At 42.6% G+C, this 1,153,433-nt stretch overlaps 2 protein-coding genes, 2 non-coding genes and 1 pseudogene across 4 annotated transcripts; 1 reads left to right on the top strand and 4 right to left on the bottom strand.

Moving 5' to 3' along the window:
- Positions 1–99,846: 99,846 nt before the first annotated feature.
- On the bottom strand, positions 99,847–142,098 carry LOC126413757 (microsomal glutathione S-transferase 1-like). Its single transcript, XM_050083291.1, has 3 exons — positions 141,909–142,098; positions 114,301–114,380; positions 99,847–100,719 (listed from the first exon to the last, which is right to left on the bottom strand). Exons 1-3 carry the CDS (start codon positions 142,068–142,070, stop codon positions 100,476–100,478), a joined length of 486 nt encoding a protein of 161 aa, XP_049939248.1. The 5' UTR covers positions 142,071–142,098; the 3' UTR covers positions 99,847–100,475.
- A 138,333-nt stretch (positions 142,099–280,431) lies between these two features.
- Positions 280,432–1,086,176, bottom strand: LOC126455064 (lutropin-choriogonadotropic hormone receptor-like). Its single transcript, XM_050091146.1, has 16 exons — positions 1,085,941–1,086,176; positions 975,925–975,999; positions 844,601–844,675; positions 755,982–756,059; positions 659,526–659,600; positions 627,499–627,564; positions 603,763–603,831; positions 580,749–580,823; positions 544,704–544,821; positions 498,305–498,388; positions 492,328–492,800; positions 469,432–469,724; positions 407,876–408,104; positions 365,319–365,708; positions 281,279–281,373; positions 280,432–280,439 (listed from the first exon to the last, which is right to left on the bottom strand). Exons 1-16 carry the CDS (start codon positions 1,086,174–1,086,176, stop codon positions 280,432–280,434), a joined length of 2,439 nt encoding a protein of 812 aa, XP_049947103.1.
- LOC126426926 (5S ribosomal RNA) lies at positions 308,214–308,331 on the top strand (annotated as a pseudogene).
- On the bottom strand, positions 964,400–964,473 carry Trnat-ugu (transfer RNA threonine (anticodon UGU)). The gene has a single exon. It is a non-coding gene; the product is annotated as a tRNA-Thr (tRNA).
- On the bottom strand, positions 966,265–966,338 carry Trnat-ugu (transfer RNA threonine (anticodon UGU)). The gene has a single exon. It is a non-coding gene; the product is annotated as a tRNA-Thr (tRNA).
- Positions 1,086,177–1,153,433: the final 67,257 nt, after the last annotated feature.

Here is a 1,153,433-nt window from a genome sequence, read left to right as displayed (position 1 = left end):
CCAAACTGGTCAACAGACAGTAAGTTGTATTTATTTAAATAATTCATTAGCCTATCTTTCATAATAGTTTCTAATATTTTTGCAAAGCATGATAGTAGAGAAATTGGCCTATAATTTTCAATTTTTCATGCATCACCTTTTTTGATGAGAGGTAGTAATTTCGCATATTTTAAATAGTCTAGCCCTGCTTGAAAGATTGATTTATAATATCAACTAAAGGTGGAAGTAGGCTCTTGATACAGTCCTTAATTATAAAGATGGTGACTCCATCCAGACATGAACTAGTTGCTTCAATAAATGTAAAATTAGTTCATATCAGCGCTCACTCCGCTGTAGAGTGAAAATTTCATTCTAGAAACAACCCCCAGGCTGTGGCTGAGCCATGTCTCCGCAATATCCTTTCTTTCAGGAGTGCTAGTTCTGCAAGGTTCGCAGGAGAGCGTCTGTAAAGTTTGGAAGGTAGGAGACGAGGTACTGGCGGAATTAAAGCTGTGAGGACGGGGTGTGAGTCGTGCTTGGGTAGCTCAGTCAGTAGAGTACTTGCCTGCGAAAGGCAAAGGTCCCGAGTTCGAGTCTCGGTCCAGCACACAGTTTTAATCTGCCAGGACGTTTCAATGTCATGAAATTTTTGAATTTTTCATTTGCATCTACCTCTGAGTATACTGAGTCCCATGTTTGTCCTGCTATCTGTTTGGAAAACTCATGTCTATTTTGTTTACAAAAAAAAAAAATTGTCTGTAAATATGCATTTTCTTTGTTTCTTCTGTAGCCACTAAAATTACTGTGTTGAAACTGTCTGATCCACACCTTTCTTGCAGTGCTCATTTATGAACCAATGCCCCTAACATATGATTCTTAAATCTTTCCTGAAACAGTGGAAACTGTAACCATGTTGCCTTTTGGTGCCTTGATATGAGTGCAGATTACAGGGTGGCATTGCGATGAATTATTCATGTATGTCATCTTGCAGGCTGCAACTAGTTGCACTATGTGTGTGTGAGCGTGAATCTATGTCTCCTGAAAATCCAGCATGTTAGCTGTGGGTGGAGATGAATTTGACGTTTGTGATGGCCACTAGTGCCATTGAGTTGTGTTCTGATGTGTTTAGGTGGTTGCAGGGTGCAACACTTTCTTGAGTCTTGCCACCAAATCTTTTACAACACCAGCACCAGTTACTACTATTAAACTGTTCTTGTCATCCTGTTCTTGAAGAAAAGATCTGGTACACCACTTATGATGTAGTCTGACATCTGTTTGTTGCATTTCTTTAAGTGCCACTATTTGGGCACTCAGTTCTTTCATGCTGGCTGCCAGCTGATTAGTTGTTGTCATGTCTGCGCTGGAGGCAATGCGTGGTCCAGGGCCACTGGGCATCCCTGCCCTAGCAAATGCAGTCCGGGGCTATCTGCCATGTTGTCATTTGCCTCCACACTGAAATCATTATATTGCTTCCTGTTTGCTATGTCTTCTGCTTTATGTGCCAGAACACTGAAAGGCATATCTGTGTTAGCTGCTAAAATGGTCCAAATGTTAGATGGGAATCATTCGAGCCACAAAATGTGATTGGAATTTTCCAACAACAAATCTGCCCCTGCCAGCAGCTTATGTTCCTTCAGTAACTGGTTAGGAGACTTGTCTTCTAATTGTTTGTTCCTGAGTAATCTCTGGAGCCAGATCTCTGGCATCAGTGAGAAATTTTGGATGAGACAGTCCAATGTAACACTGAGTTTGTACCACTTTTTCCACTTGAAATATCTGTGTTTCATGTAAGTGGGCTGCAACACAATGAAATTACTCCACATTATTCCACATGTTCCACACTCAATGAAAATGCTGTCTGCTTACATGAACCATAATTCTGGTCTTGTCATTGTAGCAATTTCAAGTGACTGAGAGTCCTACCTTATCTGGGTGCTGGAAGCTGTCAGAAGTGCTGATCGGTTTATGAACTTGTTTCAGTGTGCCATAAGATTTGCATGCCCCACTGTGTTTCATATTGCTTGACTTACTTGCTGGTTTTGAGGTAAGCCATTGTTGTAGCACTAATACTCTTGTGTTCACTTCACAGGGTCACCACTGTAGAATTTTTAGCTTGTAAGTTAAGTAGGCACCTGCTCTAACAGAATCAACACTGTCTTGAATAACACACATTTATTTCACAATAATTTAACATCTACAAAAGCATGTCACAATAGAGAAGCACATGACAAGCAGAAAGAACAAAAGGAAATAATCTCAAAGATATCACAAATTAATTATGTTTCATTTCCCATGACTAATAGGTCAATCACTGACGTCACATTTGGATGTATTAGCATCATAATTAGGACTTTTAGTGTACTCAATAGTTACTATAATTGATCTTTCAAATATTCATAATCTTCAATGGGGGTTGTGTCATTAAAATTGTGTACTCTGTTCAAAGTGCATATAATATTACCTGTTGCCCTCTCCCATACTTTTTACAGGTATTGTAACTGATGCTACCAGCATTTTCTGTGTCAAATATCATGAGATGATTGCAGTTGTTTGGGTGGGCAGAAGTAGTAGGTAGTATGTAGTTTGATAAACAACAGACAGTGGCAGTTTGATTGATGTTTGGTTTGGTTTGTGGGGTGCTGAACTGCGCAGTCGTCAACACCCATACAAAGTCCCAATCTTTACACAGTCCAACTTAGCCAATTTCATGAATGATGATGAAATGATGAGGACAACATAAACACTCAGTCACCAGGCAGAGAAAATCCCCAACCCGGCTGGGGATGGAACCTATGAACCTGTGATCCAGAGGCAGCAATGCTAGCCACTAGACCACAAGTTGCAGATAAAAGTGTCAGCAGCAGTCATAAACAATCTGCAGGTGTAGTGTAAGATCTGACAGTCTGAGCAGCTACAATAACAGAACAGAGTATAATAATGGAATCAACCAGTTCTCCCTGGCTCAATAATGAAAGCAACCTGCACTGTCCTCCAGCATTAGCAATGGTTTCAGCTATTAGGCTGATTCTGAACAGTGGGCATAGGAGTCTCATTAATCCCTCTCTTGCTTGTTGCAGTAGAGCTGGAAAGATTTCATCGGGGCCTGGGCACTTGAATGCTGGAAATATTCCCAACACCCTCAGCATTTTTTTTTTTTTAATTAACACAGTTTATGAAAGATTTCCAGTTCTCCCTTTGGTTACATATAAACCAGTATCTCCCAGAGACTGAATCTTGGTGTATGTTATGTGCTAGAGTGCAGTGAGTCTTGAGGAACACATCAGCATGTCATGCGCTGTTCTTGCATATCCACTATCCTTAGAGTGCCCCATGGATTAGTTGCTATTCTTCTGAGGGTTTTATGAAGACTGGCCCTAGTAGTTGTATCTTCCATCTCCTCACATAATACCTTCCAGGGTGATAGTTTCACCTGAGCAATAGCAAGGTTGTACTTGGCAAGGACTTTCCAATAATTTGTCCATTTTCCTTTTCTTCTTGCAAACTTGAACAGTCATCTTACCTGCTTCCTTTGCAATTCCAGACTATTGTTCCACCATAATACATTCCAGTTTGTGCTCCTCTTAGTGGCCAGTTTCCTAATTAAGAAAGTAAAGCAGTCATAAACCCGGAGATTGTTTTGAACACCACGGTGCTTTATTAGGCATCTTAGGCATTGTCCAGGTGAAGGTGGCATGCCATTGTCTTGCTCCGAGCTTTGATCTGAGTTACCTGACTTAAAGAGCCAGCAATTGGAGAACCTACAGTTTAATGTGGGTTCTGAACCAAGGTGCAACTAGGCCCATTTTGCTTCAACAAACATTGACAGAGGTGAAAGAAGTGATAAGTGACAGATAAAAATCATATAATGAATGAAGGATTCATTCTGAGACGTTTGGGACTGATTTTTCTAATTATGAGGTCATAATGGCAGACATTCACTTCATCTGCCACTTCCTTAAGATTTACTGGATTTCTTATCAAAGTTCTGACTTCAGGTAAGCCTGAGTTTACAGTAGGTCTTTCCTTTATGAGTCTCAGTTTTGCTAGGATTCCTGTATGCCATAGTCTATTTAATTCTGATTTCAACTCCAAACTTAATATAATTGTGGTCAGATAAGGATGGCTACATCATCACATGGCATAACTGCCCATTAAGATGGACCCAAAAAATGTCAGTTACTTCTTCCTTCATATTTCTGAAGGCTGATTTCGTATCCCTAGTCAGCTTCTCTGAACTGCTCTCAAATGGATCTTCAGGTAAATACTTACACTGAGGTGACAAATGGGATATCTACTAATATCATGTTGGACCTTCTTTTGCCCTCTGTAGTGCGGCAACTTGACATGGCATGAAATCAACAAATTACTGGAAGTCCCATGCAGAAATATTGAGCCATGCTGCCTCTATAGCTGTCCATAATAGCAAAGGTGTTGCTAGTGCAGGATTTTGTGCATGAACTGACCTTTGATTGTGTCCCTTTAGTATTTGGTAGGATTCATGTTGGGCAATCTTGGTGGCCAAGTCATTTTCTCAAATTGTGGATTCTTCAAATAAGTCATGAACAGTTGTGGACTGGTGACATAGCACATTGTTATCCATAAAAATTCCATCGTTGATTTGGAAAATGAAGTCCATGAATGCCTGCAAGTGGTCACCAAGTGAACAAACATATCCATTGTCAATCAATGATTGGTTCTGTTGGACCAGAGGAGCCAGTTCATTCCATGTAAGCACAACCCACACCATAATGGAGCATAGTCCCCCATTCGGATCTCCGGGTGGGGACTACTCAAGAGGACGTTATTAGGAAAAAGAAAACTGGCGTTCTACGGATCGGAGCGTGGAATGTCAGATCCCTTAAGCGGGCAGGTAGATTAGAAAATTTAAAAAGGGAAATGGATAGGTTAAAGTTAGATATAGTGGGAATTAGTGAAGTTCGGTGGCAGGAGGAACAAGACTTTTGGTCAGATGAGTACAGGGTTATAAACACAAAATCAAATAGGGGTAATGCAGGAGTAGGTTTAATAATGAATAAAAAAATAGGAGTGCGGGTAAGCTACTACAAACAGCATAGTGAAGACATTATTGTGGCCAAGATAGACACGAAGCCCACGCCTACTACAGTAGTACAAGTTTATATGCCAACTAGCTCTGCAGATGACGAAGAAATTGAAGAAATGTATGATGAGATAAAAGAAATTATTCAGGTAGTGAAGGGAGACAAAAATTTGATAGTCATGGGTGACTGGAATTCGAGAGTAGGAAAAGGGAGAGAAGGAAACATAGTAGGTGAATATGGATTGGGGCTAAGAAATGAAAGAGGAAGCTGCCTGGTAGAGTTTTGCACAGAGCATAACTTAATCATAGCTAACACTTGGTTCAAGAATCATGAAAGGTTGTATACATGGAAGAATCCTGGAGATACTAGAAGGTATCAGATAGATTATATAATGGTAAGACAGAGATTTAGGAACCAGGTTTTAAATTGTAAGACATTTTCAGGGGCATATGTGGACTCTGACCACAATCTATTGGTTATGAACTGTAGATTAAAACTGAAGAAACTGCAAAAACGTGGGAATGTAAGGAGATAGGACCTGGATAAACTGAAAGAACCAGAGGTTGTACAGAGTTTCAGGGAGAGCATAAGGGAACAATTGACAGGAATGGGGGAAAGAAGTATAGTAGAAGAAGAATGGGTAGCTCTGAGGGATGTAGTAGTGAAGGCAGCAGAGGATCAAGTAGGTAAAAAGACGAGGGCTAGTAGAAACCCTTGGGTAACAGAAGAGATACTGAATTTAATTGATGAAAGGAGAAAATACAAAAATGCAGTAAGTGAAGCAGGCAAAAAGGAATACAAACGTCTCAAAAATGAGATCGACAGGAAGTGCAAAATGGCTAAGCAAGGATGGCTCGAGGACAAATGTAAGGATGTAGAAGCTTATCTCACTAGGGGTAAGATAGATACCGCCTACAGGAAAATTAAAGAGACCTTTGGAGAAAAGAGAACCACTTGTATGAATATCAAGAGCTCAGATGGAAATCTAGTTCTAAGCAAAGAAGGGAAAGCAGAAAGGTGGAAGGAGTATATAGAGGGTCTATACAAGGGCGATGTACTTGAGGACAATATTATGGAAATGGAAGAGGATGTAGATGAAGATGAAATGGGAGATACGATACTGCGTGAAGAGTTTGACAGAGCACTGAAAGACCTGAGTCGAAACAAGGCCCCGGGAGTAGACAACATTGTGGTGTCACCGCCAGACACCACACTAGCTAGGTGGTAGCTTTTAAATCAGCCGCGGTCCGCTAGTATACGACGGACCCGCGTGTCGCCACTGTCAGTAATTGCAGACCGAGCGCCACCACACGGCAGGTCTAGAGACACGTCCGGCACTCGCCCCAGTTGTACAGCCGACGTTGCTAGGAAAGGCTCACTGAGAATTACGCTCTCATTTGTCGAGACGATAGTTAGCATAGCCTTCAGCTAAGTCAATTGCTATGACCTAGCAAGGCGCCATTTATCCTTTGCTATATATCTAATGAAGCATGTACAGTAACAAGACCAATGTTCACCAATTGTGGATTAAAGTTAAGTGTTCAGCAGCTACGTACTTTTCTTAATAGCATTCATTACGTATCCTGTTACAGACCTCACGCCAGCCTGCGTGAGTTAAACGCGTGCCTTTCGGTTACCCGTCACTGTGGATTGGCTGTCTTGCCAGTCCACAACATTTTTGGCGATGACGATTTAACGGTCGTATTGCTCTAATTTACTTGTCATGGCTTCGCCACAATCTCCAGATGTACTGTCCGAATTTTATCGCTTGCAGAATCAGCTGACGCAGGCGTTATTGGATGCCCTTGGACAGCTCGTCCAGGGTCAACGTGCAATGCAAAACATCTACATCTACATTTATACTCCGCAAGCCACCCAACGGTGTGTGGCGGAGGGCACTTTACGTGCCACTGTCATTACCTCCCTTTCCTGTTCCAGTCGCGTATGGTTCGCGGGAAGAACGACTGTCTGAAAGCCTCCGTGCGCGCTCTAATCTCTCTAATTTTACATTCGTGATCTCCTCGGGAGGTAAAAGTAGAGGGAAGCAATATATTCGATACCTCATCCAGAAACGCACCGTCTCGAAACCTGGTGAGCAATCTACACCACGATGCAGAGCGCCTCTCTTGCAGAGTCTGCCACTTGAGTTTATTAAACATCTCCGTAACGCTATCACGGTTACCAAATAACCCTGTGACGAAACGCGCCGCTCTTCTTTGGATCTTCTCTATCTCCTCCGTCAAACCGATCTGGTACGGATCCCACACTGATGAGCAATACTCAAGTATAGGTCGAACGAGTGTTTTGTAAGCCACCTCCTTTGTTGATGGACTACGTTTTCTAAGCACTCTCCCAATGAATCTCAACCTGGTACCCGCCTCACCAACAATTAATTTTATATGATCATTCCACTTCAAATCGTTCCGCACGCATACTCCCAGATATTTTACAGCAGTAACTGCTACCAGTGTTTGTTCCGCTATCATATAATCATACAATAAAGGATCCTTCTTTCTATGTATTCGTAATACATTACATTTGTCTATGTTAAGGGACAGTTGCCACTCCCTGCACCAAGTGCCTATCCGCTGCAGATCTTCCTGCATTTCGCTACAATTTTCTAATGCTGCAACTTCTCTGTATACTACAGCATCATCCGCGAAAAGCCGCATGAAACTTCCGACACTATCTACTAGGTCATTTATATATATTGTGAAAAGCAATGTTCCCATAACACTCCCCTGTGGCACGCCAGAGGTTACTTTAACGTCTGTAGACGTCTCTCCATTGATAACAACATGCTGTGTTCTGTTTGCAAAAAACTCTTCAATCCAGTCACACAGCTGGTCTGATATTCCGTAGGCTCTTACTTTGTTTATCAGGCGCCAGTGCGGAACTGTATCGAACGCCTTCCGGAAGTCAAGAAAAATAGCATCTACCTGGGAGCCTGTATCTAATATTTTCTGGGTCTCATAAACAAATAAAGCGAGTTGGGTCTCACACGATCGCTGTTTCCGGAATCCATGTTGATTCCTACATAGTAGATTCTGGGTTTCCAAAAACGACAAGATACTCGAGCAAAAAACATGTTCTAATATTCTACAACAGATCGACGTCAGAGATATAGGTCTATAGTTTTGCACATCTGCTCGACAACCTTTCTTGAAGACTGGGACTACCTGTGCTCTTTTCCAATCATTTGGAACCCTCCGTTCCTCTAGAGACTTGCGGTACACGGCTGTTAGAAGGGGGGCAAGTTCTATCGCGTACTCTGTGTAGAATCGAATTGGTATCCCGTCAGGTCCAGTGGACTTTCCTCTATTGAGTGATTCCAGTTGCTTTTCTATTCCTTGGACACTTATTTCGATGTCAGCCATTTTTTCGTTTGTGCGAGGATTTAGAGAAGGAACTGCAGTGCGGTCTTCCTCTGTGAAACAGCTTTGGAAAAAGGTGTTTAGTATTTCAGCTTTATGCGTGTCATCCTCTGTTTCAATGCCATCATCATCCCGGAGTGTCTGGATATGCTGTTTCGAGCCACTTACTGATTTAACGTAAGACCAGAACTTCCTAGGATTTTCTGTGAAGTCGGTACATAGAATTTTACTTTCGAATTCACTGAACGCTTCACGCATAGCCCTCCTTACGCTAACTTTGACATCGTTTAGCTTCTGTTTGTCTGAGAGGTTTTGGCTGCGTTTAAACTTGGAGTGAAGCTCTCTTTGCTTTCTCAGTAGTTTCCTAACTTTGTTGTTGTACCATGGTGGGTTTTTCCCGTCCCTCACAGTTTTACTCGGCACGTACCTGTCTAAAACGCATTTTACGATTGCCTTGAACTTTTTCCATAAACACTCAACATTGTCAGCGTCGCACAGAAATTTTCGTTTTGATCTGTTAGGTAGTCTGAAATCTGCCTTCTATTACTCTTGCTAAACAGATAAACCTTCCTCCCTTTTTTTATATTCCTATTAACTTCCATATTCAGGGATGCTGCAACGGCCTTATGATCACTGATTCCCTGTTCTGCACTTAAAGAGTCGAAAAGTTCGGGTCTGTTTGTTATCAGTAGGTCCAAGATGTTATCTCCACGAGTCGGTTCTCTGTTTAATTGCTCGAGGTAATTTTCGGATAGTGAACTCAGCATAATGTCACTCGATGCTCTGTCCCTACCATCCGTCCTAAACATCTGAGTGTCCCAGTCTATATCTGGTAAATTGAAATCTCCACCTAAGACTATGACATGCTGAGAAAATTTATGTGAAATGTATTCCAAATTTTCTCTCAGTTGTTCTGCCACTAATGCTGCTGAGTCGGGAGGTCGGTAAAAGGAGCCAATTATTAACCTAGCTCAGTTGTTGAGTGTAACCTCCACCCATAATAATTCACAGGAACTTTCCACTTCTACTTCACTACAGGATAAACTACTACTAACAGTGACGAACACTCCACCACCGGTGCATGCAATCTATCCTTTCTATACACAGTCTGTACCTTTGTAAAAATTTCGGCAGAATTTATCTCTGGCTTAAGCCAGCTTTCTGTACCTATAACGATTTCAGCCTTGGTGCTTTCTATCAGCGCTTGAAGTTCTGGTACTTTACCAACGCAGCTTCGACAGTTGACAATTACATTACCGATTGCTGCTTGGTCCCCGCATGTCCTGACTTTGCCCTGCACCCGTTGAGGCTGTTGCCCTTTGTGTACTTGCCCAAGGCCATTTAACCTAAAAAACCACCCAGCCCACGCCACACAACCCCTGCTACCCGTGTAGCCACTTGTTGGGTGTAGTGGACTCCTGACCTATCCAGCGGAACCCGAAACCCCACCACCCTATGGCGCAAGTCGAGGAATCTGCAGCCCACACGGTCGCAGAACCGTCTCAGCCTCTGATTCAGACCCTCCACTCGGCTCTGTACCAAAGGTCCGCAGTCAGTCCTGTCGACGATGCTGCAGATGGTGAGCTCTGCTTTCATCCCGCTAACGAGACTGGCAGTCTTCACCAAATCAGATAGCCGCCGGAAGCCAGAGAGGATTTCCTCTGATCCATAGCAACACACATCATTGGTGCCGACATGAGCGACCACCTGCAGGGGGGTGCACCCTGTACCCTTCATGGCATCCGGAAGGACCCTTTCCACATCTGGAATGACTCCCCCGGTATGCACACGGAGTGCACATTGGTTTTCTTCCCCTTTCTTGCTGCCATTTCCCTAAGGGGCCCCATTACGCGCCTGACGTTGGAGCTCCCAACTACCAGTAAGCCCACCCTCTGCGACCACCCGGATCTTGCAGACTGAGGGGCAACCTCTGGAACAGGACAAGCAGCCATGTCAGGCCGAAGATCAGTATCAGCCTGAGACAGAGCCTGAAACCGGTTCGTCAGACAAACTGGAGAGGCCTTCCGTTCAGCCCTCCGGAATGTCTTTCGCCCCCTGCCACACCTTGAGACGACCTCCCACTCTACCACAGGTGAGGGATGAGCCTCAATGCGGGCAGTATCCTGGGCAACCACAGTTGTAGTCCAATCGGTGGATGCATGGGACGAGCTGGCCGTCCCCGACAAATCCCCATCCAGACCCCCACAGTGATTCCCATTGGCAACAGCCTCAAGCTGTGTGACCGAAGCCAACACTGCCTGAAGCTGGGAGCGAAGGGATGCCAATTCAGCCTGCATCCGAGCACAGCAGTTGCAGTCCCTATCCATGCTAAAAACTGTTTTGCAAAGAACGTCTGAACTAATCTACAGAGGGCGCAAACAAATAGACAAAATTTAAACGGTTATTAAAATACAAGATTGCCTAGTAAATGCAGTAATGCTGCTACTTGCGCACTGCTGACACTGCTCGGTGGCAGAAGGAGACTACGCGATTTTACACTATTCAGGTACTAAAACGCGATGCTACAACTCTCAAATACTATAATACGCCCGAAATTTATGAATTAAACAATGCAAGTACCAAAAACACGCAAAGAAATTAAGAATTAAACTATGTAACAAATGAGTGAGCTAGGAGTATATGACTTGCTGCTGCAGCTGCTTATCCAACGGCGGCAGGGAGCACACTGACTGTGACCAACCGACACTGGCCGTTCAAAACAAAAACAGAAGACAAACGACTACGCGAATTTACACTATTCAGGTACTAAAACGCGATGCTACAACTCTCAAATACTATAATACGCCCGAAATTTATGAATTAAACAATGCAAGTACCAAAAACACGCAAAGAAATTAAGAATTAAACTATGTAACAAATGAGTGAGCTAGGAGTATACGACTTGCTGCTGCAGCTGCTTATCCAACGGCGGCAGCCGCCGCTTCACCACTACCGCAGCCGCAACACGCTGTTGCACACCCGTTTCGTCATTTTGATGCGGCAATGGAAAGCTGGACGGAGTGGTCACGCCAATTTGGATTCCATCTCGCCGCCTACAGAATTCAAGGTAACGAGCGGCAGCCGTTTTTATTGTCCTGTGTAGGTGTGTCCACCTACCGTGTGATAGTGAAATTGTTTCCCCGACGCGACATAGCAACTCTGTCCTACGACGAAATTTTGTTTGCTTTAGATGCCTATTTCAAAGAATCAGTCAATGTAGTTGCAAAACGGTATACGTTCTTTCATACAAAACGTACGGCCGGTCAAACTAATCGAGAGTGGGTTGCAACTTTGCAAGGCCTTACAAGGGATTGTGCTTTTGAGTGTGAATGTGGACTCCCTTATTCAGATACTATGGTACGTGATGCAATTGCACAGAACGTTTCTGATGTTCGTATACGGGAGCAAATTTTGAAACTAGTCAATCCCTCCCTTCAACAAGTGATAGACATATTGGATAGGCAAGACACACTTGACTTTGCTCAGGAATCATTTGAAACTTCGCCAGCTGTGTGACACATTAACCGGCCCGCCGAACGAGCTGCATGGAACTGTAAACAGCCCTCGCGCACATCCGCGCAGCCACGTGTCCCGCGCCAGCATGCAAATGCAGTACTAAAGTCATGCCCGCGGTGTGCTACTAGACATTCGCGTGAGAATTGCCCGTCACGCCAAGCTATTTGCTTTTTCTGTAATAAAAAAGGACATGTTCAAAGTGTTTGCCAGAAAAAGCTCAGAACGGACACAAAAACCATTCCAGGCCCTTTACTTCGCGCCGGAATCGAACCAAGAATACTCGGGCTTGTGAACCTTCGCCCATGGAAATTCATGTAGTTAATTCCACTCCGCCCAGTACCGCTCCTAACAGTGACTGTGTTCGTCCCACAAAAAGTGTGCGTCGACATCGACGGAAATCACGTCAAGTCGCACGTGATTCTGTACCAGTGTCTGTTCACGTTGCACAAAACAGTCGCTCTTGTCGTCGGCAGGACAATAAACTTCTTGTAGATTTGGACATTAATGGCAATGTGATCCCATTCCAGCTCGATACCGGAGCTGCAGTTTCATTGATCAATAAAGACACGTACACACAACTGGGCACACCTCCGTTGCGTGCCGCAAATGTTAAGCTCAGTAGTTGTTCAGGACAGCTTATCACTGTGTTAGGACAGTGCAGCCTTCTTGCAACGTACAAGGGACAAACAAAACTTATGTCATTTTACATCCTTCGTTCTTCTTCTGCAGTAAACTTGTTTGGTTTAGATTTATTTCAGTTGTTTAACTTGTCTATAGTAAATCAGGTCCTCTCAGTGAACCAGACTATGCCTTCAGCCAGTGTTTCTCGTCTATGTGAAGAATTTGCAGACATTTTTGCACCGGGCCTTGGTTGCGGTACGAACTATAAAGCACATTTGGAACTGAAAGTAAACGTGCAACCAAAATTTTTCAGAGCGCGCAATGTTCCCCATGCATTGCGTGATGAGGTCGCATGAACATTACACGATTTGGAACCGCAAGGTGTAATTGAACGTGTGCAAGCTTCTCTCTGGGCATCACCCTTAGTAATTTTGCCAAAACCTTCCGGAAAATTGAGACTTTGTGTGGACTTCAAGGCAACAGTGAATCCACAACTAGTGATTGCCACTTTTCCTTTACCCCGCCCGGAAGATCTTTTTGACAAACTGTGCCCGGGTATATATTTTTCTAAGTTGGACCTAGCAGATGCGTACTTGCAAATAACGGTGGACGAAGACTCTCAGCGCGTTTCGGTGGTTAACACGCATCTTGGTTTGTATCGATTCAAAAGACTGCCAGTCGGGTGTGCCTCCGCCCCTGCATTGTTCCAGCAATATTTACAAACTGTTTGTGCGTCGGTCCCTACTGCAGCAAACTATCTGGACGATATTGTGATCCCCGGAAAGACAGAAGAAGAACATTTAGCCAATCTCCAAACATTATTTCAGGTCTTGCGACAAAATGGTCTTCGCTTGCGGAAGGACAAATGTGTGTTTTTTGCTCGTGACTAACCATATTTGGAACATGTAATCAATGCCCAAGGCATACATCCGAGTCCAGAGCACTTCCGTGCCAAACAAGACTTGCCTTCGCCGCAGAATTTTAAGCAGTTACAGAGTGTGCTGGGAAAAATTAACTATTATCATAACCATATCCCCCATGCCTCTTCCATTTCAGCTCCGCTTTATCGCTTACGCCATAAAGGTGGTCCGTTCATCTGGTCGACGGAATGCGAACGCACCTTTCGCCGGTTGAAATTGGCGTTGCTTTCTAATACTTGCCTTACGCCTTTTGATCCCCAGAAACCCCTTTTGTTGATGGTAGATGCATCGCATTTCGGGATCGGTGCTGTGCTTGCGCACAAAGTTGGTTCACACGATCGTCCTATTGCCTTTGCGTCCAAATTGCTCTCGTCAGCGCAAAGAAATTACTCACAGATAGAGAAAGAAGCTTTGGCGCTCATATTTGGTGTTACTAAGTTTCATGATTTCTTGTATGGTCGTCACTTTACCATCATCACAGACCACAAACCTTTGACATCGCTTTTTCATCTGAACAAGCCTGTACCTCCACGTACAGCGCAGAAATTCATTCGCTGGTCTATTTTCCTCTCGCAGTACCGCTACGATATCTTGTATCGGTCCACTGCTAAGCACGGAAACGCCGATGCGTTGTCCCGTTTGCCTGTTGCTGAGGATAGAGTATTCGATTCCTCAGAACTTGCTTGCATGTTCATTGATGCAGAAATCGATGACGTGGTCGAATCGTTTCCGGTTGATTTTCGTCGTGTAGCTACAGCCACAGCTGCTGACCCTGTCCTTGCTACAGTTTTGCGTTTAGTTGCTACGCAATGGCCTTTGTCAAAGTCACGGATCGAGGATCCGTTGGTTCGCCGATTTTTTGCTCACAAGGAGAGACTTTTTGTTCGACGTGGTGTTTTGTTGTTGCATTCTGATAATGATCAGTCCAGGGTCGTGGTCCTACGTTCGTTACAGTCCTCTGTCTTATGGCTTCTCCACCAAGGACATTGGGGTATAGTGCGAACGAAACAACTTGCTCGTCTGCACTGTACTTGGTTCGGCATCGATGCTGCAATTACGAATATGTGCTCTTCTTGCATGGTGTGTGCCGACCAACAATCCGCACCACCGCGGAAATTCTTTGCATGGCCGAAAGCCACTTCCCCTTGGCAACGCTTACACATCGATTTTGCTGGCCCCTTCTGGAATGCTCGATGGTTGGTTGTGGTCGATTCATTCAGTAATTTTCCCTTTGTTGTCCGGATGTCTTCCCCGACGTCATCTGCCACCATCCAAGCGTTATCTGCTATCTTCTGCATAGAAGGTCTTCCAGAGACTATTGTTTCCGGCAATGGCCCACAATTCATGTCCGCAGAATTTGTCATTCTGCAAGGCCAATGGTTTTCAACATCTGACATCCACGCCGTTTTCGCCTCAGTCAAACGGTGCTGCTGAACGAATGGTCCGGACTTTCAAGTCCCAGATGTTGAAGTTGAAAAAGTCGCATTCTCGGGAGGATGCGTTATTGCTCTTTTTGTCTTCGTATCGCTCTCAGCTCTGAGATGGTCGCTCGCCGGCTGAGTTGCTCCATGGTCGTCCTCATCGAACCTAGATGTCTTTGCTGCATCCGCCGCATCAGGTTCCTGTGCAGCGGCAGACAACTGCCTTTGCTCCAGGCGACGTTGTATACTACCGCAACTATCAAGGTTCACGGCGTTGGCTCGCAGGGCGCATTCTTCGCTGCCTCGGCCGCGCTATGTATCTGGTTTTGGGGGCCTCTGGTGAGGTGCGTCGGCATCTCAATCAGCTGCGCCTCTGTCATCGCACGGGATATGCCGCTCCCCGTCTGCTTTCAGCGATGGGGCCATCTGGTCAGCGCCCGGGGAACCCATCTACTGGCTCGCCTCATACCTAGGTGTTACCGACGCTGCCTTCCATTTTGCTACATGGCGACGCGCCGCCGCCTGTTCTCCCACCGGCGCCGCCCGCAGTGGATGCTTCGCTGCAGCCGCCAAGCACCTCCCTGGGTCACGCGCCGCCGATCGCTTCCCGTGACCAGCTGTCCTCCGACATGGAACTCTTGCCCGCTCCGGACCAGTTGTCGTCTTCGCCTGTCGGGTGCTCCGACTCGATGGAGGTCGACCCATCAGCCCCTCCTGTCTCTCTCCGGGTGCATACACCGCATGTTGGCGTGCACCCTGGACTAGGTTTTCAGGTGTTTCCTAGCTCCCCTCAGACCGAATGGCCGGGTGCGGGTGGCACAGCCTCGCCTGTTGTTAGGCTCCCCACCTCGTCACATATGTCAACATGCGGTCCTCCCTATGGTGGGCGGTAGCCTTATAACACAACCGTTCGCCGATTTGCGTGGGAGGAAAGTGGTGTCACCGCCAGATACCACACTTGCTAGGTGGTAGCTTTTAAATCGGCCGCGGTCCGCTAGTATACGACGGACCCGCGTGTCGCCACTGTCAGTAATTGCAGACCGAGCGCCACCACACGGCAGGTCTAGAGAGACGTCCTGGCACTCGCCCCAGTTGTACAGCCGACGTTGCTAGGAAAGGTTCACTGAGAATTACGCTCTCATTTGCTGAGGCGATAGTTAGCATATCCTTCAGCTAAGTCAATTGCTACGACCTAGCAAGGCGCCATTTATCCTTTGCTATGAATCTAATGAAGCATGTACAGTATCAAGACCAATGTTCACCAATTGTGGATTAAAGTTAAGTATTCCAGCAGCTACATACTTTTCTTTACAGCATTCATTACGTATCCTGTTTCAGACCTCACGCCAGCCTGCGTGAGTTAAACACGTGCCTTTCGGTTACCCGTCACTGTGGATTGGCTGTCTTGCCAGTCCACAACAAACATTCCATTAGAACTACTGATGGCCTTGGGAGTGCCAGTCCTGACAAAAGTCTACCGTCTGGTGAGCAAGATGTATGAGACAGGCGAAATACCCTCAGACTTCAAGAAGAATATAATTCCAATCCCAAAGAAAGCAGGTGTTGACAGATGTGAAAATTACCGAACTATCAGTTTAATAAGTCACAGCTGCAAAATACTAATGCGAATTCTTTACAGATGAATGGAAAAACTGGTAGAAGCCGACCTCGGGGAAGATCAGTTTGGATTCCGTAGAAATGTTGGAACATGTGAGGCAATACTGACCTCACGACTTATTTTAGAAGAAAGATTAAGGAAAGGCAAACCTACGTTTCTAGCATTTATAGACTTAGAGAAAGCTGTTGACAATGTTGACTGGAGTATTCTCTTTCAAATTCTAAAGGTGGCAGGGGTAAAATACAGGGAGCAAAAGGCAATTTACAATTTGTACAGAAAGCAGATGGCAGTTATAAGAGTCGAGGGGCATGAAAGGGAAGCAGTGGTTGGGAAGGGAGTGAGACAGGGTTGTAGCCTCTCCCCGATGTTATTCCATCTATATATTGAGCAAGCAGTAAAGGAAACAAAAGAAAAGTTCGGAGTAGGTATTAAAATCCATGGAGAAGAAATAAAAATTTTGAGGTTCACCGATGACATTGTAATTCTATCAGAGACAGCAAAGGACTTGGAAGAGCAGTTGAACGGAATGGACAGAGTCTTGAAAGGAGGATATATGATGAACATCAACAAAAGCAAAACGAGGATAATGGAATGTAGTTGAATTAAGTCGGGTGATGCTGAGGGAATTAGTTTAGGAAATGAGGCACTTGAAGTAGTAAAGGAGTTTTGCTATTTGCGGAGCAAAATAACTGATGATGGTCGAAGTAGAGAAGATATAAAATGTAGACTGGCAATGGCAAGGAAAACGTTTCTGAAGAAGAGAAATTTGTTAACACTGAGTTTAGATTAAGGTGTCAGGAAGTCGTTTCTGAAAGTATTTGTATGGAGTGTAACCATGTATGGAAGTGAAACATGGACAATAAATAGTTTGGACAAGAAGAGAATAGAAGCTTTCGAAATGTGGAGCTACAGAAGAATGCTGAAGATTAGATGGGTAGATCACATAACTGATGATGAAGTATTGAATAGAATTGGGGAGAAGAGGAGTATGTGGCACAACTTGACAAAAAGGAGGGACCGGTTTGTAGGACATGTTCTGAGGCATCAAGGGATCACAAATTTAGCATTGGAGGGCAGCGTGGAGGGTAAAAATCGTAGAGGGAGACCAAAAGATGAATACACTAAGCAGATTCAGAAGGATGTGGGTTGCAGTAAGTACTGGGAGATGAAGAAGCTTGCACAGGATAGGGTAGCATGGAGAGCTGCATCAAACCAGTCTCAGGACTGAAGACCACAACAACAACACAGATCATAAGTTGGCTACAGAATTATGACCATATCTTGAGCATGTATAATACCCTTATTGGTTGAGAGCAGCCAATCAGAAACAGTATGATGTTTGTGACGCCTTTTGTGGGGGAAATAACAAACCTTATAAGGAACAAACATTCGTGGCGCCTCTATGGAATAAGTATGAACTTGAATAAGTTGTTGCAGCTGCAGCGCTGCTGCCGAAGAGAGAGGCAACTTACAAAAACAAATGATTTACGATTTCCGTTCAGCGCAGCATTTTGGAATAGACTTAGAGAGATCCTCATCTGATCTTATGGACTAATTATATACTCTAAGTCTAGGTTAGACTGGAATGCAACAGTTTGGTTGTGAGTTGGCGAAGCCAATGAATGTGATAGCAAAAAATGTGTCTGTGGTGACAGACTGGTCTATAGCTTAGTTTGTATACATGAGGTTGGAAGGTGTAATTTCAGCTGTCAGATGTGAAATAATAATTACGCCATTTGAAATGTAGTTGAAGTGCTTGTTCTTAAATACTTAATTTTGTACGGAATCTGACAAGTCTAGGCCTGTATCACAACGCAAAATTTTCTTTCTCCCCTGAATGGGAACTGAGATATCAGATACAGCGCTGACATTTTTCATTACATATGTATCATGGTATATTGGACTTTTATTCCTTTCGTTTTGTAATTTCAGTCTGTAAAAGTACTCTGTCTCTTCCAATGGTGTATTATGGATGTACAATGTACTCTTTATAAGTTTGTGATTAGTTGGAGTTATCACTACACATCTGAACTTTGCTTTTTCTTGTGTGACGTCAGCTGCATTGTCTCTGGCTTTTTTCGAGAAGTGAGTAATCTGGCACCTATTCAAATGCCGTTAGCTTTGAACATCTAATGACATCTGAACATCACGTTGTGTCTGATACGGAAAATGTAAATATCAGTGGTTATAAATTAGCTGCACAGATGAGTAGAGAGAATAAGGTGGGAGGAGGAGTTGCCATATATATAAAAACTTATCTCTGTGTAGAAAGCTTCGATACCAAAAAGTTTTGTCTAGAGCAACACATAGAAGCATGTGCCTGTCAACTTAAACACTTAAACTGAAGGAGGGCTCTTTTATAATTGTAACAGTATATAGGTCCCCTTCAGGAAACTTTTATTTATTCTGGGAAAACTTGGATGCTTTGTTGTGCTATCTGTCAGATAGGGGAAGGCAAATTATTATTTGTGGGGACTTCAATGTTGATTCACTGAAAGAGTGTAATAGGAAGAATGACCTGAAAGTCTTGCTCGGTTCTTTCAATTTGACATCTGTCATTAATTTTCCTACTCGGGTAGTAAAGGACAGCAGCACATTGATAGATAACACTTTTATAGACCAAGATAGGTTTAAAAACATAAATTCTTGTCCTGTTGAGAATGGGCTTTCTGATCATGATGCTCAGCTAGTTACAGTGTATGACATAGCTCCATTCATGAATTCAAAACTACCCTCCAAAGTTGTGCATTCAATTAATGACTCAACAATTAGAAATTTCAGATAAAATCTTCAGCAGTTAGACTGGGATGAGGTGTACAAGGAACCCAATGCTAATTTAAAATATAATTTATTTCATGATACACTTGTAAGAGAATTTGAAAACTGTTTCCCCAAGAAAGTAGTTAAATCTAATTATAAGAAACCATTCAAAAAACCTTGGCTTACTAAAGGAATAAAAAATCTTGTAACCACAAAAGGGAACTGTATCTAACAACAAGAAAAGTAATGACCCAGAAACAGCCAAATATTATAAAAACTACTGTGCTACATTAAGAAAGGTTATTAAAAAGTCCAGAAGCATGTGCATCATATCTGAGATTAATACCTTTTGATAACAAAATCAAAACAATTTGGAATATTATTACAAGGGAGACAGGGCAACCGAGAGTATAGGATGACGGCATCACCATGAAAGCGAATAGAAACTTGACAAACAACAAGCCGGGAGTTGAAAACATTTTGAATAATCATTTTTTAAATGTTGTAGAGAAAATAGGATCTAAATGTTCATTAGAAGAAGCAAGGTAATTAATGGAAGAGGCCTTACCCACACCATTTGATACAATTGAAATTCCACCCACCTCTCCTTCTGAAATTAGGAATATAATAAACTCTCTTAAGAATAAAAGCTCACATGGAATTGATGGCATTTCCAGCAGGATAATAAAAGCTTGTTCCCAAGAAATAAGTGGGATTCTTAGCCACACATGTAATAGCTCTCTGAAGCAGGGTATTTTCCCAGATAGACTGAAGTATGCCGTTGTTAAACCACTGCATGAAGGGGATACGTCTGATGTCAACAAGTACCGCCCAATCTCTCTTCTGACTGCCTTATCCAAAATTCTTGAAAAAGTAATGTATTGTAGAGTAGCTTCACACCTTTGTAAAAGTAAAATTTTAACAAAATGTCAGTTTGGTTTCCAGAAGGGTTTTTCAACAGAAAATATACCTTCACTATTGAAATATTAAATGCTCTGAGTAACCAGAAGTCACCCATTGGGATTTTTTGTGATCTATCAAAAGTAATTGATTGTGTAAATCATGGAATACTTCTAGATAAGCTCAAGTACTGTGGTATGAATGGGACAGTGCTCAAATTGTTTAAATCATACCTAACTGGAAGAGTGCAGAAAGTTGAAATAAACAGTTCACATAATGTGCAAAAAACTGGTGATTTCTCAAACTGGGGAACAATCAAGAATGGGGTGCCGCAAGGTTCGGTCTTGGGTCCTCTGCTGTTCTTAATATATATTAATGACTTGCCATTCTATATTCACGAAGATGCAAAGCTGGTACTTTTTGCCGATGATACAAGTACAGCTATCACACCCAACAGACAAGAATTAACTGGTGAAATTGTAAATGATGTTTTTCAGAAAATCTTTAAATAGTTCTCTGCAAATGGGCTCTCATTAAACTTTGACAAAACACAGTATATACAGTTCCACACAGTAAATGGAATGACACCATTAATAAATATAGACTTTGATCAAAAATTGGTAGCTAAGGTAGAATATTCAAAATTTCTAGGTGTATGCATTGATGAGGGGTTGAACTGGAAAAAACACACTGAGGGTCTGCTGAAAAGTTTGAGTTCAGCTACTTATGCTATTAGGGTCATTGCAAATTTTGGTGATATACATCTGAGTAAATTAGCTTACCACGCCTATTTTCATCTCTGCATTCGTATGGCATCATATTCTGGGGTAACTCATCATCGAGTAAAAGAGTGTTCATTGCACAAAAGCGTGTAATCAGAATAATTGCTGAAGCTCATCCAAGATCATCCTGCAGACACTTATATAAAGAGCTAGAGATCTTCACTGTAGCCTTACAATATATATATTCACTTATGAAATTGGTTATTAACAATCTGAACGAATTCAAAAGTAATAGCAGTGTACATGGCTACAACACTAGGGGAAAGGATGATCTTCACTACTCAAGGTTAAATCTAACTTTGGCTCAGAAGGGGGTAAATTATGCTGCCACAAAAGTCTTTCGTCACTTACCTAATAGCATCGAAAGTCTGACAGATAGCCATATAACATTTAAAAGGAAATTAAAAGAATTTCTTAATGGCAACTCCTTCTACTCATTAGATGAATTTTTGGATATAGTAAGTGGGTAATTTTCCAACCCCTCACTCCAAAAAAAAAAAATTGAATGTCATGTAATATTTTGTGTGATGTAATATCTTGTATAGACACCTTTTACTAACCTGACACGTTCCACATTATTACGAAGTGTCGTATTCATGATCTATGGGACAAGTACTAATCTAATCTACAGTATGCAGCTTCAGAAAAGTCAGCTAGTGTCGATCAGGAATTTCTCTTCAGTCTCAAAGACGATAAACAAATTGTGGATAGGGGTAGGGCCTATGGGAAGTGGACTCATTGCAAAACGGAGAAACTGTGGGGTGTGCCCGTCAGCAATGTTTCGGAGCACACTGTCCAAATGCCATTGCTGGACATGGGGACAACATTGCATGACCCCTACGTGTTCCTGTGTTGACCCAACGACATCATGAGTTATGATTGTAGCGTGCACAGAATCGCTGAATTTTCACTGTGTATCAATAGAAACGTGACGCCTGTCGAATGAATCGCAATTCTTATTATACCATGTCGTGGTTGGGTCCTTACATGCCGCATTGCAAGTGACTAGCTGCACGAAACGTGAACTGCGCCACAGATGTAAGAGGGCGAGAGCAAAATTTTGCTGAGGGGTACATTTGTTGGGTTTCCATGGGATCTATGGTAATAATCGAATTGCATCATGACAGTAGTGAACTACGTGGACATTATTGCGGATCACCTGCATCGCTTCATGCTTGAAGTCTCGCCCTACGACGATATCTTCCAACAGGGTAATTGTCCATGTTGTAAGGTCAGAATCGTGCTACAGTGGTTTGAGGAGCATTATAGTGAACTTACATTGATATCTTGGCCAGCAAATGTGCTTGATCTCTTCCCATTGGAACACATATTGGCGCCAGCCGTTTGCCCATAAACCACCATTCCGTAATTTGTGAGAATTTCTTGATCTATGCATAGACATCTGGTGCAACATACTTTTAGAGTCCTATCAAAGACCTCTGGAATCCATACCAAGCAGAATCTCTGTTTTACTGTATCTGAAAAGAGGATCTGTTAAACAGGTAGTCATAATGTTCAGGCTCATAGATGTACTTCATGAGTTGTGCACCTCTTGTTTACGATGGCAAATCGTAAATGATTGCATTTGCGGCCGTACCGATAATGAAATATATAAATAAGTATTTATCAGTCTATAATTTGTTCCATATATAAAAAAAAACTCTCTCGCCAATTTTTCACTTCCATTTGTGTCACAGGTGTATCTTCTAATAGCAGGTATCGCTTTTTTTCTATTGCATTTTATTTGCTCCAGCATATGTTTTCCCCGAAAATTATGTGTGATTTATCGTGGGTTTCTTGGATCCTCTGTATTTATACAAGCTGAAAGTATCATACTGTGAAATTATCCCTTGTAATTCATTGGTTTCCCTGATTCTATCACTATTGCTTCGTTTAAATATGCCACAACGCGGAAATTGCAGAGAGTATCAATTTCACTTAGCAGAATACCCATGCCCCCCCTTCGCCATTTTTACTTTTGCAAATATAGATTTGTGCTTTTGCAATTATGTGCTACCTGCCAACCATCTCATTATATCTAAAAAAAAAAAAAATATTTCAGTACATTATTTTCTCCGTTCATTCTAATTGACGGCAGATTGATTTCCAAAATTAGTCACGAGAAATAAGGCGGCTCTTATGCCGTGCTTCACTGTCTCTCGACAGTTATAGCTTAATGTTAGTTTCTTCCGAGTACCATTTCGATTTCAACATTATTCCTCGTACCGATTTTCCCCTCACTTCCACTGCTGCCGTAAGTATGTTCTTTGCAGGTACCCGACTTATTGAATAATGGCACTTCTCACAGCTTCTTTCTTTCATGATAAACGCAATAGTCTGGTGCCAATGTGAGAAGACGATTCATAATATATAAGGTGAGTCGCGGAATTTGAATTGAACGTTTTTTTTATACCTTTTTTGTTTTCCCCCTGCATGTGACGTTATTATGACGATACAGGAACCAAACATTCTCATTGGTTGAACGATTTTTTTGTTTCGGGGCTACTTGTCGTTGCCAGTATTCGCTCAGTATTTTAAAACACTTTTCGTTGTAAATTAATAACAGTGCAAGACAAATGGAGAAATGTTGTTTTACGCTATAAAAAGCTTTTCTGGTTATTTATATATAAAAGTAACTTTTGCTTATTCTTGCATCAACTGTTTAGCTCATTTCACATTCATGCAGAGGTAACCATTCGTTCGTTGCATTTGCACATTAATTTAATTTGACAGTTAAGCACTGATCATGGAATCCTTTTCGTATCTGTATCAATAGCAGTATATTCTGATAGCAAAGTTACTAAATCAACAACTGCAATGCCGTTTCATCCAAAACTTTTATTAAGAAATCCCGCGGATCTTTCCCGCGAATAAACAGAATTACTCAAAAACAAAGCCTATGACTCGCAACTGGGGAAGACCTAGAACGACGAGGACACCTGCAAAGGACGAGGCAATTCTTCGTGCAGTTGACGATAATCCTAATGTCAGCGTCAGAGAAGTTGCTGCTGTTCAAGATAACGTTGATTCATAGAATCAACGTAATGTTTACAACTTATATCATACATCCTGGCACGTTCTTCAAACCATTTGCGTGGCGTGGCTGCGCGCGACCGATTGTTACACAACCCCGACGACGACTCGACTGCCCAGTTAATCTTCATTGCCAACCTTTCAGCGTTTTTGGATCGCATAATTGGATTTTGAGGATATTGTTCTTTATTTGTCCGTGGATCATTTCTTACAACTACATTGAACACGTCATGTTTTCATAAAGCTTATATATACACAGAGATAATGTAATGATACATAGGCTGTTACAAAAAGGTACGACCAAACTTTCAGGAAGCATTCCTCACACACAAATAAAGAAAATATGTTATGTGGACATTTGTCCGGAAACGCTTAATTTCCATGTCAGAGCTCATTTTAGTTTCGTCAGTATGTACTGTACTTCTTCGATTCACCGCCAGTTGGCCCAATTGAAGGAAGGTAATGTTGACTTCGGTGCTTGTGCTGACATGCGACTCATTGCTCTACAGTACTAGCATCAAGCACATCAGTACGTAGCATCAACAGGTTAGTATTCATCACGAACGTGGTTTTGCAGTCAGTGCAATGTTTACAAATGCGGAGTTGGCAGATGCCCATTTGATGATGGATTAGCACGGGGCAATAGCCGTGGCGCGGTACGTTTGTATCGAGACAGATTTCCCGAACGAAGGTGTCCCGACAGGAAAACGTTCTAAGCAATTGATCGGCGTCTTAGGGAGCACGGAACATTCTAGCCTATGACTCGCAACTGGGGAAGACCTAGAACGACGAGGACACCTGCAAAGGACGAGGCAATTCTTCGTGCAGTTGACGATAATCCTAATGTCAGCGTCAGAGAAGTTGCTGCTGTTCAAGATAACGTTGACCACGTCACTGTATGGAGAGTGCTATGGGAGAACCAGTTGTTTCCGTACCATGTACAGCGTCAGCAGCCACTATCAGCAGCTGATTCACCTCTACATCTACATCTACATCCATACTCCGCAAGCCACCTGACGGTGTGTGTCGGAGGGTACCTTGAGTACTTCTATCGGTTCTCCCTTCTATTCCAGTCTCATATTGTTCGTGGAAAGAAGGATTGTCGGTATGCCTCTGTGTGGGCTCTAATCTCTCTGATTTTATCCTCAAGGTCTCTTCGCGAGATATACGTAGGAGGGAGCAATATACTGCTTGACTCCTCGGTGAAGGTATGTTCTCGAAACTTCAACAAAAGCCTGTACCGAGCTACTGAGCGTCTCTCCTGCAGAGTCTTCCACTGGAGTTTATCAATCAACTCCGTAATGCTTTCACGATTATTAAATGATCCTGTAACGAAGCGCGCTGCTCTCGGTTGGATCTTCTCTATCTCTTCTATCAACCCTATCTGGTACGGATCCCACACTTCTGAGCAGTATTCAAGCAGCGGGCGAACAAGCGTACTGTAACCTACTTCCTTTGTTTTCGGATTGCATTTCCTTAGGATTCTTCCAATGAATCTCAGTCTGGCATCTGCTTTACCGACGATCAACTTTATATGATCATTCCATTTTAAATCACTCCTAATGCGTACTCCCAGATAATTTATGGCATTAACTGCTTCCAGTTGCTGACCTGCTATATTGTAGCTAAATGATAAGGGATCTTGCTTTCCATGTATTCACAGCACATTACACTTGTCTACATTGAGATTCAATTGCCACTCCCTGCACCATGCGTCAATTCGCTGCAGATCCTCCTGCATTTCAGTAAAATTTTCCATTGTTACAACCTCTCGATATACCACAGCATAATCCGCAAAGAGCCTCAGTGAACTTCCGATATCATCCACCAGGTCATTTATGTATGTTGTGAATAGCAACGGTCCTGTGACACTCTCGTGCGGCACACCTGAAATCACTCTTACTTCGGAGGACTGAGCCTGCTTTAACCGTGACCTTCACCCAAATGATTTCACATTTCGGATCTCTGGTAGTTTCCTTAGATACTATTGCACTTTTTATCACTATAAACATGCCTCCCCCTTCACTGTCCAGCCTGCCTCTGCAGTATACATTCCAATCTGAGTTTAGGATTTCATTACTGTTTACGTCTGGTTTCAGCTAACTTTCTGTCCCTAGTACTATGTGGGCATTGTGACCGTTTATTAATGAGAGCAGTTCTGGGACCTTTCTATAGATGCTCCTGCAGTTTACTATTAGCACATTAATATTGTTATTCCCTGTTGCATTTTGCCTACTCCTACCTTGCCGTGTCTCAGGAGGCGTCTTGTCGGGCCTAGGGAGGGAATTCTCTAACCTAAAAAACCCACATGTGCCCTTCACACTTACTCCGCTACCCTTGTAGCCGCTTCCTGCGTGTAGTGCACGCCTGACCTATTTCGGGGGACCCTATATTTTTCCACCCGATAGCGGAGGTCGAGAAATTTGCACCCCAGATCTCTGCAGAATCGTCTCTTCCTCTGGTTTAAGCCTTCCACTCGGCTCCAAACCAGAGGACCGCGATCGGTTCGGGGACTGATACTACAAGTAGTTTGCTCAGATTCCACCCCGCAAACAAGGCTTTCCACCTTCACCATCTCCGCCAACCACCTGTACGAACTGAGGATGACCTCTGAACCCAGACGGCAGGAGTCATTGGTGCCAACATGAGCAAAAATTTGCAGTCAGGTGCACCCAGTACTCTCTATCGCCGCCGGCAGGGCCTCCACCACATCACGGATGAGACCCACCAGCAAGCAGACAGAGTGAACACTGACCTTCTTCCCCCGACCTTTCCGCTATTTCCCTAAGGGGCTCCATCACCCGCCTAACGTTGGAGCTCACAATAACTAATAAACCCCTCCCCCATGTACCTGCTCGGACCTTGCTGAAGGAGCGACCACATGTCCACTCACAGGCAGAATGGGTGACGCCACACGGCCAGCCTCCACATTGACCCTTTCCCTCGTGCGCCGCGAACGCCGCTGGACCCGCCATTCCCATTGGGGAGAGGGTGTCCCAACCCCGTCCGGTACCCGCGAAGATGTCTCGACAGCAGGGACAGTGGGTGAAGCATGTAACACCTGGGGTGTACCATGCAACGTACCAGACTCCCCACTGCCATTACACTCCGAGACAGCAGCCTCCACGGGTACACTTCTGCGAATGGTTCATCCAACAATGTGTCAATCCTCATTTCAGTGCAAATGTTCCCTTTACGGATTAGGCTTCATTCCAACGTGATCAAATTGTAAATTTTCACAATCAACATGTGTGGGCTGATGAGAATCCGCACGCAATTGTGCAATCACGTCATCAACACAGATTTTGTGTGAACGTTTGGGCAGGCATTGTTGGTGATGTCTTGATTGGGCCCCACGTTCTTCCACATACGCTCAATGGAGCACGTTATCATGATTTCATACGGGATACTCTACCTGTGCTGCTAGAACATGTGCCTTTACAAGTACGACACATGTGGTTCATGCACGCTGGAGCTGCAGCACATTTCAGTCGAAGTGTTCGTATGCTTCTCAACAACAGATTCGGTGACCGATGGATTGGTAGAGGCAGACCAAGTCCATGGCCTCCATGCTCTCCTGACCTCAACCCTCTTGACTTTCATTTATGGGGGCATTTGAAAGCTCTTGTCTACGCTGCCCCGGTACCAAATGTAGTGACTCTTCGTGCTCGTATTGTGGACGGCTGTGATACAATACGCCATTCTCCAGGGCTGCATCAGCGCATCAGGGATTCCATGTGATGAAGGGTGGATGCATGTATCCTCGCTAATGGAGGACATTTTGAACATTTCCTGTAACAAAGTGTTTGAAGTCACACTGGTACGTTCTGTTGCTGTGTGTTTCCATTCCATGATTAATGTGATTTGAAGAGAAGTAATAAAATGAGCTCTAACATGGAAAGTAAGCGTTTCCGGACACATGTCCACATAACATATTTTCTTTCTTTGTGTGTGAGGAATGTTTCCTGAAAGTTTGGCCGTACCTTTTTGTAACTCCCTGTATATCAGTTAATATATGGTTGCATTTCTAATCTGACTGTTACAAATATCTGCTAGTTACAAAAAGATTATATACATATATAATAGAATTTCACAAAAAATATCATTAAAAGTACATTATAAAAGGCACTGATGACAATATAGTTCATTTTTCTGTAATCTCTTGATCTTCACTCAGAACTGCCAAGAAAAAGAGAGAAAAAGTAAAGAACTGCAGCATCGGCTTTCTGGCACGAAATGTTATTTTGTACGCCGTACATATCGGAAATGATTCTGTGCACGGCAATGTATGATGACTCACTATTTCATTTTTTTATTTCAAGGTGTTCTTTACACTGTAAGGGCAAGTATTGATTAGATGTGTGTTTAATTTTCTTTTAAAAAGATATGTACTTTTTATCATCTTGATTTTGCTGCGGTAAACTGTTGTACAGTATGCACTAGCATTTACGAGTTCTTTGTCTGTTAATTTAAGCCTACTTCCATGTATATGATAGTAATTTTTCCTTCTTGTATTATGTTCATGGTGCTGCTGAGCAATCATACTATTGAAACTTCCTGGCAGATTAAAGCTGTGTGCCGGACCGAGGCTCGATCTCGGGACCTTTGCTTTTTGCGGGCAAGTGCTCTACCAACTGAGCTACCCAAGCACGACTCACGTCCCGTCCTCACAGCTTTACTTCTGCCAGTACCTCGCCTCCTACCTTCCAAACTTTACAGAAGCTCTCCTACGAACCTTGCACAACTAGCACTCCTGAAAGAAAGGATATTGCGGAGACTTGAATTAGTTGCTTCAATAAATGTAAAATTAGAGAAAATGCTACATATCTCCCTGAATTTTCTGTTTGTGTTGACGATTTCTCTGTTTACACATGAAGCTTCTATCATTTCATCCCTGAGTGCTGATTATATATACATCACAATGTGTAAGTTTTCCTGAAGATTCTCTTAGAACCCAATTTGCATTTATCTTTCGTTCTTATATACGTCGTTTCCTTCCCTGGTAATAACACATTTGGAACCTTTTGGTACTGTTGGACAGTTTATTAGCACTTCATGTAGAGGTGTGTCAGGATGGGTGAAACCAGTTACTTTTAGTTTGATTTGTATAGTGTCCATAATATCTGCCAAGCCTCTTCCGTGGCTAGTTGAAAATACGTAAACATCACCTTACTTATTTGTCTCACTTGGCGAAAGATTTCACGAATGTTTAATATTTTCTTGCGTCTTTGAGGTACTTCTTGAAGACGTCAAATCATTTTTCTTTTTCTTCACTTTTATCTAGCGGCTCATATTTGTTCGTCGTTTTCAGTTCGAAACGTTTGTCGTTTTGTTTTGCAGGCCAGCTATTTTTAGGCCTAAAAATGGCTTATTTTCAACTTCTTGTTCCTGTTTAAGTTCATTTATCACTGTTTCCAGATTAGTTATGTATTGTTTTGCACACAATGAGTCCTTTTATAATGTAGAATCTACGTTTTCTTCATGCAAAGTACCCTGTTCTCATAAATACGTCATTCGCAAATGGAAGTCAATTACACCACAGGCACAGTTTGTGTTTGATTCGTCGAAACTTGAGATGCACTTCGAATGAATCCAGTTTTGGCTCACTGAACATGGTCTAATTCCATCGAAGTTATCGTACATTTCGTTAAGGGAAAGTACATATCTATGATCTGCCATATAAAATCTGTCTTTGGGCGTCTGTCTTGGACTTTTTGCTACAGGCGGTCTATATAATGGCTTCCAGGGGTTACAAAAAGTTCATTTTCAGTTTTTCGCGCAATTATTGACCGAATTTAAAAATTTAACATGCTGTCATAATCTACTCATTAAGAGCAAGTTTAACACGATAACTATTACAATTAGAAACATGAAGCTGATGCCGCTTTGTTCATCCTTTACTCGAAAGTGATAACACTTCACATATAATTTCAAATGTTTATCAAAATTTTTCTCACTGACAGCCCCCAAAAAATGATGGAAGGAAATAAGTTTATCACTTACTACATTTTCACTATTCATGTGATCAAATTTCAGCATCTGCCTTGATGTTTTAATGTTTTGCGTCTTTACTGCTAATGCTATTCACGACATATTTTATAGATAGTATCTGCATATATCACTGAATGCACCTGCAAAGTTATATCGCTGTACAGCACTTAGTTGAGGGAGGTATTAGATTAGATTAGATTCAGTTTTCGTTCCATAGACCCAAAAATGAGATGATTATAGTGAGTGTGGAACAAGCCAGAAAGTATAACAAAAAAACATAAAACATGTGAATATAATACTCACTACCTTGATAATGTGTTAGGAGATTGTCAAAATAGGTGAATACGTTATAGTAAACTGGACCTGCTAATATTTACAGAATTAATACTCTGTCAGAATGAAACATAGTTATGCACATTTGATAAATTTATTATAATAAAATACTTAATCTTGACTGTTTTAACCAACTGCTGTCATAACTGAAATCTAACAGACATTTTTTACTTAAGCTGGTCTAACAGTCCTGTTAACATATTCATCTACAGAGCAGAAGTATTTCAAACTGTGTTGAAACTGTGCTTTATCTGATACCAAGTTTTTTATGGTTGCTGTCAATTTAATGAAAATATGTGCTCCTGAGTATTGGATCCCTTTTTGAACCAATGTAAATGATTTTGGGTCTTTATGTAGACTGTTCTTATTCCTGGTATTGATACTATGTATTGAGCTGTTGGTTGGAAACAGAGATATATTACTTGCAACAAATTTCATTAAGGAATAAATATACTGAGAAGCAGTGGTTAGAATACAAAGTTCCTTGAATAGTTTTCTAGATGATGTTCTTTAATTTACACTGCAAATGAGTTTTATTATAACTCTTGTATGCTAAAGAATTTTGCTCGGTTCAACGAGTTACCCCAGGATACCATCCCATATGACATAATAGAGTGAAAGTATGCAAGTTTTTTTGCATTTATATCCCCTCCATCTCACATCATTCTCACTGCAAATACAGACTTGTTTAGGCGCTTCAGCAGTTCTGTTATATGCCCTTCCCAACTGAATTTATTATCGAGCTGTAATACCAGAAATTTACCACTGTCAACCTTTTTGATATGCATGTCTTCATATGTTATGCGCATGCTGAAAGGAAATTGATGTGTCGACAGAAGTGCCGACACAGTGTGATTTGAGGGGACCGCAATGCACGCTATAAACACACGAAGGATGGCGTGAGGTCTGAAACAGGATACGTAATGAATGCTATAAAGAAAAGTACGTAGCTTTTGGAATACTTAACTTTAATCCATCCTTGTTGTATACATCGTTCTTGATGAGACATGCTTTATACGATAAGTATCAATTGCTATGTAAGGCTAATGGCGCCTTGCTAGGTCGTAGCCATGGACTTAGCTGAAGGCTATTCTAACTATCTGCTCGGCAAAGGAGCGAGGCTTCGACAGTGTAGTCGCTAGCAAAGTCGTCCGTACAACTGGGGCGAGTGCTAGTACGTCTCTCTAGACCTGCCGTGTGGTGGCGCTCGGTCTGCTATCACTGAAAGTCGCGACACGCGGGTCCGACATGTACTAATGGACCGCGGCCGATTTAAAACTACCACCTAACAAGTGTGGTGTCTGGTGGTGACACCACAGAAATCTCTTACAGGTTCTGAACTGCATATAGCGAGTCTTTTCAAAGTTTAATGACAGGGAATTAGCTTTAAACCATTTATGAATGTCAGTGATTAGCAGTCATTTCTAAATCTGTACTTGACTTGCTACTGATTGCAATGTTTGTATCATCTACAAATAAAACAAACTTAGCATCTGGTAATGTAACAGAAGAGAGGTCATTAATGTACACAAGAAAAAGCAATGGATCCAAGATGGAACATTGAGGAACATCGCGTGTAATTAACTCCCAATCACATGAAGACTGACTGCTTACTGCACAGGTATCTTGCTACAACATCGTTTGTTTCCTATCAGTTAGATAAGACTCAAACCATTTCGCAGCACTGCCAGTGACACCATAATATTCTGATTTACTTAAGAGGATACTGTGATTCACACAGTCAAAGGCTTTTGACTCGTCACAGAAAATGCCAGTAACATGTAATTTGTTATCTAATGAATTAAGTACATTCTCACTGTATGTGTAAATAGCTTTCTCTATATCAGAACCCTTAAGAAACCCAAACTGTGACTTGGACAATATAGTATTTGCTGTTAGATGCTTAAGCAGATGATTGAACACAGTCTTTTCAAATATTTTTGAAAAAGCTGGCAAAAGTGAAATTGGTTGATAGTTTGATGGGAACTCTTTATCCCTGTCTTGTAAAGAGGCTTAACTTCAGCATATTTTCTGGAAATGTTCCACTTATAAGAGATTCTTCAATAAAATTCTTCAGGGTATCAGACCGCATCGTCATAATTTTAAATTGCGCCAACGTTTCGGCCAGCGTTGCAGCCAGCCTTAGTTAACGTAAGGCCCTGATGAAGGCTGGCTGCAACGCTGGCCGAAACGTTGGCGCAATTTAAAATTATGACGATGCGGTCTGATACCCTGAAGAATTTTATTGAAGAAGACAACGGCCGCGGAAGCCTACGCTTACTTATAAGAGATTGATTACACAAATGACTTGAGGCAGAACTCGTCTCACATGACCACTCTTTGATTAACTTTGTTGATATATTATCATAACTTCTAGAATACTTAATTTTAAGGATCTGATGATGGAGGTTACTGCTTTACGAAATATAAGTGTCATTTCCCTTTTACTGAACCTGATAACCCCAAGCTGTCAGTAACGGAAACAAAGTATTTGTTTAACAGGTTTGCAACATCATATGCACTTGTTACCAATGTCTCATTTATTTTTATCCGTTTCTCTTCCTTTTTGGCTCCACCTGTCTCTGACTTCACTATATCCCATACAGTTTTTATTTTGGTGCCTGATGTAAATATCTTTTTCTCATAATAAAGCTGCTTAGATTTTTGGATTACTTGCCTCAATAGTTTGCAGTCTTTTTGTAATGCATTATAATGCTAACATCAGAGATGTTCCTAGATAGTATATGAATCTCCTTTTAGACCCACATAATATCTTTATTCCTTGTGTAATCCATAGTATTTTTAGATTTCTGCTTGATTAGAATTACCTTTAGGGGAGAAAATTTTCAAAACAGGAAGTAACTTTATTAATGAATGCTTTGTACAGGGTGCGTCAGAACTGACTAAGCAGTTTCTATCGATTACCACTGGGGCTGTTGTGGGGGTAGGCAGTTGCACGTGGTCTGCCTTTGTTTAGTCGTTGACCCCATTTCAGTAACCAACATGGTCTGGACCAGTGCACATCGTGGTTTTGCCGTTCGCGCTTATTATGAAAACAGCAGATCTGTGATCGCTACACAACGAGTTTTTCGGTGACAGTTCAACATTCCATGCAACAATCCCGTTCCTGATGCAAACACATTTCAGTTCTGGGTTCGGCAGTTGGAGGAAACTGGTAGCACACTAAGAATAGATACACATGGCCGACACAGATCCATCAGAACGCCAGAAAATGTGCAGCAGTTCAACAATCGCCTCAAAGTTCTGCTCGACGACATGCTGTTGCATTGTGGATTTCAGACAGAAGTTTGAGAATGATTCTGCTGTGCGATTTGAAGCTCCATCCTTGCTCGAGAATTACGCCCAGCACACTACGTCAACTGTCAAAATCTGTGTGAGCAAATGCTTGCTCAGATCCCTCTGAATACAGCTTCCTTCAGTAGTGACGAGGCACATTTTCATCTTAGTGGGTTCGTGAATAAGCAAAACTTTCACTACTGGGTGATCGGTTTCGGTTATATTTATATAACCATCTTCAGACCCTTTGATTCCTTGGAGGATGGTAAGTGGAGCTCTCCTCAGCTGCTACGAAGTCAACTGAGGAAAGGTAAGGAGCTGAGGATAGCTCCGCCTACCATCCTCCAAGGAAGCCATGGGTCTGAAGATGGTTATATAAATATAACCGAAACCGGTCACCTATGTTATTGAGACGTAAGTGTTGTGATCAAGACTGAGCTTTAGTGAAAATATAATAATCTATTGATCACTGTATTCCAAAAAGGTTTACCAAAATTATTTCGCTACTGGGCTGAAAATAAACCCCGAATTATTCATGAAAGACCGTAACATTCTCCTAAAGTGAAAGTGTGGTGTGCTATATCACGATTTGTCGTGGTAGACCCTTAGTTTTTTGAGGAGGAAGGAGTGACTGTGACAGTGAATTCCACACGTTATGTTTCAATGTTGCAAAATTGTCTGCAACACAGAATGGATGAGATCGTTGAAGAACATGGACTGAGGGACTTGTGGTTCCAACAGGATGGAGCTACTGCACACACAGCTCGAATTTCACTTGATGTTTTGAGAGAAATGTTTCCGGGACGCCTAGTCTCTTTGAGGGGTGATGTCAGGTAGCCTGTACAGTCACCAGAATTCAGCATTTGTGACTACTTTCCTTGGGGATATCTGAAGGAAAAGGTTTTCAAAAGCCGCCATCACACCCTACCAGAGTTAAAAGAACGCATTATTGATGAAGTGAATGCCACACCCCGCGATATGTGTGCAAGAGCTGCTCGAAACTTTAGGAATCGTCTACAACAATGTATTGATGCTAACAGCCGCCGTCTTGAGGAGATTATTTTCAAAACTAAATGAATGTAAATGGTATATTGTACTAATTTAGAAAATAAAAAAAAATTCTCTACATATCTAAATTTACTTTTTATTGCTCCTTAAAACTGCTTAGTCAGTTGTGCCGCACCTTGTAAGAAGTAATAGATACATCTAACCAGTTCTTGTCTTTGAGCAATCTCCTAAACTTCTCAGCTTTTGACTGATTTATTACCCTCCTGTACTCAGATTTAATAGATTTTTTTATCCTTGCACATTTCAGTATTTGACACAAGATGCTGCATATAATGATTGGATAGCCCATTTACTATTGGTTTTGTGATAAGACTTAGATCTGCCTGCAAGGATATTATCAATAGCAATCTCAGAGCATTCAGGAATTAAACTGAACGACAGTGTTATTGATTGCAATAATTGTTCAGTGACAGAGCTTTTCAATAAACCCACATTAAAATCACCAGCAAGCACTATTTCTTTGTTTTTTACTGTTAGATAGGACAACAGAGCTTCCAGATTTTTTATGAAAAGGTTAAAGTTTCCTGAAGTTACTCTAAAGAACTTATTATATAAGCTTTTAAGTGCTACTCTGAGTGCAGCAATATTCTTGAAATCAAAGCAGTTCCTGACGAATGTGACAACTCCTCCTTTCTCCATATTTTCTCTATGGAAGTAAGGAGCTAACTAGTACCCTGGAACATTTAACATATCTATATCAGAGGCAGATTGTATCAGAGGCAACTTGTTTGCTAAACTCTAGTTCTTCTACACAAATAAGCAACTCGTTAAGCTTACCCCTTAGTCTTTGGATATTCTGTTGCAACAAGGATAACTGATTTTGTGCACTGGCTGAATTACAATGAGGCAAATTTTTCTGTCAATATTTGAATACCTCCAGTTTCAATCATAGGTTGTCTGTTTGAATTGTGTACATTAAAATTTGCTTTCTTGCTGCCTGTTTTATCAATGTTTCTCTGAATACCTTTTGTTTTGCTCTCCCTACCCTAAAAAACTGCTGTTTTATCATTGTAACCACTGGTGCTTTACCATTTGCAATAGTGCCCCCCGTTAAGTGATTTACTATTAGACGTAGTATAGTAGAGTCGCATCTACTGACAGAGTCAACAGGAACCACACCAATATGAGACTCCATGCCTGATCCAAGAAGCTGTTCCATCTCTAAATTAACTCTCCTAACAGAAGAGTTAAATGAGACTGGTCATGGTGCCTCAGGACAGGTACAAACAGATACTATCCCAACACCAGTTGTCTCATTGCTAAAGCTATCTTTACCATGTCACCATCAGTTGAATAATTAGGATCCCTGTCTATGCTGTTGTCCCCCCCCCCCCTTCCACAATTACCGTGGTGTCTTTTTGAAGTCTTTGCAAAGTGAAGCTGACCCAGACTTGCACAAGTTTTTAAAAAAAACTTGTGACCCAGTAACCAGACCCTAGTTCATCCTGCCACAGCTGGCCAACACCTCTATCACATGAACTAGTTAACAACAAAACTTTCTTCTTCTTCACAACTTTTTCTGACTTTTTACTTCTCAAACAATTTTTGAAAGTTTGTTGTGTCCTTTCTGCTCTTACATCTACCTGTGGCTCATCAGTTTCCAACTGTGGCAACAGATCAGTCCTGTTTTCCACACTGACAACAACACTGTCTGAGAAAGTCCTATTCCTATTTTTTCTACAACTTCTTGTGACTTCCCACCTCTCTTTTCTCTTCTCCACCCTTAACGTTTCCAGATCTTGTTTTGCCTTATCTAATTCAGCCTGAAGGGCAGCAGTCTTCTCCTCCTGTTCTACTATTTTCCTATTTCTACAGCAAATCCTACACAACCAATTCCTACACCGCTACAGTCACGAACATGGAAGAAACTACATCAACCGTCATACCACACCCCAGAACTAACAATCGTACGGCAAGTCATACACTTGTCACTAATGGCAACATTTTTTATCATTAGTCTAAATTAAACAAGACGAATTTCCTAGACTACTCAACTAACATTCAAAACTTCCAGAGATATGAAATGATTAAATGTGTATTGTTTATGTAATGAAACAAAAGTAAACAAAGAACTGAGCCTACATTGTATGAACGCTTTACTTATTTCCGAACTTTTCACCTTTTTTTTACTTACTAGAGAATAAACGTACAACACAAGCTATACTTTACTGAAATAATCACGTAACTTACAGTGTACGATAACGTAAACAAAACATAGTCCAAAATTCGTACATATGAAATGTTTCCTTTTTTCGAAAAACACGCAAATTCAAGTAAATACGATACCTTAAACTGATAGCACGCAAAGGTATTAATTTACATACTTATGATGTAATGTTGCGTAGATTAATTGTTGTTACTCAACTAAACACTTGATGAGGGTTCTGAATGCGTGTTAGACACTTAGACGTGCACGTGTTTAAAACTACCTTCTGCTTACATTGGTGTGCAGTAAAACTTGAACATCAGGCGTTTTAAGTTATCACTTCTTTACTATTTACGCCATTCGCAACACATTTTACATATAGTATCTACATATATTACAGAATGCACTTGCTACATAATGTCATTGCACAGTAAATAGTTCAGGAGATATGACTCCAGAAATCATGAGATGTGTCAAAAAGAGACTTCTGCTTAAAATGGAGCGCAAATTACCTATCCTATAATCTTCATAATAAAAGCATTTAGAGACTTCTAACAAACTTAAAGTGTAGTTTTAATCATTTTCTAAACTTTTTCTCACTTGTTTGGCTATCGTCAAGAATAATGGAATTACAGCGCTATTATGATTGTTGCAGTGCATTAGTGTGTTCGATTATTTCACTTGTAACTTCTCTACGTTTTAATGCTATTGATTTTTAGTTTCTAGTAGGGTACAATTTATAAAAATTAAATATGGTTCATAAATTATACAAAAAATTACTTAGTTATTTGCTTAACTTGGAAGAAGAATTGGAAATGGCGTGTATCGTCATCATAATCATCGTCGTCATCCTCCTCCTTTGGAGGGACAGAAACAGAAGAACTGGAAGGGGATGGCTGCGAATACAACTGCATTTTCTTCATGCTTTTGAGCATATTTTCTGTTGGTTTTTTTTTTCAGCTGCTCGCACACACTGGCTGGCAAGCAAACGTCCATTCCCGGTGCAAGTAACAAGCCTATTCCTATTTTTTTTTAACTTTTAGAAGATTCATCTTACTAAAAACTCTTCTACAGTCAGCATTTGAATGTGGAAGGGATAAACATGAGAGTGTAAACTCTGGTTTGGCTTGGAATTCTCTCTCGCCAAATAAAGCTTTTATGTTGAGTGTGTTCCTACAACATACATCCACTTCTGAGTGTTTCTTAATATCTTCGTCTATTTTTACGATACGAAGCTTCTCCAGTCACCATCGATTTGTTGCAGATGCTTATTATGATCTCGGCAATTTTGACTTAAGAGGTATAAGAGAGAGACATTTTTCTCTTTCTTTGAAAGAGCCCTTTTAGGCGTCAAAACTGCAAGCAACGGAAATAAATCATTATCAAAGTTATATCTCTTTTTCTGTTTAGAACGTCTGTCTGCACCAAGTCCCTACATTTGCGGTAAAAGTCTTTCATGGCATCCCGTTCACTATATATTTTTGGTTTCTGAATTGTCTTCAGAACTTCAACTCGTAAGTACATTTGGTTCTCAGGAAAAAACTTTGGCCTGTTGTTGGGGTCAAAGTTAATCAGTTTATTGGTTACAACATACTGCCAGGCCATGTAGAAAAGCACTATTTCCTTGAACTCTTCTACCATCTTTTCATGTAAATCAGTAAAATCAGCTTTACCACTCTGGAAATATTTAAATCTGTGAATTTCGGTAAAATATAGGCCAAAAATAAATAAAATTATTTTAAAAACTTGTCATTCAAGGATCAATTAATTTATTCTGCTACTCTCCACTTACACGAACCGTATGTATTCCTGAGTTGACCCTACGACAACGTCAGTTATGATTGCAGTGGGCACAGCATCACTGAATTTTCACCATGTGTCGACAGAAAAATGTCACCTATTGAATGAATCGCATTACTTGTTACACATGGTTGATGGCTCGATCCTTACACGCCATCATCCAGACGAATGACTGCACAAACATGTTTCGCGTCACAAATGCAGGCCGTTAAGGGCAAAATTATGCTGTGGGGTACATTTGTTGGGCTTTCATGGGATCTGTGGTGGTAATCGAAGTGCATCATGACGGCAGCGAACTACGTGAACATTATTACGAACCACCTGCATCACTTCACCCTTCAAGTTTCATCCTATGGCGATGACATCGACCAACAGGATAACTGTTCATGTTGCAACGTCAGAATTGTGCTACAGCGGTCTGAAGGGCATTCTAATGAACTCACAGTAATGTCTTGGCCAACAGATGTGCCTGATCTGTACCCACTGGAACACATACTGGGCGCCAACTGTGTGGCCATAAACCACCATCCTGTAAGTTGCGGGAATTTCTTGACATCTGGTCCTACACGCTGCTAGAATCCTGTGAAGGACTCCTAGAGTCTATTCCAAGCAGAATCTCTCTTGTACTGTGTTTGAAAAAAAAAAAGGGGAAACCTTGATGTTAAACAGGTAGTCATAATGTTTTGGCTCATGGCTTTTTGGGTATTGATATGACTTGAGCAATTTTCCTGTCTTTAGGTATGGATCTTTCTGTGAGCGAGTGGTTGTATATAATTTCTAAATATGGAGCTATTTTATCAGCATACTCTGAGAGGAACCTGACTGGTATACAATCTGCACCGGAGGCCTTGCCTTTATTGAGTGTTTTAAGCTGCTTTGTTACATCGAGGATATCTGCTTCTATGTTTCTCATCTTGGCAGTTGTTCTTGATTGGAATTCAGGAATATTTACTTCGTCTTCTTTGGTGAAGGCGTTTCGGAAAAACGTGTTTAATAACTCTGCTTTAGTGGCACTGACATCAGTGACTTCACCGTTGTCATCGCGCAGTGAAGGTATTGATTGCGTCTTGCAACTGGTGTGCTTTATGTATGACTTTTGGGTTTTCTGCCAGATTTTGAGACAGAATTTCGTTGTGGAAATTATTAAAAGCATCTCACATTGAAGTACTCGTCATATTTCGAACTTATGTAAAACTTTGCCAGTCTTGGGGATTTTGCGTTCTTTTAAATTTGGCATGCTTTTTTCGTAGCTTCTGCAACAACGATCTGACCAGTTTTGTGTACCATAGGGGATAAGTACCGTTACTTATTAACTTATTTGGTATATATCTCTCAGTTGCTGTCGATACTATCTCTTTGAAAACATTCCATAACTTTTCTTCACTTACTTGATCAGATCGGAAGGAGTGAAGACTATCTCTTAAAAAGGCGTTAAGAGCATTTTTATCAGCTTTTTAAAGTAGATATACTTTGCGTTTCTTTTTGATGGGTGACGGTATTACGGTATTCAGCCTAGCAGCAACTGCCTTGTGGTCGTTAATCCCTGTATTCGTCACAATACTCACTATTTATCCAGGATTACTTGTTGCTAAAAGGTCAACCATTTACGCTTAGAGTGGGCTCAAGAACTAATTGTTCAAAATAATTTTCTGAGAAAGCGTTCAGTACAATTTCGGATGACTTTTTATGCCTGCCGCCGGATTTAAATGTATAATTTTTCCACGCATATCGAGGGTAGATTGAAGTCACCACCGACTATAATTGTAAGAGCGGGGTACTTGTTTGAAATGAGACTCAAGTTTTCTTTGAACTGTTCAGCAACTATATCTTCTGAGTCGGGGGGTCGGTAAAATGATTGAATTAATAGTTTAGTCCGATTGTCAGGTATAACCCCTACCCATACTATTTCACACAAACTATCTACTTCAATTTCGCTACAAGGCAAACTACCTCTGACAGCAATAAATACTTCACCACCAACTATATTTAATCTATCCTTTCTGAACATTGTTAGATCGTTTGAAAAAGTTTCGGCTGAACTTACTTCCGCCTTTAGCCAGCTCTCTGTACCTAGAACTATTTGAGCTTCAGTGCTTTCTATTACGGCTTGGAGCTCTGGTTTTTCCCAACACAGCTACGACAATTTACAACTACAATACCAATCGTTTCTACAACAGCCTACACGGTCACAGAACAGCCTGAGCCTCTGATTCAGACCCTCCACTCGCCTTTGCACCAAAGGACCACAGTCGGTTCTATCGACGATGATGCAGATGGTGAGCTCCGCCTTAATCTCGGAAGCAAGACTAGCAGTCTTTACCGTTTCCGCTAGCTGCCCGAAACCAGAAAGAATGTGCTCTGATCCAAAGCAACACGCGTCAGTGGTACCGACATGAGCCACCACCTGCAGTTGGCTGCACCCTGTACGCTTCATTACGTTGGGTATAGAAGAATTTATACATGTGACGAGTGCGTTGTGATCTCAAAGACCTAATTTTATATTTTGTGCCGCAAAGACACTATTTTCCGTGTTTGTGAAGATTTACCTAATGGGAAGATGAAAACACTGTTACTTTACTGGGGTTCATAAAGAATGGTTTCATGTGAAAGTTGTTTAGGTCACTCAGAAGCTGTCTCTTTTCTTCACTTTCAATCAACATGTTGATGTTAAACTTCCACATAAATATAATTTCACTTCATTATTATATAAAATGATTAATGCTGCCTCCAGATTAAAAAAAAATATATTTTATCACCCATTGGTGATCACATAAATGTGAAGGTTGTAAATTCAACTAAATACTTAGGAATTACAAGATATCGTCTTGTGAGGATCAGAGGAACGTAACTCCATTCTAGCAACTTTACAGGACGTTAAAAGAAAAACGATATTTTAAGAAGTATATTTCGTTTTTCAGTGACTAATACAAACTTTATTGAAAAATTTCTACACTACACATAAATACACTTAAAAATCTGTCAGATGATAATATAGTTATAAAAATGGTTCTTACTGGACTACCACTATTAATTTTCAATATGGTGCTAAGGAGATACGTATTTATGATCCTAAGTCAATAAATCTAAATAGAGGTTTTACACTTTGGAGATACGCATTTGGTTTGCCAAAATAGAACTTACAAAGGTAATTTACTCATTAAAAACAGACAGGGTACAGTAAAAGTAAAAACATATGAGCGGAATTTCTACCTACATCACCAATGAATGTTCACTTTCCAGCTAACTTCATCACAACTGTTGCCACCACAGTATGAATCTCCAGCTATTTCTTCTTGAAGACTCTTGTAAAATGCGTAGTACTGTTCCCTGATAATGCCACTGCGGCATAGATCCAGAAGGTCCTTTACCTTCTCTTCCTGAAATTTCAGTGCTCCATGGTATTTCGGTTGCAACTGGAAGATTGTATAGGAATTTCGGGTTTTTATGGAAACTGGCAAACTTCTGAATTGTTGATTATGGAAATGCTTGAAAAAGATGTGATTAACAGCACTTTTGCGATGTTGACGTTGCGTCACTTTAAGCTATTGTACTTGATTTCCTTCACTGTCAATTTTAGTATTTTTAAACTTTTCCTTCTGCATAGCACCAAAATCCAAAAAGTCCTTCTGGTCCATTTCAATGACTTCATACAGTCTTTGTTTTGTAGCAGTTTGAACAACAGTAGACCACCCCGAAGGGTAATAAATATTAACTTTTTTGCAGCCCTCTCTATACGGGCATGGACTGAATCACATTCCATTAAAGAGTGGCCAGGCTCAAAGAAGCACTGCTGTATCACCAGGATGTTCAATGTTTGGACAGCATGAAGGAACATGGTACTCATGTTGACATTTCGGTTCTGTCCGCCACAAGTGTCGGAGAACAAAACAACTGGACGGCCATCTGCAATCTTCTGGAATTCTTGAAATACACATGATGCTACTTCATATGAGCCGTGTTTAGCCACACCTTCATGCCACATGTAATTTCTAGCTTTAGCTGCTATGTGCGGACAGTATCTCACAGCTTCTAGGTTAGACTCCAGTAAATGACATTCTCCTGCTTTGGCCCACCCCTTCAATTCATTTTTTAGTATCCTAGCAGCCTCCTTTCTCTTTAGGTGTTCTGAGTGCTGGTCTTTCTCTGCCTCTTGATTTTCTTCAGAGAGATTTTGAAAGCGATAGCAGTGGTCACATACATCTTTTCTTGGTACATGAAAGCCTAAGTTAAACTCTGTATTGAATATTTCTCTGTAAAGCCAATATTTTTCAGCAGTAACCTGTTCCTCTTCGCAACGTTTCTTATATAGTTCGTGCATTATTTGTACACTCCTGGAAATGGAAAAAAGAACACATTGACAACGGTGTGTCAGACCCACCATACTTGCTCCGGACACTGCGAGAGGGCTGTACAAGCAATGATCACACGCACGGCACAGCGGACACACCAGGAACCGCGGTGTTGGCCGTCGAATGGCGCTAGCTGCGCAGCATTTGTGCACCGCCGCCGTCAGTGTCAGCCAGTTTGCCGTGGCATACGGAGCTCCATCACAATCTTTAACACTGGTAGCATGCCACGACAGCGTGGACGTGAACCGTATGTGCAGTTGACGGACTTTGAGCGAGGGCGTATAGTGGGCATGCGGGAGGCCGGGTGGACGTACCGCCGAATTGCTCAACACGTGGGGCGTGAGGTCTCCACAGTACATCGATGTTGTCGCCAGTGGTCGGCGGAAGGTGCACGTGCCCGTCGACCTGGGACCGGACCGCAGCGACGCACGGATGCACGCCAAGACCGTAGGATCCTACGCAGTGCCGTAGGGGACCGCACCGCCACTTCCCAGCAAATTAGGGACACTGTTGCTCCTGGGGTATCGGCGAGGACCATTCGCAACCGTCTCCATGAAGCTGGGCTATGGTCCCGCACACCGTTAGGCCGTCTTCCGCTCAGAGCCCAACATCGTGCAGCCCGCCTCCAGTGGTGTCGCGACAGGCGTGAATGGAGGGACGAATGGAGACGTGTCGTCTTCAGCGATGAGAGTCGCTTCTGCCTTGGTGCCAATGATGGTCGTATGCGTGTTTGGCGCCGTGCAGGTGAGCGCCACAATCAGGACTGCATACGACCGAGGCACACAGGGCCAACACCCGGCATCATGGTGTGGGGAGCGATCTCCTACACTGGCCGTACACCACTGGTGATCGTCGAGGGGACACTGAATAGTGCACGGTACATCCAAACCGTCATCGAACCAATCGTTCTACCATTTCTAGACCGGCAAGGCAACTTGCTGTTCCAACAGGACAATGCACGTCCGCATGTATCCCGTGCCACCCAACGTGCTCTAGAAGGTGTAAGTCAACTACCCTGGCCAGCAAGATCTCCGGATCTGTCCCCGATTGAGCATGTTTGGGACTGGATGAAGCGTCGTCTCACGCGGTCTGCACGTCCAGCACGAACGCTGGTCCAACTGAGGCGCCAGGTGGAAATGGCATGGCAAGCCGTTCCACAGGACTACATCCAGCATCTCTACGATGGTCTCCATGGGAGAATAGCAGCCTGCATTGCTGCGAAAGGTGGATATACACTGTACTAGTGCCGACATTGTGCATGCTCTGTTGCCTGTGTCTATGTGCCTGTGGTTCTGTCAGTGTGATCATGTGATGTATCTGACCCCAGGAATGTGTCAATAAAGTTTCCCCTTCCTGGGACAATGAATTCACGGTGTTCTTATTTCAATTTCCAGGAGTGTATATTCAAACCTCCTGGTAAGAACTGTCGCACAGTGCTCTGTCGGCAGTAATGCGATGGAATGGTAGGAAATGATTTTATATGGTTCCTTATTTTCTCCCTTGCCTCGTTGGATCTCCTCATACCTGGACGATGATGACCCCTCTTGTCAGCAGACTGAATCATGTTGCTGCTGTCCCTTTTCTTCTGTATATATCGCACAAATGTTTCTGATATTTTAAAAATGCTAAGGAAAAACCCTAGACACACTTGAACTTCACTACCATTTTTTGGGAGAACGTACTTCTTTGTGACAAATAAGTGGAGCTAAATACTGTCGCTGCTTTTCTAAATCTTTCAACATCCAGAATCCTTGGGACATCTGTCTCCCTTCAGTCTCGCTGATGTTCTCGCTACACTTTCTCGGGCATTTGGAACAATCCTTGTACTTAAATGTTCTGGCTGGTACTTCTTTATTGTTGTTGTGGTCTTCAGTCCTGAGACTGGTTTGATGCAGCTCTCCATGCTACTCTATCCTGTGCAAGCTTCTTCATCTCCCAGTACCTACTGCAACCTACATCCTTCTGAATCTGCTTAGTGTATTCATCTCTTGGTCTCCCTCTACGATTTTTACCCTCCACGGTGCCCTCCAATACTAAATTTGTGATCCCTTGATGCCTCAAAACATGTCCTATCAACCGATCCCTTCTTCAAGTCAAGTTGTGCCACAAACTTCTCTTCTCCCCAATCCTATTCAATACCTCCTCATTATTCAATACCTCCTCCTTCTTTATTAGCAGTTGATTTGTACGTCTTTCCTGACTGCCCATTCATTTTTCTTGTGTTTTTTTTCCACTTGTCAGTGTTCTTACTTCTTTTTCTCGTTTTATTTTCCTTACCAACTTCATTTCCTCTGTCAGATTGCCCATGTTCTTGGTCATTAGACTCAACTGTCACTGGATTAACTTCTTCCTGTTGCATGTTCATTCACATCACAAAACCTTTGCCCACACAAATTCAAGAATCAGGACTGAATTGCTGATTTGTCGGTGAACGTAGATATCCGTATTGTATCTCCTTTGTGACATTGTCTGGAAATGAGAAAATTATATTACTGACGTTAGTGCCTTATCTAACATAATATACCACATTAATCAACTATGAATCTTACAGTCCCATTGTATTTTAAAAATTATGACATACGATAATTACGAAAAAATGTACCACTTCACCCAAAGACAATAAATGTGGCCCTAGCTCTATTGAAATGCACATGAGTTATTATTTTAGTAACATCGCAGTTAGGAGAAGAAATAAATCAGAAAGTAATTAAGGACCACTAAGAAAATGCATCGTCGTCGGCGACTGATATTCGTATCCGAGTTTTCATTTCCCTCCTGAGATTTCCTTTGTCATGGTTCAGGCGTGGAAGTGTCATTGATGGCTTAGCAATCCAATCCTAGCGTGGAACAGGCGGCCACAGACATTACAGCTGATGGAAGGTGGAGGACGTGGCTGAGCCTGGAGGAGTTTACGTCTCCCGCGTTTGTCATAGAGATGGGCAAAACTGTTCTTTTCAGAGATCAGATCAGAACTGTTCACTCCCTGAAATGAACTAGCTCTTTTTCATGACTCACCACTCATTCACAATAGAAAATAAATGGAAGGCACATTGTCCTTTAAACTTGGTTTATTCCAGTACTATACCTGTATTTTGATCTTATTTGATCCTATTTTGCAGTAACACAGATAATGAGTAAGAATTTTGTATTGTTTATTGAAATTTCCACAATATGACAAAGTTTTTGATTATTGATTTATTTTGCACTATCGTGGTTTTTTGGGTGATCGGAAAATGTTGTAACTTGAGATTTACATTAACAATATATTTGGCTATAATGTATTAAAATTTCATTAACCTCGTAGAAATACATCGCAAGCCATATATTTTTAAAGTGAACGTTTCCTTCCGAAAACGCCTAAAATCGCAAAATCCGTACCAGAATAAGAAAAAAAATATATAAATTCGACTGTAAGACTAAAGTGCTGCATATAGCCTTACGCAGAATAAAACAAGGAAAATATTGGTGCATCATATTTTGCGATACGTTTATCGGTTCGCTCGTAATTAAAGCGTAAATTCGAGTGTCCATAATAAAAATCCTATAGTAAGAGGAGTCGTCAGGAACCTAATCTGATCAGATTAAAAAAATAAAAATAAAATAAAAACAAATGATATATACATAACATAATAATGTAATATACATAGCGGTATTACTACGAAGAACAATATCCAGCAGAGACGAACTCCGATGCAGAGGCGCTGAGTCAAGCAGGTCGAGCCCTGAACTGTATTACTGCGTGAGCTAAGACCGCAGAGATCAGAGTGAACCTGAGTCGCTTTGCTCAACGCTCTGGCTAGAGTCGAGAACGGTGAGATGAGCGTTGAGCGGGCGAGTTCTGTGGGTGGGGGGAGCGGTGAAAGGGCGAGTTCCGAGGGTGGGGGGAGCGGTGAACGGCCACCAGTCACCCGCTCCGAGACAAAATCGTCCATTCTCTTGCGAGCAGGTTGTTGCAAGTAGTTCTTATGTTCTCCGCTAGGAGGCTCTCTGTCCTGTTGCTCGCATCAACTGCCCAGAGGGCAGGATGTGCGACTGAAACGATCGCCGACGGAGTGCGATGCTAAGTTAAGCTGCGCCAGACACTGCACTCGGCAGAGGAAGCACAGAGACGGCACGGCATATGTGAAACACAAAATCCAATGGTGCACTGCACAATGCAGGCAGCCAAGGTAAAAGCAGGGCAGAGGCCGGCGCTGGCTGTGTTGTGTGGCGTGCAGTGTGCTCTGAGCAGCAGAGGCCTCGCTGATATGCTCTGACTCTCTCTCTCTCTCTCTCTCTGCTGTGGGAAATGTTTGGAGCTACCGTTCTTTTTTTCTGAATCACTGATTGTTCACTCCTTTGAAAGATTCAACTCTACGAATCAGTTCAGGAGCGGATCCCCCATCTCTAGTTTGTCATTCTCCATTCTTCGACGTTCCAGTTCAAAGTTTTGAAGAGCATTTGAGGTAACTGAGCGCCAGAGACTTCGATCTCCTGCTATTGTGGACCAGTTACTTGGATCGATGTTCAAGTTTTTCAGATTTTTCTTGTACTGATCCTTATAACGTTTGAGAGGGGCACCTCGTGGCCTTTTACCTGTGATCACTTCACTGTACAGCATTTGGCGTGGAAGTCTGTCATTTTTCATCCGCTGGATATGTCCGACCCATCTGAGTTGATGCCCAATGATAAGAGCCTCCATGCTATACATTTTTGCTTTCTCAAGAACAGCCGTGTTGGATATGAAGTCATCCCATTTCAGGTTCATGATATATCTTAGCTTCTGTTGGTTGAAGCGTTCTAGTTTCTTCAGATCACAGCAATATAACGTCCAGGTTTCGCAACGATATAGCAGGGTGGAAATGACTACAGCTTTGTACACCATCAGTTTGGTGTACAGGGTTAGGTCTTTATTCAGGAAGACACGCTTTGTAAGACGTCCAAATGATACATGGGCAGCACGTAATCTATTCTCCACATCTTTTCCAGATGTGCAGTTAGATGGCAGTATACTTCCTAGGTAAAGGAAATGGTCCACTTGTTCCAAGGGTGTATCATAAATGGATATGCTGAAATCAGGAACGGAGGAGCCAGGAGTTGACTGCGCCATCATCTTTGTCTTTGGAATATTGATGGAGAGACCAAATCGTTCATACGCCCTGCTGAAGGAATCAACTGACAGCTGCAACTCTGCAGGTGAATGAGCTGGAGAAGCATTGTCATCAGTGTACTGCTGCTCTGTCACACGAGTGGTACTAGTGAACCTTTTTGAATGGAGTCTGGACTGGTTGAATAATCCTCCATCGAACCTGTACTATTCCTGCATTGTTTACGGACGTATCGTAAAGCATAGCTGCCAGATACAATGCAAATAATGTTGGTGCCAGAACGCATCCTTGTTTAAGCCCACTTGTCATTGGGAATTCACCAGTTGTTTCAATCCGGTAGAGGACCTGTCCAGTCATATCATCGTGGAGAGCTTCAATCAAGTCAACAAAATGTTCAGGGCAGCCGAAGCGTTTTAAGACCATCCACATGGCTTCTCTGGGAACTGTATCAAAGGCCTTTTCTAGACCGTAGAAAACAAGTAGTAAAGGCTTTTGCTGTTCTCTGCACTTCTCCTGTAGTTGTCGTGCACAGAAAATCATGTCAATTGTCCCTCTTGAAGGCCGAAACCCGCATTGAGACTCAGGTAGTATAGTCTCTGAAAGTGTCTGGAGGCGATTTAAAAGGATTCTTGCAAAAATTTTGTCAGTGACAGAGAGTAGAGATATTCCCCGGTAGTTACCACAGACGCTTCTGTCGCCCTTCTAGAAGATGGTGACAATTGTGGAGTTCTTCAAGTCAGCTGATACCTTGCGGGTTTCCCACATTAATAGAATGAGTGAGAAGAGTCTAGTTTTTAGAGACAAGCCGCCACCCTCAATAATCTCCATTGGGATGCTGTCAGGTCCAGGAGCCTTCCCAGGTTTCACACTCTTGAGTGCCTTGCAAAAGAGAATGCATACACACAGCCATATTCAAACGGTAGTATATGTATTTTGTTTATCAAATAATTCGTGACTAAGAAATTAGTATTTGAAATGTTAAGCAAGACCCACGGATTATCATTTTGCTTACCGAGGCTTTCTGAAGATAGTTGCAGTTTCTGTTGAACTGCAGCTTTCCTTTTCGTTGGCCTCGGAGATGGTGATGGTGATGATGATGATGAAGAACCCACGCTGTTTTCGGGTATGTAATCATCTGATGAATCCGAACCAAGCACTTTGAAATCATTGCAATCTTCTTCAATTAACTCTTGCAGTCGTTTCACTCCGCAAGAGTTTTGTATTGCAGACAAGGTTTCACCATTCTTTTCTTCTGTTTCTGTAATTTCTACAATACGGTATACAAACAATGAATGGGAATCAAGTCAATCAATCTAACGATCTGTATCTCCGTGGATGATTATCTCACAGATAAAATTAATAATAATTCATCTTACCTTCATCGGATATAGAATTACTTTCACTGCGGTAGTTTTGCATCACTAGCTCAACCATTCTCCTTCCTCGTGAAGTCACTTTTTATCTAACAGAGAGCGCACACTAACAACAACTTCTTCACAGTGAATACCACACGAAACGTAACAAAATTTGACGTGACGATGACAGCACCGTGATTGCGTTGACAATGCTTACAAAGGGCACTCATTGTTTAGCGTTTCTCCGCTTATTGATTCTTGCAAGGGAAATACAATGGCTTGAAACCTCGTACGTAAAGTGTTTCGAGAAATGATGAACAGACGAATGATTCAGCATGAGGCGTGATGCTAAGTTTCTACTTGGCGTCGCAAGCTTCGTTATTATCTGCTAGACAACATACAATACTCTTTCAGCACACAGGAAAACAGTGCACAAATGCAGCAAAATTGTATTATTCAAAACAAGCAGATAATGGTATCTGCTGAAAAAACAACGTATTTCCAAATTTACTTCATGAAGTAAGCAGTCAGAAGAACGTAAGTGCCCATACAATTTGCTGATCCGGAAATAGAGATGCACTGACTCGAGACAGAAGAACGTAAGAGCCAATACGTATATCTGTCTCTAAATTAAGGTCACAACTTGGAGATACGCAGCAGCTTTTTCTCTCAACGAGAAGAGATAGAGATACGCCGTTTTGACACAACAAGGACCTGATTACCGTGAGGACATATGTTAAAAAAAAACGAAAATCGGATTTTTGGAGATACGTTCCTCTGACTCTCATACGACGACATGTTCACAATCTTGAAGCCAACTTAACGATCAGTACATACCTCAATAACTATTTAATCATGTAAACACCATACGTTTGACTCAAGAAAACGTTGAATTTGGCTCCTCCTTAAGAAGCGTTGTGCTTCTATAACTGCTGTTGTTGTGTCCATTATAATTATCCGGGCTGTTATGCCGTGGTCGGTTGATGAATTCTGTGTCGATTCCCAACGTTTCGTCTCCGACTGCGGGAGACTTCTTCAAGGGGGTCCGTAGCTCAATGGAAGGTCCAACACACCCACTGGCTCGCTACTGACTGCCGCTAAATTCCGTGTCCGCGCGCTCCCACGCCGCGGCGTGACGTCACGCGTTTTGAAAACGTCAGTGCAATTGGCCGCTGTCCGTCGCCGTCGATCGCCGTTGCCATCACCCAGTAGTGGACGGGTGGTACACATCTTCTTTGACACCGGCATCCATATACCGTTTAATTTCACACCCTCCTCCTTTCGGTTGAAATTATCTTCGATTGCCTCCCTGTAGAGCCTTTCGTAATATCCGCTTGTGGCCGCTAGTACTTGCGTCTCCTCGAAACGAATATTGTGGTTCCCTGGCTGGAAAGCATGCTCCGCAACAGCTGATCGTTCCGTTTCTCCTCTTCTACAATTTCCCTTATGCTCTTCCAAACGTTTAGAAACAGTTCTTTTAGTGGTACCCGCATAAACATCACCACAGCTGCATGGGATCCTATACACTCCAGCTTTTTCCAGTGGTTTGCGAGCATCCTTGTCAGGCTTAAGGTATTCCTGTATCTTCCTGGTGGGTTTGGAAATTACGGTAATATTCTGCTTCGTCAAGATCCTCCCTATTCTTTCCGTTACATTTTTAACAGACAGCAGGAAAACCTTAAATTTTGCAGTATGATTTCTGCGGGGCTGCCTCAACGCATGTTTTACTTCGGCGGACGAATGTCCGTTCTTCATTAGTGCATTGTGGAGATGTTCCATCTCAGCGTCGAGCAACTCAGGTTCACAAATATTTCTAGCTCTGTTCGCCAACGTCTTGATAACACCCCGCTTCTGTTGTGCGTGGTGGTTCGAATACCGGTGCAAATAACGGTCAATGTGCGTGGGTTTGCGTTATCCTGAGTGGCCCAAACTATCATTTTCGTTTCTAAAAACAAGCACATCGAGGAAATGTAACTTGCCGTCTACCTCCTCCTCCATTGTAAACTGAATTCTCGAGTTTATACTGTTCAGATGCTCGTGGAACCGGCTTAGTTCCTCCCTACCATGTCTCCACAGCACAAACGTGTCATCCAGGTATCGGAACCATACATTTGGTTTTTTGCTGGCAGTACCTAAGGCCTGTTCTTCGAATTTCTCCTTAAAGAAGTTTGCAATTACGGGACTTAGGGGGCTTCCCATAGCCACGCCATCCGTTTTCTCATAAAACTGTTCATTCCACTTGAAGTACGTGGCCGTCAAACAACACTTAAACAGTTCTGAAATATCGGCAGGCTGTTGTTGGTGCTGATGCAGATATGATTTTTTTTTTTTTTGATAGTACCTGTCTTTGTTTCTTTTACTGAAACTGCTGATGTTGGATCTGCTGTTTTTGCTGTTGTTTGTTTTGTTGCTGTTACTGGCGACAATTCTACTATTTGTATTGAATTTTCTGGTGCTGATGATGTTGGTCTCGTCATTGTTACTGCGTCTGTTGTTGTTTTTAATGGTGATTGTGGTGCTGCTGCTACTATTTCACTTGTATCAGCCGTTATTGGTATCTGTGATGTTACTGGTACCGCAGATACTTGCTTGTGCCTCTTGATTTCTTCCAATAATTTCTGTGTCACAATTTGCTTCCCTAGCCATTCAAGTGCAGTCCATGTGAAGTGTGAAATCTCCGCCCAACGCTATTAATGTCAACAACACAGACATTTTTGAATTGTTTGCATATACTCGAAAAACGCTCCCTCCTTGTTTACACAGGACCAATGCGGCAAATCGTAGCGACGTGGAATTTTCACGAAGAGAACGTTTGTGTGCGACAAATGAGCCAGGTTCTTCTCTAACTCAGTGCAAATTGTGGATGTTTCATTCTTGTATACATCATTTGTGCCGCCAAACATGGCCACAAAATCGTTCGAAGACAACTTATTAATTTCTTCAGTGTGGACGTTCTTGATTATCTCAGAGAGCGATGCCCCAGGCTTGACAAAACTAATGGTTTTCACAACTGATTCTTCATTAGCTCATGAGACGATTCCGCGTCCGTGGCTATCAGCTAGAATGTGAAACTTTCCTCTGCGATTATTAATTTTTTGCTATAGCATGAGCGTATTTCGACGTGGTTTGCGAGAGTTCTGGAGAACAGCAACAGCTGAATCGCATATCTGTTAACTTTCAAAAACATTTTCTGAAGCAATTTCATCACTTATTTCGTTTAGAACTTCGTATCTGCTTTTTAGTGGAACAGGTGTGATTTGTTCGTCAATGCAGTTATCACATGTCCATTTTGTTATTGTGTTTTCGTCTGTTTTCAGCGACAGATTGACTTTGCTACAACGAAAATGGAACTTAGTTCCGCCTACACTGCATATGTCGCCATTTCTGCTTATTATCCGGTACTTTTTGCACACGCTGTAACATGAATTTTTCGTACTACAAGTTCTAGTACTTAGGAGCATTTTACTGTGTGATTCGTATGCTATTTTCGTGTTCTGCTGTGTGAATTTGTTACATTCGTTTTTTAAAACCCGTACCCCTTCTAGTAATACTGCAATAATTTTGCTTGTACAACAGACCTCCTCGTTTAGTTTTTGATCAAGATCATCCCTGCTACTTTTTTGCAGAACCATACTTTACGTTTCAGATCTGCATTAACACATTTATAATGATATATAGTTTTACATTTCGTGCACATTATACCTTTAACAACATGTCTCTTGCACTAACACTGCGTGCCTAATAATATTTCACTCAATTCTTCGTAGGACGATGTAGACGTTCTACAAGTTCAATTGTCATCACGTCTTCTTACTTATTCTTTGCTTCGTTCTGTTACTTTTTTTGTTAATGTAGCACGGCAAGCACACATTATAGCAATATATATCAATTACATTACAAGTTGAACACTTTTCATCATTCTTTTCACACATACTATTTGCATTGTACAAAATGTGCACGAAGGCACTCGTTTCTGATTGGTGGGATCCATCATAGCCTGTAAGCTTACAGTTCTAATCCTCCCTATCCAGCTTCTGCCATGTGACAATCACATTACCACCAATTTTTGGATCACTTTATTAAATAATTAATTTTTGGAAAACCCAATAATAGCAAATTAATCCCTTCTTTATGAAACTGAACTACTGGATTATTTTCTCATTTTCCCAATACTGTAAACTGATGTATTGCAAATCACATATTTCCCCATTTTATATGACTGACTTATGTTACTGATTCATTTTCCTATGCCATCATATACTTAATTACTTACAACTCTAGATATTCATACATCACTTACCCAACACGCACATTCCTTTATTCTCTCAAGCAATAAGGTACATAAATGCAACTGGTGGTATTTTACATAAAACATAATTCTAATTATAATAAAAATAATACAAAAAATTAAGTGTTTTACGTAAAACTTTTTCTTTGTTGCTGAAAAGCTACGTATATCGTCAAATCTCTACAGATAGTTGGCTGATTTTTTCATATCTATAAATGTATGAGAAATATTAAGCTGAAACGTACACTGCTGTTAGTTATTGACGTATGAAAATATTTATAAAGTTTTGTTCCATATTGTACATTTCAAATGTCACATTTAATTTTACAATAGCATATGTAGTAGGAACACGCCTCGGCCAGAGTTGCAGACTACTACCAACGTGAATGAACATCTGCACACACCGTTGGGTGGCTTGCGGAGTATAAACGTAGATGTAGATGTAGATGGAGCAGCTGCGACTTACCACTTGGATGAAGCTAACTTCTGACTGGTTCTGTGTGACCAATTTCATCAAATGCTGTTGTTAGGTCTAAGAATAACCTTGATAATTTTGTGTGTTTGCATTTAAAATGTGTTTGTTTTGGGAAAATAATACATCTAGTACTGTAGGAATAAGCTTATTAGGTTTAAATTAGCTACTGAGCACTATGGCCTGAAGCCCTGTCGACATCCAAAAATACTATTATTTTTGTTGAAGAATGTAGTCAGTTGTGGCTGGAAAACTTTTTCAGTAAGTTTTGTTATCTGTGTATTTAGATGAAGAACATGAGTAAACCTAGAACTCACCCTTGTAGGACCTCAAATGCTACATTCTCCCATTCTGAGATTGGTTTCATTCCTGTACCATGGCGCAGTCGGGCGTGGTCAGCACTTGGATGAGTGACCATCCAGGCTGCCATGCGCTGTTGCCATTTTTCGCGGTGCACTCAGCCTCGTGATGCCAATTGAAGAGCTACTAGACCAAATAGTAGCGGCTTCGGTCAAGAATACCAACGTACCGACCGGGAGAGCAGTGTGCTGACCCCACGCCCCTGCTATCCGCATCCTCCACTGAGGATGACACGGTGGTTGGATGGTCCTGAAGACAGAGTGCTTTTGTGTTCTGTACCATGGTCTGTCAGTATGACACTCTGCTTTTTGTTATGTTTCATATTTAAGTCTACCAAAATATGTGCTGAATGATTGACTGATTACTACATTACTAACATAGCTTAAAGGTAATCCTGTCAAGTTAACAAAAGATTTCAGTTACTAGAAACACCAATATATTCAGCAGAATTATTAGATTTTAGTGACCTGATGAATTTTGTAATCTGTGTAGGGATTGTATTCTTTTAGATTATTGTCTACTGGTTGCGCAAGCAATGTCTCCCAAGGTAAATCCATTTTATCTATATTTAATTGTTTATTAGTAAGTGCAATGTTTGTTATCACTGTGTGGAGTAGTCACTGAATCTGATAGTAGTGATATCATTGTTCCATAATTTTTGCCATCATTAATTATGATTCTCATTCACTTTGCTAGTTTTGTTTACTTCTTATTTAGTAAGGTTCTAAATGTTTTTGAAGTACATCAATTTTGTTGTTATGTTCTGCTTGTTTAATAACAGACTAAGGGATTTTATAATGCTGGTGGTAACTGAGTCTCAACTTGTGAGTGCAGCTTGCGCTCTTAATTGGGCAGAGCTCTGTCTGTCTAGAGCAAGGTATCTTTATCCCAGGAGTTATCTGTCTCTTGTCCCTGCTTTTATTTAATTTTAAATATGTTTGTTTTAAGGGATAATAAGATTCATAGTGCTGAAGGAATATGTTTAAGAAAGAGTTAAATTTACCATCAACACTGTGTACTTCATAAGACTATTGCCAGTATTCTTCCCGTACTTTTTGTATTAGTATGTGAGTCATTGTTTATGATCCTGTGATAAAATACTGTTCATCTATGTTGTGAACTTAACTGGTCTCCATGTTTTTATTATTAATATTTGACCATCATGGTCAGATAAACCAGGGGCTATTGAATTTACATCTAAATCACTGAAGGTAGTTGGGTCTAAAAACAAACACTCAGTGGCTGTTGCATAAAGTTCTTCAATTCTTGTTGGAACTTTACGGAAGGAAATAATCCAAAGCTGGACAGTAACAACTCTAGTCATCCTCAATCAGTACTGTCTGATACAAGGTTAATGTAAAATTCTCCATAAACAGTGATACTCCTGTTAAGTTTGCACAACCTTATTCAAACTGTCTCTAGTTCTTTACGAAGCTTAAGATATTTCTGTTGGTTCTTAAATAATGCCAATAGTTTGTTTTTCTTGATCCTGATTGATTGGTGGGTCACAGTATCCAAAGGGTTGTTCAGTACAGTATGCTGATAGTGACACTACACTCAGATCACTGAAGATAAGCAATGCTGGGCATGGCCAATACTTGGATGGGTGACCACCCGGATAGGTCACACACTGTTGGCAATTTCCCCTTTGCCTTTCTGGTGAAGGGAGGAGGATGGTGGCATAAAGTTCCTGATCATCAGACTTTGTGCCAATGTCTTGGATTAAATTTGAAATCTCTCATGGAGTGAAGGCATGTAACACTTGATTGTGATCTGTCCATTAGATGGGGACTTTGAACTCAGTGGTCCCTTGGTACTATTCAAGAGTAGCAGGCTATGTGCCAGAAGCAGGTTTCACTCTCTCCCTTCTCTCATCATCCTACCCATCACAGTGAACCACCTGTATCACAGGAAGAACCTTTCTGATTAGACAACTGAACCTTCCACTAGGCTTCTCCTAACCATTCACACCACAAAACTTTGCTTTTTGCCCTATACTGCAAGTCATTTGTGTTTATTATGGATTTATTATATTTTCACATCTTTTGACAGTGCCCATCTCAGCTACAGATAGACTTATCTGATGATGATCACTTAGATCAAATCCAGTTGTGAAGGGAAAGAAAGGTTACAATCAAAGATTGTTTTAAATTTTTAAATTCAACACAATATTCATTTACCTGAAGGCTAGCCCCCCCCCCCCCCCCTCCATTCCTCATAAACCTAGGATTCTGCAATAGCAAGAGGAGTGGGGGTAGGGGGGATGGGGTGGGGTGGGAGGTGGGCACAAATGCCTCAATGATTCACTTAGCAAAAACATAAATCAGAGTGGTTTATGTGGGGAGGCCAGGGTTCCTGAAGAGGGGCAGTCTTTTCAGAGAATGCAATGGCAACAATCTGGATCACTGGGTGACCTTACCTTGAAACATTGGCCCACATTGCTTTGATGTTAGCATTGTGGACAGCAAAAAGAAACCCAAGGGGAGAGTTCGGGTTGGTTACACCAAACAACACCCATTTAGCAGTAGTTCATTTATTCACCTAAACACATGCAAGGCTCACAAAGAACTGAACATGGCAGGACAGCCCAAAGACAATGCTTAGCTTAGTTCAAAGATGGATGTATATTGATTCGATGTTGGTGTCGATTTCATCGGTGCCACATAGACCCCCCCCCTCCCCCCCCCCCCCCCCCCCCCCGCAGTATGGAGGGAATACTCTTGAGAGGCCGGGGGGGGGGGGACTATGTGACTATGGCGTTGACAGGAGTCGTCCGCGGGAGCCGGACCACGGTCAGCTCAACAGTGTCATCGCGGAGCTGTGTGGGTAGATGTTGTGAAGGAAGGTTCGGCCACTGAACCTGGAAGTCGTTGAAGCGAGCCGGGCGTCGTACTGGGCGTGCTGGTCGTGCAGCGACAGGTAGGCCGGCGATGATGATGTCTCCAGTGGGCATGGTGAACACCCGAAGCATGTCCAGGTTGATGTCGGGTGGGAGGGAAACACATTTCACCAGGTGGCAGGGAATGGCGGAGGTTGTGTCATGAGCACTGGATGAAGAGAAACACACGACGAACAGTGTATAATCGCGCAGTATTATTGAGATGTCATGGATTATGTCCGGGGGGACAGGCACAACACCTCGAGCGAAGGCACATTCAAGATGGGGGGGCCATGAGAAACCTCAACAGGGCAAGGCAGGCGATAGTGGAGAGGTCGAAGGGGCCGGCGAAGGGTCCGGCGGTGAGGGCATGATCGTAGGTAAGCTGGACGTGGGGAGCATTTGGTCACCCGACGGAGTGCGTGAGACCGGAGTAGAGGGCAAGGTCGGAGGAGAGCTCGACGATTGGAGCTGGAAGTCACTCGATCGAGTGTGTAAGTCCGGGGTGGAGGGAGTGGTTGGAGCGTTGTGAGCCACAACAGTGAGTGACGTGGTCGTGGCCTGAAGGGGGGTAGAAGAAGGCTCGACATGAGCACGCTTAAGTCTGTTGAGAGAGACTGTAACAGCTGAATCTTTCATCTGGATGTCATTGGTGTTGGCTGAGCGCCGGAGAATTCGGTACGGGCCGGTATATGGAGGTTGGAGGGGAGCACGGACAGTGTCATCTCGGAGCATGACGTACTCGCAATTGTCCAGAGATTTCGGGACGTGAACCTTAGGGCGGGAATGGCTGGCGGGTAGAGAGATATGGAGGTTGATGAAGTGGCATCTGATGCGGGCCACGAAGGAAGGCAAGTCAGACTGAGGGAGAGAAGTGGAAGGGCTCACAAGTTTGCCAGGGAGAACAACGTTCTGGCCATATACGAACTCGGCTATTGTGCCTTTGAGGTCTTCCTTATAGATCGCACGAATGCCGAGTAGCACAAGGGGAAGGAGCCTCTGTCCATAGAGAGTCGTGGCATCGAAGAGCCGCCTTGAAAGTGCAGTGCCAGTGCTCGACTAGCCTGTTACTTTTCGGGTGATATGGTGTGGTATGGGTGCGCCGGATGCCGCAAATGTTACAAATCTTGTTGAACAGGGCTGACTGAAATTGTCTGCCCTGTTGTGTGATGATAGCTGGACATCCGAAACGCGATACCCATGACTCGACGAAAGCTCGAGCAACAGTTTCTGCCGTAATATTGGGGAGGGGGACAGTCTCGACCCAGTGAGTTGTTCGGTCGATAGACGAGAGAACATAACGAAAATCGTTATAGGGGGAGAGAGGGCAAACAATGTCAATATGAATATGCTGGAAACGCCCAGGAGGGATCGAAAAGGAGCCGAGGGAGGGTGAAGTGTGTTTGTGTACTTTGCAGCGTTGGCATGTGACGCAGGAGCATGCCCATTGCAGGCAGTCCTTGTTGACATTTCTCCACACAAAGCGCTCCGTTATGAGGCGGGCGGACACACGAACACCAGGGTGGCCTAATTATGCAATGCGTTGAAGACAGCTCGACGGAGCGTGGTTGGGGTGAGAGGGCGTAACGTGCCCGTACTGTCCTCACACCAGATCTCATCAGAAATGCCAGGGAAGGTGGTGCAGACGAAGTGTAGTGAAGAGGTAGAGTCTGAAATCAGGTTTTGTGTTTCCTCGTTGGCGAGTTGGAGGTTAGGCAGTTCAGAGAGGTCTAACAGCAAATGGACGTCGTCGATTAGTGAAAGGAAATCAGCAACTATATTGTCAGCAATCTTTATGTGTCTGACATCGGTGGTGAACTGAGATATGAAGTCCATGTATCTGAAGCGGCGAGGAGGCGGGTCAGCTGGCGGGTTTGTAATGGCCACAGCCAGGGGTTTGTGGTCCGTTAAAACATAGAAAGGGCGTCCCTCGACAGTCTTAAAATGCTTGATCGCTTCGTAGACCGCGAGCAACTCCCTGTCAAACGCGGAATATTTCCGTTGTGCATTGGTGAGCTTGGGCAAGGAGAACTGCACAGGCGGAAGTTTGGCCGTCGATTGTCTGGCTAAGGACAGCACCGGTGGCAATATCGTTCACGTCTGTGGTGATGAAAAGCTGTGCATTGGGATGAGGATGCACGATGGTGAAGGCCTCAGCAAGAAGATTTTTGAGGGCAGTGAAAGAGTCAGTCATAGCAGGGGTTCTTGGAACGGGCCGAGATCCAGAAGTGTTGGCACCTGCCAAGGCGTCCGTCAGTGGAGCCTGAATCTCCACAGCCTGAGGTAGATGTCGGCGATAATAATTAACCATCCCCATAAAGCGCCGGAGCTCTTTGAATGACGAAGGTCTGAGTAGGTTTAGTATTGAAACTTCTTGGCAGATTAAAGCTGTGTGCCGGACCGAGATTAGAACTCAGGACCTTTGCCTTTCGTGGGCAAGGTAGGAGACGAGATACTGGCAGAAGTAAAGCTGTGAGGACAGGGCGTGAGTCGTGCTTGGGTAGTTCAGTTGGTAGAGCACTTGCCCGCAAAAGGCGAAGGTCCCGAGTTCGAGTCTCGGTCCGGTACACAGTTTTAATCTGCCATGAAGTTTCATATAAGCGCTGCATAGTGAAAATCTCATTCAGGTTTAGTATTGTTTGTTCTCTCTCAGGGAGTGGTGAAATGCCATCAGCAGAGACCCGAAAACCAAGAAAAGTGACAGCGGGTTGATGTAGCTGCAATTTGTCCTGATTGGTCTCGATGCCTGCTGCCATGAGAGTGTTCATAGCAGTCTGCGCATGTCGAATGTTGTCCTCGACGGAGGAGCTGAACACAAGAATGTAGTCAAGATATGCAAAGCAGAATTTTAGGTTGAATAGCATTTTGTTGATGAAGCGTTGCCAGGTCTGGGTTGCGTTTTTTAGACCAAGGGGCATGAATCGAAACTGAAATAACCCAATCGGGGTGGTGACTGCTGTCTTCTCGATGTCTTCAGGTGCCATGGGGATCTGGTGGTAGGCCCATTTGCAATCAATGACAGAGAACGTGGCCGCACCTGCGAGGAAACTGGTAAAGTCGGCAATGTTGGGTATGGGGTAGGTGTCCATAATTGTTCGTGCGTTTAGTCGACGGTAGTCTCCGTACATGCGCCAGGACCCGTCTTTCTTGCGTGTCATATGTATGGGCGTAGAGCAGCTATTGGCAGAGGATTCAATGACACCGGAGCTTAGTAGCTCATAAACCTGATTTTTAAGGTCGGAGAGGTGCTCGGGACAAATTCGACGTGGTTTACTGGAGATCGGGAGACCTGGCGTGAGGCGAAGCTTGTGAACCGTGCCGTTGGTGATGACGGAAATGTTGCTGGTGGCACGGGAGTTGATTTTTTTACAATGTGTGGTGGGCGGGGCAGGCGAGGCGTGGTCGTGGTGTTCGGAACCACTCGGCAGATCCGACAGGAGCCGAGGCGGCAAAGTGTCCCAAGAGTCAACGTGACAAGATGGCCGCCGGCCCGAAGCAGTGGCACCGTGGTCGGGTGAGCTCGGTAGAGCTCGTGAGCCGTTAGTGAGTCCATTGTCCCAGGGTGCGGCCTGTGGCAGCATGGTTGTGGGTGAAACACTTGATGCGAGTGCACTGTTTGTGTTGTCAGTGGCGCTTGCACGGCGGCGCGCAGGAGCCAAAGTTGCATAGTTTGAGGTGCTGTCTGCGAGGGGCGGGGTAGGAGTCGTCAGTTCGGGAACATATGACGCTCGTCGCACATGCGCACTTGTGTCCGGCCGAGTGTCGAATGCTGCCGTAATAGGAGGGTGTGGCCCTGCGGAACTGTCAGTACATGTTATGGCAGTCTTGATAGCACAGTTGCGAGGGGTAGCGAGAGATAAACAAAACAGAGGCTCGATTGCTGGGACTGCAAGCAGATTTGGCGCACTTACTGACCTTGCTTTGTCCTTGCTGTAGTGTCTGTAATTCCTTTGCTGCATCGGAGAGCTGGAGCTGTGTTTCGTGGAGCTGGAGGGAGAGCTCGAAGTTTTCCTTGCGCAGGCGAGCAACGTGTTCAAGCTCAACAAGGCACTTGCACTTTGTTTCTTGTAACGTTGTCGACAGAGACAAGCATGTACGGATGAGATGAGCCCGGACCGATGTGTCACGGGGGGGGGGTTGCTCGACGGAGCACAGGGGAAGTGAGTCTTGGACGGATAATGAAACACGGTGTTTTGCACTAGGTCCGGTGAAAGTTTGTGGAGTCGCAAGAAGTCAATGCCTAGCATAGGTTCATCAATTTCCCACACTAAAAAAGTCCACTCGAGTTTGCAGTTTGTGGAGAGTGAGATGACGTGGGAAGTTGAACACGAGCATTGTAGTTTAGTTGAATTCACAGCTTGCAGTGAAGTATGATGAGGGTGCATGTTCGATGATGCTAAGGACATAGGCAGCAGCGAAATATCAGCGCCTGTGTCCACTAGGAAAAGGTATCCCAACGAAATGTCTTTAATGTAAAGTTGTCCGCAATTATCCGGTCGTTCCTGGACAGAATGGAGCCCTGGGGGGTGCCTGTCATGTTGTGCGCAGGAGTCAGCACCAGGACCCTGCGATTGGTGTTTGGGAAGTAGCAGGGTGGTCTGCAGTTCCGTGCTGCCTCACCAAACCGTGTGTGGAAGTAACAGTACAGGGAGTGCGGTTGCATTTCCTGCGGAATGTTCGTTGCCAGTGGTGATGGCCGAGGTTCAGTGGCCACAGCTGCCTCGGTTGCAGGAGGGGCCGTGACTGTGGGTGGGGCCGGTGACGTCAGTTGCTTGTTTACTGCTTCCCGGAGCAAGCGGAATGGTCGGCACAGTGCATCCCCAGCCGCGTCCGGCAGCAGGACGATGAGCCTGAACCTGAGACTTGTCAGGTAGGCAGTGGCTGGTGAAATAGAGCCGTGATGCATCGTGTAGCTTGTCAGCAATTGTCATTCTTTGCTCGACAGGTTCGGGAGACTTCTGAGCCAGAGCAGAGCGGATGTGAGGAGATAGTTTGTCTAACCAGATGGCGAGGAGAGCTGTGTCAGAGAGTAGATCAGCGCTGACCAGGGCATGTAGCCATCTCCAGAGCTGGGAAGGTTTGTCATTGCCTAGTTGCTCGACATGGAGCACTTGCCGTATTGCTGCCTCAGTTGAGCGTGCAAGCCGACATAGAACTCTCTTTCTGGCTAGAGTGTACCAGGTAGATGAGTCCGGGGTGTCGACCAGGTCAGCAGTCAAGTCCTCCTGGTCGTGCAGGTGGGTGATGAGACACAGAAATCTGGTTGACTCGTCGAGTTTGTTATGGTCGAACACTTCGTTCACAATTTTGAACCAGGTTGTAGCTCTGTCGGGATTAAACGGCAGCAGCGTCAGTAAGTGTTGTAGAATGTTCGGAAGAACAGGCTGAGTTGAGTTCGTTGGGGCGCCACTTGAATCGAGCTGTTGTTGCTGTAGTATTCCAGGTGTGTGTGCCTCCAGGGGATGTGGCAACGATGGCTGTTCGGGTGGCAGTGTGAACGTGACACACTGTGGTTGAGCGCGATCCATCGCGACGCGGGTGAGACACCATAATGTGTCGATTGCGGTTGCGGAAGCTCAACACGTTGCGGGTGTGTTCGGATTGATGCGTCGTGGAAGACCGACACGGATGAGACACTGAGATGTGCCAAGAATGGTAGCAGAAGCTCGACTGGAGCTGGTGCGGGGGCGACAGGTGAGAAAAAAATGTTTGAGAATGCGTGTTAGTCCACTCAATGTATGATCAGAGCCGGGGACACTTGTGTAGCAGGGAGGCTGCAGAGGTGCGGGCTGTCCAGAAGAACAGTGTGGGAAATGATGTCGAACGTGGGGTGGAATGTGTGAATGTTCACTATTCATAGTCACTCCACTCAAAACGGTGTGCGGATAAGGTGAACATCATGGCACAAAACACTGAGGCATAGCAGTGGGACGGAGGTGGAGGTCAGGCACAGATAACAAGTTATTGTTCCTGTTGCAGGCTGAGGTATCGAAGTAGGAAGGCATGTGCTGATGCTGAACCAAGGCAGGCGTGGGCGTGGTCGGATGCTGAGGAGGTTGACCTGTGAACAAAGCAGTTCCTGCCATGTAGCAGGTATCTGCATGGTACTGCACGGATTTCGGCATGGCAAACCATTGTCCTGGCAGTAGAAGATTGTCCGATGAAACATTTGCAGAAATCGACATTGGTCCCACACTGCACGGAGATCCGTAAGAGATATCTGCACAGTCGATGAGGGAGGGCACATGTGGTGGGAACAAAGGCGTTTGTAGCCAGAGTCATGCGCACTCCTAACCTCCCTTATTGTTGCAGGCTCGAAAACGTCCGGTGGAATCATCGAGTGAGAGGCATCGTGTTGCAGTCTTGGTGGGAGTACATCGCCTGCAACACGATGTGTGTCGATCACAAAATCCGGCGTTAGGCGCTGGGCCAAAGTCATTGTTTGAATGCTGTGTCGATATAATACATGCAAAAATAACCGACGCGGAGGTCGTGGACACAGTAAAATGGCAAAAACGGAACACCCATTTAGCTGTAGTTCATTTATTTACCTAAACACATGCAAGGCTCACAAAGAACTGACTATGGCGGATCAGCCCAAAGACAACGCTTAGCTTAGTTCAAAGATGGATGCATATTGATGTTGGTGTTGATTTCATCAGCACCACAAACCCTTTTTTGTGACAAAAATGTTTCAGGTGCTCTGTTTCCATTAGGGATCTATAAAGGTTTTGGTGTCAATGATGTTCATAGACAATGTTGAAACTGCTGTGTGATGAATATTGTTTTTGAGATGGCCCTAGAAATGCTGTCTGTTTCTGTTAATGTACAAATGGCATCTGTGTGCTAATGATTATCTACCATCCTCAAAACAAGCAAGTGTTTCACAAATAATGGCTGCAGCTTCTACCAAATGTGCAAACACCTCTGAGTGTCAATAAGTGTCTTATATACCAAAATTTCATTTCTCTCCACAAAAAGAAATGTATAGGAGAGACGAAGGTTTCCAATAGATTGTATAACAGTAAGACAGAAGTTTTAAGCTGAAAAACATTTCCAAGAATAGATATGGAATCTGATCATAATTTATCGGTTATGAGCTGTAGATTAAACTGAAGAAACAGTAGAAAGGTGGGAAATTAAAGAGATGGGATTTGGATAAATTGAAAGAACCTGTGGGTTTGAGTGTTTTAAAAAGAGCGTTAGGCAACAATAGACTGCAACAGCAGAAAGGAACGTAACACAAGACAAATGGCTGACTTTGAGAAATTTCTTATACAGCTTGAGAGATATTAAATTTAATTTACAAAATGACAAGTTTTTAAAATTCAGCAAGAGAAACATCGAAAGGGATACAGACTTGTTAAAAATGAAAAATTGCAAAATAATACAGCAGGAATGGCTAGAGGCAAAGCTATAGAAGTATGTATGATTGTATGACTACAGACACCATCTATGGCAATATTAGAGAGACCTTTGGAGGAAAGACAATCAGCTGTATGGATACTTAGAGATGAGCTGGCAAACCTGTATTAAACAAACAAGGGAAAGCTGAAAAGTGGAAGGAATATATGGAAGCGAAATCGAGACAATATTATAGAAAGGGAAGAGGAAATAGATGAGGAGATGGGAGATGTGATAATGTGAGAAAAATTCGACACAGCATTGAAAACCCTAAGTCAAAGTAAGGCACATGGAACAGATACAATTCACTCAGAATTGAGATTCTTGGGAGAACCAGCCATGAAAAAACTAATCTATATGATACAGTATGCTGGGTATATCAGACATGTGTAATACCCTCAGAAATTCCAGAAAAGTATTACTGTATAATCCCAACTCCTGAAAGGCAGATGCTGGTGTATGTGAATTTTACTGAACAATCAGTTGACTGAGTCATGGCTGCAAAGTACTAACACAAATTATCTACAGACTGGAAAGATTGGCAGACATTGACGTCAGGGAAGATCAGTTAGCATTCTGAAGAATTGTAAGAATATGCAAGGCAGTGCTTATCCTATAACTTATCTTCAATAATAGGTTAATGAAAGACAAACCTGGATTTATACCATTGGCAGACATAGAGGAAGCTTTTGACAGTGTTGATTGGAATACAGCTCCTGAATTTCTGTAGGTAGTTTAGTCATGCTAGAAGTACAGGGAGCAAGTGGTTACCTACAATCAGACTGCAGTAATATGAGTTGAAAAACATGAAATGTAACCAGTTGTTGAGAAGGAAACAGGACAGGGGCAGAGCCTATCCCCAATGTTATTCAGTCTGTTACTGGGGCCGGCCGAAGTGGCCGTGCGGTTAAAGGCACTGCAGTCTGGAACCGCAAGACCGCTACGGTCGCAGGTTCGAATCCTGCCTCAGGCATGGATGTTTGTGATGTCCTTAGGTTAGTTAGGTTTAACTAGTTCTAAGTTCTAGAGGACTAATGACCTCAGCAGTTGAGTCCCATAGTGCTCAGAGCCCTTTGAACCATTTCTGTTACTGGGCAAGTTGTAAAGGACCCTAGAGAAATTTAGAAAGAGAAATGAAGTTCTAGGCAAAGAAATAAAAACTTAAGTGTTTGCTATCAGAGGCAGCAAAGGACTTGGATAAGAGTTGAATGGAATGGATAGTGTCTTGGAACAAGGTTGTAAGATGAAAATCAATAAGAGTAAAACAAGGGTAATGCAGTACAGTCAAATTAATTCAGGTGATGTGGATAGATTTAGATTAGCAAATGAGACACAAAAAGCAGCAGATGAATTTACTATTTGAGAAGCAAAATAACTGATGATGGCCAAAGTAGTGATGATATAAAAAACCAGACTGGCAAGAGCAAGATAATGTTTTTTTTCTGAAAAAGAGAGATGTAGTAACATTTCATGTAAATTTGAGTGTCAGGAAGTCTGTTTTGGAAGTTTTTGTGTAGACTGTAGCTATGTGGGGAAGTGAAATGTGAAAGATAAACTGTAATAAGAGAATAGGAAATTTTGAAATTTGTTGCTGGAGAAGAATGCTGATGATTAGTTGAGCAGATCAGGTAACTAACAAAGAATTTCATGTCCAGCATATGGACTATCTTGATGCAGGTTTCACAGCTGTAGTAGTGGTTTTGAATAAAATGCCAGCACAATTGCACTTTTCTTTTTATTTTAAAAGCCACAAATGGTTTCAGCTACCAAGGCTGTTATCCAGTGGTATCTACATAGTATCAAACAACAAAATACAACAGCATTATTCAAATAGAGAAGATGCAGCAACAGGCATCACCAACAACAAGTGTAATTCTTAAGTATTGCTGAACAACACAGTGAAACACTTCATAAAAGCAACAAATGAAGAAATAATGTAAATCAAACTACAGTACTGGCCATTAAAATTGCTACACCATGAAGACGACGTGCTACAGACGCGAAATTTAACCGACAGGAAGAAGATGCTGTGATATGCCAATGATTAGCTTTTCAGAGCATTCACACAAGGTTGGCACCGGTGGCGACACCTACAATGTGCTGACATGAGGAAAGTTTCCAACCGATATCTCATACACAAACAGCAGTTGACCGGCGTTGCCTGGTGAAACGTTATTGTGATGCCTCGTGTAAGGAGGAGATATGCGTACCATCACGTTTCTGACTTTCATAAAGGTCGGATTGTGGCGTATCACGACTGCGGTTTATCGTATCGCGACATTACTGCTAAAGTTGGTCGAGATCCAATGACTGTTAGCAGAATATAGAATTGGTGGGTTCAGTAGGGTAATACGGAACGCCGTGCTGGATCCCAACGGCCTTGTATCACTAGCAGTCAAGATGACAGGCATCTTATCCGCATGGCTGCAACCTATCTTGCAGCCACGTCTCGATCACTGAGTCAACATATGGGGACGTTTGCAAGACAACAACCATCTGCACAAACAGTTCGATGACATATGCAGCAGCATGGACTATCAGCTTGGAGACCATGGCTGCGGTTACCCTTGATGCTGCATCACAGAGAGGAGCGCCTGCGATGGTGTACTCAATGACGAAATTGGGTGCATGAATGGCAAAAAGTCATTTTTTTGGATGAATCCAGGTTCTGTTTACAGCATCATGGTGGTCGCATCTGTGTTTGGTGACATCGTGGTGAACACACATTGGAAGCATGCATTCATCATTGCCATATTGGTGTATCAGGCGGCGTGATGGTATGGGGTGCCATTGGTTACACATCTCGGTCACCTCTTGTTCACATTGAAGGCACTTTGAACAGTGGATGTTACATTTCAGATGTGTTACGACCCGTGTCTCTACCCTTCATTCGATCCCTGCAAAACTCTACATTTCAGCAGGATAATGCACAACCACATGTGCTGGTCCTGTACAGGCCTTTCTGGATACAGAAAATGTTCGACTGCTGCCCTGGCCAGCACATTCACCAGATCTCTCACCAACTGAAAACGTCTGGTCAATGGTGGCCGAGCAACTGGCTCGTCACAATACGCGAGTCATTACTCTTGATGAACTGTGGTATCATGTTGCATGGGCAGTTGTACCTGTACACGCCATCCAAGCTCTGTTTGACTCAATGCCCAGGTGTATCAAGGCCGTTATTACGGCCAGAGGTGGTTGTTCTGGGTACTGATTTCTCAGGATCTATGCACCCAAATTGCGTGAAAATGTCAGTTCCAATACAATATATTTGTCCAATGAATACCCGTTTATCATCTGCATTTCTTCTTGGTGTAGCAATTTTAATGGCCAGTAGTGTAGTTTACTATTAATATCGATATATGTTAGGTAAACTAAATAATTTCGAAAAGCAACTTGTCAACAGACATCATATAAACATCATAATAACATAAACATTGTATGAAGTCATTTATAGTTGGAAAACTGAGACAGTATGTCACATGAACTTACATGACAACAATATAAACTCCTGGATGAAGCAATATGTAAAATAAGGGAAAGGAAAGCACTCACTTACAGTATATTGATGTATGGAGCACAGAAGCACATAACAGAAAACAACATTTACGCTAGCTTTTGAACACTAGCTCTTTTTCTAGCGAAAGTTCACACATTCACACACACAACCACACAGACATGCAAACACACACTTTCATTGTTATGGAAAGGCCGATTACGTATACTTGATTGCTGAAAACAGCTGCCTGAGCTGATGGTAGTGCGGACGGTGTAGTAAATGACTCAAGGAGGGGGTAGCAGGAGAAATGCAGGTCTTTGGAAAGATGACCCCATGGCTGCACAAGAAGATGAAAAGAGGCAGAGGATAGAGAAAAATGAAATGTAGGAAGAGGGCGAGTGGGGGAGTGGGAAGGGAGAGGGAAAAAAGAGAGAAAATACAAAGAAGAAGAAAGGATTGGAGGGAGATGGGGGAGGGGATGAAAAGGGATGGAAGGAGGGGAGAATAGAGAGAGAGAGAGAGAGAGAGAGAGAGAGAGAAAGAGAGAGAGAGAGGGGAGGGGGGGGGGGGGGAGATATATGCTGGAGAGAAAATTCCTATCTGTGTAATTTAGAGAAATTTGTGCTGGAAGGGAGTATCCAAATGGTTTACGTTGTGAAACAGCTGTTGAACTTAATTGTGGTGTAGTGTGCAGTATGTTCAGCAACTGAAAGGTCAAGCTTTTACTTTGCCAAAGTTTGACAGTGTCCCTTTGTGCGAACAGACAATTGTAGTATGCTATACGGTAACTGCAGTGTAGCTGATACATAACATGGCTGCTTTCATGCATGGCCCTGCCTTCTATTGGGTAGGAAATGCCTGCAACTGGACTGCAGTAGGAGGTGGTGCATAGATGTATGTTGCAGGTCTTGCATCTGGACCAACCACAAGGGAATGACCCATGGGTTCAGGGTTGGGAGTATAATTGGAATAGGAATGGACAAGAATATTCTGCAGGCTGGATGGGCAACAGTACACTAGTTTGGAAAAAGTAATTAGGCTCTTGGGTATGGTTTTCCACATCTCAGGGCATAACGAGTGATAGCCAAAGCTCTGGTTGAGGATGTGGATGAGCTTTTCAAGGCTAGGATGATACTCAATGATCAGAAGAGTGCTGGTCAGTGGTTGGTTAATGGTTTCACTGGCGTCAGAGGAACAGATCCCTCAGGAGAGTTGTTTATGGATGAGATTGTCTGTGAGTAAAAACTCAACAGCTCCTGCTGTCCACTGTAGATGCAGCATCTGCAGATGGCGAGGCTGTAAGGAAGAGAGTTTTTGACATGGAGTAGGTGCCAGCTGTCAAAGAGGAGGTACTATTGGTGGTTGGTGCACTTGATATGGACAAACATATTTACGGAGCTATCTGAGAGGTGGTGATTAACATCTAGGAAATTGCCTCCATGAGTTAGTTAGGACCAGGTGAAGTGGATTTGGGAATAGGTGTTGAGATTATGGAGGAAAGAGAAAAGGTTGTCCTTGCCAAGAGTCCAGATCATGAAAATGTCATCAGTGAACCTGAACCAGACAAGAGGTCTTAAGTGTTGACTGGATAGGAAGGATTCCTCCAGATGGCCCATAAATAATTTGGCATGTGATGGTGCCATGAGATTATCCATGACAATATCAAAGATTTGTTTGTAAATTTGGCTTTCTGTAGTGGAATAATTGTGGGTCAGGATGTTGTTGTTTAGGTGGACTAGGAAAGAGGTGGTGGGCATGGCATCAGGAGGACATTGGGAAAGGTAGTGTTCCACAGCCACATGGTTATAGGCATGGATGACATTAGTGTATGAGGTTGCCACATCCACAGTGACCAACAAGGGGTCTGATGGTAATGGGACAGGAACCGCAGAGGGGCAGTGAAGGAAGCGAGCAGTGGTTTGAATGTAGGATGGGAGGTTACGGACAATGGTGTCAGTCAACAAAGGCAGAAGTTGTGATGCCATTACGTCCAATTGTGAGTAACATTGGAGCAGCCACCTACGACCTAGCAAAATTCTTGGCATCTTTGCTCAAACCAATGATAGGCAAGTGTGCACATCACATAAAGAATTCTGGTGATTTTATCAATCGACTTCAGTCACTACAACTGCAAAGTAGTGATTTATTGGTCAGTTTTGATGTGGTTTCACTGTTCACAAAGGTGCCTCTGGTGGACTCACTACACCTCATTGGCAATATGTTTGGTGCAGACATTACAGCGTTGTTTGAGCACACTCTCTCCTCTACATATTTATATTTATTAACGAATTTTACGAACAATCTGATGGTGTCGCCATGGGGAGTCCTTTGTCTCCCCTGGTGGCCAATTTTTTTATGGAGGATTTTGAGGAGAGAGCACTCGACTCTGCCACTTTTAAACTGACAGTATTTTGGTGGTACGTTGACGACACTTTTATAGTGTGGCCTCATGGTCTGGTCTCCAAGAATTTTTACGTCACATGAACTCCATACATGAAAACATAAAGTTTACCATGGAGACAGAGAGAGATGGTTGTCTGCCATTTTTAGATGTCTTAGTGCGACGGAAGAGTGACGGCACGCTTGGTCACTCGGTGTACAGAAAGCCCACTCATACAGACCTGTATCTACAAGCTACTAGTTGCCACCATCCAGCACAAACAATGGGCATTCTCAAAACCTTGGTCCACTGTGCCCATACTATCTCTGACACCGACAGTCTTCAAGCGGAACTGGAACACCCGCAAAAAGTATTTTTGAAGAATGGCTTTTCACCTAGGCAAGTGAACAGAGTGATGAAGACCTACAAACAACGGAACAAGGAAGCGGAAGAGGCCTTCAGGTCGACTGTTTATCTACCATTTATTGGGAATATTTCTTCACAGATAGGCAGAATATTGAGAAAGTATCAAGTGAGAGTCATCTTTCGCCCTCCTTCCAAAATTTCATCACTGGTGGGATCCGTTAAAGACGACCTGGGCCTGCATAAACCAGGTGTTTACAAAATTCCGTGTGAATGCGGCAAATCATATATAGGGCAAACAACACGAACTGTGCAGGAATGCATTGTGGAACACTAACGGCATACTCGCCTTCTCCAACCCACCAAGTCCGCAATCGCCGAACATTGTATTTCCACAGACCATTCCATGAATTACAACAACACAAAAATTTTGACCCATACATCAAACTTTTGTAGCTCGATTATCAATGAATCTGTGGAAATAAGATTGTCTGACAACAAGACTCTCATCAATTGAGATAGCGGTTATCAGCTGAACTCTGCTTGGAATCCTGTTATAGAGAAACTTTGTAGTCGACGTAGTTATCTGCATAAAGATAGAAATCGACCTGACACCGATACGCCAGGCTTTCACAGTGGAGGGTGCGAGGCGCAGCGCACGGAGCCGATATGAACGTGCACGCTGAGCAGTGCATGCGCAATGTCACCTCAGAAGGCTTTAAATAGCGGAGCTCAGCGCGTACTCGCCAGTACTACTACAGTGGCATTCACCTGAAGATGGCCAGAAGACTCTGCACCAAAATATCATGGCAGGAAGTTACTGTTATCTGGCAGTTCTCCCGTGTTTTTATGGAACAAGTGGAAGTATTGTAACCAGCCACAATGAGGCGACCTATAGGGAGGCCTGTAGGGTTGGATTTGTGGAGTTTGGGGGATAGGTAAAAGGTAAGAGTACAGGGGAGGGTGGTTGTGATGTAAGAAGGGAGATAGAGCTTGGTGTCAGGTTTTGGGATGGACCTAAGGCCTTGAGGAGGTGCTTGAGGTCATGTTGGACTTCTGGGCATGGAATCATCACTGCAAAGTTTGTATGCAGAGGTGTCAGGAAGTTGCAGAGACCCTCAACAACATAGTAACTAAGATTGATGATCATTGTGGTTGAGCCTTTGTCTGGAAGAAGGATGATGAGGTCTGGACTGTTTTTCAGTATACGAGTAGCAGGAACGGAAGGTGAGGCCAAGTTAGAAGTGAGAAATTCCTGAAAGATTACTAGGGGTGATCAGGTGGAAGGGGAGGAGGATCACAGTTGGACAGAAGGTTCTATATGGGGTTTTGATTGGCTGTTGTCAGTGGGATGTGTGCAGAAGAAATGTTTCCACTGCAGAGAATGAGTAAAGGAAAGGAGGTTCTTTACCACTCCATCTTGAGTGAAGTTAGGTTTGAGCTAAAGGTGAGGCCTTTAGAAAGCACTGAGACTTCTGAATAGGTCAGAGGTTTGACAAAAAGTTGGAAAGAGTATCCTCAGATGGGTGTTCAGGAGTAGTGTGTTTCGTGGAGGTTGGAGAAAGTTTTTGGGGAAGTGGAAGGCAAAGCAAGTCAGCAAGGCATGGTGGGGAGCTATGAGGGATTGAGAGGGCAGTTGGGGAGGGGGTTGATTTAGGGGAGGGACCAAATAGTGAGATCATAAATCACATCAGATTAGGGAAGGATGGGGTGGGAAGTCAGCTGTGCCCTTTCAAAGGAACCATCCCAGCATTTGCCCAAAGTGATTTAGGGAAATCATGGAAAACCAAAATCAGGGTGGCCTGACATGAGTTTGAACTGTCATCCTGTCGAATGCCAGTCCAGTGTGCTAATCACTGCACCATCTGACTTGGAGGTCAATGGGGGGGATGTTGGTTGGGTTAGAATAGTAGATTTTTTCTTGGCTATAGATAGCCCCATGTTGGCATAGGACAGGAGTTGCTGAGACAGTTCCTCAGATGTTTCCAGGAATGCTGTTCCAGCTGTTAATTGGCAAGCGTATCTATAGAAGTGATGGCATTTAAGAAGTTGGGGGTCACAGAGTAAAAGGATTTTGCAAAAGAAGTAGAGGCAGTCAGGTATGGTTTGAGCTTGGAGTCTGTGATTATGAAGGACCAGAATGGTGAGGGTGAGTGACTGATGATGTTGGATAAGGTAAAATGTTATTGTGCTAGGATGGGTGACAGCTTGAGAAGCCAACGTTAATGATAAGCCTATTAGGTGGGATACCATGTACCAGACAGGATTTTAGAAAGAGGGTATGTGATTGGAGTTTTGAAAGGCAAAAGAGAGTTATCAGAATTTGTGAAGGTAGAATGAGCAGGGAATCATGGCTGACTGTTTGGGGGACAAAGGGAGTGACTGGATATTTGTTAAGAAAGGTCAAAATAACAAAGTGAAAACTTGTGACGGTCATAGTGTTCTAACATACAGACAGCTATGTAGGAAGTTCAGGGAACATTTTAAAGAAGCAGGAAGCAGTGGACACACACTCTTAAATAAATACATTTGACTGCAAATTGATACACATGACAATAAGAAATATGTGCAATCATAAATAAACATGCAGTGATATAATCAGATCATAGTGACTGGCCAATAGTCAAATTGGGCAGCATGAATCAGTAGAGGAGAATATGTTAAAAACTACACTGGAATCAAATGTTTGAAAGGAGGTTGTCACTGCAAGAGCAGAAGAGCAGGGATTTTCAGCACAGCACTATGTAGTGAGGTGGGCCCTTACAACAATGGGCACTCAAATTGTGCAACAGAGGGTGACTGGTGTGAGTCTTCAAGGCAGGTACAATAGAGGATAAGGAAGTATACAAATATTAAGGAATAAGGAATGGACAGAAAATTGTACATAAATAAAAGCAGGCAATAACAAAGGGATAAGAGTATGGGAAGAAAGAGAGCTGAATCAACAATGATAACAGTACCATAATGGAAATTCCTGGATGGAGCAGTACATAAAATAAGTGAAAGGCAATTGCTCACCTATAGTGAATCAGTGCACAGAGCACAGAACCATGTAACAGAAAACAACATTCACAATAGCATACTAACACTAGCTCTTTTTCAGCAAAATGCACACAATCTCATGCCTTGCCAGTAACCTAACTGCCATCTACCAACCCTCCTCATAACTTGCCTCTTGCCCAGTAAAATGCGACCTCCTGGCGCATCTCAGCAGTCATTCTGTGTTCTTTCAGGATGCCCGACATGTAGTTTTATGTGAGATATGTCAGTTTCATAGTCTGTAAATTTCTTCATACAGTATTTATATTGTGGTGTTTTTATGATATTTGTTGACAAATTGCTTTTCAGTGCTATTCAGTTTACCTAACATATATCTGTTCTAATATTGGTAGTAGCTAAATTCACACTACATCACTTTTTAATTTGTTGCTTTGTTGAAGTGCATGGATGGGTTGTTTTGCAACATTTATGTATTACAGTTGTTGCTGATGATGCCTATTACTACAGTCTTCTCCATTTGAGTAATTCTGTTGTACTTTGTTATTTGATACTATGTAGAGACTACTCAATAATGTCCTCTTGGGCTGAAACCAGTTGAAGGAGATATCAAGGTGGTAAGGTAATGACCATGGTTCTCTCTCCTAACCATCAATACTTTTATTACACGAGAAACGTACAGATCGAAGACTAGGCGGGAACTGAGGTCCCAGAAGTATACAAAACAAAGATCAACTCGAAGACATAATACACATATGATGTTCTGGCCTATCGATCCATGGATCGACGCCACATAGCCCCCCCCCCCCCCCCCACCCTCCCCTGCAGTATGGAGTACATACCCGAAGGTGGGGGAGGGGTTGGCAACAGTTTAAGTGGGTTACAGTGAGTTCCTCCACGTCTAACGGCACGGGTCGTGTGGGAGGAGAGTGTGGAGCAAATCCTGGAATGCTGATGCTGAAGTCTTGAAGTAACGTCGGCAGTCATAATCGTTGGCCGGTGCGGGAGTGCTGGTGTGGGAGGGTGTCATCGGCAGGGAACCTAATGATCACCTTTCCACTTGGCCTAATGTAAGCACGTAGGTTGCCACATGTAGCACTTCGAGAAATTTTGAAACGGTTCACTACACGTTGTGACACACCACCTAACGAGTCACACGAATCGTCACACGTAAGCAGCACTAATGCGGTATCACCACTAACAACGACAGATAAACCACTAATGTCATTAGGGTGAACGTGGGTAGAGAGCTCGTAAGCGGCACCTGCTAATGGAGAGGTATGCTGAGCCAGGGGTTGGGGAAACGGTAGCATGGTGAGGGCGGTGTGTTGCGAGTAGAGGGGTGAGTGTCAGACAATGAAGTCTGAGTGGGCGTGGCAGGAACCTGTGGGCTGCACCAGTTAGAAGAATGACGCAGTGTGCTGTCGCACGAAGATGGAACTGTTATATTAGAGCCCTGGGAGCTGGGGCCTCTGCTATGGGAGCCGGGAGGTGGAAAACCCCGGAATGAGTGTGGGCTCGTTGACGGGGCCGGTGTAGGCATGAGTTACTCGAATCATGAGCAGAGGAAGAAGGCCAAGGGTGGCCAGAGAGCATGGTCTCTTCAACGGTGGGTGAGGTAGGGGAAAACTCGACGTGAGCAGGTTTAACCCTGTTGAGGGTGACAGTAGTTACTGAGCCCTTAATTACGATGTCCATTGTGTTACTGGTTTGTTTGAGAACTCTGTACAGACCAGTGTCGTCATAAAGGAACACAAATTCGCAAGTGTCAAGCGCCTTGGGAAGATATGTGTGCAGCGGAGTGTGGCTGGAAGGGGCGGGGGTTGAAGCTTGTTACAGTGTAACCTCACCGGTTCTACCAAGGACGGCAGTTCGGACGGTTTGGCGACTGGCGTAGGAGCAACAAGTTCGCCTGGCAGTGTAAGGGACTGGCCGTAGACGAACTCGGCCACTGAGCCTTTAAGGTCTTCCTTGAAAGTGGTCCACAAACTGAGTAAGACGAATGGCAGGGCTTCCGTCCAAAGCAGGCCATGGCAACGTAGGGCCGTCTTAAGCATCCTATGCCAACGTTCCACAAGGCCATTGCTTTGGGTGTGGTATGCTGTTGAATGAATTTTCTTGATGCCGCACTGCCTATCCCCCCCCCATAGTTCAGAAAACATGGCAGACTCAAATTGATGGCCTTGGTCAGTCGTCAAATAAACAGGGCAGCCAAAGCGTGAAATTGAAGTGTCTATGAAGGATTGTGCCACTGATTCGGATGTAATATTGGGTAGCGGGGCAGCTTCCACCCAACGAGAGGTTCTGTCTATAATAGATAGCACGTATCTGTAACCCTCGAAGGGGGTGAGGGGGCCCACCAAGTTGATGTGAATGTGCTGGAAGCGACTGGGAGGAATGGTGAAGCTGCCTAGTGGGGGTGATGTGTGTCGCAAAACTTTATTTTGTTGGCACGGAATGCAGGCACGGGCCCAGGCTTGGCAGTCGCGAAACATATCACACCAGACGAAGCACTCTGAAATAAGTCTGGTAGAGGCTCTCACACCTGGATGAGCTAGGTTGTGTAATTTGTCGAACACTTGTCTCTGTAGAGGTTTGGGTACGAACGGACGCAGCGTACAAGTTGATTCGTCACAACAAACCTCGCCTATGACACCGGTAAAGGTGGATCGCACAGGTTTGAGTGATGAGCTGTGATTGGAAATAAGGTCCATAGTGTCCGTGTCGGCAGACTGCAGCTGAGGCAAGTTAGAGAGGTCTATCAGAGTTGTGAGAGCGCCGACACGAGACAAAAAATCTGTGACCACATCATCTGCACCCTTGATGTATCGTATGTCAGAGATAAATTGCGCTATAAAGTCCAAATGACGGAAGCGTCCAGGTGGAGGGCCAGCCGGGGGGTTCTTTTCAGCAGCAACCAAAGGTTTATGGTCGGTTAAAATGTAGAAGTCTCTACTCTCAACCTCGGCGCGAAAGTGTTTCACAGCCTCGTAAACTGCCAAGAGCTCCCTATCAAAGGCTGAGTACTTTTTTGAGCGCCGTTGAGCTTCTTAGAAAAGAACTGCAAAGGAGAGGTAGTATCTCCGACGGTTTGGCTGAGGACAGCACCTACTGCGGTATCATTGGCATCCACGGTAATAAAAAATGTAGCGTCCGGATGCGGGTGGGCAACAGTCACTGCGTTTGCTAGTAGGTGCTTCAGTTTGTCAAAAGCTTGTTCCATGGCAGGAGTCCAGGGGACCGGGCGGATACCGGTCGTATTTTTGCCAGCAAGGGCATCTGTTAGGGAGCCTGAACCTCGGCTGCGGCAGGCAAGTGCTTCCTATAATAGTTAATTGTTCCGATGAACCTGCACAGCTTCTTAAACGAGTGAGGGCGTGGCAAATCCAAAACAGGTTTGATTTTAAACTCGGGAGGAGTGAGGCCCTTAGCTGACACGATGTAGCCTAAGAATCTTACCGAAGTATGGTGCAACTGGAGCTTCTTATTATTCAGTTCAACACCAGCAGCGGTAAGAGTGTCTTTAACAATCTGAAAATGTTCTTTGTTCTTTTGCAAAGTAGGAAAGAATGTCGTCCAAGTAAACGAAACAAAAATCCAGATGAAACAACACCTTGTTTATGAATCTCTGCCAAGTTTGTGCAGCGTTGCGGAGGCCAAAGTGCATGAACCAGTACTAGAAAAGGCCGAAAGGTGTTGTAACAGCTGTCTTTTCAATATCCTCTGGAGCCATTGGAATTTGGTGATAGACCCTCCTACAGTCCACTACCGAGAAATATTTGGCGCCTGCAAGAGCATGGTTAAAATCCGCGACGTTAGGAACCGGGTACTTGTCTATGATAGTACGAGAGTTCAACTTAGTACGAGTATAGTCGCCAACCATACGCCAGGTGCCGTCGCTTTTTGTGACGGGCCGGCCGCGATGGTCTAGCGGTTCTAGGCGCGCAGTCCGGAACCGCGCGACTGCTACGGTCGCAGGTTCGAATCCTGCCTCGGGCATGGATGTGTGTGATGTCCTTAGGTTAGTTAGGTTTAAGTAGTTCTAAGTTCTAGGGGACTGATGACCACAGGTGTTAAGTCCCATAGTGCTCAGAGCCATTTGAACCATTTTTTGTGACGAAGTGGATAGGCGAGGCCCAGCATCCGGCAGATGGTTCGATTACGCCGGCTGTTAAGAGATCGTCTATTTGTTCGCGAGCCACTTTCATGAGTTCTGGCTTGAGACGGCGTGGTCGGCAAGAGATAGCCGGTCCGTCTTGCAAGCGAAGTTTGTGGGCGGTGCCGTCTGTAACCACGGAAATGCGCGACGCGGTACACGAGGCGACTGTATGTGGTATAGTGTGCGCAGCGGCTGCTAGGCTGGGTTGTTGGCATAAGTGCCAAGTGTTGGGTGGCTAGGATGACAAACAAGTGAGCTACGCGAATCAAGGTTGGTACACTGTTTATTAGTAACCGAAGGCGCCGCTGTCGAGCTTGGTGGCGGTATCGGGCGCGAATGAACAGCTGATGGTAGTAAATCAAAAACATTAACCTGCGCCTGGGAAATTAGCTGCCCAAGCGAGGAGGGGGATGAATGTGCGTCGAATTAACACAGAGCTGGCGGGAGCGCAGACACTGTACAGTTTATGTGGCACACGGTCACAAATGCACTCGGGTGCGAGAACACTGTAGTGGCAGCGACTAACCTTGTGTGTTGCCGGGGCGTCGTCTGCTGCAAGCTGCTGCCGTGCCGAAGATAACTCATTACTTAAGTCGTTGAGACGATGGCGTACCTCAAGTTGTTCCAAGCGCAGGCGTGTAGACTCGACACACTCCGGAGCCATTTATTGGTCCATGACAAGAGCTCGGAGGAGGGGTTATTACGCTTCCTAGCCAGGTGGACCTGTTTAGCAGTACTATTGACACGCGACGAAGCACACGGGATGTGCTCCTGCATAGGGTGGTAGAACACTGTATTCTTGACGAGGTCAGGCTACAGTTTGTGGTGTCTTAGAAAGTCAATGCCCAAAATGGGATTGTGTATGTCAGCCACCAGGAAGGACCACTTCAGGTTGTACTCAGGCGAGAGGGACATTGCATATGAAGTAGAACCTAAGCACGACAAACTAGATGAGTTTACAGCACATAGGTCAGTTTTGTGTAGTCGGATCTTTTTGGTAGCAAGACGAGATGGATGTAGGGAAACATCTGCGCACGTGTCGATGAGAAAGTTTGTGCCAGAGTTCAAGTCGTGGATGTAGACTCGTCCATTCAAAGCATTTGTGTTGGACACAGAATGGAGCGTGGGACGGCGCCTGTTGTTTACGTCGCAGGAGGTGGCGCCGCTGCCTATCTGCGGTTGAAGTTTTGGTAGGAGCACAGTGGTTTACAATTGTATGCTTGTTCCCCGAATTTTGCATGGAAGAAACAGTATTTATGGGTGGACGTCTGCTCCTGCGAGTGGTCAGGCCCAGAATCTTCCGTGAAGTCAGATGTGCTGTTGTTGTGCCCATGAGAAGGTGCCGGTAGTGCGGCGAGCTTGACAGACTTAGGTTTAGTGGGGCGTCCACATAGGGGCCCTGGTTGTGGTTGGAAACTGGTGTAGTTGCCTGACTGCTGGGCATGGCATTCACGTAGTAGAGCGGAGTAAGCTCATTCAGCAGCACGCAAGCATTCGCTATTTGGTCTATCTTCGTTGGCGGAGATGGCCGTTTGGACAGACAGAGGCAGCTTTTCTGTCCAAATCTCAGTGAGCATGGCATCTGGCATGTCGCATTCACCGACAAGAAGTTGAAGGCATCGCCACAGCAGGGACGGAGATCTGTCGCTGAGGCGTTCTTCATAGACGAGCTTTCGAACATTTTCTCATCTTGTCTTGGAGACACGTTCCAGTATTGCTTGTTTAGCTGTAGCGTACTTCTCGTTCAGAGGAGGTGACTTAACCTGGTCATAAATTAAGTTGACATGGTCATGGAGGTGGTTCATGAGGCATGTGAAACGGGCGTTGTCATCAAGTGCACAGACACTGAAAGTTTGCTCGACCAGGTTGAACCAGAATTATGAGTGGGCAGGTTTGAATGCCTGAAGTTTCGGTAGATTCGACGAACTGGCAGTTGAAGAATGCGGGCAGCTGCTCGCGGACGCAGGAGTAGGCAAGTCAAAGTTGACTCTGCGTTGTGAGGGCGGTAGAGAGCAAGCAGACGTGCCGGTCGTGTTCATAGCAGCTGGAGGGAAACTGAAATCTGTTAGCAGGAAGCCTGGCGTGGAGCAAAGCAGGACTGGTTGTTGCGGCAGAAGGTCAAAGTGGTCACGGCGGTTGCTCGACAGGTTATTATGCAATTGGTCCTCCACATCTGCAACGAAATTGTCCATCGTAGAGACACTGATGAGCTTGGTGGAATCTGACGTGCTCAAATTACTGCACTGATGAACACTCGGTGTAACAGGCTGGGGAATGTGATACACGTAGTGCACAACCGGCGCGGAGTGATACGCATGTGGAGCTTGCACATTCAAAAAGGCGTCCTGTTGTGGCCAATCCCACATCCGGCCATCCTGATTTAGGTTTTCGTGATTTCCCTAAATTGTTCCAGGCAAATGCCGGGATGGTTCCTCTAAAAGGGCATGGCTGACTTCCTTCCCCGTCCTTCCCTAATCCGACGAGACCGATGACCTCGCAGTTTGGTCTCTTCCCACCAACAACCCAACCCTGTTGTGGCACATTATGAAAACTATGCTCCCCACTATTTACAGAACTTGCATTAAAGTTCGATATCAGTGTGTAGAGGTTTCTTGTACTGCTGTGCAGCTAAAACTGAAGCACTTCAGGGCTAACTAATCCAGAGTCGGAGATCGCTGACATCATGTTCAAAACCATTGCACCTGTGAGGTCCCTGGGTTCTCGAGGCTATAGGACTGCGGAAATTCACGTCGGGCACCGACTACAGCTGGCATGCTTGAATTTAGTTGCTGTTGCTCGTGAAAACTGGGCAGCGGCGGCGTGTTGTAGAAGGCCATTGTGTAGCGGACAAAGGTCGACGCAGAACGCGGAAGCCGGCACGGTAGTCACTTTGTACGCAGTTCGACAGATTATTCGAACTTTGGGATCACCACTGAAGGAGATATCAAGGTGGTAAGGTAATGACCACGGTTCTCTCTTCTAATCATCAATACTTTTATTACACGAGAAACGTACAGGTCGAAGACTAGGCGGGAACTGAGGTCCTGGAAGTATACAAAACAAAGATCAACTCGAAGACATAATACACATATGATGATCTGGCCTATCGATCTGTGGATCGATGCCACACAGTCATAGTTTTTAAAATAAAAAGAAAAGTGTAACTGGTGATGGTGTTTTATTCAAAACTAATGATGATGTACTGCAACAAATTCTGTAAGGAAAAAGGTATTTATGGCAGAATGTGACTAAAATAAGTGATTATCAATATAATGGAAGGAAACATTCCACGTGGGAAAAATTATATATAAAAAACAAAGATGAGGTGACTTACCGAACAAAAGCGCTGGCAGGTCGATAGACACACAAACAAACACAAACACACACACAAAATTCAAGCTTTCGCAACAAACTGTTGCCTCATCAGGAAAGAGGGAAGGAGAGGGGAAGACGAAAGGAAGTGGGTTTTAAGGGAGAGGGTAAGGAGTCATTCCAATCCCGGGAGCGGAAAGACTTACCTTAGGGGGAAAAAAGGACAGGTATACACTCGCACACACGCACATATCCATCCACACATACAGACACAAGCAGACATATTTAAAGGTCTTTAAATATGTCTGCTTGTGTCTGTATGTGTGGATGGATATGTGCGTGTGTGCGAGTGTATACCTGTCCTTTTTTCCCCCTAAGGTAAGTCTTTCCGCTCCCGGGATTGGAATGACTCCTTACCCTCTCCCTTAAAACCCACTTCCTTTCGTCTTCCCCTCTCCTTCCCTCTTTCCTGATGAGGCAACAGTTTGTTGCGAAAGCTTGAATTTTGTGTGTGTGTTTGTGTTTGTTTGTGTGTCTATCGACCTGCCAGCGCTTTTGTTCGGTAAGTCACCTCATCTTTGTTTTTTATATATAAAATAAGTGATTGATTGATAGGACTAGGCATCAAGGAATAATCAGTTTGATAGTGGAAGTATGTGTGTGTATGCATGTGTGTCTGGGGAGGGGGGATTGTTGCGGGAGGACAAGTACAGACTTCATATAGCAGGTTCAAGTTGATGTAGATTACAGTAGTTATGCAGAGCTGAAAATGCTTTCACAGGAGTGATTATGGTGGAGATGTAGATCAAATCAATCTTTAGATAGAAGAAAACAGCAGCAACATATCTACTCCCACTTGCTTCATATTGGTTCTACTAGAGTATAAATTTAGCTTGGATCCTTCAAGATATATCTGTTGAATTTTATTGATTTCATTGTGATGTTCTGGTAAGTATCTGACATTGCAAAACTTCTTTCTATTTACTAATGAGGCTTTTAATGTTTTGATTAATGGAAGAAGATGTGTATCACACTATAATGAACTTACCTTTCCCACAGAAAGGGGTGTTATACGCAGTTATAAAACTCCTTGACAATCTACCCATGAAATAAAATGTCTGGCAGGTAGCAGAAATGTTTTAAAAGGTAGATTAAACTGCTTTCTCTTTAGCAACCCTTTCTATACCACAGAGAAATTCTTGAGTGGAGATAATTTAGTAATTAAAAAAGCTATGAAAGGCCAGCATGAAGCCATATAAATATTATTTTTCATTTAGTTTCTATGTTTGTTCTGTTGACACATTCCACATCATAATGTTAATTGTGAATTTGGTCTGTGAAACGAACAACTAAACTAACTAGCTGTCCATAGAAATGACCTAAGGAAAATGTTGGAAATAACTGGGATAAGATGAACACATTTGCTTTGATCTGGTAATTAGCTGTGCATGTAGACTTTTACCAGTTTGGTGCTTGTGCCTTTTACTGTCATACTGTTTTGATCCTGTTGGTATGTCTGTAAACTCATTGTCACAGTTTCAAAAGAACTGAAAGTATTTCTAGACTGAAGCTATAAGAGTAGTGGTCTCACCTGTAGCGTTTCACTTAATTTGTGAGGCTTGCTATAATACAGTCATCTGATATAGTCTTAACATTACTACTGCAAATTTGCAATTTTTGTAACTCATCTTGTTTTACTACCAAATCAGCTAAAAGTGTCTAAATTATTTCCTCATTTTCATTGTGATGTAGTGATATGAACACTACTCCATCTCCAGACAAGGCCAGCATCATTCTTCATGTGAGTTATAATACAGCAACAGACATAAAAATAACAGAGACATCCCACACTGCTTAATATTGCTGACAATTCTGTTGCAGTTTGCACGCTAGTTGATTTTGACAGCAGAATTTTATCTGAAATATTTGGTTCATTGTTTAATGAAAGACCATTTGTCAGATAAAATAGAATAAAATAAATTGAAAGAATAATGAAATTTACAGGTGCTGAAGAGATGGGAGGTTATTTAAAACCCTATATTAGGAAAGATGCAAATTGCAATGCCAGTTTCTTATGTACGACACCTTTCTTGTGTTTCACCTAATTCAATCTTAAGATCTCAGCTTTTGTTCCATTGATTTGTCATTTTCATGTTAATAGATAATGCACAAGACAGTCATGTGTAGGATGCATGTGAACAGAAAACTTTTGTGAATTGATGTATTCTACATCATAACTGTGTAAATAATGATATGAATTGTTCACCAAACCAGAGGAACGTGCAACAAATTGCCTGCTAAGAGCTGTAAAATAGCAATGCATATTTTAAATATTATTTTCTTGCATCATCTGGTTTTTGCTAGTAATATATGAATTTATTCTATATGTACTTCAATTTGTTCAACACTTCTACATGTTCTTAATTTTTAAATTTGCATACCTAGTCTCTACAGTAATTGCCTTTGTATGGTCAGATTTCTTGCTTAGATTCAAACTCTGTTCTTTAGTTTGTTTCATCTACAGATTTTACTCTTGTTCATTTACCTGTTTACTGTAACGAAGGATCTTTCACTATTACGCTTATCCCTTATACCAAGATATATTTTCCGATCAGTGTGTCTTCAGTGTCAACTGTTCTCTGTTAGTGTTCATACAAGTATGAACAGAATGAATGTTTTATTTGTGCCAATGACTATGGTTTAAAACTGGATATAGAACTTTCGTGTTAGGAAGAAGAAAGACAAATTTGAATTTAGGCAAGTAGTATTGGCCATTTAACTTTTATTCTTGTTTGATTACAGATCATTTTCTTAATATTAATTATACAGTACTTGTGGGAGTCTCATTCCTAGCCCCTGCTGAAATGGGAATGGAAACCATAGAACTGTCCTCACATAATTAATATTTTTCTTTCTCAAATTGTAATACATATTTCCAGACACATCAAATAATGTCACTGTTCATTTCCCACAATTATACGAAAATTAGTAATTCCAAATCTATTACATTGCTGATACCTTTACTTAACAATTTTGAGAAAGTAGTAAACTACAGGCAAAGTCTTCTGTATCTTGTAGTGTGAGTATGTGAAATTCACTCCAAAAGAAAATGTGTTTTCTTATTAGCAATTCCCAATTTGGTAATAGTAATATATTTGTTAAATCAGAATTTGAATTTCAGTAGAGTTGCTCAGCTGAGAGTGGTTCATAAACATTCACTCATCAAATTTTGGAAACGACACATTACAATAAGCACCAACTGGTATCAGTGACCTAACAAGGCCATTTGACTGTGTAAATCACAAAAAAATGTTTTGTGGAAGTATTATTTTAATTAACAAATAACTCATCTCATACTTAATGAGAAGAATGCATAAACTTGTGCTATATACATCAAATGAATGCAAGTGGCAGACATGTATTTTATTTTATTTTCTGGAACCGTCAAACGGGGTGATTTCAGACGGTTTTGCCCTTATTTTTATTGTAACTTTCGTATATATTTTTAGATTAAATTGATTGTTATGGTAGTGGTAGGGTATATGTGTAACGAATAAAATATACCAGAACCAGAAAGTGTATGTGTAGGTACATTTATCTGAGGCAGTTAAATAAAGTGTCCGAAGTCAGCCCATGGTTTGGGGTGATTTCGGACACATGTGTTTTTTTTTAAATCTCTGTCTGAAGTTACAGTATATAGAGGGCGAATTCAGACAGCTACTGCCTTTTTTTAAAAATTCTACATGCTTTTTCTATGATTTTGGTGACATTTTACACATTTTAAGGGAGCCCTTTGTTATGAATAAGTGATATGGAATGATATAATGAATTTTATATATTACACATAAGTTTTTAATTTGCAAGAATTTAAATAAACAGTCTCTTTGTTCACTTCTGCATGAGCTCATTTAATATTTTCGCTCAAGCGAATTGAAAGATCTTCTGACTGTCATTTGAGGAATAAATGCACCCATTCTTCTCCTGGCAAGATATTACTAAATTTCTTCACTTTTTGGCTAGATTTATCAAGGTAGCCTTTAACTAAATATCTAATATCCAATTTAGTGAAGGGAAATCCCCAATGTGCAGCCCTCAAGATACCTTGCTTCAACATTTCTTCTTCTTTATTTAGCACTGACTGTCCTCCCATTTTTTTTGGATGTACTTCCTGCACTTTATTTTGTAGGGTTGATTTGGGTATACCATACAAATCACATGCTTTTCTGTATGATAATTTACCACTCTGAATATCACAAACAGCTTTATCTAAAAGTTCCGGGTCATAATTACACCATACTGTAGAACCTCTCCTGCTCTTATACATTCTTGGCATTGTCTGAAATCACCCCACACAGTACATAGTTTTACAAAAACTATTGTTATTTTATAACCTTGCACGAGAAACTCGACAAACTTGTACAGAAATTGTCTCAATGCTGTTAGCTACTGAGCGTGTTGACAATTATGGTTACAATAACTTATTGCTCGGCACAACAATAGAAATTTTCCACTTTACAATGATGCATGGATTTTTAACACTGAGACTGTTCGTCAGTTATTCACCTAGGGAAACAACTGACGAAAAATAACAGTTGTGGAAAGCGATAAATGCAATTTTGCGCTTAAAATAACTGGTGCACGGATGTTAAAATAAGTAACTCTTTGTTTCTATGCAGTAGCAAAGAGCAAATAAGCCATACTGTCCGAATTCGCCCCGGTGTCCAAAATCACCCCGTTTGACGGAACTACATTATTACTGGAGTTTCAAACTTAGGTCTACTTTTTTCCTTGCACGTGAAAATGATCTTTCAAATGGACAAAATTAGTTCTTTCAATGAATGTCACAAGTGTTGTAATTAGTCAGAAGAGACACATAACAACATTTTCATGTTTTATTTTGATAACATCTTATGGAGTTATATTTTGGGGTAACTTGTCTTCAAGGAAGTAAGATTTATTTCATGAAAGCCTGCAGTAATAATAAAACACATTGCTCAGCTATAGTTTGAGGTTTGTGTGAATGCGGATATCCACAGTAATTTTTATGTTGTGGATTAAAAATTTCCGCCAATCCAGGTACCAGCAATAATAAATACTTTGTGGTTAAAACTTAAATAACAGTGTTAGTATTAATATTTTCATATATTTTCATTACAAGCAATAGGTAATAATAGCTAGTATCATTTAAGTCATATAGTATCAGGTCCAGCTTCCTTTCATTCCTCAGAAATACACATGCATCTTTTTTTTGTTGTACCAACAGAAACTTTACATCTAAGTCATTCCCGTTTCATTAATGTTAACAGAGGTCACTTAGGTAATCACCAAAAGCTGCCACAGAGCTACATGAAGTTGTTCTAGGGCATTCCATCCATTAGAATCTATTTATTTATTTATTTTGATCCAACATCAACTGATTACAAAAAAAGTTTTCTTTGTTCCAGTCTTCCGGATAAGTCAGAGCCTTACTTACTAGAGTTACATATTATTGCCTGGCAATATTATCTACACAACTTTTTCTAATTTTAATGTTACATATATGGACTATACATAAACCAATTTGCTATTGGAACACATAGATTAAGGAATTTACAGTCTGTGACACAGTATTCAGATCTGAGATTCAAATACTCGTGTTTACAGTTTGTGACACAGTCTAAGATCTGAGATTCATATATTTTTAGATAGATGGTCTTCCATCATATTAGTGTACTAAATCTAGAAACTCATCTATTGAATATATAGGATTGTTTAGGAGCCACAATTTTAATTTCTTTTTTACTTCTGTAATGGGCAATTTGGAGATATTAGGATGGAAACAATTGAGCAGTTTTATGCCTGCATAGTGAGGGCTTTTCTCATAAAGTGTTGTTATATGATAATGTTGTGGGGTACCCCTCTACCTCTGGTGTTGTGATCGTGTATTTCTTTATTAACTCTTTCGCTATGGTGAACTTCTGTAGAAGTCAGGAGTGAATGTGCTGCTCAGTCGGTGGACTGCTGCAGCAGTCGAATGCGGCCCGTGCTGCCCAGCTGGCAGCTTGCTATAGCAGTTCCGTCTCACGTCATATGTCTCTGCTTCATTACGCTCAATTTGTGTGGAAGTTTGACCTTGGCTACATCTAACAGCTTTGTTAAACATCTGTAGTTAACACCAGAGTCACTACATGGCAGTTGCATTCAGTTTCAAAGCGTTGGTTTTGCCTTTTTATTAATTTATTTAGTCCTTCAAATCCTATATGTATAGACTATACACAAGGATACTGGACATGGTTAGGTATTTACAAGATAAAATACAGTTTGTATGGTAATCCTATGGACTAGATATTGAAGTAATTTAGCAAAGATTCATAAATACAACAAACATTACAGGAAACATACAGAGTAGAATATTAATAATGCATCATTACTTTTGTTGTTTGGCTTTTATATATTCTGTCAGACTATAAAACAATGATCAATTAAATATGCCTTTACTTCAGCCTTAAGACTACAGAGTTTACCTATTGATTTAATATGTTTAGGTAGATTATTGAAAATCTTTATCCCAGTATGTAGTGTGCCGTTTTGGCACAATGATGTTCTCATCTGTTTCTTATGAAGGCCAGATTTTTGCCTTGTATTGTGTGCATGTATATCTTCATCTTTTAATAAGATATCTGGGTGTCTATCGATATATTATTTGATGAAAACTGATGTTTCGTAGATAAAAATGCAAGGAAGAGGAAGAACGGACAGTTTTTTGAATATGGGTCTGCATGATTTCATATTGTTTACCCCTTCAATAATTCTTAGTATTCTCTTTTGCACCCTGAAAAGTTTAATATTTGTTGTTGTATTGCCCCAGAAGATTATGCCATATTTAATTACAGAATACACATAGGAGTAGTATACATTTAACAGGCTGGCTTTGCTGCAACAAGTTTTTAAGATCCGTATCATGTAACAGGTTTTCCTTAGTTTTCTTTGCAAATATTCAATGTGTACCTCCCATTTTGTGTTGTTCTGGAGCCAGAGTCCCAGAAATTTAGTGCTATCAACACTTTCAAGAACTCTGTCCCTAAGTTCTATTTCTATGTTTGGGTGGTGTCTTCCTTTTACATTATAGAAGTTCAGTGCTACTGTCTTTTATTTGTTTATAATTAGCTTGTTGTAGCTGAACCACTGTTCTACACTGTTCATTGTTTGGATAGCGGAGTCTTTCAGTTTTTCTTCTGTTTTACCACTAATAAGGAGGCTTGTATCATCTGCAAATTGGAGGGTAGTTTGGCAATACTTGTTGTACATAAGATCATTGACATAGAGGAGAAACAGAATGGGTCCTAATACTTATCCTTGAGGGACCCCATATTTCACATTTTCATTTCCTGAATAGTAGTAGCTAATTTTGTTATGGTCAGTATATTGCACTTCAACCACCTGTTTGCGACCACATAGGTATGTCTTGAGCGACTCATTGTATGTACCTCTAATTCCTAATTGGTCAAGCTTCTGCAGTAGGGCATTATGGTCAATGATGTCAAAAGCTTTAGATAAATCAAGACATATGCCTGTTACAAACTCACTTGCATCCAGCTTAGTATAGATTTCATTAAGAAATTCAAATATTGCACTTTCAATTGAATAGCCTTTCCTGAAGCCATGCTGTGAAGGAGAAAAAATTTTATTTTTATTTATGAAATCAGACAATCTCTTATAAAAAACTTTTTCTAAAATTTTTGAAAATACAGGCAGCAGGGCTATTGGTCTATAATTTGAAACAAATTCTGGATTTCCTTTTTTGAACAGTGGTTTCAGTTTTGCTGTTTTTAAGCATGAAGGAAAGGTTCCTGATGCCAGTGAGCTGTTGCACAAATGTGTAAAGGGTTCTGCTAAGGCAAGACAGCATTTTTTAATAATTTGATTTGATTTGATTTTTTATTGGTCCAGTTTTATCATATAGCACAAATTGTACAATTGATATTGGACAGGTCAAAGATAAGTTACAATAATACATAGTATTAGCAATTAAAATTAGGTACCAACTACAATTAATTTTGTTACTTATTCAGAAATTCTCTGACAGAATAGAAACAGTGCTTTATTAGAAATGCCTTTAGTTTAGCTTTAAATATGGGATGAGTAGTATTTCTTATTTCCTCTGGTATCTTATTGTGTAGTATTACACCGATGTTAATTATGCTCCTCTGATAGGTGGTTGTTCTGTGATATTTTTGATGTATATTTGATTCCCTTCTGGTACTATAGTTGTGTACACTTTTGTTCTGTAGCAGTTTGCATCTGGTATTCCATCAATTCCGCATGAGTACCCTGTTTTCAAGGTGTTTATAACTGATAAAATTTCTTCAGTATTTATGGGTGAAAGGAACAAAGATGTAGACACATTTCTCACACTATTGCATGATGGAGGTGATATTTTGTTGTGTTCTTCCAGTCCACTCACCAACTGTTCACATACGTTTGCAAAATATTTGTTGAAGGTCCCTGCAATTTCTGTTGGGCAAGAAATCATTTGTCCTTCATAACGTAAGTTCATATTTTTATACTGCTTAGTTTCACTTGTTGTTTGATTTTTTATAACTTCCCATATAGCTTTAGAATTGTTTTTTGAATTTTCAATGTATTTGTCATTTGCCATTGTTTTAGCTTTCATTACAACATTTTTGAGGATCCTCTTGTAAATCTTCAGGTACAAATGAAATTCATGAGGCATGTTCTGTGTCTTTGCTATATCGTGTAATCTTCTTTTCTCTGCACAAGAGATTCTAATACCTGTTGTAATCCATTTGGTCTTTTTGAAGTTAGGTTGACATTTTTGCTTTTTTAATGGAAATGCAGCTTCAAAGTATGACATGAAGATTTCCATGAATTTTTCAAACTTTCTGTTAGTATTTTCACAAGTATACACTTCATATCAAGTTTCTTCACTTAGTCTCTGTACAAAAAGGTTTATTTGTTTGTTAGTGAATTTCCTTGCTTCTTTTACAAATTCCTCTTTCTCAGTTATTTCACTTGGTGTGTGCAAAGCAATAAACTGTGCATAGTGATCACTGAAACCAGTATTAAGATTTCCGGCACAGAACTTGTGATTTACATTTGTGTTTATTAATATCTGATCAATTGTTGAGCTAGTTGTTGGTGTAACTCTTGTAGGATAGTCTATGGTTGCTTTTATGTTATATGTTTCCAGTAGGGTCGTCAAGCTTTGCTGGTCTTTTGAGATTTCCTGAAAATCAATATTAAAATCTCCACATATGATCACTGTTTTGTTGAAGTTTTTTATAGTATTTAAAGCTGCTTCTAGTTGATGACAGAAATCATGTAAGTTCCCATCAGGGCTCCTATATACACAGATGATTATTAATTTTAATGCAGAGAGTTCAACTGCGGATACTTCAAAAACTTTCTCTTCAGCTAACAATTCAATGGGTTTTATGTTACAATAATCAATGCCACTTTTAACAAATATACATGACCCTCCATGACTGGATGTAATTCTAGAAAATGATGATGAAAGATTGAGGTCTGCAAGTTTTGTGACTGACAATGCATCTTTAGGCACCCAGTGTTCAGCTGTACACATTACAGAAGCGTTTTTTAGCTCATCAGTACATAAAATTTCAACTTCACTTAATTTGTTTAGCAATGATTGGACATTTTGATGAATCAGCATGAAATTAAAGGATTTGTTAGGCTTTGGCATATTGTTAGACTTTGGCATATTTAATTGATCACTTACCTTTACCTTGTCAATAAAAAATCATTCAGGTGTGCTGGAAGTACTGCTTTTCTTTTTCCGACTGCACCTATTCTTCTATTATCATCTGCAGCAGAATTTTCTTCTGTGTCTGGATCCCCTGGTAGTTGTTCAGCTGCTGCTCCTACTGTTGATAATGTTGCTGCTGGTGTTAAGAGCTGGGTCTGCAATTGGTAGAGCTGTTACTGCATTCATTGTTTTTGCTGTGCCTGAATATTGGAGGCACCTAGTTCCTTCTTCTGTTGTTGATGTTGGTGAGTGAGGTCTTGCTGGCGTTGTTTCCGTCGAATATTTGGGGGGCCAATCCAGGATGATTTTGCTTTTGAGTGTTTGATGCCTCTTGATGATAATTTCTTCAATTTTTCCAACGAGCAGTTTTTTTCCCCATGTTGTTAACTTGCAATCCATGTAATGTGTGGAATCTGCACCCAATATTGTCAACATTTACGAGTTCTACATTTCTCAAATGTTTGCAAAGTATTTTGAGTTGCTCTGCTCATTTCCCGCCTTGTTTCTAATCTGAAGTTAGTTCCTACTAGAAATGATATGGCAGATATGCTATATACTGTGGATGAAGCTCTTTCTCTCATACTGGGTAGTGACTTTGAAGATGAGAGGAAGTCACCGTCTGAATCTGACGATGAACATGAAACACCTATTGTAGCTGTTTCTACATCAAGTTACTCCAGATTTGGCAATACGAGTGTAAAAGCAGGACAGAGTAGCGCCGTGTGAAGCTCAAAAAATGCACCGTACAGGAGGCACGGCCGAGTGGGACTGGCACTCGTCCACAGCACATGACGCAACAATCACGGCACTGGCATGAAAGGGTTAAGTGATTTGTTACTGTTTAATGCCATAATGATGATCTTACGCACATACAGGTTATGAACAGTTAGTATTTTAAATTCTTTAAACAAATTTCTGAAGGACTTCCTGGCACATTTCATTTCCATAATTCTAAGTGCCTTCTTTTTTAGGATAAGCACACTTTTCATATTACCTTTACTGCTGGATCCATATACCTCTGTCCCATAGCTTAGAAGGGATTCAAATAGTGCAAAATATATTTGCCTCAGAATCGTAATGTTACAAAAATGTGTCAGTTTTCTTAGGGCATATATGGTAGCAGGTACCTTTTTGCAAATATAATTTACGTGATCAGACCAGTTTAATTCTGCATCAAGTGTCAGGCCAAGAAAGTTGGTCGAGTGTTCTTTTTTAATGCATTCATCGCCCATTATAATTTGGTTTTCATGAGCTTTTTGCCTCCCAAGATCAAATTCAATATAAAATGATTTATCTGTGTTTAATTTTAGTTTGTTTTCATTAAAATATTGCAGAATTCTGCCTGATGCAGTATTGAATTCCACTTTGAGCTGCGAGTAGCTTGGATTGTGGCATATTACTGTGGTATCATCTGCATATAAGATAGCTGTAGCGGGGTTTGTTATAGACTGAATATCATTAACATAAATAATAAAAAGAGGTGGTCCTAATATTGACCCCTGTGGAATACCAAAATTAATGTCATTGGTCTTTGATTTGTATGTTCCCTCTGTAGTGTTAATAGACACAAACTGCTTCCTATTTGTCAAGTAGGATCTAATCAGATTATGGGTTGTGCCTCGAATGCCATAGTTCCACAGTTTGTCCAGCAATATGGTCACATAAACACAGTCGAATGCTTTTTGTAAGTCTAGAAAGGTGCCACATACATGTTCTTTATTATCTATTGCTTGAGTGACATCTTCGATTAAGTTGGATGCTGCTATAATGGTGGATGACCCCTTGACAAAAACATACTGCCCCTTAGAAATCGCTTTTTTGCATACCAGGAAGTTCCAGATTCTTATGTACATTACTTTCTCAAAGATTTTGGATATTATTGGAAGAACAGATATGGGTTGAAAGTTTTCTACTAGATTTCTGTTTCCTTTTTTAAAAATTGGCACAATTTGAGCAATTTCCAACTCATCTGGAAATAGACCATCTTCCATATGAAAGTTGATAATTGCTGATAAAGGTGATGCAATTTTATGTATACATTTCTTAAGACAATCATATCCTGCTCCATGAGGAATCTTTAAGCTACTCACTATTTTAATTATTTCTTCTTCACTTGTTGGTGTCTAAAATTTACTTCCTGACACAGACGTTCCTCTGAATTTGTATTTATGATTTTTAAGCTGATTGTTTATGCTGGGGCAGTGGAAGCAAAGTAATTATTAAATAGATCTGCTACCTTATTCTGATCAGTTTCTATTGTGCCATATATCACCAAGTGATTTTCAGTTGTGTGCTTCCCAGATTTACCTATTTCTCTATTTACTAGTGACCATGACATTTTGGAGATATTATTTGAGTTTTGAATGACGCTATCAAAATGTTTCTGTTTTTCAGAAATAGGTAGGTCTATATAGTATTTCTGATACTTTTTGAACTCTTCTCTTAATTTTTTATTACTCATGTCATTTAACATAGCATACTCATACCATCTTAGTTTTTCTCTAGCCTCAGTGACTGAACTTTATATCCAATTTCAGGTTATGGCATGTGACTGAATTCTCTTTTTTATTAATGGGCAAGCTCAGCCGAGAATGTAGTATAGCTCATTTGAGAATTTGTCATAACTATAATGTGTCATTAGAATACTGTCCCAATCCACATTCCTTAGCATGTTATTCAAATGAGTTATATTTTGGGCTGTATTCGTCCTAATGTATCTATAGCAACTGTGTGCAGGAACCTTTTTTATGTTCACATCTAGTTCTATTGCTTGGTGGTACGACAAAGCACTTATAATAACAGAAAATGTATGATTGTATAGATGACTACCAGTGATTATGTTGTCTATTACAGATTGGCATGTTTCAGTCTCCCTGGTTGCGACATTTATCAGGTACCTTACATTATATTCAAGCAGAATATACTTTAATAGTCTAGTGTGTAACTTATGTGCGAATGCATTTATGTTGAAATATCCTATAATTACTAACTTATTCAGGTGTGATATAAAAACATTTTCTATCATGTCACAAAACTTTGTTAAGAAAACTTCGAAGTTTCCACCTGGTGGTCTATATAAACATATAACAGAAATTTCATCGTTTGGTATCTTTATACATGCTGCACATAATTCAATTGTCCCTTCTAATGTATATTTACTTACATTTATAGAATTAAAATCAAATGTGCTTTTTACACACACTGACACACCCCCACCTCTGATAAATGATCTGCAAAGCTTGTTAGCTAGTACCATGTTTAGAGGTCTAATTTGGCATCAGATAACCAGTGTTTACTAAATGCAAGCACATAAGGTACAGTGTCACTTACAAACACGTCTAATTGTTCATATTTATTGCTCAAGCCCTATACATTCTGGTGGATTATTTTAATATTGTAAATACCTTGTTGTAGATTTCTCTGCTTTTCCAACTTAAATAAGGTCATATCTCAGTTTCTCTTGTGGGCTTCCTCCTCTTTCTGGTTTCCACTAAAAATCATTTAGATGGGATGGAGGCACTGGTTTTTGTCTGCTCTCTGAAGTTTTTTTAGTTGGCAGTACTGGTTCTGCTAATATTGAAGTTGATTCTGCTGCTCTTGTGGATGGTTCTGCTGTTGCTAATGATGGTTCTGTTGCCTTTGCTGTTGATTTTCCTGTTGGTATTAGGGCTGGCTCTGCAGTTGATGGAGCTGTTACTGTATTTGTTGTGTTGCTGTAACTGTTCTTGATGTTTTTACTACTTTTGGTGGAGATACTGCTGGAGGAGTTGGTCCTGCTACCTTTGATTCTGCTGCCGCTGCTGGTACCAGAGGTGGCTCTGTTACTTCCCGTAAAGAAGACACGTTAAGTTGCAGACAGCCATGATTAAAAGACAGTTACATTAAGCTTTGGGCCTTAGGCTTATCAGTAAAAGAGAGAAACACACTATTCACATAAACATGCAAGCACACCTCATCCACACATGATCGCTAACTCCAGCATCTCAGGCTGAGATGCTGAAGTTGGCACTCATGCATGCATGATGTGTGCTTGCATGTGTATGTGAATAGTGTGTGTCTCTCTTTTACTGATGAAGGCTGTGGCTGAAAGCTTTATTTAAGTGTCTTTTAATTGTGCCTACTTGAAACTTGATGTGTCTTCTTTATGATAAGTAGCAATGTGTCTTTTCCTACATTGTTGATATTCCTACCTGAAGTTTCCATTGTTTGATTCACTTTATTCATATGGTATACAAGTGGCTCATGGAACATAAAATTAGCCAACTAAACTAAATTAAACTTCATAGCAGATAAAAGTAGACAAATATCAGACTGAATAATGTAGAAATGTTAACATCCTGCTGGATGTTTTGATGCATCCACTGTTATAGTAATGCATACTTGTGGCAAGGTCACTGGCTGGTGCCAGGGCACATCGGTAAACAACAGTAGCAGATTTAAGAACTGCCACAAACTATCTTGGTCTTGCTTGTCTCAGTTAACTGATGTGTACTGTGCGCTTTCCAACAGACTTATGATGACGTTGCGATGGTTGGCTATTTCCTGGATACTGATTTGCACTCAGTTATTCCCAGCCTTCAACATTTAGTTTTCACATGGACATGTCTATTTTCCTAATGCGGTATGGTCTCTGTTTTTCATTTGATCACTTGTGGATCTACCATGACTACACCAAAGAGAGGGCTTGTGCGTGTGTGTGTGTGTGTGTGTGTGTGTGTGTGTGTGTGTGTGTGTGTGTGTGTGTGCGTGTCTGCCCATCCAAATCTACCTAAGCACCACAAGGCCATCATAAATCAGTCCAATGGAGAGCATGTAATACACATCAGTTAGCTAAGACAAGTGTGTGCGTGCAGCCTGAGAGTGGTTCATATTAAAGTGCATGACAAAGTTTCAGTGTTTCCCAACACAAGCTTATTCAGAACTTTATTTGCAAGGAGGTATGCACCTATAACAGTCTTTGTTTTGTTTGGTACAAGCTGAATTAGGAGCTGTTATTTTCTTTGATTTATTTGTACTTAATTTGTTTCCAATAAAACCTGTTTTGTGCATGAACTAGACTTATAACAGTGGCAGTCAAAGTTGTTTGGAACTACAACACACCCCATGCCAGGATAGGACTTACCAAGGCCACTTTGCTGAATGTTACTATCAAGAGTGACAGCCATACTCATATTTTTAAGCTCTGTAAACAACAGCTCAGTCAGCAGTATGAGATCATAAAGCATGACTGCAATCATGTACAGCAATCCTAGCTATTCAGCTGTTTAATGAAGCTCGAGAGGAATGGGAAGTGTACCGAAAGCATACAGAACTTCAGTTCCAGGCGAGTGATATTTAGTACTCTGAAAGGCAACAAGATCCTTTATTATCTGCAAACCTACAGCTTTATTATACTGCAAAAATTGGTCTCTCTGTCTGAACCATTAGTGCTGGTCCCAACCATATTAACTCCTACCAGTTTGGAATGTAGGAGATAAGGTACTGGCAGAAGTAGAGCTGTATGGACAAATCATGAGTTGTGTTTGAGTAACTCAGTCGATAAAGCACTTGCCTGCAAAAAGCAAAGGTCCCCGGTTCAAGTCCTGGTCTGGCACACAGTTTTAATCTGGCAAGAAGTTTCATGGCAGTGCATACTCTGCTGCAGAATGAAAATTCATTCTGAAATCACTATTAACTCACTTATAAATGAACGTTTTGCAACAAAAATGTATATGGTGACTGCTCATTTAGAGTTCCTCCTATATTGCAAGGCAAGATCAATGGTCAGGTATCATGGATCACAGACATGCAGGGTTTGAAGAGAAAATAAAAGTTTTTGTGACACAGTGATCAAATTAGCACCAACCAGTGATGTGCATGCTCAAGTGTTAAACAGTTAGATCCTGCTCTAGCTGAAGCACTATGTGTTGCGAGGGTTTTCAAGATTTCACAAGCAGCTTGTGCTGCCTTTTCCACAGGATATCATATATCAGAGCTATCATCTTGACTGCCAAATGCTCCATGATTTAGTCTCTCTAATAGTGAAACTGCTAAAATAACTGAGCCATCGGAAGTCAAGTGTGGCCATGCAAATAAACGACATCACAGATTCCAGGCTAGTGCTATGCCGTCTCATACTCTCAGTGATGTTTTACAGTATTCCAGTTCCATTTGTTTTTGATACAGAGGCCTCAACTTCAATTATTAATCAAATCATGTATCTCCTATTGGGGTCTCCACCCTCAAATCAGTAACAGAAAAGCTGTGGACTTGTACTGATCATCAAATTAATTATGAGCAAGTAACCAGAAAACTTCCTCCCTTTGCAGTAGCAGAACTCTCAATGAAAAATATTTTTGGCCTTGATGCATGTGCAACCTTTGGGTTTCGTATCCAACAATCAATTCAGTTAATTCATAATGAGTCCCATGTGCAGAGATGGATTCTTTGTGTCTCCAGTATATTCCCTTGTTTTCTTCTGGCCTGGGAAAGGCTTCTAATTATTTCAGCCACATTACATTAAAAAATCCAGAAACACCAAAATTTTTCAAAAGCCACCTGACACTTATAGCCTTGTGGGATGATGCAAAAATAGAACTGGATCACTTAGAGGGATTGCAACTACTACTCTAGATTCCTTATAGCAGATGGGAATCAGCTTTATGCATTGTTTGCAATTCTAGTGGTGCACTGTGCATTCTGGGACTTCAGATATTAAGTAACCATTTAGTTGACTGTTGTCTCATATCCCCTTCTGCATCCTGGTGAATTACTTTCTAAACTTAGTATTTCTCTAAGATAAATCTGTCAGAACCTTATTTCCAACTTCCTTTTGATGAATCTTCTGAGGCCATTTTTTTATTATACAGCCTCTATCAATATATCAGGTTACCTGTTAAAGTGTAACATGTCAAAATGCTGTGTCTTTCAGCCTTCAATTAAGTATAGGATATACACTTAGGTGGAAGTTCCTTCACTGTCAGAGAATATGACAGTTATTTCCCATATTCCAATGCCAAAGAATGTAAAGGTTCTGCAGGTTTCTATGGGCAATAATAAGCATTATGCCCAATTTATACCCCAAACTGCAATAATTGCCCATTCGTTGGATCAACTATGGAGAAAAGAAATCTATGATCAACAAGCATTTCTGAAGCTGAAGCAATGCATCCAAGTTGATCCATTCCTAACCTTGTATGAGCCTCATTTATCATGTATGTTGGCGATGGACACTTCACTAGCATTGGGGCCTTTCTGCCAAGCAAGTACCTGAATGTTCAGAATGGTTATCATTTTACCTCTAAGATATTGACCAGTATGAGAAAATTATTCATGGATAGAGAAGGAGACACTGGCAATTATATTTAGTATCCAGAAGTTCTGCATTTTCTTGTATGGCAATGGATTTAATCTGGTCACAGATCACAAGTTGTTTTTGTTCATATTTGGCTGTAAGTGAAAGTTCTCTTAACAAACACCTCACAGGTTACAACACTGGGATTTTTTATATCAACTTTATGATACTCCATTTATTATCATACATCAGCTCAGCCCAGTGCTGCCAACATTCCCCATGGTTTCTAAAGAGGAATTTGGTAAGCAAAAGACTGTTTGTTTCTACATTGATTCACAATTGAAACAGTCACTTCCAGAGAAGTTGCAGCAGCCACACAAAAAGATCCACTCTTGACACAAGTTGGCCAGTTCATACAAACTGATTGAGCACATACTCTTCCTTTGGCAGCCTCCAGAGAATTTTGTAATATATTTTTTTCCCTTCATGACACCATGCCTTACATCTTTTCAAAGGTGTCCTCTTGTTGAATTAAGATGGATGGTGAGTGGTGATTCCAGGGGTTCTGTGCTCCTGTCTATTGCGACTAATGCATCAGTTTCACTGGAGCTTTGCAGAATGAAGAATCATGCCCGACAGTATGCGTATTTGCCACATGTAGATGAGTATAGTGTGCAAGTGACTCAAAAGTGTCAGGTATGCAGTTCCAGCAACAAGCACCAGTGCAAACCTACCAGCCATGGTCTACACCATGCAGCCATGGGACTGGATGCATTCAAATTTTGTGTGTCTTTTCTATGGGGCCATGTGTTTCATTTTGATAGGTGTTTACTCTCATCTCTTACATGTAATAAAAGTGCTACAGACCTTGATGGAAAATACCACTAAGGCACTCACAACTACTTTTTATGTTGAAGGAGCCACACAAACTCTTGTTCCAGATAATGGTCTGCATTTGACATCCTCAGGTTTTCAGCAATTTTGCACCCACACCTTCATTTTCCCCTATGTCTAATGGCATGGCAGAATGCTTCATGAGAACATTTAAGATGTACATGGAAAAAAATCTTCACATGTACTCCTACGCAGTGATCTCCTTTCTATCATCATACCAACAACACTGGTCAAAGGCCAAAGCCCAGCATCACTTTTAAATACTTAACTGGTGTCCAATAACACCCGTGCTGTTGAAGAAGTGGACTTACAACATGCACTTTTTTTATTGTCATATATAAATCAGATTTTTTTGTATAAAGTAGCATTGGAGCAGTTCCAACAGTAAATGTTATAGGAAAAAAGCCAAGTTTTATTGCACCAACAGAACTTTTTGTTAATGAACACTTGTAAGGAATTCAGCATATAAAATTAACTTGTGATAGCTGGCAGAGCCCAGTGATGCGTTTCTTGTCCATTCCACACCCACATTTATTCATATTTCATACTCTATCGAGCCATTACGGAGGAGAATGTTTACAAATATGCTATGAGTCATTTGAATACAGTAGTGAAGTGAGTCCATTGTTAAAGTCATTCCCTAACAACAAATCTTTTGGAACTTTATTGTCAACTATACTTACAAAGCTTAAATGTGTGTACAAAAGAATGAATTTATTAATGAAACTTAAAGTAGCTCAGTTTTGTAATCATTACAACTCTTAAAAATATATATTGCATTTCCAAAATATGATTCATATTTGTTTACTTATAATGTCTGTAAACAAGTAGAAAAACTGCTAAATTTACTGACAGATTGTAATAATCCAAACTACAGCAAAATAGATTCAAATGTGAAACACTAAGTAAATAAGTAAGTAAACATTGTTAATTTGGAATAATAGTACACATTTTTCATGTAACACAAAGATGCTGGAAGTATGAGCTAATGATTGTGTTTCTTTAATCAAACAATCTGTCTTAATAGAAAAACTTTAAAACCTTAAATCCCATAAAGACACAAATCGATAGTGCTCCAAAATGGCAAAGTGCTCTTGCCGGCTGTGGGACTGGATACACTGCATACACAATAGTGTGTGCAAGTCGGAAAGCAAAGTATCCACGGTACAGATTTAGTGCCAATTCTCGATCTGGATTAGTCAGTGTATACAAACCACCAATCAACATGAAAACAGGGATGTTTTCTAGGTCATTGCGATGGGCCCTGAAACAAGATGAAGATTTTATTTAAAAATACATTGAATTTCAGCCTTGAGAATTGTGGACAGAATGTATTAATACAAAATATGTGAACCCAAAATCTGATTCATTTTTCCATTCACTGTTTATCTAAAATAATCATAATATCTGCATCTCTTAGAATCTGCTTTCATTGTCATAAAATACAGTGTAAGTAACAGACAAAACTGATAAGTAAAATTTGTTCCTTGATGCTGTACATATCATTGTTTCAATATTGTATTTCTACTGAAAACGCTTCACTGCAGTCTATTATATAAGATTACTAGCAACCTGCCCTGGCTTCACATGGGTAGCACTAAGTATCTACAGCCAGACAATTTGTCTGAAGCAGTGGTAATAAATTATGTACATAAACCCTCCTTTTCTATTAGGCTGTCTGTTGGTGAAAACTGTACCCACCCCTCTACAGTAGTTCATGACATTAGCCTTCACACACAGACAGAAAAAGACACAGTGGGAGCTTTAATTTTTAGTATGTACTGATTTGTGTAAAAGATACATACAGGATGTTCAGTAGGAATGGTCAGTATTCAGGGATATGACAGGAACAATTATTCAAACAAAAATGTCTAGTAAACATGAGTGCTAAAATGAATACCTTGTGAGCTATGAGCACTTTATCTTCGATACTATAAACAAATCTCCTCTATTGCAAGCTTTTGCTATCCATATTTTGAGAAGTGGTAGTAAGAACTAAAAGAAGAAACAAAAAGCCCAGTAATTATGGATTCTAAAGGGCATATCTTAAGAGCTATGAGCACTTGTTCATCTTTGTTAGTACGAAATACACCTCTGTTACTGAACAAGTGTTCATAACTTTTAAGTTGTGCATTTTATGGGCCATGTTTATCAAACAATTCTGTCTTATTTTGGTCTACACTACCTCCTCCCTAAATATGGAAAACAAAGTGCTTGTGGTAGAAGAGATTCGTTTCACAGTACTGACGATGAAATGCTCATGGTATGGATTTTAGAGCCCATGTTTACTAGACTTTTTTTGCTTCGGATTATCATTCCTGCCATATCCCTGAATACTGACCATTCTTTTTGAGACATATATACATTCAAGTCAAGCTTCAGTGCTCTCTTGTGTTGTGACAGCTGTTTACTTTACTACTTTTCCCACCAGATACCACCTCCTATGCAGTTGACCAGCTCGAAGCTCCAATCATTGCCACGAGATGTCACTCTAAATGGCAATTAAATACAGAATGACTAACAATACATGTATTACACATCAAGCGAAACACCCAGAAGTGGAGGAGGAATCAAAATGAAACTTCACAGTTTGAGAAAGTATGTGATGTTATTTCAGTAATTATACAAAACTGAATCAAATTTATGAAGAATTTGTCAGTATGCGCCCACTTATCAGTATAATGTTGCACCCTTTCTGGTCTGGATGCATGTACTGATTCAGTTGGGAAGAATGTAATAAGGCTGCTGTTTCTCTATAGGGGCATGCTGGTGCATAACTGCTGTAACTGATCTGTTACAGCCTGGGTATTGGGGCTGGTATGAAGTTGATCTCTGTGCTGCTTCCACACATGTTCAGTTGGTGACAAATCTGGGGAATCCTGCTGGGTACAGGAGTACCTCAGCATCATGCAGGCAGCTTATACAGACACAAGCCGTGTGTGGACAAACATTATCCTGTTGAAAATAGCACCACCATATTGTCAGATGAGACGTAACATATGAGGGTGCAGGAGGTCTGTGATGTAGCGTTGTGCCACCAGTGTTCCCTCAGTCTCTACCACCTGCGACTGAAATGATACCTTATGGGTCCCCATGTCATGACACCAAGAGTAATACTGCTGTGCCTCTCAAAAACATTGGAAGAGTGGGATCCTTCCCCAGGTCACCACCATACTTGCTGACAGTGACCATCTGGGATAGTGCAGAACTGCAAATCATAATCAGTCCATGCTTCCTAGTCATGGAACTTCTTTGTGTTGTGATATTAATGGTAGTCTACACATGGAATGGCAGTTCTATTGTCTGACTGCTGTTAGCCTTGGATCAATGGTTTTCTATGGTGCAGAATGTAGTAGTGAGTTCATTACTTGTCTTCAGATGGAAAGTGCAGATGTTAAGGGTTTCTGATGTACTTGGTGTGTACTATGGTGCTCATCCCTTGTGGTGGTTCATCTCCATGTCCTTTACAGTGATCATTGAACTACAGATGCTGTTCATGCCGCTTATGGACTCTATCAGGCCTGGTAATGACACTAAACACGAACAACACTAATCCACTTTGGTGGCTGTTCTACCTGTCGCAGAAAATAGCAGCTCCAGTCATTTACCAATTCGCCATTGATGTGTACATGTATGAAGTTACATTGACATCAATCTTTTCTTTTGGGTGCTTCACTTTTTTTATCAGGCAGTGTGTATACACAAACCTTCCTTGTGACTCAGTCTAGGTATTAGTGAAAACTGAATCAAAATCCGTACAGTAGTTCCTGAGACTGTCCTTCACATGCAGACAGGTTATTTATAATACATATAGATACAAAACAAAATTAAATCATCTAACAGTAATGAAAAACTTATTACTGTAGTACAAAATTTATGAGAAAATAGTAATTAAACAAGAAGGATTGAGTGATTTATTGATTGGCTGACATGACTAATTTGCTTCTTCATTGACCCTTTTATGTGCTCATTGTAAAGAAACCTGCAGTGGCTACTTATGCTTATTAATGTGTGTTCTGTAAGAATTATTAACAGGTAAAAGCAATGTGCCGGACCTGTACTTAACCTCTTGCGAAGACTCTCCTCTGGTAGAATGTTGATTGCTAAAGACAAAAGTATGATCTTGCATAGTTTTAAGTTCTGTAAAAGATTCCAGGAAGCTCAGTACCACAAAATCTTAAGACCTGACTAAATTATTTTTGATATTAAACCTTACTTCAAACATCTTTATGCTGAATGTAAAAAAAAAAAAAAAGAAATACTCAATAAAATCCACAAACTGTGTATTAGTAGCCATTAGTAGCTAAAAGCACATTCATAGATTTCATGTGTCAGCCATATGGAGTATGTTCTGTTATTAGCAGTCAGTAGCTAACAAAGAGGTAAAAATGGCAACTTATTGCAAAAATTGTAAGTAACACTTAATTTACATTAATTTATAGTTGTGCACTATGTCAACTGTCCCCCTCAGGAGACACCACTTTAATGAAACACTGTCCTTGTAGGTGAGGGGGTTTGCGTGACCCAATGAAGTGGAGGGCTATACTGGCGGTAGTCTAACTACTGGCAGGGCCTCCCAAGCTGGAAAGGTCTCCATAGAGGATCCAGATGAAGTGTGTCTCACAACATCCCGTCTAGTGCCCTGTCCTGTCCTACCCTATTCTATCTCATCCCATCTTATACTCCCCCTTCCTTTCCTTTTCCTCTAGGTAATTGTGTGGCAGCAGGCACAGTCCCCTAATGTGGACAAAAACACATAACATAGAAACTAAAAGGAGAAGGAGAACTATGTCAACTGCAAAAATTGATGTGCTGAGGCACGCAAGCCTTCCCACCAACAGCAAGGTCCATGGTTCATGGGGGTAGGTTGTAGATATCAAAGCCTGTCATTTGCTTTGGCAACAAATGAGCCAGTGTGACTGTTCCATTTCAACATGCACTGTTACTCCAGTGTATTTTTAGAACATGATTAACTGCAGCTAGAATCCATCAATCTTGCAGTCAAACCAAGTGTTAGCTATGATTAGGTTGTGCTCTGTGCAAAATTCTACCAGGCAACTTATTGCAAAAATTGTAAGTAACACTTAATTTACATTAATTTATAGTTGTGCACTATGTCAACTGCAAGATTGATGGATTCCAGCTGCAGTTAATCATGTTCTAAAAATACACTGGAGTAACAGTGCATATTGAAATGAAACAGTCACACTGGCTCATTTGTAGCCAAAGCAAATGACAGGCTTTGATATCTACAACCTACCCCCATGAACCATGGACCTTGCCGTTGGTGGGAAGGCTTGCGTGCCTCAGCGATACAAATAGCCCTATCGTAGGTGCAACCACAATGGAGGGGTATCTGTTGAGAGGCCAGACAAACATGTCATTCCTGAAGAGGGGCAGCAGCCTTTTCAGTAGTTGCAGGGGCAACAGTCTGGATGATTGACTGATCTGGCCTTGTAACACTAACCAAAACGGCCTTGCTGTGCTGGTGCTGCGAACGGCTGAAAGCAAGGGGAAACTATGGCCATAATTTTTCCTGAGGGCATGCAGCTTTACTGTATGGTTAAATGATGATGGCTTCCTCTTGGGTAAAACATTCCGGAGGTAAAATAGTCCCCCATTCAGATCTCCGGGCGGGGACTACTCGAGAGGATGTCGTTATCAGGAGAAAGAAAACTGGCGTTCTATGGATCGGAGCGTGGAATGTCAGATCCCTTAATCAGGCAAGTAGGTTAGAAAATTTAAAAAGGGAAATGGATAGGTTAAAGTTAGATATAGTGGGAATTAGTGAAGTTCGGTGGCAGGAGGAGCAAGACTTTTGGTCAGGTGAGTACAGGGTTATAAACACAAAATCAAATAGGGGTAATGCAGGAGTAGGTTTAATAATGCAGATGACGAAGAAATTGAAGAAATGTATGATGAGATAAAAGAAATTATTCAGGTTGTGAAGGGAGACGAAAATTTAATAGTCATGGGTGACTGGAATTTGTCAGTAGGAAAAGGGAGAGAAGGAAACGTAGTAGGTGAATATGGATTGGGGGTAAGAAACGAAAGAGGAAGCCGCCTGGTAGAATTTTGCACAGAGCACAACCTAATCATAGCTAACACTTGGTTCAAGAATCATAAAAGAAGATTGTATATATGGAAGAACACTGGAGATACTGACAGGTTTCAGATATATTACATAATGGTAAGACAGAGATTTCAGAACCAGGTTTTAAATTGTAAGACATTTCCAGGGGCAGATGTGGACTCTGACCACAATCTATTGGTTATGAACTGTAGATTAAAACTGAAGAAACTGCAAAAAGGTGGGAATTTAAGGAGATGGGACCTGGATAAACTGAATAAACCAGAGGTTGTACAGAGTTTCAGGGAGAGCATAAGGGAACAATTGACAAGAATGGGGGAAAGAAATACAGTAGAAGAAGAATGGGTAGCTCTGAGGGATGAAGTGGTGAACGCAGCAGAGGATCAAGTAGGTAAAAAGACGAGGGCTAGTAGAAATCCTTGGGTAACAGAAGAAATACTGAATTTAATTGAAGAAAGGAGAAAATATAAAAATGCAGTAAATGAGGCAGGCAAAAAGGAATACAAACGCCTAAAAAATGAGATCGACAGGAAGTGCAAAATAGCTAAGCAGGGATGGCTAGAGGAAAAATGTAAGGATGTAGAGGCTTATCTCACTAGGGGTAAGATAGATACTGCCTACAGGAAAATTAAAGAGACCTTTGGAGAAAAGAGAGCCACTTATATGAATATCAAGAGCTCAGATGGAAACCCACTTCTAAGCAAAGAAGGGAAAGCAGAAAGGTAGAAGGAGTATATAGAGGGTCTATACAAGGGCGATGTTCTTGAGGACAATATTATGGAAATGGAAGAGGTTCAAAATGGTTCAAATGGCACTGAGCACTATGGGACTTAACATCTGTGGTCATCAGTCCCCTAGAACTTAGAACTACTTAAACCTAACTAACCTAAGGACATCACACACATCCATGCCCGAGGCAGGATTCGAACCTGCGACCGCAGTAGTCGCGCGGTTCCGAACTGAGTGCCTGCGCGGAAGAGGGTGTAGATGAAGATGAAATGGGAGATATGATACTGCGTGAAGAGTTTGACAGAGCACTGAAAGACCTGAGTCGCAACAAAGCTCCGGGAGTAGACAACATTCCATTAGAACTACTGACAGCCTTGGGAGAGCCAGTACTGACAAAAGTCTACCATCTGGTGAGCAAGATGTATGAGACAGGCGAAATACCCTCAGACTTCAAGAAGAATATAATAATTCCAATCCCAAAGAAAGCAGGTGTTGACAGATGTGAAAATTACTGAACTATTAGTTTAATAAGTCACGGCTGCAAAATACTAACACGAATTCTTTACAGATGAATGGAAAAACTAGTAGAAGCCGACCTCAGGGAAGATCAGTTTGGATTCCGTAGAAATGTTGGAACACGTGAGGCAATACTTACCTTACGACTTATCTTAGAAGATAGATTAAGGAAAGGCAAACCTACGTTCCTAGCATTTGTAGACTCAGAGAAAGCTTTTGACAATGTTGACTGGAATACTCTCTTTCAAATTCTGAAGGTGGCAGGGGTAAAATACAGGGAGCGAAAAGTTATTTACAATTTGCACAGAAACCAGATGGCAGTTATAAGAGTTGAGGGACATGAAAGGGAAGCAGTGGTTGGGAAGGGAGTGAGACAGTGTTGTAGCCTTTCCCCGATGTTGTTCAATCTGTATATTGAGCAAGCAGTAAAGGAAACAAAAGTAAAATTCAGAGTAGTTATTAAAATCCATGGAGAAGAAATAAAAACTTTAAGGTTCGCCGATGACTTTGTAATTCTGTCAGAGACAGCAAAGGACTTGGAGGAGCAGTTGAACGGAATGGATAGTGTCTTGAAAGGAGGATATAAGATGAACATCAACAAAAGCAAAACAAGGATAATGGAATGTAGTGGAATTAAGTCGGGTGATGCTGACGGAATTAGATTAGGAAATGAGACACTTAAAGTAGTAAAGGAGTTTTGCTACTTGGGGAGCAAAATAACTGATGATGGTCGAAGTAGAGAGGATGTAAAATGTAGACTGGCAATGGCAAGGAAAGCATTTCTGAAGAAGAGAAATTTGTTAACATCGAGTATAGGTTTAAGTGTCAGGAAGTCGTTACTGAAAGTATTTGTATGGAGTGTAGCGATGTATGGAAGTGAAATATGGACGGTAAATAGTTTAGACAAGAAGAGAATACAAGCTTTCGAAATGTGGTGCTACAGAAGAATGCTGAAGATTAGATGGGTGGATCACATAACCAATGAGGAAGTATTGAATAGGATTGGGGAGAGGAGAAGTTTGTGGCACAACTTGACTAGAAGAAGGGATCGGTTGGTATGACATGTTCTAAGGCATCAAGGGATCACCAGTTTAGTATTGGAGGGCAGCATGGAGGGTAAAAATCGTAGAGGGAGACCAAGAGATGAATACACTAAGCAGATTCAGAAGGATGTAGGTTGCAGTAGGTACTGGGAGATGAAGAAGCTTGCACAGGATAGAGTAGCATGGAGAGCTGCATCAAACCAGTCTCAGGACTGAAGACCACAACAATGATATCTACAATTACATCTACACTCTAAAAACAACTGTGAAGTGCATGACAGAGGGTAATTTCCATTGTACTGCAAAGGATTCTGGGATACTGTAAATTATCTACAATTGAAGATTGCTTACAAAATACTAATACTGTGCATATTGAAGTACTGATCATGTGTGTGCAGTCTGTGTGTGTGGGGGAGATGGGGGGGGGGACATGGGGGGGGGGGGGGGTGATCACGAGAGGCACGACATGGAAAAATAGATTGGGAGGGTTAGATAGAACGGAAGAAGAGGAGGGGGATCTCTAATGAGATGAAAGTGTGAGTGTAGATTAATCGTGTAAAGTGGGAGGCATGGGAAAAGGATGTAGCTGGGTGTGGGACAGTGGCTAGCAGGCTATGTTGTAAGAAATATTCTCATTTATGTAACTCACAATTTAGTTTGGGACCCACACCCCTCAGAAATATTCTAGGAAGAGTCACACAAGTATTTCATAAACAATATCGTTTTGGATAGCCATTTCCCATTTGTATGGATTCGAAGTACATTGGTGTTGGGAGAGAGAATCCTGATGACCAGTTTGGTGAACTGAGTGCCCAAATCTTTGCTGCTACATGGCACAGAATGCTTAACAGCAGGCTAGGGTTTTTCACATTATAGATACGTTTTGCCAATGGTAGGGCTGGAGTATTTGGTACTGGTACTGGAAGGTGTTTGTGACAACATACGCAATGGGGTCAGTTACTTTTGTAATATCTACATGCAGCTAATACAACATATGTCTCACAAAAAATGTAGCAATGGTTTTTATTTAAATATTCTGGGCTCTTGTGCCATGATGGGATGAACTTCTTGTTGTTAGTTTTGAACAAGAAATTCATCTGACCATAGCAACATAGCTTGGAATATTTTAATAAGTGTGACATTTAGAGCCATGTTTACATTTTGACAATGGTTTTTGGGAAAACCAAAAGGCTGCAGGGATGTCTTGAATTTTTATATCCAGTGAATGTTGTAAAAAATTGAAATTATTTTCAAAGATTTTAAATATTAGTTTTGTCTAGCATTTAATTGTAGCTTGTATTCTGAAACAGTTGAATAATACAAGTTATGCCAATATGAATATGGGTTTTCATGCTTATTACACCGTACCTCAGTATGTGTTACACTCTACCCCACACTGGGAAATATTGTAACAATTTACATTCATACTTAACATGCTCAGTAACTACACCAGTTTCAAAGCCTCACTCAGTCTGTGAGCTTTAAATGATTGTGAAGGGATCCTTAAAAAAATACATAAAAGAAAAATGTCTTCACAAATACATTTTTCAAAATTTAAGAAAATAACTTTTTTGTTACACAGTGCCCCATCTTCGCCTATATATCATGTTCCATAAATCGTGTCATGCAGGAGGGAATACTTGGATGTGGAATGAATCAAATTACACATTAATATGCAGAAGCAGCAACTGTAGACTACTCCCAAAATGTAAGATAACAACAAATTTTGACTAGGTATAGTATACTTATACTGATGCTTATGGGAATGACTTCTAAATTATTTTATATAGGTTTATCACATTAATAAAAAAGCAACTGCTCTGATAAAAGCTATGCTCCTCTAATGTAACCTAGTACTCAAATGCTGATTTTATCCAATAAAAACTATGCATGCCAAAGACTCATTTGGTATCTTTTGGGCAGGCAGTGAGCCCAACCTTAATGAAGAGGATCAAAACTTCATTGAAAAGGCAGGAGCTTAATTTGAGAGAGACAGACTAAAAGTAATCATAGAAAAATACATTATGTATTCCTGACTTTGTATCAGTGTGGGGGCAACCTGCAGTAGGGTGGACTCTGAAGAAGCATTCAAATGCAAGATGGCTAGTAAGGGTTGGATAAGCTGTTTCAGCAAGGCTACGTTGCCATCTTTGGATCTTGTGCTTGATGATGTAGTGTTATAATGTTATAAAACATTAAGATCCAGAGAGGCAACATAGCCTTGCCAAAAATGGTTAATTAAGCCAAATAAATGCTTTACTAGTGATCTTGGCATGTAAATGTTTCTTCAGAGCCAATAGGAAAAACAAATATTAATTATGTTAGTGAAAGAAGACATTAAGGTCATAAATAGTAATGTCCAAATTCACAACAATGATATCTGGCATAAAATGGATTTCATGTGGGTACCAGAAAATTAACATTAACAACAACAAAAAAACCTTTATGTCAAAGAAGCTGTAAGTGTTGATGAGAGCTGTTTTCCACAATTCGCTACAAAATGATCTTAAGATGTTGGCAGGAAGTACTTTTAGAAAGTGGCTTAAACAATAGTTTATACATAAAAACCCATATAACTTGGAAATAACAAATAATAATGTAAGTGCTACAATCTTCTCCTAGCAATAAATGTTGTACTTAATTACATATAAAATCAGCTGTTCATTATGGGGTGAATGACTGTCTTACTGTATGAATTAAATCATAGAAGAGTGTGAAAACCTTCTTTGTGTACACAAATAATGCTGTAAATGTTCTTTATATTTTACAGTTGTTTAAAATAACTTTACACACAGAAAATAAATTACAGCATACAAGTTCAAGCACAGCTTTAGATGACCCCTATGATCTATCTGTAGAGTGGTGAAGTCAAGATCTGTTTAATATGAATGAACACTGTAGTGCAGACTCTATAATGCGACAGATGCATGCAAGTGTAACTAACAAGAGCTTAGACAGCCCAGAGAGGAGTGGTGCTGGGGAAAAACCCACCACTCATGCAGTGCTAGCAGCGTACACCGCTGTTTTATGCTTCTGCAAGAGCAGACTGACACCTTGTCAAAGGGAACACCAATTCCTTCTGGTATTGTGAAAGCCATACCTCTTCGTGGAATACAATTAGTCTCTTCACTCATTTAGAAAAGAAAAGAACACAATCAGCAATGCACAACCCAAAGCAAGCCAAAGTACACAAATTGTTTGGTAATGGTTACCCCATGATTACTTGCTTAGGTTCCTACTGTTATAAATATGATACTTGAGATCCAACATCCAGCAGTATGTTATATTACCATATCTCAATACACCTTACACCTAAAACTGTCATGTTAAAGTGTCCTCAAAATAATAATTATTTACAACCAAAACAGAAAATGTTGGATTTCAGCTGAGAGAAGTAAAATTTTGTAAATATTGTTTGATCTCTGGTTTTCTGAATTTTCTAAAATTCTTTTGTTATGATAGTGATTAGAAGCAAGAAAAAGTGTTTTGTAGCAGTTTTCAGCAAAAGCATTTCATACCTTCTTTACCTTCTTCTTGGCATCTATTCACACCCTCAAACCTTAGAAGTTGACACTCCTGTTGGAAACAACTTGATCTTCTACAAATAAGTCAAAGTGAAACTGAAGTTTATGGACAACCATTCTGCCAACATACACACGTGTTAGTTATCATCATTATCAGGTTGCATGTTCATTTTTCCAGGTGCTGATGATGAGCCTCTTGCAACTTTTTCTATTCTTGTACAGCTCTTCTGTATGGACCCTCTCCTAGAGGAGACCACAGCATTCACAAAATTCTTATGCAAAAGCTAGAACTTTACAGAGTGAGAGGTACAGCATTCAATCTGATAAAATCCTACTTAATGAACAGATATCAAAAAGTAGAAATATGAGATTAGCAGATGAATAAATGCTACTCATATATGGGGAAGATTCTAAATGGTGTACCTGAGGGAAGTGTCCAAAGGTCACTCACCTTTCAGATGAAATCCATTTTATTTGCAGATGACACAAATAGTTCAATTAAGGGGATGCATCTAAAAACATCTACACATGGAGCTGAAAGTGTGTTTATAGACTAGATAACAGGTTTGGAAATAATAAACTGACATCAAATTAGAAAAAAAGGAAGAGATATTATGAGCTTTAAAAACAATCATTAAAAAAGTAAAGAGTTAATGCAAAAAATCGGACAACAAACTTGCGCAAGTACTTAGTGTAAACTCTTTAGGGTCTCCACCTCAATGATAAATCAACATGGACTGAATACCTCAGTAGTATAAGCAGTAAATTAAATTCAGACTGCTATGCACTATGAAAGTTAGCCAAAATTGTTAGTACTGAAGTCCTTTGCACACTTAGAATCCATAATGTCATATGGAACAGAATTATGGGGAAGGTATGAAGGAGGTACTCATCATCCAGAAAAGGCCAATATGCTTAATGACCAATGTGAAACAATGAACAAGATGCCTTCAAACATTCAAACTACTAAATATTTAAACAGTAACAGATATTTATGTATACACCAGATTTCTCCCCTAAAAGTCATAGGCATATTGTCTCTAATGTTTTGGCAGATATTTACAATTTTGTTCTTGAATTGTGTAACTGGAGGCAATCCAAACAATTACTGCTGATAAGGTTGTGACGGGATACTCAATGTAAAACAAGAGGCGTTAGTTTGTTATCCATTACAAAAAACTTATTTTTAAATCAAAATTTTACATGCCCATTTGATAGAGCTCTCCTAGATTAGTCTAGCTTGACTTTCATTCTACTGACATGTATTAACAGGAATAGTAACTCATGATGAATAAACAGGAATCCAGCTGTAACTTAGTAGTGCTGCCTGCTTGGCGGTAGTAGTCAGAATGGGTCAGGGCAGTGCTGGGCACTTTAAAAAAATTCGTTGTGTGTGTGTGTGTGTGTGTGTGTGTGTGTGTGTGTGTGTGTAATACTAGTACACTCTGAGAAGAACATTAGTAATTAGAATTAACAAAAAAACAGGAGGTTCATCTGTACGAAACAGTGAACTGTTGGATACTGAGAATAAACCAACGTGGAACAGGTCATTATGAGAAAATGTATCACATTCAACTGTCTTCAAAGCAATATTAGTCAAGTAAAGAATATTAATGCCTTTAAGCACACAGCAAGAGAAATACTGGAGAAAAGCCTGTTTTATTCTTTAAATGAATTTACTGATTGTTGCAAGGAAAAGCCAAAAGTATGACTTATGCAAAAGCAAGAAAAAAGAATTAATCATCATTCAGTCTTGATAAACAATGTATATGTATGTAAATTTAAACAAAAGGGAATTAGTCATATACTGTAAAGAAGAACTGAATATATGAAAATATCATACACCGCATGTACTATGCTGCAGTTTGTGCTATAAATGCACTAAATTGCGAATACTGCATATAATTGTCATTAAGTGATCAAAGTATCAAGATCCATTTGTAATTATGAAACATGTATCAACTGAAGTACATCAAATAAATAAACTTTCAGTGACACCCTTATTATTTTGATTCATCTTCCCCTTCAACCATTCATCATGTTAACAAGAGGTTAAAAAATTTCACACATCACAGTGACCTCATGCTGAAGTGTGTAGGTAACCATCTTGCAAATATACACATGTATTAATAATGCTTTGTTGTAATTTTGTATATCTGTATTGACAGAATTAAGAATTTTAACTTCTGGAGTTAAATAATGGTCAGCAATTTGGTTTTAGAAGTTTGAAAGTATTAAAGACAATGTTAAGAAATACCAGTTGCAGAGAAGTAGGAAGGATTTTGGAAAGAAAATTTGTCATTTTGGGTCAGAATATGGGGATAGTAAAAGTGCTGACAGAGGCTGTGGTTCAGCTGATCCAGTCTATGATTTATTGTTAATGAGAGAATAATGGATGTCACCTGGTTGTGGGAGTGGTTGGAAAGTTACATGCATGGAGGATATGCCACAGAAATTTGTTTATGGTTAGTTTTGTGTGGTACTCACAGCCTGTGAAGACAATGACCACAACTTCAGATACTGAGTTGGAGCTGATCATCATGTATATATGTGGGTGGCAAGACTTTATGAAAAAGGCATATTTATGTACAAGGAGAGTGGTCAGGAAACTGGAGGTGTTGTTGGTGTACTTAATACGTATTGAGACTGACATCACAAGATTGTCAGTTTGTTTTAACAATAGTGAGAGTGTAGAAACTGATGATAAAAATTTATCAATTTTTAAGGAACAAGTGATTTGTAATAAATTAAGAGTGGACTTTACATGTAGATCATTTTGTAAATCACTTACAGAGTGATAAAATTACAGGTTTATCATCCACTTCCTCCATTAATACATGAAACTGTCATTTCAGCCTGCTTCAAAAAATTGTTCACTTGACTGAGCATCTCAAACATATTGTACCAACACGTGAACTTCCCACAATAGGTAATAAGTTTACCTGCGAACTCTTTCCACATCTGGATCATCCTGTTTTAAGGAACCATCAAAAAACTTTGAATCTTCAGGATTTACGAACACCTGAAAAGAAAGAACTTGATTAAGAGGTTATGACTTTATTATACAGAATTACTGATGAGCAATAATAAAAATATTTTTTTCATATAAATGACAATAAACAAGTTGTATTTACAACAGCAACTTAAATATCTCAATCATAAGGAGAAGGAATAGTGATGAACAATTACTATCATTACGTTTTGTCATATAAAATAGTTTTTTAAATGCTCATGCAAGGTTAGAATGAGATTATTGATTTGTCTTATCTCACTACATTACTGTTTATGAAAGCTCAGCTTGAAATATATGTTGACTTTGTAATTAGTAGTTGACATGTTGTTACACAAATTTACACCACTGACCTTAGCCTGCAGCCATATTTCAGACATTCCTCCCACATAAGCTATCTTCATTCATTAACATCATCATGCATCCCTAAGAAAGATCATTAAGTTGGTCTGGTACTGATCATAGTTGCATATTGTTACTAATTAGCAGATGTTCTGTATAGAGCTGAAAAGCCATTTTAAAATAGGCTAACATTTCTGACTCTCATATCTAATTTTCGTCAGAGTTCATCAGGATGCCACTATGGTTCAAGAACAGTTAATGTTAGATATAAATCTGCACACATGTTGTATGCAGTGATTATGTGCTCATCCACTACTTTGGCAACACAGTTTTATTGCTTCAATTGCACATCATCAGTGCAGACTCCCAGAATAATTTGAATCTTCAAGAAAAGAGCCAAGGAATGTATTAGTAGGCAATAAACAATTTTCAAATACTACTTCCAACTCATTTCACAGAAAACAATTACGTGTTCTGAAAAATAACTTCTATATTTTATGATCACACTATTCATCATTTGTCTACATACTTAACAGATATGTGATCTAATGAATACTTGCAAGAGGAATGTACTGAATGAATGCAGGTTTTTAACTGTGATCGCTAACTCTTATAATCCCAAAAAGGATAAGTAATCTTTACAGTTTATTGATATAAATTACAGAATTGGCTCTGTGGGTAATATTTTAGCTTTTTGAAATTTATAATGGGCTATTCAGATATGTTTTGTGATGTAGGAAACTGTCAGTCTTTCTCAAATTACTTAAAGAAACAAGAACTTACTCTTGTATGGTGAGAGGTGGGAACACGTAATGCATCCTGGAACATTGTCAAACGTGACTGTTTTGGATAAGATCATTTGACACTAACTAAAAGCGAGTAACTTGTTTTGTTACATTGGCATGTCCAGGAAAGCATTGAAATCTTGTGTGGACATGACAGGTCTCAGCCATGTTAGCAATCAGCTGCATGACCCAAGACATATTTGATAGCTATGCTGATGTGCTCATGTATATAATTGGGAAAAGGAAGGAATCTCTAAATACGGATCCCTTCCTTTTAGGAAAGTGTGATAAAATACATACACACTTCTTTGAAAGTAACTGATTAATAACATCTTAGGTTGGGTTTTATAAGAGAAAACTACTTTTATGTCTCACTTTCATTCATTCATTTGTTGTTTGTCAAGTTAAGATGTGATAGAATAAAATAAGAAAATAATCCTGCTTACATTTTCCATGATTTTTCTTCCACGCTGAATTGTCAAATTGCACTTCGGGTACAAAAATGTTACTTCATCAATAGCACATTATTTGCATGGCACCGGTCTGGGTGGCCGAGTGGTTCTAGGTTGTAATGATTTATGTAGGGGTGACTAATTTTTTGTTGAGTGAGCTCACTATGTGAGAGCCTGGAACCGCGTGGCTGCTATGGTCGCAGGTTCGAATCCTGCCTCGGGCATGGATGTGTGTTATGTCCTTAGGTTGGTTAGGTTTAACTAGTTCTACGTTCTAGGGGACTGATGACCTCAGAAGTTAAGTCCCATAGTGCTCAGAGCCATTTGAGCCATTTGCATGACCTAAATCTTATGCCCAAATAGGAAACAGAAGACCATATTGACAACATTCATCAACAAACTTTAAAAATCATTAGAAGGTATTAAAAAACCTGTTATGCTCATTGATGATGCATGAAGTACTACTAAAAGACCTAATCTATACCACAACAGAACCAGTGACAAAGAGATGAACAGGGATATACTTGATTCAAAACAAACATCTAACTCTTGTAGATTAGATTAGATTAGATTAGATTAGATTAATACTAGTTCCATGGATCATGAATACGATATTTCGTAATGATGTGGAATGAGTCGAATTTTCCAATACATGACATAATTAGGTTAATTTAACAACATACTTAAGTTAATATAACAACTTTATTTTTTTTGGTTTTTTTTTGTTTTTCTTTATTTTTTTTTTTATTTATTTATTTTTTTTTCTTAATTTATATCTAAAAATTCCTCTATGGAGTAGAAGGAGTTGTCATTCAGAAATTCTTTTAATTTCTTCTTAAATACTTGTTGGTTATCTGTCAGACTTTTGATACTATTTGGTAAGTGACCAAATACTTTAGTGCCAGTATAATTCACCCCTTTCTGTGCCAAAGTTAGATTTAATCTTGAATAGTGAAGGTCGTCCTTTCTCCTAGTATTGTAGTTATGCACACTGCTATTACTTTTGAATTGGGTTTGGTTGTTAATAACAAATTTCATAAGAGAGTATATATACTGAGAAGCTACTGTGAATATCCCTAGATCCTTAAATAAATGTCTGCAGGATGATCTTGGGTGGACTCCAGCTATTATTCTGATTACACGCTTTTGTGCAATAAATACTTTATTCCTCAGTGATGAATTACCCCAAAATATGATGCCATATGAAAGCAATGAGTGAAAATAGGCGTAGTAAGCTAATTTACTAAGATGTTTATCACCAAAATTTGCAATGACCCTTATTGCATAAGTAGCTGAACTCAAACGTTTCAGCAGATCATCAATGTGTTTCTTCCAATTTAATCTCTCATCAATGGACATACCTAAAAATTTGGAATATTCTACCTTAGCTATATGCTTCTGATTAAGGTCTATATTTATTAATGGCGTCATACCACTCGCTGTACGGAACTGTATGTACTGTGTCTTATCAAAATTCAGTGAGAGTCCGTTTACAAGGAACCACTTAGTAATTTTCTGAAAGACAGTATTGACAATTTCATCAGTTAATTCTTGTTTCTCAGGTGTGATTACTATACTTGTATCATCAGCGAAGAGAACTAACTTTGCCTCTTCATGAATATAGAATGGCAAGTCATTAATATATAATAAGAACAACAAAGGACCCAAGACTGACCCTTGTGGAACCCCATTCTTGATAGTTCCCCAGTTTGAGGAATGTGCTGATCTTTGCATGTTACGAGAACTACTTATTTCAACTTTCTGCACTCTTCCAGTTAGGTACGAATTAATAGTGTAACTGTCCCACTCATGCCACAATACTTGAGCTTGTCTAGTAGAATTTCATGATTTACACAATTGTACCTATAAGAAAATTATTATGCAGTTTCAAACCAATAGAAACTATTAATATGTCTCAGAGACATATATTGTTGGTCAGTTACAACATGAAATTTGTGCTCTTGTATGGCAAGAGGTGGGAACATGTAATGCATCCAAGAACATTGTCAAACATGATAGTTTTGGTGATCCAAATGTTACAGGATAGAGAGACATAATATTGCATGGGTGTACTGACCTCCAAATCTTTGAACATGTTACACTCACCAATCAGCATTACTGTGACACTGTACTCCTTCCCCAGGTATGTCTTTTCAGGGGTACATTTGGTTTTGACTTCATTGTTATGGATGACAACCTGCAAACACGCTGAACTGTGCAGGTGGAGAAGCTTTAAGATATTCAGCAAAATGGACTGATCTGTCCATTCCCCCAACATAAATCCCATGGAGCATGTGTGGGATGCTTTGGGGAGATGTACTGCAGCACATCCATATGCACCAATGATCATCCAGTAGTTGTAAACCATGCTGGTGGAAGAATTGAATGCCCTACCACAGGAACTCCTTACCAACCTCGTGGACAGCTTGGGAGCAAGTTAAAGAGCATGCATTGCCATCGGAGGTGATCACACACACTGTGAAGAACTGTGTCTCAACTTTTGTAACATCCAGGGGACCATCATAAATCATGTTGACTTCAGTTAATTATTGTATTTGAATAAAAGTGTCATTTCTGTTCATCTCATTGCGTATTTTTTTTGTTTGCTTCTGTACTGTACTGTACTATGGCAGTTCTTTTTATGTGCAACCCAAGTTTTATTGAGCCATATTACTTGGTAGTGACACATTGTTCAAAAGTTACATTTGTCCTTAGATTTTGCTTACTAGTGTATTTGTAGTCTGTTGTAATTTAATTGTAAAAGATCGAAATTCTTGGTGGAAGGCAGTGATTATGGCAGAAGGAACTGCCTCTATAGGTCATGTCATAATAGCTGATGTGAAAAAATAAGGTGTGGTCTGGACAGTTCTTACAGTGCATATTTTACTTGACTTTCAGTTTTCTTATTATTCTCCTCATGGTTTATAGTCTCATAAAGGTTCTCATTTGAGTCGCTCTGTCATTATCTCGCTCATCCCATATGATATTTTAGATGTTTACAAGTATTTTCTAGTGGCTCAGAAATTCCTATCTTTGCAGGAAAAACATTTCAGTGGGCAAAGTGGAGACTTGCAGGCATTTATTTAGTGACCAGCTTTAATTATGCAATACGGCAGGGCAGACTGAGGAAACAAGGAGCCAAATGGGGAAGTTTAGCTTCCTGGAGCCTTTTTCTAAAGGTAAATGATGTCCTGGGAAGGATGAGGCACGTGGTCCAATGATGTTCCAGTGCCTTGATCCCAAATGAGTTTCCTCCAGGCCTGCAAAATAGTTGTCAACTCCGGCTATCAATTCTTTGTTTGAAGTGAATCTTTGTCCACCAAGAACAATTTTCAGTTTTGGGGGAAAAGGATGTCTGATGGAGCCATATCAGGTGAATGAGGCAGGCGTGCAACAATTCATACCTTCGTTCGTCTAATTTTGCTATGGTGACAGCACATGTTTGCGGGTGCACATTCTCTTGATGGAAGATGACTTTCTTCCTTGCTAAACTGGCTTTTTTTTGGGTATCTTTTGTTGTAATTTGTCCAGGAGGTTATCATAGTATTCCCAGTAATTGTTTGCCCAGTGAGGAGATAATCTACAAACAGAATCCCCATCACATCCGAGAACACTGATGCCATGACCTTTTCCACTGAAAGAATTGTCTTTGCTCTCTTTAGTGGCAAAGAATCAGCATGTTTCCACTGCTTTGACTGTTGTTTTGTCTGTGGGGTATAGTAGAGCACCCAAGTTTCATCTTAGATCACAAACCGGCACAAAAAATCTTGTTTGTTTCTCCTAAAATGAGGCAAACATTGTTCCGAGATGTCCATTCTCATGTGTTTTTGATCCAGCATCAAGAGTCGTGGCACCCATCTTGCAGATATTTTTTTCATTTCCAGTTCTTCAGTTAAAATGTGTTGTACGCTTTCAGATGATATCTGTCAAGTGTGAGCAATTTCATGCTCTTTCAATCAGCGATCCTCCATGACCATTTTGTGCACTTCTGCAATGATTCTGGAGTAGTGACAAATCTTGGCCGACCACTGTGCGAATCATCATCCAAGCTCTCCTGACCAAATTTAAATTCATTTGTCCACTTGGCAACAGCTGAATATAAAGGAGCAAAGTCCCTCAGTGTATTCTGGAAATTGGCATGAATGTCCTTTGCTTCCATACCTTTCTTTATGAAATACTTAATCACTGCTCAAATCTTGATTTTTTCCATATTTGCAAATCACTACGTGGGAACAACAAAAGAGCCACATCACTGCCACAGCTCTCTTGCAAGAGCACTGACATGACATGTGTTTACAGGCAACAGTCCAATGAATATCACGTGAACAACTCGTTGCACCAACACTGACCTCTCGTGGTGATTCCGAGAACGTTTCAAACTACCCATCATACGATTAGTAGAAAAGCCTAAGCCCCTTACAGCCTTTACCACTGATTGGTTATGAGTTAAATAGAGTCTCTTTCAAGTTATCAGTCAGAACAGCTGTACTTTCTCAGTTAATGAACCAAATATTTTCCGATATTAAATTTTCTTACATCTAAAATTGTTCAGGCAATTTAGTCATAAAAAAGTAAGACTACAGAAGAACACTTTCAGCACTTACTTAAAGTTTTTTTTCTGTTTTTGTGAACCATTTCTTACAGTTAACCCATATAAAATGAAGTTAGCATGTCTTACAATTCAGTGTTTGGAGTATGTGGTTTCACTGGATGGTATTACTATAGATCCAGAATGGGTAAAATCCATCCTGGGCTTTCTGCCTCCTATAAATAATAAATTTATAGCCCATTTTATTGGGATGGCAAACTTCTTTAGAAAGTTTATTCCTAGATTCCCCCATAAAATGACATCATTAAATGAGTTATGTAAGAAAGCCCAGAGTCTGAGTTTATCAAATCATGGAAGCCACCCTCTAGAGCTTTGAAGCACATTAAGCACTCCAGTGCTAGCTTTACCAGATTTTAACAAACAGTTCACACTGTTCTGTAAACTGATGCATCAGTGTTGTGAATAAGAGAAGTTTTACTGCAAGAAAGTGAGAAGGGGCAGTTAGAATATTGGCTTTTGGTTTTGAAGTTTGTAACATTTGAGAGAATGATAATGTCGTGGCCGATACTCTTAGTAGTGAAGCCTATACTCTCAAGGATGACATTGTATACTGTAATGCTCAAAAAGATGAAAAACCTAAAATTTTGAGCCCTCAAGAATTAGTAACATATACTTTCACCTACTTTCATGAGTCACCATCGGGGGGGGGGGGGATGTCATTAGATGTCTTTCAAACTAGAAATAGAGTAAGAGGGAATCCTTTATATGGCAAAATATGGGTGCAGATATTAAGAACTGGATTGCAGTTTGCAAATATTGTGCTGTGAGCAAACCTGCACAGAATTCAGAACTTACTGTTTAGCATGGAATACAAATCACAGTCCAACTTGGCATTTTTCACTTACTTGAAGCATTATTAGAGATCAAAGAAGTGATAAAAATAAAACCTGGACTAACGGGTTTCTTGTTTACTGACACTTATCCACACAGCTATACACTCATCAAATATTGCATCATTTTAAAAATGTATGAATAATAACAACTGATCAAACTGTGGGAGTGGTAGTTGCGGACATCACTTTGCATTAGCATTGTGTTATGTCAAATACAGTGCCTGACAAAAAACATGAATCACCTAGAAGAGATAGTCAAAAGTTGGTGTAACTTCATACATGTACACACCATCAATGAGTATTTAAATGGTTAGAGATGTGACACTTTGACAGGTAGAAAGGCTGCCAGGGTGCATTAGTGTCATTATCAGGCCTTTTAGGGCATGTAAGGAATGGAAATGGAACCAGATGTTGAGTGTTCACAGTGACGGACATTGAGATGTAGTATACTTGTGTGAAACTGTGTTGTCAGCACCTGACAGTCTGAAAGGGGCCTCATTGTGGGCTGGTTGAATCGTGTAATATCCAGATTTGTAGGGCAACTGGATATGACAATGGTCCAGTTTTGGACAACATGGGAATGTGAGGGCAGGAATAGTCACTGTAAAGGTTCCAGTTGACCACATCTGTCCACTACAACTGAGTATGATGTACTATGCACCAAGCACATAGCAACCCCTCCATATCTACACCTGCCCTCCAAAAACATGCAACATTCTGTTCATATCACACCATTGGTTGGAGACTAGTTATAGTTGGACTAAGGAGTTACAACCCCATATGTAGGATGCCTTTAACACCACAACGCAAAAGACTGCGTTTGGACATGGTGCAACATCATACAGATAAGTGGGGCCAAACTGCCCAGTCCTTGATAAATTTGGCTCAATTTTGTGATCATTGAAATAACATTGCATACCCTCCAACACACAAAGTTTCATATTGTTGGCTGCTCGCCTTCTGGGTGCTTCACTTTTCTGTCAGTCAGTGTAGTTGACAAAAATATACAATGTAGATGTTACCACATAGACATTCCGAGGAAAAACTTCTTACTTTATGTATAAAGGACATATAATTAGCAGGCAAAAATCCTCTTTCTTTTTTGGGTTTGGCCAAAGGTTTAGTCAATAATTAACGTCAAAGGCTTTTGTTTATAGGAATGATCTTCGTACATTGACTGATCAGACAGATAACTGCATGTGGATGTCCGAATAGGTAGCTAGCAGTGAAGCCTGGAAGAAGTTCTGTGTTTTTAGAATTGTAAACCTCTTTTGCTTGATTCACTATTGAAACTTTTTGCACATTTTATGAGCAATACACTTTGTTAAGATGATGCAGCTCCATGCAGTATCTGTAATCTGATAAGTACTAATTAAATAATAAATATGTTCTTCCAACTTGTTATTTGTGAGCTGTAGAGAAGTTCAGTAGCTCTGTAAATATTTATTTGTGTCAGAAATTGTGTATAAATTTTTGATTCCTTTCATCATTATCCATGTCATTTGATTTTGGCAGATATTTGTGATTTGTTTTTATAATGTGTAGATGAAGGCAGCCCAAATGAACAAGACCATAACGTATGTAATGCAATGGCTAATAAGGAATAGTTATTGTGTGAGATGTGTAATTCAATGGACCAGGTTGCACATAGTGAAATACACGATACCAGTCACTCATAACTAACATGATAGCCTTTTTATAAATTTTTCAAAGTTCAATTAAACTATTAATCATTCCAGATTAGGTTATTCAATATCATATCAATAAAACTGTAAATGTAAAAGGAACCCATGTCATTGATAGGAATACATGAATTAATTAATGGATTAATAAAAACTCAAACGTCTCTCACCAGAGTGCGTGGACAGTCCGTTAATCCAATAGTTGTACATTACAACTGACACTATCCATGCACTGATAAAATGAAATTCCCACTATCTGCTGATACAGCATCTGATGTCTCTTTGAGAGACACCTGGAATAGAGAGGCACTTTAACTCCCTACCCTTTCCAACATCACCACTTCTAAGCAACATTTAGTTTTACTGATATAATGATATTCACTATCCAAACTGGTGATACTGATCACAACTTTTCTCTGTAGGTGATGTTCGTGGGTAATCAGTAGCTAGGATGCCACTAAAGAGTTAGAACTTCAACCAGAGAAGTCCGCTTCTAATATGTAAGTTCTAGCAGACTATAGCGTTGTTACAAGTTTTAAAATGTTTATTTCGTAGCATTGTATTGGTAATGAATTCCCATTCTACTTGACAGAGCATAGGGGAACGATTGCGGGAGACCCGCACCGCTGTACTAGGCAAGGTCCTAAAGGAGGTAGTTTGCCAGCAACGTCCGTAATGGTGGTGAATGATGGTGATGAAGACGACACAACGACACCAACTCATCTCGGAGCAGGTGAAAATCACTGACCCCGCAGGGAATCGAACCCGGGACCCCAGCTGTCAAACAATGTATTGTTTGAATACATTGAATGTATATGGGAATAATTTTTTAAAAAGCAGAATTTAATATTTCGGCTTTCTGTATGGTGTCTTCTCTTTTATCTTCATATTTATTTGCGAGAGACTGGATGGAAAGGTTGAATCCGTTCGTTGAATTTACGTACGGCTAGAACTGCCTAGGATCCAGCGATTCACACTTCTCTGTCTTTAGATGTAAGTTTCTTTGAAACCTACTCGCGAAGCCGAAAAATGCATTTTATCATTTTGTGGTGTTGTTGTCCTTTATCTGGCCCCTGTTTAATGAAGAGTTTGCCTTGGGTGAAGTAAAAACATTATAAGCAACAGATAAGGACACATCACTGGCCATCAGTGTGTTGCAGGAAGGGCATACATTCCGTAACAGAGATCATAAATTCCGAAAATTGCCTAGCGTTCACTTTGCACAACTCAAGTAATGCATGCAATTGTCGAGCGAATGGGATACGATCTGTCTACAAAAATATAACAATAAGCATTTGCATACCAAAAATGAGTAGAAACGGAATAAAGAAAGAAGCTTATCTCAAAGAAGTTCACACTTAATGGACTGTAGAAATTAACCAGCCCTAGTTGTTCAGAAGTCGAGGATTTCTAGACAGCAGATCACATGTATTTCATCATCAGTACCATCAGGGTTATATATTTTAGCCGCATACACGAGTCAAAATTATTACAGTCACAATAGAATACGACACACAAACAAGACCCAAAATGTTTACGCGAAGTTCAGTCAGATGTGCGCAAGATCTTCCAGAACGAGCGGACATATGAATTTTAGTGTGTGGAGGAGTTACCAAGGCTGCTCGTAAAAGTGACGTCAGGAGCTATTACCGAGTAGGTGCCGTCAGACGGAATGTTCGCCGCTGACTTCACTGAAACTTCTCTGAAGGGGAATATCGACAATGCGATGTCCTAGCTGTAATATATTATAGATTTCTTCACAAGACAGCGTAGAGATGAAACCAGGCGTTCAGCATTTGATTTCAATGATACTTTTTGACTAGCCGCTGGCAATGTACTATACTTTATCGCGTAACTGACGCCACAAAGCCAAAGATTTTCCTGACCTTAACAGTCCTACACTGACAGCTGTTCTGGAAAATACTCAGTACAAATATTTAAACGTTATTTTCAGGAACACCATCGCAACTGACGTTTCGATGTCCTTTTCTTGTGTCTTTTTGAAGCTATATGACCGAGTTTATAAAACGCTGAAATTGTTGTAACTTCTGTAGCAGGAGACAGGCAGATGTTAATCGAAATGAACGAAGCTTTTAGTGACAGTTTTATCACTCCCACATATGTCTAAGACATTTCCGTCCTTTCTTAACCCCAACTAAAGTTGCCAATGAATTTAAAAATTAATGTTGGCAACAATGATAATGCTATATACAATTTAATTGTTGGAAGCGGTTATGGACATTTTTCTTTGTTGTTTAAAGTTTGAAGTATCAGTACTCAGTCCGTTGTTGCTGTTTACGAATGTTAAATCTGTTAGTGTGTGTGAGTGTTAAAAACAGTTTTAAATTTTCTTTGCATGATGTATTTCGGGGAAAATAGGTCTGGCATCTTCAGTTGACACTGGACACTTGTGTTGTCTTTCAGTTGTGACGATAATTTATGGACTGTGGACGAAACGATAAATGTTCTTGAAGCAGATCGAAATAGAACAATACGATCAGTTGGTATCATCCCTCCTTACGATACACTGATGAAGATTCTGATTTAGCAGGTGATAAAGTTCAAGGAAAACCATGTCATTTCCCTGCTCGTACTACACATATACTAAGGGCACCGACACCAGTTCGAGCATGTTAAGGCAAAATTTTGCACTGAGTGACAGAAGTAAACGAGAAGAAGAAATTGAGAACTCTGCAGACATTCAAACTAAACTTCCTGGTGCAAATACTGAAGAAAGTAGGAAATGCACGTCATGTCAGAATTCTGCTGTGAGTGGAGAAAGTCAAGGGCTAAAAGAGGTAGAAGCTGAGGTTTGCTCCGAAGCCCCAACCACACCAACTGCTATAAATATGGAGGGAAGGAAGATTGAGAGATTAAGTAAAAATTTTGCAGTCGGAGGTATAAGCCAAGGACAAGAAGCAGTAGAAGATATTGACGATTCTGCAGAGCCTCCAACCGTATCCAGACGCTCAAGGACCAAATCATATATAAAATCCATCATCTGAACTTGGAACCAGATGAAGAAGCCAAGCTGGAAAGTAAAAGAAGTGAGAGAGTCTTATGGTCCACCTTTGTTGGATTTTCTTTCAAATGCAATAAAATCCCAGCTGGATTCTTTTAAAAAGTTATTCTCTGAGGAATTAATAAATTTTATTGTTTCTCAAACAAATTTATATGCTGCACAGGAAGTTAATCATAATCCGAAAGTTTCTTATGATGAGTTGTGCACTGTCCTGGGAATACTGATTCTCTCAGGTTGTCATAAATTGCCAAATAAAAGAATGTGATATATACACTTAAATCCAAATATCTCTTGCACATTGAGCAGCTGTAGATGAAAAATGGATCAATAAATAAAAAATAAAAAAAGACAACACAAACGAAGATGGGTTTTGTAAATAAGGCCACTGTTTAACTTTCTCAATGATGCTTTCAAGCAAGTTCTCTCTGACAATGCAGTGTGATGAGAGTATTGAACCATAGTATGAGAGGTATGGGGCTAAACGGTTTATCAAATACAAGCCAATTAGATATGGTTTCAAGCTTTGGGTTTTGGCAAATCCTGATGGCTAAATTATACCTGCAGAACCTTATTGTAGCACACACACGAAGATACCTAAAATTGGTCTTGATCAGGGTGAGGATGTAGTGATTGTATGATTCAGCGTGGAAATATTCCAGGTGGAACAAAAATCTACTTTGACAATTTGTTTGCATCAGTTCCATTGCTGGAAAACTGTGTAGAAGAAACCTGGGTGTCACAGGGACAAAGCGAGAGAACGAAGTTGGAAAGCAACTGAATTTGCCATCGAAGAATGAGTTAGAAATACAAGAAAGAGAAAATGCGTTTCATTATCTAACGGCTAGATGACAGCAGTGAGATGGAATGACAATGCAGTGGCGATAACTGTGATAACTGTGATAATGTAGAACATTTAAGTATGGAAAGATTCAGCAGAACGGAAAGAATCGATAAAGATGCCTGATACTGTGAAACAATATAATCTGCATATGGGTGGGGTTGGTCTGAATAATCGATTCACACCTCCATAGTGGACAAAAATGAGGATTAAAAAATTGTGGTGGTCTCCGTTTGCGTGGAGTATTGACGTGTGTTGTGGACAGGAATGGTTGTTTTATCGGAGGTTGGAAAATGATGTGCCGTATTTCAGTTTCGAAGGCAAGTTTTTATTCAAATTTTGAAAACCCGTGGAACCACGAGAGCAAAACCTGGTCCATCATCACGATTTTTCCATTAGATGATATAAAGCAGGACAGAAACGATCGTCTCATCGTCAAAGGACAGCCTAAGTATCGTAGACGCCAGGTATGCAAGAATCGAACTGGGTATATATATGTGAAATGCCAGGTACCACTTCATCCATATTGCTTTTGAGGGGGTTCATAAATTTTGAAATAGCTGTAAGCTACGGTTCAGATCAGAATTTTTCTAATGATTCAAAACTGTTTCGCTGTTTAAATACCTTTTTAAAAAGTAATGTAAGAATGTATAATAAAAACAGTTAGAAAAATAAATATTGTAATAAAACCGGAAATGTGTTTCATTTGTTACCTTAACGTTCGTGACTGTATAAATGAAAATTAAACTGAAATTATGTTTTTATGTAAACCTGTTACAAAACAATAACCTACAATTGTTTTAAACAGAAAAACCGAACATAATAATTCTGGGCACTAATGGATTAAAGCTGTTTGTAGTAAGCAAGTTCTGCTGGGTGAGTTAAAATCAAATACTACAGTGAAGGACAACTGGAAAAAATAACACATTGCCTGAATTTTAATCATACCACCCTTGTTATGATTTCGCATTCTGAATATGAATGCATCCTTGGCTTGATTGAAGACGGAAGTTACAGTTGAGTTGCAATCACAACTACTCATAGTCGGTCGTAGTTGATTGGCCTCTTTCATGGAAAGGAACCGTAAATTGTACACTAATTACAAGAAAAGCAGCAATACCGATTTATTCCGATCTCATATTTGTGTGCACTATACTTAGTCTAATTTTGTGTTCCCAGTCTCCACGGGAGCGATTACGAAGTGGCTGTAGTATACTCCTAGATTCCTCGCTTGATACTGATGGTTGCGAGTTTGCAACTGGGTTTTCATAAAATAACTGACGTATATTTTCAAGCAACTGCAGTTCAGATTTTCAGCATTTCCGTGAAGCTTACCTATGGATCAAAGAAACCTGTGATCACTCATGCTGTCCTTCTCTGTATACCTTTTGTATTCCCTGTTACTCCTATTCAGTATGGATCTCACACAGTTGAGCAACAATCCAGGAAGAGTCGCACAAGTGGTTTGTCAGCAATTTTCTTTATGGAGTGACTGCCTTTTCCCATATCCTAGCAGTGAACCGAAGTCTGACATCTATTTCACCTACGACTGAGCATATGTGGTCATTTCATTTCACGTACGCACAAATTGTTACACCGAACTATTTGTGTGACGTTGTTGATTCCAATGCTGACTCATTGATATTGTGGTAATAAGACATTATGTTTTTGCGTTTTGTGAAGTGCACGAATTTACATTTGTGAACATTAGAAAGAAGGTGCCAGTCTTTGCACCAGTTTGCACTCTTACCAAGAACTGGCAGAATGTGTGTGCAGCTTTTTTCAGGCTGCCTTTCGTTATAGATAACTACATCATCAGCAAGAGTCTGGGTCGTTATATACGACATGGATAGTAAGGGTCAGAAACTCTTCCTTGGACACAATTAAAATTACTTCTACATCTGTCGATGACTTTACATCCAAGATAACTTGCTGCATTCCTGCTAAGAAATCTTCAGTCCAATCACAGATTTAACTTGTTATCCCATACGATGATACTATCATTAATAAGCATTGTTGTAGTACTAACTGAGTCAACACCGACTTTTGGTGAAACAATTTAGATGAGAGGTGTAGGGAATGATCGAATGGGCTGCACGGAGGCGAAGAATGTGACTGTGCAGACATTACGACGTTGTATTCGTGCTTGCGACTGTAAATGATCACGACCACGCCGGAGCTATCTGAACAGACGGGAAACAGTTTTCAGAGTCGCGAGATCTGCGCTGCAGATCAGTCGCAGTACGAACGCTGAAAGTATTTATAACCGCCAGGCTCAAGTTAGCGGACTGCAAGTTTGCAGAAGCGCACTCACAGGGCATACGAATTATTGGAATGTTTGCTCGCAAAGACGCTGACTATTTGCTTGTTTGTCGCGGGCTACGGTGGGAGATAAGACTGATGTGCCTATTATGTAAGTGTTTCTCGCTCTCTATTTTTGCTGTAGTTGTAGAACGTGTGCACTATGATCAAGTGGGTAATATTTAGCTCTCATCATAAAACTGAAGATAAAAGTGATCAATAGTATTGACTAATATGTTCACAGTTATTCAGCTTCGTATGTTACCGACACTACTTCTAGAGAAATTCAGATGGGGTAGTAGTGACACAGGTGAATCGAATAAGGTATGACCAACACTTCGCCAAGGGGTTTTTCTAGCATCTGAAGGCTCTTCAGTAAACAGGAGCTGTGTTGTTGTATGGTGGAGTCTTCCTCATTTACAGTTTGTGTAGATAAATTCTTCTAGTTGTCTCGTCGCATCGTGGCGCAATGAAATGCACTAACGTTTGGTCCACCAATGCAGTGGCCCTTATTAAGGTGATGCTTCCTGCTCTACTTGCCTAAACGCTGGAGTATTTTCAATCATAATGATGTCACACAGAGGAACTTTATTTATTAGGTTGGTGCATAAGTTCGTAGCGTTTTTGTTTTGCATGTTGGTATTACGGCTGCTATGGATTTGTTTATCGATTGTAATTTTTTTTATTTGTATTTCGCTGGTGCTATTTGAGTTGTCATTTCGAGGTAGTAAGTGGCAATGTGGACACTACGAAATGGAGTGCCATGTGGAGAAATCGGAACATTTCTGACGTATTCTTCTGTTTGAGTTCAAAACAGAGGTGACAGCAGCGGAGGCAGCCAGAAACATTTGCGCCATATACGGGGATAATGCCATTGGACAGAGCACGGCAAGAAAATGGTTTTAAGGAGGATCGTTTTGACATTAGTGACTCTCCACGTTTAGGAAGACCTTCGGGGTTTGAAGAAGATCGTTTAAACACATTAATCCACAGTAATTCATGTCAGTGTAGTCGAGAAATGGCAAATCTGATTATTCTACCATCGTGCGACATTTACAGCCAATGGGGAAGGTTCAACGCCGGCCGATGTGGCCGAGCGGTTCTAGGCGCTTCAGTCTGGAACTGCGCGACCGCTACGGTCGAAGGTTCGAATCCTGCCTCGGGCATGGATGTGTGTGATGTCCTTAGGTTAGTTAGGTTTAAGTAGTTCTAAGGTCTAGGGGACTGATGACCTCAGATGTTAAGTCCCATAGTGCTCAGAGCAATTTTTTTGAAGGTTCAAAAATCGGGGGTATGGGTACCGCATGCTCTAAGCCAAAATCATAAAAATCAGCGGATGACCATATGTTCATCTCTGCTTGCTAGTCATGAATTGGCCCATCTATAACACCTACCATTCCTGTCCCGTATCATTACTAGTGATTAGAAATGGTTTCTGTATGATAACATAAGGAAAAGAAAGGTGTAGTTGAATCCAAAAATAGTAACAACTCCTCGTTAAAAGACCTACGCCCATCCACAAAAGATAATGCAATGCATCTGGTGGAACAGTGACGGTATGGTGTACTATGAATTGCTTCCCTGAGGTGTAACCGCCACTTCTGACATTTATTGTCAACAATTGAGACGTCTTGCAGACGCAGTCCGAGGACGACGGCGTGAAGTGATGCTACTCTACGGTAACGTTGAAGAAGAAATCCAAAAACAACGACCAACACGCTGCGTGAAGTGATGCTGCTCCGTGAGGACGCCCGCCCGCATTCTGCACTATTCACCTGATCTTGCGCCCTCAGATTGTCACCTTTTCGGCTCTGTATCGAACAATTTTCAAGGAACTTTCCAGAAGTGCGCAACGATTTCTTCGCCTCACAAGCACGCGATTTTTACAGTCGCGGAATCCAGAAGCTACCCCAGCGTTGGCAGACTCTTGTAAATTGTGAAGGAGAGTATACAGGATTATTGATGACGGAAGTCTTTGTTACGTGTATCTGTCGTGTTTATTAAACTTCTAGTAAAACGCTTCGAACTTTTGCACCAACCTAACAGATACCAGCATTTTAATGATGAATCCACTATCCGAACCTGAAGTGAAGATGAAAACCATATAGGGAGATGGCATTTGTGTCAAGTGGCGATTTTACTTAAAGTTCATTGTAATATTTGTACTACGTTATTTGGTTTGTGATACAGTTAGTGCCACATTGGACCTAATACATTCAGTTCACATTTGCTATCTGCCAGATTGAATTAGTTATATGGGCACTTCAAACACTTCTATGGGTCTGTACCTCCTGAAGATGGAAATTACACTACTGGCCATTAAAATTGTTACACCACGAAGATGACGTGCTACAGACGCGAAATTTAACCGACAGGAAGAAGATGCTGTGATATGCAAATGATTAGCTTTTCAGAACATTCACACAAGGTTGGCGCCGGTGGCGACACCTACAACGTGCTGACATGAGGAAAGTTTCCAACCGATTTCTCATACACAAACAGCAGTTGACCAGCGTTGCCTGGTGAAACGTTGTTTTGATGCCTCATGTAAGGAGGAGAAATGCGTACCATCACGTTTCCGACTTTGATACAGGTCAGATTGCAGCCTATCGCGATTGCGGTTTATCGTATTGCGACATTGCTGCTCGCGTTGGTCGAGATCCAATGACTGTTAGCAGAATATGGAATCGGTGGGTTCAGGAGGGTAATGCGGAACGCCGTGAAGGATCCCAACGGCCTCGTATTACTAGCAGTCGAGATGACAGGCATCTAATCCGCGTGGCTGTAACGGATCGTGCAGCCACGTCTCGTTCTCTGAGTCAACATATGGGGACGTTTGTAAGACAACAACCATCTGCACAAACAGTTCGACGACATATGCAGCAGCATGGACTATCAGCTCGGAGACCGTGGCTGCGGTTACCCTTGACGATGCATCACAGACAGGAGCGCCTGCGATGGTGTACTCACGGACGAACCTGGGTGCACGAATGGCAAAACGTCATTTTTTCGGATGAAACCAGGTTCTGTTTACAGCCTCATGATGGTCGCATCCGTGTTTGGCGACATCGTGCTGAACGCACATTGGAAGCGTGTATTCGTCATCGCCATACTGGCGTATCACCCGGCGTGATGGTATGGGGTGGCATTGGTTACACGTCTCGGTCACCTCTTGTTGGCATTGACGGCACTTTGAACAGTGGACGTTACGTGTCAGATGTGTTACGACCCGTGGCTCTACCCTTCATTCGATCCGTGCGAAACCCTACATTTCAGCAGGATAATGCACGACCGCATGTGTCAGGTCCTGTACGGGCCTTTCTGGATACAGAAAATGTTCGACTGCTGCCCTGGCCAGCACATTCTTCACATCTCTCACCAATTGAAAACGTCTGGTCAATGGTGGTCTAGCAACTAGCTCGTCACAATACACCAGTCACTACTCCTGAGGAACTGTGGTATCGTGTTGAAGCTGCATGGGCAGCTGTACCTGTGCACGCCATCCAAGCTCTGTTTGACTCAATGCCCAGGCGTACCAAGGCCGTTATTACGGCCAGAGGTGGTTGTTCTACGTACTGATTTCTCAGGATGTATGCACCCAAATTGCATGAAAATGTAATCAAATGGTTCAAATGGCTCTGAGCACTATGGGACTTAGCATCTGAGTTCATCAGTCCCCTAGAACTTAGAACTACTTAAACCTAACTAACCTAAGGACATCACACACATCCATGCCCGAGGCAGGATTCGAACCTGCGACCGTAGCGGTCGCGCGGTTCCAGACTGTAGTGCCTAGAACCACTCGGCCACTCCGGCGGCAAAATGTAATCACATGTCAGTTCTAGCATAATATATTTATCCAGTGAATACCCGTTTATGATCTGCATTTCTTCTTGGTGTAGCAATTTTAATGGCCAGTAGTGTAATAGATACCACCTGTCGTACAACTTCTGTCTGATAATAGTATTTGTTTGAATCATTTTAAATTTTATAGCTCTTTAGTCATTATGTACTGTTTCAGGCAGCTGAAACGCGACGTTTAATTACATTTTTTTGTCTGGGGCATACATATACTGTGGAAAAGGATATATAAAAATACTTCAAAATACGGCGGCTTCCTATTCTGCTTGAATTACTTTTAAAGGTAATTTTAATTTCATTAGATATACTTTTGGTGTAATGGTCTGGCGAACATATCATGAAACAAGACTGCATGATACATATTTACAGAAAAAACAAAAGAAATATGCTGATGTTCTTTTCATAAATCCTAAGTAGAATGATCCTAATCGATGTGGAATAAGAAAAGCAATCTTAAACATATTTTCATTAAGAGATGGTAACAAATTCGTTCGACACTATGCAAATGTTCAGTGCATCGAGGTGCATAACCGTTATAATTCTGAGGCCGTTGTAGGCAGGTACCATCGTACAGAAAATCAGTTTATAACATTTATTTACATTGATCGCATTAACAATTATTAATAATATGTATGTCAGTCGATACTACGAACAAATTCGGCAGTGGAGTAGAAGGAGGTGGTCACCAATAAGTTCTTTAAGCCCCTCTTAAACTGAACTGTTAGTAGTTCAACATCTTATAGTTTCAACTGATTGAGAATGAGGGGCATGGTGTTACAGCACGGGGACTTAATTGAGGTCATTGTAGTGTCCTATAGGAAGTAGGATAAATTTCATTTCCAGTAGCAACTGGACTCAGTGTGTGTGTATCTACAGTGCAAGTGACTTAGCAGTGATTTTCCGAAACTGTTATAGCGTAATTGACGTTCCAGGTTCATGTAATCAGCGCGGAATGGTATGACACAGCTTAAAACAGTCTGCCAGTGATGTGCGCTGTCATGTTTAGCGTATGAGCCTGATAAGAGGGTCAGCTATCCTTTTTTACCCATGATAACATATAAGCTGTATGCTGCAGTCGAGATCTTACTTAGCATAGCTGTTGTTAAAGCAACATTCTGTGAATGAAGAAAGGCTAAACACTGGACGTGCGGCCCCAAGGTCTCTGCTGCGAAGATCCACGTCCTTCAAATTGACGGAAGACAAATTACGAAAAGAAACAGGGTAATTAAATCACATCAAATTGATAACTTTTTATTGCAACAGCTTTATAAATAGATTCATTCCTACATTTCGCACTGACGTTTATGAAACGCGCAGAGGCAATATTATTTTTGTGTGTTACCTACCGCGAGTGACCACGGATTGGATATTTATTTTCAAACACCCCACACCGCAAGTCATTTTCGTTACGTTCCAGCATTTCACTAGGAATTCTACTTCGCTCCATGCGGAACAGTGTGGATGCACTACGTGAGTACTTTCTGTTTGTGAAATAAAACAACATGTTCGTGCTGCTATGTAGTGTTACCATTCCTAGCCATGATGCAGTTTTTGAAATAGCACGGATCGTAGATATGAAAACGTACACAAATTCAGGGGATCTGCTTAACGTTCTCCACGTCGTAAAGGAACTAAGATGGCTCATATTAACAAGTTAATGCAAGAGCGGACACTATACCTCTCTGTATTATATCTCTGAGTTTTTACTGGGGATTTCTTTCCTTTTACCAGTATATGACGGTATGCTTCTGTTAATACTAGATATCTTCCTTTGTCCCAATGCGAGGTAAAGCCACACACGAGATGCTGAAGAACGATCTTTTATCGATGGGCTGACTGAATACCGAAAGTAGTAATGCACTATTTTCTGTCATTCTGACTACATGGTCTGTCTGATTCTATATTCATTAATATAGTTGCGAAGATATTAAATGATTGCCTGTCTTCTGTCTTCCTTTTCTTATGCGGTTTTATACAGAAAGATACTCTTCTCAAAAATCGCATCTGCACAGTTTGGATTTATATGAGTACTCGCGAATCCAGCAATGCTTCACAGTTGCTAAATATGTAAGGAAATCGGATGTACGTCATAACCTTCTTCTCTCCCTCTCTGTGTTCATCACCTCCATCTCCCCCCCCCTCTCTCTGCCCATCTCCTCCTCCCCCCCTCCCTGTCCATCTCCTCCTTCACCTTTCTATGCCCAATTCTTCCCCCCCCCCCCTCCCTCCCTCTGACCACGAACAGTCCTTATTGTTACTGCAAACGAAACGTTAATTGGGAGTTGAAGTCGCTTAAAATGAATTGGTAAATCAGATGGGATCAGCGGTAGACGGATATGAGAGACTGCTGGATCTGTGTCGATATTAGCTTCAATGCCAGTAATTCGCATACTTTTGATCTGTGGGCGGCCAGGACGATTCAGATTCCGTAGCAGTCTAATCATAAGTCATAAACATAGCTCTCCTGTTTTCGATTAAAACCGATTGCATTTACAATTTTTGTTCAAAATTATATACAAGGCGCAAGAATATACATGGGAGAGACAATTTGACCTGCTATCGTAGCTGAAACTGATTGCGAGGAGGGAAAAAAAAAATGAATCGCACGTGTCACAGCACAGCGTTTTCTTTCAACAGAAAACCTGTACAGTGTTGTTTAACAAACTACATAACCTATGTCCTCCAGAATATTTATTAGCCTATTGTGTAAACATGTGAAGTAAGAAGTTTTCGAGATTTTACGTTTCCGTATTATACACAGAATGATTTAGCAGCCTCTATCGACGCCGTTTTATGCAACCCGCAATGTTATATCTAGCTTTCAAAAACCACGAGCGAGATTTTCATATTTTCTAGCTCGCTACGCGAAACTATTAGTCTTACAGAAAAAAAATGAAAAGGATTTATTGTAGGAAATTGAATGTAGCTAAATTTTGTTGTAGGATACGTATTTGCTAGACGCCGCAATTTTCGAGTTATTCAAGAAAAACATACTGAAATGTAATTGCTACAAGCTACAAAGTACTATTGTATGGTACTACCGCTAAGAAAGTTGGTTGCTAAGATTTGCGCTGACTCGCCACGTCCCCGTGAGAAGTAGGAAGTTATATGCGTGTATAGTTTGGAAGAGAGTGAACGCTTCCGAGAGATTAAAACTATGCTGTACCAGCATTCGCATACAGAGATCTGCCCGTGGTGGGCAGTGCTTTTGTGATTGATCAGTACCTGCACGCTTCTGCGGTTTCATCATTCTATTTCCTTCGTATCTACATCTACTCTTAAGTTACTGTGAAGCACATGGCAGGGATTATTTCCTATGTTGCCGAATGTTAACATTTTCTCGCGTTTTATTCGCAGCTGGGGCCCGGGGAAAATGATTGCTTAGAAAAATATCTGTACGATCTGTATTGAATCTGCATTTAATCTTCACTGTCTCTGTTGAACCAATGTCTTGTGGATTGAAAAATTTTCGTTGGTCCACTCGGAAAACTCCTTGTCAGATATCAGACTCTTCGTTCGAGTGCTGAGATTTTCCGGCATGCTTGTTACAGCCAGCCGCAAGTTTAGGAAGACTCTGACCAATCATGCTGGTCTTCCTGATTCACTCTCGATTAGCTGAACCCTATTTTGATCTCACACATTTGATCATCAGGGACGTTCAAGTGCCTTGTGAGCTATCTCTGTCGTCGATATTGTTATGCTTGACGGAACTACAGTCTTCTCGTCATAACTGTGGGTTACTCTGAGAGATGGCAGATCGGAATTACAAAATATGAAACATTAATTCATATTAATAATGAATGTTAAAAGATTTACTTAACTTTATACAATAAATTGCCACAGGAATGGGTTGAATGTTTATAACTGTCTTCGAAGACATTACTTAATGCACACAATTACAAACTCTTCTCTTGAAGTACAAGTTCAACATTTACAAAAGTACAGAAAATGTGGGACTTGAGTAGCACTGGTGTCCTTACTAGATGATGCTGACTGCTTCATCGGAGGTCACGAACTGGGGGTGAACGAGTCCTAGCTCGTTTCTCTATCGACCTCCATACGATGGCACTGAGGGAGGGGGCGTCTTCAGAAGCACCTCGCACTCGTCGTTGTAGATTGCAGCTCGACATAGCTGATGTCTATGGTATCGATCCCTGCTCCCAACTTTGGTACTGCACCGTGATCTTTGGACGATACTACATGTATACTGTTTTTTCGCTAATCGCTATATTTACCTTCCACAGACATGAGTAGATTCCAGTAAAAAAACAACAAGAACATTATTCGAGTTAGCATACGGCATGATTCGCGCTTCAGCTAGGTCAAGTATGTGGCGATACCCAGTCCGTACTCACTAGTTTGTCTGTGGTATTAAGACCGGTATCGGTGCAGACAAATTTGAGCAATTCCGGTTAAACATGAGACTCAGTACTTTGGCTTGCCATCACTGTGTGAACTGGGCAGGCAGCTCATAAGAGTGTGCTCAGACCCTAAGAGACAAATCGTTTACGTTTTCTGTAGACATTGTAATGGTCATCATTCACCGCAGATTGAAATTTCGTATCCGACAGACATACAGCTTAGGTTAAGCAAATGGCTGTCTTCAGTTTACTGGAACAAAGATGAATGACTACAGTAGACTGCAGGAGCGGATCCAAGGGCGGGAGGAGGGTGCTATGGTGGGAGTCATGATCCACTCCACCCATCCCCCTTCCCCATCTCCCCAAAGAATATTTTACTAAAAGCGTTCATATTTTTAGGTGTATCAATTTCCAAGTTGTTTAGCTAATTTCTAGAAAAAAGCACGAAAACAGTTCATAAATGGCAAGGGATTCTAGAAACTTGTAAGGGATGTTTAATACAGGACGCTTTACAGGTGCTCAATTGAGGATTAGGCCATGCGCATGAGCTTGCGAACTGGCGGATTGCAGACAGAATTCGAAACAGGCTCACATTCACAGGTTGGCCACATCTGCTATCAGCAACAAACCCGACGCAGTTCTTGAGTCCATAAGTGGTACCGGAAAACCACAGGAAGTTGCGTAAGGCGAGACAGAGTGGGAGCATCTTCGAGTAAGGAAAGAATGATAGAAATGATGACTTTCCTGATTGTAGGCGGAAACGATTTACAGGTGAGGCTTTCCTGTTATTTACACGCTCGCACAGCTGTAGTCTGCAGACCTGTGTTCACAATTGTAGTGTTTAGTGAAATACTGATAATGGTGATTACATACTTCGAATTCATGTCGTGTTAAGTATTATTCTTGTAAGTTACGATAGAGTTACACACTGAGCATTATTGTAAGCAAATTATTATTATATTTAAAATATTTTATTTCTATTATTAAATCCTAGGCAGCTTTGGTACCTACGTTAAAAGTGGAAGTGAAAGCACATTATATTTCGGGGAGGGTGGGGGAGGGGGGGGGGGCGGGGGGAAGTAAGAAACTGTGATCTCCTATCCAGAACTCAACCTTGGATGCGCGAGCCTGCCAGTACATCCCTTTAAAGCCCATTTTACAAGCGAGAATTTCTGGTCAAAAACGACTTTCTGTACTCGATGTGGGTGCACTTCACCTGCGTTTGTGTAAATCAGCCTTCAACCACGTTACGAGGGGGCACTATCGTCAGTGGTCAGTTAACTGTACTTAGTTTGAGTATGCTGTACGCTGCGCATGCGCATAAATAGTGTACTGTGGTGCTGTTTACTAAAATTGGAAGCTTCTCATTGAGTTCGTACCTACTTCTTCTTTATTTCCTTTTGCCTTTTCCCGTTTCTGTACGGGGTCGGCATTGTTATAGGTCGGTTTTGGCAGTGAGACTGGTGTTTTGAAAGAGTGTATTTGAGGGGGGGACTTGGATGCGAGCCCGGTTAGCTAGTTGGATGTGGAAAACCGCCTAAAAATCGCAACCTTGCTGGCTGGCTGGTTCAGCAGTCCTCATCGTTAACCAGCGAGGTGGATTCGGGCCGGGAGCAGGGGCGTTAGCGCTCTCGGCTATCCAAGTGGGTAGATCTCTTCTATTATAGTAATGCATTTTGTGGTTTTATGACTTTTTAATCATTATTTGGTTGTTTGTTTTGTTTTCATGACGTACTGCAAAGGTTACACGATCACTTGGTATTTTTTCCACTAGCGTTTTGCCACAAGTAATATCTAAACGTAAGAAGCTATTTATGTTTTAAAATACCTGGACAAACAATACTACACTATTCATAAATATGAACGTCAATACATAACTTTTGTAATGAAATTTGTTTCATGAGTGAAGAATTTTACTCAGAAAAACGATTTTCGATGTCGATAGCTTGAGGTGTCGGGTGATATGCTGGATATAAGCTGATATCATGTAGCACCTGATGAACATAACGAGCTACATTGTCAAAATATTGTGCCTGAACGGATCTTATCTCGGGCAGTATACCAGTCTCAGGTAGCTCTGATGAAGACAACGAGTCACGTTGTGCATAACGACGCTGATTTCCACTAGAATACCCGAAGCCTCAAGATGTTAACAGAGCACTGGGAAAGCCTGGAGAATTAAATTTTTCGATGTTATTTAGCACACAGAAAGGAAAAAAGTTAGAACGTATAAAATAAAAAGCGATAATTACTGCCATCTAAATATTGTCTGATGTATTTGTAAGTATACATTTTCTCGAGGAAATAAATGTAGACTTCTGAAATGTTTGGACAACAATTTTCATATATCAGTTATCAGGTATGAGGAGCATTTACCATATGACCTTTATCAAGAGCATCCACTGTGAATTTCGTTTTGTTCATTAATAAACTCTATTATCATTGCTTCTTCTTACATTCATAACTGTATTTCGATTTTTTCGTAAAAAGGATGATCCCTCGTAACCTCACTTTCACCTTACGGCTGCCAAACTGCCCAGCAGAGAGCTCTCACAAACGCAATAATGTCAGTGACGTGTAAACGAAAACGACCTCTCGAGAAAGATGAGACTCAGTACAGGAACAATACGCCAGAGCGCTACTGTAGACTCGTCTGCTACGGGTGGTCGATTGAGACACGAAAGTCGCTCGTGTAAAAGGGACTAGACCTATGGTTCCCAACCTTTCTTAAACCATTACCCCTAAGTGCAATCATACATTAGTTAGTGCCGTCGCTCTCTCCCCCCCCCCCCCTGCCATCAGTCGCCCCCCTCCCCCCAATTATCACCATCATCAGTACCTAACTAAACTGTAGATTGAAAGACTTTCCTTGGAACATTTTATTTTTAAAATGACGAAAGATGAATGATATTTAGTTTATGTGTATGGGGGGATGGGGAGTGGGGAGGTGGGGGGTGTTAGAATCAATAACGAAGGATATCGTGGTGCATAGCAAGTGCTACCTACAACTACTTTTCAGACAAGAAAGTGAGGGTAGACACTTTTTACAAAACATACTCCCCTGGATTACTCTTTCTCCATTGCTGCACTTACTTGACCTTCACCCTGCAACCTCATTTCAAATCAACCAAGTTAAAATGTGTGCGCTATACTTACTGTTCGTAAATCAGTTGATTGCTGAACTGGCAGAAATTGGAAGACTTCAGGCTGTTAATGCTTTGTGTCTGATCGCAGCCACAAATAATAATAATAATAATAATAATAATAATAGTGTGTACAGCACTGTAGTATCCCTTATGTAGTTACTGCTGTCTCGTGGTGTCAATGAATTTATTTATCTGTTTCGAAGCGAGTGAAGAAGCAATTTCTGGACTACTGCAGGCAGTATCTACATCTTGGAGAAGGTATTTTCTTGATATATTTGGCATTTGTCACGTATCATGTTTATCACTTTTATCACAAGTGGTGTACGGGACAAAGGACAACATACGTGTGTACTGGGTGGACTGTGTGAGGAACTTGTAACCTCCACCGTATTAATGCTACTAACTGAGAAAAAGTAATTATTGATAACTTATACAGTATAATCAGTACTGGAGTCTTACAAAATTTTAGCCGGCCAGAGCGGCCGAGCGGTTCTAGGCGCTTCAGTCTGGAACCGCGCGACCGCTAAGGTCGCAGGTTCGAATCCTGCCTCGGGCATGGATGTGTGTGATGTCTTTAGGTTAGTTAGGTTTAAGTGGTTTAAGTAGTTCTAAGTTCTAGGGGACTGATGACTTCAGAAGTTAAGTCCCGTAGTGCTCAGAGCCATTTGAACCACCTTACAAAATTTTGATAATAGTGTGGTGTCACCGCCAGACACCACACTTGCTAGGTGGTAGCTTTAAATCGGCCGCGGTCCATTAGTACATGTCGGACCCGCGTGTCGCCACTGTGTGATCGCAGACCGAGCGTCACCACAAGGCAGGTCTCGAGATACGGACTAGCACTCGCCCCACTTGTACGGACGACTTTGCTAGCGACTACATGGACGAAGCATTGCTCATTAGCCGAGCCAATAGTTAGAATAGCCTTTAGCTAAGTCAATGGCTACGACCTAGCAAGGCGCCATTAGTAACTTTGCATGTATCTAAAGAGTTTCACTTGTATCGCCACAATCTCCAGATGTACCAAAAGGATGGATTAAAGTTAAGTATTCCAGAAGCTACGTACTTTTCTTTATAGCATTTATTACGTATCCTGTTTCAGACCTCACGCACCCTGCTTTAACGTAGCGCGTGCCTTTCGGCTTCCTCTCATTGTGTCTACGCTGTCTTGTCTAGACACAACAAATAGTAATGATATTTTGAAAATAATTTAGTTTCGTGACTGAAACAGAATCCAATCGTTTAGTTTCTGCCTCTCAGCGGTTAATTACCCCCTGGTTGGCAACCACCGGACCAGACAGCACTAACCTTCTTGCGGAAGCGCTGGCGCGCCGTGAGCGGCCCCAAGGCGAGCACCTTGAACCCGAGCAGCGCGCTGTAGTAGGCATAGTCCCTGAACACGGGGTTGGCCACTACCAGGGCGGTGGTGGCGGCGGCCGCGGCGCCACGCAGCTCCGACTCGAACGACATGCTGCTCGCTTCTGCGCGGCTGCAAGTGCCGGCTGCAAGCTGACGTCGGCCGTGCCTTGCGTCATCACCGCCAAGGCCACCGCGCCGGCCGCGGCCGAGCGATAATAACCTAGCTAGCTAGCGGAACTCGGCGTTCGCCGAGTGCAGCTTCTTGCCTCGTAGGTGCGCCCTCTGCGCTAAACCTGTTTTCTGCGTTGAACCCGTAGATGAGGTCAATCCCAGTCACCCAACCTTGTAGGGGGCGAGCGGAAAACTTGCGTCCTTTCCAGCACAGTGTGTCCAAAAAGTATTATGTGTATAAAGTCTGTAAGTTTTATACACAGGGTGATTCACGAAAATATGCAAATGTTTTAATATGTTCTTCTACAAGTAAAACTGAAGAAAAAAGTTCATACAAACATAGGTCCGCAAATGCTTAGTTACGTCTAATAAAAGATTTTGCCTGAAATTTAGCAACTTTGCTGATATGAAGCCACCGTAAAACTGTACGAGGTTAACGTAAAGCACGATTTCCACCTATTTTGTTATTACTGGTCCGGTTAATCTAATAAAACTTGCCCCTGACTTGTATCTGCAGTGATTTTCCAGAACAGACTGTCTTAAAGGGAACCTTTGCCATTTTATTCACGGGTATGTCAATATTGCATCTTCTGTTACCATGCCATAGGAGGGCGCGAAACAGAAGTACTCAAAAAAAAAAAAAAAAAAAAAAAAAAAAGAAGAAAGCGATCGCACTACCCTCAAAAAGGGTCATATCGCTTTCAGTGAGACTGTATCCCCACAGCGTTCGTACAGAATTGTGAAATCGTCTGGAGCGGTATCAGCAGCATCAAAGATTGACAAGAACGTCGTCCTGTAAATCACAGCACTGCGAAGTGTCACTTTCGACAGTGAAATGTGTGGGAATCAACGACTCAAGGGACGCGCTGGTTTAATAGACGTCCTTTATGTCGCCCTCTGATGTTTTTGCTGTCGTTTCTGAGCTGACGTGTGTCTGCCTCGGCCACCAATGAGAAAACAGCGTGATTTAGACTCTGGGAAGGCGCATCAAGAGAAGGAGTGAAATGTGGATAAGATGGAGCGTGACGACTTTCCCGTGGTGTGACGCATCCACCGTGGCAGTGGACAGAATTGTGGTGAAATATGGTGCTAATGTGACATCATTAACCCACCTTGCACCTCACATGCACTTTTGAGCTCTGACCTTCCTTTCGCATGTGTCAACACATCGTTGTTTGAAGCATCGCTGAGCCCATGGACGAAATCGCAGAACGCCACGCTTTTGCACTTCTACAGAGGAAATCCAAATTTCAAACTTCCTCCTTGGGCATATACGAGTTTTCGAAAAAGTGACTCTTTAAATGAGTTATGCAGTGTAGTTCAGAAAGACATTTTTGTGTGTCTGGCTAATCTTTTGTACAGTGTCATTCTTCAATGATACACACATTTATGGCACAAGGTGACGTTACAATGAGTAACATGTAAGTCATTGTTGGACTTGATACTATAATGATGCAGCATTTTGTTTTGAGTAAAATTTTATTTCTTCAATTCTCCTCGATGATATACACTACTGACCATTAAAATTGCTACACCAAGAAGAAATACAGATGATAAACGGGTATTCATTGGACAAATATATTATACTAGAACTAACATGTAATTACATTTTCACGCAATTTGGGTGCATATATCCTGATAAATCAGTACCCAGAACAACCACCTCTAATCGTAATAACGACCTTGATACGCCTGGGCATTGAGTCAAACAGAGCTTGGATGGCGTGTACAGGTACAGCTGCCCATGCAGCTTCAACACGATACCACAGTTCATCAAGAGTAGTGACTGGCGTATTGTGACGAGACGTTTTCAGTTGGTGAGAGATCTGGAGAATGTGCTGGCCAGGGCAGCAGTCGAACATTTTCTGTATCAGGCCCGTACAGGACCTGCATCATGCGGTCGTGCATTATCCTGCTGAAATGTAGGGTATCGCACGGATCGAATCAAGGGTAGAGCTAAGGGTCGTAACACATCTGAAATGTAACGTCCACTGTTCAAAGTGCCGTCAATGCGAACAAGAGGTGACCGAGATGTGTAACCAATGGCACCCCATACCATCACGTCGGGTGATACGCCAGTATGGCGATGACGAATACACGCTTCCAATGTGCGTTCACCGCGATGTCGCCAAACACGGATGCGACCATCATGATGCTGTAAACAGAACCTGGATTCATCCGAAGAAATGACGTTTTGCCATTCGTGCACCCAGGTTCGTCGTTGAGTACACCATCGCAGGCGCTCCTGTCAGTGATGCAGCGTCAAGGGTAACCGCAGCCATGGTCTCCGAGCCGATAGTCCATGCTATTGCAAACGTCGTCGAACTGTTCGTGCAGATGGTTGTTGTCTTGCATACGTCCCCACCTGTTGACTCAGGGATCGAGACGTGGCTGCGCGATCTGTTACAGCCATGTGGATAAGATGCCTGTCATCTCGACTGCTAGTGATACGAGGCCGTTGGGATCCATCACGGCGTACCGTATTACCCTCCTAAACCCACCGATTACATATTCTGCTTACCCTCCTGAACCCACCGATTCCATATTCTGCTAACAGTCATTGGATCTCAATACTAAAATTAAGTCTACAACCACAAAAAACACAAGGTCCATCGACAAGTGTAATACCAGCAACACTCTTAGCTGGTATGCGATTCTTCTTGTCTCCAGCTGTTGTGGCGAACTCGATGTTCTCGATGGTTTTATAGACTGTCTGTTTAGAACGGCGACGAATTCCCTGTAAGGCATCGTGCCGAAGTTCAAAGCAGTTGCCTGTGCAGCAGCAGCAGGGCGACTGAGCCTCTGCGCGGCTGTCGTTCGCTTATATAGTATATGCAGTAGCTTGGACTTAGAATATTTCCACAGTGCCAGCAGAAGAGTTATCCCGTACGCGTACACTGGGTTGTTCTAGAATCTAGAGTGTCCGCGACCGTGGCGCACCGCCACGATTGCGTAATCCAAGTGCGGCTGCGGGAGGTCAGCAAGGTCAAGCGATAACTCTAATAATAACGTCGCGATAAGATAAACGGCAATCGCGATAGGCTACAATACGACCTTTATAAAAGTCTGAAACGTTATAGTCCGCATTTCTCCTCCTTACACGAGGCATCAAAACAACGTTTCACCAGGCAACGCCGGTCAACTGCTGTTTGTGTATGAGAAATCGGTCGAAAACTTTCCATATTCTGCTAACTAACATTAGATCTCGACCAATGCGAGCAGCAATGTCGCGATACGATGAACCGCAATCGTGATAGGATACAATCCGACCTTTATAAAACTCTGAAGCATGATGGTACGCATTTCTCCTCCTTACATGAGGCATCACAACAACGATTCACCAGGCAACGCCGGTCAACTGCTACTTGTGTATGAGAAATCGGTCGAAAACTTTCCATATTCTGCTAACTGTCAATGGATCTTGACCAACCGAGCAACAATTACGCGATACGATAAACCTCAATTGCTATAAGCTACAGTCCAACCTTTATAAATGTCTGAAAGGTGATGGTACGCATTTCTCCTCCTTCCACGAGGCATCACACAACGTTTCACCAGGCAACGCCGGTCAACTGCTGTTTGTGTATGAGAAATCGGTCGAAACTTTCCATATTCTGCTAACACTCATTGGATCTCGACAAACACGAGCAACAATGTCACGATACGATAAACCTCAATTGCTATAGGCTACAATCCGACCTTTATACAAGTCTGAAACGTGATGGTACGCATTTCTCCTCCTTATTCGAGGCATCACAACAACGTTTCACCAGGCAACGCCGGTCAACTGCTGTTTGTGTATTAGAAATCGGTCGAAAGCTTTCCATATTCGGCTAACTCTCATTGGATCTCGACCAATGCGAGCAGCAATGTCGCGATACGATAAACCGCAATCGCGATAGCCTACAATCCGACCTTTATAAAAATCTGAAACGTGATGGTACGCATTTCTAATCCTTACATGAGGCATCACAACAACGTTTCACCAGGCAACGCCGGTCAACTGCTGTTTGTGTATGAGAAATCGGTCGAAACTTTCCATATTCTGCTAACACTCATTGGATCTCGACAAACACGAGCAACAATGTCACGATACGATAAACCTCAATTGCTATAGGCTACAATCCGACCTTTATACAAGTCTGAAACGTGATGGTACGCATTTCTCCTCCTTATTCGAGGCATCACAACAACGTTTCACCAGGCAACGACCGTCAACTGCTGTTTGTGTATGAGAAATCGGTCGAAAGCTTTCCATATTCGGCTAACTCTCATTGGATCTCGACCAATGCGAGCAGCAATGTCGCGATACGATAAACCGCAATCGCGATAGCCTACAATCCGACCTTTATAAAAATCTGAAACGTGATGGTACGCATTTCTAATCCTTACATGAGGCATCACAACAACGTTTCACCAGGCAACGCCGGTCAACTGCTGTTTGTGTATGAGAAATCGGTTGAAAACTTTCAATATTCTGCTAACAGTCATTGGATCTCAACCAACACGAGCAACAATGTCGCGATACGATAAACCGCATTCGCGATAGGCTACAATCCGACCATTATAAAAGTCTGAAAGGTGATGGTATGCATTTCTCCTCCTTACAACAACTCTTCACGTGGCAATGGTGGTCAACTGCTGTTGGTATATGAGAAATCGGTCGAAAACTTTCCATATGCTGCTAACAGTCATTGGATTTCGACCAACACGAGAAACAATGTAGCGATACGATAAATCGCAATCACGATAGGCTACAATCCGACCTTTATAAAAGCTGAAACGTGATGGTACGCATTTCTCCTCCATACACGAGGCATCACAACAACGTTTCACCAGATCAACGCCGGTCAACTGCTGTTTGTGTATGAGAAATCAGTCGAAACCTTTCCATATTCTGCTAACAGTCATTGGATCTCAACCATCGCGAGCAAAAATGTCGCGATACGACAAACCGCAATCGCGATAGGCTACAATCCGACATTTATAAAAGTCTGAATGGTGATGGTACGCATTTCTCCTCCTTACACGAGGCATAACAACAACGTTTCACCAGGCAACGCCGGTCAACTGCTGTTTTTGTATGAGAAATCGGTCGAAAACTTTCCATATTCTGCTAACAGTCATTGGATCTCGACCAATGCGAGCAGCAATGTCGCGATACGATAAACCGCAATCGCGATAGGCTGCAATCCGACCTTTATAAAACTGTGAAACGTGATGGTACGCATTTCTCCTCCTTACACGAGGCATCACAACAACGTTCCACCAGGCAACGCCGGTCAACTGCTGTTTGTGTATGAGAAATCGGTCGAAAACTCTCCATATTCTGTTAACTGTCATTAGATCTCGACCAATGCGAGCAGCAATGTCGCGATACGATAAACCGCAATAGCTATAGGCTACAATCCGAACTTTATAAAAGTCTGAAACGTGATGGTTCGCATTTCTCCTCCTTACACGAGGCATCGCAATAACGTTTCACCAGGCAACGCAGGTCAACTGCTGTTTGTGTATGAGAAATAAGTGGAAAACTTTCTATATTCTGCTAACTGTCGATGGATCTCGACCACCGCAAGCAGCAATGTCGCGATACGATAAACCGCAATCACGATAGGCTACAATCCGCCTTTATAAAAGTCTGAAACGTGATGATATGCATTTCTCCTCCTTACACAAGGCATCACAACAACGTTTCACCAGGCAACGTCGGCCAACTGCTGTTTGTGTATGAGAAATCGCTCGAAAACTTTCCATATTCTGCTAACAGTCATTGGATCTCGACCAACGCGAGCAACAATGTCGCAATACGATAAACCGAAATCGTGATAGGCTACAATCCGACCTTTACAAATGTCTGAAAGGTGATGGTACGCATTTCTCCTCCTCACACGAGGCATCACAACAACGTTTCACCAGGCAACACCAGACAACTGCTGTTTGTGTATGAGAAATCGGTCGAAAACTTTCCATATTCTGCTACCAGTCATTGAATCTTGACCAACTGAGCAACAATTTCGCGATACGATAAACCTCAATTGCGAGAAGGTACAATCCGACCTTTATAAATGTCTGAAAGCTGATGGTACACATTTCTCCTCCTTACACGAGGCATCACACAACGGTTCACGAGGCAACGCCGGTGAACTGCTGTTTCTGTATGAGTAATCGGTCGAAAACTTTCCATATTCTGCTAACAGTCATTGGATCTCGAGCAACACAAGCAACAATGTCACGATACGATAAACCTCAATCGCGATAGGCTACAATCCGACCTTTATACAAGTCTGAAACGTGATGGTACGCATTTCTCCTCCTTACTCGAGACATCAGAACAACGTTTCACCACGCAACGCCGGTGAACTGCTGTTTGTGTATGAGTAATCGGTCGAAAACTTTCCATATTCTGCTAACAGTCATTGGATCTCAACCAACGCGAGGAACTATGTCGCGATATGATAAACCGAAATAGCTATAGGCTACAATCCGACCTTTATAAAAGTCTGAAAGGTGATTGTACGCATTTCTCCTCCTTACACGCGGTATCACAGGAACGTTTCACCAGGCAACGCCGGTCAACTGCTGATTGTGTATGAGAAATCGGTCGAAAACTTCCCATATTCTGCTAAGTGTCATTGGATCTCGACCAACGCAAGCAACAATGTCGTGATACGATAAACCGAAATCGCAATAGGCTACAATCCGACCTTTATAAATGTCTGAAAGGTGATACTACGCATTTCTCCTCCTTACACGAGGCATCATAACAACGTTTCACCAGGCAACTTCGGTCAACTGCTGTTTGTATATGAGAAATAGGTCGAAAACATTCCATAATCTGCTAACAGTCATAGGATCTTGACCAACGCGAGTAACAATTTCGCGATACGATAAACCTCAATCGCGATAAGCTACAATGCGACCTCTATAAAGTCTGAAAGGTGATGGTACGCATTTCTCCTCTGTACATGATGCATCACAACAACGTATCACCAGGCAACGCCGGTCAACTGCTGTTTGTGTATGAGAAATCGGTCGAAAACTTTCCATATTATGCTAACAGTCATTGGATCTCGACCAACACGAGCAACAATGTCACGATACGATAATCCTCAATCACGATAGGCTACAATCCGACCTTTATACAAGTCTGAAACGTGATGGTACACATATCTCTTCCTTACTCGAGGCATCTCAACAACGTTACACAAGGCAACGCCGGTCAACTGCAGTTTAGTATGAGAAATCGGTCGAAAGCTTTCCATATTCAGCTAACTGTCATCGGATCTCGACCAATGCGAGCAGCAATGTCGCGATACGATAAACCGAAATCGTGATAGGCTACAATCCGACCTTAATAAATGTGTGAAAGGTGATGGTACGCATTTCTCCTCCTTACACAAGGCATCACAACATCGAATCACCAGGCAACGTCGGTCAACTGCTGTTTGTGTATGAGAAATCTGTCGAAAACTTCCCATATTCTGCTAACAGTCATTGGATCTCGACCAATGCGAGCAGCAATGTCGTGATATGATAAACCGCAATCGTGATAGGCTACAATCCGCCTTTATAAAAGTCTGAAACGTCATGGTTCGCATTTCTCCTCCTTACACGAGGCATCGCAACAACGTTTCACAGGGCAACGCCGATCTACTGCTGTTTGTGTATGAGAAATCATTGGAAAACTTTCCATATTCTGCTAACTGTCAATGGATCTCGACCACCGCAAGCAGCAATGCCGCGATACGATAAACCGCAATCGAGATAGGCTACAATCCGCCTTTATAAAAGTCTGAAACGTTATGGTATGCATTTCTCCTCCTTACACAAGGCATCACAACAACGTTTCACCAGGCAGCGTCGGTCAACTGCTGTTCGTGTACGAGAAATGGGTCTAAAACTTTCCATATTCTGTTAACTGTCATTAGATCTTGACCAATGCGAGCAGCAATGTCGCGATACGTTAAATGCAATCGTGATAGGATACAATTCGATCCTTATAAAACTCTGAAACATGATGGTACGCATTTCTCCTCCTTATACGAGGCATCACAACAAAGTTTCACCAGGCAACGCCGGTCAACTGCTGCTTGTGTATGAGGAATCGGTCGAAAACTTTCCATATTCTGCTAACAGTCATTGGATCTCGACCAACACGAGCAACACTGTCACGAGACGATAAACTTCAATCGCTATAGGCTACAATCCGACCTTTATAAATGTCTGAAAGGTGATGGTACGCATTTCTCCTCGTTAGACGAGGCATCACAACAACCTTTCACCATAGAACGTCGGTCAACTGCTGTTTGTGTATGAGATATCGGCCGAACACTTTCCATATTCTGCTAACAGTCATTGGATCTCGACCAACACGAGCAACAATGTCACGATACGATAAACCTCAATCGCTTTAGGCTACAATCCGACCTTTATAAATGTATGAAAGGTGATGGTACGCATTTCTCCTCGTTAGATGAGGCATCACAACAACGTTTCACCAGGCAACGCCGGTCAACTGCTCTTTGTGTATGAGAAGTCGGTCGAGAACTTTCCATATTCTGCTAACAGCCACTGGATCTTGACAACCGAGCAACAATTTCGCGATACTATAAACCTCAATGGCGATAAGCTACAATCCGACCTTTATAAAAGTGTGAAAGGTAATGGTACGCAATTCTCCTCCTTACACAAGGCATAGCAACAACTTTTCACGAGGCAACGCCGGTCAACTGCTGTTTCTGTATGAGTAATCGGTCGAAATCTTTCCATATTCTGCTAACAGTGATTGGATCTCGACCAACAAGAGCAAAAATATCGCGATACGATAAACCGCTATCACGATAGGCTACAATCCAACTTTTATAAAAGTCTGAAACGTAATAGTACGCATTTCTCCTCCTTACATGAGGCATCAGAACAACCTTTGACCAGGCAACGCAGGTCAACTGCTGTTTGTGTATGAGAAATCGGTCGAAAACTTTCCATATTCTGCTAACAGTCATTGGATCTCGACCAACGCGAGCAACAATGTCGCGATACGATAAACCGTGATTGCGATAAGGTACAATTCGATCTTTATAAAAGTCTGAAAGGTGATGGTACGCATTTCTCCTCCTTACTCGAGGCATAACAACAACGTTTCATCAGGCAACTCCGGTCAACTGCTGTTTATGTATGAGAAATCGTTCGAAAACTATCTATATTCTGCTAACAGTCATTGGATCACGACCAACGCGAGCAACAATGTCGCGATACGATAAACCGCAATCGCGATAGGCTACAATCCGACCTTTATAAAAGTCTGAAAGTTGATGGCACGCATTCCTCCTCCTTACACGAGGCATCACATCAACGTTTCACCAGGCAACGCCGGTCAACTGCTGTTTGTGCATGAGAAATCGGTCGAAAACTTTCCATATTCTGCTAACAGTCATTGGATCTTGACCAACCGAGCAACAATTTCCCGATACGATAAACCTCAATTGCGATAAGCTACAATCCGACCTATATAAAGGTCTGAAAGCAAATGGTACGCATTTCTCCTCCTTACACGAGGCATCACGGCAACGTTTCACCAGGCAACGCCGGTCAACTGCCGTTTGTGTATGAGAAATCGGTCGAAAACTTTCCATATTCTGTTAACAGTCATTGGATCTCAACCAACGCGAGCAACAATGTCGCGATATGATATACTGCAATCGCGATAGGCTACAATCCGACATTTATAAATGTCTGAAAGGTGATGGTACGCATTTCTCATCCTTACACAAGGCATAGCAGCAACTTTTCACGAAGCAACGCCGGTCAACTGCTGTTTGTGTATGAGTAATCGTTCAAGAACTTTCCATATTCTGCTAACAGTCATTGGATTCGACCAACACGAGCAACAATGTCGCGATACGATAAATCGCAATGACGATTGGCTACAATCCGACCTTTATAACAGTCTGAAACGTGATGGTACGCACTTCTCCTCCTTATACGAGGCATCACAACAACGTATCACCAGATAAACGCCGGTCAACTGCTGTTTGTGTATGAGAAATCGGTCGAAAACTTTCCATATTATGCTCACAGTCACTGGATCTCAACCAATGCGAGCAACAGTGTCGCGATACAATAAACCGAAATCGTGATAGGCTACATTCCGACATTTATAAATGTGTGAAAGGTGATTGTACGCATTTTTCCTCCTTACATGAGGCATCACAACAACGTTTCACCAGACAACGTCGGTCAACTGCTGTTTGTGCATGAGAAATCGGTCGAAAACTTTCCATATTTTGCTAACAGTCATTGGATCTTGACCAACGCGAGCAACAATTTTGTGATTTGATAAACCTCAATCACGATAAGCAACAATCCGACCATTATAAAAGTCTGAAATTTGAAGGTACGTATTTCTCCTCCCTACACGAGGCATCACAACAACGTTTCACCAGGCAACGTCGGTCAACTGCTGTTTGTGTATGAGAAATCGGTCGAAAACTTTCCATATTCTGCTAACAGTCATTGGATTTCAACCAACGCGAGCAACAATGTCGCGATACGATAAACCGCAATCGCAATAAGCTACAATCCGACCTTTATAAAATTCTGAAACGTGATGGTACGCATTTCTCCTCCTTAGACGAGGCATCACAACAATGTTTCACCAGGCAACGCCGGTCAACTGCTGTTTGTGTATGAGAAATGGGTTGATAACTTCCCATATTCTGCTAACAGTCAATGGATCACGACCAATGCGAGCAGCAATGTCGCGATACGATAAACCGCAATCGAGATAGGCTACAATCCGACCTTTATAAAAGTTGGAAACGTGATGGTTCGCATTTCTGCTCCTTACACCAGGCATCACAACAACGTTTCACCAGGCAACGCCGGTCAACTGCTGTTTGTGTATGAGAAATCGGTCGAAAACTTTCCATATTCTGCTAACAGTCATTGGATGTTGACCAACACGAGCAACAATGTCGCGATACGATAAACCTCGATCGCTATAGGCTACAATCCGACCTTTATAAATGTGTGAAAGGTGATTGTACACATTTTTCCTCCTTACATGAGGCATCACAACAACGTTTCACCAGACAACGTCGGTCAACTGCTGTGTGTATGAGACGGTCGAAAACTACCCATATTCTGCTAACAGTCATTGGATCTCAACCAACACGAGCAACCATGTCGCGATACGATAAAGCGCAATCACGATAGGATACAATCCGACCTTTATAAAACTCTGAAACGTGTTTTTACGCATTTCTCCTCCTTACACGAGGCATCACAACAACGTTTCACTAGGCAACGCCGGTCAACTGCTTTTTGTGTGTGAGAAATCGGTTGAAAACATTCCATAGTCTCCTAACAGTCATTGGATCTCGGCCAATGCGAGCAGCAATGTTGCAATACGATAAACCGCAGTCGCGATAGGCTGCAATCCGACTTTTATTAAACTCTGAAATGTGATGATACGAATTTCTCCCCCTTACTCGAGGCATCACAACAACGTTTCACCAGGCAACGTCGGTCAACTACTGATTGTATATGAGAAATAGGTCGAAAACTTTCCATATTTTGCTAACAGTCATAGGATCTTGACCAACGCGAGCAACAATTTCGCGATATGATAAACCTCAATCGCGATAAGCTACAATCCGACATCTATAAAAGTCTGAAAGGTGATGGTACGCATTTCTCCTCTCTACATGAGGCATTACTACAACGTTACACCAGGCAACGCCGGTCAACTGCAGCTAGTGTATGAGAAATCGGTCGAAAACATTTCATATTCTGCTAACAGTAATTGGATCTCAACCAACACGAGCGACAATGCCGCGATACGATAAACCAGAATCGCGATAGGCCACAATCCGATCATTATAACAGTCAGAAACGTGATGGTACGCATTTCTCCTCCTTACATGAGGCATCAGAACAACCTTTGACCAGGCAACGCAGGTCAACTGCTGTTTGTGTATGAGAAATCGGTCGAAAACTTTCCATATTCTGCTAACAGTCATTGGATCTCGACCAACTCGAGCAACAATGTCGCGATACGATAAACCGCGATTGCGATAAGGTACAATCCGATCTTTATAGAAGTCTGAAAGGTGATGGTACGCATTTCTCCTCCTTACTCGAGGCATAACAACAACGTTTCATCAGGCAACTCCGGTCAACTGCTATTTATGTATGAGAAATCGTTCGAAAACTATCTATATTCTGCTAACAGTCATTGGATCTGGACCAACGCGAGCAACAATGTCGCGATACGATAAACCGCAATCGAGATAGGCTACAATCCGACCTTTATAAAAGTCGGAAACGTGATGGTTCGCATTTCTGCTCCTTACACCAGGCATCACAACAACGTTTCACCAGGCAACGCCGGTCAACTGCTGTTTGTGCATGAGAAATCGGTCGAAAACTTTCCATATTCTGCTAACAGTCATTGGATCTTGACCAACCGAGCAACAATTTCCCGATACGATAAACCTCAATTGCGATAAGCTACAATCCGACCTATATAAAGGTCTGAAAGCAAATGGTACGCATTTCTCCTCCTTACACAAGGCATAGCAGCAACTTTTCACGAAGCAACGCCGGTCAACTGCTGTTTGTGTATGAGTAATCGTTCAAGAACTTTCCATATTCTGCTAACAGTCATTGGATTCGACCAACACGAGCAACAATGTCGCGATACGATAAATCGCAATGACGATTGGCTACAATCCGACCTTTATAACAGTCTGAAACGTGATGGTATGCACTTCTCCTCCTTATACGAGGCATCACAACAACGTATCACCAGATAAACGCCGGTCAACTGCTGTTTGTGTATGAGAAATCGGTCGAAAACTTTCCATATTATACTCACAGTCACTGGATCTCAACCAATGCGAGCAACAGTGTCGCGATACAATAAACCGAAATCGTGATAGGCTACATTCCGACATTTATAAATGTGTGAAAGGTGATTGTACGCATTTTTCCTCCTTACATGAGGCATCACAACAACGTTTCACCAGACAACGTCGGTCAACTGCTGTTTGTGCATGAGAAATCGGTCGAAAACTTTCCATATTTTGCTAACAGTCATTGGATCTTGACCAACGCGAGCAACAATTTTGTGATTTGATAAACCTCAATCACGATAAGCAACAATCCGACCATTATAAAAGTCTGAAATTTGAAGGTACGTATTTCTCCTCCCTACACGAGGCATCACAACAACGTTTCACCAGGCAATGTCGGTCAACTGCTGTTTGTGTATGAGAAATCGGTCGAAAACTTTCCATATTCTGCTAACAGTCATTGGATTTCAACCAACGCGAGCAACAATGTCGCGATACGATAAACCGCAATCGCAATAAGCTACAATCCGACCTTTATAAAATTCTGAAACGTGATGGTACGCATTTCTCCTCCTTAGACGAGGCATCACAACAATGTTTCACCAGGCAACGCCGGTCAACTGCTGTTTGTGTATGAGAAATGGGTTGATAACTTCCCATATTCTGCTAACAGTCAATGGATCACGACCAATGCGAGCAGCAATGTCGCGATACGATAAACCGCAATCGAGATAGGCTACAATCCGACCTTTATAAAAGTTGGAAACGTGATGGTTCGCATTTCTGCTCCTTACACCAGGCATCACAACAACGTTTCACCAGGCAACGCCGGTCAACTGCTGTTTGTGTATGAGAAATCGGTCGAAAACTTTCCATATTCTGCTAACAGTCATTGGATGTTGACCAACACGAGCAACAATGTCGCGATACGATAAACCTCGATCGCTATAGGCTACAATCCGACCTTTATAAATGTGTGAAAGGTGATTGTACACATTTTTCCTCCTTACATGAGGCATCACAACAACGTTTCACCAGACAACGTCGGTCAACTGCTGTGTGTATGAGACGGTCGAAAACTACCCATATTCTGCTAACAGTCATTGGATCTCAACCAACACGAGCAACCATGTCGCGATACGATAAAGCGCAATCACGATAGGATACAATCCGACCTTTATAAAACTCTGAAACGTGTTTTTACGCATTTCTCCTCCTTACACGAGGCATCACAACAACGTTTCACTAGGCAACGCCGGTCAACTGCTTTTTGTGTGTGAGAAATCGGTTGAAAACATTCCATAGTCTCCTAACAGTCATTGGATCTCGGCCAATGCGAGCAGCAATGTTGCAATACGATAAACCGCAGTCGCGATAGGCTGCAATCCGACTTTTATTAAACTCTGAAATGTGATGATACGAATTTCTCCCCCTTACTCGAGGCATCACAACAACGTTTCACCAGGCAACGTCGGTCAACTACTGATTGTATATGAGAAATAGGTCGAAAACTTTCCATATTTTGCTAACAGTCATAGGATCTTGACCAACGCGAGCAACAATTTCGCGATATGATAAACCTCAATCGCGATAAGCTACAATCCGACATCTATAAAAGTCTGAAAGGTGATGGTACGCATTTCTCCTCTCTACATGAGGCATTACTACAACGTTACACCAGGCAACGCCGGTCAACTGCAGCTAGTGTATGAGAAATCGGTCGAAAACATTTCATATTCTGCTAACAGTAATTGGATCTCAACCAACACGAGCGACAATGCCGCGATACGATAAACCAGAATCGCGATAGGCCACAATCCGATCATTATAACAGTCAGAAACGTGATGGTACGCATTTCTCCTCCTTACATGAGGCATCAGAACAACCTTTGACCAGGCAACGCAGGTCAACTGCTGTTTGTGTATGAGAAATCGGTCGAAAACTTTCCATATTCTGCTAACAGTCATTGGATCTCGACCAACTCGAGCAACAATGTCGCGATACGATAAACCGCGATTGCGATAAGGTACAATCCGATCTTTATAGAAGTCTGAAAGGTGATGGTACGCATTTCTCCTCCTTACTCGAGGCATAACAACAACGTTTCATCAGGCAACTCCGGTCAACTGCTATTTATGTATGAGAAATCGTTCGAAAACTATCTATATTCTGCTAACAGTCATTGGATCTGGACCAACGCGAGCAACAATGTCGCGATACGATAAACCGCAATCGAGATAGGCTACAATCCGACCTTTATAAAAGTCGGAAACGTGATGGTTCGCATTTCTGCTCCTTACACCAGGCATCACAACAACGTTTCACCAGGCAACGCCGGTCAACTGCTGTTTGTGCATGAGAAATCGGTCGAAAACTTTCCATATTCTGCTAACAGTCATTGGATCTTGACCAACCGAGCAACAATTTCCCGATACGGTAAACCTCAATTGCGATAAGCTACAATCCGACCTATATAAAGGTCTGAAAGCAAATGGTACGCATTTCTCCTCCTTACACAAGGCATAGCAGCAACTTTTCACGAAGCAACGCCGGTCAACTGCTGTTTGTGTATGAGTAATCGTTCAAGAACTTTCCATATTCTGCTAACAGTCATTGGATTCGACCAACACGAGCAACAATGTCGCGATACGATAAATCGCAATGACGATTGGCTACAATCCGACCTTTATAACAGTCTGAAACGTGATGGTATGCACTTCTCCTCCTTATACGAGGCATCACAACAACGTATCACCAGATAAACGCCGGTCAACTGCTGTTTGTGTATGAGAAATCGGTCGAAAACTTTCCATATTATACTCACAGTCACTGGATCTCAACCAATGCGAGCAACAGTGTCGCGATACAATAAACCGAAATCGTGATAGGCTACATTCCGACATTTATAAATGTGTGAAAGGTGATTGTACGCATTTTTCCTCCTTACATGAGGCATCACAACAACGTTTCACCAGACAACGTCGGTCAACTGCTGTTTGTGCATGAGAAATCGGTCGAAAACTTTCCATATTTTGCTAACAGTCATTGGATCTTGACCAACGCGAGCAACAATTTTGTGATTTGATAAACCTCAATCACGATAAGCAACAATCCGACCATTATAAAAGTCTGAAATTTGAAGGTACGTATTTCTCCTCCCTACACGAGGCATCACAACAACGTTTCACCAGGCAATGTCGGTCAACTGCTGTTTGTGTATGAGAAATCGGTCGAAAACTTTCCATATTCTGCTAACAGTCATTGGATTTCAACCAACGCGAGCAACAATGTCGCGATACGATAAACCGCAATCGCAATAAGCTACAATCCGACCTTTATAAAATTCTGAAACGTGATGGTACGCATTTCTCCTCCTTAGACGAGGCATCACAACAATGTTTCACCAGGCAACGCCGGTCAACTGCTGTTTGTGTATGAGAAATGGGTTGATAACTTCCCATATTCTGCTAACAGTCAATGGATCACGACCAATGCGAGCAGCAATGTCGCGATACGATAAACCGCAATCGAGATAGGCTACAATCCGACCTTTATAAAAGTTGGAAACGTGATGGTTCGCATTTCTGCTCCTTACACCAGGCATCACAACAACGTTTCACCAGGCAACGCCGGTCAACTGCTGTTTGTGTATGAGAAATCGGTCGAAAACTTTCCATATTCTGCTAACAGTCATTGGATGTTGACCAACACGAGCAACAATGTCGCGATACGATAAACCTCGATCGCTATAGGCTACAATCCGACCTTTATAAATGTGTGAAAGGTGATTGTACACATTTTTCCTCCTTACATGAGGCATCACAACAACGTTTCACCAGACAACGTCGGTCAACTGCTGTGTGTATGAGACGGTCGAAAACTACCCATATTCTGCTAACAGTCATTGGATCTCAACCAACACGAGCAACCATGTCGCGATACGATAAAGCGCAATCACGATAGGATACAATCCGACCTTTATAAAACTCTGAAACGTGTTTTTACGCATTTCTCCTCCTTACACGAGGCATCACAACAACGTTTCACTAGGCAACGCCGGTCAACTGCTGTTTGTGTGTGAGAAATCGGTTGAAAACATTCCATAGTCTCCTAACAGTCATTGGATCTCGGCCAATGCGAGCAGCAATGTTGCAATACGATAAACCGCAGTCGCGATAGGCTGCAATCCGACTTTTATTAAACTCTGAAATGTGATGATACGAATTTCTCCCCCTTACTCGAGGCATCACAACAACGTTTCACCAGGCAACGTCGGTCAACTACTGATTGTATATGAGAAATAGGTCGAAAACTTTCCATATTTTGCTAACAGTCATAGGATCTTGACCAACGCGAGCAACAATTACGCGATATGATAAACCTCAATCGCGATAAGCTACAATCCGACATCTATAAAAGTCTGAAAGGTGATGGTACGCATTTCTCCTCTCTACATGAGGCATTACTACAACGTTACACCAGGCAACGCCGGTCAACTGCAGCTAGTGTATGAGAAATCGGTCGAAAACATTTCATATTCTGCTAACAGTAATTGGATCTCAACCAACACGAGCGACAATGCCGCGATACGATAAACCAGAATAGCGATAGGCCACAATCCGATCATTATAACAGTCAGAAACGTGATGGTACGCATTTCTCCTCCTTACATGAGGCATCAGAACAACCTTTGACCAGGCAACGCAGGTCAACTGCTGTTTGTGTATGAGAAATCGGTCGAAAACTTTCCATATTCTGCTAACAGTCATTGGATCTCGACCAACTCGAGCAACAATGTCGCGATACGATAAACCGCGATTGCGATAAGGTACAATCCGATCTTTATAGAAGTCTGAAAGGTGATGGTACGCATTTCTCCTCCTTACTCGAGGCATAACAACAACGTTTCATCAGGCAACTCCGGTCAACTGCTATTTATGTATGAGAAATCGTTCGAAAACTATCTATATTCTGCTAACAGTCATTGGATCTCGACCAACGCGAGCAACAATGTCGCGATACGATAAACCGCAATCGCGATAGGCTACAATCCGACCTTTATAAAAGTCTGAAAGTTGATGGCACGCATTCCTCCTCCTTACACGAGGCATCACATCAACGTTTCACCAGGCAACGCCGGTCAACTGCTGTTTGTGCATGAGAAATCGGTCGAAAACTTTCCATATTCTGCTAACAGTCATTGGATCTTGACCAACCGAGCAACAATTTCCCGATACGATAAACCTCAATTGCGATAAGCTACAATCCGACCTATATAAAGGTCTGAAAGCAAATGGTACGCATTTCTCCTCCTTACACGAGGCATCACGGCAACGTTTCACCAGGCAACGCTGGTCAACTGCCGTTTGTGTATGAGAAATCGGTCGAAAACTTTCCATATTCTGTTAACAGTCATTGGATCTCAACCAACGCGAGCAACAATGTCGCGATATGATATACTGCAATCGCGATAGGCTACAATCCGACATTTATAAATGTCTGAAAGGTGATGGTACGCATTTCTCATCCTTACACAAGGCATAGCAGCAACTTTTCACGAAGCAACGCCGGTCAACTGCTGTTTGTGTATGAGTAATCGTTCAAGAACTTTCCATATTCTGCTAACAGTCATTGGATTCGACCAACACGAGCAACAATGTCGCGATACGATAAATCGCAATGACGATTGGCTACAATCCGACCTTTATAACAGTCTGAAACGTGATGGTACGCACTTCTCCTCCTTACACGAGGCATCACAACAACGTATCACCAGATAAACGCCGGTCAACTGCTGTTTGTGTATGAGAAATCGGTCGAAAACTTTCCATATTATGCTCACAGTCACTGGATCTCAACCAATGCGAGCAACAGTGTCGCGATACAATAAACCGAAATCGTGATAGGCTACATTCCGACATTTATAAATGTGTGAAAGGTGATTGTACGCATTTTTCCTCCTTACATGAGGCATCACAACAACGTTTCACCAGGCAACGCCGGTCAACTGCTGTTTGTGTATGAGAAATCGGTCGAAAACTTTCCATATTCTGCTAACAGTCATTGGATGTTGACCAACACGAGCAACAATGTCGCGATACGATAAACCTCGATCGCTATAGGCTACAATCCGACCTTTATAAATGTGTGAAAGGTGATTGTACACATTTTTCCTCCTTACATGAGGCATCACAACAACGTTTCACCAGACAACGTCGGTCAACTGCTGTGTGTATGAGACGGTCGAAAACTACCCATATTCTGCTAACAGTCATTGGATCTCAACCAACACGAGCAACCATGTCGCGATACGATAAAGCGCAATCACGATAGGATACAATCCGACCTTTATAAAACTCTGAAACGTGTTTTTACGCATTTCTCCTCCTTACACGAGGCATCACAACAACGTTTCACTAGGCAACGCCGGTCAACTGCTTTTTGTGTGTGAGAAATCGGTTGAAAACATTCCATAGTCTCCTAACAGTCATTGGATCTCGGCCAATGCGAGCAGCAATGTTGCAATACGATAAACCGCAGTCGCGATAGGCTGCAATCCGACTTTTATTAAACTCTGAAATGTGATGATACGAATTTCTCCCCCTTACTCGAGGCATCACAACAACGTTTCACCAGGCAACGTCGGTCAACTACTGATTGTATATGAGAAATAGGTCGAAAACTTTCCATATTTTGCTAACAGTCATAGGATCTTGACCAACGCGAGCAACAATTTCGCGATATGATAAACCTCAATCGCGATAAGCTACAATCCGACATCTATAAAAGTCTGAAAGGTGATGGTACGCATTTCTCCTCTCTACATGAGGCATTACTACAACGTTACACCAGGCAACGCCGGTCAACTGCAGCTAGTGTATGAGAAATCGGTCGAAAACATTTCATATTCTGCTAACAGTAATTGGATCTCAACCAACACGAGCGACAATGCCGCGATACGATAAACCAGAATCGCGATAGGCCACAATCCGATCATTATAACAGTCAGAAACGTGATGGTACGCATTTCTCCTCCTTACATGAGGCATCAGAACAACCTTTGACCAGGCAACGCAGGTCAACTGCTGTTTGTGTATGAGAAATCGGTCGAAAACTTTCCATATTCTGCTAACAGTCATTGGATCTCGACCAACTCGAGCAACAATGTCGCGATACGATAAACCGCGATTGCGATAAGGTACAATCCGATCTTTATAGAAGTCTGAAAGGTGATGGTACGCATTTCTCCTCCTTACTCGAGGCATAACAACAACGTTTCATCAGGCAACTCCGGTCAACTGCTATTTATGTATGAGAAATCGTTCGAAAACTATCTATATTCTGCTAACAGTCATTGGATCTGGACCAACGCGAGCAACAATGTCGCGATACGATAAACCGCAATCGAGATAGGCTACAATCCGACCTTTATAAAAGTCGGAAACGTGATGGTTCGCATTTCTGCTCCTTACACCAGGCATCACAACAACGTTTCACCAGGCAACGCCGGTCAACTGCTGTTTGTGCATGAGAAATCGGTCGAAAACTTTCCATATTCTGCTAACAGTCATTGGATCTTGACCAACCGAGCAACAATTTCCCGATACGGTAAACCTCAATTGCGATAAGCTACAATCCGACCTATATAAAGGTCTGAAAGCAAATGGTACGCATTTCTCCTCCTTACACAAGGCATAGCAGCAACTTTTCACGAAGCAACGCCGGTCAACTGCTGTTTGTGTATGAGTAATCGTTCAAGAACTTTCCATATTCTGCTAACAGTCATTGGATTCGACCAACACGAGCAACAATGTCGCGATACGATAAATCGCAATGACGATTGGCTACAATCCGACCTTTATAACAGTCTGAAACGTGATGGTATGCACTTCTCCTCCTTATACGAGGCATCACAACAACGTATCACCAGATAAACGCCGGTCAACTGCTGTTTGTGTATGAGAAATCGGTCGAAAACTTTCCATATTATACTCACAGTCACTGGATCTCAACCAATGCGAGCAACAGTGTCGCGATACAATAAACCGAAATCGTGATAGGCTACATTCCGACATTTATAAATGTGTGAAAGGTGATTGTACGCATTTTTCCTCCTTACATGAGGCATCACAACAACGTTTCACCAGACAACGTCGGTCAACTGCTGTTTGTGCATGAGAAATCGGTCGAAAACTTTCCATATTTTGCTAACAGTCATTGGATCTTGACCAACGCGAGCAACAATTTTGTGATTTGATAAACCTCAATCACGATAAGCAACAATCCGACCATTATAAAAGTCTGAAATTTGAAGGTACGTATTTCTCCTCCCTACACGAGGCATCACAACAACGTTTCACCAGGCAATGTCGGTCAACTGCTGTTTGTGTATGAGAAATCGGTCGAAAACTTTCCATATTCTGCTAACAGTCATTGGATTTCAACCAACGCGAGCAACAATGTCGCGATACGATAAACCGCAATCGCAATAAGCTACAATCCGACCTTTATAAAATTCTGAAACGTGATGGTACGCATTTCTCCTCCTTAGACGAGGCATCACAACAATGTTTCACCAGGCAACGCCGGTCAACTGCTGTTTGTGTATGAGAAATGGGTTGATAACTTCCCATATTCTGCTAACAGTCAATGGATCACGACCAATGCGAGCAGCAATGTCGCGATACGATAAACCGCAATCGAGATAGGCTACAATCCGACCTTTATAAAAGTTGGAAACGTGATGGTTCGCATTTCTGCTCCTTACACCAGGCATCACAACAACGTTTCACCAGGCAACGCCGGTCAACTGCTGTTTGTGTATGAGAAATCGGTCGAAAACTTTCCATATTCTGCTAACAGTCATTGGATGTTGACCAACACGAGCAACAATGTCGCGATACGATAAACCTCGATCGCTATAGGCTACAATCCGACCTTTATAAATGTGTGAAAGGTGATTGTACACATTTTTCCTCCTTACATGAGGCATCACAACAACGTTTCACCAGACAACGTCGGTCAACTGCTGTGTGTATGAGACGGTCGAAAACTACCCATATTCTGCTAACAGTCATTGGATCTCAACCAACACGAGCAACCATGTCGCGATACGATAAAGCGCAATCACGATAGGATACAATCCGACCTTTATAAAACTCTGAAACGTGTTTTTACGCATTTCTCCTCCTTACACGAGGCATCACAACAACGTTTCACTAGGCAACGCCGGTCAACTGCTGTTTGTGTGTGAGAAATCGGTTGAAAACATTCCATAGTCTCCTAACAGTCATTGGATCTCGGCCAATGCGAGCAGCAATGTTGCAATACGATAAACCGCAGTCGCGATAGGCTGCAATCCGACTTTTATTAAACTCTGAAATGTGATGATACGAATTTCTCCCCCTTACTCGAGGCATCACAACAACGTTTCACCAGGCAACGTCGGTCAACTACTGATTGTATATGAGAAATAGGTCGAAAACTTTCCATATTTTGCTAACAGTCATAGGATCTTGACCAACGCGAGCAACAATTACGCGATATGATAAACCTCAATCGCGATAAGCTACAATCCGACATCTATAAAAGTCTGAAAGGTGATGGTACGCATTTCTCCTCTCTACATGAGGCATTACTACAACGTTACACCAGGCAACGCCGGTCAACTGCAGCTAGTGTATGAGAAATCGGTCGAAAACATTTCATATTCTGCTAACAGTAATTGGATCTCAACCAACACGAGCGACAATGCCGCGATACGATAAACCAGAATAGCGATAGGCCACAATCCGATCATTATAACAGTCAGAAACGTGATGGTACGCATTTCTCCTCCTTACATGAGGCATCAGAACAACCTTTGACCAGGCAACGCAGGTCAACTGCTGTTTGTGTATGAGAAATCGGTCGAAAACTTTCCATATTCTGCTAACAGTCATTGGATCTCGACCAACTCGAGCAACAATGTCGCGATACGATAAACCGCGATTGCGATAAGGTACAATCCGATCTTTATAGAAGTCTGAAAGGTGATGGTACGCATTTCTCCTCCTTACTCGAGGCATAACAACAACGTTTCATCAGGCAACTCCGGTCAACTGCTATTTATGTATGAGAAATCGTTCGAAAACTATCTATATTCTGCTAACAGTCATTGGATCTCGACCAACGCGAGCAACAATGTCGCGATACGATAAACCGCAATCGCGATAGGCTACAATCCGACCTTTATAAAAGTCTGAAAGTTGATGGCACGCATTCCTCCTCCTTACACGAGGCATCACATCAACGTTTCACCAGGCAACGCCGGTCAACTGCTGTTTGTGCATGAGAAATCGGTCGAAAACTTTCCATATTCTGCTAACAGTCATTGGATCTTGACCAACCGAGCAACAATTTCCCGATACGATAAACCTCAATTGCGATAAGCTACAATCCGACCTATATAAAGGTCTGAAAGCAAATGGTACGCATTTCTCCTCCTTACACGAGGCATCACGGCAACGTTTCACCAGGCAACGCTGGTCAACTGCCGTTTGTGTATGAGAAATCGGTCGAAAACTTTCCATATTCTGTTAACAGTCATTGGATCTCAACCAACGCGAGCAACAATGTCGCGATATGATATACTGCAATCGCGATAGGCTACAATCCGACATTTATAAATGTCTGAAAGGTGATGGTACGCATTTCTCATCCTTACACAAGGCATAGCAGCAACTTTTCACGAAGCAACGCCGGTCAACTGCTGTTTGTGTATGAGTAATCGTTCAAGAACTTTCCATATTCTGCTAACAGTCATTGGATTCGACCAACACGAGCAACAATGTCGCGATACGATAAATCGCAATGACGATTGGCTACAATCCGACCTTTATAACAGTCTGAAACGTGATGGTACGCACTTCTCCTCCTTACACGAGGCATCACAACAACGTATCACCAGATAAACGCCGGTCAACTGCTGTTTGTGTATGAGAAATCGGTCGAAAACTTTCCATATTATGCTCACAGTCACTGGATCTCAACCAATGCGAGCAACAGTGTCGCGATACAATAAACCGAAATCGTGATAGGCTACATTCCGACATTTATAAATGTGTGAAAGGTGATTGTACGTATTTTTCCTCCTTACATGAGGCATCACAACAACGTTTCACCAGACAACGTCGGTCAACTGCTGTTTGTGCATGAGAAATCGGTCGAAAACTTTCCATATTTTGCTAACAGTCATTGGATCTTGACCAACGCGAGCAACAATTTTGTGATTTGATAAACCTCAATCGCGATAAGCAACAATCCGACCATTATAAAAGTCTGAAATTTGAAGGTACGTATTTCTCCTCCCTACACGAGGCATCACAACAACGTTTCACCAGGCAACGTCGGTCAACCGCTGTTTGTGTATGAGAAATCGGTCGAAAACTTTCCATATTCTGCTAACAGTCATTGGATTTCAACCAACGCGAGCAACAATGTCGCGATACGATAAACCGCAATCGCAATAAGCTACAATCCGACCTTTATAAAATTCTGAAACGTGATGGTACGCATTTCTCCTCCTTAGACGAGGCATCACAACAATGTTTCACCAGGCAACGCCGGTCAACTGCTGTTTGTGTATGAGAAATGGGTTGATAACTTCCCATATTCTGCTAACAGTCAATGGATCACGACCAATGCGAGCAGCAATGTCGCGATACGATAAACCGCAATCGAGATAGGCTACAATCCGACCTTTATAAAAGTTGGAAACGTGATGGTTCGCATTTCTGCTCCTTACACCAGGCATCACAACAACGTTTCACCAGGCAACGCCGGTCAACTGCTGTTTGTGTATGAGAAATCGGTCGAAAACTTTCCATATTCTGCTAACAGTCATTGGATGTTGACCAACACGAGCAACAATGTCGCGATACGATAAACCTCGATCGCTATAGGCTACAATCCGACCTTTATAAATGTGTGAAAGGTGATTGTACACATTTTTCCTCCTTACATGAGGCATCACAACAACGTTTCACCAGACAACGTCGGTCAACTGCTGTGTGTATGAGACGGTCGAAAACTACCCATATTCTGCTAACAGTCATTGGATCTCAACCAACACGAGCAACCATGTCGCGATACGATAAAGCGCAATCACGATAGGATACAATCCGACCTTTATAAAACTCTGAAACGTGTTTTTACGCATTTCTCCTCCTTACACGAGGCATCACAACAACGTTTCACTAGGCAACGCCGGTCAACTGCTGTTTGTGTGTGAGAAATCGGTTGAAAACATTCCATAGTCTCCTAACAGTCATTGGATCTCGACCAATGCGAGCAGCAATGTTGCAATACGATAAACCGCAGTCGCGATAGGCTGCAATCCGACTTTTATTAAACTCTGAAATGTGATGATACGAATTTCTCCCCCTTACTCGAGGCATCACAACAACGTTTCACCAGGCAACGTCGGTCAACTACTGATTGTATATGAGAAATAGGTCGAAAACTTTCCATATTTTGCTAACAGTCATAGGATCTTGACCAACGCGAGCAACAATTTCGCGATATGATAAACCTCAATCGCGATAAGCTACAATCCGACATCTATAAAAGTCTGAAAGGTGATGGTACGCATTTCTCCTCTCTACATGAGGCATTACTACAACGTTACACCAGGCAACGCCGGTCAACTGCAGCTAGTGTATGAGAAATCGGTCGAAAACATTTCATATTCTGCTAACAGTAATTGGATCTCAACCAACACGAGCGACAATGCCGCGATACGATAAACCAGAATCGCGATAGGCCACAATCCGATCATTATAACAGTCAGAAACGTGATGGTACGCATTTCTCCTCCTTACATGAGGCATCAGAACAACCTTTGACCAGGCAACGCAGGTCAACTGCTGTTTGTGTATGAGAAATCGGTCGAAAACTTTCCATATTCTGCTAACAGTCATTGGATCTCGACCAACTCGAGCAACAATGTCGCGATACGATAAACCGCGATTGCGATAAGGTACAATCCGATCTTTATAGAAGTCTGAAAGGTGATGGTACGCATTTCTCCTCCTTACTCGAGGCATAACAACAACGTTTCATCAGGCAACTCCGGTCAACTGCTATTTATGTATGAGAAATCGTTCGAAAACTATCTATATTCTGCTAACAGTCATTGGATCTCGACCAACGCGAGCAACAATGTCGCGATACGATAAACCGCAATCGCGATAGGCTACAATCCGACCTTTATAAAAGTCTGAAAGTTGATGGCACGCATTCCTCTTCCTTACACGAGGCATCACATCAACGTTTCACCAGGCAACGCCGGTCAACTGCTGTTTGTGCATGAGAAATCGGTCGAAAACTTTCCATATTCTGCTAACAGTCATTGGATCTTGACCAACCGAGCAACAATTTCCCGATACGATAAACCTCTATTGCGATAAGCTACAATCCGACCTATATAAAGGTATGAAAGCAAATGGTACGCATTTCTCCTCCTTACACGAGGCATCACGGCAACGTTTCACCAGGCAACGCCGGTCAACTGCCGTTTGTGTATGAGAAATCGGTCGAAAACTTTCCATATTCTGTTAACAGTCATTGGATCTCAACCAACGCGAGCAACAATGTCGCGATATGATATACTGCAATCGCGATAGGCTACAATCCGACATTTATAAATGTCTGAAAGGTGATGGTACGCATTTCTCATCCTTACACAAGGCATAGCAGCAACTTTTCACGAAGCAACGCCGGTCAACTGCTGTTTGTGTATGAGTAATCGTTCAAGAACTTTCCATATTCTGCTAACAGTCATTGGATTCGACCAACACGAGCAACAATGTCGCGATACGATAAATCGCAATGACGATTGGCTACAATCCGACCTTTATAACAGTCTGAAACGTGATGGTACGCACTTCTCCTCCTTATACGAGGCATCACAACAACGTATCACCAGATAAACGCCGGTCAACTGCTGTTTGTGAATGAGAAATCGGTCGAAAACTTTCCATATTATGCTCACAGTCACTGGATCTCAACCAATGCGAGCAACAGTGTCGCGATACAATAAACCGAAATCGTGATAGGCTACATTCCGACATTTATAAATGTGTGAAAGGTGATTGTACGCATTTTTCCTCCTTACATGAGGGATCACAACAACATTTCACCAGACAACGTCGGTCAACTGCTGTTTGTGCATGAGAAATCGGTCGAAAACTTTCCATATTTTGCTAACAGTCATTGGATCTTGACCAACGCGAGCAACAATTTTGTGATTTGATAAACCTCAATCGCGATAAGCAACAATCCGACCATTATAAAAGTCTGAAATTTGAAGGTACGTATTTCTCCTCCCTACACGCGGCATCACAACAACGTTTCACCAGGCAACGTCGGTCAACTGCTGTTTGTGTATGAGAAATCGGTCGAAAACTTTCCATATTCTGCTAACAGTCATTGGATTTCAACCAACGCGAGCAACAATGTCGCGATACGATAAACCGCAATCGCAATAAGCTACAATCCGACCTTTATAAAATTCTGAAACGTGATGTTACGCATTTCTCCTCCTTAGACGAGGCATCACAACAATGTTTCACCAGGCAACGCCGGTCAACTGCTGTTTGTGTATGAGAAATGGGTTGATAACTTCCCATATTCTGCTAACAGTCAATGGATCACGACCAATGCGAGCAGCAATGTCGCGATACGATAAACCGCAATCGAGATAGGCTACAATCCGACCTTTATAAAAGTCGGAAACGTGATGGTTCACATTTCTGCTCCTTACACCAGGCATCACAACAACGTTTCACCAGGCAACGCCGGTCAACTGCTGTTTGTGTATGAGAAATCGGTCGAAAACTTTCCATATTCTGCTAACAGTCATTGGATGTTGACCAACACGAGCAACAATGTCGCGATACGATAAACCTCGATCGCTATAGGCTACAATCCGACCTTTATAAATGTGTGAAAGGTGATTGTACACATTTTTCCTCCTTACATGAGGCATCACAACAACGTTTCACCAGACAACGTCGGTCAACTGCTGTGTGTATGAGACGGTCGAAAACTACCCATATTCTGCTAACAGTCATTGGATCTCAACCAACACGAGCAACCATGTCGCGATACGATAAAGCGCAATCACGATAGGATACAATCCGACCTTTATAAAACTCTGAAACGTGTTTTTACGCATTTCTCCTCCTTACACGAGGCATCACAACAACGTTTCACTAGGCAACGCCGGTCAACTGCTGTTTGTGTGTGAGAAATCGGTTGAAAACATTCCATAGTCTCCTAACAGTCATTGGATCTCGACCAATGCGAGCAGCAATGTTGCAATACGATAAACCGCAGTCGCGATAGGCTGCAATCCGACTTTTATTAAACTCTGAAATGTGATGATACGAATTTCTCCCCCTTACTCGAGGCATCACAACAACGTTTCACCAGGCAACGTCGGTCAACTACTGATTGTATATGAGAAATAGGTCGAAAACTTTCCATATTTTGCTAACAGTCATAGGATCTTGACCAACGCGAGCAACAATTTCGCGATATGATAAACCTCAATCGCGATAAGCTACAATCCGACATCTATAAAAGTCTGAAAGGTTATGGTACGCATTTCTCCTCTCTACATGAGGCATTACTACAACGTTACACCAGGCAACGCCGGTCAACTGCAGCTAGTGTATGAGAAATCGGTCGAAAACATTTCATATTCTGCTAACAGTAATTGGATCTCAACCAACACGAGCGACAATGCCGCGATACGATAAACCAGAATCGCGATAGGCCACAATCCGATCATTATAACAGTCAGAAACGTGATGGTACGCATTTCTCCTCCTTACACAAGGCATCACAACAACATTTCACGTGGCAATGCCGGTCATCTGCTTTTTGTGTATGAGAAATCGGTCAAAACTTCCCGTATTATGCTAACAGTCATTGGATCTCGACCAATGCGAGCAGCAATGTCGCGATACGATAAACCGCAATCGCGATAGGCTGCAATCCGACCTTTATAAAACTGTGAAACGTGATGGTACGCATTTCTCCTCCTTACACGAGGCATCACAACAAAGTTTCACCGGGCAACGCCAGTCAACTGCTGTTTGTGTATGAGAAATCGATCGAAAACTTTCCATATTCTGCTAACAGTCATTGTATCTCAACCAACGCGAGCAACAATGTCGCGATACGATTAACCGCATTCGCGATAGGCTACAATCCGAACTTTATAAAACTCTGAAACGTGATGGTACGCATTTCTACTCCTTACACGAGGCATCACAACAACGTTTCACCAGGCAACGCCCGTCAATTGCTGTTTGTGTATGAGAAATCGGTCGAAAACTTCCCATATTCTGCTAACAGTCACTGGATCTCGACCAACACGCGCAACAATGTCACGATACGATAAACCTCAATCGCAATAGGCTTCAATTCAACCTTTATACAAGTCTGAAACGTGATGGTATGCATTTCTCCTCCTTACTCGAGGCATCACAACAACGTTTCACCAGGCAACGCCCGTCAACTGCTGTTTGTGTATGAGAAATCGGTCGAAAACTTTCCATATTCTGCTAACAGTCATTGGATCTCAACCAACGCGAGCAACAATGTCGCGATACGATAAACCGCAATCGCGATAGGCTACAATCCGATCGTTATAAAAGACTGAAAGGTGATGGTACGCATTTCTCCAACTTACACAAGGCATAACAACAACTTTTCACGATTCAACGGCGGTCAACTGCTGTTTGTGTATGAGAAATCGGTCTAAAACTTTCCATATTCTGCTAACAGTCATTGGATCTCGAGCAACACGAGCAACAATGTCACGAGACGATAAACCTCAATCGCTATAGGCTACAATCCGACCTTTATAAATGTCTGAAAGACGATGGTACGCATTTCTCCTCGTTAGACGAGGCATCACAACTACGTTTCACCATAGAACGTCGGTCAACTGCTGTTTGTGTATGAGAAATCGGTCGAAAAGTTTCCATATTCGGCTAACAGTCATTGGATCTTGACCAACCGAGCAACAATTTCGCTATACTATAAACCTCAATTGCGATAAGCTACAATCCGACCTTTATAAAAGTCTGAAAGGTAATGGTACGCATTTCTCTTCCTTAAACTAGGCATCACGGCAACTTTTCACCAGGCAACGCCGGTCAACTGCCGTTTGTGTATGAGAATTCGGTCGAAAACTTTCCATATTCTGCTAACAGTCATTAGACAGCAACCAACGCGAGCAATAATGTCGCGATACGATAAACCGCCATCGCGATAGGCTACAATCCGACCTTTATAAAAGTCTGAAAGGTAATGGTACGCAATTCTCCTCCTTACACAAGGCATAGCAACAACTTTTCACGAGGCAACACCGGTCAACTGCTGTTTGTGTATGAGTAATCGGTCGAAAACTTTCCATATTGTGCTAACAATGATTGGATCTCGACCAACAAGAGCAACAATATCGCGATACGATAAACCGCTATCACGATAGGCTACAATCCAACTATTATAAAAGTCTGAAACGTGATGGTACGCATTTCTCCTCTTTACATGAGGAATCACAACAACGTTTCACCAAGCAACGCCGTTCAACTGCTTTTTGTGTATGAGAAATCCTTCGAAAACTTCCCATATTCTGCTAACAGTCATTGGATCTCAACCAACGCTAGCAACAATGTCGCGATACGTTAAACCTCAATCGCAATAGGCTACAATCCGACCTTTATAAATGTCTGAAAGGTGATTGTACGCATTTCTCCTCCTTACATGAGGCATCAGAACAACCTTTCACCAGGCAACGCAGGTCAACTGCTGTTTGTGTACGAGAAATCGGTCGAAAACTTTCCATATTCTGCTAACAGTCATTGGATCTCGACCAACGCGAGCAACAATGTCGCGATACGATAAACCGCGATTGCGATAAGGTACAATCCGATCTTTATAAAAGTCTGAAAGGTGTTGGTACGCATTTCTCCTCCTTACTCGAGGCATCACTACAACGTTTCACCAGGCAACTCCGGTCAACTGCTGTTTGTGTATGAGAAATCGTTCGAAAACTATCCATATTCTGCTAACAGTCATTGGATCTCGACCAACGCGAGCAACAATGTCGCGATACGATAAACCGCAATCGCGATAGGCTGCAATCCGACCTTTATAAAAGTCTGAAAGTTGATGGCACGCATTCCTCCTCCTTACACGAGGCATCACATCAACGTTTCACCAGGCAACGCCAGTGAACTGCTGTTTGTGTATGAGAAATCGGTCGAAAACTTTCCATATTCTGCTAAAAGTCATTGGATCTCGACCAACGCGAGCAACAATGTCGCGATACGATAAACCGAAATCGTGATAGGCTACAATCCGACCTTTATAAATGTCTGAAAGGTGATGGTACACATTTCTCCTCCTTACACGGGGTATCACAACAACGTTTCACCAGGCACCGCCGGTCAAATGCTGTTTGTGCATGAGAAATCGGTCGAAAACTTTCCACATTCTGCTAACAGTCATTGGATCTTGACCAACCGAGCAACAGTTTCCCGATACGATAAACCTCAATTATTTTAAGCTACAATTCGACCTATATAAAGGTCTGAAAGGAAATGGTACGCATTTCTCCTCCTTACACGAGGCATCACGGCAACGTTTCACCAGGCAACGCCGGTCAACTGCCGTTTGTGTATGAGAAATCGGTCGAAAACTTTCCATATTCTGTTAACAGTCATTGGATCTCAACCAACGCGAGCAACAATGTCGCGATATGATAAAGCGCAATCGCGATAGGCTACAATCCGACATTTATAAATGTCAGAAAGGTGATGGTACGCATTTCTCCTCCTTACACAAGGAATAGCAGCAACTTTTCACGAGGCAACGCCGGGTAACTGCTGTTTGTGTATGAGAAATCGCTCAAAAACTTTCCATGTTCTGCTAACAGTCATTGGATCTCGACCATCACGAGCAACAATATTGCGATACGATATACCTCAATCACTATAGGCTACAATCCGACCTTTATAAATGTGTGAAAGGTGATTGTACGCATTTTTCCTCCTTACATGAGGCATCATAACAACGTTTCACCGGGCAACGTCGGTCAACTGCTGTTTGTGTATGAGAAATCTGTCGAAAGCTTTCCATATTTTGCTAACAGTCATTGGATCTTGACCAACGAGAGCAACAATTTTGTGATATGATAAACCTCAATCGCGATAAGCAACAATCCGACCATTATAAAAGTCTGAGATTTGAAGGTACGTATTTCTCCTCCATACACGAGGCATCACAACAACGTTTCACCAGGAAACGTCGGTCAACTGCTGTTTGTGTATGAGAAATCGGTCGAAAACTTTCCATATTCTGCTAACAGTCATTGGATTTCAACCAACGCGAGCAACAATGTCGCGATACGATAAACCGCAATCGCGATAGACTACAATCCGACCTTTATAAAAGTCTGATACATGATGGTTCGCATTTCTCCTCCTTACACCAGGCATCACAACAACGTTTCACCAGGCAATGCCGGTCAACTGCTGTTTGTGTATGAGAAATCGGTCGAAAACTTTCCATATTCTGCTAACAGTCATTGGATCTTGACTAACACGGGCAACAATGTCACGATACGATAAACCTCGATCGCTATAGGCTACAATCCGACCTTTATAAATGTGTGAAAGGTGATTATACACATTTTTCCTCCTTACACAAGGCATCACAACAACGTTTAACCAGGCTACGCCGGTCAACTGCTGGTTGTGTATGAGAAATCGGTCGAAATCTTTCCATATGCTGCTAACAGTCATTGGATCTTGACCAACCGAGCAACAATTTCGCGATACGATAAACCTCAATTGCGATAAGCTACAATCCGACCTTTATAAAAGTCTGAAAGGTAATGGTACGCTTTTCTAGACCTTACACGAGGCATCACAACAACGTTTCACCAGACAACGTCGGTCAACTGCTGTTTGTATATGAGAAATCGGTCGAAACCTTTCCATATTTTGCTAACAGTTATTGGATCTTGACCAATGCGAGCAACAATTTTGCGATAAGATAAACCTCAATCGCGATAAGCTACAATCCGACCATTATAAAACTCTTAATGGTGATGGTACGGATTTCTCCTCCTTACACGAGGCATCATAACAACGTTGCACCAGGCAACGCCGGTCAACCGCTGTTTGTGTATGAGAAATCGGTTGATAACTTTCCATATTCTCCTAAAAGTCATTGGATCTCATCCAACACGAGCAACAATGTCGTGATACGATAAAGTGCAATCCCAATAGGCTATAATCCGACCTTCATAAATGTGTGAAAGGTGATTGTACGCAATTTTCCTCGTTACATGAGGCATCACAACAAAGGTTCACCAGGTAACGCCGGCCAACTGCTGTTTGTGTATGAGAAATCGGTCGAAAACTTTCCATATTCTGCTAACAGTCATTGGATCTCACCCAACACGAGCAACAATGTCGCGATACGATAAACCGCTATCACGATAGGCTACAATCCGACTTTTATAAATGTCTGAAACGTGATGGTACGGATTTCTCCTCCTTACATGAGGCATCACAACAACGTTTCACCAGGCAACGCCGGTCAACTGCTGTTTGTGTATGAGAAGTCGGTCGTAAGCTTTCCATATTCGGCTAACTGTCATTGGATCTCGACCAGTGCGAGCAGCAATGTCGCGATACGATAAGCCGCATTCACGATAGCCTACAATCCGACGTTTATAAAACTCTGGAACGTGCTGGTACGCATTACTCCTCCTTACATGAGGCATCACAACAACGTTTCACCAGGCAACGCCGGTCAACTGCTGTTTGTGTATGAGAAATCGGTCGAAAACTTCCCATATTCTGCTAACAGTCATTGGATCTCGACCAACGCGAAGAAAAATGTCGTGATAAGATATACTGCAATCGCGATAGGCTACAATCCGTCCTTTGTACATGTCTGAAAGGTGATGGTACGCATTTCTCCTCCTTACAAGAGGCATCACAACAACTTTTCACGAGGCAAAGCTGGTCAACTGCTGTTTGTGTATGAGAAATCGGTCGAAAACTTTCCATATTCTGCTAACAGTCATTGGATCTCGACCAACACGAGCAACAATGTTGCTAAACGATAAACCGCAATCACGATAGGCTACAATCCGACCTTTATAAAAGTCTGAAACGTGATGGTATGCATTTCTCCTCCTTACACAAGGCATCACAACAACGTTTCGCCAGGCAACGCCGGTCAACTGGTGTTTGTGTATGAGAAATCGGTCGAAAACTTTCCATATTCTGGTAACAGTCGATGGATCTCGACAAAGCGAGCAACAATTTCGTGGTACGATAAACCGAAATCGTGATAGGCTACAATCCGACCTTTATAAATGTCTGAAAGTTGATGGTACGCATTTCTCCTCCTTACACGAGGCATCACAACAACGTTTCACCAGGCAACGCCGGTCAACTGCTGTTTGTGTATGAAAATGGGTCGAAGACTTTCCATATTCTGCTAACAGTCATTGGATCTTGACCAATCGAGCAACAATTTCGCGATACGATAAACCTCAATTGCGATAAGCTACAATCCAACCTTTATAAAAGCCTGAAAGGTGATGGTACGCATTTCTCCTCCTTACACGATGCATCACAACAACGTTTCACCAGGCAACGCCGGTCAACTGCTGTTTGTGTATGAGAAATCGGTGGAAAACTTTCCATATTCTGCTAAAAGTCATTGGATCTCAACCAACGCTGGCAAGAATGTCGCAATACGATGAACCGCAATCGCGATAGGCTACAAGCCGACCTTTATAAAAGTCTGAAAGGTGATGGTACTCATTTCTCCTCCTTACACAAGGCATAACAACAACTTTTCACGAGGCAAAGCCGGTCACCTGCTGCTTGTGTATGAGAAATCGGTCGAAAACTTTCCATATTCTGCTAACAGTCATTGGATCTCGACCAACACAAGCAGCAATGTCGCGATACGATAAACCTCAATCGCTTTAGGCTGCAATCCGACCTTTATAAATGTGTGAAAGGTGATTGTTCGAATTTATCCTCCTTACATGAGTCATCACAACAACGTTTCACCAGACAACGTCGTTCAACTGCTGTTTCTATATGAGAAATCGGTCGAAAACTTTCCATATTTTGCTAACAGTCATTGGATCTTGACCAACACGAGCAACAATGTCGCGATACGATAAACCTCGATCGCTATAGGCTACAATCCGACCTTTATAAATGTGTGAAAGGTGATTGTACACATTTTTCCTCCTTACATGAGGCATCAAAACAACGTTTCACCAGACAACGTCGGTCAACTGTTGTGTGTATGAGAAATCGGTCGAAAACTTTCCATATGCTGCTAACAGTCATTGGATCTTGACCAACAAGAGCAACAATTTTGTGATATGATAAACCTCAATCACGATAAGTAACAATCAGACGATTATAAAAGTCTGAAAGTTGATGGTACGCATTTCTCCTCCTTACACGAGGCATCACAACAACGTTTCACCAGGCAACTACGGTCAACTGCTGTTTGTGTATGAGAAAACAGTTCAAAACTTCCCATATTCTGCTAACTGTCAATGGATCACGAGCAATGCGAGCAGCAATGTCGCGATACGATAAACCATAATCGCGACAGGCAAGAGTCCGACCTTTATAAAAATCTGAAACGTGATGGTTCGCATTTCTCCTCCTTACACAAGGCATAGCAGCAACTTTTCACGAGGCAACGCCGGTCAACTGCTGCTTGTGTATGAGTAATCGCTCGAAAACTTTCCATATTCTGATAACAGTCATTGGATCTCGACCAACACGAGCAAGAATTTCGCGATAAGACAAACCTCAATCACTATAGGCTACAATGCAATCTTTTTAAATGTGTGAAAGGTGATTGTACGCATTTTTCCTCCTTACATGAGGCATCACAACAACGTTTCACCAGGCAACGTCGTTCAACTGCTGTTTGTGTATGAGAAATCGGTGGAAAACATTCCATATTCTGCTAACAGTCATTGGATCTCAACCAACACGAGCAACAATGTCGCTTTACGATAAACCGCAATCGCGATAGGCTACAATCCGACCATTATAAAAGTCTGAAAGGTGATGGTACCCATTTCTCCTCCGTAGACAAGGCATCACAACAATTGTTCACGTGGCAATGCTGGTCAAATGCTTTTTGTGTATGAGAAATTGGTCGAAAACTTTCCATATGCTGCTAACAGTCATTGGATCTCGACCAACACGAGCAACAATGTCGCTATACGGTAAATCGCAATGACGATAGGCTACAATCCGACCTTTATGAATGTCTGAAACGTGATGGTACGCATTTCTCCTCCTTACACGAGGCATCACAACAACATATCACCAGATAAACGCCGGTCAACGGCCGCCTGTTGTGATGCCTCATACACAAACAGCAGTTGAACGACGTTGCCTGGTGAAACGTTGTTGTGATGCCTCATGTAAGGAGGAAAAATGCGTACAATCACCTTTCACACATTTAAAAAGATTGCATTGTAGCCTATAGTGATTGAGAAATCGGTCGAAAACTTTCCATATTCTGCTAACAGTCATTGGATCTCGACCAACGCGATGAACAATGTCGTGATATGATAAACCTCAATCGCGATAGGCTACAATCCGACCTTTATATAAGTCCGAAACGTGATGGTTCGCATTTCTCCTCGTTACACGAGGCATCGCAACAACGTTACACCAGGCAACGCCGGTCAACTGCTGTTTGTGTATGGGAAATCGGTCAAAAATTTTCCATATTCTGCTAACTGTCAATGGATCTCGACCACCGCAAGCAGCAATGTCGTGATAAGATATACTGCAATCGCGATAGGCTACAATCCGTCCTTTATACATGTCTGAAAGGTGAGTACCTGGCAACGCCGGTCAACTGCCGTTAGAGTATGAGAAATCGGTCGAAAACTTTCCATATTCTGCTAACAGTCATTGGATCTCAACCAACGTGAGCAACAATGTCGCGATACGATAAACCGCAATCGCGATAGGCTACAATCCGACCTAAATAAAAGTCTGTTAGGTGATGGTACGCATTTCTCCTCCTTACACAAGGCATAGCAGCAACCTTTCACGAGGAAACGCCGGTCAACTGCTGTTTGTGTATGAGAAATAGGTCGAAAACTTTCCATGTTCTGCTAACAGTCATTGGATCTCAACCAACGTGAGCAACAATGTCGCGATACGATAAACCTCAATCGCTATAGGCTACAATCCGAGCTTTATAAATGTGTGAAAGGTGATTGTACGAGTTTTTCCTCCTTACATGAGGCATCACAACAACGTTTCACCAGACAACGTCGGTCAACTTCTGTTTGTATATGAGAAATCGGTCGAAAACTTTCCATATTTTGCTAACAGTCATTGGATCTTGACCAACCGAGTAACAATTTCGTGATACGATAAACCTCAATTGCGATAAGCTACAATCCGACCCTTATAAAAGCCTGAAAGGTAATGATACGCATTTCTCCTCCTTATACGAGGCATCACAACAACGTTTCACCAGGCAACGCCGGTCAACTGCTGTTTGTGTATGAGAAATCGGTCGAAAACTTTCCATATTTTGCTAACAGTCATTGGATCTCATCCAACGCGAGCAACAATGTCGCGATAGGATACACCGCAAACGCGATAACCTACAATCCGACATTTATAAAAGTTTTAAAGGTGATGGTACGCATTTATCCTCCTTACACGATGCATCACAACAACGTTTCACCAGGCAACGTCGGTCAACTGCTGTTTGTGTATGAGAAATCGGTCGAAACTTTCCAAATCCTACTAATAGTCATTGGATCTCAACCAACGCTGGCAACAATGTCGCAATACGATAAACCGCAATCGCGATAGTCTGCAAGCCGACCTTTATAAAAGTCTGAAAGTTGATGGTACGCATTTCTCCTCCTTACACAAGGCATCACAACAACTTTTCACGATGCAAAGCCGGTCACCTGCTGTTTGTGTATGAGAAATCGGTCGAAAACTTTCCATATTCTGCTAATAGTCATTGGATCTTGACCAACCGAGTAACAATTTCGTGATACGATAAACCTCAATTGCGATAAGCTACAATCCGACCTTTATAAAAGCCTGAAAGGTAATGATACGCATTTCTCCTCCTTACACGAGGCATCACAACAACGTTTCACCAGGCATCGTCGGTCAACTGCTCTTTCTATATGAGAAATCGGTCGAAAACTTTCCATATTTTACTAACAGTCATTGGATCTTGACCAACGCGAGCAACAATTTTGCAATACAATAAACCTCAATCGCGATAAGCTACAATCCGACCATTATAAAAGTCTGAACGGTGATGGTACGCATTTCTCCTCCTTACACGTGGCATCACAACAACGTTTCACCAGGCAACGCCTGTCAACTGCTAATTGTGTATCAGAAATTGGTCGAAAACTTTCCATATTCTGCTAACAGTCATTGGAGCTGGACCAACCGAGTAACAATTTCGTGATACGATAAACCTCAATTGCGATAAGCTACAATCCGACCTTTATAAAAGTCTGAAAGGTAATGGTACGCATTCCTCCTCCTTACACGAGGCATCACAACAACGTTTCACCAGGCAACGCCGGTCAACTGCTGTTTGTGTATGAGAAATCGGTCGAAAACGTTCCATATTGTGCTAACAGTCATTGGATCTCAACCAACGCGAGCAACAATGTCGCGATACGATAAACCGCAATCGCGATAAGCTACAATCCGACCTATATAAAAGTCTGAAACGTGATGGTACGCATTTCTCCTCCTTACACAAGGCATCACAACAACTTTTCACGAGGCAAAGCTGGTCAACTGCTGTTTGTGTATGAGAAATCGGTCGAAAACTTTCCATATTCTGCTAACAGTCATTGGATCTCGACCAACACGAGCAACAATGTCGCTAAACGATAAACCGCAATCACGATAGGCTACAATCCGACTTTTATAAAAGTCTGAAAGGTGGTGGTACGCATTTCTCGTCCTTACACAAGGCATCACAACAACGTTTCACGAGGCAACGCCGGTCAACTGCTGTTTGTGTATGAGAAATTGGTCGAAAACTTTCCATATTCTGCTAACTGTCAATGGATCTCGACCACCGCAAGCAGCAATGTCGCGATACGATAAACTGCAATCCCGATAGGCTACAATCCGACCTTTATAAAAGTCTGAAACGTGATGGTATGCATTTCTCCTCCTTACACAAGGCATCGCGACAACGTTATGCCAGGCAACGCCGGTCAACTGCTGTTTGTGTATGAGAAATCGGTCGAAAACTTTCCATATTCTGGTAACAGTCATTGGATCTCGACCAAAGCGAGCAACAATTTCGCGGTACGATAAACCGAAATCGTGATAGGCTACAATCCGACCTTTATAAATGTCTGAAAGTTGATGGTACGCATTTCTCCTCCTTACACGAGGCATCACAACAACGTTACACCAGGCAACGCCGATCAACTGCTGTTTGTGTATGAGAAATGGGTCGAAGACTTTCCATATTCTGCTAACAGTCATTGGATCTTGACCAACCGAGCAACAATTTCGCGATACGATAAACCTCAATCGCGATAAGCTACAATCCGACATTTATAATAGTCTGATAGGTAATGGTACGCATTTCTCCTCCTTACACGAGGCATCACAACAATGTTTCACCAGGCAACGCCGGTCAACTGGCGTTTGTGTATGAGAAATCGGTCGAAAACTTTCTGCATTCTGCTAACAGTCTTTAGATCTCAACGAATGCGAGCAACAATGTCGCGATACGATAGACCGGAATCTCGATAGGCTACAGTCCGACCTTTATAAAAGACTGAAAGGTGATGGTACGCATTTCTCCTCCTTACACAAGGCTTAGGAGCAACTTTTCACAAGGCAACGCCGTCAACTGCTGTTTGTGTATGAGAAATCGGTATAAAGCTTTCCATATTCTGCTAACAGTCAATGGATCTCGACCAACACGAGCAACAATGTCGCGATACGATAAACCTCAATCGCTATAGGCTACAATCCGTCCTTCATAAATGTGTGAAAGGTGATTGTATGCATTTTTCCTCGTTACACGAGGCATCACAACAACGTTTCACCAGGCAACGCCGGTCAACTGCTGTTTGTGTATGAGAAATCGGTCGAAAACTTTCCATATTCTGCTAACAGTCATTTTACGTCGACCAATGCGAGCAGCAATGTAGCGATACGATAAACTGCAATCGCAATAGGCTGCAATCTGACCTTTATAAAACTCTGAAACGTGATGGTACGCATTTCTCCTCCTTGCACGAGGAATCACAACAACGTTTCACGAGGCAACGCCGGTCAACTGCTGTTTGTGTATGAGAAATCGGTCGAAAACTTCCCATATTCTGGTAACACTCATTGGATCTCAACCAACGCGAGCAACAATGTCGCGATACGATGAACCGCAATCGCGATAGTCTAAAATCCGAACTTCTAAAACTCTGAAACGTTATGGTACGCATTTCTCCTCCTTACACGAGGCATCGCAACAACGTTTCACCAGGCAACGCCTGTCAACTGCTGTTAGTGTATGAGAAATCGGTCGAAAACTTTTCATTTTCTGCTAACTGTCAATGGATCTCGATTAATGCAAGCAGAAATGTCGCGATACGATAAACTGCAATCCCGATAGGCTACAATCCGACATTTATAAAAGTCTGAAACGTGATGGTATGCATTTCTCCTCCTTACACAAGGCATCACAACAACGTTTCACCAGGCAACGTCGGTCAACTGCTGTTTGTGTAGGAGTAATCAATCGAAAACTTCCCATATTCTGCTAACAGTCATTGGATCTCAACCAACACGAGCAACAATGTCGCGTTACGATAAACTGCAATCGCGATTGACTACAATCCGACCTTTATAAAAGTCTTAAAGGTGATGGTACGCATTTCTCCTCCTTACAGGAAGCATCACAACAACGTTTCACCAGGCAACGCCGGTCAACTTCTGCTTGTGTATGAGAAATCGGTAGAAAACTTTCCATATTCTGCTAACACTCATTGGATGTCGACCAATGCGAGCAGCAATGTCGCGATACGATAAACCGCAATCGCGATAGGCTACAATCCGACCTTTATAAAATTCTGAATCGTGATGGTACGCATTTCTCCTTCTTACACGAGGCATCACAACAGTGTTTCACCAGGCAACTCCGGTCAACTGCTGTTTGTGTATGAGAAATCGGTGGAAAACTTTCCATATATTGCTAATAGTAATTGGATCTCGACCCATGCGAGCAGCAATGTCGCGATACGATAAACCGAAATCGCGATAGGCTGCAATCCGACCTTTATAAAACTCTGAAACGTGATGGTACGCATTTCTCCCCCTTACACGAGGCATCACAACAACGTTTCACCAGGCAACGCCGGTCAACTGCAGTTTGTGTATGAGAAATCTGTTGAAAAGTTTCCATATTCTGCTAATAGTCATTGGATCTCGATTAACGCGAGCAACAATGTCGCGATACGATAAACCTCAATCGCTATAGGCCATAATCCGACGTTTATAAATGTCTGAAAGGTGATGGTACGCATTTCTCCTCCTTATACGAGGCATCACACAACGTTTCACGAGGCAACGCCGGTCAACTGCTGTTTGTGTATGAGAATTCGGTTGAAAGCTTTCCATATTCTGCTAACAGTCATTGGATCTCGACCAACACGAGCAACAATGTCACGATACGATAAACCTCAATCGCGATAGGCTACAATCCGACCTTTATAAAAGTCTGAAAGGTGATGGTACGCATTTCTCCTCTTTACACGAGGCATCACGACAACGTTTCACAAGGCAACGCCGGTCAACTGCTGTTCGTGTATGAGAAATCGGTCGAAAACTTTGCATATTCTGCTAACTGTCATTGGACCATTGCGAGCAGCAATGTCGCGATACGATAAACCGCAATCGCGATAGGCTACAATCCGACCTTTATAAAACTCTGAAACGTGGTTGTAGGCATTTTTCCTCCTTACACGAGGCATCACAACAACGTTTCACCAGGCAACGCCCGTCAACTGCTGTTTTTGTATGAGAAATCGGTCGGAAACTTTTTATATTTTGCTATTAGTCATTGGATCTCGACCAACGCGAGCAACAATTTCGCCATACGATAAACGTCAATTGCGATAAGCTACAATCCGACCTTTATAAATGTCTGAAAGGTGATGGTACGCATTTCTGCTTCTTACAGAAGGGATCACAACAACGTTTCACCAGGCAACGACGGTCAACTGCTGGTTGTGTATGAGAAATCGGTCGAAAAGTTTCCATATTCTGCTAGCAGTCGTTGGATCTCGACCAACACGAGCAACAATGTCGCGATATGATAAACCGCAATCGCGGTTGGCTAAAATCCGACCTTTATAAAAGTCTGAAATGTGATGGTACGCATATCTCCTCCTTAAACGAGGAATCACAACAAAGTTTCACGAGGCAACGCCGTTCAACTGCTGTTTGTGTATGAGAAATCGGTCGAAAACTTCCCGTATTCTGCTAACAGTCAATGTATCTCGACCAATGCGAGCAACAATGTCGCGATACGATAAACCGCAATTGCGATAGGCTACAATCCGTCCTTTATAAAAGTCTGAAAGGTGATGGTACGCATTTCTCCTCCTTACATGATTCATCACAACAACGTTTCACCAGGCAACACCCGTCAACTGCTGTTTGTGTATGAGAAATCGGACGAAAACTTTCCATATTCTGCTAACAGTCATTGGATCTCGACCAACACTTGCAACAATATCGCGATACGATAAACCTCAATCGCGATAGGCTACAATCCGACCTTTATAAAAGTTTGAAACGTGATGGTACGCATTTCTCCTCCTTATACGAATCATCACAAGTACGTTTCACCAGTCAACGCCGGTCAACTGCTGTTTGTGTATGAGAAATCGGTCGAAAACTTTCCATATTTTGCTAACAGTCATTGGATCTCGACCTACGCTAGCAATAATGTCGCGAAACGATGAACCGCATTCGCGATAGGCTACAATCCGACCTTTAAAAATCTCTGAAACGTGATGGTACGCGTTTCTCCTTCTTACACGAGGCATCACAACAACGTTTCACCAGGCAACGCCGGTCAACTGCTGTTTGTGTATGAGAAATCGGTTGAAAACTTTGCATATTCTGCTAACAGTTATTGGACCTCGTCCAACGCGAGCAACAATGTCGCGATACGATAAACCTCAATCGCGATAGGCTACAATCCGACCCTTATAAAAGTCTGAAACGTGATGGTACGCATTTCTCCTCCTTACACGAGACATCACAACAACGTTTCACCAGGCAACGCCGGACAACTACTGTTTGTGTGTGATAAATCGGTTGGAAACTTTCCTCATATCAGCACGTTGTAGGTGTCGCCACCGCCGCCAGCCTTGTGTGAATGCTCTGTAAAGCTAATCATTTGCATACCACAGCATCTTCTTTCTGTCGGTTAAATTTCGCGTCTGTAGCACGTCATCTTCGTGTTGTACCAATTTTAATGGCCAGTAGTGTACGCTGCACACCGCCACATTACATGCTACAATTTTGAGTTCTCTCACAGCAGAGAGCTGCAAATAGGTAAACAGGAAGAATAAAGATGCAGAATGTTAATAGCCTTTTGCAGTTTTCAGATAAAAATTCGAAGGCATTACTTTTCAGCATGCTCCAATACATTTCTCTGGACCCCACTGATCATCCCCGAATTTGACTTCTACCGGTTTTCCATTCCTCTGTAGGTAATATGTGTCAGTATTTTGCAACTATGGCTCATTAAACGGATGATTCGGTATCCTCACACCTGTCTGCATCTGCCTTTTCAGGAACTGGGATCGTTCTTATTGAAGTCTGGGGATATTTCACATATCCCTTATTTTCTTGTTTACCTTGTGGAACAGGTTCGTCATGATATTTCTCCCATATCTCAACAATTCTGAGCGAATGTCACCTTGTTTCAAAATAGGTCTCTCAGTGTTCCGTTAAGTTTTTCTCGCAGTATCATAGCTCCTGTTTCTTCGCCTACTTCCTCTACCCGTTCCGTACTATCGTTTTGAACCTGATGATGGACACTCGACCGGGTCTGGCTTTGTAGATACAGAATTTTATCAGCAGCTCAAGGCGGTAACGCGATTTTTTCAAATTTTTCAAAACTTTTCAGGTTCGTTACCTTAATATAGGTCTTCTACGTATTCTTTCCACCTTTCAACTTTCTCTTCTTTGCACAGTACAAACTTTCCATCAGAACTGTTCATAATCGTACAGGTGCTTCTCCTTCTTCCAAAGGTCTCTTTAATTTTCCTGTAGACATCATCTCTGTTTCCCATAGTCATGTAGGCTTCTACAACTTTGCGTTTATCTCCCATCCCTTTCCTTTTTATTTTGCACTTTCTGTTATTTCTTAAACGTCTATATTCCCTTTTGCGTGCTTTGGTTGCTGTGGTTTTATATTTTGGACTTTCGTCAGTTAAATTCAGTGTATGGTGGTAATGTATAATATTCACTTAATTTCTGTCGCAGTACCAACAGAATGTAGAAGATTAATGGTAGTTATTACTCGTAACACAACTTTCAGATGTTATGTCTTGCAGCTACTGCTTCCTGTTAATTTGTACCTTGGTTGAAACCACATTCCTAAGGGTTTCGCTTTAGTGGTGAAATCTACGAAACGCTAAGTGTGACTGAAAGAATAAACTAGCAGATGTTGAAGGAAATCTAGAAATTTGTTGCTTTTTTCTGTTAATATGTAACGATTCATACAGCTAGATAATTGTCTCAGTTCATAAAGAGCAGGGGAAGGAACAGATTAAAACATTGTGGAAAGAATCTTTCCAACATACACCAGGAGTGATATAAAGAAACAACAAAACCTTAATACTGACAGTCGTTAGCACACTGGACTCGCATTCGGGAAGACAACGTTTCAAATCCGCCTGGGTATCCAGGTTTAGGTTTTGCGTGATTTCTCTAAATCACTCCTGGCAAATGGCGGGATGGTTCCTCTGAAAAGGCACGGCCAATTTCCTTCCCCATCCTTGAAAGATTCCGAGCTTCTGCCCCGTCTCCAATCACCCCAGTGTCGACGGGTCGCTAAACTCTAAACTTTGTCCCTTTTCTTCCTTCTTAATATTGACATTTGATTTCTGTCATCGCCGCATGTGCGTCCAGTGTCTTCCCCAGTGCGACGCTGCGGTAGATAGCAGCCGAGTTGTTTGTGAAGCACAGTTAGGACGTCTCTAGCGGAAGGACGAGAGCAGTAAGCGCTAGGTCGCGAAGTTGTTAGTGGTGCAGGAGGTGTTTTTCTTGCGTTCGAGAGAGCGCCTCGCAAATTAGCGAAGAAACGCTGGTTATTTTACACCTCTGGCTGACCTGTTCGTTCGTGACTAAGTAATAGTAGTCACCTTCTATCGTTGGAAAGTAGTCCCTGGGGAAGCTACATGTAAAATATAAACTTGCACAGGTGGAAATTCCCTCGTAATAAAATATTCCGGTCTACTATGCCGTTGTCGAATAAATTTCTTAGAGGAGCCTAATGTTTTGTCACCGTCTACGGAGCAGAACCTGAAAGCGTAATGAGGCTGCAGTGACCTCCCTCTCCCTCTTGAAAATATCCTAGCACATGAAGAGTTCTGAGATTACTGTCACCTCTCTCTCTTGTATACGTATAAATGGTTTTGCTTCTTTACTACAGATGCGTTATAAGGTGGCGATCAAGGCAAGTAATCTACATAGTGCTCCAAACAATTTTAACGATATCACAGTGGCACGCCTAAATCACAATCAAGTCCAAATCCGAAGGCAGGGTCGTCAATGAAGTTCAACACTTAGTAATGAAAGTACATTTATTACTGGCAGCAACATACAGCCAGGCAGAACTGTCCTGCTGGATAGAGAGCGGAGGTATTTAGACGAAAATCGAATTTTGTAGACTCCTTTTATTTATACAAACATCGAATATTCCAGAATACAAAAACGGAAGGCGTTACAAGAATCTTTCAGAAACAATAAATTTTAAATAACAGATAACTGCTGGTGGTCGGGTTTGAACCGGCGAGTCGCAGCACGACAGCCAGTCACGCTGACCACTACGCCAGGCTGCATGCTACTATTTCAGCGGCCTACTATTTCAGAAGTTATCAGTGGCTCCCACTGCAGCATCCTGGTCCTAGTTCTTGTCAATGGTCCACTGTATGCCGACGCTGGCGGATACTCGCTTTCTGGTCGTATTGTTACATCCTCTCCTCTGTGATGAGCACTGAAGGTAGCTCCAGCCGTCTAAGTTTCGATTGTCGAGTTGGCCTTCAGTTTCCTTCAACCTCCCATCGTTGATCTGCGCGTTTGGACTGTGGTAGGGCTTCATATGGAGGACATGGACGATGCCTCTGCGCTTTTGTCTTCTTGATGAAGGCTCATAATCCTCGTCTTCAAATGTGACGTCGCAAAAGCGATGAAGGATATGGTACGGCCAAAAGTAGCGCTTTAGTGACTTTTCCGATTTTCCCATTTTACGCACAGGTATAAAAATTCGTACCAAGTCTCCCGGGCTGCATCTTTCTGGCTGATGATTGTCGTTAGAACGTCCTCGGTCTATTCGTCCCTGGTCGTCCTCCACCAGGCCGAAGGAGCAAGGCAACTTGCTCCTTCGACCTGGTGATGAGGTGTTTCACATGGTCCTCATGAGTATCGTCCAGTTGAAACGGAGACCGAGGTTACATTTTCGTTTCGCCCTCACGACCGTGGAGCAGAAAGAACATCCTCTTATCCAGAAATAACGTCTGGATTTGAATTGGTCATTTGCAACTAACGGTATCATAAATAATTTGCCTCTTTTTATGTTGACTGCACGTTCTTTCATTATATAGTATTCACTCCCTTATATGGTACCTCTTTTTTCCTATGACCATAGTATGCTCTGAGATTACCTGTTTTAGTCATGAGCAGAGAGCACAGATAGAAGTTATCTTGTGGTACACTGTTACTTTTGGGACCACAGTTTTACATATTACTGTACAGATAGGATTCCCTGGTCAGTTTCTTTTTATTGTGCGATTGCACCACAATAAATGTGATAGACAGCTCTTATGGACCATTACAACTATTGTTTTTACCGTTTGGTGTTCAACAGAAAATATGAACGTTACTATGGAACAGCGTTACTAGTTATGATTGTTTTACGGTTTGCTTCAAAACAGTTTCTACTGAGGATGTGGTGCTGTTTTAGCCATTTGGTTTTGAAAAGTAAATACGTTTGTAATTATGGATCTTTTATGGCTTTCGGATTTTGATAGCAACACGAAAAGACTTAATTTCGTTTGGCTCACTATAATAACGGTTTACACAAGTTAGTTTAATAACAGGTGCTATTGTCATTACGGTGTTGCATTTTACTGATAAGTGATGCTAATGTTATACTTTCTGTTTCTAGGGGCCTGATGACGGTGGAGTGGACTACCGAAACTGGTGGCAATTTAATACAGACACACACACACCTGACGATGTTTATTCGCATATCTTCATCAGCAGATATCCCACTATCCATTTGTTGATGGAAAAAACGTGTGAAGTTTGTAGTGTCTTGTTCTGCTGTGTTGAAAGCAAATGTCATTACGGGAAGTATCGTGACCCAATCTGCCTGTTCAACATCAGCTTACATCGCGAGAATATATGACAATGTCTTATTAAAAGTTCTGTGAGATCATTCATCTCTGGATGGTAGGCAGTTATCATTGCTTCTGATACTTCGGGTTTGAGAGAATCTGAAAACCGACGTAGAATGGGTGTCATTCATCGTCGTTGTGCCTCGGTCAAGTCAGATCCTGTTGGCAGCTTGATAGCAGCTTCCTCCCCTGCGCTGTTTGTAGTGGTAATGGAGCAAGATACTTTGTCAGTGACACTAAGCTGTCCTTCCTGGACTGGTTCGGCTGTCCCTAAGCAATATCTGAAGTGGTACACGGATACTTTTATGTCCAGTTGATGAGGATTAAACTGTGTACTCATTTGAGTAATTAGATGGTATGTTGAAAACATTTTGTAAAGGATTTCGGCTTGCTAGAATTTTATTTTGTGACTGCAATTTCGGTATTAAGAGATTCCCAAGCATCTACAAAACATAATATAGCGTAATGAGAACGATTTACAGTGGGATTAACAGTAGGTGCAAACAATTTTATAGTTTTTGACATTCATATACCGTGCGTACAAGATTTCGACAGACAGGCAGAAATAAAAACGTGATATGCACAGCTACAGATCAAAGAACTACTTGTACTAGTCAGCTATTGTTGCTATCTCCACCTACACATCAAAGTCTTGTAAGTACGATATATGAACGTCAAAATCTACAAAACTGGTTGTCAATTGTTCTCATTACGTTGTATTATGTTTTGCAGATGTTTCAAAATGGCTTAATTCCGAAACAGCTGAAAGCGAGATGAAATCCTTTAAAATGTAAAGTTCTTGTTTCATTCGATATTTTTACAAACATTGAATATTCCAAAATTCTGGTATTTATACAAACATAAGACATTTCAAGAACCACCCAGAATTGATAAAGTCTAAATAACAGATTTGAACTGGTGACTCGTAGCTGTTTAGCCAATGACACTAACTGCTGTGCCACATTGCATATACGATGGTTGCCCTGAAAGTAATGCACCGCATTTTTTTTTCTCAGCCAAAAACAATGCTACGAATGCGAAACGTTACGTATGTACTACTTAAAGTCTCATGAGTAAGCGCGCCAAGTTTACGTGATTTCCGACAGACAGCGTAGCTGCAGGACAGTTTCAAAATGGCATCTGTTGGTGATGCACGTTAAAAGCTACGTGCCGTCACTGAATTTCTCACTGCAGAGAAAGAAATTGTGGGGAATATTCACAAACGCTCGTGCAAAGTCTATGGAGCATCTGCTGTCAGCAGAAGTACATTTAGTGGCTGGGCACGGAGGGTGAGGTCATCAGAAGGCAGTTAGGCGGCGTGTGTCACACCTGACATGTTGCAGCGAGCTGATGTTGTCATGTCACTTGTTTTGGGCCATTAAAAGATGCCATTCGTGGAAAACATTTTGAGGACGACGAGGAGGCAATTCACATAGTGAAGCACTGGCTCCGCCACCAGGAAAAGGATTGGTACCGACAGGGCAGACACGCCCTTGTTTAGTGCTGGAGGAAGGCCATAGAAAGGGATGGAGATTACGTGGAAAAATACAGTGTGTAGATAAAATACCATTTTTTCGTGTCTGTAATTCTCATCACGTTCATTAAAGAAGCGCTCATGAAAAAAAATGCGGTGCATTACTTTTTGGGGAACCCTCCTACCACAGCTCGTTGCAATATTTATGTAGGCAAACAGAAGAACTGTTCTCGATCTGTGCCACACAAACTGAAAAGACGTCATTTATGATGGAAATTGTTGAGGTTTGATTAACTTTAAATTAAAACGCAACCATTTATCATACAAGTAAATTGAAAAAAAGAAAACTAATCTGTATTATGAAATACTCTGGGACGTTTAAATAGCTTTAATATACATTTCTGTTATTTACTCTAAGTAACTCGCTCTAAGTGTTAGTAACTGCCCTTTCTTCTCAATAATGAAGTGGCACTCATATGTGATTATAGAATGTAAGCAGTAGCAGTATTTTACGACAGACCTGTGTCAAAGTTACTTATAGCTGTCAGTACAAAAAGAACAAAAAAGTTTTATTTTAAAGGAAAAATTAGATGTCCGGGGAAAAACTGCGTCCCTGCTATATGTAAAACAAGATACATGTTTCAACCTGTCCGTCACATAAATCATCGGTATATGCATATTCTACCGCATTTCGTGTGCATATGCGCATGAAAACATTGGCGTTTGTAAAAGTTGCAGTTTTGATTGTATGTGTTTTAAATCATTCTTTGTCTGACGTTGACGGCTTACAGTGTTTACATATCTGGATGTAAAATCGGATTTTATTTCTGTACATAAAAAGCATAGGAATGCACCCGACGGAATATTATGACTTACAGCATGTCACATCACGTACAGTGTTACTTGCAATATGAGGAACTACTGAGTCTTGATATGGCCCAGATATGGCGATCTGGGTGGGCAGCAGTAAGTGCGGCGGTTATCTTGGCTGTGGCACTTTGTCTCATCTTCAGTCCGTTGTCAGTTCGCAAACTGGCCTCGGCATCTTTAGAAGAGCTCATATCTGCCACACCGAAGGTATTAAGTCACTTGCTCATTCTGGAGGTTGTTGCTTCTGCCTCTGTTTCCGTGAGAGATGGTAAAGTGGTTAAGACACTGGACTATCATTCGGGCAGGGGGGAGAGATTCACATCCACGTATGGCCATCAATATTTGCATTCTCCGTAGTTACCCCAATTACTGAAGAAAAATGGCGGAATAGCGCCTTTTGAAAGGAAGCGGCCGATATTCATCCCTAGTCGGATCTTGTGTTCTGACTTTAATTACCTCGTCATCGACAGGGAATTTGTTTCTAATATTCGTTCCTTCTATATAATAACATCTCTCAATTATTTCGTTAGCATACAGGCAAGCACTTGCATTTGGTAATTGAGATGTAGCTAGGCAGTGTGAACTGAAGATAAGGCAGAGGCGTTATAACAAACGGATTAATTCAATTAAGAACGTAGTTTTAGTGATCAAAAAGTAAATAGGATCATTTGCAAAACTGTAAAACGCAAAGTGTTAAAATTATTAAAATTCTCCTGGGTACTAAGCCGTGGCCGGTTGGGATCTCTAGACAACACGACGTTTCGTCCGCACCTGTGGAGGAAGGATATCTTCCAGGTTCAAGGGCGTACTGGGGAGGAGAAGAGTCGTGTCTTCATTGTCGGTCTGGAGCACACGGCGGCTCACTACTGACGTTTAACTGTCTGGTTGCGTACTGCGGCGTCGAGGAGAGACGTCATGTGAATTTTGAATGCTGGCGTGGTGCGACCGTTGGCCTTTGGTGACGTCATTGTCCTTGTCCTCCCACTGAGGAAGGGTCGTGCATTTCTCCAGAACCGGAATCCAGCCCGATGCCTTCTACCCTCCGATAAAAGCCGTCGGATTCAGTGACAATCTCCATCGTCTCTCTACGCAATCTTTCGTAGTAACCGCTCGTGGTGCCTGCCGGGAATTAGGTCCTCTCAACGTTTCTTCGCTGAAAAGTGTGTTCCACTACAGCTGATTTATCTGTTTTCCCTCTCCGATGTTTGTCTTTGTGTTCCTCAACTCCTTATGTATAAAGGCACCTTTGTGGTGCCCACGTATACATCTCCGCAACAACATGGTACTCTGTACACTCCTGCTTCGTCCAGAGGTTGATAAGCATTCTTGGGTGACTTTGGATAGTCGCAAATCTACTTTGTGGGTCTATATATGACGGTAATGTTCCGTTTCTCTAAGAAGTTTCCTGTGCGGTCAGTGGAATCTCTAATAAAGGGTGACATCAGTCAGTGTCGAGCCGCCGTGTGCTCCGGACCGACATCGAAGACACGTGCCCCAGAGAAGGTGTCCACTGCAGACTGGGACGAAACGTTCGGTTATGTAACAGGTCCCAGAAGACTATGGCATAGAAGTCCGGATAAGTTTTGAAATTTGCAAAATTGTACCAGTTTGATATTCTAATCAGAATTACAAGTTGTGGCAAGATACATCAAACATCTAAAAAAGGCTGTGTAATGGGTTATTTCTAACTGAAATTCGACAGTAAGCAACAGGTCTTATTAAACGATTTGGAATAGTATTATGTTATTATTAAAAAACGCCGAGCAGGTATCCTCAGCAATTGTGTTTTAAATATATTACCTATTAGTTATAATATATTTCTATTCTTTTCAGAAAGGAAAGGCAGACGAGGGAGTCATGGGGGGTGAAAAATATGACGAAAAGAATGAACGGCGAGCTGGAGAAAAGAGCCGTCCTTATCATAACTTCTGATTCGCTAATATTACCAGACTGCATTAGGGGAGGCTTTCTCCCCCTTAATGGTCGGCCATTTATTCCCAACTCTGTGCGGACCTAAATATCAACGTTATGGCCATTCCACATTAATTTATAAGAGGCAGGGAACCTGCAGAAGAGGACGCTAGGCTGCTGAGAAAGCAGAAGCCTTACGCTGATGAGAGAAAAGCATACAAAACATCTTTATATGCTTTATTTAAGAATCTGTATGAAAAGCTTGCTTTTAGAAATAAACACTGGTAAGTAGCTGTAGCATGAATACTGGTTTTTTAAATTTGCTCGCATTAAAGCAGTTTTTGCCATAGAACTTGTGACATTTAGGGTAGACAACATGCCACATCTGTTTGCCATCTCATAGCGCTATGGAGAACGGGACTGCGACTGACCTCATAGATGAAAATGTTAGTGTCCAAGCAGTGGCATGGGTCTCAACATCACCTTTCTATATGAGCCGAATTGTCGACAGCTTCATAATACCTCAAAACTTTGACACTACTGTGGAGCCATTCTCTTTCATTACAGCCTTGTCTCTCCCCACCGCCGTCCCTCTTCCCTGCCCCCTTTCTCTCGTTGTCAGCTCTTTTCTCTCCTCCACCACCCCGCTCCTTCAAACTATGACCATTGCAAAATGGTCGATAGTTTTTAATTTCAGTGTCCACTCTGAGATAAGGAATGCCTGTCAGGCGAAATATATATAATTCTACAATTCTGCCAGTGTTAGACATGAGGGTGATGACGGCAATTTAACAGCCTGTTCTCTTAAGGAGAGGTTAACTATCTTTTGGTTCAAAAATCGATTTTTTTAATTGCATTTTTGAAGCCATAAAAGTGTTTAGAATCCACCCCAAATACGGAACGGAAATGTTTGTTATTCGCGGCCGAACAAAAAAAAAAAAAAAAAAAAAAATGCACCTACCTGAAATCGGCCTTTTCCACGCACCAGCTTTTTTCTTTCGGAGGATGAGTTATTGTACCGGTGCTTGGAAGGAAACACACAAAATTCAAATGAAAGTTTGAACGCATGTGTTTGGAAGTTAGCCCCCAAGCATTTGCATTCTGGTGCGAAGACTGTGGAGTTTGCGATTTTCCTGGCAGTGAGCAGCTTCAAGAAAGGGTATTCAGCAATTCTGAAGACCATGACAACGATGGACGTCACCCTGGGACTCTATTCGATGCAATTCGCCAAGCATTCGGACGACCACCGGATTCAAGCGGCCAAAAACCACTTGTCACCGCCCGTACTAGCGGCTCTGGAGCAGCGCAGGATGGCTCAGATTGAGCAGAACGCCCTCTGTGAGAAAGAGGAAGGACGTAAGTGCATAATATTGCATTTATATGTAGTCAAAACTTCAAACGCGTTTTTCTCGAAATGACTTTCTTTTATCGCGCGGTATGGTAACTTCAAATCTACTGTACCAATTGGCATAATTCTTTGTTTCCGACGAAGCTAACTAAATTGTCTAGGAGTTATACCACTTTTATTCCGATCCATCAACTATAAATATTTTTACTTGGTCGACGAATTCGAAAAATCGATGAAAAAAAAACCTTTTTTTAAATGGCCGCCATTTTGTTTCCTATGGTCCGAATAACCTTAAACGAGGTACAACTCCTAAAGAATGTTATATACTTCGCTAACGTCAACTCAGTTTTGATTTCAGACGAGCCGGTTGACCTGTGACATACCGCGCGTGGAGGTCTACATCGAAATTTTGTTTCGTTCCGACGGCACTTTCGCCTTTGCTCTCCGACATTCCCGGTCGAAAAAATTCCAGTTTGTAGAGGAAATATCAATTAACATTTTGACCAAATTTGACATTGATAACACATCCCGAGCAAAAAATTCTCAAAGAACTTGCTTTTTTCGGGCCAAAGATAGTAAACCTCCCCTTAAGTGGCACAGCGGACAATCGCTTTGTGTAACTGTATGGGGTGTCCCTGGATACCACAAGCAATATTGACTATTTGCGCACAATTTGATAAACACGTGGGCGCCACAGTCTGGAACCGAGCGACCGCTACGGTCGCAGGTTCGAATCCTGCCTCGGGCATGGATGTGTGTGACGTCCTTAGGTTAGTTAGGTTAAATTAGTTCTAAGTTATAGGCGACTGATGACCTCAGAAGTTGAGTCGCATAGTGCTCAGAGCCATTTTTTGATAAACACGTGGAATTTAAAGCTAAATACACTACTGGCCATTAAAATTGCTACACCACGAAGATGACGTGCTACAGACGCGAAATTTAACCGACAGGAAGAAGATGCTGTGATATGCAAATGATTAGCTTTTCAGAGCATTCACACAAGGTTGGCGCCTACAACGTGCTGACACGAGGAAAGATTCCAAACGATTTCTCATGCACAAACAGCAGTTGACCGGCGGTGCCTGGTGAAATGTTGTTGTGATGCCTCGTGTAAGGAGGAGAAATGCGTACCATCACGTTTCGGACTTTGATAAAAGTCGGATTGTAGCCTATCGCGATTGCGGTTTATTGTATCGCGACATTTCTGTTCGCGTTGGTCGAGATCCAATGACTGTTACCAGAATATGGAATCTGTGGGTTCAGAAGGGTAATACGGAACGCCGTGCTGAATCCCAACGGCCTCGTATCACTAGCAGTCGAGATGCCAGGAATCTTATCCGCATGGCTGTAACGGATCGTGCAGCCACGTCTCGATCCATGAATCACCAGATGGGGACGTTTGCAAGATAACAACCATCTGCCCGAAAAGTTCGACGACGTTTGCAGCAGCATGGGCTATCAGCTCGGAGACCATGGCTGCGGTTACCCTTGACGCTGCGTCACAGGCAGGAGAGCCTGCGATGGTGTACTCAACGACGAACCTGGGTGCACGAATGGCAAAACGTCATTTTTTCGGATGAATACCGGTTCTGTTTACAGCATCATGATGGTCGCATCCGGGTTTGGCGACATCGCGGTGAACGCGCATTGGAAGCGTGTATTCGTCATCGCCATACTGGCGTATCACCCGGCGTGATGGTATGGAGTGCCATTGGTTACAGTCTCGGTCACCTCTTGTTCGCACTGATGGCACTTTGAACAGTGGACGTTACATTTCAGATGTGTTACGACCCGCGGCTCTACCCTTCATTCGATCCCTGCGAAACCCTACATTTCAGCAAGATAATCCACGACCGCATGTTGCGGGTCCTGTACGGGCACGGGCCTTTCTAGATACAGAAAATGTTCGACTGCTGCCCTGGCCAGCACATTCTCCAGATCTCTCACCAATGGAAAACGTCTGGTCAATGGTGGCCGAGCAACTGGCTCGTCACAATACGCCAGTCACTACTCTTGAGGAACTGTGGTATCGTGATGAAGCTGCATAGGAAGCTGTACCTGTACACGCCATCCAAGCCCTGTTTGACTCAATGCCCAGGCGTATCATGGCCGTTGTTACGGCTAGAGGTGGTTATTCTGGGTACTGACTTCTCAGGATCTATGCGCCCAAATTGCGTGAAAATGTAATCACATGTCAGTTCTAGTATAATTGACCAATGAATACCCGTTTATCATCTGCATTTCTTCTTGGTGTAGCAATTTTAATGGCTAGTAGTGTACATCGTGCTTCCTTGAGGCAACTCTATATACCATATTTTAGCAGGACAATTCCGAAAAGAAAGGCGAAATCGCGCAATTGTGATATCACTCCTTCGTGGTATGGTGATACCATCAATAAACACGTACACTGCCCAGTCACATTTATGTGACCACCTGTCAAAAGCCTGAATAGCCACCTTTTGTAGCGCGGAGCACTGCGAGACGTGCAGGAAAAGAGTTCTGGAAATTACAGAGAGGGATGTGAAGACATGCCGACTGCAGCGCCGTGGCCAGCTGCGCTAGCTTTCTCGGTTTGAGGATCCTTTGCGTGAACAGCCCGATCGAGGTGGTCACACAGATTCTCGACTGGGTTTAAATCAGAGGATTTTGGTGGCTAGGGTACTATGGTAAACTTGTCCTGGTGCTCTTGGAACCACGTACGTACATTGTGAGCTGTGTGTGAGACGTTGCATCCCCCTGCTGGTAGATGACATCGCAACGATGAAAAACACACTGCATGTAATGGTGGACATGATATCCAAGGAAAGATACGTACTTGTGATGATGAACCATTGTGCTTTGCAGAATTACGAGATCTACCCAGTTAATGCTACGAAAACATTCCGCAGACCATAATGCTCCCTCCTAGTTACAGTGTTTGCGCTCGACATTTCATGCCGTGCCGTGCGGGATTAGCCGAGCGGTCTGGGGTCACTGCAGTCGTGGACTGTGCGGCTCGTCTCGGCGGAGGTTCGAGTCCTCCCTCGGGCATGGGTGGGTGTGTTTGTCCTTAGGATAATTTAGGTTAAGTAGTGTGTAAGCTTAGGGACTGCTGACCTTAGTACTTAAGTCCCATAAGATTTCACACATATTTGAACATTTTTTTCATGCCGTACACGCCAAGAGCAACTGTACGATGGAGCATAAAACGTGATTTATCTGAAAAGGCCGTCTATCACCGCTCACTGGACGTGTAGTCGCGATACTTGCCTGAAAACCAGCATCATCGCTTATGAACAGTAGTCAGCGTAGATGCACGAACCAGGTGCCAGGCGTGGAACCCCATACGCTGTAACATTCGCTGAACGGTCGTTCAGGAGACGCTGTTGGTAGGCCCTTGGTTCATCTAGGCGCTCAGTTGCTCAACGGTTGCACAACCACAGCGGCACGTCAACAGTTTACAGTCTTAGCCGTTTCGGAAATGTTTTCACCCTTGACCCGAAAGCCACTGATCATGCTCTTTTGGACGTCAGGCATACCGCTCCATTTCTACATACGATAAGCAATGTACTGTTTTCGCGTCTCCCGACACGCCTCGTATACTCTCCACTGCTAGTGCTCTTAGTGATTATTGCATGACGACGTCGAGCGTAGGTGGTGGTCATATGAATGTGACTCGCCCGCGTAGAAATAAGTAGAAGAAGTAATTACCGATAGAACATTAATAAAAAAAGTTTATAGTTTGAATATTAACTTCTTGTATGCTCCCCAACGGCTGAGAAATGGCGATAATATAATGATACTCTTCGTGTATAGGGGTAATATACCTCTATTTTTTCGGGACAGTAAGGAATGCCGTTAATAAGTTACAAACTCTCACCAGTTTGGTAATTTCAAGTAAAACGAAGCCTTTGTGTGTAAGAGCCCGTTCACGTGCAGAGGTCGGCGGTAAAAACTCACCTTAACTTGACAACCTAAGATATGACTTAAAAAAGTAAGTTATACAGTATCATGGCAGGCCAAGTAACTGTTACTGAATGCTGCACTACACTTCAAAGTTATTCACATTCATGACAATACTTTTCAACGTAGTCATCATGTCTCTGTAAACGACGGCCGTTCTGCTAATCGTTCAATTGCTGCACGGCAGAAAGCCGCTCCTCAGTCACGCAGCCATTCGAGAAGCGCTCTGTGAACGTCCTCGTCGTTGGACAGTCTCTTTCTCCCAGATGTTGTTCCAGCTTGTCAAAAAGATGATAATGACATGGTACGAGATATAAACTGTATAGCGGATTAGCATCACACGCGTCTGTACGGTCTTAGTCATATTGTTGGCACCATTTCTCTACGACTGGACGCGACATTGCATTTGCCCCATATACCGGTACGATGAATCTGTGTCTAATTTAGACGTTTTCTCACAAGAATCTGAGGGCGCCTAAACCCCTCCCCCATCCTCCGGCGGAATCTGAGTTGAAGACGCCTGCGAACGATTCTACCCCTGACCTACGCGGATGGGAGCGCGAGCCATAAATGCGTGGATTTTATTTATTTTTTCTTTTACCCAGTATGTTTTTTCTTTTTTTATATTTGGATGATGTCTGTCCCTCATAATTACGTAATAACAGTAAAAATTACAACATAAAACCAAAATAAATACACAACAACTAAGCTTTCCACATCTGTTGATTCCGGACTCTCGCTTTCCCGTGCGTCATAGGCTCAATGGCGGTGAGGGGGACACTGTGGCCAGGTCTCGGGTTTAGACCCCTGCCCACTCTGCCCCCTGAGTCCCCACCGGTCCATTCCTTATAATAACAATAATAAAATAATAAAAACAAAGGTGATGAGATGTGGTGTCGTAAAGTTCCTAATCACCAGACTTTGTACCAGTGTTCTGGTTTAAATACCAACTGTCTCCGCAGTGTCTCATGAAATGAGGGCATGTGTCACTGTCTATGGAGATCCGTCCGTCGGAAGGGTACATTAAGCTCGGTGGCCCCCTCTGCGCGCTATTCGTGAGAAATAGGCTATGTGTCGGCACAGGGTTTCATCCTCTCCTTTCTCTCATCATCATACAGCGAAACGTAACAATACACTACCATACGCTCATCCAAATATAATAAAAATGACTCTAAAATGCTTGTTGGTTATTGAAAAAATCTCGTAGGTGTTTTTGGAGGTTATTTTTATTTCCACATTCACAACATGTTTCGGGCTGACCAGTCAGTAAATAAAATTTATGATTGCAAATGTAAGTATACGCAATTACAAGATTAAGAAACGTACAAAAGTAATTAAATATCGAAGATCTCAAAACAGCCAAAAATATAAAGGTACTATATGCAGTTACATAAGTTCAAGAGGCAGTTGTAAATGCTGTACATCAAGAAGTGCGTATGGTATAACAGGTGCAACAACCTTTCGCGCGCACGGACAGGTACTAAATGTACCAGCACCAGAGCGGCAGGTAACACGATAGAGGGCACTTTGGGTTAGCACAATGTCATGTGGCGGGAACGCCAGTATCTTAAGGAAATTTAATAGAAGTTGTACATCAATGACGTCCTTTACACTCGCTTACACCCTACAAATATACATACTACACAACTATCACATATCCTCAAGTAAGGCGCTAATGCACGCGGGAGAAGAATACCCTTTCCCACACCGTGGGATTTCCCGGCCGGCCCTCAATGCCATGGGTTTACATTATTTCATTGTACATTCCTCTCTCTCTCGCTTTTTACTCAGTCACTGTACTTTATTTTTATATGCTTTTGAAAACTACATAATATCTATTTTATTCGAATCTAGCTACGACTTTCCTCTGCCTAATGTCGTAAAGCTCCCCTTCTGTCCTATAATTCTATGTGTAGCTTAAATCAGGTCGGATGTAATTCAGCTGAAAGGATGGGCTTCATTTCGCCCTACTAGTAGGACATGAAATCTGATGCTCGGTATCATGGTCATTACAGGAAGCTATCAGGTAGATTTTCATTTCTAATAGAATTTAGCGGAGTGCAGGGGAGACAATAATTTTTACTATTTTTCTGCATGAAATCCTTTCCCCGAGAATAGCGCGTACCATATATATCTCACTTGCACTTTCGGCTTAAATGTCGCCCATCGAACACCTCAGAATTACCGTAGGCACCCAACTTCTTCCTTACTCTACTTCACCGACCACTTTTGGTGGTGCGTGGCTCGCCTGGAGGGGGACTTTGCTGGTATGAACTAAATTTCTTAGGATTTAGTGTAACAATAATTAGACGCTTGATTGCAGCACATTGATGATTCAGACCTTACTGAATTCTCGAAGTCTGAGATCATGCACAGTTCCAGAAAGAATTGTTAAGAAGGAATGATTTTAGGCACGATTTAAAATTTCCTTAGCCACCTGTCGGAAATTTTATGTTATTGAGCAAACGAGAAAACGTATTTCTGACCGCGTATTGCATGACTTTCTCAGCCAGTGACAGCAATGTAAACGAACAGTGAGTCTTACGAAGAATGTGCGGAGTTCCACACTGTCTGTAACGAAAAAAGGAAACTTACAACAAGTACACAACTGGCCATTAAAACTGCTACACCAAGAAGAGATGCAGACGATAAACGGGTATTCATTGGACAAATCTATTATACTAGAACTGAGATGTGATTACATTTTCACGCAATTTGGGTGCATAGGTCCTGAGAAATTAGTACCCAGAACAACCACCTCTGGACATAATAACGGCCTTTATACGCCTGAGCATTGAGTCAAACAGGGCTTGGATGGCGTGTACAGGTACAGCTTCCCATGCAGCTTCAACACGATACCACGGTTCATCAAGAGTGGTGACTGGCGTATTGTGACGAGCCAGTTGCTCGGCCACCATTGACCAGACGTTTTCAATTGGTGAGAGATCTGGAGAATGTGCTGGCCAGGGCAGCAGTCGAACATTTTCTGTATCTAGAAAGGCCCGTACCCGTACAGGACCTGCAACATGCGGTCGTGCATTATCTTGCTGAAATGTAGGGTTTCGCAGGGATCGAATGAAGGGTAGAGCCACGGGTCGTAACACATCTGAAATGTAACGTCCACTGTTCAAAGTGCCATCAGTGCGAACAAGAGGTGACCGAGACGTGTAACCAATGGCACCCCATACCATCACGCCGCGTGATACGCAAGTATGGCGATGACGAATAAACGCTTCCAATGTGCATTCATCGCCATGTCGCCAAACCCGGATGCGACCATCATGAGGCTGTAAACAGAACCTGGATTCATCCGAAAAAATAACGTTTTGCCATTCGTGCACCCAGGTTCGTCGTTGGGTACACCATCGCAGGCGCTCCTGTCTGTGATGCAGCTCCGAGCTGATAGTCCATGCTGCTGCAAACGTCGTCGAACTGTTCGTGCAGAAGGTTGTTGTCTTGCAAACGTCCCCATCTGGTGACTCAGGGATCGAGACGTGGCTGCACGACCCGTTACAGCCATGCGGATAAGATGCCTGTCATCTCAACTGCTAGTGATACGAGACCGTTGGGATCCATTACGGCGTTCCGTATTACCCTCCTGAACCCACCGATACCATATTCTGCTAACAGTCATTGGATCTCGACCAACGCGAGCAGCAATGTCGCGATACGATAAACCGCAATTGCGATAGGCTACAATTCGACCTTTATCAAAGTTGGAAACGTGATGGTACGCATTTCTCCTCCTTACGCGAGGCATCACAACAACGTTTCACCAGCAACGTTGGTCAACTGCTGTTTGTGTATGAGAAATCGGTTGGGAACTTTCCTCCTGTCAGCACGTTGTAGGTGTCGCCACCGGCGCCAACCCTGTGTGAATGCTCTGAAAAGCTAATCATTTGCATATCAGAGCATCTTCTTCCTGACGGTTAATTTTCGCGTCTGTAGCACGTCATCTTCCTGGTGTAGCAATTTTAATGGCCAGTAGTGTAGAAGCGAAAACCAGAGGGTTATGATATGGTTTGGAGGTGGAGTCATTTCAGAAACCTATAATGAGGGAAGTAAGTTAGCATAGCAGCTAATAAATTTTGCCATTTACAAATTAACATATTTAAATTGGCAATCTCAATGAAATTTGCCGGAAGGTGAAAAATTAATTTAATGAGATTCAGTACATATTGGGCAGTCATAAAAAAATTCATGTGTGGAAAGTGTGGCAAAAAGATTAGAAGGTAGCAGTTTATTTTACTTCACTGACTAACGTTTTGTGTTACTGGGGAACCCTTGCGGTACTATAGCGCTTTTATGGGTTTGATTAATGAAACTATTTGGAATAAGTGTAGTCGTTGGGATAAGGATAGTTGTGGGAACGAGGAGAAAACGTCTTTAAAAATGAACCGAACGACGTGAAATAATTATCATGAATTTATGATACATACGTGTATATACAGTTTCATGTGTCCAAAAAATTTTGTAAAGTCGCGCAAACGTATGGTAGTGAATTAATGAATGACCAGAAGGTTACTGCACCTCTCTCAAATTTAATGGATTTACTAGAAGACTGCATGAATCTCTTTCCGAAGATGCAGGCACTTGTAGAGTGGCCTACAGTCAGTGGGGTCACTAATCGCACATATTCCAAGATGTCTGTGGATATGTCTGCTGGAATGGAACGGATTTTTTTTTCAAGTTTAGAACAGTAGTCTGTCGTAAAGTATTGCTTGACATATGTTGAAATATCTGAAGCTCCGTAACATTTAGGTGATCTCGTTGTGTTGCGAGGGAGACAATTCAAGCTCTGGGCCTCTTCAGATGTTGGGAGAGATGAGGCTGGAGTGATGCATTTGATACCCCACATGCTGTGAAAACTATTCCAACCAGTGGTAGTGGAGAGAATGAAATCGACATTGTCGAATACATATTGGCACCACGTAACAAGCTGTTCACTGTGGCAAGACAACTGGCAGCTCCAGCAGTTGTTTTCTTCATAACAACTCACTTAACAGCTGCAAATAAGTACTCATTTAATAAACTGAAAGTAACTCGTCTATATAAACACGAGCTTAGTGAAGCTGTTTTTTCTACTCACATAAGAGGACGGAACAGGAAACGATGGGGAAATGTAGTCCGTCAGTAAACTTAAAAGCGAGCAGCGCTCGTGCTAGAAGAAGTCACCTTTCCCGAAAGAACGCTACAGCTACCGTACAGGACGACTAAGTATCAATTTCCCCTCTAGCAGTGTAGCACGACGGTGTCCTGAGATTTACGTAGATTCTGTCCGTATGTGTTTCTTGCGTTAGTTTTATTGATAATAAATATTTGTATTCCATTATGGAAAATAAATTTCCCTGGGCATGTCTATGTTCTGCGTCGCCAGTGATTTGTCAGGCGGTCGTGCGGTAGCGTTCTCGCTTCCCACGCCCGGGTTCCCGGGTTCGATTCCCGGCGGGGTCAGGGATTTTCTCTGCCTCGTGATGGCTGGGTGTTGTGTGCTGTCCTTAGGTTAGTTAGGTTTAAGTAGTTCTAAGTTCTAGGGGACTGATGACCATAGATGTTAAGTCCCATAGTGCTCAGAGCCATTTGAACCATTTGTCAGGCGCGCTGCGGAGAATCGTTGTAAGCAGGTTGAGTGGGGAATCACTTGCTTGCTCTTCAGTTTGCAGACCGACAGGGTGCCAATTATACAACTATATGAAAAAAAACGTAAATTAATTACAAACTACGGCGTGCACACTCGTTATTCAACATGTAAACGTCTTTACAGATATACGGATTTAGACTATAATGTGTTCGATATGTCTGCCATCATTGGTGATGATATGGTGCAAACGAATAGCGAAATTGTGCATGTTCCGCTGAAGTGTCGGAACATCGATGCTGTCAGTGACCTCCTGAATGGCTGTTTTCAGCTCAGCAGTGGTTTTGGAGTTATTGCTGTACACCTTGTCTATAATATAGCCCCACAAAAAGCAGTCGCATGTGTTCAGGTCCGGAGAATATGGCGGCTAATCGAGGCCCACGCCAGTGGCCTCTAGGTATCCCAGAGCCAGAATGCGGCCTCCAAAGTGCTCGTCCAGTACTTGAAACACTCTTCTGCTTCGATGGGGTCGAGCTCCGTCTTGCATGGACCACATCTTGTCTAGATCAGGGTCACTTTGGATAATGGTGATAAAATCATCTTCAAAAACTTCCACGTACCGTTAGGTATTCGTGCCATCAAGGAATATCGCTCCGATTACTCTGTGACAAGGCATTACACACACTACAGCTGAGGGTGAAGAGACTTCTCAATCGCGAAATGCGGATTCTCAGTCCCTCAAATGCGCCAATTTTGCTTATTGACGAACCCATCCAAATGAAATTGGGCTTCATCGCTAAATCAACCCATAATGCGCATACTAATTCCCACCATGCTCCGTAGCCAACCTTGCAGTTTGAACGCCCTAACACAAACCGTTCAGAAATTGTGACTATTTTATTTCATATAGTTCAGTAACTGTTATTCTGCCGAAGGAAGGAAGTGCATTGTACGAGAACCGTTGTTTGGAGGGAGCTGGGATAGAATATTTTAAAATTTTTATTGAAAATTTTCGTTCCCGTGCTTTGAGTTCGGTGCTGTGGAATCCGTTCGCATCTCGTCTACGGTCTCAGCCCATGGTGCTAAGCTGTCGCCGTTCACACGGTCAAGATTTCTGATCGAGGGGCGCCTTGGTCGGACTTCGTTCTCAATCCCTGGCCAGTGCGGATGTAGGGAGGGATCAAGTGGTGAAATTGACGCTGGCAGCTAAGGGATGAGGTAGAGGCCTTTCGCTTTCTTGTTTGATGGCTTCCAATCGGTTAACAAGGTCCACTCCTGGTCTTCCATGCTATCCTCGTGACATTGGCTGTAGCGGCCACCTACCAAGCAGAGGGCTGCTTCTCCAGGTGCTCCATTTGCACCTCTTTGACATGAACAAAAGCCCTCTGGAGTCTTTACTTGATTTCTCTAGTTGTTTATAAAAACCTTACTGTTCCAGATGCTCGTGCCTTAACTCACTCCAGCTGCCATCTACAGCATGAGCAAAATCCGGCGACCTACCTCCTTCTCTCGCCCTTCTACCTTCCTCCCCCTTCCTTAATATGGCTCTATTGCACTTACACATAGTACACACATTTTATAAACGCCATTAACCCAATTCATTTGGCAATAAACGTTAATTTTGTACCATTGCACCACTATTTTTAGTAATCTGCGAATTTTCCAAAGCGGAACCTATTGATCGTAGAGAAAAAATAACAGAACATTTCTTGTAGGAAATTAAATGTAATTTCATTTAGTAGAGGGAATGATTTTCGCTAGAAGTCGCGGTATTCGAGTTATTCAAGAAAAATTTTAAAAAGTGATCTTCAAATGCCACCCTCCCTTCCCATCCAAACGCTCACCCACACCCAACTGGTCGGTATATTTCGTACATTATTCACAGCATTCCCTGCTACCACTCTTCAGAGGTTTGCACTTAATGAATTTTTTATTCTATTCGATCTTCATTGACGGGGCTATCGAGGGAATGCTGTGGAAGCCTTTGGAAGGGATTGCAGCACTACTCTCTCCTCTTCCTTGACAAAATCAGCAAAGGGCAGGGCATTTCCGATCTTGTGCGCCAGATAAAGGGAGAGGAACTTACTGGACAGTGCCGGTTTCACAAGGACAACGAAAACAAACATTACAGAGCAAAAAGTCTTGCTTATCGAAACTTTATGTAAGCGAGGAAATATTAATCTGCTGGCGTATGTAAACGTTCGTTAGCTGAATTTTTCTTCGTCCACTGCACTCTCATCCCTCTCGCCTTATAAGATGGAAGATGGATTGTTAGTGGTAACAATTAGACCTACTCTTAAGGCAAAAAGTTGTTGTTGTTGTTGTTGTTGTTGAGGTCTTCAGTCCAGAGACTGGTTTGATGCAGATCTCCATCCTACTCTATCCTGTGCAAGCTTCTTCATCTCCCAGTACCTACTGCAAGCTACATCCTTCTGAATCTGCTTAGTGTTTTCATCTCTTGGTCCCCCTCTACGATTTTTACCCTCCATGCTGCCCTCCAGTACTAAATTGGTGATCCCTTGATGCCTCAGAACACGTCCTACCTACCGATTCCTTCTTCTAGTCAAGTTGTGCCACAAATTTCTCTTCTCCCCAATTCTATTCAATACCTCGTCATTAGTTATGTGATCTACCCATCTAATCTTCAGCACTCATCTGTAGCACCACATTTCAAAAGCTTCTATTCTCTTCTTGTCTAAACTATTTATCGTCCATGTTTCACTTCCATACTTGGCTACACTCTATACAAATAGTTTCAGAAACGACTTCTTGACACTTAAATCTATACTCGATGTTAACAAATTTCTCTTCTTCAGAAACGCTTTCCTTGCCATTGCCAGTCTACATTTTATATCCTCTCTACTTCGACCATCATGAGTTATTTTGCTCCCCAAATAGCAAAACTCATTTACTACATTAATTGTTTCATTTCCTAATCTAATTCCATTAGCATCACCCGACTTAATTCGACTACATTTCATTATTCTTGTTTTGCTTTTGTTGATGTTCATCTTATATACTCCTTTCAAGACACCGTCCACTCAGTTCAACTGCTCTTCGAAGTCCTTTGCTATCTCTGACAGAATTACAATGTAATCGGCGAACCTTAAAGTTTTTATTTCTTCTCCTTGGATTTTAATACCTACTCAAAGATTAGTATATATATAAAAAGGTTACGAAATGCTAAAAATGTCTTAAGACTCATGCGTTTTATAAATGTAGATGTTGTTGAATTGCTGTGAAATTTTTAAGTGGTACAGGTTTTATATCCCGCCTGGATAGGCGATGCGTGGGTCTGCTCCTGTAAACTGCTTCTGTAATGCAGGCCGAGAGTGAAGGAAGCGAGGAGGAGTAGGAGAGGTGAAGCACTTCGGTACCGCATGTAACTTTAACACTTTTAATAGAGTCAAAAACACAAGTAAATATCAAATGCATACATAACTTTGGCCAGAATGAGCACATAGGTGTGAAGCCGTAGTCCATGTCTAATCCTGTAAAGTTAGGATGACTGTTCTGTATAATTCCTAAACTAACAAATACTCGTTGCTGTCCAAACTTGAACTGAACCTAACTAATACAAAGTCTCAATAACAAGCTAGCCCACTCGGTAGTAGAAGCGTTATTTCCAGGCCGTCTGCTCTTGATGAAATGGACCTAAATCCAGGCGGCACTCCCTGAACTCCACAGCATCGGCCAGAGGGCGCTGTGCTTGGCGTAGTTAGTCTTCTCTCGTAGTGTCAACTTACGACAGCGTGCACCTACGTTGTGGTATCGTAGCTATCGACGCAACAAAAGGGTCGATTTCTTTGATAATTTGTGATATTATATGTATACGCAAACCAAAACTAGTGCCTTTTACTGGTTTTTACCTTCGTTGGTGGTAATATTTAGGAAAGTTATTATGAATGTCAGGTAGTAGAGACGGATGAGAACCATGATTCTGTTACTCTGAGGACGAGATGTACAATAAAGGTGGGTTCAGTGAAGTAGGATAGGTGATGTGAAACGATGGTTGTTTGGTGATGTGTTGGCAGAAGAGCCAACACCGTGTTGCTAGAGGAGGCCGAAATGCACGCGTTTAATTACACGCAGACTGGCGTGCGGTCTGTAACATTACAAGGAAATGAGAACTTAGAAAAACGGACGCAGTTGCTGTAATACTTAACTTTAATCCATAATTGGTGTACATCGCTCTTGACGGTACATTAATATGCTCAATATAAACTGGTAATGGCGCCTTTCTAGGTCGTAGCAAATGACGTAGCTGAAGGCTATGCTAACTATCGTCTCGGCAAATGAGAGCGTATTTGTCAGTGAACCTTTCCTAGCAAAGTCGGCTGTACAACTGGGGCGAGTGCTAGTACGTCTCTCTAGACCTGCCGTGTGGCGGCGCTCGGTCTGCAATCACTGACAGTGGCGACACGCGGGTCCGACGTATACTAACGGACCGCGGCCGATTTAAAGGCTACCACCTAGCAAGCGTAGTGTCTGGCGGTGACACCACATTTGGGATGAGAAGTGTTAGACTGTTTAGGAAGAAAATCCAGAGCAAAATTGTAGGAAAGGGAAGAAGAATAGTGTAGAGAAAAGGAGCACTGATGTGAGTTGAAAAACGTTTATGTAAAATATGGAAGTTTGGCTGGATTTCTGTGTGTGTTTCATGGTCAGCTTGGGGAGGTGATTGAAGTTTCGTTGGGAAAAATTGAAGTGAGTGTGTAGATGCGAGACTGCGAATATATATATATATATATATATATATATATATATATATATATATATATATATATATATATATGTGTGTGTGTGTGTGTGTGTGTGTGTGTGTGTGTGTGTGTGTGTGTGTGATTGGTGTCAGTTTTGCAGAGTGCTGAAGATATGATGGTGTTCAATATAGGGAATAATGAGGAAATTTTGTAAGTTGATGCAAGTTTAGAATGGAGGAAGGTGAGGGGATGCTGAAAGTGAGGAATGGTGGTAGAACTCTGGTGGAGTGGAAATTCTTAAGACGTTTTCATTGGAGAGGACAGGTCACGTAACGTTACGTGTATCTAGGCGAGCTAATTGGCTGCCCGGTGTTGGTACGAGGTAAGATGAATTTGTTGTATGATTGAGCGCTGGGGGCTGTCCTAGGGCCGTCCAAGCACCGCGACTGATCCAGAGGCGGCGGGCACTGCTGGCGAGTCCAGGTTTGAGCACAAAGGTTGGGCCGGAAATGGGGAAAATCCCGGTGCGGAGAATTTTGGTATTTAAGAGGATGGAGGAGTGTCATACAAGTTATCTATAATAATTTACAATCAAATGTTCAAAAAATGGTTCAAATGGCTCTGAGCACTATGGGACTTAACATCTGAGGTCATCAGTCCCCTAGAACTTAGGACTACTTAAACCTAACTAACCTAAGGTCATCACACACATCCATGCCCGAGGCAGGATTCGAACCTGCGACCGTAGCGGTCGCGCGGTTCCAGACTGAAGCGCCTAGAACCGCTCGGCCACACCGGCCGGTAATCAAATGTTAATACAAATCTGAATACATCTGCGATCCCAGATAAATGAAGTGCAGCCAGTGACACACCAATATTTTCAGTATCTTTAAAACTACAGAAGTTAAAATTTCACAGCGAATAAACATTCTCACAAAGAACCTCTGACTTAACAACTTTTAAACGTTTCATACGATTTCAGCATACAGTATCTGAGATGGTAGCATATCATTATAGCTATCATATCTGAAAGCTACATATTTTTATCTATTTTCTTTCTTGATTCATCGTGTCTTTTATATCTTTTTGTTACGCAAATGTTTGTCAGAACATCATATTCTCCACATTTACACAGCAAATGAAACCAGAATTAGTACGTCATATTGTGTCACGCTTCTGTTTTTATTTATTGAACAGTTTACTATTTCCCAGTAACTTTATTTAAACGTTCATTACAAGTGCTATGAAGAAACTGTGTTAATATAACAGCGGTCAATCGCACGTGTTAGCAGACATCACAGTTGGAAAGAGAACCAAAAGACAATTCTGTCAAGAAGGCATAATTAACAGTTTAAACAATATTTAATGACAGCCTGTTGTGATTTATCGTGAGCACACTTGCGCAAGTATGCTGGCTTATTTATTTATGAACCAATTATTATTTATATTCATTGTAAATGATTTGAGAGCAGCCGGATGTTTATGACATTCCTCTATTTAAATATTGTTGTAATGTATCAGTAAGTGGTCATGTTGAGTCGAATCATGTCTGTAGAGCTTAAGAATGATGTCTTTTGCGGGGGATAGCCAAGCCGTCTAGGACGTCTTGTCACGGTCCGCGCGACTCGCCCCGTTGGAGGTTCGAGTCCTCCCGCGGGCACGGGTGTGTGTGTCGTCCTTAGCGTAAGTTAGTTTAAGTTAGATGAAGTGGTTCGTAAGCTTAGGGACCGATGACCTCAGAAGTTTGGTCCCATAAGACCTTACCACAAATTTCCAATTTCCAATGATGTACCGGGTGATCAAAAAATCAGTATAAATTTGAAAACTTAATAAACCACGGAATAATGTTGATAGAGAGGTAAAAATTGATACACATGCTTGGAATGACATGGGGCTTTATCAGAACAAAAAAAGTTCCCAGAATGTCCGACAGATAGCACCTAACTGCTACTGTGATGTGTGAGAGGTACGCCGACATGTTACAGAATCGCATCATCCCCAGCCTGGCTGATAAACACCTGCTGGAACTTACGATGTTTATGCAGGATGGCGTTCCACCCCATATTGCTAGATGCGTGAAAGATCTCTTGCGCGCGTCGTTTGGTGATGATCGTGTGCTCAGCAACCACTTTCGTCATGCTTGGCCTCCCAGGTCCCCAGACCTCAGTCCGTGCGATTATTGGCTTTGGGGTTAATTTGTAAATCATCATGTTGACTTCTGAACAATTTTGACCTGGTGAATATTTCGTGTATTAAGATTAAGAGCTGGACTCACTTTTCGCGTATCTTTAATGACTATTTAGTTAAGGGATTTTACTAGTATTCTTGTTGTTGTTGTTGTAGTTGTGGTCTTCAGTCCTGAGACTGGTTTGATGCAGCTCTCCATGCTACTCTATCCTGTGCAAACTGCTTCATCTCCCAGTACGTACTGCAGCTTACATCCTTCTGAATCTGCTTAGTGTATTCATCTCTTGGTCTGCCTCTACGATTGTTACCCTCCACGCTGCCCTCCAATACTAAACTGGTGATCCCTTGATGCCTCATAAAATTTGGAATGTTCTTAAATTAAGTTTACAGCGGTTCATAAATGTCTTTTCTGTCCGTACTTTAACTGAACATTGTAGGACTACTTCCCGTTTATTTGAGATATACTTTCTTGAATAAACATTATTCAACATAATTCTCTGTCGGCTACATCAATTACAGGTGTTAGAATAAAACTTTTGTTATTAAATTATTCATTTAACTTTCATTTTTGATATATTTTATTAACTCGCAATTCTAAGCAATGCATAGACTATTTGGCTGCAGGATCACAACTACAGGTTATTATTTGCAGTGAATTAGCTGCGGAGCATAAAAGTAGATGTGCACGGCTCAAACCTAAGACTACATCGAGGTATTCATTTAAAATAGAGCCGTGTATAGTCCAGGCACCTAAAGTACGATTAACCCCATATAAAGACACAACTGGTTTGCACATATGGGGTCCTTTTTAGAAGAGCAACTATTCAACAGTAACGGTTAGGTACCGTCGCAGTCAGATAAAGGTTTTATAGATGTAAAGGATGTTGGGGGAATGCTATCTGCTGGCCCGCATCTCGTGGTCGTGCGGTAGCGTTCTCGCTTCCCACGCCCGGGTTCCCGGGTTCGATTCCCGGCGGGGTCAGGGATTTTCTCTGCCTCGTGATGGCTGGGTGTTGTGTGCTGTCCTTAGGTTAGTTAGGTTTAAGTAGTTCTAAGTTCTAGGGGACTGATGACCGTCGCAGTTAAGTCCCATAGTGCTCAGAGCCATTTGAACCAATGCTATCTGCTTGGTCAGCTGATTAGTGGCTCAGCCGGCCGCGGTGGCTGAGCGGTTCTAGGTGTTTCAGTCCGAAACCGCGTGACTGCTACGATCGCAGGTTCGAATCCTGCCTCGGGCATGGATGTGTGTGATGTCCTTAGGTTAGTTAGGTTTAAGTAGTTCTAAGTTCAAGGGGACTGATGACCTCAAATGTTAAGTCCCATAGTGCACAGAGCCATTTAAACCATTTGATTGGTAGCTCTAACATTTTATCCTATTGTGGGCTTCTTCTTATATGCTTATTACGTGGGTTTCCCTTATTTGTTTACAATAGAGAATCAGTTTGAAGTATTCTAGTCTCTTAGGTAATTGGTTAGGACTGTTTTATACGGCGAGGTAGAAATCTTAATGGCAAAAGCTGCAGAAAGTTCGTCCTATAGTTTCTTACTGAATCTTGGAAAGATGAACTACTTGAGCCGAACATAAAGTAATCGCTGAAAATTCTGGAGGTTGGGTATATAGCGTTAGCGATGCTGTGAACTGGGAAGTAGTCTGTGTGTATTGGCAGTGTACTTGATATACAGAGTGGAGAGAGGATAAGAGCCATTGACCATACGGCAACGGATGGAGGATGCAGAGTCTATTACTGTATATAGTTATGTGCAACGAACATTTAGCATGTAGTTGCTCGTAAATGCATGGTCCCAGTATCGGAAAAAGAGATCAGAATGCTAAGCATGGTCGGTGGGATCAATGTTATATGAATTCTGAGGGAAAAAAGACTGCTGGGCTCTTTTACAGTGAAGTTCGTTGAGGTTTCTTCCTGTTCTGAAGCAAAGGCAGCTAAGTTTGAGCCGCCGAAACAACAGATCCAAGGAAAGGGCGCATCCGTTCCCTCGAACTCAGTGTACAGGTTGTCGCAAATCGTTAGGGTATTAGTTGTACTTAGGGAAGATGATCCTGATGTGCATAAACTGAGATAAGAAACCAGCGTTTGGGAACAATTATTTGTGGTTCAAATGACTCTGAGCACTGTGGGACTTAACTGCTGAGGTCATCAGTCCCATAGAACTTAGAACTACTTAAACCTAACTAACTTAAGGACATCACACACATCCATGCCCGAGACATGATTCGAACCTGCGACGGTAGCGGTCACGCAGTTCCAGACTGTAGCGCCTAGAACCGTTCGGCCACTCCGGCCGGCAACAATTATTTAGTTGTCTGTTGACATAAGTAACTTACACCTTATGATAATACGTAGCAACAAAGTGAATATGGTCAGAGACAATGCGTGTACTTCGACGGAACGTTTGCCTCACTATCTCAAATACTCCTGCTGGGAAATTAGACAGATAGGTGGGATTCTACCAAGGAGCCCTTCTTCAGTTTCAACTTGGATTTCATGTCCCAACTTCATGCAGACACCTATAAAATGATTATAAGATAGTCACGGCAAAAACTATAGTGTACTGATTTTAAAAGAATCGCAATCAACGCCAGTGCATGAAAATAAGAGTTCACAGACACGAACCCCACAAGCGCTGTTCGTTCAATCATCTATGATGATTTTATGGGAAGTAGGGTATGGGATGAGTGTGTGGGAAAGATGTGATAGTTTGATAGGTGAAATGAAAATACGAAGTGGTTGTTATGTGACGTCTCCTGGCAAGACATTTACAAAATCGTTAGAATATGTAAAAAAATAATAAAAATAAACATTTTTCTATATTATTATTTCATTACCTTATGAATGGTTGTAAATTATGTATAAAAGGAAATAACAACTTTTCATTTTTATGTTTGTGCAATATTTATGTATTTATATTTCACAAATAACGTCTGTGGTCGGCGAATGTATGTATCGAAGCAGATAATGATAGTTAGAAATAATTTCAAAGATGCATATTAAATCGCCTATCAGTAGTGGAGGTTAAAACATTACTGTCTCTGTCTTCTCGTAGCCGCTAAGGTTGTAAGAGCCTGTGACGCTCGCTTGCATGCTTAGGTAGCCTTCGTTTGTCCTTTGATCGAGGAAGACGCCATTGGAGACTGATATTTATAAAAGGTGTATACTTTCAATTTATGTTGATTTTTTGAATATAGAAATTGTTAAAATTATTACCTGTAATAATTTATTGCTAGCTTACCCAAGATTTCATTCCACATTCTTAGCCGTTTTTAGCATATTAGGAATTTTTCATGACGCAGAGCCGTGCAGCGATCGCGGGAACCGCTGCCGCGGCAAATCCAAATTAAACTGAATGAAAGAAGTTTTCCCGCAATATATTTTTCAGTTTCCTGGAGACTTTAGATGGAAATTTTGGATTTTATTATGTCATTTTCAGGTGGATATGGGCTGCTGCTATTATGTTATCAATTACGTAAATAATTAATGAGTGATAAAATTTTACTTGTGTGTGATCAAAGACTGCTGCGCAAAACCTGTTCTGCCTAATAACATAAAAATCAAATTTCATCTTTTTTAGCTTCATGCTCTCATGTTAGTCGTGGCAGTTAATAGTGTTCATACATTTAAAAATCCACTGCAGCTTTTACGTTTAGTGAACATAACATACTGCAACTTCCGTATAGGTAATAACAGTAATTTTCAGTGCACTCAAAGATGAAAGTAGCGAATGGCATTTTTTTATTCCATAATTAGTTACAGTAATGATACCATGTTCCATATCTAACAGGCCAGATCAGTGTTATATAAAAATAGCTTGCAAATTAAAGATTGTATGTGCACAGCAGGAAATCTTTCAGTGTTGTGCGTATCCCCACATAATAGGTCAAAGTGCCTGAAGTTAAAATATTTTCAACTGCAGAAACTAATAGTGAGAATCGTATTTTATCCGTCGTGCTCACAACAGTAGGCAATATAAAATTAATTAAGATATTATAAACTGAATATAAAGTAAAAAGGGTGTGCGTTGGGGATTACGCGACAGTTACTTCTGATGGAATAAGCAGAGCTCAGATATGGTTTTACTACCTGGAAACAGTAGGCGATTAACATAATCCCGGGAAAGAAAACGGACTGTTTGGAGATAGAAGCAAGGTGGGGCATGTTGACATAGGTGCATCGGTAGCCTGTGGTTCTCAAGAATATGTGTGGAACGGGAAATTAAGAATGCAGTAAAGGTGGTGTGTGAGCTTTATGCACTGCTTCGAGTGGCTAGGAGGCTAATCGGATTAGTAGAAAAATGCATAACGCTTTCTGTTGCAGAATTTGGAGGGACCGATTAATATTGGTAGATTCAGTACGGAACATTTGCATAGGTGGTTATGAGAAGGGTTATAATCTTTTTGGATGATGGTTTTGTGATTTAACTTCCATGTAGGATGAATTTTTAGCTGCATTCTGTTGTGGCTTTCTTTTGGATGGTCAGTAGATGCAGATTACATTTTAGTTTCCGATGATGATTTAGTTCTAGCGGTTGTAATGTTTTACTTGGGTGGACCGGAATAACGTCGCATAGAGGTCTCAGGACGAACATCTCTGATGTCTTTACTGTAAATATAGATTAAATTTTTTCTGGGTTGAAGAAGAGGTACCACATGTTACATCAGGATGTGAGGCCACTGAGGTGGAACTGAAGCTATCATGAAATGTATAGAGCCTGGGACGGACGATGACGAAATTGGTATCAAAAGTTCAAATGGCTCCAGGCACTATGGGACTTAACATCTGAGGTCCTCAGTCCCCTAGACTTAGAACTACCTAAACCTAACTAAGCTAAGGACATCACACACATCCATGCCCGAGGCAGGATTCGAACCTGCGACCGTACCAGCAGCGCGGTTACGGACTGAAGCGCTTAGAATCGCTCGGCCACAGCGGCCGGCGAAATTGGTATCATCGTCAGAGTGAAGTAAATATACGGAGAGGATGATTTGTGACGTGATCTATGTACAGGGAACAGTAATAAGACAGATACATGAGGCAGTCTTGAGACTGGATGGAAAACACCGGCTGTAAGTCAACAATGCGCACACATCACACAACATGAAGATGACTGAAAGTATGGAGATGCATGATTGGCTTTACAGCTTTCGGGGAGTTATCAGTTGGATGAGTTCAGATAGAAAGGAGATTTACCGACTGTGTAGTTTTAAATACATCGGGAATTAACAAAGTTGTTCGGTGTTTATATACAGTGAACGACACGCACGCGTGTGATAAATTTGAAACCTCTAGACTGAATTCCTTAAAAAGTAGTTAATACTTACCATACTGTGATACTTGCAACTCTCAACAAAAAGAAGGTTAATTAAATTTGTTTGACAGGATGTGTGAAAAATAGCGATCATTTTCATCCAGAACACAGTAAACTTACATTAGAAAGCTGAAAGCCCAATTTATCGTGGAACTGTACCAATATTGCCAACATATCGGCAGTGCAACATCGGTGAGCGAATATTCATATTTTCTCCATAAGAACGATATTTTCGCTATATTGATAAATTGTTGTCACCTCTGGTTGAGGCAGCTGAGAATAGTCTGCATGAAGTTCTACTTACAGGTGCGACTGCCTTCATACGTTGCATCACATCCAATCTTCTCGCAAATGATAATAGTTTATAAATACTGCACTAACTATAAAAATTAATTGAAAATAAACGGGAAACTAAAGAGTAACTGTATCAGGTTTCTGTTTTGGCTATGTAGTGCTGGGTACCGACAGCAGCAGGGAACGGGGCGGCGAGCTGTTTTCCAGCCGCTCTGCCTCTGATCGGCACAGACGGAGCGGAAGCCGTGCTGTCTATTTCTGCGCACAGTGGCCCCCCCCCCATCAACACCGGGAGGCCGCCCAGGGAAAACGATTTGCTGTTTGACAAGGATGACAGACGAACAAAGAGTAATGAGTTGTGATACTTCTTTTCGCTTATCATATTACAGATGGTCTAGTCGAGATTAATCTAGACGCGCCTATATGCGAGCACTTCAGATTGCAGAGCTGTCACCTTCTGAACACTACCTGATTTTGCCTCTGTATCCCTACTGTATGCTTCATGGTAACTATTCTGTTCTCTTCATATCCTGAAACACCTAGTACTCCGCCTCAAATTCCGCATTTTACTTGCCTCTTATGCCGACATCCCAGTTCTGATCAGTAAGCTTCCCAGATATCTGAAAGAGCTGTACCTTGTGCACCATCACACGTTAACATTTTAGTAAAGCCCAGTCTGATCCTCGTTTGCTGTCACGTGTGTACAATACTAAAACATTTCTACCTTTTTGCCGGCCGGAGTGGCCGAGCGGTTAAAGGCGCTACAGTCTGGAACCGCACGACCGCTACGGTCGCAGGTTCGAATCCTGCCTCGGGCATGGATGTGTGTGATGTCCTTAGGTTAGTTAGGTTTAAGTAGTTCTAAGTTCTAGGGGACTTATGACCGCAGCAGTTGAGTCCCATAGTGCTCAGAGCCATTTGAACCATTTCTACCTTTTTATTAATCCTCACATTACGATTAATATAATGGATAGTTTGAATAGGGGTCACCATCCAAACTTGTAAATCGATTGTGAAGCCTGCATCTCCTGTCAAGTTTAGCATTTTTCGAGCTTATGATCTCAATTTTATGGATTCTCCCATCAACTTTGTCTATCTGCTCTCGGACTGCAGTCTTATCACTCTAATAACCTGGTGCTCTAGTATTCCCACATACCTCACATGTTCATTGTTCCTTCTATTCCATTACCCTACATCAAATTCGCTGGATTCAGTAGCACCTTCTCCAACGGCTGCACTGCATCTAATATTGTCAGCACACGAGTCTCCTCACCGAAGAAATCCTCGGGCAGGTGTCGACTTTCTATACATTTTACTTCATGCTCAAGCAATTTTAAAAATACCGCTTATTGACAAAAACATGGTCTTTCATGTTAGTAAATAGCTTCCGTCACCATGGCCATCATACCAGTTCTCATTTGTTTCAAACTGTGTCAAATTTTACCTAAATAACTTCCATGGAATTAAAAGGTAAATCCGTTTCATATGTCACCATTGCTGATTCCGGTGCACAGCTTCAATCCTTCGCAATGATATTACAATATTTAATGTACAGATAAATGATTGATTTCCGCATAAAAACGCATCAGCTTTCAATTGCAACAATAAATCGGAACTCCCCAGGGAAGAAACACACTTCTGTTTGCTGTATCCCCATCCACTACGTTCTTCTGCTCACAGTTTTCAGTAACCACAATATCTTATTGTTAACAGATCCCTTCACGAAAATGACAAATGGCTGTTTAGATTAGTATTCTGCATCCTGTTGTTAATCATCAACACTTGCTGTGTATGACTTACATTCTGGCACCCATTCCAAGAAGCGGGGAATAAGTGGCTACGACCAGCTTTGAAAGTGTCGTGCAATTTAAAAGGGGCTCACAATCATGCTTCTATATTTACGGTGCTTTATAGCCCTCCATACAACTCGTTGTGAAATCTGGTGGAAAAAGTAGAGCTGAAGTACTCAACATTTTAAAGAGACGTCAGCAAAGCCTCCACTTACAGGCCCAAATTATAACGAAGTGGTGCGAGGAAACAGGAGAAATAGGAGTTGGTCAGCCACAGCACAGTTGTTTCCTGGAGAGAGAGAGAGAGAGAGAGAGAGAGAGAGAGAGAGAGAGAGACAGGAGAGAGGAACGTTTATCCACTGTACTGCTGCCAAAAATATTCCAACTTCCATACAGTAAAACAACAAAAAATAATAAACAAGATAGAAATCTCTAAGTTCTTAGACGTATATATTGATGAAAACTTGAACTAGGAAAAAACACATTAAAACCTTCATGTTCTGCTACTTTTGCCATTAGAATAATTTCCAGTTCTAGGGACGTAGGATCAGCAAGCTAAGATGTTTTATATATTTCCATTCGCTGAAGTCCTATGGGTTACCGCTTGGGGTAGCTCCTGACTTAGGCTAAAACTGTTAATTGTCAAAAGGAAAGTAATTAGGAGTATACACTCCTAACACATGTACGTCATATAGACATCTCTTTAAGCAACTAAAGATATTAACCACATCCCACACTGAATGTATTCACTGATGAAATTTATTGTCAACGTTCCACAGCACTTTGACAATAATAGAAATACTAGCTTTGCTCCTGCTGCTTCGCTCGCGTGGACTGCACGGTCTGCAAACACTTTTTTTGTCTTTATTTAATCGAACTTATGTGTTGCCCACAAATTGCAACATCTTTTAGAGTTTTCACACTAAGACCATAGAAGCATAGTCTTTTCCAAATGTACTTATGATCAAAAAGCGATTCTGGTAACTGAGTTCAAGGTGTCTGTTAATCATGCCTCTTGCGTTCTTCTGGACATAATTCCAGAGAAACTTTCATCCCCTAACACATATACCTTTATATCTAACCGAGAAGTGAAATAATAATTTTCATAGATTTAGCTTTAAAAATTTTAGCACAACGAAATATTTTCTTAAAAATTATCATACCCTCTTTCACCCCGTTAGGGGTTGAACTTCCAAAAACAATAAAACAAGTATTTCTTTTATTGTTAACTGAGAAACCAAATTCAAAATTTCATGGATGTAGCTTTGAAAATACGTTCATAATGAAATATTTCATAAAACATTTCATCTTCTATTTCACCCCCTTAGATGCTGAACTTCCAAAAACAGTGAAACACGTAATTTTTTATTTGCAACGGAGAAATCAAATATCAGTTTTCATAGCTGTAGCTTTAAAAGTACTTTAGTAATTCTTTAATGATGATTTATTTTCAAAAATACTTTCACCCTCTATTTCACTCCAATAGTGATTAAATTTCCAAAAATTTTTGAAACACGTATTTCTTTATTTTTAACCGAGAAACCAAATACCAATTTTCGTAGATCTAGCTTCAAAATTGCCTTGATAGAGACATATTTTCAAAAAACTTTTCATTCCTTGTTTCATCCACTTACGGGTGGAATTTCGAAAACCCCTTTTTAAACGACGTTTACAGCATAAGATCAACACCCTCGCCAAATTTCTAGTTTATATTCTTAGCAGTTTGGGCTGCGCGATGATGGTCAGCGAGTCAGTTGGGACATTGCCTTTGATGTATAGTTTCACCAGTACAATATTACAAGGAAAAATGATCTACATCTCCTTCTAGTGAATCTAGCTTTGCCTTGGAAAGTCTTAGACCACAGATACATATAGACTGTGCACGCCCCTGTCTAGTTTGTGTCAACGTTTGAAACCAACATGTGAGTCACGTGACGAAGGGCTAAGAGCCAGTTTTTGTCATTATGCTCTATGCGAAATGGAGCCGACATTTACAGTTTTTCTAGTTAACCCTTTATTTGGCACACATATAAATATTGTGAGGAAAAATTGTGAAGTTACTGAAATTAGATGTATATGGTAGTGTGAACAGTTTTACATACGCTGTTTGAAAATACAGTTTGTTACCTGTATCACTCTCCACAAAAATACCATGGTTGCTACAATAAAAATAATAAAGTGTTATTCCTGTGGCTGAACAGCTGTTTGCATTTTGCACTATTCCTTGTGAAATGCCTTAACACAATTCCATTTTGGTATAAAACATAGAAGAATTTCACATTTTCCGCATTTTACAGTCGACTATCCCAAAAGGGCAATGTATACATCTTCCCTTTTGGCCCATACTCTGGCCAGTGAACAAAACCGTCATATCGTCCATCATTCACTGGCACAGGAGCTGTTGTTTTCTTCTAATTCTGCTCTTTATATCGACCCAATACTCGAAATCAGGATTCCTATTCCCAGAAAAGATAAGTCGATTTGCAATGTCCCAGGTACGAATTCGCTAACACATTTGTATAATTACTCACCTTAAAGACTTCCTCTTTTTGTTTTCGAGCAGTTTTCGTTGCACAGTGAAATACTGCGCTATAAAATCGAAAGAAACTGCTACACCGGTAACTGGTGCTCACGAAACCTTGTACGACCTCAGTTAAAGATTCTATTCAGCAACTGTTCACTTGGGACAGTAGAATATCGCTTCATATGAGAGCTTAAATGTTGCTTGGAAGCACTATTACCCATCCAAGGACGAAACTTGAAATATGTTCCAGAAAGCATGTGCAGTTTTGATGTTGCTTGGTTAGAGCTGAGATCGAGCATTGATTTTAACAATTAAACTATTTGTTGTGTTAGTATTACACATACAGTAGTCCAGCTAGCCCAATTTCTCCGAAATTCCCAAGCTTAATGCGATGGTTACCGTTTTTACATTTGGCTGGTGAAACCGTAAGAAACAGTTTGAAACATCATATTGACAGTTTCTTTCTTTTTGCAAGCGACAGAACTACAGTTCTCTAATGAATTCCTTTTTTTTTTTGGTGCGAGTCATTTAGTTCATCGCTTCTACAGGAGTAGAAGACAAAATATCAATTTGGGAGGAAGTATTTAGTTTTTGGCGATTGTCAACAATACGTGTGAAATGTTTTATTATGCCTTTATAAGAAACGTATCTTACAGAAAGGCAAACCTATGTTTGTAGCTGGTGGTGGTGGTGGTGGTGGTTAGTGTTTAACGTCCCGTCGACAACGAGGTCATTAGAGACAGAGCGCAAGCTCGGGTTAGGGAAGGATTGGGAAGGAAATCGGCCGTGCCCTTTCAAAGGAACCATCCCGGCATTTGCCTGAAACGATTTAGGGAAATCACGGAAAACCTAAATCAGGATGGCCGGAGACGGGATTGAACGGTCGTCCTCCCGAATGCGAGTCCAGTGTGCGCCTCTAACTGGGCGGCCTTCGAGTTTTGAAGATTTGATGGGTGGATCACTTAACTAATGAGGAGGTACTGAATAGAATTGGGGAGACAAGAAATTTGTGTCAAAAATTGACCAAAAGAAACGATCGGTTGATGGGACACATTGCGAGACATCAATGGAGTATCAGTTTAATATTGGAGGGAAGTATATGGGGTAAAAATCGTAGAGAGAGAATATATTAAGCACTGCGCCACCTCGCTCGGTATATGTTTGTAGCATTTGTAGACTTAGAGCTTTCGATGATGTTGATTGGAATACTCTCTTTGAAATTCTGAAAGTAGCAGGGGTAAAATACAAGGAACGAAAGATTATTTACAGTTTGTAAAGAAATCAGATGGCAGTTATGAGAGTCGAGTGGCATGAAAGGGAAGAAGTGGTTGAGAAGGGAGTGAGACAGGGTTATAGCCTATCCCCGATGTTATTCAATCTGTACACTGAACAAGCAGTAAAGGAAACCAAAGAAAAATTAAATTTGGAGCAGGAAATAAAGTTCAAGGAGAAGAAATGAAAACTTCGGTTTTTCAAATGTTTGTGAATTCCTAAGAAACCAAACTGCTGAGGTCATCGTTCCGTAGACTTACACACTACTGAAACTAACTTACGCTAAGAACAACGAACACACCAATGCCCGAGGGAGGATTCGAGCCTCCGGTGAGAGGGGCCGCTCAATCCGTGACATGGCGCCTCTAACTGGGCGGCCTTCGAGTTTTGAAGATTTGATGGGTGGATCACTTAACTAATGAGGAGGTACTGAATAGAATTGGGGAGACAAGAAATTTGTGTCAAAAATTGACCAAAAGAAACGATCGGTTGATGGGACACATTGCGAGACATCAATGGAGTATCAGTTTAATATTGGAGGGAAGTATATGGGGTAAAAATCGTAGAGAGAGAATATATTAAGCAGATTCAGAAGTATGTAGGCTGCTGTAGTTATTTGAAGTTGAAGAGGCTCTCACAGGATAGAGTAGCATGGAGAGCTGCATCAAACCATTCGTCGGACTGAACGTCACAATAACAACAACAAAAAACCAGAAAACACCGTCTCTGATTCTTTAAAGAATCGAATTTCCATGTATCAAATAGCTTCAGACAACTAATCACTGTACGAATCAGTTAGTGTATTAAATATGTGAAAAAAATTAGAATAGCTCTGAAATTATGTTTAAATTTTGTGGAAGTATTTAAGTGCTCCCCTCCCCTCCCCCCCCCCCCCCCCCCACCACCACCCTCCACATGGACCATGGACCTTGCTGTTGGTGAGGAGGCTTGTTTCCTCAGCGATACAGACAGCGATAGGTGCAACCACAATGGAGCGGTATCTGTTGAGAGGTCAGACAGACGTGTGGTTCCTGAAAAGAGGCAGCAGTCTTTTCAGAAGCTGCAGCAGCAACAGTCTGTAACCTCCCCCTCACTTATCGACCTTAATGACAGTGAAAAAGTAAACCGCGTGTACCTAATGGAAATTTGGGAAAAGCAGTCGTCACCGAAGTTAATCTGTCGGTAAAGAGGGAGGAAAGGGTTACATCTAAATGAAAGGAAAAATGCAAATGAAATTGGTGGAAATTAATTTTGAAAAAGGGTGAAGTTAATAAGGAAAGTAAATGAGCGGTCGTTACATAAACAATTAACTGGCGTTAGTTAGATTTTTGAGATTCGGGAGTCCTATGGACAACTGCTATAATAACTGAAAAAGAAAGGTTAATGCACATATAATTAGCACTAAAAGCGTGGCAACTGAAGGTTGACACATGTTGTGTGAAAACTGAATGTTTGTCTGAAGTAATAAATTTCGCTGCACTCTGACTTAATTTAGCAAAAGAATTAATAAAACCGGACAACTGAAAGTTAATTTAGTGACTGAAATTAATAGTGAACTTTGTTTCTGAAGCACTACGAAATTAAATAAAATAAGGTTAGTCTTGGGCCACCTCAACAATCATCTCAAAAGCATCTTGAATTTACGCAATTTCGAAATAAGAGATTTAACTTTGAACTTGAATTAAATGATTTTGAGCAATTAAACAATAGTAAAATTTAGTACGTACCAGGTAAGCGAAAATATGTTAACAAACTCGCACTCTTAATTTGTACTTGTGTAATCGAAATATAGTTCCATTTGGTTATTGTAGCCAGCTGTGAATACTTTAACTGAACTTTGAAATTAAAGCAGTGAAATGGAATGATATTACTTTAATGATGGCGTTTGAATTTCAACGACACTCGGGTACATTTCTGAAAAGGAAGGGAGCCTGCTTGGTAATACAATTGGGACAATGAGCAACAAAGGTTCATGCTAAGTTGCTGTATTTTAGTGATGCAAATGGAACAGTTTCAAAATCTGAGGTCTGCCATACAGTTCTAAAACTTTACGTGGTTTTAGTCTTCCTTGTTGATTGATTGAAGGTTTGAAGTCGTCGATCGAGGAGGTGGCGGCAATTACTTATTGTCGGCCATCGCTGTTGCAGAAGCTGGATGTTGCCGCGTCTTCTTCTCGACTCGGTCACCAGGCGAAACGGGCTCTTGATGTGTGCCAGCTAATGTTTGCCGTCCGCGACAGCGTGCCAGAAACTATCATAGCAAGTCGAACGCAATTACACGCTGCCAAACGCCGAAAGCGGGCAACTCGCGGAAGGGTCACACAACACACATGCTCCACCGCCCTATTCCAGCCAGATTCCGCTCTGCCCGCGCTCCACGCGGCGTTGTTAATACTACCCAAGATCCTAAATACTTTGGTTCTCCACACGACCTATCGATGTAATCGTTCGATAGTATGATTTTCTCTAGGCAAGACCCAGCGTAAAAATACAAATAGTATTTACAAAACAAACCTATTATACATCGACATAAATGCATAAATATATATACAAATTGTAAAACAATTACAATATATAAAGACACAGAAATGCCATATCTTCAGGTAACAAAATAAGGAAAAATTTACGGTACAATAGATGGAAATAGGAGGATATGCATTTCCGGCGTTACAAGTCTGGGTGATTGACTGATGTGGCCTTGTAACATCAATCAAAACGGCGTTGCCGTGCTGGTACTTTGAACGTCTGAAAGCAAGGGGAAGCGACAGCCATAATTTTTCCTGGGGGCATGCAGCTTTACCGTATGGTTAAATGATGAGGGGATCTTCTTGGGTAAAACATTCTGGTGGTAAAATAGTTCCTCATTCAGACCTCCGGGCGGGGATTGCTCGGGAGGAAGCCGTTATCAGGAGATACAAAACTGGTGTTCTACGTATCAGAGCGTGGAATGTCGGATCCTTTAATCGGGTAGGTAGGTTAGAAAATATAAAAAGGGAAATGGTTAGGTTAAAGTTAGATATAGTGGGAATCAGTGATGTTTGGTGGCAGGAGAAATAGGACCTCTGGTCAGGTGAACACAGGGTTATAAATACAAAATAAAATAGGGGTAATGCAGGAGTAGGTTTAATAATGAATAAAAAAATAGGAACACGGATAAGTTACTATGAACAGCGTAGTGAACGCATTATTGTAGCCAAGATAGACACGAAGACCACTCTCACCACAGTAGTAAAAGTTTATATGTCAACTAGCTCTGCAGATGAGGAGGAGATTGAGGAAATGTATGATGAGATAAAAGAAATTATTCAGATAGTTAAGGTAGCCGAAAATTTAATAGTCATGGCGGATTGGAATTCGATAGTAGGAAATGGAAGAGAAGGAAAAGTAATTGGTGAATATGGACTGCAGGAAAGGAATGAAAGAGGAAGCTGCCTGGTAGAATTTTGCAAAGAGCATAATTTAATCATAGCTATCACTTGGTTTAAGAATCATGAAAGAAGGCTGTATATGTGGAAAAGACCTGGAGACACCACAAGGTTTCAGACTGATTACATAATGGTAAGACAGAGAGTTTGAAACCAGGTTTCAAACTGTAAGACATTTCCAGGGGCAGATGTGGACTCTGACCGCAATTTGTTGGTTATGAACTACAGATTATGATCCGGCATAACATCAAGTGCCTGCACATTGGTCTGGAACATAACAGCAGAGAAGGCTGTGAGACGACGTCAGCAATAGTACGCTGACTAGGACCATACCACGACAGGGGAGGCCACTATATGAAGAGAATATAAAAGCCGCTCCAAGCTAGCTGCAGCACTAGAAGATGAGCCGTGACTTGTGATATATATTAATTGCTTGCATGGGAACTGTATAGATCGAACGACATTGATTATTTGCATGTCGCCATTTGCTTGTGACAACTCATCGTAAATCCGCTAAGTTAAGGACTGCAATTCAATTTACTGTAATAAACCCCATTAATACGCTTTGCTAGAATTGTTGCCTAGCTATCTGAGAAATCAAATTCCTCCGCACCTTATATTAGATGACTGGGAAGGATCTTACATTGGCGACGAGGATAGGATTGAGTACAATGTACCTGTTGTCAAACTCGCAGAACAGATTTTGAAACAGTCCGATCCATCATTTCAGCAGGTAGTGCAAATACTAGGTCATTGCAATTTAGATGCCCCGTCGGCCGATAAATCTTAGCAGCCAGCAATTTTTCAGGTTGAGTCCCTTGTTTGCGACAGGCTCTTTCAGCGGTGGCAGCTTACACTCGCCGCACCGTCTAAACAACTTTCCACGGCATATAAGCAGCTTGCTAAATAGGTGGCTACACAGGCGAACAGTATTAAGTCTTGCCCTCGGTGTTATTCATGGCACAAGCGCGAAGACTGCCCCTCCTGACAAGAACAGTGTTACACTTGTGGCAGGAAGCGACATGTAAAATCCATATATTTGCAACAGAACAAACATAATAATTCGGCCCGCTCACAAAAATCGAGTCACAAGACCCATGTCATTAATGCTGTATGGTATATTCAAATCCTGCAACAGGCATTAACAAAAGTAGCAAGCGTGCAGTTTCTTCAGTAATACGCCAGTCCAACAAACTTTTTGTTCATTTGCTATTTTGTGGGAAACGTTTGAAATTTCATTTGGACTCGGGTGCCGCTGTCACGTTGCTAAATAGTCACACATATGAACTGTTAGGTTCCCCACGCCTGTCTAAATCTAACATGCAACTGACGGCTTATAATGGACAAGATATTCCCGCTCTCGGAGGATGTACTTTGCGTACCATGTATTGCTCGCATACGCAAACAGTGACTTTTATGGTGCTACAATCACGTAATTGTGCGTACATATTTGGTCTTGATTCATTTGATTTGTTTGGCTTTGAAATTCAGGACAATGTGTTGCCAGTGTCTGCATTCCATGCAAAAGATAGTGTAGCTAGCATGGTAAATGAATTCCTGGAACTCTTTTCTGAAGGTTTGGGCAAGGCTTACAATTTCCTTGCACATATTACTCTGAAAGACAATGCTCAGCCGAAATTTTGCCAGGTCACAATTGTTCCTATTGCATTACGGGACAAAGTCCCTGCTGAACGTAAAGAATTGCAAGGCAGCGTAGATATTGCTCACATACCAACTAGTCAATGAATAAGTCCACTGGTTTTGCCTCCCAAATCTTCAGGTCGCATTCGCCTCTGTGTTGACTTTACAGTCAACCCACATATGATTGATGCCGGCCAGTGTGGCCGAGCGGTTCCAGGCGCTTCAGTCTGGAACCGCGCGACCTCTACCTTCGCAGGTTCGAATCCTGCCTCGGGCATGGATGCCTGTGATGTCCTTACGTTAGTTAGGTTTAAGTAGTTCTAAGTTTTAGGGGACTGATAACCTCAGATGTTAAGTCCCATAGTGCTCAGAGCCATTTGAACCATTTGTGATTGATACACTCCTGGAAATGGAAAAAAGAACACATTTACACCGGTGTGTCAGACCCACCATACTTGCTCCGGACACTGCGAGAGGGCTGTACAAGCAATGATCACACGCACGGCACAGCGGACACACCAGGAACCGCGGTGTTGGCCGTCGAATGGCGCTAGCTGCGCAGCATTTGTGCACCGCCGCCGTCAGTGTCAGCCAGTTTGCCGTGGCATACGGAGCTCCATCGCAGTCTTTAACACTGGTAGCATGCCGCGACAGCGTGGACGTGAACCGTATGTGCAGTTGACGGACTTTGAGCGAGGGCGTATAGTAGGCATGCGGGAGGCCGGGTGGACGTACCGCCGAATTGCTCAACACGTGGTGCGTGAGGTCTCCACAGTACATCGATGTTGTCGCCAGTGGTAGGCGGAAAGTGCACGTGCCCGTCGACCTGGGACCGGACCGCAGCGACGCACGGATGCACGCCAAGACCGTAGGATCCTACGCAGTGCCGTAGGGGACCGCACCGCCACTTCCCAGCAAATTAGGGACACTGTTGCTCCTGGGGTATCGGCGAGGACCATTCGCAACCGTCTCCATGAAGCTGGGCTACGGTCCCGCACACCGTTAGGCCGTCTTCCGCTCACGCCCCAACATCGTGCAGCCCGCCTCCAGTGGTGTCGCGACAGGCGTGAATGGAGGGACGAATGGAGACGTGTCGTCTTCAGCGATGAGAGTCGCTTCTGCCTTGGTGCCAGTGATGGTCGTATGCGTGTTTGGCGCCGTGCAGGTCAGCACCACAATCAGGACTGCATACGACGGAGGCACACAGGGCCAACACCTGGCATCATGGTGTGGGGAGCGTTCTCCTACACTGGCCGTACACCACTGGTGATCGTCGAGGGGACACTGAATAGTGCACGGTACATCCAAACCGTCATCGAACCCATCGTTCTACCATTCCTAGACCGGCAAGGGAACTTGCTGTTCCAACAGGACAATGCACGTCCTCATGTATCCCGTGCCACCCAACGTGCTCTAGAAGGTGTAAGTCAACTACCCTGGCCAGCAAGATCTCCGGATCTGTCCCCCATTGAGCATGTTTGGGACTGGATGAAGCGTCGTCTCACGCGGTCTGCACGTCCAGCACGAACGCTGGTCCAACTGAGGCGCCAGGTGGAAATGGCATGGCAAGCCGTTCCACAGGACTACATCCAGCATCTCTACGATCGTCTCCATGGGAGAATAGCAGCCTGCATTGCTGCGAAAGGTGGATATACACTGTACTAGTGCCGACATTGTGCATGCTCTGTTGCCTGTGTCTATGTGCCTGTGGTTCTGTCAGTGTGATCATGTGATGTATCTGACCCCAGGAATGTGCCAATAAAGTTTCCCCTTCCTGGGACAATGAATTCACGGTGTTCTAATTTCAATTTCCAGGAGTGTATTTATCCATTGCCTCGTCCAAAGGATCTCATGAGAGACTAAGCGCTGGTTGCTACTTTTCAAAAATTGATTTGCGCGATTCATATCTTCAAATACCGCTCGATGAAGAATCTCAAAAAGTATGTGTAGTAAATACTCAATTGGGCTTGTTTAAATATTTGCTTTTGCCTTTTGTCAGTGCTTCCACACCCGCCATTTTCCAACTCTATTTGGAACAGCTGACAGCTCAGGTGCCACTCTGTTCAAATTATTACGACGATATTGTCGTAGCAGGTCTTACACATATTGCAAATTTGCGTGCTTTGTTTCGTGTGTTATCTGATGCAGGACTAAAGTGCAGACTGGACAAGTGTGATTTTTTTAAACCTGAGTTGCAGTATCTTGGTCATGTCTTAAGCAGTCAGGGTGTACGTCGTCTTCAGTCGTATTTTTTAGTCATATGAGATTTGCCAGTTCCTCGCAATGTCACAGAGTTGCAGTCAGTCTTGGGGAAAATGAACTATTGTAATCGCTTCATACCAAATGCTATGCAAATCGTAACTTCGCATCGCTTGCGTCGCAAGAATGTCCCCTTTTTTGGACAGATGAGTGCCAAGTAGCTTTTCAAACAGTTACAGATGCATTGCTCAGTGATCGATGTTTAGTTCACTTTGATCATGACAAACCAGTTGTATTGCGAGTTGATGCTTCGTCGTACGGAATCGTTGCAGCGCTTTCGCACAGAATTGATGATATAGACAGGCCTACTGATTCCGCATAAACAGTTTTGTCCAAAGCTCAGAGTAACTCTTCACAAATTGAGAAAGGGGCTTTGGCTATTGTGTATGGTGTCGCCAAATTCTACTTAGTAACGGTTCACAAGCCTTTACAGTCCCTGTTTCATCCGACGAAACCGGTTCCTGTAGGAACTGCCCAAAAATTGCAAAGATGGGCTTTGTCGTTGTTTCAGTACCAGTACGAGCTTGTTTATCGTCCGACAGCTCAACATGGTAATGCGGACGCACTTTCATGTCTTCCGACTGGCCCTGATACAGACTTTGACACTTGTGCTGCATCTTGCTGTCACATCGATGCTCAGGATTCTGAATTGCTTCAGTCTTTTCCGCTGAACTATAGAAAAATTGCACAGGCCACGGAAGCTGATTCAGATTTGAATATTTTACTAACATACATTCGCACATCTTGGGCACGTTCATTGCATAGCACAAAGAACTCTATAGTGCGGCGATACTCTGCACGTCGGCATAGCTTCGCTATACGGAAAGGAATGATTCTTGTTCAAAATGACAGTGGACAAAAAAAAAAAAAAAATGGTTCAAATGGCTCTGAGCACTATGGGACTTAACTTCTGAGGTCATCAGTCCCCTAGAATTTAGAACTACTTAAACCTAACTAACCTATCACACACATCCATGCCCGAGGCAGGATTCGAAGCTGCGGCCACAGCGGTCTCGCGGTTCCAGTCTGTAGCGCTGGGCCACCCCGGCCGATGACAGTGGACAACCACGTGCGACACTGGGGATTGTTGTTACGAAACAGTTAGCGCGTCGACACCGTACTTGGCAGAGTGTCGACACCCAGATAGAACAGATGACGTCACAGTGTCACGCATCTGCGGAAAATCAGTCCGCTGTGCAGCAAAATTCTCTGTTTGGCCTAAGTCGCAACGTTTGCACATAGACTTTGCAGGATATTTTTGGAACAGTGGATGGTTGATTGTGGTTGACTCTTGTATCAAGTTCCCTTTTGTTGTGCCAATGAACTCAACAATGCCACGTAGCACAGTTCAGGCGTTATCCTCTATTTTTGCCTCGAAGGTGTACCTGAAGTCATAGTATCAGGAAATGTCCCTCAGTTCACCTCAAATGAATCTGAAAACATTCTGTGAACGCAATGGCATACAGCATCTAATTAGTGCACAGTTCCATCCACAGGCCGGCCGCAGTGGCCGTGCGGTTCTAGGCGCTACAGTCTGGAACCGAGCGATCACTACAGTTGCAGGTTCGAGTCCTGCCTCGGGCATGGATGTGTGGGATGTCCTTAGGTTGGTTAGGTTTAATTAGTTCTAAGTTCTAGGCGACTGATGACCTCATAAGTTAAGTCACGCAGTGCTCAGAGCCATTTGAACCATCCATCCACAGTCAAACGGCGAAGCGGAAAGTTTTGTCAGAACCTTCAAGCAGCCGATGGCTAAACTTCGCTCCGCACACGCCAGGGATCAAGCATTGCAACTGTTTCTCGCCTCCTATCGTTCGCACCCACGAGATGGACCTTCGCCGGCGGGACTGCTTCACGGCCACAGCCTTCGGACACTGCTCCACCTGCTCCGCCCTCCCCAGCATCCGGCACCGAACGAAGGCCACAAGTATCGCTTCGCGCCGCATGGTATTGTGCTTCTCAGGGTTTTTAGCGGCAGCAGACGGTGGGCGCGAGGCGAGATCGTCCGTCGACTTGGCGCTTGCGTGTATCTCATTACAGGTCCAGACTGGATGCAGCACCAACATCAGAATCAGCTTCGCCACTGTCATGTGCACGATGATGTTTCTGTGTCTCTTCCCCCATATTCACGGATCCCGAGGAAAGTGCAGCCACACAGCCGCCAGAGGGTGTCATGACGACACCGCGGATGATCCCATGGAGACGGAGCCTTCGCCTTCTCCGCCTCCTATCGTCCTAGCGATGGAGCTGGATCCGCCCACATTGCAGTCGATGCCTTCCCCGTCTGGCTATTGGCCTCCGGAGGTGGACACGTACCCTTCTGGTCGTTTTCTGGGGGACGTTTCCGTCAGAGCGAAGGCCAGATGGCGGGGTACGACCGGAAGCTTGGCGTGCCCTGCATCCACAGCTTCCGCTCCAGCGCAGCGTCCACCCTCCGGCCTCCCCCGCCGTTGTCGCGCTCCCTTCACGACGGTGGTCCGTCGCTTTCGGAAGGAGGAATGTTGCGGAATAACATCAACCGCTGGCACGTCGGCCTGGAATGTAACAGCAGAGAAGGCTGTGAGACGACGTCAGCCAATAGTACGCTGACTAGGAACACACCACGACAGGAGCGGCCACTATACGAAGACAATATAAACGCCACTTCGAACTAGCCGCGGCACTAGAAGACGCACTAGAAGAGCCGCACTAGAAGGCGAGTCGCGACTTGTGGACAGTATATTTGCTTGCATGGAAATTGTGTAGATCGAAGGACATAGATTATTTGCGTACCGCCGTTTGCTTGTGACACCTCGTTGTAAATCCGCTAAGTTACGGATCGTTAGTTCAGTTAACTGTAATAAATTCCATTAATATGATTTGCTTGAATTGTTGTCTAGCTGTCGGAGAAAACAGCTTCCTAGGCACCCTATATTAGTCGAATGGGCAGGTTCTTACAGATTAAAACTGAAGAAAAGGCAAAAAGGCACGAGTTTAAGGAGATGGGACCTAAATAATCTGAAAGAACCAGCGGTTGCGGAGATCTTCAGAGGGAGCATTAGGGAACGATTGACGAGAACAAAAGGAAGCAATACAGTAGCAGAAGACTGGGTAGCTTGAGAGATGAAATCGTGAAGGCAGCAGAGGATCAAGTAGGTAAAAAGTCGAGGGCTACTAGAAATCCTTGGGTAATACAAGATATATTGAATTTAATAAATGAAGCTGGCGAAAGAGAATACGAACGTCTAAAAATGAGATAGACAGGAAGTGCAAAATAGCTAAACAGTGATTGGTAGAGGACAAATGTAAGGATGTAGAAGCATATATTACTAGGGGTAAGATACATGCTGCCTACAGGAAAATTAAAGAGACCTTTGGAGAAAAGAAAACCACCTGTGTGACTATCAAGACCTCAGATGGAAAATCAATACAAAGCAAAGAAGGGAAAGCAGAAAGGTGGAAGCAGTATATAGAAGGTCTATACAAGCGAGGTGTACACGAGGGCAATTATGGAAATGGAAGAGGACGTACATGAAGGTGAGAAGGGAGGTATGATAGTGCGTGAAGAATTTGACAGAGCACTGAAAGACCTACGTCGAAACAAGACCCGGAAGTAGATAACATTTCGTTAGCGCAACTGATAGCCTTGGAAGGGCCACCCATGACAAAACTCTTCCATCTGGTGAGCAAGATTTATGAGACAAGCGAAATACCCTCAGACTTCAAGAAGAACATAATAATTCCAATTCCAAAGAAAGCAAGTGCTGATCGGTGTGAAAATCATCGAACTATGAGTTTAATAAGTCACGGTCGCAAAATACTAACACGAATCCTTTACAGAAGAATGGAAAAACTGGTAGATCAGTTTGGTTTCAGGAGTAGTGTAGGGACACGCGAGGCAATACTGACCCTACGACTTCTCATAGAAATTAGGTTAAGGAAAGACAAACCTAAGTTTATAGCATTTGTAGAATTAGAGGAAGCTTTTGACACTGTTGACTGGAATACTCTCTCTCTCAAATTCAAAAGGCGGTAGGGAGCGAAATGCTTTTTACAATTTGTACGGAAACCAGATGACAGTTATAAGCGTCGAGGGGCACGAATGGGAAGCTTTGGTTGAGAAGAGAGTGACACAGGGTTGTACCTTATCCCTGATGTTATTCAATCTGTATACTCAGCAAGCACTAAAGGAAACAAAAGGAAAATTTCGGGTAGGAAGTCCAGGGAGAAGAAATAAAAACTTTCATGTTTGCCATTGACATTGTAATTCCATCACAGACAGCAAAGGACTCGGAAGAGAAGTTGAACGGAATGGATAGTGCCTTGAAAGGAGGATAAGATGACCATCGACAAAAGCAAAACGAGGATAACGGAATATATTCGAATTAGCTGATGCTGAGGGAATTAGATTAGGAAACGAGACACTTAAAGAAGTAGATGAGTTTTGCTATTTAGGAAGCAAAATAATTGATGGTCGAAGTAAGGAGGATATTAAATGTATATTGGCAAAGGCAGGAAAAACTTTCCTGGAGGAGAAAAATTTGTTAACATCGATTATAGATTTAAGTGTCAAGAAGTCCTTTCTGAAAGTATTTGTCTGAAGTGTAGCAATGTATGGAAGTGAAACGTTGACGATATACAGTTTAGACAAGAAGCTTTTGAAATGTGATGCTACAGAAGAATGCTTATGGTTAGATGGGTAGTTCACATAACTAATGGGGTACTGATTAGAATTTTGGGAGAAGAGAAATTTGTGGCACAACTTGACTAGAAGGAGGGATCGGTTGGTAGGACATGTTCTGAGGCATCAAGGGATCACCAGTTTAGCATTGGAGGGCAGCGTGGGGGTAAAAACCGTAGAGAGAGACCAAGAGATCAATACAGTTAGCAGATTCAGAAGGATGTAGATTGCAGTAGTTACTCGGAGATGAAGAGGCTTGCACAGGATTGAGTATAATGGAGAGCTGCATCATACCAGTCTTTGGATTGAAGGCCACAACAACGACACATGTAAGTTCTTTCATTATCAAACAATTTATGAGTGTAGTCTGAGCAATTGACATTTTATTTTAAATTAAAGCCAGTTTTTCACACAGCTCATTGTTTATAACGTCACATCTGGTGAACTATGTGTTGTACAATAATATAAGTATGTTTCACTGGTGTATGTGAACACTCCCTGCAAAATATGATGCAAATGGAGTCAGCAGTAAATAAGTAATAAACTGAAACGCTATGACTAATGCTTAAGTTTTACTTCACGAACAGCCAAAATATAATAAGCGATAAACGTTTTTTCGTTTTATTATTTTGTGGGAGATTTTAGGGACAACATGTTTTGAAAAGGTTCTAAAATATGAGTAAAGTTTGTAGGAATTCACTAAGTGCTCTCATTATCAAATGCTGAATGAATATAATGTGTGTAGAGTTGTAACAGCACCGTAGGCTATGATAGACTATCACAAGTAAGCGTACACTTCGGTAGTTTTGCTAGTAGCTATGGCTGGTTGGTTGGTTTGGGAGAGGTGACCAAACAGCGATGTCATTGGTCCCATAGGATCAGGGAAGGATGTCAAAGGAAATCGGCTGAGACTTTCGAAGGAACCATCCCGGCATTTGTCTGAAGCGATTTAGGGAAATCACGGAAAATCTTAATCAAGATGGCCGGTCGCGGCTTTGAACCGTCGTCCTCCCGAATGCGAGTCCATTGTGCTGACCACTGCGCCACCTCTCTTGGTAGTAGCTTTGATCAGTTGAGATCGCAACCGCATTACCTGTACGTTAGGAGCGTTGCTTACTATCGGGCGTTAGCTCATTTCGATCGTTTTGTTTACGTATGCGATTAGTGTCTTACTACGTAGACTCTGGTTTCATTCGAAAATTGTTGATTTGTAACGTGGAACAGAGGGATCTCCTAAAAAAAAAAAAAAAGTGAAAATTTATCTTATAGCGCTAGAAAACCCATTTTCTGAAAAAAATGTAAAATGTAAAAAAATGAAAACAAAAATATATCAAATATCGCTTCAATACTTGTCGAGCTTACATAAAACATATTTCTGTTATTGCTAAACAACTTTCGCACTTATCAGTAACAACATGGAACGCTTGTCTTTGATCACGATGAAGAACGTTCTACTGTGTAGAAAATAACAACAATAATTATAATTTTTTTGTGTTAGTGCACGTTAATTCTACTTGCATCAACGACAGCTTCTTTGCTTATACAAAAGCACAGAAGGTGTGTGAGCAACTAATTTTCATTACACTACTGGCCATTAAAATTCCTACACCAAGAAGAAATGCAGATGATAATCGGGTATTCATTGGACAGATATATTATACCAGAACTGACATGTGATTACATTTTCATGCAATTTGGGTGCATAGATCATGAGAAATCAGTACCCAGACCAACCACCTCTGGCCGTAATAACGGCCTTGATACGCCTCGGCATTGAGTCAAACGGAGCTTGGATGGCGCGTACAGGTACAGCTGCCCATGCAGCTTCAACACGATACCACAGTTCATCAAGAGTAGTGACTGGCGTATTGTGACGAGCCAGTTGCTCGGCCACCATTGATCAGACGTTTTCAGCTGGTGAGAGATCTGGAGAATGTGCTGGCCAGGGCAGCAGTCGAACATTTTCTGTATCCAGAAAGGCCCGTACAGGACCTGCATCATGCGGTCGTGCATTATCCTGCTGAATGTAGGGTTTAACAGGGATCGAATGAAGGGTAGAGCCACGGGTCGTAACACATCTGAAATGTAACGTCCACTGTTCAAAGTTCCGTCAATGCGAACAAGAGGTGACCGAGACGTGTAATCAATGGCACCCCATACCATCACGCCGGGTGATACGCCAGTATGGCGATCACGAGTACACGCTTCCAATGTGCGTTCACCGCGATGTCGCCAAACACGGATGTGACCATCATGATGCTGTAAAGAGAACCTGGGTTCATCCGAAAAAATGACGTTTTGCCATTCGTGCACCCAGGTTCGTCGTCGAGTACACAATCGCAGGCGCTCCTGTCTGTGATGCAGTGTCGAGGGTAACCGCAGCCATGGTCTCCGAGCTGATAGTTAATGCTATTGCAAACGTCGTCGAGCTGTTCGTGCAGATGGTTGTTGTCTTGCAAACGTCCCCATCTGTTGAATCAGGCATCGAGACGTGGCTGCACGATCCGTTACAACCATGCGGATAAGATGCCTGTCATCTCGACTGTCAGTGATACGAGGCCGTTGGGATCCAGCACGGCGTTCCGTATTACCCTTCTGAACCCACCGATTCCATATTCTGCTAACAGTCATTGGATCTCGACCAACGCGAGCAGCAATGTCGCGATACGATAAACCGCAATCGCGATAGGCTGCAATCCGACCTGTATCAAAGTCGGAAACGTGATGGTACGCATTTCTCCTCCTTACACGAAGCATCACAAAAATATTTTACCTGAAAACGCCGGTCAACTGCTGTTTGTGTATGAGAAATCAGTTGGAAACTTTCCTCATGTCAGCACGTTGTAGGCGTCGCCACCGGCGACAACCTTGTGTGAATGCTCTGAAAAGCTAATCATTTGCATATCACAGCATCTTCTTCCTGTTGATTAAATTTCGCGTCTGTAGCACGTCATCTTCGTGGTGTAGCAATTTTAATGGCTAGCAGTGTACTTATAGAATGTTGTTGTTGTTGTTGTTGTTGTGGTCTTCAGTCCTGAGACTGGTTTGATGCAGCTCTCCATGCTACTCTATCCTGTGCAAGCTTTTTCATCTCCCAGTACCTACTGAAGCCTACATCCTTCTGAATCTGCTTAGTGTATTCATCTCTTGGTCTCCCTCTACGATTTTTACCCTCCACGCTGCCCTCCAATACTAAATTGGTGAGCCCTTGTGCCACAAACTTCTCTTCTCCCCAATCCTATTCAATACTTCCTCATTAGTTATGTGATCTACCCATCTAATCTTCAGCATTCTTCTGTAGCACCACATTTCGAAAGCTTCTATTCTCTTCTTGTCCAAACTATTTATCGTCCATGTTTCACTTCTATACATGGCTACACTGCATACAAATACTTTCAGAAATGACTTCCTGACACTTAAATCAATACTGGATGTTAACAAATTTCTCTTCTTCAGAAACGCTTTCCTTGCCATTGCCAGCCTACACTTTATATCCTCTCTACTTCGACCATCATCAGTTATTTTGCTCCCCAAATAGCAAAACTCCTTTACTTCTTTAAGTGCCTCATTTCCTAATCTAATTCCCTCAACATCACCCGACTTAATTAGACTACATTCCATTATCCTTGTTTTGCTTTTGTTGATGTTCATCTTATATCCTCCTTTCAAGACACTGTCCACTCCATTCAACTGCTCTTCCAAGTCCTTATAGAATGCAATTTATATTTTGTAAGGATGTAAAATGCACAATGGACTAACACTGAATGATGGGTGGTTCTAATTATGTGCAAAAGAAAAAAAAAAAAAAGAAGTTATCGACTCCCATTTTCTCTATTACATATTCATTTGTGTTTCTTTGTCTACAAATCCTACCAATACTGCTGGTAATCCTGCCATTCACCATGTCATTTATGTACTTCACGAAAAGCACCGAACCGTCGTTTTGGTAGAGAGCAACTCTAAGTATGAGTAATTTGTGAGCCATGAGTAATGCTGCATCTAGACATAGACGTATTTTTGATTTCATACTTATCTTACTGTATTAAAGCTTTGAGATAAGATTGTATCTCGTAACTAATAAATTATGACAGCATTTTAAATTTTTAAACTCGGTAAATACTTATATGAAATACTGAAAATAAATTTTGTGTTGTCCCTGGAAGCCGTTAGACAGGCAACCTGCAACTGGTACTGCGCCCCAGATTAGCCATTTAATAATATAGGTAACATCCTGTACTATCAGTAATGTCTGGTTTTTACACAAAATAACGTTTTTATGTTATGACATTTCCTTGATGAAGCAGTCCTACAGGTACTTCAACAATATCAGAAAAGAGGCATAATATATTGGAAAGCGTGTATTATAGGGAAAACTCTTGTAGTGAGTTAGGTATAAGGCGCAATCAAAACGTTGGTGTTTGAGGGGTTTGGTGCACCCCATATGCAATGTAGTATGACTCCATGCGAGTATACGAGCATAAGCGCCAACGTGTAGGCAAGGGATTAGTGTGACGTTCGTGACTTTGCTACTTGTGTGCGGTAAAGGTGGAAAAGTGAACTATAGCGACGTTATTAAGAAATGCATTCAAACAGGAGCAACATGCTATTATTCTTTTCTTGGCAGCCGAAGGACAAACACTAGCAGATATCTCTCGAAGAGTGAAGACTGTGTACGGGGCAGCATGTCTGTCGAAAACCACCACTGTGGGATGGTGTACCAAGATCCGAGCTGGTCTCGATTCCACACAATACACCGTCCCCATATCGCAAATGTTGTAACGCAGAAATTACACCAACCGAATTGGGAGACTCTCGAGTCCTGATCTCTCCCCATGCGATTATCACACATTCGGTCCCTTAAAAAGGCCTTGAGGTTCGACGATTCCTGTAGGACGAAGACGTGCAGCAGGCAGTTACGGACTTCTTCAGGCAGCAGGACACGGTGTTCTACATGACCGGTATCTTCAACCTGGTGTGTGCGTGGGATGATTGTCTAGCGCTTGGGGCAAGTTTTCCTGGTTCGCATACCGATTTAGGACTGCAGGGCCTTCGAACGGAAGCTTTTTGTTCGCCCGTTATTCTAAGGGACCGATGATCTCACTGTTTGGTCCCCACCTCTAAACTAACCAACCAACCTTGTATTAACATTCTATCATGTTAAAAACTTCGTCTCTCATAGAGTTTTAAATCTGAGTGCCAACGTATTTTTACGGGGTGGATATCTAATGATCCTTTCACTGAATTAACGTTATTTAGAGACAAGCAAAGACTCTCAAAGAGAAGACTATTTGCATGTGCCTGGTATCGATATGACTTCTTAGTTTCAGCCTCTAAATTAACTGACTTAATCTAGAAAAATATGTTCGCATATTTTTTGTTTTTGAAACGACATTACCTCTCGGTACGACAAAACGCTACCCAAGATTTCACAATTGCAGTAAAGAAACCTTTCCTGAAATTACTGCAGTTTAGATAAACTTAAGTTGGACGGTACTAATATTCCGTAAGTAGTCTACAAATGGAATGCGCAACTAGTCACTGGCTTCGTTTCAGTATAGCGACGTCATGCACAGCTTCTAATATAATATTTGATATTATCATCTGTGATCTAAGAGGAAAGTAGTGAAACACCATGGATCTATAATATGGGGCGATGGCGCTTTACACTGCTTTGAAGCTGGCGCTGCCATGTTAGATTCTCCAATACGTTGGCCGACTACTGCTTACGATTGCTTCTGCTTCTTAATTTCTGTCATCCGCATGTGAAAGCTGCTTTAAACAGTAAATGTTATATCGCTTTCGTCAATAAAACACCGACATTTTCAGACGCATATTTGATCCAGTAACACAGCGCATATAACTTCGTTAATGTAACTTCATATTTTTTATACGTTTCGAATGCATAGAGAAGTGTGCAGTTTGACAAGACTGCTTTCGTAGTCCTTGATTTTCCTTCATATGGACTGACGAAACTGGTGTTCCATCCATGTTCTCTTCGCGAAAATGCTCAGAACGTTCAGGGTGTTTGAAAAAGAACTCTCTAGATTTAAGTATAAATTTAACGTGGAAATTAATGAAAAATTACGTCAATGAGTACATATCACGAAAGATAATTTCTTCAAGTTTTGTTTAATTGCAGTAGAGGTCAACGTGGTATCCATTTGTTGCCCTGCACACGTCGTGACGATATTCCACTTCTCGCCAGGTATTCACTAAGATTTCAGGTGTAACTGTCCCAACCGCCGCGACGATTCTTTCCCGTAAATGATTGATGTCTCTGATCTTTCCACTGTACACAACATTTGTCATGTGGCTCCAAAAGAAAAAAGTCCAGTGCGGTTAAGTCTGGACTTCGTGGAGTACACGATGTTGCTGAGTTTCTCTGCACTGTGTTGCAAGCACGCCTGGATTGAACTGAGGGGACAGAGGAAAAAAAACAACACTGGTGTCTGCCAAGGTCAAGCAGACCTGACAAGTGCAGGGGAGCCAAACTTGGAGAGTTGATGAATCAAACATCACGAACTAGAATACTTTATGTCACTTTGTACAGATTCTAGGACACATTAAAACTAGGAAGTTCTTTTTCAAACACCCTATATTTTGCCATGTTTGGTCGGTATCCAGTCTTTCATTCTCACTGCGTTTAGCCAGAGAGCTTTACGAATTGGCCTGACAGCAAATCTAAAGTCGAATGGCAGTAATAACACCACTACAGTAAACGTAATTAGCGCAAGCAAAATCATGTACACAAAAGAAATTTTTTTGAAAGATGCTGTCGCCATTTCACTGTAATAATTTTTATTTTATTGTTATAGTATCCAGATTTCGGCCTTAGGCTATTTTCAAGTACACAAACTTACGTATTTGTCAAAAGTCATGAGAGTGGTATGAAATACAAGTCTTTGTCAGAAAAGCACATCGGGTCATATAGTCTAGATCTCTCATTAGCAGAAGTGACAACATCTCTAAAACGCCTAAATAAGCTGCAGATTTTCACTACTGGGACTCTGTAGCACAGCTGTTACATGAACCTGCTGACCAATACTGATGGCCACAATGGTATGGTGCATATCTGTATGCACCACACTATTGTGGCCAAGAACAGGTAAGCATAAAATGCAACTGATTATGCTCTTCAAAAGAGCGCAAAACATGAAGAAAATTCTAATGCACAGTTTATAGCAAGATTTACAGGACGGATTTTGCTACAAAACTTCGAAAACTGATTGTTTACAAAATTGGCAACATCCACGCATTTGGACTATATGAGTAGAGATAGGTACTGCCGATTCTGGCAGGAATTCTCTGATGTCAGCATCAGTATTCCTGGAACTCGCTGATGTCAGCATCAGCGTTCCCAAATTTCTCCCTCCAATCTTGCTGCAATTTTTCTGCTACCTTGCCTCAACACCTTGCATACACCACACATATGCTGCACATGCATTGCACATATGCAACACATATGCCACACATATGCTGCATAGCTATGCCATTCCACATGCGATGTATTTGAGGCAGCCCTACTTTGCCTTTGAGGTATGTGACTGCTACCCTGAGCATGCGGCCAGTGTGCACCACTGCCTGCTAAATGACACCCTTCCGCTAAACAGTCACAGCTGCGCCTTCGATTGGATTATCATATGGAGCTGCACCACTTCACTGCATGCAGAAGCCAAGTAGAATATTTAAAACTTGAAATGACATCTTTCATTAAAATGTTTAACCACTTTACCAAACGTCAATGTTATGAACTGATGAAAGTATGCAAAAACAAAATGGCTCTGAGCACTATGGGACTCAACTGCTGAGGTCATTAGTCCCCTAGAACTTAGAACTAGTTAAACCTAACTAACCTAAGGACATCACAAACATCCATGCCCGAGGCAGGATTCGAACCTGCGACCGTAGCGGTCTTGCGGTTCCAGACTGCAGCGCCTTTAACCGCACGGCCACTTCGGCCGGCGAAAGTATGCACTCACTGTTCTTACACACAACGTAACAACGTGCACTATTGCACTGCATTAGTTCCTTATTAATTATATCGAAATCTATATATTTGTAGCTATCGATAAACTCTTCAATCAGTCATGTGACAACTCACAGACGGTAAGCATGATGAAGTGTATAAGAGCAAAACAGTCGCCATGTAAGTATTAGTGCCGATCATAATGAATAAAAATGTAGACGATAATATATAATACGCTTAACTGATAACCTTTTCTTCTTTTTTTCCTTACAGACGAGGTAGCCATTGCAGCTGCAACACCTGACATGGAAATCATATTGTATAGCTTCACCTACAGTTTAGAAAAATGTGGCATTGTACGTATCAGTGTGGGTATGAAACCGAATCATTGATTCTTCTTGGTGGTGCTATTTGAAAACACACAATTTAGTAATCACAAAGTAACGTTATCCCTGGATGAGTGGTTTTGTCTGTGTGGTGATTCAGCGCAGATTTATGCTTTGTTCCATGAAAAGGTACACGCACTCTCGGTGATACAGGGGACCTCCCGTGAACAATTAACATATTTAACCATAGAAAACTCACACATCTCCAGGAACACTCATTTGAAACTCAGAAGCTTGCCAATTATGCAATACAGCATGCTCTAGACTGATGGCTAAGGCCTACCGATTCTATGAGAAGTTTTGGTGCAACCTGTTGGAGATGATATGTAAAACTTATCAATCATCAGAAGAAACCATCGTTTAACTCTACATTTCATACTGAACATCGATACATTCATGAAGCAACTATGCCGGATATTAGTAGAGAGCTAAGTCTTACTTAAGTATTTCCAGTTACACTGTTATATGCAAGAAGTTGAAAATAAAAATGTGTAAGAGCTATAAATGTATTATTTATTTACCTGTAAAATCAACTATATGCTAATCTAAAAGAACAGACGTCACCATGATCGAGTGGATTAAACAACCTCACGATGAGGGTCTTGTAATAATCGACTGGTGTTACAACGATACTACAAACCAGGAGAAAAGAGGAATGATTCACTACTTTCTGACAATACACGTACTTTGATTATCAGATCATCAGACTGCGGAAAGACTAACATTGTTCTGTCACTGTTAACATATCCTCAGGGGATCCACGTCGAGCATGTATTTATATTTAAAAAAATGATATTTCAGCCCATATACCAGCTACAAAAGGAAATTTTGCATGGCAGTGACGGAGTAACGTACCAGACGTTTAGCAAAATCGGTGATATTCCACCACCTGGAAAAGCAAAGCCAAACGGTGTATTCATATCTAACCACGTCGTTGTGGAAACCCAGGATCCGATAAGCAAATATTTTTGTTTTGGCTGTGATATGAAAGCCGGTATCTTTTATTCGAGTCAGATATATTCCAGGCTTCCAAAGCAATTGGTAAGGGATGAAGCGCTGACATGGTCGTCTAGACGAATTTTGGAGATGTAACACGCAGAAGCATTAACAGTTTAATTCTAAGCGTCTAGTGTTTCCACTACTCACGGCGTGCTGGATTATATCACAACAGTAGAGGGTCGAGTGGTTGTACATTTTTACTTTTTATATCAAATGGTTCAAATGGCTCTGAGCACTATGGACTTAACATCTGAGGCCATCAGTACCCTAGAACTTAGAACTACTTAAACCTAACTAACCTAAGGACACCACACACATCCATGCCCGAGGCAGGACTCGAACCTGCGACCGTAGCGGTCGCGCCGTTCCAGGATGAAGCGCCTAGAACCGCTCGGCCACCCCGGCCGGCACGTTTTATATCCTCTGGAAATATGTTCTGAAATTTGTTGAGAGCATGGAAGCATGGAGAAGTCTTCCTGCAGCTGGAAAAAGTATTTTCTGATCATCTCAGGTGTTCATTCAAAGTTAATGCATATCTTTCACCATTTTGTGATCTGGTATTGGAATACTGTCCAGCAGAATGGGAGGCAATAGGAGGTAATGGTTCTGAATTAATTTATGACGGAATGCTAAGATTATTTATGACTATTTTGCATTTAGTTTACGTCGCAGGTCTTGTGACCATGTTACCACTGAAGTCAGAACATCACATCCTCGCATTTCCTAATCAAACTTCATCGATATTATCTAATTTAATTCAAGTATATTCCATTACCATTGTTTTACTTTTCTTGATGTTCATCTTATAACCTCTTCTGAAGACACACTCTAACCCATTCATCTGATTTTCCAAGAACTTTGCAGTCCCTTTTGAATTACAGTGTCATCGGAAAACTAAAAACGTTTCTTCTCTATGAACATAAATTCTCTATCCGAATTTTTTGTTGGTTTCCTTCACAGCCTGCTAAGTGTGCAGGTTAAATAACATACGTGATAGGCTACAATCATGTTTCACTCTTTTCTCAACCATTGCCTCTCTTTGATGCCTTTCGCTCTTACAGCTGCAGTTTTGTTCTGTAAATGTTGTTGCTATCCTTTGGCTCCCTGTCTTTTATTTCTGCTGTCTTTAGAATTTCAAAGAGTGTTATCCATACAACATTGTCAAAAGATTTCTCTGAATCTACAAACTCTATAAGAATAGGTTTGCCTATTTTGAGTGTATCTTATAAGTGATAGTGTCAATATTGCTTCGTGTGCTTCCACCCAACCTGATCTTTCCCAAGGTTGGCTTCTAACAACCTTTCCATTCTTCTGCGTGTAATTCATGTGAGTATTTTGCACTCAAGAGTTACCAACTCATGGCCTAGTAACATTTTCAGTTTTCAGCATCTGAATACTTTCTAACTGAAATTATTACTGTCTATTTGAAATCTGCATAGTATGTATTTCTAAAACTTTATTATGGCAGTCCAGTATTGGACCACACTGTGTGAATGTTATGTCATACGGACGGTCTTTGTGACGTATACTACAGTCAGTAGTATGAACTGTACTTGTATGGTAATAGATGACTCCAAAGGCCTAGCTACGTTGGTAACATAGGTACATCCCAATAACCGAAGTTAAGCAATCTTGGGCGCAGCTAGTATTTGGATGTGTGACCGTACGACGAAAACCAGGTGCCCTTGGTTTTAAGAATGCCCAAGTCGCCCAAGAGGCGTCCAATTGAAAGCTTTGAACCAGGACGTCGTGCCACACTACTTTTTATTCACTCATGTCATCGAGAAAAAAAGGAAAAACCGTTGGCGACCGACACGAACATTTACCGAATAACTGAGACCATACAGAAATCATGGGCGAGATGTTAAAACTGTAGGTTCCCTTTTTGTCAGCAGGAGACCCTGTTTTTTGCATCAGGAGCCTTCTGACAAATCCTCGCCATTTGCCGTTGCTGTCGCTCTGGTTCGCGGCATCTGCTCTCAATTCCCTAAAGGCGAGTCGTGTGGCTGCCTTCGCCATCACCGTCTGTGTTATAGCTTCCGCGCGGCGTGTTTGCCAAGTGCGCCCTGGGGGCCTGTAAAAAGCGTACACGGAAGCTCCGTGCCTGAGAGGAGAGGCCGGCGTTATGCCACTCTTATCGACTTTTGTTTCTCCCAGCGTCGTAACGGCTGCGACGTGCTTTCTGCCCTGGTAGTTCGGTGCCAGTGTACGCCAGTTCGTCTTTTATGTAGTGGTACGCTACTTACGACGTGTTGATAAATGCTGTGTCTATAGTTATTGTAGAGTCTGGTGTTAAATGGTTACAACTTTTACACATACAATGAAATCACAAAATAGATTAATTACGCAAAAGAACCTGCCAAACAATGAATGATGGGATTCCTAAAGCGGTATTAAAATTCAGAGTGAAAGTATATCATTGATACGATTCGCAGATGACATTGCTGTTGTCAGTGAAGATGAGGTAGAATTGCAGGACCTGTTGGACAGTGTAACGAGTACAGAACATGGAATGAGAATAAACTAAAGAATAACGAACAAATGAGTTTATGAATGAATTTAACGTCAAAACTGCGGATCGCGTAGTATGTGAAGTGAATAAACTCTGGCATTAAAATAATACATGACAGACGAATCAAGCAGGATATAAGAAGGACGCTAACATAAGCAAACAGGGCATTCTTTCATAAAAGAAGTCTATTAGTATCAAATATAGACTTTCATTTGAGGCAGAAATTTATAAAATGTACGTATGGAGAACAATACTGTATTAAGTAAGGTGTATAGGGTATCTGAAAAGGTACAGTACAAGTGCGAGAGCAGGAGAGCTTCTGTGAAGTTTGGAAGGTGGGAGACGAGGTACTGGCAGAAGTAAAGCTGTGAGTACCTGGCCTGAGTCGTGCTTGGGTAGCTCAGTTGGTAGGGCACTTGCCCGCGAAAGGCAAAGGTCCCGAGTTCGAGTCTCGGTCCGGCACACAGTTTTAATCTACCAGGAAGTTTCATATCAGCGCACACTCCGCTGTAGAGTGATAATTTCATTCTAGGTACAGTACAACTTTATTGTTTTATGGTATCCAACCTAATTAAGATACTCACACTATGTTTGGCTTATACAACACATTATCTCTTAAATTTTTGTGCCGTTCAATCAGTTTCAACATCTGCACTTTCGGTGATGTGCAGAACATCCAGACTGTATTCAAGCTCTAACCACACTCGGCATAACATATTCACATCTACTGTGGCGTTGGTAGACTCTATCCTTGACATGTCACGGTAGAAAGTAGTTCATCAGTGTACTGTCAGGCGACCTAGGAGACTAAGGAATTGGAACACCTCTGCTAATCCAGCGACCTGAGAGCGTCTGGTTTAGAACATTTCGCAGAGTCTACGCCCAATGTGGAGGTTCCCCGTCTTGATGGAAAATGACTGTGTCTTGGATGTCAGCCAGCTATGGTAACGCAAACGTCACCAGCATATCGAGGTAATTGTTAGAATCAACTTTTTTTCTGAGAAAAGAAGTGGTCCCATAATGCTGTCAACCTTCAAACAAAACTACGCTTTCGGGCTGTCACGTATCTCTTCCGCCACAGTATGCGAATTGGTTGTACCTCAGATGCAAACATTGTATTCGTTTACCTTACCATACACATAGAGTGTTTAAAATGGCACAAATGGCTCTAAGCACTATGGAACTTAACATCTGAGGTCATCAGCCTCATAGACTTAGAACAACTTAAACCTAACTACCCTAAGGACATCACACACATTCATGCCCGAGGAAGAAGCGCTGTTCCGGACTGAAGCGTCTAGAACCGCTCGGCCACAGTGGGCGGCCTGTAGAGTGATCCTTTATCAGAAAATGCTAGGTGATTTAGAAAATTTACATCCTCCTCTAAACGGTGAAGAAAGTACACAACTAATTGTATACGTTGTGGTTTGTCGTCTGGTTTCAATGCGTGTAACAGCTGTGATCGGTGGATACATCTGTAAACGTTTCCGAAGGATCTGGTGACGTTGATTCGCAGCTCCTGCGACGTCCACTGAACGGACTTCAGCGGTGAACGTCGAAAAGCCAACCACATTCGTTGTGTGTCGGCTTCGCTTATTCCAGGTCGTCCAGTATAATGCTTCGAATCAACTCTCCCTGTCTGCATAAAATTCCTGTATCATCGGCATATCGACTTTCGCGAGGGTGGGTGTTTCCTATATCATGTTTAGAAGTTCCTTTGACCCTCCGTGTCCAATTTGGTCTGAATAACCATTAACAGAAATTGCGCTTTTTCTTAAGCCGTTGTCACTACGCTTCACTCACGACAACCTGGAGCAGTCACAAATAAAACTTGCTGAGTTTTTCTGTCATATGAGCTAAACTTGGTGTGAATATCTTATCTACATTAGTTGCTATAACATATTGAAGTTGTAGCGTATCTTTTAAGACACCTCGTACTTCCAGTTCTATTATCCAGTATAAGAAAATCCTCAGGGATGTAGAACATCTCATAAAACAAGAAACATATTTATAAAGAAAAGGAGATACGCTGGTGCACCTTCCACAGATCCCAAGTGAAATGGTTCTTGTGGACGTGGAATAACAAACTTGTCATAAAGCAAGTAAAGGCACAAAACGCTGAGATACATATCATAATTCTTAGGCTGTTACAGCAACGTATCATCAAAGAGAAAATCAGTTTGCAACACTTATTTACATTGATCACGTTACTGCACTGAAAATGTACACTAGTCTAATTTTTATGTAGTACGTTAAAAATGGAAATCAGCATATGGCATCGTTGTCCGGGAGGCCTGAATTCACACTACAAATAATTTGTATTACATGTTTTTGGACTCGGAAAACTTTAGCTTGGCTCGATCAGCTACCACAAAACATGATCCCGTATGACATTATGGAACGGCAGCAAGAGAAGTATGCTAGCTTTTTTTTATACAACCTGTGTCTGACAACCTCCAAATAGAAAATAAAGATTTATTTAGGTGCCTCAGAAGTTCTGTGGTATGCTCTACCTAGTTGAACTTATTATAATCTGCAATCCCAAGGATTTAACAATGACAACCTCTCCTATTGCCTGTGGTCGCATTTTTGGCATGTTCTCGAGGAAACCTCTCATTTGCAAATAGTGTTTCTCGTTTTTTTCGAAGTTTAGATAAAAAGCTCTTGCTAGGAACCATTTATTAAAGCCCATGAAAATTTCATTAATCGATCTTTCTAAAACAATATTTGATTAGCTATTTACTGCAATATTTGCATCACCTACAAACAAAACAAACTTGGCATCTGATAATGCTACCGATAAAAGGTCAGTTATATGCACAGGTAAAAGTAAAAGGTCTAAAAAGGAAACTCTTTGGACACCACATGTAATTAGTCTCAAGACAGATGATGATTAACAGCTTAATAATTGACTCTTTCCTATTGACACAATTTGTTGTCTATCAGAGAAATACCAGTTGATCAATTTTCTTCATTTCCTATTACACTGAAATATTCTAATTTACTTATAGGATAGTGTGATTTAACCATTCAAATGCTTTTGACCAATCGCAGAATATGCCAGTAGCCTGTAATTTATTGACGAATGAACGAAATACATATTTTCTCTGAGTGTGAATAGCCCTCTCAGTATCGGAACCCTTTAGAAATCTGAACTCTCTTTGACAATATATTATTTGTAGTTAGATAGCTAAGAAACTCTACCACACACCATGAACCTAGCGTTGTTGGCATGTATTGCATGCCTCAACTTGAAGACAACCTTTAATATTTTTGTGGGATCTGAAATTTAAAAACCTCTCTCACACCGGCCTGATTTAGCTTCACTGATCAGGATAGTAAAAAACATGCGTATATTAAGGGAATTTTCATTCACAAAGCAGGCTTATCACATTCACACAGTTCAATACTTTTCTATCCTGATTAAATTGAGCTTAACTTAAATTCCATAAGGCAGTGAAGCAATTTCGAAGTCTCGGTGCGACAAAAATTGCCAGTCGATCTCCTGAAAACATTTGTAATAATTATTACAAATTACAAATATTATGATCACATGGGGAAGACTGGAGATCTGCTGGTAAGACCGTGTTAGCCCATTTATTGAAAGTAATAAACTGGATATCTTGAGCGTACAAAACGGCAGGTTCGTCCAGTGTAAATCAGACGTTCCCCACTGATCCCGTGCAACACAGCGTAGTAAGCAGACACTGTAAATGTTGTTGTTGTTGTGGTCTTCAGTCCTGAGACTGGTTTGATGCAGCTCTCCATGCTACTCTATCCTGTGCAAGCTTTTTCATCTCCCAGTACCTACTGCAACCTACATCCTTCTGAATCTGCTTAGTGTATTCATCTCTTGGTCTCCCTCTACGATTTTTGCCCTCCACGCTGCCCTCCAATACTAAATTGGTGATCCCTTGATGCCTCAGAACATGCCCTACCAACCGATCCCTTCTTCTGGTCAAGTTGTGCCACAAACTTCTCTTCTCCCCAATCCTATTCAATACTTCCTCATCAGTTATGTGATCTACCCATCTAATCTTCAGCATTCTTCTGTAGCAGCACATTTCGAAAGCTTCTATTCTCTTCTTGTCCAAACTATTTATCGTCCATGTTTCACTTCCATACATGGCAACACTCCATACGAATACTTTCAGAAATGACTTTCTGACACTTAAATCAATACTGAATGTTAACAAATTTCTCTTCTTCAGAAACGCTTTCCTTGCCATTGCCAGCCTACATTTTATATCCTCTCTACTTCGACCATCATCAGTTATTTTGCTCCCCAAATAGCAAAACTCCTTTAATAATCAGTTAAATAATACGCGAACACACTTACTTTAGTTTAGTTAATGTATTAAATTCCTTCTCATTCAGAATCTCATGAAGATGGCGACTAGCTCAACAATACATACGTATACAACTTCGTTCTTTCATGGCTAATCGGCAAGATCTGAATCCTTCTTTTCGTAAGAGAAAACATAGATAGCAGAGAAGCTATTCCATGGAGTAAATGCACGCTCCAAGGAATAATAGGGCTTGAAACTACTTTGCATTGATAATCATCGTATATTAAAGTTTAGGAATCGGTAAGATAAGAAGAGATATTTCGAGATATGTACTGAGTTATATAATTTATAAAAATTTCTGAAAATATCGCGGAGAGAACGCTGCAAGAGACATTACAAACCGTACCGTAGGCGCAACCGCAACGGAAGGGTATATGTTGCGTGGGCAGAGAAACGTATGGTTCTTGATGAGGGACAGCAGCCTTTCCAACAGTTGCAGAGGAATGATTGACTGATCTCGCCTTTTAGCATCAGACGGCGTGGCTTTGCTGTGCTGGTACTGCGTATGGCTAAAAGCAAGAGTAAACTACAGTTGTTTTTTTCCCCAAGGGCATCCAGCTATGCTGTATGGTTCAGTGGTGATGGCATCCTCTTGGGTAAAATATTCCGGAGTAAAGTAGTCCCCAGGACAAATAACAGTACTTCAGAAAAAGAGAAGCTGAAGAAAAAGATGAAAAGACCATCTTTGCAGCTTTGTTACTAGTTTTTAGTAGCAAACGACTCACCTTAGTTACCAAGGTGTTGGGTCACTTTGTAATGTTAATAAATAAATAATCTCTAGATGGAGACTATTCCGGAGTGTGTGATCATCAGGTGAAACAAAACTGGGAGTCTATGGGTTGGAGCGCGGAATATTCGAGCCATTAATCGGGCAGGTGGGTTAGAAAATTTGAAAAGGGAAATGGATAGGATGACATTAGATGTAATGGGAATTAGTGGATTTCACTGGCACGAGGATCACGACTTCTGGCCAATTAAGTACAGAGCTATAAATACAAACTCGAATAGGAATAATGTAGGAGTAGATGTAATAATGAATAAGAAAATAGTAATGTGGGTAAGCTTCTATGAACAGCATAGTGAACTCACTGTCATATCCAAGACAGATACAAAGCCAATCCTGAACACAGTTTACATGCAGATTAGGCTCACAGATTATGAAGGGATTGAAAGAATCTATGAAGAAATTAAATAAATTATTCAGAAAGTTAAGGGAGAGGAAACTTTATTTGTGGTGGGATGCTGGAATTCGATAGCAGGAAAGGAAAAAGAAGGAAAAGTAGTAGGTGAAAGTGGACTGGAAAGGGGGGGGGGGGGGGAGAATGAAACAGGGAGGGGCCTGGTAGAATTTTGTATAGAGCGTAATTTAGTCATCAATAACTTTGATTTAAGAAACATGAAACAAGGTTGTATAAGTGGAAGAAACCTCGAGACACCTGAAGGATTCAGATTGATTATATAGTGGAAAAACAGAGGTTTCGGAACCAGATCTTAAACTGTAAGACATTTACAGGGGCAGATGTGGATTCTGACCACACTCTATTGGCTATGAACTGTAGATTAAAACTGAAGAAATTGCAAAAAGGTAAGAATTTAAGAAGATAGGACATGGATGAGTTGAAAGAACCAGAGGTTGTTGAGTGTTTCAGAGAGAGCATTACGCAGCGATTGACTGAAATATGGGAAAGGTATATAGTAGAAGAGGCATGGGTAGCTTTGCGAGATGAAATAGTGGAGCCAGAAGAGGATCAAATAGGCAAAAGACAAGCCCTAGTAGAACTTAAAATCACAGGTAACATTGAATTTAATTGATGAACGGAAAAAATATAAAAATGCAGCAAATGAAGAAGGCAAAAGGGAATACAGACGCCTGAAAGATGAGATTGTCAGAAAGTGCAAAATGGCTGAGCAGGAATGACTAGAGGACAAATGTGTATACTGGCTTTTCTTTAAGCTTCATCTTAATATAAGGCCAAATATTTTTCCATCGGATTTGCATCCGGAATCATTGGAGGCGAATCCATCGTGGACACCCCGTTGTGGTGCTTCCACGCTGTACAGAGACGGCTGCGATATTTCGGATCATTATCCTCTTGAAGCACAATCTTTGCCTCGTTCGAACCAAATAGCCTCTCAACGGTCCTTAGAAGGAATTTTTGATAAATAATGTTCATTTTTTTAGCGTCTAAATTGGCTGTAAATAAGTGCAAATAGCCAAAACTGCAACCGACAAAACAAATCATGTAACTCTCACACTGTTTATCTTCACACTGTGCAAAAGTGCATTGAGTGCAGATTCGAAACCACTAGCAGAGATTTCGCTGCTGACGTTACATCTAACATTATGGCGCGCACTTTCTTGTGGAACCGACTGTATGCAGAGGGGCCATACGAGGGAAATGAAGGCAATATTATAGAAAGGGAAGAGGACGCAGATGGAGATGAGATGTAAGTTGTGATGTTGTTGTTGTTGTTGTTGTGGTCTTCAGTCCTGAGACTGGTTTGATGTAGCTCTCCATGCTACTCTATCCTGTGCAAGCTTTTTCATCTCCCAGTACCTACTGCAACCTACATCCTTCTGAATCTGCTTAGTGTATTCATCTCTTGGTCTCCCTCTACGATTTTTACCCTCCACGCTGCCCTCCAATACTAAATTGGTGATCCCTTGATGCCTCAGAACATGTCCTACCAACCGATCCCTTCTTCTGGTCAAGTTGTGCCACAAACTTCTCTTCTCCCCAATCCTATTCAATACTTCCTCATTAGTTATGTGATCTACCCATCTAATCTTCAGCATTCTTCTGTAGCACCACATTTCGAAAGCTTCTATTCTCTTCTTGTCCAAACTATTTATCGTCCATGTTTCACTTCCATACATGGCTACACTCCATACGAATACTTTCAGAAATGACTTCCTGACACTTAAATCAATACTGGATGTTAACAAATTTCTCTTCTTCAGAAACGCTTTCCTTGCCATTGCCAGCCTACATTTTATATCCTCTCTACTTCGACCATCATCAGTTATTTTGCTCCCCAAATAGCAAAACTCCTTTACTACTTTAAGTGCCTCATTTCCTAATCTAATTCCCTCAGCATCACCCGACTTAATTCGACTACATTCCATTATCCTTGTTTTGCTTTTGTTGATGTTCATCTTATATCCTCCTTTCAAGACACTGTCCATTCCATTCAACTGCTCTTCCAAGTCCTTTGCTGTCTCTGACAGAATTACAATGTCATCGGCGAACCTCAAAGTTTTTATTTCTTCTCCATGAATTTTAATGCCTACTCCGAATTTTTCTTTTGTTTCCTTTACTGCTTGCTCAATATACAGATTGAACAACATCGGGGAGAGGCTACAACCCTGTCTTACTCCCTTCCCAACCACTGCTTCCCTTTCATGTCCCTCGACTCTTATAACTGCCATCTGGTTTCTGTACAAATTGTAAATAGCCTTTCGCTCCCTGTATTTTACCCCTGCCACCTTTAGAATTTGAAAGAGAGTATTCCAGTCAACATTGTCAAAAGCTTTCTCTAAGTCTACAAATGCTAGAAACGTAGGTTTGCCTTTCCTTAATCTTTCTTCTAAGATAAGTCGTAAGGTCAGTATTGCCTCACGTGTTCCAGTGTTTCTACGGAATCCAAACTGATCTTCGCCGAGGTTGGCTTCTACTAGTTTTTCCATTCGTCTGTAAAGAATTCGTGTTAGTATTTTGCAGCTGTGACTTATTAAGCTGATAGTTCGGTAATTTTCACATCTGTCAACACCTGCTTTCTTTGGGATTGGAATTATTATATTCTTCTTGAAGTCTGAGGGTATTTCGCCTGTTTCATACATCTTGCTCACCAGATGGTAGAGTTTTGTCAGGACTGGCTCTCCCACGGCCGTCAGTAGTTCCAATGGAATATTGTCTACTCCGGGGGCCTTGTTTCGACTCAGGTCTTTCAGTGCTCTGTCAAACTCTTCACGCAGTATCATATCTCCCATTTCATCTTCATCTACATCCTCTTCCATTTCCATAATATTGTCCTCAAGTACATCGCCCTTGTATAGACCCTCTATATACTCCTTCCACCTTTCTGCTTTCCCTCCTTTGCTTAGAACTGGGTTTCCATCTGAGCTCTTGATATTCATACAAGTCGTTCTCTTATCTCCAAAGGTCTCTTTAATTTTCCTGTAGGCGGTATCTATCTTACCCCTAGTGAGACAGGCCTCTACATCCTTACATTTGTCCTCTAGCCATCCCTGCTTAGCCATTTTGCACTTCCTGTCGATCTCATTTTTGAGACGTTTGTATTCCTTTGTGCCTGTTTCACTTACTGCATTTTTATATTTTCTCCTTTCATCAATTAAATTCAATATTTCTTCTGTTACCCAAGGATTTCTACTAGCCCTCGTCTTTTTACCTACTTGATCCTCTGCTGCCTTCACTACTTCATCCCTCAAAGCTACCCATTCTTCTTCTACTGTATTTATTTCCCCCATTCCTGTCAATTGCTCCCTTATGCTCTCCCTGAATCTCTGTACAACCTCTGGTTCTTTTAGTTTATCCAGGTCCCATCTCCTTAAATTCCCACCTTTTTGCAGTGTCTTCAGTTTTAATCTACAGGTCATAACCAATAGATTGTGGTCAGAGTCCACATCTGCCCCTGGAAATGTCTTACAATTTAAAACCTGGTTCCTAAATCTCTGTCTTACCATTATATAATCTATCTGATACCTTTTAGTATCTCCAGGGTTCTTCCATGTATACAACCTTCTTTCATGATTCTTAAACCAAGTGTTAGTTATGATTATGTTGTGCTCTGTGCAAAATTCGACCAGGCGGCTTCCTCTTTCATTTCTGTCCCCCAATCCATATTCACCTACTATGTTTCCTTCTCTCCCATTTCCTACACTCGAATTCCAGTCACCCATGACCATTAAATTTTCGTCTACCTTCACAATCTGAATAATTTCTTTTATTTCATCATACATTTCTTCAATTTCTTCGTCATCTGCAGAGCTAGTTGGCATATAAACTTGTACTACTGTAGTAGGCGTGGGCTTCGTATCTATCTTGGCCACAATAATGCGTTCACTATGCTGTTTGTAGTAGCTTACCCGCATTCCTATTTTCCTATTCATTATTAAACCTACTCCTGCATTACCCCTATTTGATTTTGTGTTTATAACCCTGTAGTCACCTGACCAGAAGTCTTGTTCCTCCTGCCACCGAACTTCACTAATTCCCACTATATCTAACTTCAACCTATCCATTTCCCTTTTTAAATTTTCTAACCTACCTGCCCGATTAAGGGATCTGACATTCCACGCTCCGATCCGTAGAACGCCAGTTTCCTTTCTCCTGATAACGACATCCTCTTGAGTAGTCCCCGCCCGGAGATCCGAATGGGGGACTATTTTACCTCCGGAATATTTTACCCAAGAGGACGCCATCATCATGTAATCATACAGTAAAGCTGCATGCCCTCGGGAAAAATTACGGCTGTAGTTTCCCCTTGCTTTCAGCCGTTCGCAGTACCAGCACAGCAAGGCCGTTTTGGTTATTGTTACAAGGCCAGATCAGTCAATCATCCAGACTGTTGCCCTTGCAACTACTGAAAAGGCTGCTGCCCCTCTTCAGGAACCACACGTTTGTCTGGCCTCTCAACAAATACCCCTCCATTGTGGCTGCACCTACGGTACGGCTATCTGTATCGCTGAGGCACGCAAGCCTCCCCACCAATGGCAAGGTCCATGGTTCATGGGGGGGAAGTTGTGATATGGCAAGAAAAAACTGATAGAGCACTGAAAGACCTAAGTCGAAACAAGATCCATGGAATAGATGACATTCTGTCAGAACTGCTGACATCTTTGGGAGCGCCAGCCATGAAGGACCTAGTCACGAGGTGTGCAAGACGTATGAGACAAGCGAAATACAGCACAGACATCAAAAAGAGTATGTTAATTCTAATTTATGCAGGGGCTGATAGGTATGAATATTGCCGAACTGTCCGTTAGATAAGCCGATTTTTAGATGGTTTGGTCCTAAATGAGCTCTTCTTCCTACTAACATGAACTTTGTTTTACTTAGACCTACTTTCTTAGATTCTTCCATTAGCACAGTCCCCTTTTTCTCCAGGTCTTCCATGTTATTTCCTTTCAGCATAATATCATCCTCGAAAGCCAGGATATTTATCTTTTTTCCTATCGTGACTCCTGCAATTTCACATGTTACTCTCCTCAGGGTGCTGTTGAGGGCCAAATTGAACAGGGTCGGTGATATGATATCTCCCTGTCTCACTTCTATTTTTTACTTCAAATGCTTCTGAGAACTCCCCCTGTACTTTCACTCTACACTTTGATACCATCACACACATTTTAATTAGCTTTATCAGCTTGTAAGGTATGCCATACTCTACCATTATCCTCCCCATTTCCTCTCGTACTACGGTATCATATGCTTTGTTGAAATCTATAAACAGGCAAAAGGTATCATCGTTGTGCTCCCATTTCTTATCTATTTGTCTTGGTGTGAATATTTGTTGATTCACCTTTTCTAAACCATGCTTGTGCTTTGTCTAATATTTCCTCAGTGTTGGATTAAGCCTGTTCAGTATAATTCTTGATGTTACTTTATAGCGTGTGCATAGGAGAGATATCCCTCTGAAGTTCTGTGTCAGCATTTTGTCTCCTTTCTTGTATATGGGACATAGAGCAGCAGTTTTCCATTCCTCCGGCATTACTTCATTTCTCCATAACTCTTTTTTTTAGTTCGGCTAACTGTTTGTGTATCTTCTCTCCCACTTCTTTGATGAGCTCTGCTGATATCATGTCTATGTCAGGGGCTTTCCCCTTTTTAGTCTTTTTATTGCCTCCTTCACCTCCATCACAGTTAGTTCTTCGACTAATGGTTGTATGTTCTGATTGTTTTCTGCTTCGTTTTCATTGTTGTATGTATCTACAGGGTTGTTCAGAAGTTCTTTGAAGTATTTCCTCCAGTTCTCTAACTTACCTTCATTCGCAGTGATCAGTTGTCTACTCTTGTCCTTCATTATCACAGACTTAGTGCTGTACTCTTTTCTGTAGCTATTCATTGTCCTGTAAAACTGTTTACTATTCTTCTGGTTATAGTCATCCTCAGCCTTCTCAATCTGCTTATATATGAATGATATTTTCTCTCACCTTATACTCTTCATTTCTCTCGTGGCTTTCCTATATGTTGTTTGGTTTTCATGGTTGTTATTGTTCATCATTGCCTGACTGGCTCTCTTCCTGTCGTGTACTGCTTTTCTCAAACATGATTTGCGCTTTATATTGGTATTATTATTATTATTATCTCATAGTAGTTCATGCACTGTCTCCCTTCATAACTGTTGTCATCCTCTTCCGTTTTGTGTTGATATCTTCATCTTCTATTGTTGTCATTCTCTAATTCAGCGAATCTATTTTTAAGCTTAAACTTAAACTGTTTATCACCTCCACCTCTTTCATCCTACTCACATCTGCTCTTTGGGTCCTTTTACCGCTGTTTTTCTTACTTGGTGGTTTTGGTAATGAATGTTTCATCTTTATTAGCACAAGAGAATGGTCTGATCCTATCTCAGCCCCTCTCATTGTCCTACCAACTGTTATTGCGTTTTTATGTATTTTGTCTATCAAAACATGGTCTACGTGGTTCCTAGTTAATCCATCCAGTGAGGTCCATGTTGCTTTACGTATGTCTTTATGGGGGAATGATGTACTTGCTATTTTCATGTTTCTAGCTGTGGTAAAGTTGATAAGCCTTATACCATTATCATTTGATTCAGTGCGAAGGCTGAACATACCTATACATGTTTGCCATTGCTGTTCATGTCCTATTTTGGCATTTAAGTCTCCCAGCACAATTTTAATGTCATGCTGTGTTAATCTGGAGTACATCTGGTGTAATGTGTCATAGAATTAATCTTTCGTGTCTTCCTCCTTGTCCTCAGTTGGGGCATGGACACTTAGTAATGAGATATTTCTACATTTGTATTTGATTCTGATATAGCATACTCTTTCACTGACATTTTCTAGTATCATCACATTGCCCATTATTTTATTATGAACCACAAATCCTGACCCAAATATATGGTGATGATGCTTGTTTCTGCTGTATATGATTGTGTAGTTTTTTGCTCTGTGCATAACTTGTCTAGGCCATCTTATCTCCTGCAAGGCTGTAATATCCATCTTGTACTCTGTTATTTCTTCATCAACTATCTTTGTCTGTCCTGCAATGTACAGTGTTTTTACATTCCATGTACCTATTCATAGTCTTGTATTGATAAGCTTGGGATGTTTCCCATTACAACCATTCCAATCTGTGGCTGGGTGTGAATGTACAGGAACTCATGAGTTTTTTACAATCTTTGATGGCTAGCAAAATGATTAACCCTCCCATTTATCTGGGCTTGGGACCAGCTGGAAGGTTAGTTTTCTTCCAGGTGTGGTTGGTGAGGTACATTATTTAAACAAATATTGTCTGAAGATTTTATTATAGAATTTCAAGACAGATTAAATTGGGATGATGTATCAAGTGAACATCGATTATCAGAAGATTTTATGAGAGAATTTCAAGACACATTAAATTAGGAGGATATTTCAAGTGATCAAGTATTTTCTGAAGATTTTATAATAGAATTTAAAGATAAAGTTAATTTGGATACCATTTTAAATATCAAAATCTATCAATATCTTTCATACAGACAATAATGACATTAATGAAAGAACTGTGCAGCCTGAAGGTAGCTACTGATCTGTACATGTATTCGATCAAGATGATCAAATTGTGAAAACAAAATGCAATGATACATTTAATAAAGAACGTATTCGTACATGGTTAGTGGATCATTAATCTTGTCCAACATATAGAACTGTTATTGAAATAATATAATTAATGTGAAGTGACTGCTGTAGCAGTCTCCAAACTGCATCCTGCTGCAACTGCTGCTTATGGGCAGGGTAAGGATATTGTTCTTTGGAATCTAATTTTTATTCTAACTCAGTCTGATGAAAATTAATTATGCCATTAATCAATTCTTACTTTGTGCAATCATCCAAAATATTGAAATAATTGCGATAGGAGGCAATACATAAAGTGTTTCTCATTCTATGGTACAAGTTTGCTGAGCAGGAATTGTAACCAAGTCTTAACATATTGTAACAATTTGAATGGCAACCTCTAGTATTACTCAGTTGTTTTGTAGGCTTCTTCTTTGTGTTTTAATAACATAATAATTATATTCATAGTCTTCATCAAATAACTTTAAAACAATGAAAGCTGGTCTTAAATCTTGATTAGTTGTTTGTGGTATAACATTTCATTGATTATATTAATTCTTTGTGTTAACAATTCTATAGCTACCTTTCATCCGATTTTTGTATGCAACTATACTTAACTTTATTCAGATCTTTTGAATGATTTACTTGAATTTCGTTCCTTTATTTCCATATGATATACTGGAACTTCACATAATATTCTCCATGTTCACAAATTGAAGGCAAAACTTCACTAGTATTACATTTTTAAATAATTTAGCTTCTCCCTTTTGTGATTTAAAAACTAATTAATACAAGCCAGGTTCATTAATAAATATTGTCAGTTTTTCGTTACAAGATATACTGCCTAAAGCTGCCAGTCTTACATTTTCTAAAATTGTTTGGATATCTTCATCAACATGTTTAAAACTTTATGTGCACCTTTATATTCCAATATCTCTGTAAATCCTTAACTTTGAACTATGTCTTATTCTCTTTATTTCCTAATCTTGTATGTAAGCTTGTTGTTAAATAGATCTATGACTGACTCCATTTCACAGAAAGCCATTTTATTATAATTTTTTTATCTGTGTATGATACTCTTCAAATTGTAAGGGCACAAATTTTCAAAAGAACTCTCAGAGACACTCTCTACTTTTAATGGATTTGCTAACACAATACAGTCATATTATGATATTTTAATCGTATGTAAAGAAATATATTTACACTATTGCTGGTTGTGAGAAAAGTAGTTGTAGTGCCAGATGAAGCAGACTTAGGTCTGCAGACAGACTAAATGAGTAAAGCAATGCTATATAAATGATTTTATTGCTTAACTATTATGAGTAATGAAAATGCTCAAGTGAGTGATGCTGCATTAAATGAATCATTAATGTTATTTCACGTAACACATGGTCTTGTGATACATGGTGAGTTAAGTAAAGAGATTTCAAATTTTGTGGGGAAACCTAGATGTGGTGTAAAAGACACATTTGGTATCGCTGCATAAATGGAATAAAGATATATGAAATGGTACTACAATAGGCCAAATAAAAAATAATACAAACAGCAAAGGCAGCACTTCATTTATGGCAAAGTTACATTGATGGTAGATTTCATCATGATAGTAATAATTCTGATATTCTAATAATAAATAAAAGAAGAGTACATGGATATGAAAGTTATGGTTACCAATGTCCAAAATATCTGAATGGAAAGAGGTCATGCATTTTTGCCAATATGAATAATGATCCAGTGGAGATATGTATAGATGAAGATGAGGTGTGGTACTTTGAAACTGACAGTTACTCACCAAAAGATAAAACAAAGCTATATGAAGTTTTAATGCATGAAATTGGTCATGCATTAGGCCTAGAACATTCAGATGTTTATGGATCAATCATTTATCCAGTGTAAAACAGATCAAATTTAGAAATATCTCAAGATTATGTTGGAACTATTTAGAGTTTGTGTGGTAAAAAATATAAGTACCAATAACGCAGCCATCTATACCAAAGAGCATACCAGTTGTTACTATATGAATCAGGTGAATCATTATGTCAAGTTAAGAAGTTGACCAGTTATTAATATCAAAAACCATTTTATGTATTTTTATCAAAATTGGGTATGGATGGGTGATAAATCAGAGTTAATAACTGATTGGTTAACATTCTTACCACAAGATTTACAAAAAATAGATGGAGTGTATCAAAAACCTGGTGATGAAGTTGTGTTATTTGTTAACAACTTGATATATTGGTAAACTTACAAACATTGCAATTAATCCCTGGATATCTGAATCGACTATCTTGTACAGGATGACATCAGCATACAGAATTAAATGGCATAGTCAACACATATTCAGGTGGAACAATTTTATTCTCTAGTAATTTTTTCTATACACAACTAGATGAATGCATATGTAAATTGAGGGTGGAAGGAGGAGAAAGGAAAGGAAAGGGAAAGGATTACTGATGTCAGCTGCATTGGAACATTACATGGACTCAATGGTGACAAGTGAAAATGTGTACTAGACCAGGATTTGAACTCAGGATCTCCTTCTTAATAGGCAGGTGCATTTAATACTGCGCCATCCAGGACACAGTGTTATTGCAACTGCCTGGACTATCTCAAAAGGCCTCATGGCTGACACATCTTCCCACTGAGCGCCATCTATCCACAGTCCCTGTACATTTCCTCCATGCTCGCTACTCTGAGATTCCCTCAGGAGGTTGGATGTACTTGTGCATCTCCACTGAAGAAGGTTGACCAATTGACCATCTAGGTGATTAATTACATAAATGTGTGGCTCTTTTTCTTTCAGACATGTTCAAAAGAATAGACGACACACCGAATTGGCAGCTGTGATACTTTACATGTAAATTGAAGGTGGAGAGGGCAGTAATGAATAGAAAGGGAAGGGATTACTGATGTCAGCTGCCTCTGAACATTATGCAGAATCGGCGGCTACAAGTGAAAAGGTGTGCTGGAATGGGATTCAAGCCCGGTATCTCATGCTTACTAGGCAGATACCAAACATTCAAATAACTGATTCACTAGATCAGCAATGGAGCCACCTTCTTCAGTGCCGATGCACAAGTATGGCTGACCTGCAGGATTCTCAGACTAGCGAGAATGGAGGACAGTGACTACACCTAGGTGGTGATCAGCTATGAGGCATGCTGAGATAGTCCTTGCAGTTGCGACAGAACGGTGTCCTGAATTGCAAGAAAGTTAGTGCACCTGCCCAGTAAGCAGAGGATCCCTGGTTCGAATCTTGGTCTGGCACACATTTTCGGTCATCCCCATTGATTCTGAGTAATGTTCTGATGCACCTGACATCAGTAATCCCTTCCCTTTCCTGCTTCCCCCCTCCACCTCCAATTTACATATAATGTAAGACAGCTGCAGTTTCCATGTGGTGTCCATTTTTTTGTGCATGTCTGGAAGAATAGTGTTCACTCATTCATACAACAGGTGAATGTAATTTGAAATATAAAATATGTGAAGATATTAATAGCAAGTTTTCGGTATTTCATGCAGGAATAAATTCTGTGTTTCGCTACATTAATAGATTGTTGTATTTTTTTAAAGGAAGACACTATCTGTGAATATAATGAATTCACAATAAGGTAGTTAGACCTGGTACACATGATTTATCACAATTTGGCATGACATACAGTGAACAATCTGAATGAATTTCAGTTATAATAACTGTATTGCAGAATATATCGCAAAAAATAGAACATTTTATTACTATGTAAATTTTTTCCCATATGAATGGAGCAACCTTCAAACTGTGTCAGAAACAAGAAGTGTAAAACCTGTGAAGTGGAGAAGTCAATTCATAGTTTTACTTCACAGAAATATACAAAAGATGGTTGTAGAACCATACATAGGCAATGTAAAAATGAGTACTACAAGCAGCTGTATAATATGTAAGGCTGAAGGCTTTCATGGGCATTGTCACAAAAGTTAAAAGTGTTCTAGCAATAGTGGACACCAAAACATCCTGAAGAAGATCCCAGCAGAGGGGTCAAAACGCTGATTATTTTAGAGAAAACATGATGTGGCTAACAAACCAGAAGATTTTAACTTAAGCTGTAAAATAGTTTTTAGATAGTGTTACGAAGAACACTTAAAACGAATTCCAAGTGATGAACATTCTAAAATATTACTATCGATGATACTAATAAATAATCACAAACTAGGCACAATGGTAATACAGCAAAAAGATGTCTTAATTGTCAAGAAAGTATAAATTTAAATAGTTCTTAGAAGAATCCGGCTTTAAAGACAAACTGATGACTTAATATTAGAAATGTCATCTACAATTTATAAAAAGTAAGAAATCTGAGCTCACCCCAAAGGCTGCCCCTGCACAAACAGGTTTCGACCTGCAGCCTGCTTCAGCTGCCAGTAGTGTCCAGGATGATCCCAATTAGTTTTATTTTAATGTATTAATTTTTTGTTTTAAATGGTGACCAAATTTTTACAGTTCATGATTGCTCAACTTTGTGATTATTCTAGAAGGAATAATTTGGCTGGATTTAGTAAATTAGGAAAATCTGATTTAATTACATTTATTATTAGATGTAAGGAAAACAACTGTATAAGTCCTTCGAAATAATTACCTTATTCTAAAATCTGAGTCGATGATGAAATTTAAAAAAATATATACTGAAATACTGACAGAAATATTCCTTTTTCTACTAATGTATTTGTGGAATCAAGAAACAGAAGAGCAGTTATGAGTACCTAGTTAATAAAGCATTTTGAGACAGACCAGATACTATAAATTTCGAAAATAATATACAGTTATTTGAGACCAATTTTTTCTTGACTGCATCAAAGCCCATAACTATGAAAATAGTAAAAACTTTCTAAAAATTCATCATAGGTTGAAGTTTGATTTTATCTTATTTTGCAAGTACCAAATGCAAATTAGATCAAAGAATTATTGAATTTAGGTTTCAGACACAAAATTATACAATCATGAATCAAATAGATTTGATTAGAAAATATAAGAATGGAGAAAGAAAATTTTTATCAGATATGTCTAATTTTAAAGCATAAGGATCAGGTTGGGATTAAGCAGAATTATTGACTTGCAATTAAGAATTAATAGATATATTATGTTAAGTGGCTATTCTTTTATTGACTTTCCAGAAACAATAAAAAATAAGAAAGCTTTCATTAATGAGAAAAATAATGATAAAATCTGCTTTATTTCCTGTAAATAAAGATGCAGATACAGTTACAAGACGTAGAAATGTTGGTCCTGATATTGATCTAAAACTTGAAAAATTTGCAATTTGAGTCATGATTAATAATATTCTACAAACTGAAACTACTCCGGTTGACAAGTGTAATAAAATGGTTCACTATAAAAAACTTAAACAATATCTGTCCCTAGGGATGAAGATAATAGGAATGCATTGAGTTTTAAAATTTAAACACTCTGTTTGGTTGAAAAAAATATATTGGTTGAATACAGAAATGAGGTTGAATGTGAAGAATAATTCTGAAAAAGATTTCTACAAACTGATGAATAATTCAGTATTTGTAAAACTACAAAAAATATTAGTAACAGATTGGATGTAGTCTCAAAAGAAGATAAATGCAATAGACATGTGGTAAATCCTATCTTCAATAGTTAGTGAAAATCTCACTGCAATTCACATGAATAAAACCGAAATTACTCTTAAGTTTAATAGACCAATTTACATTGGAAACAAGAGCATATGATTTTCATTGTAATATTATGAATCCAAAATATCGATAAAATATAGATCCATGTTATATGAATTGTAATTCCTTCATATATGATATAAAAACTGAAAATTTCTATGATGACATGAAATCAATGATTGACCTCTTTGATACAAGCGATTGACCAACAGATAATATATATGGCATTTCACAAGCAAACAAGAACATTTTAGGCAAAATGAAGGATGAATGTAATGAAAAATAATGGAAGAATTTTATGGTTTGAGAGCAAACATGTATGATTATTAAGTTGGTGGTAAGGAGGAGGCAAAAATTCAAAGGAGTCAAGAAACATTTTGTTAAAAATAAAATAAGCTTAGAAATAAGCTTGTTTATCCAACAATATAGAACTGTGTATTTAATATGAAGCTTTAAACATGAAATTTATTAAACTGAGGTAAACAAGAAAACACTGAGTCCTCTAGGTAATAAAAGATGTGTTTGTAAATAAAATATATATGTTGTCATATAGACATTATTTGGCATTAACCAAATAATTATTTTACATCATTTTCCTAATCACTATATTCTTCATATTGTAAATCCCTCTCACTTGAAATGTAAATTGTTATAATTTTACTGAGATGTAATGATTTATGATAGGAGTCATTATTTCACCCTGAACCCAGTTATTGTATGGAGATCTTTGTTGAAGATTTCACTTCAGATACAAAAAGTAAAAACGATGAAGTGCTTTTATTATTATTATTATGATTCATTTAATTACTGCTTTAATTTAATTATTATTATTACTGATTTAAGGAATTAGTTCATTAGTTTTCAGTCTCACTAAGAAAAGACTTTAGGTCTTTGAAGTGAATAAATAAACAAACAGATCTCACTAGACAACATTTATGTTCAGGGGATTGTGCATGGCAGACCAAAGATCTGCTGCTGCATGTTGACTGTAAGCTGTACTCGATGTATCTGCTGGTCGTCGAACTGCGTGCTGAATCTGTAGGAATCTTAGTCTAGGTTAACTACGGGCCAATTCTCCTATCTATGGAGGCCTGTCTGTCAAAGAGGATTTGTTTAAAAATCTTTAAATTAATGACCATATAGAGTTTACAGGTTCAGGTTTCCACAGTCCAAAGAATAGTCTTGTAGGCATACCCAAATATTTGAAAATGTGAAATCATAAGATGGAGAATTACGCAATACACGCCTTGTTTATGCCGCTGATAAATTGGTTGTTTGGCTTATTATTCTGGCACAAAATCAGAAAATACCTTTCAATTAAAGATGGCGGCCTCGCGACAATGTCTTCTGTTTTAAGCCATAATACATTCGTCCATACTCATTAAGATCAGAAGCTAGACTCTCTCTTTTCACAATAGTTACATCAAACCAAAGCTTTCTTAGTTCAAGAAATAAAGAGAGCGCCAGTGATAGTGCTGCTTTCTCGCAGTCAGTTGCATGTGCGTATGCTTAGTTCAGGCACATATCTTTTACTCTCGCATGACACAAACAGCTACAATATTCAAAACCTTCTTCTTTGAAGAATAAGGAATATAATTCATAATTATCTGATATCTTTGCTGCTGTCTCTTTAACAGTATAAACCCTAACAGTTTTTTTCGTTACTGTTTTTTAAGTCCATTATTAAAAATACAATTTAATATAAAAATATTTTCAATGTGTGGCATGCCACACTTAACATAAACTTAAATTTCATCATTAAAATTTTTTTTATATAAACGGAAGCACTACTGAAGAAGCTCAATAATACAAGCAGTTCCAATTCGTTTAAGAAATTATTGAGCCACAAGTAAATGTTTTGTATTACATTACTGGCTGTGAATATATGATTACTGGATGTGGAGAAAAAGTCTGTATGGTGCTCAATTACTAGCTTAACATTATTTTGCCAGATAGATATTTTAAATTAATAACTGATTGGGATTTTCAATTTTTTGCAGATAGGAAGGTTAAATTGAGATGCAATGGGATGAAGAAATTTAAAAACAATATTAATGAATTTCATGGGCTGGAATTCATACTGTAAATTTCATAAGAATTTCAAGAAGGGAAATACGATCTGTAATTTCTAGTCTATCAAATTATCTTTTCTCAGGTGAGCTGGGTGCTATTAATTTCTTCGAAAAACCATGACAGTTGTCCCAACTGTTTTCTAAAGACAGAAAAGTATTAAAAATTATATATAAACCCTTCTCTTATAATATGGATTAGTTTCCCTTATTTTCTTAGCAAAATCTTAGGGCAACGAAAGAAAAAGTAAAATTAATAAAAACTGTAAAAAATCATGAAAATGCTCACAAATGGTAATTTCCTGGTTACTTTTATAACAGAATGTTTATGGGGATTGTGGGTAATTTTCCCCGAAAAATAGGGAAAAATCATGAAATTTCGAATGAATCCGACGCAGAAGTGCAGCAACGCGATATGGAATAGGCTCGACTAATGTCTGAGGTAGTGTTATAGGGAATTGACACTATGAATCCTGCAGAGCTATCCATAAATCCGTAAGAGTACGAGGGGGTGGAGATCTTTTCTGAAGAGCACGTTGCAAGGCATACCAGATATGCTCAACAATGCTCATGCCTGGGGATTTTAGTGGCCAGCGGTAGCGCTTAAACTCAGAGGAGTGTTCCTGGAGTCTCTCTGTAGCAATTCTGAACGTGTGGGGTGTCGCATTGTCCTGCTGGAATTGCCCAATTCCGTCGAAATGCACAATGAACATGAATGGATGCAGGTGATCAGACAGGATGCTTACGTACTTGTCACCTGTCAGAGTCGTATCTAGATGTATCAAGAGTCCCATATCGCTCCAACTGCACTCGCGCCACACCATTACAAAGCCTCCACTAGCTTGAAGCTTCCCCTACTGACATGCAAGGTCAATGGATTAATGAGGTTGTCTCCATACACATACATGTCTATCCGCTCGCTACAATTTGAGACGAGACTCGTCCGACCAGGAAACATGTTTCCAGTCATCAACAATCCAATGTCGGTGTTGACGAACCCAGGCGAGGCGTAAAGCTTTGTGTCGTGCAGTCATCAAGAGTATACGAATGGGCCTTCGGCTCCAAAAGCCCATATCGATGATGTTTCGTTGAATGGTTCGTCGCTGACATTTGTTGTTGGACCAGCATTGAAATCTGTAGCATTTTGCGGAAGAGCTGCACTTCTGTCACGTTGAACGATTCTCTTCAGTTGTCGTTGGTCCCGTTCCTGCAGGATCTTTTTCCGGTCGCAGCGATGCCGGAGATTTGAAATTTTACCGGATTCCTGATATTCACGGTACGCTCGTGAGATGGCCGTACGAGAAAGTTTCTACTTCATCACTACCTCGGACATGCTGTGTCCCATAGCTCGTGGACCGACTATAACATTACGTTCAAACTCACTTAAATCTTGATAACCTACCATTGTAGCAGCAGTAACCGATCTAACATCGCGCCAGACACTTGTCTTACAAAGGAGTTGCCGACTGCAGCGCCGTAGTTTGCTTGTCTACATACCTATGTATTGAATGGGTATGCCTACACCAGTTTCTTTGGAGCTGCGGTGTAGCTTGTCGAATTCTCTACACTTGTGAGGCTTACTTGACATTTTCTATTTAATCTTTAACCTCTGAAGCACCATGTCTTGAATAACTGGACGTAGAGATGTCGTTTGTGGTTTATTCACTGTTCGAAGGTCTAGTGGGCTGCGTCTTTGCTTTGTCGGTGGCACCAGCAGACAAGCTCATTCGGAATCCATACCTTTCCTCTCCATTTGTGCTCTAGAAAGGCATTTTGAAGTGTCTCAGGGACAGAAAAGCATACAGATATTCTTGGACTTCCCGGAATTAAGTCTGGCTGCAAGTAAAGAATAGTTTCAGAGTCTTGGAACCAATTATATTGGGGGTTTTATACAGTTTATCAGCCATATAGAACCCGCCTGTGTCGAACGGTGTGACGAAGCGAGCAGCGCCTGGTTCTCAACAAACGTCTTTGCGTAAATGTTTGCTATGTAACCTGCCCAAGTGATTTGAAACTGGTTGTCGTCGAAATAAACCAAAACCGTTCTTGGCTAAGACAGCCACTACACACATTGGCCTCTCCTCGCTCGCGTGCATATAACCGACTTTCCGTAGCTGACCGACATTTCACTGTTTTCGTTTGTCCCTAGTGTTAGTAATGTTTGTCGTGCACATTTACAATAAGTACTGCGCTTGTTTTTCTCCTCACATCATTAATCGGCGCATTCAAGCAAATTTCTGCTCTTTCATGCACTCGAGGTGTGACGGGCTTTCGGCTCTTAGCTGTTCTTTTCAGAGGCCCTGGCTACTTTGGCATTTTTCTTTTCCACAGATTTAGTACCGTGTCTTTGGGAATTAGTTTTACACTCATGTATTTAGCCTGAGTTGCTTTTCGGTTATTTTCTTCTAGGCCTCTTTTATTTCTGTAATTTTTTCTTTTAAAATTTCATTGGTTTGTACAAGGGACTCGCCTTCTGGACGATGTCGATTCAAATCCCTGCCTGACCATCCAGATTTAGGTTTTCTGTGATTTCCCTAAGTCGCTCCAGGCCAATGAGAGGATGGTTCCTTTGACAAGAGCAGATCCGATTTCGTTGCCATCCTTTCCTACTCCGAGCTAGTGCTCCTCTCTATTGACCTCGGGGCCGACGGAACGTTAAACTCTAATCGTCCATCCTCCTGTTAAAATTAGTATTGTCCTCCTCTCCACTTTGACCAATCAGCAGGCTTCACCAAAATGCTGTCGCACCTGGGAGTTCTATAGTCACCACAACAAAGATTGACCTCTTTTTCCTCACACTGCAATCCTTTCTCTACGACATAAAATTCAGAAAAATCGTCGTTACCTCCGGAATATAACATGACCGTTACAAACTATCGAATGTTACATACATTTTCTGGAACATTTGTATGAAAAACTAGATGAGAGTCGACCTGAACTGCTAAAGAAAAGAATCATACATCATCAGGTAAATGCACTTGGCCGCTTGGGTGTTTTGGCAATTGGATTTAAAGAACGATTTGTTGGAATGACAACCCTGAGCCGTGCGCCAACTCCTATTGATACTTGGTGAGAGCAGTCAAAGGCGGTGTTGCTGCACCATGATTCCATGGTCTCCGCCGCGGCCAGATGAAGCTCACCAAGAGGAAAAGTGACGAGGGGCGGGGAGAGAGAGAGAGAGAGAGAGAGGGGGGGGGAGGAGTCTTGCTTTGCACAATACGTAAGCTCCCTACAACTCTCCAAACCGATAATAATCACCGACTCGTGAAGTGTACTAAAATCTGTTAGCTACCGGAACTGGAACAACTTGTAAATATACCACGGTGTAGTAGATAACTACTAGGAAGAAAAAAAGACTGCTCACATTATCGAAATGGTTTGGATGAAATCACATTCTAGCATTGAGTATAATGACAAAGCAGACGGACAAGCTTGAGATACGATTAGCAGTGGACGATCTATTAACATCAAACTCCCGTTGACACACCACCTTTTGGAAATCCAAGACAAGCTACTCTTTCGTGAGAGGAGGAGTGGACTGATAGTCATAAAATAAGGAGCAACAGCTACGCAGGTATACAGCCAAACCGCAAACATTTAAGAAAAATAATATCATCTACTGTGCGGATGCCTTTCAATCATTGGTCCTTTTCCGCTCACTTACATCGGTTTAGAATATTGGGGATACCTTACTGTCTATGTGATGACGTTACAATTTGTGATGTCAGTCACATTCTATTTCGGTACAAGTGTTATGAGACCGGCAGAGGCACTTTGTACAGGGGCTCCCCACACTCGGTCACTGGCAATCACTGTGTACTATTCCCATTCCTGGAGATACGTCCAGGAGTACCTATGCTGCCGCAGTCAAGTTTTAGCTCAAGCAGATACAAACAGATAAAAGTAATGAAGACTGTGACTTTACTACAGGAACAGATTTACTGGTTTACGTGCAAACAAGTGTTTTACTGTACCATAATTGAATACGTGTTTTCATTATATTCTGAAATCCTATACATGAATATCTGCTTTAACACAGTGTGTCTGATGAAGGTTACATAGACCAGTTTTGATTTGTACCGTCCCTATTTCTGTTGAACACTGTTTTAAGTCTGATTTTGGTTAGTTAGCAGAAGTCTATTAACGTAAAGTATCAGGCAGCTAGGCATTGGTCTTAAATAAACTGATGGTATTTATGCCTTGGGATTATTAAATACAGTGAACTGCCAAGCACAACTTGACTACTGATTATGCTTATCACGCATTTCATGTTTTAATGTCTACTGAGTGATTATATTTCCTATACATTCAAGTGTATGATGTGTGTGTAACTTTCCTTTCTGTATGTCATAGTAAAGTGGCCCACTGGTGATAGTGCTGTTCCTAACTTGTGAGACACACTCACCACCTGTCCCAAGCCGAGCTTATTTGGTGTGCTGATTGGTTTCCCTGCTAGAGTGGAGCTGATAATTATTTGTTATTGCTTTTGGAGTTTGTCTCTCTATCAGTCTTGTTAGTAACCAATTATTTAAAGGTGTGACTGAAGTGGGTTACTTTATTCTTTTAATTGATTTTAAAACAGCCTTGATTTTAAAACTGCCTTGATAACTGGAATTTCTTAATTCAGGTTGTAAACTTAATGGACAATATCTCCAAAATAAATTTTTCTTTGATTTCAATTGACGGTTGGTACCGAGTGTTTCATTTAAATTCTACTAAATTAACTGGAGTATGTCTTTAAATCCCTCATGAACCACTGAACCTCCTAACATTTCTCCGTTTATTTTCCTACATCTTTTCACGTTTTTCCAACATATTATCCTAGAAATTCAATTCTCGATGTCCATTATATAAAATGAGATTATCTTTGTCTGAATGGAACATGTCTCAACAGATGTGTAATCACGTCAGTAACAATAGGCATCACACAATTCAGGCATGGAATCTACTTACCAAAATGCTTTCGATAAAGTATATTGACCAAAACGAGGGCTGTATCGAAGAATAAGTGCATTTTGACCTGTGAACCATCTTTGAAGTGTTCGACAGAGAAGATTTGTCCCTCCCACAGCCAGCACTATTTGAAATTATTTTGAGTAGGAAATAAATCTTAATTGTTCTAAAGTTTGTGTCTTGCTGTAAACCTAAAAAAAAGAGTATGTAGTTTATAGAGGGTGTACCATTGTTGGAGAAAGTTTCAAGTCCTCAAAAGCTGCTTAGGAATTACCATATGTAAATAAATATATACAGAAAATTATCTGGGTTACATCAATGAAATGATATGCAGAGATTTAGTCCTTGTATTCTCAAGTGTCAGAAAACTTACACGTTTCATGGTTTTGACATGGAACTCATGTGTACAAGTTTGGCCTATAAGATTTTATTGGTGATTTTGTATACAAATTATTCTACACATACGTTACAATATTCTATTCGGAAGTACATTCGAGAAATACAGGTCCACTTAAATCAAAAGTGATTCAGCTGTTTAACTTACCACTACATTGCAGGTACTGTTGAATACTTCTTATTTTGACCTTTGTCATGTAAAGAAAACAGTGTCTTGATGGGCGAAGGTCAATTTAAGTTTAAAAACTAGTCATGACACATTCTGTCCCAGAAGCCCTTAATATTATTCGCCACAGACTTCGTATATTACTAACATTCTTTGTCTACTTTAGGTCTACTTAACGGCACACTTAAATGTATTTGTACGCTAAGCTAAGCTTAAAAACTTGCCCATTTAAAGTAGTGAGACACATACAAAAATAAATAGGGAATGTATTGGGTTCGGATGATACAATTACAGTTCAGAAAAATGAAGCTCCAGACATAAAACACTCACATGTTCCCTCTCAGGGAAAATAGCAGCTGTCCATAGTTGTCCATGTTGCTGCATAACTATGTACAGTCCACACAGGTAACTAATATTTTTTATGGCACGTGACATCTTATTTTTAAAAGCGGCGTTTAGTTGATTTCGATCATTTAATATCCAATGGTAGTGGCTCTCTCACAGATTAAGATGAGATTTCTTTTAATTTTTGTCTTTTTTTTCTTTGTAAATGAAGTCATTCATCCAAGACCTGCTTTCTATTATAACTATTTTTTCTAAAGTTTTTTTCCAGTATTTTGTCTCCACGTTTTCGTAATCTGTTAGCTTTTAACAAGTCACAAGGGACAGTTCAAAGTTAAGGGCAAAGTACATAGAAAAACTGTCTAGAAATACTGCCTGATTCACACATGAGTGGCAGTATGAACTCGTCAGTTGGCAAAATAGACAGTCATAAGTTTTTTTTGCCTGATATCATAACACAATCTTTTAGTACGAGAGATGTAACAATAAATGCCTTCCGCTGTGAAATTCGATTAACAGTTAAATTTATAATACCAAGAGGAAACAAACCTGTTGAAATTCACTGTCCCTTGTGCGGAACATACAGCCTTATGGCAAAGAGAGAACTGAGACAATAGTGTTGTGAGGTACGGGAAGAACATCCAGATTTTCACTGCAAGGAGAGATATGGTGGACCTTGGCTCACGATCTCCTTGATCGTGTGACTGCTAAAGTTAGAGAATTTGCAGAGGTTTCTAGGCAACGCTGTAGGGAGTTATGTTTGAAATTTTAAGTTGATATGTCATGTGTGTACCTGGTTGTATGCACAACAGAAACCATCATAAAAAATTCGTATGAGAGGTTTTTCATTTTGCACCTCGCACTGGTGCCTTCTAATCTCTAAACGTAATTGGCTTCCCTCTACACCTTCTGATGAAAGTGAGAAATTGAAAATGTCGGTTAAACTGGCTAAAATCAAAGGTGGAGGAATTTTACACAGAATTTTGTAAGACACTAATTTTAGAAAACCTGAATTGTTTAATCAACATGATGATTAGGTAGAAAAATAAATATGTATATTTCTGAAACTGTACATAAATTAATCATTTTGTCAACTGACTATATTTAATTGCAGTTTGACCATTAATTTTAAACTGTGCCTCGTAAGAGACAGCATACTTATTTGTCTCTGGTATTGAAAACGAGTTTTGTGTTAAGAATGATGTTATGTTTCAGCGGATGTAATAAGTATGTTTCAAAAACATAATAGTTAATATATATTAATGTGTAATTGATCATTGAAAAGTATTATAATCTTGTGCAGTCTGCATCAAAATTTGATAACAGAAAACCCCCACAGATGAAGAAATCATGGACAGTAATGTAATGAAGGCATTGTGATATTACATATATTTTATTGGGGAATTAAGTTGTACAGGATGCCCCAGAAATGTTGAGACAAACTTTGAGGGGTTGTAGAGTGTGTCTTGTGGAACAAATCGAGGGCAGGAACCTGTGTCCAGAAACGCCATCCAACGATGCTATAGAGCGTCAATATTATATAAGCCAGCGCCTGTCACTAGTCCACCCCTTCAGCAGCAAACATGACTTGGTACCCTGACGGAGTGTAGGTGGAAAGTCTCGCTATGTTATTTGCTATCTGGTGATCTCGACTGGTTGCCACGATCGCCAGTAGAGAAAATGGTGCTAGTTGCTGTGTAGCCAGGCCTTGTACTCTATGAATGCGATGCTCTGTTGCCTTGGTGGATGACGGTTTTGACGTGACCGTCTGCAGTTTATTTTTCTCCTGTAGTCCTCTAAAATCTCCACTGTTTTTAGGTATACAGGAAAAAAATAACTGCAGATGGAAACCGGTGTCTGAAACCTTCATCCACCAAGGCAACAGAGTATTGCTTTCATAAAAGACAGATCTGTTCATGCAGCAGCTAGCTCCATCTTCTCCACTGGCGATCACAGCAATCAGCTGTGATCACTGTATAACAAACAACGCTGGAAGACGTTCCACATACGATCCATACGATCCGTCTCCATACAAAGTCACGTTTGCTGCTGAAGGGGTAGCCTAGTGGCAGGCACCAGCGTCTGCAACTTCGATGCTCTGTAGCGTCGTTGGTTGACATTTCCGGACAGAGGCTGTTGTCCTCAATTTGGTACTCAAGACACTCTCTACAACCACTCGAAGTTTGTCGCAACATTTCTGGGACACCCCACATGTTAAAATAAAAAAAATATCCTGCTGCCTGATTTTTGTGAGTCCCCAAGACGAGGGCGAGGCGGAAATTAATTAACATAGTTCCCTTTGTACAATAGTAAGTTTGTTACAAGTTAATTTTAGGGCAACTCCGCTCAAACTGTAATTATCGATGGTCACACAGATGACGGTGATCATCACAGAAGCTCCTTGGCTTGAAGAAGGACGCCAGAAGCGCAGGGAGACATTTTTGAGAGGCAGTTGGCGATTAGGACCGGCCAGGTCATAGCACTCTAACAGACCTAGAGAGTTCACTCAGAAGTTGCCGGTAAGGTAGAAAGAGTTTTTTGTGGGAACGGTAGTCTAGAATATAGTGCTTACCTCGACAGTCTGTTGTTTTCTGGCTGGGACCGAGTTTTTAAACAGACCCATGCAGGGTCACTCGGGCTTACTTTTGCCGGTGACCTGGAGCGGGCAAGACGTAGCGTCCGGGTCTGTCAGCCGTCGGCACAACGAGGCATGATTCTACGGCCAACAGGTTAGGTAATGCACCATCATGTCCTACTGTAGCTCCTTACCGCTAGCAATTCTCTCTCTCCTGCTCTTTTCAACCTTATACAGGCTTCATTGATTACATTTTTCTAACTCTTATTTTATCTGGCGCTTGATCACGCGTGAACTTGTTATTAACCACTGGTGCACTCTTTCCTCCCGATCTGAGCGCTTACAATTTCTTTATTACTGCTTTGTAAATCTTGAATGCAGAATACATTGTAATTGACGTGTGGAATTTGCGCTATTCCCTTTGTTATTATTGCGGTACTGCCCTTTCTGTTTACCTATATCACGATAGTTAGTTTCGATTAATCAGTCTCCAATGTGACCGCTTGATTAACACCTGGAAATAGCATCGAGTCGGATGCTTCCAAGGGCACACGGTATGGGATTAACTTCATCGGGCACCATTTGTTAGTGGAAGCGATGGACAGGCGATGGGGGGACGAAAATGAAATTTTTCGTCACAACAATGACACGTTTTTCGCTGTAACTGAGAAGCAGATCTACATTAGATTAATACAGGGTGACACATGGAAGATTTCCAACTGCGGAGTTTTGAGAGCTCGGTGGTGGGCGAAGATCGTGGTGGGGGTAGATATTCTCCACACAAGACACCATTTCAGTCATAATGGAGCAGAGAAACATCGTTTGTTCGTCCATGACAGTTTCGTTAGAAGAGATTGTTGCAGCTACGTAGCGTATGTTTCGTGTACAGTTCGATATCAGTCGATACAGAGTTGTTGTGAGTCGTAATACGACCCTCAGATGGGTGGAACATTTCAAATCAACTGTGAACGTAATGGATAAGAAGCATACAGGGCCGAGACACAGCGTAACCACACCATAAAATGTTGCAAGGTTAAGGGAATCAATAATCTAGGACAATCAGCTAGATATCGTGCTAGTGAGCTAGCAGTCGATCAGGAATCAGTTACGCGAATTTTGCTTTCATTGAATTTCTATCCGTACAAACTTCTTATTGTGCAGCAACTGAAACCAACTGATTTTGCTGTTTGTAGAGACTTTTCTTGCAGAATGCAAGTAATTTTGAGTGATATTGTGATTTTTTTGATGAGCGATGAAGCTAATTTTCATGTAAACGGGACCATCAGTAAACAAAACCTGCGTTACTGGACTGCTGAGCGTGCACACCTAATTCACCAGCGTTCTTTACCCTCTTAAAAAGTCACAATCTGCTGCACTCTTGGCTCTTTCGGCATTACTGCATCGTATTTTTTCGAAGAAAATGGGGCCATAGTCGCTGTTAATTCGCCTCGATACATTCACATGATTGAAACTTTCTTGAAACCAGAATTGAGGAGGGGAAGAACCCTCTAAAAGATGTTTGGTTCCAGCAGGATGGCGCCACACCATACAACGCGAACGCTTTAATGACAGTTCTTCGGCACATGTTTCCTGGATACATTATCTCACGTTTTAGCAACGTTCCTTGGCCTTCCATATCTGTTGGCTTATCAGAGTGTGACTTTTTTGCGTGCAGTACATGAAGAACCGTATCTATAACCACAAACCCCGAAATTGGGACCAGTTGAAGAACGCAGTTATTCAAGAAAAGGCTGCCATCTCTGCAGAGACATTGGTCCATGTGACGGAGGATTTGGAGAAGAGATTTCAATCACGCATTCGAAATGATGGACATCACCTCGACGATATTATTTTTCACAAATATGGCTTGTCTACATTAATTGTCAATAATGCGCTTGGATATAATGCCAGTAAACTTACATTAATTTTAAAATTGACCGAGTATTCTTTTTTTAAAAACTTGTCATCTCCCGTGTGTCATCAAGTACTTGGGATCCAAAGGAGTCTTCATTGGTGCTACAAGCAGGGACAAAAAACACAGTTCATACACAAAAACACATGTAACTCGTCAGAAATGCGGTTAGTTATGTAATGGAAGTAGTCAAGGAATCCTGGTACTTTGGAAGTAAAATAAAGCGTGATAGACAGTGCAAGAAGAATACAAAAAGCAGAGAAAAAGAAGGCTATTGTTATCAAAAATAGGCAACAATCTGAGGAAGAAATTTCAGAGAATAATTGTGTGGTAGAGAATCATGGACTGTTGGGAAACCGGAACAGAAGAAAATCGAAGCATTTGAGATGTGGCATCCCAGAATGACGGTGAAAACTGAAAGGAGTGTCAAGAGACCATGACGTCTTCTGCAGAATCGGCAAGAAAAGAAATGTGTTGAAAACACTGACTGGAAGAAAGAACGAAGTGACAAGATACGTGTGCAGATATCAGAGAAATATTTCTGTGGCTCTAGTGGGAGCTGTAGAGCGCAAAAACTATAAGGGAACAAAGAGGTTAGAATATGTCCAACAAATGATCGAGGAGGTAGGGCGTAAGTACTCCTCAGAGGTGAAGAGTTTCGCGGGAGCTGTAGTCGTGGTGGGTCGCATCAAACCAGAAAGAAGATTGCTGAAAAAAAAAAAAAAAAGACTCAGACGACTAGAGATGTGAGAATAAGAGAGAGGTAGGCACGTTGCGAGAGGGGTAGTTAAAGTGTAAATGATCTTCAAAGCTCGGTATGGGAAACCAGAAATAATTTTCAGTTTGGATTTTTGGTAAGCAGTACAACAGTGCTTGTGACTTACAAGAATGCTAGACAATTCTTTGAAATGAACCATGCCTACGGTTCTCACTTCTCAAAATTCACTATTCAGCCGTAAAGACCCATTACATGTGTCTTACGTACAATGAGAGTGCTGTTACTTATGATAAAAACTGATGTAAGTATTTCAATAATATTTTTATAAGAAGCCTCTTAGTCACGGAAAGGTGCAGGTAGTAGGACTGCAGCATTAAATTCGTCCTCATAAAGAGGTCATAGTTCCAATTACGTGAAAGGTTGGAAAGTTTTCTTTGAACTAACGAGTTGGGAAAAAATACTTGCAGTTAATGTTTGCTTGGTACAAGAACAACTGGTAAAGAAATGGACAAATGTTGCATCAGTTATGTTTAGAAACTGCTATAGGGTAACGCTGATTTGATGACAGTTACGGACAAGAGTGAAATCTTTTCGCAAACACGGAGCTTGATCACCTTTCTACTCCTGAACAACTGAAAACTATGTGTACATTCTACTTAGCAGTTAATGACCTAGTTAGCCGAACGCAGCCATTTCTCCTTCTTTAAAATAAAATTAAGAGCAACAAAAATAATAATAACTGAACTGAAAAGGTAAACAGAGTGTAATAATATAACTTTTTGTTGATGAATAATGTCTCATACACTCCGGCGTTTGGAAGCAATAGTGAACTAATTGAGATTTGTAACAGAGTGAATTTCAAAAGTAGAAACGACCTACAACATTCTAAAATTTTTTGAATGATTTCAAACAGAGTAATAGTTGAGCTTATCTTTTAAACAGTGTGAGAAAACGTAATGGTTATGCCATTGTCGGAATGGAAGCAACACGGTGACAGTGGAATCAACGGAGGTTGAAATGTTTATGTCTCGCTTTTTAATAATATTCTAAAGCCAAGATGGCAAAAATATTTCTTTATTCAAAACAACCGGTTTCGACAGAGTCTGCTGTCATCTTCGGGCCTTAAAACTCATTTTGTCACGAAACGTGTTGATTTTAAGTTGGACCTCACGCCATATTGTCATGTGGATAAGAAACAGCACATTGTAAAAGGTTTGTCATAACAAAATATTTAAAAACAATGTTCTTAATGTCTTTAAATATTTTAGTTATGACAAACCTTTTATAACGTGCTGTTTTTTATCCACGTGACAACTTGGCCTGAGGTCTAACTTAAAATGAACACATTTCATAACAAATAGATGTGTGAAGACCTGAAGATGAAACCAAAGTCTATCGAAACCGGTTGTTTTAAATAAAAAAATATTCATGCGGTCTTGGCTTTAGAATGTTTTTAGCAAGTAATACAGATCTCTCCTTCTGTCTCTCAAAAATGAGAAAATCCTGTTTCGCTTGTATGCCTTCTGGACTCGAAACGAATATTATCACTATATGATAGTGAAACTTAGGCGAATAGTGTGAATGTCATAACAAACTGAAAGACAGTGTTATTAAGGAAGGTACAGTGTCACACGAGTACTGCTTAGGGCCCTAAGAATATATTTTTCAGAAGCTCTAATGAAAATGTATCGTGGTACTCCTTACTAATGATATAGCCACCACATAATCCAAGTAAGAATATTTCTTTTGGCACATTACATTACACATCAGCCGCTGTTACTTTTGGTTCACTTCTGCTTTCGAATTCATTCTGAAGACATAAATTATCAGCAATGATTTTTCGTAATGATTTGGAAGCACACCTGGAATGTTTTTCCTGCATAGGATAGCTGCAGAACTGAAAGCACGGTTTTCGTCAAATTTTACCGCAAAACTACGCGCGCAGAGACAATAACTGGGAGAAGAAGCTGCGTACAAACGCATCGGATCTATCTAGTCCATTTATCCCAGCGTGTGTCCTAGAAAAGGACTCTCGTTTGGCGATGTGACACAAACCGAAGCAAAGACATACAAAGACATACAAAGACACACAACTATTCAGCGAAATTGTCACGATTCGTAAGCGTGGCGTTTGAATATGGAACACGAGAACGCCAGTGTCAGTCCGGTCTGGCGTGAGGAACGCGAGCGAAGCCGCAGCAACAGGGACGCCCGTCAGACGGCCGTGACCTTGAAGCTGCCGGTAAAGGTGGCGCCGGCGGCGCCTGTGGCGGGGGCGGCGCTGCCGTGGCGGCGGGGGGCGGCGACGACGTAGCAGACGGCCCTGTCGCGGCTGCCCAGGACGCTGGCGACGACGGCAGCGCCGGGGACGACGGAGGCGGCGGGGGCGGCGGCGGGCGCCGGGGGCGGCGGTCAGACGTAGGCTGCGGCGGTGGCGGGAGCCGAGGATGTGCCGCTCGACGTGGCCTGCGTCACCGTCGTCTCGGCGCCGCGCGGCAGCAGCGGCACTGGGTTCGAGTTGTTGGACGTCGGCACCGAGTAGCCCATCTTGTACTTCTGCGCCATCCGAGTGCACAGTCCGTACCTGCAATAGCCGATTTTTTTTTTGGTACTCTTTCCCTTCGGGAGGCCTTACACTGCTGGCCATTATAGCTCCAATACCAGGAATGATAGAGGATAACCAAGTATCATTTATTATAAGCATACAGCAGAATAGCAAGCATTGGCTGGTGGTGGTCATGTACTAACAAGCTACAGCACACTGTAAATATCGCACTAAAATTATGCCATTTGTCTTCGAATGCGAGCTGGAAGTAAATTGGAACGATCACGTACATAATATTTCGGGGAAACAAAATCAAAGGCTGCGATTTCCTGGCAGAACAATTAGAGAAAGCAACAGGTCTACTAAAAAGGCTGCATACACTACGCTTGTCCGCCCTCTTCTGGAGTACTGCTGTGTGGTATGCATCTGCATCAGATATTATTTACGTAGGACATCGAGAAACTTCATAGAAGGGCAGCTCGTTTTTTGATTTCATCCATACTGTATGTGAGATCGTGGTTGTGAATTTTAATGTTATAAAATATATCGGCTCAACCACTTGTTTATAGTGTAAAACACTAAGATTGACGCTTTTCGGAAGTCAAGCTTCCATCATCAGGATGATAAAAAGTAAAAGAACCTGTTAAAACTCACTAAAATGGAACATACACCAGGCACAATAAAATTGATAGTAAAATTAAAACATCGTGGCTACTTCCCTTGTTGCAGCCGTGTCTTCCAAGGTGCATCTCCAAATAGTCGTCAAAATATAAAAAACTCTAAAATGGTTTTGTTTTTTATATTTTGACGACTATGTGGAGATGAACCTTGTAAGACACGGCTGCAACAAGGGAAGTAGCCGCGATTTTAATTTTATTATGAATTTTATCGTGCCTGGTGTATGTTGCATTTTAGCGAGTTTTAACAGGTTCTTTTACTTTTTATCATTCTGATGATGGAAGCTAGACTGCCGAAACGAGTCAATCTTAGTGTTTTACACTATAAACAAGTGGTTGAGCCGATATATTTTATAACATTGCAGCTCGTTTTGTATTAACGTGAAATAGGGGAGAGAGAGTGTCACTGACATGATATTATAATTGCTGTGGCAGTCATTAAAATAAAGGCGATTTTCGTCTTGAGAGGATGTTGTCATGAAATTTCAATCACCAGCTTCGTCCTCAGGGTGGGAAAATATTTTGTTGGGCCCCATCTCCATAGGGAGGAATGGTCGTCATAAATGTAATAAGTGAAATCAGAGCTCGCACGGAAAAAATCAAATGTTCGTTTTTGCCATGCGCTGTTCGAGAGTGGAACGGTAGAGAAATAGCTTACAGGTGGCTCGATGAACCCTCTGCTATGCACTTAGTTGTGAAGTCCAGAGTAATCAGGTAGATATAGATGTAGACGTTTAAAATTACGCCATTTCTTTTCGAATGTGAGTCGGAAAACGCACAAAAATTGCACCATCTCTCTTCGAATGCCTGATAACTAAGAGTAAAACGGACGAAAATATGTTTTGTAGCGCTCTCTCCGCGATAACTAGCAACAAGTGTCGAGTGCTGAAATGACGGTCAACCTTCTACGATCAACTCAGAGGAAGGACACAGCTCTCTGTTTCCGACTGAGCGTGGTCCGATGTGACGTCATCCTCCTCAGCACTGAGGGTGCTACGCTGCACACGGCATCAAGGCAGTATTTTTCTTTGAAGTGTGTGTAAAGCATTGTGCAACTAATATGGCGAAATCTATAGATGATCTTCTCCAGCAAAACTTTGGAGCAGAACGTGAGAGTTTCAAGTTGCTGGAATATTTCACCTGAGTAGACCGTCGGAAAAGGTAAAAAGTTCTCTAAATATTTGTGAGTAGAGTATGAGGGATTTTTCAGCAGCATTTGACAAGTAGGTACTGTGGTGTAGTCGTCAAGTGCGTGAACTAGCAGGTCTTCGGCTCGGGTTCGAATCCTGCTACTGTCACCAATTTTTTCATTTTATTTTATTCTTCGTAATGTTAAGCTGTTAATTTCAGTATCTGAATACATTTAAACGGTTGAGTTTATACACTGCCGAAAAAATCAGTCCATCTGGAAAGACGACGTCGATTTTGACCAGTCACAGCATATGCCACCTGGGGGATAGTAGATGTACTGATAATAGTTTCAACGTCGCCCGCCGACAGATAGCGTAGTGGCATAGATAGATACCAGAGCGCCATCTGTGTCTACCCTTTATTTAGGAATGCTCACAACCAGAAGTCTCAGTGTGGTACGAACGTGCGAAGCAAATAGGTAACCATGCCATGGAGATACGCTTCTTACAGTCAACTGAGCCATTTTGATAGGGGTCAAATTGTTGCCTTCCGAGAAGCGGGATGGTCCTTTCGGAGAATCGTCACAAAAGTTGGACACGCTGCGTCAGTCGTGCAACGATGCTGTCATCAGTGCCCACGTGAACATTCTCACATTCGGAGACAAGGTTCTGGACATGCAAACCAGCGCAGACGCCCGCCAGGGTCTTCGTATTGTAAGCGCAGTAATGATAGATCTTGTAGCTACTACAGCAGAGATAAGAGGGCTTATGGGCCGAGACGTGTAAACGCGGAATTGTTGCGAACCAGTTGTTAGGACTGGGACTACGTGGTGCACACCTCTAGCCCTTTTTACACTCACGCAATATCATCAACGTGAACGGATCAACTGGTGCCGTCAGAGGATCACTTGGTAAATGGAATGGCGCTGTGATCTTCAGCGATGAAATTACATTCTGCCTGCATGCAAGTGATGGTCGTCTGCGCATACGACGTATACCTGGTCAGGCTCTCTCGTAGAGTGCATTCGTCCAAGACACAGGCAAGCTTGGCATAACGTATCGAAGGACAGTATTCGCTATCAGTACGGTCGACTCGATGCCAGAGTCAGCGCGTGCATTGTCGCCCGTGGAGGCTACGCCACGTACTAATTGGGGTGTTGAGGCATATGTTGATATCTGATACTTCAGAAGCGTTTGTGCTATTGATCTGTAAATGTTATCATTTCATGTACTCCATATGCACTTTTGCAACGACCTCTAAAAGAGTGTACTAATTTTTTTGTCGGCAATGTATGTTTGAAATTAATATATTGAATTTAGTTACAATTATCACCCTTGTAAATCGTAAGGCTATAGGTGGTGGTAAAAAGGGCGAGTATACGGAGCAATTTAGTAGGAAAGTATACGAAAAGAGTTGGATCTGCGGACGTGATGTTCACATTGCACTGTATTGCTTTTCGTGTTTGTTGTTCGGAAACTGTGATGCGTGGGATACAGAGGGAGTGAAAGATCTAGGACACAATATAATAACAATAATAATAATAATAATAAAACGTAGCGGAAATAATAAACATGTTATCAGTATACTTGATGTACAGCATTAGGTACAGTTACGAGGGTCACTCCAAAAGAAATTCACACTATTTTTTTTTTAAATCCATCTTTTATTCTACATGTTTGAAACTTTTACAGTGTGTAGATACATCCTTTAGGAACAATATTTTCATTTCACCACATAATTTCCATCCCTCTCAACTGCCTTACGCCATTTTGGAACCAGCGCCTGTATACCCTAACGGTAAAATTCTGGACCAACCTGTTGGAGCCACTGTTTGGCAGCGTGCACAAGGGAGTCATCATCTTCAAACCTTGTTCCACGAAGAGAGTCTTTCAGTTTCCCAAAGAGATGATAGTCACATGGAGCCAGGTCAGGACTGTAAGGCGGGTGTTTCAATGTTGTCCATCCTAGTTTTGTGATCTCTTCCATGGTTTTTTGACTGACATGTGGCCGTGCATTGTCGTGCAACAGCAGAACATCCTGCTTTTGTCGATGTGGTCGAACACGACTCAGTCGAGCTTGAAGTTTCTTCAGTGTTGTCACTTATGCATCAGAATTTATGGTGGTTCCACTTGGCATGATGTCGACAAGCAAGAGTCCTTCGGAATAGAAAAACACTGTAGCCATAAATTTTCCAGCAGAAGGTGTGGTTTTGAATTTTTTTTCTTGGGTGAATTTGCATGATGCCACTCCATTGATTGCCTTTTCGTGTCTGGTGAAAAATGATGGAGCTATGTTTCATCACCTGTCACAATTCTTCCAAGAAATTCATCTCCACCATTCTAGTACTGTTCCAAAAGTTCGCTGCATTCCGTTTTTCTTGTTTCTTTGTGAGCCACTGTCAACATTCTGGGAACCCACCTGGCGCAAACCTTTTTTTAACGCCAACACTTTCAGTATTCTGCAAACACTTCCTTCCCCTATCCCAACGTAGCGTGACAATTCGTTCAGTGTGATCCGTCTGTCAGCAGTCACCAATTCGTTAACTCTCTGCACATTGTCTGGAGTATGCGCAGGGCCTGCCGCTACGAGGACAATCCTCAATATTGCCGTACCCGCTTTCATCACGTAACCTGCTTGCCCACCGACTAACTGTACTGCACTCGACAGCAGAATCTCCATACACCTTTTTCAACCTCTTGTGGATGTTTCTCACTCTCTCGTTTTCACAGTACAGGAATTCTAGGACAGCACGTTGTTTCTGACGAACGTCAAGTGTAGCAGCCATCTTGAAGACATGCTGTGATGGCGCCACTCACGGGAACAGGTTGAACTAAGTTTGAAAACAAGCGCGAAGGATGTATCTACACACTGTAAAACTTTCACACATGCAGAATGAAAACTGTATTTTTACAAAAATAGTGTGCATTTCCTTTGGAGTGACCCACGTAATATAGCAACAATATTAAGTTACGCCTATCATGGAGACATTGAAACACAGTCTGCTTATTTTCGTAATATTGTAGCATACTGGCAAAATTTTGAACTGAGGTTGGATGGCAGATATGGACATGTAATTCCATGCTGCTTCTATTCTGTGCAAGAGTTCATGAAACTTAGTGGCTGCCTAATGGTACGTGCCGTTCTCTCGGTAACCGATTCTCAGAACTTTTCAGTGAGTGAGAGATCAGCAGAATGTGCTGTGTCGAAGTAGGACAGGTAAGACGCAGTCTTGCATTATCTTGTTGAAAAATAGACACCAGCCTTGACCTGCCAGAAATGTAACCCCTGATGTGTGAATTACTGGTTATGCGTTCTAGAGTTGATCCTATCGTGTACCCTGTGCTACCTCATACGCTACTGGCTGGTGGCAATGACGAATGCAGTATCGCAACTTTCCATCTCCTCGGCGCCTCCACACACGGGTGCATCTATCACGATGCTGTACACAGAACCCTGACTCATCTGAAAAGACAGGGTGCTGTCGCTCCAGTATCCACTGCTGTCACTGGGCACACTTCTGTCGACACTTCTCTCGCTGCGACAACAATGGCCACTGAACTTACAGAGCGTGGTGCTCCAGACGTTGTATGTGCGGATCCTTGTCTTGCTGCAAGCTATCCCATTTCCTGGTTCAAGGTAAGTGACAAGGCTGTACGATCCTGTACGGCTAGGAGAACAATATATCCGTCCTCTCGGGCGCTAGTCGCGTGGCGCCTTTGAGAATCCTGCAGTGTGACGAGTTCGGTCCTGCTGAACTCATCGATTCCGTATTCGCAAGACAGTCGTGGGATTCCGACCAGTGTGAGCAGCGATATTTCGAAACGACAACGACTGTCTCGATAGACCACGATCCTACAGCTGTCCAGCTCCACATGTGCTGGAAGCTGTTTCTCTTTGTTACGAAAGGCATAACACGGTCTTCTGATAATCAGTCAACATTCAGATGCGATTTCTGAAAGAGAAATCCACTACTTACCCTCTCTTTATACAGAGAATGTAAATTGCATTACTACTGTCTACGTTGTGGAGGTAAAAAAAAGTGAAGTTCCACGTCCTGGCTCTAACCAGGACAGTCGGGCCTCACCGACCGTCATGTCATCCTCTGCCAATGGCGTCATTGGATAAAGTATGGAGGGGGATGTTGTCAGAATATCGATCTTCAGCTTGAACTTGGAACCACTGCTGCTCGGTCAAGTGCCTCTCCAATTGAGCTCGCGAGGCTGAGTGTACCCCCTCCCAATCCTCCAATTACGGAAAAATCTCTGGCAGTACTGGGAAACGAAGCGGGCTCTACCGCATGACAGTCAACCGCGATGACCTCTCAGCTACGAAGGCGGGCATCTACATTGTGCTTTACATTTACAAACTTGAAGTACACTTCATAGCAACTCTGCATTTGTTGCCTGCTGCCTTCAAAAAGTTGGAGTTTTTGTGTCCAGAAGAGTATTGTTGGTTGACGACACTATTCGCCATCAGTCACTGCTAACATTCAAAACTGTTCTATATTCAAAGCATGTGTTTGGAGTGATAAAGTCAAATGAAAGTTGTAAGAAAGAGATAGCCTGACTGAGACTTACAAGGGGAGGCCGCCAATTGTGAAATTCAGATTCGATTCATACTGCGCATAATAAAAGCTCATGGCCAGAGGTGTAATGTGGCAAAGCACCAAGATGCACTTCTCAGCCGTTGTCGAGAAAATCAACAGTTAAAAGAAACCCTTGCGGTGAAATACTATCTACGATTGATAATTTCCTACAGCGTCGTGGCGCAGAGGTAAGCGCTTGGGTTCGTAATCCGAAGGTCGCCGGATCGAATCCCGCACCATGCAACTTTTTTTCATTAGTTTTTTGTAATTCAAATATATATATATATATAAGCTATTAATGAATTGCTTATGCATGTTGGAGAAGGCGGATCGCTCTCCAATTGTACCGCCTCCATTTTTCCGTTTGTTTAACAGGGTGTACCAAAACTCTCAGGTTCGCACTGATTTTCAACGATGTTATAAGTTGCGCTAGGGACCGCATCTACCTTCTTTCGAAGTTAGCGTGCAACGACGCTGTTATGCGGAGGCTCGTTTCGGCCCATTCAACATCTGTCCATCAAGTGTAACGAGCGAGTAACGGAGTTTATATTTCATACCTGCCACAGCAAATTTGTGTTCGTGGGGTCTCTATTCTAATTCGAACGTTTTACTTACGCTATTCGTATTCGATTCGGAATATCGTTTCTACGTCTTCCGTTAACTATACGTGGTAAACATTATGAAGACAATTAATAACATTTGTGAAATACAACTTTATTTGCGGAAAACATAATTATGTTCGAAGTCGCCAGTTTTTCCACGACAAACGACTTTCAACTACTTATATATATATATATATATATATATATATATATATATATATAAGTAGTGTGTGTAAGTGTAAGTAGTGTATAAGTGTGTGTGTGTGTGTGTGTGTGTGTATATACACATTTGAATTACAATAAACAAATACTAAAAAAAAAGGTTGCATGGCGCGAGATTCGATCCGGCGACCTTCGGATTACATACCCGAGCACTTACCGCTGCGCCACGACGCTGTAGAAGACTATTAATCGTAGAGAGTATTTCACCGCAACGGTATCTTTTAACTCGGTTTTCTCGACAACGGCTGAGAAGTGCATCTTGGTGCTTTGCCACATTACACCTCTGGCCATGAGCTTTTATTATGCGCAGTATGAATCGAATCTGAATTTCACAATTGGCGGCCTCCCCTTGTTAGTAGAAGAATCTTAAGAAAAGATATGTCACCCAAGATCGAAGCGTACAAAAACCATCATTCGATAAACTGTTGAATATTGCTCGTCCGTCTGGGACATTACACTGAAGCGCCAAAGAAACGGGTATACGCATCCGTATTCAAATACAGAGATATGTAAAAAGGCAGAATGCGGCGCTGCGGTCGGCTACGCCTATATAAGACAAGTGTCTGGCGCAACGTTTAGAGAAGTTAATGCTGCTACAATGGCAGGCTATCAAGATTTAAGTAAGTTTGAACGTGGTTTCATAGACGGCGCACGAGCGATGGGACACAGCATCTCGGAGGTAGCGTTGAAGTGGAGATTTTCCCTCACGACCATTTCACGAGTGTACCATGAGTATCAGGAATCCGGTAAAAATCATATCTCCGACATCGCTGAAGCCGAAAAAAGTTCAGGCAAGAATGGGACGAACGACGACTGAAGATGATCGTTAAACGCGGCAGAAGTGCAACCCTTCCGCAAATTGCTGCAAATTTCAATGCTGGGTCATCAACAAGTGACAGCGTGCGAACCATTCAACGAAACATCATCTATTTGGGCTTTCTGAGTCGAAGGCCCACTCTTGTACCAGTTATGACTGTGCGAAACAAAGCTTTACGCCTCGCCTGGGCCCGTCAACGCCTACATTGGATTGTTGATGACTGGAAACATGATGCCTGGCCAGACGAGTCTCGTTTCAAATTGTATTGAGCGGATGGACGTGTACCGGTACGGAGACAACCTCATGAATCCATGGACCCTTTATGTCATCAGGGGACTGTTAAAGCTGGTGGAGGCTCTGTAATGGTGTGGGGTGTGTGCAGTTGGAGTGATATGAGACCCTTCATACGTCTAGATACGACTCTGACAGGTGACAAGTACATAAGCATCACCTGCTTCCATTCATGTCCATTGTGCATTCTGAAGGACTTGGACAATTCCAGCAGGACAATGACACACCCCACGCGTCCAGATTTGGTACAGAGAGACTCCAGGAACACTCTTCCGAGTTTAAACATTTCCGCTGGTCACCAAACCCCCTAGACATGAACATTATTGAGTATATCTGTGATGCCTTGCAACGTGCTGCTCAGAAGAGATCTCCATCACCTCGTACTCTTACCTGCAAGATTCAGGGTGTCAGTTCCGTCCAGCACTACTTCAGAGATTAGTCGAGTCCATGGCACGTCGTGTGCCTCACTTCCGCGTGCTCGCGGGGGCTCTACACGATATTAGGCAGGTCAATCAGTTTTTTTGGTTCTTCAATGCAGATTGGGTTAATATAGATACCTACCGTAAAAAGCACGGTGAGTTTCGTCACGGGTTCATTTGACAAGAATGGGAGCGACTCGAAGATTTACATACAAGACCAATGGAAGTCGCTATCAGATAGTTGTTGGGCATAAAGCATCGTTCCAAGAACAGTCAGCCACCCCCCCCCCCCCCCTCAAATCTTGCAAAATGGCCACGACCGTAAAATCAAACAAATTAGAGCTCATACCAAGCTAACAAACAGTTAGCGAATAGTGTACCAAACAGACGAAATGTTAGTGGTACTAGTAGTACCCTCTTCCACATGCAATAATATACAGGGTCGCTATAATTAAACTTTCTGTCACTGAGGGCCTCCCATGAAAAGCGTGTAATAGTAGGATAATGAAATTTTGTGGAATCCTTTTTAAGGAAACGCGGAAGATAATTACGAATAAGTCATTGACATAAACACATTTTAATTTCCCCGTGAGAGGGTAACATTTTTTAATTGCTTATCATGTTGGTTCCAGGTTACAAACGTTGCCGAATGTTACGACCATCAGCATCCACGACAGCCCGGAACCGCACTAGAGAATCTGAGGCGTCTCCCAGGAGCTATTCCGAAATCGCCAGTTAATTCGAACTTTCGAATCATGTTCTTCAACCCCTGTGCGGAAAGAGGACCTCTCCGTATTCCTTTAATGCGTCGATACTGGCGAAGAGAAGCTGTACAGTTGCTATTGTTTTGATAACACAACTTTACGAGTTAATATCTGTTCACCTTGACCAGACCCATGCTGACTGTCTGCAACGGTAATGCACGCCGATTCTTGTGTTTCAATCCTACGTCTCCGTACCATTACCAGCGCCTAAGGGTGAGCCATAACACTACTATCAGTGCAAATGCTGCAGCGCACAGTCTGAACATCACTCTTATAAAGTTGGGTATCCGTATGGTAAATGGTTTTCCGTCTACACTGGTTCAAGTAGCGAAAGTTTAATTATAACCACCCTGCAAATTGAAGATCAAAATACAGAACATCTCTGACTACCACTGAAGGTGTAGCGTACTGGAAACCCTGAACAACCTATGAGTTTTATTTCTTTGCTACTCTAAAACTGTAAACATTAATAATAAAATACGTAAGTCAATTATAATGTAAAAACACATCGTAGTGTAATTGCTGAATTATTCTTGTTGCCGGCCGTGGTGGCCAAGCGGTTAAAGGCGCTACAGTCTGGAACCGCGCGGTCGCTACGGTCGCAGGTTCGAATCCTGCCTCGGGCATGGATATGTGTGATGTCCTTAGGTTAGTTAGGTTTAAGCAGTTCTAAGTTTTAGGGGACTGATGACCTTAGAAGTTAAGTCCCATAGTGCTCAGAGCCATTTGAACCATTATTCTTGTTAGTTATTTACATTATTCAATGTTCAGCTATTTTCATTCCTATTTGTTATCTCCTGTTACCGTTTTGAATCATGGAACTATTTAAAAACCCAAGACAAGCATGAAAAATCAGAAACAGTGCCCTCAGTGGAAAACTGTGAAGTGAACTCATACGTAAATCGTTCATCTCGGGTCAAACGTTACGGTAGAAATAATAGTTACACCATGCAATCTGCATTATTTTGTGATCTGTACTCTATTAAGAGAGTGAGGCATCTGTACGCTATGTGATCAAAAGTATCCTGACACCTGGCTGAAAATGAATTACAAGTTCGTGGCGCCCTCCATCGGTAATGCTGGAATTCAATACGGTGTTGGGCCCCCTTAGCTTATATGACAGCTTCCACTCTCGCAGGCGTACGTTCAGTCAGGCGCTGGAAGGTTTCTTGGGAAATGGCAGCCAATGCTTCACGGAGTGCTGCGCTAAGGAAAGGTATCGATGTCGGTCGGTGAGGCCCGGGACGAAGTCGGCGTTCCAAAACATGCCAATGGTGTTCTATATGATTCAGGTCAGGACTCTGTGCAGGCCAGTCCATTACAGGGATGTTATCGTCGTGTAACCACTTCGCCACAGGCCGTGCATTATGAACAGATGCTCGATCGTGTTGAAAGATGCAACTGCCACCTCGAATTGCTGTTCAACAGTGGGAAGCAAGGAGGTGCTTAAAACATCAATGTAGGCCTATGCTGTGATAGTGCCACGCTAAACAACAAGAGGTGCAAGGCCCCTCCTTGAAAAACACCACACCATAACACCACCGCCTTCGAATTTTACTGTTGGCACTACACACGCTGTCGGATGACGTTCACCGGGCATTCGCTATACCCATACCTTGCCATCGGATCGCCACATTCTGTACCATGATTCGTCACTCCACACAACGTTTCTCCACTGTTCAATCGTCCAATGTTTATGCTCCTTACACCAAGCGAGGCGTCATTTGGCATTTACCGACACGACGTGGGGTTTTGAGCAGCCGCTCGACGATGAAATCCAAGTTTTCTCCTCTCTAACCTAACTGTCATAGTACTTGCAGTGGATCCTGATGCACCTTGGAATTCCTGTGTGATGGTCTGGATAGATGTCTGTCTATTACACATTACGACCCTCTTCAACTGTCGGCGGTCTCTGTCAGTCAACAAACGAGGTCGGCCAGTACGCTTCTGTGCTGTACATGTCCTTTCACGTTTCCACTTGACCATCACATCGGAATACAGTGGATCTAAGGATGTTTAGGAGAGTGGAAATCTCGCGCACAGACGTATGACACAAGTGACACCCAAGCACCTGAGCACGTTCGAAGTCCGCGAGTTCCGCGGAGCGCTCCATTCTGCTCTCTCACGATGTCTGATGACTACTGAGGTCGCTGATACGTAATACCTGGCAGTAGGTTGCAGCAAAATGCACTTAATATGAAAAAACGTATGTTTTTGGGGATGTCCGGATTCTTTTGATCACATAGTGCATGGGCATATACACTATGTGATCGAAAGTATCCGGACACCCCATGTAATGCGCAATTTCCCACCAGATGTCACGAGAGGCAGAACCGTCAGTATATTGTATTGTTAGTAGAGAAGCAATTACAACAGAATGAGTCGGCCAGGAGAGTTGAGTGACGTCGAACGTGAACTAGTCATTAGACGTCATTTGAGTAACAAATCCACCAGGGGCATGTCGGACTGTCTAGAGCTGTTCAGGTCGACTGCTGGTGGTTTAATTGTGTTGTGGGATCGCGAAGAAACGACTACAGGTAAAGCAAGACGAGTCAGACCTCACGTACTGGCATAACCGGACCGCGAGCATTGCGGAGAGTGGTTGCAAACAACCGCATGAAATCAGAGGAAGGATCACTCGTGAGGTGTACAGTGCTGTCAGCAACCCAGGTAGAACACTGGCTATGCATTGTTGTTGTTGTTGTGGTCTTCAGTCTTGAGACTGGTTTGATGCAGCTTTCCATGCTAGTCTATCCTGTGCAAGCTTTTTCATCTCCCAGTACCTACTGCAACCTACATCCTTCTGAATCTGCTTTGTGTATTCATCTCTTGGTCTCCCTCTACGATTTTTACCCTCCACTCCGCCCTCCAATACTAAATTGGTGATCCCTTGATGCCTCAGAACATGTCCTACCAACCGATCCCTTCTTCTGGTCAAGTTGTGCCACAAACTTCTCTTCTCCCCAATCCTATTCAATACTTCCTCATCAGTTATGCGATCTACCCATCTAATCTTCAGCATTCTTCTGTAGCACCACATTTCGAAAGCTTCTATTCTCTTCTTGTCCAAACTATTTATCGTCCATGTTTCATTTTCATACATGGCTACACTCCATACGAATACTTTCAGAAATGACTTCCTGACACTTAAATCAATACTGGATGTTAACAAATTTCTCTTCTTCAGAAACGCTTTCCTTGCCATTGCCAGCCTACATTTTATATCCTCTCTACTTCGACCATCATCAGTTATTTTGCTCCACAAATAGCAAAACTCCTTTACTATTTTAAATGCCTCATTTCCCAATCTAATTCCCTCAACATCACCCGACTTAATTAGACTACATTCCATTATCCTTGTTTTGCTTTTGTTGATGTTCATCTTATATCCTCCTTTCAAGACACTGTCCATTCCATTCAACTGCTCTTCCAAGTCCTTTGCTGTCTCTGCCAGAATTACAATGTCATCGGCGAACCTCACAGTTTTTATTTCTTCTCCATGAATTTTAATACCTACTCCGAATTTTTCTTTTGTTTCCTTTACTGCTTGCTCAATATACAGATTGAACAACATCGGGGAGAGGCTACAACCCTGTCTTACTCCCTTCCCAACCACTGCTTCCCTTTCATGTCCCTCGACTCTTATAACTGCCATCTGGTTTCTGTACAAATTGTAAATAGCCTTTCGCTCCCTGTATTTTACCCCTGCCACCTTTAGAATTTGAAAGAGAGTATTTCAGTCAACATTGTCAAAAGCTTTCTCTAAGTCTACAAATGCTAGAAACGTAGGTTTGCCTTTCCTTAATCTTTCTTCTAAGATAAGTCGTAAGGTCAGTATAGCCTCACGTGTTCCAGTGTTTCTACGGAATCCAAACTGATCTTCCCCGAGGTTGGCTTCTACTAGTTTTTCCATTCGTCTGTAAAGAATTCGTGTTAGTATTTTGCAGCTGGGACTTATTAAACTGATAGTTCGGTAATTTTCACATCTGTCAACACCTGCTTTCTTTGGGATTGGAATTATTATATTCCTCTTGAAGTCTGAGGGTATTTCGCCTGTTTCATACATCTTGCTCACCAGATGGTAGAGTTTTGTCAGGACTGGCTCTCCCAAGGCCGTCAGTAGTTCCAATGGAATGTTGTCTACTCCGGGGGCCTTGTTTCGACTCAGGTCTTTCAGTGCTCTGTCAAACTCTTCACGCAGTATCTTATATCCCATTTCATCTTCATCTACATCCTCTTCCATTTCCATAATACTGTCCTCAAGAACATCGCCCCTGTATAGATCCTCTATATACTCCTTCCACCTTTCTGCTTTCCCTTCTTTGCTTAGAACTGGGTTTCCATCTGAACTCTTGATTTTCATACAAGTCGTTTTCTTATCTCCAAAGGTCTCTTTAATTTTCCTGTAGGCAGTATCTATCTTACCCCTAGTGAGATAGGCCTCCACATGCTTACATTTGTCCTCTAGCCATCCCTTCTTAGCCATTTTGCACTTCCTGTCGATCTCATTTTTGAGACGTTTGTATTCCTTTTTGCCTGCTTCGTTTACTGCGTTTTTGTATTTTCTCCTTTCATCAATTAAATTCAATATTTCTCCTGTTACCCAAAGATTTCTACTAGCCCTCATCTCTTTACCTACTTGATCCTCTGCTGCCTTCACTACTTCGTCCCTCAAAGCTACCCATTCTTCTTCTACTGTATTTCTTTCCCCCACTCCTGTCAATTGTTCCCTTATGCTCTCCCTGAAACTCTGTACAACCTCTGGTTCTTTCAGTTTATCCAGGTCCCATCTCCTTAAATTCCCACCTCTTTGCAGTTTCTTCAGTTTTAATCTACAGGTCATAACCAATAGATTGTGGTCAGAGTCCACATCTGCCCCTGGAAATGTCTTACAATTTAAAACCTGGTTCCTAAATCTCTGTCTTACCATTATAGAATCTATCTGATACCTTTTAGTATCTCCAGGGTTCTTCCATGTATACAACCTTCTTTCATGATTCTTAAACCAAGTGTTAGTTATGATTATGTTGTGGTCTGTGCAAAATTCTACCAGGCGGCTTCCTCTTTCATTTCTTAGCTCCAATCCATATTCACCTACTACACTCCTGGAAATGGAAAAAAGAACACATTGACACCGGTGTGTCAGACCCACCATACTTGCTCCGGACACTGCGAGAGGGCTGTACAAGCAATGATCACACGCACGGCACAGCGGACACACCAGGAACCGCGGTGTTGGCCGTCGAATGGCGCTAGCTGCGCAGCATTTGTGCACCGCCGCCGTCAGTGTCAGCCAGTTTGCCGTGGCATACGGAGCTCCATCGCAGTCTTTAACACTGGTAGCATGCCGTGACAGCGTGGACGTGAACCGTATGTGCAGTTGACGGACTTTGAGCGAGGGCATATAGTGGGCATGCGGGAGGCCGGGTGGACGTACCGCCGAATTGCTCAACACGTGGGGCGTGAGGTCTCCACAGTACATCGATGTTGTCGCCAGTGGTCGGCGGAAGGTGCACGTGCCCGTCGACCTGGGACCGGACCGCAGCGACGCACGGATGCACGCCAAGACCGTAGGATCCTACGCAGTGCCGTAGGGGACCGCACCGCCACTTCCCAGCAAATTAGGGACACTGTTGCTCCTGGGGTATCGGCGAGGACCATTCGCAACCGTCTCCATGAAGCTGGGCTACGGTCCCGCACACCGTTAGGCCGTCTTCCGCTCACGCCCCAACATCTTGCAGCCCACCTCCAGTGGTGTCGCGACAGGCGTGAATGGAGGGACGAATGGAGACGTGTCGTCTTCAGCGATGAGAGTCGCTTCTGCCTTGGTGCCAATGATGGTCGTATGCGTGTTTGGCGCGGTGCAGGTGAGCGCCACAATCAGGACTGCATACGACCGAGGCACACAGGGCCAACACCCGGCATCATGGTGTGGGGAGCGATCTCCTACACTGGCCGTACACCACTGGTGATCGTCGAGGGGACACTGAATAGTGCACGGTACATCCAAACCGTCATCGAACCCATCGTTCTACCATTCCTAGACCGGCAAGGGAACTTTCTGTTCCAACAGGACAATGCACGTCCGCATGTATCCCGTGCCACCCAACGTGCTCTAGAAGGTGTAAGTCAACTACCCTGGCCAGCAAGATCTCCGGATCTGTCCCCCATTGAGCATGTTTGGGACTGGATGAAGCGTCGTCTCACGCGGTCTGCACGTCCAGCACGAACGCTGGTCCAACTGAGGCGCCAGGTGGAAATGGCATGGTAAGCCGTTCCACAGGACTACATCCAGCATCTCTACGATCGTCTCCATGGGAGAATAGCAGCCTGCATTGCTGCGAAAGGTGGATATACACTGTACTAGTGCCGACATTGTGCATGCTCTGTTGCCTGTGTCTATGTGCCTGTGGTTCTGTCAGTGTGATCATGTGATGTATCTGACCCCAGGAATGTGTCAATAAAGTTTCACCTTCCTGGGACAATGAATTCACGGTGTTCTTATTTCAATTTCCAGGAGTGTATGTTTCCTTCTCTCCCTTTTCCTACTCTCGAATTCCAGTCACCCATGACTATTAAATTTTCGTCTCCCTTCACTATCTGAATAATTTCTTTTATTTCATCATACATTTCTTCAATTTCTTCGTCATCTGCAGAGCTAGTAGGCATACAGCCTTGTATTACTGTCGTAGGCGTGGGCTTCGTGTCTATCTTGGCCACAACAATGCGTTCACTGTGCTGTTTGTAGTAGCTTACCCGCATTCCTATTGCTTTATTCATTATTAAACCTACTCCTGCATTACCCCTATTTGCTTTTGTGTTTATAACCCTGTAGGCTATACATAGGGAGTTGAAAGGGGTGAGGTGCAATGATCGAGCGGCCCCTCACAAGCCACGCATTTGTGAAGTTAAAACTAAGGCGACGCTTTAGGTGGTGCAACGAGTGAAGTCATTGGACACTGGATGGCTGGAAACGACTGATTTGGAGTGACGAATCACTGCATACTCCATGGCAATCCGACGGAAGGAGTTCGGTTTGGCTAATGTCTGGAGAGCGTTACCTGTCTTCATATATAGTGCCAACAGTGAAGGACGAAGGAGGTGGTGGTACCTTTGGATGTATTCCACAAAGAAACAATACAGAAAGGTTTAAAATACGTAAACAGGTGAAATGTCGCTCTTTAGTAGCTGACTTGATGATGTCTAGTTAATGTACAATTTCCACCTTTGCGAGTAAATAAAATGAGTCTTATTAGTCTTAATTACACGCTTCGCTTCTTTTAGTTTTGAAGGATTCTCAGCGGGTTGCGGTACATATATTGTTTCTTACCATATGTGCATACTAGAGGAACGATAAAATTATTTTAAACATGTCTCTACATTGTAACGTTTCAACGTTAGTCTCCTACTGTCAGGCTGAAAAAGACTGTTTGCCAAACTAAAGATTTTAACGCTTTTTGGTTCCACGTATCGTTCTGTGTCACCGTCTATTCACACCTGTGCCCTGCTGGAAGTGTGTTTATTCATCCTGTTACTGACATTTGCGTGCACAGTTTACAATACCCACTTGATATTTTCACTTTTTGAGAGGTATGTTTACTGTGTGAGTTTGCTGAGTACAAAAGGGGTGGCCTTGAAACTCTTACCATTGTCGGTCGCAACTTAGGGAACTCATTCGAAGAAAGCCACATTCTTTAGAGACCAATAACGAACTCCTTGTCCAGGCCGTCAAGGCCCAAGGGATGCCTACCTGCCATCGCGTCATCCTCGGCCTTGCAGCCATGGACGCGGTATGGAGAGGCATGTTGTCAGCACATCGCTCTCCTGGTCGTTTTGCGGACTTTCCAAACTGTGGAGCCGCTCCTACTCGGTCAAGTTGTTCCTCAGTTGATATTACGAGGCTAAGTGAACCCTTGTACCAGTCCTCCCACCGAGGAAAAATCCTTGGCAGTATCAGGAATCGCACCCTACAAGATCCGGACAATCAAAGAGCCAAATCTCAACAAGACTCAGGTGTGCGCATTTCACTTGAAGAATAGAGAAGCTCTGCGGGAACTGGACGTTACATGGCAAGGCAAACGACTGGAGCATTGTTCAACACCAGCATATCTGGGTGTTACCCTTGACAGAACTCTGTCTTTCAAGAAACATTGCCATAACACCAGGCTGAAAGTTAGTTCACGGAATAACATCTTGAGGAAGTTCACATCCACTGTCTGGGCAGCAAGTCCTAATGTCCCGAGAATTTCGGCTCTTGCTTCTTGTGTGTCCGCTGCAGAGTATGCTTCACCTGTGTGGAGTGCATCCACTCACACCAAGCAGGTTGATATTGCAATCAATGAGACCGTCGGGATGTATGAAGCCAACTCCAGTCGATAAAATCTACCCGATTGTTGGAATAGCTCCCCCCACTATTAGAAGGGCTGTTGCCAAATATGATATTTGTTTACAAATATGACAGTGTACATGTGATGTATTACGACAGCGAATGGAACCTATGACCACTGGAGAGTGTGTCACAAGCTCCTCCAAAAAATCGTAACACAGCACACACACATATGTCATATCCACCCGATGATGAACGTTTAGACCTTTGAAACGCGTCGTGGAAATAAATAAAACGGTGACTGGTAACAGTAAAATTGTTGTGTCATTTAATAAATAACGCTCGGTTGTGCAGAGATTAATTGAAGGACCGTATAGTTCTTTAAATAGCAGTGCAGTACTATTAAATAACTTAGATGATTTAGCATACGCTTCTATGTAACATGTAATCGTGATATGAAAGTGTTGAGACTATACCAGTCAAGCTAAATATATGTAAGAAACAAAAGAACGTAGGAGCAAAAGTTCATAGCAGATGCTGACAATACTCTGAAAGACATAATTGTATTTACACAATGTACTAGCATAGGGAAATATTAGTTAATCGAGTGAAGTACCATAAAAATATACGTGTGGACCTCGGGCTACAAAATTATTTAGTTTCGCTGTTGCTGATGGCTTTTTGTTTTCTTGTTACATGAACACTGATATCTTCTAAGGTGTTGTGCTGTGTGACTGCCTGTGTGGTTGGAAATGAAGAACACACTTCATATGCTACAGTTACAATGTAGATAGTTTTACTGTTCCCAGATGACCGGAATCAACAGTCTTATGCTGTCATCAATTGATCCTATGAAATTCGTTATAAAATTGCGGTCTTACATTACATAAAGTCAAAGCATAAAAGGTACTCCACACAGGTACATACATATCTTGATAAACATCCAGTTGATAGAATGCACACAGTCGATAAAATCCTCTTACTGTCCATGGATATTGGCGGCAAACATGATTCTCCCGGCCTGCCACACAACACTAAGTTGCTGCCAGTCTCCAAAAAGATAATATGATGGCGGCAGAAGACTGTTGAAACCGGTCATCTTGGAACAACAAAAGTGTCTACACTGCAATTGGGACTTACGAAGTGTGCTCTTCATTGCCCCTGATAACTCCCACTGTCACTAGTTCTCCATTTATTTTTAGCAAAGATGTTCAACGGAGCTATCTTACTTAAGTCTTTGCACGTATTATACAGTCACGTCATTACCGCCGGTGGAAGTATCATAGTATAATCATCTGTGATGGTACCTTATAGGCTATTGTCTTTGCTAGTTTCATGTATTTATTTTTCTGCATGCTTTTCGTCACTTTGGTATTGATCACCACGATAATGTGTTGCTATTATAAGTGCTGCACTTCAGTATTGATTGTGAACCTTCACTATGATAACTTTGATGCTGTATGAGACCATAAGGAAGATGAAATATACAGGGTGGTCCATTGATTGTGACCGGGCCAAATATCCCACGAAATAAGCGTCAAACTAAAAAACTACAAAGAACGAAACTTGTCTAGCTTGAAGGGGGAAACCAGATGGCGCAATGGTTGGCCCGCTAGATGGCGCTGCCACGGGTCAAACTGATATCAACTGCGTTTTTTTTTTTTAAATAGGAGGCCCCATTTTTATTACACATTTGAATGTTTCAGTTGGGCCACTTTTTTCGCTTTGTGATAGATGGCGCTGTAATAGTCACAAACATATGGCTCACAATTTTAGACGAACAGTTGGTAACAGGTAGGTTTTTTAAATTAAAATACAGAACGTAGGTACGTATGAACATTTTATTTCGGCTGTTCCAATGTGATACATGTACCTTTGTGAACATATCATTTCTGAGAACGCATGCTGTTACAGCGTGATTACCTGTAAATACCGCATTAATGCAACAAATGCTCAAAATGATGTCCGTCAACTTCAATGCATTTGGCAATATGTGTAACGACATTCCTCTCAACAGCGAGTAGTTCGCCTACCGTAATGTTCGCAGATGCATTGACGATTCGCTGACGCATGATGTCAGGCGTTGTCGGTGGATCACGATAGCAAATATCCTTGAACTTCCCCCCAGAAAGAAATCCGGGGACGTCAGATCCGGTGAACGTGCGGGGCATGGTATGGTACTTCGACGACCAATCCACCTGTCATGAAATATGCTATTCAATACGGCTCCAACCGCACGCGAGCTATGTGCCGGACATCCGTCATGTTGGAAGTACATCGCCATTCTGTGATGCAGTGAAACATCTTGTAGTAACATCGGTAGAACATTACGTAGGAAATCAGCATACATTGTACCATTTAGACTACCATCGATAAAATGGGGGCCAATTATCCTTCCTCCCATAATACCGCAGCATGCATTAACCCGCCAAGGTCGCTGATGTTCCACTTGTCGCAGCCATCGTGGATTTTCCGTTGCCCAATAGTGCATACTATGCCGGTTTATGTTACCGCTGTTGGTGAATGACGTTTCGTCGATAAATAGAACGCGTGCAAAAAATCTGTCATCGTCCCGTAATTTCTCTTGTGCCCAGAATTGTACACGACGTTCAAAGTCGTCGCCATGCAATTCCTGGTGCATGGAAATATGGTACAGGTGCAATCGATGTTGATGTAGCATTCTCAACACCGACGTTTTTGAGATTGCCGATTCTCGTGCAACTTGTCTGCTACTGGTGCTAATCCGCCGCGGCAGCAGCTAAAACACCTACTTGGGCATCATCATTTGTTGCAGGTCGTGGTTGATGTTTGACATGTGGCTGACCACTTCCAGTTTCCTTAAATAACGTAACTATCCGGCGAACGGTCCTGACACTTGGATGATGTCATCCAGGATACCGAGCAGCATACATAGCACACGCCAGTTGGGCATTTTGATCACAATAGCCACACATCAACAGGATATCGAACTTTTCCGCAATTGGCAAACGATCCATTTTAACACGGGTAATGTATCACGAAGCAAATACCGTCCGCACTGGCGGAATGTTACGTGATACCACGTACTTACGCGTTTGTGACTATTACAGCGCCATCTATTACAAAGCGAAAAAAGTGATCCAACTAAAACATTCATATTTCTTTACGTACTACACGAATATGTAATAAAAATGATGATTCCTATTTTTGAAAAAACGCAGTTGATATCCGTTTGACCCGCGGCAGCGCCATCTAGCGGGCCAACCATAGCGCCATCTGGTTTCCCCCTTCAAGCTAGACGAGTTTCGTTCTTTGTAGCTTTTTCGTTTGACGCTTATTTCGTGAGATATTTTGCCCGGTCACTATCAGTGGATCACCCTGTATAATTTCTTAGACTTCCCGGCGATTCGCTGCCATCACGTAGAATCGAGTATACTGCCAGTGGTCTGCATCTTCCCAATACGACGTTGCGGCGTCTTCATCAGGTGTTTCCTGAGACTGCCAGGCCAGTCGATTTCAGGGATGTTATTGTCCCAAGCCGTTACCTACGGATGCTGCTTTACGAGAGAGTGCGTTGTCAATCTGATACAGTCATTATCTGTGAACTTGTGTTCTGCACTGCGCAGTAAAACAGTGCTGTAAAATGTGTTCATATCCGTCTGCATTTAGCATCTTCTTAAGCGCAACAAGGGAACCACAGCCCAACCACGAAAAATAGCCCCACACTGTACCAACACGTCCTCTGTACTTCAGTGTGGGCGCTACACGTGGTAGCAGTTAATGTTCTCGAGTTATTCGCCACACCCAAACCCTTCCATCGGCTTGCTACAGGGTACAGCGTGATTCATCACTACATTTCACTTGTTTACGATCATCCAGGATCCAGTTGCGTCGCACTTTGCACCACCTCAAGCGTCGCTTAGCACTGGTTACAGAAATGTGTGGTTTATGAGGAACCATTTCACGCCATTCCTTTTAACTCCCTATGTAGAATCATTGTGTTAGCTGGACTGCTGACAGAACATTGGAACTCAAGAGTGATTCCTTTCACTGATTTCATATGAATTTGTACGACCACTCTCCGCAATGTTCGAGGTTCCTATCCGTCAGTACATGAAGACTGTCGGGCCTTGGTTCAGCTGTGGTTGTTCCCTCGCGTTTCCACTTCATAATCGCATCACCAACAGTCGATTTGGGCAGCTTAAAGACTGGCTGTTACTTAGATGACATCCAGTGACTAGGTCAATTTCGAAATCACTGATCCATTCTGATCGATCCACTCTGCTGTTACACCTTCTCTACCGCCATCACAATTCTTCCCACTTCTTTTATACTGACGTCTCGTGGTATCTAGCACTCAATTCCGCATTACGTACACTACTGGCCGTTAAAATTGCTACACCACGAAGTTGGCGTGCTACAGACGCGAAATTTAACCGACAGGAAGAAGATGCTGTGATATGCAAATGATCAGCTTTTCAGAGCATTCACACAAGGTTGGCGCCGTTGGCGACACCTACAACGTGCTGACATGGGGAAAGTTTAAAACCGATTTCTCATACACAAACAGCAGTTGACCGGCGTTGCCTGGTGAAACGTTGTTGTGATGCCTCGTGTAAGGAGGAGAAATGCCTACCATCACGCTCCCGACTCTGATAAAGGTCGGATTGTAGCCTTTTGCGATTACGGTTTATCGTATCGCGACATTGCTGCTCGCGTTGGTCGAGATCCAATGACTGTTAGCAGAATATGGAATCGGTGGCTTCAGGAAGGTAACACGGATCGCCGTGCTGGATCCCAACGGCCTCGTATCACTAACAGTCGAGATGACAGGCATCTTATCCGCATGGCTGCAACGGATCGTGCAGCCACGTCTCGATCCCTGAGTCTACAGATGAGGACGTTTGCAAGACAACAACCATGTGCACGAACAGTTAGACGACGTTCGCAGCAGCATGGACTATCAGCTCGGAGACCGTCGCTGCCGTTACCCTTGACGCTGCATCACAGACAGGAGCGCCTTCGATGGTGTACTCAATGACGAACCTTGGTGCACGAATGGCAAAACGTCATTTTTTCGGTTGAATGCAGGTTCTATTTACAGCATCATGATGGTCGCATCCGTGTTTGGCGACATCGCGCGTATTTGTCATGGCCATACTGGCGTATCACACGGCGTGATGGCATGGGGTGTCATTGGTTACACGTCTCGGTCACCTCTTGTTCGCATTGAACAGTGGACGTTACATTTCAGATGTGTTACGACCCGTGGCTCTACCCTTGATTCGATCCCTGCGAAACCCTACATTTCAGCAGCATAATGCACGACCGCATGTTGCAGGTCCTGTACGGGCCTTCCTGGATATAGAAAATGTTCGACTGCTGCCCTGGCCAGCACATTCTCCAGATCTCTCACCAACTGAAAACGTCTGGTCAATGGTGGCCGAGCAACTATCTCGTCACAATACGGCAGTCACTACTCTTGATGAAATGTGGTGTCGTGTTGAAATTGCATGGGCAGCTGTACCTGTACACGCCATCCAAGCTCCGTTTGAGTTAATGCCCAGACGTATCAAGGCCGTTATTACGGCCAGAGGTGGTTGTTCTGGGTACTTATTTCTCAGGATCTATGCACCCAAATTGCGTGAAAATGTAATCACATGTCAGTTCTAGTATAACATATTTGTCCAATGAATACCCGTTTATCTTCTGCATTTCTTCTTGGTGTAGCAATTTTAATGGCCAGTAGTATAGTTGCGTCCAGATAGTTCTGATGAGGCAGCTTAAGTAAATGTCTGGAATTCAGTTTGACTCATAGTAAAAATCAATAGTTGGAGTAGATTTTTGCAGTAGTAAGCAAGAGAATGAAGAAACGTTCAGTTATATCTCCGTTCCTTTTTAGAGTTATGAGGGACAGAACTCCCTAGAAAACTGTAGGGAGTTGCCGCTAAACGCCACCGAAGTTAATAGACAAGTCAATCACTCGTGCGTCTGCTGGCGCCCATCGTGCCTATAGCCTGCCTGCCTGCCAGTGGAGAGCAGCAGGAGGATCACTGCGGGGAACTTGGCCGCTATCGACAGGCGTCCAGACGTCCGCGGCAGGCGGGCTGGAAACTGGCTGTCAGCGCTAACGCCCGGCCAGGCCAAGACGTCTCATATCTGCGGCGAGCGCATCACCGCCGCCTCTCCGCACGAGGACGCCCATCATTCTCAAAAGCTGCGCTGCATCCACCAATCCCGTCTTCCCTTCGTACAACTCTTGCATCAAACGAGGGGCTTTTCAATAAGCAATTCAACACATTTATTTCTGAAAGCAAGTTGGTTTTATTCAGGATTACAATACGCTATACTATTCTCCACTCTTTTGGCTACAGAACCCTGTTTCCCAACATAATCTCTGTTCAATGCGACGGGCTTACGTCACCTTACTGGGAGGACCTGTATGCCCGCACGGTACTACTCTACAGATCGATGCCGGAGCCAACAAAAATGTCTGGTTGTGCGGCGAGAAATGCATGTGATCCGCAGATAACCTCGAGTGAGAGTGTCCGCACGATCCAACACTGCAGGAGTCACAGCTGAGTACGGCTGACCTGCATGCAGGAAATCCGACAGGTTTGCGCGGCCTCGTTGCGATGATGACAGACGCCTCGCCCCACGACTCACCGAGCTTTTGTTCACTGCCAGGTCTCCGCAAACATTCTGCAAGCGTCTGTGAATATCTGGGAAGCTCTGGTTTTCCGCCAGAAGAAACTCAGTGACAGTTCTCTGTTTGAATCTGCGTTACAGACGCCAGTTTGAAGCATACTTATAGCGCCGCCACCTATTGGAACTTCATGAAACAGTAGGAGCTGAAGAGGGTATATTGAACGAAGTCCCACTAAAAATTCCACAATTTTTCAACCAAAATTGGCCGAGAAGAAAAATGTGTTGCATTAGTTACTGAACGCCCCTCGTAAATGTACGAGGGCTATTCGGAAAATAAGATCCGATCTGTCGCGAAATGGAAACCACAGTGAACACCAAAAATGTTTTATTTGCAACGTTTTGTAACACCTTCCAGCTACTTCTCTACATAGTCGCTTATCCGACTAAGACATTTGTCGCAGCGTTGCACCAACTTTCCAATACCCTGGCAACAGAGGGCATGCTTTCTACCACTTCTCTACGCTGGTCTGCAGTTCATTGTCTGTGCCAAAATGTTGTCTTTATAGTCAGAGGTTCATGTCAGCAGAGATGATCACCAGATGGAGACAAATCCGAGCTGTAGGGCACGTAATCAAACACTTCCCCCCGCAAACACTGCAGGATCGTCCTCAGTGCCCTGCAGTGTGCGACTGAGAATTGTCATGGAAAAGGAAATGCAGGACAGGCAAGTTATGTGAGATTGACGAAATCAGGCGAGACCTCACAGCGGGCACCCATACTTGGCGGGAGACAGTTTTGTTCTAGACATCTTTACGTGCACCCTGTGTGATCACAACTGAAAAAGCGACGTGATGGCGACTGACGGGCGTACTGGAGACATTGTCCAACATATCCGTGCAAAGCTTCCACGGATTTTCCATTCCGCGACCTATCCGACCTTATTTTCCGAATAGCTCTCGTAATAACATCCGAGTATGGACAGCTGCTTCAAGGCTGAAGGTATACCGCGAAACGTGAACCTGAAATCATTGAAAATTTATTGACAGAGAAATATTGTTTTCTAAACGCAGTCTAGTCACATCATTATGAGCACCTTTTGCATTTGACATTGTCGACGCTTTGTCTACGCTGTAACATGACGAAGTGGCTTGAGCACTTCTCCATATAGGGGAATGCAATTTCAACCATGGTTGCCTTATGCATCGAGAGGATCTTTCTTAGCGGTGATTGTAGTGCACAGATGACCGTCCGAAGGGCTTTAACTGGCTATTAAGTACTATTGTTACTACTTTATTAAGCACTGACAGCTAATTTTGATCGCTTGCTCAGTCTCAAGTGTTCGATGGATGTGAATATATCATCCTCATCAGTAGCGCCCAACAGAAACCAAACGTCCACCATGTACATGGGAATAGCAGTGCTTAGTAACTTAAGGAAACTTTGTGTTCTGCCTTACGGCAGGTCTTATAATGGGGGAAGGCTCGTCCACCGCATGTGTGTCTAGGGAAGTGATTCCAGTGGTGGTTTCCCGTTGTCTTCCACTGGCGTTGATGAAATGATAATGAGGGCAACACAACAGCCATTCCCTGAGCGGAGAAAATCTCCGATCCAGCCGGGAATCGAAGCGAGGCCCCTTGGCGTTACAGACTTCCGCGCTGACCACTCAGTTATCGGGGCGGACAGAGCTTAGTAAAACACTCATTTAAAATAACCTGGTGGAAACGATGTTTTTTTTGAAACTTCCTGGCAGATTAAAACTGTGTGCCCGACCGAGACTCGAACTCGGGACCTTTGCCTTTCGCGGGCAAGTGCTCTACCATCTGAGCTACCGAAGCACGACTCACGCGTGAGTCGTGCTTCGGTAGCTCAGATGGTAGAGCACTTGCCCGCGAAAGGCAAAGGTCCCGAGTTCGAGTCTCGGTCGGGCACACGGTTTTAATCTGCCAGGAAGTTTCATATCAGCGCACACTCCGCTGCAGAGTGAAATTCTCATTCTGGATGTTTTTTTTTTTTTTTAATTTCTCGAAGCTGTGATACTCAACCAGAAGTAGTCAATAGCATCAAACCGTCTACCGAGTGAACATTAGTCCATTTCATCAGACGATGAGGCGAATCCACTACCTCATTTAGGATCACGTATTACATACCACATCCCATTTGAATATTGAAAATTAAAGCGTTTTCAGGACGGTTGTCCCATTCAAATTTTTCGAATCACTGAAATTAATTCTTGTTTTGTTTTAAGGCTTTTTCTGTTCGTAGATTCAAATTTAGCTCTATTTTTAGGGATTATATCATTGAATTTAACTTTTATCTACTTGACGGTGAATGTGCATAGGAAGCCGAGTGAGATAGTTGTTTGAGAGGCTGATTTTGTGTTAAAAATTTTGTATTTAAAAAGACTCTTATAAAAAAAGTGGCAACGGCCTTGCCGCAGTGGATACACCGGTTCCCGTCAGATCACCGAAGTTAAGCGCTGTCGGGCGTGGCCGGCACTTGGATGGGTGACCATCCGGGCCACCATGTGCTACTGCCACTTTTTGGGGTGCACTCAGCCTCGTGATGCCAACTGAGTAGGTACTCGACCGAATAGTAGCGGCTCCTGTCAAAGAATACCATCATAACGACCGGAAGTGCGGGGTGCTGAACACACGCCCCTCCTATCAGCATCCTCAGCTGAGGATGACATGGCGGTCGGATGGTACCGATGGGCCACTTGTGGCCTGAAGACGGAGTGCTCTTTGTAAAAAAAAAGTGACGAGGCACTTCGAAGGAATTATCCGAATGGGACGGAACTCGGTAGATGCAATGTAGAATATTGTCGACGTACCGCTGTGCTGTAAGCCTGCTGCAGATGACAACCAAAGGAGTCCTGTTAGGAAATAAAACGGTACCTCAGACCCTCACTCCCAGTTATCGGGCCGTATGGTGGGCGACAGCCAGGCTGGTACTCTACCGCTTTCCGGGGCTTGTCCAGACACGTCTTCCGCGTCGCATCTCATTGACCGGAGTAGAATTGTCTTCAACCGATAACCAGGGATGATCCTCTGGGCTGCCATTTAATTTCATAGCAAGATCCATTTGCTTGTCATCTGTGAATGTCTTACAGCGAAGCTGTACGCCGACGATATTTTACGCCCCGTTTCGTTGCCCTTTATAGCAAGCTATCATGGGCTTTCATTTCAGCAAGATAACGCCCGCCCGCACACGACGAGAGTTTCCACCTCTAGTCTTCGCGCTTGCCAAAACCTACCTTGCTCAACAAAGTCGCCGGATTTCTCTCCAATTGAGAACGTTTGGAGCATTGTGGGCAGGACTCTCCAACCAGCTCGGTATATTGACGAGCTAACGCGCCAATTGGACAGAATTGGGCACGGTGTCTCTCAGGAGGACATCCAATAACTCTGTCAATCAATGCCAACCGAATAAATGCTTGCATAAGGGACAGATGGGGACCAACAAGTTATTGAATTGCTCAATCTATGAAGCTGTTTCTCCTGAATAAATCATCCAATTTTTCTGAGATTGTAATCATTTGTTTATCTGATCATGTAAATCACATCTATCGATTTCCGTCGTATTCGAATAATGCCTTCGTGGTGCGTCGTTTGTCATGTCTTAGAGTGTACATTAACTTCAGTCATCTGAAAACATATTGTAGCTACACTACGTCCCATATAAAACCGGTACACCTCAGATAACGGTTAACCATGTCTTGTCAAACTGCCCGTGAAGTGTCAATACTCTCCCGTTGTCTGCGTTTTATTGGACAGTTGAGTGCATTTATGTGTTCGTTTGTCAGTTGTTCTGAGAAGCTCATGTTGTTGAGTTGCTACGGAAATGGGGCAGTTTGCATTACAACAGCGAATTGGTACTGTGGAGTCCTACATAAAGACAGGCTCCATCATGATATGTAAAGAAATGTTTCAATCGCAGTGTCGTGGTGGGAAACTCCCCACTACCAGCAGTACACAAGATCTTTACAAGAAACAGAGGCTTGTAGGACACGTTCAGTATGTGCAGATGAATAGGCCATCGACAGTGAGGACCACTGAAACTACAGACATAATTCGCATGGACATTATGAGAAGTTCCCGCAAGTCCGTAGGCAGGTTATCGCAGCAGGCTGGTGTATCTAGTACATTGTGCCATTGCGTATTACAACATACGAAGTTAAAAGCCTGTCGTGTGAGTGTGGAGTAAGTGTTGAAATTTGAGGTCAACAAAAACGAGTTTGTTATTGTGACTGACTGTTAACATCCATTGTTAACGGTTACTTGGACCCCTCGCCTTACTTCATGTCACATGTGGCCTGATTTCATTTGTGAGATTATGTTAACTCCCACGATTGCAGATACTGGTCGCAGGACAACCCACATATTCCGCACGAATTACCTCTCCACTCAGAGAAGATAGGTGTTTCGTGTGCATTGTCCAGCATGCGTACTATTGGCCCCATACTTTTCAATAACATCTTAAACGGTTCCAGATATCTAGAGGTCTTTGACTCTTTCTATGCACAATTAACAGATGCAGAGAAGCTGTATGCAGTATCCCAACAAATTGGAGGAACCGCTCACACATCCAACCAAAGTATGGCCCACATCACCAACTTGTTCCCTGAAGACAGACTTGTCAGTAGAGACCTCTGGCTCCCGAGGTCCTCAGACTTAACATCGTGCCATTTTTATTTATAGGGCACACTGAAAAGCTGATATAAAAAGACGTAAATGTCGTGTGAGTAGGGCCTCCCGTCGGGTAGACCGTTCGCCGGGAGCAAGTCTTTCGATTTGACGCCACTTCGGCGATTTGCGCATCGATGGGGGATAAAATGATGATGATTAGGACAACACAACACACACTTCCTGAGCGGAGAAAATCTCCAACCCAGCCGGGAATCGAACCGGGGCCCTTGGGATTGACATTCTGTCGCGCTGACTACTCACCTACCGTGGACGGATACTGAAAAAGCTGATAATCATCGCACATTAGACGATCTTAAACGGAACATTAGTTGAGAAATTAACAACATCGCATATGCAGAATTACAACGTGTTGCTGGTAACGTAATCGCAAGAAGTCAGCGACGCCCGGGTGCCCATAGCCACTACTTCCAGCGTATGTATTAAACAAGTAACTACATGTTTTTTAACGTTATTCTTTTTTAGTTAGTTCATTGTTATTGGAATCGCGGGCGTGAGAGCGTACCGGTTTTTATGTGGGACACACTTTATGTGTAAATTTCAATTTAGTTCACGTCTATGGTCACAAATTCTTTTGTCATCAGACTTCCAGTTTCGGTCTATAGTGACCACCTTCAGATCTAAAGAAGCCGGTAGTCTGATGACAACAAATTTGTGACCATAGACGTGAACTAAAGGAAATTTATTCTGTATTCGGGTCACTGTTCAGTTCGCGACCTTGTCGCATCTTGTGACCCTTTACGTGTACTGAAACCGCATAGATTGGTCCCAGAAAGAAATAATGATGATCAGTCATCACTTAAATGGCATCCTTAGACGCTGGTATGCCTCATTTTTTTTCGGTGAGAGAAGTAAGGGACCTGGTGCATTCAAGTCACTTGTTGTGTAAAAGTCGTGTGGCATTAATGGCTGGGATTTCATGCGGGCTGGGGTGAGCCACCTATCGGAGAGAGTTTTCCTGCTCCACATATTTTAACCCATTTCCTTGCAGGCATGTGAGAGGTTTCCGTCCGTGTATTTGTGCGCTGTACGCGAGTGTAATGGGGGAGTATGCGGGGTAGCACACGTTTGTGCTACGTGGTGGTGGTGGTGTGATGATGATGATGATGATGAGAGAATGGAGACTGTGAAACCCGATGATGGTACACAGCCTAGTCCTGTCCTAGTGCAGGAAGGGGACAGGTAAACTTAACGTCCCGATCTGAAGGACCGATCATCATCAACTGTGTCACAAGCCCTCTTGAGGCACTGTGGAGAGATCTGGAGTTTCATCCAGGACACTGGCGTAAAGGCTGGTGATCAGGAGCTTTACGCCGCCACCTGTCCTCTCCCTGCCGGCAAATACTGCCACTGACAATTTCATCCCCCAGAGGGATTCGAACAGGCTTATCTCCGTGCCAAGCGCCACTGCACGGGCGTGCTTCTAAAGATCTCGGATTTCGTTCGTGTCATTGAAAACAATCAATGCAGGACTGCGAAAGGAGGTCATTCGCTGCTCTTTAAACAATATTTAGGAAAAGAGAATTTTCTGAGCCGTTCGCCTGTGGCTATCATTATAATGTGTTGTCACATGACAAGTGGCATAATTCTGAATAATACGAGTAATTATGACAACAGTAGAACATAGCGTCACTGACGTGAGAGGTGATCATCGTCTATGAAGACCACAGACCACTGCCGGAAAATGTGAAACGAACAATGAAGTTACTGGGTAAGTAGACGATTTTGAGAACGATAGTTCCGCAAACGCTTCTGAGTTTAGTACAACAATCCAATGAATCCACCTTCGTGGCTGTTTGTATGACATACTTAATTACTAAGGTGAGATCTCTCTTAATTCCCCGGTATAGTGTGCCCAGACGAATATGATAAGTCAGCGCTGGAGCCTTGTTAGGAAGGTTCCTCCTTCACGTACAATGGTGGCATGTGGTAGCTCTGTGATCAAGGTCTGTAACCCACTACCTGTCCACTTCTTGCCGACCAAATACTGGTGATAGAAATTTAGATAAAAATACTGGAAAACGGAACATTACGCAAAACAGTTGGAAGAACAAAATTTCGGAGGAGCTGTATTATGGCTTAGAAAATAACAGTGAATTATTCTCGGACATCACCAAAATGAGAAACACTATCGATTTGGCCTTTCTGAGAAAGTGCAGTCATATCTGTCGTGTTTTGGGACTGGTGCGCCTCAGCAGTACAATGCACGACCCGATGTTACTAGAAACTTAGAAACGGACGACGGCGGTTAAAAATTCATGCTTTTCTGGCTCTATTGAACTCACGCAAGCACTTGGATGGTTTTATTATTCGCCATCAACTTTCCACCAACTGGGGTATGCATTGTAGGCAATACGACCCCAGACATAATTAAATATGTTCTCTTCTGACTTAGTCTTTTCCAGCCCATGTAAGTGCTGTCGTTACTGCTCAGTATTCTGGATGCTAGCTGGCGATCATAATGAAGTGACTCGACTGTGTATGTCATGCAACGCTGCTAAGGCTGCCTAAAGCCCTTGAATGAGTTCTTTGGTTTCCAGACCTGTGTTTTTGTGTCAAGGACGGGTCTTGGCGGGGGCGCTTAGAGGCCTCGCTCTCGGCGTGCAGGGGCTCGTTCCTGCAACATAAGCAACCAAAAACAGGCTTGCCAGATTCTCTTCAAGGCGCTGCCACACTGTTGGACGTGGAAACTGGGACGCCCTCTACCAGAAGAAGGAACGAAACAGCATCGGAATACAATCGGGACGGCATCGTATCCTTCTCGAGATTCCTTTCACTTGTACCTATACTCGCTTCGTTGTGCATTTAACTCGAGTAGTCTGCAGCTCGTGGTCGTACGGTAGCGTTCTCGCTTCCTGCGCCCGGGTTCCCGGGTTCGATTCCCGGCGGGGTCAGGGATTTTCTCTGCCTCGTGATGACTGGGTGTTGTGTGATGTCCTTAGGTTAGTTAGGTTTAAGTAGTTCTAAGTTCTAGGGGACTGATGACCATAGATGTTAAGTCCCATAGTGCTCAGAGCCATTTGAACCATTTAACTCGAGCAGAAATTTGTAGCATTTTAATTTGATTTAAAACTGTAGAATAAGTTGGTGAAGCCACGTCGCTGATTAGGCAGTTTTTAGTTGATAAGACGCGATAATGTGTACTGTATAACCGCTGAAAATTAGCGAGTAGTAACATTTTATGCACAAAAAATGGCTTCCTCTCATGTTAAATCAGTGTCCGGAGGTAAAATAGTCCCCCATTCGGATCTCCGGGGGGGGGGGGGACAACTTGAAAGGAGGCAAAAAATCAAAACGAGAATTGGTACCTGGAATGTCAGAACTCTGCTACAAGCAGGAAAACTAGAAAACCTTAAAAGAGAGATGGAAAAGAATCATATGGACCTCGTAGGAGTTGCTGAAGTAAGATGGAATGGACATGGAGAGTTGCAGTCAGATGAATATGTATTCTACTACTCAGGAGGAGAAGTAAAAGGAATTAATGGAGTAGGAATGATTATGACAAAGGAATTGGCTAAATGTGTGGAATATGTAGAGTATGCAAATGACCGGGTTATTGGTGTAAGGCTGAAAGGAGCACAAAAAGATTTACTGATTGTCCAGGTGTATATGCCAACTTCAGAACATGATGACCAAATTGTAGAGGAAACGTACAATGTAATAGAGAGAATAATGGACGAAAATAAAAAATGCTGCAAAATAGTAATGGGAGACTGGAACGCCATTGTGGGAGAAGGGAAAGAGGGAAACATAGTAGGCAGTCATGGTCTTGGAAAGAGAAATGACAGAGGTGAATGGTTAATTGACTTCTGCAGGAAAAGGCAGCTGATAGTGGCAAACACATGGTTCAAGAACCATAAGAGGAGGCTCTACACTTGGAAATCACCAGGGGATAAATATAGAAACCAAATCGATTTTATACTGGTAGAAGAAAGATACAGGAATGGAATCAAGAAGGTGCACACATTACCAGGTGCAGATATTAATAGTGACCACAACTTACTTATGGCAGAAATAGAAATAAGAATGAAGAAACTGAAAAAGGCGACAATGGTGAAGAAATGGGATCTAGAGAAGATAAGGTCCAACAAAGAACAAATTACAGAAATGCTGTCTCGGGACTTTCTAAACACATTACGAGACAAAGAAGCACCTGATAATGCCAACGAGTACTGGAATATGCTGAAAGAAGGAATCATTAAAGCAGGACAGCAAAATATAGGATATGTAAAAGGGAAAAGGTCAAAAAAACCATGGGTCACACAAGAAATGATTTCCAAGATGGAGGAGAGAAGAAAATTGAAAAACAAGAACACTGAAGATGCAAGAAAGATATACCGAAGGTTAAATAACGAACTGCGAAGAGAAACAGAGCAGGCTAGGAAAAAATGGCTAAAAGAGGAATGTGATGAAATTGAAGAACTGGACAGGAAAGGAAGATACGACTTACTATACAACAGAGTAAAGACTATGACATGGGAACAAAACAGAGCAGGAAGTGCTACTATGGAAATTTTGAGTAAAGACGAAGAGGTAGTGTATAAAGATCGTGACGATGTCCTCCAGAGATGGGAAGAATATATAAAAGAGCTATATGACACAAATAGCAAACCAGAAACTCTGGAACTTGAATAACACAACAGTGTAAGTGATGAAGAGAAAGGACCGACCATCATAATGGAAGAAGTAAAGTCTGCTATTGCTGCAATGAAAAATGGCAAAGCAGTAGGTACAGATACAATACCGGGAGAAATACTAAAATGCTTGAACCACAATGGAATAAGAGAAATATTGAGGTTATGTAATAAAATATATGACAGTGGTGAATGGCCTGAGGACTTTTTGACAACAGTAATGATTCCATTGCCGAAAAAACAAGGAACCAAGAAATGCAGCGAGCACAGGACAATCAGCCTCATTTCACATGCAGCCAAAGTGATGTTAAGAATAATTAATAAAAGACTTGAAAAAGTAATAGAGGAGAATCTCGGCGAGGAGCAGTTTGGCTTTAGACGGAATACGGGCACCAGAGATGCAATAGGGCTCCTACGAATCTTAGGAGAAAGGTTTATTGAAAAAGGAAGAGACCTATATATGTGCTTCATCGATTTAGAAAAGGCATTTGACAATGTGGTTTGGGACAAGCTGGCGACTATTATGAGGGAAAAGAGAGTGGACTGGAAAACCAGAAGACTTATAAACTCATTGTACCTTAATCAAAAAGTTTCAGTTAAAGTGAGAGGAGAAAGTACAAACTGGATCAGACTAGGGAAAGGAGTAAGACAAGGATGCTGTTTATCACCTACTCTTTTCAACCTGTACTTGGAAAATATGATTGACCAATGCTCATTAGATGACAAAGGAGTAGAAATTGGAGGAAGAAGAGTAAGGTGCTTGAGATTTGCTGATGACATGGTCCTTCTAGCCACAGGGGAAAAAGAATTACAGGATTTGGTGGACACCATTGCAACTAACGGAAAAAAATATGGAATGAAAATTAACACAAATAAAACAAAAGTATTGGCAATAGGAGGAAATAAGGAACTAAAAATTGTGCTGAATGGAGAAAAACTAGAACAGGTGCAAAATTTTAAGTATCTTGGAAGCAGGATAGACACCGACTGGAAGTGCACCACAGAAATTAAAACAAGGATAGCAATGGCAAAAGAGGCGTTTTATAAGAAAAGGAGAATCTTCTGCAGCGGTATGGACAGAGAACAGAGACTCATAAAATGTCTTGTATGGAGTGTTCTTCTATATGGCGCTGAAACATGGACTATGAGGAAAAAAGACAGAGAAAGGCTGGAGGCTTTTGAGATCTGGACATGGCGGAAGATGGAAGGAATAAGTTGGATGGACAGAGTAAAAAATGAAGAGGTACTGAGAAGAGTGGGAGAGAAAAGGCAGTTACTAGATGTAATAAAGAGAAGAAAAAGAAATTGGATTGGGCATATATTAAGAAAAAATGACGGACTGATAAAAACAGTTTTAGAAGGTTATGTAGAAGGGAAAAGGAAGCGAGGAAGGAAGAGATTCCAGATACTGGATGACATGATGGAAGGTACAACATACAGCAGCCTTAAGAAGGAAGCAATGGATCGCAGAAAATGGAGAGGCAAAGGACCTGCTAATATAGCAGATAACTGATGATGATGAACATGCGAAGTTTGTGGAGTATGAATTGTTGCGTAGTACGCAGAAAACATTACAGATTAACAAACGAGGTTCTTATAATTGCTGACGTAGTAATCTAGTTCGTGCAATTAAAGTAAAGAAGAACAAATGTATTATTAGTGCGTTAATCTATTCGAATGCTGCATTAAAAATATCCTTAGGCAGTGGAACAGAAGGGCACCAGTGTGACAACTGACACTGCTAAATTTTAAGTGAATCTCTGGAGGAGAAAAGGAATGAAAGAAGAACTGAACTCGACTTGAGGACGATAAACACAGCCAACTCATTCATGTGGACAAAGATGGCCTAGCTACTCGGTCGTGACCTTGCTGGAGGAACTCTCACATACTTGCCTGAGCTTATTTTAGGAAACAACCGAAAAAGTAACCTAGAATACGTAGGTTGTTGTTTGAAATATAATTCTCCTGAATGCGCGTTCAGTGTCTTCAACTAATCACCGCTTCACTAGGTGATTTGAAGGGTATCAGAACGTGTATGTGACTCTTGCATGAGTTTTCCAAACATCTTTGCAGTTAACTAGCGTGTGGTTCAAAATTAGCGTTATTATTTCACGACACCTGATATAGACAGGAGTAGAACAGATGAATAGATACCTGGATCCATCAATTCCCAGTCGAACATGGGTCATCAACCGAACTGTATTGTTGGTTATATGTGTTTTCGTATGTCATTTCACAACTACCAGATTACAAATCTCCTATAATTAATCCGTGGTCAGCATCTTCTGGTTTTAAATGAGCCAATCAACAGTGTGTTTCACTTCAAAATGTCAAGATGGGAATTTGATCACCACCTCTTCCGAGTGTTTCTGAGTTTGCAATTACTACATTCCGCCACGATATTCTTAGTAACCTAGTCCATCATCTATTTAAAAAAATTCTTATACACTTTTTTGTTATTTTTCACAATTCACGCCCATAGGTGAATATAAATTTAACTTTGTTAGAACAACGCAAAATTTATGGTGCATTCACAGAAGAATCAACAGACGGCTTGAAATTACTCGGAAATAATGACTTCTTTTGTGAGCATGTCTGTGCGTTGCAGCCATGAATATACAAAGCACTTGTTGCCACAACGCTCAGATAGTAAGTTTGTCTTGGCGATAGACGTAACAGCGATACTGAAACTTATTTACAGGCAAAATCTGCTGTCGTTAACTATAAGTGACAACCCTCGTTGACTGCTGATGACGGAATAAATCGGTTGTAGTGCGATATCGACGCGTGTAGGGAGTATTTCCAACGGAAAATGGATACAACGCGTTATTCGAATAATTATGATCTTAGAAGAGCACTTGATGGGTCAGAGTGTTACCACGGTTGAGAGTGTCCTTCGACTAGCGAAACGAGTTGAGCTCATGTTTGAAGAAAGCCGCTATTGCCAGAGATACGCACTTTGTACATCTCAAAAGATATGGAACAACCAGAAAATACTGACTACCTCTGGACAGATCCACTAGTCCTGCACAAACTGAGTCAGCCATTCTACTGATTGAGTTACCTAAGTTTCGCACAGGACAATTTCTCAGCAACCTCACTCCGTCGAATTGTTTTCTGACTCTCTCGTTACGAATTTCATAGGTATATCATGATTGCTACCAGTGGCCATGGGTCGAGATGACAGCACAAGATGAATTCCAGTTCGGTGCAATCAATGACTCTGGACACCATCGAGAGGAATACAGAGGCTACCACGATCCAAAAATTACTAAAACCTCCTAGTTGCTGTGAGCGTGGAATTATGATGTTTATGGTGGGGCAAAGAACGTAAGGAAACTACTGCGCCTCTTTACGGAAGAGTAAATAAGAGGAGGAGATGCAAACCATACAGGCTCTCCCAGGAGAAATAGTCAGTTCACCTTCTCTACTCTGAAACAAAATTCTTCTACTGAACAAGTGTTCATAGCTCTTAAGGTATGCATTTTAGAGCCCGTCTTTAGTGGTCTTTTTTTTTTTTGCTTTGGCTATAGTATCTCCTGCCGAAATATGGAGAGCAAAGAGCTCGTAGTAGAAGAGATTTGTTTTACTGTATCGAAGATGAAGTAGTGCTCCTAGCTCTTAGGTATGCATTTTAGAGCCCATGTTTACTTAAATTTTTCGCTTGGAATGAACGTACCTGTATGTCCGTAAATATTGAAGATTCATTCTGGGACACCCTGTATGTAATCGCAATTTTTACTACCGTTTTTACTGGCATGTAGCAATGGCACTTATATAGTCTTCACACGTTTCTTCACCGACTGTAGTGTCTGTTTTTGCTGATTTGTAACCTTTGTAACACATCCTCCTTTCTACTTACTGAATGTTTATTACAGTTCTTCCGTTAGACATTGCGACACTGAAGAGAGGGCGTTTGTATCAGCACGAACATGCAGCTGATTAACCTGACCGCATCTGACGATGATGCAAGTCTTATCAGTGATTAAAAAAAATCGCTACTCACAGTATGAACTTTAGTACCTGGTTCGTCTCAGCAGTTTCTGTGTGCCTTAGTGTAGAGTCTTTCACTGTTACTGCAGTTCAATGTTCTTCGCGAAATAGCCATTGCGTTAAAGATTGTTTTTATACAGGTTGCAACCGTCTCTAAGCATCGAGTTTGATTAATTTAGTGTTCCACATCCACACACTTAATTAAATTAAAATCTGGCACTTTATTGAGTTCCAGTCAATGGTGTATTCTACGTATTTAATTTTGCACAAAATTATGATGTAATAACTGTGCATAAATTACCGAACACAATACTTGCGACAACTTACCTCAACGATTGCACAACGAATACTCTTGTCCTGTCCGCTAGAACATGCTGTATAGCAAGATAAGCGGCTTCAATCGAAATATTAAAAGTGCAACCGATAATAGTTGCATGTCAGAACTAATCTTTGACACGAACTGCATCGTACTGGCTCCACGGAGGAAACCCCATTTCCCAATTTCCGCGTAACACATCCAGCGTATCGTTGATAACTCATCTACAATGCCTCATGTGGTACGTAGGCTTCACCTCACCAGAAATTATTTTTTTTTTAGCGGAAAACCAGAGATGTTGCTTTGGTAGCAAAGAGTACTATTCGAACTTTGAGTGAGGGAATAGATATCGATATCCTCTCGCTCTCCTTGTGTGAGAACTCCTGCCCTTGTTTTGTCATCGGTCATATGACAGATTTGACACTGCCCTCTTTAGCTTCCTCCCTTGTTACAACCTCTTTATCTAGGAGCAGCACTTACACTCAACGTCCTCGATTATTTGCTGGATATATTCCAATCTGCGTGTTATCCTACAGTCTTTCCTCTCGCTGTGTCCCCTAGCATCGTGGAGGTTATTCCCTGCTATTTTAAGGCATATCCTGTCACCCAGTCTATTACTGTAGTTACTGCTTTCCTCATACCCCTTTCTCATCGACTCTGCTGAGGACCTATTCATTTATCGGTCCATTTAATCTTAATCGTTCTTCCACAAATCCACATCCTCCTGCCATGTCATGCAATAATGTTGACATATTATCTAGATATTAACGGTAGCTTTTGATGTCCCAGCAGACAAATAAACGAAAACTTTAATAAAACATAAGGCCGATCCGATTGTCAAATAGTATACTAAAATGATCATTCAGTATAAAGTTTTGTCTCTTGACATAACGTAAATTTTGGGTACGATTTGCTTGTATACAATTTTGTAAGTAAGAAATTACTAGCCCTTTCAGGGATCTGTTTTCGTATACAAAAGAACTGTTATGTTTTTAACATTAAGGGGGACGGAAAACATGCAATCGCCAGTCATACCCAGCATGTACCGAATGTGAACAACCTTAGTTAGTGGAAAAGTTTCGGCGAGAGAAATAATTTTATGTAAACTTAATTGTTAAAACTTGTGGATCCGCTGCAGCCATTAGTACACCAGTAACCTATTTTTGCGAACAGATGAAACGTGGAAATTAGATTGGCTGACGTCGAATCAACAATTTAATGTCAATGATCATCCGTGTAACGCCATTCTTGTAGAATATGTACATGAAAACGTCAGACATTACTGCTGTACTCTGCTACAGAGATGGCACTTCTGCACAGTATCATCCATTGTCTACTCAGATAAAACGAACTCTTATCTTCTCATAATATGTGGCGGCCTGTCAGGTGAAAAATTATAATCTTGAAAAGTGACACCAGTAACAGATCGAAAAATGAGTGGAAATTTCTGTGCTGATATATTTTTCTGCTATCTCCGTGTATTCGAAACACATGGACAGTGTTTGACAGCTGTAAATTGCAACGCGTTAAGCTTTAAAGCCGCACTTCTGATGATCCGAACTCAGTGCAGGTTGTTACGCGTCCATATATTATGGCAAGCTTTGAGAAGTTGCGATCCATTCTAAGAAAGTTCTGTGAAACTGTAGGTGATAATATAGCAATGAGATAAACTGGCTTATCTACAAAGAATCTACTTAATGCATGTGAAATGATAATTGATCGTTGAACACAGGCGATCTGACGATTGTATCTGCATTCTGTTTGCAGCTATTACGCATGAAATGTGTAATAGGACAACATAGAATGATAGGTGGTACAATGGATGACAATGAATGAAAGGTTCAGGAAAAGTGTGAAAGAAAACGTTCAAAAAAGTATGAAGCCCACATGCCAGAAAAAAATATTACGAAATTGCATAGAACATTTCGGCATGTTTAACGTCCCCAGGTGGTGGCTGTATTATTTTCGGAAACGATGGGAAATTCACGGACTTCTAGTACGTTGTTGGCGTATAATCTGATAAATATCATCATGAATCATTACAATATTTCTTTATGTCAATTGTAAATATCAACTTATCTTCGAACTTCATAAGTAAGAGTGATTTCAGGTGTGCCGCAGGGGAGTGTCATAGGACCGTTGCTATTCACAATATACATAAATGACCTTGTGGATGACATCGGAAGTTCACTGACGCTTTTTGCAGATGATGCTGTGGTGTATCGAGAGGTTGTAACAATGGAAAATTGTACTGAAAAGCAGGAGGATCAGCAGCGAATTGACGCATGGTGCAGGGAATGGCAATTGAACCTCAATGTAGACAAGTGTAATGTGCTGCGAATACACAGAAAGATAGATCCTTTATCATTTAGCTACAAAATAGCAGGTCAGCAACTGGAAGCAGTTAATACCATAAATTATCTGGGAGTACGCATTAGGAGTGATTTAAAATGGAATGATCATATAATGTTGATCGTCGGTAAAGCAGATGCCAGACTGAGATTCATTGGAAGAATCCTAAGGAAATGCAATCCTAAAACAAAGGAAGTAGGTTACAGTACGCTTGTTCGCCCACTGCTTGAATACTGCTCAGCAGTGTGGGATCCGTACCAGATAGGGCTGATAGAAGATATAGAGAAGATCCAACGGAGATCAGCGCGCTTCGTTACAGGATCATTTAGTAATCGCGAAAGCGTTACGGAGATGATAGATAAACTCCAGTGGAAGACTCTGCAGGAGAGACGCTCAGTAGCTCGGTACGGGCTTTTGTCAAAGTTTCGAGAACATACCTTCACCGAAGAGTCAAGCAGTATATTGCTCCCTCGTACGTATATCTCGCGAAGAGACCATGAGGATAAAATCAGAGAGATTAGAGCCCACACAGAGGCATACCGACAATCCTTCTTTCCACGAACAATACGAGACTGGAATAGAAGGGAGAACCGATAGAGGTATTCAAGGTACCCTCCGCCACACACCGTCAGGTGGCTTGCGGAGTATGGATGTAGATGTAGATGTAGATGTACTGACGTCGAAGATGGAAGCCCATCAGTTTATAATCGTAATACATCATTACCGCTACCTCCTCGAATTAAATCTGTTGAAAGCAGTATTCAGAATCTGAAAGAGGCAACGAAACAGACATTTTAAATTGCGATGACTAGTGGCAAACATGTCTCATATAAAAATAGACAGGTGCGAGTAGGACTAGCGCTCTGAGGGTCCTACAAACTTGTGTATGTAGATAATAACAGTAATTTAGTGTGGCCCAACGGCATGATGCAAGTCTTTCTTTTGGAGACCACTTAACGCCTTGCTTATCCCTAACCTACCATAGTGATACAACTGCGGAAAGGGGGACCTACTGTTTAACGTGCAATCCGCACCGCGTATTGTTTCTGCCGACTCCTCACATCGTCGAAAGGTGAACATTAAGTCACACTGAGGTGACAACGTCATGGAATAGCGGTATGCCCATACACAGGTGGTGGCAGTATCGCGTACACAGGGTACAAAAAGAACGGTGCATTTGCGGAGCTGCCATTTGTACGTAGGTAACTCAAGTGCAAAGGTTTCCGACGTGATTTTGACCGCACGACGGTATTTTACAGACTTTGAAGACTGTCAGGCATTACCTCTCACCACGGATAACACAGTGGCTGACGGCCCTCACTTAACGACCGTTCAAAAATGGTTCAAAAATGGTTCAAATGGCTCTGAGCACTATGGGACTTAACTGCTGAGGTCATCAGTCCCCTAGAACTTAGAACTACTTAAACTAACCTAAGGACATCACACACATCCAAGCCCGAGGCAGGATTCGAACCTGCGACCGTAGCGGTCGCGCGTAACGACGGAAAGCAGCGGCGTTGGCATAGAGTTGTCAGTGCTAACAGCAAGTAACACTGCGTGAAATAACCGCAGAAGTCAGTGTGGGACGTACGACAAACGTGTCCGTTAGGACAGTGCAGCGAAATTTGGCGTTAATGGGCTGTGGCAGCAGACGACCGACGCGAGTGCCCTTGCTAACAGAACGACATCGCCTGCAGCGCCTCTCCTGGGCTCGTGACCATGTCAGTTGGACCCTAGAGGACAGGAAAACCATGGCATAATCTGATGAGTCCCAATTTAAGCTGGTAACGACTGATGGTAGGGTGAGGGTGTGGCGCAGACCCCAAGAAGCCATGGGCTCAAGTTATCAACAAGGCCCTGTGCAAGCTGCTGGTGGTTCAATAATAGTATTAAGAGGTATCCAGTGACTTTTGTAGAATGATGACTGAGAAATAACTGGTCCGGCAGAGATTCAATACGCGACACTGTTTCCAGGCACGCACTTTACCGCTACACCACCGCTACACCAGCACAGAAATTTCCACTCATTTTTCGATCTGTTACTGGTGTCACTTTTCAAGATTATAATTTTTCACCTGACAGACCGCCACATATTATTTACAGGCTCATTTATAGATTTTGATGAATGAGTTTGCTAGTATCAAAACATGGACATATGTGGCCGTGTATTTTGATTTCGTTGACTTAGAAGCTTCAATTATTTACACCGACAACGGACCGTAGACAATACTTGACATAACTTTCATCTTGATGTCTATAACCTTTTCTGAGGGAAAGGGGTTTTCCCTTTTAGTGATTGAGGTACGGAATCCTAAAAACAGTGCAGACCAGTGAAACTCTTCACTGCTGCAGATTATTACAAGTAAATTTAAGATGATTTTTCATCCATACTATAAAACTCAATATAAACACAGCAACAAACATCCTACCCATAGCTAATCCTATACAAATTACATGAAAATAATTGAGCGCTAGTTAGAACCAGAGAAGATCGAGTTTTATGCAGCTTAAATACGTGATGTAGTTAAGGTTTTCGAGGGACATATATAAGCTGTTATCCTTATTTTGTTCGAATCTTGGCGTGGTATGTGGAATGTTACGTTTTTATCACAAGTATTTGTTGTGGTACCATGAGTAGTAATACAATTCATGAGTTGCTGGTTAAATGTTTTCTTAGTAAGATTAATACTATGTATAGCTTTTATCGGCTTTCGAATGGACGGACGTTTGTGGGTGTAGTAGTTTCCACGTCCAGCAGAATATTATTTGAAAAATCAGATCGAATGGCTGTTCGCGTAGTAAAAATATTTTTAAAAAAATTAAATTTTTGGATTTAAATTGATTACACATTTCACTTGAGACGTTTGATAATTAGAATATTGAATAACTTGATTAAACAATTTGTAAACATTTAGACAGAGTAAAGTACACATTTGAAAGTGATTAAACCACAAAAGTTTAGTTTCAGTGGTTCCTTCTATCAAAGCAAAAAAGAGAATAAACAAACATATATGAGCAAATAACATTCTTTTCAGCAGTAAACACTGTTACATGAAAAATTAGGCGTTCACCTGTACGATTTTTGGTATACCATGGTCGTAATTCTATAGCTGTGAGGTATGAAGATTGCTATGTGCACTTTAAAACGTGATTGTTTCGGTAAATACATGAGTAGAAATGAAAATTGTTACTCCAAATCCCATTGATTTTAACTTAGTTTTTATTTTTACTTGCAGTAAAATTCAAAGAAAAGTAAAATTAAAATTAATGCGATGATGATACGCACAAAACATCTTGCTCACAATCGTCAATGAAACATTCAGCAGCTTCCGTTTGTTGATGGTGTTGAGACGGCAAGCAGCCACAAATTTAAGTTACTTTATTCAAAAGATACCATTACCGGTTTCGAAACATTACAATTCATCGTCAGACGGCTTTCATGCTTTCATTAGAACATGTGGCGCGGTTTTTATTGATCAGTTGTCCTAAAAAATAATAATACATAATTATAAGCACTCCACTCCGATGGTTGCGTTACAGATTTGCACTGGGATGTGACTTACGTGAAATGTCGATCATAGTTTTCGTCCAACAAATGATGTTCGTAGTTTTCACCACATTCTTATCATGGCACACATAAATTTGTATCATTGAGCAGTTTAGATTTGTCACAGAATACATTTCCACCACATTCTTATCGTTGCATACATAAATTTGTATCACTGAGTATATTAGAAGAAATAGAAATACACACACACAAAAACAGCACCCCAGACTATATCCTTAATGAACAAACTGAGTTAGCTAACACCCCTTTCCTGAAAAATTTCCAACAATTATTTTCCACCCTCCAAAGCAAATAATACTCCTACACTTGTCTGCAGATCAAGTAGGAAATTTATAAGTTACTACAATCTTCATGATGCTAAATGTAAATAAATAATGTACTGTCTTATTCATATATATATATTAAAAAAATCCTTGACATGGAATATCTTTACAGGGTAACAGTATTCGCTCTAAAAATCACAAAATCAATGTCTCTCTGTAATAGTGAAAAATGCGTTTTAGTTGCGTAAGTAAATATACGGTTCTTTTCCAGACATGGGACATCTTTATAATGTTACGATATATCATAGCATCTTTGGCACTCATGTACATGTAAACACTTTGTATCAATCAAAACATGTGATGCATGTTGGAAATGAAATTACAATGAAATGAACACCCTGAGCTGGTTACAGGCGTTGACATATGTCAACGGGGACAGATGAAAATGTGTGCTCCGACCGGGACTCAAACCCGGGATCTCCTGCTTACATGGCAGACGCTCTATCCAACTGAGCCCTGAGGACACAGAGAATAGCGCGACTGCAGGGATTTATCTCTGGCACGCCTCCCGCGAAACCCACATTCTCAACGTATTGTCCCGCACTACATTCGTAGTGCCCCCGCCCATTATACTCATTACTCGCGGCGCGTTGCCGATTCCCGTAAGAGTTCGGGCACTGTTTGTGCATTCGCACAGAAGAAGAAGAAGGTCAAGTGGCCGGTGAGCCTTAACTATATATATATACAGGATGTTACAAAAAGGTACGGCCAAACTTTCAGGAAACATTCCTCGAAACACAAATAAAGAAAAGATGTTATGTGGACATGTGTCCGGAAACGCGTAATTTCCATGTTAGAGCTCATTTTAGTTTCGTCGTCCACCTACGCTCAATGGAGCACGTTATCATGATTTCATACGGGATACTCTACCTGTGCTGCTAGAACATGTGCCTTTACAAGTATAACACAACATGTGGTTCATGCACGATGGAGCTCCTGTACATTTCAGTCGAAGTGTTCGTACGCTTCTCAACAACAGATTCGGTGACCGATGGGTTGGTAGAGGCGGACCAATTCCATGGCCTCCACGCTCTCCTGACCTCAACCCTCTTGACTTTCATTTATGGGGGCATTTGAAAGCTCTTGTCTACGCAACCCCGGTACCAAATGTAGAGACTCTTCGTGCTCGTATTGTGGACGGCTGTGATACAATACGCCATTCTCCAGAGCTGCATCAGCGCATCAGGGATTCCATGCGACGGAGGGTGGATGCATGTATCCTCGCTAACGGAGGACATTTTGAACATTTCCTGTAACAAAGTGTTTTAAGTCACGCTGGTACGTTCTGTTGCTGTGTGTTTCCGTTCCATGATTAATGTGATTTGAAGAGAAGTAATAAAATGAGCTCTAACATGGAAAGTAAGCGTTTGAGGACACATGTCCACATAACATATTTTCTTTCTCTGCGTGTGAGGAATGTTTCCTGAAAGTTTGGCCATACCTTTTTGTAACACCCTGTATACTAAGATGGTATCTGTTCTTTCGGACATGTCCTAAAGAACAGATACCATCGGTGATCATGAAGCTCGTTAAAATGAAATTACAATGAAATGAACACCCTGAGCTGCTTACAGGCGTTCACATGCGTCAACGGGGACAGATGGATAGAGCGTCTGCCATGTAAGCAGGAGACCCCGGTTCGAGTCCCGGTCGGGACACACATTTTCATCTGTCCCCGTTGACATATGTCAAGGCCTGTAAGCAGCTCAGGGTGTTCATTTTATTGTAATTTCATTTTAACGAGCTGCATGGTCACTGACATGTCCGAAAGAACAGATACCATCTTAGTATATACATGTTGGAAATGTATTCTGTGACAAATCTAAAGTGCTCAATGATACAAATTTGTGTGTGCAACGATAAGAATGTGGTGGAAATATATTCTGTGACAAATCTAAAGTGCTCAATGATTCAAATTTATGTGTGCAACGATAAGAATGTGGTGAAAACTACGAAAATCTGTGTTGGAGGAAAACTATAAAAACAAATACTCCAGACCAACATTCCACGTAAGTCACATCCCAGTGCAAATCTGTAACGCAGCCATCTGAGTGGCGTTCTTATAATTATATGTTATTTATATTTTAGGACAATTAATCAATAAAAAAAACGCACCACATGTTATAATGAAAACATGAAAGCCGTCTGACGATGAACTGTAATGATTCGAAACCGGTAATGGTACCTTTTGAATAAAGGAACTTAAAATAAATTTGTGGCTGGTTCCTGTCTCAACACCATCAACATATGCTTCAAATAACAGCCACGGTCTCCAACAATGTCGTCATATGACAAAATTTCAGTTTCCGTTTGCACAGCCTTTTTCTCGGCGAGAAATTTTCATGTCAAATTGGGAACAGATCTTCCACTTAGCAAGATGTTTGTGGATGATAAAGTTAACACAGTTGTTGCTGACCCTCAATACTTCTGCAATATATAGAGATAGCTGCCAATTTCGTCCAACTATCTGCCAGTGAAGTATGCCAATGTTTATTTAATGACCAACACGATCGTTTCCATCACCAACAGCTTTCTGTCTGTCCTGAAGGCACGTTGTTTGGCTGATGCATATTTTCGCCTACATGCGTCTCCATCGCCGATTCTCGTGACTTTCGGCGAAAAGTGAAGTAATTGTACAACAGAGTTATTACGTCGACTGTCCGCGTTAGACAAATGCACTGGTGTGCAAATCTTAAGGACGAAAGTAACTTTCGCATGATCTGTCAGTCCCAAGTAACAAATCTCTATGAAACGCGGACCATACAAAGAAAAACCTGCTGCAGTATAGTACAGAAAACAACTGAAACAAGTACTCAATGAGACGAAAAAATGACACTTTTATGCAAGGGCAATAATTACACCGTAGTCGCCACGATTTATGATGGAGACCTGGACATTACAGAAGGCGGCATGTAGTTCTCAATAGCGTGTGTGATCACCAAAGTGAGTAATGCAGGCTCGGCAACGTGCTCCCACACTGGCCACGAGGTTGATACCACGGAGACTGACAGCTGCTGGTTGTCACTGGTGCATGTGGACACATCCCACACGTGCTCGATGGGATTTAAGTAGTGCAAACGAGCAGGCCAGTCCATTCGCTGATTACCCTCTAATTCCAATAGCTCTACCACCTGCCCTGCTGGATGCAGTCGCGTTTTTCGAACATAAAAATGAATTCTCGATCGAAAGCACACTTCAAAAGAAACGCATGGGGAAGAGTACAGTATCCCAATAAAGTTGACTGGTGAGTGAACAGTTTTCAAAGATTTGGTGGTAAGTAAGCCCATGCAACACACCATAACATCTGGACCACCAAAACGATCTGGATGCATTGTGTGTTCCAACTTCTCGTTATGCGACAGTACGTCCCGAATCACTACTCAGACTGAAACTGTACTCATCGGAGAAGATCTCGCTGGTGCCATCTCGGATGTGCGGGTATCAACCGAACACGACGTACTCGTCGTCGGGCAAAGAGACCACCTCCATGGAGTCGCCATGCCACTGTGGAGAGTAAGATTGCATGCTTTGAAGTCCTGTTTAATGTGGCTGCAGTTCCACCTGCTGTTTGACATGGCCCCTTCTTGCCTGTTGCTCGGTGTAGCGTTCATCCTGCTACTGTAGTTGGTCGTGGTCGACAACCTCCTCTCCTTCGTGCACCAGAGCCTGTCGTTCGGAATGCTCTCCAGGCAGGCGAAACAATGCTGTGAGGAATATCAAACTTGTAAGCTATACTCGTCACACTTCGTCCTTCTTCCAGGTTTCCAACGATTCTCCCCACGTGAAGTCATCTATATGTTGTCTTCGGGCTATACTGTATTGAAAACATCACCACGACAGTCGGTCTAAGGCGCTGCAGTCATGGACTGTGAGGCTGGTCCCGGCGGAGGTTCGAGTCCTCCCTCGGGCATGGGTGTGTGTGTTTGTTCTTGGGATAATTTAGGTTAAGTAGTGTGTAAGCTTAGGGACTGATGAGCTTAGCAATTAAGGCCCACATGATTTCACACACATTTGAACATTTTGAACCACCGCAGTGCATCGCTACTGCTCGCTGATTGACACACACTCTCTTTTCCCGTTCCTCCAACTGCCTCGTGTTGCGTGGCCAGGAGCGCTCGGCGCAATTGTCATCCTGGTCTCAGGCCATGTTCACCACTGGGAGACCTCTGGCAACAGACTACCGCACCTCCATTCATTTCAAACGATTAGTTATAGTGTTATATTACTTTATTTACTCATCCTTAAGTATTACAGAGCACTGTATACTTAGGGCTAGTGTATATGGCGCCCCTTGGTGTTTGTCATCAAGAATCCCTATACACATGCGAACGATTTTAAGACTTGTTGCCTTTTTTGTATATACTTTTAGATGCATCTTCTAATGTTACGTTTAGTTCAAATGGTTCAAATGGCTCTAAGCAGTAAAAGACTTAACATTTGAGGTCATCTGTCCCCTAGACTTAGAACTACTTAAACCTAACTAACCCAAGACATCACACACATCCATGCCGAGGCAGGATTCGAACCTGCCACCGCAGCAGCAGCGCGGTTTCGGGCTGAACCACCTAGAACCGCTCGGCCACAGCGGCCGGCTTACGTTTAGTATTTTACGACACCATATCTACGTGTACCTACAGTTTCCACTTTTCCCACAAATGTTACACGGTTTCATCGAGTAACAACATCGTCTTATAAGCTGTGAAAACCTGAAAAATATCTATAAAAAGGAGATATGTGCTAGTAAACTGATATGATGTGTTACTAACTGTTATGACAACAGTGACCGTAATAATGTCCATCTGTAACCGATTCAACAACAATTTCTGTCGTCACATAAACTGTTAGACTTTTTATGTAATGTTGTGGGTGCAGTGCGAATTTAGTAACGTAGAAATTCACAAGGAGTACACGGGATAAAACGATGTATTTGCGAAACATTTAGACCCATCACTACATAGCTATGGATAGTAAGTAAATACAGGGTGGCAAATTAAAACTGAACAGAAATATATTCTACTTGACACTGCCAGTTACTATGGAACGACCGACGACTGCTACGGAACAGTTGACCAATGACAATAAAAGGAAATGGAGAGGGTGGGACATGGCAATTTCAACGAAGCCTGCGCAAGAACGCTCTGTATGCATTCGACAGTTCATACAGAACTGGGGATGACGAAGGTTGTGGTGGAACCGATTAGTGTGACATTCCGTGTGGTAGGGCAACACGTCTGCAAGACATCATTTAAGTACTTGCGATCGTGGACGAGCAGTTGGACGGGTCGAAGCCGGTAAAAGTGTAATTACTGTGGCCACAGTAATGGTGCGTGCAAAAGTTTCACTTCGCGAGTAAAAAAGACTGCTGAAGTTGGAAAATGCTATACGAAAGGATGCCGGCGGACGTAGACGGAAGACCACACCTTAAGAGGATCGATACGTAGCCCTGGTGGGGAAAAGAAGCAGACGTCTCACTACGAGGCAAATCTACACCTACATCTATATAGATACATAGATACTCCCTAAGCCACCGTAAGGTGCGTGACGATACATAGATACTCCGTAAGCTACCGTAAGGTGTGTGGCGGAGGGTACCCTCTACTACTACTAGTCATTTCCTTTCCTGTTCCACTCACAAATAGAGCCAGGGTAAAACAACTGTCTACATCCCTCCGCATGAGCCCTAATTTCTCGTAGCTTATCGTGGTCCTTACTCGCATTGTGTATTGGCGGCAGTGGAATCATTCGGTACTCAGCTTCAAATGCCGGTTCTCTAAATTTCCTCAATAGTGTTTCTCGAAAAGAACTTCGCCTTCCTCCAGAGATTCCCATTTCAGTTCCCGAAGCATCTCCGTAACACGCACGTGTTGTTCGAAACTAGAAGTAACAAATCTACACTATGTGATCAAAAGTGTCCGGACACCTGGCTGAAAATGACTTACAAGGTCGTGGCGCCCTCCATCGGTAATGCTGGAATTCAGTATGGTGTTGCTTCCCCCCCCCCCCCCCCTCCCCCCCCCCCGCAGGCCTTGATGACAGCTTCCACTCTCGCAGGAATACGTTCAGTCAGGTGCTGGAAGGTTTCGTAGGGAATGGCAGCCCATTCTTCAAGGAGTTCTGCACTGAGGAGAGGTATCGATGTCGGTCAGTGAGACTTGGCACGAAGTCGGCGTTCCAAAACATCCCAAAGGTGTTCTGTACGATTCACGGCAGGACTCTGCGCAGGGCAGTCCATTGCAGGGAGGTTATTGTCGGGTAACCACTCCGCCTCAGGCCGTGCCTTATGAACACGTGCTCGATCGTGTTGAAAGATGCAATCGTCATCCCCGAATTGCTCTTCAACAGTTGGAAGCAAGAAGGTGCTTAAAACATCAATGTAGGCCTGTGCTGTGATAGTGCCACGCAAAACAACAAGGGGTGCAATCCTCCTCAATGAAAAAGAACAACACCACCGCCTCTTACTGTTGGCACTACACACGCTGTCAGATGACGTTCGCCGGGCATTCGCCATACCCATAGTCCGCCCCTGTAGCTGAGTGGTCAGCGTGACAGACTGTCAATCCTAAGGGCTCGGGTTCGATTCCCGGCTGGGTCGGAGATTTTCTCCGCTCAGGGACTGGGTCTTGTCCTAATCATCATCATTTCATCCCCATCGACGCGCAGGTCGCCGAAGTGGCGTCAAATCGAAAGACCTGCACCAGGCGAACGGTCTACCCGACGGGAGGCCCTAGCCACACGACATTTCCATTTTGCCGTACCCTGCCATCGGATCGCCACACTGTGTACCGTGATTCGTTACTCCACACAACGTTTTTACACTGGTCAATCGTAGAATGATTACGCTCCTTACACCAAGCGAGGCGTCCTTGAGTTCGACGGAGCACCCCATTCTGCTCTCTCACGATGTCTAATTACTACTGAGGTCGCTGATATGGAGTACCTGGCAGTAGGTGGCAGCACACCCGCTTGATGTATGCCATATCAACAGCCACTCGACCACGAAATCCAGGTTTTCTCACTTCGACTAACTGTCATAATACTTGCGGTGGATCCTGATGCAGTTTGGAATTCTTGTGTGATGGTCTGGATAGATGCCTGCCTATTATACAATAAGACTCTCTTCAACTGTCGGCGGTCTCTGTCAGTCAACAGACGAGGTCGACCTGTTTGCTTTTGTGCAGTAGGTGTCCCTTCACGTTTCCACTTCACTATCACACCAGAAACAGTGCATCTAGGGATGTTTAGCAGTGTGGAAATTTCGCATACAGAGGTGTGACACAAGTGACACCCAATCACCTGACCACATTCGAAGTCCTTGAGTTCGGCGTAGCGACCCATTCTGCTCTCTCACTATGTCTAAAGACTACCGAGGTCGCTGATATGAAGTACCTGGCAGTAGGTGGCAGCACAATGCACCTAACGTGGAAAACGTATCTTTTGGGGGTGTCCAGATACTTTTGATCATATAGTGTAGCAACAAGCTTCTGAACTGTTCCTCTGTCCTCCTTCAATCGTAACTGGTACGGATCCCAAGACCTCGGGCAGTATTCAAGAACAGGTTGCACCAACGTCCTGTATGCGGTCTCCTTTATACATGAACCTTCCTTAAATTCTCCTAAAAAACCGAAGTCGAGCCATTCGCCTTCCCTACCACAGGCCTCATATGCTCATTCCATTTCGAATTGCTTTGCAACGTTACACCCAGATATTTAAACGACGTGACTGTGTCAAGCTGGACACTGCTAATGCTGCATCCGAACGTTACAGGATTGTTTTTCTTTCTCACCCGCATTAACTTACATTTTCCAACATTTAGAGTTAAGTGCAATCATCAGCCCAACTAGAAATTTTGTCTAACTTATCTTGTATGTTTCTACAGTCACTCAACTTGGAAACCTTACCGTCCATCACAGTATCATCAGCAAACAATTGAAGGTTGCTGCCCACCCTATCCGCCGAATCATTTATGTATATAGAGAATAATAGCGGTCCTATCACACTTTCCTTGGACACTCCCGACGATACTCTTGTCTCTGATGAGCATTCGCTGTCGAGGACAACATACTCGGTTCTTTTACTTAAGAAGTCTCTGAGCCACTCACATATCTGTGAACTTGTTCCATATGCTCGTACCTGCAATGGGGCACCGTGTGATATGCTTTCCGGAAATTTAGACATATGGAATCTGACTGTTGCCCTTCATCCTGAGTTTCGCACGAGCGATGCTTTCTGAAACCATGCTTATTCGTGGACATAAGCTTCTGTCTCAAGAAAATTTATTATATTCAATCTAAGAATATGTTCAAAGTTTCTGCAGCAAACCGAAGTTAGTGGTTTGTAATTCTGCGGGTAAATTCTTTTACCGGTCTTATATACAGGAGTCACCTGCACTTTTTTCCAGTCGCTTGGGACTTTTTGCTGGGAGAGAGATTCGCGATAAATGTACACTAGGTAAGTTGCCAATGCTGTAGAGTACTCTTTGTAAAACCGAACTGGGGTTCCATCTGGAACAGGTGACTTATTGGCTTTCAGATCTCAAAAATGGTTCAAATGGCTCTAAGCACTATGGGACTTAACATCTGAGGTCATCAGTCCCCTAGACTTAGAACTACTTAAACCTAATTAACCTAAGGACTTCACACACATCAATGCCCGAGGCAGGATTCGAACCTGCGACCGTAACAGCAGAGTGGTTCCGGACTGAAGCGCCTAGAACCGCTCGGCCACAACGGCCGGCTTTCAAATGTTCCAGTTGTTTCTCTACGCCAGGGATGCTTATTAATATGTCCTCCATACGGGAGTCGGTCTGATGGTCACATGACGGTATGTTTGTACGGTTGTGACCTCTTTCTTGAACGCGAACATGGGAATGAAGGGTAGTCTCTGACCCGCTTAGCGATTTTATATAAGACCAGAATTTTCTCAGGTGCTCTGCCAGATCTTTTGCTAAGGTATGATGGTGATATGCTTCGCGCATAGATTTTCACACACGCACGAACCCTGCTAACTTTTCCTGTAATCATTTGATCGTCCTCTTCTGAACTGCGAGTGTAACAGCGTCTGCTTCCTCGGCATTTTCCAAATTTTGCTATTACACCATGGCGGGTGTTTCCCATCCTTTATCCACTTACCCGGCACATAACTGTCCAGGCCACGATCTACAACCTGCTTGAACTTTGCCCGTAATCCCTCCACGTCCATCTTACTCGAACGTGTGACGTCCATTCACTTTCTGAGATACTAAGAAGTGCTTATCTGCTCTGTCTAGCAGAAACACTCCCCTAGCCTTCTTGACTGATTTATTAATTCCCAGAACCATAGTTGCTATAATGTATCATGATCGGTAATATCTGTTTCTGTACTGACGTTGTCGATAAGATCCGGCCTATTTGTAGCCATAAAGTCTAAGATATTTGCACTGTGTGTGGGCTGCCGAGCGAGATGCTCAAGACAGTTCGCAGAAAACCTGTTCAAAAGTATTTCGCACGAATGTCCGTCTGTACCCCCCGCAATGGATCCATAGACATCGTAGTCTATACTATTCCTTAAGTCGCCTCCAACTAGTGTTGCATAATCCGGGTGTTTACGCGCTATGACCGTAGACTTTCGATGCAGACCTTGCAACCGCTGTAAGTATACATGTCTTTCCTAGAACCATTTCGCAGCGACTAAAACAAGCTGGTTTGTATACTCAGAAGTCTGTTAAATAAATCCCACTTCAACTACGGCTTCATCGGGAAAGAGTTTGTTTGTGTGGGGAGCGTGTTGATTGGGATCAACGACAGTGGTTCAGAGTGATGTTCTCTAACGAATCCCTTTTCACCGTGGCGACTGATTCTGCCCACCAGTGGAGAGAGGGGGAGGAACACGTTGCACATCACAGAATGTTCATGACCGTTATCAGTATAGTCTAGACGATATGGTGTAAGCAGTCAATTTGTAGAATGGCCAAACACCACTGCATACCTTTGCGCGACGTACCGTTACAAGCACAGCGGTATTGAGGCATATTATTCTGCATCTCGCCCGTCTGATTTAGAGGCGCAGGGAGGTTCCGATTTTCTTTCTACGGACGAAAACGCCTGACCACACAGGACAACTGAGGTCTCGGACGCACCTGAAGCCACTGAACGCATGGAATGGCCGGCGCACTCCCCGAACCTAAACCCTAATGAGTGTGCCAGGATGCTCGTGGCAGACGTGTTACTTAAAGAATACCCCCTCCTCGAATCGTGCTAGAAAGGACTCTTAACAGTTTGGTAGCCAACACGAATAACGCGTGCAAAATTGCATTAGTGTCCGGGGAGGGCATATTCCTCACTGAGAGTCCGATATCGACCTTCATGTTGGAGGCCTGACCTGTGTCAAACATGAACCCTATTTATGTCTTACCATGCTTTCCCACGTCGTGAAATCTGTACAGTTTTTCGTTATTTTTGTCCAATAATATCTCTATTTCTTAGCAATTTCAAGCAGTGTATTTCACGCACCTTAAGGTAGGCAACATAGCTTACACCCCATGTAGTCAGAGCAGATGATGTAAGCTGGGTTGCCTATCTTAAGGTGGGTGAAATATTTTCCGCGCTAGTTTTATTTTACCCGTCCTATAAGTACTGTGAGATTTGCAGGAAATAATATTTCCTTAAAGAAAGCGTATGCTTACTGTCAAAGTGCGACAGTTTTGTTATAAACTGCAATGTCTAAAAGAACACTGCCATGTATTAATAAATGTAGAGTCTTTTCTTGTAATTCGTGTCCTTTAACGAGATCGGATGTCATGTAGGCAAAATTGTTTGCTCCTGTATCTTGAACTGTACATCAAATAACCACAATTGGTATAATCTATATTGCTCATGGCTGGATTACTGGTTTCGTGTTAGGTATACAGAAATTAACATAAAAACTGTTGGTTACCACTGTAATGGTTGTAGGCTACTTTTCTCGAGCACATCTCGTTTGTTGTAGCATATGTCGTAGACTTCAGGTTTTCAGTGTTGAGGAAAGTGTCCAAAACCCGGAACATCTCTCTCTCTCTCTCTCTCTGTCTCTCTCTCTCTCTCTCTCTCTCCCGCCCCTGTAATGATGGACGGATTCCTTAGTTCTCTCGCACTAACCACGTGAAAATAGCAGAACAGGCTTCCGTTATTCTGCAAAGGTGTGCACTAGTCGATCGCTTCACTTTTTACTTACCATTTCGCCATTACATGTTTTGAGAAGGGAAAAATGTTTTACATTGTATTGCATTTTTCTCCTCGATATTGGCAAATAAGCATTTCAACAAATATGTGTTCTCGAACAGTAAGGTTTAAGGTTAATGTTTATGACGATACGATTTCATTTAGATGTTTGGTTAAAAACTTATTCGGTTAACGAAATGTGGGCCGTGATTGCATAAACTGAGATCCTTTCAGTTGTTTAAACCGGGCCCCTTACTGTTTCACGTATAAAGTCTGCCGGTGTTAGTACAGGCTCTTAATCTCTTGAAGCTTCGAAGATAATAACAGGGAAGGTGGAGTCCTTTTAAAATGACTAAGACTATTGATGCAGTTCAGAAAAAAGGATGGGTTGGAAGAAGGCCAATGCTCCAAAAACAACACTTAATCAGATTGTCCAACATGAAGTATGGTGCACCAGATTAAGCGACAGAATCAAAATAGGCAGACCTACAATTATAGGTAAAGACCTCGAAGAATATCTGGTTTTGTATTGTCTTGCTATGAAAGCTTCCTTCTTTGGGCTCAATCGTAATGACTTGTCAAAAATGGCCGTATAATTGGCAGAAAAAAAAACATTGAACACCTTTTCAAAGACGAAATTGCTGGTGGAAAATGAGTAAGTCTTTTTCTTAAACGTCACAAAATCAAATTGTCATAAAGAAAGCCTATAGGAACATCGGGTAGCAGGGCTCTTGGGTTCGGCAAAGGAACTACTTTGAAACAAGATTATGTTTTCTCTTTTTTAAAACCTTTTCCAATTTTGTTTAGTGCTATTTTGCTTATTTCTAGAAGGGATCCGAATTTGGTAACTATTTTTCAAACTCGCTAATTGTGGGGTTTTTGAAAGTAAATTTTTCATGATAACTTTGAATGATATTTTCTAAGAGTAAATTATATATGTTGTATAATACTATAAAGTAAATATTGCCGCATTTTAAAACATAATTTCCTACTATTCTCTATTCTTTAAAAATAAAAAAACAAAATCAAGTACCAGTTTGGGAATTTCCTCTAATAGCAATGCCATATACAACATACACTTCTTATGAACTATTAACGAAAGTACCGCGAATAGTTAGGATGTAATTTGCAACTCAAGAGTCGCCAAGTGAAAGCTCTCTTACAGAGGCGGCTATCGCCTGCAATCGCTGGTGGCGGCTACGTGCGGATCACGGCTGCCGTACCAGCAGCAATATGATAGGGCGCGGCGAGCTGCAATATTCCCCACCTGAGTAGTCTGCCACTTGCATCCGCCGGACAATCACATTCCACAAGCGCCACATCGATTGATCCTGGAGAGAGAGAGAGTGACAGAGAGAGAGAGAGAGAGAGAGAGAGAGAGAGAGAGAGAGAGAGAGAGAGAGCGAGAGAGCGAGAGAGGGAGAGAGAGACAGAGAGACTTTACTGTGCCACCAAACACGGCTCTGGTATTGAAGTTGCGGCTCACCGACTATCGCTAATGTCGCCTAACCGACACTCGGGTTTAATGTTTCCGCTACGTGCAGTATCGCTAAACTTTTTCTCGCATTGATACGGGACGTCATTATAGCTGAAAAAAAAGACTAGTGGATAATACGGTAATGGACAGATGAAGACGTGCTTTTCCGACATCTGATATGATATTCTTCACTTTCAGGGATTAGGTGTGAGCCTGATCCGCCTTATTGGGTCAGCCATATTCATGCCGTCTCCCCTAGGGTCTTCCGAGACTTTTTTTCCATGTGGTATGTATTTCATGACATGTACTGGTAAACGCTTCTCTGACGTTCTGTAGCCCTCAAATATTAGACGTATTTAATTACCAACTTATTTGAGTACCTAAAGCGCATCCGTAATTCTCAGTGCTGCGCGGGATTAGCAGAGCGGTCTAGGGCGCTGCAGTCATGGACTGTGCGGCTGGTCCTGGAGGTTCGAGTCTTCCCTCGGGCATGGGTGTGTGTGATCGTCCTTAGGATAATTTAGGTTAAGCAGTGTGTAAGCTTAGGGACTGATGACCTTAGCAGTTAAGTCCCATAATATGTCACACACACATTTCTCGGTCGTTTGGCAAGTGTCAAGTCTCACTGCCACAGCCACAGAGAAAAACAAAAACTGCCAATAGTTTTATAAAATTTAATTTTAGTTTGTTTCCTCTCATTAATTTTGAAAATTCTATCTGCAGTGCCACTCAGGTATTAATTTACATTTTTGTATCTACATCTTTTTATGTACTTCTTGATCTTCTAGATTTTAAAGATAGTTGAATATTTTCACTTGCATTATCTTGTAAAAAATAAAAATATTGTAAATGTTCGACTCCTCTAAATGTATTATTTGTGTCTTATCTGTAGAGAAGTTCATATTATGTTCTTGGTACAGAAAACTCTGTTTGTAGGTAGCAATTTTCAGTCGATCTTCATCTACATATATCATTAATTGCTCACTAAAGAGACAGCATATTTCTTTGTGTTTAACATGATCCTTTATCTCCAAATGAAAAAATCGCAATGTATACTCAACTAGTAACAGTGAACTACAAATAAAAAATAAGATCGATAAATAAATTCATAGCAACCGGAATACTAACATGCAAAACAAAAAAGCTACGAATTTCTTCACCAGTCTAATGGTACAGTATTGGAAGGCACAATTTTATCGAGTAATTCTACAAACGAGAATTGTGTTAGTAGCCCACTGTGATTCACATGTAGTTGACTGGGCTCTAGAACACTGTAGAGTTTAGTTTCCTCCTCGTAGCACTAGCGTTGTGTGAATGGTTGGCTGCTTAATGCCATACATGTTTTTGATTCGTGTAGGGTTGCTTTGCACCAGATTTGGCTTACACTAGCGACCGAGTTGGTATGTAGCCACATGTGAAGGTTCCTCAATGAACCGCTTGCGTCAATTGCTGCGCCCTCAAGTGTGTAAGTTACTGCTTTCTTGGCCCGTCCACGATTGCAAGGCGTCCCTCACACGCTGCTTACACAGATGGTTGGACTTTGTTGTACAGTCGTTCAGTTTTCAATCCGCGAGTGTCTACCAGCACAGTGGACAGCGGCCGTCATCAGTTTCTGATTCCAGTTTTATTACAGAGCGGTGAATTTCAGTTTTCCTGACCACGCTACAGCCGCAATTTCGCTGCGACAGGAACTGGAATTGTACTGCGGAAATGGAACTTCGTGTCTGAATTGTGCTGAAAATAAAGTATATATTTTATATGGCGTGTTAAAAACACATTATTTCGCGATTTGATGTATCACTGAATCTGAAAAAAAGTGCCGCTGTTGGTAAGATGGAATTCAGAGTAGAAATCATACAACCGCTTTTGTTAAATAACCGATTTGCGACATTAGGTTGGGCAGAGGAGGAATAATATAAACTGAAACGGGATGGGTGGTTAAATTTCGTATCTGTGACATTTAAAAAAATAAATTGCGTGTTATTTTTCTTATTGTTTCTGAGAAAGAACTGTACATGAGATTGATTCTGTCAATAAAACTTTCCACTACCCTACGCTGGGATGGAGGAATTTTATTTATCTTTCTTTCTGCAACGAAGTGAACAATTCGTAGCAACGTTATGAGTGAAATGCAGTACGTACGTGAGAGTTCTCCAGCTCTGCTGTTGACGGATTTGTATGATTGTACGATTATACTGTTTCACCAGTCTAGCGTTTTTGTACTTACGACTTTCTTTTCTGACTTGCGAGTTGTATGGTCAGAGGAGCTATTACTTCCATGTGTTAAATGTGCCAAATATAAAAAAAATAGGAAGAGAGTGAGGGACAGGATTTTTCTTTTGCTTGAGACATTCGGAACTTGTGGAAAGGCGTTTTCTGGAAGACATAGGACCAAAGGGACTGAGAATAACGGATGCACTTTAGGTACTCAAATAACTTTGTACTTAAATACGTCTAATATTTGAGGGCTACTAGGAAAGTAAGCCCCCCCCCCCCCCCAATGAACCATAGACCTTGCCGTTGGTGGGGAGGTTTGCGTGCCTCAGCGACACAGATAGCCGTACCGTAGGTGCAACCACAACGGAGGGGTATCTGTTGAGAGGCCAGACAAACGTATTGTTCCTGAAGAGGGGCAGCAGCCTTTTCAGTAGTTGCAGGGGCAACAGTCTGGATGATTGACTGATCTGGCCTTGTAACACTAACCAAAACGGCCTTGCTGTGCTGGTACTGCGAACGGCTGAAAGCAAGGGGAAACTACGGTCGTAATTTTTTCCCGAGGGCATGCAGCTTTACTGTATGGATAAATGATGATGGTGTCCTCTTGGGTACAATATTCCGGAGGTAAAATAGTCCCCCATTCGGATCTCCGGGCGGGGACTACTCAGGAGGACGTCGTTAGGAGGAGAAAGAAAACTGGCGTTCTACCGATCGGAGCGTGGAATGTCAGATCCCTTAATCGGGTAGGTAGGTTAGAAAATTTAAAAAGGGAAATGGATAGGTTAAAGTTGGATATAGTGGGAATTAGTGAAGTTCAGTGGCAGGAGGAACAAGACTTTTGGTCAGGTGAATACAGGGTTATAAATACAAAATCAAATAGGGGTAATGCAGGAGTAGGTTTAATAATGAATAAAGCAATAGGAATGCGGGTAAGCTACTACAAACAGCACAGTGAACGCATTGTTGTGGCCAAGATAGACACGAAGCCCACGCCTACGACAGTAGTACAAGTCTATATGCCTACTAGCTCTGCAGATGACGAAGAAATTGAAGAAATGTATGACGACATAAAAGAAATTATTCAGATAGTGAAGGGAGATGAAAATTTAATAGTCACGGGTGACTGGAATTCGACAGTAGGAAAAGGAAGAGAAGGAAACGTAGTAGGTGAATATGGATTGGGGCTAAGAAATGAAAGAGGAAGCCGCCTGATAGAATTTTGCACAGAGCACAACTTAATCATAGCTAACACTTGGTTCAAGAATCATGAAAGAAGGTTGTATACATGGAAGAACCCTGTAGATACTAAAAGGTATCAGATAGATTATATAATGGTAAGACAGAGATTTAGGAACCAGGTTTTAAATTGTAAGACATTTCCATGCGCAGATGTGGACTCTGACCACAATCTATTGGTTATGAACTGCAGATTAAAACTGAAGAAACTGCAAAAAGGTGGGAATTTAAGGAGATGGGACCTGGATAAACTGAAGGAACCAGAGGTTGTACAGAGTTTCAGGGAGAGCAAAAGGGAACAATTGACAGGAATGGGGGACAGAAATACAGTAGAAGAAGAATGGGTAGCCTTGAGGAATAAAACAGTGAAGGCAGCAGAGATCAAGTAGGTAAAAAGACGAGGGCTAGTAGAAATCCTTGGGTGACAGAAGAAATATTGTTATTTAATTGACGAAAGGAGAAAATATAAAAATGCAGTAAATGAAGCAGGCAAAAAGGAATACAAACGTCTCAAAAATGAGATCGACATGAAGTGCAAAATGACTAAACAGGCATGGCTAGAGGACAAATGTAACGATGTAGAGGCTTTTCTCACGAGGGGTAAGACAGATACTGCCTACAGGAAAATTAAAGAGACCTTTGGAGAAAGGAGAACCACTTGTATGAATATCAAGAGCTCAGATGGAAACCCAGTTCTAAGCAATGAAGGGAAAGCAGAAAGGTGGAAGGAGTATATAGAGGGTCTATACAATGGCGATGTACTTGAGGGCAATGTTATAGAAAAGGAAGAGGATGTAGATGAAGATGAAATGGGAGATATCATACTGCGTGAAGAGTTTGATAGAGCACTGAAAGACGTAAGTCGAAACAAGGCCCCGGGAGTAGACAACATTCCATTAGAACTAATGACAGCCTTAGGAGAGCCAGTCCTGACAAAACTCTACCATCTGGTGAGCAAGATGTATGAGACAGGCGATATACCCTCTGACTTCAAGAAGAATATAATAATTCCAATTCCAAAGAAAGCAGGCGTTGACAGATGTGAAAATTACCGAACTATCAGTGTAATAAGTCACGGCTGCAAAATACTAACGCGAATTCTTTACAGACGAATGGAAAATCTGGTAGAAGCCGACCTCGGGGAGGATCAGTTTGGATTCCGTAGAAATGTGGGAACACGTGAGGCAATACTGATCCTACGACTTATTTTAGAAGCTAGATTAAGAAAAGGCAAACCTACGTTTCTAGCATTTGTAGACTTGGAGAAAGCTTTTGACAATGTTGGCTCGAATGCTCTCTTTCAAATTCTGAAGGTGGCAGGTGTAAAATACAGGGAGCGAAAGGCTATTTACAATTTGTACAGAAACCAGATGGCAGTTATAAGAGTCGAGGGACATGAAAGGGAAGCAGTGGTTGGGAAGGGAGTGAGACAGGGTTGTAGCCTCTCCCCGATGTTGTTCAATCTGTGTATTGAGCAAGCAGTAAAGGAAACAAAAGAAAAATTAGGAGTAGGTATTAAAATCCATGGAGAAGAAATAAAAACTTTGAGGTTCGCCGATGACATTGTAATTCTGTCAGAGACAGCAAAGGGCTCTGAAGAGCAGTTGAACGGAATGGACAGTGTCTTGAAACGAGGATATAAGATGAACATCAACAAAAGCAAAACGAGGATCATGGAATGTAGTCAAATTAAGTCGGGTGATGCTGAGGGAATTAGATTTGGAAATGAGACACTTAAAGTAGTAAAGGAGTTTTGCTATTTGGGGAGCAAAATAACTGATGATGGTCGAAGTAGAGAGGATATAAAATGTAGACTGGCAATGGCAAGGAAAGCGTTTCTGAAGAAGAGACATTTGTTAACATCAAGTATAGATTTAAGTGTCAGGAAGTCGTTTCTCAAAGTATTTGTATGGAGTGTAGCCATGTACGGAAGTGAAACATGGACGATAAATAGTTTGGACAAGAAGAGAATAGAAGCTTTCGAAATGTGGTGCTACAGAAGCTTGCTGAAGATTAGATGAATAGATCACATAACTAATGAGGAGGTATTGAATAGAATTGGGGAGGAGTTTGTGGCACAACTTGACTAGAAGAAGGGATCGGTTGGTAGGACATGTTTTGAGGCATCAAGGGAGGGCAGAGTGGAGGGTAAAAATCGTAGAGGGAGACCAAGAGATGAATACACTAAGCAGATTCAGAAGGATGTAGGTTGCAGTACGTACTGGGAGATGTAGAAGCTTGCACAGGGTAGAGTAGCATGGAGAGCTGCATCAAACCAGTCTCAGGACTGAAGACCACAACAACAACAGGAAAGTAAAATCCGATCAGTCACGAAAAGGAAACCCAGTGGCGACGCATCCATTAACGCCATTAACGCTCTAAGTGTGAACCTAGCCAAAAAATTCCAAAACATTTCGTCCAAGCTGAATTTAATCCGATCTGGTCACGTACCCTAGTAAATGTTTTCAAATATTTTACGTTTGAACTCCGTATATGCACCCGCCAGTAAAATGCATCACTCCTCTACCTTTGTAACCAACAGCAGCTCGCAATTCCGTGCTTCTTACGAGCACGCGCAGTAAGTCCGTTTCTTTCAGGTGGCGGACTGGGGTTTCTATAGAGTGGATACTGTTTTTAAAAGCTGGCATTTGATTTGTTTCTATTGCTCCCAGCAGGCGGATACACGCCTAAGTGGAATGACAATCATTCAGCAGTTCCCTAACAAACAGCACTTTTCGCATCGTCTAGCACGCTAGCAGCAAGCCGAGCAGAATGAGAAACCATTAACTCTTAATTTAAATGTTTACTTAAAATAAAAAGAACAAGAAGACATTTGTAATTCATATAAGATAAATGTGAATGCATCTTGGGTATTGTTACAAGATGACAGGAAATAGCCTATATATTTTCGTTCTTCTTCAGATTAAAATTTAATAACATTACTTATTTCAAACGTTGGTGGTCCCGTAGCGTGTATGTAGGTTTTCACATCAACAATATTACCCTGCTTACGGTTAAACCTGGAAAATGAATTTTATAGTTAAAATTTGGTATGTAGTGGCAGTGATTAACTGATTAGTGGCTCAAAATGGTTCAAATGGCTCTGAGCACTATGGGACTTAACTTCTGAGGTCATCAGTCCCCTAGAACTTAGAACTACTTAAGCTTAGCGGTCGCGCGGTTCCAGACTGCAGCGCCGAGAACCGCTCGGCCACTCCGGCCGGCAACTGTTTAGTGAACTATGTTTCGGTGTGCCCTGTCACGTGTGAGGTGTCATCGTCAGTCTGTCTTGTCATTGTGTTGTCAAGAGGAAAACTGTTAGTTGTCTAATATTGAAATCATTATCTTGTAATGCATGGTATTGCTGACTACTTTAGTCTGCCATGGACGCGTTTATTTTATCACAAGTTCACTGAAGTTTTTAATAGAAAACCCTGCATTCTCCTATCTTCTTTCTTAGGAAAGAAAGCCGACGCCAATTTTATGGAAAATTTGCAAGCCGTTTCCAAACACAATGGTACAATTCAGAACCGCGGTTAAGTGACAACGTTACAAGGAACAAACTTCGTTGTTATTACTGTGTACTATTCGGGTAATGACTGTTTTGAATGGTATAAGTGGGGAGTAGGCGAACAGAGTCTTCACAATTTCCTTTTGAAAGCTGGAAAGCATGATTACTGCATTTCACATACCACAGCAGCTGTTAAATACAATCGTCTACGTACAATAAGAATTGACCATGCTGTTTCAGAAGCAACACGCCTGGAGGCTCTGAAACATAACTAGAAGGTTGATCGAAACAGAAATATTATGAAGGGACTTATTTCGACTACCTGCTTTTTAGCACGTCAAGAGTCTGCTTTTTGAGGTTATGACGAATCTGAGGTGTCAGTAAATAAAGAAAATTATTTAGAACATTTGGATTTCTTGGCAGAAGTAGAATCATACATGGAAGATCATTTACAATCCAATGGAATATTTAAAGGCATTTCTTCTGTCACACATAATGAATTAATAGCTTATATTACGGGTATTATTAAAGAACTAATTTCAAGTAAAATTAAAAATACTCCTTTTGTACCAGTACTATCCGACGAAACAACTGATGTCTCAATTTTTCGTTTTGCAAATAACGAATCGGGAGAAATGCCAGAGAGATTAGTAGGGTTTTATGACGTACGGTATCCAAAGACCGGAGTGAACAAGGTATAGCCACGGTTTTGTTGCAAGTGCTAAGGAGTTGGAATATTGACAAAGATTCGTATCGCAAATTTACGACGGCTGCAGTGCTATAACAGGGAAAAATGTGGTGTCCATTCTATTGTAAAACAAGCGTATCCTCATGCTCTCTGTAGCCACTGCTACGCACGTCAGTTGGATCTGGTCCTCCTCTATGCTTGTAAAAAAAATTCGCAAGTCAAAATTTTTGTGGCAAATCTATCAGCATTTCACGTATTTTTTAGATGTTCCAGTTAAAGAAGTGAACTTCTGAGGGAATGGGGTTTTAAACTACCAAGTCCTCGTGAAACAAGGCGGAATTTTCATTCATGGGCTGTACAAAACTTTATTCTTCACTACACAAATCTGAGAGCAACATTTAATGACATGATAAACAATGAAGGGCAGGATGATTATTCTTTACATGAAGCAACTGGGCTAAATAGTATGCTGAACAATCAAACTTTTCTTTTTCTACTGCAGCTCTACGATTCGATTTTCCAGCATGCAAGTATCTTGTTTGATACCTTGCAAAATAAAACTGTGGGCATAAGACGTTGTAAGATCGAAGCTGAAAACTGCATTAAGGCTGTTGAAAGATTAACATGAGAGGAAATTATTCTGATATGCATAGTGCAAGCTAAGAGTCTTTCAAATTCAGCAGGAGTATCTGAAATTAAAGTTAACGAACCTGAAGCAAGTATTTAGAAATTGAGAAGGCTAGAATTTGAAATAATTGATGCAGTAGTAGTAAATATGGAAACTAGATTCCAGGCTTTCGTGAAACAGACTTTACAGAACTTGCAAATGAGAAAAATTTCACAGGTTATAGTAGGGAAAACGATTTCCCGATACGTGAAGTTGAAAAACTGCATAAAAATTTCCTTTCTTTGACAGCGAAAAACTGAAAGTAGAACTTACGTTTGTTTACAGTAGTGAGGATAAACGTCTATAGCCTTAGGACCTCCTTTAATCCATTATAAACAATGGATTAAAAAACGTGTTCTCTGAATGAATGAAATTACTGTAGTTAGTTCTTGCAATTCCAGCAACCACCGCGGTTGTGAAAGAAGACTGAGTGCATTAAGACGAGTTAAAACCTACCTTCGCAACATAATGACAAATGACAGACTGTCAAACTTGGCGAGTTTAGCTATAGAGAAGGGAACTAACCGCAGGAGTTCATATCTCGTGATATCAATGTTTACGCCCAGAAAAAGGACAGCAGTATAGAACCAATTTATAAAAAGATATAACAGTGAGTTACTATGCGTTATATTTTTTGTTAATGTATGGCTGTTTAATATTTTATGCATTTATTTATTACAATTTCTGTACTAGTTCAATCCTAATAGAAATATGTAATTAAGTTACTTTTGCTGTGTTTCTATTTTACAAGTTTTCGTTTTAAGATTTTTTTATTTTTTCGAAAGTCGTAATTCTCAGCCTTCCCTACAAAAAATTCCAGGCTTCGCCTCAATGAAAATTCGATGAAGATTTGCAAAGATGTGTTGGGCAGGGTCTCTAGTATGCCCAGCGATAGCATCACATCACTTTTTCTATTCTGAGCGCACAGTGATCACGCAAAGATGCCTAGAAAATAGTCTCTCCCGCCAAGTGTGAGTGCCTTTGAGAGAGTTTCCCTGATGTCATGCAGCCCACACAACGTAACTGTCATGCATTTCCTTCTTCATGACAATTCTCGGCATCACAGTGCAGAGGCGATGAGGACACTCCTGCAGCGTTTTCGATGGGAAATGTTCGAACACCCACTACATCTCGGACTTGACTTCCTCTGATGTTCATCTCTGCTAATATTATGACAACATTTCGACACAGATAATCAACCGCAGACCACAGTAGAGAAGTGACGGATGCCGCAGGTATGACGAAGGTATTGGAACGTTGGTACAACGCTGCGACAAATGTTTCAGTCAGAGCGGCGACTATGTAGAGCAGTAAAACATTTTTTATTTTCACTGTGGTTTCCATTCCTTGACCGATCTGACCTTACTTTCCGAATAGCCCTCATACATGAAAGAGGAGTATGAACAAGAAACAAAAGAATCTGGAGGTAGCATTGTGATCTGGAAAGAAGTTATTACTGATGTAATTGATGCCAAGCATATTTATTGGAATTCCCTATGTACCAAGATTTTATGGACACATGCTGTAGTTTTTTGTCATTATGGCGTGGTACAATACTCTGAAAACGTTTATGTCAACTGGCCGCAATTAAAACTCCTGACAGTTTGAAACTGGCCTCTTTGTAAGCCTCTCTTTGGCCGGCTGGTCGGATCGCGCAGTATCCAGACTTGTGAAACATTCGGATGTGACAGTGGTCCGATGTTGGGCTGCATGGGAACATGACGGCAGGCATACTCATCGTCAAGATTCCAGTCGACAACACCTGACTGCCACAAGGAAGGACCGGTGTACTGTGCACCAAGCACATCGTAACCTTCTTCTGCACCTGCCATTCGAGAACAAGTAATGGACTCCCTACAATATTCTGTGTCATCCCGCACCACTGCGGAGAATAGCAGCAGTCGGACTGATGATTAACGTTCCATGCATGGCTGTCGTCAACACCACAACAAAAACGCTGCGTTTGGGGTTATACCGTGTCCGGGAAGCACAGATCACTGATGAATGGCGTCAAAATGTGTTCAGCGATGAAGTAAACTTCTGCACTACCCCAGCTGACCATCGTCGGTGAGTATGGAGACGATCTGGGCGGAAGTCCCATTATTCCAATGTTATGGAGAGACATAGCGGTCACGATGAGGGGAGCCATCGGATATGACTTCAGGTCACAGCTGGTAGTGACTGATCGAACTCTAACGATATAACGGGACGTCACGGACAACCTGCTTCCTTGTGTGCGAGAGTATCGTGGTGCCACCTTTCAACAAGACAATGTTCGTACACACAGGGCACGTGTCTCTCTGAAATGTTGAGTTACTTCCATATCCAGCAAGATTTTCATATCTGTCTCCAATTGGTTATGTGTGGAATCAGTTCGTATGTCAGCAAGGCCTACGTCCCAGTGGCGGTATCGAAGATATCAAGGCCCAGTTGGAACAGTTGTGGTTACAGCTTGCCTCAGGAGAGGATACAACGGTATTGTAACAACCTACGCAGCCGAGTCAGTGCATGCATCCAGCCCAGAGTGAGTGCACCATCATACTTGCCAGTTCTTTGTAAATCTGGCTCAACTTTTTAAATCTCTGAAATAATAACACACAGCTATTCTACCTTTTGGGTTTCACTTCGTTTCCTGTCCCTTTCTGGGTGCTCCACTTTTTTTTTTGTCATGCAGTGTATGTCATCCTAGGGCGCGTCCGTCAGCTAGCGCTGGTGGCTATCGTAGAAGATAGCGCTGTTTTCCCTGTTTCCAGAGATGGCTGTTACTTACCCTACTGAAGACAATGGGATAATTTTGCCTTAATGTAACTGAAAGAATGGTCGTCTGAGGCGACCTGGTTGGTTTCAAAGGCGAGCAGTTTCCACTGTATATATAATGTTTGCTAATGCTCTTTCTGAAACACACTACTGAAAGTGGCGGCAGAAGAAGGAATAATCCGAATGTGACGGAAATCGATAGATGTGATGATGTATATGTACAGATAAACAATGATGATATACATACCACGCCCTCAGGAGGGCACTGCGTCTACCCCTCGGATTCCCTACTGATGATCTGCACGCCGCAGCTGAAATCCCACTCCTAAAAGAGCGTTTCCAAGATCTGGCAAGGGCCTTCTATGAAGGCTCTTCCAGGTCAGGAAACGTCCTCGTCCACGCCCTGAGTCGGTATGACACGTCCCGTGACAAGCACAAACGCCCAATGACGATCTTCGACGACTAAGTTGGAGAGAAAATCCCTATATCCAATTGCTGATCCTCCTCCCTCCCCCATAATATCAATCATCTCGCCAACGCCAGGCAAGTACCAGACACACGCAGAACAATCATCACATCACGCAGACACCCAAAAATCACAGAAATAAACACACAAACACAAGTAAAAAGTGGAGTAAAAGCCGCAAGGCTACAAACTCCCACACACACTTCCCCAAAGAGGGGAAAGTATTAGATGAGATTGAGAGAGTGAGATGATATACATATAAACAAATGATGATTAGAATTTCAGAAAAATTGGATGATTTATTCAAAAGAGTGAGCTTCACAAGCTGAACAACTCAGTAACGCGTTGGTCCACTTCTGGCCCTTATGCTTGCAATTATTCGGCTTGGCATTTATTGACAGAGCTGTTGAATGTCCTCCTGAGGGATATCGTTGCCAAATTATGTCCAATTGGAGCGTTAGATTGTGAAAATCACGAGCTGGTTGGAGGGCGCTACCCATACTGCTACAAAGTTCTCAATTGGAGAGAGGTCCGGCTACGATGCTGGCCAAGTTAGGGTTGGCAACCACGAAGGTTTCGTATGGTAAACTCTCGGCGTGTGAGAACGGGCATTATCTTGCTGAAATGTAAGCCCAGGATGGTTTGACACGGACGGCAACAAAATGGGTCTAAAGTATTGTAGACGCAGCGCTGTGCGGCAACGAAACCGAGAATGACAGCCAACGGGATCTTGCTATGAAAAGAAATGGCATCCTCGACCATATGGCGGGCGACAGTCATACTGGTATCCCACCGCTGTCTCGGGCGTCTCCAGACAAGTTTTCGCTGATCTTCGGAGCTCAGTTTGGTGTGGGCTGAGATTCCAGGCCGACTGTGACTGACACCACTGCAAGTGGGTTTGTTGGCGTATAGAGGTCAATGGTGGTAGACGCAAGGGGCACTGTGAGTTCAGTCCAGTGAGCCAATTATTTATGGTCCTTGTTGTCAATGAAGCACTAGATCCACGTCGAATCGATGACAATGGCGAATCCGAGTCTCTGAGTGCCTCTATGACGATTGCTCGGTCCTCTCGTTCTGTCGTCTCTCTGCGTCGACCGCTTCCTTCTTGACACTGTGTTCACCCCTGGATCACCCATTCCTGCCAACATCGTCGAATAGTGGCATCGCTCCAATTCAAATGTTGGGCGATTCGCCGATTACTCAAACCGGCTGCTTTGAGCCCAACCACACGTCCTTTCTCAAATGCTGGCATCTGCGTATATTGTTCACGCACCTGTCTGCACCGCATAGCTACTGTCCGTCTGGGTACAGGGAATGAAATTCGCAAAGGCTTTATCCCCTGTTTACTAACCTTGCCAACTGCAAAGTGTAAACTGCGCTGCAGCGTCAAACATTCATCCATGGGCTGCCAGAGATTACACACTTGCATTTTCCAACGATATTATACCGATATCAATTTGCTACTAGTGTGCATAACTTCTTTGTCTTGCTTCGCTTTTTTATGACTGATAACAGGAAATGGTCTACCGAAATGCCTAAGTCTTCTCTGGAGGCTGACTGACCGAGCGGCCTGCATGTTAAAATAATTTCGTTTAGCCGTCTGGAGCTAATGCAAGGATAGTCGGCCGACAGTCCTCGAGTGGTGGAGAAGGCAAATTTTGAATCTCCTGGGCCATAGGCCATAGTTCTTATGCGCTGTGTATTTCGGAAGTCGGTAGTTAAAGATGGATAAAGTTATTCTGTCTGTGTGGAAAGTATGGAAAATGTTGTAAGGAGTGTGTCAGAACTCTCAATCACATAAAACAATATATCCAACTTAACGCTATTCTTTGCATTGTGTAAGCACTCAGATATCGATAGTAACAATCTGAGGGCGAAATATGGGAGCGCGATTCTAAGCATTGTTGTGGGACGAGATCTGTCTGCGAGGGTGGAAGAGTAAGTAGTGTTGTTCGAGAACTCGGAGACAAGACGTGTCATGCTGCCCTCACTTCGGTGACGGAAGATCTTACCACACTCAAGGCCTGATTTCATTTATATAGCCAGGAGAGATTTAGACGGCTTAACTGCGCTTGAAGATGGAATTCAAGGTCAAATCCGCAAGCATAGCGCAAAAGCATTTGCAGTGTTAGGATCGTGATTATTAGTCCGAGTTTGTAATAATCCCATGTTTTGCTTGTCAGTAAAAGAAGCCTCCTTATCCTCCAAATAATAATAATTATTCTCCACATCTAAATAGCATGCTGTGGTTACAAAATGTTAATGTTACTTTGAAATTGAAATAATTTGTTAATCTGGCACTCAAAACATTATTGACACATATGTTACCTGTTATTGTCATTATTAATACTTTTCATAATGATTCTGAAGTTTTAAATAGACTTAATTAATGAAATCCCTTCTCAGACGTTATTTAGTAGTTAACAGGACCCAAACAAACTCCTTTTTATTAAATTCATTCTTGGTAACAATAAACTTTAGCCGCTGCTTCTGTATAATGCTGCGCATTGCTGTAAACCACATGGAAAAAGGCAGTTATCTAAAGAGGTGAGTGTAAAACTTACGGCCAAAACACAGACACTGACACACCACAAATGTCATGTACTCTAGGCCAATAAATTCCATTGCCCAAGTCAAACTCTGTATCACTTGCAAATTCTTGTTCAAAAACACAGTTAGATAGCTTATCCAAATGTTAGTTTTAAGTTCTTCATGTAACGATCTGATGAGGGCTTTAATGACAGTGAAACTGACACTCATACAACACTCACACAGTGTTATGCAGGTTAGATTCCGTTTACTGATAGCTCAGGTTGCTTATCGAGTCCAGTTTCACAAACGAACATAGGTAACATTGGCTGTAGCTACGTTACATATTAGTTGCAAATACTTTACAATGTTCGGAAGTGCGTTTCCGTCAGCTAGCTTGGGAACTGAGACACCTGCGTTTTCAAGGTAGTTTTCCGCCTCGGTAGCTAAGTGATCAGTGTGGCGGATTGCTAACTGAAGGGACTCGGGTTCGATTCCCGCCCGGCTTCGAAGTTTTCTCCACTCCGGGGCTTGGGGTTGTGTTGTCCTCACGCTCGTATAGTCATCATTGACATTCCTCTGTTGATACTGCAGTATGGGAATGTCACGAACGCCAGTAAATGTAAAAAATGGCTATTGTTGTTTTGTGAGCGTGTATGGATTGTGTAGGGTGAGGTCGCCTGGTAATGTGTGGAGCAACTTTAGTGGACGAAGCAGACTTGTCGAGGGTTATTATAATGTAATAAATTGCTATTTGCCAGTGGAAATTTGGGGTGTGGAGTTCTTGTGTGTGTCCTTCTCCTTTTTAACTTTAGATTGTTATTCTGTGTTGATTTCAGACGAGATGCCAGAAACTTGTGGGAAACGTGAAGCGGCTGTTTGCTGGGGTCGTTTGCCAATTCCGTGGTCCGATATAAGAAGTAGCGGGCTTGGTTAGGTGTATACAACAGCAGACTGTTTTAACTATGAGTCGCTGGTCAAAGGCTGGCCGCACTTAATTAAAATGACGGGTATTGTAGTCTGGCAGAGCAGTAATTCAAGTCCGCCAACAAACGACAAGAAGGAACGTTTCACTGTCGTCAATGAAAGTTGTAGATTACCATTTTGTCTCTATTTTTATACCTGCTACCTTCACGATTTCAAGGAGTGTATTCTAGACAATCATGTCAAGGACTTGAAGAGAGGATGTGTCGCTGTTGTGGTCTTCAGTCTAGACTTGATTGATGCATCTCTTCACGCTACACTATCCTGTGCAGGCCTCTTCATCTCCGAATAACAACTGCAACCTACATCTTTCTGAACGTGCTGAGTGTATTTAAATTCTTGTCTCCCTCAACAATTTTTACCTTCCATATTTCTCTCCTGTACCAAATTGGTGATCCCTTGATGCCTCAGAATGTGTCCTGTCGTCTGATCCCTTCTTTTACTCAAGTTATGCCACAAATTTCTTTTCTCCCTAATTCTGGTCATACCTTCTCATTGGTTACATAATCTTCTTAGGCATTCTTCTGTAGCATCACAGTTCAAAAGCTTCTATTATTTTCTTGTATGAACTGTTTATTGTCCACGTTTCATTTCCCTGCAAGGCTACGCTCCAGACAAAACTTTGAGAAAAGACTTCCTAACACTCAAAATTATATTACATGTTAGCAAATTTCTCTTCTTCAGGAACTCTTTTCGTGCCATTGCCAGTCTACCTTTCAAATCCTCTCTACTTCGACCTTCATCAGTTAATTTACTGACCAATTTTTAGTGTCGCAGTTCCTAATCAAATTCCCTCTGCATGACCTGATTTAATTCGACTGTAAGAGGTAGTCAAATGAAAACCGAACATCCGCCACAACGGGACCATATGATGGTTCCATTCAAAAGTAATCGCCACATGCGTTAAGTCATTTATCCCACTGGGTGAAGAGACGATAACTTTCTGGTTCGCAGTACGCGGTTGGCTGCTGAAGGTTGCACAACCACACCCACTCTTCCACTTCCTAGTGTGACTGAGGCCGACATCCATGCCTGTCTTTTTTGGGGTCGCCAAAGATGTGAACATTACACGATGAAAGATACGGACTGTACGGAGGATGCCGCAGTGTTTCCCAAACAAATCGCTGAAGCGTATTCTTCGTCCGATTGACAGTGTGGGGGCGGTCGTTTGAGCGCAACAGAATATTCCGTACTACAACATTCCTGGATGTTTTGACTTTATGGCGCGTCGCAGTTTCTGGAAAATGTCTTCGTAGCGCTGCACGTTGATTGTAGTTCCACGCTCGAGGAACTCGAGAGCAGAGGGTCCCTGCAGTTGAAGAAGGAGGTCATCATTACCTTACTGGAGCTTGTGCGCAAAGCTTAGGATTTCTTTGTCGGGGTGATGTGGGATTTTACCACTGTAGGCCTTGTCGTTTGCCCTCGGGCTGTGGGAATGCTGTCGGACGGAATCATTCTGTTGCGCGATAACGATCGTCCCCACACTGTGAGTCGGAAGAAGGCTACGCTTCAATGATTTGGTTGGAAAACACTGCGCAACATCCTCCGTACAGCCCGAATCTTTCACCCTGTTATTTCCATAACTTTGACGACTTGAAGAAAGACATGCATGGACGTCGGTTTTTGAGTCGGTCGAGGAAGTGCAAGAGCGGATGGGTTGCGGATCCGTCAGAGGCCGACCGCGTTCTGCGAAACAGGAACTGATCATCTTGTCTCAAGTCTTAAAGCGTGTGGCGATTACTTTTAAATGGAACCATTCCATGGTCCCGTTGTGCCGGATGTTCGGTTTTCATTTGACTGGCCTCCATACACTCCATTACCCTTGTTTTGGTGTTGTCAATTTTCATCTTATATCTAAGGCAAACCTACGTTTCTAGCATTTGTAGACTTATAGAAAGCTTTTGACATTGTTGACTGGAATACTCTCTTTCAAATTATGAAGTCGGTAGGGGTAAAATACAGGGAGCGAAAGGCTATTTACAATTTGTACAGAAACCAGATGGCAGTTATAAGAATCGAGGGGCATGGAAGGGAAGCAGTGGTTGGGAAGAGAGTGAGACAGGATTGTAGCCTATCCCCGATGTTATTCACCCTGTATATTGAGCAAGCAGTAAAGGAAACAAAAGAAAAATTTGGAGTAGGAATTAAAATCCATGGAGAAGAAATAAAACCTTTGAGGTTCGCCGATGACATTGTAATTCTATCAGAGGCAGCAAAGGACCTGGAAGAGCAGTTGACCGGAATGAACAGTGACTTGAAAGGAGCATATAAGATGAACATCAACAAAAGCAAAACGAGAATAATGCAATATAGTCGAATTAAGTCGGGTGATGCTGAAGGAATTAGATTAGGAAATGAGACACTTAAAGTAGTAGATGAGTTTTGCTATTTGGGGATCAAAATAACTGATGATGGTTGAAGTAGAGAGGAAATAAAATGTAGACTGGCAATGGCAGGGACAGCGTTTCTGAAGAAGAGAAATTTGTTAACATAGAGTATAGATTTAAGTGTCAGGAAGTCGTTACTGAAAGTATTTGCATGGAGTGTGGCCGTGTATGGAAGTGAAACGTGGACGATAAATAGTTTGGACAAGAAGTATGTTGCCCCTGACGCTTTCGAAATTTCAAAGAGTGTATTCCAGTCGTCATTGTAAAAAGCTTTCTCCAAATCTATAGAAGTTATAAAGTAGGTTTGCCTTTCCTTAACCTCTCTTCTAAGACAAATCGCAGGATCAGTATTGTCTCGAGTGTTCCTGCATTTCTCCAGAATCCAAACTGGTCTTCCCCGAGGTCGGCTTCTAACAGTTTTCCTATTCTTGTGCAAATAATTTTTGTTGGTATTTAGCAAACATGGCTTCTTGAACTAATTGTTCGACCTAACAGCAACTGATTTCTTTGGAAATAGAATTATTACATTCTTCTTGAAGTTTGAGGGTATTTCGCCTGGCCCATATATCTGCTCACGTGGTGGAATATTTTTGTCATGACAGACAATCCTTATGGAAGAACATCAGTTGCGGATGTTCTTCCAACAGGATTATTTGTAGTAAAATGCCGCGCAGGGCAATTGGAACATATTACCAATTTCTCAATTTACGCTACAGACTCTGTCTGACATCAGCCGATATTAATTTTAATAAAATGTGTCTAGCATATAACGTGATCCCCAATTTTATCAGAAGACTGTTCAATAGAATTACTGCTAGCTCACCATGTACATTCAGCAGCTCATGAAAACTGCTATGATTGAAGAAATTAGAGGTTTATATTTTAAAAAAAGATGTCTTAAATAAGAAAGCCTAATTAACGCTTATTAAATTATCTAAGGACCTGACCCATTTTATTTTTGACGACACGTATGCGCATATTATGTATCTTAATGATTGTCTGAAGGATAATATTACTATAGCGCATAATAGTAATGTGCCTTCATGCGTGCCCTCACTAAATAAAAATATTACCTTCTTTCATGATGTAGAATGCGTCTCAGGTAGCATGTAAGCCTCGATTAGTTGTCGACTGTTGGTTAGCAGGATTTAAATTGATCCCACTTTCAATCTGTCCTTTTAGTGCTATTGTTGCTAGCTATTAATTGGCATATTACTTTCTGACAGTATAGACTGTAAGGTTTCGCTACTTTCCCTGTTGATCAGTAACGAGAGCTTGTAAATATGTGTGGCACATGTGAATATTTTTTTACCTAATGACTGTGGCGCGTTGTTCCACGTTGCCACTTATATATCCCTACTAAATTTAAAACTTGTTTGCCACTTATGTAAAAGAAAAGTTTCATTGTGCCTTACGGTTTATATAATAATCTTATATCGCAGCTTCTACTCAGTTTTACCACAATGCTGTACCGACCTGTTCAATACGCTCCTTTACTACGCATAATGCACCTTTAACTTATTTCGTGTATTTTTATGTATTTTTTTGTTTTTTCTTCATTTTAAATGTAAACCACTAATTAAAATTGTGAAAGGCCGGGCTAGTGGCACCACGTTCTTTTCTCCGTCAATAGATGGCAGCACTTTTGCACTCTGGTTTACCAATTTGCTTCCTCCTTCGCATCCGCTACTCCCTGTTCTGCGCTCGTAGGTAGCACACCGCGCCTCGTACACGTCCACCGCGGCGCTCGGGGGCTACAGCACAGTGTAAGTGTCCTGGTATTATTTGTATATTTCCCTACCCAGGCGCCGGCCGCGGTGACCGAGCGGTTCTAGGCACTGCAGTCCGGAATCGCGCTGCTGCTACGGTCGCAGGTTCGAGCCCTGCCTCGGGCATGGATGTGTGTGATGTCCTTAGGTTAGTTAGGTTTAAGTAGTTCTAAGTCTAGGGAACTGATGACCTCAGATGTAGTAGTTTTGTTATGGCTGGCTCTCCCAAGGATATCAGTAATTCTGAGGGAAAATGTCAAAAAGAGGATATCGCAGGAAAACGGTTTGGACAGCCAAGAGCTGTCAGTCATTCCAGAATAGTTCAGTCGCACTCGTAACGAAGCAGTATAGTTGCCATCACTATATTAGACGTCTGAATGGCACACTTCCCAACCGCTTATGCCGTATTCCGCTCCGCCGCCAGCCCTGCTGTGTTGCGACGTAGCCGGCCGATGTGGCCGAACGGTTCTAGGCGCTTCAGTCTGGAAACACGCGACCGCTACGGTCGCACGTTCGAATCCTACCTCGGGCATGGATGTGTGTGATGTCCTTAGGTTAGTTAGGTTTAAATAATTCGAAGTTCTAGGGGACTGATGACCTCAGATGTTAATTCCCATAGTGCTCAGAGTCATTTGAACCATTTTGTTGCGACTTAAGGTACCGACTGAACGGTCAGTCGTCACATCCGCTACTTCCGTGTTTCACGAACTTGTTCTGTTTTTTAGACAGTTACGAGTGATACGGAAGAGCAACGTCCTGTTGGTAGTACGGTTGCAAATTCACGTCTTGTTGCTGTCTGCCGGCACCTAGTGGAATTGCTCAACGAAATAAACATGCAAATCTAATACCCAAAAGTTTTCAACAAACTTGCTCATGATGAAGCTAGACGGAACGTTGCCAAAGGGTAAAAGCTAACGGCAGAAGCATGTGGAGTCTCTGAAGAAACAGTGTAATGTTTTATCGTTATCGTAACTTTTTCAGAAGCTGTGAGTGCTTTCTTCGGTTCTCCACGAAATGGTATAAATGGCAGAGCAGATTCACTCAAATGGACGATTTTAATGAAGAAGTGGTCTGAAGGACTGTGTCAGAATACTACATTACAGCATTCTCTCTGCAAGTAAAGTCATTGACTAACTACAGTACAAAGATCAGTATTTGGACTCGGAAACGTCTGTTATTTGTTTTATAAAAGACAATGCTTTTAAGTTAGGAAATTTAACGATGGCCATATGGAAGAAGCGATATTGGCTCACAGAGAGCTACATTTTCGTGGACTGTGCATTTATAGCATACGGAGGACAATAGATCTGTTTCCAGAATGGGTTTTCACTCTGCAGCGGAGTGTGCGCTGATATGAAACTTCAGGTTTGGAAGGCAGGAGACGAGGGACTGGCAGAAATAAAGCTGTGAGGACGGGGCGTGAGTCGTGCTTGGGTAGCTCAGATGGTAGAGCACTTGCCCGCGAAAGGCAAATATGGCGAGTTCGAGTCTCGGTCCGGCACACAGTTTTAATCTGCCAGGAAGTTTAATAGATCTGTTACTTATCTGGATGGAACTTGGATTTTGCAAAACTTGACCAACAAACACGCACTGTGTTCCAGTTACATTAGGACTGCTTGGATGAAATTCCAAACTGCAATGTTATCGTGGTGTATTCCGCCGTTATGACCCTTGTAATTTCAAAAACAATCGTCAAAGCGCTAGCATCGCCGCAGCAGGTGTCCTGGCCGCAAATGTAACAGTACGTGTCTGACCCTCTCGGAAATTGGAAGTGAAAGAAGCGAGGCAACATTTAATTTGTTGAGTCCTTCTTCGTTTGTGGGCGACAATTTGTTTAATTCTAACTTCATTACCGAGGGGCACTTTCTTGGTCGCTCCTTCACGAGAACGGCCCCACAAAGCGAAGATCGTGTACGAGGTTTTGGCCAACAAACGAATCCCAGCACTGGATCACCGGCCGTAGTCGTCGGCCGCGGCCAAATACGGCTTCTCGTTGTTTCCCAAATTGAAGCTATGAATGAAAGGAGACGCTATTAAAGGCATCCAGGAAAATTTTACTGCAGTACTAAATGCGATTCCAAACAAGGACTACAGTGATAGTTTGAAAACGCTTTTAAAATGATTTCAGTTGCGTGTTAATTCAGGGGGAGACTATTTTGAATCAGTACTGTGATTTGTGTGTATAATCCATGACTTATTTTTCATATCCATAGTGTTAACGGAACTGGGACACACTTTGTACTTTTGGCGCGAGTACAAGGTAAGTGGTAACCTGAAAGCACGTACAGATACATCTTTATTTTGGGTAACGGGTGCAGTGATGGAGACTCTGTAACAGATGCAAATATAATCTCTTCGATAGTTAGGAAATATTGTCGGTTCTACTAAGGCGAGCCATCGGAACGAGACTCCTGACGGCGGTATGCAAGTTTTCAGGCACTGTAGCGCACGGAGTCTCTCGTAAATAAGTCGCATTCATAAGTGACACGATACATAAGTGACGTCTCAGATGTTACCACAATTAATGTTGTAGATTTCTTAACATCTTTTTGGCTGAACGTTTCTAAGAGGTCAAACGGAACGCAGATTCATCAGCGGTAATATTTTTTGTTACACAGGCAAAGCAATTTCACATCTCTTACTGTATTTTATTTTTTATCTAGGAGTAGTTTTATGTTTACACGACAAAATACACCGATAATCCAAAACATTATGACCACCTGTTTAGCCGGCCAGTGTGGCCGAGTGGTTCAAGGCGCTTCAGTCCGGAACCACGCTACTGCTACGGTCGCAGGTTCGAATCCTGCCTCGGGCAGGTGTGTGTGTGTGTGTGTGTGTGTGTGTGTGTGTGTGTGTGTGTGTGTGTGTGTGTGTGTGTGTGTGATGTCTTTAGGTTAGTTAGGTTCTAAGTCTAGGGGACTGAAGACCTCAGATGATAAGTCCCATAGTGCTTAGAGTCCCATAGTGCTTAGAGCCATTTGAACCATTTTGAACCACATGTTTAATAGTGTATTGCTCTACTTTTCAAAAACAGTACAACAGTGATTATGCTTGGCATGGATTCTACAAGATCTTGACAGGATTCCAGAAGTATGTGGTACCAGATGTCTACACACAGGTCAAGCAATTCCCGCAAATTACGGGACGGTGGCTTGCGGGCACACAGCTCGCGCCCGATATGTGTTCTTATGGATACAGATCAGACACATTTGTTGGCCAAGAGATTAATGCGTGTTCACTATAGTACCCCTCAAACCACTGTAGCACGATTCTGACCTGGCAACACGGACAGTTATCCTGATGGAAGGTGTCATCACCGTTGGGGGGAGACTTCAAATATGAAGCGATGCAAGTGGTCCGCAATAATGTTCACATAGTTCACTGCTGTCGTGATACCGTCGACTGCCAACACAGATCCCATGAAAACCCAACTCAGTGTATCATACAGCGTAATTCTGCCTTCACCGGCCTGCATCTGTTGCACGGCGCATGTTTCCTGCAGCCATTCGCTTGGATGACGGCGTGTAAGGACCCAGCCATCGACCAGATGTTACAAGAAATGCAGTTCATTGGGCACGTGACACGTTTCTAGTGACTGACGGTGAAAACTCAGTGATGCTATGCCCATTGCAGTCATGACTGACGATGTGCCTAGGTCAACAAAGGAACACGTAGGTGTCGTGTGATATGGATCTTCATGTTCAACAACGGTGTGTTCCGAAACACTTGTGACCTGCCACAGATCGCTGCATATCCTGGATTACACAGTGGGGGATCCTCCGACCTCTACGTTTTATGATGAGACGTGTTCGTCCAAAACCATACAGCCTAATCGTTATTTCACCACCCTACAACCACTTCCCATAGGTGCTCACGACAGCAGTATGCCAACAGGATAGAAGCTTCGCCATTTAAAGTATTCTCGTTTCCAGCCAGAGTGCCGCAACAATATGTCCTTTGTCAAAACCGCTTATATCAGAGGATTTTCCCATTTGCGGCCCATATCTTCGCTGTGACTGCCCATTCGTCTCTCTTCCCCTTACATTCTTTCCTTACTACATCACGTGCCCGCAACACCAACAGGATACATTCAACTTCGTGGTGGGTAGTGGTTATAATGTTTTGGCTCATGAAAGTATTTATCACATGCATCTATAAACTTCGAGAATATCCACACGTTTTGTCATTCCAAGTATGTTACTGTTTCAGCCTTTTGTACAGGTTGAAGAAAAAAAAATTTTTTTTCTTAAATTTTTTTATGGAGTTAGCTTTTTATTGTTTTCGTAACGACTGGCAAGGATTTTCTCTTGGAAAACACTCCATCATATCACAGACTAGAATCAGATGGGTGATTTTATTCGGTATTTTTGCTTACATTTGAAATTATCGCTAGCTGGCAATGTTCTGAGTAGCAGAGATGACCTCTCCCCGCCTACTCTGATGACTATTTGCAGTTCCTGTGGTATTAACACTTTGCTGACTGGCGACATCGCACTGGTGTCGTGCGCGAAATAACGGTCAACGGCCGGCGACACCACAGTGGTGTCGTGTGAATAGTACCGCTGAGTGGCTGGCGACACCTGAGTGGTGTCGTGAGCATAGCATCGCGCAGTGACCGGTGACAGCACATTAGTATCTTTCTCATTCTGTTGGTGTTTTGTTTAGGTAACAATAAGTTACACACGTCAACAAGTTTTTTGTTTTTATAAGTACTTGTGCACTTTCATCATGGCAGACGAAAGAGAGGATATGATTATTTATGATGAATGCTCGGACGTCTTGTCTGACGTTCCGGACAACTTGGCCGATTGGGAAGAAGACATTGGATAAAAAGAAATGAAAGTGAAGCAGAATCGTCGGAAGGGAGTGAAATACGTCCAAGAAGAATTCGGCGAACGCTACGGTTGCCATCTGATTCGGATCAATCAGACGAAGAAGACAGACTATGATTTACTGAGGACCAATAATAAATTTGAAGCATCTCCGGGTCCACACATATTTCCAAAAGATACACAGAGCGTCGTGGATAACGTAGAATTATATGTTGGGAACGATCTATTTGCATATATTAGCAACGAAACCAACAAGTATCACAATCAAAATTGCAATAGAAGGAAACTGGATAAAAACGCCAAATTTGTCCACGTTACGGGATCCGAACTTAGAAAATGGTTTGGGCTTGCTATCCCTACGAGAATTGTAAAAAAAGCAAGGCTCGATGATTACTGCTCAATGCATCCGTTGATAGACACATCGATATTTCGCAAAACTATGTCCCGCAACCGATTCAGACAAATATTGTAATTTTTACATTTCTCCGACAACAACAATATACCGGATAATGCCGACGGGCTTTTTAAAGTTCAATTCGTAATTGATTATTTTTCCAAAAAGTTTAAAGAAACATTTAATCTAAGTCGAAACGTCTCAACTGATGAAGGAATGATACCGTGGCGTGGACAGTTAAATTTTGAAGTTTACAATCCGTCGAAAATTACCAAATATGGCATAGTCATTCGGATGCCGTGTGGTTCGAGTACGGGATACATTTCCTCATTCAAGATATATTCCGGCACTGGACAACCTTTAGCAAAAACAATGATGGAACTATTGACACCTTCTTACGGAATGTGGCATCACCTCTTCATGGATAATTATTAGTGCAGAACTTGCAGAGAAGTTACTTGAAAAGAAAATTCGAGTTTGTGGAACGATACGGCAAAATAGAGAATTTCCGGAAAGATTAAGGCGCGCAAAAGTCAATGTGTTTGAAGCTTGTCATCAACGGAAAGGTGACAAGCGGCCGGCGACAAGCCAAGTAATCCGAATAAGCGTTGCCGGCACCAAGAAAATAAATTTGCACGAGACGTGCGGACGGCAAAGTGTTAAGAAGAACGGTGTAATGTTCCTTTGTACATGCATGCATGTGCGTTGGAACGGGCACTGCGGTGACTACAGCCTTTTTGAAATAAATGAAATACATTCGCAGTTGCGAATACGAGCAACCATCAGCTGTATAAGGAAATGAAGTCAATGAAAATTTGTGCCAGATGGGGAACGAACCCGGAATTGGCGCTTTACGCTAGAGGTCGCTTTAACCGCTTTGGCTATCCGTGCAGGACTCACAGCCAGATCCAAACTACCAGGTGGAGTCGTTCCTGCGTCACAGGCGGGAAATCCGTATTCACGTCATTTTCCGGAACAAATTTTCCCTGTCATTCTTTTATACAGCTGGCTGTTCGCATTCGCAACTACGAATACATTTCATATAATTTTGTGACGAGTACTATAGTTAAATATCCCGTAGGATGGTACACTACTGGACATTAAAATTGCTACACCACGAAAATGGCGTGCTACAGATGTGAAATTTAACCGACAGGAAGAGGATGCTGTGATATGCAAATCATTAGCTTTTCAGAGCATTCACACAAGGTTGGCGCCGGTGGGGACACCTACAACGTGCTGACATGAGGAAAGTTTCCAATCGATTTCTCATACACAAACAGCAGTTGACCGGCGTTGCCTGGTGAAACGTTGTTGTGATGCCTCGTGTAAGGAGGAGAAATTCGTAACATCACGTTTCCGACTTTGATAAAGGTCGGATTGTAGCCTATCGCGATTGCGTTTTCTCGTATCGCGAGACTGCTGCTCGCGTTGGTCGAGATCCAATGACTGTTAGCAGAATATGGAATCGGTGGGTTCAAGAGGGTAATACGGAACGCCGTGCTGGATCCCAACGGCCTCGTATCACTAGCAGTCGAAACGACAGGCATCTTATCCGCATGGCTGTAATGGATCGTACAGCCACGTCTCCATCCCTGAGTCAACAGATCGGGACGTTTGCAAGACAACAACCATCTGCACGAACAGTTCGACGACATTAGCAGCAGCACGGACTATCAGCTCGGAGATCATGGCTGCGGCTACCCTTGATGCTGCATCACAGACAGGAGCGCCTGGGATGGTGTACTCAACGACGAACCTGGGTGCAAGAATGGCAAATCATCATTTTTTCGGATGAATCCAGGTTGTGTTTACAGCATCACGATGGTCGCATCCGTGTTTGGCGACATCGTGCTGAACGCACATTGGAAGCGTGTATTCGTCATCGCCATACTGGCATATCACCCAGCGTGATGGTATGGGGTGCCATTGGTTACACGTCTGGGTCACCTCTTGTTCGCATTGACGGCACTTTGAACAGTGGACATTACATTTCAGATGTGTTACGACCGGTGGCCCTACCCTTCATTCGATCCCTGCGAAACCCTACATTTCAGCAGGATAATGCACGACTGCATGTTGCAGGTCCTGTACGGGCCTTTCTGGATACAGAAAATGTTCGACTGCTGCCAGCACATTCTACAGATCTCTCACCAATTGAAAACGTCTGGTCAATGTTGGCCGAGCAACTAGCTCGTCACAATACGCCAGTCAGTACTCTTGGTGAACTGTGGTATCGTGTTGAAGCTGCATGGGCAGCTGTACCTGTACACGCCATCCAAGCTCTGTTTGACTCAATGCCCAGGCGTATCAAGGCCATTATTACAGCCAGTGGTGGTTGTTCTGGGTACTAATTTCTCGTGATCTGTGCACCTAAATAGCGTGATAATGTAATCACATGTCAGTTGTAGTATAATATATCTGTCCAATGAATGCATGTTTATCATCTGCATATCTTCTCGGTGTAGCAATTTTAATGGCCAGTAGAGTAAAAGTATATTTCCTGGTGTAATGGATGGTGCACGAACGGAAGCGCAGCCACGTACCTGGCGAGCAGTATGACGAGGTCCCGGCGGTACTGCGCCGTGAGGATGGCGTACAGGTAGGGGTTGGCGCACGAGTTGAGCGGGTAGAAGAAGACGAGCAGGATCTTGGAGCGCGTCACGTCGATGAGCGGGTAGCCGGCGACGGCGGTGAGGCCGAAGAAGGCGATGGGCGCCCAGCAGGCGAAGTCGGTGAAGACGAGCAGCGCCATCTTGTTGGCGACGGTGAGCTCGCCGGAGCGCGGTGCGGCGTGGCGCGTATCGCGGCCCAGCGAGGCGTAGATCTGCGCGTAGCAAACGGCCACCATCAGGAAGGCCAGCCCGTTGCCCGCCAGCAGCACCACCAGGTACGCCACGTCGCCCGCGCGCCGCGCCTCCATCGGCAGGCAGATGCTGCGGGCACACGCCATCTCCATAATCTAACACGTACGACACAGTCTGTAACGCCGGAAATGCATATCCTCCTATTTCCATCTATTGTACTGCAAATTTTTTTCCTTATTTTGTTACCTGAAGATATAATATTTCTGTGTCTTTGTATATTGTAATGGTTTTGCTATTTGTATATATATGCATTTATGTCGATGTATAATTGGTTTGTTTTGTGAATATTATTTGTATTTATACGCTGGGTCTGGCCTAGGGAAAACTATACTATCGAACGAATACATCGATAGGTCGTGTGGAGAACGAAAGTGTTTAGGATCTTTGGTAGTGTTGACTGCCGCGTGCAGCGCGGGCTGAGCAGAGGGAGTCTGGCTGGAGTAGTGCAGTGGAGCAGGTGTGTTGTGTGACGCTCCCGCGAGTTGCCGCGCGTTCGGGGTTGGGCAGCATGTAATTGCTCTCGACTGGCTCTAATAGTTTCTAGCACGGTGTCGCGGACGGGAAGCATTAGCTGGCACACATCAAGAGCCCGTTTCGCCTGGTGACCGTGTCGAGAAGAAGGCGCGCCAGCATCCAGCTTCTGCAACAGCGACGGCCGACAATGAGTGACTGTCGCCACCTCCTCGATCGACGACTTCAAACCTTCATTCAACCAACAAGGAAGACTAAAAGCACGTAAAATTTTAGAACTGTATGGCAGACCTCAGCTTTTCAAACTTTTAAAATTGTTGCATCACAAAATTACAGCAACTTAGCATGAACCTTTGTTGCTCATTGTCCCAATTGCATTGCCAAGCAGGGTCTTTTCCTTTTCCGAAATGAGCCCGAGTGTCGTTGAGATTCAAACGCCAGCATCATTCGATTTCACTGCTTTAATTTCAAAGTTCAGTTAAGGTATTCATAGCTGGCTACAATATTTAGATTGCACAAGCACAAATTAAGAGTGCGAGTTTTGTTACCGTATTTTAGTTACCTGTGACTGCAGCTCAGCTTGGTACGTACTAAATTTTACTATTGTTAATTGTTCAGAATCATTTAATTCAAGTTCAAAGTTAAATCTCTTATTTCTAAATTGCGTAGATTCAAGTAGCTTTTGAAATGATTGTTGAGGTAGTCCAAGACTAACCGTATTTTACTGAATTTCGATGTGCTTCAGAAAACAAGCTCACTATTAACTTCAGTCACTAAATTAACTTTCGATTTTCCGGTTTTATTAATTCTTTTGCTAAATTAAGTCAGAGTGTAGCGAAATTTATTACTTCTGACGAACCTTCAGTTTTCACACTACACGTGTCAACCTTCAGTTGCCACGCTTCTAGTGCTAATTATATGTGTAATAACCTTTCTTTTTTCAGTTACTATAGTAATTGTCCTTAGGACTGGCAACCGTAATTTCCCCCAAATCTCAAATATCTAATTACCACTAGTTAATTGTTGACGTAACGGCCGCACATTTACTTTCTTTATTAACTTTACCCCTTTTCAAAATTAATTTCCACCAGTTTCATTTGCATTTTTCCTTTCATTTAGATGTAACCCTTTCCTCCCTCTTTACCGACAGATCAACTTCGGTGACGATTGCTTTTCCCAAATTTCCATTAGGTACACGTGGTTTAATTTTTCACTGTCATTAAGGTCGATAAGTGAGTGGGAGGTTACACGTGGCGACCTGGTGACAGGTCAATCTTCAGATTTGAGGTTGTTCTGGACACGAATTTTGTATGTTGCAAATGTCGTAACAAAGTATTGGTTACGAACAGGTAGTTACGTCAGCGAGATTAAGTAGTGGGAGGAATCCTAATTAGATTTGAGATTTGGCATTTATATTGAAAATTATTAAAATGAGTGAAGGCAACAATTACCAAAATTTGGTAGACTTGGATACGGAACAGTGGGAAACGCGCACCGCGGTACCCATTGTTCAGGGGCAGGCGGCTAGCATGAAAGACGGGACTGCCCAAAACGCAACAAAGAGCAGAAATGGAATTCCAAACTTTAGAGAATGTATCGGAATCGGAAGAGAAAATCAAATCTGAACCCCTTGATGACGAATACGGGGGGACAATTAAAAAGGAAGCCGCTACGGAAGTAAAACCGGTAGTTTCCGGGAATTTAACTGATTTATTGAATGTTTTGATTAATGAAATCAAGAGTCAATCGGCAGAAATTAAAGCTCAGGCTGCCAAGCAAGAAGCTCAGGCTGAAAAAATTGAACGGAAGCTAGATAATCAGAACAAAGCTATTAATGTTGTTAACAACAATGTTGGAGTTGTTAACACAAAAGTTGATAAAATGAATGAAAATATTGTTGTAATTAATACCGAAATCGGTAATATTAAACAGGAAATGGAAAGCGTTCAGGCGGAAATTGCGAGCATAAATACTCGTTTTAATTGCGAAATTAGCAGAATCGAGAAAAGTGTAGGAGAAGCAGTTGCTCCGATCATCGAGAATAAGGTGACGGAACAACTTCAATTAGTGAAAAAAGAGGATCAAAAGAAGGTGGAAACTTTAAAGGCTTTAGTATCCGAAGTAGATACCAAAGTGACGAAGCAGGCTAATACCATGCGAAGAGAAAAAAAGGGAAGTAGAAACGCTTGCGACAACCACTTGCCAAGTAATTACGAGAGTTTCGGAATTAGAAAAGAAACTTGACGAAAAACAGAGCTATGTGCCAATCTGTGCACATAGTTCGGAATTGTTGACGAAAGAGGAACGGTTCGACCCCTTGAAAAAAGGCGGTATACACCCGACGGATTTCATTAAAAATTGTGAAAGAGTTTTACCCAGATCATGGACTAATGAGAGATAAAGTAATGCGGTTATTGATGTGTTGGCTGGTGATGCCAAGCGTTGGGGCTTAAACCTCAACATTACGAACCTGACTTTTGACGAGTTTAAAAATTTGTTTCTGGCTGAATACTGGTCAGAGCAAAAACAACAAAGTGTCTGGGGCGAATTTGTCGTATCGAGGCCTTTCGATGCGAATTCGCGCGGCTCGATGAAGGAGTTTTGTGAGGGCTGGACCCGCAAGTTGGAATATTTGCGTGATCGCCGCACGGAATCCGAAATAGTCTGGGAACTCTAGAGGAAGCTTCCAGATGATACAAAACGATACGTAGGAAGCAAATGCAAGACAATCAACGATTTCCTGGAAAGAGTTGAGGATGAGGACAATTGGCACAATAATCGCGACAGTGGTAGAGGCCGTGGTAACAACAACGGGTACCACAACAACGATAACCATGGGAATAATGCATACCGCAACCATGGCAGCAATAACAATAATGGTTCGGACCGTAATAACAATCGGTACAATGCAAATAATAACAGGAATGACGGAAACCAGTATCATACTAACGTGATACGGGCTTCACAGAATAGTAATAACGCCAGAGGGTGTGACCAGCCGCCTCAGCAGTATCCGGGGAGCGTATCTGCCGGGACGAGACAGGGAAACCATTAGCCGCGCCGGTGAGGGGCCGACCGGGCGTGGTGAAATTTTGGCGGCCCAATAACAGGAGAAAACCCAGGTGTCGTCGTTGTGAAAATTCCGTGTGGAATAATCAACGGCGGGAGAGTGTGCCAGTGTTAGGAGAAAGGAGTGCGTCCACGAGTAGTAGATCAGCTGTAGACACGGCAGTAGAAAATACATTGTCAGTGAGAACAATTTAAGTAGTGTTCCGGAAATCGATTATAAAATGGCAGCTGTAACACCCACAGCGGAACTGGAGATTGAGTTTAAGAATGATTCGCAATTGTTGAGAGAAGATCAGATGTCGGATAACACGTCCGTCATCGAGCGAGGGGATGCAGAGAGGGATGAGGTCTGGTTAAGGCAGTTCGGTCGCTTATACGACGAACTGAGAGATTATAGGGGCCTGTACGGGAGAAGTGTTTATGGGGAGCGCGGGCAGGATTTGCCGCGTCTCGTCCCGCAGGAAAATAATATTTGTGAAGTGATAGAAAGTTCTGGCCCTAACCGGCAGACTTTACTAGAAATAGTTGATGTTAAAGGGGAGCACGAGCAAGATTCGTCGTGTTTCGTCCCGCAGGAGTTGGATGTTGAAGTAGTAACGGAAAGTTCTGGGCCTAACCGGCAGACTTTACCGAAAGTTATAGTGGTAGAAGTAGCCGACCCATCCGACGCAAACCTCCAGTTTCAACATTGCGAGAGTATTAAGGAGAAAGATTGCGAAAATTTTAGTGATAGCCGGACACGATTGGTAGAAAAGCACATAGATTACAGCGTGTATGAGGTTAGAGCTGACGTTATACGGTCGGACGGTAGCAGTGTGGGTTGCGCAGATCCAGAGGAAGTAATTGCAGATACTACTGGGCACATTCCTCCAGGTAGATTGGCAGATGAGATCAATCTGACGAAAGAGGAATCAACGAAGGTGACAATTAATGAATTGATAGCAAAGCAACACTCACTAGTTGACGAGTTACAGGAAAAGGTTTCGGTATTGGAGACTAAGCCTCAGGACAAACGTGTTGAAATTAAGACTGTATGTGAACAGAGGCTGAAAAATCCGCCAGATAAGCCAGATTTAGAATCAAAGCCGGATGGTTTTTTCCGGAATGACCTGGATATAGATGAGGATTTATTGTGGGAAAATAAAGAAACAGTCGAGGATAAGTGTAGACAGATAGTAGTGTCTGTTCATATACACGACCTACAACTAAACAGTGATTGACACCAGTGCAGAACTGAGTGCTGTATCTGGGAAAATATTTGAGTTACTGAAAGACAGACCTGGTATCGTAGTTATGCCAGTAACAGGAGTGAAAATTATCGGTGCTACTGGGAAGCCAGTAAACCGGTCACAAAACAGATTTTTGTGAACTTCGAGATATGTGGGGCACGATTTGAACAAGAGTTTGTCGTCGTGCCAGACTTAACTACGGAACTAATTATCGGGTTGGATTGGCTATTAAAGTACCCTGCAGTGATTAATTGCGAAAGCAAAACTTTGACATGTACGCCACAAGATAAAGCAATAGTAGTTAGTTTTGACGAGGCAGGAGACGGTGTGCATAAGCAATACCAGCCTATACACATTGTTAACTGGCCGGATGATGTAGGAATGAATTTGAACTGCCGTATCGTGAGGAATCTCGGCATTGACAAAAGTGTAGAAAGTGAATTGGAAGAGATAATCAAAGTCCCTCCACGGATTGACATTAGTATTGGTGTGAAAAAAGATCGTTTGCGAGAAGTAATGAAGCTAAAAGCCGATGCTCGCATACGTCGTCATGACGCTAAAGCGCGTTTTGCTAAGTTTGCAATCGGAGACTTAGTACTTGTAAAAGCTCATGAGAAATCGAGCGAGATAGACAATGAAATCTCTAAATTTAAGTTTGTTTATAATGGACCATATAAAGTCATTGGTATACCTCATACAAATGCTTATTGCTTAGAGTATCCAAGCTCTGGAAAACTATTAGGTAACGGAATATTGTAGACTTGAAATTGTACCAACCTAGGATCGATTAATACCACAGAAAGGGTAATTTGTACAGTATGTAAATATAGAGTGTAAGATTTAAGGTTTGCTAGATTGCCATGCTTTTGCCTGACCAAGAGGACATTAAAGAAGTTGTAATTAATAAGTAATTAATTTTAACTAAATGATTTAAGAGGAATTGATTATAAATCTACTGAAAAACCCAAGCTGCTAGTTTAAGTTTTCAGCTGAGTCACAGTAGATTAAGGAATGGAAATATGATTTTGTAACAAGCTGTAAGATTTCATGAATATGTGTTTTACTAGTCATTGCCGATGTACTTAGACGATGTTTTAAGTTTCAGGCTTGTACATGTGTGATGATGGACAGTGTTGAGTTATCCACTGTGATAGTGTTAATGGACTCCTTGAGATTACTCGGGAGTGAGTTTTTCCGAAAGAATTCAGTGAAAAGGACGTTCTGAAAATGCCGTTACACAGGCGAGTGAGATCAAGCGTGCCGCACAGGCGGGCGCAACAATACTGGCGAGGCGGAGCCGCTGTCGGCTCATGTGCCGCTGTCGGCATTCTTTGCACTTGCGAGTACGGAAGGCGGAATTGTTTTTCTTCCCGGACAGCTGAAAGAATTCTGCTGTCAATATTTATGGTTTTTTCGATCTGCTGAATATTATTTTCTTGTATAGCGTTAATTGGACTCTCATGACGAGAATATTAATTATGAAAAGGTTACATAAAAATGTGTATAATATGTAATTAATAATTAATTTGCGTATTTTGATCTACCTGTTTTTATGACCATGTACTCTGATTAATTTTGTAAATAGTATTCCATTTCTTGATAGTGTTACGAATTTTGACGATTTTGGAATAGCTAAACCATTTTCTATGTTTTCTATGAATTTTAATATGTTGTCAACCTGTTTTATTTTGTGCAAGATGACAGAGTGGAATAAGATTAGGTGTGTCTCCACTCAATTATTATGGTCTAAAAATTGATTTATGCTTAATTAGACGAATACTAAATTTTGTTGATGTTCTGAAAACATGCATTTCCGCTGTTTCTTTTTTGGGACATTTTCTGAGTCTGTTTAGGTTACACGAACATCCTCACCCTCAAACAATGTGGGGCACGTGTAACGCCGGAAATGCATATCCTCCTATTTCCATCTATTGACTGCAAATTTTTTTCCTTATTTTGTTACCTGAAGATATAACATTTCTGTGTCTTTGTATATTGTAATGGTTTTGCTATTTGTATATATATGCATTTATGTCGATGTATAATTGGTTTGTTTTGTGAATATTATTTGTATTTATACGCTGGGTCTGGCCTAGGGAAAACTATACTATCGAACGAATACATCGATAGGTCGTGTGGAGAACGAAAGTGTTTAGGATCTTTGGTAGTGTTAACTCTGCCGCGTACAGCGCGGGGTGAGCAGAGGGAGTCTGGCTGGAGTAGTGCAGTGGAGCAGGTGTGTTGTGTGACGCTCCCGCGAGTTGCCGCGCGTTCAGGGTTGGGCAGCATGTAATTGCTCTCGACTGGCTCTAATAGTTTCTAGCACGGTGTCGCGGACGGGAAGCATTAGCTGGCACACATCAAGAGCCCGTTTCGCCTGGTGACCGTGTCGAGAAGAAGGCGCGCCAGCATCCAGCTTCTGCAACAGCGACGGCCGACAATGAGTGACTGTCGCCACCTCCTCGATCGATGACTTCAAACCTTCATTCAACCAACAAGGAAGACTAAAAGCACGTAAAGTTTTAGAACTGTATGGCAGACATCAGCTTTTCAAACTTTTAAAATTGTTGCATCACAAAATTACAGCAACTTAACATGAACCTTTGTTGCTCATTGTCCCAATTGCATTGCCAAGCAGGGTCCTTTCCTTTTCCGAAATGAGCCCGAGTGTCGTTGAAATTCAAACGCCAGCATCATTCGATTTCACTGCTTTAATTTCAAAGTTCAGTTAAGGTATTCATAGCTGGCTACAATATTTAGATTGCACAAGCACAAATTAAGAGTGCGAGTTTTGTTACCGTATTTTAGTTACCTGTGACTGCAGCTCAGCTTGGTACGTACTAAATTTTACTATTGTTAATTGTTCAGAATCATTTAATTCAAGTTCAAAGTTAAATCTCTTATTTCTAAATTGCGTAGATTCAAGTAGCTTTTGAAATGATTGTTGAGGTAGTCCAAGACTAACCGTATTTTACTGAATTTCGATGTGCTTCAGAAAACAAGCTCACTATTAACTTCAGTCACTAAATTAACTTTCGATTTTCCGGTTTTATTAATTCTTTTGCTAAATTAAGTCAGAGTGTAGCGAAATTTATTACTTCTGACGAACTTTCAGTTTTCACACTACACGTGTCAACTTTCAGTTGCCACGCTTCTAGTGCTAATTATATGTGTTATAATCTATCTTTTTTCAGTTACTATAGTAATTGTCCTTAGGACTGGCAACCGGATTTTTCCCCCAAATCTCAAATATCTTATTACCGCTAGTTAATTGTTGACGTAACGGCCGCACATTTACTTTCTTTATTAACTTTACCCCTTTTCAAAATTAATTTCCACCAGTTTCATTTGCATTTTTCCTTTCATTTAGATGTAACCCTTTCCTCCCTCTTTACCGACAGATCAACTTCGGTGACGATTGCTTTTCCCAAATTTCCATTAGGTACACGTGGTTTAATTTTTCACTGTCATTAAGGTCGATAAGTGAGGGGGAGGTTACAAGTCTGACATAACGGTCACCACACTCCGTCTCGTTTTTGCTACGCACAGCGATAGCAACGCCGCGAGCGGCCAGGAAGCAACACTTCTGAATACGACATCAGACAAATGCGAATGCTAACGTTTATATTGAAATTTTAGAATAAGGAATGTGTGTGTGTAGTCCTATAAGAATCGACAACAAGTAAAAAAGTCACAACATTTGCTATTAACTGAACAATCACTGTTTTTTGCCTTGTTTCACAAATTTTATTATTAATGTTACTGCACGACCTAGGTTAGGGTTATAAGCAAATTTTCAAGTATATTACTGATTATCAGAGATGGCAATGCACAGATAAACATGATGATAAGTCAAAGATAGTCGTCTCAACTTCTTAATGTATCGACTCATGGCTTAATGTAAAATTACTTCAGTGACTATTTTAACAATTACATGTGGAATTACACGGTTCTACATCTACATCTACATACATACTCCTCAATCCACGATACGGTGCGTGGTGGAGTGTACTTCGTACCACAACTAGCATCTTCTCTCCCTGTTACACTCCCAAACAGAACGAGGGAAAAATGTCTGCCTATATGCCTCTGTACGAGCCCTAATCTCTCTTATCATATCTTTGTGGTCTTTCCACGAAATATAAGTTGGCGGCAGTAAAATTGTACTGCAATCAGCCTCAAATGCTGGTTCTTTAAATTTTCTTAGTAGAGATTTACGAAAAGAACCCCTCCTTTCCTCCAGAGACTCCCACCCGAGTTCCTGAAGCATTTCCATGACACTCGCGTGATGATCAAACCTACCAGTAACAAATCTAGCAGCCCGCCTCTGAATTGCTTCTGTGTCCTCCCTCAATCCGACCTGATAGGGATCCCAAACGCTCGAGCAGTACTCCAGAATAGGTAGTATCGGTCTCCTTTACAGATAAACCACATCTTCCCAAAATTCTACCAATGAACCGAAGACGACTATCCCCACAACTGCCATTACATGCTTATCCCACTTCATATCGCTGTGCAATGTTACGCCTAAATATTTAATCGACGTGACTGTGTCAAGCGCTACACTACTAATGGAGTATTCAAACATTACGGGATTCTTTTTCCTGTTCATTTGCATTAATTTACATTTATCTATATTTAGAGTTAGCTGTCATTTTTTATACCAATCACAAATCCTGTCCAAGTCGTCTTGTATCCTCCTACAGTCATTCAACGACGATACCTTCCCGTACACCACAGCATCATCAGCAAACAGCCGCACATTGCTATCCACCCTGTCCAAAAGATCATTTATGTAGATAGAAAACAACAGCGGACCTACCACACTTCCCTGGGGCACTCCAGATGATACCCACATCTTCGATGAACACTCACCATCGAGGACAACGTACTGGGTTCTATTACTTAACAAGTCTTCGAGCCACTCACATATTTGGGAACCAATCCCATATGCTCGTACCTTAGTTAGGAGTCTGCAGTGGGGCACCGAGTCAAACGCTTTCCGGAAGTCAAGGAATATGGCATCCGTCCGATACCCTTCATCCATGGTTCGCAAGATATCATGTGAAAAAAGGGCGAGTTGCGTTTCGCAGGAGCGATGCTTTCTAACGCCGTGCTGATGCATGGACAGCAACTTCTCTGTCTCAGGGAAATTCATTATATTCGAAATGAGAATATGTTCTAGAATCCTGCAATTACATTAAGAGGTCGGGACTAAAGTTATGCATCAGCCAAGAACTTTTTATCTACTGATGGACTGAGGCCCAAAGTTTTACTTCTATCCTGGAGATGTGATATCATCTAAATGAGGTGAATAACTGAATCGGGTTTGCTCGTTTAATAATAGATGTGGAGACGTACACATCTGTCTTTTAATTTCTAAAATTTATTATTGGTTGACTTTAGGCCTTTTCCTCTGTGATTAAGACTTGTACGTCTGTTTGTTATTCTTTAGTTTCCTATGAATCCTGGGATGTACGAAACGGTTTATTTACGATTCTCTCGTAACAGACAGATATTTACTGAATTATGTCGTTTTCCCTTAATAAAAGAATTGCTAGTTCAATAAACACCTAAAGACCTGAGCTTTTATAGAAAGACGATATGTACTCACCCAACAGCGCAGAGTTTTGTTCGCTACGCTTTGAGCCAAATCAGTGAATGTGCACCGTAAGAAAGATGCATGGAATGTAATACCTACTTTATTTAATGCACTAAATAAGCCACCACATCTCTAACTTAAGGGTAAACTACACAGACGCGATAATAAATCGCCAGAAGTAATCCAACTGTTTCCCAACACAGACGAAACCAATCCCACAGTTGTTGATAAATCTGAGCCACAAATGGCAAGAATCTTCAGCAAAATCGCTTTTGAAGCAAAATTAATCATAATTACAAAAATATTCGTGTATTAAAAAGTCGACTGAAGTATGGGAATGGGCGTATCATGAGACTCCATAAAAAATTTTAATTGTCAAGGAAAGTATCTCTCTACCAACAATGGACAACAATAAAAATATATGCTTCTCATGCCTGAAATATGTGTTTATATTTTCGTGATTTCAGCGGAGTAACCTGCAAATATACACGTATTCTAAAGTATTTCTTTATTAATAAGTGCCGGCCGGTATGGCCGAGCGGTTCTAGGCGCTTTAGTCTGGAACCGCGCGACCGCTACGGCCTCAGGTTCGAATCCTGCCTCGGGCATGGATGTGTGCGATGTCCTTAGGTTAGTTAGGGTTAAGTAGTTCGAAGTTCTAGGGGACTGATGATGACCTCAGATGTTAAGTCCCATGTTGCTCAGAGTCATTTGAACCATTTTTTTGTTAATAAGTTGTAGCTTATGTCATTGAATCAGGGTGATTCTGGTGTCACGATAATTCAGGTGTCTTGGCAATTTACTAACGCATGGAACGCAAATATATAACAACTATTTCGTTAATTAAGTAGAAAATCATTAAAAACAAACATTATCCTTACAACACTTGTGAGTGTCTGCTTTCTCACTGATTGGAGCGCTTGTGTCTTTCAAAACTGTGGTAGATAATAAACCACACAGTACTCCATTAGTAAAGATGGAATGTGCTGCCTACAGGCTATGTCGCTTGCTAAAGGAGAAATGAAGTGCTTGAGGATGGTAAAGAAGTAGGAGGAAAAGGCAGGGTTGTTCTTAAGGAAACTGATTCTCTTCAGTTATTTTATGGGAGACCAACTAGGAAAAATACAAAGAATTTACAGGCGGTGTGGTAAGATGGGTGGGCAATTTATTTTCACAAACTATCCACTAGCCAAAGACCAAAGCGTACTCTGTGAGGAAAAGACGATTGGTGTATGCACAACTCAAGAAATGAAACATATTCACACAAGCACTCACTTCCAGAACCTATTGTGAATGCACTAACGGCCACATTTGGGTTCCTCGCAAACCCTAGTTTACTGAGGCAGTGTCTTATTGGGAAAACACAGAATGCAAATAAAAGCCTAACTAATATAATTTGGATGAGATACATTCCGTGAATTTAATATACTAAAAATTGCGCAGTGTCTATTATGCAGTTTTATATTTCATTGAGGGAAAACCGGTATAACTGAAATGTGGAAGAGAGTTGGTGTAAGTAAGTCAGGGCCCGGCACGGCGTGCCAAACCGTTCATGTGCCAAATACGTGGGCAGCATTCGGGCCGAGGCTCGGCCTGTCATTAGATTTGCTCCGTCCTTCCCACGACATTTTATTTAGTGCTGTGGTGTGCATGTTTTCGCTCTGTACAACTCCCATCACTTCGGCAGAATCACGGTGTCAGCACCGTTTACTCTCAGCTATTTGTTTGTGTTGTGAAGGACGTTCGACCATCCACTGGCTGTTTGCACAAATAGAGGCACAAGTCACAAGTCTTCAAAACTGAGTGGGAATGACAGGATGGAGATATGACAGTTCTCAATATGTATCATGCATTCACAAAATAGATGGGTACTGCAAATTTCATATTATGAATCGACAGTACTGTACCATACACAGTTGACAGTGAAATAGCAAAAAATTACAATGATCGACAGATGGGTTTGATTGTTCTGTACACCAAGAAGCATTTTGTGCTAGTTTTTCAGGTATTGAGCACATTAAGAAACTGATGGTACGAATAGCAAAATTTCTGAAGTCGCACTCATTATTCCACTATCAGCTGCAACAGTTTTAGATGAAACTGAACCAATAGCATGGAGAATTTATAAATTATTGCAAAGTACGTTGGTTACGCCAAGGGACGTTCCTGGAACGATTTTTCGATTTGAATCCCTCTATTGTTGAATTTATGACGGAAAAAGGAGTTGGTGAAAGAAAATTAGAATATCTGATATGGATAGCAGATTTAGCATTTTAAGTGGACTTCACTGCACACTGCCCACAGTAAGACACTGCAAGATGAGAAACAAATTATTTCTGATTTGAGGGGGATGCATTTGCAAGAGGGGCAAATTCTAACAAACACAGTCCAATGTCACAAATTTCCATTAAAAATGTTTTGACTAGAACAATGTCGCTCAAATCTCCTTTTAACCACATGTAAGGTAACAGATTCTTCTGAAGAAGGCGCCCCTAGTTGGCATTGAAAACTAGTTAAAGAATTTTAAATTCTATTTGCAACCGGCTGGCTGGAAATTTGTGATATTGTAATTAATTACGGTTGCTGATCACAGCCATGTTCAAAACATTAAACACAGTCCATTTCTCTACGCTCACCGCCGTTAAAGAAATCGTATCGTTTCAAGAATTCATTGTGGCCTTGAAAGACGTGAAAGGATAGTTTTGTAAAAATTTTGAGGGCACTGCCAATCTTACATCTTTTTTTGAGCGTATTTAAGGCCTCGTGCGGTTTCAGTTGAAAGCGCCCATGTGTATGCGTAGATGTAACTGATTAATCTGCAGTTTAATTCCCATTTTAAAGACAAATCCTTTTATATTAAAACTGTTCAGGTAGTGTCCATGGTTTTCGTCAGACAGAGTTTTCACATTCCCATAACAAGGTTGCGTGAGTGCTACAATATATGTTTGAAATACCTTTCTTTCATTAGAAAACTAAATAAGTCACGATTAAGTGAGAACCCAAGTTCAAAAATGGCCTACAAATTGAATTAAGTCTTCAGCCTGCCAAAAAATGAATAAGACCGAAAATTTGTTTTGTTTGTGATCTATACTGCTGAGAAATGTGAAATATAAAACGAAGTGTGTACAGTGCGACTTCATTGCCATTTAGATTCCCTCTCCTCTCGCCAGGACACCGTGACATGTTGGTGGGGGAAATATGCAGCCAAGCCAAACACAATAACAATTAAATGAATTACAAAATTAATATTTGTGACACAATACGAATCTTAGGTCTTTCAAAATGTTATATACAGCTTTGTTGTTTGCACATACATTTAAGATCTCTACCTTACTAACTGTGGGTGTAACGATTTTTTAAAGAAAAATTTGCTTTTTAGTTAGCATCCCCCCTTACGTCATATGCATTATAGATTAATGTTTCTTTTTAATTGTTTTTCCACTTAATTTACGAAATTCCGCCCGGGGGAATGAAAACTGTTTCCCCCATGTCCGCAATGACCGAACGCTGCTAAACTGATAATGCCGTATTTCAGTTCCAGTGCGGTACATTACCAAATTTCCCACTTTATTTGAGCTTATTTCCAGTAACGAACAATGATTTTCGAGAGATGAAGAATATTGGGAGTAAATCGTAACATATCAGTTACATACGCTTTTTTAATTATTCTCTAAAATATGGGCTTAAAATTGTAATAAAAAGATAGTGAACCTTAAACTGTTGGCGAAAAAAAACAACTAATAACTACGAGTGTATGTCTGGCGTAATAAGGAGAACACGTAAAGGTTAAACAAGGGAAAGGGCACGGCTGAAATTTTTATTAAGACGTGGCAGTTCCCGCTTTATTATATGGGGCAGTAAGTTGGACTCTGAGAAATGAAGATTTACAGGAGCTAGAAGAATTAGAAATGAAATTTCTAGGATCTCTGAAAGGCTACACCAAGAAAGACTAACTGAGAAATAAAGTACTAACGGAATAATGCAGTCAATTAGGGGAAAAGCCATCCAATACAAAGAAAAATGAAGAGAATGTGTATTTCGTAGGTCACCAAAAATACTTCCTAAATTAGCATGGGGACAAGAGGAGTGTGACAAGGTCGAGGATGAGACGGTGAGGCCGGAACAAGCGATAACAGTAAGCCTTACCCTACAACAGAAGAAGAAGAAGAGGAAGAAAAATTGAATTTTGCCAAGTAGTAGGAAACTGTCGACAAGAAGGGAAAGTTCCCGTCACTAATCGTTTTGAAACAATCTGTTGGATATATACAGCAAAGAATGTTCGAACCGCCACGCAGCATCGAGTTTCCGGGGACTGTAGTACCTGGGAAACTAGTGTGGACTGCGATGGAGGAAGGAACAGTCGCCCTGTCACAAGAGGCGCCACACAACACACCTGTGGATGTTTCTAAACGAGGCAGTCCTTGTATTGCAACCATCCTGGCCTGGACAGGTTATGGTTGTCCTAGGCTAGGGTGACTGATTGACTGTTATTCAAGACGTTAGGAAAGTTAGTTTTACTAGGCACAATGCCTGGATTGCTATTGGAAGAAGTCAAAAGTCACAGTACATCCTGTTATGTCAAAAACTCAGCAGGATTGGGGAAACTTGAATCTTCCAGTAAGGTATGGGTGAGGTGGTCTATTTTTTACGGTATGTACCAAACATGGGCGCCTTGTGGAAATAGGCCATCTTGAATCTGAGTGTCGGCCGCTGTGGCAGAGCGGTTCTAGAGTCCGGAACCGCTCTGCTGCTACGGTCGCAGGTTCGAATCCCGCCTCGGGCATGGATGTATGTGATGTCCTTAGCCGACCGGAGTGGCCGAGTGGTTCTAGGCGCTACAGTCGGGAACCTCGCGACCGCTACGGTCGCACATTCGAATACTGCCTCGGGCGTGGATATGTGTGATGTCCTTAGGTTAGTTAGGTTTAAGTAGTTCTAAGTCTAGGGGACTGATGACCTCAGAAGTTAAGTCCCATAGTGCTTAGAGCCATTTGAACCATTTTGAATCCAAGTCAATTATTGAAATGGAAAGGGCGTCGTGTGATCCTTCAAATAACATCAGCATTTTCTGACAAGTTAATTTCTGTAAAGAGATTCGAAGTAGCAGCCATGGTTCAAAAGCTACAACAGTTTTTTTGTTTTAGGTAATTCAAGATAGCTTTGGCCGAGGAGGAGAGAACTGAGGTCATTTTCATATCTGGAGAACGGACTTTCCCTGTCATAGATTATAATAACCGGCAAACAGAGAGAGCTACAATTTCACACAATTCTAGCAGGTTCTTAATTTCCAAATTTCAAGAAATTGGGACTGTGGTCGTCCAAAAAGTGTTACTGACGAGACAATATCAACAACGGTTTTGGCGTCCTTCGTGAAGAGCTCACACCGCAGCACACGACGTTTGTCAGCAGAATGTGAAATCATCGATCGTACGAAACCTTCATGTTTATCAGTGGAAACCATTCAAGATTCAGCTACTCCAGCACCTAACAGAGGACGACCCAGAAAGATGTACGCAGTTTTGCACGTAGGCCCAAGAGCAAATTCAAAAAGACCCCGCTTTTGCAAAAGGTACCTTGTTCAGTGATGAAGTCAACCGTCACAATTACAGATACTGGAGTGACCAGAATCTAAACTGGATGGAAACTTCCAATGTAGATGGTGACATAAAAGTTATGGTGTGGGGTGGAATATGGGGTACCCATTTTCATTGGACAGAACCTAAATGCTCAACGTCACCTGCAAATGTTTCAAGAAGTAGTGGTTTCCTTAGTTCTGAATGAAGATGGCAGCTTTCTTTCCCTCTTACTGTGAACAGGATGGTGCTTCAGCACACTACGGTTGTTCATCAGTGGGTAGATGGCCATTTTCTTGGTCACTGTATTGGCCCACATGGTTGTGTGGAATGCCTACCCTGATCACCTGATCTCACATCATCTGACTTATCTGTCGGGCCATTTAAAGCAACTCATAATTGCAGAGAATATAAGAAACACACCATTTCGAGCAACGCACTAAAGAAAGGTTGCCAGCATTTCCGAGAGTCCAGCCTGTAATTCCAAAGAAAATGTGTTGTAACTCTTGGACAATAACTGCCACTTCGAATCAGTTTACAGGAATGAACTTGTCAGAAAATGCTGATGTTATTTAATACATCACTCCGACCCACTTCACATTTAACAAACAATGACTTCGATTCAAGATGGCCGGTTTCAAGATGGCGCTCGTATTCGTTATATACCGTAAAAGATAGACCATCTCACCCGGACGTTACAGGAATATTCATGTTTGCACATTCCTGCAGTGTTTTTGACATAACAGGTTGTAATGCGACATTTGACACACCGTGTGTCATGTTTTTAACTCAGTGATCAATGCTCTATTTCACATAGAGATTTAACACGGAAGTGTGCCCATTTATTTTGACTACTTTTCGTAGTTTGCAATTCTTAAATCGTTCTACGAAGCCATGACAATCATTTACTCGCAGGAGTTGCCACTCGTATTTTTGATTCAGTTGTTTAGCTGGCGGTGCCGGATGGGCGGAATATTATTATTGCAATAAGATGCTAATTTAGAGCCCAGTTCTGATTTCTCGCTGGTAAAAGCAAATTTCCCAGATGATTTTTAATTAGGCCCCTTATGCAGTGATTGACCCGCGTCACGTTGTAAGAAATAACGTTTTTATAATTTTGTGACAAGTAGTTGAATACAACGGTTTTAAACCGCAAATGATTGACAGAATGTATCAGACAAATCAAAGAAAAGAAGAGCGAGAACTGATACAGATATTATCCTGGCTGAAGAAGGTGAAGTAGTGAGTAAAACCAAGTATATGTGAGTATCGTATATTGGTAAAAATCCCAGATAAAATCGCACCGATTCTTTAAAAGAAAAACTTGGTCAGGTGCGACTAAGACTCGAGCTCTGAGGGTCCCTTACAAACTCTGTTATGATATATAGCCGCTTAATCCATCCCGGGAACCGAGAATCTCGACGATTTTTGCCCGTTGTAGTTTTAATTCTAAGTCTGAAGTCACATACGAAATATTGGATTTGCATATAAATAACTTGAAATTAAATAAATATTCCTACGGATGGACCATTAACACGCTCTAACACACATTATTAAATACAAAAAAATCTAATAAACGTATATCAAAGGAATAGAAACAAAAGTAGGCCAGTAGCATAATGTCTCTGTGCTTTTTAAAACACAGTAAATATTTGACCAATTTCTTCATGAATAGTACATGTCGGATATAAACAAAGACATAGATGAATAAATATATTTATAAGCTTGCTGCTACTGTGTTTTCGTGTAACTGTGGAGTACTTACGGCCTGACGCGATCAATAGTAATCGGCCAATTTGACCTCCAATAACTCATGTACTATTCAAGTTACATACCTGTAATTCAAACAAATTTTGGTTTACACTAATAGCTTTCTAAAGACACGTCGATCAACACATTCGGATTAACCGTTTAGATTTTGGAATTTCGTTGCTGGGTGTTACTTGTATAATTTACAGTCAGATACTAAGCTTTAAACTAATAAATATATTGAAAATCTGATTACACCATCAGAATCGTCACGCAAATAATGGTAACGTACATGTTTCTTTTTAAGGTATCATGATTCCTCTGGCTATTACTAATTTATACATGAACTGTAAAATATCTGCCATTATAGTTTCACAAAGTCCGCCATCTTTGGCACTCCCGGCATACAAATCTCCTTCATCGACACAGAGATCATTCCTCGACACAACGTCAACATGGGATTCCCAGCCACGCAGTCGGTCTGGACCATGCGTTGGGGCTACCCCTCTTACTCCGTCTAATGTTCGACACCACGCGGTTGCTGACGAGCCCCGGCTTGCCGAGCGGCCCGTGTGGTCACGCGAACTCCGAACTTAGAATGGCTTCACGCGCCACAACTCGCCCATTATCTCACAGCAGCCATCCAAGTGCTATCCCAGCCCAACAGCGCTTAACTTCAGTGATCTGACGGGAACCGGTGTTACCACTGTGGCAAGGCCGTTGGCACAGTCGGTGTTCTAGTACTCGATAATTCGAACTGTTTCGTCAATCATTCAGGTAGCTGCTTCATCATCTAGCTCTTTGCAACTCTTATTTGTTCTCACAACAGTGAATACGAGGAATTTACCACAGTAAATAAATTAGTCACAAAAAGTACGTCAAAGAAGTAGAAGTATTTGAGTTTTGTGAAAAAGGCAAATGGGGAGAGACAGAAGGAGTGTTATGAAAACTTTCGCGATTCCATCATCCACACTGTCGATAAACTTGAAGCAGAAAGATAAAATTATTGAGACCGGATTATGTGGAGGGAGGAAGAGGATCCAGCAAGGTGAATTCTCGCGTCTAGAAGCGGTTTTGTCGATGTGGAGGACGAAACATATTTATCAGTGGTTATAAGCTTAAAGTAAAGACTCAGCCTTTTGGTGTTTGGGAACTGAAAATTTCGCCGCTAGTAAGTAGTGGCTCAGTAACTTTAAAATACATGAATTCATTTATAGGATGATTTGTGGAGAAAATGCGAGCACTGATGAAACGGTTGGTTTGGCATAGAAAAATGAATGAAACTGGAGTCTTCTCATACATTCTCGCAAATATATACATGCCTTTCGTTGGGAAATGTTAAACCGAATAAAAAACAATCAAGTAAATTAAAATCAAATTTCTTTTGAGTTCTAGTTGTTATTTTAGGATTCCCTTTTGGAACATTATTGAAACTATACTAATTTTTTTAAATTCATACTTTTATGTTGACTTTTTTTCTGATTCCAACTTGTTTGGTCAACCTTTTGTTAGAAATCGAACTCACTCAAAATCTTTGTTAGGTCCGTAAACTATGGAGAGTCGACTGTATATGAATAACTGTGAGCTCTTTGGTCGCAAGCTGTTTCAGAAGATGGTGCTGATCGCTCTACCTGTGTACCGACGGCAGGTGGCCCGGTTTTCGCTTTGTAGCGCGCCGCGCAGCCTGGGGCAGTGTTCCGGAATTCAGCGTTCAGCACTCCGTTGTCCAAACGGCCGTGGGGCAGCCGCGCCTATATCCGTAGGCCACCCGGCCAGCATGATGTCCAACGCTTTCGGAGCACTTTTCCTTCGCCACGCTAGAAAACAACGCGCTGGCGACACTTCGGCAAACTTTCTAGAATTATGTTATTCGTGATAGGTACTGAACCCTGCAACTTATAAAAAGTCGCGGGAAAGTATCGATGCAAATTCATCTGAAATCGCCTACATTTCCACAGAACCTGGCTGCTGTAATAAATATGTAGAACAAAAGCCAAACAACAAACGTATTTCAGTCCTTCTGATTTATTTTTCTTAAGCTACCAGAAAGTTGTCTAACCGTTGGGGTACTCATTTCAGAATAATATTCACGGAATCCAGATTTATTTGATGGCTCCTGTCGTACTGCAGAAAGCATTGTGGTAGACTACATATGTTCACAGTGTCCATACGATCTTAAAGAAAAATGAGTAAGAACTGATTGAAATACCGCTGCTGTTTGGCTTTTATTCTACATACTGTTTGACTGGCCGCTGTCCCGAGTCCATGATGAATGCAAGAAGATTGCTGTAATAAGAGCCGTAGGGCGTGAAAGAGAAACAGTGGCGGAGAAACGAGTGACATAAGGCTGTAGCCCTGACGTTTCTCAATCTGTACGTTGAGGAAGTAATAAAAATCAAGGAGAAATTAAGAAAGGGCATTAAAGTTTAAGTAGATGAAAAAAAAGCTTTTTGTTTCCCCAATGACTTCGCAACTACACTCCTGGAAAAGGAAAAAAGAACACATTGACACCGGTGTGTCAGACCCACCATACTTGCTCAGGACACTGCGAGAGGGCTGTACAAGCAATGATCACACGCACGGCACAGCGGACACACCAGGAACCGCGGTGTTGGCCGTCGAATGGCGCTAGCTGCGCAGCATTTGTGCACCGCCGCCGTCAGTGTCAGCCAGTTTGCCGTGGCATACGGAGCTCCATCGCAGTCTTTAACACTGGTAGCATGCCGCGACAGCGTGGACGTGAACCGTATGTGGAGTTGACGGACTTTGAGCGAGGGCGTATAGTGGGCATGCGGGAGGCCGGGTGGACGTACCGCCGAATTGCTCAACACGTGGGGCGTGAGGTCTCCACAGTACATCGATGTTGTCGCCAGTGGTCGGCGGAAGGTGCACGTGCCCGTCGACCTGGGACCGGACCGCAGCGACGCACGGATGCACGCCAAGACCGTAGGATCCTACGCAGTGCCGTAGGGGACCGCACCGCCACTTCCCAGCAAATTAGGGACACTGTTGCTCCTGGGGTATCGGCGAGGACCATTCGCAACCGTCTCCATGAAGCTGGGCTACGGTCCCGCACACCGTTAGGCCGTCTTCCGCTCACGCCCCAACATAGTGCAGCCCGCCTCCAGTGGTGTCGCGACAGGCGTGAATGGAGGGACGAATGGAGACGTGTCGTCTTCAGCGATGAGAGTCGCTTCTGCCTTGGTGCCAATGATGGTCGTATGCGTGTTTGGCGCCGTGCAGGTGAGCGCCACAATCAGGACTGCATACGACCGAGGCACACAGGGCCAACACCCGGCATCATGGTGTGGGGAGCGATCTCCTACACTGGCCGTACACCACTGGTGATCGTCGAGGGGACACTGAATAGTGCACGGTACATCCAAACCGTCATCGAACCCATCGTTCTACCATTCCTAGACCGGCAAGGGAACTTGCTGTTCCAACAGGACAATGCACGTCCGCATGTATCCCGTGCCACCCAACGTGCTCTAGAAGGTTTAAGTCAACTACCCTGGCCAGCAAGATCTCCGGATCTGTCCCCCATTGAGCATGTTTGGGACTGGATGAAGCGTCGTCTCACGCGGTCTGCACGTCCAGCACGAACGCTGGTCCAACTGAGGCGCCAGGTGGAAATGGCATGGCAAGCCGTTCCACAGGACTACATCCAGCATCTCTACGATCGTCTCCATGGGAGAATAGCAGCCTGCATTGCTGCGAAAGGTGGATATACACTGTACTAGTGCCGACATTGTGCATGCTCTGTTGCCTGTGTCTATGTGCCTGTGGTTCTGTCAGTGTAATCATGTGATGTATCTGACCCCAGGAATGTGTCAATAAAGTTTCCCCTTCCTGGGACAATGAATTCACGGTGTTCTTATTTCAGTTTCCAGGAGTGTATGTCAGAGGGGTCAAGGATCTTGGAACATCAGCTGAAAGGATGGAAAATAGGTTATAACATGAACACCAACAAAGGATATGGGATGTAGTCAAGTATATGAGTTTCGCTAATGGGCAGCAAAATAACTGATGTATGGCCTATGAAATATAAACTGGCTGTAACCAAAAAAGCATTTCTGAAGTAGATTTAAGTGTTAGGAAGTCCTTTCGGAAGATATTTATCTGGACCGTGGCCTTGTACGGAAGTGAAACGTACGCAATAAGCAGTTCAGACAAGAAAAGAATGGAGGCTTCTGAAATGTGCTGCGGAAGAATACTGAAGATCAGATGGGTAGGTCGAGTAACTAAAGAGGAGGCACTGAATCGAATTTTTGGGGAAAAATAAATTTGTGACACATCTTGACTAAAAGAAGGCATCAAGGTATCGTGAATTTTGTAATGAAGGGAAGCGTATGTGTACGGTGGGGGGGAGATAAGAATTCTGTGTGTACAATACAGCAGTAAGAGTGATTTTTAGTACGGAGAAAGTCTGGCAAAGTCACACTGTCACTCAGTCGTGCAAGTGAGGATTAAAATACAGTCGTGTTAGAATATAATGAAAAAATTATCATGTTTATCTTCAAAAATTTTTCTGCTGCGCATCAGTTAAACCTCCCAAAGGACAATTGTTATGTCTGCCTCTAGTTTCAGAATGAAGTGGGGCCGACACATTTGGGTCCGCAGTTCTACATTTCTTCAGACTTGTTCCCTTATGTTAGTCTCAGGACACGCGCCATTACGTATTAGAAAACCTTTATCAATAGATTAAACAGTATTTGCTTACTTTTAGGATAAGTGCTTGTTGCTTAACTTTGCAGGTGATTTCGTTTCAGCCACCCCGTGATTTCAGGATTCTATGATTTCAGAATTCCGTCGGATGCACGACAGAAACAAGGACGCCGGCGCGGATGAGAAATTGGAAAGCTGATTGTGAACGTTTTTTATTTGAGATCTGACGCCGGAAACGTTTTATAATATCGTAATTTAATATTTACGTTCTTAAAATTACTGAAGTAAATACAGAATGTAATAAGCGCGACAGCTAAAAATTATTAATTAATATCGAACTTGAGCTAAATTAAGTGCTGTGTCCGGAAAAAGAGGTCACAATGTGTTACGTGTCCCATTAAAATACACAATATTATCAATAAGTTCCGTCTGTTTTCTGGGACTGTAAAATATTCCGAACAAATATGTTTCACAGTAATTTTCTGTAATATCCGGTGTCCACTTTAAAATGCATTTCTCGTTTCCGTATAAATTAAATGTACATACTTTTGAAATTTGATAATAAGTCGATTGAAGTGGAACAGAATAAAGAGGAAATAAACCTGCAGTAGCTCAGTCGCTCTAATCATAACCGATTACTTTTAAACAATTTATGTTCTACATCTACATCTACATTTATACTCCGCAAGCCACCCAACGGTGTGTGGCGGAGGGCACTTTACGAGCCACTGTCATTACCTCACATTCCTGTTCCAGTCGTGTATGGTTCACGGGAAGAACGACTGCCGGAAAGCCTCCGTGCGCGCTCGTGTCTCTCTAATTTTACAGTCGTGATCTCCTCGGTAGGTGTAAGTAGTGGTAAGCAATATATTCGATACCTCATTCAAAAACGCACCCTCTCGAAACCTGGACAGCAAGCTACACCTAGCGTTCTTGCTTCCCACGCCCGGGTTCCCGGGTTCGATTCCCGGCGGGGTCAGGGATTTTCTCTGCCTCGTGATGGCTGGGTGTTGTGTGCTGTCCTTAGGTTAGTTAGGTTTAAGTAGTTCTAAGTTCTAGGGGACTTATGACCACAGCAGTTGAGTCCCATAGTGCTCAGAGCCATTTGAACCAAGCTACACCGCTATGCAGAGCTCCTTTCTTGTAGAGTCTGCCACTTGAGTTTGCCAAACATCTCCTTAACGCTATCACGCTTACCAAATAACCCTGTGAGGAAACGCGCCGCTCTTCTTTGGATCTTCTCTATCTCTTCTGTTACTAATACTACTAGAAATAGTAATGCCAGTGATCGTAATGCAGTTATTTAGCGAATAAGATAAACAATGTTTTTGATATTTGTATTTACTTCTTACTCTGGATCTTCACACGGCCAAATTTTAAAATTTTTCGTGGCTGTGAAAGTACGTAACGACTTTGATTACACATTCATACGTGGGAATGAGGCATGTACGTCCCTGAAAATGTCTAAAATTAATTGTCTTTCCTAAATGTCGAAATTTCGTAGTACGTAGAACGCAGTATGCTGTTCAGCAATCAAATAGTTTCTTTGGAAACGAAAATAAGTTACGTTCGAAGCAAGTAAGTGTATCACGTCCACTATCTCAGTATTTCCGGCCGGCTAACGCTCTTTGTAATGTCGCTCGTTGTTATTACTCTATCGTATTCAACTGGTCTGTCTGTTATAAGTGTGCTTCGTCTTACAATGTGCGTTATCCACGATTTTCAGGTGTGTAGGGCCCATGATGTCTGAGTTTTATTAGCATATAGCCAAAGATCTTCTTGTGGTTTGGGCTCTCTACGACTTTCCAAAATTCTTATAGCATATAAGCAAGTTGTTAGTTGATATTCACTTGTCCGTTTTCTAGTCCAGGGACGAAATACAAATTAGCTCAGCGGTCTAAGGCGCTGTAGTCATGGAATGTGCGGCTGATCCCGGCGGAGGTTCGAGTCCTCACTCGGGCATGGGTGTGAGTGTTTGTCCTTAGGATAACTTAGGTTAAGTAGTGTGTAAGCTTAGGGACTGATGACCTTAGCAGTTAAGTCCCATAAGATTTCACACACATTTGAACATTTTTTGACGAAATCGAGGCACATGTTGTATCGGCCTGTGTCTTCAGGGGTCATTGGCACCGTCTGCTTGCAGCAGGATTAAGATAACGTGTACCTCTGGCCAGGCTGCGAATGATACCACGACATAGCGAAGTATGGATAGTTTGGTGTCGTGAAAGAGTAGCCTGGAGAGTAGAATGGCACTCTGTTGTCTGCAGTTACAAAAGTAGGTTCTGTCTGTATGCGGGTGATGCACGTACACCTGTGTGGGGTACACCTGGTAAACTGCCTATTCCAGAGTGCAATCGCCCACAACACACAGATCCCAGGCTTCATGGTGAGGGGTGGGGGTGGGGTGGGGGGAGGGGGAACCATCTGTTGCAACTCGTGCTCAGATCTTGTGTACGTGCAGTGTGAAGTAACCAACAAGTGCCCACTGCACTGCGCAGCCTGTTATCCCCGTGCTACTGTCATTTCTTCGACAGGATGGTCGTTTGCTTTTCCAGCAGGGCAGTGCACATCAACATACGTCTGCCGCTACGTAACGTGCTCTTCACAGTGTACAGCAACTGCCCTGCCCAGCAAGTTTATCAGATATTTTGTCAGCTGAACATGTATGGGACTTCGCTAAGCGGGAAGTTACTCGTTCTCGAGGGCCTGCAAGAACCATTACCGAATTGCAGCAAAAATGCGTAAGATTCTTGAGACAATCTGTCACAGGACGTCATTCGACACCCTTATGATTGTCTGCATGTGAGAACACACGCCTCCTTTGCCGACAGACTGTGTATCGATGCGAATATTTGGCTCAATAATGGCTCTGAGCACTATGGGACTTAACATCTGAGGTCATCAGTCCCCTAGAACTTAGAACTACTTAAACCTAACTAACCTAAGGACATCACACACATCCATACCCGAGGCAGGATTTGAACCTGCGACCGTAGCGGTCGCTCTGTTTCAGTCTGAAGCGCCTAGAACCACTCGGCCACAAAGGTCGGCTGCGAATATTTGGGCATCTCTTACTGTACATGTGTGTTTAATTTGGTCTGAACTTTTAATCATATACTCTTATAATGATAACTACCTGTCACCTCACTTGTCAGTACAACGATCTTGTCCTTCAGGGTGCTGCATGTTTTTCCGGCAATGTAGCGGGTGATCAAAAAGTCAGTATAAATTTGAAAACTGAATAAATCACGGAATAATGTAGATTGAGAGGTACAAATTGACACATATGCTTGGAATGACATGGGGTTTTATTAGAACCAAAAAATACAAACGTTCAAAAAATGTCCGACAGATGGCGCTTCATCTGATCAGAATAGCAATAATTAGCATAACAAAGTAAGACGAAGCAAAGATGATGTTCTTTACAGGAAATGCTCAATATGTCCACCATCATTCGTCAACATTAGCTGTAGTCGAGGAATAATGTGAACAGCATTGTAAAGCATGTCCGGAGTTATGGAGAGGCATTGGCGTCGGATGTTGTCTTTCAGCATCCCTAGAGATATCGGTCGATTACGATACACTTGCGACTTCAGGTAACCCCAAAGCCAATAATGGCACGGACTGGGGTCTGGGAACCTGGGAGGCCAAGCAGGACGAAAGTGGCGGCTGAGCACACGATCATCACCAAACGACGCGCGCAAGAGATCTTTCACGCGTCTAGCAATATGGGGTGGAGCGCCATCCTGCATAAAAATCGTACGTTCCAGCAGGTGTTTATCAGCCAGGCTGCGGATGATGCGATTCTGTGACATGTCGCCGTACCTCTTACCCGTCACGGTAGAAGTATTTTTTTTGTTCTAATAAAACCCCATGTCATTCCAAGCATGTGTGTCAATTTTTACCTCTCTATCTACATTATTATGTGGTTTATTAAGTTTTCAAATTTATACTGACTTTTTGATCACCCCGTATATCGAAGCTCTGCCATCATGTGCCGTAAATAATTAACCATTATAAACAACTGCTTATCTACCTTTATAGTTCGCATGATCTTTGACAGCCGGCCGGTGTGGCCGTGCGGTTCTAGGCGCTTCAGTCTGGAACCGCGTGACTGCTACGGTCGCAGGTTCGAATCCTCCTCGGGCATGGATGTGTGTGATGTCCGTAGGTTAGTTAGGTTTAAGTAGTTCTAAGTTCTGGGGGACTGATGACCACAGGTGTTAAGTCCCATAGTGCTCAGAGCCACTTGAACCATTTTTGAATGATCTTTGATATTACGTATGATTAATAGCTGTTTGACGCCATTCAACAAAACATAAAAAACGCTGTCAACAGCTATTCATCATACATTCAGCTGTACCTTATAAGTTGATCAGCCAGAACATTATGACCACCGACCTACTGTCGATATAAACCCGTCCAGGCGATAGCAGCGTCACCTGGCAAGGAGTGATTGCTAGTCAAACACATGCACGGTGCATGCCTTATCAGTGAGCGTGCTGTCCGCCTGTAGAATGGAGAAGGCGCACGATCTGTCTGAGTTTGACCGAGCGCAGATTGTGAGGACCCGGAGGCTCGGCACGAACATTTCGGAAACTGCAAGACTTGTGGGGTGTTCAAGGAGTGCTATGGTGAGTGTCTTCAGTAAGTGGCGAAACCAAGAGGAACCACGTCCAGACGTCGTGTGATTGGGCAGCCACCCCTCGTTACAGATATCGGGCATCGTAGGATGGACAGACTGGTAAAACAGGACAGGCGGCGAACTGTGGCAGAACTAACAGCAGACTTTAAAGCTGGGCAGAGTACAAGTGTGTCTGGACACACAGTGCACCGAACACTCCTAACAGTGGGCCTTCGCAGCCGGCGACCCATGCATGTGCCAATGTTAACATTACGACATCGGCAACTACGACTGAAATGGGCACGCGACCATGGCACAGGGGCAGAGCGCTGCACGATCTGATGACTCTCGATACCCCCTTCATCATGCCGATGGGAGGGCGCGAATCCTTCGTCTTCCAGGGAGATAGCTCCTTGACACCTGTACTGCTGGATCGAGACAAGCTGACGGCAGCTCTGGGGAACATTCACGTGGGCATCCATGGGTCCAGTGGAGCTCGTGCAAGGCACCGTGACGCCCAAGGGGTATCGTGCAGTGGTTGCAGAGCACGAAAACCCGTTCATGATGATAGTGTTTCCTGACGGCAATGGAATTTTTCATCAAGATAATGCGCCTTGCCAAGAGGCCTGGAGCGTGATGGAGGGGTTCGAGGAACACAGTGGCAAGTTCCAATTAAGGTGCTGACCTCCTAACTCGCCAATTATAAACCCAACTGAACACATCTAGGATGTGATTCAACGTGGCGTCAGAGCTTATCACCCCGTCGCCCGGAAAGTTTGGGAATTAGATGACTTGCTTGTGCAGATGTCGTGCCAACACCCTCCAGGCACCTGCCAAGGCCTCACTGCTTCCAAACGACGACGTGTCGCCGCTGTTATCCGTGCCAAAGGCGGACATGCCGGATAATAGGTAGTTGGTCATAATGGTCTGACTGATCAGTGTAAACGTTTTAAAAATGATCCTGTTTACTGTGACGGTTACAAGTTTCACATACTATGCTAAATATATAGATATAACCCGTATCTGCGCAGACATAAACTCATCGAACGAAAATTTTTTCACGTCTATGGAACTAACGCTGATACTGCTTAACACTACTTGTAGCCTTGACAACAATTCGGCGACGAAGTGAGACCTCAAGTTACTTAAGGTTTACCATATCTGTCAGAAGCTAGTCACTGACAGAGCTACCAAATCGTGGGAATACTCATCGCTATATTTTTCAGACATTTGTGATTCAGTAGGCTGATTTAGTGGGCCAGTCGACGTACGACAGCGTGCTTGAGTGTGAATCTACGGCAACCCAGAAACGTACGTGTGTGTGTGTGTGTGTGTGTGTGTGTGTGTGTGTGAGGGGGGTGTGTAGCCCTGTAAACAGTTGTTCTCTTGGAACAGATGTTCTCTTGGAAGACGGGAGCGTCCATTACACACTCGTCAAGGAAGTGCAACACTGGTCACCGAAAATGTTGAAATAATCATTGTGGCTCGTCTTCACGGTAATGTGAATGAATGTGTTAAGATCAGGTACGAAAAACACACCATCACTGAACAACCTCCAACCAGAAATTAGCCGCACTGGACTGTCGGTGCACTCGAAGACTTGCATCGTTTCAAAAAATCGCAAAATCGCGTCTCGTCGGAGCACAGTACATGTCTCCAGTCAGCTTCAGCGCAGTTTTAGTGTTGTCTGGCCCATTACCACTGTTAGCAATGGCGTTTCCGAAGGTACTAGACTCCGATCGTACATTGTATGCAGTTCTTTACACAATGTTCGCTACGATACCAGGTGAAATGGACCTGTAACCATTAACAGTTCCTGGCGGGTCGAAACCTACTGTCATCGAAAAGGCGTGCCACCTGTCTATGGTTTCTGTCGGTTGGGATCTTCTTACGAGCATTGTCACATGACTATGAGTGGTACACCATTCCTCGTAGACATGTTGGACAATCTACGCTGACACGTCGCCAAGTCGGGCAAATTCATTCAAAGTGTGATCTTAGGCACATACAACCACGATAGCTACTTTCTGGCATTGTGAAACGACTTCATGTCGATCCATCTTACTGCACTGATTCCATACAAGCAATTGTTACACATATAGCACTTCACAGCTATGGCTTACGGTTCTTCAATGATGGAGGGAGGCAAAACCGCCTGGTACCAGTTCTGTATCAAAGGGTCCACTTTTACGGGGGTGATATTTTGTCGAGGGCGCTTCCAGTTACTTATAGATAATTATTCGTGACAGTGGCTTGCCGTAGTTAGCTCGTATGATTCAGCTACGCAGAACGTTAACTTATAATGTCATAATGCAGCTTCCTTGCGGCCACGTCTTCGATTTTCAAATATTTGGAACCTATTGAGCATCACTTACAAAAAATATACTGATCCAGAAACATTCTGATACGTCTCCATCGGAATCTCCAGCAGGCCTGCGCTGAAGATTCACAAACCGAGCTCGGTGATCCAAATGGTGTCAGTGATGATCGATTCAGTTAAGATCAGAGGAATCTGACGGCCAAAGAAGAATTTTTGATGATGCTCTTTCATCTGTATGTGGTGGCTACGTACAGAACTTCGCGCTCTGACGGTTCCGTATAAACTTAATTACGTATACAGACAGTTCGTCATGAATCTTGGTGACTGTCGCCTTTTTCGACACATATTGCTAAGAAATTTTTCTCGGGAATTCCAAGATTTCGAGAATGTTTTAATTGTAAGTTTGAAGTCCGATAACAAACACAAAAGACATTTTTTGTGTGATATAACTACAAATTACAAATTAATAATTTTAGGATTTTTTCCTGTACTTATACTGTGACACCGTTCTTTCTGCCACATTTCATGATTCTTGGTCGACGAGTGAGGGAATTAGCAAGAATCAAAATACGTGATGTACATGGCTCTATCTTTTGATTGCATTTATTAAGAAAGTTAACTTCTTTACACTGCGAACGGACGTTAGACCTTACTGTGTGAAATTCATTTTCGACTTGATGCCTCTACTCGTTCCTGAGAAAAAGGCGATTTAATGGACAGACGGACTGACAGAAAGACAGAGAGTCGGACAAAAGATGACAAAAGAAATGTTTTTATCGTGTGATATAATTAAAAAGTTAACACTTTTCGAATTTTTGCTTTTATTTTTACTGTGAAAGCTTCTGCATCACGTATTTCATGATGCTAGGTAAGTACCCTACAGATTTCGGTGAATGAGTTTGCGAGTACCAAAATGTGTGACACAAATGGCCGTATCTTTTGACTGCATTGACTTGTAAGCTTACATTTTTTAAGCAGCAAAGTGACCGTGGACCTCAGTATGTGGCATAAATTTCAAATTCATACGTCTACCTGTTACTGAAAAAAGGGCCTCAACAGTCGGACAGACACGCAGGCAGCCAAAAAAATGGTCTTATAACGGTTTTGTTTTTGCCTATTGAGTTATGGAACCCTAAAAAAAGGTAAAAAAGATAAAAGATCTAACTCTCCCCAGGTCACGCAGTCCTACCCCTTAGGGGTTATCTTCGAGGATTAACTCACAATCAAATGATTGTGGAGAACACATATTTAAGGGTATAAATTTCCCGTAAAAAGTGATGCTGTGCAAGATTTATTTCCCAGGGTCACAAAGGGCAGAATACCGCGAAGAATCAGTTACAACCGCACTATCTTGTATTCTTTCACCAATTACTGCAAATATTTGCTTAACTTACCCCTAAATCCATTCGCTCTAAGTAGCTGGTGCAAAGCCAGTGGCAATCCCTTTTTGTAACTTCAATGAATCTCATTCTAGACCCATGACAACACTGATGAACTGCGTATAGTCAACTACTCATGACATACGAGCTTTGGAAGTTTTACTTAGAAGTAAGCAACTCGGGAGAGTAGATCCAGTTTGAGCTCCGTGTGATGGCATACTAAGAGATGGCTCAGGGAAGTGAGTGTGGTCGCGAACTCCCAGTGCAGCAGTTTAGTCGGGATTCTGGTAGCAGCGGTGGAAACAATTTAAGGCGACGAGTACTCTGCAGTCGGCAAGGACGTCTTGGCGCTGGAGGGTGGGGCGTTGGTGAGTGGGTGGGTGCGGGAGACGAGGCCGGCAGTAGCGTGCGGGGGCACGCAGCGGGGATTACCCGGCAGGCGGCTGCTCTGACGCGTGCTGCCACCGGACGCTGCGTCCCGCTCTGCAGGAACAGCTGGGAATATTATGCCGAGTAAGAAACGCAGAAGGGTAGGCGCTAGGAACAACTCTGAAGCTGACCTCATATTACACTGTTGGTCACTTAAATTGCAAGACCATGAAGACGAAACGCGACAAACGTCAAGCTGGCATGAAATGTACTATAGGACTTACAAATGATAAGTATTAAGCGCAACAGTACAAAGCAGGTGGGAACAAGACCATCTAAAATCTGTAGGTATGGACAGATTATGAAGTGACTGCCTAATTCAGAAATAGTATTTACAATGAGGTGACAATCATGGACTACATCTTTCTATCGTATCGAACCTTTTTTTACTTGTCGTAGTGCAGCAGCTCGACGTGGCGTGGAGTTAACAGATTGTTGGAAGACGTGTGCAGAATTATTGCGCCGTGTTGCCTCTATAGCCGACCATAATTGCGGAAGTGTTTCTGGTGTAGGATTTTGTGCACGAATTGAGTTCTGGCCCCTATTTTGACTGGACCAGAGATGAAAATCATCCTATACGTCTGTCAGGGGGCCTGAAAATGGCGTAATGTAGCGCCGAAACTCGTTGCTCAAATAAGATAACATTGGAAGTTTAAACGGCTGAAATTAGTTTTGATTCATCATTTTATGTTGAACAGCCGGGGTCGCGCAACCGTCTGTCTTATGATGGAGTTACAAAGTCTTCATTATGTACCGTAAGTATTCGATGGAATTCATGTCGAGCTATCTGAAAGGTCAGAATGATCTTCAAACTAATCACGAACAATTTTGGCCCAGTAACAGGGCTCCTTGTTATCCATAAAAAGTGAAGTCCACGAACGGCTGAAAATCGTCTCCAAGTAACCGATCATAACCGTTTCCAGTCAATGATCGGTTCAGTTGGACCAGAGGACCCTGTCCATTCCATATAAGCACAGCCACCACCAACTTGCACAGTGCCTTGTTGACAACTCGAGTTCATGGCTTCGTGAGGTCTGTCTGCGCCACACTCCAACCCTACCATCAGCTGTTAGAGACCGAACTCGGGACTCATTTCACCAGGCCACGGTTTTCCAGTCGTCTAGTATCCAATCGATACGGTCACGAGCCCAGGATAGGCGCTGCAGGCGATGTCGTGCTGGTAGCAAAGGCACTCGCGTCGATCGTCTGCTGCCGTAGCCCATTAACGCCAAATTTAGCCGCACTGTCCTAACGGATACGTTCATCTTACGTCCCACATTGATTTCTATCGTTGTTTGACGTAGCATTGCTTTTCTGTTAGCAGTGACAGGTCTACGCAAACGCCGCTGTTCTCGGTCGTTAAGTGACGGTCGTCGGCCACTGCGTTGACCGTGGTGAGAGGTAATACTTGAAATTTGGTATTCTCGGCATACTCCTGACACTGCGCAAAATGCGCTATTCATTTAACTAAATAAATGTAGTAATTACTGAGTTGCCAAATTAGCCTGTTAACACTTCAATAGGTCATGTAGCTAGAAAAACAAATGATCAGGAGAACTGCAGTAGGAGTGCAAAGATTAAGACACAAATAAATACATCAACGTGCTATACAACTCTGTCTTGGCAAGGCTTTTTCAAATGGCTCTGAGCACTATGGGACTCAACTGCTGTGGTCATACGTCCCCTAGAACTTAGAACTACGTAAACCTAACTAACCTAAGGACAGCACACAACACCCAGCCATCACGAGGCAGAGAAAATCCCTGACCCCGCCGGGAATCGAACCCGGGAACCCGGGCGTGGGAAGCGAGAACGCTACCACACGACCACGAGATGCGGGCATCTTGGCAAGGCGTAGTGGGCTAGAAAAGATTAAGTGGTGCAGGGCTACCTGCACACGCCTGCTCTATCAAGCAGGCATATTCCACTCAAGCACCGTCAAAAGAAACACAAATTGTAGCCTAATTAACAGAGAAATACAGAATATAGTACAGGAATTCGGCCAGGTCTCCACTATCGACCGAACGCCGCCGTACATCAGTCAAAATTACGCCAACAAGAAAAACAAGTAATTTTTTCAATGAGATAAAGAGTCAGTGAAACTTTTAACGCTGCCAAAATCTTAATCACAGTTCCTAATACAGTTACCGAGCAGGAAGTTCGACTGCCAACCACAAACTGTGCCGAACCCCCAACACATGTAAAGAAGTAAACAAGTAACAGCCACCCGAGGCATAGCACTAAATACCAATCTAACTCGTTGGGTTGGCTAACGAACCCCTTACTAACAGCAGATAGAACAAAACATTTAAATAACATTACACCCACACGTAAGATACTAGTAACGAACGCAAAATAAAGTCCTCACTGGGAGAGAATTATTAAGATTAAGAGACCCTACCCTACCCTACAGATTAAAAAAAAAAAAGAAAAAGCCAGATTTGGTGGTATAAACTCCCCATAAGACAACAGTTGAAAATGTGCGCTCCAGTAATAGTGCATTCAGGACGAAATTGAACCCATTTAAATGAACCCATTTAATATATAATACGTCCGGCACAAATCTGCCGCCTTTAAGCACCCAACCAGGAAGTCGAGACCCAACTTGGCAAGCTGCACTCAGATGTGAGCATTAAATGAAGAACAAATTCAGTAGTTTTATAGGAGTGCACACAACGTTCCTGCGTAGAGACTGAAGTTTGATAAATAACGAAATATGTGGAATCAGACATGATTCTCGAACGACCAGAAACCTACCGACAAAAGTCACAGTACTGGTACGGGATATGGCAATTATAGCTATGGTTACTGCCGATGCTCGGCTCACTCACATCCAATAATACAAATCGGAAGCTCACCAGAGATATCCGTACAACGATCCCTGAAGGACAGCCGTCCACCGTCCGCCTGCAGGTCCGGTCGGTCGCTGAACCGGTAGGCGCCCCGAACGTCCACAGGCTTGCAGCCGGCCGCAACCGGTGTAATAATGGTTCGCAACCCAGAAACCCGCCTGAGTATTTATTTCTGGTATCGCTTCTACGCTCAGAGCCGGTGACTGTTAACTGCGTAACTTGTAGTAGCCTTCAACTGCCGGCACACTACACGCCTCTCAGGAAGACTCCAAGTCGGCCGCCTCAGCCCAACCGAATTGTTTCACCTTCCCAGTCTCACTGTCACTGCCATCGCCCCTGTGAACTCCAGTCGAACCGCGCCCTCCTAAGGCAAAAGATTTCTACTAGAGACCACGGCGCAACCTGTCGATAGATCAACGGTTTGGATTTGTTCCCTGTTGTAAACAAAATGATTTTAATACAGAATTTTACTTGCCCATTCTACCAAATTAGTCTAGTGCGATAATCGTTTTACCGTTATGTATAAACACGGCCAGTAAATCATGAGGAACAACCAGTACTCCAGCAACGGCACCACCGCCCTAGCTTGCGCTGACTGCTGCCGCAATGCACAATAGCGCTGCTCAGTTCCTGCTGGAGTACTAATTATTCTTCGTGTTTTACTGTTACCTCTCTACTGAATGGGCATGTAAAATTCAGATTTAAAAATAATTTTGTTTGAACTGGGAAACGCCCGACGCATAATGCCGACTCTGGGTGTCGTATGAAAGACTTGATGAACAGGATTTATTTGGGCTGACATAAGCTACACGTTGCAAAAATGAAATTGTAATTATCTGCCGAGAAAATGCGTCTGGCGCTTCATACTGGAAACACCCGGTGTATCTAAATGTAGGAGGGTGAGTCAAATGAAAACCTTAAATATTTTTTAAATACTATATATTGTGCAGAAGTGGTACAAGGCTGTATCACTTTTCAACATAATCTCGCCCACGCTCAATGCAACTTCTCCAGCGCTTATAAAGTGCATAAATTCCGTAAAAAAAATCATTTTGGTAGTCCGCGCAACCACTCATGCATCGCGTGACGTACCTTTTCATCAGAACGGAACGTCTTTCCTCCCATTGCGTCTTTGAGTGCTCCAAACATATGGAAACACTTGGGACAAGGTCTGAGTTGCTCGCTCGCTTCGTTTCCGATTGGCGGAAGTGAACCCAGGTTTAGTCCCCAGTAACGGTTCTTGCAAGGAAGCCATCACCTTCTCGTTCAAAGCGCCGAAGAAGCTCTTCACAAGCATCAACACGTCGTTCTCTCATTTCAGGAGTCAGCTGCAGTGGCCTCCATCTTGCAGACACTTTGTGAAACTGGAGCACATCATGCGCAATGTGGTGTGCTACCCCATGACTAATCTGTAAACATGCTGCAATGTCATTCAGTGTCACTCGGTGGTTTTCCTTCACTATGGCTTCAACTGATGCAATGTTCTGTGGTCACAACTCGTTGTGCGTGACCTGGACAGGGAGCATCTTCCACTGAAGTCACACCATTTGCGAACTTCCTACTCCATTCGTAGACTTGCTGCTGTGACAGACATGCATCACCGTACTGAACCTTCATTCGTCGATGAATTTCAATTGGTTTCACGCCTTCACTACGCAAAAACTGAATAACAGAACGCTGCTCTTCCCTGGTGCAAGTGGGGCGGCCATCTTTATCCTGATACTGAGACGGTATGTGTGCATCTGCACTATGCTGCCACCTACAGGTCATTCTACACGCTGTTTGTAGTACGCTTACCAACTTACAGGATAACGACGTGAAATTTCGATTTGTTACCGCAAATTTAAGGTTTTCATTTGACTCACCCTCGTATTTTTAGCACAAACATTCTGAAAATGTTGCAAGGAAGTTGCAGGACGGATTTTGCTGAGAAATAACATTAAGAAAACAAAAGAAAAAAAAAATTCGATACGTTGCACCGTTTCCGAATTAATTAGCTTTGAAGTTAGCCAATCAGGCAGCTGCGTGCGCAAATTCAAGCTGCCCGCCAGGTACAATTAGTGTCAGTTGTTCTCAGAACGTAGATGATAGCGCACGAGACTGCTCAGCCTGCGGCTCGGGTTCGATCTGTACTACCGCCCCGTGTCCAATTTTTGTATCGCATTCTCGTTCGGTTTTAGGAAACCAGATGAAGAACAGGTTTGGCGTCACCGTCTGTGGTAGGCATCTTGAATCTGGGGACACAATGTCCTGATTGGTTAACTTCAATGCTGATTAACTCGTAAACGGCGCAATGTGTCGAATTTTGTCGTGAACAAATTCTCAGCACAGCCTACTCTGCAACACCTTTAAAATATTATCAGACTGTTTCTGATCATCCTGCACACATGAAACATGTCTGAATATTGGATGGTCTCTACATGACTATCTTCGTCATTTTGCTTAAAATTTAGCTTGATGTGCCTACCTCTAGCACCTCAGTTCTGGGCGCAATGAAATGAAATGAAATGATCGTATGGCATTGTTGGTCGGGAGGCCCTATGCGGGGGAGTTCGGCCGCCGTATTGCAAGTCCTTTTTAGTTGGGTGCAAACTATAAAGCACATGAAGAAAGACTGAGTAGCGGAGTGTGTCTATAATGGCCACAAGGTGTATTATCTTTATTTCACTTCACATTTTACTAGCATTTTTGGTAATTATTGGAGACCCACACGCATATTCAATACATCTATGTGTAATATGTTAGTATACAGGGTGTTACAAAAAGGTACGGCCAAACTTTCAGGAAACATTCCTCACTCACAAATAAAGAAAAGATGTTATGTGGACATGTGTCCGGAAACGCTTACTTTCCATGTTAGAGCTCATTTTAGTTTCGTCAGTATGTACTGTACTTCCTTGATTCACCACCAGTTGGCCCAATTGAAGGAAGGTAATATTGACTTCGGTGCTTCTGTTGACATGCGACTCATTGCTCTACAGTACTAGCATCAAGCACATCAATACGTAGCATCAACAGGTTAGTGTTCATCACGAACGTGGTTTTGCAGTCAGTGCAATGTTTACAAATGCGAAGTTGGCAGATGCCCATTTGATGTATGGATTAGCACGGGGCAATAGCCGTGGCGCGGTACGTTTGTATCGAGACAGATTTACAGAACGAAGGTGTCCCGACAGGAAGACGTTCGAAGCAATTGATCGGCGTCTTAGGGAGCACGGAACATTCCAGCCTATGACTCGCGACTGGGGAAGACCTAGAACGACGAGGACACCTGCAATGGACGAGGCAATTCTTCGTGCAGTTGACGATAACCCTAATATCAGCGTCAGAGAAGTTGCTGCTGTACAAAGTAACGTTGACCACGTCACTGTATGGAGAGTGCTACGGGAGAAACAGTTATTTCCATACCATGTACAGCGTGTGCAGGCACTATCAGCAGCTGATTGGCCTCCACGGGAACACTTCTGCCAATGGTTCATCCAACAATGTGTCAATCCTCATTTCAGTGCAAATGTTCTATTAACGGATGAGGCTTCATTCTAACGTGATCAAATTGTAAATTTTCACAATCAACATGTGTGGGCTGACGAGAATCCGCAGGCAATTGTGCAATCACGTCATCAACACAGATTTTATGTGAACGTTTGGGCAGGCATTGTTGGTGATGTCTTGATTGGGCCCCATGTCCTTCCACCTACGGTCAATGGAGCACGTTATCATGATTTCATACGGGATACTCTACCGGTGCTGCTAGAACATGTGCCTTTACAAGTACAACACAACACGTGGTTCATGCACGATGGAGCTCCTGCACGTTTCAGTCGAAGTGTTCGTACGCTTCTCGACAACAGATTCGGTGACCGATGGATTGGTAGAGGCGGACCAATTCCATGGCCTCCACGCTCTCCTGAACTCAACCCTCTTGACTTTCTTTTATGGGGGCATTTGAAATCTCTTGTCTACGCAACCCCGGTACCAAATTTAGAGACTCTTCGTGCTCGTATTGTGGACGGCTGTGATACAATACGCCATTCTCCAGGGCTGCATCAGCGCATCAGGGATTCCATGCGACGGAGGGTGGATTCATGTATCCTCGCAAACGGAGGACATTTTGAACATTTCCTGTAACAATGTGTTTGAAGTCACGCTGGTACGTTCTGTTCTGTGTGTTTCCATCCCATGATTAATGTGATTTGAAGAGAAGTAATAAAATGAGCTCTAACATGGAAAGTAAGCGTTTCCGGACACATGTCCACATAACATATTTTCTTTTTTTGTGTGTGAGGAATGTTTCCTGAAAGTTTGGCCGTACCTTTTTGTAACACACTGTATACATCCTTTTCTCCTCTCACCGGATGAACGAAAAGCATGAATGACAGTGTACAAGATAAATTCCAGTATCTTGATTGGTGGGAGTAAAATTAGTCTGCTACTGTGGCAGAATAGCCAAGGCTATAAAGCACATAACAGGTAGCAAAGAAGTTTCTGTTCGCCTTGAACGAAGCTCTTGTATAGGCAGGCACCACGCAATAGCAATCTCTCTGATCACTTCCGGAGGAGTGAGGGTCCTGGTTCAAATGGCTCTGAGCACTATGGGACTCAACTGCTGAGGTCATTAGTCCCCTAGAACTTAGAACTAGTTAAACCTAACTAACCTAAGGACATCACAAACATCCATGCCCGAGGCAGGATTCGAACCTGCGACCGTAGCGGTCTTGCGGTTCCAGACTGCAGCGCCTTTAACCGCACGGCCACTTCGGCCGGCTGAGGGTCCTGGGTTCCAAAAGAGTTCGCTCGGCACTCTTCCGGGAGACTCGAGACTGACGGCACCGACTAAGTGCGAATGTGCCTATTCATAGTTAAATCATTATCTTAATTTTGTAGATTTCAACTCCAATCAAAATTAGGGTCTTGCTCTCATCGCTCAGTGCTCGTTGTGCGGTATACGGGATTGTTAATTTCGGAGCATTGTAACCAGTTGCACTTAGCCACGCATGCAAGCGATTGTTCTTCTCTACCTCTGTTCAGACATGTCGACTCGTGATGTATCTTCTCAGTTCAGTACGATTTAGTTCGTTGTTGATCTCACGAGTATAGTATAATTGAACAGGTTTCTGAAAATTTGCTAATTTCTATTTCAGTTCGGAATCTAGTTTCCACGTGTCTCAGCGCGTGTTAAGTATGGATCTGAGAGCCTTAAGTTCGCAGACCGTGTCTCACAGGAACGTATCCTGCCCAATTTGCTTAACTATTCTGAATTTTACCATTCACTTTACGCAGAATATTTGTTTGTGACGACCACTTGTTCGCGGATTGTGAGAATCGTTTCGTGCCGCAGTTTCTGATTTTCGGGGAAAAAATTCCAAATTAATTTCAGAATTTCTTCCATGGCGCAACTGTTAACAGTTTATTCTTATTGCCGGCCAGCGTGGCCGAGCAGTTCTAGGCGCTTCAGTCTGGAACGGCGCGACCGCTACGGTCGCAGGTTCGAATCCTGCCTCGGGCATGGATGTGTGTGACGCCCTTAGGTTAGTTAGATTTAAGTAGTTCTAAGTTCTAGGGGACTGATGACCTCAGATGTTAAGTCCCATAGTGCTCAGAGCCATTTGAACCATTTTTATTCCAATTGATGATTTCTTGTTCACTTGCTTCGTGCACTCAAGCCAAGGGAACGACCGTTTGCCAATTCGTGCATACTGGTGAAGCTTTTCTTCATTCTTACGTTTCTTCTGAATCTTATTATACGTGTATATGTGCGTTATTGTCGCCACTGAAAGATTCCGCTTAGCCTTCCGTAATTAATAATTGTTGTAAATCGCTCTGGGGTCTCCAAGATGCAGTTGTAAATGTAATTTTGTAATTCACCCAAGAATGTTATGAAGGGCAGCAACCAACACCCAATTATTAATTGTTTAGCTTTTTAGTTTGTTCAGTTGTTCTGCAATAAACGAAATATTTTTTCGAGAGCACATGCGTAAGTATTCCCTCGCAAACTTCCATTTTACGTCATACTACTGTCGGTTGTGCAAGAGATAAACATGGCCAAGTTATTTGTTTAATATTTATTCATCTATCGTAAATCTGCAGATCGGCAACTGAGTTCATTTAAACATCAAAGGCTTTACTTTCACGTATATCCATATACTGTCCTGCCACCTTCCATGTTAATAGATACCTCATTTTTATGAACATCTTCACCACGAGCACCGACCCCCAACCAGATCCTTTACGTAGAGATACCCTTCAATATGATTGGTGGAGCAAGTTACTACCTAAGTGCTGACTGACAAACGAGAGAACTGATGCACCACTGTAGTCCCTGGAGGCCAGGAGTTGGCCGCTATACACAGCGTGGACCATGGGCGAACAGTAACAGGAACATACTTCCAAAAGCCAGGTTTTTCAGCTAAATTTGTGGTGCTATGAAATGCCATGAAGGAAGGACAGAAAGATCCTAGTAAGAAGACGTAGAGTTAAAATTTCCCATGTATGACGCCTAACGATGAGTAGAACGGGAGACACAGGACATCAGGGGAAAAGAAAGGTTTGGTTACGAGAAACAGGAAAAGAAATTTGTGACTAATACTATCCATTAGGTCATTAACGTGTACCATGGGCCTATTATACTTCCATAATAATCTGCTACATACAGTCAGGAAATTTTCAGCAGAGTTGCAAAACTAATTAGATAGCCGATTCCACAGTCTACTTTACTTGGTAGCTGTCAATCTGATACTGAATTTGGTATTGGAAGATCTGTAAACAGCGATTCAATATTACCACGGGACCCGTGAGAATCTTTCGCACTTTAATAGTTTCAAAGAATGACAGTGTTTGGAATAAGTGTAGTTGGGATCAGAGTGGTTGAGTGTATGAAGAGAAAACAACTTTAAAAATGAACCGAACGATGTGAACAAATAACAAAATTCAGTTATAATAAGCATGTTACGCCACAGTAGCAAAAGGTAAATCACAATTCAAGGCGACGATGACAAATATGTTTATCGTGTCGGAAAGTGTATTCGTTTAGAAAAGTCAAATTTGTACGACGGACAGAGGTAATGGGCTATCGCAGTGTTCGCAGTTGTTACCTATGACAACGTTTTATGAAAATTATCCAGTTAATAAGTACTTTAAAAGAAATAAAAAGGTATTTGTAATAAGGTGATATGAAAAGGAAGTTTCTTATTAGTGACTGTGATTCACGAGGAACATTTCTCTGCTCCAGGACTGTGCAGAAGATTGCAATTAGCCGTTGCTCATTGATCGAGAATGAAGCTAATTCACTGACGAATTTTAAATAGAAACTGTAAGGTACTCGGCTGGGATATGGAGTTTTGTGATAACAGCTCCTCTTCAGAACCACTAGTATGATTTATTATGGCACCAATCTTTGAAGTGGCTGGGCATTATATTGGTGTCAATATTCCTTTATTTTATCTTGGGAAGGAACAGTTGAAGAGATAATACAGCTTTATGGCTTTCGTTTTGCATTATGTATTTGGCCCTCTGCTCCATTAACAAAAGTACAGGCATTAATCTGCCTGCTATAGACTGCTTTAATAAATGGGAAAATATCTGAAACTTATCGGATTATATTTTATTACAGAAGTTTTCTAAGGCCTCAAGCATTGCCCTTCTGGTAGGAAAGCACGAATTGATTATCTGATTATCTCTGAATTTATGCTTTGCTTTACACCTATTGTACTGTAGGCGCTGTTTCTTAGCAAGCTTTCTCCTGTTGTTTATATGCCAAGGGGGATCCCCTAGCGCCTTCAGCGTATTTTCCTGGAGCTCTGTCGAATGTCGTTTGACTGTGAACCACTACATGTTAATGCCTGGAAACTTCAACTGAATTAGCCACATTCAACTCAAGGTTTGCAGACTGCGAAACGTAGCCCCAGCGTCACTACAGACAGTAACTACATTGACGGTTGCTGGCAGACACCGTCAGTAAGCCGGCCGCCTGGGACCAGTATGTATTTGCACACATTTCACTGTCTGAGAGGCTGGTAAGTGAGATGTCCAAACTACTAAATCCCACAATCATTGCAGGCTGGAGCAGTGGTTATATTTTTAAGGCAAATGTCTGGATGATTCCTTTCTGAGGTACATTAGCAGGTTCCTTCCCCAACCTCCCCCAATCTTAACTCGTGCCCTGTCTAATACCTCTTCATCGACGAGACTGGCAGACGGGAGTCCCAGAATTGCATTATTTGTAGTGCTGTCCGCCTACCCCTGTGAAGAGGCGGCAGACAGAGCTCAACTCACCTGGTACTGGAGTAGTTGCTGACGCCGACCAGCGGCAGCGTGGCGACGCCGAGCGCGTACAGCCAGCCCCCGGCCATGACTTGTGCCGCGGCACGTAGCGACAACCGCTTGTTGAGGTAGATGGCGTACGTGATGGCGAACCAGCGCTCCAGCGTCACCACGGACAGCGTGTACACCGACAGCTGGCTGGCGAACACCGTCAGGAAGCCCGCCACCTGGCAGCCCGCACCTGTGTGCACACACAGTTCATTGTCTGAGAGGCTTGTTGAGGTTGACTGTGAAACATGACCTCAGTGTCACTACAGACAATGTATACATTGACAGCTAGAAAACACCGGCAGCTCACACCGGCGTGCACACATTTTACTATCTGCGAGGTTTGTTCAGATAATCTGCGAAACATTACCCCAGCGTCACTACAGACGGTATATACATTGAAATCTGGATGGCAAACACCGTCAGGAAGCCACCCAGCTGGAAGCCACGTTTCACTAACTGAGAGGCTTGTTGAGGTAGACCGTGAGCCATCATTCCAGCATCACTACAGCGTATACATTGACAGCCAGGAAGCCAGTCACCTGGGAGCCAGTACCTGTTTACGCACATTTCACTAAATGCTTATGGAGGCAGACGGTAAATGATCGCTCCACTGTCGCCTCAGACAGGATGTACTCCTGAGGCTGAATGGTGCACATTGTGAGGAAGGCTACCAACTGGCAACCTGCATCTACTGTTCACTACATCGGAGGCTTCATGGTAAAACCATATCTTGGCATGGACTTCACGAGATACTGTAAGTTTTGAGAAGCCACTGTGATCAATGACAGATCAATCCTGTCCATAATGCAAGAAGATTGATCACATCTGATATCACATCTTTAAAAGAATCACTCGATAGCATCCGATTTATGCTCTGCAGTCAGGTGACGTGGAGAGCCACAAAAGGACCTTATATCTGTAGAGCATCCATCAAACTATTTTGTTATAATTTAAGAGTGATGGAATGATAATGTAGGTACCTGATAATGTGGGTTCCTTCTGGTTGTAATATGCAGGGAGACGGACGCTCATGATTGGAATAAGGATGTGTTGTATGCTGATTAGAGACACTGGCAGATATATCAGGAGCCACGTTTCACTCTGTCAACCCCAACCCACCACATAACAGTATCTCCACCACCTGTACGAACGATTTAAGTACCTGAACAGTACTACCTGCGTCTCTCAACTTGTAGCGTGACACCTTAGCCTAGGCGACATTTTTCCGTGCTTCGATCGCCCAAGTTTATGTTTCTGCATCTTTTTGTGCCCTCTGATACGCAGTGAGCAGAGAAACATACCTATAGTAGTTGTTGTTTTACCAAATAACGAAGAGGTGGTTTTGTGTGGTGACGGTGTTCACTTGCTGTTGTTCTCATTGTTGTTATTGTTACTATCCAGCACTGAATTGGAGAGTGATTTGGAGCATTGTATAAGTCTATTAGTCTGTGGTCATCGGTGACAACAAGTATCATCAACGCTTTGCTGTTTACGGCACTCATCTCTGGCTTCACTCTCAATACATCCTTGACGTGGTGGCATGTGACATGGAGATCCACGCGTGAATCTCTTATCTGTTGAGCATCACTCAAACTGTACCAAATCAGACATGGGGTTACAACCCACTGCCTGGTCGAGATCACTCATCTTGTTCCTGCTGCAGCCTACTGACTCGCAGACGACCTGTGCTACTAGTGTTAACGTCATCTCAGTCAGCTGTTACGCCAAACTATTCCATTTTATGTGGCGACAGGATCGCTCTCCCTACAATATATCAACTGCTAACTAGGTAAATTATTCCTGAGTGTACATTAATAAAGGGCCAAAGTTGAGAACAGGAGCTTTGTAGTCACAGTTCACGCCCTGAATCATCGGTACTACAGCTTTTTCCATTCTACTTCTTCATTGTATCACATTTAACTATATTTGTGTATCCACAGTAGATATATATGATGATGTTACTCTAAGGTATGAAATGCAAAACTGCGTTGTCTAAACTTGGGATAAATTTCCAAATTCGTTTGTTAATTCGTAAAATACAAGCAGGAACATTAACAGTTGTACGATGTCGGTTTAAGGTGTCATTTTCAGAGGGTTGGCTCAGTCGGATTAAAGTTTCCGTTAGAGATCAGATTCAATACACTAAAAGATAATGCACTAGTGCCGAAGGTTTTGGTAAATCGTAGCTCATTGTGTTTCCAACCACTTTTACTTTAAATATCCCGTATGGACTCTGCAAATCTGATTAGAAACAATGTTATTAAAAACTTTACCTGACCTACTATAGGTCGCAACTTATAAGAACTTCAGGATAGGAACCCAAAATATGTATGTTCAAAAGTTTTTCTTTAAAATCTTGTTAAGCGCTTTTCAGCTTAGGAAACCGATGAAAGTTAACAGATGACTGTCACCATCAAAGAATTCAGCATGCCGATGAATAACTGTGGGAGTCATCTTACAGCTGAAACGTGCATTCTAAAAAATGCTTGCAGTAAAGTTTGTGTTTTATAGTGTAACGAAAACATGGCAGAAAAAAAGGAAACTACAAAGTAAATAAACCGAGAATGAGAGGGAGAGATTATCTGCATGCGAAGCATCCTACATTACAAGTAAAACTCTGCTGCAAAAACACTGAATTTATAAATAAGAAATTATCTACATTTATGTCCGTCCACTTACTAAGTGGTCAGCCTTCCTTCCGTGCCCAGTTTTCACAGTTTGTCTCATGCCTGCATTCATTCTGACATTGTCACTTTGTGACATCCTTACTTTTCATTCCATGTCGGATGTTTTTCTTGCGATCCAATGGTTGAAACTTTATGCATCCAGCTGTGTCCTCATTGTCTGACCTCAAGTTCAAAATATAACACTGACACCGCCTCTGCCGACTGATTACTGCAGACAATAGACGCTGTTGTGAGCACATTAGGAGCCAGCACGAGTCTGCCCCCGCGTTGGAAACCATGAAACGGTACAGTAGTTTCCGCTCTATGAGCAGCAGGTTTCGCTGCTCGCTCGCACTGGGAAATAGAAACAGAGGCGGCTCCGCAGCCAATTTTATTACACGACGCGGCCTGCCGCGGGTACAACAGAACCCATGTGGACGGGTGGAAAGAAATGTGTCAGGCTTCATAATACGTATTTATATGTGTCGGGTATTATGCATTTCTTATACGTGGATGTGAATCTGCACATGAACTTTTCTAATCTTCTTCACACCTTTCCGTAAATCGTGGCCAAATCTTTGTTGGGAAGTAGTTCTGTAGTATAGCAGTGCCAACCTTACTCCTGGCTAGGGAATCAGAGAGACAGCACAGGCAGGTAAAAGTCAAAGACTTTCCAGTGTCACAAGATTTGGGGTGGAGAGGTTGGTCACGGCCAAGTGGTTCGACCACCCCCTCCACCGGGGCCCAGGAAGACCTCCGGGTGCCCACCATATTCTAGCAGTGTTACAGAAGACGGGTAAGTGAGCAGACGTGCCCTCAGTGCGTCTGTCTCAGTGTTCACGCATGGAAGAGAGGTATTTGAATATTTGTACTAATTCTTTTTTTTTCCAGCTTGGGATTGTGTAAGGTAATGAATGTGCTCATTTACTTCCGGAAATTTGACCCCCTGTGTTAAAGTATCTGGTCCTCAGTTTGCCCGTTATCCTCCTCACATGGTGAATGCCTATGTAAAATATTGGGAGACTTTGGTTGTACACATTTGGCCAACACAATTCCGTCTTACCCGTAGATATGTGCGTGCAGATTAGTATATAATACACCCGAGCTACAAGTTGTAAAATTGTAATACCTGCAAACTGAAACAATTGCTGCTATCGCTGTAAAGTCGAGTGATAATGTTTAAAATAAATAGGTAATCAACTGTCATCAATCTTTAACATACCTTAAAAATCACAAAGAAGTCAAGTTAAAGGAATTTATTTAAAATAAAAGCTATAGAATGCAGGGACCCACACACCAGCACGTGAGCCCTCCAGCCCCTTGCCTAGTATCGTACAGAAAGGGCACGCTCTCTAGGGAGCGCTCTCACGATCCTCTCCCCAGTTATCCATTGCGCAATTTTGATTCAGGGCTTGACATCAACTTTCATCTGGCGTCGCTAGGCAAGGAGGTAAGACGGTAAACTTTCAACCAGTCAACGTTTTAACAGGAGAGTTATTAGGCAGGAGACAAATAACGAGGAAGGTCTTTAAGTTGCTCTGATAATTTGCCTCAGAAGCCTCTTTACATCAAGATAGAAGCTGCCCAACGACCATGCCACACACAGATTCGGTGGGAGATCGACACATCATGTCGACATCACACCAGCTGCCTACATTTGTACATAACACTGATTCAATCAAGCCCGTCTATTCACACAGCTGCCTGCGACTCAGAGCAGATCATCGACGTTTTACAGACCTTTTACAGACGCTCAGTTTACGTATGCAAATGTGCCCCATTGTCAGTAATTCTACACGCGTTAACCAGATATAAAACATTACAATTTCAGGGACGCAGTACATTCCTAACTGATAATCAGCACCTTCTTACATGGAATTATGCTACAGTTACTCGTATGTCAAATAATTTATTTAAAGGACGTCCCTGGAGGAATGATGAATATTGAGGGATATGACAGGAACCGTCGTTCGAAGGAAAAAAGTGTAATAAACATGGGCTCTCAGACGCGTACCTTAAGAGCTATGAGCAGTTCTTCAGTAGAAGAGATGTGTTCAGCTTAGTGAAGATGAAAAAGTTTTCATAGTTCTTAAAATATGCGCTTTAGACCTATATTTTCTGAACATTTTGTTTTGGCCCATACTACCACATCTCAAAATATGGAAAGCTATTAGCTTCCATCAGAAGAGATTTGTTTCACAGTATCGAGGATGAAGAAGCCTACGTTTACTAGACTTTATTCTTCAAATACACGTTTCTCTCGTATCCCTGAATATTGACGATTCCTCCTGGGACACCTACAGATCCGCGAAGGTCCATATATACTTACGAGCAACATTGTCGCGAGCGGTTCTTGAGCCTCTCGGGTAAATAGGTGAGCGCAGTATCCTGACTGGGCATTTTGTAAGCCACATTGCTGGCGATTGTAAGACACTTCTCAGAACGCAACAGTTCCGTCGCAGCTGGACTCGAGCGCCCTTTGAGGAAGAGGGCTGGAAAAACCAACAGTAGGTGGCTGACGCTGAGAGGCTGACGAGCCTCTTGCGAGCAACGTACACACTTGCAGCAACGTTTTCGCAAGGGTTTTTGTGAGCTGCTTAGATCTCAAGTGTATTCGCACGTTTACGCTTCATTTTGTCATCTTCTGTGGATTGTCTTTAAACTTTATACACAGATACAGATTTCAAAACAAACAAAAAACGTCAACCGCATTTATAGATCTAACAGTGGCGTATTATACAGTGTGGATGCAAGAGGGTGATACGAGTACCTATATAAACTTTTACGATTCACACCAGGTCTTAAAATGGGAAAGCATTAGTGCTATAGAAGCTTCCAAGTTCTAATGGGGGATCATATGAGCCCCTAAAGAAGCTTAATGATCACCTTCCACAAGGATCAGTGCTAGACCTTCTGTTTTCTCTGTATATAGCACTAAAGCCTAAGAAAACAAGAAGGAAATTTGGATATGCTGAAGACTGTGCTCTTGCTGCGAGTCGCAAAGATCTGGGTGTCATTGTGTCTGTCTTCACCGAAAACCCACAAATTGTTGGCAAATTTTTAATACCTGGAGGTTAGGACCAAGTATTGCCAAAACAGAAGTCGCCAGTTTTTACCCTAGTAAGAAGCTTGTTAACAGGAAATAAAGACATATCTGGAAGGCTGAGCCATAACAGAAGTTCAAGTTATCTGGGGGTCATTCCTAGCAGGACGCTCAGCTGCAAAGAGCACTCAAGTGCTGAGATCTGTTGCTAAGATGAAGACTAGAAGTAACATCTTGCAGAAATTTATGAGACACCATGGGATTCAATAGCTCCAACACCAAGAACTTCTGCTCTTGGACTGGTGTTTCCTGTGGCAGAATACTTCGCTGTGATTAGGCTTGATTCACAACTCATACACTACAGTAGTTGACATGCAGCTCAGGCTATGTGCAACATCATAGGAACAATCAGAAACATCCCAACTGTTCTCTGCCATATACCCTACCAGTCAAAAGTTTTCGATCACCTATGATAAAAACTATGTACTTTATCTCATTGTACAAACACTCTATACTAACTACAGAGACCAACGAAACAAGAAAAATATTTTCTCTCTACGTAATTAAGTACAATACGATATGCTATAGAGTCATCGAAGTATTTACGCTGTAGCCCCCGAACGGCTGCACAGATTCTTGGCAGTCTGGAAATAAGAATTTGTTATGTTTTTGCGGATGTTGCAGTCCAACATGTCTGTTACATTATTCCAAAGATTTTTAGCATTAGATGACCTCACTTTTCTGACCTCTCTGTCAAGTTTATCCCATAAGAATTCTGTGAGAGTTAAATCAGGTGAGTGATTTGGCCAAATCATATTCTCCAATTCCTCGCATTTTTCTTTTCTATTGACATACCCTCTGCTTAATTTAGATTTATGTTTGGGAACATTTTCCTGCTGCAGAACAAACCCATGCCCAATGAGTCGCAGGCCGAAGTGGCCGTGCGGTTAAAGGCGCTGCAGTCTGTAACCGCAAGACCGCTACGGTCGCAGGTTCGAATCCTGCCTCGGGCATGGATGTTTGTGATGTCCTTAGGTTAGTTAGGTTTAACTAGTTCTAAGTTCTAGGGGACTAATGACCTCAGAAGTTGAGTCCCATAGTGCTCAGAGCCATTTGAACCATTTTTGAACCCAATGAGTCTCTTGCCTGATGGAACTGCACTGTTGATATCCATCCTTCTTTAGTGTTCTATTAACTCTCACTGACTATGTCACCCGCAAGACATCACCACACCATGACAAGCCGTCCGCTATGCTTCGCCGTTTGCGTCACACACTGATTCTTCGTACATCCTCCACGACGTCGACGAACAAACATTCGACGATGGTTACCAAAACTTCACACTTTAAATACTAGAGTAACACTTTGGACCATTGCTGCGCCCTTCAGTTTTTATGTTACTGTGCCCACTGCAAACCTTTCACCTTATTTTGTTGGCGTAACAAAGGATTTCTAGCCGCTGTGTATCCCTTTAAACCCCGTTCACGAACTCGGAGTTGCATTGTTGAGAAAGAGACTCGCATACTATTTACTTCTTCCCCAATTTCAAGAGCAGTACGAGAGCTCTCACGTTTACTTTGTATAAATATGAACTGATCTTCCTTGTGTGATGTTACTCTGGGTCATCCAGATCGCGAAGCCCTTGCCTTTGCACCAGACTGCTAGAGCCGCTGCAACATATACAGCATTGTAGATTGGGCTACGCCAAATTTTGTTACTATTTTTCTATTAATTAGCTTTTACTGTCCTACTAGAATAGCGTTTCTGTTTCAGAACTGCAATTACAGCACTTTTTTTTCAATTCGAATCTCCTGCTTCCGTCCCATTAGGAAGTAATCTGATATGAACCTGATCAGATAAACAAACACACTGCTAGAGCACGCAGTGTGTTTGTAAACTAATGCGAACTGATTGCTGCACAAACAGCAGAAGAACTGAGGCTTATTCGAACGAAACCATCTTAGGTAAAGGTACGTCAGTGTTGTTGTAGATATTCACAGCGGCCCTCTGAGCGAACGACCACTTAAATACACCATACAGGTCTTAGTCTTTACAAGCTTATAAATGTTTAGTCACCAGAACGGGATGCGGTAGAATATTCAAATCAATATCCCCTTTTTAGCCACGAATCCATAATTGATCGAAAACTTTTGACCGGTATTGTAGCTCCCCTACTTTTGTGGAAAGAATCTGCTCTTAAATAGGATTTCACAAAACTAGCTGACAATCCTTATTTCCCTGTACATGTGGACATCCATACACTCAATAAATGCAGACTTCACTCCCGTCATCAGCCTCTACAAGCTGCAAAATTTTTGACGGACAGCGGAGTAATATTATCAGGTCGATGGGCAGGAACTGGCAGAACAACAGTACCCCAGAACAGCTTCAGACCCTGCACTCGTCCAGGCCAGCAGGTTTTGGAAAGCACCACAAGGTCATGTCTGTTCTCAACAGAGCAGAGTAAGGACGAGTAGTGGAAGATGCGCTGAATGAGTGTACAAGTGCGGATCAGCAATATCGTCCTGCTGTGATTATGGTGCATAACGCCAAAATGGTCAACATATCATACGTGTGTGCCCAAAACGATTATTTACTGGCGATCTGGAGGAGTTCCTGCCGACAACAAAGATAAAAATTGAATATATTCTTCAGCTGGATATGTGTCTGCGAGCTTCTGTGATTTGTTAATACTGTAAATTTAATCTATGCTACTTTATAAAGACATGTCGTTGTTTAATGTTGCTACCGAAACTTGCGGAAAGTTCCTGACCAATTTTCTTCAAATTTTTGCACGATACACTAATGAAAATTGGGACGGACGTAGGCTATACTTTTTTAAAAAATAGATGCGACATATAAATGTAAATGCAATATATAAATGCGATACGTTGTCACCAAAAAACTCTCAAACCATTTACTTCAAATTTTTATAGGAACGTGCAGTGAACATTATATAACCAATGTTGTGATGGGGAGGTGGAGGAGATGGATCAAGAGAGTGGGGTGAGGAGATGTACAGTGGGAAGGGGGGGGGGGGGGAAGATTAGGCCATAAATCTGGTTGGCATACTTATTTAGCAACTGCGAAGCATTGTCGGGTTAGCCAGTTGACGTATAATTCTATTTTCTATGTGTTAAATATGTGTATATATGTTCATAATGAAGAAAAAAATCCTGTGTGTTGTAATACTAGCCATACGCTAAATAAATAAATAAAAACAAATATAAGAATTTATCTGTTTTGCGAACTTAGTACATCTTCATCCATTGTTGTTATTGTGAGCGGCACAGCCGCTATTCATATTGGTGTTCTACAGCGGTATACAGGCTGAAAGCTCATACACAGGGAAGTAAATCAGTGACTGAGGAACCGGAGTTCCTCCTACCAGGCGACCGTGATTTGTTTCCTGCTGCCTCCCCAATTCTCTACAGGTAAATGCGTGAACAGTGCTCAAACAGCACCAAAACCAATTCCTTCCGGAGTTTCATACAGGCACGACCTCAAAGTCGACTCTTTCCTCCACCGTCTTCCATCCCAGAAATCACGTAGCAAGCCTGCGATCTCTACGAGCCACTCACTGTTTTCCAATAATCTTCGAATGAATTGCAGTCTGTAGTTTGTTTAGTTGTTTCCGATGTTATAACGGTGACTGCCTGGACTGTAACGTTATTTCCCGGAGGTACGCAACTGGCTGCCGCAGCTGAAGAGAAACCACACGAGAAGAGGACGTTCCCTGAGGCTGAGAACGATAAATAAAATGAATCCCTGCTACGACCTTCTTAGCCTTGCTGTGAGCGAAGCTGTGCGATTTGTTGCTGCACCAATGAGGACTGTCCATAGTGTCTACAAGCAAAGGCGCTCCACAGGCACCCAAGTGACACTGTGTAAGAACAGCAGCGGTAAAAATACCAACAGGCAGGGACTGGAGACGATCATCACGCCACGCCAATGTGATGCTCGGAGTGTTTCGACTATACGTGCTCTTATTTTTTTTTAAATTTCGTCCTGCAAAGTAAGAACGCTAAGGCCATGTTGGAAAAACGCTTTGAAATATGCAATTTAAACTGCACCTGAGAGAAAACCCTTGTATCAGTTTGTTTGAGAAATGGTTCTACATCTACATGGTTACTCCGCAATTCACACTTAAGTGCCTGGCAGAGGGTTCATCGCTCCGTTCGAGCCCTGATTTCTCTTATTTTATTATGATGATCAGTTCTCCCTACGTAGGTGGATGTCAACAAAATATTTTCGCATTCGGAAAAGAAAGTTGGTGATTGAAATTTCGTAAATAGATTTCGCCGCAAACAAAACCGCCATTGTTTCAGTGACTGCCACCTCAACTCGCGTATCATATCAGTGACACACTCACCCCTATTGCGCGATAACGCGAATCGAGCTGCCCTTCTTTGCACTTTTTCGATGTCCTACGTCAATCCTACCTGGTAAGGATCCCATACCGCGCAGCAATATTTCAGCAGAGGACGCACAAGTGTAATGTAGGCTGTCTCTTTAGTGGGTTTATCGCATCTTCTAAGTGTTCCGCCAACAAAGCGCAGTCTTTGTTTCGCCTTCCCCACAATATTACCTATGTGGTCTTTCCAATTTAAGTTGCTCGTAATAGTAAATCCTAGGTATTTAGTCGAATTGACAGTCCTTAGATTTGTGCAATTTATCGTATACTCAAAATCTATCGGATTTCTTTTAGTACCCATGTGGATGACCTAGCACTTTTCTTTGTTTAGTGCTAATTGCCACTTTTCGCACCACACAGAAACTCTCTCTAGATCATTTTGTATTTGGAATCGATCGCCTGATGATTTTACTAGACGGTAAATTACAGCGTCATCTGCAAACAATCTAAGGGGGCTGCTCAGATTATCACCTACATCATTTATGTAAATGAGGAACAGCAGAGGGCCTATGACACTACCATGCAGAACGCCAGACGTCACTTCTGTTCTACTCGATGATTTATCGTCTATCACTACGAACTGTGACCTCTGAGAGGAAATCACGAATCCACTCACACAACTGAGACGATACTCCATATGTAGGCAATTTGATTAATATTCGCTTGTGAAGAACAGTATCAAAAGACTTCTGGAAATCTATGAATATAGAATCGAACTGAGATCCCTTGACGACAGCACTCATTACTTCATGGGAATAAAGAGCTAGCTGCGTTGAACAAGAACGATATTTTCTGAAACCGTGTTGGTTATGTATCAATGAGTCATTTTCTTCAAGGTGATTCATAATCCAGAATGAGATTTTCACTCTGCAGCGGAGTGGGCGCTGATACGAAACTTCCTGGCAGATTAAAACTGTGTGCCGGACCGAGACTCGAACTCTGGACCTTTGCCTTTCGCGGGCAAGTGCTCTACCAACTGAGCTACCCAAGCACGACTCACGCCCCGTGCTCACAGCTTTACTTCTGCCAGTATCTCGTCTCCTACCTTCCAAACTTTATTGAAGCTCTCCTGCGAACGATGCAGACTAGCACCCCTGAAAGAAATGATATTGCGGAGACATGGCTTAGCACAGTCCGCTGCAGAGTGAATATCTCATTCTGGAAACATCTCCCAGGCTGTGGCTAAACTATATCCCCGCAATATCCTTTCTTTCAAGGGTGCTAGTTCTGCAAGGTTCGCAGGAGAGCTTCTGTTAAGTTTGGAAAGTAGGAGACAAGATACTGGCAGAAGTAAAGCTGTGAGGATGGGGCGTGAGTCGTGCTTGGGTAGCTCAGTTGGTAGAGCACTTGCCCGCGAAAGGCAAAGGTCCCGAGTTCGAGTCTCCGTCCGGCACACAGTTTTAATCTGCCAGGAAATTTCGTGATTCATAATGTTCGAGTACAGTATAAGGTCCAAAATCCTACTGCAAATTGAGGTCAGTGATATGGGTCTGTACTTCAAGTTACGGGCCACAACGAAGTATTTCGCCTCGTCAGCGAACGTAGCAAGTGTTTTCGGCAGTGTGAGCAATGGCGTCAGCCTGACAATGGACCTACAGGACGTCTGGAGGATTTGATTCAAAGAATGTATGCAGCATTCATTGCTTTATGTCCATATGTGACTGAGATAATGGTATTGGTTCTACAGAATATCTGACTGAAATCCCTATTCAAATGGTTCAAATGGCTCTAAGCACTATCGGACTTAACATCTGAGGTCATCAGTCCCCTAGACTTAGAACTAATTAAACATAACTAACGTAACCACATCACACACATCCATGCCTGAGGCATGATTCGAGCATGCGACCGTAGCAGCAGTGCGGTTCCGGACTGAAGCGCCTAGACCCGCTCGGCCTCAGCGGCCGGCGGAATCCCTATTAATTGAAATTGAGGTACAGAAAATACCCATAAAATTACGATACACTGTGCTTGTAATATCGACTCTGAGAATATAAGGGAGAAATTCTTATACAGTATCACTTTTGAAATTTTACGGCGTAGCTGTGTCGTATGCGTGCGTGCCTGCAGAGCGGAGACAGATCGCTGCTGTTGACCTACATAGGGCAGGGCTGAGGGACACGTGTGTTGTTGACACGGGGACGGGATTTCATCTGGCTCGGCCGAATTGTCTCGGGAAAGCGATACGCGACATCGCCTTATTACTGCGCGCCGGCGTGGCGGCCAGATCGCCCTCACAGACGAGCAGCGGCCAGAGCTGCCGCAGCAACACCGGGGCAGCCTCTGGCGTAACGAGGCAGCCCGAGGTGCCGCTGCGATTCCATCATTAATACCTTTTGTTTCTCTTTCCTGTGCCGAATTGAAGCGACAGGGAGGGGGGGGGGGGGCAATACATCAATTCCACTTTTCCAACTACACCGCGTGTTAACGGTAACTGTTTGCAATGTACCGGGTGGTTATAATTAAACTTTCCCTATTTAACACGTTGTAACACGGCAACCAATTGCCGTACGAATACCATACTTGGTACCTTTAATGTCAAGGACAAGGGGAAGAGAAATAATGCAGACTCAAACTAACTGAAACACTTTTAATGTGTTGCTACGGTACATCATACCATAACATACCGGTACCATTACTGCTACAAAAGGGGCTCAATGTGGTGGCCATCAGTGTTCATAAGAGTCTGAAAGCACTGGATTGCATTCTGCACAGTAGAACGAAACATGTCTTTAGGTACGCTGGCTACCTCTCATGATATGCTGCGCTTCAGATCAGCACACATGTGAATGTTTCCCTGGTAAAACCTGTCCTTCAGGTAGCCCCACAACCAGTTATCACAGGGAGTGGAATCAGGCGATAGCAGCATTTGGAAACGATCGGCCGATAGTTCACGAGTGATGTGCGTTGGGGCCCTATTTTGCATAACATGCTGGCGAAACATACCGGAGTAACGCTGGCCAATCACACTGCTCGCCTTTTTCCTTGAGCACCAACTTATTCAAAAAAGAATGGGCTAATAATGAATGTAGCCGTGAAGCCACACCATACGGTGACACTTTTACCTACAGAGGAACTTCACGCACAGTGACTGCAGGTGAAGATACCCACACTCGGTAATTCTGTGTGTTCACATCAGCTGTCAGAGAAAAATGAGCTTCGTCTGTCTACAGGATGGTCAGCACCAGCCCTCATCAACTTCAATCCTTGCGAGAAAGTGGAGAGCGAAGTCAACACGTAGTTGTGCGTCCTGTGGTGCAAGCTGCTGTACGATACGGGTCTTGTACGGATACCACTTGAGAATGGTTCGAAGCACCTTCCGTACTGTAGACCACGGGATGTTCAACTATGGTGACACAGCACGCGCACTGCCTGACGATCGAGATTTGCGCGCAGCGTTGTCTGCCATAGCAACAGCGATTTCATCAACCACATATGGTGCAACCGGTCGTCGGCCTCTTCTCGGAGCGTTACCCAGCTCTCCAGTTGATTCGAACTACTTCATCATGCTCCGCACAGCACGTGGAGAAAGAGGACCCTTCCGTAATCTGTTCAGCCGGCGATATTCTCGCAGTGCAGCTGCAGCATTACTGTTGTTTTGATAACACAGCTTCACCAGTAATGCCCCGCTCCTTTTGTCAAAGCTCATATTGACACGTCAACAAGTGCACTGCGACTGGTCAGGTGTGTGAGACTATGAATCACGACGACTGATCACGGTACCTGGTGGCCGTAGTTGGAACTGGACGGTGGCGCTGTGATGCATGGAAACCATGCGCCCTTTACTCTGGTCATTGATGCTACCAAGTTTGGTACTCATACGGTAATTAGTTACCGTGTTATAACGTGTTAAATAGGGAAAGTTGAACTATAACCACACGGTAATAAAAGGTGTACAACTTTGCTTCCACCGTTTGCCGATAGATGGTGACAACGGTAAATAGCGATCGAAAGAAACAGATCGTAGACGTCAGGCAGTTAGCTTGTTCCTCGGTCAACATAACCTCATTCAAACATTAGTCGATTTGTGCCTGCATCATAAAGTCGTTCTTGACTGAAAATGTCAGATTACGAGCCTAATTCTCGTCATTTGCGGGAGGTGTTACTGTTTTGCTTCAGTATGAAGTAAACAGCGGCTGAATCTCACCGAATGCTCTCAAATACGTATGGTAAGGACGTTACTAGAGAAAGAATGTGTCGTGAGTGGTTTCAACGCTTGAAGAACGGTGATTTTAACGTCTTAGACCGGCATAGTGGTGGAAGAGAGAATGTTTTCGAAGGTGCAGAATTGGAGACATGGCTGAGTGAAGACTCGCGTCAAACTCAAGAAGAATTGGCACGATTAGTGGGAGTGACACAGCAAGCCATTTCAAAATGTCTCAAGGCTATGGGCATGATTCAGAAAGAAGTAACTTGGGATCCTTGTGAGCTGAAACCAAGAGACGTTGAACGGCTTTGTATGTTTGTGAATAGTTGCTTCAGAGGCAAAAATGGAAGGGATTTCTGCATCGCATTGTGGCCGGGGACGAAAAATGGATTCATTACGATAACCCTAAACGCAAAAAATCGTGGATATATCCCAGCCATGCTTCCACGTCGACGGCGAAACCGAATATTCACGGCTCTAAAATCATGTTCTACATTTGGTGGGACCAGCTCGGGGTTGTGTACGATGAGGTCTTAAAACCAAAAGTGAAACAATCCCAGGTGCTCATTATATAACGAAAGTAATGCGTTTGAGCAGAGAATTAAAAGACAAACAGCCACAATACAGCGAGACACGGTAAAGTGATTTTCCAGCACGACAACGCTCGACCCCACGTTGCAAAAGAGGTCAGAACGTACTTGGAAACGTTAAAATAGGAAGTCCTACCCCACCCGCCGTATTCTCCATACATTTCTGCCTTTGACTATCACCTGTTTAGATCAGTGGCTGACCAACACTTCCGATCTCATGAAGAAGTCACTAATTGAATCGATTCGTGGATCGCTTGAAAAGATGAACAATTTTTTCGACGGGGGACTCGTACACTGCCCGAATGATGGGAGAAAGTAGTGACCAGCGATGGAAAATACTTTGAATGATATATGTGTAACCAATTTGTTTCATTAAAGCCTCAAATGTTGGGGAAAAAACGGCGGAAGTAAAGTTGTACACCTTGTATATTGGTGGAGGTGAAGACGAGGCGAACAAATTGATGCAGAACACTTGTGGTCTATCAAACAGGACAAAATCCTCAAATCAGACTACAAAAGCCATCTAACAATAAGTACCCCTCGAGTTCATTTCTTTTTCTCACTCAAATCGTCCTTCAATGTTACACAGTACAATCACATTAATATGTTCGATGTCAACGTGCAATAACAGCACTCACAGAAGGCAAACGGCAACACCAGCAGTGGAAGGTATATAAAGAATGTCGGGTGGAAGGGGGGGGGGGAGGCGGTAAACAAAGCAGTCGTTGTCATAATGAGGAAAAGGATCGATTTACATGCCGTCTAAAAAGGGCACGATCATTGAATTTAGGGCCAAGGCTGGAAGCATTTCCGAAATTGACGATTTTGTAATCTGTTCGCATGTTGCCTTGTTTAAATTATACCGTATCTAGCAAAATGGTGCACCCAAAACCGGCGCTAAGGTGACTGTGGAGCACCACAGTCCATAGATGACAGGGGTGAGCGATGACTGCGGAGTTATGTACGGGCGAATAGAAGTGAAACTGTTGACCAACTGATCTCCCAGATGAAGCAAGGGGACTACCAACAGCGGCTCCTCATGACGTTTGCCCGCAGCTCGTGGTGTTGCGGTAGCGTTGTCACTTCCCGTGCATGGGGTTCAAAAAGGGTTCAAATGGCTCTGAGCACTATGGGACTTAACTTCTAAGATCATCAGTCCCCTAGAACTTAGAACTAATTAAACCTAACTAACCTAAGGACATCACACACATCCATGCCCGAGGCAGGATTCAAACCTGCGACCGTAGCGGTCGCGCGGTTCCAGACTGGAGCGCCTAGAACCGCTCGACCACCCCGGCCGGCCCCGTGCATGGGGTCCCGGGTTCGATTCCCGGCGGCGTCAGGGATTTTTCTTGCTTCGAGATGACTGGGCGTTGTTGTGTGGTCTTCATCGTCATCATTCATCCTCATTACGTTCGGAGGAAGGCAATGGAAATCCACTTCCACTAGGACCTAGTATGGCGCTGCAGGTCTCCTGCATAGTCCCCAACGCTCCTCGGAGTACGGGACCTCATCGTCATCGTCATCAATGACGTTTCAGCGAAAGTTGATCCGTTTGGGCCTCCGCAGCAGGCGCCTGGTCGATGAACCCATGCTGAATCGTTTCAACAGCGACTAAGCCTGGGATTTGCTCTCCAGTACCTCAACTGGACGTCGAATGAGTAGCAACAGGTCGCATCTTTCAGATGAATCACGCTGTATGCTGCTTCAGACAGACGGCCGTTGACGTGTGTAGCGTGCAACAACCGTAGTAAGGGTCCAGGCAGGAGGAGGGAGAGTTATGGACTGGGGAATGACTTCATGGCGTTCTCTGGGTGGTACTGTCATTCTGGAAGACACAGTGGATGAACACAGGTATCCATCTATTTTTGGGAACCATGCCCACTCTTACACGCAATTAATTTTTCCACAGCACGGTGGCATCTACCAGCAGGACAATGCAACGTGTGATACAGCTCGCTGTGTACGTGCGTGGTTCGAAGAGCACCGCGATGACCGTACCGTACTCTCCTAACTACCAGGCTCCCCAGGTTAAAACCCAATCGACAATCTGGGGGACCACCTCGATCGGGCTGATCGCGCCATGGATTCTCATTAGAGAAACCTAGCGCACTGGCCACGGCACTGGAATCGGTATGGCTCCACATGCCTGTCGGTACCTTCCAGAACCTCACTGACTGTCTTCCTGTACGTACCGCCGGCCATTGTGGCCCAGCGGTTCTAGGCGCTTCAGTCCGGAACCGCGCTGCTGCTACGGTCGCAGGTTCGAATCCTGCATCGTGCATTGATGTGTGTGATGTCCTTAGATTAGTTAGGTTTGAGTAGTTCTAAGTTCTAGGGGACTGATGAACTCAGATGTTAAGTCCCATAGTGCTCAGAGCCATTTGAACCATTTGAGCTGCAAGAGGCGGTTATTTAGTCTTTTGACAGCCCGTGCACAAACCGACGTTTGTGTTCTGCTCTTCTTGTAGGTGTTAAATTTAGGTCGCATTGTAAACATAATTAGTTTTTACACAGAGTTTACGGAGATCATTTTTACTTTATTACCCTAATGTGGAAGCAGAATAATTCACTGGAGAAGGTGGACATGAAAAACTAGCAAAAACAAAGAGGAACTTCCTGGTCAAAACAAGTCTACTATTTTCTAGCATTACCTGTAATGTGTGGAAGAAATCTCTGTGAACTTCCTTCAGGAAAATTGTATGGAAGTGAATCATGGTCTGTAGGAAAACCGGAAAAGAAAGCAATCGAAGCGTTTGAGACATGGCTCTAGACAAGAAACTAAGATGATAAATGAACAGGTTCTCCACAGAATCAGCGTGGAAAGGAATCTGTGGAGAAGACTAGTAAGAAGAAGGTACAGGATGACAGGACACGCGTTAAGTTATCAGCGAATACCTTCAGTGGTACCAGAGGGCAATAAATTATTGTAGATCAAAAAGCAGAGTGTGGAATACATAGACCAAATGTTTGAGGCTGTATGGTGTAAGAGATTTTCTGAAATGAAGTTGGTAGAGAATAGGATATCGTGCTAGGCCGCACCAAACCAATTTGAAGACTGGTTAACCCCAAGGAAAGAAAAATGTAGATTTGTACACGTATATCATCAAGTTCAGTCTTTTCTATGTCGGACGAATTTAGTTAATTTTCTGTTTCACTCTATTCATGAGGCGTGTTCCGATGGCTCCAAATGTAGGACATTGGCTGCAAAACCAAGGGCTCAGCTTCGAGCCTTAAACTTGTCCACGTGTTGCAGTGGCTCAGTTGATCACAGCAGCATATAATTTTCCAAGAGTGACGGAAGTTCATCTCCAAATGAAATCTTTTGGATTTGTTGGTGACTTCTCTTGGCCATACATGGAAATGGAAATGAGCGTTTGGCGTCATTGGCCGGGAGGCCCCTCGCGGGGCAGGTCCGGCCGCCATATCGCAGGTCTTATTACATTCGGCGCCACATTGGGCGACCTGCACGCCGGATGGGGATGAAATGATGATGAACACAACACAACACCCAGTCCCTGAGCGGAGAAAATCTCCGACCCAGCCGGGAATCGAACCCGGGCCCAGAGGACGGCAATCCGTCACGCTGACCACTCAGCTACTGGGGCGGACTTGGCCATACATGAAATCTCTCCATTGAGAATTGGCATGAATTTCGCCCATATTGGTACAGTGAAATATCACAAAAAATTTTGAAGAATGACATCATTTTAACCAGATTGTTATTTTTAAAGAGGGCTGTAAACTATCTAGTAATGAAGAAGTAAATCGATAAACGTGGTTCCACGGTATCCCGAGACTTGATAATGTTTCCAGTATAAGGTAAGCGTGAATGAAACAATTTAGGGATGAAATATTGAGCTCATTTGGATTTGTTATTTGATTCTCTCAGCCACAGATAAAAAAATGTCATGTGACTAGGGCCTCCCGTCGTGTGGACCGTTCGCCGGGCGCAAGTGTTCCGATTTGACGCCACTTCGGCGACTTGCACGTCGATGGGGATGAAATCATGATGATGATTAGGGCAACACAACACCCAGTCCCTGAGCGGAGAACATCTCCGACCCAGACGGGAATCGAACCAGGCCCTTAGGATTCACATTCTGTCACGCTGACCACTCAGCTACGGGAACAGCCAGAGATGAAATCACTCCATTGTGAACAGACATGGATTTCAGCCATGATGGTGAATCTAATAACACTTTGGAGATCTACTAGATGGGGTGAGGAGTTTAATTTGTATGGAGATATAAAACAGTTTGCGACCGCGTAGAAAAGTCTGCCTTCTTTGGGAGCGCACATGTTATAAGAGCGTTCAGCTAACAGCGGTTGCTAACATAGAATCCGTGTTTGGTGGTATGAAAACGTAATTACGATGTAAAGCGCGATGTTGAACGGGTTACAGTGATTAACAATCTGTCAGCCTGATAAACGAAAATTGAATTTCCATTGTGAGGGCTGCTAGCACGTTCGCCGCGGCAGTGCTGACTGTCAAAACGCTACGGCTGCGGGAATGCGAATTAAAATGGTGCAATTAGTGGTAGTATACAGCACTCAGAATGAGTTAAAATGCCAGATGCCACGAATTTTTGTGTACGGGATTTATGTGCCTCATTTTTCTAAATATATTTCGGCAGTTGCGTTCTGATGCGAACTACCTGTGGCAGAGATTAGACGTTCGTCCAGACAGCATCTGCTTTTGTACTAAGGGATCGAAAATTAGGATTAAACGTCCAATAAATGATGACGTCATTAGAGACAGAACACAGGCTAGCGTTGGAGAACGATTTGGAAGAAAATCAGCCATGCCCTTTTTAATGCCATTTTGGGAAATCACAGAGAGCCTAAACTTGGATGACCGGAGGCGGTTTTGAACGAAATGAGACGACTGAGCCACTTGCTCGGCTTTACTAAAGAGTTCTCTTTCTTTTCGCTATTGTGTGTCATATGGGACTGCAGGCTTTCTCGGCGAATGTAATTTGTGAAGCCTCGGGTTATCAGCCTAGTAGCGGTGTCGGATTGTCACAACGCTCCGACAAGTTTCCTATCCTGCATCTTTAGGAGAAGTGTCGGGTTTATGTCGTAGTATGTTCTTCTATAGGCGCTGGACCGCGGACTCCTCTGCCGACGGCATAACGAGTGGGCCTCCGGAAGCGATCGCACACTGGGACACACACGGACCTCTACCTACAAGACGGTAGCGGCCACCATCCAGCGCATCGCAGGTCTATGTTCACCACCCCGGTACACGGAGCGCGAGCCATATGTATAAGGAAAGTCTTCCCCTTCAGTGCACTCCAAATTAGCCGAAAACGTTTAAAAGCAAGACGTAATCTGAAACCCAAGCACGTTTAAAAATGGTTGTGCGTTTACATGGGAGCGAAAATCGATTGTGGAAAAAGAAATCAGGTGGTTACAAGCGCACTTCCAGAGTCGATGTCGGAGTGTTTACACGACCAACCAGAAGCGGTACTGAGAAATTAATTTACGAAATGCGTGTCTGGGAGCCCCATGTAAATCGAAGCGCGAAATACTGCGGTACCACAGGCAGTGGAAGCAGAGGGTGCGATGCGCGCGCCCTCCGGCGGAGATGTCTAAGCGCATGCGGTCACGTACAACCACTTGGCTGTGACCTCTTGAAGTCTCCGGACCGTGCCATCTGATAAAGTTCAATAATTGATCAAATGGCTCTGAGCACTATGGGACTTAACATCTGACGTCATCAGTCCCCTGGACTTAGTACTACTTAAACCTAACTAACCTAAGGACATCACACACATCCATGCCCGAGGCAGGATTCGAACCTGAGACCATAGCAGCAGCGCAGTTCCGGACTGAAGCGTCTAGAACCGCTCGGTCACAACAGCCGGCCTGATAAGGTGTCTGACTATTGTTTGTTGTACGACTGTCTTTTGTTATTCATTGTGGACTGATCTTGTACAACCGAGCGAGGTGGCGCCGTGGTTAGCACACTGGACTCGCATTCGGGAGGACGACGGTTCAATCCCGCGTCCAGCCATCCTGATTTAGGTTTTCCGTGATTTCCCTGAATCGCTCCAGGTAAATGCCGGAATGGTTCCTTCGAAAGGGCACGGCCGACTTCCTTCCCTAATCCGATGAGACCGATGACCTCGCTGTTTGGTCTCACCCCCCAAACAACCCAACCAACTGATCTTGTACACTTACGATGACCTTGCTGTGACTGGGAATGACTTCAGTTCATCAGCGTAATCCCTTCCGACCACTTAGAAATGCCATTTGTTCCACTGGTCACCGCACCAGCACGTGCAAAGTGATATGGAGCTAATGCTACCCGTATTATGTAGGATAGTAAAAGTTTACCGTAAATCAGGACCGACCAGACATTCTGCACATGTGCTAAGCTGGAAAACGGAACCGTCACAGCCCATTTAGTACGTGTCTCAAAGCACAGAGGTCACCGCTTCGCTTTACTCACTAGCTAGGATACACTGTACCTAGAGCACTCTCGTGATCTTTTTCCAGTGTGCAATGCAGTCATGGGAAGTTATATTGTTATTCCTTCTCCCTATCAACAAACGTCACGGTTCTAAAAAACATAAAAAGAAATGGTGCGTAAATGTCCCGGATTGGCTTTACGATCACTTTAGCTACCTAAATTTCCTTCTTGGCAAGGGTATCAGCTATGTCTCTCAATAATTAAGGGATGATGCTTAAGGATGTAAGGGTATCTTGAACAACTGATTTAACATTAAATTTTTCATATAACAATGTTCGACTATGTAACGTGGAGCGGGATGAGGCACAGTTAGTAAATAACAATTTTAAACTAGAAAAAGAAAGAAATCCGAAACATGTTTATCATTGGTGATGAGAAACGATGAGGTCAACGTCGGGCACAAAGCACGCCACACTGACAAATGCAAGCAGTTGCGAGAATTTTCGTCACCAATACTCGATCGAAACTTTAATTTATATATTATCATCATGAAGAAAAATCTTCCACACAGATAAGTACATCTTTCACGCACCCGCCCGATTATGGACAGAACTCTCGCAGCTTTATGATGCGAGCGTGGAAATTCTTCTTGTCGAATGTTTTCGTAGAATTCTTTTGTACTTCATATTGCAAGAAACTTGTAGACCCGCCAGGGTAGCCGAGAGCGCTAACGCGCTGCTTCCTGGACTCGGGCAAGCGCGCCGGCCCCGGATCGAATCCCCCCGGCGGATTAACGATGAGAGCCGGTGTGCCGGCCAGCCTGGATGCGGTTTTCCACATCCCGCTAGGTGAATGCCGGCCTGGTCCCCACGTTCCGCCTCAGTTACACGCGTCGCAGACATTTGAAACGCGTCCGCACTATTTCACGATTTACACTCGATGCTGACAGTTGGGGTACACTGATTCCGTCCTGGGGGGTACGGGGTGGCGGGAGGAAGGCATCTGGCTATCCCCAATACTAACATTGCCAAATCCGTTGTAACCACGCCGACCCTGCGATCGCTGCGGGACTATGGCGTAAGCGAAAGAAAGAAAGAAAGAAAGAATTGCAAGCAACTTGTACTTCAGCCGTATATTGCACTGCTGGTCGATCAGTTCCATCTGTACACGATTCGGATGATCTTCGACAGATGCTGAAAACGACCGTGAGAAACAACGAATGATAGGAGACACTCTCAACATCTACAAATCGTGCTCGAGATTGTTCCTTAATTTTTTACAATTATTTACACGTATTCTTGAAATGTAGCACTTTCGTGGACCAAACCAAGGGTAGGGAAATGTCCAGTGTTTTCAGACAGAAGTTGGCTCTCCCAGAGAGCAACCTTCCTTTCAAAAGCATTTACTTTTTCCAGTGTATCAGAAATTAAATTATTTTCATCTTGCAAGCTGACGTTCAGGCTGTTCACGTGAGACGTAATGTCCGCGAGAAATGCAAGTTCTCATATCTAGCAGGGGTCCTCTAATTTCGGTTCACTCTTTCTGTACCTATGTGAGAAATGTACTACGGCCAAACGTAAATAAAAAAAATCTTTTTCAGCACTTTACCTCGACTGAGCCAGCGTACTTCGGTATAGTAAGGTGTGTCGCCGTACACTTCTCCTAATTCCTCCAAGAACTTGCAGTATGCACAACAATTTGGGTGACGTTTTCTAACGTTATTGATTTTACAAAAAGCGCCTCTCGATGTAGAATGCAGCGAATTTCACACAATGTCTCTTCAGTGGATCCTAGAATTTTGCGCATCAGTGCTATGAGACCTCTCTATGGCCTCGCATAGCCGGTGCACCATCCATGGTCACTGAGATTAACCAGTCCCAATCCATATCGACACCATCAAGCGCTTGCTCGACAGCTGGGAGTAAGTCTACACCTGTTGTAGTCCCTTTCAAAGGCAATAAGTCCAAAACGTTATCGACATCTCGTAAGTGTATCACTACCTGAGCTGTATCGGTAAGACCTGTTGTTTCATCCAACGCAACAGAGGAAGCAACAGAATCCTTAGCCTTATTTATTAACTGCCTGTGCACACTGCTCCACAACACTTATACGTCGTGTCACTGTTTGGAAAGTCTGATTTTTTGAAAAAGTTCTACAGTATCAGTGAAACAGTCTTTATAAGCCTCCCTTCGAAAACTGATTTCCCGGATCTTACTGTTCTTAACGCAGTTTTGAAAATTGCTGGTAGCGCAGGTATACTGTCATTGACATTCTGGGAAACTGAAAATAGTACGTCGTACAGTAAAATAGATACGAATGTAACACAAGAAACGTAGAGTTCAAGCGGTGTCAATTATTATTATCTACATTAAAATCTTGTTGATATGTCTAGCCCATTTTCTTAAGCACACTTAATTTGGCTTGCCGTTCTTCACTTTTGAGTACACTACACTCGTCCTTATGAAATGAGTTGTAGTGATTTTCAGTCGTGAACTTGCAATGGCTTCCTCCTATTCTGAGGCACAGTCAGCACTGTGAGTTTTCACCTAGTGCTGAAAGAAGAATTGCGGTTCCCACTCGTGTTTAAATGACTGAGAACACAGATCTCCTGTTCCTTGTTTTTTTGCAATAGCCGCCAATTCTCAGTACGTCTCACGTAAGGTTAACGTCGCCAGGTTACCGAGTAAGCAAGGGAGCGGAACCGTCGCTCCTTATTTGGTATACGTGTTTGGTCACAGATGTCGCTGTTTCGTTTTGCCTGCTGGCTGAGACGTTCGCACCTTTATCCCACCTGCGCACTTTTTCACAGTGTGCAGCATTTGGCTGGCCCTGCCGTAAAATAAGACACAATGTGAATAAATTGAGGTTACAGCAAATGCTAAATAGGACGTCGCAGTAAGACATAGTTGTTACATTCGGCAGCCTTTTGTCATGGATCCCCATCCTTTCACCAGAATGAATATGTACACAGCACAGAAGAATAAAATGTTCAGTTTTTGGAAACCCAGTCGTTTCCCGCATTACGAAGTAGAAGTCTGAAATTTGGCTCAAAGGAGCCCACAGCCTTCCTCTGTAATGGTGCGAAAGCGGAGAGGGTGTCCAACTGTGTCACGCTCTGGCTCGACCATGCTTCAAACAGCGAGGTGCTGATACATGCTAAACGAAAGGCCAGAGCTCAGAAGTTCATGTGAGCTGCAGATGTAAAGTGCGCTCACGACGTCACACTGGCATCAAATTTCACAGCAGTTCTGCCCAATGACACTATGTGCGTACCAATAACAATCTGTTTCAGCACGAATTTCAGTAATGGCTATAAGGGAAAAAACTACTTTTGAGTCAGATCCAAGCTTTAATTTGCCGTGGTGTTTGAAAAGCTTTTTTAGGCCAAATCCCATTTTTTAAATTCAATGACAGAATCTTGTTCTCTTTTAATATGCATATCAATGCAATAGCGTCTCTGTTAAAGTAGAACACTCTTCAACGGATTGCTGCACTTACATTAGCGTATTCCAGCAAACTCAGTAGCGATAGAAGCCTGATACCTTCCAAACCAGTGGTCGTCAAATTTTTTATTCGAAAACCAACAATGACATTGAAGGGCGGCATCTCTGGCCGCATGTATAACAATCTCAGTATTGATTGGTAACCCACACAAATTAGTATGTTATGTGCCCCGGTCTTAGAAGTGGACGCCATTCACAACACTTCAGGTCGACTGTTCTCTTTTTCAGACTGCTGCCACCGAACCCAAAGTTGTGACACTGTAATTGAGTGACAAAATGTTGTTGTGTTGTATGAGAAGAAGATTAATTGACTAACAATAATAACTGTGCTTATATTTAAATGCATTAAGTAATATGCGACACGACCGCAAATATTTACTGATTGTTTTTAATCTCGTTTTTCTTTTATTCATTGCATTGTATTGCAACATCCTTAATTTAATTTAAAAAGAATTCGCAATTGCGAATAAGGACTACCGTCAGCTGTAGAAAGATGAAAATTTGTGCCGGATCGGGAATCGAACCCAGATTTACCGCTTATCGCGAGCGATCGCCTTACCATTTTTTTAAAATCTCATATTGTTTAAATCTCATTTTGCGCTATATTGTTCGTTGAATTTGTTCGGGGCGGACGTCTGATGACACCCGTTCAGGTTCTTCGTTGATCCGTTCACTTAGTTATTTTACACTCCTGGAAATGGAAAAAAGAACACATTGACACCGGTGTGTCAGACCCACCATACTTGCTCCGGACACTGCGAGAGGGCTGTACAAGCAATGATCACGCGCACGGCACAGCGGACACACCAGGAACCGCGGTGTTGACCGTCGAATGGCGCTAGCTGCGCAGCATTTGTGCACCGCCGCGGTCAGTGTCAGCCAGTTTGCCGTGGCATACGGAGCTCCATGGCAGTCTTTAACACTGGTAGCATGCCGCGACAGCGTTGACGTGAACCGTATGTGCAGTTGACGGACTTTGAGCGAGGGCGTATAGTGGGCATGCGGGAGGCCGGGTGGACGTACCGCCGAATTGCTCAACACATGGGGCGTGAGGTCTCCACAGTACATCGATGTTGTCGCCAGTGGTCGGCGGAAGGTGCACGTGCCCGTCGACCTGGGACCGGACCGCAGCGACGCACGGATGCACGCCAAGACCGTAGGATCCTACGCAGTGCCGTAGGGGACTGCACCGCCACTTCCCAGCAAATTAGGGACACTGTTGCTCCTGGGGTATCGGCGAGGACCATTCGCAACCGTCTCCATGAAGCTGGGCTACGGTCCCGCACACCGTTAGGCCGTCTTCCGCTCACGCCCCAACATCGTGCAGCCCGCCTCCAGTGGTGTCGCGACAGGCGTGAATGGAGGGACGAATGGAGACGTGTCGTCTTCAGCGATGAGAGTCGCTTCTGCCTTGGTGCCAATGATGGTCGTATGCGTGTTTGGCGCCGTGCAGGTGAGCGCCACAATCAGGACTGCATACGACCGAGGCACACAGGGCCAACACCCGGCATCATGGTGTGGGGAGCGATCTCCTACACTGGCCGTACACCACTGGTGATCGTCGAGGGGACACTGAATAGTGCACGGTACATCCAAACCGTCATCGAACCCATCGTTCTACCATTCCTAGACCGGCAAGGGAACTTGCTGTTCCAACAGGACAATGCACGTCCGCATGTATCCCGTGCCACCCAACGTGCTCTAGAAGGTGTAAGTCAACTACCCTGGCCAGCAAGATCTCCGGATCTGTCCCCCATTGAGCATGTTTGGGACTGGATGAAGCGTCGTCTCACGCGGTCTGCACGTCCAGCACGAACGCTGGTCCAACTGAGGCGCCAGGTGGAAATGGCATGGCAAGCCATTCCACAGGACTACATCCAGCATCTCTACGATCGTCTCCATGGGAGAATAGCAGCCTGCATTGCTGCGAAAGGTGGATATCCACTGTACTAGTGCCGACATTGTGCATGCTCTGTTGCCTGTGTCTCTGTGCCTGTGGTTCTGTCAGTGTGATCATGTGATGTATCTGATCCCAGGAATGTGTCAATAAAGTTTCCCCTTCCTGGGACAATGAATTCACGGTGTTCTTATTTCAATTTCCAGGAGTGTATTACAGAGGTTAGCTAACACTCTGACCAAACACGCTGAGCTATCGTGCCGGCACCATTTGGCTCTCCCCGCTCGACTCACAGCCAGACCCAAACTTCCGTATGTCGTCAACCATGCGTCTACAACCTTTACTCATACATGCATTACGTATATTCTCGTACAGGTCAGACATTGTACTTGAAAGTCGTTTTCCCGGTATCGGCAGATAAATACGATATTGCAGTTCCACTGTTATTCTGAAAACGATGCAAAGTTCCTTTGGACATGGCATGCATGCATGTCCAAAGATGCAGCCATTTACACTGACAGAAATAAAATCGCAGCACCAAGAAAGAGTTCTGCGACACAAACGGAAGATGGTAAGCGTGTTTATACAACTTAAAGCTGATGTGTGTTAAAATTTTGCTTCTGTCACATAAGAGTGGCGCTAGTAGCACCACTAAGATGAAAATCAGATTTGCTTTAAGTACACGCCGTAACGGTCGTGAGCGTTAGTTACCTTTGGACGTGGTGAGTCGATGCTTGTCAAGAATGCCTTTAAGGCGACGCCATTATCAACACCTCACTGAGTTTGAACGAGGTCGTGTAACAGGGCTGCGAGAAGCTGGATGTTCCTTCTGCGATGTTGTGGGAAGACTTGGCAGGAATGTAACCACTGTACACCATTTCTGGTAGCTTTGGTCACGAGAATGTACAGTCGCAAGAAGACTGGACTCCAGAGTCAAGTGGTACTACCGATAGGGAATACTATAGTTCGGCGTATGGCTTCGGCGCTTTGTACGGCATCTGCAGCAAGATATTGAGCAACGCTTGGCACCACAATGACACAAAGAACCGGTTACTTCAAGGACAGCTCCGAGCCGGGTGCCCTGTACAGTGCATTGCACCGATCCCAAACTACCGCCTTTTGCGACTTCAATGGTGTCAAGCGAGAGCTCAGTGGAGGGCAGGTTGGAGGGATGTCGTGTTGTTTGATGAAACCTGTTTGTGCCTCGGTGGCAGATATGGTCCTGCGTTGGTTACAACGAGGTCAATTGAGGGCCCACAACCGACCCGTCTGAGTGCTAGACACACTGCACACACACCCGGAGCTATATAATCTGGTGTGCGATTTCGTGTGACACCAAGGGCACTCTCATAGTTATCCCACACGCCCTGGCTGCAAAACTGTACGTCAATCTGCTGATTCGACCTGCTACACTGTCATTCGTGAACAGTATTCCAGCGGGGGATTTATACCACCAGGATAACGCTCGCGCGCATACCACTGTTCTAACCCAATATGCTCTACGGAGTGTCGACATGTTGCATTGGTCTGCTAGATCACCGAATCTGTCTCCAGTCAAGCACATATAGCACATCACCGATAGAAGACTCCAGCGTCATCCACAAACAAAATTAACCGTCCCAGTATCGATCGACCATGTGAAACAGACATGGAACTCCAACCCACAAACTGAGCATCTGGCACCTGTACAACACAGTGCATGCACGTTTGTATGCTTGCATTCAACAGTCTGGCGTTTGCATCGGTTATTAATGTACTAGCATTTTACATTTGCAATGGCTTATCTTGCACTTACATTAGCCTGTCATCTTCCGATGTTAATCACTTAAATATGTTACCGACGCAAATGTATTCCCGAAATTCCATTGCTCTACATTAATTGTCTTTCAGTGTTTTTTTTCCGTCATTGTATATTGGGACTTACTGTTTAACGTGGATTCTGAACCACGGTGCAACTCGACATTTTTTACATCAGCAAACATTTCCAGATGTGGCAGAAGTGACAAGTGACGGATAAAAATCGTAAAACCGACCGCTTATCAAACTCGAAACCTTTGGATCTGTACTCTGGCATTTTACTACAAAGCTACTGAGCCCCATTGATCTTTTGCTAAGGACATATAAAAAAATAATTGACTGAAAGCCACCACTAGTAGTTTTCAGCGTTAGAATATATGGGTATGTTACTGGTCTGAGCCGTGTTGCGGCTCGCGTTGGTGCCGTTGCTAGGTTGGAATCGTTTAGTTGGTATAGTTATGGTTGTCATCTTCTTCAAAATGACTCTGAGCACTATGGGACTCACTTGCTGTGGTCATAAGTCCCCTAGAACTCAGAACTACTTAAACCTAACTAACCTAAGGACATCACACACATCCATGCCCGAGGCAGGATTCGAACCTGCTCCGGTAGAGGTCTCGCGGTTCCGTACCGTGCGGTTCTAGGCGCTACAGTCCGGAACCGAGAGACCGCTACGGTCGCAGGTTCGAATGCTGCCTGGGGCATGGATGTGTGTGATGTCCTTAGGTTAGTTATGTTTAAGTAGTCCTAAGTTCTAGGGGACTGATGACCTCAGATGTTGAGTCCCATAGTGCTCAGAGCCATTTTTGTAGGCGGGGTGGTGTTTTTTTTTAGTTTTTTTCCTGCTCTGGTAGTAGTGGTTCCTTTCTGCTTCCGGATGCTCTAAACACGTATTGCTGACTGCCGGTTCCGGCTTGGGTCCGTTATTCCATCGCTGCATTGGTCACCAGACATCAGGTAGATTCGGCAAATGATTATTGGTCATGCGTTTAAACTGCCACTAGTCTGAGTTATTATCTCGTGAAGTGAATAACTCTTGGCTGCCTGTCTCATCCCTTGCGAAGTTTTGAGGGACTTTTCCAGGTCGATACTTGGAGCAACATCCGTGCCCCCCCCCCCCTTTCCCCCTTGGTTTGGTCAGATTTGATGTTTTTTTTTTTAAATTAATAACTGTAATTTCAAGTCTGATGATGTTTAACTGGTTCTTAAAGGATTGCTAGTCAGGTATTCGGCCGTGAAACAGTTTTTCAATTATTCCTATTGGAGCCTTCAGCCGAGAAGTAGTTTGAATTTGTTGTCATTAAGGCCTTCAGCCTTGAGTGTTACTTGTCTTAAAATTTTAATTAGACAACTGTATTCTAGCAGTGAGAGTTTGCTGGTTGTTCTTTTAAAAATATTTTAATATCTGTAATTGCAAGTTGAAGAAGTTAACTGGTTCTTAAAAGATTGCTTTCAGGCCTTGAGCCGTGAAACAATTTTTAAATTATCACTATTGGGGCTTTCAGCCGAGAAATAGTTTTGAATTTGTTGTTATTAAGGCCTTCAGTCGTGGAACATTTCTCAATTTAGTGAAACCTTTTATTTGTCGCCCACCCCCTCCATGAACCATGAACCTTGCCGTTTTGCCGTTGGTGGGGAGGCTTGTGTGCCTCAGCGATACAGATGGCTGTACCGTAGGTGCAACCACAACGGAGGGGTATCTGTTGAGACGCCAGACAAACATGTGGTTCCTGAAGAGGGACAGCAGCCTTTTCAATAGTTGCAGGGGCAACAGTCTGGATGATTGACTGATCTGGCCTTGTAACACTAACCAAAACGGCCTTGCTGTGCTGGTATAGCGAACGGCTGAAAGTAAGGGGAAACTACAGCCGTAATTTTTCCCGAGGGCATGCAGCTTTACTGTATGGTTAAATGATGATGACGTCCTCTTGGGTAAACTATTCCGGAGGTAAAATAGTCCCCCATCCGGATCTCCGGGCGGGACTACTGAAGAGGACGTCGTTATCAGGAGAAAGAAAACTGCCATTTTACGTATCAGAGCGTGGAATGTCAGTACCCTTCATCGGGCAGGTAGGTTAGAAAATTTAAAAAGGGAAATGTATAGGTTAAAATTAGATTTAGTGGGAATTAGTGAAATTCGGTGGCAGGAGGAACAAGACTTTTGGTCAGGTTAATACAGAGTTATAAATACAAAATCAAATAGGGGTAATGCAGGAATAGGTTTAATAATGAATAAAGCAATAGGAATGCGAGTAAGCTACTACAAACAGCATAGTGAACGCATTATTGTGGCCCGGGTAGACATGAAGCCCATGCCTACTACAGTAGTACAAGTTTATATGCCAACTAGCTCTGCAGATGATGATGAAATTGATGAAATGTATGATGAGATAAAAGAAATTATTCAGGTAGTGAAGGGAGACGAAAATTTAATAGTCATGGGTGACTGGAATTCGAGAATAGGAAAAGGGAGAGAAGGAAAGACAGATGGTGAATATGGATTGGGGGTAAGAAATGAAAGAGGAAGCCGCTTGGTAGAATTTTGCACAGAGCATAACTTAATCATAGCTAACACTTGGTTCAAGAATCATAAAAGAAGGTTGTATACGTGGAAGAATCCTGGAGATACTAGAAGGTATCAGATAGATTATATAATGGTAAGACAGAGATTTAGGAACCAGGTTTTAAATTGTAAGACATTGCCAGGGGCAAACGTGGACTCTGACCACAATCTATTGGTTATGAACTGTAGATTAGAAATGAAGAAACTGCAAAACGGTGGGAATTTAAGGAGATGGGACCTGGATACACTGACTAAACCAGAGGTTGTAGAGAGCTTCAGGGAGAGCATTAGGGAACGATTGACAAGAATGAGGGAAAGAAGTACAGTAGAAGAAGAATGGGTAGCTCTGAGGGATGAAGTAGTGAAAGCAGTAGAGGATCAAGTAGGTAAAAAGACGAGGGCTAGTAGAAATCCTTGGGTAACAGAAGAAATATTGAATTTAATTGATGAAAGGAGAAAATATACAAATGCAGTAAATGAAGCAGGCAAAAAGGAATACAAACGTCTCAAAAATCAGATCGACAGGAAGTGCAAAATGACTAAGCAGGGATGGCTAGATGACAAATGTAAATATATAGAGGCTTATCTCATTAGGGGCAAGATAGATACTGCCTATAGGAAAATTAAAGAGACCTTTGGAGAAAAGAGAGCCACTTGTATGAATATCAAGAGCAAAGATCAAAACCCAGTTCTAAGCAAAGAAGGGAAAGCAAAAAGGCGGAAGGGGTATATAGAGGCTCTATACAAGGGCGATGTACTTGAGGACAATATTATGGAAATGGAAGAGGATGTAGACGAAGATGAAATGGGAGATACGATACTGCGTGAACAGTTTGGCAGAACACTGAAAGACCTGAGTCGAAACAGGGCCCCGGGAGTAGACAACATTCCATTAGAACTACTGATGGCCTTGGGAGAGCCAGTTCTGACAAAACTCTACCATCTGGTGAGCAAGATGTATGAGACAGGCGAAATTCCCTCAGACTTCAAGAAGAATATAATAATTCCAATCCCAAAGAAAGCAGGTGTTAACAAATGTGAAAATTACCGAACTATCAGTTTAATAAGTCACAGCTGCAAAATACTAACACGAATTCTATACAAAAGAATGGAAAAACTGGTAGAGGCCGCCCTCGGGGAAGATCAGTTTGGATTCCGTAGGAATGATGGAGCACGTGAGGCAATATTGACCTTACGACTTATCTTAGAAGAAAGATTAAAGAAGGGCAAATCTGCGTTTCTAGCACTTGTAGACTTAGAGAAAGCTTTTGACAATGTTGTCTGGAACACTCTCTTTCAAATTCTAAAGGTGGCAGGGGTAAAATAGAGGTATTGAAACGCTATTTTCAATTTGTACAGAAACTGGATGGCAGTTATAAGAGTCGAGAGGCACGAAACAGAAGCAGTGGTTGGGAAGGGAGTGAGACAGGTTTGTAGCCTCTCCCCAATGTTATTAAATCTGTATATTAAGCAAGCAGTTGTTGTTGTTGTTGTTGTGGTCTTCAGTCCTGAGACTGGTTTGATGCAGCTCTCCATGCTACTCTATCCTATGCAAGCTTCTTCACCTCCCAGTACCTACTGCAACCTACATCCTTCTGAATCTGCTTATTGTATTCATCTCTTGGTCTCCCTCTACGATTTTTACCCTCCACGCTGCCCTCCAATACTAAATTTGTGATCCCTTGATGTTTCAGAACATGTCCTACCAACCGATCCCTTCTTCTCGTCAAGTTGTGCCACAAACTTCTCTTCTCCCCAATCCTATTCAATACTTCCTCATTAGTTATGTGATCTACCCATCTAATCTTCAGCATTCCTCTGCCGCCAGAGATCACTTGGAAATGGAATGGCGCGCCTTGGTCTTCAGCGAGTAAAGCAGATTCTGCCTGTACGCAAGTGTTGCTCCTTTGTCTGTACGACGTAGACCCAGTGAACTCTGTCTCAGAGTGCATTCGTCCGAGACACGCTGGCCTGGGGTGGAATAAATTACAACTCTCGTTCACCTTAATGTTTCTGGGGGGACTCTAACCAGAGCTCGGCACGTGTAGAACGTTGTTAGACGCGTTCTTTTGTCGTTCTTGCAACAGGAAGGTGATGTGTTGTTCCAACAGGATAACGCTTGCACAAATACGACTAATGAAATTCATCGTGCCCTACAATAGGAACGGCAGCTTCCCTCTCCAGCACAGCCGCGCGGGATTAGCCGAGCGGTCTAGGGCCCTGCAGTCATGGACTGTGTGGCTGGTCCCGGCGGAGGTTCGAGTCCTCCCTCGGCCATGGGTGTGTGTGTTTGTCCTTATGATAATTTAGGTTAAGTAGTATGTAAGCTTAGGGACTGATGACCTTAGCAGTTAAGGCCCATAAGATTTCACACACATTTTTTTCTCCAGCGCAGCCTCCGGTGTTTTCTCCAGTCGAGCATGAGTGGGATATGACGGGTCGAGAAGTGACTTGCGCGATTCGTCAATCAACAACTCTTACAAAACTATGTGAACGAGTCGAGCAGGTGTGGCATAACGTGCCCCAGGACAGTATTCGCTATGTGTACGATTGACTGGATGTCAGAGTCAGCGCCTGCATTGCCGGCCATGGAGGCTACACCATGTAAAAATATGGGTGTTTCAGCGAGGGTCTATACCTGATACCTCGCAACCGCTTGTGGCGTTGATTCGTAAATGTAATCATTTTATGTACTCCATACGCACCGTTGGAAGAACAAATCTTGAGTGAGTTGAAAACCTCTAAAAGGGTGTATTGTTTTCATCCGTAAGTGTACTCCTGTTTTTGTTTCCTGTGTGTGATTTTGTCTTAACTATTTTGTGTATGTACTTTCTCTTGATTTCCTTCCCCTCCCCCTTCCCAAAAATTAGGTGCATACTAGGCTTGTGAAGCGAACGATACATGCATCTGTTCCTACGATAGCAATGAAATTTTCATCTTTCAATTGCTTATCTCAAGTTAGAGATAAATGACTCTGCTGGTATTTAACAAATACATTGATAATGTGTGTGCGACACTGAGGTACGCTAAATACTGCTGCAATTTACCTGAAAAAGGATCGATTACCAATCTAACTATTAATGATTATAATCAGCAAATCTGCAGGGAGCATCGCATCATACATCTCCGATGTTAGTCAAGGGAACACTGTGTAGTAAAAGATACACATCCAGAACGGTTTTCACCCTACTAAGTTGCTATTCTTACAACATAAGGGAGCTGTGCATTTCTAGCAGGACGACAATTGCTGCTTCTCTCATCGAACTCGGAAAAATGTTTTTCTTTTGTCGATTTCCCTAATCATCATGGTCACAATACTTCTCCCATTCAGAATGTGTAGTGCACGTTGGAACGACGTGTTAGTCTAGCATAGTCTGTGTTATCAACAACATCCATTGAAGAGTTGTAATCAACACTGAGAGTATTGTGGATCACATTAGTGCATAATGACATCCGCCACGTCTATTTCTATACACGACTGAGGCACTAAATTGAAAGCGGAATGACCATACAGTTGTGTGTATTATATGTAAATAAAACATCATTCATGTGGAAACATTGCTTGGGGTGCTCATAATTATTTCTTTTCTGGCACAAAGGATTCGTCTCCTTTGTCTGATAAGCTCAAGAATGTCACACCACTATTGAACGGTCGATAATGTTGGTCTGTGGGATCATGAAACCGATCTCAACATAGCATTTTTTCCACAATTTTTTCGAAAAATCTTTACAGTCATAATATTCGGATCCGAAGAGCTTCCATAAATGCGTTAACAACTCACAAGCAGTAAGCAGATGCAGGTATATGTATGAAATTAATTACGTTTTAAGAAAATTGCTGCTAATAACAATTTTAAAGTAATGTTTGGCTCTGGACGGAAAGTGCGTTTGCTTTGCAAAAGCGATAGATGATACCGGTCTAGGGCAGACACGTGCAGTATTTGGTGCGTGGCCCCACAAACGCTGCGGGCAGAGTGTAAGCTTACCGGAGCTTGAAATGGTTTTCTCTCTGAAACTAGAAACAGGAAGATGAGGTTATCTTGTCGGACAAAGGCACGAGCTTTCCTTTCAGCATTATCTAGCTCACAGTTCGTACCATTTTTTCCAGACAAGTATACTTACAATTATAGCCTGAGGTGCTGTGTATCATAAGGGATTTCCTATCCAGCACTGAGTGAGAAACACAGAGTAAATGTATCGGCTTTTCAACGTGTGGGTAGAATGACTCTAAATCAGGGCAAGCATATGTTGAGTTCTGCTTAAGGGGCAAAATTTCACAGTTCGCTGACGATCACACTAGCGTAATGCACAGGAGATAACGAAATTTCAACACACTGAATGTTAACGCACGCAAACTTGTATTTTACGATTTTCAAAAAACTGGTGTTTCTCAAATGATTATCATGAATATCACTATCATCATCAACCATTTAACATCTACTACGGATAACGGCCTCTTTTTTTTCCGTGCATTGCGGGCTTCAGATGTAGACCTCAATGTTTTATATCAACTATCTACATTGACTTTTGCCATTTACGTCTTTTCTTAGCCACTGGAATTCAGCACAGATCTTCAGACTAGCTACTACATGTCCTGCTCACACCCAATCTACTTTTCTTACGGTCATTACTATGTCTTCGTCTCCGTTCCGTTTCCTGATCCAACTGCATATTTTTCTGTTTCTTCTTGCAGCTCACAACATTCGTCTCTTCATTGTTTGCTGAGTGACGCATAGTTCTTGAACGCTGTTTGCATTAAAAATCATGTACCACTGTCATCAATTAAAACTGGTAGTACAAACTGAATGCACGAGTAAGCTTTCCTAATTAGACACATTGGAAGCTTGGTTTTGAAAACTCAGTTTAGTTTACGAAAATTGCTCTAGATGGTTCGTGCCCTTCTCTTTTCTTTCTTGGTCCATCCACACGCTCTTCGACTGCCCTATAAACACGAAGATACATCCAACCGGCTGTATGACTAGACTATCAACTTTTGCTAATTTATATCTGATATTTGAAAAAAAAATACATTTTCTACCCTGTCTGTTACATAACCACTGTCATTTATACCACTATTAGGTAATTTCAGCTGATTACCATTTTCAAGTATACTCATACAATTTATATGGTAACCTTTTGTGGATGTGTACAAATGTTTATCTATTATTTTAATACGTAAACGCTGTCGTTGTAAACAGAGCGAGAGCCACGTTACGTATTCGTCAGCGTTTTGAAATAACGTTACTGCCGCAGAGATATAAGTACGCAAACTTAAAAACTCATATATAGCAAAGAATATTGCTCAAGCGGGATTCAATGGACTCTGTCCAGTTTACAGTAAACTGCTGCTCAAAGATATACCGACGGTCACCGCTGTCCAACTGATCCCACCTATCGATATGTGACGAGCACACGGTTCCTCACTAATGTACCGAGTGATTATAATTAAAGTGCAGCTACTCACACAGGTCCAGTGTGGGCTGTACTTAAGACAGCGAAACATTGTAGATATCAAAATGCGTTCATGCTGAACCAGTTTACGCTGGAAAACCAATTAGTTCCAGTTTTGACCACCAGTTGCAAATCTGGCTCTGTGAATGCAAGACAAACGTATGCAATGTTTCCATATGTAATGAATTAGGATCGGGACTTGGGTAGAAAAGGGCAAACAAATGAGAAAGGCATAACAATGATTTTAGTATTAACCTGAGCTTACAAAATTTGTTCAATATGTACGCGAGAGACGTCGACGAGGTGCTACCGTTAAACGACGTGATCAACAGTTGCTCGCAACATTTCCGGTGGAATCTGAGCAACGTATTCTTGTATACTGGCATTCAGATGAGATAGAGACCGAACATGTTACTGGAAAATGAGTTCTTTTAGATATCTGCAGAGCCAACATTCATATGGATTCAGATCAGGTGTTCTTTGAGGCCATGCGTCTGGAAAACCTCGGAGATATCACATTTCTATATCTACATCTACATGGTTACTCTGCAGTTCACATTTAAGTGCCTGGCAGAGGGTTCTTCGAACCATTTTCATACTACTTCTCTAACATTCCACTCTCGAATGGCGCATGGGAAAAAGAGGAACACCTAAATCATTCCGTTCGAGCTCTGATTCTCTTATTTTGTTATGATGATCATTTCTCCCTAAGTAGGTGGGTGTCGACAAAATATTTTCGCATTCGCAAGAGAAAGTTGATGACTCAAATTTCGTAAATAGATCTCGCCACAAAGAAAACCGCTTTTGTTTCAGTGACTACCACTCCAACTCGCGTAGCATATCAGTGCAACTCTCCCCCTACTGCGCGATAACACAAAACGAGATGCCCTTCTTTGCACTTTTTCGATGTCCTCCGTCAATCCTACCTGGTAAGGATCCCATACCGCGCAGCAGTATTCCAGCAGAGGACGGACAAGTGTAATGGAGACTGTGGTGTCACCGCCAGACACCACACATGCTAGGTGGTAGCCTTTAAATCAGCCGCGGTCCGTAGCATACGTCGGACCCGCATGTCGCCACTATCAGTGATTGCAGACCGAGCGCCGCCACACGGCAGGTCTAGAGAGACTTCCTAGCACTCGCCCCAGTTGTACAGCCGACCTTGCTAGCGATTGTTCACTGACAAAATACGCTCTCATTTGCCGAGACGATAGTTAGCATAGCCTTCAGCTACGTCATTTGCTACGACCTAGCAAGGCGCCATTACCAGTTACTATTGATGCTATAAAACATGTACCGTCAAGAGCGATGTTCACCAATTATGGATTAAAGTTAAGTATTCCAGCAGCTACGTACGTTTTTTGTTAGTCTCATTTCCTTGACCTGTTCCAGACCTCACGCCAGCCTGCATGAGCTAAAACGTGTGCCTTTCGGCTTCCTTTCATAGTGGGTTGGCTGTCTTGCCAATCCACAACATCTGGCGACGAGGCCAATTCGCGTTCGTAACTATACTGCCCTGATTTACTTGTGTAATGGCTTCGCCACAATCTCCAGATGTACTGTCCGAATTTTATCGCTTACAGAACCAGCAGACGCAGGCCTTGCTGGATGCCCTTGGACAGCTCGTCCAGGGTCAACGTCCAACGCAAAACGATGCGGCAGCCGCCGCTCCACCGCTCACGCAGCCACCACACACAGTTGCACCAACTTTTCGTCCTTTTGATGCTGCACTGGAAAGCTGGACGGAGTGGTCACGCCAATTTGGATTCCATCTCGCCGCCTACAGAATTCAAGGTAACGAGCAGCAGCCTTTCTTATTATCTTCCGTCGGAGTGAGCACGTACTGTGTGATAGTCAAATTATTTCCCCGACGCGACGTAGCAACTCTGTCCTTCGAACAAATTTTGTCTGCATTAGATGCATATTTCAAAGAATCAGTCAATGTAGTTGCGAAAAGGTATACCTTCTTTCGTACAAAACGTACAGCAGGTCAGACTAATAGGGAGTGGGTTGCAACCTTGCAAGGCCTTACTAGGGATTGTGCGTTTGAGTGTCAATGTGGACTCCCTTATTCAGATACTATGGTACGTGATGCAATTGCACAGAATGTTTCTGATGTCCGTATAAGGGAACAGATTTTGAAACTAGTCAATCCCTCCTGTCAACAAGTGATGGACACATTGGATCGACAGGACACACTTGACTTTGCTCAGGAATCATTTGAAACTTCACCAGCCGTGTGTCACATTAACCGGCCCGCCAGGCGCGTTGCATGGAACAGTAAACAGCCCTCACACCCGTCTGCACCGCTGCCGCCAGGCTCTCAGCCACGTGTGCCGCGCAGGCAAGCAAATGCAGTGCTAAAATCATGCCTGCAGTGTGCTACTAGACATTCGCGTGAGAATTGCCCGTCACACCAGGCTATTTGCTTTTTCTGTAATAAAAAAGGACATGTTCAGAGTGTTTGCCAGAAAAAGCTCAGATCAGACAATCCCAACCATTCCAGGCCCTTTGATTCGCGCCGGAATCGGAATCGAACCAAGGATACTCCGGCTTGTGAAACTTCGCCCATGGAAATTCATGTAGTTCATTCCACTCCGCCCAGTGCCACTCTCTTTAACAGTGACTGTGTTCGTCCTACAAAAAGTGTGCGTCGACATCGCCGGAACTCCCGTCAAGTCGCAAGTGATTTTGTACCAGTGTCAGTTCACGTTGCACGAGACAGTCGCTCTTGTCGCCAGCAGGACAATAAACTTTTTGTAGACTTGGACATTAATGGCAAAGTGATACCGCTCCAGCTCGATACCGGAGCTGAAGTTTCACTGATCAATCACGACACGTACAAACAGCTGGGCACACCTCCGTTGCATGCCGCAAATGTTAACTTAAGTAGTTATTCAGGACAAGCGATCCCTGTGTTAGGACAGTGCAGCCTTCTTGCAACATACAAGGGATGAACAAAACTTGTGTCATTTTACGTCCTTCGTTCTTCTGCAGTGAACTTGTTTGATTTCGATTTATTTCAGTTGTTTAACTTGTCTATAGTAAATCAGGTCCTATCAGTGAACCAGACTGTGCCTTCAGACAGTGTTTCTCGTATATGTGAAGAATTTGCAGACATTTTTGCACCGGGCCTCGGTTGCGCTAAGAACTATAAAGCACATTTGAACTGAAAGTCAACGCGCAACCGAAATTTTTCAGAGCGCGCAATGTTCCCCACGCATTGCGTGATGAGGTCGCAAAAACATTACACGATTTGGAATCGCAAGGTGTAATTGAACGTGTGCAGGCTTCTCTCTGGGCATCACCCTTAGTAATTTTGCCAAAACCTTCGGGAAAATTGTGACTTTGCGTGGACTTCAAGGCAACAGTGAATCCACAACTAGTGACTGCAACTTTTCCTTTACCCCGCCCGGCAGATCTTTTTGACAAACTGTGCCCGGGTAAATATTTTTCGAAGTTGGACCTAGCAGATGTGTACTTGCAAATACCGGTGGACGAAGAATCCCAGCGCGTTTTGGTGGTTAACACGCATCTTGGTTTGTATCGATTCAACCGACTGCCATTCGGTTGTGCATCCGCCCCTGCATTGTTTCAGCAATATCTACAAACTGTTTGTGCGTCGGTCCCTACCGCAGCAAACTATCTGGACGATATTGTGATCTCCGGAAAGAGGGCAGAAGAACATTTAGCCAATCTCAGAACATTATTTCAGGTCTTGCGACACAATGGTCTTCGCTTGCGGAAGGCCAAATGTGTGTTTTTTGCTCGTGACGTACCCTACCTGGGACATGTACTCAATGCCCAAGGCATACATCCCAGTCCCGAGCACCTCCGTGCCATACAAGACTTGCCTTCGGCGCAGAATTTGAAGCATCTACAGAGGGTGCTGGGAAAAATTAATTATTATAACAAATATGTGCCGCACGTCTCTTCCATTTCAGCTCCGCTTCATCGCTTACGCCGTAAAGGTGTTCCGTTCGTCTGGACGACGGAATGCGAACGCGCCTTTCGCCAGTTGAAATCGGCGTTGCTTTCCAATACTTGCCTTACGCCATTCGATCCCCAGAGACCCCTTTTGTTGATGGTGGATGCATCGGATTTCGGGATCGGTGCTGTGCTTGCGCACAAAGATGGATTGCACGATCGCCCTATTGCCTTTGCGTCCAAATTGCTCTCGTCTGCGCAAAGAAATTATTCACAGATCGAGAAAGAAGCATTGGCTCTCGTATTTGGTGTTACAAAGTTTCATGATTTCTTGTATGGTCGTCACTTTACCATCATCACAGACCACAAACCTTTGACATCGCTTTTTCATCCGAACAAGCCTGTACCTCCACGTACAGCGCAGAAATTCATTCGCTGGTCTATTTTCCTCTCGCAGTACCGCTACGATATCTTGTATCGGTCCACTGCTAAGCACGGAAACGCCGATGCGTTGTTCCGTTTGCCTGTTGCTGAGGATAGAGCATTCGATTCTTCCGAACTTGCTTGCATGTTCGTTGATGCGAAAACCGATGACGTGGTCGAATCGTTTCCGATTGATTTTCGTCGTGTAGCTACAGCCACAGCTGCTGACCCTGTCCTTGCTACCGTTCTGCGTTTTGTTGCTACGCAATGGCCCTTGTCAAAGTCACAGATCGGGGTCCGTTGGTTCGCCGATTTTTTGCTCACAAGGAGAGACTTTTTGTACGACGTGGTGTTTCTCTGTTGCGTTCTGATAATGATCAGTCCAGGGTCGTGGTCCCACGTTCGTTACAGTCCTCTGTCTTACAGCTTCTCCACCAAGGACATTGGGGTATAGTGAGAACGAAACAACTTGCTCGTCAGCACTGTACTTGGTTCGGAATCGATGCCGCGATTACGAATATGTGCTCTTCTTGCATGGTGTGTGCCGAACAACAATCAGCACCACCGCGGAAATTCTTTGCATGGCCAAAAGCCACTTCCCCTTGGCAACGCTTACACATCGATTTTGCCGGTCCATTCTGGAATGCTCGATGGTTGGTTGTGGTAGATTCATTCAGTAATTTTCCTTTTGTTGTTCGGATGTCTTCCACGACGTCATCTACCACCATCCAAGCGTTATCCGCTATCTTTTGCATTGAAGGTCTTCCACAGACTATTGTTTCCGACAATGGCCCACAATTCATGTCCGCAGAATTTCAGTCATTCTGCAAGGCCAATGGTATTCCACATCTGACGTCCGCGCCGTTTTCGCCACAGTCAAACGGTGCCGCTGAACGTTTGGTTAGGACTTTCAAGTCACGGATGTTGAAGTTGAAAGAGTCGCATTCTCGGGAGGACGCGTTATTGCTCTTTTTGTCCTCGTATCGCTCTCAGCCCCGAGATGGTCGCTCGCCGGCTGAGTTGCTCCACGGTCGTCCTCATCGAACCTTGATGTCTTTGTTACATCCGCCGCATCAGGTTCCTCTACAGCGGCAGACACCTGCTTTTGCCCCAGGCGACGTTGTCTACTACCGCCACTATCGAGGTTCACGGCGTTGGCTTGCAGGGCGCATTCTTCGCTGCCTCGGCCGCGCTATGTATTTGGTTTTGGGGGCCTCTGGTGAGGTGCGCCGGCATCTTAACCAGCTGCGCCTCTGTCGTCGCACGGGATCTGCCGTTTGCTCTATGGCGACGCGCCGCCGCCGCCGCCTGTTCTCCCGCCGGCGACGCCCGCAGTGGACGCGTCGCTGCAACCGCCGGGCGCCTCCCTGGGTCACGCGCCGCCGATCGCTTCCCGTGACCAGTTGTCCTCCTACATGGAACTCTTGCCCGCTCCGGATCATATGTCGTCTTCGCCCGTCGGGTGCCCCGGCCCGATGGAAGTCGACCCATCGGCCCCTCCTGTCTCTCTACGGGCGCATACACCGCATGTTGGCGTGCACCCTGGAGCAGGTTTTCAGGCGTTTCCTAGCTCCCCTCGGTCCGAATGGCAGGATGCGGGTGGCACAGCCTCGCCTGTAGTTAGGCTCCCCACCTCCTCGCATACGTCAACATGGGGTCCTTATGCCACAACCGTCCGCCGATTTGCGGGGGAGGAATGTGGTGTCACCGCCAGACACCACACTTGCTAGGTGGTAGCCTTTAAATCGGCCGCGGTCCGTAGTATACGTCGGACCCGCAGGTCGCCACTATCAGTAATTGCAGACCGAGCGCCGCCACACGGCAGGTCTAGAGAGACGTCCTAGCACTCGCCCCAGTTGTACAGCCGACCTTGCTAGCGATGCTTCACTGACAAAATACGCTCTCATTTGCCGAGACGATAGTTAGCATAGCCTTCAGCTACGTCATTTGCTACGACCTAGCAAGGCGCCATTACCAGTTACTATTGATGCTGTAAAACATGTACCGTCAAGAGCGATGTTCACCAATTATGGATTAAAGTTAAGTATTCCAGCAGCTACGTACGTTTTTGGTAGTCTCATTCGCATGACCTGTTCCAGACCTCACGCCAGCCCGCGTGAGCTAAAAAACGTGCCTTTCGGCTTCCTCTCATAGTGGGTTGGCTGTCTTGCCAATCCACAACAGAGACTGTATCTTTAGTGGGTTTGTCGCATCTTCTAAGTGTTCTGCCAACAAAGCGCAGTCTTTTTTTCGCCTCCCCACAATATTATCTATGTGGTCTTTCCAATTAAAGTTGCTCGTAATTGTAATTCCTAGGTATTCAGTCGAATTGACAGACCTTAGATTTGTGCGATTTATCGTATACCCAAAATTTATCGGATTTCTTTTAATACTCATGTGGATGACCTCGCACTTTTCTTTGTTTAGTGCCAATTTCAACTTTTTGCACCATACGGAAATTCTCTCTAGATCATTTTGTAATTGTAATTGATCGTCTGATGATTTTACTAGTCAGTAAATTACAGCGTCATCTGCAAACAATCTAAAGCGGCTGCTCAGATTATCACCTAGATCATCACAGCAGAGGGTCTATAACACTACGTTGCGGAACGCCAGATACTACTTCTGCTCTACTCGATGATTTACCGTCTGTCACTATGAACTGTGACCTCTCTGAGAGGAAATCATGAATACAGTCACACAACTGAGACGATACTCCATATGCACGCAATTTTATTAATAGGCGCTTGTGAGGAACGGTATCAAAAGCCTTCTGGAAATCTAGGAATATCTAATCGATCTGAGATCCCTTGTCGACAGCACTCATTACTTTCTGGGAAGAAAGAGCTGTCTGTGTTGCACAAGAACGATATTTTCTGAGTCCGTCTTGAGTTATGTATCAATAAGTCATTGTTCAAGGTGATTCATAATGTTCGAGTACAGTACATGCTCCAGAATCCTACTGCAAATTGAGGACAATGATATGGGTCTGTAATTCAATGGGCTCCTCCTATTTCTTTTCTTGAATATTGGTGTGACCTGTGCTACTTTCCACTCTTTAGGACGAGACCTCGCGTCAAGTGAGCGGTTGTATATGATTGCTAAGAAAGGTGCTATTGTGTCTGCGTACTCTGAAAGGAACCTGATTGGTATACCATCTGGACCGGGAGACTTGCCCTTTTTAAGTGATTTGATGCGTTTCGCCACACCTAAGTTATATATTTTTGTGTCACTCATGCTAATGGCTGTTCTGGTTTCGAATTCTGGAATATTTACTTCATCTTCTTTCGTCATTGAATTGCGGAAAACTGTATTTAGTAACTCCGCTTTAGGGAAACAATCATCGGTAACATTTCCATCGCTATCGCGCAGTGACGGTATTGACTGTTTTTTGCCACTGGTGTGCTTTACATACGATCAGAATGTCTTTGGGTTTTCCACCATATTTTGAGACAATGTTTCATTGTGGAAACTATTAAAAGCGACTCGCATTGACGTCCGCACTAAATTTCGAGCTTGGTGAAAGGTTGCATTAAGCAGATCTTTGACTGGGCGAGTGACATGAGGTATGCCCCATCTTGCATGAAAACAGTGGTTTACATACAGTAGCTCTCTCCCAAAGCAGGAATCACATGACATACAGGGAGGTGCCGATAACGTGCAGATGTCACGCTACACCTGAGAGGCCCTTTGTTTGTATTCTCTTCAAGGAAGAAAGGACAGAGAACAAAGGTGCTGGTGAATCCGCACCACACAGCCACATGCGAAGAGTGCAATAGCGCAATGGCTCTTCGTGCGGTTTAACAGTACCCCAAATTCGGCAGTTCCGCGTATTCTTTGCACCCTGTAGTGTAAAATGCTCTTCCTCATGCCGTAGAATGTTGCCCGCCCACATGTCATTAACACCGATCCGTGCCAGATACCGACTCGAAACGTTGCTACGCATCATGAGGTTTCACTTGCTGCACCGTCTGGATGTTGTACGAGTACAGTGTACAGTAGATCGCAAAACTTTCCGAACAGTTGACCACGGGATGGACAGTCCTCGTGAGGCTGCACGACCACTAGCACTGCTTGGGCCACGTGCTGCATGATCAGTCATAGCAACGACAACCTCGTCAATAACTTCCACCGGTATAGGAGGCCTTAATTATGTTTGTTCGTTCAATATATTTTCCAGCTCCCGTTTAACATGCGTGTGTATTTCCATTTCCCTGAGTGCATCCACAAGTCTTCCTTTCTGTAGCTTTTGATGGCCTCTGAATTAGTGTGTGGGTTCTCTTTCAAACGAGGTGCCACTTTGTAATTATTGCTCTCAGTCAGCCTAGTGTACTCTTTAAATCTGGTGTTGGCATCGTCTTCTATTACCTATATAAAAATTTTCTGGAGTCTGCCACAGTTAATTTAGTAGATCCTAGACCACAAAAGGGGTACACATTGTCGTTTGTGTGGTCCGTCAACCTATCCAATGTATGCTCGGTACGGAAGCTGATATGCAGTTTTTTAAAATCTTATTTAAAAAACCATGTGATTCCGTCAGAGATTATACGAGCGTGTGGCACCGAGGCGTATTTGGTTTTCGTCATTACTTCATGTTATTTAACAGGTGTTAATCTCTGTGTCAGTTGCCACTCACCTTTAATTATCTGCTTCCTTCCTATTCATTATTTGTCGCTAAATTCCAGGTTATTTATCTACCTCATGGGTTTCTAATGGAATGCTGGTAAGTCGATGCAGCATGGAGCGAAAATATGCCTTTCTGTGCATGTCTGGGGATATGCTTTGCTTGGTGGGTCTTATTTTCCATTGTAAATAACATTCCGTCATCTAAGGTGTGGCAAAACATCTTACCTAATTTAAAGTTCAAATAAAAACAGATGGATTAAAACGTGAATGATGTCTATGGAGTGGGAACTTTGTTTACAAGCACTGCCGTAGTCTAATTTTAAAGCAAGTGGTGCAACGATTTAAAAAACAGGAGCAAGGCCACGCAGTATTCGCACACCAGATAACATTACTGCAGTAAGGCATTCATTTCAGCTATCTTCAAAGATAACTGCTCTGTAACACGCTAGAAGTCTTCAGTTATCTGATCGGAGTGTGCGTCGAATTTTGCAACAGGACTTACGAATTCATCAATACAAGACCGATACTGTTCAACAATTGGTTGAACGTGACTTCCACAAACGTATGAGATCTTGTGCAAACATCCTTGAAAATGTGCTTGAAGATGCTCTGGTTGTTCGCAGTGATAAACGCATTTATCAAGACGCACTAATCGAAGGTACTAATCGGATGATCTTAACGAAATGGGCTCATTGTCTAAACTTCCGATACTGGAATGAAAGAACCCTAGTGAACTTCATGAAAAACTGTGTTACTGTTAGGTGCGAGGTTGGAAGAGTCGAGATAACTGGTCCTTACCTTTCTCAAGTCGACGATGCTACTGTGACAGTAAATTCTCAACGATACAGTCACACGATAAACACTTCTTTTGCATCAACACTACAACTTCATCAGGTATGGTCAGAGACACACTTTTCCCCGACGCTTCATTCCTTCAAGTCGCTATGTCCGCTGCCCAGCATTATCTGCAGTTTTTTTTTCTGCGAGGGCATCTTAAGACTGAGGTGTTCGAACATCGGCCAAGGACTTAGCCAGCAATATAGGGATGTAGTACAGTAAGAAACTGATCTCATTCTTCAAAAATGTTCGTGAAAATAATGCAAAGTATGTGAAGTCGCTTTCAACAATGCATTGACAGTAAATGACACCCCCTGCGTGACACATTGTTTTCAAATGAAAAATTTCCGCTATGTTTAAGTATCATTCACGTTAATACTTTTTATTTTCGTTCCACCGGTTTTTCATTTGAACGTTACATTAGGGTGGATGTTTTGTCGCATCCAGTATTATGCTGGGTACGCATGTATGTTAAACATCATTTTGCATTTCTGCAATTAAGTTTCTGGCCTATTTTCAGATTTGATTTGTTCTACAACTACATCTGTAATCTGAAAGCCATCGTACGGCGCTTAGCAGAGCGTGCTTGTCATGTCATCATCTGACTGCAGCCCCGTCCTATCACCACCTTAGGCATTGGCTGGTGGTACGTATGAATGACTGACTGTTGATCCCTCCTCCACGTAGAAATTTCTCTGAATATACCAGCGTGGGGACTGCACAATATGTTTATTGACTTACGTATTGAGCTCACTCGACAAAAAATTAGTCACCCCTACATAAATCATTGTAACCATCATCTAATACCGTGTAATTCCGACTGTGGACTTGATAAACGCCTGGATTTGTTTGCGAAGTTAGTCCAAAAGTTTGTGCAGGTATGTCGCATCCAGATTAAGCCACTGCTAAGGATCTGATCGCACAGTTCCACCAAATTGCGAGGACAGTTCTATCACCGTTTTACCCACTGTTCCAACTTGTCCCACAGTTTCAAGTCAGGTGATTTTGAAGGCCAGTCGAGATGTAATAAACTGGGGGAGTGTTCAGAAAACCAGTCACATATTCTTCCAGCCTGATGAACTTTACTGTTGTCGTCTTTGTGTGGCTGTGTGAGCATGGCCTCTTGCGAAGTGACAGACTCCAAATATTTACTGCAGGGACTTCCCCTCGCAGTGTTCTCTAGCCTACAAATGGAGATGGGCCTTCGTTCACTGCCTGCAGCAGTTCCTGACGGGTTTGCAAGTGATTTTGATTCACAAGCAGTGGAATGCGTCTTCCGTCCCTCTTTTTTTCAACAGTTCTGACGTCGTGTATCGTGGCCACTCGTCTTATACAACTGCTTGTAGATACATTGAATAATCCGTGCAAAACATCAAGAATTGCAGCAACACCGTATGGGCTTAGGCAAGGTCAAACAAGATTGCTCCTTTTTCCCACACTGTCAGGCCCTTACATTTATCAAAGTTTCCGTACAATGTCCGTTTCAATCATAAATATCTCATGATCGCTACTGCCTTGTGCTCACTCAGAGGCACTGCTTGCGCTGCTGAGCGTAACTCGATCGCTGCGCCAACTGTAAAGGCACAGTGGGGCGAGAAATTTTTGTGCCGATGAGACTGCGTTTCACTCGCCCTGGAACGTGGGCTCTCCGCAACGCATAATGCCGTTTCTGTAATGTTCTTCATTGCAATTTGTTGAGTGGTTCTCTGACATTCACACGCTGATTACCGTAAACAAACGTGGGGCGAAACGTGTAGATACTGTTTGCAGCTACACTCCCTCTTACGATAATCCAACTCGGTGATGTCCTTACATTCGTTGTTGAAGTTGATCTGCAAGGCGAGCAGTACGATATTAGCAACGCGAATGACGTACGGAAAAGTTCCATTTACGTGAATCTCTTCATAGTTTTCAACTGTAAAGATATGAAAGTTTGAACCGCCGTCCTCCCGAATCGAGACCAGTGTGCTAACCACTACACCATCTCACGCGGTCATTCTGGTGGCGACCGCTCCTAACAATAATGTAAAGTGGCTGTATTCCTACTAAGTCTTTTTGGAATTTCGCAGATGGAACATCCAGCTTCTCGTAGCCCAATTACACGACGTCGTTCAAATAGTGGGGAATTAATAATGACGTCTTTGTCGCCTTAAAGGCATTCTTGACTAACGTCAACTCACCAAGTGCAATTTCAAAGGTAAATAACGCTCCCGACCGTTGCGGGCTGTATCTAAAGGAAACCTGACTTACTAGCGCCTGACGTATGCGAATGGTGCGAAATTTGAGTAGACACCATCTTTCAGATGAAGAAACACGTCTACCATATTCTGTTTATCTCGCACAACTCCTTCTTGGTGCTGCGATTCCGTTAGTGTAGATAATAAATAATATTCGTTAGACGCTACGCCCTAGTTTTACTTCTTGATTTGCTTGTACGAGGGGCGTTCAGAAAGTAAGCTCCGATCGGTCGCGAAATGGAAACGACTATGAAAATCCGATAAAGCTTTGCACAGATGTGTTGGGTAGTGTCTCTAGTATAACCCCAGTTAGCATCACGTCGCTCTTCTCATTTCTGAGCTCGCAGTGAGTGCGTAAAGATGTCTAGAAAATAGTGTCTGCCGCCAAGTACGAGGGCCTGGTGAGAAATTTCGCCTGAAGCTATGCAGCTAACATTACATGACTGTCGTGCTGTTTCTTCTTCAAGACAATTCTCAGCCGCATTCTGGAGGGGCAATGAAGATGCTCCTGCATCGTTTTCAAATGGAAATGTTAGATTACCCACAATACAGTCCGCAATTGTCTCCCCCTGAGTTTCATTTCTGGTCACATGAACCACTGTCTTTGAAGACAACATTTTGACACAGACAACGAGGTGTAGGCCAGCGTGGAGAATTGGCGGAAAGCACTGGCGGCTGCCTTCTATGATGAGGCTATTGAAAAGTTGGTACAACGCTATGACAAAAGTCTAAGTCAGAACGGCGACTACGCAGAGAAGTAGCTGAAAGGTGTAGCTAATTGTTAGAAGTAAAACGTTTCTGATGTTCACTGTGGTTTCAATTTGGCAATCAATCGGAGCTTACTTTCTGAACAGGCCTCGTATTTCAGGTTATTATCTCTTTGTCCCTGTCAATTATAAATCTGATGTTCATGTCTAGGCTTTCTGCCGACTTGAATCAGATAGTTAGGAATTCCTGTTTTTCCATTATTACCCATAGTTTATGTCTATGAGTTCCGTCAAATACTCTTTCATAATCCATAAATGCAAGATGAGTTTCCAGATTAAATTCTCGCCTCGTTTCTATTATCTGTTTCAGTGCGAACGTATCTTCTATGAACGATTCTCCCTTTCGGAAGCCTGCTTGTTCCTCCACTAAAATTACAACTGAGATATTTAATAGCCTCTAATTTAATACTGTGATGTAGATTTTTTAAGCAGCATTCAGGACACTTACACATCTCGTAGTTAGATGTATTACTTCAAGCACCTTTCTTACACAGGGTGTCTAAACCTGTTAGGTGAAATTTAAACAGGTGATAGTGGCTCCAGAACCGAATCTATGAAATAAGGACCCAATGGTTGCAAATGCATATCTATTATCTTATGGACATACACAGCGAACACAGCATACCAACAACGTAACTCATAGAAAAGATCACGAGTCTCACAATGGAATGATCCAATAAGACATGTCGAAACCCACCCTGAAATTTTTTACCCAGGAAGAAGACAACGAAAGAAACACTCTATCAAAATTTTAGCTGTTAACAGGAAATGCAAGTATTAAAAAAGAATAGCTGAAAATTGCCAAATTCTTAGCGCGCCAGGCGGCGGTAGAAATGTACACCCCTACTGGCGCCGTAGCAACTGTACATGCGCAACTAGACACACACCAGCAAAGGTCGGCGGTACATTTGTAAACAGGGAACACGACACAACTCGATAGTAATTTGTAATGGACGTTTCAGGTTACCGTTCGTTGACAGTTTCTCTGACAATACAGTAAACAGTAACTATTCTCTCGAATTAGCCACTTAAGTAACATATATTACAAACTATCAGTTGCTTTTTGCAGTATTGGTAAGTGTTGACAGTACAGATAAAGCTGAATTAATATTTATTGTGCTTTCGTAAGGCATGTCTGATAGTAGTACCTTTTTTTTTCTTCCAGTTTCAATGTAATGTGGAATCCAATTAACGTTCTCACTTTAGCAATGTTGAAAGATGAAGAACGTTTTTTCCAGCACGTACATACGTGTCATTAGTTAGTTGATTTCTTTGACATGCTCGTGGTCGTGCGGTAGCGTTCTCGCTTCCCGCGCCCGGGTTCCCGGGTTCGATTCCCGGCGGGGTCAGGGATTTTCTCTGCCTCGTGATGACTGGGTGTTGTGTGATGTCCTTAGGTTCGATACGTTTAAGTAGTTCTAAGTTCTAGGGGACTGATGACCATAGATGTTAAGTCCCATAGTGCTCAGAGCCATTTGAACCATTTCTTTGACATTCATTAGAATGATATCGATTTCGTTTGAAATTGTGGATACGTTAGAAGAAATAGGAAATAACTATGACGATTCCATGAATTGTGGTTCGGAAGACGTCAGTTGTGCCAGTAACAGTTCTGAAGAAGAATACCTTCCAAACCTAAAAAAACAAACTACAGCAGCTTTCAGCGACAAAGAAAAGGCAATGAAATATTGGTTAAACGAAAGAAGGAAAAAAACGCTTGAAGTTACGCAGTGAGCAAAGGCGTTTTCATTTCGTAAAATTGGATCGTGAACTGTACAAATGGAAGAATGAATTACATGAAGTAAGAAATTTGCGCCAAACGGACACCCGAAACCATCAGAATGATAAACTGTTCGAAAGATTTAGAACTGCTCGTGAGAGGCTTTGCACCCTTACCAATGGAGTTCTACGAGACTGGGCCCTCCAAATTGCATCTGACATGAACATTGCTAATTTCCAGTCTTCGTCGACCTGGATATGCAGGTTCAAGAAATCGTACAGAATAAGAAGTCATCGGAAACGCTCGAGGGAGAGTCCTCAGCAGCATCTGCTGCTCTTTCTTTCCTTACGAGATACAATCGATTCGCGCAGTCGATATTGCAAAAGATGTCACCAAAGGCAATCCCTTCGTTAGCGGCACGGCGCTTGGGCTCACGTAAACGTGTAGAGCAGCTCCTAGTGATAATGCTATACAGAAATTCATAGCTGACGTAAAGACGAAACTTGCTGTTATCCCCGCAACTGCTGTTTATAACACTGATCAGTCATGTTTCGTGAAAGCACACATGCACATTGCACTTTATCATTTAGGGGTGAAAAAAAGGCAGAGTCGGTTGTCCAATCAATGAATGCAATTACACATTCGTATACGATAAGGCCAGTGAAAAGTATGAGTGATTTACTGTTTCCGCAGCTGTATATTTGTCACCAGGAACCGCAAGGCAAATTAGGACCAAAAATAAAAAATGGACTGTCTAATTGCAAAATCTTGTAATCGACGTATCAAAATCTGGAATAATGGGAAAGAATAATTTTCAACATTTCTTTCTAAACGTATTCCTACTAGCTGCAGAAACTAATCCGTTGCTTTTGTTGGATTCATGGCCTGAGCATAACGACGCCTCTGATTTTGTGGAGGACAACGAAAAATCTGTAGGTGTAATGTGAATTCCGCCTGGAACTATTAGTGCGATTTAATCTCTCGATAAATAATTTTTTCGTCAGTGGAAAGCATTTTTCAGGAAATTATCAGACAACATAATTTCCAATATCCCTATCACATTTCAGGTTTATCAGGGGAACGCTATTCTGAAGTTTCAGTCATTTGTGCATGATAAGTTTTCTTCGCCACGCTTTTCGAATTTGATCAAGTATGACTGGTTTTCAAGCACAATATGCAGAACAACGGCCGGGATCATTTCTGAATCCATCACAGTTATGTCTAAATAAAACTAGGGGTTACTGAGAAGAGACTGACTGCATCAATTTTTCCTTTGTCAGGTGTGCCTGTTGCAAGAAAAATGTTTGTCTTTGTCATTCAATAAACCCTTCGTATTTTTGTGACGACTACAGGGAATAAACGAAGAACTGTTTCGCTGATAGTCAAATGTACAACATTCAAACAATATTATAAGGAATGGCTTACAGAAATTGTTATAAAAAGTAGTACTGCAAGACACATTTCATTTCAACAAATTACAAGTCCTCATTGATGGAAGTCGTATGCGACATCAAGCAGTGGCATAATTTGATTTTCTATGCTAGCCGATTTTATCAGAATTGCATGTGCAAGAATTGAACTGTCGATATGAAGTTATTTAAAAAAAATGTTAGTAATGTTTAAGTCAGGTTTTCACAGGAACAATCAAGCTAACAACAACGAGCGAAAGAGAATTCTGGCTGGTATACCCAGTAGGCCTCTTGCAGGTCTTTCAACTGGACGCGACTGCATCTACTTACGTGTCCCCAACCTTCCCCAGTATCTAATCAGGAATGGAGACCTGCAGTTTTAACGTGGAACCCGAACCACATGTCTTCCGTGGCCACTCCAACATCTGTGAGAAGTGAATGCTCGGTTAAAAATCACAGTGAAAAAGTTGTGGTCTGAACGGGATTTGATCCCGCTCTCTCTGGATCAGGAAGCGCGCGCTTTGCCACTAGATCATTTTTAGTGGCAAAGCGCGCGCTCATAAATTTCCACTCAATGGCATTGAGAAGACAGGTAAAAATGGCAGCCGACATACAAGGAAGATTTTGGGCCAGTGCTAAGGTGAGATGGGGATGCAATTCCGTGTAAAGTGCACGATATCCACGGCTGTCACGCTTCCGTACAAACTGAGACACTTAAATTCGCCCTTCCCTGCGCCATTTTGGATACGCCGTCAAGAACAGTGCTCTCACAATGCAAAATAATCTTCACTGAATAGTAAAGTTACGCACTGTAGCTCTAGCAAGGTAGAATTGTATCCTGTATGCCGAATATTACCTCCAAAAACTAAAAACTAAAAAAACAGCGTTCATAGGCAGGTCCCGTTCCCTCTGGTATAAACGATTCTATCCATATACAAGCGAATGGTAGTGAATTTTCTGCAAATGCACATTCGCACGAGATCGGTTCCAATCGTCTCATCGTAAACCAGACTTTGGCTGCTTAAAATTGGTGTCTATGGACTCCGGATAATTCCGCGACGCGGCGCTGCGTGAGTGATTCGCCGAGGCGCGGTAGGCGGGCAGGGCTGTAGAAACCGCTGTTATAAACTGTTCTTCGCACTGCGAAAACGTGTAACTTCAACATGTTTTACAAAGTACTTGCAGTGCCTCTTAGCAGCTAAAATTTTGGCAGTGCATTCGTTTCGTTGTCTTCTCCCTGTGTAAAAAGTTTCAGGGTGGGTTTCGACATGTCTTACTGGACTATTCCCTTTTCAGTGCAGTGGCGCATGCAGTTCTGCCGGACTCTCGCATAGATCCCGGGTGTCTGTTGTACACTGCAAGAGGCAGTGGGTGATAGATAGCGTACACCCCTGACCACTAAACAGATGTACTCTACAGAACTTGGCTCACAGCACGTGTGACATGTTAGGACCACATGCATCGCACCGGCGCATTAACCGTGCCGCACGCACAACACTATCCTTTGGTGTCAGTTGTCCATTGGATCAGACAGCATGTGGGTGTCCGTGGTGAGGTGTGTCACTGTGTGCACTGTATGATGCGTAATCGAAGGGGGAACAGTACTCGTCACCATAGTTGGCACACAGGCCCATAAAGCAGCACGAATGCGCGGAGAACGCTCAGACGGCTGTCATCCGAGCCCTGCGCCATACCACCTTGCAGACCCACCACCCCGTCCAGACGGCCGCTGCTCTCACGTATGATACCTTCCGTGTAGTGGAAACCCTGGCTGATGCCGTTGAGGCCCAAACCCAACTGCTCGTCCTGGACCCCACGCCAGATGAACTCCAGGATGACCGAGATATCCTGAGGGCTGCAGCTGCCTTCCGAATCAGACCACCACTTATAGCCCCTCGCCTTACGTCCACAGCGGAAGTCTTCGGAATCCTCCGGAGGAAACGAGGTAATCCGGCCCCTGGCCTGGATGGGATCGTCAACGAACATCTCTGTCGGCTACCGCGAAAGCCCCTAGTGCTTTTCACCACGATATTGAACTGTTGTCTTCAGAGTGGCCTTTTCCCTCCACAGTGGAAACAGGAAAATCTTATTGCGATTCCAAAGCCTTCTAAATATCATACGGTACCTACCAACAACAGGCCGATCAGCCTTTTCAACACCATGGCGAAGGTCCTGGAGTCTCTCATACTCCACCGCATTTCCCCGCCTCTGGCGGCAGCTGGGACGATGCGTGCCCAAAAGTTTGGGTTTACCTCCCACCTGTCCGCTGAACTGCAAGTTATTCGCATCACGGATCACATTAGCAAGTTTTTTAATTCCAGCATATCGACGGCAGCGGTATTCTTGGATGTGCAGAATGCTTATGATAATATTTGGTAGGTGTATAAGATGCTGACGCAAACGCCCATCCCTGACATCTACATTAAGATCGTGGATGATTTCCTTCACCAGAGGACCTTCCTCGTTGCTCAGCGGGGCAAGCGCTCCAGTGTACGCCACATGTCAACGGGTACCCCTCAGGGCACTGTGCTGCCCCTCTTCTTTTTGATGTCTATGTCAATGACATGCCCGTCATCCGTCACTGCCATTTGGCGCAATACGCCGATGACACGGCGCTTTATACGACCGGCCGCAATCCTGATCAACTCATTGCTCGCCCCCCGAAGGCAAGTGGACGCAACAGTCACCTGGTGTAGCTCCAATAAAATGGACCTCAATTCCGCTAAAACATGGCTGTATATTTCACTAAACGGCGCCCTATACTCCGAAACAACATCTCAATCGGGGGCGTCCGGGTCCTGTGGGCCCAGGCTACCAAGTACCTCGGGGTATGGTTGGATAAGAAACTTTTCTTCCACCGCCACGCAGAATACGTCACCCATAAAGGGTTAAAGTTGACAAAGGCCTTGTACCCGCTCTTCTCCAGCTAAAAGTTGACTTTAGATACCAAGCTCCGGCTGTGTCACTGCGTTGTCCTACACTCACTAACATATAGTTCGTCTGTGTGGACCACGATTAGTAAGTCCCGGATGCTGATACTCCAGCTTCTACAGAATAAAGTTCTCAGGTGGAATCTTCACGCCCCTTCGCTCACCAGGATTGTCACTCTGCATGAGGAGACTAATACAGCCCTTCTCAAGACTACCATTCACCGTAAGGCTCGCCAACTGTACAGAAAAGTGGACGTCCTCCGTGAGACAATCGCTGGACGCCAAACCATCGGCACCACAGTTCCACGGCGCTGGCACCGACACCCCGTTCCGCTCACCATACTGGAGGATTCGGATTCGGTCTATGACTGACGGTAGGCCCAATACGATCGCGTTTTTCTGCCCGTTTCGTACAGTCACTAGCAGTGGCCCATTCACGTCCAGCCACTTTTCTCCTTGCCCATAGAGTTGGCGCATTGCTGCATCCCTCCTCTGTCCTTCCACCGTCGGAGGGTGGCACAGAACTTAAAGTTTCACCGCCACACCTTGAAAGTGTGATGCTCGGTTGTTATTTAGCCGTTACTTTCCTGAATGGAAGAAGTTCATCTCCATAGACACCAAGTTACGAGATACAGGGTCATTCGTGTCACAGAGAGCCGGCCAAGGTTCTCGCCAAAGACATGTCTGAACACCAGACTTTGCGGAGACGGTGTTGTATAGTGTGACCGACCACTCAGTAATGAGGACTCATCAACTTGCTCGTGAAACGCGTACTTCGAAGGATAGAGTTCAAGTACTGGTGATGTTGGTGGTGGTAAGTTCCGATGGGACCAAACTGCTGAGGTCATCTTTCCCTAGGCTTACACACTACTTAATCTAACTTACCCTAACTTACACTGAGGACAACACACACACCCATGCCCGAGGGTGGACTCGTACCTCCAACAGGGGGAGACACGCGAACCGCGGCAAGGCACCTAAGGCCGTGCGACTACCCCGCGTGGCGCAGAGTACTGGGTATTACACCCAATCATAAAGAGCATGTGCAAGCACTGGGACAAATGGGTTTTGAACCCCGGGTTCACTTCTGTCGAGGATTATCCATCACAGTGCCGTAATGCTGAACTTCGTACAGTTTGTATTGTTCACGGATGACGCTCTATTAACCAGAGATGGTGTTTTCATCGGCCGTAACAGCCATGTCTGGTACGTGGACAATCCCCACGCCACCATCAGTGGCCACCAACAACGATTCTCTGTCAACATATGGGCTTGCTTTGTCCAAGATCATCTAGTAGCACCTTTCTTGCGACCTCTGCGTTTGACTGGTCTACGTTACCTGGTGTTCCTAGGAGATGTGCTGCCACAGCCCTTGTTGTCCGCGAAAGGAATGTGATTTCAACAAGTCGGTGCACAGCTACCTTAGATGTTAATGTCTGCGGGCACATGAGCAACACGTACCCTCATCGTTGGATTGGAAGGGTAGGTCCCGTGGCCAGCGCGATCGTCGAATCTCATCCCTCTGGAATTTTTCTTCCGGTGTTACGTGAAGACGACGATAAATGAAATTCCCGCAGAAAAGGATGAACACCTACTTGCTAGCTCCAAGCTGCCTGTCTCCTGGTACACCAGACAGCATGGGTGTTTCCGAGAGTCTGGCAGAATTTTATGCGTTATTGGTATGCATGCACTGAGAATGGCTGTCGTCACTACAATTACTATTAGTTACATTGTTTTTATGCGGTGTAAGCGGTATATCTCAGTAACACAACAGTCGGTTGTGGACCCACTATCACCTGTTTCAATTTGACTCAAGAAGTTTGAGGCACCTCGTACGAGTGTATGACCTTCGCTATTTACTATTCTTCCATTATATCATATTTTATTCAGTATATGTTTAAGAGATGTAGCGTTCTTAATTCTGAGAGAATTCCTGCGTGTGTGGTCAATTCGGAATTTATTCCATCGAGTTCTCGTGATAACCGATTTTTCATATTTTTAAAACGGTCTTCACTTTCGTCAGATCTACATAATCTACTCCTTGCAGTTGTTTCTTGTTAACTGCTTCTTTGGCATGTGGATTATAAAATAGTTCTTTGGAATGTGTAATCCACTGAGATGTTTGTATTACATTGGGATTTACGTAACTCTTTCTTCTCTGTTGAAATTTTCATTAATCGTATTTCTTGTGTCCCATGGATGTCATGTTCAACTCTGCTAGTAAACGCCCCACGATGTCCTACGTGCTGACATTACTATCGCTTTTCTTTCATTTCTTTTTCGATGGTAAATCACTTTAGTTACTAATTATTTCTTCTGAAGGTATTCATCATATACCGTCTGTTTATCGTTTATGGCTTTTTGCATCTCTTCGTTCCAAATTTTTAAACCTCTTTCCCTGTCGTTGCTATGTTTTTCACCTCGTAGTTCACTTGCTCTTTTACAACGTTTTTACCATAAGACCATTCTTTATTTTTGTCTTCACTAGTAGGTATTTCATTCAGTAATTGTGTGTGTCTGTTCTGATACAGATCTCCTAAGCTCTTTACTTGCAATAGATGTACCCTAAACCTTTTGTTTCATTTTATTTTTTGTTGATCGCTTTTTCCATCTTTACTATATCTAGTATGTTAATTTTACAAGCTTTGGTCTCTATTTATATTTCCACCTCCATTCATTCGAGTATATACTATCCGTGGAGCTAACTTTTAGTTAACTGTTACATACCCTATTACTGATCGGTAATCTCGTGCAGACCATGTAAATTCGTGAATGTCTTTCGTCTTAAAGAAGGTGTTCGTTACATTCAGTTCGTTCAATGTTATGAATTTCCTTAGTTTTTTTCCATTCTGATTAACAGTAACTTCCATGTTAGTACATATTTAACTAGGAACTGGCAGTTTTTCAATTCCGGCAGTTACATCTCTCTCTAAAATTACATGGTCCTCAGTATTAAAATCTGGTTGAAAAGGAGTCAGAAGATCAAAAGCTATTAATCCCAGACAGAGAGATGGTTCATATTTGTTGCTCCGTTCTGTAATTTCCTTAACGATTTGCAAACGGAAGGAGAATAACTAGTGATAATTATTAAATATTTGCAAAGGAGTATTAAAAGGTAATGATGGAAATTAAAATTGGTGATATTCTTTATTGAAATGAGGTAAGAGATGCGGCTCTTCGGATAGCCCATTTATTGTGTTACAGATGTAACATACACAAAATCTTGGACGTATCGCCGTAAAGAAGAAATATCTTTGATGATAAATCACGTGATTCTTGAGGTCAGAGCAGCATCATTACATCAATGTTCCTGCTACAATATTTTGAAAGCTCTGGCAGATAGACATTCACGAATTTACTGGCGCTCCAGGGAAAGTGTGGAGGGGAACTATCCACTCGTAAAACAAAATTAGGTAGATGTTCCCGTAGATGAAGCATAAGCCATTCTGCAACACGTCATCGCACAAAACATGTTCACCGCTGGTGACTCTCTTTTATAGTACCTAATGGAGAGAGGGAAAGATTAGCATATAATAGGAAAGTAGGAGGGTAGCATGAAACCTGTCAAAAGACTTTGGTAACCATTATACAGAATGACACGTGTTATTCTGCTGCTCTTATTTTCAACCGACGTCCTGCAGAACCGAAAACTGTAAGTCATAAACTCTGGGCAGGCCGTTGTGCCTGAGCGGTTCTAGGCGCTTCAGTCTGGAACCGCGCGACCGCTATGATCGCAGGTTCGAATCCTGCCTGAGGCATGGATGTGTGTGATGTCCTTAGGTTAGTTAGGTTTAAGTAGCTCTAAGTTCTAGGGGACTGATGACCTCAGATGTTAAGTCCCAGAGTGATCAGAGCCAAAAAAAAAAAAAAAAAGAAAGAGCTACTTAAACCTAACTAACCTAAGGACATCACACACAACCATGCCCGAGGCAGGATTTGAACCTGCGACCGTAGCGGTCGCGCGGTTCCTGACTGAAGTGCCTAGAACCGCTCGGCCACTCTGGCCGGCGCTCAGAGCCATTTGAACCATGAACTCCGGATTATCCATCCTAAGTTGAAAGGTTGACTTGTCCACATTCTCTTCATTCTGCATAGGAGTTTTCTGAGTAGTGTAATGCTTTTCGCTGTAATGAATGGTCTTTGAGGTAAAATACCAAAATATTTTATACCGTGTAGTCTTTCACGGCCGGTGATTACGTAAGTTAAAAAAAAAACAAGTTCAGAGACCGTGATAGATACATAAACCTATTCACTGACGTTTCGAAAGCATATATGTGAGACATCCTGAGAGAAATTGGTTGTTCTAGGAACAAGCGACAGTTACCGATTTACCGTACACAGGTTAACTGCCAATGTTCGCATATGTTGTTTATTAGCTAAACCGGTGTCGTCACCTTTTTTAAAAGAAAATACAAAAACTCTCGTGAAATATTACATTAACAAATTAAATAAACACTTAACAACAATTCATAAATTAAAAGTGATACCATATTACTTCTTAGCTGATGGCTACGTTAGAAAGTTGTTCCTACAACTGCGTCCATATTCTCAGGTGCACAAGAGGACTGAGTGAGGATAATCAGTGGAAGTTATTATATAACTAGAACTGTCTATATAAGCGAAGCACTGGAAGAGACGGCCGAATGTCAATGTAACTTCATACAAATACACCACATCGGCACGAATCTAACTGATTAGTGATGCAGATCCCTGTGACTGTAAACGGTCAGAAAAGTGCTTTAGTGTTCTTCACGTTAGGATGAGAGCCGAGAATGTCAGCAGTCGGACTGAGAAGACACCACAACACAAACAGCTGTATGTGGGGTGGTGCGAGCCAGGAAGTGTGGACTGTTGATGAACTGCGTCCCACGGTGTTCAGTGATGAATCGCGGTTCTGCACTGCCCAAGATGAACATCAACGGCGAGTATGGTGGCGACCTGCAGAAAAGTCCCATTCGTCCAGTGTTCTGGAGAGGGCGAGTGGTGCTACACTTGGTGTCGTTACATGGGAAGCCATTGAGTATGACTTCAGGTAATGGCTAGTAGTGACTGAGGAAATTCTTATGGTGCAACGATTCATCACAAAATCCTGCATCCTCATGTGTTTTCACACGATACGTGTCTCTATAAACTGGCTGCGTGATGTTGAGGTATTCACATCACCAGCAAAATCCTCAGATTCATCTCCGTTAGAGCATGTGTGGGACCAGTTTGGATGTCTACCCTGTCGGAGTGCCAGTTGACAGATATCGAGGACCAGTTAGAACAGTTGGTTGCCAGCTTGCCATGGGGTAGGAAACAACGACTTTTTGACACATTTCCAAAGTGAACCAGACCATGCATACACGCCAAGAGGGTTGGAACATCATAGTGATAAATGGTCTTATTCTGGCAAGTTATTTGTAAATTTGACTCGTTTTTGTAATTCTTCTCTCTTCATGGAGTTTCATTTCGTTTCCTCCTCCCCTTCTGAGTGCTTCAATTTTTAGTGAGGCTATATATTTCCTTAAAAAAATGTTCCACTTTCTTGTATAGAGAAGAACCATTCGAGTCGATAGTCACATTTCTGGCACACACTTGAAGGAAACTGATAAAATTTTGTAGAACTGACACACAAGAAAAAAGGATGGTCTGTCTGTACATAACATTGTGTTTCTGTTGCAAATATCCTCAAATCAGAAGTCCTGTCGTTAAAGTGGACATTAAAAGGGGTTCCGTTTATTGAAAGATTAAGAAATACTATCCTGCACCAGCAACATGGTAAATGTGAATATATCTGAAGGTGTATCCTGCAGATGGGGACGAAACGACAAACGATTGTGAATAATTTTTTACAGGATGGGCAAAATAAAACTGGCCTGAAAAATATTTCGTGTACCTTAAGATAGGCATATCGTTAACAGTGATGTATGTTGGGTTGCCTATTTCAAGGTGCTCGAAATATTTTTTTGGCCAATATATCTTTTTTTTTCTTCTTTTTTAAACATCCAGTGTAGTGCCGTCGGCCTGTCAGTCCGGAATGTGTGACTGATAGCATTTTGACTTATTTTTATTTCTTTAATTTCAAATGTTTATATTTTGTAGAGTGGCCTGCTGATTGGGTAGTAGCTGCGCGCATTACAGAGCAGCTGCGTGTAGCACGGTCGACTTACCGATCTGCCAGGAGTAGGCGTAGTTGAAGTAGAAGCCCATGGACTTGAGATCCATAGCGGCGAGGGCGAGCAGGTAGAGGCCCATGCAGAAGTCTGCGGTGGCCAGGTGGCACATGAGGAACTTGGGCACGGTGAGGTCCGAGGCGGAGCAGAGCAGCACGAGCAGCACGGCGGCGTTGCCCAGCAGCGCGGCCGTCACCACGACCCAGACGCAGCCGCGCAGCCACGGCAGGCCCATGATGTCCTCGCACGGGTTGAGCGCGTCCGGCTCGGGCGTGCACCGCACCGCCACCCTGCGCACACACCAGAGCCTTCCAAAGACGGGAGCGACCTGGGGCACGTCTCACCACGACCGAAAACTCTCTGACAGGGTACAGAACGTCATTCTGAATGAAAACTTTCCTACACGCCCTGAGGTACACTGAGGTGACAAGTCACTGCATAGCGATATGAACTTATACAGACGGTAGTAGTACCGCGTACGTAAGGTGTAAAAGAACAGTGAATTGGCGGTTCTGTCCCTTGTACTCAGGTGATTAATGTGGAAAGGTTTCCGATGTGATTACACTACTGGCCATTAAAATTGCTACATCTCGAAGATGGCGTGCTACAGACGCGAAATTTAACCGACAGGAAGAAGATGCTGTGGTATGCAAATGATTAGCTTTTCAGAGCATTCACACAAGGCTGGCGCCGGTGGCGACACCTACAACGTGCTGACACGAGGAAAGATTCCATCCGACTTCTCATACGCGAACAGCAGTTGACCGGTGTTGCCTGGTGAAACGTTGTTGTGATGCCTCGTGTAAGGAGGAGGAATGCGTACCATCACGTTTCCGACTTTGATAAAGGTCGGATTGTACCCTATGGCGACTGCGGTTTATCGTAGCGCGACATTGCTACTGGCGTTGGCCTAAATCCAATGACTGTTAGCAGAATATGGAATCGGTGGGTTCAGGAGGGTAATACGGAACGCCGTGCTGGATCCCAACGGCTTCGTATCACTAGCAGTCGAGATGACAGGCGTCTTATCTGCATGGCTGTAACGGATCGTGCAGCCACGTCTCCATCCCTGAGTCAACAGATGGGGACGTTTGCAAGACAACAATCATCTGCACGAACAGTTCGACGTCGTTTGCAGCAGCACCGACTATCAGCTCGGACATCGTGGCTGCGGTTACCCTTGACGCTGCATCACAGACAGGAGCGCCTGCGATGGTGTACTCAACGACGAACCTGGGTGCACGAATAGCAAAACGTCATTTTTCGTGTTTGGCAACATCGTGGTGAACGCACATTGGAAGCGTGTATTCGTCATCGCCATACTGGCGTATCACCCGGCGTGATGGTATGGGGTGCCATTGGTTACACGTCTCGGTCGCCTCTTGTTCGCATTGACGGGACTTCGAACAGCTGACGATACATTTCAGACGTGTTACGACCCGTGGCTCTACCCTTCATTCGATTCCTGCGAAACCTTACATTTCAGCAGGATAATGCACGACCGAATGTAACAGGTCCTGTACGGGCCTTTCTGGATACAGAAAATGTCGCGCTGCTGCCCTGGCCAGCACATTCTCCAGATCTCTCACCAACTGAAAACGTCTGGTCATAGGTCGTCGAGCAACTGGCTCGTCACAATACACGAGTCACTACTCTTGATGAACTGTGATATCGTGTTGAAGCTGCATGGGCAGCTGTACCTGTAAACGCCATCCAAGCTCTGTTTGACTCAATGCCCAGGCGTATCAAGGCCCTTATTAAGGCCAGAGGTGGTTGTTCTCGGTACTGATTTCTCAGGATCTATGGACCCAAATTGCGTGAAAATGTAATCACACGTCAGTTATAGTACAATATATTTGTCCAATGAATACCCATTTATCATCTGCATTTCTTCTTGGTGTAGCAATTTTAATGGCCAGTAGTGTACGATCGCACAATGGGAATTGAAAGAATTTGAACGCAGAATGGTTGCTGGAGCCAGATGCATGGGACATTCCATTTAGGAAATCGTTAGAGAATGCAATATTCAGAAATCCACAGTGTCAAGAGTTTGCCGGGAATATCAAATTTCAGGCATTAATTCTCATCTTGCAGAACGCAGTGGCTGACGGCCATCACTTAACGACCGAGAGCAGCAGCTTTTGACTAGATCTGTCAGTGCTAACAGACAAGCAACACTGAGGGAAATAACCACACAAATTAATGTGGGACGTATGACAGTACTGCGAAATATGGCATTAATATGCTTCGGCTGCAGACTATCGATGCGAGTGCCTTTGCTACCAGCACGACGTCGCCTGCAGTGCCTCTCCTCTGCTCGTGACCATATCGATTGGACCCTAGGCGACTGGAAAGGAGGGCCCTGGTCAGGTAAGTCCCCATTTCAGCTGATAAGAGTTGATGGTAGGTCGAATGTTGCGTGGACCCCACGAAGCCATGCACCCAAGTTGTAAACAAGGCACAGTGCAAAGCTGGTGGGGGTTCCATAATACTATGGCCATTGCTTACATGTAATGGTCTGGATCCTCTGTTCCAATTGAACAGATCATTGACAGAAATGGTTATGTTTGGCTGCTTGGAGACCATTTGCAACCATTCATGGACTTTACATTCCCAAACAATGATTGAATTTTTATGAATGACGATAAACCATGTCACTGGACCACAGTCGTCCGCGACTGGTTTGAAGAATGTGATTTGGACGCCCAGGTCGCCCGACATTAGTCCCACCGAACATTTATGGGACATAATCGAGAGGAGGCGAGCTCGTGCACAAAATCCTGCATCGGCAACATCTTCACAGTTATGGACGACCGTAGAGGCAACATGGCTCAATATTTCTGCAGGGAATGTCGAACGACTGGCTGAGTCCGTGCCACGACGAGCTTTTGCACTGCGCCGCGAAAAAGGTGTTCCGACACGATACTAGGAGGTGTCAAAATGGTTCAAATGTCTCTGAGGACTACGGTACTTAACATCTGAGGTCACCAGTCCCCTGGACGTAGAACTACTTAAACCTAACTAACCTAAGGACATCACACACATCCATGCCCGAGGTAGGATTCGAACCTGCGACCATAGCGGTCGCGCGGTTCCAGACTGAAGAGCCTAGGAGATGTCCCATGCCTTTTGTGATCTCAGTGTAATATTTAGTGTGTTCCAGGAGAGCAGTTGCTGTTGGTGTTATACGTGAAAGATTTAGTGTCCGGTATTAGTTTCAATCAGCCTGGTGCAAAGACTGGTAACTTGCACTTAATGCAAAGAAATTAGAAGTTGTGTGCTTCACCAAACGCAAAAGTGTGGTATTCTTTGACTACAGAATTAATGAGTCACAGCTAGAGTGAGCCTGTGACGCCCATGACCGTCTACTGGCCTGACTGTAGATACAGTGAACTCTTTCTACGCCAAGGCGCTAGTAAGGGGAGAGAGGCGCTAGTAAGGGGAGAGTGGCGGGCCCATTTCCCGGACACCTCTTACCTCATGGAATGCTTCCTGGTGCCGATTATGAAACAAGTTGAGTGGATCTGGGGACTTCCTCGAGGGACTGCACGAGGAAAAATCCCTGGCTCTATTCGGGATTGAGCTCGGGATCTACACAGACGGAGTCTAGCACTCTAATCACTAAACTACCATAGCTGCTAAGATATGAAGTAATTAGGTGAAACACGGTTCGTAGGAAGAATGTTAAATGAAGGAAGGAATGTAGGATGATTAATATTTGTTGTCCCAATAGAATGAGGTCATTAGTATAGAGTATAGCCTTGTATATGCGGAATGATGGAGAAGGAAAACATCTGTGCTCTTTCAAGGGTGCCATCCTGCCATTTACAGTAAGCGATTTGGAGAAATTGTGGAAAACCTGTTTATGGAGATTTGAGCCACAGTCCTTCCAAATATGAATCCAGTGTCTTATCAGTTTGATACCAGTCTCGGTGGCAGGATATCGCGAAACTGCAGTTTGTCTACAAAACGGATTTCATATGAAGCCATTGTAGAACAAGTACTTCAATACTGCTAGGAGAGGACATTGAGCAAATACAAAGAAGGCCTGTACAAACGATCATAGGCTCGTTTGAATGGCGAGCGGGTTAACAGCAGTGTTTACAAACCTTACATGGCTGGCAATTGAAGAAAGGCGCTGTGAATCTCGCAAGTACTTGCTTAGAAAATTGAAAGAATCGTGTTTCATTGCAGAAACTATGGATAATCTTGAATTCCTGGATTTTTATCTCATAGAACTATTTCATGTATTATTAACTGAATAACAGCTCGCAGAGAGGAATGAGCCCATTGTGGGACGGAGGCCAGGGTGGCATGGCTCTGACAGTGGTTCAGATCTCGCCGTGCCTGGGGCCGCCCGGAAATGTCAGATCTGTGCACTAACCGGGTACAACGTCATATACGCCCAGCTGCAGTCACAACGGGATGAATGGCACGTTATACATTTACACACGTGCAGGGCAAACTATGGTAATTAAATTATGAAACACCGCTTTAAAGAATAGAAAAGTACGATTCAGCAGATATACAGGGCGATTCAGCTGCCCCTGCAGCTGTGTTTTATGAAACCCGCGACACCTTCAGATATCACGTGGAAGATTTATTTATTCTCTCGCTCGCTACGTGCAAACTATTAGTCCTGCAAAAGAAATGAACAGGACCTTTTTCTACAAAATTTAATGTTGCTAAATTTTATTCTGGGAAACATTTTTGGTAGTGGCTGTCGTTTTCGAATTATTTAAGAAGAACGTACAAAAGTGACCATGTATTTTTGTTCATGTACTCGAAAACCGTGGCCTTCAGCGAAAGCATATCTCAGTACAAAATTTAACTACATTAAGTTTCCTGTAAAAAGAGATTGTTAATTTTTTGTGTAGGCCCAATAGTATGTGTGTAGCGAGAGAAAAAAATATGAAAATCTCGTGCATGGTTTCTGGAGGTGTTGCGCTTTGCATAAAATGGGTTGCATAAAACCCAGTGATAGGGGCAGCTGAGTAATCCTTTACACAGGGTGTCTTTCCCAAGAGATTTTGTCTGGTGATTCGGCAGATATTTGCAATTTCTTTTTTGCAATGTATGACTGAAGTCATCTCAAACAAATGGTGCGTATCCAGTGGCTCGTGCGACGACCAAGAAAGCGTCGGTTTGTGTCCAGTTTCGAGAAAAGTGATTTCTGTAGCGTAATACTATGTGCCCATTCGATAGAGCGCTCCCAAATTAGTCTAATGAGATATTCATTTTATCGGTATGTGTTAACAGGAGCAGTAAAACGCGGAGAATAACAAGCACTACAGCAGCAGTGGCTGAGCAACGCTGTGATCGGGTGTAGCAGTTAGCACAGGAGCCTGGGCGATGCCGTCGCTTCCTACTTTACGTACAATAAAGTGTGATCTGTCATTTTATTCAGATTTTTGATTCTCAAGATTCAACCAGATTTTTAGTCTATTGTATCAATAACTGAAAATAGGGCTGGTGATTGCTCTGTTAAGTGATGTACATGTTAGGAATTTCGAGGGAAGAGGGTGCAAAACTTATAAATGTGGCGGCCATCTTCCCCCTAGCGCATTGCTCTGAACGGAGTTGTTGAAGCAGGACCGCGCACTTTTGGACTTGTAAGATATCTGTGACGACGATCACGATCTTTGGAAATATTCTATTAACGTTCAGTGGGAACTTAGAGAAATCTGCAGTGGTTGAGACTCTGATTTGTTTTGCCAGTAGTTCAGTGGAGCATGAATTTCTCGTGAGATAAGTCGCATCGGTCTTAAAGTTATTTGCACTGAGTCTATCTTTAACCCACTTAGCTACAAGGGACTATATTTATTTCGACACTGATCGACAGTTAATTTCTTTACATCGTGTGTCTAGCAAACTTTTTATTGTGTTACTGTTGATTTGACTTCGAGCAATTTAAGCTGTGAACACTTGGTGTGTATTCAAATTGTTTTAATGACGAGGGCTGAAACTTTAATAGGGCAACTATTTATTTACAGCTCGTACAAAATAGATGCGTGTTTCAAAGTTTTACTGACCTTCAAAGTAGTCACCAACATTGTGCATAACCCGTTGCCAGCGATGTGGAAGTCGTAGGATACTCTAAGCAGTGCCAGTTGTATTGACAGTTAGACCGGCGCGGTCTATTGCCCGAATTTGTAGCAGTTCTGAAGCGAATGCCGTGAAGTGTTTCCTTCAATTTAGAAATCGAGTTGAACTCACGAGGGCTTAAGTCAGGGGAGTGCAGTAGGCGGTATAGCACTTAGCAGCCCAAACAGTCAAACAAATAAGTAACAGCTTGCACTGTACGTGCTTGAGTATTGCCCTGCAAAATGATGGTCTGGTCCTGCAGAAAGTGTCATCACTTCTGTCTCTAAGCTTGTCAAAGGTTGTGTTCCAAAAATGTATCTGTTTTGTACGAGCTGTAGATAAATAATTGCCACTTTTTAAGTTCCAACCATTCGTACATAGTATGTTTGCTGACCACTGTATTGAGGGCTGGAGCTATTTTACTTCATAGTTGAGTTTAGTCACCAGTCTACATTCAGTATGTGTGAAACAGCATTATAAATTTTATTGAACTTCAACAATTTCAGATTGGGGAATTTTAAATAGATAGCCGCACCTATGTTCAACCTGAGATAATTTAAAGCTGTCGAATACACCAGAAACAATTTTGTTATTTTTATTATTTAAAGAGACAGTAACAGTTTCTAGTCAGCATCCCCTAGAAACGAGCTCATCATCGTCGTAGTTGTATAGGTATATTAGCCGAGTAATCTCTCTCCATCCATTAACCCCCCCCCCCCCCCCACCGCCTCTCTCTGCAACCGCTCCTCCTCCTCTGTCCATGTACTCCCCCCTTTAATTCCATTTTCTCCTCTCCCTCTCCATCTGATCCTTCCTCTCGCTGATCACTCTGCCCTCCTCGCTCTGTCCATATTTTTCTCTTTCCTTTCTCAGCACATCTCCTGTTTCCCCCTCTCTCTCACATTCTTCTATTCTCTTTCTCTGTCCATTTCCTCCTCCTCATCTCTCTGTCCATCTCTTCCTCCCCCTTTCCTTTGCCCTCTCTGCCTCTGTCCATCTCCCCCTTTTTCATTTCGCTGTCCATCTCGTCCTCTGTCGTCCATCCCCGTCCGCTCTCTGTTCATTTCCTCGTTCCTCCTATCTGTGTCCATCACCTCTTTTCCTTGTCTATATGTGCATCATCTCCTATCCACTTCTCTCTCTTTCCTCGTTAACGCCCCCATGTTAGGAGGCTGGTTGTTCCAGACCCACAGTATTTCTTTCCAGAACGTAACTAATATGGTCACCTAATTCGGATGAAACTATTCCGGTGGTTTAGGATGAGGTATTTAACACTGGCGTACACACGTCACATATATTTTACACGTACGAGGATTGGAACTTTAATAGTGGCAACTATTTATTTACAGCTCGTACAAAATAGGTAAGTGTTTCAAAGTTTTATTGACCTTCAAAGTACTCACCAGCATTGTATAGAACGCATTGCCAGCGATATGGAAGTCGTAGGATACTCTTGGCAGTGCCAGTTGTGTTGACAGTTCAAGCGGCGCGGTCTATTGCCCGACGAATTTGTAGCGTAACTGCCACTATTAAAGTTTCAACCCTCGTATTTGTGCACATGTTTCACCTGCATCTCTAATGAGTTTCGCCCTGTAGTTTCATTTTCAGGCAGCTCAATGTCTATGACGCGTTATCCACTGAACTATATGTCGTGCAATGACATATATTTCTAGGTGCATTCAGCGGCATATATGTTCTGAATAGTGTTAATAGTAAGGAAATAATAAATAAAAACGTCATGCATGATGCGACAGTTTTCACGCTTCTCAGTATTTACAACGTCATATCTCCTGAACTGTGAGTCGTAAAATGGTATAATTTTTCTGGTTCATTCAGTGGTATTTGTTGATCCTGTCTGCAAAGTGAGTCGCGAAGACAATTAGTAGTAAAGAAGTAAAAAATTAAATCGTCATGCTTTTTCCTGCAGTTTTGCTACATGAACAGCGAAAATGTAGTAGGCGATAAAATTTTTCCTTTCATCATTTTCTCGGGGTTGTCAGCATGAAACAGTTTGATAAACGTTTGAAATTATGCGTCAAGTTTGTTGCTACTCACTGTAAATAAAATTCTTCTGAGTTTGGGACAACACTGTCATGCTCGGTGTTGTTTAATATTTCGTGATTGTATTTTGAACACTGTGGAGGCAAGAACTGAAACGCTGCGTGAATTAAAGGCTTTCTTTGAAATCAATTCACGTGTCCCTTGCCGGAAAACAGTCCACCATCTTCCCAGTTCAATTTAAGACGCGACTTCGAACTGTAACACGGCCGTATGTGATCTTCTGCGAGAGGGATACCTTCATAAGACGTAAGGCGAGCAAACGGAATCATGTGGTGTGTGCCTGATGCAGTGCACATCCAACTTCATCCCTCACGTGTACATCCTGAGCTTTTTCTTGAGGACTGTATAAATAGCAGTGTGTTCAACATGAATGAAATTCATCAGAGCATCAATTGTTACTCATCGACCAGACCGCAGCTTTTGGTCTACTTGTTGCACGAGTTCGTCAGCTTTGGTAGGCGTTTGTCATGCACACTTTGACGGCCGTTTGCAACCTCTCGACATCATTTTTTAAACCTTCCTCCAGTCATAGGGGCCCATAAAGCAGGCAGAACTCCCGATGACGTTCAGTTCCTGTAGATCCTTTTGTACACTAAAATCGAATTACCGCATGCAGCTGGCAGGACTAAAGATTTTCGAATCCATTATTGTTTACATTCACCCACAGCAAGACGAGTACGGAATCAAAACAATGACTTTTGTGGCTTCATGAACAGTCTATTCGTAAAATTTTATTCTGGGTCGCCAACATTTAAGTGTAAGCAAACAGACCATACTTTTAGAATACACTTCTTAGTTGCATAAAGTACGAAATTTATATCTTGTAGAGACGACCGTGACTGCAATAATGGTTAAAATAATTTTAATTTTCCGACATAATCACCAGTATGTTTACAGACAGTCAGTTTCCACCATCTCTAACGGCCGTCCTTAGACCCTTGTGATGCACAGGACCATCCATGCGCTGTGTTAGCTGTTTGGGGCGAAACCGCTTGTCTGAAAACATAACGATGACTGTATTTGAAAATAACAATAATTTCAGTGAGGCACTGGTATTACAAATTACTTGCTACGATTATAGTGATGGAAACATTGTTCTATTCGCACAGCCGAACTCTTCACTTAGACGAATCTTATCAAGGTTACCTCCCAACACATCATATAATAAACATAGGAAGATGAATGTCTGATTTCCAGAAACAATGGTCAGAATTACAGAATACAAGGACGTTTTGGCTAGCGTCTGGAATATCAGCTTTAACTGTTAATGTAATGTATGTTTCTAAGTAGAGCTGATTTCTGACGAACTGAAACGGTATTCGTTTTTTACGGAAAATTACTGGGTTAGTAGTATAGCGAAATCTAAAGCGATGGAAATGACCAGAAAACTTCCTGTGTTTCATCGAGGCACAGAAAGAGGCCAATAACACGGTTTAATTTGAACCTATTTGTTCACAGCAAACACACTGCCTCTCGTTCCGCATAACACATACAGAATAACCCAGTTTTTGCTCACAGTAAACGCTTGTTTTTCCTCCATTTACCAAGTCTTGTAACTCATTAAGTTAAGTCAATAATCAATTGTTTGCACACAGCAACCGTGATTGAATGAAATAAAGAGAGTGAGCGATCTGCGAACCGAAAAACTGGAAAGTTTGCTTAAAATTCACAAGCTGCACTGCTACATGTCATCGTTAAAATAACAGTGGAATATTTTTGCGTCTAAGCACAAGCGTTTTACTGGTAAGCACTGTTCTTATATATTCTGAATACTATGCTAGGTATTTGGTATCTTTATATCTCTGACCTGTCTTTTATGTAGTTGTTAGGGACTTGTGATCACCATAATTAACTTCATCAAGTGGACAGTTGTAAAATAAACATAAATTGCTCACATTTTTCGTTATGATGTTGAATTATATAAGTTGCTCCGTGTATACATTTCAGCCAAAGTCCTTTTTAATTCTTCTTTTATAGGTAAAATTATCCTATAACTTGCTGTTACTTTTCTCACTTTCTTTGACAGAAATACTAAGTATTACATGAAGTTTTTACATTTCTAGGTAGAGTGTTTCCAGAAGTACTTAGAAATTTTTATTTAATGTTATGTAATAGTGCATTGACAAAAGACATCGCATATTTACTCACAAGCTTGCTTCATTTCCCAGATTAATTTTAGTCAAATTCTTCTCTCTGTTGCTTTCGGTTTTTGTATTAATTTCTTGTTTGACGTACACTATGTTAGTTCTAAAAACCTAATTTCTGTTACCATATCAGTATGGCCTCACACACATTCATCATGTAACGTCTCTTTGTCTAAACGTGTCTGATATAATAATGTTTCCGTGATGGTCCAAGATCATTTTCCGGCATCTAAAACGCTTTCGTAATTACTATGGTCAATCGTTCTTCAATTATGCTTTATCTTTTTACCGTTCTCCTGTACGTCCCCTGTTTTGAACAATGTTTTGAAATTATATCGCATATGCTACCATAAACGTTGTTGTGTCTGCTGTCGTATTTTAATGTCAGATTTTAATTTTGTTTCAAAGGTATTTCTTTTTATCTGCATAATTTGTCGCGTAACTGCTTCTGTATTCTGCAATCTTCAGATTTGGCTCCACTGGTTTCTTTGCTGCGAGATTCATTCTGAGATGTAGGCAAGAAACAACATTTCTGATTTTTTTCGATAGATGTATGGTCTTTGGTAATTCCAGCTGCCGGAGAGCAATTCTAAATGATGTATTTCCGTGTGTATTACACCGAAAATGAAGAATTATCTAAGGTACTCAAGTGTGCGAAGTACTGTTCACATAAAAACGGTGTGAAGGCTAGCAATACATCAAGATTTTTAAATAAAGCATTTACAGGTATTTCGGAAAGGAAGAATTTGTATATTAAGTCATGTTAAGAATACATGACAATATCGTTATACTGTTCAATCAGCATATGGTGGAACAACTAACACTAAAAGATATTGATGTTGTCGATATTGCATTCTTACCAAAAGCTACACGACTATAGAACAGTTTTTACAGCCAGAGAGCTGGATCAAAATATTGGCACAGAAAGATCACGCATTCTAAATGAGGATTTCGGAAAAGAACCAACAAGGCAAATAATACCAGAATTTAAAAGTAATATTTTAAACACCTTTGTCGTCTTGTTTTTCTGGAATGCGGAGGATTCCTATGTTCACATTATGTCTGCAGCACATCGTTTATTGTTTTGTGTATCTTACCGATGAACAAAAAAGACTAAGTAATTAGGCGTTTTGCATCAATCAATGATTTTATGGCAGCTAAATTTATTACATTTTGAGCCACTATTACTGGTCATGTTTCTCGAGGCATTTAATTTTCTTTGAATATAGTATTCTCTATTTATGAATATCTATGTTTTTAAATGTCTTAATAGCAGGCTAGTTATACTTGTAAATGAAAACTGCACAGTATTCTTTAAATATTACAGAACATCTCGTCCGCAACATTCAAGAGAAATAACTATGTTGGAATGTGAGAAATTACTTTCTATTACATTAGTCGTGTTCCGTGGATTTAGAAGAGAGATGTCTCTGGGATTTGGAAAGAGAACAGGGATGTAAATTCGAATACAGGGAAAATGATCGGTTGACGGTATTTAATAGTGATTATACTGTAGCTTAATGCATTAATTTTAAGGACTTCGTTGAAGATATTGTTCAGCGGAGTAGACAGAGTTTCCAACAGAAAGTTTTTTTTTTCTATTGGAGAATTTTCCTTTTGGACTTAAACTCTGCCACGTTACTCTGAAGGCATTCAGTACAGCTTGGCAGCTGGCTGAATACATGTGCAACGATGTATCTGACTCCATTTTCTTGAACCCTTGAGTCTTTGCAGAGGTTGTTTTTAATGCATATTTATGCTTGGCATCATTTTTTAAAAAAGAGAAATATCAGTAATAAAAAAGTATATTACTGAATGCATGTATTGTTAAACAGTTGTAAAGAAAACCCGTTTTTTTAGTACCAAGAACAAAAATAATATATAATAACAGAAACGAGTGACAGACAGTAATAGTGTATGTTTTTCCTTTTCTTCATTTATCGTCCATTTCATTCTACTTTTGGGTTAGAGAATTTGAGCGGAGTGGCAGGAGCTAGAATCCATCTCTTCAGCTGCGCAGTTTATATAAGAAACAGAACATTAAATAAAGACAATAAATACACGGATAAATCAGAGTTTACAGTACACGGAAACCACTTGAGAATTAAAGTGATGATTTACCACTTTAGACAAAAAAGCCTCTAAGGAAACCTGTAGCCATACTGGCATTAGATGCTAGAACGCTTGACTTGATGGCCAAATTAACTTTATTTCTCATCTTATGAGTCGTTTCGGGAGAAACCTATCATCAGTTCTGCTGTATAAAACATACAAATAAGAAAAGATATTAAAAGAAATATATTGCCTTAACGCAGTGAAGCTGCGAAATATGCCTATTAATATCACTACACAGTATCTTGACGCAACCTACTCCTCCCTGTAAACATTTCTTGTGTTAAAATTCGGCAGCTTTGAAACATCGTTAGTACAAACCCAAGATGACGACGTGAGAAACATTGAATATCCAACAAAAATAACGTTCTGTGAGTTTGAGCGTGGATTTCAAAGTGACATGGAAGCTAGAAAATGTGAAAAGGGAAATGCAAAGGCTCAATCTAGATATGAAATGTAACGGAAAAATATAGGAATTTGTGATCAGGCGAATATAGTGTGTTACCTGTGGCAGCAGAAAACGGTACAACTGGAGGAGGATTCGTTATACTAGGAAGGTTGGGCAGAGAGTGGGGTTACTTTGACAGTTCAATTACAGGTTTATTCTCAGCGGAATCGACAAGAAAGCAGCACCAACAACAGTAGTTTAAGTATACATACCGATGTCGCGAGCAGCGGATGAAGAGGCAGAGAAAGTATATGAGCATAATGAATGCATAATTCAAGACGAAAAGGGAGATGACAATCTAATAGTCATGGGTGATTGAAACGCAGTAGTAGGAGGAGTAGACGACAGGGTTACGAGAGAATATGGATTTAGTAGCAGGAATGAGGGAGGAGAAAGACTAATCGATTTCTGCAGTAAGTTTCGTATGGTAATAGCGCATACATTGTTCAAAAATCACAAGAGGAGACGGTGTAGCTGGAATCGCCCGGAGAATCGCAAAGATACCAGCTGGATTATATCAAGGCAAAGATAGGTCTCCGCAGTATCCTTTCTTCCAGGAGTGCTAGTTCTACAAGGTTCGCAGGAGAGCTTCTGTGAAGTCTGGGAGATAGGAGACGAGGTACTGGTGGAATTAAGGCTGTGAAGACGGGGCGTGAGTCGTGCTTGGGTAGCTCAGATGGTAGAGTACTTTCCCACGAAAGGCAAAGGTCCTGAGTTCGAGTCTCGGTCCGGCACACAGTTTTAATCTGCCAGGAAGTTTCGTATTAGAGCACACTCCGCTGCAGAGTGAAATTGTCATTGTGGATATATCAAGGTCATATGGAGTTTCCGATATCATACGTGGATTGCAAGACATACCCATGAGCAGATATACAGTTTGATCACCACTTAGGAATCAGAGTAAGCCCAAGTTTAAGAGAATCGTCCGAAAGAATCAACGTGGAAAGAACTGGGATACTGAAGTACTATAGAATGATGACGTACGTTTGAAATTCGATAAGGCTAAAGATATTGCGATAGTGAGTACCACAGTAGGCTGTTCACCTGAAAAGCAACAGACATTTCTAAAAAGGGTAGTCGCTGATGTTGGACAGACAAATATCACAATTCCAGTTTCTGCACAAAAACACAATCAGCAGACTAGGACTTGACAGACTGACAAAAGCTAGATCCTGTATCCGTTGACTGTTGTAACTGATTAACCTGTCTGAAAGTCTGGGGCACCATCATACAAACATGTGGGTACAGTACCGCACTTAAGTCGGTTTTCGTTATTACTGCAATTAAGATGTGCGGAAGTTCCAGGTGGTCTCAGTCAACGCACTCCATATCGCAGTATAAGCAAAATGGCTTTTATGTTAAAAGTAATGGCAGTTCCCACTGGACGCTACCACAATCTGATGTAGCGCTAAAGTTTCCGAAATGGAACATGTCCCACCCTTCTTCCTGGTGTCCGGCAATGGCCTAATACGGTCAAGTGTTTCGCGGAGACCGCTGAAGAGAAAATTTATGCTGTGTGGCGTAAACATGACAAACGGAACTGGGCCCCTAAATATAATAGCAAAGGGAATATTAACATATTCGTGTACGAAACGGCGATGATATTCGAATTATGACCTAGTTAATGGTCTTATTCTTGGTGTACACTGTTAGAAAAAAGATTTTGACTTGTTTTTTCATTCCCTGTCTTGACACAGCCCAAACCAAAAATTCCAAACTAGGATTCGAAGCCAATAACTTATCGTTTACCGGCGGTATTCTAGGAATCTGGAGGATGCAGTAAGTGAGGTAATGGGTTTTACGTTCCTGTCCAGCAGATAGTTTTAACTTACGAGAAAGCACACAACTCACTGCAGAGTGAAAGATTCATTCTGCATACGTCATGTTATTTGAGATACGAGTAGAGCGCATTGTAGAGCTATATGTCTTACGGTGAGAAAAGACCCTTCACAGCTGACAGCAATAATGCTACCTTTCAACTACAAAGTGTGAAAGGCTGCCGTTAGTCATGGATGGCATCTGTAGAACAGCAGAAACAAAGAGCTGTCACTACAGAGATGTACAGGGTGTCCCATTTATCTTGACCACCCTAAATACCTGTTTGTCCAGACGCAAATTACAAAATGTTTCAAATAAATGTTCTTTAGCCGTCAGGAGGACATCAATCAGCATGTTTGCCTTCTTTATAGATTTGTTTTTTACAAAGATATGAACAACGGCATGACTTTTTTTTAAATGGCACCCTGTATTTTTTACTCGCTGATTCATTTCCTCTCCTAAAGACCTATTGAAAAATGTATCACAGTGCATCATTCACTGAAAGAGAATGTTATGAATTACATAACACAACATTAACGTTGACGCTCCCAGAGCTTGGTGCAGGTACTCGGGGTAATGGAACACATCGCCGTGCTGACGTTGACAGAGGACAAATGTAAACGTGAGTAGAATGCACACCCGTCATTCCGTCAACCATCGTCAGTTGAAGAGTTGTGTGAGTAGAATGTACACCAACGAAGAGAAGGTAGAAATGCTACTCATCTATGGGGAATGTAAGTTAGCAGAACAGTAATTGCAATCCTGTTTTCTTATGTACGCGTACATTTAGTACAGTAGTTTACTCCTTTTAAATTCTGTTGTGTAGAGTAAGCATACAATAAAGGCGGTCCCTCCTACAAACGTTTCTTTTATTGCTGTTGGTGAGGCAAGCGAAATGCTACGCAGGCAGCGGAACTGCACAGAGAGCGATATCCTGACAGGAACTCACCTTCGCGACGGATGTTTTCTCGTCTTGTTGCGACGTTTCAGGAAACGGGAAGTTTCAACCCACGACAACGCAGTCGTCGTAACTCTCGCACAGACGAATCTGCCGAAGTTACTGTTCTCGATTCCGTTGCTATGAATCCACAGTGAGCACACGACGGCTTGAACACGAGATTGGCATTCCTAAAACCAGTGTATATCGTATTCTTACACGTCACCGGTTCCATCTTTACCATGTACACCTACGTCAAGAATTGCATGGGAATGATTTCTGTCAGTGGGTACTGCAGCAAGTCCTGGCCAACCCGAACTTCTTCTCCAATGTTCTATTTACGTTGAATGTTCCTTCTTAAACAAAGGACAGGTAAATATAAGGAACATGCATTATTGGTCCAGCGACAACCCACGATGGCTTAGACAGGTGGAACGTCAGCGTCAATGGAGAGTTAACGTTTGGTGTGGGATGCTTGATGCTACAATTATTGGCCCTTATTTCACCAATGATAGTCTAAGCGGCACAGCACACTCAGACGAATTCTTCCTCCTCTTCTGGATGAAGTGCCGCTAAGAACCAGAATGCTTTTGTGGTATCAACACGATGGATGTTCAGCACATAATGCCTTGCGTGTACGTCGTTTTCTGAAGTGAAGGTATACTGCCACATAGATTGGTCGAGGAGAAACAGTTACTTAACCTGCTAGGTCACGTGATTTAAATCCTCTGGACATTTTTCTTTGGGGATGCATTAAAGACGTTGTCTATCAAGATATTCCAACAATTCCAGAGGACATGCAGGAAGGTATCGTGCTTGCTTGAAATTTTCTTCAGCAGGAAACACTGGAAGCAGTAAATAATTCTTTCATTCAACGTGCACCAGTGCGGTGTCCAGGGTCACCATTTTTAGCAACTCTGAATATTCTACTCCTGGGCAATGGCACAGGAGACTCAAAATTTTGTGTTATGGTTTTACTTGGTTTTCATTTCTTTTCTGACAATTCCAGCAAGTGGACGAGTTTGTGATCCCGGGCTCAAAGTCAGTGTTGTGTTATGTAATTAATACCATTGTGTTTCAGTGAATGGTACACTATGATACATTTTTCTATAGATTTTTAGGAGAGGAATGAATTACCGAATAAAAACTACAGGGTGCCAGTTAAAGTCATACCGCTGTTCATATCTTTGTAAAAAACAAAGCTACAACGAAGGCAATCATGCTGACTGAAGCAGCCCTGACGGCTAAAGAACATTTATTTGAAACATTTTGTAATTTACATCTGGACAAACAGTTATTTAGGATGGTCAAGATGAATGGGACACCCTGTATATAAAATCGTGTGACATGACCGATAGCAGCAAATGTGCCAAGACATTGGGCAAAGCGCACTTTAAGTGTCAGGGATCTCCTCTGGTCGTATGGACTATACTTTCCTTTTAGGCAAATACCAGTGAACTGAGCGATGGTGAAGGGGTTCCCTATTGGAAATATGTGTAAGAGACAAATCAGTCCCGGCATTTACTTCGCAGTCATGAGACGGTTTTTACCTTATTTCTGGGACAGTAGGTCCATACTAAAATATGAAGTTATAGTGCACTTTAAGTGATTGTTAAAGGTGTAAGAGTGTGTAAATACCGTTACTAAACGAAACAAAAACGATGTAAACAACAAATTTTGATGTCAGAGTTTGTCATTGCTTTTAAAAATAGTTTGAACGATGGTCAGAAGTTGATGGTATCAGCTGGACGCAGACATGCGCGCCAAAGATTTTGGGGTCAGATTGCTCTTATTAAGCAATGCAGCCAGGAATAATGCACAGTGGATGATCGTAGATTTGCCGCCAGTTCTAGTGTGTGTACCAGAGCAGTAAAAAAGAAATAATGCTTAAATGAAGGTAATTGCGAAAACGTACTTTACATTGTCTGAGGCAGATGTAACACCAGTTTTCAATGACTCAGCATTTGTAAAACCTGACATCGTCAGCTGAGGGGCTCAGCGATACGGATTGTTATTAACTCATTCTAACGTAAGCATGGTAGGTTTTCTGATATTTTTTATATTTTAATGCTTTCAGAAAAAAGTGTATGAGAAAAACACTGAAAGCCAATTTCTCCTATTTTCATAGATCAAAGAACTGAAACCGGTAATTATAATTACATTTTATTGCGACCAAGACAATTAAAATTTATAACAAATGACTCAGCATCGTTTATTCCAGGATGGGAGCACAGTGCCGAACCTGTATCTCTCCTAGTTCACGCACAGGATTTGCGTGTGTTATGAGTGTGGTGGGCGCGTCCGTTGTGTAATAGCGCACAGATGCGTAAGTAATGAATGTTTTTCTTTGGTATAGCGCAGACCTCCATAATTTGGTTCCGCAGGTCGCAGAATGCACAGTCATAATCCCAATACGAGACGACTAGCATTACCATCGCGAATTGTAAGAATTCGTTTATTGTATAAGATAGTTAAATTAACATCTTGCTCGACATGTACTATGTACAAGTAGCCATCCAACTTGGTTGCTGGAGTTTTTTTCCTACTCCAAGGAGAGAGTGGTCTGTTTCAGATCCGTCCCATTGTACAGGTGGCTGGTCCCGGCGGAAGTTCGAGTCCTCCCTCGGGCATGGGCGTGTGTGTTTGTCCTTAGGATAATTTAGGTTTAGTAGTGTGTAAGCTTAGGGACTGATGACCTTAGCAGTTAAGTCCCATAAGATTTCACACACATCTCATTTTTTTCATTGTACAGGGTGGGGCAAATAAAAGTGGCCCGGACGAGTGGTTACCATTTGTGACAGCATTAACGGAGGAGGAAAAGACCTACAATTACTTCCAACCGGATGAAGCAACTGCCCATTTAGCCGGCCGAACCTTGTAGCACATTTACACAATCTTCATGACTGACAGGGCTGTTAGCAGAGGTCAGTCTGGTCGCGGCCCCAGCTGGCCACCCAGGTCACCTGATCTGTCAGTGTGCGATTACTTTGCGTAGGGAGCCATCAAGTCTAAGGTGTACCGCAACAGGAATTGCAGAATAACATTTAGTATGAGACTTCAGCAATTCCAGCAGTCCAGCTTCGATCCGCCTCCAGCAACTTGCTGACCAGGACCCAAAAGTACCAAGAGATAAATGGTTGTCACTTTCGACATGTGCTGTACAAAGGTTAGTACCGTGCTTCCTTTTCTCAGTTGTGTTTCTTTGTACCCTGGATGTCTGTTCTCCAGGCCACTTTTATTGCCGCATCCTGTAGATTCGTGTATCTGTGTAGCTGCCGATCATGAATCAGACATTTACAGGTTTATTTTTATTTTTCACTCTCTAGATAGAGCGTGCTGTTCGAGTACTGACACGTTATAGAGGCAGGATATATTCAGGAAAATAAGAGACAGGCTGATAGTGGAGCAGCGGGAATCCCAGTTGGAACTATTTGGCAAGGGATTTCCAGTTCTAGCATTCGCGTTACATCTAACGAAATTCCCCTGTTAGAACTGATATGTCTCGATGGCCTACCTGCCAGTACAAAAGGAGTGGGGGAGGGTGGAGGTGGGGGAGTATTGTGTTGTTAGCAGAGTGTGTTGGTCAGAAGTGCTCAGTGACTTCGAACATCGACTGTTCATTGGATGCCACCAGAGTAACAAATCCTTCAGGGATGTATTAACCCATATAAAACAGCCCAAACGTCAGTTGTTCATGTGATTACGAAGTATGAGAGTGGAGGAACAAAAACAGCTAAACAAAGACCAATGTAATAGCCGGGTATGGATGGCCATAACAATTGTTGTGGATCTGAAATGTTCGCGTCAGGAAGCAGCAGTTCACCATCCTAGTCAAGGTAGCAGTGGGGCAGTAGGTGGAACCCCGGTAACCTTCCGCCATATCAACAAAAAACATCGTTGGTTTAACTTAGATTTTGTTAGTGAAGAAACAGCAACAGTTGTAACGACGTTCTTCAGAAGCAACGCCGACCAGCGCGACTCAGCAGGAACACTGACGTGAGATGTGTGTGAGGCTGCATGTACACCGACTGGACGCAGATTTGCAGCAGGACGCCCCGGAGGAAGCGGAATCCCACTGCGGATCACATAGAGAAAGACGGCATTCAGCAATAATGCTTACACTTGCAGACGGAGGTATACAGCGACCTTATGCCCACACAGGCAGCACCACCCCAGTCTCGAATAACTGCCCTCAAGGGTAGAAGGCTAGCATCGATTAGAAGTAGGCTTAGAGATGGATCAGAGCCAGCAGTAATCCTGCAGTTAGTGAAGGCCAAGTCTCGGGGTTGCAGCATGTAGATTCGAGACATAGACCAGTGTGGACCTCTTTCCAAAGCTTGCGGCTGCCAGGCTGCATGGATCTGTCTAAAAATGAGGGGTATTCACACTGGGTTGGTTACACTTGTTTTGCCTAGGCATCGATTAATGTCACATGGTCGTAAAGCTCTCCGGGCATTCGCCAAGCTCAAGCCATTCCATCTACTTTTCACAGGGTATAACGTTATGCATCCAAATCATTCGTTTCCACAGTCCGATGTCTTCGCTCTTTACACCTTCTCAAGCGTCGCTTAGCACTGACTACATAAATAGGCAGAATATGGTGAGCTGCTCGTGTGTTCCATCCTTTCCAACTCTCCACGAGCAGTCTTTGTGCTAACTTAACTGCTGGAAGCACTTCGGAACTAGTGAGTGATTCTTTCCGTTGGTTTCACCCTGTTTTTTCAGTCACCCTGGGTGGATCCTCTCCGTCAGTAAATGAGTGTTCTGCCACTATGTTTTTTGGTGCTACTGAGTAAAATAACGACACTGCCACAGCTAATGCTGGAGGCCATGAGAATGGGCCAGATCAGAGCCGACAGAACACAGTTACCTCAGGAATACTTGCTGATATAGCAAGAACTGCCAGTGTGACGCCAGGAAATTGTCATATGGCAAACCAGGCCTAGACAACATAGCACCGGAGCTCTTAAAAGCCGATATTGGAAGTACTGTTAAAATACTCCATCCCTTGATGAAGTATATTTGGGTTGAAGAGAAATCTCCAAAGGAGTGGAAAAATGGTTTGATGGTAAAGCTCCAAAAAAAAAAGGGATATTTGTCAGACTGTAACAACTGGTGTGGTATTACATTGTTGTCAGTGCCCAGTAAGGTCCTCACCAGAATTATTTTAATCAGAATTAAAGAGTCTCTCGAAAGGCGGCTGCGTAAAGAACGGGCCGGTTTTAGGGCAAAACGCAGTTGGGTTGATCTTATTAACACTCTTAGGAACATTTTAGAGCAAAGCAAAGAATTTCGAGCAACCATGTACCTCGCATTCATTGATTTTCAAAAGGTCTTCGCTACTGTGAAACATAAAGTGCTCTGGCAGGAGTTCCGGAAGTATGGCACACCATAGAAGATCTTAAACATCATAAAAGATCTATATGATGGCTACAAATGTTGCGTACTCCACAACAGAAATATGACATAGCCCATGAAAGTAACAACTGGAGTCCGGCAGGGTTGCATTTTATCACCAACTCTTTTTCTACTTGTTCTAGACTCAGTTATGAGAAGATTCACAGCAGGCAGAAGACGAGGAGTCCAGTGGGGATTCCATGAACGTCTGGAGGATTTGGATTTCGCAGACAGCATAGTTTTATTAGCTCAAACGCTGACTGATATGGAAGCTAAATTAAACTTGCTGAAAGAAGAAGCAGAGAGTGCTGGCCTCAAGATAAATACAGGCGAAACAAAGGAAATGAGAGTAAATTCAGGGAACATGGAGGTGCCACTCTTAATAGGGGAGCAGCGGGTGGAGAATGTCTACTCATTCCTGTAGCTGAGTAGTATAGTGACGATGATGGTGGAGCTGGAGATAACGTGAAAAACCGCATTAAAAAGGCAGTTGTATCCAATATGGAATAATAGAAATATCATGTACAAAACAAAAATCCGTATTTTTAATACAATGTAAAGGCTGTCCTTCTATACGCCTGTGAAAGCCGGAAAAAGGATTAAAAGATAACATCCCAGTTACATAGCTTCATCAATAGATGTCTTCGAAGCATTATATCTGGTGGACGGAAAAATAGGTAATGAGGAGCTCTGGCGAATAACAAACCAGATACTTATAGAAGACCAGATACGAGAGAGAAAGTGGGGTTAGTTGGGGCATACCTTCAGAAAACCAGATGGAGCCATCGAGAAAAAAACATTGGAATGGAATCGCCAGGGAACATCTACATAAATGATCTTTTGGATAGGGTGGATAGCAATGTGCGGCTGTTTGTTGATGATGCTGTGATGTACGGGAAGGTGTCGTCGTTGAGTGACTGTAGGAGGATACAAGATGACTTGGACAGGATTTGTGATTGTTGTAAAGAATGGCAGCTAACTCTAAATATCGATAAATGTAAATTAATGCAGGTGAATAGGAAAAAGAATCCCGTAATGTTTGAATACTGCATTAGTAGTGTAGCGCTTGACACAGTCACGTCGATTAAATATTTGGGCTTAACATTGTAGAGCGATATGAAGTGGGACAAGCATGTAATGGCTGTCGTGGGGAAGGCGGATGGTCGTCTTCGGTTCATTGGTAGAATTTTGGGAAGATGTGGTTCATCTGTAAAGGAGACCGCTTATAGAACGCTGGTGCGACCTATTCTTGAGTACTGCTCGAGCGTTTGGAATCCCTATCAGGTCGGATTGAGGGAGGACATAGAAGCAATTCAGAGGCGGGCTGCTAGATTTGTTACTGGTAGGTTTGATCATCACGCGAGTGTTACGGAAATGCTTCAGGAACTCGGGTGGGAGTCTCTAGAGGAAAGGAGCCGTTCTTTTCGTGAATCGCTACTGAGGAAATTTAGAGAACCAGCAGTCGAGGCTGACTGCAGTACAGTTTTACATTTCGCGGAAAGACCACAAAGATAAGAGAGATTAAGGCTCGTACAGAGGCATATACGGAGTCATTTTTCCCTCGTTCTGTTTGGGAGTGGAACAGGGAGAAAGATGCTAGTTGTGGTACGAGGTACCCTCCGCCACGCAGCGTATGGTGGAATGCGGAGTATGTATGTAGATGTAGATGTAGATGTAGATGTAGACCTAGGAGCACATGGGAGAGGACAGTGGAAGGGAAAGCAAAAAGAGTTGGCAAGACCTGCTCAGAATTGAGGCAAATGGCCAAAGACAAAGACGGACGGCGAGTTCTCCTGGATGCCCTGTGCCCCCATAGGGGCCAAAGGAACTCAGTCAAGTAAGTCAAACCAGGCGACGGGCGGCTGCAAGTGCTAAGCAAAACGGCGACGTACCTGCGCGAGAGGTTTCCGCAGAGGGCGTGTATGCGCGTGTCGGGGATGCGCGCCGTGGTCTGCGAGAAGTCGCCGTGGTCCTCGTGCTCGTGCTGGTGCTGGCCGTGGCCGTGGCGCGGCGTGGGCGCGGGCCGCAGCGGCTCCAGCTGCTGGAAGCCGGGCTGCGGCTGCTCGCTCTGCCACGAGTAGGCGTCCTCGTCGGCCAGGTCGCCCCAGCCCGCCTCCTGCGCCGCCCCCAGGTCGCCCCACCAGCCGCCGCCCTCCTCCGTCAGCCGCTCGTCGCTGCCGGCCGAGTCGCCCCCCTGGAAGCTGCCGCCCCACTCGCCAAACTCGCCGAACTCCCCGAAGTCCCCGCCGTGGTCCGTGTCGCGGCGCCACCTCATCTCCCCCTCGGTGGTGGCCGCAGACGCGCCCGCCTGGCCCGTGTCGTCGAAGTCGGCGCCGCAGTAGTTGCGCATCATCGCCATGTAAGCCTGCACAGCCACAGACACATCTCTGCAGCTACGACACATCTACACTACTGGCCATTAAAATTGCTACACCACGAAGATGACGTGCTACAGACGCGAAATTTAACTGACAGAAAGAAGATGCTGTGATATGCAAATGATTAGCTTTTCAGAGCATTCACACAACGTTGGCGCCGGTGGCGACACCTACAACGTGCTGACACGAGGAAAGTTCCCAACCGATTTCTCATACACAAACAGCGTTTGACCGGCGTTGCCTGGCGAAACGTTGTTGTGATGCCTCGTGTAAGGAGGAGAAATGCGTACCATCACGTTTCCTGATTGTACCCTATTGCGATTGCGGTTTATCGTATCGCGACATTGCTGCTCGCCTTGGTTGAGATCGAATGACTGTTAGCAGAATATGGAATCGGTGGGTTCAGGAGAGTAATACGGAACGCCGTGATGGATCCCAACGGCCTCGTATCACTAGCAGTCGAGATGACTGGCATCTTATCCGCATGGCTGTAACGGATCGTGCAGCCACGTCTCGATCCATGAGTCAACAGACGGGGACGTTTGCAAGACAACAACCATCTGCACCAACAGTTCGACGACGTTTGCAGCAGCATGGACTATCAGCTCGGAGACTATGGCTGCGGTTACCCTTGACGCCGCATCAAAGGCAATAGCGCCTGCGATGGTGTACTCAACGACGAACCTGCGTTCACGAATGGCAAAACGACATTTTTTCGGATGAATCCAGGTTCTGTTTACAGCATCATGATGGTCGCATCCGTGTTTGGCGACATCGCGGTGAACGCACATTGGAAGCGTGTATTCGTCATCGCCATACTGGCGTATCACCCGGCGTGATGGTATGGGGTGCCATTGGTTACACGTCTCGGTCACCTCTTGTTCGCATTGACGGCACTTTGAACAGTGGACGTTACAGTTCAGATGTGTTACGACCCGTGGCTCTACCCTTCATTCGATCCCTGCGAAACGCTACATTTCAGCAGGATAATGCACGACCACATGTTGGACGACCTGTATGGGCCTTTCTGGATACAGAAAATGTTCGACTGCTGACCTGGCCAGCACATTCTCCAGATCTCTCACAAATTGAAAACGTCTGGCCAATGGTGGCCGAGCAACTGGCTCGTCACAATACGCCAGTCACTACTCTTGATGAACTGTGGTATCGTGTTGAAGCTGCATGGGCAGCTGTACCTGTACAGTCCATCCAAGCTCTGTTTGACTCAATGCCCAGGCGGATCAAGGCCTTTATTACGGCCAGAGGTGGTTGTTCTGGGTACTGATTTCTCAGGATCTATGGACCCAAATTGCGTGAAAATGTAATCACATGTCAGTTCTAGTATAATATATTTGTCCAATGAATACCCGTTTATCATCTACATTTCTTCTGGGTGTAGCACTTTTGATGGCCAGTAGTGTATTAAAGTTCAGTGTGTGATAGCATGGGCCGGCCGGTGTGGCCGAGCGGTTCTAGGCGCTACAGTCTGGAACCGCGTGACCGCTACGGTCCAGGTTAGAATCCTGCCTCAGGCATGGATGTGTGTGATGTCCTTAGGTTAATTAGGTTTAAGTAGTTCTAAGTTCTAGGGGACTGATGACCTTAGAAGTTAAGTCCCATAGTGCTCAGAGCCGTTTCTTTTTGTGATCACATGGTGACTAAAGTGAACTAACAACAAACCACCGTTACTCTAGCACCAAACCGCCACGAGGTTACTCCTAGTGAAGTGTCACTACAGCTGTGTGGGGCGTATTAATCTTAGAGTAGAAATATACCTGGAGTGAGCATTGCGTTCTTCGCTTGTTGCCAACATAAGCTGGAATTGTCACGTGATCTCGGGACGACGTTGTTTGTTTAAGTCAAATTCACATTGGTCGTGACGTCACGTTAAAACGTTCCAAACGGCAGTATTTACACAGTTCGTCAATGGACCGTCACATCACATCACGGAACGACAAGGTTTCTTGGGAAGAAAGTTTTACGGTATCGTCGTTTGCTAACTTCGTAAGTTAACCTATTTTGGACGCGCTCACTCGTGTTACTGCAGTATTTTTCTGTCTTCGTAATCTGGTTTGTTTTCGTGCATAATTGCAAATCTTCCGTGACGACTTGGATATTTTTTCCAAGAGTGTTCTTACACAAGCGAGGCCAGAAATACGAGAGCGAAAAATTTCTTAGGTTTTGCACTAACAGAACATAGCACATTACCGAACAAAATTTTCAAGAACATATGTTATGGAGTTTGCTTTGGCCATTAATAAATTTTGTCTTTCATAGTTCCTCAATTCCAATACTGTCCTCTGACATTTTGTATCACTGCTGGTGACTTATAACCTCAGTTTCGCCGTTAGTTACTGGGATAAGGGAATTGGCATGACGTGATGTTACTGACAGTATGATTACACGACGACGTGGCGGTGCCTTGACGTGATGCACGTTGGTTCAAATGGTTCAAATGGCTCTGAGAACTATGGGACTTGAACATCTATGGTCATCAGTCCCCTAGAACTTAGAACTACTTAAACCTAACTAACCTAAGGACAGCACACAACACCCAGCCATCACGAGGCAGAGAAAATCCCTGACCCTGCCGGGAATCGAACCCGGGAACCCGGGCGTGGGAAGCGAGAACGCTACCGCACGACCACGAGATGCGGGCTGAGGCACGTTCATTTTGCTCTTCAAAGAAGAGAGACAAGTTTATTCCTGGTATCAAATGGAAATTCTTATGGTGTCTAGATAACGCCTATAACAAATCCACATCATATATGAAGGGAATGTGACCGTACCAGCGATGTAATGATATTATGGACAAACCTGCGGCGTCATGGGACTTGTGACCACGGTGGCAATGTGTGTTGACAACAGAAAATCAATTCTGTGCATCTTGATGCTCACTCTAGGGATATTTCTACTATATGTTATTAATGAAAGAAATAAATTTCCTGAATGAACCTATGATTATTTTGGATTTTTGCTAATAAAGCCGTCTAGATCCTGGTAGAGATGTTGTCTGCGGCTTACAGCCCCCGACCGGCTGCTGGGCTGACTGTAGGATGAATACAGCCTTTCTTCTCCTTGGCATTAGGAGGGGAAGGGTGGCGGCCCAATCGCTCCAGCCGCCGTTTTCCCTCGGGAAGATCCGTCATCACCTGATAGCAGGTTGATCCGACGTCAGGCGCTCCTGAAGGGACTAAAAGGAGGAAAAATCTATGCCGCGCACTGGGATTAAACACAAGACTTCAAGGGCCGGTGTCGAGTGTTCTACCCGCTTCACCACCTCAGCTACCTAGATCCTGGAGGCGCCTGGATTTTTAACTAATACTGAACTTAGTTTTACGAATTCTGCGTTTTAATATGATGGAAGTATCCGAACCGAAATGCGTGTACACTGAAGAGCCGAAGAAACTGGTACACCTGCCTAATTTCGTGTAGGGCCCCCGCGAACACTCGTCGTGGCATGCACTCGACTAATGTTTGAAGTAACGCTTGAGGGAACTGACATATGAATCCTGCAGGGCTGTCCATAAATCCGTAAGAGTACGAGGGGGTGGAGACGTTTTCTGAACAGCACGTTGCAAGGCATCCCACATATGCTCAATAATTTTCATGTCTGGGGAGTTTGGTGGCCAGCAAAAGAGTTTAAACTCAGAAGAGTGTTCCTGGAGCCACTGTGTAGCAATTCTGGACGTGTCCGGTGTCGCATTGTTCTGCTGGAATTGCCCAAGTCCTTCGGAATGCAGAATGGACATGAATGGATGCAGGTGGTCAGACATGATGCTGACGTACGTGTCACCTGTCAAGAGTGTCCACCCCTGGTAGCTGAGTGGTCAGCGCGACGGAATGTCATATCTAACGGCCCGGGTTCGATTCCCGACTAGGTCGGAGATTTTCTCCGCTCAGGGACTGGGTGTTGTTGTCCTTATCATCGTCATTTCCTCCCCAACACACTTCCATGGGTATGCCCAAAGTTACTTCTACGTCTGTTGATTACTCTCCATGGAAGATAATCTGCTGCATCCTCCCTACCAAAAAATCATCAGTCCACTCACAAATTTTTCTTGATACCCCATATGATAATATATTTGACAATAACACGTGGTAATGAGTTAAATGCTACAATCCTTCATGCAATACAAAGGAGTGCGTCGTCTGAAACTGCTCAGAACATTGTAATTATGAGCTTGAAGTGAGTTACACTACATATTAGAAAAACTGAATGCAAGTAACTTTGCTTATTAACTCTTTCTGACTAATATCTTAAACTTCAGTCTACTCTTCGTCACTACTACATCGTGATCTGAGTCTATACCTGCTCCTGGGTACGCCTTAAAATCTAGAATCTGATTTCTGAATCGCTGTCTGACCATAATGTAAAGTAACTGAAATCTTTCCCAAGTATACCTCCTCCTCTTGTGACTCTTGACTATTCCTTATTGCAGTGTGTATAGCTTTAGAGAATTTCAAGCGAATCTCTTTGTTTTTAGCACTTGCATGTCCCTCATCTTTGCGTACTGATTCTTCCTGATTAATCTCTTAGATTTCAGCCTGATCTCCCCCCACAATAGTGGAAATAAAAAGTTTAACAGTCCCTGGCGTAAACATGATGTCTTTCAAAGAAAAAAATAACCTCTTCGTTCAGTTACATCGAAAACTGTAGGAACTGACTGTGATATAATGCTTATGATTTCAGAAATTTTACTTTTTGTACTAGCAGTTTCCTCATGTGGTCAATCACTGCAAATTTCGCACAAATTGCTTCTTAATTTTCAGAAGAACAAATCCCGCCTGTAGATCGTTGTAATTTTTTGTTCTTTCACTGTCAAATAAATTTTTGAATTCTTTCTTCGTGGTAGTGGAATGTCATTTCATATCAAATTTACACCACCAACCGACTACTGAACTGCATAATAGATATGGAGAATTCTCATTCCTCTCTCATCTCAGTCACATTCCGTTTTAAAGGCTTGTGACGATACATCGCTAGATTGTCTCTTTTTGTGCAAACAGCAACTGGACCTGACAAAATCCTTCGTACCACGAGGAAACAGCGAAGAGTAAACCGCGGTGACACCTCGATTCTGCCGAACTGAAGAGAGGTGTGCATACGGGGAAATGCCATACGGCAATAGTAAATGAAATGTCGCGCAGTACCGGACACTTCCGAGAAGGACCGAGCAAAGCCGAGGAGGCTGAGCCTCGTCCCGCAAGCGACCAGCGCTGCCGTTCCCATGCGGTTTGGTAAATGAGGGAATCAAACAAACAAAAGTCAATTTGACGTTCTTCACACCTCCACACACATATTTTTTTGAATACTTCGTTGGTTTTTGAAATGAAAATGCAAATTCTGAGTCGTTTTTTGCATAACAAAAACTCTTTTAAGTTTGAACTGCTAGTAAACTGTATGTTTTTACAAAGCAATATCATAAAATGTTATAATGATGAGGTTGACCGCCGAGCCCTAAGAATTCTAAGCAAAACTGGTACTGACCTTGTGCTTCTCAGGGTCGTGCCTGGCTGGAAACTTGAAGGCGCAACAGTGGAAGCTGTACGTCAGCCATGCCTCCCGAAGGTGCTGTAACAGGGAACAAGCAACGCTAATAAAGTACATAAACATTACTTTGTGCGCTACTGTATTTATAGTGGATTTTCCTTGGGAAACCACTTGTTATTAACTCTTTACGTTGGTATCTTATTCAATTATAAAATTTTATTATGTGACCTGGAAATATTTTATCCAATAGCTGCTTAATTCTCCGTATGTGTTCACTAGACTCTCCTTTTAATTTTATCAGCGCATTCTGTCTTTGGTGCCTTTTATTGGACGGAAAGTCACTAGTCACTAGGCGTAAATGGGAAAAAACTGCTGTGAAACATCATGAGATAAAACTCTTCATTTAAGTTTCAACGCATAAATTTGTTCAACTACTTGGTCATGCCGTCTTAAAGAGTCATCATTTAAATAAGGGAGCAACACTGACAGTTATTTAAGGGGCTCCGGAAAGGCTCAAAATCATGAAAAGTTCAATTTTTACTTTTTTGCGTTTTCTGAATCTGCAGACTATTACCTTTTAATAGATATATAATTTATTCAATTCCGAAGACTACAACTATTTTTAAATTTTTTTTGAAATGGCTCTGTTAAACTGCTGTCAAATGGTGTTATTATTAACGTCCGTGTTCATCAGGTACATTTTAGTGATGTGAGATAAAGTATGTGTTGTGGCTAACCTGTGATGGTTCAATATATATCGCTGGTGTGATTGTCGATTGTTTCATGTTTATTTACTCTGTCGTTATCTCGAAAATATTCGTAATTAATTCTGTTTCTTGAGTCTCTGTTTTGTTGAAGTATAATAATGAGTAAAAGTAAAGTTATTAGAAATCCTCTGAAGGCTTTTAAGAAAAGGAGAAATGTTGGAAAGCCAAAGGTATGTGTTATTACTGTAAACAATAAAGACGATAACCAAGTGCGTGAACCTAACCTCTCAAGTACACCTGCCCATAGCAGTCAAAGTGGGAAAGAAAATACTTCACAGAAGAAGCTTGGTTCAATGAGTGAAAACTATGAATGTTTTATGGGCGATTCGGATGTGAATGAAATATTTGATATGTCGGTTCTCAAAGGAATTGTTTCAAACTGTGTAAGATGTATTCATTGTAGTGAAGTTGGTCTGGAACTCTCCATAATAAAGCACGTAGGACTTGCTAGTGAAATACAACTGAAATGTGATAAGTGTTCATACATGACCACCTTTTGGAACAGTGTTGCAGTAACTGCAACTGAAGAAAATGGTAGCAAAATCTACGAACACAACATCGAGCGATGCTTGCTTTTGACAAGGAACGCCTTTGGGCTGCAGACAGGGCTGTAAAGAGTCTAGAAATACAAGCAAGAGTAAACAGGAGGAGGAACAAGAGGAAGCTGGAGGAGGAGTTTGCAGAGGATGAAGATAATCCATCCTATGGACCTGGAATGCACTAAAAAGTTAATCCAATCTTTGTCGCTCGATTCCCAAAACTTTTATTTTCTCATACTAATTACATGTTTTCTAAGGATCTTCCAAACATATTTGTTTCAAACTTTCAGTAAATGTTACAAGTACCTTCTGCATAATTTAACACAGCCTTTTTCCAAAAAACTGTATATTTTTGAATATATAAATAAAAAATTGCAAAAAAATATTGTGAATTTTCATTACAATTGAAAAAAAAATCATCTTTAATAACTGAACTAAAATTTTGTAAAATCCCTGTGTTAAGTTGTAGCCCATATTCCAATAAATAATCTGTAAAAAGTTCAACTTCCTACCTCAAATACTTTGTGAGGAAAGATGTAATTTATAAGCGTTATTTTAACATTGCAAGTATAGGGCGTTCCGGAGCCCCTTAACGTCTTCTCCAGCATGCGAATGTGCTAGTCTATTCCTTTTCGCCCAAGCGTTCTACTAAAAAAATAACTGATAAAATGTATGTTTTCGAGTGTGCATCAGCAAATATTTGCCATTATTATGGAACAGTGAACTTGCTTTCACTTCTGTGTGATATTATCTTATTAGCTCAGAGCTTTGCTGATACTGGCAATAATGCTGGATTTAATGATTTATGTACAGCAGCATTCACGTCTACTTTTGCTGACTATGGAGGGGATTTTCCTGAAGCGGGGTTTTCACGACATTTCGTTCGGAGTTGGCGCCTTCCTCCGATTGGACAAGAAGCGCGGGAAGTTCAATTAGGTGAATCAAGAAAATTGACTTTTGACTTCATAAGAAGATTTTGGTGCGCTCGGATACAAAAATCATCTTAAGTTATCTATCAGTGTTTGTTTAAGAGGATATAGAGAAGAACAAAATCGTGTAAAATCTGCTATTGTCTTTTGAATGTGTGGAAATAAATTCGTCCAAACTCATAAAAGTTAATTATCTATAAAAGGAGCTTTGCGTTTAGTAATATGTAAGATATAAAAGTAGATTCTAAGAATATCAAGCTGTTTGAAAACTACTGTACATTTCTCCACTCCACTACGACCTGATATAAATATTTACAAGAAATAAAATCTGTGTGAGCGCAGAATTAGGAACCAAAAGAAGGCTCACCAAACCATTCTGCGACAGGGTGCGAGGACAGGTTAGTGACCACAGCGATGTATCGCGGTGGCAAACAAATACTGTTCTAGAAAAAGTACATGCCGAAGCGAGTGGGTCGTGCAGTAAATAGATACAAAAAAAAAAAAAACTTAATGAAAGCGCCGACTGGCGGCACTGATAATAAACAGGGATTGAAGTAAACTAATGCTAAACACAGCCTATTAAAAATGATAGGCCCACTAAAACTACTCTTAATAATTAAAAAGTAGAGAATCTAGCGATAACATAGAAATTAACTATTTCAGTGAACTGAGAACTCTTAAGCTGGACCAAAATGTCAGTCAATAGAAACGAGAAGTGGAGAGGGGTGAGTGATAAGAGAATGGACAGAAAATGGTAAATATGCGGAGGGCAGAGGGAGGGGGGAAGCCTAAAATTCGGTTTTTAGTGGCCAATTGATCCTTAAGGCTCAAGTTTTACGACCACTTGAGAAATTTAGTTATCTCTAACTCTTCCAAAAGGGGCAATTTTTTTCCCATCTAGGTACTACATTTATGATGAGACAATCGAGCGTCGGTTCCAGCAGAGACCGGTTTCTATTTTTCAAAGCTAGTGAATGGTTCGAACAAGGCCAGTTAAGAACGCGGAAATTTTTGGGTTTTTAATAGAAGGCAGGAATAGTAAATCAAGAATAACGAAATACAAATTGTTGTGGGACGCAAATTATTTTCTCAAGGAAGAATAGAACTCTTTTGCTCTTCGCTTTCTAAAATAACTATTACACAACTGATGTTAGTTTTCACCTAAAAGTTTAATGTATCGCTATACCAAAGGTTGTCTTAAACAATGGAGTGCCTTCCTAGGCACGATCTACACTGCACAACACAATTAAGGGGTCACTTCTTTCAGACCTCATCACTGGCCTCCAATGCGTCGCAGAAGTTTAAAATTTGCGTCAAAGGTATCTATAGCATTCCTCTGTTACGGTGCAAAAGCGTGGCGCTCTGCGGTCACCCTCAGGTCAGTGACGTTCAAAGAACAAGGTGTCGACAGCCGGCCGAAGTGGCCGTGCGGTTAAAGGCGCTGTAGTCTGGAACCGCAAGACCGCTACGGTCGCAGGTTCGAATCCTGCCTCGGGCATGGATGTTTGTGATGTCCTTAGGTTAGTTAGGTTAGTTAGGTTTAACTAGTTCTAAGTTCTAGGGGACTAATGACCTCAGAAGTTGAGTCCCATAGTGCTCAGAGCCATTTGAACCAAGGTGTCGACACACGACAAGAAACGGCCCGAGCATAGGATTTCACGTGAGCTGTAAGGTGGGTTAATAATACTGATGTCACATTGCCACCAAATTTTAGCACTTTTCTGCACGATGCCACCGCGGGCGTGTCACACTACGGGAAGGTAGGTCATCTCATACCAATCTTAACTATATTTTACTCCTTCTTTTAATGACTCTGCGATGGAGGTAAGAACTACGACGCCCAGTGTTGAAACCACACGATTTTCTTTTGGATGGCCGAGGAAAACATTTGTCACACCACCGCTCAGAGTCAACACGAAAAAGTCTCAGGAGATACTGAAAATGGCATCAGTGAGAGCACTGCCTCTCTTGGTACGTTGATTCTCCCACATTTCACAGTTTAAAACGACTGTTCTCAGTGCGATGAACAACAGAACGACTTTCTTGACGATGCTCTACACTGGTCACACCCCCTGGACGATTCTGTAATCTTCGAAAGACACTGTGGGGCTGCAATGCCACTGAACATGATTTGATCCCTTTGGAGGGCAGTGCGACCGCAATTTTTGCTCTGGTATATAGGGTGAAACCATTAGGGACCGTGCAAGACTATTCGAAGAAATCTGAACGTGATATGAAGCAGCAAAGAGTGGTCACGCTTTTCAGCACGTCTGTTTCGCGCCCTCCTGTAGTGTGATCACGTGGCAAGGGGAGGAGGGAGCTGGAACACTGACATGTGTGCGAATAAAATGGCAAAGTGTCCCTCTAAGACTCTCTAGTTTGTCAATATCCTTGTCGCCACCCACACACCTTTCTTGACAATTTTAAAAATCTGCCTGTACATGCACTTTGTGAGTGGCGCTCCAGTGCTTCTATAACGCCTGTTTGCAGGCATGCGGAGTCTAAGGGCGTCAAAGGGGATGCATGCCGTCAGGCGTTAGACCTGCAGCTTACTGCTACTCACGACGTGACCGTACAGATGTCCTCTCACCGATCTGATTCATATTGACGGCGTGTGCAGGACACGAATAGATCTTCAGCGTAAGTAAACGGGAAGATGTAACTCTCAATCGTTTTCGTGAAGATCGAATTTGAAAATTTTAGATGCTAACACTTAAGCAGTCCGCAGCCGAGCCAGTAAGCGCTTCGTTCCGTAAGCGCGAGGTCTCTGGATCGAATCTCCCCGCTCGTACTTCTCTTCATTCCCATTTAGTTCCAGCAGCATATTTATTATAACTTTACAAATTATCGACATCCAATGATTCATTTATTATTTAAATAACATTTATCCTGATAAAAGGGGAAAAACTATTTCGTATGGAGATTGGAAATAAAATATCGAAACACGAGAATTTTAAATCAAATCAGTATAGTAATTACATTTATACTATTGTATGTACATTTGTGAGAAGTATAAATCTGTAACCTATGGAGCACTGCACGAATCAGGATGATACTGATCGTAGAAACATGAGAAAGTAATTGTTGCGACATAGAGCAAGTGTGATGAATGACGAATTTTTGCGTGTGCATGACTTTTCAATGTGCCTGTTGCAAAAGAAACTTGGTGTACATTCATAAACGGGTCCCGGTCGCCACACAATAATTTTGCGGCGTACAACGCATGTCGAACCACATCACCGAATATTGGTACAGACGGCTAATGGTGTACGACAGAAGACTGAATTTATATGCTGTCTTCTCTAGAAGCCATCTCTGTATTCTGTTTGTTCGTAGGTACAATTTTGTAATCGTTTTATAAGATTCTTCGTCTGCATGTAAAAATAAACGTCACAAGGCTGCGCCGGTGGAATACATTTGTGAGGGATTATTTTAATACTGCACATCGGCAGAATAATGTGGGACTGGAAGAAAGTACCAGTAACCTTATTCGATGCATTAACTGCTTACTCGCTCAGCTGTGGATTCCTTGAAATCACACGAAGTATGTAAGCACTCCGAAAATGCTGAACTCGGTTTTCTCAAAAACTGATTGAGAGTTGCATCTTCCCGTTTACGTAAGTTGATGTCCTAGTCGTGCCCTACACAGTATGAATTAAATCGGTGAGGTGAAGTTCGTACCGTCCCCTTGTCAGCTGAAAGTATGTCGAAGTCTGTCTACAGGTACAGTATCTTTGTAAGGCGTTTAACAAAGACGTGCCGGTGGTGCCGAGGGTCTTGCCGAACGGGAGGGTGGGAGTGTCAGAAGGACCCTTTGCCATTTTATGCACATGCTTGTTGTACTGTCTGCCATCGGGTTCCCCTAAATGGCAGAAAGCACCGCATAACAGTCACGCTATGAGGGAAACAAACCAACAGCCAAACAGGCGAAGACATCAGGTAAACAAGCCGAAGATTCCAGTCGATTAATAGGAACCTTTCCTTGCAGAGGTCGCCGCGACATATCCGGCCACGGATTCCTACACCGGGTTTCCATTGGCTCCAGCTCACTATACAGGCCCGGCCGGTCGAAGGCAGACCAGTCTTCGTCCGCTGCTAATGGCAACCGCTATAGCAGAGTCTCCGAGAAGATATCACCGAAGCCGCTGTACTGCACCGCCGATCGAAGTACCAACCGCCCGAGAGGAACCACATCTCCGGCTAGATCGACGGACGTTTATATCTATTGTACAGCCAGCTATTGTATTGTAGAAGAAGTTGCGTTCAATAAACTGTTGGAGAATACAACACTTGTCAATGTTGCAACCCCTGTGGTCACGCTACAGGAGACTGCAAAACGGAAGTGCTTTTCTGCTTTGGATCACGTTCAAGTTTCGTCGAATGGTTTTGAACTGTCTCCAGTGGTTCCACCCTATATACCAGGGCAAAAACTGCGGTCGCACTACCCTCCAAATCAGCCACATCACGTTCTATGGCGTCGCAGCCCCACGATATCCTTTAAGAAGGACTGAATCGTCCAGGGGCTGTCAGCAGTGTCCAACGTTGTCAAGAACAGTGAAATATCGTTTTAAGCAGTGAAATGTGCGAGAGTCAATGTCCCAAGGGAACAGCTGGTTCCATTCACGCCGTTTATGCGACCTCCTGCTGTCTTTTCGTGTAGTCTCTAAGTGGCCTTGTGCCTCAAATGTTTATCCCGGCCACCCATAAGGTAACTGTATGCTACGTTTCTAGCATTTGTAGACTTAGAGAAAGCATTTGACAATGTTGACTGGAACACTCTCTTCCAAATTCTGAAGGTGGCAGGGGTAAAATACAGGGAGCGAAAGGCTATTTACAATTTGTACAGAAACCAGATGGCAGTTATAAGAGTCGAGGGACGTGAAGGGGAAGCAGTGGTTGGGAAGGGAGTGAGACAGGGTTGTAGCCTCTCCCCGATGTTATTCAATCTGTATATTGAGCAAGCAGTAAAGGAAACAAAAGAAAAGTTCGGAGTAGGTATTGAAATCCATGGAGAAGAAATAAAAACTTTGAGGTTCGCCGATGACATTGTAATTCTGTCAGAAACAGCAAAGGACTCGGAAGAGCAGTTGAACGGAATGGACAGTGTCTTGAAAGGAGGGTATAAGATGAACATCAACATAAGCAAAACGAGGATCATGGAATGTAGTCGAATTAAGTCGGGTGATGCTGGGGGAATTAGATTAGGAAATGAGACACTTAAAGTAGTAAAGGAGTTTCGCTACTTGGGGAGCAAAATAACTGATGATGGTCGAAGTAGAGAGGATATAAAATGTAGACTGGCAATGGCAAGGAAAGCGTTTCTGAAGAAGAGAAATTTGTTAACATCGAGTATTGATTTAAGTGTTAGGAAGTCGTTGCTGAAAGTATTTGTATGGAGTGTAGCCATGTATGGAAGTGATACGTGGACGATAAATAGTTTAGACAAAAAGAGAATAGAAGCTTTCGAAATGTGGACTACAGAAGAATGCTAAAGATTAGATGGGTAGATCACATAACTAATGAGGAGGCATTGGTGGTGGTGGTTAGTGTTTAACGTCCCGTCGACAACGAGGTCATTAGAGACGGAGCGCAAGCTCGGGTTAGGGTTGGGAAGGAAATCGGCCGTGCCCTTTCAAAGGAACCATCCCGGCATTTGCCTGAAATGATTTAGGGAAATCACGGAAAACCTAAATCACGATGGCCGGAGACGGGATTGAACCGTCGTCCTCCCGAATGCGAGTCCAGTGTGCTAACCACTGCGCCACCTCGCTCGGTAATGAGGAGGCATTGAATAGGATTGGGGAGAAGAGAAGTTTGTGGCACAACTTGACTAGAAGAAGGGATCGGTTGGTAGGACATGTTCTGAGGCATCAAGGAATCACCAATTTAGTACTGGAGGGCAGCGTGGAGGGTAAAAATCGTAGAGGGAGACCAAGAGATGAATACACTAAGCAGATTCAAGGATGTGGGCTGCGGTGGGTACTGGGAGCTTGCACAGGATAGAGTAGCATGGAGAGCTGCATCAAACCAGTCTCAGGACTGAAGACCATAACAACAACAACAATGCTTCCAATACACGGAATCACAGTAGGTAAGAAGTGGTCTCATCGTGTGAAATGTCCACGGTGGCTTTGAGCAGAAGTGTAGTGAAATTAATCGCCAATGTGACGTCATTAACTCACGTTCCACCTCACGTGAACTTATGAGCTCTGACCTTTCTTCCGCACGTGTCGACGGCTTTATGTTTGAAGCGTCGCCGTGCCCGAGGATGACATTACAGCCCGTAACGCTTTTGCACCATTACAGAGGAGCGTTGTGAGCACCTTCGAGCCAAATTTCAAACGTGTGCGTTGCAATGGGTGACAGTTACAGGGTTTCCCGAGGGCATGCAGCTTTACTGGCATGGAGTGCTGCATCAAACCAGTCTCAGGACTGACCACAACAACAACAACAATGCGGTGACGCAACTTGATATTTTTCACATTTACATATCACTGGTACCGGGGAAAAGAGCGATAAGTGACGCTAAGAAATTTCTAGAACCGGTGTAGGTTCAGTGCTAGGCCCCTCATTTTGAATACCTGCAGTTTACACACATTTTTTCTTTGCCACTCAGCCACATGCTTTGCGTCCATCAAAACAGGCTGTTTCAAGAGCATTATTAAATATTTTAAGAGGTGGTAGTGCGGACTAATTCGAATGAAACATTCCATGTAACATGTCTCAAGCTGCCGGCCGCGGTGGCCGTGCGGTTCTAGGCGCTTCAGTCCGGAACCGCGCGACTGCTATGGTCGCAGGTTCGAATCCTGCCACGGGCATGGATGTGTGTGATGTGCTTATGTTAGTTAGGTTTAAGTCGTTCTAAGTTCTATGGGACTGATGACCTCAGATGTTAAGTCCCATACTGCTCAGAGCCATTTTTTTGTCTCCAGCTTTTATTTATTACAAATATAATGTTGATTACAGAGACCAATTTTCACTTTGCATGCTGCTGCCCCTGTTACTTTGGGTTTATTTATCGACTGTCATGTTCGTTTTTAAGTTCAAGTTGTGCAGTTGTGCTTGAGTTTACACAAACGAATTTTCAATTGTGATTAAATAGGGAATGCATTAGACGATTTTGTAGAAGCGGAGTACCAGTTTAAAGAATGTTTATTGCACTAAACTGCGTCAGATTGGAGCAGTGTCCAGCAGTCATATTTCATCTGAATCCGGAGATGGACAGAGCGTAGATGAAGTATAACGCATTTTTCAGCTGATACAGTTTAGTCTTTCAACAAGAACAAGCACTATTTCTACACGTATCGGTGTTCGACGTTCAAGAAAATGGAAGACATCACGTGTGCCTGGCCTCTGTACTTACCATTTATTGTGGATTCAATACCTTGCAGAAGGATATGAAGGTAGCAATTGGGATTTTGTCGTTGACTAATTTTAAATCGCCGAGTAATTTCATTAATACCGTTTACTGTCGAATCCACTTTCTCTCGTGACGGTTTCAATAACACTCATAATTCACATCATCGGTCCCACGAACTACATTTTCAAGAACGCTGTCTGGTTTGACGTGTGGTAGTCGGTCGGTTGATTGGGCCTCTTTTGTTACTGCATTGTCTTTCAGGTCTCCGTTACCTAAAGACTTACTTGAAAACGAGCTTCCGGCGTTATTGGAAGAGGTTGCCTTGATTACGTTCCCTTGACTACCAAGATGAGTATCTTCTTCGATCACGACTAGGACCCCGCACATTCCACGTGGCTCATCATCTGAACCTAACACTCCCTGGACTACAGAACGGCAGAAATGGCCAAGGAATTTACCTCTTAAGATATCTGCCTGTGAGGGTGGTTGAAAGGCGAAGCCCACACAACACAATACCACACCCCACAATATTTACGATTCCTTATCAAACACATACTGAATTTCTTGACTGCGGACCTAAAAGTAGTCAGCGTTAATCGTTCGTCAAACCTATACAATGACCAGCTCTAGGATCTACCATTGGCGCTACCATGGCTTTGAAGAGATACATGTTTTGTACATAAATACGATACCAACAAGGGGTTTTACTGATCATTGTCGGATAAAAAGGGAAAAAGAATTGCATTCTTATTATACCCTACAGCAGCTACTAGTAATTCGCAAAGCTTCTGCGTAAGTGGTGATCCATTGCGCAATTAAAGCAATCATAAGAAATATGTCTCCTCATGTTTTCCTCCGTGTTGCATCTAGGCATTTCCAAATTACATGTAGAACAAAATTTTTTTCCATGTTTGTTTTAGGACGCAGTTATCGCGTCCTGCTCCCTTAATACACAGCAATATTTAAATCCAGCATGCCTTACATACATACAGTGTTTCGGGTGCCCACCCTTCTCCTTTATGGTGACTCGAAATCTGCTGGGGACTCTTTAAATGAGGTTTCTGAATGTCTATGGAGGAATATAGCCCATTCCTCCTAAAAAGGGGTAACCAGAGAAGGTAGTGATGTTGGTCACAGGGATTTGCACGGAAGTCGACATTATAAGTCAACCGAAAGTGTTCAGGTCGGGAGTTAGGCAGGCCAGCCCATTTCAAGCCTGTTATTCACCTCAAAACGTCGCTTGACAGATACTACTTTATGAAAGCGTGCAATCTCGCACAGAAACAATCATCCTCTCCGAACTGTTTCTACACTGTACGCAGTTCACAATGCTTTCATATCCTTCTGCATTTAGCGTTTTCTTAAGAGTAATGAGGAGACCGCACCCAAACCACGAAGAATACTTCCATACTGTAGCACCACCACCACCTGTGTACTTCATTGTTGGTGCTGCAATGACAGCAGGTAACGTTCTCCTAGCATTTGTAAGTAGGCTGTTTAGGTTTTTTTATTGGTAACGCCACCTCTGTATGAAAATCACTGGCTGTGCTGTGGGCAGTCTGTGTCTGCTTTGCATTGTTGTAATACTCGCCATTGTAGTGTTGGGCAGCGGCAGCTGGATGTGAACAGCGCGTAGCGTTGCGCAGTTGGAGGTGAGCCGCCAGCAGTGGTGGATGTGGGGAGAGAGATGGCGGAGGTTTGTAATTTGTCATGAACTGCTATATTTATATAGGATGATATCAAGGTAAATACATTGTTCGTTCTCTATTAATATCTTTCATTTGCTAACTATCCCTATCAGTAGTTAGTGCCTTCCATAGTTTGAATCTTTTATTTAGCTGGCAGTAGTGGCGCTCGCCGTATTGCAGTAGCTTGAGCAGAGAAGATTTTTGTGAGGTAAGTGATTTGTGAAAGGTATAGTTTAATGTTAGTCAGGGCCATTCCTTTGTAGGGAATTTTGAAAGTCAGATTGCGTTGCGCTAACAAAATATTGTGTGTCAGTTTAAGGACAGTCCTGTATAATTGTTCAAAGGGGACGTTTCATATGTCGACCCTTAGCCTAGGATACCTCACTGGAATCTTCTGATTTTTTCTTGTAGTTTGTGTATTTAGTGTAGCTTTTGTTTATTGCTAGCGCGTAATTGTAGAGAGAATCCCCTTTGTAGTTGTAGCCTTTCATTGTTGTACAGTAAAACAGTTGTGGCATGCATATAGATTTGCACCAAGTATTTCGCAGCTACGCTTGCAATTAACTAGATATTATTTTCAGTGCTATGTTAATGTGTTCTCCTATTTTTGCACTTCAAATTGTGCTTTTCTGTGTTATCGTGTGAAATATTGTGACAATTATGGCGTGTGAAAAACGTAACACTAGGCTCCAAAGTAAATTGAGAAATGATAGTGACGACGAGCGTAGCTTGCCAGCACCACTGGGTAATGAATTAACTAATGTTCAAAGTAGTAATTTGGTAATTGCGCATAGGGAAATGGAGCGGGCGGCAAACAATGGTGTAGACAGTGAAACAGGTAGTGAACAGGGAAGCGTTATCGATCGATTGGTCGGCAACAGCTCGCCTCAGGAATCGGGGAATGACAGAACACAATATTGCAAATACTACAGACTCAGGTTTTGGGTTCTCACCGTTTTCTCAAATGAGTCAAGACACATTTTCCGCTTGTCAAAATGTGAATGTTGCCGGTGCAAATTCACTGCCGAAAAGCACTGAGGAACATGTTTCAGACACCAGTGCATTGTTATTACAATTAATGCAACAAATGGGACAAAAGCTTGAAAAGTTAGACACAATGGAACAAAATCAGAGACGAACACAGCAAAAGTTAGACACAGTGGAACAAAATCTTCAAAAGTTAGACACAATGGAACAACACCAGAGACAAACACAGCAACAGTTAGACGCAATGGGACAAAATCTTCAAAAGTTAGACACCACACTTGAACAAACACGTGAAGATTTAACTAGTGAGTTACATAACATTGAATCGAAATGCCAAAAAGTCTGTAATGACATAAAAACACAAATTTGTGAGCATTTTCAACCCATTTTTTCGCGGCATGAAAATGTATTACAGAATCACGAAGCAGCCATAAAAGAACTGCAAACCATTGTTCATGACAATCACAACACCTTGCAAGCTAAAATTGACTCAGTTGCATCTACCGATTCGGTTACGCAACTTGCAAAAACTCATGAAAACTTAAAGGACACAGTAGATACGATTTCAACACAAATGGACACTCTGAAACTTGGTTCAGAAAAACACTCTGAGGAAATGTGTTCACTATCGGAGAAAGTAGCCGAACTTTCGGATAAGGTCACTAACTTATCTACAAAGGTAGATGATGATCTGAATGACACAAGACCTGTAGCCTTCACTGACACAGAAGAGTATGAACAAATTAGAAAATTCAAACAGAATCAAAATCAAATCAATACACAGTACAAAAGAGAAATCCGAGAAGTACAAGATCAGCTGACTCAGGTAATACAAGAATTACGTATTTCAGAGGCCACTCGCGCTCCAATACGGGAAGAGGGACTTAGAAATACGGAACAACCACAAAATAATAACACAGGGCATTTCGGAAGTTATGAAAGAAATTGGCAAGGTGCACCGAATTTTGAAATGGAACCGCCGAAACGACGTAACAGTGACCGATATGCGACTCGCCGACATGATGATTTTGACTATAAGCTGTTCATTACTACACGTAAATTCAAAACAATTAAGAATTCTGGCAACGACATTCATCCACAAGCATGGCTTCATCAATTCTCGCATTGTTTTCCTCCCAACTGGTCGTTAGAACACAGATTAGAATTTATGTGTGGCTACTTGGAGAATGAACCAGCTGTAAGAATGCGATCGGTAATTCACGATTGCCACAGTGAAGGAGAGTTTTACCATGCCTTCCTCTCAGCATATTGGTCTCAAGCTACACAAGACCGTGTAAAACATAGCATCATGATGATGAAACACTTTGAACAATCTGAATTTTCCAGTCTTGTCAAATATTTTGAAGACATGTTGCATAAGAATCAATATCTTTCAAACCCATACAGCCCCTCAGAACTCATCCGCATTTGCTTACTCAAATTGCCTGAACATTTACGACACATTATTTTAGCAGGACGTTGCAAAGACGACATTGAAGCATTTCAGGGACTGTTACAAGAACTGGAAATTGACACAGACCGTCGCGGGATGCGAAAACAGGAAAACAATCACTACAGGTCACATACGTCACAATTCCGCGATGACAGAAACAATAACTGGACACGACAAGGCTATTCTTACAATGCAAATCGTGACCAAAACAGACACCACCCATATGACAACCACTGGCAGAGTAATAATAGTTACAAAGAAAGATCACATTTCCGTAGTAATGAATATGACAGAGACAATCATAGAAACAGACAATATGGTAACCAGAACTGTTATTATCAAGGGAGACAGAATAATTTCAGACTCAACGGTCCAGCGCGCAGTTACGATTCAGGGAGAAATTCTCCACCACATGACCGACAAGAAAGAAACTACAGGAACTACCGACATGACGACAGACGATATATTCGTAACGACAGACCTGAATTGCATCAGAACTGGCGGGATTCTAACAGAGCTGGGCCCTCTCGGCAAGGCGAATTTGTAAAAGTTAGGTCTCCTAATCCCAATAACGACGCGCGCCAACAAAGAGGCAGACAATGACTCACACCGCAGGCAGCCACCTGCGCCGGCTGGCTCAGCGAAAAATAACATAGATGCTAACCTTGAGAAAAATACCAGTATTCTTCACCGACGTATACCACATGATAATTGCGTTGAAGTTGAAACTCTGCGTACTAGGAAGAGTAAAGGTTTACACCACATTTCACATGTAAAACCGTTTATTGAAAGATAATCTGCTTTTTAACTTTGTCTTTGCCATAAAACTTTTCACTTCACATTTCTAGTATGCTTTGTCAGACTTAAGAAACTGTTAACATGCAACAATGTTTGAAGTTAAATATCCAGTCAAGAACCAAGAGAACTTATTTAAACAGAAATTACGAATGCATTGTTATAGTGAACAGACGACACAGTGTTGTATTTGTACATTCTTGCTTGTTAGTTGCACCATTACGTAATGACTATCGGGCTTACATACTTAGGACACATACTGGTACTGCTAATGAGATTTTAATGCAACATTTTGGTTTACTTGAAAATACATTCTGGGTTTAATGTACTTTCTGTGAGATACCAGATGACACAGTGGTTAGTTTATGTGACAGCTACACGATTTTATCACGACGCTGCTAATGAGTGACAATTTACAATGTTGCTTTTGCAGTGTTTCTGTTTTATATCTGCACAGTTTTCTGTTTTATTCTGGAAAGTAAAACAGGTTTTAGTAGTAACTTTTGTGGTATAGCTACAATGAGACTGCCTTTTCCATAGCACAACAATACGTTACAGCACAGTACTTTCCTCATCACAGCAATAAGCGTAATAACTAAGACATTTATACGCAAAGCATTTCACTTTTGTGTATTATGAGGTAAGTACATTGACTTCTGCAGAACTTAGCTTTCGGAGGACTATAACTACTACACTTCCACACAGATTATGTTGCAACAAGACGCACATTTAGCGCTACAGTACACGTATTTGAGTGATTAATTTTGTACTTAAAACATTTATTTTTAAAGATTTTTGAATTACAAAGAAAGTTTTCCGTGATATATTTCATTCCATTGGTGTAATCTGTAACACCTGAGGGTATAATTACATTAATCCTCAGGGGGGTATACGCCTACTTTGTGTACCATGTGTGTGGCAACCACAAGGAACCCTAGCTAATATGGTATTTGCTTATACAACTTTACACATCGGTACCATATTTCTCTAACACAGAATTACACAGCTACCTGATCATTTAACTGAGAGATAAACATTTTTTTTACTACATCAGTGACAGATGTTTACATAATTACACAGTTGGATAACTTCACACTTACGAAATTGTATTTTGTCTGTACTTTGAGAAATGCTCATATTTTTTGGAACCATTGTGATACTATGAGAGCTTTGAATGATGTATTTGGTATGGATTCATGATTTTTAAAGTATGTTTGAGGCAGATGACACTTTTGACATGAGCAGAGAATTTTTTTTAATTATTGGAGGAAGCTACGACGATTTTGAGATTTGACTGAGGTGTTATGATGTTATTTTTACGATGACAATGTGTATTATGCTGCTGAGGTATGTTTATGATTAATAGGCTGAGGCTATATGAGTTATTTGATTATGCTTCATATTTATAATGAAGAAATATTGACGAGTGTCGATGGATATGTATATGTGTAATAAGGTAAGGAGTAATGAATAGTGGGTAGGGACTCTTGACTTGTGAAACAGGATGTTGGAAACCAAGAATCGTACTTTAAGAGTTATGAAATGTGTGTAAATTCGTGACTGTATCACAATGCTGACGAATATTTTATTTGGACACTTATATTTATAGGATTTTCTTTCTACAGATTTGCAACGCTAATTCTTGACCTTTGACCTGTGAAATATTTTTATGTGAGACTGTCACTGTAGCAGAAACTGGTGTCGTAAATATTTCCGTAAGAAAGTTAAGTGACCACCTGCACGTAATGCGTCGTGGGCATGCAGCTGTGTCAAACACCTGGAGAACAAGCCATTAGGGTGTGCCTTTCCGGAAGCACAGGTAAAAAAAAAAAAAAAAGAAAAAAGGCAGGCCTTTATCCTCGCCATTGGAATTCCTTTAGAGAAAATATTGCTAATGTGACACCCTCATTACTTCCATTAACCTTGCTATTGACATTCCTTTGTAGAAAGCATCGCAAATATTACACGCTCATTACCTGAAAACATATGATTACTCGTACTTTGTGCTAATTACTGCAATGCTTATGAATTGATGGGAAATATTCGTACATCTGCACACCTGATTATGACAAGTGTCTTTCTACGAGAGTTGAGAGCTACTGAGTTACGAAATGCCACATGACTGTTGAATGATGTTTTTATGCTTTGGTTTGCGTAATTGCTTATTTCATTTGACATCTGGTTTCCAGCTGTGTTGCTGCATTACTTTTATAAAATAAAATGCATTTGCTAATGTGAACACTTTCTGTCAACAGATCTATTAAATAATTATTTTATGACCCACATTCTTCGATAAAGGAGCTCTTGGAAAGGAAAGAACAATGAGAAGGAACTAGTAACAGTAACTGCATACATAATATTCTTTTCAAGTACATGGTAATATTTCTTTTACAATAAGTTGTTGTGGTGCACCACTTTAATTACTTAGACATTAAGATGTGATTATACATTTCCCTTATCTGCATTGTTATCTTTACTGTAATATTTTTTCTGCTTGAGCTATGTCATGTTTAGGTATAAGTTACTGCTGTTTGCCAGGCGTAGTGTTACTGAATTTGACTTTGTGTTACTCTGCTAAGCCAATTTTACTACTCATTTATTTTTCATGTTGCTACACATTGGCTCATATTAGTTGTAATTTTGCATTTTATCTGTTAATTTAGATTTGCTGCTGCTTGCTTTGCAAATTGCCATTTTTTTTTTGTCATTGCTGTTTGTGTTAATTGTTTTGTGCTGCTGCATTGCCTCATATTAGTTGTAATGTTGAATTGCTTGGTAATTTAGATTTACTGTAGCTTGCTTTGCGATTTTCCATTTTTTTTATTGCTGTTTATATTAATTGTTTTATGTGCTGCTGCATTGCCTCGTCCCTTAGTTTAGCATCTGAGCTCCGTAGATTTAAGTTACCTTAAGAGGGGGTAGACTATATAAGAAACTAACTATTATAAATTTATAAGAAATAGGATACTGTACAGTGGAGAAAAACTATTATTGACAGAGGATGTGAACAAAATAAAGAAAGCAGGTATAGATAGGACTTTTTGGGAATAATGTTGAACAAAGGGAGATCTCCATGCAAAATACTGCAGTAAAACAAACCCTGTCCTTTCCCTTTTGTATTATCCCACTATATGTTTGTGTACCCTTGTGTATTTGTTTTCTTCCTGTCTCTGTGTAGTTTCATAGAATTTTTTTTTCTTTTAATATTAAGCTACATTCACTATGATGAGGAATACTGTTATCCTCGAATATAATTGGCATTAATAATATGTTATTTACCTTATAAATATGCTTACACATTATTTATTCTGTTTCGTTTTAATGCTCATGTGTGAAGTTGGTGTTTCGAAAGTTATTCTGATCTTTTATGTATGTACTCATGTCATAATTCCTGGAACACTGACGTATATTTTATTTCGATTCTTTTGTAAAGCCTGTACTACAAATGTTGTCTGTATTATTATGTTCTTTAATGATGTATTTGTACCTTTGTAATTGTATTCTTATGTTATTAAATTGTAATTGTCACCAGTTCATGATATTATTAACTTGTTAATTACATTTCACTGCACACGTTTCTGTTGGTCATAGTATATGGACAATACGTGAGAAGTAGGGACTGTTAGTGTTTGCACGTGTGTTAATAATTCAGCAAGGGACTGGATAACAGCATTGCTGATTCTAAGGACAATTCCAAACACTTTGTGAGTGCACAAGTGGTGGTTTATGGACTTGCTATATTCTCTGCAAGACTCTTCGATGGTGATTGTGCACCTGCACAGTCGCAACAGATGGCTGCTGGCCATTTCTACAAGGACTACAGTGGGTCTACACCTTTGCTGACTCACCAGTACCATTATTTCTACAAGGCCTGCAGTGGGTCTGCACCTCTGGTGGCCCACCAATACCGTAATCTCTACCAGGACTACAGTGGGTCTGCTCTGTGATGACCTAACTACCAATATTCTTCAAAACGTCGACTGACTCTGCTGTGGGTTTACTCTGTTGTGGCCCATTACCTGTCTGCATGTCGAGTCAGCACTATCTTTCCGTTGGAAGGACAACACTACTTCTTCAAGACTGCATGGAAATCCACTACGTCTGTGTGCATTGTCTTTTACTGGTCAGACTTTGAGAAAAACACTGCAGTTTTACTGTGACGAATGATGAGGACTGTCTTTATGGACTGTGAGAAATTTTTAGCTTTTGACCAACATTGTATCAATAAGTGTGTGCATTTGATTTCTTTGTTATTGTAATTATGAAAAATTGTTTTCAAATCTGTATTGGCCACTGCCAAATCCAATTTGTAAAAATTTTTTGTGGGGAGCATGGGGGCTATGTAAGTAGGCTGTTTAGGTTTTTTTATTGGTAACGCCACCTCTGTATGAAAATCACTGGCTGTGCTGTGGGCAGTCTGTGTCTGCTTTGCATTGTTGTAATACTCGCCATTGTAGTGTTGGGCAGCGGCAGCTGGATGTGAACAGCGCGTAGCGTTGCGCAGTTGGAGGTGAGCCGCCAGCAGTGGTGGATGTGGGGAGAGAGATGGCGGAGGTTTGTAATTTGTCATGAACTGCTATATTTATATATGATGATATCAAGGTAAATACATTGTTCGTTCTCTATTAATATCTTTCATTTGCTAACTATCCCTATCAGTAGTTAGTGCCTTCCATAGTTTGAATCTTTTATTTAGCTGGCAGTAGTGGCGCTCGCCGTATTGCAGTAGCTTGAGCAGCGAAGATTTTTGTGAGGTAAGTGATTTGTGAAAGGTATAGTTTAATGTTAGTCAGGGCCATTCCTTTGTAGGGAATTTTGAAAGTCAGATTGCGTTGCGCTAACAAAATATTGTGTGTCAGTTTAAGCACAGTCATGTAGAATTGTTCAGTTTCACATTTACCAAATTCAAACCCTTCCATCGTATTGGCACAGGGTGCAGAGTGACTCATCACTCCAAATCACTGGTTTCCAGAACACCACTCTTCTTAACTCCCTTCTCACAGTCATTACGTTAAATAGACTGCTCGTATCCCTTTGGAACTCACGAGTGATTAGTTCTACACATTAGACGCGATTTTTTACAACCACCTTCCTCGAGGCTCAATGCTCGCTGTCTTGGTCTCGGTTTATCTGCGAGTGTTGCCACTTTACAATCACAATCACCATCTTGTGGAGCTTGGAAGGGTCGACATATACCTGATGGATTTGTTACTCAGATGATATCCGATGACTAGTCCACTTTCGAAGTCACTGAGCTCTCTTGACCCCTTACGTTGCCGTTACTGCTTATCTACTGACAACACAATACTCTCCGCCATGTTTTATACTGGCGGATCCGACTCTTGCAACATATAGAGGTAATTTTGCATCATACGGGGGTGTCTGAATATATCTGCTGGTACAGCATTATGTTCGAAAACATCATAAATCGTTTTTGGACCCGTGAAATTCATCCATCACTTTTGTAAGCAGATTTCAAAATGTGTGATTTTTAATCGGTCCGTCCACTCAGGTTCACAGTATATAACATTTTATCGGTTGTTCTGTTGTTCGGTAATGCCAGTTCAGAATAATATTTGTAGAATTATGCGATGGCAAAGACATATACTGCATAATACGAACAAAAATTGCCTCCAACTGACATGTCACGCAAATTACATCTTCCGCTTCCATATAAAAGACTGCGTGTATTGTTTCTTTCAACTGCTTGAATGAAATTATGCTTTAAAAATACTCAGAATGTTTCTGTAACAAAATTACTGCTCATTCATTATTTTAAGCTCGTTTCCAACATTGTTACTAAAAATGAATAATTTGCTGAATTTACTTGTTCTTTATTTAACACCTTTAAACTAAGCTGATAATATGTGCGGCGTGTATCATGTTTCTGACAGTGTGGTGCAGATGTGCTAAAAGGTTATCACCTTCTGCCTCAGGCAGTTCAAATTAGGTTATAATACACGGTGAACTTTTGACAAATGTTGCACGTGAATTTTATATGAAGCGTAAAAATTTTTACCACCGGGTTTTATCTGACTTTGTTCATATTAAATGAATGTCTTTAATTATGTAGAATATCACGCACAAGTGAGAATGACAGAAACAGAGCTCCATGAATTTCGCATGCTTATCAGAAACGGGTACACTAAGCCGACATTATTTTTCGTGTACGCTATTCAATCTTCATGGAGCCTGCGCATATTTTCTACTCGGTGAACTGGTAACACGTTTAAAATAATATATTGTGGTGCCCAAAGAAGTCAGATAAATCGTGTGTTATTTGAAATACTGCCATTCCGAAAGAAACGCTTGTGATCTGTGTTGAATTAGGCGATTATACATGTTGTTCATAGACAATTTTCCCATTGCTGCGTGAACTGCGTACAGTCTCTTCCATAAAGCGAACTATGATGGAGACTTCTAAAAGAATTATCGCACTGTATAATCGTTAAAAATCTCCTGCACTGAGAGTGAGTAGTTTCTGAAATAGTGCATATGGTTTATTTAAACGTGGCACAAAAACAGGAAAGTGCCAAATGGCCATTGTAGCTGATATATTCACAATTAGTTCCAGAGGATCGTTCAGTAGAGACACACCAGCTCGTATTACATCCCTTCTGTGAGAGTGTCTGTCTATGAAAATTACAGAAGAGAATAACGGAATGGGAGTGGGAACTTAGAATGTAAAATAACGTCGATATCATGGAGTGTCAGCTAAACAGTAGGAGTATGGTTGTAACGATTGGATATTGCTTTGCTGAGTGACTTAGAAAAGCCATGAAAAATGTTTTTCAGGATAGTTAAGAGCTGAAGCACTCCTTTAAGCAAGGCGACCATTACAGTGCAGAAATCTCAAACATTTAACAAAGGATTCAGCATATCTTAATTACTTATATCCTGCGTACTGAAGCAATTAGTTAAATAAAAACATTTTTTTTTCATAACAAGTTTCCACAGCTCTCGAAAAAGTATATGAATACAACACTTGTTAATCTCCCGAGAGAAGGGTTTCGCAAAAGCACCTTAGTGTGTGTTACAAAGTGACTTCAGACACTTTTCTGCAATATTTATATACGCTGTCGAACGTTGTTAAAGAGACATATCATATCCTTCCATTTAGTGCCAAACCAAATCTGGCGCAATATGTCAAAAGATCAAAAGGTGAGATGTATTTTTTTTTCACTATGGGACTTAACTTCTGAGGTCATCAGTCCCCTAGAACATAGAACTACTTAAACCTAACTAACCTAAGGACAGCACACACATCCATGTCCGAGGCAGGATTCGAACCTGCGACCGTAGCGGCCGAGCGGTTCCAGACTGTAGCGCCTAGAACCGCTCGGCCACCCAGGCCGGCTGAGATATATTAATCGTCCAGCAAAGTACGGGGCTTTTTGTGACTTAAGAATCGCCTGAAACCTTGTTCCCTTCATTTTTTATATTTTGTTTTTAAATATTTTTTTTGAATTATCAGCCTCCTTACGGGTTTGTGAGGACCGTCACGAATTCCTCTCCTGTGCCAATCTCTTCATTTCAGAATAGACTTCCACCCGACGTCCTCAAGTAATTCCAGGGTGTATTCCAATGTGTCTTCTCCTAGAGTTTTTAGTCGCTACAGTTCACTCTAGTACCGTGGAAGACATTCCTCAATGTCTTAACGCATATCCGATTATCCTGTCCTTTCTTCTTGTCAGTGTTGTCCATATGTACCTATCTTCGCTGATTTTAAGGAGGACCTCCTCATTCCTAATCTTACCGACACACCCAATTTCCAACATTATTCTGTAGCACCACATGTCAAACGCTTCGATTCCATTCCGTTCCAGTGTTGTGCTTAAAACGTATATTATCAGACATTTCATCCTCAAATTAATGCCTACGTTTGGTACTAGAAAACTCATTTCAACCAGGAATGCCCTCTCTGCCTGTGCTAGTCTGCTTTTTGTGTCCTCCCTCACTTATTCGTTACGGAATATTTTGCTTCAAAGTTAACAGAATTCCTGTCTATTTTGTGATCACTAATTCTGATGTTAAGTTTCTATGTTAAGTTTCTCGCTATTCTCATTTCTGATGTTTCTCATTATTTTCGTCTTTCTTTGGTTTAATATCAGTCCATATTCTGTACTCATTAGAGATTAGACCATTCCACTAAAAAGATTTTGAAATTCTTCTTCACCCCACTGAGGATGGCAGTGTCATCATTGAATGCTATCTTTGATATCCTTCAAGCTCTTCAACTCTTCTTTCATTTCCGTCATTGTTCCTTCAATGTATAAATTGAACAGAAGGTACAAAAGACTGCATCCCTGTCTAACCCTGTTTTAATCCAAGCACTTCTTTCTTGGGCTTCCAGTCTTATTGTTCCCTCATCTTCCTTGTACAGTTTATATCCTCCGAAGAGCCAAAGAAACTGGTACATCTGCCTAATATCGTGTAGGGCCCCCACGAGCACGCATAAGTGCCGCAACATGACGTGACATGCACTCGACTAATGTCTGAAGTATTGCAGGGAATTGAAACCATGAATCCTGCGGGGCTGTCCATAACTCCGTAAGAGTACGAGGGGTGGAGATCTCTTCTGGACACCACGTTCCAAGACATCCCACAGATGCTGAATAATGTTCATGTCTGGGGAGTTTGGGGGCCAACGGAAGTGTTTAAACTCAGAAGAGTGTTCCTGGAGCCACTCTGTAGCAATTCTGGACGCATGGGGTGTCGGGGGTGTCGCACTGTCCTGCTGGAATAGACCAAGTCCATCGGCATGCGCAATGAAAATGAATGGATGCAGGTGATAGGACAGGATGCTTATGTACGTGTCAGGGTCGTATCTAGACGTATCAGGGGTCCCATATAACTCCAACTGCACACGCACCACACCATCACAGACCCTGCACCTGCTTGAACAGACCCTGCTGACATGTAGGGTCTTCATGGATTCATGAGGTTGTCCCCATACCAATACACGTCCATCCGTTCGATGCAATTTGAAACGAGACGCGTCCGACCAGGCAACACGTTTCCAGTCATCAACAGTCCAATGTCGGTGTTGAAGGGCCCACGCGAGGCGTAAAGCTTTGTGTTGTGCAGTCATCAACGGTACACGAGTGAGCCTTCGTCTCCGAAAGCGCATATCGACGATGTTTCATTGAATGGGTCGCACGCTAACACTTGTTGATGGCCCTGCATTGAAATGCGCAGCAATTTTCGGAAAGGTTGCAGTTCTGTCACGTTGAACGATTCTCTTCAGTTGTCATTGGTCGTGTCCTCGCAGGATCTTTTTCCGGCAGCAGTGATGTTGCAGATTTGATGTTTTACTGGATTCCTTATATTCACGGCACACTCTTGAAATATTCGTACGGGAAAATACCCACTTCATCGCTGTGTCGGAGATGCGATGTCCCTTCACTCATGCGTTCAAATTCACTTAAATCTTGATAACCTGCCATTGTAGCAGCAGTAACCGATCTAGGAATTGCGCCAGACACTTGTAGCCATATATAGGCGCTGCTGAAAGTAGCGCCGTGTTCTGTCTCTGTATTTGAATACACATGCCTGTACCAGTTTCTTTGGCGCTTCAGTGTATTACTCGTCTTTCCCTATAGCTTACTCTTATTTCTCTCAGAATTTCGAACCTCTTGCAGTATTTTATATGTTGAATGGTATTTCTAGGTGGACAAATCCTAGAAAAGTGTCCTGATGTTTCCTCAGTCTTGTTTACCAATCGCAACGTCAAGATTGCTTTTCTGGTGCCTTTACTCTTTATGAAGCCAAACTGATCGTCTTCTAAGAGACCTTCATTTTCCTTTGCCATTTTTCTGTATATTATTCTTGCCAGCAGTTTGGTTGCATGAGCTGTTATGCTGAAAGTGAAGAAGTTCTCGCATTTACCTGTTCTAGCTATCTTCACAACTGAATGGACGCCATTTTTCTGAAAGTCCTCTAATGGTATGTCACTAGTCTCATAGCTTCTCCACACCTACTTGATTAGTCGTCTGGTTCTCACTTTCCCAAACGATTTTGGAAATCTTGATAGAATGTTATTTATTCCATCTGCATTATTTAGTCTCAGGTCTTCTAAAGCACTTTCGAATTCATGTATTAGAGTGGTCGACGTGGAACGTGGTTTACTTCCTCTCTACTGTGAAATTAATATGCATAACCGATTTTAAATTAATTAGAATGATGCAGTCATGGACTGTGCGGCTGGTCCCGGCGGAGGTTCGAGTCCTGCCTCGGGCATGGGTGTGTGTGTTTGTCCTTAGGATAATTTAGGTTAAGTAGTCTGTAAGCTTAGGAACTTATGACCTTAGCAGTTAAGTCCCATAAGATTTCACACACATTTGAATATTTTGAATTAGAATGAAACCTCCTATAAACAAATCCTCAGGCTTAAATTATTCCACCATTGTACATATATCGGTTTACTCCAAGAGAAAGAACCAGCCAAAAACTCATTTCTGCAAAGTAATATCGAACAGCCTGCTTGGGATGGTAAGCGGTGTTCTAACAAGGATGCGTGATTTAGTTACAACGCGGATTTAGCTTTTGAAGTTTCATACTTGAAGTACATCCAAACATCGTCAACCTGTTAACTTAACTGCCCTTGCCTACGATGCAGTTATCCTCATGGTGTGCTCCCGTATGTGAACCTTACTGAACTTCGCCTCGGTACAATCACACTCTGGGAAGGATCGGTACACCTTTAAGGAAAGAAAAGAGTAATCTGGTAAACTCAATTATATTACTGAGGCCCTTTGAACTCCAATCAAGTTGGTGTACATACTTGACAACATTTATGCAAAGCTGACAGTTACACTCATCAGAATTCAATGAGAGTGCAAGACTGAAACTAATTCCGATTCCCAAGAGAATTCTGCCCTAGCGACTTGGCTACTCACACATAACATTACAATCACTTTGCTGCGCTGACATCTGAGACATAGACACGAGCTGCAAGGATAGTTTTTGAGCTGCCAGCAGGAAGTCACATAGTTTCTCCAAGGCGCAATATACATTGAACCCACAGTCGTGACCAGACGATCATCAGCAACAATCTATAGCAACAGTGAGTTAGCACACAACTAGAAATTTATCCTTGTCCAACTTACTGAAATTTGGCTGAGTGATGATGCGTCCTAAACTTTGAACAGTTAACTTATGTCCTTCTAAATCAGCAGGTATTCTCACCAATACAAATATATTTTGGAGCACCAATTAAAAGTACTGCCTAAACGACTCTTGAAAGTGTCCCATCACGGGCTATCGCTCACGCACTCCTGTTCAATTTCGCGTTTCTACCTTTACTCATGCTGTGTTCAGGCGTTCCCCAAAGATAGCCGGCGGCGACTGCATAGACCTTCACTCACTGTAATCCCCGATCCAGAGAGCGGGATTATCGTCTCTGAGGGTTGAGGAAGTCCTGCACCAACCTCTTTGGCGGATAGGCTTTTCCGCCGTCGTGGAGCGAGAGGTGCATGCTTGGCGGGTAGTAACATCTTGGTGCTGAATCATTTTCGGAGCAGTTATTATGATGTGTCGAGGTCGCAGCGTGCTGTGTGGTTAAGAATGTGGCTTGCTGCACAAGCTGATTGCATATTCTATTAGCTATTCGCTTATGGTTCTTGTTTCTCAAACATATGTTTCGAACAATCTTCATTGAAAGTAATTTCTCGAACCGCGTGTTAGAAAATTTGCTATGGGACTTTCCACTTCCAGGATGAGCTATTAGAATCCTACTAATATGCTGGTACATAAATCTAACTATGACATTTACATCTGTAAGAAGAACTGTGTTTAAAAATCTCCGTCTCTATCATAAAATCCATTAGAAACCTTCTGTAATTTTCATTACACATCTTTTTGAGCAGTTGAAATTTGTGAATTTGCGTACCAGTGAACTAGACCATATGGTTCTGTAAATCTGTAATATTTTCAAATATCATAGTATTCATTTTATCAGATATTTTCGTCTATTTATTGTAGGGCTTGCCTGTGTCGTTCCCATATAGCTACACTGGATTCATTTATACTGAAAAGAGTTGGCCTAGTGGCACCAAACCTCTCTTCCATGAGAATATTTTAAGACCCAAAGCACATAGGCATTTTGCAATGTGATTGGCTGCTATCCTTCATAAGATTTTTTTTTCTAGCAATCGGTTAACTACATAGAGGCAGCTTGCAGTTCTCCAAAGCTCATTCTTAGTAATTTTGAAGTGAAATTTGTAGAACATGCAAACACATTTACCTGCCATGAATAGTCAATTAGGGAAATTTTAGTACACCTTTTTTTTTGTTTAGGCACTGGATACACATAATATTCCATTAGTGCTAGTTGGAAATGTTTTGCAAAAACAGACCCATTGAGTTTTGTCATGACTTTGTGTATATTGTTAGTCAGATTAGTTAGATTATAGACGTTTACTTATTTGAAAATTTGGTAAAATCAGTGTCGAAGTTATTCAAAATTACTTGGAAAGATTTCGGTTCACTGGATCGTTTGTGGCTTTCTCTCGAGCGAATACAGGCCACTCATCAGACATAATTAGGCTTGGGGACACAATTAGAATTTTTGTTACTACCCCCTTAGACCTTTTTCTAGGTGTTCAAATGTGTGGAGGAACCATTGGTTTGTGAACAGCACTTACTATAATTGTCTATCTTGTTCCAGTGCTAGGTTTAGTTTTACATATACCCTGGTACAGCATGGTGCCTTCAAATCCTTGATTTGAAATGGTGTGGATTATCCTCTGTGTGACTGACTAATTTTGTGTATTTATCATTTGTATTTGCGCTGCAGTGATGCAAATTACAATTGCCTGTGTACTCAGAGAAACTTGTGTTATTTGGATGCTATTTGCTATTTGATTATAATTTACCTGCTCATTGGCTCATAATGAACAGAATCACTCACCGTCTATTCATGGAAAGTAAAAGCCCCTATTCTTACCAGAATGGAATCAGAAACAGATTAGTTTCGGTTGGTTGATTTACCAAAAGCATTACACGTAAGCGGTATTATAATGTCCCAAGTGGCACCCAATATGGACCATATTTCGATGTGTAGTAAGTGACCTATCAGACCACCTGACTTCAGATGGGACAGGTGGTGTACTGTCACAAGGCACATCTGAACAGACGATAGGTTTGTCTGTGGGTACTGCAGCTGATATACCAAAAGTAGCAGCCACAGATGATACAGATACTATACCATATTAAGAGATCACTGAACAATGTGTAATGAGTCCCTATAGCGTATCTGGGACGAGTAAAATCACTGAAATGCTTCATACCCTCCTATAAACCATTTATGATAAACTAGATGTGCAATAGAAATAAAATAAGGGTGAGAATATAGAAATTATTAAACTAACTAAGGTGATTAGAAAGGAACAGATTGGAAATTGAACTGGAAAAACAGAGTATAGAGATCAGGCAAGAGTTGGAGGCTGAATCTCAGTGTTCACTGCTGTAGGACAAATTCAGGTGATAGCAAGGGAACAAATAGACTAGGAAGTGGTAAGTGATGTACTGATGTTAGAAAGTTTAAAAGCAGTGGAAAGGGAAAAAAAGTTAAAAAGGGAGAGTGTTTACAGGAAACAAGTATAGTTGTGGCTGTTAAAGACTCAGATCTTGTCCCAGATAAGAGATAGACAATGAGACAACTGTTCAAAATTAGGAGCCACAGTCAACGTCTGACACGTGGTTTTGGAAAGAATTGCTCAGAAACATGGAATGGTGAACGCATTTTCAGAGAGGAGATAGTTGTGAGGTAGTGAATAAATTTGCTATGGAACAACTAAGAACTGTGGAGTCCTAGTACATCTCGAAGCAGATGAGTTGATAGAGAAGTGTTTTCCCCATGTATTACTTTGATTCACTTCAAGCGAAGTCCCAATTGCAAAGTCTTGAAACCTAACTGGAAACATGTACGATATAAATATCTTAACTTGTATCCACACTTTTCTCTGTTATGATCAAGCGTCCCCACTGCATTTTTTTGTTGTAACTCAATTGAATACCAAGCTTCCTCAGTTCAAACACTGAGAAAAGTGATAAGTCTTGTAGGATATATTATTGTCAAACTAAAGGGGGTCTGTTTCATTCCTTTCAACACACGCATGTAAGTTAGTGTTCAACATCTCAACAGAATTCACATCAATCATCTGACTGCGACTGTGAGGAGATTCATGATATCAACCATATGTTCTCTGACTGCCCTATGCACAGAAGTAAGTCAGACTATTCTGAGAAGCTCTGTAAGTGGCTAAACTGTTCAGTTTCTGTGTGAGTTGTGTGTGTGTGTGTGTGTGTGTGTGTGTGTGTGTGTGTGTGTGTGTATGTGTGTGTGTCTGCACATTATGATTGTTTAGAAACTAGTGTGTTAACCTAAGATGCAGAGGATTTTTGGTCACTGTGCGTAGTTATTATAAGTAAGGCCAATGAAATTTGTGTTTTAAAATACTTAATAGTTAGTGGAAAGGAAACACAGTAAGTCTGAATACGCTGTTTTGATGTACTCATCAACAAATAAAATAAAGTAGAGGAAAAGATAACAGTAATGTTGTTCTCTCTCTAAGACTTATCGATTAACATCGCTATAGTTAGTGATGGCAAAAAGTTTCTCGTTTGTGATCGCGCAAAATCTCTGACCGAGTAGAAGTGACTTTGTGTCAGGGTTATCTATGAACGTTTCCGTTAGGGCAGTCGTTCGTGTACCAGATTAGCAGTATGTCTTCTGTAGCCAGATATTAAGTACAACTGAGCGAACTGTAGTGGTGTTCTGATTTGGAACGGATATGGTGAAATAGCAACGTAGTCTGGTAGTTCAAAATGGCTCTGAGCACTATGGGACATAACTTCTGAGGTCATCAGTCCCCTAGAACTCGGAACTACTTAAATCTAACTAACCTAAGGACATCACACACATCCATGCCCTAGGCGGCAGGATTCGAACCTGCGACCGCATAGGTCGCGCGGTTTCAGACCATAGCGCCTAGAACCGCTCGGCCACCCCTGTCGGCTGTAGTCTGGTAGTTATTTATATCTAAGGGTTCTTATCTTTTTCTATTTTCTCTGGTTCCTGATGGCGTTTTTATGTTGCTAATTAAACATCTCACCTGAATCAGAAAAGCATTGCATAATGATAGAGCTCAGAATTACATAATGCGTGTTTGAAGCTGTACGAGTGACGGTGGTTTCGAAAGAGAAGGTGGGAACCAGGTGAAACAAACGCAGTATGTTTCCACACGCATTGCTGGTTCAACGATGAAAGGTGCATCAGCGAAGGAGGAATGACGCATGCGCAGAGCGCAGAAGAAGAGAAAGTGGCAGCAGACATGCGTTCCTGAATATATGTCAACATGACAGACGGACGAGTATTGAAAACGTGTTCGTCAATGGAAGTGCGTGCTGTTATCCGGTATGAATGGGCATGTGAGTCTAGTGTGCCCGTCATCCATGAACGCCTACAGACCGTGTATGGCGAAGAGATCATGTCTCATGAAATAGTTGGTTGCTGGTGTTGCTTGCTCAGAGAGGAAAGGCAGAGTGCAGAGGATGAAGATCGAAGTGGGCGTCCCTCCACATGTACAAATGAAAACACTGCTGAGGTGGAGCAGGCTGAGCGACGATTTCCTCCACCGCAGGTTACCAAGATTTACCGGAGTGGATTCTTCAAATTGATTCTTGCTACAAGAAATGTCTCAATGTCGGTGTCGACTACGTCGAAAAATAGTGCAAGATGTATAGTCCATGATGCCGCCGTGTATTTGTTTTTCCAATGAAGTTTCCGTATTGAAAAGAAAGACGAAACTTACTTTCCAACGTCCCTCGTACTTTGGGTACAAACCACTCATCATGGTTGCCAGACGTTCCCTCTTTATTTGTGGAACTGTCCTGATTTAGAAGTGTTCGAGTTAACACACGTTCACAAAGATGAGATACAGAGAAAGAGGGAGAGAGAGAGAGAGAGAGAGAGAGAGAGAGAGAGAGAGAGAGAGAGAGAGAAAGAAGGGGAGAAGGTAACAATTTGTATAAAAATTGTAGTAATCATTTCATTTTGTTGGAAAATCGTCTCTACGGTGCCGTTTCATGATGGTGATGAACCACGTGGTCAGTGGTAGAGACTAAGCCTCTCTAAGCCTCACTAACCAATTGCACTATATAGCTTTGATTAACTCTATCGTTGCTCATTAAGTGCAATTTCCTAGCCAGTTGGAGCCTTGTGGTTCCATAATATATTATGTACAGTAGGAAAACTTGTAATAATTAGTTCTCCCTTATCGCGTAGCTATAATGCTGTTTAAATTAGTTTAACAGAGAACAGGCTGGATTGCTGCCGCCAGCAATGCACTAATAGGAACTGTATTAGTATTGCCAGCTCCCACTGTGTTGCCGCCTGCGCTGTGCAAAGCATTGCGCTGCCAGTTCCCAAGCCGGCCGGAGTGGCCGTGCGGTTCTAGGCGCTACAATCTGGAGCCGAGCAACCGCTACGGTCGCAGGTTCGAATCCTGCCTCGGGCATGGATGTGTGTGATTCCCTTAGGTTAGTTAGGTTTAATTAGTTCTAAGTTCTAGGCGACTGATGACCTCAGAAGTTAAGTCGCATAGTGCTCAGAACCATTTGAACAAGTTCCCAAGTAAGAAACTCTTTCAGACGTGAAACTTTTTCTTATTTCACGAGAAAAATCCCAGGTTCTAATTAAAGTCAGGAAATTTTTTTTGTTATACTTAGATACAATGCAGAGCTCTATATCCCATGTGACTTTCAGAAATTATGACACATTTATATAGAAGATATAAAATTTAAACTTTATGATTGCTACTGATTAAATATTTACAAAAATACAAAATAACCATTTTCTTAAGGTTACACAAGGAGTGCAGAAAAATATGGAAACACCACAAACACTATACATTACCATTACCATTACCATTACATATGGTGTAGGAAAACCGTTGGCCTGCCAATAAGCTTCCAGTCATCTCGGAATTGGCAAATACAGGACATGTATGGCTTTCAGGGGAATCTTGTACTGAAATGATAATTAAATTGACCCCCTAGCTGCAAACATGCGTTGATATACATCATTGGGGACATGTGAAAATGTGTGCCCCGACCAGTTCTCGAACCGGGATCTCCTGCTTACATGGCAGACGCTCTATCCATCTGAGCCATCGAGGGTGTGGTGTCACCGCCAGACACCACACTTGCTAGGTGGTAGCTTAAATCGGCCGCGGTCCATTTAGTACATGTCGGACCCGCGTGTCGCCACTGTGAGATCGCAGACCGAGCGCCACCACGAGGCAGGTCTGGAGATACGGACGAACACTCGCCCCAGTTGTACGACGACTTTGCTAGCGACTACACTTACGAAGCCTTTCTCTCATTTGCCGAGAGACAGTTAGAATAGCCTTCAGCTAAGTCCATGGCTACGACCTAGCAAGGCGCCATTAACCGTATCTGAAGATAGTCTTATTTGTATTATCAAGAGCGATGTACCACAAGGATAGAATAAAGTTAAGTATTCGTGGAGCTGCATACTTTTCTTATTAGAATTCACTACTTATCCCGTTCCAGACTTGACGCCAGTCGGCGTGTGTGTACGCGTGCCTTTCGGCTCCCTTCTCAGTGTGGCGTAGCTAGCTTGTTACGCCACAACAGAGGGCACAGAGGATAGTGCGCCAGCAGGGACTTATCCATTGCACGCTCCCCGAGAGACCCACATTCCCAACATGTCCACAACACAACGTTCGTAGTGTGCCTAATAGATGTTTGCCCATCACACTCATTACTCCTGGAAGATTAATATACCAAGTCCCGTACGAGTTGAGGCATAGCGTGTACTTTCGTACAAGAAGGTCAGTGGCCGGGTAGCCATATTTTAAGTATATATGAAGGTAGTATCTGTTCCCGAAAGAACATCTATTAGGCGCGCTACAAATGTAGTGGTGTGGACATGGTGGAATGTGGGTCTCACCGGGAGCGTGCAAGGGATAAGTCCCTACAGGCGCACTATCCTCTGTACCTTCGGTGGCTCAGATGGAAAGAGCGTCTGTCATGTAAGCAGGAAATCCCGGGTTCGAGTCCTGATCGGAGCACACATTTTCAACATGCCTCAATAATGTATATCAACGCATGTCTGTAGCTAGGGTGTCGATGTAATTATCATTCCATTCTAGAGAAGCTGCGCGGTCATCAGTCTTATACCAATATTCCCGCAAAATACTGGCAAGGTCGAGTAACGATGATGGAGGTGGATAGCAATCATGTCTCCAATGTAGACCATCGTCGTGCTCACAAAATCAGTTCTGGACGATGTGAGCTATGAGAACAGGGGCTAAGTTGGCTTGGAACACATCATCACCGCTGGGGAAAAAACATTATACCATGTAATGGACCTGATCGGCCAAAATGGCCACATAATCCTCTACAGTAATCGACCTTGCACAGTAACAATGAGGCCCATGGTATACTACTATATGGCAGCCCAAATCATCATTGAACCGCCACCATATTTCATTGTTGAGACGTAAACCGCGTCGGAAATTGGTAACAGTACGAAACAAGACTCATCTATCCAAATGACTTTCTTCCATTGCTCCTTAGTCCAGCTCTCGTGGTTTGGGCACGATGTTTTCTCGTTACGGGCATTTGCGTCACTGATGGAATGGTTTTGGAATTCCAGGGCGCTATGAAATTCCCTGCTTCGGCAGCTCCCTTCGAGTTGTTTATGTGGCGATAGGGCTCGCGAGTGCCACATTCAGTTCTGCAATGACTTTTGCAGCTGTCGTCCTATGTTGCATCACTGTCTTCTGCCATGATCGTCGGTCAAGATCACTAAACATACACTTTCGTCCTTGTTGTGACACAGCGCTTGATGTTTTTCCACTGCCCCTGCAATCGGTATAACTCTTCGATACGTTGCCTCGTGAAACGACAGACACTTTGGCAACCTTGGTTATGGAAGCACCCACTACACCAGCACCAACAATTTTCCCATGTTCTAATTCTCTTGTCTCCCACATAATGCACTCACAACTACACAGAACTCTGTGCTGACTGCGACTGACGTTTGCAACGTATCGAGGACATTGCATATGTTCCGTTCATGGTCTAACACTGTACAACCTGCAGGGCTGACAATCATCTGTATTTATGTTCAAGCACGCATTTCTCTTGATTTTTTCATGTTTTTGTACATCCCCTGTCCATAGCAAACGCAATGCTGTAGGAAACTTTGATGAGCCGTCCTCAAGCGAAGTTTTACGGTTACCACTGGAAAAAAAAATTTCATTGAGTTCAGTAGTTTTCCAGGTATGATGTGATACTTCTTTATAATAAATGAATTCGGATTTTTTCGTGATTTTTCTATGAGACAGACTTAAAGCTATTTTCTTTCTTTTGCTTGTGCCTTTTTCCCACAACGACGCAGGGTCAGCATGGTTAATCGGATTTGGCAAGGTTATTTTATGGGGTGGCCGGATGCCCTTCCTGCCGCCATCCCGCACCCCCTGGGCTGTAATTGGTGTACCCCAACTGTCTGTGTCTAATGTAATCCATGGAATAGTGCGTATGTGTTCAGATGTCTGCGAGCCGTGTAACTGAGGCGGGACGTGAGGCTCAGCCCACCATTCATCTAGTGGGATGTGGAAAACCGCCTAAAAACCACATCCAGACTGGCCGGCACACCGGCCTCCGTCGTTAAGCCGCCGGGCAGATTCGATCCGGGGCCGGCGCGCCTACCAGAGTCCAGGTAGCAGCGCGTTAGCGGTCTCGGCTAACCTGGCGGGTCACTTAAATCGATTTTCTATCGCCGGCGCAGTGATAGGCTGTCTGCAGACATTTTTGTCGCGGCAACGACACATTTTGAACGTTAAACCTTAGAAGGCACCTAACTTAAAACGGACCATACAAAGTTTTCTATTCGCTATTAGCCGGCCGCGGTGGTCTAGCGGTTCTGGCGCTGCAGTCCGGAACCGCGGGACTGCTACGGTCGCAGGTTCGAATCCTGCCTCGGGCATGGGTGTGTGTGATGTTCTTAGGTTAGTTAGGTTTAAGTAGTTCTAAGTTCTAGGGGACTTATGACCTAAGATGTTGAGTCCCATAGTGCTCAGAGCCATTTTTATTCGCTATTAGTCCCATCTTCGCTTGTCCTCTAGTGAGGCTGAGCCATGTGCGTCACACAGTGAAATGGTTTTGTGTTCCGTGATTCAAATTTCCGTTTCAGCGCGTTCGCTCAGAGATAATGTAGTGACCAGCATTCCGGTTTTACTTTTGTTCGTCGACTCTGTCCGCAGGGAAGGCACACAGTAGCGGCCGCCGCCACGTGTCCCCTGCTCGTTCCCGCCCCTCCCCCCCCCCTCCCCCTCCCCGCACGCTGTTTCCCCTTGCCCTTGGTTTCACGCACGGCCGCAGCACTCATTACTTAATAGCCGGACAGTCCATCAGCTGCGCGGCCATTGGGTGGAGCATTCACCTCGCGCCGGCCTGCGCGGAATTTTAATATTGCGCGAGTGGCAATCTATCACCGGCAGCGTCGCGTGGTCACCTCTTTGCATCCGACGCTGTTTTCAGCACGACGAGAAGATACTTATCAGCCAACTCCACACGTGTGAGGACGGCTCTGGAACTAATTCCTCTGCCCGATACGGTCGGCGCATCGTCAAAGTCGCCGACCAGTAAGGCTGTGTACGAGAAAAAATCGTACAACTGAACAGCTTTATAAGAATAGGACGAGGCCTGCCACTCTGCGAATAAGAACGCATAACCGTAGTCTCCTTTAGACACTTATTACTTGTATTACAGTCTAATATATTCTGCAGCGGCACTCACAGCTGTGAAAATTTTTACCATCTGACATTCTGAGCGACACTAGCGCTCCAAGCGACGAGAAAGCTGGCAGTCTCCTAACGATACTGCCACTAGGCTATCACTAATGCCGTCATGCCCATTACATTGTCTCTAATGCTGTGGTAGTGTCTGCCGCTGGAAGTTTATATGGCGCACCTCGTTGGTCACAAACGTACTACACTCTTCGCTATAGTACTATCTCGCTGGTGATATACGACAGGGTGTCCAGGGAGGAATGTCTAATATTCAGGTATATGACAGGAACGAACATTCGAAGCAAAAAACTGTAATAAGCATGGGCTCTAAAATGCATACATTATGAACTACGAGCCGGCCGCGGTGGCCGAGCGGATCTAGGCGCTACAATCTGGAACCGCGCGACTGCTACGGTCGCAGGTTCGAATTCTGCCTCGGGCATGGATGTGTGTGATGTCCTTAGGTTAGTGAGGTTTAAGTAGTTCTAAGTTCTAGGGGACTGATGACCTCAGAAGTCAAGTCCCATAGTGCTCAGAGCCATTTGAACCTTTTAAGAACTACGAGCACTCGTTCGTCTTCGATGCTGTGAAACAAATCTTTTGTACTGAACAAGTGCTCAAAGAGTTATTCTTATAGGACAGCCGCAACAGTACAAGTACTGTACAAGTCCTTTTTGGAAAATGAAGACACCGCAGGACCGTCGCATAATCCACAATCTTCCGATGGTACACGACCGATTTCGGAACACTTAAACTACCGTCTCTGGTGTAAACTGTAAAATAATGTGTTCCAGGTTGCGCAGCACGTGGGAACGGCTGTTATGGAACTTTTGTATGCCGGCCGCGGTGGTCTAGCGGTTCTGGCGCTGCAGTCCGGAACCGCGGGAATGCTACGGTCGCAGGTTCGAATCCTGCCTCGGGCATGGGTGTGTGTGATGTCCTTAGGTTAGTTAGGTTTAAGTAGTTCTAAGTTCTAGGGGACTTATGACCTAAGATGTTGAGTCCCATAGTGCACAGAGCCATTTGAACCATTTTTTTGAACTTTTGTAAGTTCGTAAATCCACGCAATATGTAATTTCTCCCCGTCTCCCCATTTTATTGCATTGTGTATGTTTCATTATTGGTAACTTGTGATGTCCGATCGTGATATCCGTTTTTTTGGATTGTTTTGGATACCTTTTATTCTTCTGACACGGAACGTTTGACTCCATGACAACGTTGCGGTGAGGATGTTCTGAGATTATTAAGACATTTTATTTGTCAGTAACGTCCTGTTCTCTCCTTTAATTTGTTTTAATTTTGAAATTTTAAGCGAATAGTACCTTATCTAATGTTTCACACTTGAGGATCACTCCCAGTCTTGTGTAACAGAAAATATTTTTATTATTACTGTTTACACCCGATGACGGAACGTGTTCCGAAACCGGTCGTGTACACAATAAATGATTGTGGGTTAAGCAACTGTCCTGCGGTTTCTTCATTTTTCAAGATGAACAAGCGCCCATAGCTCTTGAGGCACATGAATTACAGGCTACGTTTACTAGACGATTTTTTTCTTGGTTTGGTCCATGGTATCTCCTCCCAAAATATAGAAAGCAAAGATCTTGCATTAGAAGAGATTTACTTCAAAATAGCGAAGATGAACAAGTGATCATAGCTCTTAAGGTATGCACTGTAGAGCCCATGTTTGATAGACAGTTTTTGTTTTGGTTCATACTACTAGCCGATCACGATATTATTGCACTTGGCTCACGTCGCCGTTAGTGAAAATACGCGTTGACGTTAGAATAAACAAGTACAGTGGTGACTAAGGAAAACACATCGTACCGTGAATGCTTTCAGGACGGTTGTGCATATACTGCCAAGTGGTCCAGCGTCTCCTAGTGAAATATTACGATAAAAACTCAAGAGAAGCCGAGCAACGCGCCCTCACTCCCAGGTGCAATAATATTGCGATCGACTAACACCTAACCCCAAAATATGGGAAGCAAAGAGCTTACAGTAGAATATGTTTATTTCGCAGTATCATAGATGAAATGCTCATAGTTCTTAAGGTATACATTCTAGACCCCATGTTCAGTAGGCCTTTTTGTTTCGAGCAATCGTGCCTGTCATATCCCTGTATATTGACCATTACTCTTGGGATACCCTGTAAAGATGCAAATTATTGTTTCTTTCCAGAATCATATGGTTAATGTGGGCGAAGAGATGGTGAAAGACGTTTGGCAGGCGCAACCGCGGCCAGTTTGAGATAGCGGACGAACCGCAGTCGCCCGTGGCACTCGCTTACCCCACACGAAATAATAAAAAAAAGGAACAACAACAGGAACCAAATCCTTGTGAAAGAAAAATTAAATGTATTAAATAGTGATCCATTAAAACACGGTACCTGTCAACTCTACCATACAGGTACGAAACGTAGCTAAATGTGACATTATCGTATTTGTGATGGCGCCAGCGGTACGAGTATCAGTGTTTGTGTCAATACTTTTGTGACAATACAGTGTTAAGTATTTGATACGTCAGTAGAGGTACTGAGGCGACCAGTAACTAAGAAGAAGAAAACAGAGCGAGTGAAGATTACGTAGCCCACCCCGCCACATCCAGCTCAACTGGGCTTAGGAACGACTGACGTGATCAAACAATCGAATATTACACACATCTTGCGCAAGCACTCGTGGCTAGCTCGAATCGTCTAGAATTTTTGTGGCGCGTTGAACTGCAGTACGCAGAGAAACACATTTTACTTCAGACAGGTGGAGGGTAGGCAGAATGGATTGTCAAACACCGCGAGCGCTAAGTGAGTGAATGTGATAGTAGCCAGGGTGGAGCGGTCATCCACTGAGCATCCGGTCATGTCGTACCGGCTGGGAATGTTCCCACCGCCGCGGGTTGACTCTCAGTGAAACATTATATCGAATCGTGACAAGTGATATTACTGACAAATGTTCAAAAAATTTATGGAGTGCCGAAAATCCGTGTTCGCACCAACCGCGCTGGCCACACGTCGGATAGTAGTGAGGATTGTGTGTGCTAATTATTGTTATAGCGTGTGTACTGACCTGTGTTCAGAGTAACCATAATTAGAAGCGTAAGACAAAAGTAGTGTCTGCTCTAGTGTGTCTAACCAGAAATCGATCAAATAGTGTAGATATCTTGACATCGGTTATTGCAAAAGTTTCTATTCATAGTGTTTAACATTGTTGAGCAGTCGCATCCTGGTTAGAAACGACTCCAAAAGCCACTAAACCCGATTACCACTATCAACTAGGTCACAGTAACATCAGAAATTTTTCGCCCGCCACCATATGAGCTATGAAATTTGCAACAAATGGAAAAAAAATCACTAAACAACTAGTTACAATCTCCTTTAATGCTCGCGGTGGCTGCGACGTCCACTCTAGAGCTCTCAGAACACTAAAGAACGCTCATTGGCTGTTGAAGAAAGGGCGACGTAAGTGTGCAGAACAAGCTTAAACCTGGCCGCCATCATTCGTAATTCCAACTGCAGCTGGAGATAGGTTTCTACAGTTTTGCATTGTACGTAGTCAACAGAGATATCCTGCATACTCTGACAATTCGTTGTTCACAATCTTGATGCTCATTCATGACTGTGCCGAGGACTCTTCCGGGGCAGGATCCCTATTTCTTAGCTTCTGAGCCGTCTCACACGGATCTCTGAGATGTGGCGAACTAACTTGAAGATCTTACACAGTTGGCAGGTACTGGATCCAGTGTCAAGTGCGAAGATGATTCTCTTGGGCCCCCGTTATCGCTCTACGGCATTTGTAAGCACGGTCCAAATTAATTTACCATGTTGAAATAAAAAAAGCTGGAGACAGATTAATCAACCAAATTGCTTCCGTGCATGCTAGCGCAGTTTGTTAAAATCAGTGCACAGTGACGGAAACGAATATAGCGGGGTAGGCGATAAACGTACACGGCGCATAAAATTTTTTCTCACAACGGTGGCGAAAAAAATCGCAAATGCAATTAACTGCGCTTTAATGCTCCACTGAGTCGTATATTTACTAAAAAGTACAGTTCAATTAAACTCTTCCAGCAGACTTCAGCAATATCGAAAATTTGACGTGACGTTGCATTTCGCGGCAACGAAAGCAGGGAAGGGTCCATGTTTCACTTCCATACATGGCTACACTCCATACAAATGCTTTCAGAAACGACTTCCTGACACTTAATTTATACTCGATGTTAACAAATTTCTCTTCATCAGAAACGATTTCATTGCCATTGCCAGTCTACATTTTATATCTTCTCTACTTCGACCATCATCAGTTATTTTGCTCCCTAAATAGCAAAACTCCTTTACTACTTTAAGTGTCTCATTTCCTAATCTAATCCCCTCAGCATCACCCGATTTAATTTGACTACATTCCATTATCCTCGTTTTGCTTTTGTTGATGTTCATCTTATATCCTCCTTACAAGACACTGTCCATTCCGTTCAACTGCTCTTCCAAGTCCTTTGCTGTCTCTGACAGAATTACAATGTCATCGGCGAACCTCAAAGTTTTTACTTCTTCTCCATGAATTTTAATACCTATTCCGAATTTTTCTTCTGTTTCCTTTACTGCTTGCTCAATATACAGATTGAATAACATCGGGGAGAGGCTACAACCCTGTCTCACTCCCTTCCCAACCACTGCTTCCCTTTCATGCCACTCGACTCTTATAACTGCCATCTGGTTTCTGTACAAATTGTAAATAGCCTTTCGCTCCCTGTATTTTACCCCTGCCACCTTCAGAATTTGAAAGAGAGTATTCCAGACAACATTGTCAAAAGCTTTCTCTAAGTCTACAAGTGCTAGAAACGTAGGTTTGCCTTTTCTTAATATTTCTTCTAAGATAAGTCGTAAGGTTAGTATTGCCTCACGTGTTCCAATATTTCTACGGAATCCAAACTGATCTTCCCCGAGGTCCGCTTCTACCAGTTTTTCCATTCGTCTGTAAAGAATTCGCGTTAGTATTTTGCAGCTGTGACTTATTAAACTGATAGTTCGGTAATTTTCACATCTGTCAACACCTGCTTTCCTTGGGATTGGAATTATTATATTCTTCTTGAAGTCTGTGGGTATTTCGCCTGTCTCATACATCTTGCTCACCAGATGGTAGAGTTTTGTCAGTACTGGCTCTCCCAAGGCCATCAGTAGTTCTAAAGGAATGTTGTCTACCCCCGGGGCCTTGTTTCGACTCAGGTCTTTCAGTGCTCTGTCAAACTCTTCACGCAGTATGATATCTCCCATTTCATCTTCATCTACATCCTCTCCCATTTCCATAATATTGTCCTCAAGTACATCGCCCTTGTATAAAGCCTCTATATACTCCTTCCACCTTTCTGCCTTCCCTTCTTTGCTCAGAACTGGGTGCCATCTGAGCTCTTGATATTCATACAAGTGGTTCTCTTCTCTCCAAAGGTCTCTTTAATTTTCCTGTAGGCAGTATCTATCTTACCCCCAGTCATACAAGCCTCTACATCCTTACATTTGTCCTCTAGCCACCCCTGCTTAGCCATTTTGCACTTCCTGTCGATCTCATTTTTGAGACGTTTGTATTCCTTTTTGCCTGCTTCATTTACTGCATTTTTATATTTTATCCTTTCATGAATTAAATTCAATATTTCTTCTGTTACCCAAGGATTTCTATTAGCCCTCGTCTTTTTACCTACTTGATCCTCTGCTGCCTTCACTACTTCATCCTTCAGAGCTACCCATTCTTCTTCTACTGTATTTCTTTCCCCCATTCCTGTCAATTGTTCCCTTATGCTCTCCCTGAAACTCTCTACAACCTCTGGTTCTTTCAGATTATCCAGGTCCCATCTCCTTAAATTCCCACCTTTTTGCAGTTTCTTCAGTTTCAATCTGCAGTTCATAACCAATAGATTGTGGTCAGAATCCACATCTGCCATTCTGTGGAAATAGGTTAAATGGGAGATCTTATTAATCTCGATGGCGGCATTCAGCTTTATAAGCCATGCGACAGTGTGATTCCTTTAATTTATTCACAAAGATAAAATTTTACGCCAACTGACAGGTCTAGCTATAGCTCTTTTCGATATCATTAGTACTGAATTCCAATTGCGCGGTCCCACACATCGGCAGTGGGAGTGCATGCGTTATCAACATTACGCGATGCTCCTGTGTGCCTCAAAAGGAACAACATTTGACAAACAGCGCTAAACTCGATAGAGTGCGGCCATGCGGCGAAAACCTATGCGCGTGCGCTACAGCACTAATTTTTTGTACGAAATCAGTGACGCGCACCAACAATGAATGTCCAATGTGAAACTCACCTGATGAAGGTTAAATGGTTATCAATCGAAGTACTGCGGCAAGATGTAGACCTCATCTGGCTGCAAGTCCGGAACCTCGTTCAATACAAATCTTCCTTCCATTTTTTAACAAGTGCATCATGATTTCCGTCAAATCGGAAACGTATCTGTTACGCTTCTAAAGTATTAACTACCAAGAAATTAACTACAATTAATATTTATTGACTTGTGAAAAATTGCTCTGAGCTCTATGCGACTTAACTTCTGAGGTCATCAGTCGCCTAGACTTAGAACTACTTAAACCTAACTAACCTAAGGACATCACACACATCCATGCCCGAGGCAGGATTCGAACCTGCGACCGTAGCGGTCGCTCGGCTCCAGACTGCAGCACCAAGAGCCGCACGGCCACTCCGGCCGGCTATTGACGTGTGAACCAACACTTATTGATTTATTGCTAAGTTACTTTCCGTTCCCTATTTAATTTTCGGTATGCGGCCGACGTGTAGACAGTAGGGGAAACCATTTGTTTTGTATTGTACAGAAGACTTCCATTCTGTACTACAAGTGAATATGTGATATCGTGTAGAAATATAGGCTTCGATACGCCTGCTTCAATCACGCGATTGCTGGATCCCACGCTGTGTAGAGATGCAGACCACCCTCTCTATTTAGGATGTTGTCAGTGATTTTTATTTCAATGCCTTCTTTAATTACACAATACCAAAGGCCATTTGTGTGAGCCGCGACGGATGTTTCGCAAGTTTTATCCGGTGTGCATTTTCTAAAGCACGCTCGACTAAAGCAGAGTTTTCGGGGTAGCGTAGGCGATAAAACGTCTCTTGCTCCTTCCTGCGTTGTTCCACAGTGCGTACTGTTTGTCTGACGTAACACTCTCGCAAGGTATCTTATAGACCCCAGTGTTCTGAGACCTTCTGCGTCTTTTCAAAAAACAAAACCATTAAAGAAATTTTGTTGCACACTGCCATGGAAACTATAGCAAATATTATCTATTGACACGACCAGACTTCCACCTTCAGCTAGGTTTGTAGTCAAATACCTAGTAGCGCTCTATGATATCTTTTCAAAATGTGTCAAATTATGTGCCACAAAATCTATCACCGCCACCCTGATTATCGAAAGAATTCTAAGTGGTTATATGCCGCCTGCAACCTTGCTTTCTGACAATGCATAAAATTTCACCACTACAGGAGAGAATTTTTCGTGAACTGAATAGATTTATGTGCACTTTCGCAGCTAACCAACAAACACATCCGGTAGGATATCTTGGACTATTCAAGAAAATAGTAAATAGTTTGTCACTTTACTCTACACAGTATATACCAGCTGAACTTGTATGTAAGGTAAAGGAAAGAAACGAGTGGATAGATCCTCTTCCCCACTAACCAGAGAAGAATGTTCTTGGGAAGATACAGTAAGGCGAAATTAAGTCATACTTACAGAACAAGCACACTTGAGAAAAACTTATTATGATACGAAGCTAGGCTGTATCCAAGATATCAGATATATACTATACTTTTGAAAACTCGCCCAAAATCTTTTATTCTCCAATGTAAGAACCGTAAATGGCTATTACGTAACTTAGATCTTTATAAAACAGTCAGAATTCCTCGTGAAGGAAGCTACTTGTTAGTCTATCCTAATACTAACAAAATAAAGGGACTATTTTCCCACCATGAACTTAAGAAATGTCTGCACTAATGATTAATTTTGTTTCCATTCCACTAAAGCTACTTGTTAGTCTATTCTAAAACCAACAAAATAAAGGGACTATTTTTCCATCATGAACTTAAGACAAGTCTACACTAATGATTAATTTTGTTTCCATTCCACTAATATATGTAAATACATGAGTAATTGGTTGTATATTAGTAATTCTTGGATAAAATCTTAGAATTAGAACTATACGTGGAATCTACATGGGCTGGGAGAAGTCTACATCAAGAGTGATATTTGTGCTTGGACACTTGTTGCGTGTGGGTAACTTTGATGATTAAGGCACAGATTAAACAATCTGTGACGCAATATCTGCATTCATCAGCTGGACTGAATAGTGGGCAAGGCACTGGCTGTGTCTCACAATGCGAAGACTGAAACGTATATGTGTAAATAATAGCTAATAGATACACAAAGCAAAGAGACATGTTAAGTGTTAGTATGTATCTTGAATCCATACATATTAAAAAATGGATGTGTGTGTGTCTGTATGTGTGTGTAAGTATGTTCCACATCTACTCCTAAGACTTCAACCAGACATACAGGATGGTCCTTTGATAGTGACTGGGCCAAATATCTCACGATCTAAGCATCAAACGAAGAAACTACAATGAACGAAACTCGTCTAGCTTGAAGGGGGAAACCAGATGTCACTATGGTTGGCCCGCTGGATGGCGCTGCCATAGGACAAACGGATATCAACTGCGTTTTTTAAAATAGGAACCCACATATTTTATTACATATTCGTGTAGTACGTAAGGAAATGTGAATGTTTTAGTTGGACCACTTTTTTCGCTGTGTGATAGATGGCGCTGTAATACTCACAAACTTATAAGTACATGGTATCACGTAACATTCCGCCAGTGTGGACGGTATTTGCTTCGTAATACATTACCCCTGTTAAAATGGACCATTTACCAATTGCGGAAAAGGTCGATATCGTGTTGATGTATGGCTATTGTGATCAAAATGTCCAACGGGCGTGTGCTATGTATGCTGTTCGGTATCCTGGATGACATCTTCCAAGTGTCCGGACCGTTCGCCGGATAGTTACGTTATTTAAGGAAACAGGGAGTGCTCAGCCACATGTGAAACGTCAGCCACGACCTGCAACAAATGATGATGCCCAAGTAGGTGTTTTAGCTGCTGTCGCGGCTAATCCGCACATCAGTAGCAGACAAACTGCGCGAGAATCGGGAATCTCAAAAACGTAGGTGCTGAGAACGCTACATCAACATCGATTGCACCCGTACCATATTTCTATGCACCAGGAATTGCATGGCGAGGACTTTGAACGTCGTGTACAGTTCTGCCACTGGGCACAAGAGAAATTACGGGATTTTTTGCACGCGTTCTATTTAGCAGCGAAAAGTCATTCACCAACAGCGGTAACGTAAACCTTCATAATACGAACTATTGGGCAACGGAAAATCCACGATGGCTGCGACAAGTGGAACATCAGCGACCTTGGCGGGTTCATGTATGGCGCGGCATTATGGGAGGAAGGATAATTGGCCCCCATTTTATCGATGGCAATCTAAATGGTGCAATATATGCTGATTTCCTACTTAATGTTCTACCGATGTTACTACAAGATGTTTCACTGCATGACAGAATGGCGATATACTTCCAACATGATGGATGTCCGGCACATGGCTCGCGTGCGGTTGAAGCGGTATTAAATAACATATTTCATGACAGGTGGATTGGTCGTCGAAGCACCATACCATGGCCCGCACGTTCACCGGATCTGAAGTCCCCGGATTTCTTTCTATGGGGAAAGTTGAAGGATATTTGCTATCGTGATCCACCGACAACGCCTGACAACATGCTTCAGCGCACTGGCAATGCATGTGCGAACATTAAGGAAGGCGAACTACTCGCTGTTGAGAGGAATGTCGTTACACGTATTACGAAATGCACTGAGATTGACGGACATCATTTTAAGCATTTATTGGATTAATGTGGTATTTACAGGTAATCACTTTGTAACAGCATGCGTTCTCATAAATGATAAGTTCACAATTGTACATGTATCACATTGGAACAACAGAAATAAAATGTTCAAACGTATCTACGTTCTGTATTTTAATTTAAAAAACCTACCTGTTACCAACTGAGCCATATGTTTGTGACTATTTCAGCACCATCCACCACAAAGCGAAAAAAGTGGTCCAATTAAAACATTCATATTTATTTACGTACTACACGAATATGTAGTAAAAATGGGGGTTCCTGTTTTAAAAAAAAAAAAAAAAAACGCAATTGATATCCGTTTGACCTATGGCAGCGCCATCTAGCGGGCCAACCATAGCGCCATGTGGTTTCCCCTTTCAATCTAGACAAGTTTCGTTCTTTATAGTTTTTTCGTTTGACGCTTATTGCGTGAGATATTTGGCCCGGTCACGACCAACAGACCACCCTGTATATCGCACTTTTGTTGGGAAGTACCTTCCAAACGTATTTGTATGCAGTGTAGCCTTGTAGGAAAGTGAAGTGTGGACAAGAAGAGGTTCAGGCAATTAGAGAATAAAGGCTTTTGAAATTTGGTATTACAGAAGAATGTTGAAAATTAGATGGGTGTATCGAATGAGTAGTGAGGGTGAGGGGATTCCGAATGGAACTGGTGAAAAAAGAAATTTGTATCGCAAATTGATAAAAAAGAAGAGAATGGTTCATAGGACACAACTCGATGCATAAACGAATAGTCAACAACAACAACAGCAGCAACAACAACGTGTTCAGTGATTCTGCAAAAGACGCAGGATTCAGTGCAGTGTTTTCCACCATAGTACGCCTGAAATGAAGGAGATGGAGAAAGATTTAGTGTTAGTGTTAGGCAGATGTACAGCCGGGATGTTGGACGTACCAGATCTGGTATTGCAGCACTGGAATGGTAACAGTTTGCGGACATGTGAGGGAATGTACGCTGCCGTTTTTGGGCTAAGAATTTTTTATTTGGTGGAGCAAAGCAGATGTGAGAAAGCGGAGAGCTGGCGTGAACTGGTGAGCTGTGCGCCGTACTCACCCTGAAGCTGTAGACGGAGGGTATGGTGGTGAGATGGGGCGCCTCTTCCAGCCGCAGCCGGTGGAGCTCCCCCAGGCCGCTGGTGGGCAGCTGCGTGATGGCCGTCTGCGACAGGTCCCTGCACACGACAAGCACTCTCTCTCATGCCTGCCAACTTGGGCCGGCTGCAACTACTCAAACGATGGTCTCTTTCCAACACCCTTGGTGTCTTGGGATTGCAAGCTTGCGTCCGAGTGCAATATTTCGACGATATGACGCAAAGACACTAGAATCCGTCAAGTTGGAACCGACTTGATGCTAACGATGTGCTGACCATGCGTTTGCGATAAGACGACTTGGAACGAAAAGAAATGAGGAGTTCTTAGAACATTTAAACTCTATACTCTCCAGTATAAAATTCACAACGGAAGTAAATTCGGTGCTAAATACTCTGGGCCATGGAGTTCGAACAGTTTCATACAATGAGAGCCGCGCCGAAGAATTACAACACGTATGAACAGTGTTCCGATGGAGTGGGTTCTCAGATCGTCCATCTGAGTGGGCGTAACAATCATAACGAAAATCACATGAAAAAGAGGTTGAAAGTGAGACCGAGAAATAGAAGCCAAGAATCGCTTATTTAATTAAAACATATTTTTACAAATTGTGGTTAAACTTTCTAAAAACTGTAGAGCCTGCTTGTATCCGCCAATACTCATTCATTGTGGGATCGAGGTACAACCGGTTTCACGCTAATGAATCGTATCTTCAGACTAAGCTACAACAACACTCATACGGAATAGAGGCCATTAAGTGCAGAAACGACAAATAGTGCCTATTATGAAGACAAAATATCTACATCTACATCCATACTCCGCAAGCCACATGGCGGTGTGTGGAGGAGGCTACCTTCAGTACCTCTATCGTGTCTCCCTTCTATTCCAGTCTCGTATTGTTCGTGGAAAGAAGGATTGTTGGTATGCCTCTGTGTGGGCTCTAATCGCTCTGATTTTATCCTCATGGTCTCTTCGCGAGATATACGTAGGACGGAGCAATATACTGTTTGACTTCAGTGAAGGTATGTTCTCGAAACTTTAACAAAAGCCCGTACCGAGCTACTGAGCGCCTCTCCTGCAGAATCTTCCTCTGAAGATTATCTATCCTCTCCGTAACGCTTTCGCAATTACTAAATGATCCTGTAACGAAGCGCGCTGCTCTTCGTTGGATCTTCTCTATCTCTTCTATCAACCCTATTTTGTACGGATCCCACACCGGTGAGCATTATTCAAGCAGTGGGCGAAAAAGTGTACTGTAACCTACTTCCTTTGTTTTCGTACTGCATTTCCTTAGGATTCTTCCAATGAATCTCAGTCTGGCATCTGCTTTCATTTTTCTCGTGGCAACATCACATGCAATCGCTTATTTACTTTGTGTTAGCCTAATATCCGAAGAGATCGGTAGACTGTAATGGAAACGTGGTGTCCAATGTATATTTCCTTGTAGTCTTCTTTGTAACGTTGAAGACGATCTTTCAAAAAGGTCACAGTTCGTAGTAATTGACGGAAAGTCATGGAGTAAAACAGAAGTAATAAATGGCGTTCCACAAGGAAGTGTCACAGACCGTCTGCTTTCCTGAATTATATAAACGATTTAGGAGACAATCTGAACAATCCTCTTATATTTTCTGAAGATGATGCTGTCATTTACCATCTTATTAAGTCATCAGATGATCAAAACCAACTGCAAAATGACTGAGACTAGATACCTGCACGGTCCAAAAAGTAGTAATTGATTCTAAACGATGCAAAGTGTGGTCATCCTCATGAGTACTAAAAGGAATCAGCTAAATTTCAGTTGCACGGTAAATCACACAAATCTAAAGGCTTCAAATTGAACTAAGCACTTAAGGATTACAATCAAGAATAACTTAAATTCGAACTATTACATAAATAATGTTGTGGGCAAGGCGAACCTTAGATTGCAGTTTTTTGGCAGAACACTTAGAAACGTAACAAGTCTACTAAAGAGACTGCCTATACTACGCTTTTCTGTCCTCTTCTAGAGTACTGGTGGGTGGTGTGAGATCTACATTACATAGAAGTGACAGAGGACATCGAAATAGGACAGCAACTTTTGTATTATCACGAAGTAGGGGTGAGAGTGCTACGGATATGGCACTCGGAATACGGTGGTACTCATTAAAACAAAAGAGTTTTACGTTGCAGCAGGATATTGTCATGAAATTTCAATCACGAACTTTCTCCTGTGAATGTGAAAATATTTTATTGTTGTTAAACTATATAGGGAGAAATTATCACTGCAATAAAATAAGAGAAATCAGAGCTCGCGCGGAAGATCAAAGTGTTCGGTTTTCCCACGCCTGTTCTGGAGTGGAACGGGAGAAAAATGGCTTGTGTGTGGGCCGTTGAATCCTCTGTCAGGCACTTAATTGTGAATTGCAAAGTAATCACGGAGATGAAGCTGCAGATGTAGGTCGCCCAAAGCCAGCCGGCCGCGGTGACCGAGCGGTTCTAGGCGCTTCAATCCGGAACCGCGCGACTCTTACGGTCGCAGTTTCGAATCCTGCCTCAGGCTTGGATGTGTGTGATGTCCTTAGGTTAGTTAGGTTTAAGTAGTTCTAAGTTCTAGGGGACTGAAGACCTCAGATGTTAAGTCCCATAGTGCTCAGAGCCATTTGAACCAAAAGCCAGGTGTGTACCGCTGTGGCACTGTCGCGATTGTTTTCATGAAGCGAAATGCGGTAGACAAGTATTGTGATGCGAACGCCACATTCCTGGGACAGGGTGACTGAGGATGGAAGGGACGAACATCTCGTCAACAGAGAGGTCATTAGGGCTCGGATTAGGGAAATCTTCCGCTGGCCACGAATCTCCCCATAGATGAACATTATTGAGCATATCTGGAATGCTTTGCAGCGTGCTGTTCAGGAGAGATCGCCACCCTCTCGTGCTCTTACTGTTTATGGACAGTCCTGCAGGATTCATGGTGTCAGTTCCCTCCAGCACTACTTCAGACATTAGTCGAGTTCATGCCATGTCGTACTGTGGCTCCTCTACGTGCTCGCGGGGCCTTACACAATATTAGGCAGATGCACCAGTTCATTTGGCTCTTCAGAGTATTTCTGAAGAATTAAATTTTATGTTACCCTTTTAAGGAACTAAACAACTAGAGAGATTGTAAAATTTTTAGTTTCTCTCAGGAAAGGAATAATTTTGTTTGTGCCACCGTCCTGTAAAGAAGTACTGCAATATTGTGCTGGTCTTCTAGTTCTGTTTCATATACCATTAAAGTAAATGAGATGGGGTTTATGACCGCAAATAAGTAAATAATCTGTACCAGCAACATGTGTTGACCATTGAAAACCATCCATTTGGCCGCAGTATGGCGGACGATGCAGTCAACAGGAACCGACAGGCACGCTGGAGTTCTGTGCTCAGAAACTAGCGCTGTACATCCAGCTGGTTGAGAAGTCTGCAGGAGACCACCCGGTGTGGTCGCTGGCATCAAACATGTTTGCACGTATCTTGGCTCTGTGATGATGAAAATCTATCCTCTATTGGCAGTGCTAGATTCCGGAACTGTTCGTGTGGGTGAGAATCTAGCGACATGCTCAGCTTACTGGGAAGTGACGTCAGAATGACGTGTCACTCGATGAGACAGATGCCATATTGATTTCGACGTATTTCGCTGTTTTTGTGTAATAACTTACAGTATGCAGTTTCAAGGCAACGGTACACTGAAGATTCATGATAGACACGGCACCCTTGGTGTCACTTCTTATAATATCGACAGTTAAGGCCTTCTCGAGATTCTAAGATGACTAACATCGAAGTTGCATGTCTTCGACGTAGCGTAGCCGTTCAAGGTGTGAATTATGGAGTCGAAGGAAGTGGATTCGGTTACTGCTATATGCTACTTTTTTCCATCTTAGCGCTTTTACCACATTCTTTTACTTTCTTATGAATGTGATACCAGTGCGTTCTGCAATATTTGATATTATTTACATAAAAGAGTGCGCTGTCTAGGGAACTAGTCTCTCAGGTTTTGTGACTTCCGTCTGATTACAAAACGAAGGATGAAATGAATGGAGTAGTAATGACATTCATATTTCTTGCTTGGCAAAAATATTTGCCTTTTTATTTTTGAATAGTTCGGAATTTCGGATGGTGTGGGTAGGCAGAAGCCTCAGATAACAGATTAGATTGCTGCAAGTGAATTATTTAGTTGTTGTTTCTGCGATTTTTGCGGGTCCACTCATCCACGGGAGAAGCTGGTGTCATTATCATGCAAGGCTTATTGGAAATGTGCTGTTGGACAACAACACGTCATTTTGACACCATTTCAGAGTAAGCAATGTGTGAAAATAGCTTCTCCCTTTGTATGGAGACAGAATCACACTGCCGGATGGCGAGACAGAATGAAGCCAGCCTTGTGTGACGTAAAACAAGCAATCGGTTTATTTGGTTTTATTCTCCTAGCCTCATGGTTCATACCCAATACCATTATTAAAGATAGACTAATGCTCTCTAACAGTAGCTTATGTTTATGCCATGTAGCGGTTACATTCTTTATATATATGTATGAAAACCATCTTCGTATATATATAACTAAGGTTCACCGGCCATTTGACCATCTTCTTCTGTGCGGATGCACAAAAGTGCCCGAATTATTACGGGAATCAGCAGTAAAGCCGCGAGTATTGAGCATAATGGGCAGGGGCACTATGAATGTAATGCGGGACAATAAGTTGCGAATGTGGGTCTCACGGGAGGCGTGCCAGAGATAAGTCCCTGCAGTCGCATTATCCTCTGTGTCCTCGGTGGCTCAGATGGACGCCGGCACTTTAGCTCAGCGTGTTCGGTCAGAGAGCTGCGTCCTCTGTGTAATAAAAAAACTGAGTCAAAGCATCAACGATCAACTTGAACGGATGTCTTGTGACGTCCGCCCAGACCAAACGCAACGAACTATATCGAACAAAATGAAAAAAAAAAAAAAGAAATGGGTAGAGCGTCTGCCATGTAAGCAGGAGAGCCCGGATTCGAGTCCCGGTCGCGGCACACATTTTCAACTGTCCCCGTTGACTTATATCAACGCCTTTATGCAGATAGGGGTATTCATTTCATTGGTTACATTCTTTGTTAATGGATACCTTATACGAACGTTAATATGTGTCCCACCAAGTTGGTTTACATCATATTGTACATAGTTTTGCATAAATTTATCATACACATAAATACTCAATTTCGTCACCCTCACCCCTCGACTTCCAAATCCACCGTCATCTCACCTTCGGCTGGTCATTTACTTCATTTTCGTGTGTGTGTGTGTGTGTGTGTTAAATTAACGTCAGATATTCTTTTAGGTGTCGGTGGCACTCCAGCGATCAAGATGCGAGATGTATGTCAGAATAATATTCGAAGTCAGTTGGCGAGGTGAATGTGTTTCACATGTGCAGCATGGAGTGAGGATAGGTGAATATGTGTGCATCCAGCGATCGATAATTTCAAACAAAAATAGAGATATCTGGTAAAACCCTGACGGCATTTATTGCTTCTTTAGGAAGTGATATGGGGTACCTCAGGAAGAAACCATACGTCTAGAGCTGGTTGTCGTGAACAAAGTTCCGAATGGATCGTAGAACAGTAGGAAATGTCGTGTTGCCGGATCGTGAGCCAGCAACGTAAAGAGAGAGAGAGAGAGGGGGGGGGGGGGGCAGAAGAGGGACGGGGAGGGAGGGAGAAGCATCTCCGCTCTGGTTCTTGGCTGCTCGCTTCCAAGTTCTCTTGTGAGGCTTTCCCATGCTTCCATTGGTTTAGGGTGGTGACCGACGTTCACCAAAGTATCCATCCGTCAGCAGTCCTTACCTTCAGAACAGTACTTAGCCTAGCATCACGCGCTGAGCCGGTGCACAGGCTATGAGAACCGCCTCTCAACGAGCAGCAACTTCAGATACCAATGCAGAATTCAAAATTTAGGTACTCGTCGTTGCTACCTCTAAAAGGGTGGACATCTACATACACAATAATACTGAGTCAGACTGCGTTTGTGCACATGAAAGAGTAGGCAGCTTGGATTACAGTTCTCTTCAGACCGTATACAATCAGACAGCTATTCTGCAGTCGAGGAGATCAAACCAGCAGACAGTCCCAGCCAGGATTACCATTCTAATAGAACACAGAGGTTTCAAACGTACAAGGCAACATAAACGACTGGGATGACAGTGAATAATGACAATAGCTGAACGAGTTAAAATGTATCAAACTACTAAACAGTTCAGAGTTGGACAACAGCAACCTGTGAGCCTTAGATTAAGAAGCACGTGTTCATCAAGAACCCACTGCGTTAGACGTATATCTCTACTGACTGGTCGCAGAGATTAGCGAGGGCCAGAGACACCACTTTGAACGTGCTGGGCGTGGAATATGATCACCTTGACTGATGGATCACGGAACACGTTAGTACACGTTAATGGTGTTGCCCTGACTTGGCACAGAATCTCAAGATGCTATATATCCCCGATTAGCAAATGAGACAGGTGATATCGTGGGGGATGTTTATATGGTATCAAATGAGACCTCTGATGAATTTATTAGTTTCCAGTTGACATAAAAGAATAGAAAAGAGACGCCAGACACTCGCTGAACACATGGTTTAGGATCCTACAGAACGTCCTGAAAACGATGAGACTGCACCCTGAAATGATGTAAATACGTATGTTCAGGAAGGCGTAAAAAGATTAGGAGGGCCTACCCCAAGAGGCGTCGGAAATCAGAAGAGAGGAGAATACAAGAGCGAAAGATGAATTCGTCAGTGTTTCTCAGTGACGTACACAGTGGCAGTGCCTTTGTCCGATCAAGTGTATCTGTTTGTGTCCTTTAGCGCTCCACATGAGACATGTACCTTCGGTAAAATAATAACATTAAGCGTATATATAGTAAAGTCGGCTATAGAAGATCCTTGATAGCTCCAGCGCTGTTGCCAGCTTTCAACTGCGAAATGAAAATGGCTGCGGGTGAAACAATTGTCTTTTACATAGCTCAGCAACAATGAGGCGTTGCCGTAGAGAGGTATACAAAATCGTGTTACGTGACTGGTTAAAGTAGGCATGCAAAGCCTACACCAGCTGTGAGGGGTCTTTCTCTGCAACCTCAACCATAGGAAAGCATCTAGCAACATATGCTCTCCTTGGACTCAACTCCCACCAATATCAGGATGGCTTCCCAACTCTCGTCTCGTTGGATCCGCGATACGGCGCGTTTCCAATCTTAATGAAGCGAAAGAGCGTGCTGCAAGAGAGTTATAGGTTACATGGAGGATTTTGTTTTATCAGCTTGTTTGGGATTTCCTGGAAAGTTTCTAGTTATCAAATAAAGTGTGGTTGGGATTGTTTCAGCTCAATTTCACATCGTAAAGCCGAGCTTTATTGAGAAATCGATCTGCTGTAAAAAATGCAGTCCTCCTTCCATAAAGTGATTTTTATCTTGTTTTCTGAGATGTTATTGCTTTTAAGCTCTATTCTCGTCAACATGAGTTTCGCAGTGCATTCCTCAAAATCGCCTCACTCACTCAGTCATCCAGTTGGCGTCTATCAGTTTACTCGCAGAGCGCGTTTAGTTCGTCACAGCCACGACAGTACATAGCGACCAGATTAGTGGCCACAGTGGGACTATTGCTGATGAACTTGTACCACAAACATGGACTCTATTCGAGTTAAGTAAATGGTTCCAGTTCATGTAAATAAAGAACTGAATTAATCCACGTGTGTAAAAAAGGGATACCTGCCATCCATAACAACATCCTTTGCCTTGCTTCCTTGTGGTACAAGACTCTACAGCAACTTTTGAAGCAATGATGTTCAGTTAGTGCACTTTTTCTTGAGTTTTGAAGACCACCGGCAGCGAATTCAACTTCTGTACCATAAACGAGCAGGAGTTCAAGGAAGAAGCACAATACTCGTTTGGCATTTGTCTCCTCATTTGATTTCAATTAACTTCCAATCGCCAACTCTTACACTGTTTATTTTCTAAGCTCACCGGACAAATTTTTGCACCAGTTGGCTGTACGGAATCGGAGCAGTAAGGTGGAGCGACTTGGAGACCTGATGAATGACAGAACAGAGCTACCATGTTTGGCTGTGACCTTGACGACAGTTTGAATGATTTTGGTGAATCAACACTGACTGTCCAGTCTGTCTGCAAGAAATGGTGCACCATTTGCAGTCACATAAAACAGCGTGAGAACAGTGGTCGTAAAAGGATCCTTAATGTAAATGAGGAAACGAAAGATCAGCCTTCGTTCCAGGGATATATTTATTATTTGTTTACCAATAACGCGTTTCGTCTGATTCAGGCATCTTGACCCACACGAAACATTGACATTTGGTTAGAAGTGGCCTGACTCCATTTTGCAAAACTGGAATCACTGCTAAGGATTGTAACACTACTTACTGAATATTATATGGTGTTAGGTACATGGGATAACGAGCATACAGAGGCGACAGCAAGTAATTGCGCTCGTCAGATATTTGGAGCCTTTGCGCGATGTCCTTTAAATAAATAGAATGGGATATAGCCGAAAATGTCACACCTCGTAACCAGCTTTGACACAGATAAGTATTTTACACTCCATGAAGTTGCAAAAGAAAAAGGAAAGACAACAGATTACCTTGTTGAGGGATGAGACGTACGACCAGGCCTACATAGATCTGTCACCATGCAAACTTGTCGGAGATGTAGCTGTTGTTGGCCGGGCTGTGCACATAGTAGGGGGCGCGGAAACACGCTGAGGAGTACGCCAAGTGTCCGCAGCTCACAGCACTCGGTCTTCAGGCCGCGAGTGGCCTGCCGGGACCATCCGACCGCCGTGTCATCCTCGGTGGAGCATGCGGATAGGAGAGGCGTGGGGTCAGCACACCACTCTCCCGGTTGTAAGATGGTGTTCTTGGCCGAAGCCGCTACTATTCGGTCGAGTAGCTCCTCAATTGGCATCACGAGGCTGAGTGCACCCAGAAAAATGGCAACAGCGCATGGCGGCCTGGATGGTCACCCATCCAGGTGCCGACCACGCCCGACAGCGCTTAACTTCGGTGATTTCACGGGAACCGGTGTATCCACTGCGGCAAGGCGGTTGCCGCAGCTCACAGCACAAGGTGTTAATGAGCTGTGAGTTACTGAGCATTATTTGGTTCCCAAATGTAGGCAAATGTTAAATAGCAGAGAATGAGAGTTATTACAAGTTATGAATAAAACTAATATAAAAAATCTAATCGTATTAAAATGGTTGGTAATCTATTTATAGCTGTGGTCCGAAATAACAAGATAAAAGTAATATAAAATATGCTGTAGCGCTGAGATATGAAAAAGCATAAAGGACCTTCTAATTGTAGTGACAATCATCAGAGTTGGATGCCAATGGTAATTGTTGATGCAAATACAAGGATAAATAAAAATTAAACACTCTTAAATCGAAATAAAATTGGACCATAAGTACAGGAGGCCTGAAATGGGAGATATTACAAAGTCATGTATAAAACAGACATTCCTCCTAAGCATATTTCTGCATGCTGTACTGTCCCTGTCATGTGTTGGAAAACGTTTTCTGAATGTAAATACCGTATGGCAATGTTGGCTGGTGTAAGTCACGGGGTGAGTTCGGCCGTCTGTCGGAAAGGGCGTTCTTCCTCTGCGCACACTGGCTCTTTTTGTTGAAGATGTGTGAGAGTTACATCATATGTGTATTGGTAGAGTGTAGATGAGATTAATGGATGCGCGTATAGGGCAGTGTTGTGTTTGTGTTGTGCAAGGTTGATGAGAGATGGGAAGGGGGAGAAACCCGGTGCTAGCACATAGCTAATCCTCTCGAATAGCGCAAAGAAGACCGCATAACCTAACGTGTGTATCCAACTGACGGATCTACTTTAGTGAGCAGAAATGGGTTTTTCAAACTGTTGCAGAAGATTGGATGCCCACCTAAACTACTGCAAATAATTGTCTCCTTCCATGAGAAAACGCAACCAACAATTTGCTTCAACGGTAAAACATCAGAAGCATTCCCTGTTAATAGCGGTGTGAAACAGGGGTGTGTGTTAGCTCCTACATTATTTGGGATTTTCTTTTCCCTTCTGCTCAGATTTGTCTTTGAAGACTGTGAGGAGGGAGTGTATCTACATACGAGGTCTGATGGAAATCTCTTCAAGGCCAAGACCAAAGTAAATACAGTTGTTATCCGTGACTTGTTATATGCGGACGATGCAGTTCTAGTAGCGAACACAGAAGATGAGCTGCAGTGTATAATCAACAAATTATCAAATGCCTGTGAAAAGTTTGGTCTACTCATCAGCCTTCAAAAGACTAAGATCATGGCGCAGAGCACTACCAACCTTCCATCCATTAGCATTGATGGCAGTCCTCTCCAGATAGTTGATGACTTTACCTACTTGGGATCCATAATATGTAGCAACTTGTCCATGGACACTGAACTTACTAACAGAATCGCAAAGGCATCATCTGTCATGGCTAGATTGAAAAACAGAGTATGGAACAACGGACTGCTTACCACAAAAACTAAATTAAAAGTCTACAACGCTTGTGTTATAAGCACCCTTCTCTATAGCTGTGAGACATGGACAACTCTTTCTAGGCATGAATCTCGACTCAACAGCTTCCATCTCCGCTGTCTCCGGAAGATCCTTCAGATCTCTTGGAGAGATAGAGTACCCAACACCGAAGTCTTTCATCGTGCAAGTACAACCAGCATCTTTGCACTCCTGAGTCATCGACGTCTAAGATGGTTGGGACATGTCAGGCGCATGGATCCTGAACGGATACCGAAACAGCTGCTGTACGGAGAACTTCAGGAAGGTGTGAGGCCAGTGGGACGACCGCATATTCGTTTCAAGGATGTCTGCAAGAGAGACCTGACCAAGACCAGAATCAATCCAAGTCGCTGGGAAAGCATTGCAGATGACCGTGTCAAGTGGCGAGTAACTGTGCGCAACGGTGTCAAGCTCTCAGAGGACGAACGAACACAGGAACAAATCAGGAAGAGGACAAAGCGAAGAGACAGAGCGGCTTCTGTTCGAAGTCCCTTAAATTTCACATGTCCAAACTGCAGCAGGGACTGCCACTCTCGAGTGGGACTTTTTAGCCACTGCAGACGCTGCAGACTCTGAACCAAGCATGCTACACCATCATCCCTCAAGGATGGACGGAAGCCATTTTATTTATTTTAGTTTTTATTAGAAGCGACGATAATAATAACAGCATCAGCGATCAAAAAAGGACTCAGGAATTACGATTATCAGATAAATCTTGCATATTCTCATGGGAAATTGTTACCCGAGATGTTAAGTAAAGAATAAATACAGATGGGTATTTGTGATGATCGACAGCTGACAGAAGTTCCTCAGGTTGAAAATAGCGATACGTTCAGGTAGAAGCTATACTACTAGCACTTTTATCGGTGGGTGGAGGGGGAGGTAGGGAAGTTGGGAAAATTTAAGCGATGATTTATTACACAAAAGCAGTAAATTCTGGTCGCCTAGCAGGAATCCGAGTTTCGATGGAGCAATTGTTAAAGGAACACCATCGTTAGCCAGTCAGCGTTGGTGGAGAGAAACACAAGAATATGAAAAACATCGTTTAGGATTCACACTGAGTAAATAAAGTGGTCAGTTTTAGTATATTCTTGTTTTTGAGTCACTGATTAAAAATGCAAAATCACAAAAAAATCTCGCTGATTACACATTAAATTAACTTTTTGAAGGAAACATTAAAAGTGAATAATCTTGATGCGTTTCTCCTACAGGAAAACATCAGTTAAGGCGAGTGTAATTAGTGACAGTAGTTTTAGTTGCTGCCAGTAAAACGTAGTGCAAGCAACTAAGACTTCCCCCGTTGATAAATCTTGCTATTGTTCTACTCGTATTTCAATGTTCCTCGGTACATTTCTGCTTTTCCTTTCGGTATTGACATCTATCAAGTAAAAAATATGTGCGTTATTGAGTTGTAGATCACGTTCATATATGCACTACACTGTCAAAAGAATTCGTTTTGTACGGTTGAAACAGCTGAATGAACACTGATGTACGTTCGTAGAAACGGTGATTGTTGTTACGCGAATCATCCGATATCAGCACAACTATCGTTTTCTTACTAAAACAGAAACATAAACATGTAAGTTCTTCCCATTTTTCTTCTGCACTTCGTATAGTAGGTAATGTTGTCTAATCCGGCTTCAAAACATACCATACCATCATTTCCACAGTCTTCTGTGCTATTACCTTCGCTTAGGCCTACAGTACAGCTCTCTTCCTGGGATCCTCTCCTTCGGTAATCCATTAACACACTATCTCCAATCATTTCTATCGTTTACAGTTTTTCCTTCCAAGGAATTAATTACTGGTATTTCCTTATTTTCTCATTTGCAGTTTTATCTGAAAGGATACATCCTTCCACTATTCTTAAGAATTCCATTTCGCCTGAATCTTGTTTTTATCAGCTTTGTGGACATCCTTATTTCAGGTCCATAGAAGAAGGCAGGCACAGCCATTACGTTGTAGAAGTTCATTGGTGTTTCTTTTCTGGTTTAATTTTTAGGCATCTATTTATTGTACCGCATGTTTGCTAGAACTTGTTTTTAAAATCGTTTTCGTATTTATAGCTGACATATGTTCCTAAGTAATTAAAATGTATGCCTTGTTTTAATATAGGACTGTCACAGATTACAATTTTGATCTTAACACTATTTTTTAAGGTCATTGTTTTTATTTTATTTATTGGAAAATTAAAATTTTAATTCGCACGTAACTTCTGTACCGTATATACAGTTCTTTGCAGCTCGTCTTAAATTTTTTTATTATACTCTGATCATCAGCAAATAGCATCACCTTCAGCGCAAACTGTCTCTCTTAATTCCTCTAATCAGATCGTCCAAACAAAATGTAAACAAAATAGGAGACAAGCTAAAACCCTACCTTACACCTTTGTTTATATTTCTCTTTTTGCTATACCTTCCGTTTCCGACATGTAAGCCGTTTGCATTTTTAGGGTTCCGTGTCTCATCAGTAAAAGCCAAACCCTTATACGATTGGTTTGTCGTCCGTCTGCTGTCCAACTGTTATAAACCCTATTTCTCATAAATGGGTAGAAGTAACAAAGAGAAATGTATGTCAGATACTTAGGTGTAAGGTCGTTTGGGGATGTAAAAGCTTGAAGCTTCTAAGTGAATGCAGTCAAAAGATACGACCATTTATGTCACACGTTTTAACACTCGCAAACTCACTCATCAAAATCTATAGGGTACTTCCCATTGGACTAGAATCATGAAACGTGTCAAGAAGTAACTTTCTGAGTACAACCAAAGAAAAAATTCCGAAAATAATAAATTTGTGATTGTATCACAAGAAAAAAAATTGTTTTTGTTATTTCAGTCTCTGTCTGTTAAGACCCCTTTTTCGCAGGAACGGGTAGGCGTATCACGTTGAAACGTATTGTACGTACTAAGATCTATGGTCCCTTGTCGGTGTAAAGGAGTGAAGCTTTTAAATCAATACAGTCAAAAGATACGCCCATTTATCTCACATATTTTGATAATCATAAACTCACTCATCGACATCTATAGGCTGCTTCACGTTAGCCTATAATCATGATATTAGGCAAAAAGGAAGATTTCACAGTACAACGAAACGAAAATAGCCGAAAACTGTAAATTTGAAATTATATCAAAAGACAAAAGTGTTTTCACATTTCTTATCCGACTCTCCTTCTGTTCGTCCGTCTCTTAAGAGCCCTTTTCCTGAGGAACGAGTAGACGTATCAAGTTGAAATTTATGTCAGATACTAAGATTTATAGGCCTTTGTCGACATAGTAAACGTTAATTTCTATGTCAGTGCAATCAAATGTACGGCCATTTATGTCACATATTTTGATATTCGCAGCCTCACTGATCAGAACCTATATGGTACTTCCTGGTGACAAAGAATTATGAAATTTGGCAACGAGCAATGTTTCACAGTACAAGTACAGAAAAAATTTCGAAAATTGATGATCAATAACTACATCACTCGGAAAAAAATATTTCTTTTACCATTTGATATCCGACGCAAACTTTAAATTAAAGCAAACAGTAGTTCTGCATTCAGACTGGCTGGGTCGCAATAGTAAAAGTCAAACATCACGCAAGGAACCACGGTCACCTACATCTCTGCAGTTCACAATTAAATGTTTGGGTCATATGACGCGTTTTGGAATTCATCCATCATCAGATGTACAGGAACGTAGATATGCGTTTCAAGTTGTACATGAAAAAACATGCCTTGCCTGATGTTTGGCGACCCACTCAGCCTGAATAGAGAACTTCCGATTAGTACAACAATGGTCGCCTACCTTCTGCACGACTTCATGTCACATTTATATAATTTACATTAAAAACATTCTAAAAAATTCTGGAATCCCTAAGAGCGCCACTTTGTATCTATGTCGATAACAAGCAAAAATAGAAGAGATTTTAGATTTACGCAATGGATAAACTGTCTATACAGATAATTAAATTTGTACGGAACACTCAGTGAGCGAGGCCCACTCGCATCTGGCCAACTTTTATCTGTATGTTTAAGTATTTTGACTAGGTAGTTCGGATATCCTCTTTGAGTCATGGTTTCCCATAGTTTTTCCCTTCGTACTCGATCGAATGCTGTTTCGTAATTAATAAAAGTTATGTGGGTTTCAGGGTTACATTCACTACCTTTTTCTATTATCTGCTCAACTGTGAAAGTGGCATATTTACAGGATCGTTCCTTTCTACAGTAGTTTTGTTCTTCTAGCTACAAAATATCTGTGATGGCTCGCACTCTTTGACTTAATATTGTAGCACACATTTTATATCCTGCATTCAAAACAATTATTCCCTTACAATTTTCACATGTTTCTAGCACCTTTTTTAAATTTAAGTATAACTTGGGCATGCGATCGGGATCTTGGATCTGATATCCATTCGAACATTTATAATTAGATACAGAAATCTCTGATTTAGTATGGGACCCCCATATCTTCATATCTTTGCTTTTATTCCATCTTTTCCGTATTCTTGCTCTCATTTTTTTCATTTAATGTTGTTTGTAATTTTTCTAAAGCAATTGGATTCACATTTCCATAAAGAGGCTCATCATTTTCTTATTCTTTTCCCAGGGAGTGATTAGACTCTAAATCCCGGAAATGTTGTATCCATTGTTCTTCTTAGATTATATTTATATTTGCTACAACTCTATCTTCACTGTTTGGATGCTTAAGTCCTTTACAGACTGCTATTCATCTCCCAAGCATATCTACATCTACATCTACATCTATACTCCGCGAGCCACCTTACGGTGTGTGGCGGAGGGTACTTATTGTACCACTCCTGTTCCATTCACGAATTGTGCATGGGAAGAACGACTGCTTGTAAGTCTCCGTATTTGCTCTAATTTCTCGGATCTTTTCGTTGTGATCATTACGCGAGATATATGTGGGCGGTAGTAATATGTTGCCCATCTCTTCCCGGAATGTGCTCTCTCGTAATTTCGATAATAAACCTCTCCGTATTGCGTAACGCCTTTCTTGAAGTGTCCGCCACTGGAGCTTGTTCAGCATCTCCGTAACGCTCTCGCGCTGACTAAATGTCCCCATGACGAATCGCGCTGCTTTTCGCTGGATCATGTCTATCTCTTCTATTAATCCAACCTGGTAAGGGTCCCATACTGATGAGCAATACTCAAGAATCGGACGAACAAGCGTTTTGTAAGCTTCTTCTTTCGTCGATGAGTCACATTTTCTTAGAATTCTTCCTATGAATCTCAACCTGGCGCCTGCTTTTCCCACTATTTGTTTTATGTGATCATTCCACTTCAGATCGCTCCGGATAGTAACTCCTAAGTATTTTACGGTCGTTACCGCTTCCGATGATTTACCACCTATGGCATAATCGTACTGGAATGGATTTCTGCTCCTATGTATGCGCATTATATTACATTTATCTACGTTTAGGGAAAGCTGCCAGCTGTCGCACCATGCATTAATCCTCTGCAGATCCTCCTGGAGTACGTACGAGTCTTCTGATGTTGCTACTTTCTTGTAGACAACCGTGTCATCTGCAAATAGCCTCACGGAGCTACCGATGTTGTCAACTAAGTCATTTATGTATATTGTAAACAATAAAGGTCCTATCACGCTTCCCTGCGGTACTCCCGAAATTACCTCTACATCTGCAGATTTTGAACCGTTAAGAATGACATGTTGTGTTCTTTCTTCTAGGAAATCCTGAATCCAATCACAAACCTGGTCCGATATTCCGTAAGCTCGTATTTTTTTCACTAAACGTAAGTGCGGAACCGTATCAAATGCCTTCCTGAAGTCCAGGAATACGGCATCAATCTGCTCGCCAGTGTCTACGGCACTGTGAATTTCTTGGGCAAATAGGGCGAGCTGAGTTTCACATGATCTCTGTTTGCGGAATCCATGTTGGTTATGATGAAGGAGATTTGTATTATCTAAGAACGTCATAATACGAGAACACAAAACATGTTCCATTATTCTACAACAGATTGACGTAAGCGAAATAGGCCTATAATTATTCGCATCTGATTTATGACCCTTCTTGAAAATGGGAACGACCTGCGCTTTCTTCCAGTCGCTAGGTACTTTACGTTCTTCCAGCGATCTACGATAAATTGCTGATAGAAAGGGGGCAAGTTCTTTAGCATAATCACTGTAGAATCTTAAGGGTATCTCGTCTGGTCCGGATGCTTTTCCGCTACTAAGTGATAGCAGTTGTTTTTCAATTCCGATATCGTTTATTTCAATATTTTCCATTTTGGCGTCCGTGCGACGGCTGAAGTCGGGGACCGTGTTACGATTTTCCGCAGTGAAACAGTTTCGGAACACTGAATTCAGTATTTCTGCCTTTCTTCGGTCGTCCTCTGTTTCGGTGCCATCGTGGTCAACGAGTGACTGAATAGGGGATTTAGATCCGCTTACCGATTTTACATATGACCAAAACTTTTTAGGGTTCTTGTTTAGATTGTTTGCCAATGTTTTATGTTCGAATTCGTTGAATGCTTCTCTCATTGCTCTCTTTACGCTCTTTTTCGCTTCGTTCAGCTTTTCCTTATCAGCTATGATTCGACTACTCTTAAACCTATGATGAAGCTTTCTTTGTTTCCGTAGTACCTTTCGTACATGATTGTTATACCACGGTGGATCTTTCCCCTCGCTTTGGACCTTAGTCGGTACGAACTTATCTAAGGCGTACTGGACGATGTTTCTGAATTTTTTTCCATTTTTGTTCCACATCCTCTTCCTCAGAAATGAAAGTTTGATGGTGGTCACTCAGATATTCTGCGATTTGTGCCCTATCACCCTTGTTAAGCAAATATATTTTCCTTCCTTTCTTGGCATTTCTTATTACACTTGTAGTCATTGATGCAACCACTGACTTATGATCACTGATACCCTCTTCTACATTCACGGAGTCGAAAAGTTCCGGTCTATTTGTTGCTATGAGGTCTAAAACGTTAGCTTCACGAGTTGGTTCTCTAACTATCTGCTCGAAGTAATTCTCGGACAAGGCAGTCAGGATAATGTCACAAGAGTCTCTGTCCCTGGCTCCAGTTCTGATTGTGTGACTATCCCATTCTATACCTGGTAGATTGAAGTCTCCCCCTATTACAATAGTATGATCACGAAACTTCTTCACGACGTCCTGCAGGTTCTCTCTGAGGCGCTCAACTACTACGGTTGCTGATGCAGGTGGTCTATAGAAGCATCCGACTATCATATCTGACCCACCTTTGATACTTAACTTAACCCAGATTATTTCACATTCGCATTCGCTAATAACTTCACTGGATATTATTGAATTCTTTACTGCTATAAATACTCCTCCACCATTGGCGTTTATCCTATCCTTGCGGTATATATTCCATTCTGTGTCTAGGATTTCGTTACTGTTCACTTCCGGTTTTAACCAACTTTCCGTTCCTAATACTATATGCGCACTATTTCCTTCAATAAGAGATACTAATTCAGGAACCTTGCCCTGGATACTCCTGCAGTTTACCAATATTACGTTAACTTTTCCTGTTTTTGGTCTCTGAGGACGGACGTTCTTTATCAACGATGATAATGTCCTCTCTGGTAAGCCGTCAGGTATTTTATCGTTTCGCCCAAGGGGGGGTCCCTCTAACCTAAAAAAACCCCGTGTGCACGCCACACGTACTCTGCTACCCTAGTAGCTGCTTCCGGTGTGTAGTGCACGCCTGACCTGTCTAGGGGGGCCCAACAGTTCTCCACCCAATAACGGAGGTCGATGAATTTGCAACCATTATAGTCGCAGAGTCGTCTGAGCCTCTGGTTTAGACCCTCCACACGGCTCCAAACCAGAGGACCACGATCGACTCTGGGCACTATGCTGCAGATATTAAGCTCAGCTTGCACTCCGCGTGCGATGCTGGTTGTCTTCACCAAATCAGCCAGCCGCCGGAAGGAACCAAGGATGGCCTCAGAACCCAAGCGGCAGGCGTCATTCGTTCCGACATGTGCTACTATCTGCAGCCGGTCACACCCAGTGCGTCCAATAGCTGCCGGAAGGGCCTCCTCCACATTACGGACGAGACCCCCCGGCAAGCACACCGAGTGCACACTGGCATTCTTCCCCGACCTACCCGCTATTTTCCTGAGAGGCTCCATAACCCTCCTAACGTTGGAGCTCCCTATAACTAATAGGCCCGCCCTCTGTGACTGTCGGGACCTTGCCGGAGAATCGGCCACTGGCCCAACAGGCGAGGCATCCTGTGGTGGCTCGGAAACGATGTCATCACCACTAGGAAGCACCCCGTACCTGTTGGAAAGGGGTAAGGCAGCTACCACGCGGCCAGATCCCACCTTTGCCTTTCGGCCAGGCACGCGCGAGCCCACCACTGTCCGCCATTCACCCTGGAGTGATGGCTGACCGGTAAGATGCTCACTGCCGGAAGACGCAGCGACATCAGGGGTTCCATGTGATTCCAAGGCCACCGAAGTAGGCATAGGTCTCACCACAGTTGCCCCAGCGCCACTACGAGCCGACGCCTGCGCCTCGAGCTCGATGAGCCTAACAGACAAAGCCTCCACCTGCCCCCGAAGAGTGGCCAATTCTCCTTGCGTCCGCTCACAACAACCACAGTCCCTACACATGACTATGTTTACCCTACTCTATACGGTGACAAATTCCCAAGATAATCTTCTGATGAGCTACTCTGATAATCAAGAAACACTCACTGAAATACGAGACGCGAAAACTACGCTAGGTTTTCCCAGAAAAACTATTTAAAAGCTAAGCGCAGCAAATAAGTACAAAAACGCTTTATACAAACAGTACTCGCTGCTGCTGGTGCTCTCGCTCTGGCTGTCACAAGACAACTGCTGATTCAAGTGACTAGTGGCTAACGGCCGCGAAACAAACAAAAGACGGTTTTAGGGCGCTTTCTGTTCTAAACGATCAAGAAAACACTAAGAAATCTAACACGAAAACTACGTAAAGTTTTATCAAGAACTGTTAGTTACTATGCAGAGCAGATAAACACAAATAGAATCCCTTCCTTAGTGGAAGGTCGTAAACAAAATGCAAAATAAACGCTTTATACAAACAGTACTCGCTGCTGCTGGTGCTCTCGCTCTGGCTGTCACAAGACAACGGCTCTTATAAATGTCTCCCGAGATTCTTAGCGAGGTTTCATTATCACATTTTTGCCTCATTTGGTTTTTCCCTGTATCTGTATTGCTTCATCCATTTGTTCTTGTAATGCTTATAGTTTAGCTAATTCGCTTTCTCTTATTGCGTCTGTAATTTCTTCATTCCGTATCCTCAATCCTTTTTTCTTCCGTCACTTTCTTTTTCCTTTTTTAACCTATCACTTCGTTATCTATAGTTCTTTCAGCTAGTATAATATTGTCCAACCCCTCGTTAATATATAGGATGACTCCGCGTTTTAATTTTTTTTTTAATTTTTGCTTTTTAGGTAAGCATCTTCGCTATGAAGCTTATATATTTTCTTTTTCATAGGTACAGTTTAAATAGTTATTCATTAGCTTTTTCATGACTTTTTATTTTATTCCACCTTGATAGAAGACACATTTTTGATATTAGCATGTAATGATGCGTTGATATATCATTTTCCCGAAAGACTCTTACATCTTTTACTTCTGATAATTTCTTATTCGTAATGAAATAGTCTGTTACCGACCTTGCGTAACAAGTATTCTTATAGATGTCTTTTTTCCCAAGGAAAATATCTGTTATCCTCAATTTGTTAAATTCGGCAAATTGTCTCAACTTCTCCGTATTATTTTGGAAAGTATCTTCACCAAATATACGTATAACATCTTTAATCGGTATTGCACCCATTTAAGCAGTCAAATCTCTTGATAATATAAGTTACTCTCTCTATTTATTTCTTCACAGAATCTTCAACTGTCTTCCTTTTCTACGTCTTCAGGGGCATATATCCCATTTATGGTCAAGTGACCTCTAGGTATTTTAAATCTAACAGTTAGTATTCAGTCAGTTACAAAAGCGTAAGAGTCTATGCTATTAGTCCACTTCTTATTGATAATTACTGCGACTGCATTAGCTGCTCTTTGTTGTTTACTAGCTGCACCATAAATCAAGGTGTAACTCTTATATATTAAGTTGGCCTTCATAAATTTCTTTATTTTTCTCATTCTATGTCTCATTCTCTACTCAATGCGGACACAGCAAGCTTTTTTCGGACTTTGTATTTCATGCAGACAAAAGTCCTCAGCTCGGAATATTTGCCAGGAAGCGATTTGCTACATAACATAAGTAGGTCCTCGAAAGTCCTTGTTTGGACTATGATAAATGGAAACAATCTTCTTTTCTTTACTGGAACAATAGCGCTCAGTGAAAAACAGATAGCTCTGTTGTGCGGGTAAGTAACGTTTCTCTTCCCATATGAAGGAAGGAGGAAAGTAAAAGATTAATGGCTTACTGTTTACTTTCTGGATATTACCTATGTTTGTTATTACGAATTTATGCTTTAAATATAAAGCCCTTTAATTTGGCTGATGACTTTCGCCGTCTTGTTCTTCTTATGTTAAGCTTTTAGGGACCTTCAATCACTGCACATAGTGAGTTTATCTTGTGCTGCCACTTCAGCAATCCCGAGACTTGAAAGCCAACTCTGTGCTTCAAACGTCGCCTGATAGCCTTAAAAGGTCCATCACGGGACGCGATACATGCAAAGCCGAGGGCATGCTGAAAGGGCCATTTATGATGCAACGAAGAGGAACTTCAGTGCGGTGACCCTCTCTGAGTTCATGTTACACGCCAGAACTGCTCATAGACATCAAAAAAGAAAAAAAATTGGAAATGACCGGTGGTGTCTTCGAAGTAAATTGCTTCCAACAATAAGAGAATAACTATTGAACGAAACCGTGGATTTTTTGCTGTTTTCTATTCGGAAGAAAGAGTTTTCTTAGTAACAGCACAAAAATCAAGATTATAGTTAAGATGTTTAGCAAAGTTTTTTTATTTACTATCAACTGTCTGTTACAAGGCTATTTGCTATTAAAAGGTGTGCTTATTTAAGAACAATATGTTAATTCTTAATGCACCACATATGTAAATATGAAACTGATTATGCAACACTTTTCGTCAACTATTGTGTTTTTAGAATATCATGTAAAGCTACTAACGATGCCACAATTGTGACGTGAAATTCTAGACTGATATCAATAAATCTGTATTTTTATGATTTTTCAAAGCTTTTTTTATTAGCACGTAGAAATAACACTTATTTTTCCGTAGTTCATGGTTGTCGTCTAGAAAACTATATATAAAGCCGTAAATGTCTACTCTACAAATTAAATAAAAGATGAGTGTCAATAATATTTAATACAATATGAATTTGTGTGCTAGCTACACTATGACTGACACGCTTAGGATCGTCTTATGCATATAAGTGTATCAAAAATAGATTTTACTTACAAATTAGTCAAACAGAACTTGCAAATGAAAGTTTGGTATTTTATTACGTGTATCGAGTAACGCAATTGCTTTTTAACAGTGTGCTATGACGTGCTAGAACAGTAAAGTGTCGTGCAAATACCATGAACAGGATATCGCCAATGATGGCACCATGCCTGTAGAATATTTCTGATACAAAAAATAACTGATAATTTTCTAGGGAAATGATCTGCGAAGTCAAGTTTTAACGGAATTGACATGGACATTAGGAAGGGCGAAGTGACTGTCTCAAAAGATTAGCTTTAAATGTGAACAGTGAACTGTTTCAAGTATACTTACACCGAATTCAAGGAAGTAGATCATTATGAGTGCGCACTCTATATCAAAAGAGCTTTCCCACGGCCCAGTTCTAAGATTGCAAACCTGAGATAGATAGGAACAAAAAAATAGGGAAGTAAGTTATTTTATTCATCAGGATATCGAAATTACCGCGCTGCTTTTCTTCCCAAGGGATAAGCACGGAAGTCATTAACGTTTATCTTCGCTTCAAATGGCAATCGCGCCAGATACATGCAGCGTTTTCAGGAATTATTTTGTGGCAAGGCCAGAACAGGAAGACATTTGCTTCGGCTGCCATACGGAGAAGTTTAACCTTACAGTTTTCAGACTCTCGGGGGGCACCATATTGATCGAGCTGTATTAAAACCTTTCATCGCTGGTACCGAACAAACAAACTTAAATTACGTCGCCTTACCGGTCAACATGATTTATAGGATCCATGAAACTTTCAGGACTTTTGGAGGAACACTCTGCTTCCAGGCGGAGCACGAAATACGCAGATAGGGCGGAACACGTCTCTAAAGGCCCGCGAGCATCGGTTTAACAAGATCCTAAGAGGCTGTTACGTTGTTGAGACAGGAAAAAATAAGGCACAAGTAAGAGGAGCTACATTGCTCATTTGTGGAGAAGGGAAGGCTAAGGAGAGCGAGCATTAAACTCACCATATTTTCAGCTGCGATAACAGTTTCTTTACTATTGCACTTTATTGGGGTTATTAGTCTCGTTGAATTTTTCAACGACCTTTTAGGCATTGACTGCAGGTATTTTGTGAAGATTAATTCCCATAAACGCACATTTAATTTCTGTACTCTTTGCTGATGATCAAATAATTTTACAAAAGGCGGAAGATGATATACAATTCGCTCTATATCGTTTGGACTGAATAGCTAAACCCTGTGAATTGAAAATATCAGAAAATAAAACAAAACTTATGGCTTTTAAGGGAAAATACCCAGTTACGTTCTAAAATAATGCAGGTATCTCACTTTCTGGTATTAGGAAGTGTTGTAAGTTATGAACATAATGACAGCTCCAATAAGTTAAATAATTTTCCAGTGATGTGTGGAACTATACATAGAACATTAGCGAATGGAACCAAGAAAGACACGAAGACAAATCTCTACAAAGTAACTGCAACACAACGCTCACATACGGAAGTGAGTCCTGGACATAGTTAAGAAAGATGGAAGAAGGATAAAGTCAGCTAAAATGTAATTTTTAAGGTAAGTAAAAGGGTGCACACTGAGAGATCAAATAAAGAATCCTGAAATATGGAAATAATTAAATATATTCTGCATGAATGAAAGAACAGAAAACGAGATAACAAAATGGAAGAAGCATATTGAAAGAATGGGGACAGAAAGAATAGTCATACATGTAATAGACTATAGACCTGTGGTAAATAGAGATGTAGGAAAACTAAGGCTGTTTTTGGGAAGACGGAACAGGCTATAAGCGTTCTCCTCGAAGTGAAGAAGGAGACAGCATTTATTAATTGAAAAAACCGTAATTGCAATGTCGTCTTTAAGTCATCAGCAAGTGGTTTGCCCACAGCTCGTGGTCTAGTGGCTAGCGTTGCTGTCTCTGGATCGCGGGGTCCCAGGTTCGATTCCCGGCCAGATTGGGGATTTCCTCTGCCCGGGGACTCGGTGTTTTTGTTGTCCTCATCATTTTATCATCATCATAATTTGTGACAGTCGCTAGATTGGACTGTGAAAAAATTAGACTGTATAAAAATTGATCGCGTAGTTGAGCGCCCCACAAACCAAACATCATCATCATCATCATGTGGTTTAAATCCTCAAACACTAAAACAGTCACCATGAGTCAGAGAAATAAAATGAATGTGACCTTGAATGGCGGTTATCAGAGTACATAATACCGTCGGTATATGGCAGATGATTTTCCAGGAACTGGCTTCGTGGCGCCTACACAAATTAGTATCTTATGCCATACATATGGTGAACGATGTGAAAATGTGTGGAGACCACGAGGCCAGTTCCTCAACAATCCTTGCTATCCATTATAAAGGGTAAACTTAGTAAACAATGTCTTATTTATCTTTATGAAATTTTATCGTAATTTTTGTCGATTATGCAGATGGCTTGTGTAACAAAGGCTGACAAGAGCCACACCGACACATATCCTTTTCATCTTTCTCATCTATCTCGTCGGATCTAGTGTTTCAGCAGTGTTAGATTTTTCTGATTATCAGGTCTGATTGTTCGATATAAACACTGTATAATCCTTGTATCGGCATTTTGAGGTGTGTGTAGCTTTAATATTTATTTTTGGTTGCCTCTAAACCACTCGATAATAGCTTAAGTCGAAATTGCAGGTCTCTGCAATGAATATATAGAGTGAATTGCGAAAATGTTTTTCAAAAAATCTTTTTTTAATTATTATCTGAAGACATCAATTCGTGGACTACAGTAAGGTGAGGCAGACGGCTGGAAAGAGCATGCATAGCTTGATTTTTGCAGCATCAGAACAAACTGCAGGATACGATCCCCGAGTGGACAGAGAACAAATGAGATAAAATGGACAAGCGGCCAGAAATGCATGGGATCTGTGCTACAGGTTATTTATAATTCATCATGCCTCTCCAGTAAAATTCAAAATGGACCCTATGGGCCTTAATGCACGTGCGAACACGACACAGCAACACACGCTCACATTCAACTGTCGCATCCTCTAACTGAATGAGGTCGCAGGCAGCATGACAGCAGTGTCTGAAAACGCGGGATGGGCTTCGCACACACATCTTCCAAGTGCCACCGGAAGTAGTAACCTAAAGTGTTGAGATCCGTGAACCTGACCGGCCATGCAAATGGACCACCTCGTCCCATTCATCGGCCAGGGTAGATGGTGTCCAGATGTCTCCGCACGGAAACGCGGAAGCGAGCTGAAGCAGCATCCTGTAGTAGCCCTTCGTATCACCGAAGGCACGTCTCTCAGCAGAGGATGAAAGATCACCCACAGTAAGTGCAGGTACGCCTCACCTCTGAAGCATTATGGAGGGATGACTGGTCCCACGAGGCGTTCGCCCGCTCCTGCATTGAGGCTGTACTGGTGCTGATGCTTCGCTGCCACCATTCCATGGTGATTCTCTGCAGCCCACAGGTGAGTATTGTGAAGGCTGACGATATCACCGAATATAAAGGTAGTTTCATCCGTGAATAGGATGGATAACAGTAAAGCGAGTAAACCATGCCGTTGTGATACGTCCATAGGTAATAAGGCCTGCACACGTTGTAAGTAATACCGATAATGGCAGCTGCCTTGGAGAATTGTCTGGCTTAGCCCATGCAGGTGGTTCACTTCCCTGATGCTTATATCGAGACGATATCCTACAGTGTTAAACACCTGTTCCTCCAAGGAGTATCTGCATACCGGGCACAGCTCCCTTTCATGAATTACCATTCCCCTAAACGGGCCTGTCGCACACAAACGACGAAACAACGTTGCAGTTGGTTGTGAGGATGCTGTCTGTGGGGATTGTTTTCCCGGTACTATCACGCTGCTGCCCGCCCACTGCACTTGCCTGTCCACAAGAAAGGACCATTTCGGTCTGTTCGTGGTTGATATACTGGGTCTTGTCAGCAAAGAGCAGTGAAGCGAATGCCCTCTAGTATGGTAATGTAGCTGCCTTCTTGAGTAAGGAGTTTAAACACTAGAGCAGACAGAAATTCCCAATTGCCTAGTGTGTTCTCATGCGTGCTTTCAACGATTAAAACCAACATTGTCAAAGATATTTTATCTTCACCTTAAAATGGGTATACCTCTGTTGAATCACACATCTTACCATATGTCCAAGTGACCTTTTCTTGCTCTTTTTCCTTTCCTGCACTTAGTCCTCATTTACCAAAATCACCAAGAATCTTCGTAGGTCTCCAGATCCAGTGTATTAATAAAGTAATTTTTGGAATTAGTCTGAGCTATTCTGTACAAATTAATACAAAATGTAAAACAAACAAGACTCTTAGATCGAAGTGCTTCGGTTCTCGCGACGACGAAACTGCTGGTTCCTGAAGTTGGTATCCCGTATATACAGGGTGTAAATTTTGACAAACCAGAATAACTCGAAAAAGAAGCTTCACACGAAAAAATATGTAGAATCCAAAGTTGATTATTTTCGAGGGGGACATCTGCTGGTGCTAAAATTAGCCCGCCACCCTAGCCCCCTGGGGGTGGGGCTGGGAGGAAACTTTAAAATTTCAAATGGGAACCCCTATTTTTATTGCAGAATCAGATTCAGACGTAAAAAACTACTACCTACATTTTGTTTTAAACATTAGTTTTGATACTTGGTAGTTGGGTTTAAAAAAATTATTTACTTCGTAAATTTTGATTCGCTAAACCTAAAACTCTCCCTCTCTCCCCATAGGGTGGGGTTTAAGAGAGGGGAATTAGAGTTTTACAAATGTTGACAAACAAAACCTATCCGAATCTGCGGAAAAAATTAATAAGTGGGTCAACATTTGTAAAACTCTAATTCTTCTCTCTCAAACCCCACCCTATGGGGAGAGAGGGAGAGTTTCAGTTTTTGCGGATCAAAATTTACGAAGTAAATAAATATTTTTTATTTATCCGTAACCGTTTGCCATGCAAAAACGATAACACGGATTTTCTTGAATTACAACGCCAACTACCAAGAATTAAAACAAATGTTTAAGAAGAAATGTACGTAGTTTTTTATGTAGAATCTGCTTCTGCAATTAAAATAGGGGTTCCTATTTGGAATTTTAAAGTTGTCTCCCGCCCCACCCGCAGGGGGCTGGGGTGGCGGGCTAATTTTAGCACCAGCAGATGTCCCCCTCGAAAATAATCAACTTTGGATTCTACTCATTTTTTCGTGTGAAGCGTATTTTCGAGTTATTCTGGTTTGCCAACTTAAAATTTACACCCTGTATTGTATCTCAGCTCGAGAGCAGTGTGACAACAATCCTCAGTGTTCTGTGACCTCGCTGGACTATCTCAAGAGACCAGTGGCTGGGCGGGTATCTATTGCTTGCAATAATGATAACAGATAGACAAGAAGAGACCTGCAGTCTTTTACCTGACGTTGCGTTCTCCTGTAGAAAGCATTCGGTTCCGTACCGGAGTTTACTGAAGCCGCAAGTTCTTTTAAGTTACTCAAAGGTCTTGTGCAGTTGCGTTTGGTGAATACGCGCTCCCATTACACAGCAACAATCATTCGCTAATTCAGTTCTCGATAACACCTGTTGAACAGCATGAGTAAGTGACACCTCACTATTGGGTAGACAGCTATTGTCCCACCCTTGAACCTTTGCTCACCACATATCACAACGAGGAAAATACTGAGAAAGTTCGCCTGGACAGATGAATTGCGGATGGTAGCATACAAATTCTTAGGAGTTATACGAGTGGATGCATTCTAGGCCACCGCTTGGATAGGCGTGTTTAGTGACGAATGATATCAAGAGATGGAATGAATCGTCTATAGCTGGCGCTACTGCCCTTGCATTGTGCATCCCTTTCTTTACCTACAGCACACTGCAAGCAGTCTGCATTTTCATCAAGACAATACACCCTCCACAAACCTGAGTGTATTAATGTGGTCTCCCAGGCTATTTGATCGGTGACGTCCACTCCTGTAGGATATCATTTCTTTTCTATTTGTTATGTTGGGAAATAGTAACACAATTTCAGAACTGTCCGTCAGGCCCGTAGTTTGTGCATTTTGTTCTCGTTTACGCTGGATGAATTATATCTAACCTTTAAGGCAAGACTCTGTGTGTCCGAATGGGCCATTTAAGATTTACGTATTAACTACGCAGGACATTTTGTTTTATTTTTTGAGGAAATGTTTTGATGCATTTCTGATCACCCTGGTGGCTAAACGTGTGTGATACGGTTGTAGCCATTCGAATATGCATATTTTCGCCTTCACTTCTGGTTGCCAGAGTAGTTTGACCCAAAAGTTACATTCACAAAAACATTCTAAAACGTTTCTTTAGAAATGAAGCACTTTATATCTGCTTTGTTAGTTTTAAATAATTGCGAAATACATTTTCTTTATTCGCCTATGAGAAATCCGTAATTCAGCCCATTTTTTATTTTTCCCCCTATGTAACTTGAAACATTTTATCATAGAAATAAAATATAATGCCTTCATAGCTTCTAAAACAGAAGACTGTAATGGTTTTTTCATTCCCTGAAAGTTTGACTTTTTTACATTCATCAGTGCATATTGGCTATGTTTTCTACGTGGAAAATAGTTTAATGGACGATGAACTTACGTGTTTTAAGGGGTGCTCTCAACATTTCTAGACACTGTAGAGTTCATAACAGTACACATTCACTTCGTTGTCTGTTACTTCACCATACTCTTTGCTGCAGCTGTCTTTTGAAGTAATTGCATCGAATCCTTGCGCTATTCGACACTGCTGGCTATAAAGCCGCCGACATTTCGATGAGCACGTATGCAGGAGATCTTCCGACAGCCAGACATTTTGTGTAAGATCACTTTAAGTGGTTTCATTGCAATTTTACACGGGTACTCGAGATTTAATTTATGTCACCCGTTCTTCATCGTCTTGATTTGACTGTACAGACGTTTCTTGTGATTGTGCGATTAAGTTCGATCGTAGATCAACATTACTTCTCCATGATACGGTAAACGATTTAAAAGAAGAAGTGCAAATGGGATTCCTTCTAGAAAAGAAGTAGTACGTTGGTTTTCTAAGACGATGAACGCAGAAAGGAAAGTATAGAATTAGTGGCTGAAAAAGAAATGTATAGAATCTTCAATCTAAGTTAGTGGCTAAAACTTCGCTTTCATCTTTTGCGAACCAAATTCAAACTCTTTCTCAGGTTTGCCCCGCTGACGCACGTCGAAGACAGAATTTTTTACCTTCCTTGTTATTTGAGATCGTCGTCTCGCGTGTGGGCTAAGTGATGGACTGTCCGCAGTACTTGATTTAAGTGTATGAATATAATAAATAATAGTGTTAAAATTTAATTTTGATTTCATACTGGGTAAAAGACGTTCGTTTACTATCAAACTTAAAGATTCCTTTCCATTTACAAGTGAAATGTTAAGACAGACAATGTATACTTATGCATCACAATAAGGGAAAATATGAAGCCAGTGATAAGCAAATTTATTTTATGTGAGGAACTTGCATGACTTCCGCGAGAAAGTTGAAAGGATATGAGCACGTGATTTGGATAATATGATGCCGAGAATATGTGGTTTGAAGGGAGGGAGAGGAGTGGTAAGTTATGGATCCCGACCACAAGATCAGAGAATGAGTTGGCACGCCTGGGAGACCCGATCTGGAGAAGAAAATGAGGGGCTGTTGTATTGAATTGGGTGTGTAGGTGTCAGTGAATTTCGCAGTCCGATAGTGGTAGCTGTTTCAGATTTACACAGTGTAGTTACATTAAAGTGACCACCACGTATGTTCGACGTCAACGTGCTGTAACCACTCACAGACGGGAGGTGGCACCACTAGCTGTGGAGGGTGCATAAAGCTTGTCTTAGGGGACGCGGAAAACAGCGCAGCCGTTGCCGCAATGCGGGAACGCAGCGCCATATCTGATGTCCCACAGGGCATTATCATTGGCTTTCGGGCCAAGGGTGGATATACACTCCTGGAAATTGAAATAAGAACACCGTGAATTCATTGTCCCAGGAAGGGGAAACTTTATTGACACATTCCTGGGGTCAGATACATCACATGATCACACTGACAGAACCACAGGCACATAGACACAGGCAACAGAGCATGCACAATGTCGGCACTAGTACAGTGTATATCCACCTTTCGCAGCAATGCAGGCTGCTATTCTCCCATGGAGACGATCATAGAGATGCTGGATGTAGTCCTGTGGAACGGCTTGCCATGCCATTTCCACCTGGCGCCTCAGTTGGACCAGCGTTCGTGCTGGACGTGCAGACCGCGTGAGACGACGCTTCATCCAGTCCCAAACATGCTCAATGGGGGACAGATCCGGAGATCTTGCTGGCCAGGGTAGTTGACTTACACCTTCTAGAGCACGTTGGGTGGCACGGGATACATGCGGACGTGCATTGTCCTGTTGGAACAGCAAGTTCCCTTGCCGGTCTAGGAATGGTAGAACGATGGGTTCGATGACGGTTTGGATGTACCGTGCACTATTCAGTGTCCCCTCGACGATCACCAGTGGTGTACGGCCAGTGTAGGAGATCGCTCCCCACACCATGATGCCGGGTGTTGGCCCTGTGTGCCTCGGTCGTATGCAGTCCTGATTGTGGCGCTCACCTGCACGGCGCCAAACACGCATACGACCATCATTGGCACCAAGGCAGAAGCGACTCTCATCGCTGAAGACGACACGTCTCCATTCGTCCCTCCATTCACGCCTGTCGTGACACCACTGGAGGCGGGCTGCACGATGTTGGGGCGTGAGCGGAAGACGGCCTAACGGTGTGCGGGACCGTAGCTCAGCTTCATGGAGACGGTTGCGAATGGTCCTCGCCCATACCCCAGGAGCAACAGTGTCCCTAATTTGCTGGGAAGTGGCGGTGCGGTCCCCTACGGCACTGCGTAGGATCCTACGGTCTTGGCGTGCATCCGTGCGTCGCTGCGGTCCGGTCCCAGGTCGACGGGCACGTGCACCTTCCGCCAACCACTGGCGACAACATCGATGTACTGTGGAGACCTCACGCCCCACGTGTTGAGCAATTCGGCGGTACGTCCACCCGGCCTCCCGCATGCCCACTATACGCCCTCGCTCAAGGTCCGTCAACTGCACATACGGTTCACGTCCACGCTGTCGCGGCATGCTACCAGTGTTAAAGACTGCGATGGAGCTCCGTATGCCACGGCAAACTGGCTGACACTGACGGCGGCGGTGCACAAATGCTGCGCAGCTAGCGCCATTCGACGGCCAACAGCGCGGTTCCTGGAGTGTCCGCTGTGCCGTGCGTGTGATCATTGCTTGTACAGCCCTCTCGCAGTGTCCGCAGCAAGTATGGTGGGTCTGACACACCGGTGTCAATGTGTTCTTTTTTCCATTTCCAGGAGTGTATTTCCGAAACGGCAAAGTATATGGTGCTTGGCAAATTAGCGCTATCCTTAACTGGCGCCAACGCTAATATCGTGCACCACGGGCAATAGATGGAGAGGATGAACGACGACTGTGGAGACGTGTATGGGCGGTAGATGGGCAACTGTTGAATATCTGACCGTTCAGATGAACCAGGGGGCTACCGACAGTGTGTCGTCAATGACCGTTCAGCGACCTTTGCTGTATATGAGCCTCCACAGCAGGCGTCTGGTTCCTACAGCTATGCTGACTGCTGTTCATCGGCGGCAAAGACTGGACTTTGGACCGCAGTATCGCAGCTGGACGTCCACTAACTGGTGACAGGTGGCTCCTTCGGACAGATATCCCATGGCGTGTAACGTGTGCAACCTCTGAAAGCAAACATCCTACACCAATGGTCGGGAGGTCCACACCAAAGAAGTGAGGTTTACAGTCTGGGGAATGTTTTTGTTGCATTCCCTGGATGATATCATCTTTATGGAAGGTACAATGGATCAACACAAGTATCCATCTATCCCTGAGTACCACGTCCACCCATACGTGCAGCTTGATTTTCCTCCACATGATGGCATCTTCCATCAACACAATTCACCGTGTTACACAGCAGTAGACGTGCGTGGTTCGCAGAGTACCAGAATGAGTTTACCTTACTCCTCTGGTCACCAAACTCTCCATATTTAAACCCAACCAAGAATCCGTGGGATCACTTCGATCGGGCTGTTCGCGCCATGGATGCCCGATCGAGAAACCTATCGCAGTTGCCCGCGCAGTGGAGTCGGCACGGCACCACATCCCTGCGGTACCTTCCAGAACGCCACTGACTCTCTTCTGCACGTCTAGCAGTGGTCCGCGCTGCAAAAGGTCGTTATCCAGGCTTTTGACAGGTTTTCACGTTAATGTGACTGGAGAGTGTAATTTGGATAGCTTGGGTGGAATTTGAATGCACGTGTTTGAGAACCTGTATTTATTATTATTATTATGTGCGATTGGACCCATGCGGATCACGCAAAGCTTTTCCGATTCAATTTTTTAATTCTCCAAACTTCTCTCATTCTTTCCCCATGAATTCTCTTTCTTTCCTCTGTCCATTTTGTCCCCTGTCTCTTGCAAACTTCATTCTCGGGTTGTACTTTCCAACTATTGATTTTTTGCCTGTATACATTTCTGTTTATAACTTCTGAAGAATTTATTTGTGCATTTGCTAGATCTGTTTTGGTTTCTTGTATCCAGGGTATGGTTTCCAATTTTTCAATGTATATTAAAATTTTGTGGGAGAGTCTGGGTGTTGGGAGTCTGTGGATATGACCGTAAAATTTTAGTCTTCTTTTCCGGATGTCTGCGGCGAGGTTAGATAATTTTTCTGTAGTTTTCCGAGACTGTAATCTGTATCCATCTTCCGTTCTTCTTGGGCCAAGAATCTTTCTGATAATTTTGCGTTCCTCTTTCAGGATGCCTTCCAGGTCGCCTTTTCTATGGAGTGTGAGTGTCTCGCTGGCATATAGTGCTTCGGGCTTGATTACTGTATTGTAGTGTCGTATTTTTGAGTGAATGGAGAGACACTTTTTATTGTAGATGTTGTGGGTTTTCCAGTATGCTCTTTTCAGTTTTTGCAGTCGAACTTTTTGTCCGGTTTCCTTCCCCCTGTGGGTTCTTGGACCTCGCCTAAGTATTTAAAGAATGGAACTCTCTCAATTTGTCCATATTTTGTAGTCAGTTTTTGAGTTTCAAATTTTGAGCAGATGAATTTGGTTTTTTGGAAGGAAATTTGTAGCCCAACTTTTTCGGCGCATTCTTTGAGAATATCTATCTGTTTAATTGCTGTGGTCTCGTTTTATGCTAGCATGGCCACGTCATCTGCAAATGCCAAGCATGAAATTTTAGTACCATCTTTAGATCTTCCTAGTTGTATAGGCTTCCAGTAATTTTGATTCTTCAGTTCTTTTTCCCATTCTCGGATGACTTTGTCTAAGACAAGGTTGAAGAGGAGTGGAGACAAGCCGTCACCTTGTCTGACGCCGGTTTTGATCAGGAAGGGCTCTGATATTTCACCCAGGAATTTTATCTTAGAAGTTGTGTCTGTGAGCGTTTCTTTGATAAGGTTTAGGGTTTTCGGATCGAGTCCTAGCTCCTCAAGGATAATAAAGAGAGATTGCCTATCGATTGAATCATAAGCCTTTGCGAAATCAACAAAGGAACAAATGATCGGACTGTTTCTGACTGCTTTGTATTTTAGTGTTGTCTTCAAATTGAAAATTTGTTCTGCACAGGATCGGTGAGGGCGAAAGCCAGCTTGGTATTCACCAATACTGTGTTCGAGTTGTTCTTGTGTTCGTTGAAGAAGACAAGCTGAGAGGATTTTATAAGTGACTTGGAGAAGGGAGATTCCTCGATAGTTGTTTATATCTGCCATGTCTCCCTTTTTATGCAGTGGATGAATTAGGGCGCATTTCCAATCTTCTGGTAGTTTTTCTGTCTGCCAAATGTCTGTGATGATTTGAGTGAGTTCTTTGAGGGAATTTGGTCCAAGATTTTTAAGTAGTTCTGCAGTGATATTATCTTCTCCGGATGCCTTGTTGTTTTTCAGTCTATGAATATGTCTTTGGATCTCCTCTAGTGTGGGTGGTGGGGATTCTGGATTTGTGTAGATAGCAGTTCCTTGAGGGAATCTTGAAGAAGGTTCAGGGCAATTGAGGAGTCCGGAAAAGTATCTTGCCAGCTCCTCACAATTTTCCCGATTTGTGAGCGCTAGTTTTCCATCTGGTTTTCTGAAACATAGATTTCGTGAGCCGTATCCATTGATTCTCCCAGCAAAGGTCTTATAGAAGTCTCGTACATTATAGTTACGGAAATTTTCTTCAATAGACTCACACTGTTCCTTGAGGTACTTCCTCTTGACTTGTCTGATTGTTTTTGCCACTTGTCTTCTGGTGTTGTGGAAGTGATCTAGATTTTCTGGGGATTTTTTACTGTTATACTTCAGAAAGGCTTTCTTTCTTTCTTCCAGCGCTTTTTCACATCCAGAGTCCCACCAGGGGTGTTTTGTGTTTTTTTTCAATGGGATCAGTTCTTTTGCCTTCTTTGTAATTTTTGTTCGAAATTTTTCCCAAGAGTCAGCTGGTTCCTTTTCCCACTCCTCCTTCAGATTGGTTTCTTTGATTGTTCGTGTGTCAAATTTCATCATGTGTGTTTTCTTCGGATAGAATTTTTTTGGGGTGAATTTCACTTTAATGCGTGTTAAGTAGTGGTCTGAGTCAATGTTCGCCCCTCTGCGGACTTGGACATCATGGATCTCTTTCTGTACGAAATAGGAGATGGCAATGTGGTCAATCTGATATTCGCCGATCTCTTGTATGGGGGACCTCCAGGTCTTTTGTTTTCTAGGTTTTTTTCTCAAAGATGTAGATATTATTTTTAGATTATTTTGTTGGCATAGTTCAATAAATCTCAGTCCGTTTCTGTTGGTGAATCTGTGTGCTGGATATTTTCCTACAGTTTTTTGGTGTTCTTTCTCTCTGCCAATTTGTGCATTGAAATCTCCCATTAAGATTTTGATATCATCCCGGGGAATGTATTTATATATTTGTTTATTTTATGTGTTTTTTTATTCACTTGCGCAAACTACGAGCTATAAATTTTAGAAAAAATCTAGTTAAACGAGTTCTTAATTTACTGTAGAGCTTGTGATTTAGATACATTTATGTAAATATTTCAATAGCAATTACGAAAATAATTATAATTAACAACATGAATAATAATAACAGAAGATATGGTAATAGCAAACAATAAGGCGTGGCAGTGTAACGGGATTAGTGACGAAGAAATTTACAGCACATAGTGGGTACAAGTAAGCGATCTATACAGGTGAGGAAAAGGGGTAATGACAATCTGACAGAGGATTCATATTGGCAAGTGTAAGCAAATGAAAAGGGAAAGGTGGAGTGCAGTGCTTTCTAATATGTGGAGGACATTACTGATCTTTTGGAGACATGACGTCCACACAAGTTAAAAGTGAGTGGTGTTCCAGAAGTGAAAAAGATGTTGAACGAATACAGTCGTAACACGCGATCAGTTCGTAGCTTCAAGCTATTGTCGGAGAGCTTCATTTTATCAATTTAGTTTAGTATCAGAAAAAATCTTCAGTGTTATCCTTGATTTTGTTAGATCTTTTAGCAAGTTCGTTGCTAATAAATTCGGGTTCCAGAAAAAGAAACGAAGAGACCTGTATACGGTTGGAACGTCACTTCGAGATTATTACACGAAGCGCCAGCTAGGAAAATGTATGGTTGGAACGTCACTTCGTGATTATTACACAAAGCACCAGCTAGGAAAATTCGAAAATGAATAGATCTTGATATTTTAACAGAATTATATCAGAAATGGCCTGAAATGATGTAGGAAAACATGTAAAAGCTAAACAAGGGTGGATGGAGCTGGTGTGGAACCCAAATGCGCCCGACAATAAGCCCATTATCTTAACCACTGACTTACGTCAGATCGATTTAAGTTGACGCAGTGAGGAAAAGAGCTGACAGGAAATCACAAGTGAAGCATGCATAAGGGCTGCTAGAGAACAACGAGCGTTGCTGTGAAGGCCATGCGCTATATTGGAAGCAACGGAAAAAGCGAAATAAAGAGATCTGAGACGTACTCACAAGTCGGCGAGGCTGTGGATGCCGCTGAAGGCGCGCTCGTGCAGGTAGGACAGCTGCCAGTTGCCTTTGAGGCTCCTGCGAACACACGGCGTCCACTCATCACGTCTCAGTAAAGCACCAGCTAACCACTAGAAACACAAACAGGTCGTCACAAGGCACTGGGGTCTTTGGCCACTCTGGTGACTTGTGAATATGCTGTACTTACTACTGAAATATACACTGAGGTGACAAGTCATGGGATAGCGATATGCATGTATACAGATGGCGGTAGCATCGCGTACACAAGGTTTAAAAGGGCAGTGCATTGGCGGAGCTGTCATTTGTACTCAGGTGATTCGTGTCAAAAGGGTTCGGATGCGATTATGGCCGCACGGGAATTAACAGACTTTGAACGTGGAATGGTAGTTGAAGCTAGACGCATGCGACATTACATTTCGGATATCGCTAGGGAATTCAATATTTTGCGACCCACAGGGTCAAAAGTGTGCCGGCAATAGCAAATTGCCGGCATTGCCTCCCACCACGGACAACGCAGTGGCCGACGCACTTCACTTTTAACGACCGAGAGCAGCGGCGTTTGCTTAGAGTTGTCAGTGCTAACAGACAAGCAACACATGCACAATAATTTCAGAAATCGATGTGGAACGCACGACTAACGTATCCACTTGGATAGTTCGGCGAAATTTGGCGTTTATGGGCTATGAAAGCAGCCGACCAACGCTAGTGCTTTTGATAACAGTACGACATCGCTTGTAGGGCGTCTCCTTGGCTTGTGACCATATCGGTTGGACCCAAGACGACTGTAAAACCGTGGCCTGATCAGATGAGTCCCGATTTCAGCTGGCAAGAGCTGATGGTAGGGTTCGAGTGTGGCGCAGATCCCACGAATCATGAACCCTAGTGGCTCCATAAAGGTGTGGACAGTGTTCACCTGGAATGAAATGAATTCTCCGGCCCAAATGTGGTAGCACTCGGCTACTTGGAGGACATATGCAGCCATTCATGGACTTCATGTTTGCAACAACGATGGAGTTTTTATAGATGACAATCCGCCATGTCACCGGGCCACAATTACTGCGATTGATTTGAAGAATATTCTGGACAATTCGAGCGAATGAGTTGGCCACCTAGATCACCTGACATGTATCCCATCGAACATAATCGAGAGTTTAATTGTGCACAAAATCCTGTACGGACAACACTTTCGTAATGAGGACGACTATAGAGGCAGCATGGCTCAACGTTTATGCAGCGAAATCAAATGACTTGTTGAGTCTATGCCACGTCGAGTTACTGCAGCCCACCGAGCAAAAGGAGGTCCGACACGATGTTAGGAGGTATCCCACGACTTTTGTCACCTTGGTGTACACCACTCAATAATATTGTAATGCAGCACACCATGTCACCATCGACTTAAGAGGTCTGACTTGTTATTGCGTAAGTAATACGTTCTATCAAAAAATGAGGAAGCCATTAGTCATGAGGATGAACAAGCTTTGACCTTGTCGAGAGGCTTTGAGGAAAAGTGTTGATTTGCATTTCAGGGAAACATTTCTGTCCCTTAGCCCCCCGCCCCTCTTCCCCTTCCCGCTCAGCTCATTGGTCTCTCTCTCTCTCTCTCTCTCTCTCTCTCTCTCTCTCTCTCTCGGAGACACACATACACACACACAAATGAGCGCTCGTGCGTGGTCCTATTCAGCAACACCGTGAATATGTTGTGCCCAGCGATCTAATGTTAAAATATAAAGAGCATCCCTGGAAACCGAAAGGTCTCAGGATCGAAATCCAAATCGGACAGCCGGCCGCTATGGATGAGCGGTTCTAGGCGCTTTAGTCCGGAACCGCGCTGATGCTACGGTCTCAGGTTCGAATCCTGCCGCGGGCATGGATGTGTGTGATGTCGTTAGGTTTAAGTAGTTCCTAGTCTAGGGGACTGATGACCTCATACATTACATCCCATAGTGCTTAGAGCCATTTGAACCTAACCGGGGAATGAAGACAGAAAGACACGTGGTTCAAATTCCAAGTCAACATGTTGACTCCTTTTCCCCTCTAGGATCGGTGGGGTAGGTGTAGGCACACACGAAAGCGACGAAGTGGCGTACATGGAATTATTATTACATAAATGAATGACGAGCAAGGGAATGGAATGCATTTACGGGATGGAGTAGTTACGATATACGTCTTGTAGGTGCTACGTTGTCTGTTGGGGGGAGGGAGAGCGGGGGGTGGGGGAAAAGATTGGGAACAGTGACATGGACAGTGACAAAGCAGAACCTGAAATGCATAGGTTCAGTAGGTTTCTGACTGTGGTGTGCCATGTATGCAGCACCCCCTTGGTTCCTTAATATTATTGTATGGATTATGACATTCTGATTACCCCATATTTCTCCCATTGTAAGGATCTGCCGTGAATTTTTACCTTAAATGATTATATGTTTGTTTTTTAAGGTCTGAGACTTTTTGCGCAAAAATGATGGCACTTCGATCTTTAGCTGAACTCCTACTGTTACCCATTGCAGAAATAATTTGCACTCCAAGCTGCTACTCTGCTGAGACCTTTATACCTAGAAATAGTTTAGCTCCTGTATACTCCAACCTTTTTTTCGTTTTTTTTTAAAGGCCACCATTTTGCTGCCTGCGTAATATATAATATTTACTATACGTTTTTGTTGCGATTGGTGACAAACACCTATTTATATGACAATTTCTCTGTCACACATATCTATATATTTTTCTATGGTGTGGTGAAATACCAATGTATGCGCAGCCCAATATCGCAGAGCATGACTTGCGCCTATCTGTAGCAAATTTAATGAGGTAAATCTGTCCAAATAAAAGACTGTTCTATACTTACCGTGCTTGAACTGCGGTTCTATCTAGTCTCACCAGGCTCAATATATAATACGAGGGTGAGTCAAATGAAAACCTTAAATATTTTTTAAGATATTATTTATTGTGCAGAAGTGGTACAAAGCTGTATCACTTTTCAACATAATCTCCCCCATGCTCAATGCAATTCCTCCAGTGCTTACAAAGTGCATAAAATCCTTTAGAAAAAAATTCTTTTGGTAGTCCGTGCAACCACTCATGCACCGCGTGGCGTACCTCTTCATCAGAACTAATCTGTTAACATGCTGCAATGTCATTCAGTGTCACTCGGCGGTTTTCCTTGACTATGGCTTCAACTGCTGCAATGTTCTGTGGAGTCACAACTCGTTGTGTCTGACCTGGACGGGGAGCATCTTCCACTGAAGTCACACCATTTGCGAACTTCCTACTCCATTCGTAGACTTTCTGCTGTGAGAAACGTGCATCACCATACTGAACCTTCATTTGTCGATGAATTTCAATAGGTTTCACACCTTCATTACGCAAAAACCGAATAACAGAACGCTGTTCTTCCCTGGTGCAAGTTGCAAGTGGGGCGGCCATTTTTATACTGATACTGCGACGGTATGTGTGCATCTGCACTATGCTGCCACCTACAGGCCATTCTGCGCGCTGTTTGTAATATGCTCACCAACTTACAGCATAACGGCGCGAAATTTCGATTTATTATTACAAATTTAAAGTTTTCATTTGACCCACCCTCGTATTTGCAGTCTACACTATTATACCCAGCTGTCTGTGAACAATTGTACTTCAGGGCTTTAATAATCTACATTTTCTGGTTTGATGGTATCTACTGAACCTATGCATTGCAAGTTCTCCTTTGTCAGTGTCCAGGGCACATATTCCAAAAAGGGAGACCCAGGGACGCGGTTCGATTGGAGAAAGCTACACGGTGGTGGACTGTCGATTAATGGTACAACCTGTGACTTTTCATGTTTCAGATACCGTAACTGGGATCACCGCTATAAATTAGACACAGCCTTCATTGTAGTGGCCAGGTAGACTATAACGGAACAGCGCTACTTTTCATGCAATAAGAGTGTTCTCGAAATCCGAATTGATTTATTAACTTTTACGCAATGCTGATTGAACAGCAAGAGACGTGAACAAATCATTGTAAAAGTGTAGCAGCATTAGAAACTGCACATTTAATTTTATTCTATGAGAATATAAAACAAACCAACTAGTGTTGTCTGAGCTCCCCCTTAGGATGTTATAATTTATTATAACGCAAAAACAACTTCTATCAAAAAATGAGGAAGCCGTTAGTTCTCAGGACGGCCAAGCCTCGATCTTGTCGAGACGTTTTGTGAATATATTTTCTACTGCGGAAAACGCGCAGCAGGCAGACACAGTGCTCAACCTCGAGATAGGGCTGACATGGATGCCTTATCCTTTTCCGTTTTCGTGAACGCCTTTTATATATAACGGGTTATACCGCAGTCAGACTCAGCTGTGTGAGAAGCCTGGGGGCAGTGCTAGAGTGAGGTTATGTTTCGGTGTCCTCTACAAGAAATTAAATATTTGTGCTAACATTCGCGCAAATTATGTAGAGTCGAGAGCAGTACCGCTTCTGCACTAATAGGTAGTCTCATGCAAATTGTAGCCGAGGATGCAGAACTTTTCCACCCTAAAATATCGTATTGCAAAAATTTCGTCATTTTACTTCAAGAATGTTCCTCAAAGTTAGACATTATCGAGTGTGATCTATCAATTAAATAAGAGACGTGAAGAATTTGCCGCGTCATTGTCAAGTTTATGCCCAGGTTCGAAAATAACGCAGATCCGGGCTGGTCCTAAGTGCCTTATCAGGAGTGCCGTTAACGCTGAAGCTCTACGTTTTATTTGTGATAATACAAATACATAAACACAGAACTGCTGGTTTAACCAGTAGAACTGCAACCAAAAAAAAAAAAATATTCTCGTTTCTCTTACATTTTTCATAACAGAATAACGAAATTACACCCATTATTGGCTTCTGATTTTTTTAACACTTTTACTGCGTTGCAAAGTTTACTGTAAAATTCCCTGTTATGTTGAGAAACATAGTCAACAAGTATTTCTGTTCTGTAACTGATAAATATAGGTGGTCTTTGGGATGAAGAACGGCGTGATATACATCTTCCACTGTCTTTCCACTTTTGAATGCACTGACATTTTTCCATTCTTCTGTTTCATAGTAAGAGTTTTTGATAGCTATATGAGATGGGCAAGTATGAGATACTTTGATCATACTGTACATGGAGATCTTACACGTCTGCATTGGCAACAATGTTTCAGCAGCATCTTTAAAATCTGAGAAGTCAGTTGTACGCACAGGAATGAGTTCATAGCTTTAGTTGACTGAACTCCTGATGGTAGCACTGCTTGAGACAAAGACCATGCAGCTTCTAGTGATGAATGTTTTAAACATTTTCTCCATTACAACGAAATGAATACCCCATAGCTACATACAGGCGTTGATATAAGTCAACGGGGACAGTCGAAAATGTGTGCCCCGACCGGTACTCAAACCCGGGATCTCCTGCTTACATGGCAGACGCTCTATCCATTTCTTTTCTTTTTTTTTATAATTGTGTTTGGTCGTTTCGGACGTCACATGACATCATTTAAAGATCGTTTTTGAGCCTTTCACTCAGTTTTTTATTACACAGGCCACATAGCTCTCTGACTGAACACACTGAGCCACCGTGCCGGCATCCATCTGAACCACCGACAACACAGAGGATAGTGCGACTGCAGGGGCTTATCTATGGCACGCCTCCCGTGAGACCCACATTCCCAACTTATTGTTCCGCGCTATATTCATAGTGCCCCTGCCCATTATACTCATTACTTGCGGCTTTTTGCCGATTCCTAAGAGTTCGGGCACTGTTTGCGCATCCGCACAGAAGAAGTTAGTCAAGTGGCCGGTGAGCCTTAACTATAAATGAAGATGGTATCCGTTCTTTCGGACATGTCCGAAAGAACAGATATCATCTTCATATATATACACTACTGGCCATTAAAATTGCTACACCAAGAAGAAATGCAGATGATAAACGGGTATTCATTGGACAAATATATTATACTAAAATTGACATGTGATTACATTTTCACGCAATTTCGGTGCATAGATACTGAGAAATCAGTACCCAGAACAACCACCTCTGGCCGTAATAACGGCCTTGATACGCCTGGGCATTGAGTCAGATAGATCTTGGATGGCGTGTACAGGTACAGCTGCCCATGCAACTTCAACGCGATACCACAGTTCATCAAGAGTAGTGACTGGCGAATTGTGACGAGCCAGTTGCTCGGCCATCATTGACCAGACGTTTTCAATTGGTAAGAGATCTGAAGAATGTGCTGGCCAGAGCAGCAGTCGAACATTTTCTGTATCCAGAAAGGCCCGTACAGGACCTGCAACATGCGGTCGTGCATTATCTTGCTGAAATGTAGGGTTATGCAGGGATCGAATGAAGGGTAGGCAGGCTCTCCTGACTGTGATGCAACGTCAAGGGTAACCGCAGCCACGGTCTCCGAGCTGATAGTCCATGCTGCTCTAAACGTCGTCGAACTGTTCGTGCAGATGGTTGTTGTCTTGCAAACGTCCCCATCTGTTGACTCAGGGATCGAAACGTGGCTGCACGATCCGTTACAGTAATAAGGACAAGGTGCCTGTCATCTCGACTGCAAGTGGTACGAGGCCGTTGGGATCCAGCACGGCGTTCCGTATTACCCTCCTGAACCCACCGATTCCATATTCTGCTAACAGTCATTGGATCTCGACCAACGCGAGCAGCAATGTCGCGATACGATAAACCACAATCGCGATAGCCTGCAATCCGACCTTTATCAAAGTCGGAAACGTGATGGTACGCATTTCTCCTTCTTACACGAGGCATCACAGCAACGTTTCACCAGCCAACGCCGGTGAACTGCTGTTTGTTTATGAGAAATCGGTTGGAAACTTTCCTCATGTCAGCACGTTGTAGGTGTCGCCACCGGCGCCAATCTTGTGTGAATGCTCTGAAAACCTAACCATTTGCATATCAGAGCATCTTCTTCCTGTCGGTTAAATTTCGCGTCTGCAGCACGTCATCTTCGTGGTGTAGCAATTTTAATGGCCAGTAGTGTATTTTCTCCATTACCTGACACTTGGAACTAATATAGGAACATGCAGCAGAGTATCGAGAACACAAGAGCACTGTGCTTGCTGTGTCGCCCGAACGAGACACATCCTGGGCAAAAGCGCCACAGGCTCAAAGATGCGAGCTGGTGCCAGTACCATAGAGACTCGGCACTAGCGCGAGTTCCAGCAGCGCCACGGACGGCGCTGAGGATGAAGATACCGACTTCACCTCGGCCAATTGCCTGCCGAGTACAATCAATCCGCCAATGACCAGACAACAAGGGAGAAGCCTAGTCGGAAGACAGAATAGCAGCTTTCGCGCATCTGGTTATAGATAATCGTTCAGGGCTGACTTAGATAGGGAACGTCGTAAAGTGAACTCTTATAAGTGAACACACAGTGATAAATTGCATTTGCTATGTTGTTGTTGTTGTGGTCTTCAGTCCTGAGACTGGTTTGTTGCAGCTCTTCATCCTACTCTATCCTGTGCAAGCTTCTCCATCTCCCAGTAACTACTGGAAACTATATCTTTCTGAATCTGCTTACTGTATTCATCTCTTGCTCTTCCTCTACGATTTTTACCCTCCACGCTGCCCTCCAATACTAAATTGGTGATCCCTTGATGCCTCAGAACATGTCCTACCAACCGATCCCTTCTTCTAGTCAAGTTGTGTCACAAGCTTCTCTTCTCCCCAGTCCTACTCAATACCTCCTCATTAGTTATGTGATCTACCCATCTAATCTTCAGCATTCTTCTGTAGCACCACATTTCAAAAGCTTTAATTATCTTCTTGTCTAAACTATTTATCGTCCATGTTTCACTTCCATACATGGCTACACTCCATACAAATACTTTCAGAAACGACTTCATGACACTTAAATCTATACTCGATGTTAACAAATTTTTCTTCTTCAGAAACGCTTTCCTTGCCATTGCCAGTCTACATTTTATATCCTCTCTACTTCGACCATCATCAGTTATTTTGCTCCCCAAATAGCAAAACTGATTTATTACTTAAGTGTCTCATTTCCTAATCTAATTCCTTCAGCACCACCCGACTTAATTCGACTACATTCCATTATCCTCGTTTTGCTTTTGTTGATGTTTTCAAGACACTATCCATTCCGTTCAACTGCTCTTCCATGTCCTTTGCTGCCTCTGACAGAATTACAATGTCATCGGCGAACCTCAAAGTTTTTATTTCTTCTCCATGGATTTTAATTCCTACTCCGAATTTTTCTTTTGTTTCCTTCACTGCTTGCTCAATATACAGATTGAATAACGTCGTGGATAGGCTACAAGACTGTCTCACTCCCTTCCCAACCACTGCTTCCCTTTCGTGTCACTCGACTCTTAAAACTGCCATCTGGTTTTTGTACAAATTGTAAATAGCGTTTCGCTCCCTGTATTTTACCCCTGCCACCTGCAGAATTTGAAAGAGAGTATTCCAGTACACATTGTCAAAAGCTTTCTCTAAGTCTACAAATGCTAGAAACGTAGGTTTGCCTTTCCTTAATCTCTCTTCTAAGATAAGTCGTAGGGTCAGTATTGCCTCACGTGTTTCAATATTTCTACGGAATCTAAACTGATCTTCCCCGAGGTCGGCTTCTACTAGTTTTTCCATTCGTCTGTAACGAATTCGCACATTTGCTATGTACTGTGAAATTTACCTACGATTGAGAGCCTTTTTTGTGTTATATTACAAGCAATGTTACAGACTTAATCATTCGACAAGTCACAAAAGTAGGTAAATCTTTTTAACTCATTTGTGTGACTTTCTTACTAATTTATTGGAGTGTTGTAGAACCTTCGTTCTCCTATCCTGTTGCCTGATCCTGCGGGATAGCTGTGTAATAGTGGGAGCGAGAAATTGTGTTAGCGGTGTACTGCACCAGAAGCCGTTTCACGAACTCACAAACTCTGCCCACCGTAACAACAGTGGCAATTCGGCCTCCAGACAAGTAGCGACGAGGTCCTTACAAAACTGGCAACGAGAGTTTACAAAACACTGAAAACGCGTGTTTGAAAAGAATCGTACTTAGAGCGTCTTCCATTTCCACTCTTCATATGACGACATTTAACATGCGTAAGTTAGAAAACATTATTGTATAAATTTTTGGCCTATGACTATAAGGAATAGTAATTTTACGTACAGCCTGACTTGATCATAAGTACATTAATCATATCTCACGACTGGTAGAGATCTAACAACCTATAACACATAGTCTTTCAATAAAGCTGTTTCTATTGTTCACGCACCAGTAATGTAGTTTTGTAAACTTTTTTTAACGCGAACAGGTGCACCTGGAGGAGGATTTGGTAGCACCGAAATCGACAGTGCAGCAAAGAAATGGAAGACCGATGTTGAAGCCAGGGATACGTTATTTATAATTTCAACAGTTTTCCGAGGCGTTCCTTTTTTACTACACCTGTTGGCAGCAGACGAGCAGTAGTTACGGCGGCGCGTCAGCTGCAGTGTATGCGGCCAGAGGCGGCTGTTATTCTCTTAGTGGCTCTCTCGCGTGCAGCGCCGGCCCCCTGCAGTCAGCGGAAGACTCGAAAGAGATTGAAATCGATAGGGAGAGAGAGAGAGGTTACTGGAACGATGAGTGCCCCCGAGAGGGAACTCAAGCGCCGAGTGGTCGGCGAGGGCCAGCCACACGGCGCGATGCTTTACATGCGTTTATACTTTCGTAAGTAAACAGCACGTCTCTTCAAAACAGAGAGCTGAGAGCTGGGAAAGCTGTATTTCCCGTCAGCCTGCGAGGACAGTACTGTATTGCGAGGAAATACTTTCGAAATAATGATGTGATGGTGAAAATTCGAGTCCTCCGATTTATGCAAACAACTGCTCAAATATGTTTCAGGACTATCTAGTGGTACTTTTATTCCGTTCTGTAACATGTTTTAACAATAATTATTGTAACAAAATTATGCCTAAAATAGTTCCGTTTATGTTTTCAGATTATTTTCTTATTTTCTAGAATTTTGGGTTCTGTAGTTAATAATCAGCCTTGTACCGCTTTTAGGCCTAATTTCCGTATAATAATGATAACTTAATCCAGGCTTCAAGACTTTGTAACGAAAAGTCTAAGAATCCGCCCTTGCATTGGGTACTGGACGCCTCACAGGTGGCGGACAGTGAATGTTCCACCAGATGTGGTGGACAGCTGCGAATGCAAAATAAGCAATCCCGGACCACGGCAAAATAAAACTAAATCCACTTTGCGTCTGTCTTGTAGCAAGCAGCAAAGTGATCAGTGTCTGTACACTAGTGGTGACGATCTGGCAATTTTAACTATGGATATTACCACAGCTCAAAAACAAATTGAAATTCTTAAAGAAGTTGCAGAAAAAGTAGGACTACAAACATCATACGAAAAAACGGATTATATGACATGCAACAAAACGAGCACCAAAGCTCTTGTACACAAAATATGGAAAAATAAAAAGGGTTTCTCAATTTAAATACTTGTGGGAAACCATATAAGAAAACGGCCTGGAAAAAACTGCAAACGAAGATCGCTGTCAGAAAACGCCAACTGCATTCAGATTAATACAAAATATTTATAATAAAAAATCACTTTCTAAATTCACTGAATGTAGGCATTACAGCGCTGTAATCAAATCTGAATATTTTTATGGAGCAGAAACTTTAATTTTAAATAGAAAGACTGATATTGAAGAAATTCAAAAGAAAGGAAGAAAGAAAGATTATTAGGAAAGTATTCGGCCTCAAAATTATTGATGGAGAAACTTATAAGCTGAGATGTAATAAGGAAATAGAAGAATACACAGAAATACATGGTGACATGAGAAAACGAAGACTTAAATTTTATGGGGTATTAAAAGACTAGAACCCACTAGGTTGACAAAACAAAAGTAGAATTCTACGAAAACAGAAGTAAGGGAAAAACTGAGCCAATTAAATGGATTGCTGCAATTGAGGAGGACCTCAAAGTAGCCGGTATATCTCAGGTAGACGTTACAGATAGAAAAACACTGAGGCAAAGGATATTTGCTTCGAAAGTTGGTCAGAGGGAAATTAGAAAACAGACTTTAACACCATGGTCTGATGAAAGAAAGAGACTTCTTTCTGAAAGGATGAAACAAGTTTGGGCACAAAGATAGGGCAACCATCAAAAGCGACATTGATGGATTGTATCTCACGTGGTCCTATTGGACCCATACGTGAATGATAATAATGATTACTTGCAACACGTTTGTATTTTACAGAATCAAAATATTAACTGAAGGTGGCATGAAGGTGCTTAAACATGTTAGGGCATTAAAAAAATTACTGATTCCTTTTACCGATCCCCTGACACATGTTACATTTGCTAAGCAGTTCAAAGAAAACTTGAGTGTCATTCCAACAAGGTACTCCATTCATACGATTATAATTGGTGATGACTTCAATCTCCCTCCATACGTTGGTGAAAATACATGTTTAAAGTCGGTGGTAGGCATAGAACGGCGTCAGAAATTGTACTGAATGGCTTCTCAGAAAACTGTTTTGAACAACAAGTTCGGTAGCCCTTTCGTCGTGTAAATGGTGGCGAAAACATACCTAACCTCTTAGCAACAAATAATCCTGGCCAGATGAGGAGCAAACATGGCACATACAGGGATTAGCGACCTCAAGGTTGTTGTAGCTAGACCCATTATCGTAAGATCCAAACCCAGCAAAAATGAGCGCAAAATACATCTGTGAGTGTGTGGTTTGATTATATTTTTTCTTATTCTAGAATTGAGAACAAGTGTGTGAGGTGAAATGACAAGTTTAATGTCGCAATATTTCTCACCAAATTACAGCTTTTCACACAGTTTTCAACTCGCCAGCATAAAAACAGTGCAATGGATAATGCATCCTGGCAACATCAAAAAGTGGAATAAGTTTATACACAACAATGTTAAATATTAACTACTGAAAGCACATTAATCCTAAACACAATATTATGAAAGTTTACTTGGAAGTTTCATTACATTAATCCTAAGCCCAGTAACATGAAAGTTTAATTGGGAGTTTCTTTACAAAATTGCTCCTACACATACGTTATGATGTTGGTCAATATTACGAAAATCGTCCGATTACGGTTCAAAGTTCGGTACTATTTAGGATGACAATCAAGTCTACGGTGGATGGTTAGTCAAGTGACAAATTTCAGCACAAGATTACCCAAGGCCACTCGAGTTTACAGTGGGTGCAAGCTGGTAAACCAACAAAGTTCCGCTTCTGCACGCGGTATTTACCTTAATCTGCGACGTGCTGCTGTCTGAAAGGCCGCTCTCTCCCACTGAAATTCCTAAAAAACTACTCTGGCCTTTGCTGAACTTTCCAGCAGAAACTTTCACTATGTTTCTCGTAATGCGAGAAAACATGTACTCAGCCCTAGTCTTATTATGTGGCGATATACACGCGCATGGTTGGAGCAGCGTGCATATTATAGTGCCCTCTCAGTTCTCGCAAGAACAATTAACTAATATGGCTGGTTTGTTTCTCCACAGTTGGAGCTAAACGTTGCTACAGCTAAATTTTAGCTGGAGTGCAGCCGCTGTGAACGCAGTGTCCACACAAATTTCTTCTCTACGTCGTACAGAGCGTTAAGCACTCTGTTCTGCACTTGACGCCAGTTCAGAGAAGCAGTCTTAAAATTTCTCTCTTGTCCTACTCATGGCATAACTGCCTCCCTCCACTTAGGTTCCGTTTCTACGTCACGGCTTTTTCCGACCAATAGGAATGTTCCTCTTATTTTCTAGAAAAACACTCTACCAATCACAAAGTCCCTTCTGTCAAACTGCATCGAAACTTCAGTATTTTTCTCCTTCCTAGTGCGTTTCCGCCAATCGGACTTTTTGTGCCCATTCTAGACGCCTAAAGTACATTGACCTTTCCATGTGTTGCAATCGCTGGACGAAAATGCGCCACTCTTTTGTTCATATCCAATTGGAATTCCTAAACGCAGTTTTCTAAAGCTTCTTCTCTGCCCTTGTGCAGATGCCCCACTACAGGCGGTCCTCCGGCTTGAATCACCTGTCCCGGGGTCGCTGTCCTCCTTCCTGCCACCCCTTTAAGTGGTTTCCGGTGTAACTCCCACAGCGTGGTTTCGCTATGCCTTTGTGGAGCTGGCTTTTCAAAACTAAAAGTGACTCAACTCGCATAGCCCTGTTCTACCTTCCGCTCAAAGACATGCATTGTATAGGAATGGTATGTTAATTACTGTTGATTGACTGTCATCGCTTTTTGCATTGCATATTGATAGGCAAATGTTCTCATAACTACCGATTTACGTTAGGTGCCATCTTCAGCTTCTCATTGCGATTTGTAAAGGTCTCATGTAAGGTGCGAATCTGACCATTTATTCTCCCACCTTACACATCTATTTAAAAAAGTAGATAAAAATGCGCTTGACACCTTCCTAAGAGACAGTCTCTACTCCTTCCAATCTGAATATCTAAGGTTAGACAAGATGTGGTTTAAATTCAAAGAAACAGTATAAACGGCAGATGAGAGGTTTATACCCAATAAATTAAAAACACATAGTCGTACGCACAGAAGGTCAGAACACCACTGCAAAAGCAACGAAAAAACATGCCATATTTCAAGAAAGCAAAACTTCGAGATTGGAAATCTTTCACGGAACCTCGAAATTTGACGCAAACCTCAATGCGAGACGCTTTCAATAGTTTCCACAACGAAACTCTGTCCCAAAATCTGGCAGAAAACTCGAAGAGATTCTGTTTTTATGTAAAGTACACCAGTGGCAAGACGCAATCAATATCTCTACTGCATGATAACAATGGTGGTGACATTGATGACAGCACCACTAATGCAGAGTGTCTGAAGAGAGTAACTTAGATGTAGATATCCTCGGTGCATCGAAGCAGCTTAAAACACTTAAGAAAGGCAAGGCTTCTGGTCCAGATTGCATACGAGTCAGTTCCTTCCAGAGTATGATGATAGGATAGTCCCATACTTAGCAATCATATACAATGGCTCGCTCGTAGAAATATCCATACCTAAAGACTGGAACGCTGCACAGATCACACTAATACTCAAGAAAGGCAGTAGGAATAATTCGATGACTTACAGACAGATGTCACGAACGTCGACTTGCAGTAGGATTTTGGAACATACACTGTGGTCAAACATTATGAATCACCTCGAAGAAACGATTTATTAACAAATAGCCAACGCGGATTCAGGAAAATTTGTCCTTGTGAAACACAACTAGCTCTTATTCTCATGAAATAAAGAGTGCTATCCAGAGGGGGTGTCAAATTGAGTCCACATTCTTGGATTTCCTGAAGGATTTTGACACCGTTTCTCACAAGCAATTAAACTTCGTGTCTATGGAGTATCGTTTAAGTCGTGTGACTGGATTCGTGATTTCATGCCAGAAAGGTCACAGTTCGCAATAACTGACGGAAAGTCATCGAGTAAAACGGAAGTAATATCTGTTTTTCCCAAGGGAGTGTTACGGGTTCAAATGTCTCTGAGCACTATGGGACTTAACTTCTGAGGTCATCAGTGCCCTAGAACTTAGAACTACTTAAACCTAACTAAGCTAAGGACATCACACACATCCATGCCAGATTCAGGATTCGAACCTGCGACCGTAGTGGTCGCGCGGTTCCAGACTGTAGCGCCTAGAACCACTCGGACACTCCGGCCGGCTGAAGTGTTACGGGCTCTCTGTTGTCTCTGATCTACATAAACAATTTAGGAGACAATCTGAGCAGTCCTCTTAGATTGTTTGCGGTGCATGCTGTCTTTTACCGCCACGTAAAGTCATCAGATGATTAAAACGAGTTACAAAATTATTTCGATAAGATACCCGTATGGTGCAAAAAGTGTCAATTGAATCTAAATCATAAAACGTGTGAAGTCATCCATATGAGCACTAAAAAGAATCTCATAACTTTCACTTACACGATAAATCATAAAAATCTAAAGGCTGTAAACTCAGTTAATACGTAGGGATTACATTTACGAATAACTTAAATTGGAACGATCCTATAGATAATGTTGGGGGAAAACAAATCAAAGACTACGATTTATTGGCAGAAAACTTAAAAAATGTAACGGGTCTACTAAAGAGACTGCATACAATACGCTTGTCCACTCTCTTCTGAAGTATTTCCCTGCAGTATGGGATCCACATCAGATAGGATTGACGGAGAACATCGAAAACCTTCAAAGTGGGCAGCTCGTTTTCTATTATCGCGAAATAGCAGATAGAGTGCCAGGGATATGATACACTGCCCGGCCGGTGTGGCCGAGCGGTTCTAGGCGCTACAGTCTGGAACCGCGCGACCGCTACGATCGCAGGTTCGAATCCCGCCTCGGGCATGGATGTGTGTGATGTCCTTAGGTTAGTTAGGTCTAAGGAGTTCTAAGTTCTAGGGGACTGATAACCTCAGAAGTTAAGCCCCATAGTGCTCAGAGCCATTTGAACCATTTTTGATACATGGATTGGGATGGCAGTCAGTAAAACGAAGGTGTTTTTCGCTGCGGCTGGACCTTCTCAAGGAATTTCAACCACATAATTTTTTCTCAAAGCTTGAAAATATTTTGTTGGTGCCCATCCACATAGGGAGAAATGAATATCAAAATAAAATAAGAGAAATCAGAGCTTGCACGGAAAGCTTGAAGTGTTCGTTTCTCCCGACTGTTCGAGAGTGGAACGGCAGTGAAGTAACTTAAAGGTGGTTCGATGAACCCTCTGCCAGACCTTTAATTGTGACTTGCAGTTTACTAATGTAAATGCAGGTGAAGACGTAGAAAAAGTACTGTTGTTTGTATTGCAGCTGGACATGAATTCATGTAATTTAATGTGCAACGGCTGTTGTTAGAACTTCTAAGCCAGACTGCAGTGATGAAATGTTACTTTATTCCATCTGTTCAGATGTTTAGGTGAATAAAAATGGTGTTTTAAGACTTTATTGCATGAGATAAAACGGTGAAAAATGAAACATAACAGTAGGTGTATCGAGGCTGTATGTGGATAACTATTTTATGTTCGGTTGTGTTTGAACGCGAGGTTTCTACGTCTGTAGCTTACAGACTGTTATGAAATGAAATGATATGCAAATCTTTAGTTGGAAACATGTTCGAGTATGGAATGAATTTACTTATTTAACGTTTTCTCTGGGAACACAGGCACAATATCTGCCAATCAGAGAAAAATAACGGCAAAATACTCAGAAAAAAGGGAAGATGAAATACAAACAAAATGAGTCTTCGACTCTGTAGTGTAGAGTGGGCTGTTTTAAAACTTCCTGGCAGATGCATAATGTGTGTCAAAGCGATTTCAGGACACAGAACCTTGCCCTTCCAGTGCAGTGCGCTTGCTATCGGCTATCAAGGCAACACCGCCATAGTTCTGTTATTAAAGAAATGGTTCAAATGGTTCTGAGCACTATGGGACTTACATCTGTGGTCATCAGTCCCCTAGAACTTAGAACTACTTAAACCTAACTAACCTAAGGACATCACACACATCCATGGCCGAGGCAGGATTTGAACCTGCGACCGTAGCAGTCGCGCGGTTCCGGACTGCGCGCCTAGAACCGCTAGACCACCGCGGCCGGCTTTCTGTTATTACCTCTCTCCTTCTATCCAAGCTTCACAGAAGTTTGCTGCACACTTCGCGGGACTATCAGTCCTCGAAGAAAAAGTACTGCAGAAAATGTCGTAACCACAGCCTAGGAGATTCATTTCCCGAATTTATTTGATGCTATTACACAACCACAAGTACATTAACAATTACAAACAAAGAAGTGATGAACAAGCACATATATAAACAAAAGGAAAATATCAATGATCAGTGCTCCAATTTTCTAACCTCTCAATTGTTATGGAATTGGTGGAGTTCTTCGTGGAAAAGCGGCGAAAGTACGCAAGGGGCAGCCCTGATCGGTATGTGGCATCGTCTGCGCCAATTCTCTGCAGTCATAGTTTACAGAATCTCGCCAAGCCGTAGAAAGTAGCAGTTTTAGTTATCTGGCAGAGGGCATCTTCTAAACACCATGATCTGCTCTTAAAATGTTTATTAGACACATCGGTATTAGCGAGTATGACCCATCGTCAGTGGCATTTGATACAGAATAACAGGAGAACACAGTGTCCTGTAAGATAGGACGAATCTTATATTCTGTCGTAATAACAAAGTCATGCTGTAATTGGGTTGTCTGCTTTGTAGATGCACATCACGCTTAGCACCATAAAGAATTTATAACTGATACGCTTACCATAGATAGATGCATAATGTAAGTGGATGCATATAAAGTCGGCATGTTATAGAAACTGATGTACATACAGTTGTTTATACCTCTGTATCAGATTCCACTGACGACAGGTTATACCCGGAATACTAGTCTGGTTAATATACATTTTAAGTGCAGCTCATAGTGTTTAGAAAATGACCTTTAGCTAATGGATGTGTTGGGAGAGCTACCTAGAATCTGTACCAGAGATACCCATGGTATCTCAAATTCTCCCGTCTCCTGTGGATACCGTCTTTTCTGCAGAAAATATAGGATCTATCACCACTCGTTCACTTGACTTTTGCTGGCGCGTCAATGATAGGTCCAGGCGATCTGTACAGGGGAGACGGGGGCTAGGGAGGACACAGGATGTTATACCCATCACCATAACAATCAAGTTCGAGGTGCTATGCTGTCTTCAACTGAAATCGAAAATGAGCCAGTGAGATAATGAGCCAATGACATAAGCCTTTACATCCTTACATTTGCCCTTTAGCCACCCCTGCTTAGCCATTTTGCACTTCCTGTCGTTCTCATTTTTGAGACGTTTGTATTCCTTTTTGCCTGCTCCACTTGCTGCATTTTTGTATTTTCTTCTTTCATCAATTAAATGCAGTATCTCTTCTGTTACCCAAGGATTTCTATTAGCCCTCGTCTCTTTACCTATTTGATCCTCTGCTGCCTTCACTATTTCAGCCGTTCGCAGTACCAGCACAGCAAGGCCGTTTTGGTTAGTGTTACAAGGCCAGATCAGTCAATCATCCAGACTGTTGCCCCTGCAACTATTGAAAAGGCTGCTGCCCCTCTTCAGGAACCACACGTTTGTCTGGACTCTCAAGAGATACCTCTCCGTTGTGGTTGCACCTACTGCACGGCAATCTGTATCGTTGAGGCACGCAATCCTCCCCACCAACGGCAAGGTGCATGGTTCGTGGGGTACCAAGCGAAATTTTTGACTGGACTGAGGACTTTTTGGTAGGGAGGAAGTAGCATGTTATTGTGGACGGAGAGCCATCGACAGATGTGGAGGTAACTTCCTGTGTGCCCCAGGGAACTGTGTTGGGATCCTTGCTATCCATGTTTATTAATGACTCTGCGGAAACTATTAATAGTAAATTCAGATTTTTCGTGTATGGCACAATTATCTACAATGAAGAAATGTCAGAAAGAAGCAAATGTGACTAAAAGATGATCCTGAACAGACGCAAAGAAGGGCATAATGAGTGGTCACACGTTTGTTCGGCCCATTGCAGCGTGTCACGAAGATTGTGAAATAGCTGACGTGGCACGCGCTTGAAAACAGACGCAAGCTATCCCGTGAAAACCTACTGAGAAGTTTTCTAGAACCAATTTTAAGTGACGAATCTATGAATATATTACAAACATATATTACAACCCTCTACGTCTCGCTCCCAGAGAGATCGCGAAGACAATCTTAGACTGTTTCTCGGCTGAACAGAGGCGTTTGAGCGATCGTACTTCCTGCGCTCCATACCCGAGTGGAACAGTAAAAAACCCTGATAATTAACAGCATGGGACGTACCTGCCGCCATGTGCTTCGAAGTGGTTTGCAGAGAATGTATATGAATACAGATGTAAATGCAGATGAATGAACCTCAGGCGTTTGACAGATTTTCAGTCCGCAAGAAGCCTTGTTGAGCTGAAGATGATTCCGATTTCCAAGTAGTCACAATGTTGAAACTCCTGGCTAGTATGCACAGGACAGTTCTCAGTGTCGTTTGGCTGAATTTCAATCAAATTATACAGCTTTACTGAGTTATACTATGTATAGGAAGGACGAATCTTTCACTACGCAATGGGGTGTGTGCTATTTTGGAACTGTGAGATAGATTTTTTAATTTGTGCCATGATAGCTCAGTCAATAAGAACGTTACGACCCATATACTTCATACGACGATAGAAATCTGAGATCTGGCATCATCAGTGTTACTAGGTTTCTAGAGCAAACGGTTGCCATCAGTATTATCTATTATAGGCACCTAAACTACTACAACGATTCGTCGTTGTCATAGAAGTGTGAACAATAGCGTTACGAGGTTTGCCAGGGTAGACACGCTACACGGCTGTTCATAGCTCACTTAGGGTCATTTCGCACTCCTCCGGTTGCCTGGCAACGGACGAAGCGTGCACGACTCTCTGGTACACGACGTACCAGTTGGTTATAACTCACGGAGGCCCAGTGTGGGTTGTAATTATCGTACGGCAGCGAAACGTGCTAGATGTGCTAATGAGTTAATACGGAACCAATTTACGCTGGAAAAAATTAGTTCCAATTTTAGCCATCAGGTGCAAATCTGGAGCTGTACAGCATCTCGTCGATGTGTCTGGTACCCATTTTGAACAAACTGTGTAAGCGGCGGTTAATGATAAAATCAACATTACGTCTTTTCACTTGTTTGACCTTATCTGCGCACGTACCATACCTATCTATCACATACAGAAGCGTCCGCAGCTCGTGGTCGTGCGGTAGCGTTCTCGCTTGCCGCGCCCGGGTTCCCGGGTTCGATTCCCGGCGGGGTCAGGGATTTTCTCTACCTCGCGATGACTGGGTGTTGTGTGATGTCCTTTGGTTAGTTAGGTTTAAGTAGTTCTAAGTTCTAGGGGACTGATGACCACAGATGTTAAGTCCCATAGTGCTCAGAACATACAGGAACATTTCTATATGTCTTTCTTGCATTCATAGAGCCAGGTTTTCACTTGGTGACCAAAATTGAAATACATTTTTCCGTAGTAAATCACCACTATGTGATCAAAAGTATCCGTACGCATCCAAAAACATACGCTTTTCATATTAGGTGCATTGTGCTGCCACCTACTGCCAGGTACTCCACATCAGCGACCTCAGTAGTCATTAGACATCTTGAGAGTACAGAATGGGGCGCCCCGCGGAGCTCACGGACTTCGTGGTCAGGTCACTTGTGTCATACGTCTGTACGCGAGATTTACACACTTCTAAACATCCCTAGGCCCACTGTTTCCGATGTGAAGGGGCATGTACAGCACAAAAGCATACAGGCCGACCTCGTCTATTGACTGACAGAGACCGCCGACAGTTGAAGAGAGTCGTAATGTGTAATACGCAGACATCTATCCAGACCATCACACAGGAATTCCAAACTGCATCAGGATCCACTGCAATTACTATGACAGTTAGGCGGGAGGTGAGAAAACTTGGATTTCATGGTCGAGCGGCTGCTCATAAGCCACACATCACGCCGGTAAGTGCCAATCGACGCCTCGCTTGGTGTAAGGAGCGTAAACATTGTACGATTGAACATTGGAAAAATGTAGTGTGGAATGACGAATCACGGTACACAACGTGGCGATCCGATGGCAGGGTGTGGGTATAGCGAATGCCCAGTGCACGTCATCTGCCAGCGTGTGTAGTGCCAACAGTAAAATTCGGAGGCAGTGGTGTTATGGTGTGGTAGTGTTTTTCATGGAGGGGCTTGCACTCTTGCTTGTTTTGCGTAGCACTATCACAGCACGGGCCTACATTGATGTTTTAAGTACCTTAAAAATGTGTGAATTCCTAAGGGACCAAACTGATTAGGTCATCGGTCCCTAGACTTACACACTGCTTAAGCTAACTTAAACTAACCTATGCTAAGAACAACACACACGCCCATGCCCGAGGGAGGACTCGAACCTCCAGCGGGAGGGGCCACGCAGACCGTGATATGATGCCGCAAACCGCGCTGCCACTCCGCGCGGCCAGCATCTTCTTGCTTCCCACGGTTGAAGAGCAATTCGGGGATGGCGACTGCATCTTTCAACACGATGGAACACCTTTTCATGATGTACGGGCTGTGACGGAGTGGTTACACGACAATAACATCCCTGTAATGGACTGGCCTGCACAGAGTCCTGACCTGAATCCTGTGGAACACCTTTGGGATGTTTTGGAATGCCGACTTGGCGCTAGCACTCACCGACTGACATCGATACCACTCCTCAGTGCAGCACTCCTTGAAGAATGGGCTGCCATTCCCCAAGAAACCTTCCAGCACCTAATTGAAAGTATGCCTGTGAGAGTGAAAGCTGTCATTAAGCTAAGGGTGGGCCAACACAATATTGAGTTCCAGCATTACCGATGGAGGGCGCCACGAACTTATAATTCATATTCAGCCATGTGTCCGGATACTTTTGATCACATAGTGTATTCCACATTAACGCCTTAGAATACTTACCAAGTTTCACTGCCATACGTTGATTACAGCCCCCCTGTGAATAGATGCATTTTAATTATAACCAAGCGGCACCTCCAGGAAACAGTGGACCGGCGTGGTTTACATGGCAGCCGGATGAGAGTGAAACGACCCTTGGGGATCCGCCTACGCATTAGATAGGCTTTGCTCCGAGAGCGCTGGCACAGCGAGGCATGCGTGTCAGTATCTGTGTATTTGGGAAATTGGGACAGGAATTAATACACTACAGGTTTCTACAAGAAATTTTTCGTCATTCAGAAATAAATTCGACAGAAACAAAAGCTGTATACATGTTGACGTTCAATAGGCAAATGTAATCATTATCAAACACGTAAGACACCAGGAGCAAATGAAGGATGTAGTGCGTACGTAGCGTATATTACTTCCGAGGCTCTGACAAAGTATACGAGGCCCTTGTAACAAATAGTGAGAACAAACACGTTGTGCATTGCATGTGCATTGCATTTGAGATAAATTCGATGCAGTAATTGCAGCAATAAAGAATATCAGTTATTGAAGTAGTGTGCTTAAATATGTAGAAAGAAACACAATACGAAAAATCTAAATTATCATATATTTGGATGAAGAATGGTATTAAAGTAAATGTCTTCTTGCAAAGGTTCAAAAATTGGGGAAGACGTAGTAGAAGAAGTTATGAACGTTTTCTATATGCGAAGATAGATTACTCAAGCAAGGAATAGATGTCATAGATTTGTGCACACGAAGACTGCTTACCTGAGGAAATAAATTCAAACGATATTAAATATTGTCATTCACTAGGGGAAGAACTTTACATCATCATCATAGCATAGCACATATGTGAAATACTTTCCTTGAAACAGGGCAAATTTGGTAGATAGAAGTTAAGATGATGAGTGATCTTGGAAGGAATAGTTGACGAAAGAATTCCATGGAAAATGTGTAACAGAATTAGCGAAATATGCTATCCAGCAACAGTTGTCCTGCAGATAGAGGGTACAATAGAAAAGAACTGTAGTGGAAGACAAAAGATTATGAAAATATTTTGGGCGTAATTGGAAGGAATCAAGGAATAATTTTAATGCAATACTGTGTGACATCGAGGACGGCACGGTATCAGTCGAATGACTGTTGGCTTACAAAGTGAATGTAATGCGGCTGTTCGTAACGAACGCAAATTCTGTAGAGTCTCGCATTTATTGTGACATTCCATTTTTGTACTCTGTGTTCCCGCAGCTGAGCGGCATCTATATCTGAAACAATAGTTACCCGCCCCATAAAGCGCTCGGCTACCATCCCCCTCCCTTCCAACAGGTCCCCCCCCTCCCCCTGTCACCGCAGCAGCCATCAAGCCTCAGTTTGGTGAATGAAACAGGTGAATGAAATAGTTGATTAAGACTTTATAGTTAAACCAAGTGGAACGACTTTTTAGTGAATCAACTAATTAACAGTGCATAGAAAAGAGCATTTCCTAATATGAACTAGGGGAAGTTATTAACAGCAGAATCATGTAACTAAAATACTCACAAAGCAGCGATCTTGGAGCCGTTGAAAGCCCATCCGTGCACGGCTTCTATGGAGTTATAATTGAGGATCCTGGAACAGAGAAAAATAGAAATATTGAGTCACAGAAAACTTTTCTGTTGCCAGCCATTTTCGCTTGTACTATAATCTCTGAACCAATTCACATTCTATTTTCACTGATTAAATTAGAATGCTGTACGAAAACTTTGCCTGCGCCTATGGCTCACGTCTTTTATTGAAAGAGGCCGATATAACTTTACAGTATACATTAGAACCGGGTCACGAGATCGTGGTCCTGTGGTTAGCGTCGTTGACTCTCGATGCTGACATCATAATCATAATTTGATGATCATCTATGCGCACTAAGCGGCCGAATATCCCAGGTGGGACTGCTGGCCAATGACGCCATACGCACCTTTCATTTCGTCAGAATTAATACTGAGCTCTCAAGGGAGCGTTCACTCACATTGAAACCCCCACATCCCCTCCCAAAAAAGGTTTCCGTGATGTTTCGTCGCCCTCCCTGTGATGCTTTCTGTGTATGAAACCACCACGCTGACTTTCTCTTTTTGGTAAGTGTAGGTTATCCTAGTCTTCGGTCCATCACGATGCAATTCGGAATGTTGTTCCCAAGCGTAAGATACACATGTCATGTGATGTGTAGTCGATAAAACTATTTAGAATTCAGTTTAATCCCGCGTCCGGCCATCCTGATTTAGGTTTTTCGTTATTTATCTAAATCACTCCAGGCAAATGCCGGGATGGTTCCTTTGAAAGGGCACGGCCGACTTCCTTCCCCTTCCTTGTCTAATCCAATGAAACCGATGACCTCGCTGTCTGGTCTCCTTCCCCAAATAACCCAACCCAACCCAATTCAGTTTAATAGAAGAACAAAGCCGAAATGGTGTCGATGAATCGTGGCCATACACTGGCGCGGCAGTACAAGTGAAGGGGGAGAGTAGTCCAAATGAAACTTCACGGTATGGCCATGCTATCAGCAGCTGCTTACAATTCTTGAGGGTATTTTTGTTCTGTCGTTGCAACCACAAAAATGCGTGTCTTTTTTTTTTTCACCAGACAAGTGTAGATTTATTTAGGTAAAGCATCATCAGTGATGGTGATTTTCGCTTGACTTCTCGCTTACATCGGGAAGTGGTGTGAAAAACATAATAAATGCATAGTGCTGTAAAACAACGAAAAATTAGACCACAGCTACCAGTATATGGAGATGGTATCTGTTCTTTCGGACATCTCCGAAAGAACAGATACCATCTCCATATATCGTTACGGCTAACCGGCCATTGACCTCCTTCTTCTACGCGGACAGACACTTATTGCCCAATCTCTTACGGAACTTGGTCAGATTGTCAGCCGCGAGTAATGAGTGTAGTGGGCAGGGGCACTACGAATGTAGTGTGTGGACATTAAGTTGGGAATGTGGGTCTCACGGGGAGCGTGCAAGGGATAAATCCCTGCAGTATCGCTGTCATGTGTGCCATCGGTGGCTCAGATGGGCAGAGCGTTTGCGATGTAAGCAGGAGATCCCAGGTTCGAGTCCCGGTCAGGGCACACATCTTCAACTGTCCCCGTTGGTGTATATCAACGCCTGTCGACAGCTTAGGGTCTTTATTTGATTATCATTTCACATCTACCAGTGTCTAAAGAAGAAACGTATCAACGATGTGAAAGCGAGGAATCAAATCAAAATCACCACTTCGGCAGGTAGAAATCTAAGAATTTTTAGATACTACAGCCCCATCAGCAACTGTGATAGACTAAGATATTGCAAGATCCGCCTCAGTTGCGCAAATTTTCTGGTATTTACCAAGGTTTCGTCTAGAATAATCTAGCCTTCTTCAGAAGCATAAAGTTACTGTAACATGGCAGCCAACCGACCGCGTGGTGAAGTGATACGGGGCTGGACTTCAGTTAAGTAGTTTTAATTTGACCAGGTACCACGGTACTATAGGTTTTAATTTTTAATGTTGACTGTGCCTTACTCTGGCATGTTATAGTGATTTTATGCTTCTGAAGAAGGCTAGATTATTCTAGCCGAATCCTGGGTAAAGACCAGAAAATTTGTTCAGCTGAGGCGGATCTTCCAATATCTTTTTCAAAATCACCACCACCGATGATGGTTTACCTAAATAAAGCGAAACGTGTCTGGTGGAAAAAACACGCATTTTTGTCGTGGAAACGACAGAACAGACATATCCTCAAGAAATTTCACGGGTTGAGGTGTTATGTGGTGTTATTTTAGTGATTACGAATACGTGTCAAATTTACAAAGACTTGGACAGTATGAGCCCACTTATTAGTATGATGTTTTACTCCCTCTGACTTGGATGCATTCGTTGATTCGGTGGAGAAAGGAGTCACAAAGCCACTGTACCTCTGCTGAGGTAAGCTGGCCCACAACTGTTGTAACTGGTCCTCGATTCTGGGTGCTAGCATTGGGATGGAGTTGACGTCCGAGCTGTACCCACACATGTGGCCGCATCTTTCTGACCACGGGAGTACCTCAACATAGCCCAGACATTTCAGGAGAGACACGTACCATGTGTGGATGAATACTGTCCTCTTGAAAAATGGCACAATATCCGTGACGCACCATCGTGCCGTCAGAATTCCCTCATTCACTACCAGCCATGATCTGAAGTCACACCCGATGGTTCCCCACACCATGGCGCAAGTAGTAACACTGCTGTGCTTCTCCACGACAATGGAAGAATGGGACCTATTCCCAGGTCGCCGCCATACTCGATGACGATTGTCATCCGCAGTTCGTCGCTGAACACAATGTGCTGGCATTCATCAGCAGTCCTAGCTTCCCGATGATGACACCACACCAGACGCAGCCGCTTGTGTTGTGGTGTTAAAGCATGGGACGGTAATTCACTAGTCGGGCTGCTGCTAGTCTCCTTCCAATGGTACGGAATTGTGCAGAATGTTGCAGGGAAACCATTCCTTCTTTCGGACGGGAGGCGTAAATAGATGGGGTTTACGACGTGCCTGGTACACATTACTGCGATCTTTCCTTGTGGCGGTCAGACTTTGTGTACCCAACCTTGAAAACGAGTGTGCTGGCCCTAACGTCCAGACGCAGTATGAGCGGGTACCCAAGAAACCGAATTATTTTTTAAAAGCTATGTATTTTCAAATTGTTTACATAACAACCTTATCCCTTTCAAAATATTCTCCATTACAACTAATACATTTGTCCCACCGGTGCTTCCACTATTTGGAACATATTTTGTAGCCATCTTTAGAAATGGCTGACAGCTTTTAATGGGACACCCTCCTCTAACACTACCTTTTATTTATAGAAATAATCGATACCACTTATACTATCAATTCTTCTACAGGTGAACATTATATCAGCTTGTTGTAGCTGGGGTTCACAGTCATAAAATTTTTTTTAAGGACATCATCTTTACGTCAGTGATTGTTATAAGTTTTTATTACACTAATGCATTTGTGATCAGTGATGGTTTAACGATCATGTTCACTTACAGATTGTGTGGTTTTACGATGTTTGGATGCGTGTGCTCGCACTGTGTAACAACATCGCGAGTGTATTTAACAGTATTGGCAACGACATACAAATGGAATGCCTACCGGGATACCCTTTCCACCCAGGTCGATAGCCACCCTCTCACCTACCACCACCCTGACGATGTCACCCGTGCCGCCTCCTTTCTCCAGCAGACCTTGTCTCAGGCCGTGGAGGCCTACGTTCCTACTGTCGCCATCCACCCCCACCGTCCTCCCTTACCCCCACAGGCCGTTCTCCTCCTCCGTGAATCCCGTCGTCTCTACCGTGCCTTCCTCCACACACGTGACCCGGACACACTACGACGCCACCGGCAACTCCAGCGACACGTTCGTAATTTGCTCGCGGCTAAGAAACGCCGAGACTGGCGACAGACATGCACCCGTTTAAATGCAACCCTACCAATCAACTCGTCCAAGTTCTGGTCGGCCTTCCGTCGCCTTACCGGAACTAAACCCTCCCCCTACTACCCTCTTCTCCACGATGACCACCCCTTCCCTGACACCCTTAGTAAGGCCAATCACTTTGCCTCCTACCTCTCCGATGTTTTCTCCGTCCCCGACGATCCCCAGTTCGATTACTCCCTCTTCCTGGATATCCGCGATCGAACTGACACCTCTGTCCCTCCCCTCGCTCCTGGTTTCCAGTACTTGGACAACATTACACACACGGAACTCAATGCCCCTATCACTACACAGGATCTCATTGATACACTCCGCACCAAACGCAACACCCCTCCTGGTCACGATCGTGCCACCTACCGTCACCTTCGTGAAGCTCCTGTCTCTTTCCTCTCCACCCTGGCCAGGCTCTACAATGTAGTCCTGTCCACCGGTTACTACCCCGACCTGTGGAAAACCTCCCGTATCCTCATGTTCCTTAAACCTGGCAAACCGCCGTCCGCCGTCTCCTCCTACCGTCCCATCAGCCTTACCTCGGTCTTCAGCAAGGTCCTAGAATCTATCCTCACCCGCCGCATCCACCAGCATCTCCGCCAGCACCGCCTCCTTCCCGTCACCCAGTGTGGCTTTCGGCCATCCTTCTCTTCCGACGATCTTCTCCTTCACCTCACTCATCTCCTTTCCGAACAGCTTAATTCCCGTCGCTCCGCCATCTTCCTCTCACTTGACCTCGAACGCGCTTATGACCGCGTCTGGCATTCCGGTCTCCTCTTCAAGCTCCAAACCTTTGCCCTTCCCATTAACTACGTCCGTCTGATCGGTTCCTTTCTCTCCCGCCGTCCTTCCTATGTCACCATCCATAACACCGATTCCTACACCTTTTTCCCCTCCGCTGGTGTGCCCCAAGGCTCCGTCCTCTCCCCCCTTCTGTACCTTTTGTACACGGCGGACATGCCGCCGCCGTCGCCCCCCGTCCACCTCCTCCAGTTTGCCGATGACACCGCGTTCCTCGCCCTTGCCCCCACCCTGCAACGCTCCCAACGCCTTCTCCAATCCCATCTTGACCGGTTCACCGCTTGGTGCAACCAGTGGTTGCTCAAGGTCAATCCCTCCAAAACCCAGGCGATCATTGTAGGCAAAACCACCCCTTCCTTCCGCCTCCTTGATTTCTATCTCACCGTCTATGGCCGTCCTATCGCCCTCACTCCCACCCTCAAGTACCTTGGCGTCACCCTCGACCGTCGCCTCTCCTGGACTCCCCATCTCCAGACAATCCAAGCCAAGGCACGTTCCTGACTCCGTCTCCTCAAGCTCCTTTCCGGCCGCACGTGGGGTCTGGACCCCTCCACAATCCTCCACACCTATAAATCCCTCATCCGCCCTATCCTTTGTTACGCCCATCCAGCCTGGATCTCCGCCCCCCCTACCTTCTATAAATCCCTCCAAATCCTTGAACGCCATGCTCTCCGCCTTCCCTATCGCATCTGTCTCCCCTCCCCCACGCGGATCCTGTATGATCTCATCCCCTTCCCCCACCTCCTCCTTTTCCTTGAAAGGATACGGATCCTGTACACCTCCCGTAAACTTGATCCTCCTCACCCGCTCGTGTCCCCGATCCTCTCCCACCCCCGCCCGCTGCCGCGCCTGTATTCCCACGTCCCACCCGGTCTCCATCTCTCCACCCTCCTTACCCTCTCCCAAGGTGGCTTCCGCCAGCTCCCCCTCCCTGATGATGTCCTTGTCCCCTCCATCTACCCCTCTTATCAAATTTGATCCTCCCCCCCACCTCCTGTGTCCTCTCCTTTAGGTACCCTCCCTCCCTCCCTTCCCTTCCCTCCTCTTTCCTTTCCCCCCTCCCTCCTCCCCTCTCCACCGGGCTTCCCCTCCCCCTTCCTCCCTCCTCCTCTCTCCTTTGCCCATGGCATCTCTGCTCCCCCCTCTCCCATTCCCCTTCCCATTCCTCCTCCTCCACCTCCTCTCTTGGCAGGTCCCCAGACTCGTACACACTCAGTGAACATTCGCGCGCCGGAGATCATCGCCGTCAGGGTTTCGTGTGTGTGCCTTCGTTTGTGTGTAGTGTTGTTCGCCGTCACGCCCCCACCGTTCACGTGCCGTCGCCATCATCCATGTTCTGTGCATCGTGTCGCCCAGTGTTAGTGATGTTTCTCGTCCAGCGTGAACGGCTACATGTTTTTTCGATTTTTAGTGTCTACATTTTTTTTGCCCACCGTTATTACTGTCTACTCTGTGCCACCTTTATGTACTACTTGTTGTAACACTCAAGGCTGAAGAGCGGCGTATTGTGCTGCTGCCAGCCCGCCTTTGTATAAGGTGTTACAATCACAATAAAGAAAAAAAAAAAAGACATACAAATGTGTGAGCTGACATTACGTTGACGTGGCTTAAAGCCATAACATCAGCACTTGATAATGACTTAAGGCCGAAATTGCAGTAGTATAATAAAAACTTATAACAGTCACTGGCGTAAAGATGATGTCCTTCAAAAAATTATATCAGCTGTTTAACTGAATCAACTTCATACGATTTTGTATACGGTGTGTTGTGTTTCGGGCTAAAATATGTAAAAAGAAATCAGTTTGTTAGTACTCTGTGTTTACAGTTAAAAATCGCTCTTCTTTTAGAAATACTTGAAATTACTAAATATCTGGCATACTTGAAATTCCTATTATTAATTGCACAATCGGACGATAGCTATAAAATTTATTTCTGAACTCAATTACAAAATAATGATATATTTTAGCTAAGTTTCTTCTTTTGTCAAGAAAGTTTGTGAACTTTTTTGCTTTGTAAACTCTTTGGAATATTGTGAGTACCGCAGAATGTAAGTAGTAGTGGGCATGCCTCTCATGGAGACAGACGTATTTTTTTATGATTGACACTAACAATGTAATTTGGAATATTATGTTGAAATTGTGAAGTCAGTGTGATATAGAAGAATGAGATAAAAGAAAATCATAGCAACAGATAGTACTGCATCAGGTATTTAGTGATAAGGAACCCACAACGTTAAGTCAAAATTTCAGCCGCAAGAATGTACCACTAGACACAATAACTGCAGCCAACAACAAGAAGAGGAAATAAACATAAGTAAAAAGTTTTCCTTCTGTATATTTTACGCCTGTTTAAGCTTCAGAAACTTTTAGAGACAGAGAAATTTAATAGTGATGTGTGGGAGGGTAAGATTACAAGCTCCTCCCTCAATTTTTTCTTGACTTCTTCAATGTTGTCAAGTCGGTGTCCTTTCATGCGCAAGTCTTAGCCAGGTGGTTCAGGATATAGGTTCCTTGTGCAAGGATTTCACAAAGCAGGATCATGTGATGATAGTGGGTGGAGTAGGAAACAGTATTGATAGGGATCAGGCTACAGTACTGAGTGTGACCTGGTGAAAATAGCCTCAGCAGCGACCCACACCAATGTTGGGCTGGTGCCTGCTTTCGTGCGGCATGATCAGCCCCAGTTGAACCGCTCTGTCAGAAGGGTAAATATGGAGTTGGATCAGTTGCGTAGGGCGGCCACTCTGTCAGACATTGGATTGGTTCCTGTCGAGGCTATTGATAGGGGGGATTTCACAAAGCATGGCCTACACCACAATTGGAAAGGGAAGGGTAAACTGGCAGGGTTGTTAGCGAAATCCATAAGGGGGGACACTAGTACTCATGGATGTACCTCTTTTTTAGACTAATATCAGTGTCCAATGAGACGTTCAGGCACGCAGGTGCTAAAGAGGTCCAAAACTCACAGAATTCTCACAACAGGAAAGTAAATAATGATGTTACCATATTTAACCAAAATATTCTTGGAGTAAGGAAAAAAGTAGATTCTCACAAAAGTAAAGTAAAAAATAATGTTACCATTTTTCACCAAAATATTCCAGGATTGAAGAATAAAGTAGATGAGCTCCTGGTTTGTTTAGATGACATTGAATCTGATAATGCAATAGATATACTATGTCTGTCTGAGTATCACATTGTGTATGATATGGAAAAGGTAAATATCAGTGGTTATAAACTAGCTGCACATATGAGTAGAGAGAATAAGGTGAGAGGAGGAGTTGCCATATATGTCAAAAGTTATCACTGTGTAGAAAGCTTGGATACAAAAAAGTTTTGTATAGAGCAACATATAGAAGCATGTGTCTGTCAACTTAAACTGAAGGAGGGCTCTTTTATAATTGTAACACTATATAGGTCCCCTGCAGGGAACTTTCATTTATTCCTGGAAAACTTGGATGCCTTGTTGTGCTATCTGTCAGATAGGGGAAGCAAATTATTATTTGTGGGACTTCAATGTTGATTCACTGAAAGAGTGTAATAGGAAGAATGACCTGGAAGTCTTGCTCGGTTCTTTCAATTTGACATCTGTCATTAATTTTCCTACTCGGGAAGTAAAGGACAGCAGCACATTGATAGATAACACTTTTATAGACCAAGACAGGTTTAAAAACATAAATTCTTGTCCTGTTGAGAATGGGCTTTCTGATCACGATGCTCAGCTAGTTACAGTATATGACACAGCTCCATTCAGTAATTCAAAACCACCCTCCAAAGTTGTGTGTTCAATTAATGTCTCAACAATTAGAAATTTCAGAGAAAATCTTCAGCAGTTAGACTGGGATGAGGTTTACATGGAACCAGATGCTAATTTAAAATATAATTTATTTCATGATACACTTGTAAGAGAATTTGAAAACTGTTTCCCCAAGAAAGTAGTTAAATCAAATTATAAGAAACCATGCAAAAAACCTTGGCTTACTAAAGGAATAGAAATATCTTGTAACCACTAAAGAGAACTGTATCTAACAATAAGAAAGAGTAATGACCCAGAAACAGTCAAATATTATAAAAACTACTGTGCTACATTAAGAAAGGTTATTAAAAAGTCCAGAAGCATGTGCATCATGTCTGAGATTAATACCTCTGATAACAAAATTAAAACAATTTGGAATATTATTAGAAGGGAGACAGGACAACTAAGAGTACTGGATGAATTAGAAGAAGAAAGGCAGTTAATGGAAGAGGCCTTACCCACACCATTTCATACAATTAAAATTCCATCCACCTCTCCTGCTGAAGTTAGGAAGATAGTAAACTCTCTCAAGAATATAAGCTCACATGGAATTGACGGCATTTCCAGCAGGATAATAAAAGCTTGTTCCCAAGAAATACGTGGGATTCTTAGTCACATATGTAATAGCTCTCTGAAGCAGGGTATGTTCCCAGATAGACTGAAGTATGCCGTTGTTAAACCACTGCATAAAAAGGGGGATACGTCTGATGTCAACAACTACCGCCCAATATCTCTTCTGATTGCCTTATCCAAAAGTTTTGGAAAAGTGATGTACTGTAGAGTAGTTTCACACCTTTGTAAAAATAAAGTTTTAACAAAATGTCAGTTTGGTTTCCAAAAGGGTTTTTCAACGGAAAATGCTATATATACTTTCACTAATGAAATATTAAATGCTCTGAGTAACCGGAAGTCACCCGTTGGGATTTTTTGTGATCTATCAAAGGCTTTTGATTATGTAAATCATGGAATACATCTATATAAGCTCAAGTACTGTGGTATGAATGGGACAGTGCTCCAATGGATTGAATCATACTTAACTGGAAGAGGGCAGAAAGTTGAAATAAGCAGTTCACGTAATATGCAAAAAACTGGTGATTTCTCAAACTGGGGAACAATCAAGAATGGGGTGCCACAAGGTTCGGTCTTGGGTCCTCTGCTGTTCTTAATATATATTATTGACTAGCCATTCTATATTCACGAAGGTGCAAAGCTGGTACTTTTTGCCGATGATACAAGTATAGCTATCACACCCAACAGACAAGAATTAACTGGTGAAATTGTAAACGATGTTTTTCAGAAAATCATTAAGTGGTTCTCTGCAAATGGGCTCTCATTAAACTTTTTCAAAACACAGTATATACAGTTCCATACAGTAAATGGAATGACACCATTGATAAATATAGACTTCGATCAGAAATCAGTAGCTAAGGTAGAATATTAAAAATTTCTAGGTGTATGCATTTATAAGGGGTTGAACTGGAAAAAAACACACTGAGGATCTGCTGAAACGTTTGAGTTCAGCGACTTATGCTATTAGGGTCACTGCAAATTTTGGCGATATACATCTAAGTAAATTAGCTTACCACGCCTATTTTCATTCTCTGCTTTCATATGGCATCATATTCTGGGATAACTCATCCTTGAATAAAAGAGTGTTCATTGCACAAAAGCGTGTAATCAGAATAATTGCTGGAGCTCACCCAAGACTATCCTGCAGACACTTATTTAAAGAGCTAGAGATCTTCACCGTAGCCTCACAATATATATATTCACTTCTGAAATTTGTTATTAACAATCCGAACGAATTCAAAAGTAATAGCAGTGTACATGGCTACAACACTGGGAGAAAGGATGGTCTTCACTACACAAGGCTAAATCTAACTTTGGTTCAGAAGAGGGTAACTTATGCTGTCACGTAAGTCTTTGGTCACTTACCTAATAGCATCAAAAGTCTGACAGATAGCCATATAGCATTTAAAAGGAAATTAAAAGAATTTCGTAATGGCAACCCCCCAACCCCCACAAAGAAATTAAAAATATTAAGTGTCATGTAATATTTTGTGTAATGTAATATCTTCTATAGACACATTTTATTAACCTGACACGTTCCACGTCATTACGAAGTGTCGTATTCATGAGCTATGGAACAAGTACTAATCTGATCTTCATGCCCCTTTTTATGCGTGGAAATAAGAAAAAGATGCACGGAGCCAGATCGGGCAAGTAAGGTGCGTGGGGGAGCGGAACGATGCCATTTTTAGCCAAAAACTGTCTACCACATATGGCTGTGTGTGCATGTGCGTTGTTGCGTTGGATGAACCAGTCTCCTGTCTACTCAACCTTAAAAATTCGCTGAACCGAGCTCCAAGATAACCCACTAATCTCTGACAGTTGATCAAGTGTCTTTCGACGGTCTGTGAGCACAAGCTCTAGAATTTTTTCAATATTTTCGTCGATCGGCAGTTGATGGACGTCCAGAATGAGATTTGTCTTCAACCGACATGACGCCATTTTTAAATCGAGCAGACCACATTTGAGTTTTTCCCATAGCGTCATCTTGGTAAGCCGATTTCAACATTAGAATTTCAGCAGTATTTTTACGAGTAGGAAACAAACTTTCGCAGCATCATTGTACACTTAAAGTTGCCATCATAAAAACTGAAACAAGAACGAAGCAGCGCTAACGAAAACAATCACTGCAGATGAACAGAAGCAGCCAGATCGACAACACAGGCGGCACTGAACTGGCGATGGTTGTGCTATACATTCCTAACGGTAGAAATGTGTATTACACAAGCTCCACCTACGGCAATATTATTCCGTGTTTTTTTGTACCCTCTCATACAACGTCTGGCGACTGTCACACCTGAATGTTCCAAAAATCTGCATACTGCACGATTCGACCAGCCAGCAAAATGGACACAACCAATATCAGATACCGATAGCGCTATCTCTCACGAGTACACGCTATGTCTGTCTTTCATAATGATTGCGCAGTATCTGTCGTTGTTCACAGCCTTTATACGCCATACCAGGGCTAGTAACAACACTAAACACGAAAAACATTCATGCACCTTGGTGGCCGATCCACTTGTCCCAGATAATTGCAACTCGAGGCATTTACATATCCGCCGATGGCGTGCATTTACATATCCGCCGATGGCGTGTGCGTTTACGAAGCTACACATTCGACTGTTTCTTGTGGGTGCTTCTCTCTCTCTCTCTTTCTTTTGTAGTGTGTCATTCAGAGGTCTGAAGAAACGGCAGTATCAAATGGTTCAAATGGCTCTGAGCACTATGGGACTTAACATCTGAGGTAATCAGTCCCCTAGAACTCAGAACTACTTAAACCTAACTAACCTAAGGACATGACACACATCCATGTCTGAGGCAGGATTCGAACCTACGACCGTAGCAGTCGTGCGGTTCCGGACTGAGGCGCCTAGAACCGCTCGGCCACTCCGGCCGGCAATGCTGCTGCTACTTTCAATGGTTTTTTCATTATTCGCATTACAATTTATGTTTTTAAGCACGGAGTGCCCGTTCCGACCTGTAATTTAAGCTCTGTAATTTTTATAAGATATCCACTGTAACACTCTGATAGCGCTGAATGAGATCTAGCTACACGTACTCCACACGACAAATTCAGCAACACAGTGAACAGATGTCACCCATGAACATGCAGCTAAACATTAGTTACTAACTGTGGGAACAAAAAATTTCTGGGGAGACACGTCGAAAAAATTAGGGAAATTAGAGCTAATACAGAGACTTACCGACACTCATTCTTCCCACGCGCCATTCGCGAGTGAAACAGGAAGGAGCAGCATGTTCTGAACGAGTTGCTTTTTCTTTCTTCACCCAGCCACTCATTCCTTGTTAGTATACAGTTATCTTTTTGCCACAGCTAGCGAAAGTATGAAAACTGCCGTTCTGTCTGCTACCATTAAAAGTAATAGATACGAGTAATAATACTGTTCATTAGCTACCTGGCTGGCAGCAAATGAGTTGCATACACAGTCATCTAGCTGAAGTTTTCGTGGTCGCTGGAGAAAAAAATGGTTCAAATGGCTCTGAACACTATGGGACTCAACTGCTGAGGTCATTAGTCCCCTAGAACTTAGAACTACTTAAACCTAACTAACCTAAGGACATCACACACATCCATGCCCGAGGCAGGATTCGAACCTGCGACCGTAGCGGTCTCGCGGTTCCAGACTGCAGCGCCAGAACCGCGCGGCCACTTCGGCCGGCTGGTCGCTGGAGAAATGGAACTGTCGTGCAATGCTCGACTGGCCACAGTCCACCAGATTTTCTGAGTCTTAACGCGTGTCAGGTCATATGTAGTGAGAAAGGTATGGTTTTTTCCCGAAGATTACTGAAGTCTTCGACTCCCTAGTAATACAATCTTTCCAAAAGTCGGCAAAATTCAATCGTCTTTACGAATACAGGTAGAATAACCCATGTAACAAATTACGGATTAAAAATTGCAAGCAATATTCTAACTTCAGGTTATTCCGTCAGTAACATAGGCCAAACACATTACTATAACGATTAATGTTGGGGCAACAATGACGTCGTGTCGGAGTTCATGTTTGGCAAGGAAAGAAAAAGACGGGCATTGTTTTTACCGAAGGAATCATCCTGCAGTTTCACCACAAGCTATTTAGGTAAACCTCGGAGGACCTAAACATTAATGGATGGAGGGTAGGTTTGAACGACGGTCGTCCTGACTGCGTTCGCCTCCGTATCTGAGTGGTCAGCACAGTTGGCTGCCATGCGGAGGTCCCGGATCCACCTTCGTGGGAGGACTGGTACGGAATGCAGTGAGCCTCGTAAGGCCAACTGAGGAGCTACTCTTCCCAGCAGTAGCGGTTCCAATGTCAAGAACTCCGACAAAGCCACGAGAACGGTGCGCTAACCACATGCCTCTCCATACCGCATCAGACAACGCCCTTGGCATAGATGACACGGTGGTCGGTCCGATCCAATTGGCCGGTCTATGAACAGAACACGAACCTCCTGATGGCGAGTAAGTCCTCTCGCGTGTTCTCCATACCACGTATGCCTTTTGACACAATATTTACTAACGTTTTTTGACATTTTGTCGTTATTGCATTATCAAAATACACTGACCAGCTAGAAGATTATGACCATCTATCTAACAGCTGGTATGTCCACCTTTGGCATGGATAATAGCGGCGACGTGTCATGGCATGGAAGCAACGAGACCTTGGTAGTTTGCTGGAGTGTGTTGGCACCACATGTGCACACACAAGTAGCCTAATTAGCGTAAATTATTGGGAGGGGGTGGCGATGAGGACTGACTCCACGTTCAATTACATTCCAGATGTATTCGATCGGGTTCAGATATGGCGATTTGGGGGATCAGCACATCAATCGGAACTCACTACTGTGTTCGTCGAACCACCCCACCACAATCCTGGCTTTTTGACATGGTGCATTATCTTGCTGAAAAATGCCACTGCTGTTGGGAGACATGATCGTCATGAACGGGGGAACGTGGTCTGCAACCAGTGTACGATATTCAATCGTCGTCACGGTGCCTTGCACGAGTTCCTCTGGGGCCATTCATGCCCATGTAAATGTTCTCCAGACAATAATGGAGCTGCTGCCATCTTTTCTCCGTCTCGCAGTATAGGTGTAAATGAACAGTATCCCTGGAAGACGACGGATTGGCGTCTTCTCCTCGGCATGATGAATGAGATACCGGGTTTCTTCAGACCACGCATTGCTCTGCTACTGCTGTAATGTCTAGTGCCGATGGTCACGTGCTCATTTCAGTCGTATTTGCCGTTGTCGTGGTGTTAACATTGGCACATGCGTGGGTCGTCAGCTGCGGAGACCCATCGTTAGAAGCGTTCAGTGGACTGTGTTTTCAGACACACTTGTACTCTGCCCAGCATCAAAGTCTGATGTTAGTTCCGCCACAGTTCGCCTCCTGTCCTTTTTTCGCAGTCTGCCCCGCCTTCAAAGTCCGACATATGTAATGAGGGGCGGCCACGAAACTCATAGCGTCTAGACATTGTTCCACCTTAGTTTCTTCAAGTTTTGAAGACACTCACCATAGCACTCCCTCATGTTTTGAAGACACTCACCATAGCACTCCTCGAATATCCAAAAAGTCGTGCAGTTTCCACAGTGCTCCTGCCAAGCTTCCGGACCAGCACAATCTGCCCTCGGTCGGACTCACATAGATCGCGATCCTTCCCCATTCTACAAACGGTCACCACGGTCATTGATACTACTCGCACCCTGCGTGCGTCTGATTAGGAGTCACTTCCGTCCAGGTGACGGTGCTCTCGCCTGGACAGGTTTATAATCGATAGTCGGTCGGTGGTCATAGTGTTATGGCTGGTGAGCGTATCTGTTTGTATTTCATGTAATTCATAGTCATATAATATTAGCAACCAAGTAAGTTTCTCAAGATTAGAGAATTCGTATAATTAATCTAAAAAAAAAAGAAAATCTAATCCATAATGTATTACAGGTGTATACCAGTGCTTTAGTATTGTGTCTAAGCGGGTTAACATTCACTTAACAGGAAAATATAAAGACGGCACAGTGCCAGATGGAGTATATTATCATCTTGCTAGAGTTAGAAGTTCCAGTTGACGTTCTTTTCGTTTTTTGCGAATTAAATTTGGGTTCTTAAACTCCTTCTCCAAAACGCAATGTATATCTTGCTTCTGTTACCCACTCGTATTTCGGCAGTTATATTTTATTTTCTGTGAGTCTCTATTTTTGTAAAAAATATTATACAAAGTTCATGTTTGGTTTTCTATTTTAAGCCTAAAAGCTATAACAAATACCTTTTTGGTTCTGACCGCTCACCTGAAACTACATTAACTGTGAAAATGAATTTGTACAGGTCAGATTGCTTTTATACCTTCTGTAGCGTAACATCATGTCGTCTACAAAGTAGTCGGAAATATTTGCAGAGAGAGATATTAATTCTGAAATACTTTTTCCGAGATCGGTAGTGGTCTACGTCCGGTTTTACGTCTTTTGTCCTATTATACAACTTTGGTATGTTTTGTTTGTAATTGCATGCACTTTTTTCGCACCTTTTATACTCAGCTGGTACCACACGTTCTTGTACACAAAACAAAGTTTGGGAGAAAACATACATCATCGTACTCATCGAGACACGCGATATTACTGTAGCCGCTCATTTGTTCATCGTTTATGTTTTCTTTTCCAGTGGTGCACCAATTTTGAACGTTCTGTGCGAGTTTTTGTGGTACATCTGATGGAGGAGAAGATGTACTCGTATGTGTGTGTGGGTATCTTTGTGTAATGCACTGAGTGTTTCAGACAGAGTTGCATTTCGTAGTGTTGTGTGTTTGTTCAAACCTCTCCTTCTTCGTATTGCTTGTCTGTGGTAGTTCCATGTATTGCAAGTTTTTGGCAGGGACTATTGCTTTCTTTGAGACCTAGAGATCAGTTTCAATATCATATCTGTGATGGTATTGCTCTATGAGATGATCTGCTAAAGTGGAGTGTGTACTGTCACTTTTTAGGGCTTTGGGGTGCTCAGAATGTTGAGTTTTAAAATTCCTCGAAGTCTGGAGTTACATTAGTTTGAAGGTAATTAGATTAGCATGAACTAAAAGTTAACTTATATTCTAGCTTTGTTAAAATTGTCAGCAAAGGCGATGTTAGTGTTGAATTGTTTCTGTATTGTGTTGTTTGAGTGTTATGATAATTGTAGTTGTTGAATCTTCTCTACGTTCCCCCTCAGGTGGATTTTCCTGTTGCTGTATCTTAGTACGTGCCATGTAGTATCACATTCAAAATGTTACGGTTTCTACTTACTCCCTGTGTTTGACATGTGTTAGTATTCCTTGCTCTTTGTTGTGCCTGGTAATTCATTTTTTATTTTGATTGGTTAGTTTTCTTTGTTTCTGAATTGCATCCATTCTCCCTGGCTATCTGGTGTATTGTGTTTACTTCCGGTGTACAGCTGAGTTTATATAATGGGGTTCTGTTAAGCCTGTGAAGCTTGCATTTAAAACTTGAATGTTTGTGTATCAGTGGGCGATTCGACTGATTGTGAATGGCTCTACGTGTAGTTGTGGATTTCCTGTATATTAGAAAGTTATGTTTGTTGTTCATTCTGTTTATGGTGATGTCTAGGAACTTAAGTTTCACGTCTGCTGCTGTCCCAATAGTTAATTTTATTTTAGATTATGCGTAATGGCTTTTATAATTAGTATCACCTGCAATGGGACACCACTAATCACATTCTTCACAGGCACCTAATAGCTTCCCCACAAGCAGCATGGTGAGTATAGATCGCCAGTGGAGACCGTTAATTGAGGGGTAGAGTTCAGCAGGTGGCGATGTGGTGGAAGTAACCGCAAATTAAAACTGGCAAGTAATTGGCTGTTAGCACCATCTGCACTTTTAATCAGTACAATTTAAATTTAAACTGTTCGTAACTGATTGCAAATCACGCTAAATTGAAAGCTGTATTTACCTCGCATCGATCGAATGGAATATAAAATTTAGTGTACCGTTCTCAAAGGCGGTACTTAGACAATACTTAACAGTTGATAGAAGTGGCATCGAGATTAAAATATAGTTAAAGATGATTTATAATTATGCTGAGAAAATTTATAGCTGTAATAATAATAACAACAACAATAATAATAATTAATTGACGTAACAAAAATGAGTAGGTTATATGAGGTAACACTAAAATTTAAAAAATGGTTCAAATGGCTCTGAGCACTATGGGACTTAACATCTATGGTCATCAGTCCCCTAGAACTTAGAACTACTTAAACCTAACTAACCTAAGGACATCACACAACACCCAGTCATCACGAGGCAGAGAAAATCCCTGACCCCGTCGGGAATCGAGCCCGGGAACCCCGGCGCGGGAAGCGAGAACGCTACCGCACGACCACGAGCTGCGGACCACTAAAATTAGTTTCAGAAAATTAATAGTGATATGATATACTTAAAATGAAACGCAGTTTACCCACTTTCAACAAGCTGTAGAAATGGTTTTTGAAAAACACAGATGTGCTATTAAGTCAGGACAAATGGAGGAGGATGAATGTAAGAACGGGCAAGGTCCAAGCTACTTTACTAATTGCTGGAAACATAATGTGTGTAGGGCCTATACGACGTATGCACGTATTACGGCTTCTTCAAGGAAAAGATCGATGTTCAAAAGCCCAAAATAATTTTCATATATTGGCACAGTAGAATTTCCTCAAATTTTAAATCGAGCTCTTTCGGAAAGATAAATAGAAACTTCTCCAGTGCCATAGATTCATATGGAGTTTCAGTGGTGACTTATAGCTTTGGTCTCAGCAACTGGGTCTAGGAACTGTCAGAAGTGATCCTAAGCACTAGGTCACAACAGCAGGTAATGTGGGGATCACATGCAAACCATACATTACTTATGTATGTCAACCATTTGCACCCACAAAGTGATTGTGTAGCGTAGTTCAACAAGCAGATCAGCTTCCCCAACACACCCAATTTGCAGTAAGAAGAGGGCAGATGAAGTAAAACTGCTGAGGAAGCAAAACTTTGCGCACGGCGTCCCAGTGGATATATCGGACACTGGTATGACCCCAAAGCAAGCTAACAAGTGTCTACAGCACCAAGAAGTGCATCTTTCGCTCTGTTGATAACTGCAGAAGGCAACTGTGCTGAACACATGGAGACTATATTGTCGGAGAACATAGTTGACGTAACCGTTATGGCCATCAGTAGCAGGTAAATTCAGTGATTCAACAAACAATAATAATAATAATTAACTACAGTAATAATAGTGTAAGAAAGGTAGATATGGCGTGTGTTCTGCGGCGGTATGGAAATAAAGAACGCAAAAGAAACAAGCGAGATACAAGACTGTATGAATAGTAGCAGAGATAGGAAGGTAGCAGCTGCAAAAATATTTTCAAAGAGACGGATGGAGAAATAAGTGATGAGCAGACAAGGGGAAAGTAGTGAGGGACGGTGTCAAACTTTTCTTCGTCCATTTGACTGTTAGAAAAGGCTTCTTTGAAATTATGGTGGCGACGGTGCTGCTGTCTTCATAAATGTAGCAAGACGTTGGCATAAGTAAATTGCAGAAATAATGGTGCCAGAGGCAAATGTCTTTGTTTTATGATAAGATACAAGAAGGGTACTAAATATGATCTTGTATTGCAACATTTTCATGCAAACCTCAAGCAATGAGTAAGGATATTATAGCATTGCCTCCGGTAGAAAAAAAAAAAAAAAAAAAAAAATTCGAGTGACTTAAGAATGGAGAAGCGTTACCCGCGCTATCAGAATTACAAACATTATTATCTGTGTTCTTTTGTAGAAGAAGAATGAGTGTTTTTTTGTTTCATTGTCTTATTGATTCTGCTGTTCTCGTTGACGGACGTTAATTGTTCACGGTCTGTAACTGGTACAATTATTTGTAGTATAAATATAATATATAAATATAAATGTGCTGAATATATATATGAGATTAATAATTGTAGTGTGTGTTTTTGTCAGTAGCGAGTACCTATCCTGTATATGACTCAGTGCGTAGTAATTAAATGTTGCCCTGGCGACTTTTGTGTAGGCTTATTATTGTAGCCAAGCCATTAATGACAAAAATTATATAAGTTCTTCTAACAGTCATTAATACTAAATGTATTAAAAGAATAATCCATTGCACATAGGCTGCTATCTTGGAGCATGCAGCCCCACAGAAAAAATAACTAAGCATTGTTTAAACGTATTATCGCGTAATATTACCTCGTGAGTAGGACTGATGTGGCTTTTAACAGACATAAAAATAAAAGATTCATTAATTCTATTTTTCAAAACCATTTCATACAATAAGAATAAAGGCACAGTTATCGTTGTATGAAGTATCCAACTAAAAGTTTAATTATTCATTACGCGATAATATCTATTTCATAAAGCATACTGTACATCTACATCTATATAGTCATAAGCCACCTTGTGTTATGTGACGGAGGACAAATCGCGTGCCACGATCATTTCAGCCTCTTCTGTTCCATTAGTGAATGATGCATCGCCGGTGTCACAGCCGGTAAACGTTCACATGACCTCAAGGTTTTGAGTTTTCCATCACGCTCATAAAATGTGAAGGAGTTAGTTGTTGCTGGATTCTGTTGGAGGGTGCGCTCTCGGAATTCAAACAGTAAAGTAGGATTATGGCTCTCTCGTAATGCCTGCCTCTGAGATTCGAGGAAAAAGCTCGGGACCTTCTAGTGTTTACTAAATTAAGCCTTGACGAAAATCGCCGAGTGTTAGGGAAGCTATCTCTGCACCGAGCGCAGTGGCGCGCTGTGACCTTTTGAGAAGCACCAAGCCGACGAAGTCTCCAGTTAATCATACTTGAACGTTAGCCCCTGTGCTAAAACTCACTACACCCCGGTGACTCCTGTGAACAAAACTAGAATGCAGCTTAGTATTGCCATTTGAGTGCAGGTTCTCTACCGACTGAGAGATACATCTTCTGCGAAGTTACGAGAGAGACAATGATGGAAGGAAAGCTCTGAGGGCGAGTCAAGACCCTGTTTGGCTAGCTCAGTCGGTGCCGGCAAAGTGGTTCAGGGTGTTCGGTAAGGATTCAGGCCAACTTCTGTAATGAAAAAGCCGAGTGAAGGGTCTCATCAGAATTTTAAAGACGCCGCGAGACATGTGCACACAACCATTGACGAAAAACGTAAAACAAAGAGTTCGAAAAATAAGAAAGAAAAAGTTGGTAGAGCAATTCCTCCAGAAAGGCAAAGGTCGCAGATTCAAGTCTCGATCCGACACACGGTTGTGATATGCCAGGAAATTTTAGTTCTACGAGGTTGTTCAGTTTTAAAAATGCTGTCGACCTTACCACCTACAAAGCCTCAGTCTGAATAAATGAAAATCTTTATTGTAGTACCATCTGAAACTCATTTCATTTTTCTCCACAGTGGCTATAGGAGCTATCAACTCGTGCCGTAATTTCGATGTTTTTGCATATAAAAGAACCTTCTTACTTCAGTGTCTGTGCTCAAAGTCAGTGATGTTGAAACAAGATATTACCATTTTTCAGTTCAAGATAGTAGATTTTTTGTGTGCTGAATGTGTAACGTCGTCGACGCTGTCCGTCGAATAACGTTCAAAACCTACCGAAGGGATAGCTGAAAAGATACACATTTTGTAAAATTAATAAATCCTCAAACTGAAGTTGTTGTTGTTGTGGTCTTCAGTCCTGAGACTGGTTTGATGCAGCTCTCCATGCTACTCTATCCTGTGCAAGCTTCTTCATCTCCCAGTATCTACTGCAACCTACATCCTTCTGAATCTGCTTAGTGTATTGATCTCTTGGTCTCCCTCTACGATTTTTTCCCTCCACACTGCCCTCCAATGCTAAATTTGTGATCCCTTGATGCCTCAAAACATGTCCTACCATCCGATCCCTTCTTCTAGTGAAGTTGTGCCACAAACTTCTCTTCTCCCCAATCCTATTCAATACCTCCTCATTAGTTACGTGATCTACCCACCTTATCTTCAGCATTCTTCTGTAGCACCACATTTCGAAAGCTTCTATTCTCTTCTTGTCCAAACTGGTTATCGTCCACGTTTCACTTCCATACATGGCTACACTCCATACAAATACTTTCAGAAACGACTTCCTGACAAATCTATACTCGATGTTAACAAATTTCTCTTCTTCAGAAACGATTTCCTTGCCATTGTCAGTCTACATTTTATATCCTCTCTACTTCGACCATCATCAGTTATTTTACTCCCTAAATAGCAAAACTCCTTTACTACTTTAAGTGTCTCATTTCCTAATCTAATCCCCTCAGCATCACCCGATTTAATTTGACTACATTCCATTATCCTCGTTTTGCTTTTGTTGATGTTCATCTTATATCCTCCTTTCAAGACACTGTCCATTCCGTTCAACTGCTCTTCCAAGTCCTTTGCTGTCTCTGACAGAATTACAATGTCTTCGGCGAACCTCAAAGTTTTTATTTCTTCTCCATGGATTTTAATACCTACTCCGAATTTTTCTTTTGTTTCCTTTACTGCTTGCTCAATATACAGATTGAATAACATCGGGGAGAGGCTACAACCCTGTCTCACTCCTTTCCCAACCACTGCTTCCCTTTCGTGCCCCTCGACTCTTATAACTGCCATCTGGTTTCTGTACAAATTGTAAATAGCCTTTCGCTCCCTGTATTTTACCCCTGCCATCTTCAGAATTTGAAAGAGAGTATTCCAGTTAACGTTGTCAAAAGCTTTCTCTAAGTCTACAAATGCTAGAAACGTAGGTTTGCCTTTTCTTAGTCTTTCTTCTAAGGTGAGTCGTAAGGTCAGTATTGCCTCACGTGTTCCAACATTTCTACGGAATCCAAACTGATCTTCCCCGAGGTCCGCTTCTACCAGTTTTTCCATTCGTCTGTAAAGAATTCGCGTTAGTATTTTGCAGCTGTGACTTATTAAACTGATAGTTCGGTAATTTTCACATCTGTCAACACCTGCTTTCTTTGGGATTGGAATTATTATATTCTTCTTGAAGTCTGTGGGTATTTCGCCTGTCTCACCAGATGGTAGAGTTTTGTCATGACTGGCTCTCCCAAGGCCATCAGTAGTTCTAATGGAATGTTGTCTACTCCCGGGGCCTTGTTTCGACTCAGGTCTTTCAGTGCTCTGTCAAACTCTTCACGCAGTATCTTATCTCCCATTTCATCTTCATCTACATCCTCTTCCATTTCCATAATATTGTCCTCAAGTACATCGCCCTTGTATAGACCCTCTATATACTCCTTCCACCTTTCTGCCTTCCCTTCTTTGCTTAGAAATGGGTTTCCATCTGAGCTCTTGATATTCATACAAGTGGTTCTCTTCTCTCCAAACTGAAGTAGTGATAGAAATAATTTGGATACATATCGTACTCTTACTGGAAAAGTGACATACATATCTTTCATTTACTTAATCTTTATCAGATATAGAGGGTGATTCAAAAGTAACTGCACACGCTTTGTGGGTGTAATATGCAGCTCAAAATAAGAGTGAAATGTTAGATAAATTTTTATCTGATACTGCTTTATTTCCGTGTTGTGATGCATAAGGTCATTTGTGGTAGACATTGCATCATTGGCTAGTATAGGCTTTTTTGCGTATTGTCTGCGTGTTCGTCTGCGTATCGAGCGATGTTGCTTTGTCGACGGTGCCCCTGAAAATTTCAGTCGGCAAGAAAGTATCTCTAAGTTGCTCATCCTGATAAGTGGACGGGTCCTGCAAGACCAGTTGCTTGGTCCGCCGAACCTCCGGATCTCAACACCTGGGCTTCTACCTTTGGGGTCGTCTCAAGGAGCATGGTGTGAAAGTAGCCCAACTACAGCAGCTAATTGAGAATAGCTGTGCAACTGTGCAGAATGAGATGAACGGAGCCTCCAACATTCCGAGAATGGTAAGAAGTCGAGGACGTCACTGTCTTCATCTACATGGACATCATTTATAACATGTCCTGGGGTAAACGTACAGTACATAGCTGAGTTGAATTTCGGGTTCCTTCGTGTCGTTACTTTCTGAGAAGAATTAACTTTGCGTTGTTTGTGTTTCATTTGTGATCCCCACTCTACTGCATAACTCTGAACACTGAAATAAGGAATTTAAAATAAAACCTTATTTAAAGTTTTAGTCTTACTTTTATGCATACATTACACACAAGAAGTGTGTATAGCTACTTTTGGATCATCTTGTATAATTTGACATAGTGACAGGTCGCAACTAGTGTGAGTAGTACACATATTATTATGCATTAATATATGCCAAGACCACTATGTTTCTCTTATCCGTCACATGTAGCGTAAGAGTGTGAAAGGGTAATCAGAACCAGCAGTCACCATACGAACTTTTATTCTGCAAATAACTATAAGGTGTGTAACGTTAGCGGCATTGTAGAAGACTTTTGCAGTCAGCTATAATTTAACTTTCTATCTCTGTGTCCTACACGTCCGATATTTGTTATTTTTTGTTGTGGAATGTATACTTCAGATATAATGAGACTAGTCTTTCTTTTATAACATGGCAATCGATGAGAAGATTATAAAACTACTTCTCGGAACAAAATACGTTCACCTGAGCGCGAGCTATGCTGATAGCTCGTAACAACAATAAACTTCAGTAGCCGTAGACGTTAATAGTACTTACAATTGCGCTGTCTCCACAGAAACAGAATTTGGCTGCAGGTCACCAATTTTGTTGCTCTCCAGGTCTCTGAAAACAAACAGTAACGTTGCACTTAAAATGCAAATAAAAGTCACAAGTCAGAAAATTCATTTTCACAATTTCTATGAAATGCATATGGTCTTAAGAAGGAATTGGTAAGGAAATTATCTTTCAAGTTCTTTTTAGTCCCGTGTGTCAAACGTACGCTATTAAATTAACCAATACGACGTTAAGCGTAAATACTTAGTGCGCCACGAGCAGCACGGCAATAAAAATTGACACAAACTCAGCCTCCAATAACAGTTCGCACGGATAAGACCCACTCAGATAAGCTTGCAATTCGTACATGAGGTACGAGGTCCTATACTTTAAAGTATTTCTCATATCTCGATGTGCTATTGAAACAAATATGAGCACCAGCGTCTCATCAACACGGGAGTACGTGATTAAAATGTGTCCAGTTTGTTACTAGTAAGAGTATAGGTATCGACAAGTAGAACACCTTTAGCAATAAAACACTGCGTTCATAATGGACTAGGGATGTGTTCCCTTTACAGATAATCAAATACAACAAAGAAATGTCTATATAACGGCAATCAATATCTCTACGCCTCATCTCTACCCATACTGTTTAACAAAAATAACATTAACAATTAGATTAATGTAAAAATTGAAATAATGTTCAATGTTACAGCAAAAAAATTAATATCTTAAAGTAACAAGTCGTTGTAGTAATGTGTTGCAGTTTCGTTGATATCTCTTTCTAACATTCTAAACCTGAGACGCGACAGTTGCCATCTTTCGCTTGCAAAAACTGTAAAATATTGTTGCCTTTAGATGTATAGTAACATACATTGTGGTGCACCACATCAGCTTACAGCAACTGTTACTTTCCTTATACATGGTAGGTACAATTTGAACATGGATGTAGAAACGCATGAACACCATTCAGTGCTGTTACTGAAGTCAGTATTTAACCACCAGGGCAAGCTGACGTTTAGATGCACATGAAACATTTCACAAGTATATGCCACAAATGTAGTTCATAATGCAAAATACAGCGCAGTTCTTCTGCTAAAATTGGTATGACCATCGTAACAAATCGTGGACGTAACTGTAGAGTGACTGAAACTGGAAATAAGTGTTCCATTGGTGTCCTACAGTTTGCTACATTTAGCTAAATTGTGAGCTGGTGCTCTTTTACTATTGGTTTCAGCAGCTCACAATTCACGTAGTTCATGACATTTCAACATTAGAACGCGCTCGATAGCGTAAAATCAACGGAAAAAACTCCAAGTTTCCTTACAAAGGAGACGGCATAACTAGCAGGGTGCCGGCCGCGGTGGCCGAGCGGTTCTAGGCGCTTCAGTCAGGAACCGCGCGACTGCTACGGCCGCAGGTTCGAATCCTGCCTCGGGTATGGATGTGTGTGGTGTCCTTAGGTTAGTTAGGTTTAAGTAGTTCTAAGTTGTAGGGGACTGGTGACCTAAGATGTTAAGTCCCATAGTTCTCAGAGCCATTTGAACCATTTTTAAATTAGCAGGGTAGCGCTATGAAGAGATTCCATTGTGTTTGCAATAGTCGGGCAGGGACTTAATTGGAATTATGATACTTTGACCAACTACAAGACTGGGTAATAGCATACCAAATATTGAAACAGGTGGCATCAGACATTGAGCAACATCACTGCGAAACGAGTTTGGAGCAATAAAGCGACCTAAGACTTATGGCAATTATACTGCTGGTCTGTAACTTTCAGAAACAAAGAAGATTCTGAAACTTCGTGGCATATTTAAATTGTGTGCCAGACCAGGTTTTGAACCTGAAACCTTATCGTTTCGCCTCCAAATGCGCTATCCACTGAGACAGCCGGACAGGACTCATAACCCGTGCCCACAATTTCAATTCTGCTGGAGAAGGTCGTCACACCTTGTGGACTGTACCCCATCGCGGCTGGCTAACAGCTTAGAGACGGGGAAAGAGAAAGAGAGAGAGAGAGAGAGAGAGAGAGAGAGAACTCTAAAATACCAACTGGCGCCACTGAGAGCTCTACACCAGGGCGCGTACTCGTGGCTATAAAGGTTCTTTTTATTATTGCACAGATCGTCGGACCCTATCTGTACTTTTATACCATTCTTAAATTGGCACCTATACGAAATCTTTACAGAAAAAGTGAACACGTGAGGTCCACATAACTCGTGAGATGAACAGACCGACCTGAATATTTCACAAGGCCATGACCCATAATCCTCCTTAGCTATCCTTGTATTAACGGGATGTTAAATTCTGATTTTTTTGTTCCTCGCCTCATACCACTTTTTATTTCAAAATTTTATTCAACAAATTATAACATTTAACACAATTATATCATAGTGACAGAAAAGCAAACTCAGTCTACAGATAACTGTGTAAATTGCAACATATTCACACGTCAGTATTCTGTACAGAAATGGTGTAAGTACGCCCTGTACTAATTATGCAGCTTCTTTGCCTACTAGCCCAGTTCTCTATGTATGACAAGGAGACATTCTTACACTTTGCTTCTGTTATTATTCGGAAAGAGTATTATTATTCAGAAAGAGTAATGTCCAACTTGTTTTTGATTTTGTGTTTTGATAACACCATAATACCTTCAGTTCTCATTGAAGTACGTCGGGGAATCTGTGATAAGATTTCTATTCATAATTGTGAAATGTACCATATTTGCTTTCAGCCAATTTGTTGCGTTGATTTTGGTGGTTTGAAACGCCTATTTCTCAATGTTGTATTAATGTATTCTTCGTATTACCGCTAACTTATTTTGAGATCCTAATCTGTTCAAGTTTTCTCCACAGCCAAATTTGTGTGTCATGTTGTCTGCCTAATTACATGCTTGAAATTGATTAGTACATGCCTAATCTATTTTATTTAGCTTTTCATGTGTTTCAATTATCTTAATGATTAACTTCTACCAAGAGACATTCACATCACTGACAATGATTAAAGAGTAGATTGTTGCAAGTATTGTCCAGTTAACACTCTGACATTGTATTTGATTTTAGTCCCTTTATAAGCTAAGTGTAAATTGTTCTGTTTAAAATATATTTAATTGTAATCTAGTGCCAGGTGGTCATTTATCTCTGGCGCGGGGGTGGTGGCGCGGTGTAGGGCGCCCTGTCACGGTTCGCGCCGCTCTCCCCGTCGGAGGGTCGAGTCCTCCGTCGGGTGTGTGTGTCGTCCTCAGCGTAAGTTAGTTTAAGTTAGATTAAGTAGTGTGTAAGCCTAGGGACCGATGACCTCAGCAGTTTGGCCCATAGGAAATTACCACAAATTTCCAATTTTTTCCATTTTTCTCTGAAACTGTCACCCAACAGATTTCAGGATATTTTAGCTCATTTCCCTCGAACGACTAGTCGAACATTCACGCTACATAATAACTGCAATCAAGATTCCGCACCTCGAGTGACTGCTGCTCTTACTGATTGCCCTTCATATATCTTTTTAGTACAGTGAAGGAACTACACAGTTGGAAGCCTGCGAGCTGGTTAGCAAAAGATAAGAATTCTTTTAGGAGCAGTCGGCTGTCTTTAAAGTGTTCAGAATCCGAGGTGAAGCCACAGCTTCTGGTAGACAGACATACATTCAGTTCACTCACGCCATGCTCCATGTGGGACATGGGACGGCCTCTTTCTGCTGAAAAAAATAGTATTGATCATAGACACCTTTTAGCAAGATAAAGGATATCTAGCTAGGTGTCGCTTCCAATAGTTTAGCATGTGAATCTTCGTTATATCAGAGGAGACGCCACGAAATCCCGCAGTCTGGTTGGATTTTACCGTTATTTTTCTCAGAGAGTGCTGTTCCTCGATTATGCCTACCCGCCAGTCTTCTCAAAGGTCCTTTTCAAAATTGTTCCATGTAGTGGGAGATATTTTCTGTCTTCCTCCCCGCCTCAGAACACTATTAACGGGAAGTAGCAAAAATCTGCTAGAGTAGGAGATTGTTTAACTTCTTTGAATTTTGCTAGACAGAGCTGACAATGTATGCCACACTTGGCCGGAAAATTCCTGCTCTGACGAAAAGTAGCAAAGTTACTGAGCGTCCAAAAAGAAAACATTTCACCTCAGGATTTTGTAGGGTAATGACTTCACACTATGCTACGGAAGAGTAATGACAGAGGCTGCTGGACTACAGATGAGGTGAGCCTTGCGGTTGTAAAGGAAGATGTTTCCACTTAAGTTCTGAGGACGGAAAGAGAGCTGAACTCTGGGTGCCCAGCCGTTACTGCCACTGCTTTCCACATTACGCTAAGAGTACGGTTAGTTGCGCCATGGCTGCGATCGGCCTTTTCGTAGGTACGCGATATTAGTTTATTCCGTTCAAGAGCCTGTAATTCCGTTTTAATACATCGCAGCCAGCTTGTCTGTTCTCAGTATGCGCTTTGGCCATCTCATTGGTGTTCGATATTACTTTTCTGTATTCTTCCTGTAATTTACTGACCAAGCTTACAAACACTGGTCGTATTCGTTTATTATCTGCTTAACTTTGAAATTATCGTGTCCACATACCTGTGCCAAGGTTACAGTTCACCATTAGGACCCCTTGTCCAAGCATTTAGTGTTTGTTTGTTTATGTCAATAGGTAACTCATGTGTTTTACCTTGTAACTATAGATCTGATTATAATAGTGACCTCTTGTTCCTGGTATACGAGGGCCATTTTTAAAATAAGATCCGATAGCGCATCGTGGCCGCTCATCCTGTCACGTGACGTCCTTTCGCGATTGGCTGCTCCTGGCCAGTCTTTCACTACGCCGCCATTACGTTTAACGTCTCTGCCGGTGTTGGTTGTATGGTTATACTACTTCGTTTGTCGCCATGTCAATCAGTAATCCCGCCGATTGTGAAGTGCGCTCGGTATTTCGGTTCTTAAATGCAAAACAAGTTCGTCTTGCTGAAATTCACTGGCAGCTTGTTGAAATTTATGTTGCAGGTATAATGCATCGTGGAAATGTGCGTAAATGGTATAGGCTGTTTAACTGAGGACATATATTCATAATGAAGAACGATCTGGACGGCCTACTATCATGAATGATGACTTAACACAAAAAGTTGATGAGGCAGCTTGCCAAACAGGCGCTTCACTATTGACGAGCTGCATCAGAAATTTCGACAAGTTTCAAGATCCGTTGTTCATCACATTGTTATTGATAACCTTACTACTAAAAAGTGTGAGCAAGACGGGTGCCAGAAATGTTGACAGAAGAACACAAAACAATGCTAACGCACATTCTTTGTCCGTTTAGGAGCGCTATCGCAAGGATTGTGACGAGTTCTTGAGTCACGTTGTGATCTGTGATGAAACGTGGATTGCGCAGTACACTCCAGAGAATAAACGTCAGTCCAGTGAGTGGCGCCATTCAGACTCCCCGCTGAAACCACGGAAATTCAAACAAGAACACGGAAAATCATGACCATGATTTTTTGGGACCAGAAAGGCAGTTTCTGTTAGACTTGTTGCCAAGAGGAATGACAATAAATACTGAGAGATACTATGAAACATTATTGAAACTTAAGCGCGCTACTCAAAATCGCCGACGGGGACTGCTCTCTAACGGCGTCGTTCTGGTTAACGACAATGCTCGGTCTGAAACTGCGGCTAGAACAAAGACGCAACGAGTCAAGTTTAATTGGGAAGTACGGGATCATTCATCGTACAGCCCTGACTTACCACCATCAGTTTTCCATCTGTTTCCAAAACTGAAGGAATTTCTTGGTGGAAAGCGCATGAAAGATGATGGCTCGTTGAAAGAAACTGTTATTGACTGATTTGATGGTCAGACGGTAGAGTCATTTGTTGCTGGGATCCAAAAGGTGGTTCCACTACTTGACAAATGTTTAAATGTTCATGATGACTACGCACGAAAGTTAAAAGAATGTGCGTATTGTAGTTTCATAAACAAACTTGCTCTTACGCCATTACAAATCGGTTCTTATTTTAAAAATGACCCTCGTAGGTTAGATGACCCCTCGCGTCATTAATGTGTATATGTGTGTTGTGCGATACCCATACTGTCACGTTTGACTGGGTCTCCCCCACTGCCTATTATTCAGTAAGACTTTTTTGTTGCACAATATTATTATTTCCTTTAATTAATTTGTATGACTGTATGGGGTGCTTCCCTTCTCTGTAGGTCACCAGAGATCGGGCTTTAGCATCACAGGGGTATGCAAAACAACACAGCCGTCACTCTGCAGTAGGTCTGAAGGACTGTATGTACTTTAATTTATAGTGCATGTAACTTAGCGGAACTTATGTGGTGACTATGATTACCGAATTTTATTAACTGGGTTATTTGGAAAGTCCGCTTTTAATTTCGACTCCTGCTTACTAACTATGCAGTTGTTTTGTTTATTATATCACTTAGAGTTAGTCACACTCTTTCTATGACGATAGTGTGGTTTGTATTTTTACTCTGAATATGTTCCCTTTCTACACTCCTGGAAATTGAAATAAGAACACCGTGAATTCATTGTCCCAGGAAGGGGAAACTTTATTGACACATTCCTGGGGTCAGATACATCACATGATCACACTGACAGAACCACAGGCACATAGACACAGGCAACAGAGCATGCACAATGTCGGCACTAGTACAGTGTATATCCACCTTTCGCAGCAATGCAGGCTGCTATTCTCCCATGGAGACGATCGTAGAGATGCTGGATGTAGTCCTGTGGAACGGCTTGCCATGCCATTTCCACCTGGCGCCTCAGTTGGACCAGCGTTCGTGCTGGACGTGCAGACCGCGTGAGACGACGCTTCATCCAGTCCCAAACATGCTCAAGGGGGGACAGATCCGGATATCTTGCTGGCCAGGGTAGTTGACTTACACCTTCTAGAGCACGTTGGGTGGCATGGGATACATGCGGACGTGCATTGTCCTGTTGGAACAGCAAGTTCCCTTGCGGGTCTAGGAATGGTAAAACGATGGGTTCGATGACGGTTTGGATGTACCGTGCACTATTCAGTGTCCCCTCGACGATCACCAGTGGTGTACGGCCAGTGTAGGAGATCGCTCCCCACACCATGATGCCGGGTGTTGGCCCTGTGTGCCTCGGTCGTATGCAGTCCTGATTGTGGCGCTCACCTGCACGGCGCCAAACACGCATACGACCATCATTGGCACCAAGGCAGAAGCGACTCTCATCGCTGAAGACGACACGTCTCCATTCGTCCCTCCATTCACGCCTGTCGCGACACCACTGGAGGCGGGCTGCACGATGTTGGGACGTGAGCGGAAGACGGCCTAACGGTGTGCGGGACCGTAGCCCAGCTTCATGGAGACGGTTGCGAATGGTCCTCGCCGATACCCCAGGAGCAACAGTGTCCCTAATTTGCTGGGAAGTGGCGGTGCGGTCCCCTACGGCACTGCGTAGGATCCTACGGTCTTGGCGTGCATCCGTGCGTCGCTGCGGTCCGGTCCCAGGTCGACGGGCACGTGCACCTTCCGCCGACCACTGGCGACAACATCGATGTACTGTGGAGACCTCACGCCCCACGAGTTGAGCAATTCGGCGGTACGTCCACCCGGCCTCCCGCATGCCCACTATACGCCCTCGCTCAAAGTCCGTCAACTGCACATACGGTTCACGTCCACGCTGTCGCGGCATGCTACCAGTGTTAAAGACTGCGATGGAGCTCCGTATGCCACGGCAAACTCGCTGACACTGACGGCGGCGGTGCACAAATGCTGCGCAGCTAGCGCCATTCGACGGCCAACACCGCGGTTCCTGGTGTGTCCGCTGTGCCGTGCGTGTGATCATTGCTTGTACAGCCCTCTCGCAGTGTCCGGAGCAAGTATGGTGGGTCTGACACACCGGTGTCAATGTGTTATTTTTTCCATTTCCAGGAGTGTAGAAAAATCGTCCCAAGAATGACATGGTGGTTTCTACTTTTGAGTTTCTTATTGGAAATATCTGAACGATGTACCACACTTCCGCCGGATTTAAGGCTTTTTTGTTTTGTCTGTGATATTCAGTTCTCTGTGACTGAGATGTCTTTTGCTCGGAGATTGCCACAGTAGTGCACCAGAATGATGCTGTTGTTTGGAAGGAACAGAGTTTCCATTCAGTTCCCAATATTTTTATCTCCGAGGTAAAGCCTATTTCTAGCTGCAGGTTCGTCGTCTTCTTTTATTATTCTCTAGGTACTTTATTGTAAGATTCCATAGATTCCATTACTTCGTATACTTGGTTAAGTTCATCATTTGTTAACAGCCGGCCGGTGTGGCCCTGCGGTTCTAAGCGCTTCAGTGTAGAACCGCGTGACCGCTACGGTCGCAGGTTCGAATCCTGCCTCGGGCATGGATGTGTGTGATTCCTTAGGTTAGTTAGGTTTAAGTAGTTCTTAGTTCTAGGGGACTGATGACCTCAGATGTTGAGTCCCATAGTGCTCAGAGCCATTTTTTTTTTGTTAGCAGTGACTCCCGTATCATCTGAATACGCTACTGGTACGATATTTCGGTTCGCGTCCAACACAGGGAATTTTTTGTCTAGCGCTCTTAGTAGGCGATCAAGAGTGAGTACGAAAAGGCACATAAACATTGAGAAATCTTGGCTAACTGAACGTTCTGTATTAATAGGTTTGCATAGCCCACGTAATTGTATAGAGAAAGTCGTAACCAGTTTTTTTCAAAAGAGTTGCCTCAAAAAATCGAAAGTAAGATTGCGTGAGTCTTGTGGACTGACCCGGTGGTTAGTTAATTAGCGTTCCAATTTGAGAAAGAGATCTCTTGCAAAGCTGTTGCGTATCCTGTAGATTAATGTAGTTCTAATAGATTCACTGCCTGTATGGATATTTTGTGGAAATTAAAGGCTTACTTTTTTCCCATAGATACGGTTGTTGTATAAACAATAATTTAAAATGTACAAAGTGACGTACTGAAAAACGTTGGCTCCATAGAGAAAGCTCGTTTTACTGTTACCATGCCAACTATTAGTTGTCGAGTGATACCCGTTTACCATGTTAGCCGTCCCGCATGGTAACAAACCCGCTGAACTAATCTGGTATGCAGCGCAAAGTGCAAATGACCTTTACTTGCATAATATGTTGCACCAAAAAGCCGAAATAAGATTCCTCCATAAAATACTTTGTCTGTCGGGTAAGCAGGTTCAAATGGCTCTGGGCGCCATGGGACTTAACTTCTAAGGTCATCAGTCCCCTAGAACTTAGAACTACTTAAACCTAACTAACCTAAGGACATCACACACATCCATGCCCGAGGCAGGATTCGAACCTGTGATCGTAGCGGTCGCGCGATACCGGACTGTAGCGCCTAGAACCGCTTGGCCACCCCGGCCGGCGGGTAAGCAGGACTATCAGTGAATGTCTAATTTAGATAGTTTTACGGTAGTCCTTAATTAGGTGCAGTTTTTTTTAGGTAGGTGCTTACTTCTCTTAAGCAGCAGCAGGACTGATCGAATCTCTCTTACTTTTCTCTATATTCACAAAGTTGCACGTATAACTTGAGTTAAATACAGTTACAGTATAAAAGCGCAAGACTTTTAAGGATAACCGTATAAAAATGATTCATAATAATAGCAAATGAATCATCTCGAGGGCAGTTGTTCATAATGAACAGCTAAATCTGATTATATTTTCACAAAACTACATAATATGAAGGGTTACAGTAGGAACTCCTGCAAAATTTTATGTCTCTGCAACGTTCAAAGACTACTGCTATTTTTACCCTTTCTAGATGTTGTGATGTTTCCGGTTACAAAACTTCCCGATATCAAGATCATCCGCTTTATTGCCACTTAGCCTCCTACCGTATCACTTCGTCTTCTTGTTGTACCTATTCATTTTCACCTTAATCCTATTCGTTTACGACGCCATGTGTAATACTACAATATTAGTAGCCACATTATATGTAGGAAAAAACCCGTGGTCTAGGGGTAGCGTCTTTGATTCATAATCTTCGGTCCCGGGTTCGATCCCCGCCACTTCCTAAATTTTGAAAAATAATCAGCATTGGCGGACGAAGACTTCCGGCATAAGAAGTCAGCCTCATTCTGCCAACGGCCTTGTCAAAGAGTGCGGAGGAGCGGATAGAAGTTCAGGGCACTCTCTTGTCCTAGGGGTGGGAAACTGCCCCTAAAGGCGGAAGACTCAGCAATGGTCAACGACATGAGGATGCAGAAGGCAATGGAAACCACTGCATTAAAGACACGTAACGTGTATCCACAGGACATGTGGCCTGTATTTGAAGAAGTGTTATGATGATCTCTCCATTGACAAAAGATTCCGGAATAGTCCCCCATTCGGATCTCCGGGAGGGGACTGCCAAGGGGGGGGGGGGGGTTACCATGAGAAAAGATTGAATAATCAACGAAAGGATAACGTTCTACGAGTCGAGGCGTGGAATGTTAGAAGCTTGAACGTGGTAGGGAAACTAGAAAATCTGAAAAGGGAAATGCAAAGGCTCAATTTAGATATAGTAGGGTTCAGTGAAGTGAAGTGGAAGGAAGACAAGGATTTCTGGTCAGATGAGTATCGGGTAATATCAACAGCAGCAGAAAATGGTATAACAGGTGTAGGATTCGTTATGAATAGGAAGGTAGGGCAGAGGGTGTGTTACTGTGAACAGTTCAGTGACGGGTTGTTCTAATCGGAATCGACAGCAGACCAACACCGACAACGATAGTTCAGGTATACATGCCGACGTCGCAAGCTGAAGACGAACAGATGGAGAAAGTGTATGAGGATATTGGAAGGGTAATGCAGTATGTAAAGGGGGACGAAAATCTAATAGTCATGGGCGACTGGAATGCGGATGTAGGCGAAGGAGTAGAAGAAAAGGTTACAGGAGAATATGGGCTTGGGACAAGGAATGAAAGAGGAGAAAGACTAATTGAGTTCTGTAACAAGTTTCATCTAGTAATAGCGAATACCCTGTTCAAGAATCACAAGAGGAGGAGGTATACTTTGAAAAGGCCTGGAGATACGGGAAGATTTCAATTAGATTACATGATGGTCAGACAGAGATTCCGAAATCAGATACTGGACTTTAAGGCGTACCCAGGAGCAGATATAGACTCAGATCACAAAATAGTAGTGATGAAGAGTAGGCTGAAGTTCAAGACATTACTCAGGAAGAATCAATACGCAAAGAAGTGGGATAAGGAAGTACTAAGGAATGACGGGATACGTTTGACGTTCTCTAACGCTATAGATACAGCAATAAGGAATAGCGCAGTAGGCAGTAAGTTGAAGAGGAATGGACATCTCTAAAAAGGGCCATCACAGAAGTTGGGAAGGAAAACATAGGTACAAAGAAGGTAGCTGCGAAGAAACCATGGGTAACAGAAGAAATACTTCAGCTGATTGATGAAAGGAGGAAGTAAAAACATGTTCCGGGGAAATCAGGAATACAGAAATACAAGTCGCTGAGGAATGAAATAAATAGGAAGTGCAGGGAAGCTAAGACGAAATGGCTGCAGGAAAGATGTGAAGACATCTAAAAAGATATGATTGTCGGAAGGACAGACTCAGCATACAGGAAAGTCAAAACAGCCTCTGGTGACATTAAAAGCAACGGTGGTAACATTAAGAGTGCAACGGGAATTCCACTGTTAAATGCAGAGGAGACAGCAGATAGGTGGAAAGAATACATTGAAAGCCTCTATGAGGGTGAAGGTTTGTCTGATGTGATAGAAGAAGAAACAGGAATCGATTTTGAAGAGATAGGGGATCTAGTATTAGAATCGGAATTTAAAAGAGCTTTGGAGGACTTATGGTCAAATAAGGCAGAAGGGATAGATAACATTCCATCAGAATTTCTAAAATCATTGGGGGAAGTGGCAAAAAAACGACTATTCACGTTGGTGTGTAGAATATATGAGTCTGACGATATACCATCAGACTTTCGGAAAAGCATCACCCACACAATTCCGAAGATGGCAAGAGCTGACAAGTGCGAGAATTATCGCACAATCAGCTTAACAGCTCATGCATCGAAGCTGCTTACAAGAATAATATACAGAAGAATGGAAAAGAAAATTGAGAATGCGCTAGGTGACGATCAGTTTGGCTTTACGAAAAGTGAAGGGACGAGAGAGGCAATTCCGACGTTACGACTAATAATGGAAGCAAGGCTAAAGAAAAATCAAGACACTTTCATAGGATTTGTCGACCTGGAAAAAGCGTTCGACAATATAAAATGGTGCAAGCTGTTCGAGATTCTGAAAAAAGTAGGGGTAAGCTATAGGGAGACACGGGTCATATACAATATGTACAACAACCAAGAGGGAATAATAAGAGCGGACGATCAAGAACGAAGTGCTCGTATTAAGAAGGGTGTAAGACAAGGCTGTAGCCTTTCGCCCCTACTCTTCAATCTGTACATCGAGGAAGCAATGATGGAAATAAAAGAAAGGTTCAGGAGTGGAATTAAAATACAAGGTGAAAGGATATCAATGATACGATTCGCTGATGACATTGCTATCCTGAGTGAAAGTGAAGAAGAATTAAATGATCTGCTGAACGGAATGAAGAGTCTAATGAGTACACAGTATGGTTTGAGAGTAAATCGGAGAAAGACGAAGGTAATGAGATGTAGTAGAAATGAGAACAGCAAGAAATTTAACATCAGGGTTGATGGTCATGAAGTCAATGAAGTTAAGGAATTCTGCTACCTAGGCAGTAAAATAACCAATGACGGACGGAGCAAAGAGGACATCAAAAGCAGACTCGCTATGGCAAAAAAGGCATTTCTGGCCAAGAGAAGTCAACTAATATCAAATACCGGCCTTAATTTGAGGAAGAAATTTCTGAGGATGTACGTCTGGAGTACAGCATTGTATGGTAGTGAAACATGGACTGTGGGAAAACCGGAACAGAAGAGAATCGAAGCATTTGAGATGTGGTGCTATAGACGAATGTTGAAAATTAGGTGGACTGATAAGGTAAGGAAGGAGGAGGTTCTATGCAGAATCGGAGAGGAAAGGAATATGTGGAAAACCCTGATAAGGAGAGGGGCAGGATGATAGGACATCTGCTATGACATGAGGGAATGACTTCCATGGTACTAAAGGGAGCTGTAGAGGGCAAAAATTGTAGAGGAAGACAGAGATTGGAATACGTCAAGCAAATAATTGAGGATGATGGTTGCAAGTGCTACTCTGAAGTGAAGAGGTTAGCACAGGAAAGGAATGTGTGGCGGACCGCATCAAACCAGTCAGTAGACTGATGACAAAAAAAAAAATAAATAATTATATGTTTAAACTGTCCCTGTTGACCTTTGTTTCGTTTTCATAATATCCTCGGCCCAGCCAAAAGTTTCCTAGGCGTAAATTGGGTTTATTTTTATCCGTTACAGAGCGCAATATCCACTTAATTTCCACGTGGGAGAGGTGTACCCGTATTATGAGCTCCTGGGAGTATATTCATGCTAATTTCGTTGAAGAGGGAGGGTTTGATGAAGCGGAATACTTTTTTTTACGAAATGAAACTCGAAACTACTGAAAAACCTCTGTGTTAATCATCAACTATATTAAGCTACTGCTTCGCAATAGATACCTGCTTCCTACAATGTTTTTAACTGAGAGAGAATAGCTAATACATTTTACTACCAGGCGGTAAAGTAGAGATACATGCTAACACCTTTTATATTTACATTTTTAGCAGTATTTGACATTCAGCCGTAGTACTTAAGCTACACTGCTACCGGAACCCCTTAGAACCGATACATCTGCTATTTTCAGTTGCGAAGAAAATTAGGGCTACAGCGCAAATTGCTTTGAGATTGAACTGCAAATGCTTCTTCTAGGTACACTTGGTACTAATCAATATCCATTACATGTTCCGGGATGCTACACAGCTATATGGAATCAACAGTTCTGTCTATATAGTAGGGGTGGAATGTGAGTTCGGTTTGCGAGATCATAAATTTTTCCGGGAAAGGGAGCCGGAGCATCTGTCAAGTGACATGTTTGTCAGAGCGCGTTACGCGACAAGAACTCGTATCTTAAAATGAGTTACATAATAATAAAAAATAAACCATTTCCAGTCTATTTTTTCTTTTGCAATATGCAACGCCTTTCGGAGGTGAAACAGCATTAACAAGGATTACGTGCAGGTGTTGAGCAGTGCATGTGTTAGTTTTCCGTCTTCAATTGCATGAACCACAGTTGACTCCTGATTCAGATGCGTTCACAGTCGATAAAACAGCTGAACTGTCAGCTTTAAGTAATGTTTCCAACCTTGTACGTCGGTCCTCTGCCAGCCCCGATGCATAGCACAGAAAGTGCTGGAATTCCGTTCGGAAGCATGAGTACGCGAGCATCCTGCTGAGTGGACCCGTGAAGCTCCGCGGTAAGGTGGGTAACCGACTGGCGAGGTGGCAGGTGCTCCTCACTGTCAGTGTCCTACATACACTGCTTACAGGATGTGAAACTCAGTGTCACAGTATGAATTTACTAATGCAGTTCGATGCAATTCTCAGAAAAAAAGATTGAAATAATCGCCCTTGAAGATTTCCTGGTACTGTTAAGCATAAAACGTTTGCAATTTATTAAGTTAGTTGTCAGTAGATGTAATAGTAACGTCGCTGCGCTACTGTCCCAAGTGTCAAGACATTTCCATTGCACACATATAAAATACTGATATAACTACGTAAAGCCCATAACATGACCATGAAAGTTAGGTAAATAGTTCAAATATCGCTAGCAGCAACATTTTTGTTACTTTTATTTAAATTCCATATTTATTAACAAATAAAAATGTTAACTAACAAAAACTGAAGCGTAATAAGATATTTTTGGTTACTAACCGCATGACAGAGGCAGCATTCACAGTAAATTAAATTTTGGTGCACAAAAGCAATACATGAAATAGAAAATAAACCATGTTTTTACTTCTACAGTCCGAACAGTATTACTAATATTGGGGGACGGCGGCAAGTACGGACCACTTAAGCCAAAATCTTAGTTGTTTTGATATTAGGTACAACTGCATGAAACCTTTTCTTGAACATTTTTTCTGGTGTAAACTGTGAAAAAACGAAAAAAGAATTCTGATCATAACGACACACAGCAAGGAAAGATTTCCTAAGACTTACAGTTCGAGATGTTCAAAAAATGTCTGTTAGTATGAGCTATACAATAAAATACAGGTTTTTAAATGAAAAAACCCTGTGTGTGTGCTTCAAAAATAATCAGTTTATGTGACAAAACGGCAAGATAATAAATACAAGCTGTTAAAAATCTTTTCAACTTTTGGTCGACTGAACCTGTCACAACGCATTAAACTTGCGTACTGAGGTTTTCTGTAAAACAGTTCTGCGTGCTTCTTCATAAAGTTTTGATAAAAAATTGTACCTGCCAATATCTTTTCTTTGTTAAATCGGTGACGCAATTCAAATTTTTCTTCCAACTCGTAAGTCAACTTCTGAAGCTAGATTAGACAGCGCTATCAACATGTATTTCTTCGTAATTTTCGTGAGATGTTGGGTTAGAAAACTCTATATGAACTTTCTACTGATTCCTTTAATCTGATTTCCAGTGTAATTCTAGGAACATTAAAACGATCGGAAGTAGGCCTTTCTGTCATTTCGCCTTCCAAAACGCTGGGAACCGCTCGTTTCATTGCAATCTCGGATCATCTCCATAGACCCTCAACGGCCGCCTGCCTTTTGATACTTCGCATCGCGGCCTAAAGACAAAACAAAAAAATTTTTGTTTAGTCCATACCACCCGACTATGGTATGGCCCGTAACACTCGACTGACATTGCACATTGAAGCATGACGGAAACGGGAACCGGCATGGGCGAGTGGAATATCATTTTTACAATACAATCTCTATTGGTTTACTTAAAGCATGAAAATATAACTTCTGTCCGTTAAAAGTATAAACTGATGTCGTTAGTGTCCGCCTCCATAGGTGAGAGATCAAACACAAGAAATCCTCATACCGGGGACCCGGATTCGATTCCCAGTACTGGCAGGAACTTTTCCACGGTGCGAGGTATGAACCGGCGTGCACTCAGCCTCGTCATGCAGATTGAGGAGCTACCTGATTGAGAGGTAGCGGCCGGGAGTGTGGTGTGCTGACCCCATGCCTCTCCATACCGCACCCGATGATGAATGACTGAAGATGACAGGGCGGTCGGTCAACTATCGCGTGGTATTTAGGGCGTGATCGCGAGATTTCCTTTTTTTATGCCGAAAATTACACAGTTCCCAGCTTCGACGCTTAAAAACAAACAAACTCAACAGCCACCTTACTCAAGTTTTTGTAAATGGCGGAGTGATTTCCGCAATTTATTCAAAGTACTGCATACGTCCGCTATTTTTGCGGCAAACTCGTGAAACACCAAATGTCAGTTTCGTTTTTCGTTAGGATATTAGGCATCTCGCATGTTTTCATCAAATTTTAATTTATTTTCATACCACTAGTAATTTCAACTAAGAATACACAGTTTTTGTTAAAAATTATAGTTCAATATTAGTTGATTAACATTTCTGTTTGTTAAGAAATGTGTAATTTAAATAAATGTGAAAAAAAATAATGTTACTACTAACGAGATACGAAACAGCGATTTATGATCGCAAAAGATGCTACACAGCGTACATAGAAAATGATTTTTTTTCGCCTATGGTGGTAAGGATATAAGGAGGGTATAAGATGAACATCAACAAAAGCAAAACGAGGATAATGGAATGTAGTCGAATTAAGTCGGGTGATGCTGAGGGAATTAGATTAGGAAATGAGACACTTAAAGTAGTAAAGGAGTTTTGCTATTTGGGGAGCAAAATAACTGATGATGGTCGAAGCAGAGAGGATATAAAATGCAGACTGGCAATGGCAAGGAAAGCGTTTCTGAAGAAGAGAAATTTGTTAACATCGAGTATAGATTTAAGTGTCAGGAAGTCATTTCTGAAAGTATTTGTATGGAGTGTAGCCATGTATGGAAGTGGAACATGGACGATAAATAGTTTGGACAAGAAGAGAATAGAAGCTTTCGAAATGTGGTGCTACAGAAGAATGCTGAAGATTAGATGGGTAGATCACATAACTAATGAGCAGGTATTGAATAGGACTGGGGAGAAGAGAAGTTTGTGGCACAACTTGACCAGAAGAAGGGATCGGTTGGTAGGACATGTTCTGAGGCATCAAGGGATCACCAATTTAGTATTGGAGGGCAGCGTGGAGGGTAAAATCGTAGAGGGAGACCAAGAGATGAATACACTAAGCAGATTCAGAAGGATGTAGGTTGCAGTAGGTACTGGGAGATGAAGAAGCTTGCACAGGATAGAGTAGCATGGAGAGCTGCATCAAACCAGTCTCAGGACTGAAGACCACAACAACAAAAACAACATGGTGGTAAGTTACAATGTTTTACTCGTATAGTCAACAGCGGTCAGAAATCTTATAATCTTATTTTTTGACAGTTGTGTTGTACTGATTTAGAAAATTTACTCCCGGGCAGCGACCATCAAATAACACAAGGATGAAGTAAGTGGAAGAGTTCAGAGCAGCCTGTGAGGTCCACTCGCGAGTCACGATAAGGAATTGAATCTTTGTTAAAATTAACGGTGAAACCTTCAAGTATCATTTATTTTTCACAATTCGCAAATAAATGACACCATGAATTTTAACAATTATTTGGCGGCTGAATATCCCGACGTGCAAACATGTGTGAACTGAGTCTCTGACTGAACTGAATTCCACAATCTCAGTCAACTATGTTCCTAGTCATTTCGATGTCTTGTTTTCTCCCAAGTCCACGACCCACTGGCAATATACACTCCTGGAAATTGAAATAAGAACACCGTGAATTCATTGTCCCAGGAAGGGGAAACTTTATTGACACATTCATGGGGTCAGATACATCACATGATCACACTGACAGAACCACAGGCACATAGACACAGGCAACAGAGCATGCACAATGTCGGCACTAGTACAGTGTATATCCACCTTTCGCAGCAATGCAGGCTGCTATTCTCCCATGGAGACGATCGTAGAGATGCTGGATGTAGTCCTGTGGAACGGCTTGCCATGCCATTTCCACCTGGCGCCTCAGTTGGACCAGCGTTCGTGCTGGACGTGCAGACCGCGTGAGACGACGCTTCATCCAGTCCCAAACATGCTCAATGGGGGACAGATCCGGAGATCTTGCTGGCCAGGGTAGTTGACTTACACCTTCTAGAGCACGTTGGGTGGCACGGGATACATGCGGACGTGCATTGTCCTGTTGGAACAGCAAGTTCCCTTGTCGGTCTAGGAATGGTAGAACGATGGGTTCGATGACGGTTTGGATGTACCGTGCACTATTCAGTGTCCCCTCGACGATCACCAGTGGTGTACGGCCAGTGTAGGAGATCGCTCCCCACACCATGATGCCGGGTGTTGGGCCTGTGTGCCTCGGTCGTATGCAGTCCTGATTGTGGCGCTCACCTGCACGGCGCCAAACACGCATACGACCATCATTGGCACCAAGGCAGAAGCGACTCTCATCGCTGAAGACGACACGTCTCCATTCGTCTCTCCATTCACGCCTGTCGCGACACCACTGGAGGCGGGCTGCACGATGTTGGGGCGTGAGCGGAAGACGGCCTAACGGTGTGCGGGACCGTAGCCCAGCTTCATGGAGACGGTTGCGAATGGTCCTCGCCGATACCCCAGGAGCAACAGTGTCCCTAATTTGCTGGGAAGTGGCGGTGCGGTCCCCTACGGCACTGCGTAGGATCCTACGGTCTTGGCGTGCATCCGTGCGTCGCTGCGGTCCGGTCCCAGGTCGACGGGCACGTGCACCTTCCGCCGACCACTGGCGACAACATCGATGTACTGTGGAGACCTCGCGCCCCACGTGTTGAGCAATTCGGCGGTACGTCCACCCGGCCTCCCGCATGCCCACTATACGCCCTCGCTCAAAGTCCGTCAACTGCACATACGGTTCACGTCCACGCTGTCGCGGCATGCTACCAGTGTTAAAGACTGCGATGGAGCTCCGTATGCCACGGCAAACTGGCTGACACTGACGGCGGCGGTGCACAAATGCTGCGCAGCTAGCGCCATTCGACGGCCAACACCGCGGTTCCTGGTGTGTCCGCTGTGCCGTGCGTGTGATCATTGCTTGTACAGCCCTCTCGCAGTGTCCGGAGCAAGTATGGTGGGTCTGACACACCGGTGTCAATGTGTTCTTTTTTCCATTTCCAGGAGTGTATCAAGGAGAGTTCGTCCCTGTCGTCTCTGATAGTTACACACTTGATTCCCTCGTTACAGAATATGCAACGAATCACGATAAAACAGTATTTACCAAATCACAGGTTCAAGCAACGACATTTTATCCTAGACAGAGGCAATTAGGCCCATAGCTCTCCTCGATCAGTGTGGACTGCTATTTCTAATAACGGTGTAATGAGATTAAAATACTCAAAACATTATACGCTTTCGAAACACCGTACTGTCTCCATTACAGACGTATAAGTTTGAAATTTAACTCAAAGGTGCCTAAACCTTCCTCTGTAACAGTGCAAAATCATGGCGGCTTTCGACGTCACACTCGAACTCGGTGCTTCAAACAGCAAGGTGTCCACCCATGCGGAAAAAAAGGTCCCAACCCAGAAGCACGCGCGAGATGTAAGGCGGGTTAATAATATCAAATTGGCAGCAAATTTCACCACAGTTCTGCCAAATGTAGTCATGTCGCACATCATCTTACCCAAATTTCACACCTCCCTTTGACTCCTCTGGGATAAAGGTCAGAATCGCGGCACTCAGCGTTGAAATTACGCGGTTTCTATTTCGATGGCAGAAGAAAACATTACAGGCACCATTTAGGTGTGGTTGCCTCAGGCGCTGGAATAGCAGCGACGCACCACTCAGCTGAATGGGTACCGGAGTCTCTGACAGTTGCATTTTTTAACTGGCTCAACAAAGGCACGTGGGGAGCACCGAGGGTGTTTCCGAACAAGCGGGTCTTAGAGTGACCTTTGCCGTTTTATTCACGCACATGTCAGTGTTGCAGCCCTCCGTGATCGAGCCACAGAAGGGCGCGAAGCAAGAGGGCTCAAAGAGTTCAGATGTCGCCTAGTTGTTTTGAATGGTCCCTAGTGGTTCCACCATGTATACCAGAGCGAAAATTGGGGCCGCACTTCATTGCAAAGGGGGCAATCACGTCCGTGTGAACGTATTTGTCAAGAACGTCATCCTATTGCTATCGCACTGCGAACTGTCGATTTAGACCGCGAAATGCCCCAAGGGATGGCGTGGTTTCATTGACATTCTTTATGCCACCTCCTGAGGCCTTTGCGTCTCGATTCTGAGCGACGGTGTGTCTGAAATATTTTCCTCGTCTGCTCGTAAGAAAACCGTGTGATTTCGACGCTGAATGTCGCAGTTCTGACCTCCATCGCAAATGCGGCATGAGAAGGGGTAAAATGTAGATAAGAGAGGATGTGAAGACTTTCCCATCATGTGACATGTCCATGGTGCGTTGGGTAGGATTGTGTCAATGTGACATCATTAACCCAACTTTATACCTCACATGTATGCTGCAAATAGTGACAATTGACTCTAAATCATGAAAAGTATTAAGTTATCTGCATGAGCACTAAAAAGAATCCGCTAAATTTCAGTTACACGATAAATCACACAAATCTAAAACCTGAAAACACAACTACATTCTCAGGGATTACAGTTACTAATAACTTCAGTTGGAACGATCGCATGGATAATGTTGTGCTGAAAGCAAACCAAACTATGCGAATTATTCGCAGAACACTCTTAAAAGTAACTGGTCAACTACGCTTGTCCGTCCTCTTCTGGAGTATCGCTGCGCAGTGCGGGATCCGCTCCAGATAGGACTGACGGAGAACATCGAAAAAGTTTAAAGAAGGCAGCTCGTTTTGTATTGTCGTGTAATAGGGGAGACAGCGCCAGGTCCCAGAACTGCTCTCATTAATAAACGGGCACAATCTTGAAAGTCTCTCCGGGTTTGCTGCCGGATCCTAAAATCAACTTGACTAGATATTTCGTCGATTCAACTGGTCGCCATCTTCAGGAAAATGCTGCTTCTGCTGATGAGTCTCGCTAAGAACTGACGCCAGGTTGCAAATCGACGTCCTATATAGGCGCCGTTCAGTACACGGCGCATGCGCCGCCCATCTCGGTTTCTGCCTTCCAAGACAGGGAGGTGGCGCCGCCCTTAGTGAAACACTGCTGGCAACGATATATCGCACTCAGGGCAGCACCGAAGAACGTTCAGTTCTGATGCGAGGTAATACAGGATTCCACGTCTTGCTAAGAGGAAACCCATTGTCTCTGTTGATTAAATTATCAGCCAACCTAATTTCAATCGCCTCTTCATAGACACTGTTCTAAAAACGGGAACTGTTGGCAACTACCACAGTTTCATCAAAATTCATACTGTGTCTCTCATTTAGGCAGTGTTCTGCTACTGCCGATTTTTCCGGCTGCTGTAGCCTCGTATGACGGCGATGTTCCACACACCTGTCATGCACTGTGCGAATCGAACGGCTAATGTAAGCTTTCCCACATTGACACGGAATTTTGTACACACCGGGTTTCCTAAGCCCCAAATCGTCTTTCACAGAGCCGAGCAGAGCCCTAATCTTATAAGGTGAGCGGAATACACTCTTAATGTTAAAATTCCTTACAATTCGTCCAATCCTAAACGATAAGCCTCCAGCATAAGGAAGAAAGGCCTCAGATCTATATTCCTCTTCATTCACCTCCGGAGATGGTCCCAACTCCATAGCCCGACGACTCCAAGACTTATTACGCCGGGAAAGCCTACGTAATCACAAACGGTCATAATGCCCACATACTACTAGGGACAGAAAATTGGCTGAAACCAGATGTAAACAGTAATAAAATTCTAAACTCAGATTGGAATGTATATGGCAGAAACACGCTGGACAGTGAAGTGGGAGGCGTGTTTATAGCTATAAAAAGTGCAATAGTATCGAAGGAAATTGACGGAGATCCGAAATGTGAAATAATTTGGGTGAAGGTCACGGTTAAATGAGCTTCAAACATGGTAATTGGATGTCTCTATAGGCCCCCTGTCGCAACAGCTGTTGTGGCAGAGCACCTGAAGGAAAAGTTGGAAAATATTTCGAGTAGATTTCCCCACCATGTTATAGTTCTGGGTGGAGATTTTAATTTGCCGCATATAGACTGGGAGACTCAAACGTTTATAACGGGTACGAATCGTGGTGATAACATATTAGACTTTCTGGTGACAAACAGACCCAAACTATTTGAAACAGTTAACGCAGAACAGGGAATCAGCGATCATAAAGCGGTTACTGCATCGATGATTTCAGCCGTAAATAGAAATCTTAAAAAAGGTAGGAAGATTTTTCTGTTTAGCAAAAGTGACAAAAAGCAGATTTCAGAGTACTTTACGGCTCAACACAAAAGTTTTGTCTGAAGTACAGATAGTGTTGAGGATCAGTGGACAAAGTTCAAAACCATCGTACAATATGCATTAGATGAGTATGTGCCAAGCAAGGTCGTAAGAGATGGAAAAGAGCCACCGTGGCACAACAACCGAGTTAGAAAACTGCTGCGGAAGCATAGGGAACTTCACAGCAAACATAAATATAGCCAAAGCCTTGCAGACAAACAAAAATAATGCGAAGCGAAATGTAGTGTGAGGAGGGCTATGCGAGAGGCGTTCAACGAATTCGAAAGTAAAGTTCTATGTACTGACTTGGCAGAAAATCCTAAGAAATTTTGGTCTTCTGTCAAAGCGGTAGGTGGATCAAAACAGAATGTCCAGACACTCTGTGACCAAGATGGTACTGAAACAGAGCATGACAGGCCGTAATACTAAATGTCTTTTTCCAAAGCTGTTTCACAGAGGAAGACTGCACTGTAGTTCCTTCTCTAGATTGTCGCACAGATGACAAAATGGTAGATATAGATATAGACGACAGAGGGATGGAGAAACAATTGAAATCGCACAATACAGGAAAGGCCGCTGGACCTGATGGGATACCAGTTCGATTTTACACAGTACGCGAAGGAACTTACCCCTCCTTCTTGCAGCGGTGTACCGTAGGTCTCTAGAAGAGCGTAGCGTTCCAAAGGATTGGAAAAGGTCACAGGTCGTCCCCGTTTTCAAAAAGGGACGTCGAACAGATGTGCAGAACTATAGACCTATATCTCTAACGTCGATCAATTGTAGAATTTTGGAACACGTATTATGTTCGAGTATAATGACTATTCTGGAGACTAGAAATCTACTCTGTAGGAATTAGCATGGGTTTCGAAAAAGACGATCGTGTGAAACCCAGCTCGCGCTATTCGTCCACGAGACTCAGAGGGCCATAGACACGGGTTCCCAGGTAGATACCGTATTTCTTGACTTCCGCGAGGCATTCGATACAGTTCCCCACAGTCGTTTAATGAACAAAGTAATAGCAATTGTGTGATTGGATTGAAGAGTTCATAGATAACAGAACGCAGCATGTCATTCTCAATGGAGAGAAGTCTTCCGAAATAAGAGTGATTTCAGGTGTGTCGCAGGAGAGTGTCGTAGGACCGTTGCTACTCACAATATACATAAATGACCTTGTGGATAACATCGGAAGTTCACTGAGACTTTTTGCGGTTGATGCTGTGGTATATCGAGAGGCTGTAACAATGGAAAATTGTACTGAAATGCAGGAGGATCTGGAGCGAATTGACGCATGATGCAGGGAATGGCAATTGAATCTCAATGTAGACAAGTGTAATGTGCTGCGAATACATAGAAATAAAGATTACTTATCATTTAGCTACAATATAGCAGGTCACGCAACTGGAAGCAGTTAATTCCATAAATTATCTGGGAGTACGCATTAGGAGTGATTTAAAATGGAATGATCATATAAAGTTGATAGTCGGTAAAGCTGATGTCAGACTGAGATTCATTGGAAGAATCCTAAGGAAATGCAATCCGAAAACAAAGGAAGTAGGTTACAGTACACTTGTTAGCCCACTGCTTGAATACTGTTCACCAGTGTGGGATCCGTACCAGATAGGATTGATAGAAGAGATAGAGAAGATCCAATGGAGAGCAGCACGCTTCGTTACAGGATCATTTAGTAATCGCGAAAGCGTTACGGAGATGATAGATAAACTCTAGTGGAAGACTCTGTAGGAGAGACGCTCAATAGCTCGGTACGGGCTTTTGTTGAAGTTTCCAGAACATACCTTCACCGAGGAGTCAAGCAGTATATTGCTCCCTCATACGTATATCTCGCGAAGAGACCATGAGGATAAAATCAGAGAGATTGGAGCGCACGCAGAGGCGTACCGACAATACTTCTTTCCACGAACAGTACGAGACTGGAATAGAAGGGAGAACCGATAGAGGTACTGAAGGTACCCTCTGCCACACACTGTCAGGTGGCTTGTGGAGTATGGATGTAGATGTAGATGATACGAGACACGAATTTGGGTGGCACTTATTAAAACAAAGGCGTTTTTCGTTGCACCTGGACATTCTCATGGAATTTCAATCGGCAACTTTCTCCTCAGAGGGTGAAGATACACTCCTGGAAATTGAAATAAGAACACCGTGAATTCATTGTCCCAGGAAGGGGAAACTTTACTGACACATTCCTGGGGTCAGATACATCACATGATCACACTGACAGAACCACAGGCACATAGACACAGGCAACAGAGCATGCAAAATGTCGGCACTAGTACAGTGTATATCCACCTTTCGCAGCAATGCAGGCTGCTATTCTCCCATGGAGACGATCGTAGAGATTCTGGATGTAGTCCTGTGGAACGGCTTGCCATGCCATTTCCACCTGGCGCCTCAGTTGGACCAGCGTTCGTGCTGGACGTGCAGACCGCGTGAGACGACGCTTCATCCAGTCCCAAACATGCTCAATGGGGGACAGATCCGGAGATCGTGCTGGCCAGGGTAGTTGACTTACACCTTCTAGAGCACGTTGGGTGGCACGGGATACATGCGGACGTGCATTGTCCTGTTGGAACAGCAAGTTCCCTTGCCGGTCTAGGAATGGTAGAACGATGGGTTCGATGACGGTTTGGATGTACCGTGCACTATTCAGTGTCCCCTCGACGATCACCATTGGTGTACGGCCAGTGTAGGAGATCGCTCCCCACACCATGATGCCGGGTGTTGGCCCTGTGTGCCTCGGTCGTATACAGTCCTGATTGTGGCGCTCACCCGCACGGCGCCAAACACGCATACGACCATCATTGGCACCAAGGCAGAAGCGACTCTCATCGCTGAAGACGACACGTCTCCATTCGTCCCTCCATTCACGCCTGTCGCGACACCACTGGAGGCGGGCTGTACGATGTTGGGGCGTGAGCGGAAGACGGCCTAACGGTGTGCGGGACCGTAGCCCAGCTTCATGGAGACGGTTGCGAATGGTCCTCGCCGATACCCCAGGAGCAACAGTGTCCCTAATTTGCTGGGAAGTGGCGGTGCGGTCCCCTACGGCACTGCGTAGGATCCTACGGTCTTGGCGTGCATCCGTGCGTCGCTGCGGTCCGGTCCCAGGTCGACGGGCACGTGCACCTTCCGCTGACCACTGGCGACTACATCGATGTACTGTGGAGACCTCACGCCACACATGTTGAGCAATTCGGCGGTACGTCCACCCGCCCTCCCGCATGCCCACTATACGCCCTCGCTCAAAGTCCGTCAACTGCACATACGGTTCACGTCCACGCTGTCGCGGCATGCTACCAGTGTTAAAGACTGCGATGGAGCTCCGTATGCCACGGCAAATTGGCTGACACTGACGGCGGCGGTGCACAAATGCTGCGCAGCTAGCGCCATTCGACGGCCAACACCGCGGTTCCTGGTGTGTCCGCTGTGCCGTGCGTGTGATCATTGCTTGTACAGCCCTCTCGCAGTGTCCGGAGCAAGTATGGTGGGTCTGACACACCGGTGTCAATGTGTTCTTTTTTCCATTTCCAGGAGTGTATTTTGTTGACGTCCACCTACATAGACAGAAATGATGATAATAATACAATAAGATAAATAAGAGTCCGCACAAAAGATGTAAGTGTTCGTTTCCCTCCCGCACTGTCAGAGAGTGGAACGGTAGAGTAGCTTAAAGGTGGTTCGACGAAACCTCCTCCAAACACTTAATTGCAAACTGCAGAGTAATCATATAGATGTAGTTGTAGATGTAGACATGACATTCTGAGCTGTTGCCTTTTTTCTCAGGGGTGACGTCGCAGGGTGCCACACTTTTGCACCATTACAACAAATGGCTATAGGCACCTTTGAGCCGAATTTCAAATTTCTGCGTCGGTAATGGGTTTCGAAAAACTGATACTCTTTCTTGCAGTGTAGAGGGTGTTGGTCATGGTAGTTGAATAGGCATTATAAGATTAGCAAAAGGTTGAAAAATATGTAAGGCCGCACGGTTTTAAAAGCCGTATTTCACATAACAGATATTCAAATGATGTGAGACTCACCAGAGGTTTTTAACTGCTCTGGCGACTGGACACTATCGGGTCGTTTCTCTGGTTGTTGTATATTAGCTTACTGTTTTCTTCATTCAGTGAGGGATGCCATTAAATTTAATAGTTTATTTATTTTGAGAAAACTAACGTCCACTTACGCTTCCATGGGACACACCCAATGCTACTTTCTTTTCTGTTGAACATTCACCATGCAGTATTATGTAATTGATTCTATACCCACATCGAGAATTCTTCTTGTTGAAAAAATGTTTGGGAAGCTACTCTGTAAAATCTGGGTTGTTAGTGTACAGTGTGTTGCAGTGTGGAACACATGTTTAAAATTTAGGCAGACGGAATATACTTGTTTTCTGCATCTACTGTTTGCAAGCTTCTACGTATGATTGAAACCTAGCCGCGTTGCAAACGAACGGGAGAAGGTTATTGTCCGTCACGAATGACATAATGTGCTGGTCTGTAATGTTTTCTGAGATTCTGAAACAGTCAGACATTAGGAATAGTACACAGTTATTATGTGTATCTGTTATTTAACCCATTTTCTAAACGGGAATTTTCAGTCGCATGACTTTTCACTCTGTGTCTCGTAACACTGGGGATGTTCCACATGGGGACACAGTCACTGTTTGGGACACCCTCTCGAAAACATTTGCTGAGTTCACTTTCGCTGTCGATAACATTTGCTTCCTCTGCTTTTTCACATTCACTGTAGTGACATCATAAATGTCACCGCCGAACATGTACTAAATAAAAATCAACGCCAAATGCTGAATGGATATTCCAAAATGTCACCATGTACATCCCTGTTGCTATTGTGCATTTCTTTGACCCATCACAACAGCCGTGAAAAATTCTCAGCCAGTACCTCGGACTACTCTTTGCGAACAGCGATATGATGGAAAGAAAAATAAGAGACACCCGATCAATAATGTCGTCAGTTAAAAGGAGTAAAAGTATACGTGAGTTCATGTAACAAACAAAGTATATTGCTTTACTGTGTGAACACTAGTACAGTTACCGAATACTTCCAATTACTGTAAATATCATGTCATAATGCTGACTTGTTATATTCAGTTCAGCTGATTCTCTTGAACTTCTTCACTATCCCACCATAGTACACGATACTTACTGCCTTTTTATTGCAATGTTATGTTGTAAGCTGAACTTGTGTGGTCTCTAAGAGAAAAATAAATAAATAAAAAGTAGAAAACACCCACAACGAAGGAACTATCCGAATAAGGCGGAAATCTATAGACGTTTTGTACATGTACAGATAGCCGGCCGGAGTGGCCGAGCGGTTCTAGGCGCTACAGTCTGGAACCGAGCAACCACTACGGTCGCAGGATCGAATCCTGCCTCAGGCATGGATGTGTGTGATGTCATTAGGTTAGTTAGGTTTAAGTAGCTCTAAGTTATAGGGGACTGATGACCTCAGAAGTTAAGTCCCATAGTGCTCAGAGCCATTTGAACCATGTACAGATAAACAAATGATTAAAATTTCAGAAAAACTGGACGATTTATTCAACAGAGTGAGCTTCACAAACTGAGCCAGTCAATAAAGCGTCGGGCCACCTCTGGCCCTTATGCGAGTAGTTATTCGTCTTCGCTTTGATTGATAGAGTTGTCGGATGTCTTTCTGAGGGATATCGTTCCAGATTCTGTTCAACTGGCACGTTGGATCGTCAAAATTCCCTGCTGGTTGGAGGATCCTGCCCATAACGCCCCAAATGACCTCAATTGAGGAGAGATTAGGCGGCCTTCCTGTCCAACGTAGGGTCTGACAAGTACGAAGACAATCAGTAGAAACTATCGACGAGAGAGGCCGGGCATTATCTTGCACAGATGTAAGCGCAGTATGGCTAGCCATGAAGGGCAACAAATCGGGCTGTAGAATACCATCGCACCGCTGAGCTGTAAGGATGCTGCGGATGACAACCAAAGGGGTCCAGCTATGAAATGACAACCCAGACCATCACTGTTGGGTGTCTGGCCGTGTGGTGGGTGATCGTCAAGGATGGTGTCCCACCACTGTGCAGGGCGTCTCCAGACAAGTCTTCCCTGGTCATCGGGGCTCAGTTCGAAGTGGGAATCATTACTGAAGATTACTCCAGTCAATGAGATTCCAGGCCGAATAAGTGTCTGGAGACGCCCCGGACAGTAGCGGGCTACCAATCAACCCATCATCGGCCATACGTCCAGACATCCAAGTTCGATGGTCTGGAGTGACACTCCATTTTACAGCAGAACCCCTTTGGTTGTCACCCGCGGCAGCCTTACAGCATAGCGGAAAGTCGACGATATTCTACGCCCTGTTTCTTCCCACTTCATGGTAAGCCATTTTGGCCTTACATTTCAGCAAGATAATTCTACTTCTTGTCTTCGTGCTTGTCCAACCCTAAATTGGCCTGCAAGGCCTCCGGATCTATTCCCACTAGAGAACGTTTAGAGTATTTTTTCAGGGCCCTCCAACCAGCTTGGAATTTTGACCATCTAACGCGCCAGTTTAAGAGAATCTGCCACGGTATCTCTCAGAGGGACGTCCAATAATTCTATCACTCAGTGCCAAGCTGAATAGGTGCTTGCATGAAGGCCAATGTGGACCAACACGTTACTGACTTGCTCAGTTTGTGAAGCTCTTTCTTTTGAATAAATCATCCAATTTTTCTGAAATTTTAATCATTTGGGTGTCTGTTCATGTACTTCTATCAATTTCCATTTGGATGATTCCTTCGTGGTGTGTCCTTTTATGTCTTAGAGCATTATATACTTAGTTGTCCGACCAGCAGCTGTATGGCACATTTTCTCTGATGTTTCGGAAGATATACGTAATTTAGCTTTTGTAATGTATATGTGGAGTCAGCCAAAAAAATAATGCTCATTATGTCTTTCAAGCTACGTTGATTGCCAACAGAAATCATCGGTTTGTTTCCTCTTACTTACAAAATATTTTTAGTGAATAATTTTCCTTGCCCTTTCGATGGAGCTGTCTCAAATTAGTCACTTGCGATTTTAATTTTATCGATGTGAATTAACCGGGGTAGTAAAACACAAAGAAAAACAAGAACTTCAGAAGCGACTGAGCAGTGCTGCGGCATTGTGTCGGCATTCGTGCGGACCAGGACGCTGCTACATACACGGTGATGTGGCTTTAATACTCAAGATGATATATGTCTATTTTGTATAGCTTCAATGTATTAGGTATTAGGACTTCGAAGTGTGTTTGTAGATTACTCTTTGAAAGTACGCTTCTGGGAAGTAGGATGGAAGTTATATTTAATAGTTATTGTGTACAATACTCCTTTTTCCCTTTTTTGGTACTATCAGAGTGACCTTATTTCGTGACTTTTAACCCTGTAATGGAGCGTGCGTAGTTTTTAGTTACCTTACTCCTTGCTACTTTCGAATTTTCTCTCTTCAATTTCACTGAAAAATTCAACAGTTTCAGTTTAGAATGAGCTGATTTTCCAACTAAGCTGTAGCAAAACTACAGAAATGAAGACACTAACTATCAGCAGAGAAACAAAAATGGTTTTTCATTTGAAAAAAATGTACCTACCTTTGTTTTTTGGTCAACAGTTATCTACATTCCTCCTACTGGAGGGGGCAGGGGCTGGCAGTTACCAAACTGCTGCTCTTTTGCCACTGAATTATAAAATTTACTATTTTAATATACAAAGTTTAAGGACGTAAAATAGATGCTGATAGTTATGGCGCGATCTTGGAGATGCACAGGAAGTTGTATGGAACCCGAAGTGGGACGTCTGTGTGGGAAGGAAGTGATCGGTCGGATGTGGGTACGAGGAGGTGAGTGCGACGCCAGCTGAGGAAAACAGGAAGAGTTGTGAGTTGGAGCCTTTAGTTATAATGCGATGGGTTGGGAAACTTAAGTTATGTTTGCAAGATTGGTAGGTTTCGTGAGTATATGCTCTGGGAAGCGTAGGTGATTGAAATGACGTCTTGAGACCATAAAATACCCGCTATATACATCATGTGAACGGAATACACGTAGTTGTACAGCGTCAGTCCTATCTGCTATTAATGGTTTATATAAAATCTGAATTTCTATAACAATAAAATTAATCTTGGCTATTGGACACGTATACAAGGTGCCCGTCGGAGGTTCGAGACCTCCCTCGGGCATGGGTGTGTGTGTTGTCCTTACCATAAGTTAGTTTAAATTAGATGAAATAGTGTGTAAGCCTAGGGATTGATGATCCCAGCAGTTTGGTCCCATAGGAAATTACCACCAACAGACAAGTGCAGGTTTTAACTAGCATCGCTAAAGAAACGGAGATTAAATGTCATTATTTAAAAACACATCAGAAATGATTAAAATTCATGACACACTGCAAATTCACTTTCTCTATAGGACTGAGAACACTTTAAGTAACTTTGCGCATTGCTTGATGTGCTATGGTTTTCATAATGGTATAAGTCAAGGATATACTGTAAAATATTTAAAGACGATAACTGCATTAAATGATTTGCTTTTATTACATTTTAGTTAATACACAGCGTACCTGCGATTCCATCTACTTCAGTACAAGGTCATCGACAGAAACGGATTAATTAATACATACTACTCTGGAAGGTGGAGATAATAAACAGCAAGTAACCCTACAGTAGAAAATAATATAGCTTCTGTGAATGGCTGACTATTTAAGTAGGGGAATAACTGCCGTGACAAATGTGCACTCGTAATTTATTTTCTAAATCACCTATACGCTCAAATGAAACACTGTAAGAAGATCTGGAGAGTTTGGAGATGAAGGGAAGGTGGGATGTATTGACAGAGGTGCGGTAGCAGGCCAGAGTTCTCAAGTACGAGGGAGATTAGCTTGCTGAGGCTCAAGCTTATGAGAGGTGCAGGGGAGGCGAAGGTGTACTAAGTGTACGCTTTTAATGAGCTGCTCCAGTGTTACGAGTGGAGGAAGGTGTTTAAAACAAAGTGACGTGCATGTCATTCGCAGGGAGAGTGGTAAAACTTTGGAGGAGCCAAAGTTCATACAGTATTCGAGTAGGCAATAATGGTAAGGAAAGGAGATTTTATATGTGTGTATTATGGTTGTGGGATTTAATACCCATGTTCAGTCATTTAGTGGCTGTAGTCTACTGGGGTCTTCCTTTGTTTAGTAGATGAAGGTTTCGCGTTAATTTTTAGATCGTGTGTCAGTACAAGGTCGTTCAGTGTTGATGGCATGTACAGTTACCGATTGCCACGTAAATGTCTCTGGGACGAAATACTTTGGTGGTTTCTCCTGTAATTACTGCCGAGGGTTTTACATGATTGCATGGCACCACTGACTACACCATGAAATCGTTTCGTTGTGCTAAACACATCTTATGGCCTTTGCCATCAAGTTTGAGAACGAGAACAAACATAATGTATGGAACTGGAACTACAGAAAGAATAAGAAAAGAAAGGAAAAAAAAAACGTGGCTATAAAGGAAGGCCTCCATAGAAGAAGCTAAAGCGTGTTTCACTGTACTGCCAGCTGAGAAGCAGGAGACTGGCGTGCTGTGGTACTTACACCATGTGTACGACGGCGGCGCGGCTCAGCCCCGTGAGGTCGGGCACCGACTCCAAACCCGTCCGCACCACGCGCCTGCAACAACCACCATGGCACCACTTACATATTGTCTACATTTTAGCATATTACCTGAACTTTAAATACAGACTTTATTTATCCTTACTTAGATTATTCATATCAGCATTTAATAATTTTTTCTTACATCGGCGTGTAATAAAAATACAATTACTACTACAGCTAACGCAATACTACTTGCCATCACCACAGTGATTTCTGCTACTAAGAATACAACCACTACCACAATGAGCTATATTTACTACTATTCTTACACTATACCCAGTTCCACTACTGTCCATCACTTACGTACTTCCCACATTTACATCTACATCCATACTCTGCAAACCACTATGAAGTGCGTGGCAGAGCTTTTCCTCTCTCCATTCCGTAAGGAGTGCAGGAATAATATTTGTTTGAATGCCTCTGTGTATGCCATAAGGAATCTAATCTTGTCTTCTCGATTCCTATGGAAGTGATATTATAGTATCTTCCTAGATTCATGATTTAAAGTCTGTTCTTGTAGCTTTGTCAGTAGATTTGTTTCTGCAAAGTGTCCGCCTCGAGCAAAACACAATTTTTATTTTTATTCCCCAGACATGTTTCGCTGAAGTTTCAGCGTCATCAGCAGTGTTTTTTTATGTTCTATAAAAAGGAAAAGTGCTTTTTGCTACTTGTATACATATAAATTTGGGTTTTTAAGACACTATTTATAGATTTCAAACAAAATATATATATTGTTTGAAATCTATAAATAGTGTCTTATATATATATATAATTTAAGTTATTTAATGCTTTGTTTCACAGTTTGTCATCTGCAACCATGTAGAACATAATGTAGAACAGCTACTTACTTCGACAATTTATGACGAGTGATTTGTAAGCAGTCTCCTATGAAGACTAATTGCATTCTCCTAGTGATCTACCAATAAATAGTAATCTGCTACCTATTTTGCGCACGACTGGGCCTATGTGATCGTTCGACTTCATGTCCCTACGAAGTGTTACATCCAGGTAGTTGTGTCGGTTTATCGATTCCAACTGTGACTGATTGATATTATATTCATAAGACACTACGTTGTTTCGTTTTTTGAAGCATACAATTTTACATTTCCGAACATTTGAAGCAAGTTATCAATCTTTGCACCACTTAAAAAGGTATGATCGAATACTTGCACGGCTTCGTTCAGACCGTATATCATTATAGATAACTGCATATTCCGTGAAAAGTCTGAGGTTACTATTAATATTCTCCGCAAGGTCATTACTACACAACAGGAACAGCAAGGGACTCAACAAACTTCTCTGACCGAGCGAGAAGGCGCAGTGGTTAGCACTCTGCAGTTGCATTCGGGATGATGACGGTTCAAGCCATCCTGATTTAGGTTTTCCATGATTTCCCTAAATCGCTTCAGGCAAATGCCGGGATGGTTCCTCTGAAAGGGCACGGCCGATTAACGTCCCAATCCTACCCTAACCCGATGGGACCGATGACCTCGCTGTTTGGTCTCCTTCTCCAAATCAACCAATCAGCACTTCTCTGGGACACATCTGAAGCTATTTCTATATCTGTCTTTGAGTCTCCTTCATTCCTACCAAGACGTCCTCAATGCAGTCACAAATTTAGCTTGATATCCATACGATCGTACTTTCGACATTAAGCCTTGGTGTGGTACTGAGTCAAATACTTTTCCACAATCGAGAAAGACTGTACCTACCTGACTGCCTTGATGCATGGATTTCAGTATGTCATGTGAGAAAAGTGCGAGTTGCGCTTCACATTATCTGTGTTTTTGAAATCCGCACTGGTTGGTATGTATAAGGTCGTTGTGTTCGAGGCATGTCAGTTGAGCTGAGAATATGTTCTAAGATTCTTTGTATGGGTGCAAAGTATGTCACTGAATCATCCACTTCAGTCAATCGCCGGGTACGTCTTCTTGAATTCTCTCTGCACCCAAGCCGCCGATACAGCTTTTTATTACTTCAAAATATCTGGGACTACTGGTCGGAAAAAATTAACCTGAAAGCCCTAGTTAGTAACTGTCCAACGGAAATCACACAATGGAACAAAACCACTAACAGGCCAAACACGAGGATTATGTTCTTCTGCCAACATTCACATGCAAAAGATCTTACGTTTAGTTTTTCAGCTTGATAGCACCTTCGCTCCTTTCAAATCCATTCACTGTCTGAGAATTGTTCTTTGACATCACGTTCCCTGCCTCAGCTGCATCGACTTACTCTGTTCCACACATACATTTTACCAGCTGATTAAGCTCCTATTCTCAGATTTTTCAAGTAATCGTGTATCCCATGAAAAAGAGCATTAGACTGTGGCGAGTCTCCACCAACATAAACCATCTCTTTCTCATCTCCAAAAGCTCCATATCCTGTCCGTTGGCAAATTTAACTGATTTGTACTTAGTGACCCAGAAATCCTCCCGTAAATTACCCTTCTCTCAGCTATATTCCGTTTCTTTCTTAACCCTGCTGTAATATTGTGGCAGTGGACTGAAACGTAAGGTAGAGCTCTGACAATGCCAGCCACTCGTGCTGGCGAAACGTCAGAAAAATCATCAAACAAAAGTCGGCTGAACAATCCCAGGAAGAAGCCAATAGGGAATTTGTCGACATGTGGCTGTGAAAGCTTTAACAAGTTTGTGTTGAAATAGTTATATGCTGTTCAGTCTATATATTCCAATTAGTCTCTACCCAATAATACTGAGCAACGCAGAGGCACTGTACGCAAATGCAACGTCTAAGTCTGAGACCGCTAACAATGCTCTCGTCTTAATTACGATTCAACCTGATTATCTTTTAATTTCACTAGCACAATCAGAGTCACTTTCTCTGTGAAGAACCTAGTACATCCAGTATTGAGTTTGTTGTTTGTATCAGTTGCTAACAGATAAAGAAAGAATCAAGCTATGGTTAACGTCCGCCATCGCGATGCCGTTGGCGTTCGAACTCGAGAGCTACAAGGTTGGGGAAGGAAAACCTCAGTATACTTTGAAGAGGAACATCCCAACATTGATCTTAAGTTATTTAGGGAACCGCAGGAAACCTAAATAGCCGTAAGGTAATTTGAACCACAGTCTTTAACTGTGGAAACTAGCTTATGAAAAATAAGATTGAATATGTAGAAAAAAATGACTTACGTAAAGACTGAAAATAATGACTAAATGTAAGAACTGAAGGTACTTGGATTCTGAAAACTTAACGGTGCATGTTACTGACCACTACTTAATCTTCCCTCTTAACCAATACTTGCAAAAATAGTATGTTAATACAAACAAATAACCGTTAAAAAACGTGAGAAGACAAAGTATAGGTGTACTATAGTCGAGGAGATATTACTGCTAGAAATATTATTCCAACATTCTCAAATTATGTCCCGGGAAACGCATCGAACGCACTATATATGCAAATGTGGAAATGGACGAAAAATAAACACTGCAACCTTTTAGAAAGTAAGACGAGTTTGTACACAATACATGAATAATCATGCGCTACCAAAGCAGTAGCTCTGGGTAACTACAACACAAATAACCAGTTGTGGGCTCATTTGTAAGTTATCACATAGCACCGTCCGCCTGTTTAGCTGAGTGGTAACACGTTTGCCTACCATGCTGCGGGCCCAAGTTCGATTCTCGGCCGGGTTGGAGATTATCTCCGCTCGTGAACTAGGTGTTGTGTTGCCCTCGTCATCATTGCAGCATCACCGACACGGAAGTCGCCCAATGTGCTGTCACCCGAAGTAAGACTTGCAACCTGGGGCCGAACTTCCCCGGATAGCAACTTCCGGTCAACAATGCCACATGACCATTTTACATAGCACCGTATGTACACTCTCATTCACTTGCTGACTGTTTACTTGCCATACAGTGGCAGCTGTACTGTTACATACGAATATAGTTCCCAGTTTAGATTGTATTAATTAGCCTAAAAATTTGTTGAAACGAGATTTCGTTTGACAGCGTTATAACGCTGTTATGCTGAGAAAGTCTATTACTTTCGAAATTAGTTCCCCAAGGCGTCTACTTTGATTCTGTTTGATTATTGGTAATTACATTGTGAGTATTATATTTTTAAAATATTCCGTCTGGTATGCCGTCGCCGAATGTATTTCTTAAAGAAACCCATTTTATTTTTACCGTATGAGGAGGTGGTCTTCCAGTAGGGTTGTAGCGTCTGTGAAGATTCTAAACACGTTCTGGTTCTCTTCTGACTGCAGCAAAATTTCATTTCCCTGTGCTCCTGCGCTGGGGCTTGACGTCACGTGTTGTCAAAACTAGAGCAGAGCGGAAAGAGATATGTGCGAAACACTGACAAGAAGGAACAAAATAATAGGACGTGAGTTAAGACACCAGGGAATAACGCCTTTCGCACTAGAAGGAGATGGAGTGTGAAAACTGTACGGGAAAGAGAGATTGGAATACATCCATCAAATAACTGAGGATTGACAGCCGCTGTGGCCGAGCGGTTCTAGGCGCTTCAGTCCGGAACCCCGCTGCTGCTACGGTCGCAGGTTCGAATCCTGTCTCGGGCATGGATGTGTGTGATGTCCTTAGGTTAGTTAGGTTTAAGTAGTTCTAAGTCTACGGGACTGATGACCTCACATGTTAAGTCCCATAGTGCTTAGAGCCATTTGAACCATTTCTGAACTGAGGAAGTTGGATTTAAATGGTTCTGAGAGGAGCAGTTTGGAATGGGATAGGAAATCGTGGCGGGCCTCATTAAACCAATTAGACGATGGATGACCCAAGAAAGAAAGCGGGATTCTATAGGTTTTAATAAGCGCTTTTTTATTTACGAGCAATGTTGGTGCATATAGAATATCCCAGGAGCAATGGTCAATATTCAGGATGTGATAGGAACGATCAAAGAAGTCTAGTAAACATGGGCTCTAAAATGCGTACATAAAGAGCTGGGAGAACTTTTTTTATCTTCGATGCTTCGCAACAAATCTCTCCTCCCGCTGTCTTTTTACTTTCTTTATTTTTTGGAGGAGGTAGTATGGACGAAAGCAAAGAAAAAAGATTCAGTAAACATACGCTATAAACTGCATACCTTAAGAGCTGTGAGTATTTGTTCATCTTTGCTACAGCTCTTCTACTGAACAAGTGCTCATAGCACTGAAGGTATGCGTTTTGGAGCCCATCTTTACTAGACGATTTTTTCTTGTTTTTGTCCTTAATACTTCCTCCCAAACTAAGGAAGGCAAAAAGCTTGCATCAGAATAGATTTGTTGCAAAGCATCGAAAATGAACAAGTCTTCATAGCTCTTAAGGTATACAGTTTAGCGCCTATGTTTACTAGGCTGTATTGCTTCGAATGATCGTTCCTGTCATATCCCTGAATATTGAACGTTCCTACTCGGATACCCTGCATACGGATTTGTAGTTGGTACCTTAGTAAACAACAGTCATGTTACGAACCAAGGATTGGGTAGTTCAAAGATTTTTTATGTAGTACAAATTTTTGTATTGACCCCACATTCCAACTGTATAAAATGGTTCAAATGGCTCTAAGCACTATCTGAGGTCATCAGTCCCCTAGACATAGAACTACTTAAACCTAACTAACGTAAGGACATTACACACATCCATGCCCGAGGCAGTATTCGAACCTGCGGCCGGAGCAGCAGCGCGGTTCCGGAGTGAAGCGCCTAGAACCTCTCGACCACAACGGCCGGCCCAACTGTAAGCAGCATATAATTACGTCTGATGGTAAGTCTTATAAATGGCACAACTGTTGACGAACATTCATACCAAATAGATTATTTATTTCAGTTTTTCACTGCACACAGATTTATCCGATGCAAAATTTTAAAGCAGAGACAACTGAAAGACAATAAAAAAAGTGTTTGATGAGTAGACACACAAGAAGTCCGCAACCCTCGAGAGTGTAAAACATTCCAGACGACTAAAAATACACAATACCTATGCACAAAGATATATTCTTCTCCTAATCCTAAGTGAGATGGTGTTCAAGCATGTGGACAAAGCCAAAAACGTTTTCATTTTAACATTAAGTAGAAATCTTCCCACAACGTTTTAAATGTATAAATACTAAAGGTGCGTAGAATATACCCCTTCGAGATCATAGCTGAGTGTACTCAGAGAATATAATTTCCGAGTATATGAAATAAATGATATAGCACAGTAATGTTTTGGAAATGAACTACTTCATTGTCAACAATATTCTCTATCTGTTCGGCTAAGTGTGTAGTCCTCTTTGACAGTTTCAAGAAATCGATTTTTTTAATTAAAATATTGTCTGCGATGTCTACTGTATTGTAGCATTCATGCCGGGTTCGCCAGAAAGTCGGTTATTGAGTTACAAGTCGATTTGTGGAAAAGTGTCTCCGAAAACCATTCACAGCAGGAAGAAAGTAGTCGACACGTAATTTCAACGACGACTTAAGAATTATTATGAAAATTACGAACGTGATGGAACTTGAGATCGGACCAGCCTGTTAAAAATTCTACAAAAAAGGCTATCGAAAGAATGGAGCAGCTGATGAAAGGAGCTGCCATAGAGGCCCTCAGGACCACGACGGCCACGTAGAAGATGGAGGAGGACTTCCTTTGGATCTGGAATGATTGCTGTATGGTCCAGGAAGCGTTGACTAGAAGTATGTTTAATTTAACTCCACGAAATTGAACCCAAATATTTAAACGCATTTTCCTGGAAACCATATTTTTCAAATCAGCAGTAAACTTTACTTGAGAGCGTTACATAAGATTTTGATCGCAATTTCATGGCGGCAGACGTCTCTTGCACTGTAATAGCCGTTCTACTGTACCTTGAAAAATTTATTTTCGCTGCACGCATTTGTCCCGATTTTGTGGAGGAAGAAAATGACATTCGTTTCATAACGCCACCATTTTCTGAGGACTTGATGTTTTTCAATTATCCTATGGATGCTGAAAGAAAATACGTTGAAAATGAATTATACAACATCAATTGGAGGGCTTCGGGAATTCTCCCCAATGACCAATGTTTCGGGTGCAAGGGGTCATTCCTTTCGGTGCAGAGATTATAGCGAGTGTCCGATGTAAACATATAAATGAATCTTAAAGACAAATGTGCAAGGAATAAAACTGTATCACCAGATTAAGTATTAATTTTTATTTTACTTAAAAAAATCACGAGAACGCCCAATTTTTCATGCGATCATGAGGCCATTCGCTTATATGTGTGGAACGGACCAGAGCTACTGTCGTTTGCAACACTAATATTTATTTATTTAGTTACTTGTCATCACATTTAAAGTTTTTCCTATAATGGCTACGACCAAATATGCTATATACAACAGAACAAATACACGCATACTATAATTTAATAACACACTCCCAGTTTTTACATAAAGTGCAGCATGATATAGTGCTGATCTACTTGAAGACATGGATTATTTTTGGTTTATCAGTCTTTAGATTGGTTTGATGCAGTCCACCACGAATTACTCTGTTGTTTCAATCGCTTCATTTAGAGTAGCACTTGCACCCTGTGTTCTCAGTTATTTGTTGAGTGTATTCCAGTCTCTGTTTTCCCCGGCAATTTTACTCACTACGGCTCAAAAATGGTTCAAATGGCTCTGAGCACTATGGGACTTAACTTCTAAGGTCATCAGTACCCTAGAACTTAGAACTACTAAAAACCTAACTAACCTAAGGACATCACATACATCCATGCCCGAGGCAGGATTCGAACCTGCGACCGTAGCGGTCGCGCAGTTCCATACTAAAGCGCATAGCACCGCTCGGCCACCCCGGCCGGCCACAACGGGTCCCTCAACGTACTATGAAATTTGTTCCCTGGTGTCTTGACACATGTTTTATCACTCTGTCCATTATTATTGTCAGTGTTTTTCATCTGGACCGCCTTCGTAGCCGCATGGTAGCGTCTCTGGCGTCGGTCGAAAAGGACCGTGGTTAGATTCCCGGTACCTCTCCAGATTTTTTCTGAGGTAGGGAGATGTAGTACCGAGTCCACTCAGTCCTTGCGAAGCCAGATGAGGAGCAGCTTGAGTAAGAAAGGGATGGTGACATCAGGATTCATCTGCTGGCAGTAACGGGTGAAGTGATCGACGACCTACTTATCAGATGTCCCACAATCGTAGATCTCTCCTCTTACTGCCCTGTAGCTTGCTGTCAGGCAGTCGACAGATCCGAGGCCTAGTCTGTCAGTGGTGTTTACTTACTTTACTTATTTTCAATATGTTCTTTTCTTCGCAGATTCCATGGAGAACTGCTTCATTCCTAATTTCTAAGTTTCAACATCCATCTATAGCGCTATGTCCGAAAATTTTTAGTTTTCGCGTAGTCCACGATTAACTATCATGCAATGGTGTGCTTTAAACGTCCATTCTCAGAAAATTCTCCCTCATGTTAAGGCCTATGTTTGATATTAACAGTCTTCTTTTGGGCAGAAATTCCCCATTTGATTGTGCTAGTCTATTTTTTATATCCTCTTTGCTTTGTTCATCGTTTTGCTTCCAAAGTAGTTGGAGCCCTTAATTTCGAACCGAGTGGGGTGGCGCAGTGTTTAGCACACTGGACTAGCATTCGGGAGGACGATGGTTCAAACCTGTCTCCGGCCATTCTGATTTAGGTCTTCCGTGATTTCCCTAAATCTTTTCAGGCAAATGCCGGGATGGATCCTTTGAACGGGCACGACCGATTTCCTTCCCAATCCTTCCCTAATCCGAGCTTGTGCTCCGTCTCTAATGACCTCGTTGTCGACGGGACGTTAAACACTAATCTCCTCCTGCTCGTTAATTTCGTCTACTACGTGGCCACCATTTTCGATGTTAAGGTTGTGGCTAATGTCTTTTCTGCTACTCTTCATCATTTTTATCCCTCCTCTGTCAATTCACAGTCCATATTGTGTTTGTTCTCTTTAGGCTGTCTATTCCATTCGACAAATTCTGTAATTCTTATTCACTTTCAATGGGGATAGCTACGTCAACGGAGAATCTTATCTTTCATATCCTTTCATCCTATAGTTTAATTCCACAGTTGAATCTTTCTTTTATTCCCAACATTGCTCCTTCGATTTACAGATCGGACAGTAAAGGTAAACGACTGCAGCCCTGTCTTACACCTTTTTCACTTCGTGTTTGGTCTTCGACTGCTATTTTTCCCTCTTGGTTCTTGTACATACTGTTTGTTAAACATCTTCCCCTATAGTATACTCCTAGTCTTCTCAGAAGTTGAAACATCTTGCATATCTTACATTATCGAACGCATTTTCTAGGTCGACAAATCATATTAAATTATCTTGAGTTTTCTTTCCTTGTTTCCGTTAACAGGTACATTGTGAGAACTGTCTCTCTGATACTTTTACGTTTCCTAAAGCCAAACTGATCTTCATTTAAAAGGCCCTCAGTTTTCTGTTCCATGCTTCGGTATTTTAGTCCTGTTAGCTACTTGGAGAAGTTAAGCTGATTGTCCGATTGTTCTCGCACTACCTGCTCCTGCAATCTTCACCAATAAGTGGAAGATATTTTCCGGAATTCTGATGGTACCGGTATGTCTCCATTCTCGAAAATCTACACATCCACTTGAATAATCGGTTGGTTACCACTTCCACCAGTGATGTTAGAAATTCGGAATGCTTGTTATCTAGCCATTCTATCTGTTTGATCGCAAGTGTTCTAACGCTGTGTTGAACTCAAACCGATATCAAATTAATTAATTAACTAATTACGCCCAACCCCTCATGATGTCTTGGGATATCACCAGCAGGCACGTGGGTCCCTCCCCCTCCTCCTCCTCATCCCCCTCCCCCAGGCTGTTGAACAATATGCTTCCCCTATTCCCTCCTGCAAACCAAAACGTTCTGAGATGTGTTTTCGAAATATCAAGGAAAGGCTGACACAATGAGCAATAACAAAATATTTCCAGAATGAGATTGTCACTCTGCAGCGGAGTGTGCGATGATCTGGAACTCCCTGGCAGATTACAACTGTGTACCGGACCGAGACTAGAACTCGGGACCTTTGCCTTTAGCGGGCACGTGCTCTACCGCGTGAGCTACCCAGGCACGCCTCACTACCCGTCTCACGGCTTCAAGTTTGGGAAGGTAGGAGACGAGATACTGGCAGAATTGAAGCTGTGAGGACGGGTAGCGAGGCGTGCCTGGGTAGCTCAGCTGGTAGAGCACGTGCCCGCGAAGGGTTCGAGTCTCGGTCTGGCACACAGTATTAATCTGCAGGAAGTTTCGATAGCAAATTACCTGTCTACTGATCACCACATCCCAAACATGTACGAATTTGCAGACCTAGGTTTCCCTCAGAATACAGCCCTATAGGAGCGTTTCTATTGGTTTCCGCCAAATTAATGGGTGGATGCTTCGAGAACTCAAATGTGAATCGCTGGAGCGAAGAGGTTGCTCTTTTCGAGGAACACTATTGAGAACCGATGTTTTAAGCTGACCGCAGAAGGATTGTACTGCTGCCAACGTACATTTCGCATAGGGCCCATGAATATACGATACGAGAAATTAGCGCTCGTAGGGAGACATGTAGTTAGTCTTTTTCCATCGGTCTATTTGCGAGTGGAATGGGAAAGGGAATGACTAATATTGGTACAGGGTACCATCCGGTACACATCATATGTCAGCTTGCGATATACGCATATAGATGTAAATGTAGATTTAGTCTGCCTATTAAGATGTCAGTCCAGCCATTTATAGGCACACAAAAATCACGGAAGAATATTGCCTCTTATTTATCGGGAAAACAAAAGACGGAACTTCTACTGCTGACTGTCTCTCACTAAAAATCTTCGTATTTGTCCCTAATTTTCTTATTGCAATCACTTCGCGTGAAGAATTTGAGAGGTTCTAATATGTTTGCCCACATCACTTAGAAGAAACGGTATAGAGCTCACCTCTCAACTCCACTTTCGTCAGAGCATCGCTTACATGCCGTTTACCTGTATAACGTCTGAATCCACCTGATTTCAACGAGTAGATATCCCTCACCAAGATACAGACCCCTGCTAATTCTCTCTAAATCCCATCGCGTTCCGTTAGCATTGCTCTATTAGTTAGAAGGCTGACACGTTGAGAGCTATTACTACGAGAAAAACAGTACACTAACTTATAGGAGGAAATTCACAACCATGCACTCCGCGTGTAGCCTGAAGAGTTGTGACTTTCCTCCTGCACGTTAGTGTGCTGTTTTTCTCGTTATGATAGCTCTCCACATACCAGCCTTCGAACTAACGGAACAGTGCTGTCGGAACGTATTGAGATTTGGAGGGAATTAACAGGGGTCTGCAACTTGGCGGGGGACATCTCTTACTACTCGCAATCAGGCGGATTCAAATTCTATATACAGAAGACTGGAAGATTCATGAGAATGCGGTAGTTAAGTGATAACTCTGACGACGAGGAAAGGTGAGCTCTATATCGTTTCTTGTTAGTATTGTGATCAAACATATTACAGTCTTTCACACACTTCTCGCGAGGTGATTGCAATGAGCAAATTATGGGATAATACGAAGGTTTTCTACACAGAGTCAATCAGCACCAGAGTTCCATCTTTTGTTTTCTTCCTTGAGTTTTGTGTGTCAAAAATGGATGGACTGACATCTTAATAGGCAGACTAAATTTATATTTACATCTATAAGCGTCCTTCGCAAGCCATCACATGATGTGTGGCGGATGGTGCCCTGTCCCACTACTAGTCATTTCCTTTCCTGTTCCACTCGCATTTACAGGGTAATCATAATTGATGGCGTAAACGCATACAGTCGAAAGTACACGATACTAGAAGCAAAAAAGTCTCAGTAAACATAGGGTTGAAAATGCATACTTTAACAGCTACGAGCAGTTTTTCATCTTCGATACTGTGAAACAAATCTATTCTACTGCAAGCTCTTTGCTTTCCATATTTTGGGAAGTGGCAGTATGGACCAAAACAATAAAAAATGTCCAGTAAACCTGTGCTATAAAATGTATACGTTAAGAGCTATGAGCACTATTTCATCTTCGCTACATTGAAACATAACTCTTCTAATGAACAAATGCTGATAACTTTTAAGGTATGCATTTAGAGCACATGCCTATTGGACATTTTTTTCTTATTTTGGTCCATACAGCCACTTCCAAAAATATGGAAAGCAAAGAGCTTGCAGTAGAAGAGATTTGTTTCACAGTGTCGAAGATGAACTTCCTACTGGCTCCATAGAGCAACAGGCCTCAGCAGGACTGGTTTGGAAGCGGTATACTACAATTCTAAGTGACTTTCTTCAACCACCACGACAAGGCAACCGAGAGACAGAATACAGTTAGCGTTGGATGTCTTAAGCTATTTGACGACGGTTGACATCCATTTTGACATAAGTGGAAGTCTCCAGAGGCGTCAGAGAAGCATCTGTAACGGTTACATGGCGAGTGTAATCAGACTGCCGGGAAAAAACACTCACTATGCCAAATGACTTTCATGATTAACTAGCTTATCAATTTCATATCAGTGATGTGCCGCCAGGTGGGTGGAAGCGAGGAAGATAGTACCTCGTTTATAGTTCCAGAATTGGAGAGGTAACCAGGCGCTTTTTCGTTGCAGCGAGATATTTTAACGGAATTTCAGCCTCCCACCTAGAAAGGAAGTGATGACCATCGTAATAAAATCAGCTATATTAGTGGATTTATAAAGTGATAAGTAGTATAGCTCTGATATTTAGAGCTGCTCTGTGCTTTTACCTTGAGAGACTTGATATGTGACGAGGCATTTGTTTACTTTAACGGGGTTCAAAAGTGAGGAGCCATCCTGTGACAGACGTACAGCAGGGTCTTAGCCCTCCGCCATGAGCCAAAAATGAGATTAATATTCTGGTCCTTTGATGGAGGACGTGGCAGATAAGAAAAGATTTTTTTTACCTGATGAGGAAGTACTCAGAGGAAAATAACTTATACCATCGTGTTGTACAGTATTTTCACAACATGTAATGTTACTTTAGCGATGTGAAAATGCGTGTATGGTCCGATTCCTTCTGTCTTCGAAAATAACTCGTATAAATGGGAGGAATCTACATTTCGCAAGAGAAATTCGAGTTGTATGGCCAAAACAAATGCACCTTTTCTGATTTTTTAAGCTGAGGAGTCTGTATCAGGGGTGAAGCTGCAGTTAGTCCAAATCGTGCCGCATTTTGTCACGACCAGCGACAAGAATGGTCACGAGGATATGGGGCGGCCTGTGTGGCCGGCTCCTCAGGTACACAATACACTCGGTAGATGGCGCTGGACTAGACTCGAGGTTACTGGTCAGTTTTCTTTTTCGGGATGCCATGTTTAAGTAAGATAATGAGCGCTACGTTCATAAAAAATATCACATGATGTATTTCCCAAGTTTCTGGTGGTTATGGTGCGACTTGCAAATAGGTATAAGTGTGTTTCATTCCCAAATGATGTTGCGACATGAGTCCTGTATGTGGGAGCAGGGTGTCCGAGGTGTACTGGAACTACCCGTCCTTATGCTTCTCCCAGCAGCTATTTACTTGTAGATTGGCAGGTGGCTACTCGCCTTTACTTCAGTGATAGTTTTCTGTGTTGTTAATATTATCCATCCTTTCCATATAGAGCTATTGGATAGACTGGGAGGAGCAACTTTCCAGAGCTAGACTAATAGCGAAAATATCCTCTCCACATCCAAGAGTTTTTGACGAAAGTGGAGAGAGCTACTGTCTAGTGCTCAGTCAATAGCAACTACCCCTGCCCAACTCAAATTGTTTAAATAATCAGTACTCACCACTGCACAAAAAATAAAGACTTACGTCCATACTGTCCAGCGACTCGGCACAGATTGAAGCTCTGTCACAAGTGGAGGGCTCGTGGGGGGAGGAGAGTGGGGAGGGCGAATAGCGCCCTCTGGTGGTGGTGTGGTGAACTAGGTCGTTTGGTCTCAGAATCTCAAGGTAAACACATAGACTTTGATATTCGCTTCAATAAATTTGAATATTCCTCAATTTTTTTGAATTTCTGGCAAAAATTTTAGTTTGCTGCAATTGCCAGGGGGAAGGAGGGAGGGGGAACAGATGGGGGAAGGGACCCACATGTCAGATGGGGAAAACCTATGATGTGATCAGGGGGTGGGGGTAATTAATTGATCAATTAGTTAATTTGCGTAATTAATATATCAAATGTGCACCAGAACTACTATCGTTTTGATTTTTCTGTACTAATTTAAATTTTAGTTTTAGTTTTAATACCTAGAATTTACCTTCTTCAGAATAACAGTATCTATCGCTTACGTTATCCTTTATGTTATGTTATGGTCTGGGGGTAGCGTCTTTGATTCATAATCAAAATGTCTTCGGTCCCGGGTTCGATCCCCGCCACTGCGTAATTTTTGATAAATAATCAGCATTGGCGGACGAAGACTTCCGGCATAAGAAGTTAGCCTCATTCTGCCAATGGCCTTGTCAAAGAGGGCGGAGGAGCGGATAGAGGTTCAGGGCACTCTCTTGTCCTAGGGGTGGGAAATTGCCCCTAAAGGCGGAAGAATCAGCAACGATCAACGACATGAGGATGCAGAAGGCAATGGAAACCACTGCATTAAAGACACGTAACGTGTATCCACAGGACATGTGGCCTGTAATTGAAGAAGTGTCATGACGATCTCTCCATTGGCAAAAGATTCCGGAATAGTCCCCCATTCGGATCTCCGGGAGGGGACTGCCAAGGGGGAGGTTACCATGAGAAAAAGATTGAATAATCAACGAAAGGATAAGGTTCAACGAGTCGGGGCGTGGAATGTCAGAAGCTTGAACGTGGTAGGGAAACCAGAAAATCTGAAAAGGGAAATGCAATGGCTCAATCTAGATATAGTAGGGGTCAGTGAAGTGAAGTGGAAGGAAGACAAGGATTTCTGGTCAGATGAGTATCGGGTAATATCAACAGCAGCAAAAAATGGTATAACAGGTGTAGGATTCGTTATGAATAGGAAGGTAGGGCAGAGGGTGTGTTACTGTGAACAGTTCAGTGACTGGGTTGTTCTAATCAGAATCGACAGCAGACCAACACCGACAACGATAGTTCAGGTATACATGCCGACGTCGCAAGCTGAAGATGAACAGGTAAAGAAAGTGTATGAGGATATTGAAAGGGTAATGCAGTATGTAAAGGGGGACGAAAATCTAATAGTCATGGGCGGCTGGAATGCAGTTGTAGGGGAAGGAGTAGAAGAAAAGGTTACAGGAGAATATGGGCTTGGGACAAGAAATGAAAGAGGAGAAAGACTAATTGAGTTCTGTAACAAGTTTCATCTAGTAATAGCGAATACCCTGTTCAAGAATCACAAGAGGAGGAGATATACTTGGAAAAGGCCGGGAGATACGAGAAGATTTCAATTAGATTACATCATGGTCAGACAGAGATTCCGAAATCAGATACTGGATTGTAAGGCGTACTCAGGAGCAGATATAGACTCAGATCACAATATAGTAGTGATGAAGAGTAGGCTGAAGTTCAAGACATTAGTCAGGAAGAATCAATACGCAAAGAAGTGGGATAAGGAAGTACTAAGGAATGACGAGATACGTTTGAAGTTCTCTAACGCTATAGATACAGCAATAATGAATAGCGCAGTAGGCAGTACAGTTGAAGAGGAATGGACATCTCTAAAAAGGGCCATCACAGAAGTTGGGAAGGAAAACATAGGTACAAAGAAGGTAGCTGCGAAGAAACCATGGGTAACAGAAGAAATACTACAGTTGATTGATGAAAGGAGGAAGTACAAACATGTTCCGGAAAATCAGGAATACAGAAATACAAGTCGCTGAGGAATGAAATAAATAGGAAGTACAGGGAAGCTAAGACGAAATGGCTGCAGGAAAAATGTGAAGACATTTTGATTGTCGGAAGGACAGACTCAGCATACAGGAAAGTCAAAACAACCTTTGGTGACATTAAAAGCAACGGTGGTAACATTAAGAGTGCAACGGGATTTCTACTGTTAAATGCAGAGGAGAGAGCAGATAGGTGGAAAGAGTAAATTGAAAGCCTCTATGAGGGTGACGATTTGTCTGATGCGATAGAAGAAGAAACAAGAGTCGATTTAGAAGAGATAGGGGATCCAGTATTAGAATCGGAATTTAAAAGAGCTTTGGAGGACTTACGGTCAAATAAGGCAGAAGGGATAGATAACATTCCATCAGAATTTCTAAAATCATTGGGGGAAGTGGCAACAAAACGACTATTCACGTTGGTGTGTAGAATATATGAGTCTGGCGACATATCATCTGACTTTCGGAAAAGCATCATCCACACAATTCCGAAGACGGCAAGAGCTGACAAGTGCGAGAATTATCGCACAATCAGCTTAACAGCTCATGCATCGAAGCTACTTACAAGAATAATATACAGAAGAATGGAAAAGAAAATTGAGAATGCGCTAGGTGACGATCAGTTTGGCTTTACGAAAAGTAAAAGGACGAGAGAGGCAATTCTGACGTTACGGCTAGTAATGGAAGCAAGGCTAAAGAAAAATCAAGACACTTTCATAGGATTTGTCGACCTGGAAAAAGCATTCGACAATATAAAATGGTGCAAGCTGTTCGAGATTCTGAAAAAAGTAGGGGTAAGCTATAGGGAGAGACGGGTCATATACAATATGTACAACAACCAAGAGGGAATAATAAGAGCGGACGATCAAGAACGAAGTGCTCGTATTAAGAAGGGTGTAAGACAAGGCTGTAGCCTTTCGCCCCTACTCTTCAATCTGTACATCGAGGAAGCAATGGTGGAAATAAAAGAAAGGTTCAGGAGTGGAATTAAAATACAAGGTGAAAGGATATCAATGATACGATTCGCTGATGACATTGCTATCCTGAGTGAAAGTGAAGAAGAATTAAATGATCTGCTGAACGGAATGAACAGCCTAATGAGTAAACAGTATGGTTTGAGAGTAAATCGAAGAAAGACGAAGGTAATGAGAAGTAGTAGAAATGAGAACAGCGAGAAACTTAACATCAGGATTGATGGTCACGAAGTCAATGAAGTTAAGGAATTATGCTACCTAGGCAGTAAAATAACCAATGACGGACGGAGCAAGGAGGACATCAAAAGCAGACTCGCTATGGCAAAAAGGGCATTTCTGGCCAAGAGATGTCTACTAATATCAAATACCGGCCTTAATTTGAGGAAGAAATTTCTGAGGATGTACGTCTGGAGTACAGCATTGTATGGTAGTGAAACATGGACTGTGGGAAAACCGGAACAGAAGAGAATCGAAGCATTTGAAATGTGGTGCTATAGACGAATGTTGAAAATTAGGTGGACTGATAAGGTAAGGAATGAGGAGGTTCTATGCAGAATCGGAGAGGAAAGGAATATGTGGAAAACACTGATAAGGAGAAGGGACAGGATGATATGACATCTGCTAAGACATGAGGGAATGACTTCCATGGTACTAGAGGGAGCTGTAGAGGGCAAAAACTGTAGAGGAAGACAGAGATTGGAATACGTCAAGCAAATAATTGAGGACGCAGGTTGCAAGTGCTACTCTGAGATGAAGAGGTTAGCACAGGAAAGGGATTCGTGGCGGGCCGCATCAAACCAGTCAGTAGACCGATGACAAAAAAAAAAAAAAGTTGGAGATATTTAAATTTTTCTATACGTTGAATGGCTGTTTTTTTCTATATTTTCTCATTTTTACTGCAGCCATGTCGCTTTGGCTTCCATTCACTTCTTATTTATATCATTCTTAAGTAACTTCCATAAATGTATTCTTATATATCTCTTTCTTTCGTTGATTCACAGAAGTATTTCTTCCATTACCCATGGTTTCTTCATAGTTATGTTTGTCTGTACAGTTTCTGTGACTGTCCATGTATGGGATGTCTATTCCTCTTTTACTGAATTTTCTACTGTGTATTTATTATCGCAATATCAACAGGTTTAGAGAACTTGAAAAGCATCTCATCATTCCTCAGTACTTCAGCATCCCACTTCTTTCGACATTAATCCTTTCAGACAATCCTTTTAAACATCAACATACTCTTGATCATTAGCAATTGTGTATTTAATCTATTTCTGCTTCTGAGTACTCTTTAAAATCCACTATATGATTTCTTAATCTCTGTCTGCCTATGATGTGATTCAGCTGGAATCTTCGTTTGTCCGAGCCTTTTGCAGGTATGCCTCCTCTTGTGATTTTTTAACACCAGCTGAAATCTATTGCACAATTCAATATTTCTACTGTTTGATTCCTACCACCGAGCCCAATTTCACCCGTGACTCTGTCTTCTATTTCTTTCCCTAGCACCACGTTCGAGCGCTCGGATGATTATTAGATTGCCATTTGTCTTTGCATACTGAATTACCCAAACAGTGTTCTCGTAGGGTGGTTATCCACTTCTTCGTTTTCTGCTTGTGATATCAGCATGTGCCTCTGAAATTGTTAGCGTTGTCTTGCTATAGATTCTGATGAAACTAACTCTGTCACTGAACTGTTTACAATAACTAATTCTCTGCTCTGTCTTCGTATTCATTGCGAACCCCACTCCCATTATACTGTTTTCTGCAACCTTTCATATTATCCCATATTCCTCTTATCAGAAATTCTTTTCTACCGTCCATTTCATGACACTTTCTCCCATTATACCTAGATTCAGTCTTTTCATTTCTCTTTTCATATTTTCTAGGTTTGAGACCACGTTCAAACTTCTGACATTCCAAGCTCCGCTTCATAGAATGTTACCCTTTTGTTGGATATTCAGACTTTTCGCACGGTTACTTCGCCTCTCAGAATTATAAATTAAATGAAATTTACATCTGGTTTGTAATTAGTTATCACATGTATTATCTCTAATAGGTCTTGGTGTCTTAGTATCCATGTACTGAAATACTTACCTCTAGAGCAGAAACTGCTCCAATTCAGTCAGGTGCATTCCGATACTACATTTCCTAACAGTATGTCATACCTAATATATAGTAATCATTATAAAATTTATCTCATAATCTGATCTGCCCATTCTTTATCCTATTTGTTAAAGTTAGACCACTTTTGTATCCTTATAGCTAATGCAGAAAAAAAATCTTGTCAGTTATTACATGGCTGAGCATCTCAACATGGTATCAGCACCAGAAACATGCATACATAGAGCAGCCCTTCACACACACCCTCTGTTGTTCACATTCCAATACTCGCGATGCTACCTAATATTATCTTTCAGACGACTTCAACAGTTTTTAGAACTTAGATTGTATTCTTGGGGCACGCATGAGGTGAAACACTTTGAGTTTGTCAACATCCATGCCACACCTTAATAAATGTATTTTAGCTATGAAAAATTTTTAGTAAGTTAATGTAATTTTGATCTTCTTTTATGGAGTTCAATTTGCTTGCTAGTAACAGCGCTGGAGACTTTCATCTGCTTCGTCGTGTGACCTCTTACGTACCAAGTTTAACACAAACTGTCTTACCGTTAATCCCGCAAATTCATCAGAATCGAAACTCAAGGAGGCATAAACAGTAGGTTTTTCACGTGTTGTACTTAGAAGAGTAATATGAGGAAACTGCTTAATACAATGTTATCAAAACTGAAATTTCTTAAATTTCCTATATTTATTACTACACATACTGTCGGTGTTATTATTATTGTTGTAGCTGTACTATATCCATATAGATTATAAAAATGTGAGTCTGTGTTCGTTCCACATCTCCTCCTAAACCACTGGAGCCATTTTAACCAAACTTGGTACACGTATCCTTTGCTGTCAGGCAACAATCGCTGTGAGAATAAGAACCACCAACTACCTTACACAGTTGAGGAGATATGACGTCATAAAAAACGAGATGCGTGAAAAACTGCCTCATTATGCATGAAGTTTAAATGCGTTACATCTGCGGTACTAATTGTATTCGCAATAAATTTCGCATGCAGTGTCCATGTCCATATATGCCGCTAAATGCACCTAGAAAAGTATATCTTGGTACCACACGTAGTCAGGAGATACGACTTCATAGACACTGAGTGCATGAAAAACTGCCGTATTGCTCATGACGTTTAAATTTATTACTTCTTTTCAACTAACCCTGTTCGCAACGCATTTTACAGACAATGTCCACGCTTGACGTTGAATGAAGTACAAAATTTTTTCCTTGTATGACACATAAGAGATATGACATGACAAACGCGGAGATTTGTGAAAAAATGTTGCATCATGCTTGACGTTTGTTACTCCTTTACTACTAACTCTATTCGCGACATATTTCGCAGACAGTATTCACATACGTAGTTTAACGTGCCTTCACAAATACATCATTGTTCGACATATAGTTCAAAAGATATGACTGTCATAAACACTGAGAGGCGTGAAAAATTGCCGCATTGTGCACGAAGTTTTAATACATTTTTGCTATACTAGTAAGACACTAAGAAACAATCGAGAAAAATTAAAAAAATCCTCCACACCTGGCAGCACATTAGCCATTTTTCAACTACGAAGCGCAAACGGCTGTAGGCGAAAACAGTAAACGTCCATAGAGCTATGAAGAGGTGTTGACAAAGAGGACTTTACAAAATAGCGTAGTAGACACGCGAAACAGCTGTGCCCAACGTACAGAAATTGTGCGGCATAATGTTTCTTAATTTGTATACTGTACTCATACATTATGCATATTTCTTCCTACGACTCTTTGATAATTTCGATGATGTTTTTATAAATACAAAGAAATGAAATTTTTTCGCTACTTCACTGCAGACACTTTTCTTTTTTTGTTTTCCTTTCAATACAAAATTGGCAAAATGAATACCCGTACAATGTCGGGTTTGTGGGCTAGTATTGTAATGTTGACTCACCTAGGGTGTCTGGTAGCTATAAGACAAGGCATGAATCCCCCCATCGTGTCAGGTGAGGTAAATAAATAAATGACAGATTTAGATTATTACATGTATCAAAAGACGTACAGGGCCAGGCATTATTGTTGTACCCATACTCTGGCACGATCTTGAGCTGATTATGTCTCCGTCATTCATTAAAGCCCTGCGAATTTCATTTGCAGGAGATACCCTTACACCTGGATGACTGCATGATGAGAGCCGTCAGATGTTCAAAGGACTTTTTCCGGATTTAGACTACGGCGCTGGTGAAAGGATGGGCGTGTTGTGCGGAACAGACTTGAGCAGATGGAGAAGCGACGCTTCTTCTGCATAAAAACAGATGCAAATGAACCTATAGAAACAAGGTCTGAAAGGTTTCTCCCAAGTGTCGCAGAATAAGGGGGGAGCCAGGGGCTTAAGCGAGAGCAAAATCAATATGCAGCGCGAAATATTAATGGGCAGATGTAGCACAGAAGACAAAGCATCAAAGAGTTCGTAAAGGCAGATTTCTTTCAATATACACAAAATAATAACGAATATCGCACTCAGAAAGTAGTTAATTTGTAGGAAGTTTTTAGACTGATGCAGGTTACAGTAATTTCATAAATTTTCAGGAGCAGGTATAAGCAGAAGCCGCTCAAAAATTTTCAGTTTTGATGTGCTAACGCTTAGTGAACTCTGATTCATTTTAGCCGGCTTCGACATACACAAAATTAATGCGTAACACGGGCTTCATTTTATCATCTTTTTCCATGTGTATTTGCACGACGTGATTTGGTTCTCCATCTTTTCCCCCTGTCATACTTGGGGAATGCTGAGATGGTTCCTTAGAGAAGAACAAGGATAATTCCTTCTCACACCAATGTTAATCCCTCTGGTGAGTTAAGGTACATGAAGTAAGTGCCTCATATCCATTAACACTGACATATTAAAGGTGCTGAACTGAAGTCTTCCTACCTCTTAATTCTCTCTCCCAGTAACCTATAGGTGTCAGATATCAAACATGTAGAGCATAAACTAGCTCCTTCGAGATGAATCAAAAAACAACGACATCTGAGACGAATTTAAGTACAGCCACTAGAGCCTGTTGCCGAAAGGAGGTACTAGCAAGAAGAAGCGAACTGTCGGACACCAGTAATGTTGATACGTAATTTAACACAATCTGTGGTGCGAGTATCACTATCATTGTACTGAGGGTTGCAAAACTTCTCACGGAAAATCTACTGTAGGCTACAAAAAATGGTTCAAATGGCTCTGAGCACTATGGGACTTAACATCTGTGGTCATCAGTCCCCTGTAACTTAGAACTACTTAAACCTAACTAACCTAAGGACATCACACACATCCATGCCCGAGGCAGGATTCGAACCCGCGACCGTAGCGGTCACGCGGTTCCAGACTGTAGCGCCTAGAACCGCACGGCCACATCGGCCGGCAAAGTAGGCTACAAAGGTAGAAGCAGCCTCACAGCAAAATATGACTGTCTTGGAGTAACGGGTACAACATGCCTTTTAAGTAAGTACCATAGCAAAAGACTGTTGAAGCAGGACGGACGCCTGAGAAGATTTCATCAACAGTACGTGCCAAGGTAGTCTATATTCAAATTGTTTAGGTATCAATGTATATCTAATACTGAATTATAATCAATGTTCCACCAGGAAACTGAGAGGAAATCATATCTAGTTACACCAGGTGCCCTTTTAACTGACCACACCAAATAAAGTTTTGAAAAAAAAACAAAATTAAAAAAAAACTATTAGGAAAACGTTTTTTCTGTTACGCTGCAGAGTATAAAATGGGAAGACATTGGAATTTTTTTATATTCACACTAGCACAGCCATAGGTGACACCAGGCAGAGGTGGTGACATAGCTATGCAGCAGAAAGAAACAATCAACAATGAAAACAGTCACAGACATGAGCGCACTTGTTACATAGCAACAGTCACCCAGGCACAAGTTACACATTCAACACAATGTCCACTGAGAGAAAGAAAGAGAGAAAGAAAGATATATTCGTTAGCTCGTGTTATGTGAAGCAACAAGCTATATCTCAGCTGCAACAACACCTACTGAGGACTTGACAGTACAGCTGATAGCCTACAGCAAACCGTTAAGCAAACACAGCACTATGATGACTGATGACCACTAGTACAGAAGCAGGCCACATTTGATCATAATGAGCAGAGCCTCATGTGACTGTCTCAAGTCCAACTCCATAAATATTGCGGTCTCTAGCTCTGAACTCTGTTGTTCATTAGGATTGATTGCTTTGTACAGAAGCACTCGATTAAATGATTATTAGGGTGTAGTGACATCCATGTATTAGATGTCCCAGCACTTCTCGTGAAAAAACTAATTGCTATTCCCAAGATTACAACATCCAAGTAACTGGCCTAACTCCGGTGGGACGTTGCGTTGGCTGCCTACGATCTCTATGATGGCGAGACTGAGGATCTTCCAATGCCAGTACATCTCACAGTGTTTATTGCACTGGCGTCATCGCCAATACTGTGTGACAGATTCACTGCGTGCCTCTTTTTCTGACCATCACTGCAGGTACTTGGTGGGACCAGGATCAGGCAACTATCTGCCTTCCGACTGTGTGGTACCTCCTGATGTGTCACCTTGGGCCATTGACATCTTCCAGAAGGCGATCCAAGCTGCTCTAAAGCAGCGTGGTGGCACAATCTAACTCTATGGCTTCGCCTACCAGATGTCAGCCCACAACACTTCAGCTGAACTGCTGGTGTTGTAGCCTTGGCTACCAGCACAGCCGAGCTGACAGCAGGAGTGAGTTGAATTCCTCCATGTCAGGGGCACGAGGCGCTAGCCGAGGCTGACGAGAAGACACAGAATTGAACTTGCTAATCAAGTTTTACTAGCGCTGAAAAACGCTCTTCAAGTTCCACGTCACAATCCTGATAACGTAGCGGTCTTTCCACTCAGCACCCCTTCAGTTGGGCGCCAGAAGTGGTTCTTCAGTGACAATGTTGATGTCCTGGAGTGATTGACGGACCAGGGAGGACGTCACAGCAACAGCCTCCTGACTTCATGAATGGTGTCTAAAACGCCTCAGCTACGACCAAAGAACATTTTCTACTGGCCCTTTTTGTTATGGCCAGGATTGGATTTAGAGATTGAGATATTACGTGGAAAGTGACTCTTGTCAAATCTGTAGATTGTTACAATTTAGAGGAAATTGTAAGGAAACTTATTTGGCACCTGTGAGGTGTGGGAGCTGTATTTTAACAGGTCATAATATACCATGTTGTAGAATGGTATCAGTAACTTGCACCACTTGTAGGCGTTATGGTCATGCAGCACACAATTGTACCGAGTGTCGCTCGACAATGATCAGCTATAAAGGTTAGTTAAGATACACTACTGGCCATTAAAATTGCTACACCACGAAGATGACGTGTTACAGACGCGAAATTTAACCGACAGGAAGAAGATGCTGTGATATGCAAATGATTAACTTTTCAGAGCATTCACACAAGGTTGGCACCGGTGGCGACACCTACAACGAGCTGACACGAGGAAAGTTTCCAACCGATTTCTCATACACAAACAGCATTTGACCGGCGTTGCCTGGTGAAACATTGTTGTGATGCCTCGTGTAAGGAGGAGAAATGCGTACCATCACGTTTCCGACTTTGATAAAGGACGGATTGTAGCCTATCGCGATTGCGGTTTATCGTATCGCGACATTGCTGCTCGCGTTGGTCGAGATCCAGTGACTGTTAGCAGAATATGGAATCGGTGGGTTCAGGAGGGTAATACGGAACGCCGTGCTGGATCCCAGCGGCCTCATATCACTAGCAGTCGAGATGACAGGCATCTTATCCGCATGGCTGTAACGGATCGTGCAGCCACGTCTCGATCCCTGATTCAGCAGATGGGGACGTTTGCAAGACAACAACCATCTGCACGGACAGTTCGCCGACGTTTGCAGCAGCATGGAGCATGGACTACCAGCTCGGAGACCGTGGCTGCGGTTACCCTTGACGCTGCATCACAGACAGGAGCACATGAGATGGTATACTCAATGACGAACCTGGGTGCGTAATGGCAAAACGTTATTTTTTCGGATGAATCCAGGTTCTGTTTACGTGTTTGGCGACATCGCGGTGAACGCACATTGGAAGCGTGTATTCGTCATCGCCATACTGGCGTATCACCCGGCGTGATGGTATGGGGTGCCATTGGTTACACGTCTCGATGTTCGACTGCTGCCCTGGCCAGCGCATTCTCCAGATCTCTCACCAACTGAAAACGTCTGGTCAATGGTGGCCGAGCAACTGGCTCGTCACAATACGCCAGTCACTACTCTTGTTGAACTGTGGTATCATGTTGAAGCTGCATGGGCATCTGTACCTGTACACGCCATCCAAGCTCTGTTTGACTCAATGCCCAGGCGTATCAAGGCCGTTATTACGGCCACAGGTGGTAGTTCTGGGTACTGATTTCTCTGGTTATATGCACCCAAATTGCGTGAAAATGTAATCACATGTCAGTTCTAGTATAATATATTTGTCCAATGATTACCCGTTTATCATCTGCATTTCTTCTTGATGTAGCAATTTTAATGGCCAGTAGTGTAGTTTTTATAAGTTTTGGGTCCGATTATGTCGGTTGAATTTTGCTATTGCTCTTCAAAGAGGAAGCTTTTCATTCTTGTGGGTATAAATGTATCAATAAATTGCATAAAGATGCCGGAAACATGACCATATAATACGAATGGCACTATAGCTGCTCCGAAGGAGAACGTTTCGAAATTTTTAGAGAATAATGTTCAGTAGACGTTTGACGAATTATGCAAGGAACGTGATGCGTTGCAAACTGTGCAACAGTCACAGTTGGTTTCAGATGGGATTGGGGCAGTAGTCAATGTACCCTCATCCTCTTCCTTAGATCCTTCAGCAGCTAACCTAATAATACCCTCCTCCAGTAAAACAACAAAGGACGTGACAGTATTCATAAATGATGTTTTAGCCACAGATGACTGAGTAATTAGTCAAATGAAAGAAGTATATTGATGGCCAAGCTACGCCTGGCCGGTAAGGCTAAAGCATACGTAAATAAACTGGAAGCAGTCTTGATCGCATAACGTATTTAATATGGTGACCGGTTTCGATCTTTTTATCAGATCATCTTCAGAGCATGAATTCTGGTGGAGGCGGTTGTGCATGGTAAACCCTCTGGCTGGTGGTGTATAGGGGTTCCAGAAGCAAGAGGGTTGCCATGCGCCACCGCCTCTGCCTTTTATTCTTGGTCTGAAGATGATCTGATAAAAAGATCGAAACCGGTCACCATATTTAATGAGTTATGCGATGAAAACTGTTTCCAGTTTATTTATAATAATTTTATATCGCTGTTTTCCTCTATAAGAACTATTCTTTAAAATGTTAAAGCATATATGATCTGCCACGTAAAGCTTAGTAATTAGCAGAAGAAGAAGAGAAATTTGTTAACATCGAGTATAGATTTAAGTGTCAGGAAGTCGTTTCTGAAAGTATTTGTATGGAGTGTAGCCATGTATGGAAGTGAAACATGGACGATAACCAGTTTGGACAAGAAGAGAATAGAAGCTTTCGAAATGTGGTGCTACAGAAGAATGCTGAAGATAAGGTGGGTAGATCACGTAACTAATGAGGAGGTATTGAATAGGATTTGGGAGAAGAGAAGTTTGTGGCACAACTTGACTAGAAGAAGGGATCGGTTGGTAGGACATGTTTTGAGGCATCAAGGGATCACAAATTTAGCATTGGAGGGCAGCGTGGAGGATAAAAATCGTAGAGGGAGACCAAGAGATGAATACACTAAGCAGATTCAGAAGGATGTAGGTTGCAGTAGGTACTGGGAGATGAAGAAGCTTGCACAGGATAGAGTAGCATGGAGAGCTGCATCAAACCAGTCTCAGGACTGAAGACCATAACAACAACAGTGCAGAAAGCCAATGAAACCGTGGAAGCCTTTTTTTTAACAGAATTCGAAAATTATATGCACAGACGTATGAGTTGACACAGAATCAAGAAGCGGAGCGTGTCATGCTCAGAGAAGCGGTGAATAGGGCTCTAAATGTCTTTCTACAGGGAATTATAGCAGATTTTCCACGTCGAGATTTTTCAGGATGACTTACCTGCAGCACTTCGCATTGCCATGCACCTGCAGGAGATCGACATTGCTAAGAAAATAAACAATTATCAAAGAATATTTGCTTCTGAAAAAGAATATTATTGGTCCAGAATGAGATTTTCACTCTGAGATTTTTCTGGAAACATCCTCCAGGCTGTGGCTAAGCCATGTCTCCGCAATATTCATTCTTCCAGGAGAACTAGTTGTGTAAGGTCTGCAAGAGAGCTTCTGTGAAGTCTGGAAGGTAGGAGACAAGGTACTGGCGGAATTAGCGCAATGAGGACGGGTCGTGTGTCATGCTTGGGTAGCTCAGATGGTAGAGCACTTGCCCGTGAATGGCAAAGGTCTCGAGTCAGGCACACAGTTTTACTCTGCCAGGAAGTTTCATAACAGCGCATACTCCGTTGCAGAGTGAAAACTTCATCCCGGAATCATCCCCCAGGCTGTGGCTAAACCATGTCTCTGCAATATCCTCTCTTTCAGGAGTGCTTCTGTGAAGTTTGTAAGGTAGGAGACGAGGTACTGGCGGAATTAAAGCTGTGAGGAGGGGTCGTGAGTCGTGCTTGGGTAGCTCAGGTGGTAGAGCACTTTTCCGCGAAAGACAAAGGTCCTGAGTTAGAGCTTCGGTCCGGCATACAGTTTTAATCTGCCAGGAAGTTTCCATATTATTGATGTTGGAAGGCAGGCATTTCAAGGAACAATGCCTCCAGCCACAATGTTGTACTTGTGACAGCCTTGGCAATAAGGTAAACGAATGCAGAAGCAAGTAACATGTTAAACAGGTTAAACAAAAAAGATAGAATCAGGCACTGAATACAAATATTTCGTTCATCAGGATCATTACCAGTAAACCACAGTACTGCAAACCCATGGTCATGGATGGACTGCTGCTTGATGGACTTAGTGCAGGACAGGGGACACAGATTTTTAGCAGACACTGGTGAACATGCGTGATTTATTAGTCTCGACCTCATGGGTAGGAGGAGCCAAAACACGCCAAGATACAGATTAGGTGGAGTAGGAAATTATGAGATGGAGCCAATGGGACAATATAACTCAGCTTTAAGAAAGGAACTAAAGAGATTTGTAAGAACATTGAAGTATTGACATGGATATTCCGCAATTGTAGGACTTGATTTCCTGGATAGGCGTCATGGCAACATGGATCATTGCAGCGTATGTTTAAACCCGTTTCCAATAGGTGCAGGCAAAATTGATCCTTGGCAGTGTACACTACTGGCCATTAAAATTGCTACACCACCAAGAAATGCAGATGATAAACTGGTATTCATTGGACACATATATTATACTAGAACTGACATGAATTTGCATTTTCACGCAATTTGGGTGCATAGATCCTGAGAAATCAGTACCCAGAACAACCACCTCTGGCTGTAATAACGGCCTTGATACGCCTGGACATTGAGTCAAACAGAGTATGGATCCGTGTACAGGTACAGCTGCCCATGCAGCTTCAACACTATACCACAGTTCATCAAGAGTGGTGGCTGGCGTATTGTGGCGAGCCAGTTGCTCTGCCACCATTGACCAGACGTTTTCAATTGGTGAGGGATCTGGAGAATGTGCTGGCCAGGGCAGCAGTCGAACATTTCATGTATCCAGAAAGGCCCATACAGGACCTGCAACATGCGGTCATGCATTATCCTGCTGAAATGTAGGGTTTTGCAGGGATCGAATGAAGGGTAGAGCCACGGATCGTAACACATCGAAATGTAACGTCCACTGTTCAAAGTGCCGTCAATGCGAACAAGAGTTGACCGAGACGTGTAACCAATGGCACCCCATACCATCACGCCAAATACACGCTTCCAATGAGCCTTCACCGCGATGTCGCCAATCACGGATGCGACCATCATGATGCTGTAAACAGAACCTGGATCCATCCGAAAAAATGACGTTTTGCCATTCGTGCACCCAGGTTCGTCGTTGAGTACACCATCGCAGGCGCTCGTGTCTGTGATGCAGCGTCAAGGGTGACCGCAGCCGTGATCTCCAAGGTGATAGTCCATGCCGCTGCAAACGTCGTCGAACTGTTCGTGCAGATGGTTGTTGTCTTGCAAACGCCCTAATCTGTTGACTCAGGGATCAAGACGTAGCTGCACGATCAGCTACAGCCATGCGGATAAGATGCCTGTCATCTCGACTGTTAGTGATACGAGGCGGTTGGGATCCAGCACGGCGTTCCGTATTACCCTCCTGAACCCACCGATCCCGTATCATATAGGCTGTCGTGGGTATGGTACATCGTTTCACGATATTGCTGCTCAGGTTGGCCAAAATTTCAAAACGGCCATGCGAATGTGAAATTGATGGGTTCAGGAGGGCCCTATTCAATGTTATATACCATCTCAGCAGGTGTACTGGACGAGCGCCCAATAGGTCGGATATGTTGTTCTCTCGGCAGTGCAGTATCATACAGCTACATATCTGAAGTTTGTGAAGTGGTCTCCCCTTGACGCGGCAGTGGAGAAAGTCATGCTGACTGTGGTGTGCCCATTGAGAACACTGCACACGGAAATGACATCAAGTCTGTTTTTTTTTTTCAGGCGAGTCCAGACAGTGTGTACAGCATCACGATGTACAACAGTTGGGCAAAGCATGAAAACATAACGAGATATGCATGCATTGCTCAGTCGTGTTCAAAATAGTATTCTGTGTAGTTGTGAGTGCGTTATATGCATTATGTGCGGGGTAAGCGAATTCTAAATTGGGCAAATTTTGGTGCTCGCATGGTGACTGCTTCCATAGCCAACGACGCCGAAGTGAGTCATATTTCGAGAGCGACCATATCAAACGCCTTGCCCGCATACAGTGAAGTGGAAAAACATCGCTCGCTGAATCACAACGTCGATGAATGTGTGTTGAGCAGATGGTCATTGAAGAGGATTGCCACGAAAATTAAGAGGGCAACAGCTGCAAAAGTCACTGCAGAATGGAATATCGCACTCGCGAATGCTGTCAACACCAAACCAACACAATGGAAGCTGTCTAAATTGGAAACTGCAGAGCGACCTGGAACTCCAAAACCACACATGAGTGAAGCAAATGTCCGTAAAACAAAAATGTCGTGCCGAAGCCATGAAACTTGGACTATGGAGAAGGGAAGAATGTCATTTAGTAGGATGAGTCTTGTTTCACACTGTTTCCAACTTCTGGCCGAGTTTCCGTCTGTCGTACGCCGATCTAAGCCTAAGTTGCAGAGTGTTTGTTGCCAAGAGTGAAACATGTTAGAGGTTCGGTGATGATTTGGGCAGCGATACGGCTATATCGTGGTATTCCACGAGCCTCATGGTTCCAGAGCATCGTCGAATTACTGCCAAGGATTATGTGACTATTTTGGCTGATCAGATCCATCCCATGGAACAATAGTTTTTCCTGAAAGGTGATGCTGTGTTCCAAGACGATAGGATCCCTATTCACACAGCTTGCATCTTCCAGGAATGGTTTTTTGAGCACGACGATGAGTTTTGGCATCTCCCCTGGCCCCCATAGCCACTAGTTCTCAACATTATTGAGCCTTTGTAGTGTACTTTGGAGAGAAGCGCTCTTGATCGCTATGCATCTCCATCATCATTACCTGAACTTCCCGCTATTTCGCAGGAAGAATGGTATAAGATTCCTTTGAAAACCATACAGAACCTGTATATGTCCATTCCCAGATGACTGGAAGTTGTTTTGTGTCAACGGCCTTTCCACAACTTATTAGGTGTAGTAATGCTTCATGTTTTGGGTGTTTCCACATTTTTGTCCACCCCCCGTACGTGTTTGTGTTTGGAGACTCTTAGGAGAACGAATTTAACAGATTGCATTCATAATCATCACGTCGAATGATATTGTGTGTGTGTTTTTTTTTAACACAACACGATTGTCTCTCGTCAGAATAACAGGTAAATTGGATTGCTGGATTGGCGTTCTTAAAATGCTAATACCGATAGCTGTGGTCAATTTTCGAGGCCTTCAGGGCATTACCTTTCAACAAGATTGTTGTATCCACGGGCCCAACCAACTAACCAACTCGTGCACGCGCGCCCTGACCGTGACATCGCTGGCCACTGTTTCTGTCGCGGCCGTCGGCGTCTCAGGGCGTTACCTTGACGGAATGGACAATGTCTTGAAAGGAGGATATAAGATGAAGATCAACAAAAGCAAAACGAGGATAATGGAATGTAGTCGAATTAAGTCGGATGATGCTGAGGGAATTAGATTAAATATGAGACACTTAAAGCAGTAAAGGAGTTTTGCTATTTGGGTAGCAAAATAACTGATGATGGTCGAAGGATGTAAAATGTAGACTGGCAATGGCAAGGAAAGCGTTTCTGAACAAGAGAAATTTGTTAACATCGAGTATAGATTTAATTGTCAGGAAGTCGTTTCGGAAAGTACAGGGTGTTTCAAAAATGACCGGTATATTTGAAACGGCAATAAAAACTAAACGAGCAGCGATAGAAATACACCGTTTGTTGCAATATGCTTTGGACAACAGTACATTTTCAGGCAGACAAACTTTTGGAAATTACAGTAGTTACAGTTTTCAACAACAGATGGCGCTGCGGTCTGGGAAACTCTATAGTACGATATTTTCCACATATCCACCATGCGTAGCAATAATATGGCGTAGTCTCCGAATGAAATTACCCGAAACCTTTGACAACGTGTCTGGCGGAATGGCTTCACATGCAGATGAGATGTACTGCTTCAGCTGTTCAATTGTTTCTGGATTCTGGCGGTACGCCTGGTCTTTCAAGTGTCCCCACAGAAAGAAGTCACAGGGGTTCATGTCTGGCGAATAGGGAGGCCAATCCACACCGCCTCCTGTATGTTTCGTATAGCCCAAAGCAATCACACGATCATCGAAATATTCATTCAGGAAATTAAAGACGTCGGCCGTGCGATGTGGCCGGGCACCATCTTGCATAAACCACGAGGTGTTCGCAGTGTCGTCTAAGGCAGTTTGTACCGCCACAAATTCACGAAGAATGTCCAGATAGCGTGATGCAGTAATCGTTTCGGATCTGAAAAATGGGCCAATGATTCCTTTGGAAGAAATGGCGGCCCAGACCAGTACTTTTTGAGGATGCAGGGACGATGGGACTGCAACATGGGGCTTTTCGGTTCCCCATATGCGCCAGTTCTGTTTATTGATGAAGCCATCCAGGTAAAAATAAGCTTCGTCAGTAAACCAAATGCTGCCCACATGCATATCGCCGTCATCAATCCTGTGCACTATATCGTTAGCGAATGTCTCTCGTGCAGCAATGGTAGCGGCGCTAAGGGGTTGCCGCGTTTGAATTTTGTATGGATAGAGGTGTAAACTCTGGCGCATGAGACGATACGTGGACGTTGGCGTCATTTGGACCGCAGCTGCAACACGGCGAACGGAAACCTGAGGCCGCTGTTGGATCACCTGCTGCACTAGCTGCGCGTTGCCCTCTGTGGTTGCCGTACGCGGTCGCCCTACCTTTCCAGCACGTTCATCCGTCACGTTCCCAGTCCGTTGAAATTCTTCAAACAGATCCTTTATTGTATTGCTTTTCGGTCCTTTGGTTACATTAAACCTCTGTTGAAAACTTCGTCTTGTTGCAACAACACTGTGTTCTAGGCGGTTGAATTCCAACACCAGAAAAATCCTCTGTTCTAAGGAATAAACCATGTTGTTTACAGCACACTTGCACGTTGTGAACAGCACACGCTTACAGCAGAAAGACGACGTACAGAATGGCGCACCCACAGACTGCGTTGTCTTCTATATCTTTCATATCACTTGCAGCGCCATCTGTTGTTGAAAATTGTAACTACTGTAATTTCGAAAGTTTGTCTGCCTGAAAATGTACTGTTGTCCCAAGCATATTGCAACAAACGGTGTATTTCTATCGCTGCTCGTTTAGTTTTTATTGCCGTTTCAAATATACTGGTCATTTTTGAAACACCCTGTATATGTATGGAGTGTAGGCATGTATGGAAGTGAAACATGGACGATAACTAGTTTGGACAGGAAGAGAATAGGAGCTTTCGAAATGTGGTGCTACAGAAGAATGCTGAAGATTAGATGGGTTTATCACTTAACTAATGAGGAGGTACTGAAGAGGATTGGGGAGAAGAGGAGTTTGTGGCACAACTTGACTAGAAGAAGGGATCGGTTGGTAGGACATGTTCTGAGGCATCAACGGATCACCAATTTGGTATTGGAGGGCAGCGTGGAGGGTAAAAATCGTAAAGGGAGACCGAGAGATGAATACACTAAGCTGATTCAGAGGGATGTAGGCTGCAGTAAGTACTGGAAGATGAAGAAGCTTGCAAAGGATAGAGTAGCGTGGAGAGATGCATCAAACCAGTCTCAGGACTGAAGACCACAACAACAACACAGCCACAGTGGTGTTGCATCTTTAAAGCCAATAGTCTGTTATACATAGAGTAGCATGGCTGCTCGTGTACAGAGGGGTGAGAAAAGCTGCTGTGGAAAGATGAGATGATGACTGAAAACAGTTACTTCTAACTTTTGACGCTGGCATCGATACTGATAATGCATGTGACGGAAGTTGTTACTTCAGCAGAAGGTAATCGTCCAGTAATATGCTTATGACACGTGTAGCCCTCTGGTCAGAGCTGTAGCCTGCCCCCTGCCCTCCACGCCCTCCAGTTCCTCCCCCGCACGGCACGGCTGACTGTAATTGCTGCACCGCTGGTGGCAGACGAGGCTGTGCTCTAGTTACCGCGGTAATCGGACGCTGCCTGACGGCGCTAATAGCTTCCCGAGGAGGGTAGGCGTAGTGCGTGCCGAAACGCTTCCCTCAGGTTCCCTGCACACCCCCACTATCCTCCTGCTGACGGTCTGCAGGTGACAGCTGTTCCGTGCTTACAGGTGTGAAATTTCGTACGTCTTCCCGATAGGCAAGAAAAATTAAAACACTAATAATAACTCAGAAAAATATAAACTGTGTTGTACAGAAGTATCATGTGCAATTTCCTTGTGCCACCTTGCTTGATGCGGGAAAGTAAACGGAGGGAGATTGGGGTTTAACGTCCTATCAGCGGCAAAGCACAAGTTCGGATCAGAAAAATATGGGAAATCAGATCGTGTTTGTGCTTTCCAAAGAAATCATTTCTGCAGTGTTGTTAGGCAGTTTACAAAGATCACGACATACCAGTGTACAGATGGCCAGAGTTGGGTAAAATGTCGCGTATTACGAACACTTGTTCCACTGATGTAATGTGTGGCATCTGCATCTATCTACGTCTGCATAACTATTCTACAATAAACAATTAAGTATTTGGCAGAGATTTCTTAGAACCATTTGAAACGTATCTGCCTAATCTTGGGCGGATTCTTTTCAAATGGTTCAAATGGTTCTGAGCACTATGGAACTCAACCTCTGAGGTCATCAGTCCCCTAGAACTCAGAACTACTTAAACCTAACTAATCTAAGGACAACACATACATCCGTGCCCGAGGCAGGATTCGAACCTGCGACCGTAGCAGTGGCACGGTTCCGGATTGAAGCGCCAAAACCGCTCGGCCACAGCTGCGGGCAGGCTCTTTTCATTGCATATATGAAACCTCCAGTTATTTAAGAAAGAGTTAAAAATTTCTGAGAATAAGAGAAATGACTGACGCCTGTTAGATCATATGTTTTCCCGCCCCTTTTTGTCACTAAGAGGTTCCATAATCCGATTCACAAATGATGGCGGTTTCTTGCAGATTGATGTACAAAAGGGCGTTGTATTCGTGTCAGTACCAGTTGCGGTACCCCATACACGAGCTTTGCGCTTGAAGATAGAGTGCCTTCTGCAAACTGTGTTTCGCGCTTTCTTGTGTAGAATTTTTTGGACTTACCAGCACTATCAGCGATGACAACTCGCAACAAATGGAATAAAAAGTCAGTTAATAACACGCAACGATCATGTTCAGTGCTCGCACTGCTATGACATCTACAGCAGAGTGCTCAGAACACTACTGCACGCTCATTGGCCGTTGGAGAATGCATGACGTAGGTGCGAAGAACGAGCCTAAACTCGAGACCATCGTTTGTGACTCTAGCTATAGTAGAGGGTGTCAGGGAAGTAGGGTCGAATATAAGAGTGCTATAGAATATATAAAATTTATTGGAAATGTAATTTTTTTACAAACAAATGAAGTAACTTATGTACAAAAAATTACATCCTCCATATGATCAACCAAGGTCGCGCGGCAATGAGCAAAGTGGTCATTGAAGTTCTCGATAACGTGTCCACAAACATCTGGATGCCACTAATAACCCTTTTAATGTCATTGTTCAATTGGTGAATTGCTTATCGTTTGTTCAGGTACACTTATGATTTCACAAACCTTCACAAAAAAAGTCACAAGGCGTAAGATCGCATGGTCTGGAAGGCCATTCCTGGTTGCCACGCAAAGAGATAATTGTTTGAGAAAACCTTTCATCCAATAGAGCAATAGTTTCAATGGATTTGTGACATGTCACACCATCTTGTTGAAACCAAAAGTCGTCACTTGCATCAACAAGACGGAAAAACCAATCAGAAATCACGTTTTAGTAACGGTCGCCGTTCACGGTAACGGCAGCTCCCTCATCATTTTCAAAAAGGTACGGTACGATCACTCCTCCTGTCCAGAAACAACACTACACAGTCGTACGTTGTGGACGCATCTCATCTTCCACAGTCACTCGCGGATTTTCGTTACCCAAATTCTGCAATTCTGCTTATTGAGGTACCCAGTGAGGTGGAAGTGCGCCTCATCTGAGAAAATTATTCTTTTTCTCCGCTTGTCAAGTCCAGACCCCTTGAGCAAATCGACGTCTCTTTTCATGATACGCAGGTTTCAGCTCCTGTGTAAGTTGAAATTTGTAAGCTTGCATTTTCAGATCCTTTGAAAGGATTTAATGCAGTGAACTTGGTGAGATCGGAGAACCGATTTTCTGGGGCTTTGCGCTCACATTTTCATGCTGGACAGCAGTGTTGTTTTGTATTCGAACAGAATGTGGTCGTACTGTTTTCTTAACGTTTGAAACAGAACATGTGGTCTCCAGCTTTCGTATAAACTTCCGAACTGATGTTTCGGTTGGAGCAGCCTCAAGTTCTAGTGTCACAAGCAATTCACGAACCATTGCCTTGGGGCTTTCAACTATTTCTGTCATAACTTTTTATAACTTAGATGGATTGCTCAATTGTCATCAGTTCCATGACGAAAATAAACATCAAACAACAATGCTCACCACGCAAAAGCTATCAGGCTACTAATGGGAAGGATCGCAGATAACAATATGAAAAAAGCACGGCTTCCAATCGTCATATGACAAAATGGCGCAAAATTCAATTTCGTCCTTACTTCCGGGACACGCGTTTGTTAGCTCGAAATCCCGCAACTTTACAATAAACTTGGTTCTGTGATTAGACATAGAGATCATTAGCCAGAATAGTCAAACGTTTTCAATTGATGAGCACAGACTGGCAAGGGTCACGTGGTCCACGATCACCGTTGAGCATTTTGCGCGCTGTGAGCGACGTCATTTCGCGATTTTTAGTTCTTTGAATTAGACGATGAGTCTTTGTGATTGTTACCACGTGTGGTTATGTGGACTCTTATAGTGTTTTGTAGTATCAGTCAGGATTGTATAATGCTTGTCTTTCGGTATATTCGTGTGACACTGTTTATGTAACATAACTGATAGGACGCGATCTTGATACATTGCATTTCATTAATACTTATTCCATAGATCATGAATATGATGTTTCGTAATGATGTGGATAGTGTCAGTGTAGCCAAAGTCTTCATTACAGACTTTTTTTTAATTTTTTTTTTTTTTACAGGTATTATTTCATATCTAAAAATTTCATACATTGAATAGATGGAGTTCTCATTCAGGAATTTTGTTTTCTGTTTTTAAATGTTGGTGGGCTATCTGTCATACTTTTAATACTATTAGGCAAATGACCAAAGATTTTTGTGGCAGCATTAATCCCTCTATGTGCCAAAGTCAGATTTAACCTACAATAATGAAGATCATCCTTCCTTCTTTTATTGTAGTTATGCACTTTGCTATTATTTTGCAACTGTGATGGATTATTAATAACAAATTTCATACATGAATATATGCATTGCGAAGGTATTGTGAATATCCTGAGTTCGTGTGACACTGTTTATGTAACATAACTGATAGGTCGCGATCTTGATACATTGCATTTCATTAATACTTATTCCATAGATCATGAATATGATGTTTCGTAATGATGTGGATAGTGTCAGTGTAGCCAAAGTCTTCATTACAGACTTTTTTTTAATTTTTTTTTTTTACAGGTATTATTTCATATCTAAAAATTTCATACATTGAATAGATGGAGTTCTCATTCAGGAATTTTGTTTTCTGTTTTTAAATGTTGGTGGGCTATCTGTCATACTTTTAATACTATTAGGCAAATGACCAAAGATTTTTGTGGCAGCATTAATCCCTCTATGTGCCAAAGTCAGATTTAACCTACAATAATGAAGATCATCCTTCCTTCTTTTATTGTAGCTATGCACTTTGCTATTATTTTGCAACTGTGATGGATTATTAATAACAAATTTCATACATGAATATATGCATTGCGAAGGTATTGTGAATATCCTGAGTTCCTTAAATAAATGTCTGCAAGGTGATCTTGGATGGACTCCAGCTATTATTATGATTAAATGCTTCTGTGAATTAATACTTTTTCTCTTAACGCGAATTACCCCAAAATATGGTGCCATATGATAGCAGTGACTGACAATAGGCATAGTAGGTTAATTTACTGATAGGTTTATCACCAAACTTTGCAATAACCATAATAGCATAAATAACTGAACCTAACCATTTCAGCAGATCATCAATGTGTTTTTTCCAATTCAGTTCTCATCAATGTGCACACCCAGAGATTTGGGATATTCTGACATAGCAACAGACTTCTGTTCAAAGTCTATATCCGTGTAATTATGGCATTTACTGTACAGGATTGTATATACTGTGTTTTCTCAAAATTCTGTGTGGGTCCATTTGCAGAGAACCACTTAATCATTTTCTGAAAGACATTATTTAAAATTTCCTCCACTAATTCTTGCTTGTTCAGTGTGATTACTATACTTGTGTCATCAGCAAAAAGAACTACCTTTGCATCTTCATAAGTTATAGACATAGTTATTAATATATATTAAGAACAATACAGGACCCAAGACTGAACCCTGTGGAACACCAATCATGATACCTCCCCTGTTACAGGATTCTGCTGATTTTTGCAGACTCTCTGTACTGTTAATTTCAGTCTTCTGTATTCTTCGAGTTAAATATGAATCAAACGATTTTTGCACTGTCCCACTCATACCATAATACTTAAGCTTACCTAGAAGAATTTCGTGATTCACACAGTAAAAAGTGTTTGAGAGATCTCAGAATAACCCAGTGAAAGTATTAATAGCATTTTCTGTCAAAAAGCCTTTCTAAAAACCAAACTGACATTTTGATAATACTTCACTTTTACAAATATGTGAAGTTACTCTTGAGTACATTACTTTTTCAAGAATATTGGATAAAGCTCGTCAGAAGCGAGTTTGGGCGGTAGTTGTTAGCATCAGCCCTATCCCCTTTATTATGTAGTGGCTTAAAAATAGCATATTTTAGTCTATCTGGAAAAAGTGTCCTATTTCATGAGCAATTACGTAGGTAGCTGAGAATCCTACTTATCTCTTGGGAACAAGCTTTAAGCAATCTGTTGGAAATGCCATCAATTCCATGTGAACTTTTGAGTGAATTTATTATTTTCCTAAATTCGGTAGAAAATTACATTTAAACCAGCCTTTTTTTGTTGACTTGGTTGACTGATCCCACGTGGTACTAGTCAAGATATAAGACCGACTTACCATGTTCCTTCTTCCATATTAATAATTTCAATAAGGTTCTCTAAACGTTTCCAAAGCGTAATTTGGTCATAATTATCTGATCCTTCTTTGTAACTACTCGTGGCATTGGACAGTGTCTCTTATCGCTCATAATATCGAGCAGATTTTCCACTGTACTCTCATCTTAATTAAAGTAATTTAAACCACGATATATATGATTTCCCGTTATATTTCGTGGGTTATTTCTAGTAGTTAGCGAGTTTCCTTTGTTAATCGACCCAACTGGAACAAGGCAGGCTGTCGAATGTCGCGCGGCTTGTGGATAATGTCTCACTGCATTCACTTCATTTATTAATTTTGTTACCGTTGTACTACCAGATGGTAGCCAATCAATTGCGATTGAAATTTATGCGACTCTGGCGGCGTATTTGTTGTGTGGTCACCCATTTACTTGTAGTTACTACGCTTACTTGTAGTACTATGTTATTATTTCTCGTGCAAGCTTCCTTTAATACGACCAGAACTGTCATTTTTTCACAAAATTCGTCAAACAACTGAATCATCCTTCCATAATATTGAGTCCCATAAGTGAGCGACTAGTTGAAGTACTGTAAAGAGTGTGAAGTTTTATTGTGTAGTGAATATAGAATTGAGGAATTATAGTAAAGTTAACATGGTTAGCGCGTATGGAACTAATTTCACTTTCATTATTTCCTTAAATCAATGAATAGCAATGAATAAACTGAATATAAATAGGCGGAGGGCCGCTATTCCTAAAACTCAGATCATATCAATATGGAACCCATACCGCTCAGTCGGCCGGAGTGGCCGAGCGGTTCTCGGCGCTACAGTCTGGACCCGCGCGACCGATACGGTCGCAGGTTCGAATCCTGCCTCGGGCATGGATGTATGTGATGTCCTTAGGTTAGTTAGGTTTAAGTAGTTCTAAGTTCTAGGGGACTGATGACCTCCGCAGTTAAGTCTCACAGTGCTCAGAGCCATTTGAACCATACCGCGCAGCAGGACTTTGGAAACGTTGTGTTGGCAGTCTGTTTTGCCAATTTTTGCATACTATTATTGTAAGTGTTCTGTCAATAAAATGCAGTCTTTGGTTCGACTTTTTCACAACTTTTTTATGTGATAGTTCCAACTTAAATCTTTCGTAATTCTTATCCCTAGATATTTAAATGAATCGATAGTTTTTTCGCTTCTGTGATTTATCGTATAACCGAAATTTAATGCATTTGTTTTACGCTGTCAGGAAATAAAACACCTGTTACGGGTAAAGACAACACCACAAGAGAAACTTGCCGATAGTGATACTCCTATGAAAGAAATGTCGTTCTGACCGTGATCGAGAGTAAGAAAAAGGTATCGACTATTTTTCGTTAATCAAATGATTTTGGTTTGATAGTAAGCAGAAGTGGTGGCTGTAAAGCATAGTTAAAGGCGAGAAGAACGGTCGCCAGCCTAATTAGGCAATGTGGCACCTGGAGATTTTACTGTTAATTAAGAAAATTAATTTCTATATATGACTGTATTTGGCACTGAACTCTATTTTGCAAGTAGTACGCCAAACAGCAGCACAATCCAGCAAGTCTTGGAGCAGTAATTTGTCGTCAGCAAAACAGATGGAATTTTGATAAATTTTGGCAGCAAAAAGGCTCTCACTAATAGTATCTGTGTTAAAAGTGAGAAAACTACTGGTCATCACACGAAATTCAGTTACTAAGGGAGGAGCACAAATAATATGCTCATGAGGAGCTTTTACTCCTAAACTATTTAAAAACACGGAGGTAGCAATGATCTTTAAATAGTTAAGGTAACTGATATCATTACTATATTCTCTTAGGTAGCATCTACTTCATTGCATTAAGTGGATGGTAAATGTGAATCTGTTATAGTCTGAACAGCTACAGCCAATTAATCTTCAAAAACCACAAATGTTATTCACATAGATGCTACAATACATAACAACTTTACTTTAATAGTAATTATAATACTGGATCAACGTTTGGCAATGTGACCTAGAAACTGTTCTATCGTTTGACTGATCTCAGAACCAAACACTTTTGATTTGGAATAATGAGGAAACACTAGAGTTGCGCTCTATCAAAAGTACGGTACGGTAGTTTTTGTGCAATACATAAACGCAGTAAATGGTAAGACTTGTAGACTCTGAAAATGCCTTAGACAGTATAATTAGATCAAAAATTTGGAGCTCGCTGCAAACTTTTGGAATTTCCAAGAAAATAATTGCTTTTGCCAAGTGCATGTATGAAAACTACACGTGTCAGGTTCAACATCAAGGTCTGCTTTCAGATACAGTAGCAGTGAAAAGCAAAGCTGCAAGGTCTCAGCGATACTATTTAAAATAGTACTGAATCTTGTAATGGCGCAAGCAATGGATAAAGTGAGAGGAATAAAATGGAGGAATGGAACACATCTAGAAAACCTATCTTTTGCAGATAACCTTTGCCTTCTGTCCCACAGCCTCAACGACATGAAAGAGAAACTAGAAGTTCTGAAATCTGTGGCGAAGAGAGTCGATTTGAAAATTAATGCCCAAAGAACAAAACGCATGCGGGCAAATGATAACAACACCGCAGAGCTTAAACTTGGGAGCCAGATAATCGAAAGGGTGGATTTGTTACCTTGGAAGCGTGATTACACCGTATGGTGGTGCAACAGAGGAAATTAAAAGCCGCATCAACAAAGCCAAAGGCGCTTTTACAACCCTCCCCTCTATCTAGGGATCGAAGGAAATAATATTGATGAGCAAATTGCGGATATTTGAAAGTAATGTAAAATCTATGATTCTATATGGATGTGATACATGGAAAGTCACAAAGCAGCTAATCCATAAGCTGCAGACATTCTGAGGAATGTCCTGGGGATACGGTGGCCAAATGTTATCTCAAACGAAACACTCTGGGAAAGAACCGTCCATGAGCCAACTGAGCTACAAATAAGAAGCAGGAAGTTGAGATGGTTGGGACATACACTTAGGGGACCAAATGAACATATTGCGAAGGAAGCATTTTATTGGATCCCGCAGGGACGACGGAGGCGAGGCAGGCCCGAAATGACGGTTGAAGCAGAAGGTAAACAGCAAGGAATAGGATGGGAAGAAGTGAAAATAGTAGCAGAAGATAGAATAAGATGGCGATCCTTTGTTGCAGCCCTACGCTAGACATTAGGAGTTGAAGGAAATAATAAATTATTAAATAAACCTACGTTCCCGATGCTTGAACCAGTTCTATGACTACTATTTTAACATAACAGCATTTAACACAACATAGATTTGAAAATTACAAGGATAGATTTATTACAATGAGACAAATTCACAGGCATTATGAATATATATTTACACAGACGCGTAACCAAAGAAGTTGGTGATACAGTTGTCACATTAAGCATAGGAAGACTATGGAATTACATTAGGTCTAATTGGTCTTGGACAAAAATGTCACAAGGACTTCACACTTTTATTGTTTACAGTCAATTTCCACTTTTCGCAAAATGCAGGTATCTTATTTGAACCAGTTGGTAGCTCATTTTAATCTTCTGATGGCTGCGCTAGACAGCATCCCCTGCAAAAATCTAAGGGGGCTGCTCAGATGGTTTTCCAAATCTTATAATTAGATTAAGATTAAGAAGAGGAGAGAGCCTGAAACACTTCTTTGGGACCTCCAGATACCTTTATTTTCACTGGATGACTTCCCGTTAATTATCACGAACTATGACCTTTCTGACAGGAAATCACGAATTTTGTCACACAGCTGAGACGGTATTCAATAGGAACGCAATTTGATTAGGAGGCGCTTGTGAGGAGCGGTGTCAAAAGCTTTCCGAAAATCTAGAAATATTGGCTCAGCCTGAGGTCACCTGTAAAATTCTACCAAAACTGGTTAAAAAGGACACAATTATTATGAAAAATATCTTACTTTCGAAGTGAATAACAATATCCAAATCAATAACACAAAAAGAGTTCAGTGAGAAAAACAGCGTTGCCAATACTTCGCTACGAATGGAACTAAGTAACTCTTCAACGTATCTTACTGCAGTGGGAAGACACCATCGGACATGATGACTCCTATAATATGGTTTACATCTACATCTACATCTATACTCCGCGAGCCACCTTACGGTGTGTGGCGGAGGGTACTTATTGTACCACTATCTGATCCCCCCTTCCCTGTTCCATTCACGAATAATGCGTGGGAAGAACGACTGCTTGTAAGTCTCCGTATTTGCTCTAATTTCTCGGATCTTTTCGTTGTGATCATTACGCGAGATATATGTGGGCGGTAGTAATATGTTGCCCATCTCTTCCCGGAATGTGCTCTCTCGTAATTTCGATAATAAACCTCTCCGTATTGCGTAACGCCTTTCTTGAAGTGTCCGCCACTGGAGCTTGTTCAGCATCTCCGTAACGCTCTCGCGCTGACTAAATGTCCCCATGACGAATCGCGCTGCTTTTCGCTGGATCATGTCTATCTCTTCTATTAATCCAACCTGGTAAGGGTCCCATACTGATGAGCAATACTCAAGAATCGGACGAACAAGCGTTTTGTAAGCTACTTCTTTCGTCGATGAGTCACATTTTCTTAGAATTCTTCCTATGAATCTCAACCTGGCGCCTGCTTTTCCCACTATTTGTTTTATGTGATCATTCCACTTCAGATCGCTCCGGATAGTAACTCCTAAGTATTTTACGGTCGTTACCGCTTCCAATGATTTACCACCTATGGCATAATCGTACTGGAATGGATTTCTGCCCCTATGTATGCGCATTATATTACATTTATCTACGTTTAGGGAAAGCTGCCAGCTGTCGCACCATGCATTAATCCTCTGCAGGTCCTCCTGGAGTACGTACGAGTCTTCTGATGTTGCTACTTTCTTGTAGACAACCGTGTCATCTGCAAATAGCCTCACGGAGCTACCGATGTTGTCAACTAAGTCATTTATGTATATTGTAAACAATAGAGGTCCTATCACGCTTCCCTGCGGTACTCCCGAAATTACCTCTACATCTGCAGATTTTGAACCGTTAAGAATGACATGTTGTGTTCTTTCTTCTAGGAAATCCTGAATCCAATCACAAACCTGGTCCGATATTCCGTAAGCTTGTATTTTTTTCACTAAACGTAAGTGCGGAACCGTATCAAATGCCTTCCTGAAGTCCAGGAATACGGCATCAATCTGCTCGCCAGTGTCTACGGCACTGTGAATTTCTTGGGCAAATAGGGCGAGCTGAGTTTCACATGATCTCTGTTTGCGGAATCCGTGTTGGTTATGGTGAAGGAGATTTGTATTATCTAAGAACGTCATAATACGAGAACACAAAACATGTTCCATTATTCTACAACAGATTGACGTAAGCGAAATAGGCCTATAATTATTCGCATCTGATTTATGACCCTTCTTGAAAATGGGAACGACCTGCGCTTTCTTCCAATCGCTAGGTACTTTACGTTCTTCCAGCGATCTACGATAAATTGCTGATAGAAAGGGGGCAAGTTCTTTAGCATAATCACTGTAGAATCTTAAGGGTATCTCGTCTGGTCCGGATGCTTTTCCGCTACTAAGTGATAGCAGTTGTTTTTCAATTCCGATATCGTTTATTTCAATATTTTCCATTTTGGCGTCCGTGCGACGGCTGAAGTCAGGGACCGTGTTACGATTTTCCGCAGTGAAACAGTTTCGGAACACTGAATTCAGTATTTCTGCCTTTCTTCGGTCGTCCTCTGTTTCGGTGCCATCGTGGTCAACGAGTGACTGAATAGGGGATTTAGATCCGCTTACCGATTTTACATATGACCAAAACTTTTTAGGGTTCTTGTTTAGATTGTTTGCCAATGTTTTATGTTCGAATTCGTTGAATGCTTCTCTCATTGCTCTCTTTACGCTCTTTTTCGCTTCGTTTAGCTTTTCCTTATCAGCTATGATTCGACTACTCTTAAACCTATGATGAAGCTTTCTTTGTTTCCGTAGTACCTTTCGTACATGATTGTTATACCACGGTGGGTCTTTCCCCTCGCTTTGGACCTTAGTCGGTACGAACTTATCTAAGGCGTACTGGACGATGTTTCTGAATTTTTTCCATTTTTGTTCCACATCCTCTTCCTCAGATATGAACGTTTGATGGTGGTCACTCAGATATTCTGCGATTTGTGCCCTATCACTCTTGTTAAGCAAATATATTTTCCTTCCTTTCTTGGCATTTCTTATTACACTTGTAGTCATTGATGCAACCACTGACTTATGATCACTGATACCCTCTTCTACATTCACGGAGTCGAAAAGTTCCGGTCTATTTGTTGCTATGAGGTCTAAAACGTTAGCTTCACGAGTTGGTTCTCTAACTATCTGCTCGAAGTAATTCTCGGACAAGGCAGTCAGGATAATGTCACAAGAGTCTCTGTCCCTGGCTCCAGTTCTGATTGTGTGACTATCCCATTCTATACCTGGTAGATTGAAGTCTCCCCCTATTACAATAGTATGATCACGAAACTTCTTCACGACGTTCTGCAGGTTCTCTCTGAAGCGCTCAACTACTACGGTTGCTGATGCAGGTGGTCTATAGAAGCATCCGACTATCATATCTGACCCACCTTTGATACTTAACTTAACCCAGATTATTTCACATTCGCATTCGCTAATAACTTCACTGGATATTATTGAATTCTTTACTGCTATAAATACTCCTCCACCATTGGCGTTTATCCTATCCTTGCGGTATATATTCCATTCTGTGTCTAGGATTTCGTTACTGTTCACTTCCGGTTTTAACCAACTTTCCGTTCCTAATACTATATGCGCACTATTTCCTTCAATAAGAGATACTAATTCAGGAACCTTGCCCTGGATACTCCTGCAGTTTACCAATATTACGTTAACTTTTCCTGTTTTTGGTCTCTGAGGACGGACGTTCTTTATCAACGATGATAATGTCCTCTCTGGTAAGCCGTCAGGTATTTTATCGTTTCGCCCAAGGGGGGGTCCCTCTAACCTAAAAAACCCCCGTGTGCACGCCACACGTACTCTGCTACCCTAGTAGCTGCTTCCGGTGTGTAGTGCACGCCTGACCTGTCTAGGGGGGCCCTACAGTTCTCCACCCAATAACGGAGGTCGATGAATTTGCAACCATTATAGTCGCAGAGTCGTCTGAGCCTCTGGTTTAGACCCTCCACACGGCTCCAAACCAGAGGACCGCGATCGACTCTGGGCACTATGCTGCAGATATTAAGCTCAGCTTGCACTCCGCGTGCGATGCTGGTTGTCTTCACCAAATCAGCCAGCCGCCGGAAGGAACCAAGGATGGCCTCAGAACCCAAGCGGCAGGCGTCATTCGTTCCGACATGTGCTACTATCTGCAGCCGGTCACACCCAGTGCGTTCAATAGCTGCCGGAAGGGCCTCCTCCACATTACGGACGAGACCCCCCGGCAAGCACACCGAGTGCACACTGGCATTCTTCCCCGACCTACCCGCTATTTTCCTGAGGGGCTCCATAACCCGCCTAACGTTGGAGCTCCCTATAACTAATAGGCCCGCCCTCTGTGACTGTCGGGACCTTGCCGGAGAATCGGCCACTGGCCCAACAGGCGAGGCATCCTGTGGTGGCTCGGAAACGATGTCATCACCACTAGGAAGCACCCCGTACCTGTTGGAAAGGGGTAAGGCAGCTGCCACGCGGCCAGATCCCACCTTCGCCTTTCGGCCAGGCACGCGCGAGCCCACCACTGTCCGCCATTCACCCTGGAGTGATGGCTGACCGGTAAGATGCTCACTGCCGGAAGACGCAGCGACATCAGGGGTTCCATGTGATTCCAAGGCCACCGAAGTAGGCATAGGTCTCACCACAGTTGCCCCAACGCCACTACGAGCCGACGCCTGCGCCTCGAGCTCGATGAGCCTAACAGACAAAGCCTCCACCTGCCCCCGAAGAGTGGCCAATTCTCCTTGCGTCCGCTCACAACAACCACAGTCCCTACACATGACTATGTTTACCCTACTCTATACGGTGACAAATTCCCAAGATAATCTTCTGATGAGCTACTCTGATAATCAAGAAACACTCACTGAAATACGAGACACGAAAACTACGCTAGGTTTTCCCAGAAAAACTATTTAAAAGCTAAGCGCAGCAAATAAGTACAAAAACGCTTTATACAAACAGTACTCGCTGCTGGTGGTGCTCTCGCTTTGGCTGTCACAAGACAACTGCTGTTCCAAGTGACTAGTGGCTAACGGCCGCGAAACAAACAAAAGACGATTTTAGGGCGCTTTCTGTTCTAAACGATCAAGAAAACACTAAGAAATCTAACACGAAAACTACGTAAAGTTTTATCAAGAACTGTTAGTTACTATGCAGAGCAGATAAACACAAATAGAATCCCTTCCTTAGTGGAAGGTCGTAAACAAAATGCAAAATAAACGCTTTATACAAACAGTACTCGCTGCTGCTGGTGCTCTCGCTCTGGCTGTCACAAGACAGATCCTACGGGCTAATAATCACGATACGACTGGTCCATTGTTTTCGTGAATAGTTACGCGCACGTTCCACGAATAAACCGATTAGTCACTCACTTTGCCCTCCATTCGACTGAAACTGTGTAGTGTGGAGTGGCATCTGTATAGTCACAGTCGTTTGTTTCGTTTGTACAACCAGTGATGGTTAAATAGAGCTTAGTTAGTTGCCAGCCTTCGTTCCTGCACCTGCATAGCGTCTTTTCATTGTCATTTTATGAGCTCCTAACTGAAAACAACTTATTTTGGTTCACCTTTGTGTTTTATAGCTTAATTCTTTAGTTTCTTGCATGTTTGTGTACTTATTAGACACAGTCCTGTGTAGTGTAGTGTTTCAGCTTCACCCCTCACCTATGGTCGAGTGAGAGGTCGTTCTCTCTAGTTCCCAGCAGCTATCTGAAGTGGTAAAGAGTGCCAGTCTTGCTCGCGATATGAAGGCAGGGCTCACTGTCTGGGGTATTGTCGACAGAACTGATTGCAGACCTGTGATAGAAAGCCCAGTCGAAGGTCTGAATCATGTGCTGAGGTTTCGGGTGTTGCTTAACAGGTCAGTGGTCTATTACGCACACGAGGCGGCTATACGGATAGAGTGAACTGCATGGAGTGGACTGGGTGTTTTTTTTTAGGTTAGAGGGTCTCGGCTTCAGTGTTAGAGGTTACAAGTGAAACACAGGACGAGGGTAGACCTAGTTCAGCCGAAACTTTTACAAAGGACCTAACGGTGTACAGAAAGGATAGATTGTGGTGACGTGTTGCTGCTGTTGGTAGTAGTGAAACTAAAGTAGGTAGAGATTACACCTGACAACCGGAATAAATTAGTAACTGGTTCCATTAACTGACCCCCAGACTCAGATGATACATATGCTGAAAGTTTAAAAGTCAAATTGATACCCCACTCAAAGAATTATCGTTGGAGATGAATTCAATCTTCCATCGATATGTTTGCGAAAATCGTAGGTAGGCATAAAACATCTTCAGAGATTGTATTAAATACTTTCTCGAAAATTATTTTGGGCTATTAGTTCAGGACCCCACGCGAATTGTAAATTGTTGCGAAAACATACCTGATCCCTAGGCAAAAAATAATCCTGAGCAAATAGGGAGCATCAAGACGGATACAAGGATTAGTCATCGCAAGGTCGTTGTAGTGAGACTGAATGCCGCAACATCCAAACCTACCGAAATAAACGCAAATTACATCTATTTTTAAAGAAAAAGCAGGTAAAAATTCGCTTGATGCCTTTATGAAAGACAGTCTCCACCCTCTCGAAACAGATTAGCCGGCCGGCGTGGCCGAGCGGTTCTAGGCGCTTCAGTCTGGAACCGCGCGACCGCTACGGCCGCAGGTTCGAATCCTGCCTCGGGCATGGATGTGTGTGATGTCCTTAGGTTAGTTAGGTTTAAGTAGTTCTAAGTTCTAGGGGACTGATGACCTCAGATGTTAAGTCCCATAGTACTCAGAGCCATTCGAACCATTTTGAACTTAGATTAAAAGAAGTAGCATAGATGACACGTGAGAGATTTATACTTCTAATAGTTTCCACAACGAAACTCTGTTTGTAAATATGGCAGAAACCCCGAAGAGATTCTGGTCATATCTAAAGTACACCAGCAACAAGACATAAGCAATATCTTCCTGCGCAATAGAAATAGTAGTGTTACAAATGGCAGTACTAATAAAATGATGTCACCAAATACGTTTTTCTGAGATACATTCACCAAAGAGGACGAAGTAAATATTCCGGAATTAAAATCAAGAACAGCTGCCAACATGAGTAACTTAGAAGTAGATATCCTCGGTGTAGCGAAGCAACTTAAATCACTAAATAAAGACATGTATTGTGATCAAATAGGTTACTTTCAGAGTGTGCTGATGTAATAGCTCCATACTTAGCAATCATTTACAACTAGTCACTTGACAAAAAGTACCAAGACTGAAAAGTTGCACAGTTCACACCAATACTCAATAAAAGAAATTGAAGTACTCCGCTGAATTACAAACCCCTATCATTGACGTCGATTTTCATTAGTGTTCTGGAATATATACTAGGTTCAAACATTATAAATTACCTGCGGAAAAAGAAAATTTATTCACACATATTATAGATTCAGGAAACATTGCTCTTGTGAAACACCACTCCAGAAGGCTTTTGGTACAGTTCCACGGACACGGATTACAATCAAATTGCGTGTCTATGGAGTATCGTCTCAACTGTGCGACTGGATTAGTGATTTTCTGTCAGAAAGGTCATAGTTCATTATAAATGACGGACAGTCATCGAGTAAAACAGAAATTATATTTAGACTTTCCCCAAGGACCTCTGCTGTTCCTGATCTATATAAATGACTTAGGAGGTCATTTGAGCAGCCATCCTACACTGTTTGCAGATGTCTCGTAAAACCATAAGATGATCAAAACAAGTTCTAAAATGATTTAGACAAAACGGTATGGGGCGAAAAGTGGCAGTTGTCTCTAAATAATGAAAAGTGTGAGGTTATCCAGGTGAGTCCTAAAAGGAATCTGTTAATTCTTCGTTTCACCATAAATCACACAAATTTAAAGGCTATCAATTCAACTAAATACCTAGGGATTACAATTCAGACAACTTAAACTGTAACGATCAATAGAAATTGTTTTGGGAAAGGCAAACCAAGGATTATGTTTAATCGCATAACGCCTGGAAGATGCAACGAATCCGCTAGAGATCCAACAGTACGGTTGTCCGTCCTCTACTGAGTGTTGTTGTCCGGTATGGGTTCCTTACCGGATAAAAATGGTTCAAATGGCTCTGAGCACTATGGGACTTAACATCTGTGGTCATCAGTCCCCTAGAACTTAGAACTACTTAAACCTAACTAACCTGAGGACATCACACACATCCATGCCCGAGGCAGGATTCGAACCTGCGACCGTAGCGGTCACGCGGTTCCTGACTGAAGAGCCTAGAACCGCACTGCCACACCGGCCGGCCCTTACCGAATAGGAATGACGGAGAATATGGAAAAGTTTCAAAGAGGGGCAGCTCGTATAGTAATATCGCGAAACAGGGGATAGAATGTCACCGAAATGATACGCAAGCTGTGGTGGCGGTCGTTAGAACAGAGGCATATTTCGTTTCAATCACCAGTTTTTTCCACCGAAATATTTTGTTGAGAAATGATCACTGTAATAAAATAAGAGAAATAAGATCTCGCATTGAAGGATTTAAGAGTTCGTTTTTCCTCCGCACAGTTCGAAAATGTAACGATAAATAAATAGGTTGAAGGTGGTTCAATGAACTCTCTGCCAGGTACTGAAGTATGAACTGCAGAGCAGTCATGAGATGTAAATGAAACCTTCTAGCCTCATATTTTATCAACATCGGCAAACTGTCCATAAGTTTCGGTGCGACTCGGCTGCCTACAGGTATGACCATTTCACGCAAAATCTGATTAACGGCAGCCTTTGACACGCATAAAGGTGTTCAAATGGTAGCGTTTAGACAATGTTGGACTAAACAGCAAGACGGTGCCTCGTGCCGGAAAAGGTGTACTTAGCTACGAATGTTCCTGAGACCTAGCCATACATAAGGGGTACTATTAACTACTTCACAACACTGTCAATATTGCAATGTTACAACAACAACAGAGCAACAAAATAGAAAATCCTGTTTGTAGTGCGTGTCTTGAGAATTGGAAACGAAGGGGGAGTACAAGCTCGGATTACTGGAGGACGAGGAAGGAATTCGGTAATTAAAATTTTATTGGCGGCCGAGGTGGCCGAGCGGTTCTAGGCGCTACAGTCTGGAACCGCGCGACCGCTACGATCGCATGTTCGAATCCTGCCTCGGGCATGGGTGTGTGTGATGTCCTTGGGTTAGTTAGTTTTAAGTAGTTCTAAGTTCTAGGGGACTGATGACCTCAGAAGTTAAGTCCCATAGTGCTCAGAGCCATTTGAACATTTGTAACCTCCACACACACACACACACACACACACACACACACACACACACACAAGTAGTGATCACACGCGTTGCAGAGGAACTGCGGTCTGCTTTACGAAAGAATACAACGAACAATGTCCCACCTAGCGACTCCGGTGAAATCCCATCTGCAGCTGGAGAATATAGCACTAATTATGTAAGGATGGGGTCTGACTATCCGAACAGCAGTGTGGCACACACAGCGCTGTGTGACACTGTTAATGATAGTGTCTTTGAACTAGAAAGTAAATCGGTACTCTTGTTCCAAAGTTTCTCTCAGGACGGCGAGGGTTGAAGGATGAGTTTAACGAAGGATGGTTGGCCTGAGATAAGCGTCTTCTCGACGTCATAGAAGACAGATCGTTAGCTGATCTGCAAGGGCATGGGAGGATGAAACGGCCGGTGCCTCATCAAAGGAGCCTTGTTACCATTCGCCAGAAAGGAAGCCTTCCATGTTCACCTACTGCAAGCTTCAGGTTTGGAGATCCGCCGTTTCATGCATTGAAATATTTGTCGTTGCCTATATTTGTTCACAAGTCGAGCTCTCTGATGTTGGAAATCGCTGTCTCTCTTCTATGAGTTGGTTGCTAAGAGAACAGGGTGCCCCAAACTTTTAGAATCAACATTACACGCACGATTTTGAGGTGAAAAAAAATAGTTCAAATGGCTCTGAGCACAATGGGACTCAACTGCTGAGGTCATTAGTCCCCTATAACTTAGAACTAGTTAAACCTAACTAACCTAAGGACATCGCAAACATCCATGCCCGAGGCAGGATTCGAACCTGCGACCGTAGCGATCTTGCGGTTCCAGACTGCAGCGCCTTTAACCGCACGGCCACTTAGGCCGGCTTTTGAGGTGAACACGCAATGATTGGTAATGAATGTCTCAGGCAGTAAGATTTGTTGAAAGGGCGATGAATGCATGGCACGTGGTTACAAACTGCTAATGTGTTATAAGAAACAACTTTCGCGTCGAAGTTGGTAGCGGTCTCTCCACGGTGTAGTTTTCCACAGTCTACAGATCGTGAGAGTGTGTCGAGGATTGAGCATTGCTCATTACCGAGCTCCAAAGCGACCTGTGTCTTGTTTTATACGGGCAACAAATATTTTGTCCTGTGTGTTTATACTGTGACCGCCAACAATCGTCCTGCCTGTGCCTCTTCTCAACTTCCTCACATTCTAATTACACCTTCCAAACACACACATGAGCAAACGAACACACATACACACACACACTACCTGAAGAAAAGATAACTTCGCAATTCATTCAAAACTGGCTCTAAGCACTATGGGACTTACATCTGAGATCATCAGTCCAATAGACTTAGAACTACTTAAACCTAACTGACCTAAGGACGGCACACACATCCATGCCCGAGGCAGGATTCGAACCTGCGATCGTAGCAGCAGCACGGTTCGGGACGGAATCGCCTAGAACCGCTCGGCCATAGCGGCCGGCCGAAATTCATTACTGGGTTAGAAAGGAGTTTAATATGGATTTCCAGCATGTTGGATTAGTTGCAGGACAACAACTCGTCTTGTATAGAATCGCCTAAAGTTGCAAGATTTGCTTTTTATATAATTGATGCCTAGTTTCTGGTTACCCGAACCCCAGTCTCAGATCGTCTGGAGAGACAAAACAGTATTATTTAAGTTAAAATGAACAGTCGAGATCGCAGTAATATTTCTTTATTGACCGGTTCCGGCTTATATAAGAGCCATCTTCAGAATTTTTTGGCCCCCTATGGCTGGTACCGACGGCTCCTCAGATATAGCATCAGGTCGCTGCTCTCCGTAGACTATGTTGTGAAAATTTATGACAACAGTTTTACAAACTATGCCAAGATTGTAAGCACACGTATAACAAAGTCAAGTTTAACACTGACTGAGTAGTATAATACTGCCCTGATAATATCCATAGTTAAACTTAACTTTGTTGTAAGTACTGTATATGTATAATCTTGACACGATTCATTTGGTATTTCGGAAAATACTGTTTTGTCTGTCTGGATCATTCGAAGGTGGGTTCAGGTAACCCGAAACTAGTCATCAACTCAATAAAAAGTGAATCTTGCAATTTCAGCTGTTTCTATATCGAACTGAGTTTAAGATGTTTGAACTAACATCTTTAATCATTGGCCCAGTAATATAAAGTGGCAGATAGGAAAACAAATAATTTTGAATCCAAACCACAATTATTTCCTCTACACTTTTTTGCGGTAGACGAATATTTAACTCAACACTGGTAGCTTATATAGTATACTAGAACTTGTGGTAAAATTTGTGTCTGGAGTAGAGACAAATATGTTCATTTTTATTAATTTAAACTACCCTGATAATTAATAATATGCATATAACCAGGGTGCAGGCACACACTAAATGCCGAATGAAGTATGTGTACATGGCCTGTAAATTGACTCGCTTCAGACTGTTGCGATATAAATCACACAACTGATATGAGGGGAACGTAATCAGCCATTTAAATTAACCGACTTTCAAGATTAACTACAAGGAGGCCTCGCAGAGACCTATCGAGACTATTTGCAAATGACAGCATTCAGCTTCTGTTCTGCAACCAGGTGAAGGGAAAGGAAGGTAGGTCGGTTGTTTTCTCGTTATAGAAGGACCGAAAGCTCGGATTACAAAAGGATTGAGATGGAAATCTACAGTGCCCTTTTCAAAGAAATCATCCCGGCATTTGCCTAGAATGATTTTGGGAAATCGCGGGAATTTGAACCGCCGTCCTTCCGAATGCAAGTCCAGTGTGATAATCACTGCACCCCCTCGTTCGGTGCCAACTGGAGTGTAGCCTCAGCAAGCGAGGCTGGAAATCGTCTTCGGAACTGCAGAAGGTACTGCGTAATCCGATGCAGATGTTCCTTATCCCACAATTTGTCAATGTCGTTTCAGCGTGTCGTGTACTTCATGGTTTTGAAGTATTTCAGGGTATCGAGCAATACCCTTACAACACCAGCATGTGGCGATTTTATGAATGTCCGTCTTATCGCAGCTGTCGTGTTTGAGCGGGCCACCTGAATGCATGTGAAAAATGCCAACTCGTGGGTGTCAGTGGGATATAATGCACGGTCTCTTCCTCCCAAAGGACCGTTCTCAATATTAATACGAGAGCAAGAATTACGTAAAACATCCGGGAGTACCGACATAAGACTGCTGAAAGTGCTTTTAATGACTGACAGCACTTCTCTGCTGCGAATTTCACACTGTTTGAGAGCATTTATCGAACGTAATTCACAACCACGTTTGACGACGGCAATGACTAGGACATGCAAAACGGTAGACCGTCACATTCGTATACTCTGTTACCTGCACTAATGATTCTACCTGACAACACATGGAGTCAAAACGTAAAAAAAGAAAAAACCCTGAAATTGGCTGTATCATAATATGTGTGTATGTGTGTCTAGAGCAAACTTTAAAATTCTTCAGACTCACGGTATGGAATTTCTTATATTATTAACAAGCAAATCGTAGCAGTTCTTACGATGAAATTAGCCCTTTCCAAGTAGCTATTTTGTATAACAAAGTACCAAAATAATTGTATTTTTCACTGTATTTTACTATTTTTTGGAGAAACGATTAGAATGTGATACAACTAATTATTAACTGCTACTAGTAATGATGCATTATATTATTTCGAGTTAACTCTAATGAAACTGAATGAAAAATATGTATTTAATATGAAATATTAAGTTCATGGATCGAAATATTAACCTTAGCACAACTGATGAAACCATACACGTAGGCAATTTTTCTCTCTTTGTGATAATGTCATGGGCACGATTAATATCTTCCCACGAACGCTGTGGCAAACTGGACACTACCTTCTAGACGTTGTTTACGTATCTGTAATCAGTACCATTTTGCACAAAGTCTTCCTGAGATGCAGTATAGTTTCGATGCTTGTCTTCATTTCAGAGAACAAAAGTCCCATAGTGCTTCACGATGTTTGACCGTTCTTTTCCGTCTGTACACGGATTATCTTTTCTACCACAATCACAACAGCGAACTCAGGAATTCCACAATGCTAAAGCAACTGAGAAAAAATATTTTTTGGTAATTTCTTTCTAGTTTTCTCGGCAGAGTAGAGGTGGGGGCATTGCTCTAAGATCTACCCCATTCTTAGAGTTACATTTCAGTATCATGAACGCCCTTGAAGAATACTGTGTTGCTTCTCCTGCACAAAGCCATTAGTTTTTCTTGTTGAATAGCCACAGCATCATCCCCACTCAGATTCCCGCCTTTTATTCCCAGTGGCATATCATTCCTATTCAACTTCATAGTGCCATAAAGGACTTTCTATGGAGCTATCAAAATATGTGTTGACTATGGGGAAGTACTGTATATATAGTTCGAAAAAGATTTGATTACCATCATTTACATTCTATACAAACCCAAAGAACTCTGTACTTCTCATCAAACTTTGTGTCCTTCCCAGTGTCAATGAGAGCTACACGAAATCAACATTATGTTCTCTTAAAAAGAAAATCTTGGCGCCATATCGATGTCCATGCGATACATATTGAACCAAGTTCTTCGGGGGTGACATTGTTTCATGTATCGTAAAATATCTTTGAGAAGAATACTATTTCGGACTGTGATGATAGTCTGTATCGTAGATAATGTTGTGGGAAAAGTGTAAGTGTGTTTTCTGTTGCTTGAACCCAAGTAAGGCTAGCGATGTGTGAACAACGGAACGATACTTAAACATGTGCGTAAACCTATTGCTACGAAAACATCACCGAAGGTAAACATGCAATTATTTCACCATAACTAGTTTTGAGTGCGATCCCATCGTCAGGCGACAGCGAGGATTGCTTATATGACTTTCATATTTTTCTCCTATTACGTAACAGATTTTCTTGTCTACAAAAGGATTTGCTTAGTATTCAAGGTATATCGCCACGTGGGATTAGCCGAGCGGTGTAGGCGCTGCAGTCATAGACTGTGGGGCTGGTCCCGACGGAGGTTCGAGTCCTCCCTCGGGCATGGGTGTGTGTGTTTGTCCTTAGGATAATTTAGGTTAAGTAGTGTGTAAGCTTAGGGACTGATCATCTTAGCAGTTAAGTCCCATAAGATTTCACACACATTTGAACATTTTTTGAAGATATATCTTTTTATTTACTTGAGAAAAGATTTTGCTTTTTACATTACATCGTAGGGCTTTGCATCATTGATATTTGATATGCTGAACTTGAGTTAAAGACACAATAGCGAACAAATGTGTCTACACGTGACGTAGCCTCAGTTATCAGTTCAGCAGTGTTAAGCTCTTTTACAAGAAGTTTTTCTATAATAACTTAGGACAGTTTAACTGATAGCTCGCAATAATGTTTAAACGTCTGTCATCGCCAATAAGCTTGACAGCAGCATTAAAAACAAATACATTTACAAAAAAACCTCCTTGTATACAACAAACAGTATATTAGATAAGTACACTCCCCCTCCACTCCAACTCTGTGAAACACTTCTGCAATCCATAATACTAGTACGCGTCAAATCAAATTGTAAACTTATTCCGTGCTAAGAATATCCAAGTTCTCCTCAAAAAAGCAAATATAAACTAATTCATAACTTAAATTTATAAAATGTAGCACACGAGAAATATAGTTTTTATAAACCGAATGGTTTTGTGTGTTGCAAATTTAATATTTGCGAAACTGATAGGAGTTTCAACATGAGATACAGAGAACACTTAGCTGCACTCTCCTAAACAGCTCAAATATTAACAACTTCTGCTGTTCACATGGCCCAACACAGAGACGCAAAGAATACCATTGAGGAACGAAATATTGCCTCTTTCTGAGAAAGGAATGCAGATTTATTTTTGATAGAAATGGATATATACTGCCACCTAGTAAACGCAATAGATCTGACTAAATCTTGAACGACCACCTAGAGATAAGAAAGCAAATGTGCCAGTAAAATGTCATCCAATCTATAATTTTTACGCACACAATAGTTAGCTTAGTTATTTATTCTAAAATTGGAACAAAACGTTAAAGTAAAGACTTTATTCACATTGCCACTAAATGTGTGGCTTCCATCAGGATCTAGGCTAAGAAAGAGAATCTTTGCAGTAATATACAGCATAAGTATAGAAGTTTTCTATTACTGTACCATCTCGTTCCTTGATACGGCGAATCATATCTCTGGCTGAGATGACGTCAGAAGTAGACACATATGTCCGCCTACTTGTCTTTAGTCTACACCACTTTCAGCATTTCATACGACAACGATATAAGCCCCTGTGATGTAATGTGTAAGGCAAACTTTTCCTGAAATAAATGAAACCTTTTTGAACAAGAGACTCGTGAATATTCTGTTATATTATAGGACAAAAATGTGAAATTTGTACGAAAAATTCTTGTTGCCGTCTGACACTGCTGCCATGCCCGAAACTATTATGGGGAAATAGATAATTAACTCAAAACGTGGGGCTGGTTGTAGTTTTTCCTTTAGCCGCGGTGTTCTCAAACCATCATGGGGAAAGAAAAGGAGTGGAGCTACGATTCGGAAACCGAACTTTAATTTTTGAAAAATTACAAATTATTTAAAAATTCGTGCTTTTCACATGTTGTTAGTAACTGTGGCTATGACCGGAATTTCACTGATCTACATATCAGTTAGTTTATTGAACTAATATATCGACTGCTTCATGAGGAGCTTGAATTAAAGATCACGATCTTCGGGAACTTCATGTCAGAGATCGAAGAAAGGAAAGGGAAGCGAAGTCACGCCGAGAAAGCTGTGGAAAAATAAACTTCATAGTGCAGCTGAATCTATGACGAAACAATTTATCTTTCCGTGGTGAAGTTCAAATTTTCATAACAAGACACATATGTCCGCCTACTTGTCTTTAGTCTACACCACTTTCAGCATTTTACGACAACGATATAAGCCCCTGTGATGTAATGTGTAAGGCAAACTTTTCCTGAAATAAATGAAACCTTTTTGAACAAGAGACTCGTCAGAGAGTCAGAGTGCTCATTTCCCCAGTGCGAAACACACAGATATTCAGTTTCACTTTCATTACAAATGAATCGTTATCACTTGCCGTTAACTGAAGCGGTGATAGCAATAAAACAGTATAAAGTGTCTCTCACTGGACTAAAAAGGTGACTGAATGGTGCAAAGGATTAAAGCGCTGATGATATTTTAATAGGCACATTTGTACCCTCAGTCAACAATACAATGAAAACAACCAAAATATAAAACTATTAAGCTCGAGGCAGCATCAGATAATAATTTACTACCAGTTGTACCAACACTAGTTCTAAGTGAGGCCCATTAAAAGTCTTAAGAATCCAATTAGGGGAGTAAAGAGCAAAGGATAACAACAGAACCATATATGAATGAAATATCCGGTACTAAAAGGAAATAGCGAATTAATTAGAATACAAGGAAATGCACATTTTGTATTAACTGCGAAAGATCAATCGGCATTGACATAAAACGTATAAATTAAATCGAGTGTCAAAATTCGGAAATCAGTACTTCCACAGAATAACTTTTCTGGTAAAACGAATGTTCACATGGAAACAATAAGTTACAACGATATGCATGAAATTTAGTAGAAAAAATATATATATTGCTGATCATGCTAGACGTTTATATCATCCAAATATCATAGATATCCTACACAATGTAGGTGTTTTTCAATGAGAAACTGAGGAAGACAAGAAACAGCTTACTAACATTTAGCTAACTTACGGGAATGCAGCCGGGTGACGACGTCGACGGTCAACGATATTTCGACAGGTGCACAACCTGTTATTTTCAAGGCAAAACTGCAGCTACTGAGAGCTGTGCAAGGGAATTTAAAACCTCGTTTTGCGGAACAATTCCGGAAAGATAGGAAAGATATAACACACACACACACACACACACACACACACACACACACACACACTCAAACCTTTATTTGCTAGTTTAATTTCGGCTGCTTTCCTAATAACACTAACCCAGTAATGCCAGCACGTCTGTGTTGTTATAGTGTATAGGATGACTGGTGCTAAGCAAAATTCAGTATTAGCAAATTTGCTCGGCTGTTCTATGCGTATGCGACACTTATGCTCAGTACACCGGTCCTTCACAGTCCTGATGATCTGATCAGTATATAACATGCCACAACTGCATGGAGTACCGTAGACACTCTCCTTACGCAAACAAAGATATCCTTAACGGAACCTAAGAGGACCATTATCTTAGATGGTGGTCGAACAACACATTTCACATCATAGTTCAGCAAAATACGACCAATACTATTGAAAATGTTCCCTGCGTGAGACAAAAATGCCGTAGGTTTTGGCTCCACCTCGGTATTATCATCACTCACCCGGTCCACGGTTGGTCGATAGCACAACACACATCTGATCTATCTTTCACTATAACCATTCTGGCGAAAGATGACCTCTCCTCATCTGACGAACTCTAAGGGTCTGAGACGACGTCGGCCCTGTGAACCAAGGTACGAAGCACCCCTTCATGCTTAGCACGATACTTTTAATTTTACTTACAATCAGCCTAAGAAAAACTCTTTGCTTGTGGACCTTCGGAAGGCCGTGTAACCTAGGAGGAACAGCACAATAAGAATTAAGACTGTTCATAGTCTCCTACGACAGGAAACTTTTCTTAAGAATGCTGTTAGACTTTCTCTAAACACTTTTTGTGGCGATACGGTGAATCTGACGGTAACCATGACATCTTTTGAACTTAAAACAACTGTAGCATTGCTCTTGTCCGTAGGTAAAATAAAAATATCCGGATAAGCTCCAAGTGAGCGTTAAGCAACCCTCCCTGACGCTGTGATATTACTCTTGGGTAGACGTGCCCCATACGATACACTCCTAGCCTCCTCTGCAACATTAGGAGGTAGTTAAGAAATAGCGTGGTCACAGAAATAATAAAATCAACCACATGCAAACGTTTGGGCGTCGGTGAGAAATTCAAACCTTTTCCTAACACGATTAGAGCTGTGTCGTCGAAAGCGCGTGAGATTTGTCATAGAATGTCGAGATATAGTATTAGAATCCGAACCATGGAAACGCTCAAATTTCGCCAAATGCTGGGCAGTTACAAAATGATATTCACAGCTCGACTGCGACCACGAAACACCTTCCATGGAATCTCCCAAAAAAAGCCGAAATTTTTGAAGCAATCATTAAATGAAGCCGAAACGACAATGGCCATTGTAATCTTACTCTACTGCTGCGGAGTTTATTCAACCTCCGCAAGCAACGAAAGATTTCCTCCCCAAGAGGTAAACTATGTGAGACCTAGCTTTCTCCCTGCTTACAACGTTCAGATAACTTACAGGGATGCAGGCTGGTGACATCGTCCACAACCGCCAATATTTCGACGTGTGCATACGCTGCCATTTTCAAAACAAAACTGCAGCAAGTAAGCGCTGTGCAAGGAAATTTAAAACCTCGGTTTGCAGAGGAAGTGTGGTAAGATTAAACACATACACACACACACACACACACACACACAGACACACACACGCGCGCGCGCGCGCGGGCGCGCGCGCGAGATCACACACACTCGCACTCTGTAAACACTAAGGCCATTAAACATCCAAAGATGACCGACATCAGAAGCTATGGGTAGTGTATATTAATACCCAACGGGCGAGGTAGCAGTAACACCGTCCCTCTATTTTTTGACAAGAGAGGTAGCAGAATTCCACGCAAATCTGACACACTGCCTCCTCTACTTTCGCCATCGTCAGTTATTTTTCTATCCAAATAGCGAAGTTCCTCCACTAATATTAGGGTCTCATTTTCTACTCTAATTCCTCAGCATCGTCAGACTTAATTCGACTACATTCCGTAATTCTTGTTTTACTTTTATTCATGCTATCATGTTGTAGTTGCTTTTCGAGATACTGTATATTCCGTTCATCTGTTCTTCCAAGGGCTTTGTTGTCTGTAACAGAATTACAATGCCATCAGCAAATCTTTAATCTCCAATCCAAATTACTCCTTAGTTTCCTTGACAGCTTGCACAATGTACAAATTGAGCATCGTTGTGGATAAGCAACATTCCTGTCTCACTCCATTCTCACTTGTTTCCTTTTCACGTTATTCTGCTCTTATAGATACAGATTGATTTTTGTACAAGTTGCGAATCTCTTTTCGTTCCCTGTATTGTAGTCCTGCTATCTTCATAATTTCAAAGAGTGCAGTCGAGCCAACATTGTCAAACGTTTTCTCTAATTCTACAAGGACTATAAACGAGAGTTTGCCTTTGTTTAACCTAACTTCTGAGATAAGTCGTAGCGTCAGTATTGCCTCATGTTCCTACCATTTCTCTGGAACACAAATTGATGACCCCCGACATCGGCCTTCACCAGTTTCTGCTTCCTTCTGTTAATAATTAGTGTTAGTTTTTTGTAACAATGCCTTATTGAACTGATAATTCTATAATGCGCCTGTCAGCGCTTTCCTTTCTTTAGGAGTTTTGTTTACCCCCAAGAAAGAGACGTGGAAGTTTAATTATGCTTTCACCAGTCCTAAACAATTCTACCGTTGCCACCAAGGTGCACCATGGTTCATCGAACCATACCATTCACTCAAAGTCTTGACTGAATCGTGTGCTATTCCCTGAACACCGTTTGTGTCTCCCTGGTGTGATTTTCACGGAGATTAATGTTTCGATAACACCACAGGACGGCTGTTTGTACAGCTCGTATAGGAATTTGGTTGCAAAAACAGATTTTTTTTTTTAGTTTATGACTGAGTTACGTTAGTGTTACTTTTGTTGTAATATTATTCTGTATTCCGAAAACCTTACATGCGCTAATAGCTTTCACTCGACTGGTTATATTCAATGGCGACAATCACAATTTGTTCCAAGTGACGCCACTCCATGTAAACCTACTTTTTGAAGAGTAGGAAAGTGTACCGTTAGCTTTCAACTCTGCCGAAGAGCCATACGGCCCGTTATGTAATGCACGATCTAATACATTAGGCTGGTGCGTAAATCGTACAGCCTTTCCATAAGTAACAAATGGTTCAAATGGCTCTGAGCACTATGGGACTCAACTGCTGTGGTCATAAGTCCCCTAGAACTTAGAACTACTTAAACCTAACTAACCTAAGGACAGCACACAACACCCAGCCATCACGAGGCAGAGAAAATCCCTGACCCCGCCGGGAATCGAACCCGGGAACCCGGGCGTGGGAAGCGAGAACGCTACCGCACGACCACGAGATGCGGGCCATAAGTAACACAACAGATAAACATAAAGAGATTTTAGTCATCAGTAACAGATGCTACTTCACTATACGCGCAGACCTGCCGAACATGTGGTAACTTTCCGATTACGCGATTGTAGAAATTACGTCGTTTTGTGCCGAAAAACTCGTCGGGCCATATCCGGAGTGCCTTTTCATCCGGATTGGAAGTTCCTTGAAGGTTGTTCGATAGACAGAGGAAAAGGTGAAAATCCGCAGTGGCTACACCGGTTCCCGTCAGACCACCGAAGTTAAGCGCTGTTGGGCGTGGCCGGCACTTGGATGGGTGACCATCCAGCCGCCATGCGCTGTTGCCATTTTTCGGGGTGCACTCAGCCTCGTGATGCCAATTGAGGACCTACTCGACCGAATAGTAGCGGCTTCGGTCAAGAATACCATCATAATGACCGGGAGAGCGGTGTGCTGACCCCACGTCCCTCCTACCCGCATCCTCTTCTGAGGATGACACGGCGGTCGGATGGTCTCGGTAGTCCACTCGTGGCCTGAATACGGAGTGCCTGAGGGAGCAAGATCAGATGAATAAGGAGGTTGCGCAATGACTTCCCAATACAACTACTGTATAGCGTTATTTTTTTTTTTTTTTGTCAATCTACCAGAATGCGGGTGAGCGTTATCGTGGAGTAGCGTCACTTCACGTAGTCTTCCTTGTCGTTGTTCCTGGGTTGCGTCTGCAAGACTTCTCGGTTGTTGACAGTAGGTGTCAGCAGGTTCCCCTCGGGGAAGCAATTCGTGGTACACCACAACGTCGCTGTTTCACCAGATACGTGACGTTATCTTTTGTGGATGAGAACAGATTTCGGCTTAGAGCATGAGGTATGCGTACAACCGATTTTTTAACGTTCCTCATTGCATGCAAATGTCGCACGACGGTGGAATGATCACAGTTCATCACATTTCTCAGTCCTCGAGTACACTGACGTGTATAATTGTGGCTTAATGCTTTCAAACGGTCTTCATCAAATCACGAAGGTCTTCCTGCACGTAGAAACCATATTCGTGTCGTGCTCTGCCCAGTGGCATTTTCCGCATGACATTATCCCCATACATGGTGCAAATGTTTCTTGCTGCACCCGCTGCTGTCACCCCTCGAACATAGGGGTATATCTGAAACGTTCCGATTTCTCCACTTGGCACAACATCTTCTAGCGTCCACAGCTCCGCTCACTATATCCAAATGACGAAATTAAAATATGGGAAGTCAAATAGCCAGTGAACTACAAATAAAAAATGACAGTCGATAAATAAACCCGGAACAACCGGCATACCAACATGCAAAAAAAAACAAAAAATAAAAACGTTACGAACTTATACACCAATCTAATACAACCAACTAATTTCCTTGACGTCCCTGGCTAACAACAGCTGACAGCCGCAGTGGCCAAGCGGTTCTAGTCGCTTCAGTCGGGAACCGCGCGACTGCCACGGTCGCACTTTCGAAACCTGTCTCGGGCATGGATGAGTGTGATGTCCTTGGGTTAGTTAGTTTTAAGTAGTTCTAAGTTCTAGGGCACTGATGACCTCAGATGTTAAGTCCCATAGTGCACAGAGCCATTTTTTAACAACAGCTGCAACTGAAGCATAGTTAGCTCGACCATCTACATTCCGATACAAGAGTGTTTGTCTTACTCTTATAGCTATTATCAAGATTTACTTTTGCGGGACTATTCCTAGAGTACCAAATGCACGGTTAGAGGGCGTAACGTACTCCATATTTAGAAAGCGGGATGTCCGCCTCCGTAGCTGGATGGACGGCACGGGAAGCAGCGGCTCCAAGGTTTACCCATAACCCCTGGGAAAGCTGTATGCTGACGCCGCAGGCTGAGAATGACATTGTGGTCGGTTGGTTCCAGTCGGCACGCTTGAGACCGGAACGAAGGCCCTTTGCTTTTTTTTTTTTTACTTTTAAAAAGAGCTCTAGACGTGAATACGAATATTAACGTGGAATTATTTCACCGAAGCTGGCTTACAAAATGCACTTAAAAACAGTTACAAGATGGAAAAGTGTAAATAGTGAAGCCGTTCTGACGGGACAAGAGCAGTTAATAAAAAAATAGAAAGGATGACAACCTGCCAGCATCCCAGTTATTCAGAGATTATGGACCGCCATTATACTGTGTGATAGGGAGTCAATTACGGGAAATAATGCAAATTAAAGAATACCCAAACATTCGATTAAAATAATGCAAAGGGTTGATACGAATACGTCAAAAAAGATAGTAGTGGACAGTTTAACTGTAAAAACATAGAGGTCTTAGATATAGAACTAAGAAAAATGAAACGGTTATACCTAAGGTCACCTGCACAATTTAATATATGCATAGACACAGTCACACATGAATGGCAAAGTACTGTCACAAATAATTTTCATGTGGATGTTGTTGTTTTAAATGTTATTTTATATGGAAATAACCAATTTATTTCTTGGTATCCAGAAAAAGACCTTAAGTTTGCATCGAATGATTTGGAAAACCAAATCAAAGATATTAACCTGAACATACTTGCAACAATAACCGGGGCGATGGGTTTCCAAGGGTAAGAACATTTGAGGACTGAAACCGTTATGTTTTAAAAATGAATACAAAAAGTCTCGAATGCAAAATCATTTATTTCGATGATAACCGATTTCGGTCAGTTTTTGACCATCCTCAGACCCTCATACTATCATTGGTGTCTGAAGACTGTCAAAAACTGACCGAAACCAGTTACCACCGAAATAAATGATTTTGCGATCGAGATAGTTTGTGTCCATTTTTAAAGTATTTTTAGTCAGACTACTGTTTCTCCTTAAGAAATGCCCTCATAAATTACGGAAATTGTTGTAAATGACAAAATTATAGAGCAAGTATGTAGTTTTAACTGAGTATGGTATAATGTATCTTACTGAGAGAGAATAGAGATTAAGAATGAAATAAACGTTCAGAGGATATGGGGTACAGTTAACAAGCCATTAACTGGAAAATCGTGATATAAAGACATGACGGTGGATCCGGAGTTAACAAACGGCATCAAGAAATGGACAGCTACAGATGAGTCAGGAGGAAAGCTTTCGGGTTGATATTTTTAATAGGATCGGCAGGTTACACAACCCTGGATAAAAAGGAAGAATTGTTTGTACGACGAACTGAATTCAAGGCAATAACTAAAACTGAAAGAACAAAATGAACGATGGACAATAACAGAATTCCTAAATTCTTGCTAGAGCATACCACAATAATTATGTCGACGGAATGGAGGAAGATCCCTCAACAGATAGGATGAAAATTTAATTGAAGAAGGCATCAGTCAGTAGCCCTCAACCTTAAAGGTACTGATGTTGAGTACTATAAACAGTGGCTAACGGTCTCGCCACAGTGGTAACACGGATTCCGTCAGATCATTGGAGTTAAGCGATGTCTGGCTTGACGAGAACTTGGATGGATGACCATTCGGGTCTACCAAGCGCTGTAGACAAACGGGGTGCCCTCCCCTCGTGGAGCTACTTGACTGACAAGTAGCGGCTCTGTTTACGAAAAGTGACAACGGCCGGGAAAGCGGTATGCTGACCACATTTCCCTCCACATTCGCATACGTGACGTCTATCGGTGAGGATGATATGTCGGTCGGTCGGTACTGTTGGACCTTCTGAGGCCTGTTTGGACGAAATACTAGTAAATGGTAAATAACCTTCCTGGCAGATTAAAACTGTGTGCGAGACCGAGACTCGAACTCGGGCCTTTGCCTTTGACGGGCAAGTGCTCTACCAACTGAGCTACCGAAGTACGATTCACAATCCGTCCTCACAGCTTCAGTTCTGCCAGTACCTCGTCTTCTACCTTCCAGACTTCACAGAAGATCTTCTGCGAACCTTGCAGAAATAGCCGGCCGCGGCGGCTGAGCGGTTCTAGGCGCTACAGTCTGGAACCACGCGACCGCTACTGTCGCAGGTTCGAATCCTGCCTCAGGCATGGATGTGTGTGATGTCCTTAGGTTAGTTAGGTTTAAGTAGTTCTACGTTCTAGGGGACTGATGACCTCAGAAGTTAAGTCCCATAGTGCTCAGAGCCATTTGAACCTTGCAGAAATAACACTCCTGGAAAAAAGGATAGTGCAGAGACATGGCTTACCCTCAGCCTGGGGGATGTTCCCAGAATGATATTTTCACCATGCAGCGGAGTGTGCGCTGATATAAAACTTTCTGGAAGATCAAAACTGTGTGCCGGACCAAGACGCGAACTCAGGATCTTTGCCTTTCGCAGGCAAGTCCTCTACCAACAGAGCTACCCAAGCACGACTTACGTCTCGTCCTCATAGCTTCAATTCTGCCAGTACCTCGTCTCTTACCTTCCAAACTTCCTTTCTTCCAGGAGTGCTAGTTCTGCAAGGTTCGCAGAAGAGCTTGTGTGAAGTTTGGAAGGTAGCAGACGATGTACTGGCAGAACTGAAGCTGTGAGGGTGGGTCGTGAGTCGTGCTAGGGTAGATCAGTTGGTAGAGCACTTGCCCGTGAAACGCAAAGGTCCTGAGTTCGAGTCTTTGTCCGGCACACAGTTTTAATCTGCCACAAAGTTTCAATCAGCGGACACTCCGCTGCAGAGCGAAAATCTCATTCTGGAGTAAATAACCTGCAGGCATTGTTTTTGGGCATCAACACTCCTGCATTTTTTCCTGTTAAATTATCTGAACTAATGTAAGTTACTGCACGTTAAGTAATTTCAGTACTGACAAAAGGATTGTGATGAGGAGTAACCGCGACAGACTCGTGGTACAACAGCACCGTTGTAACGACGAGAATGCAAAACAATAGTGCCTTCTTGTCAGCGAGTAATAGCATCTTCAGCAGGTCGTGGGTTATGCATGCAGTAGGGTCATAACATACGTGAGAGCCAACGGTAATGTGGCAGGAGCAGAGCAGTAAGCCATTAACTCAGTTAGCTGAGCACATGATGGAGTTAGAGGCGCAGCCAGCTGGGCGTGCCGTTGCCCTCACCCGTCCAGACCACTCCCAGTCTTGATCCGTATGGCTGGTCACAAACATTACGCTTGAACGCAAGGGGAACTTACACCCCTGCAATCTGACACACCAACGAAACCTAAATATGAGCGATGTCAAAAGAGTAATGAGATTGATTCTTTTACCTACCAAGGTTTTTAATTCTTTTTCAAACAACAATATTGTCTCTATCAAAGTAGTACCCTTCGGCAGCTACACACCGGTGGTGGTGATGTTCCAAATCTTGGTAGCAGCGCTGAAAGGCTTCACCTGGTAGGACCTGTAACATGTGAGTCACATTCCTATGAATGTTCTTCAGAGTCCCAAAATGATGTCTTCTTAGAACATTTTTCAATTTGCGGAAAAGAAGAAAGTGACAGGGACTTAGATCAGGTAAACAGGGGAGTTGTGGAAGAAGAGGACTACCTTTTGAGGTCAAAAATTCCTTTATGGAAGTCGCCGTGTGACACAGGGCGTTATCATGATTCAGCATCCACTTGTCTCAATTGTTGTCTCACTCGATTCACTCTTGTCCTGAGCATTTCAAGAACAAACTAGTAAATTATTTGGTTGAGAGTTTGCCGTGGAGGACACGATAACCTTACCGTCAAAAAGGCAAATCGGCACTGTTTTGACCTTGGATTTGCTCATTCGAACTACGAATATTTTCGATCGAAGAGAGTGTCACTTCTCACTTCGCCATCTTGTCACAGGATCGTACTCAAAAATTCAGGATTCATCACCTGTGGTCACTAACAATCTTGTCAAGGTCAACACACTCGTTTCTTCGAGTGTCTTTCTTATCGGTTGTGAGGTTTTTCGGCACCATTTTGGCACATTCTTCCGCATCCTGTAAAAATTTGGTGTACGTTGAAAGTGTTTAGCTGGTTCCCCGTCATCAACATCGTTAAACGTCCGTCTGATCTCACAACAGCAAGCACACGTTCGAAGTTTTCGTCGGTTTTTGAAGTTGAAGGTCTCTCTGAGTGAGATTCAGCTCCAACGTGTTCTCGGCCTTCCCGAAATGATTTGAGCCAACGAAAAGCTTGTGCACTTGATAAGGAATGTTCCCCATAGGCCTGTTTCAAATTTTCACAGCTCACACTCGCGGATTCCCCATGTTAAACGAAAAAATTGATGGCATATCTTTGTTCTAAATTCTGCTATTCCATTTTCGTGACAGAACGAAAACACAGCTTCATTGATGGAGGTCTCAAAAATCACTTGATGGTTGTACGGATTTGAAACTCTTACTGAGCATCTGGAAAGGATTAACACACCGGTCTACACAAACAGAACAACATAGCGTTGCCAGAACGCTTCCAGTGATGTCAGTCTCATTACTTTTCTCACACACCTCAAATCTAGCTTAAAAGAAAGTAACAAAAGTTTTATGTCAATATGCAATGGAAGTCCCTTTTCAAAGGAAGAAATTCGTAGTGATATTTGGCAAGAAGAAAGGCTTCACAGTCCAAGTAAAAGAAAAAGAATCAGGAAGTTGTTAATCTGTAATTCCATCACCAGACTTCAGATTTAATATCTTCTCGAAAGTCTACGAATCCCCGAGACCAATATCTTGCCAGTGTCAATGTCGAAAACAGGTAAAAATTATCGATGTTACCAGGATGCGTGAAAAGTCTAAATACATAATTAAGTTTGTACAGAAACCTCGGACCGTAAGTCTTACTTGCAACTGGTCAGTTTCTTTTTCTTCTTGCTTCTTGTACACATTGTGTATCAGACGTCTTTTCCTGTAAGTACGGTACACCAATTTTCATGAGAATTACGTACCAAGACTTACGTTATCGAAGGCTTGTCTAGGTCGACAGATTTCACGAACGTGTCTCGATTTTTCTTGTCTTGCTTCCAGAGTCTCTGATGCCTTTACCTTTCCTAAGAGCAAGCTGGTAGCTATATAACGTATCTGTAAGTTTCTTTTCCATTGTTATGTATATTACTCGTGTTAGCAACTTCGATTATGAGACGTCAATCTGACTGTGCGGTAGATCCCGCATTGAATTGTCTTTGCTACCTTTTGCGTTGCATGGATGATACTTTTCTGAAAGTGAGGTGGAATTCCTTCGGACTCATAGATTCTACAAATCAGCTTGAATAGTCATTTGTCTGCCATTTCCTGAAATGACTTCAGAAAATTTTGTCTGTGATATATAAACCTTCTGCCTCATTTGATCGCAAGTCTTCCAAACCACTGTTATACTATGATTCTAATACTGGATCAACTCTGTCCTCCTTAACGACTTTCATTTCTAACTGATATACTTTCAAAAAGTCATCAGGAATTAACGAAATATTTACCAGAAACCACACTGTAAAACAAATTAGGGACTGAAGAAATGAACAATTGAAACAGACTGGCAAAAGTATCACGAGTCATAGTACCAGCGGCAGATGCAGAAGCAGGGAACTCAGTGTACGGTTAATGGAGCGATACTGAGAACAGTACCTAACCAAAAGTGAATAGTGTGTGGCGTCTTTCTCAGAGATAGCAAAAAATTCTTCTAACGATGTTATATTGTATGGTTCGTTAGCTAAATCTGTCTCAAGAGGAAGTCAGTGAGATGTCGAAGGAAGGGGAATGTTATCGACAGAAAAGTAGTCTCCGCGTTTTGACGAAATAACAGTGGATACAAAGTGCATATGCCATGTAAGCCTAATTTTTTTCTTATAAGAAAATACTACGAACGTTTACAGCTGTAATAATTTATTTCACAATGAAAAAATGTGTCACAATGACGGTACCAAAGGGAAAAAAATACCCAGAAAATTACCAACAAAATAACCCTTCTTAATATTAAGAGATAAATATTCATTAGATTGATACTGCAATGCAGATTTCTTTATGAGATTATTCTTTGAAAAATGCTATTCATGGATGTTTTATTAAATCCACAGCTGAAATTTTCCATCGAAAAAAAGAGGAGGTAATTTGAACACAGGCTTCATACCGATATCTAGGACTAGAATTGAGCTCTAACAAAACTACGGAACGGTAGTTTTGGTTGTTGTTGTTGTGGTCTTCAGTCCTGAGACTGGTTTGATGCAGCTCTCCATGCTACTCTATCCTGTGCAAGCTTTTTCATCTCCCAGTACCTACTGCAACCTACATCCTTCTGAATCTGCTTAGTGTATTCATCTCTTGGTCTCCCTCTACGATTTTTACCCTCCACGCTGCCCTCCAATACTAAATTGGTGATCCCTTGATGCCTCAGAACATGTCCTACCAACCGATCCCTTCTTCTGGTCAAGTTGTGCCACAAACTTCTCTTCTCCCCAATCCTATTCAATACTTCCTCATTAGTTATGTGATCTACCCATCTAATCTTCAGCATTCTTCTGTAGCACCACATTTCGAAAGCTTCTATTCTCTTCTTGTCCAAACTATTTATCGTCCATGTTTCACTTCCATACATGGCTACACTCCATACGAATACTTTCAGAAATGACTTCCTGACACTTAAATCAATACTGGATGTTAACAAATTTCTCTTCTTCAGAAACGCTTTCCTTGCCATTGCCAGCCTACATTTTATATCCTCTCTACTTCGACCATCATCAGTTATTTTGCTCCCCAAATAGCAAAACTCCTTTACTACTTTAAGTGCCTCATTTCCTAATCTAATTCCCTCAGCATCACCCGACTTAATTAGACTACATTCCATTATCCTTGTTTTGCTTTTGTTGATGTTCATCTTATATCCTCCTTTCAAGACACTGTCCATTCCATTCAACTGCTCTTCCAAGTCCTTTGCTGTCTCTGACAGAATTACAATGTCATCGGCGAACCTCAAAGTTTTTATTTCTTCTCCATGAATTTTAATACCTACTCCGAATTTTTCTTTTGTTTCCTTTACTGCTTGCTCAATATACAGATTGAACAACATCGGGGAGAGGCTACAACCCTGTCTTACTCCCTTCCCAACCACTGCTTCCCTTTCATGTCCCTCGACCCTTATAACTGCCATTTGGTTTCTGTACAAATTGTAAATAGCCTTTCGCTCCCTGTATTTTACCCCTGCCACCTTCAGAATTTGAAAGAGAGTATTCCAGTCAACATTGTCAAAAGCTTTCTCTAAGTCTACAAATGCTAGAAACGTAGGTTTGCCTTTCCTTAATCTTTCTTCTAAGATAAGTCGTAAGGTCAGTATTGCTTCACGTGTTCCAGAGTTTCTACGGAATCCAAACTGATCTTCCCCGAGGTTGGCTTCTACTAGTTTTTCCATTCGTCTGTAAAGAATTCGTGTTAGTATTTTGCAGCTGTGACTTATTAAGCTGATAGTTCGGTAATTTTCACATCTGTCAACACCTGCTTTCTTTGGGATTGGAATTATTATATTCTTCTTGAAGTCTGAGGGTATTTCGCCTGTTTCATACATCTTGCTCACCAGATGGTAGAGTTTTGTCAGGACTGGCTCTCCCACGGCCGTCAGTAGTTCCAATGGAATATTGTCTACTCCGGGGGCCTTGTTTCGACTCAGGTCTTTCAGTGCTCTGTCAAACTCTTCACGCAGTATCATATCTCCCATTTCATCTTCATCTACATCCTCTTCCATTTCCATAATATTGTCCTCAAGTACATTGCCCTTGTATAGACCCTCTATATACTCCTTCCACCTTTCTGCTTTCCCTTCTTTGCTTAGAACTGGGTTTCCATCTGAACTCTTGATATTCATACAAGTCGTTCTCTTATCTCCAAAGGTCTCTTTAATTTTCCTGTAGGCGGTGTCTATCTTACCCCTAGTGAGATAGGCCTCTACATCCTTACATTTGTCCTCTAGCCATCCCTGCTTAGCCATTTTGCACTTCCTGTCGATCTCATTTTTGAGACGTTTGTATTCCTTTTTGCCTGTTTCACTTACTGCATTTTTATATTTTCTCCTTTCATCAATTAAATTCAATATTTCTTCTGTTACCCAAGGATTTCTACTAGCCCTCGTCTTTTTACCTACTTGATCCTCTGCTGCCTTCACTACTTCATCCCTCAAAGCTACCCATTCTTCTTCTACTGTATTTATTTCCCCCATTCCTGTCAATTGCTCCCTTATGCTCTCCCTGAATCTCTGTACAACCTCTGGTTCTTTTAGTTTATCCAGGTCCCATCTCCTTAAATTCCCACCTTTTTGCAGTTTCTTCAGTTTTAATCTACAGGTCATAACCAATAGATTGTGGTCAGAGTCCACATCTGCCCCTGGAAATGTCTTACAATTTAAAACCTGGTTCCTAAATCTCTGTCTTACCATTATATAATCTATCTGATACCTTTTAGTATCTCCAGGGTTCTTCCATGTATACAACCTTCTTTCATGATTCTTAAACCAAGTGTTAGTTATGATTATGTTGTGCTCTGTGCAAAATTCTACCAGGCGGCTTCCTCTTTCATTTCTGTCCCCCAATCCATATTCACCTACTATGTTTCCTTCTCTCCCTTTTCCTACACTCGAATTCCAGTCACCCATGACTATTAAATTTTCGTCTCCCTTCACAATCTGAATAATTTCTTTTATTTCATCATACATTTCTTCAATTTCTTCGTCATCTGCAGAGCTAGTTGGCATATAAACTTGTACTACTGTAGTAGGTGTGGGCTTCGTATCTATCTTGGCCACAATAATGCGTTCACTATGCTGTTTGTAGTAGCTTACCTGCATTCCTATTTTCCTATTCATTATTAAACCTACTCCTGCATTACCCCTATTTGATTTTGTGTTTATAACCCTGTAGTCACCTGACCAGAAGTCTTGTTCCTCCTGCCACCGAACTTCACTAATTCCCACTATATCTAACTTCAACCTATCCATTTCCCTTTTTAAATTTTCTAACCTACCTGCCCGATTAAGGGATCTGACATTCCACGCTCCGATCCGTAGAACGCCAGTTTTCTTTCTCGTAGTTTTGGTACAGTACATAAATGATGTAGTACAAGGTAGGATGACCGGTAATACTGGTAGCACTGACAGGGAAGAAACATAGATGAATAATCAATCAGAAATCTTCAAACGAACATCTGTCCCTCTATCGCGTTCGTTGTTCAAAGCCGGAATTTGATCTTCTATGCAGGCCACCACAAAAGCGACGGAAGAAGCCCTCAAACTTCGTTTCGTTTTCGTTTCTGTCTGATTATGAACTCCAGAGGTTTATTACAATCTTTGATGGAAAGTTAATAATGTGCATGCTGAGAACTTATAACATCAGCGTCTCAAATGAAAGCATAAATTAGAATTTTTTTATCGTTATTTTATTTGGTTTCAATATAACAATTTTACAGTCACTTCACATGTAATACAACTACCGCTACTGATTACAGAACATTTCCTCAAAATTTTCATCTTGCGTCGACGCTCTCTCCCACATACGTACTCCCACACTCACACACAATTTCACATCATTGTTATTAATGTTCTAGTTCTTTAGTGTGGATCATTAGATTTGAATCTTCTCCTTTTTTTAAGACTTGATTATCATAGCTCCTCATTTCTCCCCGTAAGAAATGGTTCAAATGGCTCTGAGCACTATGGGACTTAACATCTGTGGTCATCAGTCCCCTAGAACTTAGAACTACTTAAACCTAACTAACTTAAGGACATCACACACATCCATACCCGAAGCAGGATTCGAACCTGCGGCCGCAGCGGTCGCGCGGTTACAGACTGAAGCGCCTAGAGCCGCTCGGCACACCGGCCGGCTTACCGTAAGAAAGTTCGTTGATCGTTTGAACACCCTGAAGTAAGGGGTAAACAGAAATTAGAAATAAAAATTACAATATTTTGTATGTCCTACAGGATCAGGTTATTTGTTTAACCGGTTTTCGGCTCACATTACGATCATCAGAATTTCACTGACTATCGCCGAAAAAAAAATTTGTATACAACATTGGAAAAGATGTTACTGATCTAGACCGAGGTACACGCTAAATTTCATCTTTGACAGTGCAGTTAAAATGTAAAATTTTAAACAGTAAACGAATGAAAAGGGAGGAAATTGGAAAAACGTTAACACTAAATTCGAAAGACAGAACTAGTACAATAATTTAAATTAAATTAAAAAAATCCAGTAAAATAAAGTTTGTTATTGATAAGAGTCGTAAAGAATTACTTGAAGAGGTAGAAAGTGATACACATAAGAAATAGAATTGCCATGTCTGCTATTTACTATTTACTCTGCTTCTGTACAACTTTCCAGGTATGATATCTGTCTTCAGGCTATTCTTTAGTATTCCTCTCATGTATTAAATTATTATACTCGCACTGTTGAGTTTAGTGTTAATGTTTTCCCTTTGTACTGGGTGAATCAGAACTCTATCGACAAACTGTCAGAGGCGGTAGTATTGACCAAACGAAAAAAGTAATGTCTAATAAACATGGGCCTTAAAATGCACACCTTAAGAACTCTGTGAAGCACACCTCTTTTACTGAAGAAGTGCTTGTAGCTCTTAAGGTATGCGTTTTAGAGCACATGAATATTGGACTTTCTTTCAGGGTTGCTTCCCTGTCAAAAACGTGCAACGAACAATTACTGTGCATTCGTTTTGCGCCATAACATTTTTGACTTGGTTTTCACATATTCTGAAATACCATTTTTGACTTTGTTACGATGATTTCAAAATGAGTCTTGGCCCGAAACTAATCATAGAGTGAATAAAAAAGTAAAATTTGCAATTTTGGACTGTACATACGTATATACTTCTACATATATCTCTCGCAAAGACCATGAAGGTCGAGAAATTCGGGTCTACTTGGAGGCTTTTTCCGCGCACCGTTTGCGAGTGCAACAAGAAAGGGGATACACACACCGTCGGATGGCCTGCAGGGTACAGGTGTAGATATAGGAGGTGCGTCCGTTATTTCAAATCGCTTTGTACGGTAATATTGAATAAATAATGTAAAAAAAACATAGTTACATCGCAGGGAACTATTTTCACCAGGTTTTTAGCTTCTAGGGAAACATCACACTCTCTGCTATACGCACTGTTTAGTGTTTTGAAGCGTTCGTTGCAGAAGTTTCCTCATTAGAAACTTTCATAGTCTGCTGTGACGTTTCTGACTGTCAACTGGCTTTATAAGTTGTTCTAATGCGATTTCTCCGTTGGGGCAATACTGGTAGAGAAAGAAAGTGACCGCCGTTTCACTGACTCAGATGCACCTATAAAAGCTAACTAAATACTCTACATTTAAAACAGATATACCCCTGAACAGTGCACTTACTATAGTTAAGTTTGCGCTAGTTGGAATTAATATTTCAGTACAACTTGAAAGCTTATAAACTTCCATCATGCTGGAAGGCAGCTGTAGGGCAGAATCTTGTGTTAATAAGTCCAACTAAAAAATTCCCAAGTTGAAAATTTCACTTTTAGTTACTTGATATGTAGATTCGGATCGGTACCCAGTTTCAAATCATCCAGATAGTGAAAATGATATTTTCCAGAACATAGCAATAAATAAATACGTGTAACAAAGGGCAATTGAACAGTTACTTAGCATACAGTTATCTGTATGCCCTGTAACTGCTCATTTGCACTTTGTTATATGTACATATTTGTTATCTTGATGCGGTTCTTATATTTTGAGAAATAACTTTTTGACTGCCTGGACGATATGAAAATTGGTCCCGACCCGAAACTAATCATCAAATAGAAAAAGGGATATTTGCAACTTTGGCTGTTTTCCCGTTGTATTGAAAGCTGTTGCTGGTGTGGAAACGGGAGTTTTTGAAAATTTTCGGAACACAACTTCACTGCACTACAACTGCAGGCACGCTGCCAATATGGAGGCATCATTACCGGTAGTTACCTACATGGTCTCTGGGTAATACTTCTTACTAGAGTGCTCCTATCAGATAGCAATTTGTTTATAAGTTAGTGAGCGCCATTGCCCGACGAATGTCATTACTCCACCCTCCACCCCCCCCCCATCCCGCTCCCCATCTCACTAAAAGAAAGATACGAATATACACATTCGATTTCCATATTGCTGCATGCTTCATATCAGTATCTTGAACGCTTAAAAAATATATTATGGCTATCCACATTACATATGATATCTAGAACTGGTCTTGAATTTATCCCCTTTTTTTAAAATTTCGAGTTCTGTGGTTTATCGTATCAGATCGTACGTCTCCTGGGAGACTGATCTAAACCCATCCTCAGACTGCAATGTATAATGTTTGGTATACACATTAACAGTAGTCCAACAGAAAGAATTATTTTCGTTTCACGTAGGAAAATATTTTAACAGGCTTCCGGCAGGAACAACGACCACAAGCGTACACAAAAATGAGAAAGTCGCCATTTCCGGAGGCCATTAACGCGTATGAATTAGCGTCATCCTCTCCACTGGAATGTGCAGTACGTCATACACGTATTTCACCGCAGCTAGTAAAGTAGAAAATGCTATTAACGTGCTAGTTAGTGGAATGAATTCGGACATTCACTTACGACCTACTAGTGACCGCACACAGACCACCCACAATGAGAGACGCGACGTACATCGAACGGTAAATATAATGCGAACACAGTCGCGTCACGGTTGTTTACCATTCGTTACTACCACAGCTATTTATTAACAGGGAGAATCAGTTCTGAGCTAATCGACAAACTTAACCCTCAAGCATGTGGTGAGAATTCAGTCTTCTTGTTTAAAAAAATTGATGCACATTGGTTCCAAAAAAGATGATTAATGATTGAAAATTGTATGCGAAGAGATAAAAAATTTCAGAGATTGGTCAATGTATGCGAAAGTGTCGATATAGAATCATTGCTGGAATACGCCAGAATTATTATTCTGCTGCCTTAAATTACCGCAAACGTTCCAGAACTTGTCCTTGCAGAGACTTCTCAAGGTGACAAGCGTGAAATTCTGAGTGAATAACACGCCGAAGAGTATAAGAAAGAGACGAAAAGCCATCGAGTAAAACAGAAGTGATTTATGACGTTTCCAGGGGTAGTGTTATAGGCCCTCTGCTGTTTCTTATTCATATAAACGATTTGGGGGACAATCTAAGCAGCCGTCATAGGTTGTTTGCAGATGGTGTTGTCGTTTATAGCCTAGTAAAGTCATCATAAGATCAAAACAAATTGCAAAACGATTTAGAAAAGATATGTGTATGGTGCAAAAATTGGCAGTTGACCCTAAATAATTAAAAGTGTGAGGTCATAAATGCTAAAAGGAATCCGATAAAATTTGATTACATGATAAATCAATCAGATCTCCATTTTTTCCAATTTTGTACTAACCGTTTCATCCCTCCTACACTCAAGTTCAAAGAGTATGCAGCATATTCTAATCCTCTGCTGTCACTACAGTTGTCCCTCTTCTGGTCTTTCCTGCAACAAAAAGGAGGCCGTCGCAAGAGTAGTCCCACTAAAATGTTGCTTCTTATGGTAAACTTGTTTCGTAGATTTTCTCATTTTTTCCTTCAAGCATCACTTCACTTCTTACTTTTCATTTTCCGAGTGTTTATCTCATGGTATGTAGTTCACTGTTACTCATGTTTGGTGTAATTTACTATTTATTTTAACTTTCTGGTGAGGCGCTCAGTCCGTCGCCACAGCTGTCAGTTATCGTGAGGAAAGGAAGTCAGGTGTGCGATGTGTCTGTGAGTCGTTAAACTTTGTTCTGTGTGGTCATCGCATTTCAATTGTTTGTGTATCGTTGTTTTATGTGGTGGGGATTTGGGACAAGCCCAAGATTTGCCTAAACTGGACTGTAAAACTGCCTCAAACCTCAGATTGGCCAGTGAACCGAATCAACGGTCATTAACCTGCCAAGTGTCTTCGATTTGGATATGGCTCACCTACCTATCTCTTTATAGGAGAAAATATAAAAATGCAGTAAATGAAGCAGGCAAAAAGGAATACAATCGTCTCAAAAATGAGATCGACAGGAAGTGCAAAATGGCTAAGCAGGCATGGCTAGAGGACAAATGTAAGGATGTAGAGGCTTGTCTCACTAGAGGTAAGATAGATACTGCCTACAGGAAAATTAAAGAGACCTTTGGAGAGAAGAGAACCACTTGTATGAATATCAAGAGCTCAGATGGCAACCCAGTTCTAAGCAAAGAAGGGAAGGCAGAAAGGTGGAAGGAGTATATAGAGGATTTATACAAGGGCGATGTACTTGAGGACAATATTATGGAAATGGAAGAGGATGTAGATGAAGACGAAATGGGAGATAAGATACTGCGTGAAGAGTTTGACAGAGCACTGAAAGACCTGAGTCGAAACAAGGCCCCGGGAGTAGACAACATTCCATTAGAACTACTGATGGCCTTGGGAGAGCCATTCATGACAAAACTCTACCATCTAGTGAGCAAGATGTATGAGACAGGCGAAATACCCTCAGACTTCAAGAAGAATATAATAATTCCAATCCCAAAGAAAGCAGGTGTTGACAGATGTGAAAATTACCGAACTATCAGTTTAATAAGTCACAGCTGCAAAATACTAACGCGAATTCTTCACAGACGAATGGAAAAACTGGTAGAAGAGGACCTCGGGGAAGATCAGTTTGGATTCCGTAGAAATGTTGGAACACGTGAAGCAATACTAACCTTACTACTCATCTTAGAAGAAAGATTAAGAAAAGGCAAACCTACGTTTCTAGCATTTGTAGACTTAGAGAAAACTTTTGACAATGTTAACTGGAATACTCTCTTTCAAATTCTGAGGGTGGCAGGGGTAAAATACAGGGAGCGAAAGACTATTTACAATTTGTACAGAAACCAGATGGCAGTTATAAGAGTCGAGGGGCATGAAAGGGAAGCAGTGGTTGGGAAAGGAGTGAGACAGGGTTGTAGCCTCTCCCCGATGTTGTTCGACCTGTATATTGAGCAAGCAGTAAAGGAAACAAAACTAAAATTCGGAGTAGGTATTAAAATTCATGGAGAAGAAGTAAAAACTTTGAGGTTCGCCGATGACATTGTAATTCTGTCAGAGACAGCAAAGGACTTGGAAGAGCAGTTGAACGGAATGGATAGTGTCTTGAAAGGAGGATATCAGATGAACATCAACAAAAGCAAAACGAGAATAATGGAATGTAGTCAAATTAAATCGGGTGATCCTGAGGGAATTTTATTAGGAAATGAGACACTTAAAGTAGTAAAGGAGTTTTGCTATTTAGGGAGTAAAATAACTGATGATGGTCGAAGTAGAGAGGATATTAAATGTAGACTGGCAATGGCAAGGAAATGGTTTCTGAAGAAGAGAAATTTGTTAACATCGAGTATAGATTTAAGTGTCAGGAAGTCCTTTCTGAAAGTGTTTGTATGGAGTGTGGCCATGTATGGAAGTGAAACATGGACGATAACTAGTTTGGACAAGAAGAGAACAGAAGCTTTCGAAATGTGCTGCTACAGAAGAATGCTGAAGATAAGGTGCGTAGATCACGTAACTAATGAGGAGGTATTGAATAGGATTGGGGAGAAGAGAAGTTTGTGGCACAACTTGACTAGGTGAAGGGATCGGTTGGTAGGACATGTTTTGAGGCATCAAGGGATCACAAATTTAGCATTGGAAGGCAGCGTGGAGGGTAAAAATTGTAGAGGGAGACCAATAGATGAATACACTAAGCAGATTCAGATTGATGTAGGTTGCAGTAAGTACTGGGAAATGAAGAAGCTTGCACAGGATAGAGTAGCATGGAGAGCTGCATCAAACCAGTCTCAGGACTGAAGACCACAACAACAACAACAACCTATCTCGAAAGGTAGCGTTCTGCGCGTTACGTTATGCGAGCAGATGACCTTCATTTCTTACATTATGTACAGATAATTTTTAATATCCTTGAAGGACATAGGGGAAAACGTTTCCAGTGTCTCGTATCCTGTTTTTATTGAGTCCACGTTTTACATACACTACTGTCCATTAAAATTGCTACACCAAGAAGAAATGCAGTTGATAAACGGGTATTCATTGGACAAATATATTATACTAAAACTGACATGTGATTACATTTTCACGCAATTTGGGTGCATAGATCCTGAGAAATCAGTACCCAGAACAACCACCTCTGGCCGTAATAACGCTCTTGATACACCTGGGCATTGAGTCAAACAGATCTTGAATGGCGTCTAAAGGTACAGCTGCCCACGCAGCTTCAACACGATACTGCAGTTCATCAAGAGTAGTAAGCAAGCAACAAAAGATACTGTAGGTAACGGAAAAAATTGTTTCATGATGTAACTCTGATTCAGTCTCACTAAATGTGCCAATAAACTTATTAATTATAAAGCAGTTACCTGCTGTTGTGACAGAAATTTCTGGAAAAATTGCTCTCACCTCTGACAGGCTGTTTAGTGAAATACTATGTCGAAGGAAGTATGATGTACAAGGTCCAGTCACGCCAATGTGACCACCACCTATGTTCGATGTCAACGTGCGATAATCATGGGCGTACCCAGCGAGGGGCAGGGGGGCGGGGCAGTTTTCACTAGTTTACTGTTTTATTTAATAAGAAATGCTGCATGTTTTCTCGGTTTGTACAAGTGCATTCTTGTATTTAAAATGTTTATTAAAAGCAATTTTTCACTGGTTTACTGTTTTATTCAACAAGAAGTGCTGTGTGTTGTCTCAAGTCCTTGTTTCCTGAGACTAGTGTGACCTGCCCCCCCCCCCCCCCTAGTTAAGATCCTGGGTGCGCCCTTGGCGATAACCACTCACAGACGACAGGTGGCAGCACTAGCAGTGGAGGGTACATAACGCGTGTCGGGTAGACGTAGAAAACAGTACAATATTAGTAGTAATGTGGAAACGGAGCGATTTATCTGACGCCGAAAAGGGCATGATTATTGACTTCCGGGATAAGAGTGGAAGCATTTTCGAACGGCTCTTCTTGTAAACTGTTCGCGTGCCACCGTGGTTAAAGCAGTGTGCGATTTGTGCTTTTACCAGTGGGGGGGATGTCTTAGGGGGTTAGTATAATTATATATGTTACTAGCTTGGACCGTGGCGTTACCCATGGTTAAACAGTTATTTATAAATAGATGTTAATGCCGAAACTCACTGTTCACGCGTATGCACTATCAGAAAAGCCACTTTGTGAGATGTTTTAGTAAATCTTCAAATTCAGATCTCTCCTGAGTTGATCAGGAACCATCATGTCTCAGTTTTTCAAAAAGATAGACAAGAGAACTGTGACGTTCAAGAAAAGCTCGAAAAGCGTGAAATGAGGAAGCAACCCAACTTACGCGAAAAATACGGCCTAGTTTTAATAGCTGCGAGGATAATTCTTGTGAAACACTTTGTAGTAGTCTCTGATTTTTGGGACTTCGAGAAAACACAGAATATATGGAATCTAAAAAAAAAAACTGTATATGGTATACGTCTGCTACATCATTCACAACATCGTGGATAGCTACTTTCATTTTGTGGTTCATACAATGAACTACAGTTAAATCCTTATGTAAATGACTACGCAGTAGAGCGGCTACGCCTTTGTAAGGTGCAAGCATTGTTGAGCCACCATCTGTTGCGATACCTGAAAGGTGGTTTTTTAGTTCATCATCTGTAATGCCATAGCCGGCCTAAGTGGCCGTGCGGTTCTAGGCGCTACAGTCTGGAACCGAGCGACCGCTACGGTCGCAGGTTCGAATCCTGCTTCGGGCATGGATGTTTGTGATGTCCTTAGGTTAGTTATGTTTAATTAGTTCTAAGTTCTAGGCGACTGATGACCTCAGAAGTTAAGTCGCATAGTGCTTAGAGCCATTTGAACCTTTTTTTTTGTTTGTTTTGTAATGCCATACTTTTCAAGAGCTGCTAACAGTGTGCTGAAAATGCATTCTCCTGTCCCACTTTCTAATTCAACAATCTCAAAAAAAAATTGTTGAATTAGAAAGTGGGACAGGAGAATGCATTTTCAGCACACTGTTAGCAGCTCTTGAAAAGTATGGCATAACAAAACAAACAAAAAAAAGGTTCAAATGGCTCTGAGCACTATATATATATATATATATATATATATATATATATATATATTATTAAACAAGTTTTATTTGAAACCGTTGTACTTTCGTCCATCATGATACAAGCCCGCAAGTAAACGGATGACGCACCTTAGGCGAAAGCAATAATGACAACATGATAATGATGATTTCGTTCTAAACGTTTTGAAATGCTTAACTACTACATGCATGGAGAGCTGCATCAAAACAGTCTCTGGACTGAAGACAACAACAATAACTACTAGATAACACTTTTTCAAAATTAATAAGCAAACATATTAATAGTATTAATAGTAAGTCTGTATTAAAAACTTTCAGTGTTCGGCTCCACAAATTTAAATTATTTGTAAAGTTTTACTCCAGTGCGTGGCAAATACACTCCTGGAAATTGAAATAAGAACACCGTGAATTCATTGTCCCAGGAAGGGGAAACTTTATTGACACATTCCTGGGGTCAGATACATCACATGATCACACTGACAGAACCACAGGCACATAGACACAGGCAACAGAGCATGCACAATGTCGGCACTAGTACAGTGTATATCCACCTTTCGCAGCAATGCAGGCTGCTATTCTCCCATGGAGACGATCGTAGAGATGCTGGATGTAGTCCTGTGGAACGGCTTGCCATGCCATTTCCACCTGGCGCCTCAGTTGGACCAGCGTTCGTGCTGGACGTGCAGACCGCGTGAGACGACGCTTCATCCAGTCCCAAACATGCTCAATGGGGGACAGATCCGGAGATCTTGCTGGCCAGGGTAGTTGACTTACACCTTCTAGAGCACGTTGGGTGGCACGGGATACATGCGGACGTGCATTGTCCTGTTGGAACAGCAAGTTCCCTTGCCGGTCTAGGAATGGTAGAACGATGGGTTCGATGACGGTTTGGATGTACCATGCACTATTCAGTGTCCCCTCGACGATCACCAGTGGTGTACGGCCAGTGTAGGAGATCGCTCCCCACACCATGATGCCAGGTGTTGGCCCTGTGTGCCTCGGTCGTATGCAGTCCTGATTGTGGCGCTCACCTGCACGGCGCCAAACACGGATACGACCATCATTGGCACCAAGGCAGAAGCGACTCTCATCGCTGAAGACGACACGTCTCCATTCGTCCCTCCATTCACGCCTGTCGCGACACCACTGGAGGCGGGCTGCACGATGTTGGGGCGTGAGCGGAAGACGGCCTAACGGTGTGTGGGACCGTAGCCCAGCATCATGGAGACGGTTGCGAATGGTCCTCGCCGATACCCCAGGAGCAACAGTGTCCCTAATTTGCTGGGAAGTGGCGGTGCGGTCCCCTACGGCACTGCGTAGGATCCTACGGTCTTGGCGTGCATCCGTGCGTCGCTGCGGTCCGGTCCCAGGTCGACGGGCACGTGCACCTTCCGCCGACCACTGGCGACAACATCGATGTACTGTGGAGACCTCACGCCCCACGTGTTGAGCAATTCGGCGGTACGTCCACCCGGCCTCCCGCATGCCCACTATACGCCCTCGCTCAAAGTCCGTCAACTGCACATACGGTTCACGTCCACGCTGTCGCGGCATGCTACCAGTGTTAAAGACTGCGATGGAGCTCCGTATGCCACGGCAAACTGACTGACACTGACGGCGGCGGTGCACAAATGCTGCGCAGCTAGCGCCATTCGACGGCCAACACCGCGGTTCCTGGTGTGTCCGCTGTGCCGTGCGTGTGATCATTGCTTGTACAGCCCTCTCGCAGTGTCCGGAGCAAGTATGGTGGGTCTGACACACCGGTGTCAATGTGTTCTTTTTTCCATTTCCAGGAGTGTAAATATCCCAGGTTGGGATGCATAAACTAAAACCAGAGGAGGGGATGGTCTGATGCAGAGAGGGGGAAATTCCCCCCATGCCCCCCCCCCCTGCAAATCGCACACGGGGTTAAAGTGCTCATATACCGTGCATGGCAAAATGGTGCCGTTCAAAAGCGGCGCCGAGGAATTTGTGGTGCGATACGCGCCATGGATGAAAGATGCGAATAACGGTAACGGAGATGTGTACGGGCGAATACACGTGCAACTGTTGAGTAACTGGCGGCGAGATCAACCAAGGGGCTTCCAACAGCGTCCTCGACGATCGTTCAGGGAAACTGTTGAGTAACTGACCACCCAGTTGAACCAAGGGGCTACCAACAGTGTCCTTGATGACAGTTCAGCAAACCTTGCGGCATGTGGGCCTCTGCAACAGCCTCCTGGTTCATACACCGATGCTGACTGCTATTCATCTGCGACGAAGGCTGGAATTCGCAAACCAATAGTATTGTGACTGACAATTCGCAATTTTTCACAAACATAACTTTTATTTAGGTAAGTTTACAAGGCTGATGACTGAACAACGAAAGAATGGTAACAGTAAGAATGCCAGTAAAAGTGTCCTAATTGTGGCAAACAAAAGTTCACTTCTAAATTTCCACAAAGATTCGTGGTAACACACACTAGTAAAAGTCCAATTTAGAGACGAAAACGTAATCTTCAGCGGTCGAAGTCCACGAGGTCGGCCTCCAGAGTGAACTGAATTTTGGGCTGGTTGTAGCCCCTGAATAGCTGTCTCCATCCAATCATGTTTTGGCGTAGTGATACTTCCTGCAGACCGTGGCTCGAGCTCCCCCTGCAGGAAGTAGTGCTCGGAATGTCTGCTTCCATTATCTTGTGTGTAAATAACCTTTGTTTACCATGGTGCTTTTGGTACGCCTTGGACATAGACAACCGTGTCCTCTGTGGTGTAATATGGGTTAACGACACTCAGGGGCTCCCTTGGCTCTGGCATAACAAATACCATTACTGGACGTCCATTGAGAGGTCTTTCCAGATGAATCACATTTTATGCTCCATCGGACAGATAGCTGTTGGCGTGAAACGTCTGAAAGCAAAGGCTCCAGGCCGGAGATGTAAGCATTATGGTCTGGGAAATGTTTTCTTGGCATTCCCTGGGTATTATCGTCATTCAAACTTATTTGTGACCATGCCACCCGTACATGCCGTTTGTTTTTCTTCTGCACATTGCTATATACCAGTAGGAAAATGCAACGTGCGTGATACGAAGAGCACGAGGATAAGTTTACCGTACTCCTCTAGCCACAAAACACCTCAGATTTAAACGCGATCGAGAATCTGTGATACCACCTCGATTGGGCTGCTTGCATGATGGATCCTCAACCGAGAAACCAAGTGCAGCTGTCCACTACACTGGAGTCATCGTGGCTCCAAGCATAGTCAATACCTTCCAGAACCTCATTCTCTCCCTTCCTGCATGTCTGCCAACGGTCCGAGCTGCAAGAAGTGGTTGTTCAAGCTTTTGACAAGTGGTCACGTTAATATGTCGGGACAGTGTATATTAGTGTTTTCTGAATTAAGCGCAATTACTGAACTTGAAATAACTAAACGTCAGACGACACTGGAGCAACGGAAAGCCATGAAACTCTCCAAAACAATATACATTGTCAGACAGAAAATGCGAAACTCGCAGAAGACATGGTCGGATGTCACTGTCGAACGGGAATGATTTAGAAATTTCTGTTGCAGAGGAACGGCCATTTACTGCTTACATTAAAAGAAAAAACAACACATTTCCATGATCACTAGATTTAGATTTATGTTTAAAGAACTGATAAAGCCTGAGAGGAGACAACTAACGTCCGAGGCTGATGGGAATGGTGGTTGACGCCATATGGTATGTCGTTTACGGGGACAGAATGTTCTCGAACAGGCCACGGCCAAATCAATTTTAGTAGGTGACGAGAGCCCGAAGAAATGTTTTTAAATTCGTTTCGCGTCATATTAGTTAATACATAAAATTGTGGCAGATTACGCTTACGGTTTGCTGTTTTTAACTAGTAACTTTGCATTTCTGAACTAGTATTCGCTCATTCGATAAGCTGATTACATCTGATACATCGAATTAAAGCTGTGGCACTATATGTACGCAACATGTTGCATTTTGCTCGAAAAACGTTAACGATACGAATAATAGTAGATAAGGTGTCCAAGACCGTTTATTATTCTGCTCACAGAACCGTCTCCACATCAGTACATGTCAGTGAAGTTCTAAATGGCAATTATCAAAATTTCAGAACGGACGCGACTTGTGCTCTGATTTCATTATGAATTTCAAGACGCTAGAAAAGAAATTTTGTAACCAAAACTCTAGTTCCTCCACAGGAACCACAATTTTCTGTTGACATCTTTCTAGAGACTAATTATTCCGCACGATCATAAAAAAGTAGAACTACCGCACTGGTGACGCATTCCACAACATGAAACAGGCAAAGTTTAGAAATAAGTTGGGTACATACGTAAGTGAAACCAAATTTTTAATAGTGAATTTCCTTTAAAACAGCGCATTTGTTTTACTTCTACGTGACAATCTCGATTAGCAGAAGAAGCCTCTTGGTACAGCCTCGAATTTGACAAGGAAAGACTCGACATGGGATGGAGATTGTGGTTACAGCCCCAGAGTAACTATCTCAGAAAAAATTGTTTTACTTTGGTATATTACCTAATACAGTATGTTGAAAGTAAAAGCGCCTCCGCTCCTTAAGGAACAAGTTGCGATTTTTCTGTTTACCGTTCATTGTAGCTTCCGTTCAGGTGACGGGTATTGTTATCTATTGTTTTGCTTGTTACTTACGAGCTCAAACGTGTGTAATTTTTGTACAAAATTTGTCTTGTTTTGAGTGTCTGAAATAGCGCTCGTAATGTATGAATTGCTTAGACATGCGCGCGCAGCCTCGACAGTGTTACTGCCAGAGGTGTAAACATCTGCCCAAGCTTGCCAGTTAGCCAGGCAGGTAAGCTGCCGCACGCTATCGTCAGAACGGGCAGGGTGCTTTACTCCCGTCCAAGCGAAGCTACGACCAACCCAAGCAGGCTAAAGGAATCTCGCTCGCCTGTCCGTCTTCCCGTGGTGCTTCTCCACGTAGCAGCTTATTCTGTACGCTCTCACTGTCGTGTTCTTAGTAGGGTTCGGACGTTTTTTTTACCCTAGTGTCGCAAGACAAGGCCAAATGTACTACATTCATTCTCGGTCATTGTAGCCCAGAAAACTGTGGACTTTGTTTGCCCAGTTAACAAAACAAAAAAAAAAAAAAGAAAAAAAAATTAAATGTGTGTGAAATCTTATGGGACTGAACTTCTAAGGTCATCAGTCCCTAAGCTTACACACTGCTTAACCTAAATTATCCTAAGGACAAACACACACACCCTTGCCCGAGGGAGAACTCGAACCTCCGCCGGGACCAGCTGCACGGTCCATGGCTGTCCAGTTTTCGGCGTATTTCTGTGTAATTTATTTACTTCGTCATGAACAGTTTTCTCTACAACTTCAGCCTCTTTTTAAGTTCGAATCATCATCAGGCTACCTCTAAAGCATGTTTTCCATTGTAAGTAGAAGCATCTCTGAAAGTTGAGATCCTTTGCACATAAGAATCTGAAGACGTCTACCACATTGCAGCACCAACTAAAGTAAGCTTTTTGAAGTCTTGTTTCTGCAACCTTGTAATGGGTTCACTAGCTAGCTGGAGCAAATGTAATTTCGATGTATTGCTCACTCGCTGCTGCGACAGAAAATATCTTTGCTGCAAGAGAGTCGCAGGTAAGAGCAGTCTCGGCAGTTGTCGCAATCGCTCGCTGTTAAGAGCAGTTGCAGTCGCTCGCTGCTACAAGGCTGTTGCAGCCTGTCGCTGGTACAGTGCAGTTCATAGCCGTGTACTGTAAGGTAAATTTTATTATTTTTATTGACATAATCGTAGTTAAGTCACTTGTCTGAGATGTTAACATGAATTTGTTTGTCTTTTTGTGATTCGTCAGCACCAGTTGACCCAGATTTGTAATATTCAATTTTTCATACAATGGATTGCAGATATTTACCAATAACGTAAAAGATTTTCAGAATATAATTTTTACCGGTCAACAAAAAAGGAAGGAATAATTTTGCCTTAAGTCATCGCCAGTCTCGATCAGTCATTTATTTAAATACTTCAGAAATTTTCTGAGATCATAGTCATGTGCTCTTTAGTAATCAGACGACCAGCTGTGCCGCTGTGTCAATAAGCAAAGTCAGTTTTTCTAATAATTCAGATCTCAGACAAATGTTGTCCAGTATTAGTAAATAGGACAGCTTTGCACTAAGATGTGCCATTTACGAGCAGATATATAGACAGCGTTATCCGGCGACACCATCATGAGGTAAGAATTTTTCAGATTCTTTTCACAGGGCCATGGCGTAGCGGTGATTACGCCAAAATTTACGTTTTCATGAGTTAAGATAATAACAAAAAAATTATCATTTTTATTATTTTATACGGGAAGGTTACAACCTTTGCGTGTTTTCAGCCAAATATGAACATATATATAACAATTTTAATTACTTTTTCCAGGGTGTGTACTGCAGGTTCGCTGAATTCATTCTAAGTGGCAAAAATAGTTCATTCAAAATTCCACAAATGTATTTTAGCAAATCCGAAGTTCGTTTTTTTTGTATTATGTTAATCGAAAAGTACGCGCCTGAAAGAAGAAGCTTTTTTTCATCCTAAGTTATCTTCGCACTAGGTTGCATACCACCAGACCAGAATGTGATTTTTAATATCCGCTGAGCCATATATTTCTCCTATTTCAGTTAACGTTTGCCCTAAAATTAGAAACCCTGTATACTGCTAAATGACCTCAAGTCCTTAGCACGCATTTCCAGATACTTGACAGCCGCTAAGACTATGTTCTCTTAAAAGAATAAAATAGTATGGAGTGGGAAATAGCTGGTGAAATTTACAAACGGATCATAACATACTCGAGGTTCCCTAATTAGTGTTTAGTAGCTTTTTACACAATTTGCATTCCGAGACACCTACCATTTTATTTGAAGCTATAAACGCAAGAAACTTTTCCCATGCTGGAATTGGGCTCTGTTCTGTTATTTGTTTCTCCACGATCTACTTTAAGTTTGATTTGTTCATTTCGCTATTCCCCCCGTTAAGATGGCTGAGCTGCAGTGAAAACAAGTACCTGGATATTCTTTTCACACTAGATCGACAGCGAAACCTGTAGTTAGGTGCAGCAGGCTGAATGGGTCTCGTGAAGCTTGCCAAGCTTGCGGAAACCCAAGTTGACCTGCTTTAACCACTGTGCGCCAGTACACATATAATCTTGTGTCTCCGTTGCTGCACGCTGAACTGCTTTAATAGTTGCGGCGCCGATAGGGGCAGGCAGGCAGGCAGGCAGGCTGGAAGGAAAATTTGTACACCTGCGGTTGCTGCGCCGCGCACAGAAGACTCAGGGGTGATCTTTGCTCTGCGAAGATGTGCGCCAGATTTATCTGTGGATCGCGAGGAAAGGAGAGGAGACGGTCAGTTGAGCTTTGGTGTTAGACGTAAACGGTCGAGTAGTTTTTTAGTAGCAGCAAGGGACAAAGAAAGGAAATTTTTGGAATTATGTTATTATTCCGGAGAGAAAAAGAATTGATTTTTACATTGTTACGATAATAGTTGCAAAGAATGGATTACATGTAATGATTAAGTTTCTTTTATTTGCGGCAGCGGTTCAATAATGCAGCATTCTTGGTTCGTCAGACATCCAGACCAGGAATCTTTTTGCTTTTTGTTTCTTTTTTGTTAGGATTTATCGATCATTGAGAGAAAAATAGATTTAAGAATTAGATTCTGGAATTTTGTTTCAGGAGATATTATACATGCGAAGTTCAGTTTGTATAATTCTTTTATTATTGTTACGTGATTTCAGAGAAGCTTAAGTATTTTTGAAGTTACATTAAATTTTATTAAGTCTAAAGAAATGAAACTGGAACTGAGTTCATTTAAAACAGAGTCACTGTCCACGTCTCAAGAGTCAATTTTCAATTATTTAAAGACCATTATCAAAAAATTCCGAACAAGGAATGATAGCAATGTTTTTGAGTACGCATTGCACCTCTGTGTATCCTAGTTGTTAGATTTTGCAGTTGTGTTATCGAGACGTACTACGACAGTAGTTTGCATCCAAGTAAGACAAATTGCGCAGAAAAAAGATTCTTTCTTTAATTAAATTTCACAGGAACCAATATTACTTCCAAAGTAATCAGTTTACTTTTATCAAAGTTCGTAGTCAGATTCTGTGATTCCAGTAAATTTCAGACAGGGCACGATTTTCTTAGGATTCTCGCAGTGAGGTTTATTTATGCATTCTCGCACTTGAATTTTTTCACCAACAGTTAGCGTTAAGCTACCTATAGATTCAGCTTCATTTCAGCTCATTGAAACAAATCGAAACATAACTTTCAGACTGTTCTAAGTGTCTCTGCGTCGTCCTCTAGCAGTTATGACTTTAACAATAAACCACAAGTGTAGGAGAGTCACTCTTGCATCACCTGATACAGGAGCTGTCTGAGCATTTCCGTGATGCTTTCGCGCTTGCTAAACGAACCTGTAACGAAACGCGCTGCCCTTCTTTGTATCTTCTCTACATCCCCTATCAGTCCTATCTGGCACGGATCCTAGACCGACGAGCAGTACTCAATTATTAGACGAACGATGGTTCTTTAAGCTACCTCTTTTGTCGGTGTTCCACATTTCGTGAGGGTTCTCCCATTGAATCTTCCTGGCACCTGCCTTACCCGCAATTAGTTTTATGTGGTCATTCCACTCCTTACACATGTTCCTAGATATTTAATGAATGTGACTGCTTCCAGTGATTTTTCTACAATCGTGTAGTCGTATAATAATGGGTGGTTATGCGCAGTACGCTACATTTGTTTATGCGGAGGATCACTTGCCAGTTCCTGCACCAAGTGACCATCCTCCGTTGGGTCTTTCTGCAGTTCGCTACAATTTTCTAGGGTTGCAATTTTTGTGTATATAAAATAATCGTCGTGGAAAGCCTCATGGAATTTCCGTCCTTGTCCGGTAGGTGATTATATATCATTAAATGAATGGTCCTACAGCAACCCCCTTGAGATGCCCGTAGTTACTTTTGCGTCTGAAGATTTCTCTACGTTAAGAATTACATCCTGTATTCTGATTGCTAGAAACTCTTCAATCTAACAGCACAGTTGGTCTGATATTCCGTACGCTCGTGTTGTGTTCATCAAGCGGTAGTGCGGAAGTGTTCAAATGGTTCAAATGGCTCTGAGCACTTTGGGACTTAACTGCTGAGGTCATCAGTCCCCTAGAACTCAGAACTACGTAAACCTAACTAACCTAAAGACATCACACACATCCATGCCCGAGGCAGGATTCGAACCTGCGACTGTAACGGTTGCGCGCTTCCAGTTCGGAAGTGTGTTGAATGCTTTTCGGAGTTCAGTGAACGCAGAATCAGTTTGTCAACAGCCTTTCATGTTGAGTAGAAACATTTACTTCATGTTGGCACAAAATCATTACTTAATTTACCTACGTTTTCCCATTCATCTGGACGTCGGCAAAAATTCTGTTATTTACATTTACTCACATCTTGTTGAACTTGATCTGTGGGTCATCAGCTTTTACTTTAGGATAAGATGTTTAGAGAATTCAAAGTCATTAAGGAAAATAAATTAAATGTGACAGAGGGAAACGCATTAAAGTTATTGCTCATGCGTCACTGTTTCTGAACTGTCATACGGGGTGGAACAAAAAGGTATGGCTAAACTTTCAGGAAACATTGCTCACACGTACAGGAAGAAAATAGGCGTTATGGAGGTTGCCGAGGAAACGTTTTATTTTCATATTAGAACTCGGTTTCTATAACACTTCGACACATTAATCATCGACTTCGAAACGAAGGCTGACACATCGTTGACTGAACAATGCAAAAAAGTGTACCCGCGCAGGAGAATCAGCTGCACACGCTGCACATAGTACGGATACAGCAAAGTATAATGCAGCAGTCTCCAGACAGTCATGTTATCAACATAACTTGTTGCAGCTAATTATCTTACGCTGACACAAGGTTTGTCATTAACTACGATAAGGTGTTTCTCCTCCAGGAGAGGTGTTCTCATTCTTCTAGATCTCCCCCTCCCCCCCCCCCCCCCCCTCCCTAGGCCTAAACGTCCCGTGCTGCCTAAGACGACTATCAGTTGCTTCAAACTTCCTCCTGTTGGGGTATGTATTTCCGGAAATCTCTCCCGATACAAACCTTGAGCGCCACTGCCATAATCATTTGCTAATGTGCACAGCAAACGGGCTTCTGCCACTTCCGCATTCCAGCACACGGTCATTGCACTACATTGGAAAATAAGTTCGTGATAAACACCAAAATGTTGATGTTACTCCCTTGATGCTAGCAGAGCAATGAAGTTTGTCGCATATCAACTTTACCTTCCTACAATTGCAACAACAAAACACTGTCGGTGCATCTAAGAATTACAACTTAGTGCACATTCCAACCAAACGTAATTAGGAGGATATTTTGAATATTTCATGTAAGAAAACGTTTCATGTGATACTGATATCTTCTGTTTCTGTGTATTTCCACGGCTGATGTGATTATGAGAAGAAGTACAAAATGAGTTCTAACATGGAAGTAAAGCGTTCCCGGACCTATGTCGCATATAACAAGTTTTATTCGTCTACCTGTGAGGGATGTTTCGTGAACGTTTGGTCATATTTTTTGTTACACCCTGTATTGGTCATGTGCCATCCCTACTTCACACTTTTTTTTCATAAGTGACGGAATAAAGACTGAAAATAATTTAAAGAGACTGTCAAAGACAGTAATAACAAACAAACATTGAAATATAAGTGTGGTGAAAACATTAAGTCGTTAAAAGAACCACCGTGTTCATATGTAATTGAAATAAAATCACTGACAGTGTAAAATTATTATTATCATTTTTCTTGTTTGTTTGATGAAGAAGGACATTTTCGTTTGTCTCGTTTCATGGAAGTAGTTCTCAGTCGCCGCCATTGGTGACGAAATCTGTAAAAACGCTGCCTGCCTGCTCTCGTCTGAGAATGTAAGTGTAATTCTGCGGAATATAGATTCTAAGATTTATGCGCTACCTTTCATTTATCCGAAAAGTCATTTTCCGCTTCCCCATCACATCATACCAATTTTTATCGGATTGGCCGTTTGCGTGCAGTATTGCTTAGTCAATGACGGTTAGGCGCCTTTGAACTAACAGTAAATATAAATTCATATTACACGGCCGTAATAATCTTGAGAGCTGAATATAAATATTATTTATTTTTGCAAGATTAAAGTGTACGTAATTAAATGCATTTTTTTGTTCAGAGAGAGAAAACTAGAGCCTTGCATAAAGTTACTGGCAAAGATTAGCTTTCATGGGGGCGTACGGTCGCATTTCCATTCATTACCTAAAAGTTATTAATATGAAATGCTAATTAGTTAGCGTGAATGTTTATATCAGCCACTGCCAAAGATACGTTCAAAATAGCCGGGAACAAAAATTAATATCATATGCACGTGTGCTTGCTTGTGATTTGGGAAAGGTTAACTAAACGGCGACCACAGCCACACGATTTATCTTTGCGCTCCGTAAGAAGCCAGTTCGCGCTCACGGTCTATTATTGCCCGATCGCAAGTGCAGCGACTACCGAATTAGCAGCAATAACAATTTCTATCGCGATCGCCATAATTTGAAGCAAGTGCGAATTTCAGTTCTGCTAATGCGCTACACGCACACAAAATTAAATAAAGGGTAGGCAGGGGCTGGTATAGTCAGTGCACGACAGTAAAAAGTACAAATGTGTTCCAAAAAGCGGAGCGCGAAAATGCGATTTTTCAGGTTGTCATATCTCGTGTACAATTGAGCACAGAGGTAAGGGGTGAAGTATTTTGGATAGCCCTTGACCTAATCATTTGTACACCTATCGGAAGGATGGGCATACTGTAGCTATCTTACAGTACAGGGTCAAAAATTAAACATAACACACTTCCCCCAGTCCAGGTAAATTCAGCATACCACTTGGTTCTTTTGTATTAGGTGTGGTCTAGAGGACCTTAGGCGGCTTATCAAAAGCACAAATTGTTCTTGGGCGTATCTTGAGAAAACCCCGAAAAACAATTATTTTTGGGTACGAAAAATACTAATTGTGTGAACGGCCAATTCTATAATTTCTGTTAATGGCAAATCGTTGAAATTTTTAACATATATTTTTAATTTTTCGATATCATTATCCCTTACCGAGATACAGAGGTTCAAATTTACCGTACTTACGCACGTAAAATATGTGTAGATGTAGTTTAACTGATGTATTGAACACATGCCAATCGTTGTATGGTAATCGAAAAGGTTTTGAGGTCACAAAACTACATTTTAGTCACAGTTCTTTCACCAATAAAACTTTTTGTCACCCTGTTTCTGTATAATGGGCACTTCATGCCTATGCAAATATGCTGAAAGTAGTACTACAGTGACATAAAATGGGCTGAAAAGGATCTTGAAATGGCTGAAAAGCGCTTAATATAACTGACAAAAATTATGTAAAAGCTGAACAATTACAAATTTAGTAAACTATTTCTAATAACATTTTTACTCCTTTAGGATACAAATCATAAGCAGGGCGTTTTGATGAGTTGCGATCGACGAGCAAAGTATCCAAAAAAGTTCTAAGCAAAAGATTTTGTGTTAGCCTTGTGCTTATTTATCTGTTGTTTATATGAGTCAAAAAAATGGTTCAAATGGCTCTGAGCACTATGGGACTCAACCGCTGAGGTCATTAGTCCCCTAGAACTTAGAACTAGTTAAACCTAACTAACCTAAGGACATCACAAACATCCATGCCCGAGGCAGGATTCGAACCTGCGACCGTAGCGGTCTTGCGGTTCCAGACTGCAGCGCCTTTAACCGCACGGCCGCTTCGGCCGGCATATGAGTCAAAGCATATAATTGTGTCGAAGTATATAAATAAACCGTCAAAACTTTATTGGCTTATAGAATTCGTTTTATATAAGTAGCACAGCATGCTGTTGCAGGAAAAAGAAGTGAACCAGCGGACAAATGCTCCTCTAGGAGCACAAAAAAGGAGAATATGTCGCTCTTTAAAAGATGCTAACAGAATAGTGGAGAACCAGCTGCCTCAGTCCTCAGGAGACTGTGCCAGAGGGAGAGAAAGAGGGAGACAGTGATGGTGAGGGAGAGAAAGTGGCAGTGAAAGAGAAAGAGAAATGGGTGAAGACCATGGCAACGGGAGCCAAAGAGAGAGGCGATGTTGATGGTCGGTGAGAGACCGTGGCAGTAGAAGATGGATGGAAATAAAAGCAGTAGGAGCAAAAGAGAGCGGAGACAATGGAAATGAAACATACAGATGAATGAGGACCATACATAGCCTTCGGGGAGAGAGAGGTGGAGGGGTTGAAACTTTCCATACCGGCAAACGTTAACACGTAGGGCGCATTTTGGATCGAAATTTTGAACACTTGGCTATAGGGGAAACAACGACTTTGACGCTCCAGAATTTTTGAGCTGCCAGGGTCCGGTGGAGACAGTGACAGTGGGAAAGAAAGATAGAAGGAGACAGCGTAAGTGGGAGAGGAAACTGTGGCAGTGGTATACTGTAAATCAGTGGGAGAAAAAGGAGACAGTGGAAGAGGTGCTGAGTATGAAGGCTTAACTATGAAAAAAGACTGGGTAAAAGACGTAGAATGTTGTGTTGAAGTAGCGCGAATATGTTCTCATGCCAAAATTTTTGTTGAGGAATGCGGAATAAGAAGTGAGACAGTTGGTTACTCACAGAACCTTTCAAGGAGGAACAGTTTCGCCTTTTTTGTTCTCCACTGGTAGTACTTTTTATCTAATGTGAGAGACACCAGATTGCTTCGTAATACTTTCGCTGTTTACGGTATCCATTATAGATGAGGAACTGTAAGCGCTTGCTGGGGCAAGATGGATGAGAGAAGGCTACTTACAGCGAACGGAATCCGGCGGGCGTGTCGCAGAACAGGCATTCTGGCAGCTCCGTCAGGGCCGGCGCCTCGGAGATGTAGCTGCAACACACAAGGTAGTTATGTTAATATATCTTCGTAACGTTTGGGAACGTTGCATGCTTCTGCATTGTGCGAGAGGAATGCTAGCTTCAGCCTCTGCATGAGGTTTGGCATATTCTTCTTAGTCAATACGAGTACATGGCTAACACGTGGAGAAATGGCGTGCTGCCTTCTTTCTACAAGGACAAGATAGACGTAAGTGATTGGTGGAAATTTTTCTGAAACAAAACTCATATCCCATACCCAGGGCCCTTTGACAGCGTACGAAGCACAATATTGTGATAAGTTCTACGTTCACATCATGTCCCTCAGTACCGTATACGACTTAGTAGAAACACGTGTAACAATGAAACTTCCTGCCAGATTAAAACTGTGTGGCCGACTAGAGCTCGAACGTGGCGGGAAATTACTCTAACGAGTAACCTATCTGAGCACGACTCATGAGTTGCCCTCTAGCTTTACTTACGCCACTACCTCATCTCCTACTTTCGAGTCCCGGTTCGGCACACAGCTTTAATCTGCCAGGAAGTTTCAATGTCTAAAATTGGGTGACGCTTGGTCTGGACGCCTTGTACGGTTCGCGCTGCTTCCCCCGTCGGAGGTTCGAGTCCTCCCTCGGAGGTAGCGTAAGTTAGCTTAGGTTAAGTTAAATAGTGTGTAAGCCTAGGGACCGATGACCTTAGCAGTTTGGTCCCATAGGAACTTACCACAAATTTCCTAATTTTTCTAAAATTAGGTAAACAGCTCTTGTGGCGTATCATAGAGCTTTGATGGTAATGTAGTTGTCCATTAGGGAAGCCGGGTAAGTTCCTCATTGCTTAATGTTGTAGATAATGATAAAGATGCAGAACCCAACATTGAAATCTGTATGCTAAGACGTAGCTATTGTATCTGATAACTTCAGGCAAATCCGGAGAACCTTGAGGAATGGAGAAGAGGACGGGTCAATATAAGCAGACATAACTCATAGAATAACATCTGGGTGCAACAAGTGGAGTATGCTTTCAGGCGTTCTGTGCAATGCGTAAAAACCAAAGCAAAATTTATTAAACGACTGTAACAACACTGCTATCGCATGGCAGTAGAGACTAGGCATCAAAAAAGGCTTACGAAAAGGAAACGAGTTCAACTGATATGCACCTGTTACTAACATTGAAATATAAAGTGGCCATTGGGTTTCAAAGCCGCTCCCGTAAATCGTAAACTCTCAGGTTGAGGAGGTATGGTCACATAATACGTGGACTTCATGAGCTTGTCGTGGAAAACTGCCTTTCCATGGCTACAGATAGGTAGAGGAAGCCCTCGAGCCGGCCAACTGGCGAACATACAAGGCGATCTGGAAAAGCCGAGCATAAGTGAATACATGCCTACCAGCAGGACAGATGGCACTGCATGATCAGAAAAGCCGACCTTGAGTAACGGGAGAAAAAGAAGAAGAAGAAGAAGAAGAAGAAGAAGAAGAAGTCCATGCAGAAACTGGTACAAGGGCACTCTAGAACTAATATTCTATCTGACCGGGAACCGTGCTGTTTTCAACTAATAAATTACGAATTTCGGTAAAATTATAAACAGATACGTAAAAAAAAATGTGTGTGTGTTGTGTTTGTGTGTGCGCACCCGTGTGGATGGGTGGGTGGGTGAGTCATTCATAATTTTTCAAGGTGATGTTTCAAAACATTTTCTTTCTTCGTGAATCTTCAGTGATTAAACCACGTCCGTGGAACGTATGTAATAGGCGCAAGGCGAACTGAGGCTGTTCTTCTTGTATAGATTCGGCTGTAGACGAGTGACGAAGAATTCCTCTCCACTGTATCCCCGGGCCAGCGTAACTACAGATTCATAAGACACTGCACTCTTCTTCCTTTTTGCAGGGGTAGTGACGAGCGAGGGTGGACCTGCTTTCGGAGGTTGGTGGAGAGCAAAAAACTTGACCGAGCAACAATAGAGGCAAATCTGATGGTAGGGAGGGGGTGGGAGGAGGGGGGAGCCCCTCGCGCCATCTTTACAACAGGTTGTTTCTGGCGTGTCCAAGAAGGACAAAGCTTCTGAAATCAATTGTTATTTTAGAAAATATCTTAAATAACTGAGCATGGTACAATAATTATGCATCACTTTCGAAGCTAGGTTTCTGGTTCCTCATTACCACAGTAGCATCACTAGTCGAATTCTAATTCTTTCAATTAACAGCGAAATTGGCCTGTATCTTTTTAGGAAGTTTTTATTAAAAAATAATCAGAATTTTAGTACGATGGATGTGTTCCGCATTCATTTCCCAATTACTCTTTTTAGCAGTAGTTTACCAATCATTCTCCATTCTCCAAATTTCATAGAACAGCTAATGGTGGGCAATGGTATTGAAGTATATAGAGATCTAGCCCACACATTATATCACATTTATAATAATGGCGTGTGAGGAGGGCCTCCCGTCGGGTAGACCGCTCGCCTGGTGCAAGTCTTTCGATATGACGCCACTTCGGCGACTTGCGGGTCGATGGGGATGAAACGATGATGAGTAGGACAACACAATACTCAGTCCCTGAGCGGAGAAAAATCTCCGACACAGCCGGGAATCGAACCCGGGCCCTTAGGATTGACAGTCTGGCGCGCTGACCACTCAGCTACCGGGGTCCGACAATCCACATTTATAAAACAAGAAGAAGAAACTATATAACCTATTTCTTCGAAAAGTTAGAGATACGAAATGAACATTGTACTAGAATCCTGAAATATCACACTGAATCGTGGTTCTGTTTTGTCATTCCTATTACAATAAACGGAGCCTCAACCCTTATTTATTTTTATTTTTGCAATCTTTCTGCCAATTACTTTACTTTCCCCCGAAATATTTCATAGACGGTATATCGCTGCTTTGAGGTTTATTTAGAGCTCAAGGGAGACATCTCTTCACAGACCCTGTTAAATCGTAAGCGAGTGGATTCCAAACGCTCCTGAAAAATGAAGAAAAATACACTGCAGTGCTCTAAAACTTTATATGCATCAACTAGTGACCCCAATAGTTGAAGCATCTCCCACTGCAAAAACAAGTATCGGTAACATATAATGGTAAAGGCGTATTACGCTCAATAAGTATCTAAGTATTTTGAAAACGGTTTGATGACGTAGAAAACTAGCAATTTTAATCCCCACTTCCGAGATTTATTGAATTCTGGCAACCAAAAAATGTGTAGGCCACTTTATTGAACCAAAATGTCTTCGAACATAGAAGTGATGCTACTAACTGTCTCTGCAAAGAGACAGTGTGGATGTCACATAAATGAAATTTATAAGAGAGGACTGTACGTCCATTAGCAAGACATTTTATTTATTTATTTATCGTGTGATGATAGAGAGCTTCGATCAAATACATAATTTTAAGAGTATACAGAAATGACAAGCAAAATACAAGTACAAAATCAAATGTTCAAAGTATTATGCTAAATTATCTACACATTACACGGAGGGGCGGAGGGGGCGGGGGGGGGGGGGGGAATGTTACTCGCGTCCTTGATATACCCTAAGTCACATGTGCCTCCTGTGTGGTGCTGAATGAGTAACAACAACAGGATGAGACCGAAATTCTCGAAAAGGCCTCCCGGTCATAGATTGCAGAGCAAACAACCAAAAAGTCCTTCTCAGGACGCCAAGTTCGTAGCAAGAAATGAAAGTGACTGAAAACATTTCTGAAGTGTGGACAAAGTTTTTTCTAGTGTGTGGATATATTAGGCGCTGTCGTTTATCTTGCAGTTTGGGGATAGCCGAGATTTTCACATACACAGTACTGGAAGGAAAAATTATATGCAAAGCCCATTTGTGATTCTGACTTTGGCAAAGAAAGGAGTGAAATACCTAGCTATGAAACTTTTTGACAATCTGCCCATGAAAATGAAATGTATGGCAGACATATTGTATGGAATTCAGAAATGATTACCTTGGTGTTGAGAGGAGCAGTAAGGGTAGAAAAGCAGGGTCAGACCAAAACTAGAATATGGATGATGTTGAGTTATAACCTGCAAATGAACACACCCACATTAGGGTGGGATGGTAGAGAAGAGCATCAAACCAGACTGATGACACAAAACAAATAGATTTAATTCTACGTCTTGTCACTATGTTCTTAAAACATGAAATATGCAAGCCATTCATTGTGTGGTAGTGAATTTATTCTTCTGCTTTATCAGCCATTCTTGCGTGACAAATTTTATCTTCAACCTTGAATGTGTATACGCTTTCATGCCAACAACGAATTACTGTACACTGTCGGTCCATGGTGTGTTCTCGTCCTGTGGACTTTTGTGCTCAGTGGTTGTTTTTTATGGCGTTTCTTTTACTGTGCGGGGTAATGGCTGCCGTGACCCGTGGCGCTTCTCCTTTCTTCTGTCCCTTTTTTTACTGCCTGTGGAGGTCTTCAACCTTTATCTTTTACGGCCTGTGAGCCTTGAGGCTGCTGACATCCATCTTCACTCTAAGAAAATGTTTTAAGCTTTCAATTGGCTGATGTAGTCTGGTACTGATTCCTTACCACATTAATTCCGTTGAGTGATAATTTAGTTAGTGGCACTCATGCCGAACGCCTTGATATTTTCAGAGGCAGACTATCTACGTATGGCACTTGTTTGGGGAATTAAATACTTCAAGCTGTTCGATGAAGACGTTGTTTGACAATGGCTAGCTTTAATTTAGATCTATACTTCATTTTATCCGTGTCTTGTGTATACAACTCTTTGCTTTGCTCCTCCGTTACATAAAACGGATAAAATGTTTTCTTTTTAGCGAATCATCATCACGAGTCATTTTGTGCATTACCGAACATCGTGACTCCATAAACCAAGCGTCTCCATCCTGGACGGTTACCAGTTTCACTTAGTCTGCTGAAGATGCAGACCGGAGATCTCCGTGAGATGGTTTGTCCATCTGCTCGCTGCTCTTAGCCTTGGTCTCTTTTCCTCGAGTTTCCCTTCCTCGATTATTTTCTCTACATTTTCTCCATATCTTCTCTCTATAAGGCCAACGACTGGAGAATATTTTGGTTGACACAAAGAGAAAAGCGCCTGGAGATGCTGAGTTGCTCAACAATGGACACATTTGTTGTTCTTTCGGTTCATGTTATGCGCAACATCCTGCGCCACACCATAGCTAAAATGCATCAATACGCTGCTGGTCTCTGGAATTAAGCGTCCAACCATGAAAGAAGACCGAAAACACGCATATTTCAACGAGCTGGACCTTTATGCTGTTCGTTGTCGCTGTGTTCTACCAGATCTTGGAGAGCTTCTTCAAAGCTATTCACCCTAGTGCGGTTCGTCTTCTTATCTCATCTCCACAGCTTCCCATGTCGCAGATGGTTGAACCAAGATAGATGAAAGAATGCATGACCTCCAGTTCCTTTAATCGACCTGCCCTCCTCGATTAATTATTGTGAATTTGGCCTTGCTGAGATCGATGTGTAATCCCCATAAAACACTAACATTCTTTGCTTTTGTTAGTAGTTCAGCAAGTTCATCTTCACTGCTGGCTAAAAGCACCGTCTTATTAGGAAATCGTAGGTTGTTAATAGTGCTACCACCACAGATGTTATTCAGTTGAGGGGATGGTACACAACCTTGTCTGACAGCTTTTGATACACTAAAAAAATCGGACGTCACAGCACTTGTCTTCACATCTGCGAGATGATTATTGTATAGACTTCTGATCAGCGCTGGCAAGTGTGGTAACTCTGCAAGCAATGTCAAAACTTTTCCCAGACAACACTGTCAAAGGCCCTGCTATAGACAACGTAGTAGATGAAAACAGAAACACAGAGCTCTCTCCATTTCTCAGTTATTTGTCGTACATTGAGGACCTTTTTCTTCAACAAAATCTGCTTGTTATGTGGATATGTGAGGATGAATCTACGGATTCAAACACTGGTTCGAGATGTAGAATAAAATTTTGCTTGCATGAGATGTAAGAGCAATAGATCGTTAGATGGAGCAGCTCCTGATAGACCTTGTCTTGTGTAAGGGGATCAATACAGACTTTAACCAGTCTTCTGGCCACTGCAGTTTCCACATTTTTGTCCACAATGAACGCAGCACATCAAAAGCTTTGTGGCTCTTTTCTTTGATGATCTCCCCAGGTACATCGTCTAGATCAAGAGATTTATAATTTTCCAGAAGTTGAACTGCTTTCTCTGTTTCGTTGCGTAAAATTGTACGTTCCAATGCAGGTTGCTCAACTGCTTCATTATCTACACTGTTGTTAATTACAGAATGTAACTTTTCACAGTACTGTTTGTGCCTCGCAATAGCATCTACTTGTCCCCAATAGCATTGCCATTCTCACCGTCTACCACCTACGTGCGAGGATTAAATTCGCCGGTGATGCTGTTCTCTAAGAGAATAACATACAAAATTTTTGTGGCATGTTTGTTATAAATCTCTAGTTTCTCTTATTTGCTATTAATCATGCCATGGACCTGTTAAGTTGCTTACTGTATCTTCTCATATGTATTTTAGTGTCCCCTGAGCCTTATGTACATTATCGTCCACCTCCTACAGGATGCCTTTATCCTAAAAATTCTGCTATTCTCCTGGATTTACAATTAAATTACAACAAAAGGTGGATGAGAATGCATAACCCAGTAAAAGATGGATGCTTGTCCGAGGACGTTTGTTAATAACTGAGAGGGCTTTGAGTGCCATGGAATAAATCTAACGATAGGTGCAGAGCAATGCATGGTACTGTTTCAAGGTTTACTTAAATCTGCTACTAATTTGCAATGGTATATCTACATACAATGAATACGCCACGGCTTCTGTGCTTTGTTCATCAACTAGTTGATTATGGGGAAAAATTCTATATTCATTAACGAGACGGATGAAGAAATACCATTATGACCTGTGACATTAAATATAGATTTTAATTTAATGAAAAAAAGGAAGGTGTTAAAAGGTTTGTCTCGCATTAATTATGACGAGATAAAAATCTCCGAGGGACACTTTATTTTATTTGCAGTTTTTGCAAAAGTCCAAGAACGGTTCCCAGCGATGTTGTCTGCAATGAATTAGCGGCTGATTTTCGTAATGGAATCTCAGTGAGACGATGATACGGGCCGAAGAAAGCGTCATTGAAACTCTACCTGGCACAAACGACATTCGGGTGGATTCTGTTACATATATGAGCAAAATATAGCATGAACAGTATTCAAAGTGAGTGGCTGTTCTTATTCCACGATGCTTTTTTAAGTCTAAGTTACTACTTTTTTGTGTTTGAGTGAGGGAAAATTCATACCAAATCAGACTGATAGAGAAGATCAAAGAAACGCAGTGCATTTAGTTACAGGTTCATTAAATAAGCGCGAAAGCGTCTCTGAGGTATTCAACCAACACAAACGCCATACGCTGCAAGGGAGGCGTTCTGCCTCACGGTGTAGTTCATTGTTAAAGTTATGAGAGCATACGTTCGTAGAAGAACCAACCAATATATTGCTTTCTCCGTTGAATATCTCGTGAAAAGACCAAGAAGGCAAAACTGGAGACATTCGCGCTTACACAGAGGCTTACCAAAAGTCGTTCTTCCCGTGAATCATTTGCGAGTGGAACAGGAAAGCGGAAGGGGAGGGGACTTGGCAATGGTGTACAATGTACCCTCCATCATAAACCGTAAGGTGGCCTGCGGAATATAGATGTAGCCACAGACGAAATTATTATCAATAAAAGTGCAGTTGTTTCGGTAGATGAGGAGAGCTGTTTGTGAGCTCGAGGACATGAAATTTTTCCAATAAGTACTCGGAGCTCTTCAACTTTTTTACTGCTTTGAAGATGGTATTTCTGTCATATCAACTGGTTGATATGTGAAGAGAGGAATGTGTGTATCTACGTGGGAAGCTGGATACGTCGAACTGCTAGTATGGTAATCTGTAAACGTATTTCTTCAGGAACAGCTTGTAAATATTAACGAACGTCCTTTCAATGTATACGCTTAACGTATGACTGGAGAATGAAAAAAGTTGAAACATGAATTTAAAGAAAACCTACTGTCAGATAGGCTATGTGTTCTAGGGGTGTGGAAATACGTTGAAGATCAAAATATTATTCCATGCTCTACTTCTTGGATTGCTTGACGACTAGTTTTGTGCCACATCCCAAAACATCTGTTACTGCTACTCATAAAGTTTTGTCGCCTCTAAAAAAATCAGTCCAACACATTCTTCTCAACGATAGATTATTTGTCGGAGACCAGATTTGCCGAAATTTGTATTTGGGTTGTTGAGGAAAAACTGCATCTCAAAAACCATCTCGGTGTCACTCTGGAAATGCCTTGCACGGGTTTCTTCGACCGAGGGAAGAAGAAGTCGCTGGACGTCATATCAGGACTATATGTGGGTGAGGTAAAGCTAGACATCTTTCTGTGCAGAATGACTTGTATCGTTGTCAAGGGGCAAAACAACCTTTTGGAAAGTTACCTCGCCGCATCGTCTTGACAGCCTTTCCTAATTTCGTCAGAACTTTTCGGCTGTATGCTCCCGTGACAACGGCATTTTGACATCCGTGCAACTATTTAAAGGAGGGATCGGAGTGCAATCTTCCTGAATGAAACAGTTTCGAAAAAGGATGTTTAGTACTTGGGCCTCCTCTATGTCGGCCTCCTCATCGATGCCGTAATGGTCACAGCGTCTCGTCAGATGACTTCGATCCGTTTACTGCTTTAATCTAAGATCAATCTTCTTAGGATGATCTGCCAGATCAATTTTTTTTTCGAATTCGTGGAACGCTTTATTTTCTTTTTCTAAGTAACATTTAAAATGTACCCTGTGGGTAAAGAACGGACAATGGATTCACAGATGTATTATGTAAAGAATTTCCTTTTCTGTGCTATAGGTGGAAAATCAGAGGAATCTTTTTCCTGTACTCACGGAGAGCATTATTATTCTCGACCAAACTTCTTGAAATCTGTAATTCTTCAGGCTTTCCCGACGAGGCGTTGTCATGTTGAGTAATCGGGTTTCAGACTGTTACTCGCGTCTTCCTTGCACGATACTTCAATATTGGGTTTCCGCCAGTTACTTGCGTCTTTCCTGTACGATATTTCAACTGCATAACTCGCAGTCTTCTTCACGTGGTGTCTGATACTGATTCCAGTGTGGAAAGAGTCCGATATTTATGCCTATGATGTGCTAGACGCTCAGTCTGCGGTTCTCACCGCGTCATGCAGACCAATATGCGCCGACCAATAGCAGCGACTGCAGTGTTTTCTTGTAGCCGTGGCTGTTACGAATGCTGTGAGCGTACTTTAGGGTTATTATCCGTTGTCAATCTGGCTGTATAGAGTTCTGAAAGACGTCCAAATCGTGTTAGACATGTTATGTTCCGACTGTTGTCATTTAAGCCCTCCTGTGATCTAGGACGTTCTTTTACAGTGGCGTGCCGTGTCACGTGTTTCCTTCGATGTCCGTGTCCTCCATGAGCGGCTGCAGTGTTATTGTCAGGCCGCTGGTGTTCAGATTGCCTCTCGAGACTCCGTAGAGCATACTAAGGTATTGGATCAATTTTCTAAAGTATCATTTCACGTGCCTCCTTCGTTACATGTCTGGGCTCTTCTCTCTAACTCCATCTTCATACTTGTGTCCCCTGGGTCTCGATATTGCCATCGGCGCGTCTTCAGAAGATCGAGTGCTGGGTTGCAGGCAGGGCTCAGTTGGAAACCGGTGTCACGGTTAATGAAATTCTCCGTAGCCTTAATCTCAATAGATTCTTCGATGACGTTGTCCCAGTATCTTGATGTTGTGTTAAAATCTTGGCATTATTATAGTTCACAGAATGATTGAATTATAAACAACACTCGGAAGTCGCTGACTTATTTACCTGTCTCATTCTGGTGTGCCTTTAGTGTTGTTTGCACCTGACGTCAACGGTCCTAGTCGTCTGGCCGATATATGCCATGCCACATTCACATGGTATGTGGTAAACGCCCGGTTTCTGTAGACCCAGGTCATCCTTCACATCTCTAGCAGACCCTTAATCGAGAAGTGTACCCATTTTTGAGGAGCACATTGTGTAGGTGTTCTGTCTCCGTCACCAAATTATCAGGATCTTACAAAGTTCGTGCTCGGTGAACCAGAGTTCTGAGTACACCATTTTTCTGTGTCGAATGGTGGCAACTACTGGCTTGTGGGTACAGGTCGGTGTGAGTGGGTTTGCGGTACTGAAGGTACCACCTGCCTTTCTCTTGACTAGTGCAACTAAGAATGGGAGTAGTCCATCGTTCTCCAGTTCCATGGTGAATTTAATGTTGGGTGGCATGAGTTTAGTTGGTCCAAGAAAACATCGAGATTTTCCCTCACGTGGGGCCATATAACAAAGGGGTCATCCATGTATCCGAAAAAGCATTTCGGTTGATCTGGGGCCGATGTAAGCGCCTCCTCTTCAAATCTCTCCACAAAGAGACTGGTCACCACCGATGAGAGAGGGCTGACCATTGCTACACCTTCCGTTTGCTCGCAGAGTTGACCCCATAAGGGAAGTACGTCGAGGTCAATATGTATCTGAATAAGTCCAAAAGAGCACGGTAGAAACTTTTCTCCAACCAGATCAAGTGAATCGTTCAGTGGTACACGGTGAACAGGGAAAGCACGTTGAAACTGACCATGATGTCAGAGTCCGTAATTTGTAACTGCCTGAGGAGTTGCAGGACATCCTCTGTGTTGCAGATGTGATGGGCACACTTCCCCACATATGGCGAGAGAATCTTCTTAAGGTGTTGGCCGATAAGGCATCTGGCTGCGCCAATGCTACTGTCTACTGGGCGTAGAGGAACGTCTTGGTTGTGCACCTTAGGCGAGCGATCAAGTCGGATAGTGCTGGTGATTTTGCCCTTACTGCTTAACGATCTTTTCAGGAAGGCCGGTTTCCTTACCCAACTTGTCTTCGGGGTCCCTTTCTACCGGTCTGTACGCCGTGTCATCTAGAAGTTGTTGCACGTTACAGTCATATCTGCCTTCTGGAGGACGACGGTAGCATTTCCCTTATCCGCTGGTAATACCACTTTGCTTTCATCTTCCCGGAGTTGTTTGAGCGTCAGCTATAGCATTGCCTCAGATAAAAATAGGAGAAGTACATTGCAAAGACTTAACAATCGAGAAGCGTTATATGCGCTATCAAAATTATAAACATTATTATCTCTGTTGTTTTGTAGAGGAAGAATGACTGCTTTTGTTTAATTCTCTTATCGATTCCGCTGTGATTCTGAAGGACGTTAATTGTTCACGGTTTGTAACTGATACAATTATTTTATATAATATATGGCTTAAAAATGGCTCGGAGCACTGTGGGACTCAACTGCTGAGGTCATTAGTCCCCTAGAACTTAGAACTAGTTAAAGCTAACTAACCTAAGAACATCACAAACATCCATGCCCGAGGCAGGATTCGAACCTGCGACCGTAGCGGTCTTGCGGTTCCAGACTGCAGCGCCTTTAACCGCACGGCCACTTCGGCTGGGTATATAATATATATATCAGTAATTGTAGTACGTGTTTTTGTGAGTAGCGAGTACCTCTCCTTTATATGATGCAGTAAGTAACAATTAAATGTTGCCCTAGCCATTTCTGTGTAGGCTCATTATTGTAGCGACGCCATTAATGACAAAAATTACATAAGTTCTTCCAACAGTCATTTAATGCTAAAAGCAGAGAAGAAATAATTTTAATAATAATGTGAAAACGACGTCCTGATACATTTTTCAATTCATATTAAGCCAGAGGTACAGTTTTTATTGCTAACAATATCAATGATAGGGAATTTAAAACACTTTCACACGATTCCTTGTCCCTGCTACCACCCATCATGATCAGCTGAGTCTCCCAGTCTAAAGCTGGCAAGTTGAAATTTCTACATCTACATCGACATGACAGCGCTGCAATTCATATTTAACTGCCAGGCAGTGGGTTCATTGATCCCATTGGACAGCGCGCGGGAAAACGGACACTTCAATCTTTCCGTGCAGACTCTAGTTTCTCTAATTTTATTACAATGATGTAGGTTGGCATTAACAAAATAGTTTCACATTCAGAGGAAATAGTTGGTGAGATGAATTTCGTGGAAAGATCTCGCCGCTTTGTTTTAATGATTACCACCCCAAAACGCGTATCACATCCGTGAGATATTCTCCACTATTTCACGAAAATACAAAACGGGTTACCCTTCTTGGAACTTTTTCGATATTTTCCGTCAATTCTATCAGGTATGGATCCCACACCGCACAGCAGTACTTCAGCAGAGAAAGGACAAGTATAGTGTAAGCAGTGTCTTCACTAGACATTTTGCGTCTTCTAAGTGTTCTGCCAATAAAATGCAGTCTTTGGTGATCGTGCCAATTTAAGTTGTTAGTGATTGTAATTTAGTTGAATTGACAACCATTATATTTATGTGATTTATCGCGTAACCGGAATTGAACGGTTTGTTTTAGTGCCCATGTGACTCGCCTCACACTTTTCATTCTTTAGAGTCAACTGCCACTTCTCGCACCATACAAATATTTTGCAGTTGCTTTTGATTTCTGATGATTTAATTAGATGTTAAATGACAGCATCATCCTGCAACAATCTAGGATGGCTGCTTAGATGGTCTCTTAAAACAGATACAGAGGGTGTTGCCCGTTACAAACTTCTAGGACTTGTAGGTGGGATTGAGGAGATAACATTTTAAACTGGAACCCATGTTGGAAAACGTGCTTTCTCTGTGCTACAATGATTTGAAAACATGTTGGTAATGCGACCACCTTTACAAGTAATTTATTAGGCGCGTCCCAGTACACCACTTATTTACAATTCCACGCATTGGTAACCAAGGAAACAAAAAGGAAACTTAATCAGTTCTCTCAAACACTGTTCTTTACAGTTAAACCATTTTTGTCCTTTTCAAAGGTGGATTAGCATTCTGATCCACTAAACGTAAGTTGTGATGTGGCGACCACCAAGTTTGGTGCACACATTGTACCTACGAACAATATTGTGGCACATACGCACTGTCGCTTCTGGCGTCTCTGCAATCTGTCTTGCAGCAACCACAACTGCTGCCACTAGATCTTCTGTCTCTACAGGAGCCTCACAAATCCAACTCCTCACAGACATGTGAATGAGGCTCGAATCAGATCAGAAAGGTAGGGTGGATGGTGAAATGTCGTTTGCCGATCCGACATAAACACCCCCGATACGACGATCCTCTCCCCTGTGGCAGGGGGTCTTTAAAGCATCTGACGACCATGTTTGATCCAAGCATTGACCCACAATGTTTTGATTACAAGCCAATGACGCTGCCCCTAGAACACGATGACCATTCGAATACACAAAATGATTTTTTTTTAAACGTTCAGGGTGTTATATAAAGTGAGTTAAACACTACATGTTATAGTAGAGTTTCTTAAATCAGTATCATTACCTTTCATTAAATTACTTAATATCCAGATTTTCGGATTAATTTAGAGCACAGAGTTAGGCATGTCTAAAGAATATTCCCACAGAAGAAAAGTCATACATTTAATACTAAAACCATATAGCAGGGGTTGATATATCAGGATAATACGTTTCAAACTTGTGGGGAATCCATAACGTGTAATACTGACGGCCTTGCAAAGAAGCGCGCATGACATCTGAGAGGATAGCGCCTTCTGCCGTATTTCCGTGCGTCTTAATGAGGTCGCCGAAGTTCCATTTCTCCTATCACGATAGGAACGACAGCCGACCTCCCTGCGAGGGTTTTACTGTCATCATTAATTCTAATGTATTTCAGCTCGTTATGGCGCCCACTTAAAATGCATTTCGATTTAATATTCGAAGATTTACATCAAGACAGCTATTCTTATCAGACTCTCTTCTTCCTGTTTCACCTGCCTTCTAAGGAATTCCACAAAATATAAAGACACCAGAGAAATGAATATCAATCGTTTACAAGCATCAGGATGCCATTAATCATTTAAATATTCAATATGTTAAAGTCACTAGCAGCGAGAACTCACAAACGCCTTATTCTACCTCGAATTACAAATTGTTTAGAAACTGCAGAACAATAGCGTAAGAGTACGTTGTAATGAGACTTCCTGTCAGATGGTTCAGCTGGTATGACAGTAGTGAGTGCAATGGTTCAAATGGCTCCAAGCACTCTGGGACTTAACATCTGAGGTCATCAGACTTAGAACTACTTAAACCTAACTAACCTAAGGACATCACACACATCCATGCCCGAGGCAGGATTCGAACCTGCGACCATAGCAGCAGCGTGGTTCCAGACTGAAGCGCCTAGAACCGCTCGGCCACAGCGGCCGGCAGTCAGTGCAATGCCTGCGTTCGAATACAACCGTGAGAACAATTCCATTCTAGGACAGAATGGTCATTACAGTATATTCCCGTACTTGTCAAACCACTCCTGTAAGTATGTAAATGTATAAGGTGACGATCAACAAGTCTCCGTTTGAGGACGTTGCTGCAGCGTATATGCAACGTAGCGGTAAAGCGCGACTACGATGCGGGTGTATAAGAACTGACATGTAGGCAAAGGGATTAGTGTGGCATTAATTTCTTTGCGACGCGCGTGCGTAAATGCGGAAACGTGAGCTGTGGCGACGTTATTACCATATGCGTCCAAACAGGACCAACGTGCTGTTATTTTTTTCTTGGCTGCCGATGAACAAACACCGGTAGATATCCATCGGAGAAACAAGAATGTCTGTCGGAAACCACCGTTGTAGAACGGTGCGCGACAAGGGGTGCTGCTGCTTCATGATAACGCACGTTCCCATATCGCAAATGTCGTAACGCAGAAGTTGCCAAATCATGTAAGAGACACTCAAGCAGCCGCTCTATAGTCCTGAACTCTCCATATGCGATTACCACTCCTTCGATTCCTTTTAAAACGCCTTGGCAGGTCGACCACTCCTGTGGGACGAAGATGTGCAGCAGGATGTGCTGCTTCACGCAGCAGGACACGGTGGTTTACCAGACGGGTATCTTCAGCATGGTGCATCGGTGGAATGATTGCCTCGATGCTCATGGCGATTTTGTCCGATTGGCTTATCGATTATGGATTGTATGCCCTCGAGAGGAAACTTTTCGTTCGTTCCTTATACAGAGTATCTCTCCTACCAGTCGTCAGGCGTATTTTCTCTGGTGTATCGGCAATTTCGTTTCCGCAGTGCGTAGCTGGAGCTAATAAAAACAGATACTACGTGTCACGTATTTCTGGCGATGCCCAGTATCAATGGAAAGAGTCGGTTCGATTACAGGGACAGCAAAACTCTGAGAATCACCAATACTCCAAGAGAGACACCATCAACATGGCCCGCGCTGACTGCTACGCCAAGCATGCAGCGCTACGGAATCGCTGGTGGATTGCTCGTCATTCACCTATCCGAGGAAGCGGCAGAAATTTGCATCTTTCTACATCTACATCTACATCCATACTTCGCAAGCCACGTGACGGTGTGTGGCGGAGGGTACCTTGAGTACCTCTATCGGTTCTCCCTTCTATCCCAGTCTCGTATTGTTCGTGGAAAGAAGGATTGTCGGTATGCTTCTGTGTGCGCTCCAATCTCTCTGATTTTATCCTCATGGTCTCTTCGGGAGGTATACATAGGAGGGAGCAATATACTGCTTGACTCTTCGGTGAAGGTATGTTCTCGAAACTTTAACAAAAGCCCGTACCGAGCTACTGAGCGTCTCTCCTATAGAGTCTTCCACTGGAGTTTATCTATCATCTCCGTAACGCTTTCGCGATTACTAAATGATCCTGTAACGAAGCGTGCTGCTCTCCGTTGGATCTTCTCTATCTCTTCTATCAACCCTACCTGGTACGGATCCCACACTGCTGAGCAGTATTCAAGCAGTGGGCGAACAAGCGTACTGTAACCTACTTCCTTTGCTTTCGGATTGCATTTCCTTAGGATTCTTCCAATGAATCTCAGTCTGGCATCTGCCTTACCGACGATCAACTTTATATGATCATTCCATTTTAAATCACTCCTAATGCGTACTCCCAGATAATTTATGGAATTAACTGCTTCCAGTTGCTGACCTGCTATTTTGTAGCTAAATGATAAGGGATCTATCTTTCTATATATTCGCAGCACATTACACTTGTCTACATTGAGATTCAATTGCCATTCCCTGCACCATGCGTCAATTCGCTGCAGATCCTCCTGCATTTCAGTACAATTATCCATTGTTACAACCTCTCGATACACCACAGCATCATCTGCAAAATGCCTCAGTGAACTTCCGATGTCATCCACAAGATCATTTATGTATATTGTGAATAGCAACGGTCCTATGACACTCCCCTGCGGCACACCCGAAATCACTCTTACTTCGGAAGACTTCTCTCCATTGAGAATTACATGCTGCGTTCTGTTATCTAGGAACTCTTCAATCCAATCACACAATTGGTCTGATAGTCCATATGCTCTTACTTTGTTCATTAAACGACTGTGGGGAACTGCATCGAACGCTTTGCGGAAGTCAAGAAACACGGCATCTACCTGTGAACCCATGTCTATGGCCCTCTGAGTCTCGTGGACGAATAGCACGAGCTGGGTTTCACACGACGGTCTTTTTCGAAACCCATGCTGATTCCTACAGAGTAGATTTCTAGTCTCCAGAAAAGTCATTATACTCGAACATAATACGTGTTCCAAAATTCTACAACTGATCGACGTTAGAGATATAGGTCCATATTTCTGGACATCTGTTCGACGTCCCTTCTTGAAAACGGGGATGACCTGTGCCCTTTTCCAATCCTTTGGATCGCTACGCCCTTCTAGAGACCTATGGTACACCACTGCAAGAAGGGGGAACAGTTCCTTCGCGTACTCTGTGTAAAATCGAACTGGTATCCCATCAGGTCCAGCGGCCTTTCCTCTTTTGAGCGATTTCAATTGTTTCTCTATCCCTCTGTCGTCTATTTCGATATCTACCATTTTGTGCGACAATCTAGAGAAGGAACTACAGTGCAGTCTTTCTCTGTGAAACAGCTTTGGAAAAAGACATTTAGTATTTCGGCCTTTATTCTGCGGTCCTCTGTTTCAGTACCATTTTGGTCAGGGAGTGTCTGGACATTTTGTTTTGATCCACCTACTGCTTTGACATAAGACCAAAATTTCTTAGGATTTTCTGCCAAGTCAGTACGTAGAACTTTACTTTCGAATTCATGGAACGCCTCTCGCATAGCCCTCCTCACACTACATTTCGCTTCGCGTAATTTTTGTTTGCCTGCAAGGCTTTGGTTATGTTTATGTTTGCTATGAAGTTCCCTTTGCTTCCGCAGCAGTTTTCTAACTCGGTTGCTGTACCACGGTAGCTCTTTTCCATCTCTTACGATCTTGCTTGGCACATACTCATCTAACGCATATTGTACGATGGTTTTGAACTTTGTCCGCTGATCCTCAACACTATCTGTACTTGAGACAAAACTTTTGTGTTGAGCCGTCAGGTACTCTGTAATCTGCTTTTTGTCACTTTTGCTAAACAGAAAAATCTTCCTACCTTTTTTAATATTTCTATTTACGGCTGAAATCATCACACAAACCCAGATGATTTCCTCAGTTGCCTAATCACAATGGACAAGTGTTGTGGTACAGTATCGAAAGAGCAAAGCAACTACTATCGAAAAAGAAGAAGTCATAACCATCTTCGTGCAAGGTTTTCGGAATTGCCACGGTATGGTACTAACAGATCATGCTCGAAAGGGCAACTAAATCACAAGAGCACACCACGGAAATCTCCTGAGTCCCCTTCCCCCCGTATTACCCTGAAAAGGCATTAACTGACGTCATCTTGTTTCCTCGGATGAAGAGAAAATTGCATTTACAGAATGAATACTAGAGGATTTTAGAGGTATAATCATTTCCTGTACAGTCTAAATACTGACTTCTACAGCCAAGGTCTCCGACAAGTCATCTGTTCTTCAGAAAAGTGTGTCTTACTGGACGATGAACTTGTAGAGAAGAACTAACACCAACGTCAAGTTGATAAAACCTTATGGCTACCCCCGTACTACCACTGCACTAGTAGTACTAATGTACATTGCCAGTCCAGATCAACAAGTGGACCAGTACTAGAACGAATATATCGACACAGACACACACACTGCCTGACAAAGTGAGGAACACAAAAGGAGAGGAGTAATCGAACTGGAACTACATGTTTTGAGACAGTCTGTGTTTTCTTTTCAGTGATTACAAAACTGAATCAAATTTACAAAGAACGTGGTCGTATGAACCCACTAATTAGGATGATACTGCACCCACCTCAAGCCTGGATGCATGATGTGATTCGATTGGGAAGGGTGTCATCAAGTGGTATCTTCTCCTCATCCATGATAGCTCACAGCTATTGTAACTGGTCCGTAACATTCCTGATACTGGAAATAGGATGGAGTTGACGTCCCACACATGTTCTATCCAGTACAGATCCATGGATCTTGCTGGCCACGGGGCCACCTCATCATCACGAAGACAGTTCATAGAGACAAGTGTCACGTGTTGACGAGCATTGTCTTGTTGAAAAATAGCACTACGATACCGTCACATGAGAGGTAACACATGGGGACGCAGGATGTCCGTGACGTAGAGTTCCCTCAACCACTACTAGTCGTGACCTGTAGTCGTACCCGATGGCTTCACACACCATGACGCCAAGAGTAACTCTGCTGTACCCCTCCAAAACATTGGATGGGATTACCTTTCAGGTCGCCGCCATACTAGCCGACGTTGGTCATCCGGGGTACTGCAGAACGGCGGATCATCACTGAACACAGTGTGATGGTGTCCATGCTTCTTGATCACAGCAACAGTCAAACGGTGCCGTTTGTGTTGTGGTGTTAATGGCAGCCCATGTATGGAACGGCAATGCTCTACTCCGCTTGCAACTAGTATGCGACCAACGATGCAGGGTGACACATCGGATGGGAGACACAGACGCGAAGGGGTTCCAATGTTTTCGGTGCACTATACGGCGATCCTCCTTTATAGTGGTCAGACGTGTTTGACTGGAATCTTGACGACATGTGTGCCTGCTTTCACATTCTCAATGTTACTCAGCATTGGGCCACTACCGTATCCGAATACCCCACAAATCTGGATATGCACAATCCTCCCATCTGGACAAATGTAGACCAAAAGAGGCCGCTTTCAAATTCTATCAGGTGCTGCTAAAGCGGTCTTACAAGTGTGTGCGGCAACTCCGTGTTCTTGACAGTGATCATTCAACATCTGACGCTGTTCACACCACTTGTGTGCCCTACCTGGCCTGGTAACATTGAACACGAACGATACAAATGCATTCTTGCGTCTAGTTTTACCTGTTGCACAATGTTGTAACTCTAACCATATACTTACTGTTTTTATTCTTTGCATATAAACGACTTCAGCTCAGTAGGTACGGTGGCAGCACAACCTCTAGAACAGTGGTTTCCAACCCTTCTTAGACCATCACACCTGAGTGCAGTCAGACACTTACTAGGACCCCCCCCCCCCCCCCGCCCCTCTGCCACCTGTTGTTCCCACTCCTCCCCCACATTAGTCCCTATCTAAACTGTAAAATGAAAGACATTTCTTTCAACATTTTTATTTTTAAATGATGAGAGACAAATGATATTTAGTTTGTGTCGGTGTGTGTGTGTGTGTGTGTGTGTGTGTGTGTGTGTGTTTGTGTGTGTGTGTGTTTGTGTGTGTGTATGTGTAGTGAGTGGGGGGGAAGGGGATGTAAGAATGAATGATGAAGGAATTCGTGGTGAATCGCAAGTGCTACCTTCAACTCCGTCTCCCTCTCAGATAAGAAAGCTAGCTATCCACAGTGAGCCTAGACAACTGTTACAAAACATACTTCCCCTGCATTTCCCCTCTCCATTACGGCGCATGCTTGACCTGTACACTGCAGTCCCATTTAGAATCAACCAAATTAAAATGTGTGCACTAGACTTACTGTTCGTAAGTCACTTGATTGATGCACTCCTTACTTCTCAACTGGCAGAAATTGGAAGACTTCAGGCTGTTAATACTTTGTGTCTGACCAGAGTCACTAATAATAATAATAATAATACTGTGCACAGCACTATAGCAGCTCTTATGTGGTTATTCATTTTTCTGTTTCGAAGAGAGTAATGAAGCAATTTAGCAATTTCTGGCTTATCTGGAACTTGGAGAAGACTTTTCTTGAGATATTTAGCATTTGTTGCGTAAATGTCCCCTTTTTATCATCAGCAATGTACAGAGCCAAAATGCATGTGTAATGAGTGGGCTATGTGAGGAACCTGGAACCACCACCGGATGAATGCTACTAATTGAAAAAAGTAGTAATTGAAAACTTATATAATCAATATTAGAGCCGGCCGCGGTGGCCGAGCGGTTCTAGGCGCTTCAGTCCGGGACCGCGCGACTGCTACGGTCGCAAGTTCGAATCCTGCCTCGGGTATAGATGTGTGTGATGTCCTTAGGTTAGTTAGGTTTAAGTAGTTCTAAGTTCTAGCGGACTGATGACCTCAGATGTTAAGTCCCATAGTGCTCAGAGCTATTTGAACCATTTGCAATTGCGGACATATGACGCAGTGAGAACGGATATAAGCGGAGCATCAACGAATCGGGAATCATTCTAGCAACTATACGGGCCGAAATGGGGAGACTCAGCAATAAAAGAGACTTTGATAAATAGCATACTATTATGCCATCTAGGAAATGGCGAAGCTGGTCGGCTATTCACGTGCTGCTGTTATGAACATCTGTGCAAAATTAGTGTTGAGTGGTGAAACATCGAAAAGTCCACTAGGTGTTGGACTTCCACACCTCGACAGAGAACAAGGAGAGCGGTTGCGTACGGTACGCTTATGTAGGCGAGCTAATCGGCCATCCAGTACTGGTACGAGTAAGACGCATTTGTTGTACGCTGACGGGCCCAGGTCTCATGCCAGGCCGCGGAAGTTCCGGCTTCTGGCTAAGTGACCTGTTCGAGCGAGTCCTGGTACAATGTCTATAAGAAAAAGCGTCGCCGGAAATAGGGAAAGTCTCTGTGCGGGGAATTTTGACGGCTGTCGCTCGCATAGACTTTGTGCAGGAGGAAACGCTCTAAAAATAGCGGGGTACCTGACAATCTGAAAGATGGCTAAGGTACAGCTCTTCGAGATTCGACAGTACGTTACGTCAGATATTAATACAAATTTGAGTATATTGGCGATCCCAGAATAATAAGACGCATCCAGTGACACAACAATAATTTCAGTACCTTTAAAACTACAGAAGTTAATATTTCACAGCGAGTAAATATTTTCCCTATGAATTAACAACTTTTAATCAAATGCTTCACATGGCTCGAAGCACTATGGGACTTAACATCTGAGGTAATCAGTTCCCTAGACTTAGAACTACTTAAACCTAACTAACCTAAGGACATCACACACATCCATGCCCGAGGCAGGATTCGAACCTGCGACCGTAGCAACAGCGCGGTTCCGGACTGAAGCGGTTAGAACCGCTCGGGCACAACGGGCGGCCAACTTTTAATCACTTCATGCGATTTCAACAAACGACATCTCAGATAATAGCACCGCACAATAGCAATCATCTCTGAAAGCTTAGTATCTCTATTTATTTTACTTCTTGGTTAATTACATATTTTACATCTTTTTTATTAGGCATTGTTTTCTCCACATTTATGCAGCAAATGGACATAGTATCAATACCTCATATTTTGTTATACTTTAGTAGTTGTTTAATGAACAGTTTACAACTTTGCCAGTAACTTTATTTACACTGAAGAGCCAAAGAAACCGGTACATCTGCCTCATATCGAAAAAGTGCCGCAATAAGAAATGGCATGGACTCCACTAATGTCTGAAGTAGTGCTGGAGGGAATTGACACCACGAATGCTGAAGGGCTGTCCGTAAATCCGTAAGAGTACGAGGGTGTGGAGAACTCTTCTGAAAAGCACATTGCAAGACATCCCATATATGCTCAATAATGTTCATGTCTGGGGAGTTTGGTGGCCCTTGGAAATGTTTCAACTCAAAAGTGTGTTCCTGGAGTCATTATGTAGCAATTCTGAACATGGGGGGGGGGGGGGGGTCGAAATGTCCTGCTGGAATTGCTCAAGTCCGTCGGAATGCACAATGGACATCAAAAGATGTAGGTAATCAGATAGGATGCTAATGTAGGAGTCACCTGTCAGAGTCGTATCTAGACGTATCAGGGATCCCATATCACTCCAGCTGCACACTCACCACACCATTACAGAGCCTCCACCATCTTGAACAGTTTCCTGCTGACATGCAGGGTCCATGGATTCACGAGGTTGTCTCCATACCCGTACACGTCCATCTGCTCGATACAATCTGAAACGACACTCGTCTGACCAGGCAACACATTTCCAGTCATCAACAGTCCAGTGTCGGTGTTGACGGGACCAGGTGAGGCGTAAAGCATTGTGTTGCAGTCATCAAGGGCACATGAGTGGGCCTTTGACTACGAAAGCCTATATCGATGGTGTTTCGTTGAATGGTTCGCACACTGATACTTGTTGATGGCCCAGCATTGAAATCTGCAGCAATTTGCGGAAGGGTTGCTCCTCTGTCACGATGAACGATTCTCTTCAGTCTTCGTTGGTCCTGTTCTTGCAGGATCTTTTTCCGGCCGCAGCGATGTCGGAGGTTTGATGTTTTATCGAGTTCCTGATATTCATGGTGCACTCGTGAAACGGTCGTACGGGAAAATCTCCACATCACCGCTACCTCGGTGATGTTGTGTCCCATCGCTCGTTCGCCGACTATAATATCACTTTTAGACTCACTTGAATCTTCGTAACCTGCCATTTTAGCAGCAGTACCGATTTAACAACTGCGTCACACACTTGTGTTACATAGGCGTTGCCGACCGCAGCGCCGCATTCTGCTTGTTTACATATCTATGTATTTGAATACGTATGGCTATACCAGTTTCTTTGGCGTTTCAGTATAAATGTTGTAACTCTTCAGGCTTTCCCGGCGATCTAATGACATCTTGGGTTGTCGGGTGTTCTGCTGGATATCAGCGTCGTACTTGCACGATATTTCGGTCACGTAGCTCGTAACTTTCATCAGGTGCGACCTGAGACTGCTCCTCGAGTGGACCTGGTCCAGTATTTATGCCTATGGCCTTCCCCCTCCACCAACGGCTGCAGGCGCTTCCTCTGTGGTCGGCGCCCATTCCCTGCGACCTGCTGAAGCGGTGCTACTTCGTTTTCCGTCCGCTGCGGTTCTAGGAGTTCCCTCTGCGGTCCGCGCCCACCAAACCCGCTCCTGTGGGTTTCATCTGCGGTCTGGGGTACCAAGCGTTCCCCCTGCGGGCCGCGCCCGCTCACCACGACCTGTTGGAGCGTTGCCGCTCCGTTTTTCGTCCGCTGCAGCTCTGGACGTTCCCTCCGCGGTCCGCGCCCACCAGTCCCACTTCTGGGTGTTCCATCTTTGGTCTGGTGCGCCTGGTAGTCCGTCAGGGGCTCGTTTTCCATCTCCATGTCTCTGGTTCTTCTGTTTGTGTAGTGTTGCAGCTGGCCCCGTTGCTCCTTTAACAATTCCAGAGCCGGATCCCAGGCTCTGCTTAGCTGGTACCCTGTGTCACGGTTCATAAGATCGTCAGCCATTTTAATTTCTATCGATTCTCTTATAACACTGTCCCAAAATCTGGGTGTTTGTGCTAGAATCTTGGTATCCTCATACTTCATGGCATGATCTAGTTCTAAACAGTGTTCAGCAATGGCTGACTTAGTCACCTGTCTTAATCTAGTGTGCCTCTGATGTTCTTTGCAGCATTATTCAGCATGGTTCCCTGTCGTATTGATCAATTAGAGGCATTAGAATAGACACTTTGTTATTCAGTTATTATCTATCTTTTATTTTATACTTCTCTTTATTTTATTAACTCGAAATTCTAGCCAATGCATAGCGTATTTGACTGCAGGATCCTAGCTACAGGTTATTATTTACAGCGAATGAGCCGTAGCGTATAAAAACAGACATTCGCAGCTCGACCCTATGACTACATCGAGCTTTTCTTTTTAAACACAGCCGTGTATAGCCCAACTACCTAAAGTACCACCGGCGAAGACGCAACTGATTTGCTCGTATGTGATGCCGTTTAGAAGAGCAACTATTCAGTAGTAACCGTTAGGTACCGTCACAGTTGCTTGACCGCTTTCTAAAGCGGGAAAGGAAGAGATCAGTGGCGGATCGGACGACAGACTACAGTGCTTGTGCAGGCACAAGTGATTCAGAGCACGCCGTTAAAAGAACACTGCTGAACACAGTACTCAACAACAGACGACTCCTACGTCTTTCCATGTCGACATCGTCAATTACACTACTGGCCATTAAAATTGCTACACCACGAAGATGACGTGTTACAGACGCGAAATTTAACCGACAGGAAGAAGATGCTGTGATATGCAATTGATTAGCTTTTCAGAGCATGCACACAAGGTTGGCGCCGGTGGCGACACCTACAACGAGATGACATGAGGAAAGTTTCCAACCGATTTCGCATACAGAAACAGCAGTTGACCGGCGTTGCCTGGTGAAACGTTGTTGTGTTGCCTCATGTAAGGAGGAGAAATGCGCACCGTTTCCGACTTTGATAAAGGTCGGATTGTAGCCTATCGCGATTGCGGTTTTATCGTATCGCGACATTGCTGCTCGCGTTGGTCGAGATCCAATGACTGTTAGTAGAATATGGAATCGGTGGGTTCAGGAGGTTAATACGGAACGCCGTGCTGGAGCCCAACAGCCTCGCATCACTAGCAGTCGACATGACAGGCATCTTATCCGCATGGCTGTAACGGATGGTGCAGCCACGTCTCGATCCCTGAGTCAACAGATGGGGACGTTTGCAAGACAACAACCATCTGCACGAACAGTTCGACGACGTTTGCAGCAGCATGGACTATCAGATCGGAGACCATGGCTGCATCACATACAGGAGCGCCTGCGATGGTGTACTCAACGACGATCCTGGGTGCACGAATGGCAAAACGTCATTTTTTTCGGATGAATCCAGGTTCTGTTTACAGAATCATTATGGTCGTATCCGTGTTTGGCGACATCGCGGTGAACGCAAATTGGAAACGTGTATTAGTCATCGCCATACTGGCGTATCACCCGGGGTGATGGTGTGGGGTGCCATTGGTTACACGTCTCGGTCACCTCTTGTTCGCATTGACTGAACTTTGAACGGTGTAAGTTACATTTCAGATTTGTTACGACCCGTGGCTCCGCCCTTCATGCGATCCCTGCGAAACCTTACATTTCAGCAAGATAATGCACGACCGCATGTTGCAGGTCCTGTACGGGCCTTTCTGGATACAGATAATGTTCGACTGCTGCCCTGGCCAGCACATTCTCCAGATTTCTCACCAATTCAAAAGTTCTGGTCAATGGTGGCCAAGCAACTGGCTCGACACAAAACGCCAATCACAACTGTTGATGAACTGTGGTATCGTGCTGAAGCTGCATGGGAAGCTGTACCTGTACACGCCATCCAAGCTCCGTTTCACTCAATGCCCAGGCGTATCAAGGCCGTTATTACTGCCAGACGTGGTTGTTCTGGGTATGTTTTCTTAGGATCTATGCACCCAAATTGCGTGAAAATGTAATCAGATGTCAGTTCTAGTATAATATATTTGTCCAATGAGTACCCGTTAATCATTTGCATTTCTTCTTGGGGCAGCAATTTTAATGGCCAGTAGTGTACATCTACAGCGGGCACGGGATCACCGAGTTTGAACTGTGGATCAATGAAAACCCATGGACTTGTCCGGTGAATCACGTTTCTTGACGCACCATGTCGGCGGTCCTGTAGGGAGACGTCGTCATCCATGCAAACGGCTGCTAGAAACATACACTGTGCTACTTACGCAGTCCGGTGGGGGCAGTATTACTGCGTTATGTGGGACATGCAGCCGGGCAATTATGGGAACTATGGTTGTAATAGAAGGGACCATGAGAGCAGTGGACTGCTTGAACATTATTGCAGTCTACCTGCACCCCTTCGTGCTTCAGACCTTCCCCTACCGCAAGTATCTCTTCCAGCAGGATAACTGACCGTATCACAAGACCGGAATCGTGGTGCAATGGTTTGAGGAGCATCAACTCACGTTGATGTCTGGGCCGCAAATTCGCCCGATCTTAGTCGAGGCCCTCGTCACACGCCATTATTATTATTATTATTATTAGTGCGATGGAACATACGTGGGACGCCATCGACCTTCAGCTCTGCATCCACAAACCACAGACCCGTAATTTACACCTCTGTAATTCTACCAACTACTTTGGTTCAATATATATATATTCAAAGCAGCTTCTGTTACCAATCTCTTTCCTTACATATTTATTTGTTTAAGAACTGTTTTAGATCATCATACCTAATTTCTTCCCTTCTTATTTTTCTGAACATATTTTGGTTTTTTGACCTAACACCCCTCTGAAGATGACATTGTAGTAAGCCTTTAAGGTTGATTCTTTTGTCCATGTTCAAATTACTGGCTCATGAGGTCATCGTGTGAATGATAACGGCTCATGATGGACTAATATGATATTTATGGAAGCTAAGGATTATGAAAATCTTGTGATTCATAATCTTGGCAGTTTTTCTTACCAGATTGTGGTACCTGTAACATAAATAGTCAATAGGGTAACAGACGTTACCCTAATCGAATCGCTATCCCTGGAATTCTTCAGCCAATATTCTTCTACTTACAAGTGTGAAGCAAAACTAAATATACAGAAACATGAACTAGAATCGGTGTTAGTTTGTTGTTTGATGAGGTGTCTGGAAAGATGTGACCTCTCTGACAATTTTCGTTAATGGACCACGAGTATCGAGTTCCTCTTCGTGTGGAAGAATCAAAGAGCAATTCATCATTTTCGGCTGCCAGGCAACCGCTTTCACAGCAGCTATCGATTCGGTATTAGTTGCTCTGTGGACACAGAGGGTGAGCTCGTCTTACTCCATGGAGGAGCACTCCATTTTCCGTATGGCTGCGGTCTGCATATACATCTACATCTATATTCTGCATACCACTGTGAAGTACATGGAAGACGGTACCTACCATTGTATCAGTTATTAGCGCTTTTCCCAGTTCCATTCACGTATCGAGCGCGAGAGCAATTATTACACAAACGCTTCTTTGCTCGCTGCAAACAGTCTAATCTTGTAGCGATTCGTGCGACAGCGATACACACAGAATTTACAGGGTTATAGTATATTCCTAGATTTATCACAAAAAGTTGGTTCTAAAAACTTTCTAAGTAAGCTTTCATGGAGTAATTTGCGTCTACAGGAGTCAACCACTTCAGTTCTTTCTGCATCTTCTTGACATTCTCCCATAGGTCAAGCAATCCTATGACATTAGAGCTGCCCTTCTTTGAATTCGTTGTATTTCCCCTGATACTCCAGATGGGTATGGGTCCCACACACTTGAGTAACATTCTTGGATGGGCCACCTGATAGTTTCGTATGCAATCTACTTTGTAGGCTGCTTGCGTTTTCGTAGTATTCTACCAATGAATCGCAGTCTGACACCTGTTTTATCTAGGTGATCGTTCCGTTTCATATATCTACAAAATGTTACAACCAGGTGTTTGTATGGGTTGACCAATTCTAACTCTGACTCACTGTTGTTATGACGACAGGATACTACTTTCTTTCTTTTTTGTGACGTGCTCAATTTTACATTTATGAATATTTAAATCATGTTGCCCATCTGTGCATTGATTTGAAATGTCATCAAGATCTGACTGAATATTTGTGCCGATTTTTTCAAACAGTATTTTATACGCGTAAAGTCTGAGGTTGCTATTAATGTTTCCTGCAAGATTGTCAATATATGACATGAACAACAAGGGTCCCAACTTACTACCCAGGAGTACGCCTGCAGTTACTTTTATATTCTTCGATGACTCAGCCCAGGATAGCACGCTGTGCCCTATGCACCAAGAAAGCCTGAATCTGGTCACAAATTATGCTTGATACCCGTATTACCGCACTTTCAACAATAAGCGTAGGTATAGAGTAAGTAGTCCGCATCTCGTGGTCGTGCGGTAGCGTTCTCGCTTCCCACGCCCGGGTTCCCGGATTCGATTCCCGGCGGGGTCAGGGATTTTCTCTGCCTCGTGATGACTGGGTGTTGTGTGCTGTCCTTAGGTTAGTTAGGTTTAAGTAGTTCTAAGTTCTAGGGGACTGATGACCATAGATGTTAAGTCCCATAGTGCTCAGAGCCATTTTATAGAGTAAGTAGCTTTCGGGAATCAGGAAAAGGTGTATCTGTCGGACTGCCTTGATCCATGGCTTGCAGTATGTCATACGAGAAAAGTGTGAATTTCACTTGATCGATGTTTTTGGAATCTATGATTGTTGCCATGGAGGACTATCTGTTCGAGGTACCTCACTACATTTGAGATCATAAAATATTCTAATATTCTGTGGCAAATGTCTGTCAAGGATATTGTACGAGAGTTTGTGAATCACTGCTGCTGCACTTTTTGTAGATTGGTGTGGCAAGTGGTGAGACGAGTGAATTTTTCTATCCACTTGGCACAGTCTTTTCTTCGAGGAATCTTCGGTATGTTATGGTTAAAATAGGGACTAACTCAACGGAAAATTTTCCATACATTATGATGGGGATTTTATCAGTCTTGGAGGTTTGTTCAATTTTAGGAACTTCAGCTGTTTCTCAATACCAATGCCACTAATACCTATTTCACTTGTTTTTGAGATGGTGCAAGAATCAAATGGGGGCATCGCTAGTTCGTTCTCATTTGCAAAGGAACTTCTGTAAACGGAGTTAAGCAATTCTTCTTTTGGTTTGCTGCCCTCAATTTGAGTTTCTGTCTCGTCGATGTGTGTCTGGACACTAACTTTGGTATCAGTAGCAGACATACATAAGAGCAGAATCTCTTCTGGTTTTGCGAAAGATCTTTCAACAATATTTTATAACGGTAGTCACTGTGAGCTTCACACGTTACCCTCTTGACACCCAAACACGTTCCATTCATCATCCTTGTATCCATAACGCTGTAATTCGTTTTACACTTATTACACTGTAGCCTCTGTTTCTTTAGAAGCTTCTTTGCTGTGACTGTATACCATGAAGTGTCACTGACATTAACTGTTCTCTTGGTTACATATCTATCCAGTCAATGGTCAACTATTCTTGAAAATTTGGGTATAGTTCATATGTGTACTCCTGTCGTGAGCCATAAGTTTCAGGTTCCTCGTTCAGATATGACACTGCTGCCTCTTGACCTAGTTTACTGAATATGTAAATCTACAGTATCCACTTGGTTAATCTGCCCTTTGTACTTCGGTAATCATTGTTGCTACAGCTATCTCATGGTTTCTGACACCAGTTTTGATGTGATTATCCTCGGAGAGGTCCGTCCTTTTTGTCGCCATTAAAGCCAATGTATCTCCATCACGAGGGGGACTCCCAGCAGTGTGTTCTATGTCGTTTCAGAAAACGTGTATGAAAATGTTTCCCAAGATATCTTGTCACTCCGACCACTAACAAAATTGTAATTGTCCCAACTGATTGTTGGTTGATTACAGTATGCCGGGAAGCTTATACACTGGGTAACTCATTTCTCTCCAAAATTTTCTGTAATATCATGTGGTGAGCCTGATGGGCGACAGAAGGATCCAGTTACGTTTTTATGACCGCCCCCCCCCCCCCCTCTCCCGGTAGTGTGTCTTACTCAGGCCATATCGCATGCAACTTCAATTTCGTATCGGTGGATTTGGGTTTATTATCTACTACTAAAAATACATAGCCCCCATTCCCCATTAGCCTCTCATTGCGGTATACGTTTAAATTTTCTCTAAAACCCCATTGCTCTTAATTTTTCTGTATCTAGAATTATGTGAGCTTCACAGATACTGAGGAGCGCTTCAAACTCCGCTGCATTGTTGCGATTGCTTGTGTAGTTGACCACTATTAATTTAAAGTATTCGTCTGAGGTTGCATTTAATAGGATCTTACACGTACTTTTAGGTCTCGTACAGCTAGTGTTATGTGGACTAAATTATACTCACAACGTTATGAAACGTCCCCTTTGAACAATTTATACACGACTGTGCTTAACCTGACACACAATATTTTGTTAGCGCAACGCAATCTGACTTTCAAAATTCCCTACAAAAGAATGGCCCTGACTAACATTAAACTATTACCTTTCACAAATCACTTACCTCACAAAAATCTTCGCTGCTCAAGCTACTGCAATACAGCGAGCGCCACTACTGCCAGCTAAATAAAAGATTCAAACTACTGAAGGCACTAACTACTGATAGGGATAGTTAGCAAATGAAAGATATTAATAGAGAACAAACAATGTATTTACCTTAATATCATCACAAGTCATAATATATATATCAGTTCATGACAAATTGCAAACCTCCGCCATCTCTCTCCCCACATCCACCACTGCTGGCGGCTCACCTCCAACTGCGCAACGCTACGCGCTGTTCACAGCCAGCTGCCGCTGCCCAACACTACAATGGCAGACAACAATGCAAACTAGCCACAGACTGCACACAGCACAGCCAGTGATTTTCATATTGAGCGCTACGTAACGTTGCCAATAAGAAAACATAAACAGCCTACTTACATAGAGAAAACATAAACAGCCTACTTACATAGCCCCCATGCTCCCCACAAAAAATTTTACAAAATATTTTTTGGGCAGTGGCCAATAATGATTTGATAAAATTTTTCATAATTACAATAACAAACATGTCAAATGCACACACTTATTGATACAATGTTGGTCAAAAGCTAAAATTTTCTCACAGTCCATAAAGACAGTCCTAATCGTACATAACAGTAGAATAGCAGTGTTTTTCTCAAAGTCTGAGCGAAAACATAAACAGCCTACTTACATAGAGAAAACATAAACAGCCTACTTACAACGTACACTGTCCCTGTGTTATCACGACAATTTGTTCTGCTTTTCTCCCCATGGAAGAAGACGTAACGTTTCGAAATTTATGGTACATTTTGCTGCAAAACCATAATTTGCCACTCCTTTTGAGAAGACAACTTGCGAATCGACAACGAGCAGCTGCCGTATACTTGATTCGTATGTAATATGTCGCTGAACAAATTCTAGAAGCATTTGTCACTGAATGATTTTTGAAGTCATAACAGAATAAAGTGATTTTTTACCGTAAATTAACAAAAATAATCTGTCTACATGCGTAAATAATAGTCATAAATAAACACCATTTGCGATCTAGACTGTTTTTGTTAACTTTGTCATTTGTGTAAAATTGTCTTACGTCTTTAAGCACTGTACACTACGTGATCAAAAGCATCCGGACACCTGGCTGAAAATGACTTACAAGTTCGTGGCGCCCTCCATCGGTAATGCTGGAATTCAATATGGTGTTGGTCCACCCTTAGCCTTGATGACAGCTTCCACTCTCGCAGGCATACGTCCAATCAGGTGCTAGAAGATTTCTTGGGGAAAGGCATCCCATTCTTCACGAAGTGCTGCACTCTGGAGAGGTATCGATGTCGGTCAGTGAGGCCTGGCACGAAGTCGGCGTTCCAAGACATCCCAAAGGTGCGCTATAGGATTCAGGTCAGGACTCTGTGGAGGCCAGTGCATTACAGGGATGTTATTGTCTTGTAATAACTCCGCCACAGGCCGTGCATTATGAACAGGTGCTCGATCGTGTTGAAAGATGCAATCCCCACCACGAATTGCTCTTCAACAGTGAGAAGCAAGAAGATGCTTAAAACATCAATGTAGGCCTGTGCTGTGATAGTGCCACGCAAAACAACAAGGGGTCCAAGCTCCCTCCATGATAAACACGACCACACCATAACACCACCGCCTCCGAATTTTACCGTTGGCACTACACACGCTGGCAGGTGACGTTCACTGGGCATTCGCCATAACCATACCCTGCCATCGGATCGCCACATTGTGTACCGTGATTCGGCACTCCAAGCAATGTTTTTCCACAGTTCAATCGTCCAATGTTTACGTTCCTTACACCGAGCGAGGCATCGTTTGGCATTTACGGGCGAGATGTGTGGCTTATGAGCAGCCGCTCGACCATGAATTCCAAGCTTCCTCATCTCCCGCCTAACTGTCATAGTACTTGCAGTGGATCCTGATGCAGTTTGGCGGTCTCTGTCAGTTAATTGACGAGGTCGGAATGTACGCTTTTGTGCTGTACGTGTCCCTTCACGTTTTCACTTCACTATCACTTCGGAAACAGTTGACCTAGGCATGTTTAGGAGTGTGGAAATCTTGCGTACAGACGTATGACACAGGTGACACCCAATCACCTGACCACGTTCGAACTTCGTTGAGTTCCACGGAGCGCCCCATTCTGCTCTCTCACGATGTCTAATGATTTGTGAGCTCGCTGATACGGAGTACCTAGCAGTAGGTGGCAGCTTAATGCACCTAATATGAAAAACAGATGTTTTTGGGGGTGTCCGGATACTTTTGATCACATAGTGTATCTACTGTTCGTGAACCCTCGTGTGTATTCGTTGAGCATTAATAGGACTTAATCTTAAGTGTCTCCATAGTTATTTTCCTCCTGGAAACATTTCTCAATCTTACATCTTTCATGTTCAGTTTACAAGTGCTCGATATTCCTTAATTGCGTCAATAGCCAATGTGAGCACTGCTTATTGGAAACGAGCCGACGACCCATGCATGAGCCAATGTTAACACCACGACTTGGCAATTAACTGAAATGGGCACGTGACCATCGGCACTGGACGTTGGCACAGTAGCAGAGTGTTGCATGCTACGATGATCCCAAATACCTTCATCATGCCGATGGGAGGGCGCGAATGCGTCTTCTCCCAGGGTAACAGCTCTTTGACACCGTAATTGCACGACGGAGACAAGCTGGCGGCGGCTCCATTATGCTCTGGGGAACATTCGCGTGGCCGGCCGGAGTGGCCGTGCGGTTCTAGGCGCTACAGTCTGGAGCCGAGCAACGCTCCGGTCGCAGGTTCGAATCCTGCCTCGGGCATGGCTGTGTGTGATGTCCTTAGGTTAGTTAGGTTTAAGTAGTTCTAAGTTCTAGGCGACTGATGACCTCAGAAGTTAAGTCGCATAGTGCTCAGAGTCATTTTTTTTTTAACATTCGCGTGAACATCCATGGGTCCAGTGGAGCTCGTGCAAGGCACCATGACGGCCGTGGAGCACTTTACCCTGGCTGCAGATGACATACACCCCTTTGTAGCAGCACCACTGTTTAAGATGGTTAGCTTCGGTGCAATATTTCTGAGTGCACAAGTTACAGCCAGGCACGGGCTTGTTGACAGTAAGTTACGCTACCAGCGGTTGCGAAGTAGAATGGAGGCCACAGGGCCGTAGACACGCTGTAAAGAGTAAACACAGCGGTTTGCAAGGCACGAGTTACAGGCAGAAGGGGCCCACTGGTCCAACCCAGGTGTTTTGGGTACATGAGTCGGAGCTGTGTGTTAGCAAAACAGAGGTGCATAGCCGTGTATGAATAGGCGCCGGTTCACTAACAAGGCATTCAAGTGTGACAGCTCTCCTGGACGGTGAGGCGTGTCACACCAACAGTGGGCCACGCCACGGGTCACTACCGCGGGCAGTCTTGTTAGCTCTCAACACACGCCGGAGGCATCCCGAGGCGAGGGCTGCAGATTCGGACGCCGGATCGCGGGTGCTTGTTCTCACCACGATCTTAGCCACGACAGCGAAGAAGCATGCAGCAGGCCCCAGAGAGAGGCGCTGAGGCAGGGATGGAGGGAGACCGCTGAGTTCACTGCTGGCGCAGCCTGACATTTTCACAACTCTGCATCCGTACAAGGCCGACATGCTGCAGGGTGTAGCGTGGGTCGCTGAGGCAGCCATTCCGCACCAAGCCGTTTCGCAGACAGCGAAGTGGTGTTCTCAGCTCTGCGGGACCTGGTGACACAGACCGAGAGGAATGGGAGCACTGTAGCTGGAAATAATAAATCACTTGAAAAACTTGGACGAGTTTTAATAGGTCGCATCCTGACAGTTACCATCCTCGTCCAACATTCCTCTACACCGCCATGATGATTGTGTTTCGTGACGGCAATGCCATTTTTCAACAAGATAATGCGCCATGTCACAAGGCCTGGAGTGTGATGGAGTTGTTCAAAGAACACAGTGGCGAGTTTGTGTTGCTGTACTGGCCCTTCAGCACGCCAGATCTGAACCTGATCGAACACATCCGGGATGTGATTAAAACGTGGCTTCAGAGCTCACCGCCCACCTTCTAGGAATCCACGAGAATCAGGTACCTAGTGTGCAGATGTGGTGCCAGCTCCTTCCAGCGGTATGCCAAGGCCTCATTGTTTCCACGCTACCACGCGTCGCCGCTGTTACCCGTGCCATAGGTGGACATACAGGCTATTAGGTAGGTGGTTATAGCGTTCTGGCTGATCAGTGTATAGTTTCCAAGTCAGAGTGTAGATTTCTGATTTGTGAAGAGTTCCGTGCTACTTACACACAAAGTGCCAGTAACTCTGCCCATGAGATAGTCACTTTCAAGTTAATGTTAACTTCTTTCGTTTGTCAAGTGTGATGAGACCGCGATGTCGCTGTAAATGAATTGGAAAACTGTGGCTTCTTAGGCGGTTCTACATAGTGGTTCAACTCACATCCTTGGTAGAAGAAATAAAGAGTCTCAGTAAGAGAGATCCATGATTGATGCAAGCATTCGTCATACAACTGAGGAGTAATTACGTATGAAGTTCATTAATGTTCGATCTCAGTACTGCTGCTTTTTTATAGTGAGGTTGAAAGTCAAGGAGAATTGATACAATAAATTCGAAGATATTTTCGTGGACTTTGATGCGTAGTTGGTACCCAGTTTATCAGCTTTGTAGCTCATACAACCAGTGACTCAGTGAGTGAGTGAGCGAGTGAGTGAGTGAGAGACTTCGAATCAAAACGTCTGGCGTTCGATGCCTATGTCTCACTCATCGCGCCTTTCACCTCTGAATATTATTTGTTAATGTCAAAGACGCTATAATGCCGCCTGTTAGGAGACCATATTTAACTATAAGTGCTCCTATAACCGGCTGGGTAAGTCATTCAATTATCGTAGGAAAGTAAGTACGAGGGCTGTCCAGAAAGTAAGTTCCGATCGGTTACTAAATGGAAATCACAGTGAAAATCTGAAACATATTATTTGCAAGAGTTAGCTACACTTTCCAGATACTTCTCTACATAGTCGCCGCTCCGACTTAGACATCTCCCGGAGCATTATACCAAATTTCCAACACCATCGTCATAGAAGGTAGCGCCTGTGCTTTCCGATAATTCTCTACGCTGGTCTGCAGGTCGTAGCCTGTGCCCAAGCGTTTTCTTCGTATCCAGAAAAGATATTCAGGACCAGACAATTAGCGTTACGTTGAGGGTGATCCAACAATTCCCATCGAAAAGTCTGCAGGAGCTTCACTGCCCCTGCAGAGTGAAGCTGAGAATTGCCATGAAGAAGGAAGTGCATGGCAGTTGTGTAAGGTGGGCTGCATACATTAAGACGAAGCCTCTCAGCGGGCCCTCCTACCTGGCGTGAGACACCGTTGTTCTAGGCACCTATACTCGCTCACAGTGCGCTCACAACTGAAAAGAGAGTCTTGATGTAATCGACAGTCATACTAGAGATACTACCCAACACATTTGTGCAAAGCTTCATCGGATTTTCTATGTGGTGTCCATTTCGCGACCGATCGGAACTTACTTTCTGGACAACCCTCGTACATGCCAACTCCAGTAGAACCATACCTAAAGAATTGTGCTGTTCACGTCAACAGTCGAACTGAGGAGAGATTTCCTTTTTAATACTCTATATAAGTTCAGACATTTCCACCCATGATATGGACAAAAATAGGAGGAACTGGGGCTGTAAGTGATTCAGTTGAGGGGAATATATCACAGAAATACTGAAACGCCTAAACAAATCATTGTTTGCAAGTTGGATGTTGTTTGGTATGGGTGACTTGAAAACAAAAAATGTTTGTATAATTTGTTTATTTTTCTGTTGCATCAGATGATATTACATTTTTAGTATCTCCTCAAGCTACAAGCTGGAAGCTTTAACTCTCCAGATTATATCGCTTTGTGTATTATCATTTGCGAGGTACTATTGAGTGATATTAACCGGTAATGAAATACTGGAGACGTCTACTTTATGAGGACATATTTTATAACGAATCGGACACATATTTTTGCATTTAAGAAGCTTATGGACTAAAGTTAATGTCTGGAAAACAGGGACCTTGCACTAAGGAATGGTTTATAGAATTTCAAAATTTCTAGGTACAGCTGTGACTACTGTTTCCGTGTTGCAAATTACAGAAGAGGAGTCTCTAAACACGTCCATGCCACGTACAATGTTCGACGTAATTGCCGAACAAATGAATGCCAGTTTCCCCTGACGAGATCCACAGGGAGTGTACGTGTGTGAACTGAGTGGGCACATTCAGCGCTGCTGTGGAAATTCCATTTGTATACGTTCTCTGTTGTTGCCTGTACAATATCGCAAACAAGTGCAAAATTGGCGAGCGAGATGTGGAACGCGTCAGACTGTGTTTAAATGTGAATATTTGCATAACGCAAACAACATTTCGCTAGTTAACAGAAAACGAGTATAGAATCGTAGCTATCGATGCACTGATCTCAAATTCATGACTACCTCTCTCGCCTGTCACCATGCAGTTAAATCGTTGATCCCGGTGTAAAATATGCTATCGTTGAACCATGCTACAGACTAAAAATTCTCAGTTTCCTTAAAGGATGTTAGAATGTCAGTTGTAAATTTTGTATTCTTAAATATGTAAATGTCAATACTATGCGAAGACCAATGACACTAATTCGTTCGACGTCTAAAAGGCCTGATAACGATTACGGACATTTTCCTTGAGTCATCAGACAGGTTTGATGTAGCCTTCATGATTTCCTCTCGTACGTCAAACTCATTACACAGTAGCACATACGCCGTATGTTCTCAATTATTTGCTGTATATATATCCAAAACAATGATTTCCCCTAAAATATTTTGCATATATAGGTACAGTAAAGATGATTAATCTCCATGATGATCCGTTTTTGTTTACGGAAATGGATAGCTCTAACTGCTTATTGCATGCGAGAATCTTACCAACAGCGTAAAAAGAAATTTTTTTAAAGCGTGTTCTGACCAGCAACGATTTTTTTAACTTTTTTAGTGCTGTCTATGATTTAAAAATACCCCGCTTCAAAAATAATTTCCTTGTGTCAATGTATCCCCACGACCACTGTTGTGATAGGTGAAAGAAGAGGTTGAATTTCTTTGCAGTTTAACTTCAATGAAACTACCGACACAATTGCTTTCTTCATTGTTTACCTGCTTCCAAACCCAATTGTTTTCGGTACAGTAGCTCCATCCTAGCTCCTAAAGTAACGCCAACCAATGGGTACGGGTATAAACTTTCAAAATGTAAAGTTACAGTACAAAGATTTCACAAGGTTCAGAGTTATATTCACTAATCTCGCAAAATTGGAAACATGTGGTAAGTTCCCATGGAATCAAACTGCTGAGATCATCGGTCCCTAGGCTTACACACTACTTAATCTACTGACGCTAAGGACAACACACACACCCATGCCCGAGGGGGACTAGAACTTCCGACGGGGGAAGACACGCGAACGTTGGCCAGGCGCCCCCTAGATCGCGCGGCTACCCCTCTCGGCCCATTAATCTTATTTGATTTTTAGTTCTAAATGATGTTCATTCACTCTTCATTTCAGGGAAGAACTTGGGCGTAAAATTGCATAATCACCTAAAAGAGCTAACACACAACTGCAGCTGCTTGCGTCTTTCCATCCACTACATAAATCAGAAAAAAAACACATTCCTGCTTATTATTCATTTGTTAGTTGTACTTATTATCATAAATGCTACTACAATGATTAAAAACGCGAATACATGACAAACTCAAATTAATGAAAATGATGACACACAAGAAATGTGTTACTAAAGTTTGCCGCTTGTAGCTCCTGATGGGGAGTACATAGTTTTTGGCTCAATAAATCAATAAATATCTGAATAAAATGGATGAGAGCCAGAGAAAATCAGGTGCTAATTTTGAGAGGATGTTGTTGAGATCTAGAGGAGAGAACGTGTCATAAAAATGGAGGGAGGATAAGCGAGTTGACCTGACGCACTGCCCTGAAATATTTTGTGTACCGAAACAAACATAATCTCAAAATTTTAGCCGCTAAGACACACTGCAAGTATTTTTAAAAAATTTAAAAGTTGCCAAATTCGTTGCTCGCGAGGCAGCTGGAGAAATGTATACCACTGTCATAGCTGCAGCAGACAGCGCATGCGCAACTCAGTGGGTACATATCCTTGATTAACAGCCCATCGCTAAACAGATAACAGCCACAATGCGGTTGTAATTTGTAAAGTGAACTTCAGTTTCCGTGATAGTTTCTCTGACAGAGTTGTTAACAGTTACTATTCGCTCGAATTTGCGTCATTTAATGTCCATCATAATTAGCAGTTGCTTTAGCGATATCACTCAAGTGTTAAAAATGTAGATAAAACTGAATTAATTTTCGTTGTGATTTCTTCGTTCATGCTTGTTAATACTATCTGTCGTTCCACAGGTTCCAGAGTTTCAGTTATGTGGAATAAAATTAATATTTTCAACGTTGCAGAAATGAAATATGAAGATCGTGGTATACAACTGAAATCACCCACTTCTCGTGAAGGCCTACATACGTGTTATTTATTAGTAAATTTCTTCGTCATTGATTCGAATGATGTTGACATTTTGTTAGAGACTGTGTAAACATCGTAGGAAACAGAAAATAACTCGGTCGATTCCATGAATTTTGGCTCAAACGATGATTCTTGTGCTAATTAAAGTCAAGAACAAAAATAAAGCATCTTACAAGCCCAAAGAAAGCATGTACAGGAATTGCTATCAGTGAGAAAGAAAAGGCTGTTAATTATTAGTTAAACGAAGGAGGTAGAGAACGTTTATACATTGCATTGTATTGTATGTTAACCTGGGGCCTAGAAACGACGGAGAGGCTCCGTCCCCGCCGCTGCCGCAGTGGTGCACAACTCCACGACGACTACCGCAGTCTACTTCACTCCTCCGCCGCCCCACACCGAACCCAGGGCTATTGTGCCGTTTGGCCTCCGGTTGACCCTCCCAGGGAACGTCTCACACCAGACGAGTGTAACCCCTATGTTTGCATGGTAGAGTAATGTTGGTGTACGCGTACGAGGAGAACTTGTTTGCGCAGCAATCGCTGACATAGTGTAGCTGAGGCGGAATAAGGGAAACCAGCCCGCATTCGCCGTGGCAGATGGAAAACCGTCTAAAAACCATACACAGACTAGCCGGCTAACCGGACCTCGACACAAGTCCGCGGGGCGGATTCGTGCCGGGGACCAGGCGTTCCTTCCCGCCCGGAAAGCCGTGCGTTAGACCGCACGGCCAACCGGGTGGGCTACGTTTATACAAAAATGGCTCTGAGCACTGTGGGACTCAACTGCTGTGGTCATCAGTCCCCTAGAACTTAGAACCAGTTAAACCTAACTAACCTAAGGACATCACACACATCCATGCCCGAGGCAGGATTCGAACCTGCGACCGTAGCAGCAGCGCGGCTCCGGACTGGAGCGCCTAGAACCGCACGACCACCGCGGCCGGCTACGTTTGTACATAAGCAGTGTGCAAAGCCGTTTTCGTTTCGTAAAATCTGAACACGTATTGTATAAATGTAAAAAATATGCGCCAAAATTAAACTCGCAAAAGTATAAAACAAAAGCTGTTCGTAAGCTTCATAACCGCTCGTAAGAGTCAATACTTCATCATCGAAGGAGATATAGGAGGCTGGGCGCTGTGAACGGCAAGTGAGGTGAACATTACAGATTCCTAGGTTTTTTCGATCAGGTTAAACAAATTCAGGAGATTGTACTGAAAAATAAGTCGCACAAGTTTTTGTTATCCCGAAAAACTCTGAATATAAAGCCTGTCAGTCAGATTCCGTGCAAACCGCACTTCATCATTTCGAGTGGAAAAGAAGTTATTTGCGAAGTCGATGAATGCTAAAACAATGTCAGTGATAAGTATCAGTGGGTTATTGTTTCTGTAGCTTTATATCTGTCTTCAAGGAGATCAAGGCAACTTATGACCAACTCCAAAAGTCTTGTAATTAAAGTAGCAGATTCTGAAAAAAATGGGAGAGAATTATTTTTAATGTTACAGCGAAACGCCTTCTTACCATTTCCACTAAATAATTCATTGCTTTTGGTGGACTCCTGAAATTGACATAATGACACCACTGTTTTTAGGAGGATGACGAAAAAAGACTACTAATAAAATACGGATTTCATCCGAAACTAACACGTGATTCAGCGTCTCGATAAAAATTTTTTCGACAGGCTAAAGCATTGTACATAAAATAGTCGGCCGGCCGAAGTGGCCGTGCGGTTAAAGGCGCTGCAGTCTGGAACCGCAAGACCGCTACGGTCGCAGGTTCGAATCCTGCCTCGGGCATGGATGTTTGTGATGTCCTTAGGTTAGTTAGGTTTAACTAGTTCTAAGTTCTAGGGGACTAATGACCTCAGCAGTTGAGTCCCATAGTGCTCAGAGCCATTTGAACCATTTAAAATAGTCAGGCAATATAATTTCCGTTAGCTCTTTGCATTTCATGTTTATCAGCTGAACAGTATTGCTGAACTTCAGTCAATACTGCATTGTCAGTTTACATCATATTTTGTGAATTTGATCAAGTATGCATGGTATGCAGCACGATGTGCAGAACAATGGCCACGACAATTTCTTACTTCATTCCATTTCTGTCTAAGTAAATATAGAAATTACTGTGAAATGCATGAATGCAATAATTTTTCTTTTAAGAGGTGTGCCTGGTGGAAAGAAAATGTTTGTTTTTGTAATCCGACACTTCGCATTTTTTTTACAACAATAATAAATAAACAAGGAACTGTTTCGTTGTTCGCAAAATATACATTATTCAAAAACTGTCGTAACAGGAACTGTTACAAAATATTTTACGTCAACAATCTGATGGAAATCGTCTGTAACGTAACATCATACACTGCCTTGATTTCCTTTCCTCTGTTAGTCACATGTGTGACAATTTGTTCTCATTCAAGTTAACAATCTCTACTCATCTGGGCCCGCTGCATCTTGTGTGTCATATACTATGATACCAAGAGGCTGCTGTGTTCGATTATATTTTTTATTACAATAGCCGTATTTCGTCGTGATAGCTATTTCCAGGTTAAATCAGGTGGTCTTGATATGTGTATGTATATCATATCAGTCCCCCCATGAACCATGGACCTTGCCGTTGGTGGGGAGGCTTGCGTGCCTCAGCGATACAGATGGCCGTACCGTAGGTGCAACCACAACGGAGGGGTATCTGTTGGGACGCCAGACAAACGTGTGGTTCCTGAAGAGGGGCAGCAGCCTTTTTAGTAGTTGCAGGGGCAACGGTCTGCATGATTGACTGATCTGGCCTTGCAACACTAACCAAAACGGCCTTGCTGTGCCGGTACTGCGAAAGGCTGAAAGCAAGGGGAAACTACAGCCGTGATTTTTCCCGAGGGCATGCAGCTTTACTGTATGAGAGCTGCATCAAACCAGTCTCAGGACTGAAGACCACAACATATCAGTGTCTTACTTGCTGTCACTACTGTATAAGGTTGTTCCTTTGATGTTAGTGGAGCTGTAATATGTGTCAAACTATAGCTGCAGCAGTTGTTTCTGAAGTTGTCGAGTTTTGAAAGATATTTCATAATGGTGTTACTTGACAGGTGTATCGACAGTGAGTTAGCGATAGCGCTATTGTAATAAAAAATATAATCGAACACAGCAGCGTCATGGTATCATAGTATAACACGTAAATGTCCTTACTTGTGTAACAATTACATCTCAACAGTTTATCTGTTGATATGAACTGCAAGTTATTCAAAAATTAATGATTTTAGACATTTTTTGTATAGGCTACTGCTTAAAATTGGCGTGCATGGATTTTGAATTTTTGCGCTATCTTCTCTTGTCACGACTAGTCTGCTTATTCGCAGAATCGCGCGCTAGGCAGGAAGGGACGGGTTCAAAATGGTTCAAATGGCTCTGAGCACTATGGGACTTAACATCTATGGTCATCAGTCCCCTAGAACTAGAACTACTTAAACCTAACTAACCTAAGGACACCACACAGCACCCAGTCATCACGAGGCAGAGAAAATCCCTGACCCCGCCGGCAATCGAACCCGGGAACAAGGGCGCGGGAAGCGAGAACGCTACCGCACGACCACGAGCTGCGGACAAGGGACGGGTTTCGACATGTCGGAGTGGACCATTCCCTTGTAAAAAGTGACTGTCAAGCAGAGCCGTACCGAAGTAGGATCGTACATCCATGGCAGAACTGCCAAAATTGCCTCCCCTTCCCCCGTCCCGTAGAACTACTTTTCAACAACTATTTTCTTCACAAACTCAGCAAATTCTTTGATTTTGAAGGTAGGCGCAATGAAAATGTAACACATCTAAACCGACTGTCCAGTGAGATTTGATACAAGCAGTAACTTACAGTAACAAACAAACTTCGGACATTCTCTGCTTTAGCATCTGTCAGGGTTTTATTCGCACTAGAATACCAATGTACTTAACACACAAGTAAGGAATACTTACGGTATCAGATGCTAGAACTACGCAGCCGATGAGCATGGCAGAGCGTACGTTTGTTTGTTCGAGTACAAACTTAGATGAATAGAGTACACCTGTCTATAAGCAGAACCGTGTTCATCTACCACGAAGACTTCTTCTTGAATTCTTTTTTATTTACACAGTAAGTCGTCTCGAACGAAACTTGAAAGCAATAACACTGCTGGCTGGAGGGGCGAGTAAATTACATACATCCACTCCTTTTCCTTTTGCTTCCTCCAGCGTCACCTCTCGGTCCGGTCCCCTGCCAGCCGCTCAAATAGCATATTTGCTTCAGCACTGCCCGCCGACCTTTGAGATCTTGCAGATGTTCTGTACAGACAGGAGCAATGAGAACCAAGCGCACTTTTCCACATAAGCAATTTTACACATGGACGGCGTTGGTAATAGCTGTTTCTTTATGAAGCCTTTTTAGAGTTAACAGCCTTCTGACTGGTTTGATGCCGCCTGTCACGATTTCCTCTCCTGTGCCAAACTTTTCAGGTAGCATTTGCAACCTATCCTCAATTATTTGCTTTATGTGTTCCTATCTCTACAGCTCCCTCTAGTAGGCTACCGTGGGAGTTACACAGTGATGTTTTAACAGATGTCCTATCACGCTGTCCCGTCTTAGTGTTTTCCATACATTCCTTTCCTCGCCGAGTCTGTGCAGGACCTCCTCATTCCTTACCTTATCAGTCCACCTAATTTTCAACATTCGCCTGTAGTACCGTAACTCAAATTTTTCGATTCTCCCACAGTTCATGTTTCACTACCATACAATACTGTGTTGCAAATGCAAATTCTCAGAACTTTTTTCCTCAAATTAAAGCCTTTGTTTGACACTAGACTTCTCTTGGCCAGGTATGCTCTTTTTGCCATTGCTACTCTGATTTTGACGTCGTCCTTGTTCCATCCGTCATGGATTATTTTGCTGCCTAGGTAGCAGATTTTGTTAGCTTCATTTACTTCGTGATCACCTATCTTGATGTTAAGTTTCTCACTGTTCTCATTTCTGCTACTTTTCATTACTTTAACCTTTCTTCGACTTACTCTCAATTCATATTTCTACTCTTTAGACTGTTCATCCTGTTCAAAACATCCTGTATTTCTTCTCCACTTTCAAAGAGGACAAAATGTCATCAGCGAATCTGATCACTGGTATCCTTCCACCTTGAATTTTAATCCCACTCATTGAACCTTCCTTTAATTCCGTCGTTTTTTCTTCGATATACAGACTAAATGTAGGGGCAAAAGACTACATCCTTGTGCCGTTTTCGATCTGATCACAACGTTTTTGCTCTTCCACTCTTATTGTGCCCTCTTTGTATATTTTGTACATCACCCGTCTTTCCCTACAGTCTATAGCTATAGCTTATGGCGCTACGTGGACACAGTAGAAGTAACACTTAAGAGAATAGCGTGCAAATGTTTTTTGTTTCAGTCTTTGATCACAATATGAATTCTTTAGACGATGACCGGTTTCAGTCCGTAATGACCATCCTCAGATCTTTTTTACACCATGTCCTAAAGTGATAAGGCCGTAATGGCATCACTTTAGGACATGGTGTAAAAAAGACCTGAGGATGGTCATTACGGACTGAAACCGGTCATCGTCTAAAGAATTCATATTGTGATCAAAGACTGAAATAAAAAACATTTGACAGTATTGGATCACTGTTTGTATACGCGACCATGTCGCAGTTGGTGACAATAGCGTGCGTTTGCCACCGTGGGTCTAGGCTGAGGATTTCTCTCGTAGGTAACTCTTGTGCCTGTACACCGTGCCTGCGCCCTTGGCCAACCTCTCGGAGTTAAGGAATTTAAGCTAAGTTCCGCACATGGCATTAAAGAAGAAATGCACATCTTCATCTTGCGAAGATTGCCACGATCCCTAGCTTAAGGGGGGTAGAACGTCAAACGGGCCGACTTGGAGCAGGAGAGGCATCTCAGGACATTTTAATTTCCAGTGTCTATACTTTTACAAATAAGCTCATAAAACTCTCAGCATCACCAGGAAGGAGTCAGGATTCACAATCATTGCAGTGGAAGTTCAAAAACATAACAAAATAATTTTCTTTTTTACGTGCGAAATTTCATTATTTTTTCACTTACTAATAGCTGCATTTGTTGCTATAGGTACACTTTTCTTCATAAGTTAGAGAGATTCTTCGATGAATTTTGCACAGCATACATACCATACTTACAGGTGTATGAAACTCTAGAATTTATTTAATTTATGAAAAAACGAATGAGCTGTTATATTTTAAACTTCATGTTTAGGAAAAACAAAAATTTTATAGTTAATTACCTCAATTTTTGCCACAGTTTTTAATAGATTTGTAAAATTCTAGAGTTTCATACACCTTTAAGTATGGTTTGTATACTTTGCAAAATTCATCGAAGAATCTCTCTTACTTATGAAGAAAAGTGTACCTATAGCAACAAATGCAGCTATTAGTAAGTGAAAAAATAATGAAATTTCGCACGTAAAAAAGAAAATTATTTTGTTATGTTTTCGAACTTACACTGCAATGAGTGTGAATTCTGAATCCTTCCTGGTCATGCTGACAAAGTTTTATGAATTTATTTGTAAAGGTATAGACAGTGCAAATTAAAATGTCCTGTGGTGCCTCTCCTGCTCCAAGTCGGCCCGTTTGACGTCCTACCCCCCCCCCCCCCTCCTTAAACAAACGATTGTCCCCGGCATAGGCAACGCCATGTCCCTACATCGTAAACTCGTCGGTGACCAGCTGGTAGCAGCAAGCATAGGCAGAAGCATGTTGCTACGTCGCAGCCTGTACTCAGAAAAGCAAGACGCAACAAATGTGCTTGTCCTGGAGCTGAGCATTTGTTTCCTTCTCTGTAGGACGTGGCTCCTGCAAGCGCAGCGGCCGCCCTTCGGACTGCACCGGCGTCGTTTCTCTCGCGGACGTCTCCTCGGGCGCCGCACAGCCCGCGTCTCGGTGTCTCTCGCTTTCCGGGAGGCGGTGCAGACAGGCGGACGGGATTAGCCCTGCGGCAGGACGGCGGAGGCAACCCGGCGCACCGCACCGCTCTGCGGCTCCGGCTGACGTAATGAATGGGAGGTCCCCACTCCCCCTCCCAGAACACCGGCGTCCTTTTTCTCTGTGGCGTGCTTTCCCTGTAAACCCCTCAAGACTAGCCCACCGAACTCCCCCTCTCACCGGACCACCTGTTCCGGAGGATACGGTTCTCATCTCCACCTACCTGCCTCGGCCTCACTTCTGTTTTCTCGAGAGATGACAAACACTTAACTCACTGTACGCTAAAAAGTAACTCCCTTCTTCCAGTCTCGTACTTGGAAAGGTAATAGGTTTAACATGTTCACTGTTTCAGCTTGAAAATTTTCTCTTTTCGCCCTTTTCGCTGCGATATTGTCGTGTTATTGTAATTTGCGTTAACTGGCTTAGAGAACAGGTTACAGAAGGCAAACCTACGTTTATAGCACTTGCAGATGTAGTGAAAACTTTCGGCGATATTGACTGATGAATAACAATTTCTTTCGGACATATCCGAAAGTACAGATACCATCTTCATATATATAGTTAAGGCTCACCGGCCATTTGACCATCTTCTCCTGTGCGGATGCACAGACAGTTTAAAATGGTTCAAATGGCTCTGAGCGCTATGGGACTTAACATCTGAGGTCATCAGCCCCCTAGAACTTAGAACTACTTAAACCTAACTAACCTAAGAACATCATACACATCCATGCCCGAGGCAGGATTCGAACCTGCGACCGTAGCAGTCGCGGTTCCGGACAGAAGCACCTAGAACTGCTTGGCCACCGCGGCCGGCGCACAAACAGTGCCGAACACTTACGGGAATCGGCAAGAAGCTGCTAGTAATGAGTATAATGGGCAGGGGCACTATGAATATAGTGCGGGACAATAAGTTGGGAATGTGGGTCTCACGGGAGGCGTGCCAGAGATAAGTCCCTGCAGTCGCACTATCCTGAGTGTCTGCGGTAGCTCAGATGGACGCCGGCACGGTAGCTCAGCGTGTTCGGTCAGAGGGTTAGCTGCCCTCTGTAATAAAAAACTGAGTTACTCGATCAACAACGAACTTAAACGAATGACTTACGACGTCCGCCCCGAGCAGATGCAACAATTGCATTGTAACAATAAAAAACACTCAACAACAAGTCAAATTATTACAAAATTATAACAATTAAAAATGTCAAGAATGATGAGGTGTTTTTAAAAGTCGCATAGCTATATGAAGGTGCTTTTATTCGCATCGGTTTCACATCCGTATACCCCACCTTCAGTTTTATCTGTCAAGAATACCAATCACTGTGTCAAATTTTATGAAATGGTAGAAATACAGAAAAGCAGATATTTTTGGCACTGAACGAAAAATAATGACAAGTCTTACGTTGTTATATTTTCGTAATGCAGATGGACAATTACAGAGTACCAGCATTTGGGAAGTTATCCACATTAAGAATCAAAACACACTGGTGGGATGCCGTAATAAAACTGAGTACACCCAAAAGACGATTTACCAAAAGTTCACAAAGCACGACTGCTAAATGATCCTGGCCTAGAAAAAAGCGGGAAAAAACAAATAATAAATGCGACATTAATGTGGACAGGAATAAAGTGCCCAAACTGAACTAACATCTAACGAAAGTGCTATATGTACAAGTGAAGATATCATTTAGAAATTAATACTATAGCATGGAATCACGACATTACACTATGGTATTTATTTTTGGATGATACCTTCCCATTTACATATAGCACTTTCTCTAGACATTAATACTGTACAATGGAACCACCGTATTATTTAATAGTATTAAGTTTTGGATGATGCCTTCACGGGATCTTTCCTAGACGTTAGTTTGTTTTTTAGGTATTTTATCCCCGTTAAAGTTAGCGTCCCATATAGTATTTGTTTTTTTCTTGCATTTATCTGAGGCTAGCTCATTTAGCAGTCATACTTTATATACTTTTGAAAAAAACCATCTCTTGGGGTTCTCAATTTTATTATGATGACCCACCATATGGTTTGATTCTTACTCTGGATAACTTCCCGAATAATGGCACTCCGTTGTCCATCTGCTATATGAACATATAACCATTATGAGTACTTGTCATTTTTGTTTTTGAATGCCAACACTGTCTACGGTACTATATTTCTACCATTTCATAAAACTTCACACAATGATAAAACTGAAGATACGTCTATACGGACGTGAAACCAGTAGTTGCGAATAAAAGCACCTTCATACAGCTATCAGGCTTTTGAGAAAAGCTCATCATTCTTGACGTTTATAATTGTTATAATTTTATCGTAATTTGAATGGTTTTTTTATCCTTATTCAGCGTGTCTCTGAACAGTGGTTACTCTTCTCAGAAAGTTGTTTGTAATATTGACTGGCCTACACTCTTTGGAATTCTGAAGGTAGCAGGGATAAAATACACGGAGCGAAAGTTTATTTACAACTTGTACAGAAACCAGGCTGGAGTTACAAGAATCGAAGGAGATGAAAGGGAAACAATGATTGAGCAGTGACCGAGACAGTCTTGTAGCCTGTCCCCGACATTATTCAATCAGTACATTAAGCAAGCAGTAATCGAAAGCAACGAGAACTTGGAAAGGAAATTAAAGTTCAGAAAGTAGAAATAATAACTTCGAGGTTCGCCAGTGATAATGTAATTCTGTCAGCGACAGTAAAGAGCTTGGAAGAGCAGTTGGACGGAATGGATAGCGTCTTGAAAAGAGGTTATAAGAAGAGCATCAACAAAAGTAAAGCAAGTGCTTTGTAATGAAGTCGAATTACATCGGGCGATGCAGAAGGAATCTGGAAACTAGTCACTAAAGTAGTAGATAAGTTTTGATTTATGGGTCTCAAAACGACTGATCATGGCCTAAGCAGAGAAGAAATAAGATTCAGACTGGCTACAGCAAGGAAAGTATTTCTGAAACAGAGTTATTCGTTAACTTTTAATAAAAACTTACGTGTTACGAAGTCTTTTCTGAAGAAATTGGTATGGATTATAGCCTTGTATGGAAGTTAAACATGGACAGTAAGGAGGTCAGGCAAAAAAACAGTAGAAACTTTAGAAATACGAAACTTTAGAAGAATGCTGAAAATTACACGGATAAATCGAGCAACTATTGACAGTGTAATGTGTCAAACTGGGGAAAAAAGACATTTACAAGACAACTTTACAAGAAGAAAAGGGGTCGGTTGTTAGGTCACATCCTGAGACATTAAGGAATCATCAGTTTGGTGTTTGAGGTAAGAGTGGGAGTAAAAACTGAAGAAGAGGGCCAAAATACGATACAGTAAAGAGGTACAAATGGATGTAGGCAGCAGTAGTTAATGTGAGATAATGAGGCTTGCACAGAATTGACTAGGGTGGAGCGCTGTATCCACCCAGTCTTCGAACTGAAACCACAACAGCAACGACAACAACAACAACATGGTAATGATAAGCTGTTAATAATGAGGATGACAGTCTGAGTTGTTCCTATTTCATGCGTGGGAACAACTGATTCCAACGTCGTGCGCGCTGCAGTAGGAAGCAAGAATCACGTACTCGGCCCACAAACCTCACAGTTAACTACAGTGTTAGGAGAGTCACTTGACAGTATTTGCTACAGCCTCACTGTCACTGCTTACGGGAACACAACAGAAAATATTCACATCTGCGGTCGTGCTGCAGTGTCGTTGCCTTGTAAGTTAGAGGTCCTGGGCCTGGGCCTATCTCGGGCCAAATAAATACGTTTTGTTTATAAATACACTCTTCGACAAAAATTACGAAGTATCACGGAGTTATGCGAACTGGTCACAAATTTATATACGTACAGGTATCGAAGGAAAATACAAAACTGTCAAAATAGTAAACCTTGGGATCCGATGGATGAATGATACCGCTGCAGCGCAATTTCATCGCGCAGATAGCAAGGGTAGTAAACAGTGAACATGTCGATACCAATTTCATTGCGTGTACTCAGTTGGACACTAACTATGCCTCATAGACACACGCGTGAAAAATATATGCAGATGTCAGCATTTGAGATAGTACGCATAGTTGGGCTCGAACAAATCGGTTGGAGTAATCGGGGAATAACTCGACATTTGAGTAGCAGCGATACCACTATTCGACGATGTTGGCAGGAGTGGGTGAACCATGGTCAAACACAGCGTCAAGAAGGAAGTGGCCGACCTAGATAGAAGACAAAACGTGATGACCGAGCAATCAACAGAGAGGCACTCAGAGCCCCGGATTCATAATTATCATCGATCTGACGCCCATCTGGTGCTTCAGTAACCACAGTGACCACTAATAAGTGGCTCACAGAAAGGGTATAGTGCTCACACCACCCCTTGCGCCGACTATCATTGATCTCTGTACACCAACATGCTCGTTTGCAGTGGCGTCTGCTGCTCATTGACCAGAGAAGAAATGACTTCAGTGATGAGTCCCGCTTGGAACTGAGCCCTGATGACCAACGAAAACGTGTCTGGAGATGCCCTGGGCAGCGGTCGGATTCCAAACTGACTGTCACCCGCCAAGAGGCCTGACAAGCACAAGAGATGGTCTGGGGGCCATTTCATTTCATAGTATGACCCCTTAAGTTGTCATCCGCGGCACTCTTACAGCACAGCGGCACGTCGACGGTGTTTTACGCTCTGTTTCGTTACCTTTCATGCCAAGACATCCTGGGCTCAAAATTCAGCAAGATAATGCCTGAAACCACCTGCTAATCCAGCAGGACAGGACAGATAGTATAAATTGTAGAAAGGGGCCAAAATAAGGACTGTCAGTTACACTCAAACATACAACTTTATTATTTGATCAAACATGAAAAGATCCCCTTTTTTTATAAAACACTCAGCTTTAATCCTTGGGACTTAATTACCAGCTGAAAGCCACTTTAATTAAAAATGGCTGAAGACCAATAACTTAAAACGCAAGCGTAATCAGAAATTTAACAGGCAAGCCTTATCTTAAAACAGTTTTTTAGTTAGGCTGAAGTAAACAAGTTGAACTGAAAATCGGCTGAAGGCTCAAAACTTAAAATTCAACAATATTAAAAGTTTTAAAATGCCAAAGAGCTAACGTGAAACAGTACTTTAAAGTAGGCTGAAGGCCTTAAAAGCACTGTAACTCAAACTCAAATCGGCTGAAGCCCCAAGACGTAATAAAAATTCAACAACATTAAAAATTTTAAAACTCCGAAGGGCTTACGTGAAACAGTACTTTAAACTAGGCTGAAGGGATTAAGAGCAAAACAACTCTAATTTTTAAAAAAATCGGCCAGAAGCCATATAAGTATAAACAACAAGAACAAATTTAAAAAATATGGCAGTACACCCAAGGGCGCTCAGATGTTCGAGGGTCAGCCTGTAATTCAAACACTGACGCTCCCTTAGGTGAGACAGGCAGTCGGGCCAACCATTCATGATCCAACAACAACCCAACGAACCAACAGTCAACGGACCCATCAACGTCACGGCCACGGCAGGTAACCGGAACGTTAACGGCCACAAGGCAAAAGATTCCGCTGGTGCACTTCAATTCAAATAACCAAATACAGTGAAACTCCACCGGAGGGTGGATAGAATTTTCCAACTTGAGAACCACGTTGTTCCTCGTGAGAATATCCCAACAGCCGACAACGAACTCCAAACGACACAATGTGAACAGTCTTGACTTGCTGGTAGGTTCAATCAAAACTCAACTTTCGTGTCCAGGGTCGGTGAGCCACGGACCTCGTAGCAATGGGAACAGCACCACACACTCCGTGTAGAGACCGCCAGCGGGCCCGGTCAAACCGTGCCCCGCCGAGAATTACTCGCTGCTCCACGCCAACCGACCAACTGGCCACCCCCGGAAACGGTGAAAGGACCAAGTATACGTCGGCCGATGAGACGACCAACCGAACGATCAACCAACGATCGTCCCGCTCCAATCTCTCTCTGTCGGACAGTTTATGTGTGTCGCCAGCGGTCGGCGAGCACTGGCTCTCGGCGCCTCAACGGCGTTCCGCACTCCGACTTCACTGCTGCTGCGTCCCGACTGCATTGCTAGTCCGTTCCGATGATGATGATGATGTTGGGGTTGTGGGGCGCTCAACGGCGTGGTTATCAGCGCCCGTACAATTATCCAATCTTTGCTCAGTCCAATTTCGCCACTTTCTTGGATGATGATGAAAATGATGAGGACAACACAAACACCCAGTCATCTCGATGCAGGTGAAAATCCCTGACCCCGCCGGGAATCGAACCCTAGTCCGTTCCGAACGAACCGCCAGATACACGACTATCCGGAAATACTATCCGTCGCTCTAGAGATGGCGCAACAGTGCACTTATCGATACGCGCTACTGCTGCCGTTCACGGGCAAGTAAGGCAGGAAGTTAGTGACGCCAGCAAATGGAATAAGAAACAGTACCATAATAGAAGATGACAAACAATAAATGGCATGAACACGAGACATGCACGACTCAATGCCCACGCGCACAAGGAAATAGTTTGTACTGATTATATAAGAAAATGAAGCAACTAAAGCCGTCCTTATGATGTCATTTATTGTGTGGCTGCCATTTTCGGTGCTCCAGTGCACCATCTTCCAGTCTTAGCTGAGACTGAAGGGACTAACACCATGTGTACACACGATGTATCAGGGGTCAACATAACTAGTTTATGCAGACTACCTGTAACTGTGAAGTTGGTTCTCCAACCACTGTTGACAGTTGATGGCTGGAAAGACAACATAGCAGTTGCAGGTAGTCTGCGTAAACCAATTATGTTGGCCACTGATGCATCGTGTAAACACATGGTGTTATCCCCTTCAGCATCAGCTAAGGCCTGAAGATGGTGCACTGGAGCACCGAAACCGGTAGCTACACAATAAATGACATCATATGGTCGGCTGCAGGTGTTTCGTTTTCTTACGCAAGTGAACGGCCGAAGTGCCCCAGACCTCCAATCACAAGGATGGATATACAGGAACTTTCTACTGCTTGTCTTCGTGCTTGCCAATCCCTTCCTTGGCCATAAAGATAGCCGGATCTCCCCTCCGTTTGAGAATGTTTGGAGCATTGTGGGCAGGACCCTCTAGCCTGCTCGGGATTTTGATGATCTAACGCGCTAATTGGACAGAATTTGGCACGGTATCCTCCCCCAAGGGGACATCCAACAACAGTATCAGTCAGTGTCAAGCCGAATAACTGCCTGTGCAAGGGCCAGAGGTTGATCAACGCGTTACTGAATTGCTCAATTTGAGAAGCTCTTTCTCTTGAATAAATGATACAGTTTTTCTGAAATTGTAACTGTTTTTTTTTTTTTTTTTTTTGTCCCACTGGTGTAATTCCTTCGTGGTGCTTCGTTCCTCTTGTGTTTGTATAACATTAGGGCTGATTTTTAGGTTTTAAATAAGACAAAATATTGTTATAGATACATGACATATAATAAGTTGTGAAGTACAAACGTTATACAAAATTTCGAATGCATGTTTCTGCCGGAAAATATTATGTGGCATTGCGTTTGTTGTGGAGCGGCTGTACTAGAGAACATGCAGTACGAAGCAAACATGTAACGGTATGTAATGCAAAAAGAGTACGTACTAGTAAATGTACACACGACAGCTCAAAAATTGACGGCGGAAAACGGTAGCCAGAGCCATAGCCCGTTACAACTCAGACGTGAATTAAATGCTCCGTGTTATTTTTGCGTATTACGTTGACAACATTTGGAAAAGTAATCTACTTCATTTACGGCGCAAAAATTGTCCAGGCTGTGCGCCAGAAGACGAAAAAGCTAAAATAGCGTTTTTTTAGCAGTAGATGCACTAAATAGACCTTTTTCATGGAAATTTCTGCTGATCGTTACTTAAGCTGACTGATCATCTCGTACGCTTTCTGCGTACGGATACAAACTTTTGATTCCATGTTAATTTGTAACAACTTTTTTCTTCCTTGAGTTTAATATGTGGAAGTGATCGGCCAATGATTTGTGTCTATATCTTTACGCATTTTTCTTTCACACCGCTGCAGTAGTAAACAGCTTGCACTGAACACTTGTTTGTCGTTAATGCTATAGCTATTGATGCTCCGTCAGAACTACGTGGTCCAATTACATTAATGTGACTCATCAACTGTATTCGACGTCAGCTTGCAATAACCATTCACAGACGGCGGTTGGTAGCGCCAGCAGTTGAAGGTACATGAAAAATTTGTCGTAATGAGGATATTGAGCGATCTATCTGATTTCCAAAAGGGTTTGACCATTGGCTTTCGGGCCAAGGGTGGAACCGTTTCCGAAACTGCTAAGTTTGTAAACTGTAAGCGGGCCGCCGTGTTAAACTATACCACACATGGCAAAATGACGCTATCCAAAATAGGTGCCGCGGCAGCTGTGGGGCACCACGCGCCGTGGATGAACGGCTAAAGAGATAAGTACGGGCGAATAGATATGCAAATATTGAGGAACTGACCGCCCAGGTGAACCAAGATGCTAGCAACAGCGTCTCTTCGACGACCGCTCAGCAAACGCTGCTGTGCATGGGCCTCCGCAGTAGACACCTACTTCATGCACCTATGCTGGAATTTGCGCTCTAGCATGACAACTAGGCCTCCACGTAGCGGCGGCAGGTGGCCCTTTCAGATGATTCACGTTTAATGCTACACCGGAGTGACGGCCCTTGACATGTACGGCTTGAAACTTCTGAAACCAAGTAACGTGCAATAATCGTCAGAAGGGTCCAAGCCAGAGGAGGGAGCGTTGTGGTCTGGGAAATGTTTTCGTGACATTCCCTGGTGATCACGTCATTCTGGAAGACACAATGGATCAACACAATTATGTCTCTAACCTTCTGGTCGATATTCATGTTTTTGACAGGTATTCACTTCTATGTGACTGGACAGTTTATTACGGTTAGGTTAAGAGTTATCCATATTTTCAGGCTATCTTACGACTGTGGGGCCAAGAGTATTATGTGCTACAGTTCTTACGCTGTAGCTACTGCTATGAAACATGATGTATACTTGTACTGCCGATAGAATACTATATTTAATAATAAAAGAATACAGTGGCTGTAGAAGACTGCATTGTGGTTTATTAAAATCGTGTGGCCTTATCAAGCACATTTTCTCTGTGGTGTATTACATATCGTGCTCATCATATTCTTTAATGGCACGTAAATAAAAACAGAAGTCGTATTCCATCGTAAAATACTATAAGTGCTGTAGCTTGACATCTAAAAGTTATGAGCACGGTATGTAATACATGACATTGCAGTTGTGCTTCATAATGGCTCACGGCCGATAATGGCTAATAGCACCGTTTTAATAAAGCACAATATAGCCTACAACAATATATTCTTCTATTAAAGACTTAAAGGCTGTGGATGCCCGCGGAAGCAAAAGCTATATTTAATGCTTCTAGGCTATAGCACATAATTCCACCTCGTTACACTTCGGAGTACAGTACTTTGCACCTCTGGATTCGTACGCTGTAGTCCATCTGATGCCTATCGGTGTCGTTTTTGAGTGTTAGAAAATGTGTTTGACAAAGGAAGTTGGAATTCAAGTTGATTTTCTCCTCCTTCATTCGTATTCAGTTTGCTACTCCTTCTTTCCGTTTTCGTATGCTATATTACACGCCAGTTCGATTTTGTTCTCTCGCTTAAGCAATCTAATTTTTATCTTAGAATTGTGTGGTGTCCGGAAATATGTACGGACAGCGGAGACTTGAGGGCACAACTTTCCCTCCCGCGACCAACAATCGCTGGGTGGGTACCTCTGTCTACAGGGTGCAGCCAGCCTGCTGCTCTCTTGATGTATGTCGACCTTTCGCTAGGTGGTAGTGGTTTTGCTTTCACAGTTTAACTTTAAGACTTTTATCCATTGTGGATGTGGAACACTGCGACTGTGGTGTGAAAAGGTTTTCAGAAATTACTGCAACCAGTCGCCTTTTATGTAGATGTATTTTATTTAACCATGACCGGTTTCGAGCTGCCTAGCAACTCATCATCAGATGGCAGCTCGAAACCGGTCATGGTTAAATAAAATACATCTACATAAAAGGCGACTGGTTGCAGTAATTTCTGAAAACAGTTTAACTTTAATTCAAGATAATTCACGCAATTTTTAAGAAATATTTATAAATTGAATAAATTTTTGAGAAAGATTTAAAATTATACACGAAAACCTTCATCGTGAATCAACGTATATATTAGTGAAAACCGGATCAGAATTCTCACAGCAGCAATTAGCCTGCACATACAGGCGGACTCGAGTCGACTTGATTTTATATACATAGACATACCTCACTCTGAAAGTATGAAGACGGCCTTGCGAAGTCAAGCACAAGGAATGAACAAGAGCCCGGTAACTATTTTGAAGTTGATCTTGATTAAGATCCCTTAAAACAGGTGAAGGTAGTAGTTTGCGTCTAGAAGATAGTAGAGTAGAGCTGAATATTCTCATATTTGCCCGCCCGGTTAGCCGTGCGGTACAACGCACTGCTTTCCAGGCGGGAAGGCGTTCCAGTCCCCGGCACGAATCCGCCCGGCGGATCAGCGTCGAGGTCCTGTGTGCCGGCCAGCCTGCCAATGTCTTTTAAGGCGGTTTTCCATCTGCCTCGGCGAATGCCGGCTGGTTCCCCTCATTCCTCCTCAGTCACACTATGTCGGCGATTGCTACGTAAACACTTTCTCCACGTGCACGTATACCATAATTACCCTACATTGGGGTTACACTCATCTGGTGTGAGACGTTCCCCGGGGGGGGGGGGGGGGGGTAAGGGGGGTCCACTGGAGGTTGAAAGGTTGATCCGCACAATAAACCTGGGCTCGGTGTGGGGCGGCGGTGGGGTGAGTGGACTGCTGTAGCATGGTGTGGGGTTGTGAACCACTGAGGGCTACGGCGGGGACGAAGCCTCTCTGTTGTTTCTAGGTCCCCAGTTCCGTACAATACAATACAATACTCATATTTAGTAGAAGAAGAAGAAAAAGAAGCTTAGAAGTGTCTTCCCAATTTTTTATGGATGGAACATTTAACACCAGCAGCAAGTAATCTGCACAAATCTACACCCATACACGCAGGCTTAGGAGGCCTAAATAGAGACGAAACAAACATTCTTCCTCTTGTATTTGCCCTGCTCTTTAATGTGAATTTAAGACCAATGTTCGACTGTTCCGTCTGATTCAACAAGTAGTTCCTCGGTGGTGCCTAAAAAAGTGAATATTGTCTTCGTCAAGTTTTTCCGTCAGGTCATAAGTGGTTGTTAATTTCATATGAAGAAGAGTTTGTGGCGGAAACTTCAAGATCTCGTCTAACTGAGGAGTACCGTCAGAATGAATATTTGACTTCAAGTGAGCGTATGTCTCTACTTGAAATTCAATACTAGAATCAACTTGTCATTAAAAGCGGATTTCAAGGAGCAATCTGTCTCTTAGTAGTTCCAGTTGATGCAGATCTGAAAGCTTACTAATCTAGAAGTTAACTGATTAAATTCCCACGAGATTTCGTCGGAGTACTCCTCGGTCAGTGAGAATCAACTATCTTGTCGCCGTCTCGACTTTTATACAGTGTTCCCTGTTTCGGTTGGATTATGGCGCAGGTGGAGAACATTGTTTGCTACTGCAGTTTTACGTTCGCGTTTGTGACTGGTTTGTTTCTTTATAGAGTATACGGACGTATTCCGTAGCTGCAGAGTGTGTAGTTGCTCTCGCAGCAGATATGCCTGTCCTGTCGTCGTGGGCTTCGTCCTTATTTACTGTAATAGCAACCCTGATGTCACTGGGGCACAGCCAATCGCCAAATTAAGGAGTTCAAAAATGGTTCAAATGGCTCTGAGCACTATGGGACTCAACTTCTGAGGTCATTAGTCCCCTAGAACTTAGAACTAGTTAAACCTAAGGACATCACAAACATCCATGCCCGAGGCAGGATTCGAACCTGCGACCGTAGCGGTCCTGCGGTTCCAGACTGCAGCGCCTTTAACCGCACGGCCACTTCGGCCGGCAATTAAGGAGTATTTGCGTTTTGTGCACACCACAAATTCGCGCTGTATTATGATGTAAATCACCGTTTTTGTCGAGGAGATAATGTGAATCAGCCAAAGTAGAACGTTTAACGTAACGGACACCACATTGTGAACTGAATACGACGAAATCTTTGTTTGTACAAAGATGAAAGATTACTGGAGTAGTGTAATGAAACAAGCTTTTGAGATGAAACTGTTGGTGAATACTATTAATAAATTGCATACATTGTTCAGAAAGGAGAAATTCCGCTCTGCGCCACGTTCGGGCGTGAAAGAATTCATTGTCGACAAAAGAACATTTGTACGAAGGTAGGGATTCGAACCGGGTCCCCTGCTTACTAGGCAGATGCGTTGACAATCTGCGCCACTTTGGCACAGTGGTTAGACACAACTGCGAGGACTATCCGAGCATGTATCTCTCCCGGCCCCCCCCCTCCCCCCTTCCTCCTCAATCCAAATTCCCGTTTGCCTAACACTACCAAAGTAGCGTCTCCCTGCCCTTTTTACTCTTTTTGCTCGTCACATCACGCGAAGTCCCCCACGAGGTCTGGCGAAGAGTTTTACGTACTGAATGACCATCTTAGCCTTCAAGGCGCATACATACCTATGTGATTCACTCATTTAGATATGACATTAATAAAGTTGGCGGCCTGCAAATTAGTACAGCGTAGGATCTAGCCATCTGAGGTTCACTGGATGAGACGGGAGCAGATTACAAAAACAGTAACTGTATAATTGTCTCATTTAGTGATATTATAGCCGTTATCATGGCTGTAAAACGTCGATACCATCGACAGTACGACAGTGAATTGCCGCTTGGCAATGACCGATGAGGCTTCAAATTATTTTACATGCGTGTAAACTCGAAAAGATTTTAGCAATGTAAATTTCCTTTTTGATCACTTATTCTATAAGTTAATTAATTTGGTAACGTTGTTCATCTATTTTCCCCAGTCATTGCCCGCTTAGCCGGCCGCGGTGACCGAGCGGTTCTAGGCGCTTCAGTCCGGAACCGCGCGACTGCTACGGTCGCAGGTTCGAATCCTGCCTCGGGCATGGATGTGTGTGATGTTCTTAGGTTAGTTAGGTTTAAGTAGTTGTAAGTTGTAGGGGACTGATGACCTCAGATGTTAAGTCCCATAGTGCTCAGAGCCATTTGAACCATTTTGAATGCCCGCTTAAATATGATCCCATAAGTTCTTTTACAAGAATTACTGCCGTTCTGCTGCCGTTTACGAAAATATAATTTGCACGTGCTTCAAAAGACCAATGTTTACGACTTTTACGCTCATATTAATATCGGTAACCAGGTGAAACACGATGGTACAACAGTTCTTACATTGGCGGCCAAGGTGCGCGAAATCTAAGGGATAATGATTTGAATGTTTACAGTCTAATGGCGACAAAATCGTCACGAATGTGGCCATACCAGTTGTGAGGTAAATACGAGGGTAATCCCAAAAGTAAGGTCTCCTATTTTTTTATAAGTACATAGACCTGTTTATTTCTACGATGGTTTACATCAGCTTACAGCTTGAACATTTAGCTGTTTTTCGACATGATCACCATTTCTGTCGATGCATTTTTGTAGACGCTGTGGCAGTTTTTGTATGCCCATGTCATACCAGCTCGCCCCCATGCTGTTCAGAAAGTTATGAACCTCTTTTTCTCCTCGTCGTCGGAGCTGAATCGCTGGGACCACAATTAACGCTGACAGGTGCTGTGAGACTCTGAAAAAACTCAAACGGGCAATTGAGAACCGGAGAAGAGAAATGTTGAGCAAGGGCGTACACATTCTCCATGACCACGCTTGCCCACACATCGCTCGGCAAACCGGTGCTCTCCTGCAACAGTTTCAGTGGATCAGAATCATCCACCCACCCTCTAGTCCTGAGTTGGTTCCCAGTTATTATCACCTGTTCCCTAGATTAAAAGAACATTTGGCCGGAAAGCGATTCAGCTCCAACGACGAGGTGAAAGAAGAGGTTCATAACTTTCTGAACAGCATGGCGGCGAGGTGGTATGACATGGGCATACAAAAACTGCCACAGCGCCTACAAAGATGCATCGACAGAAATGGTGATTATGTCGAAAAATAGCTAAATGTTCAAGCTGTAAGCTGATGTAAACTATTGTAGAAATAAACAGGTCTATGTACTTATAAAAAAAATAGGATACGTTACTTTTGGAATTACCCTCGTATTATGAATGTTCGTTAAGTTCAAATCTATTAATTACTTTGCTTGTATTTATCTTCGTATTTTTACACCAAAAATTCTGTGTTTGACATTTTAACATCTGTGACGTTCCTAGGGAGGGTTCGGCGATTGCTGAGTAGTGGGTTGATTCGTGTTTGTTCTGCAATGGTATGAAAAGCACGCAACCTGTTGGCAATTGATGTTTAGGGAAGGATTACTATATTCAGTAGAATGTCTCATACACGGCCCAGTCACATCAGAGTGACAAGCGCCTGTATTCTACGTCAAGTGCAATACCCACTCACGGACAATAGGTGGCAGTATTAGCAGTGTGTCGGGTGGACGCGAGGAACAGTGCAGTCGTTGTTGCAATGCGGAAAGAGAGCGATATATCTGACGTCCAAAGGAGCTTTTCGAGCCAAGGGTGGAAGCATTTCCGAAACGGCAATGTTTGTAAACCGTACGCGTGCCGCCGTGGTTAAAGTGTACCGTACATGGCAAAGTGGCTCTGTCTAAACAGGCGCTGAGACAACAGTGATACACCACGGATCATAGATGACAATGGTGAACGATGGCTGCGGAGATGTGTTCAGGCGGTCAGTAAGATGTGCAACGGATAGACTTGCAACTGTTGTTCGACTGACAACCCAGAGGAACCAAAGAGCTACCAAAAGTGTGTCCTCAACTACTGTTCAACAAACGTTGCTGCATTTGGGCCTCTGCAGCAGGTGACTGGCTCATGCACTTATGCTGGCTGTTACACATCGGCGACGAAGTCTGGAAGTTGCACGCCAGTGCTGTAACTGGACGTTCACTGAGTGGCGCCAGCTGTCATTTTCGGATTAATCACGTTTCAGGCTCCATTGGACATATGTTCGTTGATGTGTGCGGCGTGAAACGTCAGAAAGCAAACAAGGAGGGAGCGTTATGGCCTGGGGAATATTTTTGTGGCATTTACTGTGTGATCTAGTCATTCTGGAAGGCACAATGGATCAAAAAAGCATGCGTCTATCCTTAGGGACCTTGTCCACACGCAGTTTGGTTTTCCTCGGTCTATGGCATCTGGTACCAGGCCAATGCAGCTTGTAACGCAGTTCGCAGTGTACGTGCGTGCTTCTAATTTTACGAGCAGCAGGATGAGTTCACCATACTCACCTGTCCTCCAGACTGCCTAAACACAATCGATCGGGCTGTTCGCGCAATCAATGCTCAAACTACAATGTATAAGACTAAGCCAACACCAACTGTGGAATAATTTCTGTGCATATTTCCGCGCTACAGTTCAAATAGTATTGGCATCATCTCACACAGTTCGTGCGGGAAAAACAGGATTTTAATGTGTGGAAGTGAACAAAACTCGCAACTGCTTTGTGTTGAATACTGAAACTAGCTTTGTCGTTACACAAGACTTGGCCACAAAACTCGCGTACTGAGTCGAATTTCGGTTCGAAAGGCGACAGGTGTCGTAAATCTTTAGTATACTAAATAATTTAATTGTTCCTTGGTGTAATTTATTTTATCTCTGTTGTTCACAGTAACTACGAAACAAAATAGTTTTGGATCTACGTTCAAAATGAAATCCATCTAAACACGATGCAGCGACTTTTTAACGCCATAAAAATTTATTTAGAGGGTTCTTCTCTGCAAAACAGAAGTTTTTACTCTTTTACATTTTAACACGATGGCTCGATAATCAATGTAAAATAACACACCTTGTTAAATCGGGCATTTAATTACAAAATTGGCAGTCATCTCGTCGTTTAACGGTCGACGGTAACGTGAGTTTTAAATTGAAGAGCGGCAGTCTGTAAATTAGCCGATATATGATCATGTTTCCCTTTGTCTGAAAACTTCGTAATGAAGAGGTAATGGCTTCACCCAAAATACTGCTTACCAACACAGTGTTCAGACTTTGCTTCACTGAACTGCTCGGAACTACATAAAATTTGTTCTTTAATATCTCACACAAACACGGGATCAAAGTTCGTTTCTTTCACGGAAGTCCATGACTTTTTTCGGAGTTTTAGGAGACAACGTGTGGTATAAATAATGAACAGAAACAAACTGTTCTGCATGGATGAAAAAGTTACTAACATTATGTAGGTTGCTACGAAAACTATAACTTGGCAACAAGTCTTCGCATCGATTCGGGTGATTTGCTTCAGAGGTGCTCTCTGATTGTGCTGTGTCCTGCATACGGGATACAATGTACATAGAAGAGCGTGCGGTTGCTTGGACCCGAACCATCCACCGTAAGGTAAGTACACACTCGTATAAAAATCGAGCAATTGTCTATATATATTGTAGAGGGACTGTATATATGCATGTAGCTAGATAATGGATATAAACAGTCTAGAAACTGTCGTTTGTCCACACTTGAATACCTCGTTACTCGATAATAGCTGACCTTATTGATGTAGTGTGTAGTGATAGTAATGGATTGTGAAAGAAATCGAAAGAGCTTTTCGATAGTCAGTTTCTTCTAGTTGCGTTTTTGTTTCGGGAATTAGTGACTTCCCAAACATGATGCCGTCTGACAATACCAACACTTTCTCCCTCGGCTGTATCTTTGTAACTGTTCTTTCCTAATAAGATAAACAACAATAGTAAAAAAGCCGACAAATCGTTTTCCACGGCGAACAGAGAATAACTCTAGGTCATGTCTAACACGTCCACACTACGAAAGTTATGCAACATTATCTAAGAATTGTCTCATGCCTCCCACTTCAAACGGGAGTCAAAGGTTCTGCGATTTTGTTGCAAAAGCATGTCTACAGATGAGAAATATCCCTCAACTGTTTATATACAAACTCACTCGATTTGCTATGGACAAGGCCTAGAAACAAAAATCGGTCCAATTTGTGTAGTAGTGTGTACAAGGCCACACGGCTCCACTCAGATGTTAGTAAGTTAGTACTTCACGACTCATCTACAGTCACCGCCAAGAAAAGTCAAACTAGACAATATAAAAGCGATGTTAGTCATCGTTCACTAGATGTAGAACTGTGCCAATATTTAAACACAGATCTGTGCAATTGAAGATTGATATTAATAGTCACAACTAATTTTCATTCTCCAGTTAAGGGCACTCGTAGAAAAATTAATGACGTAAAAATTAAGAAAAACCCCCACGCATCACGATGGAGTTATGCAAACTGGTCACAACATGAAACTCATACAGGTATCAACGGAAGGAGCAAAATTGTGAACTTTGGCGGCCGATGGGCAAATGTGTGACGCTGCAGCGCAATTTCACTCAGAGCTCCGGATTCATCATTATCGTCGATCCGACGTGCAACTGGTGCTGCAGTAACCACAAGGGCCATTAATAGGCGGCTCACAGGAAGGGAGCTGGGCTCATGACACCCCTTGCGCCGACTACCATTGACCTCAGTACACCAACAAGCCCTGTTGCACTGGGCGCACATTCCATCTGGAATCTCATTGACTGGAGTATAATTGTCTTCATTGATGAGCCCCGCTTCGAACTGAGCCCTGATGATCAGCGAAGATCTGTCTGGAGACACCCTGGACAATGGCGGGATAACAGTCTGAGTGTCGCCTGCTATATGGCCCGGAAACCAGGAGTGATGGTCTGGGCTGCCATTTCATTTCATAGTAGACCCCCTTTGGTTGTTATCCGCAGAAAACTTTTAGCACAGCGGTCCGTCAGCGATATTCTATGCCCCGTTTTGTTGCCGTTCGTGGCAAGCCATCCTGCGCTTACATTTCAACAAGATAATGCCCGCCCCTCACACGGCGAGAGTTTTTATTGCTTGTCTTCATGCTTGCCAAACCCTACCTTGGCTAGCAAGGTCACCAGCTCTCTTCCCAATTGATAACAGGGCCCTCCAACCTGATCGGGATTTTGACTGTCTGACTCGCCAATCGGACAGTATCTGCCACAGTATCCCACAGGACATCCAAAAAGTGTATCAGTCAATGCCAAGTCTAGTAACTGCTTGCATAAGGGCCAGACTAACGAGTTGCTGAGTTGCTCAGTTTGCTAAGCTCTTTCTCTTGAATTAATCACCCTTTTTTCTAAAATTGTAGTCATTTTGTTTCTATATGTACTGTTTATTTACCGATTTCCTTCTCATTCGGATAATTCTTCTGCGGTACGTTTTTTTTTCTTTTGTTCTAGAGTGTATTATTGAACCTTTATCAATTAATCGTTGTGAGTAGTTGGCAATGCACGTTGCCATAAATTTTTGTCATAGCTGTTACCTGTATGGTATATTGCTTGCACTCAGCAACTACAGAGCTGTACAGTTACTGTTTGCAAGCAAGCTATCTCATTGAGTATCTTAGGCAAGAGAAATTTTAAATTCGGAACAGTTTGGTTACATTTTTCGACAAGAAGCCACTAAACTACCACTTCCAAACTGATAACCAACAAACGATCCAAACTTGTAAGTTCTTTCAAACACGAAGCTTAAATAAGTACACGATCCAGTCACATTAATGCCACCACCGTCTGTTCGATGTCAATGTGCAATAACCACTCACAGACAGCACTACCACCGGAGGTTATATAAAGCGAGTCGGGGGTAGAGCGGAATCAGTGCAATCGTTGTCGTAAAGCGGAAACTGAGCAATTTATCTGATATCCAAAGCGCTGGACCAATGCCTTTTGGAGCAACGGTGGAAGCATTTCCGAAACTTCTAAGTTGGTAAACCGTTCGCGTTTCACCGTGGTTAGTGTGTATCGCGCATAGCGACATGGCTCTAACCGGCACGAAGGCAAGTCGCCAAGGAACCTAGATGACAGGCATGAACCACGACTGGTGAATAGACGTGGAGGTGTTGAACAACTGAGCGCCCAGATGAACCAAGGGGCTACAAACGGCGTCTCCTCAACGACCGTTCAGAGGACATTGCTTACGGGCCTCGGCAGCAGGCGCCTGGTTCATGCACCGATGCTGACAGCTGTTCACCGGCAACGAAGGCTGGAATTTGCATGCCAATATCGCAGCTGGACGTCCACTGAGTGTCAACAGGCTGCGACAGGCTGTCTATAAGACAGAAAGAAAACACCCAGCAACAATCGTCGTGAGTGTACAGGCCGGAGAAGGGAGTGTTATGATCTGTGGATGCTTTCGTGGAATTCTCCCGGTGTTCTCATCATTCTGGAAGACACAGTGGATCAACACAAATATGCATCTATCATGGGGGACCATGTCCGTCCTTACATGCAGTTTGTCTTTCCTCGGCACGATGCCATCTGCCAGCAGGACAGTGCAGCGTGTCACACAGCTAGCTGTGCACGTGTGTTGTTCGAAGAGCGTCAGGATGAGTTTACCGAACTCCGTTGGCTACCAGCCATACCGGATTTATAACCAATCGAGGATCTGTGGGACCACATCGATTAGGCTGTTCTCGCCATTAAACCTCAACCAAAAAACCAAGAAGTACTGGAGTCGGATAGCTCCATAACCCCGTCGCTACCTCCCAGAACCACATTGACACTCTTCTGGCACGTCTCACAGCCTTCCGGGCTGCAAATCGTGGTTACTGAGGCTTTTGAGAATTTGTCACATTAATGTGACTCGACAGTGGAGAAATATTTAAGACATTCCACCTCAACTGCTATACTAATTTTGTTAATCACGTAGTTAAGAAAAAGTACGTCTTTTTGCAACTGTACGTTTATTTTGTTTACAATCAAATAAGCTTCCCAATTCATACTGGGCATCATTACTGGTTTTTGAGACGCCCTGATAAAACCGCAGGACAGGGCTGGTAGTTTAAATTGTGGAAAGGGGCCAAAATAAGCGGCTGTTAGCTACACTCGAACATACAACTTTACTCACCCGACCAGCACACAACACGGAGTTCACTGGAGCAACGTAGAAGGTATTGGCGCCCTCAACCAATTATACATTAAGCTGTCAAACTGCACACCGTGCTGGACAGAGAGAACTCGATGAGGAAAATACACTGCCTGAATTTACGTCAACGGCCAGGGCAAGTAACCGGAACATTAACGGCCACAAGGTAGAAGATTATGCTGGTGCACTTCAATTCAAAATAACCAAGTACAGTTAAACCCCGCCAGAGCGTGGCTAAAATTTGCTAACTTGAAAACACACATTGTTGCTCGCGGGAATTCCCAACAGCCGACAACGAAATCCAAACTACACAATGTGAACAGTCGTGACTTGCTGGTAGATTAAGTAAAAACTCATCTTTAATGTCCAGGATCGGTGAGCCATGGACCTCGTAGCAATGGGAACAGCACCACTCACTCCGCCGCCAGCGGCCTCGGCCAAACTGCGCGCCGCGGAGATTTCCTCGCTGCTCCACGTCAACAGGCCAACTGCCTGTACACAGCACAGCCGGAAACTATAAGCGCCAGGCCAAAGATAGTACAAGTTGCGAATATCGATACACACCGCTGCTGCCACTCGCGGAGAGAGAGGATAACAGCATAATCGCGATGACCGCGGGAGACTAAACACAGAATAGCACTCAAGGTTTAATCCAACGCACAGCATGAGCCAGCCACGGCTCACTTTTCATTATTCTGCCATTTTCATGTATGCATGAGTTCTTGTGCAGCCACTGGAAGCCCACAGACAGGTTTCCAATTGATCGTAGAATGATATAATTCACTACACACAATCTTTTCTGTTGCGTACTGTACGTAGCGTTTTCTCTATCGAACTTCTACGATTTATACATCTCCGGGAAAATTGGTGAAATTCTCAATATTGATGTACAGCAGGGACAAGTTTCCTCCGCTTTGCAGCGAGTACTGCACTCTGCTCTCCTCCTAAGTGATCTCAGAACGGCTTCATCCCTAGCCTTTCTCGATCGTCCAGGTTTCGGTTTTTCTGGGACACGGCCAGTTTCACACAATTTAGCGTGTGGCTTCACCGTCACATTGCAGGCACGGCATGGTCTGTACGGTTTCAATCATCTGCGACAACACGGTTGCGTCTCTCACGTGATATCAATAAGATGTCAATGCGTTCGACTTGTGTCAAAGTTGACAAATCCTACTTCACTTGTAAAGAGGAAAAATAACTCGAGAATAAATGAAGCTATGCTCAAATGACAGGTAGCATTGTTTTCCTCGTGTAATTCTTATAGTACGTTTAATATGTCACGTGACTCCTATTCACTTTGGCATATGGTGCCTTCTAAAATTGCCGTCAAGTTCGTAACACAGCCGGTAGCGTTTCCTTTTTGTCATTAGTCATAACTCTTGTCTGATGCGGCCCGCCAAGAGTACCTCTCCGGAGACTCTCTTCATCTAAGAGTATCAGTAGTACCCCACATCATCAGTTATTTTTCGAAATATTCCAATCTCTGTGTTTTACTCTGTACAGCTGCCTCTAATGCAATGGAAGTTAGTCTCTGGTGCCTTAATGCATATCCTGTCAACTGTCTCTTCTCGTTGTCACTGTTTTCCGTAAGTTTCATTTATTTTCGATGGCGTGGAGAACCTTTTCAGTCCATCTAATTTTCAATATCCTTTTGTAGTACCACGTCTCAAACAGTTAGATTCTTTTATTTTCGCTTTACCATAGTCATGAATCACTACAGTACAATGTCGTCTTCCAAACGTACTTTCTCAGACTAAGACCTATTTTTGATACCAGAAAACTTCATTTGACCAGTAATGCCATCTTGGCCTGTGATTGCCAACTTTTTTTCCCTCCTTGCTTATTTAATGCGTTATTTTGCTCCAAAGGTGGCTTAAGTCCTTTTTCTGTTTCGTGGTCACGTTTATTGCTAATCTGATTTCCGCTGCATCTCATTTCCGCTGCATCTCATTTCTTTCGTCTTTCTTCCGTATACCCTCAAACTATATTCTATACTCACTAGACTGCTCATTCCATTCAACAGTTCCTGTAATTCGTCTTCACTTTCTCTGAAGATAGCACTTTCATCAGCGAATCTTATCATTGATATCTTTTCACCACGAATTTCAGTCACACTCTTGAACCTTTGTTTTATTTCCTACATTGACTGATGTATAGACTGAACAGCAAGGGAAAAGACTACATTTCTGCCTTACACCATTTCTAATCCGAGAACTCAGTTTCTGGTCTTCCATCCTTATTGTTCCTTCTCAATTTTTGTAAGTATTGTGTACTAGTCGCCTCTCACACCATCTAACTTAAAGCGCCTCTTTACCCTACCGTTTTAGAAGAATAGTACCACATCTATGGACCAACTTGTGCAAATGTCCGTTCTCCTGTGCAGCGATGGAATGGCCGAAGGAGCCTGTCGTATCTGTGTCACAAAAAAAAAAAAAAAAAAAAGAAAAAAAAAACCTTGGTTCTTTTGCATTTGGTGATGTTTCCCCGGCGGAACGAATTTTCCTTCATCTTTCAGGCATGCGTCTGGGATATTATTAATTATTGTTCCGATATCTCGCTTACAATCTTACAGCCATTATCAAGGTGAGCCGCTTGCAAGATCTTAAAATCACTTCACACAATGCGTCGGAGGTAACAATGTTGGTAACAAAAGCTTTAGTCATAGATCTACGACTGACGCTTTTGTTACCATGCAGTTGCTGACACCACATCATGGCCGTCATTCAAACGAAGTGCTTGATCGCTGTCCTCTGCCACACCTCTCGTTATGTGCGATACTATGTCAGCTTTCCAGTTCGGAAATCGTTAGGAAATTCAGTATTTTGAGATGCACACTGTCAACACTGTGCCGAGAACACCAAATTTCAGGCATTACCTCTCACCACGGACAAAGCAGTGGCCGACGCCCTTCACTTGACGTCCGAGAGCATCGGCGTTTTCGTAGACTTTTCACTGCTAGCAGACACGCAATACTGTGTGAAATAAACGCTGAAATCAATGTTGGTGCTATGGCAAACGTATCTGTTAGGACTGAGCGGAGAAATTTGGTGTTAATGACGAGTGCCTTTTCTAATGGCAGGACATCGCCTGCAGCACCTCTCCTGGGCTCATGACCGCATCAGTTGGACCCTACGAGACTGGAAAACTGTGGCCTTGATGGATGAGTCCCGGTATCAGTTGATAAGAGCTGATGATAGACCACCACGAAGCCACGGACTGAAGTTGTTCAAAATAGTTCAAAGGGCTCTAAGCACTATTGGACTTAACATCTGAGGTCATCAGTCCCCTAGACTTAGAACTACTCAAACCTAACTAACCTAAGGACACCAAACACATCCATGCCCGAGGCAGGATTCAAACCTGCGACCGTAGCAACAGCGCGGTTCCGGACTAAAGCGCCTAGAACCGCTCGGCCACCGCGGCCGGCGTGTTTGCATGGAATGGACAGGGTATCTGATCCAACTGAACCGACTATTGACTGAAAATGGATATGGTCGTCTACCTGGAGACCATTTCGGGCTATTTTTGGATTTCATGTTCCCAAACAAAGATGCAATTTTTTTGGTTGACAAGGCGCCATGTCACTGACCACAGTTGTTTGCGACTGGTCTGAACGACATTCTGGACAATTAGAGCGAATGATTTCGTGAGGTAGATCACCCGACGTGAATCTCATCGAACATTTACAAGGCAAAACCGAGAAGTCTGTTCGTGAACAAACTTCTGCATCGGCAGCAGTTCCGTTACTACAGACGGCTGTAGTGGCAGCACGGCTTACTATTTCAGCAAGGAACTTCCACCGACTTGTTGAGTCTCTGTCACGTCGAGCTGGTACACTACGTCGGGAGAAAGGAGGTCCAGTACCTTGTTTGGGGATATCCCATGACTTTTGTCACCACAGCGAATACCACTGTGTCGTCTCCAACTATTCTTTGCTAGTTATTCGGTTTTGTGGCCCCATGATGGTTGTCTCGAATTATTTTGTTCATTTCTGCCTCTTCATCTTTTCCTTTATGTTCTCGAACCAATTCCACACTGTGCTGTCCAAGGAAGACTAGACGTTAGCTACAGGGTGTTTCAAAAATGACCGGTATATTTGAAACAGCAATAGAAACTAAACGAGCAGCGATAGAAATACACCGTTTGTTGCAATATGCTTGGGACAACAGTACATTTTCAGGCGGACAAACTTTCGAAATTACAGTAGTTACAATTTTCAACAACAGATGGCGCTGCAAGTGATGTGAAAGATATAGAAGACAACGCAGTCTGTGGGTACGCCATTCTGTACGTCGTCTTTCTGCTGTAAGCGTGTGCTGTTCACAACGTGCAAGTGTGCTGTAGACAACATGGTTTATTCCTTAGAACAGAGGATTTTTCTGGTGTTGGAATTCCACTGCCTGGAACACAGTGTTGTTGCAACAAGACGAAGTTTTCAACGGAGGTTTAATGTAACCAAAGGACCGAAAAGCGATACAATAAAGGATCTGTTTGAAAAATTTCAACGGACTGGGAACGTGACGGATGAACGTGCTGGAAAGGTAGGGCGACCGCGTACGGCAACCACAGAGGGCAACGCGCAGCTAGTGCAGCAGGTGATCCAACAGCGGCCTCGGGTTTCCGTTCGCCATGTTGCAGCTGCGGTCCAAATGACGCCAACGTCCACGTATCGTCTCATGCGCCAGTGTTTACACCTCTATCCATACAAAATTCAAACGCGGCAACCCCTCAGCGCCGCTACCACTGCTGCACGAGAGACATTCGCTAACGATATAGTGCACAGGATTGATGACGGCGATATGCATGTGAGCAGCATTTGGTTTACTGACGAAGCTTATTTTTACCTGGACGGCTTCGTCAATAAACAGAACTGGCGCATATGGGGAACCGAAAAGCCCCATGTTGCAGTCCCATCGTCCCTGCATCCTCAAAAAGTAATGGTCTGGGCCGCCATTTCTTCCAAAGGAATCATTGGCCCATTTTTCAGATCCGAAACGATTACTGCATCACGCTATCTGGACATTCTTCGTGAATTTGTGGCGGTACAAACTGCCTTAGACGACACTGCGAACACCTCGTGGTTTGTGCAAGATGGTGTCTGGCCACATCGCACGGCCGACGCCTTTAATTTCCTGAATGAATATTTCGATGATCGTGTGATTGTTTTGGGCTATCCGAAACATACAGGAGGCGGCGTGGATTGGCCCCCTATTCGCCAGACATGAACCCCTGTGACTTCTTTCTGTGGGGACACTTGAAAGACCAGGTGTACCGCCAGAATCCAGAAACAATTGAACAGCTGAAGCAGTACATCTCATCTGCATGTGACGCCATTCTGCCAGACACGTTGTCAAAGGTTTCGGGTAATTTCATTCAGAGACTACGCCATATTATTGCTACGCATGGTGGATATGTGGAAAATATCGTACTATAGAGTTTCCCAGACCGCAGCGCCATCTGTTGTTGAAAATTGTAACTACTGTAATTTCGAAAGTTTGTCTGCCTGAAAATGTACTGTTGTCCCACGCATATTGCAACAAACGGTGTATTTCTATCGCTGCTCGTTTAGTTTTTATTGCCGTTTCAAATATACCGGTCATTTTTGAAACACCCTGTACATACCTTGTGTCGTCCCAAACTTTCTTTCTAGCAGCTCTGTCAAATTCCTTATGTCATTTCATAGTGTCCTAGCAAGCGTCACTTCCCTAAATCATTTATGGCAAATTTTGAGAAGGTTCCATTGGAAGAGCACAGGCGTTTGTCTTCTCCATCCCTTCCTAATCCGAGTATGTGATCCGTCTCTAACGACCTCGTCGTCGACAGGACGTTTAACCTTCATCGTTCTTCTAATGCTTCTTTTGCCGACATCTCCAGAAAACACTGCCAGTTGCCTGATGTGCACTCTTTGACATAAAACCTGGCCGAGTTCAGCCCGCCGTGGAGTCTAAAAATGGTTGAAATGACTCTAAGCCCTATGGGACTTTACATCTGAGGTCATCAGTCCCCAGAACTTAGAACTACTTAAACGTAACTAACCTAAGGACATCACAAACATCCATGCCCGAGGCAGGATTCAATCTGCGACCGTAGCAGCAGTGCGGTTCCGGACTGAAGCGCCTAGAACCGCTCGGCCACAACAGCCGGTCGTAGAGTCTAAGTCCACGCCGATCGCGACATGGGACAGATAAGCAGGACACACTGATGATTCTCGAAATCCAGCTGCCCTGCCAACTGTAGGCTACGTCAGTTCCTGGTGGAACTCTCGCATTCTGTTCGAGGTATTATGCTACGTCTACTCCCGTGGCCTAGAGGCAACGAGCACACCGTCTGAATGTAAAGCCTCACGGTCGAAAACCGCTCGTTTCCTAAATTTTTGTAGCACCTCAGTGCTTTAGTCCTGACTGTGTTTCCACTTTCTGACACACCGGTATTAACAGTTCAGTTCAATAACATTTACGCGACTGGCTTCTTGGCAGGCTGTCTGTCTTTAAAGGCCCAACGCATCAGATCTCTCCAGAATCCACCTGTTGGCAAGCGGCAGCTGCTGCTGTGGCGGAGCTGTGCTCCCTCCCCCTGTGTTGGAAGCGTGAACTACCGCTCATCGGCTTGAAAAGTGTGAAATGCTCTGATGTTGCTGAGTGGTCGTCTGCACAAAAAGGTCTGTCATTTGCGTTTGACGCTCGATAGCATCGGAGACATATGTGCCGTTTTTGTATGATCATCGTTGTATTACACGAATATACAAGACATGAGTATGGCTCAAAATTTATTTTATAGCTTGTGATCCAATCAGAATACCTCACTACGTTATTTGATGTTGTTATTAACACTTTGTATTTCGTTTCTTTTACTTTTAGAAGAGGTTCTTCATCCAATTTTTTCGTCAGGAATTCGTATGTTTTTTGTCAAGTCATAGCGAGTAACTCTGGTGTAATCAGTTTCACTGTCGTTGATTGATTTCTTACGGTAAATGTATGCTATAATCTATGTGAATACCTAGTAGTACATGACCTTCAGCAATGCCGGTACACTGCTCATTTTGAGGTCCTCGTACCTTAATGCTTACCGAAAGTCATATTTAAGGTATTGAATTATATTTAAACCAAAAAATTTCCGTTTTTGAAACTACTTAGAGCGGAAGATAGTTGCCAACACCGGTGTCACCAAACGGCTACGGAGTTGCCAAACTGCTATTACACAGATTTAGCACAGAAGGATTAAATTCGTTTCAAAACTATTGCCTTGAGATGTGTGTCCTACGTAATGTACAAAACTCAAATTCGTGTCGTTGACAATCGAGTCGAAGTTCTTCAGACTTCCGTATAGTGCAGATGCTTGGTATTCACAAAGCAGATATCTATGATCATTACCAAAAACTCACTGAGTTGATCTTGTGAGCAGGCCTAACGTGTCATGGTTTTTCTTCAGATTTTGTTACAGAATTTCTTCTAACAATTTGCAGTTCCATTAAACAAAACGGAAAATAAGAACCTAGAGTGCACTCTTCTGCATTGCAATTAGAACTGAAAACTCAAGCAGCACGTACATAACAGGGCACGTGTAGAACCACTTTTTTTCAGAAACAGTTGCCTATACCTGTCTCTCAAGATATGATTTTATACACTTGGTACGCATCAAAATTGATACGTGATAAATCTGTGTTCAGCAACGTGAATCAGTAAGTTTTCCATGAAAAATGTACCGGAAAAAGTGTCAGAGTGGCGAGATTTCGCATGGTGCTAGAAATAGTTATATTTTGCCTGTTTCTATGATAAGGTTCACCCAGCTGATCGTAAGAACGCTTACGAATAGACGATCAGTTAAAATTACGTAATTATATACTGTAGGTGTAGTTTTGTTCTGTGTATCACGATGAAAATAACTGTAAATACATAATATATACTTATTTGATAATTAATCACACCTTAGATGTTTTACTTCAAACAAAGGCAAAGAACAGTATTCCGATTATCAGAGTATTACCAGATATACGAACAAATCCAAAACCAAGAATCGAACACGGACGAGCGGTCTGGGGGTCTAATGCCTTGGCTGCATTTTTTAGCTTTGTCTTTCGCGGTCAAGTGCCCTACCGACTTTCTTTTTTTTCAAAATGTGTTAACTGAGATGAAAAAGAAATGTTTGCATGTATCAGGATGCGAATCTACATCCTACAACCCCGCAAATCACGACATTATAATTACGCTCATTTTCTCTTTAGACAGAAAATAAGTCTCATCTTTCAATGAAGTAAGACACAGTAGACAAAGGGTACCTCTTGAGTGGTTTTTCTTCTTTTTTCTTTTTATGAAACGAAATAGACATAAAAAACGAAAGCTCCACAACCGTGAACGTGAACAAGTATTACCAAAAAAGCAGGACGGGAGAGTGGGAAAAAATACCAAAGCATCACAGTGCCGCAAATTTATGTTATCCAACCCTCTTGCGGCTAAAAACATGAGACAGCATATTGGCAGATTAAGGGTCATAACACGGCATCCGCTGTCATTTCCAGTGAGCGGTAACCGTGTATTGCTGAAAGGTACGAGGGTCGGGATCGTTCTCACCTCCCACTACACAGTGAACGTAACAGGTTAAGAGCTGTATAATTTTTGTTTTTTTGTTTTCGGCAGCGATTCCATCGGTTGAATAAAGACAGTTACCTTCTAATTCAGTGCTCTCGACCACAAGAGACAAGTCTATGTTGTAAGGTATCAGTCTGGAGGCAACTGTTGCACTGGCCTGTTGCACTTTGACCAATATCAAAAAGACGTTCATTGGTAGGTACCCCAGATTGTCAGCGACCTTGTACCACGACGATGCCAGGTCCGCTGATAGAACAGGTAGGCTAATTTGGAACCACACCAGCTTCTAAGAAGTTGTCGGCGACGCGCGTTCACCGTGAGAGGCAAACGAGACCTTCCCAGCAACGAAATAAGAGTCTGGTGCTGAGATGTGTCGTCGCCAACTTTCAGTAGTTATTCGTCTCTGTGGACCTGCTGCTGGTTCTCTCGAAGTACCTGACAGTGATATAAAATTCCCATGTGTTTCAATTTGAAATTCATCCGGCCAACATAGACAGGCGGAGTTAAACTCAGCAGCCGGAGACAGCTAAACAGACGAGACGCAACTGAATGAGCTGCTTGAGTCCATCTTAATATAGTGCAACGGATAAATAATACCGAAGCCTTCATCTGTATATCAGGGAGCCCCAATCCTCCGAGGTCTCAGAGCCTCCCCATAACTTCATATCGTAAGGGCTGTCATACCGGGAAGCGGAATAATTTGTGCGACTTAATACATTTTACACAAACCATAATTATCTGAGATTCAGATTTTTTTGAAGTAATGTTAGGAAGCGACGTTTATGCTCGAACATCGTCCATTGTGTTTTATCCATAACCCATCTCCAACTGAGCGGAATTATCTTCATCAGGCAACGATCAGCGACAACACCCAACGATTTATTGCGATCAACCACCAGAGCCACTGGGATAAGATGTCTGGAAGGCCCAGCAAATTCAACGTATTGCATTTCCTTTCATCAACGCAGGCTCCACAGAGATAACATAAAGCATCCAAGGTTTTCTTGAGCAAGGGAAATTCATCTTCATTCTTAAGACTATGACATCTTCCGCATGCGTTCCCACTGAAAACTGCTCTCCTAATGTCGTCCAGCCACGTAGCTGACCAGCGATACGACGAAATAAGGGCTCCAGAAATTAGACACTAACATGAAGAGTGGGGTCCCTTGAGGGACACCCCAGTGGGTGGTTACTTGGAGGAGTGAGGCTGGTGGGGGGGGGGGGGGGAGGGGGGGGAATGGGGTGAGCTGAGCACAACGTTTGCATGTCAGTAAGAAAAACTGAGCAACACTCGACACTCTTCATCTTCAAACTTGACAGCTTTCAATATCCTCAACAAGAAAGTGTTACATACTCGGTCAAACGCCTCATTAAAGTAAGTAAAAAGTATGGCCCCAGTTGTTAACGATTTGTTTAAGAACATTCTGGACAGTTCGAGCGAATGATTTGGCCACTCAGATCCCCCCAATATGAATCCCATCGAACATCTATAAGACGAAACTGAGAAGTCAGTTCGTGCACAGACTCTGGCACCGGAAGTAATCCCTCTATTTATGGACACCTATAGAGGCAAGCAAGAGGAAACTACAGCCATAGATTTTCCCGAGGGCATGCAGCTTTACTGTATGGTTAAATGATGATGGCGTCCTCTTGGAAAAAATATTCTGGAGGTAAAATAGTCCCCCATTCGGATCTCCGGGCGGGGACTACTGAGGAGGACATAGTTATCAGGAGAAAGAAAACTGGCGTTCTATGGATCGGAGCGTTGAATATCAGATCCCTTAATCGGGAAGATAGGTTAGAAAATTTAAAAAGGGAAATTGATAGGTTAAAGTTAGATATAGTGAGAACTAATGAAGTTCGGTGGCAGGAGGAACAAGACTTCTGGTCAGGTGAATACAGGGTTATAAATACAAAATCAAATAAGAGTAATGCAGGAGTAGGTATAACAGTGAACAAAAAAATAGGAGTGTGGGTAAGCGACTACAAACAGCATAGTGAATGCATTGTTGTGACCAAGATAGACACGAAGCCCATGCCTACCACAGTAGCACAAGTTCATATGCCAACTAGCTCCGCGAAGACATTGATGAAATGTATGATGAGATAAAAGAAATTATTCAGATAGTGAAGGGAGACGAAAATTTAATAGCCATGGGACACTGGAATTATGTAGTAGGAAAATCAAGAGAAGGAAACGTAGTAGGTGAATATGGAATGGGGGTAAGAAATGAAAGAGGAAGGCGCCTGTTAGAATTTTGCACAGAGCATAACTTAATCATAGCTAACACTTGGTTCAAGAATCATAAGAGAATGTTGCATACATGGAAGAGGACTGGAGATACTGACAGGTTTCAGATAGATTATGTAATGGTAAGACAGATATTTAGGAACCAAGTTTTAAATTGTAAGACATTTCCAGGGGCAGATGTGGACTCTGACCACAATCGATTGATTATGAACTGTAGATTAAAACTGAAGAAACTGCAAATAGGTGGGAATTTAAGGAGATGAGATCTGGATAAACTGACAGAACCAGAGGTTGTAGAGAGTTTCAGTGAGAACATTAGGGATCGATTGACAGGAATGGGGGAAAGAAATACAGAAGAAGAAGAATGGGTAGCTTTGAGGGATGAAATAGTGAAGGCAGCAGAGGAATAACTAGGTAAAAAGACGAGGGCTAGTAGAAATCCTTGGGTAACAGAAGATATATTGAATTTAATTCATGAAAGGAGAAAATATCAAAATGCAGTAAATGAAGCAGACAAAAAGGAATACAAACGTCTCAAAAATGAGATCGACAGGAAGTGCAAAATGGCTAAGCAGGCATGGCTAGAGGATAAATGTAAGGATGTAGAGGCTTATCTTACGAGGGGTACGACAGATACTGACTACAGGAAAATTAAAGAGACCTTTAGAGAAAAGAGAGCCACTTGTATGAATATCAAGAGCTCAGATGGAAACCCAGTTCTAAGCAAAGAAGGGAAAGCAAAAAGGTGGAAGGAGTATATAGAGGGTCTGTACAAGGGCGATGCAGTTGAGGACAATATTATGGAAATGGAAGAGGATGTAGATGAAGATGAAAAGGGAGATATGATACTGCGTGAAGAGTTTGACAGAGCACAGAAAGACCTGTGTCGAAACAAGGCCCCGGAAGTAGACAACATTCCATTAGAACTACTGACGGCTTTGGGAGAGCCAGTCCTCACAAAACTCTACCATCTGGTGAGCAAGATGTATGAGACAGGCGAAATACCCTCAGACTTCAAGAAGAATATAATAATTCCAATCCCACAGAAGGCAAGTGCTGACAGATGTGAAAATTACCGAACTATCAGTTTAACAAGTCACGGCTGCAAAATACTAACGCGAATTCCTTACAGACGAATGGAAAAACTAATAGAAGCCGACCTAGGGGAAGATCAGTTTGGATTCCGTAGAAATATTGGAACACGTGAGGCAATACTGACCTTACGACTTACGTTAGAAGCTAGATTAAGGAAAGGCAAACCTACGTTTCTAGCATTTGTAGACTTAGAGGACGCTTTTGACAATGTTGACTGGAATACTCTCTTTCAAATCCTGAAGGTGGCAGGGGTAAAATATAGGGAGCGAAAGGCTATTTACAATTTGTATTGAAACCAAATGGCAGTCATAAGAGTCGATGGGCATGAAAGGGAAGCAGTGGGGAGAAGAAATAAAAACTTTGAGGTTCGCTGATGACATTGTAATTTTGTCAGAGACAGCAAAGGACTTGGAAGAGCAGTTGAACGGAATGGATAGTGTCTTGAAAGGAAGATATACGATAAACATCAACAAAAGCAAAACGAGGATAATGGAATGTAGTCGAATTAAGTCGGGTGATGCTGAGGGTATTAGATTAGGAAATGAGACACTTAAAGTAGTAAAGGAGTTTTGCTATTTGGGGAGCAAAATAACTGATGCTGATCGAAGTAGAGTGGATATAAAATTTAGACTGGCAATGGCAAGGAAGGTGTTTTTGAAGAAGAGAAATTTGTTAACATCGAGTATTGATTTAAGTGTCAGGAAGTCGTTTCTGAAAGTACTTGTATGAAGTGTAGCCATGTATGGAAGTGAAACATGGACGATAAATAGTTTAGACAAGAAGAGAATAGAAGCTTTCGAAATGTGGTGCTACAGAATAATGCTGAAGATTGGTTGTGGCACAACTTGACTAGAAGAAGGGATCGGTTGGTAGGACATGTTCTGAGGCATCAAGGGATCACCAATTTACTATTGGAGGGCAGCGTGGAGGGTAAAAATCGTAGAGGGAGACCAAGTGATCAATACACCAAGCAGATTCAGAAGGATGTAGGTTGCAGTAGGTACTGGGAGATGAAGAAACTTGAACAGGATAGAGTAGGATGGAGAGCTGAATCAAACAAGTCTCAGGACTGAAGACCACAACAAGAACAACATAAGTCTAGGTGACAAACCGTTACTCTTAGAGATAATAACATAGGCAGGAAACAGTACTAAAATTGTGTTAAAAGTGCATAATAATACCCTAAACCTTCTTTGTGTGCACAATTTAACTAATAAGAAGGAAAATATACATTGCCAATTTGACACATGTAAGGTATGGTTCTATTGTTTATATATAATGAAAGGTGGAAAGGGTGGATAGGAGTTACGCTTGCATAACAATGTATCGTCATCACTATAAAGTAACAAAGTAAAATAGGTTACTTAAACAACATTATTCATAGTGATACGGAACACAAGTTGAGGAGGAACTGGAAGAATGGTATGGAAACTAGTTAATATATTAAAAGGTAGTCAGTGGTGTACAATAAACACACATGAGTCAATTCTTGAATCTGCTAATTCCAACAAGAAAAATGTAAGCTAACATGCCACCAAAATGTACCATTTCAATGTCGATACCTCATTTAAGGCCTGGATTACGGCCAAATAAATATGAAATCTTAAGTACATCTGGAGGAGTTTCATTTTTAATAAAAATGATACCAGCTCATGTCCCACAATCATCCATTTTCAATATGATTGTATGAAGAATTTGTCAATGTCTGAAGGTCGAGATGTTTTCGCGATTAAGACGATCTTACCCCCCTTTAAAAGGGCAAGAATCGACACCCCCTCCTCACCTCCCACCCACCAGCGACTTTATTGTGTCACTTATAAGTGGCCAAAAATGCAAATAAAATACTTAAGGGGGGGCATCTAATCCCAATGATTAACACGACAGTGAATAATGAAACAAAAAAATCCCAGATATCATCTCGCTGAAACTCACCTAAACATTCAGCGTTTAATGAGGGAGTGCCTAGACAATCAAGAGAAGACGTTGAAATCATTAGACGACATAGTATCAAAAGCAGTAGCTGTATGAAGATCAGAAAAATATTGGTGTATCGCACGCGGTATGTCATGCCGTGACATCATCACGTACCCATCTTTCTAAGAGTCGTGATTCAGAAGCGTTTACAACGCGCTGGAAACCGAATAAGATAATATAAGGAGGTTAAGTCATCTTTAATCAGGGAGTGTGGTTTTGACCGCATGCTAAACCCTTACGTTAGCTGTCGTTTTAGCTGAAGCAGTTTTGCTTTAAAGCACCGAACGTCTGTAATCCGCAGGGGAGCTCGCCGACCGCTATCGTAAGGATCGTGTAAAACGGCACAATAAAATCCGTTGGTCTTCCGGATTTCCCTCGCCCTTGCAGCACTGAATAGCATTAACGCCGTTCGAAGTCGATTTTGCATTCTGTACCCACCACTCTATAATTAGGAATATTATCCCTTAGAACGAAGACTGTGATTACATAGTTCGCTAACAACTTTGTCGACAGAAGAATCCTCTAAGTGTGATACATTTAGCACCCAAGAGGAACACCGAGATTCATCACTGGTCGCACTTGATTGAAGGTCACAGCTACGCCACAGTGTTCAGTGAAACTGGCGCATATAACATCTATTACTAATAGTTGCCCACATAATGCATCAGAAAAATAAAAACGGTCAAGCCTGTTGCTGGAGGCAGTGATAAAGCATGTTTGTACTTGACAAGCATAGCATATTTGCAGATCCACACGTCGCGTATTCGTAATGAGCTCACCAAATCGTTAAGTTCTAAGCTGAAGTTGTATTCAAGTATCTATTAGTTATCGGTAAGCTCTACCTATGAAACAACGCAGTTCCAGTAGAAAGTTCAGACAACACACTAAAAACGTAGGGAAAAAAATTCGAACAACACTTCTTGCAAAAACACGACATCGGCACTTGAGTCGTATATCAATTGGCGCAACGCTGAAAAGCAAAGTTCGGAACTTATTCTGTTTACAGTCGGAGTAATAAAAGTAAATGCCTTCATCCGTTATAAATAGGAACAAAAGTTGACATCAATGATGCGCATCGAAATTGATGGCGGAGTCCATGAATGAATCGGAGGGTAAGGGGCTTTTGCACCCCGACTTCAGATTCTTCGGTCTAAGTCCAAGGTACAGATTTTTACTTTTTATTTATTTCGGGACGAGACTCATTTTCAGATTATCGTAACGTAAACGGAAATGGCATTTCCGAAGATAACAAGATGCTTCGGGAACTCAAATGGGAATCCCCGCTGGTAAGGTGACATTCTCTTCGAAGAATTCTCTTCGAAGAACTCTACTGAAAAAATTTAGAGGATCGGCATTTGAAGCTGACTGTAGAATGATTCTGCTGCCTGCAAAATAGATTGCGCGTAAGGACCACGAAGATAAATAAGATAAATTAAGGCTCAAAAATGGCTCTGAGCACTACGGGACTTAACATCTGAGGTCATTAGTCCCCTAATTAAGGCTCATACGGAGGCATGTAGATAGTCGTTTATATCTCGTTCTATTTGCGAGTGAAACAAGGAAAGATATGACTAGTAGAAGACGGGGTACCCTCCGCCACGCACTGTACGGTGGTTTGCAGAGTGTCGATGTAGATATAAATGTAAATGGAGATGTACATTTACATGAATTGTTGCAGACTTCTGGCTGTGTCACCGGCTACTTTGCTGTTGGGTTTTTCCTATTGCCTTGGAAACGAGACGTCGAGGTTAATGTGCGCATTCTGCGTGGCGAAACATCCAACATTTCATTCTAACAGATTCACTTGTCATTTGCATCGGTATCACATAAGGTAGGAAAGCTCTTGCAAGTGAACTAATAACAATATAGATTGTAACAATAGCAAACAAATAACGAGTTGGGTTTATTTCGTTACAGAAGGAGGTTGACGATTAAAAATAGAAATATATAAAAATAGGTTGATCGTTCAGATGCCACAGTGCAAATATTTTCATAGCATTTTGATATTGAATTCCATCCTGGCTATTCCCGAAAAAAAAAAAAAAAAACTGAAGCGATATGCGTCATTGATCCAACAAGATTTGAACCAGTTACTTTAGATCACGAGATGAGAGTGGCGCTACGGTGAAAACATGACACTGCTTCGTTTACTTTCTGCCCTTGCTCTGGTGGTGGTTAATGCAGACATTTCACAACATGAAATATGAAACTTGTTGAAATTTAAGTGTGGAAGTACGTTCCTAGGATTAAAAAATAAATTTAATATCTCGTTGTCATGTAAGAAACGACATTTTGGAAAGTAAAAAAGTGTACTTTACCTACCCAATGTGATACGTGGAAATTATTCAGAGTATTTCATCAAGCTGACAAGAAAAGTCAAGCAAATTTAGCATGATCAACCACTCCCACACCCACAAATCACTGTTCTGAGACGTTGTGTAGTAACAAGAAAAATGCGCTTCCATAGCTGGAATCGTGCATGATTAGAACCGGACATCCAGTGTAGCATATTGCCACATGCCAGTCAAGCAACGTGCGTAAAATGCATATGATAGACATTTTTTGTGCAGCATCAATCAGGGACAGCAAAGCATTTTATTCTCTCAAAAGTGATAAGCAGTAGTTGACGCTTACGACACAGGGTGCTCGAGCGCAGCTCCGCCACGACAGCGGCTGCCGCTTGCTAGCAAGTGGGTCCTGCAAATGCGTACAACGTTCAAAGGCAGGCAACCTGCCAAGAAATAAGCCAGCAGGGGGTCGTGGAGGGGCATACGACGTTCAAAGGCAGACAGTCTGCGAAGAAATCAGTGGCATAAATGTTACTGAACGGAAATGTTATTGCTACTGTGTCAGAAAGTGAAATACATTTTACCTGTACTACCATTACAGTCAGGACGTCAGTGGTCACACAAAAGGCGCTACAAAAATGTAGGCAATAAGCTGGTTAGACTGGGAAACATCAGATGCTGTGATGTTTATTGCTACACCACAGTCGTGGACATAGCATAAAAAGACAAAAGTTCCTCCAGGAACTGTTGCAGCTTACAATGTAGCCAGATTGTGAAGGCAGCCGGACTTCGAAAATTATTAGTTTGTCCAGGTCTTATCTAATACTGCTACCGGCGTGGACTTTTCTGTGGCGGCTGGCTGCCGGCCAGGTTTTATGTCGAAGGTTGTATACGGAACTACCCACGCTTTTGTATCGATTGATGCCATAAGAACACTGTACTGTATTTACTGGAGTGGTCATTAATTTGAAATTTATAAGTGCCATGTGGTGACAGTTACTGTATGAATTGCTGGCGCTGTGCTCCGAGAGTAATCAAATGCATTGTGTTGCAATATACTCCATGGACATTAGAGATTTTGTGTCTGAATTCTCTATTCTTTTGTCGTCTTCTCCTGTTATTGGACTTGAAGAGAAAAGAACGATTGTCTGAAGTTCATCTTGCTGTAATTGTCTATGTAAGTCTGCAAAGAAAAAAAAATATAGTTGATCATAACTTAAGATTTGTGTACAGTATTCAATAATGTGTATTCTTCAACCTTGCTTGTCCTGAGCAGACGTGGCCTTAAAGGAATATTGACCATTGTTAGGCACTATACTAGAAAATAATTTTCTTTCAGCTCATCTTCGAGACATACCGCCTGTTAGGACACTAAACTTTCAGATTCCACGAGCTATGCAGCCACTATGAATAATTTAATATATTTCATTCTCAGATTTTCTCAATGTTGCGAGATAATATCCCAGACAGAAAGGCCTGGTCACAGGATTCTATTTCTAGTATAAGATTTCATCTGCAAAATTTTAGGATTGTTATCTTATATTGGTATTCAAGACGAAACCACGATCTTAAGTTATGGGCTGCATTACTTCTCATTGAACTGACATACGAGATATCATCGGGTGCTATAAGCACATGAGTTTTAACTATACTTTGGATATACGTACGTTGGGCAATATCTGTGATTATTCAAGAGAGAGACAATTAATTATTTATAATCCCGTAACCACCCTGAGTACTGAGCTAGTTTCCTGATTTCTGATCCACGTCGGGCTAAATTAAAATACATCACACTGTTCATAGTGTTATTAATTTCTCTTTTGTTTTGACGTCACTTTATTAGTAGCTATCAAAGCAGATTAAATAAATTTAAAATTTTATTAAATTACATTAGATGGTTCAAATGGCTCTGAGCACTATGGGACTTAACATCTATGGTCATCAGTCCCCTAGAACTTAGAACTACTTAAACCTAACTAACCTAAGGATATCACACACATCCATGCCCGAGGCAGGATTCGAACCTGCGACCGTAGCAGTTGTGCGGTTCCGAATTGAGCGCCTAGAACCGCTAGACAACCGCGGCCGGCAAATTACATTAGAACATGGACAATAGGAGGATTGAAATGTCTGTGGTCGTGTTGTCGCCAGTGGATGTTGTGACGTTACCGTAGCCTTATTAGACCCTCGGCTATGTCGATCTCGGAGATACCGTGCCATGAAATGAAATGAGCGTGTGGCATTGTTGGCCGGGAGGCCCCATCTGGGGAAGTTCGGCCACCGAGTTCAAGTCTTATTTCAGTCGACGCCACACGGGGCGACTTGCGTGCCGGTGATGAGGATGAAATGATATGACGACAACACAGCACGCAGCCCACGAGCGGAGAACATCTCCAACCGGGGGTATCGAACCCGGACCCGCTGCATAAGAGGTAAGCACGTTATCACTCAGTTAAGCAGGCAGACATTAGGTCACGTATAATCCGGATTCAAATGCAAGTTACGAGAGCACGGTGGTGTACAAGAACTAATACTTCCGAATGAAAACATGTTTACTGATCTCACACTAAAGGACACACAGAACTAAACAGCCTGTCTTAGCAGCGAGTGCTCCTATTTATATGTAGAATTTTCAAGTAAATTACAGCATTTCTGAGATAAGTAAATCCCAGAACCTTCAGGAAATCGTAAATATTAAGTAACTAATTGCAGATAACGAAAATCGAACGTAAGATCAGGATGTTAGCAGCCAGCGACTATAACCAGTACACCTTCGTGGACACGTTTAGCAAACGGGAATATACGTTGATGGTAAAAAAATTGCAACACCGAATCATAATTAATATAGTGTAATGAAATTTGGGGATACTTTTTGTCTACGTAACATATTAACTGATTAGCACTGCAAGATCACAGGGTAGTATAAGAGCGAGATAAGCTATTACCAACGTGTAATGCTGGTAAATTAGTAACTGGTTTAATTGCCAGAATGTTGACAGCAAGGATGCAAACGTGCATGCAGTGTGTTGTAGAGCAGCCGGATGTCAGTTTGCGGGATGTATTTCATGCCTGTTGCACTTGGTAGGTCAATACAGGGGGGGGGGGTTAATACTGTTTGTGGATGACGTTGGACTTGTCATCCGATGACGACCCAGGTGTACTCGATTGGAGACAGATATGATGATCTAGTAGGCCAAGGAAACATGTCGATAGCCTGTAGAGCACATACGGTTACAACAGCGGTATGTGGGGAGCGTTATGCTGTTGGAAAACATTCCCTGGAATGCTGTTCATAAATGGAGCACAACAAGTCGAATCACCAGGTTAACGTACAATTTTGTAGACAGTGTTTGTGAGATAACCACTGTCATACGAAATCGCACCCCAGAGCACAACTCCAGGGGTAGGCCCAGTGTGTCTAGTACGGAGACAGGTTGGGTTCAGGTCCTCAACTGGGCTCCCTGTAACCAACACTCGTCCATCACCGGCCCCGAAGCAGAACTAGCTTTCATCAGAATATACAACAGACGGCCACCCTTCCCTCCCATGACGTTCCCGCTTGAAACCACTGGAGCCACAAATGGCCGTGGTTTGTGCTCAGTGGAATACACGCTACATGGTGTCTGGCTAGGAACTGTCCTTGAAGTAACCGATTTATGACAGTTCGTTGAGCCACTGCTCAAACTGAGGCAGCAAATGCAGTACGGTGTGACAGAGCCATACGCCGAACACGGTGGTCTTTCCTCTCGGTGGTACCACCTGGCCGTATGAACCCGATCTTCTTGTGACCGCACATTCTCGTGACGACCAATGTCAGGAATCGTGTACAGTGGCTACATTCCTGCCAACACTTTCTGCAGTGTCACACAAGGAACACCCAGCTTCTCGTAGCCCTGTTACATGACCTCGTTCAAACTTAGTGAAATGTTGATAATGTCGTTCGCCATCATAAAGGTATTCTTGAGTAACACCAACTCACCTCGTCCAATGTCAACGGTAACTAACGCTCACGACCGTAACAGCGAATATTTAAAGCAAACCTAACTCGCATTCTCATAGTGGCGGTACTAGAGCGATACTTAAATAGAGATCATCTTTCAGATGTATAAATACGCTCACCGATATTCGTTTACATCGCAAAATTCCTTCTCGATGTTGCGGTTTTAACTGTCAGTGTACGTGACAATTAGGTAAGTGAATAACATTACATCAGAAAATATGTATCCACAGGCATTAACCCCCGGTACTGCCGGTACTGTGGCTCGATAACTGCATCCTTGTCGGAGTGTATAGCACATAGCAATCTGGAAAGATATAGGCCTCTTAGTCTTAGCCTCCACACGGGTCGACTTAGTGTATTTACAACAGCAAGGGGCTGCATATTGCCACTTATTGCTTGTGTCCTACACAGCACATTGTGTTTACCCTTGCACGTCACAGAAAGATGTTATATACACTGACAGAAAAACAATCGCCACACCAAACAATAGCCGGCCGCTCTAGCCGAGCGGTTCTAGGCGCTTCAGTCTGGAACTGCCCTGCTTCTGTAGTCGCAGGCTCGAATCCTGCCTCGGGCATGGCTGCGTGTGATGTCCCTACGTTAGTTAGGTTTGAGTAGTTCTAGGTCTAGGGGACTGATGACCTCAGATGTTAAGTTCCATAGTGCTTAGAGTCATTTAAACCATTGGTACTTGTTGCTCGCTCGTCACTGCACGTTATGTTTACACTATCACGTCACACAAAGATGTTATATACAGTGACGGAAATTGCAACACCAAAAGATAGTTAATGTGGAGTAATGAAATTACGGGAATACATTTGTTTAGGTAAAATATTTTAGTGATTAAAAATAAGATCGCGGGTTAATGTAAGTGTGAGAGAAGCCACTGCAGTAATGACGTACTAGTGCATTAATGACATTGTAACCACCACAACTATGAATGCAAACGTGCATGCGTTGTGTTGTACAGATTTGTGGGATGGAGCTCCATGCCCGTTACACCTGGTCGGTCAATACAGGGGAGGTTCATGTTGTTTGCGCATGAGGCTGGAGTTGTCCTCCGATGACGCCCCATATGTGCTCCACTGGAGACAGATCTGCTGTTCGAGGAGGCCAAGGCTCCTGGAAAACACCTCCTGGAATGCTGTTCATGGATGGTAGCACAACAGGTCGAATCACCTAATAGACCTACAAATTTTCAGACAGGGTGCGTGCGATAACCGCAGGAATGCTTCTGTTGTCATACGAAATCGCACTGCAGATCGTAACCCCTGGTGTAGGTCCAGTGTGTCTAATATGCTGACAATGAAATAATTCAATCAAGACCCTAAACTGTCGAGGCGTCGATATACATCAACGGGGACAATCGAAAATGTGTGCCCCGACCAGGACTCGAACCCGGGATCTCCTGCTTACATGGCAGGCGTTCTATCCATCTGAGCCACCGAGCGCAAGAAGATAGTGTGACTGCAGGGATTTATCCCTTGCACGCTCCCAGGGAGACCCACATTCCCAACTTAATGTTCTCACACCATATTCGTAGTGCCCCTGCTCATTACACTCATTACTCGCGGCAGACAACCTTACCGAGTCCCTTAAGAGTTCGGGCAATGCTTGTGCATCCAGCATGGAAGAAGAAGGTAGATGGCCGGTTAACCTTAACTATAAGAAGGTGGAATCTGTTCTTTCGGACATGCCATCTTCCCTCGTAGCCCTATTACACGACGTCGTTCAAACTCAGTGATGTGTTGATAATAGCGCTTTTGTCGCCTTAAAGGGGTTGCTTTGACTAACATCAGCTCACCACGTCCAGTATCAAAGTTAACTAACGCTCACGACCGTAACAGCGTGTATTTGAAGCAAACGTGACTTGCATCCTCATAGTGGCGGTACTAGCTCCAATCTTCTGCAACCGGCGCAAAATCTGAACAGACATCACCTTTCAGATGTAGACACACGCCTATTAATAAATCTCATGTTAGCTGACTCCACACAGGGACACTGCTTTACATGTCGGGCAACTCATCGACTGTACTTTATTATACACAATAACAGAAGTACCAGCAAACACTACGTCTCCATAGTTTTGTCTCAGACATATTATACAACAAACAAATTAAAAACAGTTACAATTCCCCTGTTACGACTATAGGATGTTTTCCGAAGTGGCAACTGCCCTGGCTCAAGGATCGCTACTGAATCTGGCTAGAAAGTGTTGAGCTCTAGGATGTATCCTAGCTCAGTGCATGCGCAGCCGCCCCCTGGCGATTTATAACCCTATCGTACCTGTAGTCACATCTTCTACACTGCTTACGACGAATGTCCCGCTGCTTCTTTGCGAACCCAGACGCGAGTCACTAAAATAATTGTCAGATTATATACGTACTGTTTATGTAAACCTGAAGCACTTATTTAGAAAATTTGCAGCTAAAAAGTCACGTACGCGGCATGCTTTTGGAGTATATAAACAATAGAAAATTTTCAAGTACAGCTTAAACCAAACAGGACATTCAGTACTGGGGGTAATGCGTGATACTCACATGGTACGCAGCAGGGGCATGTCGTTGAACGCGCCAACCTCCACCGTGGTCAGCTGGCGCATCTCCGTCAGGACGCTGCAACAGCACAAAAACCAATACCGTTAAACACGAATATTCATCATGACTTAAGCATTAAAGAAACATTCTCATAATATTTTCGAAGATAAAGTCTGAGTGTAACTGCACTAAAGCGCCAAAGAAACTGGTATAACAATGCGTATTCAAATACAAGGATATGTAAACAGGCAGAATACGGCGCTGCGGTCGGCAGCGCCTGTATAAGACAACTCTTGTCTGGTTCAGTTGATGGATCGGTTACTTCTGCTACAATGGCAGGTTATTAAGATTTAAGTGAGTGTGAACGTGATGTTATAGTCGGCGCACGAGCGATGGGTCACTGCATCTGCGAGGCAGCGATGAAGTGGGGATTTTCTCTTGAGACCATTTCACGAGTGTACCGTGAATATCAGGAATACGGTAAAACATCACATCTCCGGCATCGCCGCGGCCGAAAAAAGATCCTGCGAGAGCGGGACCAATGACGACTGAAGAGAAGCGTTCAACGTGACAGAAGTGCAACACTGATGCATAGTTCAAAGCTGGGCCATCAACAAGTGTCAGCGTGCGAATCATTCAATGAAATATCATGGATATGGGCTTTTGGAGCCGAAGGCCCACTCGTGTACTCTTGATGACTACACGACACAAAGCTTTACGCCTGGCCTGGGCCCGTCACACCGACATTGGAATGTTGGTGACTGGAAACATGTTGCCTAGTCGAGCGAGTCTCGTTTCAAATTGTATCGAGCGGATAGAAGTGTACGGGTATGGAGACAACCTCGTGAATCCATGGGCCCTGAGTGTCAGCAGGGAACTGTTCAAGCTGGTGGTGGCTCTGTAATGGTGTGGGGCGTGTGCAGTTGGAGTGATGTGGGGACCCTGATACGTCTAGGTACGACTCTGACAGGTGACACGTACGTAAGCATCCTGTCTGATCACCTGCATCCATTCTTGTCCATTGTGGGTTCCGACGGATTTGGGCAATCCAGCAGGACAATGCGACGCCCTACACGTCCAGAATTGCTACAGAGTTGCTCCAGGAACACTCTTATGTGTTTAAACACTGCCACTGGCCACCAAATTCCCCCGACAGGAACATTACTGAGCACATCTGGGATGCCTTGCAACGCGCTGTGCAGAAGATACCTCCACCACCGGGTACTCTTACGGATTTATTGGGAGTCCTGCAGGATTCATGGTGTCAGTTCCCACCAGCACTACTCAAACATTAGTCGAGTCCATGCCACGTCGTGTTGTGACACTTATGATTGCTCTCGGGGGCCCTACACGATATTAGGCAGGTGTACCAGTTTCTTTGGCTCTTCACTGTATGTATCTAGAAAGACGACGGCCGCTGAAGACGTAGACGGTACCGATTCTAACGTAATCCATGTTTATCTTTGCACAGAATTAACTTGCTAGTGCTTTTTCTTGGGAAGATAATCAAAATACATCACGAAATGATATTGTTAGAACAATAATAAAATATAAATTACTCAACTTCGATGCAACATAAAGCTGTCTAGGATTGTCGTCATGAGTTAGTAACAAGACACACTTTTCTGATTATGTCCCTTACTTTTTCAAGGCGCAGAAACATCTGTGGGGACAGATATATTCTCCTAGTGACGTATCAACCTGTGCAAAATCCAGCGCTATGTTTATTTAATACAGCGCTCAGCCAAGTCTGCCTACCTAATACTAGTCAGTGAACTACTGTCCGTCAAATACTGATTATCCAGTACTCTCAATGAACTACCATTACTGTTGTTAGTGAAATAATGTAAGTACAAGAAAATATACATGGTATCGGGTTATTCACTAATGGGGAATCATATCTTCCAACACAGCCCAACGCTGGCTGTTACAGTACATGGTCCATGTGCATCAGTAACTTTAAATATATTTTATCGTCATTTATTATGTTACTTAATTTGACAGAAGTAGGTCCTGTGTATGTAGTTTTGACTCTTGACAACCGCTGTTTCTTGAGGCGAATAGTTACGTACAATATCTACAGCAACAGGACGTGCATCGTACAACAGCAGTTACCATGTCTGAGAAGAAGAGTGGAAAGCATTTTCTTGAATGCTTAGAAGGACACCGATATGGGAAACCACTCAGACTGCAAATTTTCAAAGAATGTTATTGTTAAATTGTGGAAAGGCTGTTTGACGTATTTGACAGTAAGAAATTGGTAACAGCAAGAAGACAAAATAAATGATTCTCGACTTTCTTGTCGCATCAGATATGAGGACACGCTAAAATCTGACGTTGCAAGAAGGCAAGGCTGTCGTCGCCAGATGTTTCGTTCGCCAAAACAAATCGACTGCACCGAATTTGCAGACAACATGGTGATACAGAAGATACAATTATAGCTGGAGTATTATTTCAAACATTTCAGACGACAGAAAAAAAAACAGACTTAACGATACAGGTAAAAAAGGGATTGAACACTGCTTATTGAAACCAAAAACACACGATGATAGAGAACGGAACTTTACGTAAATAGAATACTGGGCACACCGACACGATTGCCAGCAATGCTGCTACACGAAATGTTATTTTTTATTTGCTACCATTCACGTTTGACTTGCCACTTAGCAGCTAAACCACGCCGCCTTATTATATTACCAATAAATATACTTGGAAATGAAAGTAACTTGGCTTCTTGGTGTTGTAACAAACTTGCAGTTTTATATGCATCAAAACTTAAAACTAATGAGGAAGTTGAATGGTTTAAGATTAACAATTTGTATTTAAAAGGTATAGGAATACCAAAGAACCCGAGACTGCTTCGCACTATGGGAATTTTATATACATCCTAATTTCCTCCCAGTCTCTCTCTGTCCATCTCTTCCTTCCCCTTTGTCGTTGGTCCTGAGCCTTGTTTATTGTTACTGAAAACGAAACCTTGACTGGGGAATGAAGTCACTTAAAGTGAATGTGTAAATTGATTGGGACCATCAATATATGTGGTATGGGAAGGCCTCTAGATCTGCAGGGTCTGTGAGGGTGGTAGCTTCAGTGACAGTATGTTTCACTAGTTCTAAGCTGTCAATGGGCACGATGCTCAAGTTTCGGACTATTCAGATTCCATAGTAGAGCTTTAATCAAAAGCAGATAAGCCCTGAATACAACTTTCCTCTTCATTTTAAAATTGGCTGCGAGGAAGAAAACAAATCACCATAATGTTGTGTATGCAACTTTTGAAATTATATATAATATATATGTATGTAGATGAAACATTTGTGTAATGGCTTAAATACACAGATATCTAAGTTAAAACAGACTGCGAGAAGGAAAACGAAACCGCTGATTTTCAAAGCACACTATTTTCTTTCTCGCCGCCGGTTTTAACGGAAAATCTCTACATTGTTGTTTGAAAAACTGAGTAGCCTGTGTCTGTCAAAATGTTACTGCAGTATCATGTAACAATTTTTAATAAATAACGGTCAAGATGTTTTCGACATTTCTGTCAACAACGTTTCCCCTTCATATACTAAATATATATTTACAAATTACATATATTTGAAAAAATACAGCCCATGTCTGTCCGGAATGTTAATTAGAGCATCGAGTGAAATTTTAATAAATCGGTCAAAAACTTTTCAAAATTTTTGTGAACAGTGTTTCCGTTTTAAGCACTATATAAAAATCTGTAACCTATTTCAGCCCGAAAATTTATTAGAATATCGCGTAAAACAGGAAATAAATCGGTCAAGAACTTTTCGAGAATATAATAACAGCGCTTGCCCATTATGTATTACATACACATTTATGTACCAGGTATGTTTAAGAATGTGTAGTCTAGTTCCTATGAACGTCTATTAGAGAATTGTGCAAAACTTTGAAATAAATCGATCAAGAACTCTTCGAGATTTTTGGTAACAACTTTAAATTACAACTTGCTATTATATAGTAGAGTAGATAGGCAGACAAGAAGATAGGATAGAGTTTATATTCGTCGTCTGCCAGCACGATGGTGTCCAGGAGGGAGTAACTGAGAAATACATGGAACTTCTCGACCCAGGGTAGTCGCAGCCCAATCTACTGCTATTCACCGTCCGAGAGCGAATACCTCAGCAATATTTTGAGGCGCTCACCATTAGATGGCGTGGTACTATATTTAGGTCTTCATCCACTCTGAGCTGCGCGGGGTAGCCGCGTGGTCTGGGGCGTCTTGTCACAGTCCGTGCGGCTCCCCTGGTCGGAGGTTCGATTCCTGCCTCGGGCATGGGTGTGTGTATTGTCAATAGCGTAAGTTAGTTTAAGTTAGATTAAGTAGTGTGTAAGCTTAGGGACCGATGACCTCAGCAGTTTGGTCCCATAAGACCTTACCACAAATTTCAATATCAAATTTCATCCACTGTGCAGGACAACGTGTGCTGTCCCCCATTTCTACATTTGTCTTACTGTTTAATCTTACTTTCTAATTACATTTTGTTCTTGACTCTATGGTGGCAATCACCAATCACGTTTAATTATAATACTGTTCATAAACATACTATTTTAAGACCCTTTAACGGCTCTGTACCAAATGAAATCTTGAAATTTTCAATTTCTTTATTGATCTTAATCTATGGAATGTCCCTGTTCCAATGATATATAGGACAGACCTACTATTGCCTTATTTCTGGTTTATTCACTCATTTAAACACAACACTATGCAGACGTGACCATGTACATTTGACAGTTCTCAGACTAAAATTAAAGTTTTTCGAACACCCGCCTCCGAGAGCATATTTCTTGGATACCAGCTATATTAATTATTTAGCTGCACTGTATAGATGTCTCTTTAAGCAACAGATTTCATTTTCATCTTTATTCGTTTATTTTGCTTAGTTTTTTTTCATGGTTTTGTTTACGTAAGTTTGGAAGTATTAGTTGTTTTGTATATAGTTTCAATTTTCTTCAGTATGCAGTGCAGTGAATTTATTAGTGCTCTTAGTACATAATATAGTTCATTAACGATATAAATACAATGCTGGTAGCGTAGAAGATATGAAGGAAGCTGAATCTGCAGTTTTATTTTTACCTTTCTTCAACTGATGAGGGGGGACATGAGAGACGCCCCCACGAAGGGTGTGTCCTGACAACTAAGCCTTACACATCCGGGCGTCCCCTGGGCGCTTAGGTATACCTAGACGGCTGATTCTCTCACACCATAAGCAAACAAACATGCGAGTAAATAAACGGTCCTTATCAGAGCCAACTTTAACTATCATATCTATAAATACTGAAGGCATATCATCAGCCAAAGAACATCTGTTATCCAACCCATGCCGTGACAAAAAATGCGACGTCCTGTGTATACAAGAGACGCATAGAGATGAGCGACAGAGACGACCAAAAATACCGGGCATGAAACTGGCTGCAGAAACACCGCACTCTCAGTATGGAAGTGCTATATTTGTAAGACCAGGGCTTCAGATAATCCGTGCTCACTGCACCGTAGAAAATAACATCGAAGTCATCTCAGTGGAGCTGAGTAACTGCGTGATTACCTCTGTGTATAAGCCCCCATCGGCCCTTTTTCCTTCACGTCACCCAGGAACTGCCATAACAGCAAGACGTCTGTAGTAATCGGTGACTTTAACGGCCATAGTCATTTGTGGGGATACTCTGAAGATGACGAAAATGGGGAGGCAGTCCTCTCCTGGGCTGAATCCTGCCAGTTGTCTCTTATACATGACAGCAAGCTACCCCCTTCCTTCAACAGTGGCAGGTGGCAACGTGGATTTAACCCTGACCTCCTCTTTGTGAGTGAAGACATCACACAGCTTTGCTCCAAATCAGTGTGTTCGCTCATACCAAAGACGCAACACAGGCCACTACTGTGTCAAGTTCTTCCAGCAATAAGGCCACAGGAGGTGAATTTAAAACGGAGATACAGTTTCAAGAAAGCTGATTGGAAAAAATTTGCTAAGATGCTGGACAAGGAGATTAAGTCTGTGCGATCTATTCCTGAACAGTATGACAGCTTTGTTCAAACTGTCAAACATTGCTCCCGAGCATCAATTCCAAGAGGGTGTAGGACAATGTATCTGCAGGGTGTGACACCTGAAACAGCTGCTCTGCTGGACGGATACTATCGACTATATGAAGAAAACCCTTATAGCGAGGAAACTTATTTGGCTGCTCGAAATACTCTCTCCTCAATCTCTGAGACGAAGAGAGAACAGTGGATTAAACTGATGACAGAATGTGAGATGAGTAGAAGTAGTCAAAAGGCCTGGAGATTGTTGCGACACCTTAACAATGATCCCTCCCAACCCAATACGCATACAAATGTGAAGGCAGACCAGATCGCACACCAGCTTTTGAAAAATGGCTCGACTCAGCTCTAAATAAGTGCAAAGTCGGAAAAGCAGCAGGGGTAGATGACATAAAAAGTGAACAGATCAAGAACTTTGGTCCAGGCGCAAAGTGCTGGCTACTCGAGCTAATGAATAATTGTGTCAAGAGCGGCAAGATACCAAAATCTTGGCGGAAAGCAAAAATTATAGCTATACATAAACCAGTGAAAGACCGGGATGACCCCAAAAGCTATAGGACAATCTCCCTCCTATGCCACCTGTATAAGGTATTGGAAAGGTTGATCCTCCAAAGAATTACAGATATGATAGAACCATTACCGATCCCTCAACAGGCAGAATTCAGACAAGGGAAGAGCTGCACAGCACAGGTGTTGAATTTGACACAGCATGTAGAGGACGGCTTCCAAAGGCGGCAGATAACAGGAGCGGTGTTTATAGATCTTTCAGCCGCCTACGACACACTCAACCACAGACTCATGTTGCTGAAGCTATACAACCTCACAAAGGACTACAAACTAACCTGTCTAATTAGAAATCTTCTGCAGAACCGAAGATATTTTGTGGAATATCAAGGACAAGGAAGCAGATGGAGACAGCAGAAAAATGGGTTGCCACAGGGCAGTGTACTGGCACCCACCCTCTTCAATATGTACACTAATGACCAGCCATTACCAGAAGGAACACAAAGCTTCATATATGCAGGTGGACTCTCTCCAGTGTGACTGCGGAGCTGCCGTGCAGACATCAACACATCTACTACAACGCACATTACCTCCGTGTGCAACCTGGAGGACCTCGTAAACGCTACACAAAGTGCACTGGACGTTGCAAATTTTTGGGCATCCACTGTATAGATTAAAATCACCTTATGTTTGACAACACAATCTGTGTCTAATCATTTATTTCATTCTTGACTAGTTTAATTTATAAACCATAATGTATGTAGTAAAGTATCTACTATTTTTTTCTTTAGTTTGCTTCTGACACGATAAATAAAATAAACTGATGATGAACCAATTCATGGCTAATACCCTCCAGCAAATAATTCATGGTGTGGGACGGCAGGTGGAATTATTGTTGTTAAATTTAGAATGTAATGTAGAAAAGATGCATTTCCCGGCCGATTCACCATATGTGGGGCGGCTGGTGGAATTAATTGGTTTATATGTTCCTATTATTTATGCAGTCTCTTGCCGTTCTCAACACTGGCTCACTAACTACAATATTGGCAACCAGAAAGTGATTAGCAAAACGTGAAGCCTGTAATTATAATTCCTAGTGCCCACTTCATCTGAGAAATACACTTATAGCTACAGCTTATAGCTCTGAGGAATTAGGAGATTGTCTGGGATTCATAATCAAAAACGATTGTCTCTAAAATATTCACTATATTCTGAAAGCCACAGACCAAAAAGAATCCACACAATCCAACTACCAGAGCAGTTCAGAGTCTAATACGCTGATGCAACTATAACTGTTCAAACTAAATGTTTAAGTGAATGATCGCCATAATTTGATGAAAATGTTCATCAAACGCCTCGCTAAATAATGGTAGAATGTCTGTCCCGCGGCGGCACGTGAAAATACGACATACGCAAACTGAAGATAGATCATTAAAGCCATCCCAGAATTAACACTTCACTCGAAAACGATTTCATGGTTACGCGTATCCCGAGTAACTTATTACGGCATCCGAGGCTGTTTATAGCAATGATACCGACGCAACGCGACTCATGACACAGATGGTGTGCTAATCAGCATCTGGAGAGAACTGGGGCCTTCTTCTCTCGCGCAGCGTTCTTATATATAAAGCCGCGGTGCGGACGGCTAAGGGAACGCCTGATCAAAATTGCTCTCCCGACTAGCCGCTGGGCTAGTAATGCACCACTTTAAGTTATCGAATAAATCATCGCTTCCTTTGCTGATGGCCGATGAAGCTCTCAATTTAAATGTGCATTCAGCACACAGGTAAGTAATCATAATAAAAGTCTGACGTGGCTAAGTTAAATATTTTGGGCGAGAGAATTAATTTAATTACACTACACGCAGTAGACGAGGTCTGAAATTGCCCTTTGGAGATACGCTATCGCTATAGTTTTATAGTTATTCAATTGAACCTTCTCACATCTTTATGATTATAGCGGATCCCCCTTCTACTTAAATTTAAACATGCTAGCCTTATTTATTCGCCTACTTAATCTATCTTGCTTCCTTAATTTCTAAGACAAAAACCAGAAAATCATGAGTTTCAACAAAAATTTTAGTTTATGAGATCCAGAATACTGTTTCTACTAAATTATTATGAAAAAGGAATCTAAATACAAATTTTTAAGTTTCTAGCCGTTTTCTGTTGCGCCAATGATTTTTACAGAAAAACATCCAAATTTCGAAAATGGTTAAAGTTATTGAACTGATATTCAACACATATTGATTTAGTATTACTCCTGACATGCTAGAAACGTTTCAGGTTATTTAATTGATTTTTAAAGTATTGCGCAACATTTATGACGTCAGAGCTAGTTACAGCGGACTAGGCTGGCACACAATGGGAAGACTGATGTGAATTTTATACGGCGTGAGTAGGCTGCTTCCCTACAATGGCGCAAATACAGTAGAGGACAGCAAAATGGTGAGAATTCGTTTCACAAACCAGCTATAGCTTTTAACATAGTGGAGGTCTTGAAAGAAACTTACAGAGACTTGTCAGATGTAAGACAATTGAAGAAATGTCTTCTGGCCGCACCCCATAAAGAGCTATCATCAGCGTAATTTTTACCGGAATTACCAAGACAGTGTTTGTCAATTATTACACTGGATTTTAGTGTCTTTGATGGAGCGACAACGTTCAATGAACGAAATATTCCAAGTCCTGAAAAACTGCTACAAACCTTTGGTCCTTTCACATAGGAAAAAATGTTAAATTAAGATAAAGAAAGAGTTACGTCATGAGTAAGAGCTATTAGAGACCATGAAATTAAGGCAAGATAAGGCAAACGAGCAGAGAAAAGAGAGTGCTAGATAAGATGGAAGAAAATGCAGACAACACATCATATGGAGCTGGAAGGTAGTGACATCTTTAATGGCTGTTTCCCACAAATTGTATTTTCTACTCACCAGAATTTGTCCAGAATTACAGGATACACTAGTTTGAGTACTGTGCATGCTTTAACACAGGCGTTTATCTATTTTGTAAATCTCAAAGATGTTAGATCCTTATGCACATAGAAAATTGTAGGTAGTTCCTTACTTTGGTATCCACATTTTACAAAAATAACTATTTGAGCTATGTGCGGCTCGCATTGGTGCCGTTGGTAGGTTGGCATCGTGTAATAGCGATAGTGGCGTCTCGTTTACTTCTTGTGCTTACTGGCGCCACTACGTTTGCTAGCGTTGTTTGTCTGCGAGCAGCAGCAGCAGCGGTTATCGTTATCCAGTACCCTGGCATTATCTTTGGAATAGCGTCAAGTGTTTTCCGCATTGGGGTGCGTTGGGTAGTTCGGTGGGACGGAGCAGCAGTGAGGGCAGTGAGGTTCGGCAGGGCGACGACATGCCGGGAACGCTGGCGGCACGCAGGCACTGCTGGATCGAGGGGCTGTAGTTGCGAGGGCGAGTATCTCGTTCTCCACCAGACCAAGGACGTTTGAGTTGAATGAAACCTCCACTATTTTGAGATCACGCCATTTGTTCACGCGTTGCTGCTCACAGGGTAGCCGAGATGAAGAGCAGGGAGTGGAGTGTGAGGAGTTGGCGAAATTAATTAGCCATCCTCCTCCTTTTATTATTAATCATTGAATTCCTTGTGTTTAGTGATGTTCAACCAGCGGTATTTTTCTGCCTAGAGTCCGCCAACGCCCCAGTTACCTGCCCTGGAGGTTAGCGTATTTTTTGCGGCAGTGGACTTTTCCTTACCTTGCCACTGCTGTCCAGTGAGGCGTGTAGTTCGACAGCCTCCTTGATTGTGGTTTGGATATTTTGCCTTTTGGACTACATTGGTTATAGTGGTTCCTTCTGCTTCTGGGTGTTCTAAACACCGGATTCTGAAGACTCAGTGCTGTCCAAAAAATGGTTCAAATGGCTCTGAGCACTATGGGACTTAACATCTGAGGTCATCAGTCCCCTAGAACTTAGAACTACTTAAACCTAACTAAATGGTTCAAATGGTTCTGAGCACTATGGGACTTAACATCTTAGGTCATCAGTCCCCTAGAACTTAGAACCGCTTAAACCTAACTAACCTAAGGACATCACACACATCCATGCCCGATGAAGGATTCGAACCTGCGACCGCAGCGGTTGCGCGGTTCCAGACAGAAGCGCCTAGAACCGCTCGGCTACAAAGGGGCGGCCAGTGCTGTCCGCTGGTTCCACCTTGCCTGGGTTATTCCATCGTTGTGTTGGTTACCAGACGTTAGGTAGATTTTGCAAGATTGTTGGTCTGCGTTTAACCTGTCACTAGTTTGAGCTGCCATCCATTTAAGTGAATACAGCTCTTGGCTGCCTGTCTCTTTGGTTACGAAGTTGAACGACTTTTCCCAGGCTGATCCTTCGAGCACTGTCTGAAGTCCACTTCTCTTTTGGTTTGATCAGACTGTGGTGATTGTGTTTTTCTTTTTTTAAAAAATTATTTTAGTATCTCTTGGAGAAGTTAACTGTTCTTAAAAACCTGTTATCCAGGCCTTCAGCAGTTAAGATGTTTTGAATGATCACTATTGGGGCATTCAAGCGACAAATAATTTGAATTTCTGGACAATAAGGTCTTCAGCTGTGAGTGCAACTTGTTAAAGAATTTTTTATTAGACATTGTGTCTTAACAGTCAAATTTCATGATTGTTCCTTATTGGTAACCTTATTTGCAATTAGTACCAAATAAGGTGAAAGTAAAAAAAAGAAACTGGGCAACCAACGGTAACTGAGTAAGGCCCCGTCCACATTTAAATCCTGCCTTCCCTAAGCCTTGAGACTAACTAATATTTTTAGAAATCCTTCTGTTAAAATGGTTAGAAATGTGACTTGCAAGCCAGACTTCTTACAAAATTTTATTACCAGTAGTTTCTGGTGAAAAGGCACCTCTCTTTCAATAGGTTTTACATTATTTAGGATAGGGATTACTAACCTGCCCAGACCCCCTTGAGAGAATGTGGTGTGCTATATATAGATCAGTAGGATTGACCTACGTTAGTAGTTAAGAAGTTATAGCGTATCGCCAAGCCTATGTTTTACACTATATTTAGATACTACTCTACATCATTCTGTCTTTGTCTGTGTCGCTTGAGAGATCGGTGTTCTGATCCTCTACCCTATATATAGCATCCGCATGCCGCCACATGGCAGAGGATGACACGGCGGCCTCTCGACATCGCGTGATCTTCAGGGCCCGATCACAAAGTAAAGTAAAATAAAAATCAGGTGTATCCTAAGCACTGTACCTCCACCGAGGTGGTGCGGAAAGACCCCTACAGCCCCAGGAGCACAATCCGATTCACCACATGGCGTTAGACGTGGTGCGAAGTCGATTTGCCCATGCGCTGGCCGCAAAAAGTGTAGTGGATTCAAAGAGAGCGCAACGCTATTTTCTAACTACTGTCATGGATAATCTAGAGTTAAATGTGTTCATACTTTCAAGTTTGTTCTGTATCTTGAATGACTCTTCTCTAGCTGTTTTAATATGATTATTAAAGTTTAATTTCTGGTCTAAGTATAGTCCCAAGAATCTTGGCTCAAATGGCTCTGAGCACTATGGGACTCAACTGCTGAGGTCATTAGTCCCCTAGAACTTAGAACTAGTTAAACCTAACTAACCTAAGGACATCACAAACATCCATGCTCGAGGCAGGATTCGAACCTGCGACCGTAGCGGTCTTGCGGTTCCAGACTGCAGCGCCTTTAACCGCACGGCCACTTCGGCCGGCCCCAAGAATCTTGAAATCATGTTCCTTGGTATGTTATTTCCACCGAGATTAACAGTAGGGTTTCTTTGCAAGCTCCATTTCAGTACAATCTATAGGGTTTTATTTGTCTCAGTGGCACTTCCAGCACGCCAGTTGCTCAAGCTTTCGATTAATGCTGATGTTTTCGCTTCAAGCTGCTGTCTCTAGTTGGCCGCTACAACAAAGACTAGGTCGTCAGCATATGGACCTACTTCTTCTAGGCCAACTTTCCATTCCGTTAAAGTTCTGAGGGTCTCAGCAGTGATGGTACAGAAAACGGGTTCACAAACTGTTGATTACGCGCATCCCTCAGTAATCTGTTTTGTTGACTTTACAATTCAGCGATCGCCATGGGAGCTACAAGTCTGGAAGGCAAGCAAGCAACGCAGGCCACCATAAATTATAGAAGGTCCATGCGATGTTTGTTAGTAGTGCTGTTTATTTTCTGTTCCACTTACTACTCGAATTGTCCGATTGCTTGCGTCATGCATCGGTTTTCTGAGTGTTATTCCGAAGAGATATAGGGTAAGGCCCTTGAGTGATCTGTTTGCCTTACTTGTCCTAGCCGGATGTACCGAAACTGAACAGTGTCAAGAAAGTTTGTAGGGATATAATGTACTCTACCGAACAAGAAATTACTAATAACGAATAATCTTTAGGAAGACACAAGGTTACTTAAAAGACGAACTAGATCATGCCCAGTGACACCATAGGAAAGTACGAATACATGCTCTTGCAGCGATATACATTACCCAAATATTCTCGGGTTTAAAGTCGCGTCAAGTAGTTAACTGCCCACGAGCTTTTGGCAGAGATCTTCTCTGTTACTGTCAAGCGGTTGACTGTCGACTGGATGATTGATAAAGTAAGATAAGTGAAATACAGGGCTTCTGTGGACACATTCGAAGAATTTCAGCAGGAAGGGCAAACAGAAGAATTCTAAATTTTTCGGCCATAATGGCTACGTTTGTGAACCGTGACTGTAAGGGATAATTATTTATTTGTAATTTCTGCTACCAGTCACTTTTTTATTATTTTGTTGTGACTGATAGCAGAAATTACAAATAAACAAGAAAAATTCTAGATTAAATGGAGAGCGGGAAAGTGTCAAGCACGACTCGATAGAAAGTAACATAACAGGAGTGAAATTGTACAGCAAAGAACAGTAGATAAACCACCTAATATGCAGAGGTTCTCCTTGATATAATGTGAAAGAAACTCCAGCTGGTCGTAAGAATGCCAATGGATAATATCCGGAAAAAGAAGTCCTCTTACAATAGAAAGAAGAAGATGAAGAGAAATGAATTATGCTTCACGTCAGACTCGCCTCTCTAGCACTTTTGAATTTCCTAAAACTAAACTAATCATCATCTACCGCATTCTCAGTTTTCTGTTCCATGTCATTGCATATTATGTTGGACAGGACCTTGTATACGTGTGGTGTCATACTGACTGTACATAATTCTCGCATGTACCTGCCTAGTTATCTTTGGGTCTGACAGCATATCCACTTCTAATTTGTATGTATTATGAAATGTGACACATTTGTTTCTGATACTTGCCACAGTAAGCGTACTTCCTGACTATGTGTGGACGAGAATCTTTGGATTCCACAGGTTATATTGTTGCCGAGTTGTCGGTGTGCACTGGCGAGCACTACTTTGTCAAGCATTGGTAGAATCAGGTGTGTTGACTTGTGACATGCTAGTGTGGAGGCTGGATTTCGGAATGCAGTTGCTTCGAGTTGCAGCATATCGAATAAGTTAATTTCTGGCTATGTGTTCACATGCGCTGGCATTGCAGGACACGGAATGTCACGTTAGGGGATCATTTTCAGGTTTACCTTTTCCAATATTGTGACTTATGTCGCGGCTATCAGAACACTTATATTGAAATACTTAATAATTCGCATGAACCCTGGAAAGGATCACATCGCTCTTTACCATCTTTTGAAAGTACCGAGTGTTAACGAAAGTTTTATCAAAAGCGTTCATTTCGTGACTTTCCTATCCTATTAGAGTAGTACGTAAGTTCGTAGCGTTCTTGTTTTGCATGGTTGTATTGCAATTGCTGTAGTTTTATTTATCGACTGTCAACTTTTTATTTGTTCAAATGGCTCTAAGCACTATGGGACTTAACATCTGAGGTCATCAGTCCCCTAGACCTACTTAAACCTAACTAAGGACTCACACACTTCCATGCCCGAGGCAGGATTCGAACCTGCGACCGTAGCAGCAGTGCGGTTCAGACCTGATGGGCCTAGAACCGCTCGGCCACGGCGGCCGGCTTTTTTTATTTGTAATTCACTGTTGCTACTTGAGTTTACATATTGTCATTTTGATATTCGGAGATAGCGAGTGGAGCTGTGGACGCTAGAAAATTGCGTGCCAAGTGGAGACATCGGAACATTTCCAATATATCATTCTTTTTGAGTTCAGCGGAGTGTTGACAGCAGCGGAGGCAGCCAGAAACGTTTGTGCCGTGTATGGGGGTAATGTCATTGGACAGGGCAGAGCAAGAAAACGGTTTTCTCGTTTTAAGGAGGATCGTTTTGATACTAGTGACTCTGCACGTTCAGGAAGACCTCCGGGGTTTGATGAAGATTGTTTAAACACGTAAAACCACAATGACTCACGCCACTGTACTCGAGAACTGGGGAATGTGATGAACAGTGATCATTGTACCATCGTGCAACTTTTGCATGCAGTGGGGAAGGTTCCAAAACTAAGTGTACGGGTACTGCATGCTCCAAGCCAAAACCACAAAAATTAGAGGGTGGTTACATGTGCAGCTCTGCTTACTCGTCATCAATTGGCTCGTGAACAACACCGATAATTACTATCCAGTATCGTTACTGGTGACGAGAATTGGTGTCTCTGTGTTCATATAAGGAAAATAAAAGAATGGTTGAGCCCAAACAAAGCAGCAATTTCTCGTACAAAAATCTGCGCGCATCGACAAAAGATAATGTTAACCATCTGATGGAACAGCGACAGTGTGATGTACTACGAGTAACTTCCTCGGGGTGTAACCATCACTGCTGACATTTTCGCAGTCAAAGAACAACGACCAGGAAGACTGCGTGAAATGATATCACTCCACGAAACGCCCGCTCGCACCTACATCAACATCTACATCTACATGGTTACTCCGCAATACACACTTAAGTGCCTGGCAGAGGGTTCGTCGATCCATTTTCATACTACTTCTCTACCATTCCACTCTCGAATGGTGCGTTGGAAAAAGGAACACCTAAATTTTTCCGTTAGAGCTCTGATTTCTCTTATTTTATTATGATGATCATTTCTCCCTACGTAGGTGGGTGTCAACAAAACATTTTCGGATGCGGCAGAAAATGTTGGCAATTGAAATTTCGTAAACAGATTTCGCCGCAAAGAAAACAGCCTTTGTTTCAGTGATTGCCACCCCAACTCGCGTATCATATCAGCGACACTCTCATCCGTATTGCGCGCTAACACGAAACGAGCTTCCCTTCTTTGCACTTTTTCGATGCTAGACACAAGAGACACCGTACAGCAGTTGGGTTGGAAAATCATTTTGCATCCACCTTATTCACCTGATTTTGCGCCCTAAGATTTTCCCCTTTCCCGCTCTGTGTCGAATGACCTTCAAAGAACATCTTTTGCGGATGAAAATGCGCCCCGATCACGGCTCGGCGATTTCTTCGCCTCAAAAAACCAAGCAATTTTTACAGACGCGGAATCAGAAAAATGCCCCAGCATTGACAGACTGTTGTAAACAGAGAAGGAGAATATACTATTGGTGACTGAAGTCTCTCTTTGGTATCTGTTCTGTTTATTAAACTTACGAAGAAACTTTATGAACTTACACACTAACGTGGATACCCAAAACTGTAGTAATTGTTAATAACAATGACCAGTAATGTATACTTGTTGACATTCTCTAATTCCGGTAATTAATACACGACTAAATCACAATAGCTTTCAAGTTATTCATTATTGAGCCTTTACAGCCTACTTGCCTATTCACTTGCCTAAAATAAGATCATCCGAGCACGCACTGCACCTAGCGTGATTCGATTACTTGTATGTGATTTGCTGGCGCTGGCGTGCTCGCAAGGCACTTAGCGAGATTTATTTATGTAACATTACAAGCAGAATGACTGTAACTGTCTGCGTAGTAGAGCTACGGTTCCGTTGTTGCACGGGTCAACCGTATCATTGTTAGGGCAAGGGTCAGATATTGTCTCATACATTTAGGGAACAGTGAATGTTTATCCATTTCGCACAGAGTCAGATTACCTCTAGCTGCTGTGTATGTTTATTTTGTATGTGTATTAATTATTGTTGTTAGGCCAAAAGTACTATCGTACTCAGAGCTATGTCCTAAGAAATACCGTGTGGTTCTATACTCATAGCAGTGGTTAGGGGCGTTATACATTCAGTGATTTGTTCAGTTTTGATGCAAAAATCTTACGCAGTTACGTAAGTGAATAACGATGTTGTAAAATTAAAAGATAGAGTAAAATTTTTGCATTGGAAGTCCAAAGATAGAAAATACACATCAACTTTATAAAGTTATACAACAGTCGCATCTAGAAGGTCAAATTTGCAGACTTCCTAGAGACAGCATGTAACGTACAGAACTGTATACAAATGAACTTTAAATTCGGAAGTTTCACAACTAACGGTTACGATGATATACCGTTTTCACAGAAACGTATCTGCAATAACTTGGCAGAAGTCGCAAAGCTGGGTTGACGCAAAATCGATCTTGTGTGTTACCTCCTTTTTGGAGATACTTTCCGCAACTGCATCGTACCATATGGAGCACCCAAAAGCTGGAAGCGTGTTTCAATGCACATTGTCTCAAATCATCGACCAGTAGTGGGACGGAAACTTGTGGCCTACTGGTAGGAGTGGGTGTTGCAGTAGCTCACTGTAAGGATTTCCTCGCCAGTTTAGCTTATTTTGAGGTAATACCAGTCAATATAAATGGAATGTGGAGTGTTAGAGTCGAGATTAATCTATGGCATCACACTCTTTGGTCGAAAGAAGCGGAAAAAAACTGGGTGATGCTATCTTTTTCGGCAGCAAGAATCTTACACGTCCGCTTTCGGTTTATAGCCTTGCATTTCAGGTAACGGGTTTATGCCGGTTATGCTTTTATATCAGTTTGCGAGGCTTTAGCAGATACAACATAGGCTAAAGAACACTTTATGCTCATTACTCGCCTTAGCATCATGGTGAGAGAGATTTAAATTTAGATCGTGGACGTTTTTGGTGTATAAACACTCACCGAATTGCCTCTCAGAAAAGGAGAGTCTTTGAAATCGTTTATTATGTTTCTGCTATGCTCGACGCTTTTTAATTAGTGTTCCTGGTTTACTGTCATTATTAACTACAATTTTACCCATATACCAATGACATTTAGGGTGCAATGTCAGAACTTAGTTCAAGAACCACGGAGTTCTATCCCTAGAAAACAATCCATTTCCAGATGTGGATTTCTGAGGTCTAGTCCTCCATCATTATATGGATATAACAGTGTTTGTACCTCAGCCGTGTGTTCACTGGGTCACGAGTTCATCAGCTGTGGAAAGCACTGCATGCAATTACTCCCGGGGGCCCGGCAACATTCTAAAATGGTGTGCAAAAGTTAAGGAAAAACTAACTTTCGGGTGATGTATCACTGCCAAATAACGTAGCTTGATGAAACTTACACCACAGATAGAAAGAAGCTGCACAGTGTAGTACAGAAGGTAGCTGAAAGAAATGCTCAATGAGACGAACAGAAATGATACTTCCATTCAAAGAAGATAATTACACTCAAATATCTGCAATTTCTGGTGGCCTCCTGGACAGGAGAGGCGTGGTTCTTAATATTTTATGTGGGCACCACGGACGGCAGTGTATGCTCTGCAACGTGCTCCTATGCTGGCTATCAGGTTGCTAAGGAGCAGAATACTGTTGAATGGTCATTGGTGCATGCAGACGTCTCCTCAACGCCTCACACAGGTCCTTGATGGTTTTTAAGTCGGGTAAATTTTCTGAACATCCTGTTGTTCCAAACGCTACTCCACCCGCACGTTTCGTCACGACGTGCGTTGTCCTCCATAAAAATGGAATCAGGGCCGCATGCACTCATGAAAAGACACACATAAGGAAGGAGTACAGTGTGACAGTAACGTTTTTACTGGTGAGTGTACCATTTTCAAAGACCTGGAGGTCAGTACTAATATGTAACATTATAACTACCCATACCATAACAACCGGGCTACCAAAACAATCTTGTCAGACATGATTTTGGACGCACCCTCATTTGGGGGCAGTGAGATCATCTAATGGACGTAGGAACATTGTCGAATATGATCATTTTCACACTGTACTCTTTCCCCATTTGCGTCTTTTTCAGGCGTCCATTTGGCTCAGACATCGTTTTTGCTGATGACAACGCACGACCTCGTGGATGATGTCTTGGAACACGATAATATTCGGTGAATGGATTGGCCTGCGGGTTCCCCCGACTTAAATACCATAGAACACACTGGGGAGACGTACTGCGACACGTCCACATGCACCAGAGAACATCCAGCAGTTATCAACAACGCTAATGGAGCAATCGAACACCTTAGTACAGAAATTGTCCCAACCTTGTGGCCAGCTTCGAAGCACGTTGCAAAGCATGCAGCGATGTCCGTAGTGATCACATACTCTACTACGAACCATGTCTCGTCTTTTTTAATGTGCAGGGGTCATGAAAAAATCACGGTGACTTCAGTGTAAATGTTGTTGTTGTGGTCTTCAGTCCAGAGACTGGTTTGATGCAGCTCTCCATGCTACTCTATCCTGTGCAAGCTTTCTCATCCCCCAGTACCTACAGCAACCTACAACCTTCTGAATCTGTTTAGTGTATTCATCTCTTGGTCTCCCTCTACGATTTTTAACCTCCACGCTGCCCTCCAGTACTAAACTGGTGATCCCTTGATGCCTCAGAATATGTCCTACCAACAGATTCCTTCTTATAGTCAATCTGTGCCACAAATTTCTCATCTACCCAATTCTGTTCAATACCTTCTCATTAGTTATGTGGTCTACCCATCTAATCTTCAGCAATTTTCTGTAGCACCACATTTCAAAAGCTTCTATTCTCTTCTTGCCTAAACTATTTCACTTCCATACATGGCTACACTCCATACAAGTACTTTCAGAAAAGACTTCCTGACACTTAAATCTATAATAGGGGAGAGAGTGTGGCAGATATGATACGCGAGTTGGGATGGAAGTCATTAAAGCAAAGACGTTTTTCGTCGCGGGGAGATCTACGTATTTACGAAATTTCAGTCACCAACTTTCTCTTCCGAATGCGAAAATATTTTGTGGAGCCCAACCTACATAGGTAGGAATGATCATCAAAATGAAATAAGAGAAATCAGAGCTCGAACAGAAAGATTTAGGTGTTCGTTTTTCCCGCGCGCTGTTCAGGAGTGGAAAGGTAGCGAGATAGTATGATTGTGGTTCGATGAAGCCTCTGCCACGCACTTAAATGTGAATTGCAGAGTAGTCATGTAGATGTAGATGTATACTCGATGTTAACAAGTTTCTCTTCTTCAGAAACGCTTTCCTTGCCATTGACAGTCTGCATTTTATGTGCTCTATACTTCGACCATCATCAGTTATTTTGTTCCCCAAATAGCAAAACTCCCTTACTATTTTAAGTGTGTCATTTCCTAATCTAATTCCCTCAACACCACCCGATTTGATTCGACTACATTCCATTATCCTCATTTTGCTTTTGTTGATGTTCGTCTTATATCCTCCTTTCAAGACACTGTCCATTTCGTTCAGCTGCTCTTCCAGGTCATTTGCTGTCCCTGACAGAATTACAATGTCATTGGCGAACCTCAACGTTTTTATTTCTTCTCCATGGATTTTAATTCCTACTCCGAATTTTTGTTTTGGTTCCTTTACTGCTTGTTCAATATACAGATTGAATAACATCGCGGATAGGCTACAACCCTGTCTCACTCCCTTCCCAACCACCGCTTCCCTTTCATGTCCCTGTACTCTTGCTTCCCGCGTCCGGGTTTCCCGGGTTCGATTCCCGGCGGGGTCAGGGATTTTCTCTGCCTCGTGATGACTGGGTGTTGTGTGATGTCCTTAGGTTAGTTAGGTTTAAGTAGTTCTAGGGGACTGATGACCATAGATGTTAAGTCCCATAGTGCTCAGAGCCATTTTTTTTTTTTTGACCCTCAGATTTTCGAAACAGATTATTCCAGTCAGTGTAAATGTTATCTTCGAAAAAAGTTTCATTTGCCTACGTCAAGATTTTAAACATGGCGAGATAATGATGCTATGCTGTGTTCGCATCAACCGTCTGTCCATAATTATGTTGTATAAATGGTGATGATGTTTAACTACTGACGACGCCTTTGGCACAATTGTTTTATGTATCTCCAGTGCAGGATGTGATTTTAGTGTATTACTTCTGATGAAGGTATATTTAGATATACCGAAACCGTGGTCAAGAATTTTAATAAATCTTTATCCTGCAACTGTTTGGCTGTTATCATTTGTCATGAAGAATTTGCCTACGTTTCATTTAGCCTTTCTTTAAGTTAACTGTTGTACTATACTGTAGCAATTCTTTCTGTGTATGATCCAACTTTCATTGAACTGTGTTGCTTGGCAGTGGTGCGTCATGCGAAAGTAACTTTCGTCCTTAGGTTTTGCACACCAGTGTAGAAAGTATGGTCAATTGTGAAGGAAGTGTCTAGCCAGCAGCACAAGGTCGACGACATAAAGTCAGTTCTCAGTAAAAATATTTCTGTTACTGATAAATCAGATATGTGTACAGTATTTAAAAAACATTTCTGAATTAAATAAAAATTTAGTTTCTACAGGTAATCATGTAACTTTCATGGCAAATGCCTTTCCGAGATTGATGTCTGAAAAACCCCTTTGTGATACAGACAAGAGGGAGATTGAATCAATAGTTAAATCACTGAAGACTAAGGACTCTCATGTATATGAAGGAGTGTCTAGTAGAATATTAAGGTACTGTGCTGCACTTGTTAGCCCTGTATTTAGCCATATCTGTAATTTTTCCTTTAGGAATGGTCAGTTTCCTGAACGATGAAAGTATTCAGTAGTAAAGTCGCTTTATAAAAAGGGAGAAAAGGATAATGTAGATAATTTTAGGCCTATTTCTATGTCATCACTGTTTACTAAAGTTATTGAAAAGGCTGTGTATGTAAGGATAATTGATCATTTTATATGACACGATTTGCTACCAAATGTATAGTTGGGCTTTAGGAGTCGTTTAACAACTGAAAATGCTATATTCTCTTTTCTGTGTGAAGTACTGGATGGGTTAAACAAAAGGTTTCGAGCGCTTGGTATATTTTTTTATTTAACTGTGGCATTTGATTGTGTTGATCACAGAATATTGCTCCAGAAGTTGAGCCATTACGGAATACAATTGGTTCACCTCTTACTTTATCAACAGACAGAAAAAGGTCATTATTCACGATGTTGATAATGGCTGTGAAGTGAAGCGGGGTCTGAGTGGTGTACAGTCAAGTGCAGGGTGCCCCAGGGATCGGTGTTGGGGCCACTCCTGTTCCTTATTTATATAAATAATATGCCCTCTAGTATTACAGGTAAATCTAAAATATTTCTGATTGCTGATGATACTAGTATAGTAGTAAAGGATGTTGTGTGCAGCATTGGTTCGGTTTCAAATAGTGCGGTACTTGACCTAAGTTCATGGCTTGTAGAAAAAAAAAACTAGCGCTAAATCCCAGTAAGACTCAGTTTTTACTGTTTGTAACACACAATTCAACAAAAGAGAACGTTTTAATCTCACAGAACGGGCAAATGATTAGTGAAACTGAAGAGTTCAGATTTCTAGGTGTTCAGATAGATAGTAAGCTGTCGTGGAAAGCCCACGTTCAGTATCTTGTTCAAAGACTTAATACTGCCATTTTTACTATTAGAACGGTGTCGGAAGTGAGTGATCGTTCTACCCGAAAATTAGTCTACTTTGCTTATTCTGATTCGCTTATATCGAATGGTATTATATTTTGGGGTAACTCTTCCCATTTTAAAATGGTGTTTTTGGCTCAGAAACGGGCGGTTCGGGCAACAAGTGGTGCAAGTTCGCGAACCTCTTGTCGATCCCTGTTCACGAATCCGTATTTTGACATTGGCCTCGGCATATATATATATATTCCTTAATGTCATTTCTTGTTAACAGTTTTACATTATCCCCAAGAATAAGCAGCTTTCACTCGGTTAATACTCGGCAGAAATCAGACCAGCATTTGGATCGAACTTCCTTAACTCTTGTGCAGAAATGTGTGCAGTATACTGCTGCACCCATTTTCAATAAGCTAACACTTGAATTCAAAAATCTTAGCAGTAATCCACGCGCTTTCAAATCGAAACTGAAGAGTCAAACTTATGGGCTCACTTTTTTCGGGTTCATAAACATTTATTTTTATCTGTTATTACTTTTATGTTGTAGTTTCATGTACTGACACGTTCCATGACCTTTAAGATTTGCTCCTCAATTTTGTCTATAGAACTTGATGTGTAAATAAATAAATATCATTTCTATTCGCCTTGCTTTCGCGTGCTCTACAAATGGCGGTTTTCCGTGCGTACTAATAGCTGCTCGTAATATGCGGACTGGACTGTGGTCAGTTTGGTTGCTCTCAATTAAAACTAATGTGTGCGAGGCAGAGTATTTGTTCTCTGCCTCTGGAGGGCGCTTGCCTCTTCCACGAGCTCTGGCGCTCGCGACCCGACGTGTCCCTTAATTAAATCTGCGGAGAACGATGGGAAGGGCAGAGTCCGCTGGGAAAACACCAAGGAGGGAAGGTAAAGGTACAGGCGGCGCTTTGTTGGTCTGCTGAATGCAGTCCGCTAAACGCGATTTTGTGGACGCTAATGCGAGCCAACTCCGGCTAAGCAGGCGCGTAATGCGGTCCCCAGCTAACAGCGTTGCGTGCTTCTTTATGTGTACCTACACAAGTAGACTACTGAGAGACCGAGAAAAACTTTTATTTTGTTCTCTATTGTGACAAAAAGTAACGACAAAACACTCTTATCAAGAGTAATAACGACCAAGTCAACAAAGGTTCGAAGAATATTGTTTTTTCTGCTGCATGTTTTCTATGTATTTATATTTTCCGTCTGTATGGCTGTCTACATGGATTAACGTCAAGCTCTTTAGTGTCCGTGTGCACTAGAAGACAATAAAAAAACGACACATCAGAAGAAATTATCCGAATGGAACGTGCGGGCTTTCAAAAATAAATGTGATGATGTGATGGGCCTCAACCACGGTACCCGCAGACTCAATGCTGAAATATTAAAAGTTTTGGCTGGTTTTGTTGTCTAGGGGCTGGGATACGTAGTTGCCGCATTACAGGCCTAATACTGCTGAGTCTACAGTATACGATAAGAGCACACACGACTGGTCGAAGGTCTCTATCCCTCGGCAATTGCGATTTATGAATGTAACATTTAAATTTATAAATGAAAGACTGCAATTAAATAAAATCTGCAGGTACTATCTTAGCGACTTTGAATGGTGAGTACGATAGTAGAAGTACTTTTGAGAATGCGGTATACTTCTGCAAAACACTTATTGGTGTCGATGGTCCAGCAATTAAATAAAATACAAGTTGAATGACAGGGAAACAATAGATTCCTACATCACGTAATTAGTTATGAACAACGTAGCTCGCGAGATATCACTTCTAAACGCATACTACGTCTTCACCGTAGAAGCCTCGGAAACCTCACAAGTTCACAAGTCCGCACTCCGAAGTATTTGTGGCCGAGTGGTTCTAGGCGCGTGACCACTACGGTCGCAGGTTCGAATCCTGCCTCGGGCATGGATGTGTGTGATGTCCTTAGGTTAGTTAGGTTTAAGTAGTTCTAAGTTCTAGGGGACTGATGACCTCAGAATTTAAGTCCCATAGTGCTCAGAGCCATTTGAACCATTTGAACGGAAGTATTCGTATCTCTCGCGACCACGCGCCAACTGCTCCACACTCCAAGTCTTTCCAGGCGACCGTCGCGTCCAGCACGTCCCCTGTCCAGTGCCGTACCGTCCAGAACTGCCCCCTGCTCAGGACTATCTCGTGTCCTCCACAGAGACGATCGCTGTGATTGGCTAGAGCGCTCCCACCCTATCTTCAAGTCAATGCCCCCTCACAAACATAATGAAACATACGAAACACTGGAGTTACATTGAAATAACTTGAAAGTAAATAAATATTCCTACGGCAGGACCATAAACACGCTCTAACACACATTATTAGATACATAAACAAATTAAATAAACATATATCAAAGGAAGGCCAGTAGCCTAATGTCTCTGTGCTTTCTAAAACACAGTAAATATTTAACGAATTTCTTCATGAATAGTATATATCAGATATAAACAAAGACATAGATGAAAAAGTATATTTATAAGTATGCTGCTACCGTTTTTAAGTGTAGCTGTGGAGTACTTATGGCCTGACGCGATCGATAGTAATCGGCCACTTTGACCTCCTATAACTTATGTGCTATTCAAGTTAGATGCCTGTAATTTATACCAATTTAGAATTACACTAATAGCTTTCTAAAGACATGTCGATCGTCGAAATCGGGTGAAGCATTTACATTTTGGAAATTCGTTGCTGTGTGTTACTTGTCTAATTTACAGTCAGATACTAAACTTTAAACTAATAAAGATATTGAAAATCTGATTACACCATCGGAATCGTCATGCAAACTAATAGTAATGTACATGTTTCTTTTTCAGGTATCATGATTCATCTGGCTACTATTAATTTCTATACAAACTGTGAAATGTCTGTAACTAAGGTTTCACACAGTCCGCCATCTTTGGCCCTCCCAGCGCACCGCGTCACCAAGGATTTCCCAGCCACGTGATCGATGGACCACGTGCTCCGGTCGTTGTGACGCACCACGCGGATGGTAACGAACTCGGGCCTGCCGCGCGACTCGAGCGGTGGCCGCCAACTCTAAACTTAGAATATTTCCAGGGCGCCGTAACTCGCCCGTTACCTCACAAACGGAAACATATAGATGTGATGTATATGTACAAATAAATCATTACAATTTCAGAAAAATTGCATGACTTATTCAAGACAAACAGCAGCACCAACTGAGGAAATCAGTAACACGTTGGTCCACCTCTGGCGGTTATGCAAGCAGTTATTCGGCTGCTGTGGGATATAGTGTCAAATTCTGTTCAACTGACGCGGTAGATCATCAAAATGCCGAGCTGGTTGGAGGCCCTACCCATAATATTTGAAACGTTCTTCATTGGGGAGAGATACGGCGACCTTGCTGGCCAAGGCAGGGATTGACAAGCACGAAGACAAGCAATACAAACACTCACCGTGTCCGGACGGGCATTATCTTGCTGAAATGTAAGCCCAGGATGACTTTCCATGAAGGGCAACAGAACGGGACGTAGAATCCCGTCGACGTACCGCTCTTCTGTAACGCTGCCGCGGATGACAAAGGATAGGATCCTGCTATGAAAAAAATGGCAGCCCAGTCTTCAACTCCTGATTTTTGGGGAGGCAGTCATATTCGTATTCCACCGCTGTCTGGGGCGTTTCCAGAGACGTCTTCGGCCTGGAATCTCATTGTTCATTGACTGGAGTAGAATTGTCTTCAGTGATGAGTTCCGCCTCGAAGTGAGTCCCGATGACCAACGGAGGGGTGTCTGAAGACGTTGTGGATAGCCGTGAGATATCAACCTGACTGCCAGTTCTTTTCATAGCAGACGTCCTTTGGCTGTCATCCGTGGCACTCATACAGCACACAGCACACGATATCCCTCATAAGGATATGCGACAATTCTAACAAGCAACGCCAAGCCGAATAAGTACTTGCATAAGGGCCAGAGAGGCGTCAACGTGTCACTGACTGGCTCAGTTTGTGAAGCTGTTTCTCTTGGATGAACTATCCAGTTTTTTTGAAATTGTGATGATTTGTTTGACTGTACATTTGCATCGCATCTATAGATTTCTGCCCCATTCGGCTAATTCCTATGTGGTGCGTCGGATTTCCTTTTTGTCTTAGAGTGTATAACCATTAACTATGTACAGTCATGGAAATAAGTATTCATACAGTAGGTGGTGACAAACTACGATGGTGTGTTGAGATAGTAAATCACCCACAGCGCCGATACGAATAAGTACGATGTTCAAAAATGTTCAGATGTGTGTGAAATCTTATGGGACTTAACTTGTAAGGTCACCCGTCCCTAAGCTTAAACACTACTTACCCTAAATTATCCTAACGACACACACATACACACACCCATGCCCGAGGGAGGACTCGAACCTCCGCCGAGACTAAGTACACTCCGCACGGTCTACGACAGGGCAAAATGTATTCATATAGCGGACTACTTTCAACCAAACAAACGGCTGACGCAGCCCCGGTGTGCATGCCACACTTGTGTAGTCATATGGCGGCCGTGAAGCAACAGCACGTCGGACGTGTGTGCCGTGGAGCAGCGGAATGGGCCGTAAGTGGAAGGAAACGACCATTGAGGAACGAAACATCGTTGTCGCCCAATATCTTCAATACAAGTCGTATGCCGAAATTGCGAACATCATAGGACGAAGCCGAGCGACTGTGCAATCTATCATTAAGCGATATAAGGACAGACATGTGGTAATAAACAGTGAACGACACGCTCGCCCACAGAAGCTTACAGCAAGAGAGACCAGAATGCTACTAAGAATCATCAAGAAAAAGCCGAAAACGACAGCGTCGGCACTATCTGCATATGTACATGACCACTTCCGAAAGAACATCAAAAAAATGGTTCAAATGGCTCTGAGCACTATGGGACTCAACTGCTGTGGTCATCAGTCCCCTAGAACTTAGAACTACTTAAACCTAACTAACCTAAGGACAGCACACACATCCATGCCCGAGGCAGGATTCGAACCTGCGACCGCAGCAGTCGCACGGTTCCTGACTGCGCGCCTAGAACCGCGAGACCACCGCGGCCGGCCGAAAGAACATCGCTCCAAGGGCAGTTCGTACCATTCTCAATCGTTCGGGCTAAGAGCCAGGGTCCCAAGACGAAGGCCCTACATCAGCAAAAAGACCAGGAAGTGGCGGATGGAATTCGAGAAACAGCATGTACCCAAGACAGCAGACTTCTGGGATACTGTATTGTTTAGTGATGAAAGCAAATTTAATATCGTACACCATTATGGTAGGATATTGGTCTGGAGAAGACCGAATAAGACCTCGACAGAAACAACATTCAACCCAAGGTGAAGCACGGAGGTGGTGGAGTGATGGTATGGGGCTGTATGTCAGCCTCTGGAGTCGGAAAATTAGTGTTTGTGGAAGGTACCATGGACAGATTTGTGTATATGAACATTCTCAAACTGAACTTACAACAGAGTGTTGACGCCTTGAGTCTTCCTAGAAATTATTACTTGCAACAGGACAACGATCCCAAATAAACGGAACAAATTGTCCGGCTGTGGTTGCTCTACAACACTCCACACACTCTTAAAACACCAGCTAAGAGTCCGTACCTGAATCCCATCGAACACTTGTGGAGTGAGCTGAAAACATGAGTGAGAAAACACGACATCCGTAGTAAGGCCTCTTTGAAAGAGGCTCTCCTTCGAGAATGGGAAGGCATCACGTCGGAAACTACAAGAAAATTGGTCCATTCCGCCACGGAGGTTGCGAGAAGTAATACATCGAAAGGGTATGCAAATGGTTCAAATGGCTCTGAGTACTATGGGACTTGACTTCTGAGGTCATCAGTCCCCTAGAACTTTAAACTACTTAAACCTAACTAAGAGCAACACACACATCCATGCCCGAGGCAGGATTCGAACCTACGACCGTAGCGGTCGCGCAGTTCCAAACTGCAGCGCCTAGAACCGCTTGCCCACTCAGCCAGCGAAGGGTATGCATACGAAGTATTAAACATGTTATGGCTTTGTTAGAAGTGTCATTTTCTGTTGGTGTATGAATACTTAATTCCCAGGGCAGTAGAGAACTTGGCAGACGTTTTTGTATTTTGTTTTGTAAAGGCTTGTTCATTCTCGTTCTATATACCAGAATAACTTGGTTCAAATGGCTCTGAGCACTATGCGACTTAACTTCTGAGGTCATCAGTCGCCTAGAACTTAGAACTAATTTAACCCAACCAACCTAAGGACATCACACATATCCATGCCCGAGGCAGGATTCGAACCTGCGACCGTAGTGGTCATTCGGTTCCAGAGTGTAGCGCCTAGAACCGCACGGCCACTCCGGCCGGCCCAGCATAGCTGCATTAGCGACTGGCCAATGTGTATAGTGCATATCCAATTTGTGTTTTTGGTTTCGTATTGTCAATAAAGGCAGTTTACTTTTCCACGTTCTAGTGTATGAACACTTATTTCCCTTACTGTATATCACTGTATTCTAAACACTAAACAATGTCTGAATGTACTATTAGCAATGCAGAAGGAATGGTTCTCAATTCTGATTACAGTGTCGCTAGTATGTCGTGACCTGTAAGGGCCTTAGCTACATTACTTCGAATATACTTGGTGCGTCTAAAAAGTTCGGTGAATGCTATCGGACAACAAACGAAACAAAAGATACAAAGAAATATTCTTTATAGCTCTTCAAAATAGTCGCCACCCGCTTGTGATATTATTGGATTTCAGACATTTTGCATATGAGAAAAGGACAGCCATCGAGCTGTAGTTTGTAATGATACTAAGCATGACAACGCGAGAGTAAAGAAACGAAATCTGTTTATAACGTGCGCCTATACCAAGACGCGCGGCCAGCGTTTAAAAGGTACTTTTAAACACTATGACTCGCTGGGCACAGATATTTAAAATCATTGCCGCAGCGCTTGATAGCAAGAAGCTGCGAAGCAGAAAAAAGAACAATTTATCATTTGTTAGGAAAATTCTAGAGTCTTTATAGTTAGTTGTACTTCTGGTCGCCGATATGTTAACATGTACTTCATTACCTTTGATGTTTGGTCACCGACTTGTTAAGACGTGTTGTGTAGCACCGCTACAAGTTATATTTCAAAAATGGTTCAAATGGCTCTGAGCACTATGGGACTTAACATCTATGGTCATCAGTCCCCTAGAACTTAGAACTACTTAAACCTAACTAACCTAAGGACATCACACAACACCCAGTCATCATGAGGCAGAGAAAATCTCTGACCCCGCCGGGAATCGAACCCGGGAACCCGGGCGCGGGAAGCGAGAACGAGCTGCGGACACAAGTTATATTTCATTTAGTGTGAAAAACCACGTTATCACCAAGAAAAAAGAAACGCTTTTGTAAACCTTATGACGATAAAAAATACTTACGCACACGCCAGGACATTTAATTTTTACAAAATACCACACATACAAAAACAGTGATTGTTGGACTGCTCCATGTATGAGAAAAACATAAAATGTAAGTTTTGTATTCATTGTAAATTTGTTAATGTTTATAGTTTACCGCCTTTGTTCTTTGAAAATATATTGATGCTTCACTGTACAGAAAATCTATGCTTATTCTTTTCTTTAAATTAACCACAAATAATGTTTATGTTTAAATGAACTTTGTTACAGGTTCGCTGTTTATCGCGGTGTCTCGATTGTATTTGGGAGACCATTAATGTGTTCAATTTCCGATCTGACAACTTTTTTTACAAAATTTCACTGTTTTGCATTCATTTCCAATTTTTTTTATTATTCAAATAGGTCCCTTAGGTAATTTCATTGAAGAGTCTGATTGCGTGAAAGCAATCCGGGTTAAGAGGTCATTTGAGAAACTATTTTCGCGCAATCAATCTGTACGTCTCCTGAACACAATCGAGAACCGACGCATCGGCGATCATTCATTAATTTTTCTCTCTTTCCAAGTCGTACCAAAAAACGGCCAAGGAGAACTGCCGTGAGTACGCAATCTAGTGTTAAACGTTGCATTCTTTATCTTGTCGGCAAACATTGCCATAAATTATCATCAGTAATGTTATATTTGGTTAAATGTGAAAACCAAAACCTTTTAACGCTAGACGCTGCAATACACTTTTGACAACTTTCGTACAGCTTCTGGGAACTATCAGCAAAGGCTCCTACGCAATCGATCGTGGAACGGCTGTCACAGTATCTTTGATGGCACAACGTTCCCTTTCATGGCCCCCTTCAAGTGGGGAAACATGTAGCAGAACGCAGGAATCAGATCAGGGGAGTACGGAGGATGTTGAAGAACAGTGACCATCTTCTGCGCCAGGAATTGGCGCACACGGATCGGGCATTGTGCACGGCATTGTCAAGGAGCAGCATCCACTTTCCAGTCCTGTGCAACTCTGGCCGAACACGCCGGATACGCTGTAGCCATCGGTTCAAAACGGACTGGTAAAATGCAGCATTAATGGTTGACCTACAGGAGCAAATTTCTTGTGGATGATACCGTTGTTGTTGAAGAAGGCGATGAAGTGTTTTCACTTTGGACTTTGCTGACGACTTTTTTTTTTTTTGGTCTCGGGGAAGAAGGTGAACACCACGAGATCGACTGCTGTTTTGATTCCGGATCGAATTGGTAGCACCAGGTCTCATCTCCCGTGACGATGGTGTTCAGGAACAATGGATCCTGATCACACATGAAAATGAAATCACCAGAAGTTACCATCTGTTTTGCTTTTTGCTTGTTTGTGAGCCTGTGCGGCACAAATCGGGAGCAGATCTTCCGCTTACCCATATCATCGAGAACGATGGTGTGCACCGAGTCCTTGCTAACGCCCAATGCCAACGCAGTCAATCTGAGAGTCCGCCGCCCATCTTGTGCCAGAATTTGTCACACTCTCTCGATCTGTTCTGGGGTTCTGCTTTTCGATGGCCGACCTGAACGTGGCTCATCCTCAGTTGTTTCCTTCCCTTCACGGAAGCATTTAAACCATTCGTTAACACATTTTCTGCTCGCGGCTTCCCCCCCCCCCCCCCCCCCCCGAACACCTGCACCAACATTCCACGTGTCCCCGTTGCAGTCCTCCCATGTTTACGCGTTGCTCCATTGCGCTGTGACACTTTCACTCACACTACGTTCAACTGGTCGCAGTCTGTTTACACATCCAGTCACGCGCAGTGCATGCTGTGTATCGATTCTCCTCAAGTCTCTGAAGACCCATGCACATCTACGCACACATGCGCCAAGTTGCCGATCAGATATGACGACATTCACCGAACTTTTTAGACACACCACGTAAATATTAACTGTGTAAATTTCATCCAGGATGTGAGATTTAATTACTCTAAACTGAAGTTAGCAATCTCTAAATGATAAGTACTCGAATGTAAGGAATAGCTTGTGTAACACACTGAAAAACTTAACAATCAAAAGTTGCAAGGATCATCTTTCGCCTGCCAAATCTGTACATAGCTATAAAAATAACTTTTGAATAATATCGAAAGTTTAACAATGAGTACAGCTTCTTAATTCATCTTCACAAAATTCGTCTTCACGCAAATACGGACATTGTTTACCCGTGCAACAGTGGAAGCGTAGCTCCACTAAGCAATGCAATTAATGTCATCTGCAGTATGATGATCTGAAAGAAATCGTACTGCTTTTGTTATTACATAAACAAACCTTCCGAAGTACAATGCAAGTATGCCAAGCGCCAGTAGGTCTTAATTACTAGTCGCATCACGCGAACTGTAATGCATGCCCGAAGAGATTTCACTTTAGGAACTTTTTAAAAGGCAAATGAGATTTGTAGTTTCAATGATGAGTAATATAAAATCTATTATAATTCGTTTGTGTATTAATCAACCGTATTAGAGAATGTTAACACTTATACATCACCAATCTTTGTTTTGTACAAAAGCAATATTTTTGAATACTGAAAAGAAATTTCATGAAATGGGCAATATAGGTAAAACTTCCTCATTTATTGTTTCGAAAGAAAAAAGAAGAAAGAGTGACTTGACACTTTGCTGAGTATATAATAAAATAAATGTCGTGTGACTAGGGCCTCCCGTCGGGTAGACCGATCGCCGGGTGCAAGTCTTTCGATTTGACGCCCTTCGGCGACTTGCGCATTGACGAGGATCAAATGACGATGATTAGGACAACAAAACACCCAGTCCCTGAGCGGAGAAAATCTCCGACCCAGCCGGAAATCTATCCCGAGCCCTTAGGATTGACAGTCTGCCGCGCTGACCACTCAGCTATCGGGGGCGGACAGGAACAAAAGTTGACACCAATGATGCGCATCGAAATTCATGGCAGAGTCCATGAACGAATCGGAGGGTAAGGGGCTTTTGCACCCCGCATTTAGATTCTTCAGTCCAAGTTACAATTCTTGCTTTTTGTTTATTTCGGGACGAGACTCATTTTCAAATTATCATAACGTAGTCGAAAATGGCATTTCCGAAGATATCGAAAATGTGCAATAAACATTAGTTTTATTACTTGTAGGTTCGAACAACACGCAAGTTTTACGAAGATGCTTCGGGGACTCGAATGGGAATCCCCACAGGGAAGGCGACATTCTCTTCGAAGAAGAGGATCGGCATTTGAAGCTGACTGCAGAACGATTCTGCTGCCAGAAAAATACATTGGGCGTAAGGACCACGAAGATAAATAAGATAAATTAGGGCTCATACGGAGGCATATAGATAGTCGTTTTCACCTCGTTCTGTTTGCGAGTGAAACAGGGGAAGATATGATTAGTAGAAGACGGGGTACCCTCCGCCACGAGTGTCGATGTAGATGTAAATGTGTATGTAGATTTACATGAACTGTTGCAGACTTCTGGCTGTGTCACCGGCTATTTTGCTATTGGGCTTTTCCTGTTGCCTTGGAAACGTGACGTCGAGGTAAAGGTGCGCGTTCTGCGTGGCGAAACATCGAACATTTCATTCTCCCAGATTCACTTGGCATGTACATCGGTACCACATAGGGATAGGACAGCTCTTGTATTTAGTCGAATTGACAGCCCTTAGATTTGTGCTCTCTCGAAATTTCAATAATGTGTCTGTCCATGATGCAAAACGCCTCTCTTGTAACATCCGCCAATGAAGTTTGTTCAGAAACTTCGTAACGCTCTCGTGCCGACTAAACGATCCCGTGACGAAACGTGTTGCTCTTCGTTGGCGTCTTCCATCAGTCCTATCTGGTAGGGATCCCAGATTGATAAACAATACTCGAGAATCGGTTGAACAAGTGCCTTATAAGTCACTTCCTTCGTGGATGAGTTACATTTCCTTAAGATTCTTCCTATGAATCTGAGTGTGGCATCCACTTTCCCCACTATTTATTTTATGTGGTTATTCCTCTTAAGTTCACCCTGGGTAGTTACTTCTAGATATTTTACGGTAGATACTGTTTCCAGCGGTTTGTTATCAATAGTGTAGCTATACAGCAGTACTGTGTATGCGCTATATGTTCCTTTTATTTACGTTCAGGGTCAACTGCCAGAGCCTGCACCTTTCATCAATTCTCTGGAGGTCATTCTGCATTCGTTGCTATCTTCTGGCGTTGATACTTTGTTCGCCGTGGCCGAGCGGTTCTAGGCGCTTCAGTCCGGAACCGTGCGACTACTACGGTCGCAGGTTCGAATCCTGCCTCGCGCATGGATGTGTGTGATGTCCTTAGGTTAGTTAGGTTTAAGCAGTTGAAATGTTCTAGGGGACTGATGACCTTAAATGTTAAGTCCCATAGTGCTCAAGCCATTTGAACCGTTTGATACTTTGTTATAGTCAACTGCATTATCAGTGAATAACGTTATAGAGCATCCGACGCCTCCTGCTTGACTCACTAACTATTGCCACCTAGAATAACTCCGAAAGTATGATAGGAGCTGAAACGTTTGTGAGACAAAAGCTGCGTGGGACAACGGGGGTCATAATATGACGTTGGTTTTTTGTTGCTAGGTGGGGTCGCTTCAGAGATATGAAGGTCAACTTGTTTTTTTTGTTTGTTTGTTTTTTTTTTTTTTTAATGGGATGCTGTAGTTTGGTACTTATTTTCTGATAGCGGCTATCGAGACGAATCCAATGATGTGTGACACTAAGGTCTTCGATGGTCAAAGAAGGTCACAATTGTGGTATGAACGTCCATTTACAGACGATGTTCGAAGTGATGATCATTGGTATCAATGCAGTGCTGCAATCTTCTTATAATGGATTGAGTGGTATTCCTTATCACGACGGCACTTATCGAAGCACATTCTCTGACAATTCTCTCTCGCATATCTTCAGGTGTAGTTGGAACGTCTTGATAAATGATGTCTTTTAAGAATCCCCACAAGAAAAAATCCAGAGGCGTCAAGTCTGACGAACGAGCCGGCCACGACTCATCTCCGCGTCCAGTCCAACATTTGGGAATTGTCTCTGCAACTTATTTCTAGCCATCAGCGGAAAATGTGTCGAAAACTCATCGTGTTGATACCACTTTCTGTTCCTTGTTCCTAAAGGTATTTCTTCCAATAACAGACCTAATTTTTCTTCTTGAACGTGGTGTACTTCCCACCATTAAGATTTCCTTCGATGAAATAGGGGCCTATAATTCTGTCCTCCAGAACCCCACACCATACATTCACCGACCACGGTTTTTTATGTGCAACTTGCCGCAGGAAAAATATTATACTTTCAAACCGGAACGAGGCCAAACTCATATCTTAATTTTACGTATTCCCTTTTTGAAGTAGTCTTTTACATGGGACCAGTTTAAGATGCAAGCAGACACATATTACATTATAATATATAAATACTTAATATCATAACAGCGGCCTTATTTATTTTGTAATAACAGTGCAACCAAACCTTACAAAGAACAGAAGATGAGACAGGCAAAGAGGAAGCTGCAAGTATCGAGATTAGCAAGCTACTTCACATGCTCTACGATCTGTCATCTACAACAGCTGCACAATTCACGAGCCTGTATGACCGCCCAATAATCAGGATCCACATATGTGCCTTGACAAACAGAGTGACAAAGTATTTTAGATTCTGTCATACTACTACGTATTCTAGATATAAATCTATGGACAAAACGTTGGCGGAAAAACCGGTAACTTCGCAATCCTTTAACGAGTGATGTGCTGATGGCTGGTGGACGTTACCTCTGTGCTTCAGTAGAAACTGTATAAGTAAGTAATCGCGATGTAATCGACGATCTTCTCGCAACGTTTACAAACTGGGAAACATCAACACTTGTATAAAATTTTCATATAAATCGTATAAGATTAGCATGGATTTTCATATCTGTCCAGGTTCCCAGTGCTTATTTTACTCTTCGCAAACCTTCCTTTAGTACGGTTTGATGTGGGGTGCTGTCGTTCTTGCCTGATTCTTGCATATGTTCCATACATATTTTGCTAGCAGCCTGTTTCCAAAGTAAACTATTTTCGTTTCTTGATATACAATGGATATCATTTCCTGCAACCGCGACTAAACCTTTGTCCAACCAATTTAAGAACGTTATGCACTGTTTGTTCCAAATATTTATATGACTTGACTGATATCAAATGTCAATTTTGAGGCTGTTCTCAATGGCCAAAAATTATCGTTATATGAAAAGTTAAATTTATCTCGTATTTATAGTCGGCTGTAAATGGTAAAATCTTTTCCCAGTCGCATCGGCCATTCGCGGTTTTCTTCCAATGGTGTTTCATTTCATATAGCTTTATAGGTCGGATGTTAGATATTGTACTCTAGACTTTACGTAAGGAAGAATAATAGAGGTGATTGTGGCACACCTGATAAACATTCTGTGCCCGTAATGTTCCTTATTTGTTATGGCGTCGTGCAGACCGCTCCTCAATATATTATTTTTCCTGGCAGCAAAATAAAACTTAGCCTTTGTTTCAGTGCTCTTTATTTTAGAAAACGGAAGTCTGAAGCAGCACTGAATCTTTTTAACGATCAAGGCGTGCATCACAAAATAATGCACAGTTTGTCCTTAACTTAGTTGTGGAAAAATTTTGTGGTAACTGGACGTCGAACGCTAATCCAAAAGACACCCAGCACAGAACCCAAAGAGGAGATCGTTAATGAAGCGGTTAGCCCGCGGCTGCTGCGGCTTCCCACGTTAACTGCGATCAGGCGCCGTAGGAGGAAACTTGTTACAGTTTCCCCAATGGTGGTCAGATGGGTGCTTAGCCAAAATCTATTATTACCTGCACCGGGGGTGGGTATCGCCACTCCTTACGAAGAACAGACCGGAAGCACATGTGCAAACGAGGTCAGTTGATAAATATATCATTTGGGGCAGGTGACTGTAAGAAGAAAATATTTCAGCCTGACAGCGAAAGACTACGTACCTCGCAGGTTTTCTCAGCGTGATTGATTAATGGTGTGCTTCGCAGTGTTCTGTGCAGCTGATGTTTCCATTTTATGCACAACGTTTCGATGACCGATCCAGCCATCTTCTTCAGGTGTTGCGAGTTATGCTGTTATGTGTACTCGCTGCCTGAACTCCAACCAGACTTTTTGGAAAAAACACCTTTCCTGCATTGATTGTAATTCATTTCAATTTGTAGCTGACTTCGATTCACGACGCCCACTACCGCCCTTTGAAGCTCCTTTGTTTCTGAGAGCCTGCACTGATATTATGTAAAAGGGAAAGCGTTTTCCTGCTCTGGTGGATGTCACGGCCGGAGAGATCTTAATAAATTGAGTACCACATTCCAAGCCTTGTTTAAATGGATACCTTTGTCCCTGTTTATTACATATTCTCACATCTTTATTTCGATGGGCGTCTTAATTATACTGTAGAAGAAATTTGGCGCTTGCATCGCAACATCGTATTTCATTTGATGATTATATTCGAACCGGTGCTTGGCAACAGTTTCTTTCCTTGGTTGTTTTAGTCGGACGTGTCTCTAATGTTCCTTGCATGTCTTCTCGACTGCTCTGACAGCAGTCCAGACTCAACGACAATTAGATTAACTAGCCATCGTTCATAGAGTTAGATACTAATCTTAAGAACTGCTACATCAAACTGAAGTTGAGTATTTATATGTGTACCTACTATTTTTATAAGTTATTGTTATTCATCCTGGTGCCACCGTCATTTGTGTTACAGTTTAATACTGCACAGTTGCAGCGTGCAAGCACTTCACCTCAATGCAGCAACTGGTATCTGTGGCTTGAGGTTCACTTGCTGCTGACTTTTTTTTTTTTAAATTTTTGTTATGGATTAAAACTCATGAAGTGAAGTCGCACATGAAATCTGCTTTATTTATGATTGATTATTGGTTTTAGCAACAATCTAGCCAACTTCAGATCATAAAACATACTTCATTAGAGTTGATGCCATTACGGCTTTCCACATCGCCAAAATCTTTCTTAAAATGACAATAGCCATACATGGGACAATTGAAAACAGTTTTTCATCATTCATGACCAGTATGAACGAACGATGATCATAAAGCAACTGACACTATTAGGTTTTACGTCATTTCGTAACAGGATCATAGCAACATACATATGATGACTCTCTGTTATGAAATGTTGTAAACACTGATTGTGTTAGTTATTAAGCTGCAACAGCGTAACGCCTTTGTTTTATGACCATCGTTCATTTACACTGGCCACGAACGATGAAAAGCTGTTTTTAATTACGTCATAAATGGATGCTGTCATTTTAAAAAAGGTTTTAACAACGTGCGAAGCAGTAATGGCACCAATGCTAATCAAGAACGTTTCACGATCTAACAAAAATTTAAAAAACGTTACAGCAGTTCTCATTCTGTATTTAATGTATTAAAAGCTGGATGAATGGATGATGTTCGAGGGTTGTAGGAGTAAAGAAAACGCACTGAACTATTTGTATAATAGTTGTAATGAGTTTTAAATGTGATCTGTACATTTTAGAATTAAATCTTAATTCTATGAAGATAACTTGGCAGCAGCCGTCTTATTGTTCTATTAGTATCCAGGTATGACAGTAACTATTTTCTTAGTTGGCGAAAAATGTGCTGGTCCAACTGCTCTAAGCATGGCCATGAAATATTCAAATCACTTTCAGAATATATTTTTATGTTCTCATTATTCATTTACACAAAGTGCCTCCGGAATACCGTTATAACCTCCAGTATAGCTTTGTGCAAGACACTTCTTTGTTAGGCAATGAGATGAACAGGCCACGGCGAGAGCCCGCAAGTCGAATTAACGGGCATTGATTGGAACGACTGCTGGTCAGATAATGGATTTCACGCACATTTCACATCCCTCGAGGTAACTATCGCACTGGTTCCCCATTTACACGTTATAAGCACAACACATTGATAATTGGAATACGAAGACAGACAGCACGAAGTTGACTTTTCACTGACACAGGGTGTAACAACTCTCTTTCCTAAGGTTTAATTGACGTTGTAACGACTTGATCGGCAATCGATTACAGGATTTAAACGAAAACAATGTGTCAGATCTCCGGCAAGCAGTGGTGCATGATAAGACGACAACACCGCAGATGGCACTAACGCTGGAGAAGAATACAAATTAGGTTCCCGGTTCTCATCGTATACCGTCGGGTGGTTAGTGGTGAACACATATGTAGGACAAATGTAATACGAAATGTTTTCCTTGCTACAGGAGAAACATATACGTACATGTATTTCACTCATCTCGTCTGCCGAGTGTCTGAAGTTTAGTAATTCACTCTGTCTCTGGTAAATTTCACATTTGTAACCAACTAACTACTGTGGTAATAATGTACAATTCTAACCGCCAGGATGTGGAGCATAGGAGATACTGAGTGTACAGTGGCACACGTGACTACTATATACAAGGATTGGTCCCTTATCATGGGTAGTTAGAAACGACTGCTGCAGTCTTTATATAGTTACTAGTGATCTATATATTGCTGTTCATCAAACCGTACAGTGGGGTACCGTTGACACTCTGCTATTGTGTCCTGTTCATCATATCGGCGACTGCTCAACTCACTATGTGTAGGCAACAATGGAACAACAAAATAACGATGTTTCCATGTTTTCCAAGTGCGAGAAGTGAAAACTAATGAAACTCGTAGCAAGTAATATTATTTTTTAATTATTTTGATGCTGCTCGTTAAACACTGAACTCTTCATATCCAGTTAGGTGCTCTGGTATCTTGTTTTCAGCCCACGTGACGTATTTAGAAAGTCACCTGAAAAACTTCTGATTATATTTTCCGTCGTTCGGGGTAGTATTCATTTTAAATGGCTAACTTTACCCCTAAAAGTTACGGTAAGCGTGACAATCGGCTCCCTCTAAATCCCACAGTTATCGTAATTGTTTTTGAAAGCTCGTAATGACAAAGCAGGTTGCGACCTCTATGCCGGATTAAAAACAAAAAAAAAGCCCAACATTTAAATTCTTACTTGTTCTGAGCTGAGAGCGGCGTGAGATAGGTCAGTTTCTATCCTAATTTATATGTATCCGCATTAGTGCGAAAGAACCATGAGCGTAAAATATTTTATATGGTTGATTAAAATTAATTACTATTTTGACAGTTAACGCGCTGACTTTGAAATTCATTTATGTAATCATTTTCTACAAACAGCATTCTTCTGACCCTAAATTTTTATCGTGTAACGTTAATATGTGAATGTCGTGTTATGTAACAGATAAATAACTGCTAGGGTTTTAGATGTTTAGTGCCAATGGTGTGCCTGTAATATGAGTTATCTGAATACATCACACAACATTTTCATTAATATCAGTACTAGATTATTCCAGTGTCTTGAAGTGATTTTTCTGCGGGACGTTTATTATTTGGTTGAGGAATAAATGTTTTTGAGCGTTCCCTCATATGCAGACGATAAAGTGAGTAAATACCTCCTGTGTTGCACGAGACAATCAGAAACATTGATGACCAAATATGCTCTTAAGATTTATTTTTTTATGGAATTTTTTTTATGAATCGGATCTCCACAGTGCCAACCCGTATGTAATTTCAATCGGTACTACTTATATTATGCCGTAAAATAAAGACAGATCTACTCATTATATTTGCAATGAAATATGCGTGGAAAATAGTGAATAGCAAGAATTTGTGTTTTGCCCCATTGGAATCTTCAAACTATGAGTTCCTTAGGTCAGGTGGACGCAGTGAGGTAATCTGTCGTGGCTTGGCTGGTGGAATCGTTTTTTGCTTTCTCTCGAACTGACTTGGGGAAACCGCATTTCTAAAAGATGGATCAAAAATACCCAGTGTGCCAGGTGATGTGATAATAAACACTTTAATTGAACTTTTTGATAGCTGCTTATGGCTATGATGAACTGTTCATGGTGGATAATACATTTAAGCTATAAGACACAATATGCTTCACACGTAAGAAATTATTGCGACGAAGAATGGAGATGTCATATCATAACTTAATCTGAGTCTGTTCTATTCGCAAATAGAAAAGATAAATTGAGTACATGTGTTGCTACGATCAGCGCACTATCTCTCATATTTGGCACATACTTCTTATGTGAGAGAAACATGCGAATATCCTTTAGCGAAGTCGGTGTCATCTTGTGTAACAACATTAGGCATTTGTGTGACACTCCCCCGCTGGCTAAGAATGACGCTTGTGAAACAACAAGCACGTACTTTGCTTGCTCCAGTTCCTAATACGTCTACTTTAGAATTACAAATATTCTTGCAACACTATAGGATTTACAATATCACAGTTTTTCTAACAACATCCTATTACGATGCTATTCACTTTTAATTTAGATGTAATCGTTTTACGCGGCTGTACAATTGTCATTTCCGCTCTACTGCACTCCTAACGTATCCGGAAGATTTTTGTCTCTTCTCCCTGCCTCCCTTCCTCTTCCTCTTCCACTCCCCCCCCACCCCCCTCAACCCCTGTCTTACTCTCCGCTTCGCCTCTCACTCATTCTCTAACAGATCAATAATGACGCACGTGGTTGCAACGCGGACAGAGAGCAGGGAGCAGCTTTTTTGTACGTAACTCGGCATTTTTGAATAATGACGATAAGCAGCTTTTGGTGGTATATTGTGGTGGCTATAAATTGAACGTCGCGTAAAACGAACCGAAAAAGTCTTCTAATAATTTCAATTACTAATAAAATTTCGTTATTGAAATTTCCTGTGATTTACATATGTGTTCATGATTACCAATGAATATGAATATGAAATGCCGTATAAAACCCAGTTCAGTTATTACAATGTGGACTTCTGTTATAATATATGCCGGTGCTCTGGTAGGTGCACAATGCAACTGAAGCCCAATGAAGCTCTAGTGGAAAATCGGCTCTGACCTAGTAATCAAATGAATGACGGGGGCAGTTAGGTGTAAAATACCGTATTCTGATTAGCAATTAGGTTGCCACAAGCGTGTTCCCTGTGGTGACCTGTCTATTTTCAGTATTATACGCTTTACCCAATTTATTAGTTACAAAATTTTGTTTAGCCAAACAAAGGAGAAGAAGCAGGTCTCGACTGCTGGCTAGAGAACTAGAAACTTATGGAGACTCAACATGAGCTAAGGAATTTGTAAACAAGTTCTATGCACCTGTGACAACATCGTGTCACCTTTACATCGCGTTGCTTGAACAATGCACCATCCAGGAGCTCACTGTCTTTGTGTTCTGTACCTAATAGCTGTAACTGCTCACCAGAGAGCATTGCCTTCTCTTTTCGAGTTGGCAGTGTTAATATCCCCGACCAATCGTCCACATTTAGGTTCCTTGAGATTTCCGTGAAGCCCTTCACGTGAGCTCTGACTTAGCCTCTAGTCACGGCTAATTCGAGGGCGCTTCGTTGTCTCACTGAACTCGTCCTGCCGAGGGAGAGGGGCAGCGCATCTTCGTTACCAAACAGCACTCCCGTCGGTTGCTGTCATTTTCCCAAGAAAAACTATCAACGCCTGCTGGACTTAAAAAATTTACATCAGTTCCAGGACGTCGATGTCTCTTTTGGGCAATATAAGGAAAATGGAAACTCATTTGTAATATTCAACATCTTACTTACAGCTGTGTGAAATAATTCTCGACTGTAACTGCTTCCTTGGTCTCTTCCTCATATCATTTCACCTACTGAGACGTGGCTATTCCTGAGTACAATTATCCTTCCCGTGTTGACAACCACCTGCCTGATCTATCTCTTCAAACTGATGAAATGTTTACCTCACAAGAATGTGGCTGAATGTGAAATCCCAGTTACAGCATTATTAGTCCAGTTTCACAGAGTTCCCATGACGTTCGACGGGCCGAAACAGAGGTTTGGTCAGTGATGTTCACAGAAAGGAGAGGTCTTTATACGTAATTGTTGTTTTGACATTGTTATACAACACTGCAAAAATGCTTTCAATTACTTCGTTACTTCGTTGCTCTGGATATCGTTAGTGTATTTAGAGGCAGGCGAGTTTCTTATATTTTTGGCAAAAAAGGAAAAACGAAAATAGCTTGATGCACAAAATAGCTTCTCAAGCGAGACGAGGGAAAGAGTTTTTCCACTCCTACATGGTCCACTTTAGTACGGCGGGTGTAATTCAACAGAGTCTGTCATTTCGGCTTGCAAAATTAAAGAATCTAGAATTTCTATAGATGCTGCTACCGTCTGAAAGCTGACGTCTCGGCAGATATTCCATGCGCTGCTGGTTATAGCAACTCAGTGTATTCATGTATGGTCTACTCTAACTCAAAATCCGTAATTACTGTGTCATTCGGGAAAATTCAGATGCCAGGCGCAATATGTGCTGTATTTGTAGATTACGAACTTTTTTTGTTTGGGTGTACCATCATTCAACTTCTTCACTGGTTACTCCATTACGTGAGGGTAATTACCTCGTTTCTCAGAGAATCCTATGTCATAAACTGAATATGTAATTTAATCAAACGGAGGTGCTTGCTGGCTTCTGTACAGGAGCAGGTTTATTCCAGGAAATAATATCCGCAGATCCTGAATAAATCTGGTGTTATCAGTGAAGTTTGACTTGTAGTGCCTACGGCAGTGATCGCAAATATGCAGCGAAAATTGAAGCAACATATGCATCATCTTCTGCGGAATCTGTATACAGATACCTGTTGAATCACAATGATATCGAACACCGATTTCTAAAGACGTAGGATACTGAAAAACAAGAAAGACATTAAGAATAACTGATCAGAAATATATTGTAGTACGTCAGTAGCAATGGTCGTTCATACACGAAGGGCACAGCACATTCTTAGACAATACAGCTGTGGTGCGCAATTTTAGGTGCTGGTTTGAGTGACTGAGTGGCTCGTTGCTGGCTTGCCTGTCGGTGATCATACGAAGAATGTCCAGAAAGCGAGTTCTTATCGATCGCGAAATGGAAACCACGGTGAAAATCCGATGAAGCTTTGCACTGATCTGTTGCGCAGTCTCTCTGGCATGCTCTTCGATCGCGTTAAGTTGTACTTTGCAGATATTGGCGCACAGAGAGCACATAGAGATGGCTAGAAAATATGGTATCCCACGAAGTATGAGTGCCTTCTGAGAGATCTCTCCAGCTTTCACGCAACCCCACATAACGTAATTGTCATGCACTTCCTTCTTCGTAACAGTAATCACGGCGCACGCTGGAGGGGCACTGAGGACGCTCCTGCAGCGTTTTCGACTGGAAGTGTTTGATCGTCCACCATACAGCCCGGACGTGACTCCCTCTGATGTTCATCTCTGCTGGCTTGGCTATGATAGCAACATTTTGGCAGGGACAATGCCGTGCCCACCAACAAAGAGAATAGGCGGAAAGCACACGCGGCTGCCTTCTACGACGAAGGTGTTGAAAAGTTGGTACAACGCTGCTACAAATGTCTAATTTGGAAGGGTGACTATGTAGAGAAGTAGCTGGCAGGTGTCAGTAACACCGTTCTGATTTGCACTGTAGTTTCCACTTCCCGACCGATCGGTACTTACTTTCTAGACAACCCTCGTACAATGTACGTGATTGAAGACAGGAAGGTTTTTGACCAAACACGACACGGCGGTCGCGATTCCAAGAGATACTGTGAAACCATGCATTTTATCAGTGTTAACATGTAGTACCTAGAAAATTCGTATGCGATGTCATAACTATTGACTCTAATGAAATGAAATGTTGCTTCGTAGATGATAAAGATTTGTTTCGCTAAACAATAATCCTATTCGGCAATGACCAAAGGAATTCCTGCAAAATCAGACAACTTTGCGGGTCATTATTTGTGGCTTCCTTTGAGAGCTTGCACACTCTTTATTGACCATATCTTCCGTTGTATGAGGATGAGTCAATAAGTAAGTCGCAAACTGGGAAAGAAACCAGCCTGAAATTAATTTTCTTTTTCAACATACTCCCGTTGTAAACTTAAAACACTTATCCCGTCATTCGACAAAATGTTAGAAGCCTGCTGCACAGAATTCTTGTGATATTGTTCGCATCTGACGAGTGACCTCTCGGGATATAACAAGTTTATTTGGCTCCTCGCATTGGTGCATCCCACGAGACCGATTTCTCCTGGGGATAGCGAAATTTGCCGCCACCGGATAACCAGCACAACCAGGCCGCTTCCTGTTTGCGACTTTCTTGTCCTTTGCGGAATTACTGTATCCCCTTGAATACAACATTCCATGAAATGAAGTTTTAACCATTTTGCTAGCAGTCCTTGGCTCGCCAAAATCGCTTTGTTTTAGTCGGGTACTCACTTATAGCACACCTGCCATTTTGGGCTGACTTCAGTTCATTCAGCATTGTCCGAGGAATACTGTGAGTCGGCTACCTTCCACGCGACATGTGCTGCAACTTTCTAGATATGTACAGGAGCTAAATTTAAAACGATATATGGTACTGTGTACTTTGCGATGTATTTATTGACTCACCCTCTTTCTTAGTTCCCCATATACCATTTTAAGTGAAATTTTGCTGACCACTTTCGAGCTGTTTTGCAATTTCTCTCTGAATGTTGGTTGAACCAGAACAACACTATCTCCTTGCACGTGATAGAATGCTACCTATGATACTCGGTTGTTGTTGTTGTGGTCTTCAGTCCTGAGACTGGTTTGATGCAGCTCTCCATGCTACTCTATCCTGTGCAAGCTTTTTCATCTCCCAGTACCTACTGCAACCTACATCCTTCTGAATCTGCTTAGTGTATTCATCTCTTGGTCTCCCCCTACGATTTTTACCCTCCACGCTGCCCTCCAATACTAAATTGGTGATCCCTTGATGCCTCAGAACATGTCCTACCAACCGATCCCTTCTTCTGGTCAAGTTGTGCCACAAACTTCTCTTCTCCCCAATCCTATTCAATACTTCCTCATTAGTTATGTGATCTACCCATCTAATCTTCAGCATTCTTCTGTAGCACCACATTTCGAAAGCTTCTATTCTCTTCTTGTCCAAACTATTTATCGTCCATGTTTCACTTCCATACATGGCTACACTCCATACAAATACTTTCAGAAATGACTTCCTGACACTTAAATCAATACTGGATGTTAACAAATTTTTCTTCTTCAGAAACGCTTTCCTTGCCATTGCCAGCCTACATTTTATATCCTCTCTACTTCGACCATCATCAGTTATTTTGCTCCCCAAATAGCAAAACTCCTTTACTACTTTAAGTGTCTCATTTCCTAATCTAATTCCCTCAGCATCACCCGACTTAATTAGACTACATTCCATTATCCTTGTTTTGCTTTTGTGGATGTTCATCTTATATCCTCCTTTCAAGACACTGTCCATTCCATTCAACTGCTCTTCCAAGTCCTTTGCTGTCTCTGACAGAATTACAATGTCATCGGCGAACCTCAATGTTTTTATTACTTCTCCATGAATTTTAATACCTACTCCGAATTTTTCTTTTGTTTCCTTTACTGCTTGCTCAATATACAGATTGAACAACATCGGAGAGAGGCTACAACCCTGTCTTACTCCCTTCCCAACCACTGCTTCCCTTTCATGTCCCTCGACTCTTATAACTGCCATCTGGTTTCTGTACAAATTGTAAATAGCCTTTCGCTCCCTGTATTTTACCCATGCCACCTTCAGAATTTGAAAGAGAGTATTCCAGTCAACATTGTCAAAAGCTTTCTCTAAGTCTACAAATGCTAGAAACGTAGGTTTGCCTTTCCTTAATCTTTCTTCTAAGATAAGTCGTAAGGTCAGTATTGCCTCACGTGTTCCAGTGTTTCTACGGAATCCAAACTGATCTTCCCCGAGGTTGGCTTCTACTAGTTTTTCCATTCGTCTGTAAAGAATTCGTGTTAGTATTTTGCAGCTGTGACTTATTAAGCTGATAGTTCGGTAATTTTCACATCTGTCAACACCTGCTTTCTTTGGGATTGGAATTATTATATTCTTCTTGAAGTCTGAGGGTATTTCGCCTGTTTCATACATCTTGCTCACCAGATGGTAGAGTTTTGTCAGGACTGGCTCTCCCACGGCCGTCAGTAGTTCCAATGGAATATTGTCTACTCCGGGGGCCTTGTTTCGACTCAGGTCTTTCAGTGCTCTGTCAAACTCTTCACGCAGTATCGTATCTCCCATTTCATCTTCATCTACATCCTCTTCCATTTCCATAATATTGTCCTCAAGTACATCGCCCTTGTATAGACCCTCTATATACTCCTTCCACCTTTCTGCTTTCCCTTCTTTGCTTAGAACTGGGTTTCCATCTGAGCTCTTGATATTCATACAAGTCGTTCTCTTATCTCCAAAGGTCTCTTTAATTTTCCTGTAGGCGGTATCTATCTTACCCCTAGTGAGATAGGCCTCTACATCCTTACATTTGTCCTCTAGCCATCCCTGCTTAGCCATTTTGCACTTCCTGTCGATCTCATTTTTGAGACGTTGGTATTCCTTTTTGCCTGTTTCACTTACTGCATTTTTATATTTTCTCCTTTCATCAATTAAATTCAATATTTCTTCTGTTACCCAAGGATTTCTACTAGCCCTCGTCTTTTTACCTACTTGATCCTCTGCTGCCTTCACTACTTCATCCCTCAAAGCTACCCATTCTTCTTCTACTGTATTTATTTCCCCCATTCCTGTCAATTGCTCCCTTATGCTCTCCCTGAATCTCTGTACAACCTCTGGTTCTTTTAGTTTATCCAGGTCCCATCTCCTTAAATTCCCACCTTTTTGCAATTTCTTCAGTTTTAATCTACAGGTCATAACCAATAGATTGTGGTCAGAGTCCACATCTGCCCCTGGAAATGTCTTACAATTTAAAACCTGGTTCCTAAATCTCTGTCTTACCATTATATAATCTATCTGATACCTTTTAGTATCTCCAGGGTTCTTCCATGTATACAACCTTCTTTCATGATTCTTAAACCAAGTGTTAGTTATGATTATGTTGTGCTCTGTGCAAAATTCTACCAGGCGGCTTCCTCTTTCATTTCTGTCCCCCAATCCATATTCACCTACTATGTTTCCTTCTCTCCCTTTTCCTACACTCGAATTCCAGTCACCCATGACTATTAAATTTTCGTCTCCCTTCACAATCTGAATAATTTCTTTTATTTCATCATACATTTCTTCAATTTCTTCGTTATCTGCAGAGCTAGTTGGCATATAAACTTGTACTACTGTAGTAGGTGCGGGCTTCGTATCTATCTTGGCCACAATAATGCGTTCACTATGCTGTTTGTAGTAGCTTACCCGCATTCCTATTTTCCTATTCATTATTAAACCTACTCCTGCATTACCCCTATTTGATTTTGTGTTTATAACCCTGTAGTCACCTGACCAGAAGTCTTGTTCCTCCTGCCACCGAACTTCACTAATTCCCACTATATCTAACTTCAACCTATCCATTTCCCTTTTTAAATTTTCTAACCTACCTGCCCGATTAAGGGATCTGACATTCCATGCTCCGATCCGTAGAACGCCAGTTTTCTTTCTCCTGATAACGACATCTTCTTGAGTAGTCCCCGCCCGGAGATCCGAATGGGGGACTATTTTACCTCCGGAATATTTTACCCAAGAGGACGCCATCATCATGTAATCATACAGTAAAGCTGCATGCCCTCGGGAAAAATTACGGCTGTAGTTTCCCCTTGCTTTCAGCCGTTCGCAGTACCAGCACAGCAAGGCCGTTTTGGTTATTGTTACAAGGCCAGATCAGTCAATCATCCAGACTGTTGCCCTTGCAACTACTGAAAAGGCTGCTGCCCCTCTTCAGGAACCACACGTTTGTCTGGCCTCTCAACAGATACCCCTCCGTTGTGGTTGCACCTACGGTACGGCTATCTGTATCGCTGAGGCACGCAAGCCTCCCCACCAACGGCAAGGTCCATGGTTCATGGGGGGGGATGATACTCGGTGACCGCGCTATATTGTCAAACGCCAAAAACTAAGTTTGCGTTCTTTGCTGTACAGTATATGCGCACAGATGTCAACAGTGAAACATCGCACATTCCTCACTGTGACGATCTAATTATCTATTATCACAATATTAATTAAAATACAGCGTTAAAAACTTAGTTTCTACAGGGAATCATGAAATTCTCGGAAAATGTTTTTCCGAGACTGATGTCTGAAATACTCCTCTGTGATACTGATAAGAGGGAGACTGAGTCAATAATTAAATCACTGAAGAGTAAGAAGTCTCAGGGATAATACAGATACCTAGCAGAATATTAACGTCCCATGCTGCACATGTTAACCCTGCATTTAGCCATATTTATAATTTTTCCTTAAGAATGGTCAGTTTCCTGCACGATTAAAGTACTCGGTAATAAAGCAGCTTCATAAAAAGGGAGAAAGGGATAATGTAGATAATTTTAGGCCTATTTCTATGCCATCAGTGATTGCTAAAGTTATTGAAAAGGCTGTGATTGTTCATTTTATATCACATAATTTGCTATCAAAATGTACAAATAGGTTTTAGAAAATGCTATATTATCTTTTCTCTGTGAGGTACTGGATGGATTTAAAAAAGGTTTTGAACTATAGGCATCTTTTTTTATTTAATTAAGGCGTTTGATAGTGTTGATCACAATATGTTGCTTGCCTAAACACTTAATGCTGCCATTTTTACTATTCGAATGGTATCTGAAATAAGTGATAGTTCGACACGAAAAGTATTCTACTTTGCTTGTTTTTATTCGCTTATGACGTATGGTATTATATTTTTGGATAACTCTTCCCATTCTCAAAGGATATTCTTGGCTCAGAAACGGGCGTTTCGGGCAACAAGTGTTATAAATTCGCGAACCTCTTGTCATCCCCAGTTCATTAGTCTGGGTATTCTGACACTGGACTCTCATATATATAGTGTTGTTTCTTGTTAGGCAGAAATCCAATCTGCAGTTGGATCGCACTTCCTTGACTCTTGTGCAGAAAGGCGTGCAGTATATTGCTCCATCCATTTTCAATAGGCTACCACAAGAATTCGAAAATCTTACCAGTAATCCACGGGCTTCAAAATATAAACTGAAAAGTGTCCTCATTCGTTATTCCTTCTATTCTGTCGAGGAGTTCCTTGAAAAATTAAGATGATTCCTGTTTTATATTTTTGATTGCGTTTATATAAACTTATGGTTTGTCTGTTTTTGGGTTCATAAACATTTTGTGTTATCTATTATTACTTTTATTTGCATGTATTGACATGTTCCATGACCTTAGAGATCTTCCCCTAAATTACGTCCTGCGGAACTACATGTGCAAAATAAAATTAAAAAAGCATTATTAAATTTTCTAGCTACAAGACACTAATAGTGATCTCCTAGGTTTTCTTCGCGTGATTGGTTAATGATGTGGTTCCGCGTGTTCAGTCGCGCTGCTGTTTCCATTTAACTCGGCTGATCACCAGGAAGCATACCATTGAGATAGTAAATGCTTCTGTCTCCCAAAAAATTGCGTGACAACTTCCATTCATCTTACAAACTATAGTCCTAGCTCTCCCTATCCTCTTCATAGAGCAAGGTTACCACTTCCTTGTCACATCTCTCCGTCACGCAACTCACGATACTCAGGAACACCCCCCCCTCCCCCATCCTGACTCCTCACCAAATTTATTGGTCTATCACATTGCCTTCAATTCCTCTATTCGTGCCTCCCACCATATTAACCTTCTTCCGAGAGCTGACCCTCTTGTGCAACAATATACGCTGCTTATTCACGAGAAGCGGCAGAGTTACCAACAACGCAGTAGCATAACGTCATCCAGAATAGTATTTTATAAGAAAGTGTCTGATTATCACTTACTAGTCCCCATTTTCTTCTCATTCATTCCTGATTTATTTAGCTATCGTCTGGAAATGATGGTGCTCATTTTTATGTGTGCAGAAAGAGAAATGATTTATCAGAACATTAGGGCCTGGAAAATAAATCCTTGTACTGACTGATTTTTTTCATTTTGGGAGTACTGAAATGGCGATATGTTTTATTTTCGAAAGAACATTCAACAACCTGGATCGGATAAAATTTTTCTTTGTTCAAGACAACCGGTTTCGACAGATTTTGCTGTATCTTCAGGTCTTAAAAAATCTTTTGGTTCATTTTACGTTGAAACTCACGCCAAGTCCTTTTTAAAAGCTACAAAACAGTTTCACCCGTTCATTAAAAATCTCCAGAACGTTGTGCAGAGTTCATTTTGTCCCATTCGACAGAATTTCGATTTAATTGACATCGGGACTGTCACAAATCACTTCGCCTCCCCAAAGATCTCCTCTCTACAGACCATTTTCTTACATTTGACCCCAAAAAACCGTATTATTTGTACATATAGCAAATACACTCCTGGAAATGGAAAAAAGAACACATTGACACCGGTGTGTCAGACCCACCATACTTGCTCCGGACACTGCGAGAGGGCTGTCTGTACAAGCAATGATCACACGCACGGCACAGCGGACACACCAGGAACCGCGGTGTTGGCCGTCGAATGGCGCTAGCTGCGCAGCATTTGTGCACCGCCGCCGTCAGTGTCAGCCAGTTTGCCGTGGCATACGGAGCTCCATCGCAATCTTTAACACTGGTAGCATGCCGCGACAGCGTGGACGTGACCCGTATGTGCAGTTGACGGACTTTGAGCGAGGGCGTATAGTGGGCATGCGGGAGGCCGGGTGGACGTACCGCCGAATTGCTCAACACGTGGGGCGTGAGGTCTCCACAGTACATCGATGTTGTCGCCAGTGGTCGGCGGAAGGTGCACGTGCCCGTCGACCTGGGACCGGACCGCAGCGACGCACGGATGCACGCCAAGACCGTAGGATCCTACGCAGTGCCGTAGGGGACCGCACCGCCACTTCCCAGCAAATTAGGGACACTGTTGCTCCTGGGGTATCGGCGAGGACCATTCGCAACCGTCTCCATGAAGCTGGGCTACGGTCCCGCACACCATTAGGCCGTCTTCCGCTCACGCCCCAACATCGTGCAGCCCGCCTCCAGTGGTGTCGCGACAGGCGTGAATGGAGGGACGAATGGAGACGTGTCGTCTTCAGCGATGAGAGTCGCTTCTGCCTTGGTGCCAATGATGGTCGTATGCGTGTTTGGCGCCGTGCAGGTGAGCGCCACAATCAGGACTGCATACGACCGAGGCACACAGGGCCAACACCCGGCATCATGGTGTGGAGAGCGATCTCCTACACTGGCCGTACACCACTGGTGATCGTCGAGGGGACACTGAATAGTGCACGGTACATCCAAACCGTCATCGAACCCATCGTTCTACCATTCCTAGACCGGCAAGGGAACTTGCTGTTCCAACAGGACAATGCACGTCCGCATGTATCCCGTGCCACCCAACGTGCTCTAGAAGGTGTAAGTCAACTACCCTGGCCAGCAAGATATCCGGATCTGTCCCCCATTGAGCATGTTTGGGACTGGATGAAGCGTTGTCTCACGCGGTCTGCACGTCCAGCACGAACGCTGGTCCAACTGAGGCGCCAGGTGGAAATGGCATGGCAAGCCGTTCCACAGGACTACATCCAGCATTTCTACGATCGTCTCCATGGGAGAATAGCAGCCTGCATTGCTGCGAAAGGTGGATATACACTGTACTAGTGCCGACATTGTGTATGCTCTGTTGCCTGTGTCTATGTGCCTGTGGTTCTGTCAGTGTGATCATGTGATGTATCTGACCCCAGGAATGTGTCAATAAATTTTCCCCTTCCTGGGACAATGAATTCACGGTGTTCTTATTTCAATTTCCAGGAGTGTAGTATATGTACAAAATATAGTTGAATATTCTCCTGGATTTCTGATTTATCCATCCCCACGCCGATTTATTGTGATCCTAGGGATGTCTTCCAGATGCAGTATTCATTTCCGTACAAGACATCTGTGAATGTGGTTTGGCTGATTGTGCCCCCCAGCCGCACGAAAACGTATATCTTTTAGCAAAAACAAAAAAAAAAAAAAAGGAACTTGAGCCAATTACATTTTTAATCCCTTTTCCTCTTTTTTCTTCCCAAAATCCCTTGATTAACTCACTGAGTTTTTTCTTCCTTTACAAATTTTTTCCCTGTTGATTCTTTTCTTGAGACTTCTTCAGTTTTCTTGCCCCCGATTTTGTTTCTGAAATTTTTTCTTTCCTAAATTTCTTCTTCTGCGATATTTTAATCAAGGCTTTTTGTTTCTTGCATCCAACTGGTGAGTTTACTTGCATTATCCATATTAAAAATTTTCTTAATGAGTCCATTTCTGTCATTTCTACATAGGCGTCCGTAGAACTGTAGGGATCGATTCTAAATTTATCTGCGGTTTTGTCTGTGTTTTCATTGAGTTCCTTGTAAATCATCCAACCCAAGATTCGTCTCGGCGAACAGCGCCGTGAATTGTTCTATGAATTATCGATGTGAATTTTCGTCATCCGTCTAATAACAGTGGTTTTTGCCGCGTGCAAGGCTTCTGATGGTAGTTTTCCATTACGTTATACTGCTGTTCTGTTGTAGCGATTCCATGTCAGTTTATTCCCCTTTTTCGGTGTCAATATCCTTCCTTTGTAGGAGATTGTGTCCAGCCCTGTGATTGTGATGGTTTTCCCTCATTAGTTTGAAAGGACTGTCAGATTTTTCATACTGTCGTTTCTATGGGAATTTTTTTTCATTGGATGTCCATGTATAGAGTTTTCCTTAGGAAATCTGGAGTCCAGTTTTACACGAGATTTCATGCAGTTGATGTAGTGCTAGTTTCTATTCATCTTTGTTGTTCTCTAATATAGTTAGGCCACCTGCAAAGGCCAAGATTTCACAACGAATCTTTTTCCTTTCTCGTGCTTTTCCCTTTATCTTATTGAGTTTTTCATTACGATGTTGGACAAGAGAGGCGATAAGCCATATCCTTGTCAGATTCATGTATGTGTATGTATATCTATATCTACATCTACGTACATACTCAGTTACCACCGTGTGGTTCATGGCGGCGGGTACCTTGTGCCACTACTTGTCTTTTTTTTCCTGTTGCAATCGCAGATACAGCAAGGTAAAAACGACTGTCTGCATGCTTACGCAGGAGCCCTAATCTCATTAAGCTTATCTTCGCAGTTCCTACACGACTAGAATCGTTCTGCAGTCAGTCTCAAATGCAGGTTCTTTAAATTTTCTCAACAGTGTTCCTCGTAAAGAACGTCGTCTTGCCTCCAGTGATTCCCATTTGAGTTCCCAAAGCTTCTCCGTAATTCTTGCGTTATATATAGGGTACAACAGCGGTCCTATGACTCCTTCCTGGTGCACTGCTGGCGATACCTTTGCCTTTGATTATCAGTTGCCGTCTAGGACAACGTACTGCGTTGTATTATTTAAGAAGTAAAAAGTTTTCTCTGGTGCTGAGCCGCAGTCATACAATATTTTTTGAAGGAATACACCGAAATTTGACTGTACGTTTCTGTACATTTCCTGTGTACAATATAGATTTCGGCTTTCATGCCATTATCGAGTACAGTGCTTTTATACCATTGACATCATTTTGCTGCGTGCTCTGTATATGTCATTCTGCACAGTACACAGCAAAATGATGTTCATAGCCTAAGAAAATATACTTGAAAATGGTGTGATAGCCGAAATCTTGATTATACACAGGATATATACAGAAATGAACAGTCAAATGGCTGTGCATTCTTTCAAAAAATTCTTAAGAAATCTTCCAGACACTCACGTATCTGGTAAATCATTCCGTCTCTCTGTACTTTCGTTAAATTCTACATTGGGGCATTGCGTCAAACGCTTTCCGGAAGTCTGGGGTATGGAATATGCTAGTTGCCCTCCATCCTTGGCCCTCATAATATCACGTGAGAAATCGACAAGCTGAGTTTCGCATGAGCGATGCTTTCTAAATCCGTGCTGATTTGTGGACAAAAGCTCTTCCATCTCAAGGAAATGTATTACATTCGAACTGAGAATATGTTTAACGAATCTGCAACAAAGCGATGTTTAGGATATTAGCGTGTAATTTAGCGGGTCCCTTCTTTTATCCTTCTTACATGCAGGAGTTACATGCATTTTTTTTCCAATCGGTTGGGACTTTTTCGCTGGGAGAGAGATTCGTGATAATTACAAGCTAAGCAACTGCCATTGCCGTAGATCACTCTTCGTAAAACCGAACTGGAATTCAATCAGGACCTGGTGACTTATTTATTTTCAACTCTTTCAGTTGCTTCTCTGCGCGACGAATGCCTGTTACTACGTCCTCCGCACGGGAGTGTTCGACGGTCAAACACTGTTATGCCTGTACGATCCTCCTACGTGAATGATTTCTTAAACGCGAGATTTAAAACTTTGGTTTTCCGTTTGATGTCTTCTATTGCCACCACAGACGGGTCAATGAGTGACTGGAGAAAAGCTTCGCCCAGATTAGCAATTTTATGTAGGACCAGAATTTTCTCGGGTTCCCGGCAAGATATTCTAACATATGACGGTGGTAGGTGCATGCTTTGCGCATCAGTGTTAAACTTTTGCCTGTCCTCATTTGCACTTTCTATTTTGAACCGACAGTACAACAACAACTGCCTGCTCAAAAATTTCCGAATTTTGTTATTAAATCACAGTGGGTCTTTTCCGGCCTATTTACTCGGCACATATATCTTCAGGATAGAATTTACAATAATTTCTTATGTTTTGATGTGTCTCTCATGAATTTATACACTGAAGAGCCAAAGAAACTGCTACACCTGCCTAATATTGCGTAAGGCCCCCGCCAGCACGCAGAAGTGCCGCAACACGACGTGGCATGGACTCGACAAACGTCTGAGGTAGTGCTGAGGAATCCGACACCATGAATCTTGCAGGGCTATCCAAATATCCGTAAGCGAACGAGGGAGTGAAGATCTCTTCTAAACAGCACGTTGCAAGACATCCCAGATATGCTCAATAATGTTCATGTCTGGGGAGTTTGGTGGCCAGTGGAAGTGTTTAAACTCAGAAGAGCCTTCCTGGAGCCACTCTGTAGCAATTCCGGAGGTGTGGGGTGTCACATTGTCCTGCTGGAATTGTCCAAGTCCGTCGGAATGGACAATGGACATGAATGGATGCAAGTGATCAGACAGGATGCTTACGTACGTGTCACCTGTCAGAGTCGTATCGATGATGTTTCGTTGAATGATACGCACGCCGACACTTGTTGATGGCCCATCTTTGAAATCTGCGGCAATGTGAGGGAGGGTTGCACTTCTGTCACGTTGAACGATTCTCTTCAGTCGTTGTTGGTCCCGTTGTTGCAGAATCTTTTCGGACCGCAGCGCTGTCAGAGATATGATGTTTTACGGGATTCCTGATATTCACGGTACACTAGTGAAATGGTCGTACGAGAAGAACCCCAATTCATCGCTACCTCGGAGATGCTGTGTCCCATTGCTCGTGCGCCGACTGTAACATCACATTTAAACTCATTTAAATCTTGATAACGTGCCATACTGGCAGTAGTAACAGATCTAACAACTGCGCCAGACACTATGTGTCTTATATAGGCGTTGGATACAGCAGCGCCGTATTCTGCCTGTTTACATATCTCTATATTTGTATACGCATGCCTATACCAGTTTCTTTGAAGCTTGAGTGTAAATCGGTCGCAGGTTCGAATCCTTCCTCGGGCATGGATGTGTGTGGTGTCCGTAGGTTAGTTAGGTTTAAGTAGTTCTAAGTTCTAGGGGACTGATGACCTCAGAAGATAAGTCCCTTAGAGCTCAGAGCCATTTGAACCATTGAGTGTAAATGCAGCATTCGATCACACGTATCCACCAACCCCTACCGAATATGGAATTAACCATTAGAAGTCACGAGAGGCGGACTCTGCAGTATAAAAGGGGATGGGAAGTGTTGCAATTTCAGCAGAGAAGCAGTAACAGCAAAAAGAGTGTGTCACGGGACCACAGTGGCCTGCCCCGTCGATTAGTGGACGTGGCTCGAGTTACAAACCAATCAGGAATATTTTAACTCTCCCAAAGCTCCCCTTTGATGTGAGAATGATGTGGAAACGCGAAGAATAGCCACAGCTAAACCAAGAGAAGATGTGCCTGATGCACTGACGAACAGGGGCTTTCGAGGATTGCGGAGGACTGTTGTAAGCATGGGCGTGAGTTCCAAAGTGCTACCATCAATCCAGTCAGCACGATGATTTTGCATACGGAGTTAAAAAGAATGGGGTACAATAGTGGAGCAACTTCTTATAAATCAACTTTTTAGCAGCCAATGCCGAGCGACGCTCGGGATGGTCTAGAAAGCTACGCCACTGAACGGCTGGAAACGACTGACGTGGATTGATAAATCACACAACACCTTGTGGCAGTCCGATGGAAGGGTTTGAGTTTTTCAAATGTCTAACGAAGATTAGCAGCCATCATGTGTAGTGCCAACAGTAAAGTACGGAGAAGGTCGAATTTCTCGTGGTCTGGGTGTGGCACCCTCACTGGATTTAAGATGAAGCTAAATGCTGTGGGATGTGAATACAATTTACAGCATTATGTAATGTGTACAGTAGAGAAGCAGCTTGTAGAAGGTGACTGCACCAGTGTGACAATGAACCCTCTCCCAGCTACACTGAAGCGCCGAAGAAACTGGCATAGGCAAGCGTATTCAAATACAGAGATACGTAAACAAGCAGAACACGGCGCTGCGGTCGGCAACGCCTATATAAGACAACAAGTTGTAAGTAGGCTGTTTAGGTTTTTATATTGGTAATCCCATGTATCGCTCTGTATGAAAATCACTGAGTGTGCTGTGTGCAGTCTGTGGCTGGTTTGCGTTGTTGGAATATTTGCTATTGTACTGTTGGGCAGTTTGATGCGAGCAGCGCGTAGCGTTGCGCGGTTGGAGGTGAGCCGCCAGCAGTGGTGGATGTGGGGATAGAGATGGCAGAATTTTGAGAGCGGACGATCTGGACGTGTGTCCATCAGAAAGAGTAAATTTGTAATACTGGATATCATGAACTGAGATATATATATATATATATGGCTTTTGATCATTATTAAGGTAAATACATTGTTTGTTCTCTATCAAAATTTTTCATTTGCTAACTATGCCAAACAGTAGTTAGTGCCTTATTTAGCTGGCAGTATTGGCGCTCGCTGTATTGCAGTAGTTCGAGTAACGAAGATTTTTGTGAGGTAAGTGATTCATGAAAGGTATAGGTTATTATTAGTCAGGGCCATTCTTTTCTAGGGATTGTTGAAAGTCAGATTGCGTTGCGCTAAAAATACTGTGTGCCAGTTTAGTGTTGATCAGAATAAGTAAAGAGAGAAATGTCTGAGTACGTTCAGTTCTGCTTAGCTGTTTGAAAATCAAATAACGTAAGAGGTTTATCAGCACAGTAATTCATTAATTTTTTTGAGGGGATGTTTCAAAATGTCTGGCGCAGTTGTTAGGTCGGTTACTGCTACTGCAATGGCAGTTTATCTAGATTTAAGTCGTTCCTCACAAACGACTTCTAATCAAGCTGCGGGCCTGTGGGGTATCGTCTCAGTTGTGCGACTGGATTCGTTATTTCCTGTCAAGAAAGTCGCAGTTCGTAGTAATAGACGGCAATCATCGAGTGAAACTGAAGTGATATCAGGTGTTCCTCAGGGAAGCGTCCTGGGACCTCTGCTGCTCCTGATCTATATAAATGACCTGGGTGACAATCAGAGCAGCTCTCTTAGGTTGTTCACAGATGATGCTGTAATTTACCGTCTAATAAGGTCATCCGAAGACCAGTATCAGTTTCAAAGCGATTTAGAAAAGATTGCTGTATGGTGTGGCAGGTGGCAGTTGACGCTAAATAACGAAAAGTGTGAGGTGATCCACATGAGTTCCAAAAGAAATCAGCTGGAATTCAATTACTCGATAAATAGTACAATTCTCAAGGCTGTCAATTCAACTAAGTACCTGGGTGTTAAAATTACGAACAAATTCAGTTGGAAAGACCACATAGATAATATTGTGGGGAAGGCGAGCCAAAGGTTGCGTTTCATTGGCAGGACACTTAGAAGATGCAACAAGTCCACTAAAGAGACAGCTTACACTACACTCGTTCGTCCTCTGTTAGAATATTGCTGCGAGGTGTGGGATCCTTATCAAGTGGGATTGTCGGAGGACATCGAAAGGGTGCAAAATAGGGCAGCTCGTTTTGTATTATCACTTAATAGGGGAGAGAGTGTGGCAGATATGATACGCGAGTTGGGAAGGAAGTCATTAAAGCAAAGACGTTTTCCGTCGCGGCGAGATCTATTTACGAAATTTCAGTCACCAACTTTCTCTTCCGAATACGAAAATATTTTGTGGAGCCCAACATACATAGGTAGGAATGATCATCAAAATAAAATAAGAGAAATCAGAGCTCGAACAGAAAGGTTTAGGTGTTCGTTTTTCCCGCGCGCTGTTCGGGAGTGGAATGGTAGGGAGATAATATGATTGTGGTTCGATGAACCCTCTGCCAAGCACTTAAATGTGAATTGCAGAGCAATCATGTAGATGTAGAGTTTGAACGTGGTGTTACAGTCAGCCCGCGAGCCATGGACACAGCATCTCCCAGGTAGCGATGAATTGAGGATTTTCCCGTACGACTATTTCACGAATGTACCATGAATACGAGGAATCCGGTAAAACATCAAATCTTCGACATCGCTGCGGCCGGGAAAGATCCTGTAAGAACGGGACCTACGACGACTGAAGAGAGTCGTTCAATGTGACAGCAGTGCAACCCATCCGCAAACTGCTGCATATTTGAATGCTGGGCCATCAACATGTGTCAGCGTGCGAAGTATTCAAGGATACATCATCGATATGGGCTTTCGGAGCCGAAGGCCCACTCGTGTAACCATGACGTCTGCACGACACAAAGCTTTACGCCTTGCCTGGACCCGTCAACTACGATATTGGACTGTTGATGAGTAGAAACACGTGCCTGGTCGGAAGAGTCTTGTTTCAAATTGTATCAAGCGGATGTACATGTACAGGTATGAAGACAGCCACAGGAATCCATGGACCCTGCATGTCAGCAGGAGACTGTTAAGGCTGGTGGAGGCTCTGGAATGGTGTCGGGCGTGTGGAGTTGGAGTGATATGGGATCCCTGATACGTCTAGATACGACTCTGACATGAGACACGTCCGTAAGAATCCTGTCTGATCCCCTGCATATAGTCATGTCCATTGTGCAACCGACGGACTTGGGCGATTACAGCAGGACATTGCAACACCCCACATTTCCACAATTACTACAGAGCGGCTCCAGGAACACACTTCTGAATTTAAACACTTCCGCTGGCCACCAAACTCCGTAGACATGAAGATTATTGAGGTATAAGCGGGGTGCCTTGCAACGTGCTGTTCAGAAGAGATCTCAACACAGTCGTACTCTTGCGGATTTATGGCCAGTCCTGCAGGACTCATGGTCTCAATTCCCTCCAGCACTACTTCAGACATTAGACTAGTCCATGCCACGTCGTGTTGCGGTACTTCTGCGTGCTCGCGGGGGCTACGCGATATTAGGCAGATGTAACAGTTTCTTTGGCTCTTCGGTGTATAAAGCATTAGTTTGTGGGCAACAGCTGCGTCGCCGACCATCGATAACGACGTGCCAACCGTCGACCACCACAAAGGTAGGGCATGTCGACGCAGCATCGCAGGGCGCCAATCAGGAACAGCCATGCCTCCCGACAGTTGCGATGCGCCACCGCCTCACCGCAGTCTTGACATACGGCGGCACTGAGAACAGCGGAGGTTCTGTTTTGACCTACCGTCACGAGGGAAGACATACTTCTGCCTTCGGTGGACAGCCGTCGTCTCGTAGCACCGACATGCGACTATCATTCTCTAATGTACAGTGCGTTAAGTGGCGTCAACGGATATTTACAGTAACAAAAGTAGGGATGGAAAAAACTGACCGGTAATTTAGTTCTGAATAGCCGGTATTTTAGTTCTGAATAGTCGGCATTTTTCGGTATTTCTTTTAGCAATAACCGTGTAAAAATCTCGAAATATCAATTATCCATAGCAGTAGTGCTAAAATTTTTCTTTTTTAAATAAATCTTTTTAAGGAACGAGTAGCTTTTATTAATAAAATTTACATATCTTTTAAATTAGTACTATTTTCATAACAATGCTGACAGAAACTAGCAGCATACACATGGCAGCACTGCGGAGACAATAATGTACCTGCTGCTGTGTGGCGCGGTCTATTAATTGGTACGCGTACACAAGCAGTGTGCAAGACTTGCACCATCTGGTAGTTTCTCACTGTCGTCGTGGGACATCAGTTGTATTACAGTATGACACCATCCCTAGTCTGGAAGTATTTCACGAAGTACGGTATCAATAAAGTACAAGCTTCATTTGCTTAAAAGATGAAAACCGGGAGAAGTCAGAATAAACTTATAACGTAAAAATTAGAACTAAACGGTTCATTCATAGTTACAATAAAAATAGAAAGCAACTGACCCGCTGCCTGTGTCTGCATAACATGCGTTTATCTGCATGCAGTCCTTGAAAACGGACAAATTAACACGAGAAACAGAGTTATTCAACCTCAGTTTTCGCCCTTTATCACTGACTACTTGTAATGTCCACACAGTGCTAGGATCCGCGATTAAAACATGATTTTTGAGGAGACTTTGAAACAGTCAGAAATAATAGGTGAATACTGGTGATTTCGAGAAAAGCAGCAAATTGCGGATGGACTAAGTTTTCTTTTATTTGCCTATTTAATTTAATATTTTGATTCTATGTAACTTGAAATTGAGCAAAATTTTTTTAGTTTTTGACTTCTGTGTTTATTACAGGAAACAACAGGAATAAAAAACCGAAAATCGGTTATTTCAGAAACCGGTTATCCTGAGTAGTTTTAACAGTCCGGTTAAACTGGCGTTAAAAAAAAGATATTACCGTAAACTAGTTGTTTTAGCGATGATTGCCATCACCAGACTGAGTTCGTTTTGTGCACACTAGTGGTTTCACAGAGGACAGTGTTTCCAGCTGCTTCTTGTAATAGTGCCTCAAGACATTGAACTGTGTACGTACGTCAACGTGTGCTCATTCAGATAAGTGTATTCTTGCTTCGAATAAGGTGTTCTGCCACCGGAATGATCAGGTAATTGAGTATTTTCTTTTGCCACTTGTATATTCGAAAGCAGAACACAAGACAATAAAATTACTGACTGGAGATCTGACCTGAACCCAATGGAACGCATTTGGGAAAAGTCAGGACGTCGACTTCAATCTAGACTTCAGCGTTCAACATCAGTGCTTTCTCTGGTTTCAGCTCTTGAGGGAGAATGGGCTGCCACTCCTCCACAGCTATTTAGACGCCTCACTGAAAGTGTCCCCAGCGTCTTTCAAGCCATCATAAAGGCGAAGAGTGGATATTAAGTTCAGCTAACAGGTACGAACACTTTAGATATCATAAGGTGTCAAGATTTTGTCAACATAAATTTAATACTCTGTACATCCTTTTCGATTTATATGTACATTAGATCATGCACCGTGCACAATCAGACAATTAATCATTTCAATAGCTGATACTGACTCACATTATGTACTAACAGTTTTTATAATACTGCATGTCTGGTAGCTGAGCATTGACAGAAAGGACGAAGTGGTCCACATGTTCATCATAAGCCGCTATCACCTAGAGAGAGTCTGGGAAGAGACATGTTGAGCTCTGCAGGGGGGGGGGGGGGGGGACATTTACTGCTCTGAGAGAGAGCAGAACGAGGATGCGGCGTACGGCGGTTTACTATTTGGGAGGCCGCAGAACCACTGTAGCATGGATACTGTAGATTGGATGTTGAACTCTGGTGGAGCGGAAAAATTTGAGAACAGCATACCTGGAGAAAGAGCGTCGGAGGCGAAACAGGGTGAAAAGACATCCTATTAGTGCAAATGAATGAACGGAATCACAAATGATGGCTATGAGCTGATCTCCAAATAATCTTCTCACAGATAGGCCTGGGGCACGCTTTCCGCTGAAAAGCAGAGCTGTATATTGAAATCGAAAGTCCCAGAGAATTTTCTGAGCGGAACATGAGTTTCACATGATTGGCTGGTAGATTCATGACCCTTGTAGTGGCAGGAAATTTTTTTTTTTAATGACCCCTTGGATTCGTCGCTTGAGTGCAAACATAGACACCGCATGTCCAGGAGAGCTACTTCCCTGTGGGGAACGATTGAATACATTTTCTTCCGGAGTAGACCTATAGACTTCATGGCGAGATACGCAGCGGATGGTCAAGCCGTGGGATTTTGAAAAGTGTTCCTTTCCACCCAAGGAATATTTGAAGTCTTTTTCTCTGTGAACAGGGAAGTTATTCTGTTTAATCGAATGACGATTGTTTACACCGAAGAGCCAAAGAAAGTGGTTTAGGCATGCTTATTCAAATACAGCGATATGTAAATCAGGCAGAATACAGCGCTGCGGTCGGCAACGCCTATATAAGGCAACAAGTGTATGGCGCAGTTGTCACTGTAAATCGGTAACTCCTGCTACAATGACTGGTTATCAAGATTTAAGTGAGATTGAACGTGGTATTATAGTCGTCGCACGAGCGATGGGACACAGCATCTCCGAGGTAGCGGTGAAGTGGGGATTTCCCCGTACGACCATTTCGCGAGTGTACCGTGAATATCAGGAATCCGGTAAAACAACAAATCTCCGACATAGCTGCGGCCAGAAAAAAATCCTGCAAGAACGGACCAACGACGACTGAAAAGAATCGTTCAGCGTGACAGAAGTGCAACCTTTCCGAAAACTGTTGCACATTTCGATGCTGGCCTATCAACACGTATCAGCGTACGAACCACTCAACGAAATATATGGGATTTTGAAGCCGAAGGCCCACTGGCGTACCAGTGATAACTGCACCTCACAAAGCTGGGCCCTTCAACACCGACATTGGACCGTTGATGATAGGAAACATGTTTCCGGTCGGACGAGTATCGTTTAATTTCTATGGAGCGGATGGACGTGTACGGCTATGGAGACAGCCTCAAGAACCCATGGACCGAGCATATCAGCCAGGGACTGTTAAAGCTGGTGGAGGCTCTTTAATGGTGTGGGACGTGTGCAGGTGGAGTGATATGGGATCCATGTACGTAAGCAGCCTGTTTGATCATCAGCATCCATTCATGTTCATTGTCGACTCCAACGAATTTGGGCCATTCCAGCAGGCCAATGCGGCACCCCACAGACCCAGAATTGCTACAGAGTGGCTCCGAGAACACTCTTCTGAGTTTAAACATTTATGTTGACCACCAAACTCCCTAGACGTGAACGTTATTGAGCATATTTGTGAAGCCTTGCAACGTGCTGTTTAGAAGAGATCTCCACACCCTCGTACTCTTACGGATTTATGGACAGCCCTGCAGGATTCATGACGTCAATTCCCTCCATCACTACTTCAGACGTTAGTCGAGTCCATGCCGCGTCGTGTTGGTGCAATTCCGCTTGCGCGCGGGGCCCTACACGATATTAGGCAGGTGTACCAGTTTCTTTAGCTCCTCAGTGTAGCTCTGTGTGGAGTCTGACACCCACTGAAGTGTTTCTTCATGGGAGAATACTTGAGTCAAATCTCCGTTCCTGGCTAATAAGCTAACAAAAATCTTGCGTTCTCTCTTCTATTGAGGTAATTGCAGCTCTAAGAGTACGCAGTTGGCATACTGTGTCCACTATGCTACTGTGTAGGCAAGTATTTGCAAGTATTCCAAGTACATCACCTGCACAGCTGCCAGTGACCCAGCAAGCAGATCATCGGTGTAGTAAAACGGCTGTCTGTTATTCAATAGGTGATGTCTTCTGCTTCTCAGCCCGCATCTCGTGGTCGTGCGGTAGCGTTCTCGCTTCCCACGCCCGGGTTCCCGGGTTCGATTCCCGGCGGGGTCAGGGATTTTCTCTGCCTCGTGATGGCTGGGTGTTGTGTGATGTCCTTAGGTTAGTTAGGTTTAAGTAGTTCTAAGTTCTAGGGGACTGATGACCATAGATGTTAAGTCCCATAGTGCTCAGAGCCACTTCTGCTTTTCGCCACTAATCAGTGACGGGGGGTGGGGGGAGGGGGAATCTAAATATTCAAACGTATGACGTATGTCCTGCCTATCTTGAAATTACACATGTAAGGAAGAATCTGACATTGTGTACTTCATATTTATACAATTTTTTGCAGTCTATACGTTTCTTTTGAGAATAAATAATTTAAAGTATCAAGCTGTGATTCATTCTAGTAGTATCCCGATAAGAAAGGTTTGATCCGTTAAAATGATGTAAAAAAATACACTTCATTTTATGGAAATCCCAAGGTTTTCGTTATCAATGGCAGTGTCATTTTTGTAATTTGTCGGCGTGAAAATTCCATTTCAGAGACAATATTAGGCAACTACACACACAGTCACCATGTGTTACATGCCCCATTGGGTTAAACGAAATAAAAAATAAGAAAGTGGTGGCTGGCAGCGATTTTTCCTGATCCTGAGTGTTAGGGAACGAAACAGTGAATTATCAATCAAGCGAATATTGGGGAATTGTTTTCGCAATACTTCACTTAAGTACGATCCTGTGTGTGCACCTAGCAAACTTTTAACGGGGAGGTTCACACTCCACGATGTGTATGAAGTTTGAAGAGGAGGCCCTTGGAAAGGCGAGCCCCCCTTAACCTTGTTCAGGGACAATCGAGTTTGAGAACTCCTATTTGCACAAAGAGTGTGCGTCCAGTTTTTAAAGAGCAGAAGGAGGGCCTCCGGTGGCGAGACGCGGACCTGCAGGCGCGCCTCGGTGGACTCCTGGCGCGCATGAATATTGATGGCGGCTGCTGTGGCGGCGGCGAGCGCCGGCTGAATAATACAGCGCCGCTCTAAACCACTGCTCTTCAGTCACTTAAACGAATAACGCCTTTATGCGCGCGCCGTGTCGCTCTTACGTGCCTAACACCACTGTGGCGCAGTCACGCCTGATTATAGTCTCTGTGACGTCAATGGGGCCACTTCTCTTGCGACAAGGACGAGCATCTGACAGAATGGACACTGTGCGACCCGTAGCAAGTAGTAAGCCGACCGTGGAAGTAAAGCGTGAGAGTGTAACGTTGCGAAAGTTTGCTGGCACTACACTGCTGGGCAATAAAATTGCAGCGCCTTGAGCGTGGCATGAGGCAACGTCCAACTGGCAAGAATTGTACTACTTCCTTGGATGTACAAATAATATGAATTCCAACGCAACCCGCGCAAACTCCGTAGGATTAACGTTTTTGTTCTGCATGTTGAAATTCCTGTTGCTAAGGGTTTGTTTGTCGAATCTCACTTTTTTTTAATACTTCACTGTTACTATCTGAGTTTGAACATTGTCGGGCAGTCGATGTGGCCGAGCGGTTCTAGGCGCTTCAGCCTGGAAACGCGCGACTGCTACGATCGCAGGTTCGAATCCTGCCTCGGGCATGGATGTGTGTGACGTCCTTAGGTTAGTTAGGTTTAAGTAGTTCTAAGACCTCAGAAGTTAAGTCCCATAGTGCTCAGAGCCATTTGAACCTTTTTTTTTCACTGTCGTGCTAATATTGAGTCAATAGGTTCAAGTGAGACATACCTAACGCCATCTTCGCTCCTAGGCCGAGGGGCAGAGATATTGTTTGATCGGCCTGCTATGAGTGTACACACACGTCACGTAGCTACAGTCAGGAAATGGTCTTGTTTGCAGCAAGAGACGTGCTGCGTTCTCCGGAAGAAACAGCCTGCATAGAAGAGCGCCGACGTGTCTGCTACACAGGCGTAACAAAGGTAGCCACAAAATGGTTCAAATATCTCTAAGCACTATGGGACTTAACATCTGAGGTCATCAGTCCTTTAGACTTAGAACTGCTTAAATGTAACTAACCTAAGGACATCACTCACATCCATGCCCGAGGCAGGATTCGAACCTGCGACCGTAGCAGGCGCGCGGATCCGGACTGAAGCCCTAGAACCGCTCGGCCACATCAGCCGGCAAGGTAACCACACTACAGCGAGGACGTAGTTCACAAGGACTGCGCTTCTGCTTTACGTCACACAAATAGTAGTGCCCAAATGGGCAACAATCTACCAAATTCGGTTGTAAGCTGACACGTAGCTCCATTCAGTTAGATAGTACCACAGTATAAAACCTCAATGTAAGACCACACCTCAGCGACATCTCAGGATTAAGCCACCGTCCTTCCACTTTCCCCCCTCCACCTCCCTACCCCACTGCATCAAGCTGGACGTCATACAAGTGATGTTAATTCACTGGATCTAGGACTGTACCAGAGCCAAAAGGTAGGTCAGTGCAAGGGGATGCTGTTCCTGCCACATACATTTCTGATGGCAAGCGAATTTAGTTAGTACAACAAGTTTCCTCACGTATACTACAACGACGTCTGAAGCACCACATACTATCGGCACGGCTTCCATTGTTGCGGTGTCCCTTGACGCATCAGCATAAAGTGACCAACTACAACAATGGGCTCAGTAGTGGCAGAAAGTAGATTTTTAAGACGAGTACCAGTTTGTGTACTGCAGCGCTATGGACGTACCAGTGTCTGAATGCTCTGATGATAAGGAACGTTCATACAATGAAGGCTTTCACGAGCGTATATTTCAGCTGCTGAGAATTCTTCCAGGTTGTATGACCGTGGTCCATGGAACTCTTCTATCCCTGACGTTTCGTCCAAGGCTACGTCGGACATCTTCGGAGGTGCTCTTGGTTGTCAGGGATAGGAGAGTTCCATGGACCACAGCCATACAACCCGGAAGAATTCCCAGCATAAGGAACGTTGCCAGACGGCTTTCGTCATAGTCATGCAGACGAAGTGTCTAACGTGGATATTAAAAGATGCCGTCTGATACTCAACACCAACCGCGTGCGGACCGAGGCTCGGCCTTTTTTCGGTTCTCCTCAGTCCTTCTCGGAGGTACCCGGTACAGTGCGACATTTTCCATTCAGTAGTGTGATATGATATTTTTCGGTCGGCACAACCCTCTTCAGCTCAGCAGAATAATGGCGTCAGCGTTGTTTACCCTTCGCTTTTAATTCGTGGTACGATGGACGATCACCGGCCCAAGGGTCGTTTGCACAAAAAGAGGCAATCTAGCGACCTTGCGTCACATGCCTTTAAAAATTAGTGGGAATGACAGAAGAGAGAGAATTGTCAGTATCTATTACGCAGTCGCTTCGTCGCCGGGTACTGAAAATTTGCTTTGAAACGACATTAAAATGCTATGCAGAAACAAGTTAAAGATTTATCTTACATGAGAAACCAAATAATTACAACGACTCATATTCGGGATTCAGTGTTCTCTACATCGAGAAGCAGTTGTGTTAAATTTGCAGGAATGGAGCATGTGAAGAAATTGGTGGTACGAATAGTAAATTTTCTTAAATGGCACACCTTATTCCACTGTCATTGCGGCACTATTTCATGGAAGTGAACGAAGAATGTGGAGGCTTTATACACTTATAACTGACACTGTCAAATTTTCTGTCCTATGCATATTTACAATTGGGGTAACATTTCTGGGACACCCTGTACTTTAGTAACAATCAATTAATTAAAATACAAGGTTTGGTGTATCTTCTGTCTAACAGCCGCTCGGATTACAAGACTGTTCAGTTGATGTAACTACTCACGATACGTGTCCTCTTTGTAGCATTTGTAGACTTAGAGAAAGCTTTTGACAATGTTGACTGAAACACTTTTTTTGAAATTCTGAAGGTAACAGGTGAAATGCAGGGAGCGAAATGCTATTTACAGTTTGTACAGAAACAAGACGGCAGTTATAAGAGTTGAGGGGCGTAAAAGGGAATCAGTGGTTGAGAAGGGAGTGTCATAGGGTTCTAGCCTATCCTCGATGTTATCCAATTTTTACACTGAGCAAGGAGTAAAGGAAATCAAAGAAAATTTGGAGTAGGAATAAAGGTTCAAGGAGAAGAAATAAAAACTTTCAGGTTTACCGATAACATTGTAATTCTGTCTGAGACAGCAAAGGAATAGCAGTTCAACGGAATGGAAAGTGTCTTGAAAAGGGGATATAAGATGAACATCAACAAAATTAGAACGGTTATAATGGAATGTAGTCGAATTAAATCAGGTGATGCTGAGGAAATTAGATGAGGAAACGAGAGACTGAAAATAATAGATAAGTTTAGCTATTTGGACAGCAAAATAACTGATGATGGCCGAAGTAGAGAGGATATAAAATGTAGACTGACACTGGCAAGGAAAGCGTTTCTGAAGAGGAGAAATTTGTTAACATCGAATATGGATTTAAGTGTTAGGAAGTCTTATCTGAATGCATCTGTACGGGATGTATGGTAGTGAAACAAGGGCGATAAATAGTTTAGACGAGAAGAGAGTTGATGCTTTTGAAATGTGTTGCTACAGAAGAATGCTAAAGATTGTTTGGGTAAATCAAGTAACTAATGAGGAAGTACTGAATAGGGGAGACAAGAAATTTGTGGCACAACTTAACTAAAGGAAGGGGTCAGCTGACAGAACACAATCTGAAACATCAAGACACAATCAGTTTAGTATTGGAGGGAAATGTAGGGGGAAAATTGTAGAGGGAGACCAAAAGACTTACACAATAAGCAGATCTGAGACGAAGAGCCTTGCACGGGGTAGAGTAGGAAGTAGAGCTGCATCAAACCCGACTTCGGACTGAAGACCACAACAACAACGACGACGACGACGACGACGACAGGTGTACTCGTAGTAGCATCTGTTCACTCACCTTCAAGACGTATAGCGCCAGCTACGACATCTTCGCTCAACTGTGATGTGAAGCGTGGGATTAAATCTAATGGTTTTCAGAGCCAGAATATCACAATTTTAATACAGCAGGTATTCAACTGTTTAAGTAGCCAGCAGCACGTTCACCAGAAATGACATCCATTGAACATATCTGGCAGCGGATTTCAAGGAGACTGGCACATCAGCACTCGGCAGCCACCAGCAATGATGAACTCTGGCACAGAGTTTTGTAGCGTGGAATGAGGTGTCCACATGTCATTCGAGCACAGTTCGCCATAGTACCCAGCAGTGTTAGAGCCATTTGTTGCTGCCATAGGTGTTAGCTCTATGTGCTAAATTTTGTACCCTTATACCCCCACATCACCTGCAAATTTAATCATGTATCTTTCGTATTATAATGTATACGGACAATAAGAAAAACTTCATTATATGCTGTTCTCTTGGTGATACAGTTTTAAGGGCCAGAAGGGAACTTAGCACATTGATGTCTATTGAGTCGTGTATTTCAGGTGGTGCTACAAACTTTGCTTGCATGTTAACTTAACATTCAAATCTAGGAGGAATTAAATCTTGTGTTTCTTTTCGCTATGCCAGAGGTCTCGGACCCTTAGGAATAAAACAGTACACGCGGTAGAGTATGGAAAGCTCTTTACTTTGAGACAGTGAATTGTAATACGTGTCATTTCATGCCACCATCATTAATGCAGGGTGATTCAGCTGCCTTTACCGATCTCGTTTTATGCAACCTGTAATGTCATATCTGGTCTTCAAAAACCAAGCGTGAGGTATTCATATTCTCTTTCTCGCTGAACGCAAACTATTAATCTTACAGAAAAAAATGAACAGGACCGTTTACTAGGAATTCCAATGTAATTAAATTTTGTACTGGCATATGTCTTCGCTAGATGCCGTAATTTTCGAGGTATTCAAGAAAAAAGTACAAAAGTGACCCCTTCCCACACTCAGTCCCATTTCCTGTATACGTCCTTCTTTGATTTTCATTAACTGGCCTTATTACGCCACCGGCTTAGTAGGGCAATTAAAAATTGCAAAATTGACGTTTGTATAAATTTTATCTAACAATTTTGTGAATTTCAACAGCATACAATAAACAATTACGTCGCTGTATTCGTCAGGCTTTCTGACGACGAAGCTACTGTGCTTGTAAGGGCTGAGTCTGAATCGAATTGCCAACATAATTAGCTTTAGCATAACTTCACAGAAGTCGTTTTCCATTATGTACCCTCACCCTCATGTTTAAATTAGTAATGTTAACGTAATAGCTGACTAAGCTGGTAGTGTAATAGTCCATTCAATAGAGACCAAAATGATCGAATACGTGGGATAATTCGAGTTTTTGTGTAGTGGTAGGAGGGAGTGCCACGAACAAGACGCTACAAATCCTGACTGGTGAGGGAAGAGTGTGGAGGTGGAAGTGCATTCGAACGTCACTTTTGTACGTTTTACTTGACTAACTCGAAAACCGTCATCTCTAGCGACAACGTATCCCAGTACAAAATTTAACTGCATTAAATTTCCTACAAAACGGTGCTGTTCATTCTTTCGGTAGGGCTAACAGTTGGCGCGAGCTAGCGAGAGAGTGTGAAAATCTCGCGTATGATTTTCGAAGACCGGATATAACATTGCGGGTTGCATTACATGACATTGGTAGGGGCGAGTGAATCACTCTGTATAAAATCAGTTATTTCAGATCGATGATAAATCGAATCACCGAGGTTCCTATGTTCCACCAATCTGTCACAAACTTGAAACCTTGTAGTTCGTTGGTTTCAAAAACGGGTATAGTCCCATCATTGTTGAGCGTCTGTACAGGAAAAAAACATCACTGCATGAGGAAGCTTCTGTTCCTGCCTTTCCATTTTCAAATTGTAAATTTATAAAAATACTGTTTTTAAGCAGCTTATCCTACAGTACAGCAAGGCTTTTCCGGGAACAGAATATAAAAATTGTATTTACGACTGACAATAACATCCATAACAGTCATAATGAACGCTCTAGTAAAGATAAATACGCATCTTCCGGCGTTTGTAAACTTAAATGCCGGACTGCCAAGCTGCATACATAGGACAGCTGCCCAGAACAAATTTACCTTTTTTGTGCTATGATAGAAGTATTTTTCATTCTGGTAGAATATGATTGTAAAAACTGTCGTAGACTGCAAATTTTTCGTCCGGGCTGGGCTTCATCAGATAATCTGAAAGTACCCACTGCAGAGATGACTTAATAGCATACGGAAAAGAGAGGAAGAATAAAACCTTGGAGACTCGCATTTAAATTAATGCAAGGGATGTATGTCAGGTTAACATTAATGCCAACAGCATGTATCACATCGTAAAAACTACAGAACAGGAGATATTAGATACGAATAAATAAAAGTAATTTTGGGCGACGAAAAAATACAGCGAAACACTTATTTATGAAATGTAAGGAAGGGGGAATTACCTTAGGTACGAAGGCAAAGGCAGTCATAGCAGTAGAGAGTAAGACCATGCATATATAAAAATATGCGCTGCCCCAATGCAAGTTGGTGTATCCGCTCCTTCTTCTCTGGTGGATATAGCTGCGTGGGCTACGAAATTAGCACAGAAGGAAGTAGAAGGCGTTTCACAGCGTGGAGTGGTAAGCACAGCAAAAGATTAAGACTGAACAGAGAAAAAAAGAACACAGTCAAACTAGTGTAAAGCCAAAATCACAAAACTGGGAAAACTAAATGTATATGAAATACGTGAATGTATCAAATCCAAATAAAACAAATTAGCTGTTCAACAAATATTGTAAATTGGAAAGGGGAAACACTGGGACAATAAGAGTAATGTTAGGGTATGGAATAAACACAAATAGAGGAACGGTGTAGTCAAACTGTATGCAAGGGTAAGTAAGAAGTCGCTAAGATAAGGCGAACAATAAGTACAAAGAAAGTAAGGGTACCGGCAAGTACAAGATAACTCAGTGCTAAAAAAAATAGACTAGGAAGTACATGTATAAGGTTCTAAATATGTAAAATATATTAGAAATATTAATTGGAGCGTAAAAGCACCTATGTGAATGTGCTAGATTGTGCATTGAAAGTGGACCTTCATCTTAGCGCAGACAGCCAACGGTTTTTCTCCTTCTATTCAGAACTCCACAAACATTTGGTGTAAACACTGCTGGACTAACAGTCCTGGTAGAAGGAATATACTGGAAACGGCTATCCAGACCATTGCTTCGATGGAAACGCATTTTCACAGCAGTCCAACTGTACTACCCGCCTGTGTAGAGCGGGAGAGAAAAGTTCTGGCATGCAGACAAAAACATTCAGCTGGGCAATGAAACGTTCTCGGTTGTTTCACGTGATAACAAAGTTACCCGTCAGAAGCAAAGATCCTGCAATGTAGCATCTATATGTGGTACAATTTATCGTTTTAGTTCTTTTTATATTCTTCTACATTGAGTCTGTCTATCGATGGTAGGTACACAATTGCAAGGCAAATAGAATCTAACTGTTGAAAGAATAAGAAATGTATATCAACCCCCCATAAAAAATGGGCCGCAGAGAAGCAGTGTTAAAGCTGTCTGCGTTCTAATTATTTCGTTGCAAACATTGCAGTCGTTTAGTCGTGGGAAACCAGCTTGCCCGCCTACAGATCTAAATATTCGATTACTTTCTGAACTGAAAATGACGGATCCGGATTATAAAATAAATTAGCGCTGTGTTGTCGGGCAGAAACAAGCAGTCTCGAATTTCGATGTGAAAGGTTTTAGTTGTAGCTCGTGAAACATATTGCTTGGTGCATTTTGAGAACCTTTTTGGGCCACTAGATGACGAACGAATGCTCATCATCCTGAATACCGGTGTTATTATTTTAGAAGTTTCACATTTGAGTTCGTTATGAAAAATTCATTAATTTAACGAGGGGTATTAGGAGAAGGACTATTACACTACACGAGAATCGTCGCAAGTCAGAGTCTAGCTCAGAAAGTTCAACGTACACTGCTCTCCATGGTCGAAGTTTCGACCCGGATTAATGATCTGGTTCGAGCAACACAAAATTAAGACAACAGTGTAGCGCAAAGGTCGATCTTCGTGCGACGGAAAGCGGAAGAGTAGCAGTGAATGTCCCTCCACGCAGCTGTTGGACATCCGACGCACATTTAATCAGCTAAAACGCCGGCTTTACATCCCTCCAGCGCCCCTCTCTTCCCCCTCCCCATTTCTTCCATATGTGTCACTGCGAGGGAAGCCTAATTGTGGATAATAAGCCCTAATTTCGGTGCTACGCAAACTGAATGTCTTTAATGCTACAACCGAACTCCCAAACAATTTGAAACTTCCCTTCTCAAAGAGAGGCCGCAAATACAGACAACGTTAACTGAATTATAGGGTACAGTGTATAGTTTATATGGCATCAAATTTGATGCCTGACATTCAGTTTAAAACACTTCGTTCGAACTTCGTAGGCTTCATGTGAGGGTCACCACACAATGCCATGGACTACGCTGAAATATGATTCCAGGCGTGTTGGGGGCCTTTGCCCTGCCCGAAGACGCCCGCCGTCACATTCCCTGGATGCCGCTCACTGCTCAATAACGGCTCCTCAGAAATGACGACATTCCCCCGGTAATTAATGGCTGCGGTGTAACGAAGAGCGAGGAGAAAGACAGGACGTCGTTGCACGATTCTGCACTTTTCTGAGTCTGGTGGACCGAGTTTCAGATAAGACCCACATACAGTGCGGAAGGTAGGGGAACAAGGAATCCACGTTTAAATCGCGAAACACTTAGCACTCGGCTGATGAAATAAATCGACATGGTATCTGGTTATTCATAGTCCTGCGTAGCCTCACACAGTCCTATGATATCTAGGTGCACACAGTCTACAGTGTGGCTGTAAATCGTATACCTGTTATTCCACAATACGAAACGGTAATATCTGATCTCGTCGCCATCTTAAATCACGTTTAAGTTTGCAAAGAAGTAAATACGGAGTTTCAGTTTCATTTTTTACTCAAGCGACCAAAAGTTAAATTTAATCAAGAAATGAGGAAACATTTCCTGAGCGGAGTGTCGGAAGTTTGGCAACATAAAGAGAGAAAAAAGTACCAAAATTACCGGCAAATATCAATGACAAAAATGAAACAAATAGGAGTAAGATTACTCTGTTAACACACATGCTTGTCTATGATGCGGTACGTATGTATGAGACTTTTCAAGATCGGTATTGGCGATCGATTCCATTAGATGGAGGAGATTTTCGCGCTACCTTGGCGTCACGTTGGGCATAAAGTCCATCATAGTGCCAACACAAGAAGGGCCAGATCTGTTGACATGATAATCGGCATCTGATGAACGCAGGAGCTAAAGGCAAAATAAAAGAGACAACAAAATAATATATGGAAAAAACCTAAATCTTTCCATGCAAGCTCTGATTTTTCTTATTTACGATTGTCATTTCTTCCAAAGTAGCTGGGTGTCAACAAAATATTTTAGCATTCGGAGGGAAAAATAAGTGAATGAAAAAACCGTGAGAAGATATCGCCTCAACGGAGTACGCCTTTGTCTCACTGACTGCCACCCCAACGGCAGTGACAGCTTCTTAACCTATTTCGCGAAAATACAGAATGAGCTGCCTTTCTTTGAACATTTTGGTTGTTCTGCCTGGTAACAATTCCACACCGCGCGCAATACTCCAGAATGGGACAGATAAAAGGTAGTGATGGCACGCTCTTATTACTGTTCTTGCATCTCCTATATGTTTCACCAATAAGGAAGTCTAAGTCTACATTTCTTTCTACATATATAATCCGCAAACCACCGTATGATGCATGGCGGAGAGTGCCTTTTACCACTACTAGTCATTCCCTTCCCTTTTCCACTCTCAAATGGAACCAGGGAAAAGAGACTATGTACTCCCACACCAGCCCCGATTTCTTTTATCTTATCTTCACTCTCATCGAGCGAGATGAATGTTTGTAGCAGTAAGACTGATCTGCAGTCTGTCGCAAATTCCAAATGTGTAAAGTTAAATAGTATTCCCTGAAAACAACGTCTTCTTCCCTCCAGAGTTTCACATTTGAGTGCATAGAGTATTTGCGTGAGCTATCGTGTTGATAGAACCTACCGGTAACATATCTAGCAGCCCACCTCTGAATTGCTTCGATGTCTTCATCCGACCTGGTGGGTATCCGAAACACTCTAACAGCACTCAAGAATGGGTCGTACAAGCGCATTGTTCGCGGTCTTCGATGTCTACAAGCTACAGTTTCCTAGAATTCTCCCAATAAACAGAAGTCAACGACTCGGCTCCTTTACAACAGACGTTGCGCGCTCGTTCTATTTCACGCTGCTTTGCAAAGTTACGCCTAGATATTTAATCGACATGACTGTGTCAAGCAGTATACTGTATACGAACATTACTGTATGCGAACATTACAGGATAGTTTTTAATACTCATCTGCATTAACTTAGATTTTTCTGCAATTGAAGGAAGCTATATAGCAATAATCCTACTGTCCAAGTCATCCTGTGTTCCCCTATAGTCATTCAAATAGGATGCCTTCTCGTACGCTACAGAGCCAGCAGGAAACAGCGGCAGGTTGCTGCCTACCCTATCTACCACATCGAAATATATACAGAGTAAGAGCTGTCCCATTACACTTCTATGTTGCGCTCCTGACGAAAACCTGGTCTCTGATTAACAATCGGCGTCCAGGACAACGTTCCTGTTTCTATTACGTAAGTAGTCATCGAGAAACTCACATATCTAAGAACCTATTCCGCATGCTCGGACGTTCGTTAACTGTCTGCAGTTGGGCAATGTGTCAACCGCTTTCCGGAAATCTACAGACAATAAAATCTGCTTGTTATCTTTCATTCAATGTTCTCAGGATATGAGGAAAAGGAAATATGACTTCCGCAACAACATTGATTTATAAATTCGTGTGTATTTGTGGATCATCTGGACGTCAGACAAATCGTGCAATCGTCTGTGAAGCAAAACTACCGGTTATTCACGCACCAACGATACTGCTGGGTACTTACTGCTGTTCGTGATGCACGTCTGGAGAACGTGATCGTGTAGAAACGGTTACGTACCATCCGGATTGACTCTAGTGCTACAGTTACTTCAAAAAGCAAGCGCGCAATTGTACTGTTTTTTTTCTGCTACGAGCTTTAATTTTTGGGCCAGCCGTTGTGACCGAGCGGTTCTAGGCGCGAAGTCCGGAAGCGCGCTGCTAGTGTGGTCGCAGGTTCGAATCCTGCTTCGGGCATGGATGTGTATGATGTCCTGAGGTTAGTTAGCTTTATGTAGTTGTAAGTCTAAGGGACTGATGACCTCAGATGTTAAGTCCCGTAGTGCTCAGAGCCATACTTTAATTTTTGAGCATTGGTCATTATTGACTGAGGTATTGGTGGCAGAGAGTGACCACTACGAGAGAGCTCCAGTGTTTTGTGTCTCACGACGGCGGTTGAACTTTCGAGTGACGGCGCCGGTTAAGCGGGCAACTTCCGTGCCGTCAATCCTCCTTGTCGTAAAGTAGCAGTGTGCACACTACATTATTTTGAAGTGACTCTTCGAGGCTTGTTGACAGGCTGAACGGGTGTACACTAGTCGATATGTACCGTTCACGACTGGAGACATAGAGCACTCTTCTGAACTACAAAGAGAGCAACCACAAACTTTTCTCTCCATTACTGAGAAAGCTGTACGTGGCAGTTTCCTGTGATTCCAAAGAGATTAATGAGCCGTTACCGATCAAGAAAACACAATCCAAATCGTGAAAGTAATGACAAAAATTGTTCTGACAGTTTGAGTAGTTTACGTTACATCTTTGAGTCGATATCTGACTGTAGGACTAGAGTCAAAAATGCGGGGTGTTCAGCGAAGCTGTTCGTGATTTCAAAATTAAATACGTATTTCGAAAACTAAGATCGAGACACGAATGCAACAAACTTTATGTTTATTGGGAAAAATATGAAAACTTTACACGGAAATTTCGAAAACTTGCCAAAATATGGGGCTGTTGTCACGATACCTAGTGTCTATCAATAGTGTGCCACAGTTGTGAGCGATCATTTCCATAGTTGAAACATGAAACGAGGTTAACACATCGAAGGTAGAGGTTGAAATTGGAAATTGGTGGTAAGATCTTATGGGACCAAACTGCTGAGGTCATCGGTCGCTAAGCTTACACGCTACTTATTCTAACTTAAACTAACTTTCGCTAAGGGCAACACACACACCCATGCCCGATGGAGGACTCGAACCTCCGACGGGAGGAGCCGCGGAAAACCGCCACAGGACGCCCGAGACCACGCGGCTACCCCTCGTAGCAAGATTGTATTTGGTTCAAATGGCTCTGAGCACTATGCGACTCAACTGCTGAGGTCATTAGTCCCCTAGAACTTAGAACTAGTTAAACCTAACTAACCTACGGACATCACAAACATCCATGCCCGAGGCAGGATTCGAACCTGCGACCGTAGCGGTCTTGCGGTTCCAGACTGCAGCGCCTTTAACCGCACGGCCACTTCGGCCGGCAAAGGTTGTATTTGAACATGCTTTTCTGGTACTGGGGTACCAAAGTTTTGAACACAATTCTGCTGCAACAAAGCGCAGTTTTCAAATATGATTTACTCTTCGAAAAGAACGCTACGCGAAAACCATTCGCGAAGTCTTTATCGAATTCCAACGGACAGGCAGTATGGCTGATGACCTAGCGGAAAATTTTGGCCCTAGGCACACTCCAGTTAGTCCTAAAATGTCTCCACGGTTTCTGGAATTGTTCAGCTGAATCCAACGTAATTCGTCCTAAGAATTTCAGCAAAGACTGGTTTCAAGCACTTCAGCACGCAGAAAATACTGAGACAGAGCCTGCTCACGTTTCCATTCACAATCCAAAATGTATCAGCCAAGTTTGTACTAACTGTGCGACCGAGGGCTAACTTTTGCGAACCGGATTCTGGCAGTGACTGATAACGTATTTGATGTTGGATGCATATGGTTCACAGAAGAAGCCCATTTCCACCTGAATGGAGTCATGAATAAACAAAACCAGATTTTGTGGTTCCGAAAATCCCAATTTGTGTGATGCGAAACCACTGTAGTTTCCCAGAGTTACTGTTTGGGCGGTGGTATGCGCCAGTTGCATCATTAGCCCATTTTTCATGCGAGAAATGATTACTGGCGCACGTTACATTGTAATTTTGGGACAATTCGTCGCCCCACAGGATCGACCAGGCACCGAGTGGTTCATGGAACATCGAGCCTGACCACATCGCACCGAACAGATGTTTCACTTACATGAAGGATGCTTCGCATAAGAGTCGGATTATTGCAAATTTACTGACGTGGGGATGGACTGGCCTTCAAATTCGCCAGATCTGACTTTTTGTGACTACTTTTTGAGGGTACACTGAAAGACTCAGTCTACCGGAACCATCCCACCACGCTGGTGAAGCTGGAATCGGCGATCCGTGTTGCATCTGAAGCCATTTCCGTTGAGCCACAACACAGCATTGGTCGTTTGCGCCACCTCCATACTGCAAGTGGTGGACATTTCAAAAATACTGTGACGTGATTGCAAAGACTGAATGCAGAGGATGAACAGCGTACAGCATCCACCTCTTAGCACTTTTTCGAACTGTTTCGAAACTTCTGTGTAACTTCTATGTAAAATTCTTACAATTTTCACAATAAACATACCTGTTGTTGTACTCGATATTAGTTACGGAGATACACTACTGGCCATAAAAATTGCTACACCACGAAGAAGACGTGCTACAGATGCGAAATTTAACCGACAGGAAGAAGATGCTGTGATATGGAAATGATCAGCTTTTCAGAGCATTCACACAAGGCTGGCGCCGGTGGCGACACCTACAACGTGCTTACATGAGGAAAGTTTCCAACCGATTTCTCATACACAAACAGCAGTTGACCGGCGCTGCCTGGTGAAACGTTGTTGTGATGCCTCATGTAAGGAGGAGAAATACGTACCATCACGTTTCCGACTTTGATAAAGATCGGATTGTAGCCTACCGCGACTGCGGTTTATCGTATCGCGACATTGCTGCTCGCGTTGGTCGAGATCCAAAGACTGTTGGCAGAATATGGAATCGGTGGTTTCAGTAGGTTAATACGGAACGCCGTGCTGGATCCCAACGGCCTCGTCTCACTAGCAGTCCAGATGACAGGCATCTTATCCGCGTGGCTGTCACGGATCGTGCAGCCACGTCTCGATCCCTGAGTCAACAGATGGGGACGTTTGCAAGACAACAACCATCTGCACGAACAGTTCGACGACGTTTGCAGCAGCATGGACTATCAGCTCGGAGACAATGGCTGCGGTTACCCTTGACGCTGCATCACAGACAGGAGCACCTGCGATGGTGAACTCAACGACGAACCTGGATGCACGATTAGCAAAACGTCATTTTTTCGGATGAATCCAGGTTCTGTTTACAGCACCATGATGGTCGCATCCGTGTTTGGCGACATTGCGGTGAACGCACATTGGAAGCGTGTATTCGTCATCGCCATACTGGCGTATCACCCGTCGAGATTGTATGGGGGTGGCATTGGTTACAGGTCTCGGTCACCTCTTGTTCGCATTGACCCCACTTTGAACAGTGGACGTTACATTTCAGATATGTTACGACCCGTGGCTCTACCCTTCATTCGATCCCTGCGAAACCCTACGTTTCAGTAGGATAATACACTACCGCATGTTGCAGGCCCTCTACGGGCCTTCCTGGGTACAGAAAATGTTCGACTGCTGCCCTGGCCAGCACATTCTCCAGATCTCTCACCAACTGACTGCGTCTGGTCAATGGTGGCCGAGCAACTGGCTCGTCACAATACGCCAGTCACTACTCCTGATGAACTGTGGTATCGTGTTGAAGCTGCATGGGCAGCTGTACCTGTACACGACATCCAAGCTCTTTGACTCAATGCCCAGGCGTATCAAGGCCGTTATTAAGGCCAGAGGTGGTTGTTCTGGGTACTGATTTCTCAGGATCTATGCACCCACATTACGTGAAAATGTAATCACATGTCATTTGTCCAATGAATACTCGTTTATCATCTGCATTTCTTCTTGTTGTAGCAAGTTTAAGGGCCAGTAGTGTATTTAGTTTTGAAATCAATGACTTCTTTTTTTTGCACCCTATATTAGCAGGATAAAATAAACATTATGAGCCTGAGAATATACAATACGGTACGATACAAAGAATGTCGAGCCACCAACGTCGTTTGCATCTGACGATAAAACACAAACTTTTTTAAGGAACATATTTTTATTGGAATCTGGAAAAGGAAGGAGGAAATGTTATACTTCTTCGTCCTGTTAACGACTAGTGATTACAGACAGAAGTGAAACTTAGGGGAAAGACGGGATAGGCAGCCGACGTTTTTCAATGGATGTATCCCAGCATTTGCCTTAAGTAAACTAGGGAAACCGTGAAAAACCCAAATCAAGTTGGACGAATGGGATGTGAACCCCGTCCTCCCGAATGCGAGACGTGTCTTACTACTCGCTCGGTGGGAATTTGAAAAATTGTTAGGGGCTTTCCAGAAGACTCAATCAGAGGGGTGACTTGTTAGTCTTACAGTGTTTTGGGTGGGCGTTGTCTATGTTTAATATTTTACCCATGCTTGGGAATTGTTAATGCCTTTAGTGGCACTCATTTGTAATTTATGTTACTGGTAAATTCATTTAGTTTTAATCGGCTTGCAGCAGTCACGTCTAATTGGTTCTCACTTTCATTTCCCAACTTGCGTATATTCCCGTTTTTAAGCCCTGTTCTTAATGGTTTAAATTGTTAAAGTTTATTATTAACCGATTGATCCTGTTCAAGTGCTTTACGTTATTGTGAGCGTTGTAGTTCATTTTTTTGACAAGGTTTCAATTTGTAATCACAATAATTGTCGTGAAGCAATAAAGTTTATTCCATGAAATGACAAATAACGAAATATTTGGGCCCAGCTTCCATGTGTTTGTTCTTAACACTATACCAACCCTTGTTGTGAGGTATAACCAACTGAAAGATTGAAGGGTAGAGAGAGATTAATACCATCGTTATGTTTCACGTTTGCAGCTCGGAGGACTGTGCTGCTTGCTGTGGGTTGGTGCGCATATTCGTGCTTTCCTTCATCTGGCGACGCTGCTTCTCTTGTTTGTCATCGAGGGGCAGCGATAGTATTCAAAACGTTACTATTTTAATATACTGTTTTTACTTTGAAAGTGGCGTCAGTCCCTTCTTTTCTTTTTTTTTTTAAAAAAAAAGAGAAGTCACATAAAATAATCTTAGACCAGATTATTCCCTATTTCGTATGTTCAACACGCTCTCTCGCTGAAGAGCCACAACCATTCGTCGCGCCTGCCTAACAGGTAATACGTCATACGTTTGTGTGTTTCTGGCAGCATAATAGATAGAGTCGAGCAGAAAGCACTGGTGGTACACGCCGCCTGATGCAGAGCAGTGCTTCATAACAAAAGAGCTCGCCGAGCAAGCCATGAGCAGCAGGGCGCGAGCACAGAGCACGGCGAACACACCGTATCCCCACTACCCACACGGGGCGGTGAGGGGGGGGAGCCGAATGGAAAGTCGTGTGGGATGCAAGGCGGCTGCCGTTCATGTTAGTCAGCCAACCACTATATGAAATACTACTGCTACAAATAATCAAAAATGTTCAGGTCTCACGTTATTGTATTAATGTATTATTCTACATTTTTCTTAATTTACTTTGTGAGCTATTATACAAAAATGAAGTCATTAATTCGTGGGATTTTCCCCTTAAAATCGCTTCTCTGTTCGGAGTAATTGTTCTTGAGTGTTGTAGATGCAGCGTGCAGTGTAGATTAAGTGATACGTGATTCCTTAGTCATACCACAATTGCGCAGTATATCTTAAATGCCATAAAAGAGGAAGCGGGATGGAATCGTGGTTGGTAGTCACACTTTATAATTAAGACACTTTATTCTACATCTACATCTACATCTACATTGATACTCCGCAAGCCACCCAACGGTGTGTGGCGGAGGGCACTTTACGTGCCACTGTCATTACCTCCCTTTCCTGTTCCAGTCGCGTATGGTTCGCGGGAAGAACGACTGTCTGAAAGCCTCCGTGCGCGCTCTAATCTCTCTAATTTTACATTCGTGATCTCCTCGGGAGGTATAAGTAGGGGGAAGCAATATATTCGATACCTCATCCAGAAACGCACCCTCTCGAAACCTGGCGAGCAAGCTACACCGCGATGCAGAGCGCCTCTCTTGCAGAGTCTGCCACTTGAGTTTATTAAACATCTCCGTAACGCTATCACGGTTACCAAATAACCCGGTGACAAAACGCGCCGCTCTTCTTTGAATCTTCTCTATCTCCTCCGTCAACCCGACCTGGTACGGATCCCACACTGATGAGCAATACTCAAGTATAGGTCGAACGAGTGTTTTGTAAGCCACCTCCTTTGTTGATGGACTACATTTTCTAAGCACTCTCCCAATGAATCTCAACCTGGTACCCGCCTTACCAACAATTAATTTTATATGATCATTCCACTTCAAATCGTTCCGTACGCACACTCCCAGATATTTTACAGAAGTAACTGCTACCAGTGTTTGTCCCGCTATCATATAATCATACAATAAAGGATCCTTCTTTCTACGCCTTTAAAAAAATAATTTGAGAATTACAAATTGTGGACGAGACACTAGGTAAACTTTGCAAATTGTTGTGTACATAGTTCCGCGTAGTCAGCGTGTACACAACTTTCCCAATAGAGCGCGCCCCGCTAAGTACAACAGCGCAGGCGCAGCGCTCGTCCGTCTCCACACTACGAGATGGCGCTGCCTTAGAGACGGACCAAATTCTGCTTCCGCCGATCCGCGTATTAATATGTAATGCAGCCAATGAGATTGCTGCTAACGTAGAACCTTATCTCCTTGCGGATCACACTCGCGCAATGATACCTGAACGCGCGAGGTATTATAACGAGTGTACAGGCCTCCGATTAGTCAGTCTGCATCATTCTGTATTAGTCTGCGTCAGTCTGCATTAGCCTGCCTTAGTCTGCATTTGTCTGTACCAGTCTATAGTCAAGTTTCAGTCTGCGCCTAGTAAGATTATCATATTCCTGTATATAGCCATGAAGAGAAACGTATAGACACTTTGTCAAGTGTCAGAGATATGTGAGAATAAGATTAACGTACCAAGACCAAAGGAACTTCAGATTGTCAATTTTGGTCACCGTCAATCTGCTACTCTAAGCGTGCAAGTGGCATTTCTATCGTCTGACCTAATGGCAGAAGATAAACACGTCACGATAAGACCACTTGACATATTGCTGACACTACCCTACTTCGCTAGAGCAACAAGTCAAATAATCTGATGGTGTGTGTACCGAAGGTCTTACAGTACGCACACCACACAAATACAATTAGAAACCCAACGTACTCAGTACTCTAACAGTTCCAAATTAAGAAACAGGGGTTACTGACAAACTTGAGAACTTCAATATAGGACTTCCCTCAAAATAGATATAATGAAACAGTTATAGGTAAAGGGTGAGTTAATAACACTTGAGCACTAGTGCCAAACTAAGATGCGATTACATAACATGATAGAATCACTTAATTAAAAAACTACAACAGACACTGGTCTAAAAAAAATAAATGTTTATGTACTGAGACGTGTTAATAAACAATTACTAGGAAAGGCTGCACAAGGAACTCAGCAGATGCTATGCAGTTTAAGGTCTAGCCAGTTGCCAGTCCGTAATATTTAAGAAAACAAGTTCATGTACAAACAGGTTACATCCAAAATATATGTCTACCAGCTTAACCTGCCTTGTTGGAAGGAAGAGAAATACTAAACTTTGGAAGGCGGTGTGTAAACAACTCCAGATAGTGGCCAGCTTCTGAAACACTGCCAGGCCCAGACCTCAGATGACATTTCACTCACCGCCAAGGCGCTGGCACAATTAAAAGTGCCTGCCCGAATTGCAAAGACATTCCAATAACTCTGAAACATAGAAACACTGGGCAAAACCTTTGACTCCCTTACACATTACGAACTGTATTGATAGAGTGCAGGCCTTAAAAACAGCAACATAAAATCATTTGATTGCAAGAGACACAAAAAAACTTCTGAGAGAATTTTCAAATAACGGTCACCATTTAACTAGGCCAAGAAAGTCTCCCATAATAATAATAAAGTTTAAAATCTCTGAGTGCGTCGGTCAACAATTACGACGACTTACTCCATATCAGGTACACAATACGAGGGAGCGGGTTCCACAGCTTCACCGCTTCCCTCCAAATTTTGTTCCCCGCGAACTCACAGAACTTGTATCTGCAAGCTACCCATGTCGGTAAAACGCCCAACCAATTTCACACCACAACGTGTAACGGTGATCACACTCGTTCGGCAGCCGTTGACACTTGTCTCTCCCCGCGAATGACACGAGATCTCGAGGGTTCCCGTCGAAGTCTAACAACCAATTCGCTTCGCCTGCGAACTGACAACATAAAACACGCGAAAAGCAAAGATAGCTTACCTCAACCACAATCGATCTCAACGATACATGAACAAAATACGACTGGCGCCAGCTCGCCACGGCTCATTAAGATCAGGCAGCGACTTTCTCAGGCGCGTCTTATTACTTTTCATTGCAGAGAACAATTATTCAGAAAAATACGTGGAACCGAACGTTGATATTATTGTAGCCACCTGTTTATGAAAACGAGGAAATGTATCTTGAGGGACGTGTCCACATAATTCCAAACTGTTTTTCTTGTACTGACATTTGTCTTTGTAGTCTCTATCAATCCGTCTTTGTATTCTCTATTACACTGAAGGTCAATAATTTCTAGCTGTAGTTCAAAATTTACCTCTTCTCTATTCGCTCAATACGGAGAGGAGAACGGATCCCAATCACTTTCTAATGCTGTCTGATCTTGACAAAGTTGCTCAATTTCTTCATTAAGGGATATTAAAATACATTGATCAGCCGGAACATTATGACCACCGACGTACAGTCGATATAAACCCGCCCATGTCGGACGTCATAGGCTGGACAGACTGGTAAAACAGGACACGCGGCGAACGGTGGCGGAACTAACTTCCGACTTTAATGCAGGGCAGAGTGCAAGTGTGTCCGAACACATAATGAATCGAACACTCCTAACGGTGGGCTTCGCAGCCGAGACCCATGCATATTCGAACGTTAACACCGCGACATCGGAAATTACGACTGAAATTGGCACGTGAGCATCGGCTCTGGAGCGTTGCATGGTCTCATGAATCACGATACCTTCTTCATCATGCCGATGGCAGGGTGCGAATCCGTCGTCTTCCAGTGGAGTAGCTCCTTGTCACCTGTGCTGCGGGACGGAGACAAGCTAGCGGCTGCTCCATTATGCTCTGCGGAATACTCAAATGGGCATCCATGAGTCCAATGGAGCTCATGCAAGGCACCATGACGGCCATGGAGTAACGTACACTGGTTGCAGACCACGTAAAACCCTTCGTGATGATCATGTTTCCCGAGTTTCCCGACGGCAGTGGCATTTCTCAACAAGATAAAGTGTCATGTCAAAAAGCCAGGAGTTCGAGGAACACATGGCGAGTTTCAATTTATGTGCTGGCCTCCAGCTCGGCAGATCTGAACTCGATGGAATACATCTGGGACGTGATTGAACGTGGCTCCAGAGCTCATCGCCCACCTCCCCCGAATTTACGGGTATTAAGTGATTTTTTTGTGCAGACGTGGTTCCAACTCCCTCCAGCGACCTACCAAGGCCTCATTGCCTCCATGTCACAACGCGTCTCCGCTGTTATCCGTACCAGAGGTGGACACACCGGCTGTTAGGTAGGTGGTCTCAATGTTCTGGCTGATCAGTAAATAACGTTGAAAGTAGTTAAGAACAGCTTCTTGCATATACGATACTTTAGGAAAATAAGCTTGATTTGAATTTTCCAGCTGCCATTTTGCGTATCTGTCGATTTCTGTGAAAGGTAATATTCCTCGCACATGGAATTGAGATGCGAAGATATCCTCGGTGTTGCGCAGACCGCCTCGCCGTTTCTGCTATTAAACGTCACCTCTGTGAAAGCTGACTCTCCCATATTCGACAGTTGGCGCTTCTCCCCTGTTGTCGCGACGGAACGGTGCGCGCGTTATTTCCTTCACTCCCCACCACGCCGTAGCTGCTCTGCTCGCGAGTGAGAGCGTGAGCAGGAGCAAGCGCTCACGGTCAAAATCTGGGAGACGTTAAGTCCAGATGTAGAGTGAGCCACCAGTGGTACACGTTGGCGTGACTATATTAACTTGTCTATCAAACTGCGGTTTTCGAGCAATGTAGAGAATTTTCTGACGTACCCAAGTAATATTTTTCAATCTTCTGAATATGGCTTCACTGCAGCAGCGGTTACAAAACAGCAGGGATAAAGGACAGCCACTCAGCTGCAAAAAAGAGTGGTTTTCAAATAACCTTGACCACGGTTTCGACGGATCTGGTCTTCTTCAGGACAGACAAGCTTCACATTAGCGATTCACTCAGTAAAAGCTGTCTCCATATGACATTTATCGGCAAATGTCTGTGTGTCCATATGCAAAATTAAGGCCACTACAATCAAGGTCTTGTCACATCAGTAAATACAGTCAATTAGAATAACAGTTCATACTAGTAGCTGTCCCTACTCGACCGAATAGTAGCGGCTTCGGCTAAGAAAACCATCATAACGACTGGGAGAGCGGTGTGCTGACCCAACGCCCCTCCTATCCACATCCTCCTCTGAGGATGACACGGCGGTCAGATGGTCCCGGTAGGCCACTCGTGGCCTGAAAACGTAGTAGCTGTCCGCAGCTCGTGGTCCAGTTGCTAACGTTGCTGCCTCTGGATCACGTGGTTCCGGGTTCGATTACCGACCGGGTTGGGGATTTTCTCCGCCCAGGGACTGGGTACTTGTGTTGTCCTCATCATTTCACCATCATCATTCATGACATTGGCTAGACTGGACTGCGTAAAAAATTGGACTGCGTAAAAATTGGGACTTTGTACGGGCGCTGATGACCGCGAAGTTGAACGCCCCACAAACCAAACATCATCAATATTATCATGCTAATAGCTACAAGCCGACACCGTTTGAAACCACCATTTTTTTAAAAAGTGGTAGGCTGTCCTTTATTCATGCTGTTCCGAAGTAACTTTTAAAATTTATAAATGGCTCTGAGCACTATGGGACTTAACTGCTGAAGTCATCAGTCCCCTAGAACTTGGAACTACTTAAACCTAACTAACCTAAGGACATCACACACATCCTTGCCCGAGGCAGGATTCGAACCTGCGACCGCAGCGGTCGCGCGGTTCCAGGCTGTAGCGCCTAGAACCGCTCGGCCACTCCCGCCGGCTAAAATTTATGGTAGCCAAATTACCTTTTCTTTTTTTTTATAGATCTTCTTACTTTCTCTGTCGCATTAGAAAGAATCTTCGAAGAGAAATAATGTAGAGTGAAAATTATTCGAATCATAACTTTTCTGTTCTGTGCATATTATCGTGACTATCATAACGAGTGCCCAAGATGTTGACCTTGAACGTTGATATGCCTTAAGGCGACTATGGACAGACAGTACTATCCGTTGAATTACGTCTAGACTTGTAACAGCACAGGCCAGTGTTTGCGTGCCTTCTTTGCAGACAGGTGGAAGTCCACAGATGTTAAGTTTGTTGTGCGTGTAGGCTGCTTTGTGTAGCCCGAGAGACCAATCCAACTATCTCCAGATGTTCTGCTAAGAAGGTTTGCAATTGAGTATGTGGAATGAGTGGAACATCCATCGTATTGGTGCATCGTGTTTTGTCTTATGTCCAATGGGGTTGCTTCCGATAACTTCGTCACCGTATGTGCTAGGAACTGTACACACAAATTTGTGGTTGTTTACTATTCCATGAATAAAACAGGGATTAATGGCACGATTCTTCAGAAGCTCGCAGCACACCTTGGTAGACTAATGTTGTTGTTGTGGTCTTCAGTCCTGAGACTGGTTTGATGCAGCTCTCCATGCTACTCTATCCTGCGCAAGCTTCTTCATCTCCCAGTACCTACTGCAACCTACATCCTTCTGAATCTGCTTAGTGTATTCATCTGTTGGTCTCCCTCTACGATTTTTACCCTCCACGCTGCCCTCCAATGCTAAATTTGTGATCCCTTGATGCCTCAAAACATGTCCTACCAACCGATCCCTTCTTCTAGTCAAGTTGTGCCACAAACTTCTCTTCTCCCCAATCCTATTCAATACCTCCTCATTAGTTATGTGATCTACCCACCTTATCTTCAGCATTCTTCTGTAGCACCACATTTCGAAAGCTTCTATTCTCTTCTTGTCCAAACTAGTTATCGTCCATGTTTCACTTCCATACATGGCTACACTCCATACAAATATTTTCAGAAACGACTTCCTGACACTTAAATCTATACTCGATGTTAACAAATTTCTCTTCTTCAGAAACGATTTCCTTGCCATTGCCAGTCTACATTTTATATCCTCTCTACTTCGACCATCATCAGTTATTTTACTATCTAAATAGCAAAATTCCTTTACTACTTTAAGTGTCTCATTTCCTAATCTAATTCCCTCAGCATCACCCGATTTAATTTGACTACATTCCATTATCCTTGTTTTGCTTTTGTTGATGTTCATCTTATATCCTCCTTTCAAGACACTGTCCATTCCGTTCAACTGTTCTTCCAAGTCCTTTGCTGTCTCTGACAGAATTACAATGTCATCGGTTTTTACTTCTTCTCCATGAATTTTAATACCTACTCCGAATTTTTCTTTTGTTTCCTTTACTGCTTGCTCAATATACAGATTGAATAACATCGGGGAGAGGCTACAATCCTGTCTCACTCTTTCCCAACCACTGCTTCCCTTTCATGCCCCTCGACTCTTATAACTGCCATCTGGTTTCTGTACAAATTGTAAATAGCCTTTCGCTCCCTGTATTTTACCCCTGCCACCTTCAGAATTTGAAAGAGAGTATTCCAGTTAACATTGTCAAAAGCTTTCTCTAAGTCTACAAATGCTAGAAACGTAGGTTTGCCTTTTCTTAATCTTTCTTCTAAGATAAGTCGTAAGTTTAGTATTGCCTCACGTGTTCCAACATTTCTACGGAATCCAAACTGATCTTCCCCGAGGTCCGCTTCTACCAGTTTTTCCATTCGTCTGTAAAGAATTCGTGTTAGTATTTTGCAGCTGTGACTTATTAAACTGATAGTTCGGTAATTTTCACATCTGTCAACACCTGCTTTCTTTGGGATTGGAATTATTATATTCTTCTTGAAGTCTGAGGGTATTTCGCCTGCCTCATACATCTTGCTCACCAGATGGTAGAGTTTTGCCATGACTGGCTCTCCCAAGGCCATCAGTAGTTCTAATGGAATGTTATCTATTCCCGGGGCTTTGTTTCGACTCAGGTCTTTCAGTGCTCTGTCAAATTCTTCACGCAGTATCTTATCTCCCATTTCGTCTTCATCTACATCCTCTTCCATTTCCATAATATTGTCCTCAAGTACATCGCCCTTGTATAAACCCTCTATATACTCCTTCCACCTTTCTGCTTTCCCTTCTTTGCTTAGAACTGGGTTGCCATCTGAGCTCTTGATATTCATACAAGTGGTTCTCTTCTCTCCAAAGGTCTCTTTAATTTTCCTGTAGGCAGTATCTATCTTACCGCTAGTGAGACAAGCCTCTACATCCTTACATTTGTCCTCTAGCCATCCCTGCTTAGCCATTTTGCACTTCCTGTCGATCTCATTTTTGAGACGTTTGTATTCCTTTTTGCCTGCTTCATTTACTGCATTTTTATATTTTCTCCTTTCATCAATTAAATTCAATATTTCTTCTGTTACCCAAGGATTTCTATTAGCCCTCATCTTTTTACCTACTTGATCGTCTGCTGCCTTCACTACTTCATCCCTCAGAGCTAGCCATTCTTCTTCTACTGTATTTCTTTCCCCCATTCCTGTCAATTGTTCCCTTACGCTCTCCCTCAAACTCTCTACAACCTCTGGTTCTTTCAGTTTATCCAGGTCCCATCTCCTTAAATTCCCACCTTTTTGCAGTTTCTTCAGTTTCAATCTACAGGTCATAACCAATAGATTGTGGTCAGAATCCACATCTGCCCCTGGAAATGTCTTACAATTTAAAACCTGGTTCCTAAATCTCTGTCTTACCATTATATAATCTATCTGATACCTTTTAGTATCTCCAGGATTTTTCCAGGTATACAACCTTCTTTTATGATTCTTGAACCAAGTGTTAGCTATGATTAAGTTATGCTCTGTGCAAAATTCTACAAGGCGGCTTCCTCTTTCGTTTCTTCCCCCCAATCCATATTCACCTACTATGTTTCCTTCTCTCCCTTTTCCTACTGACGAATTCCAGTCACCCATGACTATTAAATTTTGGTCTCCCTTCACTACCTGAATAATTTCTTTTATCTCGTCATACATTTCATCAATTTCTTCATCATCTGCAGAGCTAGTTGGCATATAAACTTGTACTACTGTAGTAGGCATGGGCTTTGTGTCTATCTTGGCCACAATAATGCGTTCACTATGCTGTTTGTAGTAGCTTACCCGCACTCCTACTTTTTTTATTCATTATTAAACCTACTCCTGCATTACCCCTATTTGATTTTGTATTTATAACCATGTAATCACCTGACCAAAAGTCTTGTTCCTCCTGCCACCGAACTTCACTAATTCCCACTATATCTAACTTTAACCTATCCATTTCCCTTTTTAAATTTTCTAACCTACCTGCCCGATTAAGGGATCTGACATTCCACGCTCCGATCCGTAGAACGCCAGTTTTCTTTCTCCTGATAACGACGTCCTCTTGAGTAGTCCCCGCCCGGAGATCCGAATGGGGGACTATTTTACCTCCGGAATATTTTACCCAAGAGGACGCCATCATCATTTAATCATACAGTAAAGCTGCATGTCCTCGGGAAAAATTACGGCTGTAGTTTCCCCTTGCTTTCAGCCGTTCGCAGTACCAGCACAGCAAAGCCGTTTTGGTTAATGTTACAAGGCCAGATCAGTCAATCATCCAGACTGTTGCCCCTGCAACTACTGAAAAGGCTGCTGCCCCTCTTCAGGAACCACACGTTTGTCTGGCCTCTCAACAGATACCCCTCCGTTGTGGTTGCACCTACGGTACGGCCATCTGTATCGCTGAGGCACGCAAGCCTCCCCACCAACGGCAAGGTCCATGGTTCATGGGGGTGGGGTAGACTAATATCGTAGTTTATTTACTACTTTGAGGTAGCGTGTATTTTCAGCTCACCGGTAGCACATCTTGAGAAGACTGATTTGCTGTGATTTGTATATCATATTTTTTCCATGAACAGAGGGCTGTACAAAACGGCGGTCTTACTTTGCAGTTGTCTTTAAGCAGCGTTTTGAAAGTTACTGCCTTGAAACTGTTGAGGGAGCGAAATGCAGAAAAGAAGAAATGACTCTGATGGTGATATGCTTACACAAAACTCTCATATTGCTGATCCCACTCACTAACTCAACCAGCTTCTTACCAACACGTGAACTGTTTAGACCGTTGCTAAGATGTTACAATTCTCTCAACTGCTGCTCTTCTTTATTGTAATCTATTCATGACACCTTTAGTTCTTTTTAAATTTTCTAAGATAAAGACTGCAAAGACAATTAAGATACGATTTAGCACTGCACATCTCCCACGAACTTCGAGATGCAGTAGTAACCGTCCGGTACAGCTCATACAATCTGGCAGTAGTGATTTAATCAATTAATTTAAAATCCGATAACAGGTTCTGACAGAAGAGGAAATTACCCAGTCCAATGACCGGAATCACGGATGGACTGCATGCATACTGAGTGAGTAGAAAAATGTCGTATGCAGATTTCCTCTGTTAAATCCATTTGATAGAGATCCTAGACTCAACGATATGTTAGAAAGGTTTAGGACCACTGGATGTTAAAGTCAGTATAAATCTGTGACACCTATAAGAAATCTCATGATATCATAGGCTGTTTAAATAAACGCCGAGCGGTTCTAGGCGCTTCAGTCCGGAACCATGCGGCTGCTACGATCGCAGGTTCGAATCCTGCCTCGGGCATGGATGTGTGTGATGTCCTTAGGTAGGGGACTTATGACCTCAGATGTTACGTCCCATAGTGCTAGAGCCATTTGAACTTTTTTTTGTTAAAATAAACGTCGTTTCAAAATTTTCATGGGCACGCTGTCGTGGAAGAATACGTTCCTTTCTCAGCGCCCTTAAGTTGTCACCACAATGGAATAACGAACGTAAACGCTTGGAAGCCCAACAACGAGGAACCAGCGGCAAAAATTGGCGCAGCCTCTGCGGTATGGATGGTGCGCTTACTATTCGGATGTCCAAAATTTAAGGACGAAAGTAGCTTTCGCATGATGTCTCACTGCCAAGTAACATATCTCGACGGAACTTCGACCATACGTAGAAAGAACCCTTACAGCATAGTACAGGAGATAAATGAAAGAAATAGACAATCAGACGAATAGAAATGACACTTTTACACCGAAGCCACAACGTTACAAAAGGCGAGATACGTTTCTTAGTTTTAATTCTTGTTCTATTAGACGTATATATATCTTCTACGATTTTCATTAAACCCATTGGCACTGCCTTGTCGATTATAGTTTGAATTATATTCTTTTCTCAAATCCTATCAAAAACTGTTATCAAGTCAACGACGCACAGGTACGCTGGGTCATTAAACTCTATGGATTTCTCCACAATCTGTCTTAAAACGAAAATAGCATCTACTGTGCTCCTGCAACACACTAAGGCTTCACGGGTGAAATTATCCTAGATAAAGCAATTAGACAAGGAGACTCATTAACCTCTCTCCTGTGCAGCTTAATAATGGACCAGATCATCGATGACATAAGAAAGTAACCCGGCTATAAAATGGAAAATAAAATGGTAAATATTGTATGTTACGCTGATGATGCCATACTGATAACAAATAATGAGGATAATTTGCGTAAGTTACTTCACCAATTTAATAACGCAGCTAATCAATATAACATGGAAATTTCATCCAAAAAAGCTAAGAGTATGGTAATATCAAATGTAATGATGAGCTTTAATTATCTAGTGACTGCTATCACCAGTTATAAAGACTTAACCATGGAAGTGAAAAATCAAGTTACAAAGCCAATGCAAAATACTGTCTAGAGGAACAAATTTGTGACAAGTGATGGGAAAATAAAAATATATAACACAATGGTGCGACCTGTTTTGACATATGCAGCAGAAACTAGAGCGGACGAAAAAGATGGAACAAAAGTTATCTGCTCTGGGAATGAAGGTATTAAGACAGATTAGAGGAGTAATCATGAGTAGGCTAACAAACAAACAAATGTGTCGATAAGGAAACAGTGTGGAATACGAATTGTAAATAGATGGATGAAGATAAGAAAAAGAAATTGGAAGGGTCATTTGGAAAGGATGGACCCTTCATCAAGACTAGCTAAAATTTGTAATCGTGGGCGACCGCTACAGAAGCGACTACCTGGACGACCACCCAAGACATGGGACAGCAGTTCGTCCAGCACATCCAAGAAGTGAGACAGATAAGCAGGGGAAACCTAGTCAGAAGAAGAAGCAGAAGAAGAAGAAGAAGAAGAAGATGATCTTTCTTAGTAGGGTGTGTGATCACCATGGGCGGCAATGCATCCCCAGCAACATGCTCCCATGCTGGCGACAAGAGAGGCAAGGTGAACCTGTTGTATGGCGTTCCATTTCTCCCATACGTGCTCGATGAGATTTAAATCGGGAGCAACAGGCAGGTCAGTCCACTCACCGAATATCCTTTCTTTCCAACAGCTCTTCCACCTGCGTTGTTCGATGGAGTTTCGCATTGACATGCGTGAAAAGGGCACACATGGGGAGGATTACAGTGTCACAACAACGTTGAGCAGTGAGTGCATCGTGCTCAAAGATTCGGAGGTCAGTGCGATAGTGCAGTATTATACCTCCCCACACCGCAACACCTGGACCATATGAGGGTACGTCCAGCCTGCACCTTACATCCATCTGAACTTACTTAACTGCATCCGCGCCTAGGTCTCCCTCTACAATTTTTAGCCCCGCATTTCCCTCGGTCATTTCTTGATGCCTCAGGATGTCCTCTCAACCTATCGCTTCTTTTAGTCAAGTTGTGCCATAAATCTCTTCTCTCCATTTCGATTCAGTACCTCCTCAGTAGTTAATAGAGCTACCCATCTCGTTTTCAGTATCATATTTCAAAAGTTTCTGTTCTCTTCATATCTGAACGTATTACCGTGTTACACTTCCGTATGATTCTACACTCTAGACAGATACCTTCACAAACAAGTTCTTAACATTTAAATTTATATTAGATGCTAAGAAATTATTTTTTTCTGTAACGGTAACACTTTTTTTGCTATTTCCAGTCTGCATTTTTATATCTACCCTACTTCGATTACCAAAATTTATTCTGCTGCCCAAATAGCTAAATTCTTCTACTACTTTTAACCATTCAGTCTACAATCTAATTCGCTCAGAAACGTCTGAATTAATTCGATTAATTAAATTATCCTTGTTTTACTTTAGCTGGTGTTCATCTTTCAATCTCTGTTGAAGACACTGTCCATTCCGTTCTTCTGCTCTTCCAAGTACCTTGCCATCTCTGACAGAATTACAGTGTCATCGACAAACCTCAAAGTTTTTATTTCATCTCTTCGAATTTTAATTCCCTTTCAAATTTGTCCTTGGTTTCCTTTAATGCTAGCTCAGTGTAATAATTAAATTGTGTATAGGCTACAACTCTGTCTCATTCCCTTCTTAATTAGGCCTAATGGTCCCACTTCGTGTCGTTCCAGTCTTATAATTGTAGTCCGGTTTCCTTACAAGCTGTAAATGAGCTGTCACTCCCTGTATTTTATCTCTGTCACGTTCAAAATTCCAAAGAGTGTATCATAATTAACATTGCCTAAAGCTTTTTCTAAATGTACACATGCTATGAATGTAGGTTTGCCTTTCTTCAACCCTTCTTGCACGATAAGACGTATGGTTAAATGTGGTCCAACATTTCTCCGACGCCCAAACTGACTTTTTCCTAGATCCGCTTCTGCGTTTTTCCATCCTTCTGAAAATAATTCATGTTAATAGTTTGCACCCATGTTCTAATGCAATGATGGTTCGGCAGTATTCACACCTGTCAGTGCCTGTTTTGTGAATCCCCTCCAAGTAGACAGGTTGTTCCTTAAACATGGTAGCCAGGTTTCTTTCTGTCATAGAGATGGGTTATGTTCTACTCCTTGTCAATGATGATGTTGAATATACAAATTTCCGGGTTTTCAACATCAGTCTCATAAGGACGTGCCGCTTAAATTTTGTGATGTTAAGGACAGTTTTCCCCCATTAAAGCAGAAGACAGTTTCTGCACAGTCCGTTCACTGTGCCGAAACTCAGGTGCTCCGATGTGGATTTCCCCGTGTTAACCCTTTCTGCGTAAAGTATCTCTCTCGATGGTGTAGCAGCCTCCCGTCCTCCTGTGGAGGCTGTGGGGGAGCCAACTTTGAGCTTTCTTTCGGCCTCTTATGGTGTCGCGTCACGGTCGCGAATGTCTATCCCTTTCCGTCGTCGCCTCTCCAGATATCGTAGTCTGACAAACAGCGACGCCTCCCTGTCTCCTACAGACCGCCATCAGCGGCACTTCTATTACGCAACCTTCCGAGCTTCCACCGTTGAATCTTGTACTGCAGGAGTCGCCCCAGGTTGTATCAGTCTCGTCGCCTGTCATGCGGGACGAGTCCCCTACTGAGCAGGTTACTTTTCCTGGTCCAGCGCTGACGAATGCAGATCTTATGCTTGATCTTCCCACTCTTCTGGCTGCTCAGACGATTTTACCTCACGACTCCCGTATATAGCGTGTCCAGCCGGATCGCACTGTCTCCTGCAAGAAAGGGCTGTGTAAGGCGTCCCTCGGACTCGTCTATGGACTCAGCAATGGGTTGATGGTAGGAACGTGGCGTAGATGGACTTTACTTTTGTCCCACTTTTTTAGATGACTGAGGCGTTCGCCCTTGTTGCTTTGAACGTCAATCGCATTGAGTATGAGGTACGTCTCGCTGCACTCCGTCAATTTACGATTTTAGTGTAGACACTATACGAGGCGTGTTTTTTAAGTAAGTACCGTTTTGAAATTAAAAAGACACGTGCTAAGATATCTCAATAATTTTATTTTTACATGAAAGCCTGTACCTTAATCTACTTTTCTACATAATTTCCGTGAATATTGAGGCACTTGTCATAACGTTGTACCAGTTTTTGAATACCCTCCTGACCGCCCAGGTGCTTCGTCAAGTGCAGGAACAGATGGTAGTCACTGGGCGCAAGATCGGGGCTGTACGGAGGATGATCTGGAGTTTCCCATCGAAAATATGTGATGAGATCTTTGGTCTGATTCGCCACATGCGGACGGGCATTGTCTTTCAGCAAAGCGATGCCCTTGTTCAATTTCCATGGACTGTTGCTTTGATTCTGTTGTGACGTAAACCACCATTGTTTCATCGCCCGTAACAATTTGGCTAAAGAAATCATCACCGTCATTGTGGTACCGCTCAAGGAAAGTTAATGCACTGTCTGAAGTTTGGTTTTGTGCACATCCGTCAACATTTTCGGTACCCAACGTGCGCACAATTTTCGGTAATTCAAGTGCTCGGTCACAGTGCCATACAAAACACTACGAGAAACATCAGAAAAGTCATCCCGCAAGGAGGAAATCGTAAAGCGTCTGTTTTCTCTCACCTTATTGTCCACTTCCTGCACCAAACATTCATTAACGACCGAAGGACGTCCACTCCGTTGTTCATCATGCACATTTGAGCTGCCATCTTTGAATGCTCTAACCCACTTTCTTACCATTCCATCACTCATAATGTTTTCTCCGTAAACTACACAGATCTCACGATGAATATCGATCGCTTTTAGGCTTTAGCACTAAGAAATATTGTAACAGCCCGTACTCCACAGTCGGCGGGACCCACGATTATCGGAGGCATCTTAAACACTCAGTACACAACGTAAACAAGGAAGAATCAGACTGTAATAGCGTCAGTGCGTAGATTAAGGTACAGGCTTTCATGTGAAAATAAAATTATTGAGCTATCTTAGCGCGTCTTTTTTTAGTTTCAAAACGGTCCTTACTTAAGAAATACGCCTCGTATTATTGCAGGAAATATTGTTTACGACTGTTTCGCTCCCAGGGTTACAGACATTCTTTAATGTAGCGCATGTACTGCTCTGTTTTATCGTGAAGAAGCTGTTCCCGTCACTGACACTCAGGTTCTCCATTCTGGCCGCAAGACTAGTTGTCGTATATTTGGCCTTACCCTTGTGCCTTATGCACCGTCTGGCGCGCTCAAATTTTCCAGGAAGGAGCTCCCTTGTCTAACGCGTAAGCATCCCGAAAACCTTCAGTAGCTGGTGACTTCAACTGCATGTTGCGTCCCGTTGACCAGTCCCCTCAACTTTATTTTTATCGTGATCTCCATGAATTTGTTCGTACGATGTGTTTGAGGGATGTTTGGGAACATAAATTTCAAACGTTGGTGAAATTCACGTTTTTTACAGTGACGCCTAATGGCAGACTTGACAGATTTTATGCATCCGATATTTTGTGCCGTCAGATTCTTGCAGTCGACGTAATTCCTGCGACAGTCACTGACTACTGTGCTGTTGCAGCGACTGTCAACCTCGACCGACAACCCAGAAAATATTGTCTTGCCCAGTGGATACTCAACGTTTCCCATCTTGCGGAAGAGTCCGTTGACGCCGCGACTGATGCTGAGTGGGAGTTTTGCCTCCGCTCGCTAGAGCGTTACCGATCCGTATTAGGATGGTGGTCTGAGTATGCAAATCCGCGCATCCGGAAAACGCTGATATGTTATTATGCTGCAAGAGCGAGAGTCTTCCGGAACGCGTATGAGTTTTTCTGAAATGGGTTAAAAACTGCCTAACACTATGGTATAAATGGTCTGAAGAAGGTCACCGAAATCGGTATTCGCTGAAAATAAATATTTGATTGAGGTCTAGACTGTTTTTAATCGATTTTTAAAGTACTTTTAGCCAGACTGCTGTTTCTTGACGAGAAATGTTTTCGAAAATTACGTATGTGTTTTATTATTCCGTGCTTCGTGAACAACACTCATGCTCATAAATTAATGATAATTGCAGAATGTGGTGCCACACCACGTGGCACTACACAAAACTGGCGCTAATAGCATAGGCACATAGGAAACACACACGACTCAAATCTGTACGTCCACGGTATTGGTGATAAGTTGAGAAAATCGTCCTGAAACACATGTGCTACAAAACGCCACTGTTTCCTGCGCATATACCCCGACATCAATATGGGATATGATCACCATGCACACGTACACAGGCCGCACAACGGGTTGGCATACTCTGGATCAGGTTGTCGAGCAGGTGCTGGGGTATAGCCTCACCTTCTTGCAGCAGTGCCTATCGGAGCTCCTGAAGTGTCCTAGGAGTTTGAAGACGTGCAGCGATACGTTGACCGAGAGCATCCCAGTCGTTCTCGGTGGGGTTTAGGTCTGGAGAACAGGCAGGCCACTCCGTTCGCCTGATATCTTCTATTCCAAGGTACTCCTCCACGATGGCAGCTCGGTGGGGCCTTCCATCAAGAGGAAGGTGGGACCCATTGCACCCCCGAAAGGGCTGCCGTACTGGTGCAAAATGACACCATCAAACCACGACCCCCATACAGGTCCCTTTCAAGGACATTTAGGACTTGGTATGTGGTTCCTGGTTCACGCCAGAAGAAAACCCGGCGAGAATCACTGATCAGATTATGCCTGGACTCGTCCGTGAACCTAACATGGGACCACTGTTCCAATGACCATGTGCTGTGTTTTTGACACCAGGCTTTACCGGCTCTCCTGTGACTAGGGGTCAGTGGAATGCACCTTGCAGGTCTCTAGGTGAATAAACCATATCTATTCAGTCGTCTGTAGACTGTGTGTCTGGAGAAAACTGTTCCAGTGGCTGCGGTAAGGTCCCGAGCAAGGCTACCTGCAGTATTCCGTGGCCGTCTGCGGGCGCTGATGGTGAGATATCGGTCTTGTTGTGATGTTGTACACTGTGGACGTCCCGTAGCGCCTGGATACGTTTCCTGTCTGCTGGAATCGTTGCCATAATCTTGAGATCACACTTTGTGGCACACGGTGTGTTCGTGCTACGACCTGCTGTGTTTGACCAGCCTCCAATCGCCCTAGTATTCTACCCCTCATAACGTCATCAATGTGTGTTCTTTGAGCCATTTTCAACACACAGTCACCATTAGCACACTGAATACGTCTGCACACTTACTCACTGCACCGTACTCTGACATGAACCAACACAAATGTGCGTATGTGGACTGCTGCCAGCGCCACCGTGCGTGGTCATACCCCGAGGTCATTTAAACCCGCAGACCGCCCACCAGAGCGTTGTTTCACCATGTATGAGCATTATCCTTAATTAATGAGCATGAGTGTATATGCACGAGCAGGTGATCCCTCTCTGAGGATTGCAGATCTTCGGCGTATTACTTCTGATTAAGAAGCAACAGATGGAAGGGTTGAGGGTGAAGTCGAATACACATTCTCTCGTTAAAAGGAACTGATATCCTTGGCTCACCTGCTTCGCCATCATACTCGTCGGCGAGTATCATTTATTATCTCGATTACGATAGCCGTCAGTTGATTACTCATGATGAGGTGACTCACGCTATACATCAGTACTATGCACAATTGTAAACAAGGGGTGACACTGTGGATCCCCTTTCCAATACAATTTTTGCGAACCTCAGAGAGATGCTTATGGCACATTATGTTGAGTTTTAGTGGATTTTCAGGAGGATGTAGTGTTTGATTTCAGTTCTAATTCCCCCTACCATAAATCCTCTGTTCCGGCCTTCCGAAGGTATTTTATTCACATTTTTTTGCATCTCTTCGATTCTACTTTTACTTCCATTTCAAACGACATTTTGCGGCGAGAGCTGTACCCGTGAGCTTCAAGATGGGGGAAAACTGTTCTCGTTCCGAAGCATCATGGCCGTTTAACAGCGGTTGACTTTCATCCCGTCACGCTACTCAGTTCTGACTACAAAACTGTTGCACGAGTTATGAACAGTAGATTGTTCTTACAGCTTAGTTTTGTGATTCGTAAACATCAGTGTTGCCTCCCTGGCCGGCGCTAGAATATAGGGATGTGGTTTCGGTGGCGGCCCTTACATCTATTCACTGAGCTTTACCTTCTTGAATTTTTCCAAAGCATTGGCGCGTTAGCCACGCGTATCTCGATCGCATGTTGGAGAGCGACGGCTTCATCGCTCCTGCCGGTGTAGTTCTTTCTAAGTTGTACAAAAACACTGCAGCGTCAGCTGACGCCGCCGGTTGTTCAACGTCGGGGACGGCCTCAGGGCAGTCCGCTCTCCAAGTCTTTGTTTCTCCTTTCTCTTGAACAGTTTTTGCGGCAAGTTGCTGATTGACTCTCGGGGGAGGGGGAATTTTTTGTACAAGGCGTATTACATAGCACAGGTATTTCCTCTTCCTGAAATGGTAGCGAAGAAACTGCAGCAACGGTTTTGCCGATTTATTTGGAAGGGTCATTTACCCGTTGGAGTTTACGGGCGCACGACGACGAGGTTATCAGCGCATGTTCCCGTATTTAAACTACATCACGAGATTCGAACGAAGCCGTGCACGGAAGAGGCTTGACTCTCTCTCAGATATCACGCGCAAGTACATATGACACTGATTGTTACGCGTGAACTGCATACTATCACATCTCGTACAGCCAGTGATTCCCGCTTCGCCTGTTTACGTCGCATTCATTTCAAATTGCGTCACGTTCGAGAATTTTATATTGCTGTGAGGCATCTGAGGGATACCATCTTGAGGCAGCGAGTGGTTACGACACAATTCCTGCTTCCCGGCGGGTACGCGGTGGTCTAGTCCAACCCCGTTCAACTGTTATCATCTCGTGTTCGTTTGATGGTTGTATGGACCAACATCAGTTTCCCGATTCACGCTATGGAAGTGATTTCCTCTTGGCACAGAATCATTAACAAAATGAACGTCTACACCGAGTTGGACTCAGTCACACGGCTACATGTTGTCGAAGTGGTTCCTTGGACACGCTGCCCCATAGATTTACGGGGAGTGGTCGCCTGGCGCACTGGATCTGCCTGTGGTATCAACTTGCTTTCCTCGCCAGGACTTCTGCCACTACCTCCACTACAGGTATTATCCTGTGCCCGGATTGCTCCATCTTTACGAAGTCTAATTCCGTGATGTTGGTTAATCGCTCATTTTCTACATTTTGTGGTTGCTGGTGTGTGTGTGTGTGTGTGTGGGGTGTGTGTGTGTGTGTGTGTGTGTGTGTGTGTGTGTGTGTGTGTGTGTTTGTTTGTGTGTGTGTGTGTGTGTGTGTGTGTGTGTGTGTGTGTGTGTGTGTGTGGATGGTGTGACGCCTCGCAATTGATCCGATATCGGGACAATTTTGCTGACATGCTAAATCTCACGTCTACCAGATGGGGTGTTGATTAAGGTGGATCGGAATATATGATAGTAACTTTTCCCGTTTCCGTATTTGGAAAGCTACAAAGTATTTTGCTCATTGTGTTCTGTTGCATATAAGGAAAAAACATAAAACTATTTTGCTAGCGTTGAGGCGATGGATCGCTGGATTCAGCCGTGAATTTTCTTATATTATTTGGCATATATGGCGTTTGAGGGATAGTGCGATATATATGCAGTGTGGTGCACATTAGGCAGCGACGTTACTCATTTTGTCTTTTTTTTTTAATACGACTCATTGGCATATACTTTGGGTATTCCATCCCCCTTTCTTTTTTTTTTATAGTGAGAACCCATTTTTAAGATATATATATATATATATATATATATATATATATATATATATATGGTAATGTGTCTGGCTAGCAAGGAATCGAAAGGTTGTAATTAAAAAAAAAGAAAAAGAAAGCGGGCTGGAATACCCAAGTATATGCCAATGAGTCTTATATAAAAAAAAAAAAGACGAAATGGTTAACGTCGCTGTCTAATGTGCACCACACTGCATATGTATCACACTACCCTCGAACGCCGTATATGCGAAACAATGCATATTTGTTCTATTGTTTCGAATATATGGCGTTTGAAGGATAATGTGATGAAGGGATACATGTGTCTGCATGATCTTTTGTTGGTATATATATCTATATACATCCCTTCATCACTCTATTCCTCAAACGCCATGTTTACGAAACATATACGCTTCTACGTTCTTACATTTCTCCTCTAGCCATCCCTGCTTAGCCATTTTCCACTTCCTGTCAGTCTCATTTTTGAGACTTTGTATTCCTTTTCGCCTGCTTCATTTATTGCGTTTTTATATTTTCTCCTTTCATCACTTAAATTCAATATCTCTTCTGTCACCCAAGGGTTTCTACTAGCCCTCGTCTTTTTACCTACTTGATCCTCTGCTGCCTTATTTCATCACTCAGAGCTACCATTCTTCTTCTATCCTCCCCCTGTTCTTGTCAATCGTTCCCTAATGCTCTCTCCGAAAATCTCTACGACCTCTGGTTCTTTCAGTTTATCCAGGTCCCATCTTATTAAATTCTAAGCAAACAAGGGAAAGCAGAAGGGTGCAACAAGTGTATAGAGGGTCTATACGAGGGCGATGTACTTGAGGGCAATATTATGGAAATGGAAGAGGACGTAAATGAAGATGAAATGGGAGACATGATAATGCGTGAAGAATCTGACAGAGCACTGAAAGACCTAAGTCGAAACAAGGTCCCTGGAACATTCCATTAGAACTACTAATAGCCCTGGGTGAGCCACCCATGACAAAACTCTTCCATTTGGTGAACAAGATGTAAGAAACAGGCGAAATACTCACAGACTTCAAGAAGAATATGATAATTGCAAACCCAAAGAAAACAGGTGTGAAAATTACCGAACTATGAGTTTAATAAGTCACGGTTGCAAAATACTAACACTAACCCTTTACAGACGAATGGAAAAACTGGCAGAAGCCGACATTGGGGAAGATCACTTTGGATTCCGTAGAAATGTTGGAACATGCGAGGCAGCACGGACCCTACCACCTATTTTAGAAAATAGGTTAAGGAAAGGCAAACCTACATTTCTAGTATTTGTAGACACAGATAAAGCTCTTGACAGTGGTAACTGAAATACTTTCTTTCAATTTCTGAAGGTGGCAGGGGTAAAATATAGGGAGCGACAGCCTATTTACAACTTGCACAGAAACCAAATGGAAGTTATAGGGGTCGAGAGGCACGGAAGGGAAGCGGTGGTTGAGAAGGGAGTGAGACAGTGTTGTAGTCTATCCCCGATGTTATTCAGTCTGTAGGGGTTCGATGTTGCTTCACGTTCGTGGGTGTAAACCTGAAATTTGCCCCACACGTGACCCCTGGGTGGCGCTAAGAAGGCAACAAAACTGGTGGCCAGACAAGCTTTCTATATTTCCTGGCTATTCGAGAAGTATATAACCGAGTGGAAATGACTGATAATCACATCAAAAGCCCTTATCAGGGCCAAGCATCGAGGAAACTCGGAAAAAGTATTAAAATATGCTAATTGAACATTGAGGGTATTAGTAAAACCCAATGCCAAAATCTTCGAAAGTTATTGCCTAAGCACAATATTGACGTGATTGTCATACAGGAAACCCACACAGATAACGAAGAAGAACTACGCTCCAGAGGGAAAATACGATATCATTGGTGCAACATACCACCATGCCTATGGAGTAGCCACATACGTCAAACATAAAATACAGAACGCTCACCTGCTGCCCACTTCCACAAATGACAATATCCACTCTGTGATAATCAAAATAGGTGTAACATTTACAAACCACCAGGATCCGCATGGCCAGCAGATGTTCTCCAATCACGCCGCCACCCCGCGGTCTTTGTAGGGGACTTTAACAGCCACCACACGCAATGGCGCTACAGAACAACTGATACAAATGGAGAAGCCTTAGTAAATTGGACAGAAGGAAACAACATCCACCTCATTTTAGATGCTAAATGTCGTGGTTCCTTCGAATCAGAGGCTTGAAAAAGAGAGTGTGACCCAGACCTATGCTTTGTCACAGCAGATGAAAATCACCAGCTGGTCAATACAAACCGAAATGTTTTGCCAGATTTCCCTCACAGTCAAAACCGTCCTGTCCTAGTGGAAATCGGCACAAATATTCCATTGATAACCTCAACTCCTCGACCCAGATGGAACCTACAAAAAGCAGATTGGAAAGCTTACTCTGAAGACCTCGATAAATGCCTGGGATGGATCTGTCCATCTGTTGATAGCTATAAAAGATTTGTGGGTGAAGTCATCAGCACAGCAAAAAAGCACATACCTAGAGGATTCCACAAAGAATACATTCCAGGCTGGGACGAGAAATGTGAGGAACTGTGTAACGACTACCAAAGCTGCGGTGACAGAGAAATAGCAGACGAACTCATACACAGCCTTGATACTGCACGACTACAGAAGCGGATGGAAACTACTCAGGCTATGAATTTTAAATTATCCAGCAGGAAAGTACGGTCCCTGCTTCGAAAACTAGGAGGAGCCAGCCATATTACTCGAGAAGAAAACCCCACAACACCTAAAAAAATTGCTTTGCACATTGTTAAAACATCTAAAGGGCTATACCACCGAGAGACCACAATACGCATTAAAAGTTAACTTAGAAAGCTAAAGCCACAGCCAGTGTTGACACTAAATATTCATGCGACATCACCCCCGAAGAGATCTCGACAGCAATAAAGGATACAAAACCAGGTAAAGCCCCCGGCTCAAGAAATTCTGGGAGGATGTTATCTATCAAGTCTGGCAAATATACGAAAATATGGTTAGCAAAGTTCTTCCAATCACTACTGCAGACAGGAAACATACCCCGAGAACTTACACGTGCAAAGATAATTGCCCTCCTAAAGCCAGGTAAACCGGGACATCTTCCGCAAAACTACCGGCCCATAGCACTGCTTAGTATGGTGTACAAACTTCTGGAACGAGTACTACTTAACAGGATCGGTCAGACAATACTTACGGCCATCCCAGTAGAACAAGCCGGCTTTCGTCTTAATCGAAGCAGTGCAGACCAAATCCTGTCCCTTACAATACAAATTGAGGCAGGATTCCAAAAGAAATTAAAAACATCTGTGGCTTTCATTGACTTGTCAGCAGCCTATGATACCGTCTGGAGACAAGGTCTAAAGTAATGACAATAATTCCCTGTCAAAAAATGACAAAGCTTATTGATAACATGATTGGTAACAGAGGATTCCAGGTCGTCATGGGAAAAAGTAAGTAGCCAGAAATTCCTTCAAAATGGCTTAACTCAAGGCTCTGCTTTTCAGCCTATACATTGCCGACATGCCAGAAACACTTGTACGAAATTTGGCTACGCTGATGACTGGGCCATTGCAACGAGGTACACCGATTTTGATACAATGGAAGGAACCATGATATCCGATCTGTCTGCCCTGGCAGCATACTTCCGTAAATGGAGCTTAGGCCAAACGCCACGAAGACAGAAGTAACTTGCTTCCACCTCAATAACAGAGAAGCCGACAGAGCTTTGGAAGTATACCTTGACGACACACACCTCAACCACAAAATGGAGCCAAGGTACCTAGGGGGCACTTTCGACAGAACCTTCTCATTTAAATCACACCTTACAAAAGCAGCTGCCAAGGTGAGAACAAGAAACAACCTCATTCAAAAACTCTGCGGAACCAGCTGGGGATCAACGGCAACAACTATGAGGACGTCTGCGCTGAGCCTGGTATACTCTGCAGCGGAGTACTGTGCACCAGTATGGTTAAACAGTAGTCATGTGAACACAATCGATGTCGAACTTAACAATACCATGCGCATTATTTAACATCATGCGCATTATTTCAGGAACCGTTAGGTCTACACCTAACATATGGCCACCTGTCCTGAGTCATATACCACCCCCAAAACTACGACGAGAAGCAGCCTTGGTCAGGGGATACAACAAGATCGAAGCAAACCCTGAACTACCGGTACAGATCGATATACCTGATCTGAGTGTCAAGAGGTTCGTTCAAGACATCCTCCTCTTGCTCTCGACAGTCTCACTGGGGCTGACATCAACTCTTGGAGAAGAGAATGGCTCTAAAATTCCCCAACAACTTGCCACCTAATGCCTTGTATTAATGAGACAGTTCCTGAGTTTGATCAGCCCTGCAAGATCTGGTCAACTCTGAACCGACTAAGAACTGGACATGGAGGATTTACTGACTCACTCTTCAAATGGGGACTGCTGCCTTCGCCAGCATGTGACTGCGGCGCGCCTAAGCAGATCATCCAATACATCTGAGAAGAATGCAGTGCTAGAGCGTTCAGTGGGGACTTTGAAGAATTCCTCATGGCGTCCCAAAAATCCGCTGAATATGTACAATGACTAGATGTTGGTCTGTGAATATGTGTAATGTTATGTAATGTAGAATAATGTGATCCAATACTGAAATGTACTTAAATGCCATACGCTAAATAAATAAAATTCAATCTGTATATTGAGCAAGCAGTAAAGGAAACAAGAACCAAATTTGGAATAGGAATTAAAATCCATGGAGAAAAAATAAAAACTTCGAGGTTTGCCGACGACATTGTAATTCTGTCAGAGACAGTAAAGGACGTGGAAGACCATTTGAACGGAATGGAGCCGGCTGCTGGTGGCCGAGAGGTTCTAGGCGCTTCAGTCCGGAACCGCGCGACTGCTACGGTCGCAGGTTCGAATCCTGCCTCGGGCATGGATGTGTGTGATGTCCTTAGGTTAGTTAGATTGAAGTAGTTCTAAGTTCTAGGGGACTGATGACCTCGGATGTTAAGTCCCATAGTGCTCAGAGCCATTTTTGAACGGAATGGACAGTGTGTCTTGAAAGGAGGACATAAGATTAACATCAACAAAAGCAACAGGAGAGTAATGGAATGTAGTCGAATTAAACCAGGTGATGCTGATAGAATTAGATTAGGAAATGACACTTAAAGTAGTTGGTAATTTTTGATGGTCGAAGTGCAGAGGATATAAAATGTAGATTGGCTATGCCAAAGAAAGCGTTTCTGAAGAAGAGAAATTTTTTAACGTCGAGTATAGATTTAAGTGTCAGGAAGTCCTTTCTGGAACTATTTGTGTGGAATGTAGCTCTGTATGGAAGTGAAACACGAACGCTAAATAGTTTAAGCAAAAAGAGAATAGAAGCTGTCGAAACGTGGTGCTACAGAAGAATGCTGAACATTAATGGAGGTACTGCATAGAACTGGGGAGAAGAGGAATTTGTGGCACACCTTGACTAGAAGAAGGGATCGGTTGGTAGGACACTTTCTGAGGCATCAAGGGATCACCAGTTTAGTATTGGAGGGAAGCGTGGAAGGTAAAAATCGTATAGGGAGACCAAGAGATGAACACACTAAGCAGATTCAGAAGGCTGTAGGTTGCAGTAGTTACTCGGAGATGAAGAGGCTTGCACAGAATAGAGTAGCATGGAAGGTGCCAGTAGTCCTATATAAAAAAAGGACAAAATGGTTAACGTGGCTGCCTTCTGTGTGGAAGGACCCGGGTAACAGTTGGGGGTTTTGGTGACATGGTGATGCATGTTCCACGATTATACTATATTCGTATCTCGTACTGCGTTGTAGACAGCAGTCGACCAGTCAGAACATGCCTACATTCTAATCCGCGAGCTGTGTTTACGTTTAACCCTTAACTGCTTTACCCAGAAATGTGGTTGGGTTAGCCCGTCTACATTTCCTCCAAATACAGGTAATAATGTAAACTTCGTGTTTTCTCACGTCATATTCTCACGAGCAACTGAATAAGTATCCAGTGTGTTTCAAAAAAAGCCACAGAATGACTTGTGGAAAGTACGCTCGGATGCTAAAAGCGTCGGGTTTGTTTGGTGGAATTAAAATTTTAGTGTGATAGAAAATAAGAAAAGACAGCTAATATGTACTCATAGACATGATTGTAAAACTGAAAATGGGTTAAGTAAGACTCGCTCCCCATAAAAGCGCAAACACATACAGTCAGCTATTACTTGCTAAAGCGATTATTATTAGGGAACGAAAGGCGTTCTCATTAATGTACGCAAGAGCTTAACTGCTAAGGCGTCGGCGTAACGAAGGGCTTACTTGCTTCCGGGCGAATTAAGAAGCCAGCGCTCGCCTTAAGCCGCCAACTAGGAATACCCCTTGCTCCTGGCTGCTTGCTCAGGAAATTCCACGTCTCAATCCAGTGTTCCACCCCACGGCTACCAGCGAAATTTATAGTGTGCCCCGTGTATGGACATATTGCAACTGTGTTCAATAAAACAAGGCTGCTTAAAGTTTACCGTACCTTTATACACTGACAGGAAAAATTGGCGACACCAAGAAGGAGCAGTGCGAAATAAACGGAAAATTGGTAGGCGTGTTTCTACATCTGAAAGACGTCTATTGGGATTTCGCGCCAGTCGAATAAGAATGGTACCAGTAGCTCCACTATGGGGGATACAAATGAGGTTTGCTTTAAATACACGCTGTAGCGGTCGTCACTGTTAGTTTGAGATTAGGCGTTGTGAGCTGGTGTCAGTCAAGAATGCATTTAAGGCGACAAAGACGCCATTATTAACACATTTCTGAGTTTGAAAGACGTCGTTAAGAGGGCTACGACAATCTGGGTGTTCCTTCTGCGATACTGCAGAAAGACTTGTTATGAATGTATCAATTTTGCGTGATTGCTGCAGCGCTGGTCACGAGAATGTACAGTCGCCAGAAGACCGGGCTCTGGACGGCCAGGTGGCGCTACCGAGAGGGGAGACCATCAAGTTCAGCGATGGCTCTGGCGCATCGTACTGCATCTGCAGCGGCAATTTGAACTGCAGTTGGCAACACACTGACACTAAGAATTGTTACAAATGGGTTACTTCATAGACACTTTCGGCCTCTGGTTTATGCATCGGATCAACGCTGGGATAGTCTACAGAACGAAACACGTCAGCAGCATACGGTAACACTACCGGTTCGCCAGACTTTGTCCAGAAATCCCGTGAAACAACACCAACACGGCTCGGCTCAGTACGTTAAGGAGAGACTCGGGCCCCTATCTCGCCCATGTTAATTCACCAATGTTAATGACCCATTATCTCAGAGACTGTTGTAGATACGGATTTGAAATTTCTGCCATATATTAACTACTGCATCTTTATTCTACTGACCTATGATGGATGGTTTTGCATCAGAACAAGAGGTTTTACAAATTTTTTTCTCAATGCCTGTATTTTTGCAAATATTTTGTTAACATAAATATACATAAAAATAGCTGAGCTGAACTTATCATTATATTCTTGGTTGTAGATCCATGGCTTACTGGAGGCTGTAAAAGTTTCAGTGCAGTAGGATGAATAGTTTCTGAGAAAGCGGGGCATTTGTAGCGAAAAATGTATAATCTGAGGCAAGGACGTTTAAAGTTTTCGTGTGACATTTCTTACCTTTATTGTTACATGATGTTATTAAAAACACCCTGCTCCATATTCTAGGTCACCTTCACCAACAGTTCTATCAAGTAACAGCTCCCATCTCCTTTTCCTTGCCTCTTTGGTCACATGTTTTGCTGAAACCTCAGCTTTTTTCACTCTTCCGATGTCCACTTTGTGAAGACCTTCCACTGTATGCTTCCCCCAAATCACTCCCAGCTTCTCAAGTACTCTCAGTCTGCCACTACATCCATTATTAAATGTGATTACAGTGTCATACGTTCCTAACTGTAGGGTCTTCAACCCAACAAATACACTTTTTGGTATGCGAGTCCAGAGAAGATTACTGAAAGATTCGTTGACGTCTCGTGTTTTCCCATGTAAACAGGTTTCACTGACCTCAAACCACCGCCGTTTGCAACATCAGTGGTGTACAGTGAGAACTCGCTGAAGAGAAGAGTGGAGGTATGTTGTGTTTTCTGATGAAAGCTGGTTCTGCCTTGGTGCCAGTGACCGCCGTGTGTTGGTTAGGAGGAGGCCAGTTGAGGAACTGCAATCAGCCTGTCTGCGGCTTAGAACACCGACCTACAATATGAGTTATGGTCTGGGATACAATTTCGTATGGCAGCAGAAGCACACTTGTGATAATCCCACGCATCCTGACTACAAATTTCTACGTCAGTCTGGTGATTCGACCTCCTGAGCTGTCATTCATGAACAGCATTCCAAGGGATGTTTTCCAACAGGATAACTCTCACCCACATACCGTTGTTGTAACTCAACATGCTCTGCAGAGTGTCGACATGTTGCCTTGGCCTGCTCGATCAACAGATCTGTCTTCAATCGAGTACATATGGGACATCATCGGACAACCTCTCCAGTGTCATCCAGAAACAGCATTAACCGTCCCTGTATAACCGACCAAATTCAACAGCTATGGAACTCCATTCCGAAACGGACATCCGGCAGCTGTAAAATACGTTTGTGTGCTGGTTATTGATGTACCAGCATTTAACATGTGCAGTTTCTTATGTCTTGCTTACATCAACCGGTGATCTTTCATTGTTAGCCACTTACATATGTTACCTACACTAATATATTCCAGAAATTTCGGTACTCTACAGTAATTATTTTTCCGTTCTGAATTTTTTTTCCATCATTGTAGGTTGGTTGGTTGATTTGGTGGAAGAGACCAAACAGCGAGGTCATCGGCCCCATCGGATTAGGGAAAGAGGTCGGCTGTGCCCTTTCAAAGGAACCATCCCGGCATTTGCCTGAACCGATTTAGGAAAATTACGGAAAATCTAAATCAGGATGGCCAGACGCAGGATTGAACCGTCGGCCTCCCTAATGAGAGTCCACTGTGCTAACCACTGCGCCACCCGGCTCGGTCCGTTATTGTGCATGGAGCATTTGTTCAGTAGGATAAGCATGAAAAAGAAAACTGATAGTGACACGTCAGTTCAAATGTGTGTGAAATCTTATGGGACTTAACTCCTAAGGTCATCAGTCTATAAGCTTACACACTACTTAACCTAAATAATCCTAAGGACAAACACACACACCCATGCCCGAAGGAGGACTCGAACCTCTGTCGGGACCAGCCGCACAGTCCAAGACTGCAGCGCCCTAGACCGCTCGGCTAATCCCGCGCGGCTGACACTCCTGAAGTATCGAATCCGATGTTTTGTTCGGTAGATGACTGGTACTTTGATATGTGACACTCGAATTATGTCAGCTAGTGTAACAAGTTTAACCCCATCTGACCAAAAAGTTTTGAGACTGGGTTGGTAAAAAACAGAGAAATGTTACGATGGTGGTTTTTACGCTTCAGGTGTTCTACATTCTCTCCCCTCAGCTGAGTATCACATAGAGCGCGTTCATACTACCATGTGAAACTATCAGAATTATTCAACTTACATCTACATCTACATGCATACTCCGGAAGCCACTATACAGTGCACAGCAGAGGGTATCTCTCCCACTAATAGTCATTTCCTTTCCTCTAATAATGTAGTATTGTAGTGGATCTGAAAACGTCGCTCAAAAAAAGTCATGCAGCTGGTGAAAAATGGATTTGTTACACAAATTGCTCACCTGAAGCGTTTTGGATTTATTCCCACCATCAGCTATCCAAGTGCACGGAAGTTCATAGAACATGTAACCTAAACTGACAGACCTGTCTGTCAGCCTGTGTTACATAACCGCTCGTATGCTGCAACCATCTGTGCACTTGGATATCTGATCAGGGAAATAAATTCGAAGGGGCAATCTGAATAAAGAGGTCATTTTTCACCGGCTGTAGGACTTTTTCGAACCACCTGTTCAGCTCAAACGCAGTACTCTATTGCAGTATAACCATGGTAGCGTGCCTCCTTCGAGATTTCTTGCCTCAACTACGGACTACGGACTTGCATAGGCTACGAAGTGTCCCACAGTACCCGTCACTCTTAATGGTTTTTCCGCGCTGGAGGAGCACGGTTTGGTTGTTACGACGTTTCGTGCCTTTTAATTTGAACCCTCCTTATGTAATTGTGTATATATACCAGAAATCTAACCTGCAACGACATGCAGGGTGTTGAACGAGTAGACGATCATGAAAATACAGTCGAGATAAAAATTTTTGAAAACACCCTCAAGAAAGATGGTGTCCTACAGCTAACTAAGGCTTTTGACCCGCCCGTCGGAAGGATGAAGCGGGTGCGGCGGGTGTGCGGCTAAAACATTACCTTATATGGCGCTGAATCGAGTACCAGTGACGTCACAGGAGGCAGCGCGGATATATAAGGCCGATAGTAGCAACCCCATGAACCATGGACCTTGCCGTTGGTGGGGAGGCTTGCGTGCCTCAGCGATACAGATGGCCGTACCGTAGGTGCAACCACAACGGAGGGGTATCTGTTGAGAGGCCAGACAAACATGTGGTTCCTGAAGAGGGGCAGCAGCCTTTTCAGTAGTTGCAGGGGCAACAGTCTGGATGATTGACTGATCTGGCCTTGTAACATTAACCAAAACGGCCTTGCTATGCTGGTACTGCGAACGGCTGAAAGCAAGGGGAAACTACAGCCGTAATTTTTCCCGAGGACATGCAGCTTTACTGTATGATTAAATGATGATGGCGTCCTCTTGGGTAAAATATTCCGGAGGTAAAATAGTCCCCCATTCGGATCTCCGGGCGGGGACTACTCAAGAGGACGTCGTTATCAGGAGAAAGAAAACTGGCGTTCTACGGATCGGAGCGTGGAATGTCAGATCCCTTAATCGGGCAGGTAGGTTAGAAAATTTAAAAAGGGAAATGGATAGGTTAAAGTTAGATATAGTGGGAATTAGTGAAGTTCGGTGGCAGGAGGAACGAGACTTTTGGTCAGGTGATTACAGGGTTATAAATACAAAATCAAATAGGGGTAATGCAGGAGTAGGTTTAATAATGAATAGGAAAATAGGAATGCGGGTAAGCTACTACAAACAGCATAGTGAACGCATTGTTGTGGCCAAGATAGACACAAAGCCCATGCCTACTACAGTAGTACAAGTTTATATGCCAACTAGCTCTGCAGATGATGAAGAAATTGATGAAATGTATGACGAGATAAAAGAAATTATTCAGGTAGTGAAGGGAGACGAAAATTTAATAGTCATGGGTGACTGGAATTCGTCAGTAGGAAAAGGGAGAGAAGGAAACATAGTAGGTGAATATGGATTGGGGGGAAGAAATGAAAGAGGAAGCCGCCTTGTAGAATTTTGCACAGAGCATAATTTAATCATAGCTAACACTTGGTTCAAGAATCATAAAAGAAGGTTGTATACCTGGAAGAATCCTGGAGATACTAAAAGGTATCAGATAGATTATATAATGGTAAGACAGAGATTTAGGAACCAGGTTTTAAATTGTAAGACATTTCCAGGGGCAGATGTGGATTCTGACCACAACCTATTGGTTATGAACTGCAGATTGAAACTGAAGAAACTGCAAAAAGGTGGGAATTTAAGGAGATGGGACCTGGATAAACTGAAAGAACCAGAGGTTGTAGAGAGTTTCAGGGAGAGCATAAGGGAACAATTGACAGGAATGGGGGAAAGAAATACAGTAGAAGAAGAGTGGGTAGCTCTGAGCGATGAAGTAGTGAAGGCAGCAGAGGATCAAGTAGGTAAAAAGACGAGGGCTAATAGAAACCCTTGGGTAACAGAAGAAATATTGAATTTAATTGATGAAAGGAGAAAATATAAAAATGCAGTAAATGAAGCAGGCAAAAAGGAATACAAACTTTTCAAAAGTGAGATCGACAGGAAGTGCAAAATGGCTATGCAGGGATGGCTAGAGGACAAATGAAAGGATGTAGAGGCTTGTCTCACTAGGGGTAAGATAGATACTGCCTACGGGAAAATTAAAGAGACCTTTGGAGAGAAGAGAACCACTTGTATGAATATCAAGAGCTCAGATGGCAACCCAGTTCTAAGCAAAGAAGGGAAGGCAGAAAGGTGGAAGGAGTATATAGAGGGTTTATACAAGGGCGATGTACTCGAGGACAATATGGAAATGGAAGTGGATGTAGATGAAGGTGAAATGGGAGATAAGATTCTGCGTGAAGAGTTTGACAGAGCACTGAAAGACCTGAGTCGAAACAAGGCCCCGGGAGTAGACAACTTTCCATTAGAACTACTGATGGCCTTGGGAGAGCCAGTCATGACAAAACTCTACCATCTGGTGAGCAAGATGTATGAGACAGGCGAAATACCCACAGACTTCAAGAAGAATATAATAATTCCAATCCCAAAGAAAGCAGGTGTTGACAGATGTGAAAATTACCGAACTATCAGTTTAATAAATCACAGCTGCAAAATACTAACGCGAATTCTTTACAGACGAATGGAAAAACTGGTAGAAGCGGACCTCGGGGAATATCAGTTTGGATTCCGTAGAAATGTTGGAACACGTGAGGCAATACTAACCTTACGACTTATCTTAGAAGAAAGATTAAGAAAAGGCAAACCTACGTTTCTAGCATTTGTAGACTTAGAGAAAGCTTTTGACAACGTTAACTGGAATACTCTCTTTCAAATTCTGAAGGTGGCAGGGGTAAAATACAAGGAGCAAAAGGCTATTTACAATTTGTACAGAAACCAGATGGTAGTTATAAGAGTCGCGGGCCATGAAAGGGAAGCAGTGGTTGGGAAAGGAGTGAGACAGGGTTGTAGCCTCTCCCCGATGTTATTCAATCTGTATATTGAGGAAGCAGTAAAGGAAACAAAAGAAAAATTCGGAGTAGGTATTAAAATTCATGGAGAAGAAATAAAAACTTTGAGGTTTGCCGATGACATTGTAATTCTGTCAGAGACAGCAAATGACTTGGAAGAGCAGTTGAACGGAATGGACAGTGTCTTGAAAGGAGGATATAAGATGAACATCAACAAAAGCAAAACGAGGATAATGGAATGCAGTCAAATTAAATCGGATGATGCTGAGGGGATTAGATTAGGAAATGAGACACTTAAAGTAGTAAAGGAGTTTTGCTATTTAGGGAGTAAAATAACTGATGATGGTCGAAGTAGAGAGGATATAAAATGTAGACTGGCAATGGCAAGGAAATCGTTTCTGAAGAAGAGAAATTTGTTAACATCGAGTATAGATTTAAGTGTCAGGAAGTCGTTTCTGAAAGTATTTGTATGGAGTGTAGCCATGTATGGAAGTGAAACATGGACGATAACCAGTTTGGACAAGAAGAGAATAGAAGCTTTCGAAATGTGGTGCTACAGAAGAATGCTGAAGATAAGGTGGGTAGATCACGTAACTAATGAGGAGGTATTGAATAGGATTGGGGAGAAGAGAAGTTTGTGGCACAACTTGACTAGAAGAAGGGATCGGTTGGTAGGACATGTTTTGAGGCATCAAGGGATCACAAATTTAGCATTGGAGGGCAGCGTGGAGGGTAAAAATCGTAGAGGGAGACCAAGAGATCAATACACTAAGCAGATTCAGAAGGATGTAGGTTGCGGTAGGTACTGGGAGATGAAGAAGCTTGCGCAGGATAGAGTAGCATGGAGAGCTGCATCAAACCAATCTCAGGACTGAAGACCACAACAACAACAACAGTAGCAACCAAAAGACAGTTACCACTTAACAACGGCCAAGAAGTACTCAGCCGAAAGCTAGTGGATTTTTTTAATGATTTGACTCGGCTGAAATCTTGAGAGAAGTTTATTATATCCCGAAACAAGTTTGCGAAGAAATAAAACATGTAGGAATAAGCTTCGCTTATGTTAACACAGAACTAATCTGTGATTTGTAGCCTCTCCGCGGTAGCATCTCTTCTTGATCACCTTGAAGATGAAAGTTTACAGTACGCGTGGGATGGTAGCGTTCAAAAATATACACGACAACAACAGTTTAGCTGACAATTAAACAAATTTTATCCCTTGTAAAAGGCGATTTTTAGTTGCGGCGCCCAGTTTATATGCTACAAGTAAATATTAGTGCAGTTATTCAGATCATCAAGCACTATTTCAGAGGGAAGCAACTTGTTCTTCTGTCGTACAAAATTAATGGTTTACATTTTTCCAAAAATACACAGTTCAACTTAAATAAAATTCTTCAGCAATTTCGTAAAGACGATTTTACTTCGGCAGTTCGTTTAAGTGAGTCCATCACACGAATTACTGAATTTGACAACAGTTCACTCCTCTGACAATTACATTTCACGATCTTAGTAATTGCAACACAGTGCAGTTCAAACGTTGATTAATATGAATCAAAGATATCACTCGTAAGTAATGTAACATTTAAGTTCTTGGGTTCCGCGTTGATCATAGCGCGTATTCTCGCGTACAGAATATAAGAGCGGCAGTCAAAATGTATCCGGAATTTCGTTGCAGCTGTTTTGTTGCTCCTCGAGTTAACCTGGATTAATGACTCTGATTACATTAACTATTCTTGATTACTCTGCAATAATTTGCATAATGTTTTTGGTTTATCTCGCTTATTTACAGGCAAGAGTATTTGCTGACTGCTGGAACTATGTCTCATTACGAGCAAAGGGCGAACATCAAATTCATGTGAAAATTATGCTCTTGCGCCTTTGTTAAGCTTACAAACAGTTTACGAAAGTATGAAACTTCCTGGCAGATTAAAATTGTGTGCTGGGCCGAGACTCGAACTCGGCACCTTTTCCTTTCTCGGGTAAGGGCTCTACCATCTGAGCTACCCAAGCACGACTCATGACCCGTCCTCACAGCTTCACTTCTGCCAGTACCTCGTCTCCTACCTTCCAAACTTCACAGAAGCTCTTCTGCGAACCGTGCAGATCTAGCACACCTGCACTCTTCAGTTTACGAAGACGCAGCTTTAAAGTAAACAGTTGTTTACGGATGGTTTTCAAGATTTCTGGGTAGACAGAAATAACTGGATCACGAGCACCGCAATGGAAGACCAAAAACGGGTGGAGCAAGTGAAACAGTTAATCAGATCAGGCCGACCATTGACCATCGACGAGTTGGTAAAAGGATTGCAGATCTCTCCCATTCACGCAATCTTATCAGATGATTTGAAGATGAAACGTGTCAGTGTCAAAATTGTCCTGCGAATCCTGCCTCCGGATCAAATGGAAACTCATTTGTTGACTGTCTCCTGAAACAATTCTTACTGGTGATGAGACCCTGATGTACGCGTAAAACCCGTAGCAAAATAGGCAGTAATCAAACTGACACATATGTCATCTCCTCGAACAAAGAAAGCACGCCATGTCAAATCCAAAACAAAGGTGATGAGATGCTCACTGCGTTCTTTGTCAATGGAGGTGTTGTGTACCATGAACTTGCACAAGCTGAACAAACTGTTAACGACCCTTTCTAAGAGCAGTTTTTGAAACTACTGTGGGAGGCAATCCGAAAGAAACGTGTCGATAAATGGCACGGAGAGTGGTCACGGCACCACGACAATAGTCCCTTCCACGCATCGCTAACTGTGGTGATGCAGCTCACAGAAACGAACATTCCACTCCTCTACTAGCCTCCCTAGTCACCGGATTTAGCAGCAGCGGAATTCTGGCTCTTTACAACATCGAAAAGGGTCAAAGGTAACAGTTTTGCCACCGTCGAAGACATCAGAAACAACGTGACAGCTGGACTTTGGAAGATACCATAACAGGACTTTAATCGTTGTTTCCAGCAATGGCGGGAGCAGTGGAACAACTGTGTATGTGTGTGCTGAAGAAGACGATTTTGAAGGCGGTAAGCATAAGTGTACCTATTTTGTGGTAATAAGCAGTTAGAACGAAATCCAGAGAACATTTTGACTGCCCCTCGTACACAGATGTGGAGTGGATCAAACAAAAAGAATAAAAAAAAAATTATTCACCGATGTATTTGTTAATTGTTTACTTTCATACCACGGACTGACTATGCTGAGTGACGTCCAGCTACTTATGGACGACCAAAAGAACAAACCGTTAATTTGGAAAGTACGTAGTGCTTTGAGGAAAGGGTAGACTGGAATTGGAATTTATCTCTTTGACAAACTACAAGAACAGAATTCTAGATTACAGAAAATGTTGCTGGTTATAGAATTATAAAAATAGATGGACACTATTTTTTTCTGCGTTGTGATTCCCCTCGTTTACATGAGTGAGCACCATATTGTACCTTAAAGTTAATTACATGAAATTATTAATTAGTTAACTAATCAGTGCTGTATGTCAAACTGCACAGAACAATTTAAGCTGAAAAACTCTGTAGTCAAGGTCCGGAATCTAACAATGGTTATCACGAAATCTGCGATGGAAAATGGTATTAATCTAGAATTGTAATTATTGCAGAAGATAATTAGATTTACCTAATTTAAAATAATTCACAGGAACGTGGTTATGCTAAACTTTCAAATGAGGTAGGTCACTTTTCCTCAAACATAAGTATTAACTCCTGGAGTTTTTGTATATAGCGAACTATTGTGCTATCTTCAGTTAACTGTAACATTTAATTAACAGCGCTCTCATGAAAATAAATTACACGAATTGAATGGGAACACTTAAAATGAAAAACTAAATAATAAATTCGGGGGAAATTTTGTCTAACCAAGAACTTGATATTTACAAGTAAGTGTCACATATCAGCAAGTAAAGGTATTGGGAATAAGACAACAATTAGCGAAAAAATCTGGCTACTTCTCGGAGAAGAAAAACATAACAGATGGAAAGAACCTACCTATTTTGTCACATCGTGTGCTCGATTATGCACAGACAGATATTTTACTCGTATCACTTACATCTCGTGGGATCTATGAAGATAGCTCGTTTGATTACACAGGTCTGCAAAAAAATATTTTTTGAAAGTTGTTTGAAATTTGATAACTGACTTATGTATTATTCAGCGCTGATTTAAAAAAGGTAATCCATTTTTTTCTATCACGTCAGGTATTCTCACAAAAAAGGGATTATTTTTGGGTATAATAAAATTTAAGCAATTTATCACATTTTTCCAACGCTATAAAATTTTATTTTATTTATAAATCATGTTCTAAACTATATTTCTAGTATACTTCCATTTCTCTTTAAGCTCATAAGTCCTTATAATAACGCTTTCACTTTCTGTAGAAAGCTTCTTTTCTTGATATGAAGACAGTAACTATTCTCGAAAGAACAGAATACTGTTGATGACCGTGCAGCTTTTCTCTGGAATAAATGATGACTAACTGAAACCCTCAGCTGCCGTCAGGTGTTGTTGATATAACTCGATGTGAACAGCTGAAAATGTGTGCCCCGACCGGGACTCGAACCCGGGATCTCCTGCTTACATGGCAGACGCTCTATCCATCTGAGCCACCGAGGACACAGACGAATAGCGCGACTGCAGGGACTTATCCCTTGCACGCTTCCCGTGAGACTCACATTCCCAACTGTCCACAATTCTACATATGTAATGTATGTACCTTATTGACATTTGCCCATTCACTCATTACTCGCGCACGCTTTGGCGATTTCCGTAAGAGTTTGGGCAATCTGTGCGCATTCGCACAGACGAAGGTCAATGGCTGGGTAGCCTTTAACTATATACACTCCTGGAAATTGAAATAAGAACACCGTGAATTCATTGTCCCAGGAAGGGGAAACTTTATTGACACATTCCTGGGGTCAGACACATCACATGATCACACTGACAGAACCACAGGCACATAGACACAGGCAACAGAGCATGCACAATGTCGGCACTAGTACAGTGTATATCCACCTTTCGCAGCAATGCAGGCTGCTATTCTCCCATGGAGACGATCGTAGAGATGCTGGATGTAGTCCTGTGGAACGGCTTGCCATGCCATTTCCACCTGGCGCCTCAGTTGGACCAGCGTTCGTGCTGGACGTGCAGACCGCGTGAGACGACGCTTCATCCAGTCCCAAACATGCTCAATGGGGGACAGATCCGGAGATCTAGCTGGCCAGGGTAGTTGACTTACACCTTCTAGAGCACGTTGGGTGGCACGGGATACATGCGGACGTGCATTGTCCTGTTGGAACAGCAAGTTCCCTTGCCGGTCTAGGAATGGTAGAACGATGGGTTCGATGACGGTTTGGATGTACCGTGCACTATTAAGTGTCCCCTCGACGATCACCAGTGGTGTACGGCCAGTGTAGGAGATCGCTCCCCACACCATGATGCCGGGTGTTGGCCCTGTGTGCCTCGGTCGTATGCAGTCCTGATTGTGGCGCTCACCTGCACGGCGCCAAACACGCATACGACCATCATTGGCACCAAGGCAGAAGCGACTCTCATCGCTCAAGACGACACGTCTCCATTCGTCCCTCCATTCACGCCTGTCGCGACACACTGGAGGCGGGCTGCACGATGTTGGGGCGTGAGCGGAAGACGGCCTAACGGTGTGCGGGACCGTAGCCCAGCTTCATGGAGACGGTTGCGAATGGTCCTCGCCGATACCCCAGGAGCAACAGTGTCCCTAATTTGCTGGGAAGTGGCGGAGCGGTCCCCTACGGCACTGCGTAGGATCCTACGGTCTTGGCGTGCATCCGTGCGTCGCTGCGGTCCGGTCCCAGGTCGACGGGCACATGCACCTTCCGCCGACCACTGGCGACAACATCGATGTACTGTGGAGACCTCACGCCCCACGTGTTGAGCAATTCGGCGGTACGTCCACCCGGCCTCCCGCATGCCCACTATACGCCCTCGCTCAAAGTCCGTCAACTGCACATACGGTTCACGTCCACGCTGTCGCGGCATGCTACCAGTGTTAAAGACTGCGATGGAGCTCCGTATGCCACGGCAAACTGGCTGACACTGACGGCGGCGGTGCACAAATGCTGCGCAGCTAGCGCCATTCGACGGCCAACACCGCGGTTCCTGGTGTGTCCGCTGTGCCCTGCGTGTGATCATTGCTTGTACAGCCCTCTCGCAGTGTCCGGAGCAAGTATGGTGGGTCTGACACACCGGTGTCAATGTGTTCTTTTTTCCATTTCCAGGAGTGTATATGAAGACAGTAACAGTTCTCGAAAGAACAGAATACTGTTGATGACCGTGCAGCTTTTCCCTGGAATAAATGATGACTAACTGAAACCCTCAGCTGCCGACAGGTGTTGTTGATATACCTCGACGTGGACAGCTGAAAATGTGTGCCCCGACCGGGACTCGAACCCGGGATCTCCTGCTTACATGGCAGACGCTCTATCCATTTGAGCCACCGAGGACAGAGACGAATAGCGCGACTGCAGGGACTCATCCCTTGCACGCTTCCCTTGGGAATGTGAGTCTCACGGGAAGCGTGCAAGGGATGAGTCCCTGCAGTCGCGCTATTCGTCTCTGTCCTCGGTGGCTCAGATGGATGAGTCGGCTCTCATCCGTGCTAGCGTGCGGAGCTGCTCCGCGCGCCGTCCGACGCTCCGCTCTCGGCGGTGTTTACTTCCGCGTCGCGGTGTTTGTGTCTATAGAGTCCAGTACTAAAGTACACCATGGCGCACTCGTACCGCCGTGCAACGATCAAAGTAACGTTTCAGGCCGAACATCCACGACCCAGAGCTTTCGAAGTCGAACAGTTCCTACGTGAGGATCTACGTTTGAACCCCCAGGACGTAATCGGCTTACATTTTTCCATCACTGGAAGTGTTGTCTACATCAAGATGTCGACGGAGGAAATTTGCAATGACATAATTCACCGTCATGCCACCGGACTGAAATTTAAACACTCTGATGGACATATGGGAGCTGTGACGGTCGCCATGCTGGATTCGGTCTCCGGACATTGTGGGTGTTTGAGCTCCCGTTCGAGGTGCCTCAGGATGTGGTCATTGCCGCTTTCCAACGATATGGCACCGTCTTGGGTCACGTCGCGGAGAAGTGGCAAACATTTACGACCTACCTCGTATTAAATGGCGTCCGGCAAATAAAAATTGAGCTGATTGGCGGTGTGAGGGCCATCGTCATGTATGATGGACAGCCACGAACGTGCGCAGGATGTGGCCAGGAGGGACATGTACGTTCCGAATGCTTACATCGCCGTTTAATACAGACGCCGTTACGTGAATAGACCCAGGCTTCGACGGTCACGTCCTTACCCATCACCTATGCCAAGGTTGCACTGGACCCCGTCGTACCAATCTCGATTGCGCCAGCAGCATCGTCAACGCCACCCGCCGCAGCACAACGCGCCGAGGACAAAAGCACGGCGTCGCCTCCAGTGCTCGCTTCAGGACCGTCCGGTTTGCAGACCGAAACCGATGTTCCTGTTGGAACCATGGACGTCGACCTCGGTGTCGTGCCGACGTCTGCCTTTGTCCAGACGGGTTCGGCGTCAGACGACGGTCGACCACATTCTGATTCAGAAGGCCACATCAGAAAACAGCGGTCGCCTCGCAAACACAGGAAACGACGACGAACGCCTTCCGATGACGCCCTTTCTCAGACGGCCCCACGAGATGTCGACCTGATGTCTGACGGTGATCTCCCACATTGTGCCCAGTCACGCGATGTGGCAGCAACAGGCGCCCCTCCTGTGACGCCTACTCTCCCAGCCAGGGACGTGTCCTCGCCGTTGTCAACGAATGATGACGGCGGTCCCCCTGCCACTCATGTTGCGGAATCCACAACACCCGTTCCGGAAGTACGTGACCGTCACATGTCCACGTCGTCAGCTTCCTGGGCCGATGACGTTGAAGAAGAAGCGGAACAGACTGCCAGCGTGTCTGCACAGGAGTCCACCTCGGCGACACTGGGGCTGACGCCCCGCCAGTAATTATCATCAAAGCGGGACCACCGGCGGGTCTCTACCTGCCGGCTACATCTACCGCACGTTCTGCAAATACCGAGGGTGGCCGTACACAGCAATATCGTATCGCCAAGATGAATCTTGCCACCATTCGTGCCCCCCATAAACTGACCATGTTCAGAGACACTATTTACTCTGCGGATGTGGATATAGCACTCTTACAAGAGGTGTTTGTGGCTGACTTCCTAGTTCCCACCGGATACAACGCCCATGTTTCCCCCGCATCCGATACTGGTAGCGTCGTCGCCATCCTGCTACTCGATGGACTCCGCAGAGGACGTCATCTACCTCCCCACTGCGCGAGGTATGGCCCTCACACTGTTCGGCGTGCGTATTATTAATATCTACGCTCCGTCCGGCACTGGCCGCCGTCATGACTGACAAACTTTTTTTGCCGAAAGCGTCACACCCCTCTTCACCGGTCCGCAGGACGATTTGGTACTCGGTGGGGATTTTAACTCGACACAAGAGCCCGCGGACCAACTCCCGCGACATTCCCCTTGTGCATCTCTCTCAGTGGCCATCGACCGTCTCCGACTTGTTGACACATGGAAGAAGCTCCACGGAATTCAACCGGGCTATACATTCTACACCTCTCACTCGTCAAGCCGCATAGATCGCATCTACGTTACCCGCTCCCTTGCTGATGGCACACGTCATGCGGAAGTCTGGCCCTTGGCCTTTTCAGACCATGATGCGTGCCTCTGTGACGTCACTCTCGCCCGACAGCAAGTGTGGCATAGTCGTGGTCTGTGGAAACTCAATGTCGCTCACCTGACCTCGTCAGACTGTCGCCGTATGGTCGAAGAAGCGTGGGCGCGCTGCCACCATCGTCGAGAAGCCTATGACTCCACCTTATCATGGTGGCTCTCCTGTGCAAAGCCGACCCTCAGGAAGACTCTGATGAGTTATGGGAACGAATTAAAGGCGTGGAAAACTAATACCCTGCACTTTTACTACACCATTCTACGTGACGGTACGACGATGCCTTTCTCGCCAGCCCGGCAGTCGATGGTCCATCGCACGAAGGCGCAGATCTCCTTGATCATGCGGCGTAACTTGGAAGGCACTGTAGTCCGTTCTCGAGCTTCTAATCGAATCCCTCAAGAACGTCCGTCGATGTACCACCTCCTTCAGGAAAGACAACGACGACGACGAGCTCTGATCCAAGTCCTCATTGATGTGGAAGGGCGCCGGCACGACATCCAACAAAGCATCGGTCATGCTCTCCATGTTCATTTTGCCGGGCTCTACGCAGCCGTACCGCATTCTGCAGCACTGGTCACAGAAGTCGCTCAGCTTACTACGAACACTCTTCCGGAGGATGCAGTGCATGACCTCCAAGACGACGTAACCACAGATGAAGTGGTAGACGCTATCAAGGCGGGTTCCGATAACAGGTCTCCTGGACCTGACGGTATACCCATCGAATTTTATAAAAGTTTTCACTATTTGTTGGCTTCCACGTGGACGGCAATCGCACAAGAGCTGATGTCACCGATGACAGTGGTCCCGAGCGCCTTTCTAGAAGGAATTATTATCCCCGTACATAAAGCGCGCGGGTTATCGAGGGTCCAGGACTATCGACCAATTACTTTGCTCAACAGCGACATGAAAATATTCACACGGCTATTGGCATCGCGACTCAAGAAGGTCGCACGTTACGTCACATCCTGCGACCAGACTTCCCTAGGAGGCGACAACAACATCCGTACGGCCCTTTGCCGTTACAGAGACATGATAGCATTAACGCATCATGAGCGTCTCCCTGGCGCCTTGGCTTCACTGGACTTTAGCCAGGCTTCCGACCGTGTTGACCACTTCTATTTACGGACAGTTCTTCAGCATATGGGTTTTCAGGCGGTATTGTCACAGTGGTTATGCGCCTGTTGAGTAGTGCAACCTCTAAAATCATGTACAATGGTCGTCTCCCTGGTCATCGCACGATCTGTACGACAAGGATGCCCTCTTTCCACGATTTTGTATGCTTTCGCCTTTTAACCCCTGCTCCAGGGCATGCGCCAACGTTTGGAAGGCATGCTGTGCAAGGCCACCGTTTTTGTTGTACAGCCTACGCAGACGACATAGTACTATATCTGCGCAGTGAAGATGAAGTACGAGCAGCACTGACATGGGTGGCGACTTACGGAGAAGCGTCGGGGAGCTGCCTCAACGTGTCCAAATCCAAGGTCCTGCTCATTGGTGAGGGCTTGCCGGAGAGACGCGCTGCCCCCCTTAGTGTCGCCGCAACCATACGGTGCCTTGGACTTGATTTCACAGCAGACCGGCGCCGCTCAGCGACTATCAATGGTAGACGCTTGCTACAGACAATCAGAGCAAATCTCGCAGATCACCGGCTACGAGCTCTCGACGTTATCCAACGCGCGCAATACGTGAACATGTATCATGCTTCCCGTATACCACACGTGGCTCAAGTACTACCAGTCCCAAATCTCCTGGCGCGACGACTGTTGATGGCTTTCGGCTCCTTCGTCAGCTCGGGGATGTTATTCAAGGTGCAGTATGAATCCCTTGCACTGCCACGAGATCGTGGCGGGGTGGGACTCATCCACGTGCCGACTCGTGTCAAGGCACTATACGTCAGCTCCCAACTAAAACTTTGCATCGTTGCTCGCAGAGCCTTACTAGCCTCCTGCTTCACAACTTTGCACCGGCCTCCTTGTCCGCCCCAGTACTGGTATCGACCATTCCAACCCCCTTTTATTACATCCAACGATTTTTTCTGGAGTTCAGTTATATCTACCGGTCCTTACCACTTACACGTTTTTACCTCACGAAAACAGTCTCCGAATTGTTACAACAGTGCCGCCCGTCCAACCCCTTCGAACGTAAGTATCCACAGTACGTGTGGCGACACATATGGAAGGCGATCCATGCGCGTTTTCTCGAATCAGACGTTCAATCAGCATAGTACATCACCGTGAATGGCAAACAAGTTAACCGAGATCGTCTGCACCGCATCCATCTCGCCGATTCATCCCTCTGCACCCACTGTAGAGTGGATGACGCGGATGTCCACCGTTTCCACTGTGGCACAGCGCTAGACGTCTGGACACTTGCGCGGCGAATTTTGGCGTTTCTTACTCGCCAGACACCGGCTCAGATCGACGTCCACATGCTTTTGTACCCCGATAAGACTTTCTACCCCTCCGCCAAAACTAACTCTGTGAATTGGATCTGTGGCCACACGATCCGCTGTATTTTTACTTCTGGCGACAAGTCTACGCTAGGATATTGGGCTTATCTCAACGAACGACATTGCGTCCTGATACGCAACCCACGCTATAAACAATATTTTTCCAATTTCTTACGGAGCACTTTCGATGACCCACCTAGTAGCTGGAACGTCCAAGCCCTGAGAAGCTGAAAACTGTATAAACCGAACCGAACTGAATAGATCTGCTACCCAGAACCCACGCTTACGCCATGAGAAGACAAGTTTGGACGAGCTGGCATGATGTAGGCGGATACATTTCAGGAGCTCCTGTAAGAACTGGACTGTAACTACAAGTCGCACGACGACTTAAAAAGCTTTTCCTTATTTATTCCTCATAATTTGTTCTTAAAGGAAAAAGAAATTTGATTTTGGCTTTGAGAAACTTTTTTTGTTCCAAAAGATTGCTTCTTCGCCAACAAGACGAAGGAGACTCATTTGTGTTTACTGGACGGAGAAACCAGTAGAATTGGAGTCTTTGTTTTCTTTTGGAAAAAAAATCTTTTCCTTATTTATTTGTTCTTAAAAAAAAAGTGGTTCTAGGCGCTAAAAAAAAAGATGGATAGAGCGTCTGCCATGTAAGCAGGAGATCCCGGGTTCGAATCCCAGTCGGGGCACACATTTTCAGCTGTCCACATCGAGGTATATCAACAACACCTGTCGTCAGCTGAGGGTTTCAGTTAGTCATCATTTATTCTTTTATTGATTTTCCGGCTGTGGGCTCGTTGAGGGTCATCTATTTTTATCATCCAGCAGTAGCCCGCTGTCATGTTGACGTTCCATCTTCCTTGACATCTTCTTTCCATTTCTTTAATGTCTTGGTGGAATCTTTCGCCCTGCGCTTCACTTCCATCACCGAGGTTCGCAGGGAAGTAGTCAAGATGTGAGTGGAGAAAATGAACTTGAATGCTCACGTTACAGCCCAGCTTCTTAAAGTTGTCGTGTATGTCTGCGACGAGTGTCTTGTATTTTGGATCTCTTTTGTTTCCTAGGAAACCGGTAACAACTAATTTAAAAGATGTCCATGCTGCCTTTTCTTTTGTTTCCATTTGTCCACAAAGTTGGGATCTGTCATTAGTTTTCTAATGTCTGGTCCGACAAGGAATCCTTCCTTTATCGGATAAACTAGGAAACTGTCCAAAAATATATCTGAAAGACTCTATTCTTTTGGCAGAGCCTTAACAAATTGTTTCAGAAACCCCAACTTAATGTGACGTGGTGTAAGTAACAAAGTTTTGGGATCCACATGGCCTTTCCTCTCAACATTTTTAACCCCGACCTGGAGGTTTTTTCAAGGGGCAAGCTTTTTTTATGTTGTGTTGCTTTCTGTCTCTACTGTCACATTCACAGAGAAAGAAGTTTGTATTTCCACTTTTTTGACCAAGCAGCATTGAAATCACTTTTTAATCAGCACATAGTGTCCATTTGTGATCTGAATAGCAGAGTTTGGTTTAGCCGGTTCAAGGTTTTCGTAACATTCTTTTAAGTGAACAGAGTGTCCAACCGGTATAGAAGCATACTTATTGCCATTGTGTAGATGCACACCTTTAAGGCTTCTTTTTGAAGAATCAATAAAAAGTCTCCACTCATCAAGAGCATATTATATTTTGAAACGTGCTATAAGTCCAGGAACATCACTGCAAAACGCCAGGTCACCTTCTTGAGAGAAGAAAGATACAAACTCCTTTTCCCTCGATCGATACCAAGAAAAGGATTTACCCGGTGCCAACATATGTTTATCTTTCAATCTAGATCCTAAAACCTCTGCCAGTTCCTTAGAAAGGCCTAGGTGTTTAACTAAATCGTTCAGTCCAGATTGTGAGAATGCAAAGGGATCGGTTGTACCAGGATCGTAGCAATGTCTTCTTCACTATTACCCTGCTGAGCCAATGGCTCGTGGTCATCTATATCATCCAAAGGATCTGGAGGAGAGGGTATTGGTACTTCAGGTCCATGAGGAACATGGCGAATGGCTGATTGAATGTTAGAGTAAGAAACATCCTTTCTGTTTTCATATTGAAACCTCGTACGTTGCAAGAACAAAAATAGCAGTCATCACTATGTCATCACTATGAATACCAATGGTATTCCAAAACGTAAGGACTGCTTTTCACGTTGAAACCATTGCCTCAGTTCTTCAACACACATTGAACAAACTTTGTGTGGGGCCCAAGGCTTATCTTGGTCTCCTAAATTTATACCAAAACAGGCGAAATATACTTTTTCAACAAAATCGGAAATGTTTCTTTGTTGCTTTTGAACGGTATGGTTACCACAAATGTAGCACAAGCAATCTGGCGAGTTTATACATCCTTTGGTAGCCATTGTCAATTGTCCATAAAACAACTTCACAACACGAGAAAACAGTCACTACTTTAAAGCACTAGTAACAACAACACGCGAACAGCACTGGGTGAAGAGGTACTGTGAACTGAAGGACAATAGCAGAAGCTCACTGCTTGGTTATGGCGGGGGAAGGGGCAGCGCGACAGACAGGCACTGACATGAAAATACTGCTGGTTTCTCCTAATTGCTCTTTATTTAATGTATATCTAGTATAAAAACGGCTAAATAACAGTTTATGGAGATTCTAAAAACCAAAATTCAAACTCACTAGAATGCTCAAATACCGAAAAAAGCTAAAACTAGACAAGCAGTTCGTGAAATAATTGTACGTGTTGGTATTTTTAACTATTTTTCCGGGAATCAGCTTTGAAAACTATACAAAAATCACTCAATGAATTTGAAACAATTTTTATGCCGCAGACCTGTGTCATCGAACGTTTCTCGCGTGTCCGGTTGAGGACACATTGAATATTTATGAGAGATTAATGGAAATTAGTCTAAAACGTAATTGTAAAAGGATACCCCAAGATCGTACGTGCATGAATTAAAAGATGTAAAAATTGGATGTATAATTTGAAACTTACTTTTTGGTCAAGTCCATAACTTAAAATACACAAGTTTCTAGCTTCATCCATGTAGAAGAAATAATCTTGTAAAACCAGATTTTTGAAGAACCTCGTATATCATTTACACTGAGGTGAAAAAAGTCGTGGTCCGCAGCTCGTGGTCGTGCGGTAGCGTTCTCGCTTCCAGCGCCCGGGTTCCCGGGTTCGATTCCCGGCGGGGTCAGGGATTTTCTCTGCCTCGTGATGACTGGGTGTTGTGTGCTGTCCTTAGGTTAGTTAGGTTTAAGTAGTTCTAAGTTCTAGGGGACTGATGACCATAGATGTTAAGTCCCATAGTGCTCAGAGCCATTTGAACCATTTGAAAAAAGTCGTGGGGTAGCGATATGCACATATACAGATGCGCGGTAGTATCGTGTACACAATCTGTAAAAGGGCAGAGGAGAGTTGTCAGTTGTAATCAGATGATTCGTGTGGAAAGTTTCCGACGTGGTATTGACCGCACGAAGGGAATTAACAGACAGATTGCGGTATGGTCGTTGGAGCCAGACGCACGGGACATTCTATTTCAAAAATCGCGATGCAAAGTGTCAAGAGCGCCCAGAAAATACCAAATTTCAGGCATTACCTCTGATCACGACAAGGCAGTGGCCAACGGCCTTCACTTAACGTCCGAGGCGTTTCCGTATAGTTTTCAGTGCTAACAGACAAGGAACAATGCATGAAATAATCACAGAAATCAATTTGGGACATACGACGAACGTATCTATTAGGACAGTACGGCGAAATTTGGCGCTAATGGGCTATGGCAGCCGACGACCCACGCGAGTGACATTGCCAACAGCACGACATCGCCTGCAGCGCCTTTCCTGGGATTGTGTCTATATCAGTTGAACCCTAGATTACAGGAAAACCTGGGCCTGGTCAGATGAGTCCCGATAGCGGCTGGTAAGAGCTCTTGGTAGGGTTTGGGTGTGGTGCAAACCCCACGAAGCCATGGATTCAGGTTGTCAACTAGGCAGTGTACAAGCTGGTGGCAGCTCGATAACGGTATGGGCTGTGTTTACATGGAATGGATTGGGTCCTCCAGTCCAACTGAACAGATCATTGATTGCAAACAGTTATGTTCGGTTACTTAGAGACTATTTGCAGCCATTCATGGGCTTCATGTTCCCAAACAACGAGGGAATTTTTGTGGATGACAATGCGCCATGTCACCGAGCCACAATTGTCCGCGATTGGTATGAAGGACTTTCTCGACCGTTCGAGTTAAAGATGTGGCCAACCAGATGGCCCCACAAAATCGCATCGAGCATTTGTGGGACATCATCGACAGATCATTTCGTGCACAAAATCCTGCAGCGGCAATACTTTAACAATTATGGACGACTATAGAGGCAGTATGGCTCAATATTTCTGCAGGGGACTTTCAAGGAAATGTTGAGTCCATGGAACGTCGATCTGCTGCACTATGCTGGGTGAAAGGAGGTCCGATACCTTATTAGGATGTCCCATGACTTTTGTCACCTCAGTTTATATCAGTGTGTCATTTCAAATTGTTCTTCAATAGATATTCCCTTATGTCGACCTGCTGCGGTTCTCAAGAAACTGGAGTGTATAATCTTACGAAATTGAATGGATATGTTTGAAACACACTGTATTCCTCTTAAGCTACGTTTAGAGTGTCAACAGTGTCAAAGAGTGTAGTCTTCGTGTAAATCACGGCCCAGTGTCTCTGACGCTACCTCATTACAACTCTGCTACGCAGGACATTCTTGAGGGAGTTGCAAGAGGACTCTGACGTGAATCGCGGTTACTGTCGGCGTTGCCGCCGGTAGGAAGTAGTGAGTGGTGTGGCTGGTACTTACACGTCGGTGAGCTGCGAGCGGTACGGCGCCAGCGCGTCCTTGCGCAGGGTGTGCATGTCCGGGATCGACAGCGTCCTGCAACACACAGGGACAACGGCTGCCGTTATTGCGACCACACAGCACACACACGCTGACACGCTGCAGGCACACACTCTTTCACAGCGCCTCATATCCACCTGTTCGTCCGCTTCATATTGAGCGGTTAGACCCGCCGGAGCACCACAAATTCTCCCGGAAAATTCGTTACGGCCGCGGAATAGCACACAAAGTAGTCCGTGAGCCTCCCGTTTCGGCGTGCGTACTTCGTGACAGCAGATTGCTGTCTTCCGACTGATCTTACTTTCATCTCTGTTCATTGATCTACGAAACTGTGCTCCACATTAACATTTATGAAAAATCATACAGGAAGAAAGGACAAGATCCAAAATATTGGACCGCAAACGAAAAAAAAAAAAAAAAAACATGTTGAAAAGTAAATACATGTGGCAGAGAGCGCTATAGACGCACAGTAACGCAAGAAACAGTCTGAGGGACTAAATATAGAAAACAAATACTGACGGTTATATTGCACTGCAAAGTTAGCCCCCTTTTGGAATCACAATCCATCGGGGGTCGTGTAAAGTTCTAACCACATCTGTAAAAGCATTCAGAATTGATGGCTGCAACAAAGAAACTGTGCTGGAACTGTCGGACACAATATTAAAGCTCATTACTTGGAATGTAAGAAGATTCACATATAATTAAATAGAATTAGAAACAGCTGTTCAGCATTTACACTGTTGGTATTTTGTAGACGTAATACGGACTATAAGAATACGTGGTGTCTGTTCTTTCGGACATGTCCGAAAGGACAGACACCACGCAGGATCCGCAGCTGTGAAACATAATATGTAAATTGAAGGGGGATCACTGCTGCCAGATGCAGCGGGACATTAAGCAGAATCAGCGGCGATGAGAGAAAATGTGTACCGGACCGGGTTTCGAACCCGGGATCTGCTGCTTACAAGACTGACAGCAGTGATTCCCCTTCATTTTACAAGTAATACGGACTATTTCATTGGAACATTAAGATCCCCACATGTTCAGGAACATAGGCATCCCCTTAAACATACCGTAGATGTGACAAAATTATAAAATGCCCTTTGCTTGTATCACTGAATCGGTGAGTAAGAGAATGTATTTCAGAGGAAGTACTTACCCATATTGCATCTCAAACGATTTTTTGGCATCCACTCGACGATTTTTGAGGTGGATTACACTGCTACCTCAATAGAAAGTACATCCCATTAGTAAACGGTAAGTTCTCTTCTTGTACTATAAAGCCGAATACTGATACTACTCATTTGATTCGACGACCTGAAAATACATCCTTTTTCTGGTTACATCTAAGATATCCAATGACGTATTTACAAACATTTTTATTCATGTGTCAAATAGGCCGGAAGAACCAATTCTTAATGGGGTAGGATTGATCTAAGGTGGTCCTCGTCTCGATGTTTACACATTTTACTGTACAATAACGCCGACTAGTATTTCTCATCGCGCTTGGCACTGTCAAATCTGCGATTAAATGGAATCGCTGGCAATTATTGTTAAAAATGGTTGACATTCCTGTAATGAATAAAAAGTCCTTACCCCAGAGGTGTAGAGTGTCTCCTCTTGCATACCTCCGCCCTCCCCCTCTGGGGGAACCACGATTACAAATCAGTATACCCACGATTGCAAACCAGCATTCCCACACATTTCTGCTATTGGAAACCTTTATTTGGTAGTCTTTGTACTTGGATCACTTATCTTTATTGAAATTATGTACGTGTGGTACATGTAATGCAATCAGTGAAGGTCTATAAAAGTCGTTGCCTCGACTGCTTAAATGTTCAAGATTAACTTAAAAAATTAGAGGTAGTAATAGTAGAGCTGAAATTTATTTCCAAGTTTCTTAAAGCATTTGACTTTAGGGTAAATATTAAGATGTACAATGTTTAACATAATAAGGACCATTTGATTCAATGCTATGTTGAGGACTGTTAATTGATTATATATATCAGGTTACCGTCCATTAGGAAAGTGGGTGCACTCAGCGAGTGTTATGTAAATTATAAATGAAAGAGCGCAGCAATTAGTCGTCCTTTTTTGCAGGTTTTATTACGCAAATGCAGATACTACTGTACTGATAAAGTACACAGTCTTCGCTTATGACATGTAAATAAGCCAACAAGTTAAATTGGAAGACTATTACAGAAACTGATATCTTACGAAAAGTTGTGAAACATTTCTCAGGTTCAGTATTCAAGACGAAAATACCGGCAACACTGCAAATGATAAAGTGAGCAGTAAAATTCGTGCAGAATAACTGCATAATGCCTGCAGTATCATCTACAGTATTTATAATGCGAAATCCCTTTCCACCCACACCAAACTACTACACCACGAGCAAAGAGTCGTTTCTCGCAAAAGAACGCTGTAAAATCGAGACATCACCATTATTCACTGAAACACATCGATGCTGCGCACACCACTCTGTTCCATATTGCGCGCAATCATGTTCTGCGTGAGTGTTTTGTTTTTTCAGAGGATCATGTGGCTGTCATGTTCGACTGTTCGTCGCGTGTTGTCTTTGTGCCGTCTATCGTGGCGTGTCTCGATTGCTTCAGGGACTTTGTCAAGCGGGGACTAATTACAGCATCGAATGTGAAAAATCATTTTGGAATCACATGTTCGGAAAAGAATGGAACATACAATGTAGGCTTTCACGGCGAGTATAGTCTTTACTTAAGACTTCCGGGCTAATAGGCCGTGGTCGATGTATAAAACTCTCCCCTGACGTTTCGTCTCCGACTACGGGAGACATCCTCAGGTTCGCCGCTTTACCTCGGACGGTGTCTCCCGCAATCGGAGACGAAACTTCAGGGGAGAGTTTTATACATCGACCACGGCCTACCAGCCGGGAACTTTTAAGTTGAGAAGAATGGAACACTCTGGTGCTGTTTCTTGAACAAAGGTGGCCATTCTGCAATCTCAATGTGCGGCTGAATGTAAGTGGGTGAGTTTGCTTCATGCTGTAGGTTTTATCGGTGCATTTCACTTGCATTCCAGTTATTTTGTAATCATACTTAGTCACAATATCATGTCGTGTCATATTTTGTAACTCAATATTTTTTTGTGATCCTTTCGAAACCACATGCGCTTGTGGCTGGCAGTGTACATTTACATCTAATCAATCTGTGACCGTACATGGCTTGCAACATACCTCTCTCTATTCCTCTAACTCTTCAAAGTAGGGAAAATATTTTATAGCCTCCATTTTGTATCTCGTCAAATTATCGTATGATTTGTGAACGTGTACTAATGAACTGTATTTGCTCATGTGTGATTATCCATCCGGTAAGTGTTTTGAACATTACGATATTCATTTAACAGAGCTTGTGTACACATACTCTTTACATTAACGAATTAACTTTATCCATACATATAACCCCATGGCCCTGTCCCTTCAAATTTATACTAGGCTGCCTCATGGTATCTGATCTCATTTTCCTATATCGTTTGTTTAAAGAAAAGACAACTATTAAGTTTTGCAACGCACACGCCAGCTATTTTTTTCAGTATATTCCAGCTATCAGATAAGGCGCTAAGACGCAATTCTGGAGATGAATCTTGATTCAGTTGCATTACAACTGCCCGTTTTCTGTAAGTTTTCAAGTGACAAATATACAATAGAGGCAATCACATTTATGCTCTAGGGCAAAATTCATTACGTGAAGCCGCGCGTTGTAGCCAAGCGGTCTGAGGCGCCTTATCACGGCCCGTGCGGCTCCCCAAGTCGGAGGCTCGAGTCCTCCCTCGGGCATGGGTGTGTGTGTTGTGCATAGCTTAAGTTAGGTTAAGTTAGATTAAGTAGTCTGTAGGCTTAGGGACCGATGATCTCAGCAGTTTGGTCCCATAAGAGCTTACCACATATTTCCAAATATCATTACACGTAAAGTCAGTGTTTGAGCAGTGCGTGTGCTTAATACGAGTATGTTAATCGGCGTCCTTCAGAAAGCCCTGCTGCGCTTGTGAAGGTTCTACCGTTGTCTGTAAAGATTCGTCTGAGTCACATTGTGATACCAGGGAACTACGTCTGAAAATTTGAGATATAAATCGGGGTAAAACTTATTCCGAATTATCTTTCAAAATTTAGTTTAAAATCTTCGTGATGCAGTAGGGTTTCATTATTGTTATCCATGTCATAAAAAAATGGAACGATAGACATCACGGAAAGATTGGGACCAAGATCTAAAACAGTATCTGGATGCGTAAAATTCAAAAGATTGGCCGGCCAAAGTGGCCGAGCGGTTCTAGGCGCTTCAGTCTGGAACCGCGAAACCGCTACGGTCCCAGGTTCGAATCCTGCCTCGGGCATGAATGTGTGTGATGTCCTTAGGTTAGTTAGGTTTAAGTAGTTCTAAGTTCTAGGGGACTGATGACCTTAGATGTTAAGTCCCACAGTGCTCAGAGCCATTTTTTTCAAAAGATTATATTCTCTGACGGATCGATTTTGTTTGAGTGCGTATAAAAGACCTCTCAGTTGTTACGTACGTATAAAAAGAATGGGCGACTCATTACCAATCAAGAAAATCGTTAATATCATTCATGAGACCCGAAAGATCAAAGTCGGCGGTAAGCCGACAAGCAAAAGAATCTTAGGGAAGTCGCTGTTGACTTACTGGTAACTAGACGGACAACCGACGTATAGAAGACATACGACCATAAATTCACGTACAAACAGTTGACAAAAAGAAGTCTGAAGAAAGTGTGGATACTAGGACGATGACGGAAAGGATTAATAAACCTAACGCGCGGTTCTACGTGTTTTTTAAAGTTCCAAGCAAAATATTAATAACTAATAATAATTAATAATAAACTCTAAGAAAAGAAAATCAAGCACCACGAAGGAATTAATTGAATATGACGGAACTCGGTTAATGTAATGTACATATGCACCGTCCGGTGTGGCTGAGCGGTTCTAGGCGCTTCAGTCTGGAACCGCGCGACCGCGGCGGTCGCAGGTTCGAATCCTGCCTCGGGCATGGATGTGTGTGATGTCCATAGGTTAGTTAGGTTTAAACAGTTCTAAGTTCTATGGGACTGATGACCTCAGATGTTAAGTCCCATAGTGCTCAGAGCCACTTGAACAATTTGTACATATGCAGGCAAACAAATTATTACAATTTCAAAAATTTGGGATAATTTATTCAAGTGAAAGAGCTTTACAAACAGAACAAGTCAATAAGACGTTGGTTCACTTCTGGTGCCAATTATTCGGCTTTGCATTGGTTGATAGAGTTGTTGGATCTCCTCCTGAGGGATATTATGCCAATTTTTGTCCAACTGGTGCGGTAGATGGTCAAAATACCCAGCTGGCTGGAGGGCCCTGCCCATAACGCCCCAAACTTTCTGAATTGGGGAGAGATCCAACGACCTTGCTGGCCAAGGTATGGTTGGCAAGCACGACGACAAGCAGTAGAAACTCTCTCCATGTGCGAGCGGGCGTTATATAGCTGAAATGTCCGCCCCGATAGCTGAGTAAAAAAAAAAAAAAGTGGTCAGCGTGACGGATTGTCGTCCTACGGGCCCGGGTTCGATTCCCGGCTGGGTCGTGGATTTTCTCCGCTCAGGGACTGGATGTTGTTTTGTCTTCACCGTCATTTCATCCCCATCCGGCGCGCAGGTCGCCCAATGTGGCGTCGAATGTAATAAGACCTGCACCAAGGCGGCCAGACCTGTCCCGCAAGGGGCCTCCCGGCCAATGACGCCAAACGCTCAATTCCATTTTCATTACTGAAATGTAAGCCCAAGATAGCTGTGCTGTACGCTGAATACATGTCGGGGATGCCTTAATATAACGGATATGAAACTGATTGAAACATTGCGACAACATGACGTCACTATTCGCCTGATCACCCGAGAAGATTTCATCGTTCGAATACACCGAGAAAGCCTGCAATCACATATGAAGGCAAGCTTTTAAGATGAAGCCTGTCAGTGAAATTCTTTGAACCTGACAGATTCTGTAAGTAGATTTCGTTCTTCGTTGCGCAAAATCGTTGCTCACAAGTATGTAGATCTAAACATTCACACTTGCAAACTTATAAAGCTGCGCGGGAGTAGCCGAGCGGTCTATTGCTCTGCAGTCATTGACTGTGCGGCTGATCCTGGCGGAGGTTCGAGTCCTCCCTCGGGCATGGATGTGTGTATTTGTCCTTAGGATAATTTAGGTTAAGTAGTGTGTAGTAAGCTTAGGGACTGATGACCTTAGCAGTTAACTCCCATAAGATTTCACACACACAAACTTGCAAAGTCTTGAAAATTTATGTAGAGAAAGTAAGTCTGCGAGACTGATTTTGTTATGGAACTTATCATGCGACTGTCAGACTGTCTAAATTCTAAATGTAGCTCAGTTTCCGTATTGTCAACATCAAGTGAAAGTCAGTGACGCTGCGCCACGCTGTGCAAACTGAAAAGAGATATGATGGTTTGCTCGAGATGCAGATTAATCCCCCCCCACACACACGCACACCGAAAAAAAAAATGTAGTAAAAATGTTGGGGAAAATTATTCACATTTTTATTTCTCTGCTCCCATGTGATGAAGACTTTCTTCAGTCCGATTGCTAAACAGCGCTTTCTTTAATTTTTGCACCACCGCTTCCCACTACTCACCTTCTAATCCTTCGTAATCCTTTGATCCTTTGCATGGAAGGTATTGTACCGACATTGTAAATCGATTTTTTTCTCTGTATTCAAAGTACTGAAGCACTTTACGCAGATGAAGCACCATCGCATATCATAATCATATGTGTGCATCCTACACTGAATGTAAATTCATGTTGGTGCGTCTGACCTTTGTTTTGAAGTTCCTAACCCGGCCATCGTGTTACTTTTCATCGATTTAAAAAGAGCTATTCTCAATTTTAAGCGCTACTCTGTAAGAAAATATTTTCACGTCTAAAACTACACCGCGAGTGAGAACTAATACATCTTAACTGCAGTACTCATTTATGACTATGGCCTGTCATTTTATTGCACTTTTTATGTACACAGCCACTTCTTCTCTACTTATACGAGTATTATTCCTACAGTAATTTGACACTGACTGTTATGATTTTAGGTGCATCTGTTCAATTTCTATGACTTCCAAATGATGTTTTGTTGCACACAATACAGCTGTAGAATTATCTTTCGATTTTTCAGTACCTTTAGCTGCATCTTACGTTTTGTTACGAGGCAAGTGCCTTATAATTAAATTAACAGCGCACTCCGACAAAATTTTCGGTAAAAATCACGTAAATTTTTCGTGTTTATGGTTCCTACAGGCCTGGAAAGCCAAAGAAGGAGAAGGTGTATCATATTTTTTTATTTAATGAACAATGTCTCATGCCCCATTCCGTCGAATGATATGAGTTTCGTGTGAAATCAACATATTTTTAAGGATATGTGGAGACCAAAATCCGCTGAAATTACGGAGAAAATAAATTATTGTATTCTGTAGGAACCCAGTTGCTTGAGTTCAAAAGGGAGACGTTTGTTTATTGTTGCATTTGGCAGATATGTTACTGCAAGAAAAGTAAGGCAAGAGAGAAAGAACGAAACCAGAATTACAGTTTGTCTTCAGGCCTATAGATGTGTATTTGCAGTGCACTGATAAACGATTTTACATACAAATCGTGAAGCAGTTCTGTTCCGTTATTTTATGTAATGCTATACATACCCTAAGATCCATTACAAGGTTATGTATGAGGAGAAACCACGGAAAATTCCGTGCAGTTTCAGGTCTGAAACTCTTTAAGTACTTTAACCTGTGACCGCAGCGTGAGTCAGAGCGCAGTTTCGATACAGATTCCGTCATCTCTGTGTGACTTCACCAGGGTGCGCACAGGCCTGTAGCCCACACGGTGTTGCTCTGGACCGGTTTAATGAGAGGGACATCCAAGTATTGGATTTGTAGGCAATGTGTATCACAAGAAAGCGGAGAAACGGATATGGCCGAAAAGGTTTGAGAGAAAGTGGGGTGGGCGTGGATGGGGAGGGGGAGGGGGGGGGGGGGGGGCGCCAAATCGTAAGATGATTTTGTGGGGAAAACTTTCTCTAAGCTGCCATGATCCGTCCTTCCATACACCATATACCTATTTTGCTGAGTATACCAAACCTCTTTGCCGATTTAGGTTGTCGAAAGCTTTTTGCATGTCAACAAATCCTACGACGAAGTCTTCATTTTTCCATGCTTCCATTATCAGATGTAATGTCAAAAATGCCTCTCTCGTTGATCGTCACCTAACATATCCTCAATTATCTTTCCATATCTTCTGTATATTGTTCTTGACAGTAACTCGAATCCATGAGCTGTTAAACTGATTCCACGATAGTTCTTGCATTTATATGCCCTTACTGTCTTCAGAATTATGTGGTGAGTCATTTGCTATATGCGGTCTCCATCTCGTTCTAGGTTTTCCGCACTTTCTGTTTCAGCGGGTGGTTACCTCACTCTGTGGCCCAGTTGCAGGTGTTTCCCCCACCACAGATATACCGTCCATCGCGCGGCCCACTGGCAGTGGGTTCTTTTTTTTCCTTGTGGCGGTCGCCTGCACCCTGCCCGCCCAACAATTACTCGTCACAAACAGGCCTCGTTAGCGCTGGACGCGCTGACCTCTCCCCTTCCCTCTCCCACCCACCCCTCGCCTCTTTCCTCTCATCACGAGCTCCCACACCATGCCGCATCCGGTTACGCATGACATCTCTGGAAGACCAGCCCCGGTCTCGTATTATTGAGTTTCTGCTGCGGTAAGTGGCACAGTGCTTGGGTGGCGGTTTCCATAATCCGCACTGTCCCACTGGAATTACTTCATCAGTGTTGACGGGTGCAGCCATTAGTGTTAATGCACAACAGGGAATTTATGTAATCTTGCAGTTACAGTTCATCTTCTCCTCCCCCCCCCCCTCCTTCTAACCTTTCTTTTATTTTTTCATGACCCTACATTCTATAGAACTTCTGATCGTTATAGAGTACGGTTGTGTAATTTTCTTTTCTTTCGTCGACTTTGAGTTAGACCGAAATAGGGATACTACGTTAGGTCTGTGAAATCTTTTTTTGCGTGCATATGATGTATGTTACTTAATTCTGAATAACAGTTCTCTAAAACCAACACATTTCGAATAAACTACTTCACTTAAGGCAAACACACAGCAATGACTTAAGGGTCAGGCACATGCCGACTTGCACCAAGACAAGCAACTAGACATTAGAATAAAACAGACTGACTGGCTTACTGTGACCCAAAAGCTGCCCATTTGATTCATATGCATCACCATTCTGCATCTCTTAGCTGAAACGCATGCATGCAAGAATCATATATGAAGTGGTAGAAAAATGACGAGATAATGGACATAGCAGCGACGAAAATATGGAAAGAACACGTGAAAAACTAGCATTTCTCTAATGCAACGTATTTTCTGTTAAATGCATCGATGTATCGGTGTATAAGACACCCTAACTAACATAAAAATGGTAAAAATACAAAGGCATATGGTAAAGAACTGATGGAGGATATTAATCAGGCACATACATATCCACGAATCCGTCTTGAGAACTATGTGAGATAGTCCTACAATTACATAAAACAAGTAACTGTACATGGAAGAATATAAATGTAATGGTTACCAGATTGGGGAAAGCTCTTTGAACAGCGTTTGTATGCAAGATCATTACTGGCTAAACACTGTGAGAATCTCGACTAGGGTAGTCACTTTTGGCATGTCAGAAGTGAGGACGCTGCCATCTTTTGCAAGTCCAAGGCCAGGACAAAAGGTAACATATTAAATGTGCAATACTTACCAAGGTTTGACAGCTTTTTTATCCTCACACTGAAACTAAACCACAAATACCACACTTGAAATTCAGATATAAAACAGTGTTTATCTTATATATTGGTTTTCACCAATGGGGCTAGGGCTAGACCTTGCAGACATACTTGTTGCCAGACGTAGCGGCCATTATAAGTTTCTTCTCACGTAGAATGTGCTTGTAGAACTATTGCAGCGAAACAAACTTACTATGAACTCAGTGGAAAGTGAAATTCCCTTTAAAATAAACTATCATAAGAGCTACTTATAGTTTGACTTTGGCTAACAAGAACAAGATGATAAACTTAGTGAATATGGAATTAAAAATTATGTAGTATGGTATGAAAGAAATAAAACTAAAAGTGAATCAGAAATGGAGGGACTTGAGAATGTCCCATCATAGTCATGTGGAACCAGAGACAGTTATAGAAAAGTAGGGACTATCTCTACTAAATCGCAACAGGTGGAAACTCTAAGCTCAACGTGTTTACAACGTTCATAACAGCATAATCAAAACAGATCGCATGAATTAGAGCGGTTACAAAGCTTATGAGTGAGTATGGGCAAAGACTTTAGATCAAACAATACTCCCTTAGAGTAAGATACGACCTCAGTTAGCATGTTAGACAAACCAACATACTAAAAGTATTCAAGACAAATGGCGTGAATTTAAAATATGCAAATAATGATCAAATTAAACACATTAACACAATGTCACTCAAGTGCAAAAAGAAATGAATTCTTTTAAAATGTACTGCATAATTTAATGTCGATTACCAACCCTGCACGCATGTGTGCAGACTGCATTCTGTTCCCTTGTGACTGGGATTTCACTGCGAAGTAGCTGAGCCAACATGCTCTGCTCGACCCTGTATTCAGGTGGAAATTACCTCACTATACATAATGTGTCCCACAGAACAAAGCGTTACCAACCTTCCATCCAAGAATTCCATGATCTTTGCAGATAAGTTGATTTCAGCAACACAGAGAGCAAATATATATATGCTGCACGCAGATAGAATAACTATTGTACACCACCAGTTGAATCAAGATTGTGGAAGATACAGCTACCTGTCAACTTTTCGCCAGCCGTGGTGGCTGGGTGGCTCTAGGCACTTCAGTCCAGAACCACGCGACTGCTATGGTCGCAGGTTCGAATCCTGCCTCGGGCATGGATGTGTGTGATGTCCTTAGGTTAGTTAGGTTTAAGTAGTTCTAAGTCTAGGGGACTGATGACCTCAGATGTTAAGTCCCATAGTACTCAGAGCCATTTGAACCATTTTTTGTCAACTTTTAGACACTTTCACCTACATTTTTACTTGTTGACATAGCCACCTATATTTTGAATGCCTCCAGATTTAATGCAAGGCGCTGAAAAACATTTGATTTAGGCTGTGGTATAACAAAAACAACAGAAGCTTCAAACATAAAAGACTGTTCTCCTATAATTTAATTCCCACAGTGTACTGTACACTTATGATGAAGTGATTTGTTGTTATTATTACTGTTATTATTACTAATAACAAAAACCCACGTCCTAATCAAAAAACAAACCTTGAACCTCCCAATAAGTATCATAAACCTTGAATGACGAAACTCATGTAATTGTAACAATATTAAAATTATTATTATTATTATTATTAACAAATAGCCACACCATGACCCCAAACAAACCTGATAATACATGTTGCAGCCCATATGTTTGTTTTAGTAATAAAAGGAGGTGGAAAGGGAGAGGGAGCTTGAAACTTGTCAATTCAGAAGGAGGGGGGGGTAAGAGAGGAGAGGGGGATCCTCAGTGGGAGAGGGTACTGGGTGACTGACAGTGTACCACACACAATTGCTTCATGTGCATGGGGAGGATTCCCAGAAGCCTTATCACTGGAAATCTATTCTTATCTAAGGAAACTCATCATAACTGGTTCAGACCAGAAATAGCAGTGCACTGGCTGCGGGGGGTGGGGGGGAGGGGTAGGGGAGGAGGAGGGGATGATCTCGAATATAGCTCGCCCAACTGCCTCAGGTGTAACCTGACACCGGATGTGTAATGTGTTCTGACTTAGTCCAGTATGCCCACTGACTCTCTACTCTCATGTGCCTGACATTTGATGTCTAGATAAGATTGTCAGCAATTTAAACAATGGTCGTCAAACTGCCATACCTATTCCCACATCTAAAGCAGCTTCTGTGCAACGACAGTATTATGGCAGTAACAGGTGTGTATTTTGCAAATGATACAGTACTGCCGGTAATAAATGGGATGGGCAGTACGAGTTTAATAATTTTGTAATGTTTAACATAACAAAATGGTGTCCCTCATGTTGTACGTGCACTAAGGCAGTGGTCATTAAGAGATGCTTTGGGATTTCACTCTTCCATACGAGATGTCAAATAAGAGCAAGCGGTGTGAAGCGGGAAATACAGCCATATAAAAAAATCTGCAATTCCAGAGACCAGCGAAGCTACATCAGAATAATTTTTAATTCATAAAATAAACTGACCAAAATTTTCATATCATTCGATTGACGTAATGAAATTTATTGTGGCGAGGTTGTCGAAGCGTTGTTTCATTTGACCTAATTTAAAATAGAGTAATTCGCCTATTGTTTGACGTCTAGAAATCACCTGTATTATGAGATGAACGTCACATCCGTAGCGTTTTTGCGGTAATATATGGTAAACTACAACGCTTCCCGTATCCAGAGTTTGGTGGGCGTAGCGTCGGTCCTGATTACTTTGTCTGATGTATTTTTGGGATGAGATTAGAGTACACAGATCGCACTTCAAGTGGTTGCCTAACATTTTGTTGCGTGGTGGGAAATGGCACCTACCATTAAATATAATTTTTTATGCATTATTTTGTAAGGCAGCTAAGAGGCAAAAGGAGATGGTAGAAGTTTATAAGACATGTATAAGTGATCTAAGGGATAAAGTAGGATGTTGTGTGAGGCTTTTTGCAGACCATGGGGTCTTTTATAGGAAGGTCGGAACGCCAGAAGAAACCAGAAGAATAGGGGCGCTTGGCTGAGATTCATCGGAAGAATAAAATATCTAAAGGAAATACAAAACATCCACGAAAGAATAGGCGTAAAAATACTTATTTGCCCGGTTGTTCTTGGGGTGGCAAACTGCCCCTGAAGGCGGAAGAATCAGTAATGATCAACGGCATGAGGAAGCAGAGCAATGGAAATCACTGCATTAAGGACACATAATGTGTATTCACAGAACGTGTGGCCTGTAATTGAAAAAGTGGCATGATGATCTCTCCATTGGCAAAAGATTCCGGAATAGTCCCCAAGTCGAATCTCTGGGAGGGAACTGCTAAGGAGGAGGCTACCATGAGAAAAAAATTGAATAACCAGCGAAAGGATAACGTTCCACGAGTCGGGGCGTGGAATGTCAGAAGTTTGAACGTGGAAGAGAAGCTAGAAAACCTGAAAATGGAAATGCAAAGGTACAATCTAGATATTGTAGCGGTCAGTGAAGTGAAATGAAAGAAGACAAGTATTTATGGTCCGATGAGTATAGGGTAATATGAACAGCAGCAGAAAATGGTATAACTGGAGTAGAATTCGTTATGAATAGGAAGGTAGGGCAAAGAGTGTGATACTGGGAATAGTTCAGTGATAGGGTTGTTCTCAACAGACTCGACTGTAAACCAATACTGACAACGGTAGTCCAGATATATACACCGACGTCGCAAGCTGAAGATGAAGAGAGACAAAGGATATGAGGATATTGAAAGGGTAATACAGTACGTACAGGGAGATGAAAATCTAATAATCATGGGGGACTGAAATGGAATTATAGGGGTAGGAGATGTAAGGTTACAGGAGAATATGGGCTTGGGACCAGGAATGAGAAAGACTAAGCTCTGTAATAAATTTCAGCTAGTAATAGCAAATCCTCTGTTCAAGAACCACAAGAGGAGGACGTATACTTGGGAAACACCGGGTGATACGGGAAGACCTAGGCAGCAAAATAACCAATGACGGATGGAGTAAGGACGACATCAAAAGCACACTAGCACAGGAAAAAGAGTATTCGTGACCAAGAGAAGTCTACTAGTATCAAACATAGGCCTTAATTTGAGGAAGAAATTTCTGAGATTATACGTTTAGAGCACAGTATTGTATGGTAGTGAAGCATGGACTGTGGGAAACCAGAACAGAAGAGAATCGAAGTACTTGAGATGTGGTGCTACAGACGAATGTTGAAAACTAGATAGTCTGATAAGATCAGGAGTGAGGAGATTCTGCGTAGAATCGGAGACTGTAGGGATATATGGAAACCACTGAAAGGAGAAGGGACAGGATAAAAGGACTACTGTTAAGACATCAGGAATGACTTCCATGGTACTAGAGGGAACTTTACAAGACAAAAACTGTAGAGGAAGTTAGAGATTGGAATTCATCCAACATATAATTGAGGACGTAGATTGCAAGTGCTCCTCTGAGATGAAGGGGGTTGGCACAGGGTAAGAATTCGTTCGTAGCAGGTCGTAACAAACTAGTCAGGAGATTGAGGGCACAAAAAAAAGCACGGATTTCAACGTTGGTCACAACTAGAATTAACGTAGTTGGACAAGATCAAAAGAAGGGCCGTAGTTTTCGTCACGGGAACGCTTAGTCGGAGCGTGAGCGGTACGCGATGTTGAACAAACTCCAAGGCAGACGGTACAAGAGAGCTGTTCTTTGTCCCGGAGTGGTTTACTGTTAAATAGCGAGAGCGTACGTCCGAAGACGAATCTGGCAACATACTACGTCCCCCCACGTACGTCTCATGAAATTACCACGACCAGAAAATCAGAGAAGTTAGAGTTCATAGGGAGATTTATAGGCAATCGATTTTCCCCTCGCACCATTCGGGAATCGAACAGAGAAGGGGAAAAAAATTTCGTGATACCAAAGGTACCCTTAGCCACGAATTGTAAGCTGGCATTTGAAGTACAGATGTAGAGGTAATGAGTTATTGTACCGCTTAAAGTACTACACTACAACCATGGTTCAAACAAGTGACACCGTTTTCTTTTTCTTTATTTTTTTTTTCAAGTGAGTAGTTAGAAACAATGAATGCTTTTACTAAGGATTTCTTAAAAAATACCCGTTGGTAGTAGTCTTATTTTTGGCTCAGTCTAATATTCTGTTGTGAAATCTTTTCCTTGGGCCTTTGTCCCGCATCGGTGCAGGGTCGGCATTGTTATTAAAGGATTTGGCATGGTTAGTTTAAATGGTGGACGGATGCCCTTCCTGTCGGCACCCCATTACCCCTTCAGGACTGAATATATTTACCACAACTGTGTGAGAGTAGCGTTGTTCATGTTTATTTTATTTATTTATTGTTCCGTGGGACCAAATTAAGGAGACGTCTCCATGGTCATGGAATGAGTCAATACATGAAATTATAACAAGATAGTAGAAAAAGAAAAAATGAAATATAAGAAACATATTCAGATGACAAGTCGTAACTTTAAATAAAGAAAATCAACAATGTAACAATGGAATTTGCTTAATTTTTCAGCTCTTCCAGGAGCTCCTCAACAGAATAGAAGGAGTGAGCCATGAGGAAACTCTTCAGTTTAGACTTAAAAGTGTTTGGGATACTGCTAAGATTTTTGAGTTCTTGTGGTAGCTTATTGAAAATGGATGCAGCAGAATACTGCACTCCTTTCTGCACAAGAGTCAAGGAAGTGTATTCCACATGCAGATTTGATTTCGGCCTAGTATTAACTGAGTGAAAGCTGCTAACTCTTGGGAATAAGCTAATATTGCTAACAACAAACGACATTAAAGAAAATATATACTGTGAAGGCAATGTCAGAATTCCCAGACTATTGAATAGGGGTCGACAAGAAGTTCTCGAACATACACCACATATAGCTTGAACAGCCCGTCTTTGAGCCAAAAATACCCTTTTTGAATCAGAAGAATTACGCCAAAAAATAATACCATACGACATGAGCGTATGAAAATATGTGAAGTAGACTACTTTGCGTGTTGAACTGTCACTTATTTCAGATACTGTTCTAATGGTAAATAAAGCAGCATTTAGTTTCTGAATAAGATCCTGAACATGGGCTTTCCACAACAGCTTACTATCTGTCCGAACGCATATAATATGCCCATTCTGTCTGATCAAAACATCGGTTCTTGTTGAATTGTGAGTTAGAAACTGTAAAAACTGAGTCTTACTGTGATTTAGCATCAAATTATTTTCCACAAGCCACGAACTTATTTCATGAACTACATTATTTGATACTGTTTCAATATTACACACAAGATCATTCACTACCAATCTGGTGTCATCAGCAAACAGAAATATTTTTGAATCACCTGTAATACTAGAAGGCATATCATTTATATAAAAAAGAAACAGCAGTGGCCCAGCACCGACCCTTGTGGAACGCCCCACTTAACAGTGCCCCATTGTGACTGAACATCACTACCACTCTCAATATTGCGGACAATTTCCTTCTGCTTTCTGTTCTTAAAGTAAGAGGCGAACCAATTGTAAGCTACTCCCCTTACTCCATAATGGTCCAACTTCTGCAGTAATATTTTGTGGTCAACACAGTCAAAAGACTTCGTTAAATCAAAGAAAGCACCTAGAGTTCGCAACCATTCATTTAATCCGTCCAAAAACTCGCAGAGAAAAGAGAATATAGCATTTTCAGTTGTTAAACCATATCTAAAACCAAACTGTACATTTGACAGCAAATTCTGTGAATTTAAATGCTCCAATAACCTTGTATATACAACCTTCTCGATAACTTTAGCAAACACGGATGGCATAGAAATAGGTCTAAAATTGTCAACATTATCCCTGTCTTCCTTTTTATAAAGTGGTTTCACTACTGAGTACTTTAATCGGTCAGGAAACCGACCACTCCTAAAGGAAAAGTTACAGATATGGCTGAGAACTGGGCTAACATACATAGAACAATACTTCAGTATTCTGCTAGATACCCCGTAATATCCATGAGAGTTCTTGGTCTTTAGTGATTTAATTATTAAGCCAATCTCCCTCTTGTCAGTATCATCGAGGAGCATTTCAGGTAACAGTCTCGGAACACTTTTTTCTAAGAGCGTTATATGATTCCCTGTTGGGACTAGGTTTCTATTTAGTTCACCCGCTATATTCAGAAAGCGATTATTAAATACTGTACGTATATGTGACTTATCAGTAACACGAACATTCCCACTACGCACTGATTCTATATCCTCGACCTGTCTCTGCAGACCAGCCACTTCCTTTACGACAGACCATATGATTTTAATTTTATCCTGAGACGTAGCTATTCTATCTGCATACCACATACTTTTTGCCTTCCTAATAATAATGTGAAAGTTAGCCAAAGTTTTCTAAATGTAACTGAGGCGAGATTTGGGTACCAGACCGGTTTTCACCTAGTGGGATATGGGAAACCGCCTTAAAGCACATCCAGGTTGCCTGGCACACAGAACCTCGTCATTAAACGGCAGTGCGTGTTGGAACTGGGGCCGGCACACTTCCCCGTTCCGGAACCGGCGCTTTAACACGCACGGCTATATGGGCGACTATATTTCGATATGAAATAACAGAATTCAATGTAAATTTCGTTACGAACTTATGCAAGATTAAATATTAACGAACTGAATCAGTTTTGCCCACTACATCGGTTTATTAATATAAAAACAGACAGACTGAATATCAACGAAGGTGCTTTTTTATTCTTGAGAGCGGCGGATCGCAGGATTCTGTCACTAGGTCGTGCAACCTGTCCACAGATCACGTGTGTGTGTCCAAATCGCAGATCACAGTTATCGATCGCTGATAGCTCGTAATTCTCAATCAATATGACGAATCGCATGCGATGTGTGGTAATGTGGCTGACTGGCTGCGGCTCGTTTGTTTGGTTATTGTATCTGCAGTTTTCTCTCATTTCGCTGTGCCCTCTTCGAACTTAGTTTAAAACTTGTATTTAATCAGAAAGCGCGAACATATCTGAAGACGAAAGTGAAGTTGACAATTACAAGAAATAGAAATGCAACAAAACTGATCCTCTTATGTTTCATAGTGAGTAGAATTTTAGAGCTTCTGCTGTACGAGGAAAATTCGTAGTAACAGTCACAGTATAGTGGCCCCTAACAGGCGATTTGAGTTACGGTGTTTCAGAAACTAAAGGTTTTATCCCCTCAACAGAATGAGGTAATATTAACTGTACATAAAATGAAGGCTTTCGCGACCGGATGTTTCAGCTGTCGAGGATTCTTCCGGGTTGTATGGCCGTGGTCCACCGAAGTAGGCAAGACTCAGCACAACCAGGAGCACCTCCGAAGATGTCCAACGTAGTTTTGGACGAAACGTCAGGGGTAGAAGGTTTCCATCGACCATGGCCACACAATCAGTAAGAATTCTCATTAACTGGACATTTTAATTAATACGCTTAAGACATATCTATTTTACGGCTATAATTTAGTGTATGGTCAACTAATGTATCTTTCCCACATACGAGGGACGTTCAATGTGTAATGCAAGAGATTTTTTTAAAAATCTAAAAGCAGGTTGGTTTTGTTCGAGAATCCAATAAACCACATTATTCCACACTCTTTCTGGTATAAAGCCCTATTTTTCAACATAATCTCCGTTCATTGCCTTACTGGGAGGCTCTGTACACTCTCATGCTACAATTTTACTGGTCGACGTCCGAGCCAACATTTTGCTGCATCAATAACCTCCCCATTACCCACTTACTGCTTCTCGTAGAGTACATCCTTCATTGACCTAAACAGATGTCCAGAGTATGCAGACACAATGGCGCCTTTCTTAGCAATCATATACAACCGCTCACTTGATCAAAGATCTGTTCCTAAAGACTGGAAAGTAGCACAGGTCACACCAATATTCAAGAAAGGAAGTAGGAGTAACCCATTAAGTTACAGAGCCATATCACTGACCTCAATTTGCAGTAGGATTTTTGAGCATATACTGTACTCGAACATTATGAATCACCTTGAAGAAAATGACTTATTGATACATAACCAACACGGATTCAGAAAATATCGTTCTTGTGCAACACAGCTAGCTCTCTATTCCAATGAAGTAATGGGTGCTGTCGATAAGGGATCTCAGATCGATTCCATATTCCTACGTTTCCAGAAGGCTTTTGATACCGTTCCTCACAAGCGACTATTAATCAAATTGCGTGCATGTGGAGTATCGTCTCAGTTGTGTGACTGGATTCGTGATTTCCTCTCAGAGAGGTCACAGTTAGTAGTGACAGACGGTAAATCACTGAGTAGAACAGAAGTGACATCTGCCGTTCCTCAAGGTAGTGTCGTAGGCCCTCTGCTGTTCCTGATTTACATAAATTATCTAAGTGATAATCTGAGCAGCCCGTTACATTGTTTGCAGATGACGCTGTAATTTACCGTCTATTAAAATCATCAGACGATCGATTCCAATTACAAAATGATCTAGAGAGAATTTCTGTTTGGTGCGAAAAGTGGCAATTGGCACTAAACAAAGAAAAGTGCGAGGTCATCCACATGAGTACTAAAAGAAAACCGATAAATTTTGGGTATACAATAAATCGCACAAATCAATTCGACTAAATACCTAGGAATCACAATTACGAGCATCTTAAATTGGAAAGACCACATAGATAATATTGTGGGGAAGGCGAAACAAAGACTGCGCTTTGTTGGCAGAACACTTAGAAGACGCGACAAACCCACTAAAGAGACAGCCTACATTACACTTGTCCGTCCTCTGCTGCAATACTGCTGCGCGGTGTCGGATCCTTACCAGGTAGGATTCACGGAGGACATCGAAAAAGTGCAAAGAAGGTCCGTTTCGTGTTATCGCGCAATAGGGGTGAGAGTGTCACTGATATGATACACGAGTTGGGGTGGCAGTCACTGAAACAAAGACTGTTTTCTTTGCGGCGAGATCTATTTACGAAATTCCAATTACCAACTTTCTCTTCCAAATGCGAAAATATTTTGTTGACACCCACCTACGTAGGGAGAAATGATAATCATAATAACGTAAGAGCAATCAGAGCTCGAACAGAATGATTTAGGTGTTTCTTTTTCCCGCGCACCATTCGAGAGTGGAATGGTAGAGAAGCAGTATGAAAATGGTTCGATGAACCCTCTGCCAGGCACTTAAGTGTGAATTGCAGAGTAATCATGTAGATGTAGATGTAAGTCGATGGTGCGAAATCCGAGCCTTAGGATGGGTGAGGAAGAACAGTCCAATGAAGTACTCGCAGCTCCTCTCGGATGCTCAGACTTGTGTGAAATCTAGGTTGTCATGGAGAAAGAGAAATTCGTTTGTACTTTTGTGGCGACGAACATGCTATAGCTGCTTCTTCAATATCCTGAGGACAGCACAGTCCATTTCCGAGTTGATCGTAGTACCATGAAGGAGATCATCAAAAAGTTCCAGGAACGCCGTCACCATGACTTTATCGGATGAAGGTGCAGCTTGAACTTTTTCGGAGGAGACATGGTGTGTGGCCGCACCATGGATTGCAGTTCGTTGCCGGTCTAAATGATGAACCTATGTTTTATCACTTGTTACTATGTTCGACAAATATTTGTCACAACCACCCTCGTAACGCGCAAGCAACTCCACAAAGATGGTCCTTCGTTGCTCTTTGTGGTATACTGTTAGGAGACGAGGAAATAGCGGACACACACCTTCGACTACCCCAACTGGTGGACGAGTGGGTTAGCACTACCAACAGAGGCGTCCAGTTGTGCAGGGAGGTGTCTGATTGTGATGGGTCGAATAAGAGTGTTCTCACGTTCCAACAGTGCAGGAATCACAGCTGTGTACGACCAGGAGATCGGGCAGGTTAGCTTGACCTTGTTGTGATGATGACAGACGCCTCGCCCAACGACTCACCGTGATTTTGTTCACTGCCAGGTCTACGTAGAGATTCTGCAAGCGCCTATGAATAATTATGATGCAATGGTTTTCAATGACAGATCTCTGCTTGGAACGCACCCCCGTTACAGACGCCATTTGACCACTACGTGTAGCGCCGCCACATATCGGAACGTCATGATACTACTGAGGCTCAGGCAGGACTATTCCAGAATGTCCCACATCAAATTCCACATTTTTTCAACCGAAACTGGCAGAAAGAAATGTGTTGAATTAGTTATCGAACGCCCCTCGTATAATTTAAAATTCTTACGGAAATCAGCCAAACTGATATTACTAAAAGTTTGTATAGACACATAGAGCTATCAGAGTCACAGCATAAATACCTGTAGTTATGCTTCAATGTCACACTTGTCTGAAAGGATGTTTTCCAAAATAGTGGCGCTGGGGGGGGGGGGGGGGGGAGGGGGTCGCAATCAGCAACAACTCTTTCTAAAAGTAAGTAGTAACTGAAGTATGAGTCAATAGCAATGTGAAATGATCTGAGGCGTAAAAGCCGAAAATTATGAAATGTGGTATTGGGTGATATTACAGCATGTAATTTAAATACATTTTCTGTACATTTATGGTTCATGACACATTGTTTATTTTTATAACACTGCCATCCGTAGACATGAGCCGTATATTCTGCTTTGCAAATAAGTCAATAAGGTATCAGAAGATTGAATGTCCGTCGTAATAGTGGGGAACAGAAATCAAACAAACACGAGCAACACAAGCACAGTTACAAAAGTCATGGGATGACTCGTAAAATCGTGTCGGACCTCCTTTTGCGTGACGTAGTGCAGCAACTCGGCGTGGCATGGACTTACCAATTCATTGGAAGTCCCCTGCAGAAATATTAAGCCATGTAGTCTCTATAACCGTCCATAATTGAGGAGGTGTTGCCGGTGGAGGATTTTGTGCACGAACTGACCTCCCGGTTATGTTCCATAAATGTTCGATGAGATTCATGCCGCCGATCTGTGTGGCCAAATCATTTGCTCGAATTTTTCAGAACGTTCTTCAAACCAGTCGCGAACAATTGTGGCGCATGTCAACCATAAAAATTCCATCGTTGTTTGGCAACATGAAATCCAGAAATGACTGAAAAAGGCCCCCGAGTAGCCGAAGCTAACCATTTCCAGTCAATGATCGGTTTAGTTGGCCCAGAGGACCCAGTCTATTCCATGTAAACACGAAGCGCACCATTATGGTGATCCCACCAGTTTGCACAGTACTTTGTTCAGAACTTGGGTGCATGGTTTCGTGGGGTCTGCGCCATACTCGATACTTGCCGTCAGCTCTTAGCAACTGAAATCTGGACTCATCTTACCAGGCCAAAGTTTTCCAGTCATTCAGGGCTCAACCGACATGGTCACGAGCGCAGGATAGGTGCTGGAGGCGATGACGTGATGTTAGCCAAGGGACTCACGTTGGTCGTCTGCTGCCACAGCCCCTTAACGTCGAATTTCGCCGCATTGTCTTAACGGATACTTTCGTCGAACGATTCACATTGATTTTATGGTTATTTCACGCAGTGTTGCTTGTCTGTTGGCTCTGACAACTCTAAGCAAACGCTGCTGCTCTCGGTCGTTAAGTGTAAGCCATTTGCCACTGCTTTGTTCGCGTTGAGAGATAATGCCAGAAGTTTGGTATTCTCGGCAGACTCTTTCACTGTGGGTCCCGGGATACGGAATTCCCTAGCGATTGAAAAAATGCAAAGTCCGTTAATTCCCGTCGTGAGGCCGCAATCACGTCGGAAACCTTTTTTCACACGAACCACCAGAATACAAACGACAGCTCCGCAAATGCACTGCTCTTTCATACCTTGTGGACGCGATGTTATCGCCATCCGTATTTGTGCATATCGCTACCCCATGACTTTTGTCACCTATGTGTATTGTCTTCATCATTTGATTAACTGGCGTAAAATATTAGTACCTAGGATGTCAGCTACATGTGTCATATTGTCCACTTCACTTGAGGATGTTACATTTGTCGATGACGCAACAGATGATATTGCAGGGTTAAAAGAAATTTTACGAGGGACAACTGGGATTGACTGTAATGGCGAATCCACTGAAATCGTGAATGGCGTGACACATAAAACTGTAGCATCGTCCGAGGACTACACTACGTTATACTGGAAGATGATTGTGAGTCGGCGAGAGCAAGGGATGTGACTGTGAAATGAATGTTGTGGCAGCACATTTATATTTAGTATAGCCTGACTTCTACATTTTCGCTGTATTCGCATCTAATGAATCCTGAAACTGCGAGGTAAATTCAGAATACTTATTTTATACGATGGAAAGGTCTCCGATGAGTATTGTGGTACATGTTGTGTTTTAATATCGAAAATAAACCATGAGAAGTGCAAGGTCACCCCTTGGCTTCACTTTTACCGACAACTATATTAAATGTCATGTAAAGACACACAAACTCTCTCTCTCTCTCTCTCTCTCTCTCTCTCTCTGTGTGTGTGTGTGTGTGTGTGTGTGTGTGTGTGTGTGTGAGAGAGAGAGAGAGAGAGAGAGAGAGCGGACGTATACTTATAATGTTTCGTGTACACTTACCTGGTTGTTAGATTTTTTCATTAGTTATTCATTCTGTAATGTTGAGCGTGCTTAAAATACGCTAAAAATACGCCTAAGTGTTAGCAGTAAGTATAATTGAGAGGTAGCACGTAAAACAAAGAGAAAAATAGGTACACAAAAATAATAAGGAAGCAGGTGGTGTAGACGCTAATGTTCGGCAAATTCGCGGCTTTTCGAGACAATTACAAAGGCAGTAAGTTACTATCAAGTCCTTTTGGAATGACATTAAAGGAAAAATGTCGCAAAGAAACGAATACAAATTGTTATGTCTGCGAAACGCTTATACAATATCCGCGGCAATTACGATGTAATAACATTCTAAATATATAAAGTTCTTTACAGGTAAACTCCTACCGTGAGAGCATTTGAGCAGGGTAGCAATGTGTGTTGACAACAAAAAATCTGTTCTGCGCGTCTGATTGTTCACTCCATAGATTTTTCTATTCTATGGCACTCTTAAGCGGTGCGTAAACGGACAATAATATTGACAATATTTCCGGATGTGCAATATTACTGACCATCTAGAAGTGAAATTTAGAGGTTGCGCAATAAAACTGAGAACATCAAAAACTTTGGGAATACATTGGGCTTCCAGAAAATATTGTACCGTCTGTGGGGAATAATGACAGTATCCTTGACAGTGTTTCACGCGTTACACGGACGAAGGACGTTAGGTTAGGTTTGCTTTTGGTGTGTGGAAAATTAGTTCAAAATAAAACGAAACACAATTATTATTAGAGTGCTTCGAAATGTATAAATCATTGCCAGCATTGTGGTATGTTGGGGGAAACCGGCACAAAAGCAGAAGTGTTAAGGATGATGAATCTTATTTGTTGCTCAGCAAATATTGGTAACGATCACGAAAGAAGCTTTAAAAAATTTAACCAATGTAAAGCTATTACTAAAAGTATTTATAGACATTTGTCTTTGTGTACATATTACTTATCCGAATATAATCCTGTAGTGCATGTATTATAACATGACACGTTTTACCGAGCGAGGTGGCGCAGTGGTTAGCACACTGGACTCGCATTCGGGAGGACGATGGTTCAATCCCGTCTCCAGCCATCCTGATTTAGGTTTTCCGTGATTTCCCTAAATCGTTTCAGGCAAATGCCGGGATGGTTCCTTTTAAAGGGCACGGCCGATTTCCTTCCCAATCCTTCCCTAACCCGAGCTTGCGCTCCGTCTCTAATGACCCCGTTGTCGACGGGACGTTAAACACTACCCACCACCGCCACATGACACTTTTCTATAATCTACGTTTGTCTCAAATGAAACTTCACTTACAGATCTTTGAAACTCCGTGAACCAATTTTTAATCTTTTTTTTTTTTCTTCTGATAGCAAACTAGAGCATGTTTATTATCCAAAATTCGGATCATAGTATTTTACACAATATTATTGACAATATAATGAGAATATTATTTTATATTGTAGGTAGAATTTCAATAATATTGCACGATATTATTGTGCAATATTGTTGACCGCCAAGGGGCCGCGTTACATAGACTACATAAAAATAAAGTCAGATGAGGATCATTGGTGCTGTTTTTAATAAAGAGAGGCAACGAACTGGAAACATAATTGGATTATTGTTGCCGCTCGATGACATATTATCGCTGTTGTGTTTGATACGAATAAAATTAGGTTACACATCAGTACCAATTAAGGATGAAAAAGCCAGCAATATTTAACAACAACTAGCATCGGGAACCGTGACTTATTTCTGTAAGACAGCAAAAAATATTTATAACGGTTGTGACATGTAGATTCTAACATCCAGATACAGAGCAGTTCCACGTAGCTTAGCTCCAGTGGCGTGTTGGTTTAATGTTGAGCATTAAAAAAATCAAATAGAAAGAAGAGAAAACAATAGTACCAGATGCGCTGAGCAGAGATGATTCTAGTGTCTCTCTGTGGACCCAATTATGTTTGTCGTTGAAAGTGCGAAACTATCCTTTACTCGAAAGTCGATTAGCAGGCTACAGCGTTTTAAGGGGCCTGGTCTTTTTTTGAGGTGTGATTTATATACCCTTGCCGTCTTTCGATCTGAGATCAAGTTCATCTTGTAGTGAAAAGTAATAGCAATATGGAATCCAAACCATGGTGGCTCATGATTTTTGTCATACATGCGGTGCATTGATAGAGATGATTGCCACATTAACTGCCATCCGTTATTCGAAACGATGACTTTCGTAACCACGGTCGTAAAATTCTTGTGTGAATAAAATTCTATGTACAGAATAATCGTTTCAAATTCTATGTACTACAACAGTACATGCTCAGAATTTTCTCAGCGTCTTTTCTTAGTTGAAATATTGTCTCTGTTCTAGTTACTCCTCTTTCAGGTCACCAGGTGCCTTTACGCTGGTCTTATATGGGTTATACTGACGCTTCACATATGTTCCTATTAATTCGGCTTCCTCTATCTGACACAAGCCAGAATTCTTTCACAGTGTTCAAGAATGGATCGCACGTTAATTCATCACAATCAAGTAATAAAGTATCTGTGGGTAGGTCGATAGGATAGCTCCGTGCAGAAAGCATCTCTTCTAAGTTCCGTTTCACGTCGGAGACGTCAACCCACTTTCCGCACTCCCATCTAAGTGATGGATGGCTCGATGGGTGGCCTACCTACGCAGTATCTCTCTTCCAGGGCAGCTGGCTCTGGATACCTGATACTTCAACACTGTGAAACAGCTTGCAAAATTATTCACTGGGTACACGACCAATTTTCAGTGATACATTCATACAAGGGAGGAAGACACAATCTCTCTCTTAGTAGCCTCTGGGCACCTTCAACTTAAACCTCAATTAACGGTACGTGTAGGGAGAATGTTAGAAAAATGGTGTCGGAACGAGCTTTGTTGTAGCCGAGGGCAACTTAGAGGCGTTTCAGCCCCTAAAAGATTATGTGAAAAACTGCAATATAAGGAATTAATTTTCTACATTTAAACCTCGTAAGTAGGCTGTTTAGGTTTTTATGTTGGTGACGCCACGTAGCGCTCTGTATTATAATCGCTGACTGCGCTGTGTGCAATCTGTGGCTGGTTGGACTCATTGTTGGATTATTCGCCAGTGCAGCGTTGGGCAGTTGGACGTGAACAGCCCGGAGCGTTGGGCAGTTGGAGGTGAGCCGATAGCAGTGGTGGATATGGGGAGAGAGATGGCGGAGTTTTGAGATGTTAATATGAGCGGACGATCTGGACGTGTGTCCGTCAGAAAAACGAAATTTGTCAAAATAGATGTCAAGAATTTATATATTTATTATGACTTTTGAACACTATTAAGATAAACACATTGTTTGTTCTCTATCAAAATGTTTCATCTGCTTACTGTATGCCTATCAGTAGTTAGTGGCTTCAGTAGTTAGAATCTTTTATTTAGCTGGCAGTATTGGCGCTCGCTGTATTGCAGTAGTTCGAGTAACGAAGATTTTTGTGAGGTAAGTGATTCATGGAGGGTATAGGTTATTAGTTCAAATGGTTCAAATGGCTCTGAGCACTATGGGACTTAACTTCTGAGGTCATCAGTCCCCTAGAACTTAGAACTACTTAAACCTAACTAACCTAAGGCCATCACAAACATCCATGCCCGAGGCAGGATTCGAACCTGCGACCGTAGCGGTCGCGCGGTTCCAGACTGTAGCGCCTAGAACCGCTCGGCCACTCCGGCCGGCTATAGGTTATTGTTAGTCAGGGCTATTCTTCTGTAGGGATTATTAAAAGTCAGACTGCGTTGCGCTAAAATTTTGTGTGTCAGCTTAGAAATGATCAGAATAAGTAATTAGAAAACTGAGTACGTTCACTTTTATTCAGCTGTTTCTGTATCGAATAACGTAGAAGTTTACCAGCACAGTCTTTCTTTACATTAAAAGGGGAAGTTTAAACTTCTTGCTGAATTAAACCCGTTTTCTACCTCCGGATTCGCATCTGGATCCTCACCTTTTGCAAGCAATGCTCTTACCGATTGCACCATCCAGGAACGGCCCATGATCCCCCTCATAGCTTCAGTTTGGCAGTTCTACTCTCCTACTATCCACGTTTCCCGGAATGTCCTCTGCATACTTTGCAGTCAACTAGCATTCCTGGATAAGAGGCTGTTGCGAAGAAACCTCTTAGTGACAGCCTAGAGGGAATTTTTGCAAATAAACGGTTCTGCATTGACCACAAAACTCGTACAGGGATGGGGATACAACTGCAACAACATAAATTGTTTTACCCATAACTGACTGTTCTATGAGTGCTGCACTCAGGGAAAGAGGAGGCATAATGGCCAGTGAGGGCATAACAGAGATTTGAATTTGTGAGTTTAAACAGTGCTGCAATTGTACGGTAGATACGCAAAGGTGTCACTCTAAAGACTCTCACGTGTACATAGTCATTTTAAGGGGCCAGGATACCGCGTTGTCTCGCGGTCACGTTTTGTATGGTTTTGAGGCCCTCAGATCCAAGGTAAGTTTTCACTTCACGTAAATATTACAAATTTACGTAACAAGTTAGATTTTTCTAACATAATTGGATTAAAAGAGTGGTTGCTTACCGATAGATTCTCATACCAACTGTTGTGTCATCGGAGGCCGTTGCTAACCAAAAAACAGCTTTTATGGAATTTTTACTCGGCGAGCACAGTACCCAGCCAGTGGCCAATACATCCGTCCTGAATGACAATATTTGCGTTGAGTATTAGATACTCTTAATTCAAAACAAGGAAAGGAAATTTATGACTATCTCATATTGTTGGCGATAACATTTTTCGGTATGACGGTTAATAGCGATGCACAGCGTTTGAACTACCCGAGAGAAACAAGCTCGATAAGAAGACCAAAATGGTTTCCGGGAGAGGTTTCTAACATTGAGGTAGTGGTTAAGTGCCCAGTCTTATGCAAAGTGGTCCCACGAACAGTGAGCGGCTGTTGATGAGGACGAAAATGTCTGAGCGAAAACTGTGCCTAAACTTCTCTGAATCACTTAACTTGGTCTCTGTAGTAATATTGAATTTTTTTCTTGAAAAAATAAATAGTTAAGTAAATGATTTTCGCTTCAACATGTTATTTGCACTTATATGGAAGTATCCTACGAATTATTATTTTAAAAAAGAAAGTTTTCTCTATTTTGTGTGACGCTCTTGAGTGCTAATTGAAAAATAAATTTTGGTAAGAGGAAATTAACTGGAGTGTCGTTAATTAAAAGAAGCAGCCAAGTAAAAGAAAATGGTAAGTTTAAATTATCACATGGCACAGATAAATTTACCACTAAGATTTTGTCTCACCTGCTTTGATGCCGTGGCGTTGACTGACCGAGTACATCGTTTGTTGACCGTATGCCGACTATTAATACACTACTGTCCATTAAAATTGCTACACCACGAGGATGACGTGCTACAGACGCGAAATTTAACCGACAGGAAGAAGATACTGTGATATGCAAATGGTTAGCTTTTCAGAGTATTCACACAAGGTCGGCGCCGGTGGAGACATCTACAACGTGCTGACATGAGGAAAGTTTCCAACCTATTTCTCATACACAAACAGCATCGACCGGCGTTGCCTGGTGAAACGTTGTTATGATGCCCCGTGTAAGGAGGAGAAATGCGTACCATCACGTTTCCGACTTTGATGAAGGTCGGATTGTAGCTATCGCGATTGCGGTTTATCGTATCACGACATTGCTGCTCGCGTTGGTCGAAATCCAGTGTCTGTTAACAGAATATGGAATCTGTGGGTTCAAGAGGGTAATTTCAGATGTGTTAAGAACCGTGGCTCTACCCTTCATCGATCCCTGCGGATCCCTATATTTCAGCAGGATAATGCACGACAGCATGTTGCATGTCCTGTACGGGCCATTCTGGATACAGAAAATGTTCGACAGCTGCCCTGGCCAGCACATTCTCCAGATCTCTCACCAACTAAAAACATCTGGTCTATGGTGGCCGAGCAACTGGCTCGTCACAGTACAAACAGTCACTACTCTTGATGAACTGTATCGTGTTGAAGCTGCATGGGCAGCTGCACCTGTACACGCCATCCAAGCTCTGTTTGACTCCATGCCCAGGCGTATCAAGGCCGTTATTACGGCCAGAGGTGGTTGTTCTGGGTACTGATTTCTCAGGATCTACGCACCCAAATTGCGTGAAAATGTAATTACATGTCAGTTCTAGTATAATATATTTGTCCAATGAATACTCGTTTATCATCTGCATTTCTTCTTGGCGTAGCAATTTTAATGGCCAGTAGTGTAAGTTTGAAGAATTTGCTAGAAAGTACAGTACGAGGCCTATTCGGAAAGTAAGGTCCGAACGGTCGCAAAATGGAAAATCAAAAATGTTTTATTTGCAAAGTTAGCTACATCTTCGAGCTACTTCTCTACATAGTCGCCGCTCCGATTTAGAAATTTGTCGTTGCGTTATACCAACTTTACAATATCCTCGTCATAGGAGCAAGCCGCCTGTGCTTCCTACCAATTCTCTGCGCTGGTCTACACCTCCTCGTCTATTGCCAGAACGTTGACCTCACAGCTAGCGTTTTATGTGAGCAGAAATGAAGCTCAGGGAGGGTCAATTACGGGCTCTATTGTTGGTGATCAAAGACTTCCGATCGAAAATACTGCAGGAGCATTTGCATGGCCCCTTCAGAGAGCGGCCGAGAAGTGTCAGCAGAAGTAAACGTATGACACTTCCGTTATGTGGGCTGCATGACATCAGGCAAAATCTCACACCAGGCCCTCGTACTTGGCGGGATGATTCTTTACGTGCTCACTGTCAGCTCAGAACTGAAAAGAGCGACGTGACGTTATCGACGGGCGTACTAGAGACACTTCCTCACACATCTGCGCAAAGCTTCATCGGATTTTCACTGTGGTTTCCATTTCGCATCCCATCGGACCTTACTTTCCGAATAACCGTCGTATAATTAAGAGTTAACGGTGTTGCGTCGGTTCGTTGAAGGAAAGTGTTCGAGTGATTTAGCTATTTTGTGGAAAGTCGCAGTGGGTACTTATGAGATTTATGATTGTAATAGTATTGTTTTCGTGAATCAGTAATTTTCGTTGAGAAACTTACTGATAGTAGAATGTAATAAAAATGTTTCTGTGATCAGTGATCAGTTGTTTATTTACTGTGGAAACGCAGTGCAGGAATGTTTTCTTCAGTGTGTATGTGAAACAAGGAATCCCTGTCAAATTCTAAACTGAATTTGCGGCTGAGTTAGCCCCTCTTCTACCTGTAATCTATCGTAGATCCCTCGAACAAAAAACCGTGCCCAGTTTTTGGAGAAAGGTCCAGGTCACACTCGTCTACAAGACGGGTCCCGGTAGTAGAAAAGATACAGAAAACTATCGTGCAATATCCCTGACATCAAGGGAAACTCCCGGTCGCACCCCCTCAGATTTAGTGGTGAGATGGGTCAGCCGATAGCCCGTCAAAAACTGTACACAGGTCAAGCATGAAAACGGGAAGAAGGTGTGGTGAACTGTAAAAAAGAAGCAAAATAGAAACAGTGAACGATCCACGAACAAGAAGTGCCATAAAGAGCACTCGAGAACAGCAGTAGCGTCGGGGGTGTGTGGCCATGGTGTTGGATTGCGGAGCGTCGTGAGATTTCCTTTTTTTTCCACAACATTATGAACTCTCCGTTCGGTCATTGAAATGTTTGTTCTCTTTCTGTAGTCTTGGAGTTGTCATACTAGACATTGGTTATAGAATATGAGTCGTGTGGTAAGAATACGTTACAGTCCCAAATAAATGTGATGGGTAGTGACAGCAGATGACATACCACGTAGACGTCTCACATAAATAAACGGGTTTGAACTATGTTACAACAAAGGAATTCAAAACATATGTTTCTGCAAGGCAGACAGAAGCTGTGTGATTGTGAAACTGTTGGGTTAATTTATTGCAGATTATGTGACAAACTACTATGTTTTCATCACATCCTTGGGAGTGATCAAACTCACATTCATACGAACACCTATATCTGGTAAGACGGCAAATCTCACTCACTTATCAGACGTACAAATTAGATGCGTCGACAAGAGATTCCTATCGTATGACAACGTACTGTCAATAATGCCATGTATGACACACCAGACGATGTTTTCCGGTGGAGGATTACATTGACTTGTCGCCTTGTCATCAAGCGCTTGCGGTTGCCTTTCGAAAGCCACTTCCTTTCGGCTGTTAATATAGTTGTGCAGAATTAAAGGTCCCATATTTCACACCCCGCTGTTGCAAACGGACGTTACACCACGACACAGACACAAATTCGAATAAAGTGAACAGAGAAAAAAAGAAAATTGGCATGAGGGAAGTTTAACGACGGCTCGCCCGCTTGACAGTCCAACACCGGAACCACTTAACCACGACGTTATCGCTGTCCCTGGCTGCTATATGTTGCAGTTATTGTTCTTAGACCGTTCACTGTCTCTATTCTGCTTTTTTTCTCACATTCCAATACACTCTCTTCCTGTGTTCATGCTTGATCTGTGTTCAGTTTTAGACTGACTGTCCAATGTTCGCCGGCCGATGTGGCCGAGCGGCTCTAGGCGTTTCAGTCAGGAACCGCGCGACCGCTACGGTCGCAGGTTCGAATCCTGCCTCAGGCATGGATGTGTGTGATGTCCTTAGGTTAGTTAGGTTTAAGTAGTTCTAAGTTCTAGGGGACTGATGACCTCAGATGTTAAGTCCCATAGTGCTCAGAGCCATTTGAGCCATTTCTGTCCAGTGTTCAGTTCTTTACGGGCTGTCCACTGAACCCTCTTACCATTAAATCTTAAGGTGATGAGATGGGGAGTTTCCCTTCTTAGAACACATTCTGATCTCAAACATAATGAGTTATCCTGAACAGAACGACCTTCATAGTCCCAACCAGCATGGACTTCGAAAACATCGCTCATGTGCAACCAAATTTGCACTTTTCTCACATTATATATAAAAGCTTTGGATCAAGGCAACCAAGTAGATACATTATATGCATTATTTCTCTATTTACGAAAAGCATTTGACTCAATACCACACCTACGCTTATTGCCAAAGGTACGACCATATGAGATATTAAGCGACATTTGTGACTGGATTGAGGACTTTTTGGTACAGAGGACACAGGATGTTATCTTTAATGGAGAGTCATCGTCAGATGTAATATTTAATTCGGGTATGCCCCAGGGAAGTGTGTTGGAACACTTGCTGTTCCTACTGTAGATTAATGACCTTGCAAACAATATTAATAGTAAAATCAAACTTTCTGCGAGTGATGCACTTACCTATATTGCAGTACTATCTGAAAGAAGCTACATAAATTTTCACTCAGTTCTTGATAACATTTCAACGTGGTGCAGAGACTGGTAATTTGCTCTAAATGTTCAGAAATGTAAAATTTTGCACTTCACAAAACGAAAAAAAACCTAGTATCCTTTGACTATAATATCAATGAGCGACTGTTGGAATCGGGCAACACGTACGAATACATGTGTGTAACATTTTGTAGGGATATGAAATGGAATTATGTTCAGTCATGGGTAAAGCATATGGTAGACGTCGGTTCATTTGTAGAACACTGGGGAAGTGCAATCAGTCTAGAAAGGAGATTGCTTATAAATCACGTGTGCGACCGGTTCTAGAATATTGCCCAAGTATGTGGTGGGACCTGAACCAAAGAGGACTACAGGGGATATTGAAGTACACAGAGAAGGGCAGCACGAATGGTCAGGGGGTTGTTTAAACTGTGGGAGAGTGTCACAGAGATACTGAAGGAACTGAACTGGAAGACTCTTGAAGATAGTCGTAAACGATCCCGAGAAAGTCTATTAACAAAGATTCAAGAACCGGCTTTAAATCATTACTGCAGGAGTATACTAAACCCCCCATGTACCGCTCACATTGGGATCGTGAGGATAAGAGTATAATGATTACTGCACGCACAGAGGCATTCAAACAATCATTCTTCGCACGCTCCATACATGAGTGGAACGGGAAGAAATCTTAACAACTGGTACTATGGGATGTACTCTCTGCCATGCACCTGAAGGTGCTTTGCAGAGCATAGATGTCGATGTAAATAACTTTTAAACGATACTGGGGCGCTTGGACGTTGTTAGGGACGTGCTAAACGAAATATAGAACAAAGTAATTTTACTTTTAATGTTGCTATTTCAAAGTGAGCAAAGTGACATTTTCCATTTCCAACTGAATAACTGCCGCAAAAAGTAATCTAAAAATAAGTAAACAGACCAGCAAGACTAATGAGAGTCTTACATCTGACACCACTTGAAAGGACAAAAAATGGCTCTAAGCACTATGGGATTTAGCATCTGAGATCATCAGTCCCCTAAACTTAGAATTACCTAAACCCAACTAACCTAAGGACATCACACACATCCATGCCCGAGGCAGGATTCGAACCTGCGACCGTAGCAGCAGCGCGGTTCCGAACTGAAGTGCCTAGAACCGCTCGGCCACAGCGGCCGGCTTGAAAGGACAACTGCTCTTTGGTGAAAAACAATAATTCGGCATGCTGCTTTACATTATTTTCTAGGCAATCACTTTTTATTGGAGATTATCGGTCGGAAACGCAATAATGAGAAATAAGTGTAAGCAACAAAGCGACGATCCACATGTGAGAAAAGTAATAAGAGTGTCATCGCCGGCAAATTGTGTTGAAGCGGAAATTTTCGGAATCTTGGGCTGCAGTTGTTAGAGGCAAGAAGTGGAATTGTACATCAACTTGGATTGCAGTGGTTCGAGACGACGATCTCGACGACCCAAGGAAGCGGCACAGTTTGCAGCATCACACCGTAACACGGCAATCAACAGTCGCAGCAATCAACTAAATGCTTCAATAAGGCCAACTGCGTGTAGTTTGAAACTGCTGCTGTAGGCGGAACTTTGAACTATTGGACGAATTTTATGTGGAGGAAATTAGTTTGGCTTAAGTTCGTACTTCTGACTTCCTAGTGTAAAAATGTCGTCTTCAAATGAACAAGTACCAGTAGTTAGTGTAGTGGGAGTTCAGTTCGATAATGAGGAAGGAAGAACGGATATTATGAGGATAATCAGTACTCAAAATAAATTGTTGTCAATAGTTACTGGATGCGATGAGGTGAAGCGTAAATAGATTAGGGAAGCACTGGAATTAAAGTTAGAAGGTGAAGGGTGAAGAAGAAAGGAAGAGAACTAACGAGGAAATGGAGGAATTTAAGAAGATAAATCTAATAATAATAGAGAAGTTACCTGCGGTAAGCCTAGCTATGAAACAGCATGTAAAGAACGCTAAAGACACCTATTCGTCCTCCAGAATGTTCGATACAAACGGAGTCGTAGATGAAAGCGATATCAGACAGCGAAATCCTGGTTGAGGTACCTAATGTGAAAGAAAGCCAAGAGAATATTTCGGATGATATAAATTCAGTGATTAAGAAGAGTAGAGAAGTAAGGTTAAAGATATTTTAAGCGAGACAAGAAGAGACACAAATCAGCGTAGGTGAAGTGATGCGAGACACAACTATTTTCCCAGAATGTTCAACACCTATGGAGCCACAGTAGGTAGTAACAGCAGATACGGACTTGCTGAATATAGGATTAAACGATTCAGGTTCAGAGAATGTGAATAACTGAAAATCTGTAGACATAGAACTAATGACAGATCTAATTGGAAGCAAACTTTCAATGCCTTATACAGGCAAAAGGGAAGAAATAGTGGGCACCACTTACAAAGGGACCGCACGACAATCTGATATTTGTCATTTTTTATGTTTGTTGTACGTCAGGTTCAGAATTCAAATAAACCTCTCCCAAAGCCGTTCGACGCAGCTCTCAAAAATACTTGATTAAATCGACATTGAAGTTTTCCGACAATTTCTAATACGCTAATCTAAGTCGGTAGTCTTTCGACAAGCAGCCCGGCTGTGTGGTAGAGTGCTTTTCTGACGTGTAGGGAGCCTGGGTTTGAATCAAGTTTTTAAACAATGATACATGTTCTTTGAGCATTTATGTGAATCATAAAATACAAATAGATGGAAAAACCTGGAATTTCTTTAAATTACATACACTTGATTAACACTCTTCTATAAAAGATCAAAAATTAAGAAATTTTGTTTGTACTGAAAACTGGATTTTTGTCTACAATACAAATAAGAAGACGTGCATTTTTCATAAAAATGGAATTTAGGTATGTTAATTAGCACATATTTAATGAATTTTAAATTTAAATGACGTAGGTATTGTAACTGGACGAAAAAAAACGAAAAAATAATGGTCAAAACAATGCTCGGTCCAGCAATTACCACTTTTCGTTTGCTTTATGTTTTCTGCACTTCACAGAAAAGCTCATACACCATGCACTTAGGTTTAAAATTTTATCCCACCCGGAATACGACCCGACACAGTGAACAAGCACTCTATTACAGACCTACACTACTCATTGCAAAATGTGTACCTTATTTTAGCATATTAAATTATTATTATTATGTGCGATTGGACCCATACGGATCACGCAAAGCTTTTCCGATTCAATTTTTTAATTCTCCAAACTTCTCTCATTCTTTCCCCATGAATTCTCTTTCTTTCCTCTGTCCATTTTGTCCCCTGTCTCTTGTAAACTTCATTCTCGGTTTGTACTTTCCAACTATTGATTTTTTGCCTGTATAATTTTCTGTTTATAACTTCTGAAGAATTTATTTGTGCATTTGCTAGATCTGTTTTGGTTTCTTGTATCCAGGGTATGGTTTTCAATTTTTCAATGTATATTAAAATTTTGTGGGAGAGTCTGGGTGTTGGGAGTCTGTGGATATGACAGTAAAATTTTAGTCTTCTTTTCCGGATGTCTGCGGCGAGGTTAGATAATTTTTCTGTAGTTTTCCGAGACTGTAACCTGTATCCATCTTCCTTTCTTTTTGGCCCAAGAATCTTTCTGATAATTTTGCGTTCCTCTTTCAGGATGCCTTCCAGGTCGCCTTTTCTATGGAGTGTGAGTTAGCATATTAAATATTATTGAAAAACTTCAAAATCGATTTTCCCGAGTAATTTTGAGAGCTGCATCGAACTGCTCTGGGAGTACATTTGAGTTATGAACTTCATGTACCATAAATAGAAAAAAATTACAGAAATTCGGTTGTCATGTGGTCCCCTTTGCACCAGCTCCCAGTTTTGACTGGTCAGTCGCAATTGCACTAATTGACAAATACGTCGGAAAGGAGGCGAAAATCACAAGATAAATGAAATTTAAAGCTGTAGAAAAAATAAAGGGCAAGAAAATCTAGGAAGGAATTCAAAGAACTTCAGGAAGGACTTCACAAACGCTAAAATGAAACAGCAGAGGAAATGGTGAAAGAATTAATGAAAGAAATTTGTGCTTAAGAAGTGTCGAGAGGCAATTGTGAAAATATTAGAAGAGAGACCTGAAAAGAAACACAGAGAGTTATGCGAAGATACCCATAACCCTACAGAATTTCCGTTACCTGGAGAGTCACAATTAGAAGAAACTTGGCGGCCGCGGTGGCCGAGTGGTTCTAGGCGCTTCAGTCTGGAACCGCGCTACTGCTACGGTCGCAGGTTCGAATCCTGCCTCGGGCATGGATATGTGTGATGTCCTTAGGGTAGTTAGGTTTAAGTACTTCTAAGTTCTATGGGACTGATGACCTCAGATGTTAAGTCCAATAGTGCTCAGAGCCATTTGAATTTGAATCTAGTTCTCAACATGTCAAGCAGGATGCCAGCTAATGCGATCTCAGATGATGAAATCAATAAAAAATGCTGATATAATGATAGTATCTTTTCAGATGCACACATTCTAGGTATAGATTCAGATGCATTGTCAGTGGGTGAAGAACATACTCTAGAACAGAATGCCCAAGTGGAGGATACGAAGCTTATTGCCTGGAGCAGACTGCCAAGGAATAAACACATGCTTCAGGAGAAATGCCAGAGTTCGTTAGATCTGGAAAAGAAACTGTAAGATATATTGTTTGGGAAGCAACAGGAAGAAAGTTTGTTTTACGAATAGCTGAGAAGGCGTTCTCGCATTAAATACTAGCCTCAAAGGACGAGAGACGAGATTTTAAATTTGATTTGCAACGATCAGTAGTACCATACGGTATAAAGAGAGTAACATTGTACGGAGGGTGACGCAATAGCGTGAAATTTGGGTCATCTAACTGACGCAGTAATTGGAATCGTACAGCAGGCGCGATAAAGATCTGCACAAAACGGAACATAGAATACGCAGTGGGAGTCAAGAGGAAATAATTACGGCTTACCGACTTATGGACAGAAGCACAAGACAAAGTGGACTGAGAAAGGAAGGAATGGCCAAGATCAAACGTATGCAAGTGAAATCTCGCGAAGCAGGACAGACAGATCTGAAGCAACGTGTCGTCGGTTGATGGCTTGCAAGAACAAATATTGTGCAGTAGAAAAGGAGAAGAAAGAAGAGGGAGAAGAGGCCGACAGGATTCACTGTGTTGTACGGCCGCAAGAAGCCTGACTGGCTCACATAAATGAAAGGACTGTCAAAAATTTATGATGATTTGTTTAATAATTTCATGCTGTTTGTGTTAAACACTGTGTTAGGCTGCATCAGTGTTTACTGTCATTATAGTGGGTAGTGAAAATTCCTTTCTTCAGCGTTTCTCGATTGCAACACAAATGTCGGAACTGAGAGTGTAGCAGTATTTCGCGCTACTCGTGCTTTTATGTGTTGTTGGGCATACAGACGTTGAGCCATGCTATTTGTTTACATACTCGCTTATTGTCTAACGTAGTGGAGTGTGGGTTCCGGTGACGCAGCCATGGCTACCACTTCAGCTGACCTCGTCCGCTGCCTGGAAGGCGGGGGTTGCGCAGGTCCAGGGGCGCTCTCGCTCTCGCGCTCTACACCCCCACCTGCCTTCACATGTTAATTGTGCCACTAATGGAGGAGAACAGTACAAACAATATTATGTACTGTTGCTTGAAACAAAACATTACCTCCCGCACACTGGAGCAGCAAAGAAGCAAAACGCTTGCAGCAAAACGTTGCGCAACATTTTGCTCCAGGTGAAATGCTGGACCTGTGTGCGCACAGCCTAACACGCCACCAGCTATTCAGCAATAACAGACGCGTGCAGCCCGGCTTGGCATCGTCAGCAACAGCAGGAAAGTCAAAATCAGCTGCTGTGTCCACCTGTCAGTGAGTATGTGTTACTGCAAGTGCCGTGCGGAAAGTCAAAACATCAATTACGTTAGTGTTTGCAAGAGTTTTGTTTCACTTGTACTTCCTTGTGTTAAAGTTTTTCCAACTTTATTTACCAAATTGTTCGCCTGTCTTACATTGCCGTCACAAAACCAAGTTTTATCTCTTTTATTACATTGTGATTATATATTTGATGGCATATTATTGAAAGTAATTTTATTAGCACTTGAGTAATGATGGTCATCTGGCGTACAGTTGTAAGATGCTGTGCCACGTTAGGTAACCAGCTGGTTATTAAATGGGTTCCATTTAAATGAAAACGTGTATTTTCTTGAGTTCTGCTACGTACTTAGCAGCAGTTGTAAGTATAATATTGCTTTTGCACAGGCAAAGTTACGCCCTCTCATTGGCATGATGAATGTATGAGAATTCATTAGACCAACAACGCTCTGCCACCGCGTCAACGTCCAGTGCCGATGGTCACGTGCCCATTCCAGTTAATTACCGATGTCGTGGTGTTAACATTGGCTCATGCATGGGTGACTGGCTTTGGAGGCCCATCGTTAGGAGTGTTCGGTGCACTCTGTGTTCAGACTTGTACTCTGAATTAATATCTGATGTTAGTTCCGCCACAGTTCGCCGCCTGTTCCGTTCAGCAGACTGCTCAGCCTACGACGTCCGACATCTGGAATGAGGGGTGGCCACCCAACTCCACGACGTCTGGACGTGGTTTCCCCTGGTTTCACCACGTGTTGAATACACTCATCACAGCACTCCTGAATATCCGACAGATCGTGCAGTTTCCCAAATGCTCATGCCAAGTCACTGGACCATCACAATCAGACCTCGGTCAAACTCAGATAGATCGCACGCCTTCACCGTTCTACATACGGACAGCACGCTCACTCATACTACATTCACCGCGTGTGTGTGTGTGTGTGTGTGTGTGTGTGTGTGTGTGTGTTGACTAGGAGTCGTTCCTCGCCAGGTGACGCTGATATCGCGTGGACGGGTTTACGTCGATGGTAGGTCTGTTGTCATGATGTTCTGACTGATCGCTGTTTTAGTTCTCTGGCGCCGGGCCCTAACAATGCGCTTTTTGTCAAAGTCGTTTATGTAAGCGGATTTTCCTATTTATGGCCCGTATCTTCGGTGGTGTGACTCACCAATCGTTTCTGCTCCGATTATATCTTTTCCTTATCGTGCCACCTGTCCGTAATCCCACCTTGACAGGGCGCTAACGAATTGATACTCCGGTATTTCCGTGCCCGTGGGACATGTTCATTAATATTTCATCCATACGCAAACTTATTTTCAGTACAGAAAAAGCCATTCCTATAGATGAAGAATGGTATGTGATTATATGATAAGAACTGGATGTGTCTGACATTGCTGAGACATTTGAGGTCGCGATCGCGACGCCATTGCCGTCACCTTGCGGGCTTTGAATCATTGGCATGAGAGAAATGACAGTATGGTACGACTGATCGCACGCACTGTTGTTGTAGTGCAACGCCCGTAGAACGAGTGGTTATGAGCCACGCTCAGGATAACAGTGTGGCGGTAACCGTGGCCTACCAGAGGGCCCATACACGAGAATATCGTGGGATTGTTCCTCTGGCTCTGACAACACTGGAAAGTCAGGCATATGGTTCAAATGGATCTGAGCACCATGCGAACTAACTTCTGAGGTCATCAGTCGCCTAGAACTTAGAACTACTTAAATCTAACTAACCTAAGGACATCAAACACATCCATGCCCGAGGCAGGATTCGAACCTGCGACCGTAGCGGTCGTCCGGTTCCAGACTGTAGCGCCTAGAACCGCACGGCTACTCCGGCCGGCTAAAGTCAGGCAGAGATTGCAGGCAGAATGTCACCACGAACCGTCGGAAACAGATCTCGAGTTGTGAAGCGTCGTTCACCGCTAACACCATAACAAAGTCAACTTGGAGACTGAGTGATGTTCGTGGTTTTCGGCGTAGTGTCTCGTTTTTGTCTGTGGGGGTCACTTAGATACCAACGTATCCACAGACGACGTCGTGGAAGTTCACGGGAAGCAACGCTTTTCGAGACTCATAACTCTCCAGTTCCTTGTATGATGGTATGGAGAGATTTCTAGACGGCTTTTGACACCTTTCCTTGCAAGAGACTTCTAATTAAATTGCGTGTCTTCAGATTTTCACTTCGATTGTGAGACTGGATTCGTGATTTCCTGTCGGAAAGTTTACAGTATATAGAAATCAATGGAAAATAATCGAGTAAAGAAGAAGTAGTATCTGGCATTCACCAAGGACGTGGTATAGGCCCTCAACTGTTCCTAATCCATATAAGCCATTTGGGAGAGAATCTGAGCAGCCCGCTTACAAGGCAGGTGTTTTAACTGTATGAGTCATATTTGGGTGAAACGTATATACTTGGCTCCTTGTGTGTCATCGATTGTAGTGGTGGTAGTCCCTAGTTGAGGAAATGTCTAGTTCTCGAATGATAAAGATATAGGTTTCGCGAACTGTATGTCCTTGTTGCGCACAACCACAACACTGCACTGCCTGCTACGTAGAATTGTGTGATGGGGCCTTTACTGCACGTTCATTCGGGCAGTCCCAATGCTGTTGTGCAGAAGGAACTAACCATATTGCGCTAATGTGTATTCACACATCCTAGACCATTCTGGCTTCATGCTGTTAAAGATTCAGGAACTTTCAAAGTATAATAGTGATGTATTTACGATCTCACAGTTAGTACATTTATTCGATAAATTAAATGTTTTCACATTAATATTATAAACTTTTCTTTTTCAGCCAACATACATCACATGAATCTAGTCTGTGACGCCGACATTTTACGAAGCTAAGTAACACAGTCAACAATGTATCGCAATGTGATCGAAGATGAAATTGAATACCTTTCTTTTGCGAATACACTGCTCGAGCTCATTAACGATAAGTTCATTGCAGAAATATTTCTGTCTATAAGTGATACAGCAGATGTCAATTACAATGCTTTTGAGGGTGAATGTATTTATGGGACCGCAGTTATTGAAAGTGGGAATGAAGAAGGTTAAACTACAAGTGAGTATGAACCATCATTTCCAGACAGAGCTACGCGAAACAAATTGCCAGAAATCACTGTAGAGAGGTGTAACAAAATGTATCACAGGCAGAAGAAAAAAAAATTAGCATAACAGAAAATACGTATCGGCGATCGCAAAGATTTTAAATTATACAATGAAGGTTGTTAATAAGAAGATATCTGCCAAAACCGCTCCAAAATTACACCAACATTCTTTTTTAAAAAAGGAAACGTTTCAGAAGTTTAAAGAGTGCAGGATCGTGATCTAATTGTCCATGATTACAATTTAAGAAGTGAGCTGTTATTCATGCCAAAAAGCGAGATTGTTAATGCGTTGCATCGAAAACAGATTTAAAAGAGAAAACCGCATTCGTTCCATAAAAATAAAAAGATCTGTTTATACGAAAGAAGTGGACTATGAAAAAGACGTAGTGGAGTCTGCTGAAGCATTTGTACACTAGGTCAACGCTTTAATCGCATGCAAAGAGTAGAGTGCAAACAGTGCTTGCAGTACAGACCAATTACGATTTGAATATGAAATGGCAAGTAGATGAACATTATCACAAGTAGGAGAAAATCAAAAGAGCGCTGTGGTAATATATATATCATCTGTAACATATTCTTATACTATCTCGCTTCATATGTCATCAGCGGGATTTATAGGTACGCAGATGTACATTTGTTATCAAGAACAAAATGTACGATTCGGAGCAAGGATGAGACAACTAAAACACGGAAATTCGTTTTAGCTTAGCTATTTATGATGGCACCTTTGTTAAGCCAACATGAAACCAAGTTACCGTTGATTAGAAAATGTTTTCGTTCCAAATGTAAAAGACAGCGCCTTACTGTTGCTTGACTCTTGAACTGGGCAAATCTATGCAGCTATTAGTTCAACAACCTGAACTTCAGAAATCTGTAAATGGAAAACATTTCCACTGAAACAATGTATCCACTAACCACAAAATACATGCAGCCGTTAGAAATCTACTTTATCAGATAACAAACTGTTATTGGCAGGCTCGAAGATTGCATTAGAAATAAATTTATTTCGGAGGCATTGCAAGATACGTTACATGTCAGAAGATTAATAATGAAACGTCATTCAGTTGTTTATTACCCGCTGTCTTCGTCAGTTTTCAAGAAGATTCTCATTTATGCCTGCCAGACCTGTGGCTATGTGACAGAGCGAATTGTAAAGAATTTCAATAGTGTAGAATCAATGTTATGAGTAGAGAACAGTAATTGTATGACGCTACTGCCGCGCAGGGTAGCCGCGCGGTCAAAGGCGCCTTGTGACGGTTCGCGCGGCTCCCCCTTCCTCGTCGGATGTTCGAGGTTCGAGTCCTCCCTCGGGCATGGGTGTGTGTGTGTGTGTGTGTGTGTGTGTGTGTGTGTGTGTGTGTGTTTTGATCTTAGCGTAAGTTAGTTAAAGTTAGATTAAGCAGTGTGTAAGCTTAGGGACCGATGACCTCAGTAGTTTGGTCCCACAGAACTTACCACAATTATCCAAATTTACAAGAAGCTCCTGTTATTACTTGTTTGTAATTGTTCTCAAAAGTTCTATCTGGAACCTCATTATCACATATGAACACTATCGTATACCTATACACCAGTATAGAAACACCATTTTACGACTGAAAAGTGCAAGTCCTTCTTTGTAGAAACATCATATCTTATATTGATTGTGAATGAATATCACTTTTGTATCAACAATATTGAATGTATTTATGTACCTATGTATATACATATGTATCTATGTATGTTAAAGGCGAAAATAGCGTTTTCCATTACTTACCGTACAGTACAAATAGGAGTTTTTTCTTAAGGGGAATAACACTGTAGTTTTGCTGGAAAACTAACGTATGCCTCATGAATACACGGCCTTATTACTAGAGAACTAGGCATTTCCTTAACAGGGGATCGTCACCACTTCGTTCACCGACTCGAAATGAGTCTGTCGTATGTTTCATCCAAATTCTACTCTTATAGTTGAAACAACTATCTTGTTAGATTGTTTGCAGACTTTTTTGTGGTTTACCGTCTTGAAATGTCGCCAGAAGATCAAAATCAACTGCAAAAAGACACGATATCTTTCTGCTATGAGAAGTGTTAAATGTCTCTGAATAAGGAAATGAGTGAGATCATCCACATGAGCACGAAAAGAAATACGTTAAATTTCGGTTACTCGATGAATCGTATAAATCTAAAGGCTACTCCTTCAACTGAATACCTGGGAATTACGATTCCGGTCATCTCAAGTTAGATCAGTAGATAATGTTGTGGTGAAGGCAAACCAAAGACTGAGTTTTATTGGCAGAACACTTAAAGATGCAACAGGTCTACTAAAAGGACTGCGTACACTACATTTATCCGTCCACTGCAAGGGTATTACCATACGGTGTGGGGTTCTTGCCACGTAGGATCGACGGAGGGCAACGAAAAGGTCCAAAGAAAGACAGATTGTTCTATATTATAGCGAAAAGGGGAAAAAAGTGTCACGAATGTGCTAAGCGAGTTGGGATGACAGTAAAACGGCCTTTTTTCGCCGCGCAAAATCTTTTCACGATATTTCAATCACCAATTTTCTTAACTGGAATCGAAAATGTCTTAGTGTCGCCAGCCTATATAGGGAATGTTCTTAATAAAATAAGAGAAATTAGAGTTTTTACAGAAAGATGTATGTGTTCAGTTTTCCCACACACTAGTAAATTGAAACAGTAAAGAAATGGTCTGAAGGTGGTTTGAAGAACCCTCTGCCAAGCTCTTAAGTGCGAGTTGCATGGCAATCATGTAAACCTGATTTGGTAATTGCTGAAGGGAGGCTAAAAGCATACCATTTTGTAGCAAGAATGATAAATTCTGTTGTCGTGCCCATCATGATCCTGGTACCAAGTGGTATATTTAAACAGGATAATGCAAGGAATCATACTATAGTTGGCACCACAGACACCTTGATTCTTGACATACCTGCCCCGGTCCTGCGATTATTCATCCATGGCAAATGGATGGGATGCGATAGTAAGACGCATACTTTCTTACCAGCCAACACGCAGCAGTGTTCGTGAACTGAGATGGCATGTGTTACAGGCTATTTGCTTCCACGCAACAATGAATACTAGAGAACGTTAGTGCCCGTGGAGATCACACCACATACGCATGTTGATGAAGAACCTAAGTTCCGAATGGCGCGTAAGTTTAATGTTTTAATAGCCACTGCTTCCACAAATTTTGGTAAACTTTCGACATTTGGTTCATGGTGCAATACGTTCAATGTACGTTACTGCAGTTCGTAGCTATTTACATATTTATCAAATGATTGTTTAGATCCCGCTCTTTCAATTAGTGGCGGACTGTATTGTTATGAAACTTCCTGGAAGATTAAAACTGTTTGTCTGACCGGGATTCGATCCTGAATCCGTAAACAAATCAAGATCACCATTTAAGATCCTGGCAAGGCGCACAGTTTTAGTCTGTCACCAAGATGCAATCACTATAGCGCACGCATATAACAATTTTTTTTCTTTTTTAAAATTTTGCGAACGACGTTGAGGATAGCACCCAAGTACTCGCAGTATCAACCTAGCAGAGAATGGGCACGTGTAATATTTCAGCTGAAACATATGCGATTCTTGTCATACTGATCATAGTTGCGGTTTAGATGTGAGAATTATGTCAAAACGTGTTTCTGCATAGGCCGTGACATTCACGTGCGGGAATTACAGTGATGAACACTACATTCCAAAACATGTTTGTTGCCAGAGAGTAGTTGTTTACAGAAACGTCGGCGGAAGGATGGACACTGACCTTTCTGAGTCACTGAGAAGAGATAAGACTTGAGAGAGCGGCCTACTAGCAGAGCGGCCACGGGGAAAAAGGTGTCAGTCACTGACGCATGTTTACACCAATGGATGGGCCAGTAGTTCTGTCTACACACTGTATTCTTTTACAATTATGTATCTTTCCGTGAACAAAAAATAAAATTTGATCTCATAAACACAAAGAAACTAGCTCTAATGCTGCTCATACGCATGGGTTATCTAATTTCAGCTACGAAGTAGCTCTTTGTTCATACGAACTTACGATAAGAAAACAAAGTGGAAAGAAGACAAGTTGTATCTGTAAAACAACAAATAAAAAAGTGAACCACCTTATGATTTATTGGACAGTTGGACAGTGCTCGATTTCGTTTATGTCTGAAGTCTCACAAATAAGGAGTGTGATCCGAGATAATATTAAGTATTGCGAGACCAGGAATAAGTTAATCTGTTTCACGAGGAGAGGACGTGAAACAGCCATAAGCCCGCACGGTAGTTTGAACGCAAGTGCCTAATTTCGTGTGTTCTGTATAAGACCAGAGCTATACTGAAACAATACTCCCGTTTCATAAAATTTGTCACTTCAAATTCCCGAGCATATTAACACGTGAGTTTTATTACTTTTTTGCTGTGGTAAAGAGTCTCTGTAGAATGGATGAGCATGAAAATGTGTTTATTTATTACGTAATTGTGACTGCTTGATCCCCATCCCTTCATGTGTAACAATCTGAGTGACTGGATGAATCTATTTTAAAAGTTCTGTAGGACACAGGGAATTAACCACTGTATGCCTAAGCTTTACCACTCTAAAAGTATTCTAGTAGTTAAGGGTTCCAGTCACGCAGGGCGAGCCAGAGATACGTTGTTTTCCTTTAAACGCCTAAGAACAGTGGTTGGTATTGGCGACCGGTTCTGTGCAGCCACCCACCTCAGAGGAAGAAGCCAACGGCCGGAATTTGCGAACAGTTACTTTGCCTCTGGAATGCATAAGTATATGATGGTAACTCTTCAGAGTTTACTGGTATCGTTTGGAGTAAGACAACAGTTTCATTCATTTCAACATATTCTTTTCATTATGTTTCGGCCAGAAACGTAATTCAATAAACTTCATAGATTACCTTGCTATTATCTATCTTGATAGTGTTCACTCAAATTCTACGTGTAGAGCGCGTTTTAATGTGGAAGTCGTTGACCGTAATGAGTTGCAAGCATGTGAGTCTAAAAATCAGTGAATTTACTCTCATGAATTCTTTCATTTCTAGTCTGAACGTGTATTTGTTCGGAATGCATTCAAAGATCTTTCTTTCGGAATTAGCGTGAACTTTATGGTGCGACCACGTGGCATCACAGGCAGTTTAAGTCCATTCTGAAATGATAAAATGGAAGGACTAACGGCTTCAACGAGGTAATTTCAGTAACTCGCTCCCCTCCTGTTCTGAATATATTTGTGAGGTAATGTGTATCAATTTTGAAAATACTAGTGGTGAGCAGACCATGCCAAGTGTCTGTCATCTTGTATCCAGGAAGTAACGCTGTGTTCCATACAGTGGTGCGTTAAATTACGACTGGAGCGAGCAACAAAATTCGTAAGGAGTTCTTTCTAAGTTAACTTTTACAGACTTCAACGTATTTTCTTGGCCACAATGGTACTTCGCGGATAACATACTAGAGTTCTCCCTGTTCTCCCTTTTCATACTCCAGTGGCTGTGATTTTAATAGCTAGCCCACTTAGTGTAGTAACCTGACTGTTTTTGAAGGTTTGCACGAATTACTTCTACTGTCCTTGTTTTTTATTTTACACTTCTGTTTACATAGGACCAAATGAAGGAGCAAGCCTCCAAGGTCGTGGAACGCGTCATTAAGATGAAGTTGATAATACAAAAGTTAATAATAGATCAAATAAAACTCACACGAATCCTATCTAGATGAAAAGCTTCTTGATATGCCAATAATCAACAATACAACACAGAAATTTGCTTTTATTTTCCCTGGGATTCTCCTGTAGAAATTTGGAAATTTGTGGTAAGATCTTATGGGACCAAACTGCTGAGGTCATCGGTCCCTAAGCTTACACACTTCTTAACCTAAGTTAAACTAACTTATATTAAGAACAACACACACACACACACCCATGCCCTAGGTGGGACTCGACCCTCCGACGGGAGGAGCCGCGCAAACCGTCGTGACAAGACGCGCCGCACGGCCTCCCCAGTAGAACTGAAGGAGTGAGCCTTGCGTTTGGACTGGAAAGTACGTGGATTACTACTAAGATTTTTTAGTTCTTTTGGTAGTTTATTGATAGTGGATGCAGCAGAATGCCACACGCCTTTCTGCACAAGCGTCAAGGAGGTGCGATCCAATTGCAGATTGGATGTCTGTCTATTCTTAACTGACTCTGACTAATTGTTTGGAGTATGCTTGTATTGTTATTAACAAATTACATTAAAGATAATATATATTGAATGGCCAACGACTGAAATCCCAGATTTCCTGAAGAGGGTCACGAACTTACGTCACACATTGCTCGAACTGCCCGCTTCTGAGCCAAAATACGCTATGTGAATGCGATGGGCTACGGCAGAATATGCCGGCCGCGGTGGCCGTGCGGTTCTGGCGCTGCAGTCCGGAACCGCGGGACTGCTACGGTCGCAGGTTCGAATCCTGCCTCGGGCATGGGTGTGTGTGATGTCCTTAGGTTAGTGAGGTTTAAGTAGTTCTAAGTTCTAGGGGACGTATGTCCTAAGATGTTGAGTCCCATAGTGCTCAGAGCCATTACGGCAGAATATCGTGCCGCATGTCATAAGCGAACGAAAATAAGCAAAGTAGACTAATTTTCGAGCTGGACTGTCACATACTGCAGGTAGGCTACTGTTCTAATGGCACATTTAGAAACCCAAAATTTCAGTTCCAGGACTTGGGGTTTCTATGACAGCTTACCATCTACCTGAACAATCAGATTTTTGGATTATTTAGACTCAATAATCGTATGCCCATTCTGTGTAATCAAAATGTCAGGCTTAAGTGAATTGTATTTTAAAAACATCAACGTACTCCTTCACGTCTGCTGGATACATGAGGCTGACCATGTCTATAATACCACACCAATGACCACAACCTTGTTTTAAAAACTGCGTTAACGATCTATTTATTATCCTTATATTTTTATCTTTGTTAACAATATGTTTATCTGTTGAAGATGTTAACTAACCTTCTGTTTTTCCTTTGTGAATATGGAAGGAACCACTTGTTTTACAAGCAAATAAACGGCGTATCTTTTATTGGTACCATGTTTGGAGTTAAACTTGATCCTTTCCGATATGTTTAAACTGCTCCAACGTCGTGATGAATGTTCTAGAAAGCGAATGCATGTCAGACCATTCCCTGCCTCACAACGTACCACTAACCATGTGTGCTAACCTAAACTAGTTAGAATTTACAGGCAAATAAAGCTAGTAAAATACTTGTTAATCTTAAAAGAAGGGCGGCTAAGAAATTGGGACGTGAAACCGCCACTGAAAATCTGTGTGGATAAACTTAAAGGCTAAGGTAAAGGCACGAAACATTGATGACCGTGCTAGAAAGTACACACATGAAAAGAAATTTTGCATCACCTCGGTTCCGAGAGTTCCAGAACCTGTACAGAAAACTGGAATAGAGATCAACATAAAAATCATTTCCGCTCTTTTTATTGCTCATGAAAACCACGCATTGAGTGTTCTACCATTATGCAGGGAGACCTTCAGAGGTGGTGGTCCACATTGCTGTACACAACGGTACCTCAAATACCCAGTAGCACGATCTGTTGCATTGATGCGTGCCTGTATTCGTCGTGGCATACTATCCACAAGTTCATCAAGGCGCTGTTCATCCAGATTGTCCCACCCTGCAACGGCGATCCGGCATAGATCCCTCAGGGTGCTTGGTGGGTCACGTCACCATAAACAGCCCTTTTCAATCTATCCCTGGCATGTTCTGTATGGTTCATGTCAGGAGAAGATGCTGGCCACTGTAGTCAAGCGATATCGTTATCCTGAAGGAAGTCATTCACGCGATGTGCACGATGGGGCCGCGAATTGTCGTCCATGAAGACAAATGCCTTGCCAATATGCTGCCGATGTGGTTTCACTATCGGTCGGAGGATAGCATTCACGTATCGTACAGCCTTTACGGCACCTTCCATGACCACCAGCGGCTTAAGTTGGCCCCAAGTAACGCTACCCCAAAACAGCAGGGAAACTCCACCTTGCTGCACTCGCTGGACAGCGTGTCTAAGACGTTCAACCTGACCGGGTTGCCTCTAAACACGTCTCTGACGATAGTCTAGTTGAAGGCATATGCTACACTCATCGGTGAAGAGAACCTGGTGCCAGTCCTGAGCGGTCCGTTCGGCATGTTGTTGGGCCCATCTGTACCGCGCCATGGACGTCGGTAGTGAAGTTACGCATCATGCAGGCTGAGCCGTGATAAACATTGCTTTTTTGAAGAGCGCGCCGCAGCGCGTAGCGTTTCTGGCGGTAGCGCCGCTGTGGCAATCGTAGCTTTGGTGTCTCTCTCTGGTGGTAAAGGGGAAAGGTTGCCTGTTCACGTGCATTTAAGGGGCGCTATGAGGCAGTCGGTCAGTTGGTCAGTTGGAGTCAGTCTGGAGTCAGTCTGGGTCAGTCTCTCGTCCCCAGCTTGGTAGTCTGTCTCTCGTCCGCATTTGTTAGGCAGTTAGTGTCTGTCTGTCGTCCGGAGTGCTAGTATGTCTTTCGTTCGGATCAACCTTTAAAGCTGGCAAAATGAGAGTCCGCCAGTTAGAGGACTCAGCAAGTGCCCCCACCCCCGGTCGGGGCTTAGCTCCTGCATCTGAGTCTGTGCGTTAGACCGCCAGTCTGATCGAGTTTGCGCGGGCAATGGTCATTGGCGGTTGGATCGATCGGTTGGTCGCGCACTGAGACACAAGATGACTTGTCCGTCTTGAGCGTCGGCGCATGTGAGGTCGCCACGTGAGTCCAATGGGCCGCACCGTTTAGCGAGTGATAGTGGCTTCGCGGGCCAGTGCGAGCTACGACGCCGTGAGACGGGAGATCGGCGCGCCTTCCTGCGTCCGTTGAAGCGGCTGGCAGCGGAGGCTTCGTGAGAGCGATTTGGGGGTGCTGCGCTAGGTCTTCTCGAGAAATCGCAGTTTATTAGAAGTTAAGTGATTGGTGATTAACTCTTGTTAAGTTCTACTTGTTTTCTTGGTCAGTCTCTCGTTCCCAGGTTGCTCGTCTGTCTCTCGTCCGCATTTGTTAGGCAGTTAGTGTCTGTCTGTCGTTCGGAGCTGCCTCTGTCATGTTTGCCGGATTTGGTGTGTTAATGAATTTATTGCTTGGAATGTAACGGCCTAATTCCTGAAATATGTTTTGATGTTGCCTATCATCTTGAGAGGCGGTATCTGTTTACTGTAGAGCTTGTTAACTTGTTTGGCCAACCTTGTATAATTTTATATAAGATTGCATTTCATGGGCTTTTACTTAAATGGACATTTTAGTATATAAAGTTGCCACCCTTTCACCGTAAGACATTTCTTAGAAGTTAAAATCAAGTTCCACCTTCGGTGGCAAAGTTAATATTTTAATTTTAGTGTTTTATACCATTTCCATCCCTCCTACGGGGTGTATAGATTGTGTGCTTGTGTGATTTGTTAAAAAATTTAGTTTAAAGTAATCTGGTGTGTTGCAAATTTGCACCAGTGGAGTCTTTCAGAGGTTCTTGTGAGCGGTCGTAACTACGACCGTGTCAAAAGGGAGCGGGAAGGTTCTCAGCCCAGAAGCCCATACAGTCAAAAATTTGTTTCTTTCTGCCTCTGAATAAATTGTAACTTGATATTTAGAGGGTGCTTTCTGATTATAATTTTAATCTGTTTCTTTTAAAAAAAGGCTTTAGGCACCATTAAGGTGAATAAATTACCATTTCTTAAAAAGTAATTGTCTTATGATTTCATCAGTTACTCCCTGGCAACTACTTCCACGCTCACATAGTGTGATTAAATGTGTTAATGTTCTTAATGAATCGGTAGTTAGGAGAATAAGTTCTTAGGAATATTTTTTTGAAAATAAATCACGGTTCACAGGCTATTGCGCACAATGAGTCGTAACACGCCGTCCTGTGGCTGCACTAAAAGCATTATTGAACTTGGTGGCGTTGCTGTCAGGGGTCTTGCGAGCCATAATCCGTGGGTAGCGGTCATCCACTGCACTAGTAGCCCATGGGCAGCCTTGGCGAGGCATCCCATCGACGGTTCCTGTCTTTTTGTATCTCCTCTATGTCCGATCAACATCGCTTTGGTTCACTCCGAGACGTCTGGACACTTCTCTGGTTGAGAGCCCTTCCTGGCACAAAGTAACAATGCAGACACGATCGGCGATCTAACCTTGTTATTGATCGTCTAGGCATGGTTGAACTACAGACAACACGAGCTGCGTACCTCCTTCGTGGTGGAATGACTGGAACTGATCGGCTGTCGGACCCCCTTCGTCTAATAGGCGCTGCTCATGCATGGTTGTTTACATCTTTGGGTAGGTTTAGTGACATCTCTCAACAGTCAAAGGGACTGTGTTTGTGATACAATATCCACAGTCAATGTCTGTCTCCTGGAGTTGCGAACCAGGGTGATGCAAAGTTTTTTTGATGTGTGTACTAAACTGAACAATACCTACAAATTCCAAGCCTCGCTCTAAGAATGTCGGAAGAACTAGTGGTATATACACTACGGGATAAAAAGCATCCGGACACCCCCAAAAGCCGGCCGGTGTGGCCGTGCGGTTCTAGGCGCTTCAGTCTGGAACCGCGTGACCGCTACGGTCGCAGGTTCGAATCCTGCCTCGGGCATGGATGTGTGTGATGTCCTTAGGTTACTTAGGTTTAAGTAGTTCTAAGTTCTAGGGGACTGATGACCACAGATGTTACGTCCCATAGTGCTCAGAGCCATTTTAACCATTTGAACACCCCCAAAAACATACTTTTTTCATGTTAGGTGCATTTTGCTGCCATCTTCTGCCAGATACTCCATATCAGCGACCTCAGTAGTCATCAGACGTCGTGAGGGAGTAGAATGGAGCGCTCCGTGGAACTCACGGACTTCTAACGTGGTCAGGTGATTGGGTGTCACTTCTGTCATACGTCTGTACGCGAGATGTCCACACCACTAAACGTCCCTAGGTCCACTGTTTCCGATGTGATAGTGAAGTGGAAACGTGAAGAGACATGTACAGCACAAAAGCGTACAGGCCGATCTTGTCTGTTGACTGACAGAGACCAACGACAGTTGAAGAGGTTCGTAATGTGTAATAGGCGGACATCTATCCAGACTATCACACAGGAATTCCAAACTGCATCAGGATCCGCCGCAAGTACTACGACAGTTAGGCGGGAGGTGAGAAAACTTGGATTTCATGGTCAGAGACTGCTCATAAGCCAACATCACGCCGGTAAATGCCAAACTAGGCTTCGCTTGTTGCAAGGGGCCTAAACAGTGCACGACTGAACAGTGGAAAAACGTTGTGTGGAGTGACGAATCACGGTACACAATGCGGCGATCCGATGGCTGGGTGTGGGTATGGCGAATGCCCGGTGAACGTCATCTGCCAGTGTATGTAGTGCCAACAGCCAAATTCGGAGGCGTTGGTGTTATGGTGTGGGCGTGTTTTTTTTATGGAGGGGGCTTGCACCCCTTGTTGTTTTGCGTGACACTATCACAGCAGGGGCCTACACTGTTGTTTTAAGCACCTTCTTGCTCCCTACTGTTGAAGAGCAATACGCAGATGGCGACTGCGTCTTTTAACACGATCGAGCACCTGTTCATAATGCACGCCCTGTGGCGGAGTGGTTACACGACAATAACATCCCTGTAATGGACTGGTCTTCACAGAGTCCTGAACTGAATCCTATAGAACACCTTTCTGATATTTTTTTGAACGCCGACTTCGTGCCAGGCCTTACCGACCGACATCGATACGTCACCTCAGTGCAGCACTCCGTGAAGAATAATCTGCCATTCCCCAAGAAACCTTCCAGCACGTGATTGAACGATGCCTACGAGAGTGGAAGCTATCATCAAGGCTAAGGATCGGCCAACACCATACTGAATTCCAGCATTACCGATGGAGGGCGCCACGAATTTGTAAGTCATTTTCAGCCACATAGTATAGGTACTGGCAATGAGATGGAGATGAGGTCGAAGTTGGTGCCACGTCTGTTCTATCGGGGACATCTCAGGGGACCTTATTGTTCAGGAGAGTCCCCTAAATTCACACAGAAAGCTCATAGAGACACAATCCGAGCGCGGACGAGCATTGTCCTGGTGATGTATGACACCACGATACTGTAGCATGTGAGGCCACATTTGTGGACATAGGATGTCGGTGACGTACCATTGTGCCATCAACGTCACCTAAACACCACCAATCCGGACCTGAAATCATTCCCAATGGCTCCTCACTCCATGATGCCAGGAGTAACACTGCTATATCTCTCGAAAACATTGGAAGAATTTTATTTCTTCCCCATTGCCGATGATGATCATCCGGGGTGGCGAATAACCGCTATGCACAGCAAATGCGACGCTGTTCATCACCAGTCCTTGCTTCTCATTCCAAACGCAGCCATTTGTGCCGTGGTGTAAACGGCAGCCTACGCATGGGGCAGTATTCCTTTAGTCCGGCTGTTGCTAATCTCCGACCAATGGCGCCGGGTGACACAGAATACGGCAAGGAGGGGTTACGAGTCCTCAGATGACAAGCGCAGATATGAATGGGCTACGATGTGCTTTGTTCACAATACAGCGATTCTCCTTTGTGGCGTTCAGATGGGGTCATTTAGACAATAGATCAGTGTAGTCTTGTCTTTGGCAAAAGGTAAGAATATCGTCTTTGGTAAACATAGGAATACTAAACTTCAATGACCTAGAAAGAAATTGGTACATCCTTTAACAACAATCTAGAAGTCTCTGGGTCTAGGGCCAGACGACAAAGAAAGAAAATATTATCAATTTCTGCTTCTAGCAGACTCGTGTATAGAAAAATGCATTTTGCACATCACTGGATAGCGATAACAAGGAGTGCAAAGTTTCACACGCTCGCCTGGCGTCACAGACAAAGTTGCACTGCGTCGCTCATTGTTGCTTTGCAAATAACGACGCTGATGCAGACGCCGCTTTGTTTTCTCGCTGCAGCTATCGGACTGAAAATCCGATGGTTGTGTCCCACCTGCACTCTGTTGCCACTTTGTCAAACAACGACACGCCACACGCCAAATTAAGAGTGGGAAAATATTGTTACGCAGGTGTCTGCAAGCGAAAGATCCGTAGGCATTCTCACACAGCAAGTGAAAAGCAATATGGAACACACTTTGGTGCAAAACTTAAGGACGAAAGTAACTTTCGCGTGATGTGTCACTAACAAGGAACGTGTCTCGATGAATCTTAGATGTTACACAGAAAGATCTGCTGCAGTACAGTACAGAAGGTAACTGGAAGAAATACGCAATGAGAAGAACGAAACGACATTGTTATCCAAAGACAATAACTACACTGAAGTCAGCGCGATTCATGACGTTCCCCTGGACATTAAAAAAGGCAGGACATGATTCTTAGTAGGGAGTATGATGGCCACGGACCCCAGTGTAACCTCTGCAAGGTGCTCCCATACTGGCCACCAGTTTGGTAAGGATACTGTGTTCCATTCCTTCACTAGCGTGGTTGTCAACGGCTGGTAGTCTTTGGCGCGTGTGGACGTGATGCAATAAATCTTCCCAACGCGACCCGCACGTGTTCGATGGGATTCATGTCGAGGGAACAGATTGGCCACCCCATTTGCGTCATAGGAAGTTGCTGAGAAAGCAGAGAATTTTGCACAGTTGTTTTAAACGTAGTCACTGCCCCGCTGACAAACAGAAATTATGCGAAATGAAAGCAGCTGTCAGAAGGACAATGAGAGATTCTTTTAACAAATTTGAAATCAATATTTTATCTGCAAATTCTAAAAATAACCCCAAAAAATTTTGGTTGTACATAAAATCTATGAATACCTTCTCTTGCTGACAGTACGGGTAGCGTAATTGATGATGATAAACAGAAGGCCGAAATTCTAAACCTACCTTTCAAAAACTCGTTTAAGATAGAGGACTGCAGCCTCATTCCCCCTTCCAATTTCGAACAAACGCCAGGATGGCTGACATAGTGTATAGTGCATCTGGGATTATGAAACAGTTAAGATCCTTAGACGCCAGGAAGGCATCTGGCCCAGACGGTTGTGTTCAGACATTATGACTTTTCTAGACTCTGAGAAGCTCATCTGCAGAAACCAGCAGGGTTTTTGGAAACAGCGGTCATGCGAGACACACCTGGCCCTCTTTGTGCATGATATACAACAGGCTCGAGATACCGGCTCCCAGGCTGATGCAATATTTCTCGACTTTCGAAAGGCGTTCGACTCAGTTCCGCACAGTCGATTGCTCCAAAAAGCATGCGCTTACGGTCTATCCGATGACATATGCGGTCCAAGAGAAAGTTTTCTAACAGACAGGGAGCAATATGTCTTCCTGAAAGGGGTGTCTTCAACAGAAACAAGCGTAACTTCAGGTGTGCCCCGGGGCAACGTAATAAGTCCGCTGTTTTTTAAGATTTACGTAAACGATCTGGTTGATGGTATTGACAGCGGCATTACACTGTTTGCCGATGATGCTGTAGTCTACTGGAAAGTAGTATTACACGAAAGTTGTGAACAGATCAATGAGGATTTGCAGAAAATTAATGCGTGGTGTAATGACTGGCAGTTATCTCTTAATGTTAGTAAGTGTAACCCACTGCGTATAACAAGGCGAAAATCTCCATTAATGTACGAGTACAAAATAAATGCCCAGTCTTTGGAATCGGTAACATCCGTCAAGTATCTCGGTGTGACTATTCGAAACGATCTCAAATGGAATGATCAGATTACACAAGTCACGGGTAAGGCATACTCTAGATTTCGGTTTATTTGTAGAATCCTGAAGCGATGTGGTCTTTCAACAAAGGAAATAGATTACAATACGTTAGTTCGTCCAGTCTTAGAATGTTATTCGTCTGTATGGGACCCTTACCAGTTGGGTCTGATTCAAGATATTGAGAAGGTCCAAAGAAGAGTGGCAAGTTTCGTGACTGGTACATTTATCCAGATCGAGAGCGTTACAAATCTCACAGAAAATTTGAAGTGGGACACACTTGCAGATAGACGGCGCTCTAAACTGAAGGAGCTGCTCACTAAATTCCGAAATCCGATCTTCATTGAGCATGTAGAACATATATTATAACCACCAACTTTCATATCGCGCAATGATCACCATTCAAAGTTAAGAGAAATTAGAGCTCGTTCTGAGGCGGTGTGACAGTCGTTTTTCCCTCGCGCGATCCGGGTGTGGAACAGAGGGGGGGAAATATGACTTTGGCGCGAATTGTGCCTTCCACCACACACCACTTGGTGGCTAGTGGAGTATATATGTAGATGTAGATATGTAGATTCATAAAAATAAAGTTAGGGTTGAACGCATCTTTGAAAAGATGGACGTGAGGAAGGAATACTGAGTCTTAATAACGTTGACTGGCGATTGCACATCGTTCAAAGATTAGGAGGTCAGTATATCCATGCAACATTATAGTTCCCCACACCATAACACCTAGACCACCACAAAGACCATGTTAGTCAATGCTGGATGTACCCTCGTACGACGAGAGGTGGGAACACATAATGCACGCAGGAACACTGTCGAACATCATCGTTTATGCGGACCAGGTGTTATGGTGTGTTGAGGTATAACGTTGTATGACCGTACTGACCTCAAATCTTTAAACACGTTACGTTCACCAGTCACCGTTATAGTGACATTCTACTCCTTCTCCACCTGCGTCATTTTATGGGTGTCTGGCTTCATTTTTATGGATGACAGCGGACAACGCATTGAAAAACGCAGGTGAAGAGGCTCCATTAGGCGAATGGACTGGTCTGCACGTTCCCCCGACTTAAATCTCATCAAACACATGTGGAATGCTGTGGGAAGATTTATTGCAGCACGTCGACAAGCAACGACAATCATCTGGTATTTGACAACTGCGCTGGTGAAGGAACGGGATACCCCCCACCCCCACAAGAACTCCTTTTCGATGTTGTGTCCAACATGCGAGCACATTGCAAACCATTCATTACTGTCCGTGATGATCACACGCCCTATTAGGAACCATGTTCCGCCTTTTGTAACATCCACGGGACCATTACAAATCTCAGTAGTTTCAGTATAATTATTGTCTTTGAATAAAAGTCTCATTTTCGTTCATCTCGTTGCGTATTTCTTTCAGTTATCTCGTGTACTAAAAGTTCTTTCTATTTATGGTCCAAGTATATTCGAGTATACTTTTCTGGAGACTAGAAATCTACTCTCTAGGAAACATCAAGGGTTTCGGAAAAGACGATCGTGTGAAACCCAGCTCGCGCTATTTGTCCAAGAGACTCAGAGGGCCACAGACACGGGTACACATGTAGATACCGTATTTCTTGACTTCCGCAAGGCGTTTGATACAGTTACCCACAGTTGTTTAATGAACAAAGTAAGCGCATATGGACTATCAGACCGATTGTGTAATTGGATTGAAGAGTTCCTAGATAACAGAACGCAGCATGTCATTCTCAGTGGAAGGAAGTCTTCCGAAGTAAGAGTGATTTCAGATGTGCCGCAGGGGACTGTCGTAGGACCGTTGCTATTCACAATATATATAAATGACCTTGTGAATAACATCGGCAGTTCACTGAGGCTTTTTGCGGATCATGCTGTAGCATATCGAGAGGTTGTAACAATGAAAAATTGTACTGAAATGCAGGAGGATCCGCAACGAATTGACGCATGATGCAGGGAATGGCAATTGAATCTCAATGTAGACAAGTGTAATGTGCTGCGAATACATAGAAAGAGAGATCCTTTATCGTTTCGCTACAATATAGCAGGTCAGAAACAGAAGCAGTTAATTCCATGTAGGCGTGATTTAAAATGGAATGACCATATAAAATTAATCGTCGGTAAAGCAGATGCCAGACTGAGATTCATTGGAAGAATCCTAAGTAAATGCAGTCCGAGAACAATGGAAGTAGGTTACAGTACACTTGTTCGCCCACTTCTTGAATACTGTACATCGGTGTGTGATCCGTACCACATAGGGTTGATAGAAGAGATAGAGAAGATCCAACAGAGAGTAGCGCCGCGAAAGCTTTACGGAGATGATAGATAAACACCAGTGGAAGACTTTACAAGAGAGACGCTCAGTAGCTCGGTACGGGCTTTTGTTGAAGTTTCGAGAAAATACCTTCACCGAGGAGTCAAGCAGTATATTGCTCCCTCCTACGTATATCTCGCAAAGAGACCATGAGGATAAAATCAGAGAGATTACAGCCCACACAGAGGCATACCGACAATATTTATTTCCACGAAGGATACGAGACTGTAACAGAAGGGAGAACCGATAGAGGTACTCAACGTACCCTCCACCACACACCGTCAGGTGGCTTGCGGAGTATGGATGTAGATGTAGATGAAGAAGTTACATCGAGCTACGTTCTAGGCAGTGGCGCATCAAGCGAAAGTTACTTTCGTTCATAAGTTTTGAACACACAACAGTGTGCAAAAGCTTTGCACACACAACAGTGAGGAAAAGGCGATCGATGCACTTCGACTTCCTCACGAAATTATGTGGGATGTTCCATAGACCGTCTGCGTAGGCAGCTCAGCAAACCCGAGTCCCAGTAAATCTGCTTTCTGGTGGGTACGAAGAATTCAATTTCCATATATTTTATGGATTGCAAAAAGTCGTATTTTCAGAACTATGAGTTATCTCCTATGGTTATTTACCGTAAAACGAACAATATGAAAAGAGGAAACTTCTGCCAGTCGACAATACAGGGAACCTGTTTTTCTCCTAGTAATAATTATTAAAGCGGTTTGAAATTAAAAGTTTCCTCCGGCTGTATAACAGAGTGAAGAAACGAGTGCGGTGGGATGCTAACATCTGTATGTTATATGAAGTGACGTAAAACAGCTAGTGGTGTAACGATAACATACTTATAATTACATTATGCTTAAGCAGCTTGACTATCATTGTTTCGTAAACTGTAACCAATGTGAGATAAATTTGGTGTACCATATGGGTCGTACGCTGTTGAGTAGGACGGGTCGTACTAGCATACTGTAAGCAATCTCCTTTAAACCCTAATCGCATTTTTTTCAGTATCCTACCAATGACATGAAGTCTGACACCTGCTATACTTGCTACTGAACCTATGTAATCGTTTGTGTTCAAGGCCCTACAAATCGTTACAACTAGGTATCTAAGTTAGCTAATTTCAGTTTTAACTCATTGACACTGTAGTCATAGAAGACTACTTCTTTCAACTTGTTAACTGCATAGTTTCACAGTTCTGTTAATTTAAAACAAATTGCCAGTCTTTGCATCACTTTGAAATCTTAGCAAAATCTGGCGGAAGGTTTGTGCATCGTTTTTTCAGATACTGAATCATTGTAGAAAATTGCATCATCAACAAAAAGTTTCAGGTTACTATTGATATTGCCTGCTAAATCATTAATATACAACATGGGCAGAAAAGGTGACAACACATTTTTCTGGGGCACTCCTGATGTTACTTCTACATCTATCGATAACTCTCCATCCAAGACAACGTGATGCGTCCTTCTCAGCAGGAAAACTTACATTCACTCACAAAATTTGTTTCCTCTCCCATATCACAGGACTTTAGTTAATAAGCTTCTGTGCCGTAATGAGTCAAATGCTTTTCGGAACACAACAAATACTGTATCTACCTGACTGCATGATCCATGGGTTCCATTATGTCGGGTGAGAGAAGCCCAAGATCTGTTTCCTGAGACCTATGTTTTCAGAACCCATGCTAGTGTGTATGGAGATCATTCTTTTCGAGATATCTCATTATGTTTGAGTTCAGAATATGTTCAGAGATTCTACAACAAATGGATCTCAAATATATTGGACGTTAATTTTGCGCATCACTTCTTCTTCCGTTCCTGTAGAAGGGTGTGACCCGTGCTGTCTTACAACTACTGGACATACTCTTTTGTTAGACTGATCTATTGCAGATTGTAGTTTAGGAGGGTTAACTCAGCCGTAATCTCTCTCTCTCTCTCTCTCTCTCTCTCTCTCTATATATATATATATATATATATATATATATATATATATATATATATATTCTGATGGGGATTCCATCGGGTCTTGAACCTTCCTTCAGTATTAGCATTTTCGCTGTTTCTCAGAGCCACTGACAATAATAGCTCACTATCTTTTCAGTTGTGTGTGAAGAGAACTGCAGTTGCACTCCTGGACTCTGCTTTCCAAAAGGAATTGTGAAAATGAAGTTTAGCATTTCTGGTTTTACTTTTCTGTCAGTAAAGGTCAGCTCCATTTCGAACATGGGTGTCTGGACACCAAATTTGGTGGCGTTCACGGTCTTTATAAACGATGAAGTTTCTTTGGGTCTTTTGAAAGGTTTTCCGTGATGAGCTGGTGATAAGAACTTTTGATCCAGTGACTATCATTTCCAACAATCTGCAAATTTTCGAGCATGTCATTCTTCTTTATGTCGGGAATTTCTGCTTTGTAGAGTTGGCGGAGTCCGAATTTACCATCATTTAGTGATATCTGAGAAGCAAAAGTTCAAAATGGTTCAAATGGCTCTGAGCACTATGGGACTCAACATCTTAGGGCATAAGTCCCCTAGAACTTAGAACTACTTAAACGTAACTAACCTAAGGACATCACACACACCCATGCCCGAGGCAGGATTCGAACCTGCGACCGTAGCAGCCTCGCGGTTCCGGACTGCAGCGCCAGAACCGCAAGGCCACCGCGGCCGGCGAAGCAAAAGTTTTCCAGGTTTAATTTGTCATAGTCATAGTTCACAGTAACTTATCTGCTTATCTGTCGTCCATTCATGTTCTCCTTACATTAACAAAAATTTAAACGCATGCCTCTTAGACTTCATTATTTACAGTATTGTATCTCACAGTACCGCTGGTCAAGTACTTTGCAAAATTACTGCTTCTGTAGTGCAGCTTAATATCTTAAAAATATAATAGAATTGTGGAATCTAGTGTAGCTGATTTGATAGACAAGCATGAACTAGTAAATAGACACAAATCCCCTCTCATGAAACTAGGCGAGTCTTGGAATTCCAAGCTCACTTACTTCTTTTTTATTTCCTGACTGTACCATATTTACGTTTGTGGGCTCGATGTTATTGAAAAATTGTATTCAGGTGCTGAAGATGTTCATCACATACGTAAATTAATTGCCTGACGTAAAATACTGTGAATCGTAAATGGAATAACTAATAATACTAACTTTTACTGAAGCACTGTGAATTTTGCTGCGACTAGAAACTAACTCGTTGCCTGGCTTTGTCCATTTACCTTAAGCCTTAAGTTAATTTAATCAGTAACTGCAGTGTTTACCGTAACAAGAACAAGTGTTAGCTGCAGCAAGTTCGTTTTACTGCAAAAATTTTCGTTCGGTTGTCGGTAACTGGCCGCCGTTAAATGAGAGATAAATGCGTCAACTTTCTCACAATCGGCTTTACAGGCCATACATCCAAGATGCTGACAAGAATAATGTACAGAGGAAAGGAAAAGAAAATTAAGGATCTCATAGACAACGATCCGCTTGGAATGGTAAAGGCAATAGAGAGGCAATTCTGATAACGTAAGCAACACTCGAGAAAAAATCGAGACATTATCATGCGATACGTCGACCTAAAGGAAGCGTTCGACAGCTTAAAGTGATGCAAAATGTTCGAAATTCTCAGTAAAAGTGGTGTAAGCTATAGGGAAAGACGGGAAATATACGGTGAGTCTCAGAACCAAGAATGAACAATAAAAACGGAAGACCAAGAAAGAAGTGCCCGGATGAAAAAGAGTGTAAGACATTAATGCAGTGTTTCTCCCCTACTCTTCCATTTCGTATATCGAAGAAAAAATGACGGAAATATAAGAAAGGTTTGGAATTGGGATTAATATTCAGAGTAAAAGGATATCAGTGATAAGATTTTCCGATGACATTGTTTCATTCAGTGCAAGTGAGGAAGAATCACAAGACGTACAGAATGGAATGAACAGTCTACTCAGCTCAGAATATGAGTTGAGAGAATCCGAAGAAAGACAAAAGTAATATGGAGTAGCAGAAATAAGATTATAAACTGGGGATGACGGACGAAGTGAAGAGAGTGTTCTTCATCGGAAACAAAATAAGACACAACAGACGAAGGGAGGAGGACATAAAATGCATACTAGACAAAGAGGTCATTTCCGGCCAAAAGAAGCCTACTGATATGAAATATCGAGGAAGTAATTACTCAGGATGTAAGTATGGAGCACATTGACTGAAAGTGAATTATGGACTGCGGCAAAACGGGGAAAAGAAGAGAATCGATATATTTGAGATGTGCCACGGAAGGGTGTTGACAGTTCGGTGTACTGATAAGATAATAAATGAGAATCGGCAAGGAGAGAAACATGTGGAACACATTGACAAGAAGGAGGGACCGGATGTAAGGACATGAGTTAAGATATGGGGAATAACGTCGATCGTACTAGAGGGAGATGCAGAGAGTAAAAACCATAGAGAAATACACAGGTTGCAATGTATCGATCAAATAAGTGAGCACGTAACTGCTACTCTGAGATAAAGAGGTTTGCAAAAGAGAGATATTAGTGACGGCCCGCATCAAACCAGTCACATGATCTGATGACCCCACCTCCTATCTCTCCCTCCATCTACCGCCCCGCCCCCCCCCCCCCTGTCCTCCCTCCCCCCTGGCCCAAAAAAAAAAAAAAAAAAAAAAAAACCGTAGCCTATAACGGCGTATTTGTAACCCTTGGTTAATTAACAAATTTTGGTCGATTCGACGTCCCTTACCCATGGCGTCATGACCAAATTTTCCTACACCCTGCATCTCTCAAGAACACAAACATGCATCGAAGTGTTAACTGACAGATTACGATTATACGGTTTTTGGAGTGTAGCCAAGATTATAATACTATCTATATGAAAGTTCGAAGTTTCTTCAGTCCGTTAAAATAGCATTCTTCTTTAGAAGAAACGTGTAATAGTCTGTACTGCATTACTACTCTAAAGAGTATTATCTTAGAATTTACTTTTTTATTTTATATGTGATTTATACTGCATATAACAATGATAAGTGGAAGCTAAGCACCTAGTTTTTCTTAACTCCGACATCGGAAACAAAACGAAAGGGACTTTTCCCGCAGATAAACGTGACTGTGTCTATCATGGAGCACGCGGCAAACGGCGCAAGTGCGGAATGCAAACGACCTAGTTACTTCTCGAGATAGCCGGCTTACCAGAACGATGAGCTACAGTCGTCTATCACATCGGACTATTAGTGGGCTGTAGGTCACTGACCAGTGGGTCAGCTAGATTGTGCCTGTATCTGAGTTAGTGGTTTACTCCCCACATTCCTGCCGTGAAAAGTGAGTCCTAGATGAAACACAGATTCACGAACACGTGTATCACGAGAATGTTTGAGCAACGTATTACGCGAATTTCTATTAACATGTCACTACCAGAGAACGCTAAGGTAGCACTTTGATATGTCAGCCAATCGTATTTTTATTCTCTCATTCAAGAGCGTTAACTAACTGAGCACTTCTGTGCGAATATAGCGGCAGTTATGTTATACATATACATCAACGCCAGTGAAATGCATTACACTGGGTACATCCCACTGTACCATTTATTAGGGTTTTTTCCCGTTCCATTCATATATGGGGCGTGGGAAAAAGATTGCTTAAATGCCTCCGTGTGTGATGTAATTAATCTAACTTTCCCCTCACGATTCCTGTAGGTGCGATACGTTCTTCTTTTCCCTTGCGTCATCAATTTTTGCTGACTGGTTTACTGCGCCCCGCCACGAATTCGTCTCCTGTGCCAACCTCTTCATCTCAGAATAGCATTTGCAACCTACTTCCTCAGTTATTTGCTGGATGTATTCCAATCTCTGTCTTCCTCTACAGTTTTTTCCTTCTACAGCTCCCTCTTGTACCGTGGAAGTCATTCCCTCATGTCTTAACAGATGTCCTACCATTCTGCCCCTTCTCCATATCAGTGGTTTCAAAATATTCCCTTCCTCTCCGATTCTGCGCAGAACCTCCCCATTCCTTACCTTATCAGTCCACATTCGTCTATAGCACCACATCTCAAATGCTTCGATTGTCTTCTGTTCCACTTTTCCCACAGTCCGTAGTTCACTACCATACAATGCTGTACTCCAGACGTACATTCTCAGAAATTTCTTCCGCATATTAAGACCTATGATTGATACCAGTAGACTTCTCTTAGCCAGGAATGCCATTTTTGCCATTTTTAGTCTGCTTTTGATGTCCTCCTTGCTCCATCCGTCATTCGTTATTTTACTACCTAGGTAGCAGAATTCAACTTCATTTACTTCGTAACCATCAATCCCGACGTTAAGTTCCTCGATGTTCTCGTTTCTGCTACTTCTCACTTCCTTAGCTTTCTTCGATTTACTCTCAATCCATAATCTCTACTCATTAGACTGTTCATTCATTTCAGCAGATCATGCAATTGTTCTTCACTTTCACTCAGGATAGCAATGTCATCAGCGAATCGTATCAATCATTTCATCTTGAATTTTAATTCTACTTCTGAACATTTCTTTTATTTCCATCACTGCGACTTCGACGTACAGATTGAACAGTATGGGCGAAAGCCTACATCCCTGGCCTACAACTTTTTCAATCCGAGCACTTCGTTCTTGGTCGTCCACTCTTATTATTCCCTCTTAGCTCTTGTACATATTTCGTATTACCCGTCTCTCCCTATAGCTTACCCCTATTTTTCTCAGAATTTCGAATATGTTGCACCATTTTACATAGTCGAACGCTATTTCCAGGTCTACAAATCCTATGAACGAGTCTTTACTTTTCTTTAGTCTTGCTTCCATTACCAATCGCAACATCAGAATTGCCTTTCTCATGCCTTTACCTTTTCTAAAGCTAAACTGATCGTCATCTAGCACACCCTCAACTGCCATTTCCATTCTTCTGTGTATTACTCTAGTCAGCAACTTGGATGCATGAGTTGTTATGCTGTTTGTGCGATGATTTCGCACTTGTCAGCTCTTGCAGTCTTCGGAATTGAGTGGATGATATTTTTCCCAAAGTTAGATGGTATGTCACCAGACTCATACATTCTACACACCAACGTGAAGAGTCGTTTTATTGTCACTTCCCCCAATCCTGTTAGAAAATCTGATGGAATGTTATCTATCCCTTCTGCCTTATTTCATCTCAAGTCCTCCGAAGCTGCATTAAATTCTAATTGTAGTACTGGATCCCGTATCTCTTCTAAATCGACTCCTGTTTCTTCTTCTACAACATCAGACAAATCTTCCCCGTCATAGAGGCATTCAGTGTATTTTCTCCACCTATTCGCTCTCTCGTCTGCATTTGACAGTTGAATTCCCGTTGCCATCTTATTGTTACCAACCTTGCTTTTAATTTCACCGAAGGTTGTTTTGGATTATTTGTAGGCTGATTCTGTCCTTTCGACAATCATTTCTTTTTCGATTTCGTCACGTTTTTCATGCACCTATTTCGTCTTAGCTTCCCTGCACTTCCTATTTATTTCATCCCTTAACGACTCGTATTTCTGTATTCCTGAGTTTCGCGGAATATTTTTGTACTTCCTCCGTTCATCGATCGACTGGAGTATTTCTTCTGTTACCCATGGTTACAAACTCGGGACAGGGGACGTTATGATTATTAATCAAAGACGCTACCCTCCCTCTTTTTTGTTGTTGATCTCATTTTTTTCGTTATTGTTCGTTCTGTTTGTGCGGGGCGGACTTCCCATGACGCCTGTTCAAGTTCATTTAAAGCGAGTTACCAATCACTGCGGGACTTTGAAATCTTATCAAGACCTGACTATAGCCGGCCGTGGTGGCCCAGCGGTTCTAGGCGCTACAGTCTGGAACCGCGCGACCGCTACGGTCACAGGTTCGAATCCTGCGTCGTTCATGGATGTGTGTGATGTCCTTAGGTTAGTTAGATTTAAGTAGTTCTAAGTTCTAGGGGACTGATGACCTGAGAAGTTAAGTCCCATAGTGCTCAGATCCATTTTTGAACCTGACTGTATTTATCCAGCTTCTTCAAGAGAGTACTTCATTAAACATAGCTGTATCGTCTGTGAAAAGTCTTAGGTTAGTATTACCATTGACCGCAAGGTCATTACACCTACATCTACATTTATACTCCGCAAGCCACCCAACGGTGTGTTGCGGAGGGCACTTTACGTGCCACTGTCATTACCTCCCTTTCCTGTTCCAGCCGCGTATGGTTCACGAGAAGAACGACTGCCGGAAAGCCTCCGTGCGCACTCGAATCTCTCTAATTTTACATTCGTGATCTCCTCGGGAGGTATCAGCAGGGGGAAGCCATATATTCGGTACCTCATCCAGAAACGCACCCTCTCGAAACCTGGACAGCAAGCTACACCGCGATGCAGAGCGCCTCTCTTGAGTTTGCTAAACATCTCCGTAACGCTATCACGGTTCCCAAATAACCCTGTGACGAAACGCGCCGCTCTTCTTTGGATTGATGTAGAATATGAATGGCAAGGATCCAAATTCACGTCCATGTGGCACACCCGAAGTTACTTCTACATCGTCCGGTGACTCTCCAACCAAGTTAACTCGTTGCGGACTCCATACCAAAGACTCCTCAAGACAGTCACAAATATCACTTGATACTCTACACGATAGTACTTTTCATAATAAGCGCAAGTGAGCTACCGAGTCAAATGATTTTCAGGTATCGAAAAATACTGCATGTACCTGGCTGCCTCCATCCAAGGATCTCGGTATGTCTTGTGAGAAAAGTGTGAGGCTGGTTTCACATGATAGATCTTTCCAAAGTCCATGCTGTTGGGCATGGAGCAGCTCTTCGAGATATGTCATTATGGTTGAGCTCAGAATTTGTTCTAATATTCTACAACAAATCGATGTCATGGATATTGGACAGTAGTTTTTGTAGATTTCTTGTATTACCTTTCTTGTTGACAGGCGTCATCTGTGCTTTCTTCCAACTATTGGGTACAGGTTTTTGCTCGAGGGACCTACGATAAATTATAGTTAATAGAAACTAACTCTGTCGCAGATTCATTATAGAGACTGACAGGGATATCATCGAGGCCTGGAGCTTTGTTCAGTTTTAACGATTTCAGCTCTTGCTTACCCACTCTTACGAGAATTACATTGGGGCAATGTCTCTGAATTTACCTTTGTGAAGAAACATTTGAAAACAGAGTTTAGCCTTTCTGCCTTTGATTTGATACCCTCGATTTCAGTTCCTGTCTAATGCACAAATGAGTAGACGTTAACTTTGGTGCCTCTAACAGCCTTTAAACACAACAAGAATTTCTTTGTTTTTTTATGAAAGATCATTTGACAGTATTCTGCTATTGTAGTGACTGAAGGCTTTACACGTTGGTTTCTTCAGTGGCAGCCTTGGGGTATTAAATTTCGTGTTGCTTACAAATACGAGGGGCGTTCATTAATTAATTCAACGCATTTTTTTTTCTAAAAACAGGTTGATTTTAGTCAGGATTCAAATATACAATTTAATTGCCCACTCTTTTGTCTACAGAACCGCATTTTTCAACATAACCTACGTTCAATGCGTCGGCCCTACGCCACCTTACTTGGAGGGCCTGTATGCCCACATGTTACTACTCTAGTGTTTGACGTCGGAGCCGACGTCTTTCTGCATCAATAACCACTCCACTATTCATGTTCTGCTTCTAGAGGAGTTTCTCTTTCATTGGGACAAACATATAGAAGTTGGAAGGTGAGAGACCAGCTCCGAGCTGCATGGTGGATGAGGAAGAACAGTCCAGTGAAGTTTTGTGAGCTTCCGTCAAGTGCAGACAGACTTGTGTGAGACCTTGCGATGGCCGGCCGCGGTGGCCGAGCGGTTCTATGCGCTTCAGACCGGAGCCGCGCTGCTCCTACGGTCGCAGGTTGGAATCCTGCCTTGGGCATGGATGTGTGTGATGTCCTGAGGTTAGTTAGGTTTAAGTAGTTCTAAGTCTAGGGGACTGATGACCTCAGATGTTAAGTCCCATAGTGCTTAGAGCCATTTGAACCATTTGAGCCTTGTGATGTCAACGAGTAGAAGTTCACTTGCGTTGTTGTGGCGACGAACACGCTGAAGTCGTTTCTTCAGTTTCCTGGGGGTAGCACAACACGCTTCAGGTTTGATCGTTGCACCACTATGGAGAATATCAAACAGAATAACTCCTTCATAGCCCCAGAATACCGTCACCGTGACTTTACAGGCTGAGCGTGCGGCTTTGAACTTTTTCTTCGGATGAGTGACGGTGTGATTGCTGTTTTGTTTCCTAAGTGATTAATTCATGTTTCATCTTCTGTGGCAGTACTCGTCATAAAATTGTCACGATCAGCCTCGTAACGCGCAAGAAACGCCGCAAATACGGTCCTTCGTTGCAATTTATGGTCTTCTCTTAGGAGACGAGGAACCAACGGACACACGCCTTGGAATACCCCAACTGGTGGACGAGTGGGTCAGCACTATCAACAGAGACGTCCAGTTGTGCATCGAGTTGTCTGATTGTGATCCGTCAGTCACATCGAATAAGAGTGTCCGCGCGCTCCTACACTGCAGGAGTCACAGCCGAGTGCGACATGCCGGCGCACGGGAGGTCGGACAGCCTTACGCGACCTTGCTGCGATGATAACCGATGCGTCGCACAACGATTCACCGCGCTCCAATTTTGTTCACTGCCAGGTCTCCGTGGCGATTCTGCAAGGACTTATCAACATCTGTGATACTCCGATTTTCCGCCGATTTTCCTCCGTTATAGACGCTGGTATGAAGGCTCCATATTGCACAGCCCCCTGTCGGAACCTCATAAAACAATAGGGGCTAAAGCGGGATATTCCACGATGTCCCACAACGAATTCCGCATTTTTTAAATCTAAACTGGCAGATAAAACAAATGTTTTGCATTACTTATTGAACGGCCCTCGTAGATTGTGGCCTTTTTCCTTCGTGTTCTCCTAGCAACCTGTATGGAAGTGGTGGCGCTTTCTGTTTCGAGAAGCTGTAGAATTCGTTTCATCAGACGGAGGAAACATGAGAAGGACAATACCGTGTAACGGTGAGAAAGCGAGCAAACTGCTCCTTCAAAAATGGACACATACAGCTAAGTCAACAAACGTGCAGTAGCTCAACGAATTGTAGCAACTATACAGATAAACCAATAAATCGAAATTTAAACAGTAATGAGGATCTCAAGAATCTTTTTATTTTGCACCTAGTGAGGTGGTGCAATGATTGACTAGCATTCGTGAGGACGGCGGTACAAACTGTCACCAGCCATTCAGACCTAAGTTTCTTCGAAAAGGGGCCAGATTCCTTCGTACTGTAACATTACATCCAGAGGCAAGATTCTCTTCTTCACCTGTTTTCCGACAATCCATGTCCCATTTCAGTACAGCGATGTGTTCCAGGCGTAGGTTCTCAGAAAATTATTTATTTCTGAAGTTAAAACTTCTATTTGATGTTTGCAAAACCTTCTCTCGGAGTATGATATCTTGGCGTGTGCTGTTCTTCTTGTTACAGAGGTAGTATAAAATATGGTAACATCGCGGGAAATGCGTTCTTGAACACAAATGCAGATGTTCAAATAACTTACGGTAATGCAGCCGCTTGACGTCGTCGACAACCAACGATATTCCGACAGGAACCAACATTGTCATTTTCAAGGCAATACTGCTGCAGGGAAGTGCTGTGCAAGAAAATTTAAAATCTCGGTTTGCGGAGCTATTCCGGAAATACACACACACACACACACATACACACACACACACACACACACACACAGAGAGAGAGAGAGAGAGAGAGAGAGAGAGAGAGAGAGAGAGAGACTGAACACATTCCGGAACAATGGGTAAGGTAGCACTCACTCTGTCCCTCTATTTTTTGACTAGGGGGAGAGCAGGATTGCACGCAGAAAATAAGCATGCCGGAGTCTCCGTGTTGTTATATTCGGCCAGTCAGGGTGGCCGAACGGTTCTAGGCGCTACAGTATGGAACCGCACAACCGCTACGGTCGCGGGCTCGAATCCTGCCTCGGGCATGGATGTGTTTGATGTCCTTCGGTTAGTTAGGTTTAAGTAGTTCTAAGTTCTAGGGGACTGATGAGCTCAGAGTAAGGTAGCACTCACTCTGTCCCTCTATTTTTTGACTAGGGGGAGAGCAGGATTGCACGCAGAAAATAAGCATGCTCAGAGCCATTTGAACCATTTTTTGTTATATTCGACAGGATGATCGATGCCAAGACAATGTTCTACAGGCGTGTGTGCCGCTAATGGTCAGTGCGTCGGTCTTCCACGGAGCTGATAGTGTGTCCAATACGACATGCCGCAACTACAAGGAATACTCGCCTTACGCAAGCCAAGATCATCCTTAATGGAATATAAGGACACCAATCTTATATCGAGATCACATTTCACATCATATTTCCGAAAACTAACGAGTCACATTGGAATGCTCCCCGCATAAGGCGGAAAGAAATAGAAAAGCAACTGGAATCACTGAACAGAGGAAAGCCCACTGGACCTGACGGGATACCAATTCGGTTCTACACAGGGTACGCGAAAGAACTTGCCCCCCTTCTAACAGCCGTGTACCGCAAGTCTCTAGAGGAACGGAAGGTTCCAAATGACTGGAAAAGAGCACAGGTAGTCCCAGTCTTCAAGAAGGGTTGTCGAGCAGATGCGCAAAACTACAGACCTGTACCTCTGACGATCTGTTGTAGAATTTTAGAACATGTTTTTTGCTCGAGTATCATGTCGTTTTTGGAAACCCAGAATCTACTCTGTAGGAATCAACATGGATTCCGGAAACAGCGATCGTGTGAGACCCAACTCGCTTTATTTGTTCATGAGACCCAGAAAATACTAGATACAGGCTCCCAGGTAGGTGCTACTTTCCTTGACTTCCGGAAGGCGTTCGATACAGTTCCGCACTGTCGCCTGATAAACAAAGTAAGAGCCTACGGAATATCAGACCAGCTGTGTGGCTGGATTGAAGAGGTTTTAGCAAACAGAACACAGCATGTTGTTATCAATGGAGAGACGTCTACAGACGTTAAAGTAACCTCTGGTGTGCCACAGGGGAGTGTTATGGGACCATTGCTTTTCACAATATGTAAGTAGGCTGTTTAGGTTTTCTTATTGGTAACGCCACGTAGCGCTCTGTATGAAAATCACTGGCTGTGCCGTGTGCAGTCTGTGGCTAGTTTGCATTGTTGTCTGCCATTGTAGTGTTGGGCAGCTGGATGTTAACAGCGCGTAGCGTTGCGCAGTTGGAGGTGAGCCGCCAGCAGTGGTGGATGTGGGGAGAGAAATGGCGGAGTTTTGAAATTTGTAAGACTGGTTGTCATGAACTGCTATGTACGTGTATTATGATTTTTCAACACTACTAAGGTAAATACATTGTTTGTTCTCTATTAAAATCTTTCATTTGCTAACTATGCCTATCAGTAGTTAGTGCCTTCCGTAGTTTGAATCTTTTATTTAGCTGACAGTAGTGGCGCTCGCTGTATTGCAGTAGTTCGAGTAACGAAGATTTTTGTGAGGTAGGTGATTTGTGAAAGGTATCGGTTAATGTTAGTCAGGGCCATTCTTTTGTAGGGATTATTGAAAGTCAGATTGCGTTGCGCTAAAAATATTGTGTGTCAGTTTAAGCACAGTCATGTATAATTGTTCAAAGGGGACGTTTCATATGTCGACCCTTAGCCGAGGATACCTCACTGGAATCTTCTGATTCTTTTCTTGTAGTTTGTGTAATTAGTGTAGCTATTGTTTATTGCTAGCGCATAAGTGTAGAGAGAATTTCCTTTGTAGTTGCAGTCTTTCATTGTTGTTGTGGCATGCATGTAGATTTGCACCAAGTATTTCGCAACTGCGCTTGCAATTAACTAGACATTATTTTCAGTGCTATGTTAATGTGTTTTCTTATTTTGCTCTTCAAATTGTGCTTTTTTGTGTTGTCGTGTGAAATATTGTGACAATAATGGCGTGTGAAAAACGTAATACTAGGTTCCAAAGTAAACTGAGAAATAATAGTGACGACGAGCGTAGCTTACCAGCACCACTGTGTAGTGAATTAACAGACATTCAAAGTGGTAATTTGGTAATTGTGCATAGGGAAATGGAGCGGGCGGCAAATAATGGCGTAGACAGTGAAACAATTAGTGAACAGGGAAGCATTATCGATTGATCGGTCGGCAGTAGCTCGCCTCAGGAATCCGAAATGACAGGACACAATCTCGCAAATACTGTAGATTCGGGTTTTGGATCCTCACCGTTTTCTCAAATAAGTCGAGACACATTTTCTGCTTGTCAAAATGTGAATGTTGCCGGTGCAAATTCACTGCCGAAAAGCACTGAGGAACATGTTTCAGACACCAGTGCATTGTTATTACAATTAATACAACAAATGGGACAAACACAGCAAAAGCTTCAAAAGTTAGACACAATGGAACAAAATCTTCGAAAGTTAGACACAATGGAACAAAATCTTCGGACGTTAGACACCACGCTTGAAAAACACGTGATGATTTAACTACTGAACATTGAATCGAAATGTCAAAAAGTTTGTAATGACGTAAAAACACAAATTTGTGAGCATTTTCAAACTATTTTTTCGCGGCATGAAAATGCATTACAGAATCACGAAGCAGCCATAAAAGTACTGCAAACTATTGTTCATGAAAATCATGAGACCTTGCAAGCTAAAATTGACTCAGTTGCATCTACCAATTCGGTTACGCAACTTGCAAAAACTCAGGAAAACTTAAAGGACATAGTAGATACTCTGAAAATTGGTTCAGAAAGACACATGGAGGAAATTAGTTCATTATCAGAGAAAGTAGTTGAAATTTCGGATTAGCTAAATAATTTATCTACGAAGGTAGATGATAATCTGAATGACACAAAACCGGTAGTCTTTAATGACACAGAAGAGTGCGAACAAATTAGGAAATTCAAACAAAATCAGAATCAAATTAATACGCAACACCAAAGAGAAATCCGGGAAGTACAAGATCAGCTGACACAGGTATTACAAGAATTACGTATTTCAGAGGACACTCGCGCCCCAATACGGGAAGAGGGACATAGAAATACGGAACAGTCACAAAATAATAACACGGGGTACTTCGGAAATTATGAAAGAAATTGGCAAGGTGTACCGAATTTTGAGATGGAACCGCCGACACGAAGTAACAATGACTGATATGCGACTCGCCGACAGGATGATTTTGACTATAAGCTGTTTATTACTGCACGTAAATTCAAAACATTTAAGAATTCCGGCAACGATATTCATCCACAAGCGTGGCTTCATCAATTCTCTCTTTTTTTTTCCTCCCAACTGGTCATTAGAGCACAGATTAGAATTTATGTGTGGCTATTTAGAGAATGAACCAGCTGTAAGAATGCGATCGGTCATTCACGATTGCTACAGTGAAGGAGAATTTTATCAAGCCTTCCTCTCAGCATATTGGTCTCAAACTACACAAGACCGAGTAAAACATAGCATCATAATGATGAAACATTTCTAACAATCTGAATTATCTAGTCTTGTCAAATATTTCGAAAACATGTTACATAAGAATCAGTATCTTTCAAACCCATACAGCCCCTCCGAACTCATCCGCATTTGCTTAATCAAATTGCCTGAACATTTATGACATATTATTTTGGCAGGACGTTGCAAAGACGACGTTGAAGCTTTCCAGGGACTTTTACAAGAACTGGAAATTGACACTGACAATCGCGGGACGCGAAAACAGGAACACAACAATTATGGGTCACATCCCTCACAATTCCGCGACGACAAAAATAATAACTGGACACGACAAGGCTATTCTTACAACGTAAATCGTGACCGAAACAGACACCACCCATATGACAACCGTTGGCAGAATAATAGTTACAGAGAAAGATCGCACTTCCGTAGTAATGAATATGACAGAGATAACCACAGAAACAGACAATATGGGGACCAAAATAATTATTATCAAGGGAGACAGAATAACTTCAGACGCAACAGTTTAGCGCGCAGTTACGATTCAGGGAGAAATTCTCCACCACGTGGTCGACAAGAAAGAAACTATAGAATCTACCGACATGATGACAGATGATATAATCGTAACGACAGACCTGAATTTCTTCAGATCTGGCGTGTTTCAAACAGGGCAGGACACTCTCGACAAGGTGAGTTTGTAGAAGTTAGGCCTCCAAATCCCAATAACGGCGCGCGCCAACAAAGAAACAGACAATGACTCGCACCGCAGGCAACCACGTGCGCCGGCTGGCTCAGAGAAAAATAACATAGACGCTAACCTTGACAAAAATTTTAGCATTCTTTACCGACGTATACCACATGATAATTGCGTTGAAATTGAAACTCTGCCTACTAGGAAGAGTAATGGTTTACACCACATTTCACATGTAAAACCGTTTATTGAAAGATAATCTGCTTTTTAACTTTGTCTTTGCCATATAACTTTTCACTTTACATTACTAGTATGCTTTGTCAGACTTAGAATCTGTTAACATGCAACAATGTTTGAAGTTAAATATCCAACCAAGAACCAAGAGAACTTATTTAAACAGAAATTACGAATGCATTGTTATTGTGAACAGACGACACAGCGTTATTGTGTGTGTACATTCTTGCTTGTTAGTTGCACGATTATGTAACGACTATAAGACTTACATACTTAGAACATATACTGCTAATGAGATTTTAATGCAACATTTTGGTTTACTTGAAAAGACATTCCTTATTTGAAGTAGTTTTTGTGAGATTAAAGATGACTTAGTATTTGGTTTTTTTGACAGCTACACGATTATATCATGACGCTACTAATGTGTGACACAATTTACATTGTTGCTTTTGTGCTGTATCTGCTTTATATCTGCACGGTTTTTCTGAATTCTTCTGGAAAGAAACACATGTTTTAGTAGGAACATTTGTGGTATAGCTACAGTGAGACAGCTTTTTTTGTAGCACGACAATACGTTACAGTGTACTACTTTCTTGATCACAGTAATGTACGTAATAACGACGATATCTATACGCATAGCATTTCACTTTTGTTTATGATGAGGTAAGTACATTGACTTCTGCAGAACTTAGATTTCGGAGGACGATAACTACGACACTTCCACAGAATTATCTTACAGCAAGACGCACATTTAGCGCTAAAGGACACGTATTTGAGTGATTAATTTTGTACTTAAAACATTTATGTTTAATGATTTTTGAACTACAATGATACAAAGGTTTTCCCTGATACATTTCATTCCATTGCTGTAATCTGTAACACCTGAGTGTATAAATACATTAATCCTCAGGGGTGTTCACGCTTAGTTTGTGTACCACGTGTCTGGAAAACACAAGGAGCCCTAGCTAATATGGTATTTGCGTATACAACTTTACACATCGGTACCACATTTCTCTAACACATAAATTACACAGCTATCTGATCATTTAACTTAGATAGACAAACATTTTTTTCTACTACGTCAGTGACAGATGTCTACGCAATTACACAGCTGGATAACTTCACACTTATGAACTTGTATTTTGTCTGTACTGTGTGAACCCTTCTCATTTTTCGGAACCATTGTGATGCTATGAGAGCTTTGAATGATGTATTTGGTATGGGATCATGATTTTTAAAGTACTTTTGAGGTAGATGACGCTATTGAAATGAGCAGAGAATTTTTTTTTAGGTTTTGAAATTATTGGAGGAAGCTACGACGATTTTGAGAATTGACTGAGATGTTATGATATTATTACGACGACGATGTGTATTATGCTGTTGAGATATGTTTATGATCAATAAGATGATGCTACCATATATGAGGAATTTGATTATGTTACGTATTTCTTATGATGAAATATTGAAGAAGTGTCGACAAATATGTATATGCATAATTAGGTAAGGAATAATGAGTAGTGGTTAGGGACTCTGATTTGTGGAAAAGGATGCTGGAAACCAAGAATTGTACTTTAAGAACTATGAAATGTGTGTACATGCGTGAATGTATTACAATGCTGTTGAAAATTTTTTGGACACTGTTATATTTATAGGATTTTATTTTCTACACATTTGTAACGCAAATTCTCAACCTGTGAAAATATTTTTATATGAGACTGTCACTGTAGAGGAAACTGATGTCGTAAATATTTCAGTAAGAAAGGTAAGTGACCTTGACGTAATGCATTTTGGGCGCCCAGCTGAGAGATAGTCATCTGACAAAAGAAAGCCATTAGGTGGAGAAAAAAAAGAGGCCATTATCCTTGCTTTTGACATTTCTTTGTAGAAAGCATCGCAAATATGACACGCTCAAACTTGAAAGCATATGATTACACTGAGGAACTCTTAATTTATGATATTTACTAAAGTGCCTAATGAAATGATGAGAAACATTTTACAGCTATTGTCTTGCTAGTTGAGAGATTTTTTACTGCCTTATGAAATGCCATATGGCTAGTGAATGATGTTTCACCCCTTGCTTTATGTATTCATTTGCTCATTTTGTTTAATATCTAGTTTCTAGTTGCACTGCAGCATTGGTTAAAATAAAATTTAATAGATGTACTATTATCACTATTTTCTATCTACAGACCCAGTAAAGAATAATTTTATGAAGTACTTTCTTAGAAAAGAGAGCACAAATAGATATTTCCCTTCACAGGAATTGTATACATAATTTTTGTCAATGACTTGGTAACTTATTTTGTAGTGTAAGTTAAGGTGATGCATCACTCTAGTGTTAAGATGTGACATAGATATTAAACATGGCCATTTTTACTGTAATATTTTTTTTTGCTTGAGCTTTGTCATGTTTAGATATAGGTCATAGCATTTGCTGCTGTTTTTTTGTCAGGCATAATGTTACTGAATTTGACTTTATATTAATGTGTTAAGCCAGTTTTACTATGGATTTATTTTTCTTGTTTGCTGTGCATTGCCTTATATTAGTTGTAATATTGCATTTGCTTTGCTAATTTATGCTGCTTGCTTTGCCAATTTGAATTTTTTATCATTGCTATTTGTGTTAATTGTTTTGCACTGCTGCATTACCTCGTCCCTTAGTCTAGCATCTGAGCTCAGTAGATTTAAGTTAGCTTAAGATGGGTAGGATAAGAGAACGAGTTGTGATGAATGGAAAGAAATGCATTGAGAAGCTATAAGAAAATGGTTTGGCCAAAAAAGTATTTTGAAAGAGGATATGAACAAAAAGTATGGTTTAGGGACACAGGTTTAAGTAGGATTTTCTTGGAAATAAATGATGAGGTAAGATAATGGAAAATAAATAATGACGTAAGAAATATGTGAACATATAAATACAGAAAGCATGCTTGGATCGAATTTTTTTGGCGGAAACAAATGTTGAAATAAGACGAAAGATCAATGGAATGAAGTTTTGGGTTCAGCTGCAGTACCAAATGTTACACTGAAAACAAACCCTGCCCTTTCCTCTTGTGTTATCCCACTATGTGTTTGTGTACCCTTGGATATTTGTGTTCTTCCTGTCTTTATGTGTTTATCTGATGAGAGTTACATTGTAGAATTTTTCTGATAATATGTTATTTACTTTGTAAAGATGTTTAGACATTATTTATTCTGTTTTGTTTTAATACTCATGTGTGAAGTTGATGTTTCAAAAGTTATTCTGATCTTTTATGTATTTACTTATGTCATAATTCCTGTAACACTGATGTATATGTTTATTTCTATTCTTTTGTAAAGCCCCTATTACTACAAATGTTATCTGTATTGTTATGTTCTTTAATGATGTATTTTGTACCTTTGTTATTGTATTCTTATGTTATAAAATTGTAATTGACACCAGTTCATCAAATTAAGTAACTTGTAAGTTACATTTCATTGCACACATTTGTGTTTGTCATAGTATATGGACAATATGTGAGAAGTAGGGACTGGTAGTGTTTGCATGTGTGTTAGTAATTCAGCAAGGGACTGGATAACAGCATTGCTGGTTCTAAGGACATTTCAAACAAATTTTTTGTGAGTGGACAAGTGGTGGTTTATGGACTTGCTATATTCTCCGCAAGACTCTTCGATGGTGATTGTGCACCTGCACAGTCACAGCAGATGGCTGCTGGCCATCTCTACAAGGACTGCAGTGGGTCTGCATCTTTGATGGCCCACCAATACCATACTCTCTATCAGGACTACAGTGGGCCTGCTCTGTGATGACCTACCTACCAATATTCTTCAAAACTTCGACTGACTCTGCGATGGGTTTGCTCTGTTGTGGCCCATTACCTGTCTGCATGTCAAGAGTCAGCATTGTCTTTCTGATGGAAGGGCAACACTACTTCTTCAAGACTGCATGGAAATCCACTCCTTCTGTGTGAATTTTCTTTTACTGCTTGGACTTTGAGAAAAACACTGCAATTTTACTGTGATGAATGATCAGGACTGTCTTTAAGGACTGTGAGAAAATTTTAGCTTTTGACCAACATTGTATCAGTAAGTGTGTGCATTTGATTTCTTTGTTATTGAAATTGTGAAAAAATTTTAACAAATATTTATTGGCCAGTGCCCAAAACAATTTGTAAAATTTTTTGTGAGGAGCATGGGGGCTCTGTAAGTAGCTGTTTAGATTTTCTTATTGGTAACGCCACGTAGTGCTCTGTATGAAAATCACTGGCTGTGCTGTGTGCAGTCTGTGGCTAGTTTGCATTGTTGTCTGCCATTGTAGTGTTGGGCAGCTGGATGTTAAAAGTGCGTAGCGTTGCGCAGTTGGAGGTGAGCCGCCAGCAGTGGTGGATGTGGGGAGAGAAATGGCGGAGTTTTGAAATTTGTAAGACTGGTTGTCATGAACTGCTATGTATATTATGATTTTTCAACACTAATAAGGTAAATACATTGTTTGTTCTCTATTAAAATCTTTCATTTGCTAACTATGCCTATCAGTAGTTAGTGCCTTCCGTAGTTTGAATCTTTTATTTAGCTGGCAGTAGTGGCGCTCGCTGTATTGCAGTAGTTCAACGAAGATTTTTGTGAGGTAAGTGATTTGTAAAAGGTATAGGTTAATGTTAGTCAGGGCCATTCTTTTGTAGGGATTATTGAAAGTCAGATTGCGTTGCGCTAAAAATATTGTGTGTCAGTTTAAGCACAGTCATGTATAATTGTTCAAAGGGGACGTTTCAAATATATATAAATGACCTAGTAGATAGTGTCGGACGTTCCATGCGGCTTCTCGCGGATGGTGCTGTAGTATACAGAGAAGTTGCAGCATTAGAAAATTGTAGCGAAATGCAGGAAGATATGCAGCGGATAGGCACTTGGTGCAGGGAGTGGCAACTGACCCTTAACATAGACAAATGTAATGTATTGCGAATACATAGAAAGAAGGATCCTTTATTGTACGATTATATTATAGCGGAACAAACACTGGTAGCAGTTACTTCTGTAAAATATCTGGGAGTATGCGTGTGGAACGATTTGAAGTGGAATGATCATATAAAATTAATTGTTGGTAAGGCGGGTACCGGGTTGAGATTCATTGGGAGAGTCCTCAGAAAATTTAGTCCATCAACAAAGGAGGTGGCTTACAAAACACTTGTTCGACCTATACTTGAGTATTGCTCATCAGTGTGGGATCCGTACCAGATCGGGTTGACGGAGGAGACAGAGAAGATCCAAAGAAGAGCGGCGCGTTTCGTCACAGGGTTATTTGGTAACCGTGATAGCGTTACGGAGATGTTTATCAAACTCAAGTGGCAGACTCTGCAAGAGAGGCGCTCTGCATCGCGGTGTAGCTTGCTCGCCTGGTTTCGAGAGGGTGCGTTTCTGGATGAGGTATCGAGTATATTATTTCCCCCTACTTACACCTCCCGAGGAGATCACGAATGTAAAATTAGAGAGATTTGAGCGCACACGGAGGCTTTTAGACAGTCGTTCTTCCCGGGAACCATACGCGACTGGAACAGAAAAGGGAGGTAATGACAGTGGCACGGAAGGTGCCCTCCGCCACACACCGTTGGATGGCGTGCGGAGTGTAAATGTAGCTGTAGATGTAGAAAGCCCGTAGACCTTGGTGCCAGCTCGGTATTATCATCACCCATCCGGTGCACGGTTGTTCGACAGCGCAACACACGTCTCATCTGTCTTTACTATGTCCATGCAGAAGAAAGGTGACCGCAACATGGGTTAACTCAGGTGATAACCTCTCAGGGTCTGTAATGACGTGCTTTCTGCGACCCAACATACGAAGTACCGCTTCACGCTGAGCCGCATGGTGACCACTATCAGTTTGTAGATACAAGGCTTCCTGTAGACAGCATGACCCAAAGTGCCATAAACCTTCTTCCTAACAAACATGTCAAGTAAGGGCACAGCCATCCCTTTCCACCTCCATCGTGAGACAAATGTCTGGGTGCACTGAATTCTGGTCTTCTAAAAAGTCGTTCAAGCTCTCACTGCCATGAGGATAAACAACAAAAGTATCGTCACTTATCTGTAAAACACTAAGGTTTCACAGTACCAGACTGCAAAGCGAGTTCATCAAAGTCTTCTATAAACGGAGATGCAGTAATAGGTGATAACGTGCTCCCCATCGCAACTTCATCTGTCTACTCATGGTCCTGGTCATTGAATAAAAAATAAGCTGAAGTCTGTGTGAGCATCACATTAAGAACTCGGCAGATTTCGTACTTCGATTAGGGGAAATGCGTTAGAATGGCTCTAATATTGTAATAAGTTTTGATGTGGTCTCTCACTTCACTTGACCACCTCTGTCTGATTAGTTACAATTAATTGAGGTTAGGTTTGGTGTTGAATTAACGGATCGATTTCAACATTTGTTGACTTCTAATTATTCACGGTAAATGATGACAGTCAAAACAGTTGCAGGATAAAGATTTATTAAAGTTCTTGACCAAAGTTTCGGTATATTTAAATATATCTTCATCAGAAGTAAAATATCTAAAATTAAATCCTGCAGTGGGTTCATAGGCGAAGTACTGATGCTAAACTGTGTTCACATTGACCCTGTATCCATAATCATGTTGTATAAATGGAGGTGATGCCTTAACTACTGACGATGCCTTTGGCACAATTGTTTTATTAATCTCCATTGCAGGATGTAATTTTAGATATTTTACTTCTGATGAAGGTATATTTTTATATACCGAAACCTTGGTCAAGAATTTTAATAAATCTTTATCCTGCAACTGCTTTGGCTGTCATCATTTACCATGAAGAATTTCAACAGTTGCTGTTTTAAAAACAGCCATGTTTAAAATCTTGGACTTCTTATTATATTTTATTCAGTTACTAGTCCTGTGAGGAGACACATGAAGTTGCGATGGGAAGCCAGTTGTCACCTATTATTGCTAATTTGTTTATGGGAGACTTCGAGGCACTTGCCTTGTAGTCGGCGGCTTTGAAATCTGTGCGGTTCTTCAGATATGTAGAAGATACTTTTGTTGTTTGGCCTCACAGCAGTGAGAATTTGAACGACTTTTTAGAATACCTGAATTCAACCCACTCAGATATTCGTTTCAAGATGGAGGTGGGGAACGATGGTACGTTGTGACATGCCGTTTTTAGGAAGCCTACTCACACTGACTACTCAAACTGATTTGTATCGAAAGGCTGATAGTTGTCATCACCCGGCTCAGTATGAAGGGGTACCTCGCATCTTGGCTCATAAGGCTCACGTCATTTCAGACCCTGAGGGTTCGTCAGTTGATTTAGCCTATATGGAGGTCAACGTTCGCCAGAAAAGTTAGCTAAAGTGGAAGACAGATAAGACGCGCATTGTGCTATCGACCAGCAGTGCACAGGATGAGTGATGATTATATCGAGGTGACACCAAGTCTGTGGCCTTATTGCCCTAGGCAGGGATCATTTCCAACAGGGTTAGTCGTATTTTTCGGAAGTATGATGTGAAATGTAATTTTCTATAACTATCTAAGATGAGAGCCCATATATGTTCGCTTAAGGATGATTCTGGTTTGGGTAAAATCGGTGTCTATTGTTGTGGCATGTCACAGCGGTCAGATTTCCAGGACAGTGGAAGAGTGGTGCACTGAGCATAAGCGACATCCACGATTGCAACAACTGAGAAATGTCGACTCTGCAGAACGTTGTCTTGACCGGAATATAACAACACGGAGGCTCTGGCGTGCACTACCAGCTATTCTGACAACGTCGTTAATGAAGCAGGTGAAATTAAATTAGTAAGTAACCTTATGAATAGAGATGCAGGTTTCTGCTTAATTTCTGCGTGGTATCCTGCTCTCTCCCTTGTCAAAAAATAGGACATAGTGAATGCTACCTCACCCGATGTTAAGTCATTCGATAACTTCGGGGGTCTGCCATCTCTTGTTAGTGTGGTGGTGCTACAGTTTACAATGTGTGCGTGTGTGTGTGTGTGTGTGTGTGTGTGTGTGTGTGTGTGTGTGTGTGTGTGTGTGTGTGTGTGTGTGTGTGTATTATCTTTCCGAAATTGCTCTGCAAACCGATTTTTTAAATTTCCTTACACAGCTTTTTCTTGCAGCAGTTTTACCTTTAAAATGACAGGATTGTCCCCTATAGAAATATCGGCTATTGTCTAAGACGTCAACCGGGTTCGTTCTCATAAGTTATTTGAACATTGTATACGCCGGGACAAGCATAGATCACAAATGCAGATTCTAGCCTTGTCTGTAGGTTGCACTCTTGTGCAGTGTTTGATCACGATGACACCTGTGCTATACCCGCAATACGTTGCAAGTGTCGGTGGTGGTCAGAACAGTGTTTTATGTACTTGTGAATTATCTCGGAGCTAAATAAATTCGAACGTGGGTAAACTGTTGGCGCTTCCGTAAACAAGGAAAGCGAAGTGTTTGGTGTTTCAAGAGGCAACGTATCTAAGATTTATACCGCATACAGAGAAGGCGGAAAATCACCCCACAAAAAAAATGGTTCAAATGGCTCTGAGCACTATGGGACTTAACATCTGTGGTCATCAGTCCCCTAGAACTTAGAATTACATAAACCTAACTAACCTAAGGACATCACACACATCCATGCCCGAGGCAGGATTCGAACCTGCGACCGTAGCAGTCGCGCGGTTCCGGACTGCACGCCTAGAACCGCTAGACCACCGCGGCCGGCAAACACCCCGCAGTGTGGACGAAGGTATATGCTGAGTATTCCTGACAGACTGTCATGGAAGAGAACCGTGACAAAAAATAAGAGGGCGACAGGTGAAAAAGTCACTGCAGAACTACACTACTGGCCATTAAAATTGCTACACCACGAAGATGACGTGCTACAGACGCGAAATTTAACCGACACGAAGAAGATGCTGTGATATGCAAATGATTAGCTTTTCAGAGCATTCACACAAGGTTGCCGCCGGTGGCGACACCTACAACGTGCTGACATGAGGAAAGTTTTCAACCGATTTCTCATTCACAAACGGCAGTTGACCGGCGTTGCCTGGTGAAACGTTGTTGTGATGCCTCGTGTAAGGAGGAGAAATGGGTACCATCACGTTTCCGACTTTGATAAAGGTCAGATTGTAGCCTATCGTGATTGCTGTTTATCGTATTGCGACATTGCTGCTCGCGTTGGTCGAGATCCAATGACTGTTAGCAGAATATGGAATCGGTGGTTTCAGTAGAGTAATACGGAACGCCGTGGTGGATCCCAACGGCCTCGTATCACTAGCAGTCGAGATGACAGGCATCTTATCCGCATGGCTGCAACGGATCGTGCAGCCACGTCTCGATCCCTGAGTCAACAGATGGGGACGTTTGCAAGAAAACAACCGTCTTCACGAACAGTTTGACGACGTTTTCTGCAGCATGGACTATCAGCTCGGAGACGATATCTGCGGTTACCCTTGACGTTGCATCACTGACAGGAGCGCCTGCGATGGTGTGCTCAACGACGAACCTGGGTGCACGGATGGCAAAACGTCATTTTTTCGAATGAATCCAGGTTCTGTTTACAGCATCATGATGGTGGCATCCGTGTTTGGCGACATCGCGATGAACGCACATTGGAAGCGTGTATTCGTCATCGCCATACTGGCGTATCACCCGGCGTGATGGTATGGGGTGCCACTGGTTACACGTCTCGGTCACCACTTGTTCGCACTGACGGCACTTTGAACAGTGGACGTTACATTTCAGATGTGTCACGACCCGTGGCTCTACCATTCATTCGATCCCTGCGAAACCCTACATTTCAGCAGGATAATGCACGACCGCATGTTGCAAGTCCTGTACGGGCCTTTCTGGATACAGAAAATGTTCAACTGCTGCCCTGGTCAGCACATTCTCCAGATCTCTCACCAATTGAAATCGTCTGGTAAATGGTGGCCGAGCAACTGGCTCGTCACAATACGCCAGTCACTACTCTTGATGAACTGTGTTATCTTGTTGAAGCTGCATGGGCAGCTGTACCTGTATACGCCATCGAAGCTCTGTTTGACTCAAGGCCAGGCGTATCAAGGCCGTTATTACGGCCAGAGGTGGTTGTTCTGGCTACTGATTTCTCAGGATCTATGCACCCAAATTGCGTGAAAATGTAATCACATGTCAGTTCTAGTACAATATTTTTGTCCAATGAATACCCGTTTATCATCTGCATTTCTGCTTGGTGTAGCAATTTTAATGGCTAGTAGTGTATATTTTTCTTCAAAATATTTAACAACTGTAGACAACCATCTACAGCTTTCTTTTTTTTTTTTTTTTTGTATTTTCGATTTCCGGGTGATTCTTCTCTGCTATAGCTGTTTTTATTTATACTTTTTTTTACCTCTCCTCACAACTACAACAATCTGTACATCTCAAGTAACAGAATACAGTGGTATATTCTCTACAATATTTACATCACTCGTCTACAGATTTATGTATCCAAAAAACCTGCGGTAGACTATACACTGATAAGCCAAAACATTAAGACGACTGCCTATTGCAAGATTGTATTCCGCCTGTTGTCGTTGCGCGCTCGTTCCCCGATAAGAAAATTTTGTAAGCGGAGCAGAGATGAATGGGCATTCATTCTAGCGACGATCGAAACGGAAATGTGGAAATCCACTGACACAAGCGACTTTGACAGAAGGCAGATTGTGAAGGCTCGGCTCCTGGGAACGAGCATCCTGTAATCAGCGAAGTTGGTGGGTTGCTCGTTTAGCACTGTGGCGTGCATCAGTGGAAGGTGGTTAAAACCACCAGTAGGCGCCTCATCACGGCGCGTTGAGGTCGTGGGCTTTCCCGCCCCGTAAGGAGGGATAGGCGGCGATCTGTGGCAGATCTGACCACAGAATACAATTCTGGCGCAGGCACATGTTTTTCGGGGGTATAAAATTCAGTGTACATTGTTGAACGCGGGGCTCCGCGGCGGTCGACTTTTGCGAGTTACTAAAATGACTCAACGACTTCGACAATTACGATTGCTGTGTGCACGGAATCATAGATATTGCACAGTGAACAAAGAAGTGTCGCCCAGTAGAGTGGCTCTGAGCACTATGGGACTTAACATCTGAGGTCATCAGTCCCCTAGAACTTAGAACTACTTAAACCTGACTAACCTAAGGACATCACACACATCCATGCCCGAGGGAGGATTCGAACCTGCGACCGTAGCGGTAGCGCGGTTCCAAACTGAAGCGCCTAGAACCGCTCGGCCCAGTAGACTGACTCACGTATCTTCTTACGTGAAGGCGATGGCTGTGTCATCCACGCGAAGGGGCAGTTCGAAGCTCCACGCCGCGTACACAGGCCGATGAGGGCAGTATTATGCTGTGGGGGTCACTGACCTAGACTTCCTTTGGACCTACGGTACTAATCGAAGGTATCATGGCAGCTTTGGACAACATCAACAACATTGCGTACCACTTACTAGGGTCGTTCAATACGTAATGCGCCACATTTTTTAACAAAAAAGCCGTTATTGCAGTAGACTCCCGTTAATCCGAATTTATTGGGACCGGTCCTTGTTCGGATTACCGATTTGCTTGGATTAGCCGGAATTACGGTGATGAGTTTCTAGAATGAAGTGTACCAAGCATTTAAGTAGGTACACCATGGTAACAAATGAAACAAGTGTGGGAACAATGGCTCACTCTCACTCCCTGCCCTTGTTGTAGTGCATTGTTGAGACCTTTGTAGTGTCTGCGGTCAGTCCACTGCCAGTTGGCTCGCAAAGCGCTTGTTTATGTTAGTTATCGATCGCTGGCACGCGTAACAGTTGTATTGTATTTGTTCAGGTGTAGTGGTGTACGTATTTTCGTCATGATTGAACGGAAACAGACAACGTTAACTCTCAAAGAAAAACTGAATGCTTTGAAGCGGATAGACAATGGTGAGAATGTATCTAAACTGGCAACGGAACTGGGTGATGGTAAAGCAACCATTTGTGATTCGAAGAAGAACCGAGTGAAGCTTGAACAGTCTTGAGCAACATCTTCGAGAAAAACACTCGAAATTCGGCAGACTTTGAAACACTCCCAGTGCGATAAAGTGAATGAAGCTCTTTTCTACATCTACATCTACATCGATACTCCGCAAGCCACCCAACGGTGTGTGGCGGAGGGCACTTTACGTGCCACTGTCATTACCTCCCTTTCCTGTTCCAGTCGCGTATGGTTCGCGGGAAGAACGACTGTCTGAAAGCCTCCGTGCGCGCTCTAATCTCTCTAATTTTACATTCGTGATCTCCTCGGGAGGTATAAGTAGGGGGAAGCAATATATTCGATACCTCATCCAGAAACGCACCCTCTCGAAACCTGGCGAGCAAGCTACACCGCGATGCAGAGCGCCTCTCTTGCAGAGTCTGCCACTTGAGTTTATTAAACATCTCCGTAACGCTATCACGGTTACCAAATAACCCGGTGACAAAACGCGCCGCTCTTCTTTGGATCTTCTCTATCTCCTCCGTCAACCCGACCTGGTACGGATCCCACACTGATGAGCAATACTCAAGTATAGGTCGAACGAGTGTTTTGTAAGCCACCTCCTTTGTTGATGGACTACATTTTCTAAGCACTCTCCCAATGAATCTCAACCTGGTACCCGCCTTACCAACAATTAATTTTATATGATCATTCCACTACAAATCGTTCCGTACGCACACTCCCAGATATTTTACAGAAGTAACTGCTACCAGTGTTTGTCCCGCTATCATATAATCATACAATAAAGGATCCTTCTTTCTATGTATTCGCAATACATTACATTTGTCTATGTTAAGGGTCAGTTGCCACTCCCTGCACCAAGTGCCTATCCGCTGCAGATCTTCCTGTATTTCGCTACAATTTTCTAATGCAGCAACTTCTCTGTATACTACAGCATCATCCGCGAAAAGCCGCATGGAACTTCCGACACTATCTACTAGGTCATTTATACATATTGTGAAAAGCAATGGTCCCATAACACTCCCCTGTGGCACGCCAGAGGTTACTTTAACGTCTGTAGACGTCTCTCCATTGATAACAACATGCTGTGTTCTGTTTGCTAAAAACTCTTCAATCCAGCCACACAGCTGGTCTGATATTCCGTAGGCTCTTACTTTGTTTATCAGGCGACAGTGCGGAACTGTATCGAACGCCTTCCGGAAGTCAAGAAAAATAGCATCTACCTGGGAGCCTGTATCTAATATTTTCTGGGTCTCATGAACAAATACGGCGAGTTGGGTCTCACACGATCGCTGTTTCCGGAATCCATGTTGATTCCTACATAGTAGATTCTGGGTTTCCAGAAATGACATGATACGCGATCAAAAAACATGTTCTAAAATTCTACAAGAGATCGACGTAAGAGATATAGGTCTATAGTTTTGCGCATCTGCTCGACGACCCTTCTTGAAGACTGGGACTATCTGTGCTCTTTTCCAATCATTTGGAACCCTCCGTTCCTCTAGAGACTTGCGGTACACGGCTGTTAGAAGGGGGGCAAGTTCTTTCGCGTACTCAGTGTAGAATCGAATTGGTATCCCGTCAGGTCCAGTGGACTTTCCTCTATTGAGTGATTCCAGTTGCTTTTCTATTCCTTGGACACTTATTTCGATGTCAGCCATTTTTTCGTTTGTGCGAGGATTTAGAGAAGGAACTGCAGTGCGGTCTTCCTCTGTGAAACAGCTTTGGAAAAAGGTGTTTAGTATTTCAGCTTTACGCGTGTCATCCTCTGTTTCAATGCCATCATCATCCCGTAGTGTCTGGATATGCTGTTTCGAGCCACTTACTGATTTAACGTAAGACCAGAACTTCCTAGGATTTTCTGTCAAGTCGGTACATAGAATTTTACTTTCGAATTCAATGAACGCTTCACGCATAGCCCTCCTTACGCTAACTTTGACATCGTTTAGCTTCTGTTTGTCTGAGAGGTTTTGGCTGCGTTTAAACTTGGAGTGGAGCTCTCTTTGCTTTCGCAGTAGTTTCCTAACTTTGTTGTTGTACCACGGTGGATTTTTCCCGTCCCTCACAGTTTTACTCGGCACGTACCTGTCTAAAACGCATTTTACGATTGCCTTGAACTTTTTCCATAAACACTCAACATTGTCAGTGTCGGAACAGAAATTTTCGTTTTGATCTGTTAGGTAGTCTGAAATCTGCCTTCTATTACTCTTGCTAAACAGATAAACCTTCCTCCCTTTTTTTATATTCCTATTAACTTCCATATTCAGGGATGCTGCAACGGCCTTATGATCACTGATTCCCTGTTCTGTACATACAGAGTCGAAAAGTTCGGGTCTGTTTGTTATCAGTAGGTCCAAGATGTTATCTCCACGAGTCGGTTCTCTGTTTAATTGCTCGAGGTAATTTTCGGATAGTGCACTCAGTATAATGTCACTCGATGCTCTGTCCCTACCACCCGTCCTAAACATCTGAGTGTCCCAGTCTATATCTGGTAAATTGAAATCTCCACCTAAGACTATAACATGCTGAGAAAATTTATGTGAAATGTATTCCAAATTTTCTCTCAGTTGTTCCGCCACTAATGCTGCTGAGTCGGGAGGTCGGTAAAAGGAGCCAATTATTAACCTAGTTCGGTTGCTTAGTGTAACCTCCACCCATAATAATTCACAGGAACTATCCACTTCTACTTCACTACAGGATAAACTACTACTAACAGCGACGAACACTCCACCACCGGTTGCATGCAATCTATCCTTTCTAAACACCGTCTGTACCTTTGTAAAAATTTCGGCAGAATTTATCTCTGGCTTAAGCCAGCTTTCTGTACCTATAACGATTTCAGCTTCGGTGCTTTCTATCAGCGCTTGAAGTTCTGGTACTTTGCCAACGCAGCTTCGACAGTTGACAATTACAATACCGATTGCTGCTTGGTCCCCGCATGTCCTGACTTTGCCCCGCACCCGTTGAGGCTGTTGCCCTTTCTGTACTTGCCCAAGGCCATCTAACCTAAAAAACCGCCCAGCCCACGCCACACAACCCCTGCTACCCGTGTAGCCGCTTGTTGCGTGTAGTGGACTCCTGACCTATCCAGCGGAACCCGAAACCCCACCACCCTATGGCGCAAGTCGAGGAATCTGCAACCCACACGGTCGCAGAACCGTCTCAGCCTCTGATTCAGACCCTCCACTCGGCTCTGTACCAAAGGTCCGCAGTCAGTCCTGTCGACGATGCTGCAGATGGTGAGCTCTGCTTTCATCCCGCTAGCGAGACTGGCAGTCTTCACCAAATCAGATAGCCGCCGGAAGCCAGAGAGGATTTCCTCCGATCCATAGCGACACACATCATTGGTGCCGACATGAGCGACCACCTGCAGATGGGTGCACCCTGTACCCTTCATGGCATCCGGAAGGACCCTTTCCACATCTGGAATGACTCCCCCCGGTATGCACACGGAGTGCACATTGGTTTTCTTCCCCTCTCTTGCTGCCATTTCCCTAAGGGGCCCCATTACGCGCCTGACGTTGTAGCTCCCAACTACCAGTAAGCCCACCCTCTGCGACTGCCCGGATCTTGCAGACTGAGGGGCAACCTCTGGAACAGGACAAGCAGCCATGTCAGGCCGAAGATCAGTATCAGCCTGAGACAGAGCCTGAAACCGGTTCGTCAGACAAACTGGAGAGGCTTTCCGTTCAGCCCTCCGGAATGTCTTTCGCCCCCTGCCACACCTTGAAACGACCTCCCACTCTACTTTAGTTTACGCAGGAAAGAGAAAGGGGAATTCCTTTGAGTGGAGCACTGGTTCAAGAGAAGGCTGTTTACCTGAACAAGTTAATGAATGGTGATGAGTCTTTCATTGTGAGTACGGATCGGTTGGACAGATTCAAAAACCGTCATGGAATCAGCCATCTAACAATTACTGGAGAGAAGCTTTCTTCTGACCGTGATGCAGCGAAGGAATACTTGGGTAACTTTGAAAAAATAAAAGAGAGAAAGTATTCTCCCCAACAAATTTATAACGCTGACGAGACTGCCCTTAATTTTAAGGCACTGTCAACAAAAAGCCTGGCATCAAAAGCAGAAGACCATGCTCCTGGTTTTAAAATACGCAAAGATCGTGTGACTTTATTAGCTTGCAGCAACTGCTGGTAATCACAAGCTGCATTTAATGTTGATTGGCAAATCTGATAGGCCCAGAGCTCTTAAAAAGTGCAACATGAAGTCCTTGCCCATATATTATCGCAACCAGAAAAAAAGCATGGATGGATGGCAAGTTGTTCAAAGAATGGCTTCACAGCCAGTTTGTTCCCTCTGTTCGACGGTTTTCTAAGGAAAATCATTTGTCTCCCCGTGCAATCCTATTGACTGAAAACGCGCCATCTCACTGCAGCACTGAGGAATTATGTGGTGGAGAAATTGTGGCGAAGTTTCTGCCGCCGAATGTTAAACCACTTCTACAGCCGATGGACCAGGGCGAACTGCATACATTAAGACTGATTTACATAAAACAATCAGTAAGAATGCTGAGCCAAGATGATAGCATTGCTTTAGTGGAAAAATAAAAAAAGACCAGTGCGAAGGATTTTGTTTATTGGGCCGCTGAGGCATGGCAGAATATTTTAGAAAACGCTGTGAGAAAATCGTCGAGAAAACAGTGGACATATCTTGAATTTCAAGACAACCTAGTTGAAAAGGAAGAGGAAAATCCATTACAAATGATACAATCCCTGGATGTGAAGAAGCTAGTGAAGGAGACGTAGATGAATGGATGGCAGCGGATGGGGCAAGTGTTGAGAACCTCACTGACGCTGATTTAGTTGCTGCTGTGACTCAAGACCAGGAAGAAGTGGACTGCTGTGACGGAAGTGACAATGAACCTGAAAGCGACAAAGGAGAGCTGGTGCCACACAGTGACGCAGCAGAAGCCCTTCACTTCGCGCTACATCATTTGGAGCAACAGCCCACTACTACACCTGCTGATTTGATGTTTATGAGACGATGGCGCAACTATGAGTCATACGCCTAAAAGCAATGACTGAGTTTTTGTCATCTAGAAAGTAAGGCTAAAATGTCCGTTGTATTTTAGTACGTTTGACAGCTTTTCTGTCATCGTTATGCATTGTTTAAACCTAACGTTCTCTTGCCAATTTTTCTAATACATGTTTACTGTACTACGTAAGTTAAAATAGTGTGCATATACATCAGTTTACCGCACAGTTTTCCATTCTTAGACTAACTTTTTAATAACATTTTTCATGTTCGGATTAACCGCACGTTTGGATTACCAGGGTTCGGATCAGCGGGACTCTGCTGTATACATAGACAAACTTCCTTGCTGATGTTTCACATTTGATATTTTTTCTGTGCGCTGGTGAAGTTTTGAACTGATCTGGCAGATGGCAGAGCCGTTGTACAGCGACAAAATGGCGTCTGCATAGGACTCATGTTATGAGCAGCGTGCTGTTATCGAATTATTGCGTGCAGAAAAAGAAACCGTAGTGAACATCGATAAAAGTTTGTGTGCAGTGTATGGAGATGCTGCAGTTGATAAGAGTACAGCTAGGCAATGAGCAAAGAAAGCTACAGCCTCAGGAAATGCAAAAATAGAACTCCACGATCAGCCACGCTCTGGACGTCCAGTCACAGCCACTGCTCCATACCTGCTGAATTCTGCAGATGCCATTATTCGTGCCGACCGGCGCATCACAACTCGACAATTGGTTTGATAATTGTCGGTCAGCATTGGGAGTGAGTTTGCAATAATCGAGACTCTCGGATATTCAAAGAGGTGCTCACGATGGGTTCCGCGATACACATAGCGGTCCACAAGATTCAAAGAAAGGCCATTTCATTTGGATTGTGGAGCGTTTTGAGACCGACAGAGAGGCTTTTCTCTGTCACGAAACGTTACGGAGGACGAAAGCTGGGTGCACCGCTTTGCGCCGGAAACCAAAAGCCAGTCCGTGGAGTGGCATCATCCTCATGTACCACAAAATAAAAAATTAAAGACACCCCCCTCTGCTGGAAAAGTCATGGTGACAGTCTTCTGGGATTGTGATGACATCATTCTCGTGGATGTGATGCCAAGACGGTCAACCACCAATTCAGAGGCATACTTGGAGGCTATGAATAAACTCATGCACACCCACACGCAAGTCTGAGAACCCGGGAACACACCGCCAAATTGGGTTGGACATCACTGGCTCATCCGCCCTACCGGCCAGACCTGGAACCCTCAGACTGCCATCTCTTTGGGCCGCTTAAAGATTGTCTACGGGGAACATACTTTGAAGATGACGAGAGTGTCAGTCACGCAGTGAAAACATAGGTACGCCCGCAGGACAAGAGCTTTTACAAGCGGGGAATATATGCTCTTGCACAACATTGGCGTACGGCCAAAGAATGTGATGGAGACTACGTAGAAAAATAGGCCATAGACATGACAAGTTGATGTATGTCACCAAATTCTGACTCTTAAAAATAAATATGTTCTGAGGAAAAAATAAATGTGGGGAATTGCTTATTGAATGGCCCTCGCACATTGCTTCATGATGACGAGGGCATACTGCAGCAAGATGCATAAGGTCAGAATCGTGCTACATTGGCCTGAGGAGCATGGCAGATCTCTTGATGTCTTGGTCACCAAATTCGCCTGATACCAACGCTGTGGAGCAGATATGCGCCCACGAACCATGTAACCGTAGTTACGGGAATTATTGTGCATAGAGATCTTGTAGCAAATGTATCTGGACACCAAGAACTTGTTGCAGACAGAAGCGGTGCTGTACTGTGTTCCAAAGGTGAATCAACCAGCTACCAAGCTAGTTTTGACTCATCAGTTTACACTGTAATGAAATTTCTTGAAAGATGAAAGCTATGTGTCTTCGCGGGACTTTAATTTGATCCTTTGTCTTATACTTACAACGTTGATACCAAATTATCTGTACGATCAGGCCTCACGCCACGATCTGGCACACTGTTTCGGGCTGTGAGAAAGGCCGACCACAGCGCTGAATCCACTGCAGAGTGAATGACACATTATGAAACTATTTCCTGTTAGGAAAACTTCAGCAAGGTGCGCAAGAGATTTTGGGTGACAGATTTCGAAGAGTAGGATGGAGGTAGTGACAAATCGAACCTTTGGATGTCGACAGCGCAGGTACTAGCAATGTCTAGAATGACAGTTGCCGTTCCATGCGGTATCCGGTAGACAGTCTCATTGTCAATACAAGTTGTATTAGTCTTCTGTTATACAGTGTGAGACACACAATTTGTTTGACTTAATGAGTAAATTAATACGTAAGTGAATCACTGATTTTTTATAGTAATGATCATCACGGCCGGCCGGGGTGGCTGAGCGGTTCTAGGCGCTACAGTCTGGAACCGCGCGACCGCTACGGTCGCAGATTCGAATCCTGCCTCGAGCATGGGTGTGTGTGATGTCCTTAGTTTAGTTAGGTTTAAGTGGTTATTTCAGCCATAATGGCTATGTTTGTAACCGTGACTGTGTGGGAAAATTATTTATATCAAGTTTCTGCTACCAGTCACTTTTTATTTTAAGCTTAATCTAACATAATGCAACGCGTTTCGAACATGTTTTGTTCATTTTCAAGCGTTTGTACATACATACATAGAGAAATGTTACTTAAAAATAAAATGTTCTAAACTAGATTAATCTAGAACACTGTTTTTTACTGTAGCTGCTGGTGTGGCATTTGGGGGGAAGGAGGGGGGCAATGTATATCTAGAAATCGAAGTCAGTGATGTCTTCTGCCGGTTTTCTTCTTTGTTGTTGACTATGTATATCACAGACAGATTTGCATCAGTTACGTATTACGAAAATAGTGTGAAAGGCTTTTATATGACAGTTTATCACTTACAGTTACATCTTCTTGCTGATTCAATTGTATCACTGGTGTAATGGCGGAGCTGTTGACTGACGTTACACTACTGCACATTATATTTTTTTTTTCACTGAATGCCACTGCACAAATTGCTTCAATGTTATATACACAACACAAGATGGCGGACTGTAGCAAGTGAGTCTGTATTGATTATTGAGGTTTTGTATCGATATTCTTGGTTCTATCGATTATTTACATTGACACTTCATGAATCTATTGAGTTAGAACTGGCTTAAGACTGTAGAAGAATTCTGAGTTTTTGAATACGCTTATTTCATTAAGAATGTTATCTCCATGCTTTGTGTTATCTATGAAAATTTCCATTTCTTCCATGATATCCATTCTTTTTCCTATTTTGTGTAAAATTTCGAGTTTGTCGTCGATTTTCATAGGGTGCCCTGTGTCTTTAATGTGAGTTGCTACTGCTGATTTGTTACATTTATCAAGCCTGTAGCAGTCTAAATGTTCCTTAAGTAGTTCTAAGTTCTAGGGGACTGATGACCTCAGAAGTTAAGTCCCATAGTGCTCAGAGCCATTTGAACCATTTTTTGATCATCACGATTTTTGTGACTCCTATGTATCAGTGGTTTCTTCAGCACTGAAATATGGGGATAAAATATTGAATTGTACCGACTTGCATTTGTTTCCAAAACATAAAATGCGAACCTTGATTCGCAGAAAAAGTTCAAAAATGAAAAAAAAATTTTTTTAATAAATTATTCGTTATTGAAAGTTCATTATTCGATGAAGGTGGTTTCTGCCTTAAGATTTTAAGTGTAAGGAGCACAGCCGGGCATTTCAACATTTATTGTTCGTCCATAGCAAACTGCGGGCAGTAAATCGGAAAAAAGTATAAAATACAATACAAAAAGTATAAAACACTCGTCTAGACCGATACTGCGAATCGGCACTGTGTGTTACAGATTTTCTTACGTTTGTGAGCAAATAAGACACAGTGACGCTAGACACTACGGGAGAACAAAGTTACGAACAAAAACTAAACATTTGGTCGGTCCATATGTTCCGTCGCCTCTCTAGGTCGACCGCTTCCTTCTTGACAATGTGTTCGGCCATGGTATACCCATTCCTGCCAATATCGCCTAACAGTGGCATCACTGCTGTTCAGATGTCGAGCTGTTCGGCGATTACTCCAACCTGCTTCAGCGAGTCCATTACACGTGCTCTGAGCACTATGGGACTTAACATCTGTGGTCATCAGTCCCCTAGAACTTACAACTACTTAAACCTAACTAACCTAAGGACATCACACACATCCATGCCCGAGGCAGGATTGGAACCTGCGACCGTAGCGGTCACGCGGTTCCAGACTGAAGCGCCTAGAACCGCTCGGCCACACCGGCCGTCTTACACGTCCTCTCCCAAGTGCTGACATCTGCGTATATTGTTCACACACCTTTCTGCGGAGCGTAGTTACTGTTCAGTGAGTAAACAGAATGAAACTTACAAAGATCTTATGTCTGACCCTTGTTTACCGTCTCTGCAAGCTGCGCGGTGAAACTGCAGTGAAACGTCATTTATTCATCCAACGGCCGCCAAAGTTTATAATTTTACATTTTCTGACGATACCTGTTTGAATATCAGATTGTGACCAACTTGCATAACTCGTTAGTGCTGCATCGCGTTTTTTGTCTTAGAGTGAATAATTAAATCGTCTGCGGTGTAGGAAGCTGAGGTTTAGGATTCTGGGGTGTAGGAATGGAGTACAGTACAATTGCACAACTTCGTGTTCCTTCAGAGATCTGGATGAGCGTGTATCTTTATGCCATAGCGTCAAGGAGTGCTATGTATTCTTTCTCTATTTCCCTTAAGTAGTAATAACAACTTTTCTTATAGCTTTCCGTTTTTCTCTCTTCCGATTTCTCTTCTTTTCAACTTATTTGTGTTTGTTAGCTAAACAGCGTGCGACGAATTAATTTTTTGTAGGCAGTAACTAACTGCATTTTTTCGTTAGAGCATTTATAGAGTGATTAAGGAAGACACAATGATCATGTGCTCAACAGTCTGTTGGCCCACCTTTGGAACTCAATACAGCAGCGACTGTGTGTGCATGGATTCGACAAGCTTTGACAGACTTCCGGACATACGTTACCACATGATGCCTACCTACGCGTCACGCAGTTCCCGTAAACTCGGAGATAGCGCCCTTTAGCGTTCGAAATGTGTTCCATCGTGCCAGCCGGGGTGACCGAGCGGTTCTAGGCGCTTCAGTCAGGAACCGCACGACCGCTACGGTCGCAGGTTCGAATCCTGCCTCGGGCATGGATGTGTGTGACGTCCTTAGGTTAGTTAGGTTTAAGTAGTTCTAAGTTCTAGGGGACTGATGACCTGAGAAGTTGAGTCCCATAGTGCTCAGAGCCATTTCAACCATATTTTTGTTCCATCGTGTTCAGATCAGGCGAATTTTGTGGCAAGACAACAGTGTGTGTTCACTGTCATTTTCCTCAAAACATTGTAGAACGGTTCTGGCTAGACAAGGACATTTATCCTGCTGGAAGATGCCCTCGCTCTCGGAGAAGGCATCAAGCATTCACGTGTCCACAATTATGTTCACGTAGTCGATAGCTATCATGGTGCCTTCCTTTACTACTACAGGTTCTCTGTAAGCCAGTGCAAAATAGCAAAATATTGTCCCTACCGTCAAACGTCCGTGGCGTGGTGCATTTTTCGAACAACTGTTCACTGGATGACGGCGTTCCGGATTCCAGAGATGATCATCGACATGGTGTAACAAGAAACGTGATTCATCCGACTAGATGATACGTTTCAGTTGATCCACGTTGCAGTCTCTATGATCCCTTGCCCATTGAAATAGTAACAGCCGGTGTCGCTGGGTCACGTCAGAATATGCAGGTGTCGTCAACCACAGAGACCCACGTTCGACAATGTGCGCTGAACTGTGTACTCCGAAAGCCTAATGCAAACACCAGCTTACTGCTCTGTCGCCACTTGTGCGTTATAGAATGCGCAATGTAACCTGATAGTCAAGGGAAGGCAGGATTCGGTTACGATTGTGGAAGGGGCCGTAATCAGTTACTATTGGTTGCCTTTTACAGCTACACACAATTTATTTTAAACTAGTAATTTCAGACTCAACAATAAATAAAAAAATACCACACGTTATCGATGAAGAAACAAACAAATGTGTAAACAATAGTGTTTTCAGTGAGTTACAATTTAGCAAATCACCATTAAAACCAGATAGAGCAGATAATGCAGAATGAAATTTTTTTTCACTCTGCAGCGGAGTGTGCGCTGATATGAAACTTCCTAGCAGATTAAAACTGTGTGCCCGACCGAGACTCGAACTCGGGACCTTTACCTTTCGCGGGCAAGTGCTCTACCATCTGAGCTACCGAAGCACGACTCACGCCCCCTACTCACAGCTTTACTTCTGCCAGTATCTCGTCTCTCACCTTCTGGCAGAAGTAAAGCTGTGAGTACCGGGCGTGAGTCGTGCTTCGGTAGCTCAGATGGTAGAGCACTTGCCCACGAAAGGCAAAGATCCCGAGTTCGAGTCTCGGTCGGGCATTCAGTTTTAATCTGCCAGGAAGTTTCAGAGCAGATAATATTTTAAAAACAAGCCACTGTGATCTGGGCAGAAGGCCTTACATGCCAGGAATGGCAATAAATTAAGAATTGTTTAAAACTCTCTGCAACTTACAAGTTACAGGTATTGAAATATGAAAGGAAAGTCACCACAAACGCAGCAGAAGGCATCAAACGGCAGGAATGGCAATAAATAAGGTTTTAAAGGCTTACTGCGTAAATATAAATACCAAATTAGAATTTTAAGGCAAATGACCACAGTCTCGGCTGAAGGCCTTACACGCCAGGAAGGGCAATAATATAAAAAATTAAGAAACATGCTGTAAAACAGCAAATAAAATAGCAACGGTTAATTAAAAAACAAACAACTGATCACCAAACAGGTGAAATAAGATGATGGTAAACTTTATAACACAACCCTTAACATCCACTAAATACTACACTGCTGGGTTTATTCCAGAAGGCGATCAGAACTATTGAATAGACATATATAACCTTTTATATAGGCATTACAAGACATTTTAATAAATAATACAATGATAAAACACAACGACCAAACGGTTCACATGCCTCTGAGCACTACGGGACTTAACATCTGTGGTCATCAGTCCCCTAGAACTTAGAACTACTTAAACCTAACTAACCTAAGGACATCACAAACATCCGAACCCGAGGCAGGATTCGAAAGTGCGACCGTAGCGGTCGCGCGGTTCCAGACTGAAGCGCCTAGAACCGCACGGCCACACCGTCCGGCTGGGCAGTGGTGGTAATGAGCTGACATGTCAGGGAAGGAACACAGCAGAAGACGAACAAGACATCGACTTTACTCTGCAAGAGTTAAATTTTTATCATATTGTCTCAGAAAGGAATCAAAAATAGATCCCATCTCCAGCCCTGACAAAGGTTTTCGGGTGGTTCCCTTGTTTGTACGGTAACTGTTGTAAACATAAACCTCTTCCCAAATTTTCCAGCTGCTTCCCTCTGCCACACTACTGCTTCGCCTGGTATTTGGCTCAAAAGATTAGGAATTACGTAAGACGCAACTCCCTTTTTATTTCGTGCCCGGTTTAAGCCGTTCGAACGAATTTCTCGGCAATTGGTGGAACGCAAAGAGTCACGTATGTATAGTATCCTTAACTCGTGGATCAACGGACGTATTCAACCAACCACGCTTTTTTTTAATGGAGCGATACGCTTTTTAACGGCATAAGAAAGACGAGTGTAGTAATAAAACTTAGAAATTCTTCCAATCCATATGTGGCCTACAGCAAACCAGTGCTTAACAGTATTGGGTAAAAACAGTCTTGGTTGCAATTTTAGTTTTTTATTTTTCAACGATGTGTTTCGCCTTATTTAGGCATCGTCAGGCTATCTTTTCTAGATGGGCGCGAGAGGCACCAAGATCTGCATAACGCGTTCCCGTTCACAGGAGCGAGTAACAAAGTAAAAGTTTGCTACTCGCTCCTGTGAACGGGAACGCATTATGCAGATATTGGTGCCTCTCGCGCCCATCTAGAAAAGACAACCTGAAGATGCCTAAATAAGGCGAAACGCATCAATGAAAAATAAAAAAATAAATTTGCAACCAAGACTGTTTTTAACCAATACAGTAATAAAACATTTTTTAACACCGGCGATGAAACGTTTCGTAAATATTTGCAATAAATGTGCTAAAATGAAAAGAATACCAACGTCCCCTGTTTATAAGGTGTCTCTCCTAATAATCGTCAGGCACATTCGATCTGTCCTTTCCGCAGATATATGCAATTTAGTTTTTTTCGTGTGGTCATCACAAGTGTTATGCGACATCCACTGTCAACCGGGAGCGTCGGTTTGTTCCCCGTTGGAAACAAAATGATTTTTAAAGCGGAATTTTAAGTGTCCATTCGGTAGACAGGTCCCAGATTAATCTAGGGCGACACTTGTTTTATCGGTATGGTCTAAAAGGAATAGCAAAACACGAAGAATAACCAGTACTTCAGCAATGACTGTATACCGTTGCTGCATGGCGGCTGTACTCACGCTGGCCAGGGTGAAACACGAAGCGCTGTTGGAGTACTGCTTACCCTCCGCGGCCTCATTACTATTGTACATAAACACTTAGCCATGAAAACAGTATCGCACCGGACTAATTTGGAGTCGTTCTGTCGAATGAGCACGTAAAATTCCATTTTAAAAATGATTTTGTTTGCGATGGGAAACAAAGTGACGCTTTCCATTGACACTGGCGTCACATGAAACAGTTGGTGAGCGGTATTTGCTCGTGTCGACAGCAGTTACACATTGTAAAAAAAAAAGGGAACTGCAAATACCTATCGAAACGCCAAAAAAAAGTGCCTGTCGACTCTTAGGAGAAACACCAAGTAAATATTCATAACCTGACAAAAAAACAAAAAGAATCGCAACGCCAAGAAGGAGTTATACGAATAAACGAAAATTGGTAGGCGTGCTTTTACAGTCAGATTTCGCCCACTATGAGGATGCAAATCAGGTTTGCTTTAAATACGCGTTACCTAGTTACGTTTGAGACTGGAAGCGGTGATTTGAAGTTAGTGAAGAACACCTTTAAGGCGACAAAGACGCCATTATCAACACTTTACTCGGTGTGAACGAGTTCGTGTAATGAGGTTACGAGAAGCTGGATGTCCCTTTTGGAATAGTACAGAAAGATTTGGCAGGACTGGAGCCACTGTACCTGATTGCTGATATCACGACAATGTACGGTCGCAAGAAGACCGGGCTCCGGACGACCACGTGGCACTACCAAGAAACTGTTACAAATCGGTTACTTTAACTTCTGCTCCGATCCAGACGCCGTATAGCGTGCGTTCCACTGACCAAAACCATCGCCATTTGGCAGCGAGAGGTCACTGGAGGGCAGAGCAGAGGACTGTTGTGTTTTCTGGTGAAATGCGGTTCTGTTTCGGTGCCAGCGATGGATGTGTGTTGATTATAAGGAGGTCAGTTGAGGGCCTGCGACTAACCTGTCTGCGTTCTAAACATACTGGACGCACACCTGCAGTTATGGTCTGGGGTGCAATAGCTTATAACAGCAGGAGCACTCACGTGGTTATCCCACGCACCGTGACTGCAGACTTATACGTGAATCTGGTGATTCGACCTGTTGTGCTGCCATTCATGAACACTATTCCACGGGGTATTTTCCAACAGCATGAACACTATTCCACGGGGTATTTTCCAACAGGATAACGTTGTCCCACATACCGATGTTGTAACCCATCAAGCTCTACAGAGCTTCGACGTGTTGCCTAGGCCCGCTCGTTTACCAGATGTCTCGAGCACATATGGGACAACATCAGACCACTTCAGAGTCATCCACAAGCATTAACCGTCTCCGTACTGACCGACCAAGTCCTAAAAATTGACATCTGGCACATGTACAACACAATACATGCACGTTTTCACGCTTGAATTCAATATTCTGGCGGTTAATCCGTTTAGTAATGCACCAACATTTCACATTTGCAATGGCTGATGTCATTCTTAATTAATCTTGTCTTGTGACAGCCAGAGCGACAGCACCAGCAGCAGCGAGTAGTGTCAGCAGCGAGTAGTGTCTGTATAAAGCGTTTATTTTGCATTTTGTTTACGACCTTCCACTAAGGAAGGGGTTCTATTTGTGTTTATCTGCTCTGCATAGTAACTAACAGTTCTTGATAAAACTTTACGTAGTTTTCGTGTTAGATTTCTTAGTGTTTTCTTGATCGTTTAGAACAGAAAGCGCCCTAAAACCGTCTTTTGTTTGTTTCGCGGCCGTTAGCCACTAGTCACCTGAATCAGCAGTTGTCTTGTGACAGCCAGAGCGACAGCAGCAGCGAGTAGTGTTTGTATAAAGCGTTTATTTTGCATTTTGTTTACGACCTTCCACTAAGGAAGGGGCTCTATTTGTGTTTATCTGCTCTGCATAGTAACTAACAGTTCTTGATAAAACTTTACGTAGTTTTCGTGTTAGATTTCTTAGTGTTTTCTTGATCGTTTAGAACAGAAAGCGCCCTAAAACCGTCTTTTGTTTGTTTCGCGGCCGTTAGCCACTAGTCACTTGAATCAGCAGTTGTCTTGTGACAGCCAGAGCGACAGCACCAGCAGCAGCGAGTACTGTTTGTATAAAGCGTTTTTGTACTTATTTGCTGCGCTTAGCTTTTAAATAGTTTTTCTGGGAAAACCTAGCGTAGTTTTCGCGTCTCGTATTTCAGTGAGTGTTTCTTGATTATCAGAGTAGCTCATCAGAAGATTATCTTGGGAATTTGTCACCGTATAGAGTAGGGTAAACATAGTCATGTGTAGGGGCTGTGGTTGTTGTGAGCGGACGCAAGGAGAATTGGCCACTCTTCGGGGGCAGGTGGAGGCTTTGTCTATTAGGCTCATCGAGCTCGAGGCGCAGGCGTCGGCTCGTAGTGGCGTTGGGGCAACTGTGGTGAGACCTATGCCTACTTCGGTGGCCTTGGAATCACATGGAACCCCTGATGTCGCTGCGTCTTCCGGCAGTGAGCATCTTACCGGTCAGCCATCACTCCAGGGTGAATGGCGGACAGTGGTGGGCTCGCGCGTGCCTGGCCGAAAGGCGAAGGTGGGATCTGGCCGCGTGGCAGCTGCCTTACCCCTTTCCAACAGGTACGGGGTGCTTCCTAGTGGTGATGACATCGTTTCCGAGCCACCACAGGGTGCCTCGCCTGTTGGGCCAGTGGCCGATTCTCCGGCAAGGTCCCGACAGTCACAGAGGGCGGGCCTATTAGTTATAGGGAGCTCCAACGTTAGGCGGGTTATGGAGCCCCTCAGGAAAATAGCGGGTAGGTCGGGGAAGAATGCCAGTGTGCACTCGGTGTGCTTGCCGGGGGGTCTCGTCCGTAATGTGGAGGAGGCCCTTCCGGCAGCTAGTGAACGCACTGGGTGTGACCGGCTGCAGATAGTAGCACATGTCGGAACGAATGACGCCTGCCGCTTGGGTTCTGAGGCCATCCTTGGTTCCTTCCGGCGGCTGGCTGATTTGGTGAAGACAACCAGCATCGCACGCAGAGTGCAAGCTGAGCTTAATATCTGCAGCATAGTGCCCAGAGTCGATCGCGGTCCTCTGGTTTGGAGCCGTGTGGAGGGTCTAAACCAGAGGCTCAGACGACTCTGCGACTATAATGGTTGCAAATTCGTCGACCTCCGTTATTGGGTGGAGAACTGTAGGGCCCCCCTAGACAGGTCAGGCGTGCACTACACACCGGAAGCAGCTACTAGGGTAGCAGAGTACGTGTGGCGTGCACACGGGGGTTTTTTAGGTTAGAGGGACCCCCCCTTGGGCGAAACGATAAAATACCTGACGGCTTACCAGAGAGGACATTATCATCGTTGATAAAGAACGTCCGTCCTCAGAGACCAAAAACAGGAAAAGTTAACGTAATATTGGTAAACTGCAGGAGTATCCAGGGCAAGGTTCCTGAATTAGTATCTCTTATTGAAGGAAATAGTGCGCATATAGTATTAGGAACGGAAAGTTGGTTAAAACCGGAAGTGAACAGTAACGAAATCCTAGACACAGAATGGAATATATACCGCAAGGATAGGATAAACGCCAATGGTGGAGGAGTATTTATAGCAGTAAAGAATTCAATAATATCCAGTGAAGTTATTAGCGAATGCGAATATGAAATAATCTGGGTTAAGTTAAGTATCAAAGGTGGGTCAGATATGATAGTCGGATGCTTCTATAGACCACCTGCATCAGCAACCGTAGTAGTTGAGCGCCTCAGAGAGAACCTGCAGAACGTCGTGAAGAAGTTTCGTGATCATACTATTGTAATAGGGGGAGACTTCAATCTACCAGGTATAGAATGGGATAGTCACACTATCAGAACTGGAGCCAGGGACAGAGACTCTTGTGACATTACCCTGACTGCCTTGTCCGAGAATTACTTCGAGCAGATAGTTAGAGAACCAACTCGTGAAGCTAACGTTTTAGACCTCATAGCAACAAATAGACCGGAACTTTTCGACTCCGTGAATGTAGAAGAGGGTATCAGTGATCATAAGTCAGTGGTTGCATCAATGACTACAAGTGTAATAAGAAATGCCAAGAAAGGAAGGAAAATATATTTGCTTAACAAGAGTGATAGGGCACAAATCGCAGAATATCTGAGTGACCACCATCAAACGTTCATTTCTGAGGAAGAGGATGTGGAACAAAAATGGAAAAAATTCAGAAACATCGTCCAGTACGCCTTAGATAAGTTCGTACCGACTAAGGTCCAAAGCGAGGGGAAAGATCCACCGTGGTATAACAATCATGTACGAAAGGTACTACGGAAACAAAGAAAGCTTCATCATAGGTTTAAGAGTAGTCGAATCATAGCTGATAAGGAAAAGCTGAACGAAGCGAAAAAGAGCGTAAAGAGAGCAATGAGAGAAGCATTCAACGAATTCGAACATAAAACATTGGCAAACAATCTAAACAAGAACCCTAAAAAGTTTTGGTCATATGTAAAATCGGTAAGCGGATCTAAATCCCCTATTCAGTCACTCGTTGACCACGATGGAACCGAAACAGAGGACGACCGAAGAAAGGCAGAAATACTGAATTCAGTGTTCCGAAACTGTTTCACTGCGGAAAATCGTAACACGGTCCCTGACTTCAGCCGTCGCACGGACGCCAAAATGGAAAATATTGAAATAAACGATATCGGAATTGAAAAACAACTGCTATCACTTAGTAGCGGAAAAGCATCCGGACCAGACGAGATACCCTTAAGATTCTACAGTGATTATGCTAAAGAACTTGCCCCCTTTCTATCAGCAATTTATCGTAGATCGCTGGAAGAACGTAAAGTACCTAGCGACTGGAAGAAAGCGCAGGTCGTTCCCATTTTCAAGAAGGGTCATAAATCAGATGCGAATAATTATAGGCCTATTTCGCTTACGTCAATCTGTTGTAGAATAATGGAACATGTTTTGTGTTCTCGTATTATGACGTTCTTAGATAATACAAATCTCCTTCATCATAACCAACATGGATTCCGCAAACAGAGATCATGTGAAACTCAGCTCGCCCTATTTGCCCAAGAAATTCACAGTGCCGTAGACACTGGCGAGCAGATTGATGCCGTATTCCTGGACTTCAGGAAGGCATTTGATACGGTTCCGCACTTACGTTTAGTGAAAAAAATACGAGCTTACGGAATATCGGACCAGGTTTGTGATTGGATTCAGGATTTCCTAGAAGAAAGAACACAACATGTCATTCTTAACGGTTCAAAATCTGCAGATGTAGAGGTAATTTCGGGAGTACCGCAGGGAAGCGTGATAGGACCTTTATTGTTTACAATATACATAAATGACTTAGTTGAAAACATCGGTAGCTCCGTGAGGCTATTTGCAGATGACACGGTTGTCTACAAGAAAGTAGCAACATCAGAAGACTCGTACGTACTCCAGGAGGACCTGCAGAGGATTAATGCATGGTGCGACAGCTGGCAGCTTTCCCTAAACGTAGATAAATGTAATATAATGCGCATACATAGGGGCAGAAATCCATTCCAGTACGATTATGCCATAGGTGGTAAATCATTGGAAGCGGTAACGACCGTAAAATACTTAGGAGTTACTATCCGGAGCGATCTGAAGTGGAATGATCACATAAAACAAATAGTGGGAAAAGCAGGCGCCAGGTTGAGATTCATAGGAAGAATTCTAAGAAAATGTGACTCATCGACGAAAGAAGTAGCTTACAAAACGCTTGTTCGTCCGATTCTTGAGTATTGCTCATCAGTATGGGACCCTTACCAGGTTGGATTAATAGAAGAGATAGACATGATCCAGCGAAAAGCAGCGCGATTCGTCATGGGGACATTTAGTCAGCGCGAGAGCGTTACGGAGATGCTGAACAAGCTCCAGTGGCGGACACTTCAAGAAAGGCGTTACGCAATACGGAGAGGTTTATTATCGAAATTACGAGAGAGCACATTCCGGGAAGAGATGGGCAACATATTACTACCGCCCACATATATCTCGCGTAATGATCACAACGAAAAGATCCGAGAAATTAGAGCAAATACGGAGACTTACAAGCAGTCGTTCTTCCCACGCACAATTCGTGAATGGAACAGGGAAGGGGGGATCAGATAGTGGTACAATAAGTGCCCTCCGCCACACACCGTAAGGTGGCTCGCGGAGTATAGATGTAGATGTAGATGTAGATGTAATCTGTGATCTTACAGTGCAAATCCCATAGATATATTCCCTGGGCAAACGTATTACCAAAATTTCATATATTAACAGTGGCTAGTGCCTGTAACCTCGACGCTCTGTAGCATAGTTGGATGACGTTTCTGGGCATGGGTTTCTAAGTAAAGCTTGATCTACTAAGTCTCTCTACAATGTTTAGAAGTGTGTAACATGAATTGTGAAATACCCTCTGTATATAGGGTGATTCAGCTATCATTGTCTATGGGTTTTATGCAACTCTCAACGCCTTCCAAAACCCACGTGTGAAATATTTCTGTTCTTCCGCTCGCTATGTGTAAGCCTTTAGTCCTACAGAAAAAAATGAACAGGCCCTATTTGTAGGAAATGTAATGCAGTTAAATTTTGTTCTGGGATCCGTATCCACCGGAGGCCTCAGTTTTCCAGTTATTCAGGAAAATCGCCTTTGAAGGTCACTTTTGTGCGTTTTTCTTGAATAAGTCGATAACCACGGCCTCTAACTACATTAAATTTTTTACAAAAAAATACTGTTCATTTTTTCTGTAGAGCTAATAGTTTTCACATAGTGGAGGAGAGAGTATGAAAACTTACATATGATATTAAAGGGGTTGCGGATTGTATAAGACCCATAGGTAGAGGTAGCCAAATAACCAGATATGCAGGGTGTATCAAAAAGGATGGCGCAAACGTACACGGATGAAAGCACATGATAATAGAAGCATAAATTTCGGGTAAACGAGGGCTCTAAAACGCATGCCTTAAGAGCTGTAAGATATTCTTGATTTTTAATATTGTGAAACAAATCTCTTCTACTGCAAGCTCTTTGCATTCCATATTTTGGGAAGTGGTAGTATGGATCAAAACAAGAAAAAAATGTCCAGTAGATATGTGCCCTAAAATGCATACCTTAACAGTTACGAGCACCTGTTCATCTTCGTTACTTTGGAACACAAGTATTCTAATGAACAAGTGCTCATAATATATAAATATAGATACTTCTATGTACGGTACCTTAATGTTTATACACATCATGATGTTGCATGGTTTTTCTCTACATGTATCAGTCTTCCCACAAACATGTCAAATAATTAATTTAGTGCCTAATGTTTTCTGCACAGTCATAACAGCATACCTAAATGGACTACATCTGACATTATAGGCTACCCACTTGCTCCTATGCGTCCACACTTCAGCATCTGATCTGTTACCCAGGAGAAAGTAAGAATTATTTGCTTGATCTTGTCGCATGTACTTGGAGGTACTAACCAACCAAAAAACATAGGACTTTTAATAGCTATAATTATTAGTGTGCAAATATCGTAAATACTGATGTAAGGTTCTTCAAGATTGCATCCTTAGTCACCAATAGAAATATCTCCACTTACACCACTTACACAGATTTTCGTACAGATGACAAAATAGTAGACATCGAAATAGGTGGCAGAGGGATAGAAAAACAATTAACATCGCTGAAAAGAGGAAAGGCCGCTGGACCTGATGGGATACCAGTTTGATTTTACACAGAGTACACGAAGGAACTTGCCCCCCTTCTTGCAGCTGTGTGCCGTAGGTCTCTAGAAGAGCGTAGCGTTCCAAAAGGTTGGAAAAGGGCACAGGTCACCCCCGTTTTCAAGAAGGGACGTCGAACAGATGTGCAGAACTATAGACCTATATCTCTAACGTAGATCAGTTGTAGAATTTTGGAATACGTATTATGTTCGAGTACAATGAATTTTCTGGAGACTAGAAATCTACTCTGTAGGAATCAGCATGGGTTTCGAAAAAGACAATCGTGTGAAACCCAGCTCGCGCTATTCGTCCACGAGACTCAGATTGCCATAGACATGGGTTCCCAGGTAGATGCCGTGTTTCTTGACTTCCGGAAGGCGTTTGATACAGTTCCCCAGAGTCGTTTAATGAACAAAGTAAGAGCATATGGACTATCAGACCAATTGTGTGATTGGATTGAAGAGTTCCTAGATAACAGAACGCAGCATGTCATTCTCAATGGAGAGAAGTCTTCCGAAGTAAGAGTGATTTCAGGTGTGCCGCAGGGGAGTGTCGTAGGACCGTTGCTGTTCACAATATATATAAATGACCTTGTGGATAACATCGGAAGTTTACTGACGCTTTTTGCGGATGATGCTGTAGTATACCGTGAGGTTGTAACAATGGAAAATTGTACTGAAATGCAGGAGGATCTGCAACGAATTGACGCATGGTGCAGGGAATGGCAATAGAATCTCAATGTAGACAAGTCCAATGTACTGCGAATACGTAGAAAGAAAGATCCTTTATCATTCAGCTACAATATGGCAAGTCAGCAACTGGAAGCAGTTAGTTCCATAAATTATCTGGGAGTAGGTATTAGGAGCGATTTAAAATGGAATGACTATATAAAATTAATCGTCTTCAAAGCAGATGCCAGACTGAGATTCATTGGAAGAATCCTAAGGAAATGCAACCCGAAAACAAAGGAAGTAGGTTACAGTACACTTGTTCGCCCACTGCTTGAATACAGATCACCGGTGTGGGATCCGTACCAGATAGGGTTGATAGAAGAGATAGAGAAGATCCAACGGAGAGCAGCGCGCTTCGTTACAGGATCATTTAGGAATCGTGAAAGCGTTACGGAGATGATAGAGTGGAAGAGTCTGCAGGAGAGACGCTGAGTAGCTCGGTACGGGCTTATGTTGAAGTTTCGAGAACATGCCTTCACCGAGGAGTCCAGCAGTATTTTGCTCCCTCCTGCGTATATCTCGCGAAGAGACTATGAGAATAAATTCAGAGAGATTAGAGCCCACACAGAGGCATACCGACGATCTTTATTTCTACGAACAATATGAGACTGGAACAGAAGGGAGAACCGATAGATGTACGCAAAGTACCCTCCGCCACATACCGTCGGGTGGCTTGCGGAGTATGGATGTAGATGCAGATGTAGATATATCTGTACCGCAATTGAAAATTTGTGTTAATGTGCTTTATATTCGTTTATACATTTTTTCTGGTTTAGAACCTGTATAGACTAGAAGAAAATAGTTAATAAACATAACATGCATGGCTCACTTTAGCCCTCGTAACGCTCGAAATATTCATTACTTACGATTAGTTCGTCATCTCAAATTAGTTTATGAGCCTCTACCGCCTGTATAAATGTAGTCCTGAGTGTCTGGGTTACACTGGTTCACATAGAATTTAATTTCGGAAATAGAAAGCGACTTGAAATTCTCAGTCAAAGATGAAGCATGCACTCGAGGTTCGCCCACAGGTGGTGGTGCTGGTGGTTGTACTCACAGGGTGTGTGGCTCGGGGTGAATGCCGTGCTGGATGTGTGCGGAGCAGCGGCAGTGCTTCTGCGGCAGGCCGGGCTCGTGCGCCTCCCACCAGCACTCGCAGTCCTCGAGCGGCTCTGCGGTCGCGGTCGTGGCCGTCGTGGTCGCGGTCGGCGGCAGCTCGGTGGCGACGCCGCTGCAAACCAGTAAGGCGAGGGCCGCCAGCGCCCGCAGCAAGCTGGGCTTCAGCCTCCTCATCGTCCGGACCTGTGGCAGAGACGCGGCGCCACTCAGCACGGACACACGTCTGACGATCTGACGGCCCGCGGCGGCCGTCGAGGACGCTCCAGTTGGCAGGCTGGAGTGGGGGTAGGGCCGGCCCTGTCAGCGTCACTGGCCACGTCAAAAAGCGTGCAGTGCGTCCTACGGCTGCTATCTCCCGTTCGGCACTATCTTCTGTACTACTGCTTACGCGTGACACACGCGGTCTCACAACGTAACCGTGCCACTCTGAAATAAGGTGGACATCTCCTTACTGGAACTTTCTGGCAGATTAAAACTGTGTGCCGGACCGAGACTCGAGCTCGGGACCTTTGCCTTTCGTGGGCAAGTGCTCTACCAAGTGAGTTACCCAAGCACGACTCACGCCCCGTCCTCACAGCTTCTGGAAACATCCCCGAGGCTGTGGCTAAGACATGTCTCCGCAATATCCTTTCTTTCAGAAGTGCTAGTTCTGCAAGGTTCGCAGGAGAGCTTCTGTAAAGTTTGGAAAGTAGGAGACGAGGTACTAGCAGAAGTAAAGTTGTGAGGCCGGGGCGTGAGTCGTGCTTGGGTAGCTCAGTTGATTGCCGGCACGGTAGCTCAGCGTGCTCGGTCAGAGGGTTAGTTAGCTACCTTCTGTAATAAAAAAAACTGAGTTAATCGATAAACAACGAACTTAAATGGATGTCTTACGACGTCCGCCCCGAGCAGATGCAACGAACGAAAGCGAACAAAACGAGATTTAAAAAAAAAAAAAGTCGATAGAGCACTTCCCGGCGAAAGGCAAGGGTCCCGAGTTCGAGTCTCCGGTCCGGCACACAGTTTTAATCTGCCAGGAAGTTGCATATCAGCAAGGCTCTCCGCTGTAGAGTGAATATATTAAATATATTTCGTATGATAACAGATTTTATTTTGTTTTGGCCGCTTCCTGCATGAGCAGAGCTTTAGCGAACGCTAACGTCTGTGTCTAGCGTCTACCTAGAGCCAACTGACACTAGCACACTCTAGCGCAAAACTAGAATTAGATAGATGCAAATAGTTAATAACAATGATGGCTAAATTGTAAAACTTTTTAAGCTCAATATTTTTTTCAATAATGAATATCTCAATGTTTTTCTAAGTACCAAAAATAAAAAAGGAATAAAAAGACTCTTCATTTGGTTTTTTTAGGTACTTGATACTGTGATATGACAAGGTATCAATCATGATCGATGAGGGGGTCCTCGAGAAAATTTTGTTGGACCCCTGCTATACGATATTAGGAGGTAACCCCGTTACTTTTGTCACCTCAGTGCACACAGTCCGCTCGACATTTGGCCCCCTCTACTGTTAAGTTTCGATACTATGACCCTTGTCCTACATCACAGGTGCATGCAGTCGTCGGCGTATGTTCTTGGTTTTTAGCTGACGTTTAATTTTTTTGTCCGCCCATGACATGGTGGGAAGCAAAGAAGAGCAGAGAAGTGTGGTTCGTTTTCTAGAGGGTGAAGCTGCTGGAGGACGTGAAATTCGTCGTCGCATGCCCGCTGTGTGTGATGAACACTACACGTCTCTGACGTGTCTGCACGAGTGGCAGAGGAGATTCGGGAAAGGGCGCACATCACTGCAAGACGATCCGCGCCCAGGAAAGACCCATCAAGCCATTATCCCTGATGTGAAGAGGCAGATTGATAGCACTATCCGGAGAGACTGACGAAGCGCGGAGAGTAAAATTCGTGTTCAGGTCGGCATTAGCCATGACTCCGTGCATGCGATCATCAAAGATCACTTGAATTACCGGAAAAATAGCGCGCAGTGGGTGCTTCGTCACCTGACGGAGAGGCAGAAGATGGATAGAATGGCGTCAAGTCCGAGTCATCTGCAGTGGTACCACGAGGAACGGTATGCATTTCTGTCCTGTATCGTCACAGGGGACGAAACGTGGTAACACCATTTCGAGCCCGAGGGCAAACTGCAAATCCAACAGTGGAATCATCCCTCCCCCCTCCAAAAAAATCCAAATCTGTTCACACAAGTTCCTGTAAGGTCATGATGACCTCCATCTTCAACTGCAGGAGCCCCCCTACTCGTCGATCTCCTCGAACGCGGAACCGCAAACCATGCACAGTGCCATGAAGACGCTCTGCAGAGGCTGCGATGCGCCATGAAGTCAGACCACCCAGGAATTCTGTTCACAGAATCATCATACTGCTTGATAACGCCCTCCCCTAAAATGTCAATCGGACTAAGGCTTCGCGTCAGTGATTTGGTTGTGAAACACAACGACATCCTCCGTCCAGTGGGATAAATGTCTTAACTAGTGTCGTGATTACTTTCGAGTGCAACCATTCTACGTTACAGTTGCGGTGGGTGTTCGATTTTCTTTTGACTACCCCTCAAATCTCTAAGGTGATTTCAAATCGTTCAACAACAAACAAAAACTCTGCGTAATGTTTGTCTACAGTTGCACGTGCACCGGGTCATATGTTCGAGGTGATTTGGAATGGTCGAGAAACATACAAAAACTCTACTAAGTCTTCTGTGCAACCATTCAGCACAAAGTAACCATCCGAAGCTATTGTTCCCGTCATTCTGTTAATAGTCGCCCAATTCACTGAAAGCTCTTCAGAACTGGACACACCAGTCCACTTTCAGCTGAAGCGGCTTCTTTTACTATGGTGGCTTGTGATGTTATGTTTATGGTGTTAACTAACATCTACGCCAGAATTACGAAATGTTTTATGAATCAAATGATCATTTGTACAGTGAACGCTAGTTATCACTATAATTAATTGGATCAAAATCGAAACCGGAGACCTCCACGGTATGGCGATTCTGTATTTAATATCATGTTTATAATACACTGAGTGAGCTGGGTTGACATGTTGGAAGGGCTAAAATATAACGAAAATGACTATAAAAAAGTCATAATATATCAAACTGTGTTTGGGTTTCATTCATAGACTAAAAATTTGGATTTTTTTCACGGTACCGTAGTTCGTAAATTGTCGATGCATTTGCATCAGTGTTTGGATTAATTAATATTAATTAAAACATCAGCTATTGGAAGAAACAAATAGCTGGTAACGAGGTATTTCGACTTTTTACATCGATTGTTATACTAAGTTGATTCAGAATGCTTTTCAAAGACAGTATCGAAAAGTAAGTTGTTCTTTAGTTTCAGGCTTCCCAGAACTACTGTATGGAAGCTATAGCCCACAAAACCTATTGTGTCACTGTGAACAGGAGGTGGTTAATACTTCTACGAATGTTCTTAATACTGTGGAATAGGTCTAAGAGAGAAACAAAATACGAAAACTTCGATCGCATATAGAAAGCTGATAAAGTATGTACAATGGTGAGCAAAATTTAAGGACGAAAGTAACTTTCGTATTACGTCACTGTCAAGTAACATAGCTCTATGAATCTTGGACAGTAAACAGAAAGAACTCCTATAGTGTAGTACACAAAGTGACTGAAAGAAATGTGCAGTGAGACAAACAGGAATTTTATTCAAAGACAATAATAACACTGAAATTTTATTCAAACGCAATAATGACACTGATGTCGCCGCGATTTATGACTGTCCTCTGGACATTAGAGAAGATGGCTCATTTTTATTAATAGGGTGTGTGACCACCACGGACGGTAATGTGGGCTCCCTAATGGGCTCCGAAGTTGGCCACGAGTTTGGCAAGAAGTTGTTGTGGAAGGGTGTTCCATTTGTCCAACAGCGCGGTTGACGGCTGCCGGATTGCCGCTCGTGCATGTAGACGTGTTGCAGTACATAGCCCCAACGGTTCCCACATGTGCTCGATGGGAGTTTAGCCGGAGACCGGGCCGGATAGTCCATATGCCGAATATTCTCTCGTTCCAAGAGCTCCTACACGTGCGTAGTTTGATCCAGATCGCGCATTGTCATCCATAAATATGAAGTCAGCGCCGAATGCGGGCCCCGAAGACGGAAATGGGGAAGGAGTGCAGCATCACAATAACGTCGATTGGTGAGCGTACCGTGTTCAGAGATTTACAAGTCAGTATGTTCATGCAACACCATACCCTCCCCGTGCCATAACAACTGGACTACCAAAATGATACTGTTCGACACTGGTGAACGTACCTTCATATGGTGCACAGAGGAACATTGTCGAATATGACCGTTTTGATTGCCCAGTTGATATGTTGTGGGGAGGCGTATTGTTGCTTTGGCATAATGGCCTCCAAATCTTTGAACACGGGACACTAACTCCCACATGCGTCTTTTCTGGGATGCATTCTGCCCTGACTTCATTTTTATGGATGACAGTGCCGGACTGTATCGAACAGAGCATGCGGAGGAGCTCTTGGAACGAGAGTATGTTCAGCGAATGGACTGAGCTGCTGATCCCCCGGACTGAAATCCTATTGAACACAAATAGGATGTGTTGTTAAGTCGTACTGCATCACGTCATCACGTCCACATACACCAGCGACCATCCATCCACCGCACGGGTTGGGGAATGGAACGCCCTACCACCGCAAACCTTGTGGCCAGCATGGGAGCAAGTTTCAGAGCATGCACCGCCCTCCTTGGTGATCACGCGCCGCATTGAGAACAATGTTCCTCTTTCGTAATGTCCAGGGGATCATTATGAATCTTGGTGATTTAGGCGTAATTATTGTCTTTGAATAAAAGTTCCATTTCTATTTGTCTCGTTGCGTACTTCTTTCAGTTACCTTATGTTACTATACTAGAATTTATTTCTGTGTGTGGCTCATGTTTCACAGAGTAACACATCGTGCGATAGTTACTTTCGTCATTAAATTTTGCACACAGTGAGCAAGTAAAAAGAATGACAGCGATAATTTCAAGCAAATTCATGTAGTAGACGAAAGGAAAGTGTATGCTATGTTCTGCCAGGACCAATTTTTATCATGTGGAACTTTAGGTTACGGTGTATAAAAGGTATAATTCGAATACTTCCAATAGAAGTTTGATTTCCAAACCATCGGAGAATTGAGTATGCTAGGTAATTCCAGGATAAAATGAGGTCCATTCAGTGCATTAGATATTTTATTCTGTCTAAGTGGAGAAGTTATTTAGAGTTTCCATAGAGGAAGCGAGAGTCGTTGCTCAGGAGGTGGTGTGACGTCAGCACTAGCTCTCACGATTGTTAAGATACTGAAGACGGAGTGTCTGGCTGACGACGCCAGCCCAGGTACGGGAAACAGAAGATGCCAGTGACTTGGCCGGCCTGTCTTTGAGTACGTGCATAAGCGGAGAAGATGCAACGCCTTCATTAATTAAGTGGATAAAACACGGCAAATGGAAGACACAGTGCAATTCTGACTTGTCGAACTCTGAAGTTACCGCAAGTAGCTTAATGTAATCCCATAAATTGTGATAATTAATGAATTAATGACTGAAAAATACTTAGATGATGGGGCGAAATGGAAATTAAGCCTCGTGATAGCTAATTTTACCCTTCTGTTGGGAGACAAAGAAGTACAAGCAGGAAGGTAGCTGATTGATCTGGAAGGAGAAGGAGATATTTCACATTGAAGGTAAAGATATAAATCTCTGAGTCATTTTTGGCAGTGAAAGGTGATAGATTTTTACATTGATCAATGATTCCATTTTATGCTTACCATATGTTCTGATGATAAAATATAACATTCAGTTCAATAGCGAGCTCTGCTACAGACATGATGATTTATTTCATTGTGCCCCAGAATTTTCTGGGGTGCATCCTAGTGACGACCTTGCAAAAAACCTAAAGTGAATATTCCACGTCTACAATTTCAGCAATGAATACAGGAAGATAAGTGCTTTTTAACGACGTCGAGACCGAGAAGGAAGATCAAGAGCGATATACTCACTTTGTTCCTCGAACATTGTTTCACTGTAGTAGGTCCTAATATGAGGCCTCCTTTCAATCATCTTACGCAAGCCAGAATAAAGGACTCTTGGCATAAATGATAGTGGGATGGATAGGTATAGATCATGAAAAAGAATTTGCCCGGCTCTGCCAGGGGATCATCATTCTTTTCTGGGGCAGATAAGCGTTCTAACGGAGTCGAAACGTTATTCCTGTTTTCAAGAGTAGTTATCAAACTTAGACCTACAATACTAATGTAACCTGCAGTAAAGTTTTTGAATGCTTCATATGATTTCGTATCCGGGCCCTAATATCTTCTTTGCACGAGTCAACACAAGATGCGCAAATGACGTTTTTGTGAAACTGAACTCACTTTGTTTGTCCTTGAACTGCAGAATGCAATAAAAACCGTGCTCTGTTTGATTAGATGTTCCATAAATTCGGCAAAGCATTATATGGAGTTTCGTAGTGTCGCCTGATGAACAAAGCGCGGACTAACAGATTATCACGGCATCTTTACCTCCCTACTGATACAGTTCAATTAGTTCATCTGAACAAGACGAAATCGTCAGCTGCGAAAGCGACACTGAGTTTGCTGCATTCTGAAGTGTTGCAACAATTTCCTTTCATATCACCATGGACTGTAATCCCACTCATTAACTTTGGTTCTATTTCATCTAATTCTACAGACCAATCAGCAGAGGAGAAATACTGCATTCCTGCCTTAGAACCTTTTTGATACGAATATCTCTTTGTCTTTCCTTCTTATTTCCCCTTGGTTCTTGCGTCTATTGCTCATAGTATCATTCTTTTCAAATATCTTATTCTAATTTTTATGAAGATTTCAGTCTTGCGTGACTCTACGTATACCCGCTTCTTCTAGAGTGACAAATCCTTTACCAGGAATAATGTGAGAACGTATGCGGTGGTGTCGTTACTTTTATTGAAGCCACGTTGACAGCAATCTAAAATATCTTCAATTTTCATTTCCACTGTTTTGTATATTAGTCTCCTCAGTAACTTGAATCCATTAGTTATTAACCTGATTCTTCTCGGATTTATCTACCCTTGCTTTCTTCGGAATGGCATTGATGTCATTCTTTCGAAAGAACGATAGTTTCTAGTCTCTTAGATTACACACACTAACTTGAATAATCGTTTGCATTGCGCTTCTTCAAATTATTTTAGAAATTCCGAGTGTAGGCTCGAATACCTCTCTTTTCGGAATGTACTCCGAAAATTGCCATTAAAAATTAGTTAATTCTTTGCAGTTTCCCATTTCCACTTTGTGCAATATGAAACGTTACGAAGCCGGGCGTTAGTGTACCATGAAGGTCACAGGATCATGCTTAAAAGCATGATGACATACTGCATTTCCTGTTAATTCACAAAGAAATTCTCCACAAACCTTTTATCTTAAAAAGTATTCGCAAAAATATCGCTATTGAGCATGATAAAACTGACGAAGTGGAATTTGTAGAACGACATGAGTACAGGCGTCCGACTGTTTTCTACTGAGGTACACAGATGGCAGTTGTCATTTGTGGACGCTGCATTCAACGGAGTGTAAGTTGCAAGGCTGATCTGTTTGATCCACAAATGATGAACTTGCAGTGTGTTGCTGCGGATGCCAATGTCTCTCTATGTGTCCTCCATAGATTGTGGACACGCTGCAGGGAGACAGGTCAGTACACAAGGCGAGTTGGACGCATTACAACGCCATGTGGACATCTCTGCTTTGCGACGTCGTACAGATACCGCCAGAGCACTGCAAAACGCGCTCAGATTGGCGACTGGAGCCGCTTTGTCCTATCCGGTCTGACTTTAATGCATAGGTTATGAGTAAGGACTTTACGATCCAGACGTCCGGATCTGAGTAGTCCGCTTGAGAAGATACATTGTAACTCTCCTTCTGCCGTTGTCATGTCAACTGGCAACAGCGTCACGGGCGAGTCCAGATATTCTCTGACGCAAGGTAATGGCCGTGTTCGTATGCGGAGATCCGTGGTGAGCGATACCTGCCAAATGTTGTCCACATAACAGACAGATTCAGTGATGGAAAGATGCTTTGTCTTTGACAGCTATACGGGTCTTATCTTTATCTGTGGTCGCGTTACCGCTAAGCAGTATATGAAACAGATCCTGTTGGACCATGTCGTGGCTGTTGCATACGGTGGTGGCCTTGATTTCATTCTACCGCCAAAACGTATATGGCAAGCGACGGCACGGATGTCGAAACCTGGACATTGAAGTAATGGAATAGCCGGCGGTGAATCGCGATCTAAGCCCCACCGTACATATGGAGGACATGCTTGACTGCAGTGTTGCTGGTCGTGCTGTTTCACCAAAAACTCTCCAAAAGCTCTGCTGGGCTCTAATTAAAGAATGAGAACATATATCACAGGGCAACGACCGCAGAAACAGGTGGAGCACGACGGTACGTATGTGTCAGGCAGCGACATACGCTCACGGAGAACATACGCGTTATGGAAGCTCTGAAAGTCCAATGAAGCATCCAGGATGAGATGACGGGGTGAATGACTTTGTTTTCGCACCTGTTGGACATTTCAATTCTTTTTGTGTAAACGATCGTTGATGTAATGATGTTTTGTTGTGTACTTAATTTGTGAACGATTAGGATGTAATTTGGAAACATACTCTATACTCAATCATTGCTCAATGGAGTATGTCAGACGCCCAAGGTCATGTTCCCCTTGTACCTCTGACCAACACACATTCGCGCCAGGTTTTAATACAATATTCCCGTCACACAGACTCTCAAATGAGAAATGTCGACATTGAAACCACCGGTACTGAAAAACAGTTAAGAACACCTAAGGCACTAGGCCATGAAGATATTCTAACCAAAATTTAAAGTAAATACACTACAGAAGTAGTTCCTTTTCTACTTTCCTAGCGCTTAATTATTATGAATCCCTTGCATAATGAATGAACCCACGTGATGGGGAAATAGCGAAGGTAAAACATGATTACAAAAGGAATAAAAATCGGATGCACCGACTTACAGACCAATATCGCACGTCCTGGGCATTTCTCGAGAAAACTCTTCACTCAATGAATTGCAACGAATGCAATAGATAACCACTCATGTGAAACAGAGCTTTCTTTATTCATAATTGATGTCTTACAAACAATACACGCAACTGAGCAGGTAACGCGTTCGACATTGTGCTCATCGTAACTACTAACAAAAAATAAATAAATAAAATAAAAATAAAAAGAGGGTATTATACAAAACGTCTTCGCAAATGCGTCACTAGCTCCAGGAACAGTTGGAAAATCGAGTGTGAAAGGTCTCTGTTGGATTCCTTTCATGTTAATTTCTTAAATCTGTTGTCATTTACGGCATAAATTCCTCTTCTAAATTTACTGTGGCGTTTCTGAATATCTGGGAGGAGACTGAGTAGTGGAACGTGTTACTTTTACACATAAACAAGAACGATCTGTCACACCACTACACTTTAAAACACAGTTTATATGTAATTCATGTCACACAGTCTCATACGGAACCTACATCTGCTTTCTTTTATATACTGTGTATGATAAGATACTGTCATCCCCCTTCCCTTCTGTGTGAGAGGATGAATGAGCAAATGTATTTCTTGTTGCATGCTTGAGGGGAGCAGACAAGCCTGTCTGCTAGAGAACAGTAGGACCAACGTCGGAACAGGTAGCTACGCTTTCAAAAAGCAAAGAGGTTTCTATTCTTAGTATGGTCCTGTCCGTTCCTTGTCATGTTGGTATAGGAAGCTGCCCCTCTGGCCACTTCCGTTTGTATTTGTGAGCCACCCTCAGGAAGGGACCGGTCAGTCTGTCCGTGGCGAGCGTCTGAAGTGGTAAGATCTGCGGCTAAGCGCGTCTCTGCTAAGTCCGTAGGACAATGGATTTCTTAAGTTCAGCCTAACTAAAAATTTAATCACCTTTATTTCAGGTTTAGCTCTAAAATATCTAATGTTATCTTAAATTGCAACGCAGTGTAATTCGAGTGTGAAGTTCAGAATATATTCCGGTAGTTGCTTTGTCACTACTTTGTGAGTAAAGTGGAACCACGTGTTGATCAGTAACTCAAAGTTCATCAATCTTAAATGCGAATGTGGTGAGATTATAACGTCTCGTCTTGACAATATTTTTCAATATAGCAACTTTTCTTTATGTTCAACCCATGTGGGGTGTACTTTGAGAGATCAGTACCACGTGCTTATACAATTGTTTGACCCATCAGGTTAATAGTAAGACGATAGTAACGAGTTCGAGGTTTTTCTTTTGTAAATTGCTTTTCGATCTAATTTATTTTAATTATCAAAATTATTGTGGAGTTACACTCTTTGTGTAAACCAACTTGACCACGTGAAGCATGTGGTGTAATCATCAAAGTGGCCCTCAGCTATTCTTTTCGGGAAGATTTCACAGAGAGTTAGTATGAATTTAGTATACCAGTGTGTGGTAATTACATGACGGACAGAATTGCGCTACGAACGTAACTTCTTTGGGGAAAATTGAATCGGTTGGTTGTGGTTAATTTCCTCTTGCATATGTTTCAATGTTGTTCGTGTGTTGTTTTATGAATACAGTGTTGTATGCAGTCTCCCAATCTTGGCTCCATATTTGATGTGTTCCGTAAGATTACAGTCTCACATTTTCACAATCCTAAATAAGGCACAGGCTTAGTTACGACTCAAGTTTAATATGCTGAAATTTCAATGATCAATGTTGAAATAAATTTCCAAATATAAACTGATTTATTTCTTTTTATTTAAATTCTCTTTTATATATATATATATATATATATATATATATATATATATATATATATATATATATATATATATATCACCGGTTGTCGTATGACTATTAAAAGATTATAATTAATGTTAGTCTGGTTGGGAATTTGGTAAGCTAGACTGGATACCTGGTGAAACAGTTGCGCAGTAATGCAAGGTTAACTTCCCCAGACAGCTCACAGCTTTTAAACCGCTTTTATTGTCTATCAGCACCGCTTACACCACAAATTAAAGCAACAACGTTACAAGTGTTCCCAAGGAAGAGAATTATGATCCCAGATGTTTTCAGTACACTCGTGCTTAAAACGATTAATCAGGCAGGATTGGCATCGTTATAAGATTGTTAACTAACGTCGCTGTTGTCTACATAAAAGTATCATCCTTAGAAGATCTTAAGCGACTACATTAAGACTTTGACAAAATATTCACTTGGTGCGATGAATGGTCGTTCTTCTCAAATGTCGATAATTTTAAGAGAAATTCTATGAAAAAGAAAGAGTCCGATTATAAATGGTATTCCAGGAAGAACGCTACTTTTGACAGCACAGCAACATACAAATTTATTGAGGAAATTAAGAAATTTACGGTTTTTTGTAGAGTATGCTGCAAGTTATTATGAAGGAGCTATGGTATTACTCAGATGCCTGCCATGACTCTGCAAGCACGCTCTTATTCTTTCGATGAAATTATTCAAAACTTTTTAGTAAACTTGTACTCTGAAGTTACATACCGAACGTCGGTCACGAGCTCTGAAAGTGATCGTTGTTTGCTGGAGTACCTACGAGATTTAAAAAACCCGCACACAGAGTTATCTGGGTGGGTGATTCAGGTCACCGTTGAGAGAAATCACCCACCCAAAGAAACTCTCTAGGAACAAGCCTATTTTTGCAAACGGCGTATGACAGGAAGCGCCATCTTGTTTAAACCAAACCCCTGCAGCATTCACACGATCCTGTTCAGACCACAAAAACTCTTTTAGCACACTGCGGTAGCGTTTGCCGTCCACTGTTAATGCGTTTCAGGCGTCGTCTTCGAAGACATGCGGTCCTGTTAGCCCTTTAGTGCTTCGCCCAAATTCCACACCACACAGTCACTCGTTATGGACTAAATGACTTGATCATAATTTACTCGACGGTTTAAAGTGCCACAAATCCTGCAATTTCTTCTGTTCACAAAGCTATTCAACAGAAACTGTACCTCATCAGAGAACATTACATCGTTAATGTAACTGCTGTCCGCTCTTCTTTTCGCAAGAACACAGTGGACAAATGTTTGGGCTCTTTTTGTGATCGTTTGGCTCCGTTTCGAGTGTCAGTTGGGAATTTATACTCCCAAAGGTGCAGATCTCCTTTCCAATTAGTGACAAGCTGCTTCTGGGTATATGAAATTGCCGTGAACGTTGGCGAGTATATTTCACCAAACTTACAGTAACGTCATCTATGCCGACGTTTACCGGAAAGCAAGTAACACGACGACACTCCGATCGTTTAGTGTTCACTACGGAACCGGTTTTCTCGGAGATAAGTCTCTTCACAGTCGACTTATTCGGTGCGCTAAATTGACCAGACAGCCATTGGTGTTTGCAAACATTCTCCGCACAACAACCATTTATAATGCTTTTCACTATGAGAACACGCTGTTCCATAGTGAAGCGCTCCCTTAGTGCCATGACATTCCACAAAATCTATATCATAGTGGGCACGAATCGACTAATATGAATTGACACCCTGTTGCCAAAAAAAACGCAGGCAAAGTCATGTGAAACGCATGCTGTCGTCCAGTGGGGAACTTGTTAGGTTCAATGGAGGTGGAAGATCTGGACTTCTGGAGGTAAAGCAGTCATATATCCGAAAACTGGCATGATCATCACAGTGCTTTACTAAAAATGGTCTCTTTGAAGGTGTTTTGGCACTTCCTTCCTTCGACCTCCGAAATGAATTACCCATCTAATTATACACGGACCTACAGTTTAAGGTGGGCTTCGGACCACGGTACAACTTGGGATTTTTTGTACCAAAAAACGTTGCCAGAGAAAAAGAAGTGGTGAGATAGAAAAATTCCAAGGACTGTTCGAGGATCGAACCCGAGATGGCTCAAATGGCTCTGAGCACTATGGGACTCAACATCTGAGGTCATCAGTCCCCTAGAACTTAGAACTACTTAAATATAACTAACCTAAGGACATTACACACATCCATGCCCAAAGCAGGATTCGAACCTGCGATCGTAGCGGTCGCGCGGTTCCAGACTGAAGCGCCTAGAGCCGCTCGGCCACACTGGCCGGCCGAACCCAAGATCTTTTGTTCAATAGCCTGGCGCTTACAACTGAGGTACAGATAAAAAATCTACGTTGTTGAAATGAACATAGAAAAAAGTTAACAATTTGTTACTGTTTTAATTTCGTTACTATAGCGGGCAGTATTTCCTTGAAACACAGTGTGTCGCCCGGTGTGGCCAAGCGGTTAAAGGCGCTACAGTCTGGAACCGCGTGACCGCTACGATCGCAGGTTCGAATCCTGCCTCGGGCATGGATGTGTGTGATGTCCTTAGGTTAGTTAGGTTTAAGTAGTTCTAAGTTCTAGGGGACTGATGACCTTAGAAGTTAAGTCCCATAGTGCTCAGAGCCATTTTTTGAACACAGTGTCTTCTTGCGACGAGACGGCAGTAAATATATTGTTATCTTTCCTCAACTCTGTACGTCCTGCTTCCAGCAAAATTTTAGTGCGCTTCAGTAAAGATGTTGAGCCTTCACGTGGTATTTAATTAAACTTAACACACTGATGAGGAATCGTACAGTTCCAGAATAATGTGCGAATGGATCTACATGTAAAGAAAATAACGAAATTACTTTAATCTGAAACAAAAATTTAGTAGTTTAAGATTAAGAGTATAACTCATATCTGTTCTGCACACAACTTTTGGAATAAGTACTTCGCTCCAAGCCGCCACTGTGTTCCGTTAATGAATCTTTGAAAGGATTTTAAGCTGTATCTGCTCCTCTTTTACTGCCGCGGGGATGGAACTTTACGACTACCAATTTGCGCCAAGCATGGAGAATACAGCTCTGGAAAACTAATGAAAAAATAAGAGGAGAGGAAAGAAATCGCCTCTTCAAAACGAAGGTCACGAGATTTTTCATAAGAACACTAATGTGATTTATTACCAATTGTTAAAATAAGCGATGGAACAATGATCGCTACACTATGTCGAGAAGTGACACGAAATTTTTCATAAGACCACGGTAGTGGCTGTAGTATCCATTGTTAACACTGATAATGAAACAGTGATCTCTACACTATGTCGCGAAGAATGGAGACGAGATTTTTTTATGTAACCTCAGAAGTGAGTGTAGTACCCACTGTTAATGTAAGCAATGAAAGAGTGGTCTCTACACCACAACGTGAAGAAGTAATTTTCACAAGACCACGGAAATGATTGTAGTAGTCATTGTTAACACAGGTGATTAAACGAAGATCTCTACACTTAGTGAAGAAGTGACACAAGATTTTTCATAAGAGCATGGAAGTATCAATAGTACCCATTCAAAACATGAACAATGAAACAATGATTGCTACACTATGTGTGCTCTGTGCACAGAACATCAGCCCGACAGAAAATTCCTGGTTTTTGCATAGGCCGCCATAATTTACGTAAGTAAGAAGCTTCTACCAGTAAGTTCATGGTTAAGGATTATTTAGTTACGTCTGATGGCACTGACTGTTATAGTGTCTGAATCGTAAACAGTAACAGGTTAGCACAGTACCCCAATAATTCATCAGATGATTCCCACATAACCAGAATAATTCTTTCTTTCACCTACGCTAAGAATTCAAAGAAATTTCTCTTGTTCATGCAAATGGTTATAGAAAAAACAGGACTAACTTTTTAAATTATAGTTACGAAACTACATTTACTGCGCATCTGTTGCACCAGATTTACATTAATTTAAGTAACTGTTTCTGCAAATATATGTCATATTGTAACGTCGGTCTATTGTCGAAATAGATGACATATGTCACAGAGAATTTCAATGTGATAGCGTAGTGAGAGCAATACATTGTTACATTTGCAGCTAGTGTTTTCTTTAACATTGACTAACAACGTAAATCATCACAAACAATGAATTTCACCTAAGAATGTAGTGATATGTTTAAGAAGCCTATGTCAACTCGGTTCAAAAGATAACTGTATCGCTTACAGTACATGTTGTTGTTGTGGTCTGCAGTCCTGAGACTGGTTTGATGAAGCTCTCCATGCTACCCTACCCTGTGCAAGCTCCTTCATCTCCCAGTACCTACTGCAACTTACATCCTTCTGAATCTGCTTACTGTATTCATCTCTTGGTCTCCCTCTGCGATTTTTACCCTCTACGCTGCTCTCCAATACTAAATCGGTGATCCCTTGATGCCTCGAACATGTCCTACCAACCGATGCCTTCTTCTAGTCAAGTTGTGCCACAAACTCCTCTTTTCCACAATTCTAATCAATACCTCCTCATTAGTTATGTGATCTACCCATCCAATCTTCAGCATTCTTCTGTAGCACCACATTTCGAAAGCTTCTATTCTCTTCTTGTCCAAACTATTTATCGTCTATGTTTCACTTCCATACATGGCTACACTCCATACAAATACTTTCAGAAACGACTTCCTGACACTTAAATCTATACTCGATGTTAACAAATTTCTCTTCTTCAGAAACGCTTTCTTTCCCATTGCCAGTCTACATTTTATATCCTCTCTACTTCGACCATCATCAGTTATTTTTCTCTCCAAATAGCAAAACTCCTTTACTACTTTAAGTGTCTCATTTCGAAATCTAATTCGACTACATTCCATTATCCTCGTTTTGCTTTTGTTGATGTTCATCTCATATCCTCCTTTCAAGACATGGTACATTCAGTTCAACTGATCTTCCAAGTCCTTTGCTGTCTCTGACAGAATTACAATGTCATCGGCAAACCTCAAAGTTTTTATTTCTTCTCCGTGGATTTTAATATCGACTCCTAATATTTCTTTTGTTTCAGTATACAGACTGAATAACGTCGGGGAGAGGTTACAACCCTGTCTCACTCCCTTCCCAACCACTGCTTTCCTTTCATGCCCCTCGACTTTTATAACTGCCATCTGGTTTCTGTACAAATTGTAAATAGCCTTTCGCTCCCTTTTTTTTGCCCCTGCCACCTTTAGAATTTGAAAGAGAGTAGTCCAGTCAACATTGTCAAGAACTTTCTCTAAGTCTACAAATGCTAGAAACTTAGGTTTGCCTTTCCTTAATCTATCTTCTAAGATAAGTCGTAGGGTCAGTACTGCCTCACGTGTTCCATTATTTCTACGGAATCCAAACTGATCTTCCCCGAGGTCAGCTTCTACCAATTTCTCCATTCGCCTGTAAAGAATTCGAGTTAGTATTTTGCACCAGTGACTTATTAAACTGATAGTTCGGTAATTTTCACATCTGTCAACACCTGCTTTCTTTGGTATTGGAAGTATTATATTCTTCTTGAAGTCTGAGGGTATTTCGCCTGTCTCATAAATCTTGCTCACCAGATGGTAGAGTTTTGTCAGGACTGGCTCTCTCAAGGCTGTCAATAGTTATAATGGAATGTTTTCTACTCCCGGGGCCTTGTTTCGACTCAGGTCTTTCAGTGCTCTGTCAAACTCTTCACGCAGTATCATATTTGCCATTTCATCTTCATCTATATCCTCTTCATTACCCATGATATTGTCCTCAAGAACATCGCTCTTGTACATGAGATTATGAATTACATTTACTTAGTGATTCGGCTTACTTAGCTGCGTTATTGTACATATCGGGTAATGGTATGCATTTAATATTTGAAACTTACGCTGAACATGACGAGTTTCGACTGCTGTTGTCATCTTCTGTTTGCTGTAAGTAACAAACAGCAATAAGAAGACAGGTGCCAGACAGTTGTGAGTGCGAGGAAAAAAAAGGGCAATTTCTTGTCATTTTCAGCAGACACAGAATAAGAAGGTAAGATTAGAGTTACAACTGAATTAGTTTTATGTGAATCTGTTATTAATAATTCTTTGTATCATCCCATGGATTGGCTCTCTAAATATAACAGTTTAACACAATCTTATCGTGTTAGTATGAACCACTAAAGTAGCCATCCCATATTCTTAAAACGGCTTCAAACTTCTGATTACTGTACAAATGATTAATGCGTTAAATATTTGACGTTAAGCATCTAAGTGAAACAAGTTTAGATAAAGTTTGTAATTATGTTTAAAATTTGGTTGGAAGTCTCTCATTATCAAACACTAGTTGAGTACAGTCTCTGCAATTTGTGCTCAGTTTTAAGCAAATGCTGGTTCGGCACGTGTCTCAACGCTTATGAATTATACAATTTCTCTCATTTTCACATTTTAAAATTTTCTTTGTGTGGATGAACAGTTGTCACAAATATAACCATGCGGCATCGTCTCCTGAACTATGTGAAGTACAACGATATAATTTTTCAGGTACACTCAGTGGTACAGGTGTGTAATGCTTGAAAAACGTGTTGTGAACAGAATCAATAGTGAAGAAGTAATAAATTAAAACGTCATGCCTGAGGCTGAAGTGTTACTGCGTGAACAACAAAAATTTAGTAAGAGAAACTTTGTGTCCTTCCTTCATTTTATGGGAAATGCCAGCGAGTAATAGTTTCGTAACGGATTAAAATGATGTGTAAAGTTTGTTGGAAGCCGCTAAGGTTCTCATTCTCAAATGCTAGATCAATAAAGTCTGGGTGTTCGCGCGCAGTGTGCTATGCTGCCACAAGACTTGTACAGTTTTTTACTGTGTTAACTGTTTAACGTCAGATCATACAGTACTTCTTAACGACTGGATTACAACAACATTTAAAATTTTTAAATTCTTTCAGTAATTATATGAATACTGAAAATCCAGTTTTTGTTGTCACACGGAACCGTTAGATAGGCAAGCTGCAAGTGGCAATAGATGCCATGAGTCGGGATAGCGGTTTAATATTAAAGATGGCAGAGTCGGGTAATAGTGCGCTGAAACAGAATAGGTGTGTAGCCCTGCGAAAAAGAATCTGGAAGAAGTTGAAGTGAAGAAATTGAGGAATGTAAAGAAACAACAGACTGGGACGATGAACGAGATGGGAAAGCTGCAAGTTTCTGCTTCACTGCATGTCAGAATAAAAGAAAAAGAAAACAAGAAGTAAGAAGGAAACAACTGAGTCATAGAAGATATTGGGTGTTTACAGCGTATGTGATGGTGTCTATAGCGATTATATTGAAACCAGTTTATTGGCGCATTCGGATTACTGCCGACACGTTGCAAAGTACCTAATAAGTGAATCGAATAAGTTATATTCAGTTCTGAATATGTGGGTAGCAACAAAGCATTGTGGTACAAGTGTGTTGGGTGCCATTTTATCATGCTGCATGTACTGGAGACGATACCGTATGGTTATATTCGTGACGACTGTTCATCCACGCAAAGAAAATTTTAAAAATTTTAAAATGTGAAAATGAAAGACATTACATAATTCATAATTTGGTAGGTAATGTAAATAGCGATTGTTTTCACTTGCGTATATTTTATATACTGTCCAGTCACATTAACGTGACCACTGATATGTGCAATAACCACTCACAGATGGGAGGTGGCAGCACTAACAGTGGAGGATATGTAAGTAGCGTCTGCGGGATGCGGAATACAGTGCGGTCGTTGTCGTAAAGAGGAAACGGACGTCCAAAGGGCATGATCACTGGCGTTCGGGCCAAGGATGGAAGTATTACCGTAACGGATAACTTTGTAAACTGTTCGCGTGCCGTTGTAGTTAAGGTACACCGTGCATGGTAAAATGCGCCACCTAAAACGGGCGCCGAGGTAACTGTGGTGCACCACGGACTATAGATTACACTACTGGCCATTAAAATTGCTACACCACGAAGATGACGTGCAACAGACGCGAAATTTAACCGACAGGAAGAAGATGCTGTGATATGCAAATTATTACCTTTTCAGAGCATTCACACAAGATTGGCGCCGGTGGCGACACCTACAACGTGCTGACATTGAAACGTCCCCTTAGAAAAATTGTACATGACTGTGCTTAAACTGACACACAATATTTTTGGCGCAACGCAATCTGACTCAAAAATCCCTACAAAAGAATGGCCCTGACTAACATTTACCTATACGTTTCACAAATCACTTACCTCACAAAAATCTTCGTTACTCGAACTACTGCAATACAGCGACGCCAATACTGCTAGCTAAATAAAAGATTCAAACTACTGAATGCACTAACTACTGATAGGCATAGTTAGCAAATGAAAGATTTTGATAGAGAACAAACAATGTATTTACCTTAAAAGTGTTCAAAAGTCATAATATACATAGCAGTTCATGACATCCATTCTTACAAATGTACTGTTTCTGATAGACACACGTCCAGATCATCCGCTCTAAAAATTCCGCCATTTCTCTTCCCATATCCACCACTGCTGGAGGCTCACCTCCAACTGCGCAACGCTACGCGCTGTTAACAGCAAACTGCCCAACACTACAATGGCGAATATTGCAACAATGCCGACCAGCCTCAGACTGCACACAGCACAGTCAGTGATTTTCATATAGAGCGCTACATGTCGTTACCAATATAAAAACCTGAAGAGCCTACTTACAACATGAGGAAAGGTTCCAACCAATTTCTCATACACAAACAGCAGTTGACCGGCGTTGTCTGGTGAAACGTTGTTGTGATGCCTCGTGTAAGGAGGAGAAATGCGTGCCAGCACGTTTCCGACTTCGATAAAGGTCGGATTGTAGCCTATCGCGATTGCGGTTTATCGTATCGCGACATTGCTGCTCGCGTTGGTCGAGATCCAATGACTGTTAGCGGAATATGGAATCGGTGGGTTCAGGAGAGTAATACGGAACGCCTTGCTGGATCCCAACGGCCTCGTATCTCTAGCAGTCGAGATGACAGGCATCTTACCCGCATGGCTGTAACGGATCGTGTAGCCACGTCTCGATCCCTGAGTCAACAGATGGGAACGTTTGCAAGACAACAACCATCTGCACGAACACTTCGACGACGTTTGCAGCAGCTTGGACTATCAGTTCGGAGACCATGGCTGCGGTTACCCTTGATGCTGCATCACAGACAGGAGCGCAAGACGTCATTTTTTCGGATGAATCCAGGTTCTGTTTACAGCATCGAGACGGCCGCATCCGTGTTTGGCGTCAGTGCAGTGAACGCACATTGGAAGCGCTTATTCGTCATCGCCATACAGGCGTATCACCCGGCGTGATGGTATGGGGTGCCATTGGTTACACGTCTCGGTCACCTCTTGTTCGCATTGACGGCACTTTGAACAGTGGACGTTACATTTCAGTTGTGTTACGACCCGTGGCTCTACCCTTCATTCAATCCCTGCGAAACACTACATTTCAGCAGGATAATGCACGACCGCATGTTGCAGGTCCTGTACGGGCCTTTCTGGATACAGAAAATGTTCGACTGCTGCCCTGGCCAGCACATTCTCCAGATCTCTCACCAATTGAGAACGTCTGGTCAATGGTGGCCGAGCAACTGGCTCGTCACAATACGCCAGTCACTACTCTTGATGAACTGTGGTATCGTGTTGAAGCTGCATGTGCAGCTGTACCTGTACACGCCATCCCTGTTGACTCAATGCCCAGGCGTATCAAGGCCGTTATTACGGTCGTAGGTGGTTGTTCTGGGTACTGATTTCTCAGGATCTAATGCACCAAACTGCGTGAAAATGTAATCAAATGTGAGTTCTAGTATAATATATTTGTCCAATGAATACCCGTTTATCATCTGCATTTCTTCCTGGAGTAGCAATTTTAATGGCCAGTAGTGTACAAGGGTGAACTGCTGCTGCGGATATGTGTACGGGCGAATAGACGTGTAACTGTTGAGCAACTGACGGCCCAGATGAACCAAGGGGCTACCAACTCCTCAACGATAGTTCAGTGAGCATTGCTGCATGTGGGCTGGCGCAGCAGGCACCTAGTTCATGCATCCGTCATGACTGCTGTTCATCGGTGACGAAGGCTGGAATTTGCCCACCAATACGGCAACTGAACGTCCACTGGGTGGTGACAGGTGATCTTTTCAGATGAATCACGTTTCATGCTCCATCATACAGAGGCGTGTAAGGTGTGAAAAGTCTGAGAGCAAACACGCTGCTCAGTCGTCGGAAGGGCCCAGGCCGGAGGGCATTCCCTCGGTGATCTCGTCATGCTGGAGGCCACACTGTATGTACGCAGTCCTTGGGGACCATCTCCACCATACATGCAGTTTGTTTTTTCTCGGCAGTAGGAGAATGCAAAGTGTTACACAGCTCACAGTGCACGTGCGTCAGTGGAAGAGCACCAGTATGAGTTTACCGTATTGCCCTGGAAACAATACTCCCGGAATATAATCCTTATCGAGAATCTTTGGGACCATATCTATTGGGCTATTCGCGTCATGGTTTCTCAACCAAGAAACCTCGCGCAGCTGGCCACGGCAATCGAGGTGGCGTGCCCCCACATACCTGTCCGTACCTTGTGGAACCTCATTGAGCCTCTTTCTGCAAGTATCGCAGCTTGCAGCTATGCAAAAAGTGATTATTCAGGTTTTTCACAGGTGGTCACATGAATGTGACTGGACGGCGTTTAAGCTTTGCTTCTCATTTTTTGCAAAAACAGGCATAATGTCTGAAGGGATACCGCAATCACTCGTTACACAATGTTACTTATAATCCATCTTGATTGCAAAAATGCTTATTCACATGACCGGTTTCGGTTCCTCTAGAACCATCTTCAGATCTGCAATTTCAGTTACAGCGAATATACGTGCAACTGTTGAAGAAACCGGTCATATTAATAAACATTTCTGCAATCAAGACGGACTATAAGCAACTTTGGTTCTCAAGCCGACATTACCCCAAACACTGTGGATTAATTACGCTATGGGGCGAGGGATCGAGTCAAATCGCTTCTTTGTGATATACTGGCAGTTAACTTCACTGTTCTAGCTTTTTACATCTATATTGGTGTAGTATACTGAAATGAGAGAAACTGTAGCAATCTTACATAAAGGTAGTTTTAGATTTCTTCTTATGAACGCTTCAAAAGAAAACTGTTCTCCTACTTTCCCTTATGTAATTTCAATTTCTACTGCATCTCATGGCGTTGTTTTGCACGATAATGAGATGAGTGGCCAATCATAAGTGTACATTAAGAAGAGTTTTTTATTCTGAACAGTATATCAACATCATATTAATAGTTGTGCTTTGAAATATTGATGCTGCACTTTCACCGTTTCTTTCCAGTGAACCTCGCTAGCCTCTATGCCGCAGTTAGGTAAGAAACAGACTCTTTGCAGTCACGCTCAGACAGGTCATTGTATAACTAGAGGGGCTGTAGTTACTGAGGCCATAGCTCCCTTCGTTAGAGAATACGGGTGGAGTTCTGTAAGAGTCAAGGCAGTCCAAAAATTGATTTCGGAGAACTTATTACAAACATTTGGCTGATAAAGAGAAGGGCTTCTGATCAGCAGGCCTTGCACAAATGTCTTGGGGTAAATTACTAACTCTCGGTAGCGTTTGATTAAGTGAAGAAGTTTGACACTTTTTGAGGACGAGCAGTCTCTCTGGATAGCGACGTCAGACCGGCTGGCCGTGATAGGCTATTAGAGAACAATAGCGTATAGCATATAAAGTTTCCACCTCCTCCGTTTGTACGGGCATAGAATTCTCCGCATTGTGCTTGTATATTAGTTGTTGTCCTTTGGTCTTTATTATTTGTACATAAATATGACAGCTGTTTACCTTATATCCCCTACGTTGTTATCAAACACTGATAGAATTTTTAAAAAAATGTAGAAGTAACCACGTCCATCTTTATTATAAGAACGATTATTTCCTTTCCTTAATTTGACTGCAGTGTGATAAGTCACTACAAATTGCCAGCAAATATTCTTTCTACATTTTTTTTACTCAAGTTTACTTTAGTATGTCACTTATTCCTAGTACCAAGAACACACAGACTATATACACTGAAGAGCCAAAGAAAGTGATACAGGCATGTGTATTCAAATACATAGATATATAAACAGGCAGAATACGGCGCTGCAATCGGCAACACCTACATTAGACAACAAGTGTCTGTTGCAGTTGTTACAAAAGTTACTGCTGCTACAATGGAAGGTTATCAAGATTTAAGTTAGTCTGAACGTGGTGTTATAGTCGGTGCACGAGGAATGGGACACAGCATCTCCGAGGTAGCGATGGAGTCGGGATTTTCTCGTACGTCTGTTTCATGAGTGTATAGTGAATATCAGGAATCCGGTAAAACATCAGATCTCCGACATAACTGGAACCGGAAAAAGATCTTGCAAGAACGGGACCAACGATGACTGAAAAGAATCGTTCAGCGTGACGGAAGTGCAACTCTTCCGCAAATTGCTGCAGATTTTAGTGCTGGGCCATCAACAAGTTTCAGCATGCGAACCATTTAATGAAACATCATCGATATGGACTTTCGGAGCCGAAGTCCCACTCGTGTACCCTTGATGACTGCACGACACAAAGCTTTACGCCTCACTTGGGCTCGCAACACCGACATTGGATTGTTGATGACTGGAAACATGTGGCATGGAAGATGCATGTCAGCAGGGCACCGTTCAAGCTGGTGGAGGCTCAGTAATGGTGTGGAGCGTGTGCAGTTGGAGTGATAAGGGACCCCTGACAGTCTAGACTCTGACAAGTGACACGTACGTAAGCATCCTGTCTGATCACCTGCATCCATTCATGTCCATTGTGCATTCCGACGGACTTCGGCAATTCCATCAGGACAATGCAACACCCCACACTTCCAGAATTGCTACAAAGTGGCTCTATGAACATTCTCCTGAGTTTAAACGCTTCCGCTGGCCACCAAAATCCCCAGACATGATCATTATACCTGTGATGCCTACCGACGTGCTATTCAGAAAAGATCTCCGCTCCTTCGTACTCTTACGGATTTATGGACAGATCTGCAGGATTCAAGGTGTCAGTTCCCTCAGTCACTACTTCAGATATTAGTCGAGTCCATTCCACGTCGTGTTGCGGCACTTCTGCATGTTCACGGGAGTCCTACACGATATTAGACAGGTGTACCAGTTTCTTTGGCTCTTCATTGTACTTTGTATTTGTATGTATCAGTGTTAATGTATGTCATATGTCGTTTCAGCTGCCGTCGTCGTCAGATCATATCTTAGAACTTGCATAACAACGTTCATTGTCAGTATCGATGAAACCTATGTGTAAAAGGGCGTGGGTTGCACTGGTACTTACTCTGAACGATGTTTTACAAGTACTAAGTTTTGATCTGATGATGACAGAAGCCTTTACGACGATATAAACAAATATCAACAATGATCGCAGAACCATTTGAGAAATTGATTGCCTTTATTAATATGCATGATGTATATGGGGTATTCTGGCATATTTCGTGCAAGACAGACCATATTATAGCTACGGTCATTATATTTTGTTGTGTTCTGCTTATCTGGAAACAATGCAAACTGAAACTCATAATAAGCTTGAAATGGAATATATCATTCATACGATCCGGGCGCAAACGTAATATTTTATTTAGTAAGCGTTGGCGTGGTACTACATCAAAACTTGTAAAAGCTCTAGAGACGCTGATTACAGCTGTTTATGTACATGACTACGCCTTACGATCATATGTGAAGACAGCCAGTTGACTTTCATATTGAAGCAAAACGTTGTATTTCAACGACATGAGATTATTCATCAGGCTGCTCATCCTGAGTGGTAAGTTGCGATCTGTAATAATTATTTGAGAGATGGTGAACATCTTAGCCAAGATAACAAGCCTTGATATCAATTATCGGTTTCGGTATGCAAGGTTATCATCGTCAGATACAGCCGGTACAGGAGATATGTAATAAGCTTTCGTCGAGATCAGAAGACTGTAACCATGCTTACTGAAATCGGTAATTGACAATAAAGGTTGCTTACAAGCGATCTTGGATAAGAAGTTTACCTTCTCTTAGCCAATCAGGTCAAAATGGCTCTGAGCACCATGGGACTTAATATCTGAGGTCATCAGTACCCTAGAACTTAGAACTACTTAAACCTAACTAACCTAAGGGCATCTCACACATCCATGACCGAGGCAGGATTCGAACCTACGACAGTAGCAGTCGCGCGGTTCCGGACCGCTCGACTACGGCGGCTGGCCAATAGGGTCATATCCCAGATTCTGAGCCATGTCTTAATTATGTGTTTAAATAATGATTTTCATTTGTTAATTAAGTAAGAGAACTGTTAGTCATTCTTCTTCTTCTCATTCGAGCCTCGCTCCTGGAAAGTTGTGTAGTTGTGCAGTGTGAATTACGTTGTACAGTAATAACCGCTTTTTGACTCATTTACAGCTTCATGTGGTAATAGACTGAGTAATCCTTCATGCTTGTTAGTGAAATCTTTTGTAACTATTTTTCAGCGTCTTGATTCAGTTGGAAGCTACCGGTTTGGTGATCGTGCGCGGTGAGTACACTTTCGTTTTCCATGTCTAAACCCAAGTCAGTCGAACCTGCAGTGTATGGTTATTAAAGAAATCCGATTGTAATTACTATTATTGTGCAAACTATTTCCTTGTATTAACAGTTAAAAACAACATGGTCTTATGTCACCAGACTCGATGCTTTCCAACAACGATTTCTTACAAAATCAGTTCACGCAGCAAGAAAATTGTCTAAAGTTCAATGCAGCATTACCAAATTTTATAAGTATAAGCATTCCTTTTCTTGCTGATGTGTGACGTATCCTTCCCTATCCAACATTTTACTTTCTTATTTAAATGTAAATCAATACATTACGGAAGTAGATCACATTACATTATAATTGATGTTTCTATATCCAAGTTAATTCCTACATGAAAGTTACTGATCGTTCATGTAGTCATTGTGTTTAAGCTCCGGATATAATTCTGTTGCAACTGGAAGCAGTGACGGGGGTCAACAGTTCTGAGAGTCAGTTCTGCTTTTATGTAAACTGGAGTGGGTTTTTTCCTAGTAACTGAGAATATGAAGGTAATAAAGAAACATTGTTGGTGGTAGTTGTTTATAAAACATGCGATTTACTTTAACATCACTGATGCATTAAAACAGCAGAGGACATTCCCTAAATTTGGTGACGACTGTCACGTTGCGTGGCAAACAAGCAGGCGCTAATTATGCGAACAAGGCCTGTCATCAGGTGTAGTTGTAACAGTGTTATTAAAACCAGCCACGGGCCCATCGACGTCGCCCTGTTAATTGCGGATGAGCGAACTGCGAACCGAAAACAGGGACGTTACGTCGAGCTCCGGAGGACGTTTCAATAAAACAGCCAGTGCTAAGAGCGAAGTACCTTTCACAGCTGTGCTGAACACGACAATGACACGAATTTCGTCGAATGGTGGCTGGGTATTGTTTCGGAAAAAAAACCTTTTGTTATACTGTATATTTGTGAGGAACTCGCGAAAGTGACTTCGCGGAGAAGATGAAAACAGCTGAAGAGTTTATTTCGTGTATGTGTTTGGTATGTTTTCAGCAAACATTCGACGTCAGGTGGTTTGTGAGAATGGCTAGTCGAGTATCAAGTCAATCGATTACATTAAAGGTGTAACCGAATGACATTTCTATGGTTGATTTTATCTAGTGGATTGAGATGATTTCACGATTTACGCCTGATAAAGGTAAACCGATTACCTGGCATTCGCCTGTTAATTTTATCAGTTTCATATTACACAAGGCTTCGGTATTGTACCTGTATGCCATGTCGCTCGTCCCCCCCCCCCCCCCCTCCCTCTCCACTCAATCTCTCTCTCTCTCTCTCTCTCTCTCTCTTATTATACAGGATGAGTCACTAACTACTGCCACCTAGAATAACTCCGAAAGTATGATAGTAGCTGAAAAATTTGTAGGACAAATGTTCCATGTGGCAACGGGGGCCATATATGACGGTTTTTTGTTGCTAGGTGGGGTCGCAAAAAAATATGATGAATTTTATTTTTTTTAAATGGGATGCTACAGTTGGGTACTTATTTTCTTATAGTGCTATCGAGACGAATCCAATGATCTGTAACACTAAGGTCTTTGAAGGCCAACGAAGGTCACAAAGGTGGCATGAACGTCCATTTACAGATGTTCGAAGTAATGACCATTGGTATCAATGCAGTGCTGCAATTGTCTTATCATGGATTGAGTGGTATACCTTATCACTTCGGCACTTATCGAAGCACATGCTCTGACAATTCTCTCTCGCATATCGTTCAAATAGTAAACATTCGCCGAATACGGCGTATACATCTAATGTGCCATTGACATGTAAACAGCATTCGACGGTTTCGCAATGCAAAACTAATAGGAACGTTAAGACTAGTATCGTCGAATCAAGCGAATATGAGTGATGTATTTCTCCAAAGAACAAGTCGATATGCTACTCATTTAAGGAGAATGCCAACGAAATTGACTGTATACTCACCCTACACGTCGTACATTTAAGAATGTGTATGATAAATCGAGAACAACTGGATCTTTAACGCATCGGAAACACATCCGGCAAAGGAAATTTACTGACGGGGAAACGGAAATTGGTACTCTTGCCACTGTGGTTCGAGATCCTTGGGATCGCGTAACATCGCAAGGGAATCTGGCGTGAGCCAGAGTAGTGTTGTTCGTGTTCTGCATCGCCATAAATATTATTCTTACCGTATCAGTCTCCACCAATGATTAATTGGTACGGATTGTATGCGTCGCATTGAATTCTGCTGATTGGTTCAACTTCAGATTCAAATGAATGACACATTTATTAATTTGATTTTATTTACTGACGAGGCTACATTCACGAACCGTGGAAATGATAATTTGCATAATTGGACAACTGAAAATCCATGTTGGCTGCGGCAAGTTGCACACCAAAAACCGTGGTCGGTGAATGTATGTTGTGGGATTCTGGTGCACAGAATTATAGGCCCCCACTTCAACGAAGGAAATCTTAATGGTAGGAAGTACGTCGCATTCCTGCAAGAAACATTAGGTCTGAAACTTCCTGTCAGATTAAGATTGTGTGCCGGACCGAGACTCGAACTCGGGACCTGGAAACATTAGGTCTGTTTTTGGAAGAAATACCTTTAGGAACAAGGAACAGAATGTGGTATCAACACAATGGATGTCCGGCATATTTTTCGCTGATGGCTAGAAATGAGTTGCAGAGGCATTTCCCAAATCGTTGGATTGGACGCGGAGGAGATGTGTCGTGGCCGGATCGTTCGCCAGACTTGACGCCTCTGGATTTTTTTGTGGGGATTCGTAAAAGACATTGTTTATAAAGACGTTCCAACTACACCTGAAGATATACGAGAGAGAATTGTCAGAGCTTCGATAAGTGCCGGCCTGATAAGGAATACCACTCAATCCACGATAAGAAGATTGCAGCACTGCATTGATGCCAATGCTCATCACTTCGAACACCTTCTGTAAATGGACGTTCATGCCAGCTTTGTGACCTTCGTTGACCTTCAAAGACCTTAGTGTCACACATCATTGGATTCGTCTCGATATCCGCTATCAGAAAATAAGTACCAAACTTTCTTTCTTTCTTATTTTTCTACTGCCTTTATCCCGCATTGTGCGCAGGTCGGCAGGGTTAAGTACGGATTTGGCATGGTGAATGTTAAGGGGTGGCCGGATGCCAAAATAAGTACCAAACTATAGCATCCCAGTAAAAAAAAAGTCATATATGGCCCCCGTTGCCCCATGGAACATTTTTCCTACAAACTTTTCAGCTTCTATCATACTTTCGGAGTTGTTCTAGGAGGTAATAGTTAGTGACTCACCCTATGTACATATATATTTTGAATACATGTTTTAGCTGTATCGTCTGAATAATGAGCAACCCATTAATTATGCTAGGGTAAGAAGCATGCAGAAGTTAAAAGTATCTGTAGTATTCAGCGGTGTGACATGATCTTTGGCCCGGAAACGTATGACGAAATTATTGGCTTGCTGTGGTGCTAATTCTTGCGGTATGGTTGACATGCTGAACAACGAAAAATAAGAAACAGATTGCCTTCGTACCTCTAATGTGCACCAAGTCAACAAAAGAAATTCCAACTCATATTCATCACTGCTTCTTGTTCCCAACTACGTTAGGATCAATAGTAATTTTATAATTATTTTTTATCATCCCTTATCATCTCCACCCTCTGCCATAAGGCTGCAATGGTGACCTGCTGTCACAGCAACTTTATTCCAGATAGGAGGAGGTAAGACAGTTTTGGTACAAACTGCTTCACAATTTACAATGATACGCTAATACATCATTGTCTGTATACCACATCCATGCCCAACAGTGAAACGTCATAGGGATTGTCGCCAATGAGCCTAGCCAAACTAGGAATTAGAATCTACTATCTGCTGTCACAACTTCTCATTTTCAGCATTACTGGTGGTTGGGGTATATTACCCCACAGTGTTTTTATAAAAATAATGATACAAATAATGACATGTATTCTTCATTAGTATTGGGAATTAGAATATCGCCAATAAATGTTATGTATGTATAAACTTTAATTAAAATAGCTCTAGATATTCCTGAGCTATTTGGTATGTCACCACATTTTCACCCACACACCACATATATGTAAGATGTGGTTTTCATCTTTATAATACTTCTTTGCAGATAGTGGATGATATGTGTACCAAGACTGATTGAAATGAAATATTCATACATAGATACAACGACTTTTGCAAATATCCAAGCTTTTTACCCTCAGCTGCACCATGTATGTAAATATTACACATATTACACAGATCTCTGCCCCCCCCCCTCACTCTGTCCCACTCCTCCTCTCTATTTCCATCTCCTCATCTCCACTCTCTCCACCCATTTCCTCCTCTCCAGACTCTCTGTCCATATCCCATTCTCCATCTTTCTGTCCATCTCCTCCTCCCCTACTCTCTGTTCACCTTCTTTCTCCCATCTCTCTGGACACGTCTTCCTCCCCTTTCTTACTATCCACTTCCTTCTCTCCCCTCTGACAGCCCAAGTTCTCCTCTCCCCCATCCGCTTTTTCTGTACCTATCCTTCGATAACGCCTGGAACACATTTCAGTATTATCCACAGAACATACCTGTCCTTCAGGGCAGCCAGGGCAGCAAGGTGTCATCAAAACTTTTGATCCTCACCCCTATGAGAGTTAGGTGAATCTTATCCACACAGTGCTGCTATCAAGAAAAAAGTGTTGTGTACCAAGTTTGGCTGAAATCAGTCCATTTGTTTAGGAAGAGATGCACTAAACACACACAGATATACTCATTTTATATTTGTAGTAGACTAGCTTTTTACCCAAGGCTTCATCCATGTGTGCATGAGCCATTTATTGCACACATATCCTCCTCTCCTACTCTCTCTGTCTCCTCCTTTCCCTTCCCTCTGTCGATTTCCTCCCCCCCCCCCCCCTACTTTCTCAGTTCATTTCCCTAGCCCGCTTTTTCTGTCCACCTGATCCTCCCCTCTTTTACTATCCATCATCTCTTGCCACTCTCTCTGCTTAGCTGTGCCCATCTGCACATATATTCCCTGGAATGTTTTATGATACAATCTGTACATCTGTTGTTCAGGCCAGCCTAAGGTGTCAGAAGTTAGCAACCCTTTTCAACCGCACCTCCCCCCCTCCCCCCTCCCCCCTCTCCCCCCCCCCGCTAGGTGGGTCTTACCTCCACAATTTTTTGTTGTTGTCAGTCGTCTGGCTAGTTTGACGTGGCCTGCCACAAATTCCTCTCCTGTATCAATCTTTTCATTTGAGAGATGCACTTGCAAGCTCGGTCTCAACCTATTTGGTGGATGTACTCCAGTTTCTATCTTCCTCTGCAGTTTTTACCCTCTATAGTCCTCTCTAGTATCATTAATTTCGCTATGACTTAAAAGATGTCTTATCATCCTGTCCTTTCCTGTCAAAGTTTTCCATATATTCCTTCTTTTTCATATATTCCTTCCCTTGACGATTCTGTAGAGCACCTCCTCATTCATTACCTTATCACTCCACCTAATTTTCATCATTCATCTGTAGCACTACATCTCAAATGTTTTCATCCTTCTCTGTTCCGGTTTTTCCACATTGTATGTTTCACAACCATACAATAATGTGCTCCAAAAGTACATTCTCAGAAATTTCTTCTTCAAATTAAAGCCCATGTTTGATACAAGTAGACTACTCTTGGCGAGGAAGGCCTTTGTTGCACTGGTAGCTCGTTTTATATTCCTTCCTTGACCTGTCCTTCATGGGCTATTTTTCTTCCAACATAGCAGAATTCCTTAACTTCGTCAACTTCGTCCAAATCTGATCTTTAGATTCTAGCTATTCTCATACTTACTACTTCTCTCATTACTTTCGTCATTCTTTAGTTTACTCTCAGTCCATATTCTGTACTCATTGTAATGTTCGTCCCATTCTTATTCACTTTTGCTGAGAATAGCAATGTCATCAGCGAATCTTATAATTGATATCCTTTCTCCTTGAATTTTAATCCCATTCATAACCATCCCTTTATTTCCATTGCTGCTTTTTCGCTATATAAATTGAACAGTAGGAGCGAAATGCTACATCCCTATCTTACACCCTTTTTGATGCGAGTACCTCGTTCTTTGGCTTCCAGTTTTATTGTTCCCTCTTCGTTCGTGTACATGTGGTATAGTACCCGTCTTCATCAATAGCTATCCCTATTTTTCTCAGAATTTCGAACATCTTGAACCATTTTACATTGTCAAACACTTTTGCTGTTTCGACAGATCCTATGAACGTGTCTTGCTTCCATAACCAAGCGCAACATTAGAATTGCCTCTGCTGTGCCTTCACCTTTCCAAAGCCAAACTGAGTGTCATCTAGCAGAACCTCAGTTTTCTTTTCCATTCTTCTGTTTATTATTCTTGTCAGCAGCTTGAATGGATGAGCTGTTAAGTTGGCTGTAGGATAATTTTCGCACTTTTCGGCTCTTGATAGCTTCTAAGTTGTGTGGATGATGTTCTTCTGAGAGTATGATGGTATGCCGCTAGTCTCATAAATTCGATACACCAACGTGAACAGTCGTTTTGTTGCCACCAGGGGCTGGTATGATTGAACTGGTGGTATTTAGAACACCTCAACGGATTGGGAATGTAAGCGCGCACAGAGATGACTTCATAGCCTGCCTTTATCTTGGTAGGAAACGTTAACCGATCGAAAGTCAGGAACAATGTGCGAGTGGACACCAAATCAGCAGCTTCCTTCTTCATAACTCGATCAACAGCAGTAACGTCCTGATCCGATACATAATTAGTTTTTTCGTCCTCCGCCAAACCATACAACAGCCAGGTGTAGATAACAGCACAGAACGAGTTAAGTGTCCTGTGAGCCTCCACTTTTATAGGGTATTCGTGGAGGAGTTGGGCCTTGAGTAGTTTCTGGGCCTGGAGAGTGCTATCAATTTCCAAAAGCAGAGTTCCATTGCGGAGACAGGAGGATGACTTCACATGGCCGGCGATGCCACCCACGCCTTTCTGTATAGCAAAAGGGTTTATTGTAGCAAAAGTCTGGTTTTCTCTGAACGTAAGACTACTAGGTATCGAGGCGTAACAGGAAGAGACATGAGCCTCATTACACTTTCTTTTATGTGAAACACTCGGAGAAAGAGAAGGAAAATCATTGGGAAGAAGTCCCCCATGACTGTCAGCATCTCCGATGGCATGCTCCTGCCAGCAGGAGCACTCCAAAGGGGATCCTCCCGCCTTACGTTGTCCCCACCTTAGGTCACACCTCCTGAACGACAGACAGAGTGACTAATCAGCAGAGGAGTAAGGTAACAGCTGAGGCAATCACCCCTCCCTGGGCCTGGCCTCTACCAGGGGGTACGAGTGGGCCCTACACGCCAACCCGGGGTTGGGCATTACCCGTTACAAAGTCTCCTGCTACACGTCAAACGCGTGGGTGGTTGTCAGGCACACACAGAGAGGAGAAGAAAATGTAAGAAGGAAAGGAAGGGAGAATGGATGGCCTCAAACGCCGCAGTGGAGGAAAAAGAGAGCAGAAAAAGGAAAGAGAGGGCAAGGAAAGAAAGGGACAGGGAAAGAAAGGGACAGGGAAAGAAAGGGACAGGGAAAGAAAGGAACAGGGAAAGAGCAAAACGAGGAAAGAGCAGTACAGGGAAAGGGCAATGCAGGGAAAGGGCAATGCAGGGAAATGGCAGTGCAGGGAAAAGGCGGTACTGGGAAAGGGCGGTACTGGGAAAGGGCGGTACTGGGAAAGGGCGGTGCTGGGAAAGGGCGGTGCTGGGAAAGGGCGGTGCTGGGAAAGGGCGGTGCTGGGAAAGGGCGGTGCTGGGAAAGGGCGGTGCTGGGATAGGGCAGTTCTGGGATAGGGCAGTGCTGGCAAAGGGTGGTGCTGGGAAAGGGCGGTGCTGAGAAAGGGCGGTGCTGGGATAGGGCGGTGCTGGGAAAGGGCGGTGCTGGAAAAGGGTGGTGCTGGGAAAGGGCAGTGCTGGGAAAGGGCGGTGCTGGGAAAGGGCGGTGCTGCGAAAGGGCGGTGCTGGGAAAGGGCGGTAATGGGAAAGAGCAGTGCAGGGAAAGTGCAGTACAGGGAAAGAGCAGTAGAAGAGAGAATATTGCTACAAGCAAACCAACGCAAATGAGATTCAAGAGCCCAGGAAGGCACGAGACATCTCCCCAAGTGAGGGGAAAATGACAAGAGGAGACAAGCAGCTCAGAAAGAGAATTGGTGCTGTGAGGGCTGTGGCCCAGTGATCGCCAAGCACATACTCACCAAAGAGCAGTGAGCCCCCCGGGTGGACAGGGCATAAAGGCTCCCATGGTACTGCCTGGCCACCATGTCAAGCTCAGCCCACAGGCGTCACTGGACGTGGATATGGAGGGGCATGTGGTCAACACACTGTTCTTCCGGTCTTATGTCAGTTATTAACTACGCCTGGTAATTTTCGAATACGGCTTTTAGAGCAATTGCACGCAATTCACTATCCCTGCCACCACCAAAATAATGTAAGTCTTCCAGTCAATAGCTGGTAAGTTGAAATCCCCTCCTTATATTACAACATTGGCAGGAAATTTCCGCGAAATCTCCTACTTTTCCCTCAAATGTTCCACCCCTACTGCTCCTGAGACAGGGGATCGACAGAAGCATTAAATCATCCGCCTTTAAGACTTCACCCAAATTATTTCGCAATCGCAATCTTTTCTAATGTAACTACATACTATCTTATTATTTACAGATATAGAAACTTCATCTCCATTGGCGTTCAGCTTCCTATACACATTCCTATCGGAATTTAGTATTTCATTTTTACTGACATCTGGTTTCAGTTACCTTTCTGTCCCTAGTCTGAAATCGACTCCAGATGGGAGTGTTAGAGAAGATAGATAAAATTCCAATAAGGGCAGAGCATTTCGTTCGTTAGTAAGAGAGTTGTGCTTCGTTGTGGTCTTCTGTCCCAAGAAAGGTTTGGAGCAGCTCTCCACGTTCGTCTATCCCGTGCAAGCCTCTTCACCCCTGCATAACTATCCTGTGCAAGCATCTTCATTTAACTACCGCAGTTTATATCCTTTTTGAAGTTTCTTACTGTAGTCAAGCCCTTGTCTTCCACTACAATTTTTACCCTCCACACTTACTAACATTATCAACGTGACGATTCATTGGTGCTTCAGAGTATATCCTATCAACCTGTCCTTTCTTAGTCAAATTGTGCCATAAATTTCTTTTATCGCCAGTTTGATACACCCATTTAATCACTCGCATTCGTCTGTCCCAGGATATTTCAAAAGCTTCTATTCTTTACTTTTCTGTTTCACTTCCGTACAAGGTTGCATTTCAGACAATCGCTTTCAGAAAGGATATATGAGAGTTAAATTTGTAACAAAAGTTAAAATATATCTGTTTTTCAGAAAAGCTTTTCTTGTTGTTGCTAGTCTTTATTTTTTATTATATTTACTTCGGGCATATATTTACAAATATCGTGAACAGCAGTAGTTCTACCACACAACCTTGAGGTCATACGAATGCTACTTTCACTTCTAACGACGTTTACCCATTGTAAACAGAGATGAGTTTAATTTAGAAGATAGATTTTATATTTAACTTCTGTATCTACAGCCACATGAATACTCTAGTCCTGTTCCACTCGCAAATGGGGCGAGGGAAAAGCGACCCTGCCCGCCTCCGTAAAACCCATCATTTCTATAGTGTGGTCTTCGTTGTCCTTACGCAAAATTTACGTTTTCGCAATGCTGATTCGCGAAAAGAACGTCCTCTTCCCTCCAGGGATTCCCATTTGAAATTCCTAACCATCTCCCTAACACCCTCGTGTTGAACGAAGATACTGGCAACAAATGTAACAACATGCCTGTGGATTGTTTCGATGTGACCGAAATATTCAGTCTGAAACACTCGAGCAGTGCTCAAGAATGGGTTGCATTTTTGTTCTATACGCGATGTACTTTATAGGTAAGCTATAACTTCCGATAATTCTCCCAATGAATCGAGGTCAATCATTCGTCTTCCCTGCTATCGACTTCACGTACTCGTTGCATCATACCGCTTTGCAATGTTACGACTAGATATTTAATAGACTTGAGTGTGTCGAGCAGCACTTCACTAATACTCTATTGAAACATTGTTTGCCCTCCACATCCGCATTAACTTACATTTTTCTACATTTAGAGCAAGCTGCAATTCACCACACCAAGTATAAATTATACCTGAGTCATACTATATCGTCCTACATTCAGTGAACGACGACACTTTCTCGTACAGTACAGTGTCATCAGCAAACAGTAGCAGATCGGTGCTTACGACATCCGTCGGATCGTTTATGTCTGCCAAGAGGCCACTGCTGACGATACCCTTGTCTCTGATGAACAATCGCCGTCCGGGGCAACTCCGTACCTCGGACCTGCATTGAACTCTGCAATGGGGCACGGTGTGGAATGTATTGCTTTGCTAATTCCGTCGATGATACTAGCCATGTAAGCAGGTGCGTCGCCTGGGACAACACCGAAATGTTTCGCACTGTTGTTGCTAAGGACGAAGATAATTAGCTGATGAAGTTCTATTAAACGACAAGTGAATCTGGTATCAGACAAATTTCTGTGAAGCTGTAAAACGTGCATTGCTGTTCACATCCGCAGTGAAGACATTACACCTGAACTGATGATCGCAATAACAGAAAAAAAATCGAAGAATAGATTCAACGATAGCCTGACCATATCCTTCGAATAGATAATGAGCCATCACCAAAACATGTCGTTGAGAACCGACCGATAGGCAAAAGATGCTTCGGAAGACCCACGAATATATTATCCAGTGTTGATCAACGGAGTAGTTCAGAGGTAGTTGAATACGGGAATGCATCTGCAGGCTCAATGTAGGATGATGATGTGGATGATGATGATGATGATGATGATGATGATGACGACTATAAAGGAAGTTCCATAAATACCAGAGAATAAACTATTAATCGCGAAGGCACGCGATTTTTCACACAGCCACGTGAGCATCACAGACACACTGTGTCGCAGATATTCACTACTTACCGGCGTTCGTTCGGTCGGTCCCATGACATTCCCCTCACGCCAGCCTGGACCACAAACTGCCGGACATAAAAATTGTTAATGCCGCCATTCGCCGATATTTGCCCCTCAAAATTGAACGATTAAAGGGCTGTGCATCACACGCAATGAATTACGCCATGGTATCTACGCCACCTCGCGCGGGCAGACACACACACACGCACACACACACACACACACACACACACACACACACACACACACACACACACACACACACACACTTAACCACCACCACCACCACCACCACCACCACTGCCCCTACTACCAACGACACCTGCGCTGTACTCTTTGACAACGTTTATGTTCGCAGGCGGGTGTGCCCGTACATTGCGATGAATTTGTCAGATATACATATATTTAACTTTTGGTGTCGATTAGCGATTTGAAATTATAATGTAAGCTACTGCGGCCGTACTGCTATCAGCCAGTTTCAGGCTAGGCTGCCAAATTACCATTGATTTTCGTAACTGGAACCTAATTCTAATTACAGTGAATTTCCACTACGAGGCAATGAGGTAATTTATTTCCCTCATCGGAATTTCAGAGCGTAACACATCAGAGGCAACACTTCGATGTAGGACAATACCGCTTTATGCAGTTCCTTTGACCCAGCCAGTTACACTTCACAATAAATTTCTGCAGAACTTATAATGTCTCTGAATGGCCGGTTTTCCTTATAATGGACTCGATTAATGCTTTATAATCGTATTCCTATATTCAAAGGTAGCAACGACTGAAGCTATAAGCTTTATCAAATTAAAACTTTGTGAAATAACAACAAAAAATAAGCAAAATAAACGTTTCCAACCTGATCTTCAAGTCAATCTGACACAATATTTCGACAGTCCACCTGACCGTCATCTTCAGGTGAGACGCTGATCTTGCTGAGTCTCGTGGAACTGATGCAACATTGGAGCCGGCGCCCTATACAAGGTAGTCGGAAATTCCCGTTACAAATTTATAGGGTTTGTGGAGGGGACTGAGTACATAATTGGAACCCATATACGGAAACGTACCGTTTCTGTTCTACAACTCTTTGAAAATTCATTAGTAACGCGAACACATTAACAAGCAATTTATCAGGCGTCAACCAGTGCATCATTTGTTCTCCTTGTTCTACAAATACACTCATTAATAGCCAAGAAACAAAAAGAAATCTCACTCAGTTTTCACAAACGCTGTTGTTTACATTACGGCCACTTCGCGTCTAGTCGGAGCACCACAGTCACAACCTGCTAACGGTAAAGTTATCCGTTCCCCGAAACCGTTGTGTAACTTTGGAGAAAAGGGTATGCATTGGACGGTGTGGAGAAAGATCTTGATAAAGGCGACCAGCACCTCTTCCATTTCAGTGAGCTTCGCCATACGTAAGAATTAGGTCGCTGTATTCTGAAAACGTGTATTCAATCACACTACTAAAACACTCACAGACACGTGAGTGAACCTTGAACCAGGTCAGAGCGGTAAGGCAGATGTCAAATGACATCAGCCGATCCGACGTAAGCATCCCCCACCATAACTACCCCGTCGCATAACTCCATAGCAGAAATGTTTTTAGTGGCTGTATCACAGCATCGGTACGTTTGCGGAAATGGGTTACAATTCCAAATATTGTCTACTCAGTGACCTCTACAAGTACTAGAAGTTTCTAAAGTGAATTTTTGATGATACTAGCCATCAGCAGAGAGCAGTCAGCGTGTAAGGTTGTAACAATGGAAAATTGTACTGAAATGCAGGAGGATCTGCAGCGAATTGACGCATGGTGCAGGGAATGGCAATTGAATCTCAATGTAGACAAGTGTAATGTGCTGCGAATACACAGAAAGATAGATCCTTTATCATTTAGCTACAAAATAGCAGGTCAGCAACTGGAAGCAGTTAATACCATAAATTATCTGGGAGTACGCATAAGGAGTGATTTAAAATGGAATGATCATATAATGTTGATCGTCGGCAAAGCAGATGCCAGACTGAGATTCATTGGAAGAATCCTAAGGAAATGCAATCCGAAAACAAAGGAAGTAGGTTACAGTACGCTTGTTCGCCCACTGCTTGAATACTGCTCAGCAGTGTGGGATCCGTACCAGATAGGGTTGATAGAAGATATAGAGAAGATCCAACGGAGAGCAGCGCGCTTCGTTACAGGATCATTTAGTAATCGCGAAAGCGTTACGGAGATGATAGATAAACTCCAGTGGAAGACTCTGCAGGAGAGACGCTCAGTACCTCGGTACGGGCTTTTGTCAAAGTTTCGAGAACATACCTTCACCGAAGAGTCAAGCAGTATATTGCTCCCTCCTACGTATATCTCGCGAAGAGACCATGAGGATAAAATCAGAGAGATTAGAGCCCACACAGAGGCATACCGACAATCCTTCTTTCCACAAACAATACGAGAATGGAATAGAAGGGAGAACCGATAGAGGTACTCAAGGTACCCTCCGCCACACACCGTCAGGTAGCTTGCGGAGTATGGATGTAGATGTAGATGTAGATGTAAGGTAAGTATCATGAGTGCTGACCCTCACTGCAAAAGATAGTAGCAGCGCTGCCGTTGGTGAAGCCAAACAAACAGTGGGAATCGCTGCCGTAACTAATCATAAAATTCTTCTGCCTACTGAGAATGTGTTTTAAAGCAGGTCAGCCCAAACTTCCATGTCTTCCTCAGAGGAGAAGATTATCTGACAATCTAATTTCAATACATTCTTTCAGAATGAGAAGCCAGTAACGAGATGCGACAGCAGCCATCTACATCTCATTACATTTCGTAGCGTGTCCCTTGTCTAACGAGAAAACCCTATGGAAATCTGGTTTTTGTAATTTTTTTATATCCACTGTACGTGAAGTTCAGAACTAAAATGTCAGTTTTTCAAAGTATTTTGATGCAAATCTCAAAAATTGTCGAGATGATCGGCTTTTTTTCCGTCGTCGGTCTACTGACAGGTTTGATGCGGCCCGTCACGAATTCCTGTCTTGTGCTTACCTCTTCATATCAGAGTAGCACTTCCAGCGTGCCGACCACTGTGGCAGAGCGATTATAGGCGCTTCAGTCCGGAACCGCTGTGCTGCTGCGATCGCAGGTTCGAATCCTGCCTCGGTCATGGATGTGTATGATGTCCTCAGATTAGTTAGGTTTAAGTAGTTCTAAGTCTAGGGGACTGATGACCTCAGATATTAAGTCCCGTAGTGCTCAGAGCCATTTGAACCATTTTGAATTTGCAACGTACGTCCTCAATTATTTTCTGTATGTTTTCCAATCTCTGTCTTCCGCTACAGTTTTTGCCCTCTACAGCTCCCTCTAGTGCCATGCAAGTCAGTCCCTCATGTCGTAACAGATGTCCTATCGTACTGTCCCTTCTTCTTATCAGTGTTTTCCACATATTCCTTTCCTGCCGATTCGGCGCAGAACCTCTTCATTTCCTACCTTATCAGTCCACATAATTTCCAACATTCGTTTGTAGCAACTCATCTCAAATGCTTCAAATCTCTTCAATTCCGGTTTTCCACAGTCCATGTTTCACTACCATATAATGCTGTACTCCAGACGTACATTCTCAGAAATTTCTTTCTCAACTTAAGGCCGATATTTGACATTAGTAGACTTCTCTTGGGCAGGAGTGCCTATTTCGCTTCTGATGTCCTCGTAGCTCTGTCTATCATTGGTTATTTTACTCCTAGGTAACAGAATTCCTTAACTTCACCTACTTCGTGACCATCAATCCTGATACGTTTCTCGCTGTTCTCATTCCTACTACTTCTCATTACCTACGTCTTTTTTTTATTTACTCTCAATCCATACCCAGTACTCATTAGACTGTTCATTCCGTTCAGCAGATCATGCAATTCTTCTTCACTTTCATTCAGGATAGCAATGTCATCAGCGAACAGTATCATTGATATCCTTTCACCTTGAATTTTAATTCCACTCCTGAACCTTTCTTTTATTTCCAGCATTGCTTCTTCGATGTACAGATTGAACAGTAGGGGTGAAAGGCTACATCTTTGTCTTGTACCCTTCTTAATACGAGCACTTCGTTCTTTTCGTCCACTCTTATTATTCTCTTTTGGCTGTTGTACATATTGTATATGACTCGTCTCTCTCTGTAGTTAGCCCCTACTTTTTTAAGAATTTCGAACATCTTGATCTTGCACCATTTTACATTTTCGAACGCTTTTCCAGGTCGACAAATTCTATGAACGTGTCTTGATTTTTGTTTAGTCTTTCTTCCATTATTAATCGCAATGTCAGAATTGCCTCTCTCGTGCTTTTACCTTTCCTAGCTCATCCTCAATTTTCTTTTCCATTCTTCTGTATATTATTATTATTGTAAGCAACTTGGCTGCATGAGCTGTGAAATAGTTAGTGCGATAATTCTCAGCTCTTGTCGTCTTCGGAATCGTGTGGATGATCCTTTCCGAAAGTCAAAGGGTATGTCGGCAGACTCTTACACTCTACACACAAACGTGAATAGTCGTTTTGTTGCCACTTCTCCGGATGATTTTAGAAATTCTAATAAAATGTTACCTATCCCTTCTGCCTTGTTTGATATTAAGTCTCCCAAAGCTCTTTTAAATTCTAGTTCTGATATTGGATCAATTATCTCTTCTAAATGGACTCCTGTTTCTTCTTCTATCACATCAGACAAATATTCCCCCTCATAGAGGCTTTCAATGTATTCTTTCCACCTATCTGCTCTCTCCTCTGCATTTAACAGTGGAATTCACCTTCACCCTTGCTTTTAATGACACCGCAGGTTGTTTTGACTTTCCTGTACGCTGTGTCTGTCCTTCCGACAGACATTTCTTTTTCCTGTAGCTATCTCGTCTTAGCTTCCCTGCACATCCTCTTCATTTCAACGACTTGTATTTCTGTATTCCTGAGTTTCCTGAAAGTATTTCTTCTGTTACTCGTGGTTTCTTCGCAGGTACCTTCTTTGTACCTACGTTCTGTGATGGCCCTTTTTGGAGATGTCCATTCCTCTTCAGCTGTACTGCCTACTAGGCAATTCTTTATTGCTGTAGCTATAACTTCAGAGAACTTCAACCGTATCTTGTCACTCCTTAGTACTTCCGTATCCCACTTCTTTGCATATTGATCTTCCTGACTAATGTCTTAAACTTCAGCCTACTCTTAATCACTATTATATTGTGATCTGAGTCTATATCTGCTGCCGGCCGTTGTGGTCGAGCGGTTCTAGGCCCTTCAGTCCGGAAACGTGCGATTGCTCCGGTCGCAGGTGCAAATCCTATCTCGGGCATGAATGTGTGAGATGTTCTTAGATTAGTTAGGTTTAAGTAGTTCTACGTTCTAGGGGACTAATGACCTCAGATGTTAAGTCCCATAGTGCTCAGTGAAATTTAAACCATCTATATCTTGTCCTGGATACACCTTAAATTGTAGTATCTGTTTTTGGAATTTCTGTCTAACCATGATATAATCTAACTGAAATCTTCCCATATCACTCGGCCTTTTCCAAGTATACCTCCTCCACTTGTTATTTCTGAACAGAGTATTCGCTATTACTAGCTGAAACTTGTAACAGAACTCAGTCTTTCTCCTCTCGCATTCCTTGTACAAAACCAATATTCTCCTATAACCTTTTCTTCTACTCCTTCTCCTACAGCTGAATTCCGGTCTTCCATGACTATTAGATTTTCATATCCCTTTACATACTGTTTTACACTTACATATCGTCATATACTTTCCCCGTCCCTTCAGCTTCAGCTTGCGACGTTGGCATGTATACCTGAACTATCGTCGTGGGTGTTGGTTCGCTGTTGATTCTGATAATAACAACCCTACCACTGAACTGTTCACAGTAACACACTCTGTATTCATAACGAACCCTACTCCCGTTATACCATTTTCTGCAGCTGTTGATATTACCCTGTATTCATCTGATCAGAAATCCTTGTCTTCTTTCCACTTCAGTGACCCCTACCACATTTAGACTGAGCCTTTGCATTTCCCTTTTCAGATTTTCTAGTTTCCCTACCACTTTCTAGCTTCTGACTTTCCATGCCCCGACTCGTAGAACGTGATCCTTCCGTTGATTATTCAATCTTTTTCTTATGGCAACCTCCCCCTTGGCAATCCCCTCCTGGAGATCCGAAAGGGGGCCTAGTCAGGAAACGTGCCAATGGAGAGATCATAATGACACTTCCTCAATTACAGGCCACATGTCCTGTGGATGCACGTTACATGTCTATAATGCGTTGGTTTCCGTTCCTTCTGCATCCTCATGCCGTTGATCATTGTTGATCCTAAGCCTTTAGGGGCAGTTTCCTACCCCTAGGATTAGAGAGTGCCATGAACCTCCATCCGATCCTCTGCCCTCTTTGACAAGGCTGTTGGCTATGAATTTTTAATTCGATATGGCCGGAACAATTTGTCCAATGGGCCATTTTTTGTTATGAAAAAAAGCCCATTTGACAAATTGTTCCGTGGCTATGTGGTACAATGTTCGCCTGCTCCGTGGATGACCCGGTTTTGATTTGCGACTGATGCAGATTTTTAAATAAAGGTCCATGTTCTATGAGCATTTCCATGAAGCATAAAAGATATAGAGAAGGGGAAAAAAGAAAAGTCGATAGCACTCGAAATTGGTACAAATCTCTGTTCTGTCTTTTTTTTTGTTTTTCTCCTATCAGTTCGAATATCTACGTCATTGAAATACAAAATTCATCCAATATATGCTAATTAACACATCTCTACCATTTTTATGAAAAAATGCATGTCTTATTATTTCTAGTTACATACGGCACACAAAATTCACGTTCTCGTTGCATATATAAATTCTATGTATAAATAGCTATTTCAAAGCGTAATTCTGGCTGATAGCTCTGCGACAAGAACATGGAACATGCTTTAATGCATCGCCATGAGCATTGTTTATATTGCCGAGCTGGATCCAAAATTTTGTACTGTCTGCGAAAACTCATACTATCGCAGTAAGTTGTTCATATCCATATCCTTTTCATGGCATAAATGACTGCTTCAAAAAAGTGACTGGTTGCAGTTTTCTGTATTTATATTGAATAAACAGTCAAGAGTTCTTAAACGTTCGTAATGGATAACTAGATCTGTTACAAATTATTTTGTATTCATGTTGATGTATGTAACGCTTCGCGAAAATGTTCGTAGAGAATGCACCTTTGTTTAAAAATTTGCGTCGGTCTACTATTCTTTTACGGTTTGCATGATTGAATTCAAACACACCAATATCCAGCTTCTGTTTTATGTCTAATTTGACAGAACAAGACAACTGAAGATAGGTGGCTTAATTTGAGGTATCTAATCCAGGCCATCTATGCGACAAGCGAATATACTACCACAGAGGCAGCCAGCGGTTAAAAAATTGCGCTACTTTCAGCAAATGATAAAATCTTGGAAAAGTTGAATCTCTCGGAAATTTTTGACAGCTGCATCGACTTGGCTTTGGCGATGATGATGATGTTTGGTTTGTGGGGCGCTCAACTGCGCGGTCATCAGCGCCAGTACCAAGTCCCAATTTTGACTCACTGGATTTTTTTACACTGTCCAATCTAGCCACAGTCACAAATAATGATGATAATGATGACGATTATGATGAAACGGTGAGGAAAACAAACACCCAGTCCCCTGGCATTGAAAATCCCCACCCCGACCGGGAATCGAACCCGGGACCCTGGGATCCGCTTACCTTTGGCGATTCATATTTCAGTTCTGAACTTCCCCTATCATGAATACAAAGAAATTACGAAAATCCCTGTCGTCTCCGTCTAAGTAAACGAATGGACGCAATCATAGAAATATATCTGTTGATTACTGTGTTCAGTTCACAAATGCAGTGTGTGCAGTGGGAATACATATTTAAACGGTGAAACTACTGAATGTCACTCCACTGAATTCTCTGCGCTTTTTATCAGTCTAAGATCGCTTGTAAGTTCTCATCCTACGTCTAAAGACTCGCATCAAATGAAAACTTCTTTGTAAGGAATAACGTAAATTTCTTTGCATCAACAATTAGTTCTAATTTAACGTAACCAATCACTACATAAAATTGAATTTATCCGTCCTTTTCCATATCGATATGCTATCTGTATACAGGGTGGTCCATTGGTAGTGTCCGGGCCAAATATCTCACGAAATAAGCAAGAAAAGAAAAAAACTACAGAGAACGAAACTCATCTTGCTTGAAGAGGGAAACCAGATGACGCTATGGTTGGTCCGCTAGATGGTGCTGCCATAGGTCAAAGGGATATCAACTGCCTTTTTTTTTTAAATATGAACCCCCATTTTTTATTACATATTCGTGTAGCGTGTAAAGAAATATGAATGTTTTAGTTGGACCAATTTTCTCGCTTTGTGTGAGATGGCGCTGTAATAGTCACAAACGTATAAGTACGTGGTATCACGTAACATTCCGCCAGTCCGGATGGTATTTGGTTCGTGATACATTACCCGTGTTAAAATGCACCGTTTACCACTTGCGGAAAAGGTCGATATCGTGTTGATGTATGGCTATTGTGATCAAAATGCCCAACAGGCATGTGCTATGTACGCTGCTCGGTATCCTGGACGACATCATCCAATTGTCCGGGACCTTTCGTCGGATAGTTACGGTATTTAGGGAAACAGAAAGCGTTCAGCCACATGTGAAACGTCAACCACGACCTGCAACAAATGATGATGCCCAAGTAGGTGTTTTAGCTGCTGTCACGGAAACTTCCGCACATCAGTAGCAGACAAACTGCGCGAGAATCGGGAATCTCAAAAACGTCGGTGTTGAGAATGCTACATAAACATCGATTGCACCCGTACCATATTTCTATGCACCAGGAATTGCATGGCGACGACTTTGATCGTCGTGTACAGTTCTGTCACTGGGCGCAAGAGAAATTACGGGACGATGACAGATTTTTTGCACGATTTCTATTTAGCGACGAAGCGTCATTCACCACCAGCGGGAACGAAAACCGGCATAATATGCACTATTGTGCAACGAAAAATCCACTATGGCTGCGACAAGTGGAACATCAGTGACCTTGACGGGTTAATGTATGGTGCGGCATTAGGGGAGGAAGGATAATAGGCCCCCGTTTAATCGATGGAAATCTAAATGGTGCAATGTATGCTGATTTCCTACGTAATGTTCTACCGACGTTACTACAAGATATTTCACTGCATGACAGAGTGGCGATGTACTTCCAACATGATGGATGTCCGGCACATAGCTCGCTTGTGGTTGAAACGGTACTGAATAGCATATTTCATGACAGGTGGATTGGTCGTCGTAGCACCATACCATGGCCCGCACATTCACCGGATCTGACGTCCCGGATTTCTTTCTGTGGGGAAAGGTGAAGGATATTTGCTATCGTGATCCACCGACAACGCCTGACAACATGCGTCAGCGCATTGTCAATGCATGTGCGAACATTACGGAAGGTGAACTACTCGCTGTTGAGAGGAATGCCGTTACACGTATTGCCAAATGCATTGAGGTTGACGGACATAATTCTGAGCATTTATTGCATTAATGTGGTAGGTAAAGGAAATCACGCTGTAACAGCATGCGTTCTGAGAAATGATAACTTCACAAAGGTACATGTATCACATTGAAACAACCGAAATAAAATGTTCAAACGTATCTACGTTCTGTATTTTAATTTAAAAAACCTACCTGTTACCAACTGTTCGTCTAAAATATGAGCCATATGTTTGTGACTATTATAGCGCCATGTATCACAAAGCGAAAAAAGTAGTCCAACTAAAACATTTACATTTCTTTATGTAATACACGAATATGTAATAAAAAATGGGGTTCATATTTAAAAAACGCAGTTGATATCCGTTTGACCTATGGCAGCGCCGTCTAGCGGGCCAACATTGCGCCATCTGGTTTCCCCCTTCAAGCTAGACAAGTTTCGATCTTTGTAGTTCTTTCGTTTGACTCTTATTTCGTGAGACATTTGGCCCGGTCACGATCAATGGACCACCCAGTATATGTAACCACCTTTCTTCGTGTGGTTCAATTTTTCGTATTTGGTTTACCTTTTAGAAACTATCTCCAGCTTTACTAACACGTACCTAACATTTACTGAAAACCATAATCAACTGTTAATTACTGCGACACAGTAGGCTTTCTGAGCGGAGAGTGGGTATTTGGGTCGAACTAAAAGGTCCCAACATCTCTATTCCGATAGCTAATTTTTCTCATATGTCGATGTTTTAGTTACTGTTAAGTAATTAAAGCGTTGTAAAAATAAACCGTTAATTATCAAAATATTTTCCCTAGACGAAGTCCAGTTTCAGTTTCGTCGTTGTCTGACCAAACTAATTATTTGATACACATCACAATAACATCGTCATTAAGTTTCATTTCGGAATTTTTCTAGTGATGTGTTTCAACCTAGTTCAGTTAACATATTATTAACACGATTTGCATGAGAACAGAAGCGGCAATTTGTGGGCGCACTCCGTGTCATTTAGATGTACTGAATGTCCATCAACATCACTTAAAATTACGTGAAACTTAATTTGTTGTATAGGACGCGTCATAATTCTGACTTAGAGCTTGTTTGACGTCATACGAATGACTTCACAAGCCACCAAATTTCAAAGAAGCAATCTCAGTTGAAGATGGGCAGCTCCGATATGTCTTGGCACGATGTCGACAGGTGTGGCAAGAAGACCCTTTCACAGATGCGGACGTGCATATTTCTAAAAGTGGCACTGTATTGCTTTTGCCAAGTGTGAAGGTGATACCACTGTTTCAGTGAGATATTTCAGTGCGCCTAACTTGTGATATTGTATTTATAGTGAACAAAAATAATAAACATTATTCGAAGTTTTTCTTTATTATTTGCAGGGTTACGATCCACTCAGACATAAAATGTGTCTGATGAACTACTACCGTGAACAACTGATAACGTGGTGTTGGAAACGATGATAGTGGAAAGTGGCTGGGGGAGCGTAAATTGTTAACAACATTTAAATATATGTATTAATCAATACTCCGAGCATATGCAAAATATGACACAACCAAGGTATTCAGCTCAGTTTACCAAAATGCAAAAACTTAACACCTAACACAATTAAGCACATGATACAATAATCTGGCCAACAGGATTCGCAAATTTCACAATAAAAATGACATAAAATAATATACCACAAATAATAACATGACAGTAATACAGAACAAGCCATTAACAAGAGCAATGAATATAAATAAAAGAACATACACTCCCAGGCTAACCTCCACTTGCTACAATAAATGAGAACAACAGAACAGTGGAAGCCAGCAGGAAGAACAGATCAAAATTACACTGAACACAACGAATTGTGAAATACAGTAAGCCCTAAAATGAACGTGCTGTAATTGCGCCGGCCGCGGTGGTCTTGCGGTTCTAGGCGCTGCAGTCCGGAACGGCGGGACTGCTACGGTCGCAGGTTCGAATCCTGCCTCGGGCATGGATGTGTGTGACGTCTTTAGGTTAGTTAGGTTTAAGTAGTTCTAAGTTCTAGGGGACTTATGACCACAGCAGTTGAGTCCCATAGTGCTCAGAGCCATTTTGTCCCTCTGTGATCGCGCCATAGTAATATGTCAAACTGGAGGGTGGAAAAAGCAGAGACGCCCTTTGCTTCTTCGGATCATGTTAAAATTTTGTTGAATGGTTCCTAGTGTCTCTACCATGTATACCAGAGCAAAAATTTAAGCCACACTACACTCCGAAGGGGTCATACCGCGTTCAACGTGACTGCAGCGTCAATTGGATTGCAGCCTCACTGCGCCCCTACAGTAGGGTTGAATTGTCCCGGAGTTGTCAGCAGTGTCGAACGTTGTCAAGGTTGTCGTCCTGTTGCTCACCACACTGCAGTGTGCCGTTTCCGACCTCAAAATGTGTGGGAATCAACGTCCCGGTGGAAGAGGTGGTACTGAAGCCTTTTGACATGTATTCCGAGCTGTAATGCGCCGAAGAAAACCGCGTGATTTTAACACTGGATGTCGTGGTTATGACTTTCATCACATAGGCGTCAAAAGAACGGGTGAAATGTAGGTAAGAGTATGTGTGAAGACCTTCTCATTGTGTGACACGTCCACGATGGCGATGGGCAGAATTGTAATGAAATTCGTTGCCAGTGTGGCATCATTAACCCACCTTACACCTAACGTGAACTTCTGAGTTGTGCATTTTTTTTTTTTTTCATGTGTCGCCGAGCCTGATGACGACGTCGTATTGCACCACGCTTTTGTACCGTTGCAGAGACGATGTCGGCACCTTTGAGAAAAACTGCGTCGAAGTGGGAGACATGAGGGAGTTTCGAAAGAAAAGCATACGGTTTTTTTGACTATATTCATACAACTTCTATAGTTTTATATAAGTTAAGCTCGGTAACTAAGAATTCACTCCCACCCAGGGATGAAACACATCATTTATTGATAACAACATAAAATCACACTTCAAAGTTCTGTAGAAAACTACTCTTTCAGTTAAAACAAGAAAGTCACAAAAAATTCTGTTTATGAAGTTAACTGTCTCGGTTCGAACATTTAAATAGCCTGATAGGCTCTGAGTACTATGGTACTTAACTGCTGAGGTCATCAGTCCCCTAGAACTTAGAACTACTTAAACCTAACTATCCTAAGGACATCACACACATCCATGCCCAAGGCAGGATTCGAAAGTGCGACCGTAGCGGTCGCGCGGTTCCAGACTGTAGCGCTTAGAACCGCTCGGCCACCCCGGCCGGCGCAAAAAGCCTGATAAAGAGTTGTAACTACTTGTCATAACCGACTTGTTCACTGACTCATGCAAAGCCTTACGTCCAGAAAGATCACAGTTAAGGAGGGATGTCCAAGGACACGACACAGAACAAGTCGTTGATTACCAAAAACCTCGTGCCAGAGCTTTGTGAGGCCAAGTCATAACTTAGCGTGGATTGCTGGAGGCTCGAGGTAGGTTCCGTAGGCTGTATTCTCCCCGCTGGTGAGTAGATTTAGACTGTCGGACACTGGCCGGGTGGAGTCTTAAGTTCAGTGCCAGTGGAAGAATCTACCGTAAACTGCAGACACCTTGTAGGATTTCGTTATATGTTCACCTGCAGATATGGCTTTAAGTGCTACGAAACCGGTAGTGATCAAATAATAAAGAACTAAATACAGCCGAAGCGGTTTATTAATACCCAAGACCACTATCGCAAAATATTTGGCTCCGCATGATAGGGTGGAGTGCAAGCAAATAGTTCTGCCCTAGTCGCACCTCCTAGGGGCGCTATTGCTGCCGCCTGTCAGCAAGGCGAGCGTCCTGGATCGTAGCCGTGGTGTCCTGAGTTGCCCTTGACAAAACGCCGCGGTGGTGGTTGTCGCTCGGAACTCGCGTTGGGTTCTCGGTTTTATTTCTCTGTGCCGTGGCCCCTAAGAGCTAGTGTAAAGGCTACAGGCGTTGCTGTCCTGCTGGTGGGCTATATGCCCAGACACAGTAGCAGAAAAGTGAGGTCAAATGGCGTTAGCTATTGTTGTGCTATAGGCCTCATAAGGCAGTTCATCTACATCTATATACATACTACGCAAGCCACCGTACCGTGCGTAGCGGAGGGTACTCTGTACCACAGATAGCTGTTTCCTTTCCTGTTCCACTAGCAGGTAGAACGAGGGAAAAACGACTGTCTATACGCCTCGGTATGAGCACTGATTTCTTATATCTCATCTTCGTGATTCCTACGCGAAATGTATGTTGTCGGCAGTAGGATCCTTCTGCTGTCAAATGACATTTCTCAAAACTTTCTCAGTAGTGTTCTTCGAAATGAATGTCTTCTTCCCTCCAGGAATTCCTACTTGAGCTCCCGAACCATAACCGTAACATTCGCATGCCGACCAAAGCTAGCGGTAACAAATGTAGCAGCTCGCCTCTAAATTGCTTCGATGTCTTCTTTCAATCCTACCTGGTGAGAAAAACAAACGCTTGAACAGTACTCAAGAATAGGCACCTTTACATGTGAACCACACTCCAAAAATTCTCCCAATTAACCGAAGTCGACCATTCGTCTTCCCTACCACAATCCCCATATGCTCGTTTCATTTCATATCCCTTCGCACAACATACTAGGTTCTATTACTTAAGAATTCTTCGAGCCAGCCACTCATCTGGGAACTTATTCCGTATGCACGTACCTTCCTTAACAGTCTGTAGGATGCAGCGTGACGAATGCTTTTCGGAAATCTAGAAGTATATCATCTTACTGTTGCCCTTCATCAACAGTTATCTGTATATCGTGTGAGAAAAGAGGAAGATGGCTTTCACACGAGCGTGATCATCTGCTTTTCGATCTCTAGGAAATTTATTACATAGAATTCTGCAGCAACTGCTTTTAAGGATATTGGACTTTAATTTTGCAGGTCCGTTCTTTTGCTCTTCTTATATACAGGAGTCACGCTTATTTCCAGTCGCTTGGCACTTCACGCCAGTCGAGAGATTCGCGATAAATGACGTAGAGAACTCCTTGTAAGACCAAGGGATTCCATCCGGACATGGAGACTTATTTGTTTCCAACTCTCTCAGTTGTTTCTCTACGTCAGGGATGCTTATTACTGTGTTATCCATACGGGACTCTGCGCGATGGTCAAATGACAATACGTTTGTACTATTCTCCTGCGTGAACCATTTCTATGACGTTGAATTTAAAATTTCGTCCTTCCGTTTGCAGTCTTCTACTGCCAAACCAGACTGGTCAACGAGTGACTGAATGGAAGCCTTAGACCCGGTTAGTGATTTTACATAGGACTAGAATTTTTTCGGGTCCTCCGCCAGACCTTTAGCCACGGTACGACGGTGATAGCTGTTGAAATATTCGCGCATAGATGTTTTCACAAGCTACTAATCTTTACCTGTCGTCATTTGCGCGTCCTCTTTTAAACCGAGAGTGCCCGCATCTCGTGGTCGTGCGGTAGCGTTCTCGCTTCCCACGCCCGGGTTCCCGGGTTCGATTCCCGGCGGGGTCAGGGATTTTCTCTGCCTCGTGATGGCTGGGTGTTGTGTGCTGTCCTTAGGTTAGTTAGGTTTAAGTAGTTCTAAGTTCTAGGGGACTGATGACCATAGATGTTAAGTCCCATAGTGCTCAGAGCCATTTGAACCATTTAAACCGAGAGTGCAACAGCTTTTGCTTCCTCAGCATTTTCTGAATTTCGTTATTAAGTTAAAAGAACAGCAGCAGGTTTTGTATTACGCGAAATAGGAGAGAGAATGGAATCTTCTCATGAAATTTGATTCACCAACTTTCTCCTCCGAAAGCGGTAATATTTTGTTGACACCGACCTACATTCGGAGAAACGATCACCACGATAAAAGAAGGGAAATCGGAGCTCGTACGGAAAGATATAGGTGTTCGTTCTTTCCGCGCGCTATACAAGATTGGAATGATAGAGAATTGCGAAGGTGGTTCAATGAACCCTCTGCCAGGCACTCAAATGTGATTTGCAGATCATCCACGTAGATATAGCCACGGTGGGTATTTTCCGTCCTTAATCCACTTACATTATACATACTTGTACCGAGCCGGCCGGTGTGGCCGAGCAGTTCTAGGCGCTTCAGTGTGCAACGGCGCTACCACTACGGTCGCAGGTTCGAATCCTGCCTCGGGCATGGATGTATGTGATGTCCTCAGGTTAGTTAGGTTTAAGTAGTTCTAAGTTCTAGGGAACTGATCACTTCAGAAGTTAAGTCCCATAGTGTTCAGAGCCATTTTTGAACTTGTACCGAGCACGATTTACGATCTACCTATAAATCCTCTATTGCCATTATTCTGGAACTAAAAGATTGCAGTTCATTGTCCAAGTGAGATGCTAACAACTGCTTATCTGCTGTTTCTAGCAGAAACTCTAAGCCATCGTGACTGATTTACTAACTTTCGTAACCATAGTCGCTATGATGACATCATGATCACCAAACCCCATCTCTATACCGACGCCATCGATATGGTCTAGCCTGTTTGTACACTACTGGCGATTAAAGTTGCTACACCAAGAAGAAATGCATATGATAAACGGGTATTCATTGGACAAATATATTATACTAGAACTCACAGCTGATTACATTTTCACGCAATTTGGGTGCATAGATCCTGAGAAATCAGTACCCAGAACAACCACCTACGACCGTAATAACGGCCTTGATACGCCTGGGCATTGAGTCAACAGAGATGGCGTGTACAGGTACAGCTGCTTATGCAGCTTCAACACGATACCACAGTTCATCAAGAGTAGTGACTGGCGTATTGTGACGAGCCAGTTGCTCGGTAACCATTCAGCAGACGTTTTCAGTTGGTGAGAGAACCGGAGAATGTGCTTGCCAGGGCAGCAGTCGAACATTTTCTGTATCCAGAAAGGCCCGTACCGCAACATGCGGTCGTGCATTATCCTGCTGAAATGTAGGGTTTCGCAGGGATCGAATGAGGGGTAGAGCCACGTGTCGTAACACATCTGAAATGTAACGTCCACTGTTAAAAGTACCGTCAATGCGAACAAGAGGCGACCGAGACATGTAACCCCATACCATCACACCGGGTGATACGCCAGTACGGCGATGACTAATGCACGCTTCCAATGTGCGTTCACTGCGATATCGCCAAACACGGATGCGACCATCATGATGCTGTAAACGGAACCTGGATTCGTCCGAAAAAATGACGTTTTGCCATTCGTGCACCCAGGTTCGTCGTTGAGTACACCATCGCAGACGCTCCTGTCTGTGATGCAGCGTCAAGGGTAACCGCAGCCATGGTCTCCGAGCTGATAGTCCATGCTGCTGCAAACGTCGTCGAACTGTTCGTGCAGATGGTTGTTGTCTTGCAAACGTCCCCATCTGTAGACTCAGGGATAGAGACGTGGCTGCACGATCCGTTACAACCATGCGGATAAGATGCCTGTCATCTCGACTGCTAGTGATACGAGGCCTTTGGGATCCAGCACGGCGTTCCGTATTACCCTCTGAAACCCACCGATTCCATATTCCGCTAACGGTCATTGGATGTCGACCAACGCGAGCAGCAATGTCGCGATACGATAAACCGCAATCGCGATGGGCTACAATCCGACCTTTATCAAAGTCGGAAACGTGATGGTACGCATTTCTCCTCCTTACACGAGGCATCACAACAACGTTTCACCAGGCAATGGCGGTCAAATGCTGTTTGTGTATGACAAATCGGTTGGAAACTTTCCTCATGTCAGCACGTTTTAGGTGTCGCCACCGGCGCCAACCTTGTGTGAATGCTCTGAAAAGCTAATCATTTGCATATCGCAGCACCTTTTTCCTGTCGGTTAAATTTCGCGTCTGTAGCACGTCATCTTCGTGGTGTAGCAATTTTAATGACCAGTAGTGTAGCTACAAGGTCCAAGGTATCTACATTGTGTTTGGGCTGCTCAAGTCACCAAGACTGTCGTTGATTGTGTAGTATACAGAACTGAATCTGAAAGTTACTGTGAATCTTAGAAACAGTTCAATTTGAGACCAAAATGTGTTCTCTTTAGAGACGAAATGCTACATCCGTATGTTTCAACTTCAGGGTAGAATAATGATGCCAGACAGCATGTTCGTAAATGATCAGCATCATAGTTCTAGACTGGACTGGCAGAAGGCAGTTACGTGATCACCGATGACGAAGACGTTTATGACCAGATATTTTCTCTGCTACGGCAAACGATTCAGTAAAAGAAACAGAGAGAGGAGAGTTGTATGTCTTGTTTGTAGTCTTGTGGAAATTTTTCTACAGGTTGAATGAGTGTGTGTGCTATCAGCTCGTGAGACTCCTCACTTGCTGGAACGGTGCACACTTGATTTGTGTGTTTTTCTTTCTATTACTCTCACGCAAACACGATTGTGCTGCTTTTCTGGCCAGTCCAGTTGTTGCCTCTGTCGGCTAATACACAGTAACACGATGATTCTTCCCTGTGGATTTGCAACCTTCAGATAATTCGTGTCAAAGAGTGAACGCTGTAGCAGGACTGGAACAGCCGTTGTCATAAAAAATGGGAAGGGACATCAACCGGTCTGCGAAGCAGTGCTGAGCGACATAAAGGATACACGTCACGACGAATTGCATATTCAATAGGCAAACATCCATTTGTTTCGTTCTTTTTTCGAACGGTTGTAGTACGTGCTTAGATTTAACGAATATTGCTCTTGTGCGATGCGCTACTCAATCGTTTTCGAGAAACAGTGATTGAAAGTGTTTTCGAGCCATCGAGCGGCGACGTTAGCGAAACCTGCTCAGTTGGCACACTCAAAGTCTGCCCGTACTGCGTTTTAGTATCGGCATTTTCTCTTGTTTTCCATAATCTCCCACCAAACAATTGCATCGCCACAATGAGTCACGCCACATCAACGAGTCACGAAAAGGAATAATACAAAAATATTAGTTACACTGCGGTGAAGAAAGTCATGAGATACTTCCTAATATCGTTCGAATTTCCTTTTTTCCCGACGTACATTGAGCCCTGATGCCTCTATAGTTGTCCATAATCGCGACTGTATTGCCGTTGAAGGATTTTGTGCACAATTTGACCTCTCGTTTAAGTCCCGTAAATGTTCGATCGGATTCATGTCGGACGATGTGTGTGGCCAAACGGTTCGCTCTAATTGTCTAGAATGGTCTTGAAACCAATCACGAACAATTGCGACCCGGTGACATTGCGCATTGTCGCCTATAAAAGTGAGCCGTGCTGCGGCTCGCGTTGGTGCCGTGTGTGGGTTTCTACCAGACTGTGTCTTTTAGTTGGCATGGTTGCATTGTTTGTCTTCTCCTCATGTTCACTGGCGCCACTCTGTTTCGTAAGCGTTGCCTGTCTGCTAGTGGCAGCATCGGCCTTATCGATATATACTTCTGTTGCCCTGTCTTTGGGGCGACCTCGTCCTTCTTCCGTTTGGTGTGAGTGTGGAGTTCGGTTGGGGACGCAGGAGCAGCGAGGTCCGCGCAGAGCGCGAACACGCCGGGACCGCTGGCGGCGTGTATGGACTGCCGGATCCAACGAGTTAAAATTTCATAGAGTGGATGAGATACTAGTTACAGCGCTCCTAGCGGCAACCAACGCTAACTCGGCAGCCATGTTATCCTTAGTCAAAACATTAGGAAAGCGTTACTGTTGTTTGTGTTGGAAGTGTGTCAGCTGTTGTGATATTACTGCAATATTTAACTTTTCCAGTTGACTTCTTTGTTACAAAATATAAAGTCAACATGCCTGCAGTGTGTTCAGCGTTCAACTGCACAAATCGCAGCGATAACACAACAAATATTTCATATTATAAGTAAGTATATTAGTACCGAAATACGACACACGTTTTTTAATGTTTATTAAAGAGTCATTTGCATTGGAACTGTAATTATGCTTAAGACAAATGCAAGAAAGTCATTTATTTATCGTTGATTACAGATTTCCTTTAAAAGATAAGGAAATTACAAAATTTATATATATAAAGCGACAAAACTGGTTTCCTACTACAGCCAGTTACCTCTGTTCACCTCATTTTGAAGAGAAATATATGTACCACACAAATGTCCAGAGGTGCCTTTTGTCAAAAGCAGTACCTACTATCTTTAACTTTCCACCACATTTACAAAAGCAAGATAAAGTATTACGACCACAACCCAGAAAGCGATCTTTCGACAATTTGCAAGATAGTGCTGTTACAGTGACATTAGCACAAAGTAAGTCAATAATTTAATTTTACTCGGTGTTCTTATTACTTTGAATTACATACTCTCTATTATAATCTTATGGTGTAACTCTGTTATAAACTTATGATGTAACTGCATTCTTTCAGTGCCTGTCGGACCCACATCTGTTTCTGCTGACCACAATTACTGTCTACCAAGCCCTAAGAAGTTGAAAACACAATATAACAGAGTACAAGCTGAGAATGTGCGACTGAAGAAGCGGATAAAGCAAATGAAGCAACTTAGTGTACGACACAAAAGAAGAATAGTGCAGTTACAGACTTTAGTTGCTGGTTTGAGAAGAAGGCTATGTAGTTCAGTTTCTGATATGTTAAACGGTGAACATGTAGTTGGTTTGTTGAAGGAGCTATTGGAACTTCAGTGCAGTGCTAAAGTATGCCATTATTCTCAGCATATAAGGAAATTTGCCCTGACCCTACACTTTTATTCTGCCAAGGCATACACCTACTTACGAAAATTTGTGAAATTACCCCACCCAAGAACGCTTCGCCGTTGGGCAATGTCAGTGGGTGGCCATCCAGGTTTTGCTGAGGAGGGTTTCACTAAAATTGCCTCTGAAGTTGAGAATAGCACAACCAAAATTTTTGCAACATTGATGTTTGATGAGATGGCTATTAAGAAGGACCTTGTTTGGGATGGGGAAATATAAGAGGCTATGTTGATTTTGGGGAGGGTGGCATAGAAAGTGATGATAGCGAGGCAGCAAAAGAGGCGCTTGTGTTCATGGTCACAGCACTAAACAGAAATTGGAAAATTCCTGTGGGTTATTGTTTAGTTCACTCCCTATCTTCTACTGTAAAGCTAAATTTGGTACAACAGTATCTCCGAAAACTTGAAGACACTGGTGTTACTATAGTAGCTGTGGTTTGCGATGGTACTGCCACAAATAGATCTTTAATGGCAAATTTAGGGATCAGATGTGATGAACAGGGATTACAGTGTTGGTTTCCCCACCCTTCAAATAATGATATGAGGGTATTTTGCATGTTTGACACAGCTCACATGCTAAAGCTGGCATGTAATTTAAGAATTTTTTGTTAGATGGTACCATTTCAGGCAGTGATAACATAATTAAATGGGAATATTTTAAAACGTTAGTGGACCTGCATGAAAGGGAAGGTTTGCATGCTGCAAACAAACTTAGGAGGCAGCACATTCTGTACCATACTCAAAAAATGAAAGAGACTTTGGCAGCACAAACCCTTAGCAATTCTGTTGCAAATGCCATGTTGTTCTGCAAAGATTTAGGCATTAAAGAATTTTATGGGTGTGAGGCAACAGTTAAACATATCAAAATGTTAGACAGTGCCTTTGAGTTATTAAATTCTTGTCACACAATGAGCAAGGGCACTAAGGCACCAATTTTCAGAGGGAACAGAGACACAGTCTGTAAAAGGATCAATGAATACATTAAGTATTTCAAGTCTTTAAAGCTTTCTGATGGAAGTCCTGTTATTCTGTCTAGCAGAAAAATGCCGTTGTATGGACTTATGCTGAATTTAATGAGCATAAGGCAAATTGCAGAATTGTATGTTTGGAAAGAAAATGCAGAGCTCAATTATATTTAAACCCGTAGAACAAGTCAAGATAACTTGGAATTATTTTTCTCCAGCATTCGTAGTAGAGGAGGAAACAGAAATAACCCAAATGCTGTGCAGTTTAGATCAGCATACAGGAAATGCTTAATTGCACAGAAAGAAGGTTCTCAAAATGACAATTGCCAAGAATCAAATACTAGTATGCTACCTCCTGCTACCGTTCTATCACTTCCTTTTGCTAAGGTAAGCCCTGCAGCTGTAGACCATGATTATGTGCCAGATTATGACTCACTGAGTATGTACTCTGTGTCATTAAGTACATAGCTGGAAGTATAGTGAGACAGGTGACAAACAAAATTAACAGTACTGACTGCTTAGAAGTTATTTTTGCTTGTATTGAAGCTAAAAGAACTGGATTGATTGCAGTGAAAGATGTGAAAACCAGTTTAATCAATCCAGCTAATGATGTTGTTAAACTTTGTAATTTTGCTGAGAAGGTTTTCAGAAATAATGAGGACATAATCCTGAAATGTCAGAAAAACGTTTTGTTGAGGTTCCAGACAGAAGTGTTACAATTGGTGAGAGGCTCCTTATTTATAAACAATGAACATCTTTTTACAGAAACTGAATTTGGTGAAGAAACCCATTATGTTAAACTGATAAAACTGCTGCTCAAACATTATTTTGTATGTCGAATAAATCACTTATGCAAATCAAAATCATCTGAGCAGAGAGGTAAAGTTGTGAGACAACTATACACGAAGCTTATTTTATTTAAAGGTCAGTGAAAAGACTGAAAAAATACGAATGTCAGTTAAACATCGTAAAAATTAAATGTAAATAAATTATTTTACTTTTCTTGTAGATTATTATTATTATTATTGAATTACTATGCTTGTGTTAACTACTTGTAACACATATTTCAAATAATATTCTCGTTCACAGTGTACTGGTTTTTGAGGCTTTGACTGTTTACTTTGAAATAGCGACAAAAATATCGCATTTCTGCGCCCGTTACTGTTTCTAATAGTTAACCACAGCATGTTTAGAAGTTTCACCGTAATATTCTGGTGGTACCTGCGCTAATTGCATTAATTTATGGGCAACAAGTAACGTTATAGTGGATGGACAGACTTATTTGAGTTGTCTTGTAGTGTTATCTACATCGAAAAGTTTAGCCATATTTCGACAAAAACATCCCTTTTTGCTGTCAGCGCAAACTGAAATCACTGCTGTCTATTGCTTGTTTTAGAAAAAATAAAGCTAGTATGGGCTATTTCAAGTAAGTCAAATGCAGTTACAAGGGGGCGGGACACAGCAGACGAATGCCTTGACTAAAGAAAACATGGCGGACGGAGCTTCAATTTGCTTCAAACATGGCGGACCTATAGCCACTCTATGAAATTTTAACTCGTTGGCCGGATCGAAGGGCAGTGGTCACGAGGGTGAACGACCTCGTCGAAACCGGGTCCTGAATGTTTGAGTGCATTGCAATTCGGGTAGAGAAACCTCCACCATTGTGAATCTTGCGATTCTCCAGTGACTTGGATTTGTCTGTTGCTCGTAGTGTCGCCGAGGCGAAAAGCAGTGAGTGGAGTACAAGGGGAAGGCGGATCTGATTAGCCTTCCTCAGCTTCTAATTACTATTTACTATTTTCAGCTTCTTATGTTGTTAAGTTCAACCAGCGGTATTTTTCTGTCTTGTGGCGGCTAACGCCCCCGTTACCTGCCCTGGGGTAGTGTATGTAACGGCAGTGTACATTTCCTCGCCTTGCCGCCACTGTCCGATGAGGCGTGTAAGTTTGACAGCTTCTTGATTGTAGGTTGGTCGTGTTCTTCTACCTTAGCGGAAGTCATTCCTTCTTTTTTCTGGCGCTCTAAGCACAGTATTCTGCGCGTGGAGCCTAGATCGCCGGTTCCGGTTTTGGCATAATTTTACATCTCGCTTTTGTTTTGTTGGATGTCAGGTGGCCTCACCAAGATTATCGTTAGTCGCACGTTAGACTGCCACTAGTCCGAGTTACCATCTTGTGATCTGAAAGCAACTCTTGCCTGCCTTTCTCTTCGCTTGCAAAAGTGTTTTTGGTGTGACCTAATCAGAGGTCGATTCTTGGACCACCGCCTGTCATGGACCCTTGTGTTTTATTATTGTGTTATTATTTTATTATTGTATTATTAAGTTACCATTATTTGTCTCACCTGTTTGGTGATCTGTTGTTTGTTTGTTTTTTCTTTTTTTAAATTAACCTTTGCTATTCCGTTCGCCGTTGGACAGTATATTTGTTAAATTCCTTTATAATTGCCATTTTCGCGTTAAAGGCCTCCAGCCGAGATAGTAATTACTTGCCTTAAGATTTTGATTGCGACCACATTGGCCTGCCTTCAAAATTATTGGCAGTCTGTATTTTATGTATTTGTTAAATTTTTTAATAATTGCCATTTTGGGGGTTAAAGGCCTTCAGCTGTGATTGTGGCTACTGCTTTAAAATTCTGTTTGCGATCACATTGGCTTGTTTTCCAAAATTATTTGCTGTCTTTATTTTATGTATGTTTGCTATTTTTTTAATAATTGCCATTTTGGGCGTTAAAGGGCTTCAGAGGTGATTGTGGTTACTTGCCTTAAAATTCTGTTCGTGATCACATTGGCTTGTCTTCAAAATTATTGGCTGTCTGTATTTTATGTATTTGCTAAATTTTGAATAATTGACATTTTTCGCGTTAAAGGTCTTCGTCCGTGATTGTGGTTACGTGCCTTAAAAATCTGATTGTGGCCTCATTGGCTTGTTTCAAAAATTATTTATTAAAATAAATGAGTGAAATTGCAAAGTCAAAACAAATAGTAATTGATTCGGGCCCCGCCCACAATCGTAATTCATCCTGCCTTCCTTAATTACCAGATTTCAAAAAGTTTCATCTTTGTTGGCTGCAAATGGTCTTCATGTAGCGTAGCATAACCATTTACGGTGACTGATCGCTTCAGTTTGACCAGAGCGCTCAGTCCATTCCAGGTAAACACAGCCCACATCATTATGAATCCACTACGAGCTTGCACAACTTGGATACATGGCTTCGTGGGGTCTGCGCCACACTCGCAACCTACCATCAGCTCTTATCAGCTGAAGTCGGTCTCATCTGACCAGGCCACGGTTTTCCTGTCGTCTAGGGTAGTAACAATATGGTCACGAACCCAGGAGAGGCGCTGCAGGCGATGTCGTGCAAAAGGCACTGGCATAGCTCGTCTGCTGCCATAGTCTATCAACGCCAGAATTCGACGCATTGCCCTAACTCGTATGTTCCTCGTACGTCCGACACTGATTTCTGCAGTTATTTCACGCAGTGTTGCTTTTGTGTTAGCACTGACAACTCTAGGCAAACTGCTCTGCTCTCGGTCGTTGTTAAGCGAAGGCCATTGGCTACTGCGTTGTCCCTAATGAGAGATGATGCCTGAAAAGCGGTATTCTCAGCACACTTTTAAAACTGTGAATCTCCAAACATTAAACTCCCTAACGATTTCCGAAATGGAATGTTCCATGCATCTATTTCCAACTATGATTAATCGTTCGAAGTCTTGTTAATTCCCGTCGTTCGACCACAGTAATGTCAGAATCACCTGAGTAAGAATGAAAGCTCCGCCAATGAAGCGCACCTTTATACCCTGCGTACGCGATCCTACCGCCATCAGTATAAGCACGTATTATTATCACACGACTTTCGTCACATCAGTGTATTATTATTATTATTATTGTGGTATATTCGTGGTGAAGTAAATATAGGAATCGTGATGAAACGACCATTCACACGCAAAACACAAATACGTTGTATATTAACTTAAGTAGATATTGCAGCGATATGACTTGACTGCAGGCGGGCATATACAGTGTACATTGTAATAATAAAGTGTACTGTCGAATGAATGTTTACTACACTATGTGATCGAAAGTATGTGGACACCCCCAAAAATATACTTTTTTTCGAATTTGGTGCATTTTTCTGCCTCCTACTGCCAGATACTCCATATCAGCGACCTCAGTAGTCATTAGACATCGTGAGAGAGCAGAATGGGGCGCTCGGCGGAACTCACGGACTTCGAACGCGGTCAGGTGATTGGGTAACGCTTGTGTCATGCGCCTGTACGCGAGATTTCCACACTCCTAAACATCCCTAGATCCACTGTTACCGGTGTGATAGTGAAGTGGAAACGTGACGGGGCACGAACGGCACAAAAGCTTACAGGCCGACCTCGACTGTTGACTGACAGAGACCGCTGACAGTTGAAACGGGTCGTAATGTGTAATAGGCAGACATCTATCCAGACCATCACACAGCAATTCCAGACTGCATCAAGATCCACTGCAAGTACAAGACAGTTAGGCGGGAGGTGAGAAAACTTGGATTTCATGATCGAGCGGGTGTGCTGATTAGCCACACTTCACGCTGGTAAATGCCAAACGACGCCTCGCTTGGTGTAAGGAGAGTAAACATTGGACGACTGAACAGTGGAATGACGAGTCACGGTACACAATGTGGCGATCCGATGGCAGGGTATGGTTAATGCGCGGTGAACGTCATCTACCAGTGTGTGTAGCGCCAACAGTAAAATCTGGAGGCGGTGGTGTAATGGTGTAGTCGTGTTTTTCATGGAGGGGGCTTGCACTCTTTGTTGTTTTGCGTGACACTATCACTGCACTGCACTGCACTGCACTGATGTTTTAAGCACCTTATTGCTTCCCACTGTTGAAGAGCAATTCAGGGATGGCGATTGCATCTTTCAACACGATCGAGCACCTGTTCATAAGGCACGGCCTATGGCGGAGTGGTTACACGACAATAACATCCCTGTAACGGACTGGCCTGCACATAGTCCTGACCTGAATCCTATAGAACACCTTTGGGATATTTTGGGAAGCCGACTTCGTGCCAGGCCTCACCGACCGACATCGATACGTCTCCTCAGTGCAGCACTCCGTGAAGAACGGGTTTCCATCCCCAAAGAAACCTTCCAGCACCTGACTGAACGTTTGCTTACGAGAGTGCAATCTGTCATCAAGGTTAAGGTTGGACCAACACTTTATTGAATTCCAGCATTACCGATGGAAGGTGCCACGAACTTTTAAGTCATTTTCAGTCAGGTGTCCGGATACTTTTGATCACATAGTGTATCATATTCATGCGCGTATCAAAAATATAGTGTTCATTACCTGATCGAGAGTATCCCACGCCCATATGTAATGTGGGATTGACCTCTGGATGTTACCAGAGGCGGACCCGCCAGTACTAAAAGAAGAGGGCAGTATTGTGTGGCCTACAGTGGACAGAATGGGACAGTCAGGTGAACTCGTGGGCTTGGGGCGTGGGCTATTAGCCATTGGATGTTACCTGCGTAACCCTGCTAACCCTTCTATAGTTGCCCACGTCGACTGTCGATGATGTATTATGAATAACTGGAAATAGGTGATTTAGAGTGTCGAATCACGCTGTACTCCACAGCAATCCGATGGAAGTGTTTGGGTTTGGCGAATGCCATTAGAACATTGCCTGTCTTCATGTGAACTGCCAACAGTGGAGGACGGAGGAAATAGTGTTACAGAATGAGAGTGTCTTTCGTGGTTAGGATGCCGCCTTTATTGCGCTTAACAGAGCGCTAAATGGGAAGGATATGAATACTTTTCACTGAATGATGTACTGCGTATAGTACAACAACAGTGCGGAGACGATGATTGTAGTAGCATGAACATGCACCCTGGCATGAAGCAGCATCTGTAGGCAATGTTTTGTGGACAATAATATTCCTGAAATGGATTGGCCTGCTCAGAGTCCCGAACTGGACTGAATGGAACACCTCTAGGATGACGTACAACATTGACATCCCACCTGATCTCAGCGTACAACAACCATCAGTTCCTTCTTTGATTTCGTCTCTTGAGGAAAAATAACATTCAGACACCTAACTGAACGTGTCCCCAGCAGATTCAAAGGCTTTATAAGCCGAAGGGTAGATACACTCCACATTAATGTCCACCAGTATGTGCCCAGATACTTCTGATGCCCTAGTGTATATTAATGAACTACAAATTTTTCGTGGTAACAGCGTCGCAAATCTAATTTTACAAGCCGATTTTTACGAGTTTTTGTATGAACTGCGTTGTACTGCATTATGAAATTGACGTCCAGGCTCACCAATTACTCACCATCAAAAAATGGCTCTGAGCACTATGGGACTCAACTGCTGAGGTCATTAGTCCCCTAGAACTTAGAACTAGTTAAACCGAACTAACCTAAGGACAGCACAAACATCCATGCCCGAGGCAGGATTCGAACCTGCGACCGTAGCGGTCTTGCGGTTCCAGACTGCAGCGCCTTTAACCGCACGGCCACTTCGGCCGGCCTACTCACCATCCCCCATAAAAACAGTCAATAGTTGTAGCTTACTATTATTCACATTTCTGTTCAACAAGCAGAAAAAGTTCTTCCGGAATGAGTCATGCATTGCTACTCGAAGATGTGCTACGATAACACTCGTACCTGCACATCTGCAACCCACAGACTACCTTATGCTTTGTGCCACAGGGTACCTTATACACCGCTGTCACTTCATTTCTTTCCTGTTTCAGTCGCGAATGATGGCGTGGAAAAGAAGATTGTTGGTAAACTTCCATGCGAACTCTAACCTCTCTAACCTCGCCTTCGCGGTCTTTTCGGAAATTATACGTTGTTGACTCTTATATGACCCTAAGCTTTCGGAATTTTAACAGGAAACCAAATCGTGCTGCACAACTTTTCTCCTATATCGGGCGGCGGTGAAGCTGTGTGACCATCTCCGTGACGCTTTCGCACTTACTAAGTGAACTCCCAAGGAAACGTGCGGCTAACACTGCCGGTACACAAACCCAACACAGAATAAGGCAGTACTCAATGCAAGCTTAAAGACCAAGATTAAAGCAAATGCAGTGAATTGCTGGAACAAGTTTGCTTTGAAACAAGATACACAAAGTATGTCGTCGACTGTTTTCAGTGCCGTACAGATACAAAGTTAATTGGCGTAAGAAACGAAACGAAATGCAATAACTCTGAAACGAGCCACCGGAGTCCGTGGGTCCATGGTTCTAAACTGCTCGTAAGATATCACTGAACAATCTCTGAAACTCTGTCACTGAATTTATTGTTCAACCTGTATGATGTGTATATTGCTTCTACACTGAAGAGCCAAAGAAACTGCTAAACTTGACTAATATTGTGTAGGCCCACCGCGAGCGCGCAGAGGTGCCGCAACACGACGTGGCATGGACTCGACTAATGTCTGAAATAGTGCCGTAGGGAATTGACACCATGACTCCTCCAGGGCTTTCCATAAATCCGTAAGAGCATGAGGGAGCGAAGATCTCTTCTGAACAGCACGATGCAAGGCATCACATGTATGTTCAATAATGTTCCAGTCTAGGAAGTTTGGTGTTTAAACTCTTAAGGGTGTTCATAGAGCCACTCTACAGCAATTCTGGAAGTGTGGGGTGTCGCATTGTCCCGCTGGAATTGCCCAAGTCGGTCGGAATACACAATGGACATGAATGTACGCAGGTGATCAGACAAAATGCTTACGTACGTGTCACCTGACAGAGTCCTAGATAGACGTATTAGGCGTCCCATATCACTCCAGCCGCACACGCCCCACATCATTAAAGAGCCTCCACCACCTTGAACAGTCCCTGGCTGATAGGCAGGGTCCATGGATCCATGTGGTTTTCTCCATAGCCGTACTCGCCCATCTGCTCGATACAGTTTGAAACGCGACTTGTCCGTCCAGGAAACATGTTTCCAGTCATTAACATTCCAATGTCTGGGTTGACGGGTCCAGGCGAGGCGTAAAGCATTGTGTCGTACAGTAATCAAGGGTTCACAAATGGGCCTTCGGCTGCGAAAACGTATATCGATGATGTTTCGTTGAATGGTTCTCACTCCGACACTTTTTGATGGCCCAGCATTGAAATGTGCTGCAATTTTCGAAAGGTTGCACTTCTGTCATGCTGAACGATTCTCTTCAGCTGTCGTTGGTCCCGTTTTTTCAGGATCTCTTTCCGGCCACATCAGTGTCGGAGATTTGATTTTTTACCAGATTCCTGATATTCACGGTACATTCGTAAAATGGTCGTATGGGAAAATCTCTACTTTATCGCTACCTCGAAGATTTTGTGTCCCATCGCTCGTGCGCAAACACCACGTCCAAACTCACTTAAATCTTAATAACCTACCACTGTAGCAGCAGTAACCGATCTAACAACTGCGCCGGACACCTGTTGTCTGGTGCAGTTGTTAGATCTGACCGCAGTGCCGTATTCTGCCTGTTTACCTATGTCTGTATTCGAATGCGCGTGCCTATACCAGTTTCTTTGGCGCTTCAGCGTGTAACACTTCCTTGCAGTAGGCCCAAAGTCACTTGTGAAATTTTCTTCCCATTATGTACGACGTGTTGTGTTCTACTTTCAAGGAACTGTTCTGATGTTCCGTACGCTCGTATTTTGTTCATTCGTCGACATTGCGGAACAGTATCGAACGCCTTCACGCCTCCGGGAGTCGAGTGACACGACATCAACCTGGGTGGTGGTATGTACGGACTTCCGTATCTCGCCAACAGAGAGAGCGAACAGTGTTTCATACATCGGCGTTTGCGGAATCTCTGGTGATTCCTACAGAAGATATTTCCGGTCTCCAGAAAGGACATAACATGCGGGCATAGAACCTGTTCTAAAATCCTATAACATTCTGACGTAGAGCATACGTCTAACGTTGTGTACGTCTGATCCACGAGCGTCATTAAAGGGGGGAGTGGCCCCTGCATTTCTTCATTTGGAATGCTTCGTTTCTGCAGCGACCTACTTTACAGAGCTGATAGAAGAGGTCAAGTTCCTTTCACCTCTTCTGTTTAGAATCTTACAGGTATCTCATTATGCCCAATCACCTTTCCTCCGAAACTTACTATTTCGTTGTTAGTCATTTTGGCGTTCGTGTGACGATTGCAGTACGATCCTCATCAGCGGAACCATTTTGGGAAAAAGAATTCAGTATTTCGACCTTCTCTCTTTCAGACTCCATTTCGATGCCGTTATGTTCACTGCCTTCCCGGACGGCTTTGACTCATTCAAGACCATAACATTTTATGATTTTCTGTCATTATCGGTGTCACTGTGTGAACTGTACCTCCCGTGGAGTAGAGTGTGATATCTTGTTCTGCTCTGTACGTAGTGCGATACCCTAGTGCGATACCCTTCCTTGTTGGATTACGGCACGCGTATGTTGCGTAAGGATGTCTGTAATCTGTCCTTAAGATAAAGCAGTAACAAACCCTAACAATTATATAGCACTCTAATTTCGTCACATGCTGTGTATCCGTCAAAAGTAATACATGATCAAACATGTTTGTTTCTGGCACTGAGCATTCATGTTCATACCAGCTGATGTGGCAACTGTCACCTAAGGATCGTAGTGTGATTCGCTGCATCCTAAGAAGAACGGCAGTTTGAAACGAGCCATGTAACATGATTACAGAAGAAGAAAATAACCACGCATCGTTGGTTGCAAGCCTCTTACGGCTGACCCTCAGCCTTACCCTACTGTAGCTCCTGTCACCAAGGTAAAAAATAAATAAACAAATAAATAAATAAATAGATGGAGTGAAAGACTGCTATCCTAAAACACACA

The sequence above is a fragment of the Schistocerca serialis genome, chromosome 1, assembly GCF_023864345.2.
Source record: "Schistocerca serialis cubense isolate TAMUIC-IGC-003099 chromosome 1, iqSchSeri2.2, whole genome shotgun sequence".
In the NCBI taxonomy this organism is placed as follows: Eukaryota; Metazoa; Arthropoda; class Insecta; order Orthoptera; family Acrididae; genus Schistocerca; species Schistocerca serialis.
Note: the sequence above shows the minus strand (reverse complement) of the source record. Positions and strands in the feature narration are given on the sequence as shown.

Coding starts and splice junctions, on each gene's coding strand:
- LOC126413757 (XM_050083291.1), bottom strand. CDS start 142,070: ATGTCGTTCGAGTCGGAGCTGCGTGGCGCCGCGGCCGCCGCCACCACC. Junction 114,381..141,908: donor GCCAGCGCTTCCGCAAGAAG/GTTAGTGCTGTC, acceptor CTTTCTTTTCAG/GTGTTCGTAAATCCTGAAGA. Junction 100,720..114,300: donor GATGTGGAAAGAGTTCGCAG/GTAAACTTATTA, acceptor ATCTTGTTTCAG/GGCCCATCGCAATGACCTAG.
- LOC126455064 (XM_050091146.1), bottom strand. CDS start 1,086,176: ATGAGGAGGCTGAAGCCCAGCTTGCTGCGGGCGCTGGCGGCCCTCGCC. Junction 659,601..755,981: donor CCCGCCGGATTCCGTTCGCT/GTAAGTAGCCTT, acceptor TGGTTGTTGCAG/GCGCGTGGTGCGGACGGGTT. Junction 408,105..469,431: donor CGCCTACTCCTGGCAGATCG/GTAAGTCGACCG, acceptor GTGTGCACACAG/GTGCGGGCTGCCAGGTGGCG.